General features: G+C 36.6%; 7 protein-coding genes and 1 pseudogene across 10 annotated transcripts; 5 read left to right on the top strand and 3 right to left on the bottom strand.

Annotated features, from left to right (window-relative positions):
* Window positions 1-9,276: 9,276 nt before the first annotated feature.
* On the top strand, window positions 9,277-99,187 carry GUCY2F (guanylate cyclase 2F, retinal; the record flags this gene model as incomplete). The annotated part of the gene is given in 34 exon segments (XM_081277732.1): window positions 9,277-9,288; window positions 11,668-11,701; window positions 11,704-11,801; window positions 11,805-12,206; window positions 12,210-12,345; window positions 22,329-22,505; window positions 22,508-22,620; window positions 33,332-33,544; window positions 33,548-33,631; window positions 33,634-33,688; window positions 35,080-35,164; window positions 39,033-39,138; window positions 44,898-45,026; window positions 51,100-51,111; window positions 51,113-51,192; window positions 69,071-69,242; window positions 71,801-71,851; window positions 71,855-71,957; window positions 77,224-77,364; window positions 80,258-80,373; window positions 80,377-80,403; window positions 82,602-82,686; window positions 82,689-82,761; window position 83,547; window positions 83,551-83,608; window positions 83,611-83,737; window positions 87,009-87,065; window positions 87,067-87,140; window positions 87,143-87,179; window positions 90,717-90,814; window positions 94,003-94,097; window positions 98,937-99,025; window positions 99,101-99,159; window positions 99,162-99,187. Coding segments are annotated over 34 exon segments (3,225 nt in total).
* Window positions 99,188-418,783: 319,596 nt separating this feature from the next.
* Window positions 418,784-420,517, top strand: LOC308639269 (alpha-enolase-like; annotated as a pseudogene). The gene has a single exon. The product of its transcript is annotated as an alpha-enolase-like (transcript).
* A 54,480-nt stretch (window positions 420,518-474,997) lies between these two features.
* On the top strand, window positions 474,998-478,810 carry IRS4 (insulin receptor substrate 4; the record flags this gene model as incomplete). The annotated part of the gene is made up of 1 exon (XM_081277731.1): window positions 474,998-478,810. One exon carries the CDS (start codon window positions 474,998-475,000, stop codon window positions 478,808-478,810), a length of 3,813 nt encoding a protein of 1,270 aa, XP_081133857.1.
* Window positions 478,811-507,603: 28,793 nt separating this feature from the next.
* On the bottom strand, window positions 507,604-729,417 carry COL4A5 (collagen type IV alpha 5 chain). The gene is made up of 51 exons (XM_081276854.1): window positions 728,743-729,417; window positions 639,138-639,197; window positions 628,987-629,076; window positions 620,927-620,971; window positions 617,635-617,679; window positions 617,288-617,350; window positions 614,859-614,912; window positions 614,474-614,500; window positions 612,303-612,383; window positions 610,633-610,695; window positions 608,364-608,399; window positions 608,234-608,275; window positions 607,971-608,063; window positions 606,512-606,565; window positions 606,360-606,416; window positions 606,052-606,096; window positions 604,136-604,189; window positions 602,403-602,444; window positions 600,302-600,434; window positions 595,377-595,550; window positions 594,952-595,035; window positions 587,151-587,243; window positions 586,798-586,868; window positions 586,272-586,463; window positions 584,772-584,940; window positions 582,207-582,299; window positions 582,000-582,104; window positions 580,490-580,587; window positions 579,120-579,270; window positions 576,478-576,591; window positions 569,814-569,981; window positions 568,763-568,852; window positions 568,164-568,313; window positions 566,707-566,805; window positions 564,718-564,807; window positions 563,927-564,066; window positions 548,338-548,464; window positions 540,144-540,224; window positions 539,251-539,349; window positions 538,517-538,567; window positions 537,159-537,344; window positions 525,838-525,971; window positions 522,768-522,840; window positions 522,548-522,619; window positions 521,673-521,801; window positions 520,284-520,382; window positions 518,323-518,535; window positions 512,965-513,142; window positions 510,510-510,624; window positions 510,008-510,180; window positions 507,604-508,769 (listed from the first exon to the last, which is right to left on the bottom strand). Exons 1-51 carry the CDS (start codon window positions 728,821-728,823, stop codon window positions 508,688-508,690), a joined length of 5,058 nt encoding a protein of 1,685 aa, XP_081132980.1. The 5' UTR covers window positions 728,824-729,417; the 3' UTR covers window positions 507,604-508,687.
* COL4A6 (collagen type IV alpha 6 chain) lies at window positions 728,539-1,029,013 on the top strand. The gene is made up of 48 exons (XM_081276853.1): window positions 728,539-728,681; window positions 730,074-730,153; window positions 730,377-730,459; window positions 730,659-730,765; window positions 730,960-731,011; window positions 871,533-871,616; window positions 961,581-961,715; window positions 963,250-963,294; window positions 968,089-968,205; window positions 970,500-970,568; window positions 972,208-972,243; window positions 975,914-975,976; window positions 976,889-976,924; window positions 977,110-977,151; window positions 978,489-978,581; window positions 979,914-979,967; window positions 986,776-986,835; window positions 987,880-987,924; window positions 988,402-988,455; window positions 989,231-989,294; window positions 990,665-990,772; window positions 991,701-991,841; window positions 992,836-992,940; window positions 994,555-994,715; window positions 995,172-995,351; window positions 995,896-996,079; window positions 1,002,644-1,002,715; window positions 1,002,990-1,003,097; window positions 1,004,120-1,004,341; window positions 1,004,719-1,004,880; window positions 1,006,457-1,006,627; window positions 1,007,553-1,007,696; window positions 1,009,010-1,009,135; window positions 1,009,562-1,009,743; window positions 1,011,800-1,011,863; window positions 1,012,486-1,012,560; window positions 1,013,148-1,013,255; window positions 1,013,349-1,013,456; window positions 1,014,654-1,014,725; window positions 1,014,998-1,015,123; window positions 1,019,176-1,019,292; window positions 1,019,617-1,019,778; window positions 1,019,957-1,020,055; window positions 1,021,450-1,021,596; window positions 1,022,742-1,022,858; window positions 1,024,064-1,024,255; window positions 1,024,942-1,025,228; window positions 1,027,395-1,029,013. The coding sequence occupies exons 4-48, from the start codon at window positions 730,755-730,757 to the stop codon at window positions 1,027,653-1,027,655; spliced, it is 5,061 nt and encodes a 1,686-aa protein (XP_081132979.1). The 5' UTR covers window positions 728,539-728,681; window positions 730,074-730,153; window positions 730,377-730,459; window positions 730,659-730,754; the 3' UTR covers window positions 1,027,656-1,029,013.
* Window positions 1,029,014-1,029,802: 789 nt separating this feature from the next.
* On the bottom strand, window positions 1,029,803-1,086,421 carry ATG4A (autophagy related 4A cysteine peptidase). 2 transcript variants are annotated; one of them, XM_081276425.1, is made up of 13 exons: window positions 1,086,293-1,086,418; window positions 1,050,090-1,050,200; window positions 1,047,185-1,047,256; window positions 1,045,289-1,045,387; window positions 1,042,798-1,042,899; window positions 1,042,544-1,042,616; window positions 1,039,436-1,039,515; window positions 1,038,655-1,038,842; window positions 1,038,455-1,038,533; window positions 1,034,540-1,034,685; window positions 1,033,360-1,033,416; window positions 1,031,679-1,031,787; window positions 1,029,803-1,030,863 (listed from the first exon to the last, which is right to left on the bottom strand). In XM_081276425.1, the coding sequence occupies exons 1-13, from the start codon at window positions 1,086,300-1,086,302 to the stop codon at window positions 1,030,793-1,030,795; spliced, it is 1,197 nt and encodes a 398-aa protein (XP_081132551.1). In that variant the 5' UTR covers window positions 1,086,303-1,086,418; the 3' UTR covers window positions 1,029,803-1,030,792. The 2 variants fall into 2 exon arrangements, with proteins under 2 accessions (XP_081132551.1, XP_081132552.1); XM_081276426.1 differs by lacking the exon at window positions 1,047,185-1,047,256 and having other exon boundaries at window positions 1,086,293-1,086,421.
* Window positions 1,086,422-1,086,474: 53 nt separating this feature from the next.
* On the top strand, window positions 1,086,475-1,093,782 carry PSMD10 (proteasome 26S subunit, non-ATPase 10). Of its 2 annotated transcripts, none has more exons than XM_081276427.1 (5): window positions 1,086,475-1,086,714; window positions 1,088,962-1,089,060; window positions 1,089,917-1,090,063; window positions 1,090,158-1,090,324; window positions 1,092,904-1,093,782. In XM_081276427.1, the coding sequence occupies exons 1-5, from the start codon at window positions 1,086,601-1,086,603 to the stop codon at window positions 1,093,055-1,093,057; spliced, it is 681 nt and encodes a 226-aa protein (XP_081132553.1). In that variant the 5' UTR covers window positions 1,086,475-1,086,600; the 3' UTR covers window positions 1,093,058-1,093,782. The 2 variants fall into 2 exon arrangements, with proteins under 2 accessions (XP_081132553.1, XP_081132554.1); XM_081276428.1 differs by having other exon boundaries at window positions 1,086,477-1,086,714; window positions 1,090,158-1,090,245; window positions 1,092,904-1,093,041.
* A 9,927-nt stretch (window positions 1,093,783-1,103,709) lies between these two features.
* On the bottom strand, window positions 1,103,710-1,133,775 carry VSIG1 (V-set and immunoglobulin domain containing 1; the record flags this gene model as incomplete). The annotated part of the gene is made up of 8 exons (XM_081277729.1): window positions 1,103,710-1,104,043; window positions 1,104,897-1,105,038; window positions 1,107,195-1,107,314; window positions 1,107,689-1,107,844; window positions 1,112,677-1,112,875; window positions 1,119,179-1,119,286; window positions 1,122,411-1,122,574; window positions 1,133,727-1,133,775. The coding sequence occupies 8 exons, from the start codon at window positions 1,133,773-1,133,775 to the stop codon at window positions 1,103,710-1,103,712; spliced, it is 1,272 nt and encodes a 423-aa protein (XP_081133855.1).
* Between the last annotated feature and the right edge of the window lie 19,658 nt (window positions 1,133,776-1,153,433).

Below are 1,153,433 nucleotides of genomic sequence, written 5' to 3'. Positions count from 1 at the left end.
AACTACCCATTTCTGAATAAGTTGTGCAAAACATTAATTTTGGGATATTTCTTGCCTATTCCTGGTCTTTAGAAACAGAAAATGAGAGGATTCACAAAACAGGATATGTGTCTGGTTTACAAAATTATGGGAAAAATATTTTAAATAACTAATTAGAACTCAAAATTTGTATTAAAATAAAATATCAATCTTGTCCCAGGAAATTGACAAATATAAATTTGAGACACACTGAAGCTGGTGATATGGCAATAAAATAGACACTTTTATATAATTAACTATTGGTGATAGCATAAAGTGGTCCAAATGTTTGGAAAATAATTACACCATATATGTTAAAAACCATTACTGGTTTCATATCCTCTGATAAGTAATTCAATTTTGGGGAATCTATCCTAAAGTAGTAATTCTAGCATATTGTAAAGAGGTTTATATTTAAAGATATACATTGCAGGATCATTTATTGGAAAATAAATGAAAATTGGAAACTATATATAAAACAATAGAAAATGATTGAGTACAATTTGGAACACTCACAAAATTAAATATTCTTCAGGCATAAAATAAGGCATAAATGAAATTATAATAATGATAACAGAGGCTTTTATTTTACTCCAGTAAGCACTGTAAGCACAATGCCTAAGGCCTATGAACTTTTCAAGGACCTGCAAATGGGAATGAAGTTTGACTCAAGTTATTGACTTCAAAATATGAAGATAACTATAAAATCAAACTCAATACATGTTTAAGGAAGTGATATTCACCAGTTATATATTTATTATATTTTCAATTTAGAAAAATTTCAATACATTGGAAAATTATTGTTTAGATTATATAATTTGTAAGAATTCCTGAATATATATAGTCTCTGTTAAGAAATATAAATAATAAATGTAGAAAACAAAGCTTTAAAATTATTAAAAATTTTAGCAAGTTACATGTTTTATGTAAGGTATAGATACATGTCAAATTATATATGAAAAGACATGGGGTGGGGTCTTCAAAAACAAGTGTGCTGAGGGCTTAATATGGTCTTAAAATGGTCCGCCAAAGAAATGCCATATTTTGAGCACCTACTATGTTCAAAGACACTTAATGTGTCATTTTATTTAATCCCCACAGCTTTGCTGGGATGTTGTTCTGTTTATGATTCTTTCTCTCATTTGAGGAAAGAGAGGCTTTAGGGAACTCAAGTTTTATGGGCCACACAGCCAGGAAAGGCAGAACTGTGAGTTGAAAGTAGGTCAGTTTGATTCCAAAGCCCATGCTCATTATGAGAACCTATGTATGTTAAAATACCAAATTAAAAAGAAAGTTCACAAAATTGTATACCTAGGTGGATTATAATTTTGGAAAATATACAGTATTCAATGAATACAAAATATTTTTCTTATTTGTACTGTTCTGCATTACAATGGACGTGGAACACATATTAATTTAAAAATTGAGGTTAGAGGAGTTTATCAATACATAATGGTATAATAGTGACATCCTGTGGCTATGTGGGATCATCATAGCCTTGGCTTGAATTTCAGTTTGGGAGCTGACTACTAGAGGGCAGCACTGAGTTTCTTTTGGCCAAGTTTTCTGAGCTGAATATGGTAGAAAACTGAGCAGGATACCACCTGACTGCTTAAAAATGTACAAAAACAAACATATTTATAATGCCATAGTATATTCATACATATATGTAAACAAAATTATATATATGCCCGTGCACACGTGTGCTCTCGCGCACACACACATAAACAAAATACCACCCAGTAGCTAACCCAAAGCAACATAGCACGTAGCAAAGTTAATCAGTGTCAGGCTCTGGAACCATGCTGCCTGAATTTGAGTCATGACTCCCTGTTTAGCAGCTGTGTAACTTTGTTCAAGTCACAAAATCTCTCAGACATTTATGTTTTCTTTATATGTTAAGTAAGATTAAGAATTGTACCTATCTCTTAGGGTTGGTGTGAGAAATACGTGAATTGATACACTGTTATACTGACAGTTTACAGGACGTGTTCAAAAATAAGTAATTATTATATTTCCTGTTGTCCTGAAGGAATACAAAGTTGAACACAATAAGCACTGTACACACAGAGAGAACTACTGAACTGGCAAAACAGCTTTCAGTGAGATAGGAGTATAGGATAATTTAAAAACAAGGTTGAGAATTGCAGGTCAGAGCCCTTCCTGGAGGTAAGATGAGGAGATTTGTCTAATATATTTTCTTGTAGTTTTCCTCTTTCACTCTCACTTGTCTTCCTGCCTTAGCTCCCCAGGTTTTCACGTGACTGCCTGACGTCAAGGAACTACTTGTCCTGAGCCTTGTTCTGGATGATTAACCAGGACTACACCATCCAGAGCCTATTTTTATAGCCATGCAGCAGCCCTGAATCTGTCTCAAAAGGTACACAAAGATCCTGGGATAATGTCATGTAAGGCCATTGCCACTTTCCCATGATGTATGTAATTGGGGGTTCTCTGTAGTGTTTTGTAGTAAAAAATAATTAAATGTAAAGGGACTGTGTTTTTGTCTTTGCAATGAGCTTTAAGGGGAAGCTAGAGTGATGTGTCTGCCTTCAGAGTTTTGTGGAGGAAGAGAGTGCTATTTTGGATCATTTCATTCCATGGTTCCTTAGGAAGTAACAATCATCCAGAGATCCTTGAATTCTTTTACTTCATAGGCTTTTTCATTAGGAACATAGAACATGAACCTATATGAGTTTCAGCAAAATCTAGTAGGAATCACAGGGATGTTGTGATGCTACAGATCTACGAGAACACTGATGGCAATACTTTACAAGACAGTATAGCTGAGGTTTCTGTGGTTCTAAAAGGTCTGTAGGAATGTTCTATAAGTTTGTAATAATAAAAGGATTTGATACATCCATATATTTTTAAACTCACAATGACTCCCAATGGTTTTGAATTTCTGTTCTAAACTAATGATTAATGATTAACTTATATTGTAATTAACATGTAGAGATTCAACGAGAATTTTTTGAGCATATGGATAAATCTAATGGGCTCAAATCTGTGATTTCTTCAAGAGGCTAAAAGGCTTGACTTAAAAACTAAGCCACTTATTTTCATGATGTGGTTCCACCACTTACATCCCAAATGTCTATCAACTGATAAACAAGAGTGGTATATCCAATGAAGTGAAATGTTATTTGGTCACCAAAAAGAATGAAGTACTGATGTGTGATGGGACATGTGTGAATCTTGAAAATAGCTCTCTAAATGAAAGAAGCCAGTCAAAAAAGACCACATGTTGTATGATTCCACTTAAATATACAGAAAAGGCATAGAGACAGAAAATAGACTGGTGGTTGTGTGGGACTAGGAGGAGGAGGGGTACAGAGTGATTTTTAAGCAGACACAGGCTTTCTTTGTGGGGATAATAAAAATGCTCTGGAATTGGAAAGTGGTAATGGTTATACAATCTTGTGAGTATACTAAAAATAAAACCTCTGTATACTTTAAAATGATGAATTATATCTCAGTTAAGATGTTATAGTAATGGGTGTCATATTAGCATCCTTCATTTAGTAACAGTCATTTTTAGCCATTAACATCTCAGTCTTAACCTCAGGAATCTAGAACAGGGTTCTTAATGAGTGATGTTCAGAACACAGATACTGATAAGGAAAAAATAGGTGTAAGGTCTGGGAATGGAGGTGTGTGTGTGCCTACAAGGGTGTGGGGAAAGTTGGGGATCTCAGAAAGAAAGAAGTGCAGGTCCTTAATGGGAATAGAAGAGGGAAACAAACTTCACCTACTTTGAATTTTTCAGGGAGAGAGCCTGGATCATCTTTCATATCGTGGGCTGGAATCACAGCTGATGAATGTTCTGGCATTTAGAGCTGTCCTGGAGAAAAGGCAATTTGTAGTTATTAGAAGGGAAAAAGGAAGAACATAGAGGCAAAATCCAAGGTTATGTGAGTCTGACTTTGAAAGGTAGAAGGAGGCAGTAATCTATGGAGGATGCATTTATCCAGAGATATCTAATTATTTGCTAATCTCTGGGTCAATGCATGTAGCTCAGCCCTAACTCGTCTACAGGTGGGATCAATTTAAAGGATTAGCAGTGTCACTCTAAATCCTAATCCAGGTCTTGGTCTAGGGATGCTGAAGCATGATTTTAAAAAGGTTTACTAGCCCTCTCAATTATTTACCCTATTAGTGGGATTTATCAATAGACTGGAGTCCTTGGCAGGATTATGACTGCATACAGGATGCACAGAAATGGACATATTGAGATAGCTATGCCAGAGATTTGCATATGCAGGCGGCAAATTAAAGACATTTGAGCGGTGAATTACATGGTGAGTAGTTGACAGCTCTTGTTTATAAGAAAGATTGTAATGAGGGAAAAACACAGCCCACTTATGAGCTCAGACTCTGACTGAGATATGTTAGTTTTGCTGCAGTATGTAGTAGGAAAATTAAAGAATGAAAGACGGAAAGGAAAAAAAGAATGACATGGGGGAAAAGCCTTAGAGACACTTTTAAATCAAGGTTTGGGTTTATAGGCTTTCCTCCAAGCTTTCATTTGGTTTCTCTCATGAGTCTTTTTTATTTCTTCCTGATGTTGTCTTATACAAGCTGTTAACTTGATTCAGGCTGTAACTGCAAAGATCAATCATCCATAGAAGTCCTCGGCTTGACAAGTTAGGATGAGGAGCGATTTCCCTCAGAGCTATTTGTCATAGTCTTTCTTTGTATATGTTTAAAGAACAGTGTTTTCCTTGTGAAACCAGGCTACCCACCAGATTGTGAAAGCTACCTGAAATAAAATGATGCATCTCTATACTCTAGCCACTTTCCTCGGAATCTGATCCCACGCAGGTATTCATACCTGGGTTACCTAGGCAACGGCCCTTGAATAACTGTGGGTCAACAGTATTCTATTTCCAAAATTTCATACCTTCAGCTTTTATCTTAGTTATGTCCACATTTCTCGTTAACCCCAGGGAAGTCTTCAGCTGACTTGTTTTGAGGCAATAGACAAAGTCTTTTGCACAAGAGCTCTATAATTTTGTCTTTAAATCCAAACCAGTAGGTGAAGCCTTAGGGCATCCTTCCTTCCTTCTTCCTCCATCCTTCCCTCCCCGTTCCCTTCCAGGTTTTCTCTCCCTCCCTACCTCCCCGCCCCACCTTTTTTATGAATACGTTTTCTTCTGTAAAATCTTGGGTTGAGGGATCCAGACTAAATCTTACAGCAATAGAGATTTCCGATTCTGCAGGGAGTCCTAGAAGAATTAGAAATATTACCTAATGCATGGCATGGATATTAGAAAGAATGTAAGAACAAACTTTCAGCTTGGGGATTGTTTACCTTGCAGTTTACAAAGAAAAAGATCAGTAAAAACTGAGAATGAATGCCTAGGGGTACTATTTGACACATGGCTTGAGGAAGGTCCTATATCATAAATGGATAGACTTGGGAAATACTTAAAATGAAAAAGCATAATTTTTAGAATTTGAGATAGGGGAGGCATTGTGTTTAGGATGAATGACCTGGATTATAACATTAAAATACCAAGCTTATACCTAGAACAGATAGCTGATCTCTTTGATGTGAGGGTTTCTAAAAGTGGTCCATCTCTCTTTGCCTACTGGCAACTTATGTTTGATATTATTCTAATAATCAAGATTAACTATTTTGGTACAAAGATGTCCCACCCTTATTAGAAATGAACACCATTCGTGGCAAGGAGTACGGTAAAGTGTCAAATATTATCATTTATTTACCTGTCTGTGCAAATTATTTAAGTAGATTTTTTTTCCTCGGAGTTGTTTTTTTTTTTTTTTTTTTTTTAGAATTTTTAAAATATTTATTTTTTAGTTCTCGGTGGACACAACATCTTTGTTGGTATGTGGTGCTGAGGATCGAACCCGGGCCGCACGCATGCCAGGCGAGCGCGCTACCGCTTGAGCCACATCCCCAGCCCTCGGAGTTGTTTTTGTCCCCATTAATGGGGGGACAAAGAGAGCTGGGCTAGAAATTTGAAGGCAAACTTTGCCTATTGGATAATTTTGCCAAAGATGGATCCTGATCAAGGCTTTAAATAGAGCCTTTTCAAGAACATAGTAATATAAAACACTTCATTTGTGCTACATATCTCCTCTTCATTGTTTATTCAACAAATATTTGTTGAATATTTACTATGTGTCATGCATCATACAGGGCACTGGAGATACAAAAATGAACAAATGTAAGTGGGGGACTTACAATCAAGCATAGATTATTGCTTTCTCCCCCCTAATATACTTGATTGCTTTTCCTGATGAGACTTCTTGGCCAGGTCTCTATACTCCCCACCCTTTTTTTGTAGTTACAGTCCTAGCATAACTGTAGCATAGAAAGAAAGAGGGGCCTTCATATCATAGGTACTTGATAGAGGATTTTAGGCCCAAACCAATCAGGAACTGGATTTTCCACATAGAAGTAAGTAGAAACCATGTGGGGATATCCAACTCTAGTAAGAAACTTATTGGAACACCAAAGGGAAGGTGATAAACTCAGAATGCAGCTTAACAATTGCAGAGGTTTGGGAAATAACTGCCTGGAGAAGTACACAAGCCCAGGATTAATGTATGTCAGAGAAGAAATAGACATGGCAGGTCCTATAGTCCATTTTAGAGGGAACAAAAGAGAGACATAGAGGAGGGGAATGATTTGTCTAATGTCAAATGGTGGGTCAGTGGTAGAGGTGGATCCTGGACCCTAGTCTTCTGATTCCCAGCATACTTATTTATTTTGGGTGTGGGAGCAACAGGGATTGAACTCAGAGGCATTTGACCACTAAGCCACATCCCCAGCCCAATTTTGTATTTTATTAAGAGACAGGGTCTCAGTTGCTAAGTGCCTCACTTTTGCTGAGGCTGGCTTTGAACTCATGATCCTCCTACCTCAGCCTCCCAAGCTGCTGGGATTAAAGGCATGTGCCACCAAGCCCAGCCCCAGTATACTCCTCTTTTACAGTTGTATTTATTGAAAGATAATTACATGCTTATCATTGCCATTATCATTCTAACTTCTTTAGCTCTTTATCTCACAAGAATGAAATTAAATCTACCCCTATTTTGCAGATGAAGAAATTGAGAATTGAAGCTATTATTCTAAAGGATATACTCCCCAGACTTCCATTCTTGAAGAGAAACATTGGCTTTACATAGAACACAGTGTGACTAGTGGCCCCAATCCCCAGATATGCAAACATTAGGCCTTGAGTCATGGGCAAGTGTGCCATCCCAGATCTGGGCTTAAACACCAGTGGCAGATTTCTTCTAGTTGAATATTGAATTTCTGATGGCTCTTTCTAATTTATTCTGTCCCTCCCCTTCTTTATCTAATTTAATTTTCATGAGGGACTAAGGAATATTTTTAAGATCACAAGTGAGTCACTGAAACTCGATTTGAGTGGCATAGAAGGCATTATACTGGTAGCTCAATGACTTTATAGAATAGGGGCTGTCTGAAAGCATAGTACAGTGATCCATCAACTGGTGTGTAAATTCCCCTTCTAAAATGCTGTGCCTTAGGCAAGTTACTTACTCTTTCTGAGTATTGGATTCCTCATCTATAAAAGAATGCCACTACTATATATAACCATAAAGCTCTAATAAGAAAAAAAAAATTAAAAAATGATGATTATGCCTACCTCTATGTTCTGTGATGAGGGTTTTTTTGTTTTTAAATTGAGATTATACATGAAAAGAATGTAGCCCAGAGTTTGACCCTTAGTGAGAACTCAGTAAATTTTATCTTTGTTATTCCATATGCTAATTTCTAACTTAAATGTACAAATTCTGGGGAAGAACCTGTCAGACTGGTGTATTGGGGGAGAAGAGGCAGTCAATTATCTTCTTAGTCCATTTTGTGTTGCTATAACAAAGTAACTGATGCTGGATACTTTATGAAGGAAGAGGCTAATTTAGATTGCTGTTCTGGAGACAGGGAAGTTCCAAATCAGGCAGTTATATCTGGTGAGGTCCTCATACTCTATTATAACATGGTAGATGGCATAGCATGGCAGACATGCATGAAAGAGTAATGAGTGAGTGCATGTGAAAGAGAGGCCACATGGCAAGAGACTGAGGAGAGGTGTCAGGCTCACTTTGTAAGAACACACTCTTTTGATATCTAATCCATTCCTGTGATAGTGAGAACTCACTCGCTAAAAACAAAACAACAACAATAACAACAACAAAAACCCTAATCCCTTTTATCAGCCTAATCACCCCTTGAAGGTCTCACTGCCTCTTGCCATTACATTGGAGATCATGCTTCCACATAAGTTTTGGCAGGCCCAAGCCACATCCAAACCATTGCAACTCCCTTGCTTTATTGCTGTGAATAGGGTTCAACTCCCTATATAGAGTTGCCTTCCTTTTTGCTCCCTCCTAGTGGTTGAAAGAGTGAGAGCCTATAAGGACAGGGACATACAGTTAAGTATCCTTATTATAATACAGACCATAAACAGGAGACCCTTCAATGCTACTCCAGAGGAGCAGTTGCTTCTAGAGTACCCTGGCTCCCAAATTTTGCCAAGACACAGAAAAGACTGGGGCTGGAGGAAGGTGGGAAGAGAAGCACGTGGCTCTTGATTAGAGCCTGGCTTGTAATCTACAACTTATACTTCATTGTGCTTCAACATAGCACACCAAATAGATCTATTGGAAGAGGGGAAGAGGTTGGACTATATTATCTTTGGGGTTCTAGGAATAAATTTGAGGTATTACGCACATAACCATCTCAGAACTGCTGTTCTACTACCTCCAAAGCATAGTTGAAGTTCCTCCCTTGCATCTTACACACCACTCAGCCTCTGGCTCATGCTATTTTGTGATAGCTCCTTCCCCAAGTCTTTCTTGACCATTATTTAAACTCGACTTCACCTGTGTATGAAGTTGGGCATAGCATTATGGTGGGTCTTTAAGATTTATCAAATGTAAGCTGGATGTAGAGGTACATGCCTGTTATACCAGTGATTTAGGAGACTGAGGCAGGAGGATGGCAAGTTTGAGGCCAGACTCAGCACCTTAGTAAGACCCTGCCTCAAAATAAAAAGTCAAAAGAACTGGGGATGGAGCTCAGTGGTGAAGCATCCCTGGGCTCAATCCATAGTATGGCAAATAATAATAATAATGATGATAATAATAATAATAATAATAATAATAATAATAATAATAATATAATAGTAATAATAATAGAAGGTTCACAGGTGTGTCCCAGATTTGTGTCTTGAGTAGTCAGGGTTTCTCACAAAATTAAGGATGAGAGTCGAGGTAACAATTAAATGGGTAGTACAGGCAGAACTGTTGCTAGCAATACATAACCAAGTGAACTTGACCAGTGCATACCAGTGCTGATTGTCACTGAAGAGGGTCATGTCATTATTTTGATATGTGATTAGAATTAAGGATTTACTAAGACTTTTCCTCATTAACATCTCTCCCAAGCAATTAATTTTTCTTATTATGTCTACTGAGGTTATTCCTGATCTTGGATCAACTTGGATGTGTTATTAATTCATTTCACAAACATTTATCTGATGCCTACTAGGTGCTGGGCACTTGCTAGGCATTAGGGCTGTAAATGGACTCTCTAGGAACTTGCAGTGTTTAGTGGGCTCTGTTCTCCATTGATAGTTGCTGTCATTGTCCTTCATTCCATATGGTTAAAAGTATGAGGTCCTGCAAGTATAGAGATGTCAAACAGTTCTGTATTCTTGCTGCAACACAGATCAGAAATAGAGACAGTTTATAATCAGACTGATACCTCTCTAATGGGTACAAGTATGAGGCACTGATGGAAATACAATGAACTCGATCTGGGGATGTTAACTAAGACTTCACAAAGCAGGGAACACTTCAGTATGATCTGAAAGGCAGAGTTCATCAGGAGAACCTGAAAGGGGAGAATGGGAAGAAGGAAGAGGGGATTCCAGGAAGAGTGAGTGGCATTTTCTGAATCCTAGGCTTGACAGCTGATGGAACACATGTCTGAAGAACTACATGATATTTAATATAGCATGAAGAAAGAATGAGGGAGATGGGTTGTGGAGAAAGACAAAGGCCAGAGACTTTGCATATGTCATCCTGAAAGAGTTCTGTATGTTTGCTGACTCTACTTCATTAATTCCCATGTATTTTGTATTCATCGTGGCCCATCAACTTGCATCCTTACTCTCTGGGTCCAAATCCAATGGATACCTTTCTATCTTTAGCTTACTTGACTTCTTGGCAGAATTTGATGTTCATAAACACTTTCCATCCTCAGAGTTTCATCTTCCTTGCACTGGAAACTACCATTATCTTCTGGATTTTGCTGCTTTTCTGGGTTTTTAAGTTTTCATTATGACCTCTTTTCTCTCCAACTGATCTTAAGTGTTGTGGGTTCTCACAGTTTTGTCCTTGATTTAAAAAAAATTTTTTTTAGTTGTAGATGTACATAAAACCTTTACTTTGTTTATCTATTTATATGCTGTGGTGAGGATTTAATCCAGTGCCTCACACATGCCAGGCAAGTGCTCTACCTCTGAGCTACAGCCCCAGCCCCTTGTCCTTGATATTTTTAATCTTGGAGGAATTCATCTTCATTCTTCTAAGTCTTCACTACTACTCTCTTGGTCTGGCATCATTTCTCATGTGGATTACTATATCACCTCCAAATTGGTCTCCCTGCCCCTGTTATCTTACCCCCTTCCAACCCATTCTCCATACTGCTGCTAGAGTGAACCTTTAAAACGGAAATATGATAATACCATTTCTTTACTTAAAACCATTGTCTACAGGGTTGGATCATGGCATAAGGGACTTTTAGTGATCTGACCATTGCCTTGGCTGATATCACAGACCCAAATAGAACAAATGCTTTGGAATTCTGAGAATCTAACACCATAAACATATTTGAACCTCTGAGTGTTTCTGTATATTGTTCCTCTTGCCTGAAAGCCTCTTGGCTAACTTGTTTTTCAGTACTCAATTTAGAGAGGCCTCCCTTCTCTTCCCTCCTCTCTTTCCTTCTAATCTGGGTTTAGGTAATCCTCCTTGTCTTCTTTTATGTGCACTATCTCAACCACATTCTACTCTGTATCACCATTATCTGTTTATACTCCTCTCTCTCCAGGAAGGTATTTTGGGGGAGAAATGGACATATATAAAACTGCAGTGATGACAATAATATGACCAATATAGTGCTAATGAAGTGCCAGGCTTTTTTATAAGCACTTGTTATATATTAATCCAGGTTATCATCAAAACACATTGCCAGGTGGGCAGATATTACTTTAGTTGAATCAACAGGACTTGATGATGGATTTAAGGTGAGGTATAGGAGAAGGAGTTTTGGTAATTCCAAGAATTTGTGATGGAAACACGTGGGTGAACAATGGATGAGATAAGGAATACAGGAAGAGGAGGATTTTTGGTTGGAACAGGGGCAGGATCTTTCAATTTGGGACACTGCCATTCTTTTATAGTTGATATTTCCGGAAGTTTCAGAAATCATGTAAGTTACAACATTTTTGTCTGAATGACAGGCATTGGAAGCACCACTGTCCATCTCAAAATACCCTCTGTTATTTTATCATTAGCTTGCTGGAATCAGGAAGGATATATTCCTGGGACCCTGGCCATTTATTTTCCTTATGCTTTGGTTTGCAGTTCCTAGCACTGTCAAGAAACCATGGCCTTGCATCTTTAAGCTCAAGTGGTGCTTGTGCCTCCTGCTCCATATGTCTCTCCTGCAGCAGGTGTGGGCATTCTCTGTAGAGGTAGTAGTGGTGGGCCCTTGTGCTTGAGATCCCTTGTTCTCAAAGGCCCTGCCTGAGGTTGCTGTTCAATTAGCAATTAAGCGAATCAACTGGGACCCATCATTAGACCCGGGTTACTCTTTTGAATATGTGACTCTCAATGAAGACTGCCAGACTTCAAGGGCCCTCTCCAGTTTCATTTCCTACCACCAGATGGCCTCAGGATTTATTGGCCCTGCCAACCCTGGCTACTGGGAAGGAGTGTGGCTCCTAGGAAACAGCTGGGACAAAGGGATTTTCTCTTGGGCTTGTGTGAATCATGAACTAGACAATATAAAGAGCTACCTGGCCTTTTCTTGGACACTCCCTTCTCCCATCTGGGTGCTTTTAACTGTCATGAAATATTTCCAGTGGGCTCATGCTGGAGTAATTTCCTCAGATGAAGACATTTAGTTGCACACAGGCAATCAAGTCGCAAGTGCTCCTCGGAGCCACAGCCCACCTGTAGGGGTCGTCCTGACCACAGGACAAGACAACCGAAGCATTCAAAAAACTCTTCAGTGGATTCTCCAGGCAGACAGAATTCGCAGTGAGTGCTTTCTCTCAACTGAGGTTTAAACGTTGTTTCAGTAAAAGATATCAAAACTCCACAAGGTTTTCTGCCCTTACACCATAGGCTAGCACATTCTTCCCTAGTTCTTTACATGTTTTCCCTCTTTCACTCACACTTAGACCCCAAGTCTCCTGTTTCCACAAAACCTATCTCACAGATTTAATAGAGGTACAAATAACTCCGACTCAAATGCCTTGGGGGCCATTGCCTGCTCTCAGCACCTGGGTGGACAAGAATGGTATCAAGAGTCCTGTAGCCACACATTCCCTCTGTCCTTAGAACCCTGGTAGTTTCAGAGTAGCCAAAAGAAGATGTTCTTGTGGCTTCATTTTGGTCTACTTTAACTCAGGGGAGATTTTTCTTTGAGTCCCTTCTAGGCATTTTTCTTCCTAGGTACCCAGTGCCCTTGTGTTATCACATCTCACTCAGATCCTGTCTTTCTCCACACTTCCTATGATTCCCTATCCCCCCAAACAGGGCTTGTCTCCCTGCAGCATACAGCTAATTGATACAGAAGCACCTAAGTTATAAATGAAAGCATATAAAATTGAGAAGACTGCCAAAATATTAACATGTTTTCCCTTACATGGAAAGTTTAATGTTCAAAGATGATTCTTGAAAATACTGGGTAGGGAATTAGAGCAAATTATATTCCATGCTTTTATAATTATGTCAAAATGAATCCTAATGTTATGTATAACTAAAAAGAACTAATAAAATGTTTTTCATGGACTATAAAAAAGATGATTCTTGCAGAAACAATGGCACATTGTGAGGCAAAGAACTTGACCCATCGAAGCTACGGTCACCAAGGCAAATTGAGTAGAATTTGAGGGTGGGGAGGCTTTCTGGTCCTCTGGAGTCACACCTCTTTTACTTACACTTACCACAAGCCCTTGTGACACTTGATTTTGATCTTTTTCTATTCTAGTTTTTTTTTAAATCTCCACTTTACTTTTTCTGGAAGTGACAGTGATTTGTGGGAACACTGTTCATTCACCCATTGCAGCCATTCCACCACTTTAGGAAGGATAGCTCAGAAACTCCTTGTCAAACTGATTACTTCTAGGATTAGTCCTGGTCCCAGTCATTTCCTCAACATAACAATAGGCTTGTTAGATAGAGTATGGTCCAGCTTAGGGCTGGCTTATAACCAGAAGCCCATTTTAAGTTTCAAGTGTCTCCAGTATAGGACCTTAATTATGATCATTATGAGAGGATGAGGGCAAGAGATTTTAGTTCCAGGAACTACAGTAGTCTGCTTCCAGCTCCCATCTACAAGATCCTATAATATTAAGCAATCAGTGTGGCTCTGATTACTTCATAATAGAGCTTGATATTTCCAATGCAGAGTACAGAATTATTTTTAAAGATATAAAACCATTTCCAGAGAGGAATCATGCCAGAAACAGGCTAACATATTTAGTATCGTAACTTTATAATATGTTACAAAGCTTCGTGAAGCCCAGTGTCTCTTGCAAGTTTACATTCCATGAGTGTTTCACATCCCACCCATTCTAAATAGTATACTTTGAAATGACATTTTGGCCTCTACCATGAAATGTTAAATAAATCCAGGCCCTGAGGCTCTTTAGGCTGTCAGACTGAGAGGAATTAGGATTGAGTGCTCACCACCCACAACCCCTTTGAGGGAGGGAGAGAGGAAGCAAATGTATATATTATTGCCCTACCATTAGAGATCCATTCCTTTAGGTCAAGGGTTCTCACTCTGACTGCATGCTAGAATTGTGTGGACTTTCCAAAATGACTGTTGCCAGAGTGCCACCTCTAGAGATTCTGATTAAATTGGTCTGTGGTGGGGCCCCAGAAAGGGCCTTTTAAACAGCTTCCCGGGTGTTTCTAAAGTGTAGTCAGAGTCCAGAACCACTGTTTTAATTAATTCGTTAATGAAAATGCAAATGGATGTTCCTTACTTGAAGTGGCCAGTCATTTTTGTCTTAATATGACTTTGTTTCACAGATTTTTTTCTTTGTAACAGTTTGGATCAGCCCACTAAGGAATGGAAATCTGGAGATTAAGAGGAAAAAAACCTAGAAAAATGATTATGGAGAAAAGAAAGACTCTGAGTAGTAAGGACAACAGAACATGGAGGAAGAAATCAGAAAGTGTGATAAAAGGGAGCAAAGATCAAGTTCTGCACTTAGGATGTTTTTCCTCTGGTTTCTGACAAAACAGGCAGATTCAGATGAGGCATATGGGGGACCTCAGTGACTTGAGTCAGAATATGAGTAGGGGTGGGGAAAGAGAAACTGAGATGTCATTTGGGTTGCGGACTGAGTATGGGGTGACCTCAGGCAGCACAAAGTTCAGTGTTCAAAGGGGAGTATATGATACCCACAACTGGTACAGCTGGGTGTTGGTATCTGAGGGCATGCCAACTGGTGGGTGAGATGTGGTAGTGGGAGTTGTGGAAGAGAAGTGTTAGAATAAAATACACCTTAGCATTGTAGGCCACTGGGAGCATGGAAGCAGGATCCAGAGAATGAACAAAAATAGAGTATTACAGCTCTAGCCAAGTGGCCTAAAATTTAGGGCACATTTGTAGACCTATTTGAAAACTGGAAATCAAGTGAGAAACAGCCAGAAGCCAGTGAGTATGGATCAGGCCAACATCACAGTGAGGAACATGACAACACACCAAGTCTAGCCCACACCAGCCCAAATCTCTAGTGAATTTTCCATCTCTTCTCAACTAGTGGGACAGAAGCTGCCAAGTATCCCTGGCTGTTATCTATCTCAAACAAGAACAACAACAACAAAAAAAAACCACTGGGATTTTTGTGTAACCTCAGCTGAGATAGGCCAAGAAAGGTAGGGTCTACTTTCTTCCATATTTTGCTGGCTATGAGGCAACTTCTTAATACTGTGGACCTCCAAGTTAACCTTCAGAGAAGGACTCTTTGTGGCATACAAAATTCAGTGGAAAGGGGCCTTTTCATTTGGAGGGGCTTGGAAATATCTAGGATAATAGAAGTAGTCAGCAGGTCAGTGGTGATAGGGAAGGACAGGAGAGAGTAGTGGGCTATTACTAGCTGGTATGCCTCTTCTGTTTCTTATAATATTAGCGGTTAGGAAATATAGCTGGCACCTTATTGGGGTTAGAGGAAGTTCTTTCTCAGAAACCAGCCTAAATCATGTTTACACAGTACCAAGGCAATGATAATCTTAATTGTAAAGTAATAGTAACAATAATAATAGTTTTAGGCACTTAGAAAGGGAAGCTACATGATTCCATAGAGACAATTAAAGCAACCATGACACTACATGCAAACAACACTCTACAGCTTATAATGCTTGGCACATAGACCATTTCATTATTTATCTCTCAAAATTATACAGGAGATAGGGATTTTCTCTCAAGTTTTACAACACCTGTGAGTCTCACAAGAACAAGTAGAGAGGAATAGGCATTATTAACATCAAAGAATGGGGTGAAGTCTCAGAGAAGGGGAATTCAGCCTCTTTCAGAGTCTCAACTTATTTCCCGTAAGCCATGGGAGTGATTGCCAATTATCTTTATTTTTAACAAAGTCAAATAAAAGAGATATTGATCAAAGACAAAAACCTCAATTTGTAGTCAGGGATACAAAGTGGGATTATATAGGTTGTGTCCTTTACAAGAGAACTTAGCTGAGTGGGCATGAGGGCCCAAATCCAGTCCATTCTCTGCTCCTCAAACCATGAGCCCTGCTGGAGGTTTTTGTCTGATGGCACAAAAGAGCATTCACTCACCAAGCAGAACACCTGTGGGATTGCATTCACCCAGGAGGGGTTCTTTTTCTCATTTCTACAAAGGTAGCAGGAGACCCTACCTTTAGCTCTTTAGAGAACTTTTCAATTGGCTATTTCAAGCCCTCCTGCTTTCTCCTCACCTTCTTGCCTACCATCCCTATGCTTGGCTGATTGTGAAATCCTTTCAATTTGAGCTTACCCAGCTGTTGGACCATTTTGAGCTCCCTTTAAATCCTTCCAAATTGAGAACACTTCCTTACAATATGACATAGAACTGCCATCTCTTGTTCTTCCAAAATTAGAAACCTTATTGCTATCTTTATTGCCAAGAACCTGGCTAGCTTCTTTCCATCTGTCAAAGACTCTTGTGCATAAAACAATAAAATAACAACAAAACAACAGTGATGATAGCTAATATTTATTGATGGTTTATTATGTGCTAGTCATTTTGCAAAGGCTTTATATGAAGCATTTCATTTAATTCTTGAAATGCCCCTGTAAAGGAAAGCCAATTATTGTTTACCAACTTTATGGATAAGACTTCTGAGGCCAACTTGCCAATGTCACACAGCTAGTGAATGGGAAATATGCATTCAGGTTGGTCTAAAGCACATATTCTCAAATATAAGTGTGCACCAGAATCCCTGGAGGACTACAGCATAGATTTCAGAGTGTCTCCCACAGGTTCTGATTCAGGAAGGGTGAGGTGAAGTTTGAGAATTTTCATTTCTAGCAAGTTCCAAAGTGATATCGATGCTGCTAATTCAGGGACCACACTTTGAGAACTGGTTTAATGAAAGACACATGCTCTACTGCCTCCTGTCCACTTGAGGTATGCTTCTAAAGCATACTCACTTGTGATGCTGAGTTCTGTATATGACATATAATGTATCCCTTCTATTTTCCTATCTTAACTTTTGGGTCTACCAATGAAATTCTCTTAAGTGCCTCAAAGTGTACCAGGTGCCAGTACTGTTTTACTCTAGTGTCAGTAATAGTAATAATAATAGTGATATTCATAATACAAGGCCAAAGGCCTTAGTGCTAATAGAAAACTTGGTATAGGATCTTCTGTAGATTAATATAAGCAAATATAAATGGTAAAAGGACAACTTGCTTTTATGAATGGATCCACTATCAGTAATGATCAAATTATTAAAGACCCAGCATAAGGGGAAATATCTAAACATCTAGGCTTCCTGCATTTCAGAGGCTTACCAATATATAGCAGTTTAGGAAAAGCTGGAGAAGACATATGTTGCAAAAAGGGGAGAAATATTATAAACTTGTCTCAAGCTGGGAAGCAATGTTAAAGCAATAAATGCAGTTGCAATACTAGTTTAATCAGGCATGAAAAAGAATATAACCATGGTCTGATGCAGATAGACTACTCAATGAATGTATATATGTCTTCCATCATGCTGAGCTATTTGGATCAGTTCAACACTGGTGGCAGTTAAATGGTGGCCTCAGGAATTAAGGCAGAATACATGTGAGGTCTTGTCAAGTGATGGGGAAAGCTGCACCTCGCTTAGTGTAGTGTTCTTAAAGTGTACTGAGTCACATTGGGAAATGAGGCCACCTGTACCAAATCACTCTTGGGGGATAGTGCTGGGAAACATTCAGATTCCAGAGCCTCCCACCCTCTTCTTATTCAGCCATTTTTTAAAGTGGATGGAAAAAAAAGGTGGAGAGGAAGAGACTTTGAACCTCTTTCATTCACAATATGGTCAGATAGGGAAATGAGAGACTTAAGATAAATCTGCGTAAGTCCCTCCTCCTCTGATCTGCTCTCCCTGTTCCTCAGCAACTGTTAAAATAGATTAAAATTAATGTCAGGAAATATCACAGAAGGATTCATATGAAAAATGAAGACTGTATAATGGGGTTTTCTTTGCATTGGGGTCAATGCTGAGGGCTCACAAGTGTGAATATCATTCCTAAGGACTTCTTCAGCATTAGTTAGTGGAACTATTTTCATCTCAACAAGGTGCGAGATGAGGCTGAGTTTCCTCCATGGAGACCTCCATGCCAGTAATCCATGAGACATGAAGCAAGCTTGCCTTTTGAGAAACATCAGGTCCTCTATCTCAGAGAAATAATGGATAGAGTATTTCAATAGAGGAAGATAAAAAGAGTGACTTGGGAATTGGCTTTTCTTGGAGTTTTATGACTTTTTCTGTTGGTAGCATTGCAGGTGAGAGAGGATCCTACATAGCCAGCCATAGTCAGCCCCACAGTATAAACACATAGCTGCCAGACAGCTTGAGTGGGACTCAGGTAGCCCAGAGAAAGTGTTACTATATCCTGGTAAGATGTGATCTAAGGAGTGTGCATTTCCTGGTCCATGTTTTGGCTATAGAGTGGCTTGACTGTTAACAATTAGGATAGAAAATTATGAATTAGTATTATTTGTTGACCAGCTGTTGACCCAAGTCTTGTCTAGGTTTTAAGGTTTCTGCATACTAATCCTTTCCTGACAACAACTTATGGGTCAAACCCCATTTTAATGAATGTAATTTTGAGATAATAAAGCTATTTAGTAAAACCATCTTGTAGAACAGATGCATCTATAAATCCCTGTTCACAAAGCACTCAATCTATTAAATTAAGATGCTGTTGTTTGAATTCAGTATTTATGATTTCTACTTTAATTGTGTTTAATGGCAAGGACTTTCCATGTTAAAAAAATCAAGAAGCCTGTGATCATTCCCTCTTGAGGCTTCCATTTCTTCATCTAAAATGTGAAGGGAACAGATTGGACTAGATGGTCTCAGAGAGCATTTCTAATTATAAAAATATGGATAAATTTTGCATAAAATTCAGATAAATGCCTTTATCTGAAATGTTAATAATGTGATCCAAGGAAAGAAAAATAGAGAAGAAGTATTCAGGTTGAGGGGGTAGAGTCTTGGATAAATTAATGACACTAGGCATTAAAGACAAGTTTGGTCTCTAATTGCCCAACAAGTATTACTTCCTCCATCTTAACAATCCAAATATGCCCATATCTCACTTCTCAAGAGACCTGTACAAATCATACAAGTTCACACCTCTCCTCCTGAAGAATCTTTAGTATTTAAATATTCATTTAAACAACATTCAATGTGTGCATAATATGTAACAGGATATGAAAATTTTTTAAAAAGTCTTTTGACCCCAAGAAGCTCATAGTTTCATAGTAGAAACTGATATAAATTAAAAAGGCTGATAAATCTTTAAGAACCATGATAGAAGTCAGCTCAGGGTATGGTGGGGGTCTAATTCAGCATTACAAGTCAGTTTCCCTGGAAAACAGTCTGATGATGGAGTTTTGAGTAATGAAGATTATTGGGTGAATGCTTTTGAGGATAACAACTGTGAGGGAGAATTGGATTGGGCAGAGAGAACTGAACTTCAGTACAGTCACAATGAAGCCCTCATTCCGACCTAAATGGAGGATGACCCTTCAGTGTTGTCCAGAATTGAGTTGAGGAGTCTGGGCATTTCTAGTTCCATGATGGTGGAATGAGATGGACATCATTACCTTAGGTACATATATATGACTGCACATATGGTGTGATGCTACATCATGCACAACCAGAGAAATGAAAAGTTGTGCTACAATTGTGTACAATGAATCAAAATGCATTCTGCTGTCATATAGACCTAATTTAAATAAATAAATTAATTAAAAAACAAACAAAAACCCTCAACAACAACAAAAACAGCAATAGTGATTATGGAAATATCTCCCATCCTCCCTTCCCAGTTATTAGGTGCAGGATAGCCCAGAGAAAGGCACACGTTGTGATAATAGTTAATAACCATCTCTGGGGGTTGTGGTGTGGGGAAGCCCTGATGTGATAGTGTTTGATGATTTCCACAGTGATCACTCCCACGATGGCCAATTTTAGGCGACCAATATTATGTTAACTGGCTTATAGAATCCCTAATAATTTAACTACAGACCCTTGTGAATCAGCCCAAGGTAGCATTAGCACACAACTGAAGAGATGTGACCTTGAGAAAGGTGGTTCTCCTTACTGAGGGCAGTTCTCAATGAGATATTAGTTGCTAACATTCCCAGCAGCTAGGGGGATGAGTGCTTCAGTTTTGAAGTGTGTATCTGGATGGTACATCATAATAGCACCCACCACATCTGCTTAAGTATTTGCTGTATTTCAACCAGCACAAAGCACTTAGTTCTATTTAACATTTTCTATGCAGCAAAGTAATTTTAATATCCCTTAAGGAAATTAAATGGAATTGTATTGGGTAACCTTGATCAGGTCATTTAATTTCTGGCTTTCTAGAAGAAAGATATTAGCATACTTACTTAACTGCCAAGAATACTGTTGAATGAGCTGGCCAACTAACTGAAGCACACAACTTAGCTAATTTTTTCCCTTCAATAGATTTGTGACTGAACTAACTTGACCAAACAGATTCATGTTTAATGGTGTAGCCAAATATAGAGGGTGATGTCTTCAGTTCTACTTTTTCTTTCTAAATCCAACTCTTTACCTTTTCAAACCTCTATGGCACTACATCTTCCCATTTTGCAATGTGTGATTATGAAAAACTGAGGCTGAATACCTCCTGTGGCTCATGAAGTAGCGCCAAAGATATCTTTAGAGATATGTAAGGAAGGTCTGAACATTAAAATACTTGTGGAAACTTAGGGTATTTATTTAGAAGGAGCTAGTGGTCATTTGAGAATTCAAGTTATACTGTGTTTTTTGTGTGTTTTGTCTAAATCATCTTCATAATTTACTAGTTACATTTTTTAAAAATGAAGTATATCATCTGTAGTATGAGAGGCAAATTTTCTGGGAGTATTTAACAAGTGTAAAGAAGCTTTTTTAAATAGATGAAGTAACATATAAATGCCAAAGACCAGTCATTGAACGTAGTTAAGCACACTTAGTTCCTGAGATTAAAGGTTCCCAGTAAGTGTGTATAATTAATATTTACCAGTGGCAATAAGACTTCTGCCTTTCTTCAAGGAGCTCAGAATACTTGCCAGGCATTATCTAATTAAACTACTCAATGTACCTGTGAAATGCATTGGAATCTACATTTTAAAGATGTGGGCACTGAAGCACAAGTGGGCTTAAACTAAACTCATTTAGCATGCCAAGGACGAAATTGGATATAAGACTTTCAGTCTCATGATCTAGCTGCCATTCTTCAACCGTGGCCCCCTCTAATCCACTCTATTCTAGCATATCCTTGCCAAACAACATAGTTTCATAAGTCTAGGAAGAATTAAACTGAGTGCAAAGTAATTCCAATTACAGGGAAGCTCGATTTAAAAGGTTGAGCACATCACTCATAATATTAGTAACATTTATAGATGAACGTGTGTTAGTGCCATTCAATGTCTATAATGGTCTTGATAAGGGTGAGAACAGGTGGCCAAAATGTACTCGAGTACATGTTTGTAGGAGGTGAACAAAGAAAAGCAAGGGGAGGGAAGGTAGGGAGAGTGCATGGGGGCAGGAAAGATGGTGGAATGAGATGGACATCATTACCTTAGGTACATGTATGACTGAACATATGGTGAGACACTACATCATGTACAATCAGAGAAATGAAAAGTTGTGCTAAAATTGTGTACAATGATTCAAAATGCATTCTGCTGTCATATTGACCTAATTAAAATAAATAAATTAATTAAAAATCAAATAAAACCCCTCAACAACAACAAAAACAATAGTGATTATGAGATCCTCTCCTTCTAGTCTTCTTATTCTTAGGTATGAGTGTAGTTGCTATTTATTGAGTACTATGTACTAAACTCATTATATGAATCATCTTCAATCATCACTACCTCTCCATGAAGTACATACTGTTACCTCTATCTATTCACGGATAATGCAGAGAAAAGTTAAGTAATGTAGGTTATACAGCTAATACTTGGTGTTATGATATGAAACTATCCCTCCCAACCCTAAAGCCTCTTTGTTATGGTATCTCACATTTATTTTACCAGTAATTGTTCCTAGAATGTTAAGCTCTTGCTCCATTACCCAAAACAGAGTCCCTGGGTATATACCCAAATTTCAGACCTCAATTTCTTACCCATAAACATAAGAAAGAAATTATTTACAATTTGGTTAGAACACATTTATTCATTTATTTATTTCTCCAGTTTATAGTGTTTTGGCACTATATTTCACTAACGTATTGCTATCATAACCTCTTTGCTTTGTTGGTTTCAGTAATCATAATGTGTATTCATTCCATCTTGATTGGGGGAGAGGCCCCAACACACCTCTTGGAATGGACTAATGATCTGAAAATGTTCTATGGAACTTATGCCTTTGTTCCTTATGATACTCTGCTCTACAGTTTACCTTATAAGCACATCCCCTACCAGGTCCTCAGGAACAACCCAAAGCATATGATGCTGTATTGACCATTTCAGTGGAGTCCCAAGGAAAGACCTTCCATGAAGCCTATACAGAAGCAGCAGCTAGGGGTGAAATTCATGATATGCTGGAATCAGATCAAGTAAGTGCAGACTCACAGTTATCATGAATTGAGAGCTTCAAAAATCTGGAAAGTAACTATCTTTTCCAATCAATAGGAAACCCAATCAACAGCAGGCAATCACACACAAATTAAAACACCTTTTGTTTGTAGAAACACTTGAAGAACAAACATACATTCTTGGAAATATTTCAAGCAACCCGCAATGATAGCACAGTCAATGAAGAATAAACAAAATATATTTAAGAACAGAAAAATAAAACTTTAACATATACAAATGCTGCTCAAGGGGACCTAATAAAATAGAATTTTTATTTGTGACTGGAATTTTGAACCAGTTCAGCAACCAGACTAAAGAGCCTATATAGAAAAAAACCACATAAACTTTAATGTTGATAATGCTAATATTTGGAGGATGTGGACTGTTTCTGTAGGCATTTGAGCTTCTGAATACTGAACATTAGGATTAAGCAGACTTCACCTAGTCACTAGGCTTGCTGGGCCACTAGAATCCTGCGCCACAAGGGCAGGCCTTTTGTAAAATATATAATCTGGAGGAACATAGCAGAGCATGTGCCCACACACAAGACAAAGAAGATGGGAAGGGAAGAGGTACCCAAATGTAGGTCTTCAAAACTAACACATCAGATTAAGTCACTCCTCCTTTGTAGGAAGAAAAGAGTAAGTAGGTGAGGAGAGGCCAGGAGTGTTTTGCTGGCAGAGCTATCTTTATATTAAATGAATCATTTGGAATGGGCAAGAAGTCCTCCTTTTTAATATATAAGAAATACTATTTATACATTTACATGCATGTCTATATAGACATACTTATGATTTAAATCACAGTCACATAGGGCATAGAGGAAGAAAAAGGAGTATGGAGAGGAAGAAAGCAGAGAAAAGAAAGAAGAGCAAAGACAAAAACAAAGAGAATGAGTACAAAGGCAGAGACACCACTTAGATTAGAATACATATGCAGGTTTCTATATGTTGGAGATCAGATGTAGACAATAGGCATCTTCAGAACCATTTAGAATGCCATATAAAGAAGTTCAAAAGTTCAAGTATGTGCTAGCATTCTTTAGTATTAATTCTGGCTGTAAGTAATAGGCAGTTCAACACAAATTGGCCTACAAAACATTTCTCTTTCAAAACAGGAACTATTCCATGGTTGGTTAATTCAGTAGCTTAATGATGTCATCAGAGAACTAGGTTCTTTTCATCTTTACACTTTACAAGCTATAGCATGCTAGATAGCCCTTATGAGCCACTTTTTATGGTCACAAGATGGCTGCCACAGTTCCAGACATTAAGTACAGGTAGAAATGTCCAGAGGTGAAAATGGACTCATGTGTTTCTGTTCAAGAGTGAGTAAATTGTTCCCAGAAGTTCCTCAAACAGACTCCTCCCAGATTGTGTCCCATATCCAGTCCTAAACCAATAATCTGGAAAGAGGAATGAGACCAATGTGGTTAATCCTATAACTTCCAGAAAAGTGCGAACAAAATTAAGATGCTGTTAGCAAGGAGAAGGCTATTAGGTAGTCAGTGGATTGGGTCAAATATTCACATTCTCCAAGATGTTCTCCTTTTTATCCACCCTTTCTTTATCTAGTGGCCTCCTATTTCTCCCTGCCCCCCAATAAGTAATTCAGATGAAACAGGTGTACATGTTTCTTCCTACCTTGATACCAAAGACATTCCTGATTCTCATTCTCATAAGAAATGTGACTGGCAGTGATATTAATTGTGCTGGATTTGAACTTTATTACTACTGATATGTCTATAATAAATCTCTCTTTTTTCATATAGAATATAAAACAACTGCTTACAGCAGTTACAATAATCCCTCATATTGCTAAGGATGGTTGGTCAAACCAGTTGTATGGCATTGTATTTATAGGCAAGCACAATCAGTTGTATGGCATTGTATTTATATCCCATCCCAACGATAAGGCATCACATAAATACAGTCTAAGTCATCTTTCTACTTTAATCATAAGATGGAGGGAAGAAGATGGTGAGTGTGTGTATGTGTGTGTGTGTGTGTGTGTGTGTGTGTGTGTATTGTACATGTGTATGAACAGATATATTGATATAAAAAAGTCAGACCTTGTACTCTTGATATTTGATTCAATCCCTTTGAGCTTGTGGAACATAAGGTAATTAAGGCAAAAAAAAAAAGATGCCATTAGCTTGGTTGCTAGGCAGCCTGCACTCTGCTTTAGACAAGGAAATAGAGCTGCAACAAAGAATCCAGAGCTTATTTTTAAAAAGCCAGATCGAATGCATTCTACCCCCACTTTGCAGGTGTCTAGGCTAGACCTTCATAACCAAAGAATGATGGAAGGTGAGACAATTATCTTCATGTCTCTGATAAACAAACCCCCCATTTTTCTTAATTATTCTGCTCAAAGGTATTTTTGAAGGCAGCTGGTATAGGAGAAAAAGCATATGATAAGGAGTTAGGCAAATTTGGGTTTAAATCGCAGCTCCAGGGGAAAGGTTAATCAATGATGCTAAGTTACAGTTAGATAGGAGTATGGAAGAAGTTCTGGTGTGCTATTGAACTTGTAGGGTGAACTACAGAAAATGAAAATGTGTTGCATATTTCAAAAAAGCTAAAGGAAAGGATTTTGAATGTTTTTCCCATTAAGAAATGACAATGATTGAGGAGATAGAAACTGATACAAACATTATACAATGTATACATGTGTCAAACATCACACGGTACCTCATTAACATGTACAATTTTTATCTATAAGTAAAATATTTAAAAAATAAAAAAATAAATCCCAACTCTCAGTCTTACTAGCTTGGACAAATTCCTTGGAGTTTTTGATTTTTCCGTTCCCCTATCTGTAAGTCGGGGTGCTGTATCTCCTAGAATTATTGTGACAATTAAACGAAGTAAAATATATAAAATGACTAGCAGAATGTCTAACTCACAGTTACCTTCTTTTTCACATTTTTGCCTTTGAGGCAAGGAAGACCTTGCTGGTGGATCATGACCCAGCATCTAAGTTATAATCTGATTTCAGCTTTCTATACTCTTTAAGTTTTTGATTACTAGTAGAGGGTCTTTTGATACTTCTAAATTTCAAAATTATTTTGCTTTCAGAATTTTAAATGGTATTTTCTCAGGTCAAATTATGTCATCCAATGTTTGCTGATCCCTGAACTGCTGTTTTTTCCTCCTATTGAGGAAACAGGTAAACAACTATTGAACCATGCACTAAGCACTATGCTGAACTCCAGAGACAATAGTTAAGAAGACAGACAAGGTTTCTGTTAGCAGGCAATTGGATTCCGTTCATAAAAGTCAACTGAGTGCATCTTTTATCAGCTCCATTCAGTGACATCACCTTGGTAGCTTAAAATCAGGCATGGTAGGAATATTTGCATTACAAAATTTGGTAAATGCTACAAATAGGAGCATTTTTCCTGTCATAAAACCATATTAAACATTTACTTTCACATCCCTGCCCATATGAGGCTTAAATTCTAGTGAGATAGACATGAATAAGCAAATGCATTAAGAAGATGAATGTATTATGCTCTTGCCCCAAAACTTTCATTGTAATAGAAATTTCTATATATAGGCTACATTGCCCATAGCAGTGGTTTGCAACCTCTCTTAATTTATATCTTTGATTCTTTAAGAGGTTAAAAAAACAAACAAATTATCAAAGGGATGCATGGATACATACACATAGTTTTAAAAGTCAAGAAATGCTGAAAGGCTTATGTCAAAAACAAAATGGTTCTTAGGTCTCCCTCCTATCCTTCATCAAAAGTAGCAAATTTCATATCTTTTCTCTCTTTATTCTGGGTTTTACATGTATGTTTCTAAATACTATACCACTACTAGTGTCCCTTGATTAGTCAACTTTGAACATTCGTTGTATTTCTAGCAAAGTGGGCAGGGGGAGGAATCCTTAGTCCTTTTTTATTTCCTTACTTTCCCTCAAACCCTAAATATGATTATGTTACAATTTAGTTAAATTCAAAGTGTGTGTGTGTGTATTTGTGTGTTTTGTGGTACTGGAAATCAAACTCAGAGGCCCTCTACCACTGAGCTACACCCTCAACCCCTGCCCCCCCCCTCCTTTTTTGGTACTGGGGATTGAGCTCAGGGGCACTGGACCACTGAGCCACATCCCTAGCCCTATTTTGCATTTTCCTTAGAGACAGGGTCTCAGTGAGTTGCCTAGTGCCTTGCTTTTGCTGAAGGTGGCTTTAAACTTGCAGTGCTCTTGCTTCAGCCTCCCAAGCGCCTGGGATTAAGGGTATGAGCCACGGAGCCCGTGTAGGCTGGCCTTGAATTTGGCATACTGCCTCAGCATCTGAGTTGTTGGGATAACAAGTGTGTAGCACCAGACCTGTCTCATGTTTAGGTTTTTATTATTTATTTATTTATTTTGTTGTTGTTGTTGTTGTTTTTGAGGATTGAACAAAGGTGTGCTTAACTACTGAGCCACATCCCCAGCCATTTTTTTTTTTTTTTGAGACAGGGTGTCACTCATTGCCTGGGGCTGGCTTTCAATTTGCAATCCTCCTGTCTCAGCCAACCAAGTGGCTGTGATCTGAGGTGTGTGCCACTGTGCCCAGCTACTATTTTTTACATAGTATCTACTATCTAAATATTATTCAGTGTGGAATCCATGTAACATTCTATGGGTTATAATTCATGTCACATATAACTTTTTATTTTTAAACTAAAGTTAAAAATTTGCTTACACTAATTGGAATTTCTAAGTCTGCCCACACTTTCTGATAAGGTGGTAAAATCCCCTCAAAACAATTTTTTACATGGTAAAACCTGTTAAATCCTTTATCAATTTGATTTGTTTTCATTGATGCTCTCTACAGTTCTAGTTCAATCTATGATTATTCTCCATAAGTTGGATGAACAACTATTATGGTGGGATTTCCATTTTCATCATCCTAGAAATTCCATTTCTTTTTCTTTTGTGCTAGATCCTCTATTTCATGAGGCTCATGGGTCCCATTTCTTTTTTTCTTTCCTGTCAGTTTTGTAGAACACATCCTGTAATAGCTTCTGAGAAAGGTACACAGGAGGTAAATTTTTGAGATTTTGCATGTCTGAAAAGTCATTATTCTATCTTTATTTTGATTGATAGTTTGGCCGAGTATACAAATCTAGGTAAAAAAAAATCATTTTCCCTCAGTGCTTTGGAGACATGGCTTCTAGTTTCCAATATTGGTACTGAGAACATCAATGTGATTCTTATTTCTGATCCTTTAGTGCAACATGTTTTCATTCCTCTCTATCTCCCCAGAAGCTTCTAAGGTTTTCTCTTCTTTTTCTGATGCTGTGAGATATCATGATGTTGTCTGAGTCTTTGATACATATTATGCTATGCATTTGGTGGGGCCTTTTGATCTACAAGCTCATTTTAACAGGGAAATGTTCTTATATTATTTATTTGATAATTTCTTCAATAATACTTTGTTTTTTCTGGAAATAGTATTAGTTAGATGTAAGATTTTGTGGGTTGTTCTTTTAATTGTCTTATTATTTCTCTTACATGGTTCATTTCTTTAGTTTTAATTTTTCTTCCTGAGCTTCCCAACTTTGTTCTCTAAATCTTTTAACATGTAAAATATTTAGCTATCATATTTTTAATTTCCAAGAGTCCATTCTATTTTAATGGTCCCTGCTTTTGTTTCGTAAATATAGTACATTTGTCCCTTGGTATCTGTGGGGCATTTCTTCTAGGAACCCCTGCATATACCGAAATCCAAGGATGCTTAAATCCTTTACAGAAAATGGTGTATTTGCACATAACCTATGCATGTCTTACCATAATCTTTAACTCATCTCTAGATGACTTATAATACCTAATACAATGTAAAAGCTATATAAATAATTATTATACTGTATTGTTCTGGGAATAATTGCAAAAAAAAATCTGTACAGGTTCAGAATAGATGCAGTTTTATTTCCAAATAATTTTGTTCTGCAGTTTGTTGAACATGTGGATACAGAGGGACAAGTATATTTTCTCTTATTGCACTGTAGATAAGCATTATAGTGTCTTTGGAGTTTTCTTCTTCTTTGTTTTTTCTCAGTTCCTAATTGTTCATGTTTCTTTCTTTTAATCTTTATATTTTATGTTGTTTTCTTTGGATATCTGGTGACCATGACTGTTGTTCATATTTAAGACAAAAGTTCTAAAAGGCAGATTTTAAGGTTTATATGCATGGTGGTTATATTGAACACTGGATTTTAGTATAAAGCAATTGTCTACCAGCTGCTATTTTTTGTTTGTTTGTTTGTTTGTTTGTTTTTGGTCATTATATGTAGGTCTTGGATCTTGGGCTTTCTACAGATATGAGTCATCCAGTCTCCTCATCGGGAATCATAATACCGGTGACCAGTATTCCAGGAGCAATGTTGGGTAAAAGAAACTGGAATTCTCACTATTAATCATGAAGCCTTTAACTTCATCACTGGCTTTTGTGCCCCACTTCACTTCCAACTTCTCTGTGTCTAATATCCCAGCTCTAGAGCTTTGGTGAATGAATTTATCCTGTTTCCTGCAGAGGTCTGGCTCTCCTCAGCAGAGCTGGGGATGGGGGATGTCTTACTGCTCCTTATACAGCTGCTCAAAGTGCTTTCTCTCCTTTTTAGTGTTCAACCTCACCCCTACTTCTATGATACTTGGTATCACTAATTATTAAGCCATTCTAGAATTCTCAGGGGGAAAATCTGCTTATTGATTATAAATATTTCCCTCTTCAGTTGTTTAGGTTTGATTTATCTTTACTCTGTTAAATTGGTCACCACTTCTATAGCGGTTTTCTATCTTTATATTCTGTGGTTCAGGTTTACAGATTAGAGATTGGCATTTGAGAGGAGGATGAGAGTGAAGGAAAAAATCTTGATTTAGCTATCTTTAATCAAGAAGTCAATGTAAAGTAAAAAAGGAAAAGAAGAATTTTCTTTTATTGGTGAGTTTACCACAGCCTAATAATTAACTTAGCAAGTATTCATTGCAGTCAGATAGAGCACATTGGTTAAGAGCAGGGGCTTTGGAGACAGACTACCCATGTTTACTTAAGCTCAGTATTTCTTCTTTTCCTCATTTTTAATTTGGGAATAATAATTGTACCTACCTCACAGGGTTGTTGTGAGGATTAAAGGAGTTAACACACTAATGAACTTGCCTGGCACCTAATAATCCTTCAATAAGTGCTAGCTAGTATTAAAGTTTTTATTATTACTGTGAATCAGCTCTGTTCAGCAGATATAATGGAGAACAAAACAGAAAGGAGATCTTTGTCCACATGAAGAACAGTTTTGCCATTTAGGACATTGGGTCTAAAACTGGGACTCTACTACTTATTGATCACAAATTCAATATTGGGACAACGAACTTGAACACAATGCTTCCAGGATGATGTTACCTATGTTTTTCTGAAATGCAAATAATAGCAGATATTGTATATTCAATGTTCACTCTGTACCAGGTACCTGACAGAAATGAGCCAATAGAATCCTCAGAAAAACCCTACAAATTAGTTATTAATACATTTCATGAAAGAAACTGAGAATCAAGGTATCTTGCCTAAGGTCATACAGATGGCAAGTGGCAGCCCTGGGATTCCACTCATGTCTGATACCAGAACCTGACCATTTAACCACACAATCAACTTGCTCTCTTGTGTTTTACTACACTCTACTAATAATATCTAATGCTAATGCTTTACTCAAGCAAAGTAACATTACTAAGTGTCTAATACTTTGATTTGAATAGGTTTATTGGATTGTTTTTCTCTGATGTAAGAGATACTAGGATTTTATGATGACCTGTGCAAATATAACAAATAAATCAAAATAGATTTGGAGATAGGGAGCTAGTGATAAACTTCTTAATTTGGTCTCAGGATGATTGGGCAAGGATAAATAAATGGTACCTTTATACTTTGGCATAAGATAGACTTCTGAAATTAGATTTTCTTCCTGTTCATTGTAGTCCCAATGCTTGTTTTCAATGACATTCTAGTGGCTACAAGTGCATATTTCTGGAATACACATTTTGAATATTTTATCCAAATGTGGCCTTTGTTAGTTAAGCAAAAAATATCTTCTGGGTTTCTAAGCAAGCCTAGGGGAGCTTAAGCTCCACCTATTGTTTTCCATTACCCTAAGTATACATATCTGGCACTGGGTGCTAGGCTGAAGGGGATGTAGTTAGGACTGGAACATTCCAGGAAGTAGACCACCAGACAGGTCATCAGAAAATGTTGCCAAAAGCTCCCAAAAGCGCTGATCGTCTTTTCTACCCCACTCTATACAAAATAAGGGTATTGTGTTCATGAGCATCACATCAAAAAGATTGATCTATTATCCAAATCTTGCAAGTACAAGGTTTGAGACCATTTTTAATAACACATTCAATTACTCTTTGGTTTCTTGATCTCTACATGTGTCTAGCTTTTTGTTCAAAAATGGTGTTGCCATTTTCTCTTTTAAATGATGGCATTCCAAGTCAGGCATGTTTTTATGTGCACTTCTGAGGACAAAGTTCCTTGGAAGCCAGTGTTACATGTTAAGCAGAGTAAATTTAAACTGATGATAGTCAACAACAGCATGGACAATTAAACTGAACAAATTCAAATATCACTACTTCTAACCTAGACCTTGCTCTCATGGTTGAAAGCTCTAAAAGCCTAGGGTAGAGTTACCTAAAGTCATTAAATAAAAATCAATGAAATGTTTTATTTTTCACTCATTTATTCAGGTTCAGGTCTATCTAGTAGGCAAAAACAATAGATTGAATCATCCATGGTCTTATCATTCTGGGCTGTGATGTCAATAAGGTCATCTGTCTGACAGGAGTTCTTGACTATTCTGTCTTTCTCAAAGATCCTGACATTAGAAACAGACCAAAAGCCAGTGTGTCATCTCCTATTTGCTGGTTTTAAACCCCATTTGTATGTTAGAATGTGTAGGAAGATTTTAATAACAATGACTACTGGACCTCAAACTTAAAGTATCTCATTTTGTTGGCCTGTGGTGGGTTTGGTATTGGTATTTTTAATACTGTTGTGTAATTTTAATTTGAAGCCAGAGTTGAAAACCCTCTGTTCCACATTAACAAGTTGTGGCACTGTCTTGCTAGCCTCTACACCTCTCTGCGTTTTGATTGCATTTCCAACATAAAAATTATTTCTTCAACTTTAAATACCCTCATTTTTTTTTTTCCAAATGAAGTTTGTTACAGGAGGTTTGCTTTCTAGGCCTTTCAAAACAGAAGTAGCAAGTATCAGTTTTCTCTGACGCTTGGTGAGATGACATGACCATAACTTTCTTGAACTCCACTTAGAAGAGAAATGTTATGGAAAACCACAAAGCCATGGTCCTATGTGGTGGAGGAGGAGAGAGGACAGAAATAGGAGGGCTTGTGTGTCTTTTCTGTCATATACTTTTGCCGCAGTCTTGGCTGGGCACAGAATCACGAGCCACTCAAGCAGGAACAAAACTTTATTTTGAAAAAGCCGCCAATACTCTGTAGGCGCTGGCAAGCCAAACCCGGTCCTCCCACGCGGGCCTCCACCGGAACCGCGGAACCGCGCGTTCCCTGGAACCGGGGGTCCCCCGGACCTCCCCTGGAATTCCCTCCTACTATCCTTCCCCAACCAATGGGAACTCTCCATGAGTCCCGTAACATGAGTCCGGTAGCAGGCCAAGGTGAACAGCGGGAGTCCAATTTCCATATGAATGTAAATCTTAACATAATCATCTCAGTGGCTAGCTGGCGTCACTTTACAACCAAAGGTGCCATACATCGTATATTTGCTTGTGGCTCCTAGCATACTTTGGGAAAAAAAATGTACAAGGTTTATTCCAAAAATGAACTTAACAAGGTTAAAAAGCAGTACATCAGGCATTGTACATGAATATTATGGCTTTTACCATATTTATTTAGCAGATAAATTCATACAATATACTATAGCACCCTTACCACTTTTACATGGCTTCTTACCAAGACTTTGCCACTTTGCACACCAATAGAATATAAGGTTTCTTGACTAAAATCAGCATTTTCTATACATTTGGCCCTGTGACTCTGTATGTAGATATGTGTTTAAAACTGGATTCCATTCGATCCCCAGTACCACAAAACCAAACCAAACCAAACCAAACCAAACCAAACAAAAACCTGGATTCCAAGTTCACTTTCTCTGGGGAGCATATGTCTAGGAGATCAGCTAGTTTAAACTAAGATGGGGCACAGGCATGGACTGTGGAGACACATTATTTACAGTCTTTCCACACACACACCTATCAGTGTAGCAGCACCAGCACAATGATTTTTTCATGCATAATGCACCAGTAATTAACCTGGTAAATTTCCTTTGAACTCCCCTTGTCTATTTCATGCTTGTTTTTTTAGTGCCCTTTATAACCCTAAATCACTTTCTTAGTTTAGAAGTATAAAAATATATTGTGTATGACTTGGTTTGCTCATAAAATTGTCATATTTGATATATTTAAAGATATGAAGGCCTGGGGGAGAAAAACAGAAAAATTCAGGGGAGAAAGCAAGCAAGTCCTCAGAAACAATTTTTTTCCCTCTGGGTCTTCATAGCTCTACTCCACTCAGACGTGCAGCACATAATAATGAACACAGGCTTGGAATATACACTGAGATCGCTCTAGGGCGACTAGGGCTCAAGATAATTGTAATTTTTTAAAATAGGTTTCACTGTTGTTTGGAACCATCTACAATTCAATTTACTTTATCGCACAAGCCATGAATAATGCTATGAAAGAAAATGGATGGGCTAGTGCTGCCAGCCCGGCTCAGCATTCCAAAAACATGCAGTTCTATGGTTTCAACCAATTGATAAGGAGAGATTCAAGTGGAAACGGAATTTCAGAATATGTAATCCTGGATCCAAGCTGGAAAGAGTGAGAGCTCCATGGTACCTACACTATGGACATGGAAATGGAGCTGCTACAGTTCAGAGGGACACCTATTCACTTCCCTGGTGGCAGGTCCCCCCTAGAGCAGATGCAGAATGCTGGTTTGCGGAAGGGAAGATCTGCCGAGGAGGTAAGGAATGGCAAATCACTAGTAGTTGATTTAATTCATCTTGGTTTACCAGGGAACCTCTTTAGGACATGACATATTTTAATATTGAAACAATCATAAAGTCAGTCATTTGCATTTGGGTAACATCAATGTCTTGGCATTTGATATAATTTAAAATAATAAGAACTAGAGGAGGTACTTCCCAGACTTGAAAAATTATCCATGATTTAAATGCCTCCCCACCATTCATTTTTAAAAGGTTCTCACTCTTTCCCAAAGAGGTTATTCTAATAAGAGGAAGACATTTTACTTCTCATTGGTCTTTGATAGTCTGTGACCTGTGATTGCTTCTTCAGCTGAAAGATCACCTCTCTCTCTCCCTTGACATATTCAAGTCTTGCCAATTAGGTCCTACCACAGAAATACACCCCCTCTTCTCTGAACTCCTATTGCACTAAAAGTTTCCACCTTACATCTTAGTAGAAAATTACTTTTCAATTGTTTCTTGTGTATGATGGTTTCCCCACTTCCCAAATATACTGTACCTTGAGGGCAGGGACCATAGCTAATAATCCTTATTCCCCCTGCAACTGGCCAACACAGTAGGCATCCAGTTAATACTTGCAGTTTGATTGACTGGTAGGATTCCTCTTGTTTGTGGAAGAGGTGAAACATCATCAAATCTCTGACAGCCAGAGGGGAACTTTGAAAGGACCCATATTACTCTTAGACAAGTGTTCCTTACACCCTTCCAAAACCAAACACATCTATTTCAAATGGGCTTTGATTCCTATTTTGCTTTAGCATGACATACCAAACGACCTCTTCACTCACATCATCATGTATTTCCCTCTGAAATCCCAAAATTTGTTCAAATACTTAGATTTTACAGAGACCAATTTACATCCTGATAAATGCACTAATCGTCAAAACCAGACTCACTCTCACCCTTGAAAGATGAGTATTACATTTTTCATCTGTAACCTATGAGGTCTGTGGGATCAGTTGAATTAAAAAGGTCTTTTATTTTATGAAGCAACGTAATGCTTACCCTTCACAGGTGAGATAGCATATTTATTCTCAAGAACTCTATTTCAGTCCAACTTAAATTAAGGTACTCAAAGTTTTCCATTCGTGGACTTTTTCCTCCAAAGAAACACTCTGGTCAGTCTTAATTCATGTGATTTGTTATTGTCAGAGTGGTGAGTGGTTTTGCTTCAGAACAGTGAAATTGCTTTCTGTGTCCATAAAGTCAACAAGACAGACTGTGCTGTAGAAAAATGGAATTAGGTTAGGTAGATGTGGCTTGATTTTAGAGTCACCAGAAAGCATGAGGAGTCACTCTGCAGTACTCTTTATTTACTGCCCTTTTCTGGTAATGTCATTCTTCCTCTTTCTCTCATTCTCTGCAGGCATTGACCCTACCTTTGCCATGATGGTCTACATTACTTTGCTTATAGCCCTGCTGTCTATTAATGGATGTGCTTACTTTATAAGGTACATTTTTTGTTCTTTTTGTATACACAAAACACAAGCCCATAATAGCCTTGTTAATATTGATTTCCAGGAAGTCATGTTTCAGTACAATTGCCTCATTACATGACCCACTGATTTTCTTTTTTCCATAGTGATTTACCATCCCTACCAGCCCCATTTGGAGTGTAGTGTTTTCATGATGCCAAGAATAACTTCCTCAGCTGTGTTGTCAGTGTTGTTGACTTCGAGTAGATCTGGCTCTGAACACAATGGTGAAATGAAAAAAAAAACAAAAAAACAAAACTAAAACAAAACAACTAGTACTTTAGGGCCTGTCTACTCTCTATCTATCCTCCTTTCCCCTCAGCAGTGTCTCCTATAAGTATCTCCTTCCCTGAATGGTATAGTAGGAAATGCAGTTGGGACATTTTATTGTGTTCCAAGAATTAGACAGAAGTTGGCTACAATTCAACCTTTAGGAATCCTGGATTGTAGTGGGGATTAAATAAAATTAAGTTAAACACTTAGAAAAGTAACTGGCTTATAGTAAGTCCCTAAAAAAATGACAAGTTTAGACCCCTTCCCAGGGACACAGGACTCTCTTGCTAATTGTTGGAAGCCTAGGTGTCTCACTTTGATATCCATGCTTTTTGCCCAGGCAATCCAGATTTCTGTTCTCTGTTTCCCTGGAGCAAGAGCTATCCAGTCTAATCACCAATATCATCTTTATCAAGTCCTTGTCTGCCTCCCTCAGGTCCTTAGTAGGTGACCAACTAATCCGATGTACTATTTCAAGATCAAGGATAAGTGGCTGAAGATTGCTTAACATGGTACCCCTTTCTTCTGATACTTGCATTTTTAACAGTTGGACCCTCTCCATACTATGATATTTTTGGGAAAGTGAAAAATGAAATCAATCACAAACCCCCCACTTTACCCCTTCCACCCTGCAAACCATATATTTATCACCTCTTTGTAAGGGTAGACCTGACAAAACTATTACATGGACTAGTAGGGAATGGAGTGGAGGTGTTTTGTCGAGTTCCAAGAAAAAATGTCTAGAATGTATTAAATAGCTGTGTGACCTTGGACAAGCCACTTAACCTCACTTGGCCAGGATTTTCTCAAATTTGCACTGTGAAGGAATTTGATTAGATGATGTTTAAGAGTGTTTCAAACTCTGATATTTTAATGAGTCTGTGAAATCCTGGATTAAAAAGATAGCAGGTGTTACTCTTAGTGTTTAATGTTGTTATCACTATGAAAACTATTATTGTCCAATCTTCCTAGTATTAGAAAATTGATAAGAATAAAGGATGCTTATGGATTGTTGAAATGCACTTGATAAAGACATTAGTTCAAAGGAAGTTTTTCTTCTAATTTCTGTGACTGTGATATATCCCTGCTAAGATGAGAAATTTAATATCTTTAATTTAGCTGCTGCCAAAGAATAAAGTATTTAATTAACATCCTTGGATACTTAGCAAAAATAAATGGCATCCATTCAAAAAGCTTCCCCCTCTAGAGAGATTTGAGGAGTAACAGACTCTTTCTGCCCAATGCCAAAACATCCCATGGCAAGGTGGAAAATGGAGTCACACTCAGCTGCCTATATTACTTGTCAATCCCCTAAATGATACTTCTCGTTGGTGTTTCCCACTGAATGGACTGGTTCTTTGGGCTTTGAGTGAGCCCAGCCTGCAATTCTTGGGAATGGAAGGAAAAAAAAGAAAAAGAAATAAACCACAGGGGTGGGGGGTTTGTTTGGAGCTTGGGGGCTGAAGGGCAAAGAAGACTGGAGAGGAAAATGATTGGAGAGGGACATGATTAGAGAGAAAAATGATTGGAGAGGAAAATGAGTTAGAGACAATTGGTACTTCAAGTGGTCACAGAAAACTCAGAGATGGGAGAGAGGCACATCATTTCCCAGAGTCACTTGGTCCTTGGTTCTTCAGCTAACAAAGCACAAAAGATGCCCCCTCTTTGCTGCCTTCCTCTCTCTCTCTCTGCCCACCACGGCTGCAATCAGAAGAGCTGAGCGACTGATGAGTTTCTGTAATAGACGGTGATTACTTGCAGGAGAGTGACTCTCTGTTCCTTCCTTTTCTGTGTGTTTTGATTGTTTAAGTTTTTTTCAGAAAGAAAGACGTGCAAAGAACCCAGCCACCCCAAAACAAAGGGTTCTTTGAACTCCTCTTTTTCCCTCTACTCCTCCAAAGCAGATTGCATTGCTTTTCTATAAAGCTCTTCCATGCTTTGTAATACTAATGATGATAATGATAATAATGAGCCCTTATACTTTCATAGTGCTTCACGCTTTTCAGAGCACTTTCACATACATTATCTCATTTGATTTTCAAAACAACTCTATAAAGCGTGTAATGCAAGGACTATTATCCTGCCAGATAGGAGACACTGAGGCATGAAGAGGTTAAATTATTTATCCAAGGTGACCTGCACCTGGCTAATTAATGACAGAATCTGCACTGCCCCCCACCCCACTCCCAGGTCTCTGGATTGGGAGTCCAATTCACTTTCTATGAGAGTGTATTTTGTAGCGTGATTATTTTTACAGGTGTACCCGCTTTGAGACAATTCACTATGCATATGAAACAGAAAAGTTAGAGAGTGATGTTTTACTTTGCCAAAAGATTCATGTGCTCTACCCAAGAATTCACTACAGGGCTCTTTTAATTTTCTCCACAGGACAGCAGCTCCCACCGTGATAAGGAACATATTTGTTGGCAGACAATTAGGAACACATTAATTGTTTGTTTACAAACCAGTGAAGTCACTGAGAAAAACCAAAACCCGACTAGGTTGCCAGTACTTAAAGCTACAGTGACATCACAGACTTTTTAGAGCAACTTGACCAAACGTTCTGATTCAGTGGTTGTTTTCCCCACGCTGGCTCTTGGCTTTAATAAATTGCACAGAGTGACCATTATGGGGTTATGGAAAAAACGAAGCCAAAATGAGGCTGTCAGAGTCCCCAACACAAAACAGAACAAAACAACCACACCAAGTAATCCAGCGTTCCCTCCAGGTCCTGGTCAGACCTACCTGACTGTGTGGATACACATCATAAACTCTATGTGTCTGGTAATTGATTTGTAGAAAATAATTACATTCACTGCAAATTAATGGGCATGTTTGGAGAGAATCATGTTTAAACTGTGTCTATGTAATGCTCAGACAAGAGACCAATTCAGTAAGAGGGAAAAAAAAAAAAAAAAACTCCAGTCAGCCTACTTGTTTGGAATCATGTAGACAAAGCAAACAAATGATTGAATTTTTCTACTTTTCAACCTGTTGCTTTGGCAACGCATTGATGCAACTTTGCAAGACAAGCCGTCTTATGGGCAGAATTCTGGGCCCACAGCCAGGGACCAAGGATTCAAGTTCCAGCTCTGCCTAAGGCTAGGGGATCTCACACAATTTGCTTAATTTTGTTTTGTTTCCTTAATGTGTTTTTATGTATAAAATGGAGATTAATGATTCTTGGCCCTGATATTATTAAGATAAATACAATGAGAAAGTGTGTCAAGGTTTTTAAAAAGTATTCAGTGGTGTTGTTTTGAATGCGCCCTTGATGTGGGTCACCATTTTATTAGTTTGAGATATAATCCCTAAGTAGTCCCCTCACCCTTCTCTTTTGATGCCTCTTCAAGAGCATTTTAATTTTTCTCTTTTGGTCTTTGTTACTCTGTGAGTTGTGAGGGCTGGGGTTATTGCCTCCCTTTGCTAGGGGTATTATGGTAAAGATCCATGTGTGGTTTTCTTTCCAATTATCTTGTACAACATTTAACTGGCATCTTAGGGAAAATCAACCCTGGCTTTGCAAAAGCATCCATTCCCCTGTGACCCTCTGATTTCATGTTTGTTTTAGGCATCATATCAATAAAATTCAGTTGATTAAAGGTCCCAGCAGAATACTACTGACTCAGGAGGATGTAACATTTATTAATCTCCACTTTGAGCACTTGACATATGCCTAGTATGGCTTGTGATGTTCTTTAAGAATAAAATACACACTGGATTTAGAAAACTTGTTATAAAAATGTGAAATATCTCATTAAATTAAAATGATTAGATATCAAAATAATATTTTAAATATATTGGGTTAAAGTACATTGTTAAAATTAAGCTCACCTGCTTCTTCTTATAGTTTTTAATGTGATTGATAAAATACACAAACTTACAAACGTGGCATGGAATACTATGCAGCCACAAAAAGAATTAAATTCTATCATGTGCAGCAAAATGAACAGAACTAGAGGACATTATGTTAAGTGAAATAAACCGGCCACAGCAAGGCAAATACTGCATGATCTCACTCATATGTGGAATGTGAAAAAAGTTTATTTCATAGAAGTAGTGAGTAGAAGAGTGATCACTAGAAGCTAGGAAGGGTAGGGGGCAAGAGGAATAGATAGGAGGAATAAGTTCAAGCATTCTACAGCATAGTGGGGTGGCTATAATTTACAACAACTTCTTATTATATATTTTATAAAGAATCACAAGAAAGGAGTTTGAAGTTTCCCAATATAAGGAAATGGTAGATGTTTAAGGATATGGAAATACTAATTACCTTAGTTTTGTCATTTCACATTGTATACATACATCAAATGATCACACTGTACTACATAGATGTGTATAATCAATGTCCATTAAAAATTACTATTGTCCCTCATATTACATTTCAATTGGACAGTGCTGAAAGAACAGTGTGGTGGAAATAAATGCAGTGCACTTTGGTCAATAGATTAGCTTTGACTTCATATAGAAAATTTTTTGTATCTTTGGATTCAACATTTGAATTTTAGTTCCTCAAGAGCAGTGGTATTTTAAAATGATAGCCTATAGCACATGACATGGTGCTTATAATGTATCAGGCACTTGTAAAAGTTTGGTGAATGAATCAACTAGTAAAAAAAGGACTGAATTTCACCAAGATTTCTAGTTGTGATTATGTTGTAATAGGTGATCTTTATTAAGGGTCTGCTACTATGTCCTAGCCCTGGGCTAGGCTTTATGAGAGATAACATGTAATCCTTGTCTTCAAGGGAATTATACTTAAGTTAGAGAGACAAATTATAGTACAGAAGAAAGTTAATAAGCCCCATATTGCAAAAAAGAAATCCAAACAGACAGAAGGACTCAAGGGGAGGCAAATCAGTGAAGGGAGGCTTTTCAGAAGCCCAAAACCAAGGCTGAGTAGTGAAGAAAGAAGGATAGAATTTGTCCAGGTAACAGATTACGAACTGGTTTTTACTTTTGTTTGACCCTCATGATTATTTTAAAAAAGCATCCAGAATTTTAAAATTGTGAAATTACACATAAAAAATCTGTATCTCTGGGTTTTCTTTAAAACTTGGGTTGTAAATATTGGTGCTCTATTGAACAAGGGTGATGATAAATAACAATATTGAAGCATATAATCCAAAATAGCTATAAGAGTGGATTTTGAATGTTCTCATTAGAAAGAAATGATCAATGTTTGAGATACGTTAAGTATCCTGAGTTGATCATTAGACAATGTATAAGTGTACCAAGACATCACACTGTACCCCATAAAGATATACAATTATTGTCTGTCAATAATTTTTTTTTAAAGTTGAAAGATCTGTCAACCTTGTGTCTCATGACAACTGCCTGAAATGTGGTAGTAGTTGATAGTTTTCAAAAATCAGTCAATATTGTCTATAGAGCAGATTATGCTAAGCGAAGCTAGCCAAGCCCTAAAAAACAAATGCCAAATGTCTGCTTTGATATAAAAAGAACAACTAAGAACAGAACAGGAAGGAAGAGCATGAGGAAAAGACTACAGTAAACAAAGACGAATGGGGGGAGAGAAACGGAGAGAGAAGGGAAAGCACATGGAAATAGTAGGAGACCTTCAATGATACATAGAATTATAAGAGGTTATGAGGGGCAAGGGGGAGGGAAAAAAAGGGAGAGAATTGAACAACAGCAGGGGAGGTAGAGAGGGAAGATGGGAGGGGAGGGGAGGGGAGGGGGGATAGTAGGGGATAGGAAAGGTAGCAGAATACAACAGTCACTAATATGGCATTATGTAAAAATGTGAATATGTAACAGATGTGATTCTGCAATCTGTATTTGGGGTGAAAATGGGAGTTCAAAACACAATTTGAGTCAAATGTATGAAAGATGATATATCATGAGCTATGTAATGCTTTAAATAATCAATAAAAAAAAGAAAAAAAATCTACTTTCACAGATTTTTTTAAATCTTCCTGGCTTCTATAGGTATCTTACGAAGAGAAAACAAAAGCTTAGATAAAAAATATGTGGGGAGGGGTTTTGTTAAAGATTGCCAGTGTTGTCTCTTTATGACAGTCTATGTGGCTACACTAGTCTTTATAAATTCTAGTATGGTGGTAGAAGGATGTAGGGAGAGGGTGTGAACACATCAAATTGTCTCCATGTGCCATTTACTATTCCTACAGCACAGTACCATATTTCAGAATTAATTTATCTCAGTTTCCAAACTGGTCATTCACTTAAATGTGACACTGAAAGGTATGTGTGTGAGAATGGATTATACAATAATATCCTGTGAAGTTGGAGTCAAACGAATTGTTTAGCTATTTGATTTAGTTCTCATTTACAACCCTAACTCTTGCTTGTTTAAATCATCAGATGCTTTTGTAAGGTTGATATTGTGTTCCTTAAAATGTATTGCTGAAAGCCAAAACTATCTCTGTGGCGGAAAGCTACACTTCATCCTTATGCCATAAAATCTCATTGATATTAGGCTCCCTTTCTAAACCCACCAGAGGACACTAGGACTCAGAGTGGTGGAATATGGGTTTGTATGAAATTGTCTTATATGAAATTCCCTATCTATCTCAACTGGTAGAAAGTGTAGATGCTGAAGTACAAGCTTGGAAACAATTGTGATGTATAACTCAGTATACTAAGAAAAAACTTTCTGATTTCATAGCAAGATATTTTATCCAGAAATGGATGATCAGCAGTATAAGTCATTGTCCAAATGTAGCAAAATATAGTTAAGTTTTGGTCAAAAGAAATAAACCTATTTTTAAAATCCCTACTTCTTTGGGGTTATTCACAACAAAATGATAGTTCACGTCAATTGCCTAGATATTTGACTGTAAGGTGTCAAAACAATAAACACAGCTCAAAAATTTTGGTCTGACTTAGCCTTTTTCCTTGTACAGCCCTTTCAATAGTTTAGTGAAATCTATAAAACCTCCATCTATATCTTCTCTTTTGCACTAACACATAAACTATATTTGGGTGACTAAAGTATACCTGTTCTTGCTAAATTACCATATATAGCCAAGTAGTGTTACCTTCAGATGAACAGAGTGCCTAGGGTTTTAAAATCTTGCTTATGTTGATAGATCTTTTCTTTTTCACCTATGTATCAACTTTGACATAATGAGAATAAAAAAATTCATCACCACTTTTCTCTATACAAGTGAGAAAAAAAATGAATAGCAAGGAGGATTGATAGCCTTACAGGGAATGTTTTTGTTTATTTGCTTGTTTTATTATTTTGGCACAGGTGGAAAAGGATGGCATTACCCTAGAAGAACATAGCTCTTGGCTTCCAGATCCCTTTTGGCATTTGGCTTGTATCAGGGATTCTGATGGGAAAAGATAGGGGAAGCATACATTTTCCTTAATTGCTGTGTAGTCACAAACTTGCAGCTGGCTGCATCTAATCAGTCAAGAAGCCAAGCCAAGAATTCCATCCAAAAGGAATGTCTGAAAGTGTAAACTCTTGGAGAATATAAAATTAATTCAGTCTAGAAAAATTGGCAGGTTGGGAGAAATCAGGTTAGAAAAGGAAGTTTTTTAGGGGAAAGTGAAGTTGAAGTCCAAATGTATGTGGATTTTGGCAGATTTGATAGCACTTTCTCCTTTGCCCTCCATGAAGAGGTCTATGTCTCCATATACAAATCTAGGTGTTCCTGCTGAGATATGAAAATAAAGAAAGAAAGGGATGCAGATTCCTCCCTGGGCTTGCTCTGTTGGGGAGAGTTCAGGTTAATGCAAGGGTTATGTGAAGAGTCAAGTTTTACATCTTGTAGGGATTGAGTATAGTTTACCATTCATTGTCTTGGAACTTTGAATGTGATAATCTTGTACAGAAGGAGCTTAACTCAAGACTGAGTCAACTAGTGATCTTCACTTGATCAAAGACCATTAATGGCAGAGTGTTAGAAAGTACTTAAGATTGATTATTATTGGCAAACAAGAGTGATAAAAACCATGATGTTGTAGAAAAACACAAGATCAGGAAATATAACACGAAGAATCCTGTTCCAGCCACTATAGCCCTTTCTAGATCTCTATTTTTTTTCATTCTAAAAATGAGGGTGTTGGAGTTGGAAGTGGGACTGGCATAAATAATATTAAATAGAACTGCTAATTCTGGATTGCTATAATTTTAAGAAAGATGCATTTGAAGATATGGAGAAAATATTGAGAAACCTGTTGATTTATTATGCCTTCGAAATGTGAAATAAGTCTACTGCTTTAGTGAAGATATAGAATTTCAATTTTAAAGGTTAACACAGATTGTAGATACCTCTTTATCTTGTCATTCAACTGTGAAGCTCCCCGCCCTCTTTTACCAGACTTAATTGTAAAACTTAACAAGTCAAGGAGTGGAGAATCTGGCCTATTTAAGATTCAAACCCATAAGTCATGAGTCTACTCACTCTCTACCATTTTACTCCTTTCAGGGATTCCTTCTGTCATTAATCTTAAATACACAAAGAAGGATGCTGTTATGATTTGGATGTGAAGTATCCCCCAAAAGCTCAGGTGTGACATAATGGAAGAAGGTTCAAAGGAGAAATGATTGGGTTGAGAGTCTTAACCCAATCAGTGAATTAATCCCCTGATAAGGATTAACTGAGTGGTAACTGAAGTAGTAGGGTGTGACTGGAGGAGGTGCGAATTGGGGCTTGGCTTGCTGGTATGTATTTGTATCTGGAGAGTGGAGTTTCTCTCTCTCTTCTATCTGATCATCATGTGAGCCGCTTTCCTCTGCCACACTCTTCCTCCACAATGTTCAGCCTTACCTTGAGCCCCAAGGAATGGAGCCATCCTTCTGTGGACAAAGTCCTCTGAAACTGTGAGCCCTCAAATAAACTTTTCCTCCTCTACAATTTTTCTGCTTGGGTCTTTTAGTCACAGTGGTAAAAAAGCTGACAAACTGATGTGATTCAGTATAATGTAAAACAAAGAGGCAGTCCTGAGGGTTATAAGGGTGGGATACTGTTCTAGTTCTGGTGTTTTTTATTTTTCAAATGTTAGATTTTTATAAAAAACACTTTTCTAACTTAATTATGGACTATATATAATAACTCACTTCAACTTTAATTTGGTTTCAGTTTCTTGTCTATAAAATTAGGGTCCTGGATTAAATTCTGACTGGTATTACTTATTGTCTCTCCTGTCTATGATTCAAATTCTCTCTGGGAGAAAGAAGTGCATGAAAACCATTTTTTTTGGGGGGGTGATATATGAAGTTTATGTAAGGTGCCAATGATGAACTAAAAAAAGTTTTGAATGTTAGGGAATATTAATCAATCCCATATCTACAGGTTTTAATTCATATGGTTTCTTTCTTATGAATAAAAAAGAAAAGAAAAACAAATAAGCAGAGTATCTATACCATAGCTCAGTGTTCTGTATTAAAAATCATGAGAATTTTGTTCATAACCTTTCTTTCCTAATGTTTTCACAAAGAGGAAGTCGTGCCAGTGTAAACTTCCAGATCGTCTCAGAGGTTCAAAGTGGGAGGTCCCCAAGGCTCTCATTTTCTTCAGGGAGTCTAGCTCCAGGTACCTATGAAGACTCCAAAGTAGCAATTTATGAAGTAGGACACCCAACAGCTATCTAATCTGCTGCCTTCTGGAGTTTTAAAATGGGGTAGTGATTTAGTTGTTAGTCTTTGAGTAAGAATATTGAGGCTTTGGCAATTTGTTTCATTTTTTTTTTTTTTTGCCTGTGTCCACTTACAGACTTGATTGGTTAACACTTTTTTATATATTTTTTAGTGCAGATGGATACAATATCTTTATTAATTTATTTTTATGTGGTACTTAGGATTGAACCCAGGGCCTCAAATGTGTGAAGCAAGTGCTCTACCACTGAATTACAGCCCCAGCCCCATTGGTTAACATTTTTGACAATGATTTTCCTCAGCAACTAATCTCCTTACTTATAACTTTATTTACACTTTAACTCTTGCATTTAATGTACATGTGGAAAAAAGTACTTGAGACCCTATTTCAATGTTTTGTCTAGACATCGGGGACAACAAGACAATAATAAATCAAAGACTAATAATAGAATAATAATAGAAGAAATGACTTCCTATGCTAACTCTTTGGGATGAGTTGTCTAGAGACATGTTTGTGCAGAGCAGAACCTATTCTACTACTTTTCTTCAAATTCTAGTTGATCTTCCTGCACTTCTTATCCTCTGATATTACTAAAACTTTGAAAATATACATTTATTTCTTTTTCTTAGACTCTGCTGCCCCTTTGAGTAATAGGTTACCTTCTGTTGGATAAAATATAAATCATTTTTATTTCACTGGAGTTTCTCTCTTTCAAAATTTAAGAGGCTCCTCCCTCTCCCAAGTTCTAAAATACTAGAATTTGGCAATCATAACAAATCATTCATCAGTTGAAGAGATAAACTATTTCTTCTCAGCAGGAGAGAGTTAAGTAGGTGGTAAAGGGAAACGAGACTGTCCTTCTGTCCTTCCTAAGTGAGGCCTTTCCAGTGTGGTTCCCTTGTTTTGTTTGAAGATACTCCCAAGAGCAGCAAACACCCCCAACTTCAACAGTAACTGCAAAGAAAGTTCATAACAAGAAAAGATGATTTTTCAGTTGTCATCCACATTGGATTCTTCAAGAGAATGTTCTCCATAATTCACAGGGCCTTGCTAGGGTTTGAATGTGTTACCTCTAAAATTTAAATGTTGAAATTTAATGGCTAAATGAGATGATATTAATAGATGGCTTTTGCAAAAATTGATGAGCCCATGAGGGCTCCTCTTTTATGAATGATATTAAAGTTCTTATAAAAGAGACTTTGTGTAGCATTTGGTTAGCTTTTCCTGCTACCTTCTGCCATGTGAGGACACCATGTTCCTCCACTTTAGAGGATGCAGCAATGAGATGCCATCTTGGAAGTGAAGAAAAAGTCCTCACTAGATAATCAAACATGCCATAATTTTATTTTGGACATTCCAGCCTCCAGCAATGTGAGGAATGAATTTCTGTTCTTTATATATTATCCAGTCTCCCAAATGGACTAAGACAGGCCCACAACACCAAAATGACATGGCATATGCTTTTTCAATATACCTGAGCGCTTTGACTTAAATTCATAGCAGGAAGCCTCTGGATCCTAACAGGGAGTTAATTTAATCAAAGAGGAGATTTGCCTTAAATGTAAACTTGAATTATTGGAATTGGCAGCTCTACTATATCAAAGACTATGCATAATGTAAGCTTTTGAATGTCAAATGGAATGGGTTGGTGGCTTTATTAATGTATTGACACTTCTATGATTCTGAAGTCAATCTCAATAACTTTGCTTTTTCATCTGCAAAATGAGGGGTTAAACTGAGTTCTTAATTCTGACTACTTATTACAATGTCCTTGGGTAACTTAAAAATATTTATGCCTCAGTTCCCACTCCTAGCAATTCTGATTCATTTGGTATGGAGAAAGGCCCAGGAATTGTTATGTTTTTAAAGTTCTTGATATGTGCAGCTAGGCTTGATAATTACTGGATTAGAAGACCTCTAAGGCCTCTTCTGGCATGGATATGCTATGATTCTCTGGAAAATTTTATGTGTTCAATTGTGGTATGTTTTATTTGTTGGGGTTGGAAGGTTACAATGTAGAATTGAGAAGGGAAAAATAAACTTTTGTATATAACCAACATTTAAGAATCTGTCAGATATTTCCTTGTTTTGGAAGGAGGCAAGGAGCTGAGTTATTTCCTGGAATGACTGTTGGTCAGTCAGATCCTGAGTGTGTATGGGGTTATCTTTACAATGGAGAGTTGGTGAAAATAACATCACATAGTGAAATCAAGATTAGGGTGAAGGCAGGGTGTGAAGGAAAACAGCTGAGACTAGAAAACTGCCTGCTAGGGCTAAAGAAGTCTCTAGGAGGGAGCATAGGTCAAATGAATCAACAGATCAAACAAAGAAGTCCAGTGTGTCTTCTGAAATTTTCCCTCATTAGGAGTGCTTCAAATAAGACAAATCATTTAGTTCTGCTTTAAAACATCAAATTTCCATAAGAATTTTTATTGGAAGTTCTGAAATTTCCAGATAATGTACCAGTTAATGTTATGAGTAGCAGATGTGTAATAATAAAGGACAGGCTTCTCTAGGATGTACCATGGCATGATACTATACTGACATAAATTCACAATTTCCTGGTATATACAGATGCAGAACTTTCAGAATTGCACAGTAGCCTTGACCTTGATTTCACAGATACTGTTTGAAACGTGTAAAGGAAAGCCAGATGATATGACTTCTGGGCAGAAGAAGTTGTGAATAACAGAGGTGGTGGGGACATGTTATGATCGGCTCTAATAGCCATAGACAGGAGAGTGTCAGGTGAGGAGAGAAGGAATATAATCCTGACACTCAGGAAAAGCCCACTGAATTTATCTTCTGTCTTCGTTTTCTGACTCTTTCTGCCTCTCTACTTTTCAGCTTCTCCCTACATTTTTCTGTTTCACCTTACTGTTTCTTCCCATTCATCTCTCTTACCCAGAGCCTTTTTCTGTGTCCTCACTTTCTGCCTTTTAGATCTGTCTCTACCCCTCTCCCTTCCACCAATCATTTTCTCTTTCTCCTCACAGTCTTAGATCATCAAAGCTCAAAAGGACCTAAGAAATCACTGAATAAGTCCAGCTCTATAGGTGGGGAAACTGAAGCTCAGGTTGATTAAGTGTCTGTGCTAAGGCCACCCTTGAGTTTGAAGCAGAGCCAGATCTAGGACCTTGTTCTCTGTTTCTTAGTTAATACGCCATGGCCTTAGTGAAAAACTGATGGACTTTAAATTACTTCTAAAAACTTTAGTGAATAGAGTTTCATGTTTATTGCTCTTAATTAAAAAGTGAGTGATGAGTGAAGTATTTTATCATTCTCTCTTTTTAAAGAACAAAACAAAACAAATAGTGCATGTATGGTGAAGATAAAACCTGCCCATTTACTCCCTTTTCCTCATTATTCATGAAGTAGGATGCACACAGACTCAGTAAAAATTGGCTTATAAAGTTTGTGAGACTTATTGAAATCTTAAATACACACAATTCCTCCAAGCAAAAGGAAGCCCCATAAGGGGAAAGAGCAACAAAGTGAAAGATAGAAGACCTTGGTTCAGTTCTGAATATGTTATTGCCTAGTCTTTTGAACTTAGACCTATTAGTCTCTTCAGCCTTCAGTTTCTTTATCAACTATGAAGAAATTGGGTTAGGGATACCTAAGAACATTTCCAGCTCTCAAATTTAGTGATTTGGCGGGGAAATGCTATGCTTAGTTACTTGTGGTAGTTAACAATCTGGATAGAATTACAACTTATGTCTTCAGTAGGGTTGATGCCAGGGGAAAGGTATCAGGTGCCAGCTATAAGGCAGAATCAGGGCTGCCAGTACTGCTGTTCAGGTTGTGCACTGCATAATGGGCACCACATCTAAGAGCATTCTATTTCCAGTGACAGTATACACTAACTTATATGAGAGTGCTGTAGGAGTAGTCACAGAGATTCTGGCTTCCTAGCTTAGTCCTGGAATGGGGTGAGGTGCAGAGCCTTCTGAAATCTAAGTCTATACCAGTGTACTCAAGTATGAATATACACAGTAACTGATAAAAACATGTGTACTTAAATATACACTATTTTTGTACTTGCATAATTAATTGTACTTGAGAGAAAATGCACATAAAGGTTCCATATTATTTAATAGTGACAATAGGTTGAGTGACATAAATGTGAATGTACTGAGGTTTTAGTCTACCAGTTATATACCATACATTGACTGATTTTGTAAAAATCCCAGTTAGAGGTTTATTTTTTCAGCTTAATATTTAACCTTTGATCCCACTATAGCGTAAAGTCCTCTGAAGGGTAAAATTTCGAGTTTATGTCAGGCCCTCCTGACTCCTGTGAGTGAATTTTTGATCTCCGGTTGAGAGAGATGATGATGAGAAAAACTTAGAGGTAAATGGGGAGGTGAAGTGAGTACAACAGAGAATGAGGTTCAAAAAAGGCTAGGATGGTAAGTCACAAACTTTATTGTATATCAGAATTACATGGAGGGCTTGAGAAAACACAGATTGATAGACCCCCCACCCACACACACAATTTCTGATTCCAAAAATGGTGGGTAGAACTTAATTATTGGCCTTTCTTACCAGTTCCCAGGTGATGCTAATAGAGCTGATCCAAGGTCACATTTGGAGAATTGCTTGATCAAATGTTTTGACTATTCTGCTACAGGTAGGCACTGATCCTGGAATACCATTCTAAACTCTATGAGCACTAAGTTTGGCTGGTGTAGTTTCCTCCAGCTGCTCAAGGTCTATTGGAGCCATTCCCTTAGTTAAAGGGCTTTGAGCTCCTTGGCTAAAAGGTGCTTTCTAACACAAAGTGCAGGCAAGTACTCAGATGCCTGCAGCTCCCATTAGCCTTTGCCTCTGGCAGGTTTCCAGATGCACTGCTACAGCTGGATATATTCCTTAATAAGAGAGTGGTTACACTCTTTTATTCTCAAGATTTGATTGCACAGAGCTCACTGGTTTATTATCTCTACTTGATAACAAGTTGGTGCAGCCAGAAATGGAATCTCCAGGCTATAGGTAATAGATGTGAAAGCACTTGGAAGTTTAAAGAGCATTGTGCAAATGTAAGACATTATTATTATAGAGAAACGGGAATCTCTATTTGTATTGCTTTTTTTAAAAATTCGGGTTGGACAGAACTAAATAGGATTTGATGACTGAAGCATCCTTGAGACTATGCATGGAAAGAAAATTATCTATCAAACACTGGTGTTACTGCCTTAGAAATAGCAGTTTGTACATTAAGAGTCAAGAATAAATGTACAATCACAAGAATGGGATCCTAATTAGAATAAGTTATACTCCATGTAGGTATAATATGCCAAAATACACTATACTGTTATGTGTATCTAAAAAGAACAAACAATAATAAATGCTATGATCATTACACATCATGTGCATCATCACACTATACTCCATAGATATGTAAAATTTAAAAAGCAAAATAATTTTGAATGAAAAAGCAAAAATATACTTTCAAAAGAGTCCACATTGCATATATTACTATGATAATACATTTGTGCCTTGGAATAAAAAATGTTTAGTTTACATTTAAACCAATCAGTTTGTGATTAAAGCATATGAGCCCCTTAAAATGGCCTGTCTCACAAGAGAAAAATAGATCAAGGTAAATGCAGGAATCATTTGCTGCATTACATCTCCTGCCCTATGTCTCCCACTACAGATGCCTCAAGGCAGTGGGAATTGCAACCACTGACCATCACTATTAATCACAGAAAACCTGGTGCTACATCACTTAGCTGTGAGTAAGTGAAATAACCTAGCATTTTCCAGTTACATGAGGTATTGCATAGAGTGGTATCATTCCTTTTCTGGGATCTGCATACCTGCATTTGTTCCCTTGTCTTGAGTTAGCTTGCATTTTTAACTTTAATTTCTCTTCACAATCTCAATCTAGCTCAGAATACAGAATTCCCATGGGGTGGAGAGTGAGAAAGGAGAAAAATGTGTTTGTATTAATAGTATTACTGTAAACCATTCTTGGGAAGGGACATTACTCTAAAGCTGCTGGCAATTATTATCACTACTCTCTACCTTTTTTCTTTCTAGGGTGACTGGATGTGAGCCTGAAAAGTACCCTCTTGGAGATTTTGGAGACATTAAGTCCATTAAATCAAATGCAAGTGATGCATTTGAAAACATATGAGAAACCCTCATTTATATCCTACAATCAGTCCTTTCTCCAAAGTAACTTACACCAGCTGTTTAGGAACATTCTTTAAGAAATCCATGCAGGGAAACTAGGGTTATTACTGGCTTGGTGTGATCATGAGATGCAATGGCAAAATTATAGGCTCTGGAATCAAAGAAACATGAAAGAATCAAATTCCAGCTCTACTGTGTAAGAGCTATATATTAACTTGGGCAAGTCACCTAAAGCCCCTGAGCCTTAATTTCCTTATTTGTAAAAAAAAGCATATTAATGCTTACTTCCTACTTCCTAGGTTCAGATGAGTATGAAACAAGACAATTCATATAAAACTTCTTGCACATTTCCTGGCACATAGCTTCTTTGTAAAATAATATCTTTTATGATTATTATCAATTAAATATACCATAATTCAGAACTGGAAAAATTAACTGCTAATTTCTTCTTATAAATGGCTATTTCCCTAATTCCACATTTTATGTTCAAAGAGCCCTTGGTTAATTTACTTAAGGAAGCAACCTGTAGATAAGACAAGGATGATCCCTTCTAAATAATTTAAAATCTTGACTGCCCCTTAAACTTTGAGTCCATGAGGCACCTGCTACATCTAGAGCACTGTACATGTGAGAAAACAAAGGAAACAGAATATAGGTGACTCATGGAGGACAGGGTGTACCCTAGGGATTAGGATGAGATCTTGTGATTTGGTATTTCACTTACATGTGATTTTGGTGCCTGGAGCTGAAGTGGAAATAATGAGACATAGGCCCTGAAGAGAGACCAAAGTTAGCTAAAATATGCAATTTCATAGTGGTTTGATGACTCAGGATGTCCAACAGAAAGCTCTATACAAAATTTGGAACCAAAATGGGGCCAAATCTGAGAAAGCTGTAGGCAGTAGATTTCAAACCAGGTTTGAGCATAAGATCGGTTCAGTTTGGTCATCTTAACTCCCTCATATTTCAGTTGATATTGTTGTCCATATTTTAATTCATTTTTTTAAAAGATTTTACAAATTTGGATTTTTATTTTAGATGTGTTAAATTGACTTAACTTTGTCCATTATATATTTTAATAGGCACTTGATATTGAATACAAGTTTGGAGATCATGAGTTGAGGCATAAATTTTAGAATGATCATGTTTCCTAGCAACTGAAAAAATACAAACAAAAACATTATATTTTTCACTCATGAGTTTGGCAAATCTTTTAAAATTAATAATGTCCAGTGTGAATACAGGTATGGGATAAAGAGTGTGCATATGCATTTTGGGAGACTAAGAATTGGTAAAGCCTATTTGGAGGGAAACTTGATAATTTTGATCAAAATTAAAGGTGCATTTGTGGGCTGGGGCTGTCAATCAGTGGCAGAGCACTTGCCTAGCACATTTGGGGCACTGGGTTTGATCCTTAGTATGCATAAAAATAAATAAATAGATAGATAGATAAGGCATACTGTCCATCTACAACTACAATTTTTAAAAAAGTGCATTCATACATTTGTACTGTAACCCAACATTTGCACTTCAAGAACTCAATTCTCTAGTTATACTCTTGCTTGTATGCAAACATAGGTGTATACTTTAGTATACTAAATTTACTTCTTTTGGATAAATACCAAGGAGTGAGTTAGCTGGGTCATATGGTGGTTCCATTACTAGTCTTTTGAAGACCCTCCACACTACATTCCAGAGCAGTTATACTAATTTGCATTCCCACCAACAATGTATGATTATACCTTTTCCACACATCCTCACTAGCATATATTATTATTTGTATACTTGATAATTGCCATTCTGACTGGAGGGAGATGAAATTTCCATGTAGTTTTTTTTTCATTATTTAGAGAATACTTTGTTAGTTTCTGTAATCAAACCCATATAATATGTATGATAAGACCTTACATATTTGATACAGTGCATTACCCTTGTATGAATGGGAAAAAATAAGTTTAACATTTTTAGATCAATATGACTGTTAAATTCTGTACAATACCAACTCAACACGGTAAACTGGGATACTGTTTCCAAAGTTGACAGCATAGCTAAAGTTTCCAAAAATTCAAAATTATATGTGTGTGTGTGTGTGTGTGTGTATATATAAATCAATAATAGCAGTATATTGTGCATCAGTAGCAGCAACAGCTTCTCCAGGTTCTGCTGTCATTTGAACAAAATTAAAGGCGGGGGGGGGGGTGTAAAAAACAAACCAAATCAAAATCCATGTAGTTTTGATCTGCATTTCCCTGATTGCTAGAGATATTCAATATTTGATGGCCATTTGTGTTTCTTCTTTTGAGAACTGTCTGTTTAGTTCCTTTGCCTACTTAATTGATTGGGTTATTTGTGGGTTTTTTTTTTTTTACCTTAAGTTTATTGAATTCTTTATATATTCAGGATATTAATTCCCTGTCAGAGGAGCAGCTGGCAAAGATTCTCCCCCATTCTGTAGGCTTTCTCTTTACTCTCTTAATCATTTCCTTTGCTGTACAGAAGCTTTTTAATTTGATGGCTTCCCACTACTGATTCTTGGTTTTATGTCTTGATCTTTAGGGATCTTTTTGAGGAAGTCAATGCCTGCACCTATACCATGGAGTGTTGATCTTATGTTTTCTTCTAGCAGTTGAAAGGTTTCTCATCTAATACACATTTTGATTTGACTTTTGTGCAGGGTGAGGGATAGGTATCTAATTTCATTTGTCTACATATGGATACAGTTTTCCCAGCACCATTTGCTCCAAATATATATTTGCTCCAACATATACTTTTGGCACTTTTGTCAGGTATCAAAGGGTTGTAAATACGTGGGCTTGTCTTTGTGTCTTCCATTCTATTCCATTGGTCTGCATGTCTACTTTGTTGCCAATGTCATACTTCTTAATTAAAATGGCCCTTAATACTGTCTGATAAGTACATTATACTTCACTGAATAATTCACTTTCTGTAACCCATACTCCAAAGCTATTTCTTTCTTCTTAAACCTCCAATGTTCTTCTCTTTTCTCTACTTTTTTTTTACTATTATCCTGAGTCTAAGCAACTATCTTCTTCCAGCTACCACAACCATTACATTTTCTTTTAATAGACTTTATTCTTTAGTTTTAAGTTCACAGCAAAATTAAGGAGAAAATACAGAGAGTCCATACATATCTCCTGTCCCCACATATTCAGTTTCCCCCATTATCAACAGAGTGGTATGTTTGTTACAATCAATTCATCATAATATCATTATCACTCAAAGTCCATAGTTTACAACAAGATTCACTTTTGGTGATGTATGTTCTGTGGATTTTGACAAAGATATAATGATATGTATTCACCATTATAGCATCATATAAACTAGTTTTACTGCCTTAAAAATCCTCTGTGCTTTGTCTATTCATACCTCTCTCCCCACAACCCCTGGCAACCACTGGAAATTGTTTTTTAATTATTCTCTCCGCATTCACTTTTATCACTCTCAAACTCCTTATACACATTGCAGAGTGCTCTTTTCAAAATGGAATTTGATCATGTCATTCCTTTACTTAACTCTCTTCAATAGATTCCAATTGTTCTCTTCTTTGTGTAGAGACTTTATGTTACAGATTGAATGCCTTTACTATTAAAAATTGACTATTCAAAATTTCTCTTTCATCTTATGACTTTAAAGGAATATTTCCATTTCATATAAGTTGTCAAATTTACTGACATAAAGTTTTAGAAAATAAGTATCTTTAGGGTCTTCAGCATTATTCAGCCTTTCATTCCTAATACTGACAATTTATGTTTTCTCTTTTGTTTCTTGGTCAATTTTTTTAGTGGATAGTCAATTTTATTCATCTTTTCTAAAATTCAGCTTTTGACTTTGGTGATTTTTCTTTGTTGTATCCCTGATTCCTGTTTGATTGTGTTGTATTCTTATTATTTCCTCCTTTCTACTTTTTTGTGTTTAATTTGTTGCTTTTTCTGTTTTTTTTTTTTAAATTGGAAGCTTTGCATTAAACTTCTTTATTTTATAATATAGTCACCTGTAACTACAAAATTCCCATTAAGGGCTCTTTCAATCATGCTTTTAAAGCTTTTTATTATTTAAAATTAAAAATATACAGAAAATAAAGAGAATAATACAACAATATCTATGTGCCCACAACCAACCTTGAACAATTATCAACATTCTATCATTATTATTTCATTTATACCTCTACTCATTCCTAATTCATTGGTTATTATTATTACTTTGTTGAAAAGCCCATATCATTTCTCTAACATTATGGTAAAGAAGCACAACAATATAATCTAGATTTCTCTCCTGATATAGAATAGAGATTACAAAACTGTGGCCCATGGTATATTTTACATTATTAAAAAAAAAGAAACATTTTGTAACAGAAACCACATATGACCTGCAATGCCTAAAATATTAACTGTTTGTACCTTTACAGACAAGCATGGATGACTCCTGATATAAAACAATTTCTTCTTTTCAGAAAAGTACCTTGTATACCTTAGTAAATTTGTGCCTCCCCCAACCACAGGCAATTTCTGTTTGTTTACCTTAAATAAATTTTGCTTGTTCTAAAATCTCATGTAAGTGGAATCATACAACATAAAGACTATGGTATCCATCCATATAATTGCATGTATATGTTGTTCCTTTTCATTGAGTTGTATTCCACTGAATGAATATAGCACAATTTAATTATTCACTTTCCTGCTGATGGGAATTTGGGCTGATTCCAAGTTTGGCTATTGGAAATAAAGGTGATGTGGATATTTTTATATAAATGGTTTTATGAACACATATTTAAATTTCTTTTGGGTAAGTTACTAGAAGTAGAAATTCTAGGCTAAGGGATAGTATACATTTAACTTTAAAACACCATCAAAATTTTTCCCTCTTTTACTTTCCTGAATGTAAGTTAGGAGAGCTTCCTGTGCTTTAAATTATTGGCAATATTTGATATTGTTGGTCTTTTTCTTTTTTTCAATACTGGATATTGAACCTAGGACTTCATGCTAGGCAATCACTCTACAATTGAACTGTACTCTCAGCCTGTCTTTATTTTTTTTTTAACATTTTTTCATTTATTTTAACTTTTTTTATTAGTTGCTCATGATAATACTATGATCTTGACACATCATACATTTGAATCAAATGGGGTATAATTTCTCATTTTTCCAAGTGTACAGGTTGCAGAATCACACTGGTTATACAGCCACTTTTATACATACAGCAATACTAGTGTCTATTTTATTCTGCTGCTCTTCCTATCTCCCCTTCCCCTCCCCTCCCCTCCCATCACCTCTCTCTACCCAATCTAATGTGACACATTTTTTTCCCTCACATCATCATACATGTAATCTGTATAATGATGAGGGTCTCCTTCCATCTTCCGTGCAATTCCCCTTCTCCCTCCCATTCCCTCCCACCTCTCTTCCCTATTTAGTGGTAGTCTTCTTTTCATGCTCTTTCTCCCTACCCCATTTAGAGTCACCCCACTTATACCAGAGACTCTGCGTCTAATAGAAGAAAAAGTAGGCCCTAATCTTCATCATGTTGGATTAGGCCCCAACTTCCTTAATAAGACTCCTATAGCACAGGAATTAAAACCAAGAATCAAACTAAAAAGCTTCTTCTCAGCAAAAGAAACAATCTGTGGGGTGAACAGAGAGCCTACATTCTGGGAGTAAATTTTTTACCCCTCATACATCAGAGCACTAATCTCTAGGGTATATAAAGAACTCAAAAAGCCAAGCACCAAAAATAAATAAATAACCCAATCAATGAATGGGTAAGGGACCTGTTTGTGATTTTGTGACTAGTTTATTTCACATAGAATGATGTCACATTGTCTTTTTTAAAATTTGTTCTAATTAGTTATACATGACAGTAGAATATCATTTTGACACATTATACATAAATGAGTATAACTTCTCTTTCTTATTTTGGTAGGTGATGTAAAATCACACTGGTCGTGTAATCATATATGCATATAGGGTAATAAAATGTCTTTATTGATATAATTACATGAAATAAAATTTACACATCTTAGGCATTCCATTCAGTGAATTTTGATAATTGCATAGATCTACATAATATATATTATGTCCATTACCCTAAAACTTTCCTTCCCCCACTTTTCAGTGATTCTCCCATTCCAGAGGCAACCATAGTTCTCATTTACATCACCATAAATTAATATATTTTTGTTTGTTTGGTACAGGGGATTGAACTCAGGGGGACTTGAACACTGAGCCAAACCCCCATCCCTATTTTGTATTTTATCTAAAGGCAGGATCTCACTGAGTTGCTTAGCACCTTGCTTTTGCTGAGGCTGGCTTTGAATTCATGATCCTTCTGTAGGAGTGTGCCATAATTCCTGGCTATATATTTTTTTAATATTTTTTTTCCGTTCTTGGATTTCATATAGATAGAATGAGTCAGTATTTTTGTGCCTCGTTTATTTCTCTCAACAGAGGTGCATTTTAAAATTAATCCATGATTTTTCATGTATCAGTAATACATTTTAAAATTGTCTACTGTCACTTTATTTTATGAATATTTTGCAATTTATTTACCATTTCCTTTTGATGAACATTTGTTTTAAGTTTTTAAGCATTAGGAATAATGCCAAAATAAATATTTTTAATGTAATAAGAAAACATAAACTTAACCATTATAGTTGTACAGTTCAGTAGTGTTAAATGTATTCATATTATTATGAAATAGAGCTCTAAATCTTTTTGTCTTGCAAATCTGAAATGCTATATCCACTAGCAAAAAAAATCACCTTTTTCCCCTTCTTACCAGACTTTGGTAACCAACATTCTGATTTGTTTCTATAAATTTTCTTAATGATGTCTTTTTATCAGTAAAATTTTTAGGTTCAATAAAGACAGGTTGCCAAATTCATCAATTATTTTCTTCCCTTCTTCTTTCTTCATTTCTCTCTCACTCCTTTGTCTCACACTATCTTTCTTTCTTTTTAGTAGACTGTTCTCCCCAAATTCTTGCCTATTCCAAGAATCTGGATTTAGTTTTATAATCCATTTTGAATTAGTTTTTATGTATAGACTGAGACAGTGATGAAGATTCATTTTTTCCATAGATATTCAGTGTTCTAGTAACAATTGTTCAACAAATAGTTTTCTTTTCTCTGTTGAATTAACTTTGCAACTTGGTGAAAAATTTAATGACTATATATGTGTGCAGGTATTTTTGAATTCCCTCCTCTGGTTCATTCACTCATCAGTATACCCTAATGCCAATACCACATCTTCATGATTACCATAGATCTAGAGAGTAAGTCCTAAAGTCAAGCGGTGTAAACCCCTCCAACTTGTTCTTTTTCAGTTTTGTTTTGGATATTGAAAGTCTTTTTAAAAATTTTATCAAAGATTTTTTTTTTAGTTTTTAGCTTTTGATGGACCTTTATTTTATTTATTTATTTATATGTGGTATGAGAATCAAACTCAGTGCCTCACATATGCTAGGCAAGCACTCTACCACTGAGCCACAACTCCAGCCCCTGGAGTTCATTTTTAATACTCTGTGCCTTTTTCCAAATTCACTGTCTGGCTGGGGGTGGTGGCACACATCTGTAATCCCAGCACTTTGGGGGAGGCTGAGGCAGGAGGATTGCAAGTTTGAGACCAGTCCCAGCAACTTAGCAAGACCCTTGTCTCAAAATTAAAAAAAAATAATAATAAGGGCTAAGGATGTAGCTCAGTGCTAAAGTGCCCTTGGGTTCAGTACCAAAACAAACAAACAACAAAAACCAATTTCATTATTTCATTACCTGAAGGAAACCTTGCTGCAGGCCTCTGGTCTGTGCTCTCAGGTTCTTCACAAGGTGCCTCTCACGGCTCTTCCTTTACACACATTGCATCCAATGCAGAAATCTAGAAGAGCACCAAGAAAAAAAAACTCTCCGATAGTGTGCATGTATGTCTCCCACATGCATGTGTGTGCACTTGCACACACACACTCACACACACACATATACACAGAGACTTGTTGCGTTGCTTATGTTTCTCACTTATGAATTTTTCCCACATCATGTGCAATTTTTCTATAACAGCATTTCATTTTCTACACAGTATTTCAGACTATTAGATCTGCTATCATCTATTTAAATTAGCCCTTATTGTAAGATTTATGTTATTTCCAGGTTTTTCTCTATTAATAATAATGTTTTAATAAACACAGACATGATTACTTCTAATTCCATGAAAATAAATATTTCCATAGAGAAAAGAAATTGCTAATTTACAGAAGCCTGGTATGGGGTGTGGTAACTAAGAGGGTGGAAACAGAAATGGGGAAATGTAAAATTGAAACAGGACCATCCCTTAGGAAAAACAACAGGTATGTAAGAGGTTTCTGGCTTTCTTTTTACAGCAAAGGCTTCTGGGCATCCCTTCAAATCCCAGTCCCAGGCCAGGCCTGAATGGTTGAGATGCCTGCCATACTTAATGAAACTATGAATTCACTGCACAAATATTGTCTCTTCTTTTTCCCCATTTCTGAGCCACAACCCCAGCCCCATTATCAAAGACTTTTAAAAAAATCTTTGGGGCTGGGGATGTGGCTCAAGCGGTGGCACGCTCGCCTGGCATGTGTGCGGCCTGGGTTCGATTCTCAGCACCACATACAAACAAAGATGTTGTGTCTGCCGAAAACTAAAAAATAAATATTAAAATTCTCTCTCTCTCTCTCTCTCTTTCTATCTATCTAAAAATGTCTTTGATAAAATTTATCAATAAATTTTAGAATCAACTTACCCATGACTCCAATAAAGACTTCTGGATTTTTGATGAGGATTTCAATTAATTAACAAATAAATCTAAGTAAAATAAACATCGTAGCAATATTGAATATTCCAGTCTATTAATGTGGTATATATTTACATTTACTTCAGTTTTCTTCAAATTTTTTCATGAATGTTTTGATGCATGTTACATAGTGTTGATAGAAATGGTGACATCTTTGCCATGTTTAGGCTGAAGAAGAAAATGATCCAGAATTTTACTCTGAGATCTAATGTTACCTGAAGATTTTTCATACATATCATTTTCCTTATATTCCAAATTTTCTATGAATTCATTTTTATGTTAAATAAATTTTGTATTTTTTCAAGACTTTTTTTTTTGCTACTTGTTGCAACGATTTCATGGTTTTATGCCTTTTTTTCTGTTAATATAGTACATTGCCTTTTTAAGAAAGAAACATTAAAAAACCTTACTTAAAATCTCTGGGATAAAATTCACCTGTTCATGATATACTTTTTATTATAATTTTTATATATTGCTACATAATATTTGCTAACATTTTTAAGGATTTTTGCATCTATGTTTATGAAGAGAATGATCTATAATTTTCTTTTAATGTTCATCAGTTTTACGTATCAGGGTTATATTTGGCTTCATAAAACAGTTTGGGTGTCTTTATTTTCTGAAAGAATTGGTAGAAAATTTGTATTATTAAAATTTTCATAAGCATTTTAGTCAACATTTTAACCACTGGGACCAAAAGAACTGACAACAACAATTAGAGGAGGATAAGTTTATTTTGGCTCAGAGTTCCAGAGGTCTTCATCCATATACCCCCTCAACTCTATAGCTCTCTGCCAGAAGTGAGGCAGAACATCATGGTGGAAGGGTATGGTGGAGGAAAGCAGCTCAGGACATGACAACAAGGAAGCAGAGAGGGAGCTCTGCTCACCAGGGACAAAATATAAACCCCAAAGTCATGCCCCTAGTGACCCAATTCCTCCAACCTCCCCATACCCGCCTGCAGTTATCACCCAGTTAATCCATATCAGTGGATTAATGCAGTTATTAGGTTAAAGATCTCATAATCCAATCATATTGCCTGTGAATTTTCCTTTGTTGTCTTACACATGAGTTTTTGGGGGTTCCTCATATCTAAATCATAACAATAAATTTTATCAGTAAAATAATCTGGCCCTAGTATTTTCTTTTTGGGGATGTTTTAAAAAACAAATTCAATTTCTTTGACAAATATAAGGCTATTAGGATTATTATTTTCTATTTTCCAGGTTTAATAAACTGTGTTGTTCAATAAATTTATGGTAAGTTGTTTTTATTAGCATTAAGTTGTTTAAAATTCCTTTTTTCACTAATATTTGTGAGGTCTGTAGTAGTGCCGTCACTTTCATTCATGATATTGATAATTTATATATATATTTTTTTTCGTAACAGTCGTATTAGAGATTTATCAAACGTATTATTTTTTTAAGTAAAAGGTTTTCACTTTATTTCTTTTTTGCCTGTTTTCTATTTGAATGACTCGTGCTCTTATTGTTATTATTTCCTTCTTTCTACCTATATTTGGTTTAATTTCTTCATCCTTTTCTGTTTTTAGAAACAGAGAATATTATTTTAATCACTCTTTATTTTTAACCTACATATTTCTCTTTAAGCTCTGTTGTAGATGTGTAACATAAATTCTAATGTTGTATTTTATTGTCTTTAGTTTGAAATAATTATGATTCCCATTTTTATTTCATTTTTGATCCATGTATTATTGTAAAACATATTGCTTAATTACCAGGTATTTGGTGCTCTTATAGATAACACATTTAATGCATTCCTTATTTAGCTCTTGTGAGTATGAGTCAAATAGAGTATATCATCTGAAAATTCAATCCTTTAAAATTTATAAATTTTTACAGTTAAATATGTTGTCTATCTTAGTCAACATTCCACATGCACTGTGAATTAGTGAATATTGTACAGTTGTTGGTTGTAGAGTTCTATTAACATCAATTAGGTCATGACAGTTGATAGTGTAATTCAAATCTTCTATATCCTTACTGCTTTTTATTAATACATTTTTATCAATTACTGTTAAAATTTCCCTATTATCTAATTCTGTGAATTTTTCTTTGTGTAATTTGAAGCTCTGATTTTAAGTAGACATACATTAATGTATTGGTAAATATTTCTCTGCTGATATTCCATACCTGTATATTTGTTTTTCATATATGAAAACTTAATTGTCTATTAAGTTCTCAAATGTATTTATAATATCAGTGTGAAAGTCTTTTTTTTTTCTAATTGCAACATTTGTGTCTCCATAGAGTTGATATCTACTGGTCATTTTTTTACCCTTGACTCTGGGTCACATTTTTTTTGTTGTTGTTTCTTTGTACACCTAAAGGTTTTTGGTTTGTTATTGAGCATTATTAGTCTGGACTCTGTTATGCTGATTGAAGAATTATTTTTTGTCTTTGAAGGAAAACTCACAGTTTACCCATTTTAGTTTCAAGTATAGCTTTACCTCTACTTCTCACTGTCTTCCAATATTTTTTGCTTTCATCTTTTATTTGTTCTTTCTAGATATACATGACTGTAGAGTACATTGTGAAATATTTATAGAAACATGGAACATGTCTTATTCTAATTGGGATCTCAGGCTTGTGGTTGTACAAAGCCTACATGTTACTGTTTTTTGGTTTATTAGTAACTTAAAGACATTGCTCCATTGCCTCCTCTGTCTCTGCCTTTTCAAATATCTATTTTTTAAAATACTTTCTTTTTAGTTGTAGTTGGACACAATATCTTTATTTTATTTATTTATTTATTTTTATGTGGTGCTGAGGATCAAACCCAGGGCTTCGCACATGCCAGGTGAGAGCTCTACCAGTGAGCCACAATTCCAGCCTTTGATTTTTAATTTTTATTATATGGTAGATATTTTATACTACAAAACTGTAGAGGGTCAAATTAATATATTCTATCAGTGAGAATTTTCTCTTTCCATCTGTTAGGTGTGCAGGATAAGGGCTAATCACATTAATCTAATCAGAGATTGAGCAATATTGAAGTTATATTTCAGCTTTAGTTAGTTTCATTCCACCTCTACTTCGACTCTCTCAGGGGTATCCCTCTAACAGTATGTAGGTTTCAATCAAAATATTGGAATATTTGGACTGCACTTCAGAGGCTTTGGTCTTCATTCTTTTGTTTCTATTCTCAACATATGGTGGCACTTCAAAATTTGGTAGATACCTTAAGAAAGAGCTCAACCATTCCTCCAGTAAAGCCTTGTCTTCTAAATATTGGGAAACTACAGGAGACCTCAGTCCATCTTAGAGAAGGAGTCTAGTCCCCAAACTCACAAAATCTGCCATAATAGAAATCCAGCCTGACATCTAGTACATAGTCAATAAATGTTTAATAAATTAATAAAGTATTGTTCATGGAAAATTCAGCAGCAGAAGTCTTCCACTAGTGCCTAGTTATTATATTCTAAATGATCACTGATTCCTGGGTTGTAGGCAATGGAATAGATACAGGGAGAAGAAGTCTTGATCAATAGTTTTCTACCACAAAACAAGATAATGTAAGGCGCTAGACACAACCATTAGTTCATGGAGATAGTAAATATTGCTGCCAAAAATAGGTGTCAATGGCTGATGTAATTGTGGTGGGTGCTGAGGTTGTGAATATTTTTTTAGGACTATCTAAACCTACCTCTAGGATGACATTGTAGCTGCTGTGGAAAATGGCAAACAGAAATCATTTCTGGTGTTATGATGTCCATTTGCCATTTGCCATGATGTACTGGGGATTTAACCCAAGAGTGTTGTTATGGTTTGGATGTGAGGTGTCCCCCAAAAGTTCATGTGTGAGACAATGCAAGAAGGCTCAGAAGAGAAGTGGTTGGATTGTGAGAATCTTAGCCCAATCAGTAAATTAATCCCTTGATGGGACTAATTGAGTGGTGGGCAGGTGGGGTGTGGCTGGAGGAGGTGGGACATTGGGGGCCTGGCTTTGGGTATACATTTGTATTTGGCAAGCAGAGACTCTCTTTTTTCTCTCTCTGCTTCCTGATAATCATGTGAGCTGCTTTCCTTTCTCACCCTCTTTTGCTATGATGTTCAGCCTCACTTTGAGCCCTGAGGGATGGAGTAGGGCTGTCTATGGATTGAAACCTCAGAAACTGTAAGCCTCCAAATAAACTTTTCCTTATCTACACTTGTTCTGTCTAGGTCCTTTAGTCACAGCAGTGAAAAAAGCTGACTAAAACAGTCACTTTACCACTGAACTACATCCCCAGTACTTTACATGTTTTCATTTTGAGACAGGGTCTTGCTAAATTGCTTAGAGCCTTGCTAAATTTCTGAGGTTGGCCTCAAACTTGTGATCCTCCTGCCTCAGCCTCTTAAGCTGCTGGGATTACAGGTGTGTGCCACCATGCCCGACTTCCAGGAACATTTTTAATGGGGCGAAGGAATCTTGAAGATAATCTAGGCCCATGTTTGAATCAGGAGCAGGTGTCAACACTTGTATGCTTAAAGGTTTTATGTCAATTTTGAGGCTAACAAAAATCCTGGGAGACAGGATTTTATTTTTTGAACATTGATGGTGGCCACATTGATGGTATGTATTATGGAAGTGGTAAATTACATGTCTACCCAATAAATGGTTATCTTGCTCAAATAAGTGTTCCAAATATTTTCTGCATCCTAGGGTTGTCCAGAGTCTTAGTAGGGATATATTTGCATAGAAGTATCTACCTATTTCCTATGAAGGATTTTCTCTAATGGATATAGCTGAGGAAAGATGATTGTAAAGATCTTGCAAGGACCTAGGCCTGCAATTTTCCAAATTTGGGCTGATGGTGTAATGATAGATGCTGTAACATACTCCCCAAATATTTTTTTTGTGTGTGTGTGGTGCAGTGTATCTAACCCAAGGCTTTTTGTGAATGCTAAGCACATGCTCTACCACTGAGTTATACTCCCACCTCCTTAATGTCTTAAACACAATAGAAGCTTAATTCTCACTCAAATAATAACACAATGGTATTCTTGGTTGGCGGGAGACTCTCCTCCAATATGGTGATTCAGGAACTGAGTCTATGACCATCTTAGGGCCTCGTCGAAATCTGCATTTAGCCATAGAAGTGGAAGGGAATGTATTTGCTGCTTAAAAACCTTAGCCTAGAAATGTCACATATTACCTCCTCTTAGATTCCATTGCTTAGAATTCAGTCATATGGCTATCCTTAGCTCCAAGAGAGGCTGGTAAATGTGGATTATCTTTGCCCAACAAGAAAGGGAAGCAGATGTGTTCTGAGTAGCTAGCAGTCTCTGACATAACCACTTTGTACTCTTTCTTCTGATGGAGGTCCAGAACCCAGTAGTTTTGGCTGCTTGGTTCAAAAGAGAATGAAGTCAGAAGAAGGTGACTAATTTTCAACCTGTAGGCTGAGTTTTCATGTCTGCCTAATTAATTTAGGTTATAGTAGACTAAGAGAATTGTCATAGGTGTCAGACTTTTGTGTTTGGTAGGCAGTTTTGTTGATCTTTAGCTGCCATTTCCACCAGGGGTAATTTAACCTTGACTTGGGTCATCTTGTTGGAAAAAACAAGCCCATGTTTTAAGTCCCCAGGTGCACACCATCTCAATAAATGACCCACTATCCTCTCAATGCTCAAAATAGAATAATATTTGATTTAATTCTTTCCTTTACTCCCCACACCAATAGGTAATGTGATTTAGAACTCTAAAATATATCTGCTTTTTTCTGTTTACTCACACTACTACTATTCTAAGCCTGTGTGTGTGTGTACATGCACACTTGCATGATGGTATACACACATACACACACACACACACAGTTGTCTCTCAGTGTCTATGGGGGAGTGATTCCAGGACACCCCCTCAGGTAACAAAATCCATGGATGTTCAAATTCCTTATATAAAGTGGGATATCTTTCATACAACCTATGCATATCCTCCCACATATATTATATTATCTCTAAACTATTTATAATACCTAATACAATGTAAATACTATGTGGACTGGGCTTGTGGCTCAGAGATAGAGCGCTCGCCTAGCATGCGTGAGGCACTGGGTTCGATCCTCAGCACCACATAAAAATAAGATGAAGATTTTGTGTTCACCTATAACTAAAAAATAAAATATTAAAAAATACTATGTAAATAGTAGTTACACTTTATTATTTAGGTTATAATTGCAAGAAAAAGATTTTTATAACATTTTTGATCTGTGCTTGACTGAATATGCAGATGCAGAACCCATGGATACAGAGAGCCAATACATGTATGAAGTGTGTGTGTCTGAGTGTGTGTGTGTGTGTGTGTGTGCAAACATATTTGCATAGTGAGTTTCAGCAATTAATAATTTCCCAATGATTCAATTCACTAGATACATTTCTTCACATTACCTGACCTCTCTGGTATTTGTCACACTTTTCTGAAATTCTTTCTGGCATTTATCTCACTTTACTGAAAGTTGTCCTGTAGTGTTAAGGTTGTTGCTGTAAATAGACTTTTCTCCACTTCTTTGGCCTCCCTTCTTGGTTTTTATGTAGGCTGCTGTTCAATTTTCTATCATTTAAATATTGATACATTTTTCTTTTCTATTTTTTCCTAAATGCTTTCCTTGCATTACTTCATTCATTCCCATTGATTTAACATATCATTTATATTCTCACAATTCCTAAGTCTGTTTATCCAGATCAGACCTCTTTCTTGAGTTCCAAACCCTGAATATACAACTGTCTCAAATAGATCCATCTTGATATTTTACAGGTACCTCATTTTCTTTTTGTTAAAATTGTCTATGTTTATTTATTAACAGCAATTTCACAGGCTATGACAGATACCTCATTTTCAATGTCCCAAACTGAATCTATAGCCTTCCATGCCATGAAATTTGCTTTTCTATCTGTCTTAGGTTGGATTACCTAAAAGCTGAGCTTAAGATGGAAACTCTTGTTCAGATTTCTTATTGAGAGAATGCTCTCATAGGAAAAGAGTGAGGAAAGCAGGATATGGCAGAGGTAAAAGCTAAGTAAGTATTTGATCTCAGCTGGAGACTACAGACAGTATAATCTCATGGGAAAATGCTGGAGCACACATTATATCATGAGTCCCACCTTGAAACCAGATAACTAGACATTTGGACTATCCACAACCAATCATTGCCTGAGATCTATGGATGGGCTTAACCTCCAAGGTAAAGTGACTTACCTTTGGTTTGGGCCCTCAGTTTTTTTTTTTTTTCTGAGAGTGGGATAACTGAGTTATCAACCAAAACTCATAGGGGAGTGCACAGTAAAAGGGATATGGGTGGTGCACCAAACATCCACTACTACCCTATCCTGGAATCCCTTGTATTAATGTATAGCACCACCAACTACCCACGAATCCAAGTAGAAATCTGAATATGATTGTGGAGTTTATTTTTCTCTTTCTCATATGCCTTTTAATAGAAATAATAATAGATGACAATTACTCACAGAGTTCCTATAATATAAATTTCAATATATAAATATATAAAAAATTTATAGCATGGTTCTCAAAGTCCCAAGGGATGTGGCTCAGATCCATTTCTGAAGCTAGTTATTTCATGGTCTCTCCTCTGCACATTCTTGTGGGCATGCTAGGCCTGTTGCAGTTTCTTCAACACAACATGCTGTCACTCTTAACCCCTCCATCAAGTGACTCTCACATGGTCAATTTTTTTTTCTTGTCCTTCAGTCTAGTCAAGATTCTACCTCCTCTGGGAAGCTTTCTCTGACCCCCAAGGCTGAATTAGATATTGAACATCTAAACTCTCTCAGCATCCTATGTCCTCTTCTTTCAGAACACATTTCATGGTAAAATACAATTGTCAGATAATTTGTCTGTCACCTCTCATTGAATGCCAGCATTTTCAGGATAGTGATTGCATTTTGTTTATTTCTGTTTGTCTGGCATGTCATTCTGTGTCTTCAACATGGTGAGCACACACTAAATGTTTCTTATATTAGTGGGGAAAAATGAATATGAAGGGAAAATGTAGACAGAATTCTAGAGGGATTTTTTTCTGATACAATTTTGTAAGGTCTAAACTTATGTTTATGTAGGGAAATTATTTTAATAGATGCTGAGTAGATAAGTATTCATAGAAAGACAACTTATTATACTTTTTACTGCACTACCTCTCTTTAGTTTTCTTGGATCCACGAGCTCCATTTCAGAGAGTCCCAGAGGAATCATGATGAGAGGCCCAACTCCAGCATTTACTAGTAAGTATGCTGAATGAAATTCCTGCCTGAAATTTCCCTCTTTGTCTATTGCATTCATTTTTCTATTGCTGCTGTAACACGTTAACACAAACTTAGTGGCTTAAAACATCAATTTATTATCTCATAGTTGTGTAGATCAGAAGTGTAGCCAGACTCAGCTGGGTATTCTGCTCAGCATCTTACAAGTTTGAAGTTGAGGGGCCAATTACACTGGGTTCTTATCTAGATGCTTGAAGGGAAAACCCATCTCCAGGCTTGTTAGCTTGTCAGCAGAATTTAGTTCAATAGAGTTTTGGAACTGAGGTCCCCATTTTCTCACTGGCCATCAACTGAGTCCTGTTCCCATCTTGTAGAGGCTGTACAAATTCCTTTGCTCATAGCCTCCTTTCTCCATCTTAAAGTCAATATTGGCAGACTGAGTGCCAATAGGTTGAATCCCTCTGGCTCCTTTGGTCTTTCTCTTTTCCTTTTAAAAATATCTTTCTTTATTTTTTTTTTGGTTGCAGATGGACACAATATCTTTATTTATTTATTTTTATATGGTGCTGAGGTTTGAACCCAGGGCCTAACATGTACAAGGCAGGTGCTATACCACTGAGCCACAACCTCAGCCCTTCTTCTCCCTTTAAGGGCTCATTGTGATTCGGTTAGTTTCACTCTGTTAATCTACTTTATGCCCAGATGGCATAATACAATCACATAATAGGGCTAGGGGTTAGAGTTCATGGGGTGAAAATTCTGCTTACCACAGCCACCAACCAGGATGATGAAGAGAATGTTATGTGCCCATAATTCTGTTCCCCAAATGAGACAAGATAGCTGTGACTCTTCTCTTTCCCTCCTGTTTCTTCATCATGAGAACATTAACCCTTTATTGGGCTTCTTCCATGATTTGGGAATGTTTGCCATTATTAGTGAATTCTGTCCCCAAAGGAGCTTAGAAGACATACTGACAAATGAGGTTGCGAAACTCCTGCTGGATCTCATCAAGGTTAATTAAAAGACTGATGAAATCTTGGATTTCCCTTATAGATTAAAACTTAAAAGTTTTGAGCTGTTTTATTTTCCTCAGATCACTGTGATCATTCCACTCTTTTACCTTCCTTCCTGTCTTTTCACAGTCCTCTTGTTTATATTTGTTACAAGGTACTGATACAGCCAATATTTACCTGCCCCACTCCTTAATTTGAGGACCAACTATTTTTTTAAATTTCCTATTTGTCATCAAGTACTCTTCTGCCATATATATAAAGAAATGGTATACATATAAATTATATATGTATATAATTTATATATGGCATACATATAAATTATATATAAATCATACATATATATTATATATATAAATTATATATATATATATAAATGTATATATTTATATATGTATATATAATTTATATGTATACCATTTTTTATATATATGGCAGAAGAATACTTGATGACATATAGGAAGTTAAAATATATATATATATATATATATAATTTATATGTATACCACTTCTCTTTCCTCTGTGGATGTGGGAAAGTGCTCATTCCCAGAATCTTTGGTGCTACTTAGCATCACCTTCTAGCTTTTACCTTCCAAAAGGTGACTCAGTCTTTGCTTACCATAGGTATGGGCTGGGAACTCAGTGCTACCAGAAAGCCAAAAACTGTTGATTCTATAAGCCAGCACCTCCATTTTCAGTTCCAAGGACTGCTGACAGCCAAGAAGGTTCATGGAAGGTTCCATAGATGGGCTTCTTTGGAATCCATTAACTAAATGAAATGATAGGCAAATTGGGTGTATGTGCATTTTGTGGGGTTGATCTGGATAATCAATTAATTACTTGTCAAGCTTTCTGCATATTGATCACAGTCTTGATTTCTGTATCATGGCCTAAACCTTTTCAAGGGGGCATGGAAAGGGAAGACATTACCTCACTTCCATTCTCTTTAAGATAGGGTGATTATTCTTCTTTTATAGAGGCTAAGAAAAACTAAATGAGCTACGCTTTACTATGTAGTGTCTGAGACACATAGTAGGTACTAAATAAATATTTATCAGTTAACTATGAAATGGCAGAACTGATAATAGAATGCAAATCTCCTAATACCTATTCTAGTATTCTTTTTACTCACTCTATAAGCAAAACCAAGTGGCTTAAGGGAGAGGCCTTTAAATGACAGTGTTCTCAGGCCAGTGATGAATGAAACCCAAGCTTTAAGAAACCTGAGGGATATCTTTTGATTGTAGACTCTACTTGGAAGTACTGAAAAGTACAAACTTTTTTAGAGCACAAGATGTGAAGCATTCAAATACAAAGGGATGTTAGGCTGAAAAACAGAGCCAGATACTTAAAAGTACTCTCAGCATAAATGGTTCTGAAATGAATGAAGTAGAATATGGATATATTTATATGCAGAATGGTTAAACCCATATGATAGAGTCCTGATAGATCCCATTTGAATGTCATGTAAAGGCTGCCAGGCAAAAACAGAGATCAGTGATATTCAAAGCTTTCATTTTCTTTTTTATTGTCTATTTTAACTGCAAAGTGACATTAAATTAACACAAAATCAAATGGCATAAGTATATATGACAAAATACTGACATTTACCCAACCATTTTTCTTCATATCCCCCACCAAATTTAGCTATTGCTAACAATTTGGTGAATGGACTTGTAATTCATTTTATATATATTTACATACATTGCAGATGATATTTTTGTTTGTTTTTTTAAATAAGTATGCTACCACTTACTTCTGCAAATCACTATTTTTCACTTACACCTTGGTGCAGAGTTCTGTCAGCACATACAGATCTATCTTATTCATTTTAATTATTTTTAAATATTCTTTTAGTTATTGATGGACCTTTATTTTACTTATTTATATGTGGTGCTGAGGATCAAACCCAGTACCTCACACATACTAGGAAAGAGCTCTACCACTGAGCCACAACCCCAGCCAGTTTTAAGCAATGTAGAATATTCAAGGATGTAACATAAATGTAGCCCATCCCTTATTGATATTTAGTGTATTTCTAATTATATACTATTATAAAAACAAATGTGGAATGAACATTCTTCTCTCTGTCCCTTTGTGCATATATGCAACCATTTCTCTGTTGGAGAAGTAGAAACTGTGGAGTACAAGGTTTGTATGTTTAAAATTTTATAGCTATTGCTAAATTGTCCACCCAAAAAGCTGTACCAGTTTTCACTGTTGCCAATAATGGATGAGACTTACATTAGACCTGTTGGAGAAAATCACAATCACCAAATTCTTGGCAATTATGTTTCCATCCAGTTTCTGAAATGTCAATAAATCTCCAAGTAACACATAATTCTCCATATACACGTAATATAATTCTTCATCAAAGCCTACCATTTTAGAGCTATAAGGGTCCTAAATACCTTGTCAGGGTTTGTTTTGCCTGCATATAAGAGAACAAGCTGAATTCTGGATCATAATAGCTCATGCCATTAACAATATCAGAAAGTGGCTCTAAAAGCACAAAATAGTTAAATAAGTTGGTAAATAAATTCTGTTGTATTATTTGCAGGGCATGAAGTACTTACACCACAGTGAGTTTGTTCATGGGAGGCTAAAGTCTTAGAACTGTGTGGTAGATGGGCAGTTTGTACTAAAAGTGACAGATTATGGCTTTAATGACATCTTAGAAATGCTGAGACTCTCTGAAGAGGAACCTTCTGCAGAAGGTAAGCAATGAATTTGTACCCTTCTGATGCACACAAAGTAACCACAAAGCTCAAATGAAAATATGCACTGAATTAAAGCCTCAGGCTCATTTCAACTCCCCACTTTTGTTGAAAATCCAGCCTCATTTCCAAACCAAAGGACTTGAATGAAGTCTGCATGCTGTAACCTCAGCCTGGCCTAGCCTTCCAAACAAAGCCAGTGCAATAATGTTCAGTTCCTGCTGTGGCAGGATTAGGCTGTATTGTTCAGAGACCCCAGCAGTCCCTGGAGAATCTTGCTGAATGCTAAGCACACAGTAGGTGCTCAATAAATACTTGTCAGATTGAATGGAGGGTAATTTGGAAGCTGGACCCCTACAGAGTACATTCTAGAATGGGATGTCACTAGAATACACCAGTATTGTGTCTGTCAGAGGAAGAAACAAGGAGGGGCGCCAGCAAATAAATGTTTCATGGGTTATGTGAGATGGCTGCAGATAGAATTATGGCCTACTAAGTAAGTATGCCTGTAGTCCATTTTGTGTTTTGTCTTCTGTCCATTGCACTAGTGGTAGCACTAAGAAATGCCTGTAGGGGTCACAACAGATCAATGAAATAGGAGAAATCTAAGATGTGGGGGTGAGAAGGGGAGGAGGGAACAAACTGATAGAAAAGAGGGAGAGAGAAAGAAAAGGAAAAAGAGAAAATGAAAACAGTTAAATACATATAGGAAACTTGAACATTAAAAGTTTTAACTTATATTGTGAGGGTGAAGAAGAGAGGGAATGACACAGAAATGTATAGAAACAGACAACTCAAGAAGACAGAGGAGGAGTTGCAAAATTACAATATAAAACCATATTCTTAAGATGTTCTTTGGCATTATAAATTTGTTTTATTTTATTAGTGCATTATAGTTTTACATAATAATGGGGTTCATTTTGACATATTCGTAAATGCATACAACACAGTTTTATTTATTTGAATCCCCAGTACTACCCCATTCCCTCCCTTTCTCCCTGATCCATCCCCTTACTGTACTATATTGTTCTTAGGAACCAAGGCAGAGGGAGGAAGAGAGGGAAAGGGAAAGACCTGGGCAATAAAGTTAACAGAATTATACTGGGTGAATGTATGAATATACCATAATGTATTCAAATTGTATTTTAGGTATAATGCATCAATTAAAATAAATAAATAGATGGCATTATAACTTTTAAAACTGCTGACTTTACTGCACAAAGGAAAAAATAATAAAAGACACAAAGGGAGACACATGCACAAATAGAGATGGACAGTCCAGTTCTCGGTGGAATCATCTTTACAAGTTCAGGAAGTTATGGGTCCTGCCTGGTCTAGGCCTTGCTTAGCTACTCCTATTTCAACTATCTCAATTTTTAAGATGAGATAGTGGAGGCTTGTGATTTGCCCATATCATGCAGCTACTTAGCAGCAATTCTAGGACTTCCATTCAGGCTTTCTGAATCCTAGCCCCTATACCCAGTCAAATGAAAACTTAAATTTTCTTTCTTCTGCCCATTCATGCTTTGGAAGGATTGATGCTCCTGATAATCACAGTGAAAGGCATGTGATCTTGCCACTCTCTGTTTCTTTCTGTGGACATGTTCCTGTTTCTGACGTAGTTGATAGCAAGTACTTAACTTTCTGTCAAATTTTGTCATGTATAAAAGGTAAAACACAATCCTTAGTTTCCCAGAGTTCCATTTAATCCAAGCCTGGCAACTTCCATGCTTAAGGACATTCAGTCTTAGAATAAGTAAAGAATACCTTCTCTCTCTCTCTCTCTCTCTCTCTCTCTCTCTCTCTCTGTGTGTGTGTGTGTGTGTGTGTGTGTGTGTGTTTGTGTGTGTGTACTGTCTCTCACTCTTTTCATTTCACTTCACTCTCTAAATTGCAGTCTGTTCTTCACACTGCAGTCAGAGGGAGCTTGATAAACTGCAAATCTGATCATGTTACAGCTATGCTGACCTCCATTGAATGGCTTCTCATTGCTCTTAGGATAAAGTTCATAAATGCCTTATGGGTCCTGCCTGGCCTGGGCCTTGCTTAGCTACTCCTGTTTCATCTCTTTGCTCCAGCCATGCTGAACTCCTTCCAGATGTTTATTTATACCAGGCTCTCCCTTACTTCTAGTTCTTTACACATGATATACCCTCTGCCTATTCTTCCCTTCCCACTCTGTCATATACTCAGCTGGGTCTGAATAAATTCTACTTCTATAGGGCTGAAATACCACTGCATTGAGAAGTTTTCCATGACTCCCTCTGCTCAGCTAAGTTGGTCTTCTTTGTGATCTTTAGAATCCTGAAGTTTGTTTTAATACCATAGTTTGTTAGTATTACTCATTTAATTAGCTGTCTCATCCCCCACCCAAACTATGAGCTATGTGATAACAAGAAACAAGTTTTCCTCCTGAGGGACTCCTCCTGAGTGACTTATGGCACCTGGCAGAATAAATATTTATGGATTAATGAAATAAAATGAACTAAAGGAACTGCTTCCCTGCCTTAGGTGACAAGGCTAATAGAATCTTCGATTGGAACAACATACATGTCAGGTCATCTGGCTCAACTTCCATTTTGCAGATGGGAGAATTGAGGTTCAGCAATGTAAGATAATTAGTGGCCAAGCTAAGGTTTTGAACCCAAGTCTCCTTACTCCCAGTTCTGTGTTATTTTGTACTGTACCACACTGGTTCTCCAGAGTGATTTAATCGCCATAGCAAGACTCAGAGATAGTACTGGTTCCAGCTAGTGCAAACAAACAAACAAACAAACAAACAAACAAAAATCCAAAGTGATTTTTCTAGTTTTCCTAAGGGTTCAAGTTTAATGGTGGCTAGTGGCTCTTACTTGTTTCTGGAGTGGGGATGAGGAAATGGGGTTGGGTTGTAAGTGTATTCATTATTACCCACTCTCGACTATGTAAGTATAGTGCAGATAAAGCCTCATTTTAGCCATTAACAACATACATGTCAGTGCTCTCTGAAAATACTGTTTGGTAATGATTGTATTTAATCACCTAGCTTTTTACCAAAGAGTTTTGCCCTCTTTTCCCTTCTTGTGCTTTTAAATGTGCAGAGAGAGTGGATGCCAGGAAGAAGCAGCCATATACCATTTTCCATGCTCTCAAATGTCCACCCCTGCCCTCCCTTCCAAAACCATCATGCTTGAAATCCCACAGTCAGAAATGTATTTCTTTGGCTAACATATCATTCAATCTTTTGGTTTCACTTGTAAATATCTGTCCTCTGAGACAGGGAGACATCAGGACAAAACCAACATGGTGAGTGCATCAGAGACTTTCCATAGGGCCTGGTACAAGGACAAAGGCTGGGGACACCTGGAGAGCAAAGAGAGAATATGGGTACATGATTAGGAATGAAGCTAGAATTTCTTGTTCCATCATTTTGATGAGGGTTGGCTGAAAATAAGAATTTCCAGGGTGCATTTCTCTTTCCTGGATTTCACTACCAAACCACAGTCATCTCTGACCTTTCATCCTCCTTCTTGCTTCATAGCAACTTGCCCCCTGGGCTCCCTTCTTATATCACAAATTTAACAAGATGAAAAGTTAGCCATCACTTTCCCTCTGACACCCCCACCCTTTGCAGCCATTCTTCTCCTGCCTCCCTAACTGAATGTCAACCTGTTTACTTCAATTCCCTCCCCTTCACAAAGCACAGTGAGCCCATCCCCAGTCCTGTCACTTCCTTCTCCATTGTAGCCTTCTAATATATTTGGTTCCTCATCCTACTAATGCTGCCCCACCCCCATTCAGGCCCCTTTCACCTCAGCTACTGCAATAACTTCCTAGCTAGTCTCCCTGACTCCAGCCTCTCCTTCAATCCAACTTGTGCAGGTTGCCAGATTAATCTTCCCAACAAGGCTTTCATCAAATCCCTCTCCAGCTCCAGCACCCCTACTGCCTTTTGTATTCATTCCAAATGCCTTCATTTGGCTCTCAGGGCCTCTCACCTTCTGCCCCCATTCTTCAAGCCACCCTCCCTCCCCCACTTCATCAACCCCATTTCTCCTTTCTCATTATTCCTTAACAGAGCCCTTCTCTTCAGCCAAACTAATCTGCTTACCACCCTCCTACCACCCACAATTTGCTCCTTTCTGCCTCTTGTTCTTTTGCACATACTGTTCTTTCTCCCTGCAAAGCCCTTACCCTCTCAGCTCCAGAAAGCTGCATCCTTGACCTTCTTAATGAGTGCACAGAAGACTTAACTTTTCCAGGAAGCCTTCCTGGATTAATTTGGTCTGCTCCATCTTTTATTAGTTTGAACCTGATGAAATTGCCAATATTCAGCCATTTTCAACCCACAGACATGAAAATTCTATAGGGTTCAACTCAAAACTTAGCCTCACAATATTTGACTACTCTTTATATTATCAAAATATATTTCTGTATATATTGCCTACGTTGCCCCCTATAAAAATTTCTGACATTCTGATTGTCATAGACACTGAAACCTTAGATAATATTTTGTCCCCCATGGGGCCTGAAATACATCAGAGCATACAGTGGGTATTCAAATTTTGCTTTTAATAGAATCATTACCATGTATGATATAGTGGTTGTCATCACTATCTCTCTCATATTACATTTAGGGGCACCCATGGCTGTCTTGCCCACTGGTTTTTCAATACCTCAAGGGCAAATACAAGGTCTGATTCATCTTTAGTACTGCCCCTTCACTTCTCATAATGCCTGGTACATATTAGACCCTCAATAAATATTTGTAGAACTGAGTTAAAGTAACTGTTGTACCTTTTTGCTCTGCAAGAAACAGAGGAGGCCTGGGCATCCTCTAATCCTTTTAGAGAAGATCTGGAGAAAGCAACTTGTGAATCCCTGAGCCCTGGCACAATCAAATTACCAGACACATATAGATCTTAGCAAACAGCAAATCCATGGCAACCAGTCTGGCAGTGCACTTGCCTTTCCCTGGAAACCTGCCAACTGCTACTTGCAGGCTCAAGAGAGCAAGAAAGCAAGCACCAGATAATGTCTACTGCAAGCTTCTTGCCCTTCCCCACACCTCTGCTGTGTCTCTCTGCATAGTCCTGGGGTGGAGAGAATAGTATGTTTTCTCTGTGCATAATTCCTTAGATTAATAGATTCAGACTGGGGGGGGTTGCATGCCAGTCTGTATAATAAAAATATAGAGCAGTCAATAAAACAGCACCCTCAGCCCTTGAGAGCATTGTAGGTGTCCGTTAATCCTCCGTACATTCATTGCACAATTCTTTCTTTGCAGAGATGCTGTGGACTGCCCCTGAACTGTTGAGAGCTCCGAGTGGCAGCAGATTTACAAGAGATGTCTGTAGCTTTGCCATCATCATGCAAGAAGTGATGATTTGGGGAACCGCATTCTGCATGATGGAACTGCCTGCTGAAGGTAAGTGGGAGGTGACAAAAAGGTACCATAGGCCCACTGTGTCCCAATCATCAAGCCAACCCAGGCTCTTGTGATTTGCCAGAAGAGCGTTTGTGCTGACAGACTGCTAGTCTGCAAGCAACCCATGTTGTATGCAGGTGGGACCTAGAGCCAAAAGGCTTTAAGCATCTGCACTAACCATGGGGGCATCCAGGCAGCTAGTCCTTTTTCAAATTGTGACATAAGCCAAGGGCCTACAGGACCTATGTCAATACGTTTGTCCTCTTTTCCAGTCCCCTCTACTCCTTTGAATCACTTCTTGCCAAGGTTTCAGCACTACTCATGATGCCTCTGGATGTTGATCTTTCACTGTGACATAACACAGGTTTTCATTCTCATCACCCATTTAAAACACATGGCTATGAGGCAAAATCCATCAGTGGATAGTAAAATCAGTGGGTGAAAATTTGAAGAGAAACAGGATATCTGTATATTCTCAAAGCATGAACCCACAAGATAAATACTCATTACAAATGGAAAAATAGTAAGTTTACAAATGCAGGATCCTGCAGACACCACCTTACCCAGGTGTTCTCAGTTGCTATCACCAGAAATAAGGCACATCAACAACATGTAGACCAGGCATGATGCTCTATGAAGGGCACAAACATTACCTCTGAGGGTAGAATTTTTCTTCCCCCCCAAATTTCATAACCTCAATTTAATCATGAGATAATTTCAGACAAACTCCAGTTGAGATACATTTTACAGAATAACTGTCCAGAACTCATCAAAAGTGTCTAAGATAGGAAAAGAATGAGGAAAGGTCACAAAGTGGAGAAAACCAAGAAAGAGCAATTACATACAGCATGAGGTCTGGAATTTTGAATTTTTAAAAAAAGGACATTAGGGGAACGCTGATGAAATTCAAATAAGGACTCTATAAGGTGTTGGACAAATGCTAATTTCCTTTGTACTATGGTTATATAAGTTACTAACATTTGGGTAAACTAAGTGAAGGGTATGCAGGCAACTGTACTATTTTTGCAACTTTTTAAAAAGTCTAAATTTATTCTTAAAATAAAAGATTTTAAAAAGGAAAAAAAAGTCACTTAGCTATCTTTTGCTGCTCTCAGGGTCTCACATCAGTCGTGTACTTAAAGTACTCCAAATGTTACTCATCACTTATTAAATGAAACCTTGATTCCTCATGCAACATACAGAAGCCTCTAATACCATCCATTTTCTACTTCTCTAGGCTTATCTTCTGTTATTTCCCCCATTCCAACTAAACCACATGCCTGGCAGTGCCCTGAAAATCTCATGGTCTCTCCTACCTCTGTGCCTTTATACATGCTGTTTACAGTACTTGGAATTCCTTCATCTCCCCCTGCCCCCATCTTGCTTTCTCCAACTTGTGCCAACTCCTCTGGGAAGGCTTCCTTGACTTCTTCACTGTGGATCCGGAACCCCCTCTGTGTTTACCTGTACATCTCTCTGCTACATCTTTGTTTTCTTTGTCTTTGTTTAACTCAATTGGACTATGAGATCCTCAAGGGCATGAATCACACTGGGCCTAAGGAGACAGGTGACCCATTCAACTGGATCGTGTTCTGAGACAGGGACAAGGACTCCCTCTAACAGAGAGTAGATGGGGAATAAGCATTCCAAGGGGTTTATTCCCATGACTCTATTGCATTGACCACAGGATGCAACACAGGCTACTCTAGGAGAAGGAGAAGGTGTGATGTCATAAGGAGATGAGAAATTAGAGGCAAGAGTTGAACTTTTTTCATGGAGACAAGGGGCACTTATCAGGGTTTGATTTTGTTATAGCCTATGTAGGAGTGGGAAGGGCACACTGGTGGGCCAAGCAAGGTTTGGTTCATGAAGCAAAGGTTAAGAGTTGGTGGGTGGGGAGGGGACTGGGGATGAGAAATGAGCCCAAAGATGTAGTCAGGGGCCATGTTAAAGAGCCTGGATTTTTATTTTGCAGATAATGAGACAGTGATATTGCCAGATTCATGTTTTAGGAATGGTTTGGAAGTGTCTAGGCTGTAAGCTGAAGTCAATGAAGCCCAGTGTGGCTTGATGGGGACATTGAGAGCTAAGGATTTACTCCTTCTTCCAGGGAGTGAGCTTTTTCCTTTTGTATAAAGGTCAGTCTGGGTGATCCAGACCTTTGGTCACTAATAGCTTTTGGGTTTGAATAGGGACCCAATTGAGGCCCTAAGTGTCTGGACGCAGAACAGTGTGGTAGATTGAGATTGCCTATGTTCATATTTGAATCTGTCACTTACTAGTCATGTGAATTTGGGGAAATTGCCACATCTGTTTGTAGTGAGAAGCCAAAGAATAATGCATGCAAAGTCCTCAACCCATAGTCTGATATATAGTAAATATTCTGTTGGAAGTGGCCTTCATTGATCATCAACCAGGAGGGGCTTGATAAAGCCCTCAGCTGTTTACTGCTATTCTTAGTTCCCTTTACCTAGAGGCCAGTCAGATCCCAAAGCCCAGACTTGTGGTGGACCTGAGCTTTCAGGGAGAATTATCTGGGTCTCTTGTGGGTAAGGTTTAGATGATTTGGGTGTGAATGAAGGAAACCAGGTTATCAAAGCATTGGAATTGACATTAGGTAAGCTGCATAGAAAACCTAGTAGAAGTAGGATAAAGTTGTGTCTAAATGATACCAATAATTCAATTGATTAATTTCTTACCCCCTTCCAAAGGTCTGATACAGACTTATGCTCAGATACAATTGATATTCAAGGCCCCTAAGGAGAAAACAAAGAAAATGATCCTGTGTTTTTTCCTGATAAACCCCTTTCTTGCCTAAAGCTCAGTTATCTCTGTTGATTCTTGGGTAATTTTTCCATGATGTGTAAACCTCTCTCTTCCTGTATCTGGACAGAAATCATAGACAGGCTTAACAAGCCTCCTTCTGTGTACAGACCAGTAGTTTCTGAGCATGCCCCTCCAGAATGTCTGCCTTTCATGAAGCAGTGCTGGGCTGAGGTAGCAGAACAATGACTGACTTTTGATGAACTATTTAACCAAGAAAAGATTCTCTAAATCTCACCACTGCCCACAAGCCATCTTAAAGCCACCCTATCCAAGTGCAACAACTGGGTGTTTAGCACATTGTGGAATAAACTTGCAAGGGAAAAGGATACTTCTCTTGGCAACCTGAGAGTGACTACTTTGAGGTCCTTGGTGCTAGGGCATCACCACTGTATCCTCCAAGAGCCCATGGACTGATTTTGGTGTACTTCTGTATCTGAATATTTTTTCAGGTCATCCACAATCTGGCCTAACCAATCTTTCTACAGTGGAATTGAACTAGCAGGCATTTGCAAAGATTGACATTGAGACTGTCAGTAGTTGATATGATGCATGGGGCTCTTCATAGAGCTGAGTTTGCTTTGGAGATCTCAGGGAACTCTGATATTATATCATTTATATCATGGCAAATTGGTTTTGGAGGATCAGGAAGAATATGCAAAATTTGATAGGGTGTTCAAGAGGGGAGAATGTGCAGATGGAGAATGCAAAATTAGGAGATTCCTTAGTCTCCCAGAGAACTACTTAAGGCAATAGGTACATGAAAAGTGATAACCCCTTTCCATTGGATACTGAATTTCTAAAGAGGTTAATTCTTTCTGTAAAACTGAAAATCAGAAGGGAAGATGGGGAACGAACAGAATGAGCCCTACTAAGGAATCTAGGGTGTGGATCTTCTGTTGATGCATGCGGTATAGAATTTTGTTGAAATTACAAGATACCAAAAGTGAGGGTGCTCTCCAGAGTGCCTTGTCAGCTCTGACAGAGAGGTTTTTGAGCCTGGCTAGAGTACAGCACTGAGATGCTTTATGAGTGGCAGGTATCTGAGGCGGAAAAGAGAAAGAGTTGGATTGAAAGCCTGAGGGGCCCTGCTTATGAAGTCATCCGTGTCCCCAGCTAACAATGCCTCCATTAGTCTGGCTGGCTTTCTTGAGGACACTCAAACAGGTGTTCAATAGTATGGAAAAAGCAAAGGACCATTAAGGTCAAATTTCTAAAAACTTACCATGAGGCAGGAGATAAAGCATTTGCCCTGTGTTGATGCTAGAGATGTTATTTCAGAAGGCAACAGAAAAGATGGTGATAGATAGGAGTATGCATCATGCAACTTTCAAACAAGACATTGCTGGAGCTACCCTCACTAAAATGCTTCAGTGGAAATTTAGTCTATCTGACTATAAGACTAGCCTCCCAACTTTTTGCAGTTAATAAAATTCTAAGAAGAGAAGCATTTCTCTAAGTTAGGCAATAGGGAGAACCCAAAGGATCTGAAGCGGCTGCTGAGGTTACCCCCAGGACCTTGGTGGACAAATAGAAGGGAAGAAAATTCCTAGTATTCACCTTGAGGCATTGGGTGTGCCATGGAGCACATTTAGCCCAGCTCTATAACAACACTCATTGGAACAGAGACCTAGAAGTTTGCTCAGCAAAACTGCCACCAGTTTTTTTTTTAATTGTTGTGAACAGAGCTATGTACATGCTTAATATAACAGCAAGGGAGCTACCCCTCTTGATCTTAATGCTAGGCCAAGTTTCTTGAGATGGACAAAGACCCAGGACAGTATATTGAACATCTGTGGCATGTAGCCACAGGGCCTAGGATACGCAAGAGCAGTTGAATTTCTACATGACTCTGACAGAACTGAAGGACAGATACTAGGGGACACCATTGTTCTTGTACCCCATGGTAAGAAATAGGGGTAGATATGACCATGTAGAACTCAAACACTCTTTAAGTGGTCAGGGAAACTTCCACTATTCACTGGCAACACAGAAGCATTTGAGGATAAGTATAATTTAGTAGGCGGATGATCTATAAGGGTAAATGGTCACTTCTGCCTCCTTTCCCCTACTTCATCCACAACTGGCCTGGGCCAAAGACCAAATTCTGTTGCCTTTAAAGTGACTACTGTTCTAGTGATAGCATCTCAGAACTGAAGGAGCCTGGCTAGAGTACATTCATTTAGACTTGAAAGACCCAGAAGGGTAGAGAAAACTACTTGGGGGGAAAAGAGTCCTGTGAATGTGCAAGGGTGACAATGAGGGTGGGTGGTGACTTTTCCTATTTATATCAGGGCTCATCTCTCCTTCCCTGGTATTTTAGAGGAAAGGATTTGTGATAAGGGGGCCTGCTCCATCATCTCTGAGTTTAGGGAATAAGCATTCCTTGACTCCTCTTTCTTTTTTACTTTCAGTTTAATATTTTCAATGGAGGGAAGAAGACCAATATCATCGATTCAATCCTTTGGATATTGGAGCAATATTCTAGCAACTTGGAAGATTCCAAGAATGTACTGGAGATCTGGAAATTGAAAACCAGAAAACGGAAAAGCTTCTAACACAGATGCTACCACTGTATGTGTGAACACCTGAGGAGTGTGAATCCTTATAACAGTGTGTTCTATTAAAAAAAAGAAGAAGAAATTACCCATCAACTAACTGCTCCCTCCCCTATCCTGCACCCCCTCTACTCCCAGTGGGTTTGAGTCACACCTTTAAATCAAAGTAGAATTGGAAACCAAGGGAGCAGAGCACACATCCTAATTTTCCACTACCTGTGGATCATACTGGTCATTTAAGTTTTTGGTGCCTCAGTTTTTCTATATGTCACTTCATGACTTTGCCAGGATGTTGACCAATTAAAAGAAGAAAGCTCCCTTGAGCTCCTACAGGAAGGTAGCAGGGTTGTTTTTTCCAGGGTTTTTCTCTTCCTTAGTTGAAAACATTTTTTTTGTTACAATTTCCCAAATTTCCCAAGCATCTTATCATGTTGTAAAGTGATCTTCTAGAGATAATTGGGGAAATTAGTCTCATGGAAAGGCAACCACCTGGGAACATTCCCTGTGATGGGGGAGTTGAAGCAGCAGTATTGAGAACTGAAAAAAAATTCCATGAAGGCAAGTTGGAGCAGGTCTGTCTGTTCAGTGCTATACTCTAGCACCTGCACAGTGCCTGGCACATCAGGAGCACTTGATATGTATTTGTAGAATAAGTGAAGGAATTAGTGTTTTTACTCAGGTGACAGTTCCCTTCTCATCATTTACTTGGCAGTGAGTTTTGGAGAAATCATGTTTGAGCAGGTGTGTATGGCATAGAAGAAGGCTGATGTCTTCTTAGGAATAGCTATGTCTGCTTTTCAGATAAGTCTCTGAATCCCTCAAAAAAGGCTTCACAGTCAAACCTGATGCCTTTGATTTGGTCACTTGTACTTCAGTGACATTGTGGGCTTCACCACCATCTCAGCCATGAGTGAGCCCATTGACATGGTGGATCTTCTGAACAACCTGTATACACTTTTCAACATGGTCATTGGCAGTCATGATGTCTATAGGTACATTAATTAACATAGAGAATGAGATTTTTATATGAAACTCATCTGTGTGTATTCCAGATTTGAAGGATGCATTTTTCACAGGATGTTGTTCTTTAAGAATAAAAAGTTAAGTGGTACACCACTTCTATTGGTTTTCCTTTGGAAATGGAGGTCAAACATAATGCATGTCATTTCCCACTTCACAAAATAACAACTCTCAATCCAGAAAGAGATTGCCAGACAGGGCTGGGGCTGTAGCTCAAGTGGTAGCACCATCTGCCTAGCACACGTGAGGCTCAGCACCACATAAAAATAAATTAATAAATAAAAAGTAAAGGTTTTGTGTCCATCTACAACTAAAAAAAAAAAAAAAGAATAAAAAAAGAGATTGCCGGACAGATTCCTTTTGATCTGTTTTCTAGAACTGGGACTAAGAAGGGGTTGAGGCTGAGAGCTACTGCGCTTCAGTGGCTGAGTTCCCATAGTGCAGTCAATGTTGTTCTGGGCACTGAAGAGGACACAGAAGAAATACTGTTGTTTTGCCCACAGTAATGGCTGCAACAGTTCATCCTGGTAACATTTGTGCACTTCTAATACATGCTATGAAAATCTGGTATCTTCCTTTAGGTACTGTTTTTAAACAGGAAGGAACTTGGCATTATACCAGGGAGCTATTAGACCCAAGACTTTGGGATTGCTACAGGGTAACCCAAAGCCTACCTATTGGTCTGAAGTCTGGGGAAGTGATTAATTGTATGGTTGTAAGCCCCTGATTCTATCTTCTCCTACTCCCCTAGCCTATAAGTTTCCACTTTCTCTGTCAAAGGTTGCAGAGCATTCATTCATTTTGGTGCAGTTTCCTTACCCTTGTTTTTATATGTTGTTTTGTTCTAGGCAAAAAATGACTAAAGGTATCATAGCTGTGCAGGGATATTTCTACGTTGTCTGCAACATGGATACTTGTCTTATTGATGGAGAGAGATGCCCCAGGCTTCCCAGAATTTAGACAGCTCCCCTGTCCCAGGAACCAAGGTAGAGCTGGAGAATGAGTAGCTCCATTCATTGGATCCTTCACAGTAGTCTGAAATGTTCCAGCTCTCAAATCACAGGGCAGTATGTTTATCTCAGATTAGACAGGGCCCTTTCAGGTCAGGTAGAAAGCCTCAGGGCTAGGCCAAACCACCTAAATAGGGCTCAGAAATAGACATCATACCTGTCAATCAACAGGAGCTGCAAGCTAATCAAGAAGCACACATGGAAACCACGGTGGAAAAAAAATCCATGGAATCAGACTACCTGTCTTAACTTGTTGAACTCAAGCAGCCTGAAGAGAAAAACAAATCACTGAAAGCTAATTCAGTTGAAACTAAAGTCAAAGATGATTCAGCGTGGGCAGTAACCCAGCCACTAGTTTAATCAATCCAGCTGATTCTGTTCAGACAATTGTTGGGGGTCTTTGAGATGAGACCATTAATTATTTTTGGACTTGGCTGCAGTAGGGAATTAGTGGGCTGCTCCCAGGACAGAGCAGGGCTATATGAACCCAAAAATGGAATCTAATTTTTCAGTCCTGTTTATTAAAAACAACACTGTGCAAAGGAAATAAAAATTGAACCAGCAGTGAATCACCAAACCCGTTTGTATTTTCATTTTCCTTACCTGTGAAATTGGAATCACCTCCCCTGGCACTTGATAATCTGAAAGGTAAGTGAGAAGGCTACATCAGAATTATGGCATTGGTGATTTGTTTTCACTTTCAGTTCTCCTGCCACCACCTCCATCTGAATCAGACCCTTTTCTATACCTTCCCTTCCCTTTCAGTGTCCTTATGCTAGCTGATGCAATCTGTAATTCCTCATACAAATTGACATGCCAAGGCCCAGCAGTGCCCAGGCTCCCTGCTTCCTGGTAACTGACTTATCAAAGCTAAAGGGTCAACTATCAGGCTCTGGTAATGGCCAACTGCTGAGTTTCCACTCCCATATAGCATTTATGCAACTCTGTGCAGGCAATCATGCCTATTTGGGGACAGGAATCCTTTCCTCAAACCATACCAGGTTATGGAGACCCTGGATGGAAGCATGCTGAGAGACAAAGCCCTAGATGTGAAAAGGATCATTGTTATTGGCTATATAGAAAGTCATGATGAGAGCCCATTGCTGATTACTAAACTTCTTTCTCTGCAGCCTAATCATAGGCTGGTTTCGAGACATGACTTTTGGTGATGATGATGATGGTGATAGCTTACATTAAGTGTTTTGACATACTATTTAGTCCTTAGAAAACACTATGAGGCCAGTGTTGTCATTATCCCTATTTCACAGATGAGGATACTGAAGCTCACAGATTAAATGACTTGCCTCAGGTTTGTAAGTGGTGAATCTGGGATTCTAGTCGAGGCAGTATGATAGAGTTTCATGCTCTTAACTATTGTATCCTGTAAGTGTAGTCCTCTAGGAAAACATAGATTGTAACTAGATCCAGTCCCATAGTAGCCCAGCCCAACTGGCCTTTCAGCTTACTCACCTTTTGAATTACCTGAAAAGCTTCAATTTACTGGTTGTCCAAAAGAATGAGCACACTTCTATGGAGAAGATGAGGAGCACAAATTTGCTTTTATTTCTAAATGTTCATCCCTAACTGGCCCATATGGATCAGTTGTGGGCCAGTATTGCTGCTCCTCATGAAAGTAGCAGTAGGAAAGAAGGAGGTGACTGGTGGGAAAAGGACCAGTTCTTATTCCCAATTAGTATGAAAAACTAATTTCATCATATTTTAGAAGTAATACAGAAACCAGAGGGAATAGATTCTTCCTTGTCCTCCCTTTCCCTAGGCTGCTCTAGTTCATTTACCCAAAGTTATCTATAGATATGCCTGCTGGGGGAGTATCTTAGGCAGCTTCTCCTTGGGTGCTCCCCCTGGGACATCCTACAGACAGTCCTAGAAATATCCCCTTCCCCTTCTCTCCAAATTCCTTGCAGCCTGATATTTCTTTAAGGTCATTCAGGAGCCTGTGAAATAACTACACTTATTTCAGAATCTCTGGGTGGGGTGCCCAGACATCTGTAGTTTTTAAATAAAAATCCTTAAGTGATTCTAATGTACAATAAGACCCATAAACTGCTGATAGCCTTCCTCTGACTTTCTCACTATAGAAGATCATGTGACCGCCATCCTATCCCTGACACAGTGAAAACAAAACAAAACAAAAAAAGAAACACAAAGAGGTTAATTGCTTGCTAATTCTACTTTCCCTGATTCCCAGGTAGAGACCATTGGAAGTGTTTAGATGGTGGTCTCAGTCAGGCCTCCCAAAAAGGAATGGCAGCAGGCATGCAGCTGAGATTGAAAATGTCCCTGGATATCCTGAGCTACATGGGCACCTTCAAGATGCAGCCTGTGCCAGAAGTACCAGTTCAAATTCAATGGGCCTGCACTCAGGTAACAACAACCAGTTTAAGTAAGATGAAACATTCCCCATGTACCTTAAGGAAGACTAGAAAAGGAAGGTAAAAAGATAGTTCTTCCATGATTCCTGGTGGCTGAATTATTGAGGTGTCCAGGGCTGCAAAATTCCTTTATGCGTACCCAAGTGTACCTTCTTCCCAGCTCCTCCTGCACCACAGTGAACAGCAGCTCTCTTTTAGCTATTAAACTGTTTAAGTCTGCCCTTCTGAGTTAGAACCAATGGTTTCTTGTTTGACTGTGCTACAAGATCACCAAGTATACTGTATTTAGGATAATTTGTTTAATTGACAGATATCTCAACTCCTGAAGTATTTTCCCCCACACTCATTCCTTCTTGCTTGGACATTTTCAAGTTCTCCCCCTTCATTGTATCCTTCCTGTTTCACTTCACACATTCTGGTATATTGAGAGACATCTCACTTGATGTCACAGATATCTCACCTACTAGCCCCTCCTGGTAGCCTCCACACTCCTCACCTCTTTCTCTTTGATCTGCTCTTCTAGGCTCCTTTTCTTGCCTCATCCTTTTCATCTCTTTTGTATCAAACTTCTTGAAAGAATGAATGACACAATGCCATAGTGAAGAGGCTATCCACTCCCCCTTAACCCTTTTGCAATCTGGCTTCAGCCCTCACCATTTTCCCCAATCTTTGTCTGCTCTTACCTGTCTGTAGCATTTGGCATTCATGACAATCCACTCTAAAACTTCTTTCAGTTGGCTATCATGATTTGCTCCCCACTGTCCAACAGTTGCTTTTCCACTTGGTATACTGGTTTTCTTAGCTTTTCTTTTCTTTTTTTTAACCATTTTCTGCAGAAGCTTTATTGCATGTTCTCACCTAATTTATTTCTCAACCTGGTCCAACCAGGGAGCCAGGCTTTCATATTCTACCATTCCAACCTGGCTTTCATTTTCTACCACTGTCTGATAATTCCTCTTGTCTCTAACTGTCTCTTAAATAATGGTGTTCCCCAGGATTCTGTCCTGATCCACTATTTTTCCCTCTCCATACTACTCTGGGTTATTTCATTCTTGTCTATGTTTTAACTACCACTTGTAGGCAGATGGCATTTAATTACACATCTTCAGGACAATCTTCTCCCTTAAGTTTCAGCCTTTGTATATCAAGCTTCCTGCTGAGGTTTCCACCTGAATATTCCACATGGTCCTTTGACTCAACATGTCTAATATAGAAATATTCCCTTTCTCTACAAACTTCCTCCTTTTTCTGTATTCTCTATTTCAGTTGGTGTTACCACTATTGACTCAATTACTCCAGTTGATTTTTAATATCATAATAACTCCTCCCTTACTCTGACCTTTGACATTTAACCAATTGCTAAATTTTGAACATTTTACCTTTTAAAAATTTATTGGGTCTATCTTTCCTCTCCTTGACTCTCAGTTTCCAAATATAGGCCACCAGCATATTTTGTCTGGATTACTGCAATAACATTGTTTTTCTTCCAAGCTTGCCTCTTTCCATCCATCCTTCTCATATTAATCAGCATAATCTGTTTTTTTTGTCTTTTCTTTTTTTAGACTTTAAGTTCTTTGGAGGTAGGAACTATATCTTATTCATGTTTGTGTCATGAGTGCTTAGTATATAGGAGGCATTCAGGATTTTTCTTTCAAAGACTACCCTTCATCTCTCATTTGTATTCCAGTTTCCTACCTCTACCCTCCCCCTCAGTATACCTCTGTTTGGATAATTTGCCATTATTTCACATTTAACATACTTGATTCCAAATTTAACTCCAAATCATCTTTTCCTCAAGCCGGCATAAACCCATAAGCCCTTGCCAATTTTCTGTTGATCATCAATTGGACAGCCAACAAGTCTGCTGATTGTTCTTTCATAATGTCTTTCTTTTCTCACCCCTTTTGACCATCTACTTCCCATCATCACCTTTCCAGTACCACCTTCTTGGATTACTACAATAGCCATTTAATAGGTTTTCCTTTTACAATGCATTCTATACACTGATTTGAGAGATAAAAAAGGAAAAAATAATTTTTATTATATAAATTCTTGTTCAGGGGCTGGGGATGTGGCTCAAGCGGTAGCGCGCTCGCCCGGGTTCGATCCTCAGCACCACATACAAACAAAGATGTTGTGTCCGCCGAGAACTAAAAAAAATAAATAAATATTTAAAAAAATTCTCTCTCTCTCTCTCTCTCTCTCTCTCTCTCTCTCTCTCTCTCTCTCTCCTCTCTCACTCTCTCTTTAAAAAAATAAAAATAAAATAAATTCTTGTTCAGAATTCTCTAGTGATTGAAGGTCCTCCATCTTGTACAACCTTAATACAATCTTATCTCCAATTTCTCCCCAGCTGCATGAACTGGTAGACTGCTTCCCCAAATTACATACATGCTCAATCCCAACCTCAAGCCTTTGATTTATGTCCCTTTTTGCCTATTAAAAATTCTACCCACCATCAAGACCCAAATCAAATCTTACCTTCTCCATTGACTCCTTCTTGATTGAGTCAGGTCCTAATAAGCACCTCCCCACATTTTCTAAATTGTTATAGCCTTCTATCTGTACTATTAATCTTGCTTCAACCATACATGTCTTGTTTTGTTGCTTAATTGCTTCCTGTTTGATAGTTTCATTCCTTCAGTTAGATTTTATTACTCCTAGAGAACTGAGACTATGTATTACATTTTTGTACTCCCCTTTGATGCCTAGCTCAATGCACAGTGGATGTTTCTGATTGAGTAAGAAGTGAATTAAAATGGGAATTTAAAAAATATTTCTTATTTTTATTCTCAGAGGAAAGAAACTTTTGAAGCAAAACACATAATTATTTTCTAACTCAGGAAACATCAAAAATATAATGCTGAAAAATTTAAATAGAAATAGCAGAGACCAGAAAGGTAAAGGTTGGGAAATTTCTAGATACTAATGAACTGACTTTTCAGTATAGCTGCTAAGTTCTTTCAGTTACCCTGAATAGCTACTATAGCCATATTAAAATGTGAGAAGAAAAATCTTTCAAAGAGCAAATAGAAAATATCCTTGGATTATCTATACATAGTGCTCTTCTATACCCTAACACCGATAATTGAAAGTCAGTTCTACTTGTTTTCAAATTTTCCAACTCTGTTAACAATATTTCTCCTAGTAGAGTTTTAGGCACAGGTAGATCTATGAGATACTTCTAACCCTAAGGCACAAGAAAGAGTCACATTTTTTTTTTTTTTTTGCAATAAACACGTTTGGATCTTGAGTCCCTGTGCAGGCTTTTCTGGTTTGGTGTTGAAGCATATTTGTCCTGTTGACAGATATAAGCATCTTGGGTGCAACTGTTACAGGTATAAATCAGAAAGGTAGTCATGTATGCATCATTATAAACTTGCTTTCTCGTAGAGCAAAGAGGTTTTTTTATTCAATTATAAGTCTTTCTTCAGATTCCCAGAGCTATTTGATAGCAACTTTCGTTCTTTCACAAAACTACATTCCTCACCCTTCCATTAGCATCGAGTGCATACTTTTGACTGTAATCCCTCCTGCTACTCTTTAAGGCCGGTTGTTGATGGAGTGACGGGTCTCACTCTACCCAGATACTGCTTGTTTGGAGACACCATGAACACAGCTTCTCAGATGGAATCAACAGGGTTATGTGAGTATCTATGGATGGATGGGTGGAATAGTAGCATCTACTTTGGGGAAATGATTCTTTTTCAGGAGAGGATAAGGAGAACAGGGCACTTGATTTTGTAATGTTTTAAAGAAAAATAAAAGATAATTTGAGAAGATGAAGATTTATCACACATTTTCCTGGTCTCTAATAGCAAACCAGTAGGGGGTGATGTTGGCCTGAACATGTACCTTTATGTTCTAGAAATAAAGCTGTAGCTAAGTGGCACTGATACAGCCAGTCAATTTGATCAAAACAACTTAAAAAAGTCTTTTGGGTAAAGGAAAGAATTGGCCAGCCTAGTGGGTGTGGGGGAGTCATGTTGAGAAAAGAACTAGGTAAGAGAGTGACATTTTCAGTTTTTCAGCTAGTTTGTGAAGACGCACTGGAACCAGCTGCCTTCCAGCTGGCTGCTATTCACTGCTCTAGTCCTCTTTTTGAACTGGTTAGGACCCCAGGAGTTCTGGCTTCATCAAATAACCCCTAGAATTTAGCTAACAATAATCCCTTAATCTAAGGAGCTTGGAATTCTGAAATAATTAATTCCAACTATATTGTGTAAAAAATCTTTAGCTTCTTCAAAACAAGCATAATATCAAAGATTCCACGTCTTCTTCCCTTCTTTGAGAATAAAACTACGTAAACCATGATCCCACTTGTCTGTTGCTGACAAGATACTGGCTCTACCCTTTCTTGTTTATTTACTGCCACTACTGAGATAATGTCAGAAACACAATGTACCTTTTACCTATATCATGGTTGAGCAAAGCAATTTTTCATGCTGTTATAGGAAAAGCATAGAGAACAACATTAAATTTTATATACAGTTTTCATGGATTTTATGTTAAAAAGAAAGAAACCATTTAAGCCCATAGGAGCCCTGGCTCTGGCAGCTACTAGGCAAGATAAGCTCTTCCCCAACTTTGGCAGTATACTCAAACTAGTCCCTGATGATATGGTGGCCTATATCACAGTGGGTGGTGCCCTGTCTGACCCCACTCCCCATCACTCATGTTCAGAAACAGGCTTACACAATGGGTCCAGTCTTAGTCAATCTATCCTGTGTAGCCATGATTAAGGAGGCAGCACGGAACTTAGAAGCTGTTGTCAGAATAAATTTTCTGACATCTGGGAAAGTCTTCAAACTCTACAGATATGGCAGAGGCCATGGAAGTAGTCATCCAGGAATCACTGTGTGAATATGACTTTGCATATGACTTTGCTCTTGCAGTGCAACCCAAGATGAAGTGAAATTGATCATGGAACCGCAATGCAGATTTGGCACAGTATGCTGGACTAATGTAAGCTTGTAGAAGGCTGAAGTCATATTCTGGTCTGCACTACAGAAAACTCCACACATTTCACATTGCCAATAAAGAGTTGAAAGCAGAAATTGAATTTTGAGATTTAAGCAGCACCTTGTCCAGTGAACAGGCAAGAAGAAAATGAAGCAAATCACTCACAGCAGGTGTTTATTAAGTACTGACTATGCAAAGAAGGTATTGTGAGGTATACAAAGAAACGTACACATGTGATCTCTGCACTACAGGAGCTGTTTAGTGTGCTTTTCTGAAAGCTAATGACTGTGAGCTGAATACGGCATTAAGTTCCACAAGTGACTGAACATCTGTAAAGAGGTAACCTCAAGCCTCACATTGAATATGAAACCAAGACATGTAACAGGTCGATTAACAGAAAATCAATTTTACCAATATTTCATTTTTATCCAGTTGCATCCACTGAGATTCTGGGGTGGAAGTGACTAGTCACCTAGCCCTGGAATGACTCTCCTTACTACATCACTGACTGGTAGTTAGAATTGGCCATCCCTTTTTCCCCACCAGCAGGGTCACCCTGCTAAAAGCTCCCTGAAGATGGAATATTAGCGTGATGGCACAGTTTGGACTGAGATAGACTGGCCAGGCATGTGGTTTTCAGAAATAGGACAATCTCTTTTGAACAGAGGCATTGGGTCATCATTAGTCAATGAGGAACATGTAAACAACAGTACTAGGCTGTTAAGAGAAGGCAAATCATCATGAACATACATGGTAAAAATTTCTTGCAGTTCTTTCAGTCATGCCTTCCCATTCAGATTTTAATCAGCTTCTGAAAGAATGGTTCTGAAGCATGTGTGAGAGCAAGTTTTGGATTATTTAAGACCCAACCTCAATAATGTGACAGTTTTCAGGAAGACTAAGGATCTTACCCCAGTTAAGAAGGAGATTATTCAGACAGGCATGATGGCACACACCTGTAATCCCAGTGGCTCGAGAGGCTGAGACAGGAAGATCACCAGTTCAAAACCAGCCTCAGCAATAGTGAGGTGCTAAGCAACTCAGTGAACCCTTGTCTGTAAATAAAATAAAAAATAGGGCTGGGGATGTGGCTCAGGGATTAAGAGCATCTGAGTTCAATACCCAGCACCAGAAAACAGAAAAAAAATAAGGAAATAGTTATAGTTCATTATTGTTCGTTAAAGAATTAGACTTATGCACTTAGGTTCTAAATTTATTTTAAAGTGGTAGTTCCCCAGGTAAAGTTCTTATCCCGTGTTTATTGGAAAATAATACATTCTTGTGGGTACACAGCTAGAGACACCCACCTAAAGAGCAGACGTTAATGTCCAGTATCCATAAAATTTTTGTTGACAGAGGTCTGGGGATATATCTCATTGATGTTTAAGTACATCAATATTGAGATATAATTGTAAATATGCATGAGTTTTTGTCTCTTTATACAGTTGTTTGTCTCTTAAGTAGTATTACATTAGTATATAAAGTTTGGAAGTTCAGCTCTAGGAGCAGCATACGAGAGAACCTACTGAAGACAAAATTCCCTCAGAGGAGGTCACGTTTCAGTTGAGAGCACAGTGGTGGTTGCTGGTCTTTCCATCTTCAAGTTAAATTAACACCTTTCTATTGCATGGCCTTCCATCTGAGATGGTGTCTAGGAGGTTGATAGGTGCTACAGCTAACGCCTTATTTGGGCCTGGGGAGAAGGCCATCATTCCACCTCCTCCTCCTGTGCAACCTTAACAAAAGCTCTCTCTCAGGACTTTGCTTAGGATCTAGTACACTTTGAAGTGGGGTCATTTATTAAATCAAGAATTTATCAGTGATTTTATCAATGAGAAAGCAGCCAAAGTCATGCCTCTCTTTCTTTTCTGGCTTACCATATTCATGTCAGTCTCAGTACTGTTTCAATTCTTCAACCTCTGAGTGAGGGCTATGAAATTGAGTTTCAGGGAAGAACAGAGCTCAAGGTATAATGTTCTTTTGTTTTTGGAACCAAACCACTTGGATACACCTGCTTCTAGAGAGGTCATGGTCTGCTGAAAGAGTTTACCTGAGAGTCTGAGACTCAGAGCTATAATTTAGCCAGAATCTCCAGCTCCATTTGCCTCAGTTTTTTTTTCCTCTGTAAAATATGGCTAAACAGGGCTGGGGTTGTAGCTCAGTGGTTGAGCGCTCACCTCACATGGGTGAGGCAAGTTTGATCCTCAGCACCACATAAATAAATAAATAAATATAACAAAGATATTGTATCCATCTACAACTAAAAATATATAAAAAAGTATACAGTTAAACAATTGCCTCAAAACAAAGGTTGAATGTTTTCACTGATATACAGATGCTAACATACAATGGGGAGCAGATAGAAGTTGAGTGGGTTAGACAAAGAGGAATGAAGGGAAGGGAGGGAAGTTGGGAAAAAGAAAGTGAAATGAACCTGACTTAACTTTCCTATGTACCTACATGAATATATCACAGTGAATCTCACCATTGTGTACATCTACAGAAAATTAATTTTTAAAAAAATAACTATGGTAAATGGCAGAAAGATCAGTAGAGGGAAAGGAGTAGGGGGTGGTGAGGAAGAGGTAGTAGGGACTGAATTAGAACAAGATATATTCCATGCTTTTATAATTATGTGAAAATAGATTCTACTGTCATGTATAACTAAAAAAACAATGAATGAATGAATGAATGAATGAATAAATAAATAAGTAAATAAAAATTATATGAAATAGGTAAAAAAATATGGCTTAAATGGTTGGGGGAGGGGTCATTGAGACTACTTTGCTTTTTTCAGACTCTAATCTGCAACTTTCTTCTCTTCCAAACTGTTCAGAATTCAGCTTTCTGAACAAACTGTATTGTTATTTTCATTTTCTAACTCCCATTTTGTTTACTCTTTGGAAGTGTTGGACATTGTTCAATAAGCAATACTATTGGAGAGTTTGAGTACTCTATTCACCTACTCAGTGTCAGCACTTTCTGACTTTTCATTTATACCATTGGCTATTTACAGAGAGGCTTTATGTCTTTCTCCAAGGGCCAGGAGGAACAAAGTCAGTTCCTATGAAAGACCAACATTTTGGAGCATCTTTTGTCTCTTTGGGAGCTACACTTGACCTGGGATTCAGGATTGGAATAACTTTCCTTTTTCCTTTTCCACTGAATTCTTCTCATCTATTTCTGGATGGTCCCTGGTGAGCTGGTTGTAAGAGACCCCAGTGATATGATAATCTAACTCTCTCATTTTCAGATGAAGAATCAAGACCCAGAGAGGAGAAGCAATTTGAGCAGGGTCACACACTCAATTGATAGCAGAATCAGGCCTAAATTCAGAAAGTCTGATTTGCTTCCATGAAATCACATGGCATATTGATGATTTTATTAGTGATTATTCTTGGGAAAAGCAAATGCAAGGAACTGGGTGATATGCAATTTGTTTCCCCTAATGGTGGTAATTTACATGTAACTAGATTTCAGAAGTTAAATATTGGAAGACCTGATTCTAGTTGATCACTTCCTTTTTATGTCTAGTCTTAGTTTGTCTTTTCTAATAGTTTCTTAATATATTCCAGCAGGTGGAATGAATCACAAAGGAACAGAACCTCCCCCACCCCACAATCTCTGCAGAGAACTCACACAGTGAGGTTATGGGGGTAGGGATATTACTTGGGCAGTAAATCAAATTGCCTGAGTCTTTAGTGATCCCTCTATACATCCTGTCATTTCTTAGCAGAGGAGGACAAAGATAGCTTGGTTTCCTGAAGTACTTTCCTCTATATTTCTTGACACAGAAATTTCATTTAAAAACTGAAGAAACGCCACTTTAGAAGCTGAAAAAGGAAAGACGTGACCCCACCCCCATGATTTTTATTACTCCACAAATTCTAGTTATAAGTACTTGCATTTGGGGGAGTTTTGAGTACAAAAGCAGGATCTACTTCAGAAAGATCCTTTGCAGCTTCACTGTTTCCCTCATCCCAGGGAATTTGGGAACATTCTAAAGCAAGTTGGAGGGAGAATCATTTCTTCATTGCCACATTAGGCATTGGTTATTGGGGCAGCAGGGGCCTCAGAGGGAAGAGAGATTGAGAGGAAGATACTGAAAGAGGAGAATAAGGCACTAGAGGAAATGAGAGGAAGGAAGAGAAGACCCAAAGAAAAGAAGGCAGAGGACTGGAGACCATTTCTGTATCGGTACCATTTACCTCACCACAGTGAGGCCTTTTAACCATAGCTACTCAGGAAGCTGACACAGGAGGATCACAAGTTTGAGGCCAGCCTAGGCAATTTAACAAGATCATGTCTCAAAAAGGGCTGGGGATATACGTCAGTGGTAGAACACCCTTCAGTTCAATCATCAGTACTTTAGAAAACAAAAAGTATTTGCATTTCTGTTCTGTAAGTATTGGTACTATTTTGTGATTTTTCTTCTTTTCCCTCTCTCTTCCACCCCACCCTTATTCAACCCCCTCATGCTTGCGCATCCGTGCACACTTGCGCGCGCGCACACACACACACACACACACACACACACACACCAGCAATTGAGCTAAGAAATAAAGAGGTTGTATTGACAGATTCATGAAGGTCATAAGGTCTGGTCTCTAATTCTTGCCCTATCAATGACTCAGTGTGTGACATTGGACAAGTAACTTTATCCTCTCTGTGCTTCTGTTTGTCTACATAGAGGCCTCTTCTGACCTGTGATTATCAGGAAACCCATTAATCTCATGACCTTTAAAATTCCCAACAGTTGTTTTTTGGCATCTAGACCTGCCCCTTGACCCCAGTGTGTTGGAGAAGCTATGTGGTGTGGATGGAAGAACATTTAAAATTTGAAGTCTAGTAGGCTTGGATTCAAGTTCCAGCTATGCCTGTGGATTGACAAGTCTTTTAATCTCCACGAACCTCAGTGCCTCCATTTGTAAAATGAGTTTAATAATAAAACTACCTTCCAGAATTTTTCTGAGGATTAAATAGGACAGGAGGAGCCAAAATCTTTTAAAATCGTTGTGCCAAAACAAACTGTTATTATTTGGGAGGTCTCTGGGACTGCCCAGGGACTGATATTGGGTCAAAGAGTTTGCTTTAGGCTTCAGTTGTTGCCACACTTGTTTCCCTTCTTCCCTGTCTTCTGAAGAATTATGGAAGTGGAGTGGGTAAACAGAGAGGTAGGATTCTAAGAATTCTCCTGGATGAGTTCCAAAACCTCAGAGTACCCCCAGAGCTCCCCAGAATACTTTGACTTGGAAGCTTGCCTGAGCCCATAATACTCCCATCTTTTGCAACTACCAGTTTTGGCATCTTAGTGTGTCCCTGGACCCATCCAAGTCTCTGCATAATCCTGGAATCTACAAAATTCGCTTGAAAATTGGCATATTTTTCTAGTGGCCTCTGGATCTCAAGACAAACAGTCAAATATGGATGGGGGTAGGATACTCGAATTTGAGTTTTAATAGTGTGTTTTACCAAAATGAAGTCCAATGATCCTTAAGTATTCAAAGTGTTCAAGGGTTGAGGTTCCAGTTAATGGAACACTCTGATTATTTATTGAGCTACTGTCTGTACAAGACACTTTACTAGGTACTGTGAGGTAAAGAAAGAGCTTTAGAGTTGGACTTAATGGATTTAGAATCCAAAAGATGGCCCAATAGTTATTTTTTAAATGCTATTGTCTGCTGCTTAAGGACTGGGTCATCTCTATAATCCCGGCACTAGTACAGGAAGGGCAAAATAAATGCAAGTATGAGTGATGGAGTATATTTTCAAGATTTTTCACTTCTTCTAAAAACAGAGTAGTCCTGAATATATTTACCCTATTATCTGAGGTTTAGGGTGAGTTGGTTACCAGTTAAGGGGAATTGGGCTACAGTGACATTCTTTTCCAGTTTTCTCATGGAGGGTTTGTTCCGAATCTTGAACCAAATATTTGCAAAATGCTTTGAGATTCTCCAGTGAAATGTGCCACTTATTATTATGACTATCATCTTTATTATTAAGGGAAGAATACATGTGATGTAAAATAGGGAACAGTGGATTTGATGTGTGCAGGGGGCAAATCTAATTGAAATTGCTAAGTTAAACAATTTAGAACTGTTCCAAATGAGAGCTGCTGAGAGTGAGACCATATTTCAGATTAATGGTTTGGAAACACATACCATTACTTTTCTCAGTCTTAGTAAACACATTTTTTTTCTTATGGACTAGAGGAAGTGAGAGTACGATCAAAAGAGAACTGAAAGGAGGAGAGAAAAACACACTAAGAGGAAAGTGTACTAGAAAGAGGAGAGGGCAGAATAGAGAGAGAAAATTTGATTATTCTGATGTCATCATGCAGGCCTGGGGGAATTAGCTTGGGTTTTTTCTCCTTTTCTGTCCTCAGACCTATGATTCCTTATAAGTATCTAATGAAAGCCTCCCTGTGATCTTGTTATACCCATAAGAATCCCATAAGTTGGAAGAAAAGAATACTAGAGAAATAAAGACTTCTCAAGGCAACCAAACAAGTTTTTTGCACAGCCTATTTTCCATTTCTGTTCCTTTTGTATGTTTTGTGAAAACCATCAGATGGCTGGATGCAGAGAAAGGTAGACTCTGAAGGCATATACTTTATATAGAGTAGACAATAGCTTTCCTGAGCAATAGGTAAGAAAAATATGTAGAAAAGAAAACTCCAGGGAATGGTGACAAGGGAAAATCACAGGCATTTTCTGAGCTAACATGAATGTCTGTACCCTACTTATCAGAAGGGCTTTTTAGGAAAATTGAATATAATGTCCCCCCCCCATTTTGTCTATAATAAGGGAAAATGCACAGAGGAGACCTTCTGGTTGGTTGGAAAGAAAGGCTTCATGAAGCCTCTTCTTATGCCCCCACCAGTGTGCAGAGATGGGTAAGTGGAGTTCACACTTAATCAGAGTTTTCCTATTCCTATTCCCTAGTCTGCCACACTCTCTTCACCCTGCAGGCAAGTGGGCCATGGCCTGAAACCATCAGAGATTGCAGCCTTCCAAAGAAGAAAAGCAGAAATCAGTTGGTGAGAAACAAGCCATAAGGTAATGGCCAGCAGGAAAACAGCACAGGAGCTTGTCAAATTTTCAAAGCTGGGGCTCCCTTTGGCACATGTGCCAGTCTCAACCTTCACTCTGTTTGGCAGAATGTGATGGAGCTGGTGAACTTCCAAGCTCCACTGAGTTGGGCAAAACCCTTGTTCTGGGGAGGCCTGTTACAGAGTGTGCTACACCTGAGGGAAGTTGGCTGCCCTGGCCAGAGAGAAACCCTTGCCTTCTGCACTGATAACACATTTGAATGCTAACAAGACTGGCCTTGTTATCCAGTTTTCAGGCAGGAGCACCTGCTTTTCCCATTGCTGAGCATCTGGGCCACATGGTGAGCCACGTCAGGTCTTCAGAGACTTACTATATATCTAGGCAACTCGGTGGTACTGAGACTACCTCCTTGGCAAGACCATCTTAGGGGATGCTTATGTCATTTCCTCTGGAGGCACTGTCTGATCCCTTCCAAGGTTGGTACTGCCAACCAAAATAAAGACTGGCAATTCTTTGACAGCCTGACTTGGATTCAGGATGATTTTCCCCATTCCTCTTCCCATACTAGGATGAGATGATTCTGAGACAACAATAATCATCTAATTATCAAGTAGTATCACCTCCTCATATTTTTAAAACTTTTCAAATTTGTTTTAATTAGTTATACATGACAGTAGGATGCATTTATGTACTTTGATATATCATACATAGATGGGATATAATTTCCCATTTTTCTAAATGTATATGTTGCAGAATCATGAAGTCACATATACATACAGTAATAATGTCTGTTTCATTCTACTATCTTTCCTATCCCCACATCCCCTCCCCTCCCCTCCCATCACTTCCCTCTACCTAATCTGAGGTAATGCTATTCTTCTCTAGTGCCCCCCGCCTTATTGTGAATTAGCATCCGCATATTAGAGAAAATATTCAGCCTTTGGTTTTGTGGGATTGGCTGATTTCTCTTATCATGATATTTTCCAACTCCAACCATTTACTGGCAAATGCCATAATCTTCTTTAAAGCTGAGTAATATTCCATTGAGTGTGTGTGTGTGTGTGTGTATGTGTGTGTATATATATAACATTTTCTTTATCAATTCATCTATAGAGGGATGCCTAGGTTGGTTCCATAGTCTAGCTATTTTGAACTGAGCTACTGTAAACATTGATGTAGCTGCATCACTGTAGTATGCTGATTTTAAGTCCTTTGTGTATAAACCAAGGAGTGGGATAGCTTGGTCAAATGGTGGTTCCATTCCCAATTTTCTGTGGAATCTCCATACTGCTTTCCATTGTTGCACCAATTTGCAGTTTCACCAACAACATAAGAGTGTACCTTTTTCACCACATCCTTGCCAAAATTTATTTGCTGCCTATATTCTTGATGATTGCCATTCTAATAGGAGATGAAATCTTAGAGTAGTTTTGATTTGCATTTCTCTAATTGCTAGAGACGTTGAACACTTTTTCATATATTTGTTGATCAATTGTATTTCTTCTTCTGTGAAGTGTCTGTTGAGTTGCTTAGCCCATTTATTGATTGGGTTATTTGTTTGTGTTTGTTTGTTTGTTTTGTTTGTTTGTTTTGGTGTTTTAAAAGTACTTTATATATCTTAGAGATCAATGCTTTATTAGAGGTGCATGTGGTAAAGATTCTCTCCCAATCTAAAGGGTCTTGCTTCACATTATTAATTGTTTCCTGTGCTGAGAAGAAGCTTTTTAATTTGAATCCATCCCATTTATTGATTCTTAATTTTACTTCTTGCACTTTAGGAGTCTTGTTAGGGAAGTCAGATCCTAGGCCAATGTGGTAAAGATTTGGGACTATTTTTTCTTCTATGAGGCACAGGGTTTCTCTTCTAGTGCCTAAGTCTTTGATCCACTTTGAGTTGTTTTTTTGTGCAGGGTGAGAGATAAGGGTTTAATTTCAATTTGGTACATATAGATTTCCAGTTTTGCCAGCACCATTTGTTAAATAGGCTATCTTTTCTCCAGTAAATGTTTTTGGCACCCTTGTCTAGTATGAGATAACTGTATTTATGTGAGTTTGTCTTTGTGTCCTCTATTCTGTACCATTGGTCTGCAAGTTTATTTTGGTGCCAATACCATGCCATTTTTGTTACTATAGCTCTGTAGTATAGTTTAAGATCTGGTATTGTGATGTCTCTTGCTTCACTTTTCTTGCTGAGGATTGTATTAGCTATTCTGGGGCTATTATTTTTCCAAATAAACTTCATGATTGCTTTTTCTATTCCTATGAAGAATGTCATTGGGATTTTAATAGGAATTGCATTAAATCTGTATAACACTTTTAGTAGTATGGCCATTTTGACAATATTAATTCTGCCTATCTAGGAACATGAGAGATCTTTTCATCTTCTGAGGTTTTCTTCAATTTCTTTCTTGTGTTCTGTAGTTTTCCTTGTAGAGGTATTTCACCTCTTTTGTTAGACTGATTCCCAGTTTTTTTTTCAGGCTATTGTGAATGGGGTAGTTTTTCTAATTTCTCTTTCAGCGGATTCATCTCTGATATTCCTTTCAGTATTTACTCTCTTATTTGTCTTTGTAGCTTATTCTCTCTTCCATGGAAACTTTGACCCTAAAGTCCATTTATTCCTCTACATATCCTTGATCCACATATCATAGGATTCTAAGGTAAATGTCAAGACATCTTCACCCCTCCTACTCCTTTGTTCTCTATCATGGTCCAGAATAATCACAATACTAGCAGCAACTACCAAAGGCATTCACACATTTCCTATTCTCTCACTAGCCTCTGTGGACTTAGTCAACTTTCTGTGACTTCATTGTACATCTTCATTTCTGCAACAATCACAGGTATACAGAAAGGAAGAAAGGCTTCTGGCACCGCTCTGTGCCACCCTGCCACCTGGGATCTTGCTTTGTTCTTTCCTGTTGACCAACATAAGCAGATAAGTAGCTGAGACACACAACTATCCAACTTCTAGAAACATTATTTCCTGTGGGTTGAAAAACACAGGGACACCTTCAGTCACAGACACACAGTGTGTGTGTGTGTGTGTGTGTGTGTGTGTGTGTGTGTGTGTGTGATGGAAGAGTTTGGAAGCTCTTAGAGGATTTTCCTTTTGTCAGGATGGTGTAGGCATTGAAGATACTGTATAAGAACGCATCCATTCCTAAGAATGTATTGGAAGGTCGGGGCTGTAGTTCAGTGGCAGAGTGCTTGCCTAGCATGAGTTCAATTCTTAGCACTGCATAAAAAACTAAACAAATAAAGGCATGCTGTCTATCTATATTTTTTAAAAGAAGAATACATTGGAGTTTACTACAGGAGATGCTGTAACTGAGTCACCATCATTGGCTCTGTGGCTGGTAGTACTTTCCTGGCATGCAGATGGATGTAGCTTAGGCCATTTACAAACTCATTCATCTGGACCACCTTGACAGAGAGCCAGCTTCTGTGGACTGTGTTTATATGAAACATTGAAGCTGCTGGCCCAAGAGGGGATTCAACCTCTGATTTTGGCCTCATTAGTACTTGTGCTTTAATCAGCATGTTAATTGATCACAATGGCCTTGGTGGCCTGTGCAAATCACAAAAATCCCCCCAAAGAGCACCCTTGACAAATTTCAGAGGGATTGGCCTAAATCCATGAGCTCTCAGACATCTCTCATTATATGTCCTATGTTAATGTTATCCAGAAATATCAGCTATTCCAGAATGTTTCCAACTTTCTGTGAATTTATAAGCCAACTATTATTGGGATAGACTCAACTTACAAAGTCCCACAAAACCTGTGAATGGCTCTGAGCTGCTGACACCATCATGGGAGCCTTTGGAGGAAAAAACTAAAATCCTTGGGCAGCCCTGTGGGGTCAGACATGGAGGAAGAAAACCTTCTTGGAAAGGAGTCACAGCTTTGGTGAACTGATTAGGCAGCGCTCTGCTGTTGGCCCAGCAGCTCACACATCATGTCTCCAAATAGTCACCATTTTTCAAACCTGCTTTTCACTTTATTTTCTTACCGTCCCTAAATTTTACCAACTGAAGTCAATTTAAGACTGACAAGCCACCTCTTTTAATCATAGATATGTCTTTTGGAGTGTAAAAAGTGATTGATCACCAATATCTTGATGATGGTGAACTAAACTAGCTGTTCAGGAGAACTTGGAAACTTCATTTGGATTAAGACAGGAAGAAATGAGGAAGTTGGTGGTTCTGAAGAACAGAAGGTTACAGTGGTATGTGCTTGGGTGAACCCAATAGCAATGGATCCCTGGGATATGGGAGAAGAGTAAAAGTAAGTACAGTGGTGAATATGTCAGTTAGATTCCACTTCTTTTAAACATTTTCTTTGAATTTCCCTTAGACGTAAAAAACAAGAAGAAAGCACACTTGTCATTTTGTTCTCAGGACCAAGGACCCTCACCAGAATTCTAATATAACTGTTCCATGTGGGTTAAATCAGCCTTTGTGGACTAGCTAGAAACCCAACCACCACATATATAGCAGTTTCTATGGAAGAAAGCATTCCAAGTTCCAAATCATTGACTTATAAATCTTTAGGACACACCTCATTAGTAAGTTGAGGACCACCTGTATATGAACATGCCTCCTTTTTTGTTCAATTTGTAGAAACCCTTGTAAATAGCAGCACCTAATTATGCAAACCTGACAAATGTAATAATGTTTATTTGCTCAAAGATCCAGGAAGGTTTGGCAATTTGCAAGCTGTTCATGGAGTAGAGTCATGGTGAGGGGCTTGGAATCATTCATACTGAAATCCTAAGGAAGGCATGGAGAAGGTATGCTCACTGTTTTCTCTTCCTTCTGCCTAGAAGTAAAGGGCTCCAATATTTGGATTTCCTCTTGGCAAGGCAATGGAGAAGCTCACTCCAGTTCAATGAATTGTTCTGCTTGGGCAAGAAATTAGTGAATGACTATACTTCTAAGGATGACCGATCTCCAGGGATGTTCAAGCCTAATTCCAGTGTGAGGGGGCTCCTGGGAAGTAACATAGCTCATAAGCTTTGCTCATTATCCAGCTATCAACAAGAACTCCATTTGAATGTAAACTGCAATGGATGTGAACCCTAAGGAAGGGTAGAGAACCACCTCCAAGTTTAGTCCTTCCAAAATAGCAGGCTTAACTTGGACTAAGATAAGAAGGTCTCTGTGTTCACAGAAAAAAGTAGGAGGCACTTTGTTTTCTTTTACATTTAGCTTGAATCTCTAGAAAGTATTTAATGAGCATAATTTATAACTCAGATACTATGAGATTAGTGCCAGGAAAAAAATCTTCCAGCAAACATGCATCTGAATCCCAGTCCACTGTGACCTCAGTTGGCTGGAATGCATAGGGAATAGGGAGGAGGAAAAGAGTCTGGTTAATTGTGTTGTTTGGATAACTGAGGGCTAAGAAGACATTTCTTTTGTTTTCTTACTGCTTATTCTTCAAAATCCTCCGAAACTGTCATAGTCTCTTTTCCCATCTAAATAAAGAGAATCTAGGCAACAAAATTGAATTGTCTTTGATAGGTGAATATCTCACTGTATTTCAGGGTCAAAATCTGAACATAATGGATTGAATGTAGGAGATACTTTCAGTGCTAAAGATGCAAAAGTCATAGAACCAACTGAGCAACTCCCTTTAAATCTTGTCCTTTCCTTCCATTTCCTGCCCTGCCTTTCAACCCCCATCCTTACCCCTAAAATAAATCCTTTTCAACATTTGTTTTTAATTTATGCTTTTAGTTTTTCAGATTCCACGTTCAAGGGGTTATTGGCAGTGGCTTGCCATAGTCACATGGACCAAAGCAATAAGGTTTAAGTCACAGGCATGTTTAAAATAGTTAAGCAAGCTCTTTCTCCCTTTTATTATAAAAATAATCTCTTTATTAAAACAGCTGAACCCAAACATATCAGCCAGTAAAGCAGTTAATTCTTTTAGAACAATCCTTTTTAAAGAAAGAAAAGCCTAAGGTATAATTTGATACCTTTCTCACTAATATTTAATTTTTCCATTATCAACTCAACCTGAATCTGAGCTTGAAGTCAAAAGCTTTAACCAGCAATTTTCCTTCTACCCTTATTCAGAGTACCCTTGTACTACTATCCCTTAACTTCCCTCAACCTCAGGTGGTTTATTTACTATGCCAAAGCTGTTCAAGAGGATGCAGAAAGGCTGATGTTGCCTTTCAACTTTCTTGAGCCAAGTTTCTAATTTCTTTTGGTAAATCTGATAGAGATGAAGGAGAGATAAAATATCTTCTACTTGTGTCAAGGTCTCATTCAAAAGCTGACCTGTTAAGACTTAACTTCTAGAGAGAGGCATGACCTTGTGCAAAATTTTAAAGAAATACAGCCTTCACTTCTCCAAGGGGATATAGCACTACCCACTATTATGAACATGGAAGGGTCATTGGGGATAATGGAGGGGGTTAGGTGGTGTAGCTACAGGGCTGTATAGATAACGATTCTCACAGACAGTCCAGTTCTTTAACCATAGGAACTATAGCCCCAGGTTTGGGCCTCCAAAAAAATAAACACTGCTCAGTCAAAATCTTTTATTGAGCAATAAGAAGCAACAAGAGTGATTTCTAGCTCTGTATCTAAACCTATTTGCTATTTCCCTCCTTGATATTTCTCTTGTTTAACCAACTAATCCTTTCATGATCACATCTTCTTTTGCTTAATTTTGTCTTGAGCCCCTATGTTAAACCACTCCATCCATTATTGGAGTTTTTCTTTTTCATTAATGCCTTCTGCATTGAAAAAAAAAAGAAGTTTTCTTCAGTTAACCTTTCTATTTACGTATTTGAGAATAAAAACATCCTCTATTCTCTTTGGATTTCCTTAGTGGGATATAGTTAGATTTTTTAAAAATAATTTTCATTTGTAGATAGACATAATACATAATAGTTTTATTTTATTTATTCATTCTCTCTCTCTCTCTCTCTCTCTCTCTCTCTCTCTCTCTCTCTCTCTCTCTCTTTTTGGTGGTTCATGGGGATTGAACTCAGGACCTTGTGCATGTGAAGCAAGAACTTTACCAATTGAGCTATATCCCCAGACCCTATTTATTTATTTTTATGTGGTGCTGAGGATTGAACCCAGTGCCTCACATGTACTAGGCAAGCACTCTACCACTAAGCCACAACCCCAGCCTTATAGCTTGATTCTTGAATACAACTGTTTATTTTTCTTTTTCAGTCTGTTGTGCCCAACACGGTGGCTGAAGTTGGTGGTTAAAAGGACCAAACCAATTTCTTCATGGTTGTTTTCTTAAATGGCTTATATTCTTTGTATAAGATAAAATATTTAGAAAACAACTTAAAGTTTCCAAACAGAGATTTGAGTTAGTTCCATCATATTCCTTGTATCTGCTTTTTCTCTTATGATTTGCCTCTTCTTAAAATAGGTTATTGGAAAAGAATGCCAAATGCTAATGAACTAGAAGTCATATTTTGCTTGAGGTTTTATTCTACTTTGCAAACATAACAAAGTGGCAAGCCCATGAGGGATTATTTGTCTTTTTCTTACAGATCTCAACAGCAATATATGTTCACTGTATAAAATTTAGAAAACACAGAAAGGCTCAAAGTATGTTAGAATTGCTCAAAGTCCCTTTATATCCTCTATTGTATTCTTTTCCTTTCTATTTGTGTTCACTTCATCGATTATTATATGTTATTATATCATATACCCAGCCAAGGAATATTTTTTTTTTATTTTAAGTCAACTGATTCTTAAATTAATCCAGTCTGCTTTTATTTTGTTGTTGCAATGTTGCTCATATTTTTGGTGGTAGAGGTTGAATATGTTTAGATTGTGGTCAGCTTTCACTGATCCACTTGTTCTTTATTTCACTTGGCATAGAAAAGCAGAAGGAGATAGCAGATGGCTATCTACTTCATTGCAACAACTTGGTTTACTACATAAAGCTACTCTATCAAGAAATATTGTTCTAAGAACTCCCTTTCTGCCTACCTTGTTTTAGACTTTAGTATAAATAACTTTATTACAAAACTATTCGTCTCATCACGTTCTTTTCCTAAATACATATGGAATCAGAGTGCAAGGGTGGAAAGTGGCAAACAGCCAAATAGTAATACTTCATTCACTGGGTGGTCACATCTATGTGACATCAAACAATTGAATGTAACTTAAACACTCAGTTGAATCGAGTAAGCATTAATTAGCAGAGAGGCCACAATGGTTTGACCATTTTACTTTAATCTCCTCATCAGCCAAAGCTGGATGACCTAATCAAGGATATTTCCCATCTGGCTGGTTGATAGTATAGCCCATTTACTTAATGAGTTCTGCAATAGAATTCTCTCCCACTCTATTTCTGGTTCATGTTTTCTTCTCAGGTTAAGATGATTGATAGGTAGATCACAGAAACATGTCTGTTCTTTTTATGTTATTAGGGTTTTTTTTCCTAGTGTGGTTTATGAAATACTTGCCACCTTACCTATTTTCCAATTTGGATTAGCTGTAGGCCAACAAATAATGGTTATCTTTTAAAGACTAAGAGCAGAGGTGACTTAACCTATATACTCATTTTGGCTGAGAATTAGAGTGGCTCCAAATGTCACTGAAGAATTTTCAAAGATGACTAATTTTAAGCAAATTAACATGCATATATAATCATAGAATTGAGGACCTTTAAATACTATCAACTCCTTCATTTTACAAAGTATAGTATTGAGTATAATATGGGGTATTCCTAATGTCACCATCTAGCTAGATGAACAACCATTTTTACCAAGTCAAAAAAGATACAGGAGCTATCAAGGACAATTCCTTACCTTTAGGAACACAAATTCTTAGAGATCCGGGGGTAAAATCCCTAGCTATATGCATGAGCACAAGATTGACAGAAATACTCTTGTTTGGGGGTGTTTTAAACTAGGTGATGGTGTTGACATCACAGGTTCTTATTAACCCAAGACATAAAAAAAAGATTCCAAGTTCCTTGTCATTAAATCACCTCTGCCATGCAGATATGATCATATCCATAGTCACACAAGTGCTTACGTTGATTTAGCTCAAGTGGATGGAAAATAAACCTCTAATTATGTCTGGCCCTGTGGATTCATTTGTAGTTTATAGAACATGGCCTCAGTCCTATATAAATGAAGTCTAAGAAATACTGGAGGCAATGGCTGATTTCAGACAACATCAGGGATATTTTGAATGTGTCCATCATCCAAATGAGGTCTTCAGTATGTAGTGAGTGAAGCTAAAGGAGAACCAAGTCTAAAAACTTCACAGCAAGAAAAAAAAAACCTGAATCTGATTATTACTTGTTGACATCAAACTTTCTCCTCTAGAGCCATGAAGTCTCCTGAGTTTTTAATATAGTTGTGTAACCAGTGGGTATAGGCTAGCCATAGAAGGACTTTTCCTCACTACCAACTGACTCCAGATGTTTCAGAGCTGTTTGAACCCATCGTGGGGAGTATTCTTCGATGAACTGCTCATGATCATGGCTTCCCAGGATAAAAGATCAAAGGAAAAACAATTGCACCAAGTAGCATTGGCAATAAAAATGCCATTTAGAGAATGGGCTGATGGATCTAGGTTTTTTATTTTTTTAAATAAATGTCAGTATCTTAAGCTCATTTGGAGTCTTTGGTGTGGTTCAAAGTCAAGACCAGCTTGATATTTGGGGCTTGGTCCAGGATCAATCTAGAGTTAGAATAAATTTTGTAATGCTGTAGAACATGCCTCATTAGACATATTTGACTTATGACCCCAGAGCACAAACAATAACATGAAATATCCCGATTTATGCCTCTAATATGAAAGTGCAACACTATTTTAATGGATTTTAGTGGTACTATTCAAAAACATGTTGAGATGGTCATCTTCCTCCAGAGAAGTACTTTTTACTTTTTCCATGCATGTCTTTGTCTATATTTTAGTGAATTTCTCTGAGATTACATTTTGGATATTGTAATATTCCTACTCCCAAAACTTCAATGTTCCTCTATTTTTTTCTATAATTTCCGTAGTTAGGTTCACATCTAGGTTTTCTTACTCTCCTTATATTTTATTCTCTAGTCCATTCCTATTGCTTGCTCTTCCCCTGCCTTTTCTTCTAATTTCATGCCTTTATTCATGCTGTTACTTCTTCCCCCATTTTTTTTTCTTCCTCCCATCACCACATGTCCAAATTCTACCTATTCTTCAAAGTCTAGTCAAGTATCATTTCCTTCATAAAGCCTTCATTGGTCCTTCTAATTATATATCCTTTTTTCTGAATTCATATAATAATTTTACCTGTACTTTATAATAATATTAACTTGTTTTTCTAGCTATTTGTACACTTGTCTTGTTGTCCCTATTATACTTTGATCTAGAGAAAATATAAATGTTACTATCTTCTTTAGGACAAGAAACATATTTGGTTCATCTTTGTATTCCACACAGTGCCTGATATATAAAGAGGAACTCAATAAATAATTATTAAATTATTAAATGAATATTTCTCTGCCTCTCTGTGTATGTATGTTTTCTCTGTACATTTTCTCTTTTCCTATTTCACTTAAAGTTTTTCCTGTTTTCATTTGTGTGTCTGTCATCACCCCGTCTCTTACCACCATAAAATATTTGAAAACAAAGTATTTTTTGTTATGTTTATTGAAGATTAAATACCTTCCTCTTTATCTGAAAAGTGGTAGTGTTTTTTTTTCTTTTTTTATTGGTTGTTCAAAACATTACAAAGCTCTTGACATATCATATTTCATACATTAGATTCAAGAGGGTTATGAACTCCCATTTTTACCCCAAATACAGATTGCAGAATCACATCGGTTACACATCCACATTTTTACATAATGCCCTATTAGTAACTGTTGTATTCTGCTACCTTTCCTATCCTCTACTATCCTCCCTCCCCTTCCCTCACATCTTCTCTCTCTACCCCATCTACTGTAATTCATTTCTCTCCTTGTTTATTTTCCCATTCCCTCACAACCTCTTATATGTAATTTTGTATAACAATGAGGGTCTCCCTCCATTTCCATGCAATTTCCCTTTTCTCTCCCTTTCCCTCCCACCTCAAGTCTCTGTTTAATGTTAATCTTTTCTTCCTGCTCTTCCTCCCTGCTCTGTTCTTAGTTGCTCTCATTATATCAAAAAAGACATTTGGTATTTGTTTTTTAGGGATTGGCTAGCTTCACTAAGCATAATCTGCTCTAGTGCCATCCATTTCCCTGCAAATTCCATGATTTTGTCATTTTTAGTGCTGTGTAATACTCCATGATGTATAAATGCCACATTTTTTTATCCATTCATCTATTGAAGGGCATCTGGGTTGGTTCCACAGTCTAGCAATTGTGAATTGTACTGCTATGAACATCAATGTGGCAGTATCCCTGTAGTACGCTCTTTTAAGGTCTTCAGGGAATAGTCTGAGAAGGGCAATAGCTGGGTCAAATGGTGGTTCCATTCCCAGCTTTCCCAGGAATCTCCATACTGCTTTCCAAATTGGCCGCACCAGTTTGCAGTCCCACCAGCAATGTACAAGTGTACCCTTTTCCCCACATCCTCGCCAGCACTTGTTGTTGTTTGACTTCATCATGGCTGCCAATCTTACTGGAGTGAGATGGTATCTTAGGGTGGTTTTGATTTGCATTTCTCTGACTGCTAGAGATGGTGAGCATTTTTTCATGTACTTGTTGATTGATTGTATGTCCTCCTCTGAGAAGTGTCTGTTCAGGTCCTTGGCCCATTTGTTGATTGGGTTATTTGTTGTCTTATTGTCTAATTTTTTGAGTTCTTTGTATACTCTGGATATTAGGGCTCTATCTGAAGTGTGAGGAGTAAAGATTTGTTCCCATGATGTAGGCTCCCTATTTACCTCTCTTATTGTTTCTCTTGCTGAGAAAAAACTTTTTAGTTTAAGTAAGTCCCATTTGTTGATTCTTGTTATTAACTCTTGTGCTATGGGTGTCCTATTAAGGAATTTGGAGCCCGACCCCACCGTGTGTAGATCGGAGCCAACTTTTTCTTCTATCAGATGCAGAGTCTCTGATTTGATAAAAGGAGAACATTTTGCTACCAAAGATTAGTTATGTCAAGAAAAAAATGTTAACCAATTATGACATAATAAAAATGTGACCTTATCCGGCTCTTGGAAATTTTATGAGGGGAGTATCAAAACACAGTGGTAGTGTTTTGATACTCCCCTCATAAAATTTCCAAGAGCCGGATAAGGTCACATTTTTATTATGTCATAATTGGTCAACATTTTTTTCTTGACATAACTAATCTTTGATAGCAAAATGTTCTCCTTTTATGCATTGAAAATAATTATTGTTAACTATGATTTTCACTTGTGGCATTAAGGGGGGTCAATTTAACAAATTGTAATACCAAGAGAAGTGGACACCAAGAGACAAAGGGGAGGATGCTAGCTTTCTTGATATATAGGATAGGATACCATGAGAACAAGGCTTCACTTTGTTTTATGTGGATTCAGAAAATAGAATCTGGGTCAAATGATAGAATCTGGGAACATAGGGTTAACACAAGCAATAACTTTCTAGTCAATAGTCAGAACTATACAAAAAAATGAATGTTAGAACCTCAGAGAGAGCATTCTCTGTTATTAGGGGTATTCAAACAAAGGCTAAATGATCATATGATGTGGAGATAGTAGATATTTTAAATATTGCATGTGGGATTGGCATAAGAGACCTTTTAAGATTCCTTCCTACTCATAGTCTTTGCTTCTATGATTCCCTTACACACCTTCTTAAAACACACTTAAGTGGTTTTCAAATGTTAAGAACATATGAAAACAGGTCAGTTCAAACAAAACAGAGGAAAACATGTTATAAGAAGTAGAACTAGACGTCTCAAACAGTCCCATGATAAATCACTGTATTTGACCACTAAATTTGACTCTGAGTTTCTTGGCAGTTAAAGCAAAAAGGGAAGAAAACAAACAAAAACTTGGGTTGTATGGTTCTCTGTTGAGTAAACAAAGAAAAAAGTGATTGTGTGTTCATCTTCCTAGACAGATTTCTTTCTCCTGTCTGGATTACAGGTAGAATTTATCATGTAAATCCTTATATAATAGATAACACTTTTTTGATAATAGACTATGTAGTTTTTACAAAAGTTACAGATGTAATCTCCAAATGGAAATATATTTTCTTCATCTTCAAAAAGGCACTAAAGGCTGTGAAATGTCAAATCTTGAGCACATAACTCCTTTTCCCCTGGAAAGCTAAGGTATTATTGTTCAGGTAAGTTAAGTTGCTTTCTGTTGATCTAGCATTATATGGGGACCAGACACAGAGAACCTAGAAGAAGGGTCAGTTAACATGACCCATATCTGCTTTCAAAGTATCTTCTATATCAAGTAATCCTCTGGGTCATAGACAATTCATTGTTGAATTCTATGAGGGTTGTCTCAAGGAAGGTTGAGATTAGGAACTGAGGATCTGTGACCTCTTCCAATTACTTGCTGGCATAGGATGATGGAAATATGTATCTTGGTCTTCCCTACCTCATCAGAATGCCATAAGGATGGAAAAAGCAAAGAACTGATGTCAAAGCACTGGGAAAGTTACAATTTCTAACCAAATGTCAGGGATGAGGGATAGTACTATTGCTTACCAGACTGCATCTCACCAGGACACATGCCTCAGGGAAGGCTTTGGTGGTTAGCTACTGGGAAAGGCCAGTTTGTCAGATCTGCTATGAAATGTCATTGAATATCTACAGGGGCACAACATACAACCTCACAGAAAGATGATTTTATGAAATTAATGAAACTCTTATGGAGTAAAGACTCTCCTTGACCAGTGTCAGAGTAGTGTCTTGATCAAAGACATGGTCTAGCAATCAAAAGTAATTTCAAAATAATTCAAGTTCTTATACTAATCAAAAGACATGAAGGAGATTTGGAACAACTCATTAAAGTCTGATTTCCCCTCCTGCTTTTTTTTTTTTTTTTTGCATCATAGTCCACAGACTTCCAGTGCTTCTCTGTTTAATTCATTCCCACTCCTCAACTTTTTCTAAATCTTCAGGCTAAATAATTCACTTTTCTCAATATTCTCCTCTTTCTTAGCACTGTATTATGTACATTGGCTTAGATTGTAGCCTGTTCTTTCCCCTGCCTCTCATGGTTACTAACTCTCTCTTTTTCATTCTGCATTGCAAAAGGTCAAAGATCAATTTTACCAAAGATAGGAGGGAGAGATTAGGATGGTGACAATCTGAGAAAATAAAAACTAACCTCTTTTCCCCTCTTTGATGCATTGGGAGAAAGAAAAAGACTGTTAATGTATACACAGTAAATTTCATATCATCACATTATGATAAAGAAGTTTAGTGAATTCTTCATTATAGAGAGATGGATTACCTAAATCACTCAATTTCACTATTTTTGCTATTAACTCAATTTCTCTTCTTTTTAATTCAATTTATAGAATATGTTTCCATAATAATTGGAAGTAAAGACCTATGGAAACAATTAATTATAAAAAAAACCTGTTAGTAAGTGTGGTCAGAAAAGTTAACAAGCCTGATAGAAGGTCTAGGACTCCTCTTGGAGTGGTCCTATATATGATTCTGAGAGATGCCATGTTTACCATGCAGAGGGAGTAATGAGTGACTACCTAAACTTCCCAATGCTTCCTAAGTTTGCCCTCTGCAGTGCAACCTCAAAATTTGGTTTATGGTGTAAAGTGTCCAAGCATTAGGAACACATTATCAACTAAAAATCCAACCCCAAATTCCAAAGCCAAATGTAAACATTTCAGTAACTGATCATACCATTCTTCCCTATTGAAAAGAATCATGGCAAAGACACAGAAAATTGAATTGAAAGCACTTGAAATATGTAGGAATATAATATTCATTCCCTCAGTTTTGGACTTATAACATGAGCTGTAGAGTTAAAGAAATGCCAGCTTCTATACATCACAGAAATGGTAAATAAGTATCTATCGTAGCTTTAAATTTAGGTGTCTTCAAGATTCCTCACAGACTAACAAAGTAAATCATTTAGTGGTCATTGGAATGTTACTGCTTCATGTAAGTGAAGTGTTTGGGAGGTTGTCAGGTACTAAGGGTGCTGAAACAAGATGGAGCATACTCTCTGATTCTATCTGATTCTAGATATGAAGAATAACAGTTGGCATAAACACAGCAAATGATTCATAATGTTGGCACAATGTTTTAAGCAATTAGCAAAGGCTCTGACATGTATTTTGAAAAAGCACGTGAAGCTTACTGGTTGGACAATGGTATATATCCCTAGGTATCTACCCAAATGTCCCACTGACAGGCCCCCATCTATTCAGTTTTTGTATTTTGTTGTCCCTTTTTTATGGTCACAATAAATGGATTCATAGAATTTAAAATCTGGGAGGGATCTAAATAATTATTTAGTTCAACTTCTTATTTCGCACATGGGGAAACTAATTCCTGAAAAAAAAGTACCCTCTCGCAGTTTGCACAGCCGGTTAGTGGCAGAACTGGGATTAGAACTTCATTTCTCCCTGTTTCAAATGCTGGTTGCTGTTAAATTCAAATACTGACTGTGAGCAGAGTATCCACATTGAAAATGCACCAAGTGTCCTTAAATAACTTATGCAATTCCATTCAATATGTTTGGATCCCTTTCCATTATGAAATTGATGAATCATTAGTGATTAATTAGGCATTCTTGTGGCACTATCATTTCTAGCCTGCTTTTTTAAAAAATTTTTCTCTCTTCCTCTTTGGCACCAATTGAAAAAGTTACACAAACTATTTTTTGGAAGAGCTCAGTTGGTTAGTTATATCATATCAGTAGAAAGGAAAGACCTCAACTTTTGATTATTTAGTCTACACTCATAAGAATTTCCTGACTTATACTTTCTAAATGGACTTAGTCTTTAGACCTTACAGGGAAGTAAATCATGCTTATGTGAATAATATATTTATTCAGCTTTCTCCTCTACTATGGGACAGATGCTTGAAATTGTCAATCTATGGATCAATTCATGATCACATATTGACCCCCAAGTCTTTTAACCCAAATCTTCTGACAGAAAAGTTATAACCAGCATAAGTGTATACTTTTCAAAGAACTGCCAGATCTGCTAAAAAACATCTTTTCAGATTATCTTCTTGAAATTATGCTTCATGATATTAAGTTAACAAATTTTAAAATTCCACCTTGTGTTTTGTGAGTGCTAATTCAATTAATTGTGTCACTCATTGGAGAGGTGTCCTCTATCTTGAGAAGAGAGAATTAATGTATTCAAAGCCAGTTGTAGGAAATAGAAACATTAACTTCAGTAGGAATTAATGTTCTGATCTGTTCTGTCCCTCTCTCTGGTCAGTAACATATAGTTAAGCTTAGCTTCAAAAAGGACAATTTAATATGTTGAATGTTAACCATGGAAACAGATAATTAACCAAAAGTCTACTATACCATTATCTATGACAAATTCCAGTAAAACATTTTGCAATAGGCTGTCTTCTAGATTCTGTCCAAGGTGTTATGCACTGGATTAATCCTTGTTTAATCTGCATCCTGTAAAACCAGAAGAGTATTCATATAGCCTGGTAATCCCTGGCATGTGCATGGAATTTTTCACAGTGTCAATGGAACCAATCTAAATGCCCTTCAATAGATGAATGGATAAAGAAACTGTGTTATATATACACAATGGAATGTTACTCAGCATTAAACAAGAATAAAATTATGGCATTTGCAGGTAAATGGATTGAGTTAGAGAATGCCATGCTAAACAAAGTAAGCCAATCCCAAAAAATCAAAGGCCAAATTTTTGTCTGATAAGTGGAAGCTGATTCATAATGGGGGGGCAAGGGATAAATGTAGGAACTTCAGATTGCGCAAATGTGAGAGAGTGGAGGGGAGGGGGCATGGGGGTAGGAAAGATGGTGGAATGAAACAGACATCATTACCCTAATTACATGTATATACCATTGTACAAATGGTATGACTCTACTTCATGTACAACCAGAGAATTGAGATGTTGTGCTCCATTTGTGTGTGATGAATTGAAATGTGTTCTGCTGTCATGTATAACAAATTAGAACAAATCAAAAATAAAAATAAAAAAATTACAGTGTCAAAAAGGTAATACAAGATGAGCAACACTTGGAGTTTATTTTCTGCCTCTCTTTCAATCTCATGTCAGAGTGAAGGAATCAAGGCAAGGTTGACACATATGGCAAATAGATCTGGTAAATACCCTATTAATAAGATCCACAAAAGCAGGCAAACCAGGATAAACATCTCCAAAGTGAATTTTTGTTTGTAGTAGGGGTGCCAAAATGATCAGGATTATTGATCTATGAGAAATCAAGTAGCTGTGGAATTTCCAAATCTATTTTTTTTTCTTTTGAAGCTTGTCATTCTTGGAGTAAACATCAACTGTGGCTATTAATTCCAGGCATCATTAGCTTTCTGAAGAGTCAGTTAACAACATGTCAGTTTCAAATCATGAAATTGCCAAAATCATGATTTTGCTCTTTAGCAGCAAATATCATCATTATCATTAAAGTTATCACTATATACCCAATATGTGGCAGAAACTATATACAAAGAATCTCTTCTGATCCTTAGAACAGTTATAAGAGGCAGGTGCTATTATGAACCCTAAATAATATATGAAGAAACTGAGGCTCATATTAGTTAAGCAAATTTTTCAAGGCCACAAAAGTGGGAAGTGGCAACTAGAATCTAAACCAGACCTATCTTTATTCCAAAACTTATGCTCATTCAACTATACTCACACAATATAAAATTATCCAAGGAGACCAAGTAACATTTTCACTGAAGACTTTGTAAGGCACTGGTCTATTTGGAATTCTGAATTCTGAAAATTTATTTTCCACTTGAGGGAACAGTTTCCTAGCATTGAGGCTTGGTTCAATAGATACTTGATAGATGAGGTAGCAGCTGGGGGACACAGAAGGGTTGAGGGGGAAGCATAGTCAGAGTCTGTGTTCTCTGTATTTTGTCTGACCCAGTAGGTAGAATTAAGTTCCTTCAAATTTTAAAATAAAATAAGCAAAAATAAGACATTAAAACATATTGCTGTTAACTGAAGTCTCAGCCTCTTAAAGAAGTTTTGTTTCAAAACATTTGAAACAGGAAAAAGTATCTACTGAATCAGGTAAAAAAAAAGTTACACGTCACTGATACCATCAGTGCTTCAAGAAGTTCTAGTCTGCTTACAGAGGGTGCCTCTGATGGATATTGAATACTGAAATTTGAATGGAACTGAATCAGGAAACAAACACTTAAACTAGCCACACTCATTTGCAAAACCCCAGCCCAAATGAAGCCAAATATTCTCACTAAACTGTGACCTGAACCAATGTTTGTTGTTGTTGTTTTTTTTTTCCTTAACATACAGTGAAGTGATTCAAACTGAAATTCATGTTGTGTATTTTCTAAAGTGACTGAATCCAAACTAACACATAACTTCAAAATAATCTTAGTAGAGAACCTGAATTGAATTGATATACATGTAGTCCAGTCAAATTCATTTTTTAATTAATTATGCTACCGAGGTTCCAAAGTTAGAGTCCTGCTCTGTGTTTAAAGATCTAACCTCTATCTTGACTGAGCAACTCAGTCACACTGTCTGAAGACACTTGGGTCTTATTAGCCATAAACCTACCCATGTTTGAGAAAGCATGAGAACAAGTGTACCAAATTGGAAGAGTGATATCTGCTTCCAAATCCAATAGAATGGATGTGCATGCCGTATAAAATGTGCACCAGCTGCTTTTCTGATCCTTAAACACACCATGTGTACTCTGTGCATCTTTACATATGCCATTCTCTTTGCCTAAGATATTTTGCTTCCACATTATTTGCTCACTGCCTTATTTTTTTTTTCTTTTTTTATCGTTGGTCATTCAAAACATTACATAGTTCTTGATATATCATATTTTACAGTTTGATTCAAGTGGGTTATGAACTCCCATTTTTACCCCGTATACAGATTGCTGAATCACATCATTTACACTTCCATTGATTTACACATTGCCATTCTAGTGTCTGTTGTATTCTACTGCCTTTCCTATCCTCTACTATCCCCCCTCCCCTCCCCTCCCCTCCCCTCTACTCTCTCTACCCCCTCTACTGTAAATCTTTTCTTCCACTTGTATTATTCTTCCCTTACCCCTCACTTCCTCTTGTATGTAATTTTGTATAACCCTGAGGATCACCTTCCATTTCCATGCAATTTCCCTTCTCTCTCCCTTTCCCTCGCACCTCTCATCCCTGTTTAATGTTAATCTTCTTCTCATGCTCTTCGTCCCTACTGTGTCCTTAGTTACTCCCCTTATATCAAAGAAGACATTTGGCATTTGTTTTTTGAACCAACCTAGATGCCCTTCAATAGATGAATGGATAAAAAAAATGTGGCATTTATACACAATGGAGTATTACTCTGCATTAAAAAATGACAAAATCATAGAATTTGGAGGGAAATGGATGGCATTAGAGCAGATTATGCTCACTGCCTTATTTAAAGTGTCAACTCAAATGTTGCTTTACTAGAGAATGCTTCCTATAAATTACTTTATCAAAAACAGCACCCAAGGACTTTTTTTCTTTATAGTACCCAACACCATTTGACAAATTATCTGTTATGTTTATTTGTTTATTGACTGTCTCTCCTCCACCCCCACACAAGGATATAAGTTCTCTGAGAGCAAAAACTTTATTATTTACTGCCCTCAGTTCTTAGAATAATCTCTGCCATGGGGAAGGTACTCAATAAATATTTCAGAAAAAGGAAAGCATAATATAAGATAATATGGCACAGGACAAGGAACATAGGTCTGGGAGTCAGGAGACCTCTGTTTGACTGCAAGTTCTGTTATTAACTTCTTGTGGGACAAATAATATTACCTCTCTGGGGTTCAGTTTCTTTACTGGTCAAATTAGACTATTTGTTTCTTCTTTACCTGTCTCATGGAGATGTGTGAGCTTCAAAAGAAATAATATAAGTAGAAGTCTTTGGAAGAGAGGTTACTAGATTTGTGCATGTTTTCTATCAGACTACTGAGGTTAGGTGTTCTGATAGAATTCATCACCATTGGTTTAATCCTATGTAAACCTCATGTTGTCTTCTTATATTCCTAAACTAAGATAAGTCCCTAGAGACCAAAACCAAATAAAATATTAGTTAATGGGCCTAGCCAATCTCACCTCTTGGCATAATGTGCTTAAAATAAAAAAGCCAGAATCTTTATTGATTTGCTTTGCCCAAACTTGCACTAGTCCCGGGATTGAGTTGCACATTTGAGACAGAGACCCAGACCCATTAAGTTTTCCTAATTCATGAACCATGCTTAGTCATTCAGGATTTGGCTAATTGTCAGTCTGTCAAATGGTCTAGGACCATTAAAGTCTTGGAAGCAAGAAGATGACCTCTTTCACAGCATCCTGTTCTACTCTTATCTGGCTTCCTAAGGACATATACTGAACAAATCATCACAGGTTACAAGATATCTTGGTGTCCTGGCAAGTGTTTACCTGCCTAAAGCCCAAAGCCAATATAGCTAGACAACAAACTGTTGATAAAATCACTGAATTAAATGTATATAAAAGGTGCTATAGTCTGAATGCAGATTCTTATTCATTTTCATTCATCACCTGGACATGCCTGTAGGGACTGCAGAATGTCATGTTTACTGTGATGAAATATGAAAACAATTCTGCTTTCTTCCAAAATTTCAAATGTATTTCCCTGGAAGATAGTTTACTCCATGCCACAAGAGGGATCCTGAACTTTAAAGGTGGTGGGGGGTAGAAGTTAAAACTACCTTGTGAATAAAGTAGAGAGAAAAAGGTACATATAGAGTTCTCTGACTCCTAAGGCATATAGATCTAAGTAAGATAACTTAAGAGTAGGTTCTGAAAGGGTAAAAAGGAACAGGAAATAAGTTTCCTTATATAGGTACCTGCTTACAACACACTCCATTCCATCTCTGCCTTGGCCATCCACTACTTTGATCTTTTGCTTCTGGGAGTGTTGGGGATGAGGTAGAGAGGGTGTAACAAATCCATTAGTGATTCTGGGAGTCAATTGCAGATCCTAGCCCCTGCCCAACCTGTAAGGAGCCACCGTTTCTTTGCATCAGTATGACCACATCAATCTCTGGCTGAGGAATCTAAATACTCTTGACACCACTCCCTCTCAGGTGTCTTATGGCCTTAGCTTATCCTCCTTCTTCTACAAATTTAAATTGGCACCAAATCTACATAAAGATTAAATTGCAAAAGACATACTTGGGCTGGGGATGTGGCTCAAGCGGTAGCGCGCTCGCCTGGCATGCGTGCGGCCCAGGTTTGATCCTCAGGACCACATACAAACAAAGATGTTGTGTCTGCCGAAAACTAAAAATTAAATATTAAAAATCTCTCTCTCTCTCTCTCTCTCTCTCTCTCTCTCTCTCTCTAAAAAAAAAGACATACTTATTGTCAGTTCTTCAATAATATATGTATAAACAAACCTAGGAAAGATTCCTCTGATCCCTAAATCTCCACCCCAGGGTTAATGCTTTATGTGGTTTGGTATGTAAAGTAACAGACAACTTCCTATGTACTATAAGTTCAGGCAATTTAACCAAATCATTAAAAATTCCAAGGAAGTCAACTTTGAATCCTGGTAATTCTAGATACCACAAACCACACAACAATTGGTAAAGTCAAGAGATGTTTGGGTGGCATGGCTCCTTGAGACCCATACTGGTATGTAGCAATGCATTAATTAAAATTATTGAAATTGTGTATATATGTATGTATATGTGCATATATATATATACATATATATTATAAGGCATGATATTCTGATACTCTTGAGAAACTTTCTAACTTCTATTTTATCACTTTAAAACTCCCTTGGGATATCCTCAATGGAAGAAATTCTTTCTTTTAATCTTTCCAGTAGCTAAGCAGATGAGCAGGAGGGGTATGTGAAGTTCACATCAAGAGGCAATTAATTTATTAATAATAATACTGTGGCTACCCACAGTTTCATTAACAAACATGCATGGTGTATGTGCCTTCCTCTAGGCACCCCATTAAGTATTTGGTAGAGCAGTGATTAATATTAGCATCACTATTAATCTGGCACTGGTTGTGTTCTTTGCTTCTGAAGATTTAGTTTTCAGGGCAGGAAGCAAAGCTGAGAAAATAGAGATAATAAGGCCCAGAGAGGGGACAGATATATTGTTGGAAACAGGATGGGTAGCCTACTCCAATATTCCTTGGAGTTTAGAGTTTTTCCAAAGAGTAAAAATAATCACTTAATTTGGAACTGGCATAAAATAGCAGGCTTTTATTTTGTGAAACAAACAAAAAACCTTTGCAAGTGAAAGTTTCCATCATTTAATTTAAAAGTGACATTTTAACTCCAAAAAGGTAGAAATAACAGAATAGGTTTAGAGTAAATTTAATTTATATAAAAATTCACTACATTGCCCTAATTAACCTTTTTCAACACAAGACCAGTGTAAATGTGGTCTTAAACCAGAGTAATACATACTGGGCTTTGAAAGTTCTGATTTGCATGATAGCTGGCTATCTTAGCCTTATGGTGGCACCTATAAGCTGGTCTGAAGTGACACTAGTCAGTTTTCCACAAGAATAGCCAAAAATGAGACATAGTATCAGAAGATTCTAGAATAAAAAGGTCAGGTGAAAGTATAGTTCTTTCCATTATCCTTCTGAGGCATGAGGGTATCTAAAATCAGAACTGTACTATGAATGCACAGAGAGTTTCCCAGTAAAATCTGGTTCAACTTCTGGATAGAGCAAGGTAGCATCAGAAGACATCCCACAGTATGGTCCTTTCCCCACCCCTTCAAACATGCACACTTAAGACACTCCTTTTTTTTTCCTAAATTGGTTTCCCACATTATATATTGACAGAGCAAAAAGGGGTCTTCTACTAGAGTCCAGATACCCAGGTTCCAGTCTTTATTCAGACACTAGTCAGCTGTGTGGTTTCTGGCAATTTCCCTCCCCTCTATGAGACTTAGTTTCCTCACTAGTAAATGAAGGAGTTAGACTAGACTTATCTGCAGGGTTATGTAACTCTTACATACTTCCACATCACCAAACCCCTTTCTCAAGTTGGCCTTAGTTTATTCTTGGCTGCTGTTTCATTTGAACCTTATGGAGTTTTCCTGGGAAGCCCATTTCTTGTTTACTAGCATGTTTCTTATTTGATCCCTTTTGGATTATCAACACTGTCTTCCTCTCCACATTTTTCCTCTTCATATACTCCATGTCAAATCCCTCAAGATAAGCTTAGGACTGTATTTCCCTATATCGGTGTGTTATATCACTAAAAGAGTGCCTCATGTTGGGTTCTTTTAGCTGAAAACCCAAGGTCAGTTCACTAATTGTCCATGGCTCTCTAGCTATTATCTATTGTTCTAATAGACCAGTTTGTCTATTTATTATAGACAAGATTGCCTTTGGTCCAGAAACCCTCTCTGAGTGGATGTTTCCATGGTATACAGGCTGCTTTTTTTTTTTAAATTATTCAGCTTCTAATTTTTTTAAGAGAGAGTGAGAGAGGAGAGAGTGAGAGAGAAAGAGAGAGAATTTTTAATATTTATTTTTTAGTTCTCGGCGGACACAACATCTTTGTTGGTATGTGGTGCTGAGGATCGAACCCGGGCCGCACGCATGCCAGGCGAGCGCGCTACCGCCTGAGCCACATCCCCAGCCCAGGCTGCTTTGAAACTGAATTACAGTCTTCCATTAGATATTGCTGGAGCTGAGCTATCAAGGCAAGAGGAGTGTAAAGAAAGGAGAGATCAAAAGAGGAAAGGCTGGAACAGAGGAAGGAAAAAATAATTGAAGAAAAAGGTTCCTCTCTTTCAAATATTCCTTTCCTCTCATTCTATACTCCCAGAGACATCATAGGCCACATAGACCTGACTTCTTGCCCTAGCTCTGTCACTTATTAGCTGCACCATCATGAGCAATTTTCTTAACTTCTCCAAGCTTCAGTTTCCTCATTTATAAAGTTGGGAGGACTTTATGCAGATGATATAAGTATAAAGTAAAATATGTATAAATGTATACATAGAATGCATACAAAACACATAACTACATATAAAATAATTAGCAAATGACCTTTAGTAAGTGTAACTATTGCAATCCCTTAAAAATAGGTTTGTGGAGCTCTCTATGGGTATAATGAAGCACTCACTATCTTTTTGGGAAGGTCTGGGCCATTGTCCCAACTAAACATGCCTATCAGAAAACAGGCCAGTATCCTCAGAAGGATGAAATATATACATCTAGATTGACAGTGAAAGTTAGGTAGCCATGGTTATCCCTCATATCAGGGACTAGTTCACAGTAACATGCTCTAGGGCTCATTATGTCCTGGGGAAGCCATCCTGAAGGCTTCTCGGACTACCCTGGGGACCATGAATCTTCAAGGGACAAAGTGAAGACTTTCTCCATTGTTTCTCTTTTTTTTAATCCATGCCTGGCATATGGTATTTCCAATCCTAACAGCACTGAAAGGGAATCATTAAGTTCTCATTTTTCCATTACAGAAAGAAGTACAGATTAATTTCATATGCTACTATGTTTGGGGGATGGAACTTTCTACCTATTAATTAATTTACTTCTGGGGTAATGTTCATGTCCACTGCTATCTAGTTATACCCATCCTTCTGTGATTGTGGCTTAGGAGCAACATGCTCCCCCAAGGGACTGACACAAAAATGAGAAAGGAGGCACAGGCATACACTATGGTACAGACAATGTCATATGTTCATTAAATCCTGTTTCTGCCCCTCCTTCCTGGGTTCAAAGGAAGGTTACATTTCCTAACTTTCCTTGCAGTGATGTGAAACCCATGTGACTACATTCTCGCCAATGGGATGTGAAGAAATAATGTAAAGATACTAGATTTACAAATTGCTCAACTTGGAGGAGAACCTTGATGACCCTCATCAGGTTTTATGTGTATATCAAAGAAACTATAGATATGCCAGGTCACTGAGATTTAAGAATCTGTTTGATGACCAATCATATTTCTTCTTCTGTGAAGTGACATTCAGTTCCTTTGCCCATTTATTGATTGGGTTATTTATTTTATTTTATTTTTTTTTTTTTTTTGGTGTTGTTTTCTGAGTTCTTTATATATTCTGGAGATTGATGCTGTATCCGAGGCACAGGTGGCAAAGATTGTCTCCCATTCTGTAGGCTCTCTGTCCGTGTTCTTGATTGTTTCATTTGCTGTGAGGAAGCTTTTTATTTTGAGGGGAAAAAGGTACACTCATACATTGTTTGTGGGACTGAAAATTGGTGCAACCACTCTGGAAAACAGTATGGAGATTCCTCAAAGCACTACAACTGGAATCACCATCTGACCCAGTTATCCCACTCCTGGGTCTATACCCAGTTAAAATCAGCACACTACAGTGATGCTGCCACATCAACATTCACAGCTGCTCAATTCTCAATAGCTAAACTATGAAAGCAGCATAGGACCCTTCAACAGATGAATGGATAAAGAAAATGTGGTGTATATACACAATGGACTATTAACCATAAAGAGAAATGAAATTATAGCATTTGCCCATAAATGGATGGAACTGGAGACTATCAGGCTAAGTGAATTAGCCAATCCCTAAAATCCAAAGGATGATGTTCTCTGTGATATGTGGATGCTAACTCACAATAAGGTGGTGGTTAGGGAAGAACAGAAGTACTTTGGATTAAACAAAGGGGAATGAAGAGAAGGGAGAATCATGGGAATAGGAAAGACAGCAGTATGAATCAGACATAACTTTCCTATGTTCATAAATGAATACACAACCAATGTATTCCCACATCATGTACAACCAGAAGAATGAGAAGTTGTACTCCATATATTTATAATATGTCAAAGTACATTCTACTGTCATGCATAACTAAAAAGAACAAAAACAGTCTATTTGTTATTGTAACATAACCTGTCTTATTCTAATTCATATCCCAGTCATATATAGTTAGCAATATACACATACTCTAAAGAGACAAATGACAGGGAAGGTAGTTTGTAAGGTTGAGAGTAGAGGAATAATTGAATAACAGAATGACTAAGAGGAACCTAAGTTAGAAAGCTAGGATGGGGGACTTGTGGAATGATAATTGGAACAACCTGCAGATGCCTGGAACTCTATACTTCCCATTTCAGGTGAGAAGAAACTTCACCTTTAGTTCTCACTGAAGTGGCTCCACCATCTAGAAGGGCAAAACAATGCTGAGAGAATTGTTCCAATTTGTTATATCAAGCTCATGTATTAAATGCCCCCTGGTTGAGCAGATGCTGATATTCAGAAATCCTTTTAGATAGTCGAAATTTTGTGGATCACAAGTGTGTTTTTTTCTCAATTCTTTCTTAGTGGAAAGGAATTTTCCTGTTTTCTACTCTCAGAAGAGATAAATAGAAGTCTCTTCTAGCTGGACACCACGACCTGGCCCATCCAGATTCCCTTTTGATCAGTGGTACCAAATTCAACTTTAGAGAGTGGTCTCTTTCCTCCATACAAGGGATGGACATCTAGCCCCCAACCTTCCAAAGATCCACTTTGGAGCTACCATCTATGTCTTCCTCAAAGACTGGAACAATGTCTCCTGGAAACCCAGACTGTCCCCTAACATTTCCCTAAAGCACATGTTCTGCAGTTTAAGGTCACTTTCTCTTATGCTGTTGTCAATAGGAACAGGGAAGGCCTCTTCCCATCCTGGCTAACTGCTTCCACCCAGCGTAGCTTTTTCCCTAAGCTGCTGAGCTAACTGCCTTTCATTAACCTAGGAACTCTTCCCTTTTTGGAAAGCCTCCCATGGTGAGTATTCCAGGCCTGACAGCAGCTGTACTCCTTCCAATTTCTAAGGAAGTCACTGAGCACTTTACAACTTCTTGATGAAGTCTTAAGAGGAAGTGAATTCTCAGCTAGATTGGGCCATCTACAGTCTCCCAGGGGACTGTACAGTGTCTTGAGTAAAACCTCATTCTGGCCTATTATAACAGTGTTGCCTTGCCAAAGTACACAGGGCCAGCCACTGTGCTCTGCCTTGAGCTGAGCCAGAGCAATGGAGGGCAGAGTGCAAGAACCACAGGGTTTCCCTGACCTGACAAGTCAGGCCTGGCTAGGCCTCAAGGCCAGTCAGCTCCATGCCATGCAGAAGTCTTTGCAGCCAAGTTAGCACACTTGTTTCTACCCAACCATGCTGAATGCAGCACAAATCTCCAATAACTGCCTTTAGTTCTAATCCTAAAAGAGGTGTTGAAAAGAAATACAAAGGATTAAAGAAGGAAGGAAAGAAACAGGGAGACGAAGGGAGAAGGGAAGAAGGAAAGAAGGAGTAATAAAAAGGAGCAAACTTCACCTCTCAGTGTTCCTGGGCTATGACAGTAAGCCATATTTCAATCATATTTGCATCTATTTAGATAGCCATAATGTGTGTGCCTAATAAATTCAGAGCACTGGTATTATGCCAGAAACATAAGAACCAGGAGTCCCTCAAAGCCCTGGTATGTTTTATCCTGATTTCTAAACATATCCAAAAGGACTTGAGGACAATTCTAAGAAAGTATAGCAGACCTGAAATAACACAGTTTAAGTGGATTTACAAAAGTGCTTAGGTAATTTACTTTATGGAACCTCCACACTGTACATTCTTAAATCCTACTGTGTTACCTATTAGAAAAAACTGCTATCGGCTCAACCTCAGAGCCAGCTATAGACTCCCTCTGACAGAAGCTTTTTAGGACTTTGATAACTTTTTAGGGTTTTGGGTGAAATGCCACACACTAGCAACCAAGTGCCCATTATATTCCATATAACAGGAAAAACATTGAGGACAATATAAGGAACCATATTGCTGCCTGTGTCACCAAAATGATATAAGAATATAGCAGATACTCCTTTTTTGGGGGGAGGTATTGGGGTTCAAACCCAGAGGTGCTTAACCACTGAGCCACATCCCCAGCCCTTTTTCACATTTTATTTAAAGATGGTCTTGCTGATTTGCTTAAGGCCTTGAAAAGTTGCTGAGGCTGGCTTTGAATTTGCAATCCTCCTGTCTCAGCCTCCTGAGATGCTGGGATTATGGGATGCACCACCACACCCGGCACTGATATATCTTTAATGGACCGAGAAAAAAATAAGTTCCATTTATTTTAGGACTATAAGATTCTATAATTAGAACTGTCATTTTAAAATGTTTTTTTTTATTTAGAAAACATTGAATTTTGCTCCATTGACCTTCTGCCATCAAGAAGGTTATAGTTTTTGACATTGAGCTTCTCTGTAGCACTTAGTCTGATGGGGGGGGAGAGAGAGAGAGAGAGAGAGAGAGAGAGAGAGAGAGAGAGAGAGAAGCATTTCTGTATATCAGCGACAAAACTTCTGAAACGGAAATGAGGAAAAACACTCCATTCACAATATCCTCAAAAAAAAAATAAAATACTTGGGAATCAACCTAACAAAAGAGATGAAAGACCTATACAATGAAAACTACAGAACCCTAAAGAAAGAAATAGAAGAGGATCTTAGAAGATGGAAAAATATACCTTGTTCATGGATAGGCAGAACTAACATCATCAAAATGGCGATATTACCAAAAGTTCTCTATAGGTTTAATGCAATGCCAATCAAAATCCCAATGGCATTTCTTGTAGAAATAGATAAAGCAATCGTGAAATTCATATGGAAAAATAAAAGACCCAGAATAGCAAAAACAATTCTAAGCAGGAAGTGTGAATCAGGTGGTATAGCGATACCAGATTTCAAACTATATTACAGAGCAATAGTAATAAAAACAGCATGGTACTGGTACCAGAACAGGCGGGTGGACCAATGGTACAGAATAGAGGACACAGAGACTAATCCACAAAGCTACAACTATCTTATATTTGATAAAGGAGCTAAAAACATGCAATGGAGAAAGGATAGCATCTTCAACAAATGGTGTTGGGAAAACTGGAAATCCATATGCAACAAAATGAAACTGAATCCCCTCCTCTCGCCATGCACAAAAGTCAACTCAAAGTGGATCAAGGAGCTAGATATCAAATCAGAGACTCTCTGTCTGATAGAAGAAAAAGTTGGCTCCGATCTACAGATTGTGGGGACGGGCTCAAAATTCCTTAATAGGACACCCATAGCACAAGAGTTAATAACAAGTATCAACAAATGGGACTTTCATAAACTGAAAAGTTTTTTCTCAGCAAGAGAAACAATAAGAGAGGTAAATAGGGAGCCTACATCCTGGGAACAAATTTTTACTCCTCACACTTCAGATAGAGCCCTAATATCCAGAGTATACAAAGAACTCAAAAAATTAGACAATAAGAAAGCAAACAACCCAATCAACAAATGGGCCAAGGACATGAACAAACACTTCACAGAGGAGGACATACAATCAATCAACAAGTACATGAAAAAATGCTCACCATCTCTAGCAGTCAAGGAAATGCAAATCAAAACCACCCTAAGATACCACCTCACCCCAGTAAGATTGGCAGCCATGATGAAGTCAAACAACAATGAGTGCTGGCGAGGATGTGGGGAAAAGGGTACTCTTGTACACTGCTGGTGGGACTGCAAACGGGTGCGGCCAATTTGGAAAGCAGTATGGAGATTCCTGGGAAAGCTGGGAATGGAACCACCATTTGACCCAGCTATTGCCCTTCTCAGACTATTTCCTGAAGACCTTAAAAGAGCACACTACAGGGATACTGCCACATCGATGTTCATAGCAGCACAATTCACAATTGCTAGACTGTGGAATCAACCCAGATGCCCTTCAATAGATGAATGGATAAAAAAATGTGGCATTTATACACCATGGAGTATTACGCAGCACTAAAAATGACAAAATCACGGAATTTGCAGGGAAATGGATGGCACTAGAGCAGATTATGCTTAGTGAAGCTAGCCAATCCCTAAAAAACAAATACCAAATGTCTTCTTTGATATAATGAGAGCAACTAAGAACAGAACAGGGAGGAAGAGCAGGAATAAAAGATTAACATTAAACAGAGACATGAGGCAGGAGGGAAAGGGAGAAAAAAAGGGAAATCACATGGAAATGGAGGGAGACCCTCATTGTTATACAAAATTACATATAAGAGGTTATGAGGGGAATGGGATAACAAACATGGAGGGAAATGAATTACAGTAGATGGGGTAGAGAGAGAAGATGGGAGGGGAGGGGAGGGGGGATAGTAGAGGATAGGAAAGGTAGCAGAATACAACAGTCACTAATATGGCAGTATGTAAAAATGTGATGTGTAACCGATGTGATTCTGCAATCTGTATTTGGGGTAAAAATGGGAGTTCATAACCCACTTGATTCTAATGTATGGAATATGATTTGTCAAGAGCTTTGTAATGTTGTGAACAACCAATAAAAAAATAAGAAAAATAAAAAACATACCTAAAGAGATTCAGGGACTCATCCCAGAGGAGTCTTGGCACTCCTGCACTCAGCCCATGTCAACCTGGCCACCAAAATAGGCTCAAACTCAAGGGATTTCTGACAACCAGGGTGCCTACCAGCCCAAACTTGGCATTATTCCTAATATTGCCTTCTGCCTTCAATGAACAGTAGCAGATTTCTGTAAAGCCCTCAGGACTGAAACACACATCTGAAATAAGTAGGTAGCACAAGAGCTTAAGCGAAAGAGGAGAGGGCAAGGACAGGCGGGGCTCATGTTTCCCGAATAAGAGTTGTTTTCCCTCTGAGAGGGAGGACTTTGAGATGACAACATCTCAGGGCAAGAAGGGACTTTGAGAAACAGTTTAAACAACCTCAGAGAGATGCTACAGCACCCTCATTTAAACAGTTTCTTAAGAAACTCCCATAATTATATTGTTTCTAAGTGCTCCCTTTTGTCTGACTTTTATTCACTCTGCTGTTACAAGCCCATTACATTTTGGTTTGCAGTAGATGTAGGTTGTGATGAGTGGGCAGTCTTGTGTGAGGCACTATGGGGTATACAAAGGAGGAAAAGACAGGTTCAGACTGCCAAGATCTCTAATAATGCTTTATAGAGAACCTGAATGCAGTTTGGACAGCTCAGAGACCAGCCCAAGGGAATGACATAATACAAGTTGCTGGCCTAGACAGGCCAGGAAAATAAAATTTAGCAAGGTAATTCCACAGAGGTGTTTGACACTTGTCTAGAAAATGTCCAGAACCATCTTTGCTCTAGCTGTTTCTGAGCAAAAGTTCTGCAGAAATTCTCAGGAATCAGAGCACATCTTAATTCCCTGCATACTTTAGAGATTCATGACAGAAAGCAAACAAACAAATATTTAAAAAATAAGCCAGAAAACAGCTTCTTTCTCCAGCTTGTATGCAACATCAGCTTTAGGCTTCTTGGAATATTCTGCATCTTAGAGAGAGAGAAAAAAATGATTACTATTTTTTTTCTTTTTTTAATTTTATTTTTTATTGGTTGTTCAAAACATTACAAAGCTCTTAACGTATCATATTTCATACATTAGATTCAAGTGGGATATGAACTCCCATTTTTACCCCAAATACAGATTGCAGAATCACATCGGTTACACATCCACATTTTTACATAATGCCATATTAGTAACTGCTGTATTCTGCTACCTTTCCTATCCTCTACTATCCCCACTCCCCTCCCCTCCCAAAATGTTACTATTTGATCCATAGGTTATGTGTTTCCACTTTGTATGTGGCAGTCAGTCTATTCTTATGCCATCTTGTTGGGTGATAGAGGCTTTATTTAGTCTGTCTAGTAGCATACATCTATAAGGTTCTTGGCTCGTCTAATCTTTCTTTCCATACACACAATCACATAAACAGTCACAGCAGCAAACCTTGGCCTTCTAGATACGACCAAGTAAGAACTATAGGGCTCTGGAATTAGCCTGAACCAAGATTAAAGAAATTGGATTTTTTTTTTACCTGCCCCCTCTTCCACAGATATTCCTCCAGGCAAGGCAATCACTAGATAAAAAATGAACAGAGAGCTTATGTTCCTCCCCTTACTTTTTCCTTGCCTGACCTTCTTGCCACACCCGACTAAAGCATTCATCTATCTTCAACCTGCTTTATCTCTAATGGTTTCTTTGGGGGTTGGCCACTTTGCAGTTGTTCCCATGCAGCATATCTGTATAGGTCAGAGAAACAACCTGAATGGAGAAGGCCAGCAAAGGTGACAGGACACCATTTGTGATTCCATTCCCAGTCCAAACTCTTCTCTGTGGTGAGTCACCTGTAAGTCCTTAACTGAGTGAGGCATTATGGTATACACAAAGAAAGACATTTGTTCAGATCTAAAGAATTTCGCAATATGTCTGAGAAGGAAGAAACTAACACAGCCACAAGAGACTGAGAAATTGGATATAATAGTGAAGAGATATACTCAATTGTGAACAAGTATATTCTTGTTGAAATTGCTGAGAGACCATGGACGTATCCTGGTGAGCTAAAGTCATCTGGAAAGACTTTCTACAGGAGGTAGGAGTTGGTCTAGGATCCAGTGAGTCTCACCATGGAATCCCATAATGGGATTGAATGGCAATCACCTCTGCCTGGATGTGTTGAGGTTTGGAGTTGGGACAGGGGGAAGCTGGATGCAGCCATAACCTAGCTTTCTTTTAACTGCAACCTCCTGTGGTTCTCTTTCCCAGATTGGCCTCACGTACCTCTACCTACCACTCTGCGTGTCATCTCCTTGAGCTTTGAATTTTAACCAAGCAGCAGCTGGAAGTCAGGCATTGACTGCTGGAACAATATTGGCTGGATTTCAAGTTGCTTTCAGACCTTCACAGGGGAAATCTGCTTTGCTCTTGCTCATTCTAATCAAGACCATGTGCTCTGGGCCCCATGGAAACATAATTGGTGGAATATTTTCTCCAATAGTTTATCTTGAGGATTCAATAACAAATACAAACTTGAGTTGCTGTGGAAGAGATACTGACCACCTGGGCTCAAAAGCAATACTCCCGACTTCCCAAGGGGATTATTTGTCCTCAAAGGGGAGAAAATTCTGGGCCTCTGGACATAGTATAGGATTCTGACATTTCTCTCACTTCCTCTTCTCCTGAGAAACACAAGAGCTTCTTGTTATCAGTAGCAAAAGAAAATTAGCATGGAAATCTACTTAAAAATGTTGAGGATAGGCATTTCTGCAAACAACTGCTGGCCCAGAGAAAAGAAACCAGTGTGGTGGGAAGTCAGGGATGTGGGCTCTAACCACAGAAGGGCCACTAATTCCCTGTGTAATCTGGGAGCAGACTTCTCCCCTCCACCCTGCTTGTCCTTCACACCTACCCTAAACCTCAGTTTTAAAAATGAGGGAGTGGTCCCTTCTATATGAGCTCTATGAAAGTTCTAAAGTTCTGTGGTCCCAACTCCAGTTCCTAAAACAGAAGCCAGAATTTAAGGGAAAGCAATCTATGACAGAATTCATCCTAGGGATAACTTCATATAAAAAAGTGCTGGATGTTGCCCCTCTTAGGTAATTTGGCATACCTTTGCCTTGCCTTAAACTCTTCTAAAATGCAGAAAGTCTGTACAACTAATTAATGTGAATGCACGAAACAACAAGACACTCTTCTTGCTGGTGAATGGGGAAGTAGGGAGAAGGTTGAGGGTGGAAGGGTAGATCTCTAACGGTGGTTGACAAAGACACACATCTCCCTTCCTTTACAATTTTGCTCAGGAACAGTCCTGATTCTTACAATCTCATTATTGTTTTGTTTCCAGAGTGAGTAGAAAAGTAGAGAGTTCTTATCTCCTACTTATAACCTATTTGGAAAGTCAGTTTTCAGATATGTTGGGCTATCCCCAGTTGGATTTGTCTGGAGAGAAGTACCAAGTCATAGAGCATTCCTGCTAACATTAAGTAGCACCATACTTATGTCCTCTGTGAAGAACACAGGAAGACCTTTAGTGATAAAGAACCCATAGTAGTTTACTCTTCTATTTTTGTTAGTTAGGTACCTTTGTCATAATGAAGTTTCTGTTCATGAAGTTTCCCAAGCTGTGATTTAGAGAAAACATAATGTTTAATTCTAGTTTATGTCTTACCTAGTCTTATGACTTTGGACAGTAATCATTTAATCTGTGTTTGCACTGGGTTATGAACTACACACACAAAAAAGTAGTCTTAATGACCTACAGTCATACTTGGAAAAAAGAAGGGAGAGAGAGGTAAGTAGAGTGAATTAGGGTGGGGAAAGAAATGGAAAAGAGTGGACTTTTTTTTTTTTAATTAAAAACTCTTTTACTGTGCTTGATCACTCACCTTGTTCTCTAGACTTGGCTCTGACTGACTTTTGGCCGTTTTCTAAAATCAAATCCACCCTCAAAGGACAAAGATTTATCACCACTGAGGATATTCAAAAAATATGCCATAGGCCCTGAATTCAATTACTAAAGAGGAGTTCCAAAAAAAGTTTTGAGCAATGGCAACATCATTGCAATAAATGTACAGGGATTTAGCCTCCCAAGGTGCTAGTCTGAAGGGGACACCACTCCTTTGGATGTGCACGTCCTAATATGATTGCGAAAAAGCAGCAGTCACATTACATTATAGTCACACTTCATATTATTGCCTTTCCTCTCCTTTCATTCTCAATGGGGATTGGCAACAGCTGGTTGCCAAGTTTTGTAGGGAGCAGCTGAAAGCCATGTGAGATTTTCCCCCAAGCTTGTTTTATACCTATGGTTGTTAGTCGTCTTCTCTGTACATGCAATAAAATGGTATCATAGGAAACAGGCACTTGTATAGTGCTTTATGTTTTCCAAGACAGTTTCACAGATGCTAAGATTTCAAGGCAGATTATCCAGATGGTAATCTCCTGGAAGGAAGGAACCTCATTTTATTTAGTTTTGAATACCCAGACTCTAGAATAATGCCTCACCCATAACATTCCATAAATGTTCATGGAATGGAATAGCTATCCTCTCACTTTATCCTTGAAATTTCCTGGTAAAGAAAACAGACTAGATATTATTCAAGGTGTTTTTTCTATTTTAAAAGTACTCAGGATTCAAAGAGTACAGGTTTATGATGGAGGCAGTCCAGTGTAATTCTTAGGACCTTGGGCTTTGGAGACAGTTCTAGATTCCAATTTGGACTTTACCACTGATTAGCATTTACCATGAGTCAATTACTAAACTTTAGTTTGAGGAACAGTATCCTCAAGTGAGGATGATAGTAGCTCCTATCTCCCAGGGTTGAATGAGGTTGAAATGTGATCCTCTATGTAAGGCACTGAGCATAGATCATCATAAGTAAGCATTCAATCAATGGAGGCCACTCTGATTTGGTGAATTTTAGCTTACATAGGTAGCTGGTGTTAAGGTCCAAGCTAGATTCCAGAGTCATCAAGTCCTTTGCATAAGATATAGTAACCCTGAATATGAGATGGAATGATCTAGACTCCACAGGCTTGGTCATCAAATGGAAAATGGAAACTCCTGGATGCCCTTTGTGCTTCTTACACAAGGGGTCTTCTGAAATGGATGTTTAAGACCATGTAATACAATCCTTGTATCTAACAGAAATATTATCCTGGGATTGAAGGAAGTTCTTTTGTGACTAATTCTCACTATGGAAGCCAAACCCTCTTTCAGCCCTCAACCTCTCTGAGAATGGAGGAGCTTTTACACACACACACACACACACACACACACACACACACACACACACACACATTTAAGTAGCTGAGACAACAGCCAAAAAGAGTGGCCACTGATTACAGGATGAAATCTGAGGCGGCATCTCCTTGCATTCCAACTTCTAATCCCATGGAACGGAGCTAAACAGAGGCCCATGTTGGCCTGTTTCCTGATTTCTGGAACATAAATCCAATCAACTGAAATGCCTCCTGTTTATACTGGCTACCCAAGGCCCCTCAAGACTTTACAAAGGAAATCATTAAAATTCCTTATATTCTCCCCAGGCGAAGGCATATCCAGTCAAGCGTCTCTCTTCTTCCTTCCATCCAGAGGAGATCTAGGTGTCTAGAAACCTTCAACGCAAGAAAGACACCTTCTCCCTGTTTGTAGACTTAGATTGTCCCATTTGGGAGCCTTGAGTTACAGTTTCAGTGAAATATCCAGGGATTCTTAGTGACACCAAAGTGGTGACATCTCTGTTATTGTACCTGAGAAATGCCATATTCTCTTCTAACCAGGCCTACTCAACCTGACTGCTCTTTTTTTTTTCATTCTGTAGTCACACCTGAAAAAACAGGGCCCCTACTTTGCGTGAGAAATATAGCCCCAGAGAGTCACAAACCCTTCAATCTTCAGTGATTGGGAGACCAAAGGACCAGATCTCCACTTCCATTTGGCCCTTTGAAACTCAAAGCCTGAAACATCCTGTTCTTTTGCCACATCTGCTTCTTTACCATACAGCTGGAGCTGCTCCAGAGGGGCAGAAGGATGAGTTCAAAATACCCATCTTAAACTTTACTTGTGGCTTGTCATCAACCTACAGGGGGAGCTTAAGCTAAAGCTTAGCATTCTTCTCATTCCTTCTTTTCTAATTAACAACATATGATCTCTACTCCCTTCCCTCAGTCTCCTTGTAGGAGCTCCTCCTTTTCAAAGTGCTAAAAGTCCAAAGATACTTTAAATTCAGGCCAGCACAAGCCCATGGCTTACCCAAGCTTATCTTCTTCCCTCAGTAGAGTCCTGAATCACTTCTTTCTATGTGCCAAGCTGCTTCCTGCTCCACAAGTATCCAGTTTTATTCTGAAAGGATAAGGGCACTTGTGGATCTATGCCTTCCTGAGTTTAATAGATGATCCCTAGACCAAGCCTTCACAGTAAGTACAGAAAGCAAGCAAGCAAAGAAGAAAGCTCTGAGCCAGTCCTTCCCAGAGTTGGAATTTTGACCTCATCAGTCCTAACTTAAATTTTCTGGCTGTCTCCCAAGCTTCCAGCACTCCCACTTACTCCCTTCTCATTTTAGATGTATGTTTCTAAGAGCATTTCCCCCAACACCCTAAGACAGTGAGACACTCATGCTTAATACAAATGTATGGATCTTACAGCATAATTCAATGGTAAAGTAGTTGGGGATTCAAGTATCTTCCTTATGACCCACAGAGCACATGGCCAGGGTGAATAACTCTGAAATATTTATGTGAGGCCCACATTTCTTTAGGCTCATGTCTTTTACTCACAGAGTCCCCTAAACTCTAGCTTGGGAAATAGTTTTATTTTTGCTTGGCTACAGACCTCCAACAGAGACAATGCCTGATGAGGAACTGAGGAACAACTATTTTTAGGTCATAACAATATCTATTCTTAAGGATGCACAAAAAATCATGGACAGAAATATGGCCTTCAAGGGTACCCTGGGAGCTCACAGGAACCCCCCTGCTTCTATATATACACATATATAACAAAAGGCTTTCAGTGTCACACAGAGGGCCCACATGGGGAATACCTTACCTATCTGAATAGAACAGTTGCCTTTATTACATGGGTTAGAGTAACTATCGATTTTATCTTGTGACATATATAATGGTCTCCAAGGTTCAAAGGTGACACTCACAATGGAACCACAGCTTCAAGGATGGATGCTAGCAGCTAAAGAGGTGTGTACAATTATTTGTAACCCCAATAAATAAATCAATAGTGGAAAAATTACAGCTCAGAACTATGCAAAGAAGGAATCTTGGCAGAGGTTGTTCCTTCTGCCTGGAATATCATGCCACACCTTTCATACCACCTCTATTAAGCCTTTCCTAAGCCCAAATTACCACTTCTCCCCAGGTACAACCATCTATTCTCTAGTGTAATGAGGCACACATACTGTACACTCAGTACATGTTATACATGCTTGTTGAATAAAGTAAATGAAGTACTTTCCAGTTAGTAGCATATACTGGTTGATCCATATGGAAGCCTATTCCATTATGACAGTTTCAGCTTATTTCAGTGATCCCATATTTGGGATCACTAGGCTAAGAGAGGGAGGAGAAACAAAACGTTGGAACCCAAAGTGGTTGCAAGGAAAAAGTCATGGGTGAGGTTGTTTTTGCACTTAGAGGTGAACCCTAAGGTGGGAAGGGTAATGGGTGCACAAAAGAAAGAAAGATTTACAAACTGGAAATAAGGAAGGGCAAGGGGGAGAGTGCACTATCTTTACAACCTGTCAATAGCAAGCAGATTTGGATTTTTTCTCTTGCACCCCTGTTCCTTACAACAACTTCAGTTGATCTGAACTTCAAGGACTTCTATTATCTTCTGCCATAGTTTGTATTTTTGGTCTCTCTTTTGCTTCTCAGCTATGAATTTTGCAGTTGTGCTCCAACCCATGCTCCTGCCTTGATCAAAGCAACATGACAAACTGATCATGAACTGAAACCTCTAAAACTGTGAGTCAAAATAAGCTTTTTCTCTGCATAAATTGATTATCTCAGGTGTTTGTTATAGTAATGGAAAGGTGACTAAAATACCTTATATTTTATTATTACCTAATTTTTAATTATAAAAAAATAAAGAATTCAAGATAGGATTTTAAATATATACTAAAAACTAAACTGAAAAAGAGTATAGAGTGAATGAAATCCTCAATTCATATTCCAAACTTTAGGTCCTCTCCCTCAGAAGTAACTACTGTTAATATGTTAATATTTCCTTCTTGTGTGTGTGTATATATATATATATATATATATATATATATATATATATATATTTCTTTTAACAAAAATAAGATAATACCACACATACTGTGATGTTTTATGTGTCAACTTGACTGAAACAGTGAGTGTCAAGATATTTGGTCAAACATTATTTGAGAGATGTCTGCAAGGGTGTTTTAGAAGGAGATTAACCCTTGAATTGGCACACTGAGTAAAGAGGATTGTCCTCTCTAATGTGGGTAGCCCTCATCCAAACAGTTGAAAGCAAGAACAAAAAGACTGCCCTTCTGTGGTTTGAAAGTTTGTGTCCCTTCCAAAATTCATGCTGCATCTTAATCCTCAATGCAACACTATTAGTTAAATTGACTGAATTATAATATATGTATATATCTATAATATATATATATATATATATATATATATATATTCCACCTTTATGTATATCCAGAAAGGACTAACTGAAAATAAATAAATAAATAAGTAGAAGGAAGACCACTAGAATAGAGAAAGGGGAAAAGGAAGAGGAAGGAGGGGAGGGAAAGAGGAATTACTGGGAAATGAAATGGAGCAGGTTATATTCTATGCATAAAATGTTATATCAAAATGAACCTCACTGTTATATATAACTAGAATGCACTAATAAAAACGTTTTTAAAAAGAGTCAGGGTACTTAGTCCTTAGGATATGATTAGTCCACAAGAGCTCCAACCTCATGAATGCGTTAGAGGCTTATAAAAGGGCCTGGGGACAAGTTAGACATTTCTGTCCTTTCTGCCATGTGAGGACATGCCTTCACTTCCTCTGGAGGATGCAGCAACAAGGTGTGATCTTGGAAGTAAAAAAGCAGCCCTCATCAGACACTGAACCTTCTTACATCCTTATCTCGGACTTCCCAATCTCCAGAATTGTAAAAAGTAAATTTTTGTCCATTATAAATTTTCCAGTTTGAGGTATTTTGTTATAACAGCACAAATGACTGAGATGCTCTTCCAGGAGTGAAAGAGAATTCTGCCCATCTAATTGTGAGATGGAACATTGGTTTTTTGTTTTTTTTTTTTCCTGGCCTTTGGACTCAAGCTTAAAACATCAGCTCTTCTTAGGTTTTTTTTTATTTGCTTCAAACTTTTATCTCTAGTGTTATTTTAGGCCCTTTCAAAATAGATCTTTCTCCTTCTTTCTAATACAGAAAGTAACATTTTTCTGGAATTTCCTGTTCACAATATATTCTGCCAAAGCAGTATATAAATTGCAGCAGTGAAAGTATAAGAAATAAATCTGAATTTTAACAGGTTGTCAAAGTAATAGAAAAAAGCATAGTTTGAATGTCAGATTATGCTTTTTCAAAAGGATAATAATTTTATTTGTTCCATTAATTTCATAAATAGAAATTGCATAATAAGTAATTATTAACAAGTTTTACCATATATAAAATCATTATCACCTTTAATACAATTAGCAATTATTGTATCTTATTTATTTTTCCAATTTTATTGAGATGCAGCTGACAAATAATACTACATATATATTTAAGGTTTATACTAATATGTATTTATATACACACATATATATATATGTGTGACATCATTGTCTTATCAACTTAGTTAACATGTGAATAACCTCACAGAATTAACTTTTAGTTTCACTAGAACACTTAAGTTCTAATATTTTAGCAACTTTTCAGCATATAATACAGTATTACTAACTGTAGTCACTAAGCTCTACATTAGATCCCCAGAATTGATTCATCGTTAACTGAAAGTTTGTACCCTTTGACCAACAACTTCCAACTTCCCTCATTCCTCAACCCCTGACAACCACTCTTCTATTCTACTTCTATGAGTTCCACGTTTTTAGATTCCACATAAAAGTGAGATCATATTGTATTTATCTTTTTTTGATTCACTTATTTTGCTTAACTTATTTTGCTCAACTTATTTTGCTCTTGGTTCTCTCATGCTGTCACCAATGGCAGGAGTTCCTACTTTTTGTAGCTGAATAACATTCAATTGTATATACACATAACATCTTTATGCTTGCATTCATGAATAGCTATCTCCATGTCTTGGATATTGCAAAAAGTGCTGCAATGTACATGGGAATGCAGACATCTCTTTGAGTTACTGATTTCATGTCCTTTAGATGTATACACAGACTGGGATTGCTGAATCATATGGTAGTTCTATTTAAAATTTTTCCAGTATTCTCCATACTTTTATCCATAATGGCAGTACTAATTTACATTCCCACTAACACATCACAAGGATTCTCTTTTTTCCATATCCTCACCAACATTTGTCATCTTTTGACTTTTTTTTTAAGATAGAGAAGAGAGAAAGATAATTTTTTAATATTTATTTTTCAATTTTCGGTGGACACAACATCTTTATTTTATTTGTATGTGGTGTTGAGGATCGAACCCAGCGCCCTGCGCATGCCAGGCGAGCGCGTTACCACTTGAGCCACATTCCCAGCCCATCTTTTGGCTTTTAAAAGAAAAGCCATCCTAACAGGTATTAGATGAGATCTCATTGTGGTTTTCATTTATATTTCGCTGATGTTTCATGATTTTGCACTCATTTTTGTGTACTTTTTGACCATTTACATGTCCTTTTGGTAAATTTTTTTTTTCAGTTTCTTTGCACAACATTAAAATCAGATTGTTTACTTTGTTGCTGTTGACTTTTATGTTGCTATGATTTGGATCTGGAATGTCCCCCAAAGGATCATGTGTTCAAGGTTTGCTCCACAGTGTGGCAGTGTTCAGAGGTGGGGCTTTTGGAAAGTGATTATATTATGGGGGATTTGTCTTCAGTAGCAGATTAAAAAAATTAAGGCCTTATTGTCAACTGTAGAAGTTGGAACCTTATTGAAGGACTGGGTCCTTGAGAGTATACTTATGAGGACAGTATCTTGTTTCCAGCTCCTCCTCCCCCACTCCTCTCTCCTTCCCACTTGTCATAAGCTGAACAGCTCTCCTCCATCATGCCCTGCCACCATGATGGTTCTCCTATGGAGCCAACCTACCATGGTCAGAAACTTCTGAAACCATGACTCAAAATAAAGCCTTCCACTTTTAAGTTGTTTTTGTCAGATATTTTGGTCATAGCAACAAAAAGCTGACTAAAACATGAGTCCCCGAAATATTTTGAATATTAACCTCTTATCAGATATAAGGCTTGGAAATATATTCTCCTATTCAGTAGGTTGCCTTTTTATTTTGTGATCATTTCCTTTGCTGTGCAGTTTTTATCTTGATATAGTTCCATTTGTCTAATTTACTTTTGTTGCCTGTGCTTTTGGTGTCATATAAAAAAAGTCACTGCTAAAACCAAGGTCAAGGGGGCTTTCTTCTGCATTTCCATCTATGGTTTCAGTTTTACATTTTTAGATCTTACATTTAAATATAAAATCCATTTACAGTAAATTTTTGTGGCTGGTATAAGATAGAAAAACAAATTCCTTCTTTTGCGTGTGGATATTCAGTTTTTCCAACAATTTATTGAAAGGATTGTCCCTTCTCTATTGTGTATTCATGATGTCTCTGTAGAAGATTAATAGTTCAAATATGCATGTATTTGTATCTGAGATCTTTGTTCTGTTCCATTGGTCTACCTTGTTTTTTAAAATACCATTTATCATACTGTTTTGATTACTATAAATTTGTATGAAATTGGGAAGTGAGGCCTCAAGCTTTGTTTTTCTATATCAAAATTACTTTAACTATTTGTGATCTTTGGTGGTTCTATAAATTTTAGAATTGCTTTTTCTATTTTTCTCATATTTTTATTGATGCATTATAATTATGTGTAGTGGTGGGATTCATTAATACATATTCACATATTGACGCAATATAACAGTATAATTTGGTTAATGTTATTACTGTATTTCTCCTCCCTCCCCTCCTTTCTTTTCCTGGTCCCTTTCCTCTACTAATTTCCCTTGATTTTCATAAGACTTTCCCCAAACCTTTATTTTCCTCTCTAGCATCCACATATGAGAAAAAACACATAAATCTTGACTTTCTATGTTTGGCTTATTTTATTTAACATAATGTTCTCAAGTTCATCCATTTTCCTGCAAATGACATAATTTCATCCTTCTTCATGGCTGAATAAAATTCAGTATATATATATCTCACATTTTCTTTATCCATTCATCTATTGACAGACATCAAGTCTGGTTCCAAAGTTTGGATATTGTGAATTGTGCTGTTATAAACATGGGTATTCGTGTATTACTATAGTATGATAGTATACTAACTTTAATTCTTTAGGATAACTACTGAGGAGTAGTATAGTTGGGTCATATGGTGGTTCCATTCTTAGACTTTGAAAGAGCCTCCATACTGATATCCATTGTGGCTGTACTAATTTAAAATCCCACCAACAGTGTAAAAATATTCCTTTTAACCCACATCCTCTCCAGTATTTGTTATTATTTGTATTCTTTTAGAAAACTTTTAAATGTAGATGGACCCAATACCTTTAATTTATTTATTTATTTACATGCAGTGCTGAGAATCAAACTCAGTACCTCACATGTGCTAGGCAAATGCTCTACCACTGAGCTACAACCCCAGCCTATTATTTGTATTCTTGATGACTGCCATTCTAACTGGAGTGAGATAAAAATCTCAGTGCAGTTTTGATTTACATTTCCTAATTGCTAAACATTTTAAACATTTTTTTCATATATTTGTTGGATATTTGTACTTCTTCTCTTGAAAATGCCTTTCATGCATTTGCCCATTTATTTGTTGGGTTACTTGGGGTTTTACTGGTGTTAATTTTTTGAGTTCTTATATATTCTGGATATTAATTCTCTGTCAGAAGAGTAGATAGCAAAGATTTTCTCCCATTATGTATGTTCTCTCTTTAAATTCTTAATTGTTTCTTTTGCTGTGCAGAAACTTTTTAATTTGATGCCATTCTATTTATTAACTCTTGGCATTATTTCCTGATCTTTAGGTGTCCTATTGAGAAAGTTCTTGCCAGTGCCTATATGTTGGCATTGATCTTATATTTTCTTTTAGGAATCATGATTTATGGTCTAATTCCTTCTTTGTCAAGAATCAGATGATTATACCTGTGTTTTTTTCTCTGTGTCTTTTACTGTGTGCCATTGGTCTATGTATTTGTTTTTATGCCAGTATCATACAGTTTTTGTTACTATAACTCTATAGCAAAATTTTAAATTCAAGTATTGTGATGCCTCCAGCATTGCTTTTTTTTTTTTTTTTTTGGCTCAGAATTGCTTTGGCTATTCTGGGTCTTTTATTCTTCCAAATAAATTTTAGAACTAGTTTTTCTAGTTCTGTGAAGAATGTCATTGTTGTTTTGAAGGGAATTGCGTTTGTAGTTTGCTTTTGTTAGTATAGCTATTCTAACAATATTATTTCTTTTTTTGTTGGGGGATACCAGGGATTGAACTCAGGGGCACTCAACCACTGAGCCACATCTCCAGCCCTATTTTGTATTTTATTTAGAGACAGGGTTTCAATGAGTTGCTTAGTGCCTCGGTTTTGTTGAAGCTGGCGTTGAACTCATGATCCTCCTGTCTCAGCTTCTTGGCACAGTCTTATTTCTGCATATTAATGAACATGATAGGTCTTTCCATCTTATATTTTATTCAATGTTCTATAGTTTTCCTTGTAGATCTCTTTCACCTACTTGGTTATATATATTCCTAGATATTTTATTTTATATCCTGAAACTATTGAGCATGTGATTGTTTTTCTGATTTCTTTTTAGGCAAATTTATTATTGGTATATATGAAACCTATTGATTTTTGCATATTGATTTTGTAGCCTGATATTTTGCTGAATTTATTAACCCTAGCAGTCTTCTGGTGAACCTTTTTGTATCTTCTAAATATAGGATCATATCACCTGCAAACAGTGATAATTTGACTTCTTCCTTTCCTACTTTATACCCTTTATTTCTTTCTCTTGCTTAATTTCTCTAGCTAGAATTTCTAGTACCATATTGAATAGGAGTAGTAAGAGTGGACATCCTTATCTTGTTCTAGATTTTGAAGGAATTGCTTTCAGTTTTTCCCCACTATAGCCAAAAGTAAACATGAAAAAATGTTCAATATCATTAGCATTTAGGGAAATGCAAATCAAAACTACACCAGTCAGAATGGCAATCATCCAGAGTACAAATAATAATAAATGCTGGAGAGGATGTGGGGAAAAGGAAAACTTAACAGTGTTGGTGGGATTGTGAATTAGTACAACTGCTATGAAAATCATTATGGAGGCTCCTCAAAAGACTAGATATGGAACCACATATGACTCAGCTATACCACTCCTTGGTACTTATTCTGAAGAATTAAAGTCATTTTTCTACAGTGATACATACATACCCATGTTTATAGCAGCACAATTCACAATAGCCAAACTATGGAACCAGACTAGATTTTCATCAATGGATGAATAGATAAAAAAAATTCTGAGATATATATATATATATACACACACACATACATACACACACTCACACAATGGAGTTTCATTCAGCCATAAAGAAAAATGAAATTATGGCATTTTCAGGAAAATGGATGGAACTAGAGACCATCATGTTAAGCAAAAGAAGTCAAACTCAGAAGGTTAAGTGTGGTTTGTTTTTCTCTCATATGTGGAAGCTAGAGAAGAAAAAGGGAAACAAAGGTGGGGATGGATCTCCTAAATGTCAAAGGGAGATCAGTAGAGGAAAGGTGCCAAGGGTTAGAAGGTAGGGAGGGAGTGGGGGAAATGCTAGGGAATGATATTGACCCAAATATATTGTTATCTTGTTGTGCATGTAAAAATATGTTACAAAAAAATCTATCAGGGCTGGGGTTATGGCTCACTGGTAGAGTGCTTGCCTAGCATGTGTGAGGCACTGGGTTCAATTCTCAGCACTGCATATAAATGAATAAATAAAAGATAAAGGTCAATCAACAACTAAAAATATATTTTTAAAAAATCTCATCAAGGGTTGGGGATGTGGCTCAAGCGGTAGCGCGCTCGCCTGGCATGCGTGCGGCCCGGGTTCGATCCTCAGCACCACATACCAACAAAGATGTTGTGTCCGCCGAGAACTAAAAAATAAATATTAAAAATTCTCTCTCTTTCTTTCTCTCCCTCTCTCACTCTCTCTTTAAAAAAAAATCTCATCAATATCTACAACTATGACGCACCAATAGAAACTGGAAAAAATACATTCCATTAAAAGAAAAGTAAATGATATAGGAAAGCAAAAGAAAGTTTATAATGTTCAAAATGTGAACAGAGAAAATTTTAAAAAAGTCGTAGCAAGTGTTGGCTATAAAGAAGGAGGAGAAAACAGAAAATAATGGAGAACAAAAGAATTTCACTATTAGTGGGAGAAGAAATAACAGAAAGAGAAAAAGCAAACAAAAACAAAAGAAAATAAACAAAACAGATAATCTTAACCCTCAAAAGACAAGACAGATAAAAATAACTATCATTATAAAATTTCTAAAAATGAGAAAAAGATATGTGTATACATCCACAATCCAATCAGCATAGCAAGAACAACAAATAAATAAGATTCTTAATGAAGGAATTGTCTCCACTGAGGTGGGCAAAACATTGATGAGGATGGATGATTGCTGCCTCTGTCTGACTGTCCTTTCTGTTTCTTCTTGGGAGAGAAGAAGAGCAAGATCTGGGGCTTGTTAACCCCTTCCTTTTTTGTATTGCTCGCTGAGTGTCCAATCCAAATGACCTAAGAGAGAAGCTTGTTGAAATAGCTCTCAGCTTCCCTTCTCACCAGTATAAGGCAGGATTGACTCTGCAGTACTATCGATTGAACTTTTGTCTGGACAGACCAGATTGATGTGCTCTCAGACTGAGGCTGCTACCAAGTTCTAAGAGGGAAGTTCCAGCAGCTGTGGCTTAGATCTATCAGGCCTTAGGGACTCTGATGGGTTTTATCTGCTCTTGAGCAATTAGATCAGCACACTCCTAAGGCCAGGCAGATGCCAGTCTCTGCTAAGAGTATAGGTCTTAAGAGGCTCCCAAGAATTCTATTCATGGGGCAGAGGAAACCAACCCTCCACAGGTCTCACATATTATTCTGCTGAGGAATACTTCCTTCTCAGGCTTAGTTCCTGAGTGCATTCCTGCTTGCCTGTCCAGTTTCTCAACCCTCTTGGTTTGGTCAAAAGAGCCACCAGACTCAAAGGGAAAGTGACTTGTACTCTCCATATTTTGGAATCGTATTCCCCTGTACCTGTTTCACTCATGTTCTGCTAGATACACCCTAAGCCACATGCTTGAGGCTTGCCAGGCAGTATGGCAATGTTTGCTGTGATCTTCTAGATCCCACAGCAGCAAGCTGCAGTGTGGCCTCCTCCAGATGGCTCTTTCCTCAGCTCTCCACTTGCCAGTTGAAAAACAGCACTTTTCAGACACCAGTTTACTGTGCAGCCTCTGGATCAGCTAAATTCAGGCTGCTTTTCTGATATACAGGCATTTCTGTGCCAAATTATCCATCATCCTCTGTCTGTGTTATCCTTTCCCCTCTTTGATGAATTAGTGCTGCTGCCTCTACCACAACTGGCTTGACTCCAATGCACTCTTTCTTGATTTTTATTAAACGCTTCTGAATTTCTGAGTCTCGATGAGACTCTGTCAGATACTGAGTTTCAGTGAATTCCCTCTTTCACCCACCTCATAGAGAAGCAGTACTCCTCCTTGAATTCTTAGCTACAGAGCAACTGGAAACAGCCTTCTTCTAATCTGCCATTTTAAATTGAAATCTAATTTCTCTATTTTTGTGAAAAATGCCATTGGTATTTTGATGGGTATTGTGTTGAATCTGCAGATCAATGCAGAGTTCATACTACTTGAGTAGGTAGTTTAAACATTTTAATAATATTAATTCATCCAATCTACTATATTTTAGATATGAGGTGTCCCTAAAAAGCTCATGTGTGAATGCAATGCGAGAAAGCTTAGAGGTGAAATGATTGGGTTATGAGAGCACAAACCTAATCAGTGCCTTAATCCCCTGGTTAGGATTAACTAGATGGTAACTATAGTCAGGTAAAGTATGGCTGTAGGAAGTGGGTCCCTTTAGGCAAGCCTTTGGGGTATATATTTTGTCCTTGATGAGTGGAGCTCTCTTTATGCTTCCCAGTGCAATGTCCTAAGTTACTTTCCTCCATCACACTCTTCTGCCGTGATGTTCTGCCTCATCTTGGGCCCAAAGCAATGAAGCTGGCCACCTCTGAACTGAGACCTCTAGAATTGTAATCCCAAAATAAACTTTTCCTCTTCTAATTGCTCTTTTCAGGGCTTGATCATAGCAGCCAAAAAGTTGACTGAAATACAACTCTTAAACACATTAGTTTTCTACTTATTTGTGTTTTCTTCCATTTCCTTCATCACTATTTTAGTTCTCAGTGTACAGATCTTTCACCTCATTGGTTAATTTACTCCCAAATATTTTGTTGTCTTTGATGTTATTACATATGGCAATCAGGTAGGTTATTGTTAGTGTATAGAAATGCAACTGATGTTTGTATGTTTATTTTGTATTCTGCAATTTTATGGAATTTGTTGATTAGTTTTAACTGTTCTTTTGGTGGTATATTTAGGGTTTTTCTATATGTAAGATCATGTTATATGCAGACACAGTTTTATTTCTTCCTTTCTAAATTAGATACCATTATTTAATTTTTTTAACTTACCAAAAATTGTTCTAGCTAGGATTTCCAATACTATGTTAAGATAAGTGTAAACAGAAGGCACTCTTGTCTTGTTTCTGATCTTAGAGAAAAAGATTTAAGATTTTCACCATTGGGTATAATGCTAGATGTAAACTTGTCTTCATTGTGTTGTGGTATATTCCTTCTACCTGTAATTGGAGGAGCATATTTTTCATCATGAAAGCAACATAAACTTCAATGAATGTTTTTTCTGCATCTAATGTAAGTTCATATAATTTATATCCTTCATTCTATTAATATGGTATATCATTTTAGTAATTTTTGCTTGTCAAATCATATGTCAAAGGGATAAATGCCACTTCGTTATAGTACATAGTCATTTTAATGTGCTGCTGAATTTGGATTGCTAGTATTTTGTTGAAGATTTTTGCATCTATGTCCATTAAAGATATAATTTCCTTTTCTTCTAGTGTTCTTGTGTGGCTTTGGTATCAGGGCAATGCTAGCCTCATAAAATGAGTTTGAAAGTGTTCCAACTCTTCAATTGTTTGGAAGAGTTTAATAATGATTGATGTAATTGGTTCTGAAATATTTGTTTGAATTCACCAGTAAATGTATCTGGACCTGAGATTCTCCATGTTGGGAGATTTATGATCACTGTTTCAATCCCCTTACTCATTATTTTTTTTGCTAAAGTCTATTTCTTCATTATTCTGTCTTGGTAAGTTGCATGTTCCTAAGACTATATCTATTACTTCTAGATTAACCAAATTGTTGGTGTATAACAGTTAATTGTAGTCTCAAATGATTTTTTTGTATTTCTATGGCTATAGCTGTAATATTTCTTCTTTCATTTATGAGTTTGCTTCTATGACTATTCTTTTTTCTTTCTTGATTAGGCTCATTAAATTTTGTCATTTTTTTCTTTTCTAAAATCCAATTCTCTATTTCTTTAATCTTTCCTATTCATTTTCTAGACTCTATTTTATTTATTTCCATTCTGTTCTATGTTATCTCTTTCTAACAGATTCTATGTTATCTGTTCTATGTTATCTTCTTTCTAGCAGATCTAGGGTTTTTTGTTATTTTTTTCTATTTCCATGAAGTGAAAATATAGGTTGTTTATTTGACACCTTTCATTTTTTTAAACGTAGGCACTTACTGCAATAAGTTTTTTCTCTTGCAGATGCTTTTGCTACATCCCACAGATTTCGGTATGTTGTGTTTCCATTTTCATTTGTCTTAACATATTTCTGGTATTAGTATGATTTTTTCTTTGACCCATTGGTCGTTCATGGTTGTGTTGTTTAATTTCTATATAAAGCTCAGTTGGTAGAGTATTTACCTTGCTTGCATACGGCCCTGGGTTCAATCTCCTGCACTGCCAAAAATAAAAATTTCTACCTATTTTTAAATTTTCCATTTTTCTCCTGTCATATAAAGTCTAAACTTCATATTATTGTGGCTGGAAAAGATACTTGATATGATTTTAAACTTCTTAAATTTGTCAAGACTTGTTTTGTGGCCTAACAGATTAGCTATGATGGAGAATATCTTGCGTACATTTGAAAAGAATGTGTACTCTGCTACTATTGGATAGAATATTTTGTATATTAAGTTAGGTCCATTTCTTCTATGGTATTGTTTAAATCTGATATTTCCTTTCTGATTTTCTGAATGATGTATCCATTGCTGAAAATTGGGTATCAAACTCTGATTATTGCTGTATTTCTGTTTCTTTTTTTCCGTCAGATCTGTTCATATTTGCTTTATATATTAGATACTCAGATGTTGTATGCATAAATATTTACAATTTTTATATATTCTTGATGAATCTAGCCCTTTATCATTATGCAATTACCTTCTTGCTCTCTTGTAACTGTTTTTCAGTTAAAGTCTATTTTCTCTAAGCATAACCACCCCTATTGTCTTTTTGTTACCATTTGCCTGTAATATCTTTTTTCATCCTTCTCTTTCAGTTCATGGATGCCCTTAAAGCTAAAGTGAGCAACATAGAGTTTGTATTTGTTATTTTATTCATTCTAATAACATGTTGTTTATTAGAATATTTAATCCATTTACTTTTAAATAATTACTGATAGTTAAATACATACTATTTCCATATTGTTAATTTTGTATTGTTTTGTAGTTATTTTGTTACTTCTTCCTCTTTTGCTATATTCCTTTGTGATTTGATGACTTTTGTGGTGGTATTTCTTGATTCCTTTCTCTTAATATTTTGTGTATCTATTACTTGTTTTTCTTTTGTGTTTACCATGAGGTTTACATAAAATATTTTATAGATATCATATTTTAAGTTGATAAAAACTTAACTTTGCATATACAAACACTACTTTTCCTGCTCCCACTCCCATTTTAGGTTACTATTGTTACAACTTACATCTTTTTTGGAGGGAGGCAGTACCAGGAATTGAACTCAGGGGCACTCAACCACTGAGCCACATCCCCAGCCCTGTTTTGTATTTTATTTAGAGACAGGGTCTCACTGAGTTGCTTAGTGCCTTGCTTTTGCTGAGGCTGACTTTGAACTCAAGATCCTCCTGCCTCAGCATCTGAGCCACTGGGATTACAAGTGTGCACCACCACGCCAGGTTTACATCTTTTTAACACTGTGTATATATTCAAATTATTGCAGTTTTAGTTATTTTAAATTACTCTTAATTTTTATACTTGAGCTGAAAGTGATTTGCACACAACCATTATAATATTCGGAAATTCTGGACTCAAGAATATTATTAGTGAGTTTCGTATATTTGTATGCTTTTAAGTTGCTTACTAACATCTTTTCCATTCAGACTGAAGAACTCCCTTTAGTATTTCCTGTAATGCTGACCTAGTAGTGATGAAAATTATTTCAGCTTTTATTTTTTTGGGGAAGTCTTTCTCTTTCATTTCTGAAGGGTAGCTTTGCTGGATGTGATATTCTTTGTTAGCAGGATTTTTTCTTCAATACTTTGAATACATCATCTCACTGTCCTTATCTGAAAGATATCTGATGAAAAATCCTTTTATACTACTTTGGAGATTCCCTTGTATTTGATAAGTGATGCTTTCAAAACTCTATCTTTGACACTTAAGAATTTAATTATAATATGTCTCTTTGGTTTCAACATATTCAGAGATATTTAGAATTCATGAATCTAGATGCCCATTTCTCTCTCAAGATTTGAGAATTTTACATCCATTATTTTTAAAATTCACTTCATTGCTATAATATTTCATTGTCAGTCATTTCATAGATCTTTATTTCTACAGGCTCTGATATTGGAGCATTAATTAGTTTCTTTGGTGGTATCATGTGTTTCTGATTCTTCAGGATTTTTGTATTCTTGTGCTGGTATCTATACATTTGACGAAGTGATATCCTTCAGCTTTACATGTTTGCTTTGGCTGGAAAAACCTTTATCAATTAGCCTATCCTGGGGTTCTAGACAGGCCAGCTGCTAACATCTGCAGGTAGGTTAATATGTATCTCTGCCCATGTATATTAACTTCCTAAGTGTTGCAACTGAGTGGATCTATTGGCTGGTCTGATAGCTGGGCTCCCTGTTTGGGTGGGATCTCTCTCTGGGCTCTGAGGTCAGTTGGGGCCACTGACTGGGTTCCATAATATTTGAGTGAGGTTACAGACTGTGCTCTCTGGCCTAGTGGTGCCCTTGTTGGACTATGCATTCAGACAGAATTTCAGTCTGTGTTCTCCAATTCAGTATGGCTTCAGGCTATGCTCTAAAACTGGTTGGGGTTTCTACTTAGGTTCTGAGATTTGTTGGGCCACTATTTGAACTCCAAAATCATCTTTGGTTGAGTGGGGCCACAAGTTGTACTCCCTGGCTCCCTGTGGTGTCACTGACTGAACTTTATTTTCTATGGTATTGATTCTACAGTTAGGTAGGACTATAGGCTGTATTATGCCATGAGCCAATAGACTAGGCTCCATAGCCATACCAGGACACTGACTGGAAACCCAACTGGGCAGAATGCTGACTATGTTCCATGGCTAACCAGGGCTGGTTTGGTTCAAAAGTGGGAGGAGCTGCTAGCTGGATTCTTTAAGGTGAGGTCCATAGTAAATGTGATGTTACCACCAAGACTCATGTATTAATTATGGGTAGGATAACCTTGGCAACTCCAACAGTGTTCCCTGTGTGGTGAGACAGAAGTAGGCCTCCTGGGAAGCATTATAATTCACTGAGGAAACTAGAAGTCTGCTTCATCTCTGTTTTCTCCACTAGAGAAACTAACCTTAGGAGATCCCTCTTGGTATGGCAGAGTGTTTTTCTGAGGAAGAAAGAGAAAATCAAAGTAAAAACTATTCCCTTTACCTTTTAATATCTTTTCTCATCTTTTTGTGCTCTGTGGGGGTGCTTCAACCTCACTGCTGGGTCCTGGGATTTTCATAAAGACATCTCTCTGTGGATAATTGGTAATTAATATTGATATGAGGAGGACTAGAGATATGGGCCTCTTATTCTGTAATCTTCCTGACATCACCTTACTCTTCTTTTTGGGTAATAAATTTGTTGACTTTCAAATTGGAATTAACACTGCCAGACCTCCTGTATCTCAGGTCTTTGTACTGGAACTGGAACTATACCATTAGCTCTCCTAGGTCTCCAGTGTTCTGACTGCAGATCTTAACAATATGTCTTTGAGATATTTCAAGTAGTAAGTACGGATTTACCCAATTATTTGTAACAGTGGCATGACTCTTCATATTATAGATATGCTGTTACTTGATGGAAACTAAGTTGTTTTCAGATTTTTTGATAATAGCTTAATAAAGCCACAATGAATACTTATGCTTTTATCTTTGCTAAATTGTGTACATATATCTATAATCAAAGTGCCAGAAGAGGGGGAGGTTACTGGAGGAAATGGTACATGTACTTACAATTTTATTTACATTGCAAAATTACTCCCCAAAACATAATATAAACTCTGATAAAATTATGTATGAAAGTGCTCATTACCTCATACATTTACCTCACTGATTTTATCAATCTTTTAAATTATTACCAATAGGAGTAATAAAATTCTACCATATGGTTAAAAATAATACCACATTGTCACCAACTTGCTCTCTGTAAAATCTGCACCAATTTACTTACACTTTCTCTACCTGATCCTCTATATCTGGAACCATGTTGCAAATTCCTTTGGAAAGTTCTAATTGAACCCATTCAAGATGAATATCATGCCTTCTGGAAGACACTGAAAGGCTATGGTATTCTTTTGTCATGCCAGTTAAATCCCAATGGCTCCTTTATCAAGCTTGTTTCAAGTACCTTCTTGAATATAAGAAAAGCACTGTATCACATTTAACAAAATAAAAAAACCAATAAAAGGAAATCACATTACCAAATTAGATGGCTCATTTAAGAAGTAGTTGTTTTTGAGAATAAAGCAGACCAGATTGAAAGATTAAAATAGTGGTGCATGACTGTAATCCCAGCTATTTGTGAGGCAAAGGCAAGAAGACCACAAGTTCAGGATCAATCTTAGCAACTGCAACTTAGGAAGACTCTATTTCAAAATGAAAATAAAAACAAAGAGTTGGCTATAGCTCAGTGGTAGTAGTGTCCTTGGGTTCCTGAAAAAAAATCTCCTTTACAAATAGCACTTGCCACATGTTCCAATAGTCATGCTCATTGCATTCACTGTAGCTCTGTGGGTAAGCAACTAAAATGTTCAAATTGATTTTCAGGATAAATGTTAACTTATACCTACCTAATATGTTACCAAGTTCTAATAAAATAAAACCAAACAGAAAGGGTCTATCACTCTATAAGTTTAGTAAGTTATAAAAGAGCATGGCCATGCCAATTGAATCATTTATTTGCTGCTAGGAAAATGACACAGCTGCAATAACGTGGTTGTATTTTAAAGGTCACCATGAGCAAGTTTCTGATAAATCAGACTTGACAACTCCACAACGAATCAATGATAACTAAACAGGCTTAACTTTCAAACAAATAAACAGAAAGATGAAGAGGAGTTCTTAAATGTAGCTCTTTTAGCAGTTAACACAGGAGAACACGGTAGTAACTTTAGAAGAGCTGTATGCTCTGCTGGTATTTTTGCTTTAATGCTGACAAATGTGGCAATGCTTTAGATACAGAAAAAGTTATTTTCCCAGGCGCTATATCAGAAATGCTAACATATGCCTTACCCCTAAAGTCTAATAGTTACCTAATAGGTTTTTTTAAACATCTTCTACTTCTGTTCCTTTAACTTCATAGTCTCTCCCATTAGTCTAGTATAAGAGAATTGTGATTTTTTTCTCAGTTAATTACTAATAGTTCTATTGGAGATGCCCCAGTCATCTTAGACACTCTGCTACAACAGATCAGATATACCCTGCTTCCTGTTTTAGCAAAGTAGCAATAGATCAACATACATAAACTAATTTCTTTTGTATTCTCCAATAATGAATATACTGAAAAAGAAATTAGGAAAATTATCCCATTCCCCATAACCTCAAGAAGAAAAATAAAATACTTCACAATAAATTTAACCTAGGAGGTGAAAGACCTCACCAATGAAAACTGTAGAACACTGAAGAAAGAAATTTAAGAAGACCTTAGAAGATGGAAAGACCTCCCACGTTCTTGGAGAGGCAGAATTAATATCATAATGGTCATACTACCAAAATCGCTATAAAGATTCAATGCATACCCCATCAAAATGCCAATGACAGTCTTCACAGAACTAAGAAAAACAGTTCTAAAATTCATTTGGAAAAATAAAAGACCCAGAATAGCGAAAGCACACTTGATCAAGAATAGTGATGCTGAAGGCATCAAAATACCTGATCTCACAATATATCACAGAACAATAGTAACAGAAACAGCATGGCATTGGCATCTAAATAGACAAGAAAACAATGGAATATAATACAAGACACAGAGGCAAATCTACATAGATAGTCATCTGACACTTTACAAAGGTGCCAAAAATATACTTTGGGGAAGATAGCCTTTTTAACAAATGGTGCTGAGAAAACTGGATATCCATATGTATAAGAATGAAATTTGATCCCTATTTCTCAACTTGCACAAAACTCAAAGTGGATCAAAGACCTATGCATTAGATCGGAAACTCTGCAACTACTAGAAAAAATGTAGGTCAACACTCCAACGTATTGGCACAGGCACCAACTTCCTTATCAAGAAACCTAAAATTCAAGAGATATAACCAAGAATCAACAAGTAGGATGACATTTGAAAAGCTTCTGCACAACAGAGGAGACAAGAATGTGAGGAGAGCCTACAGAATGGGAGATATTCGCCACCTGCAAAGAGAATTAATATCCAGAATATGTCAAAGAGCTCAAAAACCTTAACACCAAAAACTCCACAATTAATATAAATGGGCAAAATAACTAAGGAGACACTTCTTAAAAGAAGAAATACAGTATATACAAAAAGAACCAAAAAAGTTAAAAGAAGAAGAAATACAAATGGCCAACAAATATATAAAAAAAAATATTCAATGTCTCTAACAATTAGGGAAATGCCAATCAAAACCACATTGAGATTTCATCTCACCCCGGTCAGAATAGGAATTATCAATTTTACATTCTGGTGAAGGTGGGAGGAAAAGCTACACTCATGCATTGTTAGTGCAACTGCAAATTACTATAAACACTCTGGAGAGCAGTATGGATATTGTTCAAAAAACTAGAAATGGAACCCCCATATTATCCAGCTATTCCACTGCTTGGTATATATTCAAAATATCTAAAGTCAGCATTCAGTTGCTGTCGGGGTTTTTTAGTCTCATGTTCCCTCCTGACCTGCGGGAGAGATGGGGAAAGTACGCCCCGACCAGGATGAGCCGAGAAAGGTAAAGGTGGACTGGCCGCCCACACCCAGCCCTCCCTCCCTCCCTCCCTCCCTCCCTCGCAGGAGGACAATCAGACGTGCCAGGGAGAACTGTCAAAGCAGGATCTCCTTTAATTAGAAAACACACGCAGCTAATATAATGTACAGGAGCTAATCAGGGTAAAGGTCAGCAGGGTGGGGAGAATTTACATCTACACCCATCCTACAGGCAGTAATGGGAGACACAAGCTGTCTGATCTGTCCGTGAGGGCAGAAGTGTTCTGAGACTATCCTAAAGGTGGTCTGATTCTTCATCACAACCCACAGCAATGCCTTCTGGCTAATTGCTAGGTGCTCTCTTGGCCACACGTGGCCCCAGGACTGGGAAGCAGGTAGCAGCCAGCAAGTTAAGTTTCCTCTTTTCTGATGTAACATGCCCCATGTTACATCATGCCCTACAAGTTGCAATACCTGCATACCTATGTTTATAGCAGTATAATTCACAATAGCCAAGTTATGGAAGCAGCCTAGGTGCCCATCAATAGAGAAGCGGATAAAGAAAATATGGTATATAACAATGGAGTTTTACTCAGCCATCAAGAAGAATGAAAGTATAGCATTTGCTGGTAAAATGATGGAATTGGAGAACATCCTATTACCTGAAATAAGTTAGGTCCAGAAAGTCAAGGGTAAAATGTTTTCTCTCATATGTAGAAGCTAGACCAAAATAAGAGGGGGAAAGGATGGGGAGAAATTCCATGAAAATAGAAGGGAGATCAGTGGAGTGGAGGAAGGGCATTAAAGCAGAGGGAGGATGTATGGGGAAAGAGAGGAGCAGTGAAATGAATCTGATCAAACTTTCCTTTGTACATATATGACTACACTATAGAGAATTTCACTTTTACGTATAACTGTAAATAAATAGAAAAAAAGATCCATAGAGTAGAGAAAAGGAAACAGGAGAAGGGTAGGGAGAAGGATAAGGGGAAGCACTAAGGACTGAATTGGAGTAAATTATATTAAATGCTTATATAATTATGTAAAAATGAACACCAAATATATTATATATAACTATCATACACTAATAAAAATAAATAAATAATTATGATATATTGGAATACTCTTTCCATTCTTCCCACCAGACATGTGGCTCTGAATTACCCAAGAGGAAAGAAAGTGACACGCATACAAGAGATGACTTGGTTTCCGAGGCTACAGATCAAAGCAACGTGATTATCTTCCAGTGATTTAGTTTCTGTGCAGGAAGCTGCCCTTGTTGCTCATCCCTTGCATTCCAGCTATCACAGAACACATAACTAACTGTGAATCCACTAACAAAGGACTTGAAAATGGTGTAGCACTGTTTTTTGTTCAGTTTCACCTTAATCAGTGCTTACACTTAGTTGTTCAACAAGCAATATTAAGTAGTATGATAGGTATATTGAAGGATACAAATTTAATACACAGTCCCCATCCTGTAATAATTTACAGTCTGTTTAGAAATCAAATCTTACATGATGTTAGTAAAATTTCATGGAATTGTGAGGATTTGGCATGGAAAAGAGTTGGATAGGTAGAATAAAAAGCATTTAGGTCAGTTTAAAATTTTATTTCTTTTGGTCTGAAGCCTTTATATGAGTTATAGAACAAAATAGAGATAATGTGCTCTTAAAAATAAACTATCAAGATCAAAAAAGAAGTTAGAAGAGTTTTTTGAGTTTAAGTTTAGGAAACATTTTCCAGTTGTTTTTACAAAAGGAATGGTCAGATTAATAATACAGTTGAATTAGTAGTAGTGTTTAAAATAGTTTCAGTTCTGAAATTTTACTAATAGAAATAAGTCTAGTGTAGTCATAAAACTGGATCAAAACTAAGCCATTAACATCTTCTAACATTGCTCTAAGTCAACTTCCACCAAAATTTCCTATATGCTTGATGATAACTATATACCATCTGCTCAATGGAGTGATAGAATAGTTTTTTAGCTCAGAAGCAGGTGCACTGAACTAGAGGAGCAGAACAGAATCTGCCATCTCTCATGTGAACAGGTATAGTTTGGGAGCAGGATGTTACAAAGGCTTGATGATGCCCATGCAAAGCAAGATTGACTAGGCAAGCAAGTCTCTATACTCTTTCCCAAGATATCCACCTGGCTCTTTCCTTCACTCCACTAAGGTCTCAGGTTATGTGTTACTTCCTCAGAATGGCCATCTTTGGCTCAACCTACACAAAATCAAACCCTCCTCCATTTTCTACCATCTCATACTGATTTATGCATATTTAAATATGTAATTATTGTCTCTTTCCAATGAACATTACAATGAAATCTCCTTGAGGGCAGAGATTTTCCTGCCTTTGATACGGGTATATCTCTAGATTTTAGAAAAATACTTGACACATAGAAGGGGCTTAATAAATATTTATTTTAAAAAGTTATGTATTTTCATCACAGACGCTGAAAGCGAGAAGATCCTGGAACAACGTATTTCAAACACTGAAAGACAATGGATGCCAACCAAGAATTCTGTATCCAGCAAAATTAAGCTTCAGGTACGACAACGAAATAAAAATCTTTCATGATAAACAAAAGCTAAAAGAATTTGCAGCCAGAAAACCAGCATTGCAAAGCGTCTTGAGCAAAACACTACACGAGGAAGAAATGAAAAACAATAACCAAAACCATCAGTGGGAATTGGCTCGGTAAAGACAGAGGACGGGGGGAAAGCTAATCATGGAGAAACAAACTAAATTAGAAAAAAAAGAAATAATCAAACATGGCAGGAAGTACAAACCATATATCAATAGTAACTCTAAACGTTAATGGCTTAAACTCTCCAATAAAGCGACATAGGATGGTAACATGGATTAAAAAAACAAATACAACAATATGCTGCCTCCAGGAGACACATCTGATTGGAAAAGACATACACAGGCTCAACGTGAAAGGTTGGGAAAAAATATACCACGCACATGGTCCTCGTAAGCAAGCAGGGGTGGCCATTCTCATATCGAATAAAATCGACTTCAAGACTAAGTTAATCAAAAGGGATAAGGAAGGACATTATATACTGTTAAAAGGAACCATTCACCAACAAGACATAACAATTATCAATATTTATGCACCAAATAATGGTGCTGCGATGTTCATAAAACAAACTCTCCTCAAGTTCAAGAATCAAATAGACCACAACACAATAATTATGGGTGACTTCAACACACCTCTCTCACCATTGGACAGATCCTCCAAACAAAAGTTGAATAAAGAAGCTATTGACCTCAATATCACAATCAATAACCTAGACTTAACTGACATATATAGAATATATCAACCATCATCAAGTGGATATACTTTTTTCTTAGCAGCACATGGATCCTTCTCAAAAATAGACCATATATTATGCCATAGGGCAACCCTCAGTAAATATAAAGGGGTGGAGATAATACCATGCATTTTATCCGATCGTAATGGAATGAAACTGGAAATCAATGATAAAAGAAGGAAGGAAAAATCCTACATCACATGGAAAATGAACAATATGTTACTGAATGATCAATGGGTTACAGAAGACATAAAGAAGGAAATCAAAAAATTCTTAGAGATAAATGAAAATACAGACACAACATATCAGAATCTATGGGACACAATGAAAGCAGTTTTAAGAGGGAAATTCATCGCCTGGAGGTCATTCCTCAAAAAAAGAAAAAACCAACAAATAAATGAGCTCACACTTCATCGCAAAGCCCTAGAAAAGGAAGAGCAAAACAACAGCAAATGTAGCAGAAGGCAAGAAATAATTAAAATCAGAGCGGAAATCAATGAAATTGAAACAAAAGAAACTATTGAAAAAATTAACAAAACTAAAAGTTGGTTCTTCGAAAAAATAGATAAGATCGACAGAACTTTAGCCATGCTAGCAAAGAGAAGAAGAGAGAGAACTCAAATTACTAACATATGGGATGAAAAAGGCAATATCACAACAGATGCTACAGAAATACAGAAGACAATTAGAAATTATTTTGAAAACCTATATTCCAATAAAATAGAAGATAGTGAAGACATCGATAAATTTCTTAAGTCATATGATTTGCCCAGACTGAGTCAGGAGGATACACACAATTTAAACAGACCAATATCAATGGATGAAATTGAAGAAGCCATCAAAAGACTACCAACCAAGAAAAGCCCAGGACCGGATGGGTATACAGTGGAGTTTTACAAAACCTTTAAAGAAGAATTAATACCAATACTTTTCAAGTTATTTCAGGAAATAGAAAAAGAGGGAGCTCTGCCAAATTCATTATATGAGGCCAACATCACCCTGATTCCGAAACCAGACAAAGACACCTCGAAGAAAGAAAACTACAGACCAATATCTCTGATGAACCTAGATGCAAAAATCCTCAATAAAATTCTGGTGAATTGGATACAAAGGCACATCAAAAAAATTGTGCACCATGATCAAGTAGGATTCATCCCTGGGATGCAAGGATGGTTCAATATACGGAAATCAATAAATGTTATTCACCACATCAATAGACTTAAAGATAAGAACCATATGATCATCTCAATAGACGCAGAAAAAGCATTTGACAAAGTACAGCATCCCTTTATGTTCAAAACATTCGAAAAACTAGGGCTAACAGGAACTTACCTCGACATTGTAAAAGCTATCTATGCTAAGCCTCAGGCTAGCATCATTCTGAATGGTGAAAAATTGAAGGCATTCCTTCTAAAATCTGGAACAAGACAGGGATGCCCCATATCACCACTTCTATTCAATATAGTTCTCGAAACACTGGCCAGAGCAATTAGACAGACGAAAGAAATTAAAGGCATAAAAATAGGAAAAGAAGAACTTAAATTATCACTATTTGCGGATGACATGATTCTATATCTAGAAGACCCAAAAGGGTCTACAAAAAAAACCTACTAGAACTAATAAATGAATTCAGCAAAGTGGCAGGATATAAAATCAACACACATGAATCAAAGGCATTTCTGTATATCAGCGACAAAACTTCTGAAACGGAAATGAGGAAAAACACTCCATTCACAATATCCTCAAAAAAAATAATAAAATACTTGGGAATGAACCTAACAAAAGAGGTGAAAGACTTATACAATGAAAACTACAGAACCCTAAAGAGAGAAATAGAAGAAGATCTTAGAAGATGGAAAAATATACCCTGTTCATGGATAGGCAGAACTAACATTATCAAAATGGCGATATTACCAAAAGTTCTCTATAGGTTTAATGCGATACCAATCAAAATCCCCATGGCATTTCTTGTAGAAATAGATAAAGCAATCATGAAATTCATATGGAAAAATAAAAGACCCAGAATAGCAAAAACAATTCTAAGCAGGAAGTGTGAATCAGGTGGTATAGCGATACCAGATTTCAAACTATATTACAGAGCAATAGTAACAAAAACAGCATGGTACTAGTACCAAAACAGGTGGGTAGACCAATGGTACAGAATAGAGGACACAGAGATTAATCCACAAAGCTACAACTATCTTATATTTGATAAAGAAGCTAAAAGCATGCAATGGAGGAAGGATAGCATCTTCAACAAATGGTGTTGGGAAAACTGGAAATCCATATGCAACAAAATGAAACTGAATCCCTTTCTCTCGCCATGCACAAAAGTTAACTCAAAGTGGATCAAGGAGCTAGATATCAAATCAGAGACTCTCTGTCTGATAGAAGAAAAAGTTGGCTCCGATCTACATATTGTGGGGTCGGGCTCCAAATTCCTTAATAGGACACCCATAGCACAAGAGTTAATAACAAGAATCAACAAATGGGACTTAATTAAACTTAAAAGTTTTTTCTCAGCAAGAGAAACAATAAGAGAGGTAAATAGGGAGCCTACATCATGGGAACAAATTTTTACTCCTCACACTTCAGATAGAGCCCTAATATCCAGAGTATACAAAGAACTCAAAAAATTAGACAATAAGACAACAAATAACCCAATCAACAAATGGGCCAAGGACCTGAACAGACACTTCTCAGAGGAGGACATACAATCAATCAACAAGTACATGAAAAAATGCTCACCATCTCTAGCAGTCAGAGAAATGCAAATCAAAACCACCCTAAGATACCATCTCACCCCAGTAAGATTGGCAGTCATTATGAAGTCAAACAACAACGAGTGCTGGCGAGGATGTGGGGAAAAGGGTACTCTTGTACATTGCTGGTGGGACTGCAAACTGGTGCGGCCAATTTGGAAAGCAGTATGGAGATTCCTGGGAAAGCTAGGAATGGAACCACCATTTGACCCAGCTATTGCCCTTCTCGGACTATTCCCTGAAGACCTTAAAGGAGCATGCTACAGGGATACTGCCACATCGTTGTTCATAGCAGCACAATTCACAATTGCTAGACTGTGGAATCAACCCAGATGCCCTTCAATAGATGAATGGATAAAAAAATGTGGCATTTATACACCATGGAGTATTACGCAACACTAAAAAATGACAAAATCATGGAATTTGCAGGGAAATGGATGGCACTAGAGCAGATTATGCTTAGTGAAGCTAGCCAATCCCTAAAAAACAAATACCAAATGTCTTCTTTGATATAATGAGAGCAACTAAGAACAGAGCAGGGAGGAAGAACAGGAAGAAAAGATTAACATTAAACAGAGACATGAGGTGGGAGGGAAAGGGAGAAAAAAGGGAAATTGCATGGAAATGGAGGGAGACCCTCATTGTTATACAAAATTACATATAAGAGGTTGTGAGGGGAATGGGATAATAAACAAGGAGGGAAATGAATTATAGTAGATGGGGTAGAGAGAGAAGATGGGAGGGGAGGGGAGGGGGGACAGTAGAGGATAGGAAAGGTAGCAGAATACAACAGTCACTAATATGGCAGTATGTAAAAATGTGGATGTGTAACCGATGTGATTCTGCAATCTGTATTTGGGGTAAAAATGGGAGTTCATAACCCACTTGATTCTAATGTATGAAATATGATCTGTCAAGAGCTTTGTAATGTTGTGAACAACCAATAAAAAAATAAAAAGTTATGTAAAATCCAACTAGGTGGGCTGGGGATGTGGCTCAAGCGGTAGTGCACTCACCTGGTATGCATGCGTCCCAGGTTCGATCCTCAGCACCACATACAAACAATGATGCTGTGTCCGCTGATAACTAAAAAATAAATATTAAAATTCTCTCTCTCTCTCTCTCTCTCTCTCTCTCTCTCTCTCTCTCTCTCTTAAAAAATTCAACTAGGTGATTTGACACCATATTTTGAACCAATGATCTTGTATAGATTGCTGCTTGCTGTAAATGGCTTGTGTGATTTGGGAAGGCATAAAGGCACCCACTTTTGCACAGTCTCACTCAAGTTCTACCTTCTCCATGAAGCCTCTCTTCTAAAGTAACTCCATTCCTTCACTGAAATCCAACTACCTTCAACTTTGTATGTAACTGCCCTTGTTGTATGTGAAAAAAAATTTGTTTGAGTTTTTTGAAAGTGAAGATAATATCCTACTTTTCTCATCCTGTGTTTCCTATCATGTGCAGTGCATCACAGAGCACACAGTAGGCATGCAATATATTGTACCACTTGATGATTAATTTCAGATGGGGAAATTGGCAAGCATAAACTGTTGGAGGTGAGCTTTTTTTCCTGAGACAACGCAATAATCAACTGGCATTTAAAAAATTACTCAAAAATCCTAACACATGATTTTAACTGTAAAGGTAAATCTGATCCAGCAGTATCCCTTGGGCATACTTCACACTTGCTAATGAATAACTTAGGGTCCTAGAAAAATGAATTATGGGATCTAGGCTTTGAGGGGGGTTGTAAAATGAGCACATTAATTTTTCCATCTTCCTCTGCCCTAGGCTATGTGGGGTGGGTTGGGCAGCCTGCAAAGATTGCTTCATGTTTTGCCCTTTCCAGATTTCTCCTATGAAGTAGACATTGCATTCTTTCTAAAATATGAAGAAATTGGAATTTGAGGTGATTTTTGGAGGCAGCAAGGTTTCTAGCCTGGTCTTAGATTAAGAACATGCTAGTTCCTCTCTACTGCCACCACAAATTTCAAGAGCTTCTGGATGCTCAAAAACCAAGTTGGGGACTACTTCATCCCTGAGTATTCTAATGCAATCTGGAAAATAGGTGCTTCCTAAACTCTACCTCAGTACACTCTACCTCAGAGACTTTTGGCTTCCAGGTTAACTTGCACTGAGCTCTCATATCCTACTCAGGGATGGTGTCCTGCTTATATCAGGTTAGCCATGTGGCTCTTCATGTGGCAACTGACCTAAAGGTTCATTGCCATACCACTTAGAATGTTCTGTGCTTACTCTCCATTTCATTTCAAAATGCACCAAATCAATTAGTTTCTTGCTCTTTTGCCTGCAATATTCTCTGCTGAACTGATTTGAGATATGGATTTCCCTTAGGCCAGCCTGTATTTATTGCAAAATCTCTTACAGCTGATGATAGAGAACAGAATCAGCCTTCCTCTCAGGGTGCTATCCATCTTCAACGTCAGTAACTCCTAATGTTTTTGGAGTTTTGAGAGTCAATTTGATTTTGCAACACCTCTGCTCCTGTTTTTTGCCTCTAAGGAAGCGTTAACATTTGGCAGACAATTTTAATGACAGCAGAAGAAGCAGTGCAAGTAACAAGGGTTTTGGAGAAAGCCAGTGAACCTGGAGTATAATTGGGGGACTTAACTGTGATTTTTCAATTGAGTCTTTGTGACCTGGGCAAGGCACTTGACTCATTTTGGGCCTTGGTTTGATTTGCGAAATGTAAGGGTGTACTTGGCCAGTGTTTCTAAGCCCAGATGTAACTCAGGATAATTAGGCAGAGGTGGCAGTAACAACTAAAAATACTAATTATAGAGCTTTACCCTAGACTTACTGAATCAGAACATATCATGGTGTGTATCTCTATATATTTTAGATAACATGACCAGTAATTCTGATGTATAAATTAGGTTAAGTCTAAATCAGGGTTTCCCAACCTTTGATATACATAAAAAGCACACAGAGGTCATTTAATCTGGCGTACTATGTCAATAATAGCAAGGTTGAGAATCCCTATATTAGATAATCTAATTTAAGATCTCTTCAAATTTTACATTGCTTTATATAACTCTGGAAATAATTATAATAAAGTTACATGTTTTGATCAATGGTCACTAAATCAGATTTTTTTCCTAGCCAAAACCCCTTGGCAAAAGAGGAACTTTTCTAATAACCCTTTCAAGATTTTATTCAGTTTTATTTCCCTGAAAATAACAATTGAGTACTGAGAATGGAAGAAATGTTGAGTGTCAGAGCCTAAAAGACCTTCAGTAATCAATTCAATTCAACCCTTTCAATCCACAGATGGAGAAATCAAGGCTTGCAGATGGGAAGTGGACAGACTAAGCTGTGTTGTTTTAAGGAAATTCTCGACATAACTGGGGGTTGTTAGGGTAATTAATTGTTTATAAAATGTCAACGGTACTACCTGCTTCTAATTGGTGCACATTCTCCAAATAAACTGGATAAGAAGACTCATGCTCTTCTCATTTGAAGATCACCTGGATTTCATTTCTATTCACATATTGAGAGTAATTTTCTAAAAATCTAAAGTTACCTAATTCACTGAATACACCCATTCTAATAGGGAAGGCTTTGGAAGAATTCATTTTGGCCTGCAGTAATGATAACAAATACTTATTGAGGATTTACAATGTGCCAGATGTTGTTGCTTTACATGATCTAAGTAATCCTTCCAACTCTGTTTCACAGATGAGGAAGCTAAGCAACACAAAGGTTAAGTCACCTGTCCAAGGCCACACAACTACTTAGTGGTGGTATCAGGACTTCAGCCCAGAAGTTGGATTTTAGGGATCAGGGTATTGGACACACAAAAAAAGAGTGCCTCTCAGAGCTTGCTTGCAGTTATACTAGTAACTAAGAGCTCCTGGACAGAAGGGACTATGCCACTTGTTTTCATATCCAAAATCTAGCACAATAATTGGCACGTTGTTGGAGCTCATTATTTGTTAGATACATAAGTGAATTAATGATTGCTACGATTTGATGCTCTTGGCAAAGAAACCTAGAGACAGGTGAAATCATTTCCTTCTTGCTGCCCTTTCCTTGGGTGTTAGTAATAGTTTACACAGGTCCAGATCATCCTCTCTTTAATGTGAATAATTGGAACTTCTTCTGAGGCTAGTGTTGTTTATACTGGGAAGGTACAGTGAGGACAGCCATTGTGAGATGCTATCTATCTGACCTAGATGAGAATGCTCCAAAGCAAGGCCTTGTGCACAGGCTGGGCTCTGTGTCTGGAAGAATGCTGCCTCTACTTCCCACTACCAATGTAGACATGAGGAGATGAATTTATAAACCTGTCTGAGAAGATCCCCATTCTTCAAAGAGGAGGTGTGAGAAGAGGTCAATCAGAACTCAGCTCAGATATTCTTCCCCCTTTCTTTTACAGAAGGAAACTGGTCTTATGGAAAGAGCATGGACTTTGAAATCTAACAGACCTGGAGTCTCATTCTGATTCTGCTACTTACTACCTTAGTCACTTGATTTGTATGAGATTCAGTTTCATCATAATGCTTGGAATTTTGGGAGATTCTCCCTCACATGGAAGGCCTTTAGCAAGTGTTAATTCTTTCTCCTCCTGCAGATCCAGGTCTCTGTTTTGCCCTGAATCTTGTGGAAGGAGTCTGATTCATCAGGTTGAACTCCAAGTATAGCTTGTCAGCACATAACAGTCTAATGCCATTTATTCCCTTTATTCTTCCCTTACAACAGCAGAACTGTAAAGTGGTATCTATAAGCTGACCCTGTGATATTGAAACCCAGAAAAATCTTCAAGATTCAAAGAAGTCCAAGGATTGCAGTGATCAGACAACTGCTGAAATGGGCCATCATGTTGAGTTGGTATAAGAAGAAATCAAACCCTTTTGTGAGTCAAAAGGGTTGTAGTGAGCCTAAATGCCATGAGAGGAATTTTTTTTTTAAACCAGGGATTGAAACCAGGGGCACTTAATCACTGAACTACATCCCCAGCCCTTTTTTAATTTTTATTTTGAGACAGGTTCTTGCTAAGTTGCTTAGCTCCTTGCTAAGTTTCTGAGGCTGGCTTTGAACTTGTGATCCTTCTGCCTTAGCTCCCTGAGCTGCTGGGATTATAGAAATGTACCACTGCAACAGGCCGAGAAACTTTTTTTAGACATGCTAGTACAATGGGGATTTCTGTTCAAGGAGATTTGCTGTCTCAAGGTGATTACATAGCAAGAGTAGTGGAAATTAGTTCAAGAGCAAAGAGAAAGCCCCCAGTAGTAGAATCCTGCAATTCAGAGGTAAATTGTATTCCAGATACTCAAGTCATTTTGAGGCAGTATTGTTTCTGAGAGCACAAAAAGTTCTCCCAGGATGTAAAAGCTTGTTGATTATGAATACCGAAAAGCCACCAGCCATGATTTTCTCCCTACTCATGACAGAATTTCACCAAGTTCACAGATGCCCCTGTGTCATATTTGTTATTAATAACACTTAAAGGTCAGTATATCCCGACAGCATTTGAATAAAATTTGCATATACTTCTGTGATTGGAAGACGAGCTGTAGACTTTGGGCTATAATGAGGAATCTAGGACCTTCAACTAAAGGATCAGAGTTGTTTCAATATCACAAGGACATAACCCATCTTTCCAGGGATATTTATAAGAGGGAAATCTTAAGGAATACTTGATGTGTACTTCACAGGAACATTCTAATCCTGAGCGTTTCTGGCCCAGATCTACCACTAGTCAACTTTGGGACTTTTGGAGATTCACTTCTCTGAATCCAAGTTTTCAAATTTGTTAAAGGAGAGGGATGAACTACACAATGTTCTTCTACTTTTCTTGTTTATGCTCTTGTTTATTGTCTACAGTAGTGCCAGAGACAGAACTGATGTTGAATTTATTCTAGGAGAGTAAGCTAGGGCTTGCCTTCTCCTTTGGCAAAGGCAAAGTACCAATTGATACCTTTATCTTATTTCAGTATTATTAAGGTGTGACCTACCACCTTTAAGGAAAGAAGTTGTGGAGGAGGAAGAGGCAGAGAGCAATGCCTGTGCCCTGAGACTACACCATGTGTTTTGTATTTGCCTAGATTTACACGTGGCCTAAAGCCTGTCTGTTCTGTGCCTGTATTTTTTCAACTTTCATCCATTTCATTGGTTGTATAAATTGGCTTTAACCCAATTCTCTCTGTTTTGGTCATTAAAGTTCAAATTGGTTCCTGGCTCATGTACAATCGCCTTCTTTCTTTGATAGTGGAATAGATCTCACTCCCCAAAATGATGATTGGAAACTTGAAAGTGGGCTAGTTACTATTCTTTTCATTGTATTCAGTTTCCTCCCATTTACCTTCCTTGAGATTTGTTCTTTAAAGTGGTGTCCAGCATCTTGATACTCAAATTCCTTTCTGATGAAGTGAGACCCCTTCTGTGTGGGGACGTTAGTAATCTAGTGCCCTTTGGGGGATATGTTGTTAGGACTGCCACATCAAATAGTCCTAAAGTGAGAAATTGAACCAAAACAGTGTAGTCTTAATTCTGGGAAGTTCTTCAGCTGAGAAGTACTTCTCAGTGTTTGCCAAGAGTTGAAAGGGTCCCACCTTACCTCACCATATGAGGGAGCTATATCTGACACAATGTAGTTTATCCAATCCATAATGCACTGGTAAATGTTTAACCACTTGCTTTTTTGGAGGGGAAAGGCCCAACCTATAGCATTTGTCAATTTCCATGGTGAAAACATTCCTACCATGGTTGATTTCAAGCTAGCAGCATGATGTCACTATATATGGAGTTGGAAAGAAATGAACACAATTGGACCTTAGGAGGTGGTGTAAGCAAACTCCAGCACACTACCCACTGAATTTGTACAACTGTACCATACAGCCCAGTCTTTCAACCTGGGTCTCTGGGGCTAGCAAGGATTGGGAATGAGAGGGAAAGTAGTTCTTTTACTCCATCTTGCCTTGTCCACTTACTCCTTTGGAAAGAGGTATCAGAAAATAAAAGTAATATTGGCCATGGAAATAGTAGAGGCCATTTCAAAGAGTTCTGAGTGTCCCACCTGAATTGCATCCCTACAGGCTTCTCAGATGTTTATGTGGTGACCTGGAGCAACAGCAGAATTCATACCTTGCCTGGATGGCAGAAAAACCTTTTTTAGAACTTATATGGCTCTCTTTGTGTGGATGGAAGAAAGAAAGGGAACATTAAATCAGTGATTGTTCTTCAGCCAACTGTGCTTTCCTACAAACCCATATATATTCAGCTCTATGGTAGGAAAGTGGAGACTGTTAAAGAAATAACTCCCATCTACTTCTTGGAATGTCAGGGTTTGACTCCACACTAACACAGCCAGCCTGAACAAAGGAAGTTAGTGCTTTGGGTTGCTGTAAAGGAGCTTTAGGCACAGTTCTCTAGAATCTGATTCTTTTGTGTTGGGCAAAATAGAGGTGAGCATCCATGGTTTGGTTGGCTGCGAAATGAGGATATTTGGCATCATATGTAATATCAGAGTCACAAGGACAACTCCAGGTTCTGGACATTAAATCTTAAAGCTAGAAGAACCATAAAGAAACATACTTTAGTGCCAAAGAAGCAGCATTTGAACTCCTTCAAGAATGTTAGTGCTTAACATCAAACAAAAACAACCTGAAAAAGGGCAACCATCTTGGAAAAGGTTTACCATGATACAAAATGTACACTGTATTCCCACTTAGGCACATTTTCCTGGACAACTCTCCTTGTATACACTTTCGCTGGATGCCTTCTCTTTTGCCGAAGTCAATACAGAGAAGGGTACTGTTATGGTTTAGATATGAGATATCTGTGAAAAGCTCATGTGTGAGACAATGCAAGAATTTTCAGAGGTGTAACCTAATGAGTGGATTAATCCACTGATAGGGATTAACTGGGTGGTAACTGTAGGCAAATAAGATGTAGTTGAAAAAGGTAGGTCACTGAGGCATGTCTTTGGGGTATATATTTTGTCCCCACAAGCAGAGTGTTCTCTGCTTCCTGTTTGCCATGTCCTGAGATGCTTTCCTCCACCATGTCCTTCCACCATGAAGTTCTGCCTCACTTTGACTATGACATCAGCCATCTATGGACCAAGACCTCTGAATCTGTGAGCCCCATAGCACAAAAGAAAAAAACAACTAACTGAAAAAGGTACATATATCAGGTAGGATGGTATTGATTGGAGAATGCAGGTATTTACCACTACAACTACCATCAAAATGGTAGGTTCAGGTAGCTAATGTTAAGAATATAGGGACACTTAAATGAAATAGTAAACTATGATTGCAGCATTAGATTTAGTGTAGAATTCCATATACTTAAAAATCCCCAGGATGAAAACAGCCACACCATATTCCTCCCAGCATGTTTTCTTTTTCTTTTTTTTTTTTTTTCACTACAATTTAGCTCAGAGTAAATTTCGTTCTTGGGTCCCTAAACACCTTTTAAAGAAGACACCTTTACATTTAATTCTCTAGAAAGGAAATTGCAATACACCTTGATAAATATAGAGATTCATTTCTTGGCACCTAAAGAGTTCAGAGACCTATAGTTCAAAAGAATTGCTTAGAATGTGATTGTAGCACAGAGATCAGTCACCAAATTGAAGGTCACACAGTAAATCTGATTCCTTTATTTGGTTTACTCCAAACATGAGTTTATCTTTGATGGATGTTATGAGATATGTACAGCTGTGTCTGTCTAACCAATTGCTTAGTAAAGGATTCACAAGTGATTGTTCAAAATTATTTTATAGTTAACAACTAACATTTATTTATTTGACAGCTAATATTTATTGAGTATTTTTTATTGATGTGACAACTTTTCCCCCAAGGACTCTATAAGATAATATCTCATATAATCCTCCCAACAAGCCTCTGAAGGAGGTAACTAATATTATTCCATTTTATAGTTGAAGAAATAGACACAGAAAGATGAAGTAAGTGGTAGAATCAGCCAAAACCTTGACAGTGAAGTTCAATAATCTTTGCCTTTATCCACTACAGTAATCTTACCATAGGTACAGAGTTCAATTAAAAACAAAGTAAATCAAAAACTCCTAGGTTTATAATCAGAAAATCTGAGTTCTGATTCTGTCACTGACTTGTGACACCTAAGGAAATTCCCTCTATTTCTTCATGCCTACATCATACAATGTCAAGAGAATATGATTAAAAGGATGTTAAAGAGCCATACACTTTTCAAAAGAAAGTTGTAGGGATCTTTGGTGTTACTGTTTCTCACTGTCTTTCACAGATTCCAAGAAAAAGATTTGCTTTTGCTGGCTGTGTGTTTTGCAGTTTGACCCCCATTGTTCTCCTTTCAGTCTCTTCAGGAGAAAAATCCTTAGAAGTTTGACTTGAAAAATGTCCAGCAGAGCAGTCAACCCTTTGCTTGTCCAGGCAGGATTGCTCTGCATGAAACACCCCATGTGTTTTGTTTAGTGTTTCCAATCTTCTGAACAGATTATGCTTCTTTCCCTGAATACTTTGTTGGAGATTTTCTCCAAATCTTTTCTTTATTCCATAAGGTCTACATGTTATAGGGAGTTGTAATCTCCCAACTTCTGGCCAGATAAAACAGTGAAGTACTGAGGAACTATTTTTTGAAAGCTGTATCCATGCCTATTCCTTAGCACCATTACCATTATTGGAAAGTACTGGAATTTGTATGCACCATGAAGAAAGAAAAGGCCCTGGTTCTCAGGAAACACTAATTTTGACTGTTCTGGGGGTTGAAAAGAATCCCCCAGTAACTGGGTAGGTATATGTTTATTATTATACAAACTAGTAAGCTGTGACAGGAAATCTACACTGTGGTCCAAATGCCAACGCTAGTAAGAATCTTAGCCAAGGAAGAAAGTCAACATTCTATTTTTCCCATATTTTTCTTTCCCATCCTGTCTCCTTCCCTGCCAGAAATATTCATGGCTCTACGAATAATCTGAAATAAGATGACCAGGTAAGTTATCATCTAATTCAAGACACTCTTTATTTTTATTTTTCTTGTTCTAGGAATTAAACCACATTCTCCAGCTCTTTATTTTTTTTTTTATTTTAAGACAAGTTTTCATTAAGTTGCTTAGGGCCTCAATACTTTGCTGAGGATGACCTCAAATTTATAATCTTCCTGCCTCATCCTCCCAAGTTGCTGGGATTATAAGCATATGCCTCCACACCTGGCCTCAAATCAAGACATTCTTTAAATTTCTCTTAACAACTACATCAAGATAGCAGGAGCAAACCAGACTGTTTTGGGCAAACTAAGGAGCATGGGTTTCTTATTCTCTAAAACCTGAGGGTGTGCATTCACAATAGAGAATCCTATTCTAGGCCTATGTTTGACATCATAGGGATGCCTCACAGTTGCCCAGGACGACACAGTGAAATAAAACATGTCTCTGGGCAGCACATCCAGCCAGGGTCTCATCTGGGATTTATCTGTGCAGCATCTTCTCAGATAGAATTGCCATGCTGATTACAAATAGGAAGAACAATTAACACATTAATTAATTAGAATCTTGTTTTTTATTCTGCTGTGGAGAGTAATCTTTTGTTAACTTGAATGAGATCCTAAGCTTACCCTAAGCTTTAATTATAGTGTTATTATTTAAAAATATTGGCTGGCCCTGTTCCAAGGTACAAGAGTGTTTAAATTTAAATACTCAAGGGGTAATTTAAGCACATTATAATTTACTGATGGATACTAATGACCCAGAGGAATTCTAGATTATTTAGTTCAAACAAATGATTAAGATGACAACGGACCCTGAATTATGCTAATCACATTTTAAAATTCTCTTGGCTAGGGAGCATGAATACCTGTGAATGGGTCTGCATCTGTTTATAGGTCTCTGAACTGTTGTGAGAGGGTGCAATAAAAGGATATTGGAGAATTGCTGCTTTGCAGGGAGACTGGCCTGGTTTTGAATTCCTGCTCTGCTATAAACCATACTAGCTTCATCACTCCATGCAAGTTACTACTACCTCCTCTAATTTCAGTTCTCTGTAAATTGATGTTAATGATATCTCTCTCAGGAATGTTTGTGAGGATTAATGAGTCAACATACTGGCACATAGTAGGCTCATGATAAATGGTAGCTCTCAGAATTGACATAGCTGTCTCACTTGTAATTATGTTTTCTTGTGTATATGTCTATGTTTCTATTTTCCAGGTGTTTCAGGTGGCTTTCTTTTGCTGCTGTGACGAAAAGACCTGACCAGAACCATTGTACAGGAGGAAAAGTTTATTTGACGGCTCACAGTTTCAGAGGTCTCAAACCATAGACAGCCAGCTTTATTCTTCAGGGCCCCAGGTGAGGCAGAGCAACATGGTGGAAGAGTGTGGCAGAGGGAAGAGGCTCACATGAAGATCAGGAAGCACAAAGGGAAAGATCTTCACTTGCCAAATACAAATATATATCCCAAAGCCACACCCCCAAGCCACCACCTCCTCTAGCCACACCTTACTTACCTTCAGTTACCACCCAACTAGTCCCATCAAGTGATTAATTCACTAATTGAGTTAGGACTCTCATAACCCAATAATTTTTCCTCTAAATCTTCCTGCATTGTCTCACACATGAGCTTTGGGGGACACCACACATCAAAACCATAACACCAGGTATTCATATTTACTTCATATCCATGTACCCACATGGATATATAGATGTATATTTCAGTTTTTGTCACTGAGTACCTCTTTCTGTTTCTCTATGAGTACAGAAGTCCTGCTATACTGCTGCGTCTGTGAATATTTTGAGTGAGAGTATATGTGTTTGAAGGAGAGATATATTGTACCAGCGCAAATCTATGTATATTGCTATGCTTTCTGCAATTCAGAATCCCCAAATAGGCTATGAAGACCACTTTAAGCAACACTTCTCCCTTTCTAGCAATACCTCACATTCTTTGACCTTGATTTTATCCTTATGTTGGTAGCCCAGGGAATAGAGATGGTTTGGTTTGGTTTCTTCCTTTTATGAACTTGTGGGTATGTGTGTTTGTGTTTTGGAACCAACAGCTCCTTAGTCCATACTTAGCTACCGTGGTTCCCTTCTTCTGCTTCATTTTTTCTTTGCCCTCAAGTAACTTCTCCTCCTTTGCCTTTCCTTCCTTGTCTACAACCTTACCTTCTTTGCATCCCTGTAACAGTATGGGAAGGAATATCTGAGGTGAGTGGGGCAGCAATCCTTAGCTCTGAAACAAACTGTGAGTCCATTCAATGCAAACTCATGGTTGTGCCCCTGTGTGTTAGGCAGATTTGCATATTCAAGGAAGGCACAGGTTAGAAAACCACCACAGCCATATTTAGAGGCAGGCATTCACCTTTGGGATATGACTTTTAGAATAACCAGGAAGACATCTCTACTTATAATTTTTTTCTTACACTGATCTGTCACAGCACCTGAAGGTCTAACATTAGGTCTTTTTGTGGCAGGGACCTTGCCATGTGTTGTATATGGAGCCACAATAGCAGGTTTGGGAACCCCTGTTATATTAAAGATTGCCAAGGGTCTGTACCACTCAGTGAAACTATATTCTCAAGTTCTGAGAACTGTGGGAGCCTCCAGGAACACTTTTCTGGAACTTGACTTGTCACTGAGGAGAGGGAAGCACTGAGGACAAACAATTTGTCAGGATCAACACCATAGGCTTCCCATCTTCCTCTTTCTGCCTTTCCTTGATTTCAGGTCAATAGCCCATTCTTAAGCATGGACTATATGAAGACCCTAGGTCGCCAAATGGGGAGTAGACAAAAAAATCTCTTTTCCTCTTCCCTTCCCTCCACCTGATTACTCTTGGCTCTCTTTATTCCTGTTAGGAGCAAAGAAGATCAGATAGACCAATATAAAACTGTTTTGGTTTCCCTTCCCCCCAAAGTATGGCATTTTAAAAGAGGGTCCAAGGATGGCTTTATGTATTTTTGCCCACACATAAGCAGTATCCCTACATTCTCAAATTAACCTTCTCTCTGTTCCTTCCTCAAGCCAATCTCCCATTTCTTTCACAGTAGATTCCATCTACTTTAGTTAGACAGGAAGCATTCTGATTTGATTAACTTGACTTTAGGTGTGAATGATAACTGAATTAATGTGCTTATTTTCTAAAGTAAATGTGCACTTTGAAGGAGAACTTGTTAAAAATAAATAACCCTCAAATGGTAGGATTTTAGCAGAAATCTGGGAGTCCTTATGACTTCCTGGCCTTTCAAGATACAACATATAGGCGACTGATGTTTTCTTCCAAATACTCATAAGATTCTGAAATTCACCCAGTTCTTCTGGTGCTCACTTTTATTTTCAGCAAGCTTCATAGCTATGCTTAATGATGCAAGATGTCACAGTCCTTCCCGACACAGAAAGAGCTGCTAGGTCCCATAGGAGGGTATGGCTCACCCTGGAGGAATGATTGAGTGAGATGACAGGAAATAACCTCTGATCTATCCACCCAATTCTATTTGGTTACCCATCTGAACCCTGCAACTCTCATAGAAGAAGTTTAATCTAACCCCATAAGTCCCCAGGAGAATATTGAACACATTTACATAAATATTAAGAACTTCTCTTCATTCTCTCTGTTCCTCTTCTTCTCTGCCTACTTCTACTTCAGAAAGCAATTAAGGGGTTGGGGCTGTAGCTCAGTGGCAGAGCGCTTGCCTAGCACGTGTGAGGCACTGGGCTCGATCCTCAGCACCATATAAAAATAAACAAATAAAATAAAGGCATTCTGACCATCTACAACTACAATTTTTTTAAAAAAAGCAATTAAAGACCTAATTCCACATAGGGATCAACAAAAAAGTCACATCACCATGGGACCTGGCTTCTGAGAGAAAAAACTCTTTAAGTTAGAAAACTCTGATGAATGTGTATTTATATGAAATATCAGAATGGCTAAATATACTGAACCAAAATTTGAAAGGTTATGCTTTTTTTCATTTTATTTATTTATTTATTTTAGGTCTACATGATAGTAGAATGTATTTTCACATATTAAACATACATGGAGTATAACTTATTCTCAGTAGGATATCATTCTTGAGGTTGAACGTGATATGAAGTTATACTGGTCATGTATTCATATATGAACATAGGAAAGTTATGTCTGATTCATTCTACTGTCCGAAAGCTAGTTATTAATAAGTCACAGTAAACAATACTAAAAGTAGCTAGCATTTATTGAGTACTTACTTACTATATGTGATCCCCTTCCATTTAGCTTATAGTCTCCTTACTACCAATAAATGTTATAGATTGTTAATAATTCTGTCAGTACTCTGAAAGGTAGGTATATTATTACCTTCATTTAAAACATTATGAAACTCAGTTTCACAGAAGTGACTTAACTTGACCAAAACCAAACACATAGTTATTTGTGAAACTAGTGTTCAAACCCAGATTTGTGTAACTCTAGTATTCCAGAACTAGTTTGCTACTCTCTATTTAATGTGTATGAAAGAGAAAAAATGATCAATATGTGATTACTAGCCACACACATTTTCCCCATATTTTAAGTGTAATATCTTATTAATTTTTCTTAGTATTCTATCTTCATTAAGGTCATTAGTCAATATTAGTAAATGTTACTGAATTCTAATTTACACATATGCATTTCAATTATGCATTTGTGTTTCATGATAGGTACTGAGACTCTGCTAACTTTTACACCCTAACACCTGTAACCCAAAACTAGGATTTTATTTGAATTACTGAATTAATGCATTGTACATTAGCATTAAGGGTAGAATTCTGAGTACTGGATTTACAATCCATTACTTTTTGCATCAGGCATGTCTCTGTTCAATTTGTGACTGGAACAAATTCTATCAAAGTAAATAAAGCATAAATGTACTTTGGTAGGAGTGAGGTAATGAGGGCTAAATACTTGTTCAGAGACTAGGGAGTAATTGCTGTAGGTGTTCCATGTCCAGACTGAGCAAAAAAAAAAAAAAAACCAACCTGTCAGCCCACCAATCGATCTTAGAAGACTAGAGGATTGATGGAATTTAAGAAGCTGTTTAAATGATGGGAAAGACCACTTGGCTGCCTGAAGGGAAAGTATTCCAGGTAGAATACGCTGTTTTGGAAAAGGTTCAGAGATGGAAGTGGGATGTGCCTGCGGGGAACCTGAGGCATGTGTGCCTTCACACATGAGGTGGAACCTTAAAGTGATGAATGTGACTCCTTTTAATATAAACATGTCAGATCTTCATATCTCAATAAGTGTTGTCCTCTTCAAAGCAGGCATCCTGGGAGGCCATTTTGTTAATATTTTCCTTTGAAACGTACTTTTAAACATCCTCCTCTGACTAAGCTTGCAGATTCTAGTGTTCAAGCTGCATCCACTTATTCAAGACAGAAAATAGTAAGAACTAGCTGGAATGTAGGAGGGGTATGAAACTTGGAATAATACTCTTTGTTTCCTAACTGTCATCTATAATAATTACTTGAGAAGCTAGGGAGGTGCTCTCCATATCAATATGGTATGTGGAACCATCTTACTTGATTTAAGGTGGTGAGACTCAAATGGTCCTGAGTTATTCTTCCAGAGCTAATTCTCTCTTTTCCTTTCCATCTTTAATTTGAATTGATGGTGGACCATCCTATCAGAGTTTATTTACATATAGTGGATTAAATAAAATTAGGTAAAAATCTTTGATGCCTTCTACCCTTTATAAAATAGACTTCATGTGGTCTGCTAATGGATAGAGACAAAAAACCCAACATATATATATATATATATATATATATATATATATATATATATATGTGTGTGTGTGTGTGTGTGTGTGTGTGTGTGTGTGTGTGTGTGAAGGGAAGCTGCTATGCTACAAAACTGAATATATAGATGTCATTGGGTGATCCGAAATGTCTGAGGCAAACTGGGTCAGGATACCACCTTGGAAGCCCATTCAAAGATCTTGATAGGGTATATGGGGTTTGTTCTATCACAAGTTTCTTTTTCTACATTGACCTTTTAGATGTAAAAAATAAAAATAAAAAATAAAAAAATAAATTTCAGATATATTGCAAGTATGAAAGTACACACAGCTGTCATTTAGATTTGACAATGAAAATATATATGAGAAAATTGTACATAGTTTGAAGTGAGTTTAGGATGGTATCAGAAGCACTCAAATGACATTGGACAGGGATCATACAAGTGCTGAGGCTTATGTAAACACTGTGTGTATAAACAATGTTATAAAAACTTAAGAGGAGAAAAAGAATTGGAGTTAAGGGTGCCAATCAGTCAAAAGCTAGAGAGTGTCAGTTAAAAAGTGGGGATTAAGGATTAACTGTAATATTTATTAAGCACCTATTATGTGTTATGTTCTTTAAACTTATTGCTTCAAAACCAGCCTGTGAATTAGCGTTTTTTAAAACTCATTTTAATGATGAAAAAATCAAGGCTCAGAGAGGTAGAATAACTACTCTAAAGTTACACAGGTAGAGTGATTGGTAAGGGGTTAAATATAAAGATCAGACTGCAAAGTTCATGTTCTACATTATTATAGTAAGCTACTCTTTAAAGATAGGTGCATCTGGGTGTGCACACGGAGAAGAAAGAGTTATGATAAAATAGTACTTATAAAAACATTAATATTCTGAGGGAGGAACACTTAGGAATTTGAGCAGCAATGAGATCCCAGGATGGTGCTGCTAATGACAAGGTATGCAGGAGAAGAAAATAAGTAGCACTTCTAACAAAGATTGTAACCTGGTGGCCTGTTGGCATATCCACCCAGCATACATGTTTTCTTTGGCCTGAACAGTGTTTTTCAAAATATCAAATTTATTGCCAGTATCTAAAATGAGAATTTTTCACATAAAAATGTTGGTTTTCACCACCCTCCCCCAATCAGAAGGCCTGGCAAAATGGGGCCTGCAATTCTGCAAGGCAAAATGAGTTAGAGCCAAGTTACACATACATTGGGTACTTGCTTTCCACTCTCCCAGAGTCTCCACCAAATTCTATAGTTGGACAACTTCCCTTATCAGTTATCTATCTGCCTATTCCCTGAAACATTATCATTTATAACTGATAGTTTATATGGTTGCAGGGGATGAGTGAATGGTTCTTTGTTTTCTTTGAAGAAGATGCCATTTTCTGGGAAAGATGGCAAATAAAGTACGGCAAAACATTTTTCATGAGATGACTCAAGGAGTTGAAAGTTCTATGTGACTCATTGGACTAATGTTTAAAAGGAGCTGGAACCATTGTAATGCCATGCATTAGACTAGCTGAATATTGGTTTGTTCTTTTATGCTGTTCAGGAGTGGGGTGCTGAAGTTTTTTTTCTTGTTTGTCTATATTTCAGGATTGAGTTTTAAGCCACTTTAAGTTGGTAAGTAGAGAAGATAATGAAAATGCCCAGTGTCTTAGATAAGGAAGATCTCAAGATACCAACAGTAGGACTTGCAAGGAATTGCAAGGAGTCAGATGTTGCCAGAGGTGTTACTGTCTCCCTAAAATGGAGAACATAGCTTTAAAGTAATAAAAAGGAGGAAGCCTGCCCAACTATGGTAGGCTTGGGGAGGAAATTTGGGAAATAAAGCAGTACTCCAGCAGGGTGCTTGTTTATGTTTTTAAACTGAATATATTGAGGGACATGTATCTAGAACTATTACAACTCAATAATCAAAAGAAAAATAAGTCAATTTAAAAAATGAACAAAATGTGGCATATCCATGTAAAGGAATATTACTCAGCTGTAAAAACAGAAATAAGTACTTACACACAATGCAGTCTGAATGAACCTTAAAAAAATGATGCTAGGGGAAGGAAGCAAGACAAAAAAAGTGTCTGAATATGTTTAAATGAAATGTCTAGAGTTGGCAAATCTAGAGACGGAAGTAGATTATTGATTACTCAGCGAGTGGGGGAAGATTGGAAGGAATGAGAATGACTACTAATGGATATGGGGTTTGTTTAGATTGAAATATCTTAAAATTAGGTAATGTTGATAGTTGCACTTCCTTTGAAATATTAAAAGTCATTGGACTGTACAGTTTAAATGAATGAATTGTAGAATATATAAATTATATCTCCATAAGAGTGTTAAAAATGAATTTATAAAAACCATCTCTGACTGCATTGCATTTGTTTTCTGAACTTAAGAAAAGGGAAAAATTCAAGAAACTTTTATTTTTTACTGTTTTTTTCTCTCCCTTAACTCCCTTGAAGGCTGTTAAGTCACTGCTTCTTAGGAATTCAGCTCAAGTCTTTTTAAAATATTTTTTTAGTTGTGAATGGATCTTTTTATTTTATTTATTTATACGTGGTGCTGAGGATTGAACCCAGGCCCTCACACATGCCAGGCAAGTGCTCTACCACTGAGCCACAATCCCAGCCCCTAAAGTCTTTAAGTTAATGAAAAAGGTCAAAGATTATTGCTAAGCACAAAAGTTACATTTAAATTGAAAGTCTCTCTGGTCTCACTGTTTACATTTTTATATTTACCTCATACCCCAGTCCACTTTCCTCAGTTTACCTGTTCTCTACCTGAAAGTGCTTGAAGAATATCATCAAATACAAAAATAATTAAGAAAGTTAACTAACTTGCTAATTACAAAACCCAAGACATTCCATAGAATTCTCAAAGCCTAGCATTAAAAATGACCTTGAACTGTAGGAATATATTCTAGACAGACTCAACAGGTAATAAACAACCCTTGATATTAACATATCTATAATGAAAGCAATTTCATGATTTCTTATGATATGTGATCCAAGAAACCTAAATATACTGTGGGGAACCCTCAAAGAGTGTCTGAAAGAATTCTGGGCCTCTAGGAAAAGCCCTCATGAATCAAAAAAGGAAGTGAGGTGAAGGAAAGAATGGCTATCTTTGGGGGTGGGAGGGACTAGACTTTACTGAAGAGCTTATAAACAGCTCTAAACAGGCAGACAGCACTTCATCTCTAAGACCACAAATAAATTACCCTAGCTGTGATAAAAAGCTTTTCTATTGATGTGGAAAAACTGACTTTAAAGTGGAAACTCCCAGGCAATTCCTAGTTTTATCTAAGACTTCCCTTTCTCAGTTTAAAACTCAATGATTTCCTTCTGTGGTTTTATCAATGGGCCAGAGGTCTGATAAGATTGCTTCCTTCCTGCAGTTGGAACTTGGCCACCTCACTTGGAAGAAGTTATAGATTTGCCTTTCTGACCTGGCTCAGAGCTCAGTGGAACAAGAGGCACATGAGATGTGGGACCACAGAAGTCAGAAGCAGGCCAACGTGACTAACCTAGGGTGAACTGGAGTAGACTTTGACTTGAACCCTCTGGCTATATCCCTGTGAATGTTGATCATTCTGCAAAGATCTTGCTTTGCCCACTTGGTATGTAAACTGAATAAAGAGTATAGTTGGTGCTTTAGTGCATTTGTACTACTGCAATAAAATACTGTAGATTGGGTAATCTGAAAACAAGGAAAATTTATTTCTCAGATTTCTTGATTCTGGGAGTTCAAAATGAAGCAGTCAGCAGGTTCAGTATCTGATGAGAGCCTTCCTTGTCTTCTTCCAAGAGCTACCTGTTGTTGTATACCCTGAAGGGAAGAAAAGTTCTGCTTTCATGTAACAGAAGGAATACAAAAGTAAAAGTTGGTGAACTCCTTCTGTCAAGCTCTTTTGCAAAAGCACCTAATTCATTCATGAGGACTTAATCACGTACTAAAGGCCACACTCATAATACTGCCATAATATTAGGGAACAGATTGTAGCATTGTACCTCAACCTCCCAAATTATGTTTTTATCACATGAAAAAAAATACATTTGTTTCATCTCAAGGTCTTTTCAACATCGACTCAAAATCTAAGGTGAGAGTCTCATCTAAGTCAAATATGGGTGAGGTTCAAAGATGGGTTATACTTTAAGGTAAAAATCCCCCCTCCACCTGTGAGCTTTGAAATCAAATAAGTTATATGCTTCCAAAATACAATGTGGGGCAAGCAATGGATAGACATTCCCTTTCCAAAAGTGAGAAATAGAAAATTAGAAAGGGGTAACAGTTCCCACATACATACAAAACTCAACAAGGCAAACAACATTAAATCTTGATGATTAATATTAAACTGGTGTGACTCAGAACCATGTATAGCCAGAGGAATGAGAAGTTATGCTCCATTTGTGTACAATGTATCAAAATGCATTAAACTGTCATGTATAACTAAATAGAAAATTTTAAAAAAGAAACAACAACAACAAAAAGATTGAACTTTGACTCTGTGTCCTGACTTCTGGACACACTAGGGCATATTTGGGGTCTCTATGTCTTGAATGGGCCCCACTCCCACCTATTTGTCAAGTACAACTCATGCTGCAACTGTCATGGGTTGAAGACTAGTGCCTACAGTTTTCTCAGGATAGAGTTGCATGTTGGTAGCTCTACAGTTCTGGGTCTCTGGGGTAGCACTGACCCTATGGTTTCACTGGGAATTGGCCTAGTGGAACATCTCTATATGGGCCCTGATTCCATGGCTTTGATAGACATTACCCTAGCAGGGGCTGTCTGCAGCATCATTTGAAATATTGATGGAGGTAGCCATGCCAATACTACTCAAGCATTCTGCACATCTACAGATTTAGCACCACAAGGATTCTAGAGCTAGCATATTACCATATAGCTTATGACAGGTGACATGTCCCCTAGACCTAATCACACTTCAGTCACAGTTGGGGTGGCCAAGGAGTATAACACCAGTGTTTACGGAGCAGAAACTCGAGGCAGCTCTGGAGTTCAAGACTTGAGGTCTTATAGATTTCCTAGGCCCCTCTTTTGAAATTGATCTGCCCTCAAGGCCCCAGAAGCCTGGGCCTGGATGGGAATGGCAACATCAGAGATCTTCAAAATACTTTTGGGTTAATTCTCCAATTGTCTTGACCAATAATAGCTGACTTCCCTGTATTTACACTAACCTCCTTATCAAGGATTTATTTTGTTTGTTTTGATATACCCTTAGTCTTCTCTCTTAAATAAGCTTTCTTATTCTTTACATATGTGGGATAATTTTTTCAAATTTTCATGTTCTGCTTTCTTTGTTATAAATTCCATCTTCAAGTCAACTTCACTACAAGCAATTTAGAGAAGTCATGCAGTTCTCTGAATTCTCTGCTGCTTAGCAATTTCTTCTGCCTTACATTTTAACTCATCATTTGCCAGTCCTACCATCCACAAACTTGTAGGTCATAGATAAAGTTCAGACAAATTCTTTGCCACTTTATAACATGGATGGCCTTGGCTCTAGTTTCCATTACATTGTTCCTCCTTTCCATTTTGAGACCTCTTTAGAATGGTCTTTATGTTGACTTATTTCTACCAACAGTCTGCTCATGACTACTTAGGCTGAGGCTTTATATATTTCTTTTCTGAATGCTCATCATAATTGCCCTTAATGATTTGTTCACAAATAATCTGGGCTTTCTATAGCATTCATTTCAAAGTTGTTCTAGTCTCTAACTATCCCATGTTTTCACATTTTCTCTACCCATGGGGACTTTCTTCCAGGACCACTGTGGATATCAAAATTTGTGAATGTTCAAGTAATTTATGTAAAATGATGTAATATTTGCATTCTACCTATGCATGTCTTCCCATATGCTTCAAATAATCTCTAGATTCCTTATAATGCCTAATACAATGTAAATACTATATAAATAATGGTTGTATTGTTTAGGAGATAATGACAAAAAAAGTCTGCACATGTTCAGTATAGATGCAATATTTTTCCAAGCAGTTTTGATCCACCATTAGTTAAATCCTTGGGTATAGAACCCATAGATTTTCAGAGCCAACTATACATGTTTTAACAGTACCACTTTACTGGTAATTATTATTTTTTAATTTGTTCTAATTAGCTATACATGACAGCAAAATGCATTTGAATTCATTGTACACAAATGCAGCACAATTTTTCATTTTTCTGGTTGTACATGATGTAGTCACATCATTCATACAATCATACATGTGCCTAGGGTAATGATATCCATCTCATTCCATCATCTTTCCTGTCCCCATGCCCCCTTCCCTCCCCTCCCTCCCCTTTGCCCAATCCAAAGTTCTTCCATTCTTCCCATGATCTCCCCCCATTATGGATCAGCATCCACTTTTCAGGAAAACATTTGGCCTTTGGTTAATTATTATTTTTTAGTCTACTTATACAACTATAATAAAATACCAGAACTTGGGTAATTTATAAACTACAGAAATTTATTTTTCATGGTTCTGGAGTCTGGGAGTTTCAGATCAAGATGTTGGCAGGTTTGCTGTCTGTTGAAGGCCCAGCCTCCACTTCCAACATGGAACCTTGTTGCTACATTTTCTGAATGGCCACTGAGGTTTAACTAGAAGTCCAAGGCACCATTTCCTATGCCACAGAGTCCGTTTGTTGCTACATTCTGTGGAAGGGAAGAATGCTGGGTACTTACATGGCAGAAAGTAGAAGGACAAAAAAGAATGAATTCCCTTTATAAAGTTCTTATTTAATATTTTATTAACACATATTAATTGTACAGATTAATGTAATACATTGTGGCATTTCCATACATGCATATAGTGCACATTGATCATATATATTCACCATTTTTCCATCTCGTTTTATAAATGACCTCATGACTCATTCACATTAGGGACTTAATTTCAACATGAATTTTCGAGGGGACAACACACTCAAACCATAGCACTTGTGTTTGTCAAATTTTAATGTACATTTCTATAGCATTCATTTCAAAGTTGTTCTATCTTGTTAAAATGCTGACAGGACATTATATACTTATATGGTAAAAGAGCAAGAGGGCCTACAGTTGTTCCCCAAACCCTTTTATAAGACATTAATTCATTCATGGGGACAGAACTCTCATGACTTAATCACTTCCCCATAGGCTCAATCTCCACACAGTGGGAACTAAATTTCAACAAGTGAATTCAGGTCATGGCAATTTGGAAGTAACCCTGTGTGATGCATGGTTCTGGGGTTTAGTTCAGGATCCAAAAGAGTCCATCTTTCCTACTGTTAGCCTCCATATTAATAGAACTTCAGAACCTTTATTGAGCTGAGCAAATGCCAGGGGACAATATTGCCATTGTTTGGAGCTTCTGAAGATAGGAGCTTTTGAGAATTTGGACAGGGTAGATGTTGAGAGCCACAGCCAAAGCGGCCCAGCAAACTTCCAGCTGATTGGCTCCTCTGGGTTGATGCTCATTGGGCTGTTTCCCTGCCCTTTCAGACCACGGAGCTGCTCATTGGGGGACTCTTTTGGCTCCACCCACGACCCAGCCAGTCTGCCAAAAGAGCGGTTGAGGTGCTGGCCAGGAAGAGCCTGTAGTGGCAGTTGGGCTCTGAGGGAATTCCTGAAGAGCCCACGGTGGTGTGTGTTCTAAAAATAAAGTTCATTCCTGCTTAATAAGTGGCTCCTGAATTGTGCCTAGCCAGACTGCCGCAGGTAGGAAGTTGAAATTCTCTTCCAATGGCTCAGGTGCCCCTTCCCCTTAAATTATTTAAGAAAATGACAGAGCAAATTTTTAGCTTGGGCAAATAAACCTGGTGGCCTGATAGCACTATCCTTATACCCAGTAATAGGCTTTCCCAGAACCAGAATAGACAGGTCTCCTGTCCTCAAATTTCTCATATTTATAGCCATGCTTCTTATTCTATCTTTTGAGATTTATTTCTTTGGGTTAATGCCTGTGAAAATGCAACAGAAAAGGGGCACATGCAATCACTAACTGTATTTAACATCTCTGAGAGAGTTAATTCTATGTATAGCAGAAAACAATGACTAGACCAATGGAATATCATAGAGAAATTCTTGAGCAGGTGCTGTTAGGTTAAAGGAAGATGATGGTGCTCAAAGGACAGGTGGAAGGATGCCAATGATAGTCCTTCTGTAGAAGTACTTGAGCTCAGAGGAAAATCTTAAAAAGGGGACCCTTCTGACCTCCCAGCTACTCCAAGAGAGATGAATGATGTGACTAGAGAGACCAGCATGACAGCAAGAGATCTCACAACAAAAGCAATCTACTTGCACAATGGCACAAAAAGTAGACAATAGATGTTCAGCAAAACAATATTGGACATGTCTTGCTATTTTTAGATGTGTGGGTTTGGTTACCCTGATAATAATGTATGGAGAGACAGTAGGGGAGCGAGAATATGCAATTAGATGTGGTGTGAGTAAAGAGTGGTTTATGAAAGGGTCGGGAACCCCCATCACATCCAAAGCCCTCATCTTGAGCCCTCTTAGATAACTTTGCTTGTTTCTCCTCTACCTTTTCCTTCTCTTCTTTCCTCTCTCTCACCTTTATCTCTTCTCTTGCTCCTATTCTCCTAGGACTTCTTGCCTTTCTCTGACTTCTCCCCTTCCTCACTTTCAAAGATTCCAGTGATCCTTTTTATTTTGGCCTTGTCTCCAGCTCCCTCCCAGTCCCTGTTAGTGTTCTTCAGGATCTATGATGCTCCTGGCAGACATTGTTTTCACAAATCAAATCACATATTGGGCCCAAAGTCAACATAAGCAGTGTTAATAATCAGCTTATTAATTAATGGTAAACAACTGTATGCTTTGCATGGTTTTCCAGAGCTGCACAGGGAACCCTGGTGGCTGGTCACTGGATTGGGTTCTGGGTCCAGTGGGGTTTGGAAGGGACAACTTGCATGGCTATGAGTGATACATTAGAATTTCTCTGCTTCTCCTTGGTGTTCAGGCTATTCTCTGTCCCCCCATCCTGTGGTCTACAAGGACTTCTTCAGTACAGGATGCAACTTTGATAGCCACTCCAACAAAAAGTATGGGAACAGAAAAATAATCTTTCCTTATCCAGCAGCCCCTCCCTCTTCCACAGCATCAACCTCTTCTTCCCATTCCCTATAATACTACATGAAGAGAATTTAAGCCCCCAATGATTGCTGTAAAGGCTTCAGAGTACAGATTGCTATAATAGTAAACTGGAATAGACAATGATACTAGGCACTCAAATGTCCTAATTTATCAATTTTTAATAACTACAAGAAGGGTAGCAGTGGCTGCAAGTTGAGGGAGAGAAGTGAGAATAGACTTTGTTCTGTTTGCATATGCTGGCTGCTATGTAAGAGTGGTGGAGTGGCATTTTTGCACCAGATAACACCACCATGTGGATTATGTGAGAATATGGGAGCCCATGTTGTCCTTTGTATCTGAAGGGTCAAAGGGAAGAGGCTGTGCCAAGCAGGATCCTGCGTGTGTAACTTCTTCTCTCCCCACCTGATAGGGATAGGGAGGAAACACCTTCGCACAGATGTTTCAGAAGTCAGGCATGGCATTTCCTTGAGACTTCTAGATTCAATTGGCTTCTTTCATTCAAGTGTTCAGCTACTGCTAAAACTCACAGCAGGCATGACCAATAGGAAGGGGCTCTCCTGAACAAAGCAGACTCCTAGTAGTTGGAGGGCTGAGAAAGTGCAGGTATGAGTTAGTGCATGAGAATGCAGAATAGGATGTCCTTGTAAAAGTTCTCCAGAATGTTTACTAGTCTCTGAATTCTACATGTGCTACCTCAGCTTCCTGTTCAGAGTAGGTGCTCAAGAAATGCTTAGTAAATTAAAAGGGAGAATGAAGTTACATCCTCTGAAGATTATTGGCTAGTTTCTATTTGACTCATAACAGATTTCTTGGAGATAGGGGCTATAAACATAGATCTGTATTGATCTTCAAGATTTTCTGCATCACACTGTATCAGAGCTGTAGCCATGATGCATGTGGGAAAAAAACTCCCGTTCAGCAAAGCAAACACCATTTGTGACACGCATTAAACTCTAAATTACCAGCATAGTATTTGAGATCCAGAGAAGTGAAGTTTCTTATTAAGCTTCTGGAGTTGAAACAGGAAGAAGATGAAAACATAACTAGTTTTCTGACTCCAGTTTTACCTGTAGGATGACATTTATTCCCCTGACCATAACGGTGAGAATGGAAATTCCATATTTGTGACAGTTTTACATATTACTAAAACAGTCAGTTTACCATATGCAGAAAGAGGGAAATAGCATTATGGTTACTCATTGCATACAAAAATTTCACCCATCCCCCATCCCACAAACAACAAATTGTATTTCTAAGAACTTCATCTAGAATTGTAACAATTCTAATTATAGTAATATGTTCACTATTAAGATCCTGCAGTATCTCCTCTTTGTGTTTCCATGGCACATTTCCCCTTGAATACAAGTATTTTTTTCATTTTGTGAAATACTAAGTACTACAATGGTTCCCTTTGCACATTCATTTTGTTTCTTGAAAACAAAAAAATTTTAAAGCTTGCATTCATGGATTTATAGAAGCATGCTTTACTTTTAATGACACTGTATCCGAGATGTTGCTAGCCAAGCCCTGATTATGTTCCTGATTTTTGTCCCTCCTCCCTTTTTTCTGTCTTGTAATTATAAATAGTGTAATGTTCAATTTGCCTGGCTTGCATTTAGGACTCTCCCTAAAGGCCCTAGCAGAAGACCTGGGGGTGAGCCAGTATTTCTTAAGTTTGGTTTGGACATGCACCCCAGAGGTTTCCCAGGAGTCGGATCTGCCAAGTTGGCCCAGCATTCTCCCAAGAATCACTTCTCCTGCTGTGCTTTCTCCCTTGGACTTTCAGGGGATCTATTCAATTGGGCCCCTGTCTTCTAAGAGACACAGGTATGCTGGTATCTGAGGCGTAGCTAAACAAACCCAGCAGGGGATGGGGAGCTGCCTGGGTTACCCCCATTAGAAAAGCACCATTCCCACTCCCCTCATCCATCTCTCAACACAATTTTCAGCAAACATTAAGCACTTGATTGCAGAGGAAAAGACACATTCCCTGGACTCCTGGGGCTGCTGTTCTGTGATGGCCAAGGGACATGCTCAACCAACAGATACAAAACCACCAACAATATGTCTGGGAAATGCCAAAGTGGATAGAATTGAACACTGGTGTGTGTGTGTGTGTGTGAGAGAGAGAGAGAGAGAGAGAGAGAGAGAGAGAGAGAGAGAGAGAGACCTAATCCTATACTAATTGAGGCATTTTTTTTTTCTGAGTCTTTAGTTCTTTTCAGAAATTTGAACAGGGTTGGCCGTAACTTAAATGGGACTCTCGGCCAGTACTCTTCTAGGCCCATGTCTCTATGCTCCCTACTTCCTTCCTTGTCTTTGTGGGTATTTTGTTTGTTTGTTTGTTTTTGGTTTTTCTTGGAAAAGAGAAGAAAGTTATGTAATAAATCTATGTGTAGTCATATTTTTATTTTATTTAATAGATGCAAAGATGTTCTCATATGTACAGTTCCTTCTTTCCTGCCTTTCCTCCTTCCAATGTCCTTTCAGCCTCTTTCTTACTAACTTTTCTTATTAAATCTGCTTGTCTCACTTTCTTAACCTTTAGATATTTCTGGAGGTGGAAGGAAAAGATGGAGAGAGACAGAGAAAAAAGAATACAATAAAGGTGAATGGAGGCAATAGAAGCACAAACATTTCTCCAGGTCCTTGCATATAGCTTCACTGGATTCTCCCCACCTTCAAAGAAACCAATAGTAATAGGTACCATACACTAGGTTAAGTATAGTGTTATACCATACATTAGGGTTAAGTATAGTGTTGGTCCTCCATATATTCAGGTTCTGCATCCATGTAGTCAAACAATCCTGGGTCAAAAGTATTAATAATTAATTCTAGAAATTTCCAAAAAAGCAAAACTTGAATTTGCTGCTTGCTGAGAACTATGTTGAATTCTTGTGAATGAAGTGATGCATAGACAATGTCCTGCTATAATCTGCCATTTCACAGATCCTGAGTCTCTCTCCAAGCCTTGTTCAATGCATAACTCATTTGTGTACTATATAGTTAGGCCCAAAATGGGTATCTCTCTCTGTACTAAACATGTATAGACTCTTTTCTTTGTCATTATTCCCTAAATATGGAGTATAACAATTATTTTCATAACATTTACATTATATTTGGTATTGTAAGTAATCGAGTAATGATTTATGGCACGATGTGAATTGGTTATATGCAAATACTATATCTTTTTTTTTTGTACTGGGGATATAACCAAGGGGTGCTTAACCTGTGAGTCTCATCCCCAGTTCTTTTTCTATTTTATTTAGAGGAAGGATCTCACTGAGTTGCTTAGGGTGTCCTTAAATTGCTGAGGCTGAACTTGAACTTACAATCCTCCTGCCTTGGCCTCCTGAGCTGCTGATATTACAGGTGTGTGCTCACCACACCCAGCACTATGCCATCGTTATAAGGGGATTGAGCACTCATTGATTTTAGAATCAGAGGAGTAACCAATAACCCCTGAATGCCAAAGAATGGCAATACTATGAAGGAGACATTTAAATAAGGTGGAGGTATTAGCTAAGCATTTTTTCATTGATTCTTTATCTATTTCCTCAACCTCACCTCATCCTCTTGAGGGAGAAACACTGATCAGATGGGCCAGTGCCAGAGTAGGGTTTCCAGCAACAGAAACTTGAATTGGTCAGGGTAGTGACCTAGAACTTTAAGGAGCAGGAATAGCCATGGTATGAGGGCAAGGTTGTTCTTAGAGAGTACTGAGAGGGTCAAAAGCTAAGTGTGGCAAGCCCAAAGGGTGAATGCAAGGCCAAATAAGAGACAGTTCCAAGAAGGTATGGAGCCAGGTATGCAAAAGAACAGAGAAGTAAAGAGCAAGGGCAGGAGTGAAGTGAGAGGGTTCAATGTAATTGCCTCAAATGAAGCCCTGAGGTCAAGACTTGTTTTCTTTGGCTACCTGCCACACAGTGTGTGGGTGAGTTGGCCCAATAAGATGGCATGGAGCTGGGACTTCCCCTGGTTTGCTCACTGAGAAGTCGTAACTTGTTTGGGAGCATTCTTGTTTGGGAGACTGATTCCCACTAGTACTCTGCCAATCCACAGCTTTCCTGTTATACCAGCTGCTGAAATTAGCCATGGCAGGGCTGAGAGTTTCAGCACCTCCTGTTCCTCCAGCCTGCAGTTGGCATGGGGCCACAGGGAAGGATATGGGTAGTCTGGGCTTAACCAACAGAACAGGAAGCCACCTATTCACTTTGTGGGCAGGGTTGGTGGAAATAAGAAGACAAAGAATGTTGTGATTTCTTTAACTATAAATGGGCCCAGCAAGGTCCTCAAGTACTTAGGAGGGTGGATATAAGTTGGGAGGCAATAGCGTTCAGTGATTAGAAGTGTGAAATTTAAAAGCCTACCTATAGGGGCTAGGGTTGTGACTCAGCGGTAGAGCGCTCACCTCACACGTGTGACACCCTGGGTTCAATCCTCAGCACTATATATAAATAAACAAACAAACAAACAAACAAATAAATGTATTGTGTGTTAACTACAACTAAAAAATATTTTAAAAAATAAAAAATAAAACAAAGTAAAGGCCTAACTATAGGAATTCAGATCCCAGCTCTGCCATATGATGGGTATGTGATCTTAAGTGAGTCACTCTACCTCTCTGTGTTTCAGTTTCCACAGCTGTGAACTAAGGATAGTAATATTTATTGTTAGACAGTTTAAATGAGGCAATGAATATAAACTACTTAGCACTGCACCTGGCATATAGTAACTGTTAATAAGTACTAGTGGTTATTTTTATTGGGAAGAATGATGGGTAGAACCTTCCAAATGAATTATTTCCTCAAGTGCTTAGAATCTACAGGAGTTGGTATTGTGCTAATTAATGCAGAAAAGTGGCAAGGATTGAAATTTTCATTGCGGCTGTTGTGTTAAGGGTGCATTGTGCATGCAGGAAACTCCTGAGTGGTAAAATTGGGGAAAGAGGTCATGCTGCTGCATAACGTACTAGCACTGGTATTATGGCCTTTGGCAGTAGCCCAGGGCTGGATCACTTGAGAGGCAGGTCTGGGACTTGGCTGCACAGAGATAGCTGGAACAGCACAGAATAGGCAGAATCACGGGGTGAATGAAAACCGTTGCCTACTAAGGATCCAAATGAAAAGAGCTAAAATGCTCAGGACTGGGAGACCAATATGAAGACAGGCAAAGGATGCATCACCAAGATCAGGAGGCAATATATGTAGGGATCAGTCCAGAGGGAATGAGGTGGCAGAGCAGCATTAAAGTGAGTGGGTTCAAGGTGATTGCCATGAAAAGGGACTTGAGGACTGGTATTTGGAGTTTTTGGCTGCCAGCTGAGTACCATGTGGGTGGCTCAGCTTGGTTGGTTGGTGTGTGCTAACACAGAGAGTATTAACAATCCTATCAGATGAAGGTAATTTATATATGACAGGAAAGGAAAAGAATGAAGTATATGAAGCAATTTGTCTTTTTTTCCTGAATTTTTAAAAATGTATTTATTCTTTTTAGATATACATGATAATAGAATGTATTTTGACATATTGTACATATATGGACTCATCACTGACAAATATAGGAAGGTGACAACAATACCCAAGATGACAACTGAGGTAATACTGACAGCAAAGCTATGTATCCCCATAGGAGGGGAGTCAAGGAGGGTCAGAAGCCATAAGTACAAGAGAATGTTGGTAGTTATTATTCTCCCAAAGACTATGTAGATTAGAATTGCCACATCATAATGGATACAGTATAACTTGGTGGTTAAGGAGTACTTTCTAGAGTCATACTATTTGGGTCCAAAAACCAGCTCTGCCATTTATCAGCCATATGACCTGGAGCAGGTCTTAATGTGACAGTTTTCTCATCTGTAAAATGAAGAAATAAGAGTACAGTCACCCATCAGTATCTGCAGAGGTATTGGCTGCAAGATCACTTGCAGATATCAAAATCTGTAGATGTTCAAGTTCCTTATATAAAATAGTGTAGCATTTTGACAGAACCTATGTACCTCCTCCCATGTACATTATCTCTAAATTATTTAAAATATTAAATATAATGTAAATGTTATGTCAATTATTATTATACTGTATTGTTAGGGAATAATGACCAAAATGTCTACACAAATTCAGTACGGATGCCAATTATTATTTTTTTTAAAGAGAGAGAGAGAGAGAGAGAATTTTTTAATATTTATTTTTCAGTTTTCGGTGGACACAACATCTTTATTTTATGTGGTGCTGAGAATTGAACCCAGCGCTCCACGCATGCCAGGTGAGCGGGTTACTGCTTGAGCCACATCCCCAGCCCGCCAATTATTTTTGTAAATATTTTCAGTCCATGGTTGGTTGAATCCATGGATGCAGAATTTGTGGATACAGAAGACTGTTTCTGCCTCTTAGGATTGTTACGTGATTTAATCAGTTAGTATAACTAAAGCACATAGAAAAGTTTGGGGCTTATAATAATTATGATCTAAATTATAGCTATTAATATCACTGCTATTATTAGATTTATGGCAAAGATTAATTTAAATAAACCCTTCAAAACAGTACAGTGTCTTATCATAGTAACTACTCAAAAGTTGAATTATCTCTATAACTATGATAACTATAATTAGGTAAGAATTAGGCTCAGAATGAATGAGCCAGCCTTAAAAAAAAAACAAAAAACATGGTAGACTAGCTTTTATGCTAGAAATCGGAGAAGGATCCATTTTCTTATTTCAAATACCACCCTTTCTCATTGATAGTGTTTTAACTGCAAAAGATATAGACTGTCTTAGCAGGCATAGTACTCCCATTATTGCAGACACTAAAGCAGAAGCCAATTTGGTACTAGGTAGCATTTCTCTATAGAGGTTTGACAGATAATAACAATGTCAACTAACAATAACAATACTCTTAATAGCCCTGTTTTACAGATAAGGAAACTGAGGCACAGACTAGCCAAGGCTTTTGCATAAGATAACATAGCAGAGGCCCCTTCCAACACCCTGACACCCTCCCATGAAATACAGAAAAGTAAATAATGTTATTGGCTCCCCTCTTCTTGTTAAAGGAAACAATAGTGAGTACTGGATAGAAGTGCAAGTATTTTAAAGAGGAAAAATATAAAAGAAGATAGTGAGGCCAGTGGGACTTATAAAGACAAACTTTATGACCACACATTTACTTTGGGGCAGCCTAAGCACCTTGAACCTAATCTCATGAGATCCAAGTTGCCTGGATTCTCTCTCTCCCAAGAGTCCTCAGGGGACCCCAGAATCAGAATGACTGATTGGAGACCCAGGTGCCTACATTAAATTGTTTTGCCTGTTCCAGGTCTGCAGGGAGCTACTTGCATTTTGCTTACTACAATGGGCTCTTTTTCAGTCATCAATTTGATCTCCTGCCAGAGGAGGGGGAAGGAAGAGAGGGGATTCCTGGCATGTGGAATGGTTTGGAGACAGGAGAGAGCAAGTCATATTTACTCACTCAGGAAACAAGATTGCTTGGCTGGAACAAAGAGTTCAAGGCAGACAGTAGCAAAAACTGAAGGAAGTTCAGTAAGGAGGAAATAGCTGGAGAAGGCTTTGACACATAATAAGTTTGGACTTTCTGTGCAGAGCAATTGAATAACTGAGCAGGAGAATGATATGCAAATACCTCAGGGATACCTATGCATACTGTATTGGAGGGAGGTGAGACTGAAATTCAAAGAGATTAAAGACAGGGAGCTCTTGGAGAGATTGCAGTAGCCCAATCTGAAGGGAACTGGATAGAATCCGCAGGAAATGAACTTGAACAGGGAATGAGTAAAAAAGTGGTTTGGCATATACCTATAATCCCAGCAGCTCAGGAGGCTGAGGCAGGAGGATCATGAGTTCAAAGCCAGTCTTAGCAACTTAGTGAGGTACTGAGAAACACAGTGAGGCCCTGTTTCTCGATAAAATATTTTTTTAAAAGGGCTAGGATATGGCTCAGTGGTTAAGGACTCCTGGGTTCAATTTTTAGTACAAAAAAAATGGTTGACACAAAGAATCCTGGTTTTATTTAATATATCTTTTAATCACATCTTTATTTAAGATAAATCCTCTACCTGGAGCCTACTTCTTAACCTTTCTTGACTCACACTCAACCTTGTAGACTTATCCATCCTCCATGCAGATTTCCCTGGTATTCCAGATTGTATTAAATGATTTGTTCATATATTTGTTTCCTCTACCAAATTTAGGCTTGCCAGTTTGCTTATCTGCCTGCCTTCCCTTGTTGCTTGCTTTTTGGTCTGTCTTTCTCTTTCTTTCTTTTTTCAAATATTTTTGAATAGTTTTGGGGTTTTATATGTTTTTATTGTTCTAATTAGTTATACATAACAGTAGAACACATTTTGACACATCACACATAAACGGAGTATAACTTCTCATTCATCTGCTTGTATATGATGTAGAGTTACACAGGACATGTAATCATATATGCACATGGGGTAAAAACATCCCATTACTTCACTGTCATTCCTACCACCATGTCCCATCCCCTTCCTTCATTTCTCTCTCTCTAGTCCAAAATACATCTATTCTTTTTGCCCTCCACCCTAATTGTCAATCAGCATCCACATATCAGAAAAAAACTTTTGGCCTTTGGTTCTTTGGGACTGGCTTATTTCAGTTAGCATAACATTCTCCAGTTCCATCCATTAACCAGAAAATGCCATAATTTCATTCTTCTTTAAAGCTGTGTAATATTCCATTGTGGATGTATTCCACAGCTTCTTTATTCATTCATCTGTTGAAGAGCACCTAGGTTAGTTCCATGGTTTAGCTATTGTAAATTGAGCTTCTATAATCAATAAATGGGATGGAATCAAACTAAAAAGCTTCTTTACAGCTAAAGAAACAATTAATAACATGAAGAGAGAGCCTACAGAATGGTAAAAAGTCTTTGCCACATGCATATCAAATAGAGCATTAATCTCTAGGATACATAAAGAACTCAAAAAACTTAACACCAAAAAATAAACAAATAATCCATCAATAAATGGGCAAAGGAACTGAACACACAATTCATAGAAGAAGAAATACAATTGATCAAAAAATATATTTAAAAAATGTTCAACATCTCTAGCCATTATTGAAATGCAAATCAAAACTACACTGAAATTCTCACTTCAGTCAGAATGGCAATCATCAAGAATACAAACAACAATAAATATTGGCGAGGATGTGGGGAAAGTTACACTCATACATTGCTGGTGAGACTGCAAATTGGCGCACCACCCTGGAAAGCAGTATGGATATTCCTCAGAAAACTTGAAGGAAAACTGTCATTTGATCCAGCTATCCCACTCCTTGGTTTATACCCAAAAGACTTAAAACCAGCACACTACAGTGACACAGCCATATCAATGTTTATAGTAGCTCAAATCAAAATAGCTAAACTATTGAATGCTTTTTGAATAAATAGTGTTTTTGAATACTTGGAATAATTTTTGAATATTTTGAATACTCAAAGAAATCAAGAAAGAACTTTGGACACACATTCCACCTGACTCAGGCTACAATGAGTTTAGAAATTGACTCAATGACTTCTGTGAAGCTATCTTAGGGACTATCAGAGAAAATTAAATCATCCTATAGCACTAGCATAGATGGTATAGTATAACAAAAATGTATTTGGTCTTGGAATTCCCTGAGTGACAGGACTGGCTTTACTATGCTCATTAGATGACTTCTAATGGATAGGGAAAGATAGTTTCAGGATATGGGTTGCTTTCCAGAAAAGATCAGCTACATCATTTAAAGATTAGAGCTAAAAGGAGGAGACTTTCAGGGAGGGAGAGAGGTTGGAGTCTCAGAACAATCATACAGCCAATGATTTAATCAATCATACATATGGAATAAACTCCCATGAAAAAAAATCCTGGAATGATGAAGCTCAAAGCCCTTAAAGGTTATTGAACACATCAATGTACTGGGAAGGTAACATGCCTGGATTCCACAAGGAGAGGACATGGAAGCTCTGCACCATCTCCCCCTCAAGAACTTTAAGCATGTATCTCTACATTTGGTTGTTCATTTATAATAAAATTATGATTATAAGTACAGTTCTTTCTAGTGATTTATTGAATCTGAAGGGAAATTATGGGAACTCTTAAATTTGTATTTGGCCAGGAAGAAGTATGAATAGCTTGGGGATATTTGCATTTGTGGCTGGCATTTGAAGTGGGGACAGTCTTATGGGACTGGGCCCTTAACCCCAGGCAGTTAGTGTCAAAATTGAAGAACTTTGCCCTTGACTTGTTGGGCTAATTCCAGGTAGTTAGTGTTAAAATCGAATTGAATCATAGGCTTCCCAGTTGATGTTAGACAAATGGTGCAGGAACAGTGAGAAGGAAGTTGAAATTATGTGTAATTGAGTTACCTCACAAGGGTGTAGAGGTGAAGGATCCAGAAGGGAGCCTTGGCTGGGTAGTGGGGGGACACGTAGGGAAGAGAAATATCCACAATTCATGAAGGACCCTGATGGGAGTTTCCAGGGCATTGCTCCTCCTTCAAGCTCAGCTTCAGTTAGACCTCATGGTAGGCAGAATGATAGTCTCCCAAAGATGTTTTTCTTCCTAATATCTGAAACCTATAGAGTTACTTTACATGGCAAAGGGGAATTAAAGGATCAGAGGGAATTAAGGTTGACCTTAAAGGGGGAGGTTATCCTGGATTATCCAGGTGGGCACAATTTAATTTCAAGTATCCTTAAATGTTTGTGAGAGACAGGGGCAGAAAAGTCAGAGTGATGTGATATGAGAATGATGTGATTGACCATTGCTTTCCCTGAAGATGGGATGAAAGAGGTCATGAGTCAAGGCATGCTAGTGACCTTGACAAGAAATACAGCCCTGCTCACACCTTTATTTTAACCCATTGAGCAGCATTTCAGATTTCTGACCTCCAGAATAGTAAAATAATACGCAGCACTATCTACATAAGGCTGAAATAATGCATATGTTTGCTTCTCAGACTGAGAAACTCAATCAATGAGGCTTTGTTTATAGTTCTTAGAAGGGCTGTCCTTCATACTGGAGAATAATTATTTCTAGACTGATTACTGACTGCTCTGCGATCAACATAAATATTTTGAAATGCAAGACCTGTGAAAAGAGCAAACTATTTCCAAGTCTAACTTAACTGCTCCTGGAACAAAGTTCAGGAATACTGAAATACAGAAAAACCTACCAAAACACAGCAAAGTTAACTCAATAAATTCATTCAATAAAATAATTAGGCATACAAAGAAGCAGAAAATACAATTTGTAATAAGAAGAAAAATTGACTAATTAAATCTGGAATGATAGAGATATTAGAATTAGAAGACAAGGACATTAAAATAGTTATTGTAACCATATTTCCATTATTATGGTATAGTCCAAATGTTCAAAAAGATTGCTATAAATATATATATTTTTAAATCTCAGTGATGGGCTGGCACAGTGGCTCAGTGGTGGAGTGCTTGCCTAGCATGTGAGAGGCACTGGGTTCCATTCTCAGCACCACATACAAATAAATGAATGAAATAAAGGTCCATCAACATCTGATTTTTTAAAATCTCAATGACATATCTAGAGACAAAGGTACCATGTCTGAGATGAAAAATCTTTTCTTCTGTAATATTAATCTTGCTGAAGATTAATATTACAGAAGAAAAGATTAGTGAATTTGAAGTTATGGCAATAAATACTAACAGAAAATTAAGGGAGAAAAGATGCCAAAAAATAAAAAGAGCATCAGTGACTTGTGGAACTACATAAAGTTGCCTAATGTACATGTAACAGCAGAAGAATGAAAAGTAGATATTTGAGGAAATAGTGAATAGAAATTACCAGAGATAACTTATTTCCTATAGTGATAAAAAGCACATAAAAATGCTAAATGTTTGTGTGTATACCTAGTAATAGTCTCACATAAGGAAAAATAAATAAATAAATATTATAAGAAGTAGACAAATCTACAGTTGCAGTATAACACTTCAATACATTTATCTCAGTAATCTTTAGAATAAATAGGCAGAAAATCTGAAATTATATAGTATACTTGAACAACACTATGAACCATAAAGACCTGACTAACATGTATAGAATACTCCTTCCAACAGCAGCAAATACACATTTTTCAAGTACAAATGTTCACAGAACATTTACCAAGTTGCACTATATTCTAGGCCACAACACAAAATTGTAATGTGTTTAAAAGAATTTAAATCATACCAAGTAGAATTTTTACAACATAATTAAATTTTAAATCAATAACAAATTATTTCTGTGAAAACCCCCAAATATTTGAAAACTAAATAATATACTTCTGAATAATCAATGGATCAAAAAACATAAGAAATCAAAGAGGACCTGGGTGGGATGGCCTAAAGCCTGTAATTCCAGCAGCACAGGAGGCTGAGACAGGAGGATCACAAGTTCAAAGCCAGCCTCAGCAACTTAGTGAGGCCCTAAGCAACTTAGTGATACCCTGTCTCAGAATAAAATACAAAAAGGGCTGGGGATGTGGCTCAGTGGTTAAGCACCCTTGGGTTCAATCCCTGGCCAAAAAAAAAAAAAAAAAAAAAAAAGAAGAAGAAAGAAAGAAAAATAGAAAGAAAGAAAGAGAAAGAATCAAAGAAGAAATTTAAAAAAATATTTTTAACTGAAGGAAAATGAAGAAATATCAGAATTTGTGGAATGCCAGTAATGCATAACTTATTATAAATTTATAGTACTAAATGACTATATTAGGAAATAAACAATCCTAAAATAATGACCACAGATTATTTTGCATTTGGGGTAAAATTGGGGGTTCATAACCCACTTCAATCTAATGTATGAAATATGATATGTCAAGAGCTTTGTAATGTTGTGAACAACCAATAAAAAATTTAAAAAAAATAAAAAAAATAAAAATAAAAATAAGAGAAAATTAAGAAGAAGAAAGGAAATAGTAAATATCAAAGCAAAAATCAATGGAATAGAATACAAAAAGTGAAAAAATAAATGAAACCAAAAGCTGATTATTTGATCAGATCGATAAAATTTAAGAAACGTCTGTCTAGTCTGTGTGATCAGGAAAAAATAAAAGTAGAAATAAATTTCAATATTACAAATGGGAAAATAATGTTACTACAGAGTATGTGGCTATTAAAATGATCTTATAATAATATTATTAAGAACTTTATATAAAAATTTGACATATTAAGTAAAATAAATAATTTTAATATATACAGCTTTATTTTAAAAATATGTGAATACAGCACAGTGAATCTCACCATAACACTGTGACAGTGGTACATCTATAAGACAGGGGTAGTAATCAGAATATGATATATTCCCTGCTTGTATAATTACATCAAAATGGACTTTATCTATAACTACAATCAACCAATAAAATAAAAAAGAAATAGATAACATGGTAGCCCTATATCTATTAGAAGAATTAAACTTGTAAATAAAAATATTTCTAAAAAGAAAAGTGCAGGCCAGGATATTTTCACTGGTAAATTGTGTCAAATGTTAAAAAAAAAAAAAAAAAAAAAACGAATGCCAATTTTTCATAAACTCTTCCAAAAAATAATGAGTGTGAACAATTTTCAACCTATTCTATGGGTCCAGTGTTACAGTGATGCAAAAACAAAGAAAAAAACATACCAATATTCCTTCTGAATAGGTGCAAACATCCTCAACAAAATACTAGGAAACCACATCCAGCAGCATATAAAAAATAACTCTATACTATGAAAAGTGGGATTTATCCCAGAAATGGAATGTTGGGTCAACATACCAAAATCAATGTAATGCACCATGATAATAAGGTATAGGACAAAAGCACATAACAATCAATAGATGCAGGAAAAGTATTTGACGAAATCCAAAACCTGTTCATGATAAAAATGCTCAATTGAGGAATATGAGGAATTTTTTCAACCTGATGACTTCTATAAATCTACATCCAATACTATACTTATTGATAAAAAAGACAATGTTTTTCCCTAACATAAGGAATAAGACATGAAAGGTTGCTCTCACCACCATCACTTAACATTGAAAGGAGATTCTGGCCAGTGTAATCAGACAAGAAAAATATATAAAAGCTATCTATTCACAGATTACAAGACACTGTCATGAATCTGAATTGCATTCCTTGGGATATAAAAAAATCTTAAGACACAGAAACAAAGGAATACACATCACATACAAAAAAAAATGTTAGTCCATTTAATGAATTTTAGCCAGGTTGAAAAATACAAGGTCAATACTTTTAAGAAATCAATTGTATTTCTATATGTTGGCAATAGTGAATAACAAATTAAAATGTAAAAACTACACCTTATGACAGCATAAGAATATTAAAAATTTTGTGATACAGTTCATAAAAGATACAATTAGACAGCACTATACAATATTGAAATGGTTATTTTTTTTAAACAACTCATAGGTCCAAACATCAGCAAGATGGAAAAATTGGACTTTGTGCTTCTTATCCCCATGCAGAAGCACAAATTTGAAAAATTATCCTTGCATGAAAATGCCTTCATAAGAGCTAAGTAAATTAGGTCAGGTATTACTGCACCTGACCATCCCACAGGAATAGAGAAAGAAGCATTGAAGAATTAGGAAGGACTACTTTATATATTACCCATATCATCCCTCCTTTAAACTCAGGCTGCCTAGTATGGAGAAAGATACTCTTCACTTGGAGAAAGGAGAGGGAAGTAAGCAGTGGACTTTGTCCTGAATGCTAACACCATGCCTACCCTGGCACCAGACTAAAACTCACAGACCTAGGATCTAGGCCTAATCTGAGGATTCAGTACCCCACTTCAAGGCCAACCCTAAGGGCACCAGACTCTCTACTAGCCTCAGGGCTAAGTCAGCTCCTGTGGTCCTGGGCTTGAGGCCTTCCTCAGGTCTTAGGTCACCCAGCACCAGGTAAACCTATATAGACTCTGGCTCCAGGCCTACCCACACAAGAGGCCAGCCCCACAAATTCAGGTTCTAGGCCTACCCCAAGGACAGGCAGACTTCAGTGGCCCACAGTTCCAGACTACCTACATGACTGTGCTGGTCTCCAGATTCCCAGGCTTCATACTTGCCCCAGCACCAGGCTGGGCCTTGCAAGTGTTATTGTTTGGGTATGAGGTGTTCTCTCAAAGGTTGTGTGTGAGACAATGCAAGAAAGTTTAGGGGTGAAATGTTTGGGTTATGAGACCCTTAACCTAAACAGTGCATTGATCCTCTAACAAGGATTAACTGGGTGGTAACTCCAAGCAGGTAGGGTGTGGCTGGAGGAGGCTGGTCAGTGAGGGTGTGCCTTTTATGTATATATTTTGTCCCTGGTAAGGGGAGTCTCTCTCTCTGCTTCCTAATGGCCATGTCCTGAGTCACTTTCCACCACCACACTCTTCCTCTCCTTAGGCCAGAGCAATGGAGCTGGCCATATATGAACTGGGACCTCTGAAACTGTGAGCCCCAAATAAACTTTTCCTCCTCTAAAATTGTTCCTGTTGAGTCTTTGGTAGCAGCAATGAAAATGCTGACTATAATACTTAGTAATCAGGTTGGCACCTGTAAGTACATCTTCTTGACTGGTTCCTCTGGCTCTAAGCTCCAGGTCTACCCCAAGTTTCACACCAGCCCAGAGCTGGGTCAGCCCACACAGCTACAGGTTCCAAGCCCAGTCCAGGGCCAGGTCAGCAACCCTGGCCTCAGGCACCAGGGTGCCACCCATAGATTAAGGCTCCAGACCTGCCCAGTGCAAGGCTAGTACCTGGAGATCAATGTTGCAGCTTACCCTGGAGCCATGTCATTCCTTTCGGCCTAAGGATTCAGGCTGGTCCCCACAACCCCAGGCCCCATGCTACCATTATGGTAAGAGGAGCAGGGTAGCAGCTCCAGGGACCAGGCAACCACCTGAGATCCTCTGCTCCAGACCAGCCCCTGCAGACCCAAGCTTCATGCCTGCTGCTCCTTTTCCCAGAATCCAGGTCATCTCCAGTGGACCCAGAGTACAGGGTTGTTCTAGCAGAACCAAAGTCCAGGCTCACCCCAGTAGACTCTGATGCCTGACTAGCCCTGGTAGACTGAGGCTCCAAGTCTATTCATACACACCCAGGCTTCAGGCCAACCCCTATGTACCCACCCAGGATCCAGGTTCAATCTGTGGACTTAATAGGTTCCAGGTCTGCCTCAGGACTGCTATAGACTCAAGCTCCAGGCCCACCCCCTGTAGACCCAATCAGTGCATCCACCCTAATATACCCAGACTCCAGGCCCAACCCTATGGACCCAGCTACTAAACCTGCTCATTTACTCACCTAGGCACCAGGGTTTCTGCCTAAGGTCTCCAGCAGAAAGCCCACTCATGGACCACACCAAGTGATCTTCCCAGAATCTCTAGATATGCTAACTGGTAAAGATTTCCCAAACAAGCCACTCTGTGATGACTGGATTAAGTCCTTATTTCTTCATATATGCATATATGTCACAACATTGAAAAACAATCAGGGAACATACCACCACCAAAAAAAAATTGAAATAAAGTACCAGAAACCAACCCTAAATAAGTTTATGAATTTCTTGACAAAGAATTTGAAATGATTGTTTTAAGAAAGCTCAGCAAATGCAGGGAAAAAATTCAATGAAATAAAAAAAATGTTACCAAATGAAAAATTTAACAGAGAGTTTTATATTATAGTCATGTGCAACATAAACAACACTTTGGTCAACAATGGACCCCATATATGACAGTGGTCCCATAATGTTGAATCTCCCTAGCAATATCATTGCCAGCCCAGTTTGTGTGCTGTATGATGTTCACATAATGACAAAATGGCCTAAATGTAACTCCATTGTTAAGCAACATATAACTGTATTTTTAAGGAAGGACTACAGTGTGTTGGTCAGGATAAGGAGGAAATGGGACTCTCAGAAACTCCTGCTAATAATGTAAAATGCTCCAACCACTTTGGAAAACAATTTGATAACTTTTAAAAAATTTAACTGTATACATATCTTATGATTCAGTTAGTCCCCCATATTTACTCATGGGAGATGAAAACCTATATCCATCCAAGAATTTGTACATGGGTATGTTTATAATAGGTTAGTTGGTAAGAGCTGAAAAAGTTTATCAGCAAATAAATGTAAAAACAAAATCTGGTATTTCTATACAAAGAAATACTACATAACAATAAAACCGAGTAAACTATTGATGCACAATATGTATGAATTTCTGAATAATTAGACTGCATAAAAAGAACCGGATTCAAAAGAGTGCATTTTGTATGGTTCTACTATATAAGACTCTAGAAAATGCAAATTAATCTTTAGTGTCAAAAAGCAGATCAGTGGTAGTGGGACGGAGCAGGAGGGACAGATTACAAAGGAGCAAGAGGAAACTTTTGGATTAATGGGTATGCATAGATGTTTTCATGGTGAATATATTTTACATATTATAGAATATATTAATGAACATATTTAGTATCTGTTCTATAATATATACAAAAAGTGTATTTATTTGTACTTTAAATATATGCAGTAAATATATTCTTAACTATTAAAAGATAAAATAAAAAATAGTTAAATTGTTGATATGTATGGAGGATTGCACAATTTTCTTTTTCTTTTTTTTTTTTTTTTTTTTTTAAAGAGAGAGTGAGAGAGAGAGAGAGGGGAGAGAGAGAGAGAGAGAGAGAGAGAGAGAGAGAGAGAGAGAATTTTTAATATTTATTTTTTTAGTTCTCGGCGGACACAACATCTTTGTTTGTATGTGGTGCTGAGGATCGAACCCGGGCCGCACGCATGCCAGGCGAGCGCGCTACCGCTTGAGCCACATCCCCAGCCCCAGGATTGCACAATTTTCATTGTCTGTTTAATGCATTAGTTAGTAGGTCATGTTTTTAAGGTCTCAAATCATTGCTGTAATTTCCCTCTGGGAAAATATAACAAGCAAATGTCATGACCTAGCTGTGTTTTCCAGGGGTAGATGGAACGTCAAACACTTCCCCCATTTCCATTTACCTACCCAGCTCTATACATCCTCAGCTTTTGTTTGTCTGCAAATATTTACTAAGTGACTACCATGTGTCAGATATCACACTTGGTACAGGCAGGGATGGGGGAGTGAGATACAATAGTCAATAAGAGATGGCCTCAGTCCTTAAAAAGCTCTAGTGGTAAATAGGACAGAACAACATCCAACAACATTCAAGTGCGAAGTCAGCAATGTTTATTTTCTATGTTTGAGTGCCCTTCTGCTCTCTTTCTCATTCACTCTTCTTGGAAAAAAAGCTTAATCGAATATGGGCCTGTTACCCTTCATTGTCAATAAACCTTTGGCAGGAACTAAGGCACTGCTTGCCTACTTACTCCCTGGAGCTACTGAGAATCAAAATGCCTGGAAAATTGGAGACTTTCCTGTTTCTCTGGTTCTTGCCTGAATTCACAGGCTTTATCAAAGCCTTGGCACTCAATCTGCTGAAAACAGGGAGATGATGGGTATCTAGAATTCACTGAAAATGCCACTCGGGTTTTTACCTCCCCAACTATCCAGCTTCGCTTAACCTCATGTATAGATTATAAACTCATCCCTCCAAGCCAATCTGGTTGGACCATATGGTTCAGAATTTGTGCTGCTAGGAGTCTCTTAGATACCCAAAGGTGGTTCTTCAGGAGAAGCTGACTCTTCAGAAATTTTTCAGGTGGAGAGGCCTAGGGTTATGAGAGAATATGAAGAAGAGCTTGGAAATGACAAGCTCCTCAACCCAGAGTCTGGGGATAAAAAGAAAAAGAAAAGCTAAGTATCTCATCTAGCTATGTAACATTATTTAAAGGATTAGTCATTTATGTTGACTTCCCCATATATGCCTTCTTTTGACCATAAAGCAGCAATTTCTATACAGGTGATTCAAAATGTAGCAGAATAACTTAGTTATAAACTGCATTTAATCACAGTACCAAATTCTGTTCATAAATACTAAAGTTCCAAAGCATTTGCTTCTGTACAACCAGTTTAGGACATGTTTTTTCAGGATACATGGAAATAAGATCACACACCCTGTTGATTTTTTTTTGTACCAGGGATTGAACTCAGGGGCACTTGACCACCAAGCCATATCCCCAGCCCTATTTTGTGTTTTATTTAGAGACAGAGTCTCACTGAGTTGTTTAGTGCCTCACTGAGTTGCTTAGTGCCTCGCTAAGTTGCTGAGGCTGGCTTTGAACTCATGATCCTCCTGCCTCAGCCTCTTGAGCCACTGGGATTACAGGCATGTGCCACTGTGCCCAGCCACACCCTGTTGATTTTGAAATAAGAAACCCTTGCCATCTTAATGGTAAAAAGGTGAAAAATGTTGTATTCAGAAATTCTTTTCTTAGACTTATTCAATAAACAATTTTGAAACCATACAAAATGATTTCAGGGATACAAAAAAGCATATTTATTTAATGTGTTTTTGGCAACTGAGGGTCCCTCACTCCCAAATGACCAAAGATTCTTTCTCTTTTCAATATATGCACATCTTCCTAAATTGTTAAATCACTGGTTTCTTCCACCTTGGGAAGAGCCAGGTCATGATTTCAGTGCATAGTCTGGGATCTGTTCTGTGGTATCCCTAGGTAGAAAGGTGGCCACCAAGGTTTAGTGTATCTAGGAAAAAAATACCACTGTGCACCAAAGCTATTATCATCTCCTGATTATCTTATAAGATAAGCTACTTTCCAAATATTCCTGATATTTCTGGAAAAGAAGACATTTAAAGGTCCCTTGACATTGGGATACTTATCCCTTGACTGAAAAGTGAAGGGCAAAGTTACTGTTATGTTTGGAGTGGGGTTCTCATAAAGTTGGGCTTTCTAGAAAATGTATACAGGCATGAGGCCCTTGCAGCTATAATTTTAACCACTTTTTGCTCCTTTTTAAAACCTGGTCATTTTCTTCTTCATTACTTTCTGTAAGTATATTTGAGAAAACTCATTCTGGGCCTTTAAAATGCTTTACAAAGAAGAGGGTAAATACCTCTGTTTCTTCACACTGTGCTGTGCCAAGTTGTAACATTTTATAGAATTATCCAAGACCAATGTATTCCATCCCTGACCCTTCATGTTTTCTATATTTAATTTTTTTCAGAAAATGAGCACCATGTTCCATTTTAGAAGATCCATTTTTTTTCTTTAATTGATTTTATTTTTTTAAATACACAACAGTGGAATGCATTACTATTCTCATTACACATATAGAGCAAGATTTTTTGTATCTTTGTATATAAAGTATGTTCACGGCAATTCATGTCTTTATACATGTACTTTGTTTTTTTGCATTATAATTCTTATTACACATATATACAACAATTTTTCATATCTCTGTTTGTATATAAAGTAGGTTGACACCCAATTCATGGAAGACCCATTTTTTTAATATACCGAAGTTCACTGCATTTCAGTGTTGAAATGAACATTGGCTTAGGGTTAAAACATCTAAATCTTCTTTCTTAACAAGGTAAAATTATATCTCCAAAATCATAATTCTAAAGTTCTATTTCTGACATTAATTGATTTTTCATTTGCATATTCATTCAGTCCTCAAATATTTACTGAGCATGTCCCATATGTAAAGACATTGCATTAAGTTGTGGTGTGATGGGGGTGTCAAATATAAGAATGAATAATACAGTGTCCCAAGTCATAAGATCTTCAAGTGGGATTTCTTTTCACACATTGAACTTTTTCTTCAGAGAATAAGGAGACTGGTGAGTTTATTTTGGGCAAGTAATGAGATCTTATTTGTATTTAGGAAGCAGGATCAATTCAGTGGAAATGACTGAAGAGGCTCTTGCATTGGTTCCTGACAGAGTGAGGAGGGCTTTGAATGAAGGAGAATGAAGAGGCAGGACTCCTTTAAAAGTTATTCAACAATGTAAAATCAGTAAAATTTGAAGGTCCTTACATTCTTGACATTATGCACCTTCGTGGAGCCTGAAAAATAATTTGGGGATCTGCCTCTGCCTTCATAGTTTCAAAAGGGAGTACAGATTCCCTTGGGGAAAAAACCCACCAAGGTTTCATGTGGAGTCATGAATCCGGAGGAAATAACTTGGAAGATGTGAAAGTGTTTAAAGCTACTTGTGATGATTAATTCTTTTCCTTCCAAAGTGGATGCTGAATACTATGAAAGCTAAGGAGAGGAAGTAAATATTCACCAACTGGAGCAGTCAAGTAAAACTTTGTAGGCAAAGAATATGTGGTAGAGGAAGAAATACATGAAGTCATACATTGGGAGTGTTAAGTGGTTTGCTGATGAAATAACAAATGATTGGGTTTTAAATATAAATGGACTAAATTCTCTAATCAAAAAACAGAGTGGCTGATGCATTTTAAAAACCAAGACACAATCATATACTGCTTATGAGAGATTCACTTTAGCTATAAGAAAAGATAAATTGAACATGAAGAGATGGAAAAAAGTCTAAACAAATGAAAATCAAAGGAGAGCATTGTATATATACACATTAAATCAATAACTGGGGCAAGAGACAAAGAAGGTTATTATATAATGATAAAGGGATCAATTGAACAAGAGGCTATAATAACTATAAATATATCATATCACAGCATCTAAATACATAAAGCAAATATAAATAGACCTGAGGGCACATATTAACAGCAATATAACCATAGTAAGGGACTTTAGTACCCACCTTCACCAAAGGATAGATCATCTAAACATAAGGTGAACTTATCCCTTGACTGAAAAGTGAAGGGCAAAGTTACTATTATGTTTGGAGTGGGTTTCTCATAAAGTTGGGCTTTCTAGAAAATGTATACAGGCATGAGGCCCTTGCAGCTATAATTTTAACCACTTTTTGCTCCTTTTTAAAACCTGGTCATTTTCTTCTTCATTACTTTCTGTAAGTATATTTGAGAAAACTCATTCTGGGCCTTTAAAATGCTTTACAAAGAAGAGGGTAAATACCTCTGTTTCCAGTGGATATGAATTATACCTTAGACAAAACAGACCTAACAGACACAAGCAGAACATTTTACCCAATAGCAGCAGAATGCATGGGTCACAAAACTAGTCTTAGCAAAGTTAAGATTAGTGTAACATCAAGTATATCTTCTAATCACAACAGCATTAAACTAGAAATCTGTCACAGGAACAGAACAGGAAAATTCACAAATACGTGCAAAATAAATCAACACAATCCTGAAAAACCAATGGGTCAAAGAAGAAATAAAAAGGGGAAATAAAACAATATCTTGAGATCAATGAAAATGTAAATGCTACGTACCAAGACTTGTGGAACGTAGCACAAGCAGTTTTAAGAGGGATGGTTATGGAAATAAAATGCCTACGTTAAAAAAAAAAAAGATGACGAACAAGAACCTAAGTTCATACCTCAAGGAACTAAAAAAGAATAAAATAAGCCCATATTTAGCAGAAATAAACAAAATAGTAACAAGAAAAACATCAAAATGATCAATGAAACTAAGATTTGTTTTTTGAAAACATAAACCAACTTGACAAGCCCTTAGATGGATTAAAGACAAAAGAAAGAAAACTGAAATAAATTAAAGCTGAAATGAAAAAGAAATTATAAATGAGACCACAGAAATACAAAGCATCATAAAGATTATTATGGACAATTATATACCAAAAAATTAATTGATAGAGTTCTAAAATCATATAACCTAGAAAATTTAATCATGAAAACAAAATCTGTCTGACAAAGTGTGTGTGTGTGTGTGTGTGTGTGTGTGTGTGTATATATATATATATGTGTGTGTGTGTGTGTGTGTGTGTGTGTGTATATATACAGTAATCAAAAATATCTCAGTAAAGAAGTCCAGGACTTGGGCTGGGGATGTGGCTCAAGTGGTAGCGCGCTCGTCTGGCATGCGTGCGGCCCGGGTTCGATCCTCAGCACCACATACCAACAAAGATGTTGTGTCGGCCGAGAACTAAAAAATAAATATTAAAAAAAGTCTCTCTCTCTCTCTCTCTCTCTCTCTCTCTCTCTCTCTCTCTCTCTCTCTCCCCCTCCTCTCTCACTCTCTCTTTAAAAAAAAAAAAAAAAGAAGAAGTCCAGGACTTGATGGCTTTGTTGTAAATTATACCAAACACATAAACATATGCCAACCAACAGCGCCACCTCTACAGGAGACTGATACTAACACCTTTATATCAACAGAGGGCGTAAGTGTCCAACCAACAGTGCCACCTCCATATGTTGGGAGGCTCCCAACACCCGCAGTTGATAGTTGGGATCCTGAGACAGGATCTCAAATATTAACATGCCCTGTATTTGAGGCAGGAGGGCAGCGAATTCACCATGCTTTAAATTTCAAAACAGTGAAGCAGCTAAAAGAGGCTGTAACAACCTATGGTCCTCAAGCACCCTTCACTGTAAGCTTGGTCAAATCTATTAACAACTTGAACATGACACCAGTAGATTGGGCTAAAATGTGTAAAGCTGTGCTAAATGGAGGACAATACCTGTTATGGAAGGTTGCCAATGAGGAATTTTGCAAGGAGACGGCTAGGCGAAATGCAGCAGCTTGTTATCCTCAGAGAAATCTAGATATGTTGTTAGGAAAGGGACGTTATGAGGATCAGCAGCAACAAATTGCATATGATCCTGGCATATACGCACAAATTGCTGTAGAGGTGGTTAGGGCATGGAAGACTTTACAAGGACATGGAGGTTTACAAGGTCAATTATCTAAGATAATACAAGGAGCTAATGAATCTTACGCTGAATTTGTAGATAGGCTTATTCAAACAGCTACCAGAGTTTTTGGGAATACAGAACAAGCAATGCCACTAATAAAACAACTGGCTTATGACCAAGCGAATTGGTGGTGCAGAGATATCAATAGACCATGGAAACAGGAAGATTTAAACACATATATTAAATTATGTAGAGACATTAATGAACAAGAGCAAGTCATGGCAGCTGCAGTAAAACAGGCTTTAGATGCCAGAGACATTAATGAACAAGGGCAAATCGTGGCAGCTGCAGTAAAACAGGCTTTAGATGCCAGGCCAAGAGCATGCTACAATTGTCAACAAACAGGACATTTTAAAAGGAATTGCCCCATAGGAGGAGGGTTTAACAAAACTAGGTATCAAAGGAGTAGAATACCAGGTATTTGCCCACGATGCTGTAGAGGGAGACATTGGGCTAATGAATGCCGTTCTCAAACCACCATAGAGGGTACTCCATTATCAAAAAACGAACAAGGAGCAGGTGTTTATCCACGATATTGTGGATAAAGGCATCGGGCTCTGTTGCCAAAAAATGGACAGGGAGGCCCAATGCTCCGGGGCCCCAAACCACAAATATACGGAGCACTGGAGGAACCCAGCAACCCCATCAGGGTAGTGCCCAGGACACACTGTCCATCAGATCCCTCATCAGACAAACCAGAGGGAGCGCAGGGTTGGACATCTGCGCCTCCGCCAGAGCAGTACTAACTCCAGAGATGGGAGTTCAAATCATTTCCACAGGGGTAAAAGGACCTCTTCCCAAAGGAACAGTAGGCTTATTATTGGGACGCAGCTCTTCTACTCTAAAAGGACTTATGAAAAGCCCTGGGGTAATTGATCCCGATTATGAAGGTGAAATAAAAATTATAGCCAGTTCTCCAAAGGGTATATCAGTAATTTCACCAGGAGATAGAATAGCACAGTTACTAATAATACCCAGCCTACATGATAAATTTTCCAGTCGTGCTGTAGAAAGAGGTTCTAAGGGATTAGGCTCCACAGGTGTAGATTGGGCTATGCTTTCTTTAAATTTAGATTCTCGCCCCATGCTAAAACTAAATATTCAAGGACATGAATTTAATGGGCTACTGGATACAGGTGCAGACCTTAGCATCATCTCTTGTCAAGAATGGCCAAAACATTGGCCATTACAACAAGCCACTCAAACGCTTCGAGGCCTAGGAGTGGCGACTAATCCCCATAGAAGTGCAATGGTATTAGATTGGAAGGATCCTGAAGAATGTGAAGGAACTATACAACCATATGTATTGGATCATCTTCCTGTCGATTTATGGGGACGAGATGTCCTAGATCAATTAGGTTTGACATTAACAAATAACATCAACCAAAATGCACCCACTATTATGACTAGACAAGGTTTTAGGAAAGCAAAAAGATTAGAAAAACAAGAACAAGGTATAGCAGCACCAATACAAATAGATCAAGGAACAGACAGACATGGGTTGGATTTTCACAAAGGGCCACTGAGACAATAAAAATTACTTGGAAATCAGAAAGACCAGTATGGGTTCCTCAGTGGCCCCTGACTAAAGAAAAGATACAAGCAGCCCATGACCTGGTCAAACAACAATTAGCGGAAGGACATATACAACCTTCTGTATCTCCCCATAATACTCCCATTTTTGTCATCAAAAAGAAATCTGGTAAATGGAGATTATTGCAAGATTTAAGAGCCATTAATAATGAAATGGTTATTATGGGACCTGCTCAATCAGGGATTCCTCAATTGTCTGCTTTGCCAAAAACTTGGTATGTTTTAGTCATAGATATTAAAGATTGTTTTTTTTCAATTCCAATTCATCCTTAGGATAGTCCACGTTTTGCATTTACTTTCCCTGCACTGAATCATGAAGGTCCTGATCAGAGATATGAATGGAAAGTACTCCCTCAAGGGATGGCTAACAGCTCAACTATGTGTCAAATTTACGTTAATAAAGTAATCCAGCCACTTAGAAATCAAAATCCTGAACTACAAATATTTCACTATATGGATGATGTATTATTAGCACACAAAGCTAAAAACACATTGCTAGAATGTTATGCCACACTTACAAACTTATTAAAAAATTATAATCTAGAGATAGCAATAGATAAAGTACAATTAAATTTTCCAATTAATTATTTAGGAGTTCTATTATCCTCAACCATGGTCCGTCCACCAAAAATTCAAATATGAGTAGATCAACTCAAATCACTTAATGACTTTCAAAAGTTATTAGGAGACATAAATTGGATAAGGCCTTATCTAGGTATACCAACAGGAGAGTTGGGACCTTTATTTGATATCCTAAAAGGTCCATCAGATCCAAATTCACCCCGCATGTTAACGCCTGAAGCAAGAAAGGCATTAAAAATCATTGAAACCTATATGGAAAATATGCATTTGGATAGAATTGATAAAAGTTTGCCTTTATTATTTATTGTACTACCAACAAAAGTATTCCTACAGGAGTATTTTGGCAAGAAAGTCCATTATTATGGATACATTTATCTTATTCTCCTAACACTATTCTTACTAGGTATCCTGAGGCTGTAGGACAATTAATACTCAAAGGAATAAAAACAGCAAAGGGAGTATTTGGAATTTCTCCCAATAAAATTATTACTCCATATACTATGAATCAAATTGATGAATTAGCTAATAAGCCTATTGTTCCTTTGGGAAGAGGTCCTTTTACCCCTGTGGGAATGATTTGAACTCCCATCTCTGGAGTTAGCACTGATCTGGCGGAGGCGCAGATGTCCAACCCTGCGCTCCCTCTGGTTTGTCTGATGAGGGATCTGATGGACAATGTGTCCTGGTCACCACCCTGATGGGGTTGCTGGGTTCCTCCAGTGCTCCATATATTTGTGGTTTGGGGCCCCTGAGCACTGGGGCCCCCTGTCCATTTTTTGGCAATGGAGCCCGATGCCTTTGTCCACGATATTGTGGATAAACATCTTGTCCTTGTTCGTTTTTTGATAATGGAGTACCCTCTATGGTGGTTTGAGAATGGCATTCATTAGCCCAATGTAATGGAGTACCCTCTATGGTGGTTTGAGAACGGCATTCATTAGCCCAATGTCTCCCTCTATGGCATCGTGGGCAAATACCCGGTATTCTACTCCTTTGATACCTAGTTTTGTTAAACCCTCCTCCTATGGGGCAATTCCTTTTAAAATGTCCTGTTTGTTGACAATTGTAGCATGTTCTTGGCCTGGTATATAAAGCCTGTTTTACTGCAGCTGCCACAATTTGCCCTTGTTCATTAATGTCTCTGGCATCTGAAGCCTGATTTACTGCAGCTGCCATGACTTGCTCTTGTTCATTAATGTCTCTACATAATTTAATATATGTGTTTAAATCTTCCTGTTTCCATGGTCTAATGATATCTCTGCACCAACGATTCGCTTGGTCATAAGCCAGTTGTTTTATTAGTGGCATTGCTTGTTCTGTATTCCCAAAAACTCTGGTAGCTGTTTGAATAAGCCTATCTACAAATTCAGCATTAGGTTCATTAGCTCCTTGTATTACCTTAGATAATTGACCTTGTAAACCTTCATGTCCTTGTAAAGTCTTCCATGCCCTAATCGCCTCTGCAGCAATTTGTGAGTATATGCCAGGATCATATGCAATTTGTTGCTGCTGATCCTCATAAGGTCCCTTTCCTAACAACATATCTAGATTTCTCTGAGGATAACCAGCTGCTGCATTTCGCCTAGCCGTCTCCTTGCAAAATTCCTCATTGGCAACCTTCCATAACAGGTATTGTCCTCCATTTAGCACAGCTTTACACATTTTAGCCCAATCTGCTGGTGTCATGTTCAAGTTGTTAATAGATTTGACCAAGCTTACAGTGAAGGGTGCTTGAGGACCATAGGTTGTTACAGCCTCTTTTAGCTCCTTCACTGTTTTGAAATTTAAACCCTGGTAAATTCTCTGTCCTCCTACCTCAAATACAGGGCATGTTAATACTTGAGATTCTGTCTCAGGATCCCAACTATCAACTGTGGGGGTTGGGAGCCTCCTAGCATATGGAGATGGTGCTGTTGATTGGACACTTATGCCCTCTGGTGATAGAATGCTGTTAGTAGCAGTCTCCTGTAGAGGTGGTGCTGTTGGTTGGACACTTACGCTCTCTGATAGAAAGGTGTTATTAGCAGTCTCCTGTTGTAACTTTTCCCCTGATGGCTTTTTCTGCTCTAAACTTCCTTCCTCTGTCTCACTAGCTTGAACGACCTTCTCTTTTACGTGAATCTTTTCCTCTTTCTGACTAATTTGAGAGACCTTCTCTTTTACTTGAATCAATATGTCTTCTCCTTCCTCTACCTTTGTCTGAATTGAAGGCTTTGGACTAAGCATACCAGATACGAACGTCCACAATGGCAATGTGCCAACTGGCAGAGTCCCTGGGTTGTTCTTTTCTATTCTTTTTAAATCTTCACCATGATGGTCCCACTGTGATATATTTAACAACTCCTCCTTAAAAAGCCATGGGCTACATTTTTGTATTATATCAACGTATGCCCTGACTGCTCTTGATTTTACTGGGATGCCTCCTTCCTCTAACAATATACTTAACAGTCTTTCGGTTTGTTTTTTACTAATTGGTGATCCCTTATTTCTACTATAATACAACCCAACAAGATAACACCAAACAAAACCGAGACAGAATGAAATAAAATTGGAACAAAAATTCATTATATCAGCCTTTCTATCCTCCTGAAATGTGCATCCGTCCTTTCTCCCTATCTGTTCCTCAGACGCAAATAGTTTTTCCTCAGATGTTAGTGGTTTTTCTTCCGTCTCACTCATCTCCAGGGACAGGCAACTTAAAACAAAAATGAAGCAAAACAAAAGAGGAAACTTAGAATGGCTACCCATCCTCTCGCCCTGCCCTCAGGGGCGAGCAGTTTACTTACCCTCAGTCACTCCCCGTGCGAGCCACTAAATGCCGCAGTCTGGCTGGGCACAATTCAGGAGCCACTTGTCAAAAGAAACTAACTTTATTTTTAGAACTACAAACGCCAAACAAAACAGCTCCTCAGGGAAAAAAACCCTCAGAGCCCAATTGCCACCACCGGCTTCCCACAAGCCTCTCACCCACACAAGCCTCACCACCTCCCACAATCCTCCTGCTCTTGGGGCCGATTGGCTGGGTTGCGTGGGCGGAGCCAAAGAAGTCCCCCAATGAGCAGCTCCGTGGAGGAGCCAATCAGCTAGATGTTGCTGGGGCCGCTGTGAGCCAATCATCAGCCGGCAGCTGGAAGTTTGCTGGCAGCTGGAAGTTTGCTGGGGCCCCTTTAGCTGTTGCTCTCAACAGGCGGACACAACATCTTTGTCTGTATGTGATGCTGAGGATGGAACCCAGGCTGTACGCATGCCAGGTGAGCGCACTACCGCTTGAGCCACATCCCCAGCCCCATGCAAGGATATTTCAACATGTGCAAATCAGTAAATGTGAAACATTACAGTAACAGAATAAAGGGCAAACGTCATGTGACAATCTCCTTAGATATAAAATAGAAGTATTTGACAAAATTCCCACATTCATGCATGATTAAAAAATTCTCAACAAATGATATATAAAGGAAATGTGCTTCAATACGATATATACCATATATGATGAATCACAACTAACATCATGCTTAATTCTGAAAAAGTGAAAGCTTTTCCTCTAAGATTTAATCAAAATAATACTAAAAGTCCTAGATCAGCAATCAAGAAAAAAATGTCATCTAAATTAGAGAGAAAGAAGTAAAATTATCTGTTTGCAAATTGCATTGTCTTGTATGAAAAAACCCTAAATAATTCACTAAAAATACTGTTAGAATTAATAAATCAATACACTAAAGTTGTAGGATACAAAATAAAAACATAAAAATTAGTATTATTCCCATACTACATCAGTCAGCTTCACATTTCTATAATGAAATATCTGAGACAATTAACTTAAAAAAAATAGAAAATGTGTATTTTTCCTATAATTCTGGTTTCAGTCCAAGTGACCCCATGGCTTTGGGCCTATGACGAGAGTAGCATACCATGGTGGGAGCACATATTTGAACAAAACCACTCAACATATGAGGCAGGAAGTAGAGCAAGACAAGAAGCAACCAGGGTCCCATAGTCCCCTACAAGGGCATGCCTCCAATGATCTAAGGATATCCTACAACAACCCACTCTTAAAGTTCCACCATCTCCCAATAGTGCCACCCTGGATACCAAGCCTTTAATACATGGACCTTTGCCAACCGTTCATGTCTGTCTTACAATATAAAATGCACTGAGCCCATCTCCAAAGTCTTAACTGTTCTAGCATTGCTCAAAATTTCACATCCAATGTCTCCCATGAGAATCCAGGCAAACTAAACTGTGAACACTGAAAAAAAATAAAAATGAAATAAAATAAAAAACAATTACATACTTCTAAATTACAATGATAAGACAGGTACAGGATAAACATTCCTATTCCAAAAGGGAAAAAAATAGGAAAATAATAAGGTTGGCTTAACCCAAGGCATGAACGAAATACAATAGAGCAGATGTTGATTCCTAAAGCTTCATGTCTGGCATCAGGGGCACACTATGGCAGGATGTGGGCTCCTAAGATCTTGGGTTATGTCCATCCCTATATTCTTACTTGGTTACAGACCACATAGCTACATGCTTTGGCTGGCTTTGTATACTTCCTTTAGCTTTCCCTGATGAACATTTTGTGTTGTTGGTTCTTCTACCTTCCTCTGGTCTCCATTGTAGTTTTGGCCTCACTCCCACAGCTTCATTATATATTGCTGATCGAAGGTCTCCTGAAGGAACTCTGATACTGCAGTACACTGCCAGTTCTCTCAGGCTTTCCTTTGAAATTTTGGTGGGAGCTGCCATGACCCCATAACTCTTGAATTCTGTATGCCTGCAAAACCAGAATCAAACAGATGATGTCAAGATCTATCACTAGTGTGAGTTGTACTTGAGCCCACTTGAACCATACTTCAGAGGAATGACTTCAGAGGTATAGCGTAATATTAGAGGATATTAATTTATAAAGAAAAAAGTTTTATTTGGATTATGGTTCTGGAGTTTCAATTTTATGCTGGAGTATCTTCATTGCTTTGGGACTCTGGCGAGGGTGGCATATCATGGTGGTAGAGCAAAACCATTCCCCTCATGAGCCCAGAAGTAGAGTGAGACAGGAAGTATCTGAGATCCAATAATTCCCTTTGGGGCATTCCTCCAATGATTGAAGAATCTCCCAACAAGGCCCTACTTCTGAAAAGGTTCCACCAGCTCTCAATAGTAGTATAGCATTTGCACATAGACTTTAGGGGGATACAGCCAAACTATAACATATGTAATGATAGCAAACTATCCAAAAAGAAACATGAAATAATCCCACTTACAACTACATTAAAAAGAATAAAACACTTATAGCTAAATTTAACTGAGAAGTTAAAGTTCTGTACAATGAAAATTATAAGAAAATAATTTTAAAAATTGAAAAAGAAATAAATGGAAAGATAAACTGTTTATTAGTCAGAACAATCAATATTCTCAAAATATTGTGTCAATACTACACACACAAATTTATAGATTTAATGCAATTTCTACCAAATTCCAATGATGTCTTTCACAGAAATACAAAAAAAAAATTCTAAAATTTGTATGGAATCAAAATACAGATCAAATAGCTAGAACAATCTCAACAAAGAACAAAGTTGGAAGTATCACACTTCCTCACTTCAAATTTTATTCCAAAATTATAGTAATCACAATACTGTAGTACCAACAAAATATAGACACATCAATCAATGGAGCAGAGAGCCCAAAAATAAATCATGTGCTTATGATCAATTGATTTTTGCAAAGGAACCATGAACAAATAATGAGAAAATGGTGGCTTCTTTAATAAATGGAATGAGGAAAACTGAATGTCCACATGTAGAAGAATGAAAATGTACCCTTACCTCACACCGTGTACAAGAATGAACTCAAAATAGATCAAAGACTGAAATGTAAGACCTGAACCCTATAAAACTACCAGAAGAAAACACAGAGATATAACTATGTGACTTTTGTTAAGCTATTATTCTTTGGATTTGTACCCCAAAGTCCAGGAATTGAAAGCAAAAATAGGTAAAAGAAGTCAGATCAAACTAAAAAAGCTTTTTCACAATGAAAGAAACAATTAATAGAGTAAAGAGAAAACCTATCAATTGGGAGAAAATATCTTTAAGTCATACATCTGATGAAGGATTAATATCCAACATACATAAGGTATACAAACATCTCAATAGCAAGAAAATAAATAAACTGTTTTTTTTTAAATGGGCATTGGACCTGAATAAACATTTATCAAAATTAGACAAACAAATGTCCAGATATATTTAAATGCTCAACTTATTAAATATTGGGGAAATTTATATTAAAACCACAACAAGATCTCACTTCACATATTAGAATGTATATTACCCAAAAGATGAAGGAATACAAGTGTTGGTGAGGCTATAATTAAAAAGACATCTGGGCTGGGGATGTGGCTCAAGCCGTAGGGCGCTCTTCTGGCATGCGGGCGGCCCGGGTTTGATCCTCAGCACCACATACAAACGAAGATGTTGTGTCCGCCGAATACTAAAAAATAAATATTAAAATTCTCTCTCTCTCTCCCTCTCTCTCACTCTCTCTTTAAAAAAAAAAGAAATCTATGTACACTGTTGGTAAGAATCCAAATTAGTAAAGCCAATATACAAAACATTAGGGGAGGGGTTCCAAAAATTAGGGATGATCCAGCAAACACTTGATCATGCTACTACATAATCAAGCAATCACTTCTATATATGAATCTGAAGGAAACAAAAATCACTTCATTGAAGATTCATTTTCATTTCCATGTTCATTGTAGTAGTATTCACGATAGTCAAGATATTGAATCAACATAAGTGTCCATTGATGAATGGACATAAAAATTATATATTATATATAATATATAGCATACATAATGGTTATGTATAATACATAAAAGCAATGAAATATTATTCAGCCATTAAAATGTAATAAAACTTGTCATTTGTGTCAACATGGATGAACCTGAAGGATATTATGCTAAGTGAAATATGTCAGACACAGAATGACAATACTGTATGATCTCACTTACATGTGGAATCTAAAATAATCCAACTCATAGAAGCAGAAAGTAGAATAGTGATTACGAAAGGCTGAGGAGTGGGGAAACCCAGATGTTTTCCAAAGGGTATGAAGTTTCAGTTAGAAAGAAATTTTTTTTTGAGATCTGTTGCTTAGTACAGTGACTAGAGTTCTCAATCTGTATTATATTTCAAAATTGCTGAAAGAAAATTTCCAAAGTTCTTATCACAAAAATGATAAATATGTGATAAATATGTCAATTTGCTTAATTTAATAATTCCAAATTATCTACATATATCATATATCACTTTGTATCCCATAAACATATAAAATTGCAATTTTTTAATTAAAAAAGAGTCCCTCAAAACAGGCTATATCATAAAGTCATAGTAATCAAAACAGCATGGTATGGACATAAAGTCTGACATATCAACCAACAAAGAAGGATAGAAAGTACAGAAATAAATGCACTCACTTATGATCAATTGATCCTAAAGTTGTTATAGGAAAAGGACAATATTTTCAGTACATGCTATTGGGAAAACCGAATATGCACATGCAGCAAAAATCAACTCAGAATGGATTAAAGACTTAAACATAGGACCTGAAACTAAAAAACTACTATAAGAAAACATAAGGAAAATGTTCCCAGATTTTGGTCTTAGCAGTGATTTTTTGGATGTGATACCAAAACAGTCAACAAAAGCAAAAATAAACAAGTGGTACCAAATCAAAATTAAAGGTTTCTGCACATCAAAACAAACAATCATAATGAAAATGAAAAGGCAACCTATGAAGTAGAAAAAATATTTATAAACTGTATACTCAATAAGAGATTGATGTAAACATATATGCTACTCATACAATACATAGTTGCAAAACAGAAATAACCCAATTAAAAATGGACAAGGAACTTGCTATAGATTGGATGTAGAATGTCTCCTTAAGGTTCATATTTTAAAGACTTGGTTCCCAGGATGGAGTTATAAAACTTTAGGAGGTGAGATATTATGGGAAGTCCTTAGATCATATGATGATATGAATGTCTTTAAAGGGGATGATGGAACCTGGTCTCTTCTCCTTCCTGTTTCTCTTTGTTTTCTGGCCCTGAAGTAAGCAGTTTGGCTCTGTCTCATACTCCTGCCATGATGTGCTGCCTTACCAGAGGTCCAGAATAATGAGTAAAACAGATCATGGACTGGAACTCCAAAACTGTGAGAAAATAACCATTTTCTGTTTAAAAGTTAATTATATCAGGTGCTTTTTATACTAATGGGAAGCTAATTAACACAGTCCTGAATATAGACATCTTTTCAAAGAACACAGTAATGGTCAACAGGTGTATGAAATGGTGCCCAATATCACTAGTCACCAGGAAAATCTAAAAGCTCAGTGGGATATCATCTCACACCTTTAAAGATGACTATTACCAAAGACAATAAGTATTGGTAAGGATATGAAAAAAAGAGGGCCCTTGTACATTGTTGGTGGGAATGTAAATTAGCACAACCATTATGGACAAGAGTACAGAGATCCTGAGAAATCCATAATAAAATTTCTGTATGACTCAGTAATCCCACTTCTGAGTGTATGTCCAAGGGAAATGAAATTGGTATTTGTGAGAGATATCTGCACCCCTGTGTTCATTGGAGTATTATTGACAAAAGTCTAAAAATGGAAAAATGTACATGCCATTGATGGATGAATGGAAAAAATGTGGAATATATTTAATCTTTTACAAAAACAAATTGCAACAAATGGATAAGCCTAGAAAGCATTATACTAAACAAAATAAGACACGCACAAAAACAAATATGGCATTATCGCACTTATATGTGTAATCTAAACCAATCAAACTCATAGAAGCTGACAGTGGGATGGTACTTACCAGAACCCAGGTATTAGGGTAAATGGGGCAATGTCTATCAAGGATACAAACTTCCTGTTATAAGATAAATAAGTTCCAGAATCTAATATACAACATGGTGACTTAGGTAATAATAATGTTTCATGTACATGAAATTTGCTAAGAGAGCAGATCTTGAAGGTTCTCACCACACACATAAAAAAGGGAAACTATATGAGATGATAGAAATTTTAATTAGCTTGATTGTTGTAATCATTTAACAATGTATGCAAATATCAAATCATCACACCGTACACCTCAAACATATACAATTTTTATTTGTCAACATACCTAACTTATTGTCCTTTATACATGCCTATAAAAGCCTATACAATTCTACAGGATATTATAAAATTGCTCAATTTAAGTTTTTATAGGGGTCCTATACATAGGACAATGGAACATAATGGGTTAAAGTAAGTTGGAAAATAGTTGAGGGTTAATTTGAATTTAGTAGGAAGCTGTTGAAAATTTTTGAGGAATAGATGATCAAATATGGGTTTGGGAAGTTAATTTGATGATGATATAGAAGTTGGATTAAAGTGAAGAGGGATTGAATAGGTCAATTAGAAGGCTGTTGTAGTGTATTATGTATGACTATTCTGCCTTGTTGATTTCCCACTATACACACACACACACACACACACACACACACACACCAGTTACTTATTTATCCTGGGTCAGTGGCAATGCAAGATCCTTGTCTGAGTCCTAGGTTCAATTTCAACAGCCACAGGTTGAAGTCATCACTCAATAGGCATTTCTTGGTCTTGGCACACAATTTTTTTTTCCTTTGGTGCTGGTTCTAGGCACATAGCCTATTCCCAAGTTCCACTGAGCTACCCATTGTGATTGACACAGGACTCAGAGTCAACAACATATTTGCATGGATGAAATTCTTATTTCATCTACTACCTTTCCTGGGATTTCTAAGTTTATACCCTTGACATTTACACAAGTAGAATATCTGCAACTTTAGTTCACTGCCTCCAACAGAAAGCCCTGGAACCACAGTGACTTCTGGATAATAAATTGTCATTAAAGGCATTTAAGAACTAGAATGGCATTCACACAGCTGGTCCAATTAGCTCAAAGTAGGGGGAATTCTCTTCCCTAGGGCACCTGGTCTTTTATTTCTTAGAAAGTCCGAATTAATGGGTTCCTCAGAGATTATTCTCTTATGATGAGGTGACTGAGATCCAAAGAGAATAAATAGATTTTCCTAGATTACTCTGCTAATTAGTGATAGAACTGAGACTAGATGCCATTTCTTAAGCCCTGGGCCCACCTTCTTTTCATTATATCTAACTCTTAAGAGAATATTGTTCTGATCCCTGTTGCTACAGCCCAGAGAAAATTTTGTTCTCTTGTGGCTATTTTTCAGGAAATTGAAGATCTTAAGATAAGGAAGATTTAGAGACCTAAGAGTGATTAATCAGCTGCTGAGAATTTCAAAGGAAAGTAATAAGGGATGACATCTTAAAGATCATACAGTGCCCAAGTGCATAACAGCATCAATTTTTAAAATCTGTTGTGTTTATGGAATACATGTTTAATTAAAAATTTTAATAAATATAAACATCAAAATAGTAGATATTAATGGGATAGTGTGTAATGTTTCAATATATGTATATGTTGTGTTATGTTTAATCAGGATAAATATATTTATATATTCAAACATTTATCATTTTGTGGTAAAACCTTCAAAATCCTTTATTCTAGCTTTTTGAAATGTACAGTGCATTATGGTTATTATCCTACAATACTACATCAGAGTTTTCTTGTTCCTAACTATAACTTAGTACCCATTAATCAACCTTTTTCCATCCTTCACTCCCCTACTTTCCCCAGTCTCTAACAACCATTCTACCATCAACTTATGTGAGATCCACTTTATAAAATTCCACATAAGTGGGAGATGAAATATATTTTGATGTTTCTAACTTTTGTCTTTTGTTTCTTTTTATAATATCCATTCAGTAATTAGAATATCTCTTTTTTGCTAAAGTTTTCATTTTGAGATAATTAGATTATCATGCAGCTATAAGATATAATTCAGAGGCATTCAAAGTACACTTTATCTAGTTTTCTATAATGGTAACATCTTGCAAAACTATAGCACAACATCACAGGATATTAACATTGATATATGCAAAATACAGAACACTTCTCTCACCATGAAGTTACCTTATGATGCACTTTTATTTTCATTCCCATTTCCCTCCCATCCCACCTCTGCCATAACCTCTAGCAACCACTAATTTATCTATGTAATTTTATCATTTATATATGTATACACACACACACACACACACACACACACACACACACACACACACACACATATATATATATATATATATATATATATATGGAATTTTACTGTATGTAACCTTTGGGGATTCACTTTTTTAACTCAGCAACATTATCTGGAAGATTATTCTATTCTGTATGTATTAGTAGTGTGTTCCTTTTTATTGCTGAGTAGTGTTTCAGCTACTACTCTAGCATGGATGCATCACAGTTAATCATTCACCCTGTTGAAGGGCACCTGGGGGTCACCACACAATTTTAGGGTATTACAAATAAATCTGCTATGCAAATTTGTGTACAGGGTTTGTGCAAATATACATTTTCATTTCTTTGGACTGGAAGCCAAGGAGTTTGATGACTAGGTTGTACAGAAGTAGAATGTCTTTTAAAAGAAACTACAAAACGGTTTTCTAGAATGGCTGGACCGCTTTACATCCCCACCAGTAATGGATGAGTGATCCAGTTTTCTTGCATCCTAGCTACTATTTGGTGTTGTCACTATTTTCTATTTTATCCATTATTTGCCACATGGTTCTGATATCTCCCTGTGGTTTCGATTTGCATTTTGCTAATGGCCAAACATGTTAAACATCTTTTCATGTGCTTATATTCTATCTGTATATTCTTTTTGATTAGGTGTCTTTTCATTTCTCTTGGCAATTTTCTAATCAGATTATTTGTTCACTGGTGAGTTTAAAGAATTCATTACATATTTTGCATAGGAATCCTTTGTTAGATATTTGATTATCAAACATATTCTTCCAGCTTGTGACTTTGTCCTTTCATCTTCTTCATAGGGTCTTTCTCAGAGCAAAAGTCTTTTAATTTTGACAAGATCCAATTTGTTAATATTTCCATTTCTGAATTGTGCTTTTGATGTCAAGTCTATGAACTCCTTGTTGAGCCCTAAATCCTGAAAATGGTACTTTATGGAGGTTTTATGGTTTTATGTTATATGTGAATGATTTTGAGTTAATATCTATATGAGGTGTAAGACTTAGGTCAAGGTTCTTTTTGTTTGTTTATAGATGTCCAGTTGCTTAAGCACCATTTGTTCAAAAGGCTCTTTCCTTCATTGAATTGTTTTTGCATATCTATCCATAATCAGTTGGGCATATGTGTGTAGTTCAGTTTCTGGGTTTTCAATTATGTTCCATCATTCTATGTTCTTATCATTCTGTCAATATCTCAGTCTTGATCACTGTACAAGTCTTGAAATTGAATAGAATTACTTCTTCTGCTTCATTTTCTTTTTCAAAATTGTTTTAGCTATTCTAATTCTCTTGATATTTCATATAAAATTTAGAGTAATATTGTCTATGTCTATAAAATCTTGCTGAGATTCTGATAGTAATTGCTTTAAACCTATATGTTAATTTGAGGGACAATTGGCATCTTTACTGTGTTGTCTTTTCATGTATGAATATTATACATGTCTTCATTTATTTAGATCTTCTTTCATTACATTCCTCAGTTTTTATAGTTTTCAAAATAAATGTTCTATACACACTTTGTTAGAATTATGACTTAGTATTTTTATAAATCATATATCATATTGTATTTTTAATTTTGATGGCCTCATGTCCATTGCTAATATATGAGAACACTATAATAGATTTTAGAATGTTTATGCTGTATCCCATGCTGTACCTGAATTTATTTATTAATTTTAGGATTTTAGGCAGATTTCTTGATAATTTTTATATAGATATTCATGTTATCTTCAAAAAGGGAAATGTTTATTTCTTCAAACCCATAAGTGTTTATTTTATTGTTCTATTGCACTGGTTATAACTCCCAAACTACCTTCAATAAGAGTAGTGAAAATGGATATCCAGACCTTGACCTATTGGGAAAAATAGTCATTTTCTTACCATTCAATGTAACATTAGCACCAGATACTTTTCAGATGGTCCTTATGTTGAGGAAGATTCCATTTATTCCTGTTCTTCTGAGAGATATTATCATGAATGAATGCTGAATTTAGTCAAACTCGTCCAGTATGACTTGATATCATCATGTCATTTTTCTTCCTTATGCTGCTAATGTGGTGTATTACACTGATTGATTTTCACATATGAACCACACTTGCAATTCTGGAATAAATACCACTTGGTTATGTTGTATAATTCTCATTACATATGCTGAATTATATTCCTAACTTATTGTTAAGGATTTTTACATCTATATTCATTAGGTATATTGTCTATAGTTTTTATTTTTATGCTGTCTTTGGTTTGCGTATCAGAGTAAGAGTAGCTTTAGAATGCTAATCTGGGCAGCACAGTGGCACGTGCCTGTAATTCCAGTGGTTTGGGAGGCTAAGGCAGGAGGATATCAAGTTCAATGCCAACCTCAGCAAAAGTGAGTCACTTAGTGAGACCGTGTCTCTAAATAAAATATAAAATAGGACTGGGGATGTGGCTCAATGGTTAAATGCCCCTGAGTTCAATCAAGGGTCACCACCCTCAAAAAAAAAAAAAAAAAAAAAAAAAAAAAAAAAAAAAAAAAACCAGGACACTAGTCTATATTTTCTACAAGGGATTGTGAGAAACTGAAGTTAATTCTTCTTCAAGTGTTAGGTAGAAATCTCTAGTGAAACCATTTTGGCCTTCAGATTTCTTTGGAAAGCCTTTAAACTAAGAATTAAATTTAAATGATAGTACACAGAACTATTCAAACTCTCAATTTCATATTGAATTATCATAGTTTTTATTTTTTAGGAATATGTGTCCATTTCATCTAAAAGTGCAAGGTTCTTTATAGTATTCTCTTATTATCCCTTTGATGCCTGCAAGGTCCATAATGATATCTCTTTTTTACTCCTGATATTGGTAAGTTCATTCTCTCTCTCTCTCTCTCTCTCTCTCTCTCTCTCTCTCTCTCTCTCTCTCTCTGTCATTTTTTAAATCTTTAAAAAAAACAGAACTTTATCTTATCACTTTTCTTTATTGGTTTTTTGTCTTCATTTCAATTGATTTCCTCTCTTATGTTTATGATTTCCTTTCTGATTGCTTTATGTTATGTTCTTTTTCTAGGTTCCTGTGGGTGGGTTTTATTGATTGAAAACCTTACTTCCTTGCATATATAAACATTTAATGCTGTAAATTCTCCTCTTAGTATTACTTTAGTTATGACCCACACATTTTAATATGTTTTTATTTGCATTCAGTTTAATGTATTTTCAAATGTTCTTTCAAGATTGCTTTTTTTTAAAAAAAAGCAAGCTTGCTTTTTAATCCATGAATTACATAGAACTACATTGTTTAGTTTCAAACTGTTTGGAAATTGTTCTATTTATTTTCTAGTTTGATTTCATTGTGGTTAGGGGTAGATTCTGTATATTTTATTTTTTTCATATTTGTTGAGGTTGGTTTTACAGTCATGGGTATGACCTAGTTGGGTAATTGTTCCATGGGATCTTTAAAATAAGTATTTAAAATATATATTCTGCTTGTTGGGTGGTGTGTTCAATACATATAACATAGTTTCTATTGATTGACTGTTATTATATTATTCAATATCCTTTCTGATTTTTGGTCTAATTGTTCCAATAATTTTTTAAAGAAGAGTTAAATCCTCCAGCTATAATTGTGGATTTGACTATTCCTCAGTTTAGTTCTGTTGATTTTTCTTCATGTAAGTTGCAACTCTGTTGTTGGATGCATATACATTTTTAAATATTTTTATTTATCATTTTTAGGTATACATATCAGTAGAGTGTATTTGGCGTATTCATTTAAGATCACTGTGTCTTTCTGGTGGATTGATAGTTTTATCATTATATATCCCTCTCTGTTCTTGGTAAAAATGTATTTGTCTGAAGTCTATCTTGTTTGATATCAATATAGCCATTCTTGCTTTCCTTACTTTTAATGTGATGCATATATTTCCATCCTTATACTTTTCACTTCCCTATATCGCTTTAATTTGTGTGACTATTTTTGTAAATTGTCTATGGTTAGATCATGCTTTTTAATTCAATTTTCCATTGTGTTTAATTAGTATAGATTCTTAACAATTAATGTAATTATTGATGTGTTAGGACTATGTCCTTTTTAAATATTTTCTTTCCAATTTGTTCCTTTTGTTTTTCCTTTTCATGATTTACCATGGATTTTTGGAGTATACATGTAGAATCACATCAGACAGTGTTACAATTTTTCCTTCAAATATGCAACATAAACAAAAAACTCAAGATTTCAGATTTTTTCTTCCTGAAATTCAAAGATTTGTTTTATTTACTTCTCTCTGTTTAGATAACTTCTTTTAGTCATTGTTTTAGGGTAGGTCTGCTGGCAACAAATTCTCTTACTTTTCCTTCATCTGAAAGTGTCTCAATTTCCTCTTCATTGCTGGAGGATGCTCTCTCTGGATGTAGAAGCATGGATAGACATTTCTTTTCTTTCAGCACTTGAAAAACACTCTGTCACTTCCCTGCAGTCTCCATAATTTCTTGTAAAAAATTGGTGTCATTCAAATTATTTGTCCTCTGTAAGGAAGGTGTTCTTTTTTCTCTCTCTAATTGTTTATATGGGTGCATTACAATCATATATAATAGTGGGATTCATCACACCATATTTGTAAGAAAAGTGTTATTTCTTTTGTTATATTAATATGTTTTCTTCATCTTTAAGCTTTCTGCAGTTTGATTATAATACATCTTATTGTGAATTGATTTCTTTGGGTTTTTCTTATTTGGGTACATTCAGTTTCTTGAATCTGTAGTGTTTTGGCTTTTGTCAAATTTGGCAAGTTTTCAGCCATTATTCCTTTGAGCATTTTTTTCATATCTTCCCTTATGAGACTCAAAAAGACATGAATGAATACCAAATCTGAGACTGTTTACTTTTCTTATTCTATACTTTTTTTTTCTCTTTTGTTATTCATGTTGGGTAATTTGTATTGTTCTCTCTATAGGTTCACAGATTCTTTCCTCTATTCCCTCCATTGTACTATTGAACCCACCCATGGAGTTATATTTTTGGGAGGAGCATTATATTTTTCAGTACCCAAATTTGTGTTTCTATCTTTATGTTTTCTATTTATTTCTTGAGACTTTCCATTCTTTGCTAAGACTTTCTTTATTTTTACTTGTTTCAAACATGTATACCACACTTTCTTTATCCATTCATCCATTGATGGGCATCTAGATTGATTCCATAGCTTAGCTATTGTGAATAGTGTGGCAATAAGCATGGGCATGCAGGTGTCTCTTTGATATGCTGATATCATTTGCTTTGGCTATTTTATGAGTAATTATAAGAGAGTAGCTCTAAGCCTTTAAACACAAAATACTGATAAAAAGATGGAAAATTAATTACATTCATTTTATCAGTACATATTGTATACTTGTATTGAGATATCACACTATATTCCACAAAATATATGCAATTTAAAATAATAATTAGAAAGTAATTGTATGCTGATACCTTTCATGGGGCTGTTTTAAAATATTTGTCAGATAATTTGAATCTGTCACCTTAGTGTTTACACCTATTGATTATCTTTCTTTCACTTTAAGATCTTTTCTGTTCTTAGTCTGAGTGATTTTATTGAAATCTGGACATATTGGGTTGTTATATGAGACTCTGAGTCTTATTTACACCTTCTTTTTTATATGCTTTATTCTGACACTGCTCTGTCAAAGAAGAGAGTACCCTTTGTCACTTTCAGGTGAGAGTACAAGTCTAGTTTCACCACCCAGCTTCCTTTGATATTCAAGTGGCATGGGCTTCTTATTATTATTGGACAGGGGTAGGATTTCCAGCTTCCTATTAGGCTTCTACTGATAACTTCCCTGGTTGATAGGGATAAGAAACTTTCATTGCTTCTCTCCACATGACATAACAGTCCGGGGTAGGAGGGCTTGTTACTAACAGTCAAGGGCAAAAATTCTTACCATTCACTAAGTGTCCTCTGAAACCACTGCAGCAAGAAGGGATAGGGTACCTCATTACTGCTGGGTATGGATAGAAGTCTGGATTCCCCCATAGTCTCCACTAACACTGTGGAAATTGGAAGGAAATTATCTCTATTTTTTAAAATTTTTAAATTTTAATAAATATTAAAAAAATCCAAAGTGGTTTTTAGCATTTCATATTCCCACTAAAATGGAATCAAGTGCCTGGAAATGATCTCATTACCAAATTGCTGTGATAAAAATCCCAGTTCCCTACTTAGCCTTCTTTTGCACCAGCCTGGTAAGAATGATATGCTGACTGGTTAAAAACCTAAAAGGATAGTAAGGCAGTCTACTCATCCTTTAGTGGCATGGAGCAGGGGTAGAGCCATTTTTCCCTCTGTGATGTTCCACCAGAGTAGAGAAAAGTAGTTATTATCTAAAAGTTTTCTTTCTTGTTTGGTTGTTCCTTTCCTTGTCTTTTGACGTTTGTTGGAAACATTTTGTTCCCACCTGCTGTTGTTTCTTAGTTGAAAACATCTTCAATTTCTTGTCTGGGACATATGAGATAAAAAGAAAACCAAGGGAACTCACCATCGTGTTATTCCTTGGGTCTCAACTTCCCAGTTGGTCTAACTTCTCTTACCTCTTAGAATCTTCTCTCATTCATTTCATATATAATCTTGCTGATATTTCTCCCTTAGTGTCTCCTGCATGTGACGTTGTATTCCCACCATGAACACTATTGGTTACGCCCCTTTAAGTTCAGGGTTTTTAAACTCACTCAAAAGTGAGTTTGCTGAACTTTTCCAGGATCACAAATTATCAAATATATTTTTCAATACAATTTAATGTGTGTGTATGTGTGTGTGTACATGCACTTTTTTTCCTTTTGATGAATTTTCCTGCATCTCTGGCCATCCATGAAGTGTATTTGGGTCCCAATGGCATTATACTGAAAAGTTTTCATGTTTCTGAATTATTAACACAAACATTTTCAAAGAAAAATTTGTTGACTTGTCCCCAAAAGGCATCTTATACTGGCCTAAGTCAGTCCTGTAGAGTATTAAGGAGAACAAATTCTTGAGCCAAATATTTTAAGCTCAAGTCCCATTCTGTTGCTGTGTCATCTTTGGAGAACTTTTAAGGCCTCTTCTTTTCATTTCTAGAGTCAAGTAATAATTGCATCAATTTCATAAGGTAGGGATAAAAACTAAATGATCTAGTATCTTTAAAACAGTCAGAAAAGTGTTTATTTTTGGCCAAAATAATGTTTAATTTGAAGTTCTGTGCTAATGTTTTACATTATTAAGAATGATGTTTTCTTCATGTCTTCCCCTCCACCCCAAGCTCTGAATCTCACCCACCTTTTCAGCTTCACATTATACATATATCCTCCAATTCTATGGACTCCCCTAGCTCTAGATTTTATTCAGTTTCTTAAATAAATCATGCTCCTTTTCTGCTTTTCATCTCATACTATGTCTTCCTCACCCTTTCCATGCCATGGAGGCCTTTTCCTGTGTCACAGACCAGTTCAAGCCTCCCTCGTTTGTGTTCTTATAGCTCTCTGCACTTTCTCTACAATTTGTTCTCCTGCCTTCAAGCAGCTTCAGACCCAGCAGAGAATAAGTCCTGGTTCCTTTTGGTCATGCTTTAAGATTCTTGGGCTGTAATTAGTAGGTGCTGTGATAATAATTATATAGTTAATAGTACTGGGGCTGGGACACAAATAATTTGAGATAGATCTCTCCATACCTCTGAGAATACGAATATGCTCAGGACCTTGAAGGAACTTAACAGGTCAAGATGAAAGTATAAATAAGCTTTATCAAATCTGCTTTAAATTTAATTTAAAATGCAGCTTTTTGGTCTTCAAACTTTTTGTTTAATAGCTACACATGCAACAGCAATTTAGTTAGAAAGAGATTCTAAGTGGAAAAATATATTGTTGGCACGCAAAGTCTGAAATAAGAGTGAATAAATGCTGACTTGGCAAACTATTTCTAAAAGGTTCCCAACCCCTAGCTTAGATGCCAGAAGACCCAGTGTGTGATCTTCAGCTGCAGTTAATTACCAATGCTTTTTGTCTCCCTACTTGGAGGTCATGTGTGCTTGGAGTTCATTGGTCTCTTTCTTTAGGCTCATTCTCCACTTCTTTCCTTAACCTTTAATCTTATTGTCCATTAGTCTACCAAGATTAGTTCTTCTATAAATATCTCATTCATCTCTCTCATCTCCCATCTCCTTCTAAGGTCAATCTGGTCCTTCTGTGGGTCCATGCTGAAAGCAGATGAAATATGCTCCATCTATTTGTAACAAAATCTTGCTGATATTTCTCCCTTAGTGTCTCCTGCATGTGACGTTGTATTCCCACCATGAACACTATTGGTTACGCCCCTATAAGCTCACATGCCTTCCTTGCTTTTATTGCCTCCAGTATCTACCCCTTCGTTGCATGTTGAATACTATTGCCAAAATGATCTTCCTACATTGAAATTTTTATAATGGCATCTTATCCATTTTCCTCCAAGATAAAGGCCAAAAGCCTTCCTACCAGTCTGGTCACAGTTCACATTTCTAGCCATAACATACACCATATTCTTTCCCAGAATATGGGAACTGGACTTGGAATAGCAGTTTTCTAAATTCTCCACAGAAATCTGTAGATTATATATGCTTTTAATTCTTACTCAAAATACTCTCTTCTTTTAAAACCATTCTGGATATACCATTTCCCATCCTTTTGATTTTCTCCATACACACGTTCATCCAGAACTTTGACACTTAACCTACAATGCTCCTCACTACACCAAGTCCTGATGCCTCTCCTGAATGTGGTTGAAACAAATATTCCACTGGCTCCCTTACATTTTTCTTAGCCACCTTTCAATTAGAATGGGGTCATTTAAATTGTGCTGACCTGTGAACTGTGAGCTGAAATGACATTTAATTTCCAAGCTTTTTCCAAGAAGTTAAGAGTCAGAATGCCTGCCTAATCCATTTCTTCTCCTCCCCTGCTGCAGCAAACTTGGAAACTATGTGTTGAATTGGCAGAATTTCAAGATGGAATGGGCTGAGAACCTAAGTTGCTGGATGGATGAGAACCCCTACCAACCTGCACCTGACTCTGCATGACTGCAAAAACAAACCTTTGTTGTGTTAATCTGCTGATATTTCCGGGTTTATCTGTTGCTACAGCTAGCATTAATTATTCTGACTTACTGGAAAACATCAGCAACATAACCTTATAATTTATTGAGCTCACTCAACTCCAACAAATATCACTTTCTAACTTAACAACTCAATAACTACATCCTAGATGTCGTCATCTTATAGAACTATTCTACCTCTAGAAAATTTAATTCCAATATACTCTCTGATCAAAGAATCCTAATATTATACCTGTCAAATTTCCTCATTTCCATTGAAGTTGTCATTCAATATAATTGAGACTTCTGAATCCTTCACCCTTGCGTATTCTCAAGGTCTCTCAATGTCTGTATTCACTTCATATTTTATGATGTGAAACTAGGGAACAGTACCACTTGTTTCTTATGTCACACCTTTAATATCCTAAACCTACATATTTCCCACCACCCCTGTTCTGCAAATTTCTAACACTAGATAAACATGAAGATCCATTTTCTTTACTTTTAATTATAGGTTTCAGAGTATTACTGCTGAAAATGGCATCCACACACCAATGGCCACCAGTTTTAAAGTTAAGGCTTCCAATTTCATTGTACATTCAAAATTCCTAACAAAAACTTGTATTTTTTCTTATTCAGTTACTCAAGCATCAAATCAGTTACTTTAAAAAAAATTGTCACTAATGTCTGTCACAGTCATTTCTTTCTCTCAAGGTAAATATGCACTTCACAGTAGATGATCTTGCTTCCTTTAGAGAAAAGTTAAAAGCTACCATGAAGTGCACTAAACTAACCTTTTTATATTTATTACTTTCCCACTTTTCTTAGAAGAGATATCCTTGCCTCTTTTAAGACAAATCACCCCCCTCATGATTTGCTTCAACAGAGTCAGTACTCCATCAATTATTCCTCCTCACCTGGTTATGTCTTTAACTCCTCTTTTCCATTGACTTTACTCCTTTGCTTGTAAGTGTGCTAAAATTTGTCTTAAATAATCACCTACCTTCAGGAGTGTCTCTTTTCCAAGATATCACTTTATTCCCTTAATCTATTTCATAACTAAACTTTTTGGGGCAAAACAAGATGGCAATGGAATAAAATACTCAGGCAATTCCTCTTTACAGATATATCATGTTGAATGGCAATTAACACACCAAACTACAAGCACAAGAGCTAAGGAAATCAGGAGAGACCATAGTGTCTAATTTTAGTATAATAAAACTATAAGACACATTGACAAGAGGCAGGAAGGAAAGAGTTGCTAGCATCATTCTTCCCCCAACTCCAAGTTTCCCACTTGTATATCTGTGGAATGATCTAAGTTTTGGCTGCTTCAGTTTCAGCCTGGGATGGACCTGGAACATCCACCCTCCTCCTGAGAATTTGAAGTCTCCTGCTACCATGAGGCTCAGGCGTGACCCTGCCTAGCATCAACTGTGGTTGCCAAGAGACTATGTCCACCACCTATCACCCAGCCTCAGACAGTACAGTTATTGCCATGTCAGTGCTAACAGACAGTGCTCTAAAACTGCCCCAGCACCAGGCAGAGACCTACACCCAGTTATTTCATCATGTATCAATACTGGCCAAGGCATGGGCCTCAATTTACCCCCAAAACCATAAAAGACTCACACATAACTTAGCTTAACATCACCCCAGGTAGACAACAGTCTGACTTAACCAATATGACCCTGGCCTCAGGCAGCGTAGTTTAGTACAAGACTCCATTCACTGGCATAGGAGAGGGTAATAAGAATATAACTCAGCCCTGGAAGTTAGTGCAGGGCTGGTGAAACCTAACACTTGGAAGATATAATGGCCCCCATACCCAAGCCTACCTGTAGATAGGCTCTCAGAAATAGCTCTAGTGCTGGGGGAAAATGCATAGTCCAAGTATATTAGACTTCTTTTTTAGCTAGTGTCACCTATGGCTGGTTGCAGCAGTCTTGAGAAAAAGTTCCCCTCAGCAATACATAGTCCATAGAAGTGGGCATATTTGTCCTAACCCAGTGTTGTGCTTTTCTGGGTGGTTTGTGAGCTCAGGTTAGGACAACTTCATGGATTTTGTGGCCTCAGGTATGTCATAGGAGCATGGGGATTCATGGGCACCCTGCCTAAAGCTGGGCAGAATTCTGCAATGTCTGGGCATAGACCAGTAACTATTAAACTCAGTTACTGTTACAGGCATCTGATCCTACCCTGGCTCCGGGGAAAGGCTTGTGTTGACAGACTACTTTCTCTATTCTAAACCTGTTTCTTTATGAACAATATATCAACAAAGTGTTTGGGACAACCTGGGCTTAGATTTCCCACAAGTACTGAAACAGTGACAAAACCCCAACAACAGAGTACTGGAAAATCCAGATCTGGGAACCATTTGATGTCAAAACAGTGGAAACGATTACAGGCTCAGAGAAAATAAGGATCCTGCTTAGAATTTCTGGAAAGAGAAGTACAAAAAAAAAAAAAAACAGACTATGAAGACTGGATTAAATACCTGATTCTTCAATTTCCAGATGATTTTTCACATCAACAAGCATTGAAAGCTTTCAGGAAACCATGACTTCAAGATAACATTATGGAAAATTACCAGACAATAATCAGTTTGATCACAATATACAAAAATGGTGAGTTCAATTATTATCTACCCTATAAACAGTAGGTTTGTGAAAGTGTTTACAGTTTCTAATGATGGACAAACAACTGGGTGTGAGGTGTAGGATGAGATGTTGAGGGGGTAGGAGGTGAGGATATAGAGTTATTATATCTTAGGAAGTGTCAAATCTAAAGAAAGTTAGTAGCAGGAGAAGAGAGGGAGTAATTTTGGGTAGATAAGTAAGGGGGGAAACAGTATAGTACATAAAACAAACACATAAATATTAAGAAAAAAATTAAAAATGTAAAAATAGGAGAAAAAAGAATATACAACACAACTGTAATATACTATTCAGACATCCCCTTCCTCAGTATTCTAATTCATGCAAAGTACTTGGTTTCACATATGTTGGGATGGAAGGAAGCGAGAATAGTGCAGAAGAAGAAAAAAAATCTCAAAGGAAGAAATAAGGATTGTTTGGGTTGGAGATCAGTGTCTTTCCTGTTTCCCTTCTCATCCAATAGTTGAATTTGTCCTTTATTTGCTGGTATCTCCACCCTCAGGATGGTGAAATTTACCAGGGTGGGAGGGTTGGCCTTGGGTGCATGGCATCTGGAAGTGGAGTATGGCACCCGCTGGTCTCCAATGTAAGACTGCACCCCAAGGATCTTCTTTGGGGCCTGCTTGTGTGATGTAGGCACCTGGTCTTATCTCCTCTGTATACTTCACAGTTCCTGGTCTCTAAATTAGTCTCTAAACTGTATCACACTCACCCTTTCCCTTTCTACTTCCTAATTGGTTCCCTTTCTCTCCAGAGGTCTTATGGGTTGTGCTTTGGGGATTGTGCACCTGTCTTGGAGAGCTATTTTGTTTTGGGCAGTCACTGTAGCAGGTTAGTGGCTGCCGGGGAGAGGGGGGAGTTGGGCACTAGGGTACCTGCCCAGCCAGTGTTCCAAATTGGGAGTTGCCACAACTAAAGATGTCAATTAGGGTGACCCAAGATGGAGTTGGTTGCTTTCAGTGGTGAGGTGGGGGAAGCCAGGCGATGATGTTGGGTAATATGTTCAGAGATGAGCTCAGTGGCTGTCAGCTGTCTTCAGAGCCTGTGTAATGTTGCCAGGTGCAGGTAGGCTACCGCACATAGGGGACTATTATGGCAGTGGCTGCAGAGTTCCAAGATGGAGGAGACCAGGGGAGCCCCACATTGGTAGATGGGAGTCCACATGAGAGTGGCAGCCGGAGTTCTTGTGGTGTGGGTATTGGCCAGGAGCCTGTGCTATCACCAGTGATCCTGCTGGGGCACCTGGGGGTCCTGCTCTGACACTGAGGCCTGGAATCCTGGGCAGGCATAGTGGCTGTGATTCCTGCGTGGGAGCAGCTGTGTGTGTGTGTGGGGGGGGGGTCCTCTATCACTTGCAGAGAAGCAGTATTCCCACTAGTTGAGATATGGGTAACTGAGCACACAGAATGCCACCTCCCTCTGGCTCGCCATCTTGGATGCCCCTAGAGAATAATCAGTATGGGAAAGCTCTCATAGAATTTAAAATAGCTGTTTTAAGAAACGTCAATGGGCTTAACAAAAACACAGAAAAACATTTCAGTAATCTAGTAGAGAAATGTAAAGTAATTATTTTTTAAAATCAAATAAATGTTGTGGAGTTGAAAATTTTACTCACCAAAGGTAAAAATGTGACAGAAGGCATTGTTAACAGGATAGAGCCATCAGAAGCCTCAGTTCAATTAGAAGGAAAGAAGGAAGGAAGGAATGAAGGAAGGAAGGAAGGGAGGGAGGGAGGGAGGGAGGAAGGGAGGGATATTTCTCTAAAGAAGATATACAAATGGCCAACAGGCCCATGAAAAATACTCAAAATCACTAATAATGGATGTAAATCAAAATCACAATGATATATACCTCACCCCAGTCAGAATCACCCATATCAACAAGGCTGAACATAACAAACACTGGCAAGAATGTGGATAAAAGGTACTGTCCAGGAGCCAGTGCTAATGCCAGTGGTCCTGCTGGGGCACCCAGGGGTGCTTACTGCTGGTATGAATGTAAATTAGTACAACCATTGTGGAAAACAGTATAGAGCTTCTTCATAAAATTAAAAATAAGCCAGGAGCAGTGGCACATACCTGTAATCCCAGCAGTTTGGGAGGCTGAGATGGGAAGATCATGAGTTCAAAGCCAGCCTCAGCAAGGGTGAGGTGCTAAGAAACTGAGTGAGACCTTGTCTGTAAATAAAATACAAAATAGGGCTGGGAATGTACCTCAGTGGTTGAGTGCCTCTGGGTTCAATTCCTGGTACACACACATACAAAAGAAAATTAAAAATAGAACTACCATGGGATCCAGAAATCCAAACATATATCCAAGTATATATCCAAGTATATATCCAAAGGAAATAAAATCAGTATGTCAACGAGACATCTGCATTGCATGCCTACATTCATTGCTACCTTATTCACAATAGTCAAGAACTGTAAACAACCCATGACCATCAATTGAAGGATGAATATAGAAAATGTGGTGCATGTACACAGTGGAATAGTATTTAGCCATAAAATAATGGGATCCTGTCATTTTTGATGGTATAGACAGAAATGGAGATCATTGAGTTAATTGAAATAAGTCTGGCACAGAAAAACAAGTGCCATATGATCTCCCCACATGTGAAATTTTAAATGTGGCTCTCATAGAAGTTGAGAGAACAGTGGTTACCTGATGCTGGGGATAGTAGCAGGGAGTGGATGGGGACAGGTTAATTGATGGACATTAAGTTTCAGTTAGAGAGGAGTAAGAAGTTCTGATGTACTATTGCACAGTATGGTGACCATAGATAACAATTGTATATAGCATATTGTTTAAAAGTAGAAGAAAGGACTTTGAAGGTCTTCACCAAAAAGAAATGATAATTGTATGTTTAACCTGACATACTCTTTCTCTGTCTGCCAACTACACATTGTTGTTCCCAATCTCATCTTTGACTTCTCAAACAAGTCTAGACATTTCCTAATTCTGCTCCATTTACTTTCATCCCTTCATCACTATCTGTGGATGATGCCCAGCTGCATCTATCTTATCTCCAATACATTCATCTGTATGGATGTTCAACAGAAACTTCAAACTCCATATATCCAGAACTATACCCTCAAGTTGGTATTTTTTTTTTCAGCATTTTCAGTCTCAAAGAATGAAGTATTTCCCTGCTTGCTCAGTCTGGATTCCTAGAAATCACTCTCTTCTTCAACATACATATTCCCTATCTTCTGATATCCCTCAAAATTCAATACAAAATTATGTCAGTTTACTTTCAAGTTTTACAGATTTTCCTTCTTTGTATCTATTGTTCTAATTTTGCCATTGTCCTATTTAATCCTGACATCTGCAAAAGTCTCACAGATTATATCCCCGATTTTGCTATCTCTTGCCTGCAATCAATCCAAATTTACCTTTTGAAAACACAACTGACCATATCAAGTACTCACTTTAAAAGCTTGGATTACATTTAATTTTCTATAGCATATTTCCAAACTTTTTGCTATAGCATATAAGGTCTTTCTTGGTATATCCTAACCTAATTTCATCATCCACCACTTTTCCTATGCTTTATGTTCTAAAAACACTGAGATGTAGCAATTTTGCAAACACCTCATACTTACTATTAAAGTCACTGTGCCATTTTCTTGTACATTTCTTTTCACCTGATCATCTATGAATTCATCCTTATTCATTCTATTTCCATCCTTTTTTTCTTTCTGTGCTTCACTTTGAAAACTCTGTATTATCATGTCTTCAGGTCCATTATTTTTCTTTATAGTACATAATCTGGTATTGCTCCTGTCCAGTGAATTTTTCAGATGTTGTATATCTTTTGATTCTAGAATTTACATTTGTTTCTCATTAAATAATTTAATTTCTCATTATGTTTATGTATTCCTTTAAGCCTTTGATTGTATTTAAAATAGTTGTTTTATATTTCTTCTCTGCAAATTTCATCACCTCTGATGTTTCCCCAGGCCATGGAAATCACCATTTTATTCTTTGATTCTCAGTTTGACTTTTGTAGAATCCATACGAGAGTGAAAATATACTAGTTATCTTTCTGTTTCTGGTCTATGTCATTTAGCATAGTGTCCTTCATGTTCATTCATGTCACAAATGACAAAATTTCCTTCTCTTAAAAATTGAATAATGGGACTGGGGTTATAGCTCAGCAGTAGAGCACTTTCCTTGCAATTGTGAGGTACTGGGTTCAACTCTCAGCACCACATAAAAATTAATTAGTTAAATAAATTAAGATATTGTGTCCATCTTTTAAAAACTCTTTTTAAAAACTGAATAATATTCTATTGAGTGTGTGTGGGTGTGTTCTATTTTTTATTTATGGTACCTTTGTAAAAAAATTAGTAAATTTTGCTTTCTTTCTTTCTTTACATTATATATATATATGTATATGTGTATATATATATATATATATATATATATATATATATATGCTCTACAATTTGTTTTATTGGTCTATGTGTCTGTTTTTATGATAGGACCATACTGTTTGATTATTATGGCCTTTTACTAAAATTTGGAGTCAGGCAATATGATGCTTTCAGCTTTTTTCTTATTGAAGAATGGTTCCAGGGCTGGGGATGTGGCTCAAGCGGTAGTGCGCTCGCCTGGCATGCGTGTGGCCCGGGTTCGATCCTCAGCACCACATACCAACAAAGATGTTGTGTCCGCCGAGAACTAAAAATAAATATTAAAAACTCTCTCTCTCTCTCTCTCTCTCTCTCTCTCTCTCTCTCTCTCTCCTCTCTCACTCTCTCTTTAAAAAAAAAGAATGGTTCCACATAAATCTTAAAACTGTATCTTAGATGGGCTGGGGTTGTGGCTCAGAGGTAGAGCGCCTACCTAGCACATGCAAGGCCCTGGATTTGATCCTCAGCACCACATAAAAATAAATAAATAAAATAAAGGTATTGTGTCCAACTACAACTAAAAAAAAAATAAAAAACTGTATCTTAGAGCAAAAAAAACCCTCAACTTTTCATATGGAGTATGACATTAGCAATTATAAATGTTACATATAGCCTTTGTTGTGTTGAGGTATATTCCTTGTTTACTAATTTATTGAGTCTTTAGTAATAATAATGTTTGATTTTTGCCAATTTTTTTTCAGCATCTATTGAAATTATCACTTTACTGAGCTAACAAGATCAGATGGCTGTGACATTCAATTCCCATCCTTTAACATCCCCCCAAAATCAATGTTGAGACACTAGTTCTGTGTATCTTCAAAAGTCTTTATTTTCACAGATGGAAAGTTACAAATATGAGAAATGTATAAGTCTGCTCTACTACTTCCTTCTGCTATAGGTTTGCAGCAGACTATGTTAAACATATTCATTTAGCAAAGCTGAAAGGAAGTGAGAGAAGGGAGAGACTATTTGTCTCATTTGTCTTTTTTTCAAATTTCTGGACTCTTTATTATGTTACCTTGATTTTTCACAATAGGAAAGCTATGAAACCAACCTAGGTGCCCTTCAACAGATGAATGGATAGAGATGTGGTGTATAAATGTGGTATATATTCACAATTGAGTATTACTCAACCATGAAGAAGAATGAAATTATCGTATTTGCCAGTAACTGGATGAAATCAGAGATTCTGTTCTTTAAAGAGAACAAATTTAACAACTTTAATAGATAATAAGAACTTTGCTCTACTATCCTTCCCAGATTGAATTGGTATCACTACTATAATCCACCTGAGAATTTTTTTTTGTAATTGCTAGAAAACAAGAGAATAAAGGTAAGTAATTGATTTTGCTTTTGATGGCCCTGCCTGGACTTGTGTTGGTCCACTGTTGAAACCATTAAAAGATCACAGTACACATTCAGCTAAAAATAATAGAGTGGCCATGCCATGATGGAGAATAGCTGAACAACTACAGCTAATATAGGCCACACCAAAACTCAGAGTAGATGTATGCTGACCAATGCATGATGTGGCTAGTCAAGAATCAAACTTGCTCCCTACTATCCTAACATTGTGCTTTGTTGTATAATAAGACTTTCTTAAAACAAGAAGTTTATAATAAGTCATATTTGACAGGTTGCCATTGTATGGAATGAACTTATTCCCATGGGAGTCCACAGATATACCAAGTCACGTTCCACCAGTGTAACCAAAATGAAGACTGAAAATGTCAGTTTCTACATTATATGCTGACTTAAAATTTGTATGCAAAGTCATTTCTCAATGATCTTACAATGCAGATATAATATAAGAAGATTGGATGGCAAACTACCTACTTGGTCCATTTCTTATTTCTACCCATTTCACATCTATCTTCTCTAAGTCCTATCCCCAGTCCACATAAAGGCAGTCAGAGAGAGCGTTGTGGAATGTTTAGTATTGGAATTTTCATACTTCTATCAAACTGGTGGAATGCAGGGCCATAAAACAGAATCATGGATGCTTTAACTGGTGGGGGTGAGGTTAAAACTCATGATCATCATTTATCTTGATTTGACAGATGAAGTAAGAGTCAAAAACAATGGAGATGTTCCTGTCTTCCGCTTAATGCCCCATCCACTGCTACTGGCTTCTTTTCAAGTTCCAGAACATGTTGGTTGAAAAACAAAAATAAATGAACAAAAATAAAACCAATCAAGCAAACAAAATATACAAACAAATAAAATGAATTAAATACAAGTTCAAGACAAATTAGCAGAACTAGCACCCTCATAAATAATGAGATAGTAAAATGGATAAAAATTTACTTTATCTACTTTAGCCAGAAGATCTCCTTTTCTAGAAGAAGTTAGCTCTAATTTTCTTTAACTGAGTGGTATGCTTTATGTTCTTTGAGCTTTGGCAATACAAAATCATGTATCATTGTTCAATCTAAAGAAATATTTTGTTGGAGCAATTGCTGGGTTCCTAAGCCTTGCTATAATAGGATATTAGGCAAAGATGACATTCTACTGTAAATCCATAAAATATTTATTTACTGGGCACAGTACAAGCTATTCCACAATGCTCCCATCTTTCTAGATTGTGGACTCTATTTTCACTCAAAGTGTAAATGATTGCTCCTATAGAGATAATGACTGAGAGATATTTCAAATATGATCATTTCTTTAGAAAAGTTTCTCAAACCTCATATATTCACATATCATTCTCAATTCTTTGTCACAACAAAATAACACCAGTACTTAATGTTTACTTAGTAAATTTCTTACTACCAATTTACTTTTTTAAAATAACTTCCTTTAATATCCAAACACTTCCATAAATACCCTGTCAATATCTATATACACAAGGTCATTTGTGTATCACTTAAAACCATCTTCTGTAATACCAATAGTAAATGCAGTATATATGTCAATCACATTTTGAAAACATTGCTTTAAAGAATAATTGAGACAATTAAATTAAATATAATAATTATTTCCCTAAGTCATCCTGAAACTGAGGAGAGCAGTGTCAAAACATCATATTCTATTCTTTCCTCCAATAATGCACAGCTTTTTCTAGAAAACAGTTGCCCATACAGGACATCTTGCATCAAAGTATGTATAGCTATGTGAGTAGCTATTGCCAACGAATACTTCCAAATCAGGTTTCAAGAAATTGCACTTCCTCCACCTTGTTTTTTTTTTGTCTGGGTAGATGCAGTATACTAGGAGCTCCTGGAGCAGATGTTCTCTACACTGACTGTAGATTGGAATGCATATTTTTTAAAGGTGAACTATTAGTCATACCAATGCTAAGCTCCATCCTGGACCAATTGCACCAGGATCTCTGGAGAAAGAGTGTAGGCAAAATAATGCTGTTGGGTAAGAAGTAATAGGATTGTTAATATATCAATTATTGAGTGACATCAGTAACATAGCAGATTAGGATGGCCCAATGTATGCCCCCTCCAAAATGAGCAAATAAATATATGTGGATAAAAATAATAGCTCTGGGAGACCTCCAGAATGGAGCGGGGGGGGGGGGGGGGGCGGGGGAGCTAAAAAAAAATCCTGCAAAGCACAAAAAAAATGATGGTTACATAAAAAGAGTAGGAAGCATTTTATTTGTGCTGTCCCATGCCCCAACATGGCTCCAAAAAGGACCTCCTTAGGGAGATTACCCCCACTAGGGAAAAGGGATCCCAGTTTCCCTTGAAACTACTGCAGATACCACCAGTTTTCACCTCTAAAGTTTTCAACATTTTCACTAGCACTGTATCCAGTTGACAGAGCTACCCAGAGTTCATAACACTACACCTACCTAGAGAAGGAGCCACAACACAACTATGATCTTAAGAGATGCTACCAGTGCACCCCCACCAAATAAAGAACCACTGAAGTGTCTGACCACTTCTCCTCCAAGGCAGGAGCAACTGCAATGATCTATCCTCCTGGGATCAGAATGGCTGCTACAAACTGCACCTCCTTCCAGGGCCTGAGCCATCCCGGTGTCCCACTTTTCTGGGATCAGGGTTGTCACCATACCAAGCCCTCCCCATGCCTGTAGCCATTACCCACAACCATGCACATATACCGAACTGCAGCTCCAACATCATTTAACACATGCCCATGATTTGGATACCAGTCACCACAAGTATGTGCATATACCAAACTTAGTGCCAGGAGGGATGTTTTAACTACTACTTCCCTTTGTAGGTGAAAATGAGAATAGGAAGACTACAGTAGCTTTCACCACTTAAAGAAAACTTAACAGCTCTCACAGCTGGTGCAGTCATCTGCAGCATTGGCTGCCAAGGATCCTTATGGTATTCACTGATGCTGATCTCAGCTTATAGCATTCCACAGACACGGTACTGCTGAAAACTCTCTAAAGCTTGGGCTGTTAGTGCACCTCTTCTCCAAAGCTGAAACTGCCATGCCCTTCTCAGCCAGCACCCTCATACCCACCTCTAGGTGAAGGTCTTTCTCCAACAAAGCCAGATCTTAAAATCTGGAGAGATGAATGTTCCTTTAAATGTGCAGATGTAAATATGAGTCTATAAGACAAAAACCTTGCACCACCAAAGAATGCAATAATTTTGCAGTTATTGATTCCAAATAAATTAAAAATAACATGAATTGCCTATAATTGCCTATAACACAAAAGGGAAACAAAGCAACGAAAACCACAACAAAAAGATCTTCAAATAAAAACAGAATATGTCAAGAGAAGGAGAAAGACAAAGAAAAACTGTTAGACCATCAGAAAACAATTTCAAAATGACAATAGTGAGTTCTTTTTTTTTTAAAGAGAGAGTGAGAGACAGAGAGAGAGAGAGAGAGAGAATTTTTTAATCTTTATTGTTTTAGTTTTCGGCGGGCACAACATCTTTGTATGTGGTGCTGAGGATCGAACCCGGGCCACACGCATGCCAGGCGAGTGCGCTACCACTTGAGCCACATCCCCAGCCCATGAGTTCTTGCTTATCAATATTGACATTAAATCTAAATGGATTAAACTGACCAACCAAAAGTCATAAAATGGTTGAATGGATTAAAAAATAAAACAAGATCCATTGTAAAGCTGTCTATAATAGAACCAAGTTAGAAATAAAGACACATATTGGCTAAAGGTGAAGGAGTGGAAAAAATAATTCATATAAACAGTAACAGAAAGAAAGCAGGGATGGCTAAGCTTATGCCAGGGAAATAAACTTTAAAGTTACTGAGAAACAAAGAAGATCATTATATAATAACAAAAGTGTCAATTCAATAGAAGGATATAATAATTATAAATATATGAATCTAACTATACCAAATAAATATATAAAACCAATATTGACAGAGCTGAAGGTAGAAATTGGCAGCAATATAAAATGGTATGGGATTTCAAAACGCCTTACAATAAAAGATAGAACATCCAGATAGGAAATCAATAAACAGCAGGCTTGAATAACACTATAGAACGAATACATACAAAATTTTTTATCCAATAGTAGAAGATGCATTCTTCTCAAGCACACATGAAACATTCTTCAGGAAAGATCACATATTAGGCCAGCAAACAAATCTTAAAAAAATTTAAGTGTTTATTATCTGGCCATCATGGAATAAAACTAGAAATCAATAACAATGAGAAAATGGAAAAATTCACAAATATCTGGTAACTAAACAACACACTTTTAAAGAACCATTGGGTCAAAGAAAAAAATCAAAAAGGAATTTGAAAAGGATCTTGAGACAAACAAAAATGAAACACAAGACACCAAAACCTACGTGTGTAGCAAAAGCTATAATAAAAGTGAAATTTATAGTGATAAATGTCTACATTAAAAAAGAAGAAAGATCTTACATAAACAATATAATCTTACTCCTTACAGAACTCCTTAAAGAACTAGGAAAAGAAGAAATTAAGCCCAAAGTTAGCAAAACTAGCTGTTGTTTGCTTCCATGGGTATGACTGTTTTGATTCACATATAAGCGAGATCATACAGTATTCATCTTTCTGTGTTGGTTTATTAGCAAAATGTCCTCCAGTTTTATCCATATTGTTGCAAATAGCAGGATTCTCTTCTTTATGGAGAAGATTCTCCTCTCTCTCTCTCTCTCTCTCTCTCTCTCTCTCTCTCTCTCTCTATATATATATATATATATATATATATATATATATATATATATATATATCTGATTACAGATATTTATATTTAAGCTTTTTCATTATCTTGGCAGAAATGAACATGGAGATGGAAATGGAGATATCTCATTGAGATCCATACTTAATTTCCTTTGGATAAATATCCATAAGTAAGATTGCTGAATCATATGTTAGTTCCATTCTTAATGTTTTGATGAACTTCCATACTGCTTTCCACAATGGCTGCAGCCAATTTACATTTCCTTTACTAATATCTGAGAGTTTCTTTTTCTTTTTCTTTTCTTTTTTTCATGTTCCATTGAACATCTTTATTCTGCATTTAGTCAAGCAAAGAAATGAATGTTTTCTAAGAGGTGGGAGGTTAATGCTCTATATCTCTACACTAGGCTCCCCTGACCTTGTTCTATTTTCTTTGTTTTTTTCCCTCCACATCCTTACCAATGTTTGTTATCTTTAGTCTTTCTGATAATACTATTCTAACCGGTTTGAGGTAATATCTAATTGTGGTTTTGATTTGCATTTCCTGGATGATTAGAGATGTTGAGCACCTTTTCATGTACATGTTGGTTATTTGTATGTCTTCTATTGATAAATATATATTAAGATCCTTGGTTTATTTTGAAATTGGGTCTTTTACCATTTTTCTATTTAGTTGTATGCGTTCATTATATTTTAATATTAACTCCTGTTTTGCAAATATTTTCTCCCATTATAAAGGTTCTTTTTTCACTCTTTTGGTTGTCTTCTTTGTTGTACAGGAGTTTTTAACTTGGATACTTCTTGTCTATTTTTGCTCCCTGTGCTTACTGTAATTCAAATAAACAATTTTACCTTTTAAGAAATCAGAAGAAAGAATGAGCTAAGCCAAAGTTAACAGAAAGAAGGAAATAATTCAGAATAAAGCATAAATAAATCAAATACATATGTTTAGAGAATAGGAAAATCAACAAAACCAAGAGTTTGTTTTTTAAAAAACACAAATAAAATCAAGAAACCTTTAGCTAGACTAAGAAAAAAAGAGAGAAGGCTCAAGTAAATAAAATAAGAAATAAAAAGAAAGACATTAGAATGGATGTCTCAAAATACAATGGATCGTAAAGGACCATTATGAACAATTATATATCAACAATTTGGATAACCTAGAATAAATAGATAAAGTCCTAGAAACATACAATATTCAATATTGAGTTAAGAAGAAACAGAAAGCTTGAACCGTTTACTAACAAATAAGGAGGTTGAATTAGTAATGAAAAATCCACCAACAAAGAATCATAGGACCTAATAATTTCATGGACAATTCTACCAACTAGTCAAATAATAACTACTATCAAGTCTTCTTAAACTCTTCCAAAAATTGTATAAGAGGGAGGACTTCCAGACTTTTTTTATAAGCCATTAGCAATGATACCAAAGCCAGTCAGAGGCACCACAAGTAAAAGAAACTACAGGTCAATATTCCTAATGAATACAGTTGCCAAATTCTTCAACAAAATACTAGAGAACCAAATTCAATAGCCCATCAAAGGGATTACACACCATGAACGAGAGGCATTTATCCATGAAATACAAGGATGGTTCAACATACACAAATTGATTGATATATTACTTTAAAAAATGAAAGATAAAAATGACTTTATCATCTTCTTAAATGCAGAAAGAGCATTTAAAAAATTCAGTGCCATCCATAATAAAAATTCTCAACAATTACATAAAGAACTTATATTGACACAATAAAGTCCAAATATGAAAATCTCATAGCTAACATCATACTTGGTGAAAAGTTGAAGTCTTTCTAGAAAAAGATCTAGAACAAGATAAGGATGCCTACTTTCATCACTTTTATGTAACATAGTAATGAAAGTCCTAGCTATAGTGATAATTAAGAAAAAGAAATAAAAGTTATCCCAAAAAGGAAAGAAAGAAATGAGATTATGTGCTTGCAGATAAAATGATCTCATATATAGAAATCCCTAAAGACAACAGCAGCAGCAGTGGCGGCGGCAGCAGCAGCAGCAGCAAAAGGTCAGATATAACAAAAAAATTCAGCAAAGTTTCAGGATACAAAATCAACATACAAAAATCAGTAGTTTCTGAACAATAACAACAAGCATTCCAAAAAGAAATTAAGAAAACTGTCCCATTCACATTAGCAACAAAAAGCATTCAACATTTAGGGGGCTGAGGATATAGCTCAGCAGTAGACCACTTGCTAGCATGTGTGAGACCCAAAGTTCAATCCTCAGTACCGAAAAAAAAAAAAAAGAAAGAAAGAACAAAAACTTAAGAATAAACTTAGATGAGAGTAGGAAAGACAGTGGAATGAGACAGACATTACCCTAAGTACATGTATAAAGACACGACTGGTGTGACTCTACTTTGTGTACAACCAAAGACATGAAAAATTGTGTTCTATATGTGTAATATGAATTGTTATGCATTCTACTATCATATATAACAAATTAAAATTAAAATTAAATTTTAAAATAATTTAAAAACTTCAGGTTGCTTTTTATTAAGTGGCAAGGCAATTTGATAAGAAAATAAATTCTTTTCAACAAAACATGCTGGATAAAATATATATATTGAAATTATGAACCTTGATCCTTAACCTCACAACAAACACAAAAATTAACTCAAGGTGGATCAGAAACCAAAATATAAAACTAAAACTATAAAATTATAGAAGAAAATACAGGAGACTATGTCCACAACTGGGACAGAGGCAAAAGATTCAAAGATTCTTAGATAGAGGATAATAGCCATAAATAAAATATTTATAAATCAGACTTCACCAAAATTTAAAATTCTGCTCATGAAAATACATAAAATGAATAAAATGAAGACTATACAAGCTATAACATGGATAAAAGTATTCACAATACATATATCTGACAGATAAATCTCTATCTAGAATATATTAAGAGCACTTAAAAATCAACAGGATAAACCAGGCATGGTAATCCCAGCAGCTTCAGGGGGCTGAGACAGGAGGATTACAAATTCAAAGCCAGCCTCAGCAAAAACAAGGCACTAAGCAACTCAGTGAAACCCTGTCTCTAAAGAAAATACAAAATAGGACTGGGGATGTGGCTCAAGGGTTGAATGCCCCTGAGTTCAATCCCTGGTACACATCTCAAAAAAAGATTCAATAAAATAAAAACCTATTTTTAAAGGACACATATTTGAATGGATATTTTGTAAAGGAATATATACAAATAATCATATATACATAAATGATCAATAAACATGAAAATATGTTCAGTATCTTTTTAAGAAATACCTTTATTTATTGATTTATGTTTATGTAGTGCTGAGGATCAAACCCATGATCCTCACCCATGCTAGGCAAGTGCTTTACCACTGAGCTCCAACCACAGCCCCAGTATAATTTTTAATTAGGGAAATAAAAGTTAAAATTAGAATTAAATACTAATATACAACCATTAAAATGCCTCAAATTATAAAGCTCAAAGGTTCCAAATGTTGATGAGGATATAGATCAACCATAACTCTCCTACATGCCATGGTATGAATATTGGTTGTCCCCACCAAAACTCATATTGAGGCTTGGTACCCAGTGTGACGATGTTAGGTGGTAAAGTCTAATGAGAGGTGCTTTGGTTATAGGGGTGGAGTTCTAAGGAATGTATGAGTGCTTTTTTATGTAAAGTCTCAATCTCACCAGATTTGGATCACTTATCACATGAACAAGTTGCTATAAACAAGTCTACCCCTAATGTTTACCCCTATGAGACTTCCATACATGCCCATTTGCTTTTTATCTTTCCACTATGAGTTACAGTAGCGTGAAGCCCTTACCAGATGTGGCCACCTGATCATAGACTTCCCAGCCTTCAGAACCATGAGCCAAAATAAGCACCCCTCTTCTTTATTAACTATTCATTCTCAAGTATCTTGTTATAATAACAAACAATAGCCTAAGACAAACCACTTTGGAAAAAAAATAGTTTAACTTTCAAGTTAAACAAGCATCTACTGTATGATCTAAAACGTTCACTTCTAGATAATTATTCAAGAAAAGAAAACATGCCCATCCAAATCATTATACATAAATGTTCATCATAGAATTATTCATAATCACACAAAACTGGAAACAATCCAATTGTGAATTCACCTACATCAGGTGAGTAGATAAATTAATTGTGACATTCATAAAATTAAATAGTATTCAGTAATAAAAAGAACAAATTACTGATACATATAATCACATAGATAAATCTCCAAACATTACAATGAGCAAATGTACCCAGGAATATATGATTTTAATGTGAAATTCTAGAAAATTCAAGGTACTCTATAATGATAGAAAGCACATTGGTTATTGTGAGGGTTTAGGTATGGGAGTCATTGACCACAGGGTAACTAGAGTGTTATTGTAATGATGAAAGTGATATGTATCTTGCTTATGGTAACAATTACACAGCTTATTATATTTTTAAAAACTCATGGACATGTACATTTTAAATGGGTACAATTTATTATTTATAAATTATAAGTCAATTCAATTGATTTTTGTGTTAGCTTCAAACTACTGCATCAAAATACCTGAGAAAATCAAATTACAGGAAAAAAGATTTATTTTGGCACATAGATTCAGAGAGTTCTGTCCATGGTCACTTAGTGCCATTGTTTTTGAGCCTGTGGTTAGGCTTAACATTATGGTGGGGAGACTGTGGTACAGCAAAGTTTCTTGCCTCAAGGCAGTCAAAAGCAGGAAGAAAGAGGGGAGAAAGAGAGAGATGAAGTGAGAGGTAGGGAACGAAATATACCATTCAAGGGTATGGCCCAATGACTCACTTCCTCCGAATAGGCCCCACCTCCTAAAGTTTCCACCACCTTCCATAGCCCATTAAGGTTGGAATCCATCAATGGATGAATCCACTGGTGAATTGAGAGACTCATGATCCAATCACCTCCCAAAGGCCCCACCTCAACATTGCTGTATTGGGGACCAAGCCATCAACCCATGAGCTTCTGAAGGACATTTCAGGTTCAAACAATAACCATTTTTTTTAAAGTTCGCCAGACAATTTTAATGTGCAGTCAGGTTTGATACCCATTTCTCTATAGCCTTGCTTCTCAGAGTGCATTCCTAAGACTAGCAGCATCTGATCTTGTTAGGACTCTTTAGAAAAGCAGAATCTTAGTTCCCATTCCAGAGGTACCAAATCACAATCTGTATTTCAATAAGATCCATAGCAGACTCACATGCTCATTAATATTTGAGAACAGTGGCATAAAAGAAAATAAAATCAAGAGCTGGAGGGAGCCTTAATCACCACATAGAGGAAAGCCACCAGCTAACCAAGAGCACATGCCTTATGCTTTAATATAAACAAAGAATAAACTTCTCTTGTGATTGAGGCATCTTAATTTGGGTCTAATTGTTATGGAAGTTTTATCTAACTACAACAAAATTGATTTTGTATTTCTGGGGGATCTGAGGGCACATGACAAAATGACCCCAGTAGAAAATAACTTCACAGTCTCATGTTCATGCTTCATCTTTTGTGGGGGCAGGTACCAGGGATTGAACTCAGGGACAGTTAACCACTGAGCCACATGCCCAGCCCTATTTTGTATTTTTTTTTAACTTAGAGACAGGGTCTCACTGAGTTGCCTAGTGCCTCGCTTTTGCTGAGGCTGACTTTGAACTCACGATTCTCCTGCCTCAGCCTCCTGAGCCATTGGGATTATAGGCATGTGCCACCACACCTGGGATGCTTCACCTTTAAAATTCATTCATTTACTTTCTATTTCATGATGTATTTGTATTTGTTCAAATATAATAATATTCTTAATTATGCATGAATTATATTGCTTCCTGCTTTATCCTAAATTTGGAAGTACAACTGAAGCTCCAAGAGGAAGACATGTGTTATGTTTCTACAAGCATTGTCTTCATTATTAAGAAGCATATATAAAGTATATGGCACAATGGGCTGGGGTTGTGGCTCAGCGCTTGTCTATCATGTGTGAGGCCCTGGGTTCAATCCTCAGCACCACAATTAATAAAAATTTACAAAATAAAATAAAGGTATTGTGTCCAACTACTTCTAAAAAATATATATTAAAAAAGAAAGAAAAAAAAGTATATGGCACAAAACAGAAACTAAATATTTTTCTTGCTGCCCAAGACAAGATGGTCAAATTTGAAAGAGACCTGTCTGCAAATAGCACTGTAAACTTTCTGAGAAGATTTTACAGTGTTAGCGAATTTGACATGTTTGGCAAGGAGCAGGAAACTTGAAAAGGTAAACCTTCCCTGGGTCTCTCAAATCATATCACAAAGTGGTTTACCTACTTTGTACAAATAAAGGGCTACAGAAGGTTTTGTGTATCTGGAAAAGTTTGTATGAGGATCCAGAGCCAATAGCCAATAACTCTGGATCCTCACACCGACTCTTGTAGACAGACCATGCATGTGTGCTGAGCGCTTGCCTGTATTCAATTGTATTTGCTACTAGTCATGGTTTTAGAGAATAGTATTTTTTCTTGCCCTTAATTTTGAATGTGGCCAGGGAAGTTCTAAGGGTTTAGATAACTTACCAGACCTTTCAAGGAATCAATATGAAACTGATACCAACACCATCATCTTTTTACAAAAGTATTGTGCCTTGAGCAACCTCTTATCTACCTTTTTTCCTATATTCATATCAGTCTGAAAAAAGAGCTCTGAGACATAGAAATACTGAGATACAACCAGAAAACTAGGACTCTTTCCTGAATAGAGAGAACATGAGTTGAAAGTAGATGGGGCAACCCCTTCACCACCCTCCCTGCTTGTCCCCATTCTATGGCTCAACCCACCTCACATCTGTCCCTACTCTTTTTTTTTCTTCCTCCTCTTTCAGTCTTAACACCCTGTCAACTCTGTAATCCCTAGGCTGCTTTCCCTGTTCCCCAGGCCACCCCACTCTCATCTCATTTTTCTTTCCTTTGAGTCCTTACCACTGCCATTATCACCCCACCTTCTGTCATCATCCCTGCTTCCTTTACTTCTTCTGCTCTGTTGTTCCTTTCTCTCCTGCTCAGCTCTCCTGGCCCCATTAGAGCCCGCTATCAACTCTGCTCTTACAATAGCTCAGTGGTTTTGAGATGAAATAAAACAACACTAATTTGTTCTAATTGGGGGGAAAGTTCAGTCTGCTTTAAATGAAAAGTATGAGTGATACGATATTTGGGAGGGAGGGAATGCAATCTCATTACTTTCAAGTACATAAAGTAATCCCAATGACTGGAACAAGAGGATAAAAGGCAAAGCTATAGGCTTCAGAGATCTGTAAGTGGTTTGACAAATAGGCACAGTTCATTTATAATTGGGACATTCAGTTTGGTGATATAAATGCTGCTGCTGAGGTCTTCACACTGAAGTAGGCTAATATTTCTCTTGTTTACACAATTAGTTTGCAAAGAGATCTCTTTCATCATAGATACAGGTACAATCCTATTAGAAAGGTCCATAATTTCAGACCTACTTTCTCAGCTCACATGGCATATAGGAAAGCTGCCTTGTTCAGCTAATTTCCCAAAGGAGTAATGGTGAATGATGGCAACAACAACAATACTCATTTTCCTGGTTCCTTTCTATGCAAAAGTTATTATCAATGAAAATAATACCCTGTTGAGGTCACATTATTTGGGGATAGGGATACAGAGGTATAGGGGAAATAATTCAATGAACACAAACAGAGCCGAACCACAGCTGGTCAGCATGTAGTCAAATGGTCTTAGTTTGGAATCTGCTAATTTAGATTGGTGAAAATGGAGGATCAGACTATTTTATTTTTATGCTCTAAGAAGCCAATTTCCTAAGCTAATTACCATGTTAAACAAAATTTTCCTACAAAGATTTATAAAATTATTTATAGCTTTCTAGGCATTGATCAATACTTTTTAAGCACTCCCTTCATTTATGCATAATTGTTAAAGCTAATTACCTAAACTTCCTACCAATTTCTGGAAACAGTTCCCTAGAGAAAGTTCTATTAGGAATCCCTTCTTTAGTCTATTTCACTTTATGATGTATGAAAGTAAACATTAAAAAAAACTTTTCTTTTTGTGTAGCTTATAATTAAGGTCTCACCAATTGAAACTAGCCTCCCCTTATCCTGCATTTCTCATAGCTTAGCAAAGTATTCTTCTTGTGCACTTCACAAGAATGGGAAGAAATAGGGGCTGAGTTCTACTAAAGTCTCTCTGAATCAGAAAGGAGCCAGGATACCTGAATTCTCATGCATCCTGCCCCCACAACCTGACAATGGAGAGATGTGTGGATAATTCGTAAAAAGAAACATCCCACCATATTTTAACTTGTAGTTTTGAAGGATTTTGCTAGCACTTGGAATAGAGATATTTCTTACTATGAAGATATAAAATGAATTTGTGAGGATTTTCTTCAGCTAGTAGGGGAGTCAATTGATGTGAAGCTACTTTCCCTAACACCGTAAATTAGACACTACTTCTTATAATTATAAGATTCCTCAGCTTTAACCCAAAGGATTCACAGAAGGGTTCCTTGAAATTGTTCAGCAGGCCAAAGCTAGGAAGATAAGGAAGGAGCTTTTGTTTACAAACCATTAGAAGCACATTTAAAGGGATTAACTTTGTTTGAAAGCCACTGGAAATACTGAACAGGGTCATGGGGCTACTTCAAAATATTCTGAACTTTTTGTGCATTAGAGCTCATACAAACACCATGCACCAATAGGAACAACAAGGACTCTTCATTAACAGTCTACAGAATGGCCTAAAGCTACTAGATTCAGGAGTAGCAACCCATACTTGACAATTTTCAAGGCAAAGTCAGAGAAAACGCCTTATGTTTAAGTATCCCAGAGACTATTGGGGATGAGAATATAATAACTTCTATCTTGGACTTTAAAAAGATATGCAGTTCCAAGTATCCCCTTTATTCCCCCAAATGCCAAATTAATAAAATATTTTAATGGTGGCAAATCAAATTTAATGTGAAATAGACACAAACCAATATTTTTCAGAAAAGTATATACCCTTATGTTTTGTGGTATAAAAAGAAATGGGGCCACTTTCTAAGTACACTTTTATTCATTTGAGCATTCTAATATTTTCTATGGGTATGTTCACTGTTTGACCCTATAATGGGAAGCCAATGAGAAAATAGAATTTTGGTTACACATTTCTGTTTATAATATTACATGGATATATCTCTCAAAAGACCAAGGGAAGGGCTGGGGTTGTGGCTCAGTGATAGAGCGCTCACCTAGCACATGTGAGCTCCTACGTTCAATCCTCAGCACACACATAAATAAGTAAAATAAAGGTATTGTGTCCACCTGTAAATATTTTTTAAATAGCAAGGGAATTTTTTAAGAGTATATAAAATAGTACAATATACAAATTGAAGAATTACTGAGTAATGGAACTATTTGGCATCCTTTCCAGGATATATTTCTTTAAATTAGTCACACCTCATTTTTTGTATTTGTTCTTTTAGTTACACATGACAGTAGAATGCATTTTGATGTATTATATATACATGGAGTATAACTTCCCATTCTTCTGGTTGTACACAATATGGAGTTTCACTGGTCATGTATTCATATATGAACATAGGAAAGTTATGCCCAATTCAGTCTTCTGTCTTTCCTATTCCAATCCCCTTCCCTTAATTCTTCTTTGTCTAATCCAGTGAAATTGTTTTCTTCCCTCCCCACCCCTTATTGTATGTTAGCATCCACATATTAGAGAGAACACTGGGCCTTTGTTTTTGGGGGGGATTGGCTTATTTCACTTAGCATGATATTCTCCAGTTCCATCCATTTACCTGCAAATTCCATAACTTCATTGTTCTTTATGGCTGAGTAATATTCCGTTGTGTGTGTGTGTGTGTGTGTGTGTGTGTGTATTAAATTTTCTTTATCCATTCATCTGTTGAAGGGCATCTATGTTGGTGCCATAGTTTAGCTATTGTGAATTGAGCTGCTATAAACATTGATGTGGCTATACAACTCTAGTATGCTGATTTTAAGTCCTTAGGGCATAAACCAAGGAGTGGGATAGTTGGGTCAAATATTGGTTCCATTCCAAGTTTCCTGAGGAATCTCCATACTGCTTTCCAGAGTGGTTACATCCATTTGCAGTCCACCAGCAATGTATGAGTATACCTTTTCTCCCACATCCTCATGAACATTTATTGTTATTTGTATTCTTGATAATTATTTTTAGAGGTAGTTCTACACCCTTGGGACTTAGGGTTAGAATCAGAGGCATTCTGAGTACAAAGAAACCTTATAGATTATGTAGTATAATAATTTTTTCTTCAATTTTTTTTCAATTAAAATCTTACTTGAAAGCCCAATATAGGACTGACAAGGGGAGAGTCTCTAATTAAAGTAGGGGTTGAAGGGTGTGCAGCCTAGTCCACTCCCTTACCATCCCTCCTCCTCGCACATTGTTTGACCCAGGAAGCTGAGGTCCACAGAACCTAAGTGACTTGGCCAAGTTCACCCAACAAATACTAGTAGATCTCCAAATCTCTCTCTCTCTCTCTCTCTCTCTCTCTCTCTCTCTCTCTCTCTCTCTCACACACACACACACACACACACACACACACACACCCGCTGATTCCAGGTGGCCCAAAGGATTTTCTCCTATTTCTCATAAACTATGAACATCTCTTTGTGAATATTTGCATTTCTGAAGAGAAAAGTGGGGAGGCAATATTGAAGCTGATGAAATGAGTCACTAAAGATCTCATAACATCACTGTGGCAAATTTTGCTAGGAGTGAGCTTGCTCAAATCATACTCTGTAGGCATCCTCGTATTTGTCCAATATTTAAGACCAACGATGCTAGCTTATTTTATTTTTTTCATTTTTTTTAGTTATAGATGGACACAATACCTTTATTTTGTTTATTTACTTTTTTGTGGTGCTGAGGATCAAACGCAGGGCCTTGCACATGCTAGGCAAGGGCTCTAATGCTGAGCCACAACCTCAGCCCCCCAGCTTATTTTAAAAGTGGCCCCAGGGGGAACAAAAAGACAACAAGAATTTACATGTAGAACATTTTCATCTGGACAGTTGAACAAGCAGAATGAGGGTGAAAGGTGCTCCTGTTCTTATTTAGTGAGCTTCCATTTTACTGTGCTTCTTTCTGAATAGGTGCAATGTTCCAGAATACTTTGCTTTGTTTTCTCTATGTCTAGGAGACAGGCCTGTGTGTATATATGTGTGAGTAAGTTTGGCATGAGAGAAAGACAGGGAACCCCACAGAAAGAAAACACACACACACACACACACACAGAGAAAACACTGACAGAAAGAGACACACACTCACACAGTGACACACAGAGAGCAACAAAGAGACAGAGAGAGACACACACATACACATATTCATACACTGAGAATAAGAGAGAAAGGGAGACTAAGTGATAATGACATATCGTGAGAAAAAGAGACAAGTAAGAGAAAGAGGAGCAACACACCCATAAAAAATATGAAACAGAGAAATTAGGATTGACATTGAAAGAGAGACCCACATGGAAATTATATATATATATATATATATATATATATATATATATATATATATATATAATTACACACACATGTATATATATTTATTAATACAGAAAACAAATACACACACACACAGAAAGTTAGAAAAACTGAGAGTGACAGAAATGGAGAAAAATTGAGTCACAAGAAAGAGGTAAATCATAGTGGTAAAGAAAGAGAGAAATTACTTCATTCTTTTTTCTTCTCCCTTGGAAATCTTCAATGTCTGTTTCTTTTCTGTTCTATATAATTTGGAAATTAAATTTTAGTAGCGCCTATTCAGACGCAAACTTCTTAGAGGCAAATTTTGACTGTAGAATGTATGTTCTTTTTTTCCATTTTATTTACCACATTTAATTTCTTGCAAATCCAATTATAGGCATATAGGTGCCAAAGCTGAAACCAGGGTTGAGAGGGGACTGACATGATGAATTTACCAGCAATTTTCCAGACCTCCATTGTCACCTGACATTCAGATGCTTCAGCTGCCCTGCAGTATTAAGTTTTCTGGGTTTATGCCCCATATAAAACAGATACATGGAATGGATATACCTTGTTTTCAGTGTGTCTGGGTGCCTGGCACACATTCCAATCTTAGGATTTTCTCTACGCTCTTGGGAAGTGGCAGTCTCTACTGCAGCAGAGAATTCTCCACCTTATCTTTTCCACTTCTTTCTAACACTGGACTCTGAATAGTTTCCATGTAAGAATTCATAAAAGAGATGCTCAGATAGTCTCACAAGTGTATGCACTAATAATTTGAGGACATTTCATGCTCTCTCTTCCCACCCTCAAACACACATTGATTAAAGAGAAACAAATGCTTTATGTCTACCAAAAAGTATGTACAAGAATGCTTGTAACAACTTTATTCATAATAGCTCCAAACTGGAAACAGACCAAATATCTACAAGTAGGACAAATGAATGAATAGTGGATAATTATATGTTCATACTGCAGAATAGTATGACAGAAATAAGAAATGAATTATTGATTCACACAACATGACTGAGTCTTACAGACAAGGAGTGAGTGAAAGCAGCCCAACCACAAAAGGTGGAAGCTATATGATTCCATTCATACAAAGCTCAAGAACAATCAAATGTAATCAATAATGATAGAAGTCAGAATGACAGATACCTCTGCAGGGAAAGTATTAACTGGGAAGGGGTTTGAAGGAGACTTCTTTGGTGCTTGAAATGTGTTATATCTTAATATAGGTGAAGGGTCAGAAAACTACAGCCTGAATGCCGAATCAATCACCACCTATTTGTTTTTTAATGGCCTAGAAGCTAAGTATGATTTTCACATTTTCGCTAGTTGGAAAAATGGAATAACAATTCATGACACTTAAAAGTCTATGAAATCCAAGTTTCAAGGTCCCTAAATAAATATTTACTGGCACACAACTATGACTGTTTGTTTACATATTGTCTATGACTGCTTTTAATATACAGCAGAAAGTTGAGTAACTATGACAGAGAGCATATGGCTTTCAGAGTCTAAATTATTTACTCTTTGGCCTTTACACAAAGTTTGGTTACTGCTGATCTAGGTGGTAGCTACTCAAGTGTGGACATATAGGAAAAACTCACTGAGCTGTACATTTAATGTTAGTGCATTTCACAGCAAATAATTTTTTTCAACATATCAAGAAAAGGAAATTAATTAGAATACTTGCTCAAAAGTTTAATGCACATGAGGTTCAGAAAAGCAATACTGAGTTCAGTCCCATTTTTACTTTCTTTTTATAGATGAGAATCACTCCTTTATACACCTTCTTTATGACAAATGTACTACATAAAGCAATATTAGAAGCAGCTGTGATGTAAATTAATTAATCATTAAATTTCTTCTAAATCATGAAATTTAGTATGACGTGTTACAAATAGGAAAAAGCATGATTAATATGTCATTTCCTATTCTCTTTTTAAAAATAAGAACAAAAGAGTAAAACTGAAAACTGTTTTGGCACTAATAGAATATGTGACTCTCATTGGTGGTCCATCTATGAGTCATGCATTAAATCACTGCTAAAGGTCATCATGACTTCTCTGAACAGGCATTTGTATTATTAACTAAAGAACTGCTAAAAAAATTCCCTGAGCTACTTTTCACAGAAAAAAATATCTGTCACTAAGAGGAGGCCAGTGTAAGCCAAATGACAGTGATAAATGCACTATAAACATTTCTTGTTGGAAGCTTGTAATGATGCAATTTCTTTATATTGTCAAATTTGTTCCTAACTTTAGTTTTATATTTGGCTGTTTCCAATACTTATAAATTGCAATGTATGTCAAGGAGAACATTTCAGGGTAAAAAAGAAAGGGAGAGTTGGAAAATATATCTACAAGATGGCTTCAGGGTGGGAAATGCATTTGTTTCTGAAAGCCTGAATACAAGTTTAAAATCACAAGCTGGCAGTCAGACAAGCCAATGACAGCCTTTTCATTAAATCTTGGCTAAATTGTATATTTGTGTTGCTGTTATAGCTTTTTTTGTTGTTGTTACACCTAGAGTTGTAAGCCAGATGATATGAGAGTAATTAAATTTTTTTTCTCCTATTAATGACACTTTATATTCATCTTCTAATTTGCAGTCATCTTTGGGTCTTCCACTCAAGCAAATTTCACATGTGTTGAAATATCTGGCATCTTTTAAATTAAGATTACAGGAATCCAATCTATCTGCAGTTCCTTTCTTATGAATTATGATTACTGATCCCCAACCTCCTGAGGTCTTGAGAGGTTAAACTCCAATTTGAAGTCAGCCTGTCAAATAAAAAAAATCATTTTTACATGGGAAAATATCCTACCACAGACTATGAACTGATTAAATGAGATAAAGTATGTAAAGTTCCAGGAGCCCAGTACATCACTATGATAGATACTGATGTCAGCTTTGTAAGAAATCCATTTGTGTCTTACACCTGATTTGGTGGGAGTTAAATTTGGGTAGAGAGTGGACCAGCATTAGCAGCACTATCTAATAGAATTTTCTGCCATGATTTAACTGTCTTGTATCTGTGCTGTCCAATTCAGTAGCCACTAGCCACATTGGCTATTGAGCACTTGAAATGTGCCTAGTGAGATTGAACAACTGAATTTTTAATTTAAATTTATTAATTTAAATTCAAATATAAATAAACACATATGACTAGTGGCTACCATACTGGACAGCACAGCTTTAGGGAACTAAATTTTCCTTGCTGCAGTAGTTTTGAATTAGGTGTTCTTATCTTTCTTTGTGCTGTGGGCCCTTTGGTAATCTGGTAAAACCAGCTGAACAATTTCTGTACAATACTTCTTTTCTTTTTTTCTTAACATAATTTTATTGTGCTGGGAACAGTGGCACACGTCTATAATCCCAGCAGCTCAGGAGGCTGAGACTGGGGAATTGCTAGTTCAAAGCCAACTTCAGCAAAAGAGAGGCTCTAAGCAACTCAGTGAGACCCTGTCTCTAAATAAAATACAAAATAGGGATGGAGATGAAGCTCAGTGGTCCAGTGCCCCTGAGTTCAATCCCTGGTGCCATAATAATAATAATTATTATTATTATTTTATTGAGATATAATTCACATACCATACTATTCACCTTTTTCGTTTTTAGTACATTCAAAGACATGTACACCCATAACCAAGTCAATATTAAAACATTTTTACCACCTCAAGAAGAAACGCATATCCCTTGCTGAATCCAAGATCATTAAGATCTACCCCTCTGGGTTTTTCTCTAAATAACAGTTTTACAATTTTTGCTGTTACATTTAGATCTGCATGTTAATTTTTTAATATAATGTGAGGTAAGCATCCAGATTCTTTATTTTGCATGTTGCTATCCAGCTGTCCCAGCACCAATTGTTGAAATGATTATTCTCTTTTTAGAATGGAGATAAAAAAATTTTATTGGTTCATAATAGTTATACATAACTATGAATTATTCTGACATAATTATACATGTGTGAAGTATAGTTTGCTCCAATTAAGTCCACAGTGCTTAGCCTTACCCTCCCCCTCTTCCCTCACCCTGTTCCCTTTCCTCTTTTCCCATTGAATGACCTTGGCACCATTCCCCAGAATTGGTTAACTATAGATTATGAGTTTCTGGTGTCTCAAATCTATTCCATTGATCCATATTTCTCACCTTAAGCAAGTACCACACTGACTTGATTACTGATTCTTTGTAGTAAGTTTTTTTTTTAATTTTGTTCTTTTTAGATATACATGACAATAGAGTATATTTTAACATATTTATACAAACATGGGTTATGGGTTATATTGTATTCTAATTAGGATCCCAGTCTTGTGGTTGTATGTGATGAGGAGATACACTGTGATGTATTCATATATATATATATATATATATATATATATATATATATATATATACACACACACACACACACACACACACACACACACACATAGGTAATTTGTTTCAAATTCATTCCACTTTCTTTCCTATTCCTATCCCCCCTCCCTTCTCTTTGTCCAATCAAATGAACTTCTATTCTCCCCACCCCTTACTATGTGTTAGCATCCATATATCAGACAGAACATTCAACCTTTGGTTTTGGAGATTGGCCTATATAACTTAGCATGGTAGTCTCTAGATCCATCCAGTTACGTTTAAATGTTATGAAGTCATTATTTTTATGGCTGAGTAACACTCCATTATGTATATATACCACATTTTCTTTATCTGTTCATCTGTTGAAGTGCACCTAGGTTGGGTCCATAGCTTGGCTATTGTGACTTGAGCTGCTGTACGTTTTGAAAGTGGGAGATGAGTCCTCCTACCTTATTATTTTTTTCAATGATAATTTTATCTATTCTAGGTTCGTTGCTAGATTTTAGAATGAGATTGTCAGCTTCTATAAAAATACTAAACTGGCATTGTGTAGTGATGGCATTAAATCTGTGGAACATAAGATATTTTTCACTGCTTATATCTTCTATAATAATTTAAATTTTTTTCAATAATACTTTGTACTTTTCAGAGTATAAGTTTTGATTTAATTTGTTAAATTTATTCCTATGTATTTTATTCTTTTGATACTATTGTGAAAGGAATTGCTTTCTTAATTTCATTTTTTATCTCTCTTTGAACATAAGAAAACACAATTGATTTTTTTATACTTATCTGGTATCCAGCAAACTTGATGAATTCATTTGTTAGTGGATTCTGCAGATTTTTTTCTTTTGTATACAATGAACATATCGTCTGTGAATAGACATAGTTTTACCTTTTCCTCTACAGTCAGAAAGTCCTTTTATTTATTTTTTCTTGCCTAATTGTCCTAGCTAGATTCTCCATTATAATGTCAATAATAAGTGGCAAAAGTGGACATCCTTGTCATTCTTCTGTTGTTTGGAGGAAATTGTCCAGTCTCTCACCATTATGTATGAAATCAGTTGTAGGATTTTCATAAATGACCTTTATCAGATTGAGGAAGTTCCTTCCCATCAGTTAGACATCACCAAGGTGGTGGAATAACAGATACCTGCTTTCATCCTCTGCCCAATACACACAGACAGACACAATTATAGACAGCATCAACAAAAATAATCCTAGGAGGCATTAAGGGTCCATTTATGAATCTGCAGCAACACAGTGAAGGGGAAAACGTGGAAGAAGTTTCCTTCATTCCTAGTTCACTGATTATTTCATCATGAAAGGGTGTTAGATTTTGTGAAATGCTTTTCTGTGTCTACTGAAATAATACTGTCATTTTTACTCTATTTATATGATGCACTTTATTAATTGATTTTTTGGCTATTAAACCAATCTTGCATCCCTGGGATATATTCCCCTTGGTTACAATCTATAGTTTTTTTATATCTTGCAAGTTTTGGGTTGCTAGTATTTTTGAGTTTATATTTGTGAGATAATTTAGACTGTAGCTTTCTCTTTTTTTTGTAATTCACTTTCCCAGCTTTGTAGTCAGGGAAATACTGCCTTCAAAAATGATGTAAGAGTGTTCCCTTATCTTCTATTTTTGGTACAGTGTGTGAAGAATTGGTATTAATTCTTCAAATGTTTGGAGAATTCAGTGGTGAAGCCATCTAAGTCTGGGCTTTTTTTGTAATTTTTTGGATCACATATCAATCCCATCATTTATTTTAGATGTATTCATAGTGTTCATTTTTTCTTGAGTTAGTTTCAATATTTCACGTTTCTCTATGAATTTGTTCGTTTCATGGAAATTTGTTAAAATAAAATTATTCATAGTATTCATTAATCTAATTTATATTTCCATTCATTCATTTCTGATTCTGGTAATTTGAGTCTTCTTTCTGGTTTTTCTGGGTCAAGGCATCTAAAGTTTTCTCGATTTTGTCAACTTTTTCAAAGAAGAAGCTTTTAATTTAATTGATTTTTCTATATTTTTAAATTATTTGTTTAATTAATTTCTACTTTAATGTATTTCTTTACTCTTAATTGCTTTGGGTTTACTGTGTTCCTTTTTTTTCAGTGTGTTAAGGTGATAGATTAGATTTGAAATCTTTTGTTCTTTCTTTATACAGGCATTTACAACTATAAATTTTCTCCAAGAATTGCTTTAACTGAATCCCCATAAATTTTGGTACGTTGTGTCATGGTTTCTACTCATGTCAAAATAATTTTGTTCCCTTTTGATTTCTTCTTTGATCTACTGGTTATTTAGAAGTATGTTGTTTGGGGCTGGGGATGTGGCTCAAGTGGTAGCGTGCTCTCCTGGCATGCATGCGACCGGGGTTCGATCCTCAGCACCACATACAAGCAAATATGTTGTGTCCGCCGAAAACTAAAAAATAAATATTAAAAATTCTCTCTCTCTCTCTCTCTCTCTCTCTCTCTCTCTCTCTCTCTTTAAAAAAAAGAAGTATGTTGTTGATTTCTACATGTGATTGACTTTCCTAATTTTTTTTCCTTTACTTATTCCTAATTCTATTTCATCATGGTAATAAAACATACTTTATAGTATCTCTAACCTTTTAAATTTATTGAGGTTTGTTTTATGACCTACCATATAATCTATCATGTAAAATGTTCCATGTACACTTGAGAAGAATGTTTTTATGTTGTTTAGTGGTGTGTTCTGTAGATATCTGTTAAGTCTAGTTATTTGATAATGTCTTCAACTCATGTATTTCTTCACTGATCTACTTGTTCTACCCGTTATTGATTATTGGATATTGAAGTCTTCAGTTATTAAATTTTCAAATTTACCTTCATTTTTTGTCAATTTGCTTAAGTATTTTGGTTTTCTGAGTTATTTGCTGCATATGTGTTTATAATTTTTATATTTTCATGATGGATTGATATTTTTGTCATCATCTAATAATATTTTTTCTTTAAAGTCTATTTATAAGATATTATAGCCACTCCAGTTTTCCTCTGATTATTATTTGCATTATATATCTGTTTCATTCTTTTACTCTCAATTTATTTTGTCTTCAAAAGTAGCATGTCTTATGTAGACACCATATAGTTAGATCATGTTTTTAAAATACATGTGGACAATCTGTTATCTGATTAGGTTGTGTATTTTATTTACATTTAATACTATTGTTGGTATAGCTAGATTTAGGATTGCCATCACAATTTTTGTCTCATGTTTTTTTGTTTGTCTATTCATATTGCAGTGCTTGTTTTGTTTTGAGAATGTAGCATTTTAACTTCATGAATTATATCTGTACTATATTTTTGTACTTTTTATTAATTGCTCTAGGATTAGCCTTATACATCTTAAGGAATCAGAACCAGCTTTTGATATATATATATATATATATATATATATATATATATATATATATCCTTCTTATAATATCATCATCATATTTATCAGTGATAGTAAACTAGCCTTAATTGTTATTATCATTATTTTACCATATACTGTCATTTCCTTAGTCCATTATAGCTTTTTTTCTCCATTGTGATGTTGTTAATAAATATATTAAACAGATATTACATGCCTAGTGCATAAACCCTACAAAACTTTATACACATTATTTTGTTTGTGTGTGTGTGTGGTGCTGGGATTGAACCCAGGGCCTTGTGCATGTGAGGCAAGCACTCTAACAACTGAGCTATATCCCCAGCCCTATACACATTATTTTATGCAGATGTTTTTTAAATTAATGAAGAGAAGAAATGAGAAAATATGAATTAATAGTGTCTTTTATAATTACATAATTGATTTTCCTTGTGCTCTTTTGGTGTGTGAATACTAATTACTACTTGGGATCATTTGGTTTCCACCTAAAGAACTCCCTTTAGTATTTCCTGTAAAACAATTCTGCTAACAACAAATTCCCTCAGTTTTGGATTATCTAAGAAATTATTTATTTCACCTTCATTTTTGAATGATAGCTTTGCTGAAAATAGGAATATTAGTTGAAAGCCTTTTTCTTTGAGCACTTGGCATATATAATCCCAGTGCCTTCAGGCTTTCACTCTTGTCAAGAAGTCAGCTGTTAATCTTATTGGAGTAAATGATGTGTTGTTTTTTCTTTCTGCTTTCAAATGTTTCTCTTCATTTTTGACTTTCAGAATTTTTACTATTATATGTCTTTTTGTTTATCTTTTAGCATTTATCTTTTCTAAAATTAATTGAGCTTCCTTAATATGTACATTACTGCTTTTCAGTAAATTTAGGGGATTTTCAGCCATTATTTCCTGAATACTTCTTCTTTCTCTTTCTCCTCTCCCTGAATTCCTGCTGTGTGAATATTGTTATGCTTCATGGTATCCTCCATTTCTCTGAGGTTTTGCTTATTTTTCTTCAATGTTTTATCTATTCTTTGGTTTGTATAATCTCTATTGGTCTCTCTTCAGTTTTGAAGTTTGTAAATTCTTTATCCCGAGAGTTCAAATTTATTTTGAGCCCATTTAGTGAATTTGTTTCTATTTCAGTTATTCTTCTTTTTTACTCCAGAATCTACATTTGATTCTTCCTGAAAATGCATATTGTTTTATTCATATTATTTATTTCATGTAACACTGTCACCACATCTTTCTTTACTTAACCAATCAAGCTTTCCTTTAGGTCTGCAAAAATATTTATAATAGCTACTTTGAATCTTTTCCTGTTGAATCAGCATCTGTTTACTTTCACATATAGTTTCTGTTGCCTACTTGGAGCACATGGGTCATATTTTCCTATTTCTTTGCACAATTCATAATATTTTAGTAGAAACTTAAACATTTTAGGTTAAATATTGCAGTAACTCTGAATACTGCCTTCCCCTTCAGGGCTTATTATTGTTGTGTGCTTGTTTATTTCCTCTGCTGCTGAGTAGATTACTTTAATGAATTCTGTTCCCTGACTCCACAGTATTAACTATTTGATATTGCACCTCAGGGAAGCACATCTTTGGATATGCTCCTAGCCACACTGCAATCAGTGTTATGGTAGGGCTCTCCACTACTGTTTTTCTGACCACACCCAACTGTTAAACTCAACTAATTAATTGTCTGCTGATTTCTCACCTGTTTACATCAATGTCCTGGGGTGTGAATTGCTATACAACAACTCTAATCAGAACAAATTCTGAGGTCAGTGTTTCCTACTTGTTCTGACCCAATGAAAGTTCTTCTCCATTTTCTGCTATAAAGTAAATCAGTTCATTTGGGAAGAGATTAGGGCCTACTTATTTCATGATTTGCACAACACACACACACACACCAATGAAAGTCTCGGAGTTGAGCTTTTAAACTGTGTGTGTCAAAAATTGCAAGCTTCTCTTTGAGTGGTAATCCCCATAGGAGCTCAGTGCTTGGTGTTTGGTGAAAGAGGGTGATTGTAATTGAGGAGTTCTTGGCTTGCTTCTCTGGGTCTGGAACTAGCACCTCATGAACCAGACTAAAGGCTATCAAGGTCCCAGTATTCTCAGTGTGCCATGCCCAAGATAAAGCCTCTGTTCTACATGTGGAGATTAGACAGAAAAAGGAAGCCCCCACTTCTTTACCACACTGCCTATGATGTAGCCTCATACAATAGGCAGCTGAGGCAGAAAAAGAAACAATGACATTCTGACCTTCTTGGGATGTAAGCCCTTCAGATGGGAGCGAATGTTAAAGGAAGCCTTGTTCTCAGCAGCAACAATCTGAAGTGGGGTCCCCCTTCACTGTGCTGAGGGAGCAGAGGGAGAGAGCAGAAAACTGACTTTTCTTACCAAATTGACATAAACTTTTTTGAATAAATTTTCTTCATTTTCTGCTTGCCCTTATGACAATTTCCATAGCTTTAAATAGTTGTTGTTTCTTTTATAAATAAATCTTACCATTTTAATTGGAATAAGGGTCAATGGGGCTACATATGCTGTCATACCAGAAGTCAATCTCCTCTAAACATCTCTTCAAACACAGAAAATTAAATACCTAGGATTTCAAAGAAAACCAATTGCAATGAAATATAGTTTTAAATTATTAAAAAATAGTTGTGATATATTAACACATGTATTTTGTATTGCTACATTAAATAATAAAATATAGTAATAAATCTACTAAATGCCATAATTTCAACATAGTGATAAATATAAACAATATTTCTAAATATATAAGAAAACACAATACACAAATATCTCTGATTATTACTGGATGGATTATAGATATGGTTAGTAGAACTGTAGTTTGGTATCTACATTTCCAATTAAAGAATATGCTACATTTCATTTAGCGATTACCAAAAACAAAGTTTTAAATATTTCCCTTACATGGGATGCCTGAATTATATTCATGGACTCTTTTGGTAGTCCATGGTCTCCAGGTTCAGAAGCTTTGCTTCACGTTCTCCTTGGGATGGGAAGAAAGGTTGAGGATCCCTCAGGGACCTCATCTTGTTCTATGATCAATAAAGTACAACTAAAGCAAAACTATTTGTATTTTGCCATTCCAAAATCTAAATATCTTTCTCAACAGTTTCCATAACCTTAATTTCCTCTTCATCTACACAGCTAAAAAACATTACCTATGTCTTAATAATTGCCTCACTATTGTGTTTTTCCTCCTTCATATCCAACCCATCTTTTCTCTCTCTGAAATGGCTCAAAATGTTTCTGTTGAAATTCTCCATTCTTGTTACCATGGCCACCTTATGCATTCTCTCTTCAGACCTCTTCACTCAGCCCAAATTGCTATCAAGAATGGAACCTTATTATCCTTATCTGAAAAACTCACTGTCACATCACTTTAACTCCATCTCCCATTTCTTCTCCTCCCACAGGGTTGGCCCAGGGTGTGACTTATACATTCCAGGGCTGTGAGTTTAAAGCACTTAAACTTGCTTTTCTCAATGGAAAGTCCTAGCACTAGAATTCACAGGGAAACTAGTTTTGTCACAGATTCAAGGAAATGTCACTCTGGACAAACTCGCATTGCCTTTCTCCTTTGTTACTTGAAGATGGCACTGTTATTTGGAATACTCTGATCCTGATCCTTTTATTAGCCAGTGTACATCTATCTAACCAGCCTTCTCCCTCCTCTCTTTCAAATCCTGACATAAAATATCTCTGTTTTTGAATGTACGTCCTCCACTTGCTTTTAATTCTGAAGAAAATCAGTGATTAACTCTTAAATCCAGCTGTCAACACCTGTCCCCAGAAGATTTTTTGAGTCTATCCTTGTGCAGCAGGCAACTACAACTTATAGAAGCCTATTCAGGTTCCTTTTATAAAATTACAAACTAAATGGAAGTCTGCATATATGTTCTGTTTTCTTAGACCATTTGATTATATGTCAATCTCTTAACTTTATACGTTCCCTCCCTGGCCAAGCTTTGTAGTAATAGTACAAGGAGGTTATATTTAAATAGAAAAGAAAATGTGCATAGGTAAGTAATGGAGAAAAGAACAGCTTTCAACAGGTAATGTTATTCTTTATTTCTTTAATTAAAATTTATATAGGCAAAATGACACTATTGGTAAACTTACAACATAGCAGAACCATTTTCATGTACAGGTAGATTACCCTTATTAATATTGTTTAGTTTGCAATGTGGTTATACATATTCTCTACAATGATGATTCTGTACACAAAGATATTCACTCCCCCCACACCAGTACATATTATTATCTTTCTATAATAAAAATACCCTGTGTTGTTTGCACTTGTGTTCAGAAGAGGAAGAGGGTTAAACAGAACTCAATATGGGATCTTTAGTACTCATTGGACCTGTTATTAAGCAAAAATTTCCATTTAGTTACACTTTTTAAAAACTTTAGTTGTAGATGAACACAATACCTTTATTTTAAGTATTTTTATGTGGTGTTGAGGATTGAACCCAGTGCCTCACATGTGCTAGGCAAGTGCTCTACCACAGAGCCACAACCCCAAGCCTCCTGCCCATATTCAGTCACTCTTATTGTGGCATTCTTACCATATTTCTCAATCATTATATTCCCCTTAAAAATCACACACACACACACACACACACACACACACACACACACACTCACTCACATATACACATCCCAGACCTAGTTTCTCAAATTACTGAATCCAAACTTAAAAAAAAAATCCTGAAGTAAATGTCACAAGCATAATATTTCCCACATTTCTGCTTCCAAAACATTTATTTTCACTTACCAACAATATGCAGACAGGGTTTTATGTGTGATATCTGCCAGGTAGGATAGGAATCGAGTCTAGCACAAGCTTCAATAAAGTAAAAATCTGTTCTAATAAACTAGTTGGAGATCTTCTGAACTCAGTATAATAAGGTAAAATCAGTGGGTGGGAAAATGAGAGGGAGAGCAGCAGGTTTCCAGTTTCTTTTTGTCAAATCGAGTTTTAGAGTCTGGCAGAATATTGCAGAAATGTCCAGAAGAATGTTAGAAATTCAAACATCTCTATATATTACAAGTTTTATATTTTACACCAAAAACACCAGGGTCATACTTTTAGATATTCACAGTGTTGATCGGAGTAGAAAGCTTAGACAACTGCCCTGGGGTAATAGAAACAAGATGTTAAAAATAAGTTAATGAATTTACTATTATTTTCTTCTTTAAGACATTGCCCTCGTTTCAGTCTTTGGACCATAAAATACACAAATTTTGGAAGCATTTAGCTCTATATAGCACATTTTTGGTCCTTACATTGTTTCACATAACAAAATGTTGACTTACACCTATATAATTATGACATCTTGAGGAGCACGCCATATTGCAGTCTATTTTCCAAAAGCAACCATTATTATCTCTGTTCTTTTCCTCATCTAAACATTTCCTCTGAGCTCTAGAGTTCAGCTACCTTTCCAGGAAGTTGATATCTGACGGCTGGCCTCTTACAGATAAAAGAGAAGGATGTTTAATCATTGTTGAGAATTAAGCACACCATATTTCTAATGACACTAATAAAGTCAATAAAATTGGATAATCTAATTGTCTGTCTCCCAAAAGAAATGTCCTTAGTACCCTCTTTACACATCTACCATTACCTAGATAATTTAGGCAAAAAGCTTCTGCTTTTACATGAATTACCTTGGATTGTTATGTGGTTGTTTTCAGCCTGAATTGTCTAGATTGATGTACTGTAGGCCCGTGAAAGAAAAGCAGGCTGCCTTCAAATAGATGTGGGAGTGGGATTTTATGCATTAGGTGCATGTCATTCATCATTGCTGTCTTTGATGTTTGCAAAGAATATCTTTTGTAGAGAGCACAGAAGACGTGGGACATAGAAGCACTTAGGGATCTTTACACCCAAATCTAAATGATAATAATGGGATGCAGGTTACTCTATAAGCTTTGATGAAGAAGTACATACCCCAAACCAAATAGTTTAGTGATTCTAGCTTCACTCCTATGCTGGACACTTTCTGAAAATATATTGGATATTTTTCCAACACAGTATGTAAAATATTAGCCATGAATGCAAATTGAAAACAAAACTTGTTTAATAAGTGGATTAGAAATAAGATCATTAAGCCAGGCATGGTAATTCATGCCTGCAATCCGAGCAGTTTAAGAGGCTGAATCAGGAGGATCACGAGTTCAAAGCCAGTGTCAGTAACTTAGCAAGGCATTTAGCAACTCAGTGAGACCATCTCTCTAAATAAAATACTTAAAAGGCTGGGGATATGGCTCAGTGGTTAAGCACCCCTGAGTTCAATCCTCATTGCCAAACTAAAATAAAATCAGATGATTAGATAGAAGGATCATACTGGTCCAGCCTATACAATTTTGGTATAGGGAACTTTTAAGTGAGTGCTCAAGTAACCATTAGTGGGGCTGGGGATGTGGCTCAAGTGGTAGCGCGCTCACCTGGCATGTGTGTGGCCCGGGTTCGATCCTCAACACCACATACAAACAAAGATGTTGTGTCCACCAAGAACTAATAAATAAATAAATAAATAAATAAATCGTCTGGTCAACCTCTGTAAAAAAAAAAATGTAACCATTAGTAACCAAAAGTCTCACATTAGGGCCAAGTTATGCTGAATATAGTTAAAGATAAGTCATGGAGGACTTTGAATATCTTGAATATTGTACTATTTAGATATTATAATATTTAAATTAAACCAAGAGATATACTTTTGTAAATAACAACATGTAAACAAAGATTTGACAAGTGTTCTCTATGGATACTGAGCCCTCTCGTTCTGGACTTCCAAGGAAAATCTGGAGACAGGTCAAGATTGGTATTTGCTCATTGAACTGGAGTTAAGGGGAAAGTACAGGCAGAATGCTGTTGGCTTCAGCAATGTCCCTGTACCTTTGCAGTACTTGCCAGTTTTTGCCTCAAAACCACACAAAATATTAAGACATTTTCTTACTTTATCAATTTGTCCATGGTGAGTGGTCCACAACATGATAACTTGAATTCAAAAGTAGTTTTTATTTGCCATATGCTTCTACACTATTAATAATCCCATACTTGATAAATCAGATTTTCTACAATTTAATTTTCAAATGCATACACATCTCCCAATAATACTATATTAGAGAATATTATGTGCAGTCAGGGGATGAATTGGGAATGACCTCAGCAATATATATACTTGGTTAACACTAGAAACCACGATCAATACTAAAAGTCATAGTTTAATCCAGCCCTGAAGTATAGAATGACTCTTCTGAGTAGTTATTTTAGAAAGACTGTTATGACATGAAGAATATAAAGCCAAGCTAGAGGTTGAGTCAGGTTGGAAAATATAAAAAACACTGCATTTCTTCAGCTGGTCATAGAGATCCTAAGCATTAATTATAGCAATAAAGTGAGTCAACACTATGGTCACATGGTCTTCTGGTTAATTTGTATTTAAAATGAGTAACACTATTTATAATCACCCACATATCTGAGATAGACTCTTAAGTCCTGTTGGATTAGAAGACTGATTTTGAACATCTTTTAAGAAAAATCTTATCAGCATCTTCTACTATTAAAAAAAACAGCAAGGGAGAAAATGCACTAATAATAGACATGGCTAATTTATTGTCTCTTAGGATGTGGGAACCCATATTCAGAAATGTATGCTGTGGTAAAATGATGAAGGAAGTGGCATAAAATGAAGGCCCACTTGACTGGGTGCCAAGATATTTTGTCAGACATTATTATGGGGATGTCTTTGTGGGTATTTTGGCAGGTGATCAACATTTCGATTGGTAGACTAAGTAAAGCAGATTACTCTCTGATGTGAATGGGTCTTATCAAATCAGTTGAAGGCCTGAATAAAACAAAAAGGCTGTGCCTCCTGCAAGTAAGAAAGAACTGTTCCTACATGACTGTTTTTGAACTGGGACTCAATTTTTTTCTTTGGATTCAGCCTTTGGACTCAAATTGATCCAAATTGATCCTTCTCTGATCTGTAGCATGTTAGTTTCCAGACTGAACTACACCATCAGCTCCCCTGAGTCTTTAGCTTGATGATTTACATTGTAGATTGTGTGTGTGTGTGTGTGTGTGTGTGTGTGAGAGAGAGAGAGAGAGAGAGAGAGAGAGAGAGAGAGAGAGAGAGAGAGAGACCCCATTCATCATTCAGTTCACAGAAATATGTGTCCATTCTTTCCAAGTCTAAACTCCCCATTTAGATCCTGCATAACATCTCCAACCCTTCCCATTACATTGGTTTCTTTCCTTCTGACTACAATCATATATAAATCTTTTAAAAATTATTTTTAGTTGTAGATGGACACAATACCTTTATTTTATTTATTTATTTTTATGTGGTGCTGAGGATTGAACCCAGTGCCTCACACGTGCCAGGTAAGCACTCTACCACTGAGCCACAACCCCAGACCTAGATTTTTTTTATCTAATCAAAACCATGGCTTGAATCTTTTTCCCCACATCCCATGACCAGAACACCCTATATCAGCAAATGTATATTCTCTTCTTTTTCACTACAAAATTTCACAAGAAATTGTGGGTATCTGTGCTTTCAATGCTTCACTGTACAATCTTTGTTTACTCTGCAATCAGGCTTCTGTCTCCATAAATGGAAAGTGGTTTTCCAGAATTTTTTTTCTGATCACCAATTTACCAATATGGGTTCTGAGGACACAGGTCAAATTATAGCCAACTCAGTGTGTATAGGAAGTGGACAAAGTGATGGCCTATTCTCTTCAGAAGGCTGGACAACAAGGAGGACAAAAAAAAGGAATAGATTGTAGCAGGGGATATTAACAATAATGGAAGTCCCCCCCCCATTAAAAACTTCATCAAGTCCACAAGAGGGGGCAAGTGGAAAGAAAAAGCAAACACAAGAAAGAGAGAGGATGAATAATAGAGCAATGACCAGGATACATTGAAAAGGGTGAGCATCAGTTAAAAATCCTTAGGAAGTGACACTTTTATGAACATAGAGGGAACAAATGAATGGAATGCCTGGAATATATATCACTGTTCCTCTACCCAGAATCCCTGATGTTCCTAGACCTGTCATCATGAAAGGGAGGCAATCTTAGATTCTGCTACTAGGATTGTGGCAGAGTTTGAACACCAATGGCATTTTCCAATAGATAAAATGAAGCTCTAAATTCTGATTATGTGTACTTGAAGAAGTGTTATCCTTTTCAATTATACTACAGAGTTAAATAAACTTTTGTGATCTGATCTGAGAATCAAACCCTTACCTAGGGCACTTTCTATAGGAGAAATCTCTAGCTTCTTGAAAATCCATAACATCCAGATAGGGAGATGCCTGTTGATAACTAGAAGGTTGTCCAATGTTTTAGCCAGATTTGCATTGCTGTGGCTAAAATATCCAATAAGAACAATTTAGAGGAGGAAATGTTTACTTGGTGCTCACATTTTCAAAGGTCTCAGTCCACAGACAACTGACTCCATTGCTCTGGACGCAAGGTGAGACAGCACATCATAAATTAAGGGCACACTAGAGGAAAGCTTCTTGCCTCATGGTGGGGTCAGAAAGGAAGGAGAGAGTAAGAGTGGAGTAAGGCCACAGGGAAGATGAAACCCTCCAGGGCATCCCCATGACCCACCTCCTCCAGTCATGACCCATCTGCCTACAGTTAATACAGGTTAGTCCATTCAAACAAGTATGGACAGATTAGGTTACAGTCTCACAATCAAATTATTTCATCTCTGAATATTCCTGCATGAATATAGGGGTTTGGGGGGATAACTCTTATCTAAACCATAATGTCCACCTAATACAGCGACATTACCACTAGAAAGAAACAAACTTGGAAACTCACACAAGGAAACTACTTTCAAAAGTCCATTTCTAAACCACCCAAGAACACCAGCATTATTGATTTGGAGGCACACCTCAATTTAACCCCAAAGAGAATTACTTATATGGCTTTCTTACTCACAAGCCTTGGTTCCAAATGACTCTTACCTGTTACCTGAAATGAATTTCATCTTCATAGAAGAAATGTTTTTGACCTCTGAGAAAATTCCAAAGAATGGACCACAGGCTTTGAAGACAATATCCAAGAGGATTTCCAAAAATTCTTTTGAACAGTGTAGCTGCTTTTGAATAAGTTTATAAACTCCAAAGGTATCACTTGGAAAGTGTGAGAAATAATTTTACCAAGTTTTGCTTTATCCATTTGAAATATTTTTAAGGCATAGACTGAATTTTAGAGTGCATATTAGTTGTCTTTTCATGGATGGATTCCTTGTCTGCCCAGCTAAACTGTAAGTGCTGGGAACTGTGGCTTCCTTATAATCCTATATATAGTTCTATTTGGTGCCTTTGAAAGTGCTGAATGTTTTAGATTGATAATCAGTATGGATGCATGTTCTCTTGAGTCTGGTGTTTATGATATGGACATGTAAATAGCAGTAAGCCTCATCTGCTGTTTTGAACAAAACATACTACGTGTAATAGAAAAAAGTTGCAAAAAATAGAAGAAACATGTAGAATGGATGATGGCATACTGCCAAAATTAGTTTCTAACACAAACCAAATGGGAGAAAATAGAGAAGACCCTAGAAGATGGAAAGATCAATCTTATTTTTTAGTATAAAAACAGAACCACATATTCAAATTTACAATTTAATCTGACAGTTTGGGTGTTACTCTCATGCTACTAACTACTCCACCTTTCTCCCACAAATCTCGAGCCTTCCCAGTCTCTCTGAATCCTATCCTGTTGGCTAGCTCCACATCTGACATTTAATTCATCAGCTCTTACTCCAGAGATTTTGTGGGGAAAGGCTCCAGATCTCAAAAACAACTTACTGTCTTATTGTTAATTTCTGGAGTTTGTTTCTAGTTGTCCTTATTATTTTCCAAACAGTGACATTTTCCCAATTTACTAAACTACACCAACATTCAGGTTAATAAAACTAGTATCCTAATGAAAATTTTTCCACAGATTGATCATTTAATATCTATGTCATATTCTTTAAAACATGCAAATGAAATCTGGGTTGTTATTGGAGAGACAAAATGAAAAATGATGATGTTGGCAAGAACAAGATTACGAATATTCATGAAGAAGGACAAGCATATATTTCCCTAAAATGTAGTGCTTTCTTTCCCAGAGGAGGCCATCTGGGCTATTTGATTGCTAGTTAAAACCAATTAACACAAAATGGGGATACTACCTTATTGGGTTTCACCACAAGCCTTCTGGTTTCATCCCTAATCTTATGTTTTCTTCTTAAATGTTTTCTGTTAATGGTACAAATTGAAAACAACAACACTAACAACTCATGTTTAAGCTAAATAGAGTCTACTAGAGCTCGAGCAAGAACTCCTCATTAATATCCATAATCATCGCCTTATCCCAGAGAGACAGAGATGATAACAACTCAAGCCTGCTCACGCACACAAACTGTTCCGTTGGCCTTTGGAACAGCCAGGCAGCCAGATGACCACTTACCCTTTGTCTACACTGCCAGCACCTGAGGTCCTGGGAGTCTCTCAAGTAAAGTGGAAATGGTGTAAAAAAAATGATGCCCCTGAGTTTGCATACATTTTCTTAAAGCAAGTCACAGTGAAACCAGGGTGAGAGAAGCTCACATCACAAGAATAACACTAACTAGACCTATTTGCACACTCTAATCTCTGGCAATAAACTCCAATTCCCCCAATAAGTGTCTATTTCCTCAGTGCTTTGCTTTATCCTCTTAGCTACTTGCTAGTGAAGGCTGTTCTCTTAGCTCAAATTTTCTTCTTAATGAGATGTTTTCCCCTGGTTATTGTTGCACCAGTCACCTATCACTTTCCCTAGTACTTGAGCATTAGCTACATCTTTGGATGTTCTTCATCATTCTTTTCTTTTGGGGGGGGGGGGGCGGCGGGGTATTGGGGATTGAACTCAGGGGCACTCAACCACTGAGCCACATCCCCAGCCCTATTTTGTATTTTATTTAGAGACAGGGTCTCACTGAGTTGCTCAGCACCTAGCTTTTTGCTGAGGCTGGTTTTGCCTCCTAAACCGCTGGGATTACAGGTGCACCACTGTGCCTGGCTTCATTGTTCTTTAAATTGACTTAATCTCTTCTGGAGAGGATTGAAGGAGGAGCACTGAATTACCCAAGTTTTAATCAGATATACCCAGTACAAAATTTGCATGCAATAATGATAAATTAACTATACAAATAGTATAGAATAGAGCAGTGTTTCCAAATATATAGCATGCATACCATTTGTCATATACAAGATAATTTTAGTGGGTACATGGACTAATATCTTTGTGTTGATAATTATATATTTATTTCATTTTATGGGTATATACAAACACATGTATACATATCTATGGCTAGTACTAGAAAACTATAATTACTCAGGTTCTATAGCCTAGGATAAGATTAAGAATCTTAAAATTGTGGGGAGTCAGATTTTTAAATTAAGTAAATTAGAGCTGTTATCACATGTATGTCAAGATCAAAATTTTGGAAACATTTATGTTATTATTAAGAACTTCCCCATATCTTAAAGCCCTGCTCTGCCAGTTATGAGCTGTGCAGCTTTGAGCAAGCCTTTCTCATTGAGTCTTATTTTCCTTAAGCATGAAATGCACAGACAATAGCATGTACCTCATGAAGGCAAACAGTCAAAAGAAAAATTTAGGCATACTTTTTTAAAATAAAAATTAGGACTTGAACCTTATAATTAGTCTTTTAAATAGGATAAAAGGGAATAAACTTTATAATTAGTCTTTATAAACTTTATAATTTTTTGAACAAAATATACCAGCATCTAACAGACAGAGGCATGGGGGAAGGGGTAAAAGAGGCTTTGTTTAAACAGTTTCCCAAGACATTAGAAGTTAGTATTATTATTTTGTGTAAAAGGTGGGAGAATATCTTGAGTTACATAATAGATTCTCACCTAGAATAAGAGATTGCTCATCTAACAACTTTTTTGTACCTCCACTTACCACATTTGTTTAGAAATTAAACATATCTATATCTATATCTCTCATTTGTTTGTAGCATCTTTAGGACAGCAACTGTGTCTTTTCATCTTTATATCTCAATGCCTCATACAGTGTTTGTCCCACTATAATGTCTCAATAAATGGCTGTTGAACTGAAAATGACAAGAATAATTTTGTGTTTTTAATTTAAAACCATAAAGTCCTGGTAACTTTATGATGTAGCATACTATAAGGTGATCCACATATTAGTGAGAATTAGAGAGATTAGAGTGAATTGAAGAGATTCTAATTAGAATGAATTAAATTCACTTCTTGACTTTTCAATGATTCCATAGAACTAGAGGAATTTCAGTGTTTCTGAATGAGCTTGGACATTATTAAAATGGAAAAGCCCTAAGTGAAATATAAAGACTGAGATGGGAATATCTGAATGCAAATGCAAAATATGTTACTCCCCAAGCAAAATAAATACTTTGAGAAATACCAAAAATCCTTGAGGATAGAAAAGAAAATGCCAATTCTTATAGATGGCATATTCCATATTCCATTCTCATAATTTATTTTATTGATAAAAAATAAATTCCTATCATTTCCATAATGAAGTGCGGTCACTGTTATACAATATCTGAAAACATTTTCTCTCCCCAAATCAGTGATTCTACTTTCCCTATGATTTTGTATAATGAGTAAGAAGGGGAAAAAATTATCATTGCTAAGTAAGTTTTTAAAACAAATAAAGAATGCTAAAAGATGGAATCATCTTTCTTTAATCCTTATTATTATCAAGATATCTTAAGATCCCCTCTGATAGTTATTCTGTAATGAAAAGTCTATAGTAGAAAAGGCCATACTGTCCACTCAAATACCAACCAATAAATTAATATATTTAAAAAATGAGGGATTGTTTTCTAATCTTTAGAGTTAGGGGGAAAAATCAATTACTCCATTGATGTTATAGTATTTTGAAACAATCTCTATAAGTTTCCTGCTTTTTAAATAAGTGTTCAATTTTGAGGAGTTAAAATAGCATCTAAGACTCTAAGACTGCCTCTAATATCAGGTTTCTTAGGATCTTAACCCACTAATTATTAAGAGTTCTATCAAACACTAGCTAGTGGTTAAAATTGTATTGAGACATGCCACTAAATTATTTCACGTAGGAAATTAATTTTAAAAGCCTATAAAATGGTAAATAGTAAAAGCAAATATTCAAGATACTATTTAATTGTGGCCAAATCAAAATTCCAGCAATAAAAGGATAGAGATTCAGCTACTTAATATTTTCTTTCTTTCTATATGAATACTAACATATTTATTTTGGAGAGAGGTCATACATGAAAAAAACTTGGGAAGCACACCCAGAAGATAGTTATAGTATGGACTTTATGGTGACTATGGGTGTAAACATTCATAAAACTTCATGAATACAGTTCTGAACTTGATGCTATGGTTGATCACAAAGTATCTACAAGCAAACAAACAAAGTCCAAAGTTGAAACATTCTAATAACTATCCTTTTCTTAACTTGATGTAGATGAAAGAACATCTCTTTGACCTAAGTTATCACCTCTGACATTTCAAAAAAGCTACAAAATGAGTCAAGTGGGGAGCCAGTAGGCCTGGATTCTAATCCTTAGATGTATCTCTTACTTGTTTTACCCTGTCTTTTGACCTTTTGGAGACTTGTTTTTCCTATTAGTATACCAAAAACAACATCTGCTTCACAGGATGGGCTTGAAAATTAATGAGATGATGTCTGAGAAGTACTTGAATATCAGGTGTTCTGTAAATTCTAGGTACTGTTATTCAATATTAAAATTCATTACCCTTCTCTGAACCACCCAACTAGCCTGCTGCATCTGTGATCTGATCTCAGCACATAGGTGTAAACAAGAAAATGTCAAACTGGATGCCATGTTCTTCTCAGTTTAATCAACCATTAGTTTTTTCCCCTTGGTTTTTAAATTCAGAATGTTGAACTTGTAGAATTCATTGATTATAAGTACATGTCCCCCACAGATAGGTATATTGCAAGTTGGTTGCTATTGAATATTCACTCTTAACAATTTTAGTGATGAAAGATTTCCACTTATTATTTTTTCCACATTTTTATGGGTACATTGTAGTTATACATATTGATGGGATTTGTTGTTACATATTTATACAAGCACACAATATAACAATATAATTTGGGCAATTCAATTATTATTTTGAGAAAAACCCTTCACCAGTTTTTCCACCTGCAGAAGAGAAGGGCATATTTTTTGCCCCCAAAAGAACCTCTTGTAGTAGCCAAAATATCAGGAACTGGTAAATATTACAAAGGTGAAGCTGCAAAGGTCAAGATTAACACAAATAAAGACCACATAGATAATTTCCCTGGTGGTCTTGAGCTGTACTTGACAGTTCCCTGGAGGAATATTTTGTTTTAGTAAATTGACAGATAATGCCCTAAAATAATAACAAAATGATAAATAATTTTAAGGACATGTTTTCCATATATGATCACATTTAATACATGTTTAAAAGGTTTCTATGAAATAAATGTTACAGCCTGGTTTTCAAATAGAGAAAATGAGACTAAAAAAGGTTTGCTACTTTGCTCAAGCTCATAGAGTTAGTGAGTAACAGATTTAATATTTAACTCAAATTATCTGACTACAAATTTAATTTTCCATTATACTGTGCTAACTGAATATGTAGATCAAAAAAAAAAACTCTTACAGTGAGTCTATAGCCCTTCTAGAGCATTAGAATTCTACTCAAATGTCTTCTCCCTGAAGGTTTCTGTAAGGCTACTCAGTTGATCACCCAATCTGCTTTCTGTGCTGAGTCTGTCTTTGATTACTTACTTCAGAGCTAGTATTGTAGGACATTAAGGAATACAGCTTTCAAGACAGCTTCCTGTTGCCATGCAAAAACAGCCTTCCATTGACTCATTCACATTGCTGTCTTTGTGCTTCTCCTTCTTCTCTCTATATTTCTTTTTCTCCCTCTGTTTTCACAAATCCTTTTGATTGTTTTCTTCTAGGGCTCTGTCCCTAGCAAAGTTTCCACTTGAAGTGTAGCTATTTCCTATAAGAAATTCCAGGATATGAACAGTCATACCCTCACCAAGTACCATATGCTGTAGCGCCAGCAAAAAGACCTCTTAAAAAAGAGTGTTTTCTGTTCCAACAATGTCTCTCTTGCTTGTGAAGCCCAACTCCTCCACATATAATTCTTTTGTTGTTCACTTTAGCCCTTTAAAACACTTATCTTTGCTTTGTCAATAGACTATTTTTTCCCCTCCCATTTGGGGGGAATAGTGTGAGGCAACAGCCCCTGGTGGAAAGAAGGGAAAAAGTGAGCCAAGTCACCAAAATAGGGGAAAGTTGAGGGGGAAAGTCTTTAAGAAAACATTCTTAGTATGGATGGTTAAGTAGCAACAGGGGATAAATGTAGGACACAGGTGGCCAGCATGTGTTTTGAGCAAAGGCAACATTATCCAACAGACAGCAGAATTCCTTTAGAATCTGGCCATTTGCTGTATAGGCTCAGGGAGCTAGTGGAGAGGTTTTCCTTCAGGCATTGTTTCTATTGTGTCAGGCTGCATTACACCAAGAAAAGCCTGACTAAAATTCTGCCCTGTAACAATAATGTATTCTCATTCTACCACCACATCAATGAATCCCTGCCTGCAACCATAACAGAGTCTGGGGAACAAAAACACTGTCTGGCAGAGTGCCTCCTGGCATACATAATCCACATCTTCCCTTATCTAAAATATGGCCTTTAAGCTGAAAGGGAACTCCATTGTGGACATCAGCTGCCAAATTATTCTAGCAAGTGAAGAAGTCCAATCGAATCCATTTTGGCCATTTCAGGAACTAAAGTAGAATTACTAGTCTCTTCATCTTGTTCTGATATGTCCTCAAAAGGGGTTGCTAAAATATCAACGGATGGTTATGGTAGAGAGGACTAGAGTGGTTTGGCTATTGACAAATCTCCAGATGAAGACCTTTGCTATTGATCATTCTGGTAATGACACAGCTGCCTCTTCACTCATATGACCCAGGCTCTGTCACCTAAATTAGAGTGCAGAAATTCACTTTATTTCAGCTTCTAACCAATTCACAGAGGCAAAACCTCTCTGGTACAAATAAATGCTTTGCAGGCACATACTCATTTGCTCGTCCTCTAACAATTGCTTATTAAATATATACCATCTGTTAGTACATAGTTCAAGGTGCAAACAGAGCAACATCTGGAATTTGAACATTCAGGTTTTCTTCTAAGTCTGAGTAGACACAGCCTGGGCAAGGACAGAGATATTATACCATTATTTCATCAACAAGCTTAACTCATTTCATTGAGCATGAAATGACAAAAGAATCAATCAAAGACCAACAAGCATGGCCAGTCCCTCTGAAGAATCCACTTCAGTGCATTTTTAGTTTTCCACATGATTCCTTGATCATGACTATTTGCTTAAGGGTGTTGAGATGGGATGGTGAGAGTTTGGAGAATTCTCTTGACCATAGATATTTTATACTGAGCCAGGGAAGGTGTTCTGGTGAAAGATGGTGACCTGAACACATGTATTTACTTCTTTTCTTTTCCACAGTCTCATTGAAATGATACAAAACACAGTTTCAAAAATAATTAAACCATTACTGGGTTAGAAAACAAGAAAGGTTTTCAGCAAAAGCTCAAAAAGCTTGAGGAAATCCTTAAAAGATAGAAAGAAGATGGGATCTGATTCATGGAGGAAATAAAAGAAGGAAAATTGTAGACTAAAACTAGGATAGGAAAAGTATTCTCTTCCAAGATAACTAAACTTAAAGAAATACAAGTATAGAAGTGGACCACAGGACAGTTTTCAGCAGGAGGAACTGCATTCACAAACACCAGGCCAATAGAGCTCCTCTTTCTACCTACTACCCTCTCTCCCTCTTAGAGCCAACAGTGTTTGGCAGTTTAGACATGCTATCAGGATTAAACCTGAAAACTGCATCTGCATTCTAAAGTCAGCAAACTACCTGCCTGGAGGAGAGAGGCTTGGAGGATTTAGGGGCCTGAGTGTTCCTGAGAGAAGAGTTTGAGGTAACTTTAGATCCCCATAACGTTTATCTATGAGCCAATGATCCTCATTCCTGCTTGTCTATTAAAATTTCCTGGGAAGCAATGCTATTGAGAACCTCTGCTCTAAAGCATTTTCCCTAAACCTTTGTGAGTATCGAAATCACCTAGGGACCTTATTAAAATGCAGATTTTGCTTCAGCAAATCTGAGGTATCCTCTGAGATTCTACAATTTTACTGAAGTCCTAGGCTCACAAGTTCCAAAGCTATTGATGAAAGGAGCATATTTTAAATATCAAGAACCTAAGAGAAACATAAAAGACATAATTATAGTCTCAAACCAAAAATAAATAATTACTAATTTGATCATTTAGTTAATGGGAGGACCTAGGATTCTAATTTCAATAACTTCCATATCTCACGTTTCAGTATGAATAGATACTGTCTAAAGTTGAATCAAGAAATGTAGATTTAATGTATTGTTGAAGTCAATTTAAAAAAAAACCTATAAACAATATAATAAATGTGAGGGAGTAGAATGGAATAAAAATGAGCTACAATTTTAATCTTTCAAATAACAAAAATAACAATGTTTACTAAACACATAATAGGTGCTAAACACTATTATAAACATCTTACACGTGTTAACTCATATAATCTTCCCGAAAACACCCTCAGATTAGGATTTCCATTGTTATTTATGAGAAAACCAAGGCCTACAGTGATTAAGGATTTGCATGAGGTCACAAAGCCAGCAAGTGGCAAAGCCAGGATTCAAATGTAAGCAGTCTGCTTTAGAGTTTATGCTGTTAACTGTTAAACCCTGCTGTCAACAGATGCAGTTTACAACACCAAGAAACAGAAGCATTATCAAATGCTAAATTGGAAACCGCCTGGAAAGTAGAAACCAATGACTACTTAGGTAGTATTTAAATCTGAGGGATTCAAGAGCAGCTGGAGGTGGAAATAAAGATGTGAAATTTACCTTTTTAAATTTTTTTTTAGTTTAGATGGACACAATATGTTTACTTTTATTTGTTGATTTTTATGTAGTGCTGGGGCTCAAACCCCAGGTCTCACAGGTGCAAGGCAAGTGCTCTACCACTAAGCTACAACCCCAGCCCTGTGAAATTTACTTTTTATTTTAGAAGCTTCTGAATAGTTTTAGAAGTGATTTACCATGTGCAAAAACACTTAATTTTTAAAAAACTAATACATCTAAATGCATTTTTAAAAGAACAGAAATATAACAAAATATTAATGATAAGTGTTTTATTTAGGTGGAGTAAGGCAGAAAACTGTGGACATTTGTAATTCTTTTTTTCAACCTGTGTTTTCCAAATTTCCAGGAGTTACTTTTAACTTCTTAACAGTAGAACATATTTAAAATCTCAGTGCATAGGCCATATTGTCAAAAACAGTGGTGACTATGAATCTATGTATGAAAAACAACTGGTACCACATGTGATGGAGATGGTTCTGGGATGCCTTGGACATTTTGACAAGGAGCCCAAAACAAAAAAAAAAAAATGTCTTACCTTAGAATGGCCCTCCAAAACCAATATGGGTACTTATCTTAAGTCTTCTTGATCCTTTTGCTTCTCCATTCTCTACCACCCTCATGGAAAAGTAGGTGCCTTGTCACAGGCTGAACTCTTTTACAGTCTTTAAAATATCAAAATCATTTCCAGAACTTCAGAAATAGCTTTTATTTGAAGCTTTCATGCAAACAGATCCCAGATATGCTACATTTAGCGTATCCAAGATAACAAGAAAAGTACCTTCTTGAAAAATACCGCAATTCCTCCATACAAGTCATTCTTTATGAACAGATAACTCATTTTGACAGCTTTGAAGGGCTTAAATTCCTTGGGTAGTTCTCTTATGGATACTCTCTGCTAGTCCATTTCAAGACCCAGGCTAATTTGAGATTTCTTGCAGTTAATTGTGCAATTTGATCAGGTAAAGTAAATCTGGAAGATCTTTCAGTATCATCATTTCAAATGTAGGTGATTCAGTGTAACCTAGAATTGGCAGGGACAGACATTTGAGATATATGTGTTCAATGGGTATAATCTTAAGAATTTAGCAAGAGACTCCATGGAGTTACTTGTGATATAATATCTTTTTTGTTGTATATATTATTTTTTTATTTCTTCTTTTTAGACACACATGACAGTAGAGTACTTTGACATATTATACATACATGAAGTATTATTTATTACAATTAGGATCCCATTCTTGTGGTTGTACATGATATGGAGTGCCACTAGTCATGTATTCACATGTGAACAAAGGAAACTTATGTCCAATTTATTCTACTGTCTTTCCCATTCCCATTCCCTACCCTTCCCTTCATTCCCCTTTGTCTAATCATTGAACTTCTATTCTTCCCTCCCTTCTTATTGTATGTTAGCATCTAAATATCAGAAAGAACATTGGGCCTTTGGATTTTTGTATTGGCTTATTTCACTTAGCATGATAGTCTCCAGTTCCATCCATTTACTGATGATATGATATCTTGATTTGAAAATCAAAAATAATATTTCTTCTTGATTTGGAAAATAATCCTCATAAAGACTTGGAATAGTACAAATAATAAAAGACAAAAATATGGAGCTACCTGTGGTGGTTCTTCATTTCTATTACAACAGGTTTGCCATGACAATTTGTACAGACTTATATATAGATTACTCTCAGGTTGTAGGCAAATCATAATGGGAGTGTGATCAGGCTTTCAAGGTTGCTATGATTTGGATTTGAAATGTCTCCTGAAAAGCTTATTTTGAAAGCATGGTCCCCAATGCAGCAAAGTTCAGAGGTGAGGCTTTAGAAAAATGATTAGGGCTCTGATCTCATCAGTAGATCTATCCATTTGCTGGATGAATTTATCTATAGCTGAATGGATTACTGGGTGGTAACTATAGGTAGGTGGGCATGGATGGGGGAAGTAGATCACTGGAGGAATACCCTTGAGGTCTATATTTTATACCTCTCATGTTCTCTCTTCCCCTCTCTCTCCCTCCCTCCCTCCCTCTCCCGCCCCTCCCCTTACCCTCATCTCTCTCCTTGCTCCTTCCTAGCTGCCATGTGCTGAGCAGCTTATCTCCACCAGGCCCTCTCACCATGATGTTCTGCCTCACCTTGGGTCCAGAGCAGTGGACTCAGTCAACCATGGACAGAGACTTCTCCAACTGTGGGCCAAATATGAAATTTCCTCCTCTAGGTAGTTCTTGTCAGGTATTTGGGTCATACTGACAAAAAGCTGACCAACACATGGGGCTAAGAGGAAGAATGAAGGATATGACTAATGTTCACTATTGTAGCACATATATAGAAAGCAGTAATTTCTCAACAGCTTGGAAAGTGTTCTTGTGCTGATAAGCGTCAAACTACAAGCTTTTTACTCAGTAAATAATGAAGTGACTCAGAACTTCTTGACTTTTGTGGAAGAAAAACAATGTAAAGATTGAGTTTCCCCAGGGAAACTTATAGATCTTGCTCTTTTAAGGGAGAGGACTTCCGAGCAACTCCTCTCATTGCACATGAGTGGCAGTGAGGAGGGAGGTTGCTAGTTGCCTAAGAAAGTAATGTTGAAATAGTGGAAGCTTTATTTTTCCTGTTTTTATGTTTAATTTAATTAATCACAATTTAAACCCTCAAATATTATTGAAATATGTTATCAGACCTGGAATCATCAGGTTTCTAAGAAACATTGAAAATTTTTCAAAGAAGAAGGCAATTTGAATCCTTGACAGATACTTAATTCAGAAGACACATTACAGAGAATTCTTTTATAGGTATTTGCAGTAGTGTCATCTCTGGGAGATTAAAAAACTTGGACAAGATCGTTTAGCTGATATTCTGCTGCTAGGAAGACTATCAAGCAATTGCTTGACTCCTAAACCTAGCTATAGGGAAGGAGGTGTAGGGTAAGTGCCTTGTTCACAGTATACTCATATTTTCTATAATATTACAGTACACTCACAGGATACACATTTGTTAGTGTTGTAAGAACTTGTTAAAATGCTCAGTTTCTTGCTTTTTCTAACACTTAAGGGTAAAAGGCATAGTGAATTGTGTTACAGCTAGAACTACACTGAGTAACAATGGATCCTTCATGAAAATGCTCGGATACTCAGAGAATATGTTGAGAAATCTGTTTGACAGTTTACTCTAGTTTAAATGTTCTAAGTTTATAAATGTCTCCAACTGATTTCTGTGAACACAGACCAATGCATTCTCAACAGGCCTCTGCATCATTCATTATTCTTGAAAAAAATATGAAGCAATAGTTTTTAAGCAGTTGATTGTGGATGTGTAAGTTTGAGATACTCAAGAGAAAAGAAGCACACAGGTTGAGGTTCACATATACCCTGGATTTCTGCCTGTGGTAATTTCTAAATTCCAGTTCAGGGAAATGGAGCCCATGTAGAAAGCAGAAGTCTCATGGAATAAAAGGAACAAAGTCAGAATTATGAGTTCCTATCTTGACTGAAATTTATGGAGCAGTAACTGAAAACAAGGGGGATACTGGAATCTATGTAGGAATACCCTGTCTTAATCAGCTTTTTCGTTGCTGTGACTGAAATACCTGTCAAGAACAATGTCAGGAAGAAAAGTTTATTTGGGGGCTCACATTTCAGAGGTCTCAGTCCATAGATAGACGGCTCTATTCCTCAGGGCTTGAGGTGAGGCAGAACATCACGGCAGAATAATGTGACAGAGGAAAGCAGATTAGGACATGCCACCAAGAAGTAGAGAGAGAATGGAACCACCATTTGACCCCGCTATTGCCCTTCATGGACTATTCCCTGAAGACCTTAAAAGAGCGTACTATAGGGAAACTGCTACATCAATGTTCATAGCAGCACAATTCACAATAGCTAGACTGTGGAACCAACCTAGATGCCCTTCAATAGATGAATGAATTTTAAAAAAATGTGGCATTTATACACAATGGAGTATTACTCAGCACTAAAAAATGACAAAATCATGGCATTTGCAGGGAAATGGATGGCATTAGAGCAGATTATGCTAAGTGAAGCTAGCCAATACCTAAAAAACAAATGCCAAATGTCTTCTTTGATATAAGGAGAGCAACTAAGAACAGAGCAGAGAGGAAGAGCATGAGAAAAAGATTAACATTAAATAGGGATGAGAGGTGGGAGAGAAAGGGAGAGAGAAGGGAAATTACATGGAAATGGAAGGAGACCCTCATTGTTATACAAAATTACATATAAGAGGATGTGAGGGGAAAGGAAAAAACAAAAAACAAAACAAAACAAGGGAGAGAAATGAATTACAGTAGATGGGGTAGAGAGAGAAGATGGGAGGGGAGGGAAGGGGAGGGGGGATAGTAGAGGATAGGAAAGGCAGCAGAATACAACAGTCACTAGTATGGCAGTATGTAAAAACGTGGATGTGTAACTGATGTGATACTGCAATCTGTGTACAGGGTAAAAATGGGAGTTCATAACCCACTTGAATCCAATGTATGAAATATGATATGTCAAGAGCTTTGTAATGTTTTGAACAACCAATAATAAAAAAAGAGAGAGAGGACCTCTCAAAAAGAACAAAATGTAGGGCCAGAGTTGTAGCTCAGTGGTAGAGCGCTTGCTTAGCATGCATGAGTCACTGAGTTCAATCCCTGGCACCACATAAAAAAATAAACAAATAAAATAATGTGAGAATCAAGTCTGAGGCCACCAGATGGAGGGTGGCAGGTCATGCAGATTCTACTGTTCCAGCTCCCAGCATAAATATTTGCATGTCCATTGCCCCTCCCCACCCTTATAAGCATTCAGTGACACACTGCAACTCTGACCTTTGCACCAACTCTAGAATATGCAGCATAAAAGCCTCTTCTGCTGGACAGTGTGCATTCTGTGCCAGCTCATTCCCGTATGCAATGCAGCCCAGAGGAATTCCAACTAATTTCAGGACAGATCACTCATCCTAGTCACCTAGTCAACACCAAAAGTAAGAGAATGGGGGGCATGGATGAAAAACCCCTAGCTAGGGCTCTGTTCATGGGTCACACAGCGTAATAAGAGTGAGAAAAGCTTGGTTAATATGGGTCACAATCATCTGCCCTATGCCCCTCATCTGAACACCTTAGTGGGTAGGTAAATTTTTGTTTTTGTGTTACTTTTTTCATTTATCCCTATTTTTGTTTTATTTTTCTCCATTTTCTTCTTTTTGTCATTCTTAAGTTTTTAATTTGTTATTTTGATTTTTTTACCCTTTTTAATTGTCATTGGCATTCTATTTTTTTTTTTAATCTTTTTTACTTTTTTGTGGTACTGGGGATCAGGCCTCAGTAATGTTGGGTGGTTGTTCTGCCACTGACCTATACCATGAGCCTAGTCAAGAGGAATTGTACCCAACTCTGGCCACAATTTAGTCCTGCCCAACTTAAAGAATAAGAGGGAAGGACAAAAGCTCCCAGCCATAGACCCATTCCTAAGTGAGCACAACTAGAGGTTGTATTTTCCTGCTCCTGGAAAAACACCTCCACAGTAATAAGGAGAAATAATACAATTGTTTTGGACATGACAACTATGGTGGTCCTCTGCATTGGTCACACCAACACACTATCAGATTGCACATTGCTGACAAGACTGCATGTGAATACCATGGAAGGAAAATATGATTCCAGCTGCTGCTTGTTTCTCAAGAAACACCAGGAACTGCACCAATGTCTAAACAGAGGCTAAAAGCTATAGGCCATTCACCATAATTGAAGCAACCACTATTTGACTTGCTTTCAAGTAACTGCTATAGACAGTGCATGTGGAAAACCCCATTTCTTCATAGGATCTTCCACTTCCATTTTAGGAGCACCCACAGAAGGTGTGCCCCGTATATTCTGCTGTCTATATAACACCTGCTTGAAGTAGCAGGAAGTCCCCATTCCTGGGTGACCTACAGAAACTGTGGGTTCCTCAGACTGCAACTCAATTATGCACTAATTTCAGATATGGATCATTTATCCTAGTTACCTATCCACTAATTACAACCAAGAAACCATAGGGAGATTACACTATAGGATACAATTAGAAATAAACTCAACCCTACACAACAAATTGATACTTCAAGACACATCATCAAGAGAAAACCACTTACTTCCAGGTATGGTGGTACACATCTCTAATTCCAGAGGCTCAGGAGGTCAACTTCAGCAACTTAAGAAGGTCCTAAGCAACTTAGCAAGACCCTGTCTCAAAACAAAAAATAAATAAAAAGGACTGGGGATGTCGCTCAGTGATTGAGCACCAATCCGAGGCACGGGGGGGGGGGGGGGAGAGAGAAGGAGAAAGGCACTTACTAAGCAGGCAGTCACATAAAAAGGTGGAAGAGATATCCATACTGATACAAAAATCTCAACACAGAAACACAAGAAATATGTAAAAACATGGTAACATGACACTTCTTTTTTTTTTTTTTTTTAAAGAGAGAGTGAGAGAGGAGAGAGAGAGAGAGAGAATTTTTAATATTTATTTTTTAGTTCTCGGCGGACACAACATCTTTGTTGGTATGTGGTGCTGAGGATCGAACCCGGGCCGCACGCATGCCAGGCGAGCGCGCTACCGCTTGAGCCACATCCCCAGCCAACATGACACTTCTTAAAGTTCATAATTTTCCAGTAACAGATTCCAAAGATTTAAAAATGGATGAAATGCTGAATAAAGAATTCAAAAGAATAGTTTAAAAAAAAACTTGATGAAATGCAAGAGAATACAGATAAATAATTGAATGAATTAAGGAAGACATTGCAGGATATGAATGAGAAATTTAGTAAGGAGATAGAGACTTTTTAAAGGAACCAAGCAAAAATCTTTGAAATTGAAAATTCAGTAAGATAAAATACTCAGTTGAAAGCCTCAATAACAGAATAGATCAAGGAGAAGAAAGAATATTTGATTTTGAAGACAAGTATTTAAAAATATTACATGCAGACAGAAATGAAGAAATAAAACTAAGTGAAAAAGCATACAAATTAGCTAAGACATCATTAAAAGATCAAATATCTGGGTCAATGGTATATCTCAGTGAGAATATTTATAGATTGAAAACATAAAAAAAATTCAATGAAATAACAGCACAAAAACTCATAAAACTTGGGAAAGATTTGAACATCTAGGTACCGGTGGCATTTACAACCCCAAATAACATGACCAGAAAAGAACCTCTCCATGACATATTATAGTTAAATTACCAAAAAATAAAGTATAATGAAAGAATATTAAAATATACAAGAAAAGGGGAGCATGGGAGGAATAGACAAACTCTATATAGGGCAGAGAGGTGGGAGGGGAAGGGGGGGCAAGGGGTTACCAATGATGGTCGAATGTGATGGACATCATTATCCAAAGTACATGCATGAAGACATGAATTGATGTGAAGATACTTTATATACAAACAGAGATATGAAAAATTGTGCTCTATATGTGAAATAAGAATTTGTAATGCATTCTGTCATATATGAAAAATAATTAATTAAAAAATATACGCAAGAGAAAAACACCAAGCCACATTTAAAGGCAAGCTCATTAAACTAAGAGCACATTTCTCAGCAGAAACTCAAAAAATCAGGAGGGAAGAGAAGAATGTATTTCAAGACCTGAAAAAAAAAAAAACCTGCCAATCAAGAATACTATACCCAGCAAGGTTATCCTTTAGAATACAGAAGAAATAAAGACCTTTAAAGATAAGCATAAAATAAAGGATTTCATAACCACTAGGCCAACATTACAAACAATCCTTAAGGGAATCCATTTTTAAATCTTTGGAATCTGTTACTGGAAAAGGAAGAAAGATAAACACGATCATGAGAGCACACGAATGAATAAATAAATACTACTACAATAATAGATACCCATATTAGAAATAAGAAAGGCTCAAATACTTTGAATACAGTAAACCATCAAATTTCAGATTAGTTAGAGAGGAAGAAATGAACACAGACTACTCAAAACAACTAGAAAAACTAAAATGACAGGAAAAGTACAAAGCCTTCAATACTAACTAACTCTGAATGTAAATAATCTTAATTTTCCAATTAAAATACACATGTTGGCTGAATGGATTTTAAAAAAGACTCAACATTATGCTGCCTACCAGGAACTCAACTTTCCTGAAAAGATAAACAAATCAAAATTGAAAGAATGGAAAATTTTATTCAAAGAAAAGAGAATCAGAAAGGAAGTAAAAGTAGGTAGTCTTATATCTAATAAAATAGATTTTAAGAAGAAAATCAGAAGAGACAAAGAAGGTCACTATATATATTGATCAAGGGATGAACTTGTCAGGACAATATAATGATTGTAAATTTGTATGCAAAGAATGTCAGAACATCCAATTTTATAAAACAAGCATTTCTAGACATAGAGAGATAGACTCCAACATTAGCAGTGGTTGACTTCAATACCACATTTTCACCAACAGATAGAGCATCCAAACCCCCTCAAAAAAATCAACAAAGGAAACATCAGAGTTAAATTACATTATAGATCATTTGGACTTAATGTTAATAGAATGTTTATTCAACAGCTTCAGAATAAACATTATTTTTATTAGCACATAAACGTTTTCCTAACATACACCATGTATTAGGCCACAAAGCTAATCTTAGAAAATTCAAAAAGGTAAAATAATATGTTGCATTTTCTCTGATCACAATGGAGTTCAACTGGAAATCAACTGTAAGTAAAATTACATGGAAAGTATAAGATTGAACAACACATCTTTAAGAAATAGTTGGCCATTAAATAAATCAGAAGGAAAATATAAAAATTCCTTGAATCAATCAAAAATAGAAATATAAAATACAAAACCCATGGGATACAACAAAAGCAGTAGTGAGGGAAGTTTATAGTCATGAATGATTACATCAAAAAAATAAATAAATAAAGAGATCTCTAATAAATAACATCCCAAGGTCTTAGAAAAAAAGGACAAACCAAACCCCAAATCAATTGTCGGAAGGAGATAGTAAAGATCAGAGAGAAACAAATTAAATAGGAAATAAAAAACAATGAAAAGGATCAATGAAACAAAGTGGTGATTTTTTTGAAAAGATAAACAATTGGGCTGGGGATGTGGCTCAAGCGGTGGCGCGCTCGCCTGGCATGCGTGCGACCCGGGTTCGATCCTCAGCACCACATACCAACAAAGATGTTGTGTCCGCCGAGAACTAAAAACAATAAAATAAAATAAATATTAAAAATTCTCTCTCTCTCTCTCTCTCTCTCTCTCTCTCTCTCTCTCTCTCTCTCTCCCCCCTCTCTCTCATTCTCTCTTAAAAAAAAAAGAAAAGATAAACAATTATGAGAAAACTTTAGCTAAACTAAAAAGAAAGAGAATACCCAAATAAATAAAATTATAGCTGAAAAAATAGGCATTACAAATGATACCACAGAAATTCAGAGAATCATTGGGAATATTTTGAAAAACTATAATCTAGAAGAAATGGACAAATTTCTGAACCCATAATCTGCCAAAACTGAACCAAGATGATATTAAAAATTGAAGTATATCAATAACAAGTAATGAGATTGAATCAGCAATTAAAATTCTCCCAACAACAACAACAAAAATTTCAGGACCAGGTTTCATTGCTGAATTTTAACAAACTTTTAAAGAAAATCGAGCACCAATGTTTTTCAAACTATTCCATAGAATAGAAAGGAAAGAACCCTTTTAAACTTATTTTATCCATATCACCAAAAACTGACAGAGATATGACAAAGAAGAAAATATAGACCAAATCCCTGATGTACATAAACACAAAAATCCTCAACAAAATATTTGCAAATCAAATTCAAAAGTATGTAAAAAAGATCACATACCAGAATCAAGCTGGTTTCACTTTAGGCATGCAAGGATGATACAACATATGTAAATCAAAAAATGTACTGAAGCACATAAATATAATCAAGGATAAAAAAAATCACATGATCATTCCATCAATATAGAAAAATCTTTCAGTAAAATTCAACACACCTTAATGATAAATACCCTGCCTATAGTAAGTATAGGAAAATCATAACTCAGCATAATAAGAATATATATATGAAAAACATCATACTAAAGGGGAAAACTAAAAGCATTTCCTCTAAAATCAGGATTCAGAAACAGATATCTATTTTCACCACTTTGTATTCAATGTAGAAATATAAATTTTAGTGAGAGCAATTTGGCAAGGGAAAGAAATAAAAAGCATACAAATAGAAAGGAGGAAGTAAAATATATCTATTTACAGATGATATTACTCTTTATATAGGAAAAAATTAAAATTCCAACAAAAGACTGTACAACTGATAAACAAATTCAGGAAAAAAATACCATACAATATCAATAGCTTCTTTATGCTTCAATAATGAACTTACTAGGAAATCAGAAAAAAGGGCTGTGGATATAGCTCAGTTGGTAGAGTGCTTACCTTGCATGCACAAGGTACTGGGTTCAATCCACAGCACCACACACACACACACACACAAAAGAAGAATTGGAAATCAGAAAAAGGATCCCTTTCACAATAGCCACACACAAAAAAAACCTAACTAAAGATGTGGAAGACCTCTACAGTAAAATTTATAAAACATTTAAAGAAGAAAATTAAAGAAAGACTGTGGAAAGGTCTTCCATTCCATGTTCATGGGCTGGAATAATTAATATTTTTAAAATTGCCAAGCTAACATTGATCTACAGATTCAATGCAGTCATCAGCATTCTTCACAGAACTAGAAAAAAAGAATTCTAAAAGTCATATGGAAGCACAAAAGAACATAAATAGCCACAGCAATCCTAAGCAAAAGAACAATGCTGGAGGCATCATGATACCTGACTTCAAAAGATTGAAAAAAAAAGTCAGCATGATATTGGCATAAAAACAGATACACAGACAAATAGAGGATAGAGGATTGAGAAATAAATCTATGTATATTCAGCCAACTGATTTTTTACAAAGTTGCTAAAAATACACAGTGGTGTAAGGATAACCATCTGTAACAAATGGTAATTGGAAAAAACAGATATCATGTAGAAGAAACTTGATCAATATCTCCCATCCTGCATAAAAACAACTCACAATGGATCATAGATCTTAATATAAACTCTGAAACTATTACAGGAAAACATTGGGGGAAAACTTCAAGATATTGGCACAGGTGAAAATTTCCTGGAGAATATCCCCAAACACAGGAAACAAGAGCAACAATTGACAAATGTGATTCTCCATCAAATCAAAAAGCTTCTGCACATCAAAGGAAGCAATCAGGAGAATGAAAAGGCAACCTACAAAACTGGAGAGAATCACTGCTAGCTATTCACCTGGAAGAAGATTAATATCCAGAATTTATAATGAAAACTTAACAACAAAAAGACCAAAACAACAAAAAGACAAGTAATCCAATAAGAAAAAAAAATGTATGAATGTTATGAATAGTTGCTTCTCAAAAGAAGAAATTAAAGTGTCTAGGAAATATATGAAAAAATACTCAATATCTTTAGCCATCAGAGAAATGTAACATCATTTCCACAATGAGATTCCATTTCACTGCAGTTAGAGTGGCAATTATGAAGAAAAAAAAATGCTAGCAAGGGTGTGGAGAAAAAGCAATACTTACACACTCTTAGTGGGAGTGTAAATTAGTAAAATCACTATGAAAAATAATATGCAGGTTGCTCAAAAATCTAAAAGGATATCTACCATATGATCCATTGATTCCACTTCTTGGAGTATAGCCAGAGGTAGTCAGTATACAAAATACATACCTGTACACCCATGTTTATTGTAACACTAGTCACAATGGCTAAAATATGGAATAATCCTAGATGCCCATCAACATATGAATGGTTAAAGAAATATGGAATATATACATATTGGAATATTACTCAGCCATAAAGAAAAAGGAAATCCTATAATCTGCAGACAAATGGATAAAATCGAAAAATGTCATGTTAAGCAAAATAAGCCAGACACAGAAATATAAGTATTGCATATTTTTATGATCTGTGGAAACTAAAAACAACACACACAGACACACACACACACACACACACACACACACACACACACACAAAAGAACTACAAGAAGATAACCTGAAAGTATAAGTGTACTATTGGTAGGGGGAAGAGTGGAAAGGAGAGAGGGAAGAAGGGTGGTTGGACACTATCAATTCATGATGCATGCATGAATGTGAGCGTTATAATGAATCCCATAAATTTATACAACTGATATGTGTTAATAAGTACAATAAAAGGACTAATTAAATTGTAGAATTAAGATATAGAAACTCTAAAATAAAAATGTTACTTCTGAAGCCCCAGCTACTTGGGAGGCTGACACAGGAGGATCACAAGTTCAAGGCCAGCCTGAGCAACTTAGTAAGATCCTGTCTCAAAAAAGTCAAAATAAAAATTAGAAGTCATTGTAATGGAAGAAGGTTGAACGTAATAGAAAAGAATATTTAAACTCCAGGAGATATTCTGTCTCCTGATAGAAATAATCCAAACTGAATCAAACACATGACAAAAATTAAAGAAACACAACACTGGAGGAGGCCTATGGAGTTATCAAATGATCTAGCAGGTATGTAATTGGAATCTCAAGAGGAAAGGAGGAAATGAAGCATAAAAAATATTTGAAGCAACAATGCCAAAAACATTTTAAACACTGAAAAAAGATACCAGAGCACAAAACCAAAAAGCTAAGCAAATCTGAAGCAATATAAATACACAGAACATAATTTTAGACACATAATCACATTCTGAAGCCTAAGGTAAATAGAAAATCTTAAAAGTGGTCAGAGATTGAAGTAGCATTACATATAGGAGAATAATGATAAGTATGATAGTTAGCTTCTTATCCAAAGTAATGAAGATCAAAATACTATAAAAACATTTTTTTAAAAAATGAAGGTGGAGGGGCTGGGGATGTGAAGAAATCTTGTCCAAGGAATGAGAAAAAGTTTGTCTAAAGAATTTACTTTCCATCTTAGTTCTGATAAATAAGGGAAGTTTAAACAGTAATAAACATTTTAAAGGATAGGTAGGCATTATATTTATATTTCATAATATTATATATGCCATACTTTTATATCATTAAACATATTTTACTATTTAAAAAAATTTTGGTTACTTAAGGTATCTCTTGGTTAGGTAGAACACTATTCTTCATCCATTATCAAAAAATAGTCAAATGATGTAGATGTAAATAATAAATATTTGAACATCACCTAATAACAATTACATTTATTTTCACTTACCAACAATATGCAGACAGGGTTTTATGTGTGATATCTGCCAGGTAGGATAGGAATCGAGTCTAGCACAAGCTTCAATAAAGTAATTGTTCATTTTTATTCAGTTTTAGGCATATGCTTTCACTTGATTGAACAAAAGTTCTAAGTGTGTAAGGAAATCTGAAGTTTCTCTTCAGCCTAATGAAAATGTATAATAATAGGGCTGGGGATGTGGCTCAAGCAGTAGCGCGCTCGCCTGGCATGCGTGCGGCCCGGGTTCGATCCTCAGCACCACATACCAACAAAGATGTTGTGTCCGCTGAGAACTAAAAAATAAATATTAAAACTCTCTCTCTCTCTCTCTCTCTCTCTCTCTCTCTCTCTCTCTCTCTCTCCTCTCTCACTCTCTCTTTAAAAAAAAATGAAGGTGGAGCCAGGAGCGGTGGTGCACACCTATAATCCATGTGACTTAGTAGCTGAGATGTCACCAGCCATCTGTGGGCTGTGTGTGGACTATGTTGTGCATAGTAGCCTGATGAGGGCATAAGTCTGGCATTGGGAACCTCCAATGGCACCCCCACAGAAATTGATCGCCTGATGCAGGTCGACATCCCCCTCAAGCTCTACCAGAGATCCCACACAGGCCTGAGATGCGTGTGACCTGCCAATATGTCAATCAACCGCTGACTGCAAGATAACCACAAAGCAAGACTCCACCCTTGAAACATCCCCGCCTTTGATGTCTCCCCCACCCCCACCCCATTTAAATAAAGCAAGTGCGGGCTCCATTTTGCCAGAGTATAGAAGCTCAATCCTTATATATAAAATATTTTGAAAATATTTTCTGTCCTGTGGTTCTTTTCCCATTCTATGTCTCCTAGCTTTTATTTCACAGCCAGCCCATTCCACCAAGAGGAACTCCATTCCCACCACCCATTCAGGACATAGTCATGACTGAGGCAGGAGTATTTTAAGTTCAAAGCAGCCTCAGCAACTTAGTGAGGCCCTAAGCAACTTAGTGAGACCCTGTCTCAGAATAAAAGAATAAAAGAGGCTGGGATGTGGCTCAGTGGTTAAGCACTCCTGAGTTTAATACCTGGTAGAGGAAGGGGAGGAGAGGGGAGGGGAGGGGAGGGGAGGGGAAGGGAAGGGAAGGGAAGGGAAGGGAAAAAGAAAGAAAAATGAAGGTGATATACGGATATTTTAGATAGAGAAAGCTGAAAATTCATCTCCTACAAACCTGAATTGTTAAAACACACACACACACACACACACACACACACATTGAGAGAAAGTACATAGGCCACAGAGAAATACTATGAGAAATGTAGGTTCTACAAGAAGAGAGGGAAAAAATAAGGAAGACTATATTGGTCAACAAATTAAAATAGAATTATAAACACATTTATTCTTATTTTATATATCTACATTATTAAATATCTTAAACACTATTGGCTATTAACATAAACACTATGACAAAGGAGGTTGTGATTTATTGTATGTGTGAAAATAGAATATATGATAATAGCTCAAATAGTCAGAATCTACTTAATACACATTGTCATAAAATTACCAGTTAGTGAACTGATATATTTTGATTGTAGACCATGATAACTTAAAGATGTATTATAATATCTATAATAATTTCAAGAATAAAAAGAGGAATAAATAAAATATTAAAAATTATATAAAATATATAAAGTATACTCTAATCTGATTAACCCAGGAAAGCCTAGAAAAGTAGGGGGAGGGGCTGGGGTTGTAGCTCAGTGAAAGAGCGCCTGCCAACTTGTATGAGGCGCTGGGTTACAATCCTCAGCACCACTTAAAAATAAATGAACAAAACAAAGGTAGTGTATCCATCTATAAAAAAATGTTAAAAAAAAGAAAACTAGGGCTGAAAAAATAATGAGCGGAGGATTGTAAAATTAGTCTAGGTATCTCAATAGAATTATAATAAACTGTGGTAATGTTCAAAATGCCACGGAATACTACTCAGCAATAAAATGAGTGACCTATATCATGGCTGAATCTAAATATTCTGAGTGAAATAATCTACATACAAAAAGTACATATAGCCTATGATGACAGAAATCAGATCAGAGGTGACTCAATCGTGGTAAGGTTGACTGAGGGAATTTTCTGGAATAATAAAAATATTCTATATCTTTTTTCTTTCTTTGGTTCAGGGGATTGAACTCAGGTAACTACTTGGCCACTGAATTACATTCCCAGTCCTTTTTAATTTTACTTGATACAGGGCTTTTCTAAGCTGCTGATGCTGGCCACAAGCTTGCTATCCTCCTCCCAAGTCACTGGGATTATAGGTGTGTGCCACTGTGCCCAGCTAATGGTCTAGATCTTGATAGGGATAGGGGTAACATGAGCATCTACATTTTACAAAACTGGATGGCACACGTCAGATCTTACTGTTAACTAAATGTTAAACTATAACCTATATTATTTTCTTACTACATAAAAAATTACATTAAAACAACATGCATTTGTTATCTCACAATTTCTGTAGGTCAGAGGTACAGCACAGCATTACTGGGTTTTCCACTTATGATATCATGAAGCTGACGTTAGGGTATCAGCTATGTTGAGTTCTCACCTGGAAGACACTGGATAAAATACATTTCCAAACTTATTGTTATCGGAATTCAGTACCTTCAAGTTGTTGGACTAAAAACCTTCACTTTTTCCCCTGAAAATCTGACAAGGAGTAACCAATCTTAGTTCCTTGTCCTCTGGTTTCCTATATCTCAGCAACAGAGAATCTCCCTTTCACACTTCAAATCTCTGACTTCCTTTTCTTCTATCTGGCAGAGAAAAACATCTGCTTTAAAAGGGGTTGTTGTTTTGTCAAACCCATCCACATATCTTAAAACCAACTGACTTGGTACTTAATTACATTTGCAAACTGCTTTCATAGGATACCTAGATTAGTGTTAAGTGAACAACGAAGAGCCAAGTATCTTGGGGGTGATGTGTTTTAAAATGTTGTCTACCAAGTAACTGAATAAAAAACAAAGGCTGGGAAGAAAACATCTTCAGATAAACAACACTGAGGGAATGTGTTACCAATAGATTTTACTATAAGAAGTACAAAGGGGGGCTGGGGATGTGGCTCAAGCGGTAGCGCGCTCGCCTGGCATGCGTGCGGCCTGGGTTCGATCCTCAGCACCACATACAAACAAAGATGTTGTGTCCGCCGAAAACTAAAAAAATAAATATTAAAAAATTCTCTCTCTCTCTCTCTCTCTCTCTCTCTCTCTCTCTCTCTCTCTAAAAAAAAAAAAAGAAATACAAAGGGAAATTTTTCAGGGCAAAAGGAAATCATCTTGGGGTAAACCTGAATCTGCAGGAAGGAATGAATAACACTAGAAATGGTAAATATGCGTGTTAATATAAATGATCATTTTTAAATGCCCTAGAAGATTACAGAAAGCCTAAAACAAAAATAGTAAATAAAATAAATTATGTAATATCTAAAAGAACAGAGAAAATAATATGAATGTTTGGTGAGCTTTTAAAATACACATGGAAGTAAAGTATGTGATGACAATAGCATCAAGCGCTAGATGGGCTGAAAATGGAATCATACTGTTGTGAGTTTTTTATAAAGTTGTAGAATAGTAATTTAAAGTAGACTGTGCTAAGTTAAGGGAACATATTGTGTATCTCTAAAGCAACCACGAAGACTTGACTCAAAGACATATAGCTTAAAACCCCAAAATGATACAAATTCAATTGCTAACAAATTATTAATAAAAAGAAGACAGAAAAGGAGGAAGAACACAGGAAATGCAAAAAGGCAATTAAACTAGCATAATGGTAGACAATCGTATTAATAATAATAATATTAAATATAAATAGATTAAGCAGTTCAGTGAAGAGACAGAAATTGCTAGATTGATTTATTAAAGACCCAATTATATGTTATTTAAAAAAAAACATACTTTAAACCTAAGTGTTAGGTAGATAAAGCTGAGAACAGGTGGACAGGGGAAAGACAATAAAGGGCAATAATTTTCAGGAAAGACATCAGACATATACATCAAAATAAGAGCCCATAAGCCACAAGAGCGGAGGGAAGAGGAAACCTTATTAATATAAAAAAGTATTGGGAAGCTGTGGACTAATGTGTCCAAACACTCTCAGCCACAGTTGATTGTGACACCTTGGGGAAACTAACATTTGAAAACCTATCTGTTGGGACCAGGCCATCAAGACCCTCCCCTTGTGACTAAATCAGCACAACCCCCACAAAACAAGTTTTCTGAGGGCTATTCAAAGGATAATAAAGCACTTAAGGGGGTATGCAAAAAGCTAGAGCAAGAACAAAGGAACCCAAATCCTTTAAAAATCCACAACACCACCCATTCTCTCTGGAGAAAGTTCATACAGTACCCTATACAGTGTGTCCTCATCTCACCTTCTCTCTAATAAACACCTGCCTATCATTCTTAGTGTCTCTTTAGAAATTCTTCCTGTAGAGTGGCAAGAATGCTGTAAATTCCTGCTTTCCATGTTAGCTTCTGTGCTAGCTAGCACAGGTATCTTCCTGTGCAATGTAAGGAATAAATATATTGATAATAAAGTTTTAAAAAGACATAATGCAATGCAAGCACTACTACTAGAATATAAATATTAGATAAGATAGACTTCAAAGAAAAGAAAATTAGCAGAACTAAGTAGGGTTATGTCATAATAACAAAGGTTCAATTCACCAGGAAGACACTAATCCTAAAGATTTGTGTACCTAATAACATATCTTAAAACTAACTAAATAAAAATTAACATAAATAAAAGAAATACTTGACAAATCCACATTCATAGTGGAAAGTTTTTTTTTAAAATTTCTTTTATTTTTGGTATTAGGGATTTAACCTAGGGCTTTACACATGCCAAGCATATGCTCTACCACTGAGGTTCACCCCAGCTCCAGAGAGTTGTAGATTTTAACATTCTTCTTATGGTAATTGATAAAACAAGGTAAGATGTTAGTAAGATTATGGAAGATTTAAATGACATTATAAAACATGACATCTAACTGCAATATACACATTCTCTACAGGTAAACATGGAATATTCACTTAAATAAACCGTATGTTAGATTTTAGAACAATTAGCAACAGAACACAAAAGATTGAAATACTAAAACGAATCACAGAAATGTATATTTAACTGAATGTTAACTGTTAATAAAAAACTAAGTAAATCACAGGGTAAACTAGAATGTCTGGCAATAGACTAACAGGCGTTCCAGAAATAAAGAACAGAAATGAAAGGTAAGAATTTATATTTAAAAATCATGGATGAAAACTTCTGAGAATTTCAGGACACTTATCATCAGTTACTCATTCCCAGTACAGCAAATAAAAAGAAAAGTACATACACACACACACACACACACACTCTCTCTCTCTCTCTCTCTCTCAAATATTGAAGCACAAATATGCTATCTTGTTATTGCAAAATTTTCTAATGCCAGGAATGAAGAAATACCTAAAATTTTCAAATTAAAACCAAACAAGTCATTTAAAACAAATGAGAATAAAGTCGAATTTCATGTTTTTTTTTTTTTGTAGTTTTTGAATACTTGGAAAATAATGGCATGATGGTTTCAGAACTTGAAGGGATAATTATTTTCTACTAAAAATCCTCTTCCCAGTCAAACAATTAATCAAAGGAGACTTAGCTCCCCCATGCACCTTTTCATAGGAAGTTAGTTGAGGATGAGCTTTAGCAAAACAAAGGAATAAACAAAGAAACAGTAAGTGATGGTATTCAAGAAATGTTGTATCCAAACTAGGAGAGCAGCCAAGGATGACAGGCACAGAAACAGCAATTGCATAGCTTGAAGCAATTGGTCAGAGGATTAAGCAGGATTTCTCCTGGAAACAAGAGGGTCAGGATAGAAGACCTTTATGGTGAAACTTCTGGGGAAAAAAAAACAGGAAGACATTTTAAGAAAGACATTGAAAAGTGAAAGAGAGAAAATTAATATAGCTATAGGAAAATAACTGCTCTATATCCACCCCATTGCCCAACTTGGTTCTGAAGTGAGCAATATTTGTGTGTCTATGATAATATAAGCACCATTTATTGGTTTAACAAAAAAGTATTTTATAACTATTACAAGAGGATTAGGGATCAAAAAGGCAGTGAATATGAGAATGAAATCCAAAAATGTCATCCAGAAATAAATAGGTAAATCTAAATTGGAAATATTAAGATAATGGAATAAACATATGAAGTTCTTCTGTAACCAGTTCAAAAGTTAAAAGTGATTGAACCTGAGGAATGGGGAGTTAGGCATAATTGAGCAGAGAATAGTTAGTTTTCATTATATTTCTACAGTAATAGGTTTTTTAAAATTATGAGTAAGTATTATTTTGAAAAATAATGCATATTATACATTATTAAACAAGTACCACACACTAGTTTTACTACAAAGAAGGACAATTCCAGCAGATAAAGATAGCATCTCCGTTTAAAATTTGAAGAATATATGAAATAAAGATTTAAAAAAAGATTTTGGTAAACTTCCTTTACTTCTTGTGATGTATGATAATATGTAACCCAAAACCAGGTGTCTGTCCACTGGTCCTTTATTTAAAAAAATATTATCTCAGCAAATCAATACCCCTGAACCTCCTGTTAAAGAGAGAAGACTGGCTGCATATATTTATCTTCACTTCCTCCAACAATAATTATGAACAACTATAATTAATAGTAGCTAATAGTTACATAGTGCTAACTATAAACCAGATATTATTCTAAATGCATTGCTATCTTAATTATATTAATTTTTCACAGCAAATCTATCAGGTAGGTGCCATCATTATCTCTGTTTTATAGATGAGAAAATGGAAGCACTGAGAGATATTTTGTCTTATGATCTCATGGCTGGTTAATGGTACAGCCAGTCATTTGTTCAAAAAGTCCACACTATTAACAACTACACAATACTGCCTGACATATTAAAATTCCATTAAAACAATCATGGGGCTCAGGTTGTAGCTCAGTGGTAGAGTGCTTGCCTAGCATGCATGAGACATTGGGTTTGATCCTCAGTACTATATAAACAAATAAAATAAAGGCATTCTGTCCATCTACAACTACAAAAAATATTTTTAAAAAACATCATGAAAGAATAAAAAAAATGTACAAATCAGGGGCTAGGGCTGGGGCTCAGTGGTTGAGCACTTGCCTCCTACATGTGAGGCACAGGGCTTGATCCACCTAAAAAAATAAATTAAATAAAGACATTTTTAAAAAGAATGTATAAATTAAAAATCGATATCGTGTCATTATAGGGGCTGGGGATATATCAGTTGGTAGAGTGCTTGCCTTGTATGCGCAAGGCCCTAGGTTCGATCCCTAGCACCAAAAAAAACCCCACATATTGTGTCATTATCCTTGGGAAAATCCTCAGTGGTCTTCCTTTACATTTGCAAGAAAATACAAATTTCTTCCATACTTCCAAAACCTTATGCTTTAATCACCAACTTCATCTCCTACTATTTTATTATTCCTTCACTTAGCTATGGCTATTTCACCCTTCCTTTGGTCCCTTGGATTTGCCAGTTAATGGAATTGATTACAGATCATCAGTATATAAGAGACTTCCAACAAATTTCTGGAAACCAAGAAAAAGCATCAAAAAATGGTCACTAGTGAAATTGAAAAGAGGTAGCCATAGCCTAGAAAACATTCAAAAGGGAGCTGCAGTAGATGGGTTGGGAAATCTTTCCACAAGAACTATAGAGTGGGAGTGAGAAGAGGCCTGAAAATGGAGGAATCTATGTATATTTTTGTAATATGGAAACATTGATCTCCCATCCACACATTTCCCCACTCCCTCACAAAAAAATGCCTTGAAGCTAAGCATTTATCCTCAGGCTGCCTGGAAAGAACCTAAAATTTGGTGTGAGAGTTAGTGTATCAGAATAAAGCCCTCCTAATTCTGGCATCTAGAGTACCCTAGGACTCCAGCTAATTCTCTGCTGACTCATCCTAAAGTTGAGCCTGCCAGACCATGATCCCTACTCATATGCATTGAGCTATTAGTTAGCTTTTCTATTTTTCATTCATAAATAATAATGGATAGTCACTGGCCATAAGACAAGTAAACAAATTGATGAAACAACTTTGATAAATAGCATATGTGAAGAAGATAACTTCAAAATAACTACCATCAAAAGAAAAACAGAACAAAAATCCAACTAATTATGCAGATATGCCAACAAAAAGTTTTAAAATATGAACAAATTTAAGAGTACCATCAAGAAAAAGCACCCAGAGCACAGAAAAGAGCTATTGGAAATTAAAAGGTGAATAAAATATAAAGTCATAAAGATTGATGGATAAAGAGACCGAAACCTCCTCTCTTTCATCTGTATAAAACCATAAAGATGAAAATTAGGAAAAACAATAAAGTTAAACCAGTAATTTATAATCTAGAATAAGAAAGCTATGTGGAGAAATAATAGAAGATAATTTCCCTGCACACAAAAGGGAACTTTCTGTAATTTAGAAGGTCTTATAAGCTACTTGTCACCATGAATTTTTAAAAACTATGTAAAGAGATACAAACATAAATTTCAAAGAATAAAACACCACTAATAAAAAGAATATCCTAAGAATTCCTACTGAAAAACCCTTGAAAGAATCAGAATGGCAAAGAATTTATCAATATCAGACACTAGAAGATGATACAACAATGCCTATAAAGTTCTGAGAGATAATTATTTTCAGCCTAGAATTTTAAACTAAGAAAATATATCAACTACATAATAGAATAAAGACATGAAAAGAAACTGAGCAAGTTTATCTCCTAGGCATTGTTTCTTACAAGTTACTTGAGAATTGTTACAGAAAAACAAAAAGGCAAACCAAAAAAAAAAAAAAAATGGTAGGATCTGAGAAAAAAGCAGACCAAAATCCAAAGTATAAGAAGTGAAATCCTAAAATGGTCACTGTGCAACAGTAACTGCTATCCATTGGAAGATAGAAGAGGGATCTGGGAGAGTAGTCACTAGCATGGATAAGTATAGAGGACAAGGACAGTAGGAGTCATCTGCTACAGCATAGGCAAAAAGGATGCCCTTTAAGATAAAGAACTTAAAAATAATAATAAAACTGAGTAAACTGGCTGGCTTTTTATTACCATCATGTTACTAGCAATTTTCAAAGAAATGTCAACAATAAAATATCCCTCCCTGAAAAAAAATATTTTGTTGATCTAATTTTAAGAACTGCTGCATTTACTGTTGAGTCATGGTGACTGATCCCATGGCCTTGGCCTTGATATACCAATGACATCTAGCAAAAAAAGAAAGGGAGGCAATTACATTAATGTTGTGGTTGAATGTTTAAAATAACTCAAGAGTATGATCAGGACAATCATAATATTAAAACAGTATAGTGTATTTTAATTTAATGTATCCTTGAAATATTCTCCATTGATTGCATTGGAGTATAACATTGTTTCAATAGAAAAACAATCATAATTCTAGCACACAATTTTCTCATACAATGAACACTATAGTTATAATCATATAAACACTGCTGATATTTAACCTTTAGAATCACTTTAATGACACATTACATGGCACTTAAATATGGTTACCTAATAGGATATAAATATTATCAACCTTAATACTGTAAAAACAAAGGTATAGCTAATAGAGATTAAGAGGTAGAAAATGATGAGGAGTAGTAAAAGGAAGAGGATAAACATTGAGATCTTCATCTTATAAAGTGGAAAATCAAGAGACATGGAACTGGAGGAAGGTTAAACTATATTTAACTTTTCAGAGGTGACAAGTGGTAGAACTGGGAGAAGAGGAGTTGGGGAAGAAATGTATGCAAATTCACCACTGTGTAACATGATATCAACAGTAAGTCATGTCAATTAAAAAATAGTAACACAAACATATTATTTAGAGATCTGGAGAAAATATGAGAAAATGTTTTAAATATTTGAAAGGTCAATAGTGAGAAGCAAGATTGAGGGTAATGAGGTATGAGCATGGGATAACTCCATCTTTTCTATTTTAGTATAAATCTTTCTGTGTTGTCTGATTGCTTAGCTACATATGTAACTTGCAATGGTGCTAAAGTTAGTTAAAGGTCAAAAAGTAGCTTTGAAAAATTTGATAATTCTTTAAGATTGTCTAGGCAAGGGATATCACATAGTTCTGCAAATAATTATGACAAGACTTAATTCTGTTCATTTCAGTCACTCACCAAGATAGATGCTGAAGAGCAGTTAGTTCTCTATAGCCACACAAGTTCATATCTTCATCTCAGGTCATAGATACAGGAATCTATGACAAGTAGGGATAGCAATGAGAATAGCATATGCTGTGCCACCATCAATGTTTAGAAGGAAACCATGCTTTTTTTAGAGCATTGAGGAAATGGATGTATCTTAGCATACAAATCTTAGGGTGCAGGCTAAATGATGTAGAACTCTTTTTAAGATATTTCCTGGTATATATATCCTACATAAAGTGGTTATTTTATGTAAAAGATTTTTTTGCTGTAATATTGATAATTTATTATTTATGGGTCAATTGAAGAAAGGTTTTATATAATGTACTAATGCCCAGATTTTTTGACAGAATCCCACCCTCATAACCATAAAAATGTTGAGTATCATTATGCCAGACAATGCACAAAACAATCTAAAACAAAACCAGAAGTGGTATTTTATAGCTACTATATTACAACTAACTTCACTCTAATTATATTATACAACCACTGTCACTAAAATAATGAAAGCAGTGATAACGTATATAATCATTTCATGGGTAAAGATTATACTTATAAAATATCTGAAATCTATTTTTTTAATTTGTTCTAATTAGTTAGACATGACAGTAGAATGCATTTTGACACACCATACGTAAATGGAGTATAACTTCTCACTCTTCTAGTTGTACATGATGTAGAATCACACTGGTCACTCAATCACATATGCACATAGTGTAATAATGTCCAATTCATTCTACTATCTGAAATCTAATTTTTAAAATGAATGATAACTTTATAAACAATGTTTTATTTTGTCCCTATGTTTAAAACATACCACAGGCATAATTCATGGTCCTCTCCAAATATCAGAAAAAATGTTGCTGGCTACTCTGTCCATAAGTTTCTCTTTTCCTTCTTTCTTTTTCATCTTGTGTTATTGTCAACTGACCTACTTGCTTTCCTTTCTTTTTTTCCCTTCCTCCTACCCAACCCCTAGGCCTACCACTGGCACCCAGCAGTACCCCAAGGCATTGCTCATTACACTCAACTATTTTAACTGGGTGCTGACCACCATCATTATTTCTTTGCTAACAAAAGTTATTTTTATATTTAGTTATATCATCACAATTCTTCCTTAATTTTCAGTTTTTTCTATTATAACACAACTGTCTTTGTAAATGCCACCACTTGAAATGCCTTTTTTATTAGTACATTTTCCAATATAAAAATTCTACTTGCCTTCACTCAAAATTTCTTTAAGGTGGTTAAAAATGTCAGTTCACTTAACCTTTCCTGTCGAGTCAGAGTCACAAATGCTTGTGTTTCTTTGGCTGCCTTTCACAATACTTATAATTTTAGCAACTTATTTTTAAAACATGAGATGTGAGAAATAATACAGTGGCTTAAGACAATAAACTTGAAATTCTAGCCAAGGCTTGGTTAAAAAAAAAAGTCCAAATGAGACACTTATTAGAAAAGCCCAGTACATTAGAAGTGAGTTACCAACTAGGAAAGGAAATAGGTTTGGAAAGTGAAGGAGCCTACAAATGTAAGGTAATGCTAGTTTCTAGGTTGCGTTTGAAGAAGCAGATCACAGATATAGCTTGAGAGCTCTTAGACTTATGGAATATATATATATATATATATATATATATATATATATATATATATATATATAAAATTTGTGGTTGGACACAATGCCTTTATTTATTTATTTATTTTTATGTGGTGCTGGGGATCAAACCCAGGGCATCACACATGCTAGCCAAGTGCTCTACCACTGAGCCACAACCCCAGCTCAGTCTTATGGAACTTCTGAAAGGCTACAAGACATTGTTTGGCCACTTCTTCAAAAAAGATAATTTGTAGACAGTTCAAGTCCAGCAGCTTTTTGTATATAAGCTTCCTCAAGCCTTCATTCATATTACATCTGGCAGAAGAATTGCTTGGACAGATGTTACTCTAAGTACATGCTGCATTTCATTTTCTTTTCCAAAACTCAGTCATTGAAGATAATTTAAAAATAAGATTGGTCCTCTACTACTATGTTGATATTTATTTCCCTTTACTGAATATTTTCCTCAGAGAAATGGTTTCTGGGCTGATAAATACAGAAAGGTAATACAATACCCTCTTATGACAGCCACCTCTGTCAGGAAAGAACCCTGTGCAGTGCAGTCAATTCTTAATTAACCAGGGTCATGGGGAAAAGGCAAAGTATGGATTAAGTGTAATTCTACAGGTAAGCCCTACAATTCACTTTTATCCATTAATTTCTACCTATTTTCTAATCACAAAGTTTTATCAGCGCTCTTGATAATTAAGTAAATGTAGAGATTTGTGTTTCACTTCCTTTCTTATCCCTGTCTAATGAGCAGGGAAATGGAGAGTGGGGAGAAAGGAGTGGCACTATTATCTACTAATATGATAATCAGTCACTGGATCTGAAAGAGAAGTCTATGTTGGCTAAATTTATAGCTTTTATTTCTTGTAGAAGTTTCTGAGTGTTTATTATTAAGACTGGACCACAAATCAGAAATCAAAAGAATAAAGCAGAAGTAATTGTTTTTAAAATCCAGAATTGTATCAGAAATTACAGGCACTAGATATGCAGCTCTGGGATCTAGAAATACTAATGCAAGCAGTTTTAGTCTTAGTATTACTCATCTGTCTCAGCAATAGTTCTGTTCCCAAGCTTCATTTTTCCCATTTCTGAAATAAGAATTCCTCCAAATTATCCAAGGGTTACTTTGAAAAAAGAATGATCAACAACAAAGAGCATATTTTGTAAAAATAAATGCATAAACAAAGCAATAGTCATTGAGCTGTGTACTATAGAGAATCCCTCCAGCAGGTTAACCTGGAAGAGTATGGGTTCATACAGTCTCTGAATCTCATCCAAGTGAATATAAACATAGGCAAAGGTCACCCTGCAGTCTTATATAGCAGTTATTAGTGATCCCAGGCTTCAGTGCTGCTCTCCCATTCCTGACAGAAAGAAACAGTAAAAGCAATTATATATATGATCTGTGTGCTAATTAAACAATTAATTAATTATTACCTACATTAGAATTTCCCTTTTTCTAGGCCCCATTCACCCTCCATCTGTAAAATGAAGGGGATGGACTAGATGATCTCTAATGTACTATTCAGGTCTGAATCTCAGATGCTGCTTGTAAAACATGCAACTTTATCTCTCTTCTTTGCTTTGAGCTTGTCCTCAGCTGAAAATCAAACAGTCTGAAGTCAGTTCTACTAGTATTGCTGAACACAGAAAAAAATACAAAAGACAAAGAAAGAAACACAGCTTTTTGTCCTTTCTTTGGATACTTTTATTATGATATAAAGACAAAAAAAAAGTACAGAAATTGATGTGGATGCAAATTGTAATCCATACACTCCAGGCCAATTTCTATGTTTGGTGGTCTAAACAGAGTTTATCAAGGTGAGTTCATATGTTAGAGACTGGAAAGAATAAAATGCTACTTTGATGATTCAGTCTGGTCTTGGTAAGAAGTAAACAATATTTTTTTCAGTAAAATATATTAATGTTCTTCTTGTCTAAGGAGAGTTTGTTTGGAAAGAATGGATCACTATCATCAAGTATCCCAGAATAACATAGGCATATGGACACCAATCAGCATTGATTTTCATAATGCAGTGTTTTAGTCAGCTCTTTTGTTGCTGTGGTTAAAAGACCTGACAAGAACAATTAAGGGATAAAAAGTTTATTTTGGCTTAATATTTCAGAGGTTCAATCCATGGACAGCTGACTCCATTGCTCTGGGCCTGAGATGAGACAACATGATGGCAAAAGTGTAGGACTGAGGAAACCAGCTCCAAACATGGCCACCAAAAAGCAGAGAGACAGACTCTGCTCACCAGATAAAATATAAACCTCAAAGTCATGACCTCAGAGACACACCACTTCCAGTCACATCCTACTGACCTGCATTTAGCACTCAGTTAATCCATATTGGTGCAATAATCCAATGAATAGTTTCAAGCTCTCACAATCAAATCATTTCACCACTGAACCTCCTTGCCTTGTCTCACACACAGCTAAAACATAACAGACAGTTTAGTAGGGACAAAAAGACAAGTAAACAGATAAGTGCAAAAAATTGTCTATATATCACACAGAGGGATCATGAAAAAGTTGATTATCAGTTTGAACTAGAGTGAAGCTGAGATGAAGAATCAGAGTACAAAAGACATCATTAATCACAGTAAAGAGTTTGGACTTGATTCCATGGTGTGTCACAAAGTATGTTGTATGTATGAGGGATGGTTTTGGTTGGTACATGGGTGAATATTCTTATTTTTAGTAGATTGGTATTTATTTTAATGTGTATTAGAAAAAAATAAATTAGACCTTCAATCCTGTTGTTTCACATGTGGTATTGCTCTGGGCAAAGCTATTTTTTTTTCATTACTAGGTATTGAACCCAGGGGTGCTTTACCACTGAGCTTTAGACACAAAACTTTTTAAATTTTATTTTTGAGACAGGGTTTTGCCAAGTTGCTGAGGCTGGCCTTAAACTTGGGATTCTCCTCTCTCAAACTCCCATGTAACTGGGAATCCAGGTGTGCACCACTGTGCCTGGCCAAAATTAATTTTTAAATAACAAATTTAAAGAAAAAATATTACCTAAATAGTAGTATATACGATACACAAGTATGGCAAAAAATATGAGGGTGAAGTGCAAATGATTAATATTTGTGAAACACTTCTATATGTGGATTCTTGAAGGGTTTTAGTAGGATAAAATTATTAAATTTATGGTTTAGGAAGATCAATCTGCCTATGGCTTGGAGGACAGTCAGGAAGTTAAAGGGTGGCCTAATACAGAGTATTTATTGAACTCCCAAAGCCTGAACTAAGGCAGTGGCAGTGATAAGGGGAAGCATTAACGGATATAAAGGATATTAAGTGGATATTAAGTGGACATCATCTATAGTGCTTGGTGAATAGGCACACAATCCATGTTCCAACCAGTCAAACAGAAATGACTCAAAATGTCTAACACAAAGGCAATTAAATATCAATGCCTGGTTACATTTGTGATGAAAGAATTGAGAAGACAAACAGACTGGTGAAGCTACACAGAGATTAATAGCTCTGCTGCTCCTAAGGCTAAAAGAATAACAGGAAACGTGGTGTTACCAGAGACAAAAAGAAGAAGTCACCCAAGGAATGATGGAATCATAGAAAGCCTGTCCAACATTAGCAGAAGATATGGAAGAAATTCACCTGATTCCAAGAGACACTGGATTATCTTTTCCTCCCTTGCTTCAACTTCTTCTGGAGCTTTTTAAAAATTTTTTTTAGTTGACAGTGGACCTTTATTTTATTTATTTATATATGGTGCTGAGAACTGAACCCAGTACCTCACACATGACAGGCAAGTGCTGGACCCTGAGCCACAACCCCAGCCCTGGAGTTTCTTATTGGTTAAATCCAAAAAAATCAGAGCCTCCTGACATGAAAATCTAGGAAACATGGCTCACAGGAATCAGCCCTTCTGAAAAAAAAAATAAACAAACATATCAGGGAAGGGTATGTAATGCATCCCAGGAGAAAACAAAAAACCCTAGAAATGGCACATTGCAGATGGAAACTGAAGACATATATCTGATACAAGACCTAGGTTTATGTCTTAAATAACTGAATTATTTATATTATCACTCTCTAATATAAGAAATATTAGATTAGAAATAAGTTTATGGGCAAGATGAGTTCATTTTCTAACCATTTATCTTTGAATTAGCTGTGTTATGTCCAACTGTAAAACACTAGTAGAGAATTAAAACATGGTGGGGAAAGCTAACTGATGATAGAAATTTAATCATTGTATGTATGGTAGTTAAAAACATGAACACAGCTGAATTCAGTGGCTCACATCTGTAATCCCAGTGGCTTGGGAAGCTGAGGCAGGAGGATCTCTAGTTCAAAGCCAGCCTCAGCAATGGCAAGGCACTAAGCAATTCAGCAAGACCCTGTCTCTAAATGAAATACAAAATAGGGCTGGGGATGTGTCTCAGTGGTTGAGTGCCCCTGAGTTCAATCCCCAGTACCCCCAATAAAGTAAAATAAAAGAAAATAAAAAAGGGTTTGGGGATGTTGCTCAGCAATTAAGCACCCTTTGGCTCAGTCCTTGGTAGCAAAGAAAAAAAAAACAGAACACAGTATTGAGGAATATTATCTATGTTAAGGAATATGAGAGAGCCAAGAGCATGCTTTAGTTTTTGAAAACTACAAGTAAAATAATAGAGAAAGAGATATCTGAAAAAAGAAAAAAAAACTGAGAAGGACTTCTCAGAGTTAAGATTAAATGTAGTGTTTCGGGAGCCAATGTAGGAGTGTCCAGAAGGGAATTATCTACAATACAAAATTTTTCCAAAGGTATCAAGTAAGATAAGAATCAAAAAGGGGTTCATTGGCTCTGGTTATTAGGTGATCATCAGTGTCCTTCACAAGAGCAGTTTTGATAGAGATTTAGGATTAGATAGCACTTTATAATGGTGCAAAGAGAGAATGGGAAGTGCAGAAGAAATTGGAGACAATGGTGTCAATCACTTTTTAAGAAGCTTGGGGAAAAGAGAGGGTAGTACCTTGAAGAGTATACAGAGTCCAGTGAGGGTTAATGAATTTTCAGCATGAGAGCAGCTTGGACTTGTTTATAAGCCAATGGAAAAGAGTAAGATATATTGAAGATACAAAGGAAAGAAAGAATAGCTGATAGAATGAGGTTCCTGAAGAAATGCTAAGAGATAAGCACCAGAGACAGGTACAGATATTAGATTTGGACAGGATAAGGAAAAACTTCTTCTGAGACCAGAAGAAAGGAAATGAGAGTGGTTACAGATAAAGGTGATTTTTAGGTATGGAAAATTGAGAGAGTCTATCTGTAATAGCCTCAATTTTCTCTGTGAAATAAGAGTAAAGTAAGCTTCTAAAGAGAGTGGAGAGTGGAGAGATGGTGAGGCAAAAAGCTTTGGAATTGTCACTCAGATTTGGATAAGGGCAGAAACCAGGGACATAGAACTGAGAGTCAGCTGAGATTGGAGAACACAGATTTGCCACAACGTTCATTTGTACAACTGTGATTTCCTCGAGAAGACTCAGTATAATTGGTTATAGAAGTTAAGAAGTGGGTAACTGGTATGATCTTACATTAGAGTTTAGCAAATTAAATATGTCAGAAAGATAAGAATTGGAGAATATGGAAATGTTTTATCAATATGGTGAATTCAGTGAAGTATTATAGGATGAGGGAAGGGATTGAAGTAATTTTTAAAAAGCCTATAGATGCCATTGTTAGCCAAATTCTTCCTCTGAAATTTATAAATGTGACATTGATGTGGTATTGGCTGCTTCTTGATTGATTTCAATTTAGTTTTGTGGCCTAGAAAAAGAAAGTTTAAAAATGAGAGTGCTATGAATGAGTTATAACGTGGCTACAGAAAATGTATGATTTTAATTAACCTTCACAAGTATTCTATAGAGTAGATTCTATGTCCTAGAGGACACAACTGAGGCTCAGAGAGGTGGAGAAAACTTGCTAAAATTAATGACAGCTAGTTATTAGCACAGAAAGGGTTCAAATTTAGATCCATCTTACCTCAAATCTAGTGTTCTTTCCACTATTTCCTGGTGTCCCTCTAAGAAAAAGAGAAAATTTATATTTGAATCCACTATATGGTATAAATGGGCATGAAGTACTCTTGGAAAATGACACCTCCCAGAATGGAATCTCCAATTAGTAGCACTGTTGGTCTCCAAAGGTCATCTGAACAGGTCTATAAACTAATATTTTGTATGTGTTAACATCTGCAGTATGGCAAAGACTATACTTTGGTTTCTGGCATGAATAAATAATTCACTTATAACATTTAAACCAGACATCATCTCATTGGTGTCTCATTTAAAGTAGTGCCAGGCTTCCCATTAGTTTTAAGGAGTTTGGGTTTTGTTTTTTGCCTGTGGCAAATGAGAATTGGAGGTGCAGGTGCTCCACAGAGCTTTTACCCCTGGAAGAGATCCACAGACTGAAAAAGACAGAAAGTCACTACATCAGTGTCCTGGAACCTGTGTCCTGCCTGAAGAAGTGCCTGTGTATTTCAATGAGGTAATGCTTGACACTCAGCATCTTGACTAGACTCAGTAAAGGCCTAGAGTCAGGAGCAGATTAAAGTAGTGAAACAATCAAATTGGTGGTACAGAACCCAGCATTCTCTCTCTAGAAATATTTTTGGTTCCAGTTTTGAGCTGAGACAAATACAGGACAGCAGACTCTGCAAGACCTCAATGTTTGGTATTGAAAGCAGGAAAGGGCATCATTGTATCTTCTAACTTAGGAACTCCCCCTCAGGGGAAAAATAATAATTTTAATATGATGGATTTAGACTGTAGATACCCTGGAATGGGTCAACCATCCTCCCCACGACACACTGAGTATTGCAACAAAATGAGGTAAAAATTTATTGAACACCTGATGTGTGCCAGACAATCATTTTGTCTTCATCTTAAACCTTTGAGGAAAGTATCATTACTTCTGTATGACATTTGAAAAATAAGGCATAGAAAGCCAAATTAACTTTCTTAAAGTCATGAAATCAATAAATAGCAAAAATGGTGTTTCCACTTACATCTACCAAATTCCTTATACCTTAAGGCATCTAAGTAACAAGAAGGAAGTAGACATTTATGATAGTAATCTAAACAAGGAGATTGTAGATTGTCCATCTGCCAATTATTTATAAACAATGATGTTGCCTGTAATATTTTTAAAAAAATATTTATTTAGTTGTAGATGGACATGATATCTTTATTTATTTATTTTTATGTGGTGCTGAGGATTGAATCCAGCACCCCACATGTACCAGACAGACACTCTACCACTGAGCTATAGTCCCATCCCTTTACCTGTAATTTTTACAAGAGTTCCTAAAAAATTTTGTGTGCCAAGGACCCCTCTAGTATCTGGAGAAGCCTATAAAAACCCCTTTAAAACACCTAAAATAAAGTAAACAAGTTTGCAAAGAAAATGCATTAAAGTGAATTTTAGTTATCAAACTTTTAAAATTCATATGGCAATGGATTCTTTATTAATAAGATCTAACAATGGATCTACCCACAATTTCAAAATACATTCATAATCAAAGGAAATCCTAAGAGGTTAATAAAAACATAGATGTAATTTTTTATATAAAATCAAACCTGAATTCTACCCATAGACCCATTCAGGGATCCACTAATGGTCTATACAGTGGTGTGTTGGAATTGCCATGAACTAGCTTGCAAGAGTTGATTGTTGAATTTTCCAGAAGTTCGCAAACTGATTGTTAAATGCAACCATTGTTAAAAAGTGAATTGCATAATTTTACAATTCAATAAGTTATATTAAAAGCAAAGGTAATAAAAACTCAAAACTCATCATTTCCTAATTACTTCATTGCACTTTATTATTGTCTATAATCTCAGGGTAATTCGTATCTATTGTATCTGCATGGTGCAAATACTATATGTTGGCACGTGACTATGTTATCTTTTCCCAAATTCATGATTCACTTACATCAACTTGGCAACTTAGAATCATCTATGGAAACTGACAAATGTTACAAACTTGGGCTTTCAATCTTGCAGAGCCACCTGTTAAATATTTAATGACACTCCATTGTGTCCTTGTACTCCAGGATAAAAACATCCAGTAGGATGGGTAACACGTCTGAGAATCTATCTCTAAAGAACTCTTTAAATCAAGAATTCTAAGGTAGATCTGACAAATATTTTTTAATATATTATACAAAAAAGCATAATTCACAAAAGAACAAAATTAAAAAGTGGATTTCATCTAAATCAAGAACTTCTGCTCCTTAAAGATAATATTAGGAGTTGGGCATAGTGGCATATACCTGTAATCCCAGCAGTTTAGGAGGCTGAGGCGGGAAGATTTCGAGTTCAAAGCCATCCTTAGAAATTTAGCAAGGCCCTATTCAACTGAGACCCTGCCTCTAAATACACACACACACCATGAGCTCTGTAATGTTTTGAACAATCAATAAAAATAAATAAATAAATAAATTTAGGAAATTAGAATAAAAAAATAAACACACGCACACACACACACACACACACACATATATATATATATATATATATATATATATATATATATTTTTTTTTTTAAGGGTTGGGGATGTGGCTCAGTGGTTCAGTGTCCCTGGGTTCAATTATTGTCTATGATCTCAGGGTAATACTATCTCAGGGCAATACTAAAAAAAATACTCTTAGGAAAGTAAAAAGATAAACATCATACCTAGAGAAAATATTTGTAAATCACATATATAATAAACGTCTTACATCTAGAATACATAAAGAACTCTCAAAAGTCAATAATAATCAAACAACCAAATAAATAAATGAACAAAAATTTTAAACACTTCACTAAGGAAGATATATGGATCACAACATGAAAAAATGTCCAATAAGGAAAACAGGGAGACTTTTGGGAGTGATGGACATGTTCATTATCTACTAATTGTAGTGCTAGTTCCGTGAGTATATACATGTCAAAATATCAATTGTACACTTTAAACGTGTACAGTATATTGTATGTCAATTTTACCCAAAATCATCTTTAAAATAATAAGACTGGTCCTACTAGCAAAATTTTAAACAAATGCTGCAGCAAATATCCCCCCAAAGGAAATCACATATTTGATCCCATGTTCCTAATTATGTGAACACATATAGGAGTAAACAGAGTTTTCCTTCAAGAGTGGAGAAGATGAGCCTTAATATTAAGCAAAGTGTCACTGGTCACACAGTAGGTCAATGGCAGAAATGGAACTAGAATCCAGATCTCCATCTTCTCAGCCAAATTAAAGGTCTCTGTTGGAAGAAAGAGTCCTCTGTGTGGTTCTGCAGGGTGATCAAAATTCATAGCAGGTTACTGAAAGGTAAGCTTGCTGGTGTTCTGCTCAATTTTAACAAGGTTTTGGGAGAGATTTCAGTATAATCAAACAACCTTGGCATTTCTAAATGTTTAAGCATGTTTTAAGTTTGATAGTATTTTTGCTTCTTAATCAAAAGGTAACTTATCAATATGCTATTGCTCGATACTGCTAATCTGTCCATTTAGTACAAAGAAAACTCACATTCATCCACAGATCCAGGAACAATATCTGAGCCAACATTTCATTAACTTGTATATTTTTCCCAAACCAATGATTGGTTGTGTCCCCCTCTCCCTGCACCACCCCTTTCCCCGTTAGATGTTGCTGGGGAGATTTTGGCACGGCCTAGAAAGGGGAGGAGGGAAATGGGTAGGAAGGGGGAGTTAAAGGGCGAGTTACCAGGGGCCACTGCTCTCAAAACAGACAAAAAGGAAGAAAGAAGAGTGGGAAAACCCAAGCCTCTGCACCCTTCTCTCAGAGTCAAGGCCTCCTTCTACAGGAATCCTGTCAGAAAATTTAAGGTAGCTCTGAGAAGGAGGGCAATGGGGATTGTAGATGTTCTTATACTCCTATTTAAGGAGTATTTGCAGAGTATAGGCAGCATATTAACACACACCCGTATTCTTTCATAGGAGACACATATAGTCACCCACCCATGCATACACAATGGTAAACAGAGTCCTCAGCAGCTACAAAGACACGTGCACACTCTCAGGCAGAAACAAAAGGACAAAAGGATACATCCAGAAAAACACACATTTTTCAAGCCCTCAAAATATTACTTAGGCACAAAGGGGAGGTGTGGGAGAAAGAGTAGGGAAAGCCATAGGTGGTAGAAGAGGGGAGTGGGACTGGGGTAAGGAGGGACAGAGGTGAGAGACTGGAATAGCATTTAAGTGTGAAAGAGAGAGGGTAAATGAGTTAGGGTGATTCCATAGAAACTCCACCTAAGGGTGGATTAGGGCAGAATAAGACACAAATGTCCCCAAATACTAGCATCTCAAAGGTAGAATTTTCTGTCAAACCTTTTCATTTTGCAACTAAAATAAATTCTAATCACTTTTTTCGTGTTCCCTGGTAGATTCACTTTCCAGAACAATTGTGGAAGTACAAAATGATCATATTGGTATATATGCATGAACTTATTTTATTTAAATAATTCAAACCTATAGGAAATATATTTCTAAGGAAATGAGCACATGCCTCAGGTAATAGAAAGGCAAAAAGCCAACTGTAAAAACAACTACAGCTCTCTGAGAAGCACACAAAAAAATCCATATAAAACTGAATCTTCTAACCACTAAAAAAGCAGAGATTAGACAAAGGGGATACAAAACTACCTTTTGGTTTTTGAATTGTTTTCAGTGTTGGCACACATTTGAAGGCACACATAGACTGCTAAATCAATGCCCAATATAGTCTCACTATTGTGAGTCACTGGAGGCAGGGCTAGGCTGAAGTAGTGGAAAATCTGAAATACACAGTATTTTTTAAAGACATGCATTTTTATTACTTTCAAGTGCAGACAGTTACTCCAACTATGTTAAGAAAATTTTGCCTAGTAAAGGACCTGTCTCCACAGAGTTCTGAATGGATTGTTTAGTACAATTGCAATTACCCTGAACCCAGCTATGAGAGTTTTTCTATGAAGCAGATTCTTCCTTAGCACTCCATCTTTCTGAGAATTAATGATAGCTGATCTTTATTGAGTACTTCTGTGTAGGAGGCAGACACTATTGTAAGCAGTTTGCATAAATTGTCACATTTATTTCTCAAAATTACCATATGAAATAGGTTCAATGATTCTCTCCATTTTATTGATGAGAAAACTGAGACTTGGAGAGGTTAGGTACCTTGCACAAAATCATACAATTAATAAAGGTAAAGCCCAGATTTGAACCCAAATAGGCTGACTCCAGAGCCTATGCTATTAACTAGAGCACTGTGCTGCTTCAGATAAACAAGCTTTTGCCTCAGGTAAAAAAAAAATAATAATCAGATATCAGGGATTTATTTTCAAAACGAAAGAAACTTTCAGAGTGTGTTTTGGCATCAGCACACACTGAGCCCTCTCTTCTACATTCTGCATCTCTGCAGCTACATATGTGGTTCCAAACAAAGATCACTGACTTGCAGAGCCATCAGCCTCAAGGACTGCAGAATTCTAAGGCATGGAAGAAAGAGCCGGTTATCTTCTGTGGTCTCTATTGCTAAACTAGGAATGTAAACTAGCACCTTTCAGAGGAATTTGTAACACAGATTAAAAATATAAAGGTTTTCTGCTTAACTTTCAGTTAACCAGGAAAGTAAATCAGTTGCAACCTCCCATCCCTAAACTATTCAAGTAAACAAGGCTTTTCTGCAATGAGTCTAACAGCTGTTTATATGTGTATGAATGCAATGTCAATCGTATCTTGCTTAAAAAGGCTTTTTTTTCCTCTTCATTTTGTAGACATAGATGAGTTTTTGCCCAGCCTTGCCTAATCACAATGTTCAAAGATTGTTAATTACAGGAGTCTGAATTAATGAAGATTATCTACTTACCCTTGATAAAAAAAAATACTAGTGACAATCTAATATGATCTTTCAACATTTTATTGTGTCATAAATAATAATGCTACATGAATCAGGAATGATTATGACTATAGACTGAAAAAGCAGAGAAAGAAAATTGAAGGAAAACCAAAGAAACCATCTTTTGATAGGTTGAAAAGTTAAAAAGCTGCTGGGCAAGTTGCCATGGATACCATGTCCTGAATATAATACTGGGCTTTTCCTCACAGTTAAACACTAAAGGCCTGACTCTCCAGCTGCACACCTCCTTTCTGCACATGCAATAGGAACTACTTGAAATGGAAATTCTGTATTTTGATGAATGAGAATGCAATGGAAAATTTCCTGTGCAAGAATCCTAACCTGCTCAAAAAACATTTCAATGAGCTTAATTCCAAAAGGATTTTTATCCTATTTCTATTTTACTCAAGACTTCTAAATTAAGCGTCACTGCACAAGAACATTTATAAATCGAGTAAAGAATCATGAATTGATCAGAACAACAATAGACCTACATGGCTCTCTTTTATCATTGACACTAACCACCCAATAGCACACATACTTACTGCCCATTTATTGAAGCTTTATGAGATCTGGGCAGAAGAAATTCATATGGCACATTGGGAATTTCCTACATGCATCACAAAGACATACATACCAGAAACATCAAAATAAATTGCTGTGTCAAGAGTTCACTTCCCACTTCATATTCTTTGAATTTAACAAATTGACTAAGATATTTTGGTTGAATTACAAAAGAAAAACTGAGCACGTAAGAGGCTTCATAGTAAAAGGTATAGAAGGTTCAGAAAAAGCTCTATGTATAGCACATAGACTATTAGGCAAAACAGACTCAAATCCCAGCTCTGTGACCTTGGAAAAATTATTCAATCTTATTAAGACTCATCTTATTCATACTTTTAAATTATTACATAAAGGTTATAATGCTACCTATACTATGGAGTTGTTCTATTGATAAAATAGTCACAGTCATAAAATACTTAAAAATATTAATTCTTCACTAAATTTTAATGTTTAAATTATTCATGGACACCTCTGAATTACTGATTTCACTCTGACTATGGCAAAAATATAAGTTTATGGCAGTGTTAACCTGTACTTACCATACTCTTGGGGAGCACTGGCAAAATCCTCATTGTCTATCTGCTTCTTTATATACTTTCCAAGATGTGTCTTTTCCCCCCTCAATTTATTCATTAACTTACAAACCCTCAAGCACTCTGTACCTTCCCATCATCTGATCCCTGCTTCACCTAGCAGTGCCTTTTAGGTAGCTCATGTCTGCACTGTCCCCTCTGCTCCACTGGAAACAAAACCTGGCCTTTGCATAGTTCTGTCCACTTCTTACCCCTGAGTTAATGTGACTCAGTGATTTTCCACAGCCTTCAGGACTTTACCTTGTTCTAAAACTCTCAGCTCACTCTTTGCCTTTGTTTTTATTTTGCAAGCTGCCTGCATAATCCCAAATGATCCTCTTTCTACATCTCTGGGGGACATTCCTAACTCTGTTTTTGCTTATCTACTCTATTGTGCTTCTCAGAGCCCCACGTGTTGCTTCTTTCAAAAACTTCATGTTCTGTTAGCAAAAATCTTCCTCACAATTAAAAACATTGATGCAAAAATCCGAAATAAAACTAACTAAATTTTCAAAAGTATGGTCAAAAGAAAAAAAACAGAAGTCAGAAATTAAAAAAAAAAAATAAAGCAAAAGAGAAAAACTACAAATACAGATGGAATTGTAAAATAAGACAAAACTATATATAATTTCATATAAATTAAATCGAAAATCTAGATGAAATGTAATATGAACAAAATGACATAAATCAGTCCAGAAAAAATCAAAATGTGAAAAGAACAATACCTATAAAAGAAATTTGAGCAAACAAACAAAAAATCCCCCCAAAACATTCGAGGCCCAAGAGGTGTTATAGGCAAACATTCAAAGGAGAGAATTTCCATACAAACTGTTCCAGAGCATTAAAAAAGATGGGCGTTATCTATTGTATTTTTCTCATTTTGTAGACCTGGAAGGAAAACGCAGTACAAGGAAAGAAAATTATAGACTAACAGCACATATGAATTTAGATGAAAAAAATCACAAATAAAATATTGACAAGTGAAATCAAGGAATTAAAAAGAATAGCATTTCCTGATAAAGAGTAGATACATTCTAGACAATTCAATAGTGAAACTTACACATTAACAAACTGTAAAAGAAAAAAATGCCATATGACCATCAACATAATGAAAAATATAATATTGAACAAACATGCAGATTTTTATCAGAAAATTAATTAGTCTTTCCATATCTTAACAGTGTCTTACAGAAACCTACATCAAGCATTTTACATAACTGAAAATCATTAGAACTCTCCCCTTTAAAATAAGAAACAAAGTAAAGATGTTGGCCATCACTACTATTTTTGAGCATAATAGCAGAGTCTAAATTAATGAAATTAAAACTAAAAGAAATGAAAGGTATAAAATTTGGCAAAGGGGAAATGAGTGCAAAATCCCATTAGAAAGAAGTTAAAAACATTACTTTCAATTTTTTTCATAAAAATTCCAAAAGATAAAAAACTGATAAATTTGTTTACTGTTAGTCTTTCCCTCATGCTCTTCCTTCCTGTTCTGTTCTTAGTTGCTCTCTTTATATCAAAGAAGACATTTGGCATTTGATACACAAAATTATAAGAGGTTGTGAGGGGCAAGGGGGAGGGAAAAAATAAGGGGAAAGAATTGAACAACAGCAGAGGAGGTAGAGAGGGAAGATGGGAGGGGAGGGGAGGGGAGGGGGGATAGTAGGGGATAGGAAAGGTAGCAGAATACAACAGTCACTAATATGCCATTATGTAAAAATGTGAGTGTGTAACCGATGTGATTCTGCAATTTGTATTCGGGGTAAAAATGGGAGTTCAAAACCCAATTGAGTCAAATGTATGAAAGATGATATATCATGAGCTCTGTAAGGTTTTGAACAATCAATAAAAAAACAGATAAATTAATATTGCTAAAAAGAAAATTGATAAATTAATATTGCTAACCAGAGAGCACAGAAATGAAAATATATTGATATACAGAAATAAATCTTTTATATATGCTAGAAATAACCTACTTAAAAAGAAATGCACATGCAATAATATGGAACTATTGTATGTGATTAGGTAGCACTTCAAATTAAGCATAAAGATGGGATTTATTTTTAATATTTTTTTTAGTTGTAATTGGACACAATACCTTTATTTATTTATATGTGGTGCTGGGGATCAAACCCAGAGTCTCACACATGCTAGGCAAGCACTCTACCACTGAGCCACAACCCCAGCCTTAAAAATCGGCTTTCTGATGAACACTATTAGGAAAACTGTATAATTATTTTTAAAAAAATTAAAAAATTAGTTGTATATGGACACAATTTTATTTATTTATTTTTATGTGGTGCTGAGGATCAAATTCGGTACCTCACATGTGCTAGGCAAGTGCTCTATCACTGAGCTTCAACCTCAGCCCCTATTTGGAAAACTTTTCTAAAATTGATTCACACCTCACAGCATAAAGAACAAACCCAGTTGGATGTGAGATATTCATTACCAAAAATGAAATTATACAAAGTGCATTGTCGGAAAAGTCTTTCTACCTATGATTTAAAATCCATGTGTAATTACATATATACATAACATATGTGTTTTATATAATATATACATGTTATATATAATATATACATAATCCATGTATAATAATATATATATGGAAAGAGAGAGAGAGAGAGAGAGAGACTCAGAGAGACAGAGACAGAGAGAGAGTCAGTTACTATGGCTCACATCTACAATCCCAGCTACTGGGAAGGCCAAGGCAGGAGGATCCCAAGTTAGGGGCCAGTCTGGGCAACTTAGCAAGATGCTGTCTTCAAAATAAATAAAATAAAATAAAATGATCCAGATGGAGCTAAGTGTTAGAGAGAGTGCCTATGGGTTAAATCCTCAGTGCTAACATACAAAACTAGAGATATGGAAAGGAAATATTGATCAATTCATATATGTAATTTTGTAAAAATATACAATATATAAAAAACATAAAAAATCAAAATATAAATTGTAAGCAAAGGTTTTTACCATATATCACAGTATATTTACCACATAAGTAATTCAATCATTAAGAAAGAAAAAAGACCAAACCATAATTAAAAAAATAGGAAAAAGACAATCAATTTTTAAAGTGATATATAAATGGCCTTTAAAAATATGAAAAGATGTTCAACTTCACTCATAATATGAAATGTAAAATAAAATTAATCCAATAGATAATTTCCAATCTATCAGAGTGGCAAAAGTTCAAAGGCTTAATAAAATACTGTTGGAGAGGCTGTTTTTAAAAATCATTCTCATATCAGGCTGTGGCTGTAGCTCAGTGGCAGAGCACTTGACTCGTACATGTGAGGCACTGCGTTCAATCCTCAGCACCACATAAATATAAATAAACAAACTAAAGATATTGTGTCCATGTATATCCAAAAAATAATTTAAAAATCATTCTCATATGTCTCTAGATTGAATACAAAGTGGTACAACTCCTATGGCATGGAAGAGGGATTTTGCATTATTGGACAATACTACATATACTTATTGCCTAAAATTTATACTTCTAGAATTTAATTCTGAAGATGATTCTCTAAAAGATACCCCTAAAATGAATTTTTAAGGTGGCATTATTTATAAATGTAAAACATTGGAAACAATAAAAAGTCTATAAGGGAAATTTAATAAAATACAACACATTTTCACAGTGGAGTATTATGTAGCTGTAAAAAAGAATGAAAAATCTCTATAAACTGATATGTAATGAATGCAAGGGTGAATTTGGTTTTTTAAAAGGAAAGTGCAAGGGGCTGGGGTTGTGGCTCAGTGGTATTGCACTTGCCTAGCATGTGTGAGGCACTGGGTTCAATTCTCAGCACCACATACAAATAAATAAAATAAAGGTCCATTAACAACTAGAAAATTAAAAATTAAAAAGGGAAGTACAAGCAAATGTGTATAGTGCCCTATCTTTAATGTAAGAAAGGAGAAAGAATATCCTTACCCATAAGTGCCCTGATTTTTATAAAAAAGAAAAAAGTAACAGAAACTAATAAGATGTTACCTACGGGGCTAGAGTTATGGCTCAGTGGCATAGCATTTGACTAGCATGCGTGAGACACTGGGTTCCATCCTCAGCACTACATATAAATAAATAAAAAATAAAGGTAATCAACAACTAAAAAAATTTTTTTTAAAAGATGTTACCTACAGTCAATGAGTTGAAACTAGGTAGAATAGATATAGAAGATAGTGAGACTTCTTTCAGTGCTTGCTTTATATCATTTTTAGTTTTAAAATATATTCTACAAATACATAAAATCAACAATAATGGCAAAGGAACTAAATTGAAGATAGTATCAAATTCTGTATACAATTTTTAACTGCACATGCCTACCTATAATAAAATTTAATGTGTAAATTAGGCACAGTAAGATTGCAATAACTAATAAGGAGATATTACAATTATAACAGTATGCTGTGATAAATATTTTGTGAATGTCAACTTCCTCTCTCTTAAAATAACTTATTGTACTGCTCTCACCCTTCTTTTTGTGATGATGTAAGATGATACAATGCTTATGTGATAAGATGAAGCGAAGTGAATGACATAGACATTGTGATGCAGTGTTAGGCTACCCTATAAAGGCTACTAAACACAAACTGGGATATTACAAAAGTCTGCCTGATGATAATAAGGCTATGAAATGACTAATGGGTGGGTAGCATATACAATTACCCACTAGATACACTAGACAAAGTGATGAGTCCCATCCTGGGTGACACAGAATAGAACGAGTGGTATGGTGGGAGATTTCATCATGCTACTCAGAACAAAGTACAATTAAAAACTTATTAATGGTTTATTTCTGGAACTTTTAAAATCTCTGAATGTGTTTAGATCACCTTTCATTGCAGGTGTCAAAAACCGCAGAAAGCAAAACACAGATAATGGAAAATATTGCATTTGTGTGTGTATTAGAATATATAAATATACATATATGCATATATGTACAAGTGGGACAGGTAGCTAGAATGCCCTGAAGTTGAATATTTCCTTCCTCCAGGTCAATTATGCTTTGCTTCAACCCCAGCAGCTTAGGCACTGGTTAAATAGTTTCTCCTGAGGGCAGACTTTGTGAAAAAGAACAGAATGCTCTGGCATATTTCAAAATGGTTCTTTTTATCCTGCCTCTGCTAGAAGCACAAGTAGATTTTTCTCCAACATTTTCTATGAGAATCTGGTAGAGCTCCAGGAAGTAAAATTCTCAAAAGTGTAGGAAACCACCCAATGACTGGGTCCCCCTGAGGTTTTTCTCAGACTTGTCTGCACTGAGCCTCCAGCAATTAGTCAGTTATAATTCAGGTTTCCCTACTTCAGCAGTCATTCCTGAGGAAGTTTGTGCTCCTGGGTTTCTGTTCCAGCAAACTGTGCTTTTGTGCATTTGACAGTCCATTTCTCCAATTTCGAGGGGAGTGATTTGCTCAGTATCTAACCTCTTTGATAGATCTAAGAAACATTGTTGATTTTTTAAAGTTCATTCAGCGTTTTACTTGTTAAGGCAGAGTAGTGTCTTTGAGCTTCTTAAATGCCAGACTGGAAAACATAAGTCCCCAGTGTTTCTCGAGAATCATTTTTTTAATTCAACAAATATTTATTGAGTTCCTATGTGCTTAGAGATGGAGTAGGAATAACATAAGTACATTTATTGCCTTGGGATTGGGAAACCATTATTAATAGGTTTGTTAGTTTTGTTTTGTTTTTGCCTTTCCTGTGTTGATTTTTTTAAAAATGAGACTATATATGTGCAGCATTTTTGTAATAAAACCATTACATTTAATTAAAGCAAAAGAAAAAGACTCCTAGCAAAACAATGAGGTCAAGGTTGTTGTGGGGGGGAGCACATTTTGGGAATATCTATATGCCTATATGCCAGGTGCTATGTCTTTGAGGATAGCCTCAGGAATATGAACTTCACTGGAAGACAGCCAACTTTGGGAATGTAACAAAGTCTGTAAACACTGTGATGAAATAAATTAAAAGGGTGAAAGAGGGGTGCCAGGACATATGCTCAAAGTGGTTCATGCTATATTCTGAAGAACAATAGGAATTGTTTAGGCTTGAAAAGGTAGGGTTTATAAAGTGCATGTTAAGCAGAGGAGCAAAGGTATGGAGCAATGAATAAGCAGTTTGGTTTAGTAGCATATGATAAAAGAACTGATAAAACTAATAATAATAGCAATAATAGACTGAACAAGAAGTGTCAGAGTTCTTACCTGCATATAGCAAAGCCCCCTCAAACTATTTAAAGCAAAAAAAAAATTTTAAAGTAAATGCATGTTAGGTGGCTTAAAGTATCATTGGCAGGGCTGAAAAAACAGGTTTAAGGCTAAGTTTCCAAGGATAATATCCAAAACCACACCATAGAACTGGCCTTATGAGGAAGATATTACAGTCTCTGCCACTGCCAAACACTAAGTGCCAGGAACTCAACTTGACGATCACTGCCAGTACCAATGCCATATCTGTGCTGCTGCTGTGGCTCCTCCTTAAGTTTATATATGTCTACCACCACTTGCGGCAGAAAAATTAGATTTTCTCACAGAACCAGTTTCTTCATATTGCTCACTTGCAAATCAACATCTCACATGAATGTGCATGTTTGGCAGATCCTAGGTTACAAGATTGCTGCTTAAATGCAGAGGAGGCTAGAAATTTGAGTTCTGATTCCTAGAGTTAAAGGGTGAGCCTCTATGTTCAGGAATTTTTGTAAATATGGAAAACCTATTCAAAAGTTGATGGAAATCTCAGTGATGACCACTGCAAATATGTTGGGGTCAGAGTGAGCAACTTTACAGACTCGAATGCATCTGTAAAGAATTTAGACTATATTTAGGTAGACAAAGGGAAAAGGTTTTAAAATAGGGAAATGATTTCTATTTCATCTACTTTAAGGCATTTTTAAAATTTAGTAAAACTGGAGGAAACAAGATCAGTATGCAGCTTATAATGGTACACATAATAGAATATATAGAATTCTGCATCAAGACCGTGGGAGTGGATAGGAAGGGACATTATGCAAGACATTTCAGGGATAAAGTGTGGAAGGATGAAGACATAAGGGATTCATGAGGCCTGGTTCTCATCATCTTGGATAACTACTCAAGATTGGCTATCTTAGGATTTTTTGTTTGTTTGTTTGCTTGCTTTAACAGAGATACAAGTGTTTCCTTCCACAAATAAGATTGCTCACCTGGATCAATGACATTTTCCCATTTGTATAATATTTATACTGGTATTTAAAAAGATGTTACAGTTGAGAATTTCAAAGGGCTTTGTGATCTTTATTAACCCTTTCAATATTCACCTCATTGATTACCTGGGGGGACAATAGCATTCAGCCAACCATCCATCCATTCACTCATTATTTTCAGCATTTTAATACATTCTACAGAACAGGTATGAGTTTTAAATATCAGTAGGCAGATTATCATAATTATTATATTAGATAATTAGTTATAATAAAATTATAATTGTTATTATGTAATAGTAAAATGTTTTAAATGACATGATATCAAATTACAAAAATTTATGCAAAGGTGAAAAGAGGTAAAATTGAAAGATGTATCCAAATTTGGAATTTCAGAAGATTCAGAAAGTTTTTTCCTGTTTTGAAGTTGAGAACTGAAAGAAAGGCTTACCAGACTGACATCTGAACTTAAAGGATAGGTAGGATTTATACATGTAAAGATATGGGTTAGTCAGCATACATTAGAGATACCTGCAAGCACTTATACAGTGCTGCACTATTCATAATAGCCAAGTAATTGAATCAATTTAGAAGTCCATCAACAGATGAATGGATGAATAAAAATGTGGTATATATACACATAGAGTACTATTCAGCCACAAAGAAGAATAAAATCATGATATTTGCAGGAAAATGGATGGAACTAGAGACCATTTTGTTAATAAAAATGAGCCAGACTCAGCAATAAAAGAATTGCATGTTTTCTCTAATATGTAGAATCTAGAAGAAAAAGATTGTAGGAAAGTTGAGAGGGATTATTAGGGAAGCAGCAAGTGATGGGGGCTTAAGAGAGTGCAATAGGGAGGGTGGATACAAAATGCATTATATGCGTTTATGAAATTGTCAAAATGAAACCCAATATTTTGTACAATCAACATGCACAATAATGGTATATGTACACAATGGAGTATTACTCAGCCATAAAGAATAATGATTTTATGACATTTGCCAGTAAATCAATGGAAAAGGAGACTATTATGCTAAGTGAAGTAAACCAACAAAGAACCAAAGACCAAATGTTTTCTCTCATAGGTGTAAGCTAACATCCAATAAAGGGGGTAAAGGAAATAATGCAAGTGCAGTAGATTAGACAATGGGGGATGAAGGTAAGGGTGAGGGGATAGGCAAAGGAAAGATAGTGGAATGAATCTGACATAGTTTTTCATGTACATATATGGAAACAGCACAGTGAATTCCACCACCATGTACATCCATAAGAATGGGACTGTACGTAGAATAAGATGTAATCCATGCTTCTATAATCATATCAAAATGGATTCTGCTGTCATGTATAACTAAAAAGAGCCAATAATTTTAAAAAATATACACAATGATAATAATTTTAAAAGAATATATACTTCAAAAACATGTGGGTTAAGGGGGAAGGAACAGCGGGAGCAACATTTAAGATATTGCTTTTGGCTCTGGTTCAGGATATAAAGGGATACATTTGAAAAGATACACTGGGCTCATACTGTGAAGGACCTTGAATGCCAAGGTTAGGGGTGTGGATTGTATCTCGAAGGTAATGGGGAGTCACTGCAGGATTGGAGATCTGGAGTGCAACAATCAGAGTTGTAATTTAGAATAACAAATATGACAACTTCAAGGAGAGTGGTCTCAGGATACAAAGGCAGGGAGATCAGACAGGAAAGTATTGCAGAAGTTCAGGTGAGAGATAATGAGTACTGGAGAGGTAATGGAGAGGAAGAAATGGAACTCAAGACTACTGTGGAGTGGAACTGATTAGATGTGGGCTATAATTGAAGGGACCAAAGGTGACAGTGAGGTTTTCAGCTTGAATGAATAAGAAAGGAGTTATTCACTCTTTAGACTAATTAGATAACTTCAAAGAGAAAAAAAATAGTGATTATTACCTAGACAAAGACAAAGGGTTGAAACAATTCTTCAGATGATTTGAATGGAAAAACCTGCTGCTAAGAGAAAAGGAATGTCTTCATACTTAAATTGAAGAGTTCCATCATCTAAATCACTCAACACTCCTTTTTATCATGATTATGTAAATAGAGGTGTGTGAACTCATGGTAAATGAGAAATCATAAAAATATGTTATTTGGGGCTGAGGTTGTGGCTCAGTAGTAGAGTGCTCACCTAGCATGCATGAGGCACATGGGTCAATCCTCAGCACCACATTTTTTTAAAATGAAATGAAGATAATGTGTATCTGCCTACAACTAAAAAATAAATATTTTAAAAATACATTATTTGCTGGTATTTCAAAAATCCATCATTCTTCACAAATTACTAAAATATTAAATGATATCAAAATAGTTTTATGAGGACAAGAACTTTGTCTGTATTGTTTACTACCATAAGTTATGTACTCAGAACTGGGCTTATTGCAACAGTAGGCAATAAATGAATATATGTTGGCTGAATAATTATATATAAACTAACTGGAAAAATTTTACTATGATATCATCTCTAATGCTATCTTTTTGTCACTTTGCTCTAAGGAGTATACTGTATGAATCCAATCAGAAATTGCAAAACAATGAAATTTTGGGGTTATAGACTGAAAATGATAATAAGAAGAAATAGTTGTTTCTGTTGTGCTATTTTTGAGCAGTGAAACATTCATCAGCTCACTTCTATTGAGTGAAAACAAACACCCTTCTCTATCCACTCATTCCCCCAAAATAGAAACATTATCAGATCTGAAAAGGACCATCTTCCTAATTTGCAAGGGCCAGTGAAAAGCAAGAATGTAGGCCTTCTTGTTTTTAAAAAGGCCATTAGTGGTATTAAAATATAAAGCTTGATGATACCTTTTCCTCTGTGACTTGCTTCCCCCTTCCCACTTAACTTTAAGTAGTGCTTTCTATTTGTCATTCAATGTCATTCCAAATGGTAAAAAATATTAATTACTATCTACATTTTGTCATTCATCATTATACTATAAAATGCCAATTTCAGATGTACAAACAACAGCATTAAACTCATACATGGAACCACTAAAATTACAATTCATGTTTCATAGCCCATACATTCTTATGCATTTTGTTCTTACTGCAACAGTGGAAACACTGTATAAATCTGAACTGTTTTTCTTTTAGTTACTGTTAAACTCATATTCTACCAACACTCTCTATCTTCAGCTTACTATAGAATATGGAAGGACTGAATGGGAAAGGAACCAGTGCTGTATATGATTTGTATCTTTCCTTTTTCTTATATGCATTGTTTTTAGATTAAATAGTTAAATAATGTGAGGAAGTAACAGGAGGAAGAACGATTACAATGGGGATTCTTGATGGTCTTTGTGTGTGTGTGTGTTTGTATTTTGGTTGTGCTAGGGATTGAACCCAGGGCCTTATGCATAGAAGGCAAGTGTTCTACCAATGAGCCACATGCCCAATTTGATAGTTCATGTTTTTTTTTTAGAACACTTTTGCCTTATTTTTTTAAACTATTTTTTAGTTGTTGACGGAACTTTATTTTCTTCATTTATTTATATGTGGTGCTGAGAATTTAACCCAGTGCCTCACACATGCGCAGCAAGCGCTCTACCACTGAGCCACAACCCCAGCCCTCTTTTTTTTTTTACACTATTGCCTTCTTTCTGTGTTAGAAAAAAAGTTTCATGGGCATAGAAAGCATTGTCTTTCTGACTAACAACATCTTTCTTACTCATATCTTGCTGGACTCCCACACTAAGTAGGTCTATGGGAATTCTGTGCTTTGGGACATTATAAATACTATACACATATCATGAAATGGTGGCCAACATACATGTCACATGTGTTTCTTATGCTCACCTGCATTTCTCTTTATCCCATCTGACTACAACTAACAAAACCCAATTTCAAAGAAAAGATGATTAAGAATATCAAGACGGCATAGGGTAGCATTAAATTAAGCTCTAGGTTCTTTTTTTGAATGTAGATCCCTGAGTGACTCCACAGGTCACATGCACATGAATCAGGTCCTTGATATTTTCCTCTGCATCTTAAACTCTCCATTATTGACAAAATATGCAGGTAGTGACATCAAACTGAGGAGGTATCAAATTCTCCTCATCAGCCCATGGGCAAGGAAAACCATGAAAGAGATCCTCCAAGTCACTTTGGTCAGAAAAAGAAAATTATAAAGTAGACAATTTTTTTCTGTCAGCTGGGGCAACTATGAGTATGCTTATTCACATATATACAAGCATCATCATGAAATATGTACCCGATCCATACAGATCCTCCACACTAAAACAACCACAGTTGCTCATAATCTCCAACAATTCCCACATTTTTAGAAAAACATATATAGGATGGATAAAGTCCATAGGAAGATGTGGACCATCATAGTTAAGAAAGATAACTAGAAATAAAGGAAGGGATAAAAGAGAGAAAGAAAGAAAGAAGGAGAGAAGGATGGTTGATGGAAGAGAAAAAGGCAGAAAATAGGTAGACAAGCAGGTGAAAGAAAGATGATGGCTGAGGGGCGAATAACAGAAAATAAGGACAAATAGAGGAGTGGACTGGGCAAGACAGACTAAGGTGAAATGAAGCACTTGCTGCCATTCTCTGTTGACAGAAAACAAAGTTGACAGATTAAAACTATGCCTTGATACAGATAAAGACCAATTTCTCTAAAGATTGGAAACACCCACTATCCTATGAATAAACAGCTAGCTGAGAAATTATATGAAAGATTTGAAACTAATAACAGAATTAGACAAGGGTAATATCCTTATTCCACTAAGATACAGAGGAGAACTTATCCAGCTTCTGTCTCTGGCAGGGTTTATTGAATTTCTTACATAGAATTTGAGTTTCTTACCTCATTAGTAGGGTCTAGATAATGCTAGTTTACTATTTCTTATTTGAAGATTCTGGAGACACCCATTGGTTTTAGCTACAACTAGGCATCTGTGCATACAGGGTCACAGCCAATAAGACTTTGAGTTTTTCCTCTTAGAAGTACGAGGTCTCCAAGGAAACAACACAGGACAATTGTACCAGCTGCTCTTTGGGTTCTTAAAAAGCTTTTGGAAGTGAATTCTTTTAAAATTGAGACCTTATTGAACTTTATAGAACATTTTCCTCCAAGGACATCAGCAGGCACAGGATTTTATAAGCAAGTTCATTATTATCTGACAGAAGGTCAAAGCACTACACATTTATTAGGTTCAATTTTAGCACTCCCTTCTTCTCTACTACATTTTTAAAGGGGTAGTTGTGGTCATCTTGTCTTTGTACAGCATGGCAAGTTTTACTGAATTTTTAAAAAAGAATGATATTTGGGGGCTACGGATGTAGCTCAGTGGTAGAACACTTGCCTAGCATGCAGGAGGTCCTGGATTCAATCCCCAAAAGAAAGTACTGCTATAGAACCTTTCATGGATCTATTCACATAGCGTTTTTAAGGAAAAAATGACTGAACTTGCAATATTCAAAAAAATATATACAAGTTATTTTTCTTTTGTGTATGTTACATAGTTACTGTAAGCAATAAGGAACATGTGGAAAATAATGAGGATAGTTAAAAGGACCCTAAACTGCATGCCAGTGGGAAAGAAGAAGAGCATGGCATGAAAGATTGTTCCTTTTCAAAAAAAATATTTTTCAGTTTTATAGGAGAAAAATTGATAAATAAAAAAATTGATAAATAAAATATGATCACATAAAAGCACATATGTTGGGTGAGTAACTGGAAGTATAACATTGTAAAATAATTAACACAATCAAGCTAATTAACATAGATATCATCTCAAACTATGATGAGATGAGAACATTTAAGATCTACTGTCCTAGCAGATTTCAAATATGCAATACAGTATTATTAGCTATAATAAGAAATTGCCTCTTGAGATATTTCAATGAAAATTATATTTTGTTTTAGAGAAGTACCCTTCATTAACTGACTTGACAATTTATTAATTAATTGAGCCTCAAAGATTCTTACAAGATAGAGTAAGTACTAACCAATTTTCAGATTCTAAGCTAGACACAGAGAGATCAAATTATTGCCTAGTAGTAAACACCTAATCAATACCAGAGCCAACCAGGGAGCTCAGGGCCCTAATAAAACATGTCAGTTATTCTTTTTTAAAATTTTATTGAAGTGTCACAAAAGTGCAGAGAAGTGAAGAAAACCTACACTTTCAGCTCAAGGAATTTTCCACAAATTGAACATTCCCATGCAACAGGACTCAAATGGAAAAACAGAACAAAATGAGCATCCCAAACCCACCCTCAAGCCTCCTTCAGCCATACCTTCATAAAGGATAACTATTATCCTGGTTCATAACATTAAACACTAGTGTTGCCTATGTTTGTATTTTACATAATGGCCTCATACTCTATATATTCTTTTGTATATTTTTTGGTTTACTATAATATATCTATCCATAGTGCTGATGGACATTTGAATCCTATGTTTAACTGTTATGAATAGTGTTGCTATGAGCATTCTTGTACATGTCTTTTGTTGATCACATAAAAGCACTTATGTTGGGTGAGTAACTGGAAGTGAAATTGTTGGGTTTTTCATATGCATATGTTCATGAGTTTTCTAGAATAATATTCCCATCAGTTCCAATTGTTCTTGATATTTGCTATGTCTCATTTTAGCAATTCTGGGTCAACATATGGTAGTATCTAATTGTGCTTTTAATTAGCATTTCTCTAATGAATAATGAAATGGAGCATCATTTGTATATTTGTTAACATTTTAGATATCTTTTTTTTGAGAAGTGTCTAAGTGAATCTTTTATCTGTTGTATTGGGTATGCCATCTTTTTAAAATTGATTCAAGGGTGTTCCTTATATAGTCTAGAAATAACATCGTTCATATATGTGGATTACTGCTAACTCAAATTCTGTGAGTTGGCTTTATAATGACAGTTATTTATTAAACATCAATAATGACTTTTTTTAGGGTACTATAAATACATCATTTAACCTTAGCCAGCCCCTTCAGATACACAGGGGAGAGTAATGCTGCCCATTTTACAGATAAGAACACCAATTAGTAAAGACATTTACATCTTGGAGCTGAGGATGCAGCTCAGTAGAAGTGCATTTATTATACTCAAACCTTCAATCCCCAGTACCACAAAAAGGAAAGGCATTAAGACTAGATGAGGATCTCATAACTCTCACTGTTTTGGTGTCCATTAATAGCATATTATATTTTGGATTCCTCTCCAGAGTACTATTCCCACCACAAGCAACTACTTCATGCCTACATACAATTTGACTACAAATTAATATTTGGTTTCCTCTTGGAAGAACATCGATCAATTTTGATGTCAACTGTAAACAAAACTGTGCCTGCCTCTCAACTCCATTTTATGTTTCTAGAGAGATGGCACAATCATTAAACTAATCACCAGCTATACATGTTTATAGTAAAGTTAAATTGGAGTATTGCTGAGAAGGTACCTCACACATTAAAAATGCAGTAATTCCTATTTAATAACAGAAAATCCATGCTAAAATATCAAGGTTACCTGAGGCTGAATAGTAAGGAACTCAGAATATCTACTTATGGGGAAGATATGCTTTCAAATACTCACTGAATATTCATCAAACATTAGGAAAAAAAAAGGTTTGCTTTATTTCTGGACAAACTCTGAAAGCCTATAGGAGTTCAATTGGATACATTTACCCACTTAATAATAAAGAATAAAACTTTTCAGAAGGTTTTTGTTTTTGTTTTTAATCAGAGTGGGGAAAACAGTATACCATCCCAAACAGGTGAACTCAATGCTCTGAGGTCCATGTCCTTCACTTAGTGCAAGGCTAATCTATTAAATTAAGTTACAGTGTTGGTTTAGAAGGCAAAAGTTGGGTTAGAATATAACAGTTACAATGGAGAGATTTCACAGATCTAAGGAGACTCATTTCCCTTTCCTAAGTGTCTCCCTATCATTTGGTTAAGGATATACCCTAAACTTTATTTTCTATGTATGGTTTTGATGTCTATTAAATTAAATTTGAGGATGTGGGACTATAGAATAAGAAACATTTGTTTTAAATTCTATCAAATGCTTTGCTGAGATAGATTTGAATGAGAGAAAATATGTGTGTAAGAGAAATATATTTATTGGAAACAATTAATATATTAGGTCTTAACTTTAAGAAAGGGATTTCAGTACATCTTTTGGTCTAAAAGTAGCTTGTTCTGGATCTATTCCCATTCTGAATGAACTATGGCTCAAATTCAGTTCTATGCTCTTTTCCTACTTTGAGTTCTTTCCCTACTAAGTGTCATGGCTCTCAAGCACACATTTTAATTCAATATAAGCTAACAAAAAACTGTATCTTAAAATAAGTCTGCTTCATTAAAAGAATAAAAGTTTGGCATTGCAGGTAAATGGAGAATATCATGCTAAGCAAAATAAACCAACCCCCTAAAATCAAAGGACAAATGTTTTCTCTGATAAGTGGATGCTAATCCACATGGAGGGAGGATGAAGGAAGTTTGGATTGAGCAGAGGGGAGTGAGGGGAGGGGAGGGGCATGGGGGTGGGAAAGATGGTGGAATGAGAAGGTCTTCATTACCCTAGGTACATATATGAAGACATGAATGGTGTGATTGTACTTTGTGTACAACCAAAGAAATGAAAACCTGTGCTCTCTTTGTAAACAATGAATCAAAGTGCATTTTGCTGACATGTATAACTAATTAGAACAAATAAAAAAAGAGAATCTGCTTCAATAGAAAAAGATAAGAATGATTAATTGTTGAACTGGGCATGTGGCTTAGTGTTAGATGCTTGTATAGCATGTGCAAGGCCCTTGATTCCCTTTCCACACTGAAAAACATTAATTAAAACATACATGCATACACCAAAAAAGAACAATTGTTAATTAGGATATAAATTACTTTACATAAAATAATTTCATGTTGTTTTAAGGCTCCTTGAATATAGTTGCCTTTATTTTGCAAAAATGAAAGAAGAATTTCTAAATAAAGGAATCTGGAGTTTGGTCAATCTGGATTATCTCAAAATTTATGAGGTTTTTCATGTCTAGATTATATTAATCACTCATTTATAATTAATTCCTAATGCATTCTGTATAATATTCAATATAGTAGATACTTATCGATTTCTTAATTATTTATTTCAAGCATTATAATATAAGCAATACATTTATTAAATAACTAATTAATTACTCATGATGGACACCATTCTAGGAGGTGAGGATGAAAAATATATCATCCTTGAATATGGCAGATGACAATATACTGTGGAGGCAATTCATATAAATAAATCATTGAATGTAAGTTGGGGAATGTTTCTATACTTTGTCAAAATATTAAGACATCAGAGAAGAAAAATTAACTATTTTAGGTACAGCATTGAAAAGGCTTCTCAGAGAAAGCAAAATTTAAAGTCTTTGTTGAAGAAAGAGCAAAAGGTGGTGTTTTAGTTAGCTTTTCATCACTGTGATTAAAATAACTGACAAGAGCAACTTAGAAGAGGAAAAGTTTATTTTGGCTCACAGTTTCAGAGGTTCAGTCTATGGTCAACTAACTCCATAGCTTTGAGCTCAAGGTGAGACAGAACATTATAGGAGAATGGCGTGGCAGTGGAAAAGCAGATTAGGACATGGTAAACATGAAGGAGAAAAAGACAGAGGGAGAGAGAGAAAGAGAGGGGATGAGGGAGAGAAAAAAAGAAAGAGTGCTCTATTCATCAGAGACAAAATATCAATCCCAAAGGCAAAGCCCCAGTGACCTACTTCCTTCAGCCACACCCTACCTGCCTAAAGTTATCAGTTAATCCATATCAATGGATTAATCCACCAATTAGATTATACCTCTCATAATCTAATCACTCCACCTCTGCAAATTCTTGCATTGTCTCACACATGAACTTTTGGAGGATATCTCATAGGTAAACCACAATACTTGGTCAGACTGCATGGGGGAATGAGGAATCATTATAAAAATAGAGGTCACCATGGTTAAAGGCAGTCACATGTTCTGGCAGTTTTTACAGAAGGAATTTAGGATGATAATTTGGATGGTAGGAAGGTGTAGAGAACTTTTCTTAAAGTAGTAAAGCCACCTTCTCATAGAAGGCTCATCCCTGCTTCATAGCTTGGGTACTTATTTGGAATGGCTTTGAAGGGTTTATAGAAATTTTGGTAGTTCAAAAGCCAAGAGCTTCATCGACATTAAAGAATATGTTTAGGGCTGGGGATGTGGCTCCAGTGGTAGGGCGCTCGCCTGGCATGCGTGCGGCCAGGGTTCGATCCTCAGCACCACATACAAACAAAGATGTTGTGTCCACTGAAAACTAAAAAATAAATTTTAAAATTCTCTCTCTCTCTCTCTCTCTCTCTCTCTCTCTCTCTCTCTCTCTCTCCCTCTCTCTCTAAAAAAAGAATATGTTTATGAATGAGGAAAGGTCGGTTCAGTTTAGCAGAAACATTCAAATATGAGAAGTTAGGTAACCTTTCCTTTCCTGGTAGAAATAGCAAGGGATGTTTTCAAAGTAGCAAACTCCACTTCCTTTTGAAGAGTAATTAATAATTAAAAATAAGGATCTACCTTCCTTTTTACAGCTAAGACCATTAATTTGTTGAGCTTTAGTAAGACTAAATATATTTTGATTAAAGTCATTAATTCTCATGAATAAACAATAGTGTGTTTGAAATTTACAACAATATTTGAAGTCCATTTGTCTTGTGTTTGATGGTGGTAAGAGGTTCGATAAGTAATTGTATATATAGGTCATTAAAATCAAGGGACAACAGCAAACTTTAGTTAACAGTTTTTTTTAATACTATAAGTGTAAACTCTCCTCTAAATCATAAATTTACTATTTGTTCTTCCCTATAGAGGGCACTATTTTTTCTGTCTATCATCTTATTGTCTCCAGAGAAAATACACCTTAGACTAGACCACAATGAATACAAATTTTAAAACTATCAGTATATTGCTAACTTCTGAATACACTACACAACACATAAGCCAAATGAAAAAAAAATAAACAATATGAATAGAAAATAGGACCTTTGTTTTCAAATATAATTGTTTTCAATTAAATGCCAATATTAGCACAGAATATGATAACTACTTTGATTTTTTTTCTTCTCTTGAAAGGGGAAGATATAAACTTGGAAAGATTCTAAAAGACAAGCAGTGTAGCAGAATTGGCATAGAGTGTGATCTGAATGGTTATCAAGATTCACTATGGAGTAGACTATAGGCAAATAATTGGCATACCTGCTCAATTAGGGGCAACAGGCAAATAATAAACAGAAAAATACCCTAAAAAACCAACAAATCAAAACAAAAAAATACAGAAGAGGGATAAAAACCTAAGTTGAGATTTGATAAGCAGGCAAAAGCAGAAACATAAGTGAAGAGACATTACCAGGCAGATGAAGTGAATAAGAGGGAAAATTGGATAGATGGAGATATAGTAGTTAAGTACGGGTTGTTACAGAAGAACACTGAGACAGAAGTTAGTGAGTTAGACAAGAATGGAAGTTCGAGAACTCAACAATAACAAAGGGTACAGGAATGAGTAGTGGCAATCAGACTGGGGAGGGAGCCCAGCAAGGCATGAAGAGAAATAATATGAGTGATGTGAGTGAAATCAGGGTAACTGAGTGTAATAATGAGATCAGAAATTTTAAGAAGATTAAAGTTTGAAATAGAGCTGGGTTGGAAGAAGGCCTATTATTTGTGTGTAGCAAATGTAAAAAGAAGACAAACTAAAAAATTTAGAAGAACTTTTATTCCTTTATCTCTGGCATCAGACTGGTCACAAATAGTAAATACTTATTGAAATACTGACGAACATAGACGTTACTGAGATGGCAAAGTAGAGAGAAAAAAAGTCATCTAGAGCTAGTTTCTCACAGTAATGAAGGCAATAAAAATGTGGCAAGGAGAGAAGCAGGTCTAGGATACCATATTTTATGATTAATGTATGAATAAACCTTCAGATATATGAAGTATAAGGAGAAACCACTAGGCTTCACATGTGGTCTTGAAGAATGTTCAGGGAGAGGAGATCTATTAGACTATTTTTTTCATTACTATAACAAAATTATTGAGGCTGGATAATTTATAAATAAGAGATTTATTTACCTTAAAGAGTTTTAAAGTCCAAAAAGCATTGCACTTTGTCTAGTGAGGGCCCTCCTGGTTGCATCACTTCATGGCAACTGGCATCATAATGGAGTCCATGTGAGAGGGAGAAATCACATCACCTGATAGAAAGCCAGATAGGCTTGGGAATGGCCAGGGTTGTTGTTTTTTATAACAATCCTCTTCTAAGAACTAACTCAAGGTTGCCATGATAACTATATTACCCCCCCCTCAAAGACTTAATAACCTAACCCTAGGTCTCCCACCAGCTCTTAATATCACCACACTGGAGACGAAGCTTCAAACATGTGAACCTTTGGGGGACACAATTAAACCATATTCAAACCATACTAGTGATTATTGGACAAGGGATTACTAGAGTATCTCTTCAGCAATGATCTTCTGTGGTTCACACTTTACTGTAAAGTTCTAAGTGCCACTGATGAACTTCATTTTCACTTGCATTGAATTTAAGAGCCACCAATAAGCTCAAAGATACCTTTAGTGAGTCAATAGAGAAACCTGTATTTGAATATGAGACCCAGGGTTCCATTTTGGTGAGATAAAGTAGAGAGGTAAGATGAAATGTGTTCTAATATTTGGTAGGAATTTGAGGTTGTACTACATAATGGATTGGAATGAAGAGAAAGATGTTAAGGAACAAGAATGGTTTTAGGGGTGTAGTAAGAGAAAGCAGTGGAAGTGTTAGGTTTCAAGAAAGGATCACAGAGATGAGAGATTTGAAATAGGATAAGTAATATATAGAAGAGGAACTAGGGATTTTACTGAATACTATAATAAAAATCAAGAGTCAGGCTGAGAGAAACAATAAATTCAGGGCCACAGGAGAGATATTAGTTTGAAATGAAACACATATCAAATGTTTTCTCTCATATGTGGAAGCTAGAAAGGGAAAAGGAGTTGGCACAAAAGTAGAAGGAAGGCTGTTAGAGTAGAGAAAGGGGGTCAGGAGGAGGGAAGAATGGAAGGTAAAAGGAGGTATCTGAGAGTGAAATTGATCAAATTGTTATATGCATGTCCAAATATGCCACAATGGAACTCACTATTTTTTGCTATTATTGTGCACCAATAAAAATGATCTTTTAGTTGGGCACAGTAGTACATGCCTGTAATCCCAGAAGCTCAGAAAGATGGTGAGTTCAAGCCAGCCACAGCAACAGTGAGGCACTAAACAACTCAGAGAGACCCTGCATGTAAATAAAATACAAAATAAGGCTAGGGATGTGGCTCAGTGGTTAAGTGCCCCTGAGTTCAATCCGCAGTTAAAAAAAAAAAAAAAAAAGAGAACATTTTTTCCTTTTTTTCTTTTCTTTACTTTTTACCCCTTACTTCTTTTTAGTTGAAATTTTAATTCCAAATTATTGATTCATATAGGGTAATAAGAAATAATACAGAACTGGGAGTGGTGATACATGCCTGTTATCCCAACAGCTCAGGAGGCTGAGGCAGGAGGATTGTGAGTTCAAAGCTAACTTCAGCAGCTTAGCAAGGCACTAAGCAACTCAGAGAGAACCTGTCTCAAAATAAAATACAAAAAAAGGGGGGATTGGAAATGTGGCTCAGTGGTTGAGTGCCCCTGAGTCCAATTCCTGGTTCAAAAAAAAAAAGATCTTTTATTCTCATCCCTCTCTTCTGGTACTTCAACCTGTAAACACAGGGGGGCGTGGAACACAAACAAACAGAAACCACCTGACTTCTTTATTTCTATGGGACAATATGACATGAATCAAACACAGGAGTTTTAAAGCAAATATGCTAGGTTGGATATAGCTATGTACTACTAGCTGAATGACATTGGATGAGTTACTTTAATGTTCTGTACTTCATTTTTCCTCAGATACAAAATGGATGGTAATAGTACTTACATCATAGGATTACTGTGAGGCTTCAGGAAATGAAAGTAAAGACCTTTGTCATCTCTTACGACCTACAGCCAACTAATACTCACCATTGGCACCTCAACCCTGATGGTACTCTTATGACCAAGGTAGGGTCCTAAAGGATAAAAGGTTGATGGGACACAAAATCCTGTTAAATAGTATGTGGCCAGACTCTTACAGTATAATGCACACAGCTTTTGGAATAAGACAGCAGTAGCATAAAATTCAATTTTTGTCATTTATAAGCTATTTTTTACCTTGTGTGTGTTACTTCTGTGAGCCTTTGGCTTTTTTTGCCTTCACTGAGGGAATAGAGATTTTGACAGTATAAATTGGCAGGTACATAGTAGGCATTAAAATATTTTCATTTTCTATTTTTTCATCATCGAATATATGGAGTTGTTAATACACTGTATTAAAATCTTTGGATTTTCATACCCTGAACTTGGCTTGTTAGGATCACTGAAAAACAGTGCCACATCAAATCACAGTTTCTCTTTATTATAGCTACTTCTCTGCTACTGTTGATACCATGAATTTTTATGTAATCCTAAATACACTCCTCAGTCTGGGCCTCAGTATTATTAGTCTTCATCTAGTTTGCATTTCATATCTTTGGCTTCCTCTATAGTATCTGATTCTATACTTCCAGATTAAAGCATTTACCACAGGCCTTCAGACTCTCATTTGGGCATTTTTATTACTATACAAATGAGGTCCTGTTTGTTCTTGGAGAAGCTGTTAGAGCTCCCCAAATCTAAAGGTTATAGAGGTCCTCACTATGAGAAAAGGAGAAAAGTTAGTTTTTTTTCTAGAAGCTGTCAACAAGAGAGATAGATGTACCTTTTCCTTGACCGAATTAATAAATCAGCCAAGCTAAAAGTGCTATCAAAAGAGATTAGCAGCTATGTGCTGATTGCCCATAACATTGGCTTCTGCTGAAACTCTAAAACCACCAACTTGCACAGTTCCTAATGTGGTGGGTTTACTGTACCAGGGTCAATGCCACCTGTCTCTTGAATTCAATTATTATCTTCGTGGATGACACACAAATCTACTTGTCTGTGTTACACATAATCCCTGGGTTCAGTCCTGTATAACTAAGGCAACCATATTTTCTGCACCAAAAGTCAGGAGCCACATGCATGGCCTGACAAAGGATTGATTTTTTTCTAATCTGTGAATTATTCATATAAAGACTTGCAAAGATAGAAAAATTCAATCACATTTAGTTGTACTTTTAATGAATTTACTTTACTGAAAAGATATCTAGTAGATGTCTATCAGTGTCACCATTAACATGAGCATATATTTATCCTCTGTAGCTTTCTCCAGGCTAAACTTTCCTATCATAAATAGGAAAATTGATAATTTTCTTATATCCTAAGAGAGGTAACATAGGGTAATGTTCAACTCACCTAACCCTTTTCTCCGCACATCTCATTTGTTTTTAAGTTATCACTTTTTTGAAGAAAAGAATGTTTTTTCTCACTACTTTATTCTCCCCAACTCTGCTTCTATAGCCATCACACAGGCTAATGGTAGATCAATTTGCGTGTGTGCCAAAAACTAGAGAAGCTAATTTTAATGACAGATTCCAGGGCCCCACCTCCTAGAGATTTATTTAATAGAATTGAGGCAGACCCCAGAGATGTACAATTTTAACAAGCTTCCAGTGATTTCTGGTACAGGTAATCCAAGTACCACACTTTGGTAACACTGTTTTGTGTGAACAATCTACTTTGGTATTTAATATTCAAATTAAATTGTTTTAGTAAAGGCTTCTATTTTCGGACATAAATGGATAGTGAGGGAAAACTAATAACTGTGATTCAACTTGAAGATAAAACATGAGCTAGGTATATTTAACCACAATACTGAATGAATCATGACAATGACTGGCCTCATCTGATGGCATGGCAATCTCATTGTGGGCAAAGTACCTGATAAAGAAAAAAAAATAGTCTTTTGAGGGCTTGAATCTGCATGCAGAGAATCACCACATAATAACAGTAATGGTGGGCTGGAGATATGGCTCAGTTGTAGAGAACTTGCATAGCATGTGTGAGGCACCGAGTTCGATTCTCAGCACCACATATAAATAAATAAAATAAATTGCCCATTAACAACTAAATTTTTTTTAAATAATGGTAATGGCACCAACAAAACTTATAAAGAGGACAGAAGTTCACTGCAGCTTGTTTTCATTTCTATTTCAGGATTATTTAGAATTTTTTTCTCTTACTAACAAATTGCTTATGTTTAACTAATAGAAACTTTGGGTACCTGGGAATGTCCATCTTAGCATGCAAATCTGCAGACATGTCATAGTCTGATTTTACATCACACCCACTGTAACATCAAGTTACATTGATCTGTGATGGTGAGGGCATCACAAGCCAGGGGAGAAGTACATCTAATGTCAAAATAGGCCAGGATATTTGAAAACACCACTTATAGATGGAATATGAAGTGTCTATTGTCCTACCTATCTACCTCAAAAGATAGACAGGTGACACCCAATTACATATCCGTGGAATCACACCTTTAGAAACACTGGTCCATGTTCTCCTGTATTGTCTCCTTAGAATAGGACCTATGCTTTTAGAGTGTTTTTTTTTTCCCACCCAGCCTCAATGGATGCAACATTCACCTAAATATCACTGCCTAGTTTTCTCCATTGTTCACATTTTACCTTGATTCCCAGATAACATTTTTTAGTCTTATATAGGCATCTATGCCAAAGTATTCCTTTACTATTATTGTACTTACAAATGTTTTATTGTAAGGTAAAAACTATTTTGATGTTTCTTGGCTGAGGTAAGCTATGTTTTCCAAGTCATAGGTGTACTGAGGCTATCTTGTATGAGATTAACTATGTCTGGTGAGTTCGCCATTCTGATCTTATTTGTTGGTTTGGGGATGAAGACTAAGAATTACTCTTTTTTACTTTTCTTTTTATAAATGGAAATACACTTTACACAATGTTCTCTATATTGCATATTTCATTTAATAATGTATCTTGGACATCTTTCCATGTCAGCAATATAGAGCCAATTCTTTCTTTTGAAATTCTGCTAAGTATTTTATTGCATGAATGGAGTGTACAAAAACTAATTTAGCCAGGTGGGGTTGTGGCTCAGTGGTAGAGTGCTTGCCTAGCACGTGTGAGGCCCTGGGTTCGATCCTCAGCACCACATAAAAATAAATAAAATAAAGGTATTGTGTCCAACTACAACTAAAAATAAATATTAAAAAAACTAATTTAGCCACTTCATTCTTCTAATGAAGAATCTAAATTTTTTACAATCTTTTGCTATTATAACACTGTTGAAATAAGCATCCTAGTACCAAATGCTCCCCTGAAATACTGGCTTATAGTATGCTATATGTGGATATATATGACCAATTTATTCTCCACCAAGTATACATTCTATTGATGTCTTTAAACCCTGACACTAAAGAGCTATTTCTCCTCTGGTGTTGTAGTTCAATTGTAGAGCACATGTCTAGCATGTGCAAGATTTTAAGTTCAATATCTAGCATTGCAAATAAAACAAAAAATATTCCCTTAGGACAGTAGAAGTCTTCATACCTTTTATTATTTTTGCCTTTTTAAATTAATTTTATTTGAAATTAACATATTCTTTAAAATTCGTATGGTAGACCACTATTATATTTGAAATCAACATATTTAAAAATAAAAACATGTTATATTGGACTAAATTCCCTTTTACACTATTCTCAAATCAATTCTAAAGATCATATCCTCAAAGTAATCACTGTTTTGAGTGTGCATTTTTTAAAGATTTTTTTTAATGTTTTTGTTGTTGTTGTTGTTGATGATGATGATGGACCTTTATTTTATTTATATGTGGTGCTGAGAATCGAACCCATATCCCTGAGTGTGTATGTTATGGTACCTATTCTTCTTTATCTTTTGGATGCATTGGACATACAGTAGAATAGTTATAAAAGATATATGATATTACATTGTGGTTTGAGACCCTATCTCAAAATAAAACATACAAAAAAGCTAGGAGGCTGGGGCTATAGCTCAGTGGTAGAGCACTTTCCTAGAACATGTGAGGCACTAGGTTCAATCCTCGGAGCCACATAAAAATAAATAAATAAAATAAAGGCATTTTGTCCATCTACAGCTACAAAAAAAAAAAAAATTAAAGGGCTGAGGATGTGGCTCATTTGGTTAAGCACTCCTGGTTTCAATCCCTGGTTCAAAAAAAAAAACTTTTTTGTATCAATCAGTGTAGAGAGATATTTCTATTAAGTGTTTCATTGTTTTATTATCAACTTTTAGATGTTCTTCATGTATTCTGGATACAAATTCTTATCTGTTGTGTAGATTGCAATGTTGCACAGATCATCACTATATTAAATGAAGTTCATTTTTTAATTATTCTCCATTGGGCATGGAAAATATTTCCTTTCAATCTCTCACATAATGTCTCCTGAAACATCTGAAAATACTCATCAAGTCATCCCCTAGTTTTCTTTTGTTTGGGTTAAATAGTCTCAGTTCCTTTAACTTTCCCTCATAAGACTAATATTTTGATTTCTTTAATCACATTTTCACATTGTCCACATTTTATTATAATAGTGGTCTACCATACAAAGCATACACTTCTAAACCATATAATTGGCTTGCTTTCTTTTTTACTCTTTTTATAATTAGTATTAAAAAGTTTAAAGCTAAGTTTACACCAATGGAAAGGACATGTGTCTTTTTAGTTTGAATTATTTGAGTCCCATTTGTAGTCCTTTCATGTCCTCATATTTCTATTCCCTTTCATTTACTTTTAATTTATATTATACTTTATTTTATGTGTCATTGTAAGAGGCTTAACTCTTTTTCTGGGTAAAGGCAAGATGTAAATAAATGGGTACAAAGGGGGAAGTAGGAGAAGGAGGAGGAGGAGGAGGAGAGAGAGATCTGACAAATTTATGATATAAAGGACCATCTCCCAGAATTTTTAAACCTTAAATTTGCCCTGGTATTTGGTTGGATGCTTTTCCCACAACAGCTTTATGCTAAACATTCTGCTAAATTCTGATCCTCTCCACTCTACTCATTCCTTTTATTTTACATAAGTGTTTAACCATCAGTCCACTCTAAACTTAATAATTTGTACTTTTTCCCTTTAAATTCCATTCTGTCTGTATGGGCTTTTTCCCTAATTAGTCAAGATCTTTCTGAATTGCATTCTGTCTTTGAGAATATTTAGCAGCCCCTGTGAAATTCAGCATCATCTGCAAACCTGACAAGTTTTTCCTCAAACACGTATTTCAGACAAAACTGCATACAAAACAATCACCATATTGATATTTTTTCGGGGGAGCACCAGGGATTGAACCTAGGGGCACTTAACCACTGAGCCTCATCCCCAGACCTTTTTTATATTTCATCTTGCTAAGATACTTAGGGCCTCACTTAATTGCTGAGGCTGGCTTTGAACTCAAGATCCTCCTGCCTCAGCTTCTCAAGCTGCTGGGATTACAGGTGTGTGCCACCACACCCATCTATCTTGATACTTTGATTACAACTTTAGTATTTTATGATTGCTGGAAAATTTCTAGTAGCACAACTACTTACTTCAGTCCTAGTTTGCAACCTTGAAGAGAGTTCCTGTTAAGCAGAATTACCAGAATGACAGTACACCTTACAAAATCATGTACCCGGGTCTGCTGAGGAAAACTGGGAATCCCAGGAAGCTGGCTGAGGTGATTTTTCTATGAATTTGTAGCTCTTGTTCTAGGTAGTACCTGGGGCAAATCTCTTCACAGTTACCATGCCTTCTTTCCAAACACTATTGCTCCCTCTTGTCTATGTCCAAAACCCATACTTTGTGCCAGTTACTTACCTTAGTTACCTTTCCACTATTGACATCACTACATAGTAGAATGCCATCCTGTTCAGTGTTGTTACAATGTGATTCTGCAACCTGTACACTCAGAAAAATGAGATGTTATATCCCATCTGATTCAAATGTATGATATGTCAAGGTCATTGTACTGTCATGTGTAACTAATTAAAACAAATAAAAAATAACAATTAAAAAAAAAGAAAATAGAGGCAAGTAGATTCCAGCTTGCTATAAAAATATTCTTGCAATTGGGGCTTATCCCAACAATGGAACAGACTGTCTTTTGAAGTAGATAGCTCTTGATTCCCAGAGGTATTCAAGCAGAGGTTTGGAAAGTTCCCATTTTCCCTCTAAATTATACCATCTGTCATCATTAAAACCAATTAATTAAATTTTTAAATGGAAATGTATTTTGTGAGTTTTTTGCTGAATGTACATGAATATTATAAAACATTGAAACAGTGCAGAGAGAATGAAAGCTTCACTTATTATCTCAACCCCCAGGGATCTTCAGTGTTAATGATTCCATGTATGTTCTTACAGATATTTAATTTGTCTGTATAAACATATTGGTTTTTACAGAAATGGGATCATACTGTATTATAATTTTTATAAGCTGTTTGTTCACTTAAAAGATTGGATATATTTCTATGTAAATAATAAATATTTTTGTATTGCAACTTTATATTAATTCTGTTAATTTACAGAGAATATGCTAAAATCAAAATCATGGAGAATCAGAAAAGGAGAGTTGAAATGTGAGCATACTACCCACACCATTTTTCAAGATTTCATTATGAAAATTGTCATCCAGAAACAGTGAAAGAAGTATACAGTGTATCCTTGCATGCTTAGTACCTTAATTCTGCAATTGTTTACATTTTGTTCACTATATCATAGATCAGTCTATCTAAATTTTTGACTTCTTTCAAACTAAACTGCAGACATCGGCAAAATTTACCACTAAATACTTCTGTATGTCTACTTTTAACTGGAGTCCAATATTTTTATGGCTTCTTAGTTAGAAAAAGCTCACATACAGTGAAATACATATATTTTAATGGTACCACTTAGTGAGATTTAACAAATGCATAACCTACACAACCTAAACCCTTACTAAGATAGATACTAATCTTGCTGACTACATAGGAGAGGTTTTAAGCCAGGCTTGGTGCACATACCTGTAACCGCAGTGATTTAAGAGGCTGAGGCAGAAGGATCACAAGTTCATGGCCAGCATCAGCAATTTACTGAGACCCTAAGCAATCTATTAATCTACTGTCATGGATATGACAGTATTGTTCTTCTAAAAAGAACAAATAAAATTTTAAAAAATAAATGACATACATTCCAAAAAAAAAAAAAAAAGATAGACCCTACTCCTGAAAGCTGTTTGCTGCATGCTGTTTTGTAATTATTTTTAGTTAAAGTCATATTTTTGTCAATAAATGCAGATCTCATTTTCTCAGTATAAATAAAAAACATATCTATTGAGTTGAAAACTCAAGGGGGAACTTTCCCCCAAGTGGTGAAATCATTATAAACAATACTGTTGTGCAACTTGGTCTTGCCTTTTCACTTTACATTATGTATCTTGGACACTTTTCCATACCAGTGCATACTGATACACTAAATCCTATTAACATATATCTAATATCTAATAACATATACATACGAATTTATGCATCACCCCCTATTTATGAACATTTGAGCCATCCAGTGTTTCAATATTGCATAAAGTTCAGTGAAAAATTGTATAGATATTTATCTCCACACTTGTTTTATTGTATCCTAACAAATATCCAGAAATAGAATGAGACTTTTAGGTAAATTTCACTCTCACACACATTTAGTACACCCAAAAAAAAGTGTATTGTGATTTTTATTGTTCAAGTGTGTGTTCTTTGGATTTCTAGAGTGGCAAGATGCAGTTTATATTCTAAAGCTGGGGAGCCAAAGTAGGAATCCAAGGATGGAAAAAGGACTTTGGGTTTCTTGGTTAAGAACCTATACATCACAGAAGCCCAGGGGCAAAGAGAGCTGAGATAGTACTCATAATAATAGTCAAAAACTGAAAACAGTACATAATCAACACCATGAATTTAAAAAATGAAGAAAAAATGTATACTTATCCATGGAATGCATAAAGTGCAGAAATGTAGAACAGTGGTCCTTAAACTTGAATTGAAAGGATCACCTGCAGTGCTCATTGAAAGAAATATCGTGGGCTCTACACCAAGAGTTTCTGATTCAAAAGGTCTTTGAAGGGATCATAGTTTGAGTGTCTAATAAATTTTCAGGTGATGCTCTTGTTTATGGTCTGGGAACTGCACTTAAAAGCACTAATCCAGAAAATACATAAAGGGAATGCTCATAAACTTCATCTTTTTAAATCTTATTTTTAGTTGTAGATGGACACTATGCCTTTATTTTATTTATTTATTTTTATATGGTGCTGAGGATCGAACCCAGTGCCTCACACATGCTAGGCAAGTGCTTTACCACTGAGCTACAGCCCTAGTCCCCATATATTTAATCTTATATTGGCCATAATATTTTTCTGACATTTCAATCAGCCTATATAGACAAATTCATATAGACAGAGATCTAGTTGTAAGTATTTATTTCAACTTTTGTTTAAATTTCCCTTTTTTGTGTGTTTATGAAACCAAGCCAATTTCCCTTTAAACTCTGCTCACTTAATGTTCTGTATCTCTCAATCTCCATTATAGGATCAATATTAGAAATTTAAAATCTAATGAAAAACATCTTGAATAAACTGGATAAACACATGTCTGCATACAGCCTATCTAGACAAAATGCAGATTTAATATGTGTAGTGGAAAGTCAAATTAACTATTTTTCTCTAGATGCAATGCATATTAATTCTGTTAATTTACAGAGATACATGCCCAAATAAAAATCATGCTGAATCAGAAAAAACAAATTACAAGTATAAATGCTTGTGTATGCACACACACACTATTCCTCAGGGCTATTTAACTTCTGAGACATCAGATTTACTAGCCTTTTGGGAAAATGCTTTGTCCATATGTCACAAAATTTCTTAAACCATCAATATAAAATAAATGCAAGATTACATGACAAATTCTACTATTTGTCTTATTTTTACATTATTAACATTTTAAATAAAACCAAACTCCATTTCCACATAAAAAAGTTTAGCCAAGGGACTGGGGCTGCAGCTCAGCACTAGCACACTTGCCTGGCAAGTGTGAGGCACTGGGTTCGATTCTCAGCACTGCATATAAATAAATAAAATAAAGGTCCATCAACAACTAAACAATATTTTTTAAAAAAAGATTAGCCGAAATAATATCAGATTGTACAGTTCAAAAGTACATATGTTTTCTGAACACCCACCATGTATTATTCACTAGGTGCTAGAAATAAGAAGAGTAAAGAGACAAGAGTTCCTGCCCTTGAGTAGTTCACAGTCAACTGGGAAAAACAGACATAAATAAACAACTATGAACTATGTGAGAAGTGCTCTCATACAAGCATGAAGAAAATACTATTGAATTACAAAGGAGTGAAACACTTTTTTTTCCCCTGCAGGAATAAGTTCTTCATAAAGATTGTGACACTTTAAAAGGGTCTTGAAGGAACTGCCTGGTGAAAAAGAAAGGCCATTTTAACAAAAGAACTTGTGCTCAGGCAGAAATTTGGAGTTGTGAAAGAACGCAATGTGTTTAGAGAAGAGCAAGACATATGGTGTGCCTGGATTCTAGGTGACAGGTATGGAATCAGTGGGAGATGAAAAAAGAAATGTAGGCAGGGGCTAGATTATAAAGGACTTTGAAATCCATGCTAACGAGTTGGGATATTAGAGTGGTGAATCTTTGAAGGAAACAGATGATGTTTCTTAGAGATGAAAAATTTCAATTCCACATATGTGTTTCAACCATTTATTTATTCATTCAACAAAAAAAATCTATCATGTGAAAAACACTATACCAAATCACTTTGAGAACTACAAAGTAAATTGGATATAGTCAAAAAAACATTGTCTTAACTTGTGTTCTAGTGAATTGTTCCTTTATAAAAAAGAACTTCAGCAAGCATAGGGAGAGCACTTTGGACTCAATTGTGTCCTTCAAATTTCATATGTTGAAGCCCTAACCCCCAATGTGATTATATTTCAGATAAGACTTTTAGGGAGGTAATTAAGGTTAAATGAGGTCTTAAGGATGGGGTCCTAATTTGATAGGATTGCTGGTTTTATTCTCTCTTTCTCTCTCTCAGAGGCCATCTGAGTACCCAGTGAGAAGGAGGTTGATGTCCTAGCAGGGCCAATACACAGCTAGGTAGTAATAGGGTTCTCCCCATCAACTATTACTACCTCAGTATAAGTAGAAACCATGGAGAAAAATCTACATTTCCACCACTACTTTACTGCCTACTGAATGTTCCAGTTAAAATACCCTGTCTTTGAGGCCTGAAATTATGGTTTCTGTGTAATTTAATCTGTTGGTGACACTTTCAAGTGAAATTTTATTTAAATTATTATGTATTTCATTTCCAGGAGTTCTTATTGGTTTCTTTTCAAAATCTCTCTTTTTTAAATATTTATTTTTTAGTTTTCAGTGAATACAATATTTATATTTTATTTTTATGTGGTGCTGAGGATCAAACCCAGTGCCTCACAGGTGCTAAGTGAGCACTCTACCACTTGAGCCACAACCCCAGCTTCCCAAATCTCTATCTCTGTATTGAAATTATCTTTCACCTCCTGTATTTGCTCTCTGTTAGTTAATTTATATGTAAATCAATGGAAGTGTAACTGATGTGATACAGCAATCTGTATACGGGGTAAAAATGGGAGTTCATAACCCACTTGAATCAAACTGTGAAATATGATATATTAAGAACTATGTAATGTTTTGAATGATCAACAATAAAATAAATAAATAAATAAATAAATATAAATAAATCTTATTTTAGCACATTACTCATTTTAATAATCAATTTTTAAGATTCTTTTTCTGGAATTTCATCCCCTTCAATTGTCTATAAGTTCTTTTGTTTAGGGAATGTAAATTTTGGGGGAAGACTTGTTTGCCTGCTTCCTCATGTTTTTGAGGTCTTGGATTTGCACATCTGTTGAGGTGGATTCCTTTTCCTCTTTTATGCGGCTATCCTTTGGCTTGTAGTTTATTTATTTTATTATAACTCTTGTTTTGGTATCTCATCTTCAAAATGTAGGCTCAATGTAATCCAAGTATTAGTTTCCATTACCAATTCCTCTGAATTTGCTACTACAGAAATGTTGATTGAATTTACTCTTGGAGAGCTGCTATAATATTGTTTTGGAGTCTTTCCCTGACTTTTCTGTAGGAGCAACTGTCTAAGAGTGAAACCTGGTGTCTCCCTCTAGTCAATCCTACTTGGGGCATAATTGTTGGAGTTTTTGTCTTCCCTATGTGTTAAAAAAATTGTTGAAGCTTGAGCAGGGTTATTTTATGCATAAAGCAAGATGTCCTGTCATTTGACTGAGTCACAGATGTAGCTCTACAGCAGAGCCTCTACTGTTTAAACTCATAGTGTACCAGTTGCTTCCCAGATTCTCTTCAAAAAAGGATGCAAGCAACAGCAACAAGTGTAGTGATCAATAAATGGCATTAAAATAGATGTCTGAGAGTTAGTATAATATGTATAATACTAATTATAGCTAAATGAGGAATGTCAGGGTCAGTATTTCAAAAGAGCAATACCAATAAACAACCATGAACTGGATCTAGCATTAAAGTATACTTCTGATATTAATTAAGCCCTCCACAATACTGATAACTTCAATAACATGAATGGTGTGGGCAAGAATTGTATAAACTAAATAGTTCTGTAAAAGAGTAAAATTGAAGTTCATTAAGAGAAATAAAAAGAAGATAAGAGGGCAAAAGAGGTTTTACATTATTAAAAAATAATAAACCAAACTAAAGCATGAAAGAGGTAACAAGTGATGGCTATACAGAAGTGGGAGTAAAAAAATAACTGAAAAAGTTGTTGGCAGAGATGTGGGGGAAAAGGTACATTCTTACATTGCTGGTGGGGCTGCAAATTGGTGTGCCAATATGGAAAGCAATATGGAGATTCCTCAGAAAACTTGGAATGGAACCACCATTTGACCCAGCTATCACACTCCTCAGTTTATATCCAAAGGACTTAAAATCAGCATACTACAGGGACACAGCCACATTAATGTTTATAACAGCTCAATTCACAATAGCTAAACTGTGGAACCAACCTAGATGGCCTTCAATAGATGAATGGATAAAGAAACTGTAGTATACAAAAACAATGGAATATTACTTAGCAATAAAGGAGAATGAAATTATGGCATTAGCAGGTAAATGGATGGAGGTGAAGAATATCATGATAAGTGAAGTTAGCCAATCCAAAAAAACCAAAGGCCAAATGTTCTCTCTGATAAGTGGATGCTGCTCTATAATGGGGGGAGGGGCATGGGAAAAATGGAGGAACTTTGGGTTGGGCAAAGGGGAGTGGGGGAAGGGAGGAGGAATGGGGGTAGGAAAGATGGTAGAATGAGATGTATATCATTATCCTAGGTACATGTACAGCTGCACAAATAGTGTGACTGCATCATGTACAACCAGAGAAATGAAAAGTTGTACTCCATTTGTGTACAATGAAACAAAATGCATTCTGCTGTCATGTATAACTAATTAGAACAAATAAAAATGTCAATATAAAAATAAGAAATTAAAAGTAAGATAAATAATGAGAGAGGGAGAGAGAGAAAGAGAGAAAGCAAATTTGGCTATTAGGGAGTGAAGAAAGGAAAAAGAAGGAATAATAAGAAAAACAAAAACAAGAGCAAAGTCAAAGTCAAACCAAAGCAAAGAAACAAAAAACCCTAACCCTATAAAGTCAAAACAAGGCAGAATAACAAACAGATGAAGCTGGAAAAATGGCAATAAAAAGGAGAATAAAATGTATATATACATATATACAAATGTATATTTATATGAGCCAATCAACATAGCAAGAATGCACACACACACACACACACACACACGTACACACTCAATCAGTAATTTAAAGGAAAAAAGTCTTTTTAAATTTTTTTTATTTGTTCTTTTTAAATATATATGACAGTAGAGTGTGTTTTGACATATTATACATACATGCAATATAACTTCCCATTCTTGGGGTTGTACATTATGTGGAGTTACACTGGCCATGTATACATATATGAACATAGGAAATTTATGTCCAATTCATTTTACTGTCTTTCCTATTCCCATCCCCCTCACTTCCTTTCATTCCCCTTTGTCTAATCCAGTGAACTTCTATTCTTTCCCCTCCCCCTTTATTGTGTGTTAGCATCCACATATCAGAGAGAACATTCGGCATTTGATTTTTGGGGGATTGGCTTATTTCACTTATCAAGATAGTCTCCAGTTCCATCCATTTAGTAGCAAATGCCATAATTTCATTCCTATTTATGGCTGAGTAATATTCCATTCTGTATATATGCCACATGTAAAGGGAGAAAACTCCTATTGAAAAATGAAGGAATTGTCTCTGCTGAGGTGGTCAAAACTGTTGAGAAGGATGAATGTTTACTGCCTATGCCATCTACCCTTTTTTTCATTACTTTTTTTGGCTGTGTACACCTTAGGGAAAGTAAGAACTGGGGATTGTTAAACCTATCCTGTTTAAGTTGAGTTGCTCACTCAGCTGCCAGCAAGAAGGGTTTGGAACTGAAACCAGTTGTAATAACTATCAGCTTTCCTTCTCACCACTGTAAGGCAGGACAAAATGGCAAGTAGTGATAATTGGAATTTTTTCCAGGCAAACTAGATAGATGTGCACCTAGGTCAGGGCTGAAGTATAGTTCTTTTTTTTAATAGTCAAGCCATTATTATGCCATTATTATTAGATTTATTTAAGACTAGTTCTTCACACTTAAATAGCTTAACACATAAATCTTTCAAGATTCAGTATAATATCAGGTGTGCCATATTTTATTTATATAATATAAAGTTAATCTATTTTATTGGTTTTTTATCCTTTTGTAATTGATACATTCTTTCACACTCCACTAGTTCAGAATTTGAGGAATTCAGACAATGGCTATGCTAATGTCTCTGGTATTAAAACAATACCTTGTTTAGCAAATTAAATGTACAAACAAGAAATGTGTCATATGTGTGTGTGTATGAATGTGTGTATGAGTGCAGTGACATTAAAATACTTGGGATGGGGCTGGGGATGTGGCTCAAGTGGTAGCACATTTGCCTGGCATGCAAAAGGCGCTGGGTTCGATCCTCAGCACCACATAAAAAATAAAATAAAGATGTTGTATCCACCGAAAACTAAAAAATAAATATTAAGAAAGGTTTGGTAGAATTGGGGAAAATTCAGACCCACAAAATGAATTTTATTTTAGTGTTCTAATGCCTCCTTATATTTCTGGTACAGAGTAATATTCAATAAATATATGCTACATGAAGATGGTTCTAAATGTGAAGTTCTGATGGCTAGTGTTTAGCTCTAATCAACTTTTGGTGTTTGTCAGATAGTATCTGCTCAAGAGAGCAGATTGCTGAGCAGATGCCAATATCTGTTGGGTTTCTGGATCTTTGGTGCGTCCCATGAGCTCCACTCCAAGGGACCAACATTTTGTAGTTTCAACCCAAGGCAACTAACACTCTGGTGGTCTTACATACTCCACTGTCCATGAAGGTTGGCTTTCCAGGACAAAAGCCCAAGTACAAATGTGACTACCTGTCCAGAGAAAGTCAGTTGCACTCTTCTTAATATTCCCAGCCTGAGTACCCCTGGACACAATCTTTTCTGTGCTCATTTCAGTCATATCCTGCCAGTACACTCTATATCCCACAGCTGACACATACAAGGACAAGTCTGATAATGCTTGTTATGAACTCCCAGTATCTTTCAGTAGAAAGACACCAACTGGTTTCTTCAAGATGGCTCTCCACCTCTGCTCTCTGTCAGTGGAGCACCTTTTGTGCACCAGCTGGCTGCACTACCTCTGCTTAAGTTAAGATCAGAAAGTCTCTCTGTTCCACAGGTTTAGCCATATCAAATGTTTTCGTAGGTTTTCTTCCTCTTTTTATCTGTATCGCCTCTCCCCCACTGCAGCTAACTGGCACTGCCAACTTTACTGGCTAGATTCCTGTCCTATGTATGTTCAACACACCCAAATTTTTGTTTCTCTATGATTCTGATATTGAACTTTGGTGAATTCCCTGTCACCCATCTCCCTGGGAAGCAGTACTAATACTGCTTGTATTCCAAGTCACAGAGCAACAGGAAAGTCCACCCTTTCTCCTTCTGCCATCTTTTCTTCCTACAAATTATATTTTAAAACAAATGAAGTGCTAATAAATGCTGACACATGTATGAACCCTAAAAAATATGCTAAGCGAAAAATGTTAGACACAGAAAGCCCCACATTGTACAATTCAATGTATGTAGTATATACACAAAAGGGAAATCAATAGAATCAAAAGTATATTGGTGGTTCCAGGGACTGGATAAAGGGAGGATTATGGATGTCTTTTTAATGGGTATAGAGTTTCTTTCCCTTTGGAGTAATGGAAAATTTCTGGAACTAGATACTGATGATGGTTTTACAAAATTGTGAATATACCACTATAGGTAATTTTTATGTAGTGTATATTTTATCACAAATAAGGACAAGGAATCAAGTGGAAAATGTAAAACTAAAAAAATAAAATGCAACGGATATATAGGCACAAGAACAAAATGGAGGGGAATTTTTTAAATGTGGAAATTGAAGACACCTCGATAGAAATTACTCAGTTGTAGCAATACAGATAAAACATATTTTAAAATTGAACAGATCTTCAGGGACTTATGAGACAATAAGAATAAATCTAACATTCATGTATAACACTGGAGTCCTAAAAAGCAAGAAAATCAGAGCAGTGCTGAAAAAAAATGAAGAAAAAAAATGCTGAAAAATTGTCATACTTGGCAAAAGACATAACTCTAAAGATTCAGAATTTTCAAGGCTAACACAAAATAAGCCCACAGAATCCATGCCAAAGAGCATGGTAAAATTTCTTAATACTAATGAAAAAATGCTTGAAAACAGAGAAAAAAATAATTTAGCTATACAGGACAAACAATTCCAATGACAGTGGATAAACAATTCCATTAAATTTAAAGGATTTATTGAAACTAATTAGATGGGGATAGAAAAAAATGGGTTTGAAAATGTTACCAAACTGTCTAAAAGAAATTTATATCAAAGATAAAGACAGTGAGAGATACAAAGTAAAATAATGAGAAAAGATATACAAAAGAAAAGCAGGAACTAATGTCAGATAAAGTAAATTTCAGAGCAAAGAAAACTACCCAAAGTAGAGAGGGACATTATATAATAATTAAAGGATCAATCCAACAAGAAGATATAGCAATATCTAATACATATGCACCATCCAAAACAGCTACAAAATATGTGAAGCAAAAACTGTAGAACTGAAAGAAGAAATATTTAAATTCACAGTTATTGTTAGAAATTTAAATAAACATCCCTCTGTTGACACTGACTGAACATCTGGACAGAAAATTATCAGCATAGAGAAGATAAAAACTCAACACCACCATCAAACTATAGGATATAATCGACATGTATAGAGCACTGCACCTAGCAACAGCAGAATATATACTCTTTCAAATTGCTGGTGAACTATACACCAAAGTGAACTATATCCTGTGCTATAAAAACAAACCTCAACAAATGTGAAATAATTGAAATAATAAAAATATTGAATCTGATCCAATGTAATCATATCGAAATTCATTCACAGAAAAATGACAAGAAAATCTTCAAAGAGAAATTGAACAATACAATTCTAAATAATCCAAGAGTCAAAAAGTAATTCTCAGGTGAAATAAAAATATGTTGGAGAATAAAAATTATATGTCAGTTTTTTTGAGCTGCAGCTTAAGCAGCAATGAATGCAGTCTCATAGCACAAAATACTTACATTAGAAAAGCAGTAAAGACTTAAATCAATAGTCTAAGCCCACACCTAAAGAAATAGGAAAAAGAAGAGCAAAAATACGCCTGAAATAAGCAGAAGGAAAGACAGTAAAAATAAGAGCAGAAATCAATGAAATTGACAACAACAACAAAAAATCAATGAAACAAAGACCCAGTTCTTTGAACAAATGAATAAAATTGACAAACCTCTAACAAGACAAAGTAAAAAAGATGATACAATTACCAATATAGGAATAAAACCAAGGATATCACTATGAACTCTGTAGACATCAAAAGAATTCAGAAATACTACAAACAACTGTACACATACCAATTTAACAACTTAAATCAGACCAACTCATTAAAAACAAAACTACCACAACACATTCAAAATGAAATAATTTTGGTAGGTCTATATCTACAAAGAAATTTTAATCCAATGTAACATCTTACCCACCCCCACAAATTTTCACAGGAGAATTTCTATTTAAAAAAATAATTCCACAAACTATCTGCCAGAAAATAGATGAGGGAGGAAAGAAGGAGGGAATAAATTTTATAAAACTAATACTACCTTAATCTCAAAATGAGACAATGCCAGTACCCAAAATAGAAAATTACAGACCAATATCCCTTATGAATATAGGCTATTTGTTGAAAATATTTATAATGAATTCCAAAAATAAAATAAAATATTAGCAATAGAATTCATCAATATATAAATATTGTTCTCCATTACCACATGGAGTGTATTACAAAATGCAAGTCTGGTTTACTTATTGAAGACAAATTAGTGTCTTTCAACATATTTCCAAGCTAATAAGGAAAAAAATACACATGATAATATCAATCAATGCATAAAAAATTTGATCAAATCCAATACCAATTCAATATTAAAACAATAACTCTAGGAAAAAATAAAAAGAAATTTCACTCACTTCATAAGAAGAATCCATATAAAAAGTAAAACCAAACTTATACTTAATGGTAAAAGTCTATTTTCTCCTTAAGATGGAAACTAAGCAAGGATATCAACTCTCACCATTCTTATTCAACATAGTACTGGACATTGTAGCCAGTGAAAAAAAGAAAAAGAAGGAAATGGGAAGAATACAGATTGGAAAGTAGAAATAAAATGGTCTTTATTTGTGGATCATTTGGTATTTTTAGAAAATTCCAAAGATTCTGCAAATAAGCTCCTACAAGTAATAAGTGAGTCAGTAGATAACAAGTAGATAACACAAAAATAAATCATACTCCAACTATTATGTATAATTGTAATGCACCAATAAGAAAATCAACCCTATTTTTCTATACTAACAAGGAACACACATGTGGTCACATATTTAAAATTAGAGTATCATCATTTGAAAATAAATTAAATATAAGTGTAAAAATATGTATGGGACTGAAAAATAATAAAATAATATTTGAGAGGGAACCAGGGATTCAACTCAGGGGCACTTGGCCATTGAGCCACATCCCTAGCCCTATTTTGTATTTTATTTAGAGACAGGGTCTCTCCAAGTTGCTTAGCCTTTGCTGAGGCTGGATTTGAACCCACAATCCTCCTGCCTCATCCTCCCAAGCCTCTGGGATTGCAGGTATGTGTCACCACACCCAGCAATAAAATAAAATTTCAAAAATCTAAATAAAGTTATAATTTTTATTATTGAGGCTGAGGATGTGGCTCAAGCAGTAGCGCACTTGCCTGGCATGCATACAGCCCAGGTTCAATCCTCAGCACCACATACAAACAAAGATGTTGTGTCCGCCAAAAACTAAAAAATAAATATTAAAATTCTCTCTCTCTCTCTCTCTCTCTCTCTCTCTCTCTCTCTCTCTCTCTCTCTTTAAAAAAAATTATTATTGGATTGGAAGACTTGGCAAAGTAAAGGTTCCATTTTTTCCCAAATTGATGTATAGGAGAGAAATTCCTATCAAATCTCAGCAAGATTTTTTTTTCTGGGAGGCAGGGGAGTACCAGGGATTGAACTCAGTCAGGGGCACTCAACTACTGAGCCACATCCTCCGCCCTATTTTGTATTTTATTCAGAGACAGAGTCTCACTGAGTTGCTTACCACCTCGCTTTTGCTGAGGTTGGCTTTGAACTCACGATCCTTCTGTGTCAGCCTCCTGAGCCACTGGGATTAACAGGAGTGTGCCCTGTACCCAGCTCAACAAGAATTTTTTATGTAGATAATATTATACCAAATTTATATGGTATGTTAATCCATTCAATGGACATAACAAAATTCCTTAGAGTGGGTAATTTAGAAATAGCATTAATTTATTGTTCATAGTTTTAGAAGTTAGAAAGTTCAAGATCAAGGCAACTACACATGTGGTGTCTGCTGAAGTCTTCTTTCTGCTTCAAAGATGGTGCCTTCTTGCTACATCCTTACATGGTGATAGGAGCAAATTCCTCCAGACCTCTTCTGTAAGGGCATTAATCCCATTTATGAGGGCAAAATCTTCATGACCTAATCAACTCCCCCAAGCACCACATCTTAATACTGAGACATATATAAGTTTCACATATGAATTTTTGGTGTGGGTGGGCAGAAATATTAAGATCATAGCATAGGCAAAGGCAAAGAAATTAGAAAAGACAAAATAATTTTGGAAAAAATAGAGGAAGGGTCTCAGATTCTATTTGATTTAAAGACTTGCACAATCACAATAATCAAGAGTGTATGGTTTTGACTGCAGAATAGTCACAGACAAATAGAACAGAATAAACAAAAAGAAAAAAGACAAAAATGTGGGACAGAAGTAATATTTGAGGAGATAATGGTTGAAATTTTTCCTAAACTAATGAAAAAAATCTAATTCATAAATTTTAAAAAACTAGAAATATAACCAAAATAAATATTAAGAAAACCACACCTGGAAACATCACAGTGCAATGGCTGTAAACAGAGAGATAATCCATCATAGTGAAATGGCAGTAAACAAAGAGGGAGACATCTTGAAAACAACCTGAATGAAAAATAGAAGATTACCATCAAAGGAGCTAATGACACTGACAACTGTGTTTCAAAAGCAACAAAAGAAACCACAAAACAATGGGATGCTAACTTCAATTAGCTTAAAGATAACTACCAACCTAGAAATTTTCAGTTGGTCACTTAAAAATAAAGATAAAGACTTCTTCAAACAAATAAAAGCTAAGATGTCCATTAGCAGATCTGAACTATAACTGAAGTAACTTTTAAAGGATGCACTCTAGGAAAAATGAAGAAATAAAGAGTAAAGAAAATAATAAATGAGAATTGGGGCTGTAGCTCAGTGGTAGAACACTTGCATGTTTGAGGCACTGGTTTCAATCCTCAGCACCACATAAAAATAAATAAATAAAATAAAGGTATTAAAAATAAACAATAAACAGTAAATCTTAATGGGCATTGATCTATCTGGTTTAATAATAATCCTTTATAGGATTTTAATAATATAGAATCAAAACCCAGCAGAGATATTGTAGCAATCTTGAAGTAGAGAAACAGTTAAAATTTTTCTAAGAAATAATGGAAGATAAATTTGGACAAGATTATTGGGGCCATGTTATTAAGAAGATTCAGTGCCAAACCAAAGAGTTAGGAGTTCATAAAAGAGATAATAGATTTAAGCATTTAATGACACAATATGAATAATTTATTGATAAGATGAGCCTGGCCTTTTGCTCAAGTGGTTTAGAGGATAGAAATATAGGAGGCAGAGGGACCAGTATAGTATACTAGGCATAAATAGGGAACAGCACAATAGGTGTGAAATAATAAGGACCATACACAATGGGGTTGGCAATGGGAAGTAAAAGGTAGGGATAAGGTAAGAATAATGGGGAAGGAAGAACAGCTAGAACTCTGTGATTAGGTGAGGAAAATTGACAGAAGTCAAATTTCACAGCTAAGAAATCAATCTGTTAATGAAACCAGTTAAGTTAAAATACTCATTTTTACAGGAAAAGTAACAAAGTAGTGAACTTATTTCAACCAGTATTGAGTTTGGGTGAAACAAGTAAGTGGAAACAACCAGCAAGAAGTTAAAAAATGAGAAGAACTTAGAGACATATTAGGATCTGGAGAAGAAAAATAGAACTCATTCATACTTTGGTGGCATTTGAAGCAGCATGAAAATGTATACATAGAGAAAATCAGAGAGCCAAATAATGAACTGAAGTATGTACATTTGGGAGATAAGATTATGAGAAGAGATACAATTAAGATAGAAAAAGAGAAAGAATGTGGTGATGAGAGAGAGAAGACAAGATCAGGACCATGTACAGTTTCATTGAAACCAAAAGGAGAGGATGATCTACATTAAAAGTTACAGACAACTTCATGTGAAAAAGAGTTACATCAGAGAAGAGGTCCTTGAAGCATCACTAGTTCTCTTCTTATTTTCTAATTCTTAACGAAGGGGGAAAACTCCCTTTTGAAATCCAAAGAAACAGAAATTGCCTTAAAGATCATATGCAGGTCATGTTCATTTACAATTTAAATCAAACCCTTTCCAAACATTTGATAGCAAGGCACCATTATGCTCCTCAGCAAAACCAGCAGGTACAGTTCCTGCTGAAAGAGGAGATGCAGAAGCCTCCAAGAGTTCTGCAGAATCTACAAAGAAAAGGAGAGAAGCATGATATCAGCAGTTTGGGCAGGGAGTTGAGGTATAGGGCTGGCTGACTGGCCTACCTGCCTTCCCGCCTTCCTTTCTTCCTACTTTTCCTTCTTTCAACTGATAAAAATGATTCTTTTTGTCATGTTCATGATGTTCTAAATTACATATATGCTGTGGGAAGGCTAAATTGAGGTAAATAACATGCATTACTTCACATAATTATTTTGAGGGAGGAGAGGACAGTAAAGGACATTATTATTAATTAGAATAACAATGTTAGACAATAGATATCTTGAACTTATTGTTCTAATCCAACTGAATTTCTGTATACTTCAATCAACATCTCCCTTCAAACACCTCAGCCATCATTCTATTTTCTTCTGTGGATTCAATTTTTCTAGAATACATATACAAGTAATATGCAGTATTTGTCTTTCTTTTCCTGGCTTATTTCACTTACCATAATGCCCCCCAGATTCATCCATGTTGTCACAAATGTCAGAATTTCCTTCTGGTTTTTGTTTGTTTGTTTGTGTTTTGTTGTTGTTGTTGTTTTCCATGGATGCCCAGGGGGACTTATCCATTGAACCACATCCCCAGCCCTTCTTATTTTTTATTTTGAGACAGGGCCTCCCTAAATTGCTTAGGGCCTCACAAAGTTGCTGACGTTGGCTTTGAACTTGTCATCCTCCTCCCTTAGCCTCCTGAGCCACTGGGATTACAGGTATTTGTCACCACACCTGCATTTCTTCTGTTTTGGAGACTAAATAATATTCTACTCCATAAGGATATTAAATTTTTAAATTCATTTATCTGCTAACAAATACAATCTTAGCTAGTGTGAATTTTGCAACCATATATATTAAAATGTAGGCATCTCTGCATCACTTTTGTTTTCTGACTTCATTTCCTTTGGATATATATCCAGGAGTGGGGTTGCTGGGACATGTGATAGTTGTATTTTGTATTTCTTTAGGAAATTCCATACTGGGTTTTTAAAATATATTTTCTTTAGACACAGGGTCTCACTGAGTTGCTGAGGGCCTCACTAAGTTGCTGAAGATGGCTTTGAACTCATAATCCTCCTGCCTCAGCCTCCCAAGCTTCTGGAATTAGAGACCTGTGCCACCATGCCCAGCTCCATACTGTTTTGGAGGATGACTGCACCAAACTATATTCCCACCAACAGTGTATAAGGGTGCCTTCTTCTCCACACCCTTGCCAATACATGATATATCTTCTCATTATAATAGTATAAATCATTGTGGTTTTAATTAGCATTTTCCTGATGATTAGTGATCTTAAGCATTGTATCATATACCTGTTGACCATTTCTATTTGTATGTTTTCTTTTGAGAAATGTCTATGTAAGATAACCTTCTGATTTTTAAAATCAAGTTATTTTTCTGTTTTTTTTTCTTTTGCTATTCATTATCTGAGTTATATATATTGGAAATAAATCCCTTATCATATGTATGTTTTGGAAATATTTTCTCCCATTGCATAGGTTGTCTCATTCTGTTCATTGTTTTATTTGCTGTGCAGAACTCTTCAGTTTTATCTAATCTCATTTATCCATTTTCATTTTTGTTTCCTGTGCCATTGTGATCGTATCCAAAATTCATTGCTCACATCAATGGCATAGAGATTTTTTCCCAATAGTTTCTTGTGGTAATTTTATATTTTCTGGTAAATAACATGCATTACTAATAATGTAATCCATTTTTGATTAATATTTATATTTGGTGTGAGATAAGACTCTCCTTTATTCTTCTTCCTATCTTTTATGAGCACCACTTATTGAGGAGACTGCCTTTCCAATTCTGTGCACATTGGCTCATAGGATTTCTCTTATTTTCCATTGGTCCATGAGTCTGTTTTTATGCCAACAACATTCTATTTTTATTACTATAGCTTTTTAGTGTATTTTGAAGTCAGGTAGTGTGATATCTCTGGCTTTGTTCTTCTTGCTCAAGAGAAGCTTGGCCATTCAGGGTTCTTTGTGGTTTCATATGAAATTTAAATTTTTTCTAATTCAGTGAAAAATGTTGTTGGAATTTAGATAGGTGTTGCATTTAATTGGAGATCACTTTAGGTAATGTGGACATCTTTTTTTTTAATCATTCAGTTGCTTTATTTTATTTTTATATGACAGTAGAATTGATTTTGACATATCATACATACATGGGGTATAATTTCCCATTTATGTGGTTGTACATGAAGTAGAGTTACACTGGTCGTGTATTCATATATGAACATAGGAAAGTTATGTCCGATTCATTGTACTGTCTTTCACATTCTCATCTCCCCCTCCCTTCCTCACATTCCCCTCTGTCCCAATCTAGTGTACATGAAGAGTTTAGAAGCAGATCTGACACATAAGTCCTCAATAAATATTAGATAATGATTATTATATTGTTTCTTTCATATTATTTGTGATGGTTTTAAATTATGTCTACAAATTCTTTGACACTATCCCACAAATGGTAGTCTAGTTCTACTCCAAATATGGTTTAATGTAGATATCTTAACAATACTAATTTTTCTAATACATGAACATGTATTTTTTTTCCATTTGTTTTGTCTTCTTTAGTTTCTTTAATCAATGTTTTATAGTTTTAAGTGTATAGAGCTTTCATTTATTTGGTTAAATTTATTTCTAAGTATTATTGTAAAGGTGATTTTTCTTGATTTAATTTTTGGGTAATTTGTTGTTAGTTTATAGAAAGATTACTAATTTTTTATCTTGATTTTGTACTCTACATCATTATTGTATTCTTTTATTAACTAACAGTTTTTGATAGAGTCTTTAGAGGTCGTGTTCATGTAATTCAGAGATAATTTTGTTTTCTTCTTTCCATTCAGGCACCTTTTATTTCGTTCTCTTATTTAATTTGAACTAAGGCTTCTAGTACAATTTTAATTTACTAATTTAGTCTAATTTTCTTCATAGAAGAAAAGCTTGGAAACACAAAATACATGTATTAAAAAAGTACATTTATAAATTGGCGTGAGCATACTTTATATACAGAGATATGAAAAACTGTTCTCTATATATGTAATAAGAATTATAATGCATTCCACTGCTGTTGTGTATTTCAAAGAAAATAAAATCAATAAAAGATTAAAAAAATGAACACTATTTTTTAAAAGAAAATCTTGGAACTTTTCACCATTGAGTATGATGTTAGCTGTGTGTTTGTTGCATATGGCCTTTATTTTGCGGAGGTACATTTTTTTCATGCCTAATTTGTTAAAAGTTTGTGTAAAAAGAGTTGAATTTTATTGGTTGCTTTTTCTGAATCTATTGGAACAATCATACTGTTTTTGTCCTTCAGTGTGTTAATATTGTGTATCACATTTATTGATTTGCTTATGTTGAACCATCATGAATCCCACTGATAAATCCAACTCAATTATGGCAAATGATCCTTTAACTTTGCTTCCAAACTTGCATTTACTAGTATTTTGCTTATACTTTTTGCATATTGGTTCATCAGGGATAGTGGTTTGTCATTTTCTTTCCTCTTAGTGCACTTACCTGGCATTGGAGCCAGGGTGTTACTGGAATCATAAAATAAGTTTGGAAGTACCCCATCTTCTTTGATCCTAGAAAAGATTGAAAATGATTAGTATGAGTTATTCTTTAAAATGTTTGGTAGTATTCAGGAATAAAGCCATCAAGACCTGGGTTTTCTTTGATGGGGAGATTTTTTTTTATTACTGATTAAATCTCCTTACTCTTTATTGGTCTATTCACATTTTCTATTTCCTCATGAGTCAGCTGTGGTATACTGTATATCTTCAGGAGTTTCTCTATTTCTTCTTGGTTATCCAATTTGTCGTCTTATAATTCTCCATGGTAGTCTATTTTAATTTTTGACACTTTTGTAGAATCATTTGTAATGTCTTCCATTTCATTTCTGATTTTATATATTTGAGTCATCACACTTCATTTCTTAGTCTAGCTAAAGTTTTGTTGATTTGTTTATCATTTCATGAAGAACAACTTTTAGTATTATTCATCTTTTCTATTACTTCTCTAATGTAATTTCATTTATTTTTGCTTCTTTATTATTTCTTTTTTCTGCTAATTTTAGGTTTATCTTTTATTTCTTTTTTAGTTCTTTGAGTGTAGTGTTAGATCATTTTTGAGGTATTTCTTCTTTTGTGATATAACAATTTGTTACAGTCTTTCCTTTTTAGAACTACTTTAGCTGCATTCTATGAATTTTTGTTTGTTGGCATGTTGTGGGTCCATTTTCAGTTTTCTCACATTATTTTATAATTTCTCTTTTAATTTCTTCTGAGAGACATTGGTATGTTCCAGAGCATGTTGTTCAATATCCATATATTTGTGTATTTTCTGAAATTTCTCATAAAACTTCTAGTTTCATACCATTTTGTTTGGATAAGATATTCAATACTATTTAAGTCTTCTTAAATTGGATAAGAAATATTCTGTGGCCTAACATGTTATCTATTCTAGAGAATATGCCATGCTCACTTGAAAATGTGCATTTCACTGCTATTGGGTATAATGTTCTGTATATGTCTGGTAGGTCCATTTGGTTTAAGGTGTAGTTTAAATCTGATATTTCCTTATGGATTTTCTTTCTTGATAATCTTTCCATTGCCAAAAGAGGGGAATGATGAAGTCCCCTAGTGTTATTGTACTATTTGCCATATTATAGCCTCCCCTCCTCTCCAGATATATGAATATTTGCTTTATATATTGAGATGTCCCAATGGTGGATGCATAAATGTTTATAATTATTATATCCTCTTGATGAACTGACACCTTATCATTATATAATGACTTTATTTTTCATATTTTTACAGTTTTTAACTTAAATTCTGTTTTATCTGATGAAGTAGAACTACACCTGCTCTCTTTTGATCTCCATTGTCATTTGTTCCCCCCAAAAGTTATGTTGGAAATTTAATCACACATGCAACAGTGTAGGGAGGTAGGGCCTAATGGGAATTGTTTGGGTTATAGTGACATCACCCTTATGAATGGATTAATGTTAATTATAAAAGAGAGAGAGACTGCATGTTTGATCACTTGCTCTCTCATTCACATGCTTCCTTACCTTTCTGCCATCCACCATCCAACACAACACAAAGGCCTCTCCAGATGTGTCTCTATTGACCATGGACTTCCCAGCTTCCAAAACTATAGAAAGTGAGTATATACTCTTTATAAGTTACAATTCTCCAGTCTTTTGCTAAATTAACACAAAACAGACAGCATGGAGTATCTTTTCCCATCCTACCACTTTGAGTCTATGTGTGTCTTTACAGATGAGCAAGTCTCTTATAGGCCAAATGTAGTCAAGTCTCATATCTTTATTTACTAATACTGATGATTGGCTCACAGCAGCCCCAGCAACATCTAGCTGATTGGCTCCTCTGTCTTATTACATATGTAGAGCACAATTTTTCATATCTCTGATTGTATGTAAAGTATATTCACACAATTTGTGCCTTCATACATGTACTTAGGGTAATGATGTCTATCTCATTCCACCATCTGTTTTACCCCCTTACCCCCTCCCTTCCCCTCCACCCACTTTGCCCTATCTAGAATTTTTCTAATCTTCCCATGCTCCCCCTCCCAAACTCACTCTGAATCAGCCTCCTTATATCAGATAAAACATTTGGCATTTGTTTTTGGAGGGGGTATTGACTAACTTCACTTAACAATATATTCTCCAGCTCCATCCACTTATCTGCCAATGCCATGATTTTATTCTCTTTTATTACTGAGTAATGTTCCATTGTGTATATATGCCACATTTCTTTTATCCATTCATCTACTAAAGGGCACCTAGGTTGGTTCCACAGTTTAGCTATTTTAAATTGTGCTACTGTAAACATTGATGTGGCAGTGTCCCTGTAGTATGCTGTTTTTAAGTCCTTTGGTATAGACCAAGGAGTGGGATAGCTGGGTCAAAAGGTGGTTCCATTCCCAGTTTTCCAAGGATTCCAAGGAATCTCCATACTGCTTTCCATATTGGCTGCTCCAATTTGCAGTCCCACCAGCAGTGTATGCCTTTTTCCCCACATCTGCACCAATACTTATTTTTTTGTATTCTTAATAGTTGCCATTCTGACTGGAGTGAAATGATAACTTAGAGTAGTTTTGATTTGCATTTCTCTAATTGCTAGAGATGTTAAACATTTTTTATATATTTGTTGATTGATTGTATATCACCTCCTGAGAAGTGTCTGTTCAGTTCCTTGGCCCATTTATTGATTGGGTTATTTGTTTTTTGTTTGGTTGTTTGGTGTTTAGCTTTTTGAGTTTTTTATATACCCTAGAGATAAGTGCTCTATCCGATGTGCAAGTGGTAAAAATTTGCTCTGAAGCTGTAGGCTCTCTATTCACCTCATTGATTGTTTCTTTTGCCAAAAAAAGCTTGTTAGTTTGAATCTATCCCAATTATTAATACTTGATTTTAATTCTTACACTATAGGAGTCTTATTAAGGAAGTAGGGGCCTAATACAATATGATGGAGATTTAGGCTACTTTTTCTTCTATTAGACTCAGCATCTCTGGTTTAATTTCTAGATCCTTGATCCACTTTGAGTTGAGTTTTGTGCATGGTGAGAGATGGGGGTTTATTTTCATTTTGTTGAATATGGATTTCCACTTTTCCCTGTACCATTTGTTGAAGAGACTATTTTTCTCCAATGTATGTTTAAGATCACTGTAATTATGTGGATTAGTCTCTATGTTTTCCATTCTGTACCATTGGTCTACCAGTCTACTTTTGTGCCAATGCCATGTTTTCATTACTATAGCTCTGTAGTATAGTTTAAGGTCTGCTATAGTGATGCCACCTGCTTCACTCCTCTTTCTAAGGATTGCTTTAGCTATTCTGGGTCTCTTATTTTTCCAGATGAATTTCATGACTGCTTTTTCTATTTCTATGAGGAATGTCACTGGGATTTTGATTGGAATTGCTTTTGGTAGTGTGGTCATTTTGACAATATTAATTCTGCCTATCCAAGAACAAGGGAGATCTTTCCATCTTCTAAGGTCTTTAATTTCTTTCTTTAGTGTTCTGTAGTTTTCATTGTAATTTCTTTCACCTCTTTTGTTAGGTTGGTTCCCAAGAATTTTTTTTTAGGCTATTGTAAATGGAGTAGTTTTCCTTGTTTCCCTTTCTTTATATCAGTGACAAACCAGTGATTTGTCACTGATATAAAGAAATGCCTTTGATTTATGGGTGTTTATTTTGTATCCTGTGACTTTGCTGAATTCATTTATTAGTTCTAGAAGTTTTATGGTAGAATGTTTTGGGTCTTCTAAGTATAGAATCATATAGTCTGCAAATGGCACTAATTTGAGTTCTTTTCTTATCTGTATTCCTTTAAATTCTTTCATCTGTCTAATCGCTCTGGCCAATATTTCAAGAACTATTTTAAATAGAAGTGGTGAAAGAGGGCATCCCTGTCTTGTTCCAGTTTTTACTGGGAATGCCTTCAATCTTCCTCCCTTTAGAATGAAGTTGGCCTGGGGCTTAGCATAGATAGCGTTTTACAATGTTGAGATATGTTCCTGTTATTCCTAGTTTTTCTAGTGTTTCGAAGAAGAAGGGGTGCTGTGTTTTGTCAAATACTTTTTCTGTATCTATGGAGATGAGCATATCATTTTTATCTTAAGTCTATTGATGTGATGAATTACATTTATTGATTTCTGTATGTTGAACCAACCTTGCATCCTTAGTATGAACCCCACTTGATCGTGGTGCACTATCTTTTTGACATGTTTTTATATTCGATTTGTCAGAATTTTATTGAGAACTTTTACATCTGTGTTCATTAGAAATATTGGTCTGAAGTTTTCTTTCTTTGATGTGTCTTTGCCTGGTTTTGGAATCAGGGTGATCCTGGCCTGATAGAATGACTTTGGAAGTGCTCCCTATTTTTCTATTTCCTGAAATAAACTGAAGAATATTGGTATTAGTTCTTCTTTAAAGGTCTTGTAGAACTTAGCTGTGTATCCATCTGGTCCTGGGCTTTTCTTGGTTGGTAGGCTTCTGATGGCATCTTTTATTTCCTTACTTGAAATTGATCTATTTAAATTGTGTATATCATCCTGATTAAATTTGGGCAAATCATATGACTCTAGAAATTTATCAATGCCTTCAATATTTTCTATGTTATTGGAATACAAGTTTTCAAAATAATTTCTAATTATCTTCTGTATATTTGTAGTGTTTGCTGTGATATTTCCTTTTTCATTATGTATGTCAATAATTTGAGTTTTCTCTCTCCTCTTCATTAGCATGACTAAGGGTTTGTCAATTTTCTTTATTTTTTCAAAGAACCAACTTTTGTTCTGTAAATTTTTTTCAATTGTTTCTTTTGTTTCAATTTCATTGATTTTAGTTCTGATTTTAATTATTTCCTCTCTTCTACTGCTTTTGGTGCTGATTTGTTCTTCTTCTAGAGCTTTGAAATGTAATGTTAAGTCATTTATTTGTTGACTCTTTCTTCTTTTAAGTACTGAAGTCCATGCCATGAACTTTCTTCTTAGTACTGCCTTCATAGAGTCCCTGAGATTTCAATACATTGTATCTGTGTTCTCATTCACCTCTAAGAATTTTTTTAGTCTCCTCCTTGATGTTTTTTGCAACCCATTGTTCATTCAATAGCATATTATTTAGTCTCCATGTGTTGGCATAGCTTTTATTTTTTATTTTATCATTGATTTTCAATTTCATTCCATTATGACCTGATAGAATTCAGGGTAGCATCTCTACTTTTTTATATTTGCTAAGAGTTGCTTTGTGGCATAATATATGGTTTATTTTAGAGAAAGATCCATGTACAGCTGAAAAGAAAGTGTATTCATTCATTGAAGGATGAAATATTCTATATATGTCAGTTAAGTCTAAGTTATTGATTGTATTATTGAGTTGTATATTTTCTTTGTTCATCTTTTGTTTGGATGATCTATCCAGTGGTGAAAGAAGTGTGTTAAAGTCACCCAGAATTATTGTATTGTGGTCTATTTGACTCTTGCACTTGAGAAGATTTTCTGTGATGAATGTGAAGCTCCATCGTTTGGGGCATATAAATCTGTTATTATTATGTGTTGTTGATGAATGGTTCCTTTAAGCAGTATGAAATGTCCTTCTTTATCCCTTTTGATTGACTTTAGCTTGAAGTCTACTTATTTGATATGAGGATGGAAACCCCTGCTTGCTTCCACAGTCCATGTGAGTGGTATGATTTTCCCCAACCTTTCACCTTCAGTCTCTGAATATCTTTTCCTATAAGATGAGACTCTTGCAGGCAGCATATTGTTGGATCTTTTCTTAATCCAATCTGCCAGTCTATGTCTTCCACCCTCATATCCCTAACATATGTGAAACCAAGTACTTTGCATGAATTAGGTTTTTGAGGTCTGGGATGTCTGAATAGTATATTACAGTTGTGTTGTATATTCTTTTTTCTCCAATTTTTACTATTTTAACATTTTTTTCTTTTTCTTAATATATATATATATATATGTGTACTTGTTTTATGTTCTCTACTATCTTCTCACTTACTTGTCTACCCAAAATTATATCCTCTCCCTTCTCCTGCTTCCTCTTTAGATTTCTCTTTCACACTTCCTAAGATATAACAATTTTATATCCTCACCTCCTACCTCATCAGCATATCATCCTGCTCCTCACCCCTGGTTCTTTGTCCACCATCAGAAACTGTAAACCCTTTTACAAACCTACTGAGCATATTGTAGATAATAATTGCCTGCTGGGGGGAGGGGGGAATTAGAAACTGGGTACCTTGCCAGTAGGAGTTCCAAACTAGGAGTTGCCCTCCACTGAAGATGGTGATGAAGGTGACCCAAGATAGAGGCGCCTGCTTTCAGAGGTGGGCTGTCAGGTCATGTGGGGGGGGCAGTGATGGCATTGGATAATGAGTTCAGAAACCAGCTCTGTGGCTGTTGGCTTTCTTCAGAGCCTGTGTGAAGTTCCCCGGGTGCAGGCAGGCTACCGCGCATAGGGGACTATCACCACTGCTGCAGAGTCCCAAGATGGTGGCTACCTGGGGAGCCCACATTGGTAGATGGGGTTCCACATGGGACTGGAGGCCAGAGTTCTTGTGTGTGGGAAGCTGCCAGGTGTCCCACCTAGGAGTGGCATCAGTGACTTCTGCTTGGACGGGTGGGGGAAAGTTCTGTGCAGGTATTGCTGGTGCCCACTGGGACACTGGATAGTGCTGTGCAGGCGAGTAGTTGGGAGACCTACTCTGATGCTGAGGCCTGGAGCCCTGAATGGGCACAGTAGCCGTGGTTCCCGCGTGGGAGAAGTGTTACCGCTGTTTACCTGTGAAGAGTCCTTGCTTCCCTGAATGCTGAAGTATAACACCAGAGAAGCAGCCAAGACAAGTGGAGAGTGGAAAGTAGAAGCTTTATTCAAGGACAGCAGAAAAGACTTCTCCCCGGAGGAAGAAGGGGACCCTAAAGGCAGAATCCGAGGAAGAGAGAGGTCTTCCTTTTTTAAAAAATATTTATTTCTTTAGTTTTTAGGTGGACACAATATTTTTATTTCACATTTATGTGGTGCTGAGAACGGAACCCAGTGCCTCACACACTGTAGGCGAGAGTGCTACCAATTGAGCCACATCCCCAGCCCCAGGTCTTCCTTTTTTTATAGCTAAGGTCTTCTTTTAGTCTTCCCACATTCAAGCCTTTTGTTTCCCTTTATCATGTAGGTGGGAAGGGCTAAAAGGTGGGAGATAGGTGGGCTGAAGGAGTAATCTGGGCAGGAAGGGCCTGGGGTGGCTTTTGATTAGCACTTCCCTGTTTGCTGGGAGTTGTTTCTTTACCAGTTTCTTAGGATGGGTTCCAGGCCTTGGGGACATTAACATTTCAATTTCCCCAAGTGCTGCTCTGCTTTCCTGGACTACATTCTCTATAATGGCCTCCATTTTCTTTAACTTTCTTTAATTTACCTAACTATACTAACTACCTATCTGTAAATCTGGCTTCAGCAGGAATATCACTTACAAAGAAGCAATATTTTCACTACTTGAGTCCCAGGTCATGGAGCAACACAGAATGCTGCCTTCCTCTGGCCTGCCATCTTGGATCGCTAATACCATCTTTTTATTGGAGAATTTGACCCATTTATTTCCAGCATAAACATTGATAGCTAAGGACTTATCAGCTTCATTTTGCTAAGAATTTTCTGGCTTTTTTTTTTCAAGATTCTTTGTTCCTTTTTTCCCCTTTCTTGATGTTCTCTTTTGTGTCCACAGGGCAAGACTGGAGGCTGGGGATGCAGGATGTGGTCTGGGGTCAGGACAGAACTAAAGCCTCAGTCTGTGAGCACCAGATTGAAATCTGGGGCCAAGGGCACTGAGGTTGACCCAGTAGAGGTTGAGACAAAAATCTGTTGCTCATTGTCCTCTCCTTCCCACAAACAAAGAGTCATGCCATTCTGCCTGGGGTTAGAGGAGGAATGATGAAGGTAATATAAAATAGCATTTCTCTCCCTCTTCAATGCATCTTTCTTTTCTAAAAACTTTTTTTAAGTTGTAGACGAACACAATACCTTTATTTTATTTATCTATTTATATGTGGTACAGAGAATCAAACCCAGTGCCTCACACATGCAAAGCAAGTACTCTACCACTGAGCCACAAGCCCAGCCATTTAATGCATCTTTCTTTATTTCTGTACTATACCCAGGTGTTGTAATCTTTCTGCTGGTTTTCTACACACTTATGGAAGTATTTTATCATACTCTCATTTCTGCAGTGGGATAAATGCTGAAAAGTCCTATCCTACCACCTGGTTGACTTTGAGATAAAAAATATGAGCTCATTGTCATCTATCATTGGCCAAATTGCGTGTTGCAACAAGCCATATTGATTAAGTGACCAACAGAGATATTTTCAAAAGAAATTCATATGTGATCTTTTTTCTCTGTTACAATTAAACCCCTACATTTGCACAACCCACTAAAAGCATCAACATTGTGTACAATAAAGTGTATGTCTCAATTTTATACAATTTTCTTTTGTCTTCTGTAGTTTCATTTTATTTTATTTTTTCTAATTGATCCAGTTAGGGTACAGTTAATGATTATGATTAAATGTTGCAATGACTTCTTAGGTTTAAGTATCAATTTTCAGCATTACTTCTACCTAAATTTCATTTCATAAAATGAATGAATGGCCAATGTTACATTCATGACACCTCACTTCAATTTCATGTATTCTAAGTGCTTTAAGCATCTGTATATAATTTGGCTGAAGTACAAATATGAGCATGAAAAAAATCTCTACTTATCACTTGCCCTACTAAAAGAGAGATGGCCAATTACAACTATTTATCTTCATTCTGGTCAATCACTCACCTTATTCAATCACGTGCTACCATTCCTATTCTCAGACAACTTCCTTCCACCTGGTATCAATCTAGTCTCAGATTCTTTCATCTACTTGGCAACTGCTACAGATTCCTGTTCATGGTATCATTATTATCTTTGTTTACTCTCATTCTGTATGAGGGCTGAAGCTATAGAACCTGGAAATATATGATGTTTGAAAGTTTTCTCTTCACGAAACTCAGGCTCAACTCTCAGTAAGTCTTTTTTTAATTTATTTTATTTGGATTGACTTTTTTAGTTATACTGATATTATGATTCATTTTGACATATTATAAAGCATGGAATGTAATTTGCTCTAATTCAGTCCCCAATACTTCCCTTTCTTCTTGCACCCCCACCCCCAGCTTAAACCCCTTCGTCTATTCCACTGATCTTTCTTCTATTTTCATGGAATTTCCCTCCTACCAAGCACTCTTCCCCCCCTCTCTCTTTCTCTCTCTTTCTCCCTCCCCTTTCTATCTCTATTTCCTTATTTTGGACTAGCTTCTGCATATCAGGAAAATCATTTGACTCTTTGGGTCTTGGCTTATTTCACTTAGCATGATATTTTCCAGTTTCATCCATTTACCAGCAAGTATAATTTCATTCTTCTTTATGGCTGGGTAACACTCCATTGTGTGTGTGTGTGTGTGTGTGTGTGATATTTTCTTTATCTATATATCTCTTGACAAGCATCTGGAGTGATTCCATAATTTGGCTATTGTGAATTGTGCTGCTATAAACACTCACGTGTCTGCACCCCTATAGTATGCTGATTTTAAATCTTTTGGATATATACCAAGGAATGGGATAGCTAGATCATATGATGGTCCCACTCCTACTCTTTTAAGCAATCTCCATACTGCTTTCCAGAGTGGTTGCACTAATATGCAGTCCCACCAACAATGTATTAGTGAACCTTTTCCCCCACATCCTTGCCAATACATATAATTATTTGTATTCTTAATAATTGCTAAGGAAGTATTTCTTTTACCAGAACAGTCCATTGAAAAATTCTCACACCCAAATGGAAATTCTGTGTAGATTTGTAAGCATAGAGAAAGGACAACTAGACTTTCTGATTGATCTATTTAAGCCTTTAAATACTAAGCTATTTTATATGCAAAAGAAAGGAGTTAATGGATGATGTATGTGTGGATGAGGTATTTTTTTCAGGATGGAGGCCACAATGAAAACTCATTTTTCTAGACCTTTATTTTTATTTATTTATTTTTATGTGGTGCTGAGGATTGAACCTAGTGCCTCACATGTGCCAGGCAAGTCCTCTGCCACTGAGCTACAACCCCGACCCAAAAACTCATTTTTGGACTTGATGCAGCTATCCTATTTCCCAGGTCAACAGACTTGCTGATTAATTTTATAATTGTATTAAGGTCCTCCTGAGAAACAGAACCCATAGGACATTTATGTCTATATCTATCTCAGAGGTAAACATACAAATAGATTCTAGATATAGTTATGGTCACCAATAGTATTATTCTCAGTCCAGTTTTGAAGGGCTGAGAAACTGAAGTGCTGCTGTTCTAAGTCCCAGAGTCCAAAGCTCCAAGAACTAGGAACTCCACATTTGAAAGCAGGAGAAAATGGGTGTCCCAAATTCAAAGAGAGAGAATTCAATTCACCCTCTGCATTTTTATTCTCTTTAGGCCCTCTGTGAATAGATAATTCCCTCCAGATTGGTGAAGGCAGATCTTTGTTCAGTCTACCTATCCAAATATTAATTTATTTCAAAAACAGCCTTACAGACACACCTAGAAATAATGTTTTTTATCAGATACTTGTACATCCCTTAGCCCAGTCTAGTTGACATATAAAACTATCCATCACAATAATGGTGACAAAAATATGAATTATTCAAATTTATTGAGTACTGAGTATATTCAAGGCACTGTTCTTAGTGCTCTACTTGTATGGTTACAGGCATTCGTACATTTTATAAGTGACAAGTAAATATAGAACGAGGTAATGTGCAAAAGATAAGCTGAATTAAACATGATTCTTGTTCACTACAAGTAATTTAGCTTTGCAATATAAATTATAAATATAATATAAAATTCAAAGCTTCTATATTACAAAAGACAAGTCAGGAGACAAGAAAAATAACCAATGAGGAAAAATATTTATTTATATGCATGACAAAGGGTTAATGACCTCAACATAAAATAGTTATTTTAAATAAATAAGAAAAACAACACCTTAGAGATGCCCAGACAAATGGTTAAATATTATTTCTGCTTGTGTCTGAGAGGTTGTTCCAGAAGAGCTTAGAATTTGCATTGGTGGACTGGTAAAGCAGATGATCGTCCTCAATGTGGGTGGGCATCATTCAAACTATTGAGGGGCTGAGTACAACAAAAAGGCAGCTGAAGGTTGAATTAACTCTGCCTGACTGAACTGAGACATCCATCTTCTCTTGCCCTCAATGCTCCTCTTTCTCAGGTCAAAAGAAATGGACTAGAATTTACACCAGTGGCTCTCCAGCTCTCAAACCTTTGAACTACAACAAAAGTTTTTCTGGAACTCCAGCTTGCAGATGGCAGATCATGAGACTTCTCAGCCTCTATAATCACAGGAGCCAATACCTTACAATAAATCTTTATTGGTTCTTTTCTTTAGAGAACCCTAAATGATATATGTCCTCAATATTATTCAAACAGATGTAATGTAAAATAGCTACAAAATAGCCACTTCTCACACATCAGATTATCCAACAAAAATAGAAATATATAGTGATGACTGAATATGAAGAAGTAGGTACACTCATATATTTCTCATGGAAGGATAAGTTGCCATAACCCTTTCTAGTATTTATTTGACTGTATGTATCAAAACCTTCCCCAAAAATCCTTCAGTCTAGAAATAATTTATAATAATTTATTATAAGAATATATTAAGACAACTTTACAAGGATACAAGTACAAGCATGTCCATCCCAGTTTTGTATATACTATTGAAATATTTAAGAACAAGTGTCATGGTTCAGGAGGTTGAGGCAGGAGGATCACAAGTTCAAAGCCAGCCTCAGCAATTTAGCAAGGCCCTAAGCAACTTAGGGAGACCCTAAGAATAAGAAATAAATTTAAGTGCTGGGGATGTAGCTCAGTAGTTACGCACCCCTAGGTTCAATACCTGGTGTCAATATATATATATATATATATATATATATATATATATATATATATATATATATATATATATCAACAATATGGAATAAATTAACTAGAGAACAATGTATAAGTCCAATGGAATGTTGTAAAACCATTAAAAATATTATGTCAATTTATATTTTTGACATAGATATATATTCTTAATGAATGAAGTGTGAAATCATATATATAGTCCAATGCCTTTAAAATAGTCTTAAATCTCCAAACATGTAAATAGAAACACACCAGAAAGTATACACCTAAATGTCAACAGTGGTTATTGGTTTTGTTTTTCCATATTTTATATTAAATCAACTTGATTGAAACAATATTCATATAACGAAATGTACTTCAAAAAATAAATTTTAGGGGGATAGTAGAGGATAGGAAAGGTAGCAGAATACAACAGTTAATAATATCGCATTATGTAAAAATGTGGATGTGTAACCGATGTGATTTTGCAATCTCTATTTGGGGTAAAAATGGGAGTTCATAACTCACTTGTAGCTAATGCATGAAATATGATGTGTCAAGAGCTTTGTAAGGTTTTGAACAACCAATAAAAAAATAAAAAATTTAAAAAATTAAAAAAAAAATAAATTTTAGCTATCCACAGTGGCACATGCCTGTAACCCCAGCAGCTTGGGAGGCTAAGGTAGAAGGATCATGAGTTCAAAACCAGCCTCAGCAACTTAATGAGGCCCTAAGTATCTTAGTGAGATAAAATATTTAAAAAGGGCTGGGGATGTGGCTCAGTGGTTATGTGCCTCTGGGCTCAAACCCTGGTATGTATAAATAAAAATAAATAAATAAATAAATATGTATATGTGTGTGTGTGTGTGTATATATACACACACACACATATATATATATATATACACATATATATTTAGAGTATATAATACAATGGTATTAAATATATGTAAATAGTAACTGGTTACTATAGTAAAGCAAAGTAACATATTTGTCATCTCACATGTTTTTATGTGCAGCAAGAGCAGTTTCAATTTGATCATTTAGCAAAAGTTATTTATATGACTCCTGTTAGCTATAGTCTTCATATTGTACATTTGGTCTCTAAATTTGTTCATCCTTCATATATGCTGCTTAGTATCCTTTGATTTACATTTCCCATTTCCTCATCACAACCCACTCCTTACTCTCTATTTCTGTATATTTGTGGGGTTTTTTTTCAGATTTCATATGTGAGATCATGCAATATTTTCCTTTCTGTGTCTGGTTTATTTCACTTAATATAGTGTCTCACAGCTTCATCTATACTGTGGCAAGTGGCAGAATCTCCTCTTTTTTAAGGTTAAATAATGTTCTACTGGGGGGCTATTGTAGATAATGTTTTCATAAGCATGGGAGTGCAAGATTTTTTTTAACAAGGTTGTGAATTTAATTTCCTTTGTTCTTTCCTCACTGTTGAGGTTTTTTAATAAATTTTTGATATTTACCCATTATCTTGTACACATTTGCAAGGATTTTTTCTCAACCTACAGTTTGCTTTTGCATTTTTGGTTGTTTCCTTTTCTGTACAAGTATGTTTTAATTTAATGTAGTCTCATTCATTTATTTTTGCTTTTGTAGCATAAGCCTTTAGTGTTATATACAAAAAAAAATATCAGTACTAAGTCCAAAGTCAAGGAGGATTCCCCATATTTCCTTCTAGGAGTTTTATAGTCTTGCACTTTTTGTTTATGTGTTTTATCCATGATGAGTTGAATTTTGTATGTGGTGTAAGATAAGGGTCCAATTTCATTTGCTTGCATGTGAAAATTCAGTTTTTCCAGAATCATTAATTAAAACGACTATTTATTCTTCATTGTATCTTCTTGGTCCTTGTGTCAAAATTAGTTGACCATACATGTTTAGATTTATTACTGGGCCTATCATCTGTTCCTCTGGTCTCTGAGTCTATTTTTATGTCACTACAATATTGTTTTGTTTGTTTGTTTGTTTGTTTACTGGGGTTGAACTCAAGAACCCTTGACCACTGAGCCACATCCCCACCCTATTTTGTATTTTATTTAGAAATAGGGTCTCACTGAGTTGCTTAGCACCTTGCAGTTGCTGAGGCTGGCTTTAAATTCGTGATCCTCCTGCCTCAGCCTCCTGAGCTGCTGGGATTACAGGAGTGCACCACCATGTCTGACTCCATATTGCTTTGATTACTATATCTTTGTAATATAATTTTAAATCAGAAAATCTCAGCCTCCTGTGAAACTGGGATTACACTGACCCTGGCTCCACATTCATATATGATTTTGGTTATTTGAGCCTTCTCTCTTTTTTATTGGTCTATGTAGGGGCTTATTGGTTTTGTTTATTTTCTTATAAACTAAGTTTTATTGATTATTTTCTATGTTTTTTTCCTATTTTCTATTTGATATATTTCTGCTTTGATCTTTATTATTTCCTTACTTCTGTTAATGTTGGATATAGTGTGCTCTTTTCTAGTTCAAAAATACACAGATATCTTCTATCGGAAACTTGCTTCCAAGATGACAAAAAAAGAAAGAATAGTAGTCATGCTAAAAAGGGCCATGGCCAGGTGCAGCCTATTCACTACACAGACTATGCCCAGTACAGTGCCCAAGGACAAGGCCATTAAGAAGTTCGTCATTCTCCACTCAAAACATCACTGTAGAGGCTGCAGCCATCAAGGACATTTCCGGAGAGAGTGTTTCCGATGCTTATGTGCTTCCTAAGCTCTAAGTTAAACTGCATTACAGTTGTGCCATTCACAGCAAGGATCAGGAGTCCATCTTGTGAAGCCCAGAAGCACTGGACATTCCACCCCAGTTTAGACCTGCTGGGGCTGCCCCATGACTTCCACCAAAGCCCATGTAAGGTCCTGAAGGAGTGAGGAAAAGTTATACTGGCAGGGGGGGATAAATATGGGAATTACAATTTAAATATTCACAGATACATGTCCTTAAAACAGTTTTATTGAGTTATAATTAATATATCATAAAATCCACATATTTTAATTCTAACTAGATAAATTTTGACAGATAATATATACCCATGAAGCCATTACCAAAATCAAAAAGTTTTCTTGTGCCTCTTTGTAATCAATCCACCCTGTCTCTCCCTCTATCCCAACTACATATCAGCAACTTCAGCCTTGCTTCTTATCACTATAGATCAGATTTTCTACAATTTTATATGAATGAAATGTGCTCTTTTTAGTCTCCTTAACTGAGATTTATCTTAGCTGCTGGGATATCAGTAGCTCATTCCTTTTCTTTTTTTTTAAGACTCTCATCTCACACAATGTATAAAAATCAGCTCAAAAAGGGCTAAAAACTAAAAGTTTCAAAAATGCAAAGTTATTAGAAGAAAACACAGAGGGAAAGTTCCAGGACATTGGCCTAGGTGATGGTTTTTAAATATGATCTCCAAAGCACATGCAACAAAATAAAAAATAGACAAATGTGTTCATATCAAATTTAAAAATAAATCCTTCTGCATAGCAAAGCAAATAATCAAAATAATGAAGAGAACACCAATGGAATTGGAGAAAATATTTGCAAATGATACCCCTGATAAGGAGGTACCATTCAAAACATAGAAAACTCAAACAACTCTATAGTGAAAAATAAAATTATATTGTATAGTGAGAAATTAAAATTGGCCAAGGATCTGAAAAGACAATTCTCAAAACAAGATGTCAGAATGGTCAACACATATATGGTAAAGTGTCCAGCATAAAAAATGATAAGGGAAATACAAATTGAAATCACATTCATATACTCTCTCACACCTGTTATAATGACTGTTATCAAAAAGCAAAAGACAAGAAGTGTTAGTGAAAATGTAGAACAATTTCAACTAGTATGCAGGAACCCCTGCATACTAGTGGGTGGGAAGGTAAATTAATACAGCTCATTATAGAAAACAGTACAGAGATTTCTCAAAAAATTAAAAGTCTAACTATCAAATGAGCAAATCAGAGCCAATTTATTCTTCAATCAGAAGAAATGAAATCAGTATGTACTATTCATAGTAGTCAATCAATCTAAGTGTCCATCAAAGGATAAATGGATAAAGAAAATATGATATACAGACACAATTCTGTGTATATGGCATACACATGATTATCTAGCTTGTAAAAAGAAGGAAGTCTTATTACTCATGACAATATGGATAAACCTGGAGGACATTATGTTAAGTGAAACTAATCCAGGCATAGAAAGACAAATACTTGAAAAACTTGAATTTATAGAATCAGAGTAAAATGGTACTCATCAGAAACTGTGAGATGGGAGGATTGGGGAGCTGTTTATCAAATAACACAGAATTTAAGTTAGACAGGAAAAATAAGCTCAAGAGATCTGGTATATATCATGGTGACTACAGTTAATACATTTTATATTAGAAAATTTCAGAGAGTAGATTTTAAGTATTCTCCCCATAAAAAATTATATGTGGTAATACATATGTTAAATAGCTTGATTCAGCTAGGCGTGGTGATGCACACCTTTAATACCAGTGTCTTGGGAGGCTGAGGAAGGAGGATCTCGAGTTCAAAGCCAGCCTCAGCAATTTATGCAGGCACTAAGCAACTCAGTGAGACCCTGTCTCAAAATAAAATACAAAATAGGGCTAAGGATGTGGCTGTGTGGTCTAGTATCCCTGAGTTCAATCCTTGGTACCCCCTCAAAAAAGAAAAGCTTGATTCAGCCATTCCACAGTGTATACATGTAACAAAACATCATGTCATACACCATAATATACACAAATTTTACTTGTCAATTTAAATTTTTTTTAGTTTTTATTTGTTTTAATTAGATACACATGATCGTACAATGATCTTGACATATAATACATTTGAATAAGATGGGTATAATTTCTCATTTTTCTGAGGGTACGGGTTGCAGAATCACATTGGTCATGCAGTCACGTATATACATACAGTGATAATAATGTCTATTTTATTCTGCTGTCCTTCCTTTCTCCCCTTCTCCTCCCCTCTTAAAAACATTTTAAAGACCTCTTCACGTAGTCCTTTGCCAAAAGATTCTCTCCCATATTTTTTCTTAAAGTTTTAACTTTTATCTTTTAAATTGTGGTCTGATTCATTGTGAGTTAATTTTTGTATAAGGTATAACATAATAGGCCAAGATTCTTTTGTTGTTGTTCATTTTATTTTTTTTGGTATCCAATTGTTCTGGCATAATTTGTGGAAAAGACTGTCCTTTGCTTTTTCATCTTTCTTTTAATGAGTTGACCAAGTATTCATTAATTTCTTTCCAGACTCTATTCTCTTCCCTTGCACCAATACTCCACAGTATGGATTATTATAGTAAGATACTTCTTGAACTCAAGGATAGTGATTACTCTAACTTAATTGTCCTTTTTCAGAACTGCTTAAGCCCTTCTACTTCCTTTGTCTCATCATGTAAGTTTTAGTATAAACTTGTCTACATCAACAAAATATCTTTGTGGGATTTTGTTTGGAACTCTGTTAAAATAATAGATCAAACTGAAAAATTAACATCTATACTGTGTTAAATCTTCCTGTCCCTGAACATTTATTTGATTTCTCTCATTTATGTTGTGTAGTTTTTAGCCTACAAATCTTGTATGTTTTGTTAGCCAAGTATTTCACTTATTTTCACTGATTAAAATGATACGTTTTAAATATTTGTTTCCATGTGTTTATTACTATAATATAGAAATAGAGCTGATATTTTTATGCTGATCTTGTAGTCTGTGAAATTTCTGAATTTACTGATTAGTTCCAGGATTTTTTAAATAATTTTTTATTTTATTTACTTATTTATTTTAAATTTTTATGTGTGCTCAGGATTGAATCCAGTGCCTCACACATGCTAGACAAGCACTGTGAGCCACAACCCAGCCCTTTACAATATTTTTTGTACACTCATAGGATTTTCTGTAAGACCAACATGTCATCTTTAAATAGGGGCATTCTTTTCTTATGATCCATGTACCTTTTATTTTCTTTTTTGTCTTATTGTACTGAACAAGACCTCCAGTACAGCATTGAATTGTGGTGGCAGAACACACATTCTTACATGCTTCCAGAAAGTAGGCAGAAAGCAATCGATAGTTTGCCATTCACTGCAATGTTAGCTGTAGAGTTTTATAGATGCATTTTATCAAAATGGGAAAGTTACTCTCTATTCAAGGTTTTAAAGGTCATCACATCATGATGTGTACTGAGTTTTGTCAAAGTTTTTTCCTGCATCAGTTGATAGGTTTGGATTTTTCTTCTTTAGCCTATTAAAATATTGGATTAATTAATTTATTTTTCAAATGTTGATCCACATTTATCTCTGGATTAAACCTTAACTTTTCATTGTATATAATTTTTATATAATACTGAATTATATATGGTAGTATTTTGTTAAAATGAGAGGTATTGGTGTTCAGTTTTGGTAGAAAGAATCATGGCCATACCAAAGCCAAAAACATTCTGACCCCAAAACCTTTGAATATGTTACTTAACATGGCAAAAGAGACCTTGCAAATATAATTAAGTTGAAGAGCTCAAGATAGGGAGATTATGCTGGAATATCCAGCTGGACTCAGTTTAATCACATAGGTCCTTAAAAGCAGAGAACTTTTCCCAGATGTGGTCAGAGGCACATGTGATTATGAAAAATAAAACCAGATAAATGATGCATGAAAAGAAGCTAGCCTGCAGTTGCTAGCTTTAAAGATGGAGGAAGGGAACCATAAGTCAAAGAATGCAGATGGCCTCTGAAATCAGGAAAATTCTAGGAAATTGATTTTCTTCCTAGAGTCCCCAGGAAGAAATGCAGTCCTACTTTTATTTTTGCCTGGTGAGACCCATTTTGGGCTTCTGAAGCACTAAATTTTAAGATAATGCATGTTTAAGATAAGCATGTTTTTTTTTAAAGCCACTAAATTGTGGTAATTTGCTACAGGAGCAATAGAAAACTAATACACTAGTTATATTTTTATGCTATCCTTTTCTGATGGGAATCTGGCTAATACAAGGATTAAAAACTGATCTGGGACAGTCCCTCTCCTCTTCTGTTTTCTAAAAGGGATTATGTAGAATTGATGAAAATTCCTCTTTTAGCTTAGTAGTTTAAACTTTTAGTTTAGTAGGGTTCCCCAGTGAAACTAAATTGGCCTGGAATTTTCATTTTTAGAAACTGTTTAATTACAAATTCAATTTCCTTAATTCTTACAGGATTTGCTCCTCTCTTAATGTAACTTAGTACTGATCAACATTTCTCCATCCCTCCCAGTTCCTATAGTTCCCAGCTTCTGGAAATCATTCTACTCCCAACTTCTACCAACTTTTTAAGATTCCACATATGAATGAGATCATCCAATACTTGTGATTCTATGCCTGGTTTAATTTCACTTAACATAATGATCTTCAGTTACATTCATGTTGTCACAAATAGCAGAACTTCATTCTTTATATTTCTGAATAGTATTCCATTGTGTATATGTATTATACTTCATTCATTCACCATTTGATGGACACAGTTTGCTTCCATTTTTGGCTCTTGTGAATAGTACTTCAATGAGCATAGAAGTGCAATGTCTCTAACATACTGATTTTATTCCTTCTGAGTATATATCTAGTGGTGGGATAGCTGGATCTTATGATAGATCTTATGACACTTTTCATTTTTTTTGGGGGGGGGGGTAAGCTCCATACTGTTTTCCACAATGGCTGTCCTAATTTACTCTCCCACTAACAGTGTACAAATGTTCCCTTTTCCCTATATCCTCACCAGTACTTGTCATGTTTCTTTCTTTATATAATATCCATTTGGACTGTGGCAAAGTGATAATTTTTCCTATGTTCTTTTTCTTTATGTTCATAGTTTCAGGTCTTGCATTTAAGTCTTTAATTAATTTTGAGTTGATATTTGTAACTGGTAAGAAGTAGCTTCATTCTTCTGTACAAGGATATGTGATTTTTCTAATAACATGTATTAAAAAGACTGTTTTATTTATAATATTTGTTCTTAGCACCTTTATAAAAAATCAGTTGGTTGTTGGTATGTAGGTTTACTCCTAGTCTCTCTATTCTATTCCATTGTTCTAGATATCTATTTTATGCTGATACCATAATGTTTTGATTACTACATCTATTTTATACTTATTTCTTTTTTATTTATTTTTTGTTTTAATTTTAACACGTTTGCTTTCCATTTTATTTTTGTATTTTTATTGGTGCATTATAGTTGTCCATAATGTGGAATTTGTTGTTACATATTTGTATATGCACAGAACATAACAATGTAATTTGGCAATGTCATTCCCCAGCACTTTGCCCCTCCTTTTCCTCCTCTCTCCCCCAGTCCCTTTCTTCTATTCTACTAATCTTCCTGCAATTTTCCTGAAATCCCCCCATCTTTATTTCCCTTTTTCCTCTCTAGCTTCCACATAGAAGACATATGACCCTTGACCTTCTGGGTTTGGCTTATTTTGCTTAACATTATGTTCTCAAATTCATCCGTTTTCCTACAAGTGTCCTAATTTCATTTTTATTTGTGACTGAATAAAATCCCATTGTGTATATATACCATATTTTCTTTGTCCATTACTCCATTGAATGACACCTAGGCTGGTTCCATAGTTTAGATATTGTGAATTGTGGTACTATAAACATTTGTATGCATGTATCACATGCATGAAGTGCAAGTGATACATGCATACAAATAGTATGAATACTTTAATTCTTTAGGATAAATACTAAAGAGTGATATAGGTAGGTCATATGCCTCTTCTTTGAAGAACCTCCATTCCAATTTCCATAGCTATTATACTAATTTTTATAATCTCACCAACCATATGAATGTGTTCTTTTTTCTCCACGACCTCTCCAGCTATTATTATTGTTTGTAACCTTGATGGCTGCATCCTGACTGGAGTGAAATAAAATCTCAGTGTTGTTTTGATTTGAATTTCCCTAATTGCTGATAATGTTGAATTTTTTTTCAAATATTTGATGGCCATTTGTATTTCTTCGCTTGAGAAGTGTCTTTAGTTCATTTGCCCATTTATTTACTTTTGGTGTTTAGTGTTTTTGAGTTCTTTATATCTTTTAAATATTAATCCTCTGTCAGAATAGCTAGCAAAGATTTTTCTCCCATTATATAGTTTATTTCTTCATATTTTTGTTTCCTTTGCTGCAAAGAAGCTTTTTAATTTGATGTCATCCCATCTATTAATTCTTGGAATTATTTCCTAAGCTTTAGGAGTCCTATGGAAAAAGTCATTGCCTATGCCTCTATGTTAGAATGCTGACCTTTTCTTCTAGGAGTTGCACAATTTCTCATCTAATTCCTAGGTCTTTGGTCCATTTTGAGTTGACTTTCATGCATGGTGAGATATAAGAATCTAGTTGTCATTCTTCTACATATGGATAACTAGTTTTTCCAGTACCATTTGTTTAAAAAGGCCATCTTTTCTCCCAATGTATCTTTTTGGCACCTTTGTCAAGGATCAGATGACTGTATCTGTGTGGGTTTGTCTCTGTGTCTTCTATTCTGTACTATTGGTTTATGTATTTGTTTTTATACCAGTACCATACAGTTTTTGTTACTATAGCTCTGTAGTATAATTTGAAGTCAGGTATTGTAGTACCTCCAGTATTTATTTCTTGGCTTAGAATTTCTTGGCTATTCTGGGTCTTTTATTCTTCCAAAAGAATTTTAGAACTGTCTTTTCTAGTTCTGTGAAAAATGTCATTCATGCTTTTGGTGGGGCTTGCATTGAATCTGTATATTGCTTTTGGTAATATGGTCATCTTAATCATATTAATTTTGCCAATCCAGAAACATGGGAAGTCATTCCATCTTCTTGTGTCTTCTTCAGTTTATTTCTTTAACAGTTTTCATTTTAGAGGTCTTTCACCTCCTTTGTTAGATTTATTCTGAAGTTTTTTTTTGTTTGTTTGTTTGTTTCAGGCTATTGTGAATGAATTGTTTTCCTGATGATTTCTGCATCTTTGTTTTATGCTTTGAAGTCAGGTAAAGTAATGCCTTTGTTTTGTTCTTTTTGCTCAAAATTACTTTCGCTATTTGGAGATTTTGTGGTTCCATATAAAATTTAGAAGTGATTTTTTTCTTTAAAAGTGGTGTTATTATTTTGATAAGGATTGTATTGAATCTATAAATTGCTTTAGATAGCATGAACATATTAACAATATTGATCTTTTTCATCCATGAATAGAAGATGCCTTTCCACTTTTTATATTTTCTTCAATTTTTTTCATCAGTGTTTCATAATTTTCATGGTAGGGATATTTTACCTTTTTGGTTAAATTTATTCCTAGTTATTTTTGTAGTTATTGTAGGTGGAATTGCTTTCTTGATTTCTATTTCAGATAATTCACTATAGGTACATAGCCATGTTACTGATGTTTGTATTTTGATTTTGTTCCCTGCAATTTTAATGATTCATGTATTAATGCTAGTCACTTTTTGTCTATTTGTTTGGTGGAGTTTTGGAGGGTTTTCTATATATGACATCATGTCATCTTCAAACAGTGACTATTTGATCTTTATTTTCCATTTTGAATTTCTTTCTCTATGTATAAAACTTTTTAGTTTAATACAGTCTTACATGTCCATTTTTACTTTTTTGCCTACATTTGTGGAATCAAATAAAAAAATTGTTGTCAAGACTAATTAAGGGATTTTTCCATGTTTTATTCTAGAATTTTTTTAAAATTTCTGATCCTATATTTTAATATTTGATCCATTTAAGTTAATTTTTGTAAATGATGTAACATAGAGGCCCAATTTCAGTCTTTTGCATGCGGATATCTGATTTTTCCAACATCATTTGTTAAAGAGATTATCCTTTCCTAATTGTGCATTCTTGGCACCTGTGTCAAACATTAGTTGAGCATATATGCATGAGTTTATTTTGGACTCTCAATTCTCTATCTATGGTCTATGTGTCTGTTATTATGCCAGTATCATACTGTTTTGATCACCATAGCTTTTTAATATAATTTTAAATCAGAAAAGCGATCTAATTTCATCATTTCTTAGGATTGTTTTTGTTATTTGACATCTTTTGTGGTTCCATATGAAACTTTGTGTTTTAGTCAGCTTTTTCATCACTGTGACAAGAAAAACCTGACAAGAACAATTTTAGAGGAGGAAAAGTGTATTTGAGGGCTTACAGTTTCATTGGTTTCAGTTCATAGACATATGGCTCTATTCCTCAGGACCTAAAATGAGGCAGGACATCATGGCAGAAATGTGTGGCAGAGTAAAGCAGCTGGGAACATGGCGCCAGGAAGCAGAGAAAGACTTCTCTCATCACTGACAAAATATATATCCCAAAGGCATGTCTCCAATGCCCACTTCTTCCAGCCACACCCTGCCTGCCTACAGATACCCTTCAGTTAATCCCTACTGGGAGATTACTGCACTGATTATATTAACGCTCTCATAACCCAATCATTTCACCTCTAAACTTTCTTGCATTGTCTCACACATGAACTTTTGGGGGACACCTTACATTCAAACCATAACATTTAGGATTGTTTTTCTATTTCTATGAAAAAATGTCTTTAGATTTTTATACCTAATCCGTAGACCTCTTTGAGTAATGTGGGCATTTTGAAAATATTGATTATTCCAATCAACAAATCTGTAATATCTTTCTATTTATTTGTGTTTTTTAATTTCTTTCATAATGTTTCATAGTTTTTGGTATAGACATATCCTTCTTGGTTGAATTTAATTCTAAGTAACTTACTTTTTGATGCTGTTGTAAATTGAATTGTTTTCTCGGTTTCTCATACAAATAGTTTGTTATTAGTTAAATATAAACACTCCTGATTTTTGTATCTTGGTTTTTTGTCTTTCAGCTTTACTGAATTTATTTGTTTCATTAATTTTTTATTGTTGTTATTCATTCATTCTTTAGGGTTTTCTATATTTATGAACATATATATAAATAAAGACAATTTTATTTCCTCATTATCAATTTTTATTTCTTTTATCATTTTTGTTGCCTAACTTCTCTGGATGGTGAAGGATGAAGTAAAAAAAAGATTATTCACAAACCTCAATATTTAATGGTGTTTGCTTTGTTGGATTTTAGATTTATATAAGACCAGTTATTCCTTTCTTCTTTCCTATTTATCCCTTTGGGGAAGGGATATGCTTGTTCCACCATTATGTTTTGGAAGGGCATAACTTTTTTATTTCACAGTATCCAAGCTGGAGGGCAACTTGCCTCAGGATGAATCATACCTAAAGTCTCACCCATGCCTGACTTAGATGATTTTTAAATGAGACTTTTGAGTCAGATTTTAAGGTTAAAGCTGAAATGAATTAAGTATGTTGAGGCTATTGGGATGCAATAAATGCATTTTGTATACAAGAAAGACATGACTTTTGGGAGAGGAGGCCAAGGACAGAATGTTTGGATTTGAATGATGTGTGTCTTCCAAAATTCATGTTGAAACTTAATGTAAAATGCAATAGTATTAAGAACTAGAATGATCAATAGATGATTAGTTCATGAAGGCTCCTTAAGGCCATTCATGAGGGTTTCACACAGGATTTGCCACTTTTTTCCCTTCCACTTTCCTCCATGTGAAGACACAGTTTTCAAGGCATAATCTTAGAAACTGAGAGACCAAGCCCTCAACTGACATTAAGCCCATGGGCATCTTGATCTTGGACTTCCCAGACTCCATAACTGTGAGACAATAAATTTCTGTTCATAAATTAGCAAGTTTGTGACATTTTGTTATAACTGCACAAAGTGGCTAAGACATTCTGTATGGAAGATCCCATTTTACTTCCACTACTTTCAAGTTTTTATCTTTGATTTTCAAAAGATCAACCATGATGAACCTAGCTATGAATTTCTTTGTATATTTTTGTGCTTTGATTTTATTTTTGTGCTTTTGAGTTTAGCCATATGTGTCTGTAAGTTGCTATTCATCATCATACTTGTCCTTGGCCTACCATCCCAAAAGTCATGTCTTCCTTGTATACAAAATGCATTTATTGCATCCCAATAGCCTCAACATACTTGACTCATCTCAGCTACGACCTTAAAGTCTGACTCAAAAGTCTCATTTAAAAATCATCTAAGTCAGGCATGGGTGAGACTTTAAGTATGATTCATCCTGAGGCAAGTTGCCCTCCAGCTTGGATACTGTGAAATAAAAAAGTTATGCCCTTCCAAAACATAATGATGGAATAAGCATATCCCTTCCCCAAAGGGATAAATAGGAAAGAAGAAAGGAATAACTGGTCCTATATAAATCTGAAACCCAACAAAGCAAACACCACTAAATCTCGAGGTTTGAGAATAATCTTCTTTGACTTCATAATCTTCTTTGACTTTCACCATTTCTTCTTCAACTATTCTTGTTTAAGTACTCAAAAATAATAAATTTTTAATTTTGTAGAACTATATGAAGTAAAACATAATAATGGAGGAAAAAACCTACTTCTGAAAAAATGCAGTATTAGGGCCTTGGGTTGTACACTTATTCACAAAATATTATTACAGATACAAAAATAGAAAATTATAAATTCTTATGTTGGATTACTATGACATTTACTTATCCTATTTTGAGTGTTGCCTGAATACTTAAGCTGGATAAAAGCATAAAAACCTGTGAATAAAGATTTTGTTTGGGAATGGAAGTGTAACTCAGTGGTAGAGTACCTGCTAGCATCACCAAGTCCTGGGTTTGATCTCCAGAACGATGGGAAAAAATTACTTTGTGTGCAAGTTAGTATGAAAATATTTTTGAGTCTTTGATAGGATTTATAGATTTATGTGCAACATAAGCCTTTGAAAGTAAGGCGGTGTGATTTGAAGTAAGGAAGGAAGGAAGGAAGGAAGGAAGGAAGGAAGGAAGGAAGGAAGGAAGGAAGGAAGGAAGGAGAAAGAAAAGACAGAAGGAAGGAGGGAGGGAAGAAAAGAAAGAAATGACAAATAGAGGCAAGGCATATGTTGAAGAGTGGATACTTTTAAAAATAGAAAAATAATGCATGTAAGTCTAGAAGATGTCAGTCACTCTCTTATTAATCATGTTATATATTAATTTACCTACATTATTCTCACTAATTAAAGGATTGAGAATGTATTAGTGGGATTGGGGTCATAGCTCAGTGGTAGAGCATTTGCCTAGCAAATGCGAGGCACTGGGTTCCATCCTCAGTACCACATAAAAATAAATAGATAAAATAAAAGTTTCAAGTCCATCTAAAACTAAAAAACACAAAATTAAAGAATGCATTAGAGACATTATTTCATTCATTGTTTCTGAATAAATAAAGACTGATTAGCTATATTTACTCCTGCAGTTCATTCTATTGGGAAAGAAAGACCCTATACAATTGGATCCTAGTTTTGCAATATCACTTACCAAATCACTAAAGATAATATCTTTTGTTTTTTTTTTTTTTTGCAAGTGACTACACTTAATCATACTAACTACCTACCTATGAAGGAAGGGTTAATAGCTGATGGATGCAGGGAAGCATGAATTGAGAGTGGTTTCCACAGTGGGAATAACAATTAGGCTCTGAGGCCCAGGAGGCCCAGCTAAACAATGAACGGAAAAAAAAAGCTTGGGACCCAGGTGGGGGAGTGAAAGAGAGTGGGCACATAACCGAAGAGTCAGTCAGGGACTGATGAATTAGTGCAAAAGTCAGTAGGCTTCTGTCACAGTGTTCCTCCTTTTGTGTTTTTTGATTTTTCTGTCTCTAGTTTCTCCAGCTTTCCTTCTTCCTCCCACTTATTCCCTCTGGCCATCTTCCAAAGTTTAGTTCTCGCCCCAATCTATTCCCTTTTGTCTTCATTCCTTCAGGGGAGTTCATCTATTTTCGTCATTTTGGATACTCCTTGTATATAAATAACTCTAATTCATTCAGTACCAGCACTAACTAATTCAAACTTCTTCTCATCTTTTCTGTATTCTAGTGCCAGTTGTCTACAAGGTATTATCCCTAGGGTCTCTTATTGTTCCCTAAAATTTAATCTGTCAAAATTTTAATCATTTTCCCTTCTCACTTGTCTGACCCTATTCAAAATGAGAATTCCTCGTAACCTCACCATTAGCACCAACAGCACCATTAATTTTTCCAGTGTATCATTCTTGCAGCTATAGAACATTGTCAATGCCTCTCAAATCTTTACACTCTATTCAATATGATGCCAAATCTTTCTTATCCTTTCTCTATAAAACTCCCTGGGTTTAACTTAGTTTTTTTTCTTTCTAAAATTATACAAAGTAATAATTAATTATCACAGTATCTTCTTAAATGGCTTCTATACCCCAGCCTCTCATTGCTCTAGTGTATCCCTCATAAAGAAGTCAAATTCAGAGGCCTGGGACTGTGGCTCAATGGTAGGAGACTTGCCTAGCATGCGTGAGGCACTGGGTTTGATCCTGGGTTGTAGCTCAGTAGTACAGTGCTTTCTGAGGTGCTGCACTGGGTCCTCAACACCACATAAAAATAAAGGTAGTGTGTCTATCTACAACTAAAAATATTTTCAAAAGAAACCAAATTCAAATTATGTTACTCCACTTGACTGAACTCCTTTTCTTCGGCTGTCTTTATCAAGCCAAAGTTCATAGCCTAGAATTTCGTACTTGACCTCATCTCTCTGTCCCATGCCCTTCTCAAACTCTTCTCTCACTTATCCCCAAATGAGAATCACACACAGTACATATAATAGTGTCCCCTTATCCTAAAACCCCCAGCGGATGCCTGCAACCATACATAAAAACATTATACACTACATATGTATATTTTTAGTCAAAACCTTTCCCTGAATCCGTGTAAGTTACTTGCAGTAAATTGTTTAGCATCATTTGCTTCAGGGGATCCCTTTTTGAAGTATTCATATGGGTTCAGTGTTTTTTGGCAGAAACATATTGCCACATATTGGAACATGTTTTCTGTTCATGTCTTCCATCCATAAATTTAATGCCTTTTCCTTCTTAACAAAGCACTTACCATGCACTGTGGTTGTAACCTTTGCAGTTTAAAGTGAGGTGTCAAAGCTACCACAAATTTCTTTTTCCTTCTTCTCTACTTTATAGATAGAAAATTCATTCTTCCAGTAGATCTTGGCAACCTCAGCACATGATTTTTCCTCTTAAGTGGAGAACTTTCACCTTTTCACTTAAATGAACCACTTTACAGCTTCTCTTTGGAATATCTCAATTTTCAGCATCATTCCTCTTTTATTTTGGTGCCATTTAGTAAAATAAGTGTTAGCTAAACATAAGCACTGTGATAACATCGTAAGAGTAGATCTGATAACTGAGATGGCTACTAAATGACTAATAGGCTGGTAGCTTATACATCTGGATATGCTGGACAAAGGGATAATTCATACCCCAGGTGGGATGGAGTGGAACAACACAAAGCTTCATCTCACTTCTCAGAACATCACCCAAGTTAAAACTTATGAACTGCTTACTTCTGGAAATTTCCACTTAGTATTTTCAGGCTGAGATTGGCTGTGGGTACCTGAAACTGTAGAAAGTGAAATAGTGGATGGGGGGAGCTACTTTAATGGAATGGATCTTTACACTGGAATTCACATCACAAGAGAGATGTTTCTAGATATCTAGGAACTAGATGCTAAATCCATTCAGACATATGTTATTAGTGAAGAGGTGGAAGTAGATAAAACACTGAGGAGGTACAATACAATGTGAGTGGAGATCCATGGGCAAAATCTTGAGGTAGGCAAATCTTTTTAAGGAGGTAGGAAAAGAAAAATCACCCAAAGACATTTCAAGAAGCCATCAGAGAAGATAGAGAAACCATTTAATTAGTGCCTTTTATATCCTAGGTGCTTTACATTCTATTTTCTCTGACGTATACTAGCTCCTAACAAGGTGGATACTATCCGCCCCTTTTCTTATACATGTTCAATTTTTTCCAAGTTTATTGTTTGACCTTTGGCATTGCTTTGCCATTTTTCTCTTTAAAAAAAGAGGAAAAATCTGTGTCTCAAAAAAAGTCACACTATGGCAGGGCCAGAATTTTAATCTGAGTCCATATTAGTTTTGATCTAAAACCTGTGCTCATTTCATCAAAGCACACTGCACGGGGATCAAGAATAAGGAAGACTAAAAATATACTTTTGGATTGGTGAAGAAGAAAACATAATTTCTATATAGAAAGGAAAGTGGAAGTCAAATTAGCTGTGAATTGAGACAAAAAAGTAATGTGACTCTCTTAAATTTGACAGGGAAGAGAGATGAAGCTGTAGCTTGAGTATGTAGTAGGGTTGAAAGAAGGCAGTTTATAGTAAGGGAGGCCTGTGCACACTTGTCTCCAGAAGGGAAGGAGCTAGTTGAAAGGGAGGGTTTGAAAATGCAGGCAAAAAAAGGTGATGAAGAGTGGAAAGAGATGGGAATACAAAGCATAGGTAGAAAGAGTTAGCCTTGGCAAGAAGGCCAGAACAAATCCTTCTTAAATACAGAATATAGTGAAAGAGAGAGGGGAGCGTTTTAGTTGGATTTTTCTTTGCTGTGGCTAAAAGACCTGATCAGAACAACTGTAGGGGAGGAAAAGTTTATTTGGGGGCTCACAATTTTAGAGTCTCAGTCCATACGCAGCCGACTCCATTCCTCCAGGTGAGGCTGAACATTTTGGCAGTAGAGTATGGCAGAGGGAAGTGGCTCTCATAATCAGGAAGAAGGAGAAGGAGAGGGAGAGGGAGAAGGGGAGGGAGGGGGAGAGGGAGGAGGATGGAAAGGGAAAGAGACTCCACTTGCCAGATACAAATATATACCCCACAGCCATGTCCCCAATGCCCCACCTCCTCTAACCACACCCCGCCTGCCTTATGTTACTGCCCAGTTAAAATAATCAGGTGTTTAATTCACTGATTGGGTTAAGGCTCTCATAACCCAATCATTTCTTCTCTTAACCTTCTTGCACTGTCTCACATGAGAAATTTTGGGGAACACCTCACATTCAAACCATAACAAGGAGAAAGTAAGAAAACATGGGTGTTCTCACCAAATCTCCCTGCACTTGGTGAAAGGGCTAGTCACAGGATACTTAAGGAGAGTGGGAAGGAGCTAAGGAAATTATCATTTCATAAGGGCCTACAATATTCCAAGCTACTTATATATATTTTCTTTTGAAAACCTCACCATCCTGTTTATCAATCATTTCATATAGGAGGAAACTAAAATGAGGATGAACAGCATAGGAAAAGAAGTATATGACTAAATCTCCCACCTACTCTTGACCACTTCCTTTTAGATCACATTTCCTGTTAATGGCTCACTTTGTTCACTATGCCTCTTCTCCGTGCCTTGAAAAATGTCATGCATGCTCCCACCAGAGAGCTTTCGCACTAGCTATTCCCTCTGCTGCAAAGCTCCCTCCCAGAAATCTGCATAATCATTCTCTAGGCTCCTTCAAGCTTTGGCTCAAATGTTTATAGAAGTTGTCTCACAACTTGTCTATATAAAGACTCAGATCTATATAAAGGCTCAGATATCAGACACACACACATGCTGATACAAATACATTTACTGAGACACCCAAACACAAGTACAGGTATATACCATGACCTTATGCACATATAGCCGGACTCCCTTATATATGCCACTCTACACACAATCCTCTTTCATCCTTCTCATTTCTGTAATTCTTCACAGAAAGTCGTCCATAGATCTGCACACAAAACACATATCCATTCACATAGTTCAGTTCCAGAATAATACATATCCACTTCCTTCTCCTGTTTACCAGCTGCAATGGAAAAGACTTCATAATCTTTATGGAGAAAAACTATGAAATAGATAGGGACCAAAGTATTTTTTGTACATTTTTGTCAGTTATTTTAGTAACCAGATCAACAAAGTATTGTTATAAGGGACCATCTGCATCGCCATTACAGAGAAAGCTTATAGTGGAATTTTCACTTGTAGCTATGAAAGGAGAGTCTGCTAGTGGATTTAGTATGTAAATAAGGGAAATATCAACTTATTTAAGAGTAAGAGGCTTAGCAGCTACATTTATGTTCAAATAATGCTAATTATAAATAATTCCTATTTCTTTGTTAAAGCATATAAGTCTCTCAAATCCTATTTCAGTTAGCAGTATTACTAGATGTATTCAAAAGTAATAAATCACATTTATTTCAAAATGCTCTATTGCTTAGATTTTTCATTAATTCAAACTGGTCTCAACTTTTCCTTTTTTCTCACTCCAACCCCCACTCCACAATTAGGATTAATTAGGGCAGTTTTCAGTGTATGCAAAAACTTAAAGTTTTTTTTTTCTCTTTCTCTTTCTTGAACTAGAAGGAAGTAAGGGAGAGAGCTGAACGTCAACACTGAGGCCCCAGGGGGAGAAATCTGGGAGGTCTGAGCAGATGGATCAGAAAGAAGAAAAACAGGAGGGGGATTAAGAGGGAAGGGAGGAGAGAGTGGGAGAGAGGGGTACAGAGAAGGGGAGTACTGAGAGCTTGACTTGAGAGAGCAGCAGGGAGAAAGAAGCTGAGAGAGAAAAGGACCAGGGACCTGAAGTGGAGGGAGGCAGAGGAACAAAACACGGGGGCAGGAGGGGGGCGGTAAATCCAGTCTGAGAGAGGATGAGCTGAGCAGAGCTGCAAAAGGAGAGGCTAGGGAATGCAGCAATGACAGGCATTCAAAACCAGTCTATATGCTAAATCCTATGTGCCTCTAGGAATTCAACACACACACACTCACACACACACACACACACACACACACACACCCCATATTTTACTTACACTTGTAAAATTATTTTTGATCAACATATCAATACATAAAAGATAAATTATGTTACCCTTACCATTTTGTCCAAGACCAACTGTGCGTATATATACAACACACAAATTCTGCCCTACAGCTTCTTGAGAGGGTCCGAAACTGAGCAGACTTAAAATCATAGGAGCATGGCTGGAGATGTGGCTCAGCGGTAGCGCACTCGCCTGGCATGCGTGCAGCCCGGGTTCGATCCTCAGCACCACATACAAACAAAGATGTTGTGTCCGCCGATAACTAAAAAATAAAATATTAAAATTCTCTCTCTCTCTCTCTCTCTCTCTCTCTCTCTCTCTCTCTCTCTCTCTCTCTCTCCTCTCTCTTTAAAAAAAAAATCATAGGAGCAGCGTTGCCTATGGTCATATGCACTCCATTTTAATTTTCCATCATTGTTGTAATTAGGCACTACCTTGCTGACTGACTTTTTTCTCTTCATTTCTTTGCCACAATCCCCCCCCCTTGACTTCCCCTCCGAATTCTTTCCAGCCACTCAACCCGATGAAGCAGCCAGATGATACTCCACCCCCATCCTGGCCTCACAGTAAAGGCGGCTGCGGTGTAGGCAGCTTGTGGGTGTGTCAGGGGCCAGCTGTGGAGCTGCTCTCAAATGGGGCATATCCTTGGGGTCACTGTGGAGACAAATGATGACAGGCTAGAACTACTCTCTCTGCTTCTGAGTTGAGGCTGGACAACTACTCACTTCACTAAAATTTGCAACCAAAGGGTAATCTGCTTCTTTGAGCTCAGAGTCACCTCTGCTAAAGAGCTTGAACAAGCCATAAGAAAGATTTTTTAAATTAAAAAAATTTAACTGATATATAAAAACATATAGATTGTGCATATTATTAGGGTACCATGTGATGTTTCAATACATATATACATTAGTTAATGCTTAAATCAACTTAAACTTAACTATATCCTCAAAATTTATCATTTCTTTATGGTAAAAGAAAACATTTATAATCCTTTCTTCTAGCTTTTTGAGATATACAATACATTATTGTTATCTATAGTCATCCTACTATGTAACAGAACTTCTTATCCTATCTAACTACAACTTAGTACCCATTGATCAACCTATCACCATACTCTCTCTGGCCTCTGCATTTTATCTTCTTACTCATTCTATGCCTTATTCTAAAGTGCTCTTACTGAAAATGAACCAATGTCCAGAGCTATCAATTCTCATCTATGATTAACTTCTCCAGAAGAATAGCAATAGAGATCATCCTTATGTCCTTTCTTTTAAAGAAAATTATTCATCGTATTGTCCTATAGCCTTACTACTGGTCCTCAATTATTCTTCACCCTTTTACTGCCAAAGGTCTTTAAGCCCAGCTGCAACTGTGCACTGGTAACAGTGGTTCGTGAAAGAATCAGGGTAGGAGATGAATACCTCACTTTCTGGGTGACAACTTGGATCCTCGAGTACATTCCTCTTTGGAAACCCTGCAAATCCTCCAGATAGATGAAGGGAAAATAAGGAGGTGTATAGTGTTCTTACCGGGGCAATCCAATACCAGGGCCCCAGGATACAGCAATCTTCTACATACCAAGTGTGGATGGCACCTTCTCTTACCTAGCATACCAGAGATGTATACATAAGCCAAGCTACATGTAGGAGAAGTTTCCAACTGAACTCCACCACCAACATCACCAAACACACATCTAATTCCCTTTATCCTCAAGATTCTTTTTCCCTGTAATATTTCTCACCTATCTCTCTAGTTTCTCTGAGCTCTTATAAAGGTATTCTGGTCATGGCTCTCCAGGGTCTGGGTATCCCGATCTCAGATCCCAGGCATCTGGACAATGGAACCCACAAATTCAGTGCTGCATCTTCAGCTGCAGGTTAAGGGTGGGGAAAGAAAGGAGCCTTACAGGAGAATCATGAGTTCAAAGCCAGCCTCAGCAACAGTGAGGTGCTAAGCAACTCAGTGAGACCCTGTCTCTAAATAAAATACAAAACAGGGATAGGGATGTGGCTCAGTGACTGAGTGCCCCTGAGTTCAATCCCCAGTACCCCAAAAATAAATAAAGGAGACTTAGAGATGGTTGAAGAGATGAAAACTATGAAACACTAGATTAGAAGCATCACTAGTGACAGAGACAAATGTGCACATTCCTACAGGGTGAGAGAAAAGCTATAAACATGTCTTTTTAAAAGTTTATTTTGGGGAGTGTTCCCCTGGAGACTTCCTCAGGACTGAGAGTATTTGCCAGGTGCAGAAGGCTGTGTACTCCATGTCCTGTCAGCACTAGCACCTGAGCAGCAGATGAACAAAGTAGAGCCCCTCCCAATCCTGGGAATAAAAGATGCCTGTAGCTCACCAATCCCATGGGAAAATCAGGTTGGTGGGGTCACCATTAATAGTGAGAAAGATTCCTGATCCAAGACAGTTGCTGACACTGTTATTGAAAGAACTACCAACAAACCCCACTCCTTACTGTCCAATCTCTGTGGGCCAGGACTATTGTGAAGCAAGAGAAACTTCTAAAGGACAAAATTTAAGAAGGCATCAGCTCTCAGGGATATGAAATTGCTGACCCTGCACTTTCATGACACTCAGAATGAGTGCTTCCTTAAATATTGCACCCTGGGTGCCTCTCTTGCCTCATTCTATTTATGGCCCACTGTCTCAGCCTAAAAAGCAAATAGAAAAACAAACCCCACCCCTCCAAAAAAATGAATTCCCCAGGTTCTCAAGTCCTTCCATTTGCTGCCTCAAATTTCACAATCTTTGAAGATAGGTACCTGATCTTCTGATAGGGTCATAAAAATCAGCAGTAATGGGTAGTAAACAACAGTTTCACAGGCCTTATGGTACACCCTGGATAAATGCTTCTGGAAGTTAGCACATGTTCAAGTTGGTCACATTTGAGTTACTCACAATTTTATCTGTACCTCCTATGTGGAATCTTAATAAACATGACTTGGCTCTCTGCTCTCCTTAAGGTTTGTAACATATTTCATTGCTTGTAATAGTGTTCATGAATCTTCCATGTTATTTGCCATTTGTTAAATGCTCTGATTCACTCCATTGTTGTTAGGGTTTTGTATCTATTAAATCTATATATTTATAATAGTATAATAATATTTCTCTGTGTCTGTTCTCTCTCTCCCTCCCTCCCTTTCCAATAAAACTTTCTTCTATTCTTCCCATAATTGGTTATGATATCTTTAACCATGACATCTTTATCTAATTGATCATAGGATGGTGCTACTTTCTCATAAGGTCAAGCATCACCCTCTGGTTAAAAGACCTTATATAAGTGGATATGTTTTATACATTACTGAATAAGAGTTCCACTTTATTTATACTTTTCATTTTGATAAGAATTTTTCATTTTTTCTTGTTTTAATATGTGACACATTTAAATAAAATTCAACTAGTAGAAGTGGATACAAATCCATGTTTCCTAAAATCCAAGGGCTGGTGGTACTATCTTAGCTTTAAGTTCTTCCTATGTATTAGATAGAGCCTAAATGTGTTTTTTTTCTTTCAACAATAGTCTCAATTTTTGTGGAAGATTTTTAACCTTCCCTGATCAAGTGAAGTCCAAAGACATTTTATACAACTATGACCACCTATAAAGGATATTCTAGTTAAGATTTCCACATTGAGTTGGAGACTAGCTAATCTCTATTTTTTGACTATATGTTTTCATGCTCAAAGACTAACCCTCAGAGAGCAAGAGATGTAACTCAGTGTTAGAACAGTTGATTAGCTTGTGCAAGACCCTGGATTCAAACTCTGGTGCTATAAATAAAAAGAAACTATCTCTCAGAGGTTTGACATTATGCTATGCTACTCAGAACTGAAGTCATAGACACTGGAAGCCCTCCATATAAATTGTGCTTGTTTAAACATTTTGGCAATCCTGGTGCATAGTTTGAGCTTTAGGTCCATTTCAGGGCTTTGTGATTACATTGAGGTAGGCAGCATTTTCATGTTCCCCATTATGTTTAGTTATGAACATATTAGTAACAGAATGAATGCTTGCTATATTTGAATTTTCAGATTTAGGTTGTAACAAAGTGCCTGCTTTCTGTCATTTCTGAAATTAAGAGCAGTATGAAGATGACACTCTTTGGCTTGGTTTCCACTGGTCTGGTAAATTTGCATCCTCTATCAGGACTTTCTTTGTGTGGCACTTCCACATGGAGGAAATCACACCATATGTTTCCATCCAATCTCTCTACATATTCCTAAATCTACTTATAGTAAAATAAAATACAAATGTGCATTTAAGGTAACATTAAAAGAGTAAAATACAGTTAAGTAGATATGATGGAAGTGGGAAGAAGTTGTCCAATATTTTTCCCTTTGTAAATAATTAGAGATTTTAGGAGGTCATTTCTTTAATAAATGTCTCAAATAATTCAGTTTTTTGCAAAGGGAATCACTTCTTCCTCACAACCTAGCCCCTTGGGCAATGAGGCCAAGACAATTTTTAATTTACTGTGCCTTAGGACAAACTCTACTTCAAATTTGTTATTGGTTTTTATTTAGTTCCTAAGATGTTGCGTTATTTCAAGGTAAGATCAAAAGTTACACCATTTACCAGTAAACATAGTAACAACTGCTATCCTTTCAGATAGCATATGACTTGGTGGGAACCACAGAAAGAGAATGGAACAGATAAATTGACAGGTAAATGCAAAAGTAGTTTCCATTGGAAAAAAAATGGCTTAGTAGGTTGATAAAGGAGACTGGTATTGGCATCTTAGAAAAGTCACTCTTTACCTTAATTCTGAATCAAATGTGAGATAAGACAAAACAATGAGAGGATAGGTTGGAAGATGTAGCTATTATTGGTCAAGAGGATTTCCCAACAGAATTAGCAGTGATATCCACCCAGTCACAGATACTGCCATATGGGAGCAGGCTTCTCCCCATGCAATGGGTAGAGAGTCCATCATTTGCAAGACCAAAATAAGATGCAGATCAGTCAGACACAGTGGTGCATGCCTGCAATTCCAGCATCAAAGGAGTCTGAGGAAGGAGGATTGCAAGTTCAAAGTCAGCCTCAGCAACAGTAAGGTGCTAAGCAACTCAGTGAGATCCTGTCTCTAAATAAAATACACACACACAAAAAGGCTGGGTTTAATCCCCAGGACAAAAACAAACAACAATAACAACAAATAAAAAAAAAGAACAACGATGCAGATCATTTCCAAGAAAGATGGTGGAGGCCTAACAAATACAGTTTTTGTTCTCAAATTCATTAACCTAACCATATCACTCCATCTCTCTTGGTGAGGAGTAGTGAAGGGTGAAGAGAGACCAAGTTATTACACTGATGGCAATCCCCCGCCCCAAAATAGGAAAGATTAGGAGAGAAGAAGCATTTCACCCCAAAGTAGGCTTTTAGGGAAGAAAAGAAAGGATTAGAAAGATTCACAGTGTGCTATTACCTCAGTCTACTTATCTAAAATCCAATTGGCCCAGTAAAATTTTCAGTTATATTTGGCAGTGATGAAGAAATAAATTTCCAATCACATTTGAATATTCCCTATGATACAGCCATGGCCTTACCTCGATAATTTTAGCACATAAATATTGATTCCTTTTGCCCATCTTGTATAGGAGATCCAAGGCCTAGAGCAGAATTAAGACATCAACATATACTGAAAGAAGTAGCCAGTGGTATTATCCAAGAACTTTTACAAGTAACAGCTGAATTCCTCTCAGACAAATCCTTTAATAAAAACACATGGGTAAGGAAAGTTATCCCTTAGGTTTTATAACAGGCTCCTATTCTACAGGTTGATAGGAAATTAACACTTTTTATTATTCTAGAAGGCGGCCATTTCAACAGCACAAAATTTAATAACCTTGCCTATCAATCATTATTTATAGATGAACAAACCCAGTATCAGTCTTGGAATCATGAAAGAGGAAGTTAGAAAGGATTACAAACAACACAACAAAATTTTAATAATATTCCAAGCATTATGAGCCAATCTCCATCAGCATTTTTAGGATGAATTCTGGCTGAAAGCTATTACTTTTAACATGGTTATTTTCAAATTCAAAATTAAAAACACATTTCCTTAATCACCACACACAATTATAATTTGCACTACTCCTCTGAAGATTTTTTAAAACCTACATGCAATGTAAACATAATTTGGCCAGAGTCAAAATTGATATTGATACAGGCAGAAACTATTTTATTAGAATATACATATAATGTGTCATGCCTCAATTTTGATTCTTCCACAGTGACTAGGCTCCTTCCCTCTTAGATTAGGTCAAACTTCTACATGGAACAAATATCAAAGATGAATAGAAGCTTTCTTTTGATACTATACAAGCTATAATAAAGACAAAGCATTAATGAGATAAGTAATTAACAATACTGTTGTCAGTTGAAATGGAGTGCCCCCCACCCCCACACCCTCCAACACCTGTGAGAAAAGCCATCCGTTTTAATGTTTGTAATTAATAGCTGGTCTTAACATCTTAAGAAATGAATTATCATCAAATTGATAATATCTACTTTACAGAGTCGAATGAGTAACAAAATCAAATTGAATTCAAAGTGTATTTACATTAGATCAAATGTTGCCCCTATATGCAGTTAGATATATAGTATTATGTAGGTTTTGATTTGTTTGTCCAATAAATATATTTTCCCTTCTGATGACTGAAATTCCATTCTTTCTTTGGTTTTAATAACTCCCTCTTTGGCTTTTTACTTCCCATTATTCTATAAAGACAACCAATATTTATTGAACACTGACAGTTCCAGACAGTGTACAGGTTGCTGGGGTTACAAAGATGAATAAGAGCCATTCCCCACCCCTCAGGTAGTAAAAATACTCCTCGGACGAGTATCATTAAATCCCTAACACCTAAGTGAGAATTAGCTTTATCGATCCCTTCCTGCAAGAGATACTGAGGGACAAAAAGGTAGTTGGAGGGTGATTGTGCTCTGCATTTGAAAAGACAGAGAAACGGAAGATTCTGAAAGGGGAATTTGGAATGCACTTCTGCTAGCATTCTGCTAGCATGGCTTTTCTCAGAGCCATTAATCCCTTTCAATTTTATCAAGAATGAATTCCAAACACAAGAAATAAAACAGTAATTATGTAAAATCTCCAGTTGTTCCAGTAATATAAAGTCCCATTTTTTTCCACTACCAAATGGAAGCAGGTTCTATTAATTATTAGTAAATATGGAGTCAGGGTACAACGAAGAAAGCTAAAGCTCTAGTGTTAGAGGCAGAAGGTGTAGTTTTCAATTCTAATTCTGCCATTTACTACCAGTGTAAACTGAATCTCTCAATGGCCCTTAACATCTGTTTCCTCGTGTATAAAATGGGGATAATAATAGTGTATGCATAGCATTATGGACAGTACCAAGCTTGTAGTAGGTGTCTTCATAAATACTGTTTCCTTTCTCCTACATGGTACTATAGAACAGTTGTTCTCATTGTGTGCTTTGGAACTCTTGTAGGTGTCCAATACCCTCTCAGGGTATCCATAAGATCAAAACAGTTTTCACAATAATATTTTTAAAATTATTATAATTTTTAGTTTTTGATGGACCTTTATTTTATTTATTTGTATCAGCACTAAGGATTGATCCCAGTGCCTCACACAGGCTAGGCAAGTGCTCTACCACTGAGCTACAACCCCAGCACTTCATAATAATATTAAAATATTATTTTCTTTTTATTCTCATCTTCTTACAAGTTTACAGTAGAATGGGTTATCACAATAGATAAAGTACAGGAACAGTTAGGAGAATCCAGCTGTATTCTACCAAGTCAGACATTACATTTTTTTTTCTGAAAACAGAGGGATTTTAAACAAATATATGTTATGTTGGTATATAAGTTACTACTCATTTGAAATGAATTAAGAAATAAATATTTTTAACATATCTCAGTTGTAATTTGTGATGTGGTAAACATTCAGAGAGATAATTCATGTGCACAAAAGCAATTTGGGCTCTCATGTTTCAGAACCATGGGGATAGACCATTGCAATCTTTGACATACCCCAAATATAATTTTAGACCTTCATTTTCCTATATTTACCTGTAAACTTTCCAAAATAAATATAACTGATTTAAAGTTTAGCCCATTCTCATTTTAGCTGCAGTCATTTTCTGGTAGAACCAGCCAAAATGTGGGTAAGAAGAGAAGCAAAGGCTTGGAAATTTCAACAAGTAGTTAATCTATTCTGAATAATTATTATCTCTAATGGTTAAATAATACCTTACAATATGTTTTTAAATATGATTTATTTTTATACAGAAAAATTCAGTATTTTGGTGCAGAGTTCAGTGCATGTTAACAAATTCATGCAACATGTAACCACAACCATGTTCCCCCAAAATTCTCTTCTGCCCCTTTGTAGTGAAACTTTCCCGTCTTCCCCAGCGACTGGCAATCACTGGTCTGATTTATGTCCTATGACTGGCGATCACTGGTCTTATTTGTGTCCTATGGTTTTTCCTTTTCTAAAATGCCATATAAATGGAATCAAACAATATGTAGCCTTTTAATTTTTTCTATTGTTCTTTTTGATATACATGACAGTATATTTTGACATAGTATACATACATGGAGTATAAATTTTTCTAATTAGGATCCCATGTAGCCTTTTTTAATATTTATTTTTTAGTTGTAGTTGGACACAATACCTTTATTTTATTAATTTATATGTGGTGCTGAAGATTGAACCCAGGGCCTCGCATGTGCTAGGTGAGTGCTCTATCGCTCTACCCCAGCCCCCCATTTGCCTTTTGAGTCAGTTTTTTTTCACTAAGTAATACATATTTGCAATTCATCCACACTGTTGCATGTATCAATGTAATGTACCTCTCCTTTTTATTAATGAACTATATTCCATTATATGGATGGATGTATCAGAGTATGTTTATCCATTCACTAGTTGATGTACATTTGGTTTGGTTTTGCTTTTGGGAGATTATGAATAAAGCTTCTATAAACACTTATATTCAGATTTTTATGTATGAACATATATTTCCCATTTACTTAAGTAAATGCCTGCAAGAAATATTGAAACTTTTTTCAAAATGGCTATAACAATCACTTTTCCATCAGGCATGCCATTGATAAAGACTTTAATAATAAGAAAATCTATCACCTATTGGAAAGCTTTATCTATAAATAGTAAAATACAAACATTGGGAGGAGGTTGGGGTTGTGGCTCAGTGGTAGAGTGCTTGCCTAGCAAGTGTGAGGTCCTGTGTTCAATCCTCAGCACCACATAAAAATAAAAAATAAATAAAATAAAAGTAGTGTGTCCAACAACAGCTATATATATGTATGTATGTATAGATAGATAGATAGATAGATATAGATATACACACATATACATACATACACACACATATATAAAGACAAACATTGGGGAATATAAATGCATTCTGATTCTCAACATAGTTCTGATAAACCATTTTTTTTTAAAAAGAGACACATAATTGCCCAGTTTTTCAATTTTATTCATTACAGAAATGTTATTTGCATTTAGTTGCCCATTAGAAAATATGAGTTTATACATTAATTAGTGTTGTCATAATAAAATCCATAAAACGTTCAGTGAGCCTATTGTATCTGCCATCCACCATAAAATATAAAGCAAATCTGGGGAGAAACATATCTTTTCCTTCTAAAAATGGGAGTGAACAGGGGAGTGGTTCCTTATTTAAAATCATGAACCTAGCAACGTGGTCTTATCCACTCTCACAATCACACAAACACAACAGAGATTATTCCTAGAGTAGATCTGAGACCTGAAGAAAAGCAACATCTTTAGGATTCAGTTTTTCTATTGATAGCTATAGTTGTGTCTTCTTGATATGCTTTTACCAGAGAGATTTTTCAATTCTCATAAGTTGCCTTGACTTACAGGTGCCTTTTTCACACACTTCAAGTTTCTGTATTAGAACACTAGATTGCAAGAGGTACTATACTACATACCACAGTCAATCATGTGGCTCTTTTGGTTAATGATGGTTACAAATGTGACTTCAGAATCACCTGATGATGAATACCACATGTAAGAGAAATTGTTATTTGAATGTCTATAGTGAGGTTCTAATCACTTGGCTAGTAGGATAATTATCAGTGTTCAGAAGAATGCATTAGGTATGCTGAGCTCTGACAATATTTGTATAGAGGAAATTCCTGCTTTAAAACTGTTGATTGTAAGTCTATTCTCCTTAGTTGCTTTGGCAAATGTAGGCATATCTCTTCAAAATTCTAAAAGCCCAGACAGTAGTCATTCCCAAGATAATGCTAAACTTTGAAAGATTTAAGCTAATAGTCAGATGGTTATCCTTATTCATTTTGTATGGCATATCTGCTCAGATGCCACTGGAAACCCAGGGAGGGGGAGTTTTGATGACCACTAGGACTACAGACAAAATTGAAGAGTTTCCTAAATTATTTTTTATCTTTCTCATTTCTTTTCCTGATCCTCTCTCTTCACCATTATCCAGGCTGTTGTTGTGCCTCATGACCTCTCCAAGTTCAAAGCCACCCAGGATGCCTTCTACAAAATAGGGTAATCTCCCTCCTCACTTTCCTCTCTTCAAGTTCTTATTCTCTCAGCTGATTAGCTAAGAGGAAATTATGCTGGTTACTGCATGAAATAACTCATATTAAGGTGTGAATAACTGATTGACTCAAACTTCCTATGTTTGCTACTTTTTCTTAGTTTCTCAGATCCATTTCTGCTGTTCTTCATCCTGTTCTGTGGCCTTGGAAATGGCTTTATGGGCTGCATCGTCAGGTCATGTTGTTCTCTGGCTTCCTGTTAGGTTTGGCCAATGAAAGGTTCTGAAATGATCAAAGGGCAGTAAAATGAGATCAGGATATTTATTTCCAAAGTTCCCTCTCTGCTCCATCAACGTGAGTTATCTGTCTTTCGAACAAAAGGCTATATCTTTCATCAGGCAGTCCTCTTATATAGTTTTTGTGAATTCTGGTAACTGTGCAGTCCTCTTTTCCCTTTACGCTTATAGGCTCCCCACTATTTCTGGTCTTAGCATCTTGTACGATCTTTTGTTGGATACCCTTAACCCTGCCCATGGTTTGCTAATAGTACCTTTGATAAACTTTTCTCCATTTCTCCATTTAAGCATGCCATCACTTTCCTGCTAGGACTGACTGGATGCCAGTTCTTTTCCTGCCCCACCTTTTTCTCACAAACAGAAACAGATCATTCAAATTCTGAAAGGTTATGGAACGTATACGAGATGTGGAAAGCCCCTGCTTCTGGACATATTGATATGAATAGACTTCCTAAATATTCAAGGATAATTTCTGAATGTCTCTCAAGACAATAAAAAGTTCATAATGATTGATCACAATATTTCCTAGACCACTTTCTAAAGCCCAGGAAATTTCCATGAATCATGCCATTCAATCCTACCAATGACCCAATGTTTAATTATCCCTATGTTTTTAGAAGTTTAATTGTGAAGTATCATGGCATGAATTACTTTGGGTTTATCTTATTTTGAATTCACTTAGCTTCTTGAATATATAGGTTTATGTCTTTTACCAAACTTTGGAATTTTCAGGCATTATTTTTTAAATACTTTTAACCCATCTTTCTCTTCTTTTGAGACCCTGATGACACAAATATTGGATCTTTTGTCATTGTCCTATTGGTCCCTGAAGCTCTGTACCTTATTTTTCAGTACATTTACCTCTATAATTCCGAACGGATGTTTTTATCAATCTGTCCTCAAGTTCACTGGTTACCTCCTCTGTCTTCTCCACTAATGAGCTCATCTCATCCCTATAAGTAAAAGTGATCTCAAGACCAGGAGAGCTAAAGGGTCCAGGCATGTCTGACAAGAACACATGTCTGTATGGTGTTCCTTGCTGGTGTGACTTGTGTGACCAATTGTCTCTGGGCAGTGGAAAGAAGTCTGGCATTCAGGGACAAAAAGGCTTTCTGAGGCAGGTCACTTGTAGAGATGGGGACTTTCTTGCCAATGCCTGTTATTCCAGTATTTCTCAATGAAGAAGCAGAGTCTCAGGCCAATTCAGGAAGAAGAGCACTTTGTGTGGCTGCTTATTGTAAATAGGACTGCCAAATAATCAAATTATATTTCCTTAATTTTGAGGCTTATCTGGTCTTACAGATGAGACTCTTGTTCAATCTAAGGAGGAATGTGCCTACCCAGGCTGCCCTCTTTTGGTGGGAGTCATAAAATTCTGGGCCTGAGTCAACTTCATCTGTTTGTTTAGGGGCACATAATATGCCTTCCTAGTCCTTGGGTTCCAAACCAGGTCACCTTCTTCTTATCACCATTCAGAATTCTCCTCCTGCATTATTTCTTGGGATTAAAGTTGTATTTAGCAGGAAGGAGCAGGGACATATATGTCTATCAATTCTAGTCTGCACTTTAAGTCCTCATTCCTATTTTATAGACAAGGAAACTATAGCATGGAAAAGTTGAGGTACTTGGCAAAGGTCATACAGTTAATGATTTTCAGAAGCAAGAGTTAAACCCAGGCAGCTTTTTATCCAAAGCCTGTTCTCTTACTTTCAGACTTGGTGCCATTCATCAAATAACCAAGACATAGAAACTAAAATATCTCCTCTATTGGTACATAGACTGGATGGGCTCTGCATACAACTGGTTGTCCTACAATATAGTCTAGGAAACAGTTACAGTTTCTTCCAAGGGTATTTATTCTTCACATAAGAAAATAATTTAATCCCACTTAATTGAACCATATCTTTCCTTCCAAATTCCACACTGTGTGGAAAAGAATAAGATTCTAATAGTTGAATAATTAAGTCTGAATGAATAAACATGAGCTCTACTTTCCATCCAAGAATTTGGTAAAAGAAAATCCTACCACTTTTCCTCACTTCTGAACCAGAAGAGCACTTTGCTTGTAGCTTTCTGTATATCAGAGAAGACCACTTCCTATTTCTAGGAATATTTATTGATATTCACTAAAAGTCATCCAGAAAAAAAATATTAGAAATTTTACATAACAATCCAACAATCTATTTCATGATTCCTTATATAGGTTATACACCAAGAAAATAACTCTATCTTAGCCCTATTTACAAGAGTGCACTTCACATTATATAATTATAAATTACTGACTTCATAAACTATGAGATCAAATTCATACTCATCCAATTTTATCCATGTATTTATGTAAGAGCTCCCTGCTATTAACTGATTTTAAGGTTATGTATCAGTCTCCTATCTCCTAACCATAGTGCTAGTATATTCTGGAAGAGGGATCAAGGAGAAAAATAGGTCTTTGGACTTCATACAGGTTCTAAACCACAAAGAATTGGGCAATTTCTAAACTAGACACACACCTTCACAAATAAAACAATTTTCATGGCATTCAAATTATGAGTCATTATCCCATAATTTAAACTTGATGACAATATTTCTGTATTGAAAACAACCCAAAAAGTCCTTGTGATGTGCTCCCTTCAGTGAAATATAAAGTTTATGCTGAATGTATAATTTCTTCTTTATTCTTTTTAATATTACCAAATGTGAGGTCATGATATTTTGATTTGTATACAGTATTCTCCAAATGAATCTCTTTTTCCATTATCTTTACCTTCTCCCACTCTCCTCCCCTTTTCAACAAAAATTATTGGGCAATAACAGATTTTTTTTAACCTTCAAGTAAGCCAGGTGTGGTGGGTTATGCCTATAATCCTAAGAACCCAGGAGTCTGAAGCAGAAGGACTGCAAGTTCAAGGGCAATCTGGGAAACTTAGTTAGAGCATGTCTCAAAATAAAATAAAATTGGCTGAGGATGTAGCTCACTGGTAGAGTGCATACCTAGCAAACAGAAGGTCCCATGTCATTCCCCAGTACTGCAAAAAACGTATGTCAAGTCATGCAAATATCTCCCCTCAGCAGTATTTGATCTCACAAATGATTTCACAGAAATGGTTCTACAAACTACAATGTAGTTTAGGAATAAATAGGGAATGCATCTGCATTCATAGTAATGGGGAAATAATGAGAATTCCAAAACCTAACCTGGACAAGGAGAAGATTTAATAAATTATGCTATATGTACACAGCTCAATATATATAGTCTTTGGTGGTGGGGTTGGGGGATGGTAGTAAAAGGAACCAGGGAAGAATGTCTGGTTTCAAAGATGGAGCAGGGTAGGTGCAAGAGAAATCTGGTGCATTTGTTAGAATGTTAGGAAGTTTCTAAAAAATACTGGAGTATACCAAAAGTACATAGAAGTCAACTTTAAAAGTCTCCTATGTACTAGAACAAATTGAGAATAAGCATATCTTAGCTTAAAATAATAAAAAAAATGGGGCTGGGGATATAGCCCAGTTGGTAGAGTGCTTGCCTCACATGTACAAGGCCCTGGGTTCAATCCCAGCACCACTAAATTAATTAATTAATTGATTAATTAATTTTAAAAATTAATCAATGAATCCACATTGATAACAACTAGATAAATAAATAAACTGGAAAATAAGAAAGTATGTTGCTTACCTACAATGCTGAATATGATACATGCAAAGGGAGTAATATAATTGGAAATTTATCATCTCAATCATTATGATAAAGATTAGTTCAGTCAGGAATCAATAGATGCTAAACCTAGGAGAAATTACTGATGAGGGCAAGGCTATTTTCATGCTCTAAAAGCATAAATTGTTTATTATTTTCAAATGGAAAATACTAATTACACAGTAGAGGCAAGTTTTAGCTATGCATTCCTGTGGAGTATACATTATGAACAGCTACTCTGCCTGTCCTCAGAGTGTGGATTGCAGCCTTGTAGTACTGCAGAACCATAGAATACGCTCTGCAAGCCAGCCTTAAGAGAGGTGAGTCAGTACCCAGCCAACAACCCCAACTGATTACGGTATTCTCACTAAACAACAGCCCTACCCAACCTCTGAGTAAAAGCAACAAACCAATCAACTAGAAAACCCAACAGCAAGCTCTGCTACTGGAGTTGGTATGAACTGATTAGTCCAGAAGCATAGGAAGGACTAATTAGCCAAAGTCTGGGCCTGACAAAGACCACCTGTAAAAGCTAGAAGCAGTGGTATCCCATACATATGAAGACACCAACACAAGAATTACAAAGAATCAAGGAATTATGAAACCATTGAAAGAAATTAATAAAACTCCAATAATGGACTCTAAAGAAACAGAGATCTATGGAATTACAAAAATAATTCAAAATAATCATTTTAAAGAAGTTCAGTGAATTATACAAACATATAGATAAAATTAATTAAATTTTGGAAAATAACACACAAATTTTAAAAAGAAAGACAAAGAAATTGAAACAAAGAAAAATAGAAATCCTGGAGATGAATAATACAATAATTGAAGTGGAAAATTAAATAAAAAGCTTTAATAGCAGACTTGGATCAAGCAGAAGAAAGAATCTGTGAGCTGAAAGACAGAACATTTGAAATTATCCAGTCAGAGGAAAATAAAGAAAAAAGAAGGAAAAAGAAGTAAGATGATTATGGTATTTATAAAACCTTTTAATTGCATAATAAGAATTTTTAATGGGAACGGGGGTGGGGAGAGGAAAGGCCATAAAGCATATTTAAAAAAATAATAGCTAAAAACTTCCCAAATCTTGGTAACATCCAAGAACAGGAAGCACAGAAGACTCCAACCAAATTCAACCCAAAGGGGAGTACATCAAGCTAAATAATAATCAAACTATTAAAAATCAAAGAAAAAATACTGAGAAGAGCAAGAAATAAGAAACACATTACATAAAAGGGAGTCCTAATATGGTAGATTTCTTAAGAGAAGCCATACAAACCAGCAAGAGTTGGGATGATATGTTCAAAGTGCTGAAAAAACTGCCTACCAAGAATACTTTACTCAGGAAAACTGTCATTTGGAAATGAGGGAAAAACAAAAACTTTCCCAAACAAAAACTATGAAGTCTCATCACCACTAGGCCTATCTCAAAGGAATTGCTGAAGGGAGTTCTTTAAGGTGAAATAGAAGGTCACTAATTAACAACATAAAGCATAGGAAAGACTAAAACTTAACAATATAAGTAGTACATAGTCATATTCAGAATATTTTGAGACAAATGACAGCATCTAAACCAATTTTATCTGTAGTATAAAGGATAAAAGATAAAACTATCAAAACAAGCATAGCTAAAATAAATTGTTAAGGAATATAAACCACAAAAGACATAAGTTTTAACATAAAATATATAGTTGCCAGGGAGTAAAAGTGCAGAGTTGTTATATGCAACCAAAGTTAAGTTCTTATCAGCTTGAAATAACCTGCTATAAGATGTCCTATGTAGGGCTGGGGATATAGCTCAGTTGGTAGAGTGCTTGCCTCGGATGCACAAGGCCCTGGGTTCAATCCCAGCAACACACACACACACACACACACACACACACACACACACACAAATGTCCTATGTAAACCTCATGGTAACTACAAAGCAAAAAAGGTATAGTAGAGGTAGAATAATGAAATAAAAATGATTTAAGGCATACCACATCAGAAAACCACCAAATCACAAAAGAAGGCAGGAAAAAAGGAAGAAGGAAATAAAGAACCAAAATAACAATCAAAAAAGAAATGTAAAAAATGTCAGTTGTAAGTCCTTAACTATAAATTATTACCTTAAAATAAGTGGATTAAATTCTCCAATAAAAAGACATAGAGTGACTGGCTGGACAAAAAAATAAGATCCAGTATATAGAGCCTGTTAAGAGACTAACTTCATTTAAGGACTCACACTGAAAGTGGGACTCACACTGAAAGTGAAGGGATTTAAAAAGAAATTCCATGTAATGGAGACAAAAAGAGAAGTGATATGTATACTTATACAATGCAAAATAAACTTTAATACAAAAATTGTAAAAAGAGATAAAGAAGGTTCTTATATATTGATAAAGAGATCGATTCCTCAAGAAGATATGACAATTGTAAATATTTATTCACCCTACATCAGAGCACCTCAATACACAAAGCAAATATTAAAGAACATGAAGGGAGAAATTGATTACCATACAATAATTGTGGGGGAACTTCAATATTCCAATTGCTTTTTTAAAACTTTTTTTATTTGTAAATGGATACAATATATTTATTTTATTTATTTATTATGTGGTGCTGAGAATTGAACCCAGTGCCTCACATGTGTGAGGCAAGTGTTCTACCACTGAGTTATATCCCCAGCCCCAATATTCCACTTTCAACAATGAAGAAAGTGTTCATCCAGACAAAAAATCATTAAGAGAACACCAGACTTAACCTATATTTTAGACCAAATGAATCTAACATACATATACAGAGCATTCCATCAAAGAGCAACAAAACATTCATTGTACTTGAGTTCACATGAAACATTCATCTGATAGGCCAAACAATTCTAAAATTTAAGTCTCTAATCATATGAAAAATGTTTTCTGATCACAATGCATAAAACTGTAAATCAGTAACAGGAGAGATGTGGGAAAATTCACAAATATTTGACAATAAAACAACATCCTCAGGAACAATCAATAGGTCAAGGAAGAAATCAAAAAATAAAGTTTTAAAATCATGAGACTAAAATAAAATGGAAATACAACTAACCAAAACTTGTGGGATGGAACAAAAACAGTTTGAAAAGTTTATTGCAACAAATGCTTATATACAAGAAAAAAATATTTCCAAAAAAAAATCTACCATATCTCAAGGAGCTAGAAAACAAAGAACAAATTAAGACCAAAGTGGGCAGAAAGAAGGAAAATAATTAGCAGAGCAAAAATAAATGAAGTGGAGACTGGAGAAACAACAGAAAAGTCAACAAAACTAAATTATCCAATAAAAAGACATAGAGTTACTGTCTGGATAAAAAAAATAAGACCCAAGTACATAGAGCCTGTAAGAGACTAACTTTATTTAAGGACTCACCCTGAAAGTGAAGGGATTTAAAAAGAAATTCCATGAAATGGAGACAAAAAGAGCAGAGATATGTATACTTATATGAGGCAAAATAAACTTTTTTTAAGAGAGAGAGAGAATTTTTTAATATTTATTTTTTTAGTTTTCGGTGGACACAACATCTTTATTTGTATGTGGTGCTGAGGATCGAATCCAGCACCCCGTGCATGCCAGGTGAGTATACTACCACTTGAGCCACATCCCCAGCCCAGGCAAAATAAAATTTAATACAAAAATTGTAAAAAGACAAATGACAGTTGGTAGAGTGCTTGCTATTTTATAAAGATTAACAAAATTGTCAAATCATTCACAAGACTAAGACAAAAATGAGGAACTGGGGTTGTAGCTCACTGGTAGAGCACTTGCCTAGCATGTGTGAGGCACTGGGTTCCATCCTCAGCACCACATAAAAATAAGTAAATGGACTCGCGGCGCAGGTACCTCTCCGGCTTAACGCTCTTCTCGGTGTCTGCAGCACCCTCTGCTTCTTTCCTTGGAGAGGAGATCCAGCAGCCAGAGATTCACAATGTCTATTCTGAAGATCCAGGCCAGGGAGATCTTTGACTCTCGTGGGAATCTCACTGTTGAAGTGGACCTCTACACCTTAAAAGGTCTCTTTAGAGCTGCTGTGCCCAGTGGGGCCTCAATTGGTATCTACGAGGCCCTAGAGCTCCGGGACAATGACAAAACTTGCTACATGGGGAAGGGTGTCTCAAAGGCTGTTGAGCACATCAATAAAACTATTGCACCTGCCCTGGTTAGCAAGAAACTGAATGTTGTGGAGCAGGAGAAGATTGACAAACGGATGATGGAGATGGATGGAACAGAAAATAAATCTAAGTTTGGTGCGAATGCTATCCTGGGTGTGTCCCTTGCTGACTGTAAAGTGCTGTAGAGAAGGGGGTGCCCCTATACCGCCACATCGCCGACTTGGCTGGCAACTCAGAAGTCATCCTGCCAGTTCCGGCGTTCAGTGTGATCTATGGTGGTTCTCACGCTGGTAACAAGCTGGCCTTGCAGGAGTTCATGATCCTCCCTGTGGGCGCTGGGTGCTTCAAGGAGGCCACGCGCATTGGAGCAGAGGTCTACCACAACCTGAAGAACGTCATCAAGGATAAATATGGGAAAGACGCCACCAATGTGGACGACGAAGGCGGGTTTGCTCCTAACATTCTGGAGAATAAAGAAGCCCTGGAGCTGCTGAAGACCGCCATCAGGAAGGCTGGCTACACTGACAAGGTCGTCATCCGCATGGATGTGGCCGCCTCTGAGTTCTACAGATCTGGGAAGTAGGACCTGGATTTCAAGTCTCCTGATGACCCCAGCAGGTACATCACACCTGACCAGCTGGCTGAATTGTACAAGTCCTTTGTCAAGAACTACCCAGTGGTGTCTATCGAAGACCCCTTCGACCAGGACGACTGGAAAGCGTGGCAGAAGTTCACAAGTAGTGCAGGCATCCAGGTGGTGGGCGATGATCTCACTGTGACCAACCCCAAGCGCATTGCCAAGGCTGTGAGCGAGAAGTCCTGCAACTGCGTCCTGCTCAAAGTCAACCAGATCGGCTCAGTGACTGAGTCCCTCCAGGCGTGTAAGCTGGCCCAGTCCAACGGCTGGGGCGTCATGGTGTCTCATCGCTCTGGGGAAACTGAGGACACCTTCATTGCTGACCTGGTGGTGGGACTCTGCACTGGGCAGATCAAGACTGGTGCACCTTGCAGATCTGAGCGCTTGGCCAAGTACAACCAGCTCCTCAGAATCGAAGAGGAGCTGGGTGACAAGGCGAAGTTTGCCGGCAGGAAATTCAGAAACCCCCTGGCTAAGTAAGGTGGGGCAGGCGAGCCTGAGCCCTGGGCACCGTCTGGAGATTAGATCCTCAATTAGATTCTCCTCCTGACTTAGCGTGGACAGGTCAAGCCCCACCAGTGCTTGTGGGGCCTTTGGTGGTTAGCTCCCCTCTCCCACCACTAGTTCCTTAGTGCTCCTGCAGAAGCCAAGGTGACCACCCAGAGCCCTGTTGGAAACTCTCACAGTGTAATCATGTGACTGGCCTGAATCATCGTTCTCAGCTTGCTTCCCACCAAGTGTCCAGAACTATGTGCTCCTCCAGTGTGGCTACAGGCAAGGTCCCCAGTGGTTTCATATGCAAAATAAATAGCCTCAGTGACCCATAAGAAAAAAAATAAGTAAATGTGTCCATCTACAATTTTAAAAAATTAAAAGACTCAAAGGAATAAAATCAGAAATGAAAAAGAATAGTACCATTTATATAACAGAAATACAAAGGATCATGAGAATTATTGTGAACAATTGCACATCAACAAATTGGACAAACTAGAGGAAAGGAATAAATTCATAGACACATAAAACCTAGGAAGAGAAATATAAACTCTGAACAAATGAATAATGAGGAAGAAGATTAAATCAGTAATAAGTCTCCCATCATATAAAAGCAGAAACTGATGATTTTGCTGTTGAATTCTACCAAACATTTAAAGGATATCAATAATCTTCAAACTCTTCTAAAATTGCAGAAGAGGGAATACATTCAACCTCACTTTACAAGTACAACATTACCTTGATCCCAATGTTAAACAAGGGCACTACAACAATAGGAAATTATAGTCCAATGTCCCTGATGAACAACAGATAGAAAAATCCTAAACAAAACACTAGCAGACCAAAATCAAGAATTAAGTACAACATCATTCACTTTGACCAAGTGGTATTTATCCCTAAGATGGAAAGGTGGTTCAACATATGCAAATCAGTAACAGAATGAAGGACAAAAACCTTGCAATCATCTCAATAGATGCAGAAAATATATATTTCACAAAATTCAACATCCTTTCTTGATTAAAAAAACACTTAACAAATTAGATATAGAAGAAATGTACCTTAACATAATAAAAACCATATACACAATAAGCCTATAGCTATCACACTTGAATGTAAGAATTTGAAAGCTTTTCCTCACAGATCAGAAATAAAATAAAGATGCTCACTCTTACCACTTCTAGTCAACATACTACTGGCAGCCCTGACCAAAGCAATTAAGTAAGAGAAAGATGAGGTATCCAAATAGGAAAGTAATCAGTGATTTTTTTTTGTCTTTGCAGATAGCATCATCTTATCTGAAAAAAATCCTGAAGACCTCACCAAAAACTATTCATACTAATAAGCAAGTACAGTAAAATTGTAGATAAAAATATCAAGACAAAAATTAGTGACATTTCTATACAATACAGCACTGGAAAAAAAATTAAAATCATTCAATTTATAATAGCTTCCAAAAAACAATACTTGGAAATAAAATAAACCAAGGAAGTGAAAACACTAAAACACTGGTGAAAGGAAAATAAATGGAAAGTTTTTCCATGTTCATGAATTGGAAGAATTAAAATTGTTACAAAGTCCATGCTACCCCCCAAATCTGCAGATTCAATATAATCCTTATAAAAATTCCAAAGACATTTTTCACAGAAGTTATAAACACAATACTAAAATTCATATGTAATTACAAAAAAACTCCCAAAGAACCAAGAAAATCTTGAGTAAAAAAAAAAAAAAGACAGAGATCATACCTATCATATCATACTACTATTACTGGATGGCACAAGATCCCTCCCAGGGAGGAAAGAGGTTAGGTAGGCTACATTGCTCTCTGCTCCAGAGATATTCATAAGAAATTTGATAAGAAAATTTTTTTTTCTGAAAGCCAGCTTAAAAAATGATGAAAGAAACTTGATTGTTCCAAAAGTTCCATCTGGAAAAGCTCTGAAAGGAGGAAAGCTTTTAATAGGAAAGGGGTTAACTATATGAAGACAAAAGAAGAGTTTTGCAGGTTTTGCCTCCTTCTTGTTGGTGGAAAGGAGATTCCCAGGTGTTTCACAGGTTCTGGAGTCTCCTTTATTGTATAAAAATGTGCTAGGACTTCCTTGGTTCAGTGTCTGTCTCCCTTTGAGATAAACATGGTTTTTTGTTGTTGTTGTTTTTAACTGAGGAGAAGAAAAGGTATCCCAAAGGATTTTCTTTAGAACTCAGAATACCTAAAGAGATGATATTACAGATGCAGAAATAGATTGGAGAAACAGCAGGGAAGGGGTTTGGATTGCAGCCTTCCCAGGCTCCCCAACATGAGGAATCCATCCCCAATTTCAGAGGGGAGGCAAATTCAGTCTCTTTCAATACCTGATTTCCAACTAAATTAAAAAGATATAGCAATTAAAACTACATGGTACTGGCATTAAAAAAAGACATATAGGCTAATGCAACAGGATTACAAGCCCGGAAATAAATTGGGGTTTTATGGGTACTTAAATTTCAAAACAGAACCTGCAATGGGAAATGGAAAACCTCTTTATAAAGGGTGTTGGGAAAGATGGATGACCTCCTTGAAAAGAATTAAATTGAACTCTTTACTCACATCATATACAAAAATAAATTCAAAATGTTTAAAGACTGAAACATACATCTGAAGTCTGTAAAACTAGTAGGAGAAAATACACAGGAAAAGCTACATGATCTGGGTGATAAGTTTTTATATGACCCCAAATATCAAGTGACAAAAATAAAAATAGACTAAATAGGATTACATCAAACTAGAAAGCTCTTCCCCAGAAAGGACCAAAAGCAAATCAACAGAATGAAGAGAAAACCTATGGAATGGGAAAGAATATTTGCAAGTCATATATCTGACAAGGGATTAATATCCATAGTATATAAGGACTGCAGAAAACTCAATAGCAAGAAAACACATTAACTTGATTTAAAAATGGTCAAAATTCTGAATACATTTCTCAAAAAAAGATATAAATGACCAAAGATATATGACAAAATTCAATACTATGTCACCTCACACCTGACAGAGTGCCTATTATGAAAAAAGACAAAAGGTGAAAAGTATTAGCAATGATATGGGAAAAAGTGAACCCTTGTACACTGTTGTTTAAATTTTGAATTAGTACAGCTACTATGAAAAATTGTGGGGCATTTCCACAAAAATTCAAAATTAGAACTATTATATAATTCAACAGTACCACTACTCGGTATATATGCAAAGGAAGTAAAATCAGTATATCAAAGAGACATATCAGCATTCCCATTTTTATCGTAGCACTGTTCACAATAGCCAAGAAATGGAGTAAGTGTCTATCAAAGGACAGATGGATAAAGAAAACAAAATCTTGTTCTTTTCACAACATGGACAGGACAGAATTAGAAATACCTCATAATTTTAATTATATATCAAATCTAAAACAACCCAACTCAGAAGTAGAGAGTAGAATGGTGGTTACCAGAGGTGGGGGAGCGGGGAGGGATGTTACTCAGTTCAGTTAGGAAGGAATAAAATGTTTTTAAATATTTTTTTTAATTGTAGATGGACACGATATATTTGTTTGATTTTTTTTATGTGATACTGAAGATCAAACCCAGTGCCTCAGATGTGCTCTGAGATACAACTGCAGCTCTGAGTAATATGTTTTTAGCATAGCATGGTGACCATAGTTAATAATGTATATATTCATATTTTAAGAGAGTAAATTTCAAATGTTCTAACCACAAAAAATAAGTACAAGTTCTTGAAATTTCAACTTAAGAAGTTTTTACATATGCTTATGCTACACTTAAACTGGAAATTTCAGCTAGGCATAGTGGCACACACCTGTAATCCCAGTGACTCTGCAGGCTGAGGAAGGAGGACCACAGATTTGAGGCCAGCCTGAGCAATTTAGCAAGATCCTGTCTCAACAAAAAAATAAAACAAGCCAGATGCAGTGGTGCATGCCTGTAATCCCAGCTGATTGGGAGGCTGAGGTGGGAGGATATCGAGTTCAAAGCCAGCTTCAGCAAAAGCAAGGTCCTAAGCAACGCAGTGAGACTCTGTCTCTAAATAAAACACAAAAATGGGCTGGGGATGTGGCTCAGTGTTTAAGTTCCCTGAGTTTAATTTCTGGTACCAAAAAAAACTCATAAAATAAAATAAGTCAGGCACAGTGACAAACACCTGTAATCCAGCAACTCCACAGGGCAAGGAAAGAGGATGACAAGTTCAAAGTCAGTCTCAGCAATTTATTGAGGCTCTAGGCAACTTAGTGAGACCCTGTCCCCAAAAATAAAAAAGGCTGGGCATGTGGCTCAAGGGTTAAGCACCCTGGGTTCAATCTCTGCTCCTACTACTATTACTACTACTCTTTCTAATAATAATAATAATTACAGTAGTCAGACCTACCCACAGTTTTAATTTCCATAGTTTCTGTTACTTTTGATCAATTGCAATCTGAGAATATTAAATGGGTAATTCATTCAATCTGTTTTAATAGTAAGCCATTCTGAGTAATGTGTTGAAATTTCATGCCCAACCACCAGGGATATGAATTGTCCCTTTGTCCAGCTTATCCCACTTTATACACTACCTGCCTTTAGTCACTCAGTAGCCATCTCAGATGTCACATGTATTCTCACAGTACCATGGCATTTGTGGTATTCAAATAACACTTAATTATGGTCACAAAGTTGAAGAGCAGTGATGCTGACAATTTGAATACTCCAAAAGAGGACCAGTAAAATGCTTCTTTTAAGTGAAAAGTTGAAAGTTCAACAGCATATTTTGAGAGAGGGAGAGACCACATTCACATTACTTGTGTCACCATATATTGCTATAATTGTTGTATTATGTTCTTTATTATTACTCTCTTACTTGCATAACTCATAGATTAAATTCTATCATAGTTAAGTATATATAGGAAAAGCATCATATATATGAGTTTATATAATATATGTATAATATTACGCGTTTAGTATTATCTGTGGCTTCAGGCATCCACCAGGGGTCTGGGATTGTATCCACCATATATAAGGGGGAAATACTGTTTGAAATGATAAATATGCAATTTGTTGATTTGATGTATTCATATAATACCACTTTGTATGTCATAAAAATATTTTTAATTTGTTAATGAACAAGAAAATAAAACTATAATAAAGTAAAAGCTAAATATTTTGAGTGTATTGAGAATACTTTTTGTGTTTCTCTGTGATAAAAATCATAAAACTGTACTAATAGACAGAAGAGACATGAGAAAATTGAAATAAATGAAGAGAAAGATCCTGTTTCTCAGTGTGAAGACAATAAAGATGTGTCCACTCTCTCCCTCTTCAAAGGCTTTCTTCTCTTGGCATTTACAAAATAACTTTTCCATTGTGGCTTCTTCCTTCCTGCTTGCTCCTTTTCAAGCTCCTTTTCTGGATTCTCCTTCTCCCAGGAACTTCTGAAAGATTTGTTTTAACCATTATCTCATTTCTATTTGTGTTGTCTCTAAGTGAACTTGCCTTGTCTTATGATTTTAAGTATCAGCTATGTGTTGATGACTCCAACCCTGATCTCCCTTCAGACTGTCAGAGTTATATATCCAACTATCTACATGGCATGTCACTCTGATAAATCTTAGGTATATCGAATTTCATGTGTACAAAAACAGAACACTTAATTTTTAGCTCCAGGTTGGGATTCTTTTCCTTCAGATCTTCACTAAGGACCTTCTCATCATTCAATGCTCAGTTCAAGTGTCACCTCTTTGGACTGGCCACCTGATCTAAACTAAACCTACCCATTCAGGACAATAGGTAATCATTTCACATTACCATAGTTAAGTGTTTCCATGACATGCTATCTGAAATTATCCTGTTTGTACACCTATTTAATGATTTATGACTTATCTCCCTACCACCACTCCTTTCTATACTGCAAGCTCCTCAAGAGTAGTGTTAGTGTTTGACTTGTTCACTGGCTTACCTTATTTCCACCATGTGTATCAGTGCTTGGCACATAATGGGTGTTCCATAAATTCTTATGGAATGAATTTAAATTTTTTTTGTAGTTGTAGTTGGACAGAATGCCTTTATTTGTTTATTTTTATATGGTGCTGAGGATTGAACCCAGTGCCTCACACATGCTAGGCAAGCACTCTACCACTGAACCGTAGCCCAAGCCCTGGAATGAATTTAAAAAATAATAATTAAAAATTTACCTCATTTCAATCAAATTCCAGTAGTATTAGGGGAAAAAGGGATCTATAATAAAAATATGATTAAGTCATATGGTAAAAATAAACCAAATAGAATACCAAGGAAATTTTTGAGAAAAAAAAATTGTATGGATGGCAATCTGTCTTATTAAGTATTTTTAAATGTCAAAAATCAGATAATGTATAATAAAATAGGATAGTGCTAGAGAACAGTTGTAGTGGACGGTTCATAGAATAGGACATCCAACCAGGAATGGTGGTGCATGCCTGTAATCCCAGCAGCTCAGGAGGCTGAGGCAGGAGTATCTCTATTTCAAAGCTAGCCTCAGCAACTTAGCAAGATGCTAAGCAACTCATCAAGACAAAATAGGGCCAGGGATGGAGCTCAGTGGTAAACTTCCCCAGAGTTCTATCCATAGTACACACTCCCCCCCACTGAAAAAAATAGAATATCCGGACCAGTATCAAAGTATCTAAGTACATAGAAGCATTTAATATATGATGAAGGCAACAATGCCAGTAGTAAAACGTATTCAAAAGATAAAGTAGATATAACTGACTAAATCTTTGTTTCTCCCATGGTACTACACCTTTCTGGATTCTTACCAGTTTCTGGTGCATCCTGCCAAGAAAATACTTACACTTTCAAGGATTGTATATTTTTGTATTCTTTTCTTCCCACACAAATTTTCGAATATCACACTGCTCTACAACTTATTTTTCACATAAATTCAAATTAAAACTCCACTGAGATTCCATCTCACTTCAATCAGAATGACAATTATCAAGAATATAAGTAGCAATAAGTGTTGGTGAGGATGTGAGGGAAAATGTGCATGCATACATTGCCGGTGGGACTACAAATTGGTACAACCACTCTGGAATGCAGTGTGAAGCTTCTTCAAAAAACCTGGAATGGAACGACCATTTGACCCAGATATCCCACTCCTCAACATATACCCAAAGGAGTTTAAATCAGCATACTACAGTGATACAGCCACATACATGTTTACAACAGCTCAATTCACAATAGCTAAGCTATAGAACCAACCTAGATGCTCTCCAAAAGATGAATGATTCTTTAAAAATGTGGTGTATATATACACAATGGAATATTACTCACCATAAAGAAGAATGACTTCATGATATTTTCCAGTAAATGGAGGGACCTGGAGACTATCATACTAAGTGAAATAAGACAGTCCCAAAAAGCCAAAAGTTTAATGTTTTCTGATATGTAGAAGCTAACCCACAATAAGCGGGAATAATAAAAGTTCATTGTATTAGATAATGTGGAATAGGGGGAAGGGAGACAGGATAGGAAATGTGAAAGACAGAAGAATGAATCTGACACAGTTTTCTTATGCCTGTATATAAAAACATCACAGTGAATCCTACCATAATTGGATCCTAACTAGAGTAAGATATAGTCCATAATTTTATAATTATATCAAAATGGATTCTACTGTCATGTATAACTAAAAAGAACCAATAAATAAATACAAACAAAAACAAATCCTGTCTTGGATATCCTTCCATATAACTACATGTTATGCCTCATTCTTTTTAAAATTGCATAGATTCCATTGTACAGGTGAATCATAATATATTTTTCAGATTTTGCTAGTACAAACAAGATTTCAATGATTATTTTACTCAATATGATTATATTTAAAGGATAAACACTCAGGAGTGAAATTTCTAAATCAGATTGCCCCTTTTTAGTTTTGATGGTTATTTCCAAAATCCCATTCCTCCACAAAGAGTGTGCCAATGTAACCTCACAGTAGGAATGCATTCTTTTTTCTGATTCCCTTCACTGGTTTCAGTATATACTATTATAAGCTTTCTGATCCTTATTAATCCGATAGAGGAAAAATGTTATGTTGCAATTGTTTAACTTGCATTTATTTAACAAGTGAACTTGAATGTTTTCATATATGTAAGAGTTATTTTTCTTTTCCACAAACTGTCTAATGATATATTTTACCTATTTTTCCTAGCATATTCTTGTCTACTAGCTTATTGATATGTAGGGATTATTTATATAGGAAAAAAGTTAGCTCACCCTTGGGGAAAAAATATAACCTAGCACAAATAGGTTTTATATATATATATATATATATATATATATATATATATATATATATAAAATCTTGTGATATGAAGCAATTTTTCCAATATTAAAAGCAGAATGGATAAAGGAAACTATTGGACTACATAACATTTTAATGTTTATCTATAAACATATTTAAGTGACAAACAATGACTAAATATGTGCATATATTAACAATAGAGGAGAAATTTTGAGAAAGGAAACCTAGTAAAAGTGCTAAAGAATATACATAAATGGTCATTATATTACTCTTACAACTTTTCTGTAGGCTTATCATTTTTCAAAATGAAACTGTTGAGTAAATGTAATTTTAAAAAAGAAGAAATGGCCTGACACAGGCTTATAATCCCATCTACTCAGGAAGTTGAGGCTGGTGGATTGCAAATTTAAGACCAGTCTGGATATTTTATGGAGACCTTGTCTCAAAACAAAATTAAAAGGGCCAGGGTTGTAGCTCAGTGGTAAACTGCCCCTGGGTTCAATCTCCAATACTGGTAAAATATAAACAAATAAATAAATAAATAACAAAGAAATATTGTGCACAGTATCACACACCTGTAATTCCAATGACTTAAGAGGCTGAGGCAGGAGGATCACAAGTTCCAAGAAAGCCTCAGCAACTTAGAAAAATCCTATCTCAAAATTAAAAATAAATAAGGACTAGGATACAGCACAGTGACAAAACACCCCTGGATTTAATCCCCAGTACCAAAAAGAAGGAATGAAGGAAGGAAAAAAAGAAGGTTAAGTTCAAATAACCAAAATTTAGAATTAAAAAAATTAAGCAATTACTACAGCAGAAGAGATTCTTTTTTCCAAAAGAAGTTATAGTTACATGCCATACATTGGAAAACATTGATAAAATAAAAATGGCAAAAACCAAAATGAAAAAACAATATTTGAAATATATGACAGCCAAAAGAATGATATCCTTAAAATAAAATGTGCTTTTATGGGGGCTGGAGTTGTGGCTCAGCAGTAGAACACTCCCCTCTCACGTGTGAGGCCCTGAGTTCGATTCTCAACACCACATAAAAATGAATAAACAAAATAAAGGTATTCTGTTCAACTACAACTAAAAAAATATTTTAAAATATGCTATTATGAATTAATAAGAAGAAGTGCACATTTTAGCATGTAAAAATGATGGACAAAGAACATAAGAAGGCACACAAAACAAGAAATACAAATGACTAGTAAGTGATAAGAGAAAGTTAAAATGAATTCACATTTGCTTGTAATCAAAAATGAAAATATGCTGAGGGTGTGGCTCTGTGGTAGAGCACACATTATCCATAAAGAGGACCTAGCTTCAGTCCCACATACCAAAAATGCAAATTATGTAATGACACCATTTTCTGTTTGTCATGTTAACAAAGTTTAGTAAAAATGAAAATAGTGTTGAGGAAGAAAATGGGCACCACTTTAAAGTATCATGGTGGGAAGGTAAATTGTAAATTTTCTGGAGGGCACCTTAGCAATTTGTATCAAAAGTACTCAAACATTGAAACTATTTTACTTCCTAGGGATTTATCTAATGAAAAAAAATTGGATAATGTTAAGAAATTTGTGTAAAAGAGTGTTCTTCATGGCACCAATTTCTTTTTCTTTTCTGTTATTATTTTTTAATGGTACCTGGAATTGAACCCAGGGGTGCTTAACAACTGAGCCACATCACCAGACATTATTTATTTTGAGACAAGGTCTCACTATTTGCTTAGGTCCTCACTAAGTTGCTGAGGCTTTTCTTTTTTTTAAAAATATTTTAGGGTTCAGAAGCGGAAGTGCTTGTCAGGGCCAGTTCTTGTAACAGTCTCTTCAACAGCAAGCAGAAAATCAGTTGACGAGAAAGACAGTGAGCAGGAAATGGCCAATCCTCAGAGGTAAAAGCCAACCAAGCCTTCATAGGCAGTAGCCACAGGATTGAAACGGGGCTTGGGAGAGACAGTCAAGACCCACCCGTTTCATTGGTCACCCGGCAAAGGGAACGAACGGTCACCATTAGCATGGGATACCACCATGACAGAGAACTGATAACTTCATTGAAACCAGCGGCGACAGTGACTTCTTCCCTTCCCTTCTAATACCTTTCCTCCCAAGCATACTAACGAAGAGAAGAAGAGAGAGAACTCAAATTACTAACATACGGGATGAAAAAGGCAATATCAAAACAGACACTTCAGAAATACAGAAGACAATTAGAAATTATTTTGAAAACCTATATTCCAATAAAATAGAAGATAGTGAAGACATCGATAAATTTCTTAAGTCATATGATTTGCCCAGACTGAGTCAGGAGGATACACACAATTTGAATAGACCAATATCAATGGATGAAATTGAAGAAGCCATCAAAAGACTACCAACCAAGAAAAGCCCAGGACCGGATGTGTATACAGCGGAGTTTTACAAAACCTTTAAAGAAGAATTAATACCAATACTTTTCAAGTTATTTCAGGAAATAGAAAAAGAGGGAGCTCTTCCAAATTCATTCTATGAGGCCAACATCACCCTGATTCCGAAACCAGACAAAGACACCTCAAAGAAAGAAAACTACAGACCAATATCTCTAATGAACTTGGATGCAAAAATCCTCAATAAAATTCTGGCGAATCGGATACAAAAACACATCAAAAAAAAATTGTGCACCATGATCAAGTAGGATTCATCCCTGGGATGCAAGGATGGTTCAATATACGGAAATCAATAAATGTTATTCACCACATCAATAGACTTAAAGATAAGAACCATATGGTCATATCGATAGACGCAGAAAAAGCATTCAACAAAGTACAGCATCCCTTTATGTTCAAAACATTCGAAAAACTAGGGATAACAGGAACTTACCTCGACATTGTAAAAGCTATCTATGCTAAGCCTCAGGCTAGCATCATTCTGAATGGAGAAAAATTGAAGGCATTCCCTCTAAAATCTGGAACAAGACAGGGATGCCGTCTATCATCACTTCTATTCAATATAGTTCTCGAAACACTGGCCAGAGCAATTAGACAGACGAAAGAAATTAAAGCCATAAAAATAGGAAAACAAGAACTTAAATTATCACTATTTGCAGATGACATGATTCTATACCTAGAAGACCAAAAAGGGTCTACAAAAAAACTACTAGAACTATTAAATGAATTCAGCAAAGTGGCAGAATATAAAATCAACACGCATAAATCAAAGGCATTTCTGTATATCAGCGACAAAACTTCTGAAACGGAAATGAGGAAAAACACTCCATTCACAATATCCTCAAAAAAAAAAATAAATAAAATACTTGGGAATGAACCTAAGAAAAGAGGTGAAAGATTTATACAATGAAAACTACAGAACCCTAAAAAGAGAAGTAGAAGAAGATCTTAGAAGATGGAAAAATATACCCTGTTCATGGATAGGCAGAACTAACATCATCAAAATGGCAATATTACCAAAAGCTCTCTATAGGTTTAATGCAATGCCAATCAAAATCCCAACGGCATTTCTTGTAGAAATAGATAAAGCAATCATGAAGTTCATATGGAAAAATAAAAGACCCAGAATAGCAAAAGCAATTCTAAGCAGGAAGTGTGAATCAGGAGGTATAGTTATACCAGATTTCAAACTATATTACAGAGCAATAGTAACAAAAACAGCATGGTACTGGTACCAAAACAGGTGGGTAGACCAATGGTACAGAATAGAGGACACAGAGACTAATCCACAAAGCTACAACTATCTTATATTTGATAAAGGAGCTAAAAGCATGCAATGGAGGAAGGATAGCATCTTCAACAAATGGTGTTGGGAAAACTGGAAATCCATATGCAACAAAATGAAACTGAATCCCTTTCTCTCGCCATGCACAAAAGTTAACTCAAAGTGGATCAAGGAGCTAGATATCAAATCAGAGACTCTGCATCTGATAGAATAAAAAGTTGGCTCCGATCTACATATTGTGGGGTCGGGCTCCAAATTCCTTAATAGGACACCCATAGCACAAGAGTTAATAACAAGAATCAACAAGTGGGACTTACTTAAACTGAAAAGTTTTTTTTTTTCTCAGCAAGAGAAACAATAAGAGAGGTAAATAGGGAGCCTACATCCTGGGAACAAATTTTTACTCCTCACACTTCAGATAGAGCCCTAATATCCAGAGTATACAAAGAATTCAAAAAATTAAACAATAAGATAACAAATAACCCAATCAACAAATGGGCCAAGGACCTGAACAGACACTTCTCAGAGGAGGACATACAATCAATCAACAAGTACATTAAAAAATGCTCACCATCTCTAGCAGTCAGAGAAATGCAAATCAAAACCACCCTAAGATACCATCTCACTCCAGTAAGATTGGTAGCCATTATGAAGTCAAACAACAACAAGTGCTGGCGAGGATGTGGGGAAAAGGGTACTCTTGTATGTTGTTGGTGGGACTGCAAACTGGTGCGGCCAATTTGGAAAGCAGTATGGAGATTCCTGGGAAAGCTGGGAATGGAACCACCATTTGACCCAGCTATTGCCCTTCTTGGACTATTCCCTGAAGACCTTAAAAGAGCGTACTACAGGGATACTGCCACATCGATGTTCATAGCAGTACAATTCACAATTGCTAGACTGTGGGACCAACCCAGATGCCTTTCAATAGATGAATGGATAAAAAAATGTGGCATTTATACACCATGGAGTATTATGCAGCATTAAAAAATGACAAAATCATGGAATATGCAGGGAAATGGATGGCACTAGAGCAGATTATGCTTAGTGAAGCTAGCCAATCCCTAAAAAACAAATGCCAAATGTCTTCTTTGATATAATGAGAGCAACTAAGAACAGAGCAGGGAGGAAGAGCAGGAAGAAAAGATTAACATTAAACAGAGACATGAGGTGGGAGGGAAAGGGAGAGAAAAGGGAAATTGCATGGAAATGGAGGGAGACCCTCATTGTTATACAAAATTACATATAAGAGGTTGTGAGGGGAATGGGAAAATAAACAAGGAGAGAAATGAATTACAGTAGATGGGGTAGAGAGAGAAGATGGGAGGGGAGGGGAGGGAGGATAGTAGAGGATAGGAAAGGTAGCAGAATACAACAGTTACTAATTGGGCATTATGTAAAAATGTGGATGTGTAACCGATGTGATTCTGCAATCTGTATTTGGGGTAAAAATGGGAGTTCATGACCCACTTGAATCTAATGTATGAAATATGATATGTCAAGAGCTTTGTAATGTTTTGAACAACTAATAAAAAAAAGAAAAAAAATAAAGGTCCATCAACAACTAATAAAAATATTTAAAAAAATAAAAAAAAATATTTTATTAGTTGTTGATGGTCACTTATTTATTTGTTTGTTTGTTTATTTATGCGTGGTGCTAAGAATTGAATCCGGTGCCTCACATAATGCCAGGCAAGCACTCCTCCACTGAGCCACAACCTTAGCTGGAGGCTGGCTTTATACTAGAGAGCCCCATGGCTCAGCCTCCAGAGTAGCTGGGATTACAGGCATGCACCTAGCAAAGAAATTTTCTTTAGACATGCTGGTATTTCATACAAGGGATGCCCATTCCACCATTTATAATTCAATTAGAAACAATCTAAATATTGTAAGAAGTTGGTTTAATATTTTACTTACTGCAATGAAATATTATGAGTGTATTAACACAAGCAGATATATATGTGTATGTTGATGCAGAAATAATCACAGCAAATTAAGTGAAAATAGTTATTCATACTATGATCCCATATTTATGGAGAAATTCTTTAAGAATATATACCAAAAAGTCAGCAGTAGTTGCCTCTAGGTGATGGAATTTTACTAGCTTTTCTTCTCATTTGTTCATTTATTTGTTGTTTTTATATTTATATGAGAGTGTTTTCATAAATTAATTTGAAAAGGCAACAATACTAGGGAAGATGAGCAAGAAACATAAACAGGCAAGTTATTAAAGAAACCCTACGATAATCAACAACAATAAAAAATGTTAAACATCCCTAATAATTAAATTAATTCAAACAAAAGTAAATTTTGTCCATCATATCAACAAAAATAATCAAATGGATGTGGATAACAACATTATTCTACCAAAGGTGGCTATCCTCCCTCATAAGAGCATTTTGAAGAGCTTTTTGTCACTAAGGATCAAATGCTTTTAAAATGTGCATATTCTGAAGGATTAAAATCAGAAATCAATTTCTACAAATAATCAGACCAAGGTGAAAAATGCTGCTAGGTGCAATGGTGCATGGCTCCAATTGCAGCAACTCAGGAAGCTGAGGTAAGAAGATTACAAGTGCGAAGCAAGCCTCAACTACTCAAGAGACCCTATCTCAAAATAAAAATTAAAATGAAACTGAAGACTGGGTGTGGTGGTGCATGCTTGTAGTCCCAACAGTTCTGGAGGCTGAGACAGGAGGATTGTGAATTTAAAGCCAGTCTCAGCAGTTTAGGCCCTATGCAACTTAGTGAGAGCCTGTCTCTAAATAAAATATTTTTAAAACGGCTAAAGATGTGGCCCAAGTGCTTAAGAGCCTCTGGGTTCAATCCCCAGTACCAGAAAAAAAAAAAAAAAGAACACACAATGTAGTTCAGTGGTATAGTGCTCCCCTGGGTTCAGTCCCCAGTGCCAAAATGTGAAAAAAAAAATTAAAAAATAATAAAAATGCCCACCAAAGTTTTGTTTATAATGCTAGATATTGCAAATAATTTCAGTGTTAAATTATAATAAATTAAATTATAATAAATTATAATAAATCCATATTAGAAAGAAATTAAATTATAATAAATTATAATTTATTATAATTAAATTATAATAAATACATATTAGAAAGAAATGTTGTACAGCCATCATATCAACAGTAGATATATTCCACTTGACTAAGCACCACAATGTTAATTTGTGATTTTATTTTCCTTGTCTACACGCAACATGTGTGTAAAGCCACTTTTTTTTAAATCAAAAGTGATAAATATCTGATGGGAAAAGTATAGAATTGGAAAGTAGAAATCTTTATATTTTCAGGAGAAATTAAAAAAAAAGAAATATAACTCAGTTAATTTTGTATTTCATGTTACTGACACAGAGCATAACTATATGTTTTTAAATAACAAAAAAATAGATTGTATATATGCTACAACATGGATGAAACTTCAAAAAAAAATATGCTAAGTGAAATAAGCCAGAAACAAAAGGGCAGATATTGTGTGATTGCATTTGTATGAGGTACATAAAATAGGCAAGTTCATAGAGGTATAAAATAATATAGATGTTGCAATGGTAGAGGGGGAAATGACAAGTTAGGGTTTAATGGGTATAAAATTTTTTGTTCCTTTTAATATATATATATATATTAGTTGTAGATGGACACAATACCTTTATTTTGTTTATTTATTTTATGTGGTGCTGAGGATCGAACCCAGGGCCTCATACATACAACGCAAACACTCTACCACTGAGCCACTACCCCCAACCCCATATTTCTTGTTTCTTAAGAGGTCTTGATAATGGAAAATAGTGATGATAGCACAATATTGCGAATGTACTTAATGCCACTGAGTTGTATACTTAAAAATTACTAATAAAGGGGCCTGGGGATATAGGTCAGTTGGTAGAGTGCTTGCCTCACATGTACAACTCCCTGGGTTCAATCCCCAGCACCATCAAAAAACTGATTAATAGAGTAAAATTTGTCTTATGTATATTTTACCACAATAAAAAAAAATAACAGATTTGTTGCAATCCCAGAGACTCAGGAAGCTGAGACAGAAGAATCACAATTTAAATTCAGCCTCAACAACTTAGCGAGACCCTGTCTAAAAATAAAACAAAAAGGGATGGAAATGTAGCCAGTAGTAAATCACCCATAGTTTCAGTCCCCAGTACAAATAAAAAGAAAGAAAATCACAAAGAATTCACATAATATAACCCCACTTTGCACCAATCCATAAGTATATGTGCTCACTAAACTGTCCAGTTGACTAAGCACCACAATGTCAATTTGTGATTTTATTTTCCTTGTCTACATGTAACACGTGTAAACCATATTTTTAAAAAAATAAAAAGTGATAAATATTTGATGGGTAAAAGTACAGAATTAGAAAGTAGAAATCTTGGGGCTGGGGATGTGGCTCAAGCGGTAGCGCGCTCGCCTGGCATGTGTGCGGCCCGGGTTTGATCCTCAGCACCACATACCAACAAAGATGTTGTGTCCGCCGAGAACTAAAAAATAAATATTAAAAATTCTCTCTCTCTCTCTCCCCTCTCTCACTCTCTCTTTAAAAAAAAAGAAAGTAGAAATCTTTGTATGTTCAGGAGAAATTAGAAAAAGAAATATAACTCTTAGTTAACTCACATTTCTCAAATAATAATGATTACTCTGTACTAGCCTTTAGAAGAAAGTTCTCCATTCCACGTTTATAGGCTCTTTATTAACATGTATAAATTGTTCAAAGTTAAGCCTTAAGGTTTTATTTCATTTAATCAAAAATTTTTAGAACAAGAAGCTTTCAGTGTAGATCTTTATTGCTGCTTCAGTTTACTTCCACTTAACTTGAAGATTTCTATGTTTTGCTTTGAAATAGATGTCTCCAAAATCTTAAAATTACTTAGCAGAGAAGTATTTATGCCCCACTTGGTTTCTACCTAGACATTGCATTGACTTGAAAATGATTCTTTTATCAATATATTTCAAATTAAATTTTAGTGGAAATGAGAGTAAATAATGTGTCCTTCAATCAGTCAATCAATAATATTTATTAAACACTTAACAAAACAGTGAACAAAACTTACTTAGTCTCTACCTTCATAAATAAATGAAATTTCATTAGAGACCTGAGGAATGATCAGGACTAATTATAGGTGAAAAACTGGGGAAAATACTACTCTACTAGCTTGCGCAAATTTTCAAAAGTAGAAAAAGCATTTGGAGACCTGGTAATGAGGAAGAGTATGTCAGGAAGTGTGTAAGATCATGAAGGAGAATGAAGATGGAGAGACTGAAACTAGATCTTTCAGGCCTTGCAGATATCATAATACTCTTTATCTCAATAAGAACCCACAATAGGGGAGAACATAATCACTTTTACCTTTAAAGGGGTCACTTTCCAAAATTCCCCTTGCCATAATTATAACTAGTACATTTATGAAGATACTTGAAAATTTTCAAGACCTGTTTACACACAGCATCTTTCCACAACCTCTTGCATAGATGTAAATTTCTTCTCTTATTTTAAGTTTCCTCCTAAATGCTAAGTGAACTCTCTAGGATCATACATTTAAGGAGCACAATCCAGACTCTGGTTGAGATCTCCTAAGTTCAAATGTTATATTTTTCCATTACTCTACTTTGTATACCAGTCACCTCATTGGTATTCAACTAACCACTCCATCTCTTCAGTACCCTTTGAAACTTTCCTCTTATAAAAAAGGACGGGAGAACTCTTTGGGATCCACTTAATTTTTTAATAGAAAAAAATAGAAGTCCCATGGATTAGGAGAAAAAGTTGAGTGTTCCATTTAGAGGAAATCAGGCAAACAATGGATTATTTGTACAAGATGAACTGCACTCAATGTAGCTAATGCTCTTTTCCAGAAGTTTAATTATGGGACATGAAAAATATAATAAAACAAAATAGAAAAAGGTTAAGGTGGACATACACCAAACAGGGTACAATAGTTAATACAAGTAAACACTGCAAAATGGAAAGCACTTACCAGTAACTCAAATGTAACCAATTACTAGAGAATGCTTTCCATAGAAATGGTTTTAATAATAGCTATAGCCAAACAAAAAGATAAGTCTTCAAAAACATACACAAAACTATGAAACATGTTTTGGGTACATACAGACAAATATTACTTATTGGCAAGGCTATACCTATCTATAAGTGCCCAATGAGTGGACTGATGCCTAACCAATCCATTTATTTTGTTATCCTCATGATTGCTGTGGCGAACCAACAGATTGAGTGAACCACAGAAATCAACATCCAACTTGATGATGACTAACACGAACAAAATGGCTGTACCTAATTCAACAACTCAAGAAGTCTAGCAAACAAGTGCTTGTATAGCACTAGCTATGTTCCCGGAAATGTTCTGGATACTATGGGGGCCATGAAAAGTTAGAAAACATAGTGTGTGCCTTATCATTTTGTGGAGTCACAAGTTCTAAACATGAAAACTATCAAAACAGAATAAGGGCTGGGACTGTGGCTCAGTGGAAGGCACTGGGTTTGACCCTCAATACCACATAAAAATAAATAAAGAAATTATGTTCACCTACAACTAAAATATGTGTGTATAATATACAATATATATATATATATATACACACATTATAACCAATTACTAGAGAATGCTTTCACATATATGTATGTGTATATATATATATATATATATATATATATATATATATATATATATTATACACACACACACATATATATATATATTTTTAGAAAACAGAATTAGCACAAAACATATACAATAATAGTATGTGCTATTGTGGCTTCAGATATTGGTGTGAGCAAGAGTGAGCAAAATTAAGTTGGACATCAAAGAACAAGATTTGCATTTTCAAAGAGGAGAGGGGAACTATAGCACATATTTGCTGAGTACCTTACCTAAACACCTACTTTTCCCTTCTCCTGGCAATAGCACTTAATTCTTATTTGGGGAACCATTCCATCCATGATTCTCAGCCAAGGGCTTTAGGCAGAGTTGACTCTACCTCCAGGTGTGCATTGTAATTGTCTGAAGTCAATCAGGATATTCTATCCTCCTGTTATTAGTGACTGACTTGGGGGTTGGCATGTAACCCAAGCCTAAACCAATTATTGCTTCTTATTCCTCTGGGCCCAGTAATTAATTTGAAGTAGATACTGAAAGGATCCTATCAGAGTAAACTTCAGTACACTTTCTGGGATATAGGTTTTTCTTTTCTCCTGGATAGTGTATTAAGAAGATTGAATTTACAACCATGTGTGTAGTAGAGAATACATGGATTAATGTGTAGTCCTTGAGGATTGGTATGGACACCACTGAAACAGAGTGAAAGTGATTCAGAGTGAATCTAGATCCTTGGTAACATCACTAAGCCACTAGACCAATCCTTGCCTGAAGGTATTATGTCTGAATTTTTCAGTTGAATGAGCTAGTAAATTTCCTATATTGTTAGAGACTATTTAAGTTGGTCTTTTCATCACTTGCTACACAGAATTCTATCTGACACAGAATATTTCATGAGCTAGTAAAAACATAAAGGTATGAATGAGTCATGTTTTGTCCAACCATTCATCTGAGTAGAGCAAAGGGTAAACAGTGGACAGTCATATTAGATAATGAAGAGAGCTCAGATTCCAGAGAAATTTGAGTAAGAGAGACAGGATTTGGGACTTTATTTGTTATGCAATTTGGAAAATCGACTTGTTTCTGAAAAAGATTATGACATGAATGAAGTGGTAACCCACAATTATTGATCAGACTAAAGTGGGATGAATAGATTGTAGGTAAAAGAGAACAAGAAGAGATGGAATCCTTTAGAAGGATTAGGGCTATGGTGGTAATGGTGAAAATACAGAGCAAAAAAGAGAGGCAATGAAGTGTAGTATACTGTTTAGTAACATGGGTTCTGAAGACAGATAGTCTGAATTAAGTTCTTGATTCTGCCATTGCTACTTATTCTATTATCCTACTATGGGCACGAATAGTATCACTTCCCTCCAATTGTTCACATTGCCTTTCCATATGGTTTCAAAACTTTAATTCTGATATTTTAAAATTAAAACAGAATGTTAAAATAAACAATGTGGCGGGGGTGCTGGGGTTGTGGCTCACTGATAGAGCACTTCTTCACATGCTTGGGACACTGGGTTCTATCCTCAGCAGCACCTAAATAAATAAAATAAAGGTATTGTGTTCATCTATAATTAAAATTTTTTTAAAAAGCAATGTGGTGGTCAGAGAATAAAGTTCTGAGTTCAAGTCCTTGCTTCAACTATACATTCTTAAAGAAATAATTTAAATCTTCTGAGCCTCAGTTTCTGTATCAGTAATGTAGTCTACCTCACAGTTGTTAAGATAATTAAATTAATGTATTAAAATAGTTTCATAAATTTTTACTCTATAACATTGCTTATATGTTGCTCTATAACATTTGCAGCTAAATTGCATTAGTGACTCTTAAAATTTCCTTTCTTCTGACACTAGGTACCATAGATTCTGTCTTGGAAAAATATTTGCATAAAAGCTAACATTTTTAACATTATTTTGTGGTACACTCTCTTCTAAGCATTTTAAGTCTTTCCACATTTATTCATAATGATAATGTGGAGAGCTAGGTGCTATTCTTATTTCACATTTTTCAGGTGAGAAAACTTATGGACAGAAAAATTAAGCAATTCATCCTGATAGTGGTATAATGAAAATTGGGAGAAACCAAGGATAATAGTTTCTTAAATGAACAATTGACATAAATAGGGAATCATTCAAAATAACTAAGAATACAATATAAATAAATATTTTAAAGTTATTTCTCTAAAAGCTTTAAAACAAAAATAGCTGAATCCATATAGAAAGCAGCATATAAGTATATATAACCGAATGCTAAAACAATCTGGAGGAGAAAAACTAGCCATTTCTAATGCTAAATACAGTTGAACCTCCATATAATGGCTAACCAAATCTGTGAATGCTCAAGTTCCTTTTATAAAATCGTGTAATATTTGCATATCATACATACACCTTCTACCATACACTTTGAATCATTTCTTGATTATTTACAATACCTAACACAATGCAAATACTACTGTCTAGGGGACTAATGAGAAGAAAAATTCTACATTCTCAGTACTGATGCAATTTTTAATTTTCTTTATTTATGTATTTATTTATTTATTGGTACGGGGGATTGAACCCAAGGGTGCTTAGCCACTAAGCCACATCCCAAGCCCCCTTTTCTGTATTTAGAGTCAGGGTCTCACTGACTTGCTTAGGGCCTCTCTAAGTTGCTGAGGCTGGCTTTGAACTTGTGATCCTCCTGCCTCAGATTCCTAAGCCACTGGGATTACAGGCGTGGGCCACCACACCAGGCTCAGATAACAATTTTTTAAAAAAATGTTTTTATTATGTAGTTGGAATTGGCTGAATCCGCTGATGTGGAATCTGCAGAGAGCCAACTTTATGTTTTTGTGTGTATAAGATTCAATATACCTACTATAAGTAGAGGATTGGACAAGGAAAGTGTAATAAAAAATTTGTGAGTGGAAAGATTTTTTTATGTGTAACATGTGTTAATAAAATTAATAAACTACATCTCAGTGACTCAGGGGCTGAGGCAGGAAGACATACTTAGGAATAAAGAGTTATCATGTCACTAGACACAGTGGTGCATGCCTTAATCCCAGCAGTGCAGGAGGATTGCGAGTTCAAACCAGCCTCAGCAATTTAGCAAGGCCCTAAACAACCTATAGAGACCCTGTTTCTAAATAAAAAATAATGAAAAGGGCTGGTGATGATGTGGCTCAGTGGTTAAATGCCCCTAGGTTCAATCCCTGATACAAAAAAAGCCTGGTGTGCTGGCACACACCTGTAATCCCAGTGGCTAGGGAGGTTGAGGCAGGAGGATCGCGAGTTCAAAGCCAGCCTCAGCAACGGGAGACACTAAGCAATTCAGTGAGAACCTGACTCTAAATAAAATACAAAATAGGGCTGGGGATGTGCTTCAGTGGTAGAATGCCCCTGATTCAATTCCTGGTACCAGAAACAAAAACAAAACAAAACAAAAACAATCCTACATTCATCACAGAAGACTTGAAAAGACTTGGTAAAAAGAAAATGGCTGTGTGAGAAAGTACAAGAGATTTTGGAAGGTGGTGTGCTAGTGGGCACATTAAAAAAACAAAACAAAACAAAACTGCCTACATGAAAAAACAAGCAATCTTAAATGTGTGTCCAGGGAAGGAAAAAATAACCATAATTTCAAGGATTACTCTGCAACACATTCCTAAATTGATAGTAAAATGTTTTTAAGACGTATAGAACAGGAATTGACTAGGGAATCTGATGATAAATGATATAGACCTAATGTACCATTTATTCAAATATTTTGTGGACACTGAAGAGGAAATGGTGGTACAGTAGCTTGAAGTCATAATCTGTTGCCAAAAACCAGAACTGGAAAATATTCTAGATCATTAATATCCACTGATTTAACCCCCCCCCCCCGCACACATACACAAAAGTTAATTTAGGGATTTACTCCCATAATTGGTCACCTAACAAGATAAATAACATCATGGTGAGTCCTGAAATAAATACAACCTGTTGGAGAGTGAAAAACAATCTGGAATCTATGTTTAGGATGCTATAGAAGTCAAACATGTCTCCCTTCTCTTCCCAACGTCCTCTAACCATGTCTTAAACCCAGTGATACCTAGAAATATTTATCTTATACAATTGACATTTTCTGGTAAACTTCTAAAGAAAAAAATATTCTGAAAAAAAATTACCCTGTCAGCTTTCTGCTCTTTCCAATTTTCTTTTCTGACAAACAAAAACCTGAAAAACAAAAACCTCCTCCCTCTACAAAATGGTTTCTAATTGAGCAGTAATTATGGCCCCAAAACAGGAGTGATCTTGACAACACAGACTGAAGTCCAGCAGGGATCTGGAAATCCACACCTTCCTGATAGTTTATTCCAGCATTACTTCACAAGATAAGCAGAGCAGCAAAATATCAATAAAATTACTTATTATAATTTAAGACAAAAATTTGGTGCTACTGCCAGAGGAGATATGAGCATGTCAATCTTATTGATATTCATATTTTGATTTTTTATTAATTCAAGTTCATTTTTAGAGCCATTTTCTATAAAATTATTTCTCATAATTTTGCTTCCCATTTTGAGTATCAAAATGCATCATTATTATGAATTTTAACAATCATATCTTGAATATCTAACTAGCTTCTAACTCTTTGTGTGCCAACATCATGCTTTTTCATTGACCTTTATTTTAAAGATCACTGTAGATTTACATGTATTTGCACTAAAAATACAAAAGTATCCCATATACACTTTGCCCAGTTTCCTCAATGGTAACATTGTGCTGGGTATTGTGGCACTTATTTATAATCACAGTGACTGCAGAGGCTGAGGCAGGAGGAATAGCCTCAGCAATTTAACAAGACCTTGTCTTAAAATTAGAAAAATAGCTGAAAATGTAGCTCAGTAGTAGGGGACACCTGTGTTCAATCCCAGTATAAAAAAAATAGTAACATCATACAAAACTATAGTACTATATTACAACCCTATAATGACACTGATACAATCCACCTACCTTATTCATATTTTTCCATTTTTATTTGCACAATATTGTCATCATAAAGATCATATGTTGCCCTATTATAACCACACCCTCTTCTCTTGTACAGTCTTAACCTTTGGCAACTGCTAATCTGTTCTCTAGTTTTATAATAGTGTCCTTTTAAGCATGTTATATAAATAAAACCATTTAGCATATAACCCTTCAAGATTGGCCTTTTTCATCCAGCACAATTTCCTACACATGCATCTGGGTTGTCATGTGTATCAGTAGTTTGTTCATATTTATTGTTGGGTGGTATTCCATGGTATTAGTGTACTACAGTTCATTTAATAACTCATCTATTAAAGGACGTTGTAGTAAAGACCATGTCTCTTACCAGATACCAAACCTGCTAGCACCTTTATCTTGAACTATCCAGCCTCCAGAACTATAAGAAATAAATATCTATTCTTTATCTAAAAAAGGACATCAGAGTTGTTTCTAGTTTGGAGCTACTGGGAATAAAGCTGCTATGAACATTTATATGCATACTTTTTATGTCAGCATATTTTTTCATGTTTCTGGAATAACTGCCCATGACTGAAATTTCTGATTCGTATGAAAGCTGACTGCTTAGTTTTTAGATTGCTAAACTATTTTTTTTTCAAAATGGGTATACCATTTTACATTCCAATATCACTTTGTCAATGATCCAATTTATCTTCATCCTTCCCAGCAATAAGTATTGTTACTGTTTCTTGTTTTAGCTATTTTGATAAATACATAGTGATAGTACATTATTTTTGTTTTGTTTTGTTTTTCGTACCAGGGATTGAACCCAGGGGCCCTTAACCACTGAGCCACATCCCCAGCTCTTTTTAAGTTTTATGTATTTATGTATTTATTTTGGTACTGGGGATTTAACCCAGAGGTGCTTTATCACTGAGTCACATCTGATATCCTTTTTATTTTGAGATAATTTTCATTAAGTTGTTCAGGGCCTTGCTAAGTTCCTGAGGCTGGCTTTAAACTTTCGATCCTCCTTGCCTCAGCCTCCCAAGCAACTGGGACGACAGGTGTGTGCAATCAGCTACTATTTTTTATGTAATATCTACCTAAATATTATTCAGTGCTGAATCTATGTGATAGTTTATTGTTATAATTCATGTCACATATAACTTTTTATTTTTAAATTGGGGTTAAAATTGCATACAATAATAGGAATTTCTAAGTCTACCCTCACTTTTTGATAAGGCTATAAAATGACCTCAAAACAATTTTTTAAATGATAAAACCTGCTAAATCCCTTATCAATTTTATTTATTTTCACTGATGCTGTCTACAGTCCTAGACCAACCTAAAGTTACTCTCCTTAAGTTGGCTGAGCAACTATTATGCTGGGATCTCCATTTTCATCATTCTAGAAAGTCCCTTTCTCTCTCTTCTGTGATGAATCCACTAATTTTTTTTTCCTGGTACCAGTGATTGAACCCAGGAGTACTTAACCACTGAGCCACATCAGCAGCCCTTTTTATATTTTATTTAGAGACAGGGTCTCACTGAGTTAGGTCCTTGCTAAGTTGCTGAGGCTGGCTTTGAACTTTCAATCCTCCTGCCTCAGCCTCCCAAACTTGGAATTGCAGGCATGAACCACAGTGCCCAGCTCATTGTGATTTTAATCTGTTTTTCCCTGATGGCTAGTGATATTGAACATCTTTTAATGAGCTTAATTGACATCCACACATACAACCATACATTCTCTTAAATGAAATGTGTATTTGTGTCTTTTGCCCATTTTTCTAATTGAACTGCTTGGTTGTTTTTTTGTTTTGTTTTGTTTTTTGTTACTCTTAAGTTCTGATAACTATATATTCTAGACACTAATAGACACTAATATTTCATGAGCTATAAGGCTTACAAATATTTTCCATGTGTGTAGCATCTCTTTTCATCCTCTTAATAGTCGTTAAAAGAGCAAAAGTTTTTAAATGGAAGAGGTCAAATTTATCAATTTTGGCTTTTGTGGATTGTGCTTCTGGTATTAAATCTGCAAACTATTTGCCTAACCTAAATCCTGAAGACTTTTTACTATGTTTTCCCCTAAAAGTTTAAAAGTTTTATTTAAGATCATGTTTCATTTTGAGTTCATTTTTGCATAAGTGAGGTTAAGTGGAGATTCTTTCCAACTCTCATGGATGCCCAATTGCTCCAGCATCATTTGTTTAAAACCTTCATTAAAAATATGTTGGATTTCCCACTATATTTCTGCTTTGGCATTCAGAAGAAAACACCTACATGGACCAATTTCTGCCACCAGACAGAGGAGCCAAAAGCCACTGAGTCTGGGTGGCCCTTGTCATTGGCAGGAGGGTCAGAAGACACTAGCCCTGATTCATACTCTGCTATTTATGAAAAGCAAAGAGAAACCAGGCATAGTAGTGCTTCTTCAGTGGTCAGAGTGGACTCCCTGCCTCCTGGTGTTGTGCATGGGGTGAGTTTTCCTTCCATGTTTCTCCTTTTACTGTTCTTAGTGGATTGTGCCCACTTCTGCTGACAAGTATGGAGTATAGACTAATTAACACTCCCAGGGTCAGTCCACTTTGTTACTGCTTCTACTGAGCAGGCCTGGCTGCTGAGTTCCTACTGAGTTTCCCTTTTTGGGGTTTTTGGACTAGAGTCAGCAATTTTTTTGGGGGGGGGTTATTTTTAGTATTATTTCATCTACACCTGTTGTTTTTTCTGGATTGAAGAACTCCCCAGCACACATTTCAGGATGCATGGGAGATACAAAAAAAGGTGGAGATGGGCTGGGGCCCTGGCTTAGAGACGGAGCGCTTGCCTAACACGCATGAGGCACTGGGTTCGATCCTCAGCACCACATAAAAATAAACAAATAAAATAAAGGCATTCTGTCCATCTACAACTATAATTTAAAAAAAAAAGATGGAGCTCACTGCAGTATCATCCTCCAAATTCTGAGTTCTCAAGCTCTTGTACCTTTTATCTGCACATTTTGGAATTCCTTTGTGATTTCTGTAGTTATGTCTAGAGCCAAAGAATAGAGAACGATGAGTCTATGCTATCTTGCCTCAGCAGTAACATCCTTCTGTATTGGCTTTCCCTGTCATCATTAAAACCAATTTGATATCATTCACACATTTAGGAGTCAAAACTACCCAGTGATTTTATATTTTAATATATGTTACCCTATATCACATGTTGGTAATCTAGGGCCTGCCATGGGCCAAAACAACTCACACATTAAAGTCAGAACTGAGTAGGTTTTACAGAGACTATGTTTCACAATATCTAAAATATCTGGTTTTTTTTTTTTTTGGCCTTTAGAGAAAAAGTTTGCTAATCCCTGCCTTACAATATTTAAACTCTGTTATTTAACTAATTAATTTGGAAACATGACTCTACCACAGAAAAGAATTATTGTTATTACAATGTTAAAATATTTTTATAGAAGGTTAAAACAATTATTCAAGTGACCAGGTGAATTTTTAGCAAGAGTGTATCATACCACTACATCCCCAGAACCTAATTATGATAATATTAATATTCATTCACTAATTTATATATTCATTGGTTTGCAATATTCATTCACTAATTTATATATTCATTGGTTTGATGAACATGCATTGAGCACTGTAATATGCACAGCAACACTGGCACATGGAAGATGCTTAAAATGAATTACAAATTCAGAGTTCAAAACTGGACCATTAAGGGAGGTAAACACTTAAAAGTTAATTGCATTACAAATGGAAATGTACTTAATTAGTTTTATGGGCACCCCTTAAGAAGTATGGTAGAAATCCTAACTCTCCAATAACATTTTTCTTTTTTTCTTAGCACATCATAGCCTCTAATGGAGTTAGGTGCAGCCAAATATTCTGTATCCAGTAAAATCTGAACAAAAATGATGGAAGCCATTTCCATTTCCAAACCCTAAGACCTCCAATGCATGATCCTCTGTGTTCTTTCCCCCTTCTGGCTGCCTAGAATGTGAATATACAGGGCCACTTGGAAACCATATGTTGAATATTGGAGTGCCTTCTCAACTTTACTCTTTTTAAAATATTTTATTTGTTCTTCTTAATTATACACAACAGTAGAGTCTATTTAGACATATTTATACAAACATGGAATATATCTTATTATAATTAATAACCCAGTCTTGTGGATGTGCATGATGTCAGATTCACTGTGATGTGTTCATATATGTACATAGGAGAGTTATGTCAGATAACTGTCTTTCCTATTCCTATTTCCCTCCTTTCCCTTCATTGCCTTTGTCTAATCCAATGAACTTCTATTCTTCCCTCCCCCTTGTTGTGTGTTAGTATCTACATATCAGAGAGAACATTTGACCTTTTGTGTTTAGGATTGGCTTATTTCACTTAGAATGATACTCTCCAGATCCTTCCATTTACCGGGCGAATGTCATAAAGTCTTTCTTTTTTATGGCTGAGTAATATTGCATTGTATATCTAAACTACGTTTTCTTTATACATCCATCTGTTTTTAGTCATCTCTTGAAGGACTACACAAAATAAGCCCCACCAGCCTGAAAAATCTCTCACAACGGTGTCAGGTTTTTTCACTGTTATTGTTTTGTTTTTTGTTTATTTGTTTATACTGCAGATTGAACACACACCCACAGTTCTTTGTAAATTTTTTTGAGACAACTTGCTAGGGTCTCACTAAATTTCCAAGGCCAGCCTCAAAGTTGTGATCCTCCTGTCTTAACCTCTAGGGTTTCTGTGTTCTCACAACTGCTAAAAGATAAAGAAACATATTTATATGGTGTTAATGTGATAAAATTTGGGGGCCTATTTTAATGCAGCCTGATCTACCATGGCCAACAGTGAAGTAATGACTGAGGTAATTAGATAAGGCAGAGCAGGAAGGTTTGAACTGGGCCTTGGCAATGAAAAAGAGTCTTTACATCAGTGAAGGAAAAGATACATATGATTAAAGCATGAGAAAATGACAACCAGGGATGAGAAATGATAGAGACAGAGATGAGACGGGGAAAGAAAGAGGAAAGGAGTCTAGAGAGATGATTAGCATGTACTAGGAAGGATTTTTTTATATATGAAGGCTATATCTTTTTTAATTAATTTTTATTTATATATGACATCAGAATGCATTACAATTCTTATTACACATATGTAGGGCTATATCTTTTATCTTTTGGGTATTGAGGAGACGCTAAAGATTTTTAAGTTGGGAAGGAAAATAGTTAAGATAGTAGTTGAGAAATGTAACTGAAAGCAAGATTAGACTGGTTTCATCAGAGATGGGCCCCTTTGTTACTACCCTGTCTTCAAGTTCCAATATCATATTTGAGACCACAAATTTATTAGACTTAAACTCACTATGAGAAAAAGTGCAAAAATTTTCAAAAAGATCTCAAAATGAGAGGTTTATCATTGAAACAGAAGAATTAGAACTTCAGTTCAAGGAGTATATTTGTTCAAGTATATTTAAAATGATGTTCATATTTCACATTAGAAATGAACAAATTCATCTAAGTCTTTTTAAGAAGTTACTGATATTTTTAAATTTCATAATTATTGAATATTGTGTTTTTGATTCTTGGGGACATTAAAAGTCTTAGCATTATAGTACAAGTGACAAAAGGACAAAAAGGAATATAAATTTTATTTCATCTTTGATATTGAATAAATTATAACAGATTATATACAGATTTGGAAACCCTAACACTGATATTTAGATCTTTCACAACATTAAATTATTTTTTGTTTGAAATTTAATTCACATATACTTAAAATAGTATTTAAATGAGCATAGTAATTTCCACTTCTTTATAACATCATAACTATCCAGAAATGCCAAAAAATATATTGTTTCTTATCTGTAGATAGAAGTTTTTTATTCTTGGTATAAATGGGTAGAAATTTTAGATTGTAATTGTTCATAAAATACTTCTGTAGAGTATAACAGCAAAATGAAGGTTTTGATTAAGATTGAAGGAACTCAGTATATACAACATCAGGGAAATGTCATAAATTTGAAAATTATAAAGATTAACTGAAAGTAACTTCCAATTCAAATGATAAAATTGCTTGACACGATTATGACAAATCAATTATTTACAGCAGAAATGTGTGGCTTTTCAAATTATTTTATCACTAAAGAATATTATACTATCAAGAAAACTGCATAATACAGGACATTCTGTATTTTTACAGTGTCACTAACCTAAAGAAAAAAGACTCAAAAAATGGTGAATTCTAAAGAAGTAATAGAGAGTTCACTCATCCAAATATACCTTCACACTTTGAAAGATTAATCCTTATAATCCATAGAAATTGTTAAGATGTTTTAATATACTTCTCATTCCAATTTATCTCAACTCTAAAGAAAAATAACACTAAATATTTCAATAAAATGTTTTCAAATATAGCAGTATAAAAAGATGCCTTTAAAGATTTTCTCTTAAAACATGAAGCAATGAATAATACCAAAATATTTTAAACTTATCTCCTGTAATCTTGTCTTCATGAAGAAAGGAAATAATGTTGATAATGGCAATATCAGACAACATAATTGTTTTTCATTAAATGACATATTTTCTCCAGTCCTTCTGGATCGACTCTATTATCAACCATGACTATCTCAAAATTAAAAATAGTGTGAATATTTGTTCAATGCTAAAAAAATATAGGAAAACATAAAGCACAGTATGTCCTGTCTTCTCTAAAGTATGTTAGGTAGTATTTGTAATAATGTAACAGGATACAACCTCATACTAATCTCCCACCTGAAAAATAATGATAATCCAAATAATTTTTTTAAAATATTCTAGTGTTTTTTATGATCTCACAAATACTGAAGAATTGTTAGACCAGGGATAAAGTAAACTGAAAAATACATGGTTACCCAGCAATCTAGGTAAAGCACTAAAATATTCATGTTAGTAACACTTGGCAAACTAGATAAAACTAAATGCAACTTTCTGGACATTTAATGGAAAAAAAGAACAAGACAAAGCTCTGGAACCTCTCAAAGTGAGAAATCAATTAGAATTCACTGAAGAGGGAAAGGGGAAATGCTGGGGAACTATATTGACCAAATTATATTGTTATATCATGTGCATGTATGAATGTGTAATGAATCTCACCATTATGTATAATTACAATGCACCATAAAATATGGAAAACAATTAAATATAAAAAAGCACACAGAAATATTAAAAATGTTTAAATGTGCTTACAAAAAAAGAGTCCCTAATATGAATCTGGAACCTCAAACATTTGAGGTCAGTTTAAGAGTAACCAACACATAAATCCAACTGTCCAGTAGGCCAAAAGGAGAATTAATTTCCTTGAACCTAGGTGCTGAGGGTGATAGAAAAATTATCACTGAACTTCATAATCAGAAGAAATCAGCTGAGAAGCTTCTAATAGATATACATACTAGATATCTTTTACCAAGGAGATTCAAAAAGTCAAACAGAAAACTTAATAAAGTGGTTTCAGACTACTGGTACTCCCAGACATCTCAGATATGTAATCAAAACATTTTCTGTGGGCTTTCACTTAGGATCCAATGAATTTCCACTGATAAAATTGCAAAGCAGTAAGCAATTGACAGTCAACAATCACTATGACCATATGATTAAAAAAAATCAGAACAAATAAGAGCCAACAGAAGCAAGAGACAATGAAATCAAACTAAACTGAAGTTGAAATCTTGGAATTATAAAATATATAATATAAAACAAATGCACCAAAGGTATTATAAGAAATGCTTGAAAATTATTAATGAATGTGGCAATTTGAAAAAAAATAATATTATGGAACTCCAAAAAAAGAATAATATAATAATTAAAATTATAAACTCAATGGAAAGATTTAACAGAAGATTAGACAAAACTAAAGACAGAATTAGATAAGTAGAAAAGTGGAGAAATGTTTTAAAGTGCCACTCATAGAAAGAGCAAGACAGAAAAAAAAAATGAGAGATGGTAAGAAAGTAAAAGAGCTAGAAGACAGTGTGAAAATATCTAACAACTGTCCAATTCGAGTTCAATAGGAGAGGAGAGAAATTATAGGTCAAAAACAACACATAGGATAGTGCCAGAAAACATTCTAGAACTAATCAAAGTTATGAATCCAAAGATTCAGAAAACCTATTGATTCTCAAAGAAGATGAATAAAAATAAATTCACATCTTGACACATCAACCTTAAACTATTAAAAACAAAAAGAAAACCTTAAAAAATCAGAATAGTCAAATTAATTTCAAAGGTATGATACAAGCTGTCTCAAGATCTGCAGTAGAAAACAGAAGATAATGCAATGATACATTTAATGTGTTGAAAGAGGGGGGGGACTTTCAACCTAGAATTTTACAAACTAAAAATACCTTGTAAGAACAACAATAGAATGATGAATTTTTTAAAAAAAAAATATTTCTTTTCTTTAATTGTAGTTGGACACAATAACTTTATTTTATCTATTTTTTAATGTAGTGCTGAGGATCGAACCCAGGGCCTTGCACGTGTGAGGCAAGCACTCTACCGCTGAGCCATAACCCCAGCCCCCAAATAATGAATTTTTAAAAAATTGGTCTGTAGCCAGAAGTTTACTCATTAAAATGAATCTAAAATAAGTTCTACAGAAGATCTATTGAATATATATTATATGTCTATTGAACTGGAGAAATAAAAGAAACACAATATACAACTTACCAAAATTGAACAAAAAAGAAATAGAAAACCTGAATAGTTTCATAACCCTTAGGTAAATGAATCATTTTTACAAAATGTGTTTATGAAGTGAAGTCCAGATCCACGAGATTTTGTCATTGAGCAATACCTAATATTCAAAAACCAAACAATTTAATTTTTACAAGCCAACCTCATTCATGAACCAAGATATACAATTTATAAACAAAGTATTAATAAACTAAATCCAGAAATGTATTTAAAAATAATACTACTCTAAAAACATGCTTAGTCAAATAATGTAAAGTTTTAAATTTTAATATCAAATAATGTAATGTATCATATTAAAGATTTATAAAGAAAAACCTGGGCTGGGGATATAGCTCAGTGGTAGAGCACTTGCCTATCATGCATGAGATCCTAAGGTTGATCCCCAGCACCACAAAAAGAAAAAAACAACTGAACATTTCAATAGGTGTAGAAAAAAAATTGATAAAATTCAAAGTCTATTCATGAGAAAAATTCATAGAAAACAAAGTATAAGGAACTTTCCTAATCTGATAAAGGACATCTGGAAAAATTCATCAGAACAGCTACATGTGGTGGTTCATATCTGTCACCCCAGCAACTTGGAAGCTGAAGCAGGAGGATCACAAGTTTGAGGATAGACTCAGCAACTTCATGGGACCCTCTTTCAAAATGAAAAAAAATAAAAAGGGATAGCTACCTGGGTTCAATCTCCTCCGAAGGAAGGAAGGAAGGAAGGAAGGAAGGAAGGAAGGAAGGAAGGAAGGAGAAAAGAAAGAAAAAGTTATGCTTATTCATTAAAAAATTGAAAGCTTTCCCATTTAAGATCATGAAAAAACAAAATTGCTCATTATTATCACTTCTATTCATTATTGTACTAAAGAACATGACTAGAACAATAAGACAGAAAATGAAATTATATAAAAGACATAAGGATTTTAAGGGAAGAGGCAAAGCTATCATTATTCACTGATAATATACCAAAATATGCACAAGCAAATAGGGATAAATCATTCGAATAAATAAGATAGTTTAGCAAAGTAGATAGACACAAAATCAGTGTACAAAAACAATTGTATTTCTAAATTCCAGAGACAAAGTATTGAAAAATCTTTCAAATGCCATTTCTCATATACAGAACAAAAACTTCAAATAGCTAGGACTAAGTGAAAGATACAAAACCTCTACAACAAAACTACAAAACATTGTTACAAATAAATAAAAAGTGAGTGCTATATCATGCTCAGGAATCAGAAGAAAATACTGTTAAGAAGCCAGTTCTCATGTAATTAAACTAGAGATTCAGTGCAATCAAAATCAAAATCCCAGGAAAAATGTTTGTGAAAACTGACAAACTGGGCTGGGGATGTGGCTCAAGCGGTAACGTGCTTGCCTGGCATGCACTGGGCGCTGGGTTCCATCCTCAGCACCACATAATAATAAAATAAAGACGTTGTGTCCTCTGAAAACTGAAAAATAAATATTAAAAATTTATCTCTCTTATCTCTCTCTTTAAAAAATAAAAATTAAAAAAACTGGCAAACTAACTTTAAAATTCACATAAAATTGCAAATAATTTAGTATAAGCAATAAAATCTTGAATAAGAACAAAGAGGAGCTGGAGTTGTGGCTCAGCAGTAGAGTGCCCACCTCAGACGTGCAAGGTCCTGCGTTGGATCCTCAGCACCATATAAAAATAAATAAATAAAATAAAGGTATTGTTTACAACTAAAATATAATATTTAACAAAAAAAGAACAAAGAGCATTTATACTATTAGATTGCCATACTTAGAATAAAGCTATAATAATTAAGATGGGGCTGGGGATGTGGCTCAAGTGGTAGCGCACTCGCCTGGCATGCGTGTGGCCCAGGTTCAATCCTCAGCACCACATACCAACAAAGATGTTGTGTCTGCCGAAAACTAAAAAATAAATATTAAAAATTCTCTCTCTCTCTCTAAAAAAAAAAAAAAAGATGTTGTAGTTTTGGCAGAAAGATCAAAAAGACCAATTAAATAATATAGAACCCAGAAATAGACTGCCTTAATTAATCAAAAATATATCATACTTATAAATGTAAAACAAAACAAAATATCTCAAGAAGAAAACATAAGGTACAGACTTAATGGCCTTTGGATGGAAAAATTTCCTAAAATAGGACCCCAAAAACTAATAATTTAAAAATGACACACTAGACTTTTATTGGCATTAAAAACTGTTCAAACTATCATCACAAACATCATCAAAATCAAAAACCTTTATGTGTAAAAGGATACCATGAAGAAAATGAAAAGACAATCACACAGGGCATGAGAAAATAGTCACATATCGTACACCTGGCAAGGGAGTTGTATCCAGAATATATAAACAATTCTTACAACTGAAAAATAAAAAGGAAAATAACCAAATTAAATATGGGCAAAATATTTGAATACACTTCTACCCCCAAAATATACAAAGGTCCAATAAATACAAAAACAGATACTCAGGCCAGGCAGAGTGGTTCATATGTGTAATCCTAATGACTCGGGAAGCTGAGATAGGAGGTTCACGAGTTTGAGACCAGCCTCAGCAAAGTAGGGAGGACCTAAGCAATCCAGCAAGACTTTGCCTCAAAATAAAAAATAAAAATGGTGGGGAAGGTAGCTCAATGATAAAGGGTCCCTGGGTTAAATTCCCACTACCAAAAGAGAGAGAGAGAGAGAGAGAGAGAGAGAGAGAGAGAGAGAGAGAGAGAGAGAGAGAGAGAAAGAATACTCAACAGTTTTAGCCTTCAGAGATATGAGAGGTATGCAAATCAAAATCAAAATAAGATATTGCTTTACACCTACTATGATAACTATACCCCCCCCAAAATAAGAGACAATAAAAAGTTTTAGTGAAGTCATAGAAACACAAGAACTCTTAGGTATTGCTAGTAAGGATGTAAAATGGTACATCCACTTTGGAAAATGGTCCGGCACTTCTCAAACTGTTTATCATAGAATTAATATAAGGTCCTGCAATTCTTAGATATATTCCCAAGATAAATTAAAATATATGTCCCTAAAATCATGTGTAAGAATGTTCACAGCAGCATTATTCCTAGTAACCAAAAGATGAAAGCATTCTTTTTTAAAATATTTTTTTAGTTGTAGATGGGAACAACGCTTTTATTTTAATTTATTTATTTTTTAATGTGATGCTGAAGAGTGAACTGAGTGCCTCACATGTGCCAGGAAGCACTCCACCACTGAGCTACAACTGCATCCCTGAAAACACTCTCAATGTCCTTCAATGGATGAATGAATATGCAAAATGTGCTACATCCATGTAAAGGAATATTATTTAGTCATAGAATGTAATGAAATACATTACTTGCTGTAACATAATACATTACATGTTATTACATAAATGAACCTTGTTTATTCAAAGTGAAAGAAGTCAGTCACAAAAAATACATTTTGCGTGATTGCATTCACATTAAATTTGTGGAATAGGCAAATCCACAGAGACAGAAAGCATAATAGGCATTAGGCAACAATGGAAAGGTACTGCTGGTGAGTTAGGGGTTTCTTTTGAGGGTAATGAAAATTTTCCAAAATTTATTGTGTTGATGATTGCACAACTCTAAAAGCTATTGAAATAAGTAAATTCTGTGAGATGTGAATTTTGTCCTGGTTAGTCTGTTTAAAAATAAATCACATATATAATAAAAAGTATGTTATAGGATTGCAGAAGATATCTGCAATGCATATATCTGACAAATGACTATCTATAAAGAAAAACTATGAAATAATGAGAAAACAAACTTAAAGAGATACTTTACAAAAGAAAATATATAAATGTCTATTAGCATATGAAAAGGTGTTTGCCATCAACCAGTAGTCTCAGGAGGGTGCTAATTAATGCCATAATGAAGCACTACCCGCCAAAATGGCTGTAATTAAAAATATCCACAGTACTAAATGTCAGAAAAGATGTGTAAGAAGAATTCTCATATGTTCCTTCCGGTAATGTAAAATTGTAGAGATACTTTGAAAATTTGTTTTAACAAAGTTGATTAAATATCTACCGTATGATTTAAAACTTAACTATTTCTCTTCTGTGTATATATATCCCAAAGAAATGAGTGCATATGACCATTAAAAGACATATATAGAATGCTTATCCAAAACCTAAAACCAATCAAAGCACTCATCATCAAATAATTGACAAACAATCATAGTATGTTCATACGATGCAATATTACTTAATAAAATTATCAATAATAATAATAATAATAAAGGACACACTAGCAATACCACAACAATATGGATGAATTTCACAGATATGATGATGAGCAAAGGAAGCTGGACATCAAGGCTGGGGGTGTAACCAAGAAGCTAAGCATTTTTCATGGGCTTATTTGCCATCTGTGGATCTTCTTTTGTGAAATGTCTGCCGAAACATTTTCCACTTTTGAGTTACTTTCTTTTGAGTTTGAGAATTCATTATATATTCTAGATACAAGTGCTTTCTTAAGTACATGTTTTTCAAAAGTTTTGTCCAGGGCCCGGAGATGTGGTTTAATGATAGAATATTTGCCTAGCATGCATGAGGCCCTGAGTTCAATACTCCATACAATAAAAAAAAAAAATAGGGTGCTGAGGGCCATTGCCAAGTAGAAATGACGCATCGAAATTTCCTTGCTGGCGTACCCCATGTTAAATGGATTTCGCTGTTGACATTGCATGTAAGGTGACCTTGCTCAAAGACCAAGGCGGATCGGGGTTTAGAGCTGATCAGGTTTGAGGAAGTATCCCGGTCCTTGGGTTTAGGGCGTTCCTGGTTTAAGACAATAGGGGTTTTAGGGAAGTTGGAGGTTGAAGATTATTGCTGCCGGGATTAGGGTGTTCCTGCTGCTTGTTCCCTTTGAGTTCTCGTGAGATTCAAAGGAGATTGGAAAAAAAGCCTCGTGGAGTAGGTGAATTGGGCGGCAGCAGAACTGGGATTGCCCCAGAGCATGTGTGGAGGCCGGTGTGAGTTCGGGAATAAAGAATTGCTGTTTGAATCGACAAAGCTGTGGTGGCTCGTGATTCTGTGCCCAGCCAAGACATTGGCAATAGGGCTCAAATGCTTTGTCCCAGTCTATTTTGTCTTTCTTTTATTTTCTTAATAGTGTCTTTCACAGAACAGTTGATTAAATGTTGATGAAGTCAATTTCATCCATGCCTTTCTTTACATTTAGTGTCATATGTAAAAGGAAATTCTGTCTAACTGAAAGTTAACTGATATTTTCTTCTGGGATTTCTATACCTTTATATTTTTACATTTAGATCTATGATTGATTTTGAATTAATTTTTGTATAGGATGCAAGATAGGGATCAAATATCAAGGGGTTTGTGTTTGTTTATTATTTTTTTCCAATATTGGTGTCTAATTTTTCTAGTATCATTTGTCAAAAAGATTTTCTGTTTCTCCATTGAATTGCCATTACATTTTTGTTTCTGGACCTTCTCCTTTGTTCCTTTGATCCCTATGTCTGGTCTTTCATAAATAACGCATTCCATTGATTCATATAAGAAAAATGAATTTTAAATTCAGAAAGCATGAGTCCTATTTTGTTCTTTTTCAAAATTACTTTATCCAACCTAAATCTTTTGCTTTCTATATGAATTTTAGAAATTGGCTTATTGATATCTACAAAAGAATCTTTTAGGAATTTAGTTAAGTTTTCATTGACTCTATAGATCAGTTTAGAGAGTATGAATATTTTTATGATTATTGAGTTTTCCATCCCATGAACATCACATATTTTTCCACTTCTTTTGGTCTTTATTTCATCAGTCTTTTGTAGTTTTCAACATACAGATCCTGCACATATTTTTATTAGATTTGTAACTAGTACTTTACTGAGGTTTAAAAAAAAAACATTTTTAGTTGTAAATGGACACAATACCTTTATTTTATTTACTTAATTTTATGTGCTGCTGAGGATCAAACCCAGTGCCTCACATGTGCTATAGGCAAGTGCTCTACCACTGAGCCACAACCCCAGTCCAGTCACTGAGTTTTTATGTCATTTTATTACAACCGCTTGCAGCTTTCCTTTGTGGCTTCTTTAGCAATCCGATATCCTTAAAAATTTACAGGCTTCTAGTCCAAGTCCCGTTACCTCTGGACAATCCCATGAGGGAGTAAACGCATACAAAGATCTTTTCTGTACTAAGTTCTTTATCATGTGTTTGGTCTTTTATTTATTGGTTTCTGTGTTTTACCTGACCTTTTCTTTCTCAACCTACTCATCTCTACCTAGAGATCTAAAAATAATTTGAGTGAGAAGGAAATTTTCTTACTTTGATTTTTGCTAGATTCCATTATTAAGAATAAAACTCTTAACCAGAAATTCCTGAAAAATAATTGGGGGCAAAATATTCTCTCCTGCTAATACTCTCTTATTGATTACCACCGTTCCTTTTTGGAATGTTAACTGTTATTGGTTTTTAAAACCATGTAAGTAGGGCTGGGTGTGGCTCAATGGTAGAGCACTTGCCTAGCCCGTGTGAGGCACTGGGTTCAACTCTCAGCACCATATATAAATAAATAAATAATAAAGATCCATTGACAACTAAACAGTATTTTTAAAATATATTTTTTAAAAAACATGTAAGTAAGCCAGGTACAGTGGCACACACCTGTAGTCTCAGCTTCTCTGAAGGCTGAGGCAGAAGAATTGCAAATTTGAGACCAGCAACTTAGCAAGATCTTATCTCAAAATAAAAATAAAAAATTTAAAAAGGCAGTATATGTAGCTTTGTGATAGAACACTCTAGGTTCAATCTCCAGTACTATAAAGTAAATAAATAAATAACCCTGCAAATTCTGCATGATATGGGCCCATCAGTAAAACTGGAGTATAAACCACAAGCATTAGCATGCTTCCCTTTGGCTATCTTTGGACTGCACTGTCTCTCCTGTAAAACAACTCGGTAACTAAAAGCAGCACAAAGTAAAGATAGGCCATCATTATGAATTTTTAAAGCCATTTCCTCTAACACTGCAGGTTTAGCCAGCAGCATGTGGTCTGACTTCCAAGATATCCTAGGTGACTGTTTTACCTTTAACAAATGTCCACCAGCATTCCCGTATGAAACAAACAAAACAATTTGTCCTTGCCACCTGCTGCCTAACCATTTACACTTTTCCAAGATATGTAGAAGGCAATAAATTTTCTCTGTCACATGCAGAGAGAATAATTATAATTAATCAATATCTCCAATAATATTAGAAAAGATATTGGAACAATAAAAAATATGCTAGGTCAAATGAAATATTTAGAAAATAGGAAAAATTTTAAAATGAAAGAAGAAATGGAATATCAATATGAACAAAGAGTAAAAACATGGAAAATAGGACAGCAAATAAATTTAAATTTAAATTCTCCTGTATCTGAATTGAAAACATACTTAGAAAAAAGGCAGAGAATATATGATTGAATTAGTACTAATATCAAGAGCAATGATTAATTCCAAGAACAGCAAAAGGTTGTAAAAGAAATGTAAAATATCATAGTATTCTAGCTAGCTCATCTGTTAATTGCATTTATGTACTCAAAATATTGTAGATATGGTATACATACAATGGGAAAATAAGAGATGGGAAGGATGGATTATGTGGAGTGGGTTTGGCTGTCTATGTGAAAAGAACAAAATGCTTCCATAGTGAGATACCTAAAACCAAATAGTCAAGACACGACAATTTAAGTATTCAGTTCAAAAATGATTTACGTATCAAAGCCTCCCAATCCTGGAATTATAGACACACCACCACCTAGCTCAGTAATAAACTCTTGGTTAACTGTGTTTTACCCAGATGCCAAGATAACTCAAAGGGGAAAGAAGAGTATATTCAATAAGTGACACTTAGAAATCCACATGCAAGAGAAAGAAAAATGAAATAGTACTATGTATCAAAGGTAAATATATAAGAGTTGAATATAGTTGTTTTTTGGGGGGAGGAAATGGGGGAAGAAGCCTGCTGTTTTTATAACAAGTTTTGCAGAGCTACTTAATTTTTTAAACCATGTGCACAAACCCAACGATCACAATAACGTAAACATAATCCTGACAGTATGTTACACATAAGTGCAATTCCAGATTAAACAGAAGCACTAAGAGTTGTCACACCATCTTTGACATGGCTATCAATCCTAGGATACCCACAGACAGGCTGATGCCTTTAGAAGTTTTCATTAATGTCTTCTATGAGTCCTTTCTAACTTTAAATGGCAAGGTAGAATCTTGACAATTTAAATGAAAAGGGTGGATGAAAGCAGGTACAGTGATCTTCAGAGAGGGAATAATAAGCAAGGAGAACAGAGGAAACATTTCAAGGGCATTCTGAATATAAAAACTTCAAACAATGTAGCATTCTATGTTCAGCTGAGAAAGATCAGCAGAAGGCACATCAGTTTGCTTTGTGTAGTTATCTGAGATTGAATGATTACATTCAAAATTTCTGGGGTAGCACCACAATAATGTGAAAAAAGGGACTACCATAAAGCCATGAGTCATCTTCATATGTGTGAGTTCTATATCCCAACTAAACATGAAGATAGCTACAACCATCAGTTAATTCAGATTACATATGAGAACATTTGTCACAAAGGGAATTAATACTATATTTGAAACTAGGTATGGCAGAAGTTCCTCAGTTGTTTTAGGGTGCTCTATTCACCTACTCCCCTCCAATCTTAACTTTAGAGTTGCACTGGATTTTCTAATTTTTTTTTTAATTTCAAAGAAAAAGTTGGGGCTTGGCAGTCTGGAGAATCCTTGGAAAACTGGGAATGGATCCACCATTTGACCCAGCTATCCCTCTCCTGGGTCTATACCCAAAGGACTTAAAAACAGCATACTACAGGGACACATCCACATCAATGTTATAGCAGCAAAATTCACGATAGCTAAACTGTGGAACCAAACTAGATGCCCTTCAGTAGATGAATGGATAAAGAAATTGTGGTATATGTACACAATGGAATATTATTTAGCATTAAAAGATAATAAAATCATGACTTTTGCAGGTAAATGGATGGAGTTGGAGAACATAATGCTTTAAATGAAGTTAGCCAAACCCATCAAAACGAATGCTGAATATTTTCTCTGGTATAAGGATGTTGATTCATCATGGGGTTTTAAAGGGAGCATTGGAGGATTACATGAATACTAGATCAGGCAAAGGGGTGGGAAAGGGAGGAAGAGGGCATGAGAGTAGGAAAGACAGTGGAATGAGATGGACATCATTACCCTAAATACATGTATGAAGACATGGATGGTGTGACTCTACTTTGTGTACAACAAGAAACATGAAAAATTGTGCTCTACATGTGTAGTATGAATTGTAATGCATTCTGCTGTCATATATAACAAAGTACAATTTTTAAAAATTATTTGATTGTTTAAAAAATAGATGGGGCTTGGGATTTAAGTTAGTAAAAGAGCACTTGTCTAGCTTATATGAGGCCTGGATTTAATCCCAGCACCCATTACAAAGATAATGCTTTCTCACTAGTAGATGAAGGTGCTTAATAATTGTTTTTGGTACCAGGGATTGAACCCAGGGACACTTAACAACTGAACCACAGCTACAGCTGTGTGTGTGTGTGTGTGTGTGTGTGTGTGTATACAGGGTCTCACTAAGTTGCTCAGAGCCTCACTAAGTTCCTGAGGCTGGCTTTGAACTTTCAATCCTCCTACCTCAGCCTACTAAGCTTAATAAATATTTGAAAAAGATGAAAAACAGACCTGATGACCAAAACTTAAATTTTTAGTGTTTTTTTAAAAATGTACACTTTAATATTGGGGTGATAATAGGAATAATGATAGGGGAGGAATGTATGAGAATAATATAGTCATGCTGAAAATAACAAGGGTTTGGGTTATGTTCATAAATAAATGTAACTGTAAAATAATATAAAATAGCATCACTGTGTTTAAATATCATGCTTTGATGACAACAGTTACACAAAAGAATATATGTCTACAATAAAGAAAGAGAAAATAAATGAAATCCTATAAAGTTTAATATTCAGGGGGTTCCAGTATGTGTAAAAATGTTTAAATTCATAAGGACTCCAGTAAAGCTGTTCACTCCAAACAACTGAGGGTTCTTTAATTCACCCGACACCCGCACACTCTAAATCCAATCCCTCTGCCAGTCATGTAGACTTTGTATTCCAAATATATCCCAAATTTGTCCACTTATCTCTAAATTCACCACTATTATCTTTGTCTAAGCTACTTAATCTGGAGCACTAAGATATTTTTCTAGTTGTTCTTCAAGCTTCCACTTTGGGCCACCTATAATCCAAGTGGCTATGAGAGTGTCCTTTTTTAAACATAAATCAGATCATGTCACTCTCCTCCTAAAATATTTTAAATGGTTGTCTCTTGCATTCCAAACAAATCCCAGACTCTCACCTTGACTTATAAACCCTTCCCTGATGTAACCCCTCCATCTCTGACCCCATTATGCTCTAGAGCCCTGGCCTTCTTTTAATTCTGGCAACACTCCAATCTCACACCTGTTTCTATATATTAGTGATTTATATTCCTCTGCCTGGAATTCTTCCTCTGATCTTTGTATGGGTAATCTTTTCCCTCCTTTGGTATTTCTGAGAACAAAATCCTCTTGTTTGAGAAAAAATTTCCCTGATCACTCAATACAGTTATGTTACAGTTCCATTTTTCAACACACTTGACACTAATAATTTTTTGTGTTTATTCATGTGGCTACCCTGATTGCAATATAAACTCCACAAGAGTAAACCTTGTACATCATATTCACTGCTATAGTTGCAGCACCCTCTCTAGAACTCACCTTGACTTGTAATAAATATTTTTGAATGAATGAATAAATGAAAGAAAAAATGATGAAACCACATTTATGGTTTAATAATTTAAGAAGATCTTAAATTGTTAAAACATTTGCTTTGAGGGACACAGAAAATTTTTCTCTTTGTGGATGGTTCAAAATAAGGAACAATCTGAATATATAGAAACTGGAAGGTACATGTCTGTCCTTTCTCTCCTCGTCTCACAAAGGAAAGATCATATGGCTAACCTGGGTGCTGTGGCGCATGTCTATAATCCCAGATGTTGGGTGTGTGGGAGACTCCCCCTTCTAGGAGAACATCATGGAATCCCTTACTCCTCCCCCTCCTCTCCAAAGAGCACCAAGCCTTGGCACCAAATTCAAAGGTTTCCTCCACCAATCCCCCGAGGACACAGTGTCTCCTGGCTGTTCCTGAGTCACCCTGCCAATCAGCACTCACCACTTCCCCCTTGCAACCCTTCTTAATCCGAAACTTGTAAACACAGGCTCTCTTCTCTCCCCTCTTCCTCTTCTTTCTCTTTTTCTCTTCTCTCTCTCTGCCCTCTTTTTTCTCTTCCTCTCTGCCCTCCTCCTCTTCTTTCTCTCCTCTTTCTCTCTCTCTTTCTGCCCTCCTCCTCTTCTCTCTCTGCTCTCTGCCTCTCCTTCGGGCAACCCCCCAGTAAAATCTCTTAGTTGAATCTCCATCTTGGGTGAGTCACTCACCTTTCACCAGTAACTCAGGAGGCTGAGACAGGAGGATTGGGAGTTCAAAGGCAGCCTCAGTGACTTAGAGAGACCCTGTCTCAAAATGAGAAATAAAAAGGGCTGAGGATGTTGCTCATTGGATAAGCACCCCTGGGTTCAATCCAGGTACAAAAAACCAACAACAACAACAACAAAGCTAATATGTGGAAGAAATGGTACTAAAACCCACCTCTCCTGAGTTACAGTACAGTCTTCTTTACACATCACTCTTTATCTATTGTTGTTTTGTTTTTGTTTTTGTGTAGTGGGGATTGAACCCAGTGTCACTCCCACTGAGCTATATCTCCAGACTGTTTCATTTTTGGTTTTGCTTGTGTTTGTATTTTTTTGAGATAGGGTCTTGCTAAATTGCCCAAACTTGCAATCCTCCTGCCTCAGATCCAGAGTTGCTGTAATTATACCATCATGGTTAGCTTTCACATCACTTTTGTACTAAAAATCAATATTGTGGTCACTATCATATATTGGTTCTATCACAGCATAAGAAAAGTCAAAAGGCAGGTCAAGTAGTTTGTGAGGTGGCATGAGGTAAAAGAAGACATAAGAAAGTTTTACTTTCTGGAGTTTGTATGTTATGAGTGAGTTCTTGGAATTGTAAAACAAAAGGAAATCACACATGTACAATCCTCATAAAATAGTAACTCAACCAATGTTGAATGATGCCATGTAGAAGTTAGAGACGTATTACAATGTAGTTTCTGAAAGTCATTTGTAATGTTACAAAATGTTACAATATAATGATTGAATTTTAATATACTAGACTTTGAATTCACAGAAAGATTGTGCATAATGAATCAGTTTCTACTTAAGTACTGGAAATTTAAAGGAATATTTTTTCAAATATTGAGTCATTGGGCCATGATTTATTTTAGGCATAAACCTATTGTACTAGTAAATTGAGTAAGATTTTTGCAGGGGATGCATTTGTGTGTCAGCACCAAATAGTCAACTTAACCTGAATGTCTGAAAATTTTCAAAATTGATTTGTAGATGAATAATATTTTAAAAGATTTCCAAATCATATCATGCTTTCAAATTTATATTTTAATCATTTTAATTGTATAAACACCCTGAAACTTAACAACTAATGATTATGACTGTCTCCGGAGCATATACAAGACAGTATATTCTTATATTGTCTAGCACATTCTTTTGGGCATAATATGGATGACACAAGGAGTCACAAGCTATCAGAATATGTCATGTATGCATTTGTAAATCAAGCAAAAGTATCAGGTAACTAACAAGAGTTAAGCCATGCAGGGAGCATGAAAGATGGACAATAGATCACCTCTATCCTCAGAAAATTTACAAATCTTTTTCATGAGAAAAAATTCAGAAAAGCCACAATATATTGCATACACACATATACAAAGGGAGAAAATGGAAGAGAAATGAATGGATTCAAGGGGAAAAGTAAGTTTTTTCTTGAGAAATATCAGCTTGTACAAGTAGGTACTGTGAATAAGGTTTCTCAACTTACACATTTCACTTTTTAGAGTGCTCTCAGCTTTGACTCTGTCACATCTTGTAAATTCCAGGGGAGTGCTGAACCATGTGACAAAAGTCTTTAGGGAAATCTGGAAACAATCTTTCAAGAAATCTTCTCAGGTAGGCAAAACATTTTTTAATTTTAATACTGAAAGCACTAATTTTATTTTCCAAGGAACAGTTAATTTTGGATGCAAACTTTATTTCTTTAAACACTATATCCAAATATTAATGCTATTCATTTCTAAATGTTAATTAGACAAATGAATGAATGACTTATACTTGGTTCCTTTTAATTTTTTTTGAATTTGTTCTTTTTAGTTATACATGACAGTAGAATGTATTTTGACATATTATACTTGGTTATTGATTTTGAGTCAATGTGAAGTATTAATATGCACCCTTCTTTGGATCAATTTTTTCATTTTCTTTGGTTGCAAAATGTATCATATCTACAGAAAAGTGTGTGAGATAAAGATGTTCAGTTTAGATAAGTACAAACTGAATGCCCATGTACCTATCATTCAGGTTAAGAAATATGATCCCAGGTATTTTGAATATATCATCACAGATGAAAGGGAGCAGTTTGTTATGAGAGTAAATTTCCTTGTTCCTGGTCAAAGAATGAGTTTTTCTTCTTTGTTTCTCTTTTCATTCTTTAGTCTAAAATTGTCCCCCCCCCAAAATAATCACAAACATTTCACTTCTTAACTCCTTGATTCACATAACATTCTTTTTATAATAGTTCATGATCATCTCTGATGATGTATTTAAGGGGAAGAGGGAACATATAATTATTGAAGAATGAAATATTGTAAACCTCTGCTGCTGATATTTTTATAATTATGATTTATTGTCCTGTATTGTTGCTCTTTTCAAATAAACCTCATGTGAAAACTTTTGACAAGAAAGAATGATTAACAAGCCTAAACAAAATGTGATCTCTAATGATGACTTTCAACTACAGTGGCCCTAAATACTGAAGAGTATATTGAATGATATTTTACCCAGTGTAATTTTGCCTTAGGTAATGTTTTGCATTTAGGTAAAATCCTTTCTTCAAATGTAATCACTGAATTCAATGCAGTACTATACACCATGAAGAGGCACACTCAACTAGAGAAATAGAATGTCTGCCCTGGGTATAACTTACAAAATATTTGGGAAGATAAAACACTCCCTCAGGAAGCAACTGTAAAGTACTTATATCCATAACCAATCCTGATAGTAAGGGAAAGACTCAATGAAATTTCAGAAATGTCAAATGTTTGCATTTCAAAAGAAGTTTGTAAGATGATTGTTTCAAACTTGGAACACATTTTACTATCAGAAACACTACAAATAAATGCTGATTGGATATACAGATTTTTCAAAAGAAAATCAGGTTATTCATAATATATGGAAGTTCTATCTGTACATTTGCAATGAAAATGAAGTAGAAAGTAAGCAATCAGACAAAAATTGGAAAATAAAAACGACTGTAAATTAGGTTGGTAAAATTTCAAACACTGATGCTTGAGAAAGAGCATATTTAACAAAAACAGAGATGAGGGCCAGTTATGGCTCAGTGGTGGAGCACTTGCCTAGTGTGTTCAAGGCCCTGAGTTTAGTCCCCAGTAGCACAAAAAATATAGATGAAGATTCCTGCAGAGTTTCTGAAGATGAAACTTCAAGAGCACTTTTGGCCCCTGAGATATCTCTATTTTAATGTCAAAACATATATAATTCATCTTCATTCACTCACTCAGCAAGTATTTATTGTGTCAGGTGCTGTTCAAGGCTCTGAGAGTACATGGTGAGTGTATATAGAGAATACAGGGAGCTTATATGCTAGTGTGGGAATTGAAAAGAGAAACAATGGTGTCAAGAACTGGAGCTGGGTACACACCTGTAGTACCACCAGTTTGGGAGGCTAAGGCAGGAGGATCAAAGCCAGCCTCAGCAAAAGCAAGGGCAATTTAAGGGCAGCTAAGCAACTCACTGAAATCCTGTCCATAAATAAAATACAAAAGGGCTGGGGATGTGGCTTAGTGGTTGAGTGCCCCTGAGTTCAATCCCTGGTACAAAAAAAAAAAAAACAACTTGGGTTGGGGTTGTAGCTCAGTGACAGAGTGCTCACCTAGCATGTGTGAAGCACTGAGTTCGATCCCTAGTACCACATAAAAATAAATTTTAAAAAGGATATTGTGTCCATCTACAACTAAAGAAAATATTTTTAAAAAGAACTGATAAGTACTTTTCCTTGATGAAGGTTTTATTTTTGATTGGTTCTTTTTGGTTATCATGACAGTGGAATATATGTTGATATATGTATATAAGCAGGCAATATATCTTATTATGCACAATTCCTTTGAAGAGTAAAAGATGCTAAGTCAGTCTGAAGTCATGCAGCTTTGCCATCAGTCATGGAGAGCTTGGACACTGGCAGAAGTAGTTTATGGATAATGGAGAGGTGGGAGGTACTGAGGGAGGAATTGGAATGCCCAGGACAATTGGGTGGGCAAGAGGTCTTTTGGGACAGCAATTTAAGGGCAGAAGGTAGTTACCAAGTGGTAGCAAAGTGTGCTTCATGTAACAATGACTATCATTTAGTAATGATATAACTCTACCATGGATACTAACTAAATCCTTAGCTCTCCTTACATCCAGTGCTTAAGAAGATTAGGAAGTAGTTGTAGTAGGATTATGGGGGTGAGGGAAGCTCTCTCAAGTTAGTTTTGGTCCAACTCTTTTTTTTCCTTTTTTTTTTTTTTTTTTGGTATCAGGGATTAAACCCAGGGATGCTTAACTACTGAGCCACATCCTCAGCCCTATTTTGTATTTTATTCAGAGACAATGTTTCACTGAGTTGCTTAGTGCCTTACTAAATTGCTGAGGCTGGCTTTGAATTCACCATCCTCTTGCCTCAGCCTCCCAAGCCACTGGGATGACAGGCATGTGCCATGTACCCAGCTTGATCTGACTCTTGAGAAAGATGATTACATCAGTAGATGATGAGGACAGGGAGGAAATTTTATATATGAGCAATGGCCCAAGTAAAGAAATAAATGGATAAATTATATTCAGATACCACAAAGAAATTAATCTACCTGGAAAATGAGGGCAGTGAGAATGAGAATGTATTGTAATAGAATGAGGAGCAAATTTGGAAGAATAGGTTGCAATGCACCAACAGGGTAAGAAAGAGATTTGATTGTGGTGGCAATGGGAAGAGGGAATTTCATATACTAGGATTAGAAGTTTAGTTCTGATATAGCAGAAGAAAAGTCAGGAGGATTCAGTATGTCATTGAGCATGTAATGGTATGATAAAAGTGAAATACTTAGGAAAATATTTTGTTGGCTATGTGAAGAGACTGAAGAAGGAAGAAGCCAGTTTAAGAGGGTATTTCAGCCATCCAGGGAGAGCTGATTATGACATACACCAGGATGATGACTACAAAAATGAAAGAAGGGTACATACAATCTAATAGATAATGCAGGAAGATGTGAGGATTGGAGAAAGAGGAGTCAATGATAAATATACACATATTATCTTAATATCTGGTTTTCTAAATATTCAAAGGAAAATGCAAGTTTATAATACTAACTCCTCTAAAGGTAAAGGTAAAAATGGATAAATTATATACCAAATGCCACAAAGAAATCAACCTAACTGGAAGGGTGGGCAATGAGAATGTCTTATAATAGAACAATGGACAAATTTGGAAGAATGGTCTGTATGCAGCAAGAGGGTAAGAAAGAGGGTTTACAGTGGTGTCAGCAGGCCATGGGTTGTATGCATGTAGTCCTAGCTACTTGGGAGGCTGAAAGGAGAGTAATCATCTAAGCCCAGGAGTTCCAGGTCAGTGTGGGCAATATAACAAGAAAATGAAGAGAAAAAAAAAACCCTTAGAGTTGGGTGTGGTGGTGCACACTTATAATTCCAATGACTCAAGAAGCTGAGGAAAGAGAATTTCAAGCATAAAGTCAGCCTTAGGAACTTAATGAGACCCTAAGCAATTTAGTAAGACCTTGTCTCAAGGTGAAAAAAAAGGGATGGGAATGTAGCTCATTGGTAAATTGCCCCTGGCTAAATCCACAATACCCACCCCACCAAAAAAGAGAAAATCTTAATCTTGTAATGACTTCATGGCCACATATAATTTACAAAGTAAAGACTCTAACCTTTGAAGATATGGGATTGAGAATTGATAATCGTTTGACACTCAGAAACAGCTGCTACATGATACCCACAAGAAACAGTAGTAGAAACATTTTCTATTGTTCGTTTATATTAGCACTTACAATGTATATGGTTGAAATCATGACATTAACATGAAATTTACCAGATTCCATTGTTAAAAGTCATTTTCAAGTGAAACTTTTCTTTTGGAAGAGGGAAAGAATGTGTGATTTTCAGTTGACTCTTCAGATAACAGGGAAGCTTCAGGATCCTAATTAAACCACATATTTGCTCTAACTACTTTAGCTGGAAACTGCTAGGAAACAAAAGCAGCAAACAGACCTGATCTACATGCAGCAATCAGGCATTTGACCACTGCTTTCTCCAGCAGAGGTTTTGAGTAGCACAGAAGTGAAAAATCTGAGAAGCAAACCCATCATCTGCAAATGGTGCTACAGCCACAAATCACAGGGCAGCTCTTATTCCTGCATAGCATAGAAAGCATAATTCATTGTACATGATTTTTATTTATGCCCAAACACAGAAAAAACGACTATTATTACAAGCATTATTTTTGAATATTGAGTGGCACCATATTTTGATCAGCATAATTGGACGTTAGCTCACAAAGATTATAGAGTTAATATTTAAAGGATAATTTATACATTGAGCAAGAATAATAGCTCTTTTATACTGGTTACTTTTCCTCGTAGGTTTATTCTTTTGAATAATGTCATCCATATTTAATACAACAGTTCAATTTTTCACCTAAGTAAATCCACATTTCAATTATCCATTTTGATTTTAGTATAAGTTGAATTTAGATACTAATGATACTGTGGATAAGGGAAGGAGCAGATGAGTCTTTATTATCACTGACTCGTCAATTTAGTCAAACAATTGCTTTCTTAAAACAAGGTTCACAGGAAATTCCTTTTAAAGGCATAAAACCCCATAAAAGGCGTATTTCTTCATTAAGTGGAATCTCTTTTAACAGTATCATAGCTGTTTATCCATTTACCTTAGTTTCCAGATGTAAAATAACAGCTGCAATGCTTGTAAGTTTTTATTTTTATCCTCAGCTAAATTGGCAAACTAAGATAAAAATATTGTAGGTTTTATTAATTTTCATTTGTTGTTTTAAAAATCTGTATTTCAGACTTTTGGTTCAGAATCCAAATTTACAGGCATTATAATGGAATATGTAAGGCAACTGTAGCATTTTGACGTATTGTATCCTCAAAATAAAAACAAAATTTAAGAGACAGACCCTATAATCAAAGAAGAGAACTCATATTAAAGCAACCATCTGGTGAGTTCTGGACAAAGTCTCCATTTTTTGCCTGAACCATTGAGATTTCTGTACCACCCCTCTGCTTTATTTTGCCTATTGAAACCTGACCTAAACTAAATAACTATCCTGTATCATTAAGTTGTCCAGGAAGATGAAAGTTTAAATACATATCAGACAAGCTGCAGCATCTGGTGAATTCAGTAACGATGGTCTCTTTTAAGAACTTCAGTGTTGGAACAACTTTAGGACTAAGAAAATTTGCTTGACCTATGGGGAAAAATAATGTTCTTGTAGTCAGATGTTATTCCTGTTCACCAGTACTAACACTTACCAAATCTTCTCCTATTTTCAGACACTCATAAAGTAAAACTCCTTTATGAAATAGCTCACTATATCTCTAATTCTACTTTGCTGTAGCCCAATAATATATTTGGCTTCACAGTGATCAGCAAGTTAATCTTTCACTATGATTGTTCAAAAATTATTTCCACACTTTTTAAACACATTGATTACTCCTAGGTTTCCCCCCTACAGAATAGCACCATACAGTATTTTTTTTAACAGTAATATGTAACTAGTTTAGATGCTCTCTTATAGTTTGTTGATATGAAAACAAAGTTAGCTTTCTCTTTAAGCATATGAACTTAGATATATGATATCTTTAAAAAATTAGAAGAGCTCAGGATATTCATGTGTATTTGCAGCTCCCTTTTAAACTGTGCTACAAACCACACTAAATCAAATTTACACATCTTCAAAAATAGAAGAGAATCATTTTTAAATGTGAGTTTAAAAAATTAGTAGGTGGGAAGAAGCTTGTAACAAATATGAAAAAGTTTTAATATTTTTATTGTTAAAACAAATCACACACATAAGTACAAAAAAATCCACTAGGAATCCAATAAATAGGGCAAATGACTTTATATAAGACAATATATTGTCAGTAAATATACATACAAACATTTTATTTTACTAGAAAACAAAAATGTATGCTAAAAGAACAGTGGAAAAACATGTCACTCATTAGATCAGTAATATTTTTAAAATTAAAATGTCCAATGCTGGCAATCAGTTTGGTGACAGGGGAAACTCATGTAATATTTCTGAAAAATAATGTTCTAAATGTTCATATATTTTAACCCAGTAATTCCAGTCCACCCCCAATGGAATAATTTAAACATACTTTAAAAGCCACAGGTACAAGATATTTGTTGCAGTATTATTTGTAATAATGAAAAACTTTGAAAACAACCTAAATGCCCCCAAAGCAAAATGATAATTAAGTACATTAATATGCCTTAGAACTGACAAGATATAATACTACAACTGTGTGGGATATTATACTACATTTTAAATGATGTTTAGGTAGATTCATAATGCTATCATGTAGTGTTAAGTGAAAAGAACAGGATGCAAAATTATATACATCAAAAGCCTACTGTTCTATGTAAAAACTCTATATACATAGGAGAAATAAAGAAACATAGGGATTTTTAAATCTCTTTGATACTTTCCAAATTTTATTTAACATGCATTTAATGTTTTAAATATATTTTAAAATGTCATGTTACTACTCAAAGCACTTTTCAATGCATTGCCTTGTTTTCACATTTCTATCTAAAGCAAAACCTTGGGCTTGGAAATACAGAAAACATCTTAACACCTATTGTATAAAACTCAAATGAGAGTATTCCTTATCATTTTGGTTATAAGTATAGTGAATCTTGAAAATATATGACAAGGCAGCTGAAATGTAGTATGGTTCATCCACACCCATTCTACCTCCGGGTACGGGGCTCTTTCAGTAACCACCTTTGCTTCTAGCACCTGTGAATATACTATATTTATAAGTCACTGGCAGCAAAGGAAATGGTAATGATTGTTTCTAATGTTTTGAGGACAATCAAAACCAATTTTTCCCTCCAAATCAGAGCATTAAAAAGGTGCCATCTATTCAAATGTTTATGTCGTTTCTAAGAGAATGAATTCTTAAGAGAGCAAGAGATGGTGTCTATTTTCATTACGTATATACATAGCCTGGTTTACTGTTAGACTATAAATAAGACCCTTGGCCATACTATCCTACAGCAAGGGTGAATTGACATTACATTGTTTTGGAAAGAAATACCATGTCTTTCCACAAATCACTCATGGCAAATGTGGTCACTCCGTGACACTTTAATGTAATCTCAACCCATCTTCACCCTTAAGAGTCTGAAACCTTATTCAAAGACAGAGAGAGAGATGGGGAGAGGGGGAGAGAGGGAGAGAGGGAAGAGAGGGAGAGAGGGAAGAGAGGGAGGGAGGGAGGGAGGGAGGGAGGGAGGGAGGGAGAGAGAGAGAGACTTCAGGAGGTTGCACTTACACTCTAGCAGTTTTTGCAGAAACAAGGAAGGCAGTAGCTCTTATTTTTGTGATGTCAACTTGTAAAGTAAAATGCAGTAAAGACCTTCTTTTCTTGACGCGAGGGATGTGAAATATATTCTAGGATGTGTATTCGGTAGGGTCCTTTGTTCTAGGGACGAGCTTTCTTTTTCTAAAGTTTTTTGGTCTCATTTGAAGAAAGAGAAACTTAATATTTTGAGATTCTTTTAAAGGCATCTTTCAAAGCATCCCTCCCCACACACACACACAAAAAGAAAATCAAGACAGCTCAACACTTGCGTATTAAGAATCCAGTCTGACTTTTTTTCAACATGGCTGTATACTTCGCAGGCCCCAAAATTTGTGCTTTCATAGTCATTATCAAATAATCAGCAACACCATCTCTAACGAACCTGTATTTCGTGGACTAGAAATGCGCTCTGTTTAAAGATTGTGTTCATTTTGAAGGCATCGCTGCTATTCGAGTGTCCTATTCATGTCAGGGATGGAGCAGACTCTGGAGCTCCTGCAGCACGGTGGGCGGCAGGGCTGAGCGCCCTGGTGGCTGACACGTTTTCAGGGGTTGTGGACACTTTCTCCTGAGAAGTAGGGCCGGCCGCGTGCAGCAGGAGGAAATGGACCAGACTGTGATAGGAATAGAGAATGTATGTGAGCGACAGGAAGAAAGAGAGAGGGCGCCCGACTCCGTCCCCAGGTCACTGTGGCTCTGGGATTTGCACGAATTTATCACCACCACTAACAGCTACTTGCAGAGGGTTGTTTACCGCCTGAGCGCGAGACAACCAGACAGCGAAGCCCACTTTGGGACCCCAGCCACGCCCCCTAGCCCTTCAGCTCCCCTCCCTTCCCCCAAACTAATGAATTCAGGGCCGCCTTCCTGTCGGACCCTCCCATTGGCTCCTATCCCAACCAATCAGAGTCTTGCAACAGTTTCACCTGGCTCCCGCTTCCCAAATAAACAAACAAACCGTCCCGCAACAGTGCCAGCTCTGCTCCCTGGCGCCTCTGGCGTTCCTCCCCCTCCTACCACTTCTTGCCCCCTCCAGCCAATAAAGCCCTAACTGTGGCGCCCACACGCAGCCCTGATAGCTAGCCGCTCTCTCCTCCACCCCCCTGGCCTCCTCCCGCCTCCTCCTGCCTTTTTGGGCTCCCCTTTAGGACCAAGGTGGCCAAAGAACACCGCCTCCTCCTATGGGTCCTCTGGTGGCCCACAGGTCCTAAGATTCACCCAGGGGGTCTTGGCCCAGTTGGAGGTGGACCCGCCTCCTGGGCTCAATGCCCCCTCCCTTGCACATCTCTACTGGTGGCCGCTAGCGCCCCTCCACTGCCCCGGTAGCTGGATCCGCAGCGGCCGCCGCGTGAGGCGGCAGTCACGTGTTGTTTTGCCCGCTGCCGCGCGCCCAGAGTGAAGTGGGCGGGGGCGCGGGCCAAGGCGGGAGGGGGCTGGGGCGGGCCGATGGGGGTAGACGGCCTCTTCCACCAACCCTCCCTTCCCCGAGTGCCCCCTCCCCCTTTCCGCTCACCTTAAAACCATCGTGCATCACCATGGCGAGTAGCTCCTTCGCTCGCGACCAAGCGACAAGGAGACTGAGAGCTGCAGCAGCGGCAGCAGCGGCAGCTCTAGCAGCGGTGACCACCACCCCGCTTCTTTCTTCGGGAACCCCGACCGCACTCATTGGGACCGGGTCGTCTTGTCCGGGAGCCATGTGGCTCTCCACGGCCACTGGCTCCCGGTCAGACTCCGAGTCTGAAGAGGAGGACCTCCCCGTCGGGGACGAAGTCTGCAAACGCGGCTACCTGCGGAAACAGAAGCATGGGCATAGGCGTTACTTCGTGCTCAAACTCGAGACCGCTGACGCCCCAGCTCGGCTAGAATACTACGAAAATGCCAGGAAGTTCCGGCACAGTGTCCGTGCTGCGGCGGCTGCAGCAGCGGCTGCCGCCTCTGGTGCAGCGGTCCCCGCGCTCATCCCTCCGCGGCGCGTTATCACCCTATACCAGTGCTTCTCGGTGAGCCAGCGAGCTGATGCAAGGTACCGACACCTCATTGCCCTTTTCACGCAGGACGAGTACTTCGCTATGGTGGCCGAGAACGAGTCGGAGCAAGAAAGCTGGTACTTGCTGCTCAGCCGCCTCATCCTCGAGAGCAAGCGCCGCCGCTGCGGCACGCTGGGCGCACAGCCGGACCGAGAGCCGGCTGCGCTAGCGGCGGCAGCGGCGGCGGAGCCACCCTTCTACAAAGATGTGTGGCAGGTAGTAGTCAAACCCAGGGGGCTGGGGCATAGAAAAGAGCTGAGCGGCGTGTTCCGGCTGTGTCTTACCGACGAGGAGGTTGTGTTTGTGAGGCTGAACACCGAAGTGGCCAGCGTGGTCGTCCAGCTCCTGAGCATCCGTCGCTGCGGGCACTCAGAGCAGTACTTCTTCTTAGAAGTCGGCAGGTCCACCGTTATCGGCCCAGGGGAGTTGTGGATGCAGGTCGATGATTGTGTAGTGGCACAAAACATGCATGAGCTGTTTTTGGAGAAAATGAGGGCCTTGTGTGCAGATGAATACCGAGCCCGCTGCCGCAGTTACAGCATCAGTATTGGCGCCCACCTGTTAACCCTGCTGTCCGCTAGGAGGCACCTGGGCTTGCTGCCGCTCGAGCCTGGCGGCTGGCTCCGAAGGTCCCGCTTTGAGCAGTTTTGCCACCTTAGGTCCATCGGTGATGGAGAAGATGAGATGCTTTTCACCAGGCGCTACGTAACACCCAGCGAGCCTCTGCATCCCTCCAGGCAAGGAAGGCTGCACCTGCCCAGAGGCCGCAGGTCCAGGAGAGCGGTTTCAGTGCCAGCCAGCTTTTTACGCCGCTTAGCGCCCAGCCCGGTACGTGCCCCTCACCCTGAAGAAGACCCCAATAACAGAGCTTGTGAAGCCTCTGGCTCCAACTCCGGCAACTCTGGGAGAAAAGGGAAAGAGGTCAAAGAGAGTCAGGAAGGAAGTGAAGGCGACTACATGCCCATGAACAACTGGGGTTCAGGAAATGGCCGGGGCTCAGGAGGTGGCCAGGGCTCAAGTGGCCAAGGCTCCAGTAGCCAGAGCTCAAGAGGAAACCAGTGCTCAGGTGGGAGGCAGGGATCTGGAGGCGGCCAGGGCTCAAGTGGCGGCCAGGGCTCAGGAGGCCAGAGTGGTGGAGGAAACCAGTGTTCAGGAGATGGTCAGGGCACTACAGGTGGTCATGGTTCAGGTGGTGGCCAGAGACCTGGAGGCGGGCCTGGCTCAGGTGGTGGCCAGGGACCGGGAGATGGCCATGGCACAGGTGGTGGCAAGAACTCTGGAGGCGGCAAAGGCTCAGGAAGTGGGAAAAGCTCAGATGGTGATGGTGACCGTGGAAAATCTCTGAAGAAAAGATCCTACTTTGGCAAATTAACTCAAAGCAAGCAACAGCAAATTCCGCCCCCACCCCCACCCCCACCTCCACCTCCACCAGCTGGAACAACTAGTGGAAAAGGGAAGTCTGGGGGAAGATTCCGCCTTTATTTTTGTGCTGACAGAGGAGCCACAAAAGAACGCAAAGAAGCCAAAGAGGTGAGAGATGCAGAGACTTTAGAAGGTGCAGCTCGTGGTCCCCACAGAGCCAGAGCTTTTGATGAAGATGAAGATGACCCATATGTGCCAATGAGGCCAGGGGTAGCTGCTCCTCTTGCAAGCTCCAGTGATTATATGCCAATGGCTCCTCAAAATGTCTCTGCTTCAAAAAAGCGCCACTCTCAATCACCTTTTGAAGATTCAAGAGGATACATGATGATGTTTCCTAGAGTGAGCCCACCACCTGCCCGTAGTCCTCCCAAAGCACCTGACCCTAACAAAGAGGATGACTCAAAGGACAATGACAGTGACAGTGACTACATGTTTATGGCGCCTGGCGCTGGTGCAATTCCAAAAAACCCCAGAAATCCTCAGGGTGGCTCTTCATCCAAAAGTTGGAGCTCCTACTTCTCGCTGCCAAATCCTTTTCAGAGCTCACCCTTGGGACAGAGTGACCACAGTGAGTATGTACCAATGTTACCTGGAAAGTTCCTGGGGAGGGGCCTAGACAAGGAAGCCTCATCTAACTGGGGCCCCAAAGATGCACCTGCAAAGCCTTCAGCCGAGGGGTCATTCTCAAAGCCTAGAGATGGGGAGTCACCTTCAAAGCCTTTAGACGATGGCCCCCCAAAGGATAAGGCTAAGAGACCTAACCGGCTCTCTTTCATGATAAAAGGAAATAAAATCAAGCCCAAACCACAAAAGCCCACACAGGAGCAGAGAGAAGCTGACAGCTCTAGTGACAACGTCAACATTGACTTCATTAAAAGAGATAGCAATATGTCAGCCCCCTGTGCTCAAGGACTGCCAGATTCATGGGGCATAATCGCCAACCCCAGACGGCCAGCCTTTTCTAATTATGTGAATATTGAATTCGGAGTGCCATTTCCAAATCCAGCAAGCCGCCTCTCAGATCTCATAAGAGCTATACCAGGTGCCAACCCCCTATCTCTGGATGGTGCTAGGTGGCCACTTCGTCCTCTTCCTCCCAATGCTACAGGTAGCAATGCTAATATGCCAGAGGGCGAATACATTGAAGTGATTTTCAACCCAGCAATGACACCAGCCGTGCCTTTTGCTGACAGAGCCATTCGCTATGATGCTGAAACAGGTCGAATCTACGTGGTCGACCCATTTTCTGAGTGCTGTATGGACGTTTCTCTCTCTCCTAGCCGATCCTCTGAACCACCACCTGTAGCTAGGCTGCTGCAGGAGGAGGAGCAAGGGAGAGGACGCTCACAAAGCCCTACGCCAAGTTTCTTTGCAGCCGCCAGGGCCGTTGTCTCGGCCTTCCCGACTGACAGCTTCGAAAGAGACCTTTCTGCTGCCCCCTCCTTGGCTGCTGCTCCAGCAGCGGCGCCAACCTTAGCCGTGGGCCGCGCGTTAGCCGCGGCCTCCGCGCTAGCTGCGGTCCCGGGCATCGGCGCAGCCGCCGCGGGCTTAGAGGCCGCCGCTGGATTTGACTCCGCCTCCACCCGCTGGTTCCAACCTGTTGCTAATGCTGCTGCTGCCGAGCCCTTGAGGGGGGCCCAGGACATTGCTGAAGGCGCGAATCCGGGAGTCCCGGACCCAGCAGCCGACCTTGCCGGAGGTGTGAACGCGGCGGGCGGGGCCGCTTCCGCAGCTGTAGCAGCTGCTGCTGCTCCCCCACCACCACCTTGCCATCGCCTGGGGCCGAGACCCCCGGAGAGAGAAGATTCTGAGGATGAGGATGAGGATGACACTTACGTGAGAATGGACTTTGCCAGACCTGACAACAAGAAGTTCGACTCTCCAAAAAGAGGTTGGTGATTTTATAATTAATTCCCATAAAGTTAATGGTCATTGCTTAATGAGTGAGCTGAAGCGCTACCGTCTATAGCCTTAAGGATAAGGGAGGAAGCATTTCATTATTGGTGCTATTTAACGTGGTGGGTAGAATTCAGTTTTAAATTTTCACAGGAAACCATTTTGATCTTTGTAAAACCTTAAGCTTTCATCTAATCCTAAATTTAGACAAAGCGGGTTATCATTGAAACATTGATTCTACTTTTTAGAATTAGTTAAAACTAAAGGTCAAGAGGATGCTTTCAAACATCCTCCATTTCTAAATGATAAGACAAAGCAGGACATGGTAAATTGAGTGCCACCAACCCATCACCTCATTTTCAAGTCAACAACTAAAAGATGCTTTTCCACAAATGCCTATATTTAAGTGCAGGAATTAAATAAGCGCACAGGATATTAAGCAGTAACAATCAAGTATTGATGATGCTTTTTGAAATGCAGTCATTGTTTTGCTGGTTTGCTGTGATTGACCAAAAAGGCTAAATCTCATTTGTTAGCATGAATGAAGGGGGGAGCGGGTAACAACGCATAATTAATCCAAAACAGGAGATGATTAAAAGAAGATAGTATTTGGCTCTGGAATGTGTTTTTGTGTTGATCTTTTTTTGCTTTGTTTTTACACAGGATAAATTGTGAGAAACCGTGTCTCTTTTCTCTGTCACTGGTAGGGACAGGCAAGTCATCTTTGCTGTGCTTCATTTTCTTCTTTTAACCTGCCACTCTTTCAGAAGAGGGTGTGGTGACAACTTGATAATGGATAGGAATATTGTTTCAAAGGTTTAAAAGGCATTTAAAACATCTAATTGGTGCGTCTTCTGGGAAATCAAGGAAAGCAAGATAACTAGGCTGAAGTAAAAGCTGACCCCAGGGGCAGCCTACCCTGGAACAGTGGGAGGTTTTTAAAGGGCTAATTTTCCAAAGAAGTAAGAGTAGGATCTGTTGCTCTTAGAAACAAAACTTAGAGTAAATCTACTATGTACAACTTGCACAAAGTTGTCTTGAGACGTTTTCAAGGAATGGTTGCAAAAGAGGCTGTCCTCATAGTCACCACTGCCTTCCGTTTTTAGTAAAACATGCTTTTTTTCCAGTGAAGGGAAGGGATGGACCCCAGCAGCTTTCATTCCAGTAGTCAGTTAGTGAAGATTTTTGCTTTGCTTGCTTTGTGGAATGCTTTTGTGATTGGATCTCTGCCCACTGTGCTTGATCAGGCAGAACAAGTCCAGGACTGATCACAACAGTCACCTAACAAGCTCCCCATTTAGTGCAGGTGTAGCCCCCCCCACCTCCCCTTTTTCCCCATGCTATAGAAAACTTGCCATACAAAAACTCACATTTGCAGCACAGACACACTAAAAGAGTGATCATTAAAACGACAAAAGGATGCTTTGGCTTGCTAAAGAATTCAATTCAGATGTCCTTTAAATTGTAAGCCTCCTTCCCAACACACACACACACACACACACACACACACACACAATAGCACCACTACTCCATTTAAAATTTATAATTCCATTTCTAAGAAATTAATTCATAAATCAGCTTTTCAGAAACCACTCTATTTCATTCGGTAAAGTGCACCTGAAAATTGATTTCAAGCTATTGTTGGAGCCTAACTGCTGAAGACAAGGTTTACAATTTTGATGTAAAATGCACATCAAAATAGTCATACATCAAAATAGCTGCTTATGCCCCTATGGTACTTTGAAAGGGATGAGTTTTCATGCGGGTTTGCCTATACTTTCCAATAATCTTTGCTTAGGTAAAAATTAAAAATAGTGAAATCTGAGCGTTCTTCAAATAAACCTTGCCTTCACAAAGACTACTGAGATCCAATGATCATTGTAATAGTAACTACTTTGGAGATCTGACATTTTCTAAATGTATTGTATATTGAGGGGATTCCTAACTTTATTGAGTGACTACAGCAAGGAGGCAGTATCTCACAGGAAGGCAGACACTTAAATTAAAGAGATTGAATGTGGTAGCAATTTAGGAGGTTAAAGCACTTTATAAATGGAAGATATTTTTTATTGTGTCATTGGATTAGCAGTGAAGTGACGTTTCGGCCATTTAAATTTAGGATTAAGTTTTTGAAAAATGCCTGGTGTTGAGGGTGATTCTTGCACATTATTTGCTGATATATAGAGAAGGAATGGGGGTGTGTGAATGGGGTGGGGGTGTGGTAAAATACCCATTGCAAGAGATGACTTTGGTTAGCATTTTAATGTGAATTGATATAGTAGAGTGATGTCTTCAAGTGTTTTGAACAGACTGAATGAATCTGATCATTTCTTAGTATAAAGTTCTAGAATACCTTTTGCCTATTTCTTTTCTCTCTTCATTTTCTTATTTAATGTTTAAAAAATAAAAAGACCTTGTTAGGAAACAAAAAAGTGCCCTGATAGAGAAGCAAGTCATACATAGTGTTAGGAGTTATGTGTTTTAAAAGTATTTTTGATTTTATGGAAAGTGCTTAGAACAATACCTGGATCATAGTAAGTTCTATACATGAATTATTATGTAGTTATTATCAGTGTTGTTGTTACTCTTATTACATTTAGATATACAAAGCAAAATTAAAATTCTCTGATCACAAATTTCTTTTTTCAGTTAGTCTTATTTAAAATACTCCATGGAGTTTTTCATAGTCAGGCTCTTCACAGTTGAGAGCTGATTATCAATGAGACTGCTTTTTTCATGAAACACAATTAATAATCTCACTTATCTACAGTCACTCTGCATATGAGAAAGTACTTTAAGGGCATTTGTTCAAGTCAGAAAGAAACACTCAGAAATATAACTTGGATATTACTTTTTTAAAAAATAAGTGAAATCTTTTAAAGCATTTGTTGAAGATGAAGTGTCCACATTTTGGATTGTAGTATATGTTAGCATTTAAGAGGAAAATGTAGTTTCTTGTGTGGTTTAGTCTGACTCCTAATCAATATATGACCCTTTGCTTCTATTACTACTTTACCTGATACAGAATCGATAGGTTGAAATAACTTGAGGTGAAAAATTCCCTAGTTTTTCATTTAAGAGATAGGAGAATGAAAAGGACAGCTCTAGAAGGTATGAGATAATGGGTCAGCCATTAGTTATTTTATGATAGTATCTGGTATTTAAAAGCAAAAATAATTAATTAACTTCTGAAATTTTATGCACTGCTATCACCTATAGGATGCCCAAATTTATTTTAAGTGTATATATCCCTGCCAAATCTCATTGCCCTAAATTATAGGAGTAGGAGCAAATTATTTTTATTGTATTTAACTTATTTATTACAAATTGCTAGAATAAAACCTGGATATCCCAGAGATTTCTCAGCCACTATTGATGGGTCACTTATTTTAGGCAACATTCAACGGCCTCTCCCCACAATTTGGAAAGTTGTTTGGAGTAATGAGGTATTTGACCTACAATAATTAAATAGGACCTCGCTCAATTAAAGTTAGCTAAAGTTGTTGGCAATCATGATTCATTTGCATTCATTCTATTTTAAGAGAGAAGCTTCCAGGATAAAACTCTCAGACACTGGCAAAACATCTCCATCAAACAAGGACCAGGGCTTTAATTAAGCACGCCAGAATATCACGCACGCATAAAAGCTCAAACAGGATCTCTTGCTTTCTTTTCCTGTCCCTAATCGCCAAACATGAACCAAAATACTTCCGAGTCATTGGCAGGGAGCTAGTTGTTTTGGGAACTAACTCAGGCTTCCAAAAAACTTCATGTTGAAACAGATGTGCCTGGCCAGTGTAGGAAGAAGTAAGGAGTACTGTGTGTGATTTGAAATGGACTGTTGTTAAATTGTCAATTTGTTGTTGATTGAGGGAATGCTTTCCAGTTGCAGATTGCCTTATAATTTGCAAAGCACATTCACATTCATTATTTTACTGATGAACGGTAAGTACTGGAAATGAAGCCGGTGTTAAGAATTTTCCTGTGGTCAAAAAGGTAAGTGGCAAAGCTGCAAATTTAAATCATACATCTGATTTCAAATCCAATGCCCCACCTAGAACAGCACAGTTCCCTTTTTAATCAGGTGTTCAATCAGTTATTTTCATATCAATGAAAGATTGTCATATAGGCAAGGACTGGGAAAATTTATATGTTTGCTTGAATTTGATAGTAGCAAATTTTGTTGTAACTCATTTGGAGTGTTTTAACTGTGGACCATTTGCCAGGGTTTGGGTAATTTTCGTTACATTGAACTGTTTGCCAGGGCCTTAGAATAAAAGAATTTGACCTGGGCAGGAAGTGAATGTTTTAAATTTGATCTGGGGAGGAGCTAGCTAATCTTTACCTCCCAAGCACAAATAATGTGTGTATCTATTTAGTTCCTACAGAAACATTGAAAGCAATGAAAATGAATTGAGGGTGTATTCAGTAAATGTCCATTAATAAATGGTCATTTCCTTAACTGAAATTAGATTTTTATGATTTTCCTAATAATCCAGTGACATCTGCCAGCTATATCAAAAAGTCTTTTCATTTAATTTCTTTCTGTATAAAATCTGATATTGTAATCTAAATTACCACAGTTGGCAAACAGGATAAAGTACGGTAGGTAGAAGAAAACATGCTGTAGAAATAGATGTTCATTTGTTTAAAAAGTAAACTTACTTTTGGCAGTCAGGCAAGTAGATTTTAGAAGCCTTGAAAATCAAATCCTCTCCTGAGGACATAAAAATCCTTGTTTAAAATTAAGTTCATTTTGTTTAGCACCTTTTTAAGTCTTTAAGACTATGTAAAAATAGCCCAGACATTTTATTGGCAGTATTGGAAAATAGCTTTTGTAAAATGCTTAATTAAAGTCTGCAGTATGTTTTGTCTAAGAGGTGCTGCCGGCTCTTAGGTGTTGAGGATCATTTACTGGAAAACATTGCTTGGTCCTGAGTGAGAAATGTGAGATTAAAAAAAAGAAAAACCTAAAACTTTTTAAGGGCTAGAAGGTAACTCAGTGGTAGAGCACTTTCCTAACATGCACAAGGACTTGGGATCCATCCCCATACCAAAAAAACAAACAAACAAAAACTACTTTCTAATGAAATGAATACATTACAGCATACTCCATTATTAGCAGAACTATCAGATTTCTAATTTTAAAGTATTTATTATTGTTTATGTAGCTATGGGGCTCACATTTCTGTCCTTTGGGAAAGTAGGCTCAACACTTGAGAAATAGGATTTTTTAAGGATCTATATATGTAGATATATGATTTGCATTTTTTTACCTAAGGAATTAATTCCTTTTTGAATGAAAAATTTGTGCTTAAATATTTATTTAGTGAGATATGAAAGTTACTGCTATTTTGTCCCCTAGCTTCCTGATACTCCTTCCTTATTAGGATTGCATTGATTGTATTTTGTGAGTTGTGCCCTCATGTGCCCTTTGCCAGACTTGTGCCCTTTTTCTCAGAAAACCATGCCTTTCCTGGTTTCTGAAAGGGTGAGAGGGCCATCCTGGGAGTCCCATGGGGCCCACAGTGGACCTCCCTAGATGTTTTTAGTTCCTAGTTCACAGCCTTCCTGTGCTTAGCTTGCAGGAACAGCCTCCCTTGAAAGGGATCCTTGTACAGTTTCAAGCCTGTGCTGCCTACTGTACTCTGACTTGTTGGCAGAAGCAGCTGTCCTGGTGTTTAAAGCTATTTTCATGGTTGGATTGACCACAATATGTTTGATGCTAGCCAGATCTTCTGGATTTACTGAATATCCAATTCCCCACAAACTGTAGGCACTTTAGCTAGTTTTCACAATTTATATAATTTGCCTCTCTATGATTACTGATTTTCTACTTGTAGACTTGAAACAGAATATCAGTGAAATCTTTATCTTTAATTTCATCTTGAAAATTGCTCGCACGTGCCCCTATGGTGCCCGTGAAAGGGTGACCAGCAAATGTAATTTCAACCCCTGCTTTTTAATAAGTTATTCCTTCACCTTAAAAGCATACTAACCTTGTCCTTAACCTCAGTCTCTGCTTTAAAGGAATCCTTATTATGGCTGCAGCTCTTCTCAAAGTCTCCCTTCTACTGTCACCCTGGCTCCAAATATATTTCAGCATTTTGAGTGCAGGGGACACTATTTCTATTGTTACGTGTGTATTTCCCTGGAGTCTCAAATTGAAAGTTCCAATACATCTTCTCAGAGAAATGATGATTGGATGTAGTCAAAGTAGTTTCTCTATTAGTTCAGGAACTGCACAGGTTAAATATAGGCATGTGTAGACAAAGCTACCACTTATTCACCATTTATTTATGACAGTGTTCTATGAGATAATTTATTCTGAGTTTCAACTCAACAATGAAGCTTGGAATATGTCTCTTTTGTAAATTGGAGACTGCCTATATTAGAATCCTAGTAACTTGCATTCTTTGAGTCGGCAGTAACTAGGCAGCAGAGTGAAGTGGACCAAGTGTGGGTTGGGAGGTAGTGGAGAAACTGACCTGGGTTGAAAATCCTGTAGCTGATCTCCAGTTTGTATCCAGATCATTGTGACTGGAGTTAACATGTATAGGTGGTCCAGGGCTGCTTAGTGAAGGGCAGGCTTGGAATGATTTAGTTGACTTTGAGAATATGGAGGTATACAAGTGTCATTATTTTCCCTTACAGATTATTTTGACTATTCTGTCACAGCTGTTGCTATTATAGGGAGAAACATGTTTTATCATCTGATCTAAGACTTTTTTATAAAGTTTTAGAGAATTATCCTCCTATACATTCACAGGGCCCCAAAAAGGGTGGTGACTATTCTTACTGAAGAGAAAAACACTAATAATCCAAACACAATGTGAAGCTAAATAATAAAATTGCATTATTATATATTCATCTCTAGGGTATACACTTTCATTTCCCTTCACTTCCTTTTGTTTTTCTGCCTTTGACGTTTTACTTGGTTGCCTCTTGCTTATGTGATCACCAGTTGATTGTAGGGATAGCAATGTGGACTAACGGACAGAGTGAGGATTTTCAGTAGAACATGACAAAACATGTTTTAGTTCTAGGAAAACGGGAGTTGAAAAGAGAACTTAGACAAAAAGATTGGAGAGGATGAAAAGAGAATAACTGAATACATTGTTCCAGTCTCACCTCTGTCTGGGCAGGGGAACCATTACTGTTTTGGACTTCAAACAGTAATAGAGGCGAGTTTATGATTCATATAAAGAGGTCTGGAACACCCTGGAGGAACTGCCTTCTTGGCTTGCCCTACAAATTTCCAGGGATATTGAAGTCATATGTGCTTTATTAGTATATTAAAGGTTAATGTTAAAGTTTATATCATTATAGAAGTTGAAACAGAAAAGTTTACCTCTTTCATTTTTTAGAAGAAAATGATACCTGCTGGATTTGGAGGAAGTAGAAGGGAAATATTTTGACCCATCAGAGTCTATTAAGTTTTCCTCTCTTATAGAGAGAAATTACTTCAAGACCTTGCCACCTATTAAAAAGGTGTGGAATTAACTTAAAAGATCTTTGATTAACTGGAAAATAAGAATATTCAACAAGGTAATTTTTTATAACCTGTCAGTATCAAATAGGAATAATACCTCAAAAACAGAACACATTATTTAAAGCATGGCCATTTACTCTTCTCATGGTGTAATGATATAAAAATGAACCGGAGACAGTATTCATTCTGTAGACTGTTTATGATTTGGGTTTAATCCCGAATTGCTTCCTTTTGCCACCCAGGAAGCATCCAAGTCGCTTCCTTTTGCTGTTCTTTGGAATATGCTCAGGGAATGTAAACTAATTTTAATATTGGCCTAAGTAAAACAGGATTATAAAGGCAAATCCGAAGCTCAAATTCCCACAATGCATTTCAGAAGCAAGTTAAATTATTTGGGGATTATCCTGTTTTGGAAAGCATTATTCCTTTCTACTAGGATAGTTAATCAGGAATCAACAAACATATTTTGTAAACTTGAAATTACACAATTATGTGCCAGGTCTCAGTAAGTCATCAAGCATTCACCCAACACTGGTGTAGGTGTTATAGGAAAGCAATGTAAATATAAGTCAAATTTACAGAAGAGGACTGGGGTTGTAACTCAGTGGTAGAGTGCTTGCCTAGCACATGTGAGGCACTGGGTTCGATCCTCAGCACTACATAAAAATGAATAAATAAAATAAAATAAAGGTATTGTCTCAATCTATAACTAAAAATATATATTTTTAAATTTTATATAGTAGACCCTCTAATTTAGAGTAAGGAAAGAAGAAAGAAAAACTACTCCAATAGCAACAAATGCCCCATATTTCAGGCTTAATATAATGCCAATGACATAGTTTTTGGGGCTTAATTTGTATTTCATATTAAATCCTCTGTATCATAGAAGAGAGCAAGAAAGCCTCCTTAAAGCACATTCAGTGTGGTATGTATGAACATAGGAAGATTTTTTTAAAGTAAATAATGTTGTTTCTTTTTTTTTTCACCTTTATTTTATTTATTTATATGTGGTGCTGAGAATCAAACCTGGTGCCTTACATATGCCAGGCAAGCATTCTACCACTAAGCCACAATCCCAACCCAGGAAGATATTTTTATATTAAAACAAAACAGTAAATTAAATGAGGTGAGACACCTTTCTAACCTCAACATTATGTAAAAAAAACACACATTTCTGATATCTGAAATAATTCCATGATACTAGTATGGCCTAATTTTATGCAAATAAATAAAGGACTGCATTGCTAACAAGTACTCACAGTTAACCTATGGCTGTCACAGGCACATTTCGTCCTATAGAATCTAAAATATCCTAGAAAAAATAGACTCATTTTTTTTCCTTTTTAATATGAGAAGAGGATCCAAACAATGAATTGAGACCAGTAGCCCCAGTAGGTAGGAGGGGAATGGGGACCTGAATGCTTCATATAGCTGCGAAGTTTGTTGCATTCATCAAAACATCTGATGAAAAAATGAATAAAGTGTATAATTCCAGTTTAATTCAAAATATTGTACTTGAAGCCTACTCTGGAGGGTGCTTCTTATGGATTCTTGAAGTTGTCTCAAATGCATTAGAATAATTGGTACTTTGATGTGACTCAGTCTTCAAGTAACACTGGTATCCCATGTCCAATGAGCAAAAAGCCAAGAGAGTAACACTGTAGCCTCTTTTTATTAGACAGATGGAAAGTTCAATCAAACCTCCTTTACAGGTCTGATTTTGTTCTTTTAGAAGAAATTCTGTATTTGGGTCATGAGACTATCACCATGGCTGTGCTTAAATCCTTTGATTGGTGCCACATAACCTGGTGGAGGCATAATCAAGCATATAGGAGAAAGAAAACATTCTCTTTGTCTGCCTGATGCCTTTCTCACTTGTGGGTGCTACTATGCACCATAAATGACATAGGGGTAGCCTGGGGGCAAGAGGAGTAAATGCTCTGTGTCTTTGCCCAGCTTGTGCTAGTACCTCACAGGCAGCCAGCAGAGTTGATTAACCATGTCGATGCCAAGGAAATCTCAAAAATGTCTCACAAATTTCTAGTTAGATTTTGTTTTGTTTTGTTTTTTCTTAGAACATGGTGGGGGTAAAGGCTCTTTGTACTAATCTTGAAAATAATTTTTATTTTATCATCTTTTTTTGTAGAGTGACTACATTACCACAGAAACACATTAGAAGAAAAGTGACACTTAAGGATTTCCATCTTTGTCTACTCCAGATCTGCCTATAAGAAAGGAAATTCAGAGGCTTCTGAATAGAAAGCAACCTAAATTTCTACAATCCTACATGTGGACTCTGGCAGTTGAATGATCCTTCACAGAGATCATCTTTACTACTGCCTTCTGGATCCATTGATTTTGAGTTAAGAATATTCACACTGTGCTTTATTTTTTTGTTGTCTAGTTTCCCTCCATGATCTATGTCTTTGAAAGGAAACGAATGTTGTAAAAGTTAGCATCTTGTAACTGTTTCCTTTTCTCTTAAAACCATGATTTCCCTGTAAAACGAGCCAATACCAATTTTGATGATGCATAATATGTAGATTAATTTTGAAGGTACAAAACCTTTAAACAAAGGCAGATGAGAAAAAACAACTTATACTAATAAGAAGGTAGGTATGATCTGGAATATTCTTTCTCTGAATAGTACATACATAGAACATTTCTTGATCAAGGATTTAAACGACAACTGAACTGATATCTTGATGGGGAATTTTCAATATTTTAAAGGCAGGACTAAAGGACAGATATCTCAGTTTTTGCTCATTAAGAAAACTACAATTATCTGTCCATATTAAATGTCAATGAAACATCTTGAAAGAACATTTCCAACATTTTAAAGACAGAACTGAGGAGCAGGTCTAGCTACCTGTTTATATATATCACAGTGAAGTTCTGTCTGCAAATCAATTGAGCATTTCCAAACCAGTTATTTTTAAATTTTGTTATAAGACCTACATTTTCTCCCCAAAGAAGCAATGTTACCCAAAATTTGCTTCTCATAGGCCCCTCTCTACATCCCTGGGCCTTTCTCTCTTCCCTTCCACCCCCCCACCCCTGCTCTTTTTGGCCCTCTCCCTAACATACACACTCCCTCCTATGCCCAGGACTCCTATAAAGAAATCAGTTTCCCATATTCAAGAAAGTAGTGTGTACTTATCAATTGATATTCTGACTAAACTTAAGCCAAAAGGAACCTCTTATAAGGCCTTGTTTCCTTTGGACAAGGATCTGATATAAGATGTACTAAATTTAAAAAAAAATCAGAGCAAGCTTTCCCCCTCCTATTTTTGCTTGTCTCTGATGGAAACTGAATTAAGATTTTAGGAACCTGGACCTTTGAGAACATGACACCAACAGGTGGTGACCACAGAGGATAGGCACAAAGGTCTTGAAGCTTGCTTAGAGCTTTGTTATGTGGTGGCACACAAATCTTGGCTTGTACCATCACTAGCAAACCTCATCATATCACAGATGGGTGTGAGTGTTTGAGTGTCTTAAGTGTGTGAGTGCTAGTGTGTATGCACATTTGTGTGTATGCATACCTTTGTGTACCTGTGAACATGTGATTATAGATGTACCTGTTGTGTGTAACTCTGTTAAAAAAATTGCTTCGCATTTAATGTGCAACTTTGAAGTAGCGTAATATTTAAAGTGTTTTGCCACTCGGTTTTGATGTCTTTGAACGTGTACTTCTATCTTTGAGCAGGCTTATAGTACATGTTGCTAACTTTTCTTGAATAACCGAGTTGACTTCTATTTTTTTCCCTTGCCTACCAACCAAAGGGATGGGGGGGCTTTTTTTTTCCCCTTGTGAAGGGTGCTGAGGAGAGGGTGTGGCTACAGGGCCAGTCACTGCTCTAGTTCCTGGTCATTAGTAGTGCATCAGCTTTATCAATCCCTTCAGACTCCTATTTTTCAACCTGCTCAAATAACGCAGTGTGGCTTTTGTTCATTATGATAACAATGTGCTCTTCAGGCAGCCTCTTTTCAAGCTTTCTGTCACCAATTATATTCAAGTAAGTTCAGGCATTATCATTCAGAATTGTGGGAAGAAAAGTGTTTTTTTTTTTTCCTAGGGGGAAATGCTATATCATTTATTTACATGTTAGGTTTGGGGGCTGCCAGCAGACAGGGTACTGAGGGTACAGCACAGAGGTAACACTTGCTGAATAAATGAATGGAAACCTCATACACAACAGTACATACAAATAGTAACAGGTACAAATAGTCACAGGTACAGCATAACAAATATGCAATCTTTTTGACACTACTTCTTAGTTTACAGACACAATTAATTTATTCAGTATTGTGCTGGGAGAATCTCTATAGAGTATGTGTACCAACATATCACTTACCTTCCAGCTATCAGTTTATGCTGCTGTTAAGAAAAACCAATGATGGAACGATTTTTTTGTGACCTCTACATTAATTTGGTATCACACATAGTTACTTGGTCAGTAAAAACTAAAACCTTACAGTTCCAACAGCTCATTACATTTGCTATTTCTGCTTCACAGATCTGCTTTGAGTTGCTTTGGCTTTGTCTTCCTTTGTAAATACTCTTATACTCTCTTCTTTGTAAACATCTCATTTGCAGTTTTGGGAGACAACCTTGCGACTCTGTATAGTGTTTATATATATATCTGACTTGCCTTTCCATAGAGCTACTTGCAATAAATGTGTTCATGTAAGTTATTTGTGTGAAGAGTCATCTTTTCTTCTTTTATTTTTTTTGTAGTTGTAGATGGACAGTATGATTTTATTTGCTTTTTTTTGTATGTAGTACTGAGGATCCACCCCAGTGCCTCACATGTGCCAGGCAAGCACTCTGCCACTGAACCCCAGCCCCAGCCCTTATCTTTTCTTAATACTGCTGTTTCTACTCCCCTATAATATGTTTTCCTGTTCTGTGGTATAATTGGCTTCATTTTTCAAAATGAAACAATAGGGGTAATCCAAAGTTTATATTAAAATTACTTTAAAAATTTTTTGTTTTAGTTGTAACTGGACACAATATGTTTATTTATTTATTTTTATGTGGTGTTGAGGATCAAACCCAGCACCTCACATGTGATAGACAAGTATTGTATCACTGAGCTACAGCACCAGCCCCTGTTAAAGTTTCTTTGCCTAGAAACATAAGTCAACTAACTATTGAGTCTGCCAGTGTGGAGGTGATAGTAGTGCAGAACAACTTAGGAAATGACTTACCTGAATTTTCATGTGAATCCTACATTGATGCACATATGCAACTAGGTTGAAGCCATCATTTATAAATTGTCTCCTTCATTGCCACTCAGTAATATCCTTTAAATTACTCCCTTTTCATTTCCTTTTTTCTTTTTGTAGTACTGGGGATTGAACTCAGGGGCTTTCTACCATTGAACTACATAATCACTCCTTTTTATTTATTTATTTTTAAAATTTTGAAATAGGGACTAACAAAGTTGCCAAGGCTGGCCTTGAACTTACAATCCTCCTGCCTCAGCCTTCCAAGTAGCTGGGATAACAGGCATTTGCACTTCCAAACATGCCCTTCCTTATTTTTAACCTCTGGGAAGAAAAATATAAGTACATGAAAATTAAACCAATGGTAAGACAGCAGTTTTGCATTCTGGAATGTAGAAAAAGTGGATTTAATAACAACAATTATTAGCAAATTATGTCACCTTTATTAGAAACCAAAAGTTTAAAGAAATGCTAGAAAAATAATTGCCCCTCCCCCATTTTTTCTTTACCAAGTTATCCTTGCCACATAGAAGAGCAGTGAGACCAAATTTGGGACCAATGCCTACCCAAGAATCAGTAGGGGGAGAGAGGCATCCATGGAAGCATCTGGACAACAAGATAGGAAGGCAGGTCCCAGATCATGTGAAAAATCTATAAGTCACATGAGTTGTGTATATGCAAAGAACTGAATTGGTTGTGCAGCTTAACTGATACACCTGAGAAGATGTATGCAAAGCAGTATCACAATGGGAAGTTATAATTAGAATGCCTTTATTATTAGAAACTGTCAACAACATCATTTAGCTTCTGTGTCATTTTATAAATGTATAAACATCTTCATATAATTATATATATATATATATATATATAAACTCTTAGTCCCTACATCATGGGGATAATCTATATTTGTCAGAGCATAGCCCAAATGTTTTTATTCATCCCCAACAGACACTTAAAATAATAACAAATTAAAAAAAAATATGAATAGGCACTTCCATGCCCATCAGTTCAAGTGATATTTGTATATTCATTTTGGTGTTCATAGGACTTGAATTCCTGGAACAGTAGCCACAGACTAGCTGCTTCAATAATCAGTAGAACTCACTAGAAAGAATGATCTATATCCAAGAATGCATAACCAGAGCTTCCATTTCTTTACTCTCATAATCTCATACATAGTAACCAATGTTCTCTGTAGAATCTGAAAGGGTCCTGTTTCTTTAAAACATAAAACCTTTCAGAAGACTTGTCAGGTAAAAGATGCCTAAGTATACACTAGTTAAGCACCTCCCAGAGACAGCTTAAAAAAATATATTACTAGGTGCTAATTGACCCCAAAAGGCATCTTGGAAATGTTCCAAAATGCTTTCTAAAAATGTTTTGAAAACAAAACTGACAAAAGGCCCAACCAGGAAAATGTGTGCATGTGAATTTGTATGGGTAAACCAGATCATGGCCCCCAATTTATAAAATGTGCAAAGGAGAAATTATGCAAAATTAATGCACAGAATTAGGTTGAACTGTATTCTGTTTTAGAAAATCCAATTCATTTTCCCTCCTAGACATGCATGTAAATGGATGCTGGTTTTCAGGCAGCTACCTTAAGTCCCGTTTGCTGCTTAAGTGTACTTCAGAGATAAGAAATGCAACTGAGCTGTACAAAATGAGACAACTTCCCTCCTGTCTCCTGTGCATGATAAATGCTAAAGCAATTAGGAACCACTGTTGCATGCTACATTGGAATTTGTCAGCAACATCAGTGCTGTGCTATGTAAATGGGGAAACTTATTTAGAATAAAGTCCTGAGAATTTAAGAGGAAGCCATTGATTTTACTTAATATTAAACATTTGGGTCCATAGAACTGAACTAGAAGCAATCTACTCCTTGACGTTTCAACCTCAGAATATCCATTATAGGGTCTTCTATTTTCACTGGTAGTAATCTGAATTAGCATTTCAATAACAAAAGGAGCAAGGAAATATTGAAATGGAAAGCAGATTCTTAAGTGTCTACAGAAAAATGTGAAGCTTTCAGTTCATTCTGTATTTCCACACTTGCAACCCCAAGGAAGGTTTTCAACATTTTTGCATTTTCTGCATCATTTTCAGGGATTTGAAAGTATATATTAAATATATTAAAATACATTCTTGCTCGGAATTCTGTTATTGTAGTTTTAACATTTTCAGAAACAACTTAGGAACCATCTGTCTGACCTTGTTTATTTATTGTTTGTCCCCCCTTAAATTAAAATTATGGTCATTCCAGGAAGACCAGAGATATTGGTTCCACCATGCGGCCAGCGCAATGGTTTCATTAATGAGGTTCTTGGCATAAAAGTTAGCTAGAAGAGATCGAAATAAAACACACAGACTCAGTTACCTTATTTCTATTGCCAGGTCTGAGACGGCTCCCCTCTCTGGTTCCCTCCTCTAACCGCCCAGCAGGGCAGCAAGGATTACTCAGGGCTAGCAGGAGAGAGAGAGAGTGAACACGCCGGGGAGTAGCCTTTTATTGGGGAACAAGAGATTCAGGGGAGAATTCCATCCAATGAAGGTTGAGGGGGGACCTCACTCCAAGGTCAGGGTCAGTGATTGGGCCCCTGGGGTCAGTGGTCAGTCACACCCCCACTCGGACGGGTTCTCTCATCAGGAAAGGGCCTGGAAAGTTCCGACACAGCCAGAACTCCTCAGGCCCTTAACGGGAGCCACCCAATCACGTGTCAGAATGGCTTCCCACAATTGGTAGTTGTGCTTAGTTCTTAGAATAATAGCTAAATATTTTAGTTACCGTAGATATAAGTCATGGAAGATAGATAGTTGAAAAATCTTTGCAAGGTAACCATGTCTTCTTGTGGAAGTATGTAAAGAAATAATAATAATAAAGGGGACACAGAGACAAGGTGCAGAGGCAGGAAAGTGGCAGAGTGTCATGTAACTCCAGACTAAGAATAAATCTTTTAAACATTTCATCCTACTCCTTTACTAGACCTTTGATCAGGACATGGATAGCTAGGAAAGATGATTGTAATAACCTCTCCAAAGAAGAGAAGACATGAAGAGAGAAGCAGTTGAATGCTGATAGGGCTTCTTCTATATCATATCTAATATTTCTTGTAGTTCTAAAGCCAATTCCAGAGTATCAACACTTTAGAAAATGATAGTTGACTCTTTGTGTGGAGTTGATAGTCTGGAGTTTTGTGAATCAGGATAGTCCATGCAAGATGAGAGTTTGCCATATAAGATTTGAAAGGACATCTTTCTCTTCTCCCTTCCTGTTTTGACACTCCCCATCCTCACCAAGGAATGTCTTCATTAAACCTGGTGCTCACAATAGTTCTTTTTGTGAATTCAGAGACTTTAAAACAAAATTTTCCACTTTCCTCAGAAAAAGAGAAAATAGAACTTCATCTTGCTAGAGTGAATGAGAAAAAAATATCTTAATTGAAACTCCCAATTACTAAATCACAACTGAGACAAAAGACTAGGCCATTCTAATACAAATATTCATATTACAAGAGACATAACAGATGACCCTACATTGAAAGCCAAATGTGCCCCACAGTAAACAATATCCTCTAGAACGATTTTAACCTAATGTGGTCATGAATATATACTGTGCTGGTATCAAGTCATTGTTAAATAATGAGAAATAAAAGCTTCAGGAAGACTTCCATTTCTGACCAAGAAAACCCTGATTTATTCTGCCACCTGAAAAAGCAAAAAGTGAAACAAAACAAAACAAAAGATCAACCGACATTCCCTACCCCCCAAAAATTCTAAACATGAAACAAGGGTTTTCAAGATATTGGGCATCAAGCAATTAATGACTGGGATCCCTGAGAGATGAGAAACCTGGTGATCCCTACAACTTTCCTGGCTGACTGCAAGGAGAACCATTTCAGGCCATGGGATTTCAGGCCATGGGGCAGGGTAGGGGAACCCAAGCCACCTTCCTGAACTGAGGAAGCAGAATGACAGTCATAAAATTTACATTTTCATTAACTGCATTAAATGTAAATGGCTTGAACAATCCATTCAAAAGGGAGAGATTGGCAGAAAGGATATAAGCAACATGATGCAAGCATATGCTACCTAGCAGATAAACATTTAAGATGTGAAGACCTAAGCAGATTGAAATTAAATGGACAAAAGTAGATGTATCATGAAAACAGACAAAAATGGAGCTAGAATGGCTATATGAATAGCAAATAGAGTTTGGAGACAGAAAGTGCTAGTGGAAATAAGACTTTTTATAAGGATGAAAGGCTGACTTCAAGCCTGGTTCAGTGGTACATGCCTATAATCCCAGCAGCTAAGAAGGCTGAGGCAGGAGGATCATATATTCAAAAATCAGCCTCAGCAATTCAGGGAGGTCCTGAGCAACTTAGCGAGACCCTGTCTCAAAAAAAATTTTTTAAAGAAAAAGAAAAGGGCTGGGGATGTGGCTGAGTGGTTAAGTTTCCTAGGTTCAATCTCCAGTATAAAAAAAAGATTAAAAAAGTGAATCCATTAAGAAGATAGAATAATTATATATATATATATATATATATATATATATATATATATATATATATATATATAATCCATGAATACATAAAGCAACTGGGCATTAAATCAATGAGAAAATAGAAGACTTAAGCAATACTATAAATTAACTCGACCCTATGATGACAGAATGTACCTTGTTTTCAAATTACATTGGGATAGAACATATTTTAGTCCATAAAATAAGTCTCAATAAATTTTAAAGCACTGAAATCATACAATGTAAGTTCTCTAACATTGGAATGAAATTAGCCCCAGAAACTTGGAAAATTCACGAATATGTGGAAAATAGCTAACACTCCTTTAAGTAAACAGTGAATAAGTGAAGAAGTTGCAAAGTAAATTAGAAAATACTTTGAAATGAATGAAAACAAACTACAACTTACTAGAACTTGTGGGGTATGGCTAAAACAATGTTTAGAGAGAAATGTAGCTTTGCAAATGCCTATATTAAAAAGCAGAAAGATAGCCCAGCATGGTGGTTCATGAGGCTGAGGCCAGAGGATTGTGAGTTCAAGTCAATCTTAGCAACAGCTAGGTGCTCAGCCACTCAGTGAGACACTGTGTCTAAGTAAAATACAAAACAGGGCTGGGGATGAAGTTCAGTGGTCAAATGTCCCTGAGTTCAATCCCTGGTAACAACAACAACAACAAAAAGCAGAGCAACCTTAAATCAGTAACCTAAAATTCTACCTGAAGAAACTAGAAAAAGTAAAACAAACCAAATACAAAGCAAGTAGAAGAAAATAATAAAACTAGAGTAGAAACCAATGACATGGAGAATTGAGAATAGAAAAACAATACAGAATTTTAACACAATGAAAAATTGGTTCTTTGAAAAAATTCACAAAATTGATAAGCCATAGTTAGGCCAAGAGCAAATAAAAGACTCCCATTATGAAAATCAGGAAAGAAAGAGGGAACATTACTTCTAATATTACAGAAATAAAAATGACTACATAATACTATGAAGGATTATATTCAAACTTATTAGATATAGTAGATGGAATAGATGAAATTTTTGGAGGATATGAACAACTAAAACTGACAAGAAGAAATGGAAAACTGAATGAATATAACAAATACTGAGATTGAATTTATTAACTTTTTTAAAACCTCTTACAAATAAAAGCTCAGGACACAGCTTTAGTGGTGGGTTCTATCAAATGTTAAAAGAAGAATTAACACCAATCCCTCACAAATTTTACAGAAAAGGAGGTAAAGTGTCCCAACTCATTCCATGAGGGCAAAACCTCATAAATAGCAAAACTTTGATTCTAAAACCAAAGATACCACAAGGAAAGAAAACCCAGAACAATATTCCTTAAAGATAGAAACACAAAATCTTTTAAAAAATATTTATCAACCCAATACAACAACATATAAAAAGCCTAGGACCACATATTTTCACTGATGAATTCTATGAAAAAGGTTTTGTTTTGTTTTGTTTTGTTTTTTAATCAGACTGGTCTCTCACTGTTGTCCAGGCTGCTCTTGAAATTGTGGTTTCAAGTTATCCTTCCACCTCATCTTCCCTAGTAGCTAGTATTACAGCACACACCATAATATTTGACATTTGGCTTTATTACACATTTAATGATGAATTATCGCCAATCCTGTTCAAACTCTTCCAAAAAATTAATGTTAAGGCAATACATTCCAAATCACGCTAAGAGGCCAGTAATATACTCTGATACCAAAGCCAGATAAAAAACTTATAAGAAAACTAAAGAGCCATATCCCTTATGAATAAAGAAAGATGAAAAATTTCTCAAAAATATCAGCAAATGAAATTCAGCATCATGTTAGCATGATTATATACCAGAAGTAAATGATATTTACATTTAAATTAATCAATGTAATACATCTAAATAATAGAATAAAAGAAAAATCCCCATATGATTATCTAAATTGATGCAGAAAAAAAGCATTTCACAGTATCCGATACCTTTTTTTTGGATTTACTGGGGATTGGACCCAGGGGTGCTCAGCCACTGAGCCACATCTTCAGCCCTTTTTATATTTCATTTAGAGGCAGGGGCTCACTGAGTTGCTCAGGGCCTCACTAAGTTGAGTATCCAATACCTTTTCATGATTAAAAGCAGCCAACACTAGGAATACAAGGGAACTTTCTCAACCTGATAAAAAGCATATATGAAAAACCCATAGCTAACATCATACTTAATAGTGAAGGAGTGAAACTTTCCTCCTTGGATCAACAACTAGAAAAAAATCCAATTTCTTTTTTTTTTTTTAAATTGGTGCTGGAGATCTGAACCCAGGGCTTTGCACTTTCTATGCATATGCTCTGAGCTACGTACATCTCTTGCCCTTATTATTTCCATTTTTATATTTATTCTATTATAGGTGCTTAACTAGCACTTTCTACATCTATTTTTAGTATTTATTTTTTAGTTGTAGTTGAACACAATACCTTTATTTTATTTATTTATTTTTACGTGGTGCTGAGAATTGAACCCAGGGCCTCATGCATGCTAGATGTTCTACTGCTGAGCCACAACTCCAGCCCCTGTACATTTTTTTAAAAAATTTTGAGACAGTGTCTCACTAAGTTGCTTAGGGCCTCACTAAGTTGCTTAGGGCCTCAAACTGCTGAGGCTGGCCTCAACCTTGCAATCCTCCTGTGTCAGCCTCCCCAGTTGCTGGGATTATAGGCACACACCACCATGTGTGGCTTAGGTTTTCTATTTACTATCATATTGAAGTCTCTAGCCTGATTCAATCAGATGAAAATAAATACATAAAAACATAAAGATTATAAAAGGAAGAAATTATGTTTATTTGTGAAAAACATGACCTTATATAGAGAAAATGTCAAGGCATTCACTAACATACTATTAGAGCTAATAAATGCATCAGCAAACTTTCAGGATATAAGATCAAATATATCTTTTTAAAAAAGGAGCCAGGTATAGAAGGTGGCAATGTCAGCTACTCTGGAGGCTGAAACAGGAAGATTGTGAGTTGGAGGGTAATGGAGACAATTTAGCAAGACCCTGTCCAAGAATAAAATAATAAGAACTGGGGATATAGCTTGGTGGTAGAGAGCTTGACTAGCATGAATGGAGGCTCTGAGTTTGATCTGAGCAAAAAAGAAAAAGAAAAACAAACAACAAACTAACAAAAACAAAAACAAAAAAATGAAGCAGTTATATTTCTATATACTGGAAATGAACACTCTAAAAAGATGGAAATTAAGAGCAATTTCATTTACAGTAAAATCAAAAAGAACAAACTAAACAAAAGAAGTGTAAGACTTACTACTAAAAACTACAAAACACTGAAAGAAATTTAAAAAGACCAATATAAAAGGGAAAACATCATGTGGTCATGGAATGAAAGACTTAATAGTGTTAAAATATAATATTTCCCAAATCAATGTACAGATTCAATAAAATCTATCAGAATCCTACTTAGCCACCCCCTGCTAATTGATTCTAAAATTCATACAGAATTACAAAGGAGCCTGACCAGTCAAAACAATCTTGAAAAAGAAGAACAAAAGAGTAATACTTAAACCCAGTTATTTCAGAACTTACTATGAAGTTACAATAATCAAGATTGTGTGGTACTGGAATAGAGACAGACAAGTATTTCAATGCAATATAATTTAATATCCAGAAATAAATGCATAGCATCCACAGTCAATTGTTTTTTTAATTAATTAATTTTAATTAGGTATGTATTCAATTATTTTTTGATAAGGGTATCAAGACAATTTAGCCCAGGGGGAAAGAATAGGTTTATTTTTTGGGGGAGGGGATACTGTGGATTGAATTCAGGGGCACTTGACCACTGAGCCACATCCCCAGCCCTATTTTGTATTTTATTTAGAGACAGGGTCTCACTGAGTTGCTTAGAACCTCGCTTTTGCTGAGGCTGCCTTTGAATTCTGGATCCTCCTGCCTCAGCCTCCCAAGCCACTGGGATTACAGAAGTGCATGCCACTGCACCCAGCTAATTGTTTCTTTAACATGGTGCTGGAATGACTGAATAGCCACATGCAAAAAATTAATTTGCACTCTTATCTCACTTCATGTGTAAAAGCTAATTTAAAATGGATAAAGGCTTAAATGTAAGACCCAAAATAATACAATTTTTGGAAAAAAAAACAGAGGGTCACTCTTCATGCCTCCGACTAGGAAAGGGTGTCTTAGATATGACACGAAACAAGAAGAAATAAAAGGAAGAAAAAGATAAATAAGATTTCATCAAAATTAATACATCTTGTACTTTAATGGATACTACCAAGAAAATACAAAAGCAACCTTCCAAATGAGAGAAAGCTTTGGAAGTTGAATATCTGATAAGGGGCTACCATCCATAATCTATAACATACTCTTACAAGTCAACAATAAAAAGACAACCCAGTTTAAAAATGGTCAAAGCTTAAAAGTAGACATTTCTTCAAAGAAGTATACAGATGGCTAATAATCATCAGTAGTCATTAGGGAAATGCAAATCAAAAGTACAATGAGATGCTACTTCACATTCATGGGGTGGCCATAATTAAAAACAGACAAAGAACAAGTTTAAGTAGGATGTGGAAAAAATTGGAACCCTCGTGTGTTGCTGGTAGGAATAGAAGTTAGAGCAACTACAGTAGGAAATGGTTTGGCAGTTCCTCTGGAAACCAAATATAGAACTATAATATATCTGCCAGGCGCAGTGGTGCACACCTGTAATCTCAGTGGTTCAGGAGGCTGAGGCAAGAGGATCTCAAGTTCAAAGCCAGCCTCATCATCTTAATAAAGTACTGAGAATCTCAGTGAGATCCTGACTCTAGATAGAATATTTTTATAAAAGGGGAACTGGGGATGTGGGTCAGTGGTTAAGCACCCCTGGTTTCAAACCTGTGTACCAAAAAAAAAAAAAAAAGAAAAAAAGAAAAAAGAAAAAGAAAAAGAAAAACAAAAACAAAAAACCAAAACTACTATATAACCCAGATAATCTACTCCTAGGTATATGTCTGAATGAATGGAAATAAGTACTCAAATAAATACTTCTACATGAATGGTCACAGCAGCATTATTCACAATTACCAAAAGGTTGCAGGATTCAACTCAACACCAACGTTGATGGATAAGTGGATAAAGAAAATGTGGTCTATCCATACAATAGATTATTATGCCACATACAAAACAATGAATTACTCATACATCCTATAATGCAAATAAATCTTGAAAACATTATGCTAACTGATAGAAACCCAGCAAAAAAAAGGGGGCACAAGTTGTATGATTCCATCTATATGAAACATCCAGAATTAGTAAATTCACAGAGACAGAAAGCAGACAGGTGGCTGTCAGGGATTGGGTGGAGAAGAAATGAGGATGTACTGCTTAATGAACATGAAGTTTTCTTTTGGGATGAGGAAAATATTTTGCAACTAGATAGAGGTGGTGGTTGCACAACATTGGGGACATATTCAATGCCGCTTGAATTGTTTACTTGAAAATAGTTAGTTTTGGGATTGGGGTGTAGCTCAGTGGCAGAGCACTTGCCTAACAACACACAAAGCCCTGTATTTGATTCTCAGTCCTGAAAAAAATAGTTGATTTTGCCAGGCATGGTGTCCCACACCTGAAGTAGGAGGATCACAAGTTTGAGGGCAGCCTCTGCAACTTAGCAAGACTCAATCTGAAAAAAGTTTAAAAAATAAAATAAAGGGACTGGGGTGTAATTCAGTGATAGAACATCTGTGAATTCAATCCTCTGTATGGTAAAAAATTAAGATTTTTCAATATGGTAGAATTCTTCTCTTACACCCACCTTCCTCAAAGCAATGTACCGAAAAATCATTCAGATTAATAATGTCCTATAATGAGAAAAAGCAAGAAGGGATGTCCAGGGCACCAAACCTTGGCCCTCCTTGATAAATTTTTGAAAATTATGTCATATTTTCTCTTAAACCCTTTTACTTACTCAAATAATGAATTGTTCTGTCTTTCAAACTTCCTTTTTTGAGCTTAAAAAATTACTCCTGTTGTTGTCATTCTAAACTGATGAATAAAGCCCACTTCCTGTGGGTTTTCCATTGGAAAAAAAAAAAGAAATGAAGTACTGGCATATGCTACAACATGGATGCTAGAGTCTTGAGTACATAACTGTAAGTTCAAGAAGCCAGAAGCAAAAGGCCATACACGGTATGACTGCAATTCTATGAAGTGCCTGGAATAGGCAAAACTATAGAGACAGAAAGGACATTGTGGATTGCCTAGGGCTGAGGGCAGGAGGGATAGGGAAATAGGGAGAAACTGCTAATGGGCATGGGGTTACTTTTTGGGGTGATAAAAATGTTTTGGATTTATATCATGATGATGATTGAACTATTTTATAAATATGCTAAAGCCCATTAAATTGTACCTTTTAAGAGGGCAAATTTTATAGTATGAGTTATATCTAATAAAAAAGAGAATGTACTGTTCAAAGAAAAATAATAATATAGTATGAGGATTCTAACACATAAGGGTAAACTGTATGAAAATAATAACACAAAGCTCATGAGGGGAGAACTGAAAGTATACCATTGTAACATTTTTATAGCATATAGGAAGAGGTACTATGTGACTTGAATATAGACTATGATAAGTTAAAGATGAATATCAAACTCTAAAATTAATGATGAATATCATTGATGAATATCAAACTCTAGCCACTAAATTAACCAAATTAACTGATATGCTATAAAGGGGGTTAGTTGAATCAGAAAAAAAAATAACTAATATAAAACAAGGCAGAAAAATAGACAAAGTACAAATGGGACAAAGAGAAAACAACAAGATGATAGATTCAAATTGAACTTTAGCAATAACCACACTAAATGCACTCTATTAAAAAGCAAAGACTGCCCAGTTTTATAAAAAAATTAAGAAAGATCCAACTACATGCACTCCCAGAAATGTATTTCAAATAGAAAGGTTTGGAATTGGTGGGCACAGTGGCCCATACCTGTAATTCAAGCAAATTGGGAGGCTGAGGCAGGATGATTGCAAGTTTGAGGCCAGCCTCAGCAATTTAGGGAGGGCCTAAGCAACTGTCTCAGAATAAAACACATTAAAAGGACTGGGGATGTGGCTCAGTGTTAAAATGCCTCTGTGTTCAATTCCCAGTACCAAAAAAGAAAAGAAAAAAAAAAGATTTACAGTAAAATAATGGGAAGGAAAACCAAGTATCATGTTGACATACACACACACACACACACACACACACAAAAAAAAAACTGAAAAAGTATATGGACAAATTGCCATCTTTGTAATTTTCAGTGTGAAGAATATTAGCATTTTCTTTACCATATTGCCAATATCCTAATGAAAAAATGAATAGTTTCACTAAAAGGACATGACAAATACCAATATTTATACATCTATCTACAGATTATTAAAATAGATGAAGCAAAAACAGAGCTTCAAGGTGAAAAGCCTTAGCGCATTTTCATGCACCCAAGGCCACTTCTGCTTGCTTAGAGGATGAAACAAACAGAAGGTTTCCTAGAGTAGAAGGTAGTGATGGTGAGAATGGCTTCAGGCTGTTATCACTTCACACTCCATGGGGGGTGGAGCTCTATTCTGTGGCTGGTCTTAAGGTGGGCAAGAGCTGCTACATCTGAAAGTGCTAGTCAATTTAAGAACACTCTTAAAACCCAGCTTTAATATTTTTTTGGTTGTAGGTGGACACAATACCTTTATTTATTTATTTTTTTAATGTGATGCTGAGGATCGAGCCCAGGGCCTCACCCAGGGCCTCACATATGCTAGGTAAGCATTCCATGCTGAGCCACAGGCCCAGCCCTTAATCGCCACTTTAAACCCGGTAACCTCAAAGCTGGGCTTATTTCCTGAGTATTGTTAAACTAAGCAGGGCCTAATTTTGGCATAGAGGGTTCTCAACTTTAACATTTCCTGCCTCTGTAATCTGATAAATAATGCTTTACTATTTGGCCCATTTGGCTTGCTGTTTATTCATCTGATCCACATCCTAAATTTCTGCTGAAAGGAGCCAAATTAGAAAAACAACTACATATGAAATATCACTAATGGTGGATATAGTTAGCAAACTCATGTTGTTTCTGTGTGTTTATGTATATTAAATGTAAATAAGATTTAATTTCCCCTCCCCAGAGTACTATCTGTAATTAAGTGAATTGAGAAGCTGAGACAAGAGGATTGCAAGTTTGAGACCAGCCTCAGCAATTTAGGGAGGCCCTAAGCAACTGTCTCGGAACAAAAAATTAAAAGGACTAGGGATGTATGGTCTCAGATTTATATCATTAGTCCGTAGAAGAGTTTGCAGACCAGACAATTCAATTTGCAAGAGCCCATCTTGATTCAAAAGTCCTGAGGAAACTCACATGAGGTGGGCATCAGGCTGGACCCATAAGGTTTTCTTTTTTGTGGGGGGTACCAGGGATTGAACTTGGGGACACTTGACCACTGAGCCACACTCCAGCCCTATTTTGCATTTTCTTTAGAGAAGAGTCTCACCAAGTTGCTAGTGCCTCTCTTTTTCTGAACTTAAGATCCTCCTGCCTCAGCCACGCACCACCAGGTTTTCTTTAGCTACAGAGGCTTACACCAGACAGATAGGAATACCCCCAAGGTACAGCAAATTCATTACAAGTTTCCTGTGTCCAAGGGCTAATTCCAAAGGGTCTCAGGTGCCACAGTGGTACTATGAAAAGCACTCATTCTTACCTGGGAACCAAGATTTCCAAAACACGCAGTATAGCACTTCTCAGAAGGCAGAATGCCTTGTACTTGAACCCTATGAATCACTATCATAATGGATCTGATTTTCTTGAAACACACATCTTCATGGCTAGAAGATGAGTAGATTTTGAGAGAAAAATTTAGTAACTTGTCCTGTGGTTTTGGGAAAGTCATTGACCATTCCAAGGCTCAACTTTTCATCTCTAAATTGAAGTCCAATCCTTGTATTGTTTGAATGCATCAGGTGTTGAGGCTTAACTGAAATATGTAAAGAATGGCATTTTAATGAAAACTACATAAAGTTTTATACTTATTGCTACTGAGGCATTCAAGGTAGTCTTCTTTAAAGCCCAAGTAAGGGTCAAATTATTGTCAGAGAAAGATACACAGATATGACATCTGGGTTAAAGGCAGAGTAGCATATTTCTTCTCCAGAGTATATACTAAGGTGTCCACATCATTCTAATTGACTTTGGACTGCTATCTATCATGGTACCTTACAGCTAATAAGCATTCAATAGATGTTTGTAAATGTAGAACTTGGGAGACAGGCTTATCTGGATTTGTTTCCTTCAAAGTCTCAGTTTGTGAGTATTTCCACCATACAAATCTTCAAAGCACACTGAATATATTTTTTAAAAAACACAACTAAAAAAACCCCACTGCTCTTAAGATGGGAATGACATATGACTTACAAATATTATTCAGTTTATTTTGGAGCTGCCTAGGGATGAAGATGTTTGCATAGCCCAGCCTGAGAAAAGAGCTTCTCTTCCAAAGAAGCCAATTGAAGTATTGGCCAAACAAAAGCAATTTCTTTGCTTTTGTATTGAAAGGCCTGGAAGTGCTACCAGAGCCAATTCCTAGCCATAGCCTCTTAGGGCTGGGAATATAGCTCAGTCGGTAGGGTGTTGTCTCACATGTACAAGGCACTGAGTTCAATCCCCAACACCACCAAAAAAAAAAAAAAAAAAAAAAAAGAGAGAGAGAAAAAGAAAAAGGCCTAATTAGGCTTTTAGGAGGAGAATCTTTGAGAGCTAAACTGCCCCTTAGTTTTGGATACAGAAATGGGGAATCTGGGTCATCTTTTAGAATATTTGCCATTGAGTTTTATGAAGTTGAAAGAATTCATGAAACTTAAAACAAGGACTCTGGAGGTAAGGCTTTAGATAAAACCCATCTCCACCATCAACAATGAACTCAATGAATCATTACAAATGCTCATTTATTTTTATAGGCAATAGTGCCCTCTTGTGTTAACTTCTGAATAAACTTTTGATGGCTTGGGGCTTGGCATAACCAGTGAGTTTTCAATTAATGATGCTAATTGAGGCAAAGAACCTCCTAGGCACCATAAGAACTAGAAAGGGGTTTTCAAATTCCATTGGATGGGAAAAAAACTCTATAAAATTACAAAGTGTCCAACAGAACCACCATAGAACCTCCTTTGGAAGTGAGTACAATACCAACATGGCATTAGCTTGCAGATCAAGCCAACATGCTATAAAAGAAAAAGGAATGTATGAAAGTAAAAGGAATTACATATACAATTCCTACAGTGGAAATGGTGTTACCAGGAGTTATCTTCCAAATAAGTATATACCAGGAGTAGAGGTTTCCACAGACCAACTCTTCCATATAACTGTGGAACATTAGGATTTTATTCCTACATAACATTGGAATCAAGATATATTTATTAATGGGTAAAACCACATTTGGTTAACATTCCTATTTGGTAGTCAAACTAGCTGATTAAGCAGAGCATCTCATTTACTGCTTGTCCATGTTGGAAACCATTGACTGCAGATTACTGAAAACTTACCAAAGCAACTACTAGAACAGCTGGCTCAAGAGTAACTTTGGGATAATCAGTGGTAAAGAATGGTCAATAATATTAAGGTCTTGGAAGGGATTGGGTCTATGTACTTCAAACAACCAAGCTGGGCTGGGGAATGTTAAAGGATTTAAGAACAATTTGAAAGTCAGGAGGTTCTTTTTGAGCCAAGGTCTTCAACCACTATATATAAGAGGGAATGCTACAAACAGCAAAACCTGTAGAATTAGTATTTGCATCTCGAACTCAAGGGGCAATCTTTGAATGTACACCATGTTGAAAAATCCATGGAATGTAATATGGCATTTTCAGTTAGTTTCTATCACCCATCACTGTACTGTTTTCATGCATGGGGCTACATGGGAAAAATGCTAAAATTTACAACTGATAAGCCAAAATCAACAAAATTATTCATTACCATTGGTGAGATCCCAAATTTTACCACCACAGAAGTCTGTTTTGATTTTACAAGGGTTCATATTAGGATCATTTTGATTGTTTTATACTTTAGCTGTAACATACAATTTTGTTATAAAGGCTTTTAATGCCTTTTATTTTTAGCAAGTCCTCAACTATTTTAGAGAGCTACATGTGATTCAACCTTAATTATTAGGAATATTAACTCACTAATCTGCTTTAAACATTATTAATAATTTTTCCAAATAGAAACTAGTTCTGCCCCCTTTCTCAACAACACAATGTTAAGATATTTGTTGTCTCAAAAATACCTTCTATAGGTTGATTTCTTCATTGGTAAAAGTTTACATTACTATGTTTTCTATCAGCTATCAGAATGATCCAAGTCTCCAGAAGCTGATTCCCTGAGAAAGGAATAATTGTTGATGTTCAGATATGTAGCCTATCTGGAAATGAGCAGGTTTTTACACATAGGCTGAAGAGACACACAGCAAACCATCCTTACAACATATATCTTTAATTAAATTGATATTGGTGAGTTAAAAAACATTCAGTGAGAAGATGACAGCTAGGGCAATAAGGTATCCTATGACTATTTATAATAAAATGTTTAAAATAAAAAAGAGTAAAAAACATTGATTGGCTTTTTGTAATTGAAGAGGGAAGTCTAAATAAGTATTGTCTTCCCAGTTCTTGTAAATGTGAGACCACAGGAGACTAATTCTTACATAAGAAGCACCAGGAAAAAAAAAAGTTAAGTTTGTGTGGTAAATTTGTTTCTCAAAATTGTTGGGGAGTTTGCCCAGTAAGGGATGAAAAGAAAAAAGATGTCAAAAACATCAAAACAGGGGGCATTTGTCTTGGAGAATATAGCAAAAAAAGAAACTACTCCATTGGATATTATAATTTGATATGTAATATGAACCTTTAAAATTCTGATTAAAGTGGCTAAAATGACCTATATTTTTTTAAAAAATCAAATAAGAACTTAGGGGATAAAACTGAAAATAAATTTACTCTCAGTAGTAATGATGTAAGAGTATAAATTCTCTCACATATAAAATCTTGCTGTCTGTATTCTAGGCATTCTTACATTTTCTGTTAAGAGTGATTCATTCCAGGTCACATCAAAATGACTCAACATTTTGAGCAAAAAGGCTGTTTACATAATATACACATTCTTTACTTACAGAGCAAAATAAGCTTAACACTTTTATATTAAAAACCTGGGATACAGTAGGATTAGTAGCACCATGAAAAATAATTCTTCCCCCAAACTGCAGTCTTTTATTTTACTCAGTGTGATTCTTCTCTTAATTGAATTTTTAATGTGCTGTTTTACTAACTGGGCAAAATATATAATCTTCATCTTGTAATCCTTGGAGAAATCATTCTGGACCCATAAAGTAAATTCACTTCGTGATTTCTTTCATAAAAAAATGAGAGGCCTTGCTCTGACACATTGCTGAGGTACATCTGAATCTTCATGGTTACCAGTCAGCATGCTCTCTTGGTCATATATAGTAGCACCATTGGTGATAGCAGTGGTAAAGTTGGGGAGAGTGAGACAATGAATCCTGGGAATTTTATATATATGTCACATTTAAAAACACAACAAATTCTTCAAAATGTTATGTCCTCTTCATGCACACTTGGCATCGGCTAATACGTGTTCTCAAGTCTCCTGCTTTCAGTGTTTCTGACTGAGGTTTACTGAGAAGAAAGAAAGAAGACAATTAGAATTACCTTTTCTGACTTCAATTCTTTAACATTTTGATATTTCAATTGTATTATTGATTTAAATCCACACCCAAACATTCTCTTTGTGTTAAGTGGCTCAACTGATTGATTCAATGGTTTACTTCTGAGCAATGTGACCTAATGAGTGACTCGCATGGACCAAAAGCCACTATTGGACAAAGGCATTTTTGTGACTGTTTTCCCCACCAGTTATCTTGTATATTTGTTTCTCCTTCTCTTTCTCTGATACATTTTCTGGTGTTCCTTGAATGAAAAAGATCCAGGTAACTGATGATCAGTATTTGATAAGGACCATAAAAATAGTATCAGGGAGGGAAAAGGAAGGTACTGGAGAATGACAGTGATCAAACTATATTATGTGCATGTTCAAATATGGCATAATGAATTCCATTCTGTATAATCACAATGCTTCAATAGAAAAGAAAACCTCTGACAAATGATAAAAAAAGAAAAGGATCAAGTAAAGATAACTCAAAAGAACTATCACATAAAAACAATAAAGGTATACTGAAAACAAATTCAGTAGATTGAAGTATCCTGAGGTGCAAGTATTATGTGTGATCTTATGCATTCAAACACTTGGATGAGAGCCTTTAAAACATTCTTGGGCCAGGCATGGAGGCACATGCCTATAATCCCAGCAGCTCAGGAAGCTGAGGCAGGAGGATCCCAAGTTTGAGAAAATCTTCAGCAACTTACCAAGGCAACTTAGTGAGACCCTGTCTCAAAATAAAAAAATAAAATGGGCTCGGGATGTGGCTCAATAGTTAAGCATCCTTGGGATGAAGATCTGGTACCAAAAATAAACAAACAAAAAATGAAAAACATTCTGGGAAAGGAGATCATTGAATTGGAGTAGAAAACACAGATCACAGCTTCCATTCCTGGGTTGATCTCATTCTAATAGATGAACTGCTGCCTTTTTATTAAACAGGTCACAAACAGTTCCTTGTCTCTATTTTGTTATTGAAAGAAGACTAGTGAGCCATCTCTAACCATACTCATCAACATTGGTCAGGTTTGTTTTCTTGAACTGAGTCAGAGAGATGAGGAAAACAAGCAAGAAAAAAGGACACAGTCCAATAAATTCCCAACATTTGTTAGGGATAAACCACCCATGAATTTTCTCTTTCTTCCCTGTCATCTCGGAAGGAAGCTTTGGACCTGAATTAAAGCCATAAGTACCTTACCTGAACATGTCTGACACATCTACAGTTGCCAGCCAAAAGCTATAGGAGTTGGCATAGTAGTTACACGTTCCCCGCCCATGGCATTCGATGAAGGGAGCTGAACGAAACTCTTCCAAACAGGATCCAGGGGAAGCCAGGGCTTGACCTGAGCCCTCTGCTCCTGCACTTGTATGCTAAAAATACAAGAAAAAAATGTGCCACAATACTATGTGCCATAACATCTTAGTGAGTATCCAGTGAGGTGTAACTAGCTTAGTTTCACAAATACAGGACCAGAGTTAACAATAGTCTCCACATCAAGGGCGGTCTACAAAAGCAAATAGGTAAATTATGAAAATATATTATAGAAAATGTGTAAGGGGGAACACAGTGCTTCAACAGAAGCTATTTGAGGTTCAAGCTTCTTACTGTGCAAGTTATAGGGATTCCTCAAAGTGGTGAGAAATAAACATAGGATGGACAGTGAATTATAATGACAAAAGCAAGGAAGAGTGTTTTATACCATCATGAAGGAATAACCAATCCACAGAGAATCCCATCCTTGAGGACAATGTGGAATCTGGATGGTCTGACTATGAACTGCAATCACCACAGCTGGAGCTTCACATACTGCACATCTGGTAAAGAAAAGGGAGAGAGAACATAATTTACAGAGTGAGTATATGGTAAGTAGCAACACTGCTTCTTTGGAAGCCTTCCTGATAGGGAGGCCCATTAAGGTATCTTTAGGGCTGGAGAAAAAGAGGAAACAGCACTTTGAGAATTGGGTTTGCATAAGCACTATCTTCTAATATACAAAACATTATAAACTGAAACTGTAAACATTTTTCAGGAAACTAGGAACCACTGCTGTAACATTTCACTTTATATTCTGCCTTGATTTTTAGTATTCATACTCCTATTATCCATACCATAAGTGTTCTAAGAGTCTGATTAAGTGTATTTCATATACTACTTGCTATCAAAGTGCCCAGTGAGAGAGTAGACATTCAGTGACGTTACAACTATGGTTAAGAATAATGTCTGGTAAGCTGGATAAAACACAAATAGACAGTTGCTTAACCTCTGCTCATTATTCTTAGTCCAAAGCATACTTATTAACAATAGTATTTGGCCATATCCAAATAACTACAACATATCCAGAATGGTGGGCAGGTGTTCAGGCACTTGAAGATGTGGCTGAAAAATTCAAAATCAAGTAAAACAGCAACACATTAAATACAAATGAGTCTACCAGATTGTTAATAGGGGACCTCTTGAAGTATGACTTAGACCAAATTAGCCCATTTTGCCTACATATTACTTTTAGAGAACTTTTACTCCTCAAAGTTAAGACTGATAAAACTACTGCTCACATATGCAAACACACACACATTCTCTAAGGATTTAGACAAATATATTTAAAAGGGCATCTTGAGTTTGTTACAAAGACTAAATGAGGTTTAATCTTTATACTCACTGTTACAGGAACTATACTTTCCAGTGATTCATCCTTTACAGTTATTGGAACCCTAGATCATGATCAGAATAAAAGTGCCAATATCCAACATTCCTGGGAGATTGAGTTAAATAGGGTTCCAAGGCTCCAAAACCCCAGGAAATCACTATTTAAAGTACCATTCTCCTCTTCGTTACTCATGGGCCAAATCTTAGCTATCACTTTCTCTTTCCCACAGCTAATCAACTGCCAAATCCTATCTATCCTAATGATGTGATACATGTCTCCCACTGGAAGATCTAATCCATTCACATCAGGACTAAGGCAATTCTATCCAATCTAACTGGTCTCTACCTCATGACTATCCCTTCTGGAATCCATGTTATAAACTGATGGCTTTTTAAATCTTCCCTGAGGTGTAGCTCAAAAATTTGGTAGTCTCCTCATAATATACCAAATAAATTCCGAGCTATGATTTGGTACTGAAAGTATCCTACCATCTGAGCCCAAGCTAACTTTCTAATAATTTCTCCACATGCAATTGTTAAATACTATGTTCTAGCTACAGTGTTGAGAGCCACAGCCAAAGGGACCCCAGCAAACTTCCAGCTGCCAGCAAACTTCCAGCTGCCAGCTGATGATTGGCTCACAGCGGCCCCAGCAACATCTAGCTGATTGGCTCCTCTGCGGTGATGTTCATTGGGCTGTTTCCCTGCCCTTCAGACTGCCAGCTGATGATTGGCTCACAGCGGCCCCAGCAACATCTAGCTGATTGGCTCCTCCACGGAGCTGCTCATTGGGGGACTTCTTTGGCTCCGCCCATGCGACCCAGCCAATCAGCCTCAAGAACAGGTGGATTGTGGGAGGTGGTGAGGTTTGTGTGGGGGTGAGAGGCTTGTGGGAAGCCGGTGGTGGCAGTTGGGCTCTGAGGGTTTTTTCCTGAGGAGCTGTTTTGTTTGGCGTTTGTAGTTCTAAAAATAAAGTTAGTTTCTTTTGACAAGTGGCTCCTGAATTGTGCCCAGCCAGACTGCGGCATTACAGTAATGTATTACTCATTTTCATTTTCTCTGCCTAGTATGTCTTTTCCTTTTATATTGGTCTATGCCTCAAATTCTTTCAATCCATCATGGACAGATCAGTTTGAATACATTTTTTTCCATACAGCTAACTAGATTTTGCCAGTTGAAATTAAATCCATTTCCCTATGATTTTTAATGTTTCTATTTAATCCATCATAGCATTTAGCCCAAACCTGTCATATATCAGACTGGTTTATGTATATTTATCTAATGATTAGACTATAGTTTTTGTATACTACACTATGTGTATCATAGGACCTGGTGGCAATCAGATCCTCAATAAATACAGATCAAACTAAAACCACTGAATTGAATATTAAAAAGCACAACTGTTTACTTAACTGGGAGGAATATCATCAGATTATTAGCTGTAGACTAATTTCTGACTACCTAAATTAACTGGGGGTTGGTAAAAGCCAAAAGATAAACCAATGCCTCACCGACTAATGAATGGCTGGATGCTCTGGCCCTTCAGGGGTTCCATGCTCATTGGCATGGGCTCTGGGGTGGAAAGCCAGTAAGAATAGTCATTTCTTGAAGCAAAGTTGCAAACATTATTGATGTTGCAGAACATGAAAGGCATCGTACTAAAGCGACGAAGGCAGCTGCCAGCTGTCCCTAGGAAGAATTGGAAAGAGAAAGAGGAAGGACTGCATTATGATAACACCTTAGTTTCTTCTAAAACAGTAACAAACAATCTTTCAAAAAAGAAGATGACATTTTTAAGATAATACCTGCACTTTATTTCTTATATTCTAAGATTTACTCATATCTTAACATTTCTAAAATCAGGATATATTTTTTAAGAAATATTTTTAGTTGTAGATGGACACAATAACTTTATTGTTTATTTAGTTTTTTTTATGTGGTGCTAGGGATTGAACCCAGTACCTCACACATGCTAGGCAAGTGCTCTACCACTGAGCCATAACCCATGCCCATAAAATCAGGATATAATTTACAATTTATGAGACATTTTTTGTTCTATCTCATTACGTATTTCCCAGTGCTACTTTTTAACTGGTAATGCATCTTGTTAACAATAATATATTATGGAAAATATTTGGTAATTTACTATGTAAAAGGGAAGGATGTACACTGAATCCTAATATTAATATTTTTTACTCTGGGATGCCCTCTCTTCTAAGATGTCCCCAATCTCTTTAAACTTGGAGACAATAATAGTGCTGACCAATATGTACAGCAACCACAGATAGGTTTGGAGGTGAATAAGTAAGAAGGCAAAAAATAAGAGAGGAAAGAAGGATGGAGGAGAAAACAAAAGAAAAGGAACTAGACTTTGAAGTACAGAGTGGGTAGAAACAATAAGATTATCTTCACTAGTAAATGAGCCTTTCTGTTTCCATTCACTCACAAAAAGGTGATAAAAATTAGGTTCCCTCTCACATATGATATCTGTTTTTTTTTTCATCAGAAGTGAAACTGATACCATGCAAGTATTAAGCTATTAGTTATTGTGTCTCAGCTCCAAATCCACCTTTTATAGTCTACTTAAAAATATCAGGGTCTAGGACTTTACAAAGAACATTTCTACATTGCCAGTTGTCATTGCTGGTGTTTCGTGAATGCTGATATTTAAAAGCAAATTTTTGCATCACTGTTTTAAATACTGCAAATGTAATAATTTGAAATTTAACATTACCATTTAAAAATGTGTGAAATTATTTTTAATAGTTGAAAATTATACATTGTTCCATTTGTATTTGGAAATTATATTTCAATTCCATTACTTTCACATAGTTTAATCCTAATGCATTTTTTTTTTATTTTGGGGAATATTTTATTAATCATCTTATTATATTTTATTGAAGCAAAAATTTAAATAAAATAACTTTGTTAAACATTCTATGACCATAAGTCTTTATGGGTTGATTATTTTATTTTTTTATTTACTTATATGTTTATTTTGCAGTACTGGGGATTGAACCCAGGTGTGCCTTACCACTGAGCTATATCACTAGTCCTTTTTGTTTCTGAGACAGGGTCTTACTAAGTTTCTGAGGCTGCCTGCAAACTTGCCATCTTCCTGTCTCAGCCTCCCAAGTTGTTGGAACGACAGGCATGCACCACCATGCCCAATTTTAAATATTTTATTTTCATTGTAAGCTAGACTCTGTCAGTGAAGTGAGTACAAAAAAGAGGAAAATTTTGTGGGAGAAAGACTAGATAAAATTATCTAAAGACATTAAATTAAATTAATTTCATTAACTAGAAATTTGATATTTAATTCAACTTATCTAATGTCATATTGAATATAGACCCCTTTCTCTTTGCATTACATATTTTTTTCCAGTGCTGGGGATTGAATCCAGGGCCTCAAGCATGCTAGGCAAGCACTCTACTACTGAGCCACATTTCAGTCTTGAATTACTTTTTATAATTTCATAGTGCTTGAAAATTTCTAATGGTGTTCTATGGATCTGATCAATCATGATTATTATTAATTTACAACTGATTAAAAATAAAGACACTGTAAATTTTGATAATCACTAAACAAAAAGGTAAACTTTTATTACAAATAGATTTGTTTTCTCTCCCTTTCTTTCTTTCTTTGAGGTGCTGGGGATTGAACTCAGGGCTTCATGCATGCTAGACATGCTACCACTAAGCAACACCACTAGCCCCAGAAATAAATAAATAAATAAATATTGCTACCAGGGATAAAACTCAGGGGCACTTACCCACTGAGCCACATCCCTAGCTCTATTTTATATTTTATTTAGAGACAGGGTCTCACTGAGTTGCTTACTGCCTCACCATTGTTGAGACCGGCTTTGAACTTGAGATCCTCTTATCTCAGCCTACAGAGCCACTGGGACTAATGGCATGTGCCACTGCGCCCGGCCCCAGAAATATATTTCTGTTTTTTAATTTTTTTTTAGTTTTTGATAGACATTTTTAAAATTTATTTATTTTTATGTGGTACTGAGGATCGAACCCAGTGCCTCACACATGCTAGGCAAGCCCTCTACAACTGAGCCACAACCCCAGCCCAGAAATCTATTTCTTAATGAGACATATTAGAAATGAGTTATAGAGTTTCAGTTAATGGAGACTTTAACAAAGTTGTTATCTTAAATTGCCTCTTTGAATTTGTCTCTGAGGTATTTATACTTCAGGTCAATGTGGCACAGTGTGATATTTTATAGAGTTGGGGATGGTGAAAGGGAATATGGGAAAGGTATTACCAGAAGCACATTCATATACAGTTTAACTTTAAGAATCCTTGGAAACCAAGGATTTGAAAATTGATTCCTTTAAAATTATGCTTGTATACCTCTTGGAAATTCTTCATGTATCCAAAACAGTATGTTTATCTCAGACTGAATATGATTTAAAAAGACAGTGGGTCATCAGAATCATATGGAATTTAATATAATAGGTTTGGGATAAACCTAAGAGTCTTTTCCAAATTTCCTCAAGTCAAAATTAATTGATTTTGTCTAATTTATCTATTTTCCCAGAAAAAAAAATAAGTGGCTTAGAAAGAAGTGACTGCCTTGAGGTCATGTAAGAATAAATGACAGCATGGCAGAACTGTAAAAAGGATACATGCATTAGTGGCAAGGGTTGAATTCAATTCCTTTCTCCATCACATTTTACCTGTGTGATCTGTTAGCCAGTTCCTTGTATAAAGAAAAAAAATGTCATATATTTTTTATCATAGATGTGAAAATCAAATTATATAATAAATGTAAAAGCATTTGTACATTATTATAGTAATTTTAAAAGAAAACTAATCTATTGCCTAAATTTTGGACAGAGTTGGAAATATCCCTAGTCTCATAAAGAAAAGTAAGAGGTACTTTTATGGGAAGGCCCATAATGATAGGATCATGGCTATTTGTCATGTATATGCTATTGCCAGCCCACAATAATACAAGATCCTGGATTATAGTCTCCAAATTTAAAAAGACAGAGACAGAGATCCCATCCACTCCCAATGCCTTCCATATCCTGAAATCATAAGGCTCTACTACACAAATAGGTCTCATTATGTTTTTCTTTTCCTCCCAGAGAGAAAAGTTTTGGTATTCCATGTATCTGTCTCCTCCATCTTCTTTCTTACATACGATAATTCCTCTACTAATCAAAATAAAAACTATTTATTTGATCAGGTGATTGTTTCTTTAGAATCAAGGCCAAACTTACCAGGATTTTTTTGTTTATCCATCAAGATATCTCTAATTTAATAACTGAATGAGCACAAGAAAAGCCTGTGTAATCTAGAACCAGTCTTGGGATTTTGAGCCCTATCACAGCCTTCCTGTGTCTAAGGCCAAAACTATACCGCAGTCAGGGATAGTTTGTAATCTCCAAGTCTGAATGCAAACTGACTGTTTTTGATTGACCAAATACATGCATTCTGAAATGTTAAGATGACATACTGGATAGAAGACTCCATTTTATCTTTTCATTATATTTTTAAATTTCATAGTGCTAAAAATTTCTCATGGTTTCATATTGCCCTGATAGGTCAGAGTTGAAGTTTACAAGTTTGATTATACATTAGACTGTGTCAGTGAAGAGAGAATGGACAAAAAAGAAGAAAAATTTTATGGGAGAAAGACTAGAGGAAAATATTTAAAGATACTATTTAATTAATGAGATACAAAATATTTAAACTTGTCTAAAATAACATTAATTTAATGAAGATCTGTCAATTGTAAAATTAGAAAGGATGTAACATAAAGGAAGCAAAAGAGGAAACAAAAACAAAAAAATGAAAAGGAGAAAAATAAGAGAAATAAAAAAGAAGAGGGAAAAGAAAGTTGGGCAAACTTTCTTCTGCTTTATTTGGGTACATAAATTTATCTATGGCCCTTGGCTTCCCATTTCCTTCTACTCCGATGAGCCAGAATTGACCAGTGGGTATGGCCATATGCCCTGGGAACAGAGTGAGAAGATCAGACCTCTGGGGTTCTACTGCTAAACTGTTTTTATAAAATGAATGGCCCAGCTAATGAGACCTCAGGAAGCCTCCAAGTATAGAAATCCCAGAAACTACAAACCCAGACTATCTTTAAATGTCTTTATACAAATAAAATAGTAAATTCTAAATAGGAGCCCAGGGTCAAATAATGAGATCACAATATCCAACATCAAAATTCCAGGAAAAGAAATGTTGGGAATGAGAAAGTCCTTGAAAGTCATCCAATCCAGCTTCATTTCATCAACCAAGATGCCCATACCAGTATAGAAAAGATACATGGAAACACATGAAATGAACTAGATTCTACATGGAAATATGATGTTTTATATAACTTTAAGTTACTCTGATAATATTTTGTAAAACTAAGGCATTGTTTTAGGAACTACAAACTAGCTTAATTAAGCAATGACCTTACTTTCTTGGATCTAGGAACTAAGTCTTTTCAGAATTTATCTTTCAACTTGATGAAGACCAGTCTCAGAGAATAGGAAACTATCCTCCATGAATTATAAACATTGCCCACTCAGGCAGCTGCTATACTACAGAGAACAGTTTAATTTTCCTTAATAACTAAGCTAACTGAATGTAAATGTGGCCCTTTTGAAAAATACTTTTCTTTAGTCCAAGGAATATACCTCACACTAGCTAATTAATGCCTTTATTTTATGTTTAAATATTACTTATTTAAAAATCACAGGAAATATATTCAGTCGACCTTGACATGGTCTTCAATTTCAAATCTACAAAAGAAAAGGGTGATCTACTTTGTCCAAGGTTACCCTAGAATCCAACAGGAATTTCAAAACAAAAATGCACAATAAGAATAATTTGCCAATTATCTTACCTAAGTCTTGACCATGGGCTCTTTTATTTCCTTGAACATATAGGAGAGAAAAGCCTTCATAGACCTGGACTGTTCCCTCTGGGCATTGGGGTGCATCAGTTGTTTGGCTGTGGCGTGTGATGAGGAATCCATGAGCAACAGAGGAGGATCCTGGAGGACCTGGGGGACCTTGCAATCCATCTGGTCCTGGGGGCCCATCCAAACCACGAGTACCTATTTCCATGAAATCATCAGTATACAAGACTAAGTAAGATCTGACCCACTCTATGGCTATTGACAAAACATGGTGACCTCTTATATGTAATTTTGTGTAACAATGAGGGTCTCCTTCCATTTCCATACAGTTTCCCTTCTCTCTCCCTTTCTCCCACCCCACTCGTCTCTGTTTAATGTTCATCTTTTCCTCGTGCTCTTCTTCCCTGTTCTGATCTTAGTTGCTCTCTTTATATCAAAGAAGACATTTGGCATTTGTTTTTTAAGGATTGGCTAGCTTCACTTAGCATTATCTGCTCTAATGCCATCCATTTCCCTGCAAAAAAAGGGGAGTTCATAACCTACTTGAATCAAATGTATGGAAGATGATATGTCATGAGCTTTGTAATGTTTTGAACAACCAATAAAAAAACATGGTGACCTCATTTAATTAGTTAATTTATTCAATATTTACAGTGTCTATAAAGCCATCATAATATTTCATGAGCACCAATTACAAGTAATAAACATATGGTTTCTGTTTTCAAGGAGATCTAAATGTATTTGTTTTTCCTCTAGCATTGCTTGAAGACATCAGGCCCTAAAATAGTAGGTTAATGAAACTATGGATGGGAAGAAGTGATACAATTGGGAGCCTATATGTAATTTATTCTCTTGCTATACTAAAGTAGTCTGATTCCCATGACCAAATTTCAGCCTGCTGTTTTGTTCATCAAGGAAAAAGGAAGGGTGTTGTTTCTACAGGTCTGCCAGATTCAGTGCTAAAAAAAACACTTTCCTTTGAATCTGTCTGATAAATTATTCTCAGGAATACCTTGATGTTTAGAAAATAGGGAGAGTGTCCTGTAGAAGCCTTTTCAAAAAAAAAAAAAAATATATATATATATATATATATATATATATATAATTTTAAAGTTTCTCTTTGTTTATTTATTGGTACTGGGGATTGAAGCCAGGGGCCCTTTACACAGACCTTTTTATTTATTTATTTTTTATTTTGAGACAGGGTGTTATTGATTGGCTGTGGCTGGCCTTGAACTTGGGATCCTCCTGCTTTAGCATCCACAGGTGCTAGAATTATATGTGTGTGCCAACGTGCCTGGCCCCAATTGCCTATTTCAATCTATTATTGGCTTCCCTTAACCATTCAGTCTCTTGATTTGAGCTTACTTAAAAGTTTTCTTTGTATACAGGTGTTTAACCACTATGTACGTGTAGTCTTGGATTTTTAAAAAATTTCATAGCAATACTTGTGATGAGGTTGACACCTACTTGTTTCTTCCCTGGAAATATGAAATTAATGAATTGGAAGGGTGTTGGCTCTAGGAAGGCCATATGTATTACAACTCTGCCTTGTTGCCACTGATATTTTTTGCCAATACAAATTATTTATGCTTATATTATTTAAAGTTATATTTATATTATCTAGAGTTGCTAACATATATCAAGAGTCTACTGAGTTTATGATTTTCTATTCCTATTTTAGCAATCTTACATGAGTGTTTTTTTAAATTACAAGTTGACTCAAATTCTTTTTGGAAGTAGGTTGACTATAGATGGAAATTTAGTGGATACTAGAGTCAATATTATCAGGAGCAGTTTATTATTGAGTGACCTCTAGAGCTCTAGATTCACTAGCCAGCTCTGTTTCTCAAAAGGAAGATCTCAGAGCTCTAAGTGGAGGCCTATATCCTGAGGCCTCCCAGTCTTAAAGACCACCATCAGAAGCACTGTTTTAGTTGTCTTACCTGGTTGACCTGGCAGACCTGGGTCTCCTTTGCGCCCTCCAGCACCATCAAAGCCAGGGAGTCCATTGCGTCCAGGATCTCCTGGAGGGCCAATTGGACCTACAGGAAAAGAAATGGGATTTTCAAATGTGAATAGAATAAGCCTACATCCAGATAGATCTAGCATATGTAAGGTTCTTTTTTATTCCTTTATTTTATTTATTTATTTTTATGTGGTGCTGAGGATTGAACCCAGGGCCTCATATGTGCTAGGCAAGCACTCTAGCATTGAGCTACACAGCCCTAGCCAATACTTAAGGCTCTTCAGCCACTACATTCAAATTCTGGTTTTATGCTAAATCCAGAGAAGTGAAGAAATAGCTCAGACAAAAGAAGCAGACAAGAATGCAGCCTTAGTTTAAACATTTCATTTGCCTCTGAGGAGATCCCCTTAATATGGTAGTTGTACTCTCCTCATCTTCAGAACCAGATAGGAATGCAGGTCCCCACTTTTGTTATCTATCCCACCACATGGAGGGCTGTAACTGCCAGGTACACTTAATTTATGGATAGACTGACACTCATTTAATAAAGGGGAAAAGATTGAAGTTAGTTGTATAATCAAAGTTGGCTGTAAGCATACAGTCAAATGGCCAAGTAGAACAAAGTTAGTTTTAAATCAGAGGGGAAAGTGGTGCAGGTCTATAATCCCAGGGACTCAGGAGGCTTAGACAAGAGGATCACAAATCTGAGGCCAGCATGGGTGATTTATAAATATGCTATCTCAAAAAATAAAATAAAATAGAAAGGGCTGGGCATGTAGCTCAGCAGTAGAGCACCCAGGGTTCAGTCCCCAGTACTGCCAAAAAAGAAAAGGGAAAGTAGTCTGGGAAAGTAGTAGGTAAGTGGTCCAGCACAGGCATGAGGCCCTATGTTTGATCCCAAGTTCCATCCCAATTGCCACATCTTTCTATTGGGTGAGGTGGAGAAAGCACTAGACCATAAGTGCATGTCCATTTCATTACAGTGTTTTTAACATTAGTCTTTCAAATTAGAATGACCAGACAAGCTAAATGAAATGCCAGTAGGTCTAAAAGAAATTCCAGCATATGAAATTAACATTTTTAAGAAAAAAAGAAATGGGCCCTGTGGTGATCTGGTATTTTACTAGTTGCTGAGATTATCACAAACTGACATGGAAAAGGGAAACGTTTAAAATGTTTTTTTTTAATATTTATTATTTAGTTGTAGTTGGAAACAATACCTTTATTTTATTTATTTTTATGTAGTGCTGAGGATCGAACCCAGGGCCTTGCATGTGCTAGGTGAGCATTCCACCACTGAGCCACAACCCCAGCCCTGTAAAATGTTTTAAGTAGATATGCCTAAAGACATGATTGACAAAGGTACCTGGTAAACCTTGAGGGCCTGGTAGTCCTGGTGGGCCTTTTAGTCCAGGTTGGCCAGGGACCCCTGGAGGACCAGCATCTCCTTTGATTATAAAACTTTGTCCTGAAGGACCAGGTAACCCAGGAGGACCTATGAGGCATAACATATAAATGTGAAGGTGGGGAAAAGAAAAGTCAGAAGAAATGAATGCCAAAGTGACCTAAGCTCGGTATAAGAATTGGTATGAAAGAAACAGGCATTTGACTGCTGCCATATCCAACATAAATATGTTGGGAACACTACCATTATCTCAACCAGAAGACAGAAAAATAATTCTCTTAGGGCCAATAGAAAAATGGGCACATCATCTTTATTTTTGAGCCTTGAACATAACTCAGTTACTACAAAATCTAATCTAGTATGAAGCAGCAAACACTTCTGTCAGGGGAAGACAATCTCATTCCCTGACAAGCCCATTCTGCTTCTAACATTATTTGCAATTCACTATTTGTTGTACTTGTCAAGGGACCCACTGAACTAGTAGGGAACTGTAGCAGATGCCTTCTTTTACGGTTTAAAGGAAACCTCCATAAGCCTCTTAGCAAAACAAACTGTTTAAATATAAAAATAAACAAACATACACATGTGATTGTTCTTGTGATCTACTCAACTAAAAGTATAAAAGCCAATAAAATCTCAACTAAAGCATTCTTGTTGATCCTGTATCTAAAATTTAAAAGGTCTGCTATCAATGTTACATTAATAAAATGGTTTATGGCATTAGTGAACTGTGGATTTAGATGCATGACAGTTTGGATGAATGATAGAATGCAAACTTTCAAGTTCTTTAATGTGTCTAAGCATCAGTTCTAACTAGCTTCAGGAATAATTCTTACCTGGGGGCCCTATAAGACCTCGTTCCCCTTCAGGGCCAGTTGAACCAGGTACTCCAATGGGTCCTTTCATGCCTGAAAAGAAGGTACATATAATTGCACATTGCATCCATCACATCAAAGCAGCAGAGCCACAGCCTTTACTCAGACAAACCAGAAAACGGGTATCTTGTCCCAAAAGAGTTTCACTTAAAGGGAAACCTCAAAACATCCTTTTAAATACCTGGGAATCCCGGAACACCAGGGAGACCAGGATCTCCTTTCATTCCATTGAGACCTGGCCGGCCAGGATTACCCTAAATAAATGAAATCATCAATATCAATGTTAGGAAAAAAAATGAGGGGAGGAAGGGGAATGAGGGTAGAGATAATGGAGAATGATTTATAGCACTGTTTATAGAGTGCTTCTAGGATTCAAATCCCACCTTCACCTGTTATTACATTGTGGGATTATTTAACTTCTTCAACTCATAGTTTTCTCATCTTTAACATGGAGAAAAAATAGTTCAATTACTTTGTGCAGTGGCAGCGATATATTTAAATGAGATAGTTCATATTAACTGTTCAGAAAATTGTTGGATATGGAGCATGTTTTTAATAATTAGTTAATTATTATTTTATTATTAACAATACTCTTCCTTTGTAGTTTAGATCTCAGGTGGTGAATGCTTGTGTTAGAATCACATGTAGACAAGACAAAGTTTGAAAGACAATAGCAAACACACTGTAGGGCCTGTTATTTAATTGGGTTTGAGACCATGAAAAGTGTGGAGAGAAGAAGAGTAGAAAATAGCTTTAGAATGAGTCTAAAGAAAGAATTTAGAATGGCAAGTTCATTTAAGAGGCGATTGCAGTTGGGTCTGGGGACACATTACTGTAATCATAGAAACTTGGGAGGCTGATGTGGGAGGATTCCAAGTTTGAGGCCAGCCTCAGACCCTGTCTCAGAATAAAAAATAAAAAGGGCCGGGGATGGAGCTCAATGGCAGAGTGCCCCTGGGTTCAATCTCTAGCACTAGAAAAACAAGAGTATGTACAGGAGGTCTTCTCCTGGTGAAAGATGCTCCTGGGTATTAGGTTCTAGAGGCTTCTACAGTAGTTTAAATGTAGAACAATGAACCTCGTAATAATAGGAATGAAAAAGGGGTAAGTCAAGAATGTCCTGTTATGCCAAAATATAAGATAATGCCAAATAAAAAGTGGGGAGAAGCATGATAGAAAGTCATAGGATCCACTTCAAAGGGTCTTTCAAATCTGGGACAATGGGAACATGAAAATAAGTAACAATGGTTTAAAAATCTATAAATCATTGAAAAAAAGCAAGAAATGTTGAGTCCCTACTAATCCAAAGTTTGTAAATAAATAGGAGAGCAGGGAGGGCTCTTGCTTACAGTAGGTTTGACTGGTGGTATATGTGGAGGGAATGCTAGAGTTGGGAAAAATCATGATATTGCCACTATCCCAGTAGAAATTGGTTGAGGCAAAATTCACTGATTGATATTCAATGCAGGGAAATTCTCAAAAGGAACAGCATATTTGCATGATCTTAATGTCCTTTTCCCCAGTTTTGCTTGTTAGTTCCAAGGGGAAAAATAACAACCATAAAGAGAAGAAACTGGACAACAGCTTGACTAGATTATAAAAATTAAAATCACAAATAAGGAACAAAGGGACATCAGGGGGCCTCTTCTCTTTTACCCTGAGATAGACACAATATCACCCATGTAGTATTCCAATTGATGATGCATAAACTGAATCTAATTATGAAGAAAAATCAGACAAAAGAAATTATATTCTATTTTTTAGATGGGATGAGGTTACAATTTTTTGAATTATTAATTTATTTATTGGTACTTGACATTGAACCCAGAGGCAATTTACCACTGGGCTACATCCCAAGTACTTTTATTTTTATTTTTGAAAAAGTTTTGATACAGGGTCTCCCTAAGTTGCCTAGGACCTTGATAATACTGAGGCTGGGATGTAGCTATAGCTACAAGGGCTATAGCTCAGTGGCAGAGCATTTGCCTAGCACATGTGAGGCACTGGGTGCAATCCTCAGCACCACATAAAAATAAATAAATAAAATAAAGGCATGCTGCCCATCTATAACTACAAAAAATATTTTAAAAAAATAAATAAATTACTGAGGTTGACTTTGAACTTGTGATCCTCCTTCTTTAGCCTCCAAGTAGCTGGGATTACAAGCATGCACAAGGCGCCTGGCTGAATTTTTTTTTTTTTTTTTATGTTAAGGTCATGAAAGAAGAAAAAAAGCATAGGCTTAAGAACCATTCCAGATTGAAAGAGACTAAGGAGACATGACAATTACATGATTTGGTATAGACCCTGTACTAGAAGAAGAAGTGCTAAAAAGGACATTACCAGGTCAACTGAAACAATTGGGATATTAAAGGTAGAAATTAAAATACTATTTTGATGATCAATTTTTTGAAATTGACAACTATACTATACAGTTACTTAAGATGGCATTTTTAATGAATATTTTTTAGTTGTAGTCGGACCTTTATTTTATTTATTTATATGTGGTGCTGAGGATCGAACCCAGGGCCTCACACATGTTAGGCAAGCACTCCACCACTGAGTCACAACCCCATCCCCTAAGTTTTTAAGTCTAGGTAACTAGAAGAAGAGTTTCGATGCTATGGGGAAAAGGTTAGATACTGGAAAACTTTAAGAGCCACTATTTTCTAGATGATATATTTTTTTTCCTGCTATAAAGTAACCTTCACAGTTAGAAGACAGCCCAGACTGTCTGTGAAATCTACCAATAATCTGATTGAATAAATGAAAGCAGTTTCAAGGATTCATAAAGAAGTATATGACCCTCTGGATCATTCTAACCAAGGTAGAAAGGACAGGAGTGGATATGCTATTGTTCTGTTTTTATAGGTGCAGACAAAAACTCAGAGTGTCTGTTATAGTCACAAAGCATAGGTGTGCAGTGGAACTGAAATTTGACCCTAACTGTATAATTTAAAGTCTAAAATATTTCCACTTACCATAATTACTTCCCTATGGATGGACTCATGCACATGCAATGTTCTGATATACATGTCTCCTTTGCATACATTTGCTTTCACTGAGAGTGAAGTAGCTTTTGAAGAACCCTTTAGTTGGAAGACTATAGGAAACTTTCCTTCACCATTTTTTTAGCTCACCAGTGAGCAATACTTTCAGGTGAACACTAATTAAAATGTTATAGCTTAGAATTCTCATTTTGAATGCAAACACCCATAGTCCTCTCTCAAATATCTATTTCCATTTCCTACCGGAAGTCCTGGTGGTCCTTGATCTCCTTTCAAACCAGGCAAGCCAGGTGGCCCAGGTGGGCCTGGGTTTCCCCTCTCTCCTTTAATACCTCCATTTCCAGGAAGACCTCTGGGACCTTCTTGACCTGGTAGACCTTGATAATGCACAACAAATGACCACATTTCAGTATAGTATACAAGTAGCATAAATGTCATTCTTTTAAAATATTAATAATCTTTGTATTAATTTGTGGGATAAAATCGAGATTCCATTAAAATATACAGACTGTTCCTGATGTAAATTCGATTGAGTCATTTTTGCTATTAATGCTGGATTATAGAATAAAACCAACAAATTCTATCTTAAAAAAAGGACTCAGGACATACTTATATTTACTTCTGTAATCCTTAACAAAGTGACTTAAACTGAAATGAAAGAGACACAATGGGGCACTCTTTTGAAATTGGAGAATGCAGATATCAGAATCACCTGGAAGGCTTGTCAAAATCCTGGGCCAGATCAGTAAACTGGATGAAGGGGACTGAGGAGGAGGAAGAAAGGACAGGGAAAAAGAAGAACAATAGAATGATTCTGATCATGTATGTGCATGCGAGGAAGTGACACAATAGGTCCAGGCATCAGGTGTATACACAGGACACTAATTTTAAAAATAAAAGAAGTAAACTTAGAGTTTGGATTGAAAAGGGATGACAGGAGTGGAGGGAGAGAAGTGGGAGGGGGAAGTGCTGAGGACTGAATTGGAATGCATTGTTTCACAAATAAAATAAACTCCCTGAGTTGTGATTATGTCAAGTTGTACCCTAAAAAAGTGTAACTAAACAGAAAAAAAAAATCCTGGGCCCACCCCCAGAATTTTGGCTTCAGTCAGGCTAGAGAGGGGCCCAAGAATTTGCATTCTAACAAAAATCCAGAATAAGCTGAAGCTGCTAGTTGCAGGATCACACTTAAAGAACCCCTGCTGTATGGTTATTAAGGATTGAAGCCATTTGTCTCCCTGTGATTAAAAGTAAGTTACTTGGGACTGGGGGTGTAGCTCAGTAGTGGCACACTTGCTTACCACCTGTGAGGCCCTGAGTTGGATCCCCAGCAAAACAAAAAGAAACAAATGCATTTAAAAAATAAAAAGAAAAGAAAAAACTGCTCTATTTGAAAGAAGTTATATTTATTCAGCTTTTGTTACTATGTAATTAAGATATTGAAACAAATAACTTTAATTTCATTTTAGGGATATGGTTGGTACCTGGAAATATTTGAGAATGTCAAAAATTTACTGATTTAAGGCTGGGGTTGTGGCTCAGTGGTAGACCATTTGCTTAACATGTGTGAGTCACTGGGTTCAATCCTCAGCACCACATATAAATAAATAAAATAAAGGTCCACTGACACCTAAAAATATTTTTTAAAAATTACTGATTTAGTACTCTTAAAATTTATTTAAAAATGTTTTCATGGGCTGGGGATGTAGCTCAGTGATAGAGCTCTTCCCTAGCATGCACAAAATCCTAGGTTTGATAGATTCATTCATTTGTTTATTTATTTGTAGTACTGGGGATTGAACCCAGGGCCTCATGCAAAAATTCTACATACATCTTGTAAACAAATAAAATAATTTAAAATGGGATTAAGAATATTTAGTTTCAATGGGCCTTTATTTTATCTATTTATATGTGGTGCTAAGGATCAAACCCAGGGCCTCACACATATATGCTAGGCGAGCACTTTACCACTGAGCCACAACCCCAGCCCCTGAAATGGGATTTTGATAAGCCTTTTTTAGTGGAAGGGAGTACCAGGGATTGAACCATGGGGCACTTAACCTCTGAGCTACATCCCCAGCCCATATATATAACATATAATATTCATGCATTTAATATATAATGTATGTAATACATATAATATACATATAATATAGACACATATTTGAGATCCTCCTGCCTCAGCCTCTGGAGCTGCTGGCATTACAGGCGTGTTCAACTGTGAGCTGCTAAGCTTTTTTCATTATGCTATGTTTAAAACCTGTCTTTCTAAATAAAGATATTGTTAGAGGAAAGACAAGGATGGTGGGAACACGAGGGTTCAAAAATAATTCTATAAAATGGGCCCACTGTGCTGACTCCCACATGCTTTCTTTTCCAAGAAGCAATTTACCTGTAGCCCTGCATGGCCTCAGTGGACAGGATATGTCACACTCCTTGGCAAAATACCTGCTCACTGCAGGAGAAATGCAGGCCCAAAATAAAGTTGATAAGAGGAACCCCAGTTACCCTGAAGGGGGAGTCTTTTGTGACCAGATCCTGAAACTCAGGGAGGTAAGGATAATTCCTCTTAACAATAAAATCTGTAAGAATGTATGATTAAGAATCCAATTAGAACTAATCAGCAGGAGCCAAGGTGACATACAGTTGTCATGGCAACAGGGACATGAAAGTCTGTTGTCACCCTGCTATCAGTCAAAAGTCAAAAAGTGTACCTAGGCGGGAGTCTCTGGAAACTTCCCTAGGATCCCTAATAAAACTGAAATGCAGGAGAGGCCTCAAAGAGCAGATGACTGTTCCCTTTCCCTTTTCCTATCCCTTTAATGAACTCATTCCTGTTACACTCTGAGTGAAATGTCTAAAATCTTTCTGACTTGATCACAAGAATAGGGGTTTGAAGTGGAGGTCTTTGTGCTATCTCATTTTCCCAGAAGGCCCCATCCCTGTAACAATACCAGGTCCATTAAGCATCAGGGAGAACTTAACATTGGCCAAGTCTTTTGTCAGCAGATGAGAAATAGATGCTACATATTTACAGAGTGATTGGTGGTTAAGGCTGAGACTAAATATTCTGGACTTAATGATTACAAAGTCCTAAGTAATCAACAGTACATAGCTTACACTTATACATTTTCTCCTCTGGTAGCCTTACTTCTTTATTGATTTCAACAATAAAATTGAAAATATGTAGGTACTATTATTATTTTTGTGGTGTTGTGGATCAAACTAAGGATCTTTTGCATGCTAGAGAAACATTCTACCACTGAACTACAAGCCCAACCCCTATAGATATTGCTTCTATGGAATCATAACAGTCATATGAATTTAGAATACTTAGTTTACATAAAGACAATGGGGGGCTGGAGATGTGGCTCAAGCGGTAGCGCGCTCGCCTGGCATGCGTGCGGCCCGGGTTCGATCCTCAGCACCACATACAAAGATGTTGTGTCCGCCGAGAACTAAAAAATAAAATATTAAAAATTCTCTCTCTCTCTCCTCTCTCACTCTCTCTTTAAAAAAAAAAGACAATGGGTCATCTTTTTGATCTGAGATTAAATTTAAACTTTAGTTTCTTTCACTCTTAAGAGGATCACAAGTTTAAAGCCAGCCTCAGCAAAAGTGAGGCACTAAGCAACTCATTCAGACCCTGTCTTTAAATAAAATACAAAATAGGGCTCAGTGGTTGAGTGCCCCTGAGTTCAATCCCTGGTACCCCCCCCACACACAAAGATAGCAAGAATACCATCTACTTTACTATGTTGTTGCAAGGATTAAATGAAATAACATGTATGAATTACTTAGCACAGTATCTGGCACACAGTAAGATAAAAGTGTTGTTTTTATAGTTATTGTTACTATTATTAATGTTTTTGGTACTGGCGATTGAACCCAGAGGCCCTTTACCACTGATTTACATTCCCAGCCCTTTAAAATTTTTTTTATAATTTTGAGATAGGGTCTTGCTAAATTGCTCAGGACCCTGTTAATTTGCTAAGCTGGCCTCAAACTTGCAATCCTCCTGTTTCAGCCTCTCAAGTTGCTGGAACTACAGGTGTGCACCACTGTGCTCGGCTACTGTTATTATATTTATTACTACTAAAACAGAAAGAATGAACATATTTAAAAATGTGAGCCTGTTTTTAATCTTTTAGTTTTCTATGTAATTTCATTATGTAACACTACTCCATCTTGCACATGAGAAAGATAAAGCAGGTTCACAACAGTGTAATAACTGTCTTTATCATAAACAATTGAATTCAAATAATCATCTTAGCTTGGCAACCAGACAACACAAAAATCGTAAGAAAAAATTCCCAATCATAAGTAAAAAGTTGGGGTACTTTATACTTTTAAAAAAATGCCCAAAGACGTAGTTGCTTAGCTGAAATATAGTATATAAGGTTTTACTAGCAAATTTTCAGTTTTATGATTTAGACTAGATGTCAGGTAGCAAATGAGCTTATTAAGAGAAAAAAAAACTATCTGTGAATGATCCTGATGACGACTACAAGGTAAGATTTAAGAGGGGGAAAAGATTCTTTGACAACTGACCATCTTTCCCAGTTAAGTTACCAGAACTGTATCATTTGAAAAACTAAACAGAAAGGGGGGTGTTGTTCTTTTTGCAATTAAAAGGAAATATTGGGAATTTTAAGTTAACTTAAACCTGATGCTTAGGGTTCCTTAAATTTATATTAATGAGTTACTAATGACATAAGGGACATATAGATTTTATTTTTAACAATATTCAATAGTTTCCCTCTTCCCTTACTGAAAAGAGACAGGAACACATAGATCAGGGCAATGTGAGCCCCCCCTGCTGAAAAAAATTCAAGGAACTGAAATCAATATGTAGAGATCATAAATGGGCCAGATGTCTGCCTAAATAATTGTCTTAATGAAATATATAATGTAAAAATTGTTTTCATTTAAACTTCAACATATCTCTAAATAGGATTATGTATTATAAACAATCAAAACCACGAAGACCTGATATAATTTCAAACACAATTCTACATAACTCATATTACCTTTACTAGAATGTCAAAACTCAAGCAGATATTGTTTGAGGATGACAACAATGTTCAATAACTTCTGAATTACAGAAAAATAAAGTACATTTCTCTTATCACATATATAAAGCTTAAAAACAACAAACAACAACAACAAAAAAGAATTGACCAGTGAAGAGTCTAACCTTGAAAACCTGGGAAGATCAGAGTTCACCAAAGCCCAAAGATCGATGTTAGCAGTATCAGACATCACACAGTACAAAATAAGATTATGAGTTAGAAGTGGTTCACATTATAGCACAAGTTAAACAATAATCCTCTTTGCCAGCATTTCTAAACCTTCAGCATAATGAGTATGCAAACAGAACCATACAGGAGAGTAGAGAGCCAAACCTTTTTAAATTGAGCTTAGTCTAGAGAATAAGCTCCCTGTATTCATTAATTAAAAAGAAAAATGGAAAACTCTACTGAAGACATGTTAACATTTCTATTGTGGTTTTCCAAAAGTTAGATTCTCAAAACATTAAAATTGGCAAAATAGTACCATTTCACTGACAGCCTTCAGTTTCTTTAACAAAGTGGTAATTTTGGATGAATTTATATTAATCTTGGCTTCTGCAATTCTTTCATATAAACAACCCGGTGAAAATTTTTTAATATGTTCAGACTGAGATAATAATTAACTTTAAAGGTCTCAATGACAAAAAATACATAGATCATTTGTGACAAAATAGAAAAATCAAAATACAAGTATGCCATTACCAATATATCATGTACTTTTGTTCATCTTATTTGAAAATTATTCTATGAAGCCACATTCTGATTTCTTCCCATAATTTATCAAGAGACTTTCTTCTGTGAATTACTAGTTGCCATAAGTTAAAGAGAAAAAGCCTATATATACATGTATACCACTGAACTTCAAAATAAAAGATTCCAATTTTCCAAAGATGTAAAGACTATCAATGAAGGGGTACTATAAGAATTTCTACATGCAAATCCCTCCCCAAACCACAGAAAATATCACAATTACTTAATTATTATTCAATGCACATATTAAGAAGGCTATTCACTATTAAAACAAGGATCATTAAATAAAAAGATAAAAGCCTACAAATAGAATGCCTCTTGGTTAGTGTTAATTGACTATAAACACAATTTCCTTTTCTTACAAGTCTTGCTATGATTTGTAAACACTTAATTTTAGCAGAGAGAATAAATTGTGCTAAAGTACTGAGTCCCAGGAGTTAGAAGACCTAGGATTTTATTCTTGACTCTGCTACTATATATATATATATATATATATAATATAATCCTCCAGCTCAATTAAATCTCTGAGCACAACGGGAATAGTGTTATCTACTGTAGCCTACCTCACAGGATTGTTTTAATGATCAAAGCCAAATTTTAAAAGATAGACTTGAGTTCTGCCAGTTGCAAGGTGTTACAGAGAATACAGAGATGAGTAAGACACAAACTTTGCCCTCAAGGAGCTTACAATAAAAGTACGTTATATGATGTAAGTGCCACATAAATAAGAAACACTATCATCACTGCCCAATAATAAAGCTTTTAACACATTTGATCATTTGAAATTTAGAAAGCTAAAACTGGCTTTTTTTTTTTTTTGCTTAAACTGTTTCTAAACCATGCACAGCAAACTAACTTTTAAGTCAGCACTCAGACCAGAGCACAGTCTTGCCATGCAATTAGTTCAATAAATTATAATTTCTACTCAATATAGTTCAGAGTTCAAGTATAGACTCATGTATATGTGACATAGAAGGGCTCAAAACAAGAACTCTTAGAAAAAAATCTCATTGAAATATGACATTTTAAGTTAGTAGCAAGAGAAATTTTGTATAATTTCATAGCAAAACTTCTAAGACATCAATTTTTAAAAGGTTACATTTTAATGAGTTATATGCCAAATCAATTTTGTATATGGGGCTCTCACTTCACTGTTTTTCAAGCGACCTAACAAAGTTTAAGTAGAAAATAAAACAAACACTTAAAGTCTTGTATGTAAGTGGTAATTGCTATAGATAAGCTGATGAGTTGACAGGTATTATTTTAAATCTAAATTTTTTTTATATTTCTTTTGAAAAAAATTAAAAATTATTTTGTTCCACATTTTTTGTTGATAGATTATACTTGAACATGTTACATATTTATACATTCACACAATATTAAATCTAGTTTTCACTTAAGTTTGCAGTCTTCAACTATTACAAAGAAGACAACCACAGAGACCAGGTTCTCATAACTATAATTTAGAGCACATTTGGTAAATGGGAAGTTGTTAAATCTGTTTTAAAGTAAATGAGGCTAATTTTCTTTTTTTCCCTTCAAATATATTTTAGTGCCTTAGTAAAAAGAAAACTCGTAGCTGACAGTCTAGTCTAGCAGTCATCAGGGCAGCTGAATTCTAGGCATAGGCAAGATAGGCAGATCAGGACTTAAAATTACTTCAAAGTACCTTGTGGTCTTCTCTTTATTTGGATGATAGTTAAATCGCAAGTACTATCTTAACCTTCTTGACACCCATTTAGAAAGACCATGAAAAGCAATTATTAGGGGTGGATGGAAATTTTGAGGTAACAGAAAACAAGAATGTGGATTGAAGGCCCAGTCTGCTATGGCTGAGTGTTTCCTGAAATGGTATAAATAGTTTTGTTCCATTAACTTATATTAATAACTAGAACAAGAGACCAGATCTAAAAGCATCAAGTCATAGGATATGTGGAAGTATGATATGGTACCACTAGAGTTATAGACATTTAACTAAATGTTGGGGAGCCCTAAGTTCCAATTATGCCAACAACCAACAATATTACTTTGAGCAAGTTTTTAAACTCTTTGGCCCTCTGTTTTTTCACATGTGACAAAGATTCCCTCCTTGACCAAATTTGGACAGGTGCATCCAAGAGTTCTCTTCTCAGCTAGGTTTCATCCTTGGGCCTGTGTATAGTCTGCAAGCCCACTTACAGCAAGTATCCTGCTAAATCAGTATAGGGAGAGTCCTCCAACTCTCAATATCTGACCAAGTGCCTCATCCTTCACCCTTGGTATCTAAGCCCTTGGTCCACCTTTAGCAAGAATTCCATTAAATCCAGTTTAGCAAGAATATCTCCCCCCCAACTTTGATTTTAATATGTTTTCCATCACTGATATCCTTGTTCTGTTCCTTGGTAATAAATCTATACTTGTCTTTATTGCATCTGGAGTTGAGCTCAGTTACACTCTTCTATTTTAGGAATCCCTTCGCTACTGTAGTAGTCTTCAATAAAATCTGTCCTGCCATCTTTAATATGTAATATGAGTAATTTCTTTTTGATATATATAAAGATTAGAATTCTTCTAGATCTGGCATTCTGTGGTTCAATGAAATGAGACTTTAGGGGAGTAAGAAACTAGGGAATCAATTTGGATAGAGACAGATGGCTTAAGTTTTTTAATTGTTCATTTTGAAAATTATGAATTTTAATTTGTAAAAAGATAAAATGTGCTTCCAGGTTTCAGGTATATACTTTTTTTCTCTTTTAATCCTCTCTAGAAATTTGAAAAGGTCTATTTATTTTAAATAATAAACAATACATTCAAATACTGTGACTTTTTTCACTTCTGATTAGGTGAACATTAATTCTTACTAAGAATTAGCATTTTCTTTTGGATAGCTCTTGATAATTGTTCTTTGTTTTGTACTGTTTACATGTGTGTGATTAAGATAAGTTTAAGAGCCTCTAATTTGTGTTGATTGCATTGATTTTTTTCTACTCTAAGTCTATTAGTTCTTTTTCATAGCAGTAGAATTTAGAATAATGTGACAAGCCAAAATGGGAAGAAGTTTATGCCAAGTCAAAGATTATATATCTGCAGGATCTAATAATACACATTATTGTTAAAAGTTCCTTTTTGATGGATAATTCAGTTCCTTTTTTGTTTGTTTGTTTTTTAGATAACAGTCTCACTATGTGATCAGGGTGGCCTCAAACTCCTGGGATCCAGTAACCCTCCAGCCTCATCCTTTCAAGTAGCTGTGATTATAGGTGTTTACCATTATGCCTAGTTGATAGTTCAATTTCATTTGCATTAACCAATATATGGAAAAGATAAGAAATATACTCTACTACAAAAGTAAGGTAAAATATCATAATACCATACAAAGCAGTTTGTCATAGATTTTCAACTAAAAGGGACACAAATTTGTGCATTTTGAAGTGGTAAGTAAGTTTTTCTAATTAGTTAATGTGGAGTCATTACAATAGAAATACTGGGCTCTAAGGGCTGGGGTTGCAGCTCAATGGAAGAGCACTTGCCTAGCATGTGTGAGGCACTGGGTTCAATTCTCAGCACCACATACAAACAAATAAAATAAAGGTCCATCAACAACTAAAAAAATTAAAAAAAATATTAAAAAAAGGAAATACTAGGTTCTAAAAGTTCTTGACAACTTGTAGAGATAGGCCACCATGTAAGAATTGAATTGGCATATATGCTCTTAAATATATTCAAACATATGAAATATTAGATACAAGAGAAGTGTGTGTATGTATATAAATATATATACTCATACACATTATGTATATATACACACATACATAAATATAGGTATATAAATATATAAGAACAGTTTCAAACTTCATGCAGGTATTACTTTGGAGTTAAGGATCTAACCTGGAGGACCTGGATAGGGGTCAAAGTTCACCAAGGCCCAATGTCATCATTAACAAAAAGGAAAAATATCAAAATTGTTAGAAATATCAAGAAACTAAAGCATTACACTAAATACTTTCAAGTTAAAAATTTTATTCAATAGCAGAATATTCTGAAAGTTTACATTCATGCATTTGTATATAAACCAAATTATCTCCATTTAGCATTAATACTTAGCATTAATGAAAATAGCACATGTGCCATTTTGTGAAGGCAAAAATATCATTTTTAAAATAATCACTGCTATGAGCTCAGATGAAGAATAATTAATTCTAAGAGCAACAGGGTTGAAAACTCTATTTAAATTTATAGTTTATAAACAAATCAAGAAGTCAAATACTCATCAGATGTGTTCTTCTGAGCGATTTCATTATTACTTCTTTAAAAATGGTAATTTTTTAAATCATCTTTGTGACTAATGTTTTTATGTTGACATATTTTAAAGTATTGTTCAACAGTGAGTTCCATTACGAGTAAAACTGAATAACCATAATGCTAATTAGAATATATAAAGGATAATAGTTTGGTTTATTTGAATTATCACATGCAAAACAAGATACTTGCTTCATTTCTTTATATTACATGCAAGAGAGTTAACATGGCTGAGAAGATTTTCACTGGTTTTTTGTAATAGTAAAGAAAGGTAAAACCTTAAATAATACCCTCCAAGGACAGTCAAGTAAGATCAGATAAAAATATGATTTTGAAAATGATGCCTCTGAACATAGTATGTGATTTCATTTAATTCATATTTTAGAGCATGTTATTAAATTAATTCTAATCACAAGATTTTACTGAAATTTAATGAAAATTTTCACTTTAAATGTACTTTAATAGTAAGTCAGGGATTGTCAAAGGATAAAAGGACAGTTGCTTTGCAACTTTAAACTTAGATTTTTCTTCTTCTTTACATCAGTGAAGGTCAAATTTTTCATTACTAGAAATAGAAAAAATGAATACCAAGTCCCCCAAATTTGTTAATAACCTATCACCAGTGACTGGGCTCAGCAACATTAATCGAGGCTGAAAATGAGCAATTCCAAATTAGTAAAATGAAATGACATAGCACAGACACAAAATGAAAAGGTGAACATTGGATGCAAAATTTAGAAACTAGAGAAGTGAATGGTGTTCACAAGACAAATGAGGTATAGACATGAGGTTGGTATTAAGAGATAGCTAGTCAATTTTATCATGCTGCGATGCCAAAGACAAATTTGATTGCCTAGTTCCTAGAAAAGATAAATTTTTTTTTGCTTGGTGACGTTTGCTGCTCATGTGACAGAACCATAGCAACACTTCTGGTATAGACCACAAGCATCTATTGGGTGATCACTAAAATGATTTCTGTGATGACATGCTGAGAAGTTCATATAATGCAGGTGGCATTTTGCTGTCAGGTTATCAATATATATATAGCTTTATCTTTAATAGCAAGACTAATAAACCACTATTTCCTTTTTTCCCATCCAAGTTGTTTTAGTTTACTTCAACTTTAAATAAATGATAAAGGTAATTACTGAAAAGAATAATTAGATGGCATGGAAATAGATGGAGATAAGTATAAATCAAACTATGTGCTTATAAAAAGTTCTTTTTTTAATATTTATTTTTCAGTTCTTGGCGGACACAACATCTTTGTTTGTATGTGGTGCTGAGGATCGAACCCGGGCTGCACGCATGCCAGGCTAGCGCACTACTGTTGAGCCACATCCCCAGCCCTATAATAAGTTCTTACATTATAAATTCTAAAATCTTAAAGACTGAATAACCTGCCAGCAAAATTAAATAAATTGACTAATAAACAGAGCATTCCCCTACCACTCATGAACATACCTGGTCTCCCAGGTGGACCTTGGGGCCCAGGGTTGCCTTTAGGGCCTTCCAGAGCTGGACCTGGAGAACCAGGAGGGCCTGGGGGACCCTGCACACCAGGGAAGCCCTGAAAACCTGGTTCACCCTTTGGACCCGGAAGGCCAGGGTTTCCTGGAATGCCAGGTAATCCTCCATCACCCTTTTGGCCTATGAAAGTAAAATGACATTAGAGAACACATTAAATGGTACTGAATTATAGGGTTGCCTATAAGGCTAAAGCTATTAGTGCAACTAACGAATTCACTAGGGTAATTGCTATCCCACAGTCAATCCCAAACCTACACACAAAAAAATTATTCTTCCTATTAAATATATGTATCTGCTATTAGACATATTTATCAGAGTATGTATAGAAATGCTGAAATAATAACAGATTGCATCCTGAAAGGTACTCTTTTATTAGAACAGAGAGCAATGGTCACATGGCCAGTGAGAAAAAAAGGAGAGAAGAATTTAAAAGTATAAAATATCTGTAATAATAAGTTAAAGATGGCTGGAAATGATACCTAGAATAAATGTTCTAATTTTAAGACTAATGGAAGATAAGGATCTTCAATGGTTGCTCTGTGTCCCTACAGACCCCTGTATCAAAGATTTACAATCCAGACAAAATGTTCTTAACATTTCTTTCTACACCACTAACACTCTTAAGAGCCATAACAGTTGCACATTAAAGCAATAATTTTCATGTTGGAATCATGAGAAGGATATCAGAATTTCTACAAGATATATTTGTGGTTTGAGAAAAGCCTCCACAGAATAGCCAATGGTTATTTCAGTACAAAAACATATATATCCATATGTCTGCTCAATCTTCCTATTCACTATTTAGTGCTTACAATAATAATAAGCACTAGAGAGGAAAGGCAGAGCAAAGGTAGATATGTGTGCACATATATCCATTCAAATATACAAAACATGTTAACAAGGAGTTTAAGAAACATTTTAATTACTGGTGCATATTTCTACAGGATTTCCTTCTGTTATCTTAACATTTTTTTCCATGGGGAGAAAAGAGTGTTTTTTTTTTCCCTCATAGCTAAATGAGTTTCCAAAAGTCTCTCTCATCCCACAATTTTGTCTTCTTTCTGTGTCATTACCTCAGCATTTATTGATGAAGTCAATGAAGAGATATCTACATATAAATTACTTTTATATTAAGTTGCTAAATAAGAAATACTCTAAGGTATAGCTCTAGCTTTCGGTTTTGGGGGTTTGTATAGGCATTTTACAACTTCAATGGTAGAGATGGAAAAATAATTGTACTGGAGAACATTTTCATTTTATGGGTTGATTTAGCATGTTTTAGTAAGGTTTACCCGAAAGTCCTGGGAGTCCTGGGGGTCCTGGGATTCCAAAACCTGGTTGACCTATCAGAGACAAAACAAAACAAAAATATCAAATGGATAATATAACTAAAATAAGGACAAATTATTTTCAGACATTAAAGTTTTTATTAAGTGTTACAACATATATCACTGTATATCGGGTAAAACATTCAGAAGATTTCTTTTCTTTCTTTCTTCTTTCTTTCTTTCTTTTTCTTTTTTCTTTTTTTTTTTTTTTTTTTTTTTTTTTTTGGTGCTGGGGCTCAAACACAGAGCCTTGCACATGCTAGGGCAAGCATTCTACCACTGAGCTACATTCCCAGTCCCAGAAGACTTACTTCTAACACAGAACAATTCTAACATGAGAAAACTTCTATTTGTGGTGTCAAATATGCCTTTATACAATTCTATCTTATAAAATATATAAATGGAATATAGATTGCATAGTAAAACAAATAAATTTGAAATAGCTGAGTAACTTCTTATTGTGAAAAACTAGTCAAGACAGGATTTGGATTTTTTTAGTAAGAAGGAAGCAGCTTAATCAACAAATATCAGCTGATATTCTCAGGGTGAAGAGGAAGAAAATATTTATGGAGGGAAAAATATGTGGTTTTCTTAGAAGGTAAGAAAGATGATGTAATTTTTTCATGGATAAAAAGGGTGAATGAGAATAAACAAAGAGGAAATAAGAGCATTAGGAAAAACTAAAATAAATATAGCACCTGGTTCACCCTTCTGTCCAGCTGGTCCAGGAATACCATCTTGACCTGGTTTGCCCTTTTCACCTGGAGGTCCTGGTGGGCCAGGAAGACCTCCACCGCCTAAAGAACAGAGTACAGCAGGTTGTATCCATCTTTTTAATTCCTTTCCTTCTATCCACCCCATTTTCCCATACTAGTTTCTTTTTTAAAAAAATATTTATTTATTTATTTTTTAGTTCTCGGCGGACACAACATATTTGTTTGTATGTGGTGCTGAGGATCAAACCCGGGCCGCACGCATGCCAGGCGAGCGCGCTACCGCTTGAGCCACATCTCCAGCCCCTCCCATACTAGTTTCAAATAGTTGTATCCAAAAGACATAAAGTGCTTTTGAGACACTCCTTTAATTCATGAAATCTTATGAAAATGAAGAATGAAAAAAGAAGAGGGGATAATGTCATAAAGGAACAATTTAATCACTCCGTATTCAAAGCTTTTGAGTTTATCATTTTAAAATTACTATAGAATATACAAGAGTATGATGTTAGGTGTAACAGGGTATATTATAGGGCGTACATGGGCCAAGATATGTGATTTACTTTAGGAGTCAATAAAAAAAAATCTGCTTCACCCCTTCTAAAAAATATATCAGAGCTTCCATCTTCTATTATAGCATACTCAAATCTACTCTTCCAGGAAAAGGTGAGCCAAGAAAAGAATGTTCCATAAAGATAATTTTAGGTAAATTTATTAAAAGTCATTCATTTTGTTCTTAATATTAAGCACTAAGTGAATGATCAAAACATTTCCATGCTTTGAAAATGTTCACAATTAACCATGATTTGACTTTCCCAAATTGAATATGATAAGCTTTAGTTTTATAGAACAGCAAAGTCTTATTTTTTTATGCTCACCTACAGGACCAGGTTCTCCTGGAAGGCCAGGATTTCCAGGAGGACCATTAATACCTTTTGGTCCAGGAAGGCCTGGGGTTCCTAGAATGAGATGGACATCATTACCCTAGGTACATGTATGACTGCACACATGGTATGACACTATATCATGTATAACCAGACAAATGAAAAGTTGTTCTGCAATTGTGTACAATGAATCAAAATGCATTATGTTATATATACCTAATTAAAACAAATTAATTAATTTTTAAAAAGAACACGTTATTTTCTACACTTAAAACATTGCCTCTAATAGATGCATAGTATTCTATAGTATACAATTGAACATTTAACTATTTTCTTTATGTGTTGTTGATACAGTTGGTTGAATTTATGCCTTTCTATATTATATTAGTAACTCTATATCTTAGCAACTTATATGTATATATTTATGTATGAATTGAATATACACTTATTTTGCCACATGCTCATATTGGTTAACACTATCAGAAACACTTTTTTATTTTACAAACTATAAGCAACGATGCTGAGGAATGATTTTAACCAAATTATATTTTTATATCATGTACATGAACAAATATGTAACAAAATCCATTGTTGTATAAGACATAACAATAAAATGAATGGGGAAAAATAAAGAAATACCACACCACTTTGAAAGCTACAGTTCAAATTTAAAACTTATATTGATAGAGAAGACATCTGGCCTTTGGTTTTTGGGAATTGGCTTATTTCACTTAGTATGATATTCTCCAGTTCCATCCATTTACTGGCAAATGCCATAATTTCATACTTCTTTAAGGCTGAGTAATATTCCATTTTGTGTGTGTGTGTGTGTGTGTGTGTGTGTATAATTTTCTTCATCCATCTGTTAAAGGGGCCTAGGTTGGTTCCACAGAAAAAAACAAAGGCTGAATGCTTTCTGATATGGGGATGCCAATCCACAATAAGCGGGAGGGGGCTAGGGAAGAATAGAGGTACTTTGGATTAGGCAGAGGGGAGTAAAGGGAGGGGAAGGGGCATGGGGTAGGAAAGATAGCATAATAAATTAGACATTAATACTCTATGTGCTTATATGACTACATGACCGGTATCATCCTATATCATGTACAACCAGAAGAATGAAAAGTTATACACCATTTATGTGCGATGTATCAAAATGCATTATACTGACATGTATAACTAATCAGAACAAATAAACTTACAGTGTTAGCACTGAAATAGTGAGGAGCAAAAAGGAACTGAAAACATGTTGGTGACTTCTGGAAATTCTTAAGAATAATATTAAGCTTTCAAATTATTTATCAAGAGGTTGCCTTTATTATATATAGTCATAAGCATAAAAAAATCTACCACCATATTACACTGGTAAAATTTGTAGGATTCCATTTCACAGATGTTTAAATCTATTCATCTGCTGTTTAACATTTGGGTTATCAGGTTTTGTCTTGGTAATGAATATTTCTGCACAGGACATTTTGTGGATAAGTCTTAATTTATCTTGGAGTGAAACTGCTGGGTCACTGAGTAAAGTATATGTATGTTGTATTTTATAAAAAATTCTGCCAAGACAATTTACATTTACAACAATGTATAGGAAATCTAGTTGTTACAGATCCTTGCACAACATATATAATACTATCAATTGTTTTAATAATAGTCATTCTGGTAGGCATGTAGTTCCACCTCAATGTGTTTTAATGTACACTTCTCTGATAGTTAATGACATTGGTCACCTTTGCATATACTTATTAGCCATCTGGTATCCTTTTTTTGTGAAATGTCTGGCTCATCATAAATCCCAAATATTAATAATCTGTCAGACATACATTTTGCAAATATTTTATCCTAGTCTGTAGCTTTCCTATTCATTTTCTTAATGGTGTCCTTTGATATACAGAAGTTTTAAGTTTTGATTAAGTTTGACCTATTAATATTGTTTTCTTTTACAGTCACTGCTTTCTGTATCCAAAGAAAATGCTGCCTATCCTCAAGTTAGTTTTGTTTTAAAAGCTTTGATGTTTTAGTTTTTATGTTAGAACTAAGATCCATTTCAAATTAATTTTTCTATACAATGTGACATATGAGTTTAGTTTCATTTTCCCCATATGAACATACACGTATTTCAGGAAAGTTGGCTGAAAAGATTATACTTTCCCATTTTGGATTTATTTGGTACTTTTATCAAAATTAATTTTACTACATAATATTCTGTTTATTTATTGATCCTTATGCAATTACATCTTGAAATCTGGTCCTGAAACTATGTTTTTCTTACTTTTTTTGGATGTTCTAAATCCTTTACATTTCCATACATGTTTTAGAATTGGTTTGTTAATTGTTTTTATAAAAACCTGCAGGGTTTATTAGCTGGAAATGCTTTGAGCTTAGGGGTAACCATAGGGACAACTGGCATCTTAACAATTCTGATCTCCCAATGCATGAATATTCTATATATCTTCATATATTTTGGTATTTAAATTTTTCTCATAGCTGGCTTCATAGATTTTAGTGAACATACCTCACAAATATTTTATTAAATTTACCCCTAAATTCTGGGGTCAGCCAAAATGGATTAAGTCAACTGCAGCCTGTTTTTCACAACGATTACAATACTACAGCCCTTTTTCACAATAATTACAATTAAAAACTGGACAGAATACAAAAGCAAGTATTCAAGTATTCAAATAATCTGAAAATAAACACTAGCAGACATATTTGGAAAGGAAGTAAAAATCTTAAAAAATGTGTAACAAATCACCCTAAACCTAATAACTTAAAGTAATACTATTAATTATTTCACAGTTTCTATAGATAACAACCCAGGTACAGATGAGCTAGGTTCTCTGCTTAGCATGTTGCAAGGCCAAAATCAGGGTGTTGGTTTAGCTAGGCTCTTATCTATGGAATTGCACTTCTAAGCTCATCCAAGTTGTTGGCCAAATTTGGCTTTGGGGTTATAGGACTGAGGCTCCTGTTTTCTTGAAGATTGGTTGCTGGAAACCATTCTCAAGTTCATTAGGCCACCCATATTTTCATTCTGTGAACCATTGGTACATGAACATGGAGATCCTCCCTTATGTGGAATTCTCTTTCATAGTCCTCTTATGTCTTCTTTTGCTATCAGTTGCAGAAAACTCCGTCTTTAAAGAGCTTATGTGATTGTATTAGGCCTACCCAGAATTATCTCCGTATATTAAAATGAACCTATTTGGGAACCGATTTAGGAACTGATTTAACTATATCTGCAAGATCTTTGTACAGCAGTACTTAAATGAGTCAATCTTTCACTGAATAACTAGGAGCAATGAATACGGGGATATATTGATATTTTATCTATTATGTAACTGAAAAAACAAATAAAAGCACAATAAGAACATTTCCTAAAGAGTGATAAGATAATTTGCTGCCAACAGAGTTCACTAAAAGAAATAATAAATAAAATAAATTTAAGGAAGTGACACCAGAAAGGTTATACATTGAGTAAGGCCCACATTGAGGTCTAAGACTAATGACAAAGAACATAGGAAAGTATACATTTAATTAGTGCAAAACCAAATTGATTCTCAGAAACTAAACTATCTACTACAATGATATTCAGCACTTTTCAAATAAATTTCACAAATTTCAGTATCTTTATCCAATATAATCCACATCATTCAATAAACAATAAATAATACCACATTTGAATATTCTGGAAAATGTGACTCTAATTCATAAGAATAGAACTAATAGTAGCAATAGACCCATGAATATCTAGAATGTTGGAATAAGCAGAAAAAAAATCTTCAAACTACTTATAGTAAATACATTAAATAATCTAAGGAATTAGACTACTTAATATATCTAGCACAAAGAAGAATCTTACAGGCAAATATGTATACAGTAGGTGAAAAATAAGAATTTTTGGAGAAATAAGGTTGACTCTAAAAAGAAAATGGAAATAAAAATTTCTCAGGAAAGTGGAAGAGATTAAGAGCATATTGAATAGTAATTCAAAGAGCAATTAACAAAAATTGTATAAAAAATTTTAACTATACTATCAGTCAATTTGCCCTAATGGACACTTAGAGAACAATACATATAATTATAAATCGTAAGTTATTTTAAGTGAACAGGGAAAATTTACCCAGACAAACCATAAACTGGGCCATATGATGTGTCTCCATAAGTATTAATAGTTAAATTATACAAATTATATATTTTGACTACAACAGAATCAAACAAAACATCAATAATTAAAAGATATCTGAAAGCTCCCAAATATCTATATTTTGAGCAACAAAATTCTAAATTTCCTACCAATAGCATCAAAAATTAACAAGGAAATTAGAACTTTTTTTTCAATTAAATGATAAAGCACAAAGGAACAAAATTTGTGGAATTCATTTAAATGCTCCTTATATGGAAAATGCAAATTTAAAGTTTCAAACATGTCTATTTTAAAGACAAAACTGAAAAATCTATTATCTAAGTTTCCAATCAGAGAAGCTAGAAAAATAACAGCAAAATTAAATTTGTAAAAAGAAGGTAAGAAATAATAAAGATATAAGCAGAAACCAATTAAAGAAAAATCAAACCACAGAGAAAACACAATTCAAAAGTTAACTTTTAACAATAAATACAATGTAATGAATGCCTAGCAAGACTGATTAAGAGAAAGAGAAAACACAAATATAAATATATATTTTGGTGGTACTGGGGATCAAATCTAGGACATAATCTAAAAATTAGACCCAACAAAGTCCAACAATAACTTAAAAATAATATATACAGCATAACCATCTTGGAGTTTATCCCAACAATATTAGTTTGTTTTGACAAAAAGTCAATTAGTGTAATTTGCTATATCAATAGAAGAAAAAAACATGATAATCTCTGTAGACTCAGAAAAAAGAATGGACAAAACTCACTCTCATTCTTATTTATTTTTGTGGTGCTAGGGAACAAACCCAGGGTCTTATACCCACTAAGCAATTTTTCTACCACTGAGCTATATCCCAGGCCCCTCATGCTTATTCTTGATAAATATATACTGTCAATAAATTAGGAATAGAAAAATTTTTTATAATAAGACATAGAATGTTAAATTTAATAGAAAAATAGTGAACATAGTCCTCTGAGTTTATGAAAATGATAAAGATGTAAAATAAACTACTTTTATTAAATATTGTGCTGGAATTATAGCCAGTGAAATCAGACAAGAAAAAGTAATAAGATGTAATATCTAAGGTGATGTTAATTTACAATAGCAAAAAATCTATTAGCACACTCAGTATTAATAAATGAAATCAATAATTTCTGTATATATACATGTTAAATATTCCCAAATCAATTATTTCTATCTACTTACAATAAAAAATTCCAAAATGAAAATGAAAAGGCAATATCATGGCAAACACTATAAGAAGGTATTAAATTTCCAGACATAAATTTAACAAATGATTACCAAGATTTATAAAATGAAAAGTGCAACACATTGTCGAATTAAGTTAAATACCTAAATAAATGGAGATAGTACATATACATTGAATTGTGAGATTAAATATTGCTAAAATATCAATTCTCCTTAAATTTATCTAGATTTATTTCTATCTTAATCAAAATCATTAAAGGTATTTTTCTAATGGAAACTGATAAATTATTCCCAAATTCATATAAATGATGTAGATTAACTAAGACAAGCTTTGAAAAACTGGAACAAAGTTGCTCTAATTAAACTACTATGTTTTAAGGCTTACTATAAATTTACAGAATGCAGATAGCATTGCAATATTTTATTAAAATCAGAATATAAAATATGCCAACTGAAGAGAATACAGAATGTAGAAATAGATCCCCATAAATATAGTCATTTGAATTTCTGAAAAAGGAGTAATTGCATTATTAAAATAGTGTGGAGCAACTGATATCTGTATGGGGAAAACTAAAAAAAAAAAACATGATTGTTACCTTACATTATAAAATAGTGTAGATCATAAACCTAAATGTGAAAGTTTTAAACATTAAAGGCTGTAAAAATTAGAGAATATTTCCAAAGCTTTAAATAGGCAAATGTTTACTGAATAGGATACAAAAAAGCACTAATCATGAAAGAAAAGACTGCTACAATGTAATTTATTAAAAACTAACAACTTTTGTTTAATACATGACAGCATTCAGACAGTGACTGGTAAATCTGAAACAGGGAGAATATACCTACAACACATGTATTTGACAAAGGACCCATATCCAAAATATACAAAGAATTGCTCTTTTTTTTTTAAAGAGAGAGAGAGAGAGAGAGAGAGAGAGAGAGAGAATTTTTTTAATATTTATTTTTTAGTTCTCGGCGGACACAACATCTTTGTTGGTATGTGGTGCTGAGGATCGAACTCGGGCCGCACGCATGCCAGGCGAGCGCGCTACCGCTTGAGCCACATCCCCAGCCCAAGAATTGCTCTTAATCAATAAGAAAAAATGGTAAATAACCCAAAGAAAAACGAACAACAACAAAAACTTCAGCAGACACTTTATAATGATACTATCCAAATGGCTAATAGCATAATATGAAAAGGCATTTTTTGTTATGAGAAAATTATAAATCAAAACATAAATACATGTCCATCAGAATAGCTAAAAATTAAAAAGAGTGACAGTATCCAGTGATGGTCAGGATATAGATAACAAGATTATCACACATTGCTGATAGGACTGTAATTTATAAAACCACTTTTAAAGACTCTATGGTACCATCTACCAATGTTAAATGTACACCTACCCTATGATTTTAGTAATTATTATTTTTTTTTATTTCAGTAATTGTACTACTAAGATTTTGTAGAAAAGAAATCATGCCTGGGCTGGGGTTGTGGCTCAGTGGTAGAGTGCTTGCCTAACATGTGTGAGGCCCTGGGTTCAATTCTCAACACCCCATATAAACAAATGAAATAAAAGTCCATGAACAACTAAAAAAAATTAAAAAAATAAAATAAAAAAACGAAATCAGTACTTATGTCTATAAAAAGACATGTAAAAGAATGTTAAGAACATTCTTTTCCATGATAGTCCCAAACTGGACACACCTAAAAGTCCATAAAAAGGAGAATGCATAATTAATTGTGGCAGACTTTCAATGGACTATTACATAGCAATGATAAAGAAGAAACTACTTAAACAAGAAACAAAATAAATGACTCAAAAGATACAATGTTGAGTGAAAGAATACATACCATATGATTTCATTTACATGGATTTCAATGGCAGGCAAAAATAACTCATGTTGACAGAATTTATAGTAATGGTTATTTTAGAGGGAGGATTCACTGTGAAGTGGCATGGATAAAATTTATAAAGGAACTACTTTGTATTTTGACATGTATGATGGGTTCATGGTACATATACATAGGTAGAAATTCACCTATACTCTTGTATACTTCAGGGTACTTTAATATATATATTCACGCTATATTTCATTAAAAAGTTTAACAAAATAGTAATCCAAAACCCAAAACCTACTCGTCCATGCCACCATGCAATTAAAAAGACAAACAAAAAGTTAAACAGAAGCATGTACAATAATCTACTTCAGGCTAACTACTTGACTATAGAGCTAAGTCCCTTTCCTTGAATGACTCAGTCTCAGCCATTTGAATGAACAGTTTGATTGTTCTACCAACAGCCACCAGCTGTGTGCTTGCGTACAATTTTCTAAGAGAATCAGCGGTAGGCTAGGGCCTGGCAGAGTATATTATCACCTACAAAAATAGTAAGGCCTCTTAATTGATTTGTGGCTAGCAGTCAAAGATTGAAAAACACTCCACCAAACAAGTCTCTCTTCCCACAGGATATTGTCCTGCTGAGTTGGTAATACTCATTCTCATTTTATACAGAAAAACATTTGGGCAAAGTGAGGTAAAGAGTTAGTTTGAGACTGTGTTGCTAATCAGTATCTGATTGGGAAATAGAATGCAAGTTGGCCAAATAAGAAGTTGCTACAGGATACTTGTTAGAGTAGATAAGGAAGGAAAGAAGGAGTAAAGTAAAGGAATTAAAGTAAAGGAATATTTCTATAATAATAGGACTCTAAACAGAATAAGATATATTCCATGCTTGTATAATTATAGCAAGATAGATTCTTCTGTCATGTATAACTAAAAAGAACCAATAAATAAAAACAAAAAGAAAAAAAAAAAAAAAGAAAAGGAATACTTACCTGGGAATCCAGGGAGGCCTGGTTGTCCTTTTGCTCCAGGGGTCCCTGGTAATCCAGGTAAACCAGTGTCTCCCATAGAACCTTTAATGCCTGGGCTCCCTGGGTATCCAGGCAGACCAGGTTCACCCTGAAAACACAAATAAAAAGATCAAAATGAAGTCTTGCATGACTTTGATTGTGTAACAACATAATGTTATTTATAGAGCTTTTACTATACATTGAATACTCTGTTAAGTGTTTTATATAAATTGCTTCATTTAATCATTACAAAAGCCCTATGAATTAGGTTTTGCCATCTTTATTTATAAATGAGAAAACTGAATTTTAGAGTATAATGTGCCTAAGCTCTTTAATAAGTAGCAGAATTAGGATTTGAACCGACGTCTACTTGATGCCAGAGCGCATGCTATTCCAGTGGTAGTTAGCTGTTTTATTCTTACTAATCCTTAGAAAGATATTGTTATTATCCCATTGTTATAGTGATGCAACTAGTAAGTGGTGGAATCTGAATTTGAATCCAGTCTGATTTCAGAACCTGTAATACTCATCCCTATTGTGCTACAATGCAATTCATTGCTTATAGAAAGCATGTCAAACAATAGGTACAGTAGGTTCTACTGTAAAAGGCAAATTTTATCTTAACAAGAATATGTCTATCAATTCTTCAGTGGACATTTAAAATCCTACTTCTTCCTTAAAGCCATTCTGGACAAAGAGATGTAATCTAAGAGCTTAGAGTTGGTTCAAAGTGATGAAGAATAAATGGTTCAGCTTTGGATTACAAAACCCAGTTTATGATTTTAAAAATACACTTGAAGGGCTAGGGTTGTGGCTCAGTGGTGGAGTGCTTGCCCACATGTGTGAGGCACTGGGTTTAATTCTCAGCACCACATATAAATAAATGAATAAAATAAAGTCCATCAACAACTAAAAAAACTTTAAAACATACACTTGAAATAGTGATGATTAAACTAAAAAAAAAGTATCTCTGTGATTATAGACAATTCATATATTACCATTCTCTCTTCTTCTCTTCCTCCTCTCCCTCCCCCTCTTTCCCCTTCTCCTTCTTCTCCTCTTTCTCTCTTTCTCTGTCTCTCTCTCTTTATCTCAGTACTGGGGGTTGAACACAGGGGCCCTTTTTATTTTTTATTTTAAGGCAGGGTTTCACTAAGTTGCTTAAGGTCTTATTAAGTTGACCAGGCTGGCCTTGAACTTGTGATCCTCCAGCCTCATCCTCCTGAGTTACTAGTATTACAGGCCTGCACCAATACAAGCTGCTACAATTTTTTCTCATAGAATATTTGCATTATATTTTCTTCTAACAGAATCCTATAACAATTCATAACCACTTTCACAATTAAGTTTTTCCCAGTAATAATGAAAACATGCACCATAACTCTAAATCTCTACCACAGTGCTCAGTGCTCTGCTCACAAGAATCATGACCTCCTCAACAAAATGTCAGTGTTTGCCATCACCTACTGAATATTTCCTTCTTCACTTAGTATTTACAATTGTCTGGGTGAACAATATCTTCTAGTTGTGACCTGTGTGTTTAGGCATGGTGATAATAACTTTTTAAATTTATGCCTTTTCACCTTACATCCTGTTATTTAAAAAAAAAACAGTTAAGAATTTTGGGCTGTGGATACATTTTTGTTTCTTTTAACCCCTTATAAATCAAGTAATTAGCTCATTTTTAGGCACACAATAAAGTTTTGGCTTGAAATGGTTTCATCTTATATGTTTACAAAGAAAAAGCTTTGAATTAATTATTATAAGTCCTGTTATACATGAAAGAATTTAATTTATATATCAAAATAAAATGAGAAAAATTCTAATATTCTGCTAATGATAAGCCTGAAAAGCAGTTTACAAACTCTGAATTACTTACTGTACTAAAATATGTTAAATTCTACACAGAAATTTAATCTCTAAGTTCAGCTAGCACTGTCCCCTAATACGGTTCCTCTCATCACCTTATAGCCCTAGTCCTTCAAACCAAATATATTTTAAAAAGAGAGTAAATATTTTATTAAGAGTTTTGAAGAGGACTAAAATTTACTAGATTAAGCTTTATATAACCTTTTATTATTCATATGATTACAGAGAAAACAATGAGTTTCAAGGAAGTTAAGCCAGAGGAAATAAGGAAGAGAACTCAGAAACTCAACACACTGGTCAGGAATCCTTAAATCACTCTGAGAAAGAAGATTCAGGTCTATTTGTACTTCAAGAGCTTAACTGTTGCAAATATCTGCATTTGTTCTAATGTTAAGCTTTGATAAAATTGTGAAATGGAATATACCATAGTAATGAGCCAAATCTACCACTCTGGAACAACCGAAAATACAGTAATACTGGAAGACTAGCATACTTGTTTTTAAAAAATGCCCGTAACTAGAATTGCTTTCAAGGTCACTGGGTTGTATCACATACAGCTCAGGTGAACAAGGGCTCAGTTTGATATCTTTGTTGTTAAAATTCAAACACTTTCACAATTAAGTTCCTAGTAACAATGAAATCTATGAGCATTGGTTCATAGTCAATTTCTACTATGTCTTACTAATAACACCTTCTCTTCCATTCCATATTATAATCTAAGAGACAGAATAAAATTATCAGTTTGCAGAAAAATTATCAGTTTGTACCACTTCATAGACAACATCAAAGATGGTGAGAAAATCAGCCTTTTTGGTTTTTGCCTGACACTGTAAAATTGAAGAAGCACTGCCACTAGGAAAAAACTCATTAAATGAATGGAAAATAATTGGTGAGAAAGGGTAAAAATGATATCCTGTTCTGTATTCCCCATAAAATTATTAATTATTTTTACAGCTCTATCTGTACTAGAAATTAAGAGTATCACAAACAAATCCATAAATGGCAAGGTCCGAGTCACTCAAGTTTATAATTTAGACAGAGGATATCAACAACAAGTGAAATTGAAATAGAACTAACCACCAGGCAATTAAAAAAAAAACTATTCATGTGTATAAACCCAAAGGAAATGAAATCAACATGTCAAAAATACACTACTCCCATGGTTTTGTAGCACTATTCAAAATAGCCAGGATAAGGAATCAACCTAAATGTCCATCAACAAATGAATACATAAAGAAAATTTGGCATATACACATGATGGAATAGTAGTCCACCATAAAAAGCACGAATGAACCTGGAAAACATTAAATGAAATAAGTCAAGTATGGACAAATATCATATGATCTCATTCACATGTGGAACCAGAAAAGGGGATCTCATAGAAGTTGAGAGCAGACAGTGGTTACCAGAAGCATAGAGAATAGGGAAGACAAGAGACAGGGAGAGGGTGGTCAAGACGAGAGAAGGGGAAGAGGTTGATCAACAGGTTTGGTAAGTTATGGTGCTCTACAACACAGCAAGGTGAATATAATTGATAGTAATGTATTATATATCTCAGAACATTCAGAAGGGAAGAATTTTAATATACACACCATAATGAAATTATAAAAGTTTAAGGTGAAAGATAGGCTAATTACCCAGATTGATTGCTACACTATGTATACAGGAATCGAAACATCACAATATGCATCATAAATATATGTAAGTCTTATGTGTCAACCAAAGAAATAAAATAAAATGATGGGGGGAAACTAGTGGATGAAGATACTCGCCTATCACTTCCAAAAATTTCTTTGTGTTCTTTTGTGTATGTGCGTGTTTTGTGGTTAAGAGCATTTAACATGAAATTAATCTATTTAATATATTTTAAGATGAATAATACTGTAAGCTATAGGCAGTGTATTATACCACAGATCTCTAGAACTTATTCACCTTGTATAACTGAAGTTTTATACCCATTGAGCAACCACAAATTTAATAAATCAATATACAGGAGAGAGTATACAATAAGATTTTCAAGTCTGTAATGTATGTAGCTCTCCCAGCTGGTAAAATGATAAGCTAACAGGAATAAACTAATAAATAATGGTTCAAGGCTGTATGAACGGGACAAAAGGTACCAAATGAGATATAATATGTGTATCTGTGAAGTAATGAACTTAATTTATCAGATCATGGGTTCAACAGTATTTTTTAACTACCCAAGGAGAGTAATAACAAATTTTTGCAAACATCAACTCAGTGAAGCCAAAAGTAGCTCAAATGCTAAAGAAACATTAGAGAAAAATATGACTCATGAAATCATGTTACTCCATATTAGCATAGTATTTGCCATTCTAGTAACCACAGCACATAACATTATTTAAAATGTATTCAAAATTAAATGAAAGGAAAACACCCATCTGTTCATCAAAACTCAAGATTCCATGGGCGGGGTTCTGGCTCAGTGGTACAGTGCTTGCCTAGCAAGTGTGAGGCACTGAGTTCGATCCTCAGCACCACATAAATAAATAAATAAATAAATAAATAAATAAATAAATAAATAAATAAATTGTATCCATCTACAACTTAAAAAAAAAAAAAAAACCTCTCAGGGTGGGCGCTGGGGTTGTGGCTCAGCACTATGGTGCTTGCCTTGCAAGTGTGAGACCCTGGGTTCGATCCTTAGCACCACATAAAAATAAATAAGTGAAATAAAGGTGTTGTGTCCAACTACAACTGAAAAATAAATATTAAAAACCCTGAAGATTCTAGAACTTTGTCTTTAAATGAAGACAGTAATTTTAAGACAAATAAAAACAGTATTTTTATAAGTAGATGATATATCTACTTTATAAGATGATGATAGACTACACATATACAATGAAATTATTCATCTTATAATTGAAGGTTTGTACCCTTTGACCAATATTTCCAAAGTGCTGGAAACCACCATGCCACTTTCTATAAATTTAACTACTCTAGAAACCTCATATAAGTGGAATCATAAAATATTTGTCTTTTGTTTGCTTTTTAAGGTGGTACTGTGGATTTGTGCATGCTATGCAAGTACTCTACTACTGAGCTATATCCATAGCCCCCAAATTTGTCTTTTTTGTGATAAGTTTATTCCATCCACTTGGCTTAATGTCTTCAAAGTTCATCCATATTGTAGCACACATCAAAACCTCATTCCATATTAATATTGAATAATATTCCATTGTACATGCATATGACATTTTGTCCATCCATTCTTCCAATAATGGACATTTGGATTACTTCTACCTTTTGGCTATTCTGAATAATGCTGGTATAAACATAGCTATAAAAAACATAGCTATAAAAATATCTGAGTTCCTGCTTTCTATTCTTTGGGATATTTATCTAGAAGTAGAATTGCTGGATCATATGCAAAGTCTGTTTATATTTTTGAGAAATTGCCATGCTGTTTTCCACAGTGGCTAAACCATTTTACATTCCCACCAGCCATGCACAAAGGTTCCACATACTCCATACAGTTACCAGCACCTGTTATTTACTATTTTTATAACAATCTTTTTAATAGGTATGAAGTATTACCTCGCTGTAGTATTGATTTGCATTTCCCTACTGATTAGTGATACTGACCATCTTTTCATGTACTTATTCTCCATAACTATATCTTTTGTGGAAGAAGGTCTATTCAAATCCTTTGTTCATTTTTGAATTTGGCTGCTTGGGTAATTTTATTGTTGATTGGTAGGAATTATTTATGAATTCTGAAAATTATACCCTTATCAGATATATGATTTGTACATTACTTTCTCTTTCTGTGAGTTGCCTTTTCCCTTTGTTGATACTTTTCTTGGATGCACAGAAAATTCTAAATTGGGTGTAATCCACTTTATCTATTTTTCTTTTTGTTGCCTAAGCTTTTGGTGTTGTAACCAAGAAATCATTGCCAAATACAATATCATGAAGCTTTTGTTCCATATTTTCTCTATGGGTTTTATAGTTTTAGGACTTATGTCTTTGATCAGTTTTATGTTTTGCATATGGTTTAAGGAAAGGGTTCAACTCCATTCTTTCCCATGTGGACATCTAGTTTTCCCAGCACCATTTGTTGAAGAGACTGTCTTTTTTAGATTGTGTGCCTTGTCAAAGATCATTTGATCATGTACAAGGTTTATCTCTGAACTTTTAAAAATTTTTATTGGTTCTTTTTATTTATACATGACAGTAGAATCAATTCTGATATAATTATACAAGCATAGGGTATATGTTATTCTAATTAGGACCCCATTCTTGTAGATGTACATAATAGTGGGATTCACTCTCTGTAGGTCTATTTAACTGTCTTTAGGTTAGTACCACCTAACCCGATTACTGTAGATTTCTAATATGTTTTGAATTCAATGAGTCCTTTGACTTTTTTTTTCAAAATTGATTTGGCAACTTAAAGAGTCACTTGAAAGTACATATAAATTTTAGGATGAATTTTCTATCTCTGTAAAATATGCTCATGAGACTTTGACAGGGATTTTGTTGAATCTGTAGATCACTTTGGGTAGTATGGGCACCAATCTTCCAATTACGGAACATAGGATGCCTTTCCATTTATTTGTTTTATTTTCTTTTAGCAGTATTTTCTAGTTTTCTATGTACAAGTCTTTTACCTCCTTATTTAGACTCATTCCTAAATATTACTTTTTATTTTTGATGCTATTGAAAATATGATTGTGTTCTTAATACCCTTCCCTGGTTGTTGGTTGTTAGTAGATAGAAACACAACAGTTTTTTTGTGTATTGATTTTGTGTTCTGCCACTAGGCTAAAAATATTTATTAGTTCTAACAGATTTTTGCATGTGTGAACTCGCTGTAGATATTTTGTACATATAGGATTATGTCTGCTTGCCTAGCATGAGAAAGGCCCTGCTGTTCAATAGCAGTACTGGAAAAAAATGACCATGTGAATCATCTCTGAATAAAAATAATTTATAATTTGGATGTCTTTTATTTCTTATCAATTACTCTGGCTAGGATTTCCAGTAATATCCTGAAAAAAAGTGGTGAAACTAACTGTGAGTTTTTCATATATGGTGTCTATTATGGTATAGTTTCCTTGTATTCCTAGTCTGTTGAGTGTTTTATCATGAAATGGTGTCCAATTTTGTCAAATGCTTTTTAAAAACCTTTTTTAGTTGTATATGGACACAATACCATTTTTTAAAAATCTTTTAATGTGGTACTGAGGATCAAACCCAAGGCCTCACATATGCGAGGCAAGTGCTCTACCACTGGGTCACAGCCCTAGCCCTTGTCAAATGTTTTTAATGCTTTGAGATGACTGAGTGATCTGCTTTTGAATTTATTATGGTAGAATTTTATTTAGGAATTTTTGTATCAATATTTGGAAGGGATATAGTCTGTTGTTTTCTTTTAGTGTCTGTGGCTTTGGTATTGGGGTAATCTTGGCATCACACATCAAATTTGGAAATTTTCCCACCTCTTAAATTTTTTGGAAGAGTCTAAAAATGAATGATGTTAATTCCTCTTCAAATGTTTGGTACAATTCAGCAGTGCAGCTATCGCATTCTGGGCTTTTCTTTGTTGGAAGGTTTTGGATTATTGAGTCAAACTCCTTACTAGCTATAGGTCTATTCAGATAATCTATTTTTAGGACTCAGTCTTAGTAGGCTGTGTTTCTAGGAATTTTTCTATAGAATTATGGAAAAATTTCCATCTTGGTTATAAAATTTGGGGCTTCTACAACCATTGGTTCTTAGTACTCTCATATATATATATATATATATATATATATTTATTTATTTTTGTAAAATTAGTAGTAATGTATCCTATTTGGTGATTTTAGCTAGTTGAGTCTTCTCTTTTTTCTTAGTCAATCTAGCTAAAGGCTTTTAAATTCTGTTGATGTGTTTGAAGAGCCAACTCCCTGATGTTGTTGATTTTCTCCACTGTTATTTTATTTGCCTATGCTCTAATTTTTATTTTCTTTCTTCTGTGAACTCTGGGTTTAGTTTGTTCTTTTTGTAATACGTTAAGCTTCAAAGCTAGGTTTTTGATTTGAGGTCCCTCTTCTCTAACATAAGCATTTACAGCTATCAATATATCCATTAGTATTGCCTTCTCTGCATCCTGTAAGTTTAGGAATATTGTGGTTTCATCTTCATTTGTCTCAAGATATATTCTAATTTCCCATATGGTTTCTTCTTTTTTCCATTGGTTATTTAATAGTATGTTATTTAATGTACACATATTTGTGGATTTTCTTAGTTTTTGTTCTATGTTAATTTCTAGTTTAACTTCACTGGGATTAGAAAAGACAAACTGTATAATTTTAATCTTCTTATGTATTAAGATTTTGGGCCTCACATATGGTCTATTCTATACTGTGAACTTGTAAAAATGTATATTCTGTTATGCTGAATGGAATGTTCTTTACATATCTGCTAGGTCCAATTCATGTTTTTAAAAATTAGTTATTTGTTTTCCTATTAAATTGTAAGAGTTGTTTATATATTCTAGATAAAAATATTTTACCTATTATTTGCAAAAAAAAATCTTAAATTTTAATATAGTCCAATTTATTTTTTTCTTTGGATTATTGGTGTCATATCTAAGAAACCATTACTTAGCCTAACATCATAGGGATTTAGTGGTATTTTTTTTCTAAGATCTCCATATTTTAGCTCTTATATTTAGGTATGACCCACTGCAATTTAATCTTGATTTAAAATATTTTTTAGTTGGTGATGGACCTTTATTTTATTTTTATTTATTTTTATGTGGTGCTGAGAATTGAACCCAGTGCATCACACATGCTAGGCAAGTGTACTTCCACTGAGCTACAATCCCACTCCATGATTTAATCTTTGTATATGACATGAGGTAGAGGATCTAAATTAATCCTTTTGCTTATAGATGTACTCTTGTCCTAACATCATTTGTTGAAAACATTTTTTTTTCTCCTTTTAATTGTCCCAACGCCTTTATTGAAAATCAGTTGACCAAAAATGTCTGGATTCATTTCTGGGCTCTAATCCATCTCATTCATCTCTATGTCTATCCTATGACAATCAATTCTAGGCCTTTTGAGGAAGATCTATGTCTATCCTATGCCAGTATCACCTTTATGATTACTAAGACTTAGTAGTAAGTTTTGGAATCCAAAAGGGTGAGTCCTTCAAATATGTTCTTTTCATGACTTTTTGACTATTCTGGGTCCCCCGAATTTCTATATATATTTTAGGATGTGCTTGTCAATTTTTTAAAAAAAATTAAATATCTTCATTTTATTAATTTATTTTTATGTGGTTCTAAGGATCGAATCCAGAGCCTCACACATGTCAGGCAAGCACTTTACCCCCGAGCTACAACCCCAGCCACTGCTTGTCAATTTCAACAAAAAATCCAGGATTATACTAGAAACTGCACTGTATCTGTAATATGGCTAAATTTTAAGATGAAGTGAGTAATGGAGGTAAGAACCATTGTGCTATATTAAAATAAGGATACACCTGGGCACTGTGGCCCACACATGTAATCTTAGTAGCTCAGAAGGCTAAGGCAGGAGGACTTGGAGTTTAAAGCCAGCCTCAGCAACTTAGCAAGGGCCTAAGCAACTTAGTAAGATTTTGTCCTGAAATAAAACTTAAAAAGGGATAGGGATGTAGCTCAGTGGTTAAATAGCCCTGGGTTCAATCCCTGGTACCAAAAAAAAGTTTAAGACATTAAAGCATTCTTTATTAATGTTAGTTATATATGTATATGGAAATGAAAAAGACAGTAAGTTACATTTATTTAGTCTACTTTAAAATGTTAGAAACATTGAGAATTAAAGTTTTTTTAAAATTAATTCTAAAACTTAGTACCAACTCAGAAATATAACACTTTTTTCAGTAAAGGCAGAAAGTATTTTATTATTTTTAAGCCTCTCTTCCTAAATTTTACTCCATGTATGTATAATATTTCAAAATACACTCTACTGTCATGTATATCTAAAAAGAACAAATAAAATATTTCTATAACAGGATTATTGTAAAAATTATATAAATTAAAGGTCTAGCCTGAATAGTAGATACTACTCAGCCTCAGAGATGGGATATCCTTATTCTAAAGAAATGTAGACTTTTGGACAGGGCTAGGATTGTGGCTCAGTGGTAGAGTGCTCGCCTACCAGGCACGATCCTCAGCACCACATAAATGTAAAATAAAGATATTGTGTCCACCTAAAACTAAAAAATAAATATTAAAAAAAGAAATGTAGACTTTTGGAAAGCAAATAATTATGACTTAATTTTTAGAGATTGTGTTTTTTGTAGCAAAAAAAAATTAAAAAAGAGTTATCTAAGTTTTAATTAGAGACACTGAGAGTACTTAGCCAAAACTGTCAATCTGACATGTTTCAGAAAAAAAAATCACTTGGGAGAAATGGATTTGCAAAAAATGTCATGCAAAAGGAAGATATAAGATGTGAAGAGTTAGATACACTGAACATAATTTACAAAACCTTAAGCTCATCCAAAGAAGAGAAAAATTCTATTTAATGGAATTAGAGATTAAATTGCAGAATACAATTTAACTATTATACCACAGGCAGGCTTGAAATTGTTTATGAAAAGGAATACTAAATTTTAAAACCTTAGTATTTATCTAGGAAACAAAAATTCACCAAGAGTAGTTTGAACAGTGGCTCAATTCTTTTCACTGTATAGCTTATAATTTGTAGGACACATATTTTCTATGCCTTGGCACAGAAATTGTCCCATTACTTTCTAAGTTTGGATCAGCTTCCAATATTTTTTGGGGTACCAGGGATTGAACTCAGGGGTGCTTAAGCACTAAGCCACATCCCCAGCCAACTTCCAATATTTTAACCTTTGCACTTTGAATCTTGTGAAATGTCTCCAAGAGTTCCTTTACTGTGAATTTTTCTGATGGCATCACTTCTCTGTAATATCTTCATTCTTTTCATCAATGCCACTTTTCTCATTTATTTTGTACAACATAAACTACATTCTTGGCTTCCTATCGACTCTCAAATAGTGGCAGGGTCTACATTCCTATGGTTGGCTATTTTTTTTTCTATAACTCCATTTACAACCGGTTGAAATCTCACTTCCAGTGTTATCACTTCCCCCTTTCTACTTTTTCTTTTTATTATTTTGTGAGGCTTCACATATGCTAAGCATGCAATTTACAACTAGTGTACACTCCCAGCTCCATTTTCCATATTTTTTTGCACTTTTTTCTTTACTTGTCAATTTCCTCTTTCAATTTTCCATTTTTGTAAAATACCACATTGGTTTATCACTGGGAGACAGGGCTGTAACACAACTACATTCTTTGCTGTCAGTACAAGAACTGAACAGATGCATGGTGACTAATAACTGACAGAATTTGAAAGAAGTAAAATGACTATTCACCAAACATGATGCAATCTGTTATTTACATTGTAATTTATGGACTGAAAACTAATATAGCATGGTAACTGAAATTGGAGCCATGCTGTTGTGCACCAGTATTATTTAACTAAGTTGTAACTGAAACTTATATGTATCAGATATGTGCAAAGGAATGATGGCCTATGTATATTAAACTGAGCTACAAAACCTTAATATTTCATCCTTGTTCCTCTATTATCTATTTGAAAACAGCAGCTTTTATACACACACACACTTAATATACATTAATATATAATAAATCATACTATGCTTTATATTTGTTTCCTATTTTAGTCAGGAACAAAAGCCCTAACTATAACCTATAAGGCCCTAGATAATCTGATTACCAACCTGAGCCATCTCCTATTTAGTGTCACCTCATTCATTCCATTTAATCTTCACTGGCCTCATTTATGTTTCCTAAACACATCAGGTATGCCCCCACCTTAGGGTCTTTGTAGGACTCACTCCCTTACTGCAGTGATGTCACTGCTCAATTGTTATCAGAGAGATTTTCCATTAATGACCTGTTCCAAAATTTAACAATTCCCAGCAATTCCTACCTACATACCTTGCTCTACATTTTATCTTGAGATTTATAACCTTCTAACATATTGCAGACTTATTTATTTTGTTTAATGTATATCTCCTTGACTACATAAAAGTACCAGGTTGGCAGTAAGTTTTGTTTTTCCTTTATCTTTTATCTTCAGTTTTTGGTGGTGCTGGGGATTGAACCCAGGATCAACTGCATGCTAGGCAAGCACTCTAACACTGAGCTGCATCCCCAGCCCTGCATTTGTTTCTTTTATGATGTAGCCCCAGCACCTAGCATAGTGCCTGGCACATTACACATATTCAATAGGTATATTTTGAATGAAATAAATGAATACAAATTCACCTATGTAAAAAATTTAAAACTTCTCCATACGGAAGTACACTATGAAGAGTATTATTACTTTTTTATAACTTTATTTTATTTATTTATTTTTATGTGGTACTGAGGTTCAAACCCAGGGCCTTGCATGTGCAAGGCGAGCACTGTACTGCTGAGCCATAACCCCAACCCCAATGAACAGTATTATAAGACAAACAATTGATGTGGAGAAAATATTTGTGGCATATATAACAGTGAATGTAACTTCACTATTTATAATGTACTTTTACTAATCAGTATTGAATATTATCCTTTACCTAAAAGTATGAGGCAGAGTAAAACTAGACAATTTACAGAAGAGATATGAACAGATGAACCTTACTTGTATTCAGGAAAATTCAAATATAAACAAATAATTATATCTTACTTATTACCTATTAAATTGGCAAATTTAGAAAAATTGATAATACGCAATATTTATAAAATGAAGAGAAAATAGAAAACATTTTATTGTAATCACAAAAATATAAATGAGTAGAGATGTCTGATAGAAACCTATGACAGAACTATCAATATTACAATGGCAAATACATGCTTGGTCCTAGCAACTCTGCTCAGAATTTATTCTATGGTGATATTTATGAAAGGTTCTTTAGATATATATATGTAAAATATGAATAAGAATTTTCAGTGTCATATATTTAGACTCATGAAACTATAAAAATGACTTCAGTATTCCTAATAGGTTAAATTATTTCTCATAAACCCACATAGAATATAGCATATAATTACAAAAAGAATGATGCACATATTTATGGCTTGATTAAAAAAAAAAAAGATCGCCATGAAGTACGCCAATCCCAAAAAAACAAAGGCCAAATGTTTTCTTTGATATGAGGATGCTGACTCCTAATGGCAATTGGTGGGTAGGGAGCATGGGAGGAATGGAGGAACTTTAGATAGTGCAAAGGGGAGGGAGGGAAAAGGAGGGGGCCAGAGGGTAGGAATGATGGTGGAATGAGTTAGACTTTATTACCCTAAGTACATGTATGAAAATAATTTGTGTACAATCAGTGACTTAAAAAATTGTGCTATATATGTGTAATATGAAATGAATTGCATTCCGCCATCATGTATAACAAATTAGAATAAATAAATAATTTAATAAAAATAGAATTGTCAAGAATTCCTAAGCTATGACACCTAAGTAAGTAGATGTACAGCATGGTTTTATGTATGTGAATAAAATTACACAAAGACATTTCAGTGTGGAAGATGTAGCATCATTTCACATATCCATAATAGAGGAAAATGCTTCCAAGTTTAATTGAAATATTCTTTCCATTGTAAGATGTACTCCAATACCATGGATTTTTAAATGTAAAAAAAAGGAATTTTAAAAGTAATGAAATATCCTAAATGCATGCACATATCTGTATTAAAACACTTTTCTGGAAGAGTAAATGAGAAAATGCTTAAACTGATTACCCTGGAAAAAAAAGCGAAAGGGGATTTGGAGCTTGTGAACATGTAGAAAGAAATTCTCAACTTATATCTTTCCAAATTGAGTGCATTTTAAAGTCAAGTTCATATGTTACTATTATTATAAAAACTTACAAACACAAAAATATCAATGCATTTATCCTTGACCCAGCAATTTCACTTTTAGGAATCTATTCAGCATAAATAATTATATACGTGTCTGCAGAAAGAATGTACATGACAAAGAAAACTAAGATATACTGAAAAAGAAAAATATTTAAGTGATAAAACAAGGCTAAGTATAGTGTACACAATAATTCTACATATATAATGTGTGTAGACAAGAGAACTCAAATTCCTAAATTTTACTTTCTGTTGAAAGTGTGCTTCTATAGGGAAAATATAAGAAAAAATAGAATAGGGCATGAATTAGAGTTTCACTTTTACTCTTTATATTTCTGTGTTTTATTTTGTAATAAAACGTATACTCATGTATTACTGTAAGACGTAAATATAACATAAAAATTAAATTTACTTCAATAGACTTTACATTATAAAGTGGAATTAATATGCAGAAACTGCTCTTGAATCTCTGTCTCTTTTTTTTTTTTTTTTTCTGGTACTGGGGATTAAATCCAGGAATGCTTAACAACTGAGCAATATCCCCAGCACTTTTATTTTTAATATTTATTTTTTAGTTTCAGTTGGACACCGTACCTTTATTATATTTATTTATTTTTATGTGGTGCTGAGGATCAAACCTAGGGCCTCGCACATGCTAGGCAAGAGCTCTACCGCTGAACCACAACCTCATCCTCCCCCCCCCCAGCACATTTTATTGTTTTTTTTTTTTTTTATATTGTCACAGGTTCCTGCTCAGTTGCTTATGGCCTCGATAAGTTGTTGATTATCTCCTATAATAAGTGGATCAAGTGGACAATTAAAACTATAGTCCTTTTGTATATTATGTATGATATGCCTCTGGTTTACTGAAACACATTCAAAAGGAAATTATTGCCAGGTGTAGTAGCACATGCCTGTAGTCCCAGCTACTTGGAAAGCAGTAAACGAGGATCACAAGTTTAAGACAAATCTTGGACAACTTAGTGAAAGCCTGTCTTAAAATAAAATAAGGGCTGGGGATTTAGCCTAGTGGTAGAGTGCTTTGCCTAGCATGTGCAAGACCTTGAGTTCAATCTTCAGCACTGCAAAGAAATAAATCATCTCTAAAATATAATTCTATAAATTCTTATTTAAGAAGAAATTTTCACTAATTCCATGCAAGTTGGGTAACATAAATACACCTTAGCTCTGTATTCTGACTGCATGATTAAGGGAGTTATTACATTTTTACATGGAACTCAGCAGTTGTTCGTAGATTCTCATTGAGTCTAATGGTTCTAAATATGTTCTAAATTTGATTACTTGAGAAACACCACCCAAGTTTTCATACTGACTAGGGGAGTATAGAAGTATGTAAAACTGTATTAACAAACTAATCCAGATATGCAGCAGGGCATACTAATATACTTTAATTAACTGCTAAAGTCACTTTGTTTTCAAATATTTCAAAATAATTAATAATAATATTAGGGAAAAAAACATCAACAACTCCACCACTAAAAAGGGAAAACCAAAACCAAGCAAAAATATACCTCTAGTTTACTGAAACATATTCAGAGATTAAGGTACTGGAAAATCAAAGAAACCAGAAAGTTTTCTTTTTTTCTTTTTTTTTTTTTTGGATTTGGTGCAAACATGAAAACATATCTTCTTACAATCTAAGAGAAATGAGAAGGAACGTATTTCTTATCCAGTATCTACTGTATCATTCAATAAATTTCTTAATGAAGAATTAAAAATTAGTATTAATTAAAAAAATTACAACAGCTCAAGCATATGACTAGAATATGATTTTACCTTTGGGCCAGGAAGACCTGGAAGACCAATGCCTGAAACACCAGGATCACCTTTGTCTCCTTTCTGTCCAGGTAATCCTGGGGAGCCAGGTTTTCCAGGAACTCCAGGAGGTCCAGGGGGCCCTTCCATACCCTGAGGGCCTGTTAAAATATGTAATATATAATATTTTATTAAATATTCTTTAATGATGGCATATTTAAGATGCATATGACCAAGCAAAACATAAAAAAAACAAAAGCTGTAAACTCTTGAGTTATATCATAATGAGCTTCACAATCAGGATCATACAAAGGCCTATTTTTAAAGGAAGTTCAAATAAAAGGGACACAGCTAGAGAGCAGATATGCTTGTGAATTTTAACTTTTAAAATTTCTAAAGTTCTATTCCTTAATTCCCCACATCAAATATTTTTGTAACAAGGGCTGGGATATATCTCAGTGGTACAGTGCTTTCTTACCATGTGTAAAACTCTGGATTCAATCCCTATAGCCATTAAAAAATTGAAACAAGACTTCTATCCATTGATTACTTTAAAGATGGTCCCAGTCTGAACCTATCAACACTAGTTCCTTTCCTTTCTTTTCTCCCTTCTTCTTCCCTAACAAATTCCCCTTTTTTCCTTCCTTTCTTTTTCAGTGTTACAGATCAATCCCAGGGCCTCATGAAGGCTAAGCAAATGCTTTACCACTGAGCTACATCCCCAGGCCCTTACACTAGACTCTTCTGATAAAAAGAAGATAGTCAATCACCTTCCATTAATAGGACTAAATATATGGGAAGTATTCACTCACCTGGAAATCCCATGTCACCTATGTTTCCTTTAAGTCCAGGAGGTCCTATAAGTCCTGGCTCGCCAGGGAAACCAGGGTTACCCTTGGGACCTAGAACAGTGAAATTGGTAAAATTAAGACAAATAAGCTCCAGCATGGGATTTGATGGGTTAAACATTAATATGTGATTAAGGTCCACAGATATAACTCAGCATGAAACATCAAGCAATCTTAGTAGTACTGCAAAAAAAGGGGGAGGTGGAGAGAGAAAGAAAACAAAAAAAAATAAAATGAATCTCGTTAGAAACTTATTACAATATAATTTGGTAATAGAGGTCTCCTAATATAATTTTAAAAAATACCAGTATATCTTGTTTCTTCCCCTAAAACTTTTCTAATTACCTCAGGTTCTATTGTTGCATTTGTATAACTATGCTTATTGTTTTGTATTTTCAAAGATAAATCAATAAAATGAGTTTATTAAGATTAATAAATGATGATTAAATCAGTATATACACACGGAAATTTCACAATGAAACAATTCATTGATTTGTACAATTAGTATATGCTAATAATTATAACAAAATAGATTCATACATGGCTTTCCCATATAAAGCCTGATTACATGAGACCAGGAAGAGCAAAGGTAGTAACCTGTCATGATACAGCCCTAGTACTGTAGGCCAGAGAGTGATAATGGTTGATAGGCTGATGTAGAGGCACTTGGCAGTCACCCCCAACAGGCATAGCTGTTCTGTCTGTATATTCTTCCTAGAGCGTAGGTGCATTAACTCTGTGATATCATCTAGGTGTTTTCCAAGGACCACAGTGTTGTTACCTTAAACACTATTTTTCCTTAATTTTTTTTCTTTTCACATTGATTTCTAGCTTGGGGAAGAGAAGAAAATGCAAAAGATGTGAGGGAGAAACAAGGAAAGAATTTTTCTTTCATACTACCTCAAGGCAATGTGGTATAGAGTCTAAAACAAATTAACAGATCTTCAAGGATTTTAGGGAGGAAAAGAACCACCTGTTCTTTATTTCTGTAGGGTCCATACTAAAAGAAAATGGCTTAAGAAACATCAAGAAAGAATTTTGTGAGGTATCGGAAAAAAATCCTATTTACTATAAGGGTTATTAATGTTATAACAGTCTACCAAGGCAGGTTGTGAAATTTTCATCCCTAGAATTTTTTTTTTTTTGAGAGAGAGAGAGAGAGAGAGAGAGAGAGAGAGAGAGAGAGAGAGAGAAGAGAATTTTTAAATATTTATTTTTCAGTTTTCAGTGGACACAACATCTTTATTTTATTTTTATGTGGTGCTAAGGATGGAACCCAGTGCCCCGCGCATGCCAGGCAAGCGCGTTACTGCTTGAGCCACATCCCCAGACCCCTAGAAATTTTTAAAAATGGAATTGGCAGTCATCTGTTTTAAAATAGTGTAATGACAAATTCATCTGAGGGCAAAAACAAAACAGGAAACAGTAACCTACACACACACACACACACACTGTGATTTATTTTATTTTTTTAAAGAGAGAGTGAGAGAGGAGAGAGAGAGAGAGAGAGAGAGAGAGAATTTTTAATATTTATTTTTTAGTTCTCGGTGGACACAACATCTTTGTTGGTATGTGGTGCTGAGGATCGAACCCGGGCCGCACGCATGCCAGGCGAGCGCGCTACTGCTTGAGCCACATCCCCAGCCCGCACACTGTGATTTATAAAAGGTTTATAATTGTCATTTGCAACATATAAAATAAAGCATAGAACGTACTTGAACCATACTTCTATATATACACTGCTACCATAAAAGAGAAGAAACTCAATGAGCAAAACAAAATATCCTACAAATCTTATCTGTTGAAACTTGGGCCAAATGGAAACGTTTTTGTTGAAAGTGAGTTCCATGTTACCATGACCAGATCCAAAGCATCATCAAACATGAAAAATACATAATTACTTTTCCAGGATTCTGGGTCAAGTCATTCAAATAAGTGCCCTATGATACCTACCTGATGATCCTGGTAATCCAGGTTGTCCACTCAGTCCAGGTTGCCCTGGGTCTCCAGGCAATCCTTGGTAGCCTTTTGGCCCTGGAACTCCAGGAATACCTTCCAAGGATGAGTAAAAGAGACTAGTTAGGCTAATTATCATTATCCAATAAACTAGTTTGGCAAAACAAGCTACCCAAGTGTTGAACACTAAGTGAAATAAAGAAACTGATGTGGTATGAACCATTAATACTGGACTCATACTAACGACTCTACTTTTTAGTAATCTACCACCAAAAAAAATCAGAGCACTTAATAAAGTAACTTCTCTCTTTGTGTTTCAGTGTCTTACAGTATAAAATGAAGAAGCTGGGACAGATAATCCCTAGACTATCTCTCAAATTCAACGGCTATCTTTAATAAGCCCATGTAGAGGTCAAGTACAGTTTACTGCTCCTATTATACAGAAAGCATGGTATCTCTCTACACACACATTCACATGTATACACAACTGAAAATATTAATGATTGGAACACAAAAAGAGTTATAAATTTACTACAAGCTGCAAATGAACATAACTGGATTTAATGTTCCATATTGTTTGAAAGGCTATTCTACATAGATTGGGTTGGAAGAGATTTGAAAATTTGTTTTTTTTTTCTATAAGTGTTTTACATATTGTCTTGTGCTTATCTATATTTTGTAATGTTTTGTTATGAAGATGTTATACTTCTATAAAAAGGAAAAAGGATATTTTTTAATTTCAAAAATCCACATTATACTTCATACCTTATTTGCTTCTAATAAAACAACTATAATAGCACAGTTGTTCCCTAGACCTACTTTCAATGACTTTCCCCACAGCTGAACTTGGCTATTCAGAATCCAATATTTGTTTATTTTGCCAAGGTAGAATAACAGTGAACTATATTTAAAAGCCAAGTTTGATATGGATATCAAAACACTACAGTTCAACAATGTGCCATTCATCCCCATCTGGTTTCAAGAGGAAAAAATGAAAAGGAGTAGCAAATTTCCTAAACAATGAAATCTATTTTTGAAGTGAGTGTGGCTATATATCCTTTTCTATCTTATACATCCTATACTACTTTCTGTAAGGCTTAAAGGTGACTGGCTAAGTCTACTTTAAAATCTCCCAGCTTGTGATAGGAAAACTACAAAGAAAATATTTGAACAAAAGTTGATCTGTCAAAAATTATAAACCAAGTGAAAATTAATGTTCTTTAGCAACATCTGATGCATCTAAGTATGCTTTGTTGATGAATTCTCTTATTCAAGTTACTTTTCATTTTATCTAAAAATTAAACTTCAGGGGCTGAGGGCATGTGTAGCTCAGTGCTAGAGTGCATGCCTGGCATGCAGAATGTCCTGGGATTAATACCCAGTACCACCTCTTCCCCCAAATTAAATTTCAGACATATCAGAAAACACATCCATAAATACATGCATTCACTCACCTGGTAATCCAGGTTCCCCCTTCTCTCCTTTTGAGCCCAGGAAATTTGGATCCATCGGTCCAGGTGGGCCTGGAAGGCCAGGTTCTCCTTTTCCACCTTTTTCTCCTGCAGGGCCAGGAAGTCCTGGCTGACCCTGCAAGCCGTCATCACCTAAAATCAATGTGTGTGGGGGAAGACAAAGCAGATGTGACTTATTCATCCACAATTAATACATATATAGTTTATATGTTTAGTAGTTGGGTTGGCTGCTAGCAACCCAAAACATTTATGCAGCTTAAGTTAAAGTCTATGAATTTCTTGAGCACATACACAGTTTTAAACTCAAATAAGAATATTTCCTTCTGTAATTATTTGACAATGATAGACTGCCCCTGCCAAAAAAATTAATCCTTATATTTAGAGCTAAGCATTTACCATGTTTTCTGGTACCAAACTAAGTATATCACTAAATTTAAAACAAGAGCTTTTTAAATGCATACAAAGAAAACACTAAGCACTGTTCATTTTGAAGTAGTCACATAAAAATATTCTGTACCAACATAAAGGAATCTTTAATTTTTGTTTCTTATACACATCTGCTAGCATACTCTGAATATTACCTTTAAGACCAGGAACACCACTTTGTCCAGGAATTCCTAAAGGTCCTGGTGGGCCAGGAGGTCCCATCATACCCATTTCACCCTTGGCACCTTTGAAGAATATCAATAAGTAATTTTTGCCTTTTTTGACTTTGGAAAGATAAAAAATAAGTTTTAAGATGTCAACTGCAAAACAACTATAGGTTGGAAAGAAAGCACTGTGGAGTTTTACCTTTTTCACCTGTTGTAACCTTAGTTCCCACTATTGCCAATACCCAGGAATATAGACATTCATTGTGGCAGCTAATCACCAAAGATGCCCTCTCAATGAAACATATTTCCCAGCATATACATTTTGTGGTAACCCTCTCCCCTGGAATAAGAGCTGACTCTCTGTTTTACCCTTGACTAAATGACATTATATAACTCCCAAGGTTAGATCAAAAGAAGTCTTGAGGCTTCTATGGGAGTCCTGGGGACACCCACCTTGTGGCTTCTGAGACTCTTTCTCTTGGAATCTAGCTGTCCTGGAAGGAGAGCACCTAATCTGATCCTATGGTGTGAGGAGCTCAAGTCATGCAAAGAGGCATCATGGATTATGAGATGCCATGTGAACCAAGGTACACTCAACATCAAAGAAGTGCCATTAGCCCCAATAACTCCAGTTGGGGCCATATGGGTTATAGATAAATGACCCAGGAAATTACCTCTTAGTTTCTGACACTCAGAATCTTGAGAAAAATAAAAAGGTTGGTTTAAACCATTATGTTTTTGAGTTGTTTATTATACAATAATACATAACTGGAACTCTCATCTCTATTGAGAGTGCACACAGCAAATTGAGGTACAACCAAAGAAGTGAAAAAATTGTGCTCCATTTGTGTACAATGAATCACAGAGCATTCTGCTGCCATGTATAACTGATTAGAACAAATAAATTTTAAAAAAAGACATTGAGCACACTTCCTTGACAGTGTCAATCCAGAAAAGTGCAACATGACAATAATCTACCAGAGTCATATTAGTATCAATTTCCTGAATCCAAAATCAGAGAAAACAGTAAGCAAATTACCTGGAAATCCAGAAGCACCTGCTTTTCCTGGGAGGCCTGGTGATCCTGGAGGTCCCACAGGACCAGGCACTCCAGGGGTTCCTGGACTGCCCCTCTCACCAGGGGGTCCTGGAATATCAAACCCAGGAGGTCCTTGATCTCCTTTCTCTCCTGGTAGTCCATGCAAACCTAGTTGATAACAACATCAATATCAACACCTATTAAGGCAGTTTTAAAAGATACACCTGGTTATTTTTCTAGTCAACAAGTGATAGAACTTTTTGATAACAAACCTAAGAGTATGTTAGACATACTTTTAGCATCATCCACATAAAATTACTGAAATGAAGATGTTATAAACCTGATTGTGGTGATGGTCGCATAATTATGTAACCTTACTAAAAATCATGAAATTTTGTACTTTAGGTGAAGGTATGTGAATTATATCTCAATAAATCTCTGTTTAAAATTGTTCTTGATAGGTAGAGGGAAGTGAAAGGAGGGAAGGCAGGGTATGTGGGGATAAGAAAGATAGTAGAATGAAACAGACATTATTACTTTATGTATGTATGTGACTGCATGACCGATGTGATTATATAACATGTAGAATCAGAAAAATGTGAAATTATATCCCATCTATATATGATATATCAAAGTACATAAGTGCGTTCTACTGTCAAGTATAACTAATTAAAACAAATAAAAAATGTAAAAAAATTACTGAAAAATCAAGCTTTAGGATTTTCAATTATAATCCTTTAAAATGGTGCTTCTCAAATTACTTCTGATTAAAAACTAATTTTTCCTTAATTCCTAGTTCATCATAGATTAAAAATTTTTGTAAAATATAATAAAATTACTAAAACATGAAATAAAAATCAAAGATGTCTACTTTTGTTACTCTGCTCAATGAATATGATTACACATTAAATTGCTATTAAAAGTTTCTAAATGCTTATTCTTAATCCCATTGTAGACTGATAACCACTGTAGACTGTCCTTGTCCCATTGTAGACTTTGGCCCACTGACCACACTTGGATTTGCATTGTTCTAACACATTATGAATTATTAGTACACACTCCTACCATCTCTAAAAATGATTAATTATTGAATAATTCAGTTATAAGGATCTTTTTGATTTCATTTTGGCTTTGCTTTAGATGTTTGAATAATAAATTCCTGTTAGTTCTTGTTAACTTTCATTTCTCAGTATTCCAACCAGAATTTTACAGAGAAAAAATTACAAAAATGCTTAACCTTAGTAAGATTCTGAGACTAAACAACTCCAAGAAACAAGTTGGTCAAAACACAATATATTTATGTGAAAAGAATTACATTAAAATGGTTGTGCTGGGCATGGTGGCGCACGCCTGTAATCCCAGCAGCTCAGGAGGCTGAGACAGGAGGATTGTGAGTTCAAAGCCAGCCTCAGCAAAAAACATGGTGCTAGGCAAATCAGTGAGACCCTGTCTCTAAATAAAATACAAAATAGGGCTGGGGATGTGGCTCAGTGGTCAAGTGCCCCTGAGTTCAATCCCTGGCAAAAAAAAAAAAAAAAAGGAAAAGAAAAAAACCAGAAGACATTGTACATGTTCACACTCTAGTATGTTATCAGCTGTCCTTCTTCCTTCTTCTGAGTCACTTAATATTGTTACTCATCTACTAAATGGGGATAATGCCATAATGGACTGGAAGCTGGAGACTAAGCCAAATGATCATTTGAGTGTCCTTTCAACAATAAAATCTAAATCTACTGTTGGAAATTCGTAAGTGATTATTTTCATAAGAGAACAAGATGCTGGGATTTAAAAATCTGCTTGATGTTCATATTCTATCATGCTTTAAATTTGTTTTTAGTTGTTGATACACCTTTATTTTATTTATTTATATGCAGTGCTGAGAATCAAACCCAATGCCTCACACATGCCAGGCAAGTGTGCTACCACTGACCCCCAGTCCCAACCCCTTTATCATACTTTTTTTTTTTTAATATTTATTTTTTAGTTCTAGGCGGACACAACATCTTCGTTGGTATGTGGTGCTGAGGATCGAACCCAGGCCGCACGCATGCCAGGCGAAGGCGGTACCGCTTGAGCCACATCCCCAGCTCTTTATCATACTTTTTAATTGATAAAATCCATCCAAAGATTAGAGAATTCATCTTAGTTGCAGTAATGGTGATAGTTCCTATGCTGCCATTTCATAGTAACTACACAGAGGGGAGGGAGATTTTATGTTATTATATTTGTGAAGTACAATAAGATGCCTAATACGATTATAATAGCTCTACATGGACCACTGACTATGTTGTTATACTGTAACCCAAATAGTTTTCTAATAGCTGAGTTTTCAATAAGATAATGTGTCTTTTAAAATATGCTCCAAGACAGCATATCTATAAAATAATAAAAAGAAACCAAAGATTTAAATCTGAAGAAATATTTTGTTTTCAATATTTAAAGCTTTAAGATGTAGCTTTTGATTAAGAGGTACAATACCTAGTACACCTTAAGTTTGAGAGACAGAAAATCACAGTTCAGCCACAAGTTGAGCCACCCAAGCAGAAGTAAGTTGCAAAAAGATTCATTAGGTTAGGAAACAAAACTAAGCATGAAAAGATTAGAACAAAAATGTCTACAAATAGAAGTTATTAGATATTAATTCACTACTATCATTTACTGTATTAGGAACAAGCAAAGGAACTATTTTAAACATTTTCTCATAAGTCCATATAACATATAACATAAGTAAAATGTATTTGTAAATAAAGACAATGAAATATTTACATTCACAAAAGTAATGTTTTTTGATGAAGGTCAGTTTGGTACATGTGTTTATCTTTACCTTTATATTTTTCAATATCATATTGGAACTTAAGTTCCTAAGGGTTAGTTAGAAGTTAAAAATATTTTTATTTTATACTCTAAAAAGTTAGGTAGAAAGCAACCAATAATTGTTACTGGATGACTATGAGTAAACTGCTTGCATGTACTAGGCAAAGATTTTGTTCTTCATTGTTTTTATTAGTAGTAGTAACAAACAATATGCTGTACTTTTCACAACATAGACCTTTTCCATGAACAGATGTAAAAAATAGGCATCCTGGTACGATCCAGGGTGAAGAAAATCAATATAAATTTAAAACTTCTGTTGAATCTCCTTATACAATAACAGGAATTATATGAATAGGAGTATAGAGATGCTCTAAATTTACTGGCAGCCAAATGGAACTGTTAATGGAAAAAAAGGGAAAATTTGAAAAACATGTACTATCTGTGGAAACTTTTCTTTTTTAGGGGGAGGGCTGCTGAGGATCAAACCCAGGGCCTCACACATGCTAGGCTAGCACTCTACCACTCAGTTATATCCTCACCCCCTGTGGAAACTTTTCTACACACACACACACACACACACACACACAAACAAATACACACACAACCTCACACTGTCCAAGGTTTTCAGAGCCCACCAAAAAAGTTAGCAAATGATAGTATATTACTTTTTTAAATATCTTTTTTTAGTTGTAGATGGACACAACAGTACTTTTATTTTATTTATTTATTTTAACATGGTGTTGAGGATCAAACCAAGTGCCTCACATGTGATAGGAAAGCACTCTATCACTGAGCTACAACCCCAGCCCCTACTGTATTCTTAATCTATGAAAATTGTATGAATAATCCCTGGGATTTTGTTGTATTTTGTTGATTTGTTTTGATTCACAGTGGTGGTAAATATTGCTTTTCATTTTAGCTGACTCAGCCACACACTTTTTCCTGATAATAGGCAAGCATTACAACACATTTGGCCCAGGTTAGAGGAACATGTCTGTGGAGATAGAATAGAATATATTTAATCAATTGGTAAAAAAAAAATCACTAAAGCATTAACCTTCCAGCTAATGGCCAAACTAAATAATAAGAATCAACAACCTCCATATTTGTCTGGGTTAGTAGGTCATGGGATGGAAAGCATTCTGCTTCTCATCACTTGGCATTTTTTCTTTTATTTCCTGCTGTCACATGAGGAAATGATATTCAACAGGACCTTAGTTTATAAACATGTGTTAAACTGTATGGTCTGCCTTGGAAAATGGGAAACAGTAAAACTTACTTTAAGTAAATAATACTAGGAAACATGAGTCAAAAAAAATCTCTGAAAAGCATAATGCAAACATTTTATACTGGAGAGATAACAATATAAAATAATTTGCATTAAGTCTTATTGCAAAACAAAACGAGTATATTAATATGTTTCTTATAAAAATTTAGAGTTAATATTTCAGCAAAGTCATATTTATCAAGATATTAGTAACAGTTGTGCTGATCCAATACTACTGAAATACATGAAAAGGAATCATAACATTTTTGAAACAGGCTAAGACAATATTTTGCCTTGGTGATATAAATAAAATTAACCTAAAAATGACTACATGTGGGCTGGGGCTGTAGCTCAGTGATAGAGCGTTCACCTTGCACATGTGAGGCACTGGGTTTGATCCTCAGTGCCACATGAAAATAAATAAATATATTTTGCCCATCTACAACTAATAAATTATTTTAAAAATGACTACATGTGCCTACTATCAAATATGAATGTGGTCTTGCCGTGGTAAAAAAAAAGATGATTTGATAACATTTCTATATTCACTATGCATTCAATAATCTTCATGATAATTGCTGTGATCTTCATTTATTTGTTAAAGCCTGTTAGTTTAGACCTTGAATTCTATGGCAAAACATATATTTATGGAAGAAACAGATGAAGATAAATTCAGCACTATTAATTACACCCCTGCACATCTTATCTAGACTTTATAAATCAATATAGTAACAGAGGAAAGGAGGAAGGCTGGGCACGGTGGTGCATGCCTGTAATCCCTGCTACTCTGGAAGATAAGGAAAACTGCAAGTACGAGACCAGCCTAGGCATTTTAGGGGGATACTGTCTCAAAATTTTAAAGAATTTTAGAAAGGACGGGGCATGTAGCACAATGAAAGAATTCCCCTAGGTTCAATCCCAGAAGTGAAAAAGAAAAAGGAGAGAGGGAGAGAACATTATATGAATGAAACACTGAAGAGTATTAGCTGAATTTGAAAAGCATGTATACACAAATTTGTGTTTTGTTCAGGCTGGTATTAATGGTGACTTCTCACTCAACTGTGATTAAATGATTCAAAATGTTCCCATAATCTCATGTACTTTCCGGAACTAAAAGAAATAATAAAACACGACAGAAGTGATAAATTCATTTTTATCCATCTTTGTGAATCAGCAGGTCAAGACTATAATGGCCAAGCCTAAAAATAGGTTTTTCTCAAGATTCTCTGCATGATAGTTGGAATCATAATTTTTTCACGAGTGATGAAACAACTATTTTATAACAACCTGGTTCAAAACATCAATCTAAAGCTTTCTTATTTTAAAATTAGTAGTGACATGTCTGGCACCATTAAAAAAGGTACAATGTGCCTTAAAATCAATTTTTTAAACATAGGACACAATAAAAATAGCCTTTACTTTATAGGCTTTTAATACTGTTAATTGGTATATCTAGATTTTTAACAAAATACCTATAGTCATTTAAGGCCAGAAAAATACACTTTCTTTTCTTTTCTTTTCTTTCCTTTTCTTTTTTTGTGATGCCCAGGGCCTAATTCATGCTAAGCAAGCACTATACCACTGAGCTACATCCCCGTCCCAGAAAATATATTTCTAGGGCTTCAAAGTAAATGTATCCATATTCTGAACTATGATTTTAAGTCTTCTGATGTATTCATATAAATTAAGGAATGACTAAAAATTCCATTTTTGTTTTAATTTTACTTATTTTCATAGTACTTTGCAATAACATAATGTCAGCCTCAGGTTTGCCCTTACTATGACTGCTTAGATTAAAATAATAAGAATTCACATCACCAGATGACTCAAAATCATCAGTCTCAATATACTCTCACACAAACAGAGAAGAACCTTATTATTTTCTTATGGAGGCAAAACCATTAAGTTACATGTTGACAAATACTTTTCAAGTATTAAATAAACAATACAAGAAAAATAGTTTAGAGACCTAAGTTACACAGTGATCGCCTATTAGAGGCGATCATATATATATATTTAAATATTTATTTTTTAGTTGCAGGTGGACACAATACCTTTATTTTATTTACTTAATTTTATGTGGTGCTGAGGATCAAACCCAGTGGATCACACATGCTAGGTGAGCGCTCTACCATTGAGCCACAACCCCAGCCCCTCTATATTATATTTTTAAAGAGTTTCTTTGGTGAGCCCTAACCTTAGTTCATATGGTAAGAAATGTTTGGAGGTTCCACAGACAAAGGTCTATTATTGCTGCATAGGAGTTTAAAGTCTATGCTTCCAAAACTTATATCTAGCTTAATGATTATGTCAATCATAACAAATTGCAATTGATTAAGCTGCATTAGTGGAAATAAATGAAATTTAGATGAACAGGAAGGGAGATATTGGGGATTAAAGTAACTCTTTTGCTCTGACCTATATTTTTTAATTTTACATATGAATAATTTTACATACAAAATTATACATATGGATAGTTTATATCTTAAGTAGGTTTGTCAAAGATGGTTACATAGTTTTCACTTTATTGATGAGCTAACCAAGCTATGATTGCTATAAAATACCTATTAACTCCAATCTTACCAGGTTGGCCTATTGGTCCAGGAATCCCTGGTGGTCCTGGTGGTCCCTGAACACCAATTCCTGGCAGCCCAGGAGGTCCTACTGGCCCAGGTTGTCCATTTGGTCCAATATCACCTTTAATAAATAAATATAGTTTAGATATTAATAACAGGTGAGTCATTAGTCCTCAAAAACCACAATACCCATGTAAAAAGGCCCATAATATTCAACAAAGATCTTGAAAAACTGGACATTCATTCAAGAAGAAAAGTACACATAAGTACCTAGAGAGGGATTACATAATTACAGTTTCATAATTTAACATAAGATGAACACTCAATTTCAATGCCTAAATTAACTTCACCAAACATTACACAACATGAATTTGGGGACAGTTGACATCACTTAGTCTTCCTTTTAATGTATATGATTTATTAACCAATTAATTCTACCATTCTCAAGGTGTTAATAATAAAGAGTCTTAATACTTCTTATAATTAGGCACATTTGTGATGAAACATTTTGTGAATTACACAGTGATTGCCTGGTCAAGGCAAATAAGGAAAATAATTCAAATTATTTATTTATTTTTAAAAAGGAAATGAAAAAAAATATATATATATGTTATATATATATATACACACACACACATATATACATATTTTTTAGTTGTAGTTGGACACAATACCTTTATTTTATTTATTTTTATGTGGTACTGAGGATGTAACATACATTTTGTTACAATCATAAATAGCATTTATTTATTTTAATTAAATATTTCTTAGCACATCATACTATTTTTCATGATGATACTTTTGAACCAGGTGTCCATAGTATATTCAAACAGTAACATTCAATAATTTCATTGAAAGACAGTAACTACTGATTAACACAACAACATGGATGGACATCAAAAATATTATGCTATTGAAAGAAGCCTTACAAATAATGTACACATTGTATGATTCCATTTATAAGGAGTTCTATAACAGGTATAGACTAACTTATAATAAAACAACCATAGCAGTAGAGTTGCCAACTATGGATGTTGGGGAAGGGACTGACCATATGGGGACATATGGAAAATTTCTGGGATGCTCTCTTTTTTTTGAGGTGTTGCGGACTGGACCCATGACCTTGTGCATGCGAAGCAAGTGCTTTACCATTGAGTTACATTCCCAGCACTGGGATGATATCTTGATAGGAATTTGGATTACAAGGTGTATAAATTGGAAAAATCTAGCAAATGTACTGGTAAGATTTATGCATCTCATTCAATGTGAATATCACAAGAAAAAAATAAACAGCTATGAAACTTTAGTTATGTTAGAGGCATGTTAAAGTATTTAGGTAGAAGTTTCCTGCTGTAATTTATCTAAAATGCATGCAAAAATAAATCAACAGGTAGAGAGCAGGATAGTTAGAGAGATATGTGACAAAGCTTGTGTATTATAACTTTGTGCTATTCATATTTCTTTTCTGGTGTTGGGGATCAGACCTGGGGCCTTGAGCATGCTAGCCAATGCTCTATCACTAGACCCTATATTTGAAAATTAAAAAAAATAAAGTATGGCAGGGAGAGAAAATGTTAATTATAGACAGTGAATATGACTGTTCACTGTATAATTCTTTTACTTTTTTCGTATATTTTAAATTTTCTACCATAAAAATTTAAAAATAGAAGCATACTGAGAAACCTACTTATTTCTATCAGGCTAACTAGCAAAAATTTGGGAGTTTTTCAGCACCTTCAGTTAGCAATGCTTTGGGGAAACCGGCACATTCATACATTGCTGGTTGGAGTGTAAAATGGTGCAAATGAAGAGGAATCTGACAATACTTAGGGTACATTTACCCTTTATTCAGAAAATCCATTTTCATTACTCCATTCTATTAGTATACACAAGCACATCCAAAATAATGTGTGCAAAAGTACATTCACTGTGGCATGATTGGTTAATAAGAAAAGACTGGCAAAAATCCATTCTAGCAATTAGTAACTGGTGGAATAAACTTAAGTATATTCATGCAACTCAAAACTAGGCAGCCATTTTTTCACTCAAGGTGTCTATGTACTATGGAGTGATCTCTAAGATTTACAGTTAAGTGAAATAAGCAAAGTGAAAAAAAGCCAAAGGGTATTTTGTTTTCTTTATCTTTCAAGAAATGCAGAAAATAAAACATATGTTTATAGCCAGGCATGGTGGCACATACCTCAAATCCCAGTGGTTCAGGAGACTGAGACAGGAAGATCATGAGTTCAAAGCCAGCCTCAGCAAAAGTGAGGCACTAAACAACTTAATGAGACCCTGTCTCTAAATAAAATACAAAATAGGGCTGGGATGTGGCTCAGTAGTCGAGTGTCCCTGAATTCTATCAAGAAACTAAAAAGTGAATATGGAAATGAAGAGGAACAGAGTATAAGGGGATGGGATGAATAAAATACTTCTCAGTGTTACTTTTATACATTTATATTTTTTATTATCTATCCAATGAAATAAAAGAAAAAAAAATAGTCAATAGAAAGTTAAAAAAATATAGCAGTGCCAGAGGGACAGTATGTGCTTTCCAGGCAATTGGGATTGTCACCCATAAACTTTCTTACAGGTTTCAATTACTATAAAAGTTAAAATCAAATTGAGAAGTAGCAACAGCTTCCATACCTTTTGGTCCAGGTAGTCCATCCAAACCAGTACGTCCAGGAGGACCTGGAGGTCCTGGGAAGCCACGATCACCTTTTGGACCAAGCGTTCCTTTGAAACCTGGGAGTCCCGGTGGCCCAGGTGGCCCAGGTAACCCAAATCCTGGCTCTCCCTTAAACATACACATGACAAAACACAACAAAATCTTCCATGACTTTCCTAGTGCTTATTGTTTACTAGAGGGAATTTAAAGCAGAATATACAAAGTAATATCCTTTTTTCCATTGGGAGAAGAAGAGAATAAATTAAATGAAATGTAATTGGTATCTTAAAAAGAACATCTGGAAGGGTGGAAAACAGGGCTTTGTAAAACAAATTAAATGAGTTGGACTGGTTTCAGAATAAGAAAGAGATAGCAGAGAACATGAGATTAAATAACATCTACTCAAACAAGGAAATGTGATTATAGACTGAGTATTAGATACTCTCAAATAATTATTATTAATTTGACCAAGTATGATAATGTCATTGTGATTTTTTATATAAAATGTCCACTTACTTAGGGGTGAACACCAAAGTATTTGTGGGTCGAACAACATGATTTTGAGATTTTGGATAAGATTTCAGAAATAAAAAAAGGAATACATTAAGTAATTATGATAAAATCTTAATAATTTTTCATCTGAATGATATACATATATGAAAGTTCATTGTATTACTTTTTTACTTTTGTGTTTACTTGAAAATTTTTATATTAAAAGAAAAATAATCAACCAACAGTGAAATGGTTTGCTCATGGAAGCCAAGGTCATGGTCAGCTCTTTTTCCCATGGAAAAGGAGTAATAATGATAAAACACAGGAAGTTTAAATTAATTAAGCTCAGAGAAAATACAGGAACAGTCAGGATAATTACATACTGCAGCAGTTTGCTGAAGGATGACTAAGGGTAGTTCGAGATTAGATAAAGAAAAGAATACTAACAAATACAAATCTTTTATGATTATTATTACTGTTAATAGCAGCGACAGTATCTGTGATGGAAATGGGACTGAAGGAAACAGTATGGGAAAGTCTTAATACATTCAACACCTTTTCAATCAATCATTGCACAAGCATGGCCAGATATGAAATAGGATAGTGTAGGGAAGCAATGGGGAAGCTGATCATTAAATAACTGGCCATTTTAATACAAGATCAAAAGCTCTTTTTTTTTGTATTCAAGTATGACTTCTTGGACTATTAAAGATGGTTTTGTGTTAAATATACTGAAATTAAAACATAATCAGTTAGATTTTGTCTGTACCCTAAAAACTTAAGATAGTGTCAAAAATTAAATAGACAGAACTAAAGATATAGGAAAATGAGATGGAATAACTTAAAATGCCCAGACCTTTGGTCCTGGAAAGCCTGGTGGCCCAGGTGGACCTTCTAGACCAATTCTTCCAGGTGTCCCAGGTGCACCTGGAGGTCCTGGTATTCCAGGAAAACCTGTAAAATTAACATGCCATGTTTTAGTTCCCAAAGAGGAGACACTTGAAGAAATATATTAAAATTATCAACCTCACAATCTCACCTAATCAATATGCTTAGTGGCTATAGTAACATGTTAAAAGCACAATGACATACTGCATGATTACTTGGGATCAAGCCTTACAAATGACTGATAGTCTGGCTCAATAACCTTATGATCATTTTATTTTCACATAGAGGTAATGTGCAGAAGATACATTCTTCTGATGAAAAAAAAATTACTCTTACACAACAAGACAGAACTAAACGTAAGGAATAAATTCCACACAAAAACTGAGAGGAGCTTCTTCTTGCATTTGAATATAGGATAAAATGTCTCCCATATACTTCTGTAAATGAGCTAAAAACAACTGTAGAGACAGGCATGGAGGTGCATACCTGAAATTCCAGCAGCTTGAAAGGCTGAGGTAGGGGGGATTATAAGTTCAAAGTCAGTCTTATCAATTTTTTAAAATAGTTTTTTAGTTATAGGTGGACACAATGACTTTATTTTATTTATTTATTTTTATGTGGTGCTGAGGATTGAACCCAGTGCCTCACACATGCCAGGCTAGTGCTCTACCACTGAGCCACTACCCAAGCCCCCAGTGCCTCACACATGCTAGGCTAGCGCTCTACCACTGAGCCACAACCCCAGCCCCCCAGTCTCATCAATTTAATGAGGCCCTAAGCAACTTATCCAGACCCCATCTCAAAAAGGGTTGGAGATGTGACTTAGTGGTTAAGTGCCCCTGGGTTCAATCCCTGGTACTCCCCCCATGAAAAAAAAAAACAATTGTAAATATTATCTGTACCTCCACATATAAAATGAAATCTGAGGCTTTTAAAAATATTTGGTATAAATGAGTAAGAACACATTTAAGAACTGTTCTCACATGAATGTATACCCTTGAATAAGAATGAGTTCTGTGAGGAATAAAGCAGAACTAAAGCAAAAGTAATAAAAATGTCAATAAATCAAGAAAGTTTTTTTATTTGAGGTAAAACAGTGGATAAATGTATACAGTAGATCTTTATTTTGTTTAATACAATCCATTAATTCAACAAGTATCTACTGAGTGTTTTCTGTGTGTAAGGAACCATTTGAAACTCAGAGGATATAATGATGAACACAAAATATAATAATTATTATGATTTTTGGCTTAGAAATAATTTTTGCATATATGTATATATGTGTATATATATAAAACTTAGATATTTTTATGACTATACCATTTTAGTTAAACATCATGAACTTAAAGTGCATAGACACTGTAACATTTCATTTAAATTCTTTGTAGCACACAGAAAAGTTATTAATGATTCATTATCAAAGAATAATGTCATACTAACCAGGTAATGTACCCTGCCTAAAATCCATTCCAACATACCTTTGGGACCAGGGGGTCCAGGAAGCCCAATTCCAGGGATACCTGGTTCTCCTTTGCTACCAGGTATTCCTGGAAAGCCTGGTTGGCCTGGGAGTCCAGGGTCACCTATTGAGAAAGAAACAGTAGTTGTTGAAAGGGAAACATTCAAAAAAAAAAAAAAGAAGCTAACAAGTGGTAGAGATATTTTGAAATAAATTCCTCACATACCTGGAAGTCCTATTTCACCATCTCTGCCTGGATTACCAGGCAGGCCAGGCTTCCCTGGCTGGGTTATGGTCTGACCTGGATCACCTTTAGGACCTGAATACAAGAATGGATCAGTGGTGAATGAAAAGTGTTTATTTGACTAAAACTCTCATCTAATTAAAAACAAAAGAGGGAATTGTCAAAAATCCTTTGAAAATGCAAATTAACAAAAACCCACAAGAAAACAATACCACATTATATATTCTAAGAAAGTATCAAATGTAAGTAAGAAATTTCAAGAGAAAAAGTAGATGATGGCTTTAAGAATTTCCATGATTGAAGATGTGATTAATTTTAGATGTCAACTTCACTGGGTTAGGGGATAACGAGATAGCTGGTAAAACATTATTTCTGGGTATGCCTGTGGGGGTGATTCTATGAGAAATTGGTATTTCCATTAGTGGACTGAGTAAGGAAGACCTGCCTCATCCAGTGTGGTCCAGGATCATGCAACATCTGAGGGTCTGGATAGAACAAAAGGGCAGAAAACAGGCAAATTTGTTCTCTCTCTCTTCTGGAGCTCAAACACTCATTTTTTCCTGCTCTTGAAAATCACAACTGCAGTTTTTCCAACCTTCAAACTCTGGGACCGTCACCAGCAGCTCCCAGGTTCTCAGGCCTTTGGACTTGGAACAAGATACACTACCTTCTTCCCTACTTCTCCAGCTTACAAAAAGCCTATCGTGGGACATCTCAGTCTCCATAGTCATGTGAGTCAATTTCCCTAAAAAAAACCCTTCTTATCTATCTATTCTTCCTAATGGTTCCAATCCTTTGGAGAACCCTATTACAAGATAGTATCTTTAAATATATTTTTAAAATGTAAGTCAGTTTTAAAATTGTAGTAAACAAGGAAAGTATTTATTTTTGGTTAGCTAATGACACTTTTAGGTTTTATATGTACAAAGTCCAAGTACAACAACTTCTCATTAATTGAAAGAGAGGCTTAAAATTGGCTCAGGACAAAGAAGAATTTCCTAAACATGACATAACAAGCACTAACCATGAGAGAAAAAGACCAACAAATATGACCATATTAAATCTGATTTTTGTTTATTAAAGACATCAGGGAATAATGTTTTGAACAACTAATAATAAAAAAATGTTAAAAAAACAAAAGGTAAACCATGGTAAGTAAAGATTTCTTGCAAAATGCATAGCTAACAAAGAAGTAATACACTGAATATATAAAGAACTTCTCAAAATCAATAATAAAAACAAATATTCCAATAGGAAAAATGGTAAAAACAAACATTTCACAAAAGGAAATCAAATGGCCAATAAATATATGAGAAGGCACTACATTTTAACACAAAATGAAACTGCCAAGATATATTGCACTTAATATACTAGCAAAAATGTTAAAGTATGACAAAATAAAATATCAGCAAATATGTAGAGCAATAAAATCTCCAACATTTCTTATGCTAGTATATTGGCATATTTGCTCTGGATATCTAGTCAAGCTGCCTCAAAATGTCATATCCTCTGCTTCATAAAAGTTAATCTTAAATATATACTCTAACTCAGGGATTGGTAAGCTTTTTCTGTAAAGGACCTGAGAGTAAGTACCTTAGGCTTTGTGGACCATATGGTCTCTTTAGTAAGTACTCTTTTCTGCTGTTATTGCTCAAAAAATAACTATAGACAATGGTGATTGGGCATGGATACAAATGAGAATTATTTGTAACAACAGATATTGAGATGGATTTGGTCAATGTGTTGTTGTTATTAACCCCTTCCCTACAGAAGTGTGAGCATGTGAACACCAGTGTGTGTGTGTGTGTGTGTGTGTGTGCATGTGTGTGTGTGTGTGTGTTTGTGTATAACTGTACATAAAAACATTTTTTATAATAGGTCCAAATTGCAAATAACCCATTGATTCATTGAACAAAGAATGGATAAATGAATTGTAAAACACACACACACACACACACAATGGGATTATATATATATATATATATATATATATATATATATATACAGCAATGAAAATGAATATAATATAGCTACACACAAAGTTAAAACAAAGAACACTTACCCTATGATTCCACTAATATGAAGCTCAAAAAGAAGCAAAATTGAAGTATTTTTTAGGAATGCATATATAAGTGATAAAACAGTGGGAAATGGAAAAAAAATCATGCAAAAGTTACAGCAGTGGTTACTTTTGAAGAGAAAGAAGGGTATGATGATCAGGCAAGAACAGGAACAAGAAGGCAGAGGTTTTTAGGATGCTGGCAATGTTCTATTTCTTGATGTGTGTGATAATTACATGTGTGTTTCTATTATAATTATTTATTAAACTTTGCATTATAGATCATGTACTTAAAAAGAACAAAAATTTAAAAAGAATTCCCCCTTAAAGTATTGTGTTCCCTTGCTATGGAGCTCTGAAGAGTCCAAATATAAAAGGCTAGGGAAATACATCTCTCAGGAAAGGAAGCCAAGTGCATCTACATGATAATATGTGTACACTCTTAAGCACAAAACTTAAAATATAACAAATAATAAGAGTAAACTTACCTGGTATTCCTGGCTGGCCTGGATTTCCTGCTACACCTTGTATGCCTTTTTCACCTGCTGGGCCTGGAGGGCCAAAACCAACAGGGCCCATAGGCCCCATATCTCCTGGGAGACCTGGTAAACCTGGGTTCCCAGGGGGACCTCTTTCACCCTTAAAAGCAATTCCACCCTGAAAAGGGAAAAGTTTACTACAGAAACACAAAGATATAACAACTATTTGTAGGTCGGTACTATCATTATTCTTTGTACCAGGGACTGAACCCTAGGATAGTTAACTACTGGGTCACATCCCTAGCCTTTTAAATTTTTTTTAAGTCAGGGGTCTCTTTTTCTCTCTTTTCTTCTTTTTCTTGGCACTGAGGATTGAATCCAGGGATACTTATATACTGAGCCACACCCCCAGTCCTTTTGGTATTTTACTTAGAGATAGGGTCTTGCTTAGGGACTTTCTGAGTTGCTGCAGCTGGCTTTGAACTCATGATCCTCCTGCCTCAGCCTCCCAAGCCTCTGGGATTACAGACATGTGCCATTATGCCCGACTTAGGTTGGTATTATTTAATATAACTAAGGAAATGATACAGTCATAAATAGTTTTTCTTAACAGCTACATAAGTATAGGTGCTATTATGGAATGGTTGGTATGTAGGATCAATTCACTTAGTTATTCACTCTTTCAACAAATATATTTGAGCTGGTCCTATGTGTCAAGTGTGAGAATATAGCAGAGAATATAAGTAGACACAAATCTCAACTCTCATGAAGCTTACAACCTAATAAAAGTCAAGAAGGTTATAGTCTAGCTAACATATTATAAAATATACTTCCAACCTAAACATTCTGGGCCATGTGTTATGCCCAAAATGAGACTGCTCCTTAATGTTTGATATTTGGCTCTGTGGCACATTTAACATGGCCATATACTCATACTAACTTCTAAGCATACTTTACATAAAAAGCACAAATATATGGTTGTCAGCTATAAATATGTGGAACAAGAAATGGATGAACCTCATGATGACTCAAGCATCTTAATCTCCTGCCTACCTATTCATATCCAGTAGTATTATACTAATGTGTTAGAAGTTGAACTGAATCATAAGAATAGTAAGGAAATACTACAAGTAATGGTGTACTATTACTATATGTAATCATATTTTTTGAGCATAGATTGGGTGTACAACTCAGCACAAGGCCTATCCTTTATTTTAATTTAGGAAACTATTTTTTTTTTTTGGATACTGGTGATTAAACCCAGGGCTCTGCACATGTTAGGCAGGTGCTCTAGTACTGAGTTACATCCTCAGACCTTTTATTTTATTTTATTTTTTTAAAATTTGAGACAGGGTTTCACTAAGTTGCTCAGGACAGACTTGAACTTGAAATTATCCTGCCTCAGCCTCCAAGGTAGCTGGGTGGTGCACACCACCACACCCAACTCCTAGAAAACATTTCAGTGTGGAAATTCAACATTAAAAGACCAAGAATATCAAACCAACTCACAGGCTCTCCTTTGGGGCCAGGAAGTCCTGGCAATCCATCCTGTCCAGGAGTGCCAGGTAAACCAGGAAGCCCTGGAACTCCAGGGGAGCCTAATTCTCCTTTGTCACCCTTCATTCCTGGAAAAGTGAGGATGTCACCAGGTTCACCTTTAGATCCAGGAAAACCTGGAGCACCTGGAGCTCCTGGTATGCCCTGAGTGGGGGAAATATCAAAGTAGAGGGGGACAAGAAAGAGAAAAAAAATCAGTTTCATTTTTTGTAATACTTTCTTATCTACAGTTTAATCCATCAATAATAACATTTAGTGTAAAAAATAATGAAATCAAGTAAGGCACAAGTCAGGGAGGGTCAAGGAATCAAATAAATTACAATTTAATATAAAATCTATCTATCTCTCTATATACATGTCTATAGAAAATATCTATCTATAATCTATCTAACTACTATGTAATCACTCCATAAGTGAAACTCAAAGTGTGTATGACTTTCCTCTAATTCTTTTTGATTTATGATATACTCAAACTTACTGGTAATCCTTTGGGACCAATTGCTCCAGCATGTCCTTTTTCACCTTTCTGTCCAGGGAAACCAAGAGATCCTAGCACGCATACACATAAAATAATGTAAGTTTTGAGCTTGCAACCTCAATAAAGCTCATAGAAATCATCAAGTCAGGAAATCAAGTTTTAAAATAAGAATCCCATTCTATCGCACTTAATTTGCATTTTTATTTTCCTCTTTTAAAGTCTTGAAATGAAATCATCCTTTATTTTAAATAAATTTAATATTTCATGTTATGTATAATATTGTACTTGCTGGTATTTATTAACTCTAACTTACTAGAATCTATCCAAGAAATATTTTATGCAGAATGTTTTACCTGGAGGACCTGGGAGACCTGGCAAACCAGGTTGGCCTGGAGGCCCTGAAATACCAGTTCCAATGCAGTTGAAGCAGGTGTCACCCTTGTCACCTGGTAAAAATTATAATAAAAATTATTACCTAGAAGGAATACTTTGGAGATGATTTGAGGATTGTATTGAGGATTAAACAAACCCAGAGGCACTTTACCACTGATATACATCCCCTGCCCTTTCTATTTTACATTGAAATACAATCTCCCTAGGTTGCTGAGGCTACTTTGAACTAGTGATCCTCCTGTTTCATCTTCCTGAGTCAATGGGATTTCAGACATGTACCACCATGTCTGGCTGGAAGGGGGTATTTAAACCTTCTTTAGAGAAGTCCTAAAGAATATAGTAGTAAGGGATAACATTTCTACCTAACAGTGTATTTAGAGAAGCTTACGTCTAGAATCAATTCATTGATCAATATTTACTAAGTGTCCACCGTATGCCAAGTACTGTTCCAGGTATTTGTGATACACTGACAGACAAAACAGACAAAAATCCATGCCTTTGTGGAGCTCACATTCCACCAGTAGAAAGGAATGATAAACAATGAAGGCAATAAATTATATATTAAACATTTTATTATATTAAGTATAGTAAGTATTTTAAAATATATTAAAGTGTTATGTTTGTAGTAAATGCAGAGCTTGGTAAATGAGATTGGGTATGCTAGGGATGGGTGAGTGGAAGGAAGGTTGCAAACTCACATAGAGCGGTCAGGGTAGACCTCATTGAAAAGAAAATACACGAGGAAAAAAAAAACTTAGAGGGTGTCACATGTGCATAAGGAATAGCAAGCAGACCAGATTGCTGGAGCAGAATAAAGTAGAACCACATCAGAAAGTGAACTGTTTATAAGGAATGGGTTCTCATGGAATATTGTATAGGTCATGGTAAACTCAATAGCTTTTATTATGAGTAAAATTAGAATCTTGTAGAAGAATTTTAAAAGAAAAGCAAAGGTTGTTATGTTAACAATAAGCTCTAACGGCAAGGATGGAAACTAGGTAACCACTTAAGAGGCTACTTCTATAGGGTTCTATGAGAGAGATGGTAGTTCATTCCGGAGTTACAGCAATGAAGATGATCAGAATTGGTTAGGTTTAAAGCAGAATACAACAGTTACTAATAGGCCATTATGTAAAATTGTGGATGTGTAACCGATGTGATTCTGCAATCTGCATTTGGGGTAAAAATTGGGAGTTCATAACCCACTTCAATCTAATGTATGAAATATGATATGTCAAGAGCTTTGTAATGTTGTGAACAACCAATAAAGAAAAATAAAAAAATTAAGTAGAGCCAATGGGATGTTCTCATGGATCATACATGGAATACAAAAGAAGAGAGCTATCAAGGATGACTCCAGGGTTATTTAACCTGAAACAACTAGAAGGCTAGAGCAGACTACTTTTCATGTAAGAAGGGGAAGATGGCAGTAAAGCAATTGTGGAAAAGGAAGGAGCAGAAATTAGGATTGTAACTTGATCAGGATGTCAAGTTCAAAACATTGACTAAGTAGTTTCACACACAAATCTAAAGGCAAAGAGTTATACCTGGACAGGAGACAGAAATTTGGAAGTAATTGACAAGTTCATAGTATTTTCAATAAATGAGCCAAGGACTTGAACAGACACTTCTCAGAAGATGATATACAATCAATCAAAAATATATGAAAAAAATGTTCATCATCACTAGCAATTAGAGAAATGCAAATCAAAACCACTCTAAGATTTCATCTCACTCCAGTCAGAATGGCAGCTATTATGCATACAAACAAGACTAAGTGTTGGTGAGGATGTGGGGAAACAGGCACATTCATACATTGCTGGTGGGACTGCAAATTGGTGCAGCCAATTTGGAAAGCAGTATGGAGATTCCTTGGAAATCTGGGAATGGAACCACCACTTGACCCAGCTATTCCTCTTCTTGGACTATACCCAAAGGACTTAAAAATAGCATACAACAGGAACACAGCCACATCAACATTTATAGCAGCACAATTCACAAAAGCAAGACTGTGGAACCAACCTAGATGCTCTTCAATAGATGAATGGATAAAAAATGTGGCATATATACACAATGGAATATTATTCAGCATTAAAAGAGAATAAAATCATGGCATTTGCAGGTAAATGGATGGAGTTAGCGAAGATAATGCTAAGTGAAGTTAGCTAATCCCAAAAAAACAAATGCTGAATGTTTTCTCTGATATAAGGAGGCTGATTCATAGTGGGATAGGGACAGTGAGCATAGGAGGAACACACGAACTCTAGATAGGACAGAGGGGTAGGAGGGGAAGGAAGAGAGCATGGGGTTATTAATGATGGTGGAATGTGATGATCATTATTATCCAAAGTACATGCATGAGGTCACAAATTGTTGTGAATATACGTTGTATACAACCAGAGATATGAAAAATTGTGCTCTATATGTGTAATAACAATTATAATGCATTCTGTTATCATATATAAATTTTAAAAAAGTCAAAGGACTGGATGAATGAGTTTAGGTATGGAAGAGGAATAAGGACTGAGCATTCCAAAATTAAAAGTTGAACATATAATTCTTAGATGTATAAAAATACAAAGAATCTACAATATATAAGACTTACTACAAAGCCACAATAATTAAGACAGTCTGGTATTGATGCAAGGAGAGATAAATTAAAAAAAAAACAGAATAGAGAGGTCAAAATTAGACTCACACATATATGGTCATGATTTCCAATACATGTTTTAATGAAATGAATACATTATTATAAGTAATACAAAAGTATTAATAAAATTTTGATGGTCTTTTGTATTATAATACTGAGTCAACAGTATACCTATAGGAGAAAAAAAAACTAGTTTGATCTCTGATTCAAACTATACATAAAAATTAACTGAAGATAAAAACAAAGATCAAAATGTGAAAGGTAAAATGATAAAACACCTAAAAGAAAACTGGAGACACAGCATACCCAAAGCTATAGGATACAGCAAAAGCAATACTAGCAGGGAAGTTTATAGCAATCAATGACTGCATCAAAAAATTATAAAGCTCCCAGATAAACAACCTGTCACTGCATCTGAAGCAATGAAAAAAATCACTAACAAACTAAATGCCAAATTAGTAGAAGGAAAGAAATAAGAAAGAGCAAAGTGGAAATAAATTGCATGGAGATCAAAAACACAGCACAAAAAATTAATGAAACAAAGGGCTAGTTCTTTGAAAAGATAAAATAGACAAACCTTCAGCTAGACTAAGAAAAGGAGAGAGAAAAAATCAAAGATGAAAGGGGAAGCATTGTAACTGACACTACAAAAATACAAAAGCTCATTAGAGATTATTACAAACAAGCATATACCCACTAATTTAATATTCTGGAAGAAATGGGAAAATTCCTGAATACATACACCTTACCAAGACTGAATCCTGAAGAAACAAAAAACCTGAACTGACAATACTTGTTAATTAAATTGAATCAGTAATAAAAGAAACCTCCAATTAAAGAAAAGCTCAGAACCAGATAGCTACACTGCTGATTCTACCAAACATTCGAAGAATACCAATTCTTCTTAAGTTATTCCAAAAAATCAGAAAAAGAAGTCATTTAGCACATTCTATAAGGCAAGTATTACCCTGATACCAAAACCAGGTAAGGACACAACAAAAGGAGGAAAACTACAGGCCAATATCCTTGATAAACAGATTTTTAAAATCCTCAATGAAATGCTAGCAAACCAAATCCAACAACACTTTATTTTTTTCCCTACTCAGAAATGCACTTTTATTGTAGTCTCAAGGTCAATTTAAAGAGTTGGGTCACAATATTTGATAATTGCTGCAGTATAACTATAAATAATAAAGGTATTCATTATGTCAGATTGATACATAGACATAACATAATGTGATCATTCTCATTCCCCTTTACCCTCCTTTTCCCTCCCTTCAATAGCACTTTAAAAAAAATTATTTCCCATAAGTAGGATTCATTCTAGGGATGCAAGGAGGGTCCAATATATGCAAATCAATAACATGATATATCATATCAACAGAACGAAGGACAAAAACTACATGGTCATCTCAATTTGTGCAGAAAAAGCATTTGATTAAATTCAATATCCACTTGTGATAAAAATACTGAACAAACTAGGTATACAAGGAACATGCCTCAACATAATAAAGACCATTTCTAATAAGCCAACAGATAACATTATATTAAATGTGAAAAAGAAAATAAAATGGGGAAAGCTGAAGATTTTCTAAGATATGGGACATGATCAGGATACTCACTTTTAACATGTTTATTTAACATAGTTTTGGATGCAAACAGGCAAGGGAAAGGAATAACAGACATCCGAATTGGAAAAAAAAAAGTCAAATTGTCATTGTTTGCAGATGACATGATTTGATATATCTTAAATATCTGCCAAAAAAATTTTAGAACTAATAAATTATTCAGGAAAGTTGCAGGACAAAAAACCAATATACAAAAATCAATAATGTTGCTATACACTAATTTCAGCAAATTATCTGGAATAGAAATCAGAAAGTAATTCCTTTTACCATAGCTTCAAAATATAAAATATCTAGGAATAAATTTAACCAAAGAGGTAAGAAATCTCTGCAAAACAAAAATTATGAGATATTGATGAAAGAAATTTAAAAAGAGAAAAAAGCAGCAAGGTATCCTGTGTTCGTGGATTGGAAGAATCACTATTGTTAAAATGTCCATACTACACAAAGTGATTTGCAGATTTAATACAATCTCTATTAATTCTTCACCCAAATAGAAAAAAAAAATTCAAATATCTATGTAACCACAAAAAAAAACATACTGAATAGCTAGTGCCATATAATTTTTTTTTAGTTGTTGATAGACCTTTATTTTACTTATTTATATGTGGTGCTAAGAATTGAACCTAATGCTTCACACATGCCAGGCAAGTGTGCTACCCCTGAGCCCCAGCCCCAACCCTAGCTAATGCCATTTTGAACAAAAAGAACAAAGCTGGAGGCATTAAACCACCTGACTTCAAAACATACTACAAAGCTGTAGTAATCAATAAAGCAAGGTATTGGCATAAAAAGACAACTAGACCAATGGAACAGAACAGAGAGCCTAAAAATAAATGCATAAGTCTATAGCCAACTGATTTTGGAAGAACACACATTGGAGAGAGTACAGTCTTTTCAATAAATGGTGTAGAAAAAATTGGATATATGCTGTAGAAGAATGAAGCTAGACCCCTATCTCTCATTAGTTACAAAGATCAACTTAAAAGTAAGACCTGAAACTATAAACTACTAGTAAAAAAACATAAGGAAATGTATCAGGAAATTGTAATGACAAGAATTTTTTTTTGGCAAAAACCCCAAAATCATAGGAAATGAAAGCAAAAAATAGACAAATGTTATTACACAAAACTCTAAAGCTTCTGTACCTCAAAGGAAATACCCAAGAGACAAAATAGACAACCTAGATAATGGGAGAAATATGCAATGTAAATGTCTAGCAATGGGTTTATATCCAGAATATATAAGGAACTTCAAAACCTCTAGAGCAAAAAACAAATAACTTGACTAACTTGACTTAAAAATGGGTAACAGATCTAAACACACATTTCACACAAAAAACATACAAATGACCAACAGGTATATGAAAACATGCTCAACATCACATATCATCAGGAAAATGCAAATCAAAACCACAAGGAGTTAATACCTCACCCCAGCTTTGAAAGGCCAAGATCAAAAAGACCAAAGGTAGTGCTGGCAAAGATGTGGAGAAAATATTGCACATTGTTTGTGGGAGTGTAAATTAGTATAGCCAGTATAATAAATACTTTGAAGGTTATTTAAAAATTAAAAATAGAACTGCCATATAATGCAGCAATTCCACTACTGGGTACACATCCAAAGGAAATGACATCTGTGTATACAAGCATCATCTATATGCCAATGTTCACTGCAGCACCATTTATAATAACCAAGGAATGGAAACAACCTATGGGACCATCAAATGATGAATTGATAAATAAATTTGGTACACAATATTATTCCACTTACATATAGAATACTATTCAGTCACAAAAAGCGGAAAATCCTGTCATTTGTGACAACACATATGATACTGGAGATCATCATGCTAAGTGAAGTAAGGCAGATACCTAAAGACAAGTAGCATGTGATCTCACCATATGTGGAATTTTAAAAAGTTGATCTCATAAAGTTAAGAAGAGAATGGTGGTTATCACAGGCTTAGAACAATAGACAGTAGGAAGGGAAGACGAGAAGTTGATCAATACGTACTAAGTTACAGTCAGAGAGGAGTGAGATGCTCTGAAGATACTTTTACACAGTGTGGCAACTATAGATAACTATTATAACAATTATGTATTGTATAGTTGAAAAAGTTAGAAGAAAGGATGTTGAATGTTTTCACCACAATAACATGATAAATGTTGAAAAGATAACTCTGTTTAACTTGATTTAAATATTATACAATGTATACATGTATTGACATTATATAACACACCATTAACATTAGTACAACTTTTATGATTGTTGTATCCATTAAAAGAAAAAATAAGAAGAAAAAAGAAAATGGGAGGAGGGTATCTAGAAACAGTGAACAGAACATTCTTGGGGAGTTTTGCTGCAAATGGGAGCAGAAAAATAGAACAGTAGCTTGTAGGAGGAGTGGGATTACCATTGACATATTTTTTTCAGTGGTTATAAAAAAGCATATTTGTATGCTGCAAGGAATTATCCAGTAGGGAAAATTTGATGATGTGGAAGAAGCAAAAATTTCTGGACCAAAATCCCTGGGGAAACAAAAGGGAATGTAATCTATTATGCAAATAGAAAAACTGGCTTTATATGGGAGTTGCAACAGCAATAGGCAAGAAAGTAGAGTACAGTGGCACAAATTCAAGTATGTGTGTAAATGTGGTGTAAATGTAGCAATGTATAATAACTGTTGTTATTACTTTAATTGGTCATTGAAGTACGAAGGTAGGTCAGAATCTTAAAATGAGAATAGGGAAGGAGGTATAATGAGTTTGAAAAGAGAAGATACAGGCTCAGAAGAGGTAGAAATTTTGAAACTACTAAGGCTACACTTTAGTTCCTAGCAAGTACAAGGAAGTTAGGGAAGGACAAAGAAATCAAAGGTTTATGAATAAGACTGATTCCAATGATTGATCATGGGATGAAGTTAAGAGCAAAGGAAGGACACCAAAAAGTTAAGGGATCTCAATGGTGCTGAAGTAATGATGTAGTAAGATTATGAAAGGTAGTGAGCTAGGAGCCAGGCACAGTGGCACACGCCTGTAATCCCAGCAGCCTGTGAGGCTGAAACAGGAGGATGGCGAGTTCAAAGCCAGTCTCAGCAGTGGTGAGATACTAAGAAACTCAGTGAGACCCTGTTTCTAAAATACAAAATAGGGCTGGGGATGTGGCTCAGTGGTTGAGTGGACCTGAGTTCAATCCCTGGAGAAAGAAAGGAAGAAGTGTGGGGGGGAGGTAGAGAGAAAGGAGGGAAGGAGGGATGGAGGAACAAAGGAATGAAGGAAGATAGTGAGTTAGAAAGATAGGAAATAAACGATCACAAAAGTTGGATTTATGAAATCAAGATTATGTAGGTGTATAGTACTATTCATGAGATGATCTTGGTGTATGAACAGGGAATGAGTCACTGAGGTAGGATGGAAGATAAAATAAGGGGATTTTGCTAATGTTATGAAAAAAGAAGGAATGAACAAAGTTTGGGGATCATACCTTTCACTCCTTGTTCCCCAGGTAGTCCTTTATCACCTGGCAATCCAGGTGGGCCTGGAGGGCCTGCTTTACATATCTCATCACCTAAATTAGACAAAGAAATAGCATAGCAGCTAATTGTTATGAAACATTCAGAAGACTACATGAAAGCCCAATAGGCTAGAAAAAATATCTATTTTCATTAATTTCTTTGCAGAAATACAACCAAAAGGAAGACACAATATTGTAGATAATAGTATTTGAAGATACATTTGAAGAGCAAATTTAAACATCAAAGAATCACCCAAACTGAACAGAAGAATCTTCAATAGAATCTCCTAGACATCAGGAATGCAAATAATGATGCCAACCTTTAGCTGGATTCACTTATAAGTGAAATAAACAAAAACAAAAATAGAACATAACAGGAGAAAAAGAAAGCTTACTAGGAGGGATGTGAGGTCCAGGAGGGCCAGGGGGCCCTGGAAGGCCAGGAGCCCCAGGCTGTCCATCAAGTCCAGGAGATCCAGGAATAGAAATTCCTGGTGGACCTTCATCACCTTTCTGGCCCCTCTCTCCAGGAAATCCAGGGGGACCAGGAGGACCCATAACTGCAGTCCCTAAGATAAGAAAGAGCACTCATTAAAGTGATCAAAATGATCTTACATTAAAGATATTAATTTGGTTCTCAATGAGACATTAAGTAATTATTAGATTTTCCTTTAACATAAGATTTATTTTGTTCTTATTTTTTCCATCATAATCAATATTTGAAAGGTTGTTCAAATAATGTAAATAAGTTTAAATATAAGAAATAATAATTCAAGGTGACTTTATTACTTATGGAAAGTAGTAATAATTTTCTACCTACTCTGATACTCTCAGAAATAAAAGAAAGTTATAAAATAGGCATTTCAAAGTTCCCATGTAAACATGACTCTCAATCTGCACATTCTTCAATTCCACTGTCATTATTTAATATTTCTGTACTGTTAATACACTTTTTAGTTACTATAGCTTTATATGGATTTAAAGCTGGTAAGGAAGTTACATATATCTTTGTTCTTTTTAAAAATCATCTTCACTTATAGATTTGTTCCTCTAAATTAATGCTGGAATCACCTTGTCACTTTTTATTTTTAGTAACCCACTGGAATTCGAAGTGTGAATAATTTGAATTTAAAGTCTGACTTTTGGTAGAATTGATTATTTATAATACCAACTTATTACATAAAGTAACAATGAAGTGCATCTTTATATATTTAGTAATTTTATTGTATTTAATAAAGTTTATAAAATCCCACAGAATTCTTACATATCTTCTGCTATCTTTATACATGTATTTGTTTTATTACTACTGTGAATTTCTCTACATTTATTGGCCTACTCTCTTTTATTGTTAATATAGTCATTTATAGCAATGTTATAATGTCATTATTTAGTATGCTTCTGAATTGGCTTGATAATATTTTATTTAGGATTATTTATTCTATGTTCATAGATAAGGCTGAATTATACTTATTTGAAGTGTTATCCCCTTGGTGGTTTGGTATCAATGTTTTAAAATTGGATTAAGTTTTTTAGTGTTCTGAAATAGTTTAAAATAGGGAATTATCTGTTCCTTGACAGTGGGGTAGACTTAAGCCACAAAATCACCCATAAAAATCAATATTTTTTTTAGTGGAGAACCAACATTTCAAAATCTTCTATTTTAATTGATCCACTTACATTTCCTACTTTCTCAGGACAATATTAATCATTTCTTTTCTACTCCATAAGAAGTCTAACTTTTCACTTACAATTCCAAATGTATTAAGATATAATTAGTTCGCTTTTAGTTTAAAGTTTAAATAATGGTAATATCTTTTTATTTGCTAATTTTATTTGTGCCTTGTCTCACTTTTTTGAGAGGGAGATACCAAGGATTGGAGTCTGGTGCACTCAACCACTGAGCCACACTCCCAGCCCTATTTTGTATTTTATTTAGAGACAGGATCTCACTGAGTTGCTTAGGGCCTCACTGCTGCTGAGGCTAGCTTTGAATTTGTGATCCTCCTGCCTCAGCCTCCCGAGCTGCTGGGATTACAGGTGTGTGTCACCTCGCCCCACCCGTTGTCTCACTTTTATCTTGATTATAGTTGCTGAGTTTTGTTCATTTCAATCTTTTCTCAATAGCATCTTTTAGTTTCCATACCTGACTAAAATTGTTTTAAATTGTTTATCAAGTGTTTCCCTGAACTTTTCTTGCATCTGTCATTTTTTATACATATTTTTGTGCTTTCAACTTAGCTCATTTACATTCTTTTGTGGTACTGGGGATTGAACCCAGGGCCTTGCACATGCTAGATAAGCACTCTGTCACTGAGCTACACCCCAGCCCTTCAATTACTTTTAGTATTTCTAACTTTGTGATAAATTAAGGGTAATGCTTTGGCTATATTCATTGAGTTTTGATATGAAGTATTTTCCTTGTTGCTTTGCATTCTGTAGTTTGTCATTTCCATTTGTTTCATCTTTAGAGTTATTTGTAATTGTGTTTTAATATAAAATTTTCTTTGGTGATTTTGTTGTCATATCATCACTTTATTTTACTGTGATCATAGAGAATAATCTGAATATAGTAGATTTTTTCTGGTCTAATAGAGTCAATTTCTGTAAATATTTCATGTATATTTGAAAAGAAATGTATATTTTATGCTGTTTAATTTTTTTCTCTCTTCCACATAGATAGCTTGATTGTGTTTCTCAAATTTTTATCCTTAATTTTTAACTATTTGACATGTTGGGGATTTGACATTTATCCCTTGTAGTTTATAAGTTTTCACTTTATATATTCAAAGTCATTTGTTAAGTACATAAAGTTTCATGACTTTTATATCCACTGTGGCATAATTTATCTATATATACATTTAATGTATTTTGTGCTGAATTCTATTTCATATTATCAAATTGATAAGCTAGCTTTCTTTTTGATATCATCTAATAGATTTTTCCACTGTTTTATTTTCAAATTTCTTTTTTTTTTGCTTTAGAAATGTCTATCGTGTATAGTATAAAGATATTTTTATCCCAATTTTATTTTAGTATCTTTTAATTGGTGTTTGGTCTTTTCACATTTGTTCAATTACTGATTTATTTTTAACTTCTTTTACTCATCTCATATTTTATTTTCTATTTACCTGGGTTTATTTTTGTTTTGCCCCAATCCTAACTTCTACTGCATAGAGGTTTTTTATCCCTTTTCTTCTTAACTGGTGTATAAAGCTATGCATTTTTTCCTAATATTTTCTAGTAGTTACTTTTAAGTGTTTAATCCATGTCTTTAAATCTATACTTTTCTAAAAACTTATAGTTAACAATACCTATATTTTTCTCCTTCTAACATGACAAAACAACAAAGAACCCTCTCCGACTCCCTGATCCCTTCTGTACCTACACATCTCATGTTGAAATATACAGTTCCACTTTTAGATTGTTACTTAAAGCACCTTTTTTTCAAATTTATTTTTTAGTTGTAGTTGGACACAATATCTTTATTTTATTTGTTTTTATGTGGTGCTCAGGATTGAACCCAGGGCCTCGTTCATGCTAGGCAAGCACTCCACCACTGAGCCACAACCCCAGCCCCTATTTTTTTTATTATTTTTTAATTATCAAAACTCATTTAGAGGGATGGTTATATAGCTCAGTGGTAAAGCACTTGCCTAGCATGCATGAGGCCCTGGGTTCAATCCCCATCACCATATAAAAATAAAGAACAACAAAATGATTTTTTAAAAAAAGAAATAAAAGAAATTAACAAGCTAAAAGCCTTTCAGTAGGGGATAGGAAAGGTAGCAGAATACAACAATTACTAATAGGGCATTATGTAAAATTGTGGATGTGTAACCGATGTGATTCTGCAATCTGCATTTGGGGTAAAATTGGGGGTTCATAACCCACTTCAATCTAATGTATGAAATATGATATGTCAAGAGCTCTGTAATGTTGTGAACAAACAATAAAAAAAACCTCATTTAGAGTTATTAAGCTTTACTTATACCTTTTCTAACCCTTGTTTCTTTCATCCTTCTTTCATGTCCACTTCATCCTGAACTCCTTCCCTTATTCTCAGAATAAAACCTCCAGTACTATTTCAGAGAAGGTCTGGAGGTGATAAACTTCATAGGTATCCTATCTCTTCCCCTGACTTTCAATGCTCTCTGTAGGTAATTTGCCTTTTTCTTAGTTTTTTTAATGCCTAAATACTGAAATGTCCCTATAATTTGTCTAGTTATGGGTTTTGTATTATTATTTTACTTACTTAGTGCTTCATGATCTTTTTCACAGGCTTTGTGGTTTTTTTGTTTTGTTTTGGTTTTGTGCTTTTTTTTTAAGCAGATGTAAGTTCTCAGCTACTATTTGTTTTTGAATATTACCTCTTTTCCTGTTCTCTCCTCCTTGAACTCCCACATGATTGATTTAGGAGCTTCTAAATCTATTCTATTTTATACCCCAATTTTTCTTTCATACTTCTCAACTCTTTAACTCTTACTGCACCCTGGAAGATTTCCTTATTTCAGTTTTTCAGATATGATATATATTTAGTCCTTGATCTGGCGATTAGAAATCTAGAGTACAAATTTAGAACAAAATTAAGCTCACATTTATTCTCTTTCTTCTTGCAAGGATCAATGGGTGTCACTCATCATGATAATATTTCATTAACATTATTTTTGAAGGGAAAGGAACCACAATTTACTGAATATGTATGTGTGCTAGGTACTATATCAGATGCATTTGTAAATTTGACATAAATACCAACTATCACCCCATTTCAGAGAACACTGAAAATACACGCTAGACAAGGGCAGTGCTTAATCTGTGGCCAAATCAGAAGTGCTATACTATATAGGCTATTATCAAAGAGAATGATATAAACCTCAATATTGAGTCCTAAGATTTTATTAAATAGAAAAATCACAATGGAGATTTCTATTTACATATTTCTTTAATTTTAAGTGAATAAAAACTAGGCATTATAGGGCAGCATCCTCTTCCTTAGTAGTATGAAAAGTATGAAGATTCACCTATTGCCTTTTGTGTCACAGAACTGTTTGGTATTATTTATTAATAATAAAAGGTAGAAATTGGATTCTTAGGATAAAAAGGTATCATGTAAGTTTAGTTTTGTTGTTTTATTTTGTGTTATTACAAGTGAAAATTTGGCAAGAAAGGGAAACACTATAGTACAAGTTGGGCAGAATCTGTCAATTAAAAAGAACTCATGTCTTCTATTGCTACGCTCACCCTGGAACCAGTATGATAAAGCATATACACGGATTGATTAGTAAGGATGCAATTAGCACAACATGAGTAGAGTCTATTTTACCTGGAGGTCCAGGAAGGCCAGGTGGACCCTGTATTCCAGGAAATCCTCGCTCTCCTTTTTCTCCAGGCAAGCCAGCTAATCCCATGTTTCCTTTTTCTCCTATAGTCACACCAGTCTCAGGTCTAGGAATTACCTTATCATGAGAGAAAATAAAGGAACTCAAAGAGGAAGAGGCTTTTCTCCTGAAAGTAATCTAGCAGCTAAATATGATAATGCCTTATTGTTACCAGGTGTTCAGATGCAAAATCATTAAGACTTCTATATAGATTGAGGCACATTCTATAATATTCTTATCATCTGATTGATTAGGAAATGTTTAATACCAGTAACAATGTCACCACCTTTCTGAACCTCAGGGTGACAAATCTAGATGAATTCTTTGCTGTCTCTTATAATTCACATTCAAGTCATTCCAATCACCTAAAGCCTAACAATTCTTTACTAAAAATGCCACAGCTACTATTTTCAACTCACACTTGCACTAACAGAAGCACTTGGGCTAACCATTGGATCCATGTCTACTGCTAGGATATAATTCCTCAAAAACCTATTTTTCTGTGTTAACTACTCTGCTTAAGCACTCAAAATTGCTTACTCCTCACTATATCTGATTCTATTTTCAATCCTAGATTCTGTAAAGCCACTTCTCACTTATGATAACTCTCTCACCTATTTTATCTCCTATTACTTCTAGCAATGGATTTTTGTTAGAATAAAGTCTGATTATAACTTCTTCATGCAACTTATACATTCTTATCTATGCCTTTGTATATGCCATTCCAAACATCTGTAATGCCTTATGTCAGTTTTTCACTATTCTCACTCACATGTCTTTCTTCCGTCAACAAAGAACAACAAAAAGAACCTCCTCTATTCCATGAAGACTGTATTGATTCAACCCAATTAACTGATCGCACCTGTTCTCTGTCTTCTTAGAACTCAGGACTTAAGTCTATTCTAAAGAACTTCATACTAGGTAAGTATTTAAAAATTCACCTCATACATATACAAAGGAAAATAAATTTCATATCTAGGAAATTGTCAGTCTGAGGTACAAATAAACATTTACAGGCACATGGTGGTGTTTCCTCTTACCTCTATATAAAAAATGTTTAAACAAGAGGAGAACAAAAATTGTAGGACCCAGGATTGGGACAGTGGTTCAAAAGGAAAAGGGAACTACTTGGATAGGACCGCACTCTCAAAATTTCCATTTCTTCTAATACTCATCAAAATTTTATTATCTTGTTTTCAAAGGATAATTCCCCCTAGAGAACTGAAACTTTGATTTTAAAATAAAGGTGAATAAAAAGTACCTAAGAGAATTGTCTTTCAGTATATCCTCATTATACTCTGTACAGTTCTAAGTATTAATATCTGAGATTCACTATGGACAAAAAGATTTAATGTTACCAAAGTGTCTGGACATATAGAATAAGGTTTATGCAATCATACTGTTGGGGCTTCAATGCCATCTAAACTATAAAATCTTACCAAATTTCAACAAAAGTAAAACCAATGTGTCAAACCTCAGCAATCATATTTTCTTCTTAATAAGGTTAAAAATAAACTTGACTTAAATTTCATGGTCATTGCAAACATGACAGAAAATCTGTAAACCCTCCAATTATTCTTTCATAGAGCAATTTCCTATATTTGTTATTAAGAGCCCCTAGAAAGCACACACTCTGGAAAGAAAGAGGTGTGAATCAGACAATTACAAATTGAGAAAACCTATTAGGACTGAATCCATCTTTGTCCTGAGCTCTGCAGGGGAAAGGACCATCCTCACCTACCCAAGAGTTTCTTTGGTTGAACCTTTGTAAGCAACACTTGCACCACCTGCTGGTTGCTTGAGAAATGCTTTGGCAATCATGATGCAAAACAATCCAACGCCATAATTTGGGCCTTTACGTTGGAGAAGTAACACAAAGACAGAACAGGACAAAGACCTTGAGATCAACACTACTGAAATTCCTAGATGTACAGATTTCTAAGACAATAGAAGTTGGTAATGACATGAAAAAGTAGGGAGTTTATAATTAATACACAAAAAATAAGGCAATATTAAAATTGATAAATGAAGACTTAAAAAACTTACAAGTCCAGGAGGCCCAGGAGGGCCAATGTCACCTTTTTGGCCCTGTTCAATGCAATTGTAAAATATGTTAGTAAAAGTCAGAAGAAAGTATCAACTTACTCAAAAATATAAGAGATAATTAAGTTCCATAAAAGACTCAAATCAATAATAAAATACTTCAAATGAGAAACACAATGTAATGCAATAAGACAATACTGGGATAAGATGAGGAAGACCAGTGATGATGTCTCAGATGCACTAGCTACATGATCTTGATCATTTAACCTCTCTGGAACATATTTGAAAATTGAAGTTTTGGACCAGACTTCTAGCTGTAACACTTTTTGGTTTCAGGATTCTTATTTTTTAGCAAACTACAAATATTCTATAAAGAAGATAATGAAAAAATGGTACCCCAAGAATCACTTAAAACTATCACTTTTTGCTACATTCAGCTGTATTCCTTCCCACAAAACCATTCAGGGGCATAATCTAGTGTCATTTTTAATTCATGACATATATTTTAGAGGCAGGGGACTTAATTATCATCAGTAACAGGTAACAACTTGTAATTGGTTTTATGAGTTTGTTCTAAAAAGCTAATGAAAGACAAATTCAGACAAAATTTTCATCTTTGATAGCTACAACAGCCTGGAGAATACAATATTCAACTGTTACTTTGGGTCTACTGGCCAGGACCCAATGATAGATGTCTCTCACACCTTTATTCTTTTTTTAATTCATTTTTTTTTGTAGTTATAGATGAACAGAAAACCGTTTATTTATTTATTTTGGTGTGGTGATAAGGCTTGAACCCAGTGCCTCACACATGTTAGGTAATGCTCTGCTTCTGAGCTACAACCCCAGTCCCATACCTTTGTTCTTGATCTAGATTTGTTCACAGAAACTTTGTATTTATATAAAAACTCATTTTAGTATAAGACATTATTCTGTCAAATAACTTAAACTTAACACTTGAAAAAAATCCCATTTTCTTAGTAGTTGCTGCCTCCCTTCATTCTAACTGTATCTTTCAGGCCAAAGTAACACTTGGATCTAGTTTACAGATAAACCACTTGCATGTTCCCAGAGGGTACATTTTATAACACCTTTACCTCATTTTTGAAAAACAAAGCTTTTCATTCTGGTTTTGATACAGAGCAATTAACAGAGGTCTTAGGATATGGGATATTTTGTGACCTTTTTAAAATCAGGTAACTTTTTATCTTATACATGCTTTCCAAGTTACATTTAAAATATATAGCTAAATAAATTACTTTAGTCAGGCTGCCTTGGCCTAGTGAAAAGGAAAAGACAAAGAATTAATAATAAACTTATAGATGATAATTATATACAGAATGGAAATATTTAAAGAAGATATTCTAAACTTACAGCTATAATCCTTTCTAGCCAGAGCACCTCACTAAAATAATGATGAATATTCTTTCTGGAAGAAAAAAAGTTTTGCCAATACATGTTCAAAGCAAAAACACTGACTTTGCAATAGGAATGCTAAAGTTAAATAATTCTTCATTTGTTTCTACCACATAGACTGTGATTTAGGGCAATGGAAGGAAATTTAGAGGATGGGGTATAAAGAAAAAGAAGCAACACCAAAAGATGTATAATGAAGGCATATTTTGAATACAAAAGAAGATATTTATAACTTTTTCATTTATAGTCCAACTTTAGAACAGAAAAGAATTATGTGAATTAGAATAAAACCACCCTCTTCAAAATAATACAGTTCTTACCTTTTCACCATCCCTTCCTGGTTCACCAGGGTAACCACGATCACCAGGCAAACCCTTTAAAACATAGAGGGATATTATCAGCAAAAATGGCAGAGCAAGTAATTCTAAAAAACCTTCTCCTCCATAGAAGCAATGAGAACACTGGCAAAAATGATCCATCAAAATAATATTTTGGGCTGAGGACATAGCTCAGTTGGTAGAGTGCCTGCCTTGCATGCACAAGATCCTGGGTTCAATCCCCAGTACCACACACAAAAAAAATACTAAAAAATATTATGTTCACACACACAAAAAAAACGTATGTGAATGTTCATAGTAGTTTCATTCATAATAGCTGACACTCAAAAAGAACCAAAATATCCTTCAATGTGTAAATAGTTAACCAAAACTTAGTAATCCAAACAACCATTACTGAGCCAAAAAAAGAAATGAACTATCATTACACAGTACAATATATTATTCTATGTGAAAGAATTATAATTCAAAAGGCTACACAGACAAAATGGTAGAAAATCTTTACCACTAGCACCTCAGAGCATTAATCTCAAAGATATACAAAGGAATCAAAATAACCTTACACCAAAGAAAAAAAACAAATAACCCAATCAACAAATAGGCTAAGGAACTGAACAAGCACTTCACAGAAAAATATAATGGTCAGAAAATTATGAAAAAATGTTCAACATCTCTAGCAATTAGAGAAATGCAAATCAAAACTACACTGAGATTCTATCTCACCCCATCAGAATGGCAATTATCAAGAATACAAGTAACAATCAATGTTGGTGAGGTTGTGGGGAAAAAGGTTCACTTATACATTGCTACTGGGACTACAACTTGGTGCAACCACTCTAAAAAACAGTATGGAGATTCCTTAAAGAAATTGGAATGGAACCACTATTTGACCCAGTAATCCCACTCCTCAGTCTATAGCTGAAGGACTTAAAATTGGCATACTAAAGTAAGGTAGCCACTTCAATGTGTATATCAGCTCAACTCACAATAAACAAGCTACAGAATCAACCTAGGTGCCCTTAAACAAATGTGTTGATAAAGAAAATGTGGTATATGTACAAAGTGGAATATTATTCAGCCATAAAGAAGAATGAAACTATGGCATTTGCGGGTAAATGGATGGGATTGGAAAATATCATGCTAAGTGAAATAAATCAGTCCCCTAAAACCAAGGACTGAATGTTTTCTTTTATATGTGGATGCTAACCCACAATAAGGGAGGGGAAGATTAAAAGTTCATTGGAGTAGACAAAGGGGAATAAAGGGCAGGGGGAGGAGGGTTCAGAAAAATCTGTAGAATTAATTGGATATATTTTTCTTATTCTTATATATGAATATGTGACCAGAGTAACTCCACATTATATAGAACCACAATAATAGGATCTTGATAAGAACAAGTTATATTTATTCTATATATGTATAATATGTCAAGATACACTCTAATGTCATGTATATCTGGAAAGAACAAATAAATAAAGGCTACATAGTATATACCTCCATCTTTATGAAACTCCAGAATGGGCAAAATTATGTGGATGGAAAGCAGATCAGATGTTGCCAGGAGCTTAGAGAGTGAGAGTAAGAGAGGGAATAAATACAAGAACATGAGGGAAATTTTGAAGGTGATGAAATTGTTCTTGATTATGATGTCGGTTACACAACTATATGTTTATTAAAACACAGAACTCTATGCTAAATATGATTTGTTTTCTTGTATATAAATTACATCTCAATAAATCTGACTTTAATATAGAAGTATCTCAAATTTATATCCAAAAGACAAACAGGATAATATCCATTCATTTAAAATATTTCCAAACTCTAAACTCCTTGTCATCTTTCTTTTCTACCACCACCTAAGACTACTAGTTTTTTGGGGGGAGAGGACTATAGATACTCACTGGAATTCCTGGTTGGCCATTCTCTCCATCTTTGCCTGGTTTACCCTATAGGGTCAAAGAAATGATGGAGTAAGAACATAAATTTATTAGTTAAGATGTATAAGGCTAAAGAATATAATAAGCTTTAATACTACCTTGGAATATGTTAAATAGACTTTTTTACTTCAATATCATAATAAGTATACAAAGAATGATTGTTCTCAGGCAATGAAAGAAGGATGTAGGAAGAAAGAATAACACATACTCACACAGAGGAATGCACACATTTAGAATTTTCTTCAAAGAGTATTAGTACTGATAACACTTACTCTTTTTCCTGGCTCTCCTGGCTCACCCTTTTCACCTTTCACACCACCTGGAGGACCCTATACACACAAAAGTAGTTTTACATTGGTTCATGGGATACTGTGTTCAATATCAATTTAAATTAAATGATGATAATATGCTTTTGGTTACTTACTGGAGGACCACGTATCCCTGGAGGACCAGGAGGCCCTCTGTCACCAGGAAGTCCCTATATAGTTGTAGGAGAAAGAAAAGCAATGTTAAAATTAGAATATGGGCTATCACTAACTACTAGAGGTAGCCAGAAACATTTTTAACAACTGAATATAGTATAACGAAAGAGAATGCTTCTAACTTGAATTTGAAATTGGTAGGCAAACGAAACTAGATCCATCTTTGCTTACTTACCATACTAATTTGTAGTTTTGAGGCAAAACAAGACAACACTTAAATAAAAATATTAATGATTTTTAACCTTATAAAATATTTTTATAAATAAGAGAAATGCCTAAATATGATATCTGGAAAACACACCTACATTTTGGCAGAGAATTAAATGGCCCATATTGATGACAGAGTTTAGATATAATTTTTCTTTTATTCTTAACTCTGTTCATTAGATTTGAGTGAAACAAAACTCCACAAACTGTGTGTTTTTAAAGATGGACCAGTAAGAAATAAAAATGTGTTTGATCCATTCATCTACTCCAGTAGAGGTATCAGGTAACTATTTCTAAATATAAGAAAGGCATTTTGAGCAACCTCATATTTCTCAAATTATCACTGAAATCTAGAAAATACAGTCATCTAAGACAATGCAATCTACCCTACCATGACCTAATTTTATACAGGAATTATTCAAATAGCTAAAAATAAAGACAACCCAAATGTACATCAACTGATACATGGGCAAAGTATTCACACAGTAGAATATTATTTAGTCATACAAGGAATGAAGTAGTTAGACATTGTGCTCTATATCTTTTTTCTTTTTGTGGTGCTGGGGATTGAACCCAGGGCCTTGTGCATGTGAGGCAAGCACTCTACCAACTGAGCTATATCCCCAGTCTGAAATTATGTTGTATAAAGGAAGCCAGACACAGAACACCACAGACTGTATGATTCAATCTATATATCCAGATTAGACAAATCCACAGAGCCAAGAAATAAACAGCAGTTGCCTAGGATTGAAGTGTTTGTGGATAAACAGGGAGTTACACCTAATAGATATGGAATTTTGGGGGAGAAATTTCTAAAACTAAATTGTGATAATAGTTTCACTATACTGCAAATACATAATATGAATTGTATACTTTAAATTGGTAAATTATATGGTATGGAATGATATGCCAAAAAAGCTATTTTAAAATTTTAATTAGCCCAAGTCTTGGTTTTATAAAAATACCCTCATAATATAACCATATTTCAGCCTATTATGCATTTTATTGAAATGTCACTTCAGTAGCAATTTTTTTGGATTTAAAAAATATTTCCAGCTATACTTAGCTATAATTGTCAAATATTGTATATATTTAGGATGTACAATATACATATATATTGTGAAATAATTACCAGGATCACATTAATTAACATATATAACAAGATTTTTATTGATTTCCTCTTCACCTACTCACCTGATCTCCTTTTTGAAACTCTACATCAATTGGTCTTTTTTGTTCACTGATCTGCCCAGGTGGCCCAGGTGGGCCCTGAAGACCTTGCTCACCCTGTTTACAAAATAAAATAAGATTGTGATATGTCATTATATACCACAGACAATAATATAACATGTAAACTGTGTTGGTTGCAAGAAGCAGGGGAAGGAACATAAAAGACATTTCAAGTGATTATGAACAGAGAAAGTTAGGGCTGAATAGCCAACTCTTTCTTTACTCACCTTTTCACCTTTGGGTCCCTGGAAATTTAAGCCCATATTCCCCTGAAGAGAGAGATTTCATTAAAATCTCATTGACAATAAGAAAAAAAAATCCACACTAAATAAAAGATGTAAAGAAAAAGAATACTACCTTTGGTCCTGGTGGTCCTGGTGGGCCAGGAGAGCCCTAAGAAGACATAGGAAAGGATAAAAATATTATATTGATAAGTTTATTGAAAAATTATTTTGTTTCATAAAGAGTGAGGGATAAAACAGCCTGGGAATGTTGCTCAGTGATAAAGCACTTGCCTAGCATGCAATCCCTAGCCCAGCAAAAATAACAACAACAACAACAACAACGTGTTTTTAAACTAATTGCATTGTAGTCAGCAACATAGATTTAAATCAATTCAAAGAAACTAGATGAAGGTGGAAATTTCTGGCAACACAATGGGTGTTGGCAGGAGCAGAGAGAATGGGTAGAAGAGAAGGGTAGCACCAATATTAAAAATCAATTTAAGTGCTGGGGCTATAGCTCAGTTGGTAGAGTGCTTGCTTCATGTGCACAAGGCCCTGGGTTCAATCCCCAGCACCATACAAAAAAATCAATTCAAAAAAGTTAACTTCAACAAATGTATCCTATTTCTTTTCTCAGAATTATGGGTAAATTGAGTTAACACAAAGAAATGAGATCTAGTTCTTTTTTTTTTTTTTTTCTTGGTACTGGGGATTGAACCTAGGGCCTTGCACATGCTAGGCAAGAGCTCTACCACTGAACTACACTGCCAGCCTTGTTAAGCTGTAGCTCTTAAAAACATGCATTTATTTTTTAAATCCACTTTTCTTTTTATGCAATATGCTTTGCATTTTTGAGAATGTTTCAAAGTTTGAAAAATTAAATAGTATTTATCTACCCATGTACATTACCTCATATTTGCAATGGATGCATTTATTTACACATTGTATCTTGGCAACAGTTTTGAGATTTTGCTTTGCCTACAGAATAAGGGTTAATTGAAAGAGCATTCAAAAGTGTGGAGTGAACTGGTTAAGTGTCCATAAGGGTCAAGGAAATTCAAAGTTTAACAACCTACCCAGGGAACACTAATGTTGTAACAGCAGAACTAGGGAAAAAATGCCATGATCCAGGGACTCTTGCTCCATAGGAGGTCTACAACTAAAACAAACTGATGGGGCTGAGAATGTAGCTCAGGCATAGAGTGCTTGCCAAGCATGCATGAGGCCCTGGGTTCAATCCCCAGCACCTAAACAAACAAACTAACTAACTAACAAACAGGTTTTCTAATCATTTCCCAAGGAGTTCCAGGAAACCAGAAAACATAATCATTTCTGGTAGGTTCTTTTAAGTATTTACCAAACATTGTCTCCTTCATTCAAGAGTAGAGTACCAATTGTTACCAAAATGTACAATCTATAAAAATATAATGCAAACTGTCACTTAAATATATGGTAGATGAGAGAACGGCATGTGAGAAATTACTTTGACTGAAATACAATTTTCTTGCCCTTTTAAGTTGACAATAGCAAAGCTCTAAGCCCAAAACATGACTTAAATGAAATATTGGTATTACAAGGGTGAAAGTACTTAGAATTATTAGGGTAGAAAACAAGAGTGTCCGTAGAGGTAATAAGAGGACTGGTTGTGCAATCAGCGTCTTTAGAAGTTGTTGCCTCTCTACTAGGGTACACAAATCTATGATTCCATTGCAGTGTGGCTGTTCCCTTCATCAATCCTACTGTATCTTCCAGCCCCCTAAGAAATTAAGGCCAATTTTTTTGTGAAGCTCTTTTTATTTTTCTTAAACAAAAAATTGAATCTTGAAGAAATAAATTTCATCCAGTACCTAGAGGATTCCGTGAAGATTGCCTTAGAAGATTTCCTGAGATGGCCAGAACTGACCTCAACAGTGATTTATGAAGAGGCAACCAGCAAAATACTTAGTTTTTCAGCTGGGGTTATAAGTCAGTTGTAGAGTACATGCTTAGGATGGTCAAGGGACTGGGTTCAATCCTCAGAATTGCAAAAAAGAAAAGATAAATCTTTATTTCAAATCTTTCATCTTTTAAAGTTTTTTTAGTTGTTGATATACCTTTATTTTATTTATTTATTTTTATGTGGTGCTGAGGATCGAACCCGGTGCCTCACACATGCTAGGGAAGCGCTCTACCAATGAGCTACAACCCCAGTCCTCAAATTTTTCATTTTATGTACTTCATTTTTTCTGTCTCTATGATGGAGAACTATTACATGGAATGCATACTGTTCACATAACAAAAATCATCCATAAATAACAAAATTACAGTTATGAATACTTTTATGTATTACAAATAACACTAACGTTAGTGAAAAAAAGGTTAGAAATAAAGGGAGAAAAAATAAAATTATAGAAGAAGCTTACCATCAAACCTGGTGGTCCTGGGGGACCAATTGGCCCTGGTATACCCATGGGACCAGCTGGGCCCTATTATAAAGGGAATAAAGAAAAGAATGAAAAAACAAAACCTCCAAAACTCAGCCCTTTACTTTATCTCACAAAGAACTAAATGGGTGAAATTTAAACTTTTGTTGCCAGAATTCTATATTCTATCAACCTACAGTATTATAAGCAGATTTTTAAAATGTATACATATAAAAGGATTAAATAACTCTAACGGAATCCAAGCCCTCAGAAATTGACACAGAATGGATACATTTTTTGGAAAGCTTATGCTTAAGAATGATGGATAACAAAGGTAGGCAAACATGTAAGGCAAATTCATAAAATCAAGTGAAAAAGGTAGGCATTTAGTGGGGATTTTTGTTTTCAAGGTAGTGTAATTTTAAAAGAAATTAATTTGAAGACAAAGGGAAATGAGATTAACTGGGATAGTGATAAGAGAATGAGACAAGTGTTGGAATATAATTTGGCATCCTAAAAATGAAAAATTTGCCTTTGCTGAGACCTATAATTTTATATCTAGGCATAAGGTCTATATTATTCTGTAATGAAATGAATTATAGTGTATTCACAAATAAAAACTTATGTGGAGGGCTGCAATTGTGAAATACCCAAGTTGATTCAAAATGATTTGTACTGTTCTAGTTCTTAGATGTGGTGTTGGGTTCATAGGTATTCACTTTATAATTTTGCTTCATTATGGACATCTATTTCACATGTATTCTGTTGCATTTTCAAATATTCATAATAACAATATATAAAGGGGAAGACTGAGTAACCTGAAGAAAACATGGATGGATGATGTCAGGTAAAGAATGAGAAGAGAGCTAAAGAAAAAGTCCCCAATTATACTGTATCTCAGTAATCAAATACAAGAAAGTTCTGATTTTCATTTTTTGGCAAAGGGATCAATTCTCATGAACTGTAAGCCCTCAGAAACTGACCTTCTATTCTACAAATACCTAAAAGTCATCACAGTCTCTATGGGTGTTATCTGTAAGCTAACATGATCTTTTTCTTAAGATTACGTTTGAGGGCTGGGGCTGTAGCTAAGTGGCAGAGCTCTTGCCTAGCACATGGGAGGCACTGGGTTCAATCCTCAGTACCACATAAAAAATACACAAATAAAAGAAAGGCATGCTGTCCATCTACAACTACAAAAAAAAATTTAAAGAAAAAGATTACATTTGATGTTTAGCATGCATAAATTGTATTCCTTCCACCATCAAAATATGTTTAGATGTTATACATAATTGATAGTGCTACAAATTATATTTTTAAATATATTAAATGGGAGGCCAATTTTTAAAATTTTTACTAAGACCATTTACAGGGGACCCTACTGCTCAATATACCACAAGAATAAGAACATAGGAACTTATTTCTGCTGCCAATTCCCAAAAGCAAACATTTCCATGGACACTGGTTTGAAAGACAAAAGAACAAAATAGACCTTATTAAAATTCTCCCTTGTCCAGAATGTTTTTATTTTCAGGTAGAAGGTATAAGCAATATAGCAAACTTCAGATGATATTTTCTATGGCCCAAATAGAGGACACTAAATATTGAAGAGTTGCTATGATCCTGTGATTTAATCATATAGCAAAGGAGAAAAATCATTGGATGCTTACTTGTATTCCAGGAGGACCTGGATATCCTGGATTACCCTTTGGTCCTGGTAGTGATGACATAATTATACTACCTGGTTCCCCCTAAAAAAGAAACCATCAGTGGATGTTTTAACAGTCATACATGAAAACAGGCAAGAATGCAAATAATGATCAAAGTTTTATTTGTTACCTTAGTGAAAGATCAAGCTATCTCAATAGTTTAATGAACAAATTACCAGTTAAAGGAAAAGGAGTTAAGTAACCAGCATATAAAGAAGTACAATATATAATTATGAAATGCTTGTGGTAAGTTATGTTATTCATTCATTTAAAATAATTATTAAATGCTGAATGTTTTCTCTGATTTAAGGATGCTGATTCATAATGTGGTGGGTGGGTGGAGCATGGGAGGATTATATGAACTCCAGATAGGGCAAAGGGGAAAACGGGAGGGAGGGGAAGAAAGGGGGGATGGGGGTAGGAAAGGCGGTGGAATGAGATGGGCATCATTACACTAAGTACATGTACAAAGACATGAATGGTGTGACTCTACTTTGTGTACAACCAGAAATATGAAAAATTGTGCTCTATATGTGTAATATGAATTGTAATGCATTCTGTCATATAAAACAAATTAAAATCTTAAAAATTAAAAAAATAATAATTCATTAAAAATAATAATACTTATTAAATATTAAGTATTTGCCAAGAATTATTAGCCTTTGGATACTCAGTAATGAAGAAAATAATCAAGAACTCTGTTTGTTCTCATGGATTTAACAATAAAAAGAAGAAATGCAGACAAAACACATGAACAAATAAGAGGATAATGTTCTGTCGAGGGCTATGGAAAAATGACATGGTACACTGAGTGATAAAGTAATAGTGAAGAAAATTAGTTTCGGTAGTCAAATATGGGCAATCTTTAGAGGTAACTTTTGGATTGAGGTCTGAAAAATAAAAAGGAGTGAATGAGATAAAGATGGGGGAAAGAGCAAATAGTAAGTACAAAACACTCCAAAGGCAAAGAGTTCTGCACGTTCAAATAACTGAAGATCAGTGTGATCAGTGAGCCAATGAAAAGGTGGTTTAAGATAAGGCTATAAATGAGGCAAGGACTAGAATATACAGGTTTTAGAAGCCAAGGAAAAGAATGTGGACTGTATTTTATAAGCACAGTGGGAAACCCTTGAAGGTTTATAATCAGGGAGATTAAATTATTGATTTACATTATATATGATCATTCTTGGTTGCTTGAGAATAAATCAGGCTTAGATATGAGGGATAACAGCAAGGTGGTGGGGGGGGGAGAGAAAGGGGCTAGTTAAGAGATTATTGTAGTAGTTCAGATAAGCCCTTATGGCTATTGGGGTGACAATGGAAATGGAGAAAAGTAAATGAATTTAAGATAGTTTTTATAGGAAAATTTAATAGTATTTGGTAACAGAATGGAATGAAGAGGTATGTGAAAGTAAACCTCTGGTTTTGAGTTTGTGTAAAAGTGTCATGTAGTGATGCTAATTCTAGACATGGGAGCCAGAAGAAAGACTAGATTTATTTAGGGGTATAGATTAATTTGGTACATATAAATTTGCATATCTGGGGGATATCTGAGTGGAGATGTCAGAGAGGCAGTTGATCACATGCATCCAACTCAGATTTGTTATTTTCTTCTGAAAAGTCCATTTTGAAAAGTCCGATTTGGAGCAATTAATGTGGGTATTCAGTAACTACATAATAATCATTAATAAAATTTTTGATAAAAGACAAAAGTGGTCAGAACTGTGTCTTCATGCTTGCCAGAGAAAAGAAAATGAGTTTGCCTAGAACACTGCAAAGTAATCAGTGATGCAAAAGAAAAATGAGGGATAGTAAAGTGCCACAGAACTCAGGGAAGAAGAGTGTTTCTATAGAAAGCAGACTGTTAACTGCATCAAAGTAAAATGTGATAAGGATTAAAGATATCAGAAAAGAAAGAACTGTGATATATACTTTTTCTAGTACATCAGCAGAAAGAATGTACTTAAAACCAGAAGAGGGGGCCAGTTAAGGAGAGCTTCTATGTGTACATTTGCACAATTTATAGAAACATCCATTTTTTTGAGACAAGTCTGAATCATTATCCCATTGAAGTTGCAAACTTTCCAAGTATTTTATTCAAAACATTTACCTTTTCAGCATGAGATGCTTACCTTCATACCCGGGATCCCAGGAGGCCCCTATTGTTAAAAAGAAAAAAAAAAGTTATATATATATATATATATATATATATATATATATATATATATATAAAGAGAATAGTGAAAAGAACACAATGGTTTCTAAATAGAATATGAACTAAAAAACTGCTATAAGGTCATTGCTGTATCTTAGGATACTTAAGAGATAACATTTATATTAAATATCATAGAATCCTTGCTTTTGCCTTACCAACTTTTTTTTTTAAAAACCTTTCTTTGGCATATTACTATAAGATACATATGTTTGTTGGGCATAAATATGTTGACCTCACTCTCTACACATCTGTATCTTCTGTGAATTTCTGTGTTCACTATAATCCCAAATTTTGTAACTTACCGGAGGACCCTGTAAACCAGGAAAACCGGGACTGCCTGGAAATCCACGTTCTCCCTAGAAGGAGTTAAAATAAAGAGCATGGAGGAGCAGGAAAATAAATATATCAACAAACAATGACTTATTGAAAAGATTTCTGCAAAAACCATTTTTGAATGTCTGGCATTTTGAAATGTGCCAGATTGCCAAAAATTCATGAGACTTCCCTTTCTGATAACTACATCATCAACTACCCATACCAATTCAACCTGCTAAGACACTTTCATCCCTACTCATCCATCTCTATCAGAAATAAAGGGAAAAAAACCCATCTTCCCTTGTCATTTTCTTCTGAGAAATCCATTTTAAAACTATCACACAACGGATTCCCAACTCTCATCACATTTAATAGTTAATGATTTGCCCCAATTTCCTGCCAATATGTTATATAGATTCTTATTTTAACTGCCCAATTGCATTTTTCTTTTATTGTAAACTATTTCAAATTATTTTTGTAAAAAAGAAAAGATGGTAAGAAAGAAGGCCATTAATATCACCAAGAGGACAATAATAGCAATAGTTCTAGCAATTGTAGGTCATTATGTTTTCTTGGCACCGAATTTTTCCCACTCACTATTGTAAAGTACTAATATGAACATTTGGTTTAGAAAACAAAAGCTAAAATCACTGTAGAAGAACCCCAATGCAACCTTCTTTCAAATACCTCTATGCTATAGTAATCCTAGAAACAACTATGTCAGAAGGTTTAAAAGAGTAAAATGACTACATCTGCATGCCTTTGAACTGTCCAATACCCCTCTCTGTCCACTTTTACATGTAGAAAAAAAAATAGGCCCAGAAATGAAGTGGCTTGGACATGAAGTTTAAATGACAGAAAAAAAAGAATCCATAAATTATAGTTTCAACTCTAGGGTTCATTCTTTTACTTACACAATGAGAAATATAAGAAAACATTCTAATCTGAAAGTATGCATAATAAATCTATAAAAATTGTATAAAAATTATTGTTTACATAATCACTAGCCTGAAATACAAATTAATCATTAGATCTACTGCTTTAAAAAAAGGAAAAACAATGTCCCTTTAATCATATAGCATAGTAAACTAAGTGTAGACCTTTGAATTTAAAATTTTGTCTAGTGGTCTGTTTGCTGCTTAAGCACACTATCAAAAAACATGTCAACAAATAACCAGAACCAGTAAAAAAAATGCCACCTACTTTAATAGAAAATGTCTCATGTAAACTAATTTCCCATTGGTCCTATCACTAATGGTTACCCCTGCCCAAAGGAAGAACACAAGAAAGCTTCACAAATCCAAACACTGAAAAAGTATCATCATCATCATCATCAACATCATCATTGGCAAGGGTCATAATGACCTGGAGAAATACTGGAAGTAAACAGAATTATATTGCCTATGAGTAGGTACTACAAAAATTATCAGAAAATATGGCCCTTGTAGTGAAAACAATTTGTTCATGTTATTTTAAATTTGGGCCCTAATATAAAATTTGGCGGGGTATTTCACAAATAGTTTCACAGAATATGATGTGCAAAGTGGAAAATTATAAATAGATAAGAGAATAATAACATGTTGCATTACCTAAAGGAAAAGGAGAAAAGTAAGGGAATAAGAACAAAGGCTACAATATGTAAGTGTGCAAAAGCAAATTTCCTTGTTATCTATCACCTTACATTAAATCCAAACAGTTGACTAAAGAAAGGAAAACTGGGTCAGGAAAAAAAAATGTTGGCCATATTTAAAGATTTGTTTTTCTTTTAAAACTGTTAAATGCATCATTTTTTTTTTTTTTGCTGACAGAAAGGAGTTGCTAGTTTCATACTAACAATTTAGCAAGTTAAAAATATTAAATCATGAAATATTCCAAAACTTAATTTGTATCTAGTTTCCAAAACTAATAAATGACATTCCCAATTATTACTCTTAAAAACTGATATGATATTTGAAACATACATATCCTAATTCCTTTTTAACTGTCATCCTACTATTCACGAAACCAAAAAAGGATTTGGTAAGGAATCTTTAACCCAATGCATTATCCCAGATTATTATGCATGCTTAAAGAAATTACTGACATTTAATATATTGAAAAAAATGTTAAGTCAAAATATACTCTATGCCCTAGATATGAAGCTACTACATCTTCTTTTAAACTTTTTTTTTATTAGTTTCTCAAGACAATACAATGATCTTGACATATCTTTATTTTAGTAGTTTACTTTCTTATGTGGTGCTGAGGATAAAACCCAGTGCCTCACACATGGAAGGCAAGCACTCTACCACTGAACCACAACCCCAGCCCTGAAGTGACTACATCTTGTCTTCAACTTCTTCATGTTGGTTTCTTTAGATTTTTAAGTCTATTATTATCAAGCACATTGCCTAATATTAAGCTAAAGAAATATTACCTTGGTTCCATTGCATCCTGGGATACCTTGAGGTCCTGGGGCTCCATCATGGCCTGGCATTCCCTTTGAAAAGGGATACAAGACATGTATATTATTTCTTAGATGACTTTTTTATGTTTTTTTTTTTTAATTTTTTTTGGTTGTAGTTGGACACAGTATCTTTATTTTATTTGTATGTGGTGCTGAGGATCGAACCCAGGGCCTTGCACATGCTAGGCAAGCGCTCTACCACTGAGCCACCACCCCAGCCCTCTTAGATGACTTTTTAAGGAATTCTTTTTTTTCTTTGTGTAGTATTGAAGATCAAACCGAGGAATTCACACATGCTAGGCAAGCACTCTACTCACAGGAAGACCTGGTGTCCCTGGAAATCCAGGAAGTCCAGGAGGACCCTATAAGAAGAAAAAAAATATCTGAATCAAATAAAAACCAATAACAATAAAAACTATATCTTACCTAAAGGCATTATTAAGTTTATATTTAGACTAGATATAGACAAAATGTGTCTCATTTATTATTACCATTCATTGTTCTTTTAAATATTAGAGAAAAACCACCTATATGTGTTTTTTTTTTAGATTTTATAACCTTTGTTTATTTATTTGTTTGTTTGTTTGTTTATATGTGGTGATGAAGATCGAACCCAGTGCCTCACACATGCCAGGCAAGTGTGCTACCACTGAGCTACAACCCCATCCCCTAATTGTGTTTTAAAAGTTTCTTTTATAGAAAACTAAAGAAGGAACTCTTATTTTAGGGAGTGCTATTTTCATTGCACTTGGTATGAGTAAGCAAAGCAGTGGAAGAAACATTTCTTCTAACAAGTAAAGTTCTCCAGGTTTGCCATGAATAATGAATTCAGCAGAGGAGGTAGCAAATACATTTGCCTCTAAGGACGTTAATGTGATCACCTCCAAAGATCCTTAAATTGAATTTCCCAGTCAGAATTGGCAAAAATACAAGTGGGACAACATTCCCATAGGTAAGGCTATGGGGAAAAGGTTCTCTCATACACTGTTAATGGGGATTCAAATACTGTGAAGGGAATTTTAGAAGTATCTGGCAAAATTACACCTGCATTTACCTTTTAACCTAGCAACTCACTTCTATGAGTCTATCTCCAAGATACACTAGAAATTATGAAACAAAATATGATATCTGAGGTTAGTTACTGCAGCATTATTATAGCTACATCTATGGAGAAAATGCAGAAGATGAGTCTGCAAGGTCCTGTGCCAGAAAGCAAGAAAGCTATCAAAGATCAGTGGAAGTTTTGTTAGAAGGGCACACTAACAAGGACCCTCCACAAGCCATAGATGGCACAATCTGGACTTCAAAAAGAATAATGACTATAATTGTTTGAAACACTAAATTCTAGTGTTTACCATAAAAAAATTCACAAAAATATTCCTTGATCACCACTGGAAATTGCTGGTGTAGCAACTCATTAGCTTATTAAAATTATAGCTAAAAAAGGAGGATACAGAATATTTTTTAAAATCACCATTTTGTAATTCTCAACAAAATAATGACCATCAACAGATGCTGGACCACTTGGTGAAGGTTGGTGGGGAAATTTTTGATTCAAGAAAAAGGCTGACATTATGTAAGACCAGAGAATAAACCCAGTCTCAAAAAACTAGGATAGCCAGATATTTGTATGTCATGATGTAATTCTATAGTAAATGTACAATGCTACCTACAAAGTGCACTTTTGCCATTTAATTTTATTGCAGTATGATTTAAATGCAGTAAATACACAAATCTTTAATGTATAGCTCTTTTTGAGTCCCCAGAAACTACTTTAGTGTCTCTTGCAGGGTAACATCCAATTTATAGAAAATATGGGGGACAGAGGAACAATTTAAATGATGCCATGAAGAAATAATCAGCCAAACTCAGAATGTGGAATGCAGTATAATACAAATGACCCAGTTTTTCCAATAGCACTATAAAAGAGGCATAAGAAACACAGCAATCAAAGGCAATACATGGACCTTGCTTGGATTATGATTTGAACAAACCAATTATAAAGGGCATCTTTGAGACAACTGAGGAAATCTAAATGCGGACTAAGTTTTAAAGGATATGAAAAATGACTCCTACAGTGATGATGTGCTTGTCCATTACAGAGGCATAATAAAGTGTTAATAGAATGAATGAAGTGATAGATTTACTTTAAACATTTCAAAAACTAAATGGCAGGGGAAGAGATTTAACAAAATTGTCAAAAACATTGATTTTTTTTTGAAATCTGGAGAAAAGTACATAGATGTTAAATGCATTATATTCTCTCTACATTTGTAGACATTTCACATTTTCCACAATAATTTAAAAAAAACTATCAAAAACTGCATATTAGTTGATACATGAGGATGCTGGAACTATTAGGCTACGTTTGCCCAAGCACTTCTGAAGTTGTTGTTGAGTGGCATGGACTATCCAAATACCTCCAGATATTTGGATATGGGAACTGATAGAATGGCCAGTTCTTTTTAGTCTCCACAAAGCTTAGGATGTAGTTAATGGTAACTATAACTATTATGAAATATGTTATGATTATCATGAAGACATTTAATAGTATATTGGTAACTATTTATTACAGAAAACAAAGAAGAATGTATGCTAAAATAAACTAAGGGTTTTGAGTCTTCTTTGTTTCTCCAGTATCATGTTCACTTCAGTCATACACAGCACATAAGACAACTCTGGATTGTTAAAACAGATACAATTAACAGTGATTTTAATGTTTATGTAAGATTTGTACATCTACTAATTTTCAAAAATCAAAGAATCAGAATGTTAAGTTGTTTTCTGTCATACATATAAACATGTACTGTCCAACCCATGTATTTCACAGTCCAAGTAAGGGATCACATCAGTCCATAAAGACAGAATTTCACAGCAAAAATGGATTCTGCTGTTTAACTCTCTAACATATGAAGAAAACAAGGCTCAGAAAAGTGAAATATGACCTTTAAACCTAGTACTATTTTTAAACTAGATTTCTCTTAATTCCAGAAAACAGTCAAATGTATGTGAACCTAAAGCTTTTGATAAAAAATTACTAAATATGAATTTTAGTTTTGAGATGCATCCTGATTTTCAGAACTCTACAACTCAAAAAATCATGCAAGTTAAAACTAGGGAAATGTACTCTTCTAAAAGCAATTATTCTTTTAATTGTTAAAACCAATCTTCTTCAAGATTCACAATTTTATAATACTTGTACATGGTAAAATGAGAGGCTATGTAGCCTAAGGAGACTAGCCCTCTGAAGCCCAGCAGGCTGACATGATCACAATGCTTGAGAAGTTTTGGGTTGAATCAACTATATGATAAAGATTTTAAAGAAAGTGGGAAAAACCTCTGAATTTAGCATTTTCATGTTTCTTAATCATAAACTACTTAAAAATCATCTTATATACATTTAAACAGACATCAAAATATACAACTATCAAAATACAAAAAAGGCTAATTTTAGTCATATGCCAATTCTTAAATTTTAACTTTTTAAATAAAGAATAATTTTCTTTCATCATTTCGAAGTGGATCTTCTCCAGTTCTCTCATAATAGTTCATTTGTGTTTTATCTTTTTCCAAGAGTAAAGCACTTGGTATATAGTGAATATTGCTTACTCTGATTCCTTTTGGTCCTGGTGGCCCTGGAATTCCATCATCACCCTGAAAAATACAATATATTTAGTCCCTATTTCTTAAAAAATTCACTCAAATAACTAATTTTTGCAATATGGCAATATAACATACTAATTTTTTTGTGAAATTTGGGGAGAAATTACATATCCAAGGAAGAAGCATTTATTATTGCAATTAAAAGCACTGGGGTAAATTATATAATCAAAAATAGGAAGAATCTTTATTGACTGAGAAGAAAACTGCTGACATATAGAAGAAATTTTACATACATAAAGTTATATATGAGTCATGCAAGAAAACAAAGATGATATAGTGGTATAGACATCCCCCAAAACATTTATGCATAAACAACATAAGAGGTGAAAATATGGGCAGTTTCTATGTTGTCCTCAATCTGCCATGCTGCAAATAAATAGCATTATCTCTGTGCCCCAAAATTCTGTTTTTGAATTTTCTGTTTTAAACTTTGTTTTATTTTGTAAGTCATTTTCTACTGGCAGAGCTTAAGAAGGACTGAGAAAGTACTATAAACTTTCCTTTGTAGCTTCTGTTGACAACTCCATGCAAAAGAGGCTACCCACATGTGTCTTCATTTATTTATCCATTTTCAGTCATTACTTAAAATTTAAATTTTTTCTGTTTTTATTAACTACTTTCTTTTAAAAAATGAATAAAGAAAACCTAGAAGTGTTACATGTACCAAATATATTCACAAGTTCTAGGAACAATAATACAGATATCTTTGGGGCAGGAAAGGGAAACGATTGTTCTCCCTACAACATTCTGCTTTTAAAAAGTTTAATAATTGCTGGGGTCGTGGCTCAGTGGTAGAGCACTTGCCTAGCACATGTGAAGCACTGGGTTCCAGCCTCAGCACTACATGAAAATAAACAAACAAAATAAAGGTATTGTGTCCATCTACAACTAAATTAAAAAAAAATTAATAAGCTACTCTTTCTTTTTCAAATGTATTTCTAAGAGGATTAAAGTAAATCAAATCCCACTTTAAAACAAATAGAAGAACTTTTGCTCAATGAATATTTTGTTTGCCTTTCCACCGATTGCAGAAATAAAACACAGATGTCACAATATTGTACCAGTTGTACTAATCAACATGGTTAACTAAGAGGAATAAATTAAAGATATAAATATTAGAAAGGATAGAGCTGGGGGTTTAGCTCAGTGTTTGAGCATTGGCTGAGCATGCATAAGGCTTTGGGTTTGATCCTTGGTGCAACATTTTTAAAAAAGAAAAAACATTAAGAGAGGATGAGGTAAAACTACTAATATTTGCAGGTTATATGATTGTATGTCTGAAAAACACAAGCTTATTAAAAAAAGTATTATTAATGAACAACTGTGTATAAAACTAATATTAAAAAAACAACAGCTTTCTTATACCAATAACTACCAGATAAAAGACATAAGAGGAAAAAATATCTAATTTACAACTGCAACAAAAAAATGATAAAATATTTAGTAATGAATGCAACATGAAAAATACAGATTCATAAGAAGAAAAGGTTAAAACATGCCTGAAGTTCACAAAAGAGAACTTGCACAAATTAAAAGGCATTCCCTGTTCCAGGATAACAAAATTCAACATTCAAAAAGTCAATTCTCAGGCAGGCATGGTGGCACATACTTGTAATCTCAACTAGTCAGAAGGCTAGCAAGTTGGAGGCCAGCCTGGACAACCTAGTAAAAGCCCATCTCAAAATAAAAATTAAAAAGGGCTGGGAATGCATCTTGGTGATCACACACTCATGGGTCCAATTCCCAGGACCAAACAGTCAATTATCAATGAATTTAATTACAAATTTGATACAATGAAAACAGATATAATGAGTTTTAAAAACTAGACACTGATTCCAGAGTTCATGTAGAAAAATAAAAAAGCAAGAACACTGAGAAAAAATATAATAAAAGAGCATGGAGGGGTCACTAGTCCTGTTAGGTATAAAAATATAGTATAAAGCCTCTATAATTAATATAGTTTAGTTTTGATACATGAATAAGCTGACCCTTGGATGACTACTGGAAGTTTCAGAAACAAATCCATACATTCAGATGAATCTGGTTTACTTGTCCTCCCTTATTCAAAGAGGATACATTCCATGACCCTCGGTGGATGCCTGAAATTGCAGATGGTACCAAATCAATCAATCAATCAATCTATCTAAATATTATATATGTTTTATATATGTTTTTATATAGAGAGAGATAGTTTTTTCCTTTGCATGCATTCCTATGGTAAAGTTAAATTTATAAATCAGACATGTAAGAGACTAATAATAATAACTAATAAAATGGAATAATACAACAGTATACTATATTAAAAGTTATTTAAATATATGACCTATTAATTTCTGTAATTTTCCATTTAATATTTTAGACCGTGATTAACCATGAGTAATTGAGACTATAGAAAGTAAAAATGGAGATAGAGGAGACTACTGCATAATGAAAGTGTCATTGCATATTATTGGAGAAAATGATGTGTGACACTTGTGAGACCATCTGGAAAAAAAATGTGAATCTTATATCAAAAGCCATATATCAGGATTAATTCCATATGAGTAAAATGCTTAAATGTAAAAAAAAATATCAAATTGCCAGAGAAAAATATTTGAGAATTGTTATATAATCTTACAGTGGGGGAAGGCTTTTCCTACTCAAATTCCACAAGATATAAGGAAAAGGATCTCTAAAAAATACAGACACATAAATGCATAGACATACATGTACATATTCAGCAAAAACAAATGACAAAGTAGAGGAAAATAATGCAACTCACAGTATAACAAAGAGCGAATCTCCCTAACAGATAAAGAGCTCAGTAAATATGAAAATACCAATACTCCAATAGGAAAGTGGGCAAATGATATAAATATACAGGTCAAAGAAAAGACAAATGATTATTCAGACATATAAAAAATACATTCTCTCTCATACAAATAGAAATGCAAATTAAAACTACATTGAGAGACCACTTTCTTTTATCATACTGGCAAAAATCCAAGTTTCATAATAGTACTGTGGAGCTATAGGGCAATAGATCTTCTTACATATGGCTGAACCAAGGCTAAATCATGTAACTTTTGGAGAAGCAATTGGGGAATATCTACAAAAATATATGTGTACCCTCAGATCTAGCAATACTATCCAATCATTCATCTTACAGTTAATCCCTTATTGGTGTAAGGATATCTAATTAAATCTATATGTCTTAGTAAGACTGTTTATAGTAGGAAAAATTGAAAACTATCTAAATCAATAGAAGACTGGTTAATAAGTTGTGACATATACACAATAAGATAAAATTCACCCATGGAAAATAGTAAGGAGGTCTGTGTGTACTCATATGGGATATCTATAATTTATATTAAGTGAAAAACAAAAGATAAACATACTGACTACTATTTCACAAAGGGAGTAAAAGTATGTGTGTATACCTCAGTGACTAATGAACATAAATGGAAAGGATTTTTCTCATTATATACCTTCTTATGTTAATTTATCTTGAAAAAAGTGAATGCATTGTCTATCTAGGAGGAGGGAATGAAAAAGGGGAGGAACTGCTAAATGAAACTGAGCAAATTATGCCATGTACATGTATAAATATATTACAGAATTCTGCTTTAAAGTGTAACTATAATGCACCAATTAAATAAATTAAGGTAAGAAACTAAATTTTATTTTAAAGAATAAAAACTCCTTTCAAGCTGGGTGCAATGGTGCATGACTGTAATCCCAGCAGCTTGGGAGGCTAAGTCAGGAGGATCGTCGAGTTCAAAGCCAGCCTCAGCAACAGCAAGGCCCTAAGCAACTCAGTGAGACCCTTTGTCTCTTAATAAATACAAAAAAGGGCTGGGAATGTGGCTCAGTGGTCAAGTGCTCCCTGAGTTCAATCCCTGGTACCATTAAAAAAAAAAAAACTCCTTTCAATATATATATAAATATATACACAAATGTAATGTATATATTAGTATATACATATATAAAATGTTTGTTTCATACATGTTTACTTTTATAAATATGAGTGTACAATAAAGAACAATCCTACAAAGTTTTTGACTTAGTATATGTATTGACATGTACCAGAATAACTAATACTAGGATTCACTTATTTTGGAAAACCTGAAGTCATACTGGACAAAGAAATACAAAGCACTTAAAATTTAGAAACCCTGGGCTGGGAATGTGGCTCAAGTGGTAGCACACTCGCCTAGTATGCATGAGGCACTGGGTTCGATTCTCAGCACCACATAAAAATAAAATGGAGATACTGTGTCTACCTAAAACTAAAAAATAAATATTAAAAAGAATTAAAAAAATAAAACATTAAAAAATTTATAAACCTAAAAGTTTAGAAAGCACTTATGTTCTTTTTTTAGAGAGAGAGAGAGAGAGAGAGAGAGAGAGAGAATTTTTTTAATATTTATTTTTTTAGTTTTCGGCGGATACAACATCTTTATTTGTATGTGGTGCTGAGGATCGAACCCAGCATCGCACACATGCCAGGCAAGCACGCTACCGCTTGAGCCACATCCCCAGCCCACTTATGTTCTTTTTTATAGATACTAAAATAGAATCAGAGCAAAAGATTAGACTGCTTTTGATATGATATATAATCTGCATACAAACATATTTTTACAAGTTATAATAATTCCAGTTAATGCTAAATAATTTCAAAGAAGTCCTGATGCAGTTAACTTCTTTTAATGTCTATTAAAACTGTTACCTCTCAATAAGCATGGTAAGAATCTCAGCCTCCAGTACCAGATAAAACTAGATGCAAGAAATGCAACTTTTTCTGTGGCTCAACTTGATTTCTGTTCCAAAGCACCCATTTTTATAACATGGCTGAAATTTAATCTCAGTCAATTGGAGTTCTGCACTCTCCCCCCAATTTTCATGAGAGTGTGTCTAAGTTTTGGAGAGTTTAAGTAGTTCTAAAGTATTGAGGGGTGGGACTGTCTAGTTCAAACTGGATTTCACTTAGATATCCCATGCCAATAGTCTTCATGAATTGCTGCTGAATCCATCCACTTAACTCATATCTTTCTGCTACTTCTACTTCTGTGCCACTACTGGGTACACAAGAATCATTCTGCTCTTGTTGCTCTCTAAGTGTTATTAGAACCAGTAAATGCAGTTGAATGGCCCATCTACCAAAATTCTATGCCATCCTTTAGGGTTCTACTATTTCCTCAGTGTTCAAGTTCTATTCAGGAAATCTAGTATAGGACCCGTCAGTTCTTGAATCTTAACAAAACTACTGCATGGTCAGTATTCTCTCAAAATCTAAGCTCTGACATACATAAATGTTAAAATGTATTCATGCATTTAACTTTCCTCCTTTATTGGGAGGACTACCTGGTGAATATCCATTTGATTTCCTTAATACTGTAATGATATGATGTACCATCATTACACACAATAATAAAATTAGGAAAAAAAGGGTTTTAAGCCAATTTTCCTTCCAGGCAAATGAACAGAACTTGCTCTTTCATATATCACTTCACCACTCTACCTAATACAGATGGAAAAGGGCACTGAGCCAAAAGATCCATTAAAAACAAAAAGAAAGAAACTTCTGAGTCTGAAACTTCACTATTATCTCTTCCTATTTCCAATCTTAACAAGCACACAAAGATGCTTTCCTTGCTCATGGTACAGGACAGACTGCCCACATTGAAATCAATGAGCACAGTCCACTTAACTGATAGGACAAGAACACGTTCTGATCCATGAACCAGGGTATGAGGGCTGGGGTAATGAATCAAACTTCTCTTTTCTCTCTCTCTCCCACAGAATAGCCTGCATGAATTCCTCCTTGTCAAATGCATTGATGTGCCTACTCCAGGTGAATCTGACAAAACTTCTGGATATGGCATCCACTGCCCAACCCCATAGATAAACATCTGATTGCTATGTTACTGAATACTGAAAAATAACGTTTATGTAAACAGACCATTTTAGTACCTCCAAGTGTCCCAACTTTGCACCTGATTTGTTGCCACAATTGAACTCTGACACTGGAGGAACAAAATACCTCTTCAGATGTCAAACCCTTCCTGTCTAAAATGGGAGCAACTGAAACATCTGGGGAAAAGGTATATGGGGTCAATCACTGGAGCAGTCTGACCTTGACAGCAGTGGCCTTTCCACATTACACAAATTTCCAATTACACTCAAGTCCTGCCCATTAAAATGGACTTTTGGCTGGATGACCCCCATTGTAATCAATGACTTTTACATTCCCAGAACTACATATGGCCCCATATGGCCCCACTGGTGTACTATTCTTTTTCATAAATTCAGGCTTTCAATATTCCTACAAATGCAAATAATGGGATATTGATGAAAGATACTCAACTATTCATAACAGTCTCCCCATTAAGCACATCCTACTTCATGGAATAACAGAGGAACTCCAAAACCAGAGACGACTCTGGTTACTCAGGAGAATTTCCAGGTGGCATTATAGCCTCTCTACTCATGCATAAGCTCCAGGTAACCTTTCCCTCTGTCAGAATCATTCAAGTAAAAAGGTGGTGCTGGACCTGTACTTGACTCTTGCAGAGGACATTAATGATAATACCTCAGCTTTGGGGGCATAACAGACTGGCCTAAATTCCTTGGCTTTTAGTAGTGTTAAATCACCCTATAGCTGTCAGCTTCCTGCTGGCCAACAAAGGAATGGTCTCTTGTGATTGCCAGCACTTTGTGTTGCACACAGAACACTAAAACTGGCAAAGTAAAGCAACCCATAAGACTAAAGAGAAATGCCTCCTAGCTCTATAAAGTAGATTGGGCAAGCTATGGGGCATCTATTCTTGGCATGGCAACAGCTATGCCTCATGATTTTACATTTAATATTCTAGGCAGCTCTGATCACCCTGCTTAGAATTAGTCTCAGACTAATTGAAAGCATTTTTGACATAGCCCCTTAAAGTACAACATATTCAGGTCCATGAATATGTTTCTAACTCACATCTTAAAAAATCAAAGGGTGGAACTCAAACACCTATGTGAGATTTTTTAGGTCTACCCCAAAACCTCATGGTAGGCCTCATGGATGACAGCTGCCCTTCAGACATTAAACTTGGTGTATAGCCAATGCACTGCAGTTTCTGAAGCAGCTCTCCCAGGTGGCCATTCTCTTATACATATAAGCTTCTTTATCTAGGGCCTTCGATAGAGACCTCCTTTGGTGTAAAACCCTGAAGAAACTTTTTCTGCACTGACTCAATACTTTTCCATTCCTAGCCCTTCTCCTCTCTTCTGACACACTACCCCCCAGGGCTATACACTTTCAGTGAAATTATTCCACTCCTCTATGCTGATCCATCTAACCCTTGCTGGTACTGTGCCATGGAGAAAAATGGAACAATGGGGAAGTTAGTGCTTTCTCTAGTTTCACTTCATTTTTTATAAAACTGCAGTAAGTCAGTAAAGGTTCAACAGTTACTTTCATTATGGCTTTTTTCCCAGTGCGGAGAATAAAACTCAGGGCCTTCATGAATGCTAGGCAACCACTCTTAACACCAAGTCACATCCCCAGCCAACGTGATGTGCTGTCTTAATGAGCTACTCTGACACTAAGCACCTTGGCTCTTCTCAGTTCAGCTGAGCTCTTGAAAGAACTTTTTTAAAGGATTCCCAACAGCTACATACAGGAAAAACATCTTCCTAAAACATCTTAATATAGTAGTAATATTCAATTAAAATAAAATATTGTGGAAGGTGATGGTCATCATTATACAAAATATATGTATGAAGATGTGAATTTGGTGTCAACATACCTTATAAACAAACAGAGATATGTAAATTGTGGTATAAAGTTGTATTAAGAATTGTAATGCAAAAGAAATAGAGGAAAAAAAGAAAAAATCAAAAAGTTATAGACTCCTCATCATTCTAATGTTTGATTTTAATATTTTCTCACTAGAATTCAATAACTTTTTAGTTGATTTGACACCTAGTCTCACATTTAAGATGACTCAATTCCTGTGGTTTTAGTAGTTTGAACATACCTTTTGTCCCCGAGGCCCTGGAGGTCCTTCTGGACCTGGGAATCCAGGCAAACCTGGATGGCCTTCTAAACCTGGAAATCCTCTCTCTCCCTGCAATGAAACAAGAATTAAAGGTAAGGTCATTTTTTAATTTCCAAGCACAGGCATGGTTGATACTCAAAAGATCAAATATCTATACAGACCATGATGTATTTTTTTTTTTTTTTTGTAGTGAAGATTGAACTCAGGGGCACTTGACCACTGAGCCACATCCCCAGCCCTTTTTTATATTTTATTTAGAGACAGGGTCTCACTGAGTTGCTTAGCACCTCGCTGTTGTTGAAGCTGGCTTTGAACTCGCAATCCTCCTGCCTCAGCCTCCCAAGCTGCTGGGATTATAGGCGTACACCACTGTGCCCAGCAAAACTGACAATTTAATGATATCGAATTCACAGTTTTTATTAACATGAAGAAAACTGTAAGATTTAAGGAGAAAAACACAAATCATGCCAAATTTATATCACACATAGTAATGTAATCTCCTATAAAACTAAAGAATATATCAGAGATAAAGTGAGATTTAAACACTAACATCAAGATTTTAACAAGGAAGATGGCAATAGGACCAGGAAATCACGTTTGTAAATGTTACATGAAAAAAGCATGGGGAAGAGATGAAGTATAAAAAGAAACCACTGGAGAAGCTTCCAGATTTGTTGTAAAGTAGAAGAACTGCAGGATTATACAGAGTAAAATTCATTTGCTGGTTGGAGATTCAATTAAATTGGCCAGAACAAATCTTTAGAACATCAACTTTTTAATAATTTTTCTGATTGTAAAATTAATATGATAAAGAAATGCAGATTCAGTGTAGAAAACAAAAGATACAAGAAAACACCACCTCTATTCAGAATAATTGAATTTTGACTCAAATCTCAATTCTGATCATAGCAGTTAACAAAAGTACAGGAGGGCTGCCTACCTACCAGTGAAGGCCCATCACATCTTATCAGCTAATGGTAGTTATCTGATATATCTATAAAGCCAGAAAGGCAGGGGTAGAAAAGCCAGCAAGCATATTATTTAGATCAACATAAGAGGGTTAATTAATTTGTAAACAGCCAATAATAGTAAGAGTGTAAACTCCAATAGTCCTATGGAGACCAATCACAAAATTCTCCACCATGTACTTTAAGAACTAAAGGGCTCATAGCTTCCCAGCGTGTGCTTCCATATAGAAGGCTACTAACATTTTCCTGATTTCCTAAGATTTAAGGATTTCTCAAAAAAAAAAAAAACTTTCTCTAGCCAAATGTCTTTATAAGAACCCTCTTACCAGTTCCTAATATAACAACAGCCCAGGCAGCACCTAAGAAAGAGAAAGCATCTGTACGTGTAAGGAAACTGACCCACAGGCCAGTGCATACATATTTCTCCTACAGTTTAAGATATACAGTAGACTTCTGTAGCTTTGACAATAATTACTTACTATGTATACATTTTCTACACATATATTCCTTTGTTGTTTCAATGAGTCATAAAATTGTGATTTAATACTCATCAACCTCAATTAATTACTTTGAAGAAAACAGGTCAAGAAGGGAGAAATTAAAAGTTTCAAAATCTGTACAACTAAACTACCTGAAATCATTAAATAGCTCATTACTGGTAGAGGTAGCAGTAAAAATTCTATTGCAAATTCCAGTCAGAAAGAAAGGCAAGAAGGTAAAAAAATCTAGTTCTAGTAGATTTCCATAAGTGGAAAACAGCTACTTTTGGGGATTTCAACTGCTATATAGAGCATACCTCTGCCAAAACTTGAGGATAATATTTGAAGAAAGCTATATTTTCTCTGATATGAAACTGGTTTCTGGGTTATAGTTAAGAAAAGAGACTAAAGAATGGAAGATAATGAAAAGTTAATTATGTTAATTGTGTTGGAATTAATAAATAATACATCTAATAAAGGATATATCCTGAAATCTCCTCACACTAGATTCTATAATGTCACATACAGCAGATTGAAAAATATTATAGTAAGGAAGATAGAAGGTCAGCGATTGGCCAGCAACATACAAACTAGAAGAGCAATTCTGAGACTCTCAAAGGTTAAAGTTTTCTGAGTGGAAACTACAGAAGCCTTGAGTAAGAAAGGGTTAAGTGTAGTGTCCTCTACCCAATTCCTAATATAGATGGTAGGGAAGACTGACATAGGTTTTGTGCTTACTCTTTGCTACCCTGTTAGGGGTTCATTTAATCCTTAAAAATACTCAAGATTTTTTTGTTACTTGCTAACAATAACAAACAGAAAATGATGTTGTGTGTCTATATCTGTGGATCAGTTTCCTTATAGATATGGATACTTTCTCTTTCTTGGGTGCTGCCTGGGCTGTTGTTATATTAGTATCTGCTTAAGAAGGTTCCTATAAAGACATTTGGCTAGAGAATTTTTTTTGAGAAACCCTTAAATCTTAGGAAATCAAGAGAACAAACTTAAAGAGAAAACCTGGTTTATCCTGTCTGCCTAGTTGAATATTAAAAAAAAATCATTCTTATTTTCCTTTGTAAAATAATATTCTCCCTCTACCTGTTCTTTAATTATTGGTATCACTGTAGGCTCTTTTTTGATCATCTTCTCTCTCTTTCCCTGGGAAATCTCACATATTAATGTTTCTCCTTAAAGCTAAATTCCTATAAACAACTGGTTTAAACATCACAGACATTTAAAACTCAACAATAATAACAACTAACCCATACTGAATGTTTTTTATATGCCAGATGTTATTACAAATTCACAATGTTTTATCTTATTTACTATTCCAAATGACAATATGAGTTAGATAGAATGATTTTCATTTTTTGTGTGAAAAATCACAAACAAGCTGAGCACAATGGTGCATGCCTGTAATCACAGCGGCTCGGGAAGCTGAGGCAGGAGAATGGCGAGTTCAAAGCCAGCCTCAGCAAAAAGGAGGCACTAAGCAACTCAGTGAGACCCTGTCTTATATAAAATATAAAATAGGGATGGGGATGTGGCTCAGTGGTCAAGTGCACCTGAGTTCAATCCCCAGTAACCCCTGCCCCCAAAAAGAAAAACAATGAACAGTGAAACCATTACCACAGCCAAAATAAAGAACATATCCATCACTTACAAAAGGTTCCTTGTGCCCTCAACTTTCCTGTGCTTCTACCTGTCTACCCCAATCCCATCACCCCAGGCACTGACTGATCTGCTTTCTGTCACTATACACTAAACTATTTCTTAATGAAACTTGCATTTTCCAGAATTTTATATGAATGGAATCACACATATCATACTTTTGTCTAACTTTTCACTCAGCATCATTGATATTCAAACATGTTGTGATGGATACTGATAGTTAATCTATTTTTATTGCTGAGTAGTGTTTCATTGCATAGATATTTTTCAATTGTTCATTAAGTTACCTGATGATGGGCAGTTGGTTGTTTCTACTTTCTGGCTATTACAAATAAAGCTACTATGAATATTATTAATGCACTAGTTACATATTAATGTATGCTTTCATTTCTAATGGATAAATGCCTAAGAATGGACAGGGTCATACAATAGATAGCAAGTCAAAACTTTTAAAGAAACCGTTAAACTGTTCCCCAAAGTGTTGCATCATTTGACATTGCACTAGCAATCTACAATAGTTCCAGTTACTCCACATCCTCACTTATACTTGGTATGGCCAATAATATTTAGATTATATTATAATGGTGCTATCTCCTTGTGATTGTTTTGTATTTCCCTAATTAATAATGTTGAACATCTTTTCATGTGTGATTTTGCCACCTATATATTGGATTTTATCAAGTGTATTAAAATCTCTTGCTACTTTCTTCTAATTTAATTTTAGTTGGTGTTGTTTATTATTGAATTTTAAGAGTTCTTTAAATATTCTAGATACAAGTTCTTTTTTTATAGACCTTATTTAATTAATTAATGTATTTATGTGGTGCTGAGGATCAAACCCAGGGCCTCACACATGCTAGGCGAGTGCTCTACCCCTGAGCCACAACCCCAGCCCCAGGATTCAAGTTCTTTAAGAGACATATGATTCACAATCTTTTCATTAATTCTCTTTAAAAATGTCTTTGTGTGGGTGGGGGACAGGTACTAGGGATTGAATCTCAGGATTCTCTACCACTGAGCTATATATCCACAGCCCCATAAATGTGATGTGTGTATTAATTTTGAGATAGGGTCACACTAAGTTGCTGAGGATCTCACTATGTTACTGAGATTAGCCTTGAACTTGTGATCCTTCTGCCTTGCTCTCCAGAGTCACTGGGATTACAGGCATGTACCACCGTGTCCAGCCCCACAATGACTTTTAAATAAGAAGAAATTCCTAATTTTGATGAAATGTAATTTTTTATTCAGCTTTTCATCACTGTGACCAAAAGACCCAACTAGAACAACTTAGAGAAGAAAAGTGTATTGTGGCTCAGGCTTTCAGAAGTTCCATCCCTGGTTGATGGACTTCATTGCTCTGGACTCAAGGTAAGGCAGAACATAATGGCAGAACAAAGCTACTTGGTTCATGACATCCAGGAAAGAGAGAGAGTACAAACAGGGTGCCAGGGAAATATAAATCCCAGAGGCACACCTCCAGTGACCTACTTCCTTGAACCATGCCCTACCTGCCTACAGTATATAAATAATGAATCTTCCAGTCCGTGAACATGATATATATCTCCATTTATTCAGGTCTTCTATTTTTTCCAGCAAGATTATTATAGTTTTCAGTGTCCAGACATTGCATATTTTTGTCTGACTTAGTCTTAAGTTTTCCAAATTTTTGTTATTGTCAAAGGCATTATTATGATTCCAATTTCCTAATTTTCATAGAAAATTGACTATGGAAATAGAACTGATTTTTTATTGATCTTAATTTATTTGTTTTTAAAATAATCTTTCTAAAAGCAGTAATCAATTTTTGGAACACCTTAGTGTATGTCCATAGAATTTTCTGCATTGATAAATTATGCCATCAATAGCAGCAAAGAAAAAAACAGCTTTATTTCTTCCTTTCCAGAGTGGATGCTTTTTGCTTATTTTTTCTTTTTTACTATACTAGTGATATTCGAATAGAGGTGGTGAGAGCAGATATGTTTCTGAACTTAGGAGAAAATAACAAACTACCCACTGCATATAATTTTAGATGAATTGGTTTGGTAGATTCCCTTTAATGAGGAAATCTCTCCTACTCTTACTTTGCTAAGAGTTTATCACCAATGTAAATTGAAGTTATAAAATGCATTCTTTATTGTCTATTAAGGTGGATGGTAGATTTATTTCTTTATGCTTTAAAATATTTTAGTATTTAATATAGTAAATGACAATTTTTTTTATTTTCACATGTTAAATGAAACATGCATTCCTAGTATATTATATACTTTATATGTTGTTAAATAGAATTTGCTAAAATTTTAAGACTCTCTGCATCTGTGTTCATGGAAGCTACTGATGTAGTTTTCTGTTTTGGTAATTTTGTCTCTGTCTAGTTTGGGTATCAGGACTATGCTTACTTCATGCAGATGGAAGACATTCCCTATTCCTGTATTTTCTAAATGCTTTCATGCAAGATTGACATTGTCTCCCACATAAATGTTTAATAGAATTCATCAGTGAAACCTTATGAAACTTGAGATTTTGTAGAAAGGATTGAAAATCCAATATCTTTATTATAAATACAGGGTTATTAATCTTTTGCTTATTTTATTCTATTATTTATTCATTTATTTTGTTTTGATAATATTTATTTCTCAAGGAACTTGGCCATTTCAACTAAGTTGCCAATTTTTAAAATATTTTTCTAGCTGTAGTTGGACACAATAGCTTTATTTGATTTATTTATTTTTATGTGGTGCTGAGGATTGAACCCAGCACCTCGCATGTGCTAGGCGAGCATTCTACCACTCAGCCAGAACCCCAGCCCCAGTTGTCAAATTTTTTATAAACATATTTATAATATCCCATTATTGATCTTTAATTTTTGTAGTGTCATTCCTCATATTGGTATTTGTATTTTTATTTTTTTCTGTATTATCAGTCATGCTATCAATTTATCAATTAACAAATTTGGGTAAGTTTTTTCTATTATTTGTTTTCTAGTTCATATATATTGATTTTTACATTATTATCCTCTTTCTCTTAATTTAAATTTACTTTACTTGTCCTTTTCTAGTTAAGTAGGAAATTTTGATCACCAATGTTAATCATTCTTTTTTACATAGATATTTAAAGCTGTTTCCTACCTAAGCACTCTTTTCATGTCATTCCAAATTTTCAATTGTTGCTTTTAAACAAAATACAACATTTTCCAATTCCAAACAATTTCCAATTCCAAAAAACAAAATTTTCCAATTTTCCTTCCATTTTCTTCCTTGATCCATCAGTTATGTAGAATGATGCTTTCTAATTTCCAAATAGTTGAGGTTTTTCTACAGATTGTTATTGGTTTCTTACTCGTTTCACTGTGATCAGGGAATGGATACTCATATTTTTAAACTTTTGGTATTTATAGGGTCTTATTTTGTAGCCCATAATATAGTTTATCTTGTTAAAAATTCCATGTGCTCTTGAAAAATTTGTATTTTGTAGTTATTGGACATAATATTCTTTATATGTCAATAAGGCCAGGTTGTTAATAGTGCTTGGCTTCGGTATTTTGGAGCTATGATCTTATGCTTTAAATCCTCTTTTGTGTTAAATAAGAGAGAGGAAAAGGATATAGTCTTTTATATTTAACCACATATACACCATTTCTAGTGCCTTTCATTCCTTCCTGCAAATTCACACTTCTGTCTACTGACATTTCCCTTTAACCTGAAGAAATTTCTCTCTCAGTACATTTATGCCAAATTCTCTATATTCTTATCATTGCAAAATAGCTTAAAAGTTTCCTTTATTTTTGAGGTATATTTTCACTGTATGATCATTATGTTTGCAGAATTTGTCAACTTCTAATGATATACTGCATATTATCCACTCTCTCTGTGAAGGGCACTATCATCATTCATGTCATCATTCCACTGTATGCAACAGGAATTTTCTCTAGCTTTTAAGATTTTCTTTTATTCGGTTTCTTTTTCAGTGTTTCATTATGATGGGAACTATGTGTAGTTTTCTTTGCTTTTATCCTACTTGAGGTTTGTCAAAATTATTGTATCTACAAATTTATATTTTTCACCTAGTGGCAGGGAATTATTTCCATTAATACTGTCCCATGTTTCATTATGTTTTTACCCATCTGATCTTTCTCTCCTGTCCTTGTAGGACTTTATTGACATTTATTTTAGACTATTTGATACAGTTACACAGGTCACTAAGGCCCTAATCTTTCTATTTTTTTAATTTTTTCCTGTGTTCAGAGATCTTTTTTTTTTACTTTAAATCTTAAAGTTCATTGACCTTTTTCTTTTTTTAAATCTCAGCTCTGCTATTAAGTCTATCTGATAAATTTTTCTTCACTGAAAAATTCTAACATCAGTATTATTTTAGAGTTGATTTTCAACTTGGTAAGTTTTAATTGCATACTGGATAGTGTAGGTAATATGTAGAAATTTTGGATTCTCTTATCTCTATCTGAAGACTATTGAATTTTTGTTGTAACAAACTGTTAGCTAATGCCAGGCATGCTGGTACATGCCCATATCCCAGATACTTGGTAGTTTGAGGCTGAAAGATTAAAAGTTTGAGATTGGCCTGAGCACATTAGTGAGGCATCATCTTAAAATAAATGGTATCATTTGGATCTAAAACTGCCCCCCCCAAAGAGCCCATGTGTTAAGCAATGTAGCAATGGTCATAGGTTAAAATTGAATTATAAATGGGGTAGACTAATCTATTAGATGTATTAATAATTTGAATGAACAACTGGGGGATAACTATGGACAGATAGGTTTGACTGAAGTAAACAGGTCAATGAAGGCATGGCCTTTGACTATATTTGTCCCTGGCCCCTTCTTCTCCTCCCCTCTACTTTCCATCTGCCATGAGCTGAGTAACTTTCTTCCATCATGCCCTTCTGCCATCATGATCTGCTTCAACTCAGGCCTACAGCAATAGAGTCAATGGACCATGGACTGAAATTCTGAAATCATGAGCTTAAATACTTTTTTTTCTCCTCTAAGTTGTTCTTGTCAGTTATTTACGTCACAATGACAAAGATTTGACTGATACTAATTAAATAACATAAAAAGGATATTGCTTAGTGGTAGAACACTTTTCTAGCATGTATGAGGCCCTAGGTTCAACCCCCAGTGCTGAAAATATAATAGTTGAATCAGGTGAACTCAAACTTAAAACTGTTTTGCTTTCAATGAACTGCAGTTAAATCTATGTACATGTACTTCCATCATTTTTTTTTTTTTTTTGCTGGGTAGTATGACTCTTCCCTATACCTATGAAGTTCAGGATTTAACCATGAATTTGAGTGGAATCTTTAAGCATATTTTTAAACTCTCCTGTCTTTGTTTATTTCTACTCTAGCACATCTTCCCTTACTTTCAAGCCTTTCTGGCATCCTCAACTCTTTCTCTTGAAATCTCAAAGCATTCTAACTGTGGGTTTTTGTCAGGGTTATAGCCATCCTCTAACATGCACACATGGGGTATACTCAGGAAGAAAAAATATAAATTTAAATTCACCTAATGTTCATTCTTCTTAATTTTTTTTAGTTGTAGATGGACACAATACCTTTATTTTTATTTATTTTATTTGTATGTGGTGCTGAGTATTGAACCCCGTGCCTCACAAGTTGTAGGCAAGTGCTCTACCACTGATACAACCCAAGCCCATAGTGTTCATTCTTTTTTAAAGAATCCTTTCCACTTTATTCCTTTGGCAACTATCCTATCTTATCAATTAGATATTATATTTTGTTCAGAGTTTTTAATTCTTTATCTCCAGATAAATTAATGTGATAATAGTCACTGCACTATGATGTGGAATGAATCCCTCTTAGTCTTTTTATCACTACAGAAAACACCCTTACTACAAAACTATTTCCCTCAAACTAATGCTACTCATATAAGTGTTCCATGGAAAATTATTTAATTAATATTAATGGGTATTCTGTTGGGAAAATAGGGATTACAAAGGTCAAATGGGCTTGAGAATAAAGAACTGCAAAATAATCAAACAAGTGGTTTTCTTTGATCTAGGACATTTAAACATCTTACTATGCTAATTAATCTTCCATATTCCTAAGTGGAATATACCCTTATGGCATTATCCCAAACTTTTCCATATATAATTAGTAGTACCATTCACTTATTCATTCAAAAACATCTATTGAACTCCCAAAAGTAGAGACCAGAGTGAGATTCTCCTCTCTCCTACTATAATTTTCTTTAGTTTAAAATTCACCAATTCACTATCCTTTTTTTATTTTTTGAATTTTTATGTAAGTTACTAACTTACAATGGCTAGGTTTAGGCTATTTAATACTCGCCTATTCTTGCTTTATAGTCATCATATCCATACAATAGGAGGTGCTGCTACAGGAAAAGGTAAAAATAGACATTCACCTATCAATAATTTGCAGGGACTAAAGAAAACTACATGGAATTGCCTAGCTTGGTATCCAGCACAGCTTAGTAGCTTGATACATGTTTAATTTTCTTAAGTATTCTCTTCTTTTTGCCTACTAAGTCAGTGACTTCAACAAGATTAATAAGGGTAGATCAAAGTTTTCAGGCCAAATGCAGTTAGAAGCTTATTTTGTTTGGTCCAAGAGCCAAGAACTTTCTCGGTCACTTTTAAAAAGCTGTTTTTAGAAAGGAAAGAAGAGCTAGGATGTAGCTCAGTAGTAGAGTATTTGCCTAGTGTGTCTGAGTCCCTGGGTTTCAGTTTCAGCATCTCAACAGCAAACACACACACAAACAGGAAAGAAGAAAATGTGACACAGACCTCATGTGTCCCACAAAGCCTAAAATATTTGTTACATGGCCTTTTATAAGAAGATGTTAGCTGATCCCTGAGATACAATCCAATCTTTATAAGTTCTCAAAATAAGCAGGAGAGTAGAACTTGTTTTATTTATTTACATGTTCAGATAGAAGCCCTATTTTGAAAATGTATTAAAAAAGTATTTTACTGGTTTTACTAAGCTTTAAAAGGCCTTCTCCAATCTTACCTTTTCCCCTTTTATACCATTACAGTCACACTTTGATCCTGAAGAACATCCATAGCAAGCCTATAAAGAAAAGAAACAAGGGAAATAATTAAATATGAAACTGAAAATCAAATTCTTGACTTAGAATTCAATGGAACTCAGTAATCCAAACTTTAAAAAACAGTAAACTATCTGAAAGGATATATAGAAATGACAAACAACAGTTACCTTTGGGGAAGCTCTAACCTTTTATTATATACATTTATGTTTGATCTTTTCACAATGATCTAATATACTTTTTATCATTCTAAAGAAAGATATATCTTTTTAAATAAAGAGGGTAAAATGAAAAAGAAATTCATATAACTTCCTTGTAATGTGATTTGTCACATGTCCAAGTTCTAGAAATTCCTTTGTTTTTCTCCTAATATTACTTTAAAGAAGCCACCTCTCTATCTAAATTAGCAATCAACTTGGCAACTAGTCAAAGATAGCTCCCACTTGAAGTCAACTTGCTTCTTTGCATTCATGAGCAGTCATGGCACACAGAATACATAATGCTGTATTTTACCACTTTTTTTTTCTTTGCCTATATTCCCCCATCACTAACAGCAGCTCAACCTCTAACAGCTCCAAGCTTTACCAAAAAAGCTGCTTCCACAGCCTAAATGTTCTAAATAGCCACAACTAACACCTTAATTCACTCATATTAGGAAGTAAGGTCCTAAAACCAAAAAAAAAAAAAAAAAAAAAAAAAAAAAAAAACTTCCTCTAAAATAAAAGTGTACAGTAAATAAGAAGAAAATAGATAATTTCTGCTATCCATAGCTATCTTTTACTCTGGCATGAAGCTGAACAGCTTAGAAAAACAAATAGTAATTAGTGTAACTTAGGTTGACAGCTTACTACTTATGTACAAGAACATGGCATGCTTTTCATCAAAGAGATCAACAAACTAACTTAACTGAAACCTTTATATGATGCAAAAGCCAAATAAAGTTCATCCATCAGTGCTCAACCTGAAGAGTCTGTGGCTTAAAAAGTGCCTTTCCCTCCTACTCAACATTCCATACTTTCTTTTCTTTCTACTTTTTTTCCCAAGGCAGTTTACTGTAGTCACATCCCCAGTCCCTACCCTTTTGTTGAAACAGGGTCTCCTAAGTTGCTGAGGCTGGCCTGAAATTTGTGATCCTCCTACTTCAGCCTTCAGAGTTTCTGGGATTACAGGCTTATTCCCGGCTCCGTGCTTCCCTTTCTTTAGTCTACAACACAGCATCTTTCTGAATCCTTATCAACTAATGCAGCTGAAATTAGAAGCCACCCTCATGCTGAAATCTCTTTTCCTTATTATAAGAGCAAACCACAACGGCTTGAAGACAGAAGATCTCTCAATCAACTGCAAGAGGCTATTCTAGTAAAAGATGTACTCTTGACACTTCTAATTCAGTCTGTCAGGCAGCCATTATTTATTTATTATAAATAGGTGATTAGGTTGTACACTGATTTTAGTGTTACATGTTAACTACATTACAGTTTTATTCAGACAAACTCATTCATCATACATGAAGTGAGCATGATTACAGGCCAGAAAAATTTTTAGGTATGAAAGATATAAAAATGAATAAGATGCAACTCATGTTAACATAATTCAACAAATACTTATTGATCACGTGTTGTTTTGTGCCAGCCACTATGTTAAGTGCAAGCAGAAATACAAAGACAGTAAATCTTTGTTCTTTAATAGAAAGAATAAACCTATATACAAAAAATTACATTATAATGAGACAGAAACAGGGGTTAATTTTAAATATAAAATATTCTTTGTGAAAAAATAAATTTTAGATCGTGCACACTCTCAGCATCCAATTACATGCATTAATAGAGGTGCAAAGGTTAATGCAAATCCAAAATGGCTGTTAATGTAAGAATAACATTTGAAGTTGAATGAATGACTACACACAATATGTGAATATATGTGCATAAGGGTTTTTTTGTAAGTAGAAGATGGTATAATTTTGCACATTCAGTCTTTACGGGGAGATTTTCCTCTTTAAAATATGAATTAAAGATTCTGAGAATAATGCAAAGCAACTGGCTAATAGGATTTCATTAATATGGAATAAAACTATGTGATTTCTTTACAATATTTTGCACTAATCAGTGTCCAAAAATCTCAGTATAATGTATAAACAAACAAAACCTTTAATGTTCTTCTGTATGATTTTACAAGTGATTTTATGCAATATTTTTCTTAAAAATTGGTAATTTCATCTTTTTTATACTTCTTTATTAATTAACTTGTAGTTTTCTTTAGAGAGATCACTACTTAAAACATTTTGGAATTATAGATAAATTTTAAAAATAAATTTTAAAGTTTAAATTTTGAATTTTATTTATTCTGCCTAGCTTATGGGAAGGACTCTGGTACTCATGGGTTAAAAACAAAACAAAAACCAGGCAACTGTAATACACACACCAACCACTAGATGCCACTTTCTATACAGTTATAACAGTGGCACCCACAAGGAAATAGCCCTAATTAGACATCTGATTAATGGAGTAACTTTTTTTAAAACCAATTTCCATTAATATTGATTAAATGCTCAAAGAGTAAAAAGCACAATATTATGTCTATGAGCTGTAAAAAAAATGTGTAAATGTAGGTGCTGCCTTTAAGGAGCTTCCAATCTAGATTTAAAAAAGAAAAGAAAAACTATGCACAAACAAATTTAAATTAGAATAAAATGAAAAAAAAATGATAAGACAGATAATGGTAATGGAAAAAAGCACTAACACACAAGAAATATTCCCCTAGTTTACTTCAGAAGTTGAATCATTACAATCTCATTGACAAGCATTCCCATGCTCTAGGATCATTTTTTCACTTGTAAAAATGACATGTATAGACAATGTGATCTAATTATGTAGCTTCCAGATTCCACTGTGATTCTGTTAGGATCCACCAAGAAAAAATAAGTGTATAGTCAATAATTCTTAACACAAATTCCCTTGAGCCCGAGAGTATTAATAAAAGGTTGGTAAAAAAAAAAAAGTGAATACCTAGACTTCAATTCAGAAAAATGGACAGGAAGATATCTAGAGGCAAAATGACCATATTAAGCACTAAGATTTTAAAAAATTGAATGAGGCAAACAGGTAAAATTAACATTTACAGACCTCAGATTGAAATTCATTTACTATGTAAATGTGGGAAAAAAAAACTATTATAGGAGATAAGGCTAAACTATGATCTTTTCAATACTGTGGAAAATTAATTCTACAAAATCACACAAAACAGTTAAAGCAGGAAAATTATTGAATTATAATAATCTTTTAAAATTTTATTATGGGAGAAAATAATAAAATAAAAATTAAGGAAGGTTTTGCATTCGCACTTAGTAAAACACATCATAAAACTATAATAATTAAAACAGTGTGGTATTACTCAAAGAGTGGTAGCTTAACTAACTAAAATACTAAGGCCAGAAAAGACACACAGGTGTATGGACCCCCTACACACACATTTACTATATTATAAAAGTTGGCATGTCAAATCAATGTGAAATTAATGAGTCATTTAACATATGGTGCTGGGATAAGTAAAGAAAATTATGATTTTACATCTTAGGCCACTACAACAAAAGTATATATTTGAGTATTATCCAAAATGTTTGGAACCAAAGTGTTTTTAATTTTCATTTATTTTTAGATTTTGGAATATTTGCTTATACATAATGAAATATTTTGGGGATGAGACGCAAATGTAAAAATGAACTCATTTATATCTTATATAAACCTTATACACATAGCCTGAAGGTAATGTTAAACAGTGTTTTAAATACTCTTGTACATGGAGCAAAATTGCATTATGTGGAAATTTTTCCCTTGTGGTATAATGTCAGAGCTCAAAACCTTTCAGATTTTGGGTTTCAAACTTTCAGATTATGAATACCCAACTATAACAGGTATTAGATTTAAAAGTACAAGTAAAAAGCAAACTTGCAGCCCAATGCAGTGGTGCACACCTGTAATCCCAGCTACTCCAGAGGATCTCAAGTTAGAGGCTGTCCTGGGCAATTTGGCAAGACCCTGTCTAAAAATAAAATTTAAAAGGCTGGTGATGTAACTCAGTGGCTTAGACCACGTGCCCAGCATGTATAAGGCCCTGGTTTTAATCTCCTGTACTAAAGTGAAAACATGCAAATTCCTGGATGCATTAAGATTACCCAAAGAACCTTGTAACAATTCAGATACCAGGAACCCATCCTAAAGTTTGTTTCAGTAAGAAATAGAAGTTGACCAAAAGAATATGTAATTTTCATTTCATTTCATTTCTGACTGATACATAATATTTGTACATATTTATGAGGTACAATGTGAGAAAGAGTAAGAGGAAGGAGGGAGAAGGTAAGGACAATCAGTGGGTACAATGTAGTTTGGTAGAAATAAGTTCTGGTGTTCTATGGTGCAACAAGTTTTTTTTTATTATTATTTTATTGTTGGTTGTTCAAAACATTACATAGTTCTTAATATACCATGCAGCAGAATACACTAGAAAGGCAACAAGTTTTAAATAACAATAATGGATTATGTATTTTAAAATCTTCTCTTATGTAACAGGAAATAGTATTGTTTATTTAAATTTATTTATTTACCTATTCTAATTAGGTATATATGACAGCAGAATGCATTTTGATTCATTGTACACAATTGCAGCATAACTTTTCATTTCTCTGGTTGTACACGATATAGCATCACACCATATGTATAGTCATACAGGTACCTAGGGCAATGATGTCCATCTCATTCCACCATCTTTCCTGCTCCCATGCCCCCTCCCCATCTCTCCCTCTCCTTTCACCAATCATAATTCCTCCATTTTTCCCATACCCCACCTCTTATGGACCTGCATCCACTTATCAGAGAGAATATTTGGCCTTTGTATTTTTGTAATGGGCTTACTTCACTTAGTATGATATTCTCCAACTCCATCCATTTACCTGCAAATGCCATAATTTTATTCTCTCTTTATGCCAAGCAATACTCCATTGTGTGTATATACCAGTTTCTTTATCCATTCATCTATTGAAGGGCATCTAGGTTGGTTCCACAGTTTAGCTACTGTGAATTGAGCTGCTATAAATATTTATGTGGCTGCATTACTATAGTATGCTGACTTTAAGTCCTTTGGGTATATATGGGATAGCTGTGTCACATGGTGGCTCCATTCCAAGTTTTCTAAGGAATCTCCATAATGCTTTCCAGAGTGGTTGCATCAAATTGCAGTCCCATCAGCAATATATGAGTGTGCCTTTCCCCCCACATCCTCACCAAAACATTACTGTTGTTTGTATTCTTGATAACTGCCATTTTGACTGGGGTGAGATGAAATCTTAGAGTAGTTTTGATTTGCATTTCTCTATTACTAGAGATGTTGAACATTTTTTCATATGTCTGTTGATCAAGTGTATATCTTCTTCTGAGAAGTGTCTGTTCAGTTCCTTAGCCCATTTGTTGATTGGGTTGTTTGTTTTATTGATGTTAATTTTTTGAGTTCTGTATATATACTTGAGATTAGTGCTCTGACATGTGTGTGGCAAAAATTTGCTCCCCAAATGTAGGTTCTCTCTTCCCCTCATTGATTGTTTCTTTTGCTGAGAAGAAGCTTTCAAAATCTTCTCTTATAGGTATTTTATAATGGTAAAGTTCCAATTCAATAGGAAGATATAACAATGACAATTATGCATGCGCCTAACAACAGAGCCAAAAAACACATGAAACAAAAACTGTCCCAACTGAAGAGAGAAATATAGACAATTTAATAACAGTATTTGGGAACTTCAATACCCCACATTCAATAATGGGTATAGTAGTGAGGCAGAAAATTAATAACAAAATAGAGAACTGAACAATACTACAAACCAGCAATACCTAACAGGCATTTATTCAACATTTTGTCCAATAATAAATGCACAGAACATTCTCCAGAATGGATCATAGGATAGGTCATTAAAAACACTTTCAATAAATAAATTGAAATATACAAAGTATGTTTCCAAGCCACACTGAAATAAAATTTGAAAACAAGATTAGAAGGAAATTTGATATTCACAGAATATGGAAAAAAATTTAAAAAGTTCCTTATGAATATGAGTCAAAGAAAATACAACATATATTAAAATATTGTAAGGTGAATGAAAATAACACAGCCAAGTACCCAAAACACATGAGATATTTAAAGGAGTACTAGAGGAAATTTTATTTATTTATTTATTTATTTATTTAAGAGAGAGAATTTTTTTAATATTTATTTTTTAGTTTTTGGCGGGCACAACATCTTTGCTTGTATGTGGTGCTGAGGATCGAACCCGGGCCGCATGCATGGCAGGCGAGCGCACTACCGCTTGAGCCACATCCCCAGCCCCTAGAGGAAAATTTAGAGCATTGAATGTCTATATTTTTTCTTCTTCTTAAATATTTTTAGTAGTGCATTAGAATTACACATAATATTGAAAGCTTACATTTAAAAATACATGAAATAAATAACTTCCCCTTCAAGACATTAGTAAAAGGGAGCAAACAAAACCTCAATTGAAGAGAAGGAAGAAAATAACAACAATTTGAATTGAAATTAATAAAATGAAGGATTAAAAATATAGAGATAATCAACAAAACTGAAATGTGGTGCTTAGGAAAGGTCAACAAAATTTCAAACCACCACCACCAGAAAAAAAAAAATAAATCAGGAATGAAAGAGGTTACATTACTAACAATGTAGGAATAGCAGGAAACTTCTTCAATCTGATATAAGGCATATACAAAAACAATAATGTCACAATAGTTAATAATGAAAGACTGAATCATTTCCCTGTAAGATCAGAATGAGGGCTGGATCTGTAGCTCAGTGGTAGAGTGCTTGCTTAGCATGTGTGAGGCACTGGGTTGAATCCTCAGCATCATATAAAAATAAATAAATTAAATAAAGGTATTGTGTCTATTTACAACCAAAATTTTTAAAAATATTTAAAAAAGACAAAGATATCCATTCTGTCATTTCTTTTGAAAATAATTCTAAAAGATTCTCACCATGAAAATTAGGCAAGTAAGTAAACCATCAATACTGAAAAACAAGAATTAAAGAACATATATTTTTACATGTGACAAAGTCTTTTATCTAGAAATTCCTATTAGAATTAATAAATAGGTTCAACAAGACTATAAGGTACACAATGAATATAAAAAAATTCAATTGCATTTCTATATAATAGCATGAAATGAAATGAAAAATCCATTTTCAACCTATAAGAAAGAATAAAATTCTTAGGAATAAACAGAGCCAAAAATTCAAAACACATATTCTAAAAATATCAAAACATTATTGAAATAATTTAATGATTATAAAATAAAGGAAAAATTCCCATATTCATGGATCAGAAAACTTAATATTCCTAAGACAGTAATACTCCTCACATTTTTCTACAGATTCAAGGCAATTTTTTTTTGTAAAAATTCCAAGTATATATTTTGCAAAATGGACAACCTGATAATAACATTGAATTTATATGTAACATCAAGAAACCCAAAAAGCCAAAACAATATTGAAAAAGAGGAGTAAAATACTTACTACAAATGTACTCCAACTAATGTGGTAATGGCATGAGGTGAGACATACAGTTATTATACAGATACAATATCCTGCCTGCTACATGATTTTCATTATGAAATGAACAAAACAGACAAATCTATAATAACAACAAGTAGATTGGCTCTTGACTAAGACTGAGGAGTGAGGGATCAATGGGAAATGAAAGCTAAGAGATACGGATTTCTTTTGGGGTTGATAAAAGTGCTCTATAACTGATTCAGGAGAATGTTACATGATACTATAAATGTTCTAAAAAGTGTTGTACCATTTAAATTAGTGAACTAGATGGTGTGAAAAACATATTTAAATGAGACTTTTATAAAATCAGTGCCAAGAAATAATATATGGGAAATCCATGCTGCCAGTAACTGTGAAATGTCTGAGACTATTCCCTATTTGCAAGCTAACAAGTTAGTTTGCTAGTGTTTCATGAATGCTTGTAGAAGATACAAGACTTCTTGATCAGAGACAATTTATCACTCAAAGCAATAGCCTGAGCTTTCCTGAACACCAATTTCCACTGAGTGATGCTAACCAGACAAATTGATGCCTTCACCTGAGCTGCATTATTATTACAGGAGAGAAATCAAGAATTTAGAGAACCCACATATTTTATAATGGGCAGTAAGCTTGCTTGACTTTTGCTTGGAGATATTATCTTTATTATGCTAGAAGGTAAACAAATCTGGCCTTTCTTCCAAAGAGAGATACTATCTCTATTTTCAAGTTGTTCACTATAAAACAACCTTCAAAACAGAGTTCATTGAGAGGACAGTTCCTCTCCTTTTATGATGTACAGAGACATAAGAGATTCATGGAAAATTTTCTTCAAACATATTCCAGAATTTGAAAAAAATAAGAGTATAAACAAATGCAGCATATGAACAGAAATGAGAGTTTTAAAAACCACTATTATCTTGAATATTTGATAATCCTTTTAAAATATTACTAATATTCTGAAATTGTTAATTATATTATGTTTATGTAGTATGATGTACTTTTCCTTAAGTAAGGCATGATGTATATACTGATGTGTTTAGGCATATGAAATGTTGTTATCTATAACTTATTTTTAATGGCCTAGAAAAAAAGAAATGTACACACCCTTGTAAGATTTAAGTAGATGAATATACTGAGAAACACTTGAGCGTAAGAGACATAAAGCAAACATGGCAAATTGCTAACAAGTACTAAGTCTACATGAAGATATAATGACATTAATTTTATCTTTCAATTTTTTTTGGAAATGTTATTATTAAAAAGTTAGAAATATTGAGAAATACACCCGAAACAAATATCCTTCAATGGCAAAAAAGGAGATATATTTCAACATGTATGATTTTCATCAGAGATATTATAAACATAAGGACACATTATAACAGTGATTCACTTTATGCTTTGAATGTACCCCTTGCTTCTCTGCTACTGTGACTTATTTTTAAATGGACATGTTTCTCTCTCTTCCTCTCTCCCTTCTCCTCCCTAAACTTTCCTCCCTAATCTCAGGATTACATTTCTTCCCTATTCTAGGAAGAGTTATCTACCCTTGAGCACACACTCATCACAGGAGAGAAGTACTCTGGGGATGGCACCAGAAGATCTTAGAAATTACTATCTCCAAAATTAATAAGTGAATTACAGCTCAAGACAGCACACATGGAATGTAACCGTTGAATCACCTCTTTAAAAACCCCTGTTCCCCATGATGTGCAGAATCACAGCCTCTCGGAAAAGAGTCCCTTGTGTTTTTCCCTTGCTAGTAAAGCAATAAAACTTTTATTTTCCTTTTTCTTAAAACTGTATCATCATTATTGGACTGGCATTGGGGACAAGGACCAAGCTTTTGTTAACAACATGGAAAGGTTGATATAATAGATAAAAGATTCATACATAAATAATAACCACAGAAAGCTGGTAGCTGGTATAGCTATATTAATTTCAGACAAAGTAGACTTTAAAGTAAAATTTATTCTGAAAAATAAAACAGTATCAGTTCAGAATGATAAAAGGTTTGGTTCACAGGTAAGATACTAAAAGGAAACCACCATAAACTGTATAAACTGTAACATTCTCAGAATATATCAAGTTAAAAACTATAAGATCTACAAATATAAATAGACAAATCCACAGTCATAGTTGGAGATTTTAAGCAGACCTCCGACAACTGGTAGAACATATAAACAAAATAATCTGTAAGGATGTAGAGAGATTTGAACCTGAATAACATACTTATTCTAATGGACATATATAATACATCAAATGAAGAACACATATTTATATCAGGTACACCCTGGAAGTTTATAAAAACTGACCATACATTGAAGGACCAGTGTACTCCTTCAGTGTACTCCTAATATTATACTATTTTCAATTAAATGAGTAATCTGCATTTACATTATTTTGAATATGTGATTCTAAACAAATCTCAAAGGACTGAATTCATACTGCATATTATCTCTAAATATCATGCAATTAAGTTAGAACAAAAAAATTTAAACAAAATCTTCCAGAGAACAGGAGGGATAAAATTAGCATAACCTTGAAACCAAACCTAAATAGGACTGAGTGTGAAAGAAAAAATACCAGCCAATCTTATCAATAAATATAGAGGCAAAATTCGTAAATACAATATGATAAAACTAAGCCCTAGCCATTGTTGAAAGGAAACAAAAGGATTGGAAAAGAAGAAAGAAAAATGTCATTCACAGATTATTTGATTACAGAGAGAAAATTCAAAATAACCGTTATAAACAGAATAAAGCTTAGTAAGGTAGCTAAATGTAAAATCATTATAATATTTTATACACCATAAACAAAAATCAGAAAACAAAAAAGAGACTACTTATAATAGTATTCCCACTGTAGTTTCCCAGGGAGAAAGGGAGGGAACTAGAGAGGATAGAGCTTTAGGGAAAAAAAAATAAGAATGCAGTACCAAAAAAAATCAAGTAATTGTAAACTATGGGGGAAAAATTACACAGGAAAATAAATGTAATCACAGAGTATTGCCTGGCACTACAATAAGCAACATATTCATAATACTCACATTTTCAAAATAACGTAAACACAATTTACTGATTTAATTGAAAATACTGCAACATTGGGAAGAAACTCAAGAAGTGAGATAAGAGTGGTAGTAGAAAGAGCACCTCATCTATCATAGCACAAAGTAAACAGAAAAAAAATGTTGATGAAGCAAAAATTTTTTGCAAGTTTTTGCCCTTAAAGAACCTATCTGAAATGTCAAAGGGGATGAGGAAAAGAATTGACAGTTTTTACCACTACACTTTTTAACCCGTATCTGTATAATTCTATGCCATATTACCAAACAATGGGCATTTACATGAGTCTGATATTATTTTAAATCTCATATTATAAAAGAGAAGTTATATTTAGTCTGGATGCCCTTAAAAAAAGATCTCTATTTGTGGAGCCATGGATTCAACTTTTTTCAACAGTCAGGGATAAACATTTTATATATCACTTTGTTACATCCCTTTATTTATAAGTTATCACAACCCAAAATAAAATCTTGCTAAATCTTCCTAATAAAGGTTATCAATAAAAGAATCTTAAAGAAGTTGAAAGAGTTCTTGGAAATTAGCTAATATATTCCTGTTGTTTAAAACACAAAGAGATGGAGGGCCAATAAATGACAGAGCCAAAGCTAGTCTCATTTTCTTGACTTTTCTAATATTTAAAACTGATTTTCATTTGCTTTCATGTTCTGAGACAAAACTAATGTATTTTGCCAGATATTCTATAAACAGTAAATATCTTCTTTTCACAATAATAAAAATCTTTCTTTTTTAGTTGTTCAAAACATTACATAGTTCTCGACATAGCATATTTCATACATTTGATTCAAGTGGGTTATGAACTCCCATTTTTACCCCATATACATATTGCAGAATCACATCGGTTACACATCCACGTTTTTACATATTGCCATACTAGTGTCTGTTGTATTCTGCTGCCTTTCCTATCCTCTACTATCCCCCCTCTCCTCCCCTCCCACCTTCTCTCTCTACCCCATCTACTGTAATTCATTTCTCTCCCTTATTTTTTTTTTACCATTTCCCCTCACTTCCTCTTATATGTAATTTTGTATAACAATGAGGGTCTCCTTCCATTTCCCTTCTCTCTCCCTTTCCCTCCCACCTCTCATCCCTGTTTAATGTTAATCTTCTTCTCATGCTCTTCCTCCCTGATCTGTTCTAAGTTGCTCTCCTTATAGCAAAGAAGATATTTGGCATTTGTTTTTTACAGATTGGCTAGCTTCACTAAGCATAATCTGCTCTAATGCCATCCATTTTCCTGCAAATGCCATGATTTTGTCATTTTTTAGTGCAGAGTAATACTCCATTGTGTATAAATGCCACATTTTTTCATCCATTCATCTATTAAAGGGCATCTAGGTTGGTTCCACAGTCTAGCTATTGTGAATTGTGCTGCTAGGAACATCGATGTAGCAGTATCCCTATAGTATGGTCTTTTAAGGTCTTTAGGGAATAGTCCGAGAAGGGAAATAGCTGGGTCAAATGGTGGTTCCATTCCCAACTTTCCAAGAAATCTCCATACTGCCTTCCAAATTGGTGGCACCAATTTGCAGTCCCACCAGGAATGTACAAGTGTACCCTTTTCCCCACATCCTTGCCAGCACTTGTTGTTTGACGTCATAATGGCTGCCAAATCTTACTGGAGTGAGATGGTATATTAGGGTGGTTTTGATTTGCATTTCTCTGACTGCTAGAGATGGTGAGCATTTTTTCATGTACTTATTGATTGATTGTATGTCCTCCTCTGAGAAGTGTCTTGTTCAGGTCCTTGGCCCATTTGTTGATTGGGTTATTTGTTATCTTATTATTTAATTTTTTGAGTTCTTTGTATACTCTGGATATTAGGGCTCTATCTGAAGTGTGAGGAGTAAAAATTTGTTCCCAGGATGTAGGCTTCCTATTTACCTCTCTTATTGTTTCTCTTGCTGAGAAAAAAACTTTTTAGTTTGAGTAAGTCCCATTTGTTGATCCTTGTTATTAACTCTTGTGCTATGGGTGTCCTATTAAGGAATTTGGAGCCTGACCCCACAATATGTAGATCAGAGCCAACTTTTTCTTCTATCAGACGCAGAGTCTCTGATTTGATATCAAGCTCCTTGATCCATTTTGAGTTAACTTTTGTGCATGGCGAGAGAAAGGGATTCAGTTTCATTTTGTTGCATATGGATTTCCAGTTTTCCCAGCACCATTTGTTGAAGATGCTATCCTTCCTCCATTTCATGCTTTTAGCCCCTTTATCAAATATAAGATAGTTGTAGTTTTGTGGATTGGTCTCTGTGTCCTCTATTCTGTACCATTGGTCCACCCGCCTGTTTTGGTACCAGTGCCATGCTGTTTTTGTTACTATTGCTCTGTAGTATAGTTTGAAGTCTGGTATCGCTATACCGCCTCATTCACTCTTCCTGCTTAGAATTGCTTTTGCTATTCTGGGTCTTTTATTTTTCCATATGAATTTCATGATTGCTTTATCCATTTCTACAAGAAATGCTGTTGGGATTTTGATTGTCATTGCATTGAACTTATAGAGAACTTTTGGTAATATTGCCATTTTGATGATGTTAGTTCTGCCTATCCATGAACAGGGTATATTTCTCCATCTTCTAAGGTCTTCTTCTATTTCTCTCTTTAGGGTTCTGTAGTTTTCATTGTATAAATCTTTCACCTCTTTTGTTAGGTTGATTCCCAAGTATTATATTTTATTTTTTTGAGAATATTGTGAATGGGGTGATTGTCCTCATTTCCATTTCAGAGGATTTGTCGCTGATATACAGGAATGCCTTTGATTTATGCGTGTTGATTTTATATCCTGCCATTTTGCTGAATTCATTTATTAGCTCTAGTAGTTCCTTTGTAGACCCTTTTGGGTCTGCTAGGTATAGAATCATGTCATCTGCAAATAGTGATAATTTAAGTTCTTCTTTTCCTATTTTTATGCCTTTAATTTTTTTCATCTATCTAATTGCTCTGGCCAGTGTTTCCAGAACTATGTTGAACAGCAGTAGTGAGAGAGGGCATCCCTGTCTTGTTCCAGATTTTAGAGGGAATGCCTTCAATTTTTCTCCATTCAGAATGATGCTAGCCTGAGGCTTAGCATAGATAGCTTTTACACTATTGAGGTATGTTCCTGTTATCCCGAGTTTTTCTAGTGTTTTGAACATAAAGGGATGCTATACTTTGTCGAATGCTTTTTCTGTATATATTGAGATGATCATATGGTTCTTATCTTTAAGTCTATTGATGTGGTGAATAACATTTATTGATTTCCCTATATTGAACCATCCTTGCATCCCAGGGAGGAATCCTACTTGATCATGGTGCACGATCTTTTTGAGATGTTTCTGTATTCGATTTGCCAGAATTTTATTGAGGATTTTTGCATCTATGTTCATTACAGATATTGGTCTGTAGTTTTCTTTCTTTGAAGTGTCTTTGTCTGGTTTAGGAATCAGGGTGATGTTGGCCTCGTAGAATGAATTTGGAAGTTCTCCCTCTTTTTCTATTTCCTGAAATAGCTTGAAAAGTATTGGTATTAGTTCTTCCTTAAAGGTTTTGTAAAACTCTGCTGTATACCCATCTGGTCCTGGGCTTTTCTTAGTTGGTAGTTTTTTGATGGCTTCTTCTATTTCCTCAATTGATATTGGTCTGTTTAGGTTGTGTATATCCCCCTGACTCAATCTGGGCAGATCATATGACTTAAGAAATTTATCGATGCCTTCACTATCTTCTATTTTATTGGAGAATAAGGATTCAAAATAATTTCTAATTATCTTCTGTATTTCTGTAGTGTCTGTTGTGATATTGCCTTTTTCATTCCATATGCTAGTAATATGAGTTCTCTCTCTTCTTAGTTAGCATGGCTATGGGTCTGTCGATCTTATTTATTTATTCAAAGAACCAACTTTTTAGTTTTGTCAATTTTTTTCAATTTTTTCTTTTGTTTCAATTTCATTGATTTCAGCTCTGATTTTAATTATTTCTTGCCTTCTACTACTTTTGCTGTTGTTTTGTTCTTCTTTTTCTAGGGTTTTGAGATGAAGTGTGAGATAATTTATTTGCTGTTTTTTTTTTTCTTTTTTTAAGGAATGAACTCCAAGCAATGAATTTTCCTCTTAGAACTGCTTTCATTGTGTCCCATAGATTCTGATATGTTGTGTCTGTGTTTTCATTTATCTCTATGAATTTTTTTTAATTTCCTCCTTCATGTCTTCTGTAACCCATTGATAATTCAGTAACATATTTTCATTCTCCAAGTGATACAGGATTTTTCCTTCCTTCTTTTATCATTGATTTCCAGTTTCATCCCATTATGTTCAGATAGGATGCATGGTATTATCTCTACTCCTTTATAATTACTAAGAGTTGCCCTGTGACATAATATATGGTCTATTTTTGAGAAGGATCCATGTGCTGCTGAGAAAAAAAGTGTAACTGCTTGATGTTGGGTGGTATATTCTATATATGTCAGTTAAGTCTAGGTTATTAATTGTATTATTGAGTTCTATAGTTTCTTTATTCAACTTTTGTTTGGAAGATCTGTCCAGTGGTGAGAGAGGTGTTTTGAAGTCTCCCATAATTATTGTATTGTGGTCTATTTGACTCTTGAACTCGAGAAGAGTTTGTTTGATGAACATAGCTGCACCATTGTTTGGGGCATATATATTTATGATTGTTATGTCTTGTTGGTGTATGGTTCCCTTGAGAAGTATGTAGTGTCCTTCTTTATCCCTTTTGATTAACTTTGGCTTGAAGTCTATTTTATTTGATATGGGTATGGACACTCCTGCTTGTTTCCGAGGTATGAGTGATATGTTTTTTCCCAACCTTTCACCTTCATTCTGTGTATGTCTTTTCTTATCAAATGTGTCTCCTGCAGGCAGCATATTGTTGGATCTTTTTTTTTTTTTGATCCATTCTACTAGCCTGTGTCTCTTGATTGATGAGTTCAAGCCATTAACATTTAGGGTTACTATTGAGATATGGTTTGTATTTCCAGCCATATTTGTTTATTTATGTTACTTGACATGATTTGTTTTTCCTCTTTGATTATTTTTTCCCTTTAGTGTACTACCTTCCGCTGTTGGTTTTCATCGTTATTTTTCATTTCCTCTTCCTGTAATGTTTTGCCAAGGATGTTTTGAAGAGCTGGTTTTCTAGCTGCAAATTTTTTTAACTTTTGTTTATCGTGGAAGGTTTTAATTTCATCTTCCATCCTGAGGCTTAATTTCGCTGGATATATGATTCTTGGTTGGAACTCATTTTCTTTCAGTGTTTGAAATATGTTGTTCCAGGATCTTCTAGCTTTCAGAGTCTGTGTTGAAAGATCAGATGTTATCCTGATTGGTTTACCTCTAAATGTAATCTGTTTCCTTTCTATTGTAGCTTTTGAATTCTCTCCTTATTCTGTATGGTGGGCATCTTTCTTATAATGTGTCTTGGTGGATCTCTTGTGATTTTGCACATTTGGCTTCCTGTAGGCTTCTAGGATTTGGGAATTCTGTTTCATTCTTCAAGTCTGGGAAGTTTTCTTGTAATATTTCATTGAATAGATTGCTCATTCCTTTTGTTTGGACCCCTATACCTTCCTGTATCCCAGTAACTTTTAATTTTGGTCTCTTTATGTTATCCCATATTTCTTGGATGTTCTGCTCATGGTTTCTTAACAGTCTCGCTGAGCTGTCTATGTTCTTTTCAAGTTGAAATACTTTGTCTTCATTGTCTGATGTTCTACCTTCTAAGTGTTCTACTCTGCTGGTAGTACTCTCATTTGAGTTTTTAATTTGGTTTATTGCTTCCTGCATTTCTAGTATTTCTGTTTGTTTTTTATAACCTCTATCTACCTGTATAGTTGATCTTTTGCTTCTTGGATTTGTTTATGTAATTCATCGTCAAAGTGAGCTTTCATTGTCTGATTTTGCTGTTTAATGTCTTCCTTGAGACTCCAGATCATCTGAAGCATGTATATCCTGAATTATTTATCTGACATTCCATCTGCTGCAGATATTACCTCTTCTAAAGTTGAGTTGACCTGCATTGCTTGTGGTCCTTTCTTTCCTTGTCTTTTCATATTGCTCACGTTTCTTTCTGCTTTGTGAAACTGTTGTGTTATTGATTTTCCCCCTATATATTTATATTGCTCTTGTATAGTTGCAAAGTCTCCCTTTTGTGGAGAAAGACAATGTTAACAGTTCCCAATATCAATAGTACATCTTCTAAGCACACGTTTTCCTTATTACTACATTTATAGCTAGACTCTATGTCTACAAATGTTGGTTTCGATTATCATTTACAAATATAGTCATTTGTTTCATGAAAGGCATACCGTTTCTGGTAGCTTGAAGAAAACTGAATTTTAGGTCTAGGATGTTATGTTTAGGGGGAAAGGAGTGAGGTATGGGGTTAAACTAACTTAGTAACTTTGTAAAGCTCTAACGAATAAATGGGTAATTTATGGAAGAATGTATAGATTCAAATTCCTATCTGTATTTATAAGCTTACCCTACTTATAAATAGTAAAATTTAGGGGTTTGCAAGTGGGATAGAGGGAGTAAGAAGGAGAAAAACAAATAACAAGTAAAGAAAGAGAAAAAAGAGAGCAGGAAAAAGAAAATAAGAGAAAAAAGAAAAGAAATAAAAGGGGGGAGGGATGTGGGGCATATGCAATTCCTATATATTATATTTTTCTGGTGACTCAGTTGTTAAAGACCTTTATCATGCACAATTCTTGGTTTCACATATGTTGAGGTTGCGAGGACCAGAGGGGGAAAGGTAGAGGAGACTGGATGAATGGATGAAAAGAGAGAGATAAAAGAAAACAAGAAAAAAAAATGTCTCTCAGAACTCTGTTTTCTTTTCTTCCAGTAGGTGGCTTTGTCTATTCCTAGCTTGAGTCTCTGGGTTCAGGGTGGTGGTGGTAGCCAATGTGAGAGAACTTGAGCTTCCACCTGTGGCCACTCTACTCTTATTCTCTGAGATGTAAACCAGGTGCCTGATCCCCTGCAGAACCGAGCTGGTAGCTACGCCACCGGTTGATGGGTTTTAATGGTTGGTGGGATTTTCCAAGATGAGTTCCATCAGTTTTTCTCATAAGGTGTTTGATGAGGTGGGGGGGGTGTTGGGGAGACCTTATGTTTGTCCAGAGCTGGGTCAGGTGACCGCACTGGCGGGCGGCTGTGCCCCCTCTCTAGGCCGTGTGGTCTGCCTACTGTGCAGGAGGGAGGCTGGGCCCCTCCTCCAGTTGGGGTGGTCTGCCTACCACATGGATGGGCGGCTGGGCCCCTTTTCCCAAAAATCTTTCTTAAAAAATCAAATTATACATGAAGACATTAATCAGTTGGAAAGCTTTTTAACCAAAGCAGAAGCTGACACTTTCTACACACTTAGAAATAAATATCAGAGACTTATTAAAAGATGATGCTTATAACATGCAATTCACCAATACTAACAAAATCGATGATGTCTACTTATTAAAAACATTGGAATTTATAAGATATTCAAAGAATAAAATGTGCTAATTGAGTTTTTGCGGAACTTTGTTTTTTTTTTTTTGTTTTTTTTTTTCCAGTGGGGCAGGGGAAGAAGGAGATTGGAGAAAGGAGGTAGAAGGCCCAAGAATAACACCATGCAGAAGAAGTATGCCACCCTTTAAGGATACTCATAAAGTCACCATTGATCAAAGTGAGCCCAAAAATTTGAAGACATCAGTCATCTGTCATTTACTCACATGTCTTATCTGGCATTTACTCTGGACAAATTACCAATCACTTCATTACAAGTATTTTAAACCTCAAAATCCATAGAAAAGTTCCTCAGATTAATCCCTAAACTTTATATTTGGGGTGAGGAAGCTATGCTTATTGCTCATTTAAAGTAATCTTTTTATTTTCCTTTGGATGTCATTTGAAAATACATGAACTGGAACTCTTTTTACTAATTAGAATATTGAATCCTTCTCGTGGCACTTGAATAAATGGGATTTCTATGTTAGAAAGTTACCCTAAATCAGCATGGCAATTATGTTAGGAGTGGATTTTATGATTGGCAGATAGAAAAGAAACCAAATGTAAGCTATTTTCATCAAGAACAACTTTCCTACAAAGTTTTAGGTACCAAGGATCATAAATTAAATTTGACAAGTTTTTACTTGAGTGCTAGCTCTGTATAAATTAATGTGGAATATATGAAAATAATAAACACTGTATATTGACAGAAGAATATTATAACATAATAAGGGGAATTAGAGAAACAACAAATAAGTAGTTATTAGATAGACTGAGATAAATTACATAAGATGAACATAAAGTATTTCCTCAAAAGAGAAAAAAAGGCTTTGAAAGTTAACACACAAAAAATTTACTTTTCATATGATACTTAAGTAGATTTACCCCTAGACTTACCCAAAGTTTTTCTTCTGTTTTTACAATTTTAATATTTTATTTTATTTACATTAAATTTATTTTATTTATTCATTTGTTTTGAGATGTGGATCTTGCTACATTGTCAAAGGTAGCCCTGAACTCGAAATCCTCTGCCTCAGTCTCCTGAGTAACTGGGATTAAAGGGTTGTGCCACTGTGCCAGGCTGTAAATTTAATTTAACTGATACATAAAACCATGAAAATTGTACATATTAATGGAGTAATCTGTGATGTTTCGATACATGTGTACATTGTGTAATGTTTAAATCAGCTTAAACCTACCTATCTCTTAGAACATTTATCCTTCCAGCTTTCTGAAATGTACAGTAGATAATTGTAATCTATAGTCACCCTACTGTGGAGTAATACACCAGTGCTTCTTACTCCAATCTAACTGTAACTTAGTACCCACTGAACAATCTTTTCACTGTACTCTCCCCATCCTTCCCTCCTCTGTACTCTTCCCAACCTGGTACCACCATTCAACTCTCAACTTCTAAAGATACATTTTTTCATATTCTACATAGGAATGAGATGGTATAGTTCTTGTCTTTCTGATCTTGACTCGTTTTACTTAATATAATAATCTCCTGTCCCATCCATGTTGTTGTAAATGACAGGATTCTATTCTTTTTGTGGCTAAACAGTATTCAATTGTGTATATGTACCATACTTTCTTTATTCATTTATCAGTGAATGGACCCTTAAGTTGTTTGTGTTTCTTGCCTATTGTGAATAGTTCTGGAAGGACATGGGAATGCAGATGTGTCTTCAACATACTGGTTTCATTTCCCTTGGATGTATATCCAATAGTGAAATTGTTGGATCACATAGCAGTTCTACTTTTATATGTGTGTATGGTACTAGGGACTGAACACAGAGTTTCATGAATGCTAAGCAAGAACTCTACCACTGAGCTATATTCCCAGTGGCAATTGTGTTTTTATTTTTTAAGGAACCTCTCTACTATTTTCTGTAATAGTTGAATTAATTCACACAAAACAATTTGCAAGAGTTCCCTTTTGTTAACATCCTCACCAGCACTTATCTTCAGTTGTTTTTTTTTAAATAATATTCTATTCATCCTTACTAGGGTGAGGTGTTAAGCTAATGGTAATTTTAATTTGCATTTCCCTGATGATTAGGACTTCCCAAATTTTTCAGGTGGAATAAACAATATTTGAAGAAAATAACTATACATAAGCATGTTCATGACCTAAAATGGAAAATAAATGGAAGTAAGGATCACAGCATAACAGAATTAGCACCTTTCTACTTCTTATCTCTGTATAATCCATGAGAGTCACCTAAAATATTTCTAGCCATTCAGTTTTATCTTGTTAATATTTCCAGTGATAAGGAACTCACAAGACAGACAGCCCATAACACTAAGATTTAAGTAATTTCTGCAGTAGACATTTAACCTGCTTAACACCCTTAAGAAAATTCAACAGGAACTCAAGCAAGTAACATATTAAAATGAGATCAACTCAATGAATCTATTTAATTTTTTTCTTAAAAGCTATAATAGAAGCAGAAGATGAAACATTTAATTTCTTAAGTTGAAAGCACTTAGTTTACTTTGAGGATGGAGAGGGATATACAATAGTTAAAGATAATATTTTCTGCTATAATGATTGTCATTCATAGCTAATATGAAAGCTTGGTAAGAAAATATGGTTATATGTGCATTTTAAATGCTAATTTGTTATGTATGATAGCAGAATGTATTACAATTCATACTACACACACAAAGCACAATTATTCACATTTCTGGTTGTACACAAAGTAGAGTCACACCATTCATGTCTTCATACATGTACTTAGGATAATTACATGTGCATTTTTAATAATAAAATGAAACACATTTTCAAATGATACTATCCAATCTAACATTATTTGTAAGGGATTATACACATGGAATTGTTGTATTGAGAAGTCTGGAGTGAAAGGGTTGCAAAGCAACAAAAGTTAAAACCAATATTTGTATAACTCTTTGAAATTTACAAATAGTATGAAATATTTTATTATACCTTCTTAGTAAAAATGCTATGATATATGCAAGTATATGTATCTCTATATTCAGATGTAGAAATTGAGGTTTAGAGGGAGTATTGAGTTTTTTAACATGTTTATTTAGGACCACACAATAAGTTAACACTTGAACTCAGTTTTGGTTTTTGCCTCCACATGTTACGTTCTTTCTATTAATTCAATTTCTTTGGAAGAAAGTATCCAAATTTTTCAACAAAAGAATTACTTTTTCAAAATGATGGTGTGATAAACATGAATGACACAATAAAACCATTAGATTTTAGGTTATATTTCTGGATGTTACAATACCTTCCAACATTATTGAAAATGATTTACTTCCAGATAAATGTGTTAACCATAGTTAGGGCTTCACTAAAAAAAATTATATTGAGAAGTAAGATGAACCCTGGTTTTATGGTAAGAAGAATCTTTATGTACTAGCTATTGACAGCACTGCATCTTTCCATTCTGTAGGGCATGTACAGACATATGCTGTTTTTCAATATCTTTCTCAGGATTGCAATAAAGCAGTTCCATAAATATAAAGAGATTAGCACAAGTTGAACTTATCTGTAGTTATTTGTTTTAACTTGGCCTTGGAAAAGTACTAACATCACAGATAAAAGAAGCAAACAAAAAGACCACAGTACCATGATAATAAGAATAAAAACTTTAGAGTTGTGCTGAGCATAAATATGTCTGGAATGTCTCCTATGAAGCAGTCAAAACCTGTGTTCTAAGTGCATTTAAGACTCAGTGAGCCCAACTCCAGGGCTCGATGCCAGTGTAAAAATGCACTAACATGCCCTAGGCCTCCTTGTTGCCTGCTTACAGGAAGGTAAGAAGAAGAAATTGGTTTTTGCCCTTACACCAAGTGGACCAGCATTTCCTGTGCATTTCTAACAGAATTACTGGCTGATCATCTCAGCAGCTGGTATTCACAATAGGAAGAGCTAATATGATCTTTATTTCATAGGCAGCAAAACAAGAAGCTCTGCTACCACTTTCAGTAAGGCATGTTTTATGCATGAAAAGTCCCCTGGCATTTTCCAGTAGAAATCAGAAAAACCATAGGTAAGTGTAATTACCAAAAGCAGGAATACTTTTGTTCTGGCTGTTTCATTTGTGACCAACAGGAAAAAATGATACATGTTTAATAATGTTCTTGATTGTGGGACACTGATTACATAAAATCATCTATCAAGGATGGAAAATTTGGCACCAATGCCCTCAAAGCCCTTCCCTTATAGTAAGCTAGAAACTGTCAATATTTTTAAAAAACTTACAGCTTTCTCTTAATATTAAAGCTGTCAGTACTTCTTCAATACTCATTACTCAGATAGAATAATCATCTCAACAATAGTTTCAATTTTTATACTTTCAAAATCTATTGTCACTTCATGCTCTTGTCATGACAAAAATCTATGCTTTGCTTAACCTTACTTTAGGGTGATTAGGAAGTACAGGCAAGAAAAAAATGATTCAATAAACAGATCTGAAAGATGGAAGTAGAGAATTCTTTGCAGGCAGAAAGAATCCAAGATATGCTTTACATACCTACAGTTAATCAATGAGCTTTCTTTTTTCAGGTGCTGGGTATTGAACATAGGGCCTTGATCTAGCCAGGAAAATGTTCTATCTTTAGCCACATCCCCAATCCTAATGAGCTTTTATTTAAAAAAAATAGCAACAACCTGGCAATTTGCTACTTAATCTTATGTTAATTTGAGACTATACTTCATTTTTATGACTAGCTCTTTTTTTAGGAAAATAATATTAAGAGTATTGGGTGAAAAGTTTTAAGAACCATCTATAAACTAGAAAAATTATTTTAGATATGCAACTTTAACTGACCAAGGAAATACAAACATAACTCAGGGCAACACTGAATTTAAAACTAAAAATAATGAAACAAATATAATAGCAGAAAGTCATAAAGGGAAATTAAAACTTTACCTCTAGTAGAACAAGAGCTACAGGCCAGGCACAGTGGCACAAACCTGTAATCCTAGAGGTCCAAGAGGATGGGACAGGAGGATCACAAGTTCAAAGCCAGCCCTAGCACTGGTGAGGCCCTAAGCAACTCAGTGAGACCCTGTCTCAAAATAAAATACAAAATAGGGCTGATAAAATACAAAATAGGGCTGGGTATGTGGCTAAGTGGTTGAGTGCCCCTGAGTTCAATAGTTCAATCCCAGTATCAAAAAAAAAAAAAAAAAAAAAAGCTACATGTGAACAGACAAAATTGGAGGAGAATGGAATGTACAATAATACATTGACTTGTGGCTAGATTTTTAAAAAATGGAATATATCTCTATTTTTGGGGGGGTACCAGGATTGAACTCAGGGGCACTCGATCACTGAGCCACATCCCTAGCCCTGTTTTGTATTTTATTAGAGACAGGGTTTCACTGAGTGGCTTAACACCTGGCTAAAGTGCTGACGCTGGCTTTGAACTTGCTATCCTCCTGCCTCCACCTCTTGTGCCACTGGGATTACAGGCTTGTGTCACGGCACCCAGCTATCTCTCTATTCTTTTTTTAAATGTTTTTTTTTTTTAAGTCGTTGATGTACCTTCATTTTATTCATTAGTATGTGGTGCTGAGAATCAAACCCAGTGCCTCACGCATGCCAGGCAAGTACGCTACCACTGAGTCACAACCCCAGCTCCTATCTCTCTATTCTTGAGGGAGTATTGGTCACATTTATAGTTACTAACCCTCTGCAATATGAAGAGATAAGCTGTATATGATTTGATTCCATAAACATGTATTTCAAGCTTTACTATCTCAAAAGTAATGGATACTGTAAGGGATAGGAAAGATGAACTGGTACACAGAATGTACCTTCATAGATCTTGTACTGTAGTTGAAATTTTTCTTTATACCAATTTTGTCAATAGTCTACAACGTTTGTTCATTATTGTGCCTTAACACTGCTATAATATCAATGATTATACCAATATCAAATTTTAAATACTACATACCAACATTATTCCTGGAGCATTTATATGTAATGATTAATCATCCCTAAACTCTGAGTATGTAATTATTACACAGTGTAAAATTAATTTGAACTATTTAATTCATTCTAGAAAAGTTTCTTCAGAAGAATTTCAAACAGAAGGTTTTATTTTTTAAAAAATATTTTTGTAGTTGTACACAATAACTTTACTCATTCATTTATTTATTTTTATGTAGTGCTGAGGATCCTTGCACATGTGAGGTGAGTGCTCTACTGCTGAGCCATAACCCCAGCCCCAGAAGGTTTTATTATTGACAAATACATTTTATTTATTATAAAAAATAAACTGCAAAAAAATGCATAGGGAATCAGTCTGATCATCATCCAAGACTCAAATCAATCAACTTCCACTGGAGAAGGCACCATAAGGAACCTGGACTAACGTTTCTGGTATCTTAGACACTAATTAGCTGTGATTGCAAACATTCCATTGATATTATGGGACACAACAGCTTCTTGAAACTAATCAATGAAAGTTTTCATCAGATGAATATTTTTTGTGTGTGTGGTGCTGGGGATTGAACCCAGGGCCTTGTGCATGTGAGGCAAATACTTTACCAACTGAGACTATATCCCTAGCCCCCAGATGAATATTTTTGAAGTTGATTATTTTACTATTAAACAGCAGGAACTGAATATACTTCTATTGTATTATTTAAAAAATGAAAAAGGCTCAGTCTTGAGAAGATGGTTGAAATCAGATTATTTCCAACAAAAGGATTTTAGACTTTAATCCTGAGGAACATAGTTGAATGCACTGATATTTGGCAGTAAGAGTCACAAACTGATGAAAACCTATAATGTCAGATTGGTATTGTTAATATTAAGCAAGGTAAGAAAAAGCAGAGCATAGACAGCTGTATACCTTGTAAAGTAATAAGCAGATTTTGGAAAGTTCCCACTTAACAATTCTGATTTCACTGTCAAATACTAAAATAATTGTGATTAAGGGCAGTTCTATGAAAGCAATATTCTATCTTACAAGCACAGGAATACAGTGCAAAAGAAAACAGGCATGTGACTAAACCAGAGGTACACCACAGGGAACATTCTGACTAAATCAGATTTTTAAATCATGTGAATCAAGGAAAAAAGATGGTAATGAAAACAAGACAGACACAATGAGTAACATAAACCTATAAGAGAGTTAAAAACCTAAAAGAAACCAAAGCTTATAGGGAAAAAAATTGCTTAGAAAAACGAATGTAGCCAACAGAGAAGTTGTTTGTCTGGTGTTTAGAAACTCTGTTTAGTTCATCTGCAACATGGAAGGTAGTGTTCAAATAAATAAGAATGAAAATTGATTCCTTATCTAAGGGCAGGCAATATAACTCTTGATGATATTCACATTGTTAGTTTCAAATAATGACATACTAAATTAATATAAGCTTTCTTATAAACACTTCTGAGATTCTTTTTTAAGTATGGAAAGTAGATAACTCAAAGTGATAAACTTCAGTATTATTAAAGAGAGAGGAATTACAGAAACTAAAGAAAAGGTACCCCAAAACCAGGCTAAATAAGACATTAGTTTTTTTTAGATAAAGGAAGTGGAAAAGCATAGTGACTTTAATTTCATCAAGGAGATTAACAAGGAGTTAAACACAATATTCCTTTTTTTTTTTTTTTTTTTTTTAGTACTAGGGATTGGACCCAGTGACACTCAACCACTGAGCTAAGTCCCCGGCCCTTTTCATTTCTTATTTTGAGACAGGGTTTTGCTAAGTTGCTTAGGGCCTTGCTAAATTGCTGAGCCTGGCTTCAAACTTGTGATCCTCCTGCCTCCACCTCCCAAATTACTGGGATTACAGGTGTGTGCCACTGCACTGAGTTAAACACAATGTTCCTTTAGATAAAATGATAAAACATGGCTAGAAAACATTATAATTAAACCATGGATTGCCTATAGTTCTTCTGTAGACTATAAGGTGGTCCTGCAATATCTGAATCTCCTGATAATTCTATGACCTTATTTCTTAACACTATCCTATTCTCTAACTTCCCTTTGTTGTCTAACACTTGGAATTGAGCAATGTAAACTAGCACAGTGGTCCTCAATATCTGTGTCCAACAAAGAGTTTTAGGAAATATTGAATATTGTTAAATTCAAATATTCCCAAAGATTATGTCCCATATTATATAAAGTATAAGAACAATTTCCAAGTAAATGGTAAATAAAAAGAAAGCATAAAACATTTATCCTGCCTTTTAAATATGAACTGCATCACTTAGTGATGAAATAATAGATGGGTGGAACTATCTAATCTTTGATAGCATTTCAACTGACTTAGTTAACCCTCACAAAATTCTACTGACTAGGTAGCTTACACAATAGAAATTAATTTTCTCACAGTTCTAGAGGCTTAAATAAGTTCAAAGTTCCTGTGTTATTTGGTTTCTGCTGAGGTCTCTCTTCTCTGTAGATAGCTGACTTTTAAAAAAGTCCTTACATAACAGGGAAAGAGTAAACTCTGTGGTGTGTCTTTTTTTAAAAATATGTTTTAGTTGTAGATGGACATAATACCTTTATTTTATTTATTTATTTTTATGTCATGCTAAGGATTAAACGCATTGCCTCACAGATGCAAGGCAAGCACACTACCACTGAACCACAACCCCAGCCCTTGTGTATCTTTTTTAAAGAACACTTATACTATCAGATAGGGCCCTAGTCTTATGACCTCATTTGACTTTAATTACATCCTTACTCCAAATACAGATACACTGATTATCAGGAATTCAATATACATATTTTGAGAGAACATAATCCAGTCCATAATAACAACTAATAAATGAGAAAATATAAATTTGGAATATCATTACTTTTCAAACTAAATTAACTAATAAACTTATTAAGCATCAAACCTTCATAAATTCTTTAAATATGGAGTAGGGCTCAATGTAATAAGCATCCTAAGTGACAAAACTGTAGGTAGTCTTCTGACTATGTATTATGAGATAATGAGCCAGAGAAAAAGGGAAAATAAGATATTACTCTTCTCCTTTGTTCCTTCATCTTTCCACAACCTCTTTGTCCCTACTGTCATTTAGTCCTAATCTAACTGAAGAATATATTTTAGGCACAGTTCCTGATATGAGCACTTTGAATTTGGCCAAATTTGGGAATTAGGAAATCTTTCTTACCCTATGCCCCAAGCCCTTCTAGATTTTTCTCTAACTGTTTACTCTCTCCATCTCCCAACATCCTTTCACTCTTCCTTAAACTTCTGTTCCCATTTATCTTGCTATCTTCAACCCTCCTTTGTTGATCTGAAACACTCTTATGTATACTAATGCTTTTACTAATCATATCTTTCTCCACAATTCTATTGTAAGGGAGGGTTAGTAATAGATAGATAGACAGTCAGATATACCTGAAAAGGTACACTACTTTTTTTGTTCTTTTAATGTTACTTCAGTTGTTGCATATTTTTGTGCAAGGCCAAATAAGAGCTTAGGTAACACCCACAAACTGTCACTTATCTAATATAAAAACAAGCATTTGATGAAATATCCATGCTTTCACCTTAGTACTTCTTGAGACTCTCAGCAATAGACATTATTTCTTAATTATCTGAAAAAGTGGAGTGATAACAATATTACATGTTCTAAAACTTTTACTTTATCTTATCATTGGCTATATTAACCAAATTTGGCTAGAAAATTCTTCAAAATAATTCTTTTCATCTTCTTTTTTTTTAATATTTATTTTTTAGGTTTTGGCGGACACAACATCTTTGTTGGTATGTGGTGCTGAGGATCGAACCCGGGCCAAGTGAAAACGGAATGACAGTTTCATTTCTTTATATATATATATATATATATATATATATATATATATATATATATATATGTGTGTGTGTGTGTGTGTGTGTGTGTAGTGTATATATATATATATATATATATATATATATAGTTGTCAATGGATTTTATTTATTTATATGTGGCACTGAGAATTAAACCCAGTGTCTCATACGTGCTAGGCAAGCGCTCTACCACTGAGCCACACCCCTAGCCCGACAATTTCGTTAAGACTTTAAAAAAGAAAAACAAAGCCCTGGACTTATTTCCAAATAAGATGTGTCCCCTTAATCACTTGGCAATTTTCATGACAGCCTGAAAGAATGTACCTCCTTAGACATTTTTAATGTTCTGCTCTTGGGTGGGTGGATTAGGGGAAATGTAAAATGTGAAGATTGCTAGAATTTTAATTACCACATTGTATTTTAGTAATTTCCCAACCTGCCAGTGATAGCTTAAGAAATCCTCTTTTAATTCCCAAGAATGAAAACATTTCAGGTTTATACTTTCTAATTATAAAGTAACACTCACAGTCAGAAAAAAATAGAACTCCTGAAAAACTATGAAAGAAAGTAAAAAAATACTCACTTTCAACATTCAAAGCTGGACTCTATATTAATGTACTGATGTATCTAATTCCAGAGTCTTGTCAATCTGTCAGCCTCTCTCAGTGTGTGTATGCTTATGTATATAAATACATTTCGAGGCAAATGTATATTGTGTATGAACATATACACACACACATATACATATACATACATACATACATACACATACATATATACATATACATACATATATATATATATATATAAAATATGCTATACTGTTTTATAGGATCATTGGACAAAATTCACGGATAAAATATTATAATCATGGATCCACTCATGATAATGATCATAAAACTGAAAACAGAAAGGAACTTTTTCAACCAGATGATGTGCATGTAAAAACTTTGCCTCCAACATAATAGTGAAATATTGAAGATGTTTCTGTCTATGATTAGAAAACAGATGTAAATATCCTCTCTCATCATATTTTTTAAATATTTATTTTTTTATTTGTAGTTGGACACAATACCTTTATTTTTCTTATTCATTTTCATGTGGTGCTGAGGATCGAACCCACGGTCTCACATGAGGCAAGTACTCTACCTTTGAGCCATAACCCCAGCCCCTCACTTATCATATATATTCAACATTTTGCCTTTGAGATTAGCCCCTGCAATCAAACAAGGAAAAAAGGGCACATTTTCTTCCTTATAAGTATTTGCAAAGGGAAAATTAAAGTGGTCTGTATTCGAAGATTATGTGATTGTAAAATGAGGAAAATTCCAGGTTATCCACAAAGCTATAAATCTAAATAAGTAAATTTTAATAATGGTATAAAAAGTAATTATACAAAACCAAATTAATAAATCATTTTAAAAGAAAAATTTAAGTTAACACCATGTTTAGTGGCATCTAAAGTCATACTTAAAAGATAAAATTAATGAAAGATGTATAAGATGTATAAAATGGAAAAGATACAATACTACTAAGAAAAATTAAAAGACATGAAATAGAAATATACAGATATTAAATAAATGAAAATGTATACTAGAGTCTAAATATTCTTAAGGGATAATTTTCCCTAAAATTATCCATATATTCAGTGCACTCCCCATAAAAATCTTTAGACTTTAATTTTTTTCTTTAGCGTTCTGTAATTTCCATTGTAGAGATCTTTCACCTCTTTTGTTAAGTTGACTCCCAAGTATTTTTTTTTCCTGAGGCTATTGTAAATGGGGTAGCTTTCCTAGTTTCTCTTTCAGAGGATCTGTCACTGATGTACAGAAATGCCTTTGATTTATGGGTGTTGATTTTATATCCTGCTAGTTTGCTGAATTCATTTATTAGTTCTAGAAATTTTCTGGTTGAATTTTTGGATCTTATAGGTATAGAATCATATCATCAGCAAATATTAAAAATTTGAGTTCTTCTTTTCCTATCCGTATCCCTTTAATTTTTTTTTTCATCTGTCTAATTGCTCTGGCTAGAATTTTAAGAACTAGGTTAAACAGAAATGGTGAAAGAGGGCTTCCCTATCTTGTTCCAGTTTTTACAGGGAATGCTTTCAATTTTACTCCATTTAGAATGATGTTGGTTGGGGCTTAGAATAGATGGCTTTTACAATGTTGATATATGTTCCTGTTATCCATACTTTTTCCAGTGTTTTGAACATAAAGGGGTGCTGAATTTTATTGAATGAAGATTCCTTGGAAAACTTGGAATGGAACCACCATCTGACCCAGCTCTCCCATTACCTCAGTTTATACCCAAAGGACTTAAAATCAGCATACTATAGTAATGCGGCCACATCAATATTTATATCAGCACAATTCGTAATAGCTAAATTGTGGAACCGACTTAGATGCCCTTCAGTAGATGAATGGATAAAGAAACTGTAGTATATATACATAATGGAATATTACTCAGCGTTAAAAGAGAATAAAATCATGGCATTTGCTGGTAAATGGATGGAGTTGGAGAATATTATGCTAAGTGAAGTAAGCCAATCCCCCCCCCCAAAAAAAAACAAAAGGTGAATGTTTTCTCTGATATGAGGAGAGGATGCTGATCCATAGTGGAGATGGGGGGGCATGGGAGAAATGGAGGAACTTTAGATAGAGCAAAGGGGAGGGAGGGAAAGGAAGGGGGTAGTGGGCAGGAAAAATGATGGAATTAGATGGACATCATTACCTCAAGTATGTGTACGAAACATGAATAGTGTGACTCTACTTTGTGTACAATCCATACATGAAAAATTGTGCTCTATATGTGTACTATGAATTAAAATGCACTCTGCTGTCTATATAAAAAATTAAAATAAATAAATAAAATTTTAAAAATCCTTATACTTTTTTGTAGAAATTGACAAAGCAACTCTAAAATTTATATGGAAATGTAAAGGATATAAACTATACAAAATTATACTAACAAGATAAAGAAAGTTGTAATACTCATGCAACCTGATTTTAAGACTCCTTAGAAAACTACAGCAACCATCACAACACAATATTACTAAGTGAATGTATGTGGAACAAAATGGAGGATCCACTATTAGATCCACATGAATAAAGTCAAATGATTTTTAAAAATAGAGGCAGAAATGTTCACTGAGAAAAGAAAACTCCCCAATAAATCTTGATGAAATAATAGTGTACCTATATTTTAAACAGATATGTCAACAACGACTTCACACTATGAAAAATTACTTCAATGTCCTTAAATATAAAAGCTAACACTGTAAATCTATCAGAAAATAAAAAGAAAACATAGGAGATATCTGTGACCTTGGCATAGGATAAGACTTGTTAGACATGATAAAAAAAGAAACGACAATAATAGAAAAAAATGACAAATTAGATTTCATTAAAATTTCAAATTTCTCATAAACAAACATGAGGGATGGGGATATGACTCAGTGGTAGACTATTTAGCATGTGTGAGGCCTTGGATTTTATCTGAAGTACCACAAAATAAAACAAAAATACAAGCAAAAAAAAAACCATCATAAAAAATAAATAAGCTGCAGGCTGAGGCAGGAGGATTGCAAGTTCAAGGTCAGTCTGGGCAATGTAGTAAGACCCTGTCTCAAAAAAAAAAAAAAGATTAAAAGAGTTAGGGATTAGCTCAGAGGTATAGCACCCTTAGGTTTGTTTCCCATTAGCCGCCCCCTCCACAAAAGAAAAAAGAAAAGAATAATCAAGCAATAGACTAGAAAAAAAAAAAAAAACTTATGTAAAACAAAGAGAAAACCCCACTGGAATCCAAAATATATGAATAACAACTAAAACCCAGTATTAACTAGCACATTTAGCTTAGAGAGATTAAAGACATTACTCTTAAACATGCAGCAAAAATAACAAAGCTTCCAGGCACAGTGGTGCACACCTGTAATCCCACAGGCTTGGGAGGCTGAGACAGGAGGAGCATGATTTCAAAGCCAGCCTCAGCAATGGCAAGGCACTAGGCAACTCAGTGAGACCCTGTCTCTAAAAATACAAAATAGGGTTGGGGATATGGCTCAGTAGTCAAGTGACCCTTAGTTCAAGCAAGTTGCAGGTTAACAACTTTTTAGACCTATTATTAGAGATAACAAACAAATATCATCACAGGAAAAACAACCAACCCAAAATCTCAATAAAGAAGCAGGCCCTGAGCATTTGCTTACCTAAAGAAGATGATACTGAATCTGAATGCAATAAAGTATAAACAGGACAGTTTAATTAGAATTGCTAAAGATCAATTGTGAACTAGCACAGGAGTATGAAACTTCTGAGATTTACAAATATCAAAGTGTTGGCACTCTATAACAGGTTTCTCTAAGACTCCCAAAAGGCTCTCTGGTGAAAATATAAAATGATGTACTCATTTTACAAGACAAGATGTTAGGGGGCTGGAGATATAGTTCAGTGGTAGAGTGTGTAGTACCTAGCATGCAAAAGGCCCTGGGCTTGACTCCCAATGAAAGGAAAAGAGAAAGGAAGGAAGGAAGGACAGATCCCAACTTCATAGCAAAATAAATAAGTAAAATGAAAGGAAGAGAAAGCAAAGAAAACTGCTAGTTCCCCAAAATGGTTTAAGCAGAGTTACCGTACTACTTGGAAATTCTACTTTTAGATACATGCCCAAGATAAATGAAAATATGCATCCATGTAAAAAGTTCCACACAAATCTTCATTCACAATGTTCATAGTAGCATTACTTACAATAGAATTAAGTACATTTAGTATGAATAAACAACTCAAATGTCTATCAACTGATGAATTGATAAACAAAATGTGCTGCATTCATACAACTCCTTCAGAAGTTAGAAAGAAAAAAACTAAAATAAAAAGCAGGAAGATTAGAGCAGAAATGAATGAAACTAAAAACAAAAAAATAATAGAGAAATAAAAAAGAACAAAAGCTGTTTTTTAAAAAATGTCAATATAATTGATATAACTCTATAATCAGGCTAAGAAATCATCAGCATAAGAAAGAAAAGGGAAGATATCACTATAAATCCAAAAGAACGTGATAATAAGTGAACAGTATGAAGAATTCTTTTGCTCACAAATTTGACAACTTGAATAAAGTGGACCAGTTATTTAAAAACTTTGAATTATAAAACTCACCCCAAATAAATCATATAACTTTAATCATTTAATCATTTCTTTAAATGTTAACCTATAACATTTAAGAAATTTAATTATTGTTTAAAACCTTCTTAAAATACTACTGATGCTAGTTAAATGTATTGACAAATTCTAGAAATATTTAAAGGAGATATACTACTAATTCTATATAATCTCTTCTATAAAACAGAAGAGGGGACACGTCCCAAATTCCTTTGGGGGCCAGCAATATGCTAACACCAAAAGTATATTAAATCAATCCAAAAAGAAAAACCACAACCAAATAATCCATCATGAATATAAATACAAGAATTTTGAATAAAATATTAGCTAAACAAAGCCAGTAATATACATAAAGAAATATACATCATGAGAAAATGGAGTAGTTCCAGGAATGCAAGGCTAGTTTAATGTTTGAAACTCAAATGCAATCCTCCATATTAACAATCTAAAGAATAGAAATTCATGCAGTAAAAGAATTTTACAAAATTCAACATTCATTCATAGTAAAAGCTCAACAGTGAACTGGGTTCTAACTACTTGGGAGTCTAAAGCAGAAGAATCACTTGATTTGGGAAGTTCAAGGCCAGCCTAGGCAATACAGCAAGATTTCACCTTAAAAATTTTTTTAAAACCTCAGGTAGTTAGAAATATGAGGGATTCCCTTTGCCTAATAATGAATGCCTATCAAACATACAGAGCTAGCATAATATATAGTAGAGAAAGACTTAAAAAGATTATGGAATGAAGACAAGAGTATATCCCCTCTCATCCCTCATATTCAATATTAAACTGGAAGTCTTAGCCAGAGTAGTTAAAGAACAAAAAGAAATATAAACAATAGACACTAGAAAAGAAGAAATAAAAATGTTCCAATTCATAATTCACATGATTTTTTTTTAGAATTTTTTTTTTAAAGAGAGAGTGAGAGAGGAGAGAGAGGAGAGAGAGAGAGAGAATTTTTTTTTAATATTTATTTCTTAGTTCTCAGCGGACACAACATCTTTGTTGGTATGTGGTGCCGAGGATCGAACCCGGGCCGCACGCATGCCAGGCGAGCGCGCTACCGCTTGAGCCACATCCCCAAATTCACATGATTTTTTAAGAAAAAATTCCTAGGGAACCTACAAAATATCACCTAGAACTAATGTGTGAATTGAGCAAAGTCATAGTACACAAAAAGTATATGCAAAAATCAATCTTAAAATTAATTCCTGTAAATGGAAAAAGGAGACCAAAAATTAATCATATTTCTACATACAATTGTATTACTATATACAATATCCAATTGGAACCTGAAAGCAAAAAATATCATCAACACCACCAACAAATAAAATGCATCAGTGTAAAGGTAACAAAACATCAAGTTTTATATCATTTTGTAGCAGTTTTACAAAAAAATGCTGATAAGAGTTCAGCCAACATCTTAACTCCCTTCTTTGCCTGTTGACTCAAAGGCTATGAGTCCCAAGTGGCTAGGTGGTAGTCCCAACTCAATGTGATCATGCTGTATGTCTTGGTAGAAGCATTCCTGCTTCTGGGATTAAGACCTCTCTAGTAAAGCAGAGCATAAAATCCTGGGAATAGGGAACAAAAATTGTGTTAGTGGGGAATGGTGAGTAGTACTACTTCCATTTCCATACCTAGATACCTGAACCTGTCAATCTTAGTTACTGGAAAAACAGAACCATATATTGGAAGAGAATTCAGAAGCATATTCAGCTTTCTGAGCAACCATTCATAGGCTGAAAGGTACTACAGCCTAACTAGTGCTATAACTGAATCTTTAAAAGGCCATTCTAGCCAGGTATGGTGGTGCACACCTGTAATCCCAGTGACTCAGGAGGCTGAGGCAGGAGGATTTCAAGCTTGAGGACAGCCTTAGCAACTTAGTGAGGCCCTAAAAAATTGAGAACTGCATGAGATCCTGACTCAAAAAAAGAAAAAGTGCTGGGAATGTAACTCAGTGGTAAAATGACCCTGGGTTCAATCCTCAGTACAAAAAAAAAAAAAAAAAAAGCCCATTCCATTATTCTGTAAAGCCAGCTGCTTCAGGATAATAGGGGAAATGGTAAGACTAGTGAATTCCATGAACATGGGCCTATTGCTGCACTTTCTTGGCTATGAAGTAAATCCCTGAGTTCCTACACAAGCAATGCTGTGTAGAATCGTATGATGATGGATTGAAGCATTCTCTAAGTTGACTGATAGTAGTTTTGTCTGAAGAATTGAGTTCAGGAAAGATAAACCTGTAATGAAAGTGTATATTACAATAAAGACAAAATGCTGCCTCTTCCATGAGTGGAAGAGGTCCAGTGTAATCAATCAGCCTGCTACTAGGGAGCTGAATGGTAACCTGTGGAATGGTTCCAATAACAGATGCTCAATGAGGGTTATTGCCACAGGCTGACTGGGCACTCAGCAGTGGCTATAGTCAGGTCAGGATTGATGAGTGGAAGTCCATGTTACTAAGCCCATGCATAAGCTCCATCCCTGCAACCATGGCCACTTGGCTCATGAGCCCACTGGGCAAATATAAGAATGGTTGGGGAAAGAGACTGTCTAGAGCAGGACACTGTTCACTTGCTTATCAAAACGTCCTCTGCTGAGGTTACTCTTTGGTGAACAAGCATATGAAACACAAATATCTTCAGGCCTTTGGCCCATACAGGGAGGTCTATACACATCTCTTTCTCCAAATATCTTTATTACCAACTTTTCCAATAATATTCATTTCATGTATATTCTCTTATGTAAAATATATATTCATTTTCCGTTTTCTAATGGTATTCTTTTTTTCTATGAGTTTTGAGAGATCTTAATGTATTCTAAATACTAAACTTTTGTTGGCTATGTGCTTAGCAAGATTTACTGCATCTGTACTGAGACTTTTCATCTTCTTAACAAGGACTTTCACAGAACAAATTCTTTTAATGTTGATATAGTCCAATTTATTAGTAATTCCTTTCATAGACGGAGCTTTGGGTATGAAGTCTTAAGAACTCTTCATCTAGCCTAGGTACTAAGGTTTTTATTCCTTTTTTCTAAAAATTTTACAGTTTTCATTTGAACCCATAACCCATTTTTAGTTAATTTTTTATAAGGTGTGATGTTTAGGTCAAGATAAACCTTTTTGCCTATGGATATTTGATTGTTCCAGCATCATTCATTAAAAGGGTTATTTTTGCTGGGTGCGGTGATGTACACCTGTAATCTCAGTGGCTCGGGAGGCTTAGGCAGGAGGATTGTGAGTTCAAAGCCAGCCTCAGCAATTTAGCGAGGTCCTAAGCAACTCAGAGAGACCCTGTCTCTAAATAAAATATGAAAAAGGTCTGGGGACATGGCTCAGTGGTTAAACACCCTGGGGTGCAATCCCTGGTACCAAAAAAATAAAAGGCTTTTCTTCATTAAGCTGAAATTACCCTCAAAGATCAAGGACCTAGGAATAAAACTATTAGACCCTGAGTCTAATAGAAGAAAAAGTAGGCCCTAATCTCCATCATGTGGGATTAGGCCCCAACTTCCTTAATAAGACTCCTGTGGCACAATAATTAAAATCAAGAGTCAATAAATGGGATGGATTCAAACTAAAAAGTTTCTTCTCAGCAAAAGCAACAATCTGTGAGGTGAATTAGAGAGCAAATCTTTACACCTCACAATCAGACAGAGCACTAATCTCTAGGGTATATAAAGAACTCAACAAGCTAAACACCATAACAACAAATAACCCAATCAATAAATAGGCCAAGGACATGAACAGACACTTCTCAGAAGATTATATACAATCATTCAACAAATACATGAAAAAATGTTCATCACCATTAGCAATTAGAGAAATGCAAATCAAAACCACTCTAAGATTTCATCTCACTCCAGTCAGAATGGCAGCTATTATGCATACAAACAACAATAAATGTTGGGGTGATTGTGGGGGAAAAGGCACACTCATACATTGCTGGTGGGACTGCAAATTGGTGCAGCCAATATGGAAAGCTGTATGGAGATTTCTTGGAAAATTGGAAATCGACCACCATATGACCCAGCTATCACTCTCCTCAGTCTATACCCAAAGGACTTAAAATCACCATTCTACAGGGACAAAGCCACATCAATGTATATAGAAGTGCAATTCATAATAGCTAAACTGTGGAACCAACCTAGATGCCCTTCAATAGATGAATGGATAAAAACAGTGGCATATATACACAAGGGAATATAATTTGGCAATAAAAGAGAACAAATCATGGCATTTGCAGGTAAATGGATGGAGTTATAGAAGAATATGCTAAGTGAAGTTAGTCAATCCCAAAAAACCAAATGCTGAATGTTTTCTCTGATATAAGGAGGCTGATTCATAGTGGGGTAGGAAGAGGCAGCATGGGAGGAATAGATGAATTCTATATAGGTCAGAGGGGTGGGAGGGTAAGGAAGCGGGTATGGGGTTACAAATGATGGTGCAATGTGATGGACATTATTATCCAAAGTACATGTATGAAGATACGAATTGGTGTGAATACACTTTGTATACAACCAGAGATATGAAAAAATATTCTCTATATGTGTAATATGAATTGTAATGCATTCTGCTGTCATATATAAATTTAAAAATTAATTAAAAGAACTGAAGTTACCCTTTAGTGATCAAAAAACAGCTGAGGCAATATGTTCAGTTCTATTTCTTGATTCTCTCTTTCATTTCACTGATCTATGTGTTTATCCACAATTGTTCTGATTAACTATGACTATATACTAGGATTTAATATCAGATAGCATAATTCCTCACACTTCATTCATCTTTTTCAATATTCATAACTGAATATCTAAGCATCCTGCTCTAACCCAGAGCATAAACACATCAAGTGCTTTGAATATAAATATTTAAAATAATATAAATCCCCAAAGGTACAAAATCTTGGAGGTAGAGAGAATGGGAGGATAAAAAAGCTTACTTTTATGTTAATTGTCCAAAACTGACATTGTTTATTCAGTATAATATCTATCACTAATATATCTTAAAACATGACATTTTAAGAACTTGTAGATGATTCATTGGATGAATACTCAGAGAAACAATCATTCCCACATAAACCTCTTGCTCTATTTTCTAACCTATAAATGTACTGAATAATACATTTGAATAAAAACATCAGGACATTATATAAAGTCCTTCTGGAAGTAAATGCTTATAACACATTGGAATACAAACTAAGAAAATAGAACAAATGTGTTAAAACTTGAAATATTTCTTTCAAGGAATATGAATGTGTTAAAACGTGATATTTTCTTTCCTCTAGAAGATCTGAGCAACTCAAAGTGAAAACTTGGAAAAAAGAACCAGATGTCGGGGCTGGGGATGTGGCTCAAGCGGTAGCTTGCCTGGCATGCGTGCGACCCGGGTTCGATCCTCAGCACCACATACCAACAAAGATGTTGTGTCCGCCGAGAACTAAAAAATAAATATTAAAAAAAAAACAGATGTCATCAAATCTCCTGACCTTTGTACTAACTACAGCTGATTATATCTTTACTCATAGATATTTCTCTTCCTCTGCTCTTTTTTAAATTTTTTAAAATTTATTCTAATTAGTTGACAACAGAATGCATTTTGATTCATTGCACACAAATGGAGCACAACTTTTCATTTCTCTATGAAATGTAGAGTCCCAATACACGTGCAGTCACACATTTACCTAGGATAATGATGTTGGCCTCATTCTACCATTGTTCCTGCCCCTATGCCACCTCCCCTCCTCTCCCTCCCCTTTGCCCAAAGTTTCCTCTGCTCTTTTCATCACCCATTTGCCATTGAGATCCTGTATATAAAATGCTGGCCTATAGGAATAGTCATGTGTCCAAGTAAACTTTTTTCTAGAACAATCATTTCAAACAATTCAATAATGGATACTATTAAATCTTGGAGCAGCTTTTTTATATAGTTCTCATAATGCTGAATCTGTTGTGCTTGTGAAAATAGTCTGCAAAACTATAAACAGTGCTCAATATTAGAGCTGTTTAGGTCAGAAACAGTACTTAAATATAGTGTCATTCTTAAATTTTAATTTTTAAAAACGAAGAAGGAATGGTAGACTTAAATCATTGCAATCAATTTTTATGGAGATTTTAAAATTATTTTCTGAGCATCAGGCAATATAAAAATAATCATGAAATAAGCAAAGCACAATCACAATTTAACAGTATATTTCAGGCACAGCTTTGGTCAATATCTGACAAAATACTAATGTACAGAACCATTAAAAATGAAAACTGACTAACATGTCAAAAGTCATTTAAAAGATACCATTTTCTACATCAGTTTTTAGATTTGAGAAGTGTTGGTTAATTCCCCCACATGACTGGTAGGCTTCCTAAATTGAAAAATAGTACTATATTTGATGATTGTATAGAAACAAGGATAAGGTGTCTATAATCTCCATTTCAGAGTATAGATACATTATCCACTCATTTATTCTTTTTTTGTAAACAAACAGAACCAACGTTGAAAAAAAATAGCATGTATACTGACTTATGATTTCTACTACCAACATGATTCACCAATGTGAAGAATGTAAATAAAAAACAACAGAGAAAAGTATTATAAAGAATGATCTTAGTCACTCATTCAAAGAAGGCCGAATTAAGAAAGAAATTGTCTCACTTTTAGGTTGTCCCAGTACATTTCCTAAATGGCCACTACTTGAGTAAGCTTATAAAATAGAATTATTATTACTTGACATCATTTATTTCTTTGAATACATTCTATCCAAATTGCTTCATATGTGTGTACTATATTTATTGATAAACTTGAGGGTCTTTCCACCAGTTATGTATTTTCTAATGATTATGATTACTAAAATTGATGTACAATTATACATAATCATGTACAATTCCAGACTCACTTATTAATGCTTTTTGATCAGTTTTATACACATAGCCCTTTTAAAATTCTTTTAAAAGCCCTTTTAAAATTTTAAAATTCTTCAGTCCTTAGCCAATTCTACAGATACAAGAAGTCTATAGTTAAAAGAGTATTAAATTAACTAGTCAATTTTAAAAAATAGTTATACAATACTTTCTTTATAAAAATGAAAATGCATATCAACTATACTTAATATTTAGCAAAGAAAAATGCCCAGCATAAAGATCAAGTGAGACAAGCTTTGAGAATTGGGAAAAAGAGAAAGCTAACAGAGTCAGGTACTGTTTGGGAAACAGTTTTCCAAAGTGGAACAAAACTCATAAATTCACTGGCTGATAGGAAATGGGGTGAGTGTCTACCTATCACAAGATAGAAAGAAAAACAAAATTTAACTTTAGGTTATGATGAAATAATAATTATCAGTCATTTTTGATTACCTATCAATCTATATAAAGACATATTTTACTAACCTTCTGGTTGTGTTAAGTATTTCACTTGCCCATATACTATACGGCAGGTTAAATCTCCTCCATTTAATAATTTCATTCCTTCCTATTTGTTTTCATAGATGAGTGCAGCTATTACATCTTTAAAAATGAAAAATCCTTCAAAATGGATCAAAGAATTAAAGAACTAAAATTATAAAACTCTTAAAAGAATACATAAGGAAATATTTCACAACATTAAATTTGCCAATGATTGATTGGACATGAGACCAAAAAAGTGGACAAAAAAAGTAAAAATAAAAAAAGATAAATGGGACACAAAAATTTTAAAAACACTGTGCAGAGTGAATATGCTGAGAAGTCAAACTCGAGTATAGGAGAAAAATATGTGCAAATCATTTATCTTATAAGGGATTAATATACAGAATATATTTAAAACCCATATAACCACAATAAAATTACAAGCAATCCAATTTTTTAAATGGACAAAAAAACTTAAGCACATCTTCAAAGAAGATATAGAAATGGACAATAGGCACATGAAAAGATGCCCAATATTACTAATCACTAGGGAAATGCAAATCAAAGTCACAATGAGTTACTACCTTAAATGAATTATCATCATCATAATCATCATCATCATGATTAGTGTTAGTGAGAATGTGGAGAAACTGGAATCCTTGTGCAGTGTTGGCTGGAATGTAAAATGGTGCAGCTACCATGGTAAACAGTATGGTAATTCCTCAAATTTTTAAAAATAGAATTTCCATATGATCCATAAATTTTACTTCCAGGTATATACTCACAAATATTGAAAGCAGGGTCTCAAAAAACTATTTATTCACCTCTATTTGGTATGATATTCTAATGGTTTATCTGACTTTCTTTGGCCATTTTTAAAAAAATTGATGCAATGCACAAAGCCCTGGGTTTAATTCCCAGCAACACACATACCCAACCCCCACACAAGATGCTAAAATAATTGATGTAAAGTCTTTGACTAGTAATTCTAATGTCTGAAATTCCTCAGGGTCGAGTTCTATTAATTTCTTCTTTTCCTGACTATTGGCCATACTTTCTTTTTTCTTTGCATGACACATATTTTTATAAAAACAGAACATTTTGAATATTACAATGAAGCAAAATTAGAAATCACATTCTCTTCTCTTTCCAGGGTTTCTTAGTGAAGTTTGTTGTAGTAGTTGCAGCTTGTTTGTTTAATGATTCTTCCAAATTGATTTTGTAGAGTTGGTATTTTGTTGTATGTAGCCACTGAAGTCTCTGTTCCATTGTCTTAATGGGTAGTTAGTGATTTGAGATGGATTTCCTAAAATGTCTGAAACAACCACAAATTCCCAGTCTTTGCAAACGTATACACCTTCAACACTCAACCAAGAAGTTACTATTCTGCCTAAGCTTTCACTTTCTTCTAGTTTAGATCCTGAAAGTCAACTAGAGATGGAAGCTTAGGGCCTTTTCAGGTCTCTTCTGGGCATACACATAGCTTTGGGTATGTGCATTGGCTTTCTGAATTACAAGAAATATGAGGGAGCTTTTCAAAGTCCTGATTCACCAAAGCATCTAATTTTCCAGACTTTCTTCCAGAGTTTTTAAGTTGATCTGATACTTGTCAAACCAATATCCCTAGCTGTAGGAAGTAGCAGCTAACATATCTGCCTTTAATTATTTTCAACAAATGCCCCGAAGGTAGCTGCTTCAGTCTTGGGATCTGAGTTAGGCAAAACAAAAGTGAATCCTGTAAACTAGTCTTTTAAGGACAAAAACAAGAAGCACAATTTCTTTCTTTCTTTCTTTCTTTCTTTCTTTCTTTCTTTCTTTCTTTCTTTCTTTCTTTCTTTCTTTTTGGACATAGTGTGATTTACTTATTTGAGATTAAATTTTTTATTTTTTTTAAATAATGATAGTGGAATGCATTACATGTATACAGCACAATTTTTCATATCTCTGGTTGTATATAAGGTATGTTGATACCAATTTGTGTCTTCATACATGTACTTTGGATAATGATAACTATCATATTCCACCATCCTTGCTAATCCCCTGCCTCCTCCCTTCCCCTCCCACCCCCTTTGCCCTATCTAGAATCCATCTATTCCTCCCATGCTCCCCCTCCCTACCCCACCATGAGTCAGCCTCCTTATATCAGAGAAAACATTTGTTTTTGGGGGGATTGGCTAACTTCACTTGGCATTATCTTCTCCAATGCCATCCATTTACTTGCAAATGCCATGATTTTATTCTCTTTTATTGCTGAGTAAAATTTCATTGTGTATATAGGCCACATTTTTTTAATCCATTCATCCACTGAAGGGCATCTTGGTGGGCTCCACAGTTTAGCTATTGTGAATTGTGCTGCTATAAACATTGATGTGGCTGTGTCCCTGTTTTTAAGTCTTTTAGGTATAAACCGAGGAGAAGGATAGCTGGACCAAATGGTGGTTCCATTCCCAGATTTCCAAGGAATCTCCATACTTAAGAAGGACAATTTCTTAAAAATACAGCCACTTGTATGCCCTCCAGTATTAGGAACTTATACTAAGTGTACTATTATGGTGGAATGCGGACTACTGTCTTCAAAGTGTCTGCCAAACTACAGGGCAGGGGATGGGAACGGGGTAAGTTAAAATGCTACAGATCTTTCCTACTAAGATCTGGCTTTAAGAGTTCTCCCAGCTGCTATAAACTTTTGATTAGTCTCCAGAATGCTTGATTCTAAGAGTACTTCCTAGTTTATTCGGTGTGTTTATAAAAACATTTCAGAATTTCCTACTCTGCCATTTTTGCTTGTATCAAGATTGATTACACCTTTTTTTAAAGATTTTTTTTAGTTGTTGATAGATCTTTATTTTTTACTTATTTATATGTGATGTTTGAGAATCAAACCCAGTGCCTCACGCATGCCAGGTTAGTGCATTACCACTGAGCCACAACCCCAGTCCCAAGATTGATTACATCTTAAAAGTTATTTTCAAGTAAAAAAAATTAACATAGCATTTAAACACAAAAACCAAGTTAAAACACAAAAACCAAGTATGGATGAAATGCCACAAGTGGACATGGTAAGAGGGGCTCCACAACTTAGCAGACCCTGCCCTAGACACTCCTCAGCTGATCCTGTTTTTAAAAGAAAAGATTCTGTGAAGTCAAAAATTAATCCAAAATGGATCACAAACTTAAATGTAAAATAATTGTAAAACTTTTTTGTAAGAGTAAACAGGAGAAAATCTTTAGTATCTGGGGCTAGGCAAAGAATTCTTAGATTTGCATCACAAGCAGTATCAATAAAATGAAATATTATTAACTCAAACTTTATCAGATTTAAATTAATTTGTTCTGAAAAAGACTATGCTTAGAGAATGAAATAAGTGACCACAGACTGGGATAAAATGTCTGCAAATCACATTTCAACAAAGTATTAGTTATCTATATAATGAACTCTCAAAACTCAACAGTAAACAAACAATCCAACTAGAAAATGGGCAAAAGACATGAAGAATTATTTAAAAGAGGATGACAAACAGGCACATCAATAGGTGCTCAACATCATTAGCCACTAGGGAACTACAAATTACAAGTATATTAAAATATCACTATCTACCAATAAGAATGGCTAAAGTTAGAAAACAGTAAAAACAACAAACACTGATGATGTTAAAATTGAATCATCCATCCATTGTGGGATTGTAGCATTTATTTTGGATGGAAATGCCACTGTGTAAAAGTTTGGCAGTTTCTTATAAAACTACATAGAACTACCATATAATAATATAAAAATATCCATAAGATAACTCCCCACCATCAATTACATCCTTGACCTTTTATCCTAAAGTAATGGAAAAAAACCTATAAAGTAAATCATAACACCTCTACTTAAAATACTCTCAAACTGGAATTAACCCAGATTTCCTTCAACGTGTGAATGAGTTAATGAACTGTGGTATATACATAACATGGAATTACTCAATAACAAAAATAATACAAGAACTTGGATTGAACTGTAGGGAATTATGATGATTAAAAAAAACTAATCACAAACTGGGTGCTGGGGTACACGCCTGTAATCCTAGCAGCTCCAGAGGCTGAGACAGGAGAATTGCAAGTTCAAAGCCAGCCTCAGCAACAGTGAGGTGCAAGCAACTCAGTGAGACCCTGTCCCTAAATAAAATACAAAATAGGGCTGGGGATTTGGCTCAGTGGTTGAGTGCTCCTGAGTTCAATCCCTAGTATTCCCCGCCCCCCCCCAAAAAAAAACTAATCACAAATGGTCACATACTGTATTATCCCATTTATATAATATTTCTGAAATGGCAAAATTTTAGAAATGGAGAACAGACTAGTGATTACCATGTAGTTAGGATGATGGAGGGTTATAAAAAGGCAATACAGGGATTTTTTGGTGTTTAGTATTTTAACAGTGGTGGTAGATTATATTAACATATACATATAACAAAAACACATATATAGGTATATTTATAATTGTACTTATATCCTTGCTGGTCTTTATTTTTCCATTGAAGATCCTCTTTCTTTCTCTCTCCCTTCCTTCCTTCCTTCATTCCTTCCTTCCTTTCAACAGGATGTATTTATTTATTTATTTATTTTGTGGTGCTGGGGATTGAACCCAGGATCTTGTGCATGAGAGGCAAGCACTCTACCAACTGAGCTAAATCCCCAGCCCCAACCCCTCTGTTTTATTTGTAGTTATAGTAAGTTGTAAATATTTAGTGGGTATGTTGGATACTTTGGTAAGGGATATAAATTATTTCTTATCACTTAGTTTCCTATCTTATATAGGAAATTTGACACATACAATTAAAGTTCTGGTCATTGCTAACATAAAGTAATTTAGAGGGTTTTTTAGCCTGATTAATAACCTTTTAAATGATATGTTGTTTTTCTAATTGAAATTTTTTATATAATTCTGGATTCACAAGCAATTTTAAGAAATAACATAGAGAGAACCCTTGTACACTCTGCCCATTTGTCCCTAATACTAATATCTTATAAAATGATTGCATGCTGTCATAACCAGGATATTAGTATCAATACATTCCATTACTCTTATTTCACCAGTTTTACTTCTGTTCAGCCTCAGCAACTTATCAAGACCCTGTCTCTAAATAAAGATACAAAAAAGGGCTGGTGGTGTTGCTCAGTGTTTGAGTGCCCCTGGGTTCAATCCTAGTACTAAAAAACAAAACAAAACAAAACAAAAAAAGCATACCACTTCCTCTTCACTTACATCAGTAGAGTAGTAATTCAAATAATTTTCAATTCAAAATCAATAATATTATCAGAAAATTAATTTGGGAAGTATTAGAATAAGACTTTATATAAAAAATAAAACGAAATAGTAACTGAAAAAAATGTTTTGTAAATGCAACCTCAGATTCCAATATAAATGTGATTCAATTCAAAACAACAAACATTTTATAAGCCTGTGCTAGAAAAAAATATAAATTGTATCCTACAGAAGTTCACAATCTAGTGAGAAAGGCAGAGAAATAAATAACTAATGATGATACATGGCCAACTTTGATGAGTACCATAATAGAGATGATCTATAGTAGAGATGATCTACAGTGCCAAAGACAAAGCTCGGAGAAAAATTTGTTGTTAGATGCAGGAGTCCAAAGCCATTTATGAATCAGTGAACACATTTAAATGTACATTGAACTTCTAACCTTCCTGTAATGTAGCTTAGGTATTGAGAAAGAAAACTGCAAACACATATTTCAAAGGTAAAAATGTAATATTTTGAATAATTCCATGTAAATTCTAACTTTGACAAATTTCTAAATAAAGGATAATTCTATTTTTCTTGGAACATGAAAAAACATTTTAATAAAGTATAGTGTGTATTCATAAGTAACAAATATATTGAATTAAATTTATTGAGGAACTTAAATCAGTTAAAACTATTCCATGTTTTGTGGTTATGTCAAACGTATACTAATGTTTTATGTAACTAAAACGAATCAATTAAAAAAAGGAAAAAAGACATACAAATCCATGTCTGAATTCTTTCTAATGCATTATTTTGTATTAAAATAAACAATATTTCTTTGTAGAAACATGCATTCCTGGTAAACTATTTTGCAAACTAAAAAAATTAATATGAGATGTTGATTTGTTTCTTTGTCAAATGTGATATATTAGTTGTATAATGAGTGAATTATAAAAAGTTCATGAATTTTTAAAACACATAAAGTGTTCTTGGTTTAGCCTTGGTTTGACCTAAAAAATGCTCTTTAGAATCACCTTTGTTCTCTGTGTACCTGAATGTGTTCACAGTATAAATTGAGGACGTTGTGCCCATCAATCCACTAGCATTCCAGCCATCCATACACAGAAAATGATTTTTGTAAATTCACAATGTTTCAAATATATGAAAAGATACTCAGCCTTAGAACAGAAATGCAAATTAAAAGCACAATGAGATAGCATTTCCCCCTTATCATATTTACAAAGATACAGTTTGAAAGCACAATGTGTTAGTGAGGGTCAGGGAAACAGATACATACATTTGCTGGAGGAAGTATAAATTGGTGCAACCTCTACAAAGGACATTCTGGCAATATCTATCAAAATGACAGAGATACATACCATGCAAACCAACAGTTCCATTTCTAGAAATTTACCCTACAGATAGTACATATCTGAAGTGACCTCTTACAAGATTATTCATTACAGAAATGCAATAGCAAAAGACAGGAAACAAGCTAAATAATGGGACTCAATGAGGGACTGGTTAAATAAATTATGGCATATCTTTGTAATCATTAGTATCATGAAGCCACAGTTCTTTATGCACTAATATGAAATGTTCTAAAGCAACATAAAGAAAATGCATAAAAGCATGGGGACAAAACAATTTGTGAATATGTTTGCAAGTGTCCATGCTTGTATATGCATGGAATTTTTCTGGAAATAAAAATAACAAATGTTAACAGGTTGCCTCTGGGAAGGATAACTGTGTAGCTGGGTCCAAAGGGTGGAAGACTTTTAATTGCATATTCTTTTACAGCTTTCAAATTTTGAACCACATCAATGTATTAACTAATAAAAAATAAATGTAAGGATAAAGAAGAAAAAGAAAAACAATTGAAAGGATCACAGTTCATCTGCCAAAGGAAATTATTACAGCTAATTTCCCTTGCTTAAAAACCACCTCCAGGCAGGGTAAGAACTAAAGGTACCATTTTATTTCAGTCACAAAATAAGTAGTTAATCAGGCTGATGCTTCTTTCATAGTGTTACATGATAAGTTTTCTCTACTGAAAATTTCTGATTAGATATAAGAGAATTTTAGTAGATCGTCTAGCTCCAAAAGACGATAATATTTGGTCATAGAAGAACATTCTGGAATAAAGACATCAATAATTTTGACATAAAAGTGGTGGAACTGTACTAACATATGTGTGGGTCCTTACTTCTGAATTAATGAAAATAAAATAAACAATCTCAGTTATTTAATTTTCCTTTGAAATCTAATCAGTTAATTCTCTTTTACACATACGCGCACACACACACACACACACACATACATACACACACACATTATGCATACATTATTTCCTTGGTGAAACCTAGAATTTCTTTTTCTAATACAAATAAATTCAGATAATTATTTCTTCCTATGTTTTATGCACAATTCTACTATTACACTCAACACTGTATGTTGTAATTTGTCCATTACCAGAACTGTGAGCTCCTGGCAGGTGAGGAAACTATTCACTGCTCAACCTGGCATATGCATTGCAATGCAAAAGTCTGAGGAATGTCTCACAAACTTCCTCCCTCAAACACTTTCTAATGTAATCATCATTTGTTTGATTATGATAAATTTAAAAAAGAAAAATTAACATTTGTATTGTTTTCCATTTTAGAATTGTTTGGAAAAATTTGGGAAACTCTAACTTTGGACAGTCAATGTGAACATTTGCACATAATACTATTTTTATTTGGCATATGGATCAAATATATCAAAACAAAAATATTTTTCACAGTGCCCTTTGGAGGTACAATTAAGAAATTCTCTTATAAATGGTATACTGGGTTAAATGGTGTCCCCACAAAATTCGTACCACTGTATGTGATCTTAAATTGAAGGTCATCTTAGATGAAATCAGGTTAAAATGAGACCATCCTGGATTTGGATGAGCCCTAATTCATTGACATATATCCTCATAAGAAGATGGAAATTTAGACTTAAAGACACACACAGAGGAAGAACACCATATGATGATAGAGGCATAAACTGGAATCTATATATAAAGGAATGCAAAGATTGTCAATAACCACCAGAAGCTAGGAAGAGAAAATAAAGGATACTGCATTTGGGGTAAAATTGGGGGTTCATAACCCACTTGAATCTAATGTATGAAATATGATATGTCAAGAGCTTTGTAATGTTGTGAACAACCAATAAAAAAAAAGAAAAAAAACCTCTCATTGACTTAAAAAAGAGAACAGCTCTGCTAACAACATCTTAGTTTCAGACATCTAACCTCCAGAACTGTGTGAGACAAATTTCTGTCATTTTAAGCAATTTGTAAAGACAGCCCTAAGAAATTATTATATATGGCAAATTAAATGCCTGATGCCAACTAAAATGAAATAGTTAATTGGGCTAATAGCATTACTACTTTTAAAAAATATCCTAATATTTTTCAGCCCACCTGTAGTAAGATAATCAACAGAAGGGTAAGACTTATTTTCCACATTCTCAGCATGAAGCTGCATTAGTGTTTAGACTCACAAAGCCCAAGTAAATCAAGCACATTAATGGATCCACATTTTGTTTCAGCAATTTGGCTTCCTTCTCCAATTTTCCCAAATACCTCAAGGCTTCCCCTGGCCATTCTATGTCCTTATTTATCTTTCAAGGACAAGTTTTGATTGTACCCATGCCATGGAAACCTTCCTCAACAAATAGAGGCCATAGTAATTCCTCCCTCCAATTAATATCCAAAGCATAGTTGGACATAATGGTATCTGCCTGTAATCTCAGTGACCCAGGAGGTTAAGGCAAGAGGATCCTGAGTTGGAGGTCATTCTTTTACTTAGAAAGAGCCTGTCTCAAAATAAAAAGTTTCCACAGGGTACAGTGACCCCCTTTGTTCACTACCCAGTACTCGAAAAAAATCAAAGCATTTCTTGACAAGAAAGCCTCAGACAAATTTTCACCCAACTCTAAAGTCAGCCAAAAATTAATAACTTGCATGGAGATATAAAAATTCATTTAAAAAACACTGTATCATCTTTTCAGACTATAAGTTGTGATGAATCTACTGATAATACTTTGCCACCCTATTTGACCTTGTTCAATTTTAAGCTATAAATAAGTGTCATAAAACAATGTGAATATAGTTAATATTATGGAACTGTATGCTTAAAATGATTAACAGTAAATTTCATGTGTTTTCATCAAAATTAAGAAAATATTTTTAAAATGGTAAAATGAAATAAGCACTGATTTCTAATTTAAGTCTCACAGAAGAGCACTAAGTTGGGCAGTATCTATAAAGCTGTCAAATGACCTTAATTGGGACTATAATAAGAAATTTTATTGTAAATAAAAAAGGAAACAACTCATGCATTCTTGGAATTCATATTTTCATTCATTTCCAAGTGATAAAAATACATCCCACAGGCTGAGGATGTTCAAAGTTACCTTTGGCTTATACTTTTGCTTCATGAATGGCTTAAAAAGTCATTTGTTTCTGGTTCTAAACAGAAACTTCAATGAGAATAGTATCCTTACCTATCCCGTACACCACCATATCTCCAAAGCCAACAATAATACCAATCTTTAAAAGTAAATACATCAAATTTCACCTTAAAGTATTAACATTTTATTCTATCTCCTCTTTTAAAATGCTGTTCCCAGTATCTTAAAAAGAACCTCGCATTTCCAAATTTTAATCCATCATTCTATACTATTTCAACATTGTTATTAAATTAGTCCACAAGTGAGAAAAGTTCTTTGTAGAATATTTGCCAAATTTTGAGAAAATTTAAATAAAAAGCACAAAGTTCCTCTGCTTCTCAGTAATGGACAACTGTCAAGGAAAGTATTTGCTAGGGTCAGGTTTATGGTTTGAAGAACTATATTGGCATTTATAAGCATCAGGCAATAGACAAATGGATCAAATTTTCAAAATGATAACTTTCATTATAAAAATTCATTTTAAAAACACCATATCATCTATTCAGACTGTAAGTCATTAGTTTTCCACATTGGTATATATGTTTAAAGCAAGGGGTAAACAACAACACTCATCACTGTATTTCAAGTACTTATAACCAAAATTTAGCTATGAAGAAAGCATATTGTGCCAAATAGTGTATTTCCTTTTATTTCCTTGTTGATGTTTTTTGAAAGGACAAGGTTATATCCACCCATAACCAAACTCCACTAAGTGTTTTTGCAAAAAGTATTCAGAAGATGACTTCTAGGCCTTAGTGTTAAAATGATATTTAGAACACTGAAACAAATCCTTTTCTTACTAATTTTCAAATTTTCCAAAAATATCTTCATTGAGATTGTATAACTAAGATTTGACTTGTTAAAAATAATTTTTGTAATATTACATTAAAATATTTTGTTAAAATACATCTCCATTTTTATCTCAAAAACAGGTGTGCAGGTTTTAAGTGTCTATTCAATTTTTAGTAAGAAAGAGTCATAAGAGAGTTTTATCTGTGCTTGTGGCAGGGATAACACTAAAAGAGAACTGTGTTATACCCCATCTTATACTTCTCTTTGGATAGAAAAGCTTCTAGTAAACAGTCTCAATACTAATGCAGGTATGGTAATGAAAATAAACCAGAGCAATGAAAATTTAAATTTATTTTCCATCTTTTAAATTTATTGGTGAAAAATGCCAAAAAAATCTATGAATAAATGTCTCAAAATAAATTTGAGTGACTGGGAGTAGAGGAGAGATTTGAAAGTAGGGAGATCTGTCAGGAATCTATGGAGAGTAGCTGACATTAGGTGCTTAGAATAGACTAAGAAGGGCTATCACGTTCCTTATATGAGTCTTAGCTAGTTGTATAAAAATTTGAAATTCATAATAATAATATAGAGCCAGGCACAGTGATGCATGCCTATAATTCCAGCATCTCGGGCAGCTGAGATAGGAGGATCACAAGTTCAAAGCCCACATCAGCAATGGCGAGGCACTAAACAACTCATTGAGACCTTGTCTCGAAATAAAATACAAAATAGTGCTTGGGGATGTGGCTCAGTGGTTGAGTGCCCCTGAGTTCAATCCCTGGTACCAAAAATAAAAACAATAACATAGACTCTGAATTGGTTATTGCATTTCGTAATGGATTATACAAAGATAAAATGTCTCAGGAGCAAGTATGGAAATAGCATTATAGATATTTCCAATTTTTCTAAAATATTTATTTTAAAATTTGCCTACTTATATATTTAGTGTTTTGCAATTAAAGTACATTGCATCTACTGGAAATGATATAAGACACCAATCAAGTTTCAGTATTAAACCACAGGCTTTTCCAAACCCAGACCCTAAGTCTGGCACCAAAAGTCAATTAAACAAATATTTAATAGGAACCTATGTAAAACTACTATAGTCTTTATTCCTCTTAATGTGACAATTTATAAGCTTTATTACACAAATATTATTATGTTCAATTACAGAATGTTAGGTAATATAGTAAATAAACATTTCTAAATTCTGATTTTCTGGTTGTAAGAATTACATTTCAGTTGCAGGACATGAAAACCATCCCCTGAGAAGAAAAGGGAGTTATACGGTGTAAACATAACCCTAATACCAAAACCAGACAAAGACATCATAAAAGTTGAAGGGAAGGAGAGACAAGAGACAGCGGAAGGAAGAGGGAAAGTTTTAAACCAATGTTTTCTAGTAACTCAAGGATATCAGAAACACATTTATCAAAAAAAAAAACATATAAAAGATAATGTATCTCAACCAAGTGAAGTTTATACCAGAATGCAAGATTGGTTAAGCATTTAAAAAATCAAGGTAGGGGCTGGGGATGTGGCTCAAGCGCCTGGCATGCCTGCGGCCTGGGTTCGACCCTCAGCACCACATACCAACAAAGATGTTGTGTCCGCCGAGAACTAAAAATAAATGTTAAAAATTCTCTCTCTCTCTCTCTCTCCTCTCTCACTCTCTCTTTAAAAAAAAAAAAATCAAGGTAATTCACGACATTAATAGAAGAAAGGAAAAGATACTGTATAATCTCTGTAGATGCAGATAAAAATATTTGACATAAATCAATAGTCATTTCTGATGAAAACTCTGACCAAACAAGGAATAAAAATGCACATTCTTTAATCTGATCAGGCTGGGGATTGTGGCTCATTGGTAGAGTGCTCGCCTAATATGCATGAACAACTAGGTTCGATCCTCAGCACCACTATATAAAATAAAGATATTGTGTCCACCTAAAACTAAAAAAACAAATATTAAATAAATATATTTTTTAAAAAACTTATAGCTAGCACAGCAGCCATATTGACAATTTAGGTGGATGATTCCTTGTTGCAGACACTAGCTAAGTGCCTTTCCTGTATAATATAGGATGTGTAGCAGTGTCTCTAGCCTTTACTCACTAGACAGCAATAACACCTCCTAATTTTAATAACCAAGAATGTCTCCAGACGTTTCCCAGAGCCCAGGGGCATTTGATTTTACCAGCAGTTGTCCTCCATGAAAACTAGGGAGACAGGTTGGCAAGAAAAACAGGTTTCTTCAAAGCCATCTTTAAGGAAGATAGAGGAGACCTCTCTATCTTGCATCTCAATTTTAGGGGGCTCAAGGGCAAGGAAAGCTTATGTAAGAGAATAGGAGGCACAGTAGGACAAAAGGCAGGAAAAACATGTATGCAAATTTAGCTACTCTGTGCTTAGCCAGAGAACATATCAGTGTTTATTTCCCTGGTGTCTTTCCTCAACAAGAGGAAGTAAGAGTAGTTATCAGGAAGTTGTTTTAATTTCAAAGGGAGTCTGTTTCACTCAGGTAGGTGAAGTTCCCCCATCCACTGGAAACCATTGAACTAACATCATCTTAAATGGTAATAGACTGAAAGCTTAGCCACTGGTAATAGAAACAAGATAAATATGGCTGATCTCACTATTTCATTCCCACCAATTACACTGAGTATTGTTTTGGAGATCTCAGCCAGTACAACAAGGCAGGGTGAACAAACAGTAAACATATGGGTTGAAAATAAAGAAGTAAACCATCTTTTTTTCAAAGATACAATAATATTGAATATTAAAAATCCTTAAGAATTTACAAATAGTTGGGCTGGTGTTGTGGTTCAGTGGTGGAGCACTTGCCTGGTATATGTGAGTCCCTGGGTTTGATCCCTAGCACAACACACAAAAAAGGTACAAATCAACATGATAGTATGACATTACACTTCAGAAAACATTTTGGAGAGGCTGGAGTTATAGCTCAATGGTGGAATGCTTGCCTGGCATGTGTGAGGCAGTGGGTTTGATCCTCAGCACCACATAAAAATAAATAAATAAAATAAAGGTACCATGTCCATCTACAAATAAAAAATACAAAAAACAATTTACAAAAAGTTGTTACAACTACTGGAAATTGTAATAAAGCTGATGCACTGAAATGCTAAGAAAAATTAAATCAGAACAAAAATATTGAATATACCATGAATGTGTATAAGACAACTCAATATTGTTAATGTGAATTGATGTACAGATTAAATGCAAACCCAATCAAGATCCCAGCAGACTTTTCAGAAATTGGAAAGCTTTTTCCAAAATTTATATGGAAATACAAGAAAGTTATAATAGTTAAGACAAACTTGCATTGTCTGATTTCATGTGTTACTTTAAAGGTACAGTAATCAAGACTGTGGTATTGCCACAAGGATAGACATGTAGATCAACAAAATGGAGTGGAGGGTCCAGAAACAGACACATACATATATGGCTAGTTGGCTTTTAGCAAAGATGAAAAGAGAGTTCAATAGAGAAAGATTCTCTTAAAAAAAAACAGGAGTGGGGGTGCAAGAACAACTGTATATTATACTAAAAAAATGGACATCAGTGAAAAAGGCAGAGTGGACAACTCAAAGCATCTGTCCCTCTACAGAAACATGAAAAATCAAGTAGGAATTCTTAGAACCAATTTTGTCAGAACTCTGGAAAATAATCCACAGTTACAACAACCAAGAAAATGTTGAATCAAGAAAAACATAACTTAAAAAGGGTAGGAATAGTCTGTAGTGGTTTTGTTTGCCTCGTTCAATTGCCTTCCTAGCTCAGTGGCAGTCTTAAAGAGGACAGAAATGTTTACAGTGAAGGACTTTTGTTCCTGGTTGCAGAGGGAGCAGAGAAAACTTTATTCTTAAATAAGTGTTTTCTCTTTGCAACTGAGGTAAGATAGAAGAAAAATTTTAAAATAAACAGAAAGGAGACATAAAGAAAGGAAAGGAAATAAAATTTTAATTCAGAAGTTCCAAATACGTTTCCCTAAGCCAGGCTCTCCCAGGTTTGTCACTCCCCAATTCCCAGGTATTCTGTAAATCTACCTATGCCCCATTAGTTAACCCCCCAATAAATAGATTTAGCAAAGAGATATACATTGTAAGGACTCAATGTTTACGGGACTTTCCAGCATTACGTATTGATCAGATAATGGAAGACCACATCAACCTAAGCATCCTGATATTAACCAGACCACCATAAACTGCTGAGATCACAAGCATGACAGCATTCCTACATACTTTTCCATACCTTCCTCTCACCAAGTTTACTTTAAAACAAGGGCAGGGTACCCCCAAAATGCCTTTCTTTTCCTCAACATAGACCACATTCTCCCTTCAATATGTATTCCTTGTTTTATCCCCAAAGGTGTCTCCCTTGAGACTGCCTCCTTTTTCCTTGAATGTGTATCTACTTTCCCAAATAAACTTGTGTCTATGCCTATTACTGGTATATGCTAAAATTCTTTTCCATCATATAAGCCAAGATCCCACCAGTCCTAAGCCCAGTAACTTGTATTGGGGTTACCTGAAGAATTGGTGCACCATACAAGTTACATTATGGGAGCAGAAGTATTCAAGGAGTTCCCGGAGAGAAGAGGGAATTAACTCAGGAAAAGAGGAGCAGAAGTTATAACTGGAAGAACTGCAAAGAGTTTCCTTGAGAAAATGGGGCACTGAAAAGTACTCTGTATATTAAAGAATTTAAAAACATAAGTAAGTGTCCCAGGAAGGAGCCATTTTAAAAAGAACTGAGAAAATCCTAAGATTTTACTTCTAGCTGATCTCCAGTCTCACTATACGTTGCCTGGCTAAGCATTAAAGAAGACAGAAGGAGAGATTTTTTTTTCCTTTCACAGTCCATGTCTCTTTTAGTGATTTGTGGAATTTGAGGAAATGTCTATCAAAACAATATTTGAACATAAGCAAAATGAGCAAAGATCTCTACACAGAACAAGGGATGAGGTCTTTGCAAAAATAGGTTGGAGCCAGGTGCAGTGCCACATGCCTGTAATCCCAGTGGCTCCAGAGACTAAGGCAGGAAGAGCAAGAGTTCAAAACCAGCCTCAGCAATTTAGCAAGGGCCTAAGCAACTTAGTGAGCATCTGTCTCTAAATAAAATACAAAAAGAGCTGAGGATGTGGCTCAGTGGTTGAGTGCCCCTGGGTTCAATCCCCATACGAAAAAAAAAAAAAGGTTGGAAAATCATTAAGCAAGTGAATAACTGTAGCTGTCTACAAAATAGCAAACACTGGTGCAAGGCAAGAATCTGATTTCCACTTACTATGTTAAAATACTGGAAATGCCCAATTTGAAACAGACTGAAATTAAGGGTCACTCTAAAATTGAAGGCTACTTCCTCATGCTGAGAATAAAGGCTACAGGGCTGCTCCTCTGGCCTGACAGACTACAAGGAAACTGAGAATGGAAATCTCCCCCTGCCCTGGCATTTTTATCACAGGCTAACTAATTGTACATATGTATATCACCTGACTTTTCTTTCTATAAATTGTAACTGCTCCTGTGGGACCTGCAGGAGAAGCAATTTAGCTGCTTCTCACCAGTTTCAATAAACTGCATATAATTCACTTTTCCTTTTTCCACCTTTTTTCTATGTTTTATGTGGGTGGGTAACACAATTCACACAGCCATGATCCAAGAAGAGTTCCTTGACTAGGTTGCCTGGGCTAGGTTGCTGATAACAAACTATTAATAAAAACTTTCAAAGCATATAAAGAGACAGAAAATGTTTCCCCATTTAATGAAAAAATATTTCTTTCCCTGAGTAAATACAGACATTGATTGGCCTTATTTGTTAAAAACATTAAAACAACTGTCTTAAATTTCTCAAAGTGCTGAACAAAAGTATAGAGGAAAAACCAAAAAGAAACCAGAAAAGCAATGAATAAGCAAAATGAATATTTCAATAAAGACACAGAAATTATAAAAGAAAACAGAAGTTCTAGAACTAAGGATTACAGTATTTGCTTTTTATCAAAAACCTTTTAAAATTATAATATTTTACTAGAGATATTCAATAGCCAATTTAAGGAAATAATCAGTGAAATGGAAAATAGAACCAACATTATTGGCAGAGGAAATAATCAGTGAACTTGAAAACAGGACAATTAACATTATTCTGTCTTAGAGGCAGGAAGAAAATTGAGCAGAGCCTGAGACCTAAGTGACATCATCCAGCAAACCAACATATACATTATGGGACACCCTGAAGAAGAGAGTGATGGAAAGACTTAGAAAGAATAATTGAATAAATGTTACCAGAAAATGTCCAAATATGATAAAAGACATGACTGAAGGAGCTCAGTGAACTCCAGGTAGGTTAACCTCAAAGAGATCCACATGAAGACTCTTTGTAATCAAGCTATCAATTGACACAAAGACAAAGAATATTCAGAGGTACAAGACAGATATAATGTACCACAAACAAGAGATCCTCAATAAATTAAAATCCAATATCTCTTAGAAACCAGAGAGGCCAAGAGGCAGTGAGATGACATACTTAAACTGCTGAAAGGAAAAGAAAGTGTTAAGCAAGAATTCTATATTTGGTAAAATAATCTTTCAAAAATTAAGGAAATATTAAGATGTACCCAGATAAACGAATGGATAGAACATCTAGACAGAAGATAAATAAGGCTATGTAAATGTTAAGCGGGGGATGTAGCTCAGTGATAGAAAGCTTGCTTAGAATGAACAAGGCCCTGGGTTTGATCACCATCACTGAAAAAGAGAAAAGAAAAGATCACACAATAGCAGAATACACATTCTTCTCCAGTCTCAATAAATATTCTTAAAAATTGAGTCATACAAAATTTTATATTCAACTACATATAGTATAATGAAGCCACAAATAAATAAAACTAGAATATTAACAAATATAGAGAGTTAAAGAATACATTCTTAATACATCAAAAAGAAATTACAAATAAAATTATAAATTACTTAGAAAAGAGAGAAAAATGAAAACACAAACAGGAATGGTCTCAGGGAATTTACAGCAGTCAATTCTCACATTTCAAAGGCGAAAAGAGCCGGGTGCTTTGGTACACACTTGAAATCCCAGCTACTCAGAAAGCTGAGGCAAGATGTCAGCTTGCATAGTTTAGCAAGATCCTGTCTGTAACTCAGTGGTAGAACACTTGCCTTGCATGTGCAACATCCTGTGTTTAATCCCCACCGATGTGCATGTACATGTACACACATGCACACATACTTGGGAGGGAAAAAAAGGGGGCTGGAGATCTACCTAGCAGTAGTAGAATACTTGCCTACCATGCACAAGGCCCTGGGGATGGGAATAGGAAAGACAGTACAGTGAACTGGACAGAACTTTCCTATGTTCATATATGAATACACAACCAGTGTAACTCCACATCATGTACAACCACAAGAGTGGGAAGTTTTACTCTACATATGTATGATATGTCAAAATATATTCTGTCATGTATATCTAAAAAGAGCAAATAAATTAAAATAGAACACACACACAAGGCTACATGGATTCAATCTCCAGTACCAAAAATAAAACAAAAGTGAAAGATCTCATATAGATATATAAGTTTGCATCCTAAGGAACTAGATAAAGAAAAGTGAATTAAAACCTAATTAGTACAAGAAAGAAAATTACAAAGATTTGAATGGAGATAAACAACATACAGAATAAAAAACAATAAAGAAAAATCAATTAAACCAAAGAAAGTTCTTTGAAAAGATCAACAATATCAACAATCCTTTGGCTAAATTGAAAAAATAAAGAGAAAAAATAGAAATAACTGAAATAAAAAGAGAGATTACTACTAACCTTAGAGAAATATGATGGATTATAAGAAAATACATGTACACAAGCAAATTGGACAACCTAAATGAAATGGACAATTCCCAGAAACACACAAATTAACAAAACTAATTCAAGAGGAAATAGAAAATCTGGCAGATTTATATCAAGTAATAATACCGAATCAATAATAAAAAACATAACAAAGTAAAATCCATAACAATATAGTTTCACAGGCAAATTCTATGAAAATAGAAAGAATACATAATGCCAATTATTCTCACATTCTTCCAAAATAACAGAAGACAATATTACCAAATTCATTCTGTACTCCCAGTATTACTTTGAAAACAAAACAACAAACAGATACTATAGAAAAGAAATTCACAAACCAATATCTTCTATAAAAACAGAGGCAAAAATCTTAATAAAATGCTAGTAAGCCAAATTCAACAGCATGCTAAAATAATTTTACACCATGACCAAATGATATTTATCCCACAAAGAAAAGGATGGTTCCAACAAAAGAAACAATGTTAATATGTCACATTAATATAACAAAGGCAAGAAAAGTCATAGCCTCACATGACACAAAGCATTTGATAAAAGTTGACACTGCTTTGTGATTAATACACTCAGATCTAGGAAAGGAAAGAAACTTAATCTACATGATAAAAATCATTTATGAAAAACCCACAGCTGACCCAATACTAAAATGTAAAACACTGAAAGCTTTTCCTATAAGATCAGGAACAAGACAAAGATGATTACTTCACCAACTATATTCAGCATAGTACTGAGAGTACTTAGCTAGAGTAATTAAGCAAGAAAAATACATAAGAAGCATCCAAATTGGAAAGACAGAAATAAAGTTATCTCTCTTTGGATATGACATGATGTTATATGTAGAAAGTCATAAAGAATCCAAAAATTAACTACTAAAGTTAAAAAACAAATTTAGCAAAGGTTGGGGTACAAGTTCAAAACAGAAAAAAATCTAGTAGGTACAGGGTCTCTGGTCTAATGCCTTGATTCACTTTGAGTTGAGTTTTATGCAGGGTGAGAAATAGGGACCTACATATCATGTTGGCTTAGGAACCGAATTCCTCAACATGACTCCTAGAGCACAAGAAGTAAAATCAGGAATCAATAAATGGTATGGTATTAAACAAAAAAGCTTCTTCACAGCAAAGGAAACAATCAAGAATGTAAATAGAGAGCCTACAGAATTGGAGAAAATCTTTGCCATCTGCACCTTAGATAGAACATTAATCTCCAGGATATATAAAGAAGTCAAAAAATTTAACATACACACACAAAAAAAGAAAGAACGAACCCAATCAATAAATGGGCAAAGGAACTGAATAGACACTTCACAGAAGAAGAATTATGATTGGTAAACAAATATATAAACATCAACATCTCAGGCAATTAGAGAAATGCAAATTAAAACTACACTTAGATTCAGTTTCACTCCAGTTAGAATGGCAATTATCAATACAAATAACAATAAATGTAGGCAAGAATGTTGGGGAAAAGTTACATTCATACATTGATGGTGGCACTGCAAATTGGTGCAACCACTCTGGAAAGCAGTATGGAGTTTCCTCAGAAGTTGGAATGGAATGACCATTTAACCCAATATCCCATCTCCTTGGCATATATCCAAAGGAGTTAAAATCTGCATACTACAGTGACATGGCCACATCAATATTTACATCAGCTCAATTCCCAATAGCTAAGCTATAGAACTAACATAGGTTCCCTTCAATAGATGAATGGATAAAGAAAACATGGTACATATACACAATGAAATATTACTCAGCCATAAATGGATGAGACTACCATGCTAAGTGAAATAAGCCAATACCCCCAAAATAAAAACTGAATGTTCCCTCTGATACTAGGATGCTAACTCACCATAACAAGGTGAGGGGCATAGAAATTCACTGGATTAGACAAAGAGGAATGAAGGGAAGGAGCGGGGTGGGAATAGGAAAGACAATAGAATGAATCAGATATAACTTTCCTATGTATGTATGATATGTCAAAATACATTCTACTGTCATGTATAACTAAAAAGAACAAATAAAAAATGAAAATCTGTTGAAAACTAAAATAAAAAAAACTTTAAAAAATCCCACTAAAATAAAAAAAAATTATTCCCTTTGTGATACAATCAAAAAGAATAAGATACTCAGGGATAAAATCGATCCATGGAGGTAAAAGACTTGTACACAGAAAAATACAAAACATTGATGGGAAAAAAATTAAAGGTCTAAATTAATGGAAAGAAATCCTGTGTTTCTGGATTGAAGAATGAATTCTGTTAAAATGGCAATCCTACCCAAAGATATCTACAGACTCAATGAGATCTCAAATAAACTGCAAACAGCCCTCCACACAGATATGTTGGCAATGCCGATCCTCAAATTCATGTGCAATTGCAAAGGGGCTCAAATACCCAATACAATCTATAAAAGAAGAAAATAAGTTGGAGGACTCAGACCTCCTGATTTTTTCTAAACTTACTTTAAAAAGCTATAGTAATCACACCTATAATCCCAGCAGCTCAAGAGGTTGAGGCAGGAGGATGGCAAGTTCAAAGCCAGCCTCAGCAAAAGCGAGGTGCTAAGCAACTCAGTGAGACCCTGTCTCTAATAAAGTACAAAATAGGGCAGGGGATGTGGTTCAGTGGTCAAGTGCACCAGAGTTAAATCCCCAGTACTCACCCTAAAAAAGCTATAGTAATCAAAACAGTGTGGTACTGCCATATTGGAAGCCCAGAAATAAACCAATACATTACTATGACTTTTGAGTTTTGTTAAGGATGCCTAGACCATTCAGTAGGAAAATTAGTCTCTTTGACAAATAGTGCTGGGACAACTAAATATCCACCAAAAAAAAAGAATTCAAACTCACATCATTTACAAAATGAATCAATGAATTTAAGAACTTAACCATGAAACCCATATAAGAAAACATAGAGGTAAATATTTATGGCCTTTGATTTAGCAATGAACTCATATGTGACATCAAAAGCATAAGAAACAAAAAAAGACAAATTAGACTTCATGAAAAATTTTAAATGTTTATACATAAAAGGACATTATTACAAAAGTGAAGATAGCCTACAGGATGGAAGAAAATATATGTGAATTACATATCTGTCTAATATTCTGAATGCATAAAGAACATTACAACAACAAAAAGACAAACTTCCCAATTTAAACATGAGCAAAGGTCTTGTTATGGTTTGTATATAAGGGTAAGCTCATATCCCCTGAAAGCTCATGTAACATCCAATGTATTAATGTCCAGAGGTGAATGATTAGATTATGAGAGCTGTGGCCTGGTCAGTGAATTCATCCATTTGCTGGATTAATAATTTAAATGGATTAATAGGTAGTACTATAGATAGATAAGGAATGGCTGCAGGAAGCAGGCACCTTGGGGGTGTGTCCTTAGGGATTATATTTTATCCTTGGGCGACCCCCCTTCCTGACTGCCATGAGATAACAGCTTTCTTTCTTGTGCCACACCCATCTGGTGCCAAGAGCAATGGAGTCAGCTGGCCATGAACTAAACTGTTAGCCAAAATAAACTTTTCCTCCTCTAAAATGTTCTCCTCAGGTATTTTGGTCACTGTGATGAAAAGCTGACTAAGAGAGGCATTGAATAGACATTTCAATAAAGAAGATAATCAGGGCTGGGGCTATAGCTCAGAGGCACAGCATAGCCCCATTTCAAATATTGGCAAAAATGTGGAGAAATTGGAATTATTATACATTGCTGGTAGGAATACAAAATTGTATAGCCAACCTGAAAAACAGTTTGAGATTTCCTTAAAAACTTACAGATAGAATTATCATATTGTCCAGTAATTCACTAGCTAGGTATATGCCCTAAAGTATTAAAAACAGGTACTCAAACATGCACACACATTTTCAGAGCAGCACTATTCACCATAGACAAAAAGTAGAAAAAAATCAGATGGGAGGATGAATAAACAAAATGTGATAATGGTATAGAACTCATTAATACTGCACACCATGCAATATTATAAAGCCAAGAAGAAAATTGAAAGAATGAAGCATTAGAAAGAAATGACAGAACAAAAATGAACCATGAAAATATATGTTAAGTGAAAAAAGCTAGACACCCATAACATATAATGTATGATTCTATTTATATGAAATATATAGAATAGGTAAATCCAAGGATACAGAATGTTGATTGGTGGTTTCCAGGGGCTGGGGAATGGTATAATGAAGGAAAAACTACTTACTGGGTTTTATTTTGGAGTAATAGCAAGGTTTGGAACTACGTAGAGGTGGAAGTCGCACGCAGTAAAACTAAATGTCACCCAACTGTTCATTTTGTTCATTTTTAAATGGCTAATTTTGTGTTCTATGAATTTTACCTCAATAAAAATTTTAAAATTGAACCAAGACCTTAACTTACTGCTATACACAAAAATAGTTTTAAATGGACTGAAAATTAAAAGCATCAAACATAGAGAAGAAAGCAGGCAAAACCTGAAACTCCAGTGTAATTAAAGGATTCTTATATATGATACAAAAAGCAATAATGACAAAAAATAATAGTGGAACGCATCTGACTTAACTTTCCTATGTACATATATAAATACATCACAGTGAATCTCCACATCAGAAAAAAAAACTGAAAAACTGAACTCAATCAAAAATTTAAAATTCAGACTGGGGTTGTGGCTTAGTAGTAGAGAGCCTTCCTGGCATGTGTGAAGCACTGGATTTGATCATCAGCATCACATAAAAACATAAGCAAATAAAATAAAGGCATGCTGTTCATCTACAACTACAAATTTTTTTAAAAAAATTATAATTCTTCTAATTAAACTACATCATTAAAAAACATACAACCCACAAAATGGGAAAAATACTTTGTATGTGAGTGTATATTATATATCTATGTCTGTATATAATATACATACATGTAATAAAAGACTTGTAATTAATATATAAAGAACATTTTCAGTTATAAGAAGACAATGCAACTTTTTTAAAAACAGGCAAATTTTGGGAAGGATATTTGTCACAAAAATCTTTTAATGGCCACTAACTCCCTAAATATGCTAAACATCAGGAAAATGAAAATTAAAACATGATAGCTACTTCATATCTACTAGGATGGCCATAATTAAAACTATCCTGGAGCTAGGACTATAGTTTTATTGGCAGAGCATGATTAGCATTTTCAAGTCCGTGGGTTCAAACAGCAGCCCCCCCACAAAAAAAACAGTGTGGTGGAGGATCATACATACTGTTGGTAGAAATGTAAAATAATGCAATTACTTTGGCAAATATTTCTGCACTTTATTTTAAGGTTGAATATATCATATTTTTATATTGTCTAGCAATTGTATTCCTCTGAATTCACCCAATAGAAATGAAAATTGTATGTACAAAGTAATTTGTACACAAATGTTCATAGGGACAGATAGCAGATCAGTGTTTTCCAGGATACAGGAACAGGGTAAGGTTTGCTAGGAGACTCTAGGGAACATTTTGGAGTGATGAAACTGTTCAATACAGTAATTGTTGTGGTGTACACATTTGTCAAAATGCATTAAACTGTACACAAAATTGGTGCATTTTATTGTATGCAAACTATACCTTAATAAAGCTACTTCTTAAAAAATAGAAGGGAGAGGAATCTGAATTGAGACCTGGACATTTTCAGTAAGATCTCCCCAGGCAACTCCCATGAGGGACGCTTCCTTGAGGTCCCTGTTTGCGCCAAGGAATGCGGAGGCAAAACATTGTTGGAATAGCTAAGTTATTCACTTGTTCCCTTAAATTTGCTAAATGGCATGCTGTATTTACTGAAATATTCAAAGTATTTATTTAAATTTCCTTCGGGTGAGAAGGAAACTTTAAATTAGTTAAGGTATAACAAACCTGTATATATTTAACACATATGCATACAGATTTACTTGTCTATACTGTGATTATCTAAATATTTAATTCAACTAAAACAATTGAATAATTTAAAATCTTATGAAGCTTCCCAGGAAATAAAAGTGGGCAAAGCAGTTTTAACAGTTCTTTCCTTTAACTGCAGACAAACTTGCTTTCTTGTTTATATATTAGTTCTCATTTTGTTTTTCAACTACTCCCACTTCCCTATTTTTCTGTCCCTCTTTTGGGACCATTATATTTTCTAATGAGATACCACTATTCTATGATTATATCTGTTTTCTAATATACCAAATATTGATATATGCATACAATGTACAAAATGTTTAGCAATTCTCTCTAGAAATAAATTAAACAAATATTTTGATGACATCTTTCCCCTCTATGGTAAAATGGACGAGATGAAGAAAAGTGATCAGGAAAGAATACAAATGACTAGGCCTAAGATGAGCTAAATTATATTTGAAAAGGATTCTACAGAGCTTGTAGAAACTCACAAGTATCATTTATTGAATAAAAAATTATGCCAGGCATTAAGACACTATAGGCTACACTATTAATCTAATAAGTGGGTGGAAAACTCATGATTTAAATCTACCCGATGCCAATGCCCATGCTCAAACTAAACTATTAAACTACTTTGCCATAATAACTATAGAGCCAACTACTGCAGGGGGTTTGGAGAGCCATGAAAAGAAAGGAATTTGTACCTACTTCATAACACCCAAATACTAAAGCAGGCCATCTTTTCAGTTACTCATTCTTTGGTTTCTAGGATAGACTCTGAGCACAATCTACTTCATTAATAAAGTCTAACCTAACACCCAAGTCCTGCTTTTCCCAATGATTTGCTATGATAGAAGAGAGAAAGACAATAATGTGGAGAAGCTGAATGACCCTCCCACACTATACTCTGACTACTTGACAAAGGAATGATGAAGAGATGTACAGAATCCAAAGAACATGAGCACTGCATGTCTAATGGAATGCCACTCTTGTTTCTGCCAACTGCATTCAACTATGCCTCTTCCAGACAGAATGAGAAAATCAACACTGTTTTGGCAATACACTTGCTTAAATTTTTATTTATTTATTTTTTTATTTTAGGGGGTCCTGGGGATTGAATTAAGGAGCATTCAGGCATTGAATTACATCCACAGCCCTTTTTGTAGTTTATTTAGAGACAAGGTTTCACTGAGTTGCTTAGTGCCTTGCTTTTGCTGAGACTGGCTTTGAACTTGTGATCCTCCTGCCTCAGCCTCCTGAGCTGCTAGGATTACAGGTGTGTGCCACTGTGCCCGGCAAGGCTTAATTTTTTTTAAATGTTGAAATAATATTTAAATAATACTTTTATTTAAAATTTAAAACATTTTTATATTAAAATTAATTATCATTACTGTAGATAACTGAAAAATGCACAAAAAGGAAGAAAAATGACCCAAAATCTTGCTAACAGTATTTTATTTTAGTATATATCATCTTCTAAATCTACTCTCTCCCTTTAATTTTAAATAATCATTTATCATACAGAAGTCCTATGTTAACATAAAAAAGTTTAGCCTGCTGTTGTGTTTTTTCTCCCCTTTGGTACCAGGGCCTCAAATTTTCTTATGCTCACCACTGAGATATACCCCCATTTCTGCTGCTGCATTTTTAAGGCAATGGTAAAGAAAGGACATGAAATTTTAGGCATCAGAGTACTCTACCCAAAAGCAACCAAGTTAGTGGTCCTGTGAGCATATATTTTCATTAACTGTGATTTCCTAAGAACCTATGTCTACTCTTGTCTCCTATAACACTTTCCCATTCTATTAATGTTTAAACACCTCAAAATTATTGACAAAATATTTTAAGTACTATGAAGACTACAGATGAAAAAGTAGATATAAAGCAAACTAAGGAAAAGATTATAAACCTTAATAATTTAATCCCTTTTTTCACTCAAAAATTTCAATCTTTCCAAGTTGGTTAGAAAACAAACCTCGAGTAACACAATGTTTAAAATACCTCTCAGATATCAGAAAGACCCAATTGTGAACCCACCTTTGTTTTTCAGCATATTACCAACTTCAAATTTTAACAATGTAAATATGTGAAGAGTGAAGATGTCTGAATCCATGTATAACAGAGTAAACATTAGAATATGGGTATGAAAATCTACTAGCATACAGATAATTTATAAGTCCATGTCTTTATTATAAATGTTTTCAATCTACAAATTCAAAAGTGGCAGTCAAAATTAGGAAAACAAATTCTAGTCCCTGAAGATGAAACTTTTTTTCAGCCTTTCAAAAAGGTGACCTTGTTCAGTTTGATCTCACTTGTTATTTTACAACATTATTCTGAGGTTTTTTCCATTATACAGTATTCATAACTGAAGACATGAAGGGTATGATAAGGTCTAATGAGCTTGTGCTATAACAAAAAGAAGTCTTTACTGCAACGGTAGAGAAAACTGGAATACCAAAATAAGCTATAAAAGATAAGCAAGCAAACAGAATTCAGAAAGGTTAGTGCTAAGAGTGAATTTATTCACTATTAACCAATTCTTATAAATTGAGTGTACACACTCCAAAGTAAAAATATTTTTAAAAAATTAAAAACCCAAGAACTCACCTGACTATATGAACAGGAAGAAAAAGGAGCCATTATTTCCCTTCTTACAAAATATATCAAGTGTCTTTAGGGGGTAACCCACAACCAGGGGAAATGAAGTTTTCAAAACAATAGAAACCTTTAACAAACATACCTATATTTGAGGAAAATGAACAGCTTAATTTAAAATATCACAATGTAAAAGGAACTGACCTTTCTATTTTGAGACAAAGTAAAGAAAAAACATGGACTTAGAGCCTGGGCAAATTGACTTGTTTAATAGCCAGTTTGGAAAACTACTCAAAAGTGATACTAAAGCTTAAGTAAATTCTTCATATTTTAGGAAGGTTTCCCCAAACTATATTAACTTGAATTATGTCAAAATGTTAATATTCAGTCAGGAACAGTGATACTTGTCTGCAGTCCCAGTGGCTGGGGAGGCTGAGGGAAAAGGATCACCAGTTCAAATTTAGCCTAAGCAACTTAACAAGGCCCAAAACAACTTGGCAAGACCTTGTCTCAAAAGAAAACATAAAAAGTATTGGGGATGTGGCTCAGAGGTTAAGTACCCCTGAATTCAATCCCTGGTACCAAAAAAAAGTAAATCTATCTTGATTTGCAGAAGACATAACCATGTAGATAGATAAAAAAAAAAATCCATAAAAGATCTATTAGAAATAATTTAGCAAACCACAGTAAATAGGTCAATAGAAAGTAATTAATTGTATTTATACATACTAACAATTAAAAATGGAAAATAAATTAAGCTGTCATGATAACATTCAAATATATGAATACTTAGGAGTTAAGTTTAATAAATTATACATAAAATATACACAATAAAAAGTATAAATTATTGCTGAAATATTAAATGACTGTAAAAATTTACATAGAAATGCAAAAAAGGAAAGCCCAAAAAATTGAAGAAAAAGAACAAATTTGGAAAACTTGCACTGATTTCAATCTTTATTATTATGAAAATATGGTAATGAAGACAGTGTATTATCAGCATGAGAAAAAACATACAAATGGGTAAAACAGATTAGAATACAAAAAGAAAAAGACCCACATGTAATTGGTCAGTTGCTTTTCTACAAAAGCAACAAGATAATTCAACAGGGAAAAAAAAGATTTTTCAAAGAATGGTGCTGGAGCTAGTTAAACACATGAGGAAAACTGAATTATTATCTTCACCAAACATCATACACAAAATAAATGGATCAAAAGCTAAAATGATAAAAAATTTTAAATGCAAATACTAATAGAAAATCTTGGTCACTTGGGGCAGTCAAGTATTTCTTACAAAAGACATAGAAAACCCTAACCATAAGTAATGATAAACTTGACCTTGTAAAAATTAAACTTTTATTCCCTGAAAATTCCAATATAAAAAATGAAAAGGAGGAGGCTGGGACTGTAGCTCAGTGGCAAGGCACTTGCCTAGCATGCGTCAGGTACTGGGTTCGATCCTTAGCACCACATAAAAATAAACAAATAAAATAAAGGCATTCTGTCCATCTACAACTACAAAAAAATTTTTAACAAAAAAGGAAAAGTAAAGCCACCAAATGGAAGAACATTCCACATGACATGTGTGTATTAGACAAAGATGTTATATCTAGAACCTACAAAGAACTTTTACCACTCAATTTTAAGAAAACAAATTTTTAAAAGAATGGCATATTGATGTACACAATATGGATGAAGCTCAAATGTACAGTGCTAACAGTTAAAAGGTAGTCAAAAGGCTACATACAATTCAATCTATATAACATTTATTAAATAAGTAAAATTATAGGAACAGAAAATATTTTGAGTGATTGAGAGGAATTGTGGGTAGGTGAAGGGGTAATTATAAGCTTATAAGCGGTAGCATGAGAAAATATTTTAAGGTGATGGAACTCTTCTGAATCTCGATTTTGGTAGTGGTTACAAAGTTGTATGGTTTTATCAAAACTCAGAAAACTGAAGACAGGGAATTTTATTGAAAATAAATTAAAAGGGGACTATAAGAAAACTATAATGAGACAGCAGTATCCACATATCAAAATGGCTAAAATCATAATGAATTATAATAGCAAATGGAGGGGACAATTTTTTTTTTAAAGAGAGAGGGAGAGAGATGAGAGAGAGAGAGAGAGAGAGAGAGAGAGAGAGAGAGAGAGAGAGAGAATTTTTTTTAATATTTATTTTTTAGTTCTCAGCGGACACAACATCTTTGTTGGTATGTGGTGCTGAGGATCGAACCCGGGCCGCACACATGCTAGGCGAGCACGCTACCCCTTGAGCCACATCCCCAGCCCATGGGGACAATTAAAAACAATTATTACTTTTGTACACTGGAGGAATGTACATAGAAAAAAAATTTAGCAGTTTCTTGTAAATTTAAAAATACACTAAAGACAACCCAGCAATCTCATTCCTTAATATTTACCCAAGAGAAACTAAGTATATGACTACACAAAGATTTGTCCCCAAATTTCACAGCAAAGGAAGTAGAGAAAATCCTTGAAGACACTTTTTTTTTTCCATTTTGACTCAGTACTATGTACTTTTCCACTACTAATATTTTCCCTCTCCCTCCTCAAGACCTTGGGTCCACAAAACTGTAAGAGCCTTTTGTCCAGGGCTCCCTTGTCAGTGAGATGGCCCTACCCCACAAGCCTGCAATGATACACCTTATCATGGGAGAAAATATAACTGGTTGGGAAGTAAAGACCTCAGCACTTTTCCAGTTTAGCCTCTTGCTTATAAAATCACAGTAAGCGATTAAAAACTTGACAGTTACTTTCATTTTGGTTTATTATTTTCATCAACTATTCAGATACCTAGCAGCTCAGCTAAACTCCTGATAATATGACTATTTAAACAGATCCAAATCATTTTGATGAAAATTTACAACCATTACTTTTCTAAAAATTTCAGCAGAGAGGAAAGGAAAAACACCTCTTCAATATATTAAGTATAACTATAGAAAACCTACAGATGACATACATGAAATATTGAATATCTTCCTCAAAAGACAGAGAGCAAAAAATGATTTCATACTTTACTACTTCTATCATATTTGTACTGGAAGTCCTAGCTAGTGCAATAAGGTACGCAGTACAAGAAGACACAGGAATTGAAAATAAAGAAGTCTAACTCTTTATTTTCATGATATGATTGTGTACACAGAAAATCCAAAGTCACTGATGTCAATACTAGAACTAATGAATAAATGTAGCAATGTTGTTCTATATCTTGATTAGAGACTACAGTTATATGTATGCAATTGACAAAAATCACAGAACTTTGCATAAAGTGGGTGAATTTAATTCATTATTAAAATAATGAATTTAACATTATGTAAATCATACCATAAAATAATTATTAATATCTTAGGATTAAAAGATCAATATAAAAATGAATGACTTGTCTACATCTTAGCAATGAGCAACTGAAAATAATGTTTTTAAAAATGATAGCATTTAAAATGGAAATAATCATATGCACAGGAAGAAATTTACAAATTATATGCATGACCTCTATGATGAGAGTGATTAAAGAATATCTAAATTAATAGTGAGGTATGCAGTATTCATGTTCAAAAAAATCGATAATTTTACAATTTCATTTGATCCTAAATTGATCTATAAAATGTTGCAAACCCTACCAAAATCTCAAAAATTTTTTCAGTAGGAATTAACAAAATGAATCTAAAATTTTTATGGAAGAAAAAGACTATACAATAGCTAAGAGAATCTTAAAGAAGAATAAATTTAAAGGACTTACACTAAAAGATTTTAAAACTCATCATAATTCCAATGTAATAAGATAGTGTGGTACTGGCATAAAAATATGCAAACAGATCAATATAACACAGCAGAGTTCTGACTTTGACCTAAACATAAACATTCAAATGATTTTCAATAAAGCCAAGCAAGGTCATTCAATGAAAACATGAATTATTCTTTTTAGTACACAGTACTAAAACAACTGGTTACTTCTATAAGTAAGAAAATGTAAATCTGAAATTATATTTTAGAAGGAAAACTCAATTTTTACAACCTTAGGGATTATGATTTTTTACACAGGACACAAAAGGTACTGAAAGAAAAGGGGCATGAAGGAGTTTCCTAGGGTAATGGAAAGATTATATATGTTGACCTGGTTGTTGGTTACCTAGGTGTATATACCTTAAAAAATGATTGAGCTATTCAACTAAGATCAGTGCATATCACTTTATGTAAATTATACCTAAATAAAATACAGTTAAATGCAAAAAAATGTTCATAGCAGCTTTATTTAATAAAGATAAACTGGGAATAATCCAAATTCCCATCAATATAATGTGGTATATTAAACTAATATACAGAAAGTTGATCAGTTGTTACTTGGGGATAAGATATAGGAATAAGAAGGAAAGGATTAAAAAAGAGGCATAAAAGGGGCTGGGGTTGTGGCTCAGTGGTAGAGCACTCGCCTAGCACCTGTGAGACGCTGGGTTCAATCCTCAGCATCACATAAAAATAAATAAAGTAAAGGTATGTGTCCAACCACAACTAAAAAAATATTTTTTAAAAAAAGATGCATAAAAAACTTCTGAGGTTATTTATATGTTCCATTTTCTTGAATGTAGTGTTGGTTTCACAGGTATATACATGTCACAACAAAAAGCGTACAATATAAATACATGTACTGTATTGTATGCCAATTATACCTCAAAGTTCTTTAAAATTACAAAGGCAGATTTGAACTCAGCAAGAATTTGCCTTCTAACAATCAGAACAATAGATTCTTAAAATTGAAAAAGACTCCATGAGTATTTTTAACAAAGTAGTACCTACCCTCTATTTGAACAGTTCAGCAATGGAATACTCCTATTACTAAATAGCATATTAGAAAATTCTTGTTGTCAAGAGTTCCTATAATTTAATCCATTTATTCCAGGTCTTGACTCTTAGTGCTCTCCCAATAAAACTACTTTTTCCCCAAATTCAACATTTTATTCAACAACTAACAACTGAGAGCCAATTATATAAAAGGAAAGTCTGTAACTGTGACGAATGTAAAAATATGTGAAACAAGAGCTCTGGTTTCACAGATATTCTACTTTAGTACCAAAAAAAAAATAACTGTTAGCTCATTGTCTTACTGCCTTTATCAGTATCATCTCTGCTATGTATTATATTTTTTTGTGTGTATACAATGGGGATTGTATACTCTACAACTGAGATAGAGTCCCAGTCCTATTTATTTGTTTATTTATTTACTTACTTATTTATATTTTGTAATGCTGGTGATTGGACCCAGGATCTGCCAGCCAAGTGATCAACTACTGATCCACCTCCCTGGCCCCCCTATTTAATATTTTTTTGAGAAAGGATTTCACTAAATTGTTAAGGCCAGCCTCAAACTTATGATCCTCCTACCTCAGCTTTCCAAGTAGCTGGTATTACAGGTGTGTGACACTATGCCTGGCTCTGCTATGGTTGATAAAGCAAGAATGCCAAGCACCAGAACAAAAAACTGACTTTGCAATTTGACTAAAGAAGAGAAAAAAATGAGTACAATCTGGTACTTCCATTTTCTGTTTGGTATTTTATGCATCTACAAAAATGAATAAAATCACAAAATCATATTGCCAGCTCAACAATCCCTAGACCAATGTGGTATACTGAAGAAGGGATGAGAGTAAGATTCTGAGATGACAGCTTCCATCCCTGCCTCTGCATATAACTAACTACATCTTTCATCAGTCACTATACTTTCCTGTAAAATGATGGAGTTCATCTCTGTATAGCAGTGGTTTACAAACTGAAGACCCCCAAAACACTTCTTTATATCAGTAATATCTATCAATATGTGCCATATAAAAAATGAAAACTGGGGCCTTGGAGTGTAGCACTATGGTAGAGCTCTTGCCTAACATGTGTAAGCCCCTAGATTAAAAAATCCTAATATTTAAAACATTTATTTATTTTAAAGTGACAATAATACATGCCAATATATATTTATGAAAAATATATCTTCCAAAATGAAAATAATTGTCAATATAAAAAATCACATACAGTAACATATTATCAATCTCATTAGAAAATTCTAAGATTTGGAAAGCTGTCACTTAACAGTGGCAGATGATTTTTCCAAAATTCTAATTCTTACTTTTGAAAACCTCAAACTTTTCATTAATAACAAATATCAAGAGTAGTTTTCCTTAAAACAATAGGATCACTTTGCTCAATTTTGAGAAACTGCCTGTCACATATTGAAGTCTAAATAACCCTAGTCTGTCTTAGTTGTTCATTTCAAAGAAAAATGTGTTCCATGTAATAATCAGTTAGTTCAGCCTACAACTCAGTTGCTCAAGTGCTTTTGCTAGAAACAATCACCTTACTTCAGATTATTCAATTGCTTCATGTATACATTACATTTTGTCATACACAATGTTAAAAAGATGTGCACTCCAGGGTCAAGATTTAATAAAAATCAATGCTACACTGAAGACACTGTTAGGTAAAATTGGATTTTCCCTGCCAAGAGTATGAAGAATACAGGACTGAGGTTGTGGCTCAGTGGTAGAGTGCTCAACTTGCATGTGGAAGGCACTGGGTTTGATCCTCAGCACCACATAAAAATAAAATAATGGTATTGTGTCCATCTACAACATATATATATATATATATATATATATATATATATATATATATATATATATATTTATGAAGAACATAATTACTAGGACAATTTGATACACTTTACCAGTAGTTCTACCCACCATCTACAAATGTGAAAACAGTAGAAAAAGGTAAAACGGTCTCCATATTTTCTATTGTTTAAGTGTTTGTGCCCACCTCAAATTTACATGTTGAAAACCTAATTTCCAAGGTAATGATCTTAGGAGATGACTAGGTCATGGGGCAGACTCTTCATGAATGGAATTAGTGCCCTGTTCAGGACACAGCAAGAAGGTACCTTCTATGAACCAGAAAGCAGGTCAAGTCATCACCGTACACTAAATCTGCCTTAATCTTCAGTTTCCCAGCCTCCAGAACTATGAGAAATAAATTACTCTTGTTTATAATTCCCCAGACCCAATGTCCCTCCAACTCTAGAATGACTACAGTTATATAGTCAAGATCTTTCATTTGCGTGACTCTACAAAACATTAATTTCCCTATCTAAATAATTATTTGATATTTTAACAAATACCAATCTCTTACAAATATATTATTTTATTATGGAACAGGAATTGTGGCTTCCTTCCTGAAAAAAAAATCCTTAATTTTTATTCAGATTTTCCCATCCTCTAACTTTTCTAGGTAGCAATGTGCTTTGGTGTGTAAGTTACGGGTCTAAATCTACCTTCATGGTCCAACTCCATTTGCTAAATGTACTGGTGTAATCACACACATATAACACAAACCAATGGTATATAGAATGGAGAGGTGAGATTTTTTTATAAACATTACATGCCTGATACAAAGGGATATACATGAAGAATTCATATGTTTTTACTAGACATTATGGTGTCTGCATGTGAACCATAGCAGTCATCTTGTGAGTACCAGGGGTACTAATCTAGTTAGCAAATTAATAGGTATAATATGCATAGCAGAAAAATAGAAAAATCCTACATCTTTAATGGTGTCATTATTTGGCTGAATTAATCCTGGAAACAATCTACCTCAAAACTTACTATTATGAGAGTTAAATTTTTCTTTATTGTTTAAGGTAACTGAATTCATGTTTTCTACCACTTGCAATGGAAAGTACTCTACCATATATAAAGAGGCATGATTATGCCTTTGTTACACATACAAAAACATTTCACTGTATCAATTGATACATTGTGAGATTATGGACAGAAGAGGACCTCCTTTCCTTTAGCAGGGTATGGAAGAGCTTATAAATACAGACTACAATCTTTTTTTCTGTAGTGTCCCACTCTTAAGACTACTTTTCCCTTCAAACTTTCAGATCTTCTTCAGTACTCTGTTATACAAACTACATGAAATTCTGGAAGCAAACCAGCCAGTTCCTAAATAAAGAGGGCTATACGATTGAATTACATCATGATATAAATGTCTTAATAGAATTTCTTAGACTCCTATTTTATTACTCACTGTCAAAAACATAATTAACCAGATTAGCATTCACTTGTGAATGGTGATTTAGTCTCTCTATAAGTTAATAAATAAATCCAATGTTTAGATTCAGATTTAAAAAGAACAAGTTAGCCTCAAAGAAAGAAAACTACAGACCAATATCTCTAATGAACCTAGATGCAAAAATCTTCAACAAAATTATGGCGAATCAAATACAAAAACACATCAAAAAAATTGTGCACCATGATCAAGTAGGATTCATCCCTGGGATGCAAGGATGGTTCAATATACGGAAATCAATAAATGTTATTCACCACATCAATAGACTTAAAGATAAGAACCATATGATCATCTCGATAGATGCAGAGAAAGCATTCGACAAAGTACAGCATCCCTTTATGTTCAAAACATTAGAAAAACTAGGGATAACAGGAACTTACCTTGACATTGTAAAAGCTATCTATGCTAAGCCTCAGGCTAGCATCATTCTGAATGGAGAAAAGTTGAAGGCATTCCCTCTAAAATCTGGAACAAGACAGGGATGCCCTCTCTCACCACTTCTATTTAATTTAGTCCTTGAAATACTAGCCAGAGCAATTAGACAGACAAAAGAAATTAAAGGCATAAAAATAGGTAAAGAAGAACTTAAATTATCACTATTTGCGGATGACATGATTCTATACCTAGAAGACCCAAAAGGGTCTACAAAGAAACTACTAGAACTAATAAATTAATTCAGCAAAGTGGCAGGATATAAAATCAACACGCATAAATCAAAGGCATTTCTGTATATCAGCGACAAAACTTCTGAAACAGAAATGAGGAAAAACACTCCATTCACAATATCCTCCAAAAAAATAAAATACTTGGGAATCAACCTAACTAAAGAGGTGAAAGATTTATACAATGAAAACTACAGAACCCTAAAGAGAGAAGTAGAAGAAGATCTTAGAAGATGGAAAAATATACCCTGTTCATGGATAGGCAGAACTAACATTATCAAAATGGCGATATTACCAAAAGTTCTCTGTAGGTTTAATGCAATGCCAATCAAAATCCCAACGGCATTTCTTGTAGAAATAGATAAAGCAATCATGAAACTCATATGGAAAAATAAAAGACCCAGAATAGCAAAAGCAATTCTAAGCAGGAAGTGTGAATCAGGCGGTATAGCAATACCAGATTTCAAACTATATTACAGAGCAATAGTGACAAAAACAGCATGGTACTGGTACCAAAACAGGCGGGTGGACCAATGGTATAGAATAGAGGACACAGAGACTAATCCACAACGTTACAACTATCTTATATTTGATAAAGGGGCTAAAAGCATGCAATGGAGGAAGGATAGCATCTTCAACAAATGGTGTTGGGAAAACTGGAAATCCATATGCAACAAAATGAAACTGAATCCCTTTCTCTCGCCATGCACAAAAGTTAACTCAAAATGGATCAAGGAGCTTGATATCAAATCAGAGACTCTGCATCTGATAGAAGAGAAAGTTGGCTCTGATCTACATATTGTGGGGTCGGGCTCCAAATTCCTTAATAGGACACCCATAGCACAAGAATTAATAACAAGAATCAACAAATGGGACTTACTTAAACTAAAAAAGTTTTTTCTCAGCAAGAGAAACAATAAGAGAGGTAAATAGGGAGCCTACATCCTGGGAACAAATTTTTACTCCTCACACTTCAGATAAAGCCCTAATATCCAGAGTATACAAAGAACTCAAAAAATTAGACAATAAGATAACAAATAGCCCAATCAACAAATGGGCCAAGGACCTGAACAGACACTTCTCAGAGGAGGATATACAATCAATCAACAAGTACATGAAAAAAATGCTCACCATCTCTAGCAGTCAGAGAAATGCAAATCAAAACCACGCTAAGATACCATCTCACTCCAGTAAGATTGGCAGCCATTATGAAGTCAAACAACAATAAGTGTTGGTGGGGATGTGGGGAAAAGGGTACACTTGTACACTGCTGGTGGGACTGCAAATTGGTTCGGCCAATTTGGAAAGCAGTATGGAGATTCCTGGGAAAGCTGCGAATGGAACTACTATTTGACCCTGCTATTGCCCTTTTCGGACTATTCCCTGAAGACCTTAAAAGAGCATGCTACAGGGATACTGCCACATCGATGTTCATAGCAGCACAATTCACAATAGCTAGACTGTGGAACCAACCCAGATGCCCTTCAATAGATGAATGGATAAAAAAATGTGGCATGTATACACCATGGAATATTACGCAGCACTAAAAAATGACAAAATCATGGAATTTGCAGGGAAATGGATGACACTAGAGCAGATTATGCTTAGTGAAGCTAGCCAATCCCTAAAAAACAAATACCAAATGTCTTCTTTGATATAATGAGAGCAACTATGAACAGAGTAGGGAGGAAGAGCAGGAAGAAAATATTAACTTTAAACAGAGACATGAGATGGGAGGTAAAGGGAGAGAAAAGGGAAATTGCATGGAAATGAAGGGAGACCCTCATTGCTATACAAAATTACATATAAGAGGTTGTGAGGGGAATGGGAAAATAAACAAGGAGAGAAATGAATTACAGTAGATGGGGTAGAGAGAGAAGATGTGAGGGGAGGGGAGGGGGATAGTAGGGGATAGGAAAGGTAGCAGAATACAACGATTACTAATAGGGCATTATGTAAAATTGTGGATGTGTAACCGACGTGATTCTGCAATCTGCATTTGGGGTAAAATTGGGAGTTCATAACCCACTTCAATCTAATGTATGAAATATGATATGTCAAGAGCTTCGTAATGTTGTGAACAACCAATAAAAAAATTAAAAAAAAGAACAAGTTAAAAATTAAGTTTAGCAAAAGCTTATTTCATTCATAGAATTTTATTTTTGTTGTGTATAATTAGCAAATAAATGGGATTCAAGATTCTCAGTTCAAAAGAATAGCAAGTGCCATCATAGACTACCCTTTTGGTTAAAGGCCAGCAGAAGCCCCTAAAGGAATAAGGACAGTTGGACCTGGACAGATTATGAAGGTATTTACTCAGGCACTGATGCATAAAATGAGAATCTGGTTGGTTAAAATGATAGGAGCCTATGCATCAGATATAACACTAAAGATGCCTCTGTAAACAACCTCAAGAATTACTGCTATTAAAAATAAATCTTTATAATAAAGCCTTGGCCATGTGTCTGGGTAGTTCATTTATAATGTTAATCAGCAAGAATATATTTTCAAAAGTGACTTCTGTTCCATGGTTGCTATTGTCAGAAGAGGATGAGATGATAGAATGATTACATTTTAAAAGAAAATCATTAGAGGATAAGACCAAATCAGACAACCAACTGGCAATCGATTGAGCGGCAATTCCATAGTCACTGTAGAACATAGGAAAAAAATTATTAAAACTGTCACACAGGCTCTCTTATACAATAGTGATAGAGTATAACTGGTAAAAACCATTCTGGAAATTAATTTGGCAAGAGCAGATCACTTATCATTCAGAAGCTTAAAGTTCAGCTATTCAAATGCCACCTGGAAAAGCCAGAATGCATAACAGTTTGTGATTTTACAGAGGAGTACATTTGAATTGCACAAGCAACAAGGCTGGCAAGTAGGCAATAAAGCCATTTAAGTACTGAGGAATTGCAGGGAGAAGGTAAAGTGGGAAGAATGCCAAAAAGCATGGGGAATCTCTTGTTCCACAGGTACTTACAAGTTTGATTTTCTAAAAAGAGAAGATGCAGGCTGGGTTATTATCACTCCAAAGTGGGGAGAACAGATTAACAATGAACGAAGTTTCTATAATACCACTAAGGATGAAATGAGGGACAAAACTAAGTCAAGGCACAGCCATTTAAGTGTAAGCCTGGTAGACTTACAGTGCAACGTCTGGTGAAGGAGATGAGGATGTTAGGCAGAAGGGGATTACATTCTAGATGTATTCACAAAACTCTCCTGGAAGAGAGAGAATGTCAATGGATTGAGAGGATGCCATACCTTTGCTAAGCTAGGAAGAATTAAGAGGGAGAGGCATTCGAGATGGGCAGGCTCCACCTTTTGTCCAGAGTGAAAAAGTAAGGGGATGCATACTTCAAAAAATTAAAATTTAGGCCCTTAAGGATAAATGGCTTAGGCAGTAACAGTAAAGAATTATTAATGGATGGGGCCAACCAAGTCAACAGTTAGATGGAGTTATAGAAAGAACAGTGGGAATTATTCAACATTTCCACATACCTTTATTTTTCTAACTTCTACCATATATGAATTAGGGACTGAGGAAAAAAATCACATCAGCAGGTTCCAGAGCTACACTGCACTGTTTCAAATCCTGGCCCAATCACTTATTAACTGTATGACCTTAGCAAATTATTTAATCTCCATGAGCCTCAAATTCCTTGTATGTAAAAGTGGAAATAGTGGGCAAGGATTTTACAGACAAAACCCACAAAGCACAGAAAATAAAAGCAAAAGGAATAGGGTTACTTAAGCCAAAAAGCTCCTGCACATCAAAAGAAACAAACAACTGTATAAAGAGGCAACCTACAGAATGGGAGAAGACATTATTTATGCAAATAATACATTTGACAAGGGGTTAATGTCCAGAATATTTAATTAATTCCAAAAACTCAAGAGCATAAAAACAAATAACCCAATACAACTGGACATGCATCTACATAGACATTTCTCAAAAGAAGACATGCAAATGGCCAACAAGTACATAAAAAATATGCAATAATTAATTAGCATCAGGAAAACACAAATCAAATCCACAATGAGATATTACCCAGTAAGAAAGGTTATTTCTAGAAAGATTACAGATAATAATTGCTGGAAGAAAATGGAAAAAAGGGAAAGCTTGAACACCACTGTTGGGAGTGTAAATTAGTATAGCTATTATGGAAAATGTATAATTGTTGCTTGAAAAACTAAAAATAAAACTACTACATGATCCAGTGATAACATTCCTCAGTATACATGCCAAGAAAATGAAATCAGCAGGTAAAATAGGCATCTATACTCCTATTTTCTTACAGTGTTATTCACAATAGTCAAGAAATAGGGGGAAAAAACTAAGTGTCTATCAACTGATGAATGGATAAAGCAAATGCAGTACATATAAATGACAGAGTACTATCCATCCATAAAAAGGATGAGATCCTGTCATTTGTGACAACAATGATGGAGCTTATTAGGTTAAGTAAAATAAGCCAGGGACAGAAAGGCAAGTACTACATGTCCTGGCTCATAGGTGGAACTATAAAAATTGATCTCTTAGAAGTTTAGAGTATAATGGTGGTTACCAGAACCTGGGGAGAGGTTGATCAATGGGTACTAAGTTACAGTTAGATAAGAGTAAGAAGTTCTGGTATGCTATTGCAGTCTAGGGTTAATATATATAACAATCATGTATTTTACATTTCAAAAAGCTAGAAGTGCCCTGAGGCTTGGGAGTTCAAGCCAGCCTCAGCAATGGCAAGGCACTAAACAACTCAGTGAGACTTTGTCTTTAAATAAAATACAAAATACGGCTCAATGGTTGAGTGCCCCTGAGTTCAATACCTGGTACCTCCCCCACCCTCCCCCCCAAAAAGCTAGAAGAGGTCATTTTGAAAGTTTGCACCATAAAGAAATGATAAATCTTTGAGGGCACAAATACATGTTTAACCTGTATTCAAATACATGTTTAACCTTAACAGGGTAACACAGTGCACACATTACTCTGTTAAGATGTAGAATTTTTATGTATCAGTTAAAAAATAAATTTTATTTAAATTAAAAAGTACTCAAAAAAGTGAAAATAGTACTATCTAACAGGTGTAACAGCAACCACTATAAAAGGCAATCATAATTTATCTGTTGATACAGGCTTGTGTGTGTGTGTGTGTGTGTGTGTGCGCGCGCGCGTGCGCGCATGGTATCAGGGATTTAACCCAGGGCTTTATGCATGCTAGTCTATCACTCTACCACTGAGTTATATTCCCAGCTCTTTTTAGTTTTATTTTTAAGACAGGGTCTCTCTAAGCTGCCCAGGCTTGCCGCAAACTTGTAATCCTCCTGCTTCAGCCTCCAAAGTAGCTGGGATTATAGATGTGTGGCAATGTGCCAGGCTGATAATAGACTTTCTAAATGTCAGAGTCTATTGTTTGTATCAAAGACTAAATATAGCCTTTAACCCAGTAATTCCCCAAGAAGGAGGCAGTGGTGATAAGTAAAAAGTTAAAAATATAGAATAAAAAATGTCCACAGCAGGCTGAGGTTGTGGATCAGTGCTAGAGCACTCACTTAGTATGTGTGAGGCACTGAGTTCAATCCTCAGCACCTCATAAAAATAAAATAAAAGCATTGTGTCCATGTACAACTAAATATATATGTGTGTATACATATATATGTATGTATGTATAATATATATACATATATATATATATATATATATATATATGTCTTTTATACACACACACATATATAAAATAAATGTCCACAGAAGCACTTACTAAAATAGCTAAAAATCTTGAATTTTTAAAATATATCCTACTAAAGTGAATAAGCAAATACTGTGTTGGGTGTATACAGGACAATAATTGTTTAAAAATAATGGTTTAGGGGCTGGGGTAATGGCTCAGCGGTAGACTGCTTGCCTCGCACGTGCAAGGTCCTAGGTTCAATCCTCAGCACCACATATAAATAAATAGTTATTGTGTTCAACTACAACTACAAAAATAAATATTAAAAAAAATAATAGTTTAAAATCAAGAATTTGGGGGCTGGGGTTGTGGCTCAGTGGTAGATCACTCCTCTAGCATGTGAGAGGTCCTGGGTTCAATCCTCAGCACCACATAGAAGTAAATAAACAAAATAAATGTATTGTGTACAAATAAAAAATAAATATTAAAAAACAAAAATTTTAATAATGGTGAAATGCTTCATAAGTAAAAACATTGAAATAAAAAATTGTACATAGAATGATTCTAAATTATTTTAAATTTTAATCAATTTAATTTAAAATAGATACATAGAAAGGAAAATCATCACAACAATAAACGAAGCTCTTTCTGGGCTACAGAAGCTATAAACAGGTTTTTATTTTCTTCTTTGCACATTACGGAATTTTCCAATATCCCAATATTAAGTGTATATTTATTACCTATCTTCAGACAAAATCAACATGTAAGTTGGTTAAATGAATGAACAAATATATATTTATTCCCTCCAAAGAGTATATAAATGAATAGAAAAAAAAACAGATAAAATCCCATGAAATAAAAGTATGTAAAATCTAATACTAAACTAAGAGAGGCTAAATATTTCATATGTTCAAAGAAGGGTACATCAGCAATTGATATGATAGTAAGGGAAAGTTTCACAGGACTTTTTATCTATTCTTACTAGCATGTACACTTCATGAAGTCAGAGACCCTGTCTTACTTACCTTTATGCATAGTGTGTAACACAAAATAATTTTGTAAAAAATATAATTCCATGAGGGTAGAAATAGAAAAATGTAAATAAATTCTTTTTTTTTTTAATTATTTTATTGTTGGTTGTTCAAAACATTACATAGTTCTTATTATACCATATTTCACAGATTGATTCAAGTGGGTTATGAACTCCCATTTTTACCCCGTATACAGATTGCTGTGTCACATCAGTTACATTTCTTGAGTATTGGGTCTGGGGTTGCGGCTCAGTGTTAGAGCACTTGCCTAACATGTATGAGGTACTGGGTTTGATCCTCAGCATCATATAAAAATAAATAAATAAATGTATTGTGTCCATCTACAACTAAAGATTTTTCAAAATCTTGAGTACTTAGGATTTGTTAAACAAATATGTGTTGAATAAATGTAAACATTATGCTGGAATTGAGCAAAGTCTTTGATCCATAGGATTCAAATCAAGATGGAGAACAAATATGTATGCAGTACTCAAAAGATTGTAGGAAAACTTAACTAGGCTAGAATGGAGGGAGTATATTGTAAAATGTAATGAAAAAAAAAGGTTTGATGAAGGGAGAAATCACAATAGGCCTTGAAAATCAGATAGAAAAATTGAAGCAGGAAATGGCAAGTCAAGGGACTGAGAATGAAGTTCAGTGATAGAGGATGTGCTTACCTAGTGCAAAGCTCTGAGTTCCATCCCCAACAAACCCCCCAACCAAGAAGAGAAAGGACAAGTTAATAAATAGTTTAAAAAACAACAATGAAACATTATTTTGAGTGTTTAACATAACTTTTCTCACTTTATCCTCAAAATGATCTGTGAGATAAGTTCTGCTGTCTCCCTTTTGCCAATGAGGAAATAAAGGCCCAGAAGTTACTATTGTACTAAAAGTCAAACATCTACTAGTTAGATTCTAGGTCAGTCCATAGGCCAAGTTAAAACCTCTGAGTAAGATCTTTACAAATTCCACTAAATATGTCTGAAAGATACAAAAAAATTGTGAGATCCCACTACATCAAAGATATATTTATTTAGTGCTCTTGGACTGGAATCAGACACACCATTATGAGAGAGAGAGAGAAATACATATACATACACACACACACACACACACACACACGCATGCACACACACGTACACAATAGAGATTCTAAGAAATTGATGTAAAAGTAGATGTGTGTTTATGTATATATACATATATTTTATAGTTTTGTCTGCTGAGGACGAGAAGCAATGACATCACAGTGGCAATGAGCATGACAAGCACTCAGATCTTGGTTTCTAAATACCATTCTTTAATAAAAAGTATCAGAGCTCCCTGGAGAAATGGCTTATTCCAGGATTAGAGCAAGGAAAGTAGAAATGAGCCTAGAACATTTTGTAGTGCTGGAAAGTAAGGGAATGCTCAACAAATGATAGAAACATGTTGAACAGACTTAGAAGCCAATGTGAAGGGATGCCTGTTGGCCAAATCTGTAGTAATTTTGGCAACAAATTAAAAAACTGTACTAGGAGCATAATTCATTATAACCCATACAATACAACATTTATTAAGTCTATAGTTCTATAAGTATATAAATGACTATGTAAATATATAAATACATAAATTAAAACAATAATATTGGAGCTGGGTTATAGGGGTGAAGCACTCCTATAACCTCAGCCACTGGGGAGGCCAAGGCAGGATAATAGCAAGTCCAGAACCCACTTGGGCAACTAAAGGAGACCCTGTCTCAAAATAACTTTTAAAAAATGGGCTGAGTATTCCTCTGATTGGGTATTAATATCCAGAAGATATTAAAAATCAAAAAATTACACTAAAAGCAACCAAATAACCCATTCAATAGATGAGCAAAAGAAGTAAACAGCAACTTCTTAAAAGAAACACAAATGGCCAATAAATATATGAAAAAATGTTCAACAGCTCTAGCATTCAGGAAAATGAAAATCAAAACTACACTAATATTTCATCTTACTCCAGTCAGATTGACAATGACCAATAATAAAAAAAAACAATAAATACTGATGAGAATGTGGGGGAGAAAGGTACACTTGTACACTGTTGGTGGGACTGCAGACTAGTACATCTACTCTGAAAAGCAGTATGGAGATTCCTCAAAAAAACTAGGGATGAAACTGCCATATGACCCAGGTATCCCACTCCTTGGTATTTTCCCAAAATAACTAAAATCAGCATACTATACAAAACATTTACCTCAATATTTATAGCAGCACAATTCACAATAGCTAAATTATGGAATCAACCCAGATGCCTGTCAATTGATGAATGGATTAATGTGTACATATACATAATGGAGTTCTACTCAGCCATTAAGAAGAATGTAATTATGGCATTTGTTGATAAATGGATGGAAATGAAGAACATCATGCTCAATGAAATAAGCCAAACTCAGAAACTCACATGTGGAAGCTAGAATAAAATAAAAGAAAGGGGGAGGAAAGGATAGGATATTATAAAGATACAGGGAAGATCAGTAACATAGAATGAGGAGATCTAGAGAGAGTGGAGGGATGGGTAATGGGAGGCAATGCAGAATTAATTCTTAAATAATGTTATGTGCATGTATAATATAAATATACCAAAGGGAATTTCACCTTTATGTATAAGTAAAAAGAACCAATCAAATATAAACAGAGGCACTAAAGGAAGGTTACTACAATAGAGGAGGGAGAAGGAGGAAGGGAGGAAAAGCGGGAGGGAAAAGGGGGATCATAAACTGAAATTGAGGTCCATGCATGCATAATTTTCTCAGGATGAACCCAACTACTATGTATGTATAACAATATAGCTCTCATTAAAAAAGAAAAGGCTGGCAATGTAGCTCAGAGATAATATTTCTGGGTTCAATCCCTAATTCTGAAAAGAAGATACCAATAATAGTGGGAAAGGAAACATTCCATTATAGAATTCAATTAATTAATATAATTTTTTGAAAATTAAAATCACCATTTGTCACTGTAATAAATATTCAGGTCAAAACATTACTAGATGCTAAAACTGTGGGCAAAAGTATGATGAGAAATATTTTTTTTTACAGACATCATTCAGTCAAATAAAAAAAATAGGAAAAAATGTACACACTCTTTCACAGTCACAGGACATACACATATATAAACAGATGCATAAGACTAAAGACACATAGGTAGGTAAATGAATATAATTGGACATGATGGGGTAAGTAAACTGGTAACAATAAAACTGAGTTAAATATTTTAAACAGAAATGTGCCACCAACCATATATCCACTGTTTTTTCACAGTAGACATTCCTGAAAAGTTCAGCATATTTAAAATTACTGTGGAAACTGACTAATTAAAGAATCATAAGATATTTTTTTTCTTTTATAGTTGTTTTATAAATCTATTTTTTATATATTGTGATTACGTAAAATCAGACAACCTGTAATAGCAATTGCTTTTAAATTGCATTTAACTTACCTCACTCTTCATAAATATGAATTTAGAGATCAAACTCTGATCTTGTTAAGTCCAAAGCTCCATCTACCATCATGCTATGCTACTTCTTCTAACATCAGCAGGAAGAGATGCAATCTCTGCCATCATTTCTATTGTACCTCTGTGTCACCCCCCCCCCAAAAAGTAGCAGAAGTCCAAATACTCTGAATACTAACTAAATCTCTATTGACTACATACAAAGGAAGCAGTATAAGAGTTGTTAATGGAAAAGAATCTGAGTCAAATTGTCCAAATTAAAATTTTCCAGCTCTACAACTTAATATCTGTGATTTTTGGCAAATTATTTATCCTCTATGATTTGTATTTTCCTCATCTGCAATAATGGTATTTACCTAATAAGTCTGTTATGAAGACAAGTGTTCATCATGCATGAAGCCCAGGATTTGATCCCCAGCACCGCCCACCACACATATACATGATTAATTATGACAATGTCTATTACCTAACTAGCAAAGTGCCTAGGATATAATAAACACTCAAAAATGTAAACTATAATGATAATAAAGACAATGATGACAAACTGTTTCTATGATTTTAGAGGAAAAATTATTTCATGGCCACAAACCACAATCCTGCCCTTGATGAATACTTGCCATTGGTTACAAGGCACATAATATATTTAAATTAGAGAAATGTACCCACTTTACTGCACAAAAACCAACTTAATAACATTTGGATAGTAAAAGTAGTGTAATTTTACATTGTACATATATCCATATCTATAAATTTAAGTATATATCCTACTGAGTCAGTCTATACAAGTATGATTATCTTATAAAAATATGCTATTTTCTACACTAACTAAAACAACAACAACAACAACAATAATAATAATAAGAGAGGGGAGATTAGTAAAGTAAAACAAGTAGATCAGGGGAAGGAAGGAGGGGAGAGAAAGAGAAGATATTAGGCAATGAAATGAGTCTGATTATGTTCTATGCATATATGGATATAGCATGATGAATCCCACTATTACATAAAATTATAATGCATCAATAAAAAAGGCAAAAACTGATATTCCCATTTCAATCTAAACCTCCCTTTTTCTCTTGTTGCTCTCCTTTCAATTACTTTATGCCACCTAATGAACACTGTTTGAGAAAATCTACATGTTGTGATATCCAATCTTGGTATGACATTAAGATAAAGAAATCACTTAACTATGAAACAATAAAGCAATATAAGTAGCAATATTCTTCCTGATATAAGGACCTAAATACTAGACTACTTCAGTCAACAACTAGCCCACTACCATCCAGTTTCTCTCTGAAGAAGGTCACCAATATCGTTAGCACTACTATGGAGAGCTGACACCATTCATATTTTTGACATAATTAAAACTTTCATCCAACTAGGATATCAATGTGTGAAGCACGAAAATCAAATCTCTAGCTTAACGAAGGTATAATATTCTAATAATAAGAAAACGGAATGCAAAATGACTTTTAAAAATCACAGAGGAGGAAAAAGGAAAAGAACTGTAATTTCTTCATAAACACTACTTTAAGATCCAAGAAAACAAGCTTAAAAAGAAACATCATTTTTAATATAAATTGATGTGTAGGGTTGCTATACATACCTGTGTAATTGGTATCTGGTGCACATAAAATTAATAGCAATGCCGACATAAAAAAAGAGACAAATATTTAATGAAATATCCACAAAATCTTTGCCCCCAGGGACAAATGCCATCAGCAGTAGATACTAAGATGTTTTCAAAATGAACTATTTTTAATAGCACAACTGTAGTTTCAACAACAGTCTACAGCTCTCTTGACTGGCTACACCTTACCCCATTAATGATGTTCTGCATCAAAAAAGCAATTTCAAATTATTTATTTACTTTGATGGAGGAAAATTATATCATGCATAATTTAAAATATTTGATATGTATGATTTTTCAGCAGATTTGCCATCATAATTGTATTGTGCTCACAGTAATATGAAAGTAAGTTTTCATACCTTGAGTACACACTTTCTGAAGAACAGAAAGAGGGCAATGTGGTCTGAGGCATGCTGAGTGCTGTAGGAAAGCTAGACAGCTAACTTAAAAGGACTTAGATAAGCTATAACATAGCAACTGCAGAATTGATAGTCACTCAACCATGTGAAGGCCTAAGCCATGATCTCATATTAAAGTGTTTTTAAAACCACCAATTATGATCACTCAAATAAAACATTTAAATAATTTGTCACACACTTATTCTTTAGAGGTTAAGTGAAATTAGGGATGATAGATACAGGCAGGAGAACATTTTCTGTGACAAACTCATTCATTTATTTGCATCTACCTCTCATCACCAGAAGGATAGTGGGTGGGACTACCCAGATACCCTTCTGGAGAGATATTTAATTATTAATTCTAAATTCCTAAAACCCAGTGGATCTTTTTGCTCTGTCACTTCACATATACATCCTCCCCCACTCTCCTTTTAACTCAGAAAAGCTCATTCTGTTTGGAAAAAAAAAACAAGAATTATTTCTTTTAAATAGGTGATGAGCAAATTCTCAATTTGTTCAGCTGTCTTTGTGAATTAAAAAAAAAGGAAACAAACAAAAACCATCACTTAAAAAAAAAAAAAAAACACTCAGAAGACCTGAAGCCTGAGGCCATCTGTCTTTACCTCACTTTGCTTGGTAGGATACCTTAGCATTTGTATAGCAAGGATGTCAATAGGGGAAAGCAGGTCATTGGCTTTTACTGACCAGTGGTTCATGTTGCTTAAGGAAAGAGGAAAGGGGACGAACTTCTATGGGGTCGCCTACTACTTTGATGGAAGCTGGATTTTAGAATGCCCGAAATATTAAACTATAGGCAAAGTTTAAAAAAAAGAGTGCGTGGGCTGGGTACAAGTAGTGAAAAGGTTAGCCGGCAGGCTGGGAAACACCCTAAGGCGGAGGAGGGGAGGAAAAGTTTTAAATACCCACCAGAGCCTAGTGATCCATTAATAATCGTCTCCCACCCTGCCTCTGCTCTTGCCCCAGAAGAGCTAGCTGCTGGGAAGCAAGTAACCCTATTTTTAAACACTTAAAACTCTCCCTTGGACTTCAGAAGGCTTGAGTTACCAGCGTCGTAAATAAGATGTTTCTTTCTAAACAAGTGAAAGCAAATTGGAATTCCCTAAACAAGGCGAAGGAGAAAAGAAGGTAAAGGGACAAAAAGTGATTTAAGCCTGAGAGTGCGGTGATGGGGCTGGGGAGGACTTACCGCAGCCTCTGCGGGCTGCCCCCAAAGACTCAGGGCCAGTAAGGACAAGCCGGCAGCCAGGGTGACTCCACGCAGTTTCATTCTTCTCCGGCTCCCGCAGTTTCTTCAGCACCCGCACAAAATCCCCGGCTGGCTCGGGCCAACTGACATAATCTTGAGGGTTTATTGGGAGAGAGCTAGAGCAGGAGAGGGACAGCGAGGGTGTCCCAATTGTGTAGGTCGGCTTGGGTGAAGAGAAAGAAGCTTTTCAAGTAGAGAGAGGGGAAAGAAACAGAAAAAAAAAAAGAAAGAAAGAAAGAAAAAGAAGAGGAGCTATTCTTCCCTCCCCCCTCCCCTCCCCAAAGCCGGTCTCTCGGGAGCACTTTTCCCTTCTGTCCAGACTTGCAAACTTTTTCCTCACTCAAGTCCCACAGATCTACTTTCCGCCCTCTAGTCCCCCTCCCGCACCGCCCCCTCCCCGCCAGCACCAGGGAATTTAAATATCACTCCGCCACAGCTTTAGACTCCACCAGCAACCTGCGAGGGAGTGACGCTCAGTTATTTGGGGGAGGGAAACTTCTAGACCAGTAGACTGAACACCGCGAGTTCAACTGGGAAGCTTTCCTATTCGTTCATTTGCACCTTCTGTTGGCACTGCTCTTCCCTGCCCAGTTCCACTCATTGGTATGAGCATCAAAGCCAATTACAAATAGACCTGAGCTGGGACTATTTTTTTTTAGCGGATGGATCTCAGAGAGACTGTGCTTTTTATTGTTAATCATTAGAAACGAATTTTGGTCGCAGCCTTCTGGGCTGCTGGGTGTCTTTGCCATTCAAGTGCTCGCAGAACAAAGTTTCTGTATACAAGTAGAAAGTGTAAAAATATTGGAAATATAGAGTTATAGATGAAGAAAATGAACATATTTAAGTGTGTGTGAATAGTTGATATGTGTGATATGTACACAAAATTTGGGAACATTGTATGTGTTAGGAATTATTATATGGTTGAATGTTGTCCTAATACAGTCACATCGTTTTATTTAACTACATTGAATTACATAATTAATATTTACCTCCTAACAAAAGGTATTGCTCTTGTGTTTCAGAAGGCTATATGGCAAGGGATTAAATCATTTTAGTGCATTTTCCTAATGGGAAATATGTATACAGAGTTGATGGCAGTTGAATTAATATCTCCCAAATAAGGCAGACTTGAACATTACTTTGGAAATCCTGATATTTATTTTTTAAATGCCAAAAAGCCCAGAAAATACATTTGTGGACTCCTTGGATCTTTCAGAAAGAATTTGCTGAAGAATTCTTCAGAATATTACAGTTATCTTATTCCCTAGGTTTAACCACTTTATAGAACAGAATCTTTTGGATCTGTTTCACGCGGGCCCATTCCGTCTAAGGTTCTGCTGAGTTTAGAGTAAGTAGATTTACAGCTCCAGAGATTCCCGCTTCTCTTCCCAAGTGCTTAGTGTGCAGTTAATTAGACTGAGTATGGCATGCATTTTGGCCTGTGTGCACGAGCACTTTTGGGCCTGTGGATATAGGAGTAATATGCCTAATTCGTATTCATGTGTAAATTATCAGTGGTTTATGGAAGATATAATGCCTAGTTGCTTAAGTCTTAGTATATTGGTTTCTAGAGGCCTGTGCATAAAGCTGTGAAGACAACTGGAACTGTTGTATGTAGAGATGCCTGAATGTGAGAGGCAACCGGCTGCCCGAGGTAGGGGGGATGATTGACAGCACACGGCCACGCCCCGTTCCCCTCCATTCCTTCCTTTCCTGGCGCATGGAACTATCTCCTGAGTGCGGCAAATTGTAGCGGGCACCGCCGAGCGTTTTTCCCTTTGGGGCACTTCTTATCGGGAAGCTAACTGCTTTTTTCTAAACTGAGCCACTTAGCCCTCTTATTCTGTCCTGAGTAAGAAAGCAGCTGCCGAGCATCAACGGAGTCCCGATGAGCCAGCGCCACGGAGCCACTTAGTCTCCCGGGACCCAGCGTCTGAGGAGCCGCAAGCATGCACCCTGGGTGAGCTGTTGCTGCCCCGAGCTTCCCTCCTCTTTCCTACTTCGGGCTACTTTGCCAGCCCGGTCTATACTTGTACTTCTGTCACTGTAGAGAAAGTGGAATCAGGCATCAAAAAGGGGTTGGGGGGCTACTGGCGGCCGCAAGACCCTTAGAGCCCAGAGATTCAGTATTACTCACAATCCTTCTCGTTTCAGGTTGTGGCTGCTTCTGGTTTCCTTTTGCCTGGTAGAAGAACTGGCAGAAGCGGTGAGTCTTCTCCTGACCCCTTTCCCCTCCTCCTCTATGGACCCCTTCCTTTCCCCCACCACTTGTGTTTGTGTTAGGGGGTTACAGAGAGTTGTATCGCGAAACTGACTTCACATCGCTCTCCTTTCTAATGGGAGTTAACAGGGTTCTTGAAGAGGAACAGCAAGTACTGTGTTAGGCTAATGCCCTTGGGACCCAGGCATCTTCCTGTCCTAAAACTTTGTAACGGGTTGGGAAAATAAAAGTAGAAGACATAAGAGGCACACATTTCTGAGCCTCTTCCGGACAACTTAAGATGACTGACATCTGATGCCTTCCTCTGCATCGATCTCCAAAGCAGAAGAAATTTTCCCTGGTCTACAAGAACATGAACACAAGTTTTCAGAGTGGGAGGAGAGCACCAAGGAGTGGGACTTGAAAATTGCTGCAAATATTATAGAAATTAAACTTAGTATTTTCTTCTTAGTCTTTTGACCGTACCAGAAACTAATACCACTATATGATGTTCAGTTTCTACCTGCTATTTCCTTTTCCTGGTTTTCTGTATCATCAGAAAATGAAACATTAAAGTAGTTAAGTCAGAAAAACTGTATTAAAGTTACCATTTCTTAGACTGTTTTAATATCATTCACAAATCCTATGGAGGCTACAGGGAAAGTAATTTCTGTAGACATCATTTCAAGAAAAGTTTAGTGGAGGGCTGGAGTTATAGCTCAGTGGCAGAGCACTTGCCTAGCATGTATAAGGCACTGGGCTTCATCCTTAGCACCAGATAAAAATGAACAAATCAAAAAAAGGCATTTTGTCCATATACAACTACAAAAATTAATTTTAAAAAAGTTGAGTGGATCCCCAAAATCAGGAAAAAAAAAAAAACCAATGGAATTACAAGGATAATTTCACAAAGGTAAAGTGACCTAAAGAGTCTGAGATGTTGAAGTTTTCCAGTTGGACTAACTATGCTGGCAGAAATAAAGTTAACTGTTGAATTCAAATATGAAGTTGTTCTACTATTGAGTATTATTTTACTGTGGTGTTAAAACAACCCTCTTAATAATAGTAGTAATTTACTATATAGATAACAGATAAAAAATATATTCAAAATATTTATCTCACTGGTTTTGATCATTTTAGTAGATTGGCTCTGTTTTTAATATTTTAAATATGATTTCTAGAACCATACTTAATTCAAACTAATAAAATCACCTAACATGCTTATGAGAAAATGGAGGACTTCATCCCAGCATATAATGTCTTTAAAAAAATGTCAAAATAAGGTGAAATGTTGTCTCTTATGAAGAGAGGATAATGTCAGAAAACTTAAAATCTAAAACCTTCTGACCCCTTAACTCAGGACATTGGCTTTTATGTGAGTATATTCTACTCTTTGTAAGCAGACACATTGATCTAGGACTCTGTGCACTTTTCCATCTGATTCCTCCATTAAACAAGTTTAGTTATGTGTTACCTTGAGGCTCAATAATACATTTATTGAAAATGCCAGATTTTGATTAGTCCACAATTTGTCCAGGAATCTTGCCACTTGTAAAAATGTCATACTTGGGCAGAATACCCTCCAGAAAAACATTTATTTTTAGACTCTGGCTGATCTTACTCAGTGTACTTTTGGGAAAAGCACTATAGATCATTCAATATACTGAAGACTTCCCAGATACTGCATCTTCTCTCATTTGATATGACTGGAAGATGATGCTTCCATTTCTTCCAAGTATCAGAGTATTCATAATCAAACACTGTTTTGGTGCATAGGTTCTAGATATTTTCTCATCTGCTATATCAGTGTGCATGACCATGGTGAGACAAATAATCCTTTAGAGCCACTGATAATACTTTATTGTTTGTCTTATTTAAGTCCATAGTTGCTTCCTTCATTGTGGTTTGATTATGCATGATATATTTTTACCTTGTAAAGATATTCTAATTTTTGGAAAACTGGCAAAAGAAAGAAGAGAGCCACAGGATACATTCTTAGAGGATGACATGACTTTTTTTTTTTTTTTTTTTTTTTGTGTGTGTGTGTGTGGTGCTGGGGATTGAACCCAGTGCCTTGTGCATGTGAGATGTGAGGCAGGCACTCTACCAACTGAGCTACATCCCCAACCTGGGTGACTTTTTTTTTCAAGAGGAAGATTATATATATATAACATTTTTAAGAGGAATATTTTATATATATATATATATATATATATATATATATATTATATATATATCAGGAAAAAATATATATATAGAGAGAGAGAGATCCCATTTACACTCTGCAATGGATTCTTATCTGTGTTGTGTTGTCTGGTCCTCATCTTCTGTTCTCAATTCCAATTTACTTTCTAGGTTTTTAGCATTTTTTTAGATGGTTTAGACAAGAGCTGGGCACAATGGTACATGCCTGTAATCCCGGGAACTCAGGAGGCTGAGGCTGGAGGATTGCAAGTTCAAGACCAGCCTCAGCATCTTAGTGAGAACCTGTCTCAAAATGTAAAAAATAAAAAGGGCTAGGGATTTAGCTCAGTGGTACAGTGCCCTGGGTTTACTCCCCAGTACTGGAGGTGGTAGAATGATATTATTTTAATTTTATTTATTTATTGCTGCCAGCAATTGAACCCAGGGGTGCTTGACCATTGAGCAATATCCCCAGCCCATTTTTATATTTTATTTAGAGACAGGTATTGCTAAGTTGCTTAGGGCCTCACTAGGATGGTAAGGCTGACTTTGAACTTGTGATCATCCTGCCTGAGCCTCCAAAGCCAGTGGGATTACAGGTGTGTACCACCATACCTGGCTGATTTTACATAATTGAATTCTCCATACCACTTGTTTGAGTAGTAGTAATGAAAATAATTATTGTAAGCAAAATGACAGTTATTATGTTGCATATCATTAGGAGAAAGTCTCTTCACTGTGAGAATTAAGGTGCCAATAATGGAATATTGGTATACATTTAATGATAGGATAATTTAGGTGCTTGTTTTTAGAATTTACAAAATGCACAGGAATGGAAAGCTAAATGTTAAAATCCAGGATTTAATGATGAGTTTCCTGTAAATTTAGTTTAAAGGGTTGATGATTATTCAAGTGAATATTTGTTCAATTTATCTGAGTGAGCTAGTGAATAAGATTCCAGAATATCCAAAATCATCCTTAGTTAAGTGTCTGACTATATGAGGGGTTATGCAAGGCTTATTTAAATATTGTTTCTAATTCTCTAGGAATTTACTTTTTCAGGCAATGGAGGTCATTATATTCATTCTTTAAAATTAGGCTATTTATAGCTAGGCATTGTGGTGCATGCCTGTAATCCTAGTGACTCAGGAGGCTGAGGCAGGAGGATTGCAAGTTTGAGACGCCTTTGGCAATTTAGCAAGGCCCTAAGCAACTCAACAAGACCCTGTCTCTAAATAAAAAGGAGTCGGGGAGCTGTGGCTATGGCTCAGTGGTAGAGCGCTCACCTGGTGTGCGTGAAGCACTGGGTTTGATCCTCAGCACCACAGAAAAATTAAAAAAAAGGTATTGTGTCTTCCTACAAATATAAATATATATATATATATATATATATATATATATATATATATATAAAATTCAGTGGTAAACCATCTCTGAATTGAATCCCCAGCACCACATACACACACACATTGTGTGAGCATTCACACACACAATGTGTGTGTGTGTATATATATAAAATCAAGAGAGAGACTACTTAATGATAAATTATTGCATGCATGTACTTGTATCCTGTTAGAGAAAAAAAGTACAAAAATACAAATGTCACCATAAGCCATCATGTCTAATAGATAAAACATGCTTCATAGTAGTCATAGTCCTTAGTGTTCTTCCTACTTTGCCCCTGTCCAGATGTACTCTCATAAAAGTTTCTAATAGGATGAAACATACTTAAATTTAAAAACCTACTGGGAGAATTATTTGGGTTGGGGAGAAGAGTAAAAGGAGAAAAATGTATCTATTGTCCCTTCTGCAGCTAGCATAGATAAAATGCCTTTAACCACTTTCAAGTCAAGATCCAAAATACCAACTTCTATCTTTAAAGTTGTAACTTGCCTAGGTTGGCCCTTTCCACTGTGGTTTTCCCAGTCATTATAGCAGTCATCAAACTGTGAATATCATGTTAAAGGAGTTCAAAGATGAATAAAAATCTCTTTCTACTTTAAAGATCAAGAGTTGTATTTGCCTCGTTTGGGGCAGTATCTCTGTGAATTGTTAAGGTGGTCATCTGCTTTGCCTGCTGGCATATCTCCCACATCTGCTAGCCATGAATAATTTCAATATATAGCATACGTATGTGTTTATGTGAACATAGAATATTTTTCTTGGGATGTCTGAGAACACTGGTACAGATATAAGATTACAATATCAAGTAAATCCTCAAGTGACTATGTACATAGATAATATATGAATGATCATATATTTAAACTATTTATAGATCAAGTATAAACATTTTAAGAAGGAATGGAGGGTAAAACATTATTTAGTGCATTACTAAGGAAACATTGCCATATCACAAATTTATTATGTGGTTTTAAAATTATTTTTATCAGAGCTTTATACTTATACATAGTAGTTGGGTTCATCCTGACAAACTCATACATGCATGGAAATTGATTTCATTCATGATCCTCCCCTTTTCCCTTCCGTCCTCCCCTTTCCCTTTCATCTTAGACTTCTTTTTGCTCATCTATTAATTTGTATTTAATTGGTTCTTTATGTGATCTTATCCTTCCCTCCCCCTTTCCTTTATTTTATTCTAGCTTCTGAATGTTATTATGTGTTTTGATTATTGTATTTCAGTGTAATTAGTTTCCACTGTAATCCCATGAATTTTTATTATATTATTTTAGGAATAGTAGTTTTTCATGTGGTGCTGGATATCAAACCCAGAGCCTTTTGCATGCTAAGCATGCACTCTATTTTATTTCAATATAATTGATTTCCATTGCAATCTCATAAATTTTATTGTACATTCTAATAATGTTGATGTTATTCTTTTTGCAATACTGGGGATCAAACCCAATATCTCAGACATGCTAAGCGCACACACTGCCACTGAGCTACACAACCAGCCCAAGAATATTATTCTAAAAATGAGTTAGTAGGCTTTTCAGATGGTCAGGGATTAAAAAAGAATCCTGGCATTATAAAAGAACTCCTAGTTTAGGCAGTTAGTTTTTACAGTAAACAAAATGTCATTTTCTAAGATTTCTTCAGGCAAAGGGGGATTTGTATTGGTCTATGAATACTAACAATCTTTTAGCTTTTAGGCATAGTATAAAATCTCTAGTAAATATTCCCATATATTCTTTAAGCTTATAGTCAAGCTTGATCACAGGAAAAGAATGCTATTGCCCTATCTCACTAAGATAAAATGAAAGTAATTTGACTTCCATTATTGATGCATATTGGTTATTGCTTGCTTGAATTAAATTATATAGATAATGCCATAATTTTGCTACTGGGTGTACTGGCTTGTCCTATATTGTGTGTGTGTGTATGTGTGTGTGTGTGTGTGTGTGTGTGTGTGTGTGTGTGTGTGTATATATATATATATATATATATATATATATATATAGAGAGAGAGAGAGAGAGAGAGAGAGATGTCTTGTATATTAAGAGCATATTAGGAAACGCTAGACTGTATTAAACTATCAAGTGTTTTTTAACTGACCAAATGTTCCAGTGAAGCAGATCACAGGGCTTTGATTTTTTTTAAACCTAACCAAATGTACATAGAAAACCTGATAAGCATGCCCAAGAGAAAACAGTGATGGGAAAATTATCTAAGAGCAATTATCTACTCTCTTACCTTCTTTAATCTCTTCCTCTCCTAGGGTTCCTTTTTACTTCTAGGAAAAAATATTGAAGTCTCCTCCATTATGAAAAAAAATTAAAAACCAAACATAACCCAAAGCTTCATTTTCTTCAGTAACTCTCATTCCTTCAGTGACATTACTGCCAAATGCATGTCATTTGTCTACTCCTTTTCAATGACTATTAATCCTTCAACTTCTTATATTCTAGACTGAGTATACTCCACCACAGTTGCCCTCTTTCAGTCTACTTATGGTTGCCCAACTACCTACCGCCATGTGTTCTTTGTAGTTTCTATTCTGTTCTACATTTTGTTTAGCATTTTCCTGTCATTCTGAAACCTCCTTTCTCCCTTTGATTTCCAGGACACTATGGCTCATTGATTCTTCTTATGCTTCTCTGAACTTTTTAAGATTTTATTTATTCAACAAATATTTTTTGAGCAACCACTGAATTTCAAATATTACTCTAGGCCCTAGTGACACAGTAGTAAACAAGTTCGTCATGATCTTTCTAGTTAGAAAGCTTATAATCTTCATCACTCTGCAATCCTTAAAATGATGTCCTTTTCTGAGACTTTTATCACTCTATGATGTCTTATTTCAAGGATTTTCACTATGCCTCTTCTACATTGATGACTATGGAGTTTGTATCTCCAGCCCACACATAGCTTTTGAGCTCCTAACCTATATTTCCAATTTCTTACTAAGCCCTTGTACCTGTCTCTCAATAACTATCCTCTCCGCACCCCCCCCACTTTCCTCTCTCTCAATCTCAATTGTAGCTGGCTTTAGTTGAGTACTTATACTAAATTCTATGCTCTGGAACTTACAATAGTGCCTGGGAATTAGTGTAAGTATACTCAACAACTAAAGCCAGGTACAATTATTTTTGTTTCCCAAACACAACATATCTAAAAGTTGAACCTATTTCATGCCCTTCCCATTGATACTCCAACCTGCTGTGATCCTTTTTATCTTTGTTTTTATCACCATCCACCCAATTTCAGGAAGAAACTACACAGTCAGCCACCAACTCTCTTTATCTCTATTCTTCTCCACAAATTCCATTAGTTTTACCAAAAATATGTAGACTCTGACTTTTCCATTCTTAACTCTTTTGGTTCCAAGCATCATCATCATCTCACACCAATAGCATACAAACTGTTTTTTTGACCTCTTGACTCCATTCTAATCTCTACATTGCCAGCAGTTATTTTACTAACAACAAATCCAATTGTGTTATCTCTTGATTTAAAACCTATGTTGCTTTCCCACTTTTCCACTGTAAAATACACACCCTTGGTTTGGCAAATTTAAGGACTTTTCTTATCTAGTCTCAACTACATTTGTAGCCTCATGCATTTCTTCCTTCCAGCTTTCTTTCCCAAACTCATAGTGTATAATTCATGTCATTTAGACTGAACCATTCCCAAATGATTTTATGTTCTTTCACATCTCTTTAATCTTGGAGATGTTGTCTCCTTTGTCTAGAATATTCTCCATCATTTCTAACTTCTCCTCTACCTAGAGAACTCTTACACCATCCTTAATACAAAGATATGATGCCATTTTCTCAATTAAGCAATCTCAGGCCTCTTCAAAATAAACTAATTTTACCTTCCCTGTGCTTCCAAAGCTCCTTAGGCCTCTTTGATAGCACTTAACCATGTGGTGTTGAAATCCCCTTGCTTATATGACTGTGTCACCCTCTTCAACCTTGTATTTACAATGTCCAGGATTCTAACAGGTATAACATAGGTGATCAATTGATAAAATTAAAGTGAGTACACAGATCTACTCCAAATCACCTGCAATAACTGCCTTTCCTTTTCTATCTTAAGAATTAGTAGTGGTGAGTCCAATAACAATATATAATGATGGAAAACTAACAACCATGTTCAATGGCTTGATTTTTAAGAGAAAGAATGCCAAAATTAGGCTTCTGCTGAATGCTTCATCTGTCCACACTTCCTAGCTGTGTGACTTAGTTTACGTTTCTGAGACTTAATTTTCTCATCTCCAGAAGAAAGAATAATATTTTCCTCCTAAGATATTATTATGGGCCTTGTGTGAAATTAGACGACATAAGGTATGTGAACATACTGTGCAAAGTAGGTGCTCAATTCCCATTCCATTCCAGATTCATTGATTCATTGATTGATCGTATTGGGTATTGAACCAGTCAGTACCAAAGATAAGCACTCTACCACTAAGCTACATCCTCATGCTTTTAAAAAACAAAATTTGTGTGGAACCCAGGGCCTCACACATGCTAGGCAAGCATTATGCCTTAGAGGCAAGTCCTCTGAGCTACATCCCCAGCCCCCAAATCCTTTTTATTTTATTTTTGAGACAGGGTCTCAGTTAAGTTGCCCAGAAGGTCTTTGAACTTATGAACCTCCTACCTCAGCCTCTCCAGTAGCTTGTCCTCTATTTCTTTTAATGTCAGTGGAAAATTAAAAACCATTTCTCAATTTTGACAGCTGATGTATGAGCAGATGAGAGAAAGGGACATGTTAGAGAAGACTCTTCCCATTTGTGATTGTGTGTCTTGAACAAAGGTCATGTTTCTCACTTGTCTCCCTCATTTTTTTCTCACTTCCACCACTATAATAACATCTTTTCTAGTGTTTCAAATTTACAAGGTGCATTGTTGCAAATTATTTTGTTAATGGTTCAAGACTACTCTGTGAAATATGTAGGGCAAATATTTGCATCCAAAAGATATTAACTGATTTATCTAAGGTCACAGATCCAACAAAGGGCAGAATTTGGTTACAACCCATCATAATGTGCTGTCCCTCTGCTTCAGGCTTTTTTTAAAATTTCTTTTCTGGACTCCCTATAATAGACCTAACTGTTCTAGTTCAATCTTTCTTCCCCTGCCTCCCCACCCTATATCCTGATATCAGTCTTCTTTGCAAGTTACAGGGCTTATTCTAAAACACAAATATGATCTTGCCATTCCTTTGTGCCAGCCAACTCCATCTTGTGTTATCATCCTCATATTTAGATCAAAGTCATACTTGTGATGTTGACTCACTATGCCATGCATATTTATTACTGTTTTTCCTTCTGTTTTCTTCATCCCCTGCATTCCTCCTGTCTCTATAGACAGACATATTATTCCCTTCTTAATACCCACTTTAGGAAATATGTTTTCTGAAATCTTTTCTTTGGGTCTTCTGACTGCTACTGTTTTACCTATTTTTCTTCATTCGGTGAATATTTATTTAGTGTCTTTTGTGTTCCAGACATGTGGTTGATCTGGTGTGGGAAGGAACATATCAGGTACTAAGCTTTTGTGGCCAGAGCACTGGGAGTGTGAAATAGAGGAAGGGAGGCAGAACACTTTGTGAAATAATGCTGGAGGAATTAGAGAGGATTGGACCTGTCCTGCACTTTTATTTGCTTCCTGAATCTTCAGAGTATTTGCATAATGTCAGTGTTATAGCATATTTCTCTATGTGAGGTGTGATTGGCATTATAAGTTTTTACTGGCTGCTCACTATGTATCAGCACAATAACAAACCCTTTATTTATGGAGGGCCCACTTCTTCAGCACATATCTGATCCTTCCAGATTTATAAAATTTAGGCAAACCACAAGGTATGTTTCTATTTCTAAGCTGTTTTGCACTTCCATATTTAAGCATACCGTTCTGTTTCCTATTTTTTTTCCTCTTCTGATATTTTTTGGAGCAGTAAAAAAGATTAAGAGCTTTGCATTTGAAGCCAAATATTTCTCAATTCAGATACAGACTTCACTATTACCTATGACCTTAGGGCAAATCATTAAATACATTATTAGCTATAAATTTATTACTATTGTTGCTCTTCTTCTTCCCTCACTTACTGTGATTGCTTCTCTACTAAAAATGGATTGTGAGCCCATTTGGGGTTGAATTTGTTTTTCATGCTTCCCAGGGAAGAAAAGGGGGTAAAATTGTTATTATACTTGTTCTAGTTTCCCAAAAAACACTTCTACCTGTGCTGCTCTACCTTTGAGATCTCCTGTGGAGACCTTGGTCCCAACTAAAGATTATGCCTGAAAGCACCTCCCCAGGCATTTCTGAAGTCCTAGTCCTCCTTTGTCTAACAACAATAGGGCTAGTTTGCCATTATCTTTTAGTCTGGTTTGCTTGTACTGAGGGGGAGTTTGTGATATTCAGTGCAAATTTCCCTGACCATAAAGAACAAGCAATTTACCCAGAAATACCAGGCTTTCCTACATTGTTCTGACACCCCTGGCAATGAGGCTAAATTGGTCCTTTGGGAGATAGATTTTTTTCTCTTGGGGAAGGAATGAAAGTTAAATGATATTTTTCCTTGCTCCCTAAGGCTTTGAATGATCGTTTTTTCCTTACTTAAGGAAGAGGGTTGGCAGAGACATTCTAAAATGCCTGTTATGAGTGTAAAAGATTCCTTAAATATGAGGATAAACTTTAGATTAAGATTTACGTTGCCTTTGAGATATGAAGAAGTAGCATAAATACCTTCCAGTGCCCAGCATGCAAGTAGATATCCAAAGCATGCTCAGAGATAATAATGTAGATGTTGATAATGAAGTTTCCCAAAAAACAGAACAGTTCTCAAATTTTACAGCAGTAGACCCTTTTCCATCCAAACAAAATCTCATGCCCCACAAATAAAAACCAGATTAAAACAAGTATTCTGCTAGTAAATTAAAATTTTATCATTTATTTGTAAAGTCAATAAAAAGGAAGAGACTGAAGAGAACATAAAAAAACTGAAATTGAGAGCTATAGAAATCTTAGTCTGTTGTTTATTTCTGCTTCATTTTGGTTAGTGTTGAAGAAATCTTGATGTACACAAATAGCAGGCATTATAGAGTGGGGATGTTTTGCCATCTTAGGATTATCTTCAGACACATAAGAAAACCTCCATTTCCAGGTATATATACACCTCTCTTGCTCTGTCTCTCTTTCTCACACATACTCATACAAACACAAACATACATTTAACTTGGCAACACATTAAGTCAATCATTAGTGGCTTCCAATGTGTTAATGTTTGGCATCTAAAACATTTAGTAGTGCCTGCTTTGTTTGATTACACTTTTAAAATAGTTAAAAATATATTTTTAAAATGAAATCAAAATCTAATGTGGTAGAATTGTTGAAATATCTCCACATTTTCAAAACACTGAATTATAGGATAATCACTTGTCAAACTTCACAGGCCAGAATGAAGTGCTATCAAAGATGAAAGAAAGAAGAGATCAATATGGATCAAATTTTCTCCAAATACCAAGCAGTGGAGTATTTTTAGGTGCATAAGCCAGGTGTGTGTACATTCAGTAATCATATTATTAAAAACAGGATCTCCCAATCGAGTAGATGTTACTGTGGCCCAGGTGCTGGTATCAGTTCTTTGGATCAAGGTTCAAAGGTCTATGCTGCAATTTCTCAGCTGTTTCTGTTTGAGGAACTTATTTGAACTTTTTGTGTGTGTCTCATTGTTCCATTTGTAAAATGATAGCACCTACTTCATAGAGTTATTTAGAAGTTTAAATGAGATGATATACATTACATTTTTAGCAGAGGTCCTGGCACCTAGTAAGTGTAAATTAAATCTTACTGTTGTTTAGGAACTTGACACTGACCATTTCATTCCCTTCCATTGGAGGCACATTTATCTCATTTTATTATCAGTTGCCAAATCTAGTTCTCACATTCCACCAAGTCATATAACCATTGGCTCTTATAAACTATCTATGTGTTTAGTGCCATTTGTACAGATACTCTTTCCTTAAAGGAAACTTAGCAGACAAAATTTGAAACTGATAATGTAGGTAGCAAATTTAGTGGGGTTTTCAGTATTAGTTGTTGTTTGAAGACTCCAATCTCAAATGTAGAGCAATAAAATCATTTTTGAGGGTTTTTTTTGTGTGTATGCATGTGTTGGGGGGTGTTGGGGATGGAACCGATTTCTCACACATGCTAGGCAAGTTGTCTACCACTGAGCTACACTTCCAGCCCTCATTTTCTGAGTTTTAGATGTTACTGGAATAATGAGAACCATGTAACAGTATCTTTGTCAAGATGTTTGCAGCTCTAATCCTTTAATTTCCAGATTCTCCTATTTCTTCCTCCTGTCAGATTTTGCCCTACTGAACTATGCCCTAAAACTATGGAAAGAATGAAAGGCATAGTGGTTATACTAGGAGAAATTTGTAGCTTATCCCTGTTTTCATATCCAGCATCTGTTTTGAGCCCTCATCCTTAAAGAATGAGAGTAGCTTGAGCCTCTCAATTTCTTCAGTGGCTGTGATAGCCAGAGGTGCTGAGAGAGATTGCTACTTCTAGGTCTATTGACTACTTGTTTTCAGTCAGAGTGTAAGAAAGTGAGGAAAAGAATTTTGACATAAAAACATTGTGCTTTAGAGTCAAATTGATACCTGTTCCTATCAGTATTTTGGAAGATATTTCTATGCATTTCTATGTGCACATTTCTCTGTGACTTTGGTTATACCTTCCCTGTATATCTGTGATGTATGTCCCATTAAGATTTGTTATTTGTACTACATTTGAAAATTTTATGAAATTTTGAAATTGTTTCAAAAATTTACAAAGGCAATAAAAGACACAATACTAAAAGGAAAACAAATTTATGGGATATGGTGGCACACACCTGTAATCCCAATGACTTGGAGGCTGAGATAGGAGGATCACAAATTCGAGGCTAGCCTCAGCAGCTTAGTGAGACCCTGTCACAAAATTTTTAAAAAATTGAAAGAGCTCTGGATGTGGCACAGTAGTAAAGTGCCCTGGGTTCAAAAAAAAAAAAGAAAGAAAGAAAGAAGAAAACAAATTGACAAACAATTTAAATGATTAAATTACAATCTTTTTTCTTTAACCATTAGAAAACAAGTTTTAAACATTATGCTCATCATTCTTGACTGCTTTAATATGTATTTCCTATAAACAAATATATTCAGTTATATAGCCATTTTTCTGTTTGAAAAAGTTAATTATGAAATATTTGAGACAACAAAATGATAATATATAAAATGTACAATGAACACTTATATGACTATCACCAGCTTAAATAAAATACTACACATGCATTTGTTATCACCTGTGTACCATTCCCATAGTCCCACCTCTTTGTCTTCAATTTGTTATGTATCTTTCATTCCTCAGCTAGATTTCATTAGGTCTATGAACACCCTGAAATTGTATGTTAAATTTAGTGTGTGTGTGTGTGTGTGTGTGTGTGCGCGCACGCGTGCATTCTTCTGGGAGAAGACGGCATACAGAACTCTAATGAGATTTACATGGATAAAGGTAAGCTGAGTGTGAAATACCAAATTTCATGAAAAAACTCTCCAGTTAGTACATACACCTTTCTGGCACTCATTTCCTTGTATTCTGGTTTCCTTTCCAGCTAGTTCACTGAGATGAATTCTTAAGGGCTAATAATCAAATTAAATTGCTTCTTGCCAGTCTTTATCCTCATTGAATTATCTGCAGAATCTTACTTTTGGCTCACTTGTCCTTCTTGACTGTTTCCCTTTGCTTGGCTTCTGAACTCTCTTGATATTCCTTAGTCTCCTTATTGAGAAAATAGAACACCTAGCTCATATGGTTTGGATGAGCTATGATGCTCCTAAAGTACTGAACAAATTGGAGCTGTCATTGGCCAAAAATCCTCATATCACTGTGGTACAATTTGTCATCTTCCATTCCCTTATTTAAGATGTTGCTAGTGGACAGAGGTCATGTCAAGAAGAGAGCCAGCACTTACTGCCTCAACTTCCTGTAGTGTTGTTCATTAGTCTATTTGTAGCCTTATGCCTATTAGAAGCTCTGACTAAAGTAGTATCAGTGATCCTTTGAGTCTTCTGGAGAAAATGATTTAGTTAAGAGATTAGTTAGTTACACACACACACACACACACACACACACACACACACACACATATATATATATATATATATATATATATATATTGTTGTTGTTTTGTTTCTTAAATCTCATTCTCCCAAATTTTGAACACTGTTCTCAGCCTGGTCACCTTTCAGGGCCTCAAAGGATAAAATGTAGTTCTCCCTTTCTTGTTTATTCAGCTTTCTGCCCAATTTGCTATTAAATAGAATGACAAATGAAGGCGCCAACTCTATTATGAAGGACACCTGCTTGCTTCAAGATGGCCTGGAGCCAGTTCTTCTGGATAGGCCATTGAAGAGCCATATGACTTTCAGTCACTATTTACTTGGAACAGAATGAGAGGAAGGATTTATATCAAGTTACCAATCCCCTGAGCCTGCCCTGTCCTGAGCTGTCCTTTATATTTTTCATGTCCACTACTAGCTGCCAATAACAGTAACATACTCCTGTTCAAAATATTTTAAAGCACAAGTCTCTGAGAAGTAAAAAGACCCTTATTGAGGCTCATCTGCCTAGATTAAAAAAAAAGCCAAACTATTATTGCCCTCTGTTAGATAAATTGCTTGACCTCATAACTGCCATTCATTCTTTTGGGATCCGGTACCTTATGCTGCCATAGTAGACAACTCCCTGCATCTCAATGGCTTAAAATACCCAAAGATTATTTCTTATTTATACTACATGTCCATCAATCTAAGACCCAGATGGAGTAGCCACCTTCTGGAACATTGCTTATTGTCATGGCAGAGGGAAAGACAGCTCTGGAGGTCTTACACTGCACTACTAATTAAATCTTGTGTCTGGATGGGACATATTTTCTCACATACAATTGGTTAGCCTCTATCAGGAGACAGTTGGGAGCCAAGAATTACAGTCCTGCCATATGTCTTGAAGGTACAAAGCTGGAAATATTCAGCAAGCACTACTAATGCCCCTCTCACACACTTACTAAATGCATCCTGTAGAAAGACATCACTGGAGCCAGTTGTGGTGGTACAGACCTGTAATCCCAGCTACTCAGGAGGCAGAGCCTGGAGAGGATCTCATTTTTGAGGCTAGCCTTAGCAAATTAGCAAGACCCTATCTTAAAATTAAAAAAATAAATAAATAAAAAGGGCTAGAGGAGTTGCTCAGTGGAAAAATACCCCTGGGGTTGAATCTCCAGTCTCAATCTCTCTCTCTCTCTCTCTCTCTCTCTCTCTCTCTCTCTCTCTCTCTCTCACACACACACACACACACACACACACATTGTTGGTCTCTCTATTCTTGTCCTTTCCTCTGAAGTATCTTGTTAAGTTGTTTTCTTTTAGTCTCACCCATACTTGTTTCCTGGCTTCTGCAGAATCAAGCAACTTTTTTTAGTTTGATAATTTTTGTGTATGCTGCCGCTGTTGTTTAATGCAACATGGGTCCCCCCACCCTGATTTGGATTTATTTTACCCTTTTGATGTTACTATAATTGTATTCTACAGAGATATAAAATAAAATTCTCTTCTCATTTTCGTAAAATGACTCTCACTCACCTCCTGCAGTTTGTTATGGCAACAGAATATAATTCTGTAATCCTCAGTCATAAAGATGGGATTAAATTATTTGGCCAAAGGTATGTAACTAGTTGTTAAAATATTACAGGAGCCTGAACTTGAACTCAGGATCTCTGACTCATATTCTTTCTTCCTATTATTGCTGGATCCTACTGTAAAGAAAGTTGTAGAACTGACAGCAGTGTAATTTACTCCCAGAGACAACTCGTAACAACAGAATCTGGTCTTTAATCTTGAAGAGAAGAGATTTTCCATTTAACTGTCTCCTTTTGAGTATTTCGATGAATTCCATGTCATAAAATCAGATTCCTGAGATTCTTATGCCAACAAGCATGTATTCCTTCTTGAAGTAAACAAAACACTGGCCCTGAATGTATCAGTAACATGATCCTGACTATAAGACTGAAAACAATAACAATTTTCACTGCACATGCTATGTTTCAATCTAGAATAAGGCATTATATACATGGTATTATCACAGTTTCATTTCTTATCAGTATTTCAAGTGTCAGACAGTATTCTGGGTTTAAAATACAAATAGAACCAATGGACTGGTGAGACTATACTGCATATGTTATGTCAACCTATCTGAATTTGAAGTTCTTTTTTGTATGACCTGATGTGGGCTTCTATCATGTATAGTTTGCTATAAAGCTCTTCAGTGTGGCTGCTTGCCTTAACCAAAGTTTCTGTTGATAATGGCCTAGGAAAAGCTCCAGTCAATGAGACTATCACTAAAAATAGTAAATGATAACGGAGACATTTCTAATATAAAGATATTTCTAATACACAGGGACAGAGAGACTTCCTGTGACACATGTGACATAGGTGGTCCAGTGTATTTGCAAGGTAGTTTGAGCATCCCTAATCCAAAAATACAACCAGAATGCTCTGTAATTCAAAACATTTTGACTGCCACATGAACCCACAAGAAGAAAATTCCAAAGTATGAAACTTAGTTTCATGTACAAAATTGTGAAAAATGTTTAAACCTACTTTCAGGTTATGTGTATAAGGTATATATGAGATGAAATTAATGTTGTGTTTACACTTGTGTCCATCCCAAGATATCTCATTATGTATATGCAAATGTTTTAAAATCTGAAAAAATCCCAAATCTGAAAAACTTCTGTTTCCAAGCATTTCGGATAAGGGATACTGGTTTGTACCACAAACCTGTCTCTGCACAGGGTGTAGTAGAGTAATTCACCATTGAATATTTATATAGATTAAATAATATAATTTGTAGATTTAGAAGAAAGAACCTTTTCAAAGAATGCCACACAGTAACCATCAGAATGATAATTTCAAGTTTTCTTGTAAGTTGGTCCTCTGACATCAGTTGATCTTGATTATTCTTCTGACACCAAAAGCAGGGTTATTATCATATGTAGAATCACAAGGCTAGATATCTGCTAGATATCTGAGGACACCTGCCATTGCTGCAGAGTTGAAGTCAGTTTTTCTTATATCTGTGGTGATAGAGATATATTCTATATAATTTTATCATAGACTCCTTTTTCTGTAGTCTTTTGGAAACTAGGCCAGTTTTCGGGGCTTGGGATATAGCTCAGTTGGTAGAGTGCTTGCCTTGCAAGGGTAAGGCCCTGGGTTCAACCCCCAACACACAAAAAAAAGAAACCAGACCAGTTCTTGTTTTCCTCATGGAAAATTCCATACGTAAACAAAACTGAGAGAACACTATAATGTAATTTCATGTTCCTACCACCAGTCTTCAACAATTTTCAACTCATGGCCAATCTGCTATGAGACCTTTGTGAAGATTATCATAACCATTAGCAGTTCATGGCTATGAATTATTTTTTATGCCTTTTTGCTTTCTATAGTAACCATAGGTGTAAATGTTAGGCTTTTAGATAACAAAAGAGAAGTGATTCAAACTACTTGAAAATAGTATACAAAATATCATTGCCACTACAATAGCTCAACCACAGATATTCTCAACTAATTTATTTAGACATTCTTAGAGGCAAGGGAGCCAACATCCCCCTATTAGCACCTATTTTATTGTATCAACTTAGTTAAAAGCTACAAAAGAACCACTGCTTTCCATTACTAGAGTCTACATTTGAGTGTCAGTGAACGTTTTCTTGGAGATCCACAAGTTCTTAAGTTTAAGGAACATTGCTGTAATATCAAACTCTTAATAATTCTTCTTTTTTTTTTCATTGGGTGCATTTCCCAAAAATAACCCTTCACTCTGGAGGTAGGAGCAGGACAGCTAGTTGACTCTGCTGCGTTTCTCCATAGGGTTGTCATAAAAATTAATTTTTACATATATATATATATATATATATATATATATATATATATGTTATGCTTACCATATTGTATGCAACAGAGTAAACTCTTGATGTATCATATCATCTATTATTATTCTTGTCACTACTGTTGTTAATTTGCACTCTTCCTTTCTCTCTACCCCTTTGTTCATTTTTGTTTTTATAAAAGTTAACTTTTATTAACCATAGATAATTATTGTGAGGGAATATAAATTCATCTTCCCAACAATTTTGATGATTTAAAAATATTTTAGTCAGCTCCTTGATAGATCTCTGGAGTCTATGATCTGAGTGAGAAAATCTGTATTTATATATTTAAACACATATTAATTTATTATAAATTTACATATTTATTGATTTATATAATTTCTTTTTTGGGGGGTAAGAGGATTGAACTCAGGGGCACTCAGCCACTGAGCCACATCCCCAGCACTACTTTGTGTTTTTTTATTGTATTTTTTTAAATACATGACAGCGGAATACATTACATGTACTTTGGATAATGATGTCTATCACATTCCACCATCCTTGCTAATCCCCTGCCTCCTCCCTTTCCCTCCCTCCCCTCTTCCCTATCTAGAATTCATCTATTCCTCCCATGTTCCCCCTCCCTACCCCACTATGAGTCAGCCTCCTTATAGCACAGAAAACATTCGGCATTTGGCTTTTTGGGATTGGCTAACTTCTCTTAGCATTGTCTTCTCTAAATCCATCGATTTACCTGCAAATGCCATGATTTTATTCTCTTCAATTGCTGAGTAAAATTCCATTGTGTATATATGATGTATTTTCTTTATCCATTCATCCACTGAAGGGCATCTAGGTTGGTTCCACAATTTAGCTATTGTGAATTGTGCTGCTATAAACATTGATGTGGCTGTGTCCCTGTAGTATGCTGTTTTTAAGTCCTTTGGGTATAGTCTAAGGAGAAGGATTGGTGGGTCAAATGGTGGTTCCATTCCCAGATTTCCAGGAATCTCCGTATTGCTTTCCATATTGGCTATACCAATTTGCAGTCCCACCAGCAATGTATAAGTGTACCTTTTTCCCCACATCCTCGCCAACACTTATTGTTGTTTGTCTTCATAACAGCTGCCATTCTGACTGGAGTGAGATGATATCTTAGAGTGGTTTTGATTTGCATTTCTCTGATTGCTAGAGATGATGAACATTTTTTCATATATTTATTGATTGATTGTATATCCTCTTCTGAGAAGTGTCCGTTCAGGTCCTTGGACCGTTGTTGATTGGGTTATTTGTTTTGGTTTTTTTTTTTGGTGCTTAGCTTTTTTAGTTCTTTATGTACCCTAGAGATTAGTGCTCTATCTGATGTGTGAGGGGTAAAGATTTGCTCCCAGGATGTAGACTCTCTGTTCACCTCACAATTATTTCTTTTACTGAGAGGAAACTTTTTATCTTGATTCCATCCCATTTATTGATTCTTGGTTTTAATTCTTATGCTATACAAGTCTTATTAAGGGATTTTGGGCCTAATCCCACATGATGAAGATTAGGGCCTACTTTTTCTTCTATGAGTTGCTTAGCACCTCACTTTTGCTGAGGCTGGTTTTGATCCTCCTGTCTCAGCCTCCCTAGCAGCTGGGATTATAGGCATGTGCCACTGCACCCAGCTTAATAATTCTTTTAAATGTTTACTCTTAAACTTATGCTTCATCCTGCTATAATTTGTATCTGTAATGTTCCCTGAAGGCCCATGTGTTAAAGGCTTACTCCCCAGCTTGGTGCTAATGGGAGCTGGTGGAACTTTTAAGAGTTAGGGCATAGTTTGAAGTCTTAGGTCATGGGAGACATATCCTTGAATGATATTATGGAACCTTGGCCTCTTTCTCTCTCTTTGCTTATCTGGTGCCATGGGGTGAGCAGCTTGCTCTACCATGTTTCTCTCTGCCATGATATACTGCTTCACCACAGCCTCTGGAACAATAGAACCAACCCACCTACCATGAACTGAAACCTCCCAAACTGTGAGCCAAAAATATACCTTTTTTCTCTTTAGAAGCTGATTTCCTCTGGTATTTTGATACAGTAAAGGAAGGCAGTGATTAACACAAATTCTTTCATCAGTACTTGACTTTTAAAGTGTCAATCCAAAAAAAAAAAACAGCAATTCATTATCAAAAGACATTTTCATAAAATATGGTTTACCTTTCTATGTCAATGTTTCTCAAATAGATCCATGTGGCATTGGTAGGTCTGTTAGAAGTCATTTACATGTACATCTACATGTACAGCATAGAAGCTTCAAAATCTAGGTAGGATGCTATACTGAGTTTTAATATTGTGAGTAAAATAACATTGTTTTGGTGTTTGTCTCCACTAATAAGCACTGAATTTGACAATAAGGTTTTACTCCTATTTTGTCATGCAGTGCTGAGCATTTTTAAAAATTCATACCTACAATGCATGGAACAATAATTTGGTAGGTGGGGGAGGAGTCCAGTCTATTAATACAGAGATTATTCAATGGCATTTGGAGGCTTCTAAGTGGGTTTCAGAATTTAAACTTACTAGTGCTTTCATCCCTCACTCCATAATTATGTAGATTATTAATTACTAGTAATAACAATATAATTATAACATCAAAACAATGATGAGAATACCATGTGTCAGACATCATGGCATGAACTTGATTTATGTTTTTCATTTCATCCTTACAACAACCTCAGGGAAGTGAAGTGGTAAGTTTTTTCCTCCTGTATGTTTGAGGCACTGTTGGTTTCAGACAGTGTGCTTTGGTGGAACCCCCCAAAATTCCTGTACTTGCATTTGTATGGGCAATTTCTCCTTTCTCATCTTGTAGCGAATTGCTGCTGCTTTAACACTCATTCTCATATTACAGTATGAATACTTTATCAGCATCTAATATTTGTGTGCAGTAACTAATTTTTTTATGTGCTATCTCATTTGATCCTGTCAGGAGCCCTATGAAGTCTAAAAGAAAGATACAGTATTGTACTAATTATAGATGAGAAAATAGAAGTTCAGATATCTCCTAATTAATCAAGGTACATGTCTTTACATCATCTTTTGCTACTGTTATGTTGAATCATGACACCTCTTTTACAGTACAGTCAGCTTTTTCTCCCACTTAATAGGGAAATAGAAACTAATCATCATTTATTTTATCCTTCTATATTCCACATGATATCAGGCATATAATGAACACTTAATAAATGCCTGTTGACCTGGCTTGTTAGATTTTACACTTAAATGGGTGAAGAGCTAAGAAAATAAATTTTAAATAAGGCTTGCCATTGGTATGAGTATGTAGTTATTCATTAAGCTTTAAATCTTCCTAGGAACTCCCTACTGGAGAAGGTCACCAAAAGCAAATGCTTTCTTTGCCATTTTTTACACACTGTTTAAAAAGATTCATTTCTTTGATCACTGATACTCCTAGACACTATCCCAAATTACATATATCACTAGAAAGTACAAGTAATTTCTGCATGACCACAAAATTGTTCCTTTTTTGTGGGGGTGATCTTTGATGAAAATTTAACGGGGTAACTTGGGAGAGGTAAAGGACAATTTTGGTGTATGGATCACTACTGGGGAGACTTTTAACAGAGTGTTTATTATCTTCTTTAACAATGATAATGAATACGTATTGGGCATAATAAGCTGTGTGCTGGACTCTGCCAAAATGCTGTTATTTCTACATTTTACAAATGAAAAACCTAAGTTTCAGGAAAGTTAAGTAACTTGCTGAGGGTCACAAGACAAGCAAGTGGCAGAAGTGAAATTTAATCGCCACTAGTCTCAGTTGAAATGTCTTGTTTTTAACCATTATCTTTCACTGCTTTATCAGTAGGATTAAGGACAGGCAGAGAGGAAGAATGGAAAAGGATGTACAAGTGGTTGCTAGAAAAATAACCAAACCAAACATTTACTTACATTTCAATGGTGACTGCGAATCTGTGGGCTTATGTTGTATGGCAGGTATTTTGTCATTAATTCCTCTAGATGAGCATCTTTCTTTCACTCAGCATTACTGGTGACTTTGTCTTTGCTCATGCTTATTCCTTTAGACTCTGTTCTTCACTGTTGTTTCTCAGGTGGAACCTCAACAATATAGTCAGGTCTCCTTTGTTTAAGTCTTATGTCCCATATGCAGCCCCAAACTTGGAAATTCTCATCATGAAAGGCTATTAGGAGCCATAAATAATAATGCATAATGAGAGTTGCTTTTTTGCAAAAAATGAATTGAAAGGCAGATCATTCTTCCAGAGTGAACTTAACTCATTCTCAGACTAGAATGATGAATAGTATTATTACCTTTACACTTGTGTTCAGAATATTCACATATGCTACACAATTTGAATTATTTGGCAGTTATATAAGTAGAGGTTATTATGGCCCCACTCTTTTGCTGTACTGAGAGTTGAACCCAGGGCCTTGCACATGCCACTTCCCCAATCCTTGTCATACCCATTTTTAGATGAAAGATACTGAAACTTAATGACAAGTTTTGACCTAGCTGATAGGTAGAGAAACCATTTACAGAGTAACAAGTTGAATCAGTTGGTTTTCCCACAGTTCTGCAATGCCTGTTCTACACATCCTGTGGCCCTGAAATATCTAACCTGACAAAAGGTCTACTATTGTATTGTAAGGCTCCTCTGTGAACCAAATAAATGGCACAAGCATTAAATCCTAAAGTAATCAGTTGGGGTGACTAAGGGAAAGGAAAGTTTTCTTGGAGAAAATGAAATTTTAGTTAACAGCATGAAAGAAAGCTTTGCCAGCCTCCTTCATTCTTTCATAAATCCTGTCAATGAGAAAAGAATATGTTTCCCTGATTCTAAATTGATGGGCCTTGTATAAATATGTACTTAGAGACAAATATAGTGGATATGTATAGGGTGATGTTTGTTGACCTTTTAAATGTATGTTTACATGAAAGGAATTAGTTGGAGAGGAGAAAAATCCTACTCATCTGCCAAGAACCATTCAAATTATGCTACCTCCACAAAACATGCAATGACTGTTCTGGCCTCCTTCCATTAATCTTCCTTTTCTCTAAAATCCTCTAATAATTGTAGTCTAGACTAGAGGTTACAAACTGGTGACCCATAGTCCAAAGCTGGTTCAAAGACATATTTTGTTTTCACCAGTGTTTCTGGATGCTAGGTGTACAAATCTACTGCCTGTCTTGGTGAGAAGAGCAAGACTCTTGAGTTCATAGACTTGCCACAATCCCCAACAAGCCCCTTCATATGTCGGGTGTGATGTACTACAACCATATTAGGAAATTCAAGTTTCAACAGTTCATAGCAAAGACATATGGGCCTTTGAGCCAAATGACCATCTTCTTCCTCATTCTGATGTAGAGTACACTTAGGAATAGTCTCAGCATTAACATCTCCCCCATTGGAGAGATAAAATAGAAAATGGCATCAAGCTTTCTGGGAGATTAGATCACTGTCCTATTATGTTTCTTTCTGCCTCAGAGCATTTTCCACTGAAATTGATTAAAGTCTTGTAGTTAACAGGAAGATTGAATATAATCTTTTCCTCCTCAACCTATTAGTCACTGACTACTGAGCATAACTCTGAGAAGTTTGATTAGAGATTCCCATTAAAAATCGTCATACACTGCCTTTTCCATGTCGGTATGAATTTCCCTTTGTGCCCTGCAGTGGCCATGGACTTAACCCTGAACCCATATACTTTGTAACAAATGACATGGAGAGAGAATGAAACCTTTAATTAGTGTCTCTTTAGAATGTGATGGTTCTGAACAGCTCTGCACAGATGAGAACCACTAAATATTACCTACAGTGCTCCTGAAAACCAGTGGAAATAGACATTTAACTCCTACATTGCTCTCAGTCTTTGCAACCCCTTCACAGTGCCATGGACCAAGGTGGGAAACCAGTTTATCTGCAGTGTCTAGAAACCAGGCAAGGCCAGTGTGTCCTCTTTCCAGCAAAACAGTGGAGATTGTCTAAATGCTGCTAGAAGCATGCAAATTCTTTGGATGACCTGTCAAGTTATCTTTTCCCTTTAGGGTCCTACAGACGACAGCTGAATCAGCTCAGATAGACTGCAAATGACTCAGGCCCCCAGTATGATGATTAACTGTGTAAACCAGGCAATCCTTTGAATCAGTTCTATCCAACAGATTACTTTCTTTCTTTTCAAGGGTGCTAAGATTAAACCTATAATCATCATCTTTTTCTTTGTTTTTGGTGCCAGGGATTGAACCCAGAGGTGCTTAATCACTGAGCCACATCCTCAGCCATTTTTAACACTTTACTTAGAGACAGGGTCTCCATGATTTGCTTAGGGCCTTGCTAGATTGCTGAGGCTAGCTTTGAACTCAGGATCCTCGTGCCTCAGTGTCCTCAGCCACTGGGATTACAGGCATGCGCCACCATGCCCAGCTAAACCTATCATCTTCTTGCACCTGAGTTTAACATTATTCTTTTCTTTCGTGATCCACGTTTTTATGTAGAATTTTTGTTTGAGACAGGAGTGCTGAATCTGTAGCATGATGACCTCCAAATAAAGCCTTTTTACCTTAAATTATTCTAACTGGTATAACTATCCTCCTGCATGCCATTAAGAATACTAAACAGGGCTGGGGATGTGACTCAAGCGGTAGCGCGCTCGCCTGGCATGCGTGCGGCCCGGGTTCGATCCTCAGCACCACATACCAACAAAGATGTTGTGTCCGCCGAGAACTAAAAAATAAATATTAAAAAAAAATTCTCTCTCTCCTCTCTCTCCTCTCTCACTCTCTCTTTAAAAAAAAAAAAGAATACTAAACATTCAAGGTATGTCTTCCAAAATCCACAATAAAATAATATCAAATCTTTAGCTTTCTTCAAACAGGAATAAATGAGTCAAATGATACAAACTGTGGAGTAATGACTAACAAGAAAGTCACACCCTCAGCTTTGATTCTTTGGCATGCATACACCAAATCAATTACTTGGGACTGCAGGCTGTGCTGATTTTTTGATTGTGCCAGAATTAGGTTGAATTAGCTGTAACAAGGAATTAAATGTATTGTGTCCTGGGTCAGGACAAGCCCTTCGTTATTCAGTGGTTGCTTGACTAATAGGTGTGTTCCCACTTGGTTCATTATACACTACTGTTAGACACCCACCTTTCCTGTGTCACTGGGCTCCCTCTTCATTTAATGGAGATGGGGGCTGAGGTAGTTGGGTTCCAAGGGTCACAGGAGAAGCAAAGGTAGATAGTGCTCTTGTCAAACCATTTGGGACAGCAGAGGAATGGAATGATAACTCCACAGATACACAGAGAAAGAAGAGTGTCATATCATGATGCATCCTTAAACCTCATTCTGATTCATTATTCTTTCTCAATGTATGAGTGTCTTTGATCTAGGCTTAGACATGTTGAGCAGTGAGAATCTATCTCTATTTACATTTCCAGTGAGAGGGACATAGAACCTTTGACCACTGTGCTATCATGTATCTGATATTTCTGAGAGACTATAAATCTTTGTCCTAATGTTGTGCCTGATGCTCTAATACAATTATAGTGAATAGTAATAAACCAGTATTTACATACAACACTTATTTTTAGAAAGCTAGATAAACATACAAATCTACTGACACCATCTCTCACTCCTTTTTCAGAGCTGACATTTTGGATGGATACCAAAATACATTTCCTGCTTTTCTATTAAAACAAACACTAATGTTATTCCTGTGAGTCTTTTTTTTTCCTGATAAGGCTTATCTCCTGGGCCTCTTCATTAAGATCTAGTGTGCTTTTGTGAAAATGCCTATTTTAGCTTGTGAAATGCAGGCCCTGGCACAATAGGCATCCTTGTGGCCTCACTTGCAAAGTCTCCATAAATCTCTCTTCTTCCCTTTGATCATACCTCTATCCTCAAGGTTGAGTAAGCCCTCCCTCCAAACAGCAGTAGAGGGGGTAAAATGAAACCAAAGAGATGGACTTGAAATGCCTGCAGCTTTGGCAATAAAGCTTAATGTTCTAAGCATCAACTTTGGCATGCATAGGCACCCTGGATTTACAAGTTTCAGGTAATTGCAATTCTAAGCATTTGAAGTGTATATCTTACTCTCTGTTTTTCCTTCTGTTATTGGAATATTCTGGATAAATTAAATTAATAGATGATCTAATACCCTTATCCAATCCTCTGCCTTAAGGGAGCGGGAAAAATGGAAACTCATTTGGTAGCAAGTGGATGGACTTTTGGACCTGTCACTATGGCCTTGGGCAATTCACTTCAACTCTTGCTGAGTTGCTTCATTTATAAAATGCAGGGTTGTAACCAATTTCCCACATAATAGTGGGACATATACACAAAGACCCCATACAACTTTTTAAGTCATCATATTTCAGACTCCTCTTTTGTATATCACAAAGCAGACAAAATTGCCTACCTTTTCCTATCAACTGGCATCTAGAAAATAAAGTGTAAACTTATTTTCATAATCATCAGTCATGTCTGCTGTTTCCTTATATTTTAAGACACTATCCACTTGCCAAGTGAAAGGTACCTCCTCAAAAAGATGTTATGATCCCGATATGTAATTATGACTTACTGGCAAGATTTTTAAAAGAAGATATTAACTAGTGCCTGCCTTGGCCCACCTCTAAGCTTATCTTTCTTGCACATTAATCATTATATTAAAGTGCAATTTGTTTATTTTTCATTTACCTCTGCTGTGCCTAAAATTTTCACCTTTGATGATGTTGATTGTTTTACGCTTTGACAGCTTTTCCCACTTTCTTAGTATGAGGTTATGTCTAGACAGATAGCAGTTATTAAAATTTTGGGAAATGATTGTTGTCCTAGGTGGGCTGGCATAGGTTTTGTGTAGAAGTAAACACTCTGTTTAAGCTTAAAAAGCAACTCATTTTTTATTCAGATATGATGGAAATGAGGTTTTGGTGTCAATGTCATTTGGTAGACTGAATGTTTTGGGTAATAAAGTGCTGTGAATGGCTGGAGTTTTAACATAAAGGGTGCAATGAAAGCCTTCATTCACCCTAAAATAGTAACATTTATGAAGAGATGATTTTGTTAGATAATATTAATGGTGTATTCATGGTTAAAGCTTTAGGAGGTAATTTATTTTTAAATTACAAAACTTAGTCCTTCCCCAAAAGAAATTGAATAGAGATGACCTTTAATTTTTCTTCCAACTTTGATTTTTTTCACTCCTACCATGTTTTATGCAGAAACTACTATCACCAATCAGCAGATTTCATGTCCTTATTTAATTTTAAAGTTATACATCAATATGTTCTGGAAAACTCTAGTGAACTCCAACCATCTGGTTATCTGCCATATCATCTGGTTTATATGTCTGCCTCCCAGTCTACACTGAAAACTTCTTCTGAGTTCCCATACTGTTTTAGTATGTCCTTACCTCAGTATCCAATAAAATGCTTTTGCTCAGAGTAGATGTTCAATAAATGTGAAATCAATTAAACAAGTAATTTAAGACTAGAGAGAGGTACAAAATTTGAGAAACTAGGGAGTGATAAAAGGCTCATCAACATAGTGGCCATACCACTATATTTTCCTCTGGATTCTCTATTTGTGAGGCATCCTGAACTGTGGAGAAAATTTCACTGGCTTAAGGACTTTGATCCTTGATCTTGGGATGGTAATCTTCAGAAAAAAAAAAAAAACATACTGATCACTTTCCAAACACCCTCTAACCTGCTGTGCTTGACAGCCACTTGAAAAACTCCTTCCTTAATTTCAAGTTCTTTACCTTCCCAGAGGATCTTTCTCTTGGATGATACGAGAAGGATACTGGGGAAGACTTCAAAGGACGAGCTTGGAATGAGCTGCTTGAAATAAACACAGGGGTTGAACATGCCCAGCTTAGGGAAAACATTGGTGGGGGCAATCTCATTAGTCATTCAATGAAAAAATGAAGAACATCCTCCACCCTTGATCATACAGTGCTACTATTGTCCTTAGGGACATAATTTTCAGCAAGAAATTTGGCATCCAATCCACTTTCTGCCTGATGCTTTCCCATCCATCCCTACTACCTTTGAGGGGCTTAAAATAAAAACAGCATAATAATGGAAATTTTGCATAGCTGTCTGGTTGAGGGAAGCTGTTTTCCATAGTAATTAAGAGCACAGAAGGTAGTATTAGACCTGTGCTCCATTCTAATTCACCCACTTCCTAGCAGTGACACCTTGTACAAGTGAACATTGAGCTTATCAAAGTCTGAAATTTGGCATTAATGAAATAAGATGATAATAGTACTCATCTCCCAGGATTGTTGAGAGGAACCAATGAGATAAAACTTTTAAATCATGCATGTAGTATGGTAATCACTTGATTACTTATGGCAAGTGTTCTTAACCTCATAGTTTCCTTGTAATAATAAGTACATAATAAAAATTATCATCATCATCATCATCACCAGAACAAGTTCCTATTTTTGTAGCCATTATGGGAGGTCTCCTGGAAGCTTTAGTGTGTGCAGTTTAAGGAGAGCAGTTTGCTAGATTCCTTTCCTCGTGTACTCAAATCAAGTTGCTTCTCTTCAAGGTAATTGTGTCTTCTGCAAGTACAGCCTGAATAAAAGATAGGCATGGCAACCACAAGGTGTCTTGCTGTGGAGACCAAGGGTCCTCAATATTTCACTTAAATGCATCTCTTCAATTACCAGAGTCCAATGCTGAAATGTCCTAGATCAGTGGTTTTCAAAACTTTTTAATGGCAAACTACTCTTTGTCCCCAGGTGAAATCATACACAAAACCACAATACAGAAAGCACTTAAGTAATGTTTTAGTAGTATAAAATTTTTCACAGGTTCATATATGTGATATTTGCCTGTGATTTTCAACACAAAAAATGAAACTAGGTGCTGTGAATGACAATTGGAGTCTTTTATCATTGTCTATAGTTCAGTCTGTTCCTTCAATTTTTTTCTACACAGAAGTGAAAAGTAAAATTCACATTGATGCTGTTAGTACAAATGACTACAAAGTTTGTTTCTTTGTTTTTATAATTGAACTGATTTATAAGCTTGAAAGAATACTAATAAGGGTTAGGAATGTGATTTAGTGGTATGCATAAGGCCCTGGGTTCAATCCCCAGCACCACCCCCTACAAAAATAATAATAGAAAAAAATGTGTGACCTTTATAAGCTACTTAAGCTCCTTGAACCTTGGCTCCCTTGTTTGTTAAATAGAGATCACAATAGTACATATATCAGAGGATTCTGAGGATTAAATAGGACAATGTATATAAAGTCTTTGAGGAATTTGGCAGACTTTTCAGAATGTTTGGCACATGAAAAATCAGTAAACAATAACCAGTACTGTCATGATCACCCAGATCACCACCACCATCAGCAGCAGCAGCATATTTTTGAATTTCTTAAACAGAAACAGAATTGGCAAATAGATGGCTTAGTTTCATGCATCTTCAGAGTTTGGTGGAAAACACTATTTTACATATATTTTACAACATCGTAGAATGCTTAATCTCAAGTGCCCATCTTTGTTAGATACTAAGTCTAGTTTCTGTAACACAGATTTGGAAAACACTGTTTGAGAGAGGGGTGATGTTTTATTTGCTTGTGTATTCCTTGTAGTGCCTAAGATGACAGACGTTCAATATATATTTCCAGAATTATATTTAAATTCACTTCTCTGGATTTTAAAGAAACTTCCCTTAACTCCTGGTCCTCCTTCCATTTAAAATGAAATTTTTGTTTTGTTTCTGTCTCCTTTTTCTCTAACAGTTTTGTAAATTTTTTTGTCTCCTGATTGAGTGTCCCAAACTTTGGGTGGTAAGGGGTTCCTCAGCTGGAATTTGCAGATTTTTGGAAGCCATACCATAATCCAAAGAAAGAAGAAAAGTTACTACTGCTGAATACTCAATAATAGATCAGAATACTCACTAATAGATCACTCTCACTTCTTCTCAAACTACGTTTTAGGGCCCTCTCCAGAGTCTAAAATTTAGCATTAATCTCTCATGGGAAAGGCAGAAACATTTGATTTTAGATTTGATAGTTTCTAGTTATAAAACTAGATTTAAGCAACCATCTAAAAGTCGTTAGCAGTCATAACAAAGCCATTCTATGTAATTTGCTCCTACAATTGAGACTTCTGGTACTAAAATCACAGATGCTATTAAAACCTTGGCAGTCAGATATTAATACAGGCTGTATTCGGCATGTTTAGACTGTTGCTGCTTAAAAAGTCAAAGAACTCTTCTTTCTTGCTTGTTTGCTTGCTTTCTTGCTTGCTTTCTTTTCCTTCCTTCCTTCCACAAACATTGTATCACCATCATCACCAATAGCATCAGTTCTTGCCCTCAAGAAGCAGAGAAGACAAACACACAAATTTCAATCACATTCATTATGGGGTGTTCTTATTGAATTATGCAAAGTTTATTATAGAATCACAGCAGGGAAACAATCTTGATAGGACATCCTAAATGATGGATAAGAGCTATCCAAGAAAAAGAGTGGCGATAGAAAGGTTATTTCAGGCAGAATTATGTGCATTGAGCCTAAAACTAGAGCTAGGACCAGCATGATATGTATGGGAAACTTCAAATAGTTCACTGTTAGAAAAGCATGAAAATATATGAAAAACAATGCCAGAATAACCTTGATTTCAAGCTCCAGATCAAGGGGGACCCTGGATAATAAGAAGCCTGAAATTTATCATGTTAGCAATCTACTAGAAGATTCTAGCATAAACATGGATACCAAAATGCTAATTGAATGATTTAGGTGACAATTTCCCTAATTAGTCCAGAAAGTAAGAGATTAAGATAAAAGCAGGGATTATAGAAAGTGGAGTGGAAAAACAGATTCAGGAAATACTTAGGAGATAAACTTGGTAGGATATCATAATTTAGTACATTTGGGGTAAGGAGAAAGGTAAATTTTGAGGAAATTTTTCATCCTTGGTTTCCAGCATAGTGATGTCAAAGACTGATATGGACAACATAGGAAGAGGGAAAAATTTAGGTAGAAACTGATTTAACATCAGTTTGGGATGTGTTAAGTTTGAAATGCCCAACCTCCCTTGGTTCATGCAAGTGGAAGTAACTGTAAGACAGTTGGAATTGATTATTAGTCTTTCATAGAGATTTGGGCTAGATATAGATGGAAGGTTGATGGACATTCTGATGGTATTTCAAACTATGGGAACATATGAGTTTATTCAAGCAGAAAATGTAGAATAAAAAGAACAGATTGAGAATAGAGCCAGGGTGTAACACCAGTATTTGCAAAATAGTTACTGTATGCTTATGTTAAATATACAAGCACCTTGACCTCACGCACAGGCTAAAGATGATACTAAATTTCAAACTGTCTCTCAAAGTGCTAGGGTTCTGAGGAGCTATAGGAGACAAGGAAGAGGCTGAATAGCTCCTTCACTCATGTTCTAATTAGAAAAACTTGGTTTTCTAGAGTGTGTGTGTGTGTGTGTGTGTGTATGTGTGTGTGTTTCTATTGTACATTTGGTTTCAATGGCAATAGATGAGGATGCTACTGTCAAAAAGAAAGTTTGTCAAACATTGGCTTAAAAGACTGATTTAAACATGATTAAAAAACTAAAATATTCATGATAATATATGACTTAAACTATATTTTGAGGACTAGAAAGGATCATATCAATGTTAAAAACTGGAAATGGTATATGGCTAATATTCAGTAATATTCAGTTCTATTTCATTCACTTCAGCATCTTTACATCACCACACATTACTAAGAATACAAGAATATAGGGAAAGGTAAAATACATATTTGATAGGAGGTATCTGCCTAATGATGTACTTAGTAATTGAGGAAGGAACAAATAAATACTATGTTGAGTTTTGATCTAGTGAGATGAACAGATAGAACTCATTGTTTTCCAGTGGACTTATACCATTATGTGTGCTTTAGAATAATGAACTTAACTATTTCACTGATCAATGTGATACATGAGATGAATTTACAGTTTTTATTCCTAAATCATGAAATTTCTACAAACTGAAACTTCTACTGGAGGAGAACAGGGAAATGTGGGTAACAGAAGGTAGTAAGAAGGTAGTATTTAATCAAAACATGTTATATGCTGTATGGAAATGTCACAGTGAAACCCATTATTTTGTACAATTAACGTGCACAATCATTATAATTTAAAAAGGGAAAGAAACTTGCACTGGCATGTTGATTAATACTTTTTCTAAAAACTGAGAAATGGACCATCTGTATATTGGAGTTATAGCTTCTTATCTTCCTTCCATCCCACTCTAGTGTAATAGTTGCTTCTGGAATGTCCTCCATGGGCTTATGTATTAAAGGCTTGATCACAAGCCTGTGGTACTCTGGTGGTGGAACCTTTAAGAGATAGGACTTAGTGGGAGACAGTTAGTATTTGGGAGTGTGCCCTTGAATGGAGATATTAGAACCATGACCCCTTCCTCTTTCTGCTTCCTACTTAGCATGAGATGAACAATTTGCCTTCCACATGCTCTCCACCATGGTGTTCTACTTCACTACAGGCCCAAACCTATACAGCCATGCAGCCATAGTCTGAAACCAGGAGCCAAAATAAATCTTCTTTTTAGGTTGTTTTTCTCAGGTATTTTATCACAGCAACAGACAGATGACCAGCACACTAAGCAAAAAGATTTATAGCAGGTGTAGGATTTATCAATAGAGGAAATAAGTTCCTGGAAGCCAAATGTATAAGGATAATCAGTGTTACAATTCTCTGATAGGAATAAATAAATAAGATTTAACTACTTAAAAAGTGAAAATGAAGTAATAGCTGCCAATTCATTATTGTTAGTTATTAGAATAAAGAGTCTTAGTTTGTTTTGTGCTTCTGTAACACAATACCACAGACTGGGTATTTCATAAAGAACACAAAATTATTTCTTATAGTTCTGGAAAGTGGAAGCTATGTGACCTAATAAACATACATACTAAGAGAACTCTCCAACTCACAACAGTATGATTTTATGATCACAGAAATTAGAGGGGGGGACTCCAAGAACTACCCAAGTCCCTCAAATCAAAAGGAATAACTATGAACCAAAATAAGAACTGAGAGTGAAAGCAATAAGCAAGACAGAAGTATGGGTATTATGCTGAAGGCAAAATCCTAAAGTTGTTCCTTTAATTCACTAGCAGCTAGGTAGGAGACACAGGGAAGTGGCCTGTAAACCTCATTAATCAAGACACATGAAGGGACCAAGGTGGACCCAAGTTGATAGTGGTCCTTCCCCAACAGAAACATAAAGGAATACTCTTTGGGAGAAAAATCCAAATTTAGATCTGCAGTTTTACAATAGACTACAGGGAAAGAGTTCAAAATAATCAAAGATCATCATGTACTGAGGAGGTAATCCAGCATGAACAGTAGTCGGCAGAAAAAATAATGAGCAGATTTCTATCCTTAGAGCACAATAGCTATCAGCATTAAAAAATTAAGGGATATATCACAAGGATGAACAAGACATGACAAACTGTTAGGAGTTTCCAGGCAAATTTGAAAAATAATGAAATTAAACTTGAATAATATGTTTATTGAAATAGAAATGCAGCAAATGATTGAAACAACGGATCAGACAACAAGAGTGAATTGGTGAACCAGAAGATAAATAGAATTATCTACAGAAAAGACAGTAAGACACGGAATTAAAATACAAAAAAAAATTAGAGATGTGAAATACAGAATAAGAACAACTTAGATCATATTCTAATTAGAACCCCAGAAAGAAAGAATAGAGGGAATTGAGCAAAAGGACTATTTGTAGACATAATTGCTGAGATTTTTTTCATAACTGCTGAGAAAGAAGAATCCTTAGACTCAGAAAACACAGTATATACCAAACAGGATGAGGAGGGTGGGGAAAATTGTGTGTGTGTGTGTGTGTGTGTGTGTGTGTATCTGTGTGTGTATGTGTGTATGAGAGAGAGAGAGAGAGAGAGAGAGAGAGAGAGAGAGAGAGAATATCTTAGCCTGAATATATTATAGTGAAATTTCAGCACACTACTATCAACAAAAAGAAGATCTTAAAAACAGATCTACAAGGAACTACAATTAGACTGATAGCAGATCACTTACCAACTACAATAGAATATAAAATTTGATACAAGAAGAAATCCTCATAGCTACTATCTTACAGGGAAATCTAAAAACACATCCCTGTATTATTGATACTTTAAGTAGATGGGAAATTAACAAATATGTAATATGTTTGAACAACCTAATTAACAAGATTGATGTAATGAGTTTTTATAGAACACTGTAGCCAACGATTATAGAATACTTATTTTTCTCAAGCAGACATGGAACATATATAAAAATTGAGTGTGCATTTATGTCCTTAAGTAAATTACAGTGGAATTAAAAGAAATATGCTTCTACATAATATGTTTTCTAACTACACTGAAGTTATAAGTCAACAACAAAATGATAATTTTCGTAATTCTTATGCATTTAGATATTAAAAACATGTAAAAAGAAATTGCTATAGAATTAAACATTATAACTGAATGATTAAAATTCTACATATCAAAATTTCTGAGATGGAGTGATATTTATATGAGAATAAAATATATATATTCAATGTTTATAGTTAAAAAAAAAGGACACTCAGAAATAATCACATAGGCATTCAGCTTAAGAAATTAGAAAAAGAAAAGTAAGATAACCCTTAAAAAAACTGAAGAAAATAAAGGTAGGAGCACAAATTAATGAGACAGAAAACAAACATTCAGTGAAGAGGATTATTAAAGTTAAAAGTTGTTTTTTAAAAAAATTAATAAAACTGAAAAACCTCTGGAAAGGAAAAGAAGGTTTCAGATAATCAATATGAGTAAATAAAAAGAGGATGTAACTGTAGATGTTTCAGATATTAAAAATATAACAAGAGGAAGTAACATAAATTTATGTAAGTAAATTTTAATTTGAATAAAATGGATAAATTCTTAGAATAATTATTAAAGAACTGAATTCTATAATTTAATTTTCATGATCCTTTATGAAACAGATTACCCCAGTCTATACAAATTCCTATATGAAAATTATGTCAGAGAATAGAAAAAAATGGAGTACCCCATCAGCTCCTTCTAAGAGATCATGATAACCTTAAAGGGGAAAAAATGATAATGGAAAAAAAAAGAAAATATCTATGCAGATCCTTTCATGAACATAAGTATAAGAATTCTAAACAAAATATTAGAAAACTAAGTCCATCATAATATAAAAAAGAAAAATTCTACCATGATGCTACTCAGCAATGCAACAGTAGTTTAACATTAGGATGTAAATTGATGTAGTTTACCATGTCAACAAATTAAAAGAGAAAAAAATTTCCCTCTCAGGAGAGAGATTTTCACATAACACTACATTAATAACTCCTGACAATTTGACCTCCATAGAGGATGAAACATTTTTAGAGCAATATATAGTAAGTTTTCTGTCTCATATTTTAGTTTGGTTACTCCCTGTTAACCTGTAAATCTTGTAAATTTTATTTATTTTAAAATGACATTTATAATTTCTTCCTTACAAAAATACATACTTCATTGGAGAAAGTAGTAAAAAACACCCAGAAAAGCATAAACAAGAAAAATAAGAGTACCCATTATTCCACAGTTGCTGTTTGGTGCTTATCTTTCCAATAGATTTTATATACATACATGCATCTATAATTTGTAGAGATATGATCATACTGTTCATATTAATCTGTTGTAGCCTCCTATTTTCATTTATCAATATAAAAAATGTTTTATATCCTATCTCTAATGGCCTTAAACATCATCTAATTTAATGTCTACATTGTGTTATATCAAATGGATATATCATAATTTATTCCACCATGTTAGACACTTTAGATTTCTTTCAACATAAGGTCTTATAAATAATGCTGTGATTAACATTTTGCTTATAGCTAAGGCTTTGTAATGATCTGTAATTTTACTTAGGATGTAACTACAAGTTAAAATGCTAAGTCATAAAATGTGTACATTTCTAAAGATTCAAGAAATTACCAAATAGAAACATATCCTATTGTCTTTTTCACCATTTTCAGAAACATTTCTAATTATGCCCATGAGCTTTTTATACAGTGAAGGTAGCAACTCAATTAGTTTTGTGAAGATAGTTGACTAATAAGATTGAAAATGTCAAATTTGCATTGCATACAATACACCAAAATATATATGAAGTATAATAAAAATTTAAATGAAAGAGATAAAAACTGCAGAAATTCTAGAAGAGTTGGAGAGACAATGTTCTCCTAAATATGTGGTACGGAACAACTTTCTAAGTGTATTATAAAAATCTGAACATAAAGAAAAATACTGATACATTGGACTCCTTTCCTTTTTTACTTGTTCTTTTTAGATATACATGACAGTAGAGTGTATTTTGATAGATTATACATACATGAAGTATAACTTATTCTAATTAGGATCCCATTCTTGTCTTTTTTAGTTTGGTTACTCCCTGTGAACATGTGAACATGATGTGGCACTGGACCACTTTCTAATCTTGTTTGTGTGAAAATATAACCTGAAAAAGTTAGAAGCCCAATGCCACATTTGGAAAAAAACATTTACAACATGCTTGAAAAGAAGGCTTACTTCATTACTATATATGAAGCAGAGTCTGTTATTTGTTTATGTGTATTTATTTCTAAATGTGCATAGGATACACACACACACACACACACACACACAGAGACATGTTTTTTCAAAAAAAAGTACAGGATTTGAAGCTTTATCTTGTGGCTTTTTCAGGCCAGGATTTGGAAAAAGAGATCTTTTCCTGAGACCAGACTGTAAATTGCAGAAGGCTTTTTACTCTGAGGTTCAGGTGAGATGAGGCAGAGCAATTTCACCCCATTACATTTGGACCCCAGATAGAAGGCACATTCCTTTCATCATTGCTCAGAGATACAACTCCAGTCTAAAGTTAAGGGCAAAAATAACTGGGCTATGAAAATTTGGGTGTTGGTATAAAAATGCTAAAATTAATTTATTCTATGTTTAAATAAATAGTAAGATATTTTCATCAGTATGTTGTGATTTATGGCCAAAGACTTTAATATCATAATAAAGAAGTCTTATGTATTGAGAAACTCTGAAGCAGAGAACAAAGAAGGAGAGGAGGGAGAAAGCAAAATTAAACTGTGAACATAGGACTACTATTTCTTAGGGTAGTAACACCAAAATATTAGCTTAGCAGTAAATAGGGATGAGAAATCACTTCTGAGAGGATTATCTTAGACACATTTTCCCGGTAATTATTAATCTCTACTTACTTTTGCTTCATAAAAAAAGGAGGCTTACTGTGGTCTTCAGAAAAGAAATGCTTTATTGGCAGCTGTGTAGTCTGAATTGTATGTCTTGCAGAAATAATAAAGCATGCCTTGACTGGTAGTCATGATGACAAAGATAGAATTGCTTTTAGGCACTGAAAGGAACACAGTAAACTCCCTGAAATCAGCCATCTCCACTATCTTTTTCATGAAATTGACATACTCTAGCTTACAACTCAGTTTGACCTCCATGTTAGACAAGTAGAAAAAATACAAGTGGGCTGGGGATTTTGGAAGTTTCTCTATCATCTGGGTTTATGTTCTTGGATGAGCTTTTCTATGGTCTCTTTTCATTATCAAACTTTCAACATGGTTAATAAAGAAAGATACCAGGGTGAATCATTGTTATTCAATGGTTATTAAAATCTGCTGCCTTCTCTGGGTGTCTCATCTTCCATCCAGCACCAGCATTTTGTGTGTTGAAAAGAACATTGCCTGAAGGAAAAACACTTGGACAAACAGTACACTTGGAAACAATCCAACTAAAAACTTTCAGGCATGTTTCTGACCCAAATAGAAACATATCCTATTGTCTTTTTGCCCCAGTTTTGCTTGATCTGTAATATCTAAAGAGTCTGAGTTTTTAAACTGCAGTCCAATTTACACCAACCTAGAATGTAAAAGTAATTTGGCCATTTATAAATTAGATAGGTCTAATACACAAAGCAGAATCTTAGAGACTATTTGAAGCCATTAACAAGGGCAAAATCTAACATAGTACATTGGACATTTAGTAAATGTTTATTACATTGATCTGAATGTGTTAGTTAGTTTTATGTTGCTGTGACCAAAATACCTGACAAGAAAAATTTGAAGGAGGAAAAATTTATTTTGGCTGATGGTTTCAGAGATTTAGTCCATGGTCGGCCAACTCTATTGCTGTAGGCTGTAGTGAGGTAAAGCATAATGGCAGAAGGGCATGGCAAAGGAATCTCCTCAGCTTATGACAGCTGGAAAGCAGAGAGTGTAGAAGAAAGGGGCTTCTGTTAAGATGCACCCTTCCAGGGCAGGCTCCCAGTGGCCAACCCCCTCAAGCCACCCCACCTGCCTACAATTACCACCCAGTTAGCCCATTCAAACTAGGATGGACTTATTAGGTAACAAGCCTCACAATACAAGTGTTTCACCTCTGAATATTCCTGAATTAACACAGCAACATTTGGGGGACATCTCATATCCAAACCATAATATTCTTACTGCTTTTTCTAAAAAAATTCTAAATGATTTCCTATTAATAAGAAATCCAATTTCAGCCACACACTGTGATGCACACCTGTAATCCCAGCAGCTCAGGAGGCTTAGGCAGGAGCATCACAAGTTCAAAGCCAGCTTCAGCAATTTAGCAAGGGCCTAAGCAACTAAGTGAGACCCTGTTGCAAAATAAAAAAAAATAAATAAAAAGCACTGATAATATAGTTCCATGATTAAGTACCCCTGGATTCAATCCCTAGTACCAAAAAAAAAAAAGAAAGAAAAAAAGAGAGAAATACAATTTCAATTCCCGTCCTGCTCTGTATCTACTAGTAGTTACCCATTTTATTTCATACTTATCTACTGATGTATGATGTGCCTCCTTCACCATAGCCAAATAGATATAGTGCCTCCCAAGCCCTTGACTGGTCATACTACAAAAAGGATATTCTCCCTTCAGCTTATCCAAATATTTTTTATGATTCCATTTACAACATAGATTCCACATGCTTTTTCTATTCTTCCCTGACATTCTAGCTCCAAAGTGTCTATTCTCAATTTTCTCTTTTGACTTTCCCTCTCATTTGGTTCTTAAAAGTATACTTCTTGGTCTCTCCAAATTTTAGGTTTGTCAGCCTTTTTTCCACAACCAGATTATCAACTGATAGAAGTGAGGGAATCCTGTCCCATATATCTCTCTATACCCTATCCCCTATCTCTATTTTTCTGAATTGTGTGTGTGTGTGTGTGTGTGTGTGTGTGTGTGTGTGTGTTGCTGTGTATTAAATCCAGGGCCCCATGCATGCTAGCCAAATGTTCTCCCACTGAGCTGCATCTTCAACATTTTTAATTTTATTTTGTGACAGAGTCTTGCTAAGTTGCTCAACCTGGCCTCAAATTTGTGATCCTCCTGCCTCAGCCTCCCAAGTCTCTGGGTTTGCAGACATGTGTCATCAAGCCTGGCCCTTTCTCGGTTCTTAACCTAGGGTCTTAACCAGGAGACAGGATCCCTTAAGATTCTGATAATAGAACTGTATTTTAGTGTACTACATTTCCTTTGTAATTTTTACAACTAATTTTATTTTTGAAGTTTTAATTAAAATAGAATATGTATGCAGAAAAGTACACAAATTACAAGCCAATAGCTCAATAAATTTTATAAGGTAAATATACCCATGTAACTAGCAAACACTCAGAACAAGAAACAAGAATATTACCAGCACCCAAGTAAATCGAACCCCCACAGATAACATTTATCTTAACTTCCAATACTATAGAATAGTTTTGCTTATTCTTGAACTTTAAATAATAGGAAACACTGTTAAGTGTTCTAGTTTATGCATTTAAAAACATTATAAAAAGGCGTCCAAAACCTTCATTGCCAAATGAGTCTGTGACACAAAGAAAAAAAATGCTGAGAATCATGGATAATTGCCAAGGGTTTCCAAGTCCCAAGATTTCTAAGAATTTGATTCTTTCCATAAAATGAGGGGAAATTTGCAGAAGTAATGCTAAAGTAAAATGACTCAAAATCTGATAATGCCTAAAATAGATGGGCAGTGCCAAGGGTTTGTGAAGATTGATTCATCATTAGTCAGTTTTTGCTGTGAGGGCAGGGTGGGGAGAGGACTTTTTGACTTAGCAAACTGAGGTTTATTTAACTATTTTATCATATGTTGCTCATGGCTTTGTGATTTTCTCTTTCACAGTAACTTTAAGAATAGCCACCTGCTTTGTGGATTAAATCCTCACATCATCACTACAGGGTCTTGCATGAAAAAGGAGCTCAGTAAATACCTTATTCACGTTGTGCCTTAGTTGGCCATTTTGAAACAAAATGTCAGCTACTTAATCCTTTCAAAAGATTTTTTTTTTGTCTAATTGGAAGTTCTTAACAGACTTCAATGGAATTTATTTGTTTTGTGTCCATTGTAGAGAGATGTGTTGGCATTAAGGGTGGTCAACACTAGGAGGACCTAAAAGTAGGCAGAGGCTGATGACCTAATCAGGAATAGGTATAAATGAGTATCAGTTCCCTGCAATGTCTTTGTGATACAAATGCATCAATATACCTCTCCATGTGGTTTATTTTGTGAGTACATGGCCCCCATTTGCTTTTATATTTGCTTAGAATTTTTGTTGCCCTGAATATTTTCAGTTTGTTCAATGTCATTTTTCAGTGCTAACAATGCCCACAGTACTGCATTCAGGAGCTGTGGCAGATGAAAAAGAGATAGAACATGCTGGTTACAAATACACAGTAAGTTAATAACTTGTTTGTGAAACAGAAAAAGAGACAAATGCACAAGAATGACTATACTTGATCAACAACATGATCAACAACATGAGGCTGGGTTGTGGCTCAGAGGTAGAGCGCTTGCCTAGCATGCATGAGGCACTGGGTTCAATATGCAGCACCACATAAAAATAAAATAAAATATATTGTGTCCACCTATAACTAAAAAATAAATTAAAAAAGATAAATACAGCTGGGTATGGTGGAACACACCTGTAATCAAGCAACTTAAGAGGCTGAGGCAGGAGGATCACAAGTTCAAAACCAGCATCAGCAATTAAGTGAGACCCTGTCTCAAAAAATAAAAAGGGTTGGGGATTGGCTCATCCCATGGGCTCAATCCCTTATCCAAAAAGAAAAAAAAAAAAGGAAGAAGATAAGTACTTTAAAATTTTTTGAATGTTAAGTGAATAGCCCTCCCTTTTGGAAGGTTAGGGAAGTCTCCAAAGAACAGATAATCACCACTGTGGCAAATTTAGAATCTGTAGGAGAGATTTTGAAAGTAGCAATTTGATAAGAAGGGAGACCTAAGGGACTTGTCTTGAAACTGCATTCGTATTAGCAAATACACTATTGTTTTATAGATCACATGTTTATTTGTGGTGGACCTTGAAGAATAGTTGGAACATGGTTTAATGAAGGAGAGAGAGAGAGTCTGACTGATTCAGAATCTACTGTGTGTGTAACTGCCTTTGTGGAAGATAATGATGTGTGAACATTCTCAAGAATGCATTGGGAGATAGTTGCATCCAATGTGGACAGACATGATATATGTAGGCAATGATAGTCATTATAAATAGAGTTTTGAGGTATATGCCAAGTCCGAGTAATGAGTGATCAAAATACAAAGAGAGGTCAGCATTCATCTTGGTGGTCAGGAAAGCCCTCCTGGATCGGGTGGAACTTGAGCTAGGCCATAAAGAAGACATGGAAATTAGAAAGAATAGGGAGCACAGGTAAAATCACATTGCCTTCCTTGACTTTCTAGTCAACACTGAACTCTTGTCCTGTGATTCACATTCTAAGTGACATCATTTTATAAAACTTAAACATATGATGCCTCAAAATGTTTTTGAATTGTAAGCCTTATTTCCCCAACCAACCTGGTGAAAGATAACTTCACATTGAGAGGTAATATTGGATCATACCTTTCTGTTCTGAAAGAGTTAACAGAGCTTCTATAGGTATCTTACAACAGAAGTCCAAGCACTGGGCCCCAGACTTTAGATAAGAGAAATGCCTTTGAGCTGGAGTGCACTTAATGAGAGAGAGAGAGAGAGAGAGAGAGAGAGAGAGATCGAGAGAGAGAGAGAGAGAGAACCTCTGTCCCGACACATTTGATTAATTCACTCAGTTTGGGAAAACCCAGGCCAATGCACAGACATTAAGACGAGTAAAGAAAAGGCTCTGTTCACCTTCTTCATTCCAAGGTTGTGAATTCATTCTTGGGAGGCCTTGAGAAGGGAGGGTAGAAAGAGTAGGAGGAGGGGTGGAGATGGGGGATACAGAGTTTCTGACCTGAATTCCACAACAGAAGAATGTGTGAACAGTGAGAGGCACAGGTACAGGCTAGTGCTCTCACATACCTGGGGAAAACAGTTTTCATCCAACTCTTATTACTCCACAGACAGTTGGCAGTGTGCTCCAAAGAATTAATATTTTTTATTTAAGAACTTTTATTTAATAACTTTCTTCATTAATATTTTACTTCACAGAGTTTACAGAATGAGGAGGTACCATGGGAAAGGAAAGAGAGTTAACATTTTAATACACTTCAACCCACAGAAGAAATTGGCTGTAAGAATGTCCAGTGTGAATGGTTTAATTGGTTAAAACTGTCCTGGATCAGCCATGTTTAAATGAAGAATATGAAGAACACAAACAAATAATATTTGTTCTGATTCACCAGAAAACTACAAAATGGTAAACTGGAAGGGAAAATGAGGTCAGCCCCTCTTATTATGGAATCCTTTGAAAAAGGATTGCTGTCTATCTCAGTGAGGGACTCTTATGACATAAGTTAGGCTCCAAAAACTGGCAAAAACATAGTACATTTGTTCAAGTTGCAATTGGAACTGTAGGGTCAAATATAAAATGTAATTCATGGCACATGGAAAGGTAAAGGAGATATGAAAACAGGATTCTCCTGCTTAATCAGACTACCAGAACAAACCAAAATTATTTTATCCATGGATCTATTTTATTTTTGCTTTGTCAAGTATAATGGTTTCCAGATATTGGATTAAGGAAAAATATGAGATACCTATTGTTATAGTATCCATTTATTATAATTTTTCCCTTATAATGTTTCCCTTGAAATTTATGAAAAAGTATATATGTAACTTCTCTCTCCTTTTAGGCAAAGAGGTGCATTTCATAGTGTACACAAATTCCGTTATAGAGAATAGTTCCCCTAAATCTTCTGTTAGTTTGGATGAGGTATGTCCCCAAAGGGTTCATGTGTTGGAGGCTTAGTCCTCAGTGTGACAGTATTGAGGTGGTGGAATTTTTAAGAAGCAGGGTTTAATGCAGGGTAATTAGGTCATTTTGAGGCTTTGGCCTTGGAAGAGATTGATGCTGATCTTGTGGAAGAAGTTGTCCTCACAAAAGTGAGCAAGTATGGTCCCTATCCACTCTCTGGCTTCCTGTTTTACCCTGTGATCTCTCCTCACACATCTTCTCTTAACTGTGATGCCATCTGTCATGAGGTCCTCACCAATGCTGAGATGATGCTGCTGCAACACCCTTGAACCTCCCAAACTGTGTGTTAAATAAACATCTTTTCTTTATACATCACCTAGCCTCTGATATTTTGTTATAACAACAGAAAATGGACTAAAACATCACCAAATTGATATGCTCTTCACACTTTAAACTTTGAATCAGGTTTTGATGTTCTATAGATAGCATATGGGAGGTCATGCAGTAACACGTATTTAGTCTTTAGTCACTAACTATTAATAAAATTTTACTTGGAAAAGATACTTTTCTACTTGCCTTTTCATTCTGTATCATATTAAGTGACAAAAGTATGCAGTAGTAAATTGGTTGAGTCTTGGGCAAAATGTTAATGCTATTAACATAAAAAAATCACTCAATAATATACATAAATATGCCTCCTTGATAAAGTAATGCATGGCAATTTAGACCCCCAGAATCTGTATTCATAAAGGGATCATTGTTTTGTGTAATAATGTAAGTTTAATAAGCAAATGACCATTTGGAACATTCAGAGGAAAAACATCAGGTATACTAAGTTTAGAGAATGTTTTATACAATAAGGAAATGCTATGTTTTTCATATTTCACGAAGTATTTTCTCTCATCACTAAACAATTTCACCCAAACTAAAATATGGAACAGTAAATAAGTTTGAGTCTATTTAAGAAAATTTTAAGGGCATATTTGAATTTATGATCATTATTACCACCCTGACTCATGTAAGGCATTAATTAACTTCACAGAGACTTAAGAAACACCAGAAGAAAATATTTCCAGATAGTTACAGGGGAAGAAGAAGAAAAACTCTATTAGCAATTACTACCATGGAATAAAACAAAGTGATCTTTATAGTCATCAAATAAAATCTCATCATATTGAAATATTGAAAACATTATGTTTCATAACATTATTTTTAAAGTCCTAAAATGCTAGAAATAAAGATTAAGTATGACTAAGTAATTTTCAATTTGTTCAGATTTATGTTTTAAAACAAAATAAGTACATAAAGTAAATTAAATTAGAAATAAATTATTAAATGAGAAAAACTAATACAATTTCAACTTAAGTAGAACACCATATCATTTTTTACTATTAATTTTTATTTTTACTATTAATTCTCAAATATGAGAATGACACACATTCAATAATAAAGTATAAAAACCTTAACTGTTCAACTCAATATATAAAATGACCACCTGGATCAAGTATAGAATACTTCCAGGCTTATTTCTATCATCATAGATTCGTTTGTATTGTTCTTGAATTCATAAAAATGGAATCATAATAGTGTATATTCCTTTATGTCTAATTTTTTTGTGTTCTCATGTGTATGAAATTCATTCATGTTTTTGCAAGTAGTGGTTACAATTAATTTTACTGCAAATCAATCAGTTAATAATTCAGTGAATCCACAAGTAGATAATGAGTGTCTTCTATATGCCAGACATTGTGCTAGGTGCTAGGAATTTATAGCCCAGTTCTCTCTAACCCCTGCTTTCAAGGAACTGTCAGTTTTAGTGTAGAAGATGGGTGGATTGAAACTAATTAATATAACCATAGCAGCATTTTTATGATTAGAGCTTGCAAGGGATATGTTTCCCATCCTTTTCTTTCAGTCTATGTCTTCATAATTATTGGATAATAGCTTTACTGAGATATAGTTCACCTACCATACCATGTTATTCACCTATTTAAGGTGTACATTTCAGTAGTTTTTAGTATGATTGCAGATGTATGCAACCATTACTATAGTCAGTTTTGAAACATTTTCACATCTCAGAATGAAACCCCATATTTGTTGGTAGTAACCCTCTTATAAGCTCATCTGTTTAGTACCTAAGCAAACCCTAATGTGGTTTCTGTCTAGGCATTTCATATAAATGAAAGTGTGTGGGATGTGGTCTTTTTTAACTGAGTTCTTTCATTTAGCTTAAAGTTTTTAAGCTTCATCAAATTATAGTATATATTGGTACCTCATTCCCTTTTATGGTTGAATAACATTCCATCGCATAGATATACCATATTTGCTTCTCCATTCATCAGTTAAAGGACAGTAAGATTTTTTACACTTTTTGCTATTATGTATATCATTTTTTAAAATATTTTTATTTTTTAGTTGTAGTTGGACACAATACCTTTATTTTATTTATTTTTATGTGGTGCTGAGGATTGAACCCAGGGCCTCGCACATGCTAGGCGAGTGCTCTACTGCTGAGCCACAACCCCAGCCCCTATTATGTAAGAATATTTGTGTGGAGCTGGGGCTGGGGCTGTAGAGTGCTTGCCTTGCACATGTGAGACACTGAGTTTGATTCTCACCACCACATAAAAATAAATAAAGATATTGTGTTTATCTACAACTAAAATAATTAAAAAGAACATTTGTGTACCTAAAAGAACAAATAAAAAAGAACATTTGTGAGCAAATTTTTTCATAAACATGTGTATGTTTTTCTTAAATATGTACTATTGTAGAATTGATGAGTCAAATAATAGCCATATGTAAACTTTTTAGGGATATGACATACTGTTTTCCAAGAGGCCTGTACCGTTATACATTTCTGCCAGTAGTGTATGAAAAAACACAATATCACATACTTGCTATCTTCTTTTATTATTTATATACCTTAAACATGTAGTTAATAAACAGCCAAAATTTATTTTTCATCGTTATGGAGGCTGATAAATCTAAGATCAAGATATTGGCAGATTTATTTTCTGGTGAGGGCCCACTTCCTAGTTCATTGATAGCCTTCTTGTTGTTTTCTCACATGGTGGAAAAAGTGAGTGAACTTCTTTGGGCCTGTTTTATAATGGCACTAATATCATCATGAAAGTTCTGTTCTGATGACCTAATTGCCTCCCAAAGGCCCCAGATTCTAATACTATTGCCATTGGTGGGAGGTAAGATTTCATTGTATGAACTTGGTGGAACACGAACATTTAGACCACAGAAGCTTTCCTAGTGAGTGTAAAATATTAACTCATTGCAGTTTTGATTTGCCTTTGTCAAATGAGTGTTAATCATCTTTCATGGTCATTTATGTATTTTCTTTATAAATGCCTATTCAGATCATTGGTTAATTTTTAATTCAGTTAATGGTCTTTTTTTATTAGAGTGTTGTAGTTATATATAGCAGTTGGATTAATCTCAGCAAACTCATACATGCATGGAAATCATTTCAGTTCATGATTCCCCCTCTTCCCTCCCCCTTGAGTTAATTGTCTCTTATCATTGAATAATACAATTCAGATATATGGTGCTAATATTTCTCCCGTTTTGTGGGTTACCTTTTAAATTTCTTAATAGTGTTCTATGCAACATAAATTTTCTAAATTTTCACATAATCTATCTGCTCTATTTTCCTGTTTCTCATGCTTTTAGAGTTGAATCCAAGAATTCATTGACAAATCTGAGGTCATGAATATTTACCCCTGTGTTTTCTTCTAAGAGTTATTTTTGGTTTTAGGTCTTATATTTAGGACTTTATTCCATTTTTACTTGAATTTTTATATGGGGAGAAGTAGCAGTCTTAACTATTTGCATATGGCTATCCAGTTTAACTAGCAACATTTGTTGAAAAGACTTTCTTCCCAACCAAATAGTCTTGGCAACTTTTTTTTAAAGAATTCAATTCACCAAGATATATATTTTATTTCTGGGCTCTCGCTTCTACCCATTGACATATATGTCTGTCTTTACAATGGCATGACACTGTTGAAATTACTGTTGCTTTCAAATAGGTTTTGAAATCAGGAGGTATGATTCTTCCAACTTTGTTCTTTTTTTTTCCAGAATTGTTTTTGTTCATCTAGTACCCTTGAAATTCATATGAATTTGGAATCAGCAGGTCAGTTTATACAAAGAAGCCATGTGGGATTCTGATAGGATAACATTAAATCTGTAGACCAATTAAGGGAAATATTACCATCTTAAAAATATTGTTTTCTGATTCATGAAAAATGATTTTTCCCATTTATTTAGATTTTTATTAATATCTTTGAAAATTATTTTATAGTTTTCTGACTATAAGTTTTGCTCTTATTTTATTAAATTAAATCCTAGATATCTTATTTTTAATACCACTGTCAATGGAATTGCTTTCTTAATTTAATTTTCAAATTGTTCATGGCCAGCTTATAGAAATAAAATTTATTTTTGTATATCATTTTTTTCCTTCAACTTAACTAAATTCTTCCACTTGCTCTAATAGTGTTTTGGTGGATTACTTAGGATTTTCTAAGAATAAGACAATGTCATTTGTAAGCAGAGATAGTTTGGCCTCTTCCTTTTCAATCTGGATGCCTTTTTCTTTCGTTTTCTTTCCTAACTGCTCTAGTTAGAATTTCTAGTACTATATATACTTTTTAAAATTTTTAGTTTTATATGGATACAGTACCTTTAATTTATTTATTTTTCATATGCAGTGCTGACGATCAAACCTAGTGCCTCACCAGTGCTTGGCAAGTGCTCTACCACTGAGCCACAACCCCAGCCCACTCTAGTACAATACAGAATAAATTTTTTTTCTTTTTCCTGAATTTAGGGAGAAAGCTTTTAGTCTTTTATCATTAAATATGATATGATCTGTTGATTTTTTAGGTGACTTTTATCAGGCTTAGGAGGTTCCCTTTTATTTCTAGTTTGTTTAGTGTTTTTATTGTAAAGGAAATCTGAATTTTATCTAATGACTTTTCTGTCTCTACTAAGATGGTCATGTAGATTTTTAAAAAATGTTACTGCTATGGTGCATCATATTAATTTATTTTAAGTTTATTTGCTCTTCTTTTACTAATTCCTTGACATGTAAGTTTAGGTTGTTGATTTGAAATATTTATTTTTCCATCATATAGACATTTATAACTATAAACTTTTGTCTCAGCACTGGTCAAGCTACATCCCATAAGTTTGGGTTTTTGTGATATCATTTAATTTATCTTAACAGTATTTTCTGATTCCCTTTTTTATTTTTTCATTGATCTATTTGTTATTTAGGGCTTTTGGTTGCATTTATGAGATTCCCAAATATTTGCCTTCCATTGATTTCTAATTTCATTACATTGTGGTTGAAGAATATACTTTGTATTGCTTCTGTCCTTTTGCATTTGAGGTTTACTTTATGGTGTATTATATGGTCCATCCCAGAAAACATTCCATGTGCACCTGAGAAAAAATGTATATTCTGCTATTGTTGGATTGGATGTTCCAGTGATGTCTGTTGTATTTATTTAGCTTATGTTGTTATTCGAGTCTTCTATTTCCATGATGATTTTTTGCCTATTTTTTGTTTTAAATATTTTTTAGTTGTTGATGTACCTTTATTATTTATTTATTTTTATATGGTTCTCAGGATCAACCCAGTGCCTCACACATGCTAGGCAAGCGCTCTGCCACTGGGCCACAACCGCCATCCCCTTGCCTAATTTTTGTATCCATTATTGAAGTGGGGAAATTGAAGTCTCTAAATACTATTGTTGAATGGTCTCTATATCTCTTCATTTATGTCAAGTTTTGGTTTTTGTATCTTGAAGTTCTTTTGATAGATGCATACATATTTATAAGTGCTACATTTTCCTTTTATCATTGCAAAATGTCCCTGTTTATCTCTAGTAGTCTTTTTTTTTTTTTTTTTTTTTTTTTTTTGTACCAGGGAGTGAACTCAGGGGCACTTAGTCACTCAGCCACATTCTCAGACCTTTTTGTATTTTATTCAGAGACAGGGTCTCACTTATTGCTAAGTGCCTCGTTAAATTGCTAAGGCTGGCTTTGAACTCATGATCCTGCCTCAGCCTCCCCCCCCCCAGCCGCTGGGATTACAGACATGCACCACCACACCCGGCTCATTTTCCTCTTTTCATGTGTGAGGAAAATGAGACCCAAACCAGTTTGGTGGTTTGTTCTAAGAACACACAGCTATTTAGTGATTCAAGAACTCTGGGCTTCTGATTTCAGGCTCAGTGTCTTTTATAGTGCAAGTCTTAGTAAGTGCTGAAAATTGCACATTTTCTCCATTCTCTAAGGAGAGTTTGTAAACGGAGAGCTAATAGTGTTGCAGAGAAGTTACAAGTATGATTTGCCTCAGGTGTTCTACAGTTACCTCTAAATTTCTTTCAGGGAGCTGTTGAATAAAAGATGAGATAGATCAGTAGTGATGAAAGAGATCCCAAAAGCTAATCAATACCACAGATTGTTCTGGATTGAAATTGATGTTATTGCCTTATGGAAAAACTCCTAGGTTCAATGTATATCCCATCCCCTGTCTATTATAAAGCTCAGTAAATAACCTGTAGGCCAGTGGAGACTTCAGTGTTCACTCTGGCCAGTGCATGATCTATGCCTCCAGCTCTAAAGAAATCCAGTTCTAAAAAGTGATTCAGTTAAACTTTTTTTCTTAAAAGGCAGTTCAGCTATTTATGAACTAGTTTACTGAGATAATCCCCTTAAGCTGTAGAGAGCAATTTATACAGGAAAGAATATGAACAACATTCTTGATTCAGAGGTGAAAAAATAGCCTTCTTAAATTTAATCTGTGTTAATTAAATATACTAAGATCTCTATTTAGCTTGTGCTCTTAAATTAGTGGATTGAAGGTATTATCTGGTTAATTGAGTATAAAGCAGAAACTCCCCAGCTGAAGAATCTCCATAAATGCATAAACCCAGGAGATTGTGTGCTTTAGCATATTGGGCAAGTTAGTGAATTTTTTGGATCATTATCAAGTACTGGGGACAGAGAGGTTTGTAGGATAGACTTCCAGCCTTCTGAAGAGCTCTGGTCATTGACAAATATGAAGGGAAAAGACAAAGTGAGTCAGCGGAAGAGCTGAGAGAAGAATGTGGGACTCCATTTTCTGGAGGAATATTCTCTTGCTGGCACTTGCTTAATATATTCAAGGCCTTCAGTTCAACTCCCAGCACAGCAAAATCAATGTTAATTTACTGCAAATGTGATATGGAGACAAATCTAGTTTTTCTTCACATGTACATGCCATAATATTATGAGTACATCTCCATCAGCTATGAAGTGTATTGAGAGTAACTTATAATTACAAAATACCAAAATGTATGGGTTTTAAAAAATATAAATAGAGTCAAAGCTACCCCTTATATTAGTCAGGGTTTTATCAAGAAACAGATGGTACACTTACACCACTATTAAAAAGCTTAATGAAGTGACTATTCACAAAAATGTAAGTATTCTCCCTGAGCACAAAACAAGGTGGCAAAAGGTAGAGAGTTGATCTGCAGGCAAACAGAATACCCAGTGCATCCTTTAATGTTCGGCCAATTGTGGTAACAAACAAACGCCAAATGTCAGGAGTTTAATATAATAAATGTCCATTATGGATCTATAGAGGAAATGAGTGCCTCTGATCTATAAAGTTTCTCAGGGACAGAGGTTCCTTCCATTAAATCTCTGCTCACAAAGTTAGGGGTCAGCAAACTTTTCTGTAGAGGCTTTGTAGGTTAGTCTCTGTCATATCTACTCATCTATTTGTTGAGTAGAAACAGCCATAGACAATACTTACACAGATGGGTATAGCTGTGTTCCAATAAAATTTATTTACAAAATAAGTGGAAGTTGCCTTTGGCCTGTGGGATATAGTTTGCCAATCATGATCTAAGACCTCATCGTCTTCCATAGAATCCTTTGTATCTGACGGCAGATAAGAGTATGTGGAATACTACACAAGAAGATTTTATGGATCACATCTGGAAGAGGAATAAAATAATTCTCATATTTCATTGGCCAGAATTCAGTCACATGATTGTACTAATTTCAAGTAAGGTTGGCAATTATAATCTGAATATATGCCCCCAAAGAAGAAGAAGCAAGTCTGCTAAACATCTAGTCAGTCTCTACTGCTTAGAATTTCTAACTTTTCTCAAAGTCAACATTTTCCACAGAGTATTCCACACATGCAACACAGGAACTAGGGAGTTTCTTAGGGAAAGAGAGGGCTCTGAGGTCATATGAAATTAGAAAATAGGTTTATTAGATTCTCTTCTTCTTATGGAGATTCACAATACATATAAACATATCAAAGGTTCTAAAAAATCCTATAATGAAAAAAAAAACCTCAAACAATTCAAAAATAACCCTTTTCATAATAAAGTTTATTTACAATAAGATTTATAATAAAATTTTATAATAAATGTACTTGTGCTCATTTGTGTTCTGAATGGGAGATGAAGGAGTAGGGTCCAGGCAATGATAGAGGAGTTGTTACCCCTAATATGCTCATGATAATATTTGGAACATGAAAACAAAAATAATTAAATATAAAGGCAGTACATGCACATTGTTTTTAAAAAGTACCATTCTTTGTAATTCTTCTCTATCACCTAGAGTCGTTGCCTGCTTACTTTAATTTCTGTATAATTATTCATATTCCAACAGATGTGCTCTGCACACCTTTGGCACGCTGTCCCTCATGCCATCTCCACTTTCAGCTCACCCACTGCAATATAAATTATGACTCCAAGGATTTTTGTCTGCTTCATCCATAGTTTGGTATTTCCCATGACTACACTACTGCCCCAAACCTAGTAGGACCTCAATGAATACTGCATAAATGAAATCTTATGCTACCTCTTGATTTCTCATAGTAGTAATCATAATACACTTCTCTATTCTCTCCATCCAATGATAAATTCTACTTCCAGTTCCAGACACCCTTCTGTTAGGATAAGCCATTTATTTAGACAATCAACTTTCATTTTGTTTACAGTGGTGATTCCCACCCCTGAATGATTATTAATATCTTCTGGGAAGCTTTCAAAATAGGATAGATTTATAAATTTCTAGAATTAGAGTATCTATGGATGGAATCAGGGAATGTGGAACTTTTAAGAACTCAAATTTTTACATTCAGATATTCACAAATACTTATTTTAAAGTTATCAGGTGCCAGTAGGGAACAAAATAAGTCCTTTATTTCATATGAAGCTTTTATTCTGGTGAGGAATCCACAAACAACATAATTAATGAATAAATACATAATACTTCAGGTAGCATTAAATTCTGTGAAGAAAACTAAGAGTAAAGAGTACTGAATGCCAGAAAGGCATAAATACTTTAAGTAGAATAGTTATGAAGGGTGTTTGGTTGTTGTTGTTGTTTTGGCACTGGGAATTGAACTCAGGGACAGTCAATCACTGAGCCACATCCCCAGCCCTATTTTGTATTTTATTTAGAGATAGGGTCTCACTGAATTACTTAGTACCTCACGGTTGTTGAGGCTGGCTTAGAACTCATAATGCTGCCTCAGCCTCCTGAGCTGCTGGGATTACAGGTGCATGTCACTGTTCCTGACCTCAAAGGTGTTGTTTGTTTCTGATTTTTACCACCTTCCCACTCCCCCAATTCATTTCCGTCCCTCTTTGCTTTGCTCTTGTACTGGTGGTAGCCAGTCTCCAAGATGATTCCCACCAATTCTCAAATCCTACTGTTCATACCCTAGTGTAGTCTCCCACCTTGACTGAGAATTTAACTCTGTGGAATATGGCAGAAGTGACAGTGTGTGATTTTTTAAGGGTAGATTATAAAAGACATTGCAGCTTCCATTTTAGCCATTTGAATCACTCACTCTGTGTGCCATATCTTCCTTACAGGAGTGAGGGCACTCAGCCCTATAATGAGGCCCATATGGGAGAAAAACTGAGGTCCTCTGATGACACTCAACATCATATTGCCAATTATATGAGTTAGATTATGCCACTTGTATATATTAGATATCAAATGTGAAATATCATATTTTTATCAATATGTGTTGAAACATTATACTGTCAATTAAATAAGAAGTTGATTCTCCAGCCCTAGGCAAACTTTCAAATAACTTAGGCCCTAGCGAACATCTTGATTTCAGTGTAATGTGAGAGTCAAGCCCTGAAGCACCAAGATAAGCTGTTTTCAAATTCCTGGTTCACTGAAACTGTAAGAGAAAAATAAATACATACACATCCGCACACATAATACATATATTACTGTGTGTATATATTCCTCAGAATATGTCTGTAGGACTCCAACCCTACAAATATTAGTATGCTAAACTAAGGAACTAAAGGTACCAGGAAACTCAGATGACACAAAGAATACATAAAGAGATGAAGGGAACCTGTTTGAATTATTATGAAACATACAAGGTGGTGAGTAAGTCTCTTATGGACTCTAATAGCACCCTGGGTATATCTCTCTGAACAAATATAGTGACATTTTAAGATTACACGTCTGAAATGTGACTAAGCTAAGCTCTCCTGAAGTCCTAACTAGGGTGCATGGCACGTAATTGGTGCTCATTGAAGTTTGATGAAGTGAACTAACTAAATAGAGGAGCCATCACATTATGAGAACTAGAGTACAGAAATAGGGTTAGAATAGCAAGGACATGATGCTAGTGACATTAACCATACAATAAAAAGTTGAGTTAGAACTCTTTAAATGTTCTTTCCCTCAATTATTGTCTAGGGGTTTTTTTCTTGGGCTTGAAGCATTACTGAAACTGCAGGTGGTGAGAAAATGGCTCCAGAATTGAGGATTGCAAATGCTGGAAATCAGGTAGTGGCCTGAGTCACATATTAAGAGAGCTGCAGAAAAGATAGTTTTGAAATAGGTAAGGGCAACTATTCTATAAAGAATTCTCTGAAGGGTGTTAAAAACAAGGGTTGGTGGCATTTTCCAAGAATCTCAGAAATCATAGTAAGTTTCTGAGCTCACCAATTCTTATTATGAAATGTCTCTTCTTCAAGTAGCCCGAAAAAAGTCTTTTTTTTTTTTTAGGATAATACTACTTTCTTTCATCTTCCAGTCAGATTAGCAGAGATTCCCAAGACTAGCAATTTGCAGCCCTTGAAATGGTTAGGAGAAGCATGCCAGCCATCACAGATTAGTGACAATTACCAAAGAGGTAGATTGTTATACAGACACACACAGGCCAGCGTCTTTCATTAAATAACAAATTTGAAGGGAAAAAAAAACCCCTTAATTCCTGAGACAAGCACCATCAAAATGATTGAAAAATCTACAGTTCAAATCACTCACTTCTTAATCCCCAGAGATGCTCTTTTCCTTCAACCTAGCTAAGTGAAGAAGCCACTTCCCTGGAGATGGCAATTAGATTAGAAAGCCTGGAGCCTTCCCCTTGATTACTTAAAATGATACTAAGTCCTTGAGCTAACTTAGATGGATGGTAATGGTTTCCAGGGGACAGACAACTCAGAAAAGACAACTTCATTGCACTTTCTTTCCCGCTTACTTACTTAATGCTTTGAAAATACTTTTGTAAATTTTATTAAAGAGGCTGCAAGCCTTTTAAAAATGAATCAGAGCACTCTCTCCTGATTTCAAATAGCTGAATGAAATTCTGCCAAGTGCTGATAACAACAATCCTTCTGTGTCATGGATGGTCAACCCTTACTCTCATCCTTAAAGCAAGTGTGAAGTCTAATCAGTATAATGAATGAAGCAGTTATTAACATTTTGAAAAATACACTGTAAATTATTGCACTTCTGTGATTATATTGGTGGATTCTAGCTCTTTTTCTTGGTCAGACTGCTTGTCCAGGGACTTTGTGATTAAAAAGGCAGAAGGTTATTTACCAAATGGATAAATGAGGGGGCTATTTACCAAAGAATTCACTCACACTGAGAACCTTCTCTATGTATTGAAGATAGGGTTTGATTGATACCCCCACTTCCTTTGTGGCACTAGGGATTCAACCCAGGGCCTTAGTGCATGTCAGACAAACACTCTACCACTGAACTACATCCCCAGCCCAATACACCTTTTAAAATTACCTTCAATGACTAAAATGTCAGGCACACCTGTACTTAGGGACAATTCTTCCAGTGGTTTACCAGCATTAATGAAGGTGTAAAATATCCATTCCAAGTCATATGCCTTGGACACTTTTAGACTCACATAAGTCACTTAGCCTGGCCTTCTTAATTTCCCTGTTGTTCAAGTGGGACAGTAATACTTTCCTACTTCAAAGAGGTATTTTGAGAATTAAGCAGTGTGTGAGTTGCTTTGAAGATGAATTGCCGTGTTTTCCTGGTCCCTTTACTTTTAGTTTGGCTCAGTTGCTACAGCAGTTAAACACATAATGTTATAAATATGCCATGTTTGGTTTTCATGTAAGCAAGCTCTCTTGAAAATAAAATTTGTTTAAAATATTTTCCCACTTCTTTGCCTTTGGTTTGCATGGGGCTTGGGGTTAATTAGCATCAGCAGACTCTTATCCAAGCCTTTGCTAATGGCTAATTAACTAGTGTATACTTTGTCAAATTCTAATGAGAACTGATAAGGACTCTTTTTAGCCTTTTTTATTTTCTTTTGGAGAAGAATATATTCTTTTAGCAAATATTTGTGTTTTTTCCAAGGAGACAACATTTGTTAATTTAACCAGTGTTTACTAAGCACCTTTAAAGCCACTTGGGGATACACGGATTATAAAAGAAAAAGGAGATGATGGATCTGAGGTGGTTAAGCTAGTTATGAAAATCTATAAGCCACAAACATTATGCATATGTGTGAAGAGGCTCTAGAGTAAATGAGCACTGAAGTGGGCTTAAGGTGACAGGCTTGACTGATGTAGAGGCTCTGTTTTGGATAGTAATGAACAAGATGAAGTATGTAAGATGGACTGGGGGTGGGGGCTGCAATAGGCTTAATCAGGACAGCTTAATCAGGGGAGAGGTTGAGAAAGAGGGAGAGGGAGACTGGAGGGAAAAGAGTGCTGGACTGGGATTCAGGATACCTTGGTTTAGTCCTGACGCATACTTCACCATTCTGCAACTCTTTGACCTTTGGCTTGTCACATCTACTCTCCAAACTTTATGTCACCCTCTCCAAAATACAAGGGTCAGGAGTACACAAGGAACTACCAACCAGGGAATTCTAGTATTTGAAGACTTCTTTGAGAGGAGTGGGTTTTAAGTTTTTAATCAGTCAAGCTCTTAAGTTCTCAATAAGTCTCGTGGCTAAAGAGAGAGAGAAAAAAGATTACAGGGCAGAGGAATGAACTGAAGGCTCCTGTATTAAGGCTCAGGACAAGAATAAGAAAAAGTCTTGCAGGTAAAAAATACATGACCTGCCTCAGTCTGGCTGGGCACAGAATCAGGAGCCACTCAAGCAGGAACAAAACTTTATTTTTGAAAAAGCCGCCAATACTCCGTATGCTCCAGCAAGCCAAAAAGCCGGTCCACCCACTCGCGCTACTGGAACCGGGGCGGACCACCCCCGGAATTCCCTCCTACTATCCTTCCCCAACCAATGGGAACTCTCCAGGAGTCCCGTAACATGAGTCCCGTAGCAGGCCAAGGTGAACAGCAGGAGTCCAATTTCCATATGAATGTAAATCTTAACATAATCATATCATCTCAATGGCTAGCTGGCGTCACCTTACAACCGAAAGTGCCATGCATCATATTATTTGCTTGTGGCTCCTAGCAATGACCGAGAAAATTCTATATCACATGCATTAGCTAGATTCCTAGAAAGGGAGTACACGTTGAATCTCTCAAATCCAAAATCCAAAATGCTTCAAAATTCAAAACATTTTTTTTTCAGGAAAAGAGGATTGGGGATTGATCCCAGAGTACTCTACATAAACTACAGCTCAGCCCTTTTCTTACTTATTTTATTTTGAGAAAAAGTGTTGCTAAGTTGCCCAGGCTGGTCTTGAAATTGAGATCCTCCTGCCTAAGCCTCCTGGGTAGCTGGGATTATGGGTCCACCACCCCACCAAGCTGAAATCTAAAACTTTTTGATTATTGTCATGACACCACAAGAGGAGAATTCCACACCTGACCCCATGTGATAGGTTGCAGTCAAAATGCAGACACATTAAAGATAATGTATAAAATTACCTTCATGTTATGTGTTTAAGGTATAAATTAAAAGAATGAATTTTTTGTTTAGACTTGGGCCTCATCCCCAAAACATCTCATTATGTATATGCACACATTTCAAAATATAAATAAATAAATAAATAATCAAAAACATGTCTGGATCCAAGCATTTCAGATAAAGATATTTAATGTGTGTGAAAAAGTAGAAAGAACACACACTTTGGAATTTGATAGATATATCCAAGGTTTGAACCCCAACTTACCCACTTTGTTGTGGTTTCAGGCAACTTAACTTCTGAGTCAGAATTTTCTAAGGCATACCTCATTTTGTTGTGCTTTGCCTTATTGTGCATCACAGATTTGTGTGTATTTGTTTGTGTTTAACAAAATTGAAAGTTTATGGCAACCCTGCATTGAGAAAGTCTGTTGGCCCCATTTTGCCAACAGTATGTACTCACTTCATGTCTTTGTGTCACATTTTGGTAATAATCCAAATATTTCAAACATTTCCACTATTTTTACATCTATTACAGTGATCTTTGATGTTACTGCTGTAATTATTTGTGCACAGCACCACAAACCACACCCATATTAGACTGCAAAATGAATCAATAAATGTTGTGTATGTTCTGACTGCTCCACCTACTGGCTGTTCCCCAGTCTCTTTCCCTCTCCTTGGTCCTCCCTTTTCCAAAGACGACAATGTTGAAATGAGGCCAATCAATAACCCTAGAATGGGCTGCCTCCAAGGTGTTCAAACGGAAGGAAGAATTGAACTTCTCTCACTTTAAATCAAAAGCTAGAAGTGATTATGCTTAAGTGAGGAAGACATGTCAAAAGCTGAAAGAGGCTGAAAGTTAATCTTCTTTTTTAATATTTCTTTTTAGTTATAGATGGATATAATACCTTTATTTTATTTATTTTTGTGTGGTGCTGAGGATCAAACGCAGTACCTCACATGTGCTAGGCAAGCGCTCTACCACTGAGTTACAGCCCCAGCCCCAAAGTTGGGCTTCTTGTGCCAAACACCCAAATTGTGACTACAAAGGAAATGTTCTTGAAGGAAATTGTTAGTTTAGTGAACACAGAAATGACAAGAAAGTGAAACAGCCTTGTTGCTAATGGGAAAAAGTTTTACTGGTCTGGATGGAAGATCAAAGCAGCCACAACATTTTGTTAAGCCAGAGCCTGATCCAGAGCAAAGCTTTAACTCCCCTCAAGACTATGAAGGCTGAGAAAAGGTGGGCAAACTGTAGAACAAAAGTTTGAAACTAGTAGAGGCTGAAACTTTTGAACCAGCCTCTGCTAGTTTCAATGTGTGTCATAAGGAAAAAAAAAAAAAAGCTATCTCGACAAAATAAAAGTGCAAGGGGAATCACTAAGTGCTGATATAGAAACTGTAGCAAGTTATCCAGAAAATATAGCTAAGATAATGGATGAAGGTGGCTGACCTAAACAACATATTTTCAATGTAGATGAAACAGCCATATATTGGAAAAAGATGCCATTCTGGACTTTTCATAGCTATAGAGAAGTGAATGCCTAGCTTCAAAGCTTCAAAGGACAAGCTGACTCACCTGTTAGGGTCCAGTGATGTTGGTGATTTTAAGTTGAAGCCCGTATTCATTTACCATTCTGAATATCCTAGAGGCTTTAAGAATTATACTAAGTCTACTCTGCCTGTGTTGTATAAATGGAAAAGCAAGGCCTGGCTGATGGCACACCCTTTACAACATGGTTTAATGAATATTTTAAGCCTACTGTTGAGACTTACTCTCAGAAAAGATTCTTTCAAAATATTACTGCTTTTTGACAGTGTACCTGGTCACCTGAGAGTTCTGATGGAGATGTACAAGATTAATGTTGTTTTCATACCCGCTAGCACAACATTCATTTTGTGGCCCATGCTTCAAGGAATAATTTTACTTTCAATCTTATTACTTAAGAAATATATTTCATAAAGTTATAGCTGTCATAGATGGTGATTCCTCTGATGTATCTAGACAAAGCAAATCAAAAACCTTCTAGGAAGTATTTGCCATTCTATATGCCATCAAGAACATTAGTGATTCATGGGATAGGTGAAAATGCCAACATTAACAGAAGTTTGGAAGAAGTTGATTTCAACCATTGTGGATGACTTTGAGGAGTTTAAGACCTCAGGAGAGGAAGTAACTGGAGATGTAAATATAGCAGAAGAACAAGAAGGGCAGCCTGAAGTTGTGACAGAATTGCTACAATTTCCTGATAAAAAGTAAATGCATGAGGAGCTGCTTATGGGTGAGCAAAGAAAGTGGTTTCTTGACATGGAATCTACTACTAGTGAAGATGCTGTGAACATTGTTGAAATGATGATGAAGGATTTAGAAAATTACATAAACTTAGTTGACAGAGCAGTGGCAGAGTTTGAGAAAATTGACTCCAATTTTGAAAGAAGTTCCAATGTGGGTAAGTGCTGTCAAACAGCATTACATGCTACAGAGAAACATTTCTTGAAAGAAAGAGTCAATCTCTGCAGCAAACTTCATTGTTGTCTTATTACCAGAGCCACGACAAACTTCAGCAACCACCACCTTAATCAGTCAGCAGCCATCGACATCAAGGCAAGACCCTTCACCAGCAAAACGATTATAGTTGACTAAAGTCTCAAAAGATAGCATGTTATAGCAATAAAATATTAGTAATTAAGGTATGCACGTCTTCAGACATAATGCTATTGCACACTTAATAGATTACAATGTACAGTAAAGATGACTTTTATGTGTGGTGGAAACCAAAAAATTCTTGTGATTCACTTTATTATAGTGGTCCAAAACTGAACCAATACTATGTCCAAAGTATGCCTGCCTGTATTAAATTGGAATAATAATAGTATATACTTTAAAGGGTTGTTTTGAACAATAAATGAACTCATCTGAGCCACTTCACAGAGTTTTCTAAACACTCAATAAACGGTGGCCATTTATAGGTCCCAATTACTGGAGCCCTGGTTTGTCTTGACTATTTTGCTAGGCAAGTTAGCTTACACAACGAGGCCTATTTAGCTCTTCCTTAGAATCAAAGCTTTATCATCTTTAATTTGAGGACTTTCTTGTCAGTTTACACAACAGCACCCTCCCCCACACACTATGAGACTTCCTTAGCTCCTGTATCAGAAAACAAGTTTTGAGATATCTCTGCTATTTTCAGTTTGTCAGTATCTGGATCTGCCTGGTCCCAGTCAATCTAAATGTAGACATTTTGACTTTATCCTTGTTCTCCAAGTGCCTTTGGATATATCTGATTTAATTCCTGTCAATGTAGAGTTTTTACAGAGCACCAAGGAAGTCATTTCCCATAGCCCAGCAGCCAAACCACCCTTCTCCTCATTCCCAAGGGTTTATTGGAAGCCTCTGTTGAGTAAAGATTTCGGCTCTGTTACTCAGATATGTTAGGCAAAGATCTGTTCAGTGATTAGTTTTGATTAGATAGGAAATCCACACAAAAGGGGGCTTGTGCATTTATTGTAGTTACTGAGATTAAGGGAGCCAGGTACTGCTGTGGGAAGCTGCCCCACTGAAAAGAGGGGCCATTCTTTGATGTTGAGAAGCCTAGCCTTCCCTGATGAGAAAAGTGACTATTAGTTTCCTTGATTTTGCAAAGCACTTGAAAAGCTCTTTGGCCAATCCTTGGCTTTGATAATGTTCGTTTGAGGGTGGGGGTTTAAGTCTATACAGAGGAAGCAAAGTGGAGATTCCGTTTTTACTTGTTTCCCATGACCTCAGCAGCAGCCCCAATTGACTTTTTCCCCCTGCTTTTGTTCTTTCTTCCCCCCCTATCTTTTATACTTAGTCACACTCTTCTTTCCATGGTTCTATGTTTGCCTTTTTTCCATGTAGCACCTCTGTCTAACCCATAACCCATGATCTAACCCATAACTCTCAACAGAACTTACTCATTTTATCTGCCTATTTATTTATTTACTTACTTATTACTATTACTACTACTATTTTTTGTGATGCTTGTGATTGAGCCCAGGGCCACATGAATGCTAGGTTCTGAACTACATCTGCAATCGTTTTTGTTTTATTTTAACACAGAGTTTTACTAAATTTCCCAGGTTGGCCTCAGACTCTCATTCCTCCTGCTTCAGCCTCCCAAGTAGCTATGATTGAAGGCATGTGCCACTTTGCGCTGCTCATTTTATTAATTTTTTTTTACACATACAACCCCTAGCACTGGACACACTTTTTGACACTAAATTCTTCTCTGTATGTTTAATTACTGTGTGATTGGAAAAAAGAGGAGTTATCCAAAAGGATATAGATTTGCCTTTAGGTGATATGTTTAATATCAGAATAGGAATGTGTCTGATCTTACTAGATAACTTACTAAGTAAATCCCTCATAAGGGAAATGTTAAATAATGAAAACCGGAGAAGTGAGTCACTTTGTCTTCTTCCTTCTTGGTCCACCCCTGTCATCCCTCATTGTGATTCTAAAGATAACTGTAGTGTTGGCAGGCTCAGTGGTAGAGCACTTCACCTAGCCTGTTCAAGGTCTAGTGCTCAGTTCCCAGTACCATAAACACAGGTAAGCTAAGTGTGCCTGTGCTCTTCCTTCCTTCCTACTTCTATCCCATTTTTGTTCTCCCTCAGTCTTATTTCATCATGTATAGAACATACTTACCCTGGGTATGGCATATAGTAGATACTCAATGAATTATATCTAAACTAATCCCTGGTATCCCCTATCCTTTTTCCCTACTTTGTTTTTCTCCATAGCACTATCACCCTCTGCCATCCTGTATATTTTAGTTTCTTTATTGTTTGTGTCCTTCCCACTCCATCCCCTACACACACACACACACACACACACACACACACACACTCCACAGAGACACAGAGGTAAATATTTGGGATGTTTTGTTCATTATTGTACCATTAGCACTGAAGACAGCACCTGATATTCAGTAATTGCTCAATAAATACTTGTTGAATTTTGCTCTTTTCTGGTGCATTTGATTAAGTGGTCACTCTGTAGAAGATCCCTATGAGCTTACTTATCTCAAGGAAGGAGTTGCATCAGGTAGCCACCTCACTCTTGGTAAACTATATAGTTAGTGGGAACTATATGAAATTAAAGAATCACCCATCCCAACACCAAGAGAACAACAACAACAACAACAAACCATCAAAACTGTTATGTCAAATGAAAGTACATTGGTCTCAAGCAGGCTTTTGCTATCTAGATGTCAAGATAAATGGATAAAATGAGAAAGAACAAAGCACTTTCCTTGAGGAGATAGATCTTTTCCCAGAAGATACATGATTTAGGTCAGATTTAAAGGCTGACTGGAACAAGGATCTAGAAATCAAAGACGGCAATCAGCTAAGCAAAGAAAGGAGAGAGAACAGAGATAGCTGAACTCTTGCTTCAAATCTGAGTGGTTTCAGCTGTGCCTGTGGGAAGAGAGAAGTGTTTTTCTTGTATAAAATGTCCAAAACTACATCTGTCCTTATTGTTCGTCTTGCTGTGCTTTGGCTCAGAAATGCTGCTCTGAATGGAGACTTCCTTTTCGAATTGACTTGTACTTAGAAATTTCTAACTTGCTGAGTCCAGTTTGTTGTTGAAATTTTGCAAGAAATCAGAGTATCTCCAGGCTGAAATATTGAGAAGGCATTTATTGCAGTGATTTTCAAACTGTACTTCATGAATGTAAGCTATGTATAGTCTCTTTTCTTGGCAATTAAAAAGTTGGCTCTTGGGGCTGGGGATGTGGCTCAAGCGGTAGCGTGCTCGCCTGGCATGCGTGTGGCCCGGGTTCGATCCTCAGCACCACATACCAACAAAGATGTTGTGTCCGCCGAGAACTAAAAAATAAATATTAAAAATTCTCTCTCTCACTCTCTCTCCTCTCTCACTCTCTCTTTAAAAAAAAAAAAGTTGGCTCTTGCCAAGTGTTGGGAAGAGTGTGAGGAAATGGTCACTCTCATTCCCTGTTGGTGAGAATGGAAGTTGATGTAGCCTTTTTCTTGGGCAATCAGGTAATATGTGTCAAAATTTATACTCACATACTCTTTGGATCTATCAGTTCTACTTCTTGGTGACTATTCCACAAACATACCATATTTTATTGATTCTGTGACATATATTTACTTAATAGATCTGCATTTTATGCACATTTGAATATCTCTGAAGTTGGGATGAGTCTTTGGTTTAATGAGATATAGTTCTTTCTCACATCCACAAGGAGTTACTAAATGAAATTATATTGCAGTGACAGTTGTTAATAGTAAGTTTGAGAAGAGACAGGGGTGGTGGTATACTCCTATAATCCCAGGAACTCAGGAGGCTGAGGCAACTTAGTGAGAATCTGTCTCAACATAAAAATAACTAGGGATGTAACTCTGGTAGAGAACCCCTGAATTCAATCCCCAGTACCAAAACAAACAAAAAGATTGAGAAAATCCTAATGTCCACAGATAGGAAACTGGAGTTAACGAATTTACTCATTCCAAATAATATCTTTTACAGCTACTTAAAAGAATGAGGCTAAACTATACGTGATGATTTGAAAAAATGTCTCAGATATATAATGAAGTGGAAAAAAATAAGGTATATAAACTGAAATTTTAGGAAAAAAAGAAAATTTCTTAATAAGATACCTTATATAATACATAAATTTTGACATTCATACTGATGTATTTCTAGTATAATAGGAAAGAAAGTATTCTAAAAAATTTCTTCTGTGATAAGGTTCAGCTAGTAGAAGACTTTTAATTTTGATTTTATACATTTTTGTACAATTTGAATTTTCCTACCATGTTCATACATTGCTTTCATCTTTAAAGGCCAAAGGGGGTTTCTGGGAGATGAATTATCATTCTGTTTTTCCCTTTTAATGCTTTTCTGTATTAAAAACGCACAATAGATGTTATTCTCAAAGGGAAATCAGTAAGACAGCCTCTGTCTCAGTAGAGTTCATAATAAGTGTGATAAACCAGGGAACAAATTCTTTACTACATCGAAGTATAGAAGTTTGAACAAAGTGTTGGGAGAGCATGGAGGAGAAACTGATTTTCCCTCTCCAGTGGCATCAGGAAAGTGTCACGGATGATGTAACATTTGAGCTGACTCTTGGTAGAATAGAGGCCATTAGTGGGCAGCATCCCAGGAAAATGGACAGCCTATGTAAAGACACAGCAGTGTGCAAGGTCATCACTTGTTGAGGGAATGTGGAGAGGTTCAGTGAGTTCAGAGATACAAAAATATGGCCATGGGTGAGCATGTGAGGGGAGTGGTAAGTGATAAGAACATATATGAATGCATACTAGTGTTCCATTCCAGAAGCTTTAAATTCTTCATCTCCCATTCTTTGAAGGGTGTTTTGGAATCTGCAGCCTTAAAGAACAGAAGTAATACTAGAGAGAGCCCAGAGTTTGTGACTTTCAGACACAATTTGGTCTAATTGATTCTTCCTTGAAGCACCATATTGAGGTTTTAGAGAAGATATACATAACGTACTTGGCATATTGTCAGAATTCAAAGAAGTTAGCTGCTACTAATATTCTCATCCTTACCATCCCTTCCTTTGCAACCCTGGCTTAGTGCAGCCTGTGTAGTAGGAACTCAGTGAATTTTTAAAATATCTTTATTTATTTTTGTGTGGTGCTAAGTATTAAACCCAGTGCCTCACATGTATGAAGCAAGCACTTTACCGCTGAGCCATAGACCCAGCCCCAGAACTCAGTAAATTTTTGCTACTGAATGATTTGTGACATATTTCGGTAAAGTTTATGGAAGGACATGACATAAAAGAGCTTCCACCTCCTATTAGCCCATCAAGACCTAATGTTATAGAAGGCACAACTATTTGTTCAGAGAACCTACTGGTATATAACTCCTGGAATCTTAGCAAAAGAGAATTGTATACTCTCTTTATAAAGCTGATCACCTCCAAGACTTTCAGACTATATGGATGGTAAAATAAAAAGTAAAATTAAAAACCCAAAGCATACCAAATTTAAGATAGAGCCCCTTAACTTCAGTAAACAAGGTGGGGTAGTACCAATACTAGGACTCAAGGAAGCATGACTGCCATGTGATCACAGGAAAATTGGGAATTGAGGATCCCCATTTTCATTTACTAGCTGTGTGACCTTAAATTGTGTCATTTCCTCTCTTGGGGGAAAGGGTCCCACTCAGTTTTCACCTATAAAATATCAGAATTAGAATTGGAGTAGGCTTACAGTCAGAAAACTGCAGCCAGATCCAGTTAAGTATCTGTGGTTGTTTCTTCACTACAATGGCAGAGTTGAGAAGTTGCCTACAAAGCCAAAGCATTTATTATTTGATCCTATACAGAAAAGGTTTGCTAACCCTGATTAGTGGGTAGGGTCCTTTTCACCCCTGAAATTCTGTGATACATGTACTGATAAAGGCTCGGTTGTGAGGTCATCTGTAATCATTAGGTTCATCTTGAAAACTTTTCATGAAATTTGAAAATGTTCCAGAGGTCCTACCTATTTGTTTAGTATTAATGCAGCAAGACTTTGTGAATCATTTGCTGTTTGCTAGGTACTGGGCTGATTCTGGGGTACATTGGAGAACAAAATCAGACATGACCTTATCACTCTTAGAACTTACATTCTATGGGAGGACACAGTTTGTAATGGGACCTCAGCAAATCTTTCGTTTTGGAATTTAAAACCAACAAATTATTTCATTGTAGTTTAAGTGACTAACCAGGTTTACATAAGGCTCTATGAACACCTTTATTTATTCATTTGTTAGTTTGTTTATTCATTCAGCATGGATTTATAGAGTACTTCTTATGCATTAAGTGATGGGCTGGACTAGATGCTAAAATATACTAATGAAAATGAACAAAATCCCCGCCCTTGTGGACCTTAGGTGCTATTGAGGAAGATACATATTCTCACACACACACACACACACACACACACACACACACACACACTAAAACCACACAAGTAAATATATTTATCGACTACAGTAAGTACTCTGAAAAGAAAGCAGCATATGACAAAGGATCATGAGCTAACTCCAGACTTGAGAGATCAGGGAATATTTTCAAAAGAAACATTTCAGTTAAAAGGATGAGCCAGGCATGATGACACATGCCTGTAATCCAGTGACTCAGAGGATGAGACAAGAGGATCACAAATTTGAGGCCAGCCTCAACAACTTCACAAAGCCCTAAGCAACATAGTGAGAACTTGTGTCTAAATAAAATATGAAAAATGGATGGGGGAGCTGGGGCTGTCACTCAGTGGTAGAGCACTTGCCTGGCATGTGTGAAGCACTGGGTTTGATTATCAGCACTGTGTATAAATAAATAAAATAAAGGTCTATCAACTACTTTAAAAAAGCCTGGGGATGTGGCTCAGTGGTAAAGCACCCCTGGGTTCAATCCCTGGTACAAAATAAAAATAAAAATGTGAAGGATGGGTAGTACCAATAATCTAGATAGTATTACTGCTGACCACTGTTTCTGTTCTTGGTTAATGGAAATGGAGTTTGGGAATATATAAGTCAGTATTTTGTAAACTGCAGGTTGAAACCCATTTTTAAAAATCCTTTGTATAGATCTTGACTAGCATTTGTTTACTAATTTAATAGAACAAAATGGACAATGTTGTAATAGTATACATTGAAAATTTCCAATGGCATTTCTGGGAATGATTGTTTTTATGAAACAATGTAAAATGCATTTCTTACTATGGGTCTCAGTCTAAGAATGGGAATCACTGATCCAAATGATCTGCCTGAGTCCTGTGTAACTATAGCTTAACAGATAACAACTGGATTCTTCATTGTCCTGTCATTAAAGACACAGGGATTTGTTCTACTGGTCTAAGATTTCTTTCATGTCTTTTTAGAGAGTTAAGTGTAGGAGTAAGTGGGAGAGCACCAGCCACCACTGACTGAGAGCCTCCTCTGGTGTTAGACAGTGTGAAAAATGCTGTGTATATATTATACATTTAAACTTCACAGTAACCCTATGAAATAGGCATATTTCATTATCCCATTTTCAGAAATTAATAATTTCTAAAGGTTGGTTGAGAACATGCTGGGTCTCTAACACCTGTTTGATATTGCAGGTTCTATAGATCTTTGAAATGAGTCCATGTCTCTTTTTTCTTCTTCCTAGATAAAGTATTTCCTAATTCCTGAGCTGCTTTGATGGAATTTGGACCTGGTTAATTATAAAGTGGCAAAACACATTGTTTTTGTAACTAAAACGAAGACATAGGCACATATAACACTGATGTCATACACTATATATCCCCTAGCCATGCAGATCTGCAAAACAGAATCTCTGAAGAAGGGAAATTTATAGAACAGTATACTCCTAGAGGATTACAATAGGCAATAACCGAGTGATCAATTCTCCAGGCTGGAAGATACAAACAAAAGGTGCAGGGTAAACAAAACTACAATGGTAAGGCCTCAGGGAGGAGGCTCTGATGTTTTCATGAAGGGATTCAAACTGGTTCCATTGAATTTCAGCAAACAAAATAGATTAGCAGGTGCCTCCCCACATTCTTCCTCCAAAAATTTCATTCTTCTTTAATGTACTTTGAGAACAGAAGGGGCAGAGAGAAACTCCTCAATGACTAAGTAGAAGGAAATTAATATCCTTTTGGGTCAGAGAATTGTAATTCTAAAGACAGATTTCCTTAGCCAGATAATGAGCTGCAGTTAAACAGAAGATTGAAATAATGTGAAGATAATTTCAAAAGTGCCCTTTTTTGGGACCCTCTGGTTTAAAGTGGCAGTCTGCAGCATAGTATGATGAAAAATCACTTTAGACTGGAGTCATAAAAATTTGTTTTGGTACTACCTCTAATCCAAGTGTAGGTAAGTTTGGGGAATGTGACTTGACTTCATTGCGCTTTAATTTCTTTTTTTCCTGTAAAACGGAAATGAGAACAAAACACTTTACCTAAGTCTCAGAGTTGTTGTGAGGATCAGATGACAATAATGCATAGGAAAAATGTGTTTTATATACTGGATATGTCTATAAGAATATAGGTATGAAGATAATAATTGAGTTCTTGCATAAGAATTTATAATGGAAAGCCCAAGCTCTTTGGAAGAGGTTGTTTGTTTGTTACTAGGAATTGGATGCAGGGGTGCTATGCCACTGATCTACATTCCCAGCCCTTTTTATTTTTATATTGATATAAGGTCTTGCTTAGTTACTGAGGGTCTCACTAAGTTGCTGAGGCTGAACTCAACTTTGTGATCCTTCTGACTCAGCTGCCTCCCCCCGGCCCCAGTTGTGGGATTATAGATGTGTGTCACCATGCCCAGCTCTTTGGAGGGTCTTTATTTTAATATATTTTTAGTTGTAGATGGACACACTGCCTTTATTTTATTTATTTATTTTATGTGGTGCTGAGGATGGAACCCAGTGCCTCACAGGTGCTAGGCAAGCACTCTACCACCAAGCGCTCTCTGGAGGGTTTTTGATACAGCTAATAATCTAACCTCATTTGACTTCTCTAGCATTATCATTATATCCTTATAAGACCCCTCTTCTCTATGTGGTCCCTTACCCACACTCCCTTCTGTCTTCTCCAAACTTCTAGAGCATGTGGGGTTGCTTCTCTTGTTACTGAATTCCTTCCCAGTTTAAATATACTTTTCAACTTTGAAACTAGGCACATAGGGGACAACAATACATTTAATGATCTTGTGTTTAAGAAACATTTTTAAAATCTGCTTTCAATTATTCAGAAGTTAATTATGGGACTTCTCTGTGTAAGCCACTGTGTAAGCCACTTAATTTTTGTGGACACAAAAATTAAGATGGGCTACTTACCCTGACTCAAGGTCTAGTCAAAGGAGAGAATCCTTACTTGCTTTCTTCTGTGTGTCTTTCAGACTTTCCCAAACATTACCCTACTCCAAACACTGCAGTAGTTTTGGGAAGCTGAGGATGGCTGAGATAAAGTCTCCACTTTTGAGTTTCATGTAAATGAATGTGTATAAACAAGTGACTTGAATAAGTATTTGTTAATACAGTAATAGCACTATCTCGGGAGTATGGTTCGAGTGGTTACCTAATTTGGGAAGTGAGAAGGTGGAAAAGGCTGCAGGAAGAAATTAGGGTTGAATTTGGAAGTTGGATATGAATCCCAGTAGACAGGGGTCTTAGACAGATGGAATAGCAGGAGTACATACATATTAAATATGTGATATTATTAGGGAGTGGCAAGTCATCAAGTGTGGGTATGTCATGGAATATGTGTGAATGCTGGGAGTAGGGGAATCAGGACTCAAAATTAAGCTGAGAATCACACTACATAGGTCCTATATAGCATGTATCACACTAAAAACCTTAATTTTTTTTTCCTTCCATTAGACAATGGGGAGTTTTTAGTGATTTTCTTATATTTTATTTCATAGAATGTTCTAGAGCACTTGCCTAGCATGTGTGAAGCAATAGGTTCGATTCTCGGCACCACATATAAAGTCCATTGATGACTTTTATATATGTATGTGTGTGTGTGTGTGTGTGTGTGTGTATGTATGTATGTATGTATGTGTGTGTGTATGTATGTGTGTGTGTGTATGTATATATGTATATATATATATATATATATATATATATACATATATACATACACACACACACACACACACACACACACACTTCCTTGAATTGATTGTGGAAGAAAAGGGTATTTTAAGGGTATAGGCAAAGTCTCTTTTAATTTGCTCTGCATTCTGCAATCTTGATTAGGATTGTCAAGAGGCTACTCTGAGCTAGGCATGGTGGTGCACGCCTATAATCCCAGTGGCTCAGCAGGCTGAGACAGGATTTTGAGTTCGAAGCCAGCCTCAGCAACAGTGAGGTGCTAAGCAACTCAGTGAGACCCTGTCTCTAAATTTAAAAAATACAAAATAGGGCTGGTGATGTGGCTCAGTGGCTGAGTGCCCCAGAGTTCAATGCCTGGTACCAAAAAAAAAAAAAAAAAAAAAAAAAAAGAGGCTACTGTGATGGGGGAGTGAAATATGCCTAACTAAAAAGACCTCCCTATCAGAATAGTAAAGTCAAAGCACAACTTTAAAGACTTAGAACAAATGGAGCAGAATAAAATGCAAGTCATTATACCACCCAAACCCAGACAGAGTGTCTGAGGTGAGTGAAGAACCTTTGAAGGCTCCTTTACAGGTAGCAGGCAGGCAGATTCTGAAAATTTAAGATGCACATCCATGTGCCTGGTATTTGTACAGGCTCTGAGGTCTGAACATCCAGTTTCCAAGCCTCACTCTTCTACTTACTAGTATTGTGCTTTGGGGGCAAGTTTTTCCCGTGTTTGGGGGCTAAAATAATAAATCCTCTACTTTTTATTTTGATTACCTCCTTTCCTATTGGAAAAGATCTTGTATGCAACCACAAGGGCTGCTATGGTGTTACATTCCTAAATGCCCACTAGAATCTTTGTGGGAACTTTACTAACTCAACTCTTTTTTTTTCTACTGGGGATTGAACTCCAGGATGTCTAACCACTGGGTCACATCCACTTAACTACTGAGCCACGTCCCCAGCCCTTTTGTATTTTTTAATTATTATTTTGAGACAGGGTCTCACTATATTGCTTAGAACTTCACTAAGTTGCTGAGGCTGGCTTTTAACTTGCCATCCTCCTACTTCGGCCTCCCAAGTTGCTGGGATTACAGGTCTGCACCACTGTGTACAGCCACTAACTCAATTCTTGAAGACCTCTGAAGACGTTCTGATCATCTCAAATGATAGAGATTTATAAGCTATTTTTGGATGTAATTGATTCATGGAATCATGGACTTTCAAGGATCAAAAAGAATGGGGGAAAGTTTTTGCTTATCCCACCATTCCTTCTTTATGACATCTCTACCAAGTAATAATCCTGCTTTATGTCTGTGCCTTCTAGTAGGACATATTTCACCCCCCCACACACACATACAGTGCACTCTGCCCTGTGCTAGTGCAGTTCTCTTCAGCCACAGAGTTTTAGAAATTTATCCTTGTTTTGAGTTACTGTAATTTCACATTTCATAAATAGAAGTAAATATTGCATAATCTCTACACCAAATTGACTTGATTGCCTTCTGTTTTTCTGCACTTGATGTTAAAACATACCTCAGGGTTTAAGGGCAGTCCTGGGCTACCCTTTAGCACAAAGTATCTGACTTGTGTTCAGAAGAGAATGGCTTAGGATTTGAGGGCACACCTGGGGAAAAGTGGGGCTATTGAGACCAAAAAGGAAGAGACTATGGGACAAATTATCTATGTTGGGGCTGGGGTTGTGTCTCAGTGGTGGAGCACTTGCCTAGCATGTGTGAGGCACTGGGTTCTAAAGAAAATAAAGGTCCATTGACAACTAAAAAATATTACAAAAAAATCTGTCTTTACATATTTGAAGGCTTGTCATGGGGAGAAAGGGGTTGACCTTGTTCAATATTGCTACATGTCTAGAGCTAGGATCAATAGGTTGAAGCTACAGGAAATGAAGTTCAGCTCAATATGAATAAAAAGCCATCTAGTAGTCTGAGTTCTTCAAAGGAGCAACAGGCTACCCTGAGAGGAAAGGCATTCCCAATAATTGTAGTTACTTCAACACAGGCTATTTTACTATTTTTCAAAAATAGTAAGGATGTTACAGAGGACATCTCATCATTGGATTGGGAGGCTAGCCCTCTTGGTCCCTTTGGTAGAACATGAGTACTCCCAAGGAATTTTGACCCTCCATGGAATCATTTGAAAACCACTAGACTATGTGACCTTTATGATTTACTTTATCCCTATAAATCAGTGTTTTATGCATTTGTCCAAGTTCTGCCTTCTTGCAGTCTGCTCCTCTTTTAAAATGTTTTATTAAACTTATCATTAAAGGGAATCTCTTAACTATTTAGTTGATTGTATTTTTCAAAGTTCTAATTGTATTTCTCAGATTTTCAAAGGGAACCTCAAGCCAAATGACTTGTGACCACTCCTCCAGGCAGGCAAAACAGTAACTAGAGTTAAATAGCACTTTTTTCTCTGTATATTCTGTCTCTCTCTCTCTCTCTCTCTCTCTCTCTCTCTCACACACACACACACACACACACACACACACAAATATACACACACACAAACACACACACACACACACACACACACACACAACTAGTTTGATGAAATTGTGATCCAAGGATATCAAATGACTCGTCCAAGATCATAGAGTTACTTAATGTTATATGTAAACATGGAACTGGAACAAACATTTGTATTATTATTAATGCATGTCTTGAATTTCTGAAGAACTTATGAGCTCTTCTTCTGTAATACACTCACAAAATACTTACTGAATTAACTTATTTAGAAGTGTTTGTCAGTAAATCTATGGTTTAGATTTAAAACAACGTCTGATGGTATGACTTCTTTTATCTCAAAATAGTGAGCTTTCACTGGCTTCTGAAGCTGCTGTGATTTTAAAGCAAGGGACTTAAGATGACTATGGGCATGCCTGTTACTTCCAGGCTCTCCTGTGAAAAGATTCTGAGGTGTTCTTTGTGCATGCTGTCTAGGTTTTATGACTTGGAAGTTCCATCCAGCTTCCTTTAAAATTCCTTGGCTAAAATCGAATGCTGTCCCAGGAATGACTTAGTGCACTGGGCCTGAGAGAGAGGGTTTCCTCTGTTGGATGGCTGAGTAGCTCCTTTAATCTATTTACCACAAGCATTCATTGCTCTGGGGCTCTGGGATTCTTCAGGATGAAAGCCCTCTATAAATATTTGTTATTGTTATGATAACCAGTATGGCTTCCTGAGTGAGATAAATTTGTCTTCTGGCTTCTGCTTCTCACAGCTTCCCTCTCTATCCTTTTATTTCTCTCTCCAGATAATTTTTGTGTTAGAGAAACAATCTATTTGCACAGTTAATTAAGCTGAGTACAGTGTGATAGGCCTTAGTGACTTTTCAGGTTGTGACTGCTAAGGGATAAAGGCCCTAGAGCTAGGGGTTCATGCCATAAATATATTATTTTAATCAACCATAAGGGGAAAAATCCTTGAAAACAGAATTAAAAATGATAGCAGAAGAATAATTAAATATTGCATGGAGGGGTCAGGGGGACTGGTTTCCACAAAATTAAAAATGGTAAATCAATGTTTGCAATATCCTGTAGACTATCATCATGATAGCTTTCATTTTCAAGCTATAAGATAAAAGTTAAACTCTTTACTGTAAACATAAGTCCTCCAGCACCTGGCCCCAGACTCATTTTCCACACTCATCCTTCTCTCTCCAATCAATCATTCCCCATCCTGTTTGTATTTTTTTATAAATACAATTTTTTTTATAAATCCCTTCCTTAGATTTTATAAATGATAACCCCCTGGTCCCTCAAGAGTTCAAGTGGCAACTCCTTCATGATACTGCCTTGACTATCCTCACTCCAAAACATTGATCTCTGTGCTCTCCCTTCTGAAATCCTATACACCTGTTCACATTCTCATTTAGCATGTCATAGATTCAAGCAGTAGATTCTAATAATCTTCTCATGTGAGTTATTCTTTTCACCCAAATATTAGCCCTTTTTGTAAGCTTTTGAGAGAGCCCAATGCTGTCTTATATGAAATGTCCTAGTGTTCCCCAAAACATTGTTTTCATGGTAGACATTAGATTAATTGATTGGTTGACAACTTCGTGTTCAGAGAGAGTCACAGTTGAACAGAATGGAAAAGTGAGACCTTTGGATCTTGACATGAATAAAAGGATGTGGGGAATCCTATCAATTGAAATGAAGAAAATTAGATAGATCTCTGGGTTTCATGATCATTTACCAGTTGTATGAAGCCATTCAGTGCTAGCTACCACACACACCCCAAACATCTGCTTGCCTCCAAATATGATTGACACAGATATTGGTGTGCCTAGAAATACTCTCTTTGGAAGTGAATGACTTTTGTCCATCTGTGTCCATTCTTCTAAGAGTTGCTCTGAATATAACAGTTCTGAATCACCTCTGTTGATTCTGCCCAAGAAAGACATACACATGGAACTTCTTAATTCCTTATCTACAAATATGTTATGCAGGTAGTATTTCCCAGAAAACTGTACTTTCCAAAGGCAAATGATGACAGCCCCTATAATCCTGAACTTATGGCCATATAAAATAAATAACACATTTGCTCACTTGCTCCTGACTCTTACATTCTATATTTATGCATTGCTCCCACTTTAAGACAGGAACTTGTATTGAGCCAGAAACACAGAATGAGCATCTAGTAGGAACTTACATCTTTTTCCAAGTTTGTCTGATTTAACTAAAGATCTGCTAAATAGAATCTAAATGCTAAACCATCTGTGTTTAATTCCAAGAAAAAGTGAGTAGGGCTAGACATAACCATGAATATCCTAGTACAGGGAAAAGTATTGCACAACTAGTATAGGTGGTTAACCTCCATTACCTTGGAAGATAGGATAATAGGAAAAAAAACCTGCAATTACAGCTTGCTTGAGTTAGATAAGAAGACAATATTAGCAGGGTGATTAAAGGTAAGGACTTTGGTGTTAACAGATCTAGATTAGAGTCCCAACTCTGATCACTGACCATCTGGGTGACCTTGTATAATTTACTTCATTCTCTGGCCTTCAACTTTCTTCTTTCTAATATGAAGATAATGATATTGTCTACTTCATAGAGTTGGTTTGAGGATTAAAGGAAATAACACACATTTTTAGGAGGTAGAAAAGGAGAAGGAAAGGTTGATGATACAGGAAGGGTAGAGAATAATTGATGAGCAAAGACTTGGAGATAATATATTCTGAGAACTATTGAAAGATCTGCTTCCAGAAGGGGTTGGGGTTCTGCTCTGTTTTGAACCATGTTTAAACTGCTTATCTCTAGTACAGAACTGTTCCTTATGATTCTAAAGATCTTTTGAGTATATGCCCTCTCTGCACGCCTGGTCTAGAAACATCACCCTCTAGAAAGGATCAGGACTCCCAACTCTCCATTTCTGCCATTTTATTCTACCCATATTTTATGTTGTGTTTTCAGTTCATAGATAGAATTCAGAGGAAAAGATTGATGAAGAAACACTTCTGCTTTATTATGTTTGCAGTCTCCCATGTCCAACACAATATCAGTTGAGTTATAACAAACAGAATGAGAAGATAAGAAAAGTTTTTAAAAGTCATTATCCATTGAATTTAGGTCTGCTTCAGTGTTGCAGGTGAAACAAAGTAAAGTCATATTATTCCTCAAAGAAATTCTTACTCTTTTCTCTTCGTTTACTACATGTCAGTGTTCGTGTTCCCATTAAACAAATGTTTGCCAGGGGCTCAGACCAGCACTGAAAATACAGAAATGAACAATATATTCACCTTGCCTTCAAGGAACTCATGGCCCAGTAGAGAAGAATGACAAGAAATCTGAAAAGTCCAGTACAGAGTTCTAACTGGCATACACAAAGATGCTGAAAGCATCTAGTGCAGCTTATGTATCAGGGGACATGTCATGTAAGATTTCTTAGAGAACCTGAGTGCTATACTATTTAGGAATAACTTTAAATCTACCTTCAATCATTTTTAAACTTTGGTACTTTAACAGTTATTTGTAACAAATTATTTGGAGATAGGTCACAACTATTTTAATAGGCCTTTGTGTTATAAAGGTTACAAGACTCTAAAATGCCTAACAATTGAAGGGCTCCCAATCTCTGGCCAACCCCTATTCTGTGTACTTAACTGCCAGAGTTACTTTCCTATAAGTCCCCAAGGGGAAAAAATGGCAAGTTAGCATTATTCAGGAGAAGGGGGAAAGGAAGAAGCAAGGAAAGATCCCAAACCTGAAACCAGTAGGCTAGGCCTGAAGTGTCATTACAGGGATAAGTAGCATTGCCTGCAAAAGGCATGGGATGAAAGAGAGGAAGTTCTAGAGAAGAAGGAAGGTTAATGAAGGTAATGAGTGAACATCTTGCATGCCATGTTAAAGAAGTTGAACTTCATCCTAAAAAGCAATGAGAAATCACAGAAACAATTTTTAAAAAAATTTTGTAGTTGCAAATGGACATCATGCCTTTATTTTAATTGTTTATCTGTACGTGGTGCTGCAGATCAAACCCAGTGCCTCACACATGCAAGATAAGCACTCTGCCACTGAGCTACAGCCCCAGCCCCACAGAAGCAATTTTATTTGAGTGATAATCTATATTTTTCAGTGTTCTATCTCAGTGGTTATCAAGTAGGGAAACTGAGGCCAGGGAAGTAAGTGAAATTTTATCAGATTCCAGATTGGAATAACATTATAGGATCAAAGTTGAGATGGACTCAAATAATTTCATCAGGATTTTACTGAGAAGCCACCTAGCTCTGGACTACACACTGTGACATAGCAGGAAGAAGAACCTTGGCCTATCCTGCTGGTTGCAGGTTTGGAACCTTGTACAGTCCCATTCCTAATATGTATTCTGATAAAACTCTCTGGACATAGTGGTGCATGCCTGTAATCCCAGTGACTTGGAAGGCTGAGGCAGGAGGATCACAAGTTGACAGCCAGCCTCAGCAATTTAGCGAGGCCCTAAGCAACTTACTTAAACTTTGTCTCTAAATAAAACATAAAAAGGCCTGGGGATGTGGCTCAGTGGTTAAGCGGCCCTGGGTTCCATCCCCAATACCAACAAAACAAAACAAAACCAACCAACAAACAAAAACTAAAAACCTCCACCAGATGTCTTCCAGCTCTAATATTCTTTTTTTTCTCTTGTCCTAGCCTTGAATATTTTCATGCTGTCTACCCATCATTGTAAGCACTCACTGCATGAATTATCTGTATATGTTGTTTTGTAGATATGTGTGTATATTAAAGAGATAATGCTAAAATCTCGGACAGCTAAAAATTAATGGAAGAAGGTCCAGAATGAGGTGATGTGAACAAAAAGTATTTATTGAGGTCAAAACCCTCCTTTTTTTCCCCTTCAAATGAATGGAAAAGACTTTTCTACTCTTTCTTGTTATATCATGAAGACAATTGGTCAATGTTTGCAGTCATTTTGAGGGTTTTTTTTTTCAGATGAAACATGCTTTTTTTTACTCATGTTAATCTAATGGATAAGTATTACAGATGAAAAATTCCAGGGAAATGAAGAATAATGATTACATCTCTGAACTGACTGAATTGATGACATGTTGCCAGCTTCTTCACACTTATCTCATTTAATCAGACTGTTTTTCTTGGAGAGCTCTTTAGGTAGGTGATAGAAACTTGGATTTATGATTGCTGTTTATAAGAAGGGCTAATATCTTTACACTCTGGTATTTCCTGGCTTTCCCCCTGACATTGCTGAATGTTATATTAAGTGTAAGTGTAGGTGCTCAGAGATGATTCATAGATCAAAATTTTATGTTTTAAATCTGATCCAATATGAAATGTATTCTTTCACCAAACTTCCTTCCTTCCTAGAAGCCCAGATACTGGCTTAGCCCTGTAACTTCCTAGGCTCTTTTGTAAGACTTTAAAGTTTGTTTTATGCAAATGCCAACTCTAAAGTCAATTCTTATATTGTTTGAACACTTCTCCTCCCATATGGAAAAGATACAGACTTCAAAGCAAGATGGCCCAGATTTCAAACCCTGGCCTGACATGATTTATTAGCTGTTGACCATAGATGAGTCTTGCATGTTCTCTTTGGCTTTGTTTCCTCTTCTGAAAAATTAAGTTATTTAAAGTATCTTTTTCATGGGGTTCTGGTGAGAATTAAATAACTTCAGTATGTAAAGAATTTGAATAGTAGCTGTCCCATAGTCAGTCTTGTTATCTACCTCTGAAACTGTTTGCTGTTCCCTCTATTCATAACTTCCTCCCCTAAGAGTTTTGTGTAGCTGACTCTACCATCAGGTACACACAATGTCATCTTCTCAGTAAAGCCTTCCCTGACCACCCATACTATCACATCGTTTTGTGATTTCCTTTATTGTTTGTAGCCATTATCTATAATTATCTGGTTTCTTTGTATTGTCTGAGTATATATCATCTTGCCAGATCATAAACTCCATGAGTCCAGGGACCTTATCTGTCTTGTTCACCACTGTATCCATGTAACATGTGGAAGTGTTCAATTAATATGGGTTGAATGAATAAACAAGCAGAGTGATTCTATTTCTGAACCAAACACTGGGGTGGTTCTCTGTTAGAGAAATCCTTTCAGGTACAGAAATCCTTTCAGGTACAGAAACAATTGGAACATATACTTTGAATTCTAAAGTGTTGAAATTTCTTGGACATTTTGTGATCATTTAGGTTGGATAGGCAGTGAATGTCATCAGAACTGCTTTGGAAATCCAAGCATCTGATCTCTGTAACACCAGGGTCTCCTACAGTTGTCATTGTAAAATGAGTAGATGATAATGTTGGTCACTCCCTCTTTTGTTCCCAAGGTTCTCCCTAAGTGGATCTTGACATCTCAAGGGGTAAGACCTTGTTGTTTTTATCATGGTGTCTGTCCCTATAATATTTAACATAGTTATTTGCACCCAGTGGGTGCTCAATAACCATCTATCCTATGAATGAACTTTCTCTATTTCTTTATCACCACAGCTTTATTTTTCAATGAGTTGTAGAAACAAAAGAGACCACCTGCATAGGAATGTCAAGAGTTGGGGCTTATATTTGTGGGCTTGAAAAGCAGATACACTAAAAGCATCCAACCTCTTAATAGGAGATTGTCTAACTCAGGCCCTAGAGACTTCTCAAAGAGACCATTGTTTGGTGATTTCAAGGTGGGCTCCCTCTCCGACTTTCAGGTTGCCATAGAGATGGCATGTTTTTCTTCCTAAATGATATTTACTTGTAATCTCAGAAGTCTGTTCAGCAAATTAGCACAGGTGATTTGGGAGTCAGGAGAGGTTGGCTATGGCAGCTTTGAGCCTTGCTACCCTGTAAAGGCCTGGTTTGCTAAATAAAGTAAGGAAAGGGAAATTAAAGACCATCCTAAGAAAAAGTCTATTTTTGTGAACCTTTTCTTTTTCCCTCCTACGAATGAAGAGGCATTAATACAAGGAAAGGAGAAACGGCTGCAGGTCACAAGTGTTCAAAATTCAGGGCTACAGTGTGCCACAGAATATAGCACCTGTGGGGGGAAAATGTATTTGGAAGTTGTATAGTCAGAGTCATTTAACAAAGCACTCAAGGGCTGGGGTTGTGATTTAGTGGTAGAGTGTGTGGCTAGCATGTGTGAGACACTGGGTTCAATTCTCAGCACCACATATAAATAAATATATAAATAAAAAAAGCTAAAAAATAAAATAAAGTACTCAAACTGGATCAAACAGCAAGGAAGCATGTCATAGTGGTGGTTAATTTTAGTTTATCTGAGAATGTGATTTTTGAGGGAAAAGACCACATCTTACCATTCATTCCCTTTGCTTCCTGTGTAGTACCTTAATCTGTCTCATTTGCAAGGTCTTTTTTCCTTTCCTGCTTCCCTGTATTAATCTTTCTAAGACACTTCTCTCATAGCATCACTTTGCATTTACACATGTAGTGATGCTTCCCTGCTAGTTAAATAAAATCAAAAACCCTTGAGCCTAACTCTAAAACCTTTCCAATATCTCTCTTTCCCACCATTTCCATAATATATCCTGGAGGACTTATCCTCATTTCCTGTATATGCCCTGTGCTCTTTGGTTAGGTATTTCCCACCATCCCCTCATTCAAAGAATGCTTGCTTATAGTGTTCCTTCTCCCTTGGAATGCTTCTCCCACACTGTAATCTCTACCTAATGAAATTCTTCCCATCCCTTGAAGCTCATTTAAATGCTACCTCAGTGGGAAGTGATCTTTTGATGGTGTGAATTTCTTTAGCCTTCTCTCCTAATCTTTACATCCTCCTGAAGCTTAATGCAGTGCCTCCATACAGATATTCAACCATGTGAAAAAAAATTATAAATGAACTGGAGGTTATTCACATATATGCCAAGACCACAGAGTCAGGAATGGCAGTCATCTTGCAGGGCAACCAAGAGATATTCTGTGTATGGATGCCTGTTTTCTCATTGTCTTCCTTAATAGAAAAGAAGATGAATTTGGGGATTACCTGGGAAGTGATAATCAGGCAGAAGAGGCTTACTTTAGTACAATTTAGAAGGAATTTCTGAAGAGATTTAGCTTTTCATCACACTGAGAAGTAGAACCCAGGTCTTACAGGGAAGAGCTTTAGGACCTACAAACACTGAGGATGGTGGCCTTTTTTATCTCTTTCTTATCTCTTGTTACTGCTACCCTGTGGAGTTCAGCTGCCCTGTCAGAAGGCTCATTTCACCATCACCCCTTCAATCTGTGACCTATTATACTTCATGTCACGGAAGGAAATGGTGGGATTCGACTTGTGGGGGATTGATAAGAGGAAAGAAAGCCAGTATACGTTTCCTTATGTAAAGTCCTAGGGCTGAGAATGCAGCTCAGTGGTAATATGCTTGACTATCATGTGCAAGACCCTGGGTTCAATGCCCCAGCAAAAAATAAATAAATAAATAAACAAACAAAAACAAAAAAAAAACATACCCACAAAGAACAACTGTGAAGATATAGGAAGTCTCACAAGAGGATAGGCAAGAATAGCCTGCTACCCTGTTTAGAAGCTGCATGGCATAGCTTAATGCTAATGGCAGGGCAGTAAGCACATACCCTTTAGGGACCTTGTCATGGTAGCCCAAAGCACCCACTGTAGTTCAGTTCTTATGCTTTATCTTAAAAATTCAGACCTGTTTTGTAGTTTCATCCAAAATATAATTGTTTGCTGAAACATTTAAAGTAATGTTTTATGAAAAAGTTTATGCTCTGAAGATGAGTCCAGGTCTATGCTGTGGCTTTCAAGGACTACCAGGATCACCACTGCATATCCCACTAGTATTCTCAACCTTGATCCAGGGAAATAGGGATTCAATAAGAAAATACTTAGAGAGCCTGTAGCCCAGTGCCGGAAACACAGTAAGTGTTCCATACATGAGGTTTGTTTGTGGTTTATTCCTCTCAGGGTACCCTTTCTTTGTCCATTAAATGAGATTAATGTGTCCCTAAGTGTTTATCATGAGGATTCTGTGAAGCATATATGCAAAGCACATCGATGCCTTTGCTTCCTGGCAAAGTAAATGACCAATTTTGAGGCAATCACTTTGCTATTCACATCTTACAGAGGAGAACATTAGGTTCTATTCACATTAAACACAATTTGAGAATTTACTTCTTATGTGGCAGGCATGTTCCTCCCTTTCTGTCTGGAGGTGGAGGACATAAGAGGGAGGCAATAGACAGGTAAGAAGCTCAAAACAGCCTCACAAATACTCCTCCAGATACCTGTGCTCTCCACACTCCAAAACAAGGGCTAAAGGCAGGAGCATTCTGACTGAGGTTCCTGTGTCCCAAAGACCTTGCCACACTGATGGGGAGGAGGAGGTTTTGTATTAAGGTGGCAATTACCTAGGAAATTTGCAAAGGATATTTTACCTGCCAGTATGCCTTCTGGCAGGAAATGATCCCTGATTACAAGACTTGTGCAGTGCATACTTAGATAGCTTGTTTACACTGTCTTACCTCTCTGTGTGTGTATGTGTGTGTTTGTGTGCATGTTTAAGTGTGTGTTCATTTATGTTTCTTGCTGCCTGAAGAGATACATGGCTTCAGTGCTTTTTCTTTGTACATAACATCACTATTATCCCCCCAATGTAAATAACTTTATTGTGCTGCTCTTGGTTTTGTCTTCTTTTTCTTTCTGCCCCTCATAGTGCATGAAGCTTTCTGTTGAATTTTGAAATATCTGACTTTAAAATCAAGGTGCAGTTTTTTCAGGGTATTTCTATCTGTGATGTATCCCTGAGGCAATACAGCCTTAGCAGTAGATGACAGCCCCAGGATTTTATTTGCTCATGGCATGGCTGGGAGAGTCTCTCCAGCTGCCCTTTCAACAGGAGCACAGGCACATGTAGAAACTCACACACAGAGTCATCTGCTTTAAAAAAAAAAACATTTTATTTTTTAGTTGTGGGTGGGACACAATGCCTTTATTTTATTTTTATGTGGTACTAGGGATCGAACCAGTGCCTTACGCATGCTAGGCAGGCAGGCGTTCTACCTCTGAGCCACAACCCCAGCCCCGCCTCCCCCGTCATCTGCTTTTTAAAACACTGCTAATTATTATTATATTATTGCCCTTTTGGTGCAGAAGACAGAGTGTCAGTCTCATAAAATACTATTCTTTTTTTTTGTTTAAAACCTAAATTTTCAAAACTAAAAATTAAATCATATCCATTGCTAATACAATTCATTTTTTTAAAAATAATTTTACCTGTAGATGAACACAATATCTTTTTTAAAAAATGTTTTTTAATTGTAGATGGACATAATACCTTTATTTTTATTTATTTATTTTTATGTGGTGCTAAGGATCAAACCTAGGGCCTCAAGCATGCTAGGCAAGTGCTCTACCACTAAGCCACCATCCCAGCCCCAAAACAATTCATTTTAAAATCAGGAAATGAAGATAAGTATAAAGAAGAAAAACAAAAAGACCATCTCTTCCTCAGAAATAGCCACTGTTAACATTTATAACAGTGATACAATTACACCTTTCCAAAACACAAATCCATTTGATTTCACTTTAGTAATGAAAGAAAATTGTCAATAGGGCACTATTCTTTGGGGGATGACAGTAATGTGACTTGAAATGAAGTAAAGTCATGGTACTAGCATGTGCACCTGAGAGCTGACCGGGACCCCTAAGGCTAAGCTTGGCTGCAGGAGAATTCATTGTGGAGAGAACAGAGAATTAAATGCCAGAACAGGAGCCATTTCAGAGGGATTGACTGTCCTTGCCCAGACTCAGCAATGTAAGCAAAACTTTGCCTGCTTATTGCTGGCTAAAACCTCAAATTCTGGCTCTTGAGAAAGAAAGGGTTGGATTTTGACAGTTGACTAGGGGCACTCACAGCCCTCCACTGTCCCCAAGCCGGAAAGGGAGTCAGTACTAACTATTAAGCTCCTTTGAGTATTATTTATCTTTCAGAAACCATTCTCAAAACATACCAATTGTAATTGGTTTTTTTTGGGGGGGAGGATATGTGGCAAAGATAGAGGAAGCTCAGTGTTCTGCAAGAGTTACTTGTTTCTTATGAAAAGATGAATGATTTCAGTCTTTTTTGAGTTTGAAGCACTATAAATATTCACTTATATTGTCACCACTCATAAACATGGCAATGAAATATATTCATGTATAAAGATTTCTTACCCTGCATGTTGGCTTGTGCCTGTAAACAAGCAGAAGCTCAAGAGGCTGAGGCAGGAGGATTGCAAGTTCAAAGCCAGCCTCGACAACTTAGCAAGACCCTGTCTCTAAATAAAGTATACAAAAGGGCTGGGGATTTGGCTCAGTGGTTAAACGCCCTTGGGTTCAATCCTCAGCACCAAAAGAAAAAAAAATTCCTAGATGTCTAATTTGAATTTTTTTCCATTCTTTCCATGTATCGCAAAAACACTGATTTGCAAATGGTAGTATGCTTTGTAGAGCTTGGGATAAAGGTGCAGCTCCCAGTTTCTGACTTAGTAGGTCTAGGATGGAGAATTTGCATTTCTCACAAGTTCCTAAATTATGGTGATGATGCTTATTTGGGGGCTAGATTTTGGGAATCACTGCCCTGTGAGACTAGACAGGCATGGTCCCATCCCAAAATATTTAGGGAAAAGATGAACTTTTTGTGAATTTTCCAAAATACCATTCCTGATTTAGGCTAATTTGTATAGAGTGTTCAATTTAGCACTCCATAATTTCAGACCTATTACAAATTTTATTTTAAAATCTTTGATGATATTTTTGTTCCAGAATTCCTTTCTGTTTTTCTATGCTTTAATCAACAGAATTTTCCCCATGTTTGTCTCTGTGAAACTTAGCTTCCCAATACCTTCAGTGGCGTCTGAAATGACCTCTTTTGGAGATGTTTCTGACTCTGCCAATTATTCAGTATGGATCCTTGCAAGTTATCTAATATCTCTGAATCCCAGTGTCTACATCTATAAAAAGGACAAAACCCAAAACAAATGGTGAAACACCTGGCTCACCCATGGAGTGTGAACAAGTCTATAAAGTGCCTAGCATAGGAGACCATAAATGTTAAGCCTTTCCTTCTCTTATTGTGTATGTTTAAGTTGTAAGGGATACTTTACCACTGTTTCGAATGTTGATTAATCTGTAATAGAGTATACTATCTATCTAATGTAGTCTAGGCAATGACTCATACTTATCTTAGCAAACCAAGTTTTTCCTATGGTTCTAAGGCATTTTTGTGTCAGGGACAAGTGGGAACAGGTTCAATAATTACAGCAAGCATTTATTGGTGTCTGATCCTATGATTACGAAGAATGATCTCATCTAATCCTAAGAACATCCCTATAATGAATGTATTATTATTATTATTATTATTATTATTATTATTATTATTATTATTATTATTATTTTACAGATGAGGGAATGGAGGCTCAGAGAAGTAGGTAACTTGCCTGAGGTCACACAGATGCTATTAAACACATAGCTAAGATCTAAACCAAAGATTGTCTTGTTTTCAAAATCTGAGCCCCTAACAAAACTGTATCTCTCTAGCTCAGAATCATCAGTTGTACTTGTCTGGAAAGGACCATCTGAGAATAGTTCTCCCATAGCAGAGATGAAAGAACTGAGGCCCAGGAGGGACAATGAGATACCCTAGTTCACTAATGGTAGAACCAATAGCTAAATTTGAATTGGCTCCAATGTCTGCATTTTTTGAAAGCAATGTTTTTTGTTTTTTGTTTTTTGTTTTTTTGTTTTTGGTAGTAAAAGAGAAAAAGTTTTCACTCCCAAGTTCAGGCATTAGACAAACAATGACTCTGCTATATAAAAGGGGACACTTAAATATCCCCATGTTTAACAACTGGCTCCCTATGGTAGGAGGAGAAAGTCTTGATTTGTACAGTTTGCCAATTTCTATGGTATAAATACTCCCGCCTAGGCTTACGAGTAGCTCTCCATGTGATGGGCACTGAATGCTGAGTTCACTGCCTTGAGCTGGATGAACTGACTTCAGCATTCAACTGCTCCCAATCCTTGTAGCAAATGACAAACCAAACTCAGAGTATTGTTCCAAGGTAAGATTCTGAAAGTCAAGAAAAAAATGAGTGTTTCTTCTCTGCCAGGATTCTGAATTTCAGTAGAATTGGTATTCTGGCCAACTCTTCTTTTAGAGTTTAGGACTGGCTCTATTACTAAGACTGAGCCCTTGCCAAGGCCTCTTGTGACTTATTTATAGAACCTTTTTTTTTCCCTCAAAGGGTACATGAATTATTGTGTCATATGCTATCTTTAGAAATGCTAATCCCTTCTCTCTAATGATATCTTTGAGATAGAGGGTAAATTAAAACATTCAAAAGTTTTTTTTGTTTCTTTTTATTTTTAAAATTTCAACAACAACAACAAAATCCCTTGAAAATTTGAAAAATGACCCAAGGAATCCATACTTATTTAGGGGAAATTTAGAAAATACAAGCAAACAAAAGAAAATAGATTTAAAAACACCCGTTATATAAGATCCAGAGATAAACATGGATAACATTTTAGTGTACATACTTTAATATTTTTTTCGTTTCCTGTATGCAGATAGAATTTTTTTTTTTTGAAAAATAGCTGTCTGTAAAGAAAATCCATTTACAAAATGAAAAGCTATCACAGATTATTATCCTCTCTGCACAGGTCCTGCCACTCTATTTGTATTCACGGAAATGGTATGTTAGCTATATTTATGCTGATGTTCTACACGCATTTGAAGATAATACTACTAATGGGGATTGTTATCTGTGAGTACAGATGGGGCTAAAAAGACCAGGGTGATAGTCTCAGCCCTTTCCACTCCATAGACCACTGTACTCACAAAGACTTTTTGAGTTACAATTGCAGCTGTGGTGGTTGATTGGGACTCTGCTCTGAGGTCATCCTGGAGCTCAGAAAACACCCCCTCCTGCACTCCCTTATTGCCTAGCCAGCCTGGCCTGCCTGCTGCTTGCTTCCTGCTGCCTGCAGCTCTGCCCCATTGTTTGAAGTGGGGCTTCAGAGCTGCTTTAATAGGTTTTCTTCTGCCCTCCCTGCTTGGGGTTGCCTTACTGCAGCTCACCATACAAGGTCTGATCTGGTATCCTGGGGCCATCCATCCTTCACATATGTCCAGCCCAGTGGGGCACTGGTGGAAATGGAATTTGTTCATTCCCTCTACTCAGTCTTGGTTTTAGTGAAACAATACTCTCAAAAAATTTACCAGGCACACTAACAATACTAGATGACTGACTAGGAAATTAATGTGTTTTTTTTAATTCTTTAGTAGATGCTCATTATTAATTTGGGAATAGTGGCTAACAGGATTTACCAAAAGGTAAGGTAAAGGAACTGACCTCTCTGGAATCTTTGCTTTTGGCTGTTAGTCTAAAATGTAGATTTTCTTGACAGGTCCTCCTCTAACATGTTTCCTGAGTTCAATTTCTTCCTTCCTTGAAGGCTAAAACTGAAAGACAGATAACCACAGAATATTTTGAGAAATGTAATTCTTAATTAGGAGTTGCTTAAATATTATAGTAAATTACATACACTATTTGTTGGTAAAGTGCATTATTTTTGATAAGAGTTAGGGTTGAACTGTACACTTCTTCCAGGTAGAAGAAACCTTTTTCTTTGGAAAAACAATGTGACTAAAGAGAACCTTTGGATGGTTTGTGAAAGACAGTAATTTTGTTTGTTTGTTTGTTTCAGAGTAGTTAAGAGTACTAGTTGAGTAACCTTAGGAAAATCATTTTACCTCTCCTTGCCTCAGTTTTCTTCTCAGTAAAAAGGCAATAACAGTCATGCATCTTCTGTAGGGGTGTTTCAAGGATTAAATGAGACAGAGTACATGAAGCCCTTTGCATGCAGAACCTGCACAATGTATCTAATACTCATTAAATGTGGGTTGTCTTCTCCAACGGGAAGGCAGTATCTGCATGGACCCAGTTGTAAAGTAGTGGTTGATCTCCAGGTTGAGGACTAGCTGAACTTCCAGTGCAATGTTGGTGTTTATCAAGGGTCCCCAGTTTTCCCTCTTGTGAATCACAACATTTAGACCTGTGCTTCTCAACATTGACTACACATTAGAATTACCTAGGCAGCTTTAAAAATATGGATGCCAAGGATTGAATGTCTTCTCTCATATGCAGAAGGTAGACAGAAATTAGGATTTTTTTAAAAGTAGGCTCTCATGAAAATGGAAAGGAGAACAGTGGAGTAAAGGAAGGGGATAAAGGGGGAGAGGGGAGGAATAGCAAAGGGGAGGAACTGTGGAATGAAATTGACCAAATTATACTATGTGCATGTATGACTATATCACAATGAATTCCACTTTTATATATACTGCATCAATTAAAAATAAATCAATAGAAGGAAGATAAATATAGGAGAGGTGGGGATGGGGGAGGGAGGAGGGAAAGGAAGGGGTAATACTGGGGAAGTGGAGCAAATTATGTAATAAGCATTAATGAATGTCAGAATGAACCCCACAATTCTGTAAAATTATAATGCACTAAAAAAACATATATTAAAAAATATGGATGCCTGGCCCCTACCTCCAGAGATTCTGATTTAATTCATCTGGGATGGGGCCTGCACAATGGGATTATTCAAAACTCCCCAAGTGATTCTAATATATAGCCAGAGTTGAGAACCACATAATTTTAGGATGATGTTATATATCTGTGACAAAGATGATGAAAATTAACAACATACTATTGAAGGAGGCACAGTGCCACTGTAACCTTGAACATGGATTCCTCCCAAATCTCTTGACCCAGGGCAATAATCACTAATCCATAAAATTTGCATTGGCCCCACCTGTATTTACCAAATGTCACCCCAGCCATACTGTACCAATCTGCATTTAATGTGTTCAGCTTGCATAAAGAGGGGGATATAAAGCTCATACCTGGCCTTGTAATCAGGTAGAGTAAATGTACAAGGGCAGTCTAAGAGTTAATCTCAGTAATGCTGATCTCCTATGCTTGAGCTGTTAGCTGTGCTCAGCTTTTATTAATTTAGGCTTCAACATGTATCTGCCTTGTCCACAATTCCAGATGGTGCTATAACTCATGCCCTTCTGTCAGTTCCAGAAGATGACTACATGTGTTTTATTTAGATAAACTGTAATTATGCTGACTTTCAACTATTTTGGTAATTTGGGTCCATTTGTGGATGATAAGTAGCAAAATCCATTCTTCATTATTACATACTTAAAATCATCTGAAAACAGATTTGTTTGTTTCAAGAAGTCTCATGGGATGGGGAGGTGGCAACATAGTCTTTGAGGTTTTAGTAAGTATAAATTAAAAATATTAGGGCAACTTTTGTTTATTTGGAGCGCTCAAAGCCAGGTAACAAAACCCAATCTTGTGAGGGCAGGACTTAGGAACAGGTCTCCACCCTATATGTCTATGATATATTCCAGGTTAGTTTAGGCACTTAATCTAGTCTGAGACCTATGTAGTAGGTTAGGCCCAGTTTGTATTTAATTTCTATGTAAAATTGAATTATAAATGATATCCGGTCAGATGCTTGCATTTCTGCTTGGATACTTTCCTGTGAAGGTTTCATTGCTCTTGATGGAGGAAAATGGTTATGTTTTTTACATAAGGACGTGATTTATGAAGCAGCTATCTGAACCCCAAAAGCCTAGTTGCAAATAAATTTGTCAATCTGAAATCAAAGAATCTTGATTCAGAAACAAATGATGGTTGATAATTAACAATACTTTATCAATGTAAAGCATTCTTTTCTCATAATCATTCATCAGAAATGAATTATTGGTAATATGCCTTTTAATGTGTGACTTAAATTGCTCAAGAAAAGCTCAAAGTATCTTTTTGAAATATCAGGGAAAAAAATGCCTTCTGGAAAGACCTTAAGTGCTGAGCCTCAGCAGAATTCAAGTTTTATCTTAAGCACAAATCTTTTTATGTTCCAAAATCTTCCCGAAAACTCTGAGATTCTGCCAAGTAGGATGAAGAAAGCAGAAGGGGAGGATAGTTTGTTTTTGTTTTGTTTGTAAAGCTGTTCCTTCTTTCTTGTTTATTCTTGGTGGCCAGGAGAGAGGTCCTGGGTTGCTTTGTTCTTTGGCTGGGATCACTACCTTACCATATGAAGGGGTTTTGAAAGCTTTGGTCTGCTTCCCTGAAGCAAAAGGCAAATTCAACTTCTGCTTTTAAGTACATTTCTCAGAGGAGACTAATGTTTCGGGTGTTTCTAGGGGCTGGCTTTAGTCATGGAGTTCTGTTCTGGTACTTTTAATGTAGATCTGAACCTGTGAGAAACATTACTTTGGGGAGTGGAGTTAATTTCATTCGTGGGGTTTGAAAAGATAGGTCCAGTACTTACTAACTACAATCAGCAGAGTGGATCTTTGCAGACAGAACATTTATGAAATAGAAAACAACAAAAATCAAGCAATTGTATTTTATCTCTACCATTTGATAATAGACAGTTATGGATGTCTAATCAATTTCACTATTGTTGCTCTTCCATGCTGCTTGATTGGGCCACCTTTTGTTAATGGCTACATGTGTTTAAATGGCAGGCAACTTAACTCTCTCTAGTTATCCAGCCCCTGCTTTTTTTTTTTTTTTGGCTTTTTGCCTTTGCAGCCAAAAATAACTGGTGAATAGTGTTCATCTTCATCCTAATTTGGAATAGAAGGGTAAAATTGAAATCTTACTATACAGTCTTTCTGGTGCCTCACTCATGCTATACATTTATTATCTGAGTAATGAATACTTTGTTTTTCATTTCAACTAAGAGTTAATTCATCAGCAAAACTGAATATCAAACTTAAGGTCCTTCCAGTCTCGAAATCCTGTTCATCTCTGATCCCAATTTCAATGTCTCTAGCTACATATATTTTTTCTCATTTGGTAATGTTTGTCTTGTTATACTTCTTCTTTTTCAATTTCTATTAGTGCACTATAGTTATGCATAATAGTGAGGTCCTCTGACAGAAAATTAATATATATGTAATATGTGTGTAAATGACAAATATAATTAATATATATGTCAAACATATACATATATATATATATATATATATATATATATATATATATATATACTTTTGAATCACTTGTTTTGCTTGGATTTTTTTTTGTTAGACTTCTTAGGGATGGAGAATAAGAACCTTTTTATGTGTCTATATATATTTATATATTATAGGTATCTATATAGATAAATAGATATAGACATAGATATAAATTAACACCAAGAAAAGCAAATAGCACAATCAATAAATGGGCAAAAGAATGAAACACACATTTCTCAAAAGAAGAAACATAAGTGGCCAACAACTATATGAAATAATGTTCAATATCCCTAATAATTAGGGAAATGCAAATCAAAACTACTTTGTTATGTTTCTTCTTGAAAGAGGGGCCATTTTAAAAGTGCTAAGTTTTTTGTTCTGTAATTGAACATTATATCCAAACTTGGAAATCTCAATCAATTTTTGTCTTCCCTAGATTGTTGTCTCTACAGTCCAGATCATGCCGTAACATTGCTCCCCTGATTTAGATGGCAAGAAGGATAAAGCCATATTATAGTGCCTTACAAATAGCAGATGTTTTGTTAAAGTGAATTGAGTCTACCTTGTAGCTTATGGGTACAATGTCAAACCCTAGCCTTTGCACACATATAAAGTGGGTGTTCAGCAAATCCTAATGAATTGAATTAGTAGTTAGTGTTTGGATGGGAATGAGGTAGGAATTGAAGGATGACCTTGGCTAGGGTGTAACTTTGCAAATCAGTTTATGTACTTGTGGTGTATCAATCAGGTTGTGCAAATCTTGCTGGAAAACTGGATTACTATCAAAATATTCATATTCTGAAATTTAACAGTTGAATACAATCTAAATTGAAATAAACAATTATGTTAAAACTTTAGCCTGAAATATTTCAGTATGTATCTCTAAGTGAGTGTTTTATATAACCTCAAAACTAATATCACAACTGCAGAAATTAACAGATGTTTTGTGAGTTAGATATTACTGAGATTCAGATGTAGCTCAGAGGTAATGGGCTTGCCTAGTGCAAGGCCCTGGGTTCCATTCCCAGCATCACACACACACACATACACATACACACACACACACACACACACAAAATGGATGCTCTTAACTATTACATACAGGTTCTACCTTCTACCTACTAAATATTTTTTAGCTATCTCCTGTTTTGCTTCTTCCAAACTGCTCTTTGGCTTAATCAGAAAAGTGAACTTCCCGGGTTTTGGTGGAGTATAACCAGTAGTACACTCATTTTGGATATTTTGGATTTTTTAAAATTAAACTCCTCATGGATGGAAAATATGAACCTTTTTTATGTGCAGATATTGGGCCAGGCACAAAAGTGCTACATTTCCTTTAATTCTTGCTATATCTACATTAAGTAAATTTTAATCAGCAAATGCTTGACAGCTGAATTTTCTGAGTCACTTTTGGACACTGGACGAGTGGATGAGCCCTATCATTTTAAGGATTAGGCTTAATGAAGTTAAGTCACTTATTTAAGGCTTGTGGGTACTAAAGTAACATAGGGAGAACTTGAATCCAGGTCAAATGCAAAGTTTATGCTCATCTCCTTGCAGTATATTGCTGAAATATCTTGATTAACCACTAACTTAACTCAGAATTGTCTTTGTATCTTGCTTATGGAAATTAATATGGGTTATTCTGTATTCTAATATGTATATTATACCTAATTGTTCTCTCAATGGAATATAAACTACATGGGGATAGGAATCTTTGTTTTGTTCACTGACAAATCCTAAAGATTTAGAACAATGGCTGGTACATAATAGGTGCTCAGTAAATATTTGTTGCATGAATATGTACAATTTTTGCTCTAATGAAATGTACAGTTCTTGTAGACAAGTGAATCATAGTCACCTTAAGACAGCAACTAGCACAGTGCCATCCCCCACATAAGCAACCAATAATGCCTTTAAGTTGGACTTTTTCTAAGTGCTATCATATATGTTTATTTTAGTGTTAACATAAAATGAAAACCCAAGGCCACAATTTATAGGATGTATCCAGAAAGTGGAAAGAGGCAGTCCTCTCTCTGGAGATGGTAACACTCTGAGTGAGGAAAAAGAAGAAAAGAGACAACTGCCAAGGAAAGAGAATGACCTTCCCTCCCTCTGGAGAAGTCGGTGACCATTGACAAATCATAAGTCTTCTCTTGAGAATAAGCTAGGAAGCCTGTGAAAGGCCAAGGGCAGCCACAAATCACTGCATGGTCTGCGGAGGCAGAATGGGTTTGATCTTAGCCTTCGTTCCCATGACAACACCTCATCCACTCCTTCTACCTCAGGCACTTTAGTCTACAGCAGTAGAAAGAAGATAGATATTTCCTGCCTGTTTCCAAGATTTGGTTACTGCTGGAGGAACAGGTCCCAGATGTTATACATGCAGCATTTCATCTCATCTCCAAGCTAATCTTGTGAAATGAGCAGTTATCTTTATTCCCATTTTCTAGATGGATAAGTTGGGGAGCGATGAGGGTTTTTGTTTGTTTGTTTGCCTTGCCCAGGAATATACTGCTTTTAGTTGTCAATTCTTCTGATTGTAATTTTGTTCTTTCCACACCATCTCACTAAATATTGAACAACTTGTTTATAGGAATATTAATCTGGTTTTGGTATTATAGGATATAAAGGAAAAGGGGGTGGTCAGAATGCCAGGTGTTATTGCAAAGCAACTGCAAGGATGTAGGCAAGAGATGAGGAACCTACACTGAATAAAGTGTTCTGAAATCTAGTAGTGAACTTCTTGTCTCTCTTATTATTGGATCCTTTATCAGTACTCAACCAAATGATTCCTAAGTGATAGCTTAGGAATGTTGTCATTCTTTAACTACCTTCTTGCTGTCTCTCTGAATGTTCCCTCTTACTCTGTTTTAGTGTCTTAGTGTTCTCTTACCTTTAAATGTTAGAGCCCCCCAGGGCTTGGCCCTAAGCCCTCTTTTCTTTGTATCCTAGTCAATCTTAAGCATTTCCAGTGCTTAAGAATCCATATATACTGATCATTTCCAAATTTATATCTGTAGTACAGACATTTGCTCTAAGTTGCAGACCCATTTGGACATCATTAATTCAGTAAATATTTATTAAGTGCCTACTTTGTGCTAGGCACCTTCCTAGGCACTTAGGTTTCACTACAAAACAAAATAGACAACAGCTATATTTCACTTACATCAAGAGAAGAAGCAGACAATACACATAAGTAAGCACATATATATTGTGTGCTAGAAGGTCATTGGTATTATCATAGAAAGGAAAGGAAGAGCTGGGTGAAGGGAGACTGAAAGTGCTAGGAAGGGGGTTTCAATATTAAATAAGATGGTCAAAATGGGCTTCCTTGAGAAGGTAAGATTTGAGCCAAGATGGGAAATGAATAAGAAAATAAGCCTTATGGATATCTAGAGGAAGAATGTCCCAAGGGGAAAAAAAAGGAAGAGCCAGTTCAAAGGCCCTGTAGTATAAATTTGATATATATTAGCAAGAAGGCCAATGTGATTAGAATGAAGTGAAGGAGACCCAAATTTATGATTTATGTTAGAGAGTTAAAACAGTTAAGTGGGAGAGAATTTAGAGTGTTATGAACCATTGTAAAGATTTTTAGTTTTTACTCTGAGTAAAATGGGGAGCCCCTGAAGGATTTGGGGCAGAGGACAGATTTTATTGACTTATCATTTAGAAGAATGACTGGCTATTGAAGGTGGGCAACATGATGACAAATTAGGAGATTGTTGCAGTTGAGATGGCTACTTAATAGTTCTTCTTGGATGTCTTAGTGATATATCAACTCAACAAAAGATATCATACTTTCTTCTCCTCACAAAACCCAACCTGATTTTCTCCATTCTTTTTCATCTCAGTGAATTGTTCTGCCACTTGCTCCATTGCTCAAGGAGAAACGTACACACTATCCTGTTCCCTTCTTTTCCATCACTCCCATATCTAATTGTTCACCAAACCCTTTTGATTTTTGTCTCCTATTAACTTTCTGTAATCTATCTTTATCTCAGATAAAGGGGCGGTCAGAATGCCAGGTGTTATTGCAAAGCAACTGCAAACAACTCCACTCATTATTCCAGACCACCATCATCTCAAGCTTAAATGTCTACAGCAGCCTCCTAATGGTCTCCCTGTATCCACTGGCCTCTTCTAGTATATTCCACGGAGGACAGTTAAAGTGATCTTTACAAAATGCAGATCTGCTCAGGTCATTGCTGCTGCTTTAATCCCTTGGAATGCTTCCCACTAGATTCCGTGTGATCTGACTTTGCTTGCATTTCTAGTCTCGACACAGTCAATTCTTTCCATTACTTATTACATTCTAATTGCACTTTCCATTCTTTAACTACATTGAACTCTTTAACAACTCAGAGACTGCATATTATTTATTCCCTTCACCTGAAATGCTTTTTCTCCCACTTGTTTTATGGCTAACTACTACTTCAGGTTTTAGTTTAAATGAAATTACCTAAGAAGGATAACCATCCCTAAATATTCATCTAATTTAGGCTTTCCTATTGATCTTTCTCATAACACTATCTTCTTTGCCTTCATAGTTTTTAATATAATTTCTAAAATTTTAGTCTGATAAAAACCTAACAGCCTATCTATATACTTGTTACTTGGAACAACTCTGTGAGACAAAGAAGTTTCATGAGGGCAACAGCCATGTCTTCCTTGTTTCTAGTGTATCCCCAATGTATAATTCGGTATCTAACATATGTCAGGCACTTTAAATAAATGTTTGAATAAATGAACAGTCTCTTTTGTTATCCTATAAACCAGCTCCATACAGCTCGAAAATTCCACCATCTGTTTTTTTTTTTTTTAGGTTTTTTTTTTATTATTGTTGGTCGTTCAAAACATTCCATAGTTCTTAATATATCATATTTCACAGTTTGATTCAAGTGGGTTATGAACTCCCATTTTGGTTTTTTAGAATCATTGTTTCATTCAGGATCTGTTGAGTGCCTACTTACCCAAGCATTGTGCTGTGCTTGCTTGTAGACCCAAATAATTTGGCAAAAAATAACTGCCCTTGAAAACTTTATTTCTAAGTAGGGATGCAAAACACACCTGTGCAAGAAGATTTCCTCTTAAAATTATCCATAGAATCTTCCATAGTTTTTACAGCTCACTCAGCATAATGTGCTTTTTGTTTAAAACCTAAATAAAGAGTCTATTGGGAAGAAGGTCCATTGGGAATATTTTACACAGTGGTGACAGCTTAGGAATGTTGTCAGGAAAGAATGCATAGCCCTTTGAGTGTCCTATTACTTCCTCTTTCACATTTCTTGATCTGGCCCAAAGCCTTGCCTACCACGAAAATTAACCTGGTCAGCTCAGAGATAGTAGGGAATCTGTCATTTTGTCATTTTCTTAGGACAGACACACTAGCCACAAGAGGTGGGCACCTCCACTGGAATACTAATCTACTGATTTATCATGAAAAAAAAATAATTGGTGAGAACCATGCTCACATGAGCAAGTCTTTGTCCTGTAGGAAAATTCATGTGGGGATCCAAAAGATAACAAGAAGGTTGCTTGGTGTTTTTGATACTGCTGCAAGGAAAGTTGGTTGTATAACCCTAATATTTGGTGGCAGACAACTCTAATGGGCTGTATCCATCAATATTCAGGATGGGAATGTGCTGACCTCAGTGAATGAAAAGTAGGTTTCATGAGCCAAAGGTTCTTCCTAGCCTTGGTAGTACTGCATTGCCAAGGATTTCCTCTTGAAAATCCTTTCAGTATTTCCAACTGACCTTTTTTTTCCCAGTGAACTCTTTTTCTTTAGATATCATAGTAACATTGATTGGGTTACCGTCTGAATGGTTATCAGCCTGGAATCTCTACTATCTTTTTTGAAATATTTTTTAAAGATGGACACATATCTTTACTTTATTTCTTTTTATGTGGTGCTGAGGTTCAAACCCAGTGCCTCACATGTGCAAGGCAAGCACTTTGCTGCTGAGCTATAACCCCAGCCCCTGCTATCTTTTTTGGGGAGTGGTATTACCAGGGATTGAATTCAGGGACACTAGACAACTGAGCCACATCCCCAGCCCTATTTTTATTGTATTTAGAGACAGTCTCACTGAATTGCTTAGCACCTTGCCTTTGCTGAGGCTGGCTTTGAACTCATGATCCTCCTGCCTCAGCCTCCAGAGATGCTGGGATTGCACGCATGCTCCAAGGTGCCTGGCTAGCTGCTGTCTCTCTTAAGGAGACTTTACATCTCTTGTCTTATCTCAAATGTTTTAATTTTATTCATCAAATTCTCCATATTTGGTGGGCTGCATTGTTAGGTCCTCTGGAATTTTTATTTTTTAGTTTTTGTTTGTTTGCTTTATGCATGGGGAATTGAGCCCAGAGTGCTTTTATCACTGAACTTCAATCCTGGATCTTTTAATTTCATTTTTACACAGGGTCTCAATGAGTTGCTAAGGGCCTACTAAATTGCTGGCCTCAAACTTGCAACTCTCCTTCCTCAACCTCTTGAGTCACTGGGACCTGTACATACCACTGCACCTGTATTCTGAGATTCTTTATATAATCTAATACAGCTCTCAAATGAAAGAGCAAAATTCATTTCTGACCCAAAAGCCATTGCTGTTTTTTCAGGTGGAAGAAAAATTATTTAATGGTAGGAGTGATTAATTTTGTCTTGGGGGAGTTAGGAAAGGTTTTCTAAAAGGGTTGCCATTAGAGTTCAACCTCAAATTAGAAGTGGGTTAGAGAATCTGATAATTTCCAAGTAGAGAGAACAATTTGTATACATGTTATTGAGTACCTGCTCTTTTGCATGTTGATGTGAATAAAGTACAGCCCACTGGGAGTTTAGACAGGTCAAATGACAGAGAACTTAGAAACATCCCTGTTGCTTGAGTGTCTGTCAACATTACAAGTCCTAGACAAAGCACGTGTTTGTCATTCTGTCAAAATCTCTTGCACACATAAATATAGAAGTCGATAAGATTCTAAAACTTTGTTCCCCTCTCATGGCCTTTATAAGTACAATTACTTGTATAAATATATAAGTTTAACTTGTCCTCCTATTTACCCACCCTTGTATTAGATTCTAAATTACTGGAAGAAAAAAAAATTATTTTTCAATGAAAATTAAATTTCAGATATTTGTCATTCTTTCAGCTGTCTTTATAATTTTACTATATTCCTCAAAAATATAAAGTACCATTTTATATCTTTTAAACTTTATATAAGTGATATGGGACACATTATACTGCTTGATATTTAATTCAATGTTATGTCTTAAAGTTCATTGATATTACACTTCTGTTTTTCATTTTAACTCTTTTGCAGTGGTCTATTATATGCCTGTAGTCATTATATGTTTGGCTTCTCATCTTACATATTTAAGTTATTGTTTACCTTTTGGGGGTAACATAGACAACCATTAGAGATTATCTAGAAGCACTGAAAATGGGCATGCTTTTCAACCAAGTCAGTTCATTTCTAGATCTAAACATTAGATCTGCACTGTCCAGTATGGCATCCATTAACAATATGTGGTCATTTAAATTTAAATGTTAATGAGTTGAAATTGAAAATTCAGTTCCTCAATTGAACTAGCCACATTTTAGGTGCTTACTAGCCACAAAGGGCTAGTGGCTACGAGATGAACAGCATACATATGGAACATTTCTTTCATTACAGAATGTTCTGTTGAACTCTTCAATGTTACCCTAGAAAATAACTATACATCCCAAGCATACCATGAACATAAAATTCTCTCACTATCTATGAAATGAATGTGAACATATTGCATTAAAAGGCTATCTGTGGGTACACTGAGCTGGGAGAGGTTGGAGCTGCCAGGCTCGGGCTCCCGGGGCTGCCTGGGCCTGAGGCTGGGGTACCTCTGTGGAGCCTGCTCCGAGCAGAGTGTGGCAGGGATCGGAGAGGCTGGGTTCTGGCTCTCGTGGCTGCTTGAGCCCAGGGCCGCGGAGCCTGCGGGGACCGCGAGCTGAGGCCAGCCACAAGTGAAACTTGCGACGAGGGGCAGCGGGACTCTGTCTCCTGGAACAGTTTTGACCCGGAGCTGGGGAGCCCGCGGGAAGTGCGTCTTAGACTCTGCTCCCAGGGGAGCGTGCACCAAGCAGGGAGAGTTTGGTGCGGCCAGGCTTGGGCACCGAGCAGGGAGAGTCTGGTGCGGCCAGGCTTGGGCTCCTGGGGCGGCTTTGGCCTGGGATTGGGGAACCCGCGGCGGTAGCCCTGAGGAGCCTGCTCCTAGCAGAAAGTGGCGGGGATCGGAGAGACCGGCTCTTGGCTCCCGAAGCGGCTCTGGCTCAGGATTGGGGATCCTACAGGGACTGCTTCTTGGTCCGGGTCCTGCTGGGTGCTGCAGGGGCCTGGAGGGCAGAGTGGAGCTGCCTCCTGTGCCCAGAGCAGGCTAAGGGTCCCACCGGTGTGGTATCGCGACACCCCAACTGCAGCTGGGGCCGAGGAGAGTAGCCGCCCACGCCTGGAACAGGACCAGCGACCCGACGGCAGGGTAGCCAAGTCAACCCACTTGGAGTGGAGGCCGTGAAGAGCTGCCGTCTGACCCTGCAAGGTAGGCAGTCCTGCGTCCCACTGGCAGGACAGGCTCGGCAGCTGGCCAGTGTGGTGGACGAGTAGCATCGAGGCAGTCACGTCACACTGGTTGGAGTGGGGGTTGAACAGAGCCACCGCCAGCGTCCGGAAGGAGCCCAGAGACCCGTTGGAGAGGCAGTTAGGCACCCCCACTGGGAGTGGGGGTTAAGCAGAACTGCCGCCCAGGCCCGCAGGGTGGGCAGATCTCAGACCCACTGGCGGAACAGGCTTGGAGGCCGACCAGCGTGGTAGACACGTCACATCAATTGGAGTAGGGGTGGAGAAGAGCTGCTGCCCACGTCCGGATCAGGACCAACGATCCGAGGACGTGGTAGGAACGTCACCGCAATTGGAGTGGGGGCAGAGTAGAGCAGCCACCCGTGCCTGCAGGGCGGGCAGACCTACGACCAACCAGCGTAGTGGATAGATCACCCTGATTAGAGGAGGATCACAGCCACTACCCGCCCTACAAGAGAGATATCCCAAATATACAAGAGCAACATAAATAAACAGGGGGAAAAATTTCAAAAACACAACAGTTTCACAAAGCAGAAAGAAACGCAAGCAACATGAAAAGACAAGGAAAGAAAGGACCACAAGCAATGCAGGTCAACTCAACTCTAGAAGAGGTAATAGCTGCAACAGATGGAATGTCAGATAAAGAGTTCAGGATATACATGCTTCAGATGATCTGGAGTCTCAAGGAAGACATGAGACAGCAAAATCAGACAATGAAAGATCACATTGACAAGGAACTACAGAAACAAATCCAGGAAGTAAAAGATCAATTTCACAGGGAGTTAGAAGTAATAAAAAACAAACAAATAGAAATCCTAGAAATGCAGGAAGCAATAAACCAACTTAAAACCTCAATTGACAATACTACCAGCAGAATAGATCACTTAGAAGATAGAACATCAGACAATGAAGACAAAGTATTTCAACTTGAGAAGAACATAGACAGTTCAGCAAGACTGCTAAGAAACCATGAGCAGAACATCCAAGAGATATGGGATAACATTAAAAGACCAAACTTAAGAGTCATTGGGATACAGGAGGGCACAGAGCTCCAAACCAGAGGAATGAACAATCTATTCAATGAAATAATACGAGAAAACTTCCCAGACTTGAAGAATGAAACAGAATCCCATATCCTAGAAGCCTACAGGACGCCAAAAGTGCAAAATCATAAGAGATCCACACCTAGACACATTATAATGAAGATGCCCAACTTACAGAATAAGGAGAGAATTTTAAAAGCTACAAGAGAAAGAAAGCAGATTACATTTAGGGGCAAACCAATCAGGATAAGAGCTGATCTCTCAACACAGACTCTGAAAGCTAGAAGATCCTGGAATAACATTTTTCAAACACTGAAAGAAAATGGGCTCCAACCAAGAATCGTGTATCCGGCGAAATTAAGCTTCAGGATGGAAGATGAAATTAAAACCTTTCACGATAAACAAAAGTTAAAAGAATTCGCAGCTAGAAAACCATCTCTTCAAAAAATCCTTGGCAAAACATTACAGGAAGAGGAAACTGAAAATAACATTGAAAACCATCAGTGGGAGGTAGGACAGTAAAGGGGGGAAAGTAACCAAAGAGGAAAACTAATCAGGTTTAGTAACATAAATAAACAAATATGACTGGAGGAACAAACCAAATCTCAATAATAACCCTAAAAGTTAATGGCTTAAACTCACCAATTAAGAGACACAGGCTAGTCGAATGGATCACAAAACAAGATCCAACAATATGTTGCCTACAGGAGACGCATTTGTTAGGAAAAGATATACATAGACTGAAGGTGAAAGGCTGGGAAAAATCATTCCACTCATATGGACTGCGGAAACAAGCAGGAGTGTCCATACTCATATGAAACAAAATAGATTTCAAGCCAAAGTTAATCAAAAAGGATAAAGAGGGACACTGCATACTGCTCAAGGGAACCATACACCAACAAGACATAACAATCATAAATATATATGCCCCAAACAATGGTGCAGCTACGTTCATCAAGCAAACTCTTCTCAAGTACAAGAGTCTAATAGACCACCATACAATAATCATGGGAGACTTCAACACACCTCTCTCACCACTGGACAGATCTTCCAAACAAAAGTTAAATAAGGAAACTATAGAACTCAACAACACAATTAACAACCTAGACTTAATTGACATATATAGAATATACCACCCAACATCAAGCAGTTACACTTTTTTCTCAGCAGCACATGGATCCTTCACAAAAATAGATCATATATTATGTCACAGGACAACTCTTAGACAATATAAAGGAGTAGAAATAATACCATGCATCCTATCTGATCATAATGGAATGAAACTGAAAATCAACGATAAAAGAAGGAAGGAAAAATCATGCATCACGTGGAGAATGAACAATAGGTTACTGAATGATCAATGGGTCATAGAAGACATCAAGGAGGAAATTAAAAAATTCTTAGAGATAAATGAAAACACTGACACAACATATCGGAATCTATGGGACACATTGAAAGCAGTTTTAAGAGGAAAATTCATTGCTTGGACCGCATTCCTTAAAAAAAGAAAAAAACAACAAATAAATGATCTCATATATCATCTCAAAATCCTAAAAAAGAGAGCAAAATAACAGCAAAAGAAGTAGAAGGCAAGAAATAATTAAAATCAGAGCTGAAATTAATGAAATTGAAACAAAAGAAACAATTGAAAAAATTGACAAAACCAAAAGTTGGTTCTTTGAAAAAATAAATGAAATTGACAGACCCTTAGCCATGCTAACGAAGAGAAGAAGAGAGAGAACCCAAATTACTAGCATACGGGATGAAAAAGGCAATATCACAACAGACACTTCAGAAATACAGAAGATAATCAGAAATTACTTTGAATCCTTATACTCCAATAAAATAGAAGATAGTGAAGGCATCGATAAATTTCTTAAGTCATATGATCTGCCCAGATTGAGTCAGGAGGATATAGACAACCTAAACAGACCAATATCAATTGAGGAAATAGAAGAAACCATCAAAAGACTACCAACTAAGAAAAGCCCAGGACCGGATGGGTATACAGCAGAATTTTACAAAACCTTTAAAGAGGAACTAAGACCAATACTTTTCAAGTTATTTCAGGAAATAGAAAAAGAGGGAGAACTTCCAAATACATTCTACGAGGCCAACATCACCCTGATTCCTAAACCAGACAAAGACACTTCAAAGAAAGAAAACTACAGACCAATATCTCTAATGAACCTAGATGCAAAAATCCTCAATAAAATTCTGGCGAATCGGATTCAAAAACATATCAAAAAAATTATACACCATGATCAAGTAGGATTCATCCCTGGGATGCAAGGCTGGTTCAATATACGGAAATCAATAAATGTTATTCACCACATCAATAGACTTAAAAATAAGAACCATATGATCATCTCGATAGATGCAGAAAAGGCATTCGACAAAGTACAGCATCCCTTTATGTTCAAAACTCTAGAAAAATTAGGGATAACAGGATCATACCTCACCATTGTTAAAGCAATCTATGATAAGCCACAGGCCAGCATCATTCTGAATGGAGAAAAATTGAAGGCATTCCCTCTAAGATCTGGTACAAGACAGGGATGCCCTCTCTCACCACTTCTGTTCAACATAGTCCTCGAAACACTGGCCAGAGCAATTAGACGAAAGAAATTAAAGGCATAAAAATAGGAAAAGAAGAACTTAAATTATCACCATTTGCAGACGATATGATTCTATACCTAACAGACCCAAAAGGGTCCACAAAGAAACTATTAGAGCTAATAAATGAATTCAGCAAAGTGGCAGGATATAAAATCAACACACATAAATCAAATGCATTCCTGTATATCAGCGACAAATCCTCTGAAACGGAAATGAGGACAACTACTCCATTCACAATATCCCCCCCAAAAATAAAATACTTGGGAATCAACCTAACAAAAGAGGTGAAAGACCTATACAATGAAAACTACAGAACCCTAAAAAGAGACATAGAAGAAGACCTCAGAAGATGGAAAAATATACCCTGCTCATGGATAGGCAGAACTAACATCATCAAAATGGCGATATTACCAAAAGTTCTCTATAAGTTCAATGCTATCCCAATCAAAATCCCAACAGCGTTTCTTGTAGAAATAGATAAAACAATCAGGAAATTCATATGGAATAATAAAAGACCCAGAATAGCAAAAACAATGCTAAGCAGGAAGTGTGAATCAGGCGGTATAGCGATACCAGACTTCAAACTATACTACAGAGCAATAGTAACAAAAACAGCATGGTACTGGTACCAAAACAGGCAAGTGGACCAATGGTACAGAATAGAAGACACAGTAACCAATCCGCAAAACTACAACTATCTTATATTTGATAAAGGGGCTAAAAGCATGCAATGGAGGAAGGATAGCATCTTCAACAAATGGTGCTGGGAAAACTGGAAATCCATTTGCATCAAAATGAAACTGAATCCCTTTCTCTCGCCATGCACAAAAGTTAACTCAAAATGGATCAAGGAGCTCGATATTAAATCAGAGACACGGCGTCTGATAGAAGAAAAAGTCGGCTATGATCTACATACTGTGGGGTCAGGCCCCAAATTCCTCAATAGGACACCCATAGCGCAAGAGTTAACAACCAGAATCAACAAATGGGACTTACTCAAACTAAAAAGTTTTCTCTCAACAAAAGAAACAATACAAGAGATAAACAGGGAGCCTACATCCTGGGAACAAATCTTTACCCCACACACTTCAGATAGAGCCCTAATATCCAGAGTATACAAAGAACTCAAAAAATTAGATAATAAAATAACAAATAACCCAATCAACAAATGGGCCAAGGACCTGAACAGACACTTCTCAGAGTAGGACATACAATCAATCAACAAGTACATGAAAAAATGCTCAACATCGCTAGCAGTCAGAGAAATGCAAATCAAAACCACCCTAAGATACCATCTCACTCCAGTAAAATTGGCAGCCATTAAGAAGTCCAACAACAACAAGTGCTGGCGAGGATGTGGGGAAATGGGTACACTTGTTCATTGTTGGTGGGACTGCAAAATGGTGCAGCCAATTTGGAAAGCAGTATGGAGATTTCTTGGAAAGCTGAGAATGTAACCACCATTTGACCCAGCTATTCCCCTTCTCGGTCTATTCCCTAAAGACCTAACAAGAGCATGCTACAGGGACACTGCTATATCGATGTTCATAGCAGCACAATTCACGATAGCAAGATTGTGGAACCAACCTAGAAGCCCTTCAATAGATGAATGGATTAAAAAAATGTGGCATTTATACACAATGGAGTATTACTCTGCAATAAGAAATGACAAAATCATAGAATTTGGAGGGAAATGGATGGCATTAGAGCAGATTATGCTAAGTGAAGCTAGCCAATCCTTAAAAAACAAATGTCAAATGTCTTCTTTGATATAAGGGGAGTAACCAAGGACAGGGTAGAGACGAAGAGCTGGAGAAGAAGAATAACATTAAACAGGGATGATAGGCGGGAGGGAAAGTGAGAGTTAAGGGAAATTGCATGGAATTGGAAGGTGAGCCTCAGGGTTATACACAATTACATATAAGAGGAAAGGAGGAGTAGGAGAAAAATTATATAAGTGGAAGAAACGATTTATAGTAGAGGGGATGTAGAGAGAGAAGGGGAGGGGAGGGGAGGGGAGGGGTGAGGGGACAGTGGAGAATGGGATAGACAGCAGAATACATCAGTCACTAGAAAGGCAATTTGTAAATCAATGGAAATGTAACTGATGTGACACAGCAATCTGTATACGGGGTAAAAATGGGAGTTCATAACCCACTTGAATCAATCTGTGAAATATGGTATATTAAGAACTATGTAATGTTTTGAACAACGAACAATAAAAAAAAAACTGAAAAAAAAAAGGCTATCTGTGGTAAGTGTTAAGTGAGCTCCAGGAATTATAGCTATACTAATTAAGGGGTTGATTTGAAGTATCAGGGTCCTGTGCATGAGTTTGGAGAAGTATGATGTTGATCCAGGACAGTCAACTGCAACATAGCAAAAGAAAGAGTTGGCATCATTGTGAAGGAAATCAGATAGCTCAATAACAGAGAAGCTGCGGCAAGAATCAGATCAAGGTAAGACTGAGTGGGGAAAATGAGTCATGAGGTCAGAAGCCAGAAATATTTAAAAGGAGGCCAAGACATAGAGGGTAAAGCAGGTCAGAGAGAGCAGTTCAGGACAGAAACTGAACAACATTGAAGGTACCTGAAGCCAGTGCTCTGGGCTCTGAGGGCTGGGTAAACTTGAGATAAAAAAAATCTGTTCATTTCCTAGTTATATTGCTATCACCCACAAGAAGGCAGACCTGTCTACTTATATTGGAAGCTATCATTAGGACAAGGTTATCTATAAGTATGTGGATGATAGGATTTGGCTCCTACTACAAGGAGCTGTCAAAATTTGGAAAGGTGAAGGTGGGGTCTGAACTGGGCTGCTAAGAGCTGAATTTCTGAGAATAATTACAATGAGGGGGACATTAATAGGAGGCCTTAATATCATTTTTCAGTCAATTATAGACTTCTTTCTATAAATTAAATAAAACAGCAGGAATTTGGTGTGGGATTCAGACAGCATTGGTCTGATTTAGCCAGGCATCTGCCCAGTGTTCTGAGCTGCTTCATTATCTACTCCTGGTTTCCTGAAAGTCTTTCCAGTTATTTTTTCCAACACCCAGAGTCAGAAATATTGATTTAAAAATATGGTTTCCTAGCCTAGGTGCCCATCAGTATGTGAATAGATTTTTAATATGTGTGTGCTTAGCCATAATGAAGAATGAAATTATGGAATTTGCTGGTAAATGAATGGAACTAGAGATCATGATGCTAGGTGAAATAAGACAGACCCAGAAAGTCAAGGGTCAAATGTTTTCTCTCATATGTGGAAACTAGAGGGAGAAAGGAGTAGAACAGAAGAATTTCATGAAAATAGGAGAGATAAAAAGAGTAGAGGAAGCCAAAAACTTGGAATCGTACACCATTTGACCCAGTTATCCCACTCCTCAGTATATATATCCAAGGGAGTTAAAATCAGCAGTCTACAGTGATGCAACACCATCAATGTTTATAGCAGCTCAATTCACAATAGCTAAACTATGGAACCCATTTGCCCTCCAACAGATGAATAGATAAAGAAAATATGGTGTATATACACAATGGAATATTAGTCAGCCATAGAGAAGAATGAAATTATGGCATTCTTGGTAAATGGATGGATCTGGAAGCTATCATACTAAGAGAAGTAAGCCAGACCCAAAACACCAAAGGTTGAATGTTTTATCTGAAAGGTAGAAGCTAACCACAATAAGAAAGGTTGGTGAGGGGAAGAATAGAAATGCAGTAGATTAGACAACGGGGAATGGAGGAGGGTAGAGGGGATAAGGAAAGGAAAGACAGTGGAATGCATCTGACATAATTTTCCCATGTTTGTATAAGAATACAACACACTGAATCCCACCACATGTGCATCCATAAGAATGGGACTCTCACTACAATAGCACATATTCCATTCTTGAATAATTATATCAAAATGAATTCTGCTGTCATATACAGCTAAAAACAACCAATGAAAATAAAATAAAGAGGGGACCCAACATGGCGGCCGGCGGGGAGGCAGCACTTTCAGTACCTCCGCATTAACGGGATAGAGAGATGCATTAATACGCCTAGATTCTTCCTGCTGAGAAACTTCTAGCAAAATTCCGCTGAAAGGAGACCTGCCGGGAATTAGTAAGTTTATTAGAGGTGAAAGTTTGCCCCAGATGAGTGAATCTCGGCCACGTGGCGCAAAGGTCCAGTCTTGCCGGCCGCCGCCGAATGGCCGCCGCCTGCCCATTGCGGCAAACATTCGAATGGCCCCCGCCTGCCCGGCTCTGTGAACAGCCCCCGCCAGCCCGGCTCTGCTCTGCGCATGGCCCCCGCCTGCAGGGCTAGGCGAACGGCCGCCGCCTGCCCGGCTCAGGAGGCAACGTGAAGGGACTCTAACCAAGCCTTTATGAAATAGTGAACCGGGAACTAAAACCAGAGATTGAGTCAGACCAGAGACAAGCCAGTCCCACCCCTCCCTTCGGACACTCCAGCTAGGAGCCTGGGGCCCGCCATAGCAGAGAGGTGACATCACCAGAGTTCGGCCAACGAGATTCCTTCCCAGCGGAATCCACTTTAGCAGGATACAAGGGGCAGAGCCACCCCCCTGCGCCTGCAAGGTAGGCGGACCTGTGACCCACCGGCAGAATAGGCCTAGCGGCCCGCCAGTGTCATAGACACATCGCCCAGGTTGGGGAAGGGGCAGAGCCGCCACCCGCGCCTGCAAGGTACACAGGCCTGCAACCGACAGACAGAACAGGCCCAGCGGCCCGCAGAGGGGCAGAGCTGCCGCCCGCGCCTGCAAGGTAGGCGGACCTGCTACCGACTGGCAGAACGGGCCCAGAAGCCTGCCAGCGTGGTAGGCACATTGCCCCAATTGGAGGAGGGGCAGAGCCGCCACCCGCGCCTGCGAGGGAGACTTTGCAACTATACAAGAGCAATATAAATATATAGGGGGAAAATTCAATAACACAACAGTTTCACCAAGCAGAAAGAAACGCGAACAGTATGAAAAGACAAGGAAAGAAAGGATCACGAGCAATGCAGGTCAACTCAACGTTAGAAGAGGTAATATCTGCAGCAGATTGAATGTCAGATAAAGAATTCAGGATATACATGCTTCAGATGATCTGGAGCCTCAAGGAAGACATTAGACAGCAAAATCAGACAATGAAAGATCACTTCGACAATGAATTGCATAAACAAATCCAAGAAGCAAAAGATCAACTATACAGGTAGATAGAGGTTATAAAAAACAAACAGAAATCCTAGAAATGCAGGAAGCAATAAACCAACTTAAAAACTCAATTGAGAATACTACCAGCAGAGTAGAACACTTAGAAGGTAGAACATCAGACAATGAAGACAAAGTATTTCAACTTGAAAAGAACATAGACAGCTCAGCGAGACTGTTAAGAAACCATGAGCAGAACATCCAAGAAATATGGGATAACATAAAGAGACCAAAATTAAGAGTCATTGGGATACAGGAAGTTATAGAGGTCCAAACCAAAGGAATGAGCAATCTATTCAATGAAATAATACGAGAAAACTACCCAGACTTGAAGAATGAGACAGAATCCCAAATCCTAGAAGCCTACAGGATGCCGAATGTGCAAAATCATAAGAGATCCACACCTAGACACATTATAATGAAGATGCCCAACATACAGAATAAGGAGAGAATTTTAAAAGCTACAAGAGAAAGGAAGCAGATTACATTTAGAGGTAAACCAATCAGGATAACAGCTGATCTTTCAACACAGACTCTGAAAGCTAGAAGATCCTGGAATAACATATTTCAAACGCTGAAAGAAAATGGGTTCCAACCAAGAATTGTGTATCCAGCGAAATTAAGCTTCAGGATGGAAGATGAAATTAAAACCTTCCACGATAAACAAAAGTTAAAAGAATTTGTAGCTAGAAAACCATCTCTCCAAAAAATCCTCGGCAAAACATTACAGGAAGAGGAAATGGAAAATAACAATGAAAACCAACAAACAATGGGAGGTAGGACAGTAAAGGGGGGAAATAATCAAAGAGGAAAACAAACCATGTTTAGTAACATAAATAAACAAATATGGCTGGAAGAACAACCCATATCTCAACAATAACCCTAAATGTTAATGGCTTAAACACACTAATTAAGAGACACAGGCTAGTACAATGGATCACAAAGCAAGACCCAACAATATGCTGCCTATAGGAGATGCATTTGATAGGAAAAGACATACATAGACTGAAGGTGAAAGGTTGGGAAAAATCATATCACTCATATGGACTTCGGAAACAAGCAGGAGTGTCCATACTCATATGAAACAAAATAGATTTCAAGCCAAAGTTAATCAAAAAGGATAAAGAGGGACACTGCATACTGCTCAAGGGAACCATACACCAACAAGACATAACAATCATACATTTATATGCCCCCAAAAATGGTGCAGCTATGTTCATCAAACAAACTCTTCTCAAGTTCAAGAGTCTAATAGACCACCATACAATAATCATGGGAGACTTCAATACACCTCTCTCACCACTGGACAGATCTTCCAAACAAAAGTTGAATAAGGAAACTATAGAACTCAATAACACAATTAATAACCTAGACTTAATTGACATATATAGAATATACCACCCAACATCAAGCAGTTACACTTTTTTTCTCAGCAGCACATGGATCCTTCTCTAAAATAGACCATATATTATGTCACAGGGCAACTCTTAGACAATATAAAGGAGTAGAGATAATACCATGCATCTTATCTGACCATAATGGAATGAAACTGAAAATCAACAATAAAAGAAGGAAGGAAAAATCATGCATCACTTGGAGAATGAACAATAGGTTACTGAATGATCAATGGGTCATAGAAGACATCAAGGAGGAAATTAAAAAATTCATAGAGATAAATGAAAACACAGACACAACATATTGGAATCTATGGGACATATTGAAAGCAGTTCTAAGAGGAAAATTCATTGCTTGGAGTTCATTCCTTAAAAAAAGAAAAAACCAACAAATAAATGATCTCATACTTCATCTCAAAATCCTAGAAAAAGAAGAGCAAAACAACAGCAAAAGTAGTAGAAGGCAAGAAATAATTAAAAGCAGAGCTGAAATTACTGAAATCGAAGCAAAAGAAACAATTGAAAAAATTGAAAAAACTAAAAGTTGGTTCTTTGAAAAAATAAATAAAATTGACACACCCTTAGCCATGCTAACAAAGAGAATAAGAGAGAGAACTCAAATTACTAGCATACAGGATAAAAAAGGCAATATCACAACAGACACTTCAGAAATACAGAAGATAATCAGAAATTATTTTGAATCCTTATACTCCAATAAAATAGAAGATAGTGAAGGCATCGATAAATTTCTTAAGTCATATGATCTGCCCAGATTGAGTCAGGAGGATATAGACAACCTAAACAGACCAATATCAATTGAGGAAATAGAAGAAACCATCAAAAGACTACCAACTAAGAAAAGCCCAGGACCGAATGGGTATACAGCAGAGTTTTACAAAACCTTTAAAGAGGAACTAAGACCAATACTTTCCAAGCTATTTCAGGAAATAGAAAAAGAGGGAGAACTTCCAAATCCATTCTACGAGGCCAACATCACCCTGATTCCTAAACCAAACAAAGACACTTCAAAGAAAGAAAATTACAGACCAATATCTCTAATGAACCTAGATGCAAAAATCCTCAATAAAATTCTGGCGAATCGGATACAAAAACATATCAAAAAAATTGTGCACCATGATCAAGTAGGATTCATCCCTGGGATGCAAGGCTGGTTCAATATACGGAAATCAATAAATGTTATTCACCACATCAATAGACTTAAAAATAAGAACCATATGATCATCTTGATAGATGCAGAAAAAGCATTCGACAAAGTACAGCATCCTTTTATGTTCAAAACTCTAGAAAAATTAGGGATAACAGGATCATACCTCAACATTGTTAAAGCAATCTATGATAAGCCACAGGCCAGCATCATTCTGAATGGAGAAAAATTGAAGGCATTCCCTCTAAGATCTGGTACAAGACAGGGATGCCCTCTCTCACCACTTCTGTTCAACATAGTCCTCGAAACACTGGCCAGAGCAATTAGACAGACAAAAGAAATTAAAGGCATAAAAATAGGAAAAGAAGAACTTAAATTATCACTATTTGCAGACTATATGATTCTATACCTAACAGACCCAAAAGGGTCTACAAAGAAACTATTAGAGCTAATAAATGAATTCAGCAAAGTGGCAGGATATAAAATCAACACGCATAAATCAAAGGCATTCCTGTATATCAGCGACAAATCCTCTGAAATGGAAATGAGGAAAACCACTCCATTCACAATACCCTCAAAAAAATAAAATAAAATACTTGGGAATCAAAGAGGTGAAAGACTTATACAATGAAAACTACAGAACCCTAAAGAGAGAGATAGAAGATCTTAGAAGATGGAAAAACATACCCTGTTCATGGATAGGAAGAACTAACATCATCAAAATGGCAATATTACCAAAAGTTCTCTATAGGTTTAATGCAATGCCAATCAAAATCCCAATGGCATTTCTTGTAGAAATAGATAAAGCAATCATGAAATTCATATGGAAAAATAAAAGACCCAGAATAGCAAAAACAACTCTTAGCAGGAAGTGTGAATCAGGTGGTATAGCGATACCAGACCTCAAACTATACTACAGAGCAATAGTAACAAAAACAGCATGGTACTGGTACCAAAACAGGCGGGTGGACCAATGGAACAGAACAGAGGACACAGAGACCAATCCACAAAACTACAACTATCTTATATTTGATAAAGGGGCTAAAAGCATGAAATGGAAGAAGGATAGCATCTTCAAAAAATGGTGCTGGGAAAACTGGAAATCCATATGCAACAAAATGAAACTGAATCCCTTTCTCTCGCCATGCACAAAAGTTAACTCAAAATGGATCAAGGAGCTTGATATCAAATCAGAGACAAGGCATCTGATACAAGAAAAAGTTGGCTCTGATCTACATACTGTGGGGTCGGGCTCCAAATTCCTCAATAGGACACCCATAGCACAAGAGGTAATAACTAGAATCAACAAATGGGACTTACTCAAACTAAAAAGTTTTTTCTCAGCAAAAGAAACAATAAGAGAGGTACATAGGGAGCCTACATCCTGGGAAGAAATCTTACTCCTCACACTTCAGATAGAGCCCTAATATCCAGAGTATACAAAGAACTCAAAAAATTAAACAATAAGAAAACGAATAACCCAATCAACAAATGGGCCAAGGACCTGAACAGACCCTTCTCAGAGGAAGACATACAATTAATCAATAAGTACATGAAAAAATGCTCACCATCTCTAGCAGTCAGAGAAATGCAAATCAAAACCACCCTAAGATACCATCTCACTCCAGTAAAATTGGCAGCCATTCTGAAGTCAAACAACAACAAGTGCTGGCAAGCATGTGGGGAAAAGGGTACACTTGTACATTGCTGGTGGGACTGCAAATTGGTGCAGCCAATTTGGAAAGCAGTATGGAGATTTCTTGGAAAGCTGGGAATGGAACCACCATTTGACCCAGCTATTCCCCTTCTTGGTGTATTCCCTAAAGACCTAAAAAGAGCATGCTACAGGGACACTGCTACATCGATGTTCATAGCAGCATAATTCACAATAGCAAGACTGTGGAACCAACCTAGATGCCCTTCAATAGACGAATGGATAAAAAAAATGTGGCATTTATACACAATGGAGTATTACTCTGCATTAAAAAATGACAAAATCATAGAATTTGCAGGGAAATTGATGGCATTAGAGCAGATTATGCTAAGTGAAGCTAGCCAATCCCTAAAAAACAAATGCCAAATTTTTTCTTTGATATAAGGAGAGTAACTAAGAACAGAGTTGGGAGGAAGAACATGAGAAGAAGATTAACATTAAACAGGGGTGAGAGGTGGGAGGGAAAAGGAAAAAGAAGGGAAATTGCATGGAAATGGAAGGAGCCCCTCATGGTTATACAAAATTACCTACAGGAGGAAGTGAGGGATAGGGGGAAAAAAACAAGGGGGAGAAATGAATTACATTAGATGGGGTAGAGAGAGAAGATGGGAGGGGAGGGGAGGGGAGGGAAGATAGTAGAGGATAGGAAAGGCAGCAGAATACAACAGACACTAGTATGGCAATATGTAAATCAATGGAAGTGTAACTGATGTGATTCTGCAATCTGTATACGGGGTAAAATGGGAGTTCATAACCCACTTGAATCAAAGTGTGAAATATGATATGTCAATAACTATGTAATGTTTTGAACAACCAACAATAGAAATTTAAAAAAAGAAAAGAAAGAAAATGTAACCACAGAATTTCCAATATGTATAATAATATGCCATATAAATCTTATAAGTTCCAATAGAATTTAAAGAACACTTTATTAAAAATCACATTTAGCATAATCATAGGGATTTCCCAGTTTTCCAACAATTATTATTCTGATTAGTGTACTTGTGAATTCTCTTCCTGCCCTGTGATCAATTGTTAATTGTTTTCTGCTCACAGCTAAGCAGGCTAGACAAGAATACAATACTCCAACCAATTAAAAAAAAAGTAGAGGAAGGGAATTGAGAATGAGGGAGGAGAGGAGGGAATTGAGAAGTTCTGGGGAATGAAATCTACCAAATTTTATATATATATATACACACACACACACACACACATGATTACAGTGTACTAATGAAAATAATGAGGAGGAGGAAGAGGAAAGATCAGTAGAGTAGAACAAATAGATAAGGGAGAGAGAGGAAGAGAGGGAGAGGAAAGGCAATGGGAAATGAGATTGACCAAATTATATGCATGTGTGTATGTATCACAATGAATCTCACTACTATGTATAATTTGAATGCACTGATAGAATAAAATAAAATTAGAATAAAAAATTTTGTTCCCCAAATGTTTGACAGAAAGGGAGCAGTTATGTAACCACAAGAGAAACTGAGTATGAGCAGAAAATCAGGGATAGCCATTTCAGTTTTTCCACATTTTCATTGGTGTGTTATATTGTACATAATGATGGGATTTGTTGTTACATATTTGTACATACACACAGTATAACAATATAATTTGGCCAGTATTCTCCCCAGCATTTCCCCCCTACCTCCTACCCCGTGTCCCTTTCCTCTACTGGTCTCCCTTTGATTTTTTAAGAGATCCACCCCTATCTTTGTTTTCCTTTTTCCTCTCTAGTTCCAGTGTATGAGACAAAACATATGACCCTTAATCTTCTGAATTTTACTTATTTCACTTAACATGATGGTCTCTAGTTCCATCCATTTTCCTGCAAATGACATAATTTTCATTTTTTATGGCTGATTAGTGTGACAGTAAAAATCATAAAACTCCTGCCTGTCACCCCTGTCTGTTCACTTCATACTATACATAGCCCAAAATCAATTAAGCTTACAATTGTTATTTTTAATCTCATTCACCAGATTTATGCAAATCTCATTCATCAAATTATACAAATCAAAGTATATAACCAATCTTAGGGCCTGAGGAAACAAAGCTCTGCTTAGTTGTCTGCTTACAATAGTGCAATTTCATTTCTTTTTGGTGTGTGGGGGGGTACTGAGGATTGAACTCAAGGGCACTCGACCACTGAGCCACATCCCCAGCCCTATTTTGTATTTTATTTAGAGACAGAGTCTCACTGAGTTGCTTAGTGCCACGCTTTTTGCTGAGGCTTTGAACTCATGATCCTCCTGCCTCAGCCTCCCAAACCACTGGGATTACAGGCATGCACCACCATGCCTGATGTGCAATTTCATTTTTAACTGTGACTTTTGACATTAGAGTGTATAGCAGAAGAGCTGGAGACAGCTTGCCCCCAAAAGCAAGCAAACCATTCTATCAAACCTTGGTAAAGAAATCCCACAAGTTGAGATTGCATATTATGGGAGCAGCCAACTGTCTACTATTGGTGGGTTTGCAATCCCAGAAATCTCTCCAGTGCCTTTCTAAACCCTTCATCAAAACTGACAGAGGTTTGGATTCCTGAGCAAGAATAGCCTGAAAAAAAATGTGTTTGCATTGCTGATTCTTTATAAAGATTACTGTTTTATTCTCAAGGACATTTCCTGCCCTGACTCCCTTAGTTCCTTCACCTCATGTAATATCACTCTTCAGCCTCAAATCCCTGTGCCCAGACATGAGCCAGTCTACTCAAATTTGGGCAGCTGTCTTGGCATGCATGGGCAATCAAAACTTTGAAGAAAATTGATGAATAACCATGTGTCCAAGAGGTCCACTGGGCTTAGGGATTTAAAAGGCTTATTCTTACGGTTAAACACTGGGAATGCCATCTCATTCCCGTCCACTGATTTCCCTATTATCAGCTGGAAAGCCACCAGCAGATCCCTTGTTCATCTGCCAGGATGCAAACTAACCCTTCTTTCAAGTCCCACTTTTGTTCTCAGGGTTAGGAATGCTGCAGTTATTCCAAAAGGAATCTATCTGGCTGGCACTGCTAATTGGACTTATAAGGTCATAATTCAGTACCATAGCACCAGCCTGTGTTTTCCCAGAATTGATCATTGAGCCTCATAATCTATATCTTTGGGTCATGATATCACCATTTAGAACTTAATGGTTGAACCTGCTGCCATACGATGGACAATTAAGAAGAATGATTCTCTAAGGCCTGCGTCTATGAATAAACTGTTCCCTTAGGAGGGATGTTTGTGGAAACAGTTGATAATCACAAGTACTAACATTGAGTGCTTGTTATGTGCCTAGTATTAACATTTGCATTATTTCATTTAATATTCACAACAAAGCAATGAGGTAGGTACAATTATTCATATCCCATGTTTACAGGCAAAGAAACCAAAGCTCAGAGGAATAATGTAACTTGCCTGAGGTTACACAGCTAGTAAATACTGAATTGGCATTTACTCCCACATCTGCTTGATTCTGATCATTGGCCCTTGCCTCTTCTGAAATGCTGTCTGTCTGCTCCTTGTTTCACTAGCAAAAGTTCATGTGATTTTGATTTGTTAGAAACTGAAAATACAGTAGAATAAACAGATGTTTCCTTTCTGATAGAGTGATGGGTTGTTGTCTTATTTTACATGTCAGCAATTGTTTTAAGGCCCATTGTGAAAATGTGTAGATCATTTATCATAAGTATTTATTGGGCATGTACTATCTCACAGCACATGAGAGTGTGATTCAAAGAATGGTAACTGGATTTACCATTTAGGAGTGTCTTACCAGAGAGATAAGGCTGACAGGAAGCCCTCCCAGAATGTATATGTATATATGCATAAAAATGAATATGCCAACTCATATGAAAATGCGAAGTACTATGGGAGACACTGAGATGTTAACAGAAAGGACACTGACCTGAGAACTAAAAAGAGTGGTTTTAGAAACAGTTGTGTAATTTTAATTTTTATATAAAACTAAAGTGGGCCTACTTACATCATTCCTGGTTTTCTGATTAGAGGCAGAAGAGAATAAATAAGACAGTCTTCATGGATGAGCTAGACTGTGAAGGAAGGATAGACTTTAAATTGCTGGAGAAGGGGGAAGGTCCATAAAGAATAAGAAAGGGACAGCAAGAGTTAGGCATAGAAGGGGAAATGAGTCCAGAGTGTTTATGGGCCAGCAGACAAGAAATACTCATAATGCTTTAACAAGAAAAACACAGTTAGACATAGGGAAAAATCAAGGATCAGTGGATTTATTTATTTATTTTAGTTGTAGAAAGACACAATACTTTGTCTTATATATATATATTTATATGTGGTGCTGAGAATCGAACCCAGTGGCTCACACATGCTAAGCAAGTGCTCTACCACTGAGCCATAACCCCAGCCCTGGATTATAATTTTTTATTATGGTATAATACACATAACATGAAATTCACCTTTAAACCACTTTAAAGAGTATAATTCAGTGGCATTAAGTACATTTACAATATTACACAGTCATCACTATTATCTAATTTAAGAACTTTTGGCCACCATACATGTACCTCATTAAGCAATTACTCCTCATTGCCCACACCCATCCCTTAGTAACAACAAATTTTCTTTTATCTTTATTGATTTATCTATTCTGAATATTTTATACAAATAAATTTATAGAACATATGGTCCTTTGTGCATGGTTTCTTTCATTTAGCATAATGTTTTCAAGATTCACCCATGTCATAGTACATATCAGAATTTCATTCTTTTTATGACTGAATAATATTTCATTGTATGAGTATACTACACTTTGTTTATTCATTCTTCCAATTACAGTTGAGTTGTTTCTACCCTTTTATCATTGTAAATAGAGATGCTATGAATATTGATGTACAAGTTTTTGTTTGGACCCTTGCTTTCAATTCATTTTTTTAAATTTAATCTTTTTTATTTGTTTTAATTAGCTATACATGACAGTGAAATACACTTTGATACATAATTTATAATGGATTATAATTTCCCATTCTTCTGGTTATACATGATGTAGAATTCCACCAGTCATATCAGATATATATATAGCAATAATGTTAGACTCATTCCACTATCCTTCCTACACCCATACCTCTTCTCTCCCTTCACTCCTCTTTGCCTAATTCAAAGCACCTCTAATCTTCCCTAGCTCCCCAACCCCTTATTGTGAGATAGCATCTGCATGTCAGAGAAAACATTCAGCCTTTGGTTTTGGGGGGATTAACTTATTTCGCCTAGCATGATATTCTCCAGCTCCAACAATTTACCAGCAAATGCCGTAATTTCATTCTTATTTTAAGGTTGAATAATATTCCATCATGTGTATGCATGTGTGTGTTTGTACACACATACATATATCATATATGTGTGTGTGTATCACATTTTTTATCCATTCATATGTTGAAGGGCACCTACGTTGGTTTCATAGTTTAGCTATTATGAGTTGAGCTGTTATAAACATTTGTTTTCAATTCTTTGGGGTATGTACCTAGCAATTGAATAGGTGGATCATATAGTAATTCTACATTTAATTTATTGAAAAATTAGCATGCTTTCATTGTAAATCTAGCATATTGGTTAAAAACAGGAGCTCTGAACTTGAGTTGAATACTGCATTTGTTACTAGTTGTATGACCTTGAGCAAGTAATATAAGGTCTTAGCCTCAGATTTCTCATCTGTTGAATAGGATTGTTTAGGGTATTACATAGTGTAATTCATATAAAGACATAGCACAGTGCTTGATGGAGTGTAAACACTAGGTACTTGGCAGCTACTAGGAATAATCTATGTCAGTCTCATGCAAAATATGGTATATAGTCAAATATCACAGATAAGTGGAGGCATGGTCGTCTTATTGACTTTGCTACTTGTCTTGCCTCACCCTCATTGTGAAACCCAGGAATTTATCTGGATTTTGAAGAAAATGATATACTCTGGTTCCTTAACATCACAATTTTTAAATATTAGAACTATGTATATATAGATATATACAGACATATACATGTACACACTGATTATTTTAGTAAAAAAATTTTCTTAAAAATCTCAAATGTCTGGGTCTTTTATAAAACACTTTCCAAGAAGAAGCAATGAAGTATAATAGTTAAGGTCAATTGGGCGCAGTAACACATGCTTATAATCCCAGTGGCTCAGGAGGCTGAGGCAGGAGGATCACGAGTTCAAAGCTAACCTCAGCAACTTAGCAAGGCCCAGTCTCTAAATAAAATTTTAAAAAGGGGAAGCTTGGGATTTTGATTGGCATTGCATTAAACCTGTAGAGAACTTTTGGTAATATCGCCATTTTGATGATGTTAGTTCTTCCTATCCATGAACAGGGTATGTTTTTCCATCTTCTAAGATCTTCTATCTCTCTCTTTAGGGTTCTGTAGTTTTCATTGTATAAGTCTTTCACCTCTTTTGTTAGGTTGATTCCCAAGTATTTTATTTTATTTTTTTGAGGGTATTGTGAATGGAGTGGTTTTCCTCATTTCCATTTCAGAGGATTTGTCGCTGATATACAGGAATCCCTTTGATTTATGCATGTTGATTTTATATCCTGCCACTTTGCTGAATTCATTTATTAGCTCTAATAGTTTCTTTGTAGACCCTTTTGGGTCTGCTAGGTATAAAATCATGTCATCTGCAAATAGTGATAATTTAAGTTCTTCTTTTCCTATTTTTATGCCTTTAATTTCTTTTGTCTGTCTAATTGCTCTGGCCAGTGTTTCGAGAACTATATTGAATAGAAGTGGTGGTAGAGGGCATCCCTGTCTTGTTCCGGATTTTAGAGGGAATGCCTTCAACTTTTGTCCATTCAGAATGATGCTAGCCTGAGGCTTAGCATAGATTGCTTTTACCATGTTGAGGTAAGTTCCTGTTATCCCGAGTTTTTCTAGTGTTTTGAACATAAGGGATGCTGTACTTTGTCAAATGCTTTTTCTGTGTCTATCAAGATGATCATATGGTTCTTATTTTTAAGTCTATTGATGTGGTGAATAACATTTATTGATTTTTGTATATTGAACCAGCCTTGCATCCCAGGGATGAATCCTACTTGATCATGATGCACGATCTTTTTGATATGTTTCTGTATCCGATTTGCCAGAATTTTATTGAGGATTTTTGCATCTAGGTTCATTAGAGATATTGGTCTGTAGTTTTCTTTCTTTAAAGTGTCTTTGTCTGGTTTAGGAATCAGGGTGATGTTGGCCTCATAGAATGAATTTGGAAAGAAAAAGCAATCATGGAATTCATCTGGAAAAATAAAAGACCCAGAATAACAAAAGCAATTCTAAACAGGAAGAGTGAAACTGATGGTATAGTGATACCAGATTTTAAACTATACTACAGAGCAATAGTAACAAAAACAGCATGGTACTAGTACCAAAACAGGCAGGTAGACCAATGGTACAGAATAGAGGACACAGAGACCAATCCACAAATTACAACCACCTTATATTAGATAAAGGTACCAAAAGCATGCAATAGAGAAAGGATAGCATCTTCAACAAATGGTGCTGGGAGAATTGGAAATCCATATGCAACAAAATGAATCTGAATCCCTTTATCTTGCCATGCACAAAAGTTAACTCAAAATGGATCAAGGAGCTTGATATCAAACCAGAGACTCTGCGTCTGATAGAAGAAAAAGTTGGCTCCAATCTACATACAGTGGGGTCGGGCTCCAAATTCCTTAATAGGACACCCATAGCACAAGAGTTTAAAACAAGAATCAACAGATGGGACTTACTCAAACTAAAAAGTTTTTTTTTTCTCAGCAAGAGAAACAATAAGAGAGGTAAATAGGGAGCCTACATCCTGGGAACAAATCTTTACTCCTCACACTTCAGATAGAGCCCTAATATCCAGAGTATATAAAGAACTCAAAAAATTAAACAACACGATAACAAATAACCCAATCAATAAATGGGCCAAGGACCTGAACAGACACTTCTCAGAGGAGGACATACAATTAATCAATAAGTACATGAAAAAATGCTCACCATCTCTAGCAGTCAGAGAAATGCAAATCAAAACCACCCTAAGATACCATCTCACTCCAGTAAAATTGGCAGCCATTCTGAAGTCAAACAACAACAAGTGCTGGCAAGCATGTGGGGAAAAGGGTACACTTGTACATTGCTGGTGGGACTGCAAATTGGTGCAGCCAATTTGGAAAGCAGTATGGAGATTCCTTGGAAAGCTGGGAATGGAACCACCATTTGACCCAGCTATTCCCCTTCCCGGACTATTCCCTAAAGACCTTAAAAGAGTGTACTATAGGGATACTGCTACATCGATGTTCATAGCAGCACAATTCACAATAGCTAGACTGTGGAACCAACCTAGATGCCCTTCAATAGATTAATGGATTAAAAAATGTGGCATTTATACACAATGGAGTATTACGCAGCACTAAAAAATGACAAAATCATGACTTTGCAGGGAAATGGATGGCATTAGAGCAGATTATGCTAAGTGAAGCTAGCCAATCCCTAAAAATCAAATGCCAAATGTCTTCTTTGATATAAGGAGAGCAACTAAGAACAGAGCAGGGAGGAAAGATTAACATTAAACAGGGGTGATAGGTGGAAGGGAAAGGGATAGAGAAGGGAAATTGCATGGAAATGGAAGGAGACCCTCATTGTTATACAAAATTAAATGTAAGAGGAAGTGAGGGGAAAGGGGAGAAAACAAGGGGGAGAAATGAATTATAGTAGATGGGGTAGAGAGAGAAGATGTGAGGGGAGGGGAGGGGGGATAGTAGAGGATAGGAAAGGTAGCAGAATACAACAGACATTAGTATGGCAGTATGTAAAAACATGGATGTGTAACCGATGTGAATCTGCAATCTGTATACGGGGTAAAAATGGGAGTTCATAACCCACTTGAATCAAATGTATGAAATATGGTATGTCAAGAGCTATGTAATGTTTTGAACAGCTAATAATAATAATAAAATAAAAATAAATAAATAAAAAGGGGAAGCTTGGACATGGTTCAGTGGTTAAGCACCCCTGAATTCAATCCCTAGTATAGAAAAAAAAAAAAGAAGTAACTTGCCCAGAACTAGTAAATGTCAGAAGCAAGGCTTGAGCTCAGATCATTCATTTACTATACCACACTTGCCTTAAGGAATTTCTGAGACTTGCTTTTGCTATCAGTGAAGCAGAAACAAAGGCATAGTGAGTTTCTCAAGGTCACTCAGCCAGTCAGTAATAAAGCAGGGACTAGAGTCTGAAAGTAAATTCCATCCACATCTAAATTTCTTCCATTTCATGTTTCGCAGGCTTTATTAAAACACTGTTTTGTATAATTAAAATTGAATCAGCAGCCTTGTGTTCCCTGATGTCCATGTGCCCCTTGTACTCACTACTTGATGTTCAGAAGTAGATATACAAATGCAGAATCTACAGGTGATTTCTGTTCTATCATATTTACAAGTATTAAACAATGTGGTGGGTAATTTCTTGTGTCTACTTTGCTAGACGACTATGGTGCCCAGATATTTGGTTGAACACCAGTCTGCATGTTATTATGAAGAGACAGTTTAGATATGATGAATATTTAAGTCAGTAGATTTTGAGTATTCTCCATAAAATGTGGGGGGCTCATTCAATAAATTGAAGGCCTGAAGAGAAAAAGACAAGTGTTTTGAGGAAGAAGATTTTTTTTGCCTCCAAACTGCCTTTGGATTCCAGGTTGTAGCATCTACTCTTCCCTCGTCCTCACCCTGCCAGCCTGCCTTGCAAGTTTCAAACTTGCTGGCACCTACAAACATGTGAGTCAATTCCTTAAAATAAATCCATACTTACAAACACACATAGAAAAACATGCACAAGTCCTTATGGTTCTTTTTCTCTGGAAGGCCCTGAGTAATACAGGCATCTACTAACTACCAGGCACCGTGCTGGACTCTAGGAATGTAGAGAAGTGATCTCTGTACAAAGAGATTTTCACCCTGTTACAAAATATGACAATTCGGAAAAGATAGGACAAGGTGGGAAAATAAAGCCACAAGAAAAGCACCCAAGTGCATTTCACTTTGTCCTTTATTCTTAATAATAATACTAATGATAATCAAACTTCCATCTGTAAACACACACAATACTGGTCCTATCCCATGCTTCCCTATCTCAGCAAGTGATAATACCATGCTCCTTATTACTCAAGCTGAAGGAGCTTCCTTTGAATCTCCTTTATCCTTCACCTCCCACATACAGTGATTCTTCTTTTTTAGTTGTAGTTGCACTCAATACCTTTATTTTATTTATTTTTATGTGGTGCTGAGGATCGAACCCAGGGCCTCACATGTACTAGGCCCACAGTCATTCTTCTCAGTCTACACATTCACCAGATAAGAAGCCTACGTTCTTTTTCAAAAATGATTTTTCAAACACTTATAAAATAGAATAATACATTAAAATGCCTCCATGTTCCAATTGCTCAGTTTCCAATTGACCAATTCCTACACAATCTTATTTCATTTATCCTCACTTCTTTCAATCCTTAATTACCTTGAAACAAATCCCAGAAATCATTTCATCTGTATTTCATTGTGTATCTTTTAAAAATAAATTATGAAAACACCTAAAATTCCACTATCACATTAACAAAATTCCTTCAATGTCTCATAAATGGTTTTGCTTCCTTACACGCAAGTGTCCCAGTCTCTACACCCCTTTTTTACAATTGGATTGTAAGTCTTTTAAGTCACTTAATCTATAGCTTCCTCTCAATGTCTCTTTTGTCTCTGCAATCTTTTTTTTTTATATTTATTTGTTAGTTGTAGTTGGACACAGTACCTTTATTTTACTTATTTATTTTTATGTGGTGCTGAGGATTGAACCCAGGGCCTCACACATGCTAAGCTACAACCCCAGCCCTCTCTGCAATCTTTTGTTGAAGAAACTGGATCCTTTGCCCTGTAAATTCCTCACAATTTTGATTTGTCAATTTCCATTCCTCTGCATTTACTAGAAAGTATGGTTAAGTATTGGTAATTAGGTCCATAGATTTGATCAGATTTCATTATTCTCCTTGCTTCCCCTTTCTCAGTCTTTCTCTGCAAGGCGATTTCATCAGTTGGGGTTATATTCTTCTGTCATTAATGCACAAAATGTCTGCTTGTTCCTCTTTCTGTGATGTTAGCAGCTGGTGATATTTATTGCTTTAATCCATTACTTCATTGGTGGTTGAAAATGTTGATTCTATAACTCTGTCTCTTCTTATGCATGCTTGAGTACTTCATTTAGAAGAAACATCCCTTCATTAATTTTAAAGTTACGCTGAGTTATGGTTCATTTAGAAAAGGCAGGATAAATTCTTGATTTCACAACCTTTTTTAAAATCAATTTTAAAAATACTTAGTTATTTCTCTAGCATCTTCCAAAGTGACTGGTGTGTGTGTGTGTGTGTGTGTGTGTGTGTGTGTGTGTGTGTGTAGGGAGAGTACCATTATGTGATCGTGCTATGTTAAATAATTTAAGCATTTTGTTTTTTGCAGTTCCCTTCCCGCACCCCGCCCCACACGTTTTGGAAGTGCTCAGAGATAGGATCCAGGGCCTTACCCCAGCTAGACAAATGTTCTACCACTGAGATATACCCCCAATCCCACAGTTATCATTATCAGTGTTCAAATTGTTACTATTTAGCCACTGGAAGTCTAATCAGATTGGCTTCTGTGTCCCTTTGAGTGACCCTAATAATTTGTGCTGATTTTTTAAGTATTACTGAGGTATAATTGACTTACAATAAACATTACGTAGTTAAAGTATACAGTTTGATAGATTTAGGCTCATAATTACAGCCATGAATGTATAACCTTAGTTAAGACAATGAACATATCCATCACCCCTAAAAGTTGTCTTGTACTTCTTTGTAATTTCCCTCCACACCTCTCCACCAGGCCCTATCCTTGATCAATAGGAAGTGTGCTTTCTGTCGCTACAGATAAATTTTAATTTTCTAGAATTCTATGTATGGAGATATAGAATATGTATGTTTTATGGCTTGTTTGACTCAACATAATTATTTTTATATTATTAATAATGTTGCTTGTATCAATAATTCCTTATAAGGCTTGTAATTTGCAAATATTTTCTCTCAGTCTTAGGCTTGGCTCTAAATTCTCTTAAGATTATTTTCCAAAAGTAGTTTTTAATTTGAATGATGTCTAATTTCTCAATTTTCTTGTATACATCAAGTTGTTAATATTGTATCTATAAAATCTTTGCCTAATCTAAGAGTACAAAGATTTTCTCCTAATTTTCTACTGAAAATTATAAAGTTTCATCTTACATTTATATCTGTTATTCATTTTGAGTTGATTTTTATACAGTATAAGGTGCAGATCAAAGTTAATTATTTATCAGTTTTGCATATGGATGGATGTCAAGTTGTTCCAGTACCATTTGTTAAAGACTATATTTTCTCTCCTGGATTACCTTTGCAATTTTGTCAAAAATCAGTAGACCATATATATGTGGATGTATGTATTTTTAATAAGAATGTGTATTTTATCAGTTTAATTTTTGGCATCTTTGAGATAATCACTTTTTTTCTTTTTTGGTTTGCTAACATGATGAGTTATGTTAATTGATTTTTGGATGTTAAATTAACTTACAATTTCTGGAATAAATTGCATTTGATCAGCCAGGCACAGTGACACATGCCTGTAACCCAACAATTTGGGAGGCTGACAGGAGAATTGCAAGTTTAAGGCCAGGCTCAGCAATTTATTGTACCACTAAGCAACTTAGTGAGACCCTGTTGCTAACTGAAAAATAATTAATTAATTAATTAAGAGGGCCAGGTGCACAGCTCAGTGTTAAAGAATCCTTGGATTAATTCCCCAGTTACCCCCCCCCCCAATCACATTTGTCATAACGCAACATCGTTTTTATATATTGTTGGATTCAAATTTTCAAAAATTTTATTAAAAATATTTGTATCTATATTCCTGAATAATATTGGTCTGTAATGGTAGAGCTGGATTCACAGATTGAGTTGATAAGTTGATAAGTTGGAAGAATTTGTGTAGGATTGGTTTAAGTGTTTGGTAGAAATCATCAGTGAGGTCATATGCCCTAGGAGTTTCCTTTGTGGGGAGATTTTTAACTAATAATTCAGTTTCTTTAATAGATAAAGGACTATTCAGATTATCTGTATCTTTTTCGGTGAGATTTGGTAGATAATGTCTTGCAAATGAATTACCAAAGATATAGCTAAGGCCTTCCACATAAAAGCTTTAATAAAACCAGTTTTCATGTTACTCGACCTAGAAACAGAAAGTAAGTTAGTTTTGAAGTAATGAAACACAGAATGGGAAACAAATACTAGACCACTCCTTTGCCTGTGGGCTTGGCTGAGCCCCCCTAAAAAAAATGAACTGGAGGTTAAACTTTTCTTATGACATGTAATGGTTTATTTTTTTGACATGATACTTTTAAAGTCTGTTCCCACCAACTAAAGTAGACTACTTGACTAGTTTCTATTTTCTGCATATTAGAAGGGATTAGGAGTATTTCTCCTAATTTTAGAAATTCGGGCGGATGTGACCAGTTGGTTTGTTTTGCTCATGCTAAAAGAAAATTGAAAATTAACTTCCAAAGAATTCACAGCTTAAATGTGCAACCATAAAATTAGGTAAAAGTAACTTCTTTTTGTCAAATTAAGACAGAGGTTCTGGTTTACTATGTACTACATTTTTGCACTTTGTGGGATTTTCCCCCTCTTGTTTATCCCCCTAGTCATAAAGACTAGATTTCTGCGTGCCATTCTATGTTTATGTTTTAGAGTCCTCTCTCCAGGATATCATCTTTCCTCATCTCTGACCAAGGTGAAACAGCTTTAACCTTATTGATACCCATAGGCCTTAGAACCTTTCTACACCATTAGTGAAGTATCTTCAAGGAAATGACTTTAATTTGTCTTCCATTTTGTTTTCTAATAGTTACCACTGTTGATTAACTCCACATGGACTCCCTGTCTATCTCAACTGGGCATGTGTTAGATTCCCTCCCCCTAGCACAGAAGGAAGAAATTGCAGTATACTTGACCATTTGGACTTAATACTAGAAGAGGTAATCCATCAGGATATTTCCAAAAGTCTGCAGCCTCTGTCCTGGAAATCCCATTCCTTTCTTATTCCTATAGGAGTTCATTTCAGTTCTTAAGAGAGTCTTTGATCCTAACTTGGGCTCACAAGTAGAAACACTAAATGATTTTTTGTTTTTAACTTGGGATGATTTTTCTAAAGGCATCATACAATAATGAGCAATGAAACTCTGGGCCCAGGGGCTGGGGCTGTGGCTCAGCGGTAGAGTGCTTGCCTAGCACATATGAGTTAGATCCTCAGTGCCACATAAAAATAAATAAATAAATAAATGTATTCTGTCCAACTACAACTAAAAAACAAGTATTTAAAAAAAGAAAGAAACTCTGGGCCCAGACACACTAAAGTACATGACACTCCCTGCATACCTGAGGTCTAGTAGTAGGAATAGTAGGCTTGCAGAACATAGAAGAACATGCAAACTCACCATGCATTCATTGCACAGCTGAAAAAAAGGTTAAATCTAATCACCTGAAATAATTTTGTGTATTTTTTTAAAGAGAGAGAGAGAGAGAGAGAGAGAGAGAGAGAGAGAGAATTTTTCAATATTTATTTCTAGTTCTCGGCAGACACAACATCTTTGTTTGTATGTGGTGCTGAGGATCGAACCTGGGCCACATGCATGCCAGGTGAGCACGCTACCGCTTGAGCCACATCCCCAGCCCCAATTTTGTGTATTTTTAATGGATAACACTCACTACAATTTCTGTGAAGTAGTTGAAAAGGAAGGCTGTTAGAGTGGACAACAGACATAATAATTAGACATTAAAAGTGTTATTAATTGGAAAGAGGGAAGGTGCCTTTTAACAATGAATGTGTGAATTGTATGGTATATGAATTATATATCAATAAAGCTGTTACTTAAAAAAAGAGAGAAAAGGATGACTAGGATTTCCACAGAAATATAATATGAAAGGTATTCCAGGAAAATTAAATACCAATGAATATTTCTCTATGACCAGTGTACAAGAGGTGATATATGGGCCTCCAATGATTGGTCAAATCTGATTTAGAATGCCCTTAAATGTCATGTCTGGATTTTGAACTTTGTAGGTAATGAGAAGTCATTAAAGACTTTTAAGGGGAGACAAAACGTGATCACATCTACATTTTAGAAAGATAATGTCTTTACCTTCTTCATGGTGTTTCTCACTCTTCTTTTGATCATAATTCTTTCTTTTATCTGGTATTTATTTCCTCAAGTTCAAGAAATACCAGTGCATTTTCTAGATGTTTGTCTTTTTTTTCCATAGTGCCTAACACAGTGCCTTTATATATAACAGATATGCCTTAAACTTGTCTTCAAATCAGTGACACAGACTTTGTGTGAGAAAGCCTTTGTTCCAGCCTTGTCCATTTCTGGTTATGTCCCCTCTATTTAAATATCTTCTAAGTCCATTTCCTTCTCGGTATTTAACCACCATAATCCTTGTTCAGGCCACTATCTTCTCTCACATGAACCACTGCAACAGTTTCCTAATTGGTCTCCCCAACTCACTACCACCTATTCCCATCCACATCCACACTGTCACTAGACCAATCTAGAACAATTTCTCGAAAACCTCAATATTATCATGTTAATTCTTCTCTAATGAAAATTATCAAGTGACTTGTTCTTTGAGGATAAAAATCAACTGTATAACATGGCTTAGAAGGACTCTGCATAAAATGGTCCTTGTCTACTTATACAGCGTCATCTCATGCCACTCTCCCCGTTACTTTCTTATTTCAGCCACTTGGCATTTATTTATTTATATTACTGGGGATCATGCATGGTTTTCCATTGACATACCTCTCTAGCCCTCTCTTTACAACTTTTTTTTGACACAGGATATTGCTAAGTTGCTGAGGCTGGCCTCAAACATGCAACCCTCCTGCCTCAGCCTCCTGAGTTGCTGGGATTATAGACATGCATCACAACACCCGACGTGGCTTTCTTTTTTATTTTAGTATTTTTTGTTTCTCAATGGACCTTTATTTTATTCATTTACTTTTATGTGGTGATGATAATTGCACCCAGTGCCTCACACTTGCTAGGCAAGTGCTTTTCCACTGAGCCACAAACCCAGCCCCACTGACGTGGCTTTCTTTTACTTTGTCTTGTGTGCCATTCTCTCTCTCCATAGGCATTCTCCATGCACCATAGGGCATGTGCATATACCATCCTTTCTTCCAGAAAGATTGTCTGCCTCACCTCCATCCCTTGCCCTAGTTGATGCTTCATCATTCTTAAGACCTCAGTTTAAACACACTCTCTTATATGAACCTCTGATCCCACCAATCCAGATGCCACTGTTTTGTGTTCCCTTTTCTTTCTAGTAGTCTCATTTCTGGCATATAATGCACTTATAATTTGAAAATTATCACTTACTTTTACTGTGTCTTTCTCCCCTGTAATAATATAAGCTCTGTAAGATCAGGGAACCAAGTCTACTTTAACAGTATACACTAGGGTATATAAACCAGTGCCTGGCATGGAGTAGACAATGAATGTTTGCTGAGTGAAGGAAAAATGTTGATGTTTTCATGACTTGAAGTTGTAAATATTTGTATCATCTTTTTCCCCATTACCATTATTACAATTATCATAAAGTGTTTGTATAAGTATCTGTATCCCATATGAAAATGTAAATTCCATGGTGGCAGGGACTATATCTATTGTTTTAATTGGATTATAGTTTATAAACAAAAAGTTTTCAGATAATAAATATGTAACTTGATGAATTTAGGAAAATGTGTACACTCAAAAACATTACCCCTCAAAAAATATAGAATATATCCCTAATCCTAGATAGTACCCTTATGCCCTCAACCAACTCTATGCTCCATCGCCATAGGAAGTAACCACCAGTCTTGATTCCTATTGGCATATATGCACTTTGCCTGTTGTAGAATTTCCTATAAGGGGATTCATACTGAATATGATGCTCTTAGATTTATGACTTCTTTCACCCAATGTCTATAAGATTCAGTCATGCAGTTACATTTATAAATAGTTTATTTTTTTCATTCCTTCATGAATAATAAGTATCCCATTATACAAATATATCATATGTTGTTTGTCCATTCACCTGTTGATGGACATTTGAGCTATTTCCAGTTTGGTGTATTATGCATAAAGCTGCTATGAGTATTCATATACAAGTCATATTTAATTTTTATCATTGTATCCCCAGAATCTAGTACAGTAGCTGGTACACAGCAGGCATTCAATAAACATTTGTTGAGTAAGTTAATGAACTTAATCTTTGCAATGTTAGTTATAACTCTACCTTTTTCCTCCTACCTAGGATAGCATCTCAGAATTCAAACGAGTAAAAATGACTCAATTACAAAAAGAAATTTGAGTCCTCTCTTAATTTTCTAAAAACTACTTGGCAGAATTTGTACTTTGAAATTTTTTACTAACAATTATTTAGACACACCTCAGAACAGAACTTATCACACAATTGTGTCATGATATTATTTGTAGGATTTTCAGATAAAATAAGGTACACTCTGTTAAATTTTAATTGGAGTATGTCCCAAATATTGCATGGAAAATACTTGCAATAATTTAGGACATACTCATACTAAAGTTTATTTGTTGTTTTTCTGAAATTCAAACAATTCAGCATCCTGTATTTTTATTTGCTAAATCTAGCCACCCTAATTACATGGATACCAGGACCTCTGATCCTTTGACCCTTCCAGTCTTAAGCCTTAAGTATTCCTCATCTGCTCCCAGTGACTAGCCTTAGGAAATGCTTATCTTTTATAGCTACTCAGTAATACTGGCAGATAAAAGGGAAGCAACTATTTTAAGAACATTATAGGCAACATTTAGTTTTTCTGTTTGAGTGGTAAGCATATGATTGGTGAATATATATATATATATATATATATATATACACACACACACACACATATATATAGTTGCAGATGAACACACAGTATCTTTATTTACTTTTATGTGGTGCTGAGGATCCAACCCAGTGCCTCATGCATGCAAGGCAAGCGCTTTACCACTGAGCTACAGCCCCAACCCCTGGTGAATTTACTTTAAGTTCTACCTGGACAATACTGTATCATCATGCTTTTCAAGTGAAATCCAGCATGCTTATTATTCCTCTCCCACTCCCTGACCGTGTCAGTTATGTTTGTGTATGGTGCAAACACAGTTGAGCAGATGTTGGAGGGAAAATGCCTTCCTGAACTACTCAGCAATGTCTGGTGTCAGCTTCTTACTTAACGGGGGGGGGGGGGGGGAGGTGACAAGTCCCACCTGGCAGGGAGCCAGCTCCCACAGATGACTTCCTTCTCAGAGTCTTTCATTCATAAACTCATAGGGAGATGTTCTTAAAATTTAAATGAACATCAAATGTGGGACAGAACCCAGCTTGGTTTAATGTCTGTGTTTGTTTATATTTCAAAAATGGGTTTTGTTTTAGAATTGCTCAAAGTCAAGTCAGATTCTCTGTATTACTAGCATAAAGTTCAGAAAACTAGGATGATGCTAAAGGGGACCTGGCTTAGTGGAAGAGTTCTAAGATTTGAGTCAAAACTGGATTTGAATTTGTGCCACTCTCCAGCTGACTGACTACATAACCCCTTTAAGCCTCAGTTTCTTCATCTGTAAAATGATGACAGTAATAGTGCCCACCTCAGTAACTGGGAAAGTCCAGTGAGATAAAAGTTAACTCCTTGGCTAGATTCATAGAAGATGCTTGTGATAACCCTTATTATGAATGTGACCTCAGAAACAGTTTTTATAGAACAACAGAGGCCCCTCTGGATTTCCATACCCTGATGCCAGCAACAGGGAATGAAGATCTTGAAAGGGTATCTCAGCATCTTGTGCTATTTTTCCCTCTTAGATGTTTAGCTGTGCACTGAAAAGAGAAGCCCTGGTTTGAGCCTTCATATTGTCATTTAAATAGCAAATGACACCAATTCTCCAAAACTCTAGATTTTTTTTCTTAATCTAGAGAATGGAATGTATTCTGCTATCATATATACCTAATCAAAATAAATTAAATTTTAAAAGAAGAAAATGGGCATATAAAAATTCTTCTTTTTTGTTTCAAAAGTAGTTATGAGAATCATGTGAAGATTTTTTTTAGAAAGTATACAAATAGTACAAGTAATATTGTAAAGTAAGCAAAGTTAATAGTGTGAAAAAGTGTACAAAAAGGCATCATTCCCAATATTTCTATTGTTTTTCCTTACTTCTCAGTTTCAGGCTAATTACTGGAATTAGTGGCAGCAAATCTGTTGGGGAAAAAAAAGGCAGAGGATAACTGGTTTCTTATTCCAATTCTGGTACTTGACTTCTTATGTTGAGGAACTCACTTAACAACTGAGACTCCATTTCCTCATGTTTAAATGTGAATTGATCTTTGAATGAGCACCTATTAAATATCTTCCTTCATAATTTTAGATACTACAATCATAGATCATACCAGCTAACACTGAGCACAATGTATGTGCCAAACACTTTACTAGGGACATTATTTTCTTTAACTTCACAAAACCCTGCAAAGTAAAATTTTGTTCCATTTTATAGTGCAGAAAATTGAAGCCTAGAGGATTTAAATTGATTTGTCTTATGGTTGAACAAACCAAGGTCTTTATCTCAAAGGAAGTTAATGTCAAAAATGGCAGGCAAAGATATAAATTAATCATTGTAATATTGTTTTGTGTCTATGTCACCACATACACATACAATCAAAATATCTATTTCAGATTGGTGGTGGAAACATCAAATGAGATTCAGTGTGAAAAGTATTTTGAAGAAGCCTGTGTTATTAAAATATTATTGTTTTGTTATATTGTTTGAAACCAGGGTTGAACATCCATTTCAATCACCAGTTAGTGGGATAATTCAAGGAACATTTATTATATTTCATGGACTATCTTTTTTTGCACTATGTAAAGTACTAACAGGCCTTAACCTCTTTCCATTACTTCCCCTTCTTTCTTCTGAGACACAGTCTCACTCCTAAAATCCATGCATCTCTTCAACCCCACAGGATCAATCATCCATTGATCCTACTACCTTTTTACTGCCCTTTACACACTGCCTATTCTTATTTCTCTTCTTAGGAACCTCAGGACTCACAGTCCATCACTTTTCCTTATTCCTTTGATTCCCTTTCCCCTCTTCTTTCCTTTATCATTAGCAGACCCCAACACTGATTATATGCAGCTCATCCTCTAATCTGAATCTTTACTCATACATCTGAACAAAGTATTACAGTATTGGTAACTGGTTATTCCTTCAAATGCATGACCATCAATCTCAAGTGGACCTTCAGAGCTGCTTTGCAGTCCTACCACATTTCCTTAGCTGATACATTCTCCTACCATCTTAACTGACCATTTCACACTTTATCTTTCCTACATTCTTAATTCTAAATTCTTGGACTTGATTCTTGCTTCACTGGAAAGAACTTCCTCACAGTCTTACTTCCACACCAACCAACCTACCTGTATCTGTATCCACATATTCAGTCTTCTCACACTGTCACTGTGGATAAACTTCCCATGCCTTTATCTAAGGACATTCCATTAATTTGTATATGAGACACTACATTCTCTGCTTAAAATTACCCCCCAAATTTTCTCCTCTCTCTCCTGTATCAACACATTTTTCCTCAAAATACTTGCACATTTGTTTCCTACAATCCTTAAAAAAAGCATTATTTCAATCCAATATTCCTTTCTGACTATGGTACCATTTCTCCCCTTTCTTTTACTCCTGGAAATAATCAACTATACTAGATTTCTCTTAGTATGTTAGTCAGCTTTATATTACTGAGACAGAAATACCTGACAAGAACAGTTAGAGGAGGAAACAGAGAGAAAAAGGGGGCCAGAGAAAATATAACCCCTTCCTGAGCATGCCCCCAGGGACCTGTTTTCTCTAACTAGGTCTCACCTCCCAGTAGTTTATTCATCCATCAATGGATTAATCCACTGATGCAGTCAGGGCCTTCATAATCCAATCACTTTCCCCAAAATCCCATCTCCAATTATATGATAGTTTGGTGGGGGGACATTTTAGGTTTAAACCATAGCATCTAGTTTCCAACTTATTACTTCCCATTGAATTCATCACAATCCGGATTTTAGCCCCACCAACCCACTGATACTTCCCTAGTCCGACTATCACATTGCTAAATCCATTGGTATGCTCCCATAGCTAATCTTACTTGACCTGTGACCAATTTAACACAGTTATCACTCATCTCTTTGAAACACTTTCTTCACTTGCCTTCCAGGACTCCTTCCTCTGTCTTGATTCTCTAATACTTTCACTAGATCCACTTTCTCAGACTCCTTCTCTGGTGCCTCCTCACATTTTCTTAACATTGAAGTACCTTAGTGATTCCTATAAGAATGTCTTCTCTTCCCTTCACCTATGCTCACTGCCTTGGTAATCATATCTTGGACTCATGGATTTATATACCAATAGTAGGAGAGATTGCCATAACCATATAATCAACATTCTCTCTTGCTTTTCATGATCTTACATTGTTCAAGCTGCCTGGTTCTTGTTAAGAGAAAAATAAGCATGAGAGATACATTCATCACAGTCATCTGGAATCAAGAGCAGCTACTAAAAGTGCTTGCTTAGTATGTGTGAAGCTGTGGATTTATTACCCAGCACTTCTAATTTTTTTGTAATTAATAAAAAAGAGTACAGGTACTAACATCTGAGATAGTGAAGTTGCTAGACAAAGGAGGCGTAGAAATCCTTCAAAGAATCATCTTTGAAAGATAGTTACTGATCCTTCATTGGGTTGTGACATGAGTGGGAAATAAAACTTTGTTGTATTAAACCATTGAGGTTTGGTGTTTGTTACCACAATATTTTTAAGTCTATGCTAAGGCACCATATGTACGTTTCCAAGCTAGCCATCTCGCTTGAACTCCAGACTTCCATAGTGAGCTAGTTACTCAATTTCTCCATTTAGATGTCTAACAGATATCTCAAAACCAGAATTCCTAGGCTGGGGCTGTAGCTCAGTGGCAAAGCGCTTGCCTAGCATAATACTCAGCACCACATAAAAATAAACAAATAAAATAAAGGCATTGTATCCATCTATAACTACAAAAAAATTTTAAACTCAGAATTCCTGATACACTTCCCCCAACAAATCAATAATTCTGAGAATTTTCACCATCTGAATAAATGGCAATCACATTTTTCTACTTGCTTAGCACAGAAACTTTGGAGTCATCCCTCAAGCCCTTATTTCAATCACATCCCATAACCAATGCATCCATAAATACTAGCAGTTCTACCTTCAAATCTATCAAGAAGGCCTGATTGAGTGATAGAGAACTCAGTGCTAGAGCACTTGTCTAGCATGCACAAGTTCAATCCCCGGCACTGCAAAAAGAAATCTAGAATCGCACCCCCTGCCCACTTCTTCCAGACTCTACAACTGCCCTCTGGTTCAAGTGACCATTATCCACCTGCTGGACTACCATAGACTCTTAAGTGGCCTTCTTCCTTCACCCTTGCCCCATTATACTTCACATGGCAGGTAAATAAGTTGATGTCACTCCTGTTCAAAAATTTTCAATGACTTTCCATAGGCAAAGTTCATAAAGTGGCTTATACAAGCTTATATGATCTGGGCCCTGCTCCATCTCTGGCTTCACCATCTGCCCCATTCTTCTTCATTCTAGCACTCTAGCCTCCTTGTTATTTAGCCAAAACCCCAAGCACAGTCTCTCACCAATTACCCTGGTACTTGCTTTTCCTTTTGCCAGAATATTCTTTCCCCAGTTATCTACATAGCTTGCTCCCCCATTTTTTTACAGCAGTGTTACTCAAATGTTAGTTTTCATCAGGATCACCTGAAGGGTTTGTAAAGATATAAATCCAAGCCCCAACTCTAAAGTGTATGATCTAGTATATCTGAAAGTAGGCAAGAATTTGCATTTCTAACAAGTTTCTGGGGCTGATAATGCTGCTTCAAGGACTGAGCTTTGAGAAACAGTATTCTGCTCAGAAGTCACCTCTTAATCAAGACCTTTCCTGACTTTCTTATAAAAGATAATATTGTGTCCCCAAAGCTTCCTATTCCTCATAACCTGATCTATTCTCTTCCAAAGCACATATCATCTGACAAGTAGGTACATAACATTTGTTTATTTTGTATCTTCCATTTGGATTATAAACACTGAGAACAGGGACTTGGTTTCAATTATGGCCATAGCTCTACACCCATATCTATTACAGTGCATGTTCATGTAGTAGGTGCTTAATAAATATTTGTTGAATGGATGGTCAAAATAAAATGTTACACAGCCAGCCTTCTATGACCCAAGCTTCTGGAACAAACTGCTCATGAAGATAACTGAGCTTTGCAAACCATGCTACGCTCTGCTTACATTCAATCTCTTGCTTCCTGGGTTGTCTTTTATATCATTGTCACCCCTGCCACCACTCATAGCAGAAAGCACTGTTGATGACTAGAAAAATGTATTGTTCTGTGGAAGGGATACTATGATTTAACTCTTTATTTCAGGAAACTAAGGGGACAGGAAGAATCATAGCTTTTGCTAATCTAACACTTGTAACTGACTTATTCTGAGCAATTATTTCACATTCCATTACCTGCTTGTGTCAGGTAGAGAAGAGTAAGTCACAGTTCTGATCCAAGTCTGATGGAAGAACCAAATAGATTGAGTAAAGTATAACAAATCATTATCAGCAAACAGGAGAGAACAAGAACTTCTGCCTGAAATTGCTGAGAGGAAGGCAGAACTTGGGGACATCTCTGCCAAGAAAAGGGTGTTTCTGCCGGGGTTTTGAAAAATGAATAGAAAATTGGTTTATGGTAAATGGGAAAATCAGGTAGGAAGGCATTTTGGCCAAAAAAAATCAGCAAGGAAATAAGTGTGTGAGATAAAAGTGACATTAAAAATTTTTGACGGGCTGGGGTTGTGGCTCAGTGGTAGAGCACTTGTCTAGCATGTGCGTGGCCTGGCACCACATAAAAATAAATATATAAAATAAAGGTATTGTGTCCAACTACGACTAAAAATATATTTTAAAAAAATTGACAGTTGGGGCCCAAGCACTGTGGTACATGCCTATAATCCCAGCAACTTGGGAGGCTAAGGCAGGGGGATTGCAAGTTCAAAACCAAATTCAGCAGTCTAGTGAGGCCCTAAAGCAACTTAGAGATACCCTATCTAAAAACAAAAATTAGCAATCAGTCTGGGCACAGTGGTACACACCCATAATCCCAGCAACTCAGGAGACTGAGGCAGAAGAATCACAAGTTTGAGGCCAGCTCCTGCAATTTAGCAAGACCCTGTCTCAAAATTTAAAAATTATAAAGGGCTAGTGGTATAGCTCAGTGGTAGAGCATCCCTGGGTCCTATCCCTGGTCACCTGTCACAGAAATTTGTCAATAAGGTATAGTGAAAAGTAAATCCAAGTGGACATTCTGACCAAGCAGAGTAGACATCAGTTATAGACAAACTGGCACAGCAATAACAGTTCATACCATTTGATAATTGGCTACAGAGAGAGACCAGAATGTTGCAGAAATGCTGAGTAGTCTGGCATGTTAAAGTAATACATTTAGTGCATATAGTGAGTTACCACAATGCTTTGCATTCCTTGTATCTTCCAGTCAAACCCAATACTACAAATATTCTTGGCATCTCATTTTACATATGGGAAAATTGGGTTTCAGAGAGGTAAGTCACTTGCCTAAGTTCACACAATAGGAAATATTAAGAGTTGCTATTTAAACCTAAACCTGTATAGGCTGGCTCCAGAACTTATAATTTTAACCAAGGTATACTGCCTCAAGTAGTAGCTAGAACATAGTTTTGCCTCTTTAACAATGTGGGGATATACGAAGAGATAAAGTAGGTTGACTTTCCATTATAGACCATGCTGTCTGGATGAGGAAACAAGACTCTCAGCTGTACAAAGACTGTCCCTTAGAAAATGGGATGTTTACCCATTGAATGTTACATTTAATGAGTGCTGTGGATTTTCACTGGAGCTGGTGAGGTCATGACGGAAATGGACCTTGAACCTGGAATAGAGACATATGGACCAGTGGAAAGAATATAGCATTAGACTCAGAAGTGCTGGGGTCTACTTGCTAGCAGTGTGATCCAGACCAAAGTAATTTCCTTCATTGTTCTCATCTGTAAAATGGATGATTTGGAGTAGAACAGTGGTTCTAAATAGAAGTACACTGCCCTCAGGAGGTATTTTGGAAATTATGAGACATATTTGGTTGTTCAAATGCAAGAGAGGCATTTAATAAGTGGGGGCCTTAAATGATAGATGTTCTATACACTACAAAGTATTGAACTCCATCGTACCCTACTAGACTTGAGACATTCATGGAGGTGAAAACTTTATAACTGTCTGAGTCTAGAACGTGATTACATTTTACATATTGAAGTGAATTTTTAATGGTTTTATTTTTCCTGATTAAAACAACCTAGTAAAATAAAGGGAAGACTGTAATTTTCTTCCAGAACATGTCCATGAGTTATTCACATTTCAGAGAATCACTGCACCAATCTAACTGCATTCCTGATACTTGAATCACCAATACCACAACCCAATGTCATTTATTCTGTTTCAGCAGGCTGTGGCTTTCATGATGATTCTGAGTAGAAATGCTAGCCTCTCACTACTTCATTATGTTTTCTCATATAGCCATGGATGAGCTTTTAAATATTGAAATACATATTATTTCATTATAAATGATTTTCCTTTTGTTTTTCTTTGCAATATAATTAGGTAATATTGTGTGCTTTTAAAATTATTGCTTGCATCTTTATTATACCTTCTTATGAATTTCTTTTTAGGATGACAAGGCAGATTAATAAATGATTGTAATAAAAATGACGTGCTGGTCTGATAGAGTTAAAAACCACTGTTATTAGGTGATCTTCCAAGGCCTTTCCAGTTTTGATTTTCTATGGGTATAAGGACAGTTGGATTTTGAAAGGAAGGGGATAGCATTTTAAGGTAGGAATGACTCCAGCACCATGGCCTGCTTAAGCAGGGGTTGGAGTGTCCCCAGGCAAGTCAGGACAGAGCAGGAGGCCTGGTCTGGTCATGTTCCCTGAAAACTACTTTACCCCACCCACCTCACTGTAATTGAACACTCCTGGGGAAACTGCCAGGGCTATCATCACAGGAAATTGCCTTGTGGCCAGTAGGGCTTCTCTAGTTACTTAAGTGACAGAGGACAGTAACGACTTCCTGTCTGTTAGGAGGAAGGTGTCAGCCTCTGCATTCTGGTGAATTCCTGAAACACCTCTAGCAGAAATTCCCTATGTTTTTGCTCAGCTCTTGGCATTGGGATTATTTTTCTTTTCTTATCCAACCCCCTTGCCTCCAGTCTTCTTCCTCCATACTAAAGATCTGGAAACTTTTATTCTATGATAGACGAAATTGATCCCCTATAATCTTGCTTATTCTTTTTTTATATGCCAATTTTATTGAATACCCACAGAGACACTATTTGGAAGTAGGCCATACATACAAACAGATGCCAGTTCAAATTTTGCAACACCTGTTGAGTCCTCTCTGTTAAAGGGGTGTGGTTTATCATTTAATAACATGTCTCTATTTTCCTCTAATACACTCATTCATTGAAGACTGCTTGGAAAATACAAATATGTATGGAGAAGCCATTGCAAATGATCCATAATCCCAAGCAATATAGTACTCAACATCAGACAAAGTGATGGCAAACATGAAGGTTAAATTCAATGTTGCTCTTTCTGTTCTTTATTCTATGCCAGCTCCCAGCTTCCTCCTCCCAGAGCACCTCTTGATCTCACCCTTATGAAAAACTTGCCTCATCCTATATACTGTAAAATGGAGGGCAAACTGGAAAGTGTACAATAGCACTTAGCATGTCAAAGGCATAGAAGAGAGATAAAATATCTTATATCAGGAAGGTGTTTGGAATCTAAAATAGCAATATTTTGTCATAGCTCTGCCATCACTACCTTATTACTGAAGTGCTGTGGTGATAAAGTATTGTGGGAATGTCTAAAGAGATAAGAGACCATCTGAGAAATTCACAGTGATCCCTTGGAATCAGGAAAAAGCACACAGTACACAGAGGCAAGAATGATTAAGTGTGAGCCTGGCTCATAAATATGCCTTTCTCATCGGAAAAAAAAAATGACCAACATTAAACAAAAAAGTTGGATGATACTAAATCCATCCCAGAGATAAAGTTCTTGTTATAGATATTAGTTAGAATTTATGTTTTGCTTTTTTTCCCAAGGTGGATAGGGTCAAAATGGCAGTTTCCCTCAGTTTGGAGTCTTGTATTGAGGCTCTGGTATAAAGAGGTCTTAGAAAACACTAAAACAGAGGTAAAGTTCAAGACTTTGGAGTCAGTCAAACCTATGTTCAAATCATAGCTCTACTTCTGTGATCATCAAACTTTACTTGAGTAACATCCACTGTTGTAGGCATTGGGGATACAATATTGGACAAGACAGATAAAAGTCCTACTTTAATGGAGTTAGCATTCTAGTGGTCCAGGACTAAATATCTAATGATGAAAAAGTAACAAGGGATATGATTGGAAGCAATGGGGACTTCCTGAAGCTGAGTGGTCAGGAATGGCTTCTCTGAGAATAGACCATTGAACTGAGACCTGGATGATGAAAAGAAGCCACCAATTTAAAAAAAAAAATCAAAGGGAAAATATTCCAGAAAGTAGTAACAGCTAGTACAGATGTCCTGTGGCAAGAACAGGCTTGATATTTTAAAATGCTCACCGAATGAATGCTCACTGAAGCAGTTGAAGCTTGAGTGAGCCAGGGAGAGAATGAGGTGGTGAGGTTGGACAAAGTCAGAGTATATGTCAGTTCATGTGATGGCCTTGTAGAAATTCAGCTAATCATCATCATCATCATCATCATCATCATCATCATCATCATCAAGCAGAAGAGGGGGAAAATGAAGTTGGAGAGTTTGGGTGATACTATATGATATCACCTGAAGAGTTTGAATTTGACTCATTGGGGATGGGATGCCACTATACAGTTTGAATGGTGTGCACAAATGGAGCCTGAGAAGATGAGAACAGAGTGCAAGGTGGCCATTTTCATCTTCACTACATGTCTAGCACTTGAATTTCTCCTAGGTTCTCTCCTACAGCTACTGTTCCCTCAGTGAATGCAAACCCATAAGTTACTGTACACCTGTTTTCACACCAGCCCAGTGTAAAAAGATTATCTTGTATTTTGTGACTAGAATTTCTACCAACAAGGCAATGTCTGAATCACAGTTCACAAAGCAGCTACCAAACTGGCAATTTGGTGAGATATAGACCTGACCTAAGGGGATACTAGTTTAAGATGAGTTTTTCTTTCAAATAATGACACCAGAAGATGAAATCATTAGTCAACTTCAAATTTACTTTGTTAGGAGGAGTGTAGCTAAGGGTTAAGTTCCCTGGGGCAATTCTTTCTCGGTTCACATGCTATAGTAACTTTTTTCTTTTTTTAACAGGGAGAGAAGAACTCCTATGGAAAGCCATGCAGGGGCCAAGACTGCAGTGGGACCTGTAAATGTTCTCCTGAGAAGGGAGCGAGAGTAAGTCACTGATGGCATTGTTGAAAGACAAATAGTCATGGGGGGGGAGCTGCTTTCTGTTTTCTTTAGAATTAAATTGCTTAGAATTTACTCTTCTGACCTCATGGAACAAGCAAAGTCAGGAGGGTCAGCTGGAAGGAGTTTTGCTAACTAATGACGGTCAAAGTCTCTGAGGGACCAAGAGTAGTCTTCCTTCATTGACTTAATGCCAAGGTTTCCCCAGTTTCATCAGAGTATTTCCAAGTGTCAATTAGACTGTGCACAAGCAGATTGTGATAATGTTTGTAGATATGTACAAATTTTCATAACTCATTTATATCCACTTGGTTTTTCCCTACTGCTTTGGGCAACAGGTGGTCCAATTTGCAACAAACACAATATGTTGACACAACATTTACATCAATTCCTGTAAATTCTCGGCCCCCTCCAATGAATTACATCTCTGATTTTCACTGAATGAAGTTGTATCCTTTAGTATAACATAGAAAAAGTATTCAAGGCAGTCCAATATATTAAACATATGTATGCATATTCATAATTTATGATCACCCTGTAGAATTCATATCTTTCAACTTTCAGAATTGTGTTTGCACTCTCATCACACTCAAAAAAGCCAAAGAGCTTCCACTGTCAATGGAAGGTAGTAGCATAAATAGGTCAACTGAACTTTCAAAAACGTAGCCAAACAGGGAACACGGTTAATGCTCCACCTTCTCTTTCATTATCTTCCATTTGCAGTAAAGTGAAATGTCAAACTATGCCAGAATTTGAAGGAAGAGAATAAAAAGCCACCTCTTCATCAAAAAGGATCACACCTATTATATATTAAAGACACAGACTTAGAGAATCATAAAATATCAAAAAGGGAAGGCATCTTAGTTTGCTTCTTATCTTGCCACTGATTTACAGAGAAAAGACTCAGAAGGAAAATGACTTCCTGGGGTCACAAAGCAAATTGATGACAGATTCCTGGCTATTACCTGGGTCCTTTTATTTCTCACCTGTTTACTTAACTCACTTACCCACTACTTCCCGCAAGGGAAGCAATGTTCACTGTAGCCACCAAGGCTCATGCCTTTGACTCTGATCTACAACCAGGAAAAATAAATAAATATACAAATGCAGTAAATATACAAATGCATTCTTTTTTATTCTTATTTTATTATTTGTTCTACTTACAAATGCATTCTTAGCATGTAAGCAGTACAAAGTGAAATGCCATATATCATTTATATAATGTCATTTATTATTCTACTTTGGAAATAAAACCAGAAAATGAAGGTATTTATATGGTTTTTATTTCCAAAATAGAATCATGTGAGTTGTGTGTTTTTGTGTGTGTGTGAGTGTGTGTGTGTGTTCTGGGCCTTTTTTTCCACTTACTATGTCTTTAAAATCTTTTCTTCTATCCCATAGTTTAATTCAGCCATCCCCCTTTTACTAGGCACTCAAGTTGTTCCTGAATTTTTATTATTTTATAAAATGTCAATGTTATAGTGGAAATATTTGAACAGGACTTCTTATACTCATCTCTGAGTTGATAATAAGGATCAGAATAATAAAACAAGCATTTTTAACTTTCGAAGCTACTGGCAAATAGCCCCACAAAGTATGTTCCAATTCATATACCCATTAGCATTGTAAATGAGTGCCCATGTTTCTTTACCCTTGCCAACACTTGATATTTTGCAAATATGGTGAATGAAAATCATCCCATTCCCTGACTATACGTAAGTTTAAGCATCTTTTCACATCTTCATTGGAAGTGGGTATTTCTTCTGTGAATTCACTGGATAAATCCTTTAACTACTGTCCTACATGAAGATTCCTTTTGGCTTTAGCTCTGCAAAGATAGAGCAAATAAAAATGATCCAAGTGGAAGCATATGCAATTTGAGGTTTGACACAAAGGAACATTTTCTGATGTCTTATGGCAAGAGAGATGGCTAATCAGACCCAACAACCAGGAAACTCAGAAAAAGCTCTGAACTGTTCTTTGAATTGGGGGTCCGTTAAAAATAGAAAATCTATATCTGAACCACAGATCAGTACTACATCAGGCAAATATGTCTTATAATGACCTCATTATTTAACTCCATGCTGTGATTTGGATTTTTGAAGATGGAGAGCAGTAGATTTACTCCATGAAGAGCCCCCAATTGGGTTCCAAACATCTGGAGCCCAAGTCTAGCTTCTCTTTTGCAAACAGATAAGTGGCTGAAGGGGTAGGAGGTGGAGGAAAATGGAAGATTCCTGTTCAGAATGTTTTCCTTTAGAATTTAAAGACAACCTCTATGCGATTAAACATGTTCCTAAAAGTTTATTTGTGAAGTCTGAAGTTTCTGAGAACATTTGTCAAGGTTATCAAACCACGCCAATTTGTATTTTATGAATCAAGAGCAAGAATATCTGTCTTGTTTTCCAAATAGATAAGGGGGCTGGTGTTCATGAGGCAAAATGTGAACATGTTGCGTGATGCCAGATCCCATTTAGTCATCTTCCTTTCCCTCCTACGTTCCCAGGGCCAATTGGTAGTGTTTAAACTAGCCACAGCACTATTGCCCCTGCAGAACTGCCCCTCTGTACCCCTTTGTGCAGTTGTCAGAAAGATTTGAGACTGTTTTCCTTAGCTGAACAGAGGGCCCCATTTGGATTTCAAGCTGTTCTTCTCGAGCTGGGAGAGGAACAAAAGGTTGGGTCACTCCTGAGCAATGCTGAAGCCCTTGGCAGGCCTGTCTCCTGCCTTAGGGAGACATCAAGCACATAACTTGCTGGGCAGTATGTACTTTTCCTTTGCCAAAGTCCTATTGAACTGACTGGGACATTTATACAACACCTAGCACTCCAGCAAGCTGCAATTCAAACCATTTTGATTGAATCTTTCTCAAACTGATTTCTCCAAGGTATGCCCTGCCTTGTAAAGCTCTTGCCTGATGTTGGTACACTAGTTTTCACTTTCCAAAGCCTCACAGTGCACCTTTCAGGGGCTATATAGTATCTATATGCAACAAATAAATGGATAAGTGACTTGCCCAAGGTCACCAGACTGTTAGTTAAATCTTATTTAGCTTACTTTAAAAGAATGGCTACTTTAAAAGATGATATACCTCCTAGAGTTAAATAAAGGGTTTTCTCTCTTGGACATTTAGATTTGGATTTAATATTTGACTTTCAGTTTTCTTTCTTTTGTGGACATAGGTTTTATCTGAAAGAATCATTCTTTTGAGCTGCTCTCTTGTCTGATATTTCTTCCCTGTTCTTTGATTGAACAGAACATTTTAGGTTGACATTGTAATTCTTCCCTTTTTCACCTACTGGATCTGAAAGCTATCTCTGCATTACACTCCATCAGTGTGTGTTTCTCTGAAGTTGAGGAAGGGAAGAATGAAGGATGTATCTTTTGTTCTGAACCCAGTTTTCCTCAATATTCAGTTTTTTTCTGTTTTAGCAGTGTTCTGTTTTGGTTTTTTATACAACATGGTAAACTCTTCATTATCCAGAGCATCTGAAGTAGCGTTAACACACATAATCTAGCAGTGCTAGAATTTTAAAAAATAGGGAATATTATAGTCTCCATTAGATAAGGACTATTTGTCCCATTCCATGGCTTGAGAATCCATGTCCTTGCTTGAGAGCATATGAGACTAGAATTTCATGTGAAATTATGGCCAAGTTTCTTAATTCCTTATCTTTTGCCTGCAGCCTCCCACTTCTCTACCACAAAATGTGCTTCCCGTGAATTCCAGAGCCCAGTTGAACTAACCACTAGTTCTTCAGTTTGTTCTCCTCCTGAAAACAGCTGGTGTTCCTTATATTACTGACTGATGCCATGGATACCAAGAGGTCTTTTCATTTTCTCCTGAATTAAGCAATTGCTGAGTACACCTTTTCCTCCTCCCTGTTTGTCCCGTACCCCCCCCATACACACACACACACTCAGTCACACTCACCCTCCTGCCCTGACCAATCACTTTATGACACACACCTATGTCCTTATTCTCTACTTCTTCAAAGCTAAAGCTCATGTTGCCCAAGACCTGCTCTGGTGCCTGGGCATTTCTACAACTGCCTAAAAACGAGCTTGATGCCTTCATTGCCCATGTACTGCTCATCTCTCTGTAAGTTTTCCTCAATTTTGACACTGGTCACCATTAAACAACTTGTTGCCAAACCCAGTGGACATTTTCATTCTGTCTTCTGTCTTCCTTGAACTTCCTGCTGCACATGACACCTCCTTCTCTCCTGAAACTCTCTGTTCCCTTGGATTTCATAATAATGTTTTCTAATTCTTTTCATACTTTGATTGGGATCCCCCAGGGGTCTGTCCTCATCCCAGTACTTACTGTTGGCCAGTCATAGGGTGGTTTCCTGAATCTCAAGCTTTAGCTTGACCTATGTTCTTTTTTTATGTATTTATTTTTTAGTTGGACACAAATCTTTATTTTATTTATTTATTTTTATGTCTTGCTGAGGATTGAACCCAGGGCCTCACACATGCTAGACAAGTGCTCTGCCACTGAGCCACAACCCCAGCCCTTGACCTACATTCTTAACTTCAGGTCAGCATTGTCCATTTCTTGCTGGATATCTCTACTTGGATTTTTACCAGCACTACAAACATGCCTTGCTCACAACTCCATCATCAACCCCCTTCATACATATTTGCTCCCAAGTCCTACATGTGTCTCCCCGTCACAGCAAAAGGCACCACCAGGTACTCAGTTACTGAAGCCAGAAAATGTAGTTGTTCTTCCCTTCTTCACTATCACCTCCAGCCCATCATCAAGTCTTTTCCATTTGTCTTTAAATCAAGCTCAAATCCATCCAATTTTTCCATTCTCATTCCTCCAATCCAGTCTATATCATTTCTTGCTTGGATTACTGTGATAGCTTCCAGCCAGATCTCCCAGCCTCTAATCTCACTCTCTCCCACCCATTTCCCATTCTTTTGCCCTAATCATTCTAAAACAAAAATATTATTATGAAAGTCTTGCTTAAAATCCTTCAATAGCTCCCCATAGATTACACAATGAAATATAATTTTTAATGTTTTTAATTATAAATGAAAACAATACATTTATTTTATTTATTTATTTTTATGTGGTGCTGGGGATCTAACCCAGTGCTTCACACATGCTAGGCAACAGTCTAACACTGAGCTACAACCCCAGGTCCACGATGAAATCTTAACTCTAGTAAGATTAGAATCTTCCATGACCTGTCTCTTGACCACATCTTCAACATTACCTCTCATCACTAGAAACCCTCTTACCCTACAGAGAACAAAACAAGACAAAAAAATTTTTTTAAAGAAAAAAAGCAAACACACACACACACACACACACACACACACACACACGTGCACTAAACTATTTCTAGTTCTCAGAACCTGGCATGTCATTTGACATGTTGCAGATTTTATACCTGTTATTCACTCCATGTGTACTGTGCGTATATGTCCAATGCCACCCTTTTCCTGCTAACTTGCTTTCATTTATGAATCCCTTAAAGCCAGACACAAACTTCTCTTTGCCATGATTTCCAAGGCCAAGGTTATCTTGTCTTATCATTCTGCTCATGCTGAATTGCAGTAAACTGTTCACTTGTGTGCCTTCCACTATCTCGTGAACAACTAAAAGGCAGAAACTGGGTCTTCTTGGTCTCTGCATGGACAGTGTGCACTCCACACTATTCCATGAAAGACTAACTGACTGAACCACGTTACATGGGCGTGGTTACCGCTCTAACCTTCATATCCTGGGTTGCTTCTTAGATCACTATAAAGCCAATAGATGTCTCCTGCCTAGGAGGACTCAAAGCTGCTGAAAGAAGGCAAAGGGCCAAGGTAGTCATTTTCTCACAATTTTTATTCCACACCCTGGTTCCTATAGCTTGCTTTGGGAATCTGCTCTTCCTAACTCCTCTGAGTTCCTTTTACTATGACCTCTACTTTTGCCCAATCACTTCTTACTCCGTAGCTGCCAATGCAAGGGATTTGGCAAAAATTTTTTATTTTACTACCAGCAATTCATTCTTCCTTCAAGATGAGGACATTCATGAATAATTGAGGGTCAAAGGTAACCCTAACTTTCATTCAGATACTGATTTCATTCTCCTCGACACCAAACATTTTGCTTAAAGCCTCTTAAACTTTTGCAAAATTGATGTTCTTGTGTCTCCCTTGTTCCTTTTCATTGTGGAAGAACGAGGAAAGTTGGTAAGAAGTGTCTGAACAGGGAAGCAGCCACTGGGTGGCAGTAAGGGAGGGAGGTAGAAAATCAAGTGTCCCTATATATTTAAATATGATTATCTATGTCCAGGATAATTGGCGATAATGTTAAAAAGTTGGTGTCTGTGCATCAAGATATAATCACAGCCCAACAGCTATTTATAGATGATATTAATAATTTATTTGATAATATCGGAACATTAAGGGATTTATGGAGTATGTTTTCCACACTAGTGATAGAGGCTTCTGCTAAAGAGAAGCCAAGGACCTGGAGGAGAAGATAAATACATAGCTGTGGGGTCAAGAACACTGTTCTATCTCTCCAGAGATCTAAGTATCATGACTGAGCTTTGCCAACTGGATGACTTCAGGCTGGTGCTTTCCTCACTTGAGCTCTCAGTTTAGCCCTAAGTAAAATGAGGGCTTTGGACTATGTGATCTCAAAGGATCCGCTTGCTCTCATGATCTAAGTCAGACACAGTATTACTGTCTCATGATGGTCCTAGCCTGTAGAGTATCTTATCATGCTTTCTACTATTTCAGTGAGATATGAAGGGTGATGTTTGACAATGTCTTATCTTTCAAGTGCTACTTTGGCAGCTGCCTCAGACATAACTCACTTGCTGTGGCTTCTCTATTGCTGCTACTGGAGGCTCCTGACACTGAAGTGTGATTTGAAAAGAATAAGCCATGTATCGAATGTAATACTAAAAATCTAAGTACATGAAAGTGCCAAAGCTCACACTTCTATCCATAGAATAAATTTTTTCATCAGCCTCATTATGAAGTAAAAGTAATGATAATCTAATTACACATGAAGAGAAATCACAAAAAGTAATGTAAGAATAATCAAGGAGACTACCAGGAATATGGACTTATAGTCATTCTTCATAACAAAAGATTTTGCTATAAGTATATATTGTGCCTTGAGATATTAGCTAATAATAGTAAATAGCAAAATAATTTTTAAAATCATGCAATCATAAACCTAGGAGGTTGGATTCAGCCCCCAAATGTCGCATCATGGGTTATAAAAGACCTTCGAGGCATGACTGTAAGTGATCTTTCCCTCACTTTCAATATGAAAAGGCTCAGAAGAAAGTTTTGGAAAGTTTGAGACTTTCCTAAGGTCTCTTGTAAGTGGCATAATGAGGATGTGAACCAAGTTTTCCATCTCCCTGTTCAGTATTCTTCACACCATGTCAAATGGCCTCTTAAACCCATGGCTGTAATCAACACAGCTCCTACATTACTCAATGTGGCTGCATTGTTGTGAATGGAGGAATACTTACTCAGTGGAGAAAATGTGCTAAGACATAGACCAGATATCATCAAATCAATTGCCTTTCTTCTTCTTCCCCAGTGAGTAATAACTCCTGACTGCATGTATAGGATCTGTTTATATCTTTGTCTGAGTTTTAAAATGTTTTTCTAATATTTCTGTCTTTTAAAGGTTAAAGAGATGAACTCTATGCTTAAGAAAAGCCTGGTTTTCATCTGAAATGACAAGGTTTGTGAGGAATCAAGTCAAGTTTTTATAGCTCTAAGGCAGGTCTGTCCGTTTATATAGGCCACTCACTATATGGAAGTTCACCACAGTGGAGTTAGAAGAGTTTGGAGATGAGATTACCAAGTATATGTCAGGGAAGTCATCTGGTGTCTACTTTGGAAAAAACTTGCATTAATGGAAGTCCTCCAAGAATGTTTAACAAAATTAATTGCTTAGCATCTCTCTTACAAGCTAGTAGAAGTCAATGGGAAATCTGCATTGCTTTGCAGAAATTTGCTTCACTGTCATCTTTCCAAAAGGGCTTTTATTTTAACAAATATGGCACATGGCCAATTATTTAATGACCACCTCCACTTAAAAATCTAGAGAGGTGGAGGTCATAGACCATATTCTGTATTTTATTTTTCTTCATTGTGTTGTTTGAGGTTCAAGCTCACTAGACAAACATTTAAGAAAGCCCTTGGGGGGGCTAAATGTCAGTGCAGGAACTGTGGGGATTGCCAACATATTGCAAGCACCAGGCTCTTTCCAAGGAGAGTATACACACACACACACACACACACACACACACACACACACACACTCTAGTGTTTAACTACCTGGCACTGCATCTGATTAAAAACGTGAATGGCAGAGCAAAAGACCTCAAACAGAGAGATTGGTATGATCTGGAATGATGAAGCCAACTCTTTTAAAAATATTATGACAAAAAATGTTTCCTTAGAAAGATTAATTTGATGGGAGTTATATAGGGTGGATTGAAGTGAGAGAAAGGCAGATACTAGGGTCTTCCTATATTTATTTTATTTGTTTTCAGTACTGCAAATTGAACCCAGGGGCTCTTTATCACTGAGGTACATCTCCAGCCCATTTTTTAAATTTTTTTCTTTATGATGATAATAATGATAATGCTGGGAGTTGAACCCATGGATGCTATACCACTGACCTATATCCCCACACTTTTTTAAATTTTGAAACAAAGGATCACAAAGTTGGTGAGGGTCTCACTAAGTTACTGAGACTGGCTTGAACATGAGATTCTCCTGCCTCAGCTTCCTAAGTTGCTAGGATTTCAGATGTGCACCACATTCTTATTCCTATTTTTAGAGGTTAAATGGAATGTCCAAAATCCCCTAGCACAACAGAATGGAAAGTTTGCATTTTCTGCTCCTCTGATGCTGTGTTTCTACAAATGATTCTATTTTGGAACTTACAAACATATTCACCCAGACTCGTGACTTGGTGATGGGGTTTGTCTTTTTTTAGATGAATTTTTAAAACTTTTCTGGAAAACAGTGCTGGTTTCTTTCCCTGACATTCCTCTAACTCCTTAGAAACTAGTGTCTCCAATGGTTATTCCCTACTGATCCCACTTGAGGTTAATCCATCCTAAACCCTGCATCACTGAGACAACCCCAACTTGATTCCAGAGGTAGGACTGTGAGATTTCTTTCTCTGTATAACACTAAGAACTCCTGTAGCAGTTACTATAGGGAGAAAGACCAACTCAGTTATTTCTGAAAGAGCATCTATTTCCTATTCAACAAATTTTGTTGTGGGGATTTTGAATAAAAGGTAGGGTTTGAGACATCATGAATGAAGGCTGTCGTTGTTTTATAGAAGACAGATTTTAAAGCTTGGCCAGTGGAAAATCTGCCAGATGCCTTGGAATTATGCCCTAACTCTGAATTACTAGCTATGAGCGTAGCAGTCTCATACTATGGACTGAGCAAGGCACTTGGCTTTGCAGTGGCATCTTTTATACCTTTTATCCTCAGCTAAAATAAGTATAGTTTTACTCGTTAATTTTTGAAAACCCAATGAAAAGAAGAAATGTTCATTTTTTTCCACCCTCAGGGAGATTAATGTATATGTTTAGTTATCATCCATATCAAAGAAATCATGGTCTCTGTCCTTGTACATGTCTTTGCTAGTTGAAGTAATTGTAGTGACTTGGCATTCCACTGCTTTAGTTGGGTTCCCTCACAGACCTGACACGAATCAGTGATTACTGCCCCCTTCACATGTTGCTGGGGGAATGCCAATAAAGCTATGAGTGAAGGAGCTGTGGAAAACATGCTGTGGGGCCCTAAGCAGAATGAAGGGTAACCAGGGTTCAGCAGCCAGGTTTCCCCAGAGAGAGACAAAAAGAAAGCAAACAAAAGGAAGAGACAGGTCTAAACAGGCTCCCCAGACAGGGGCCCTTTGCTGTAAGAACAGAGTCTTAAACTTCACAAAGCTTAAGAAGAGATGAGAGCCAGGGGTTAAACATGGCCTTTGCAATTCAGTTGAAGAATGATTAACTGAGGCTATATAGAAAGAAAAAGCTACACATATGTAAAACAACATTTGTTGTTCTTAAAACCCATGCAGGCACTCCACAAACTAAAAAATGCATTTTACTGTATACCACCTAGATATTAATATTGACCTCCACACAACCCACAAGCTTCTTTCTTTAAATTCAAATGTACCACAAAGGCACAGATAAGAAATAGAGAGAGGCTGAGCAGAGTTCCACAGTGCCTAACGTGAACTAGTTTTTGAGGCATGTGACAAGGAGTTTAGTGACCTAGTACAATCCATTATCAGAAATGGGGCCCATGGCTCCAGTTCCTTTTACTACAATAAGAAATTAACTTCTCATTGAGTTTCATCTTTTAAATCAAGTCCAAACCAAGCTTGAGCTCTGAGAGCAGGAAGGTCACCTGTCTCCTCACTCATACCCCATCCCCCATAAAATGAGGCGCCAGGGCCCTTCTTCCCCATGTACAGTCTAATGACAAGAACTCCCATCCAGTTCCAGTTTGACCACAAGGCCTCCATGCAAGTTTCCCAGATTCCTGAGAAGAACCCAATCCCACCTTGAAGTCAACATGAACTCATTGCATCGCCTCCAAGAAATCCCCCCAACCCATGGGAGCCCTGAGAACAGTGCCTATTTCCACATGCAATATGCCCCACATCAGGCTCCAGGTGATCCTTTAAGGTCAGGCAATGCTGCTGAGGTAGAGGGCTCTGGCAGCTGAGTAAGTAGGAGCCATGATATGCCCAGGGTAGCCTTGAACCACTGACTTGGTGGACCTGCTGCCCCATGACCCAAACCAGAGTGACCCTTGGCACTTAATGGTAGGAGAAGCCAGATGGAAAGAAGCAGACATAACACAGAAACAAACACAGCCTGGGAATTTTGCCCCAGCTTCAGAACTGGAAGTCCTCAAATGTCCCTTGCTCCCCCACCAAATGTTTACCTCATAAAAAGGGAGGGCACTTAGTATTACAGGACAAATGTTAGAGCCAGAAAATCACCTTTGTGATCATGTAGTTTAACTCCTTCATCCTACATATAGGGAAAAGGAAACCCACAGTAGAGATGAGACTTAAACTTTGGAGAGTGCTTAAATAAATAGAAAAATCACATTATACTCCTTATATGTGTAATATGTCAAAATGCACTCTACTGTTATGTATATTTAAAAAGAACAAATAAAAATAATAAATAAATAAAATATTCTTAGAAAAAATAATAAATAGATCAGTAGAGTAGAAAACAGGGGAGGGGGAGGGGGATGGCACGGGTTAAGTACTGGGGACTTAATTGGAGCAAACTATACTCCATGCATTTATACTTATGTCAAAATAATTCCTAATGTTATTATAACTAATATGAACCAACAAAAAATTTTAAAAAATCTTTTTCCTTGGTTATGAAGACCAGGTGTGGGGTGTGTGTGTGTGTGTGTGTGTGTGTGTGTGTGTGTGTGTGTGTTGAGACTGGGGAACACTGAGAGAGAAAGAGAAGAGAAGACAAAAGAGAAAACTTGAGAGACAATATGCAAGTTAGCTAAGCCAGGTAACTCATGAGCATGAATGCCTGTTAGAAGTATGGTAAAATAATCTTTCAATATAACTTGCCCTCACTCTAGTGGCCACATATTCTTCCCACTTTCCATGGGCTCATAGGTACCCAAACCAGGGTAGGGAAATATGCTGTCTTGGTAGTATAAATGAGTCCAATGGTTGAGAGCATTATTTTGGAGTCAGACCAATCTTTCTTTTAAACTGTGGATCTATGATACACAACATGTGTGCTCTTTACTCAGCAGTTCTCAACAACAAGTAATGTTGTGAGGCTGTGGTTGTAGCTCAGTGGTAGAGCACTTGCCTAGCACATGTGAGGCACTGGGTTCCATCCTCAGCATCACATAAAAATAAATAAGCAAAATAAAGGTATTATGTCCATCTACAACTTAAAATAAAATAAGTATTGTTGTCCCCCAGGGAATATTTAGCCATGTTTGGAAACATTTCTGATTGTCACAAGTGGTGGCATCTAGTGGGTAGAGTACAGGGATGTTGCTAAACATTCCACAATGCAAGGACAGCCCCCACATGTCAGTAGTGCCAAGGTTAAGAAACTCTGCACTAGATAAATGGTTTAATCAATATGAGCTTCAGTTTCTTCATCTGCAGCTTGGAAGTAATGGTACCTATCTCACAGAGTTGTTTTGATAATTAAACAGGCTAATATATAGAGAGCACAAAGTAAGTACTCCACTGATTTTTGTGTATTACTATTATCAAACCCTCTTAACTTTTTTTTTATTGGTTGTTCACAACACTAAAAAGCTCTTGACATATCATATTTCATACATTAGATTGAAGTGGGTTATGAACTCCCAATTTTTACCCCAAATGCAGATTGCAGAATAACCATTCCTTTTCTCTTTTCTCTGCTCCCGTTATAGTATAATTCCTTAAAGTACTTGTTTATACTCAGAATTTATGCTTTCCTTTTCTCTCTTGAACCTGTTATAAACAGGCTTTCATTGCCACCATTTCTTATAAATGCTACCAGTAACATTGATTCCAGTGATCAGCTGGGCACACTGGTACAGGCTTGTGATCCCAATGACTTGGGAGACTGAGGTAGGAGGATCACAAGTTTGAAGCCAACTTAGTGAGACTTTGTCTTGAAATAAAAATAAAAATAAAAAGAGTTGGGGATAAAGCTCAGTGGTAGAACACACATGGTTCAATCCTCAGTACTTTAATAATAATAATAATAATAATAATAATAATAATAATAATAATAATATAATTAAACAAAAAAATAAGTTAAAAATAAAAAGCTGGGGATAGAGCTCAGGGGTAAAGTTCCCCTGGATTCTATCCCCAGTACCACAAAATAATAATAATTCCAATTATTTCTCAGCCTTCATCTCTCTTGACCTGCCATCAGCATTTGAAATGGCTTTTCTCTCTCTTTCTCTTTTATTTAAAATAAAAGGTGTGTGGGGGGGACTTTCTTCTGGTCCAGGATACCATTCCTTTAATTCTCCACCTACATTTACAGACCAAGTTTCTAATCTCCTTTGCCCTCAGAGGCAAATGTGGTCTGATTTGTTTCATTAAATGAGTAAATGGATAAATTAAAATTTATTGTGAGAATTAAATGAGGTTGAGTGTGTAAGACATTTAGCAAACATTAAATGCTCAATAGTCATCATCACCACTACCCTACAACTGCTATTTTTGATGGTATTGCTGTTATTATTATTATTACTCTTCCTTCCTGGCCATGAGATTCTTGAGAATGAGATTAATGTTTACTTTGTCTCTATCCTTTCTTGTATAGAGTTTTATTCAATAGGAGAATATATATTCATCTACATGTATATCCAGAAATCAGTTTTCCATGGTAGGAGTAACTGATAAGAGCATGAGACTAGAGCAGGACCTTAGAGGACAAATAGGTTATGAAGAGATTAATTGGGGTGGGATGGGTGGCTAGAGTCTCCTGAGAACAGGCTTCCAGAAGGGAGTCACACCCTAGCCATTTTAACTCCCCTTTTCATAAATGATGGGACTGTAAAAGGGAGGGAGTAATGGTTCCCACCCATTAATCATCCCAAAACCTCCTCCCAGGTATGGGGCAGAAGTAGGACTGTAGCCAACTCTAACATGAACAGAGCTTATCTGTTGAGTTTGACAAAGGGAACAACATAAATTCACTTTTCTTACAGTACTGGATTAACGTCCTCTTCAGTCATCCTGAACTTTGAACTTTGAGCAACTTTGAACACTTACCAGTCCTACCATCATCTTTATAAATTTGCAAGTGGCATTTACATTGCCCTGAGAATATGGTCCCTTGGAGAACACCCATTATAAAAAGCACACAACCTGAATTTTATTAGAAAACTTGTGAACATTCAAAACATCCATTAGGTGTTGCTGATCATTCTAATAACATAATTTGGCAGCATTGTGTGTGAAAATGAGGTAATAACCAAATAGAAACTTTGAACCAAGTTTATTTTTTCCATTAAAAATAGAATGTCTAGTTTTTATAATATTCATGCTATTAACTACTGCCAACTATGGCACATTAAATGATGGCTAGCTTTCCCTTCTCCCCTCACCACCCACACCAACAAAACATCCACAACTTGGACCCAGACTTGGAAATATTATTAAATAAAACCCATATGTTTCTAGTCCCTGACCATCCAAAACCTACACTCCTGTTTTCTTGCATTATATCCCATATGCACTAACCAATCTGCTTTGCAGATGGATCGGCCTATCTGTAAATTGCCAGATGGGACCTGCCCAAGAGCAGAGAAAAAATTTTAATCTGGCTTATATAAACAAGTGAAGGGAAAAAAATTAATCCACAAAACCCAAATCATTAACTTCATAAAGAATTACATTAATAAAACTTTCAAATCAGTGATTTTTTCTTTGAGTTTGAACTTGCCAGTCAAATCAAAGTTCTTCTAAAAATTAAGTCAACCTCTAAGTTTTCTCAACTCTTTTCAAATGACAATCTTATTTTGAAACCTTCCAATAGGTACTTAATTAAATATGTAAGTGACATAAAGGCCACCATGATTTCCAACAGGCTGGGCTATTGGTGGCTTTTGGCACTTCTACTATTATTTGCTAAAGATCCTCCAGTATCCATCTGGGCCCACAGATAGCCAAAGCTCCTGAAAGAAATGTTGATAGAGCCCAAGGGGGAAGCTGTAATTCATTCTGGAAAGGTGACCCAGCTGTCTGAGTCCCCAAAGCTTCCTGTAGATGCCAAATGTGCTCCTTGCCTAGTAATTCCATCTGTGCCAAATGTATACAGAAACTGCCTGCTCATCCCCTCCTCTTGACTAATGTGTTCATAGATATGTATTTTTCCTACTAAGATATAAGGATTTTCTGTCAGAGATATAATAATTGTTATCTCTTTCATCATCATCATCAAAATTATATGGATAATACATAACAATGAGATAGTGATAGGTGTCACCATATATAAAGTATGTCAGACATAATGTTAGGTATTTCATATATGTTGTCCCATATAATTTTAATTAGATATAAATATAATGCCATAGGTTTTGCCCCTTAAAAGAGTTCAATGCAGTAGTTTTTAGTGTATTCACAAGGTTGTGCAACCATTATCACTAATTTCAGAACATCTCATCACTCTGTCTCATTTTAATATTCACAATAACCCTGGAGAACAGTTATTTTAAACCCCATTTTACAGATGTTGCATTAAGATTTATGGAGATTAAATGACTTGCCAAGTTCCCATAGTGGATAAGAGGGAGCTGAGAGTCAAAGGCAGATCTCTCTGCCCCCTCCACCCATGCTGCTCTTTCTGTCTCCCTGGTGGTCCTTTATTTGTGCCATGGTCCATTATAATTTTCCTTAATAGAGACACTATAGGAAAAAAAAATTGTAATTTTCTTGTTTCTTTCTTCCACTTCCTGTCCTCTTTTGTCCCTCAAGGGATTGATGGTTTTGTTGTCCCTAGCAACCACCCTTCTACTGGACACCTCCCCTCATATAGTACACAGTATCCCTCACAAAATCTCTCAGAGGGTGGCATTAATTTGCATCAAATGTCCAAAAGACTTATGAAACCCTAATTTGTTACACCTTCTTAGGCCCGCTTGCATTCACTAGGAAGCCATTATTTAGCATAGTTATGAGAACAGAATTTTGTCATCAAGCTTGGATTTTATGTTCCAATCTGGACACCCCAAGCTACATGTGTAACCCTGAATTAATCGCTGTGAGCCTCAGTTTCCTCAGCTGAAAAAATGGAGGTAATAATAGTACATATATCACAGGACTGCTATGAGGGCTAAATTAAATATACATACTAAATGTTTGATGCAATGTTCTGAAACAGAGTACATGCACAATAAATAGTGGCAGTTATTTTTGTAGCATCAGTGGGTATGTGGAATGGGGAATTATAGAGCACCCATCAAGTTATATGGCCTAGAATCTCCCTAGGCTGCCTGTCCACAAGGAAAGCTTTGATAAAAAGCATGCATTAAGCAAGGAAGTGCATGCCAGGTAGCACACCAATCAAGTGAAATAGTTCCTGCAAATCTTTGCCAGTTTAATCAACTAAAAGCATAAAGATCACTTTTGGCATGAAATCTCTGACTGCTTTCCTCACAGCAGTCACAGCATTTCACTCTTTAAGAAACTGTAGTAATTCCCAGTTGTCATCAAAAAGCAAAACTTCACTTCACATGTAGGGTACTCAGCATGACCAGAAGTTGCACAGAGTCAGATTGGGTCTGACCTAAATAAGTAGACCAAGTAATCCTGACAGAGCTATGTAGTTGGGTAGAGGCCAAAGACCCAAATATAGTTGAGATTATAACCCATGGGCTATTTTAGAGTTAGGAAGTTAGGAAGAGAACCTGGAGCAGATTTCAAGCTAGGTTATTAGTTTTGAGTTTAAGAAGATTCCAAGGTCTCATCTAAACATGGGCAATGTAAACAACAGGATTCCAAACAGTGAGCTGCCCCTACACAATCTACAAGCAAGTACCAGATACTCAAATTACACTAATATAATAATAGCTGTTATTAGTTACCTACCCTATGTGAGATACTTGGCTAAGGACTGTACTATGCATTAATTATTTCATTTAATTTATCTTATGGGGGTAAATACTATTATCCTCCCCATTTTCAAAATAAAGGAAATTAATGATAGCATAACTGCAAAAGTGTGAAGCTAAGATTCAGTCCCAGATCTGTTTAGTTCAGACATGCATGCCCTCAATCACTATGCTATAATAATGCCTCCCAAAACAGCACTGCTCATAACTAAAGGCCATGCACCTGAAGACTTGGACACAAGGATAAAATTATCTCAACTGTAAAACCACTTAGACAGTTGTTGAAATAGGGGGTCACACTTTTTTCCTACTGTGTGAAGGCAGCAGTAAGCCGAGGGTTGAAAGTGGGGTCTGAGACTTTCATGGAAGTGCTAAGAGAAATTCTGAGTTGCATTGAAACAGATTAGTGATTTTTCAGGATTTCATTTCTCTTGCTGCTGCACATAAGTTATCTGTGGCCTGTAAATGTGTCCTCGAAATTTTGTCTTGATTGCCTCATATATTCTAATTTTTAGTAGTTACAAATAGAATAATAGCTTCTCCTCATCTACTTCATATTTCTTATATCCATTCCTTGAACTATAAAAGAAAACACAACAAGCTGTTACTCCCCTAAAGAGCTTGGTAACATCTTGATAAATTAAATGACAGCAGTTCTTTTAAGAGGTGGTCCCATTTTACAAGGATGGAGTTTGGTTGCTACAGAAATAGCCCCAGCAGGAAATAACTAAAGAAGGAAGACAGTTGTAATTGGGCAGTCACCATTGGAAAGTACCTTGATCCCTTTGGAGGATTGAAATGGGCTGAAAGCTACCTCTGAATGTTTTCTCCTCTCTTGTGGTCAGTGGAGGAAGAAAGAATGGTGGTATAAATGGTACCCTTTTTTATTTTTTACTATAAATGCAGTCCTGCAAGTAATATCCAAAGATGGCTTCCTTAAGAACAGTGCTATATATAATTGGAACTGTTTCAGACCAAGGACTTGTATCAAATAAATTAAAAATGTGACCAACCCTTTGTCATGTTACCAAAGGTACAATTATAGTAGTACTATAATAATACTAAATTATAAAATAAGGCCACATGCCTTATGATGGGCAGAGACATACTCTATCTAATGATTATAAAAGGGGTCTCTGCTGTATCATCTTTGTCATATGTTTCTAAAATGCCACCCACAGTAATACAATGTACATTAAATATTTTATAAACAATTTGTTTACCTTCTTAGATTTTAACTATAAAGTACATTCTAAAGTAACCTAAATTTTCTCCTCAGAGCCATACATAAAGTGAAGTTCCACATTCACCCCAATATTCTCCAAACCATTTCCAAATGTGTCTCTAAAATTAACACTGGAAATTTCCTCTTGGTTAATCCTCTGTGCATTTTGGCATTATTTATCAGTAGCCTCAAAAATGTTGAGTCTTTGTCCCATTAATTATTCCACTCTTATGACTTTAATTGAAAGAAAGAAAGCAGTACAGAAAGGCTTATGAATGAAGATATTCATCAGAATTCTGTTTATAACCCGCAAAAAAATGGGGAAAAATCACTTAAACGTCTTTTAGTGGGGGAAACTATTAAATAAGGGAAAGTATGCTACATCGCTTACTGTGGACTATCACATAGTCATTTAAAATGACGTGTCTTTGAAGAATGTTTAATGACTTAGAAAATTCTTTATGATACAATGTTAAATGGGAATTATAGGAAATAAGTTATACAATATGATCACATTTTTGTAATGATAATAAGTATGATAATACATACCTAATATTTTATTTATTGTTTGTTTTTAGATATACATGACAGTAGAGTGTATTTTAATATATTATACATACATGGATTATATCTTATTCTGATTAGGATCCCATTCCTGTGGTTGCACATGATGTGGAGTTACACTGGTTGTGTATTCATATATGAACATAGGAAAGTTATGCATACCTAATATTTTGAAAAGATTGGAAAGACATACATTATAAAGTTACCCATGGCTATCACCAGGAGATAAAATTATGGAGAACATATTGGACAGGCAGAGCCCACAAAAGACACTGAGAAATTATCAGTAAATAAGGTGTTAATGAGAGCTGAGCGGGTGAAGTGCCTGGAGCTGGGTAGTAGAGCTCCATATGTTTTCCTAGGGTGAGGCCTGAATGTATTCTGTGAATGAGAGAGCAGACTCAAATAGGATGACCAATCATCCTGGTTTGCCCAGGACTAAGAAGTTTTCCAAAATATAGAACTTATAGTGCTACAACTGAAAATTTTCTGGACAAACTAGAATGAATTGGCCATCCCAGAATCAAGATGCACTTATTTTGGAAGGCCCTTTGTGGTCTTCAAGTTCAACTCCTTCCTCTTGCAGATGTTGGAAGATGGGTAATATGGTGACCAACGTCACACAGGTACCGTAGTATTAGACTGGGACCTCAAAGGGCTTAATTCTACTCTGCTGTTTGTTAGTAAGACACTAATTTGAAGCTTAGTTACAGTTATAGACACCTTGCTTGTTCAGTAGGTTGTTACACAGACTAAATTCAATTATTCACAAATCCACAGGATTATCAGTAACAATAAATGCGTACTAGCCATATACTACATTGCTTTGTGCATGGGTTTAACTAAGCTCAAGGGAGTATTAATAATTCTAAATTTGTACAAATACAGTAAAATCTAATTCAGATTATGTGTCTAAAAAATTAGTACTATGTTTGTCATTGAGTAAGCACTCATTAAATATCAGTCTGATAATTATCAAATTCATTTCAAATTTCTGTCAATTTGGGGCTGGGGTTATGGCTCAGTGGAAGAGAGCTTTCCTAGCATGGGTAAGGAACTGGGATCCATCATCAGAACCACATAAAAATAAATAAATAAAATAAAGGTATTGTGTTCATCTACAACTGAAAAATTTTTAAAAAATTTATCTCAATTTGATAGATATGGTGATCCCATACCACCTACTAGTAGCCCCATGAGATATATACTTCAATTAACACTTACATTTTACAGATGAGAAAATTGTGGCTCAGCAAGGGTAATTGAGTTCGTTACACTTATAAGGTAAGTAAGTGACAAAGCCATCTCTGTCTCCTGGCCCTGCATTCTTTTCTACTTCATTAAAATTGCTACCCAGATAAAAGGCTTTTGGGATGAGAGCACAGCCAACATTTTTTCTTTTTACTATATGCATCTTTCTTCTTACTTATATCTTCAGTTTATTCAAAGCCTACATTTGACTATACAGGCCATGGCATGTTTTGTTAACAATCTTCATAGAACTTCAAAATCTTTTGAAAAGACTATAAAACAATTACAGTGTCTATAGAACACCCCTTACAGGGCAAGGATTAAAATCAGTAGTATTCTGGTAAATGTTTAACCACTGGTTCAGGGAGAAGGTAAAGGTGGGGGTCCTTTTGTAGCATTTGCTGATTTCCATGATGTAAATTATTCCACCATGACTGATTTCAAGCTACCAATGAGATTGGCTGCTGTGAATCAGTGCTGAAAAGTACAAGTTAGCCCAGATCAGCTTCAGCACACCACTGGAAGCAAAATTCTAACTTTGAGTCCATTGTTTTCCTGAGTTTAAATAAATTCAACGAGAATTAAAGTGTGAGTGTCATTTAGGGTGTTTTTTGTTTTGTTTTATTTTGTTTTCAGAGCTGGGGTTTAACCCAGAGCCTTAACGTATGGTAGGCAAGTGCTGTACCACAGAGAGCACCCAAGATGCCTGGATTTAATATGTGAAAATGGGTGGGAGAAGTGAGTGCAGAGCAGTAGCTTAGGATATTTCATAGCTTGGAACAATTTAAGGGAAGGCCCAGAGGAACAGAGGAACTTCTGGTTGCTGCAGTTAAGTCCAGGTTTGGTTCCCCATGAAACCTCTCAGGGAAGCCAAAGCTAATGCCTACGGTAGGGATTAGAGAAGCTAATTCTTTTTTTAACTTGTCACAAGCTTTTGATTTCCCTGCCAACTTTTTTTATTTTGAACATTTCTAAACTTTCAGAAAAGTTGCAAGAACAGTACAATTACTACCCATATACCTTTTCCTGGATTCACCAGTTGCTAATATTTTTCCACATTTGCTCTACCTCTCTCTATGTATTTTTTATAAACAGCTGGGGAATTAGTTGCAAATATCTTGACTCTTCACCCCTAACTTCTTTTTATTAAACATTTGCGGGTTTTTAGTTGTAGATGTACACAATACTATTATTTTATTTATTTATTTTTATGTGGTACTGAGGATTGGGCTAGGCAAGCACTCTACCACTGAGCTACAACCCCAGTCCATCTTTACCTCTAACTTCTTGGATATGAATCTCCTAAGAACAAGAGCACTCTCCTATCTATACAATATAGTCATCAAGCCCAGGAAATATATAATTGACATATTATACAGGTATGAAGTCTGAATTAGAGCTTCCTGATGTCCTAATAATGTCCTGATAACTGTGTTGTTTTTGATGCAGAATGCAATCAAAGATTATGCTTTGCATTTGTCAGTTACTTTGATCTCCTTTAATCTAGAACAGTTTGCCAGGCCCCCACCTATTTTTATCTTTTGTTATTTATGACATTGACATTTTTGAAGAGTCCAAGAAAGTATTTTTGCAAAGGTTTCTCAATTGAATTTTTCTGATTATTCCTCATGAATACATTAAGATTAAACTTTTTGTTTACTGCAATACTGTGTTCTTCTCAGAGCTCTACATCAGGAGAAATATGATGTAATTTTTCCAACGATTGGTAATGTTAAATTTCATCATTTGATTAGGGCATTGTCCAACATATTTCTTCATTGCAATGATACCAGTAAAACTTTCAATTTGTGTGAATATCCTATTCCAGGAGAAGCCTCTTTATGCTGAAAGTATAAATTACTTGGTTCACTGCAGAATCATGGGTTGAAAAGGCATTATCCCTAATTAAAAGAAAAAAAAATTGAAGAGATTTATTTTTTAAATAAGCTGGCACTAAGCCTCTTAGCCAAATTCATGAGCTATTCACATGACAAGGGGACTTATCTATATAAGAAGTTCCTTATCTAAATTGTGAATTGCTAGTGGAGGATTATGCCCTAGTCCATACATGGCTATATCACTAGAATTTAGCCTAATGCCTAGGCTGTAGTAGATTCTCAGGAAAAAAGAAGTTTATTGAATAAATTTCTGTCCAATTAGAATGAACTGTCTTCATGAATGAGAAATTAATCTCACTAAGTGAAAAATGTACTTTATTTTGTCAACTGGCACCAGCTGGGATTGATTTGGCTGCTTAAGCACTATGCTCCTCATGGGAAATGACAGAGTTTTCAGTTTTCATCCAGGTATTTGACCTTACTTTGGTGCTGTTCAAGTCTTTGGTTGTTCCAAAAATGTTAACTTCTTTATATTAAAATTAGGAGCTCTTCTAAATAAATCAAGGATCAGCCCTATACTTGTTAGAATCAAGTCTGCCTACAAATGAGAGAAAATACAAAATAACATGTGGTTTAACAATACAGTCTTGTATTTCTCACTGATGTAAAAGTTCTCCCCTTATGTCCAAGATGGAGTCAAAGGGACTGGATTTACCTTCCAGCCGGAAACAAGGGAAAACCCAGACAAAATGAAAACAAAGGATTTCAGACATTAGACACCAAGCAACCAAAAACCATGATCCTGAAGATACAAAAAATAAACAGAGTGAATCCTATGATTGCCTCCACCTTAAATGCAGTGGTATGGGGAGAGGTAGCTGAAGTAGAGCCCAGTGATAAGGAAATGATTCTGTGAGTCCAGGAAGATCAAAGCAGCTAGAATTTGCATGATAGAGTACTTAAGAAGAGATAGAGAACTCTGGAACTACATCGAGAGTCCCCCTTGAGTCATTGAGCTGAGTACTGATCAACACATGTGTAAGGAAACTCACCTAGGCTAAAGAAAGAACCACCCAAGAGGAGTAGAAGGAACAATCCTCAGAGATCATGATAGTGCCTGACCCATCATCAGGAATGGAAAATTCCCCAATTCACAGAACACCAGAGTACACAAAGGGTTTTGCCTCAGTAGTGGTGCCAAATTAGCCCTAGATTCAGGGATGTGCTAGACTTGTCTACTAACATTTTTTTTATTTGCTTTTTTTAATTATACATGACAGTAGAATGAATTTTGACATATTATATATTCATGAAGTATAACTTCCCATTCTTATGGTTGTACATGATGTGGAGTTTCAATGGTCATGTGTATTCATATATTAACATAGGAAAGTTATGTCCAATTTATTCTACTGTCTTTCCTGTTTCCATCCTCCCTCCTTTCCCTTAATTTCCCTTTATCTAATTTACTGAATTTCTTTTCTCCCTACCCCTACTTATTGTGTGTCAGCATCCACATATCAGAGAAAATGTTCTGCCTATGGTTTTGTGAAACTGGCTTATTTCACTTAGCATGATAGTCAGTTCCATCCATTTACCTGCAAATTCCATAATATCCTTTTTCTTTATGGCTGAGTAATATTTCATCATACATATACATAATATTTTCTCTAACTAATAAAAATTTAAAATAAGTCTTGAAAGAGTCTGTTTCTAAGTAATTTAATGTTATCCCAGAAGAGGCCCAAGAATATTTATAGAAATACAAAATATCCAGCAACCAACAAAATAAAGTCACATTTGGAATCCAACTGTAAACTATCAGGCATTCAAAAGAAGTAGGAAAATACTGAACACTAGTAAGAAAAGCTAATCAATTGAAACTGACCCAGAATTAACACAGATAATAGAATTAGAAGACAAAGACTTTTGAAAAGTTGTCATACATGTTTTTCATATGTTCAAGTACCTAGAAGAAAGATTAAAATTATATTAAATAAAGATATGAAAGACATTTAAAAGTCCTGAATAGAGATGAAAAATTCAATATTGAGATGATGTACAAATCCATGTTGGCAGCTGAGGGCTTGAATCTGGGTCATCAGGAACCCAGGTTTTTCTAACTTTGAATTCAAATTTGGTTCAAAATGGCTGCATTAGCTCAAGGCTTCATATCTGCATTCCAACAACAAGAAGGGAGATAAGGAGCATGCCCCTACATTTAAAGACACTTAGAAATCTCATGACATATTTTGGTTAACATCCCATGGGACAGAACTTGGCCACAATGTCACACTCATCTGAAAGTAACATCAAGAACTGTAGTGTTTTGGGGGTGCCTATTGTGCCTGGCTATAATGTCAACATACTGCCATTTGGTGGAAAATGGAGGAATGAAAGTAGGAGGACAACTAGCAATCACTTCTCAAGTTCAGAACCTTACCAGAGTTCAGAGCAGGTCCCAATTTGACTTCATTATGACATCTGGCTTAAAAATAACCTGAATGACACTACCCTTCAGTGTTTTTTATAGCCAAAAATTTCAATATGAGTAACTCAGTTTGAAGTTGTTTAAATTCCAGCCCCCACACCTCCAGATACTTTTGAGCTTATCTCAAACAAACTGCCAGAGTTGTTCCATTTCCCAAATCAGTGACACCAAGTTAGAGGTGGAGCTTAACTTTTGTTTGACTTATGACTATGTTTATCATGGCTAAGAAACAAGAGTTACTCAGTGTGTTTATGCCTTAGTCCTGAAATGGCTCACTTTCTTTCCTAATAAAGCAACTAACACCTGCATACAAAGCCAACTTTCACAGGGACATTTGCATTGCATGGCTTAGAACTGCATTGCCTTCTTCCTAATGAAGAAAAATTTAGCACACAACCTTTTCTCTGGACCACATTAACTCCTACCCAGACTTACTTTTGGTTGACAATATAACTACCTCTAAATCCCAAATCACCTGATTGTTGCAACTGATTGGGCATTTCAAATAGCCTTTCATGACTTACAGGGGGTATTATTGCTCTCATCATGCCAAAGTGCATGTCACTCTTTTCAGAGAATGGTAGTAGGTGGGTGTGTGCTTGATCTATTTTTATCAGATAGGAATGTATTGATTAAAACATTGCAGTTCTTTTGAGGTGCCATAGAATCCAAGTGTTATGGCGGGCTCACTGAGTGTTCTTGCAAAGCATTTTGCACAAGCTCTGTCTTGAGCAGCTAAGACCAAAAAATCTGCAGGAAGTCAGGCCTGGGTGCTTTCTAGTTGCTAATGGCTTTGATTACTTTAACAACCTTCTCCTTAGACATTGCAGTGTGACATTTCCACTTTCCCCCCATGAAAGCTCTCTCCTCCAGTAATCACGTTGCTTCTCTATGATTAGCATCACCACCATCATTATTCTTTACACCAAGTAATAGTTAAGTTTGCATCACATCCATAGGAGTCTGGAATAGCAAACTAATAACCTAGAAAAATGTGTGGGCAGAAGAGGTTGGGCTGGAACTTCCAGTGCTGATTTGGACTCCGAATTGCAAACTCTGGGAAGTTTCTTTCCCCTTGGGTTCTACTGCAGACCTGTCCACATGATGGAATAGATCCAGTAAACCCAGTCACTGACCTGGTCTGCCTTGTCTGATTTGATTTACCTTTGGACACCCAGGAGACCCAGAGTATATAGTCCCAGGCTACTTGGGAGAGCAGATGATATTGACTTGACAAAATGATGTTTGTCGAATACAGTTTTGTTTTCAGTAAGCCCATGTTGTTGGATAAAATGAAGGATAGGAATAGAGAGTTGATGTAAAGGGAAAATAACTGATGGGATTGGATAAGTGTTTCCACAATGAGGAAATGGATATTAGGAGGTTAAGTTGTTTTCCAGAGGAAGGTGAGAAGTAAGCCTTTGTTAGACATGGAAGCATGTTTGAAGCTTGATGCTATATGAGCTTTGAAAACTAGAACTTGGTTCCATTTATTTTAAGTAAACTCTCTTTGACCATGACTACCAAAAGAGAGGGGTGAAAACTTGAACTGACAATTACTATTAATACTGCAAATTGAAAACACTTGCTAGCTGAGTGCCCCTCTTTCTGACTCCTCTTTTTTATTGATTTGGAAAACATAACATCCTTTGAACTAGTTTACTCCAGATCTGTGAAGTGTTTGGAGCCAAATAGTGGTTTTTCCCCCAGTGGAGGCAATTCAAAGAGGGTTTTTTGTGGTCTTTAAGGGGAAAAAAATAATTTGAGAGTTTCACCCAATGATATAAAAGGACAATTCATCTTTAGGTCTTTGTATCTTTCTTTTCAGTGGATTAAATTTAAAGCACAAGAGCTGTTGTTCCTCTACCAGTCAGGCAGGGCAATAGAGTAGTATTAGTAAATCAATAAATATAACACTAAACTTACTATTGAATGTGTTACAATTTTTTCTGCCTCTATGGTTTGCGCTTCTTTATCCTGCTCACATTTCTCAAGTGTGGCCCTTCCTCAGATGTTACCCTCTATCACCAGAACATCTTTTCAAACATCAAATTAGTATCCAACTATCTTCTTTCCCCAGCATCCTCTATTAATGAGGCTCTACTTTCCTCCCAAGCCCTTTTTTCCCTTGGAAGCCCATGTCTAATACATTCTTGTCACTCTGTATGCCATTGTCATGGTAGATTTTAAAGGCTTTCTTAAGTGCTCCAGCTATAAAGCATTGTGTCCTGCTGTTCCCTATAATCAAGGGTGTCAGATCCCACAAAAGTCAGCTTTAGGTACTGAAGAGAATAGAATGATAATCTTTGAGATTTGCTTTCCTCCAAAAACCTTAGAGGGTCACCCTCTGGCCAAAGGAGGATATTCATGTTAAGGTAAAGACAAGCATTCTTTGAACCAACAAGCACATAGCAAGTATTTACAGAATTGAAATAGGTACAGGAACAGAAAAATAAGATTAGCATTTCATGTTCCCCACCTTGAAAGATGTTCTATTTTCAACTTGAGGAAGGGAGAGTTAAATGGTAAAAATCTTAAAGTGTCCAGTTTGTGAAGCATCAAATGTTCAAGGTGGAAAGATACCTAGTCGAACTGTGTTTTCAAACCATGGACTCCTCCCTAATCCCTGATACTGAGCAGAATGCCACAAAAGCTGTCCTTGCCCTTCTCAATTCCACTCGTCCAACCAGTGGCACTGTTTTGAGCTTCTGAAAGATGTTTGAACAAGTTTTTCATAGTTTTCAAAATTTTTCAAGTCATTAATCTAGTCCAGCCCTCTCATGATACAGATAAGAAAAAAGTACCCCAGAAAGGTAAGGGAATGTGTTTGGGGATTAGCCAATTAGAGGTTGGCATCCTTAAGTTTCTAATTCCACTGATTCATTTCCCCATCCCCTCTATTGAGCCTAGCTGCAGATACTTCTAAAATATCAGAGTGGTCTGCTGTCATGGGAGGTGCCACTTGTCTTAGGAGGAGGAAGTTGCTTTGGGGTATCTTGATCCAAGTGCTCAGGTCCTGAGTTACTCCAGGGGGATCAAAGAAAGGAGAGAGATCCACAAGAGTTATTGTTCAGCTTCTCATTTTGCTGCCCTCAAATGTCCTTCTCTTTCACAGGTTGGATAAGATTACCTAGTTGGCAGTGTTATTGTAAGGGTTGAAATATACAGGCAAAGTATCTTGACCATAGTAGGTGCTAAATAAATAAATGATAGAGGGTCTTGGGATTTAGCTCAGTTGGTAGAGTGCTTGCCTTGCATGCACAAGGCTCATCTCGTCTGATGGATTGAACCCAGGAGTGCTTTACCAATTTTTAAATATTTTTCTAGTTGTAGATGGACACAATATCTGTATTGCTGAGGATCAAGCCCAGTGCCTCACATGTGCACCACTGAGCTGCAGCCCTAGCCCTACAATTTTATTAATATTGTTTTTGAGAAAGCATCTTGCTAAGTTGCTTAGGGCTTTGCTAAATTTCTGAAGCTGGCTTTGAGGTAGAATCCTTCTACCTCAGCCCCCCAAGCTGCTGAGATTACAGACATGTGCCACTGTACCCAGCTAATAGTATAGTTATTTCTTTAGAGCTTAAAATGGTATCTTTCAGTGATATAGCTCCAAATTATTCTATAAATAAACACAATTACGATGTATGAATCAGAATACAAGTCCAAGGTGAGTTAACCTGGTTTATCAACTGTCAATTTCAAATGTCAGTTGGTGCGATCATGGTACAGCCTTAACTTTCCAGGGAACCTGGAAGGGTTTGGCAATCCTTTTGTGCCCCTCTGTGCCAGAACAGAGTACCAAATACAGGAAGTAATACTGGATTCCTTTTAAGCACAGGGATCTGGAAAACAATTGCCTTTGCCTCTCATAATCTAACTGGTATAAATGAAGGAGAAAATTATCAAAAGAGATGATTACTTCTCTTGGATAAATGCACTTCTCAAGAACTCACAAATGAAATTTTCTCACTTGGAATTAACATACTTATATATTGCTACAAAGAGACCTAAACAGGAAGGATGCTCTGTTTTGGAAAGATGGCCTTGGAGACATCACTGATGGCATTGCCTAGTCTCATGAAGCAATTGCTTCCTGTTTAGTATTTGTGACTTTGGCTGGAGAATTTCCCTTCTTTTTAAAAAATCTTTTTAGTTACACATGACAGTAGAATTCATTTTGATAAAATTATACAAGAATGGAATATATCTTCTTCTAATTGGGACTACATTCTTGGAGATGATAATAAGATACACTTAGGTATTTTCTTATGCATACATAACAAAGTTATGTTGGATTCATTCCACTGTCTTTTCCTTTTCCTATCTTCCCTCCCTTCCCTTCATTCCCCTTTGTCTAATCTACTGAACTTCTTTTCTTACCCTACCCACTTTATTGTAGTTTAGCTTCCACATATAAACCAAAACATTCAACCTTTGTTTTTTTGGGATTGACTTATTTTATTTAGCATGATAGTCTGGCTGGAAATTTTTCCAAGGCAAAAGTTCTGTTTTGGCCTTTAACTTCAAAGTTCCATTTATTTATACCCCCAGACATTTGATTTCTCAAATCTTGATCCCAAACAATTGCTTTCCTCTGAAGTCATATGTAGTTTCCTTTGGTTTTCTGTCTTAGAGATTTCAATTCCAATTCCTCCTCTTCTAGGTAACATTCAGTTGTGAATTATATCCCTTCTTCTCTCAATTGTCTTATCTCATTTAACAGTGGTTCTGATTTATTAAAGGTTAAGCAATTTATCCCATATTACCTAGCTAGAAAGTGGCAAGAGCCAGGAACAAAACCTAGGAAGTATAACCCTACTTTGGGAACTAATCCCTATGCCTTATTACTCAGGAATTTCAAAAGCAAGAAGAAATACCTCATAGTTGGTGAATTAAGAATGGCAATAAAGAAGCTGGGGTTGTGGCTTAGTGGTAGATCACTTGCCTAGCATGTATGAGGCACAGGGTTCGATTCACAGCACCATATATAAGTAAATAAAATAAAGGTCCATTTACAACTAAAATTTTTTTAAAAAAATGGCAATAGAGCCAGGTGCAGTGATGCATACCTGTAATCCCAGCAGCTCAGCAGGCTGAGATAGGAGGATCATGCGTTCAAAACCAGTCTCAGCAACTTAGTGAGGCCTAAGTAACTCAGTGAGACCCTGACTCAAAATAAAACATAAAAAGGGCTGGGGATGTGGTTCAGTGGTTAAGTGCCCCTGGGTTCAATCCCTGGTACAAAAAAATGACAATAGAGGAGACAGCAGTGGCCTTTGAGAGTTGGTTGGGATTGAGGGATTTGTGCAGAAATAAGACAGTGCAGTAACATGAGTGTGCCATACAGTAGAAAAGCACAACATAGATATGGGCGAGGATACTTAGCTTGACTTGAATATTGGATTGTTCTAAGGATACATTGGAAGATGACTCCTTGAACATAGTTGGGATTATATTATGGAGACATAGACAAATTAATGTATGCTTAGTTTAATAAGTAATTGAAGGGTCTTCCTTTCTTTCTTCTTCCCCTTTCCTTTCCTTCCTTCCCTCCTTCATTCCCATTTTAATTCCTTCCCTTCAATTACTTTATAGAATAAAAATTAATATCATCTAATGAAAACTACCACCTGAACCCCATTTAACTGAAATGATTATGTGTGTGTGAGTGTGTGTGTGTGTGTGTATACTCGACTCTTTCTTCATGAAAATATAGACATATAAATTGTTGCATATTGTGGAAGGCAGAATTCTAAGATTCATACCCCTTTTCTGTATCCCCTCCCCTTGAGTGTAGTAGAATCTGTGAATATGGTGGGTTGTTGCTCCCTTCATTACATTATGTTACTTGTCAACAGTGCTGAGATAGTCACTTCCATGATTATGTTACATGATATGAGAATTTCTATCTGGCTTAAAAGCCAATCTTCATGTTGTGAGAAGGCCATGTAGCATAGTACCTAAGAGAACCTGCTAGGAATAAAGGCTGATTCCAAGCAGGTATCCAGAGAGAAAATCAGAATCCATACTCTGAACCACCTCCTCTCTCTGGCTGTTGTATGCCAGGAAACAATATTCCTCTGCCCAGTCACCATAAGATCAAATACCAGAAAAGTAGAAATAGTCCTTATATCCAAGTGCCATTGAAATTATTCATACTAGTCAATCCTGAGCTTGCATATCCTATCTTGCCCTGCCTTTCCCAAGAAAACCATGGAAAGACTCTTGCTCATGCTATCTACTCACTTCTTCTGCCTCCTGACACACCCTGATGCTTCCCAATATGGCCCTAAGTGGCATAGCAAGCCCCTTCTTCTTGGGAACTATGAGTAATAAAATGTATTTTCCATGACACATACCTCTTGATCTGCTGGCCTCAGCATAACTAACTAATAATAAAAGTACATTTTAACACTGAGAGTCCCTGAGCAGAGAACCCAGCTTAAACATGCTCAGACTTCTGGCTCGTGGAAACAGTGACTTCATAAATTTGTGTTGTTTTAAGCTGCAAAGTTCAAGGTGATAAATTTGTGGAAAGCTGTTATGCAGCAAAAGAAAACTAAGGACACATGTAAAAATTACATTTAAACTTACTGTATGTTTTCTAACCTGTGTTTGCCTATTTCATACAGGGGCAGGGAGAAATGGGAAATGACTGCTAATGATAATGGAGTTTCTTTTTCTGTGACAGAAATATTCTAAAACTGTCACACAACTCTGTGAACCTACTAAGAACCACTGGATTTTAGATTTTAAATGGGTAAACTGTATGAAATGTGAATTATATGTCAATACAATTATTTGAAATAAAAAGAGAGATGTACCTGAAAGAAAAAAAAAAGGCAAAGTGAGGGACCTGTTGCATGTGGGAGTGAGAGATGGGAGGGTGGCAAATTCTGGTCCTGGTAAAATGGTAATAAGGAATTTGATGATAAGGGATCTATGTTGGTTTTGTGGTTAGGGGAAGGGAAAACTGGTTAATTAGATTTCAGGTGCTTTTGGGTATCCATGAAGGCACCTGGATAATATAGGGAATGCATCCATTGTTGTGTGTTCCTTGCCCAGGTGGGTGGGTGAGGGATGAATTTCACAAGAGACACATGGTGGAAATAAAGTAGTTTGAATTAGTTTGCTCCTTACCCTCTGTAATGGAGAGATCTCCCTTTGGATAGTTGCACAAAGTGAGAATTTGCAATCCCAGCTGCTAAGGAAGAGAGCCCATGACATTTTTTCCCTTCATAGACCCCCAAGGAGGAACTTTCTGAGGCTGCATCTGGTTATGATTCATATTTTTGACTTTGGTTCAAGCCTTGGCGTGTGACATGTAAGCTGGTCACTTGTTGCTGAAGCAGCAGATGGCCATTCTGCTTTCCCTTAAATGGCTGAGTCTGCCTTGAATCCTTAAAAGTGTAAATAATTTACTTTCTGTTCAACTGAGTCCAGTTAATATTATGTCTCAAAATACCCCTGCCTCTGCTCTTACATTTACTTATACTTTTCTTGCCAAAATCTCCTAAATATCCCTTCTGGTATTTATTTTATTGGTAGAAACACTGGCCTGACCTAGACTCTGAAGTAAATTGTAAAGGATAGGAGCATCTGTAGTCAGCCCAATGGGATTTTTAAGTACAACTGTCCCCCTCCCTTGGGGGAGTTTTATACCAGAAACAACCGTGTGAGATCCTGCTTTCCATCAAGGGTTTATTGGTTAATGAGGCCTGTGGCTGGTGTGGTTTTCCTGTGTTTAGCTTTCGGAGCTCTCAGAGACAGTTGCTTGGAATGGAGAGCTGACAGAATTATTGCCCAGCAAGCTTGGCGGCCACAACCCACAAGACTTCACCAACACTGACGAATTTTATGGCTGATTTAATGGACAGAACAAGTATTTGAAGAAGCAGAGTGAAGAGCTGTTGGTATCCTGTTGTCTAAAGAGGCCTGAAAGTCTTCTTGTTAAGACATCCTTTTTCAATCTCCTTTTGTTCTAGTCTTTGTTGTCCTTCCCAGACTTTTGAGCAACTTAGTGTCTCTTAGAACATTAATTAGTATAAACCTTGGAAATTTTCAAAAATGAGAAAGTGTTCATTGTAAAACTCATATCATCTACGAGGTGGTTGTCACTATGTACCAAGTCATCCCAAAACTCACTGGCTACACTTTTCTCACTAGTCTGCAAGTTTGCTGAGCATTGACCAGCTTAATCTGGGCTCAATCATGGGCCTGTGGTAAACTGGGGGTTACTTGATCTAGGCTTTGAGTAGCTCTGCTTCACATGTTCCTCATTCTCCTAGGACTAGTGGGCTGGTCTAGGCATGTTCTTTTCATGTTTAAGGCTGTGATGCAAAAGTAAACAGAAGCATAGAATGTCTCTTAAAGTGTAGGCTTATACCTAGCTTACTGTTAACTTACATATCATTCTGTTTACCATAGAAAGTTATATTATAGAACCCAGAGTCATTGAATGGAAAATATACTCCATCTCTTTTATGGAAAAATAATGAGTCAAATGGCTTGGATAGAAAAGGGGACAAAGAATTGGGGTAAAAAGTACAATGTTCCACAGGTAGGTAGGGCAGATATGACTGTTCCCATTTTACAAATGAAATGTATCATACACAGGGACCTAAAGTGATCTGCTCAAAGTCACACATAAAATTTAGATAGAACTGGAATTCAAACCCAACCCTCATGATTTCTAATTCTCTCCACTTTTTTGCCACAATGAACTCCAATATGCCATAATATATGCCTTATAGGCTACTTAAAGGTCTGTAGCTCTTCAGGGATCTTCAGGGATGATTCTATGGCTTGGTTATTCCTCCTTCCTTCCCTCCTTCCTTCCTTTCTTATCCCTCTGGGATTTTGCCCATTTCCCTCATTCACAGTCATCATTACCTTCGTACTCTTCCACTGGGACCTGCTCAGGGTAGAGTATTGATGAAATCCTCCCATACACACCAAAACACACAGACATAAATTCTGTATGTCCCTGAAACAGACATACCAATATATTCATTTGCATTTTATGTTTTAATCTTCATTTTTATTTTTTTATTTATTTTTTCTTTTTTTCTTTTTTTTTATTGGTTGTTCACAACATTACAAAGCTCTTGACATATCATATTTCATACATTAGATTGAAGTGGGTCATGAACCCCCAATTTTACCCCAAATGCAGATTGAAGAATCACGTCGGTTACACATCCACAATTTTACATAATGCCCTATTAGTAATTGTTGTATTCTGCTACATTTCCTATCCCCTACTATCCCCCCTCCCCTCCCCTCCCATCTTCTCTCTCTACCCCATCTACTGTAATTCATTTCTCTCCTTGTTTATTTTCCCATTCCCCTCACAACCTCTTATATGTAATTTTGTATAGCAATAGGGTCTCCCTTCATTTCCATGCAATTTCCCTTTTCTCTCCCTTTCCCTCCCATATCATGTCTCTGTTTAATGTTAATCTTTTCTTCCTGCTCTTCCTCCCAGCTGTGTTCATAGTTGCTCTCATTATATCAAAGAAGACATTTGGTATTTGTTTTTTAGGAATTGGCAAGCTTCACTAAGCATAATCTGCTCTAGTGCCATCCATTTCCCTGCAAATTCTATGATTTTGTCATTTTTTATTGCTGCATAGTACTCCATTGTGTATAGATGCCACATTTTTTTATCCATTCATCTATTGAAGGGCATCTGGGTTGGTTCCACAGTCTAGCTATTGTGAATTGTGCTGCTATGAACATCGATGTGGCAGTATCCCTGTAGCATGCTCTTTTAAGGTCTTCAGGGAATAGTCCGAGAAGGGCAATAGCAGGGTCAAATGGTGGTTCCATTCCCATCTTTCCCAGGAATCTCCAAACTGCTTTCCAAATTGGCTGCACCAATTTGCAGTCCCACCAGCAATGTACAAGTGTACCCTTTTCTCCACATCCTCGCCAGCACTTGTTGTTGTTTGACTTCATAGTGGCTGCCAATCTTACTGGAGTGAGATGGTATCTTAGGGTGGTTTTGATTTGCATTTCTCTGACTGCTAGAGATGGTGAGCATTTTTTCATGTACTTGTTGATTGATTGTATATCCTCCTCTGAGAAGTGTCTGTTCAGGTCCTTGGCCCATTTGTTGATTGGGTTATTTGTTATCTTATTGTCTGATTTTTTGAGTTCTTTGTATACTCTGGATATTAGGGCTCTATCTGAAGTGTGAGGAGTAAAAATTTGTTCCCAGGATGTAGGCTCCCTATTTACCTCTCTTATTGTTTCTCTTGCTGAGAAAAAACGTTTTAGTTTAAGTAAGTCCCATTTGTTGATTCTTGTTATTAACACTTGTGCTATGGGTGTCCTATTAAGGAATTTGGAGCCCGACCCCACAATATGTAGATCGGAGCCAACTTTTTCTTCTATCAGACATAGAGTCTCTGATTTGATATCAAGTTCCTTGATCCATTTTGAGTTAACTTTTGAGCATGGCGAGAGAAAGGGATTCAGTTTCATTTTGTTGCATATGGATTTCCAGTTTTCCCAACACCATTTGTTGAAGATGCTATCCTTCCTCCATTGCATGCTTTTAGCCCCTTTATCAAATATAAGATAGTTGTAACTTTGTGGATTAGTCTCTGTGTCCTCTATTCTATACCATTGGTCCACCCGCCTGTTTTGGTACCAGTACCATGCTGTTTTTGTCACTATTGCTCTGTAATATAGTTTGAAATCTGGTATCGCTACCCGCCTGATTCACACTTCCTGTTTAGAATTGCTTTTGCTATTCTGGGTCTTTTATTTTTCCATATGAATTTCATGATTGCTTTATCTATTTCTACAAGAAATGCCATTGGGATTTTGATTGGCATTGCATTCAATCTATAGAGAACTTTTGGTAATATCGCCATTTTGATGATGTTAGTTCTGCCTATCCATGAACAGGGTATATTTTTCCATCTTCTAAGATCTTCATCTACTTCTCTCTTTAGGGTTCTGTAGTTTTCATTGTATAAATGTTTCACCTCTTTTGTTAGGTTGATTCCCAAGTATTTTATTTTTTTTTGAGGATATTGTGAATGGAGAGTTTTTCCTCATTTCCATTTCAGAAGTTTTGTCGCTGATATACAGAAATGCCTTTGATTTATGCGTGTTGATTTTGTATCCTGCCACTTTGCTGAATTCATTTATTAGTTCTAGTAGTTTCTTTGTAGACCCTTTTGGGTCTTCTAGGTATAGAATCATGTCATCTGCAAATAGTGATAATTTAAGCTCTTCTTTTCCTATTTTTATGCCTTTAATTTCTTTCGTCTGTCTAATTGCTCTGGCCAGTGTTTCGAGAACTATATTGAATAGAAGTGGTGATAGAGGGCATCCCTGTCTTGTTCCAGATTTTAGAGGGAATGCCTTTAACTTTTGTCCATTCAGAATGATGCTAGCCTGAGGCTTAGCATAGATAGCTTTTACAATGTCAAGGTAAGTTCCGGTTATCCCTAGTTTTTCTAATGTTTTGAACATAAAGGGATGCTGTACTTTGTCGAATGCTTTCTCTGCATCTATCGAGATGATCATATGGTTCTTATCTTTAAGTCTATTGATGTGGTGAATAACATTTATTGATTTCCGTATGTTGAACCATCCTTGCATCCCAGGGATGAATCCTACTTGATCATGGTGCACTATTTTTTTGAGGTGTTTTTGTATTCGATTCGCCAGAATTTTATTGAGGATTTTTGCAACTAGGTTCATTAGAGATATTGGTCTGTAGTTTTCTTTCTTTGAGGTGTCTTTGTCTGGTTTCGGAATCAGGGTGATGTTGGCCTCATAGAATGAATTTGGAAGAGCTCCCTCTTTTTCTATTTCCTGAAATAACTTGAAAAGTATTGGTATTAATTCTTCTTTAAAGGTTTTGTAAAACTCCGCTGTATACCCATCCGGTCCTGGGCTTTTCTTGGTTGGTAGTCTTTTGATGGCTTCTTCAATTTCATCCATTGATATTGGTCTGTTCAAATTGTGTGTATCCTCCTGACTCAGTCTGGGCAAATCATATGACCTAAGAAATTTATCGATGTCTTCACTATCTTCTATTTTATTGGAATATAGGTTTTCAAAATAATTTCTAATTGTCCTCTGTATTTCTGTAGCATCTGTTGTGATATTGCCTTTTTCATCCTATATGTTAGTAATTTGAGTTCTCTCTCTTCTTCTCTTCGTTAGCATGGCTAAAGGTCTGTCAATCTTATTTATTTTTTCGAACAACCAATTTTTAGTTTTGTTAATTTTTTCAATAGCTTCTTTTGTTTCAATTTCATTGATTTCCGCTCTGATTTTAATTATTTCTTGCCTTCTGCTACATTTGCTGTTGTTTTGCTCTTCCTTTTCTAGGGCTTTGAGATGAAGTGTGAGCTCATTTATTTGTTGGTTTTTTCTTTTTTTGAGGAATGACCACCAGGCGATGAATTTTCCTCTTAAAACTGCTTTCATTGTGTCCCATAGATTCCGATATGTTGTGTCTGTATTTTCATTTATCTCTAAGAATTTTTTGATTTCCTCCTTTATGTCTTCTGTAACCCATTGATCATTCAGTAACATATTGTTCATTTTCCATGTGATGTAGGATTTTTCCTTCCTTCTTTTATCATTGATTTCCAGTTTCATTCCATTATGCTCAGATAAAATGCATGGTATTATCTCAACCCCTTTATATTTACTGAGGGTTGCCCTATGACATGATATATGGTCTATTTTTGAGAAGGATCCATATGATGCTGAGAAAAAAGTATATCCATTTGATGATGGTTGATATATTCTATAAAAGTCAGTTAAGTCTAGGTTATTGATTGTGATATTGAGTTCTATAGTTTCTTTATTTAACTTTTGTTTGGAGGATCTGTCCAATGGTGAGAGAGGTGTGTTGAAGTCACCCATAATTATTGTGTTGTGGTCTATTTGATTCTTGAACTTGAGGAGAATTTGTTTTATGAATGTCGCAGCACCATTATTTGGTGCATAAATAATGATAATTGTTATGTCTTGTTGGTGAATGGTTCCTTTTAACAGTATATAATGACCTTCTTTATCCCTTTTGATTCACTTAGTCTTGAAGTCGATTTTATTCGATATGAGGATGGCCACCCCTGCTTGCTTACGAGGACCGTGTGCGTGGTATATTTTTTCCCATCCTTTCACCTTCAGCCTGTGTATGTCTTTTCCAATCAGATGTGTCTCCTGGAGGCAGCATATTGTTGGATTTGTTTTTTTTATCCATGATACCAGCCTATGTCGCTTTATTGGAGAGTTTAAGCCATTAACATTCAGAGTTACTATTGATATATGGTTTGTACTTCCATCCATGTTTGATTATTTATCCTTTTTTTAAAAAAATTTAGTTTGTTTCTCCATGATTCTTTCCCCTTGCCCTCTGTCTTTACCGAGGCACTTCCCACTGATGGTTTTGGTTATTGTTTTTCATTTCTTCCTCGTGTAGTGTTTTGCTCAAAATGCTTTGCAATGCTGGTTTTCTGCCTGCAAATTCTTTTAACTTTTGTTTATCATGAAAGATTTTTATTTCGTTGTCATACCTGAAGCTTAATTTTGCTGGATACAGAATTCTTGGTTGGCATCCATTGTCTTTCAGTGTTTGAAATACATTGTTCCGTGACCTTCTTGCTTTCAGTGTCTGTGATGAAAAATCCGTTGTTAACCTTATTGGTTTACCCCTGAATGTAATCTGTCTCCTTTCTCTTGTAGCTTTTAATATTTTCTCTTTGTTCTGTATATTGGATATCTTCATAACAATGTGTCTTGGCGTTGGTCTACTGTGATTTTGTGTGCTCGGTGTCCTGTATGCATCTTCAATTTGTATATCTGTTTCCTTTTTTATTTCTGGAAAGTTTTCTGTAATTATTTCATTCAGCAGGTTACTCATTCCCTTGGTTTGAATCTCTGTACCTTCTTCTATCCCGATGACTCGTAAGTTTGGTTTTTTTATGTTATCCCATAACTCTTGGATGTTTTTCTCGTGATTTTTTACCAGCCTTTCTGAGATGGCTAGACTGTTTTCAAGATGATATATTTTGTCTTCATTATCTGACGTTCTGGCTTCTACTTGCTCCACTCTGTTAGTGATACTCTCAATTGAGTTTTTAATTTGGTTTATCATTTCCTTCATTTCTAGAATTATTGTTTGATTATTTTTTATAATCTCTATCTCCTGATAGAGATGCTTAACTTCTTCTTTTATCTGTTTATGTAATTCATTCTCAATGTGTTCTTTCGCTGCTTGAATTTGCTGTCTTGTATCCTCTTTAAGGTTCCATTCCATCTGTCTAAGGTGTTCCTTGAGTTCTTTATATGACCATTTTTCTGATGACTCTAGGTCCTCCTGAATATTTAGGCTGTCCTGCATTGTTTGTACTCCTTTTCTTCCTTGCTTTTTGAAGCTTCTCATGTTACTTCTTGTTCTGTTTGACTGCTGAGTTACTGTTTACTCCTAAAGATTTATTAGATGCTTGGGAGGAAAGGTATTAGAAGGGAAGGGAAGAAGTCACTAAAGAGAATGAGAGTAAGCAGGTCGAATTCAAGGAAGGGGGGATAAGATAATTGAAAAGAAATGAAAAGAGAAAAGAAGAAAAAAATAGGAAATAAAAAAAGAAAAAAATTTTTAAAAAAAAATAATAAAAAAAATTAAAATTAAATTAGAAGAAAAAAAATTTAAAAAAAATTGTAAAAAAAATTAAAAAAACAACAAGAAAGAAAAATGAAAATGAAAGAAAAATCCAAATCAAAAAAAAGAGAAAAGAAAAAAAAAACTAATAAATGCAGTCTTAGAGTTTGATTAACTTCTCTTCCAGTAGGTGGCGCTGTGCCCACCAGGCCAAGTTTCTCCTGTCAATACGCGGGAACCAATCACTGTGTAGCAGCTCCTCCCAGACTGGGCGAGTCTCCAATCCTGAGTGCCTAGGGCCTCCTCTTGTGTCTAGTCACTTCCCACTTTTCCTCTAGCCAGGCCCCTCTCACGGGTGCCGCTCACCACAATACTGGCTACACGCCAGGTCTGCTGCTCCCAGGAGCCCTGTTTTCATGAACGACTGGGCACACTCTTCCAGTTTGCCATTCCCTCAGACCCTAAGTTTGTAGAGCTTGGGGCTGAGAATCCTCAGCGAATTTTACTTGTCCTCCGGTAGCCACTCCCCCAGTAGCTGGTGCAAGAGACCTCAGCTGTCAGCATTGGTGGGAGCGGTAGTTCCGCGCCGCGGGTCCCGCGCCACCTCTGATTCCCTGGGTCTGGCTATCCTGCTCACGGGAGAGCTGGGAGGGGCCCTTACGGGAGAGCTGGGAGGGGCCCTTAAGGTTTCCCCATGTGTGGAGAGGGAAGGCTAGGGAATTACACACCTGTAGCCGCAGGTTTCAATGAAGTTATCTCCTCCGCCGCAGTCTGATGACGTCAGTTCTCTGCCATGGTGGTATCTCTTGCAAATGGCGACAGTTCGTTTCCCTTTGCCGGACGACCAATGCAACGGGTGGGTCCTTACTGTCTCTCCCAAGCCCCGTTTCAAACCTGTGGCCACTACCTATGAAGGCTCAGTAGGCATTTACCTCCGTAAGATCAGAAGGGCTGACCAGTTGTTTCAGCCGGATGGATTAGTGCTGAGTCACAGTTGTTTGTCTGCGGGAAGCAGGCGAACGGGAGCTTGAATTCAGCTGATTCGGGCTCAGTGTGTGTTCTGAGAGGCCCAGACTATTCGCCCAAGATCCACATCAGCTCAGCATTGCCTAGTGATCCTGAGCAAACAGATTTAGGTTGTTTACGACTCCCTATGCCTGCACAGCTGAAGAGGTCAGAGACTTGATCTCTCTGCGCCCGCCGCCATATTGGAATCCTCTTAATCTTCATTTTTAATATAAATGGACTTGAAAAAGAAAATCCAAACATCACATGATGGTTGAACTGCAAATACCTCAAAACTGACATACTATGGTCCTTTGAAGAATAAGAGTATTAAGTGACCAGAGATCTGTCTACATGCCTATTGCTGACTTTGAGCTTCACTTAGACTTTAGTAGGTCTGGGCTAGTTTGGGGTTAGCCCTTTCCTGACTGTCCTTATAGAGTTCCTCAGTGGTCCTGAAATAATGAATCTATCCCATTCTGCCCAGTATTATTTGGGTAGAATTTTAGACCCAAGCTGTTCAATGCTAGCCTGAAGGGTTGTGAGTTGATATCTATAATACAGCCTGTGTGATTTTCTCAGGTGTGAGTCTCCATGGCAACTCAGTGCCTATGGCTTTTAATGCACTTACACTCCTAAATCTGGTCTCTGGCATCCTACAGGTAGAAGGTACCATCTTAAATTTGCATCCTCTGGGTTTCTAGCTGACCTGCACGGACAGTGTACTTTGCTCTCATGAACCTTTTTAGAGGGAGGTTCCTATGTCTGCAGGCTCTGAAAGCCCCTCCCTTTTTCTTGTCACAGTTTTCTTTCCTGATATATTTTTTCCTGCAGCAGCTGATTGATGTGGCTGGCTGGATCTAACCATTCAGTGAGGCTCTGTCTCATCTCTTCATTGTAAGAACTAATGTGGCTCAGCCACAGCAAAGAGGCTGAGCTTTGATATTCTCTTTTCCCATACTTCCACCGAAGACTGGAAGACAGATTACTTGCAGTGATTTCTAGAGGCAGAAGGTAAGTGAGTGGTCGCTATAATAGTAGAGCCAAGAGAAAATGTTTGGCCTTGTGCCTTCAAAAATGACAGTGTAATCCAGAGGGAAAACAAATAGGGATGAGGTTGTAAAAAAAGTTGCTACTGGATAAAAAATTGCTTCTACTGATAAAGAACCTCTATAAATTCAGACAGCATCTGCTTTTGGCCCCTGATTGTTTTGCTGGCTCATTGCTAGTGAGAGAGAACTCTGTAGCTTCCATGTCAGAGAAGATGAAGAAGCAAAGAAGTCTGGCTAGGTGCATTGCCATAGATATTGTGCCTCCTGCTTTGGAATGCTCCACCATTGGACTGTGGAAAAGAATTAAAGAAGCAGCTGGCAGCATGTCACCACATGCTGTGACTCCCAACTTACTTGCCTGATGGTTGGCAACATAGTATAAATAGTAATAAGTGTTGGCTCTAGACAGCTTTAGGCCTGAATCAATCAATTTCTGTGTGTGTGTGTGTGTGTGTGCGCGCGTGCGCACGCGCTGGGGATGAAACTCCAGGGCCTCTCATGTGCTCTGAATTTCTCTTTTTTTTTTCTTTCCATTTTCCCAGACTGGGGATTGAACTCTGGGGACTCAACCATTGGGCCACATCCCCATCCCTATTTTGTATTTGATTTAGATACAGGGGCTCACTGAGTTGCTTAGGGCCTTGATAAATTGCTGAAGCTAGCTTTGAACTCGTGATCCTCCTGCCTCAACCTCCCAAACTACTGGGATTACAGGTAAGTGGCACTACACCCAGTCTGAATCTCTTTTGATATGTGCCATTTGGCAAGTTTCTTAACTCTTATGTTATCTCATTTATAAAGTGGGTGTAAAACATCCTACCTCATATGGTGTTTGTGAGAATTAAGATAAAATAGCATTTAGGAAGTTCTTGGAAAAATGCCAGGCACATAGTAGGCACTAAATAAATACATATTGACCATTTATTAGTTAATGAATATTTAGGGGACTTTTAGAAAGAATTGCTTACAAGAGTAAATTGAGACTATGGTACCTAAAAATTATTCTTTTTAAAATAAATATTTTTAAGTAAACTCTTTAATATAGTAATATCTCTCCTTATTGACCTAAACTTACTTAATGGATTCACTTGATACTTTTCCTTTTTGATGAAATATATCTTGACCAATGTTTGGGACACACTGGAAACTCGTGATAATTATTTTACTTTCAGTGGACCCTCATACTTCTGCTCCCATACATCAAGTTGAACACTTTCCAAGAATTAGTTGTGTTGTTGCCAAATCCATTTATGCCAGTTGTACTTGCTATTATAATTAACCCTCCACAAAGCAAATATCACTTTGTATAAAAATAACCCCTTTTATTAGGCTCTACTTGATAATCTCTTCCCTCAGACACATAATCCCTTAGCAATATATATTTCTTTGAAGTCCTTACTGACTTGTAATTACTTGAATTTTTTGTCTTCCTGTAGATGCAACTTCCATGTTTGTTGAAAAAGACAGGGAGTGGGTGAATGAATGAATGGATATGTTTTAGTCTCAACTTTGTAAATAAGGTACTGTCTATCTCCTCTAGTATGAGCTTAGTGAAGGCAGGTACTTTGTCCCATTCACTGCTGCCATATCACCAGTACCTAGCTCACAGCACAATCCAAAAATAATAGTTAAGAACAACATTGGAATCTTTGTGGAATCCACTCAAAATATGCCTTTGTAATTCTTATGCTACTTATAGATAAAGAAGGAAGCAGTGAAGGTGAGGGAAGTTCCCTATGTTTTAGGATTTTCCCTAAATCTGGAACATCAGTTTAATTCCATGTCATTTTTTGGTCATCTGAAAGATATCATGTAACACTATTAGAAAATTGATAGTGTAATTTGCCTCAAGTACTTGTACATAATTTCCCCCATATGAATGAATTACATTTTTGTGAGACAAGTCAGATATAATTGACCTACTATAAATATCAGTGGTTCTTGAACTTAAATGTGAAACAGAATCACCCAGAATATTTATTTGATAAAACGACTGATTAATAAACAAACCCAAGTCCAATTACAGTGCTTAGATCTAGAATGTCATCTAGGAATCTGAATTTTAACAACCTCCCTTTGAATGGAAAGTCAATGCAGTATAGTGACCTTCTCAAATAATTATACCATCCATCATTCATTTGTTACTGTTTGCCAGGAACTGATCTATTATACAGAGGCTTTACAGAAAGTTATTATTATCAAATTTAATCCTTTCTATCACCCTAGAAGAAAGATATCATTTTAATCCTCTATTGTGTAGGTGAGAAAAGTGAAGGTAAGAGAGCTTAGGTAATTTGCCCAGAGTCACACAGCTAATAAGTGGCAGAGCCATTCAACATATTCTGCCTCCAAAGACCTTGCTCTTTCCCTTATTCCAGGCTGCCTGCATCCCACAGTGATCTCCTCATCTATGGACTTTTGGGACCTTGGCATGCTTAATGTGCAATTACCTTTGCAGTCCTAATCAGAAATATGATCTGTTGCCTTTAAAGGTGCTTTATTGCAGGGTACTAGCTGTGGGGGAAACCTGTCTTCTTGCAGTTCTTTGTTCTGCACTTGTTGAAACAACAGGCCCCAGAGAAAGAGGCCCCCTTTTTAGAAGAAAAAAGTGTGTTCTTTATGCTCTCTTCACATACCACATTAATTATCAGCTACAGAAAAAACTGATGAAACTTCTGGCTCACTTGGCTTTATTCTCCAAAGCAGGAAGCAGCACAGTAGGAGTTTAATTCTGAAGTTCAAGTGCTCTCCTGCATACTAATGGCCTGGGACAGAGGTTCACTACACTGGATCTTATGATAAGGCAGCCTTCAACAGGAGGAATGTTGTTGGAAAGTAAATTGGGATGTACAAATATGATCATGCAGTATCCCATCAGTGTTAGGGGTAAACACTGAGTGAACTCTCTTCATGCTTTACCTTTTCTGTATAGTTGGTATTAGGTGGTCTTACAGAGGGTCTCCATTAACCTAATATGAATAAGTAAATGATTCTGTATAAGTCTTTCTACTTGCAGCAGAATTTGAGGTTGAAAGTGTTTCACTGGGTAGTACAGGTAGCTAAATGATGGCTGTCTTTATTGCCCCACTTCTGGCTTCCAACTTCTGCTTCAGAGCAACGTCCTGTCAGAAAATAATCTGAACATTTAAGTACTACACCTAGAAATAAAAGCCAGGAAGGGATCTCCAGAGGTCATTCGATTTCTGCCAGACAGGCTCTAAGATAAAGATAGCAAATAGTAGTTGCCTGCCCACTCCATGCATGAGAGTGACTCAATAGAACAATATAGTGAAAAGAATTATGAGGCCACAAATGGGCACCGTAGGAATGAATGCCAGAATTGATTAGTGATGCCTGCCATAAATCTAAGGGCTGGCTATTTTTTTACCATCCTTGCTCCAAGCCAGTAGTTTCCAAATCTGATTGCACATAGAATTACAGGGAACTTATAAAAAATGTTGCTACCTAGTGTCCACCCCAAACCAGTTAAATAAGACCCCTTGGAAGTGAGATTCAGGCATTGGAGCAACCAGTGGTGAGAGCCACAGCTATGCACAATAGTAGACATACAGAAGATGATTTTAAAACATTTTATTTTTTTAGTTATAGTTGGAAACACTATCTTTATTTTGTTTATTTATTTTTATGTGGTGCTGAGGATCAAACCTAGGGCCTTGCATGTGCTAGGTGAGCACTCTACCACTGAGCCACAACCCCAGCCCAACATACAGAAGATTTAATTAAGTAATTCCCATATGCATTTCCTCCAACCAGGACCTCCCATGCTGACTGCACAAGAATCATCCAAGGAGCTTATAAAATTAGGGACTCCTGGGACCAATTCATAAATATTTTAATTTGGAAGTATGGGGATAAGACCCAGGAATCTGTAATTCTGGAAACCAAATTGGAAGATGCTAATGGGAATCACTGTCTTAAGCTATTTATAATACCTCAGATGAATGAAAATTTTGAGCTGAACCTTGTGCTCTAAGGCAGTAGTTTTCAAACCTGAGTGCATCTTGGAAAATCTCTTGGGAAACTTTTTTAAAAACATCAGTGCCTAGGTTCAATGATGGACCAATTAAATCAGAATCTCTAGAGGGGAATCCAGATGATTCTAATGTGCAGCTAAAACTGAGAGTCACTGCTCTATGAAGTGGGACACAGGAATCTAATTTGAGAACCTCATTAGGAGGGTGTCAATTCTCTTTTTTCTATGGATTTAGTCTAGCCACTTTGACTTTGTATTATTAGGTGGTAAACTGCTTCAGTTTCCTGAGCCTTATTTATCACCAGAATCTATCATTTATTATGGCTGAGGTGGTTTTTAAATAATTTTATTCATGCGTTCTGGAATACTAAGAATGGGGTTCATTTTTACATAATCATGCAATGTGTTGTGTTGGTTTTATGGATCTTCCTGCAGTAGTCATTCATCCATTTTGGAGGAGATGCTAGGGATTGAACCCAGGGCTTCACACATTCTAAGTACTTGCCCTATCACTTAGCTAAACCCCAGCTCTTCATCCACTTTTTAAAACAGTTCCTGAATGTATCAGAGTGTTTATTAAATGTAGGTTCCACTATCTTCTGCCTGTATAAAGAAGGGCTTGGGGTGAGAGTTTAATTTTTTTTGGAAAACCAAATTAAATGTAGGACAATTAATGCTCTTAAGAGACAGGTTTAATAAACACAAAAGCTAGAGGGCTACAAAGTCTGTCAACTGTGAATTGGTGGGAGCAAATAGACATCTTATCCACCAATCCATGATTGGTCCTGCTAGTCTCTTCTGAAGCGAATGGAAGAGACTAGATTTCTTTCCTTTACAAGCTTTGCCTTTATTTTTATCTTCTTTCACATTAATTTTGTAAGGTAGCCTTACAGGGTTGGTCACACCAGAGACTGTGAAATTGACAGTCAGCACCAGGACTCTCCTTCAAAACCTATCTTTAAAAATTACATTAATTACCAAATTTATGCTTGAATTTATGCCACTAATGATTAATATATTTGATTTAAATATTCCCTTTTCAGATCATTGGTTTTAAATGTCAACAAAAATAATACATTAAAGTCCCTGACACCTTCAGTACTCTCAGGAATGAAGAATCATGACTCAGTAAAAGAATGACTCCAAAGGGGACAGGTAAAAGGACCTCACAAAGATAGCTTGAGATTGGGCTGAGGGCATATCTCAGTGGTAGAGTGCTTGCCTAAGTATACTCTGGGTTCAATCCCCAGTTGTGAAGAAAGAAAACAGCCTGAGGTTGAAAAGATTTGTTAATATAAGTTGGCTTTTCTTACACTTCCCATTTCAGAACTTCTTTGTAGAGGTAGACTTTTTTGAATTATATAGCTCACAGACCAATCCTGTGAAATAACATGAGAATAGCAAACTGTGGCCTAGTCATGTCTGTAACCCCAATGTCTTACACTAACACCTGGTTCCAAGTAGTGGAGAGAATCAAAGCCAGTGAAAATGTATTATCCTAGAATTGTCATAAGACAGTCCAGCCTTGGACTGACCCAGGTAAGCCTCTGCCCTCAGACCTGTGGAGGACAGCCTAATTAGCTTTGTAAACAAGACCATTCCCTTTACCCTCCATGGAAAACAGGACCAAACAAACCCCTTGCTGATGCAACCCTTACATTCATGTGCACTGAGAACAAGACCATTGTATTTTCACTAAGAGTTGGTTATCCAGTGAGTAATGTGTTCCTATACATTTATACTCACAGCAAAGTACCCTAAGACATGTTTATAGTTAAGAAAGGTTAGTATTAACATTGTGTCAGGAGATTAATCTATTTTAATTGTAAATGCCAAGAACAAACCTGCCTCTTTGGGCCTCAGATGTATAACTTTGGTTAAATATTTATAGATCAGTTGGAATGTTTACTCTTAATTCTGGAACTAGCTATTTACTTGCATAATTGCACACTTCTTCCCTACCTCTGACTCCAACCAATGTTCTCCTCATGTTTTCTTTCCAAAATACACTTGGGTTGGGAGGAAGATGATGGGAACATCTGGCCAGTGGTCTAGAGCTACCAATACTGGCTAGTAGAGCAACCATGAAAATGCTCTAGACATGTTACCAGGACCAGGGAATTTGCAAGGGCCCCAGAATCAGGAAACCTGTGTTCTAATCACAGTTCTGCTACAGATTAGCTATATGACCTCTTCAGGGTCTCAGTTTCCTAATTCATAAAATGAAAGAGATTAATTCAAATTGTTAAGATGTTTTCCAGCTATGAATCTTTGTGGCAGTTTATGAACCCATAAGTCATCTTGGAACCCCTACCCACACAGGTGTCAGGTTTATGTTTTCTAGAACATCACCATCCAGTATAGCTTTCTGCAGTGAAGGAATAGTTCTACACCTTTGGTGTCTATAGCAGTACCTTCTGGCTATATGTAACTATTGAGTATTAAGTATGTAGATAATGCAGCTGAGGAGCTGAAATTTTTAGTTATTTTTTCAATTTTTTAATTGATTTTTAAAAAATAAATGACAGCATAATGCATTACAATTCTTATTACACATACAGAACACAATTTTTCATATCTCTGGCTGTATATAAAGCATGGTCACACCAATTCATGTCTTTATACATGGACTTTTGATAATGATTTCATCACATTCCACCATCATTTCTAACCCCACGCCCCCTCCCATCCCCTCCCACCCCTCTGCCCTATCTAGAGTTCATCTATTCCTCCCATGATCCCCATCCCTACCCCTCTATGAATCAGTCTCCTTATAGCACAGAAAACATTTGGCATTGGTTTTTTTGGAATTGGCTAAATTCACTTAACATTATCTTCTCTAACTCCATCCATTTACCTGCAAATTCCATGATTTTATTCTCTTTTATTGCTGAGTAAAATCCCATTGTGTATATATGCCACATTATTTTTATCCATTCATCTACGGAAGGGCATCTAGGTTGGCTCCACAGTTTAGCTATTGTGAATTGTGCTGCTATAAACATTGATGTGGCTGTGTTCCTGTAGTATGCTATTTTTAAGTCCTTTGGGTATAGTCTGAGGAGAGGGATAGCTGGGTCAAATGGTGGTTCCGTTCCCAGATTTCCAAGGATCTCCATACTGCTTTCCATATTTGGCTGCACCAATTTGCAGTCCCACCAGCAATGTATGAGTGTACATTTTCGCCCACATCCTCGCCAACAATTATTGTTGTTTGTCTTCATAATAGCTGCCATTCTGACTCAAGTAAAATGATATCTTAAAGTAGTTTTGATTTGCAATTCTCTAATTATTAGAGATGATGAACATTTTTTCATATATTTGTTGATTGATTGTATATCCTCTTCTAAGAAGTGTCTGTTCAGGTCCTTGGCCCATTTATTTATTGGTTTATTTGTTGTTTTTTTTGGGGGGGGAGTGCTTAGCTTTTTGAGTTCTTTATATACTGTAGAGATTAGTGATCTATCTGATGTATTAGGGGTAAAAAATTTGCTCCCAAGATGTAGGCTTTCTATTCACCTTACAGATAGTTTCTTTTGCTGAGAAGAAACTTTTTAGTTTGAGTCAATCCCATTTATTGATTCTTGGTTTTAATTCTTGCACTATAGGTGTCTTATTAAGGAAGCTGGGGCCTAATCCCACATGATGAAGACTAGGGCCTACTTTTTCTTCTATTAGACACAGAGTATCGAGTTTAATTCCTAAATCCTTGATCCATTTTGAGTAGAGTTTTGTGCATGGTGAGAGATAGGTGTTTAATTTCATTTTGCTGCATGTGCATTTCCAGTTTTCCCAGCACCATTTGTTGAAGAGACTATCTTTTCTCCAATGCATGTTTTTGGCACCTTTGTCTAATATCAGATAATTGTAATTTTGTGGGTTAGTCTCTGTGTCCTCTATTCTGTACCATTGGTCTACCAGTCTGCTTTGGTGCCAACATCATGCTGTTTTGTTACTATTGCTTTGTAGTATACTTTAAGGTCTGGAATAGTGATGCCACCTGCTTCACTCTTCTGCTAAGGATTGCTTTAGCTATTCTGAGTCTCTTATTTTTCCAGATGAATTTTATGATTGCTTTTTCTATTTTTATGAAGAATGCCATTGAGATTTTGATCAGAATTGCATTAAATATGTATAGTGCTTTTGGTAGTATGGTTATTTTGATAATATCAACTCTGCCTATCCAAGAGCAAGGTGGATCCTTCCATCTTCTAAGGTCTTCTTTGATGTCTTTCTTTAGGGTTCTGTAGTTTTCATTGTACAGATCTTTCACCTCTTTCATTGATTCCCAAGTATTTTTTTTTGAGGCTATTGCAAATGGGGTATTTTTCCTCATTTCCCTCTCAGAGGGTTTGTCACTGATATACAAAAATGCCCTTGATTTATGGGTGTTGGTTTTATATCCTGCTACTTTGCTGAATTCATTTACTAGTTCTAGAAGTTTTCTGGCGGAGCTTTTTGGGTGTTCTAGGTATAGAATCATATCGTCAGCAAAATAGTGCTAATCTAGGTTCTTTTTTCCTATACATAACCCTTTAATTTCTTTTGTTGAATCACTCTGGCCAGTGTTTCAAGAACTATGTTGAATAGAAGTGATGAAAAAGGCCATACCTGTCTTGTTCCAGTTTTTAGAGGGAATGCCTTCATTTTTTTTCCTTTTAGAATGATGTAGGCTTGGGGCTTAGCATAGATAAACTTTATGATGTTGAAATATGTTCCTGTTATCCCTATTTTTTTCTAGTGTTTTGAACATGAAGACATGCTGTATTTTGTCAAATGCTTTTTCTTCATCTATTGGGATGATCATATGATTCTTATATTTGAGTCTATTGATGTGATTAATTACATTTATTGATTTCTGTACGTTGAACCAACCTTGCATACCTGGGATGAACCCCACTTGATCATAGTGCACGATCTTTTTGATATGTTTTTGTATTCGATTTGCCAGAATTTTATTGAGAATTTTTATATCTATGTTCATTAGAGATATTGGTCTAAAGTTTACTTTCTTTGATTTTTCTTTGCCTGGTTTTGGAATCAGAGTAACATTGGCCTCATAGAATGAGTTTGGAAGTGCTGCCTCTTTTTCTATTTCCTGAAAAAATTTGAAGAGTATTGATACTAGTTCCTCTTTAAAGGTCTTGTAGAACTCGGCTGTGTATCCATCTGGTCCTTGACTTTTCTTGGTTGGTGAGCTTCTGATGGCATCTTCTATTTCATCACTTGATATCGGTCTGTTTAAATTGTGTATATCTTCCTGATTCAATATGGGCAAATCGTATGATTTAAGAAATTTGTTGATGCCTTCAACATCTTCTATTTTATTGGAGTATAAGTTTTCAAAATAAATTCTAAATGTATTTCTGTAATATCTGTTGTGATATTACCTTTTTCATCCCGTATGCTAGTAATTTGAGTTTTCTCTCTCCTTCTCTTCATTAGCATAGCTAAGGGTCTGTCAATTTTATTTATTTTTTCAAAGAACCAACTTTTTGTATTGTCATTTTTTTCAATTGCTTCTTCTGTTTTGATTTCATTGATTTTAGATCTATTTTCAGTTATTTCTTGCCTTTTACTGATTTTTCCTTTGATTTGTTCTTATTTTTTCTAGGGTTTTGAGATGTAATGTGAGGTCATTTATTTGTTGACTTGTTTTTCTTTTAAGGAATGAACTTCATGCAATGAACTCCATGCAATGAACTTTCCTCTTAGTACTGCTTCCATAATGTCCCAGAGTTTCGATATGTTATGTCTATGTTCTCATTTACCTCTAATAATTTTTTAAAATCTCTTCCTTGATGTCTTCTGCAACCCATTGTTCATTCAGGAACATATTGTTTAGTCTCCAGGTGTTGGAGTAATTTTTATTTTTTATTTTGTCATTGATTTCCAGTTTCATTCCATTATAATCTACTAAAGTGCTTGGTAGTATCTCTACGTTTTTGTATTTGCTAAGAGTTGCTTTGTGACACATTACATGGTCTATTTTAGAGAAGGATCCATGTACTGTTGAGCAGAAAGTGTATCTACTTGATGCAGGTTGAAATATTCTATGTACGTCAGTTAAGTTTAAGTTATTGATTATATTATTATTGAGTTCTATAGTTTCTTTTGTTTGGAAGATCTATCCAGTGGTGAGAGAGGTGTGTTAAAGTACCCCAAGATTATTGTGTTGTGGTCAGTTTGACGCTTGAATTTGAGAAGAATTTGTTTGATGAACATAGCTGCACCATTGTTTGGGGCATATATATTTATGATTGTTATGTCTTGTTGGTGTATGGTTCCCTTGAGCAGTATATAATGTCTTTATCCCTTTAATCAAAACCTTTATCCCCTTTTGATTAACTTTGGCTTGAAGTCTACCTTATTTGATATGAGGTTGGAAACCCCTGCTTGCTTCCACAGCCCATGTGAGTGGTATGATTTTTCCCAATCCTTCAACTTCAGTCTGTCTTTTTCTATGAGATGAGTCTCTTGGAGGCAGTATATTGTTGGATCTTTTTTAATCCAATCTGCTAGCCTATGTCTTTTGATTGGTGAGTTTAAACCATTAATATTCAGGGATGTTATTGAGACATGATTTGCATTCCCAGACATACTTGTTTATTTTTATTATTTAACTTGACTTGATTTTCTTCTTTGATTAGTTTTTCCTTAAGGGTACTAACTCCCTCTGCTGATTTTCAGTGTTGATTTTTGTTTCCTCTTCATGGAATATTTTTCCAACGATGTTTTGTAGTTCTGGTTTTCTAGCTATAGATTCTTTTAACTTTTGTTTATCATGGAAGATTTTTATTTCATCTTCAAATCTAAAGCTTAATTTTGCTGGATACAAGGTTCTTGGTTGGCACTCATTTTCTTTCAGAGCTTGATATATGTTGTTTCAGGATTTTCTAGTTTTCAGGGTCTGTTTTGAAAAATCTGCCATTATCCTAATTGGTTTTCTCTCATATATAATCTGATTCCTTTCTCTCATGGCTTTTAAAATTCTCTTCTTATTCTGTATGTTGGGCATTTTTATTATAATGTACCTTGGTGTGGATATGTTGTGATTTTGTACATTCAGTGTCCTGTCGGCTTCTTGAATTTGGATTTCCAAATCATTCTTCATGTTTGGAAAGTTTTCTGATATTATTTCATTGAATGGATTGTTCCTTCCTTTGGTTTGGACCTCTATGCCTTCCCCTATCCCAATAACTCTTAAATTTATTCTTTTTATGCTATCCCATATTTTTTCGATGTTCTGCTCGTGACCTCTTACCATTATCACTGTGTGGTCTATGTTCTTTTCCAGATTATATATTTTGTCTTCATTGTCTGATGTCCTAACTTCCAAGTGGTCTACTCTGTTGGTGATGCTTTCATTTGAGCTTTTAATTTGGTTTATTGTTTGTTTTATTTCAAGGATTTCTGTTTAGAACCTCTGTCTCCCTGTTGAGATGATCTTTTGCTTCCTGTATTTGTTTATGTAGCTTTTTGTCAAAGTGATCTTTCACTGCCTGTATTTTCACTCTTATATCTTCCTTGAATTCACAGAACATTTTAACCATGTACATCCTGAACTCCTTCCCTGTAATTTCTTCTGCTGTGGCTGCCTATGATTCTAATGATGTGATGTCTTGATTTGTTTGGGGCACTTTCTTCCCTTTTCTTTTCATGTTGCTTGTGTGTCTTCATATCCAGCTCCTTTGGTCTAGATTGTTATTGTTTTTACCCTATAGATTTGTAGTGCTCTTGTAGGGTTCCAAGACCTCTCCTTTATATTATGTTATTCAGATGACTCAGTCCTCAAAATCTGATTTCAGACAAAGTTCTTGGTTTCACATATTTTGGGGATGTGAGGGCTGGAGGATAGAGAGGTAAAATAGAAAGAGATTAAAAAAAAATACTCGAAGGAAGAAACCAGGATTGTTGCTAGTTTAGAGATCCGTATCTTTCCTGCTTCTCTTCTCATCCAGTAGGTGGTGTTGTTCATTGTAAGCTGGTGTCTCTGCCCTCAGGATAGTGGAGGTAACCAGGGTGGGAAGACTGGTCATGGTGCAGGGCACCTGGAAGCGAGGAGTGGCACCTGCCAGTCCCTGCAGGGAGACTGCACCTCACAGGTCTCTTTTTGGGATCACTCTTATGACCTGAGCACCCGGTACTATCTCCCTATCTTGCCTGGAGATTTTCCAGGTCCTGGTCTCTCTGTTAGGCTCCAAACTTTGGACCCGTCTCCCTCTCCCTTAGCAGTTCCCAACTGTTGGACCTCTCACACCAAGGCTCCCATGGGCAGCACCCTAGTCACACTGCATACCTATCTGACTGAGAGCTGTTTTGTGCCAGGAAGCTACTATGTTGAGTTACCACTGCTGGGGAGAGGAGGGAGTTGGAAACCTGATACCTGGCCAGATGGAGATCCAATCTGGGAGCTGCCCCCACCAAATATGGAGAGGGAGGTGAGCCAAAATGGAGGCAGTCTGCTTCCAGCCATGGGGTGTCTGGTGAGATGGGGGGGAGCTGGGCGATGGTGTTGTGCTGTGGGGTAGGTAGCAGCCGAGTGACCTGCGTGGGAGTGGAGTGAAGTCTGGGAGTTCTGCAGAGATGCTGATAGGTGATTCTGCTAAGGCACTCAAGAGTCCTGCATGGGCTTGAACTCTGTGCTTTGGGTTTTGGGAGTCAGAAGTCTGGAGTTCTGCTCAAATGCTGAGGCTTGGAGTCCTGCGCAGGGGTCACAGCGTTGGTGATTTCTGCAGAAATCAGCTGTATAGGGGGTTCTCTTAGACTCTCTGAGATGCAGTATTCTGACTAGGTGAGATATGGTCACTGAGCAACACAGAATGCTGCCTCCCTCTGGCCTGCATCTTCTCTTTCCTGGGGTCTTTCATTTATATTTGGGGCCTCTAGGTGAAGAAGCTTTCCCTTCAGCTACCAAATAGTCAAAAATTAATTAATTAATGATATCCATTCCCTGGGTATCCAGCATAAATAGTCGGAACTGAAATTTTTATATTATTTATTCCAATTTAATAGCCACATGTGACTGGTGACCAGCATAATACAGCATCACAATGCTAAATGGTTAGCAATGGTGTTCACCAGCTCTATGAAGAAGGCTATTATCTGTGCTAATGGTGGTTTCTAATTTGGGGATAATTAAAAACTTCTATTAAACACTGCCCAGCAGATATGCTTTTTCTCCAGTATGGAAGGTGGGATATATTCAAATATTCAGGATTTCAAACTGCACAATTCCAAGTTCTTATTAGTTCCACTAAAAAGTGAAAGGGGGTGGCAAGTCATTGAACTAATTTTCCTTTTTTACTCTATCTGAAATATTAATATGCTTTTAACCACTATATTTTAAGCTGAGAAAACAGTATCATTGTAGTGCCTTCTAAGGCACACATAGCAGAATGAACAAAATCATCTTCCATTATCCCACATTAATTACACGTTTTTCATACAAAAAGGAGTTTGTTTACTTAATTTACAAATGTTTTCTTTCCATGTAATAGTTTATTGATCTATATCTCATAGCACTGACAGCATAAAGTTATTAATCTGTCTGAATTGAAAACAATGACATGTACTCATGGTCCTCATTATACATCACATTCAGTTGAAAATCAGCTGTGGCATAGAAGATAGATGTTCTTCCTAGACTCATCTTTTGCACTTCCAAATTTGCAATATTTGCAATAATATAAAAATACTAATATTATTATTGGCTATTACTATTTATAGTGGTAGTATAACTAAATATTTATAAACATTACTTATTTAGTCAAGACTTTCCCATGATAGATTTTAGAGAGCATGTAGCACTCATAAGTTTTGGAGTATTGGAAAAAAATACTAAACTCTATTACCATAAGCTAATTAGAATGAAGGCTTCTAATTAATATGATCCAGTTACCCAAGGAATAGTATTTATGTCTGGAATGATAAATCCATTCACGAAAGCTATCATTTCCCACTTATTTCTTTGTCTTTGGCATTCTCTCCTTCTGAACTTGGACCTAGCCTTAGAATTGTTCTCAGTACAGTGTTCCAGGCAGCCAGGATCAAGAAACTAGGATACTTACATGGCAACATTTAAGATGAAACTTATTTTCTCTGTGTAATCTTTCCCATGTGAATGTGATCAATTTGTAAGAAATAAAAACAATAAAATTCATTCAGCTCTGTAGCTGAAAGGGACCTTAGAGGACACTAGATCTAATTCCATTATTTTATATATGAGAATACTGAGGTCTAAAGAAGGAAGGGAAATTGCCCATGTTGCACAATTAGTTGGTGGGGGAAAAAATAGGACTAGATTCCAACCTCATGACTCATTGAGTCCAGCAAGACACTGTTTCCAGGCTACCATATGGTAATTGTACCTTGGATGTTTGGTGCAGAATTATCATCACTCTTGAGTGTACTAGAAATGAAGTCTACTTGCCTAGACAGTTGAGGCCAGAAAGGCCTGGCAAATACATTGGGTTAACTATTAATATGTAGGATGGTCACATCCAAACAGATTATTTGTTATATTTTCCCATGAGTTGTACTTTTACATGCTTTCTTTAGATTTGCAATGTTAAACAATTTGTAAAGTGAGAAACACCATTATTATTTATTAAATAGTATAATTACTACAAATGAACAATCAAGAGAAGGGTATAATTGTGGCTAATGGCATTATCACTTGACTGCCAGATGCATCTGTTTCTGAATAAACATTCAGTGCTTCTGTTTAGAAAATGTGTTTATATCCTACACTGCTGTTGAACATTCCAACCAAGTTGTGTTAGAGAAGCTTACCATCCCTTTTTTTTTCTTTTCAGCTTCACTATGTCTTAAAGATCCCATTCTTATTCTTGAAATTCGGTTCTTATAATCCTTTAAACTAGATTTCAGTGTGTTTGAATCAGCTCAGCTCTACTGAAAGCATTGATAAGAAGACAGATACCCCAGTTTCCATTGGAAGATACCCTCTTCAGCTAGTGACTTATATCTATAATTTCCTTTATAAGATTACCTTATCTTCTGCCATACCCCAGGGTCTTAGAAGAAGGGGGCTACACACCTAGGGTAGCTTAAGAGAGAAGAGGGTATGAGTGTTCACTCCACCAAGACAAAAGTGGAGAAGGTGCTGGGCGCCTATAATCCCTGAGGCTCGGAAGGTTGAGGCAGGAGGATCTCAAGTTCAAAGCCATCCTCTGCAACAGTGAGGGACTAAGCAACTCTGTGAGACCCTGTCTCTAAATAAAACATGAAATAGGGTTGCGGGGGGGGGGGGGGAGGGGGGGCTGGGGTTATGACTCAGTGGTAGAGCACATGCCTAGCACATGTGAGGCCCTGGGTTCGATCCTCAACACCACATAAAAATAAATAAAATAAAGGTATTGAGTGCAACTACAACTAAAAAAAATAAATATAATAAAAGAAATGGGGTTGGGGAGGTGGCTCAGTGGTTGAGTGCCCCTAAGTTCAATCCCTAGTACCCTCCACTAAAAAAAAAAAAAAGGAAAAGGTAAAATTTTAAAAGTTTGGGGCTTTTTATTTCCATGTCATCTCAGCTCCTCTTTCAGCAAGACTCCAGAGCCTTTCTACACTGTCATCTGTTTTACAAACCATCTTTATAATGTTGGCACCTCAGGTGTTACTTCTCCCCAGGCTAATTTAGCTTAGGAGAGATCCCTCCCAGAATATACATATTGCACTCTTAGAAAGGAAATTCTGACTGCCAACATTATTAGCCCCTTTAATTTCTGACAAATCATTCTTCTTCTTTTTGCTGTCACTACCATCCGTATTATCACATGGAACCAGACACTTTCCAGTCATTCAAGATTGAAGCTGTCTTGTCCCACACTATGATTCATCCATTCCATTTCATTCATTTCACTGACCCCTTCCACACTACCAGGCTCAAGGTCTAGTACTAGAACTTTTCCACATAGAGAACAAACAGTATAAATGTGAGGTTTACAAATGTTTATTTAATAAATGCCTCACATTTGCCTTTAAATTATTGAGAGAACCAGAATAAAACAGGTCCTCTGTTGTAAAAATCTAGGGATAAGCCTGTCAAAATCTCCACTTTAACCCCCTTCCTTAACTTCAAGTTATATTAACTTCCAGCCATCGAACCCTGACATACTTCCAAAGTCAGTCTTCACCCATACAGAAAGTCATAGTTAAAGAACCTTTTATTAGTTTGGGCCTTCTGTAAAGTAAATTCCAACATGATATTATATTTGCAAGAGATTTAGTAGGGAGGTCCCTGTGAGGGAAAAAGGGAAATGGCCGGAGGAGGTGGGAGCTTTCAGAACAATGTGCAAGTTCTGACCCTGTGAAGAAGAAAGGGAAGGAAACAGGCTTGGATAAGCAGAACCTCAGATTGCAACACAATTTCAAGAAAGTTTCAGTCAGTCCAATAGGGGCTTCTCAAGTTAGAGTCAACCATCAAAAGAGTTTTCTGCTTCACAGAAATGGATTTTCATTAGTATTCTTGCCATAAACATTGGTTGGGAACTGCCCATTTCAAACATGACCTTGGCTCAAACACAGATTCAGAGAGTCAGCAAATAGGGACATCTATCAAGTATGCTACACAAAGCAGGAGCTCTGAGTGGCACATTTTCATGGCTGCCACAAAACTCTTAATAGTCACTGGGCTTGGTTCTTTGGAAAATCTTCATCTCTGACTGTTACTCTGACCTAAGCACTATAAGTAAATATTATTTCACCCATGTTGTGACCCTCAGAACATTTGGTTTGAATCAGTCATGTATTTCTTCAAAATCTGGTCAGTTCCTCTTCATCACCACTAAAAATCATTAATCAAATTTTGTCATGTAAGCGAAAAATGCAAGCCATCAACTCCTTCTTCCTTGGGTCCTTCTCTATGTTTTCCAGCCCTCTGAATGATAGTCTTCTCAATTGTCCTTTGTGACTCCCTTACTCTCCTACTTTCCTCCACTTCCTTTCATCCTCAGTTTATATATTTTTAAACTCTTTGCATCCTTGCTGCTATTGGATGTATCCAAATTTCACCAATCTTGCACAAACTTTCACTCTCAGTTTGCATTCCAAACCACTTTCTTCTCATTTTGCATTTGCCATAGTGTGATTCAATATAGTGTAGTGTAGTACACATGCAAGTTTGAACCAGAAACTCAAATTAGAATCAACTGGGCTCCATCTCCAAATTTCTGATTCAGTAGGTCTGGGGCAGTTATCTGAGAATTCATATTTCTAACAAACTCCCAAGCAATACTGATGTTCCTGGCCCAGAAACCACACTTTGAGAATGACTGGTATAGCATTTTAAGAGTGTGACTTGTGGATCCCATCTGCCCAAGGTCAAATCCTATCTCTAAATCTTATGGTATGTGGTCTTAGACAAGCTTTTAGCCCCTCTATATCTCAGTTTCATCATCTAAAACTAGAGATAATAAGGTGTGGTTATGAACATCACATGGTTTTATGTATATTAAAGATATAGATGTATATTTATATATTACAACACTAGCACATTCCTGACACATATTAAATGTTGTAAAATATTATTTATCATTTCACTGATCCAGATGATAGAGCCACTACTCTAGTTTATCCTTTACCAAATGCAAGTGGAAATTTGTACAATACTTTCATCCTTGCTATATATGGTGCTTAATATTTTACTAAATACTTCAATTTAATTCTCAATTTTGCTTGAATGAAATGTATTTTAAAATGAAACCAGAGGGCTGGGTAGAGTGCTCGCCTAGCACATGCGAGGCCCTGGGTTTGATCCTCAGCACCACATAAAAATAAATAAATAAAACAAAGGTATTGTATCCAACTATAACTAAAAAAAAAATATTTTTAAAAAATGAAACCAGAAATGGAAAGCCAGTGTTTTGCTAATTTATAGTAGAATGAAAAAAAAAAAAACAATTAGAATGAAAAGGATTTATCCATGTAGCACCTCAAGGTACTAGTGGTTTGGGAATCCCTTTTTGTAAAAGTAGTGATTTCATTCAAAACCCTTCTTTTTCAAATAAGTAAACTGAAATCCAGAGAAAAGGAGGGACTCCTTAATGATCACAGAAAGCTGAAGGTAGATCTGAGGCCAAATATCTTATCTCACTGCTAGGATATTTTGATACCATCCTACTACTTACTCCCTCCTGACTTCTTATGACTTCTTATCAGCTGTTTTGCTAATACTGAAGATACGAATTTTCTACCAAAGTTTTGTCATTTAACTTAATTTTATAAGTTTTGTAAAGGTTATATTTTAGGGGTTTGGGCCAGAGTTCATTATTGTCATAAAAACCCAGTGTTAGAAGAGAGCCCAAATGTTCTGACTGCCAGATAATTAGATAGAAGTGTGAAAAAAAGAACATGAGTGAGCAAAGATTCAGGGTTTGTTAACAGGCTGAGGTTGATAGAACCAGTGACATGAGAGAACTGAAAATCAGAATACACACAGAACATGTATCTGAACAAAATTAGGGAAAGAGGGGAGAAAAACAAAGAAGAGAAAAGGGCTTTTGAATAACAATTATTGAATATGGTGGTCTTTGGGCAGACAAGAGGAAAGTATATTTTGCTACTGAGTTTCCTTATTAAACGTTCTCTCCCTCCTCATTCCTTCAGTCCTCAAAGAAAAACGGACACTCCCGTTGAGATATGCTGCTCTACTTTTTAAAGTTACTAAAGTGTAGACACTAACACAGGCCCTTCTAGTAAGGTAGACCCTCTCCTTGGTCCAATTCAAACAGTGGGCTATCGGAGCAGAACTTTGCAGACAGCTCTCTTCAGGAAGTAAAGCCCCTTCATTTGGGGTGTCCTTTTTTCTTTTACCCTGTGGGACTCAGAGTGGCTTGAGCAATCAGTAAAACTAACACTGGGGATTCTTTGTAAGTGTGCTCTCAAGAGGGGTAGAGCCTTCTACGGCTTCCAGCTTTTGGAAAACTTCCCTGGCAGTTCAAGAGAAGAGTTTATACAAAACTTTGGGTCAGAGTTTGCTTTTCCCCTGAGTCACCATTTTCCATTGTTGCTTTTTGATTTCTAGAGTTAAGAAGTTAGGATTTGTCCAGATAAGGTAAAGTAAACAAAATGCTTTATTCCACTGGTGGTTTCTTCAAATCTAACTGCCCTTCTCCCCACCCAGTCCTATTTCTCCCCCCATCCCCCAGCATCCTGGTTTATACCTACTTCTCACCCCTCTTCTATTCTTCACAATGCCCCAAGATAGGCAAAACTAATAGAGGTAGTTGTATTCACCATGACTACTAGTGTTACCATATTTGTTAATAAAAGACTTTGAGAATTGTGCAAGAAATATAAAATGAGTATTCCAGCCTCAAATTAATGTGAATGTAACATGTACAACTGATTGGTCTTATTTTTTTCTTACCTAGACAGAGATTCATCATTCTCCTTTCATTTTAGCAAACTAGCTTGTAAAGTTCTTTGGGATTAGGATTCTGTTGGCTCAAACCAAACTATAAGGGTTCCTTGATGTCAACTGCAACTGTTCAGGGGTGCTTTTGTTGAAACTCTACTTCAGCCACCTTAGAGAAGAGTGAAAGTTATTTCCCTTAAATTAAATTTGCCCATAGGATTACCAATATCTTACTGAAATGCTCAATAAAACCTTGATAGGATAGAACCTTTGTACTAGGGTTGTTTGTAGAATTCTTCTTTTAGGGGGAATCATATGTGATAGGAAAATGATCTGAGAAGAAATCAGAGATATAAGCCCAGAAAAAAAGCAGTCTCTAGATAGTGTCCTGGGATCCCTAGTCATTTAGTCCATTTCTTACGTGTGTGTGTGTGTGTGTGTGTGTGTGTGTGTCTTCAAACATATACTTTGGATAATAATGATCATCACATTCCACCATAATTTCTAACCCCATGCCCCCTTCCTTCCCCTCCCACCCCTCTATAGTTCATCTATACCCCCTGCTACCCCTCCCTACCCCACTATGAATCAGCCTCCTTATATCAGAGAAAACATTCAGCATTTGGTTTTTGGGGATTGGCTAACTTCACTTAACGTTATGTCCTCCAACTCCATCCATTTACCTGCAAATGTCATGATTTTATTCTCTTTTATTGCTGAGTAATATTCCTTTGTGTATAAATTCCACATTTTTTATCCATTCATCTACTGAAGAGCATCTAGGTTGGCACCACAGTTTAGCTATTGTGAATTGTGCTACTATAAACATTGATATGGCTGTGTTCCTGTAGTATGCTGTTTTTAAGTCCTTTGGGTATAGTTCAAGGAGAGGGATAGCTGGGTCAAATGGTGGTTCCATTCCCAATTTTCCAAGGAATCTCCATACCTACAGTCTCAAAAAACAGAAAAAAGATCTAGTGGAAAGTAACTTGGAGGCCCAGCTAGTTCTCCAACAGCAAAGAAAGATTTTCTGTCATCTCCACTTGACAATACCTGGTAAGACAAGAAGTTTGCTTCTGACAATATTTTAGAAGACTTTCATCAACAAAGGATTTCCCCTTACGCCTCAATGAACCAAACAATTCTGTAAACAAGCATAGTCCATTCTTCAACAGTCCTCATCACATAAAAGATACACTGTGATCTCTAAAATATACCTTAATAAATTAATAAAGATGGTGCCCACAGAAACCCACAAATCCTAGAATAAAGTCTCCGAAGGCTGAGGGAAGGCTTGTGAACCAGATAGTGCCCTTACCAGCTTGGGAAAAAATGGAGGATTCTATATCTGTTCTAGCCATTCATCCTAGACTCCATGGGATGAATGCATCCTCTATTCTTATTTCAGTCCTGGGCTTTTATACGCAAATCAAAGCACCTACAATAAGGCTCCCAGATTTCTTATTTCAACAAATATTTCTTGAACACTAGGCTGGGGTCTAGGGGTACAAAGATGACTAAGACAGTCTTTTCCCTCAAGCAGCTAACTACCCAGTAATAGAAGGAGACCAGGAGATTAAAAGTCACAATTCAGAGAGGTAAATGTTATCATAAAAGCATTAACATTGAGAATGTGTGTTCTGTTGACTGAATAGATAATGAAAATAGGTACAAGGAAAATTATTCCTTTTCTAATGACCACTTTCTTGTTATGCACTAAGGTCAGCTTTATCTGAGCTAGAAAGAAAAACACAATTACTTATTACCAAATACTATAACATATTCAATGTCCAGTGTAGAAAAAGATTGGCATGAAAATTCATGTTTGGGCCCTTTTTATCATATAACATTACTTTTGCTGCTATACACATAATCTAAGCTACACGAGGACAGGAAATTTCATCTGCTTCATTCACTATGGCATCTGCAGAGCCTGGAACAGAGCCAGTGAATGTGTAATAAATATGTGTTGGACAGATGAGTAAAGTAAATATAGATAATTAAAAATTGTGATAAGCACTAGGAAAGAAATGGATATGTGTGATTAGTGATTATAACAAGGAGATCTGATGTAGATGGGGGCAACAGGATAGTTCTCTCTGAGAAAGAGGCATTTAAACAGAAACATGAGGGAGACATGAGGAGTTAGTCAAGACAAGAGTGTTATCCTTCAGACAACAGACAGCTTGTGTTTGGCATACAAAAGCCTCCGGAAATCTGAAGATGTCTGGTTTTGAAGTGACTCACATTTGCAGGCTATTCAGTTGACATGTTAAGAAATCAGTTTGAAGTGGCATTTTTTTGTGTGCTTTTGTTGTTAAAAAGATATTCTTGGTCTCTCAGCTATATCTAAACCTTTGGGTTTAAAGCCAAGGAAGCAGAGTTCGGACCTAAGCTTCCTTCCCGCCTCGGTCTCCATGTAGGATTCTGGGTAAACTTTAGCTCTTGTGCATCTGGCCCCTTGATACTCCCTTTCTGGCAGAACCTCTGCCCAGGAGGCTCTTCTTTCTTGGCTTGCCTGGCAAGAGATGGGTCTGCCATCTGGAGTCAGAAAAACAGCCTGCCAGCCACTGAACAGTTCAGCCTGGGTGCTGGACAATGAGAATCAGGCAATAGCCAATTCCTTGTCTGCAATTTGCTGATTATCACACCCCAGGGTGTGGGATTGTACAGCCAGGACCGCTTTGCTCTGCCTCTCATCAAGGCAGAATGAACACAGATCCTGACAGGTCAAATCTTCCCCCAGACCTCAGAGGTTGCTGTACAAAGGACCAGGCTTAATCTCTGGCCAAGTGTATAATTCATTTATCTGCACGGTCATGAATTCTGGGCTCTCAGGGCAGGAAGCGTGGGGCATTGTGACTGGTTCTACAGGCCCAGGGAGTCACTTAAGCCCTGATTGTACTGTGGAGGGAGGGATTTTCGAGACAAAGGCCCCTGTCCTCCAGAGATTGAGCATACTGGAAGGGGAGCCTATGCACACAAAGGAGTGGTGCTTTAGGGAGAGGTTGACAGGCTTGTCATCAATGCCCATGAACTTCTCTAGATCATGTAAGTGATGACAAGGGGGCTAGAATTAATTATTTCATAGACTGTAGCCAAGAGGAATTGAGATAGGTAAAGAGTTCATCTCAGTATGTTTGCCTGAAACGTATCCGCCACTCTGTAGTGGAGGGAAGTTCAAAACACCAAGGGCCATTTTCCTCCAATGGACCCCTTCTCAGGGAGTTGTTGGGGGGTCTTAATATTGCCTCTAGCTTTCAGAGCCCCTTTCCCACTACCAAAAAACTTGAAGTAAAAGGCAGTGCTCTATAGACAGCAGATACTTTAAAGCTAATTGAAAATTGTTTGGAAATTTAGGGTTTCCTGACCTGGCCAGCTGGCTTTTTCTCTGATCCTCCAGACTTCCTGCTGAACAGAGATGGGAATGGGATGCCATTCTAATGTTCCCGGAGTTTCATTTGAACAGTTCCACAGCCTGAGGGGGGTTGACCCATTGCTATAAATCTAGCTTCAAAATTAGAGTTATTTGGATTTTGAAGTACTATTTTTCAAGTTCTATGTCTTTCGTGTCACTGCAACCTACATGGAACTTTGCAATGGAGGGCATTTTAATCACAGATTGTATTTTATTCAACTGCAGCCTGCTGAAAGGGAGAAGGCAGATGTCGTGGAAGTCACATAGCCCTGGAGAGGAATGGAGAGAAGAGGGCTCTAGTGCCTACTTTGACCTGAGACAGGCACTTGGTGCCCTGTTTATCCTTTTCTGCCTTTCATTTTTGGGGTGTGATGCAAAGGACATGAGGAAAACCTAGGGCCATATCTCCCCATCCAATTCTGTTAGTGTCTACACTGAGGACTATTCATCATTCCAATGAAGGTCTCTGAGTGCAGCCATTATCTGGAATGAGGTCTTGCATTAAATACATTATCAACCATTATTACTTTTCCCCTTAAATACATTTGTTGAATTAGTCTAACAGAAAATTGGGACCCATAATGAAATAGACTAGAAGTATAAAACTTTCTGGGGTGAATAAAGCAAGTAATGTTTGCTCAGTGTTTCTACCCTTTGATACTTGGTTTCCAGACCATCAGGAATTACTGAAGACTCCTTTCTTCTTGTGAGTTTACTCATCGTGCAACCAATAGCCTTATAATTTAGAATATAGAAACATCAGAGGGCTCTACATCCCATTGTACCCCAAGCAGTTTATTGCTTTGTTTCCATTCAGCAAGTCTGGGTTAAGCACCAGTTTGGGGACTGTGCTAAGTCCTACAGGGATATGGAAAATATTTCCATAGTCTTCCCTTAATGAGCTTGCTTTCTAGGTGTGAGAGAGAACATGCAACATATACATTTCAGAACCGTCTGCTTAAGTGCCATGAGGAGTGCTCCAGAGAGAGAGTTTTGCAGTGTTGTAGCAGATGGATCAGTCAGAATGGACTTCTTGATGGAGGTGGGACTTTTCCTGGAGGTGTGAAAAATGGATATGATTTTAATATGTAAAGAAGAAGGAAGAAGGTAGTCTTTGCAAAGAGAAGCACATGAACCAAGGTCCAGATGTGGGAATGAGCCTATAATATATGTGGAGTCGTCACATAATAGAGATAAGGATAGGGAAAAAATAGCTTCAGGCTGGAGAGGAAAGACCAAAGGAATTGTTTTAAATATTTACTTTTTACTTGTACATGGACACAATACCTTTATTTTATTTATTTATTTTTATGTGGTGCTGAGGATCGAACCCAGGGCCTCAAGCATGCTAGGCAAGTGCTCCACCATTGAGCCACAGCCCCAGCCCCAAAGGGAGTTTTTATTTGATCCTTTATAGCAGTATCCTCAGAAAAAAATTTGATCATATATACCACAACATCTCCCCAATCAATGTGTATTTATTTATAAACTGTATACTTATAGTAACCTGTTAATACATTATAAAGCATACACAAAAGTTATATAGAATGATGTAATAAAATGAGCACAAAAGTTATAATATTTTCTTTTCATACCTGAAAGAACCATCTTGGACTACTCCAGTATTCTGGATATTACCATTTAAGGACATCAGTTAAACACTGTAGGACCACAGACTCAAAGGAGAGTCTGGTGGAAACTACTATCCTCTCCTCAGAAATCTATTCATGGATATTCACTTTCTCATATAATTAATTTCAGGGAGATAGTGTGAGCTATGAACTCTCTGAAGCTCATTCTTAGACCTCAGTTGAAGTTGCTCTGGTAGCCTTACTCAAAGGCTTTTGAGTAGCTTAATGGTCTGTAGACTTTCATCTTTTGGGAAGCTGAATCTGGTCATTGTGCACAAAATGAATTAGCAGCGGTGGAGGACAATTGGAGCAGAAAGTAAAAGCAGGGAGACAAGTTGGTAAACTATTTTAAAACTTTATGCCAGAAATGCAAATGTAATGACAATGGAAGAGAAAAGACAGATGCAAATGACATTTTACCGAAAGTGTGAGCAGATTTCAGTCATCAATAGCAGATGAACGAAGGGAAGGGAATCAGTGGTGACTCTGAGGACTCCTGTTTGAGGTAGTGGGGGAAAGGCAATGATTATTTGGAATTATGAGCTTCTTTGGATGACAGCTCAGCATCCCAACAGAAATGATCTGATGGCAGTGAAAAATGTGCAGCTAAAGTTTGAGGGAATAGTCAGGTGTGGTGGTGAATGTGCCTGTAAATCTCAGCAGCTCAGGGAGCTGAAGTAGGAGATTGCAAGTTCAAAGCCAGCCTCAGCAACTTAGTGAGGCCTTAAGCAACTTAGCAAGATCCTATCTCTAAATAAAATATGAAAAAGGGCTGGGGATGTGGCTCAATGGTTAAGCACCCATGGGTTCAATCCCTGATACCAAATAATAATAATAATAATAATAATAATAATAATAATAATAATAATAATTTTGAGGAAACAATTGGATAGGAGACAGACTGGGGAGTTTAAACAATGGAAGTAAGGCAGTTATAAGAGGAAAGAGAATAACCGTAATAAACATTTAGGTATGAGGCAGTATTCTAACCACTTTATACAAAATCATTCAGTTAATCCAACCTCTATTGAGGCAAATGCTATTATTCTCATCATTGCATTTATACACAGAAAACAGAGATAAAAAGCAGCTTGCCCAAGGTTACACAGCTACTGATACTGACTACAGATACTGACTATATCAGGTTAGGATTCAAACCTGAGCAGTCTCTAAAATCTGTGACCCTGAGCATTAAGTCCTGCTACCTCTCAAGAGTGAAGGTTTGGAATTGAATTATAGGAATGGAGAAAAAGAGGAGCAGAGGATAGGACTAGAGCCCACTGAGCACTCATATGGATCAAGCATTGTGTCCATGCTCTGCTACTAATAATAAGCATCATCATCATCCTCATCATAATCACCAAGAACTTCCTGTGTGTAAGGCAGTATCCTAAGAACTTTATGGGGGATAACAAATATTTGTCATTTTAATCACTCAGCATCTAAATGCTTTTTCTCTCTGGAAGGAATCCCCCATTGTATGAAACTTGGTGCAAGGCTGGGGCCACCTCTCATAGTGAAAGATATGTCCTGGGATGTAGACACAGGACCTGTGCTGGGCTAATAGGACATATTCCCAGGAACTTTCAATCTAAAGCAACTGGAGCTAAGACAATGAAACAAAATTCAATAACAGTGGTAGTCAGTGGCTGTGGTGATGGTATCCTGGCCAGATTCTTCCTGCTAACTAGTCCTTAAAGTTTCCTTCATGTTCTTGCATACTCTGGAAATCTCTGTATCACAGACTGGCAATACAAATATGACCCACCACCCCTTCTTCACAATAAAGTTTAATTGGAACACAGATTAATCTATGTATTGTCTCTGGCTACTTTTATGCTGCAATGGCAGAGCTGAGTACTTGCAAAAGATACAGTTTGGCCCACAAAGCATAAAATATTCACTCTCTGGCCCTTAGCAAAATAAAAAGGTTTGGCCACCCCTGCTCTATGTTCTTCTAGTAAATCACTTTTGGTGGGGGGATTAATATATGCTGAGTTGATTTCTATTGCTTACAGTCAGGAACTTTGATTGACTGATATCTCATCTAATCCTTACAACAATACTGACAAGTAGGTGCTATTGTTAACCCCATGCATAAAATAAGAAAACTGAGACACAGAAAGGTTATCTGCCCAGGATCACACAGCTAGTAAATAACACCCTGCGATTCCAACCCAGATCTGACATTGTTACACAAGAAAGAAATGAAGAAAATGGGGATGAAGCAGTTAGAAGTCCCAGACCTCTTTTAAGATAACAGAGAAAAGACAATCATCCCCCCCCACAGTTGTTCAGAGGCATCCAAGTGATCAGTGCCATGGAAACAGAAAGAGAAAGTGAATAGAGATAACAGCAGCTTCAGTTTGACATGTTTATCTCCCTCTTGGCTGCTTCTATGCAGTCTATTAAAATGTTGGTTAGAGCCTCTGTCAGAAGGTTACGCTGACCTCTCAATTCTTGGATCCTCTGTCAGCCTTCTATTTGCTGAGAAATCTAGAATATCATTTGGTTGTGGCCCAGACTATACCAGGCTGTAGAGTTTGATGTTTCTCTTCCAGGTCACTGGGACCTACACCGAATTCAGATGATAGTAGCCAAGGTATAAATTGTTTTCACTCCTAAAATGCACACCCTTTGTAGACAAGATGTAAAACTTGCTCATTAATTCCACCTACACATGGAAGTATGGAGTCTGTACCCTCTTTTGAGGTGACTCATATGCAGATGACCATAGAAGCTTATTTCATAGGCAATCCTGTCTCCTTAGTGTGGCTGAGATACATGATCACTCTCACATGGGGCTCAGTGATCTATAATTGTTGTTTTGCTAAATGCAAAGATGCTGGTGAGTAAACCACAGTTTTGGGGAGGGGGGGTCCAGGCATATCCAGCTTTTCAGCTTCACTCACTGGACCCAGAGTTTCTTCAGTGGGAATCCTGTAAATGTTGACATTTCTATGGTGTTCCCTCTGCTCACTGCACCATTTAATTGAGCTCATTAATGATGAAAATATCTCACAATAGTGAGACTTCTGTTGGAAGTGTCTGGAAAGAATGCAGACTATTGAAGGAGGTTTTTTGGGTAAAGGCATTTGGAATATTATTGGACTGATCTGTTCATGTGTGTACATGAACACACATATATATCCTGTTGAAATAGTCTACTTCTTTTTAACTAGGTACTAAGATTTGTAAAAGAGGATGTTTTTGTTTTGTTTTGTTTGCTTTATCACATTGTCATATGTTCTGATGAAGTGTTTTCCTCTGTGATTCTACCCCCAGCAAATTCATTTCCTTTTTCAGTTAAAGAGGAAAATACTAGCCAAGTTATCGGGGAGAGAATATGTGAGGACCCTGTATTTTGTAACGTGTGACTGGTCCTCCAGGATATCTTCTTTTCTCTACTAATGTATCCAGGGTATACCTGAAAAGTATCTGAAAACTGACATCTTTGTTGTGGTTTAAGTACAGTTCTCTGGCCACCTAAGCTGGCTCTATTTGAGGTGAGTAGCTGGAGCTAACTAGCAAAAGCATAAACCCAAGGATTCTATTAGGGATTTTCATTATTATTTATTGATTATCTGCGTGTGATCACCATGCTATGACCATGTTTAGTAAGTACTGAATCCATTCTCAGAGTATTTTTTCATCAAAGATTCTCATTCAACCTTTTTTAAAATATTTATTTTTTAGTTGTAGTTGGACACAATACCTTTTTTATTTATTTATTTTCATGTGGTGCTGAGGATTGAACCCAGGGCCTCACGTTTGCTAGGAGAGTGTTCTACCGCTGAGCCACAGCCCCAGCCCCTCATTCAACCTTTACAGCAATTCAAGGAAGGTTCCCTGATTAGGGACCACCCTGTAGATCAGCTTGTCAGCAGCTTTGCCTTTCACCAAATCAAGTGCATAGATATATGTTTCCAAGTTCCCTGGGCCTGAGATTTGGGGGAATTGTGCTATTACTGGTCAGCCCAAAGAGAGGTTTTTTAATTGATGGCAACAGTACACATTAGTTGATCAATGAAAGATCTTGATTCATTTCCCTAAATTTTTTTATTTTTGTTGTAAAAACTCTTTCAAATACAATCTATTCTTTTCTGACCAAACTCAATGTTGATTCTGAGTGTGTCAACTCTGAGAATGCTGCTTAAAAGTGAACACTTATATGTTATGACAGTGCAAGCTTACCTGATATAATCAGAGAAAAGTGATTGTTTTCCTATCATTCTCTTGTGAAGGAGGCAAAAAAGTGGTGAACATGTCTGAACGATTCATTCTTCACAGGATTTCCCATATGCTCATTGAAATAAAAAGATCATATGCCATGGTTAAGCCCACAGATAGAAAATATAAATCATAATATTATCCACAGCATTTCTCCTAAAGAGGCTAAAAGACAAAATATGACAGTTGTCAATTTGTAGACATCACATAAACTGTCCCACCTTTGGGGAAAGGCACTTATGTCCTTGATGGATATGACTAAGATATTTGAGCAGGAGAGAAGCTTGTGGCTATCCTGTAATTAGTTGGTGACGTGGGTTGATGTTTCACCAAGCATATTTGATAGCTTTTGTCTTGACATGGGTGCATGGGTGATTGCACCTTTGATGTTTCATGCAGTTTAACTACTATTTAAAGGAAAGCTTTACAAGCCTTAGCTGTACATTAGAATCATCTGGGGAGCTTTTAAAAATCCCAATGCCCAGGCCATACCTTACTTTAGTCAATTTGGGCTGCCATAACAAAATAACAGAAACTGAATGGTTTAAACAATAGAATTTTTCCCCCAATTCTGTAGGCTGGAAGTCCAAGATCAGAGTACCAGCATAGTCAGGTTCTGATGAGGGCTCTGTCTTCTTTCTGTGACCTCACATGGAAAGAGACAGCTCTGCTCTTCCTATCAGGGCACCATTTCTACTGGATCAGGAGTTCAGCCTTATAACCTAATTTAATTTTAATCACCTTTATAAAGGCCCTGTCTCTAGTACAGTCACATTCAGGGTTAGAGTATCAAAAAATACCCTTAACCAATTAATTAAATCAAACTCCCAGGGAATGAGACCCCAGATCGGGTTTGTTTGTTTGGTATTGGGGATTGCACTTTTTATTTTTTATTTAGAAACAGGGTGTAACTAAGTTGTTTAGGGCCTCACTAAATGGCTGAAGCTGGGTTTGAACTCAGATCCTCCTGCCTCTGCCTCCTGAACTGCTGGGATTATAGGTGTGTGCCACTGCCCCCCGGGCAGATCAGTATTTTTTAAAGCTCCTAGATGATTCCAATATGAAGCCAAGTTTATAAATACTATTTTACAACCTTGCTCTGGCAATGCAGTCCACTGATCAGCAGCATCAACATTACCTGGGAGCTTGTTAGAAGTGCAGACCCTTAGGTCTCTCTCTTGACCTACTGAGTCAAAACCTGTATTTTAATAGGATCCCTAGATAATTTATAGGCACAATATCATTTGAGAAGCACTGATAGAGAACATCTAACATATTCCTACTCTAGAGAATCTTCCTCCTTCTTTATGGTGTCTCGTTTTGTGAGATCTTGACATATACAATTGTCTCTAGTACCAGGTGCTTAACTGTGCATTCTACTGACAATTCTTGATGGTACAGAATACATGAAGTGATGTGCTTGTGAGTTTACAAGGACCACAGACACATCCACACTGGGCATCTGATCACTCACTAAGGTGCCATGTGCCTTGCTGTGTAACTTCCAAATAGTATGTCCAATAATAGGTTTTAGGTTCTTTTCTAAAAACAGAGGTATAGTCGTCTTCTTCCTCCTGGTAATCTTTGGGATTAGTTTTATAGAATTGTCTCCCCTCAAGCCCATTTGCAGTCTCTTATTCAGGTGATGGTTTTTACTCAAATGGGTGGCTTTGCTTATTATTGCCAAAAACTTGTTTTTAAAGAGCGTTTACTGCTAGCCTAATCTAGATGTTTTCTACATGTACTGCTCATATTTAGCTGTTTCCATGGTTCCCATATAAATCAATCTCTTTGTCTGGTCTTGTTGCAACTTAGTTGTTAATTGCATGGTTGGTGTTTCTCTTTGGCTCTAGCTACTCTGGACTATAGGTTTTCTTTGTTGTCGTAAAAACACATTTTATTATTTTTAAAAATGCATTTTACTGGTTTCAGTTGGAGAGATGAAAAATATCTGGAGGTGTATGGTGGCAATGTTTGCACAACAATGTAAATGTACCTAATGCCACATAACTATACATTTAAAATGGTTTAAAAGGATAAATGTTATGTATTTTACAATGGTTTTTTAAAAAATATTAAATGTATTTTACTAAATGCAGTTAGGTATTCTGGTTTGGATCCTGGAATAGAAACAGGTCATTAATATAAAAACTGGTGAAATCTGAAGAAAGCGTGGAGTTTTGTTCATAGTAGCATACTAATGTTAATTCCTTAGTTTTGATAAATGTACAATAGTTATATAAAATGTTAATGTTAGAGAAACCAGATGATGGAAGTGAGAGGTGTAACAGAACATGGAATCTTTGCAATTCTCTTGAAATTCTCTATAAATCTAATATTATTCCAAAATTAAAATTTTATTAAAAATGAAAAGTTTTTTTTTTTCATTGTGCTGGGTATTGAACCCAGGGACTCACATATTAGGCAAGTGCTTTACTGCCAAGCCACATCCTTGGCCAAATTATACTATGTGTGTGTATGAATATGTCACAATTAACTCCAATTTTATATATAAGTATGATGCACCATTTACAAAACAATAAATAAATAGAAGGAAGATTATTAGAGTAAAGGAAGGGAATTGGGGGAGGGAGATAGGGAGGGAAAGTGGAAGTCCTGGGGACTGAAACAGGACAAACTATGTTATATGAATTTATGAATATGTTAAAATGAACCCTACCATTATGTATTATAATGCATGCACACACACATACACATACATACACACACACACACACACACACACACACACACACACACGGAAAAATAGATTCTAATCATTTTGGAAAGGAAAAAGGAAAGACCATTAAAACAATCTGGCAGGAGACAAGGAGAGCCAGAACCCACCTTTCTCCAGACCAGAGCTTCCAGGTTGAACCACTTAGAAATTATAACATCTAACATACAACAGAGAGCATCCCTCATAAAGATATGTCGTCTGAAAATGGCTTTGTGAAAGGGTGATTTACTTTCAGGGTTCTAAACTTCCTCCACTCCCCCTGTTGTATATGCACACACACACACACACACACACACACACACACACACAACATTCATAATAGTACTATTTTCCAAATGGAAATTCAGCTTAGTGGTTGAAAGTGCAGAGTCTGCAGTCAGACTACCTGGGTTTGCATAATGGTTCTACTGCTTTCCAACTGTGTTTCTATGCAGTTATTTGACCTATTTTGCTTCATTTTCCTCATGCATGAATTGTGGGTGATAATAGTATCTATTTCACAGGACTTTTCTGAGTATTCAGCGAGACCATCCTTATAGGTGCTTATCACAGGCCTTACTTACAGTCAGCAATAGGTGTTATTATTATGGATCAGGCACTATATTAAATGTTTATATATATATATATATATATATATATATATATTTGTATTACTTGTGAACCTCTTATAATGTCTCATTTTTTTATTTTTAGAAACTTCTAAAATATTATAAATACAAGGTGCCCAAACCATAGGTGTACAACATGAAGAATTTTTACCAAGTCAACACTCCCCTGTAATGCCCAACCAGATCCAAGATATAGAATATTATCATCACTCCAAAAGTCTCCAATATACCCCCTCCCAGTTATTACCTACCACAGTTTACTTCGTACTCCATTTGTTTCTATTTTTGTTCATTCAGAGATCCTTCCCCCTCCATATTTCATATTTTAATTTGGAGAGTACAGAAAACATTAGCATGGTTCAAGTGTTAAAATCATACATTAATTCATAATTTGTATTTCCTATTTCATCCAATATTTAGTTTGGGATATATGATTAATTTATTTTAAAATGAGGATCACATAGCATTTTTTTGTCAGAATATTGCATGGATAGTAATTTCCAAAGCATTATGAATTACTTCAGAGTTCCCTCATTATAATTCAACCAGTATTTTTACAATCCCCTCAATTCAGATAACCAATATCAAATGAGCACTTACTTTGGCAAAGTACATCAATGGAAAGAAAGGTGAACCGGACAAAGTTTGTTTTTTTCTTTTTTTTTTTTTTTTGTTGTTGTTTGTTTGTTTTTGTTTTTGGTAGCAGGGATTGAACCCAAGGGCACTTAACCAATGAGCCATATCCCCAGTTTTTTAAATTTTTTATTTTGAGACAGGATCTCACTAGGTTGTGTATAGCCTCACTAAGTTGCTGAGGCTGGCTTTGAACTCATGATCCTCCTGCCTCAGCCTCCTGAGCCACTGGGGTTGTAGGAGTATGCCACCACACACTTCCAGAAGGTACTCTTAGAAGAGATAAATTTAGTAGGCCCAGACTGCCAGGAATCGGAGAGAGTAGGAGGGGAGGAAGTAGAGGTAGTAAGTTTTGGCTAGTCCATCAAGAAGTTTGTTCTGGAAGGATGGTGGAGAAATGGGGTGATAGTGTATGGGGGATGGGAATCAGGGAGTCAGAGGAAGGATTTTTGTCTGTTTTATGTTTTAGTATCAGGCAGATCAAAGGAAAGCAACTAGTCCAGATGACATAGGGGAGAAGAAGAATAGTTACCCAAACAGGGTCCCAAGAGATAGGAGCCTCAGAACAGCTCATTGAAAGTTAGCCTTGCTGTACCCAGATTTGTACCTTCCCTATAATTGTGCTCCTTTGCTTCACCTTTGGGAGATTTTCCCTCTCCCAAATGGCCTTATTAGAGATCTCCCCATTACACTCCCACCAACTATTTTGGTACTTCTGAGTTCCAGGGACTGGTTGAAACTGGACTAACAAAGAAACCTCTCTTTGTCAGTCAGCAAAGCAAGAGAAGTGATTTAGCTGCTTGGTTCTCAGTCCAAAGGACCTGAAGCACTCAAAGCCTGGAAGGGGAAAGTACCTGAGATTTGTTTTCCACTCAGCTGTAGAGGATGATTGTTGCTACTCTTGGCTGTGGCAGGCTTCATTGGTGACTTTATCTATACAGAATTCTCTGGTAACTTTTTCTGAAAGATTGCCAGCACCTGATCTAGAAGCTTTTAAAAATCCTCATAAAATCAGAGAATGAAAAATGGAGGGGAAGGGGAAGGAAAACATGGCGCCTCCTCCCCAGTTAACCCTCCCAAGTCAGACTCCTGGACTACTCCCAGACTGTCCACTCCCCTACCTTCCCCTCCACTTTTTTTTTCTTTCACAAGTCCTAGAGTTTGGCCTGTTTTGCCTCCTTTTCCAGGTTTTATGCCCTCCTTCCCCAATTTCCAATGGATTCCTCTCAGGATAGTTTCCTGGTTTATTCCTAACTCTGCTTTCTCTAGAAATAAGATAATTGATCTGTGAGTTGTTTCAAATGTTTCCCTTGCTCTAAGAGAACAAACAGTTGGGCAGAGTGAGCTATTAAAAAGTCAGTGACAATAGGAAAGGAAATGTAGGTAGGGAGAGTAGGAAATAGGGAAGGTAGGGAGGATGAAGAAGTCTGACACAACCCGAGTCTTCCATGAGTCATGAGCATGTGAGCCACCTGCTTTCCTCCCTACACAGGCCATCAACTATGACATACTACTTAGCACCATTTTCTCTGCATTAGCCCAAACCATCTCTCTTTGAGTTCAATATTAAGCCAAGTGATGGGACTTTCAGTCTGGGGTAGATGTGGGATCCTATTGCTAACCAGCTAGTGGATTCTCTTCAGGCGTGGATCTCTAGGTTGCTCTCTCTGGCTCCAGATTTATCTTTAAAGAATTGACCCAAGTACTACTGCTATATGTAATTTATATCTATGAGTAGTTCAGAATTCTCACTTTGAGCAAGGTCAAAGTTTCTAGTAAATCATTGTTTTATTTGCTAGCTCCCCTCTGGTTCACTCTTCAGCAGAAACCCAAGATCAGGTATTTCCACAATGTTATTATCATCCTCCAATTGGGCCTATGCCTCTCCTCCAGCTTCAGCCTCACCTCCAATTCTTCTGATGTGTTAGTGCCCAACCCTGGAAACCACCACCACCTGCTTTGCCTGCTCTTCCTCCTGGATTGCCAACTATTGTTTGAGGAACATTCCCCTAACCAAAGCATGTCATCTAGTGTTTGCATATCTCTTGGTGCTACTTGCCAGGCCCTTGTGCTTTTCTAAAAGTTTACTTCCTGCCAGTTCTCTACAGCATGTCCCCCTGGCCCTTTCCAGTCAACCTCAACTCAACTAACTTCCCTCTACCTGTGACCTGCTGCTTATGTTTATTGAGAAAACTGAGATCAATTTCAAATAGACCTTCTCTACTTCCCTATTACTTACCAAAACTTGTTCTGGGTCTTTTTCTTTACACATCTTCCTTCACTCTCTAGTTTGGAAGAATAAAATAACCCTCTTCTGCCCTCAAGACAGACTCAGTGACAATCATTGGGTTCAGTATCATATCCCTCCGGCTGTCCTCTGCATTATAGTATACTTGTGAATGTGCAAGACTTATTTTTCAACTTGGATTGAGAGCTCCTCAAAGGCAAGGCAATTTTACATTCATCTGTTTTGCCAACATATAGCACCATGGCTGGTACGTAGTAGACAATGAATATTTACTGAATTGATTAGTTTTGAGGGAACAATAGATTGATTTGAGTTCTTCGTTCTTCCTATATCTACTTAGTGGTCAATAAAGATGCCCTGAGCAACAAGGTGGATTAAGGGGAAAAAAATCAAAAGGATTTAATGTTCTCCAGACCCAGGATTTGGGGTAGAATTACATGACATTTTAGTGAGAATTTCTGACAGAGATTTGACCCATTACTCTTTAAAGGGAGTAGTAGAAAGAGTACTGGACTGGGACTAAGAAGACCTGGCTCTGCTTGTATAAACGTTCTGTCCCTGGATAAGTTATTTAATCTCTTGGCCTCACTTACTTTCCCTGGCACATTTAGGATAGGGTTATTATGAACATTAGATGGAGTCCTGGATGTGGAAACACTTTGAAATCTGAGGGTCTTCTCTGAAGCAAACTAATAATTCTGGAGCTTCTACTTGTTATTTATACCATAGCTGCTGTAACCTTCATGGCTCATCTTTCCTGTTGCACACAGAGCTTGATTTCATCTCAGCTTCCAACTATCCATGGTGTAAAAGGAAAAAATAATATATCAAAAATGTAGAGTGGAAGGCAGGTGTGGAGGCACACACCTGTATTCCCAAGGGTTTGGGAGGCTGAGGCAGGAGGATCACAAGTCAAAGCCAGCCTCAGCAACTTAGCAAGGCCTTAAGCAACTTAGCAGAACCCTGTCTCAAATAAAAATAAAATAGGCTGGGGATGTGGCTCAGTGGTTAAGTGTCCCTGAGTTCAATCCCTGATACCCCCCCAAAAAGAAATGTATAGTAGAGGCTTTGCCCTTTGTAGTCCCTTCTCATCCCCTTTTTTCCTTTATGTGGATGTGTGGATAGCTTTACTTCGCCACAGAGACTACTGCATACACTAGGAGAGAAGCAGGGCGGGAGGGGAGCTTTAAGTCATGCCATCTTCTTGAATTCAAACTCATTGCTGTCTGGAAGATATATGGTAAGCTATGCCAGAGTACCAACAGACATTACCATTTTAGCAGAATCCTGCACCTGTGGGCATGTGTGTATCTGTTTATCTGCATGGGTGTGGATATAAATGCTCCTCTAGTTCTAAATGAAATCAGGGGTGTAAATGTGCATGGGAACAGCACTGAGACTATGTCAATACATTGCTGCCCTACTTTCCTTGCCCCTCCCTCTCAGAGCTCCCTGGGTTCTTTAGCAACTGAGTTAAGACAGGGATTTTTTAAAATTCTACCTTTCTTCTGTTTAAGGAGCAGTAGTTGGTTGCTCCCTGTTACTCCCATTACCCAAACTTGATGGCTTCTCACCAGAAAATCAGGGATGCCAGCATTGATCCAGAAGCAATCAGCTTACACCAGTTCCATTTTGGACCAAAGGTTGTGTAGTATATCAATGATGGGTAATTTATTATGTCAGATAAAAATGCTGAAAGTACCCCTTGTCTAATGGAATAGATACACTACAGAAAAAAAAATTGCTGCAAAGTGAGTTTCTGGCAAGTCCTGTGCTGCTGTGATTTTCATTATAAAACCAGGGCTATGTTTTGCTAGAAAAACTTGAAGAAAAAAAATTGACTCTGGATTGTAATTAAACTGTGTGTTTTAAAATAAACCCCATATTTTTAATAGTTTAGGTCTAATCATTTTAAAGCTATAATGAGAATCTTGTGCTAGACAGTCAATTTCCCCCACCTTTTACTACTTTAAATTCTGCTCCTTATTTCATTCAATCTCATTCTACTGAAATCTCTTCTTCATGAGCCTTTATTCATTTAAAGGTTTATTGCCAGGAAATGAGAGGAGTTTTGGGAAATTGAAGTTTAGTTACTCATGTTTTCCCCAAAAAACAAAGCTTTGTCTTGTATCTCAACTGATATTCAAAGCAACTCAGGAAATAGGGCAAATAATGTCCCCATTTTACTGATGAAAAGACAAAGACCTAGAGATTAATTGGTTTTCTTAAGATCATACAGCTGTCATGTATAACTAATTAGAACAAATTTAAAAAATAAAAGGCCATACAGTTAGAAAGTGGGAGCAGGGAATTGGACCTAAATCTTATGATTTTTCTTCAAATGTGGAAATTTGGGGTGGGGATTGAATTCGGGAGCACTCGACCATTGAGCCACATTCCCAGCCTTATTTTGTATTTTATTTAGAGACACAGTCTCACTAAGTTGCCAAGTGCCTCACCATTGCTGAGGCTGGCTAGGAACTCATAATCTTCCTGCCTCAGCCTCTGGAGCTACTGGGATTACAGGTGTGCACCACCACACCCAACTCAAACATGATAATTTCTGGGAGTCAAGCACAACATCAATCCAAGTTTGCTAGAAGGCTTTTTTAAAGAGGCCTCTGTCATCAAATCATCTCAAGTTGCCCTTCTAAATTCTAAGAAGGAAAACAAAATTATAGCAAATTAAGTATTCCATGTTTTCCCAACAGGTATATTAGTTTTAGGTTAAATTCATCCCCAATAGATCTGTATTTCTTTTCTTGTGCAGTCTGGAAACTCAGTACACACTGAGGGTTTTTTTTTTATAAACTACATGTTTATTCCAAGAAATGTGGGGCCTCATTCAACCATTGTAATACTTCAGAGGTGTTTGTTTTATTTTTATTTTTATGGCCAACTGTTGGTCATATGTACATTTTTACTTGATTTTTGGATTTTGCAATTCCCAATGATCACAATATCACAAAAGGAAAGTTTCTTTTAGTGTCTGATAGCATTTTATGAAAATATTATGGAGAAAAGGAAGACCTAAAAATTCTTCATCTACTTATCTGCCTCTATCTAGATGTTCCCCAGGAACAAGGGAAATGTAACATTTAAAGACTAAATACTCTAGTTTCTGCTTAGCACAATCAATGATCACCAAATCAGTATATTTTGCTTATATTCCCACTTCTTCCACTGAATTAATATGCTAGCACCAGGGGCTTCTATGACATCAGAATTTGTCTACTAGAACCTGTTTAACTGTCTATTGCCTGCAAAATGATTAAGGATACCATGTTGATTGAGAACAAGAAGAAATTCTCTGTTTTTAAGTTTTAGGTAGTGCTATTTCTTGAAGGATTCTGGATGAATTCATTGATTCCACTTGTAAATTTCTATTAAATAGTACCTCTTCCAGTGAAAAGTTTAGGCAAATTGAGATAAATGTCTTTGGTATCAATAATAATAACAATATTTTCAGCCCAGATTAGCTCTTATTGTGGTTTTGTGTTTCTACATTCAGAGCATTCTTCAATGCAGAGAGTAAGTGCTGCTGAGAATAGCCAATGGAATGGTTGTGTGTGTCTTTGCAAACAAAACATGTAGATGCATGTCTTCATGCCTGGGCGGGCTGCTTCAAACACTGATTAAAGCCACAGAACTAGAAAAGAAATGTGTTTTCATTTGTGTGTTGAGGGGGAGCCTCTGATACTGTTTCTTAGCTTGGCAGACACTGAGAATTTGAGTGTTTCATTCTTTGCTAGATAGCAATCACTATCTAATCTGTCTATTATTTCTGTATTTATTTGGATAGAAAGGATCGTTGTGCTTGCTGGCAAATTGAGGATGATGCTAACATTATAAATCTGAACCCGTACTTCCTGGGCCACAAAATGGATCCATGTATCTACATGATATGAGTCTTTCCCTGTCATGTGCTAGACATATATTCTTCAGCTACCCAAGTTCTTTTTCCCTTACTTATTTCTATAAAAAAATTCTATTAATGCCATTACTAGAAGAGTGGGATATATATATATATATATATATATATATATATATATATATATATATATATATATCTTAATTAGTTCCAACAAAGGAGCAACAAGTTGATTGGGAGGCCCTGATACCTGCTCTGCCACTGAGCACCTGTGTGACATTAGCCAACCCCATTGGCTTACTGCTTTGCTGCTTAGTGGCCACAGCATACTTCACACATGTATTGTGATGACCTAAAGGAACAGCAAAATTTGGTTTGAATCTTCTTAAATGTTCTGCTGTTGTATTAACATTAATATCTTCCTTACTATTTTCATGGCTAGGGGAGAAAACCCCATCTATTAGACCAGAATTTGTTGGGATTTTTTAATTGTCATTGTTATTGTTTGTTTTATATGAAAGGACACAGAGATAGTAAGCAAGCAGCAAGTTTATTGAAAAATGTGACAGCAACAAATTTGTCCAAAGATTAGGGGCCCTGGTGGGAGGAGTCCCCCAAATCTGTTAAGTTTTTGTACACCCACTACACCCCATAGCTGAGATGGAAATTCCAGTTATAGAGTAAGGATGAATTGTAAAACTCCATCCACTCAGTCTCTAAACTGGAGGTCATGGATCTCTGCACCCTACCCTTGAAGATTACAATGGGGTTTTCAGGCTAGCAACAGTACTTTAATCTCATTTTGCCTTTAGCTAATGAAACTTGGAAGAAACCTTCTTAAAGATTCCAAGTGCATGTTTACTTCTCTGTTTTTTTTTTCTTTTTCTCAACATTTTTATACCATTTTTTATGTGGTACCAAGGATCAAACCCAGTGCCTCACACATGCTAGGCAAGCACTCTACCACTGAGCCACAACCTCAACACTAGTTCTCTATTTTTATCTATTCCACAATTATGCTATCCTTGTGCACTGAACACCAGATGCTGCATCTCTAGAGATACAGTTGTGAGCCAATCTCATTCCATGCCCTCGAACCTTCCAGTCTAGTGGTGAAAACAATGCTGAATTTCTCCCTAGATGTTCCCAAGACATCTTAAATTCCACCTGTCCAAAGATGATCTCCTCATCTTCTACCGAAAACTCTTCTTCCCCTTGGTTTCCTCATGTTAATGAAGAAATCTCCTCAGTTGACCAAAAAGAAACCTAAGAATCATCCTTTGTACCTTCCTCAGGTTTGTTTGTTTGGTTGGGTTTTCTTCTGTACCAGGGATTGAGCCCAGGGGCGCTCAACAACAGAGCCACATTCCCAACCTTTAAAAAAAAAAAAAAATATATATATATATATATAGTTGTGGATGAACCTCCTTTATTTATTTATTTTTATGTGGTTCTGAAACAAACCTAGTGCCTCACACATGCTAGGAAGTATGCTACCACTGAGCCACAACCCCAGCCCATCGCCATCGCCAGCCCTTTTTATTTTTTGAAACAGGGTGTCCATAGGTTGCTTAGGGCCTCACAAATTTACTGAGGCTGGCTTTGAACTCATGATTCTTCTGCCTCAGCCTCCTGAGCTGCTGGGATTACAGGAGTATGCCACCGTGCTCTGCTGCATCTTCCTCAATTTTACCCATTGATTCCAATCTAACACTAAGTCTTTTAAAGTAAAGTCTCTTAAATCTGTTTTCTCCCTTGTCTCTATAGTCATGAACCTAATCCAGGTCAGTGTTATTTCTCTCCAGAATGTCATAGCTGCCTCAATGATTTTCCTGTCTCTGGTCTTGTTCTCCTATACATGCCCTTCCTCCTGAGTGCCATAAGGAGAAAGAAGGGGAGATGCCTCAAACCATAGTGAAAAAGGAATACTGAGTAATCCCAGTGGCTGGAAGGCTGAAGCAGGAGGGTCACAAGTTTAAACTCAGCTTCAGCAACTTAACGAAGCCCTAAGCAATTCAAAGGGCTGCAGGTGCCAGGTTCATTGCTCAATAACAAAAAAGAAAGGAATGCTGAAATTGTGAATCCCAAAACTGCACAAGCCACAATCATTTCCTAAATAAGAAAAATACGTCAATAACAAGTAACTTTCACTGTACATTTATTCTATGCTAGGTAGCATGCTAAATGATTTTTAGCAGAGTCTTTCCAAGTTTGGTCTCAACCTTGTAGCATCAGTACCACCTGGGAACTCAATAAATATGCAAATTCTTAGATCCAACCACACCTACTGAATCTGAAACTCTGGGGGTGAGGCCAAGCCATCTGTCTTTTAACATTATCTTCAGGTGTTTTATATGCATACAAAGGAGTGAAAATCATGGTTTACACAAATTATATCATTTAATTCTTATAATTACCCTCTGAGGTAGACACTAATATTATTCTTTATTGGATAGATTAGAAAACTAAAGTTGTCCTACATCCCAAAGTCTTACAGTGGTAAAAACGGATTTTGAATCCAGAACTTTCTGACTCAGAATCTTATCCTCTTAGCTACTATGCCAAGCTGACTCATTAAATTCTGAACTAAATTGAGAGCCAAATGAAACATAGCTAATGAACCAGGGCAAACACCCCAGCACCCAGAAGTTTTTGCAGGTTAGCATCTCCTGCCCTTTCTCACCGATTATTTGAGATGCTACCTCAGCTCTTGCCAGGCCTAGGCTTCTAACTATTCCTTGCTTACACAATTTATTAATTCCCACAATTCTCTATATTTGGAATGCATTCCCTAACATGTTGTTAGCCTTTTCCTTACTTCTCTGTCCTCTTGTGAGCTCACATATCCCTGAATTCTTCTTGAATTATGGTGTATACAGTACAATTTTTAAAATTCATTGCTCATGACTTCATCTCCAATTCTTTTTTTAAATATTTATTTTTTAGTTGTAATTGGATCCAATACCTTTATTTTATATACTTATTTTTATGTGGTGCTGAGGATCGAACCCAGGGCCTCGAACATGTGAGGCAAGTGCTCTACCACTGAGCCACAACTCCAGTCCCTCCAGTTACTTCTTATAATCTTATCTTTACCAACAAGCATACATATCTAGCACAGAACTCAGGTCAAAATGAAAAGCGTTGAATTAGGTTGAGGATGGGCACATATATCCCTTTCTTTTTTCTATTTGTTCTAATTAGTTATACATGGCAGTAGAATGCACTTTGACACATTATACTTAAATGGACTATACCTTCTCATTCTTCTGGTTGTATATGATGTAGAGTTACAGTGGACATGAAATCATTTATGCAGATGTGCATATATGAACATCCCGTTCAATGGATTGTAAGACAATAACCTCCACAAATGCAGAAACTATCTCTTACCCACCATCTTAACCACAAAGTCTTTTACATATCAGTTGGTAAATAAGTAACTGTTGAATGGATAGACACCAATCCAGATAAGAACCAAAGTTATTTCACTCAGAGATTTCAGAGGGTGGAGAATGCCCAGAAATTACATTATATATGGACCATTTCTGTCTTTAAATTTTCTAAAAGATACCATGGTACTGTGTTTTTAAAAGTGTAGTGTTGACTCTATGGAAAATAATATGGAGATTCCTTAGAAAATTTGGAATGAAACAATCATTTGACCTGGTTATCCCACTTCTTATTACATACCCAAAGGACTTTAAAACAGCATATTATAGTGACACAGCCACATCAATGTTTATAGCAGCTCAACTCACAATAGCCAAGTTATGGAAACAACCTAGGTGTCCTTCAACAGATGAATGGATAAAGAAAATTTTATATATATATATATATATACACACACACACACACACACACACACACACACACACACACATACATGCAGTGGAATATTACTCAGTCCTAAAGAAGAATGAAATTATGGCATTTGCAGGTAAATGGAAGGGAGGGAAATGGGAATAGGAAGAACAGTATAATTAATCAGACATAACTTTCCTAGCCTTTTATTTGAATACATGACCAGGGTAACTCCACATCATCTAAAACTACAAGAGTGGGATCCTAAATAGAATAAGTTATACGCTATGCGTGTATAATCTGCCAAACTACATTCTACTGTCATGTATAACTAAAAAGAAAAAATAAAGAATATAAAGTACAGGGTTGACAGAAGGTTAAGGGTCATATGTTTTGTCTCATATGCAAACGCTAGAGAGGAAAAGGGAAAACAAAAGTGGGAGTGGATCTCCTGAAAAATCAAAGGGAGATCAGTAGAGGAAAGGGGTGGGAGGTAGAGAGAGAAGGGGGAAAATGCTAGCAGTTATATTGGCCAAATTATATTGTTATATAGTGTGCATGTACGAATATACAACAACAAATCCCATCAATAAGTACAACTATAATGCACCAACTTTTTTAAAATGAGGAAAAAATATGGAGAGTTGATACTCTAAGAACTTGGGCAAGTCCCTTTTCTTTCTGGGCTTTGGTTTCTCCATCCTCAACTGGATGACTTCCCAAGGCTTATGCAGCTCTCTTTTCTGTGGTCCTATGAGCAGATGTTTCTTCAATGCACTTTTCAGTGTGTATATTCATTGAATCATTTCATTCATTCAGAAAACATTTACTGAATGCCCGTTGTGTGTAGCACAAGCAATGCAGTGAGGAGTCAGGCATGGGTCCTGTCATCAAGGAGCTCAGTCTATTGGAGATATCAACACATACACAGGCAACCTAGGCATGCTGTTGGGTAGAAGCAACCATGGAAAGCTCCCTGAAAGAGCTGATATCTTTTATGGAACCTGAAGGATACAAAGGTGCCACAGTCTGGCTGGGCACAAATCACAGCCACTGAAGCAGGAACAAACTTTATTTCTGAACTCCACCAGCACACTCCACACACGCTCCCCAGGAACTCTCCCGAACGCCACGCAGCTCCTCCAGGAACCACCAACCGGAAAATCCTCCTCCTGCACTTCCCCAACCAATGGGAACTCTCTGGGAATCCCCGCAAGAACTCCAAAGTAGCAGGCCGAACTCCAAAGTAGCAGGCTGAGGCGGACAGCAGGGGTCTAATATACACAGCTTAACAAAACCATTATCATCTCAATGGCTTGCTGGCGTCACCTCTCAACCACTCCATTCTGGCAAAAATGCCATGCATCATTCGGACTCGGCTATGGCTCTCAGCACATAGGAGCTCTACAGAAGAGCAGAGACATATACAGAAAAGCTAGGATACTAGAGAGAATAATGCGAGACTGGAGGATGGTAGGCCAGTTGGGAGGCTGTGGCAACACTCTAGGAGAGAGAGATGAGCAAGACCTGAATTAAAAGCATCTGAAGATAAATGTATAGATTTGCATTATATTTTGAAAGTTGAATTGACAGTGCTTGCTAATGGATTGGATGTGGGTAGGAGCCAAGGTATAGGGAGCTGCGATGGAGGATCCCTGAATTTCTGGCTCAGTCAACTTAATGGATAGTGCCATATACTGAGTTCACTCCAGTAACTTGAGAGAAAGGAGTTGGTCTGGGGAATAAGGTTAAGGATAATGACAGTGAGTTCTGTTTTGATCATGTTGAGTTGAGACAGAATCTGCAGATGGAGAGGTCTCATAAGCCATTGGCTATAAGGATCTGGTACACTCAGAAGAGAAATCTAGGCTGGAGGTTCAGATCTGGGGAGTCCTTAGCATATAGATGAGGTCCCTTTAGGAGAATGAGCACACTGAGGATCCAAGTACCCAGAAGAACCAGGACAGCATACCTCAATAAGAGGGGAATTGCCCCCACAGATGTGGGGTGACAGCATACATAGTCCTTCATTCCCAATCACACATTTCTGCCCCAAAGATGGTGTCTCAATAATGTCTGTGCATCTCTCAGCTAAACTTACAAAATGGGCATTGAGTACTCAATCCTAACTTCTCCATTTTACCATCATGATACCTAAAGGGGATAGGGAACTGATACTTTTGTTCTATGTTTCAGGTGTTTTCCATTCATTAGCTCGCAGTAATCATATGCAAGATCCCTGCTTCATAAATATCCCGTGCATCCCCTGACTTAACATTTTGCTCACCATTAACTACAAATCCCCTGGGAAAACTGAAGCTCTAACTTGTCAGTCATTTATGGGCTGGTGGGAATGAATTTCAGATTCTTCCTTAAGAACAAAATTTAATTTTATGGGAGAAGAACACTGGAATCTTGAGGGATGGATAAAAAGGGCCAAAGGGGGGCACATTATGAAAGGTCAGCCACCTCCATCAGTTTTCGAAGTTCTACCTAGTCTGAGGAATGCGCTTTTAAGGTTCCTGGATGCTATTTCTGCATATGTGTACTACTTTATAAACAGCTCCATTTCTGGGTCCTTTACCCAATTGTCTGGGTCTGATCAAAGGCAATCTTAAAATGCACACTGTCCCCAGCCCATAGCCAGGAGGAGGCGTCCGGCTTGGACTGTGGTTGTGGACCTGTAGTCCCTGGCCTTAGGCACAAATCCCAAGCCATTCCCTTGAGAATTAGTCCCTGATGTGCACATTTAAAATCCTGAGCAGATGGAGGAGGGAGAGCTTGTTGGAAAGACTTGGAGGAGTCCCTTCTGCCCTGTCTGGGTCTATTTGCCAAAATAAACGACATGTATCAGGGCAGGGCATTGGTCCAAGCCTATTGAAATTCTGCTAGCAGTCCAAACAGTGATGATGTTTCAGATTGGTTCTGTGAAATGATCAGGGTTAGGAAGAGAGAAATGATGTGTGAGCATCTGGCTGCTGCAGCCTACTGATGGGGACAGTCCCAGGGGTGGACCCAGGGCAAGGGGGGGGCAGCCTGATGGATCCCCTAGGACATCTGCCATTGGCAAACAGGAAAGAGCCATCCACTGGCAGCAGGCGGTCTAGTTTAAGCTCTACACTGTTCCCACTAATTATGTGACCTAAACAAGTCCTTCCTCAGCCTCCTTCCGCCACCCCATGTATAAAATAAACCCTGGATTGAATAGTCTCCAAGGGCCTTCTCTGCTCGAACATTCTGTGACTTCTCTGACACTGGTTTGATTTCTTTTTCTCTGTAGTGGGAGAGGCCCACCCACCCACCTGCTTATCTGTATTCTCTGTGTTCTCACACTGACCTCTGCTGGCCACTAGGAAAAATGTCACTGATAGTGTCTGGAGGGAAAAAAAAAAAAAAAAAAAAACAATCCATCACTGATTTAGTACTAAGCTTCAACAGTACATTGAGTACTAGGACAGAAACTGTGTGCATTGGAGATGAGCAAAAAAGACCAAACCGTGATGAGCCACAGAGTAATCTTGTCAAGAGATGGCTGACAAAACAAACCATTTTTCTTTGTTGGTGGTACTGTGTGCCACACTATAAGAGAGGACTTCAGTGGGTGGGAAGGCTCCTTGTCATGATCATATCCTATGGTTCCAGACTTCAGAAGGGCCTGGCACCACACTGAGGAGGGATTTCAAGAGGAATAGTGCCTCAGGAGCCTCAGCATATGCCACAAGCCCTGCTTCTAGTTCTGAAGTCAATCTGACAGGTTTGAAGCTTGCCTGCTCACATGTCCACCATTCTAAAAACCTGGGGGTCAGCCTAGAAGTCCATGTTTCTCCAAGTGGTACCTTTTCAAATGCCCCTTTGATAAAAGAGTTGGAACTTTTTTTAAAAAAAAGATTCATGAGGTCTTTTAAAAAAAATATTATTTTAGTTGCCCATGGACCTTTATTTTATTTATTTATAGGCGGTACTGAGAATCAAATCCCATGCCTCACACATGCTAAGCAAGTACTCTACCAGGAAACCACCACCCCAGCCCTCATGAGGTCATTAAGAAACTCACTTTCATCTTTGTGAATGGAACAGAGGCATCAACAAATTTAGCATGCCCACCCAGCCAAGGAAAAGGAAGCAGGCCATGGACCCCTGCCTTTGCTGGTTGCAATCAGAGTTCCTGTTAAGTATAGCCCTAGAATCACCTCATCCCTATGTCTTCTTGTTTGCCCTGGGTGTTGCCCTGGTGTTCTCAAAGGCAAAGGAGTGGAGGTGGGATGTGCCAGTCCTTGTGCCTATATTGGGCACTGCTCAAGCTCCTCTAATGGTGTGAGAAGGATGGGAATTGGGCCCACTCTCAGTAGGCACTCAATGGTTTATCATGCTTTCCCCCTCGCCTCCCTTGATGTGGGAAAACTTTTGGCAAGACTCAGATTTGGGTCAAGCATTCAGTGCCCCGACTGGGTCTTCTCTGCTAGTAATAACATGACCTCAGCAAGCCCATCCTGATCCCATCCTCCCTCCAAGCAGAGTTCTCCTCCCCAACAGCTGGTTCTTATCTGCCTCCCTTGTTCCAGCCTCAGGCAGGCTGCCCTGGCCTCCTGCTGACACACACATGTTCTCCAGAATGCTCCTTGATGACTTTCAGCCCTGAACACTGCTTTCTTCCCAGATAGTTCCCTATGTCCTACCACATCAACTCTCTAACTTTCTTGCCTGGCTTTCCAGGCCCACTTTGGCTGGGCCCTTTTGGCCATCCAGATGTGGCTCATGACTTCCCCCAGCCATAGGCCAAATGTAAGCATTCCTCAAACATCTGTGGCCAGTCTCTCCTGTGTTCCTGCAGTACTTGTGCTGTGTTCCAGACTTGTACTGTTTGTGATGGTTTTGTGTACAGTACTCTTGGAACCCAGATTTTGACTTCTTTGCCCATTCTTAGCAGCATCCCAACATAATTGTTTTAAAGTATTTCTCTCTCTCCCTCTCCCTCTCGCTCTCCCTCTCCCTCCCCCCCCTCTCTTTACAGATTGGAAAGGAAGTTTATTAGAAAACTATAGTAATCATGCAAGTGTGGTTTTAGCATAAAAGTACATGTAAACAGAATAAAGCCTAGAAATAGATGCACACATGTATCATCAATTGATTTTTTGACAGAGATTTTTTTTCTCCTTATACACACATATTGATTGTATGGAAATTACAATAGTAAATAACAGAATCACTGTAAACAAAATTCCAGTGATGGGAGGTAACATCCTCAAAAGTGAACACTAACCTCCTATCTTCTTCATTCTCAGAAGCAGCCCTATTAGACAGTTTTTAGCCTACCACCCTTTGTAGCCTGTATATTGGGTTTGTGAAAGGTTGAGTGGTAGGTGGTGCCCCAGAGAAATGCATCTCCTTGGGCAGAGTGGCTTTTACTTCTTTTCATGAGTCCTAAGTCTTCACGGGCTTGATTGACATAAAAAATTATACTCCAAAGGACCAGCACAGTTGTTGGCCACTTGTATCTCCAGTTTGTGACTGTAGACACTGCATAAGGCATCCGTCCTGTTTGGAGCCCTGTAAAAAAGATAAACCTTGAACATTAATAGTAAAGGGTATGATTAATGGACTTTTGCCAGAGTTTGTCACAGATTTGTAGGAAATTGCAGACAGTCAGTAAAGAGGCCGAGAGGTAGAGATGGAGCATTTATGAAAATAAGCTCTCTACCTGATATGGTGTTGTGTTTTCTGAGAGGTAATGCACATTAATAATGGTTTTCATTTTTCTGCCAAGAAAATTCAGTCCCTACTGGGATTTGTTCTAAATGATAGTCCAGGCTGCCTGTATTGTACCCACTGGGGTTAATTCTCAGTCTCAGTCTGCTTTAAAATGTCAGCCTGAACTCTCAGACTTAATTGTTACAGACATTTTATAACCAGGGCATTCAAAATCCTCAGGCTGCTCTCTCTTGCTACCATAATTGATGCTTAATAGATATTCACAGGCTCCTTGCATTTTACACATTCAACACTGTTCAGATTGGGGGGAGAGGAAAGGAGGGAGAATAGGAAGAGCAAGTAAACAGTACGTGTGTGTGTGTGTGTGTGTGTGTGTGTGTGTGTTTGTTTGTTGTGTTTTCCCTGTAAGTATCTGTTGCCAGGTACAGCAATTTGGATCCTGGGATCAGCCAAAGATGAATTCTGAAAGGTTGGTCAACTCAGAGGTTTTTAGATTCTCCCCTCCCTGCCCCCCTGGGGCAGTATTCTTTAAGCGTGGCCATTTCCAAACTTCACTGCAAGCTTGTGGCTGGCCATTTGGATGTGAGTTTAAAAATGCCACAATGTTCTCTGGTGTTCTGTTCTTTCACTATTTTGACAATCTGATGGATGGTCTGGCATTCACTGAGAAGAAGACAATATTATCCAGCCTGAATAACTAATCTCCTAAGAAGTACAAAGTTGAAGGATCTTGGTGCACATGAATCTTATTAAATAAGCTTATAAAATGTGTTCTATCCAAATAAGCTTAGCAGCCCCTAAAATAGCCTTTTTCTGATCCATGTCTGGAACCTTGGCATGCCTCAGAGATCTGTAAGCCAAAATTATTTAATGAAGTGGTGACAGTGTTCTTTGTGCATGGGAAAATGGAAAGTGTTGATATTGAGTTCTGTATTGACTAATTGCACTCCTTCTGTCCGTCTCTTAGGGGCGACCTGGACCAATTGGATTTCAAGGTCCCACAGGTCCTGAAGGCTTTGCTGGCCCTACTGGTTTATCAGGATTGAAAGGGGAAAAGGGCTCCCCAGGCCCTCTGGGACCATATGGACCAAAAGGAGATAAGGTAAGATCACCAAAGCTTGCTTTTCCTGTGATGCATGGATCATAAGCATTAAGGCCAAAAATTGTCAATCTCACTTCTGCTCAATTTTGGGAATAATACTTAGTGAATTTCTTCAGTGTCCAGCTATATACTTTAATAAGAGATGAGATGGGGGCTGGGGTTCTGGCTTAGTGGTAGAGCGCTTGCCTAGCAAGTGGAGGCACTGGGTTTGATCCTCAGCATCACATAAAAATAAATAAATAAAATAAAGGTATTGTGTCTATCTACAACTAAAACTTGAAAAAGAGGAGATGGGTGATATACTGCTGATGGTTCAGCCAATTTATGGAGAGACTCTCATGGGCAAGCAAACTGTAAAGTACATTATTACCTATTTGACAGACAAGTGGACTCACTGTGGTGAGAAATCATGTTCGTTGGAACTGGGCACAGATCAGAAGTCCTTTCAGCCAGATACTAGAGAACAAGAACCCCAGAAAAGAGACTGGGAGGCAAGAGCTCAGAAGGTTTGGAAGCAATTTGGGCCAGAAATAGAGGGGGAAACTACAAGAAAGGAGAGTGATAATATCATGGTGGCAGGCCAACTGAGTTTAGCAACTCAGTTTATGTTCCCTGCCTAGTTTAATTACCTCCTATTAACCCGGTTGGTGAGGGAGGGATTCTCACACTAAAATAATGGGAATGGCTGAAGACACGACACCTAATACTGGACAGATGAGGTTGATAGCAGTTTATCACTTATATAGACTCACAGCTCAAGGGAGGAGGACACCGCACACCATGCAAGACCACACAGTGATTGTGCTCAGGAAGACTGAACTAAGAGGCTGTGGGAGGTCTCAGACTTTATGTATCAAGAGCCCCGGTTCCTGAAGGATGACGTGATTTGACTTGTTTGAATAATTCAGTGGTCCAGCAGGGTATTGCAGCAGCTATTCAGGGATAAGCAGAAACTGCACCTGGTCCATTTGATAAAGAGGGTGGTTTGGCTACAGGACTTTATCTGAAAGAGCAGGTGGGGAGGGAACTCATGGTTAGGCCTCTCGAAGCCCTCCTGGGTTTCTCCAGATGTCAAAGCAGCATGTGATATTCGGCCTTAATTTTAAAGTTTAACACTGTACTGCATAAGGATGATAACTCATCTCAGAACACAGACACATCCAAGGCCTTAGGTGAAAGCAAGTGATCACTTAGCACTGAAGTAGGGAACAAGGCCACACAATGTGGAGAGGGAAATACAAAGCATTTCTTAACAACTTAGGTATTTGAATCACGTAAACAAACCTACCAAATCTAGCAGATATCAATTGAATTCCATGACTGTAATCCCAGAGGCTTGGGAGGCTGAGACAGGAGGATCGTGAGTTCAAATCCAGCCTCAACAACTCAGTGAGACCCTGTCTCTAAATAAAATACAAAATAGGGCTGAGGATGTGATTCAGGGGTCGAGTGCTCCTGAGTTCAATCCCCAGTAAGCCCCACTCCATAAATGGGATTGTCTCTTACATTCATCTGCTTACTCCTTTTTTTTAAGGGTCCCATGGGAGTTCCTGGCTTTCTTGGCATCAATGGGATTCCGGTAAGTGTCCACAGATGCATTTTTAATATCATCCTATAGGTTCTACTTCACAGCTGGGGTACTTTGGCCTTAGCAACATCCTGTTGTATGCAAGCATGCTTAGGGTCAAATATTGAGATGTGTGTGGTGAAATTGGAAGGGCAGTGGTCACAGTTACCCATGTACTCAAATATAGGAAGCCCTAAGTCAGACTGCTGAGGGGTAGAAGGGCATATGCATGCATAAGAAACCATCCAGATTTTAGCCCAAATGGGTAAGGTCTTGTAAGTTGAGGGAAGCTTTGATTGGAGATGAGGGACGGTTTCTAAGGTACAGAGGCTGAGCCATATTAGAGCATATACATGCTCATTGTAGGAGGATTGCGAAGGTATATGCAAATTAGAAAAAGTCCTTAACGATATCTTTTTTTATATCTTTATTTTATTTATTTATTTTTATGTGGTGTTGAGGATTGAACCCAATGACTGGCATGTGCTAGGCGAGTGCTCTACCACTGAGCCACAACCCCCGCCTTAATGATATCTTGATATATTTTGTCTCAGTATTTTGTTCTTTTCAGCCTTACTTCATTTCAGAGTGACTTTCCCTTTAGATTTTATAAAGTGACTATTCCAAAGATCACTTGGACATAGACTCTTGGCATACACTGCTTTGCTACATAAAAGTAGTGGGTTGGGAGCTTGCAGATATATCTTTCTCCATTCCATCCAACCCAATGCTGTAGTTGCTCCATTTTTGTCCTATATCTCCACTTAACCCACCGCTGGAGATTCCATGGTAACATTTCCTCAGCCTTTAAAATCCTACTGTATTGTGTTTTGGAACTTACTGGCTACCACATTTTGGTTTTGCCCATAGTCACTTTTCTCTCTATTCAAACCCCAGCCTGGGCTGTTTGTCTAGTGCAGTGATTTTCAGTCTTCTTTAAGAGAGGACCAGATCTTGTGCAGAAAGCTCAGTATATCAAACAAAAAAGAAAAAGTGAAGCTCCTCCATTTGAAGGGGCCCTGGATTCTGCCTTCATCCTTCCAACAAATTCAAGGAGTTCCAATCGATATCAAAACATGCTTTGGGAGTCCTAGACTTAAGAGTTTCTTTTGTTATGCTACATAATCTAGTATTAATGAAAGGATTGCAGATCTCTTTGTCTTAACCTGTAAGAATTTCATGATCATCTGCTATGTGCTAGGACTATACTGTGGGGATATAAAGGAAGCATTTGGCTATAGCTATGACCTCAGAGATATTATCATCTGGTCCATTTTCTCCCAAGATCTAATAGACATTTGTGGATTTGGAGAACAGAAGGTTCTCTTGTCTTGTATTTGTTATACATATCAACAAGTCAACTCTCACATTTCTGCATTCTATTTAACTTCAGAGTCTGAAAAATGCCCAGAAGTGGGCCAGTGGGAAAACAAAGTGGATGGGAATGGCCATCCTTTCATGGCATCTCCTGGCATTTTCTTATGCCTGTGTTCGTATCGTCACTTTAGCCAGTCTCCAGTCAGAGTTTGTACCTTCTTGGAACCAAGGGTAAGAGAAACTAGAAAAATGGAAGCAGCCTCTACCATTCATCCTATAGACCTGGCTTTGACAGAGATGAGTGGAGGATTTGGAGCTTGAAGTGTTAACACACCCTTCCTCCTGCGGTCTCTTTTTAATGGGAGGTAAAATAAAGTAAATCATATGAGGCCCACACTACTTCCAAATCAGAGTTGGAACCTGTCCCCAGGTCCAGCTGGACACTTCTGCCTTCAACTTGTAATCAAAAGAGCTCTAGAGCTTGCAGGAGTTGATCACTTCTCTTTGGGTCTTCATTGCTTGGGAGAAAGAGTTGCAGCTGTCCATACTCCCCCAGTAAGTTTGCTGCTCCCAGTTTTCACTGCCACTCCCTTGGTCCTTCCCTTGACTAAAGCTTGTCTATGTTTTCTGTTGACTTTTGAATTCTTTAGCTTCAGGTCTCAAGCTTCATTACTCCATGAAATGCTTCTTCCTTATTTTTTTCCTCTCTTCTAGCTATTTAAAAAGTATGTATTGAGCATCTTTTGTTCAGTACTTGCCTCTTCCTTCCATCTCTAAGGTCCCAGGAGGCCTTGCTCAATGCCTCACATACTCTAGCTTCTTATTACATACAGCCCAATGGTAGTTATTGCTTGTCCTGTGTGATAGTCTCATAGCTTCCTGAGAGCACAGATTAAATCTTCTGCTCCTCCCAGAGGCTCTGGAGGCCTACAGTTGAGTTCAGCATCCCTCTGGATATCTAACAAGATTTAGAGGACTGACTCCAACCTCTAGGGCCTTTTTTTTTTTGAGCAATAATTCTCAGACTGGCATGACTCCCTCAGACAGAGGAAAACAAAGATACCATAGGCCCAGTCAGACTATTTTTTTTTCAACTTTTAACAACTTATTATGCAATTTGACTGAAACCATCAGCTTCTGCAACACAACTTACTAAACTGGATCACTGCATGGATCTGGTTCCTTTCTTAATATAGGCTGATCGTTAACTTAAGTGTCACTGGTTTGAGTCCCAAAACTCCATCTTTGTTGTCATGTAGACAATTTCAACATGAATGGGTGAGTAATAATTTCATGATAACCTGAATCTTTGCATCAAGGGGCACAACAACCAGTGGAGAGAATGAACAAACAAGCATTCATCAAGATTTTCCATATCAGAACAATGTAGACTGAGGATAGTAGGGGCTGTGGCTTTTAATGATGTCTCAATTGTGAATTGGGGCTGTTGGTACCAATAACAAATGTACATTTGTCAAATGCTTGCAGTTCAAATAAGTTGGGAAGAGCAGAGGTTTTCAAGTTGTTCTTTGCAATTTATGTTTATCTTTTCCCATGGAGTCAACCTCAAACATTGCCCTGCATAGAGGTTTATAAATGAGCACACTAGATTTATATCCCTAAAGTGGACACATATCACTCACTAAGTGAGAACTTTGAAACTGGGTTCTGAGGAACACTGTTTTTCTGAAATACAGTAAGTATTCCTAGTCTGTGTACTCAGTCCCTTATGGCTACATTGAACTAAGGCTTCCTTCCTCAAAAAGCTACACTCACTCTCTTAGAAAACTGGCACACACATATGTAAAGTCATCACTTATAACCAGAAACAGCAAAGTGCCAGAAATTCTGTGGCCCTGAAAATCAAGAGGAAGGTTGAACTTGGCCTTGTGCTTACCCTTGCTGACTTATCTGGGAGAAAACTTACCATTTATTGAACTCCTACTTAGTAAATCTAATCCCACTTGATTTTGACCAGAATGCAATGCGGTAGGCATTATTCATTCTTAAATTTGACAACAACCCTATAAAGTAGGTGTTATTCAGCTCCACAGTAGAGATGAAGGAACTGAAGCTTCATTCAGCTGGAAAGAGGCAAAGCTAACATTAGAGCACAATTCTGAATGGCTCAAAATGTGTATTGTCTACCATCCCATAGTATCAGCTAGATGAGAAAGGACTGGAAAGTCTGAGTTCGAGATCAGATTTCAATTCTCGAGAAATCCACTAATGTAAAAAAGAGTGAACAGATAACCTTAGAATCCTACAGGTAAGAGATATCAGGAATTTAGGTGACAAAACTATCAAAGGAATGAGCCCAAGTGAAAAATGAAGATACCAAAGAGTGAGAATCCAGGCAAAGGGAAAGGATTTATTGTTAAACAGAATCAAAAATCTCAGGAATAAGGAAGACTCCCGCACCAGCCTGTTTTGCCTTAACTTATTCTTGTTACCCAGCTGAGAGATAACCCCTAGGAAGTTCCACTGGGACAGTTTACAGTGGTCATTACTGGTCACCCCAGCAAGAAGTAGGCAGTACACCCAAGAATTTAACTGAGTAGATTGAATAAAGAGTATACTTAAAGGATGTGGGAGGGATTAAGATAAATAATAGATGGCAAATGAACTAACTCAAAGCGATTAACAGCGTAGATCCAAAGAGGAAAAATGGAATTGTAGTACTGGAACCCAATGAGACCTGGAACCATGAAATAGCTGTTGCCCAAGAGGACCTAAGAATTTAAAGAAATGTGGCTAGTGCCAGAAATATAGCCAGTGAACAAGGGCATGGGGGAAATAAATAGTCTGTGCTCTGTCTCCTCTTGCTCCAATCTGCATCCTGAGTCTCCCAGTGAAGACTCCCAGAATCTCTTCCTGAAGAGAAGATACAGTTCCCTAAATGAGGCAGTAACCTGAAATGTGATTTTGATTAAATGAAATTGAAAGTGTGGTTCTTGCAGGACTTGCTTATTTTGGGCCAAGCAGATTTCAGGAGAGGAGGCACTGTGGAAACTGCTTCTGCTCTGTAGACCAAAGTCCAGCATCAGTTCCCATGCAGAGCTTCGAATAGAGAAATCATGCCAGGCTTCCCAGGATCTGTCTGGTCAAAGGATTCCCGCAGCCTGGCATGATTCCTGTTGGGAGCAGTTCAGCTGCCAGACTGCTAAGCTCCACTTTAGTACATCTTTGTACTCAGGGAATGTGAATTTATAGAACCTTATATATTCCATCTGTTTGTGCTTGATCCCTTTAGTTTCAGCTTGAATCCTATTAAAAGTATTGATCCTTTGAGAAGAGGTATCTTTGAGCTGTGATTAGACACATGTACTTGAGTCTAAAAAAAAGATATGAGAACATATGTGGTGGGGTTAAGCAAATAGACAAGGAGCCAAGAGTTTAGCAGGATTATTGACTTTTCTCACTGTAGAGCCTTTTGGATTAATTGACAATCCTGTGGCTGACATAATCCTTTCTTTTCTATTTGAACAGGGCCACCCTGGACAGCCAGGCCCCAGAGGTCCACCTGGCCTAGATGGCTGTAATGGAACTAGAGGAGCTGTTGGATTTCCAGGCCCTGATGGCTATCCTGGGATTCTTGGACCACCTGTATGCTGCCAGATCTTTGCACTTCAATTTAATTGGCATTGCTTGCCTCCAAATATGCTCTTTTTCTGCTCATCTGGCAACCTCATTAAGCTTCTTTGGGGCAGTCACTGCAGTCCCTTGTCCAAAGCTGGAATCTGTGTTGGCAACACAACAGCAACAGAAGTCTAAAGAATACCAGTTGCAGGGGGTGTACACAGGCCACACTACTTCACGTTGCTCTTTAAATATTGCTTTTGGAATCGGCAAGATTGTTAAAAGGTTATAGTACATTTCAGAGCAAAATATACACTTGGGCTATCTGACATGTTCCCACATCAGTGGATACAGGAAAATGCTTGGAGGGTTTACATATGATCTAGAAGCATTAACAGGGTCCCAGAAGCTTGGCAAGCTTGATATGTACCAATGGTACTTAACCAGGGTGATTTTGCCCCTCAGGGGATATTTGGCAATTGTTATTGATATCTTTCCATGTCTCAACTGAGGGCTCAGAATAGCACCCCCCCCCCCAAATCAAGGAATCCTTTGGTCCAATGTGTCACTGGTGCTGAGGTTGAAAAAAGCTAGTCCCCACCCCACATCATTACCCTTGATTGTGGGGTTGATATTTATTAGACTCAAGTCTCATCAGTTTTACTTAATTATATTCCTCCAGATAAGGCTCAGATATTTGGATCTAAAGAATCTCTAGTATATATCATATCTTTGCAAGGCTGGTTTCTTTTAAAGTGGCTGGAAAGAGAAAATAACACATTTCAAACCAATTTTTAACCTCACTTGAAAAACATTTAAATTAATAAGGGTTCTTATGTGAGACTTTTAACTAGAAACCAGTGTATCCATTAAATAGCTTCATAGCTACAAGAATTAATTGGCATTTCACTAGAATAGCATCACCATTGCCTTCAGTAACCAGTTTGTGGGTGTACCTGTGAGAAAGTGAGACAGACAAACAGACAAACCACAAACCCCAGATTGCCATAAAGGACCTTGACATCTAAGGACCAAACCAATGTATAGCTGAAGGGGGAGGCTGTAGGAAAAGATATATTCCTAACATGGAATAATCTGTGTGCATCACAAAGGCCTCCAAACATTGCCATGGCAACAGGGGAGAGGAAAAGAATACTTCTGTGGTGATAAAGGAAAGGGAATTCTGCCCCCAAAGAGAATAGAGATCCTGAGGTAATAAAATAACCCCTGATGAACACAGGACATGGGTAGAAACTTAATCCTGTCCCTAAACCTTACCTTAAGCCTAAATAGGAATTTGGGAATGTATTTTACTAAGCTGAACCTTACCCCCTGCTGAATACCCGGGAATCTCTATTCAACCAGTTTCTTTGAAGCGTCTTTGAAAACAATAGTGACCACAAGAATAAGGGGAAACAGGCGGTGTTAGGAAAGAAACTGGTTTATGCTTCTGGGACCATGTTGTTCTTTTATAATACCAATGGTCCCTGCACTCAAAGAATCCATCATTCAGTCAACACTTCAGTCCCCAAAGCTTAGCCCTTCCCCCAGTACTAATCCTGATTTCCCCTTAGATGTAAGGACATTGATTTTCCCCAGGAGGACAAACTTTAGAAGATATTAGCCAGCATTTGCCACTGAGACAGCAAAAAAAGAAATCTAGTTCAAAGATTGGGATTGGGTACTTTGAGCTGTTTTCCATGTTAACAGCATGACGCATCAGCCCCTTACACATGTGTTGAGGTGGAAGTTGTGTGGTAGAAGCAGAGGATGACAATGGTTTTATAGGTATCTTTTAGACCAAAGGCCTACAACTGGTGCACAATGGCACTTGGCCTATAGCCTGTTTTTACATTTGAAGGATATTTTAAAAGAAAGAACAAGAAAATATGGGGCAGATTTCAGATGTGACCCACAAACCCTAAATTAATATCTGGCTCTTTATATAAAAACTGATGACCTTTGTCCTAGGCTCTGTCAGTGTCTTATACCTGTTGGGGGTAGAGTAGTGAACTCTAGGCTTACGGATTATGTGTTTGTTCAGATCAATGGTATGAATAAATGTTAAGTTTTCTTCTGTCTAATCCATATCCTTTAACATACCTTTTACTTGGGGAATGGAGGAATGGACATCTAACCTTGAGACACTAGCAACTGTTAAGGGGTCATGCTTTGCCCCTTAGCACAGCCAGTTCTGTCATAGAGTAAGCCAAATAATTTCAGGCTCTCATAGTTCCATCCTCCATCTGATAAGATCATACTATAAACAAAACTATGCATGCATGTGTTTCTTCACAAGTTTCTCTTATTATTTTATTCAGGGGCTCCCTGGTCAGAAAGGCTCAAAAGGAGAACCTATTCCTTCTCCAGGGAGTTTCGCAGGAATGAAGGTAAGAGTCTCTAAGGCAGCCAGTTGAGTAGGTTGTAAGATGGGCTCCCCAGGATTAGGCCCCACTTCCAATAAAAAATATTTCTACAACTAGCATCTGTGTCTCTATTTAAGGAGCAGACCAAGCTGGATTTAAAAGGATCTGGAGCTTTTGTGGTGCAAACACTGACAGAAATGTTTGCAACCATACTGCCAAAGAGATCTGCCTTGTAGGATCTAGACCAAAAATAAGAGACACAACAGTTTGCATGGGTATAATTTTCTTTGACAAGCCAAGACGTTTTCTAGAGGCAGATATCTTTGGAATATCCTAGAATCCTTGACATGTGTTTTAATTCATATATGTCTGTCTGCCTCAGTGTGGCCACCAGCTTAGGATCCTGTCCTGGCCTTCTCTGCCTCTGCATACCATCCTATCACCCTAGCTGGGCACTCCATATATGCAAAAACATGCTCATCAGCTCTGAAGCTAGATGGAAACTTTCATCTCTTGTCAAAAACCTTCTTTTTTCTTGTGACTGTACTCTTAGTATATGCTGCCTGATATCCTTGTGGAGTCTCATAAATCCTTCTTCCAAAGGATTGAACCTTTTTCTTTGCAGAGTAGGAAAGGAACCCATCATTGCCCTGATAGCAGATGAGAATCTAAGGTCCCAACATCTGAGGGGAAGATGCTCCAAGCTCACTCAGCTACTCAGTGGTATTTTTCTGACTTCCATTAATGTACACAGCAGGGGACACTGGAAACTGCTCTGGAAGACAGAGACGGGGTTGTGTAACTGGAGAACTAGAGATGATCCAGGGTTTGGGCTGTTGAGTATAGGTGTCATAAACAGTAATTGGGAAGGACCTTGCCATTATCAGATTTTATATTGTTCATTTGACAGATAGAAAAACTGAGGTGTACTGAGGCTTTGTAACTTGCTCAAAGCCACACAGCCAGTTAACCAAAGAGCTTAACCCCAGGCAGTGCTATTTCCATGCTACAGAGAGCTGATTTTTGACTGCAAGCCAAGTGGGGTAAGACTAGTAAGTGTCAAAATATAGCCATTGTCTTAGCAAACATTGATTAAATGGTTTTGCCCAAAATCAAAGAGACCCTAGATCCAGTGGAACACAGCAGTTTCCACAAGATGGTTATATTACAGATTCATACAGTGGCTTAAGATGCTGCAAAGTAATTAAAACGTAATCAGAGACTGTATGCTCTGTTGATTTTCCCTTGAAATGTCTGATTTGCATTGTATACATATGGGCACAGATTCTCTGGGGATGAAGGCACACGGGAAGGTAGCTTTGCCTTCCTCTAAAAAGAGCAGGAAAATCAGCAGCCCGCAGAAGCAGTTTCTAATTGATAAGTTCCTAGCAAAGGTGAAAATTAATTAATCCAAGTAAAATATGAAATCCTGTTCAGCCAAGGCTATAATATTTGTCTTCAAGAGTCCAGATTTTTCATAGGAAAAAAGTAAATGGTTGAATATGTCCAATTCATGCAATATTTAAAACATGAAATGTTGGCAGAGGAGGCCCAGGTTTTCTTGTAATGCATTTTATCTCTGTGAATCTTAGGTTAGTTGTCTAAAATACTGCAGGCCTGATTGATTAATCTCTTCAGTGTCCCGCCTTTGTCTGTTTCTCAGGGGGATCCTGGACTACCTGGACTGGATGGAATCCCTGTAAGTTGTTATTTATGTATTGAGCTCTCAGTGTTTAGTCGACAGTCACAGGTGGTGTTTTTTGTTGTTGTTGTTTTATGGTGTTTGAAGGTCTTCATAGCGATTCTTAAGGCAATCTACAGAGTTGAGATAGAACAGGTCATACAATTCCCATTTCTTTGATGAGAAGGTACCAAGAAGATGAACTGTCTACCTCAAGTTTCACAACAGACAGGCTTTCAGACTTTAGGTCAGTAACCTATGTAGCCCCCCCTTTATTTGTGGGAGATATGTTAGAAAACTGCCAATGTATGCCTGAAACCATGGATAATATCAAACCCTATATATATACTATGTTTTTTCTTATACATACAGACATACGATAAAGTTTAATTTGTCATTTAGATGCAGCAAGAGATTACCAAAAATAACTAATAATAAAACAAAACAAGTATAATACATGGTAATAAAAGTTATGTGAATGTACTCTCTAGCCCCTTTTGTTTTGCTTTCTCTCAAAATACCTTAATGTACTGTGTTTACCCTTCTTCGAAAATATGAAATGATACAATGCCTATGTTGTGAGATGAAAATGACTTAGGCATTGGGATATAACATTAGACTACTATGTAAAGCTCATTTGACCATTAAATCCATGATACTTTTTCCATTTAATATTTTCGAACTGTGGTTGATTGGGGATAACTTAAAACATGAAACATGAAACCATGGATAAGTGGGGATTACTGTTTTTTCTGGAAGTATTAGGAAAAGTATCTTGCCTTTCATTCAGCAAGCATCTACTAAGTGTTCAGTGCTGTACAAAAGAACTAGAACACACTTATTTTAAAAAGGTATTCCATATGAGAAATTCTTTTTAGGGACTCTGATAATTGTTCGTGAAAGGCCTTAAGTTGTATTAAAAAGAGCTTTGTGGGCTGGGGTGTAGCTCAGTGGTAGAGCGCTTGCCTTGCATACATGAGGCACTGGGTTTGATCCTCAACACCACATAAAAATAAATAAAGATATTGCATCCATCGACAACTAAAATAAAATATTTTTAAAAACAAGCTTTGTTGGGCACAGTGGTGCACATCTGTAATCCCATCAACCCAGGAGGCTGAAGCAAGAGAATCTCAAGTTCAAGGCCAGTGTGGGCAATTTAGTGAGACTGTCTCCAAACTAAAAGGGCCTAGGGATATAGCTCAATGATAGAGTATCCCTAGGCTCAATCCCCAGTACAAAGAAGAGGTTTCTTTCCCCTTGAACTCGACATAGTCATCACTTTCCTTTGAAGTAGCCTAAGAATTGCTCCTTCTTTCTTCCATCTTTCCTATATTCCTTCCTTCTTCCCTTCCTTTTTCAATCCTCAAAAATATTGAATACCTCCTAGGAGCAAAGTGTTATGAGTTCCCTAAGGCAACCTAGACACAGTCCTTCCCCTCCCCATGTAAAAACTAATGGAAGGAATGTGTTATAAGAATTCCACAGTGATTACCAGACTAGGAGGCACTGCTGTGAAAGATAATTTACTGTTTTAAAACATTAATTTAAAATAAATGTTATAAAAGAAATAAAATAGAATTCCACCGCAACTTAGAAGAAGAGATGCTACTCACCTAAAGATGCATCATGGGAGACTTGTATCTTAGAGAAGGTGGCTTCTGACAAGTATGGATGGTGTTTAGACTTGCAGGCAGTGGGAGGAGGCTTTAGGCTAGAAACAAGAGGTATGCAAGCCTACACAAAAACAAAGATGAGTAAGGGCCAAGGGCATATAGGTCCCCTGGAGCTACACAAAGTAGGTTGAAATGGTGTGATCATTAAGTTTGCAAAATAACATACACTGTTTTTGCTGCATACCTTCTCTTAGGGATTTGTTCCCTGTCCAAAAAAGTACAGTGTCTATTTACCCAGTCATCATATAGAAAGTGCTTAGATTTGAGGATAGGATGTTTAATGACTAAACCAGAGATTTGTGATCAGTAAAGAGAAAACAGGCTGTTCTTTTCAAAGCAATGTTTATATTGTCATTCATTCTTAGGGACTATCCTTGAATTCCTCCCTTTTTTTCCTCCTAAGTCCTGACCTCTCTTAGCCTTGGGATGAGGGCAAAGATTTACTGGGAAGGGACAGGAGGAAATTTTCTGATTGATGTTCATGTTGTATACCATAATAGCAGATTAGGTTACAAGGTTCCCAGTGGAACCAGGCCTTACATTTCTCCAATCTTTTGCTTGATTTCTCTGCCTTGCCTTTAGAATTGGTGTTCAGTTCTAAACATTTTCTAATTTCCCTTCTGACTTTTTCTTTGACCCATGGAGTATTTAAGTGTGTTGTTTCATTCCCAAGTATTTGACAACTTCCTAAATATCTTTTTAATGATTTTTAGTTTGATTTCATTGCAGTTAAGAGGGCATACTCTGTGTGATTCTAATCCTTTTAAACTTTCTGAGGTTTGGTTTATGGCCCCACATATGATCTACCTTGGTGAATGTTCCATATATGCATGTGAAGAGAACATGTATTCAGTTGTTGTTGAGTATAATAATATAAACAGTATCCATTAGATCAAGGTAGTTGACAATGTTGTTTGGATCTTTAATGTCCTCATTTTTTTAAGTTCTATTAATATTAATGAGGGAGAGATGTTAAAATCTCCCACTGTAATTGTGGATTTGCCTACCTCACCTTGTAGTTCTGTCAGTTTGGGCTTCACATACTTTGAAGCTCTGCTGTTATATAGATACATCTAATATTGTCTTCTTCATGACTTATTTATCATTATGAAGAGCCCCCTCTTTAATTCTGATAATTTTAAAATCTCTGTAAATATTCTTTGTCTTGACATTTACTTTATCTGACACTAAATAGCTCTTTTTCGTTCTTTTTAGTTTTTTTTCTTTTTTGTAGCATTTTAGTAAGAAAATTAAAATAAAGAGTAAAATTGAATGGAAAACACATACCATTAATATTTTATTATACTTGATTTATCCCTCCTCTATCCATATATCCATCCTTCTATCAATTCACCCTACTCTTGATGCACTGCAAAGTAAACTTACAATGGGAACACTTACTCCTAAATATTATAGCATATTATCATGAAACTTCACTGTTTGTTTGCAGGTTTTTCTTTTATATAAAATTTGCATACAGTAAAATTCACAGATTTTGAATGTACATTTGCTTAGTTTTCACAAATGCATACTACTGTGTAATCCAATCCTCTATTAAGGAATATAACATGAACATCACCTCGAAAATTCCCTTCTGCCTCCTGCCAGTAAATCTTTGTCCCTACCCCAAAGTTAACCACCATTATGGTTTTTTCCATCATAGATTAATTTCTGTCTGCTCTAGAACTTCATATATAAGAAATATTGTAAAGTATAGCCTTTTGAGTCTTGCTTCTCTCATTTAGTACAGTGCTTTTGAGAGTCAACCACACTTTTCATATATCAGTAGATTGTTGCTTTTTATTGTTGAGTATTTATTTCACTGTATGGATGTATTATAGTTCATTTATCAATCCTTGTGTCAATGGATACCTGGGATAGTTCCATTTTTTTTTACTATTATGAATAAAGTTGCAGTAAACATTCTTTATTAATTTTGTGCACATAGATGTTTTTATTTTTCTTGGAAAACTGTCTTGCTTTTTGACCATGGTAAAACTTTACTACTCTAGGGCCCACGTGGACCACCTGGATCTCTTGGAGATTCAGGATCCATAGGACCACGAGGATTACAAGTAAGACCAACTTAAATCTCGTATGTGATCACAATATTGACATGACTGTTTTCTTTACCTTGCTACAGATTAAATGTAAGCCTATGTAATCTAGGCCGTCTTAGTAGAGAAGGGCAACTTCCCTTCCTGGAGGATTAAAATGAAACATGTTCTTGCTAGGAGCTATTGGTTATCTTTATTTGTCAGAGTCTTTCTTACCATCCAATCTATAACTCCAAAGCCTCCTAGTTCAGCTCAACTCAAAGTATAGCCCAGGGATGGCAGAAACATGACATATCTTCTGCTATCTTCTGCTCCCTTACCCAAGACAGACATTGCTAATCAATCATACCACCACCACTTCTGTCACATACCCTGAACACAAACCTTCAAAATTCTTCTCAGCATTGAATGTTGGATGGCTCTACCTACCTACCTATTTTTCTGATATCAAATATGTGTATCACTGGTATATGTGCAACACATGACATCCCTTTGCTTGTGACTCTGGCTTACTTTCACCAAGTCATCATTTAAAATTTTTGAACCTGTGGGACTGGGGTTGTAGCTCAGTGGTAGAGCACTTGCCTAGCACATGAGAGGCACTGGGTTTGATCCTCAGCATCACATAAAAAGACAAACAAAATAAAGGTATTGTGTCCATCTACAACTAAAAATATATATATTTTTTAAATTTTGGATCTGTTGGGAAGAATGATACATGAAGTCTTCATTACCTTAGCATGAATTTGGTTACCAGGTCAATTTGAGAGTTTTCTCAGGAGATTATAGAAACTATGATAGAAGGAGCTAGAATCTGCTATAACAAGGCCAGTCTTCGCCAAGCCAGGAAAAGGACTTATCCCCAGTGACTTCCAACATGCCCATATTCTTTGAAAATTGACAGGTGCTAACTCTTTTCTTGTAATCTAGGGTCCTCCAGGCCCCCCTGGTTTCCCTGGTCCTGATGTAAGTATACATTGTTTTATGGCATTTTATCTCCTGTTACTTAGTACTCTGGTTTCTCCAGAGAGATACTAGTTTGGTTAAGTTTACTTTCTGGTAAGAGAAAAATAATACTGCATTTCAATTTAAGTTCCTGGAACTTGTTTGTGATTGATTTTGTTTTTCTTCCCTGTACCCCTGTGCCCCAGGGAAATATGGGGTTAGGTTTCCAAGGAGAGAAAGGAGTCAAGGTAAACAGATTTTGGAAAATACAATCTGCCTTACACATGCTCCAAGAAATGTCTCTAATTTCTTGAAGCATGTTCCTGCTTGTGAAAGAGAATTGGTTCTTTTTTATGTGATAATAATCTTTATAATTTATTTCTTATTTGTTCTTTTTAGTTATACATGACAGTAGAATGTATTTTGACATATTATACATACATGGAGTTTAACTTCCCATTCTTGCAGTTGTACATCATGTGGAGTTACAGTGGTCATGTATTCATATATGAATATAGGAAAGTTATGTCCAATTCATTCTACTGTCTTTTCCATTCTCATTCCCTGTCCCTTCCCCCAACCATCCACATATCAGAGAGAATATTTGGCCTTTGGTGTTTGGGGTTTGGCTTATTTCACTTAGCATGATAGTCTCCAGTTCCATAGGGGATTGGTTCTTCACCTTAAGAAATGGGCATTTCCTTATCCACATAGATTTCCCTGATGGTGTCCCTTGAGGGCTGCATGTACACATGTGACACATCAGCTTTTGTGGTTCTTTATCTTTCAAAATACTGTCATCTCCCTGCTTCTTACCTGTCTTAACAAACATACCCTCCTAAAATATTTCTTCGCTTCCCTCCACCTGATTTTCCCTGTGGTTTTGTATATCCCATCACCTTCTTTCCTTTTCTCTGCTTCCTCCCTTCCCTTAATACTTCCTGCTCCTCCTTCTCCTCTTTTTCTCTTCTCTCTCTCTATACCAGTCTATCTCGTCTGTCTCTTTCTTAACCTCTCTTTCACAATTCTGTTTTATTTCTCTCCTTCCCTCATTTCCTTCTGTATAAACTGTATGGTGATTTGGGAATCTCTAACGAGGCTTGGGAACTTGCCCTCCACCTCTTCCTGCCTGGCTCTTGTGGATAGCACTGCTTTGTGAAAGAGCAACTGTTGCCTCTAATGTCCCAATAAACACTTCACTGCCTCTGCTTGCGTTCTTGGCAAAGATTTGTACCAGTTAGAGTTGATCATTGTTGCCAAGAGGTAGCTGTTCACCTTGCTGAAACCCCTTTGTGGCTGTCTTCTAAAAACCCTTTTGTGCATGACCATGGCAACCATGAATCCATGGGTTTCTTTTATCTATCTTGCTTCTTCCCTCTGCAGTGCTGGTACAAAATTCATTTGGTCAGGCTTATAATTCTCAATCCCTTGGCAATGACAGTTTTGTTTCCTCATAAATGCAAGGATGAAACAACCACAGTAATGGACAGTTTATTTTTTAATTACATCCAGAGGATAGACTCACCCTCTGGATAAATAGTCTGTGTGGTTTAGCCTTTGTTTAATGTTCCCTTTGATTTTACAGGGGGATGTTGGCCTCCCTGGCCCCGCAGGACCACCACCATCTACTGGGGAACTAGAATTCATGGGATTCCCCAAAGGGAAGAAAGGATCCAAGGTATTAAACACTTAGAACAGAAAAAAATTAATAATCCCTTTCTTATTAATACCAGAATTCATCTGTAATATGAGAGTATTCTAAAAAAAATGAAAGGTTTTAGGTAATGGATCTTTGTTTGGGACTAAGAGTAAAGCCTTCTTTCTTTTGTACCTTGTGAAAAGCTTTCTAAAAATCATGAGTCTGTTTTTCAATGTGTAGGTAACAAGAATTAAACATTTGGGTTTTTAACCTTCTAACTCCCAAACATCTCAATACTTAGGTTGTCCCCAAAGCACTGTAACAGAACACATACCATAGAAATGTTTCATTTTGAGTTATCTTTTTTAATTTGTTCTTTTTAGATGTACATGACAGTAGAATGTGTTTTGGTATATTATATATACATGAAGTATAACTTATTCTAATTAGGATCCCATTTGAGTTATTTTTTTGAAGACGTTATTTGACCTCAAAATTTGACATTACAATAGGATATACTGTCACCAGCTAGTAGCAGATGTCCTGATTCACCTGATCTAAACTACCAAAACCGACCCTGTAACCTTGTTTAACTGAGATATTTCATAATCTATATTTTTGCATAGGTGAATATATACTATGTACATGGTTGGATTTGAATGGCTTTGTTCTGTTAAGGTGTGCAGAATTCATTGACCTGAATTTCCCTTCCTTCCTAGGGTTCCTTTGAGTTTTATCATATTTTTTTCCCTTGGTTAAAGGGCCCAAGCTGGCAAGCATGATTTGTCTCACACTTTTAATATTGCCTTTATAGAAGCTCCAGGCCCCTCCAAGTTTACAGGAAATAATCATTGATTTAGGAAAGTCTGGGAGCATATAAAAGGTTGTCTGCCTCCCTGATCACCTGCACACCTTATGGAGCCCTTCTATGGTACCTATAGATAAATTAGCAAATAAGGGAAAGACAGAAGAGAACACTATATGTGCCTATGCAAGTTGCCACTGTTATTCTAGTCCCAAATCAGTAACTTCTTTGTAGCCTATAGTTTGTTACAGGAAATCACACTGAACAGTTTCTTCCACAAGAAAAAAAAATAGTCATTCTTTCTGTCTTCTAAACAGACAATGCACTTGAGATTCTGTTTTAGACAGTCATGGGTCTTGATCTTTGTACATGGCAAAGGGCTCCCTAAACAAGATATCTTGATACAGCTGCCAATCGGGCAACATGGGGCCTATACCACTATCTGATTCCCCAGTCCTAATATCCATAAGTTCCTCACTCCCCAGCCCAAATTCTTTGAGAAAACCATCCTTCTTTGTGTTTGCTGCTCCCTGATGCTACTTACTAGCCTTTGGCATATTTTCCAGGGTGAACCAGGGCCTCCAGGCTTCCCAGGCATGAGTGGCCCTCCAGGGTTCCCGGTAAGTCTTCCTACTTGGTCAACATATATTAAATGGATTGATTGGACAAAACCTTTAGCACTAGGAGGCTAACAGAAAGACCTCTTCTCATGGTGGTTGAAGAGAATGCTACCAGTATCACTATAATAAGGCATTTAAGGAAATTTTCTTGATTCTTGAATTCATGAGGACATTAATGTGATTCTCCATGAATCTTTATATTTTAGAGATTATCAGCTCAAGCTCTAGCATTAGAAGAGAATTGGGCTTGACTTTTGGTTTCATCAGTTTCTAGATTTTTAAAATTTCCTTAACTTTTCTAAGTCTTAGTTCCCTAACCTACAAAAAAAAGTTATAGATTGGTCTATGAATTAAATGAGATAATATGCAATAAAAAGGCTTTGTGCCTACTGGAAACTTATAAAATGTTTAGTAAATGGTAAGTCTTCTTAGTATTCCTATCTTTACTTTTGTATCTGCTTTTCTAGCTCAGATTCTTTTACTCAGCAAATACTTTGTGGGGGCTCCTTTATGGCAGGCATTCTACTGAACTCAGGGGCTGTTTTAGTCAACTATTTTGCTTTTGTGACCAAAAGACACGAGAAGAACAAGTTTACAGAAGGAAGAGTTTATTTGAGACTCATGGTTTCTAAGTTCTCGGTATATAAACAGCCAACTCCATTGTTCTGGGCCCAAGGTGAGGCAGAACATTACAGTGGAAGGGCATGGAGGAGGGGAGAAACTCAGGCCATGTCTATCAAGAAGGAGAGAGAGAGAGAGAGAGAGAGAGAGAGAGAGAGAGAGAGAGAGAGAGAGAGAACTCTATTCAACAAGGACAAAATATAAACCCTGAAGGCATGCCCATAGTAACCTGCCTGTTCCAGCCACAATCTACCTGATTACAGTTGCCATCCAGTTAATCCTTTCCAGTAAGGCTGTCACAACTCAATCATTTCATCTGTAAACTCTCTTATGTTGTTTAATATGTTAGCTTTGGGGGGACAACTCATATCTAAACCATAAAAGAGGTTACAACAGTCATTAAGTAAATGTCTCTGTCCTTGTGATTATATTCTAATGGGAGTGACAGAGAATATGGAAAATAAACATGAGTTAAATCCATAGTAAATACAGGAGCCGGTAGTGTACCTCAGTAGTAAAGTGCTTGCCTAGCATGTACAAGGCCCTGGATTCCACCCTAGCACCACACACACAAAAAGAAAGTTCATATATCATCATATAAAAGATGGAAAAAGGGTAAAGTGATAGAATATGGGTGGGGAATAGAGTGGACCACTTGGGACAGAGTCCCCACAAGGGTCTTTCTCAAGAACTGATAGGTGGACAGAGACCTGTTATTATGAGACAGCAAGTCAGGAAAGGACCAGGGAGTTTCAGATCAAGAGAACCATTAAGTACCAAGGCCTTGAAGTTGGATAAAGTTCATCACTTTGGAGAAACATCAAGGTGAGTGGGCAGGACAAAGTAAGCAAGGACAAGAAACAGAGAAGCAGGATCCAGATCATGGCCATCTTTGCAGATCCAATGTAGTTTTTAAGTTTAATGGGAAGCCATTGGAAGTATCTGACTTGTATTTTTTTAAAGATCACTCTGACTGGGTGGGAGAGAGGATAGGGGATATAACAGCAAACATAGGCTATTGCAGAAGGCCAGGCAAACAATGATGGTGGTTGGCTTGGACTCTGGTGGTAGCAATGGAAGTGGAAGAAGTGGATGAATTCAAAATGTAAACATGTTACATTTTTTTATTATGGAACATTTGAAACATACACAAAAACAGAGGGAATGCCATAATGACCCCCACGGGTACTCATCACCTGGATTCAACAATTAGCAAAACATGGCAAATCTGAAGCAAATATCATTTCATCATAAATACCACAGTATTTCTAAAACTGAGTTAAAACATAGTGACAATATCATCATCACTAATTAATGATCAGTAATTACTTGATATCAGCTAATAAGACAAAAATTCAAATTTATTATATATATATATATATATATATATATATATATATATATATATATAATCACATTTGCCTTGTTGGAATGAGAAAACAAATAAAACTGATATATTATATTTGGTTTATCTATCTCAAATCATAAGATGTTTTGAAGAAGCTGACAAGATTTTCATGGATTTGAGGTAGAAAATAAGAGGAAAATTAATGAATCAAAGGTGACAAATCCTGCCCCTGCTTGCTATCACAATGGGGGTAGATGTCTCCAGTCCTTCCCTACAGTACTTTGAAACACTTTGTCTCTCTCTGGATGGCCAGAAAGCAAAACAAGGGAGCCAGTGACACAGGTTGCTTCCATGAGGATTCCTATTACTCTGTAGAAACAAGTGAGCATAGAGAATCATTTGTTCAGTGTCCTTGATTTTAATCAGCTGTGCAGCTAATGAATCAGAAAGCAACAGAAACCTGCTGTCAGATACAAACACCTAGTCCTTACACCCAGCTCCAGCTTTGGTACTTTGGCAAGTTGCTGAACCTCTGTCTGTATATTTGTAATATGGCTGTGGTCATATTTACTCTTTTGGGGTCCTGCTCACAATGTATGTGAAGTTTCTTTACAAAATACAAAGCTGTGATGTCCAATAATATAACCAGTGGCCACATATGGTTACTGAGGTCCTGAAATATGACTGATCTGAAATGAGATGTAATGTACATGTAAAATACACATCGGATCTTAAAAAATTTGTATGAAAAACATAGCCTAAAATATCTCTGAAACAAGTTTTACTTCAATGTGAAAATGATAATATTTACTGTATATTTAGGTAAATAAGATACATTGTGAAACGAATCTCTATTTTACTTTTTAATGTGGATACTAGAAAATTGAAAATATAATGGCTCATATTATATTTCTGTTGAAGAGCTCTTTGCAAGTAGGTTTGGGCCTTTTTAAAATTGGTATTTTAGTTGTAGTTAGACACACAATATCTTTATTTTATTTAATTTGTCTTTTTATGTGGTGCTGAGTATCAAACCCAGTGCCTCATGTGTGTAAGGCAATCGCTCTTCCACTGAGCTACAGCCCCAGCCCTTGCACCTTTCTTTGTAGAGCATTTCACGTAGATTCTGACTAGCCCTCTTGCACCCTTTGAGGTAAGCAAGGTGAGATAAGCCTGGGATAAGCCTGGCTTATGCCTCATACTGACAAGGAAACCATGGCTTGAACAGATGAAGATTCTTGTCCAGATTTGCAAAGCTAGTTATTAGCAGAGTTGAGATTGACATTCATTTTTTTTATTGATTTAAAAAAATTACAACAGAATGCATTACAATTCTTATTACACATATATACCACAATTTTTCATATCTCTGTTTGTATATAAAGTATGTTGACACCCAGTTCCTGTCTTCATTATATGTACTTTGGATAATGATGTCTATCACATTCTAATTCTAGCCAGTTTAGGGTTTTTTTTCCCATACCATACTGCCCCCTACTGTCCAGTTTGTTCTATTCACCGAGGTGGTGGTGTTTTGTCTCTAAATCACATAGAAAGGATTTTATGATCTCTGGGGCTATAGGATTCAGTGGTTCACGGTCACGCCTTTTCTTCATTTGGAGCTCAGAGGATTTCTTCTGTTGCAATTTCAATCTGTTCCCTTTTGTCCTATAAAATAAAAAGAAACTGACTGACCACAATGTGCAGTAATAAATTGCAACACCGTTTCAATCTCAGTATTTCTGGTGAGGGCTGAAAAGTGAGGGTATTTCACAGTGAGGGCTGAAAAGTGCAAACGGCCAGTTGCAAAGAAATCAAAGCTGGGAAATACCTCCTTTTACATAGAACAGCATATTTTCATAGGGTGGAAACAGAAATCAGAGTTCTGAGCCCACTTCAGCACAGATTCAATATTACTGTGGCCAAATCATGCAACTGCTTTATTCCTAATATCTCTATCTGCTTAATGGGAAGTTCCTAAGTACCTTTGGCAGAAAAGCTATGAGGAGAAAGGTGGTAACATTTGGGGCATTCTGGGCTTTTCAGGGGAAACACACTTCTCAAATCCAAAGTCCTCTCATCAGCTGTCAATTATCTATGCTCACTGCAAAACAAGGCATTGCTGAGGATGCAAATCTCTAGGGAATCTAAGATGTTCCCTTTAGCCATTTGTTTCCTTTCCATCTGAGCCCAAATTTTTGCAGGAGACAGGGTACCCAATCTAACAGATTTAGACCTCCTTTTCTTTAGCTTGCCCCCACCTCCAGTGACCAAATAGCCCTGATTTTTCTGGCTCAGTTCTAGCTTCCTATACCCCATCCCCAGCAGCACACTCACACTTGTAGGGTACAGTTCCTCCTATGGAGATTATCAGAGAGATTTGTATACCCATGTGCCCTCTGTCCAAGGGGCCAGCAACCAGAAGGCAAACTGGAAGAGGTGAGGGGAGGCACAAGAGAAGAAACTGTCACATCCTGAAGTAACTATTGAGTGGATCTGAGGTAACTAATGGGTAGGTAGGCTTTTATTTCAATTGAGTGTTCCTGGAACTTAAAATCATCAGGAGCCTAGGGCGCAGGAGAGCAGGAAAGAGTTAAGCTAGTGCTGTAGTGAGGCTCTCCAGGTCACGGGGGAGTAGGAGTGTGGGAGCAGCCATTGCAGGACCACTTTCAACAAGAGCTGGCTGTGATGGGCCAGGTCCCAGGACAACTTGCTAGAATAGCTTGTTCAGCAGGGTCCCTGTACGGTGCCTCCCTGTGCTGGAAGACAAGCTGAGACTACAGCAAACTTGCCAAGCCATTTATCTTTTAATGGCTCAATTCCACATGCACACATTTCTTTATTTTTTCTTCTTACATTTTTCATGTATTTATTTTTGTTCACATTGTAATGCTAGTTCTCAGACTCTCTCTTTGAGAAAGCAAGAATCTTGAGGCTTTCTCTGCTTTCTAAAGAAGGAGTACAAAGTCCCCTTATATTTATAACTGAGCAAGATAAGTGGGGGGCATGAGATAGTTCTGGGCATTCTATTCTTCACTGCTTGCCCCTTCTCTTGGTCATTATTCCATTCAATTCAACAACTTTTTAAACCAATTTAAAATAAGTTTATTCATTAACCAAGCCTTCAATTCAGCAATCATTTACTGGACTACCTTGTATGTGTTCAGGCAGCAGTAACAGCGCCTTGGAGGGAAACAGAAGAGAGTGTGACAGAGGCCTTCTGCTTACAAAACTTTCATACATAGCCAATCTTAGTGCTTTAAGATTTGAAGGCAGCACTGGCTATCACAGCTTTCCTGGTCAGGTCAGGGAAGACTGCTTGAAGTGTTCAAACTCAGAGGCCCATAGACACATTCCACCAGGTGGCAGCATACAGTGGTTTCCAATTTGAAATGTTAAAAAAAAAAAAAAAAAAAAAAACATTTCAAACACTTCAAACGAGTTTGCATTCAGTTTGACCCACAGTCCTTTAGAATTAGAAAATCTATTCAGCATAAGGGCTGAGCTGTTTGACACACAACTGTAGATGTAGAAAAGAGAAAAGGCAAGTAGGAAGCAAAACCTGCTTTGAATTGGAACCTTCACAGCCACATACCCTCCCCACAATAATAAAAACCAACAACAATAACAACAAGCAACCCACATTAAGGAAAAAAAACAAAACCCTAAGCCTATAAAGCCATGGGGGTATTCAGCCAGCCTTCAGTGCCCATGGGAATGCACTGAGTATGTAAGAGTAAGAAAAAGCTACAAATGGGATTGGACCCGTGCCCTCACACCGGCTGAGCCAGGTCACATTAAGTGGACAATAGGAAACATGCCACTACAACATGTAGCATCTTTTCACAAGTTTCCATTTGAGAAAGCTTCATTGCCTCCTTTACTCTCATGATAGGCCCAAGTGCTATTTGCCAAAATCTATGCTCCAAAATAGGCAATTTCAAACAATGATAACAAAATGGTCCCACTTAAGTTTTCCATTAAAACAAAATGGTCCCACTTAAGTTTTCCATTAAAGACTTTATTCAGTTTGGTAATGAACTCTTCTGTATCTTGGGGACCAGATGTTTACCTGATACCCACAGGATAGGAAGCTCTCTCACATTCAGTATGCTTCTTGGAGTCCTTGTTTTTTCCTAGAGAATCCCCAATTCATACCCATGGCTACTCACCCTCACTTCCTGTGAGCAGGGCAAGAAGGACTGGAGTCTATCTTAACAGTTCCATTTGCAACACTTCTAGGACCTGGCAAGAACCCTACATTCCCAGTATGGAGCTGCAGAGTTCTGGCTAGAAATAATCCTTCCTACAGAAAAGGATGTTGCAGTCATCATGTCTCCAAAGGGGAAAATTCTTCCCTCTAGTATCAACCTACAGACCCCCAAGGATTTGCACAGTCTTCTGTGGGTCAAAGAGTCTATTTCCTAGATGGTAGAAGACAACTGATTCTCATGGAAAGGACCCAGAAATGAACGACAGAAGACCTGACTTTTTCATTGATTCTTAACCCTTCTGTGTGTTAGTTTCCTGTTCACTAGAATCAAAGAGATTAGGTATTTTATTATTCCTATGCTGTTAGCTCATGGTGTTATAAATGCATGTAATAGTGTTTTCGGGGAAAGACATTACTTCTAGAATCAAAAAGGAATGCTGAAGCAATAGACTAAATTATGTTCAGGCCCTATGTGCTTCTCAGGCATTGGCAAGAGACTCAGCAAAATGATTAGCCTCCCTAATGGAACAGTGGAGCTGATTTGAAATTACCCCCTTTCTTTGAATGGAGCTTGGAGACTTAAGAGAAGAAGAATATCATAACCTGTGGTTTCTTTTTTCCTCTAGGAACTTGGATCTATTGGTGAAAAGGGAGAAAAGGGAATCCCTGGTTTGCCAGGACCTAGGGTATGAACCTGGAATGTTGCTTTCCCCGATTTGTCAAGTCACCTGATCCATTTTCTTTAATGTCTGGTCCTTTATTTTATGTACTTGATAGCCACCTAAGTTTCTCTTGTTTCTCTCCCTCAGCCCCCTGATAGGTTCCTTCTCTCTATTTGGCCCTATTCCCTTGACTGAGTGTCTCTCTAGAATAAGGAATGATATACTCCCTACTCTAGGTGGCTGCTCAGCCTATTTACTATCCTTGCCCTCATGTAAATTATCTTCTGAGCTAAAGAACGATATGAGTGTTGTCTTTCTTTCATTCCATTCTCACCCAGTAGAATGTAGGTGGGATGTAGCACAAGGATGGAAGAAAGAGGAACAAGTGCAATCTTTATAGGACAGAAATAAGCTTGGGTAATTATAGAATGTAGTAAGCTTGGAGTCAATAGTTGACAATAATAATGTCACTTTGAACAGAAAAATAAATATCAGGCTATCTGATCCTAGCTTAAGGCACTTAGATCTTCAACTATAAGTAGTTGGCCAGCCTTAGTTAAATTAGTAACATTATATAGAACTGTGTTTTAAGTTTGTCCACACAGTTTTTAGGAGTTCTTTTGAGTGTTTCACAATATTCACTCATTACCCTGCCATGTCTTTCTCTATCTTTCTGTCTCCGTTGTCTTAAAAACACATAATCACCAACAAAGAATGTATTTGAGGTGGAAGACAAGAGGCTGTCCCATAATCTATTATAAAATCCTCTGACTTGGAACTAATGCAAACTAAGTATAATACCACCCAGCCCTTCTACCAAATTCCACCTACTACTTAAAATGTTTCCATTTATTTAGCTTTTAAAAATGCTCCATTTACAAATGCTATTCAGCCTGATGGATTAGTGCTTAGAAAGAAGTCATTAAGTCAGGTCTAGGAACATTCTCTTACCTGACTTTAGGAGCCACTAAATCCTGAACTCAGTTGGAGAGCTTTATTATGTAAGTCTAGCAACTTTTTCCAGTGTGGGCCAATAATCTTTCTAAGGTGTGGCTATTCTCTTTACAGGGTCCTATTGGTTTAGAAGGAGTCCCAGGCCCTCCAGGGACACAGGTATTTTGGTTAATATCAGTAAAGCACTTGTGTACAAAATTCTAATCAAAAGGCCCCCTTGCTTTTCTTAACATGGCCAAATGGAGACATTGCTTAGAATGCAAATTTTCCACTTAACCTTAACAATGTAATCTTAGCCAATCTCTTTTGTTTTCACCTAAGAGCATGAATGGGTATCCAATGTCACATTTGGTGCCTTGCCACGTCATCATATGGTAACACATCTTTGGCATGATATTGGGGACTAGCATGGCTAGCCTGCTTGTAGCCATAGCCTTGTGACCTTTGTACTTCCTAATATGCAAGTCGACTGTCTAGTGCCATATTGCCTTCTCTTCTTCCAGAGTCAGTTACAAGCCACACATACCCTGAATGCCAACCAAAATTCCTGTGCAATTTGCCCTAGCCTAATTCAAATACCAGCTCCATTTATACACTTATTCTTTGAACTTAGTGATAACTATGTTTCTGTCACAGGGCATGATGGGGCCTCCAGGTTTTCCTGGGCTGAATGGATTTCCAGGAATTAAGGTAATGTGGTTGGGAAGTGAAAATTTAGGGTTCAGGAGGTGGAAAGGTGAAGAATTACTATAATGCCTACATATTAAATGAAGTGTTTTTAATATTGATGTTTTAGATAGTATATTTTTCCTCCAGAAATACATACAACGTACTTTGAGCACACCAAGCTGATGAGCATTCCTCAGATACTACCAGCTTTTAGGTTTTATTATTATTTTTAAATTCTCTACAGACTTGTATCCCTTGTTGCCTGCATCTGGGGCAGACAGTGCCTACCACCTATCTTGGGTATTCCACTATATCTTATTCTGGTGCCTGAGTCCCTCTTTCGGGAGAGTTAGGACTCCTTTGACTTTCTGTACCTGACATCACCCACTAACAAAGCTAGTGACAGTATTACAGTCCCAAGCCTGCTGAGAGTAGAAAACATTTTTAAATTCTGCTCCCTCCTTAGCACCTCTTGAGTATGTCCATGTTGTCTATGCCTGTGATGTATTTCCAAGGCCCAGAAGCAGAATGACCTTAAGTAGTATTGCAAAATAAAATTGGGATTCCTTGTCCTTGACAGGTTTGCTATCGAGTGCCAGGCCTCTGGCCTGCCTTGTGTCACCTTTGACTTAAATTTATTGCCCTTTGAAATTAACTCTGGACTAGTTGGCCCTTGAAATCAAGGGTCTGAGAAGGAGGAACATTTCATTTTCCTAGGTACTGGCTATGAGAACACATAGATCTTGTGTGATGAGGTCAGAGAAATATTTGTGTTTAATGTATTTAATCTTTGCAGGGTGAAAAGGGTGGCATTGGCCTGCCAGGCCCAGACATCGATGAAGGTGGTGCTGTGATCTCAGGTGCAACTCTTCATTGATTTGATGGGAAAAGAAAAGACTGGACATTAAATTCTACATCCCCCATAATTAATAATACGATACTTTGTCAGCCACTGGATTGCTGACCCTACTAAGGGCCCTTCGTGGGTCCTGAACTTGGGGAATGGAACTGATTCCAGTCTCTTGGGCAGAGAAGACAAGCTCAGCCTCCCACTTTTGTGTTGGTTCCATCAAGAGTAGAATTTGGGGGCTGGGGCTGTAGCTCAGTAGCAGAGCGCTCACCTCGCATGTGTGAGGCCTTGTGTTGAATCCTCAGCACCACATAAAAATAAATAAATAAAATAAAGGTATTTCATCCAACTACAACTAAAAAATATATATTGTTTTTAAAAAAAGAGTAGAATTTGGCCAGGCATGGTGGCACATGCCTGTAATCCCAGCGACTTGGGAGGCTGAGGCAGAAGGATTGCAAGTTCAAGGCCAACCTCAGCAATTTAGCAAGGTCCTGAGCAACTTAGTAAGACCCTGTGTCAAAATAAAAAAATAAAAAGCACTGGGATATAGCTCAGTGGTAAATTGCCCCTGGGTTCAATCCCCAGTACAAAAAAAATATATAGAAATTGGGTCTGCCTGGGCCTGAATTTCATAAAAATGGTTTTCCTAGTGATGCTTAGGAAAGGATTAATATCCTCCCTATATGGGCTGGTTTCAGCCCAATACTATGGAACACTCAGGGTCTCATATAGATGATCCCATGCATGCTTGTGCTTGCCAATAACAGGATTAGGGGAGCAAGTTATTGAGAACCCTCAACAGTATGAAAGTTTGTCTTCATTTCTCCTTTTGCTAGTTACTGTGTGTCCAACTCTTCCCTTTGCCTCTTCCAAAGATTCATATGCCCAGTGTCTCTAGCTACTTCTTGCCTGGTCAAAGGTTTCTACTATAGTGCCTCTTCCACCTGGGTCTCCAAACTTACTCCTTTCCTCTCATTCTCTCAGTTCCATGCCCTGTCTGATACTGATAGTTTACAGTGGCTTTGTGCTTCCAGGAACCCTATGTATATAACACAAATAGTGGACTTCATCTTAACCCAAATGGTAGACATTTGAGGTGTTACAGGAGATTAGTAGCAGGGGAAGAACTCGCCTACCATTTACCAGATCTAATCTTGGAAGGAAAGCCCTAGCCAGACCAATTCTGAATCCTAGTAGAATACTGCCTTCCATAGGCCTATTATCATGTGAAGCCATTAGCATCTGGGAAACCCAGAAAGGTCAAGAAAGGGACTTCTAGCTTCATGACAGCTCCCCATATCTTTTGTTGGGTATTTTGTGACATTGGTGGGGTTCTGATGTGTTTGTTTACTGTTTTATTTTTTGTTGCAATGCCAGGTTATCCTGGGGACCCTGGTATACCAGGCCTCCCAGGCCTTAAAGGAGATGAAGGCATCCAGGGCCAGCGTGGCCCTTCTGGGCCCCCTGGTCTCCCAGCCTTAACAGGTACCAAAAAAAAAAAACCTAACCCAACCCTTGCACAGATCAGTCCTGTGTCCACTCTGGTCCCTCACAGCCTTTTCTAATGATTCTGGGTCTGGGCACACACATAGCCAAGGTCAAAGGTAAGTTACACTACAGTCAGTAAGCTCTCCTACTGCCAGCCCAATCTGGGTAAACAGCTTTCCTTTGACTTAAATGATGTACCATAGCTGGACAGACAATCCCAGACTGTCAGTGAGGTTTGCTGCAATCAGAGGCATACCTCTGGCAGCTGGAACCTTATCACTCTCCTGTTGAAGTGCCATTCTGGTTGATGCTTGCCAAGAGAGTCTAACAAAAGCCCAAAGGCAAATTTGTACCCAGACCCTGACTCTGGGATTAACTCAAGCACTATCTGGTCCTTGGATCCTATGGGTATTCTCCTTGCACCAATCTTCAGAAGAGTATACTCTTGTGTCACTCTGTAGTGGCAAACAGAGAAAGAACATGCTAGAGTCTGGGAGGGGGAACTATCACAGATATAAAACCTTAGACATTACTTTTAAACTCACCAGATCCCAATTTCCATGGAGATGGGCCTCTGTAAGGATACCTGTGCTTTTAAAGCAGAATTTTGGAGGAAGAACAGCTGGGCCCAGCCTCAAAATGGAAAAAAAAAAAAAAAAAACTTGAGAAGTCAGAGGCTAAAGACTCAGTTTTCCTCTCAAGTTTGCCACTAAGAAACTGCTCCTGACCGTGTTTCTGTCCTTTGGTTTTCAGTTTTCCAAAAGGCTAGGCTCATTCATCCTTTAGGAACATTTCAACTCTGATGCAAGAGAAGGGCAAATGATTTCCCAGTTGCTTTCCTTGAATTGTTTACCATATATGCCACTGATTGTAATACCCCTGAAAAGTATAGAGATGAGCATTTTGTGTTGGTTTATCCTTCCAGGCATACCAGGTGCCCTAGGACCTCAGGGATTTCCAGGCCTGAAAGGAGACCAAGGAAACCCAGGCCCCACCACAGTTGGCCTTCCTGGAAGAATTGGTTTCCCAGGCCTACCAGGCCCACCAGGCCCACCAGGCCCACCTGGTAAGTTTTGTTCATTTTTTTCTATGGTCTTGAGACCTGGATCAGGTGTGATTCATACTACAGAACAGTCATGAGTTTTGAGGAAGTATCTCAGGTTAAACAGCTAAAAGAGGAAACATCAACTACAGAGGGGAGCAATGAAGGCTCCATAATGTCTGAGTCAACCCCGCCTCTGCTGTTATCATCTATACCACAATGTTCTTCATCAAGGAACAAGCAAGCTGGGGCCATCTTGATGGTCAAAAACACCTACTGCCTTTCAGCTTCTGTAGATTCTCTTTACAGCCTTCACTGCTCTCAGCCCTCAGCGCTCTGGCATTTCAGCTCCTGCAGAAGTATAATTGGCTATTTTGAGCTTCCCCTGGTTCAGGGAGCTCAAGTGGAATGGGATGAAAGACTAAGAAAGGAGATATGCCCAGATCCTCAAGGTGGCTACTAAAAAAGGCTATGTAGGTGGGGATGAGGGTGTAGCTTGGTGGTAGAGTATGTATTTGCCTGGCATGTATGAAGCACCAAATGAATGAATGAATGAATAAAAACTTGCATAGAGTCTGTTCTTCTTAGATATTATACTTGAATATGGGAATCCAGATTCTGAGAGAAAGACTAGAAATATTCCCCAGCATGTTTCTTTGTACCCTAACAGCTCCTAACCACTTCATCCTGCAGCTATTTTCTCTTTTGTCCCAAGGGGGCTTTCTGGGTTATATATTGGGCCTGTGAGTTACTGAAGCCACCATGTTCATCCCTGAATATCCAATGCCTGGCACAGTGCCTGGGACATAGTAAAAATTCTGTTAAGTATTAGTGGAGTAAATTGAGCCAAAATGATTTGTTAGCTCCTTGCCTCAGACTTGGAGGTCCCCATTTTGGATATTTTTGTCTCTGAGTGGTGAGCCTCAAGGACACAGGCCTTGGTGAGGGACTTTCTATGTCAAGTCAAGTCAGTTGAGTTCTATAAGCTGCCAATCTTTCATGTATTTTTTCCCTTCAGGTTCACCATTTAAGACTGGAACCTTATATGGCCTAGAACCGGGGTTCCCTGGTCTCCGAGGAGAACGAGGTCCAAAAGGAAGCCCAGGTTTCAAAGGAGTAAAAGGTGATTTTGTCCCTTTGAGTTTCTTTGTCCCCCAAGCTTCTTAGATTCAGCTTTATGGGGAATAAGCAAGACAATAGCCTTGGCAATCTGAATGGAAGTAATTTTGACTCTTTAGAGGGGCTTTGATCACAGGATTATTGGAAGTGCTATATTTAGGACTCTAAGACCAAGACTGGCAACTGAGGTCACATAGGACACAATGGTGGAGGCTGCTTTTCATACTCCCTCCACCTGCTGAAGCTATTGCTAGCTGTCAGGGTATTAACCAGTTTGCAAGGGCAAGACTGGAAGCCACTTATCATCACCTTCAGCCTGAAGGAAAGGGCTCTGAACTGGTCAAGACCTGAGATTGAATAAACTAACTCCAGGAAAACAACCCAAGTCCCCAATGGTGCTGAAGAGCTGATCAATGAACCTAGCCTTCCACCACACTGATTCTCTCGTCTTCTTTCTGCCTTTGGGTCATTTCTCCATTCCTTCCTCTAAAGGGAAGATGCTTAAAGAAATCAATTCATTATGCTTGCAACCCAGGCATGGGTGGCAGAGGTTTAGGGATGGCTTAGGGGCTTCAGATATCTGAGACTTCCTGTTCTATCCAGGAATTAACAGCTCTTCTCTCTTTTTCAGTGCCCTCTCATAAAATACCACTGCCTAAGTATAGGAGCAGTGACCTGTTTCAGATTCTCAGGTCTTGACCTAGTTCAGAAATTTCAGCAATATTGATCTCTATTATTCAGACTCAAGGAAGACTATGTGAGGGCAAAGGATATTAAATTGCAAATAACTGAATTTAGGATGTTAATTCTGGCTCTTCCCTGACTCTCTACATGGCTGGTATATTTCTCAATGTCGTTCTCACTCCTAAAAAAGGAGTGAGAACTAATGCTACCCCTTCTAAATTTCCATGGGCCCAAAAGGTTTTCTCTAAGTCTAGAATAGTGAGAGTGACTTTCAAGCATCATTCTACATCAGAACCACTTAGGGAAAGTTTTTAAAACTATATTCTTGGGTCTAGCCTTCTAAGATTGACTGATTCATACTTGGACAGAGCCCAGAAAGCTGCCTTATAAACAGGTGACTCATGTGGGAGGTCCATGGACACACTTGAGAAATATAGATTGAGTATCTCTTATTTAAAATGCTTGGGACCAGGAATGTTTCTGATTTCATATTCTTTGGATTTGGGAATATTTCCATAGACCTTATGGGTTGATATTCCTAATCCAAAATGCCAAGATTTAAAAAAAAAAAAACTTTTCTATCTCAGAGCATTTAAACTCAACCTATACTAATCTGAAGAACACATCGTTTTCTCAGTTTCAGGGCTTATCATTTTCTGACTCTCAGTTGGTTAAGTTTAAGTCAGTGGTTCTCAACAGTGATTGCACATTGGGCTCAATGGATGGCTGACATCATCCCAGACTAATGGAATTTGAATTACTAGCACAGATGTACTCTGAGGGAGAGTAAGCCTAGTTCATTTAAGTCTCTTTTCTGCAGGTCTCTTGATTCTCTCCAAGGCAAGTTATTCAAGTCACAAATAACCAATATCAAGTCTTCCTTCTTCTTAGATAGAGGACCCACTTTATTTTATGTCATCTGTTTTTCTCCCAGGGGACTCGGGATTTTGTGCTTGTGATGGTGGTGTCCCCAATACTGGCCCACCCGGAGAACCAGGTCTGCCTGGGCCACAAGGTCTCATGGGCCTTCCAGGCCTTAAAGGAACCAGAGGAGATCCAGGCTCAGGGGGCACACAAGGCCCAGCAGGGGCTCCAGTAAGTCTTGCCAAAGTTTGGCCCTGAGGTAGAAGGTAGAAAAGGGAGCTTTCAAGTGTCCCTCACTCCTCACCAATCACTTTCCTAAAGCACATAAAAGAAGGATATAAAACAAAGCTTTGGGGTTTTGATCCATAACACAAAGAATTCTAAAGTCCCTCTGTGCTATAACCTTCCCTCCCTCCTTCTTTCCCTTCCTCCCACAAAATTATTTACATTTGCCTAGCACCATGCTGGGCCCTGAAGATAAAACAGGAATTAAGATGAGATTTCAACTCTCAGATATTTCAAAATTTAGAAAGGACACAGAAAATGGGGCAGTTATTATTCAAGATGACCATGTAATCAAGTGTCCAGAGCAGTACCAATATGTACCCAAGGACCCCTTAGATCATATGTGCCAGAATTCTACAAAGTCTACATCTCCCCATTATTCCCTTTTATCTGTTTTGTCAGGGATTATTTGGGCCTCCAGGTCTTGTAGGCCCCAAAGGAAAGAAGGGTGAACCAACTCTCAGTACAGGATCTGGCATGCCAGGGGAGAAAGGTGATCCTGGCCCCCAAGGGTTTCCTGGTCTAACAGGAGCCCCAGGCAAGGATGGAGTACCAGGTTTACCAGGTCTGCCAGGCCTTCGGGTAAGTTGATCGTTCCTGGATAATTAACTCTGTAAATTCTCACACCTGACTTAGGGGAGATCTGATGGCCCCTGGACCAGGAAACAGGACAGAATAGAGTTTGGAGCATCTCATCCTGGCTCTGCAATGACATTTTAGGCTCTGTGCTTTTCTTCCTGTAAAATTGGAATCTTTTTCTCAGAATGATCATTGTCTCCTTTGATAAATGCTAGTAACAATTGACCAAATGTACTTGAAAATGTTTCAGCTTCTCAGTAGCTTTCTCCTTCACGTAATTCAACTGCTTTCTATGACCTCAAGGGTTGTTATACTGCTCATTGCCTGCCCTCTCCCCACAGCAGAGAACCTTTTGAAGTATCAGATCACACAGAATTGAAAGACCATTCCCACTAACTAAACTCAGAGAAGGTTGATTAATAAACTACAGTCATGGAGAATTTTAGTGAAACAATCATTGGTCATATTGGTTAACTTATTCCTATGATCAGAGGACTCTCCAAGAAAGTCTCTGAGATAGACTTTCATTCTTTTTTGTGTTATCTAGGGTGATGGTGGACAGGGCTTCCCAGGTGAAAAGGGGTTCCCAGGACTTCCTGGTGAAAAAGGCCATCATGGTCCAACTGGCCCTCCAGGACTTGGGCTACCAGGACTTCCTGGACCCCGTGGGCTTCCTGGAGATAAAGGAATAGATGGATTGCCAGGGCAAAAAGGCCTCCAAGGACCTCCAGGTGAGTCATGGAACCAGATGACTTTTGGACTTGAATATTCAACCCCTTTAGAGTAACTATGACTCCATGAAATGTGTCATCAGAAGAGAATAGGTTGACAATAATTACTACTTTTAATCCTCTTAAGCATTTTTAAGTGAGAAAAGAATCATAATTGTATTGTGATAAGCTTAGAAGGCAGAATAATATGGATTTCAGCTCTATTTAGTGAGGAACAGAGCAGTCTGAAAATGTCACAGAGCTGCCTACGGATGTTATGAGCTCATAATCCCAGGGAAAGTTCAAGGAGAAGCTGGATGACCATTTACTGCAAATGTCATCAAAATAATGAGTGGGGAATTAGACAAGGTGTCCTCTAAGTTGTATGGTAATTTCATCAGCAGGGAAGATCCTTTCTTCAGTTGATGGAATCTTGGATTGTGCAGAGGCACTAGTTGCATTTAATCTGACCCTTACTTATTATATTAATTCCCATTTATAATTTATTTTCCTACTTGAATTTTAGGCTATATAATAATGACAGTCCTGCTTATATATTATGAATGTCCTATGCGAATATCATCTTCTTTCAATACACTCAGAACAGCTCTTCATCTGAACTTCTGTTCTGTATTCCACAACTTTTCTGTTTCCCTTAGTGGCATCACACTTTTATTTTTACCTCTTTTTTTCCACATTTTTATTGGTGCATTATAGTTGTACATAATGGTGGGATTTATTGTTATATATTTATACATGAGCATAATATAACAATATAATTTGGCCAATGTCACTCCCCAGCATTTCCCTCCTTCCTTCACTTCTTCTACCCCCTGTCCCTTTCCTCTACTGGTATGCCTTCAATTTTCATATGATCCTTGACCTTCTGAGTTTGGCTTATTTCGTTCAACATAGTGTTCTTAAGTTCCATCCATCTTCACACTTCTTATAGTCATCAGAAGTTTGAAAAATTGAGGTTATCTCTTTTTCTTCCTTTGAAATGCCTCTTATATTCTTTTTTTTAAAGAGAGAGAGGTTGTGTGTGTGTGGGAGAGAGAGAGAGAGAGAGAGAGAGAGAGAGAGAGAGAGAGAGAGAGAGAGAGAGAGAGAGAATTTTAATATTTATTAATTTTTTTTTAGTTTTTGGCAGACACAACATCTTTGTTTGTATGTGGTGCTGAGGATCAAACCCGGGCCGCACGCATGCCAGGCGAGTGCGCTACCGCTTGAGCCACATCCCCAGCCCCTCTTATATTCTTGCTACTAAGTTTTTATTATCTCATGCTTAGCTCATCACATACCTCTATACTTTTTGGAATAAATAAATGGTTGGTTGCTTGGATGTTGGATGGATGAATGGATAAGTGAGTGAATGACAACTTCCTAAGTAGTTTCTCATTTCCTACCTCCAGACATCCCATTCAATTATACTATGAACACTATTGCCAATTTAATACTTGTAAAATGCCAATGTCATCAAGTTATGTCCTAGTCCAAAGCTATGAATAGTCCCTACTGAATGAAGAATAATTTCCAAACTCCTCAGCCTGGAATTCCCAAAATTCCCAAAACATGGACACAACAAACCTTTTCAAATTTATCTCATACTCTTAGTAATAAACAATCTTCACTATACTGAACACAAATATGTTCATTTATAACTCAAATATTTTGCTTATGTTTCCTTTTTCTGTAGTACTTTTCCTCTTTTCTCTATGTAATCACATCATATTCATCTTTCAAGGTTCAACATAAGCCATACTTCTTCCATTAAGCTTTCCCTTGACTTCTACTGTATGTCATTGCTACTAAATTGTATAGCTAATCATATATTGCTAAATTGTATATCTCTTTTAAATAGTGCTTTTACTTTGCCCAACCACACTGTAAGTCTCTGGAAACTAAGGAGGGTGAATAATATTTCTTAGCTTGTCTCTACCTGCCTAGGATAGTGAGTACAACGCTCCATAGGAGACTAACATTTAGTTGCAGAATAAATGGCCTTCCCATCCACCAAGTGGCTATTTCTTAGACCAATTTCTTTTCTTTCCACCTTGTCACCTTGAAGAATTTTTTTAAAAGGACAGAATATCAGGTCTTGTAAATTTTTATTTATTCTAAAATCTATTTTTGTGAATTGATGTAATGAGCATTATGATAAAAACTTGATGATTTATGATTCATGATTCTTAAATCCAAGTCAGTAGTCATTTCACAAATTCCTACAAAGGCTATGAGGAATGTTATCAAACAATACTATTTTGCCTTTGGAAGACCTGGTATCAGCTATGGCTTTGCTTCCAGCTCTGTTTCCCAAATCAATGTTTGTTTGTTTGTTTTTCATTTTTTTTCCAGAAACAATCTTAATGGTAATTTTATTCTGCCAACAATGGGTCTTAAATCTAGGTCAACCCATTTTGCAGGCAACTAGATTATAAATTGAGTTATAATAATATGGTACCTATAAACTTATTCACTCTTGTGATTAGGGATGTAGCTCAGTGGTAGAGCCCTTGCTTAGTGTATTCAAGGTCCTGAGTTCAATCCCCAGTACCTCAAAAAAAACCCTTATTCACTCTCAAATCTTATGGATAATAGAAATATTACAACTGTTTGAAAACAGGCTGAGTCAACAGGAGAGCCTATGGGATCATTTCTTTTTTGGGGGGTGGGTACCAGGGATTGAACTCAGGGGCACTCAACCACTGAACCACATCCCCAGCGCTATTTTGTGTTTTATTTAGAGACACAGTCTCACTCAGTTGCTTAGGGCCTTGCCATTGCTGAGGCTGGCTTTGAAATAGTGATCCCCCTGTCTTAGTCTCCCAAGCTACTGGGATTATAGGCATGTGCCACCATGCCTGGCACCCATGGGATCACTACTATTCCAGGATTTACTAGTTCCTGGACACAGAAAGTTCTCATGAATATAGTGCTATAGTCAGCTTTAGCCTGGAAGATGCCTTTTACAGAAAATGTCCTTGTCATAGTACCAAGACTTTCAAAACAATTATTTCATTTAGAGAATTGGCTTTCTCATTCTCTCTGTAATAAGCAAATATAATTCCTCAAACCTAGTTTTCTCATAGTTTTAAAAACAAATAACTTGTGAGCTTCAGACATTTGCTTACAGCCTTTTCTGTTGCTACAAAAATATTAAAATGCCATTCTTAAATTTACCCACCCCTGCCAGTGATAGCCTAGGCTAAGACAGCTGCATTGCCAAGAAAGGGAATGTAGTCATCCGAAGCCTTTCAACCTAGTAGTGTGAATTATTACAAACCCTGGGCAAGCTGACAACTGGCTGTTTCCAAAGAGACTCTGGCTCCAGATGCTCATAGTAATCCATCACCCTGATTATTACTGAAGCAGCTACTGTGTGCATGATCCTGTGTGGATGCCAGCACTCTCTACTCATTCCAAACAACAGATTTGGTTGGTGGGCATATCTGGACTGTAGACAAGACTTCCCTTAGGCCTCAACGAATTTCTGTCTTGCTTTAATTTCTGCTTTACTTGATTGGTCTAGGTGATTGCTGCTGCAGGGAAAAGGTTGGTAAAGGAGACTTAGACATAGAGGGAGGTGAGAGCTAGCTTATTCTACTCAGACACCAATGTTGGCAAGAGGCCCCTTCCTTTTTTGTTCACTTTTGTTTCTGACACTCTATGCCCTGAGTATCACACTGATGCCCCTGTTTGGGGAGGGCTGATTCTAAGGCTGAGATGCAAAGGCTGACACTGACACTGGCACGGCTTCAAGGGCTCCCTAACACATACCTCCTGGGGGGAATACAGAAATAAATGGGCATGAAGCTCCTGAGAGGAGCTGATACTTTTCACCATGCATGTTGATGGCTTGGCTAATCTCTGACTTAAGCAACTGTATTTTCTGAACTTTAACTGGAGCCATGCCTTGCCTTCGAAAGGTGCCTTCAATCATCCATGCATTCTGATCTTTATTCATTGGACTCAGAGCAAATCAAGATGTTAGAAATCTTTATAACCAGAGGTCCTTTGTATTCTAAAGATGAATTAGGGCATTTGTGTGAAAATTTGGAATAATTGGGTCATTTGTTGCACTTACAAAACAGAACAAAGGTAAGGCTGATTTCTGCTTTGTTGAGAATGTTTTGAATTTATGAATGCAGAAGACAAGATGTAAAGTAAAAGCCAGCTACCAATATGATGTGAAGCCCTTACTGTCTCACCATTTAGAACCCATGCTTGCAGTATACAAGTAGTGCAGTGTATAGGACCGGCCTGGGACAAACTTATGAAGGGAAGTGTGTCCTCGATTTCCTGTAGTTTCTATATACCTTCCTTTTATCTTTATTTTTCCTGTACAGGAACAGATGCCTGTCTTCATCCCCATCTTTTAAAGTCTTTGTTTTGATCTGGCTGTCACAGGTGAAAAGAATCTATGACACTGAGCTCATAAATTGGGGATGGATGGCTTTGTGTTTGACCCCATCCCAGAGACACTTATACCTTATCCAGTTTGTTTCTTAAGTAATACATAAAGCAATAGAGCTACAATGGTTAAGAGTTCAACACATTGGGGTCAATGGGCTATGGAGATAGTTGTGGGCAGAAGAGTCTTCTACAAGATCCCTCTCATGACACCAGCTGTGGAGGTAGTTCTTCTACTTAGTTCAGAGGACCCAGGCCTGAGCAAAGCATAGGCATAGAAGCTTCCTTTCAGTGAAGCATCTTACCATGCAGTGCTTGCCTATAGAGTGTATTTCCAGAGTTGGGATATGATTCTCAGAAATAGCTCTGTCATCTCAGTATCTGACAGGATGGAGGTGGTTGTGACCACCTATGGATCCAGCCCTAAAGCCATCTTTCCACCTGTGGAAACATGACTGTAAAAGCCTGAGATCTAGAAGCAGAAAATTGCTTCCCAGGCTACAAAGTAGTGTCACTAGCCTGATTGAGGAAGAAACCAGGGGACAGCCTTGCAGGAACTCTCCTTCTCCTTAAGTATGAGAAAAAAAAGAATTTTTTCAGTACTGGGAGTCACCCAAGGCCTCGTGGCATGCTAGATGCAAGGCAAGCATGAGGAGATCTATTATTCATTGAGCATATGCCAGGGTGCCAGGCACTGTTCTAAGTGCTATTAGCAGTTTAATATGGTCCTCACAAAACACCATATGAGATATGTAGTTCCCATTTTACACATGAGGCTAAAGAAGTTTAGCATCTTGCTTTCATTGATAATTATTAGCAGAACTAGGATTCCAGATCAAGTCTGTCTGGCTTCAGACTCAACATAACCAATATATTATATCGTTCAATTCCCAGTCTTGATTTAGAAATAAAATAAGTGGGATAAAAATGCCAAGGTTTGGGGCTGGGGCTGTATCTCAGTGGTAGAGTGTTTGCCTAGCACATGTGAGGCACTGGGTTCCATCCTCAACATCACATAAAAATAAACAAATAAAATAAAGATATTGTGTCCATCTATAACTAAAAATTTTTTAAATGCCAAGGCTTCGTGTTGGAAAATAGAAGTGGACTCAGAAGAGGAATGTCAGCCAGTTCAGTAAGCAGTTTGAGTCATAGGCTCTCTCTCTATATTTTTCAGAAATACAATTTGTGATTTATTTTAAATACTGGCAATGCCATAGCAGTTCATTAGAACTATTGGTCCTGTGGTTTAAAGCAGACCTTGGGGGATTCTTTTAATGAATATGCTAGGCTACTTTTAATTAGCATAACAATTGTTTGCAAATGGCACTTGAGGGAGCCCACAAACAATTTGTTCACCAGTATTTTATTAAACCTCCCCTCTGTGATCCTATGGACTTTTTTGTTTGCATTATGAATGAGCAAGAAATAATTTGCTAGGGGAAGGTTATGCATACCAATTTTAACATCTTGAATATTGAAATTGACTGGACCTCCTCCCTGAGTATCAGTGTTGATAGTTCCACTTAAGGAGCTGTGGTAGGGGTCCTCATTTTTGTCTGTCATGGCCAAGAGAGTGGTCTTTGGTATTTGCCTGGTACAGACTTATGGGTGCACCTGACCAAGAAAAATTAATGGGTTTCACTAGATAACAAATGAAGGGTTATCAAAAGAACCGAATGCCTTGGGCAAAGTTTTATTTCCAGAAAAGAATAGTTATGAACTTGAGGAATCTTGACTTCAAACCTTCCAATCTAGTAATGTAGGCATAGTGGACCCTCAGTACTAACCCCAAAAACACATCCTGGAGAGGCTCTATCTAAGGCAGGGTGAATAGGCAATTACCATCTGCTGCTCTTCTAGCACAGCCCACCTCTAGCAAACCTTGTTATGTAACACCCACTGCATAGGTGACTGGTGGCCCATTGGACAGCAACAGTTTGATAAGTGATATCCTGGCACTTGGACACTAAGGGCATTCTCATCTATAAGCAATTTCACTCATAGTAATTCCCAAGAGCTTCCTATGGCAAGATTTTTTGTGAGAGCTTCTGTCTTCTCAGTGGGGAGAACTTGGTTGTCCCATTAAATGGAGTGGAAGTAAAAGAGCCTGCTAGGGGGACATCTTCCCTGATTAAGTGGGTTCATGTAATTTATACATGTTACCATTTACAGGAATTACCTTGCCTTGTATTATTCCTGGATCATACGGTCCATCAGGATTCCCAGGAGCTCCTGGATTCCCAGGTATGGAATGAGACCAGAGAAGGCCATTGAGGACACTTTACAGGCCATGAGCCAAAAGAAGCAGAGTCTAGCCCAGTAGCATTTGAGGGTCAACAGTTCTCCTAAGGGCTGCCTTAGGGACTGAGGGAACAGAATGTCTGCTGGAGAGGGTAATGTGAGGAAGCGAGAATAATAGAGGCCCTCCAGGAAACTGGGATTCTTGACTGAACATCACCAATTATATCCAGGAATGTTGACTTCCCTTTCCCCTCACTACTTACATTTGGATTTTTAGGCCCTAAAGGGGCCCGTGGCCTCCCTGGGACTGCAGGTCAGCCTGGATCTCGTGGAAAAAAAGGAGAGCCTGGAAATCCAGGATTAGTTCACCTCCCTGAATTGCCAGGTAAGGAAAAGAGCTTCTCATTTGCTTATCCTTTGTGTCAGTGTGTGTATTCAGATTGTGGCTGCCCTTGACCAACAATGGGAAGCTAGGTTTGCTCTCTGGTGTGGTTGGGATGGTTTGATTTCATGCCCAGACAAGATGAACCATAGAGCCATAGGGTGTCAGCATATCAGCGCAATAAGGGCCATTTGAGATCAGTGAACAATCTCTTGACTTTCAGATGAGAAAACTGAGGCCCAGATGGAAAGGACTTGCCAAAATTACAAAAACACTGGTGACAGAGCTAGGACTCTGCCAGGTTGTCTACTATAGCATTTTCCTGGGTCAACTTCTTTAAAGGTCAGAGAAAGAGATCTAGATCAGTCAGAGGGAAGTTGTCTCTTTCTGTCCCTTTTCTCACACCCTGTTGTTCTGACCTGAGCTTCATGGGGTTATACTGCACCAATGGTTCTCAAACTGTGTTCCCTGGGCCAGCTTCTGTATCAACTGGGAACTTGTTAGTGATGCAGATTCGCATACTGTCTGAAAGACCTACTGATCAGAAACTCCAAGGGTGGAACCAACAATCTCTGTGTTACCCCAGGTGATTCTGAACCGCTGCTACTATGGAGCTTGGGGCTCATGTTGGGCCACCTATCCCAGAGCTTATTGGAAACTTTGGTTCTCTCCACTATCCTCTCTTTACCCAAGAAGAGGGGGATATAACAGCAGGAGTTAAACAACTCCCAAAGAGATTGAGCTTCTACTAGGAGGCCTTGGGTGTTACCTGTGCTTTTCAGTACCTGTCAAGCCCCAGGAAGCAGGTTACTGAGCTCTGTCCATAGCCAACCTTATAAAACTAGAACTTCCTTAAGGTCACTTAGTACACAGTCTCTGCCTCTGCACAAGTCTCCCAGGAATAGAGACCCCTGACCTTTATTAATATGTTACCTTTGAGGGAAAAAAACTGTGTCAGAAATATCTACCCCCCAAAATCACTTCTAAACATCCATGACCTTTAATTTTTGCCTCTCGACACTTAGGATTTCCTGGATCTCGTGGAGAGAAGGGCTTGCCTGGATTTCCTGGGATTCCTGGAAAAGATGGCTTGCCTGGGAAGGCTGGAAGTCCAGGTTTACCAGGTTCCAAGGGAGCCCCTGGTGACATCTTTGGTGCTGAAAACGGTGTTCCAGGGGAGCAAGGCCTACAAGGATTGCCAGGGGACAGAGGATTTCTTGGAGACTCTGGCCTTCCAGGACCCAAGGGTGACTCTTTTTGCCCCTCTTATTTAACAATCTACAGAAAGCTTTACAGTAGCTTGTACACTTGCATGAATATTTACATGAATCTGGGATGATGGGTAATTAGGTGTTTAACATGAAATATCATTTTGTTCTGTCTCTCTTATCTAGGAAATTTTCCCTAAATAGACTAGGTCCATTTTCTTACCTTGGTAATTCCAGAAGTGACCATAATGACTAATCAGATTTCTTGCAAAGACTCTAGCTTTCTGCTGGGGAAGGCAACAAGGCTAGAGCTGAGAAGACAGTGGTACCTGCGGCCAAGCTCTTCTGCTGGAAGTTGGTTTGGTGATTCAGTCTCTAATATGGCTATGATTATCTGTACCCCTCCTTTTTATTAGGTTTGCATGGAAAGTCTGGCCTGCTAGGCCCCAAAGGTGAGCGGGGCAGCCCTGGAACACCAGGACAAGTGGGAAAGCCAGGCCCCTCAGGGTCTGTTGGTTCATATGGCATCAAGGGCAAATCTGGAGTCCCAGGAGCACCAGGTCTTCCAGGAACTTCAGGTAGGTTCATCAGAGGAAGAACCCTCGCCTGACAGACTTAGGCTCTGGGCAGTGTGATCTGGTCAGAACCTAGAAAGAGACTTGAATTTCCTCAGCTCTTAAGTTTCACATCTCAAGGCTTCCTGGCAGTGCCAAGAAAAACAGATTGCTGAAATTTAACTTCCAAAATATGACAACAAATCACTTCCTGCCCCCTTCCCCATGGCCTGATGCTCCCATTTCATGCTTACCTGGCCTCCTGCCTTCCCCAGTTAGAGGAGCCACCCATACTGTACAAGTGGGTCTAGTGCATCCTACTGCCTTTTCTGGGGCTGTGGGGAGCTCAGTTTGGGTTGAGGAGGAGCTTGAGCAAAGTATGATTGCCAAAAAGTGGCTTTCACTCAGGGTAGGGCCCTGCACCCGCTGCTTTCAACCTAATGTTTGCAACTTGTCTTTTTTGTGCACTATGTCCTTACACTGCCTCAGTGACCCTATCATCTCCCCTTTGCTCCAGCCCCAGTGACTGAAGTTGAGTTATTTGCAGAGCCATTAATATCCTTTTTATCCCCTTTGTCCTTCTGTGTTTCTGGGTCTTCACATAGGCTGCCTAGGTGAAAAAACACAGCACACAAGCTTACAGACTAAGATCCCCACCAGGGATTTATCTGATTATACACTATAACATGGCCTTGCTTACAGGGCCAAGGATCCCTGATCTCATGCTGTGGGGTTGGCTCCCATTGAATTTCCTTCCCTTGTTGAGGAGTCTCCTTCACAGCCTCCCAATGGAATCCAGGGGCTCCTAGCTACTTGATGTTTTTCATTCCATAGAAAGCTAAGTCAGCCATTCATTTAGGTCCTTGGGGGCCCAAATACCTCTGTCGTCATCGATTTAATCCTTTGGTTTTTTAATTTCCTTGCTTTGTACCTGAACGTTCCACTTTGGCAGCAGCTCAGGAGGTTAATCCCATTGACCAACTTAAAGCATGGTGAAAGACAGCTCAGAATACCTAGGAGATCAAATGGGCCTTGTAGATTTCTACAGTACTTGGCACTAGGGGGTCTTTCAACCCTAAGGCCAAGGAACTGGCTGACTTAACTGCTTGCTTGAGGGATTAAAAGGGCAGCCCTGCATCCAGGGCTCCCTGGGAGGCTGAAACAACAGCTCAGCTTTAACCTCTACCTCACCGATTGGCTTAGGAAACAGCAACTGTGGAGCAATTCAGGCTGGAAGTACCCGGGAAACTGAAGCCCAGTTGCCACCCTGACTTCCCAGAGCTCCATTCAGAAGCTAAAGCGTGAGCCACATTCATAAAGGGAAAAGTTTAAATCACAAGGAGGTTGTTCCCCCTGCCAGCTATTGTGCCATGTTGGAAGTAATAGCCATTTGGCATGGCACTCTGGGTGGTAGATAGTAATGCTCCAGCCAACTAAGAACTCTAACTGCCTGTTAGCAGCTTGCATATGTCATTGTTAAAGGGCCATTTACAAAACCCAACAAGCCAACCAACCAGAAGCTATGGGAATGGGCAGTGGTCCAGATCTGGCCAGAGTCTTGCTTAACAGCTGTCCTGTGTTCTCTCTTGTGCTGATTCAGGACATCCTGGAAAGAAAGGTCAAAAAGGCGAGAAAGGTTACTCTGGATCAACTAGAAAAAGAGGCTTACCTGGGATAAAAGGCCTTCCTGGATCTCCGGGGCTAACTGGCTTCTTGGGGAGCCCAGGTTTGCCAGGAGTCACTGGATTGCCAGGCCTCCCAGGCCCAAAGGGTAAGTGAAGTGATGTGATCAAGAAGGCCAGTGAAGTGACCAGTGAATACTAGTGAGTACCAGATGCCCAGCTTTGCCCCTTCTCTCTGCCCAGGAATGGGGAACAACAGAAAGGGAGGTGGGTAGGGCTTCTGGTGAAGATAGTTGGACAAGCCTAGTACTAAAGTAAGACTGCCTAAGCTAAGTCATAGACTACTTGCTATGTAACACTGGGCTGAATATCATGGTCCAAAAAGCCCAAGGCAGAGCTGGGGCTGTAGCTCAGTGGTAGAATACTTGCCTGGCATGTGTGAGGCACTGGATTCCATCCTCAGCACCACATAAAAATTAATTAATTAAATACAGGTATTATGTCCATGTACAATTAAGAAAGAAAGAAAGAAAGAAAGAAAGAAAGAAAGAAAGAAAGAAAGAAAGAAAGAAAGAAAGAAAAGCCCATGGCAGTACCAGCCACACTGAAATTGCTCATTTGCACCATCATGGAACCTGATAGCTCTTACTTCCTTTGATTGCCTTGACAGACATCACTGGTTGGGCATCACTGTTTTAAGCAGGGGAAAGTGATTCAAAGGCACACAATTTGTTAGCATCAGAGGTAGGCTAGAGCTTCTCTCCCTGCCTCCTGGCCCTAGGACTTTTTTTCTGTGCCACACATAAATTCTAACTTGATGAATTATAAGAACCTCCTGCTTCATTCCTTTGTGTTGCTTGGTGCTACATTCCTGTTCAGGGGAGTGAAGTGATGTGTAATGACTAAGAGCTTAGTAATGACTGAGACTTAGAGTTAGAAAAACCTAGGTTTTATTCCCTTCTGTGAAACTTCTTAGCTGTGTGACTCTGGACAAGTAATTCTACCTCTCTAAGCTCCATTGGTTTCCTCATTTGTAGAACAGTGATAATAATAGAAGTTATTGTTTCCCAACAGGTGAGAAGGGGTCCACTGGACTGGTAGGTTTTCCGGGCATTCCGGGTCTCCCTGGTATTCCTGGTGCAAGTGGATTAAAGGGGATTCCTGGGTCAGCCGGAAAAGTGGGAACATCTGGACAGGCTGGGATTCCTGGTGAAAAAGGTGAGTAGAAGAAGTGAATGCTGGAACTGCCACTCTTCTCAATGTTCCTTTTGCTTGTTGACTTTGTCACTTCTGTAGCTTATAACAACCCTGTGTTAAATAATAAGATTTGGGGCTTCTGAATAAAGTCCTTTAAACCAAAAAACTAATAATCACTTCTGAGTTAACATTGCATAATACAGGCTGTGTTACTGAGATTTCCATTACCATACCAATACTGGAGAGAAAACAACTTAATTAAGGAAAGTTTTATTTTAGTTTGTGGATTCAGAGGTTTCTGTTCATGCAGTTGGCCCTATTGCCTTTGGTCACGTGGTGAGGCAGAATATCATGGCAGGGAGCATGTGATGGAGAAAGCTGCTTACTCCATGGTGTCTGGGAAGCAAATGAGAAAGAGGAAAAGGAAAAGACCAGAGTCCAACAATCCCCTGAGGACATTCTCCATAACTTCCTCACACTAGTCCCCACCTCTCCAAGTTTCCACCATCTCCTAGTGCACCAAGCTTTTAAGAAATGAGATTTATCATTCTGCCTCTAGTCCCCAAAGGCTCGTGATGATCTTGTGGTGCAAAATCAGTCCATCCCCAAGAGTCCCCATTGTCTGTTAGTTCTCCATTATTGTAACTCATACCTGAGATAATTTATAACAAGGAAAAGTTTATTTTGACTTAGTTTTAGAAGATTCAGTTCATGGTCATATGGTTGTCTTGTCTTTAGGCCTGTGTTAAGGCAGTACATCATGGTGGCCAAGAAGGAAAAAAGAGAGAGGAAGAGGGCTGGGGATATAGCTCAGTTGGTAGAGTGCTGGCCTCACATGCACAAGGCCCTGGGTTCAGTCCCCAGCACAGAAAAAGAGAGAGAGAGAGAGAGAGAGAGACCAGAGTTCCAGAGTTCCATAGCCCCTTTGGAGGGCATGCCCACAAAGACTTAATTTCCACCCACTAGGCCCTACTCTCAAAGGCTACACCACCTCAAAGGCTATACCACCTCCCAATGCACCACAGGCTGCATACATGGGGCCCTTGGGGGATATTTATCCAAACCATAACAAAGGCTACATCCATACATCTCCCAGATGATCCTTGGAGAAGAGTTTTCCTATGGGTCTAAAGTTACTGATCAATTTTGGGTTTGTAGAAGGAGATTTACATACACAAAAATGCAAATTTGAGGAAATGGGAGTGGAGAAGAGGATGAAAATGGCCCATAAATAAGTCTGGGGGTAGCATGGAAAGAAATGATATGAAAGCTCTACCTTTGTCTGAGTCTGTATCTAATCTCTCTCACACACTACCTAATGTTCATCTTTGCAGGAGACAGAGGCGATCCAGGTCCAATTGGAGTACCCAGTCCAAGACCTCCAATGCTGAACCTATGGTTCAAAGGAGATAAAGGCTCTCAGGGCTCAGCTGGATCAAATGGATTTCCTGGGCCCAGAGGTGCTGAGACAGGGAATGGTTGCAAGAAATGTCCAAGAAAGAGTTTACAACCAGACTTGGCTTCCTTCTTGAGAAAAGGCCCCACAGTGCAGTGGTGTGGGTGGCAGCCAGGGGTCCAAGAAGGCTGACTTCTCTGTGCCTGATGGTTGCCTGGACTTTTTAAGACTGTAATTTACAATTACCACTGTGGAACTAAGGCTTTGAATCACAGTCTGTAACATCCCTGGAAGAGCCTGGCAGATAGTGGGGCATGGGCACCGAACTACTTGCCCTTGACTGGAGTCTCATCATGCCCCATAAGACTAAAAGTCACACCTCCCCTCCCCAAACCAATACCCCTCCTCCTGCCTGTGTCTCAGGGCGTCTGGATGAGCTGGTTTTCTCTTATCCAGATTATTTTGCCAAGTCATTTTATTTCTTTCCCAGGTGACAAAGGTGAGGCTGGCCGTCCAGGGTCACCAGGCCTGCCTGGAGCTCCTGGTTTCCCCAGCACTATCAAAGGACTTACTGGGATGCCAGGCCCACCTGGATCCATGGGCCTACGGGGCTTACCTGGCCTGAAGGGGTCCCCAGGGATCACAGGTTTCCCAGGAATGCCAGGAGAAAGTGTAAGTGTGCCCAGATCTTTGTCTTTCCACCAAAGAAGGGCCTGTGTATAGGGGGACATGCCCTCAGTGCCCACCTTACTGATCTCAGCCCACTTTCCAACCCCTTCCCCTAAGACATCCTCAAATAAAACCCTCTCCTTGTGTCTGACAGATTTTTCTCACCCTTTCTGAACATCCCCACCACTGTGTCTTTGCTCACATTATCTCCTCCACATGGCAGAGCCTCCTCCCTCTTCTGCATTTGCCAATACCTGCCTGCCTCTTAGGCCCCAGCCCAGCACTATCTCTGTATGAGTCTCTGAGCTCCTGCTGTGCTGGCACTCTTCACTTCTCACTGCTTACATTGATCTAGTTGGTTCTGTGGGGGATCTGACTTCCTCAATGAGATTTCCAGGGCTTGTGAACAAGAACAACCTTACATGCTTTTCTTTTCTGCACCCCACTGCCAGCATCCCATGTTGAGTCAGGCACATTGTAAGAATTCAGTACAGACTTCTTGATGTTTTGATAGAAAGGTCTTTGAAGCTCCATAAGGGGCAACAACTAGCAAAAAATTTAAGCCTGGTTTCTCTGGACTCTTAAAAGTCAGAGTAGAGTAAGCTTAGCTGTGAGACAAACTAGAGTTTGGATCTTGCCTCCATCACTTATTAGCTCTGTAATCTTGTGCACATTGCTTAATTTCCCTGAAACTCCTTTTCCTCCTCTGTAGAAATAGAGAATAATATTCAAATCTCTTTCAGAAAATAATGAGGATTAAGTGAGATGCTACATGTAAAGTACTTAACATTATGTCAGACACATGGCAGGCTCTGCACAAATAGCAATATCCAGGGTCAAAATGAACTGGACACAATACCTGTGCCCCCTTCAGGTGAAGTCTCTGTCCTTTAAAAGTCTCCATCCATCTGGTAGAGAAAATTCAGACATACCTGAATGTATACACATACAAAAAAAATAGTTCTAAAATGAATAGTCCTGACTACTCACATAATGAGGAGGGATGAAAATAAAGTGGGAAGCCATTTTGGATGGGGCCCCACTGTGAGCAGAGGCTCATAATTAGGAGTAACTATGGCAGTGTGCCAGATGACACCAGGTAAGGAAACAGGCAGAATGAAGGGATGTCCTGGATGATGGTTTGGTGGGCACAGTGACACAATGCAGTACTGAACTTTCTGCCCAAAACACTGTGATATGTCTTTACTGGGTACATATCCAAATGAATCAAAGCCATATTAGGTACCAGTAGAAGAACTCTGCTGATAGCAGCCGATGTGCCCACTTCCCAGACTCAGTCTGTTAGACATTAGCCAGTGAAGGCAGCTTTTCCTGTGAAAATGGTAATATTTATCAAATTCACACTCCAGCACCTGCACACAAACAGCCTGCTACCTAGTGTCAGAAACACCTCATTTTTTGTGGAGCCTGTGGCAAAGGACTAGCCCTGTGTGGTGAAGCAACACTTGTCTTTATGTGTCATAGTTCTAGAATTTTGACCAGAGTACTGGTACCTGCATTGTTGTGTTCTGTATTTTCTTTCTTTTCTTTTTTGTACTGGGGATTGAATCCAAGCGCACTTTACCACTGAGCTATATCCCCAGTCCTTTTATGTTTTTCTTTCGGGACAGGGTCTTCTGTAATGCTTAAGGACTATCTAAGTTGCTGAGGCTGGCCTGGAAATTGCGATCCTCCTGCCTCAGCCTTCTGAGTCACAGGAATCACAGGCATGCACCACCAGGCCTAGCATGTTCTGTATATTCTAAGAGACTTGCTAGAGCAGCCACACATTGATTTGCCAACATTTCAATTTTGATAAGCAATGAGGAATTATGAATGACAAGGATTAATCTTCAGATAGTATCCTGCCCCTAATAACCCTAAGTATGTGCCTTGACCCCTGGCTTTTCACCTTCCTATTTACAGAATATACATCAGTCTATCCTGACTGTGTATAATAGACATTTCTCAAGCAATGGCTTAGGGAGCAGAGGGGGAATAAAATGATGGGGAGCCCTGAGCTCTGGGCAGAAATGATGGTTCCTGTATTGCTTTGAAGGGTTCACAAGGTCTCATTGGGGCTCCTGGACTCCCAGGAGCATTTGGTCTCCCAGGCTCAAAAGGTAAGGAACATTTTCTCTTTTAATGTTTCTCTATAAGAGGGTGAATTTCTAGCAGGCCCAGAGCTGCCTTGGGAGTAGTCTCAGTGTTTATGGGGAAATGAATTGGCCAAACCCCATCAATAGTTCTATATGCAACAAAAAACATGGTACCTACCAAGATCTCCAGGACTTTCATGGTGCCAAGAGAAGGGTGTCCTTTGGCTTTAGAGCTTGGCTCATCTGCCTTCCAGACTCAGCAGCAGGGGAGAACCTCAGCTCCTGTCTCTTCCCCTGATGAACTGAGTCTGTTGAGCAGAAAAATTTCCCATCCTTGCTGGTAATACTGTTCCATTCTGGTGATGATTTAGGGCCCCATCTATCATCATCTCTGCTTATACTGAGCCTAGCGATATATTTCCCAATGGAGATTTGCTGCATGTAACAGCATTTCATGCCAGTAGCCTGGTAGCACCCCAGATTCTGAGTTGTAATTGATTAGTCACCTTTTACCCAATAGATAATTTTATCAAAGAGCTCCTTTGGTTATCTTGAATATGAAAAAGAATATGTTAAGAAGATCTCTTTAGTGCAGAATGACTTATAGTTTCTCCTGATCGTTTGAACAATGTCTTCATATCACCAGGAGATCAGGGCCAGACATTTGAAATTTCTGGTATCCCAGGACCCAAGGGCCAGCCTGGTGAATCAGGTTTTAAAGGTAAGGTTGCTATATTTTTGTCTCATGTGCCTCACAGACTCTTTGAAACTGAGAATTAGAAGGAATTTTGGACACGAACCCCAAGTTCTCCAACTTCCATCCAGTGCAGAATACATTCCTCAAGCAAAATAGCCTACTCTTTAAGTTGCAAAGGCTAGCAAAGACCTTTGGGATAATAGCATCCCTCCCTTAATGTATAGATTGTTATTTAAACTGTGTTTCTCTGACATTTCAATCTATTGCTTCCTTTTCTGGAAGGTGCCCCGAACAAGTCTACATAATTCTCAATCAGTTGGTACTTTCCAAATGTGAAGATAGCCACCACTGTACTTTTTAGAGATTTTGTTTGTTTCTTTCATTGTTTTAGTTTGTTTTGTTTGTGGTGTTTGGTTTGGAACTCAGGGCCTCACGCATGCTAGGCAAGTGTTCTACCACTGAGCTACACACCCAGTCCCAAGAGATTCTTTATAGGATCAGATCCCTTCAGAAGTTCAGAACGGTTTTACTTTCCTGTTCATCGTTTCCTACAGAAGAACACACTGCTACAAATGTGATCTTACCACTCAGCAATTGTGTTGATTTCATAGGTGTGAAAGGAAAAGGTGGACTGGTTGGTGATATAGGTTTTCCTGGAAACAAGGGTGATCATGGAAAAGTTGGTATTCCTGGAGATGTTGGTCTTCCTGGCTCCCCAGGTACCATGCCACATGACAACCTTATTCTGAAAAAGTTAAGAATAACTTCAAGCCATGCCCCATCCTGAACTTCTGCCTTTGTTTCACATTTAGGACTTCCAGGGATTGCAGGTATGAGAGGAGACCCAGGACTTCCAGGTTCCTCTGGTCATCCAGGGACAACTGGGCTTCCAGGACCCTCTGGCTTAATAGGACCTAAAGGTATGTGTATTTGAGAGAAGGAAGTGGAGAAAAGTATCCTTACCTCCATAAAGGACAACTACTACTTTATCTAAGAAGATAGTAGCTAGGAGCTAGCAGCTAGGGGTAAGCCATCGCCAAGGGAAACACTGACTGGGCCCATAAGGAATAATGGAAAAGAAGAATGAAAAGGAAAGAAAGTCGGCAAGCTGAGAATGGTGGTGCATGCCTTTAATCCCAGCAGCTAGGGAGGCTGAGGCAGGAGGATCATGAATATAAAGCCAGCCTCAGCAACAGCGAGGCACTAAGCAACTCAGTGAGACCCTGTCTCTAAATAAAATACAAAATAGGGCTGGGGATGTGGCTCAGTGGTTGAGTGCCCCTGAGTTCAATCCCTGCTAGCCACCCCCAAACAAGTGGGCAAGCATGAAGGGGAAAAGAACATGGGCTTCACAGAGAAGAATTAGCAAGTAAGGTATTAGTTGCCCCTAACTGTAATGCAATCCCTGAGTTTGGGTACTTACGAAGAAAAGAAGTTTATTTAGCTTACAATTTTGAGGTTGAAAGTCCAAACAGCATGGCACTGGATCTGGTGAGGATACCCTCCTACCCCTGGCTTTGTTACCTCATTTGGGATGATATAATAGTGGAGGATATGCAAGAGGGAGAGATAATATGGCAAGACAGGAAGTCAGAGCTCTTTAGTAACAATTCACTCTCACAAGAACTAACACAGGGTCCCATGAGGAATACCTTAATCTCTGTTGAGGGCAGTATTCTCAAAGACCCGATGAACTACCACTAAGGCTCACTTCTTAAATGTCTCAACACTCCTTACATTGCCACACTGAGAACCAATCTTCCAATACATGAAACCATATCCAAGCCATAACAGAAGTTGGTTGCCCAGGAAATGTTACCATTCCTTGACTTAGAGATTGGGCAGTGAATCTCTGGGAGCTGAAAACCAAAGGTTTTTTATTACCACTTATGTTCTTGAAGATGCCTAATTAGTTATCATCCTACTCTTAAAGCCATATTTGTCTCTGATAGGAGTCATGTGAATCTAGGGTACATGGTGAAATTTAGGTGTGAGCTACTATACTCCTTTAAGGCATTAATGCCCTTAAGGAAACCGGGACTTTAATGTGAAGACCTTAAAGTGGCTTTGTGGGTAGGTGGAAAATTGTTGCCATTTCTGATGTTCTTTCTTATCAGGATTGCCTGGACCTCTTGGTTTACATGGTCTAAATGGGCTTCCAGGCACCAAGGGGACCCATGGAACTCCAGGTAAGGAAGACCCTCAATGGCAAGGAGGAAGATACCGGCTCTTTCTAAAACCTGGTAGGGACTAGCCCTTGACTGTGGTCTATTTCATATACTTGGGCTTACAGATCTCTTCACCAGACGTCAGTTTATGGTTCCTTAATGTAAGGGGGGAAAAGGATAGGGCTTATCTTTCTGCCTGAATGAGATCGTTTCTCCAGAGCATAGACAAGTGGGCTAGACAGGAGGGCCTTATCCCTGCTGAGTCTGTCTCCTCCCTCTGTCTCTCTTCCTAGGAGCCAGTATTACTGGTGTGCCTGGGCCTGCTGGCCTTCCTGGTCCCAAAGGGGAAAAAGGAACACCAGGAATTGTCATTGGAGCTCCAGGGAAACCAGGCCCAAGAGGACAAAAAGGTGGCCGAGGTAAATGAGCTCATGTCAGGCCTTATAGAAGCTGAGGGAGGACTTGTCGGGATGGGGGTCCAGGTTTGGGGTTCATCAGAGCCATATGGACTGCAGGGTTGATTTGTTCATGTCTTCAATATCTGTGGGAGTCTCAGAACCCCATGGGGGCTGCTGAGAAAGGAAGGACAGGCTGTGCCTGTGGCTTTCCAGTGAATGGGTGTCAGGGAGCAGTTACCAAGTCCCCTCTAGTCTCCAGGTTCCCTTTCACTCTTCCTTATTCACCTTAAAGCCTCTTTTGGTCAGAGCCTGGCTCAGTGGTCCTACAGGATAGTGCTTGTCCACTTAGTGAGAGACTGGCCAGAATTTCCTCAGTGTCCAGTATGCATGGGACTTCCAGGATTTAGGGAAGACATCATGGTACCAGAAAAAGCCCAAGGCTAAGAATAAGTATCTTCCAAGGACAAGCCCACAACATGCACTAAATTAGTATTTGTTGGGTTTACTGGAAATCAGATACCACTTGATCTCACTCCCTCACTCAACAGATTGTCTGAATTCTATTTCAGAGCCTCCCTTTCCCCAAAGAAAGAAATGAGTTCTCATTGATCCCACTCACTGTAAAACAGAAAATGAATTCAGTTTAGCATCATGGCTAAGAGTATGGGCTCTGATGTCAGACCAGTGGGATTCTGATTTCAGGTATCTCACTAGCTATATGACCTTGAAGAATGAAGTTCCTTGTCCCTCAATCCCAAATGAGCCCTTACTTGTTTGTTTCCGTAAAATGGATGTAATAAAAGTCTGTGCATGGTGGTGCAGCCTATAATTCTAGTGGCTCAGGAGGCTGAGGCAGGAAGATCTTGAGTTCAAAGCCAGCCTCAGCAACTGCGAGGCACTAAGCAACTCAGTGAGACCCTGTCTCTAAATAAAATACAAAATAGGGCTGGGGATGTGGCTCAGTGGCCAAGTGACCCTGAGTTCAATCCCTGGTACCCCCGCCCCCACCGAAAATGGATGTAATAACAGAATCTGCCTCACAGATTTTGTGAGGAATCAGTGCTGGTCATTATATTATTGCATGTTACCTAGGGAAATGATATTTGCAAAATGTTCTGTTCCTCATAGCTCTGGGGCCTGGAGTCTCATTGCACTTTGTTTATGTTTATGTTCGCATAATGTTCATATGTTTCCCAGAAACTGTATTCACAAATTAATTCATTTTCTGCTGTGTTTTGAATTGGTGCATCTGCTGTTTCTGTGTTTACTCTATCCTTTGGTCTGGACCATCCTGTTCTTTTCTGAAAGCCAGCAGCTTCTCGAGAGGAAGGGCTCAAAGCAGGGCCAGAGCCTACAGAGACACAGTGGCTTCTTTCACAAGACATAGAGAAAAGGGGATCAGATAAAAGCACAGGGCATTTTCTTTTCTGTTTGCAAATGTTGACTGGGAATGGTCGTTAATTCATTTCCTTTAGCTGAGGTAATAAGACCATAATTACACAGTAAACAACACATGTCAAGATGGATACATTTCAGGAACATAATGTTGGGGGGGGGGAAAGCATGTCACAAAGGGATATATTTGGTATGGTTCCATTGATAAATGTTCAAAAAGAAGCAAAATAACCAATATATTGTTGAGGGATGCAAATATTCATGGTCAAACTATGATAAAAAGTGAGGGAATGAAGAACACAAAATTCAGGAGTGGTTGCCTCAGAGAGGGAGAGAAGGGGTAGAATCTGTGGCAGGTGCACAAGAAAGTCCAAAGGTAATGTTATCTTATTTTTCCCCAAATAGGGTAGTTGGAACACAGATGTTTTCATTGTACCTGGATTATTATTTACATATTATTGATCAATAATTCATCAATATTGATCAATATTGTATCCTCTCAATATCTAATTAAAATAATTTATTTAAAAACAACGCAGCATGTATCATACCCCCACCATAGGAACCTGTGATTTGATAATGGAAGTCAGTGCAAAATAAGGTTTTACCTCTGAGAAAACTCCATAGAACATTTCTTGTCCTTACCTTTAGCTAAAAAATTTTCAATTGCACTGTTGTTTTCATATTTTCATTAAATATTTAGAGACTGCCATAACATAATTAGTTTTTTAGGACTTTTGACACTGGAATGACTTGGAAAAATAGACTATTTTGCATTTAGGCCTGCTTAGTAGAAGTGTTTTATTCTTAATCAAATAAATAGATGAATTTTTATACTACTTGAAGTAAGCAGTGCCTTTATTTCAGATTTTATTATATATTGCTATAATTATAAATCAAGAAATAGGTAAAGGACAGAGGAGGCTTCAAAAACTGGCATGTGAAGCCAGGTGTGGTGGCACATGCCTATAATCCCAGGGAACTCAGGAGGAAGGATGAGGCAGGAGGATAAAAGGTTTGAGGCCAGCCTCAGCAACTTAGTGAGACTCTGTCTCAAAATAAAAAGGGTTGGGGATGTAGCATTGTGGTAGAGCACCCCTGGGTTCAGTCCCCAGTACTGCAAAAAAAAAGTAAAAAATTATCTAGGAAGGGAACTTTAATAATCTGTGGGCTAACACACTGACTCTATTATATGTGGTTATGTAGTGTCATATTAATGTTGCATAATTTCAGCTGATATATACAAGCCCTGTATATACATGTATATTCATGCATTTAATTATATACATGCATTTGAATATTCATTGAAATATCTTCTAGTATATGCCAGAATAATACATTTCAGGAAAATATACAATGTGTCTTTCTTTTCAGATCTTTACCTCCATGAAAAAGAAAAATACTTCAAAGGGTCACCAAGGCATAACTGACAATGCTACCAGTAGCACCGCATAGTTTTGCAGATAGTTTTTCTTTTTTCCATTTTGTTTTTGCTTTTTCTTTCCTAGACATGAAATTATTGAATATTTTCTCAAAATTTATATTTTTTTCTTTAGATTTCTTCATGATTTAATCAATTAATGTGCTAATTTTAAACATCTGAATTAACTCATCTGCCATCTTTCTTTACAAGTTTACATGTCATTTTAGATGGATATAAGATGATGGGAAAGTTAACATTAATATTGCTGGATTTTCTTGTCATCAAACAAACAAATGAATTGCAACCACCAGAAGTTTATCAATCAGTTTCTCTTCATTTGAATATCTTCTAGAATATGCCAAAGTAAAACATTTCTTCAGTGCTACATGTATAAAATTAACATCTACATATGTATACATGTGTTTTCCCATTGAGATTACCATCTATGTATTTGACATGTTAATATTAAATAAATTTTTTAATAAATGAAAGTTTTGATTTTGAACATGTAGCAGAAATTGTTCCCAAAACAGAAAACATGTACAACTTTATTAAAATCTGAGCAAAAAACTATTGTATATGTATTCTAATAAATGACTATTCTCTTGGACCAAAAAGGGAGAAGATATTAGTACAGAGAAATTTGTTCTATAAGCAATGGCACAAACGTTCAGCTAATATTATGAATTACCTATAAAAGATTGCTTTCCAGTTTACCTAAAGATAGCTGAGAAGCCTGGAAGACACAGCAATGTGCAGCGCTCTTGCCACCTCCATTCTGACTGCCTGGGGCCTGAGGCTTATGTCCATAACCTTTGTACAGGATCAGACATAACTGGCTAACTTATGAAATATTGTTCGATGGGGAGAGGAGGTTTAAGAACATGTGAAAAACTTAAACTCCAGCTGCTCAGGCATGCCTTCTTTTATTTCTGATTTGGAGGAAATCAGCCTAAAATATTTCTCTCACCAGTGAAATTGAGGAGCTAGAATTTTCCACAGCTCTGTCCTAATAAAATTAAGCTGCAGCTGAAAAGGGGGATTCTAAGCCCTTCTCAGTTACTTTTGTCTGCTTGCTGGGAAGATAAGGTGAGGGGAGAAGAGCCCTCTGCTGGCAGTGTCTGGTCTGGCTTCTATCTAAGCACTTCCATTTTCTCTGTGTGCACTTCCATTTTCTCTGAGACAACCTGGCCCTCTCCTGGGCACACAAAGCCCACCCAGCTCCCACCCAGCCCTGTTTATTTATTCTTTTCAGGTTTCCCAGGTCTCCAAGGCCCTGCTGGTTCCCCTGGTGCCCCAGGCATCTCCTTGCCCTCAGTCATGACAGGACAGCCTGGTGACCCTGGACCACCAGGCCTAGATGGAGAACGAGGTAAAAACAAGAAGCTCCGAAGAGGACCAGCTGCCCCATTTTGTCTAGTGTTTGGGAGGATCCCGTGCAGCTCTGGGCCTGTTGCTAGACGTGCATGGGTCTGCTTGGCCTTACATCCCTCCCCTTAGCCAGGGCATTGGGGTTTGAACTGTCTGTATTTTGCTCCAAGGGTTTGGGAATGTCTGGGCCCTGGGACTCCACAGATGCCAAAGAAACATTCTCTGTCCTTCAAATGGGCTTTAACTTCTTTTCAGTCTGTATACCTTCAGCAGTGACTCCTTACTGCTCACTCACCTCTCATCCATCTTCCAATCTTATCCCTAGGTCGCCCAGGCCCTCATGGGCCCCCAGGCCCCTCTGGGCCATCCTCGGATCAAGGTGACCCTGGAGACCCTGGCTTCCCTGGAATTTCTGGCCTTCTTGGGCCCAAGGGACACCAAGGAATTCCAGGTTTCCCTGGGCTCCCTGGAGAACTAGGATTGAAAGGTATGGCTGTTTGGTCGGCTGCTGAGCCCCTCCCCCACTTAGCAGTTAAAAAGAGTTCCTTGCTGCAGCCCTGGGAAAGGAGGCTGATAATGCTTCTCCCCGCCTCACCCCTGCCCAGTCTCCACTCCACCATCACTGTCATGGCAGGTCTGATTTGCTCTCCTTTACACTTTGCCAGGCATGAGAGGTGAGCCTGGCTTCATGGGGACTCCAGGCAAGATTGGGCCACCTGGAGATCCAGGATTCCCTGGGATAAAGGGGAAGGCAGGGCCAAGAGGTGAGTTGAGAGCATATGTTGTGTTGAACCTAAGCTCAAAGTAGAAAGGTAAGGTTTGGGGTAAAGTTCCATCAGGGGTCACTGCTGGCCATGCCAGGGAGTCCTGGAGGCCTGAAGTACCTGGATCAAGCCCCACCCCAGGAGGTCGTTTCTGCACATTGGGGAAAAACTCTGCCTCCATCTGTTCCCAGGACTGAAGGTCACTGCTGCTTTGCCACCACAGATCCTACCCCTGACCTCCTCTTCCTGCATTATTTCTTCATGGGTGGGCACTGGGATCCATTCAGATCAACACCCATTCATTTGCTCGATCTAGAAATGAGGAACTTTTCTCTCTATCCTTTACCATCCCCACCATAACTTCCACACATTCCATCCATTAGCAAGTCCTGAAGAGTGTATCTGTTAAATGTGCTTTGCATCTGATCACTTGCTACCCCAAGTTTCAAGCCACCAACGTTTCTCAATCAGCACCCTTCCTCCCCACCCCAAACTATCATTTCTTCACATAGTAGCCAATAAAAATCTTCCAGCAGCTTCCCATATCATAGAAATAAATTAATAGCCCACAAAGCCCTATGTGATACCTCCCTTTTCATTCTCATGCCAATCCTCTCCCTTCACTGCGCCTGTGTTTCTGCCACACTGACCTCTTCAGTTAACCTCTTTCAGGTATCCAAAAACACCAGACCTGATCTGCCACAGGGCCTTTGCCTAGTTCTTTGTACTAGTTCTACTTCCAAAACTGCTTTTGTCCCTCTACTCTTCAAATTACTGACTCCTTTCAATACTTTAATGTTCCTACTTGTCACAGGCCACTGGTTGCTCTCTCAAATTGCTGCACACCATACCACCCTGTGCTCCTTCCCACTGTCACTGCCTTATTTGTTGCCTGCATAGCTCTTCTCATGACTTGCCCAAAGATTAAGGACATTTGTCAAATTGTGCATTGTGCATCTTTAATCACTAGACTATTATCTCCATAAAGGTCTATCTCATTCATTGCTCTCTTCCCAGATCTTGCAAGTCCCTGGCACGTAGTAAGCACCCAAGAAGTACTTGTTCAATGAATTGCTAAGCAGATCACTAGTAAGGTAGCTGGCTGGGGTGAGGATCCTAGGCAGCTGAACCTCTGGGATTGAATTCATCCCCTCAGTTGCTGTATCCCCGAGCTAAGGCACAAAAATGAGTATAACCTAGTCCTTGCCCTCAAGGAGCTACCAAGGCACTGGGTGATAGATGGGTAAAGAGGACACTGTGCAAAGGGTGGTGAGAGCCATTCTTGTACTTAGTGGGGACTGTGAGGACAGACAGGGCAGAAAGGAAATCTGCTGAAGCCAGCCTGTCTTCCTTTTCCTCAGCCTGACAATGCTGTTACCCCCACCTGCCCACAGGCTTCTCCGGTCCCCAAGGTGCTCCTGGACAAACACCCATTGCAGAAGCTGTCCAGGTTCCGCCTGGACCCTTGGGTCTTCCAGGCATTGATGGCATCCCTGGTCTCCCAGGGGACCCTGGCATTCAAGGCCCTGTTGGTCTTCAAGGTAAGGATGGCACCAGAGAAAGGGGACTTCTTAGGAAGCTGAAATGGCCTTGACTAAGGACTGAAGCAGCTGGCTTGTAACTCCAGCTCCAAGGGAGCACCTTCATCAGCCTTTTGCTTTGCGTCTTTACAAGGTTCCATGCTTCTTGCCAAGGAGGGGAAAGGCCAGCAGAGTCAACAGGGTAGTGATTGTATCTGACTTTGGAGAATGTGCGAGCACAACACAGCCACTCTTCCAAACAGCTTGTCCCTCTCTAAAGTGCTGATGAGACATGGAGGGACTGTTGTGGTGCATAAAGGGCAGCATGAGGCATTGGAGAAAGCTCAGGTCTTGGGGACAGGAAACTTGGCTTTTCAAACCCAGCTTGGACCTAACTAGAGCAAGTTAGCAGTCTCCTGGGCCTCAGTGTCCACACTTTTGCTATGGGATGCTGGCAGTTGCCCTGCAGACTTCTTAGCATTGCTGGTAGGATGACAGGAAGGGAGTGTGTGGAGGGCCTCAGAAAAGCTAAGTGGAAAGTATGGTGTCAGGGCAGAGCTGACCCTTTGAACTAACAACTAGCCCAGGCAGGCTTTGGCTCTAACACTCAGTGTGCGTACCAAGCTGTCAGTCAGTAAATCTTTAGCATGACACGATTCCCCTTTCCCTAGGGAGGCCACCACTGGATGCTCTACATTGAGCACCACCACTGTTCCTGTTTTAGTCAGCTTTTTTTTTTCTGCTGTGACTAACCCCACCAGCACAATTGTGGAGGAGAAAAGGTTTATTCAAGGGCTCACAATTTCAGAGGTCTCCATCCATAGACAGCAGGCTTCATTCCTTGGGACTCTAGGTGAGGCTGAACATCATGGCAGAGTGTGTGGCAGAGGGAAGCAGCTTACATGGTGATAAGAAAGCAGAGAGATAGAGACCTCCACTGGCCAGATACAAATATATACCCCAAAGCTACACCCCAATTTGCACCTCCTCCAGCCACACCCTACCACTTCAGTTACCACTCAGTTAATCCCATTCAGTGATTGGGTTAAGACTCTCACAGTCAAATCATTCTCCTCTGAACCTCCTTGCATTGTCTCACATGTAAGCTTTGGGGTGAAACCTCTCATCCAAACCATAACAGACCCCATGGGCTTTCTCTCCTGCAGGCTTCAAAGGTTTACCTGGCATTCCTGGCAAAGATGGGCCCAACGGGCTTCCAGGCCCACCGGGGACCCTTGGTGATCCTGGTCTCCCTGGACTGCAAGGCCCTCCAGGATTTGAAGGTCTGATGATGTCACACCAGGGAGCAGAGGGTTTCTGAGGGTTTGAGGCTTGAGGATGAGTCAGAGACTCAAATCTGAGACTTATTCAGTTGATGGTGAAGTTTGACTCTACCACAAGGCTCAAAGCTGTGCTGTTGCTCATTCACACCAACCACCCCATGAGCCTGTGAGGGGAGCCCTACAATGCAGAAGGTGGAGAATTGATCCAAATCCTCTTCTGGGTTCGCTTCCAGATCTTCAGCCACAGGATTCTATACCACAACATGGTCCCCTGCCCTGTACCTCCCCTTTTCTGCCTGGGGATTCTGACATGGATGGGAGGGGGTGGTTCAAGGGATAACATTTAAGATGAGGAATGTCCGTCCATACCTTTACTACTTACCTTCCATTTTATATCAAGGATTGCAAATCAATGTTCTGATTAGAGAAAATTTCTGAGACTGAGTGAGAACCTTATTGGAATCCATTAGCCAAATCCACCATGGGCAGGAAAGGAGGGCAGGGTTCAACACTGCTTTTAATGCCTCTGATTCAGCAGCTACATATTTATCTTTTTTTTTTTTTTTTGAATGGGATTGAACCCAGGGGCACTCAACCACTGAGCTACATCGCTAGCCCTTTTTACTTTTTGTTTTGAGACAAGGTCTTGCTAAGTTCCTTAGGGCCTAAGGAGCAGACACTGGCTTTAAACTTGCAATCCTCCTGCCTCAGCCTCCCGAGCATCCCAAGCTGCCAAGAATACAGGCATGTGCCACCATAAACTGGCAAAGCTTGTTTTGTTGGTACTGGGGCCTGAACCCTGAGCCTCAAGCATGCTACACAAGTGTTCTACTGCCAAGCTATATCCTAGCCATAGTTATCTCTTATGAAGTTCTTCAAGGCTGGGCCCAAGAATGATCACACACTACCCTCTTATCCCCACTCATAGGGAGCTCAAGGACAGGTAGCTGGGAGGTGTACTTTATAGCCAGGTACATCTGAATTAGAGTTCTGACTTCATCACTTACTAATTGTGGAAGCTTTGAACCTCAGACTCCTCATCTACAAATTGGGCTAATAATAGCACCCTCTCCTAGGGTGGTTGTGTGGATCAAGTGAGATGACCCACATATATAATGTGCCTTGCACAATGTGTGGCACCAAGTGAGTAGCTGATGTCATCATTGGCTACACCACGCTTCCCTTTTCTACTCTCTCCCTCTCAGGAGCTCCAGGGAAGCAAGGCCCCTTTGGGAGGCCCGGAATACCCGGGCACAGCGTGAGAGTGGGCTACACATTGGTGAAGCACAGCCAGTCGGAACAGGTTCCCCTGTGCCCCACTGGGATGAGCCAACTGTGGGTGGGTTACAGCTTGCTGTTCGTGGAGGGGCAGGAGAAAGCCCACAATCAGGACCTTGGTAAGTACTGGCTCTGAAAGCTAACCCTAGCCACCTGTCAACATGATGACCAACAGCTAATCTCTCTTTTCCAATCCCTTTGGGTCCACTGTTGTGTAGCAGGTTATAAGCACCAGCTCTGGACTCAAGTGAATTGGGGTTCAAATGCTGACCCCACCATTTACTAGCAATGCACCCTGGATGAGCTATTCAACTTCTCTAAGCTTCTACCTCATCCTTAATGGAACAAAGCTAATTCTACTACCTCCACATAGGGAAGCGTAAGGAGCACATGAATCACCCAATATAAAACACTTTGTATAGCGTTTGGCATTTAAGCTTCCATTAAGTATCAGTGATTACCAGTAACAATAATAACATGGCCTGCAGGACAATGATGATTACCCAAGAATTAATTGCATTATCTGTAGGTGTGCTAACTCTTAAATTTGGAGTCAGTCTAGTAAATGCTGGTTTTATAAAGCAGATTAATTAGGGAGCAATTATTCAATTTATAAAATAATTCTCATCATTATCAAAGTTCCCTGGTGCATTTACATATGGACAGTGTCACAGGACTGTCAGGAGAGAGCTGCTGTGGTCTGGTAAAGCATTTGGATGTAAACTCAAACCATCATCTAGTTCAATCCTGGTGGTGCTGCCCCTTAGCCAGACCTTACCTGTCCTTGCCCACCTTCTCCTCCCAGGTTTTGCTGGCTCCTGCCTGCCTCGCTTCAGCACCATGCCCTTCATCTACTGCAACATCAATGAAGTGTGTCACTATGCTAGGCGCAATGATAAATCCTACTGGCTCTCTACCACTGCCCCCATTCCCATGATGCCTGTTGGCCAGACCCAGATTCCCCAGTACATCAGCCGCTGCTCTGTGTGTGAGGCTCCTTCTCAAGCCATTGCCGTGCACAGCCAGGACATCACCATCCCACAGTGTCCCCTGGGCTGGCGCAGCCTCTGGATTGGGTACTCATTTCTCATGGTAAGGCCCTGAACTGCCCCTCCCCCCAGCAGAGGGCTGGAAGCCTTGGGGTTGCCCCTCAAGATGGGTTTCCAGGCTCAAGGAACACTGGGTAGAAAGCAGAGCTTGAAAAGAAGAGAAATGCTTGACCTGGGCTTGGCTAGTCACCAGAGATCTCAGTTCTGCATATAGTTCTGGATGTGGGGGAAGATGGCAGTCTGTACACCATGTTTCAGGATGGAAACAAATATGAATTCCAGGCTAAGGCCCTATCATTTCTATGCCTGCTTTAGTTATGCCACCACCAAGGAAAGGACAAAGCACACTAAAATCTGAGGGGACAGTGAGGGAGAGGCTAGCCCCACTCAGGGCCAGGACATACTCTCCCTGGTCTGTCTGAGCATGGCATGCCTACTCTTGTCTCACCCTCCAAGACCCATTCTGGCCACTGCTATTTCCTCCTGAAAGGCTCAGATGAGGACATGATGTATTTATATGCCCTCACTGGCATTTTTAGTGCCTCTTCATTTGGGGGAGAAGGCAGTGGCCAGCTATGTTATGTTTGTTGATAAGAAAGAGAACAGATATAAGCCCAAGGAGGCATCAAGTCACTCACCCAATATTCCATGAACACATGGGGATGTTTCATCTAATGAAAAGTCAAGTTAAGGGCCAGGACAACCCCTGTGGAAATCAGTGTGGCACCCACTGAAATACCCTGCCTTGCCAGAGCTCCTCTGTTTAATTATCAGGGATGAGATGGTGAGACAGCATCTTTGAAGAATTTTCAAAAGCCACAAGCTCCTGCACATTAGTGTACCTACTTTGGGATATGGAACTTCTTTTTTATGCCCTGGGTATAACATTGGGTAGTTTGTCCCGAAGTAATGCAAAGCCATGTCACCTGTTTTTCTGTTCTGTTCTGCCCGCAGACCAGGAAATAAGGAGAAAAGGCCCCTAAGCTTCCACAAGAAACCATAAAAAGGCTATGTACTCAATCACATGTACTTTGCTCAACCCTTATTCAGAATCTCTTCGCTCTTATGTTACATAATTCCAACATACTAGGATATTTGTCCTCTTAAGGGTAAAAGTGTGGTCTGCCTAATAAGACATCTTGAAACAAACAAAAAGATACAAGAGAGAAAATAATTTAAAGGAGACCCAAGAATTGTACAAGCTGCATAATTACTCCCTGTAAAAACTGACATTTACCATGACAAGCCTGTGTCATCTACAAAGTTGAATATACACATTGCCTGATGTTTTGTAAAGTAGGGAAATGTGTCCTGTGTTTTAGCAAGTTTTCTATTTTGAGGGTCAAAATGAGGAAATCTTTGCTGCTTCAGTTCTCAGGAAGGGTCACTTGAAAGGTCATATAGAGACTTTCACTCCCTCAAAGTTCTGAAAAGTTAGGGGTCCAACTTGGGCATATGTCCTGTTGGTCATTTGTTGACACAGTGTATACTGAGCCTCTTCCCCCACTTTATGTGGTCCAGATGACAGCCCAGCTGAGGTGAAGGGAAAGAGGTGGGGTATGGGGAGATGAGGGGCTGCTGCCTGTGGATACAGTGACTGGAGACCCTCAGCTCATGAGTGGCCCTGAAACCAAATGCTGAGGAAATCCTCTGCAATGAGGCCAAATACAATGAGGCTTTCTTTTACTTGGCAGCTAACAAACACTATATGTCACCCTGAAGGGTGTGTATGACACAGATTGAAACTATAAGTAGTTCTAATAAAGGGAACTTCAGGGTATGAGCTATTGATGGACATGCTTCTAAGGGAGGGGTCCTGGAGGAAGCAGTTTGTGGCATATTGTACACTCTTTCCCTTCTTAGATAAAGGGCTTAGAGAACCCTAGGGAATTTACCTTAATCCAACCTTTCTCAGATTCATTTGCTCAGAGTTTGGGAACCCCTGGTTGAGATGTAGTCATTAGCCATGCATAATGGGTTAGGAAGGAACTAAGGAGCTTGGAGGGGGGCACCCCAACCCTGAAGGCTGCTACCAGGGAGGATGTACGGCCTCTGCCCCTAAAACACAGTTTTTGGCATGTTGGCTAGAAGCTAGGACAGAGCCAAAGGACAAGTGCTTAGGAGTGGAGCACGTGTGCCCTCCTGCAGCACCTCCCCATGCCAGGCTCTGGCAGGCACAGCTCACCAAACAACCTCCTGTCTGTTTCAGCACACTGCTGCTGGGGCGGAGGGTGGAGGCCAGTCCCTGGTCTCCCCTGGCTCCTGCCTCGAGGACTTTCGGGCCACTCCTTTCATCGAGTGCAGTGGTGCCCGAGGCACCTGCCACTACTTTGCCAACAAGTACAGTTTCTGGTTGACGACAGTGGAAGAAAGGCAGCAGTTTAAGGAGGAGCCAGTGTCTGAAACACTGAAAGCTGGCCAGCTCCATACCCGGGTCAGCCGCTGCCAGGTGTGTATGAAAAGACTGTAGGGTGGCATCTGCCACTCTGCCCCTTGCCCTCTCTACCCCTTCACAATGGCCACCTCACAAACCTGAACAGTCTGAAGAAGGAAGGCCTGAGCCCTTTACCTATCTGTCAAGTTGTACATTAGAGTCTCACTTGGGCTGGACTGCTGGACACTAGCCACCCAACCCTCAACCCCAGTAGATGAGCTCACCCTGCTGAGATCTGCTGTTCCAAGTTTCCATCAACCTGGTGCTACCATTTGATTTGGATGTTTGTGTGACTATTCACGGCTACCTCAGAAAGCTTTGCTGGGCCACCACTTTCTCAGACTGCTAGCTTTCCTCACTGTCTTGATCACAAAAGTCTTCACAATAGTTAAGAAGTCATTGCGTTATGACCAGAGGCCACCACACATTATTTGGTTAAACCAGAGCCCAGTGTTTCCACATTAATTTTTTTTTCTGACTGAACATTCATAGATGGCTGAATTCTGCACAGAGCAAGCCCTCACTATTCAAGGCAGTCCCCTATATCTAGGCAGGCAACAAAACTAGAATGAGGTGCCAGTCAGTAGCCTGGGGTGACTCTGGCTCCTTCCAGAGTAAGCAAGACTGGGCCCCATATTGCTTAAGGAGGCATGAAGGCCAGCAGCTGAGAGGGGCCCAATAACTCCATAAGGTCCCACACAAATCACTTCCTCCAGGCCGGCTGTCCCCCAGCCAGAGACAGAGAACTTGGCCCAGTCCAAAGCAGAGCAGAGGATGCAACAAATGTGGCCAAACCCATAAAAGGAAATGAGAACCACAACCCTCTTTCCTGGGCCAGGGGTAGAGGGTGGATGGGTAAGGAGGTGTGAATTTTGCTTTTGACTCCAGGAACAAAAGGGTAAATCTTGTGTCCTGATTTCTCAGAAGTCCCTGTTTATTCCAAATGCCATCCAGATGTGTGCAATGTGGCAAATCAAAGCTGCAGTGTTTGGGTTCCTTTCCATTCTGAAGCTATTAGAGACTTTCCATTGAATTGGTCATCTGACTGCTCTTTTACAGGTAGCCTTTTAAACTATTTTGATATGTTTTTCAAACCTCATAAAAATCTAGCACATTCCTCTCATTAGCAGTGAGCAGACTAAGCAAGCCTGAGTTGGCCATAAAGTATACTGTATACTGTTTGTGGGATTTGTTTTAGCCATTTTCTTTAATTATCAGTTTCCCAAAACATTCTTTGCTATGTTGACATGAGACAATACCTTCCAGGTGATTCTGTTCCCTTAAGTATTATGTAAACTGTGCCAACACAAAGCATAATCAGTATAAACTGAACTACTGTCACCTTCATCTCCTAGCTGAGTAATAAGCATAGTATCAACTTTGTACATAGCAAATAAAATGAATAAAACCTAAACATTTGACTCTTTTGATTTTCTTGGATGAGAACTTTTCTAGCATCCTTTCTCACTTACCTCTATTATAAAACAATTTTCGTGGATCAAGAAAATTGATCCAAGTCAGGGTCGAAGAAGTCCTATACTGGCCAACAAATCCATAACATACTTCAAGAGAAGCCTACAACTGCTTTTAACCCCATCACATGCTACTCAAGAAAGGATTTTCTGTACACCTGTGCCCACAGGATCATTTACAGATAAATTAAAAGTACAGAGTTATTCAAGTCATTAAAATCAAATTTAAGCTATACATGTGTACATATATGCATGTATTTATGTATGTATACTTAAGTATGTACATATATTTATATATGCATAAAATCCATCCTCTGGAAGGATAAATAAGAAATTAATAACATTGGGAGATTTCAAGGAAGGGAACTGACCCATGGGAAGGAGATGGGTTTTACTGAGTACCATTTTACATCTTTTGACTTTTAAATCTTTGGAATACATTAATCTACAAGAAAAAAAGGAAAAACATGGAACCTAAAGAAAGTTAATTGGTTGGTGGTAGTTTCCAAACCCCACATGCTAGTCTCCTAGGAGACTGTGTTAAGTGTAGGGGTGAAATGCAGAGCCATGTGAAATGCAGAGAATTAATAAGGCAAGGAAAGGAAAACAGGAAGATACTGCAAAGACTTGTGTATACTCACAGCAGAGTGGTTAGAAGAGCTAATTTGATGAATATATATTTTAAAACTTAGTAAGTTACTAGTCTTGAAATGGTTTGGAAATGTATTTAATGCACAGATTGAATGTCACCACATGATTCATTCTTTCTACATATGGCCATCTACCAAAACAGTATAATTAAAACATAATTTATTTTTAATACCTCAAACAAAAACCAACAATTTAAGTGCATGGCAAGCTACAGCCTGCAGGCCCAGTCCAGCCCTTCACTTGTTTTTGTGAAGTTATGCTGGCTTACAGCCATGTTCAGTTACATGCATATTGTATAAGGCTGCTTTTGCACCATTGAGTAGTTGTGACAGAAGCCACATGGCCTGCAGACTAAAATACTTACAATCTGGTCCTTTAGAGAAAAAAATGTTCTGACCTATGATTTAAGTGATCATGATATGATTTAAAAACAAGTTGACTTTAGACAAAAGTACCAGTAAGGATGGAGAGACGGACCCATCAAATAGCAAGATAACCAAGAAGTGTACATTTGACATACTTTCCTTGACAAATGTGTGGATATATATTACAGTTATTTAAAATACATATTCAAATAATTTGACAAGAACTTTTTCTCCCTGATTCAGTTACTTTATTATTTGAGCGAGAGAACAGATCGCTTCTTATTATTTAGCTCCATAGAGGTCACACCTGAAAGAGTGATGAAGAACAGTGTAACCATCTCTTATCTGCTGGTGCTTGAAGCAAGATGATAGTTGCTGTCTGTCTTCCAAATGTCCTCATTTCAGCTGCTGAAGATTTTCTGTAGCCATGTAAAACAAGCTGAGAAGCAATGAACTCCTCCTAAACTTTCTAGACTCCATGACTGTTCTATTTCTTCCTGGGGAAGGGTTGTTGTCATTGTTGTTATTTTTCTGAGAAATGGTAATTGGCTCAGTCATGATTGCTATTGAGTTTGTATGCTGCTGGCATACCAGGCACTTGCTGACTACAAAAGTTTTATATAACAAGTTCATGTTCATGTGGTGCCAGATGGAAGACAGACCTCCAAGTTGAGTTCCTATTATTCTACACACTCAGAATCTCAAAATCTTCCTCCAGGTCAAAGTCCTCCAATTGTTCAGTAGAGTCAATGAATTCTATCAGAATACAGAAATGAGAAAGAACGAAAGCTTGACACTTGGGTTGATGTGGCCAATCAGTGTGTTACTTGGTGTGATGGCAGATTTTTAAATCACTTTGCTAAAGAAAGGCTGGTCTGGAGGAGACTTACAATTAGGTCTATTGCCAAGGATGAAACATTCTCTATAAAGACTTAAAATAACCAGACTTGTTGCTTGTTTTCATAGGCCTGATCACAGTGATCTGGCCAATACTCTGTAAGCCCTGCCAGGTACCTTTTGAATCACCCATGGCTTCTTATTTGCTGTTTCTGAACTAGAGCATGGGTGATTCAAAATCTAGTCATTTTGAATTTGCATAGAACTTTTTACACTGAGCTCATGCTCTTCTTTTGTCATTCTTTGAAATCAGCAAGTATTGGCTCAGCAGAAAATTAAAATAATCGGAAACACTATTCCTTGATCAGCCTAGCTGAGCAGAAATTTTACTGTCCAAAGAAAGCCTGAGCCACACTTGCTTCTTTCTCATAAAACAAGTGCTATGGCTGGGTGCGGTGGCGCATGCCTGTAATTCCAGCGACTCAGGAGGCTGAGACAGTAGGATTGCGAGTTCAAAGCCAGCCTCAGCAAAAGCGAGCTGCTAAGCAACTCAGCAAGACCCTATCTCTAAATAAAATACAAAATAGGGCTGGGGATGTGGCTCAGTGGTTGAATGCCCCTGAGTTCAATCCCTGGTACCAAAATAAAACAACCAACCAAACAAACAAAAACAAAAACAAACAAAAAAAACTATGTGTAGGTCTCCTGACCTAAAGCTCTGAATAAAAGCTTACCTGCCCCAGTGGTTGTCACTTCTGGTTTGGCTGGTGGTACAAAGGGAGGCCAGTGTGATGGATGTTTCTGAACTAATTCAAACATCCTTAAATTTTCCTTTAGAATTTCCTGGGGAAATACAGAAACAGTTGTAAATACTGCAGTCACTATGTTTCTGTCCAGTTGGCAATCTGAGACCCCAAACCCTAAGAGGTTGACAGGTTGGAAAAATGATATAGCAAGTATATATATAATCTACTTGAACCATCTGAAGACCTGAGTCATCTTCAGTTCTAGATACTGTTGGCCTGGCAGGAAGTAACCTGGAGGGAATAGCTCATGAAGCCCTATATGCATTGTCCATGTTCCATTCTAAGGCCAGTAGCCTAGGCCCAGCTCAATTTAGGGGTGAGGTATTCCTGAACTATTGGCTCCAAAGAAATTTTATTTAATCAAAATAAATATGTCCCAAGAAAATATTGGTACATAGTGGCATGGTTTCAGTTGTAATCCAACATTTAAGGTATACATTCTAATTTAAATAGACATAGTCTTATCATAAAATTCTCATTCTTGTTTTTTATTGGTCCTTTTAGTTATGCATGGCAGTAGAATTCATTTTGACATAATTATAAAAGCATAAAATATATCTTGTTCTAATTCAATCCTTGGTACCTCTTCCTCCCCTTTCCTCCCTCAGCCATGTTACCTTCCTTCTACTCTATTGATCTTTCTGCCATTTACCATAGTTATTTTTAGATTAATTTCTTGTTTAATTGTGATACCAATACAATTTTGCTACACTCTGAAATATAAGTAATGCTCTGAAAAATAATTTTCTATTATATCTCAGGAAATTATTACTTGTGATTCAGATTCAGTTAAGGACAGTAGTGTTAACTATTCATTCACTTGAGAAGAAAAATATCTTTCTTCCTTATGCTTGCAAAGGCTCTGGGCTTCCTCCATCTCTTGAATCCTTTGGTTTTGCAGAGAGAACTTGGCATCTCCTGCCACCCTTTCCAATGCTTTTTAAATTAACCCCTATGGTCTCCCTTCATTTTTCAATAAGTATTTATCAATATCTTTCATCTCTATGGAATGTGTTAGAGGCTGATAATGAGGAAGGAAGAGAAAAAGATTGGAGAGCCAGTGATATCACACAAGATACCAAAAAGAAACAGTAACTTCATGTGGATTTCTGCACATTGTGATTCCTTTAAAAGGTAGCATGTGTATATTTTATATAAGTAAGAGAGTAAATAGAAGGACAAGCTCTCTAAATCATGATGGAATATATTAAGCTATAAATGGACCACTAAAACAAGTACAAAAGTGCTTTAGGTTTCTTTAACCATCTCAGTGTTATGAATAGAGTAAGGAAGAATTTAGGATTGATCAATGTGAAATTGGCATTTTTAGGTTAAAACAATAGAATGTTAGTTGACTTTCAAATGACTTGTGCGCTTAATGGGATGAAACATTAAATTACAAGTATGTTTGAGACAAAACATACTTTCTTTGGTTTCCCCAAATTTATGCACAAATCTTCATATCTGAAAGATTGTCTGTTGCTTAGTTTCTTTCTTTTACAATAAAATTACATCAGACTAAGTCTATGTTAGTATGAAAAGCAATCTTAAAAAGGAATTAGACTGAAGAGCTTTCATGTTTAAGACTAAGGAAAACAAACATTTTTACCTTCTGAACAAGACTACACCAGTTATCAAAGTCTTTTTCTTCTTTGCAGAAAAATCCCTTGGGGGAGGGAAAGCAAAAGAACACAACTTAGAATTGCCCTTTGTATTGCAAGATAAAGGTATTGGCTGAGAATTAGGAGGTGGGTCACCCTCTTGCCCATGTGTATTTCCAGCAAGAGAGGAAGATTGGCTGGGCCTCTCTGTCTCCTAGTCCATTGCCTCACTTAGATACATACATTGGGATTTGCTTGTTCTCACTCTGACTCTGTGCTTCTCTAACACTTGCTCTCTCTTTTCTCTGTCCCTCTCCACCCATCCTGTGAGATATTTTAACTTGAAGATCAGTCTCCAAAGCACAGGGTTAATTCTATCACATAAAATGAACAAATATGCACAATTCTAAAGAATGTTCAATTAAACCAGCAAATAGAAGCCAAATAGTACTTATAGTTAGAGGCAATACTTAATAGGTGGCTTTGGCCTTTAAGGAATGATCTATTAGAATAGACAGAGCCAGCAGTTTCCTTCTCCTCCTCAAAGATATCCCACAGTAGTTAAAGAATAATTCATTGCAAGAGATAGACTTGTCAGCTCTTAATCACTAGTGTTCTAACAATTGGGTTAACGGGGGAACAGACAGGCCTATAAACCTCTGGCAAATTCACAGGCAGATGCCCCTTCAATGCATGATGACAGCAATCATGCTTCCAGGGAAAACCTGTAATTTCTTGACATGTATGCATCAAAAAATGGACACTGTCCTCCCAGGAGGTGTGCCCCAGCCATACCTATATTATTCCTTGTGCCCATGAGTGATAATTTGATGGAAAAGGACGAAAGGTGATAATACTAATAAGGACACTTGTAGAATACTTGCAGTGTGCCAGGCCCTCTACTAAGTGTCTTATGCACTTTGCACCTCATATAACCCTACAAGGAAGAAACTATCGTTTCCCTTGTTTTGTGACAAAAAAGTCCAAAACTCAGTCTATAGCTAGGAGGTAGCAGAGCATGAATTCTAACTTGAGCAGTTTGTCTCTGGGGTCCTTTCCTTTCCCATTAGATTATACTGCCTCTCATGGGGGTGGTGAGCCATGCTACCTAACAACCTAAATAACTCCCAGGGAACCAATATGTAACAGGATGGCATTGTACCCCCTCCCCAACCTTCAGATACTAACCAATGCTACAGAAGGATCCAAGTTCAAGATGTTCATTCTCTGTGGGGGCTGCTGGCAATGGAAAGTCTGATCATCAACCATTCCATTCTCTTCAGTGTCAACGAAGGTCTGGGTTGTGTGAGGGTCCAAAAAGATGAGCTCATCACCTGTTTTGAATGAGACATGCTTAACATTTGAATAACTACTGGCTCTGACCCCACTGCTATCCTTAGGAAAAGGCCCCTTGGTTCTCCTAACCCCTTTCTTGGTGACAATGAGAATGGGATGACAGAAAGCCTGAAGCCAGGGTGAGCATGCTTAAAAGAAGCCACTTGTGCCCAGCTCTAATTATTCAAAGAGAAGACTGACCCTAGCATTTACATCTCCTCAAAGTTCAAGTCCAAAATGGAAAGCGACATGTTTGAGAAAAGGTGGGAATGAGAGAGCACAGATGACATGGCAGGCTCTGTGAGCAGCAGTAGCAAAGAAGTGATAGTAGAGTCACCAGGCTCTGAGTCCAGGAGCCATTAGGGAGCTGTCTGCCTCTTTTGGCCTTGGAAAGCATCTCACTCAAGATCATCAGTTCTCAGATCTATGCTTAAGAGAGTGCCTCTGGTAAGGGAACAGGCCTTAGCCTTCAAGAGAAATGCTACCCAGACTGAAGGGGAATTGCTAACTCTGCTGAGGACTGCTAACTCCAGGTCTTGATTTGGTAACAGGTTAGTCATTGTTAGCAAGTAAGTAAATCCTAACAGAAAGCACTATCTTTGCTACATTAACAGCAGTACAGATGCGCCTCACGGGAAAACTCACTTGGAGATGCCTAGCCTTTACATACAAGAGAAAATCCACACTGCATTCATTTCATTGAAAAAAAACCTAGCACTCAAATGTCCTGGCAGGAGTTTGGGATAATAAAATATCTACTTTGACCTAATAGTTCCTCTAATGGTCATCAGCACAGGTCAAATAGGTAAAAGTACCTAAGGCAGCATCTAATCTCACTGTCCAGGCCTGAGCACCATCTGGGTCTCTGTCCTCAATTGTTTCAGGTGATAAGAGACATCTATCTGCAGCAAAAGAATGGGGTGGAGAGGGATGTCCCAAATACCCTTTCTGGTATGGCATCCAGGAAAGTACATCTATATTCTTCCATTGGTAAAGAATGTATTTTTGATGTCTGTTGAAAAGTTTAACTTTTCTGTACTGTAAACCAAAGAGAAATCCTTTAACTCTGTGCTAATTTTCTTGTTTTTAAACTGGGGTCATTGGGCCTCTGTGAGTTACCTCACAGGATGTTATAAGAACCAGAAGATTTCACCTCTGTGAAATATGTATAATACAATACAAATACAAGGTGATCACAGAAGTATCTTTCTTCAAATCAAAAGAATTCCCCTACAAATATATGGTATCCCCGTCTGAGTTGCTTTATGAAAGTCAAGGTACACATCCTCTAGACCATAGATAGGTAAGATTCACTGTATCAAAATAACCTCAGATCACACTAAAGAGTAACAACCAAGATGTAAAGAAGGAAGCCTAAGACCATAGAAAAGTGAGAGGATAAGGAAGTTGAAGACAAGAAAATAGAAAGGCAAAGCTAAGCTATAACCAAACTCTCTGCCACCAGAGTGTTTCCAGTTAAGGTGCTGAGAATAATAACAATGTGTCTGACTAAGCCCAGGACCTTTCCCTATGGGTGGTGTGTGTGTGTGTGTGTGTGTGTGTGTGTGTGTGTGTGTGCACGCTGTAGTAGTAGTAGTAGTAGTAGTGGTAGTGGTAGTGGTAGTGGTAGTAGTAGTAGAGCTTTACAGGCTGCCTCTTTTCTGATGGTGATTATAAGAGAAGACACTAAAAATCATAAAATAATTATAGAAATTATGTGAAGACTGAATTAAGTTCTCAACTGAGGCCCAGGAAGAAGAAGCAGGCTAGTCAACCATTTACAGAGACAGGGTTAGCCCTGTAAGCATTAGTGCTGTGGTTCTCCAGGTAGCAACCTATGCCCAAGTGCAAAGAACAAACATTCCTTCTCTTTAGGCAGGCAAGACCTGACAACCAGAATCTCATCCAAGGTGGCCAGGGCCTCCCACATAGAGCTTTTCCCAGCTTCTCACCATGCAGGGGGCCACTAGGGAAGCAATGAAGTGTGGTAGGCAGAGATGACCCAACTGGGATGGAATCCTGGCTTCACAATGCTTTCTAGCTAGGTGACCTTGAGAAATAACTCTTTTAATTACATAACGTAGAAGATGAAAATGACATTCTCTACCCTATGGGGATGTTTTGCAAACAGTGACAAGAAAAAAATCCATATGAGTTCAGTACAGACACAACTTTTTTCCAAATATTTTTGATCCCCGGGTTGGTCAAATCCACATATGAGGAACCCACAAATATGGAGGGCTGACTATATATTTTTGAAATATTTTCTTTGACAGGAACCTAAAAGCTTAGAAACAGAGAGCATCTTAAACTTACATAATTCCAAATACTGGATTTCATACTTAGAAAAATAGAAGCCACCAGGGGCTCCAGACTTCCCATTATGCTGTAGTTCTTGGACTTTACCAGTAGATGGCAGCATTGGAAAGAGCAGAGGCAGCTGCTTAGCAACCACCCTCTAGAGGAAGCCAGGAATAACAGAGGAGTTGGGATGAAGCTACCTTTCACTAAGAGTATACTATCTATGTGCTTGGCTCTTTTCTGAAGGCTTTACTGCGACATGACCTAATGGTGAGTCAGGCATTAGCTTATTTCACATAAGAACCTGAGACTGAAAAAGTTGATATCCTCTCCCTATAGTCATACAGCTAACAAGTAGGCGACTGATGTGTAATGTTAGGTATGTCTGCCTGTTGCCATCCCACCAAACCTTCCCAAATCTCTGAAGACACAGGTTGGGGAGGATGATCAAGGCCATCTCCACCATGTCCTATACACATCCCTTCATGTCATTACCTTATAACTGCTCTAGCTCTCCTTGCCTGGTGGCCAATCTAACTTCATAACTTCCTTGAAGCCCATTCTCTAAGCACCCTATTCCTGCCAAAGGCATCCTGTGCCAAATTCCCCTGGATGTATGGCTTCCCTGCTTATGGTCTTCAGCACTAACTGGGTATCTGGGCCCTGAGTACTCAAACCATGGTCTATGGACCAGCAGCTTTGTACCACCTAGTTACAAAAGTAAATCTTAGGCTCTGCCCCACACATACTGACTCTGCATTCTACTAGCTTCTTACAGTAACCTGGGTACATTCAAGTTTAAAAGGCACTGGGCTAGCTCATTTTGTGTGATCAGAGCCTTAAATGTCTTTTGCCACAGATAGTAAGGAAGATGCCTAGGTCTCCAGAGGTGTTGATCTATGCAGGAAATTCCAGGCTGCTCAGTTAAGATCCACATTAGGAGGTTAGTGGTTTTAAGGCTTAGCTCTCACTATTGGGAAAGAGAAACTTCCATCTTTGTCACCTCTAATTTCCACCCTGGCATGACTCTGAACACTGAATAAGCAAGCCCAGCTATGGGGGCATGGGAAGCCAGAGAATGTACCACCTAACCTGATTGCCTGAACCTCCATAAGAAGGAGATCAACAAAGCTAAGGGACATAAACCTCACTGCCTTGGGTTCCACAGGCAGGAAAGAGATGTTCTGGAGCAATATTGTGACCTTGGGGCAATCCCATGAGAAATTGAAACCATTTTATCAAGAGGAAAATATGGAGGTACTGAAAAGGAACCTGCTTTCCATCAGGCATAAGGCAGCATTACCCTTTGTAGGTCAGGCTAAACCCAGAAGGAGCTGACCAGAGGTCAGAATATCCCTGAGCCAGATGGGGGCCCACTTACTGGAACTGCCTGGTCTCCCATGCACACCTTCACCCCATACCCTCCCCTAACCCATGATGACTTACTTGCGATTCATCCTTTCTTACCTAAGAATCCTATGAAATAATAGGCGTTATTTGGCTTTCCTCCTAATGCCCCTAAAGACTGTGGCATCTTAAAACACTCCTAGAGGGAAAGAGAATGCAAGATTCTCAACTCACTTGTGGACTGCTGCTCACGGATCTCTGTGCTGACATGGCGGTGTGATGGGCAGGAAGCAATGGGCTTGGGGAAAGAAGCAACTTACTTTGAACGCGTCTACATACACAGGATTTATTTGGTTTATGCCCAGGCGAAGGGGCACAATGAGCAGCAGGGGTTTCCAGGCTAGGGTAAAGGCAGAGGTGCCTTTACTGTGGTTTGAAGCAGTCAGAGAATCAGAGATGCTTTCATCAGCTGTGTCAACACTCAAGGGTAGGACACAGCACATTTTTTCTAGAAACAAAAGGCAAGAGAGCTGGGTGAGTAAGAAGTATCTAGCCCTAGGAGATACTACAAAGGTAAAACTAACAGGGACCTCACATGCTCCCTATCTTGCCTGGAAGGCCCCCACCCCAGCCACCAGAGCCCAGCTGGCCCTACTTCCTTTAGCTTCATGATCTTCTTGCTGGCCCATGAGCACTTGCTTAGCTCAGTACAGGTATTTTGGGCTCATGGAAAGAATCTCATTTCTCAACTAGCCTTCAAGTCTTGACAGGGACTTTGTCTTTGGGTTTCTCTAAATCCCATGGCAGGATACACAGGCTTGGACAAGGGTTGGCCTCCACGAGACATTTACTGGGAGTTTAACAGATTATACAGAGTTTGGTTGTCCTGCAGGGAAGGGAACTGATACTTCTTCAAGAGGCAGCAAAACCCCCTAATGTTTTTCTCCCATTAAGAAGGCTAAAAAGAAAGAGAAGCAGAGCCCTGTGTTTCTCTAGGGCCCCCTGTCTGGCAGAACATGCCAGAGAACCCCAGATTTTCAAATGGTGAAGAACAAACTCATCACCCACCAACCAGGAAGGTAAACAGCCTAGGGAACTCACTGATATCTTCAATGACCACTGTGTTATCCATTGAAACATAAACAGCCAAGGAATTCCACTCATCAAATAAAGCAAGTTTTCTGCAAAGGAACACATAATGAGTCACAATCGGGGAAATGGAAATAGTAGGAAGCAGTACAATTTATGCCCAGTGTTTCTGATGTCACCAGAGAGGCTGGTGTTTGGGTTATCTCTGGCTCCTTTGAAAGAGCTCTGGAACATTCCATGTCTAGGGACTATATTTGAATCTCAGAAAGAAGACTCCACTTCCCAGCATGGAAACATCTATCTCATAAACAATGGTACTCCTACTAAGTGAAAAATAAAAGTTACCTATGTATCTAACCCCTAAATCCCAAGAGATTTTGTTTCCTTAAATAAAGACATTCTGACTGACACCTTGTCTTAAAAAAAAGAGGAAATAATGTTGTCATTATATATATATAGGACTTGGGTGTAGGTCAGTGGTAGAGCAATTGCACAGCATGCACAAGGTCCTGGGTTCTATCCCAGCACCAAATATACACACACACACACACACACACACACACACACACACACACACACATACTTGGGGGGAGCATAGATAATATGCATAATGAGTCTCAGGAAAGAAAGAGAGAGAAAGGGGGAGAGAGGAGGGGAGAGAATGAGAGAAAAAGATGCATTCTTATTTCCTTCCCAGCTACATTGAGAACCCTATTTAAAGAAACTTAGACCACATATGACTCAAGTGTGTGGGCCTTACTAGTCAGTGGCTGAAGAGAGACAGTGTCAAACTGCATGACATCAGGGCAGATCACTAAGAAAACCCTTTTAAAGGAGAGATTAGCTGAAGCTGAAGTAAATCACCCTTCCCATTTTCCCCTTACCTTCTTCCCTTGCCAGTTTGAGAAAAGACATGTTTAACTTGGCTACTTCTGGGTTATATGAGTAAAGTCCAGTCTCATTGGACAAAAGAAAAAAAACATTCTCTCTATCAAAGCAGCTCCCAGGAGAAAGTTAATTAACATTACACCTATATTGCATTCATTTTATTTTTTTACTTATTTTAATTGGTATATTATAATTATACATAATAGTGGGATTCATTATGTCATATTTGTACATATTACATTCACTTTAATGCATTATATTTTCCCATAATAATAAAAATGATGATGATGATGGTATGAGACATTCCTCAACTTATGATGGTTTGACCTAAAATTTTTGACTTTACTGTGGTGCAAAATCAATACACATTGAGTATCAGGATCTTTCCCCAGTTTAGTGATATACCACCCAATACTCTCTGTTTTGTTGTTGTAATAATAATAATAATAATAATTATTATTATTATTATTATTTTAGTACTAGGGATTGAATCCATGGGTACTTAACCACTGAGCCATATCCCCAGCCTCTCTTATTTTTTGTTTTGAGACAGGGTCTTGCTAAGTTGCTCCTAGCCTTGCTAAATTGCTGAGCCTAGCTTCAAACTTGTGATCCTCCTGCCTCAGCCTCCTGAGTCACTGGGATTATAGGCATGCAGCACTATGCTTGGTACATCTGATACTCTCCTGTAATGGTGGGCAGTGGCAGTGAGCCACAGCTCCTAGTCAGCCACAGGATCACAAGGGAAACAGCCCATACTCTACAATGGACCATATTACTAAGCTGTAATGTTCAGTAAGTTAGATATATTCAATGTGCTTTCAACTCATGATATCTTCAACTTACAACAGGTTTATCAGGCAGTAATTCCAGGAACATCCATATTGTTGTTAATGACAACAACCACAATAGTCAGAGCCCACATAAATTATATGGTCTAAATTATGTGCTTCTATTTGTTTACTGTTAGGAACCTCAAAATTCAGAAGAAAGAAGGAAATTCTAAGGGAAGTAATTTAAAAATCAGGTTCTAGGCTCAGCATAGTAGTTCTAACCTTCTACACTTTCTGCCCAGGGTTCCTAGAGCAGTTCCTGAAACACTGCCAGTTCCTTGCTCTGCAGAGTCAATGATACCCAAATGACACTCTTGACTAAGGCAAAAATGTGGTTTCCTATTAGGAAAATTACATTATAAGTTTTCCTTCAATCCTGAGAAAGCCCAGACTGCTCCCAACACATGCATATTTCCAAAGCAGTTTAGTTAATTACTTAGTAATGGAATAATTGCTAACAATTGAAACAGGTCCCCTTCTGTACTTTACATGGAGTAGGCCCTGCCATAATGCCCAGGAACTGAAATACACTGTACCAAAGGATGCCTGATAGTTTCATTCTTCTCCTCCCTAAATCTGGCCCCAAATTCTAGCTGCCATTTCCATTCATTCATCAAGCATTTATTGAGTATTTATGTGTGCCATAAAGTTTTATGTGCTAGAGTTACAGAGTGAACAAGAAAAATCTAGCTTCTGCCCTGAGTTTTCATTAACAAACTGTCAGGAAGGAAGGAGGGACAAGAAGAAAGGTGGCCTGTGTGGTATAGGAACATCAGATGCCCCATTAACTTCTGAAAAGCTGAACCTGACCTTTCCTGTTACATTTGGAGACAAATTCTGGAATTTAACAGGATAACTGCAAAAAGTACCACACTGGGCTACCTTGAGTCAGCTAAGAGATGACAAAAGAGTGAGGAATTCCAAGACAAACCCTAGGGGTTCCTCTCCTTCAATAGGCAGTGAGTTCTGCTAGTTCATTTTAGCACTTAACATAAGAAAGTCACCAGTAAATGTTAAATGAATTAATTAATGGATTTTTAAACTATGGAGGGGTCCATTTCTTGCTTAGACTGGCTAAGCCTCTACTACTTAATCCTTTTCACTTCAAAGGACCCCCAGGCTAATAACTCCCTGGCACAAGCACATCAATCTGTAGGATGAGCTACTGGATAAATCCTGGGGTAAAGCCATATGTACTGATACAGTAGATACAACTCTGTTAAGCCAAGATAGAGGTCCACACATATACATTTCAAAGAACTGTCTGAGCAAAATAATACAGGTGTTTGATGGCTTAGTGGGAATGCAAGAATACTTAGGTTGATGGAAGGTTTAGTTGGCTGGAGGGGGGAAGCATAGGAAATGGTAAAATAGGCAAATGCTAGACTCTTTTACTTACTTTAACACCTGTGCAACTGTGTTTGGTCCAAACCATTCGCCAATTGATTTCCCTTCTCCTACACCCATTTGTGCTGTTTTTATGTGGAAAAAATTGACATGTTAGCAAAATATCTTCCAATGAGCCACAAACTCCTAAATGTTTGCATAAATAATTAAGCAGATGGACAACTTATAAAAGTCACTTATATAAGGCAGAAAAAGAAAAAGATCAGGTATAGGTATTCCTTTCAAACCACTAATTAAGGATCTTACCCATTTGATGGATAGAATAGCAACAGTCTTTTCTATCTAAGAAGCACTGTAGAATCCGTTGGTATTCTTTGGGTTGTTCTTTTTGTTTCTCCCAGTTCCAGTCTTTTGAAGAAAAAAAAAGAGCTAAAATCATTATTGTAACTGTTTTTTTTTTACCTCTTAGCACTCCTATTGTAACTACAAAGTAGAAGGAAAATAAAGGTATAACATCTAGAAGACAGGAATGATGGAGTTAGAATATTCCTAAGTATCTTTCATCTGGATGATAAAGACATCTGGAAACTGACTACTTTTCAAAGACTCAGTGGATATAAAGCAAAAGCCAAATAAGTAGTTGACCAAGGATTTGACTTAATTCAAGGACTGGAGCTAGAAAGATATTATATAAAAATGGTATCACCAAAGGTCTTTCTGGCCAGCTATTGTAAATAGGAAGTCAACAAAAAATTGGCAGTGTATCCCTGTATAACCCAGATGCCATAATATCTCAGCTCCAAATGGACAGCAATGGCTTTTCCCTTACATTCTGGCAGCATCACCAAAAGGGTCTCACAGAAGGCTAGGGATGGGGTCTATTCTGACATATAGCAGTTTACAGGGAAAGATACATAATTCACAGCTAAGGAAATTTTTTAAAAATTGCATGCTTCCATTTTTACAACACCTTTTAAAAAGTCTGGGCTGAGCTTTGAAAAAAAAAATACCTTTGCTATCAGGTGTTTGAGGCTTTTGTAAGACCACAGCCAAAATCACTGCAGATGTAGGGATTCCATCTGTGCCTTAGGAACAGCCCCCCAAATCCTACATAGGCCACTTAGAACTTACTGATGACAATTGCAGAAATGCTATTTAATCAAAGCTATGGACAGGATGCACTACTCCCATTCTCTCCGTTCTAGGAATTCTGTCTAATGGGACAGATTTCTGAGGCTTAGTTTATGTCCAAGACATAAATTTCTCTCCTGAGGTTTTAGAGAGAGCCTGAATTAATGGCTAAAATGCACTTGAAGCCAAAGGCCATTATCTTTAGACTCTTCAGTTCCCTTTTGCTTCTGATGTTTCTAAAACCAAAGTCTTAAACTTCAGATCCAGCACATCCTTCAAAAGGTGAACCACATCCAACTTTTTCTCATAAGCTACTGAATTGTCCAAGTCTGGGGAAATCCTGATTAGCTGGCTGCTAAGTACCATTAAATATTTGCTGATGACAGTGCTAAGTGAACACTGCCTCTCCATTTTAAAGTGACTGAAGAAGAATCAATCCAAAAGACTTCTTTACAAAGTTACATATTTTAATTCACCTTAACTACAAGGTTGCTTTCCAAATGTTTCCTACTACTTGCTTTTATAATGCAATGATTGAGACTGCTGACTGTGGCTGTTCCCCATTTCTAAAATTTACTTCCAGAAAAAATTATCTCGAAGTGTTTTATAAGTGAGAAAAACTTAAATAATAAGAAGTGATCTGTATCAAGAATATGTGTACAATAGAGAAATCACTGGACAAGGAGTCAGAAGATCTGCATTCTATCCCCCATCTATGTATGGTCCCTTCCTGTTTGACCTTGAGCAAATCACCTCACCTCCATGAGCCTGTTTCCTCATCTGTAAAATAGAAATTATGATACTATCAGTGACACAGGATGTCCTAAAGCCTGAAAAAAATGGCAATATGCCTAAAAACCTCCCCAGCCCTTCGCTGATCCTCTCTGAAAACTGTAGCAGGATCTTTGAGCTTGTATAGGTGGGGAACAGGAGCAAAGTTTCCATACCTCAATTAGCAACAGCCAATGAATTCAGCAGCCTAATCTCATCCAAAATGTCCTTTCACTCTCTCTTCCCAAAGTCTAAATGGACTTTCACCCAAGTGCCTGAACTGGCATCCAGCCAGAGTCATCCTCCAGATGCCCACAGGGAAGCACACACAATGTCTTAAAAAAAGCAAGACTCAAGAGTTCCAACAATGGTTACCCAAAGGTTCTTAATTAATGAAGCTTGCTCCTGAGGAAGCTAATGTAAGGATTCCTTCATCATCAAATGGACATCCTCAGTGAACAAAAAACGAAAATAGCACCAGCTCCCTCATTAGGCACTTCCTTTAGGTCACTTCCATCCTTCATCAGATGGGTATTTTAAATGAGGTCAAGAAACAGACTTACCACCACACCCTTCTTCCTGCTCCCTTTGTTATCTGGTATTTTTAAACAATAGCAAAGATGGAAACTCCAAATGACACACCTGCCTCAATGCTCAATTCTGTCCCAGGAAAATAACCCTCTGGCTTGATGAGTCACAAGGAAATGCCAGTGTTTCCTTCTTATGAAGGACCTCATTCACTTGTCAGCCCCACCTCTTGAGTTTGCAGAGAGCAATTTTAGAGCCTGCAGCTTTGTTACTGAGTGTTCCTAAAGCTGAGTATTAATGTTAAACCAATAGCAGCAAGTGATACTACAGAGTTCTCTGAAGCAGTTTATAGAAAAATGGAACTCACCCCTTCCTAAGTGTCTACAGATAAGGGCTTGAGCCAGCATCATCTGTCCACAGCGTAGCATACATCCCCAGCCAGCATCTGATGATGGGCCCGTTCCCCCTGTTGGCAAGATGGATGAGCGTGACATATGAATGGGTTCCTTAAATTGCCCTTTCCTGAGGCATCAGCATATCTGGGACTCACACAAGACAGGCATTCTTTGAAAACAAAGGCAAGAGATATACTGGGATCAAACAGGATTTGGGTACAGGGTTGGAAATTGAAATAACAATGCTGAATCAATCAAAATGGGTTCTGTGGCCAAAGACAAAACAAACAAGTGAACTAAACCTGCCCTTTGGATTTTCTGCTTGGAGACATCTAGGTATGCATGCAATTTTGATAGGTGACTGTACTGAAATGTATTACTAGCAACAGTTAGTCCATTCAATGTCATCACTTGCCAGACCAAACTGCCCTACACAGCTCATCTGCATGGCTCTGAACTTCTCAGAGAAGCCAGTGTTGCCTTAGTTTAAGAACAAATACTATGAGATGTAGTCATCAAAATGGCCCATGAGATTCGGAAGGCTCTTAATTGTTATAAATAAATATTATGAAGATCTCAACAACAAAGACAATTTAATATAAAGGAAAGAGCCCTAGATTAGGCATTAGAAGACCAGTCTAGTTATATATCCAAGTCTCATTTATAGACTGGGGATAATAGTACATACTCTGTGTACATACTCTATAGGTGTCGTGAGACTTAAATGAATGTGTGCTAGAACACATGCAGGATGATACAAACACTTGATGTTATGAGAATAGTCATAATATAAAATAAGACAAGTGAGCCAAGGTTTCCTTTTGTTGTAAGGACTGAAAGAAATTTGCTAAAGTGAAATAGGGAGAAGTAAGACAATTTGTGAGCTGGAAGGGATGTCCTTTGCTCTCGCTAATGCTGGAATTATAGGCCAGAGTAGTATGAAAAAGGTGCAATGGGGTCCACATAAAGAATAAATTGTCTATTCCCAAAACATTGTCAGACTGAATTGGAAATGCCTTTCAGACTTGCAAAGACCTCCTCACCCAGAGAAAGTTAACAGTTTGGAAACACTGGGTATTCTAGATTGTTTTTTTTCTGTTACTGCTCGGAGGACTTTTTGTGAAGAGCAAAGAAAATGTCTATGTAGACTTCATATTTGCTCATTCACAAAAAGGTTGATTTCATTTCAATTACAAGGTCCATTCCTGTGTCAAAATTGGTCAGGTTTCTTCTTAGGAGAGTACCTTCTACCATTTGTAGGCCCTTTTCCTATAGGTCCATATTAGGAAGTAGCAACCCAGCTTGCAAACATTTTACAAATCCTCTCAAAAGGAGCATACTTATTAGCTTTTAGAATAGTATTTTTTTTAGATGGCAGCTAGAAATGGATTAGAATTAGTTCTAAGAAAATCTACTCCAATTCTTCCCCCAATGTCAAGGTGCTTTCATTTAATAAGAAAAAAAAATCAAAGGAATGATTTTCTTCCCTTCAAGATACAAATTGTCCTTAATAATCAAGTAGTTCTACAAAGCAGTAGACTATAATTTAATTGATGTTACCCAAAATAAAAGCTTATGTTATTTTTTCTTTACTCTCAAAAGTAAAACAAGTAATGCCATCTGGTGCCAGAACACTTGGCAGTAGGGTCAAAAGTATACTGCCATAACATGTCAACACTGTGGAACCATATGTGATGAGGTATTTCAGCAATGAACTATTTGGATGAAGTGTGAGACCTTCCAACCTCCCTAAATCAAATTATTTGCCATAGTGAGCTGTGAATTCTGAGGTTTCTGTGAAGTCACTGATAACCTCAGACAAGCTATCTAAAAGGAAGAAAGCACAGTATAACAAATGGTATACCTACCAATTGGTGAAAATTTCCTTCTGTATGTAAACCATAGACGAGCACTTATATCAGACAACAGCTTAGATTTTTCTGTAATTAAATGTGAAATTAAAATTAAATCACCATATCACATCTAAAAATGTCTGCATTTGACTTCTAAGCCAGAAGCAAAACTTATTTTCAAATAAGTATTCAATTCCATTGTTATGGGGCTAGGGAAATTAATAGGAAACCCAATCTCATTTTAGTCAAATAATTTCAATATTTCTCCTCACCACAGCTACTCTACTAATTGATTCAATGACACTGCATAGTTCCTGTCTCTTCCTCATTCAGCTACATAGTCTTCCCAGGTATTAATACTGAGGTCATGGCCAAAAGACAATGAATAGGAAATGCTAGGATCTGAGATAGTCCACTAATAAGGCAATCATCCCCAGCCTGAATGATAGTGGTTGGATGGATCTCTCATCAGTGCCCACAATCTATTACCTAAAACTAAGGGATTGTATGTTTGTGTATGAATGTGTTTGTGTGTGTGTGTGTGTGTGTGTGTGTACATGTATAAGTGCATTCATTTAACAGAAAAGGAATTGTCCCTGCTAAGCAAATTAAGTGTGTGAGAAATTTATCTGTAGTGCCTAATGAAACTGGTATTCATATTCTAAATGAATATATAACATCACCAATGTTTTTGTGTATTCTTTCAAAGCATGCTTTCTTGCATTTTATGATGTGAATTTACTTCCATGGCCATAGATATGGCTTCCTCATTTCCACCTATACTTAGATGTGGTTCTGTGTTTCTTAGTCATCTCTCTCCCTCTTTTCAACAGCACATTCATATTTGCATTCTATATATAATTTATGCAGTTGTTGCACTTTAGAAAAAAAAGGAATCCGGCACAGTGGCATATGCCTGTAATCCCATCTACTTGGGAGGTTGAAGCAAGAGGATTGCAAGTTTGAGGCCAGCCTCAGCAAGTTAGGAGACCCTGTGTCAAAATAAATAAAAAGGGCTGGGTATGTAACTCAGTGATAGAGAACACCTTTGCCCTGAAACTGAAAAGTCAGCAGCTTGAATCTAATAGAAGCAAATCCTTTCCCTTGAGAAACAAAGACACAAGCTCTCACAATCCTTTAGTTGAAAGGTTTTCTCTTTACATTTGCTGTATTGGTGGTTCAATCCCTGGTACAGAAAAAAAAAAGGAAATTCAATTTTTGCCAATATTTTCTATTTTCTCTCCTTCCTTTCCTTTAAGCAAATCAGAAAGTTGAGCTTTCTGGATTTTCCTTCCCCTCATGTCCCCAGTACCTACCACATTTTGTGATGCAGAAGTATAATGGTTAAAAAAAAGTAAGATTTCTGGAGTCATACTCTAGCTGGGTTTAAACCCTGATTCTGCTGCTTATCAGCTGTGTGGCCTTGTTACTTAACCTTTATGAGTTTCCATTTCCTCATCTATAAAATGGGGAGAATTATAATATTTTGTTGAATTGTGAGTATTCAACAAGATAATATAGGTAAAGTGCTTAGACGGTGCCTGGTATGCAGTAAGCCAGTGCCAAATGTTAGCTGTTATTATACCTGCCTCTCAAACACTGACCCCACTTGCTCTTGCCTCAGCAGTCCCTATGCCTTCTAGCTTGGCTTTATGGTGGAAGGTTGTGCAGACATTTTAACAATACTTTCACTTTGAAAGACATTTCCCAATGTTTTATTTGAATATGGGCCTATTTGGCAACCTGGGTATACCTGCTATGATGGATAGCAGAAGTAGAAAATGTCCTCTCCAATCCCCTCATTTTAAATACTAGGGAAGGAAGTTAAGATCTAGAAAGACAAAGTGACTTACCTGAATTAGGAGAAGAATCTGAACATGCAAAGTACCCTAATTACTAGCTCCAGGAAGCCAGACTCAAGAGAAGGGGCAAGGCCTGCCTCCTCTCCTGTCTTTTGATCAGCTTCTTCCTGTTCCTTACCTCATTCTAAGGGCCTCCAAAGAAGTTCTCTCCTTATAATGATAAAAATCTCAGATCTACCTCTTTTGAACTCAAGATTTATCTGGGTGCTGGGTTGTTAGCAGTTTCAGGGCAAAAAGTTCTTTCCCAATCTATAAGAATGTGATGGTAAGGAAGAGAAATTCAAGTTCCCTTTCCATCTAACTGCAGAGGCTAAACGTTCTATGCAAAACCAGAATAAACTGAGACAGTGTTCTAGTCAGAAAAGATCCAAAACATAAGAATTCTCATATTTTGGGCTGGGGATGTGGCTCAAGCGGTAGCGTGCTCGCCTTACATGCGTGCGGCCCGGGTTCGATCCTCAGCACCACATACAAACAAAGATGTTGTGTCCGCCAAGAACTAAAAAATAAATATTAAAAAATTCTCTCTCTCTCTCTCTCTCTGTCTCTCTCTCTCTCTGTCTCTCTCTCTCTCTCTCTCTCTTAAAAAAAGAATTCTCATATTTCTGAGAGTCATGATTTGTTTAGAAGTCCCTGGTGCTGTCATCTAAAAAGATAAGGATGTGAGATGAATGAGAAATATATAGCCTAGTCACCAAAGACTAGATACTGGATAATGATACCAGTAGATCTGTGTTTTTGAAACCCAAGACTTCTATAATTTGGGGTTCTCCTTTAAGGAAAAGAACAAAAATACATTTTTTTTTTTTACAAATTGCATAAAACCTATACCCCTATGAACACAGTGCTAGGGCCTAAGGGCCTTGGAAGGGGCCTGTGAGGTAAGCAAGGGGCCTGAGGCTTAGATTCAATTCTCTACATGATAAATCCTCCTCAGAGCAACATCAACATTTATCAAGGTAATGCTCTGTCAACTCAAGAAGTAAAAAAGGATAGGTCCTTAACCTCAGGTGCCCACCTTAGTTGGCTTCTCACAGACAAATGCTACCCAAACTTACCTGTTTTAAGGAGATGCTGCTTCCCCAAGATCCATACCAGCTCATCTGTATCTGGAAATTCTTCTAGGTAGTCAGTGAAAATAGTAATCTGGTTTTCACACTTGGACAAAACTGAAAGAAAATGAAAGAAAGAAACACAAGCAAAATTTAATAAAAGGTCCTTACTTCAGTGGTTTGCTGATTATTACCTTTGCTCTGAAACTGAAGAGTCAGCAGCTTGAATCTAATAGAAGCAAATCTTTTCCCTTGAGAAACAAAGACACAAGCCCTCACAATCCTTTAGTTGAAAAGTTTTCTCTTTACATCTCTCTCTCCTTTTTTGAACATTTCTTTCTCACAATCCCATTTAAAACAAAATTCTAAAAAATTTGGCCACAGTTGCTTTAAAACTTTTTTGTCCACCATGTGGCCTTCTTTGTAAATAGCCACTTAGCAAACTTCTCCTAGCAGGAGTGTATCAAGGTGAAACAATAATACCTGTGTAGCTCATTACTACTCACATCACAGGGGGTATCACAATGTTTGTATGGTAAGGTTTCTAGTGGCCAGTGGCTTAAAGGAAGCTATGATAAGCCCTGGAAGATTGTATAACTATAAAAATGGGAATATTTTAGCTGAAAGACCAGATGTTTTCACAGTATTTTTATTTCCCATTTTATTCACATATGGCTTCTGCAAAGAAGACTCTTGAGGCTGATAATAAATATAACTTGTTCTTGGGATTCACAATGTCTAGTGTGATATTGTGATATAATGTGAAATATATACTTAGTCTCTGTCCCTGTTTTCTGGCACAGAGCTCCTAAAAACATTTGTAATTTCTTGAATTCTGAGGATGCCAGGTGCATCTTCTGTTCTGATACTTGGTCTCTGACCCCAGTTCCAGACACAAAACTTCTAATCCCTCAAAATTCCATGGGTGATAGGAGCATTCTTTTTTTTAAATTCTAATAGGGTGACTTTGGTGGGCTCTTCGAGGGGGGCTTGGGACCAGAAAGACCCAAGCAATAATTAGAAGCTTAAGAGCTTCAACACATCACCACCCTCAAGGAAGGAGAGAGAGGCTGGAGATTGAATAAAAAATTAAATTAAATTAAAAACACCACACCTACATGATGAAGCCTCCATAAAAATCCCTGCACTCTACTAGGGTTGGGAGAGCTTTTGGGTTGCTGAACATGTGCAGGTGCCTGGAAGGTTAGTGTTCCTGGAGAGAGCAGAGAAGCTCCACACCTCTTCTCCCTTTTCTTGCCCTCTGCATCTCTTTTATCTGGCTATTCATCTGCATCCTTTCCAATATTCTTTATAATGATTAAATGAATATAAGTAAAGTGATTCCCTGATTTCTGTGAGCTATCTTCACACATTATCAAACCCAAGGAAGGGGTAGTAGGAACCCCAAGACCCAGACAGTCAAGAGCACAGGTCACAACTTAGGATGGGACTTGTAACTGGCATCTGAATTGGGAGCAGTTTTTGTGGCACTGTGCCTTTAATCTATGGAACACTGACTCCAGGTAGATACCGTCAGAACTAAATTAAATTATGGGATGTCTTCTTGGTATCTGCTAGAGGATTTCTTGGTATGTGAGGACACCTCCCCACACACAAATCTGGTGTCAGAAGTGTTGAGTGGTGAATGTGGGCATATCAAAAAACAGTCTGTTTTTTCCTATTTTATACCACAATGGTTATCTCTCAAGATAAAGTAACCAAATAAAATAAAACTAAACTTTATTAGTTTATAGGCCACACTTTCATAACTTATGACATGTAACATGAGAGAAGTCAAAATTCAAATTTACCCATGAGGAACAGGTCTGCAAAACAAAACAAAACTCAAGACACACACATGAAGGGATGCTATCTCCAAATTCTTTGTAATTTTCCAAGAAAATAATATTCTATATACTAAATAAATTTCTAAGCCAGCCCACTAAAATCTATTTTAATTTGTAACCAGAAAAACTAAATTTATAGGATATGCATACTTTATAGTGCTATTTGTATAAGAAAATATACTTCAAGTTCAAAGCTAAGACACTCAACACACACCTTCTCTTGGTTCTTGGAGGCTCCCTGACTTTTTTTTTTCTTTCAGTACCAGGGATTAAACTCAGGGGCACTCAACCACTGAACCACATTCCCAGCCCTATTTTGTATTTTATTTAGAGATGGGGTTTTACTGAGTTGCTTAGTGCCTTGCCATTGCTGAGGCTGGCTTTGAACTCGTGATCCTCCTGCTCCAGCCTCTCAAGCCACTGGGATTACAGGCGTAAACCATCACTCCCAGCAGCTTCCTGAGTTTTATTGAGGCAGGGAGCTCAGAGAGAGAGTACACGTCCCTTTGTGCAGATGTAAGTAGCTTCAGGGACACTCCCAAGTAGTCCCTAAGAGTCCTATGGATGTAGTTTCCTGTGCAAATGGCATAGTAAGATATGTTTAATTCATTTGAAAGGACAAATTGTTTTGATTTTGTTTTCAAAGGCAGACGCATGCTGTCTTCACAGAAATAAATGTTCCTAAATATAAAGCAAGTCTATTCTGATCAGGAAAACAGGTTTATCTGCTCAAAATACCCCATTGGAAATTGAAGTTATAATCTGTAAAGCACTTTTAGAAACAGCTAGCCTGGGGTACTTCCTTTCTTGAAACATTACCAAATTCCAGTCTTTTAGAGATTTAAATAGCTTTTGTCCTCAGTATGTTTTAATTATTAAAGATTATAGTCTCTGCAGGGTTTCAAACCTAAAGAAGTTAGAAATCAAACCACCATTTTGTTCCCCAGTGAAAACTCATCACCACCAAATCTGCCAGGGAACCTGTGCCCTCTTAGCCTCTCTGCTGCTGGCCTCAGCCTCTGGCCCACACTCAGGAAATACCAGGCTAAAAAGGATCATTCAGGTCAGGCCATCCCCAGGAGGTGGTGGACTGAGGCGGGGTAAATCACACTGTGTAACTCTGGACTCCACCCTCTATCCCTCACAAGCAGGAGAAATCAGGTGAAAATGAACACCCACTACAGCCTAGAAAGAAAACAAAAATCAGAAAATTAGTTGCTTGAGAGAACTGTGGGAAAAGGGCACACTCTCTTGCACCCTGGAAGGAGTGAGGAAGGGTGGCATTGGATCAATGTACAGCATGTATGCATATAAGCCTTAGGTCTTTTTTTAGTACTGGCCAAAAAAAAAAAAATTCTCTATGGCCAACCCTGTCCCAGTGACTCATTGCCCAGCTATCTGGTCAAATTAGTACAGCCCTTTAAAGTCTGTGACAACTGCCCTGCTTCATTTGGGATGGCTCTGAGCAAAATGGTAGCCAAAGAATTTGACTCTGGCTCTTCACACCCTCCCAGGCCCAGCTAGCAAGAAGGTCATTACAGTCTCTATTCTTCTTGACTCTTACAAGATAGATGGACAGAATGCAGGGTGTCCAACCATTGCCAGCCCTGAGTCAAAGCTACATGAATGGAACAAATGAAAACTATAACAGAAAATGACATTAACAGAACAGAAGAAGCAAAGAGCAGTGATGGGGAAGTTATATATAAGCAGATTTGGGGAAGAAAGAAGAATAGGGAAGAAATCTGGGAAGTGTTTGAGGTGTAGAAGTAAAATCTAATTTCCAACAAAAGTACTTGTGACTAACAGCAATACTTTTCATAAAAAAAAAATTCTTTCACAAACTACATTTGTCTTGCCTTTAAAAGTTAACAAACCAGATATTGACCTGATATCAGTTCCCTGCCTGTCAGCCTGTTTAAAGAGGTGGAGACACTACAGTCAGAGAATATGCAGCTTGGTGGACCAAGAAATAACTGCTCTAAGGCCTGAGGGACAATAGGCTGCAACGTGTTACATTTTACTTTAATTGTTATATTGAAGGTTCTGTTGGGCTAGCTTATCGGCCAGTTAATAATAGCACAAAGCTTTCCTTAAACTCCTAAAACCAAAAAGTCTACCAGTGTCAGGACTGGGTTTGTAGCTCAGTGGTAGAACACTTGCCTAGCATGTGGGAGGCACTGGATTGGATTATATCCTCAGCATCACATAAATAAATAAATAGAATTGTGGCCATCTACAACTAAAAGAAAAAGGTCTACCAGTCTTGGTCAAAAGGCTCTATGTACATGTTGAGGCATGTCTTAAACTCCCAGCCAGGCAAGCATAGAACTCAAGATCAGCTAGAGTGAGTGTTTAGGTTCTATTCAGGTCTTTTTTGAGCATGCACACAGCTCTGGGTATGCATACAGCCTTATGAACACATGTGGTTGATATAAGGACCTTGCTTAGCATCTGGATGGCCATCTTAAGTGACAGCCACATTTTAAGGAAAAAGTTTCACTTTCTGCCCAAGGGTGTTTCTGAGAAAGGCCCTCATACCAACCCAACCCTTAACCACCATTAGGACCCTCTCACCCCGCTCTGATTCCTGAGCCTCTCCCATAAAATTCCCAGGACTCAAGCCTGTTTTGCCTCTCTCTCCTACAGAAAGATGGCCTTTATTTGTCAGCTCTGACAAATGAACTCTTGTGTGTATCTCCGCTTGGTCTCTTTCATTTCTCACTCACCCTTCTCTTATTCCTTGCTTTCCCTTCAGTTGAGATTCCTAAGAATATGCCCCTGCTTTTTACAGCTTCATGGAATCTTATTCCCCAGTTTTTCCTTTTAATATTTTTTGGTTAGTTGGAAATACTATCTACTGCTTTAGGCAGCTTAGAATTTAATTGATTGTCTTTAATGGTGTTTGTTTGTTTTTTTAAGATGCTGGTAGAAGAGTTTCTGAGCCTCAAGGCAGATCAAATAAATACTGTCTTATAAGTAGCATCTTCCAGGTTACCACCAGACAGATAGAATTATCTAGAAATGAAACTTTAAAGGAACTCCAACCCCATCTTTTCTCTTTTGGTGGCTGCTAGGGTGCTGCATTTCCCTGTGATGATACTCTGTTGATTTTGAAAGCTACTGCAGAACAACATTAGCAAGAATTTGGAATAAGGCAAGTGAAAACACCACAAAGTTTACTCTTACAAACATTTTGTCAGTCTTCGTGGATAAATATTCTCAGAATTGCTGCAAGACTTTAGTTCATTTCCAGAGTTCTGAAAAAGTTGATTCTGACAATTGCTGTCAGTTTTTTCATTGCTATTATGAAGACAATTTTCAGAGGTCTTTGCTCTGCTATTTTTGCTGATTTCTTACTTTTTCTAGTGATTGACTACATTTCTAAGGGTTATTTTGGAAATTGCAAGTAAATGAGAAAATTGCTTTGAAAACATTTTTTTTTTTCTGGTTACAGCTTAACAAAGACACTTGTACATCAAGGCTTTTAGATTCTGTGAAGCTTGTGCTAAAAAAAGAAACACCACAAATTCTCTAAAGTAGAATCAAAAAGATCAGAAAATCTAAGGGCAGGAGGGGCTTGAGATATGGGCTAACTTCCCAGTAGGTCACCCATTCTAACAGCTTTTGCCAGGATACTGCTGGTTCCAAAACAGCCTTCTCAGCAATACATACATATTTAACATACTGTCAGGTCACATCTTCAAAAACATAAGAAAACATCTGTAAGGATGAATATGTATGGTAATGGCTGAGTATTCATTCATATTCCATTGCATAAACTTTACAAAGTACCTACTTATAGGCTAAGCATGGAAAATAAAACATAAATGAGATACAGCCTCTATCCTCCAAAAGCATTTCATCTAGTAGGAAAGTGTTCCAGAAACAACTAACAATGGATAAGTGAAAGACAAGTGATGTGGAAGGCAGGGGGAGGAAAAGAAAAATAGAATTCCAACTGGGAGTAAACAGGCTTTCCCCAACTTAGAAAAGGTAGCATCAGAGCTGAGCTTTGCTAGCAATAAAATAGAAATGGCAAGGGGGAAGGGAGGAAATTCCCAGTTGAGGGAACACCAAAAGAACTTGGCAAGCAGCTTAGGTATGGAGTGGGGCACAGGAGAGTGAGAGAGAAAGTCAAAAATAATTTGCAGTTTTCATGTGTGAGTGATGAGATGTTTGTTGGCAGAAAAAAATATGGGGTTAAGCAGAGGAAAGATAAGCTTGATTGATCCAGAACATGTTGGACTGGTGGATTTGGTTAACAAAGAGTGGAGAGGTTTGGAAACAAGTGAAAGGGAAGTTGGCCTACACAGTGATTTTGAAGAGAAGCATCGGTGGATGGCAGATTGGTTAGCAGAAGGCCAAAACTCTGGCATAGCCTAGAATGTGCCTTCATCCCCTTCCTCCAGGGTTCACCTACTGCCCTGTTCTTTCTCAGCCTCTGCTCATCTGTGCATAGGCCCCGCCCCATTTCATTCATCTTCCTTCCTATGTCCTACCTTTCTGACAACCAAGAACTGAGAAAATAGAAGATTAAATGACAATTCTTAGCCTTTCAAGTGGAGTTTTCCTATTCAAAATTGCAAATTTCCTTGAATTTATCTAGCAAGCCAAGCCCCTGCAATGCTAGATTGTCAAATAACACAGAAGACATGAATGGTTTCTCTACAGACTAGTATAAATTCTGATTCTCTAATAGAACAGTGTTTTTAGACTTATATTAGGAAATAATTTTTTGTACTGGGGATTGAACCCAAGGGCACTTTGTCACAGAGCCACTTCCCCAGTATACATAGCCACATCCCCTGTACATATAGACCAAGTTTCAATGTATTTTTTTTAAAATTTTAAGTCAGGCTCTTGTTAAGTTGTTTAAAGTTTTGCTAAATTGCTGAGGCTTGCCTTGAACTTGTAATCCTCCTGCCTCACCCTCCCCAGGAACTTGGATTATAGGCATATGTCATCATGCCCAGCAACCACACTAGGGATTATTAACCAAAGAGTATCATTCAAGTAGAGAGGAATTTAAGACATTCTCTTTAACATGATGAGTGCAGGCAGTGGTTGAGCAGAGGAAGCTATAGCTGATAAATTTCAGGAGAAATAAGAAAAGAAATTACCAGTATACTTAGCACCCTTTGGCTTTCAGTTAGAAAAATTAATTGGGCTGTAGATAACTTGGCTCCATAAAATATGATATTTCTCAGAAGTCTCGGTCAATTTATCCCACTGATGTAAGCAATGCTTAGCCCACTGACAAATGTAATGTAAAACTGAGCTATTTCTGTGCTTTCTTCAAAGCGATGCTTTTGAAAATCTTGTTGCCTTGTCAATTGTATTTTTGTTGTTGCTGCTGTTATTGTTTTCACTTAGAGACAAATTGCTGCCTGCTGTCTACTGACTGAGAAATGCACTTGGAAATATCCATGGGGAAATGGACTTCCATGAACAAACTGGTCAGAAATGTGTGACACATCAACCATAGCATCTCCAAATTGGTGACTCATTTTGCTTTTGATAACTACTTTTTTTAGAGATGTACTTTTCAAAGAAAAAGTGAGAGAGATTAGATTTGAGAGGAGAATTAAATTCCTCTGATTAAAAAAAGTTGCTGCTACCATCTTTGTTGATAAGACATACAGAGAGGGTAGTACACTAGGTGTACGGATGGGGAAAACTATTTGATTGGCTATACAATTTAAGAAGACTTGAGGAACCTCTTCCACAACTGAAGTGAGAATCATCTTGACTCTTTATCAACAAATTCAACCTGAACCTGTTACTTTCTTGTCACTGAGTGATTGATGGAAAACATAGTTGTATCCCCAAGGAGGACAGATTCACATTAGTGCCATTACCAACTCAATGAGTGGGTTGAAAATTAGCCTCCATGGTATTGTATCTTTGATTTTGGATACTGAAACAAAACTAAAAAGCACTGATACTCAATAGTGAACTCATGGCTCATGGAGGAATCAAGAAACTGACAATATTTAGTCTCAGTGAAGAGTGTATCAACTGTTTTTCTCTTACACCCAGTATGGTAAGGAAAAGAAAGAAAAGGAAACACCTTCCACTCCTGTTGGAAATTGCTCTATGCTAGGAACTCCAAAATATAAGTTCTAGTCTCAGCCTGCCAGTTAACTTGCTATGTGATCTTGGAGAACCTATTGTACTTCCTTGGGCCTCAGACTCTCCATCTATAATAATGTGCTGCATGCTCTTCAAACAGCAGATCATAATTCATTAGTAGGTTGTGTAATCCACATAGTGTGTTGCACTCAGCATTTAATAAAATGAAATTGAGACATTGCCGAAGATGGCCGCGAATAGAGTACATCACACCCCGGGTACCGCACCACTGAGCGGGTGAATAACGAGTTAGAACGACAAAAAACTATCTTGTTAGGAACTTACAGCAAAATGGGGGTGCATGGAAACCTAGAGGAAGGATTTCCAGCACCGAGGTACGGTAATTGAGTCTCATACATGAGCCAACTGTGCGACCGGAGATCCGGGCTGACTGATCCACGCGGCCTGCCCCGCGGCTACAGATGGCGGGGAGCCGCCGAGAAGCGACCAGCAAGCAGGGAGAAACGTTGCTGCAGATTCTGTGGAATCCTGCTGCCTGAGCAGTCACGGAGCCCCGGCTGAGTTCAGGATTTCAGATGGGGAAGGAAGCGGGACAGTTCTAGCCCCCACAACAGAAACTCCACCAAGGAAACCAGCGGCCACCATCTTGGAGAGCTGAAGTAACTACCGCCACTCTCCAACAGATTGCAACAATAAAACAGGTGCGTGTTACTCAGCTCATCTCCCATACAGCGGGGAATTCGCATAAAATCTCTCCTAGGCTCTCCGGGGGAGGGATTATCAGAGCAAGCCTGCATAAAGACTCGGGGAAAACTAGAGACACCCAACCTTCAACTCCCCCTCCCATCAGCGGGGAAAACGAAACCTGTATTGCCAGCACGGGGGGAGGGGCAAGCGGAAAAAATCAAAACAATAGAGTGCCGGGGTTCTCAATAGCCACCCTCCACGCCCAACAAACGGCAGGCCCAGAGTACAGTTTGAACTGCCGAGAGGCATCACTCAGGGGAAATCTGGTCTAGCAGGAGAAACCAGGACTAGCAGGAGAAACCAGGGGTCTAGAGGCCAGGCCCTCGCGACTGGGCGGCTGGAGACCGCACGCCTGCCGGCGACCGATCGCCTGCCAGCTGCCCGCGCGACTGGGCAGCTGGAGACCGCCCACCTGCCGGCGACCAACCATGCGACTGGGTGGCTAGAGATCGCCCACCCACCAGCGACAGCTGGCCCGTTGCCGCTGTGACTGGGCGGCTGGAGACCGCACGACTGGGCGGCTAGAGATCGCCCGCCCGCCGGCGACAGCCCACCCACTGTCCGTGTGACTGGGTGGCTGGAGATCGCCCACCGGCTGCCAGTGCAACTGGGCGGCTGGAGACCACCCGGCCACCGGCGTCCGGGAGCTGAAACCAACCAGAGACAGTCCAGTCCCACCCCCCCATTTGGACACCCAGGCAAGGAGCCTGGGGCCTGCCATAGCAGAGAGGTGATGCCACTGGAGCTCGGCCGTAGGAATTCCTTCCCAGCGGAATCCACTTTAGCAGGCATAGTCTACCAACACAAAGGAGAGACAACAGAGATATAAAAAACCAAAACAAATTTATAGAAGAGAGCAGAAACACAGCAATCAAATAGAGCTGGAAAGTAGTGTGAACATCATGAAAAAACAAGGGAAAAAAGGAGTACAAACAATGCAGGACAACTTAAATCTACAGGAGGACCTAGAAGCATCAGGAACAGGGATAGGGAAAGAACTCAAGGCATACCTAACTCAGATGGAAAGGAATATTAGAGAAGACATGAGACAGCAAGTCCAAGCAATAAAAGTATATTTTGAAAATGAATTAAACAAACAAATTCAAATGGCAAAGAACAAGCTTTACCAGGAGATAGAGATCTTTTAAAAAAGTCAAACAGTGATCCTAAAAATGCAGGAAATTATAAACCAAATTAAAAACTCAAACGAGAATATTACAAATAGACTAGATCAAGTAGAAGTCAGAACATCAGATAATGAAGACAAACTTTATCAACTTGAAAAGAATATAGTCAACACAGAAAAGATGCTTAAATCCCACGAGCAATCTATTCAAGAGAAATGGGATGTCATAAAAAAAACAAATTTGAGAGTCATTGGGATACAACAAGGCATAGAGAATCAAACCAAAGGAATGGACAACCTATTAAATTAAATAATTCTAGAAAACTTCCCAGAGATGAAAGATGGAATGGATTGCCAAATCCTGGAAGCCTACAGGACCCCAAACATTCAAAACCGTAATAGACCAACTCCAAGACATATAATTATGAAGATAGCCAACATATAGGACAAGGAGAGAATATTAAAAGCTAGGAGACAAAGGAGGCAGATTACATTCAGGGGTAAACCAATTAGGTTAACGACTGATTTTTCATCACAGACTTTGAAAGCGAGAAGATCCTGGAACAATGTATTTCAAACGCTGAAAAATAATGGATTCCAACCAAGAATACTGTATCCAGCAAAAATTAAGCTTCAGATTTGACAATGAAATTAAAATCTTTCACGATAAACAAAAGCTAAAAGAATTCGCAGCCAGAAAACCAGCACTGCAAAGCATTTTGAGCAAAATACTACAAGAAGGGGAATTGAAAAATAGTGCCCAAAACTAACAGCAGGAGGTATCTCAGTAAAGGGGGAGGAAAATAACCAAAAAGTAAAAACTAGCTAAACTAAAATAAATAAATAAATAAATAAATAAATAAATAAATAAATAAACAAACAAACATGACTGGAAGTACAAATCATATTTCAATTGTAACCTTAAATGTTAATGGCCTAAACTCACCAATCAAGAGACATAGGCTAGTAACCTGGATCAAAAAAACAAATCCAACAATATGCTGCCTTCTGGAGACTCATATGATAGGAAAAGACATACACAGGCTGAAGGTAAAAGGTTGGGAAAAATCATACCACTCACATGGCCCTCAGAAGCAAGCAGGAGTGGCCATACTCATATCGAATAAAATCAACTTTAAACCTAAGTTAATCAAAAGGGATAAAGAAGGACACAATATACTGTTAAAAGGAACCATCCACCAACAAGACATAACAATCATCAATTTGTATGCACCAAACAATGGAGCTGCAACGTTCATAAAACAAACTCTCCTCAAGTTCAAGAGTCAAATAGACTACAACACAATAATTATGGGTGACTTCAACACACCGCTCTCACCATTAGACAGATCCTCTAGACAAAAGCTAAATAAAGAAACTATTGAACTCAATAGCACAATCAATAACCTAGACTTAACCGACATATATAGAATATATCAACCATCATCAAGTGGATACACGTTCTTCTCAGCAGCACATGGATCCTACTCAAAGATAGACCATATATTATGCCATAGGGCAACTCTTAGTAAATATAAAGGCATGGAGATAATACAATGCACCATATCTGATCATAATGGAATGAAACTGGAAATCAATGATAAAAGAAGGAAGGAAAAATCCAGTATCACATGGAAAATAAACAATATGTTGCTGAATGATCAATGGGTTACAGAAGACATAAAGGAGGAAATCAAAAAATTCATAGAGACAAATGACAATACAGACACAACATACCAGATTCTATGGGACACAATGAAAGCAGTTTTAAGAGGGAAATTCATTTCTTGGAGTTCTTTCCTCAAAAAAAGAAAAAAAAACAACAAATAAATGAACTCACACTATACCTCAAAAACCTAGAAAAGGAAGAGCAAAACAACAGCAAATATAATAGAAGACAAGAAATAATTAAAATTAGAGCAGAAATCAACGAAATTGAAACAAAAAAAACAATTGAAAAAATTGAAAAAACTAAAAGTTGGTTCTTTGAAAAAATAAATAAGATCGACAGGCCCTTAGCCATGCTAACGAAGAGAAGAAGAGAGAGAACTCAAATTACTAACATATGGGATGAAAAAGGCAATATCACAACAGACACTACAGAAATACAGAAGATAATTAGAAAGTATTTTGAAACCCTATATTCCAATAAAATAGAAGATAGTGAAGATATCAATAAATTTCTTAAGTCATACGATCTGCCCAGATTGAGTCAGGAAGACACACACAATTTAAACAGACCAATAACAAAGGAAGAAATTGAAGAAGCCATCAAAAGACTACCAACCAAAAAAAAGCCCTGGACTGGATGGGTATACAGCGGAGTTTTACAAAACCTTCAAAGAAGAATTAATACCAATACTTTTCAAGCTATTTCAAGAAATAGAAAAAGAAGGAGCTCTTCCAAATTTATTCTATGAGGCCAACATCACCCTGATCCCGAAACCAGACAAAGACACTTCAAAGAAAGAAAACTACAGACCAATATCTCTAATAAACTTGGATGCAAAAATTCTCAATAAAATCCTGGCAAATCGAATACAAAAGCATATCAAAAAAATTGTGCACCATGATCAAGTAGGATTCATCCCTGGGATGCAAGGCTGGTTCAATATACGGAAATCAATAAATACTATTCACCACATCAATAGACTTAAAGACAAGAAACATATGATCATCTCAATAGATGCAGAAAAAGCATTCGACAAAGTACAGCATCCCTTTATGTTCAAACACTAGAAAAACTAGGGATAACAGGAACTTACCTCAACATTGTAAAAGCTATATATGCTAAACCTCAGGCTAGCATCATCCTAAATGGAGAAAAACTGAAGGCATTCCCTCTAAAATCTGGAACAAGACAGGGATGCCCTCTATCACCACTTCTATTCAATTTAGTTCTTGAAATACTAGCCAGAGCAATTAGACAGACAAAAGAAATTAAAGGCATAAAAATAGGAAAAGAAGAATTTAAATTATTGCTATTTGCTGATGACATGATAATATATTTAACAGACCCAAAAGGGTCTACAAAGAAACTGCTAGAGTTAATAAATGAATTCAGCAAAGTGGCAGGATATAAAATCAACACGCATAAATCAAAGGCATTCCTGTATATCAGCAACAAAACTTCTGAAATGGAAATGAGGAAAACCACTCCATTCACAATATCCTCAAAGAAAATAAAATACTTGGGAATCAACCTAACAAAAGAGGTGAAAGATTTATACAATGAAAACTACAGAACCCTAAAGAGAGAGATAGAAGAAGATCTTAGAAGATGGAAAAATGTACCCTGTTCATGGATAGGCAAAACTAACATCATCAAAATGGCGATATTACCCAAAGTTCTCTACAGGTTTAATGCGATGCCAATTAAAATCCCAACGGCATTTATTGTAGAAATAGATAAAGCAATCATGAAATTCTTATGGAAAAACAAAAGACCCAGAATAGCAAAAGCAATTCTAAGCAGGAAGTGTGAATCTGGAGGTATAGTGATACCAGAGTTCAAACTGTACTACAAAGCAATAGTAACAAAAACAGTATGGTACTGGTACCAAACAGGCAGGTGGACCAATGGTACAGAATAGAGGACACAGAGACCAATCCACAAAATTACAACTATCTTATATTTGATAAAGGGGCTAAAAGCATGCAATGGAGGAAGGATAGCATCTTCAACAAATGGTGCTGGGAAAATTGGAAATCCATATGCAACAAAATGAAACTGAATCCCTTTCTCTCGCCATGCACAAAAGTTAACTCAAAATGGATCAAGGAGCTAGATATCAAATCAGAGACACTGCGTCTGATAGAAGAAAAAGTTGGCTACGATCTACATACTGTGGGGTCGGGCTCCAAATTCCTTAATAGGACGCCCATAGCCCAACAGTTAATAACAAGAATCAACAAATGGGACTTACTTAAACTAAAAAGTTTTTTCTCAGCAAGAGAAACAATAATAGAGGTAAATAGAGAGCCTACATCCTGGGAACAAATTTTTACCCCTCACACTTCAGATAGAGCCCTAATATCCAGAATATACAAAGAACTCAAAAAATTAAACAATAAGATAACAAATAACCCAATCAACAAATGGGCCAAGGACCTGAACAGACACTTCACCGAGGAGGACACACAATCAATCAACAAGTACATGAAAAAATGCTCACCATCTCTAGCAATCAGAGAAATGCAAATCAAAACCACCCTAAGATACCATCTCACTCCAGTAAGATTGGCAGCCATTATGAAGTCAAACAACAATAAGTGTTGGGGAGGATGTGGGGAAAAGGGTACACTTGTACACTGCTGGTGGGACTGCAAATTGGTAAGGCCAATTTGGAAAGCAGTATGGAGATACCTGGGAAAGCTGGGAATGGATCCACCATTTGACCCAGCTATCGCCCTCCTTGGACTATTCCCTGAGGATCTTAAAAGAGCGTACTATAGGGACACTGCCACATCAATGATCATAGCAGCACAATTCACAATAGCTAGACTGTGGAACCAACCTAGATGCCCTTCAATAGATGAATGGATAAAAAAAAATGTGGCATCTATACACAATGGAGTACTACGCAGCACTAAAAAATGACAAAATCATAGAATTTGCAGGGAAATGAATGGCATTAGAGCAGATTATGCTAAGCGAAGCTAGCCAATCCTTAAAAAACAAATGTCAAATGTCTTCTTTGATATAAAGAGAGCAACTAAGAACAGAGCAGGGAGGAAGAGCATGAGGAAAAGATTAACATTAAACAAAGACGAGTGGGGGGAGAGAAAGGGAGAGAGAAGGGAAAGCATATGGAAATGGTAGGAGACCCTCAATGTTACCCAAAATTACATAGAAGAGGTTGTGAGGGGAAATGGGGGCGGGGAAACAAGGGAGAGAATTGAACAACAGCAGATGAGGTAGAGAGGGATGATGGGAGGGGAGGGGAGGGGGGATAGTAGGGGATAGGAAAGGTAGCAGAATATAACAGTCACTAATATGCCATTATGTAAAAATTTGAGTGTGTAACCGATGTGATTCTGCAAAATAAAAAATAAAAAAATAAATAAAATGAAATTGAATAGAACAAGAACAAATCATTAGAGCATATTATATATAATAATAAGTACTGCTTCATGAAGCTTGTTTGTGTATATATAGAACAGGTTGTGATGTAAAAGTATTTTTCATTGTGGTTTTGTGATCAAAAAAGTTAAAAAGCCGCTAGTCTAGACCTGTACTGTTTAATATAGTAGCTGCTAGCTACATGCAGTTTTTTTTAAGAGAGAGAGAGAGAGAGAGAGAGAGAGATGGGGAGAGAGAGAAAGAGAGAGAATTTTTAATATTTATTTTTTAGTTATCGGTGGACACAACATCTTCATTTGTATGTGGTGCTAAGGATTGAACCCGGGCCACACTCATGCCAGGCGAGCACGCTACTGCTTGAGCCACATCCTCAGCCCTACATGCAGTTTTAAATTACAATTAAAGAAAATTCAGGGGCTGGGGGAGTAGCTCCATGTTAAAGCATGTGTTGTACAAGGCCCTGGGTTCAATCTCCAGTACAAATATATATATTCAGTCCCTCATAGCACTAGCCACCATTCAAGCACACAAAAGCCCTATGTTGTTGAGTACATTTCCACCGTCACAGAAAGTTCCATTTAGACAGTTCTATTCTAAGGACTTTTCTGTGGTTCTATAGGAAGTGGTGACAGTGAGCTCTTAGGCAGAGTCCTTCAAATCCTGAAAAGGAAAGATGAGCCTGGCGTGGTGGCACATGCCTGTAATCCCAGCAGCCCAGGAGGCTGAGACAAGAGGATTGCAGGTCTGAAGCCAGCCTAAGCAACTTAGTGAGGCTGTAAGCAACCTAGTGAAACTGTGTCATAAATTTTTTTTTTTAAAGAGAGAGTGAGAGAGGAGAGAGAGAGAGAAAATTTTTTTTAATATTTATTTTTTAGTTCTTGGCGGACACAACATCTTTGTTGGTATGTGGTGCTGAGGATCGAACCCGGGCTGCACGCATGCCAGGCGAGCGCGCTACCGCTTGAGCCACATCCCCAGCCCCAATGTCATAAAATTTTTAAAAATTGAATAGGGCTGGCGATGTGGTTATGCACCCTTAGGATCAATCCCTAGTACAAAGAGGGGAGGGAGGAGAGGGAGGGAGGGAGGGAGGAGAGGGGGGGGTAACTTATCTCTCTCAAGAGAGTTTCTATGTGAATTTCTAAATAAATGAACCAACAATTACTTATGTTGAATTTGGTTCTATGGAACATCCTCATAAACATTTTCTAAATATAAAGTAAGCCAGCAAAGCATCATAAAATCATACTATAGTTAAACATATGAGCCTTATGTAAAAGAAAGAATAATAAAAGGCAATGTACAGGCAAATGTTGACAATAACTAAGTGCTGTCAAATTTCAGAAAAGGGGAAATGAACAAGCATTTGGAGTCATCAGGTAATATTTCAATAAGTTAGGATTTGGTCTTTATTGCTTGTTTTTTTTTAATGTGTTATTCTTATTTATTCTTTTTTTTAATTTTTATTTTTCTTATTGTTGGTCATTCAAAACATTACAAAGTTCTTAATATATCATATTTCACAATTTGATTCAAGTGGGTTATGAACTCCCATTTTTACCCCGTATACAGATTGCTGTATCACATTTTGATGAGCAGACACAGAATGGAGAATATTCCAGATTAGGGAAACCAATATTATAAGTATATGTGTATGAAGATGGGGGTAGTTCTGGGGAATATTGAGAAATGAGATTAGAGAAGCAGCATGGCAATGGGTTATGGAGTGTATAAAGTCAGTAGAGTCCAACTCTCTGTAAGAACATTCACAGTTTTCGGAGCACTTTCACATGATCCTAGAGCCAGTCCCTTGGGATGGGCAAGGCAAGGACTATTACTCCATTGTAGAGTTTAGGGAACAGGGTCTCAGAAGAGGTAATAAGACTGCCCAATGTCATATAGCTAGTGAGCAGTATAACCAGGATTCAAACAGAATTAATCTCATTCTCCATTAAGTCTTCTTCCTGCTATATATTGATGCTATAAAAAAAAAGTTTGATTCAAAGCACTGAAGACAAGAAGACCAATAAGAATGTTGTTGTAATAATTCAGGACTAGAGTGTTGAAGGCCCAGTCTAAAGTAGCAAAAAAAAAAAAAAAAAAGATGCTATGGTTCTTTATAACTTACCATGGAACAAACTGACAATGCAGCACAGCACCCACTGTTTATAGAGAAGCGTAAGAGTAGACAGTCTGAGGATAGAATGATGTAGTTATATTTAACTGGAAATGACCTAAAACTACCCCCAAAGGAATAAATACTAACAGTAAAATTCATATACCATGCCCATATTTTTCCAGACAGCTAAAGGCAATGTTTTGGACACGGTTCCTAAGCAAACAACACTTTATATGTCTATGCATTTTTATGAGGCATTTCTGTCTTGGTAGTGTTTCTTTTCTTTGTCAATTTCAATTTTCATTTCTCAGAGCTAATTGGCCATATGATCTATTACCTCATCTAGATTTCTAGTGAGAAAAATTGGCATAAAAAGTTCAAGGAGCTAAAGACTTCAAAGTTTTTCATAAAGCTGTTCAGTAAAACTGTCAGCTTACCAACTAATTACTTAATGATGATTTACTAAGAAGACACCAAGATATGCCATTGCCAGATTAATTTTAAGGAATCTCTCTGCTAGAATCATTAAACCACTGAAAATCTGCCATGGTCTTCCAAGACTGATAGAAATTAAACACAAACTCATCAACTTGGCATTTAAGAGCCTCTCCAATAGTGCCACTTCTTACATTTCCAGTTGTTTCCTACTGCTTATTATTCCCTTATGGTATCTACTCTTTTCAGCCAAATTAAACCACATGATACACTGGATGTTCTTATCTTTGCTCATTTCTGTCCTACTTGCCCTTGAGCCCTATCTCCAATGCTACTTTCTTGATCAACTCTACTCAATTTTTCCAACAAGAAGTTGGGAACAGTTTCTTCTAAACTTCCAGAGTCCTTTATTTATATCTTATTTACAGCACTGAGCCCTTTGTATTTTAGGTCATTGTTGTTTGCATATGTGTCATCTCTCTGCTATTAAAATGAACTCCTTAAAGTCTCAGTGCAGGTAGTGATCATCTCTGTATCCCCTACATCTCTGATCATGTACCTTGCAATAATTCATTCCCTAAGGCCAATCAAATGTTTATTGAATGAAAGGGCTTGTTGGAAAACTCTAAAAGTTGATTGATACGTCTATCCAAATATCAATGTAACAATTCTTTACTGAGTGCCTACCATGTGACCAGCAATGCATTAGGCCCTGTGGATACCAACATATTTTAACAATTCTGAGTCTAATTAGAAGAGGGAGGGAGACAAGGGAAGAGTTCATTTTGATACTGTATGGCAAGCATCTACATAGGAGGATAAGGGAACACAAGAAGAGTCACCTAAGCCAATCTGGGGCAAAGAAGAAGCTTTGGAAAGAAAGGTTAAACTAACACTCAGACTTAAAGAATGCATGAGAATTAAACAAATCAGACCTGTAAATGATAATCCAGGCAGAGAAAACCTGTATCAAAATGCTGAGGTCTGAGAGACTGTATAGTGGTGGTGCTGTGTGGGGACTGGCAAGGGTTGAGACTGGAGAGGCCAAGAGATGCTGGCTGTGGTGGCCTTGGTAAGGATTCTGTACTTAGCTTAGGTTTCATGGAGCCCCTAAAGGGTGTTTAAGACCTCCAGAATTTAGCCTAGGTGCATTTGCAGAACACAAGAGACACAGCAAGTCAATGCCTATAAAACAAATTCTCATGGTTTTAACTATATTTTGCCATTCATTATTAAATTCTGTTTTTAAAAAAAAGACCAAAAGTGACTATTTTTGTTGAGGAAGTGGTTAATGCCAGTCTCTGGCAGCACGTTAAGGATTAAACCACCACAGAGCCCTTTCCAGAAAGTGTACTCTTCATTTTGAGCACTTTCCCAGTTTTCTCCTTAGTTTACAACCACCTCACCCTCTTCCCAGACCACAGGAATTTTCCCCATACTCTTTTAATATCACACTTCATTAGTAAACATCGCCAGCAGACATATGATGTTTAAAAATTCTTTACCTTCTAAGTCATGTAAAATTACACTGCTAGAGTTCAGCTTGGGGATTCCATAACATTACATATGTACCTTTACTTTCAAAACAAAAGATGTATTCCAAGTTAGTCCTAAAGCAAATTTCTGTAAAGCAAACTTGATTTTCCTATGTTGTTTTAAGACCATTTGAGCCATGTTACCCAAGAAAAGACAATTTGACCCCATCCAAAAAAGATAGAGCTCACAATTAAATGGCTCCTTATCCCTGATGTTCACCGTATGTATCAGATACCAGGAAAATAAATAACTACCCATGAAAGACCCAACCAAATAATAAAAGCAAAATTATTCTCTAATTTGTGACAGGCAAGGAATCTTGACCTGCTAAACAAATGTAGGCCCATTTTCATCTTCAACTGTGACTCTTCATAAAGTGTTTCCTTATGAGCTGCTCACACACTAGTTCCTTCATTAAGACTTTTCTAAGTTAAAAATGTTTTTTTTTATTTTTAAATTATACCTGCCCTAGTGATTCTACTCCAAGGTTTATATTTTTTAAATGAGTGTTTATATATACTAAAACTATGATAAAAATGTTCATAGTAGCTGTATTCATAATATTCAAAACCTAGAAACAACCCAAATTCATCAATAGGGACATTTTAAAGTTTGAAATCAGACAAAACTGACTTATGATGACAGTGCTCAGGATACTTGTTAACCTTGGGGAAGGTTATTAACCAGAAGGAGGCAAGAGAAAATTGTGAGGGGGTGGAAATGTCTATATCTTGACCTGGGTGGAGTTCACACATGCATAAAATTTCATTGAAGTGTACACTTAATATTTGTGTGATCTACTACCTATAAGTATACCTTTATTAAAGAAAAAAAGAAAAAGGTAAGTTTCTATATTAGATTTATGTATGGTATAGACTGGCAATAGAGATCAAAATTATGCTAAAATAATATTCCCTTTCACTATCAGAGTAGAAATACCCCCCTACACACACACACACACACACACACACACACATACACACACACACACATTAAATCTAAATGAAAATCTGGGCACAGTTGGACACACCTGTAATCCCAGCAATTTGGGAGTGTAATCCCAGCAATTTGTGAGGCTCAGACAGGAGGATCAGAAGATTGAGGCCAACCTCAGTGAATTTGTGAGGCCCTCAGCAACTTAGTGAGACTTTGTCTCAAAACATAAAGAGGGTTGGGAATGTAGCCCAGTGATAAAGCACCCCTGGGTTAAATCCCTAGTACCAAAAATGTTTTAAAAAATACAAAATGTAAATGAAAACAGTTACAGACTTCAGATATTATCTATAAGGCTAATTTATTAGATTTTTTAAATTTATACTATTAAAAGTATTAGGTATATTTACAGACTCACTTTGATTATGAATTTGCAAATTTATTAATTGTTCTCTCCTTCAATAGCATTAGCTGATCTTCATCAGGGAAATATACTGAATTTGAATTTTTTTACATAAAAAGGAAGACCACTGGGCTAAGGTGACTCCAGTCCCCCAGTTCTTACTTAACCAAACCAATATCAAACTCTCTATAGACAGGAAAATGAAACTGAACTTTAACCAATTGGAAACCACCAAATAACCTCTAATAAAAGAATTCAACAATTAGAAACCATCTAATCTCTTGGGACTTTCTATTTTAACCAATAAAATATTTTCTTTGCCTTACTTCTTCAAGTACCTTATAAAAGTTTTCCCTTCATGCCCCCTCTGCAGAGCCAAACTACTTAAGGTTTGGTGTCACCCAATATAAGAATCCCTATCTGCCCAAATAAACTCTTTAAAATTTTAATGTACTCAAGCTTACCTTTTAACAAATTCATTCTTAAAATCTTATTTCAATAAAGTATGTATTGCAAGACAGACTGCATAGAATGCTGGCCTATGAATTAGGAGAGCAAGGTTCTATTTCTGCTCTGCCTTTTATGGTCAAGTCACCTTGGGCCAGTCTTGCAAGCTCTCTAATATTACCTATCCTCATGAATATAATACTTTCCCCATGGGCCTAAAGTGAGGATCAAATGAGAAAATTGATATGAAAGTGCTTTGTAAACTTTAAAGAAATGTTAATATGTCCTGAACTAAGTGTTTAATAAGAGCTTGTGTCTGGGTGCGGCCAATAGAAAATGTACTTACATTTCAAAGCTTGTACTCCAGTTTCACATATCTTACATTTCACTGGAGAGTCGGGATCAGCAACTATATTTGCATTCTAATATCTCTGAGAAGTTGAAACAATTCCATTACAACAAGTACTGAAAATAGATGTATAAAGTGAAGTACAATTAATAGTCTCCTTCCTTGATATTCCTAGTTATGAGTTTTAGATGACTCTTCAGCCATGAAACATCCACTGTATTCAGATGATACATTGAGAACTTTGAATTGCTTCTGCAACAGCCAAGCAGTACACATAGTGCCAAAGTACCCCTGCATTCTGAATATCAAAATAATTTATTCTGAAAGCTGCTTCCATTCCTACCCTCTGCCATACATCATGACCACTATAATGAATTTTTTAAATTTTTTAGTTGTTGATAGATCTTCATTTTATTTATTTATATGCAATGCTGAGAATTGAACTCAGTGCCTTACAGATGCAGGCCAGTGCACTACTGCTAAGCCATAGCCCCAGCTCCTATAATAAATTTTAATAATATTCCTCACTCTGAACTCTTTGTTAGCACCCCAAATACTCTTTGCAAGAGGTCCAAATGGAAAGTGCATTTTCCTGTGCACTTTTGAAGTTTGTGTCTCTGATGAGAGGAAGAGATATAGGCTAGAGTTACTCAAAACACTTCCTGTCACCAACTGTTCTTTCTAGGGCCCCAATAGGCAAACCCCAATTGGAGAGCCTGGTAATGTGAAAGGAGCTTGAAAGAAGGAAAAATTAGGGTGATCTGGTTTCAAGGGCCCTAGTGGCTCCTGTTCCTGGAGTTTCAGTTCTTAGTCCAACAATAAAGCTCTCCAAACTAGAGCAAACATGCAGATAAACAAAATGGGATAGAGAAGGTAAATTCTGAACCTTTCAGGATCCTTGATCCCTTCAGCTGTTAAGTCCAATCTAGAAGGCTTTGTTGAGCCCACCTAGCTGCAGAGTGGAGACCACCTTTACAAAAGTAGTTTGACATCAGCAAGAAGGGTCAAATCACAAGGAAAGATACAGAAAATCATGAAAATCTAAAAGGACTCACACATTTGCACATACACACATACACAAATACACACACAGCCTTAATGATGTGGGACCATTTACTACAGGGGCAAACATTAGGAAAAAAACATTTCAATATGCCTTAAAATATCATGGTTTTTATAGGATAACAACTAGTAGTTAATAATGACCTTTAACCCACTCAAATGAAATTATGATGCATCTATTCTATATAAGAAGTCAGGGGAATACAGTGTCTTTTGGAGAACTCCATTTAGAATAGTTAAAAAGTTAAAATCTCATGATGGTTAGATTGAGAAAATCATGAGTCATTTGGAAAAAAAAATTGGTGGGGGGGAAGCCATCTGGGAAAAAATTCCCTTTTCCCAGAAACAGTCAGGTTATAGAGATTCTACTGTAGTTGGTAAGACAAGAAGAGTACTGGGTTGTACAGTAGAGACAAGTATTGTAGAAAACCAGATTAAGAATATGAATGTGGGTAATAAGCATAGTCCCGAAAGCTTCCTAAAGAAAGCAAAGCTTGGGGCTAGCTGGGTTTGAGTCTCTCCATCCATTGGTTAGTGCTAGCTTTCTTGGTTGCCACAATTAGGCAATCCTTCCAAAGCCTCAGGTTCAGAATCACTGAAGACAACTAGTACTTAGGGAAATTTCATGAAAGTGAATAAAGAAAAAGATGAGATAAAGACCTTGGTCCCATTCTACTATAGTATAAAGGAGCCAGCTAAAGCTTCAATAGACTAAATGAGCAAAGCCTCTGTCATAGCAGTAATTTTTCCAAGCAGCAAAGAAATTGTGGGACTTAAGAAAGGTGTTCTATCCACAGTTACATACCTTGATATTATTGGAAAAGCAAGGTTTAGCAAAGAATTTTTATTCTTAAAAATAAAAGTCAACTTTTATTTTTATATAGAAGTATATCAATGAGAACTACAAAACATTGCTAAAAGAAATTAAAGAAGACAAAGTAAATGAAAAGACATCCCATACTCATGGATTGGAAGACTTAATATTGTTAAAATGTCCGTACTACCTAAAGTGATATACAGATTCAGTGCAGTCCCTATCAAAATCTCAATTACTGTTTTGTTTTTTTTTTTTTTGCAGAAACAGAAAAAAAATCATTCTAAAATTTATACGGAATCTCCAAGAACCCCAAATAACCAAAACAATTTTTAAAAAGAAGAAGAAAGTTAGAGGACTCAAATGTTCTGGTTTTGAAAAATATTACAAAGCTAAAGTAGTCAAAACAGTATGATACTAGCATAAAGGCATCCGACAAGTAGAACAATGTAATAGAATAAGGTGTCTAGAAGTGAATTCTAGTATATATGTTCAAACAATCTTCAGCAAGGGTTCCAACCACTCAATGATGAAGGATAGTCTCTTCAAGAGATGATTTTGGAACTCTGGATATCCACATGCAAAAGTATAAAGTTGCATCCTGATAATACACCATATGCAAAAATTAACTCAAAATGAATTAAAGATTTAAACATAAGACCTAAAACTATAAAATGCCTAGGAAAAAACACATAGGAAAAGCTTTATGACATTGGATTTGGGAATGATTTCTTGGATATAACATCAACATAGGCAATAAAAATAAAAATAGGCAATGAGACAACATCAAATTTAAAAACATTTGTGCATCAAAGGATACAATCAACAGAGTGAGAATGTAACCTAAAAATGGAAGAAAATATTTGAAAATCATATATCCAATAAGGGGTTAATATCCAGAATATATAAAGTACTCCTACAGCTTAACAACAAAAAATCACAATAGCCTGATTTTTTGATCCAAAAATGATATACAAATGGCCAATAAGCATTTGAAAAGATGTTCAACAGCACTAATATTCAGAGAAATACAAATTAAAACCTCAATCAGATATCATACTACATCCATTTAGGATGACTATAGAAAACAAGAAATGTTGGAAAGGATGTTGAGAAGTTGAAATGCTATGCAATATTGATGGGATTGTAAAATGATGCTAGCCCTATGGAAAACAGTATGTAATTTCCTCAAAAAATTAAAAAAAAGAACTACCATGTGGTGCAGCATTCCCACTTTTGGGTACATATCCAAAAGTATTGAAATCTGGGTCTCAAAATGATACTTGGATGCCCATGTTCATAGTAGTGTTGTTATCAACAACCAAGAGTAGAAGTGACGTGAAAGATATATCTCTATATATCTAATTATAATATACACATACGCATACTATATTATCTTACTTAAATGAGATATCTAAACATTTAAGGAATCAAATTCATAAAAACAAAAAATAAAAAGGTGGTGGGCAGGAACTGGGAATCTGGAAATGAAAATCTGAGTAAATTTACCTGTTCTTAATTATACAACATCCATGTCTTCTTTAAGTAACCACTTATATATTCTGGTTCCATGAAAAGATGGAGTAGATTCACTTTTCCCTGTTTCTCCCAGTAAGCATAGTTAAAAACACTGGGCATTACAAATAAGTATTCATTATATATTATATTTATTTATAAATATATTTATGATTCATCTCTCATGTGTCTCTAATAGGTAGAAAGAAGTCTGGGCTAGGGATCTATCTAAAGGCCCAAGAAATGATATAGGAGTGAGTTTCCTGAGGTGTTTTTGTTTGTTTGTTTGTTTGTTTTTGTGTGTGTGTGTGTGTGTGTGTGTGTGTGTGTGTATGTGTGTGTTGGAGTGGGGGGTGCCAAGGATTGAACTCAGGGGCACTCAACCACTGAGCCACATCCCCAGCCCTATTTTGTATTTTATTTAGAGACAGGGTCTCTCTGAGTTGCTTAGCACCTCGCTTTTTGCTGAGGCTGACTTTGAACTCGCAATCCTCCTACTCAGCCTCCTGAGACACTGGGATTACAGGGGTGTGCCACTGCGCCTGGCCTGAGTTTTGTTTTTAAATAATATATACTAGAACTTGTGATAGGGAAACCAGCAAACTGATGAGTGTGCACCTGCATCCATCAAAAAGCTAGCTTAACTTAGGTCAAAGGATCAGGGAGGGGGAAGTTTACAAAGACAGAACACTTTCAGATGATAATTTCCCAGTCAAGCACCACAGAGAAAAACTACAATTCAACTACTACTCTCATCAGGGAGTCTAGACTTCCACCTTCATCTGGCTTTATTTTATTACTGGCTTTATTTTATTATTGTTATGATTATACATAACAGCAGGATTCATTAAAATATATACATACACGCACATAACATAATTTGATCAATTTCATTTCCTAGTATCTCCCCTTTCTCTTCTCTCCTCCCTACCTCTAATTTACTGATCTCCATTCTAATTTCATGTGGTCCCTTTTCATCTGGCTTGACATAGTCGTACATACCATTCCCCTTCTCCATGAGGTAGTTTCAGAAAATGTAGATTGGAGATCTAGGATTTTCATCCCTGCCAGGCAGCAATGAGCCTCCCAAAACATGATGGTAATAGAGGCCTCTTTCTCTAAGTCTGGATGGTAATGGTGTAGACCTAGTGAGGATCCTGAAATTTACCCTTGCCCAGTAACAATGGCACTCCTACTCCTATCCTGTAATCAATATATAGTGAGTAGGAAACTAAATTCTCATCTCCATCTGGCATTAATGAATGCATACCCCATTCCCCCTGAATGGTGTTAGAGTAGGCTTGCTAAAACAGATGAATGAAATAAGATCTAGAGTCTCATAATCTAAAAGTCCAGAATGTAATAAAAATGTACTCATGTTGCAAATAAACAGGAACATATAAATTTGAATGAGAAAAGATATTCAACAGACACCAACACTGTGATGATACAGATATTGGAATCATCCAAAATAGACTTTAAATAAACCAACTTAAAATGCTTCAAAAGTAATTACAGGGGAGAGAGGGAAGGGGAGGGGGCATGGGAGTAATAATTGTGGAATGAGATGAACATCATTATCCTAGGTAACTGTATGACTGCAAATGTGGTACAACTCTACATGGTGTACAATCAGAGAAATTAAAAGTTGTGCTCCATTTGTGTACAATGAATCAGAAAGCTTTCTGCTGTCAAGTATAACTGATTAGAACTAATAGAAATACATTTTTAAAAAAGAGAAAAAAACTCAAAAAAGTAATTATAAACATGCTGGAAACGAATTTAAAAAACAGAAAGTCTCAGAAAAGAAATAGAATGTATACAATAGAAACAAATGGAAGTTTTAGAAATGAAAAACCAAATAACCAAATGAAAAAAAAATCACTAGATGGGCTTAATAGCAAAAATAAGATGACATAGGAAAGAACCAGTGAAACTGGTGATAGAATAATAGAAATTACACAGTCCAAACAACCGAAAGAAAAGAAATTAGAAAAAAAGTGAGCAGAGCTTCTGAGACTATGGGGCTATAATGGTATATTAAACGTTCATGTCATTAGAGTACCAAAATGAGAGAAAAATCAGTGTGAGGCTAAGAGTATTCAAAAAATAATTGGTGAAACGCTTCCAAAATTTTATAAATTAATTAATTTTTAAATTGACAAATAAAAGTAGCATTTATGGTGTACGATAAAATGTTTTAATGTGCATATACATCCTAGAATGGCTAAATCATGAAAAATAACATGAAAATCTTTAAAATTTGGCAAAATATATAAACCTATAGATTCAAGAAGCTGAACAAATCCCAATATTATAAATGCAAGTGATTCACATGAAGTCAACATAATCAAAAATAAAGAAAGAGAAAAGAATCTTAAAAGCTATGAGACAGTGACACTTTACTTATAGAGGAAAAACTGAATGAGAACAGACTTCTTAACAAGAGCCTTGGTGCACAAACAGAAATGTACTTTTTTTTCAAGTGCCTAGAGGAAAGAGCTATTAATCCATAATTCTATATCCAGATAAAACATCCTTTGGGGGTAAATAAAGATATAATCAAATGAAGAAAAACCAAGAATTCATTGCCATCAGATATATCTAAAGGAATGCATGACTAAAGGAAATTTTTGAAATGGAAAGGGAAGATGAAAGAAGGGATCTGTGAATATCAGGAAGGAAAAAACATAACAACACAAAGAGTAAAAATATTGGTATATACAATAGACTTTCTTTGTTTTTCATAGTTTTCTAAATTATGATTGACAACTAAAGCAAAAAATCATAACATTGATGTGATTCTAAAAGTACATAGAAGTAATATTTAAGAAAATTATAACACAAATGGAAGAGTAAAGTGACTTAAAGAGTGGTAATGTTTCTATACTTTACTCAAACTGTTAAAATGTCAACACAGGATCTCTGATAATATTACCAATGCATGAGCGTGCATGTGCTCAAACATACAATAAGTAAGTCAAAACACAATTCTAAAAAGGTTACAAATGACCCAAAAGAAGCCAGGTAAAACAAGGCAGAAAACAAAACCAAAACAGCAGAATTAGGCCCTAACATATGAAGTTTTGCATAAAATATATATTGTGTAAACGTATCAAATAAAAGACTGACATTGGCAAATAGATAAAAACATGATCCAACTATATGCTGTCTACAAGAAACTCAATTCAAATACAACAATATAGGCAGATTAAAAACATAAAGATGGAAAGAGCTGTATCATGTAAACATGATTTTTTTTTTAATTTTTTATTGGTTGTTCACAACATTACAAAGCTCTTGACATATCATATTTCATACATTAGATTGAAGTGGGTTATGAACCCCCAATTTTACCCCAAATGCAGATTGCAGAATCACATCGGTTACACATCCACAATTTTACATAATGCCCTATTAGTAATTGTTGTATTCTGCTACCTTTCCTATCCCCTACTATCCCCCCTCCCCTCCCCTCCCAACTTCTCTCTCTACCCCATCTACTGTAGTTCATTTCTCTCCTTGTTTATTTTCCCATTCCCCTCACAAAAGGAACAATTTCTATATTATATCAGGTAAAGTGGATTTCAGAGTACAGAAAATTGCAAGGGATAGGGGGAAACTACCTAATGATAAATAGGCCAATCCATCAAGATGACATAGGGATCCCAAATTTATTTGCACTAAACAATATAGCCTTAAAATACATGAAATGAAACTGATAAAACTGAAAAGAGAAGTGGATAAGTCAACAATTTTAGTTGGGGATTTCAACATCCTTTATTTCAGAAACTGATATGGAAGATGTGAACAACACAATAAACCAACAAGATCTAATTGGCATTTATGGAGCACTCTGCCCAATATAGAAGAATATACATTTTTCAAGTTGCCATGAAACATTCACCAAGAAAAACCATATCCTGAGTTATAAACAGACATTAGCAAGTTTGAAATAACTGAAATTTTGTTGCTCAATCTTTAAAATGTTTTTCTAACTATTATAGAATCAAACTAAAAGATGGGAAACGAAAGAAAATGAGAAAGTTTTCAAACAATTGGAACTTAAGCAATGTACCTCTGAATAATCCATAGGTCAAAGAGGAAGTCTTAAGTAAAGAAATTCATTAAACTGAATGAAAATGAAAATACATCATACCAAAATATGTGACATACAAACTTGATGGCAGAGTAGAATAAAAACAAACTAGTATTTGTCAGGGGTTATGAATGGTGGAGGTAGGTAATGAGCATGACTAAAAATTGGTAACACAGGAGAACATTTCCTGATTGTGATGATAGTTAAATGAATCTATGCATGTGAAAAATAATATAAAACTATAAGCACATATTGTTTTAATGATAGTTTCTTGTTTTTCATATTATAATTATGTAAAATCTAATGATTGAGGTAAACAGGATGAATGTTATATAGAATCTTTCTGTGCTATTTTTACAGTTTCATATGGACCTTTTATTATTCATATATTTAAAAAAAGCAATCACTTAAAAGCTAGTAACTCCAAAACAAACGTGTGGGAGCTAAAAATCAGAAAATAAATAAACAAAATGTTTTACCATAATAGTCTATAACAGTATGCCAGTTTAATGAAGGGATAGATTTTTAAATAAGAAAACTTTTTATAGGCCAGTGACATACAATACCAAGGACATTTAACAATGGGATTAAAAAACACATGTGATTTTAGATGCCTTTCAGTAGATAAATGGATAAAGAAAATGTGGTATATATACACAATGGAATATTACTCAGCATTAAAACAGAATAAAATCATGGCATTTTCATGTAAATAGATGGAGTTGGAGAATATAATGCTAAGTGAAGTTAGCCAATCCCAAAAACCAAACACCGAATGTTTTCTCTGATTTAAGGATGCTGATTCATAATGTGGTTGGGTGGGGGGAGATATAGGAACTCTAGATAGGGAAAAGGAGAGGGAGGGAAAGTGGAGGGAGAATGGGGTAGGAAAGACAGTGGAATGAGATGGACATCATTACCATAAGTTCACATATGAAGACACGAATGGTGTGACTCTACTTTGTGTACAACCAGAGATGTGAAAAATTGTGCTCTATATGTGTAATATGAATTATAAAGCATTCTGCTATCATATATAACAAATTAAAATAAAAACACGTGTGATTAAAGTATATTATAGCCACAGATTAAAATATCACATACTAGGCAATCACAATTGTGAAGTGCTGGCAACATTTGCAACCAATGAGAAATCAATTGCGAAGGGTTTTGAGGCCAGTTGTTCAAAATTTATCTAGTAAGTGGTATGAATGGAGGAGTTCCATGCTAGATAACACAGAACCTATTCCTATGATTGTCATGCAGTTAAGTGATTTGCATATACTCTGTGTGTGGTCCCCCCCCACATTTTTTTTTCACTAAAAGAAAGTATTCATTCCCAGGTGTGCTATAGAAAGAATATTTGCATTAGGTAAAATATTTAGTAAGGATTTAAAAGAAGCAAGTGGAGAAAACTTAACCTTCTACATAGTCCCAAAAGTAAATAAAATTTAGGATTCAGTTACTAAACACATTTCAGGTACTTTATAGCCACATATGCCTAATGACTACCATGCAAGAACAATAGTAGATATTGATCTTGACCAACATCAGAAAAGGTTCTATTGGATCATATTAACCTAGAACATGAAAAACATGCCATTTCCCCACAATCAGACAGAGTTACAGCCCAAAGAATTCTGACAGAAATTTTTATTGTATCATCTGGGATTTTCAGTTACACATAATTTCATCTTCAGTAATATTCAGCAGTATGTTGCAGTAGTCATATGCTAGGGCTTTGAGGTAAAAATAAGCCTGAATTTCAATTTTAGCTCCAACTTTTACTAAACATGTTACTTCACTTCTCTATCCCTGTTTTCTCATTTTTAAAAAGTATGAGCTAGGGAACAATAATACCTACCTCATAGGGTTGTTGAAAGGGTTACATGGGATATGCATAATGTCTCACATGTGATCTATTACTGCTAGTTTTTATTAGCATTACACTTAAGTCTAGAAACTTACCTTGGCTTGTTCTAGCACTTAGTCTAGGCGACTAATAGAAAAGGCAATAGGGGAACTTCAATCATATAAGCAGCAAGGGAGTGAGACCCTAACAGAGTTCCCATTGTCCCTTGATAGCTATAAACAGCAAACACATTGTTTCCATAACTTGGGGCCAGACACAGAAAAAAGCTTCTCTTCTAAGATACATTTACCTTGAAGTTTGCAAAAAGTCAAGAATACCTTACCCTTGGCCCTAAGGGAGTCTGAGTTGGAAGTGAGCTACCATGTCTACCAAATAAAATAAAAGCACAATTTATTGTCTATAAAAGATTACCTGAAGAAGTCATTCAGTAGGAGAGACATTTGGAGTTTCCCAGCTGCTTATAACAATCTGATCCAGTTCCTTGATGTATCATTATGAGGAAATGTCACTATGCACAATTCTTTATGAATACCATACAACGGGTCTACTCTACCTTCATAATAAACTGGGTAAGTATTTACCAAGCATCTACTAAATACAGAGTACTTTTTCTCTACATCAGTTGTTAGCAAACTATGGTTGGCAGGCTAAATTCAGTCAATCTCATGTTTTGTATGGAAAACAAGGTAAGGATGATTTTTACATTTTAAATGGTTAGGAGAAATTCCTTCAATCACTATTAAAGAACACTGAATGGCTTTGTAAATATAGCTTTTGCTGCACACTTCACATGCTTCTTAATTAATTCAACATAAAATTACAAGGCAAAACAATGTATATGTGAAACTTACATCATAGTAAAGTCATTTTAACAATTAACATTTAATTACAAGTAATATCAAGATGCTTTATATACTTCCTATGATATGACAAATCATAACAATAAACAAAAATGTGATACCACTTCATACCCACTAAAATGAGTATAATAAAAAGAAAGTATGTATTTGTAAATATGTGGAGAACTTTGAGCCCAAATAAGTTACTAGTGGGAAGGTAAAATGGTATAGTCATGGGGGCTGGAGTTTTAGCTCAGTGATAGAGTGCTTGCCTTGTATGTGTGAGGCACTGGGTTCAATTCCTAGCACCACATATAAATAGGCAAATAAAATAAAGGTCCATCAACAACTAAAATATATTTTTTTTTAAAAATGGTATAGCCAAGAGCTGGGATTGCAGCTCAGTGGAAGAGTGCTTGCTTTGCATGTGTGAGGCACTGGGTTCCATCCTCAGCACCACATATGAGGAAATAAATAAAAAAATAAAGGTATTGTGTCCATCTACAACTAAAAAAAAAATTAAAAATTATATAGCCACTTTGGTAAATAGTATGTCAGTTCTTCAAAAACTAATAACAAGTTTAAATTAAATGTAAAACATAGCTACCATAAACTATAGATATAGATAACATATGACCAGCAATTTCATTCCCAGATATGAACACAAGAGAAATGAAAACATGTGCTTGCATAGAAATTTGTATGCAACTGTTTATTAGCAGCATTATTCATAGCATCTCAAAGGTGATAACAATTCAAATGCCCATAAACTTATGAATTAATAAAAAGGATGTGTTAGATCCATAAAATGAAATATTATTTAGCCATGAAAACAATGAAGTAATGATATGAGCTATAATTTGGATAAATATCAAAATTATTATGCTAAATGAAAAAAGCCAGACATAAAAGACTACATACTGTATTATTCTGTTATAAATACAGAAAATAAAAATTTATAGACACAAAACAGATGAGTAGTTGCCTAGGGTTTGGGGTAGAAATGCAAAGTAACTGAAAATAGGCATGAGGTCTCTTTTGGGTGATGTAAATGATGAAATAATATTGTACTGATAGGGGCTGTGGTTGTGGCTCAGTGGAAGAGCACTTGCCTCGCACATGTGAGGTACTGGGTTCGATCACCAGCACCACATAAAAATAAATAAATAAATATAAAAATATTATACTGATGGCAACATAACTTGATAAATACTTAAAATCATTAAATTGTACACTTAAAAAACTAGTATCAGAAATCACTTTAGTTGTTGTCAAGAACTGGGAGTTGTGGGGAGAGAAGCTTGAGAATGATAGAAATAGATATTTCTATTATTCTCAATACAGTATACAGAACAGTATATATTTATAAACAAGTGCATTGAACTTTTCATCTAGCAAGGGTGAAATTTTCTGTGTCCTAAAGCTGACCTTAAAAAAATGTTAAGACAAGAAATATGATCTCCATTTCCATACAAATTTGCCACATATATATTTTCTGAGTTCAAACTTTCAACAACAGTTTTTGGACCTTGAGCAAGCACAAAGGATATTTTCATATTCCAGAATTCATTTAAATGTTCATTTGAGGAGTTTTCACCTAACTTTCAAGTGAAAATTATTAATTTGCAATATAATGACATGCTAAAAGGTAAATATTAAGAGAATGATGAATCTAATAGAATTCTCTTCCACACAATGAATAGGCTCAATTAAAATCATATGCTTATGTACCCTTAATAATCTATGATGAGAATGTCACTTCATCTCTTCAGACTTCATCCAAAAAATATAACTCCCAGTGTAAGTCACAAGAAACCCACCAGAGAAATCCAAATTGAGGAATTTTCTACAAAGTATCTGACAAGTACACATAAAAAATTTAAGACCATAAAAATGAGCAAAGTCTAAGAAACCTTCACAATTGTACCAAAAGAGCCTAAAGAGACAGAATGCCTGAGTGTAATATTGTACCAAGGACACAGATTTAAAACTAGTGAAACTGGAATAAAGTGTGGAGTACAGTTAATAGTAATATACCCACGTGTGTTCATCAGTTGTGACAAATACAAAAAAGATATTCAGCAAAGGTTGCTGGGATAACTTGATTATATGCATTCAAATATGAACTTAGAACTTTACCACATACCATATAGAAAAATTAACTCAAAATGAATCATAGACTTAAATATGAGAAAAAAAAGTCATTGAGGTCTTGGATTAGGTAAGGACTTCTTAGGTTTAAAAAAAGCATGAACCATAAAATAAACAAATTATAAGTAAGATATCATCAAAATTTGAAACTTTTTCACTTCAAAAGACACCTTCAAGACAAGGAAAATAGGGTCTGGGATTGTGGATCAGTGGTAGAGTACTTGCCTGGTACATGTGAGGTACTGGGTTCAATTCTCAGTACTACAAAAATATAAATAAAATAAAGGTATTGTGTCTATCTACAACTAAAAAATATTAAAGAAAAGGAGAAGACAAGCAGCTCACTGGGGGAAAATATTTATATATAATATACCTGTCAGAGACTTGTTTCTAGAATACATAAACACTTTTTACAACTCAACAATAGAAAAGATAACCCAATTTTAAAATGAGAAAAGATATGAACAGATTCTTCACCGAGGAAGACATATCAATGACTAAAAGGCATATGAAAAAAAAATGCCCACTGTCATTAGTCATTAAGGAAACAAATTTAAAATACCATGAGATATTTCACACCTACTTAGAATGGCTAACATAGAAAATAGAGTCAATAACAAATGTTTCTGAAAATGTGGAACAATGGGAACCAACATACATTGCTAGTAGAAATGCAAAATGGTGCTGCTATTTGAAAAACAGTTTTGCAATTTCTTTAAAAGTTAAATATAAAATTTCCCTATGATCTAGCCAGGCTCAGTGGTGCATGCCTGTAATCCTAGTCACTCGGGAGGCCAAGGCTGGAGGATCTTGAGTTCAAAGCCAGCCTCAGCAACTCAGTCAGGCCCTAAACAACTAGGAAGATCCTGTATCTAAATAAAATATTAAAAAGGGCTGGGGATGTGGCTCAGTGATTAAGCACTTCTGGGTTCAATCCTCAGCACCAAAAAAAAAAAAAAAATCCCCTATGATCCAGTAATTCCATTCTTAGGTATCTACCAAAGAGAAATGAAAACATATCTACCCAAAGTCTTGCACTCAAATTCTCTCAGCAGCATAATAGCCAACAATTGGAAGCAACTTAAATATCTGTCAGCTAGTGAATAAACGAAAACATGTTATATCCATAAAATAGAATACTAATTGCAATAAAAATTAAGGAAGTACTTATACATACTACAACATGATTGAACCTCAAAAATAGGCTACATAAAAGAAGCCCGACACAAAAGACCATACACTACATGATTCATTTACATGAGGTATAAAGAATAAGCAGATTTATAGAGACAAGAATAGATTTATTAGTTGCCTGTGCTAGGAGTGGGAATGGGGATAAACTGTAAATGGACATGAGATTTTATTGGGAAGGTAAGTGTTCTATTCCTTATTTATAGCGACAGCTGCATCACTCTGTAAACTCACTAAAATCATTTAATTATAAAATTGAAATAGGTGAATTTTATGATATGTAAATACACCTCAATAAAGCTGTTAAAACAGAAAAGACAGCAGGGGAAACTAGGTGAAAGATAAATGGGAATTCTGTACTATCTTTCAAAATTTTTTATAAATCCAAAGCTGTTGTGAAATTTTAAAAATGTATTTAAATAAAAATTTAAAAATTTATGTTCATGGACTAATATCAGTATCTGGCAGTACCTATTTGTGTGAAAAGACATTTTCAAAGATGAAATAGATAAAATCTCATCACAGATTAGCATTAACAGATACATTAGGAGTCAATGTTGATGATAAGGAACACCAACTTTGAACCCCAATTAAGCAAAATGCTATCCCCAAAAGAATTCCATTCTTCTCATTAGTAGTCCTATGTCACAAAAAAGTTATCATTATAGTTTGAATTTCATCAATGAACATCTGTCAAAACTAATCTTCTCTCTTGTCATATAAATGCTTATAAAATATACTCGATTTTACCTTTTGGCCCGAAAATTCTAAAATATTTACTTTTTTTTTAACAGAGAGTTTACTAAGTAAGCCCTCTTCTACACCATAACAGGATAAACATAAATACAACCAATCTCTTTCCTGAATGTATTCATTCTTATAATTACCTAGTTTGGGCATAATGCCCTTCTGGATATGCCCTATAAAGGATAAGCCTTGCATCATTTCTGCTTTGGCACTATTTGAAATTTCCATAAAAAGAAACACTATTAACTTAAATAGTTGTAGCAAAGCCTCGATGCCATAGTTATTATCGTGATATTAAAATGCCAACACCATACCACTGTATCCCTAAGAGGACCCTCATTAAGTAGTGATGTCACCAGGCTAAGGACTCACTGAGTTCTCTTAGATATCAAGTGGCTCCCACGGCATCACACCCTGCCTTTGGCATCACACTGGCACATCATCTTAGTATGATGTTATACGCTATCACTACTAGAGCAGAACCCTGCTCTGATGCCACTCCTCTGAGATGTCAGAATAATTAAACCCTACTTCTTTCTACTCCTGGGGCGGTGGCGGGGAGGGGGAGGGTAACCACAGTCACTGGTTCCAGCTCTGGAGATTGTATTCAGCTCCAACTGTTGTCCCTTCCGCCTGCCAGTGCAGGTCAGGGCCCCCCGAGGGACAACACCTTTAGGCTCCCGTAACTCTCTTGCCCTGCCTCTGCAACCGATTTCTGTGGCCGACTCAATGCCCCAACAGCGACCACCCACCCCCCAGCTCTTTCACAGAGTTCCACACGAAGCCGCTCCCCATACCTGACTCCATTCTCCAGCTGTCATCCTGGGCCAATTCCACCGGCAACTTGACTATGGCCGTCGCAAGGGACCCTGGGACTTGTAGTTTTTCACTGCTAGAGGCCGAGTCCGTGAGGACAGGAAAGGCGCCTCCCTGCCCGGAACTGCTCTCAAACTGCAACTCCCAGAATCGCCACGCGGTGGAAAAAGAAACAAGGGAACGAGAAAAGTGGTGATTGGTGGATCTCTAGGCTCTCCTGACTGGCAGCAGGAGCCTGGGACGTGAGGCGGGAGTCCCTCGCGCTTCACCGAGATCCTGGGGAAGCGAAATGGAGGGGTGTGTGTCTAACCTGATGGTCTGCAACCTGGCCTACAGCGGGAAGCTGGAGGAGTTGAAGGAGAGCATCCTGGCCGATAAATCACTGGCTACTAGAACTGACCAGGTAAAGCAGCGCTAGGGCCTGCCCGCAGCCTTACACGTCTTCCTGGGCCTGGGCCAAGCAGAGGCCGGTTCCACGAGGGGCAGATCCCCGCCCTCTCCTCCCCATCCGCGCCCCGGGGTCACCTCAGGACTCATATTCGGGCTGCCGGAGCTAGCCAGGCAGACCTCAAATATTTTTTTTGGCTCGGAGCTTAGCTCGCTGAATTTTGGATATTTCTAGAATGCCTACCGCATTTCTCAGAAATGCCCTGTCTTTTGAGATGTCCGTGAGGAGGAAAGCTGTATTTTGTGGGTTTCTTTACCCTTAGTGATTGTATTTAGTGGAACACGTTTGACTGAACGACTCTTTTGCCCCAGGAAGCTTGCTAGGAGCTGGGTATACAGTCGATTAATAAAATAACTACAAAAACATATGTCTAGTTGCAAATGGTAAATAAATGGGAAAGAAGTTTACATGGTACTTTCAGAACATGTAATGGGAAGACCTGATGCAAATGTCGTGATAATTAGAAAAGGCTTTGAAAAAAGATAAAACAAGTTAGACCTTGAAAGAGTGGGATTTCCATAGTGAATGAACGCGCCTTTTAAACAGAACAAAAATGAATAGACTATTGGGAAGCGTTTCTTTCTTTTCCCTTGTTCAAAGGACCCTCATGCTTTAATTGAATTTCTACAAAGATTCATGGTTCCCCCCAGTAGAGCAACAAATATATAGATAGATTGCCTTCTGTAAGACAGTGTCCCATATTTAAAACATTCTATTTTGTATCTTTTTGGAAGATAATTCAAAATAAGGAAGACTATTTTATCTTTTCTGGAACTTTCCTTTATTACCCAACCTGAAAATTCCCTTACATTTGCCTAGTGTGCCTTCATTGTGGCCTGGTAATAATTATTAAATTAATTAATAATTATTAAATTAATAAAAATAATACATATTGAGATTTAATAATACTCCATTAAAAATTTAACCATCTAGTCAGTTGCATAAAATGGGTGGGGGGAGGTGAAGAGAGGGGCTATTTAGAATTAAAACACATAAAAAATGTAGTAGCCAAATGCAAATTATGGGCTTTGTTTGAATCCTGATTTTAAATAAGCTGCAAAAAGATATTTGGGAGACAACTGGGGAAATTTGAATACACACTGAGTATTAGATCATATAAAGGAGTTAATGTTAATTTTAATAAGTGTAATAGTGGTATTGTAGTTATGTAAGAAAATACTTTTTATATTTTAAGTGCCAAAATAGGAGTGAAGAGTCATGATAGAGTTTGTAATTGAGGGAAACTAGATGAAGCAGATGTGGCAAAATATTAGTAATTTCAGAGCTACTCATATAGAGTTCTTGCCTAGCATGCAGAAGGCCCTAGATTCAATCCTTGCCACTGCAAAAAATAAACAATAATACCACTTTCTATTACACAGGGCCAACTAAGAAATATAATAATGTAAATAGTGATTCTCTTTGAGAAACAGGACTAACTCCTAGTTATTTTTAAAAACACATTTTTAGGGCTGAGGTCATGGCTCAGTGGCAGAGTGCTCGCCTGGCATGTATGAGGCACTGGGTTCGATCCTCAGCAACACATACCAATGAATAAATAAAATAAAATAAAACATTTTGTTACTTTTTAATTTGTGGGTAATGTTTTTAAAAATGATTATATAGATAATCTCAACTAGTTTAAGAAACACTTTTCCCCCCCATAAGATTCATTGGTTCTTTCTAGAACATCTAACTTGAGATCAGTGTAGTAGTAGAGATTTCAGAGTTAGATAGAATTTGGATAAGTTGTGTGACCTTAGATAAATGGCTAGGCTTTAAAGAGTCTTTGTTTCCTTATCTGTAAAAGCTGATAATAGCTAGTGTATAGGATGGGGGTGGTAAAATGAGATGATGCATATATACCTTCTAACACAGTGTCTGACATACAGGTACATAAGTAATGTAGTAATAAATTGTCAAAGCTCCATTCTGCTAAAGCATTGGGATAAGTTTCTAGCTCTATTGCTTTCATTGCTGTACTCTGCCAGAATTATTTATATTCACTGATGTTATTCACCCCATATTGATAAAATTTAGCTCTCTCTCATACTAGTAGACGATAAGATTTTAAGTTTACTTACCTGGGGATCCAATGTTCTCCATTTCTTGTTTTTAGCACCAATGTTACTTTTTCTGCCTTTTGGCCTTCTATTTCTCTTCATAAATGTTTATTGTAGTCTTTCTCTGTTCCCCATGTAGGACAGCAGAACTGCATTGCACTGGGCATGTTCAGCCGGACATACTGAAATTGTTGAGTTCTTGCTGCAACTTGGAGTGCCAGTGAATGATAAAGATGATGTGAGTACTTGACACAGTTGATAAATCCCCAATTATCTTTCGACTCCAGACTGGTGTTTACTGAAGCATGAGTATTAAGCTCATAAACAAAATTACAACCTTCACAAGGAGGAAGTTATAGCATAGCTCTGGTGATCAAGCCTGAGACTAGTGTTTGTATTATTTTAGAATGTTAATTTGTCAAACATACTCTGTGATTTAGGGCAAAAATACCAATTAAGCCTTATTCTTATGGCCCCTAAAAGACTGTATACCCTTTTTATTATGTTGGATTTTTTGGTGAGTATTGATAAAATAATATAGAAACAACAAAGTATAATTCCAAAGAATGACCAGCATTATAAGTAGAAATTACAAAAAATGTACATGGAAATTTATATCCTCCAGTCCCAATTTGAATGTTAAAAAGTTTTGTATGGGGGTCTGAGATTGTTTGTGGCTCAGAGGGAGAGCACTCACCTCGCATGCATGAGGCACTGGGTTCTATCCTCAGTAAAAATAAAATAAAGATATTGTGTCCACCTATATCTAAATATATATTTTTAAAAAGTATTGTATGGGGGACTGGGGATATAGCTCAGTTGGTAGAGTGCTTGCCTCACATGCACAAGGCCCTGGGTTCAATTCCCAGCACCACCAAAAAAAAAAAGTTTCGTATGGGAGAAAACACGTTAGAATTAGACTTATGTATCAGTATGTCTATATTATGGGATTTGGGGTTATTTTTCTTTTTACACATTCTGGTTTCCTGATTTTCCACAATGCTTAATGGCAGGGAAACAAGAATGTTTAAAATCTGTTCATGTTGATATCTGTACCTTTGGCCTCTGACTTTTGTATGACCCACCTCTTACAGGCAGGCTGGTCTCCTCTTCATATTGCTGCTTCTGCTGGCCGGGATGAAATTGTAAAGGCACTCCTGGGAAAAGGTGCACAAGTGAATGCCGTCAATCAAAATGGCTGTACTCCCCTACATTATGCAGCTTCTAAAAACAGGCATGAGGTATTGGTTCATCCCTAGCCTAATTCTTTTGAGTTCTAAATGTGTGCAAAACACAAATGGATCTCTGCATTGTTTCCTTTTTTTGTCTTTCCAGATTGCTGTCATGTTACTAGAAGGTGGAGCTAATCCAGATGCTAAGGATCATTATGAGGCTACAGCAATGCACCGGGCAGCAGCCAAGGGTAACTTGAAGATGATTCATATTCTTCTGTACTACAAAGCATCCACAAACATCCAAGACACTGAGGGTAACACTCCTCTGTAAGTGACAAGTAGCAGTCATTTGTGTTCTACCTGACATTAGCCCTCTTGCAATAATTCTTACACATCATATTTTTCTTATTATGCTTATAAATGCAGTGCAAGTTGATGGCAAAAACTTTTAATGTATACCAAAGCATAAAAATTGAAATTGCTTATCATGTTACCACTCAGAAATAAACCCAGATAACATTTTTGTGTATTTCTTTTCAATCTTATACATGCAAATATTATAATTTTACGTATTTATCTATCTATCTACATATATATGTATATGTTAGGAAAACTGGGGTCATACTGTATATGTAGTTTTATATCTTGTTCTTTCCACCTCATAGTATATTGGGAATATTTTCCAAGGTCATTAAATATGTTCAAAACATTTTTTAATTATTTTTTTAGTTGTAGATGGACATAATACCTTTATTTTATTGATTTATTTTTATATGGTGCTGAGAATTGAACCCAGTGCCTCACACATGCTAGCCAAATGCTCCACCACTGAGCCCCAGCCCCAGCCCCTGTTTAAAACATTTTTAATGCCTATGTACAATTTCATTGTATGGATGTGCCATAAATTACTCATTCCTCTATTATGGTATATTTAAACAATTTTTGAGTTTTCCACTACATGCTACATTTATTGACTTTGTATAAAATCCTTAGCCATATTGTTGAATATTGCATTAGTATAGACTCCTAGAAGTTGAATTGCTGATTCAACAAATACACACATTATAAGACCATTGCTATGCATTACCATATTGCTTCCAGAGGAGTTGTATCATTGAACCCTCCAAATAGCATTTTAAGATACCTATTACCCCCTCATCAACACTGAAATTATCGTTTTATTATGTGAAAAATGGTATTTCATGGTTGCAATTTACATTTTTTACTTTCATTGATTTTGAATCTTAATGCCTGTGACTAATTATATTTCTTCTTTAAATTATAACTTTTGGTGTCCCATTCTCAGTTTCCTTTTGGAGAACTAATTTCTTTTTTATTGGCTTCTAAGTGCTCTTGACTTGATATAGTAAAAATACTAACTTTTCTGCCATGTTAGTTGAAAATATTTTTCTTAGTTTGTCTTTTCATTTTGTTCAAGTTTTCAACTTCTGTACTGAAACCTATTAATCTTCCCTCATGACTGAAAAGCTTTTCTTTACCCTGCAACTAGTTACGTATTTACTTATATTTTATTACAGGTTTTGTTTCACATTTCATTATGTTTTTTTGTTTTTGCTGTCGTTTTCTTTTTGTGTTTCTGTTTGCCATTTTTTGGTACCTGGGATTGAACCTTGTTGCTTAACCATTCAGCCACATTCTCAGCCCTTTTTATTTTTAATTTTGAGACAGGATCTTGCTAAATTGCTGAGGTGGCTTGAACTTGCAATCCTCTTGCCTCAGCCTCCTGAATACCTGGGATTACAGGGTTGTACCACCATGCCTGGCTATTTGGATTTTTTATGTATTGATTGAGAGTCATTATTATTGTTTTGCATTTAACTCTTAAATCCATCTGGAATGATTTATGTGTATAATCTGAAGCCCTACCCTACCTTGGTTTCTTTTTCACAGTATTTTGTTACTTTGCTTCTTTGTCAAAGAGTGAGTCCTTTTTTTGAGTCATCTTTTTAGTCCAGAATGAGGTTTCCAGTTTGACTTTAAACTCTTAATTTAAATATATTTCCTATCATTCTAAGTTATTATGTTTAGAAAGACCTCCATATTCCAGCTTCTTTCTCCATAATTTGAAAGGCAGGATGGTCTGGAAGCAGTCTAGAAAACAGGCAACTTAGGGTCCTGTGAAGAACATAGGATTTAGGAATAGTATCCAGACTTTACCACTTTCTAACATGTTAAATATGAATATTAACTAACTTAGGGAAGTTAGTTAATCTTCTTGAATCTTAATTTCATCTTTAGTATTATAATTCCTTCCACACTAGGTTATTATGAGGTTTTAGTAAAATAACATATAAAGTGCTTAGTATGCTTCCTGCCAAACTTATAAGTGCCTGACAAAGGTTAGTTTCCTCCCCACCCGGTTTACTGCTAAACCATGTCATTTTGACCAAGAACATTAACCTCTGTCACAATTTTTAACTACAAAATGGTGGTAATAATACTTTGCTAACATCAAGTAGACAGATGCATCAAACAAGATAAAATCTTTTCAATTGCTTTACCAAAATTTAAGCCACACAAATTGCTATTGACAGCTTATGAATCGAGGCTTTTCTGAATTCAAACCTTGAATTATTTCATATAATATTTGGGGGTAATTTTCATAAAATGAGGAAATTTTGCATTAGGTTAGCATGTACATCCATTCTTCTATTGTACTAAGACCAAGAGTCTGATTTATGAACTGGTGTTATAAGGCTGTTCCAGTGATTGTGACTTATAAATAGTCTTTCCCATGCAAACTGATTTTCCTTTCCTGATGAAATATCTTCCCAATATTACCTACCACTGCCTAATAATATGTAGCTTAGACTACCTTGCAGGAAATCCTAACTATTACATTGAATTATTAGTGATTAATTGGTCTTTGTGATCCTTGATTTCAGACACTTAGCCTGTGACGAGGAGAGAGTAGAAGAAGCAAAGCTGCTGGTGTCCCAAGGAGCAAGTATATACATTGAGAATAAGGAAGAAAAGACACCCCTGCAAGTGGCCAAAGGTGGCCTGGGTTTAATACTCAAGAGAATGGTTGAAGGTTAAGCAGCTTGGGTATATTCTTTCTTTGTATGTTTTGTTGTCCCAAGGTTCCAGAACCTAAGGCACTTGTACACAGAGTATCACACCTTCAAAATTGTGTTAATGTGTTGTATTGTTCCTACTGAGGTACTTGTTCTAAGCTTACAACTTGCTTTTTAGACATTTGAATAACTGTTGAGATTGTACTGTTGTCCTGTGTTATTCTGTATTAAATTTTGATTAATTCTCAGTAAGTGATTCTGTGGCTGTTATGGGTCTTCATCACCCTCTAGTATACCTTCACTCATCTTCTGAAGCAGAAGAATCCCAATAGCAAACAGACCAGTTTTTCTGTCAGATGTTTCTAGGTGGATTTTGTATGTTCCTCTACAGAGTTGAAACACAACTTGTTTTTCAAGCTCACTCAGAAGCCTATGCCAAATATTTCTGTTTTTTTCAACTGTGAGGGTTAATTTATTTTTGTTATAGGAAGAATAATAATATACTTTAGTGGACCAAATTTTAAGTTGGTGGGTATATCCTAACTCTGTGTATCCATGCATCTTTCTGATAAGCTGTTTTCCTCCAAAACAATCTGTATTGTGTTTAAAAAGAAAATGTCAAGTATCTGTGTTGGTTCACCATGTATTGAAAAGAGTATCAAGCTTGTTCAAGTGATATGTAACCAAAAGGTATTTTGATTTGTATTTCAGGAACTAAAAAAATAAAATATTGAAAGAATCTCCCAATTTTTCTTGCAAGTTAGTCAGATGTTCACTTAAACCTTAAAATCATGAAATGTATTTACATTTCTCAGTTTTGAGTATCTCTAAAGTCAATAAAATTAGTGGAGCTTGAACTGCAACTAAATATTTAAAAATAGTAATCTTCTGGATTGCCAACTAAATTTAGAGCAAAATGAAATTAATGGGCTGGGGATGTGGCTCAGGCGGTAGCGCGCTCGCCTGGCATGCGTGCAGCCCGGGTTCGATTCTCAGCACCACATACAAGCAAAGATGTTGTGTCTGCTGATAACTAAAAAATAAATATTAAAAATTCTCTCTCTCCCTCCCTCTCTCACTCTCTCTTTAAAGAATTAAAAAAAAAGAAAAAAATGAAATTAATAAGTAAATTTGAGTTCAATTTAGAGAAACATCTTAAATGATTATCAATCATAAAATCTAATGAACTCCAAGTGACTCGTCAAATTGTTTTTAATTTGAATTTTGTGCTATAAATACTTCTTGAAATAAGTGATCCAAATCAGCCCACAAACTGATTAATTTGGAGTCCAAGACTTAATGGCCAGTAACTAACATGAGTTTTGTAAACAGGAACTGGTTGTTGACATACAAAACTTTTTACATGAATTTTCTTTGTTTCTGGTTCTGGGGATGGTATCTAAGTCCTCACATATGCTAGGAAAGTCCTCTACCACTGAGATATACACCCCCAGCCAGGGAAGCATATTATAGAACAAACTTTCTATATTGAATGCTGGAGATAGAATTGATGGAAGGGGAAATTATGTATTTCCAATATTTTTTTAGCATGACCAGAGAATAAGGTTTGTTCTAATAGGGTCTGTTTGGACTAAAGAGCTTCTCTTCATAAATACTGAGTTTATTGTCTGAGGTAATAGGTTTTGTGGACATAAAAGAAAACTCATTCTAGTTCTTAAGTATGAATTTTTCAATAAGCAGTACAGATGGAACCAAGCCTCAGGTCATTTATACGCTTTTGGTATTTCAAATTAAGTGATTTGTTAACAATATTTAAATCACAGATTTGTATAAACAATTATATTAATGGCATGAAATATCGATCAGATTGTTACCTGTTCTATAGTATACCTGAGAGAGATAAAGGTGATTCAAGGTCAGAATGTTTTACAGTTACTTCCAAAATGAATTAAAAAATGATAATTCAGTTGCAGAGTTTAACTGAGAATATAAGATGGAAGAAATGGGTCAATGGAAATAGTGGAAAAAATTAAATTCTTAAGTGTCTATTATAGAGAATTGATAATTGCAGCAAAGTTCTAAGATTTGAGGTAAGTACATTTATTATAGAATTTTTGGTGATAATGTAACTGTCTGATCCCAGTGTTTTATTCCCCAATTTCTCAAATACACTACAATGAAATCATTACATGACTATATCTACTGTTTTCTGTTTACATATTCTGTTATGCTATTAAGCCTCTGAATCAGTCTGCTAGCCATTTTGATGTAGTACGAGGGTTCTTCGGGGTCTATGATTCCAGTTCCACAGTTCTATTCACTGTCTAAAGTTGAATGCAGAACTTTGTGCATTTACCAGGAAGAGGTTTCATAGCTTACACAAATCCTCAAAAGAGATTTGTAATTCCCAACAAATTAAGCATCCCTGATGGGGCTGGGGTTGTTGCTCAGTGGTGGAGCGCTCGCCTAGCCCATGCGGGGCCCTGGGTTCAATCCTCAGCACCACATAAAAATAAATAAACTAAATTACAGCTAAAAATAATAGGTATTTTAAAAAAAAGAATCCCTGAGTGAAAGAACAAAAGAATACTGAACCAATTGTCAAGACATGTAGATTCTACAATAATGTAGCCCTGTCACACTTTAAAATTTTTTATATCCATTCTTACCATAGCCTTAAAGAAAACTGAAATCATCTTCATTTTACAGATGAAAAAACACCCAGAGCTGTAGAAATAGTCAATACCAAAATCTAGCTTTCCTGGCTCCTAAGACATTTTATTTTTTGCCTGTACTCCAAAACAGTGGACTAAATGACAGGTACTCTGGCATTTTGATAATAACCCATTAGTTGTAATACCTACCCTGTACTTTTCTTTAAATTGGCTGTGACATAAGAAATACTGGTTTGGTTTTGGTCCCAGGTTCCTGGCACAGAGCTCCTAAAACCCTTGTAATTTCCTAAGTGCTGGAAATTATAGGAGTATCTTACATGAAGCTTTTTAAATTCCTTTGAGTTTCCTAGGTGATGGTATTACCAGGGCCTAGGCCAGAGGCTACTGAGGTCCCAACTAACTAGATTGGTTGCCTACCTGCATCCTGAAATAAGAGAAAATTATTTTTTAAAAAAGAAAAATGAATTTAATCACAATTCAGCCCAAACTGGGAAAACAGCCAATCTGCCTTTGCTGTTATAATTTATAGGAACAAAAAGCCAGGAAATATGCATAGGTAGGTTTAGCCAAGCTGTACTCCAGGAGGGGTATGTTAGAATTCCATTTCTCTGACCTTTGTTGGTGCCAGGGCTTTGGGGGAGGGCAGTTTTAACTTCTCTTCTCAGCATAAGACATGGCTTTTAGGAAACTGGAATGGAGAAACTGGCTTTACAAACAGGTTAACAGGACATGAAGAAGAATGAGAAGAAACAATTTGGGGCTTCTGAATTTAAATGAGTTCCATTATAATAGGCTTGTCTTTTGTTCTAATGATGCAACTCCTGGGCTCCTAGATCTCTTCAAGATGGATCTGTTCATCAGAAGCCATGTTCAGAAGCTTGGAACTTTGTCAACTCCATCCCCCATTCTCCAGAAGGAGGGGCTGGGGATTGAGTTAATAATGAATTATTCCTACATGATAAAACCTCCATAAAAATCCCTAAACTATGAGGTTTAACAAACTTCAAGGTTGGTGAACACATTTACATGCCAGAAAAATAATGCACCCTGACTCCATGGGGACAGAAACTATGCTCAGAACCCTCCTGAACCTCAAATTATTTACCTCTTCAGATGACTGCTCATCTATATCGTTTATCCTTTCTGATAAACTGTTAAATATAAGTATTTCCCTGAGTTCTGTGAGCCATTATAGCAAATTATCCAACCTGAGAAGGAGATTGTGAGAATTCCCAATTTGCATCCAAATCTGAAATATGGATACACTGGGCACCCAATACTTGTTTTATTTATTTGTTTTTGTTCTTTTTAGATATACATGACAGTAAAGTATATTTTGACATACATACATGGAGTATATCTTATTCTAATTAGGATGGGCACCCAATACTTGTGACTAGTGTTTGAAGGGAGCCGTCTTGTGAGACCTAGCCCTTGATCTGTGGGGTTTGTGGTAACTCCAGGTAATGTTGCTATTGAATTATGTTGTAGGAAGCCCAGTTGGTGTCCACAGGGAATTGTAGAATTGCTTGATGTGAAGTTCCAGTAACCAGAGTGACTTTATAAGTATGCTGAGTGGATGGCAACCCACATGATTTGATTTGAAAGAAGCTGAGAGGCTCCTTTTCCAGATATATCTCTCCTCTGGATTATTCTAGTAACTGTTGTTGAAAGGAGGAACTCCTTTTCTTTATTAGGTTTTGTTTGTTTCCTGGAGCCCTGGTCATTTGAATTCTTTGCTTTTATACCAAATTTTCAAAGACAAGTGGGATTAGTGAGTTTGAATATTTAATGAGGTCCTCTAACCTGTTTTCCAGCATGTAGACATTGTAAAACAATCTTTATTAAAAAAAAAATTTTCCCATGGAAATTAGTAGTTTGGTGCAGTTGAAAGTGTATTATACTTAAATGTGGCATCTATACACAATGGAGTACTATGCAGCAATAAAAAATAACAAAATCATAGAATTTGCAGGGAAAGGGATGGCACTAGAGCAGATTATGCTTAGTGAAGCTAGCCAATCCCTAAAAAACAAATACCAAATGTCTTCTTTGATATAATGAGAGCAACTATGAACAGAGCAGGGAGGAAGCGTAGGAAGAAAAGATTAACATTAAACAGAGACATGAGATGGGAGGGAAAGGGTGAGAAAAGGGAAATTGCATGGAAATGAAGGGAGACCCTCATTGCTATACAAAACTACATACAAGAGGTTGTGAGGGAATGGGAAAATAAACAAGGAGAGAAATGAATTACAGTAGATGGGGTAGAGAGAGAAGATGGGAGGGGAGGGGAGGGGGGATAGTAGGGGATAGGAAAGGTAGCAGAATACAACAATGACCAATAGGACATTATGTAAAATTGTGGAAGTGTAACCGATGTGACTCTGCAATCTGCATTTGGGGTAAAATTGGGAGTTCATAACCCACTTCAGTCCAATGTATGAAGTATGTTATGTCAAGAGCTTTGTAATGTTGTGAACAACCAATAAAAAAAAATACAAAAAAAAGAAAGTGTATTATACTTGTTATAGTTTAGATATGAGGTGTCCCCAAAAAACTTGAGTGTGAGACAATGCAAGAGTTTTCAGATGTGAAATGATTAGATTATGAGAGGTACAACCTAATTGGTGTATTAATCCATTGATATGGATTAACTATGCATAACTCCCTTTAGGTAGGGTGTAACTGGAGGAAGTATGTCACTAGGGAGTGCTTTGGGGGCTTATATTTTAATCCCTGATGAACAGAATTCTCTCTGCTTCCTGGTTGTCATGTCCTGAGATATGTTCTTTCACTATGCTTTTTCTCCATTATGTTTTTCCTCACCTTGGGTCCAGAGAAATGAAGTCAGCTGTCTATGGACTGAGACCTCTGAAACCATAAGCCAAAATAAACGTTTACTCCTTTACCTTATTCTTGTCTGGTCTTTTGGTCACAGGAATGAAAAAGCTGACTGAAACACACTGGGAACCAGACTTTGTATCTCATCTCATTTTTTCGTATAACTCAAGCAGATTATTTTACATCTGTTTACTCAAAAGTTTCTCCTCTGTGGGCTTGGTGGCAATATATATGAATGAACCAGCTTTTTGAAATTACATTGACCCCTTCCTTTGCTTTCCTATCAAGGATATAATTCTACATCATATCTTATCTGCAGTCTCATCATTGTTAGGAGAGATTATTATATGTGTTATAACCTTCGAGTGTACTGGGATTGAAAACGATTGAGTACTATTGATCTTAAACCTCTTTTCTAGCTCTGAAATTCCTACTGAAAGTTCCTCAAACATAAGTGACACAGAGGCCAGTGTAAAAGGCTAATATTAAATTTTTACCATACACTCTGTGAGGGGAATCACCTGGTATTTTAGAGGGCATAAGAGATATCAATATGTGTGGGGTTTTTATCTATTGGTCAAGAATTGCTATGTTTTCATCACAGATCACTATAATATGGAGACCCTCTCCAATGCAATACAAATTCCAACCTTCCTCTCCTGTAGTCAACACACAATTGTTGGTAATACACAAGAACTTGTCAAAGATAGCAAAACTGCATTCACCATTAAGATAAGGGCTCACTGTTTCTGTTGCACCACCAGCACCAACAACAGTGCTTACTACATTGTAGCTTTTTAGTAACTGTCCAATGGGTTACAGTATAAAGAAATGAATTAGGAGGGAATATGGATCTACCACCAAAAGGATGTTCTGTTGATTTTGGCATACCCTGCATGTTAAATGCAAAAACAAAGAGATTAGAGATGTCTCTGGAAATCCTTTTGAGTGGTAAAATGGTTAAACCTAGGCTGGGCCTATAGCTCAGTGGCAAAGCACTCCTCTGGTACTTGTGAGGCATTCGGTTCGATCCTTTGCACTGCATGAAAATAAACAAATAAAATGAAGGAATTCTGTCCTTCTACAACTATAAAAAAAATTAAAAATTTTTTTTAAAAAAGATGGTTAAACCCAAGCCTGGCTTAAGGTTTGGTTGGGACTACCCACTTAAATTTTAACTGCTTATAGAAAAACAATTTAATATTGTCTCTGAAAAAATATTTTGCTGAAATAATTTTGTCAGAGCTTAACTAGTCAGAATATCCTCTGATCCAGTGTTGAGGAAGCTGGAAAAAAAATTTCTTTATCAGGCTGCTCTTTAACATATAAACCCATTTTACTGCCCAAGTGGGATATAGTATACTTAATTTGTTATGTCGTTATCTTACCAATCTCAGGATTCATCACAAGCATACATATAGATTGTGTCTTGGATGTACTTAAAGTAGACTGGGATGAAGTTGTATTGACCAGAGTGACCTTATAAGTAGGCTGAGTGGATGGCAACCCACATAATTTGACTTGAAAGGAACCAAAAATGCTCTTTTGTCCAGAAATCTCTCTCTTCTGGATTGTTCCAGTACCTGAGATTCCAACACTTGGACTCTTTGAATTAAGGGTTACATATTCAAGAGTTCCTTTTAAAATGTAAATATGCCTACTGGATGCAGTGGTACATATCTGTAATCCCAATGACTCTGGAGGCTGAGGCAGGAGAATCCTGTAATCCCAGCAATTTGAGGGTTGCAGCAGGACAGTCCCGTAATCCAAGCAATTTGGAAGTCTGAGACAGGAGTGTTCTGTAATTCCAGCAACTCTTAGAGAGTGAAGCAGGAGGATTGCAAGTATGAGACCAACCTTAACAACTTAGACTCCGTCTCAAAAAAATTTTTTTGAGGGGCTGAAAATGTAGTTCAGTGGTAAAAAGTGTCCCTAGGTTCTATCCCCAGTACTGCCAAAAAAGGTAGGGGGTGTAAATTCTCCTTAAGAGGACTCGTTTATCAACCTGATTGAAATCACAGGATGATGAAAGTTTGAAAGTTCATGTTCACTGAACAAGTTTACAAAACAGGCATCTTTTGAAAGGTGGAAAATGTAGAAGTCGGTTCTGAGTACTTAAGCCTGCCTGGGGGATGCAGACCTGTGTAGATTCCTAAGCAAATAGGAGCATGGGAAGCCTGGGTGTCTGGAAAATAAATTGCTGCAATGACCAAGAAGGAGTCCTAAATGATCCAAAGGTACCATTTCAGATGAAACTCACATACTTCCCAACCTTATCCAGATATAGTTTCTACATGGACAACATGCTTTCTATTACTTAAATTCCAGATTTTCCATCCATTCATGTCTAATTTATTGTATTAATTTCAGCTCATCTTCCAAGCTGTCAAGATCATTTAGAATCATGATTCTGTTAAACAGTAAACTAAGTCACTCTTCTTAATCTTGCATTCAGGGAGTGTATAACTAATCTAAAACTGCATATGACACTTTATAAGCATTTTTCAATGACAAGGGGACCAGATTGTTCTGCAGATTCTCACAGTGATTCATGATTTCAAGAAAGTTAAAAACCATCAACACAACTATATATCAATATTTTGAACAGAACATTGCTAATAAGGACAGAGCTCTATAAGACTGCCAATACTGCCTTTCTACCTGGTCACCACTGATCCTTCAGAAATTTAGGGGTGTAATATTGACAATTGTCAGTCTTTTCCTGTGACTTGTCCCTATCATCAAAGTAGAAGCGGAAAATTAATTCCAGCTACTTGAATATTCTGATAATTGACATTTTTAGTGTTTAGTGTTTAATCTTGGATTATTAGGTCATTCTTAAGACCTTCATCGTTTTGCTGTCTGTATCCATGAGACACCATATATTATAGTACTGTCTTACGTTAATGGAATTATAGATGCTTCAAAACTCTGAGACTGACTGCAAATTGACAGATCAAAGATAATCCATAAGTTCGCTATCTCTTCTCTCCATGGCTCTGAACAAATGAGTGTTAATTTCCATTTCAATCCACCTTAAAAACTACAAAGACTCTACTTCAATTGGCGTGTAGGTATGATCTATAGAGAAGAGACTTTGTAGTTTAAGAAAATTCTTTATATGTAAATCTGGATGTGATAAGTTAGTGATCCATACCTCTCTTGAAAAGGATTCGCTTTAGAAGAAAGTCAAACACACAAAAATACATACTATGTAATCCCATTTGTAAGAAGAGAAAGAAAAGGCAAAACTAATCCATAGAGATAGAAAGCATTTTGACAATATTAATTCTTCCTATCCAAGAACATGGGAAGTCTTTCCATCATCTAAGGTCTTCTTCAATTTCCTTCTCTAGTGTTCTGTAGTTTTCATTATAGAGGTCTTTAACCTTTTTTTGTTAGATTGTTTCCCAAATATTTTTGAGGCTATTGTGAATGGGATGGTTTTTATGAAAAATGATGCTCTGATATTTCATGCTAAGTGAAATAAGCCAGTCCCCAAAAGCCAAAGGTTGAATGTTTTCTCTGATATGTGGAAGCTAACCCACAATAAGGCAGATAAAAAGTAGAAATTCAGTAGATAAGACAATGAGGAATGGAGGAAGGGAGGGAGATAGGAAAAGGAAAGACAGTTGAATGAATCAGACATAATTTTCCTATGTACATATATAAAATCATCACAGTGAAACCCACCATTATGTACATCCACAAGAATGGAAGCCTAACTAGAATAAGATATATTTCATGCTTCTATAATTATATCAAAATGGATTCTGCTGTCACAAATAACTAAAAAGAACCAATAAATGAATAAATAAATAAAAATCTGAAAAAGAAAACATTGTTTGCTGAGGTGCAGGGTATAGTGGGATTGTGCAAAGGGACATGGGGGAGTATTTGGGGTGATGGAAGATCTTTATCTAGATAGGTATGATGGTTTTGTGGATATGCAAAACTTAAAATTCATCAAATGTGGTGCTGTTTAATGACATAAATTATATGTCAATAAAGTTGTTTATGAAAGGATTTACCCTAGCAGTCATCAAACTCAGATTTTATTGAGTATTATTTATTGAGCCTTAAAATAAGTTTTAAAATACAATTGATTACAGAAGTGAAAAATGAGCCTTAAAATAAGTTTTAAAATACAATTGATTACAGAAGTGAAAAAAGTGTGTCTACCTGTAAATTTCTTCAAGGTGAGATATGAGTGAAATAAGATCATGAAAAAACTTAACAAGTGAAGAAAAGGAGATATCAATGCATTTTTGTTAATATGTATCATATACACAAGAATAACATCTCTTTATCAATGTGGAGTATACCAACAGTAAAACAGATTTTGTAAGTAGTTGTTATTATCTAAAATAGATCTGAAGTGTTCATTGAGAACACTTTTCTAGTGTGCCCCTTCAAAGTAGATAAAAGTAACATCACAGTGATAACGTAATACCTATTCAAAGCTAACTTGTACATCATCTATCAACGCTTTGCATTCACTGAAGGAAAATTATATTTCTAATTGTTTGCCTGTATAGTATTTGGCATTTAAATATTGGATTATTTTAAAATTCTGCTGTGCTTAGATATTAGTCACCAGGATGATTCATTCGGAAATCTATCAGGATAAATGTATCAATTATAAAACCTGGTTTTAAATGCTAAATACACACACACACACACACACACACACACACACACACACACACACACCTCTGTTGATTTTGAAGAACTTTTTCCTAATCTATGAGATAGTGCTGTCAAATTCTTTTCTTAGTGGTAAATATAACAACAAATAGGGAAGCCTGACAACTAACTAATCCTAGAAAATATATTGAATTTAATGCCACCTTGTCATGTGTGCATGTGGAACATATGAAGAAAAGCTAAAAACAAGAAAGATTTCTGAATATTTCAGAAAAATCACTTCAAATGAGTTAGAAATCACTTGCCTTGTCATTTATTATGCATGTTAGTATAATTTTAGGTATTCTCTATTGATGATGCAGGAACCCTTGCATTTATTTAATAGTTATCCTGACCCTTTTAGTTTTGATTCATGTTAAAAATGAGCACCTTGTTAGAAGAGGCTTGGTCAGAATGGAGGGAGGGGGTGTGGACTGATTAGGTCAAGTGAATTCCAGATACAATGAATGGGTTCCTTAGTGATGAATGATGTACTCAGGGCACTAATTTATGTCTTAATCACATCCTTTTCCTCATTACACAGGGGCTCAACCAAAACCCCAGGCTCTGTCTCTGGTTCTGGCTCTGGCTCTGGCTCTGGCTCTGGCTCCAGCTCCTGCTCTGGCTCCAGCTCAATCTCAATCTCAGGTATCTGAACAGGTTCCTTTCCTAGGAAAGGTACTGGGACAGGCTCTGGCTTTGGGGCAGGCTCATGGTCTGGTTCCAAGATGATAGTAGGGTCAGTGTCATGAGTGGAGGGTGGCAGAGTTGCTTCTAGCTGGATAACATCTTCCATTGGAATGGCTTCATTCTCTCGGGTTTCGTTTTTCTTTGTCATTGGTCTACAAGAAAGAAGGTCCAGAAAAGATAAAGTTAGGGATTTGATAACTGAAATTTCATGTGGAGCCATACACTCTATAGCTTCAGTGACACAGGTCCTTCCTAGACTGTTCAGGATATCTGTTAATTCTGATATTCTGGCTCACTGTCAGATGCTGTATGTCCATTTGGGGGTTCAAAAGGGTTAGGTCTCAAAAATATAATGAAAATTCAAGAATGTCAGAACAGTGTTTAAGAGTTGAGAAAACTAATATCAGGGTGAATTTAATAAGGACTCTGAGGGCTAAATTCACAGCTGTGATTCATCTTTATCTTTGGTTCTATCTAGCATCACATTTGTCACCTGGTTGGTACCCAACACATAGTTATGGAAGCAAGCAGATGGGTGAACAAATGAATGAGTGTGTTCTTCACTAAAGAAACCGGAGAGTGGTTAAGAGCATGGGCTGATGGCAGAGCCACATTATGACTTCTATGATCCCTAGACACTTTTGCCATCATGAGCCTCTTGTTATATAAAAAATATTTAAAATTACATTTATGGCTGTGCTTTTATAAAGACAAGTATGTTAGCATTATATCATAAAAGGTTTTCTTGGATCTAAAAGTGTGGTCTTGGTAGTTAAATGAATTGATGTGCATATGTGCTTAGAACAGAGTGTGGCACACAGGGCTCAGTAAATGGTAGCCACTATCATTCTTTTTGTAAAAGCAATGAATAGAAAGGTACCTGTGATATCTGATGCTAAAAGGAGTGCTTAGGAATGACTGACTGAAAGAGACATGCCTGAAAAATGTTTGTATTATAGTAAAGACAACAAGACAAAAGTTTGTATTCAAGTAATGAGAACTTACTCAAGTTCTGTGGTAGTTTTAGAATTCCTCTTCCTTTCTTTTTCCTTTGCCTTGTTCCTTGCAAAGCACACCACAGAAATGATGATGGCAGCACCTACCAGGGTACCAATCAAGGCACCAACAATGATCCCAACTTCTGGGTCTGGAGGACACAAACAGCTAGATGGTTAGTAAAGGGAAACAAATTGTCATGTCATGTGTGTGCTTGTGACTGGTATAGAATATCTGGAACATTCGCATAGCAGGGAAGTGTCTCCTGTAGACTGATGGAACAGAAAGCCCTAGAACTCTGCCAGTTGGATTTAGAGTGAGTGAAGCAAGATGACAGGCTTGATTTTGTAGCTTAATCCATTGACATTTACACACAAAGAGAAAAAAATATGCTGAGTTGGGACAAGCAAGGTTGTTTTAGAAGTTGGGTTTAGAGAAGAAAGTGTTCAGTATTAATTTATTCAGAAAGAGAGGGAGACAGGAAGAGACAGAGCATGGAGTTGCAATCTTAGTCACCAGAAATATGCCTCTGTTATAAGTAGGGACATTTCACCAGGCTTTCTCAGAGCATAGATGAGATAGGTTCTTAAAAACCTTCTACCTCACATAATCCATGATCACTGAGGAGCCTTGTGCATTCTGGCTACTAGGAAGGAATATGGCTATTTTGATAAACCAGCATCTGGTTTATTACATCAGAGTATGGAAAAATTTAATTACTGTGAGACAATCCAGCTGAGCCCCAGACCTTCAAGCCTGGAGGTGTTGTCCCTGAAAGAACATGTCTGGGTTTTATGCTGGCTCATCCCCATCCACTTCTTCTCAAACAAGGATGGACAGCTTGTATTTTGAGATGGGAGGCAAGTTGAATCACTAAATAATTCCTTTAACTTTGGGGAATTAATTTGATTAATAATTTTAAAAGTTCAAAAAGTTAATTTAAAAAGTCAAATAGTTCTAAACTTCTGACAAAAACAGTAGACCTTCTGCTCCAGTCCTCCCCATCTCTGGGTCCCAATCACTACAGGCAAGCACCCCTGATCCTTTTTTAAAAGTACCTTTGCCCCTGTGTTTCTATTGTACTTCTCCTGGAATGTCCTACCTTTTTTGATCTTCATTTTTTTTTAATTTCCTACCCTGGAAATTTAGTTCTTTTACAACATTTCACTCAAATCCCACCACATTCTCCTAATCTATCACAAGTTTTAGTTAAAACAAAGCTTGCAGTATTATGACCACGTAAATACTGCACACAGACAAAGAACATAACATACTACAATTCTTCCTTGTACAACATTTTTAAAAACTTTTACTCAACGCTAATAATTGCCTTATTTGGGTATTTGTTTGGTTGCCCCCTTTCTTTTCTTTTTTTCATATTTGTTTATTTTTAAAATGCATTATCCCTAATCCCAAGACTTCCAGAAAATCATTAAATTTGATACCTTTATTTTATTTATCTATTGTTATGTGCTGCTGGGGATTGATCCCAGTGTGTCACATACTAGGCAAGTGCTCTACCCCAGATGTCTTGTAGGTTTTACTTGAAAGTGATATGAGAATGAAGAGCAAACTTCAGGACAAATAATGAAGAAAATTAGCCCCCTTCATGGGTCCAATTTGACAATTCCAGGGCTCATAAGTATTGTGCTTAGAGAGAAAGTAAGCACATTTGAACAGGATGATTGAGGTTCAGAGACAACCTGGCTCTACCAGTTACTAACTCAATGACCTTGAGCAAGTAATTTAACTCCCAGAGCTTCAGTGTCTTCCTCAATAAAATAAGGCTAATAATATATTCTTCCTCCATACATAAGATGGTTGGGAGGATTGAGTGAGATAATGCTTATGAGCACCTGGCCAAGTGTTTGTTACATAAAAGTGATTGTGGATGAGAGTATTATTATTATTATTAGGGACAGATCTTACCAAATAGTTAAGAACTGGAAAATTTGTGAACTTTGTGTTTGACATAGCTACAGTATCACCTGAATATACCAATGGCATCATAAAGAGAAATACAGGCTGATACTGTCAATGAGATTGCTACATTTATCAAATATCAATATCTTCTCCTTAGAGATTTTTGCAAAGCTGAAACAATTTGCTTTTTGTAAAAGGTTTAGGGAACATACTAAGCTTTATGTAAGCATTAGATATTAGGATGAGCATTCATCATATCAATCTATAAATAAAGCACACAAATCTCCAGAGAGGCAGAAACAACCAACCAGAGATCCTAATTAATATACAGGTCCAGGCTACTAGACTCAAGGAGAAACTGTTAAAGATATATGGCCAACTCACGTGAAGAGGTTAGATCAATTTCACAGGAACTATTGCCAACACTGTTGATAGCAGTACATTGGTAATAACCTTGTTCAAAATTTGTCAGATTTCCAATAACCAAAATTCCAGTGTTTGGGTCTGTCAAAACCAGGAAATAGACTATTAAAATGTCTTATATAGGTACGAATCATGTCAGTGTAATACATCATTCAATGCCCACCCACTCCCCCATATTGCCCTCCCTTTCATAAGATGTCCAGGGACCAATTAGTTCCCTTGGGCCTGTTCCAAAGGTAGCCCATCTACCACCAAGTAGAACCATACCTAGAGCTAGCTGGCTTCTGGAAGTTGGGGAGTAGTTAAGACCAGAGTCTTATGTTGGGAGACAGGTATTCTTTTTAAATTCGTCTCCCCCAACCAAGAAAAAGACAATATTGAGCAGCCAGCCACATATGCCATCAGTCAACCCACCAAACCAGGCCTTGCCAAGGACTGCCAAAGGTGATACTTACTGAAGCTTTCTTTCACTGGCACAGCATTATTTCCCTCAAGTTTATACCAGTGGTACACAGGTGATGGTGTTCCAAAAGAAGAGAGGCAAGTCAGAGAAATACTATGGCCCATTTCTGGTCTTCCTTGGATACTACAAAGTGGCTTAGAAGGTTTGACTGTAAGGCAATTGCAAAGAGTAAAATTCCTGCCAGGATGCATGGCAGCCTGTGACTACTGCAGTCACTTCTTCACTTTCATTTTGCAGAATATATGTTTATTAAAAATTATATATATAGTGGTATATGAGCGGTACATAAATATGTGTGTGTGTGTATTTATTTATTATTTATTTATTTTGACTGTTTTCTGATTGTACCACCAGATGGGAGTAGAGCACTTCAGGTGCTGGGACATTCTAGTCAGGAGGTCATTAAGATTCAACTAGTGTCTCTGTCTGCCTCCTCCCCAGATTTATAACCATGAATTTCCGCATTGTGTCTTAAAATATGCCTTTAATAAAACAGCCAAATGTAAGCAAACACTAAACAACTATGAACATAGCTTATACTTGAAAATCAGTTTTAAAGGAAAATAGAACCCTTAAATAACTTGAGATAAACTGTTTCTATTCACTCTAAAAATAGTTCTATTAATACTATATTTGTTTATTCCTTTATGGGTCTTGTTTTTCATTTATTCATCTTGGAGTGACACAAAATGGTTGGGAGATTTGAATTTGCCTGTGTCTCTCATCAGCAGAGGAAACCTATTTGGGTGTGCACACTACACAGCAATGCAATCTCTATTCTGCCTTCACACCAAGCATTTATTTATGTACCTCCTGTGTACCTGACATTGGACTAAGTTCCAGGGATATAAAAGTAACATTGACACATTTCTGAAGTGGTGTAGAGGAGAGTGATGAGGGATGAAGTTAGAGAGTGTCTGGAGTCATACCTTGGAGAGCTTTACAGTCCATGTATTCTAAGAGCAGGGAGATCATGGAAAGACTTTAAACAGGTTAGTGATGATGGTTATTTTAACATTTTAGATGGATCTCTCTAACATTGGGGGTACCTAAACCAAGGGAGAAGAGGAGACAGTTTCAAGAGGTACTAAGCTAGAGGCAACTGAATATGGGGAATGAGGGGGAGATTGTGGAATCTATGGTGATTTCCAAGCTCTTAAATTGGACAACTGGGTACATGATCTTGCCATACTTGAGATAAAGAATTCATGTAGAACAGCAGGCTTTAGGGAAAGGAATAATGAGGAGGAAGGAGTTATAATGAGGGTGGTTTGGGATGTGAATGATTTTTAGCTAATTATGAAAATACCTGGATGAAGAAGCTGGAAAACTGAAACTGAATCTCCCCATTCATCTTACTTTGCACAGCTCATTTTATCCTTAATCATATATACAGATAATGATCAAAATTACATATAAGGATTTTCTACTTAGCTCTTGATTTTATCTTCCTTACCAATGGTTTTCTCAGAAGTTCCCAAATTCCAACTTGGTTTGCCTATCCTGAACTAGGCCATTTGACCAGGAGTCCATTGCAACTATAACTAGAATTTCCACTTTTAAAAAATATGAGTATTTTATAACTGTCCAGAATGATATAACAATTTGAACAAAAATTAAATATGGGTGTTTCCTTGGGAAAAAGTCAGACTTGAACTAAATTATAGACAGAACCCTGTAATGACTTGCTCTCATTCCTTGAGCCTAGATTCAAACCTAGAGAGGCTTTTAAAATTTTTTTGCTAAACACATCTTTCTTTTATTTTTATTGACAAAACAATTAGTGAATCACTTTGAAACAAGTGCCAAATCTACATATTTTCCAAAACTACTGAATCAAAATTGAATTGACATTTTATCTGGTTAAAGTCCCCTGTAGAACCTAGATATTTCACTGGCAAAGCCATTGATCTACCCTTTAGGTTTATTGCTTTCAACAGAATTGGTGTTGGAAGAGAAGTCTTACCTCAGAAAATAAATGAAATTGCTTCAGTGTGTTCTCAAACCTTCTCTAAATTAATCATTTTATTTTTATGTGCCAAATTGCAAAAGGGAGATAATGCTTATTCCAAATGCACACAAAATAATTATTCAGACTTGACCTGGGTATTTTTCAGAGATTGATTTTCCAAGGTTGTCATAACTAATGGAAATCTTTCAAATGAATGTTCATCCAAACCACCTGGTTCTTTGCTTACTGCCATTTCCTTCACCTAAATTGTACCCTGCCACCTCAGCCCCTTTTATGCATGGTACACTCTTGCACATCCTTCAACAGTCAGCATAAAAGTCTCTTTCCTTAATAAGCCTTTTCTAGTTCCCCTTACACAGCTTTTTGTTCTTTTTTTTTTTTTTTGTACCAGTGATTGAACCCAGAGGCGCTCAACTACTGAGTTTCATCCCCAACCCTTTTTATTTTTCATTTTATTTTATTTTATTTTGGACAGGCTCTCACTAAGTTTCTTAGGGCCTCACTAGTTCCTGAGGCTTGCTTTCAACTTGTGATCCTCCTGCCTTAGCCTCCTGAGCTATTGGGATTACAGGTGTAACCACCACACCTGGCTCCATTCACAGCGTTTAGATCTTTTCCTTGTGCCCTTACAACTATCCTCTCACACGTCCAAAGAAAGCTTTTATGTTACATATTTGTCTCCTTCACTTGATTGAACTTTTAGAGGTTTGGGACCCTATCTTTTACATCTTCCCAACTTCGTTGTTAACCACTGTTACTGACACATGTGCTCAGGATTTGATGAATGAATTCATGAATGCACAGGTAGTATATGGGATTGGTGTTCACTGCTGGATGATAAAATGTCTCTGAAAGACACTTTACTGCAAAGAGCTATCATTAAGGAAGGAAACATGAATATCTTTTTCCACAATTGGTCTCCCATACCCACCTATACCCACCTTGCTAAACCCCCAGTACAGCAAGCAGAATAGGTGCTCATATGCAATGGGATTTGATAATTGCAAATACTCTCTGCATTTTAAAGATAAATTAGCCAGGGGCTGGGGATGTGGCTCAGTGGTAGAGCACTTGCCTAGCATGTGTGAGGCACTGGGTACAATTCTCAGCACTGCATTAAAAAATGAATAAATAAAATAAAAGTTAAAAAAGATAAATTAGCCATGTTGAAATTTCTGGAAAGGCTAAATTTGTAGAATGGCTTATTTTTCACTCAATGAATAAAGATACAAATTTTGAGACTTCCTGAACAAAGAAATCTATAGACGCTTTGGTCTCTTTCCTTGCCTGGGTGGGTCCTAGCTGAATGCAAAGTCATGAAACAGTCATGACAGGAATTAGCTAACTCAAAGACTCATTGGAAAGAATAACTCACAGGAGAGTTACCCTCAACTTCTTAGAGAAATTGATTTGAATCTTCTGAAGCTTAAATTTAAGAACATCAACCTTCTTGTCTAAGTTTATCTCAGGACTATTTCCAAGTCCTTTCTGAAGAAGCTTTGCCTCTTTATATTGCTTCTGCTCAGAACACTCTGGAGTCAGGGAGAAACAAAATCAGTTAGAGAATTAATCTCTCAAATTATTTGAACATTAAAGAGCTCTTTAATCACCGATATCTCATTTTATCTTTACAACAAATCACTAAAGAAGACAGGGAAGTTATAACCACATCTTACAATGACCAGAGAAAAATGAACTGATTTGCATGAAGTCACTGAGTATACAATAAGGTTTAGAACTTAGGTCTTTTGACTCCCATCTTGATGCTTTGGCACTTATACCACACCATTTAGTTCCCGTGTATATGGCTAGTCTTTCAAACTAGAACATAAACTCTTTGTCTCTGTACCCCTATGCCTAGCACAGTGCTCAGCAAGGTAAAACACAAAGGGTTGAATTAATCCAATCTTAAACATTAGCTCTTGGATACTTTTCCCTCTTTTCCAGGTGGTTAGATGCAGTGGCAAACCTCATGGTAAACATTAGCTATTCTTGTATGCCATCATATCAGTGGAAAGCTAAGGCAATTGTGAGCAGTTCTCCTAGGTATGCACCTTGTTACCAATTGCTGCTTTTCCAAGCAACTCTTATTACTGATTTGATCTAATGTCTCCTTTTGTATGATGTATACACATAGTTGGAGAAGAGCAATGACTACATCAACTCCATTTAGGATTATTTAGAAGTAGGAAATGCTTAGTAAACTGGGTAGGGAGTAAGTGTTGTCAGTCCTTTCCTTCCACCCTTTAGTACTTCCCACTCCCAGGCCCTGCAGGGTTTAGCCCCCATTGTCCTGTCAGATAAAAGTTGGAAGGATCACTAGAGATCACCAAAATTTGGAGCCCTCTAAAGGCAGAAAACATGTCTCCATCACTTATTATGACCCTATCCATCCTGGGACAAAGTAGGCAGTCAATAAATCCCAAATACAAGGAACTACTCCAAATTCATTTTGAGAGCAGATATGACTTGCTTAACATCATATAATGAATATATGTATATACAGAAGTTCTTAACAATGGCCTAATGTGTGTCCCCTTTTCCAAATAGCATGAGCATTTTTAAAAGAGAAAATCCTGCCATTAGGATTTCATGGAATTGTAGTAGACTTGGGAGAAGTAATAATTTGACATTTGTCTCCTCCAGGTAAGTCTGGCTCTAATTGGATGGAAGTTCCCTCTGAAATAGTTGCTTGTGATCATTTGGGATGGACAGTGACTTGACTCATCTGTTCTCATTGTATTCTTTAGAAATAGAGTTATTTGGAGTTTGGATTATCTACTGTTGTCATTTTGGCAGCCCTTTTTGTTTGGGAAATTGCTTCTACGTGTTTTATTAATGATTTCTCAGTGTTCTTGTACAGGTTGAGTTGGTGGTATGTCTCTGTTTCCCTGGTAATGAAAGGAACAGTAAGTATATTTATCCCCAGAGATCTGTTTAGCATCATAACTAGGTACCCTGGTCATTCATTGTCCTGAGTTGCTCCAAGAAGATAAAAGTGTCCATACCTAACACAGTGACGTGCAGACTGCCTTGGTTATTGCCAACAAAGTCTGGAGGGTTGTTGACATCACAGGTGTAAATTCCACTGTCTGCTGGCTGCATACGCAATATAGTGATAGACGCGTTACCTGGAATGGTGGACCTTATAATTCGATCTTTGAATTGTCCAGAGGCCTGACCTTCTCCACCTTCAGAATAGTAAACCTAGGACAGAAAAGAACAGAAATGAGAACTAGAGAGTGTCCATGACTAGGATAAGTTATCTGGAAGCTCCTTCTATTCATATTACCTTTGATAAGAAGCAGCATCTTTCTTCTCTGGGGAATAGGTCTCTGTGACCAAGGTTTTGTCAGTTCATGGGGGAACTTAATTTTCTTACAATTGTTCACAGTCATTACCTCAGATAAACTCTGTGATGTCATCTTGGCAGGAGCTGGTATGCCTATTCTAAGAGGAGGGGACAGCTTGGAGCTGACATGATTTAACTCTTAAACCTGGTCTAGGAGATCAAAATGCTCACATGCTGAGTCCTCCTGAAGGAAACTTGTTAAATGGGACCAAATGTCTGATAGGAAATAAAAACTGTCATTTTTTTACCACTTCATAAACTTAAAAAAATTTTAGTTGTAGATGGACACAATACCTTTATTTTATTTATTTGTTTTATGTGGTGCTGTGAATAGAACCCAGTGCCTCACAAATGCTAGGCAATTGTGTACCACTGAGCTACACCCCCAGCCCCACTTCATAAACTTTTGATTTGAGTTTACCTTACTCAATAATAGTATCCGATGTCTCTAAAAATTTGGATGTTCATATTCTTTTCATACACCCAAATGCCTCCGAATAAGCAAACCTGGATTTCCTCTGTTTGTTAAAAGTATGAGATTTCGTGACTTACTCAGCTTTAAAGAAGAATGAAATTATGGCATTTTCTGGTAAATGGATGGAGTTGGAGAAGTCTTGCTAAGCGAAATAAGACAATCCCAAAAAACCAAAGGCCAAATGATTTCTCTAATATGCGGATGCTAATTCACAATAAGGTGGGGAGGGGCACTAGAGAAGAAAAGAGTTACCTTAGATTAGGTAAAGGAAAGTGAAGGGAGGGAAGGGGAGAGGATGTGGGGATAGGAAAGATAGTAGAATGAAACAGACATTATTACTGTATGTATATATGTATGTGTGTGTGTATATATATATATATATGTATATATATATATATACATATATATATATATATGACTGCATAACCAATGTGATTCTACAAAATGTACACTTAGAAAAATGGGAAATTATATCCCATCTATGTATGATATATCAAAGTGCATAAATGCATTCTACTGTCATGTATAACTAATTAAAACAAATTAAAAATTTAAAAAAGAAGTGTCAGATTTCAGAACAGAAACATTCCTGAGAAATCATCTGGCCCTAATCCTTCCTAGTGTTTCCTGAGTATGAAACAGCATGAGCTAGTAAAAGGCCTAGGAATGCTTAGTCGATCGTATCTACCATCTTTCTCTCCATGTCAAATAAGGGAACTCAGACACAGAAAGATCAAATGATACATCTTAAGCCAAAAGGGATTATTATTATCATTATTATTATTATTATTGTTGTTGTTGTTGTTATTATTTACTAGGCTTAAGAAAGATCTGGATTCTAGTCCCGTTTTAGTCCCATTAAAGAACATGGATACTTAGTTCATAATTAGTCTAAGGAACTGTGGGAACAATATGATGTGGTAAAAAGAGGTCTGGTTTAATTGTTAAATGGACTGGGTTTTGGCCACAGCTCTCCCTCTGGCTGTGCTCTACCTCTGACTATGGCATAGGCAGGGGAGGTGGCCTCTAGTCATGCCTCCATGACAACCTGCTTTGTGATAAGAAACAAAGTTATTTAATCTCTCTAACCTTTAGTTTCCACATCAGAACAAGGAACCAGAGCAATGTTTTCCAAAGTATGATATGTATTCCCCAAGTATAGGCACTTTAATTGATTTCAGATAGTACCTAAATGAAAATCTACTAATTTTAATGTGTGTTTCAAAGAGACATATCTAACACATCAAATATGCAGCTTCATGTATATTGTTACTTTTGGTCAGACTAAGGCAGATTTTTGTAAGATTCTAAGAAATCAAGTCAGCATAGAAAACATTAAGTAATTAATAATACTGGTGTTCCACAAATACAACAAAAATTATGAAGATGATACATGAGTGACTAAAGCTTGGGAATCACTGTGCAAAGTAATCCCTGAGGTCCCTTAATAATATATATGTGCTGTGTATGTATTTTGTCAGTTTTGTATGAATGTGAGGCATTCAGTGATTGTTGTTTATTGTTCAATAAATTGGTATTGCCTTAGTCCAAGAGACTAATCATTTTCATAAAATCAACTAGAAGGGCCTTACAGTTCGTTTAATTCAGTCCCCTTACTTTCCAGAAGAATCTGAAGCCCAGAGAAGTTTTTTTTTTAAACATCACACACAAAATTAACAGTTGAGACAGGACTAGAGCTCAGTTCACCTAATTCCAGCTATTTACCTAATTGACTGATCAAAGACAGAAAGTAATCAGAAAATCAAAAGATATTGTCTAGATAAATTCAAATGTCTTTTCCTTTAAGCAGGAAGTCTCTATATATATATATTAAAACTAACACAGAAAGATAGATTTGGAGGGCAAAATGAAAGAACCAAGCATATTTATGTAAAAAACAACTGTCTCCTCTGTTTTTTCTAACATCAACATGCTTTCTTTCCTGCCCTAACTACAGCCATTTATAATTCATAATTCACACCTACTGAACCAGAGGCCTTTTGTCTCAGAGTGATCTTGTTTATGAACTAGAGGTATTAACTCAAGGTATTCAAGTGAGACGGGGGGGGGGGGGGTGTCAGTATTTCAAAAGCCATTTACCTTATCCACTTTTTTTGTAGCAAGGATTGAACTTAGGGGTGCTTAACCACTGAGCCACATTCCCAGCCCCTTTTATATTTTAGAGACAGGGTCTCTGTAAGTTACTTAGGCCCTCACTAATTGCTGAGGTTGACTTTGAACTCGCAATCCACCTGCCTCAGCTTCTCAAACTGCTGGGATTACAGGCATGTGCCACCCTGGCGTATTCACTTTCTGATCAACAATTTGAGGCTCCATTCCCTCTTACCTGGAATATAGCCTGCTGTCCATCAATAAATCCCTTTAGAACTTAAACATCTGGCCATTTTCTTTGTCCCCAAGAAGACTGGGTACAGGTCAGCCCTATGACTGATTACATAACAATGAGATATATCAGTCCTGCCTGAAACTCAGAGGATCAAGGTGAAAAAGTCCTTGTTTCTACAGAGATCAGAGGCCCAATAGAGTGTATTTTAGGCTAGAATTAGGACATGAAAAGAAGCCACTGGGAAACTCTCTTAGTTGGGCATAAATTGAGGTAAAATTAGCAAATAAGCAATGAGGTCCTGGTCCTGTAACTTACCCATGAAAAAGAACTTTACCATCCTTCTATCCTATCTCTTCACACTGCAGTCTAATCACTTTTCTCCTGTCATAAATAACAATAAATGGTATTGGAGGTAGTAAGGAGGAATAATAATGGAGACCTAAAATCATCTTGGCCTCTGGGTGTTGTGTGAGAGGGAAAGTGGCTAGATGGCAGCTGAATACATAGATGGAGGGGGTTTCCTTAAGAGGAAGTCCATTCTGTCACACTGTCTTTGTAAAGAAAAAAGAAAGAACCGTTTTCCTGAAACTGCTTATCTAATCACATAGGAAGCACTGAAACTTGGTTCTATTTTCCACAAAAGAATAACTCTTTTAAAAATCAAAGCTGAACAATGACCAAAGTCCAACCCATGATCCTGTGTGGCCTGTAAACTTTTCAAAGACATATTACTGTCAATTTAGATATCAAAGCAATTGAGGTCCAGGAAAAGCCTCCAATATTCAATAGGCCACATCCTTGGTAGGGTAGAGTGGGAGGTGAAGATGTCCTGCTTTAAGAAAATTTTTAAAGGAATTCTTAAAAAGGAGTGCTTGTTAATTTTTTGCCCACTTTCTCTTTTGTGCCTTTGTTCATAGCAAACAGCACTGTTTTCTTCCAAGGTCCTCTCTGCCTGCTCCCTTGGTGATGCTAGAGTTTAACGTGTAGAGTCACAATATCAAATTTGTTATAAAACGCTCTTTGAGATCACTTAGTTCATGGTTTCTAAGGCTAAGGAAACTTTAGGAGCTAGGTGAATATTCTAAATATGGGGAAATGGCTGGGAGAGACTGGCGGGTAGTGGGGGGATCATAAGGGATGGTGGTAACTGTGGTGAATGGGGAGTCAGTGCACACTGTGGAAACAAAAACACAGAGCTAACCAAAATATGTCCACTGGCCAAATCTAGTCCAGAGGCCTCCTATTTGCAAACTGATTCATCCTCTTCTATTACAGATGCCAATGAGGGCCCAGTAGTGGAAGAGCATTTCCCAAGTTTACACAATCAATTTACATTCAGACCTGGAACTCACACCTTCTGTTCCCACTGAATATATTCAGGTAGCACTCACAATCCTTCCTGCCTGAGGCAAGGAAGATGATTTTCAGGCAACCTTCCCCTTGGAAGCCATTCAATCCCATTCCAGTCTGATCTTCCTCTTGCCAATTGCACTATTCAGTGGCCTGATGCTTCCCACACTAAGCAGGTTCACTACATGATGCCCTTGACATTTGCCAGCTGCACTGCAGGCCTCTGAGTTCTTTGCAGAGCAGGCTTTCCTCTCTTACTGTGTTAAGTTCCTAGTCACACGATGCTATGCATCTGGGAGCCAGATTTGTCCTAAAAGATGTTTCTTCAACTTTATGCCACTGCTCTCAAACTAGTGACTTGGTGTATAAACAAGAAGGGTTGAAAGAATTTCATCTGCTTTCTATTTGAGTCAGACTTGGAGTTACTAAATGCCTTTAGTTTCCAGAACTGCTTTTGCAGTTTCCTTTGGGAGATGTGGAAGGCATGGAAGTCCACAACAAACCACACATTATTTCCCTTGAAGCTTCTTGCTTTCTGGTACTTCCCATAGAGGGGCTAGTCAAGGGGAGAGGATTAGGTGGCAAAGGTCTCAAGCCCAGAATTTTCTCTGGTCTGTACTATGAGGGTTGGGATTGCATATGGAGGAAATAAAATACCAAAAGAAAGGCTCTCATGCCCTCAAACCACTCTCTTACCAGCCTACCATCTGCTACTTTTGGGTGAAGTCATAGAAGATTCCAGCTTAAGTGCTTTTCTTTGAAAGACAACAATATAAGCTATCGCCACTCCCTAGCACTTTAGTGTTAAATTCACTTATCAGATATAGCAAATATAGAGACTTTAAGGAATGAGACACAAAATAGGTAACTTTGGTGGGGAGGGAGGGAAGATTTATAGCATTTCTCAATAAGGGTGATACTAGCATTTTGGTCAGGCAGTTTTTGTGTGTGTGTGGGTCTGTCCTGTTTTGCAGGATATTTAGCATCTTTAGCAGCACCCACTAAATCCCTGTAGTGACTCCAAGTCCTAACAATCAAATCAATACCTTCTCCTTTATAAAATGCCCCTGAGGTGATGGAACTCCCCCATATACCAACATTAGAAAAATGTTTTAACATAACTGTTTTAACATAATTCTAATGTTTTAACATAACTCTAGTGATCAGACCAGGTTGGAAAATCTGAGAAGCCACATAACATGAGGGCACTAAGTCCTTGGAAAGATGTTGTACAATTTATTCATGTTTTGGGAATATGAGTGTGTCAAAGGGTTCCTTCCATTATAAATATTCTAGAAGACTATTGTCTAAGAGACTCATGCTAAGGAGGGTCAATGTGTATTCTGTTCATGGGCAGGTGAATTCTGCAAATTTACCAGTAATAGGCTAGGCGGAAGAAGAGGCCCTCTGTGAAACCAGAGGGCCATCAGACCGTCCAAAATTTCCACGCTAGCCTACCAGGTCCAGAGTTTTCAGCTGAGATTCCCTGCCAAAGAACTAACTATCTGAAACTGTCCAAATTTTATGAGAAGAGACCATCTCTAAACGGACCACCATGCTAATGAATATTCTTGTCTCTGAGTCAGAAAACTTGTGGGTTACTTTTGTAGTTGCTGCTTTCCAAAGGAACCCCCTAGATGGGACAGTTACAAAGAAATAACATCATCTGAGAAATACCAGGTCTCTGAGTCAGTTCTACTTTAACACAACAATTTGGGGGAGGAGGAGAAGATGGGCATGAAGATGGGTCACTGCCCAGATGAGGGCAGCAATAGGGCCCTGAAACTTTTGAAGGAGGCTGAAAAGTGTTCTAGGTGTGGATATGAGCAAGTGAAATCAAGACTTTTCCGGTTTTGCCAAGGGTTTGTGCTTATCTGGATTTTCACTAAACTCAGACCCTTCCATCCCACTCCTGAAGCTTGTGCCAGTGCCCTAGAGACTGCAAACAGTGAAGGAGTCTAGTAGTACACCAACAGGTGTTCTTACCTGAGAGGTCCAGCTACATCTTCCCCGAGCGTCTCTTGTATGCGCCATTTTTAGACACTGACTGACTGCCTTTTCCTCCAAACCCTCAGTATTGAGGCACGAGCCATGCTGTGTTTGAGCAGAAATGGGTGGATCTGAGAGCTGAATTATACTATCGTATCAACCCAGGAGTTGAATTGAATCACTCAGTGGTCAGTCTGGCAACATCTTACTCTCATATCATTGACTTGTCTACTAACACAAAAGTGTTTTTCTAGCATCCCCAAAATGTCCCACCAGCAATCCATAGATTAGCATACTGCATGCTCTACAGAATTTTGAATGCATAGAAGTGCTCAAAGAGGAAAGGGTCTTGAAAAGGAGGCCAATTCTCATGTTAAAAAATATTATCTCGACCCAGGAAGTCCGCAATCCCTTGATGAGCAGAATCTCTGTTCAGGGACATGAAGCAGTACAAAAGGTATCTAGGCTCTATTTCTGACCACAGAGACCCTGAAGACAGTGGATCTGTGAGCCAGTGAGGGCCACGATGTCCCTGAAGAGCTCTGTCCCAGCCGTTCAGTTATACTAAGTGTATCTTGTTAGGGTGGGTTCCCTGTTCCCATTTCTCAGTCCCTCTAGTACACCAAAGCATGAGGGGGAATAAGAATTTTGCAAAATTACCATTTTGTGAGTGGCAATGGCACTAATATTAGCTCAGATTCACTGAATGCTGCAGTGTGGAAGGATTCCTAGTGCTTCACAAGCATCATCTCATTTAATCTTCTAATTAAAGCTATGAGGTATGTATGTAGTTCCATTTTATAGATGGAAAAACTAAATATCTGAAAAGTCAAGTGACTTCTGTAAGGTCAACCAACCAGTAAGTAAGTGGTACAGCAATAAACTGACATCCGTCAGGAGATTTCCAGTGGGGCTCTAAAGCTACTCATTTGGGAAAGCACAGAGAAGCACATGCCTGCAGAATATGGGGAGAGAGGGAAGGGGTTTCCATTCTCCAAAAACAGAGACTTCAAATATTTATAATGAGGATCTGGTCAGGGTGAGTTGAAGGAAAACAGGAAAACAGGAGGAGGAGGTTTGTGCTAAGGGGGTTGGTTTTCACTGTTCTCAAGTTAAGAGATGTTCCTACTCTATCCTGTCCTCCATATGGCTAAAACCCAAGCATAGCACACAGATCTCATGCAGTTTTAAGATCAGGGAGTATGTTCTCTGACTTAGCAGCTCAGTAGAGAGGACCTCATTTGGCTTGGACATCCCCAAAGAGTAAATATCTTGAATTATTTGCTGCAGGTGTACCTGACATCTGAAGAATGAGGCAAATGGCAAGTAAATAAACTACTCATTAAATACCTATTTGTTAATGGATTTTCTTTTCAAAGTTCTTCTAAGAGGTGCCCTGAGCTCAATCCACAGTCAGTTTAATCATATCTTCCCGTTCATTCTTAGATCTAAAAAAAAAAATAGTACTCACTGGTGGTCATAATACCCTTTGGCTTTGCAGCTTCCTCCCTCACTAGCTACATAGTTCAAGAAAGAAGTGGCCCTGTGAATTCCATTGTCAAGGAGGCATATAGAAGAATTTGGGCTTTTGAACTCAGACTGGCTTTGCCTGGCCTCCAGGCAGGTGAGATCATCTTGATTTGAGTATCAAGTATAAAATATACTAGCAAAGACTCTCTAAATTCAGTCCCTACTGGAAAAATGAGAAGAACTTCAAGCCTACAGATGAAGAGTTTGTTGAAAAGACTAGTCAGAAAATAGGATTTTAAAAAGATCATGTGATTATTGCCATCCACATTCAAAGCGAGAGCAACTTGCAATGGAAACTGAAAATTTCTTACTTGGTTCCAACATGCAAGGTCTTGGGTCAGGACATTTTGGGTGATGGAAACTGGTGGAAAAACTGTTTTTATTAGTGGTGGTGGTACTACTGCTGCTGCTAATCATAATGGTGTTTACATGGGATAAACTTTAGAGGGCTTTATATTTTTCCCAAATGTTTTCACATGCATTATGTCAATTAATTCTCCTGAGTATTGCTGTTGTATCATATTTTAAAGAGAGGCACGGAGTGATTCAAATATCTGTCCGAGGTAACCAGTACTAAGCAAATTATTTGACTAGATAGTGACATTGATGCAATCTCCCCCTGAATGGTGTTTCCTGCTGACAAATGTTTAGGATTTCTAGTAAAAGCAAGGATTAAGCACTGAACATTACTGGCTGAAGCAACACTGCCCAAGGTGCGCCTCCTCCAATGCCCTCCTTCCCCTCCACCTCTGCCCCTGGGCCTTCCTTAGCTCACTCAACTTATTCTCCCTCTATCTTTCTACTAACTGAACCCTTCCTTTCCTTCAAGACTCAAAATAACTGCATATTCCAAACCACACTGATTGGTCTCTTCTCTAAACTCCACTTTGGTTCGTGCATGTTTTTTGAAAACTTGGTGAAAGCTAAAGACCTTTTTCTTCAAGGGGTATATATGGGCATTTTTGCATATGTGCTCATGTACACATGTGAACACATGCACACACATATCTGTGAGAATACAATTTTAATCCTTTTGCTAATTTAAAGAAGGATTTACCCTCAAGATCGATAAATAAAATCTGGGAATAGGCATCTTGCCTGTGGAATAATCCTCCCCTATTGATGTTTATCTACCATCCTCTGGCGATCCCCCCCCCCCCAGAACTTAGAGCCTCTAGCTTTATGCTATCCTTGTTTACCTAGGGTTGACCTCTACTGTGGCTCCCTCTCTATCCATATAAGTAGTCTCCTTCTGTCAGTACTCAGTCTGGTTCAATGAGCCAGTTCCCTTAACAGACAGATCCAAGATATTAAGTGATGAAGAGATCTGCAGAACTTGCAATTGATCCAATGTCTTTGAGACAGTATGGAGATATTTGGAGGGGAGGTTCTTTCAGAACTACTATTCATTTCACTCATGAGAAGACATTTCTGTCTAATATAGAAAACATGGTACACACAGTTCTCTTCATATTGTTTTATACCTGTTATCTCTGTACATAAATGAGATAACAGGTATAAAACAATATGAAGAGAACACAAAGGCAAATTCACTTACATGATGGTCTTCGCTAGACATCTATCTTCAAACTTTGTATCTCAGGTTCTGTCACTGTTGTCACTGGCATATCATTCCTTCACATAATTACCCCAACAGTTTTCAGTCAGAACTAGCAAAGGGGAAGAGGTTAGGACTTACAGTAAGTGGCTCTATTTCCTTCTTATGAAAGAAAGACCACTGGATAGACAGCTTGTCCGTGGAGGCCACAGTGGTGGTGTAGAAGCAGAGAAGAGTGACATCAGATCCAGTAGTCACATTTACGAAACTGTCTGGGATGGTCACTTGCACCAGGTTAACCTGACCTGAAAAGATAATCATCAGAAAAACAATGGTACACATTTAGATTATGATGACACTTTTTTTGGGTCACAAAACATTTTCAAAAATATCTTATTTAGAGAGTCCAAAGTGAGGAGGAGAATATGGAATGAACCATAGAGGGAAACTGAGCAAACAATGAGGCCAGGGAAAGGGGAGTTTCTAACAAGTTGCAGTGTAAAGATATTCAAAACCTAGGTGATGATGAGATAATAGCACTGAATTGGGAATTCCTCCTATTTAAGGATTGCATACATTCTTGTCCAAGAGCCTCCAAAAGGTCCATAAATATGGATAACAACTAACCCAGTTTTCTAAGCATCAAGAGTCCTTTGAATGTGGGACTTTTAGTTTTGAAACTCAATAGGTCTCAAGCAAACAATACTGTTTTTATAGGACTTCAGGACTAAAGCCAGAAAAATCCCAGGCAAACTGGGATGAATTGGTTATTCCTTCCCTAAGACCATTGGAGGGGTATTTGTAAGATCAAAATTACATTCATAACAATACTAAGATGTTGTTTATTTTCTTTTTCATTCTCATTCTCTCATGAGTATACATTGGAGTTTCCCAAAATCTACATGACAGGTAATGATGTCATTGTTCTAGTGGCTAATGAAATGTGTGTTTGTGTATTTCTTAAAATTATTTTCTCAGTTTTAATTTTGAACATAGCACATATAAATAGAAATAATTTACATAAAAAATATTTTGGGTCCTCAATTTTTTGTGGTGATGAGATTGTAATTCAGGACCTCATACATGCTAGGCTACCACCCTACCTCCATCTCAATAATTTTTAATTGAAACTTTTATTAAGATAAATATAGATAATTATAGATTCACATGCATTTCTAAGGAACAGGAAAGATATACCATATGCATTTTATTCAGTTTCCCTCAATGGTAATATTTTGTAAAAACTATAGTATAGTATCACAACCAAGATATTGACTTTGATACTACACACACTGACATTATTCATAGTTCTCCAATTGTACTTGTACACATGCAACTGTGAGCATGTATTTAGTTCTATTCAATTTTATCACATGTGTAGGATTGTGTCTCCACTACAGTCAAGATACTGAACACTCCCATCACCACAAATGTGCCCCATGTTGCCCTTTAAAAGCATTGACACTTCCCTCATGTACCCCATCCCTGCTTCTAACAATTGACAATTACTAATATGTCTTTTATTTCTAAAATTTTTTCATCTCATAAATGTGCCATAAATGGAATCATGGTAAACTTCTGGCACTGGTTCTTTTTACTTGGCATAATTACTCGAAAATCCACTCAAGTTATATTAGTAGTTGGCTGTTTTGGTAATATCTGATGGTATATATGCATCAGAGCTTAACCATTCACTCATTTAAGGCATCTGAAGTATTTCCAGTTTTTTTCTAGAGTAAAAAAGTACAAGTATTTGTGTACAGATATTTGCATGAACAGGAATTTCATTTCTCTGGGAAAAATTCCCAAGAGTGTAATAGCTGGGTCATATGGTAGTTGCATGTTTAGTTTTATGTAAAAAGAAAAGTCACACTGCTTTCCAGAGTGACTGCAACATTATACCTTTCTATCAATATGGAATGAGTGTTCCAGATTCTCTGTATCTTCACCAGCATTTGATGCTGTCACCATTTTCTATTTTAATCATTCTGATAATTTGCATTTCCCTAATGGCTAGTTATGCCAAACATCCTTCACCGTAATTATTTACTGTTTCTATAACTTTTTGATGAAATGTCTGTTCATATTTTTTGCCCATTTGCTAATTGGATTGATTATGGTTGTGTTTTGAGAGTTCTCTATGCAATCTAGATGTTAGTCTTCTGTCACGTAGACAGAGTTTTATTTCTTCCTTTTGAATCTATATGTTGTTTCTTTTCTTGCACGATTACAATGGCTATAACATCAAGTACCATGTTGAATAATAGGAGTGAGAGTGGACATCTTTGCCTTGTTCCTAATCTTAAGAGAAAAACATTCAGTTATTTCACCATTAAGTACAAAGACATATGTTACTTGTAGATGCTCTTTTTTGAATTGAAGCAATTCTCTTCAGTGGGTTGAATTGTGTCCCAAAAAAGTTTAGTCTAAGTCCTACCCCCCAATATTTGGAAGTTTAATCTTATTGGAAAATAAAGTCTTTGCAGATGAAATTAAGTTAAAGATATTTATATGAGATTATCATGCATTCAGGGTTGGCCCAATTACTGTTGTCCTTATAAGTAAAAGGAAAGGAAAATTTTACACATACACACATACAAGTAAATGATATATAAAGATGGAAGCAGAGATTGGAATGGTGCTTTTACACATCAAGGAATGACAAAAACTCCCAGCAGTCATGAGGGTAAACTTCATGGCACAGATCTTCCTTCAGAGCTTTCAAAAGTAATCAAGCCTAACAACAATTTGATTTAAGACTTTTGGCCTCCAGAAACGTGAGATAATAAATTTCTCTTGTTTTAAGTACCCAGTTGTAGCAACATTTTATAGTAGCTCTATAAAGCTCACATACTTGTTATTCCTAACTTTCTAAGAGTTTTTCTCATGAATGAGTATTGGATTTTGCCAAATGTTTTTTTCTGCACCAATTGATATGATCATAATTTTTCTTTAGATTATTACATGAAAATACATGAAATAATTTTTGAATGTTGAACTAGCCTTCCATATTTGAAATAAATCTCCCTTAGTCATGATGTGTAATTCTTTTTAGACACTGCTTGATTCAACTTGCTAGTGTTTCATTGAATATTTTACTTCTAAGTTCATGAGAGATATTAGTCTGTAATTCTCTTTATTTGTACTGTTTTTGTTTGATTTTAGTGTTAGGGTAATACTGTTCTCATAAAATGAGATGAAGTGTTCTCTCCTATTTTTTAGAAGAGAATATACAAAATTGATGTTAATTATTCTTTAAATGTTTGGTAGAAATATCCACGGAAACTACCTAGACCTGGAGATTTCTTTTGTAGAAGCTTTTTAAATTATGAATTCAATTTCTTTAATGGTTATAGGGCTATTCAAATTATCTATTTCATATTGGGTGAGTGTTAGTAGGCTTTTATTTAAGTTTTAGTTTTCTTTTATGACTCTTGAATGTAGCAGTATTCTTACAAATTGGTATCAAAGTGCACTTGTGATTTTGTGTTCTGGGCACCCTGATGTTCTGAGAACAGATTATGCAAGGTACACTCAACCATTGTGCAAATCATCTATAAACCTTATTCTGAAGGTACTTTTTTTTGTTTGTTTTTTAAGAATGTTTAGTTACTTGTCCCGAGACTACATTTTAAGGAAAAAGAATGCCCAAACTTGGAAGTTGCTGTTGCAAAGAAAAGTAAAAATCTACAGCGTGAGGAAACTGAGTGATATAACAAGGAACCCACATGGAAAGGTGAGATTGGTGAATTACTGCAATGGAAGGTATATAAAGAATGGTACAGAACAAGGACCCACAAAGAAAGTCAGAAAGTTGTATTTAAAGAGATGTGACAAGCTGGGCATGATGGCTTGCACCTATAATCCCAGCCTTTGGGAGGTTGAGGCAGGAGGATTGCAAATTCAAAGCCAGCCTCAGGAACTTAATGAGACCCTGAACAACTTAGCAAGACCCTCAAAGTTAGAAATAAGAAAGGCTGGGGATGTGGCTCAGTGTTTAAGTGCCCCTGGATTCAATCCATTACCAAAAAAATATTAGTAATGTTGGATTTAATTCCAGTACCACCTCCCCCAAAGTTAGAAATGCTATCATGACAATTGAGATTAAAATTCCTATGGGTTATATTATTGTACAAATATACAAATTAGACAAACATATGGGTAAGTCAAGGCCCTTAATGAACAAATGAACACAACGATTTAGTTAGGAAAGCATTTGTTGAGTATTTTTAATTCTTTATATATTCTGGCTATTAATCCTCTGTTGGAAAAATAACTGGCAAAGATCTTTCCCATTCTGTTGGTTATCTCTTTATTAATTGTTTATTTTGCTGTGCAGAAGTCATTTAATTTGATGACATCCCATTTATTGATTCTTCCTCTGATTTCCTGAGCTATAGGAACACTAACCAGGACATCTTTGCCTGCACCTGTGTGCTGAAATATTTTCCCTTCTAACAATTACAAGGTTTCTCATCCAATTCCTAAGTTTTGGATCCATTTTGAGTTGACTTTTACACAATGTGAGAGATAAGAATCTAGTTTCATTCTTTTACATATGGATATTCTGTTTTCCCAGCACCATTTGTTAGAGAGGCTGTCTTTTCTGCAGTGTATGTTTTTGACACCTTTTGAGAATCAGATGATTATAGCTGTGTGAATTTGTTTCTGTGTCTTCTATTCTGTCCCATTGGTCCATGTGACTCTTTTTATGTTGTACCTTGCTTTTATTGTTTGTTTGTTTGTTACTGTGGCTTTGCAGTATAATTCAAAATCATGTACTATGATATCTCCAGCATTGTTCTTTTAGCTCAGGGTTGCTTTGGCAATTCTGGATCTTTTATTCTTCCATATGAATTTTAGGATTGCTTTTTTTCTAGTTCTGTGAAGAATATCATTTTGAGGGGGATTACATTGAATTATAGCTTGCTTTTGGTAATATAGCCATTTTAACAGTATTAATTCTGCCTACCTATGAAGTGAGAGGTTCCAAAGACTTTCTCATTTTTCTTACTTAATGACAGCAGTCATAGAAAAGGAATTTAGGGGATTGGGAAACATTTTGAAGAAGTAAAAGAAACAGCAAACCATTGTACTGATTATCCTTTGTTTCCTGGATTCAATAGCTGTATTTTGTGTTATAGCCAGGCCCACCTTGGCAGCAGACAGTTTACATGACAACCAATGCACTGATGAATTGAGAAAAATGCTTTAGGGTAGGCACAAATACAGCATTTTCTAATTCCATGCATTTTCCTTCTTGAAACATTATTCTTCTCATAATTTCCTTTCCCATGATGCCTTTCCCAAAAGAAAAACTGGTCTTCAGAGAGCAGCTACTCTTTCCAACATAAACTTCATTGGATAAAGCTGCTTTCCTCTGTTGGAGGGGAAGTGGATTCCTCCTGTCTTCAAAAAGCTCATCTCCTTTCTCCTGGAAGTTAGCCACATCTGTGGCTGTGCTTAAATGATGACTTTAGAATGTCTTTTAAAGTGTCCAAAATAAAAGGGATAGAACTGGGAATTTGATAGTCATTAAAGTTCCCAAGAACTTTTCCCTAAAAACAGAGATATTGGAGAGATGATTTGACAATATTTTTGTTCTCTTGTTTGGGTCTCAGTATCTGTTATGAAATTGATCAATGATAGTTACATGTGAACATGTAAGGCAAAACAACCATTTGATGGATAGTCTCAGTAAAAAGTGCTTAATGGTAGTAAGCACAGTTCTCACATAAGACAAAGCATGGAAGAGACCACAGAGCCTAGCAACAAATTTCTGGCAAACACCTATTTTGTGTCTTAAGCAGTGCTAAACACTGGGAAAATCTTAATGAAAAAGACAGACACATTCTTTGCCTGCCATGTCAGTGCAGCAGGAAGCCATTTATAGCACAGACCAGAATGGAAGTGAATGAAAACCAAGGGCTTGAGAACTATTAATCTGACTCAGACATTTCTAACATTTAAAAAATAGAAGATATAAAATCTATAACTAATTTGATACATATAAAAGCTCAGTAATATCACATTGGAATTCAGATGATGATTTCAAAATTTAAAGTGAGACAATATATTTTTGAGGATACTACACATTGTCTTGTAAATAGGTAATGATTGCAAGGCAAAACCTGAGAACCATTTTATTGCCTAGATTCCCAATATTTGGTCCCATAACCAATTCTTAAATTTTGGAAAAAAGACTTTCAGACATTGTCCAACCTTAACATATTAACAATACACTTCAGAGCTAAGAATTATGTAATTTAAGATTGGCATTTTTTAAGTGTAGCATCATTCATCTAGTGCATATTACTTAACCTTGTTAGATTACCATCTAGCCAGCACTATTCAACGGAAACTTCTGTGATGATAGAAATATCCTATCTCCACTTTGTCCAGTTTAGTAGCCACTATCCACATGCAGTTATTGGGCCAGTAAGACTGAGGAAATGGCATTACAATTTTACTTAATTTGAATTAATTTAAATTTAATCACATGTGGGTAGTGAACAGTATAAATTTGGTCCTAAACTAGAGTTAATTCTGTGAATGTCAGGAGAAAAACAGTTGTCTTTCCTTAGATTAATTAATTCTAAATTGAAAAATTATTTAAATTTGATAAAGTCAGAAAAATATCTACATTAACAGGAATGTGAATAAATAATAAGCTAAAGAATCATACCTGGTTTAAACAAAACTGAGGATTGCAATGCCCCTTAGTAACTTGGCTGGATTAAAAAACAAAACAAAAATGTATCTGTGGTTGAATTATGATTTACTTCTTTTATAATCCAGTGTTCATTATCAAAGGAAAATAATCCAAGGTGCATACATCAATATTTTAAGAATATTTTAAAATGTCTTGCAATTTGGTAATGGTTATTAATTCATTCATTTAATGCCTATAATATGGTCAGGTACTTTGCTTATTTGGAAGATTATTATTGTCCTAATATACCATAGCAAAAATATCTCCCAATGAGCCATATTTAAAATGATGCACTTGGGGGCTGGGGTGGTGGCTCAGTGGTAGAGCGCTAGCCTCGCACGTGTGAGGGGCTGGGTTCAATCCTTAGCACCACATAAAAACAAATAAGTGAAATAAAGGTATTGTGTCCAACTACAACTAAAAAGTAGATTTTTTTTAAAAAAATGATGCATTCAAAGTGACTTAATTTACAGTAACTTCAGGTATAATTGCTTTGCTTTGAGTTACAAAATAATAAAACCAAGTGATCATTCACCTTTTGGATTTGACTGCAAAACCAAATTTTGAATATATTACTTCTTTCACATGTATAATACATATCTCCAGAAAATGAAAGCAATATTAACATATCTTTACAACAGGTGACTAATACATGTTACAAGTATCTTGATGATAGTCATGAATTTTTTGTGGAAGAAATTTTTCATTACAATTACTTTCATGAATTCAGGTTTAAACTAAAACCTCCTAAGAAGCCATTGATTGGGTTATTTGTGTGTTTAGTGCTCAGGTTTTTGAGTTCTTTATACATCCTAGAGATTAGTGCTCTATCTGATGTGTGAGGAGTAAAAATTTGCTCCCAAAATGTAGGCTCTCTATTCACCCCACAGATTGTTTCTTTTGCTGAGAAGAAACTTTTTAGTTTGAGGCTATCCAATTTATTGATTCTTGGTTTTCATTCTTGTGCTATAGGAGTCTTATTAAGGAAGTTGGGGCTAATCCCACATGATGAAGATTAGGGCCTACTTTTTTTTCTATTAGACACAGAGTCTCTGGTTTAATTCCTACATCCTTGATCCACTTTGAGTTGAGTTTTGTGCATGGTGAGAGATAGGGGTTAATTTCACTTTGGTGCATATGGATTTCCAGTTTTCCCAGCACCATTTGTTGAAGAGGTTATCTTTTCTCCAATGCATGTTTTTGGCGCCTTTGTCTAGTATAAGATAATTGTAATTTTGTGGAGATTCCTTGGAAAACTGGGAATAGAACCACCATTTGGTCCAGCTGTTCTTCTCCTCAGTCTATACCCAAAGGACTTAAAAACAGCATACCACAGGTACACAGCCACATCAATGTTTATAGCAGCACAATTCACAATAGCTAAACTGTGGAACCAACCTAGATGCCCATCAGTCAATAAATGGATTAAAATGTGGCATATATACACAATGAAATATTACTCAGCAATAAAAGAGAATAAAATCATGGCATTTGCAGGTAAATGGATGGCATTGGAGAAAATAATACTAAGTGAAGTTAGCCAATCCCCCCCAAAACAAATGCCAAATGTTTTCTCTGACATAAGCTGACTGACCCATAATGGGGTAGGGAGGGGGAGAGCATGGGAGGAATAGACAAACTCTAGATAGGGCAGAGGGGTGGGAGGAGAAGGGAGGGGGCAGGGGGTTAGCAATGATGGTGGAACGTGATAGACATCATTATCCAAAGTACATGTATGAAGACATGAATTGGTGTCAACATACTTTATATACAAACAGGAGATGAAATATTGTGCTCTATATGTGTAATAAGAATCGTAATGCATTCCACTGTCATTTAATTTAAGAATAAAATCAATTAAATATTTAAAAAAGAAAAAAAGATTTTACAATAGCAAATTAGCAGCAACCTGAATGTCTACCATTTAAGTCCAGCAAAATAAACAGTTCCCTTTAATCAAAAAAAAAAAAAAAAAAGGAAGCCATTGAAAATAAAATAAGATTAAAATAAATTCTGAACCAGATATGCTGGTGCACACCTGTAATCCTACTTACTCTGGAGGCTGAGGTAGGGGGTTCACAAGTTCAAGGCCAGCTTCAGCAACTTTGTAAGGCCCTCAGCAAATTAGTGACATGTTGTCTCAAAATAAAAACTGAAAAAGCCTGGGGATGTAGTTCAGTGATTAAGTGTCCCTGGGATCAATTCACAGTAAATAAATAAATTAATTAATTAATTAATTAAATAAGGGGAGAGAGTAACACTAAAAAACACTACTCTGCTTATTTGTACAGGAAATTGATTTTAAATATTCATATGAAAATTATTTCTGAATGTTTAGAGTTTAGGAAGTTAATTCATGCCTTCAACAACCATTTACTATATTCCCACTATGTGCCAGGCACTATACTTGAAATGTGATATTCTTTCTTAAACAAGTGCAGATGGGGCATTAAATTGTACATTGTTGGAAATATTGCCAATTGTCCCTCAGTAATATCTTGATCAACTGCAGGATCTGGATCAACTGAAGGATCTGGATCACTATGAATGGCAGGTATAGATCACCTAAATCTTCCTTTCTCTGATATACACACATCTGTAAGTATAGCAAATAACAAGATACTATACCCTCTTTTTAGTCTGCTGGGCTGACTACCATTTTTTGCTTTGGACCAGCTAGATCAGGCATGCATAGATATATAGCATATAATATATACCAACAAAAACAGCTATATGGTAATTTAAGAAAAGACACTCTGAAGTAGTTATTGGTCATTCTGATCAGGCCTTGTTCTACAAGTCAGAAGTAAGATCCCAACATCATGCTAGATAATTTTTTAAACAACAGGAAAACTGCATAAAAGGTATGGGCTTCATTTTTAATGTAATATACACTTGCAAAATAATATTGATAAGGAATTCACCCAAATTTGAGTGGTAAGATTACAGATGATTTATATATATCATATATATGATATATATATGTCCACATTTTACAACCTTCCTACGGTGACTATAAAAATGTTTATAATCAGTAAATATATATATATATATGACATATATGTACATATATATTTGTTATAGTGAAATCATTATTTAAATTTTTTTTGTAGTTGTAGATGAACAGAATGCCTTTATTTGTTTATTTTGATGTGGTGCTAAGGATTTAACCCAGTGCCTCACACACACTAGGCAAGCACTCTGCCACTGAGCTACAGCCTCAGCCCCTGAAAATCATTCTTGAAACTGTTCCAAACCCTGTGTTTAGTATAGGCCAGGGTTAGGCCTCACATAGAGAATTAATTGTCAGCTATAGACATGATTTTAGAGAGTTGGTGCAGAGGGCCTGGGGTTTGATCCAATTGGCTTGTGATTGGAAGCCCTTTTGGAAGGAATAAAGATTTTTCCTGTCTGAAATTAAATTTAAATGAATATTCTGGTGTGAGGGAAAATAGTAACATGTGTTTCCAGCTATACAGACTGGTTAGGCAATGGGATATTTGCAGTATTGCCTTTTGGTGACTTGACACCATACAACATTTTTGTTCAGCGTCAACATTTAGTAATGAATAGTTAAAGAATTATTGCTAACCACATGTTAGGTTTCAAAGTAACATTTTTTTCTAATGTTAAAAATAGTATAGGGGCTGGTGCTATAGCCCAGTGGTAGAGTGTTGCCTAGAATGCAGCAGACCCCGGGTTTAACGCCCCCAGCACTGTAATAATAATAATAATAATAATAATAATAATAATAATAATAATAATAATACTCTATAGAAAACCTGGAAAGTATGAAATAGATGGTGAATAGAATCAAAATCATCCATAATCTCATCACCCAGCGATTACCAGTGTGAGTGCCTCAGTATATTACCTTCCAGAAATTTATTACAGTTTTGTGTTTCCTGCTTTTTAACTTCGTATTTTATCTTGAGCATTTTCTTGTTTCATTAAATGTACTTATCAAACCTCACTTTAAAGAGGATCTAACATTACCAATGGCTTAAAAATTACCTGATTTTTTGATAAACAATATTATTGTATTTAATATGAGGTTTAGGTTACTGTAAGTACAGATTCAAAATGTATCTGGTATTTGGAGAAAAATGGCTAAGGCATTTTCCAAATTAGTCATCTCTCCAGCCTTTTAACCACTATTGGGATTTTGACTCCAAAAATGAATTTGTTCTTTGAATTCCTAAAATCATCCATGTTGTGCGCAATAATAAATCACTCACATATTTTCCAAAATACAGTCTTAGGATTGGAAAACCAAAAATCCCTAAGCAATATTAGATAATAAAGTGCTCATAGAATCTCTGTCCTTCCCACATGTAAGCCCTGGCAGGCTTAAACCCAGGTTCTGCTTGCTGTAGCAAAGCAAGTCAATCACCGTGAGATTAAGGGAAACACTAAATAAAAGAGAGAAATTATCCTTAGCACAAACTTTGGTTTCAAAGAGAGCAAATTTACTTGTCCAACTTTTAAACTAAGAAAGATAGTATGATTTTTTTTTTCTGAGAAAAGGTCAATCCTGAAGCCCCATAACACAATTTTACTACAGACTGGACTCCCAAATATTAACATGGCACATATTTGTTAAGCTACAGTTCTTAAAATTACTCAGCATGCTAATCAAAATTCCTTTGAAGTATAGAGAGGAAATTTTAATACAAAAATTTATAATTTCAATCTAAAAGCTTCATTTCCAATTATCTGTGGTGGTTTGGAGATCCCTTCCTTACCTGCAAGGCAGTTTAGGATCAGAAAAGCCTTCCAGAATGTGAAGACCATTGTGTTGAAGTTCGTTGGGAGCAGTAGGAGCCTGTAGCTTTCCTGACCTAGGCTGAGTCTCAGACTGGCTTCTTCAATCACACTGAGGTTTGCCAGGCTTATCTTCTGGGCATCACCAAGCAAACATGCCTCTTTGGGCTTACTTATTGGGTACAGACCTTTCTCAGAGCGGGTTTGTGTTTCTTTGAAACACTTTTCATGGGGTGTGTATCCTTGATATATTTGCTACTGTGTTAATAATAAACCCATGTATTTAAATTCTTCTTGTTCATTGTACCCAGATTCTCTATGTCTCATTGTTTAAAATCAGTTTTATTAAAAAAAAATTGTACTTGTTTTGAAAGATACAGTTGGAAGAGAGCTTATACAAATAAAAGTTGAGAAAATTAATTAATTTCAAATATTTCCATGAAAATCTTCTAGCAATGATTCACTAACCTTCTTTTACAAATTAGGTTAGTAAATTGGTGCTATAAGATTTCTTGGAGAGATGCAGTTCACAGGAAGGGCACATGGGTTTTGAAGCAACTCATTTCTATGTGAACAAACACCTTTTTGGAAGCACTGGCAGTTGTCATTACCTTCCACCAAAACTGGAACTAGAATGAATTATTTTTTTTGTCTTCCAAGTAAGAAACCCTATAGCACTTATTCACTAACCTAATTTTGCAAAATCAGATTAGTGAATAAACGCTTGAGGACTTCCATTGGATGAGTCTAAACTTTTTGCAGAATTAAGTTACTGAATAGCTGCTATAGGGTTTCCTTGGAAATGGAGGTTCACTAGGAGGACATGGGAAACTGCACAGGTGTGACTATGAACTTCTTATAGAGTTCCTCTCATGCTTAAGTTACACTAGAAAACCTAAAAGCCTCCTCTGTCTCTTTCCATATGATCACTAGGTCCTGTTGTTTTCTTACCTATGACACTCTCAAATATTTCTGTTCTCCAACCTTTTGCTTCCATTGTGGTCCAGATACTCAGCTCCTTACCTTTGACTCACCATAGCAGCTTCCTAAATGGTCTCCCATAATTCTTCTTCCTTTATGCTGTATACTAGTCACAGGCCAATGTTCCAATTCTAATCAAGCATTTTCAATAACACCCTATATGGACTCTTTCAGCAAGTCCAAAGTCTTTCATCTGAATTCCCAGCCATCCAAGACCTGGTCCTCACCTCATCTGAACTTTAACCACATTAAATCATCCACTTGAAAAATGCTATCAAGATTTATCACTTCAAAGCATTTGGTCACATGAAATGTGTGCAAGTTTCAAGTGATAGTTTTATGAACATTAATTTACAGGAAATGTTTGACCCCATCTGATCTTAGCCAAGCCAATGTCCCCCTACTTCTCAGATAGCCATTTTGCTTCCATAAGTCCTAATTCCTCCTTCCCCATCCATGTTCATGTCTTATGCCAAACTTTGGTTCCAGGTGATTTCTGAAACTACTTAGAATTTTCTTCTCTCTCCTCTTCCTCACTCATCCAAATTCTTGGTACAAATTAGTCATGCTGTCTTATGTGAAGATTTTGATTAACTTATATACCACAATCTCTGGGCTTCTCCTAGCATAAATTAACATTTTACTTACAGTCACTCAATACTTTATAGTTGGCATCTAATTGTTCTCAAGTAATTTCTTATTTATTAACAGAGTCTACCCTAAATCCAGAGATTGTAAGCTCCTACAGGGCAGTATTAGGTCTTATAAAGACAGCTCCCAACTTATGAAAAGGTGTGTCCCAAAATGTACCCCAGAATACACATTCCTATGGAAAAAAATGCTATTAAGAGATCTCACTGGGCATGGTTGCGCACACCTGTAATCCCAGTGGCTTGGGAGGCTGAGGCAGGAGGATCGTGAGTTCAAAGCCAGCCTCAGCAAAAGTGAGGCACTAAGCAACTCAGTGAGACCCTGTCTCTAAATAAAATACAAAATAGGACTGGAGATGTGACTCAGTGGTTGAGTGCCCCTGAGTTCAATCCCCAGTACCCCCCGCCCCTGACAAAAGAAGTCTCATTCCTAGGCTTATGTAGCAAATAGTTCATCACCAGTCTGAATTCTGGGTATTGGGCCATAGAGATGGGGGAGAAGGAACAGTAGGAGAGAGAGAAAGAACATTCCATTCTTTCCCCAAGACACAAGTCATGAACAAGAGAACACATTTTACCCAAATAAATACTGCATGTCCCTGACACCCACTTTCCTTTCTGACCTGATGTTTGTTACCCTTTGTGTCCCTAGGTTGGTCTGAAGGAAAGTCTCCCCAGAATATTCAGTACTCCAAAATTTCTCTTTTCTTTTTATCCTTATTCCTCCCAGAAATATTCACCTCCTCTGCACAAGCAGATATCAGTTCCATGTTAGGAAGAAAAAAAAAATTTTGTGAACATTCCCCAATCTGCTTGCACTACTGAAAATAGGAAAATTGTATTATCCCAAATAAATCTCTGATCAGGAGGACTAGCCAATGCAATAAAAGAGGAATGGTCTGAGGGAGGAAGTTTTGCAGAGAAGAACAATTTGTAGAGTGGCCCTCTGGAGGTCCATACTAGCTCATTTCCGCCTTGGATATGCCTAGACTGCAAAGTCCACCAAGTCTCCAAAAGATCACTAGGTCCTGTTGTTTTCTTACCTATGACACTCTCAAATATTTCTGTTCTCCAACCTTTTGCTTCCATTGTGGTCCAGATACTCATCAGCTCCTTACCTTTGACTTATCATAGCAGCTTCCTAAATGGTCTCCCATAATTCTTCTTTCTTCATGCTGTATACTAGTCACAGGCCAATGTTCCAACTCTAATCAAGCATTTTCAATAACACCCTATATGGACTCTTTCAGCAAGTCCAAAGTCTTTCATCTGAATTCCCAGCCATCCAAGACCTGGTCCTCACCTCATCTGAACTTTAACCACATTAAATCATCCACTTGAAAAATGCTATCAAGATTTATCACTTCAAAGCATTTGGTCACATGAAATGTGTGCAAGTTTCAAGTGATAGTTTTATGAACATTAATTTACAGGAAATGTTTGACCCCATCTGATCTTAGCCAAGCCAATGTCCCCCTACTTCTCAGATAGCCATTTTGCTTCCATAAGTCCTAATTCCTCCTTCCCCATCCATGTTCATGTCTTATGCCAAACTTTGGTTCCAGGTGATTTCTGAAACTACTTAGAATTTTCTTCTCTCTCCTCTTCCTCACTCATCCAAATTCTTGGTACAAATTAGTCATGCTGTCTTATGTGAAGATTTTGATTAACTTATATACCACAATCTCTGGGCTTCTCCTAGCATAAATTAACATTTTACTTACAGTCACTCAATACTTTATAGTTGGCATCTAATTGTTCTCAAGTAATTTCTTATTTATTAACAGAGTCTACCCTAAATCCAGAGATTGTAAGCTCCTACAGGGCAGTATTAGGTCTTATAAAGACAGCTCCCAACTTATGAAAAGGTGTGTCCCAAAATGTACCCCAGAATACACATTCCTATGGAAAAAAATGCTATTAAGAGATCTCACTGGGCATGGTTGCGCACACCTGTAATCCCAGTGGCTTGGGAGGCTGAGGCAGGAGGATCGTGAGTTCAAAGCCAGCCTCAGCAAAAGTGAGGCACTAAGCAACTCAGTGAGACCCTGTCTCTAAATAAAATACAAAATAGGACTGGAGATGTGGCTCAGTGGTTGAGTGCCCCTGAGTTCAATCCCCAGTACCCCCCGCCCCTGACAAAAGAAGTCTCATTCCTAGGCTTATGTAGCAAATAGTTCATCACCAGTCTGAATTCTGGGTATTGGGCCATAGAGATGGGGGAGAAGGAACAGTAGGAGAGAGAGAAAGAACATTCCATTCTTTCCCCAAGACACAAGTCATGAACAAGAGAACACATTTTACCCAAATAAATACTGCATGTCCCTGACACCCACTTTCCTTTCTGACCTGATGTTTGTTACCCTTTGTGTCCCTAGGTTGGTCTGAAGGAAAGTCTCCCCAGAATATTCAGTACTCCAAAATTTCTCTTTTCTTTTTATCCTTATTCCTCCCAGAAATATTCACCTCCTCTGCACAAGCAGATATCAGTTCCATGTTAGGAAGAAAAAAAAATTTTGTGAACATTCCCCAATCTGCTTGCACTACTGAAAATAGGAAAATTGTATTATCCCAAATAAATCTCTGATCAGGAGGACTAGCCAATGCAATAAAAGAGGAATGGTCTGAGGGAGGAAGTTTTGCAGAGAAGAACAATTTGTAGAGTGGCCCTCTGGAGGTCCATACTAGCTCATTTCCGCCTTGGATATGCCTAGACTGCAAAGTCCACCAAGTCTCCAAAAGATCACTAGGTCCTGTTGTTTTCTTACCTATGACACTCTCAAATATTTCTGTTCTCCAACCTTTTGCTTCCATTGTGGTCCAGATACTCATCAGCTCCTTACCTTTGACTTACCATAGCAGCTTCCTAAATGGTCTCCCATAATTCTTCTTCATTCATGCTGTATACTAGTCACAGGCCAATGTTCCAACCCTAATAAAGCGTTTTCAATAACACTCCAAGCCAGTGTTATGGAGATGGGGTGAAAAAAGAGATTGTAAGTTTGGTGCCTATAAACCAAGGGCTTCCTGTGTTTCTTTTCATGCCCCATAAGTGACCATAGTAAAGTGATTCTATAATGTATCATTAAAACTAGGATATTTTTGAGAGTGAAAGGGGCATTATTAGCAATTACATGGGACAGACAGCATAAACTGTGACAATCCCAAATAAACCTGGTTGTATGGCCATCTGCCTATAGGGGAGTGCTAGGCACAAAGTATAAGTAAAGAAGATCTTGTTAATTAATTCAATATGGGTGGGGGCGAAGGGTAGGATTTAAGGGTATTGCCAAAACCCCTCTGCACCAGATATCTCATACAACATAAAACATTCTGGAACATTTAAGTAAAATGTCTACATTGCTGCAATTAAAATCTAACTGGCACAGGGGTAATTCTATTAAAACAAACTCTAAGAGATCATCCACATTCTTTTCTTAGAATTGAATTTCAATCATAATTGACTATTGCTCGAAAGAAGTGAGCCATTAACTGGAACACAAAATATCAGTCTTTGCATTTGTATGGGGATTTATGATTTTAAACTGCTTTTCCATTTTATCTGTGCCACTGTCCAATAAAATATATAGGGAAGGTATTATCTACATTTTCTATATAAGAAAACTGAAGCTCAGAAATGTTGTGTCTTTCCCAAGGCCACATAGCGTGTATTAGAAGCTGTTCCCATCATACTGCACAGTGGCATGCTGTGATTATAATGTAACAAATATGCTACTGCCTCCAAGACTCAACCTTGGGAACTTTCAGAAATATGTAGTATCTGATTTATCCTCCTTTTTAACTTAAAAATTACAAAAGTAATATGCTTTGGTTGCAAAAAGATTTTAAAGAACAAAGAAGTATACAAAGAGAAAAATGTCCATTCCCATTTATTCACCCACTTGTGTAATTCTGTGCTCAGGTTTACAGGTAACAAGAGACTATCATTTTCTCACACTATTTCTACGCACTTATACACACACACACACACACACACACACACACACACAGAGTTTTCCTTAACATAAAGGTACTATATATGTTGTTCTATAATTTGCCTTTTTCTTCTTAAAAAAGCATTTCTATTATCTTTGTCATTATGTCCAACTACATAGGACTATTTTATCTGTTTTAAGGCTGCCAAATATTTTATAATATGATAATATAATAACTTATTTAACTATCCAATCTCTTAATTCTTAGATTGTTTCCAGCTTTTCATTATTATAAGCATGGGGTAACAAACATCCTTTTGTCTAGATCTTTGCTCATTTTTGTGATTATTTCTGTTCCTAGAAATGGAATCACTGGATCAAAGGACACGAACATTTAAACTTTCAGTAGACTGTAAAATTGTCCACCAGAAATTCTTCATAAAAATTGGTATTGTTTGTTGTTCCAATTTGTATTTCTCTAATGAGATTGAGCCTCTTTTTATTTTACAGGTGTTCTTGTCTAATTTGTGTTCCTTTGCCAGTGTACTATTTATTGCCTTAGTCCATTTATTACATTTGGGTGTCCTTTAATGTAAGTATATAAAGATGTACTCTGTATATATTATTAATCTTAATGTCTATTTTTGCATCTGTTGTATTTTCTTCCAATCCATCACTTTTTAAAAATCCACTACTTTTTAATTTTGTCTTTCACCATAAATTTTACATTTTGTTTAATCTATTGATTTTTTTCTTTGTAGTTTCTGAGTTCCCTAAGAAAACCTTTCCAATCCCCAAACTATAGAAATATACCATATTATTATTAAATAATACATAGCACTATTTATTTTTCTAATACTTCTATAATTTTGTCTCTTTATATCAGTTACAAAAACTCTGAACTTCCAGTTGCTCAGGACAAACCTTGGTGTCATCCTTAATTCCTCTCCCCTCATACATGTCATCTAATTTGTCAGCAAATTCTTTGGACCCCGTGATCAAAAATTTTCCAGACTCTGACCCCACCTTCACTGCCCCTGACCCTAGTTTGAGCTGCCAGCACCAATTCCCTATGTTACTGCAAATAACTTCCTAAGTGGTCTCCTTATTTTCACTCTTGTACTTCTCACCCTATTCTCATAACAGCAGCCAAAGGATCCTTTTAATATGTAAATTAAATCATGTCTCACCTTTGCTCAGATTCTGCACTAGATCCAATTGTCTTTCAGAGTAAAAACTAAAGACTTCAAAATAATTTAAAGACTCATAGCTCATATGTTAAATGCCTTGGTGGACACATTCTAGGTAGTTGGTGAAGAGGGTAGTGATAAGAAAATGTCAATCCTAGTGTACTTTATATTTATCTTGGAGCTATGCTCTCCAATATGGTGACCACAAGCCACACATGGCTTTTTAACTCTTGAAATGTTACTAGTTTGAGGTTAGATGTGCTATAATACGCATATCAGATTTCAAAAACTTAACCTGAAAAATTAAAGCATAATTTAATTAATTCCTATGCTGACTACACTTTGAAATGACAACATTTAAGATACATAAAATATATGATTAAAATTTTAAAGTGTTTAAAAATAGCTCAGAAGACCCCAAAATGATCTGTCTCACCAACTCTGCCACTCTCTGACCTCATCTACCATATTTCCCCTCTCACTCTGCTCCAGCCATACTTATTGTTGAATCTTCAAATAGTCAAGCAATGTCCCACACTTTAGAACATTTGTACCAGGCTTATTCTTTATTCACACACACATACACACACACACACACACACACACAAATATATATTTTAATATCTTTATTTTTTTGTTTGTTTATTTTTACGTGGTGCTGAGGATCAAATCCAGTGCCTCACATGTGTGAAGCAAGCGCTGTGCCACTAAGCCACAACCCCAGCCCTTGTACCAGGCTTATTCTGCCTATGACTCTTTCTCCTCAAATATTAGCAGGACTGATTCCCTCATTGCCTCAAAGTCTTTGCTTGATTGTCAGTTTTGGGCAAAGTATTTCTTGCTCACAATTTTTAACTTCAGCTTTCCCACACACCAGCCCTCCCAAAGCCCTTACCTTTTCCTTTTCCTCATAGTGCTCATTACATTCTAACATACAGTAGTCCTCCTTTATTCAAGGTTTTGTTTTACATGGTTTCAATTGCCCAAGGAAAATTTGAAAATAATTCATAAGTTTTAAATAACTTTTATTTCAGTATATTATTATATTTTTTTCTATTTTATTATGTTATTATTAATCTCTTATTGTACCAAATTTATAAATTAAACTTTATCATAGGTATGTGTGCATATGGAAAAAGCAGCATACATAGGGTTTGGTACTCTGCAGTTTTAGACATCCACTGGGGCTCTTGGAATGTATGCCCCATGGATAAGGGTGGGGAACTAAAGTACTACACAGCTTACTTGTTCATTTTCTCACCATGCTAGAATATGAGTTTCAAGAGGGAAGGGATTTCTGTTTGTCTTATTCACTATTTGTCCCAAGGGTCTACAAATGTGCCTGACACATAGCAAGCATTCAAGAACTATTTGTTGGGGCTGGGGATGTGGCTCAAGCGGTAGCGCGCCCGCCTGGAATGCATGCGGCCCGGGTTCGATCCTCCAGCACCACATACAAACAAAGATGTTGTGTCCGCCAATAACAAATAAATAAATAAATATTTAAAAAAAAAAAAAAAAAAAAAAAAAAAAAAAAAAAAAAAGAACTATTTGTCAGGCTGGGGTTGTGGCTCAGTAGTAGAGTACTTGTCTAGCACGTGTGAGACACTGGGTTTATTCCTCAGAACCACATAAAACAATAAATAAATAAAATGAAGGTATTGTGTCCATCTACAACTAAAAAAAATTAAGAAGAACTATTTGTCAAATGGATGAATTTATGAATCTGAATTGAATTAATTTGGAATTTTTGTGAAATAAGATGAAAATTTTTAAATATCTTAATGACCTAAATAGTGACAAACCATTTTGTGGTTTGCCAATAGTGAGGGAGATTTGCTCTTTGAAAACAGGTTATTTAGGGCTAATTCTAATAAATAAGGTAGATGATCAGGTTCACTATTGCTAGTTTTTAGTCAAGACATGAGGCACAGTCATACAATTAAAAGGCTGTTAACATTTGTGTATATTGAGGGCTGGCTCAGAAGGCAGTCTGGGGTTCCCAAAAGTGATTAATCTCATTCTTTTGGCACCAACATGAAAGAGAGACGGAGATACACAGACATAATGAAAAAATATGGGGCTAACATTTTTCATATACATTTTTAATCATCAAAATAATCATTTTATAAGAACTGGAGTTTACTTGACTTAATTATATATATATATATATATATATATATATATATATATATATATATATATATATATATATATATTGTTTTGTACAATTTTGAAATTTTTGAATTACATATGGATGGGCACAATCTAACCAGTGCTTACAGTCTAAATCTTTTATTTCAGTTGGAATGGTTCCAAGGAAGGTGTTTCAAAAATTCCTTAAGCAATCACAGCACCATTCCTTTTTCCAATTGCCTACTAAGCATCTCTTATAGGCCTCACTGGTATTTCAAAGTCCCTCTCATATGTATCACCCTGTGTCTCCAAAACAATGCCACTTTCCAAGTACCATTGCTGGTGCCATCATTCTAACTCTCCATTGGGGTATTCTTTGGGTCCTGTCTTTATTTACCCTGCCATTGTACCATTACTAAGTTCTACTGAAGACACTGCTGAAAGTTCTCTTCAGTTCTTTTCCTTCCTCTCTCCTGTGCCATACTCTAGTTTAATCCTCATTATCTCTCATTTGGATGGTTACTGTAGCTTCAAAGCCCATCTTCTGTCCTCCAAACTTTATCCCTCTAAAATTCAGCCTTTGTAACCCTATCAGATAAGTTTTCCTAAAGTCCAATCATGTCATTCTTGTGCTCAAAAATCTTCCATGACTCTCTATTGCTTTCCCCCCTAGATATAAACATTTTTATCTGCCATTCAATTGATATCATGACTTTCCTGTCTACTTTCAGCTATTCATAACAACAAAGAATGTCAGAGCAGGCAAATGTCTTATAAGTCATCTTCAGGCAAAACTAAATACTCTCTGTTACCTGAACATGTGTCTCACTTTTACACCCTTGCACCTTTGCATTAGCAATTACCTTCTATTAGATCACTCTCTGAAGCCTAATTGTCAAAAAATATCTACTCATCCTATAAGCCTCACTACTAACTCCTCCATGGATTTTATACTAGTTCGTACATGATGTAATCTTACCTTTATAGAATTAGTTGATACCTTTTGCACAGTATTTATGGTATAAGTAGCTATTCACTCACTTGTTCTCTTCATGCCTGTAAGATTGCAAGCTTCTAAGAGAAAAGGAACCATATTTTGGTGATTTTTACTCACACTTCTATACTCATCTTTGGCCAGACATTACAGTAAGTGCTTTATATAATATGTTACTTAATCCTTCTATCACTTTGATGAGCTCCGATTAACCTCTTTTTGTAGGTGAGGAAACTGAAGCACAGGGAAATTAAACAACTTATACAAATCTCATGGATAGCAACAGATGGACTCAGGATTCATTCTTATTCTTCTTAATTCATCTCAAATATTTCCATTATATGGCTTGCGTCTTACTCCATATGCAATTAGGTGGTGTTCTGTTCTCTTCATAAGGTAGTACCATTGGTTCCTATTTCCAACCTGGTCTTATTAGTTTCTCTTCTCATCCTTTACTGCATACAGCTAGTGAGCAGCCATTTTTATTTTACTTTATCAGTTCCCTGTTGTGAAATTACTGCCAGTCTTCCCTCAAAAGTATTGCTTGTCAAAGCTTCAGTCCCCAGTAATCAACTAATTTCTAAAACTGAAGATCTAAGAGAAAGTTTTTGAAGACCACATAAATGCTAGAGCTACAACTTCAGCTGAAGTCAGCTGTCTCTGGAATCTGTGCTCTTAATTTATGGTTACTTTACTGTGGATTTAAGAACCTGGAATGGTATTGGTACCTAGTAAGTACTTAAGAAATGTTTGGTTAGCCTCTTTTTGGTTTCACTTTTTTAAGTTTGTGGTATCCCAAAGTAACTATTTTCAAGGAAAGCACTCATTTGGATGCACATGGTCTGGTATATTTGTTGAAAAACAAACTGAAAATCATATCTACAACAATAATAAACTTATCCCAGGAGTATATGGAGCTGCCTTAAAAACAATAAAAAGAAGAGGAAATAATGTATAATTCTACAATTCTCTAAACCAAGATGTCAGAAGTCCCAAACTCAAGACTGTAAAAAGTAAAACTATCAAGTTAATTCTGTAATGCTCTAGTGATTTTAATAGAGTACCCCTTATCCTGCCATCCCCACAAATAGGGACTTAAATTGCTCTCAACAATAAAACTGGTGTGAACACATAGTTCCTAAATGTGCCCTTTGGATGTCTTATTAGGAACCCTCCTGAGACTTCCTGAAAAATGCTAGATGTAGGCCTCAATAAGGCTGTGAAGCAGGGGTACTTTGGGGATATATTTAAGGAAGGCCACAGAGGCTTATATCCAGTTGAATTTGGAAAATCCTTGTTTCCACTCCTAGAGGGAAGAACTATGCAGAAAGTTCTCCTTTGTCAAGTCAATAAGTATGAGTCAGCTTTCCTTGAGTAGCCTGGGATTGCTTACCTAGCGATAGTAGGGAGGCTGGAAAGGTTTAGTACCAGGAACTCTATGTTAACCGATAGTGTGACTCAGCCTGCTGTGTACATTAAAGTGTTTGGGGAAGCCTACTCCTAGGCAATTTGTGTTGACGCATTGTACAAACACATGTAATAAAGTCTGCTTTGAAAAAAAATCACATGTATGCAGGTAGACATGTGCAGGTAGACACACACACACACACATGCATACACACACAAATAAAAACACACACATCCCTATTTAATCTGAGATATCCTAAATCCTCTACTTCCTTTCATTTGAGAAAAGTGAAGCTTGATTGAAAATCACATTCTAATGTATGATTTCAGGGCCTGTTTTGTAAACCAGTTCTATTCAGCACTCCCTAAAAATACCATTATTGAGTGAAATTAAACCTAAAAGCCAGAGATCCTATGATTGAAGTCAAGCAAATGAAGCATTTCACAGCTGCCCAACCTGGTTAATGGCACCTCTGACATAGTAAGGGCTACCAAATACTGAAAGCTTACCAGATGAGTCAAGCCCTGGGTTAAGCATTTTATATTAATTACATTTTTGCAATGATCCTATGAAGGAGGCATTAGTTATACTACTAATTTTACAGATAAGGAAAATGAAGTTCAATGAGGCACATGGATTGCTATCGAACACTTAGTTTATAATCGGCAGAACCAGAACTTGGGTCTAAGTTAGACAGCCTAAATTCTGTGCCCTTGTCCATAACATGATAAGACCACTAAGCATTGGGAAAAGGACAGTAAATACATAGTCAACACAGTCCCTTTACCCCAGGTTCACAAGACAAATGCACACAAAACAGGTATTAATATGAAGGAAGATATGATTATGAAAGGCCGCATTAAGCAAAACAAATGACAAATAAATACTAACACAGAAAAGACAATGGGACCTACAGCAAGAGATGTCTGTGAGCCCCCAAATCCTCATTGAAGAATGAGTTCCATGGGTCTACCTGGCAGGAAACAGGGATTCTGGGAGGATTTGAGCAGGATTTTTAAAATTTATTTTTTTTAATTTAAATTTTACTTTTTTAGTTGTTGATAGAATTTTATTTATTTATATGTGGTGCTGAGAATTGAACCCAGTGCCTCATACATGCTAGGCAAGTGCTCTACCACTGAGCCACCAACCCAGCCCTAAATTTTTAAAATTTAATTCACAAATAATAATTGTATATATTTATATGACATGGTATATTATTTCAATATATGTATACTGTGTGTAATGATCAGACCAGAGCAAAATTTTTGAAGGTAAAGATCTAGAATGGACAATGAAAAGAAAGAGAGGTAGCAAGAATGACAGAAAGGCAAAAAGAGAAGAGAGAAGATTGTTTGGATGGGAGGAATAGAAAGAAATCAGCATTGGAAATATCTAAAAGAGAAAAAAAGAGTTAAGGTGAGAGTCAAGCATGAAGAAATTTACAAAGTAGACCATGACAGCTGGAGATAGCTGCAAATTTGGCAAATTCTGTTGGATTTCATTTAAAGCAGAATAAGCAAACAAAGGCATGTTTTTTAGGTTTCCTTTAGTTTATTTGTTTTTAGTCCTGCATGCTGTTTTGCATGTGCTTTGTTTTTTCTGCCTTTGGTTTGCCTGTGTGCTTGTTCTAATGACAGACAACATAGTGTAGTGACAAAGAGCATGGATTCCAGAGTTATGCAGCTTGGTTTTAAATTCAGGCTCTGCCACTTACTGGTTAAGGGAGCATGCACAAGTTATTTAATTTCTTTGTGCTTCATTTTCCTCATGCATAAGATGAAGTGTAATAAGACCTACATCATGATACTATTATAAGAACTACATATTTGCAAAATGCTTAGAACAGTGCCTGCGGATATCAAGTTCTATCAACATGCTTGTTACATAAATATAAATGTAACTCATTTCCAATGTTGAAATGTGGGAAATTTCTGATAAAATTTCTTGTAACGATTTTTCTCTTAAAAGAAAAACAATCTCACAGCTGGTTCCACACAGACATATTGCAACATGACAACAATTGAGGATAGCCAAGTAATGGATTTTAGAGGGGACAAGCACTCTCCAGCTCCAACAGGTCAGACCAGCTCCTGCTGCTTACCCAATCCACTTCCTGTGGTCTTGTGACTCTTCCTTTAAAGTGAAAGAAACATCCTGTTTCCTTCTATGCCTCTATATTTACAAGGAGAGCTCACAAAGAAAGCAATTTGAGCCTGGGACCCAGATCTGGTTGAGTTCATAAACTCTTCTAACCCTTAAAGTCTAAGAGAAAGGATCTGTCTTCCTCCCCCACCTGGGGTTCCTCCTTGACCCCAGGTGCTGGGCCTCTGGACTAAACAAAGACTCTGTACCTCCAAAAACTCCTCCTCTGCCTCACTCTTCCTGCCTAGTACAATACTTAGATGGGAAGGAAGACTTGGGGCTCCCACAATCCTTTGCCGCAACAATCCGGGGAATGCTCAAAGCTGAGATCATCAGAGCAAGTATGTGCAGCCTTCCTCTGAGTGGCCAGGACTTGACAAATGGTGTCTTCTTTATGCTCCTTTAGTGGATTAAAAATGCATTGCTCAGGAATAGTTTACACAGTAGTTAGCCCTAAACCAAACCGTGTGATCAGCTAAATTTGTCTCTAGAGCCACCATTTGTTAAGGCATTCCCAGGCAGTGAACTTACTAGTTCCCCTTGGCTCACTGACTCTGATCTTCTTAAGGACACTCAGGAGTGAGTCCCACCTGAGCCTCCTCCAGTGGATTTCTGACAGTCTCAGAGCCTGTGTTATGTTCTTTCAGTGGAGATGCCCTTCGTTTTTCCTCTCTAGGATGATGAATAAACCCAGTCCCAGTAGGGAGGGCCTTCAGGCCTTCTGGCTCCTAGGTGTCACCCCTGGAGATGGTCTCCAACCTTTGTTTGTGGGAAATGACTATGGTGGTACTATCAGGGCATGAAGGAGAAATGAAGCCAAGGAAGGAGATGTTTGAGAGGAAAGACCTTGGGGACTTCAGTCAAAAACCTACCACTTGTCTATGCTGATTTTCAATAAGAAGCCCAGCTATGTTTACACATAGGTAGGGCAACATGAGGAGGGTCACAAAAGGCCCACCTACAGGCTTAGAAATCAGGTGACCCACCATGCAGAAAGATTTAAGACACAGATGTGACCTAACAGCATTCAAGCATAGAATCCAAATCCTTCATTTCACACAGTGTCAAACTTGCCCAAGGTCTCACAACATTTTGTAGAGGTAAAGCAGGGAGTAGAATACAGGTTTCCTTACCGTTTGGGGGTGACTTATTGGGAAAGGGAGAGGTACAGAGGTGGGAAACTTGAAACTTGTTCTAAATAGCAGTATATCTGATATAACAGCTTCCAAGCCATTTCCAACTGGGTGGAGGTGCACAACCTGGTTCCAGCCCCAACAAGCAGGAAAGAACTTTGGCCAATCTCCACCAATTCATGATCCTCCCAAGGCAAACAGTGACTGGTCACCTGTGACGCCAGCATCTGAGAAACCTGTGGAAAGGATTGTGGGTAAGAGAAAGCTAAAGGAAGCATGTGTCTGTAAGGAAAGTTGTTTTGAAGGATGCATAAGTTTTGGGACTGCCACCACTCATCCCAGCAAGGCTAAAATTGACTTACATCATTAATCAGTTAGGCTATGTCTTCAATGGTGGTTAAGTAGGTTTTGACAACATGGTCTTGCCCTCTATTGCTCTCTGACTTCATCTCCCACTCTCCTCCTCACTTTCTCTTCCACAGTCACTCTGGCCTCCTTGCTGATCCTCAAGCATTCTATGCATTCTCCACCCTGGGCCTTTGCATTTTCTGTTCCTTCTACCTATTATGCTGTTCCCCAGTTATTTGTATGATGTGTTCCTTCCCTTCCCTCAAGACTTTGCTCAAATGTCACCTTCTAAGAGAGCCCTTCCCAAACTACCCTCTCTGAAAATGCACTCGTCACCCTCTATCACTTTACCCTACTCTTATTTTATCCTTCTAGCATTTATTGCCTTCTTAAATTATGGTATATATTTGGTTTAGTATATTTGTACACTAAAATATGAGCACTCATAAGGCAGAGACTTTGTCTAGCATACTCAGTCCTGTATCCCCATCCCTTTGAACAATCTCTGACACATAATAGGTACTTAATAAATATTTACTAAATGAATGGGTGAATGGGTAGAGAAGGGGATTTCTATATTTTTCTTGGTTCATGTTTACATATGACAGATGACACATATATTAGTTTCATTTATTCATTTTACAAGCAAATATTTCTAGCATGCCTTTATGAATAAGGCTTTTCACTTTGTCTAGTGGACAAGAAAAAAATAGTAGATAAGAAATGAAAGAGCAGTGTAGTAAGTATTACACAGGGTTTGTGGAAGCACAGATAAAGCACTGGTGAAGGCTTTTCAGAGGAGATGGCTCTTAAAGAATTATAGAAGCTAGCCTGGAGACGAAAATTGAAATGAAGATGTGGCGAAGAATCAAGCAGAGGGGATAATACATGCAAGAACATAGAGGCTAATCTAGGCAACAGTTTTAACATATTGGGCCATAGAATAGAAAGGAAGGAGAGATATAGGTAGAAGCAAGTCTGGAGGCCAATCAGAGGCACTAGTTTGAGAGCCTAGCCTGTTGTTCTATCTCCACTTATCCATAGAGATATGTTCTAAGACCCCCAGTAGATGGCTAAAACTGCAAATAGTACCAAAGCCTATATATACTATGTATTTTTCCTATACATACATACCTATGATAAAGTATAATTTTAAATTAGTCAATAAGAGATTAATAGAAATAACTAATAACAAAAGAATATTATAATTATATATTATAATAAATTATTTAAAACTTATGAATTGTTTATTCTAGAATTTTCTATGTAATATTTTTGGACCATGGCTGACCACAGGTAACTGAAACTTCAGAAAATAAAAACACAGATAAGCGGGGACTACTGTATAGAGTTAAGCCTTGAACTCAGAATGGCAAACTCGTAAAACATGAGGAGTTCCAGCCTACAGTTATGTATAGTTTGTCCTACACATTATTATTTTGAATTTAGTGGCCAATATTTTAAAAATTAAAAATTTTCACACCAATTCCAGAATCCTAGCTTTTCTTGAAATGCCAGAATATTGCACCTTACCAAGCCACTGTGTCTATAACAGCCATCATCTGAGCAGGAGTTGTCCCTGTTAAATAGGGCTTTTGCTCTTCAGTTTATCAGAGTCTCCAATTTAACTGTTTCACTGATCATTTCATGGTTAATCCCCAAACACTGATTTAACAAGGAGGTGACGAGGTTTGGGATTTGAGCCTTTCTTCTTAAAGTCCATACTCTTACCTAGAACATGATTAATGCCCAGTACAAAAAAGGTACTCCATGAAACCTATTTGAAGAACGAACATACTCAAACCATTCATTGTCTCCTATCAGGTCTTTCCCTCTGACTCTACTTTGGCAAATGCTGTCCTATCTTTCAAGGTCCAACTCAGATACTGCCTCCTTCATGAAGCCTTATCTAATATTGTGGTCCCCATCTTAATAGCTGTGACCTATTCTGTAGCTATGGGATAGAGAATAAGAGGGCAGCAGAACTATCATGAAGAGTAGTATTGGGTGGTGGAAGCAATAGGATGATTAGAGCTCAGTTAATCGAAGGGAAAAATCTTAGGTTTGAACTTAGGAATTTATGTATCTGAGTGGGGAGTACACAAATAGTAGAAGCTGGGAGAACTTTAAAAGAATTAAAATAGACCCCATTTTTTTTCCTTGCTTAAAACTTTGTCTCCTTTCTTTTTATTGTGTCGTCTTGTTTTTTTTTTTTTTTTAATTTTCTACTTCTTCATTCCCTGTACCTCAAATGACATTAATCAGTTTACACACAACTCACAGCCTTACACAGATTTTGAAAAAAACTGTTCTCACAGCAACCAAAAAGAGTTGATCCCAAGGAAGAATCATCTCATAAAAACCTTAAATCTTACATAAGCTCAAGGAGTTAACTAATGTTGGAGAGTTTATTCCCTGATGCACAGCAATTGAATAAACTCTGTAACCTCTATTTGAGTCACTTTATATTTGTCCTTGCACTTTTGGTGCCATGAAGTTTGAATAGGCCTTTGAGCCCACTAAAGTTTCAGGTAAAGACAGAGAAAGCCTAAAAATCTTCCTCCTCCTTTCTTGGAGACTCCTATAGTGTTAAATGTTTAATTCTTTTCCTATCCATGTGATGCTTTTTTGGTGTAACATCAAAGTTTCAAATTGTGATTCTTTGACAGGGATAGCCTATTGTCTGACCGAAATCATTCCCCTCTATTTTTCTTTTTTTCTTTTTTTTTTTTTGGATTCTCTGACATTTCTATATTCTGGGATCAGAGATTTAGATGATGGTTGTAAGGTAGGACAAGGCCTTCTTCTATGTTGGACCTTTTCTTGTAATGAGCTAAAAACATGACTTTAAATAAGACAATTTTCAACTGCAGTGCTTCATTTGGGAGTCTTAGGATATGTCAAGACTCATACATATGCATATAATGCCTTAGAACAAAAAGGAAGATAGCTAATTTACAATACGCCACAGTCTTTCGCTGGCAAAAGGAAGCTGAAAAAAAGTGTCTCAGTGGTAGAGTGCTTGCCTAGCATGTGTGAGGCACTGGGGTTGATTCTCAGAACCACATAGAAATAAATAAAATAAAATAAAGATGTTGTGCTATCTACAACTTCAAAAATATTTTTATAAAAAAGCAGAAAAAAAGTAATACAATTAAGAAAAATTCCAGTTTTAGATATTGGGTCTTTTCTTTAAAGAACCTTCTCCAAGGATCTCCTCCTGTCTATTTCTGCTGTTTAAGACCCTCCTCATCTGCTCTCTCTCCTTTGTTCTGTTGGTTTTTTTCTTTCTTTTCTTAACTACCTCTCACCTTTTGACCCATACATCTACCATTTCAGATATGCAAATGCTCCAGAGATAGGAGAAATTCTCTTAAAGGGGATTTGTGAATATTTTCCCTAAGAAATAACTTACACCCGTCAACAAGGGTATGCTAAATCTGTCTCAGCAAGGAAACAAGACACTCAAGTTCTTTGCCAGATTTAACAAATAAAAATAATTAAAAATTTGAATTTCAGATAAGTGAGCAATATTTTTACATAAGTATACCCCATGAAATGTTTTGTACACACTTATACTACCAGAGGACTCATTGCTTATCTGATATTCAAATTTTTTTTTTTAAAGAGAGAGTGAGAGAGGAGAGAGAGAGAGAGAGAGAGAGAATTTTTTTAATATTTATTTTATTTTTTTTTAATTCTCGGCGGACACAACATCTTTGTTGGTATGTGGTGCTGAGGATCGAACCCGGGCCACACGCATGCCAGGCGAGCGCGCTACCGCTTGAGCCACATCCCCAGCCCCTGATATTCAAATTTAAAAAAAAAATATTTATTTAATTGTAGATGAACACACAGTATCTTTATTTATTTTTAAGTGGTGCTAAGGATTGAACCCAGTGCCTCACACACGTGAGGCAAGCACTTTACCACAAAGCTACAGCCTCAGCCCCTCAATTTTTAAAATTACATTTAGGGGTAAACCAATCAGGATAACAGCTGATCTCTCAACACAGACTCTGAAAGCTAGAAGATCCTGGAATAACATATTTCAAACACTGAAAGAAAATGGGTTCCAACCAAGAATTGTGTATCCGGCGAAATTAAGCTTCAGGATGGATGATGAAATTAAAACCTTCCACGATAAACAAAAGTTAAAAGAATTTGCAGCTAGAAAACCATCTCTTCAAAAAATCCTTGGCAAAACATTACAGGAAGAGGAAATGGAAAATAACAATGAAAACCAACAGTGGGAGGTAGGACAGTAAAGGGGGGAAAGTAATCAAAGAGGAAAACAAATCAGGTTTAGTAACATTAATAAACAAATATGGCTGGAAGAACAAACCATATCTCAATAATAACCCTAAATGTTAATGGCTTAAACTCACCAATTAAGAGACACAGTCTAGTTGAATGGATCATAAAACAAGACCCAACAATATGCTGCCTACAGGAGACGCATTTGATAGGAAAAGATATACATAGACTGAAGGTGAAAGGTTGGGAAAAATCATATCACTCATATGGACTGCGGAAACAAGCGTGTCCATACTCACATCTAATAAAATAGATTTCAAGCCAAAGTTAATCAAAAGGGATAAAGAGGGACACTACATACTGCTCAAGGGAACCATACACCAACAAGACATAACAATCATAAATATATATGCCCCAAACAATGGTGCAGCTATGTTCATCAAGCAAACTCTTCTCAAGTTCAAGAGTCTAATAGACCACCATACAATAATCATGGGAGACTTCAACACAC

Source organism: Spermophilus citellus, assembly GCF_964194105.1.
Source record: "Spermophilus citellus genome assembly, chromosome: X".
Lineage (NCBI taxonomy): Eukaryota > Metazoa > Chordata > Mammalia > Rodentia > Sciuridae > Spermophilus > Spermophilus citellus.
The sequence above is the reverse complement of the archived record's forward strand: the minus strand, read 5'-3'. Positions and strand labels throughout refer to the sequence as shown.

Coding starts and splice junctions, on each gene's coding strand:
- COL4A6 (XM_081276853.1), top strand. Junction 994,716..995,171: donor AAGGCCCAGCAGGGGCTCCA/GTAAGTCTTGCC, acceptor CTGTTTTGTCAG/GGATTATTTGGGCCTCCAGG. Junction 1,004,342..1,004,718: donor TGGCCTTCCAGGACCCAAGG/GTGACTCTTTTT, acceptor CCTTTTTATTAG/GTTTGCATGGAAAGTCTGGC.
- PSMD10 (XM_081276427.1), top strand. CDS start 1,086,601: ATGGAGGGGTGTGTGTCTAACCTGATGGTCTGCAACCTGGCCTACAGC. Junction 1,086,715..1,088,961: donor TGGCTACTAGAACTGACCAG/GTAAAGCAGCGC, acceptor TTCCCCATGTAG/GACAGCAGAACTGCATTGCA. Junction 1,090,325..1,092,903: donor ACTGAGGGTAACACTCCTCT/GTAAGTGACAAG, acceptor CCTTGATTTCAG/ACACTTAGCCTGTGACGAGG.
- ATG4A (XM_081276425.1), bottom strand. Junction 1,039,516..1,042,543: donor ACAGTTGCACAGGTGTTAAA/GTAAGTAAAAGA, acceptor GTTCCTTTGCAG/AAAACTTGCTTTATTTGATG. Junction 1,038,843..1,039,435: donor AGTGGTCATTGAAGATATCA/GTGAGTTCCCTA, acceptor TTTTGTTTCTAG/AAAAAATGTGCTGTGTCCTA.
- COL4A5 (XM_081276854.1), bottom strand. CDS start 728,823: ATGAAACTGCGTGGAGTCACCCTGGCTGCCGGCTTGTCCTTACTGGCC. Junction 564,067..564,717: donor AGGTGACATGGGATTTCCAG/GTGAGTGAATAC, acceptor ATATTTTAACAG/GCCCTCAGGGTATGGAAGGG. Junction 518,536..520,283: donor AGGTCTGCCAGGTCAACCAG/GTAAGACAACTA, acceptor TCATGGAAATAG/GTACTCGTGGTTTGGATGGG.